Source organism: Syngnathus scovelli, chromosome 12, assembly GCF_024217435.2.
Source record: "Syngnathus scovelli strain Florida chromosome 12, RoL_Ssco_1.2, whole genome shotgun sequence".
Taxonomy (NCBI): domain Eukaryota; kingdom Metazoa; phylum Chordata; class Actinopteri; order Syngnathiformes; family Syngnathidae; genus Syngnathus; species Syngnathus scovelli.
The window spans coordinates 5455624-6411956 of NC_090858.1; the positions used below are offsets into that span (position 1 = coordinate 5455624).

The following is a 956333-nucleotide window of genomic DNA, read 5'->3' on the forward strand; positions in this document are numbered from 1 at the left end:
AGCATACAGGATGGCAACGTGGAGCAACAGACAAAATAGCATAACGGCTAGCAACATGGAAAGACAAAAGAAGGAAGTGAAACAGAATGCTGGGTCTTCAGGGTTTATATAGGGTGGCTAACAAGCTGGGAACAGGTGTGGAAATGAGCTATAGGTGCGGCCAATCAGTGTAAATGCTGCCGACGGAACGGGAGGGGCAGGAGAGATGAGCTGTCCATGGTGCTGATCATGCCGCCGCATGCCACATATATAACAGCGATAGCGATTGCTTCCACCTTGCTTTTGAATGACATTTTCTGTTTGGAGGGGTTTTCTGTTACCCTAACAAACCCTTTTTTTTCTTTTTTTTTTTTGAACCACAAAGAAAGCCCCAACTTTTTCAATCAAAGCAGTTCCCCTTTTCATTTTTCCTGCAATAAATATGTGTTTATAGGCATTACTGAAGATTTATAAAAGTGGTAATAGGAAATTCAAGCAGGGAAAGATATAAGCCAAAGGTGAGAAGTGAAGCAGCTTGTGAGAACGCAGTATTCCATTCTTGAAAGGAGATTGGAGCTCAAGTCGTTCTGCAGACTGTGAAATAGGGAACACTCTCACAGAGAGGTGAGAAAGAGGGAGTGAAGATGAGAAGCTGATGTGAAAAAGTGTAACAGAAATAATTGCCAAGTTTAAGCTTGGGGTCCAAAAAAAGATGTGAAAATGAGCCTTCAATAATGCATAACAGATCTATAAATACATATAGTTGGAAATGAAACCACATTACCATTTGGACACTTAATATATTGCCAAAAGGTTACAAAAAATAAAGCACTGCAGCAGTTTAAATGTAGTATTTAAGTCCTTGATGTTTGCAGGTTTGGGGCATGATGAACTCTTTCAGCAAGACTTTTCTTTAGTAACTATGATTAACTAGGAAGATGAATTGTGATTTGATACGCACTAACCCATGCCATGTGTTTCCCTACATGGTGACCCTTCAATCAATCCCGTTGGACTTCCGACAATCCTCGACCCAGGGTTCATTTCAAAGGATAGCTATAAAAGGAGTAGGATTGTTTAATTTTTATGTATTTATTTTGTGCCTGCTGTTTGATGAGATTAAACAAAGTGCAGAGGAAAGACACTTCTACGGTGCTATTTTTGGAACAATATTATAAATGTGGGCAACTGCAAAGGTTTATTTGTGCATTAGTGATCTGGGACGGTGTTCCAAAACTACGCACTGTCACACTCCCTAATCTAATTAACAATTTTGAACAGGCATTGTGTTCATAATGCTGGTTATGGAAGTTCTTAAATGAATCTAAAGAAGAAAACTAAGTGTTGTTATCATGCCAAAGAAAGCATCACTTAAGCGTTCACAATTCACACACAAGGCAAATCAAAGTGTTATACTGTAGGTCCATAAATTACATATTAAACAATCAAATGAATGTATTTCATAAATTATAAAAGTCATTAATAATTGGTTCAATTAAATTGACTTCCATTGATAGTTATACAACATAAAAACGTGTACATAAAATACTTCAGTTGTCTTGTACACAGCTAAACAGATTTTTTTTAAAATCTGGATTTGAAGATTGGCAGTCCGTCCCTCCATCCATCCCTCCCTCGCTCGCTTTAATTAAACCCGACTTTAGACATAAAGTTTGACATTTCCATAGTTAATGACCTGCTGGCAGCAGTAAGGAGTATGTATTTTCTCTCTCTGTCTCTCTCTCAGGCATTTAATGCTTGGAGTGCAACCAGGCTATGACAATATTTTACATATATTACGTATTGAATGCTAGCATTGGATTTGATTTATTTTCCCCCCATTGCAAAGCCTCTTCAACCGACATTCAATTGAATATAATACACTTCTGCCACACAGGTAGATTTGTTTTCTTTGCCTCACTCTGGGCTGGCATTTTGTGGGTGTACTTAATAAAGTGAATGATTCGATGATAAATTGTAGACTACTTGAGCGTACTCCAGCTAAGACCCAGAAGACAATGCCAACAAGTCACCTCTGATCACATCCGTGTCAGAACAGAAAGATATAAGACCCTCCTCGTCTCCCCCCTGGGTACTGTTAATACATCGAATTTTCCGTTGGCTCCGACCAATTAGTCTCGATTGATAAGACTGGGATTCTCAACTGCGCAATCAAAGAGGATAATGAGAAAAAGAAGCATGCCACCATGTCCCAATGTTGTCTGCGAAGATGAAAGTTAAATGACAATATGTAAACAAACATTAATAGGTGTGATGCTCTTAACTGAAGCTTGAAATTTCCCCGGCCCATTTTCCCTTTTTTTCTCTGCATTGTAAATCTTAGACGAAATCTGAGACTGTTGTTTTGAGAATGAGCTACCAAAGCTTTTTATGAATAAATCAATAAAGATCCATTTATGGGAAGTTGGGATGGATGCAGTGTTGTCTTTAATTATATTCAATAATATACCATTATTTGACCACTTTTCATTAATTTTTCACACTTTAAAACTCTTTATACCTAATTTCTCATAATTATCTTTATGTATGTGGGCCTCATTGAAAAAACTTTGGACACCCCCTGCTCTAGCACTTAAACCTCAAACACAGCCAACAAGACGAGACAACTTTGCAATGTTATAGTTCAACGAGTGCCACAGGAAGTAATTAGCTGTGATTGACTGCGTATGTATCTCTCTAAGTAGCTTCTGCTTCCTTCCTTACCAAACGTCACATCACAGAGATCTATTTTTAACTGAGATGTTGTTGCTCAGTATTGATGAATGCATTTACATTTGGCACCTCACACCTTTGTTTGGAAATTTTCTGTTAAGCCAACATCGGAGCATCAGACTTGACAGAAAAACAAATCAATATTCGATCTTATTATTCATAAATGCAATGGACTTCATAGAGTTGTAAATGAACTGATTTAATGTTATGCCTACATCTGAAAGCTGCTGCATCACACAATTTGTTCCTCTGTACCTTAATGGAAATTATCAAAGGGACTTTGCTTCCATCTAGTGCCATCTACTGAGTATTACAAGATTGCTTTCTTTTCTTTGTTCTTTCCACAACTCTCTTTTGCACTACTACCCCCATTCTCATCTTTAATGGATGCTGTGAATCCTAAATTGTTATTGCCTGAATTTACAGAAATCGTATTTACGTAGGCAATCTAGTGTTCATTTGTCAAGCATCAATCTTCATTTGCGGAGCCTGTAGGACACGCTGCTGCCAGTCTCCGGGGGGCTGACATACGTTGTTTTGTTCTTTTGATTGCAATTACAGGATGTGTCTGCATATTAAAGAAGGAGAACATGGCTACTGCAATACAGCCACAGCTTTTGTTACTGGGGGTGGAAAAGGAGACAGGGGATGCACAAGTATTTTGGTAATTACAGGGGACATTTTCACATCACTCAGTATGTTTTACCCTTCATTTCCCACCGCTCAAAGCCAACACTATCATTATTATTATTACATGAACAAAATCCAAATGTAGTTTAATTTTATAATTAGAGTGTTGTGGTTGCAAGCTTTTTTCTTTTTCAAAAATCCAGGAACTCATAACCCTTTCACTTGCTAATAACCATGCATCCTAACTACAGAGTCTGATTCAAATAAATAATCCTAACATAAGTAATCTCAGCATTTGTTTCAATGGTATACGATATACGTGTATATATATATATATATATATATATGTGTTGTCAAAGCATCCTTATGAAATTATGGATGTAAATTCACTAAGGTATACTGACTTCTGTGTATACAAATACACTCACTAATCTATTGTGATTGCCTGCCTCGGCAGTTGGTGTGATGTCCTGCTTTTTTTTCTTTCCGACGTAAACTCTGTTAAGTCTCAGTGGTCCACCAGAGCAGCTGCCACCACCAGGAATGAAATGAGTAAAGTATGTGCGTGCACACATGCACGCACGCACACACACGTCTGCAAACTTGCCTTATTAGTTGCTCCAGATTGGCTATCGAGAGGCCCAGATGCCTGTGACCTCCCAGCGCCCCCTAAATGTGGACTTATTGTGATTTAAGCATGATTGGCAGTGCTGGTTATTAATTCTAATCTTGGGCACATATGCAGTGTGGTGGGCAGAGGGCAGGCTGCGGTGTGTGCCAGCCAGATGCCACGTAGAGGCTAATTCTCTATGACATGCTATCAAAGCATAGTCACACACATTCCACTTTCCCCTGATACTCGATATACTGCATAGTGTCCACACACGAGAAAGAAGGCGGGAGAGAAGGTTATACAGGATATTGCACACACACTCAAACCAAAATCCACTTTTTCTGATCTTAAGCACACACTTGAAGGTAAGTCCATCATTTAAAAGCAGGCACGGCATGTGTTTAGATAATCATTTTTATTTCAAGAAGACTCTTTTGAAGGTCTTAAATTTACCCCTTTGATGAAGGCAAATGCATGTAGGTTTATTTTGAAAAGATGCTTCTTGGGAGCGTAAAAGCACGGAGATAAATTAGGTCTAATCTCTCCTCATAAATTCCGTCTTGTGTTAAAACGCCCTCAATTACTGCAGCAGTTTCACAGGTGAGTCACAGTGTACGAGTATTTCAAATGTATTCTTGAAGGATTGATTACTGGGGTGCAATTATATATTATATTATATTATATTATATTATATTATATTATATTATATTATATGCCTAATTTTTGTCGTGAAAGATCATGTGATAGACTTATAACGGAGCATTTTTGATGGGCCGTAAAAACACCTATGCCGTTGTGGCGCAGTCGACATTTGAAATTGCAGCCAAACTATGTAGCTGCAAACGGTCTGCAACAAATGAAAACTAGTTGCTAGTTATAACCTGGCTCGCATAATTTTCAGGAAATCTTTGCTTAGAAAACATCTCCATTTCAAGGTTAAGCATCGTCACGTTGCAATACCACACATGAACAAATTCATACACAAAGCAGTGAAAATGAGATTGCTCTTCTTTCTCCTGTAGGGGGCATTGCAATGCTATGTAAATGCAGTCAAACACAAGAAGTAAAGTGCAAGTTTGAGGGAGGCTACAAATAATGTGGCAATATCACTTCTGCCACAATTTTAGGACAACTTTTATAACACATCGAAAACTGGCACTTGGGTGAAGGTGGAACCTGAGGATTGTCCAGAAGGATTTAACAAGCTTAAGTATTCAGCAGTCAGCACCGAAATCTGAACGTGGTGGCATTTTGTCTATTGTGGGAACTCATGAGTATTATTTGCTTGTCTTTTTGCCTGTGCCTGAGTATGAGAGTGATAGAGAACAAAAAGGATAAAAATGGTGGACAAAACATCAAATAAAGCTAAATCATAAATTATGAAAGTTGGCAAGGAGCAGCAAGGGAAATGAACTAAAATACAGTGAAATTCAATCTCTTTTTAACTTTGAATTCCACACTCCTGGTCCTCTCCTCCTCCTCATGTATCATTTGGAGCATTCCATCCCACCCTCTCACACACCTACACACACGCACGCATGCACACGCGCACTCACACAGAGCATAGATCAGCAAGGACAGACATTATTTTAGTATCATTACAGTAATGTTATTTTTATGCGAGCCTGACATATAAAAGAGGCCATGGAAGCCAGAGAGAGCATAGTGAGAAATAAAATGGAAGCCAAAGGGACACACAATGCCCGAGGAGCAGAGAACAATCTTTCATTTATTCAATTAGCTAACGAGGCGAGGGAGCCAGACACAGACAGAGGATTGATGGTGGGGTAAAGCTTTTCTCAGCAGGCAAAGCTTACTAAGGACTTTTTCCTAGTCTCTACCTTCTCTGTCTTTTCATTCATCCAAAAGGATGATCTCGAAAGAAAGACAACTTCAAGGTGACCTTTGGCAACGGTTTTCATTATTATCGAGAGGCACTTGAACTCAGTTAGCGCTTAGCAACTATTGACCTGGGGACAGCACGGTTAGCACTGGTTAGAATGTCCATGCACTGGTTAGCACGTCCGTGCACTGGTTAGAATGTCCGCCTCACAGTTCAGAGGTTGCGGAGGTTGGGCCACCTAGGAATGTGAAGTGTTAGCAACAATGCATCGATTAATTGCAATAATTGTCATCCAAATACATTTTAAATCAATAAATAAACTCAGCTTGTGACCCGAAAAAAACATTGTTGTTGTTTTATTACACATATTAAACATTATTGTTTGAATATCCAACACCTGATGAACTGGGGTTTTCCTAATGGGACGCCAGTTTTGATCACTTCTAATAAAGTATTATTGTCCTATACAACACAAAGTCATCCTATTACCCTGATATTGTAACAAATTAATGCAAATATGAACTGAGGTTGTCATTATTGAAGCTAAAGCAAAAAAAATAAATAGCAGCCGTAGTGGAATAGATTTCCTTGATGATGACAAGTGATACCCTAAGTTTGCCTGAATCATCTAAAACGGTCAACATTGTTGTCCTGTTCGGTCATGCACTGTGATCTAATTGAGACCCAAGCAGCAAAGATGTCGAGTGGGCACGGCGCTGTTGAAAAATTGTTTGGGGGCATCTATGGTGATTGTGTTCTCTGTCATACGATGGCCTGTTTTATGTAGATGTAATTTATTCCTCCTTTGCTTCCAGTTAGAATACACCAACTGTTTCTTCTATTTCTTTCTGAGCATTTCCCCTCTCTCACTTTTTTTAGCACTATTATTCATCACCATCATCATTTGTTTTTTACCCTTTGTTTCTTGCCTTGGCCACCTATTTGCATCTCCTCTTACTGAGGGATCCTACTGTTTCCTCTTTATTTACCACATGCAGGACCCAGTGGCTTCAGACAGTAAGGCTCTGATGGATTAGTTTGCCAGCACTGCAGTGTGATAAATGGTAAGGTGATGGATAGATCTGCCACATTGGAGACATCCCAAATGGTGCCACAGTTTAGCAACAACTTGCCAGAAGTGCCTGAGGGCAGCCATTTTATGCCAAGCCACAGACCCCTGATGGAGAAACTGAGACCTGATTAAAACAGATGGTTAGTGCTAAGGTTTACGCTTTGTACGGTCTTTGAGGTCCATGACCAAACCGCGTTAGAGACAAAGTCGTGCAGAATCAAAAGTGAAGTATCATGCACTGTTGTCAGTGTAATTAAAGCACGATAATCTAATATTTATTAGATTTGGATTATAGATATATATATTATAAATATTAAAACATATTATGACCTTACTGTCAAGGTTGTTATATCCCAAAATATTATGATTCATGTATTCTCCATCAAACGTACTATGTATCCTTAATTTAAAAATACGTAGTTTTGTTATTTGGAGCGCCATCGTGTTGAATTGTTTACCTTACAACACGATATTGACAGAGACAGAGAGGAACAACAGCGAGGAAAGGGTTTGTGTTCTTCAGAAGGTCACAATGCCGCCTTAAATCACATTGCGACACTTACCAAAGTGGGAATGATAATCCAGCAGTATTTCGAAGAGCCAAGATATCATCACTTTATGTGTCAAGTGACTGACATGTTTATGACTGTACATGTGAGGGAAGCTATTAGATCAGCGACAGTCACTTCCATAAGTGACCCACACTGTTTGGAAAAGTGACTTTTTATAAGACGACTTGGTGGTGAATAAAATATGTGAAGTGAGGCCACAAAGTAACGCTGGTTCAAATTGTGATCGCTAGTCTAGACAAGCTACTGCTCGAGTTACTAAGGATACACTTATTCAAATGTTTATAGCAACGGGACATTTATGGAGCTTTTGTGACAGACAAAATTATATACAGTACGTCATTTTATAGGCTCTGGATAAAAAATTTATTGGGGGGAGTAATTTACAAAATAGCTCTATGAGCTACTCATCAATTAAAAGGCTTTAATTATTTGTAGGATATTATAATAAGTGAGTTATTATTCTACCGCTGAGGATGAATGCATCTCTTTTTACCATTTTGCATTTGAAAGAATATAGAAGTGTTTTCTTTCTTTTTTTTTTTTTTTTGTTTGGCAATGAAATGCCACTTAATCAACATTTAAAAATGTACTTGGAACATAGTTTGCAAGAAACTCCGCAAGATTCACATTTCGTTATTTGTACCGTAATTTGCTGACTTACTTTGGAAAAATCTCCTTATCCTCACTTGCTCTGAGCTATTTCAGAAAACTGCTTAACTATGCTTCACACATATCTCTTTGTTAGAAAAAGTCAAGACTTTTTTTTTGCCTTTTTCTTGTGTGCAGCGTAACAGATGGATGGACAGGCTGAGACGGATAGATGGGTAGACGGACAGAGAAATAGATCTAGCAAGCAAGCGCACACACGTGCAAACACACAAACACGGACAGACACATCTGTGCGTGATGAGGTGGTAACTTTTTGAGGTGGCTTGCCTGCAAAAAGCCGCCTAATTAAAAAGATCATGAATATTCATGATGCACTTGCAGCTAATAACATATTCAGAGAGAATTGTGGTCACTGCGCAAAAGGTGAGTGCTACAGTTCTTTTTGGACACAATGACAACTCAGTACAGCAGGAAGCAGCAGTGTTTCAACCTTGTTCAGATTTGACCCCCCCACACTCCCTTTGATATCGTTTTATTCGTATTGATTACAGTCCAACACCAAACTATGTATCTTATTCATGTCACATGCCTAAAACCATAAGGGAATGCGGAAAATAAAATTTGACACTGAAATGTGTGTGTGTGTGTGTGTGTGTGGGGGGGGGTTATTTCTGCCGACCAAAATTAATGGTAAAACTTTCTAAATCAGCTATTGAAATGGAGTGCTATTTTTTAAAATTAAAAATAGATTCTATCAGTTTTTGTTGTTTTGGGGACAAATATGCAATCTATTAATGTCATTTTTGTTTCCAAAGATGATCTAACCTGTGTTTTGAATTATGAGAGTGGTCATACAATGAATTAAGCTCGTATCTTAAAGCACCACTGAAGATTCCATTTCTTTTCTTTCCTCTCAACACGTCTTAAAAGAGATCTATTGGAATTAGTGCAGCAAGAGAAAAAAAGCATCTAGAGAATAAATTATATGATGCCAGCCCCACCGTGTAAAAAAAAAAAAAAAAAAAAGTGTGAAAAAGAAAAAAAAAGAGATGGAGGACGCATTCATGGGAATTACAATGCACAATCTGATGGTTCAGCTAATCACCACTTTGCCCTGCCTAATGCAGAGCCCCTGTGGCAACAGAACATGTTTTATTCACCAGCTTATCACAGACATAATAATGATAATTTTGTGAGTGATGAAATGAGAACCATGTTTTATGCTATGTGATCAACTTTAGAAGCGATACATTCATAAATAGTGCCCATCCGTGCGTGAAATTTGAGTTAAACTGGAAATCAACGCAAATACTATTCAACAACAATTCAGTTTTCTTTTCATGATGAATATAAAGAAAACAGACATGAAGTAAGGTAATGTTGTTTCACTTCTCATCCCAGTAAAATATTCTATTCATGTAGAATAAAAGAAAATCAGACATACCACTTAAAACAAAGTGTGTGAAATCTTATTTTAGCGGCGTTTCGATACAGCAGTTATGACTATGCGTGTGCATGTACGTGTGTGCGTGTGTGTGTGTGTATTTGTCACAGCCCGCCTGTCTGTGTGCTCACTGGGCATTTTGAGGGGACATGATGGCCATATGGAAAAGACAATGAAGCAGAGTAATTAAAACAGAACAAAGAAGAGACTCGCTGGCACCATAATTAGAACACTGATTAATCAGCTGATAATTTTATCTTGATTAATGTGCCTGATTTTCTCTTCATTTTGACCCCAGCCAGTCAGGCCTGGTCCAATTAAATTTAAATTATGCGTTGGAATCTGTCCGGTCTACCTCCCCTCCTCCATCTCCAAATTTACAGACACCTCAACATAAAAAAAATAAAAATGTGTGCAGAGCTACATGCACGCAGTCGTGAACACGCAAGCGTCTTCTTTTCACTCGACTTACATCTCTATTTTTGGAGGTGATACATTTCAAATGAACCATGTCGTGATTTGTTTACAAATGAGGCATTCCGGATTTTAGCATTGCTTTTTGTCAATGGTCAGTACTTTAAGATGAGCTGCGTACTAGTTGCAAGGTAAATTGTTTTTTTTTTAAATATAACATGGATGAGGTTTTGTGTATATATACTATGTAGATTTTATTGTGTGTATTCTGAGAAGAATAGACAGCATGGACAGTACAGCAGAAGTATCAACACTTTCTGGGAGCAAACTCAGGAGACTGACAATCCAGCAGATGGAGATGATGCAACAGAAATAGGAGCAGTCATTGGACGGTAGGCAAAAGAAAGAAATCTAAAAATGTATTTTTAGGAACTTCTGAACGCCAAAATTTTGACACTGCTTGGCTTCATCATCCCTAACTAAAACCCAATTCCAGGACACATAAAGTGCATATTGTCAAGTCTTCATTTAATCTAACGTGTACGTTTTTGAAGGTGGGAAGAAGTCAGTGTGGCAATAGCAAAAAAAAAAAAAATAAAAAAAAAAAAAAAAACAATCACAAAATACATTCATTTAATAACGCTATGTCTCTGCTTATATTCACTACCCAGTCCAACGAAGATGCCCCCACCTTGCCTGTGGCCCCGTCAAGGTAACTAATCTCCAACTTCCACTGCCAGAGTCATTATATTAGAATTCAACCAATACATGACGAAGGTCAATCTTTTTTTCATTACGTTTTCTTATCAATGTAATTAAAATGACAAAGATAGCCTTCAGCGTTAGTAATAAAATTCTACCGCTGACCACAATACAGATACGGCACAGTTTATCTGTTATGAATAGCCCTGATGGTGCCATTAGACCTAAGTGCCACCACTTGTATATCACTACATGTTTATACATGGGGAATTTTCCATCTGTTGCTTTCGTAATTTAAGTCCTGAGGTGAAATTCTTATTTTTTTTCTTCTATATTTATGCTGAAAAGAAACAATGTACCCACATAGAAAAGAGAGATGTCAGAGTGAAGCTGAGAATTTGTTTACTTTTTTGTTAATTTGTTTACTTGTGACAGTCGAATACCACGTACAGTTCCTAAATCTGTTTTTATGGTCTGCTTGGCGCACATTCAAACACATCCCCAGTATTTATTTATCAAAGCAGTACGGCATCGCTGCGCACATTAAACTATTAAATCAATATAAATTCCTTTTTTTTATGCCGTGCTTTTGAAAATTGCAGAAATGGCAGCATGTGATAATTTGAACATACAACTAATTGGAGTCATTATGTGAATTTGGATGTTTTAAAAGAAGGGAGAAAAAAAAAATCCCATCCATCAATAATACCAATTTCTGAATCAAGGTCTCAATATGAACTTACATAAAGCACTGCAATTAATTTGTGGAACTGTATAAAAACACTTGAATGAAGAATAAATTATAAATGTTGAATAGTTGAACCTTGATATTTTCCCTCATCCAGTCAATGTTTCCTCTCGGGTGGCCCTTTGCAATACACCACAACTCATTTGGGTGATGCACCATAATGGCAGATGCATTTACTCTGTCAATTAGAAGAAGAGACGAAAACAGTTGGTCGGCTAAATGAAAGCGGAAATGTGCTTCTCCTTCTCCCTTCTTCTCTCTGTTCATCTGTCTCGTGTCCCTCCCTGTCTTTTTATCTCTGGCCTCGTCTCAACTGACTGGCTTTCTGCCAGAGCCCGCAGAGTGACTTTGGCTTTGTGTGCCAAGGTGCGCAAGCCCGTCCTGCCGAGCCCATCCTAATGTGCCAGCGCTGGCGAGGGCAGTGTAGATGCAGGGCCGGCTAACCCCATGGGAGAGTGCACACAGGGTGAAGGTGTTAATGCCTTCAGATTTAGTTAAGAGCAGAGTGACAGCTCTGTTTCCTGGGTGGAGAAAGGAGGGGGGGGGGGGGGATATTTCCAACCCACAGGCATCCGAAACAATGCCATAAACAAGATCAGTTAATGTGATGCATACTTTGGCGTAGGTTGACGCACCATTACAACTCATACAGTTATTTTTGACACTGAGAGCTACTTTGCAGGATTTGATTAATGGGGAGGACTACCAGTTTGGTACACACTACTACAAATAATCAAATCGTTCAAATGACAGTTAATCATATTTGATTATGAACATGTAATTACATTCATCTACATCACAGATGTTAAACTCAAGGCCCGGGGGCCAGATACGGCCCGCCACATCGTTTTATGTGGCCCGCAAAGACAAATTGTGCATCAAATTTGTGTGTCATTACTAGAATTGCAAATTGTCTTCACTTTTTATTTTTAAATATTTGACTCGTCTGATTTGAAAACGAGTTATTTGGCAGTTTGTTTTGTAACTTTTACTGTATATAATGAGGTGCTCATACATTTATTTGGGTTGACAGTCATAATGGCCCTCCGAAAGAAGCTATGACTATAATGCGGCCCGCGAAAAAAATGAATTTGACACCCCTGATCTACATGTAGACATTGATTGCGTTGCTTATTTCTCACAATAATGATCAACAATGATTTAAAAAGTAGCATCCAGCTAAATATTAGTATGCAATACTTTACTGTAGGGTATATTGTCTCGCAACAAACAAATAAATAAATGAATGAATAAATGAATGAATAAATAAATAAATAAATAAAGTGACTTTATGCCTAGGATAAAATGGTAGTATAATAGGGACGATGCCTAGATATGTAAAAACCTCAGTGGAAGTGGTCACTGTTTACAGAGATGTATCAATATATATACGTTTATACGTTTCTAGTTTTGGCACCTGCCTGGCTGGTTGATAAATAAATAACGAAATGTGAAATGAATAAAAACATGAAGGACTGTGGCAATGACGCTATGTGACAGCTCAGACGTGGGAATTAGAAGCCAAAGCGGTGCTAAAGCTCAGTTATTGGCCAGAGGTCCCGCTAACGAGCCGTGAGATTGAGTTTGACACGTCAAAGAACAGGTGCTCGTTTATTTTCCCGGATAAAAAGGACTTCGCCCACACACTGTCCAACAATGCACCTGTCCAAATAACAATGTGATGTCTCCGTCCATGGGTACGTTTTGCAGGGATTGCAAAGCATTCATTTTGGGAGCTGTTTGTTGAGTCTTAGTGCAAATTCATCTTAATGCCATCTTCAACATTTGCAAGTTGTTGTTGTCGACACGATATTGTCCTTTGCCGGGAGCAGGTGTGGCAGTGCGGGCAATAACAAGCACTGAGTAATTACCACAGCCATATCCATAACAGCCCCAAACCCCCCAAAGTGTGCTCAGGGTAGCCCTCTACCCCCCCCCCCCTCATCTTCTTTACCATCTCCTGCACCCCCCACCACCACTCTAATGCCTTTTCTCCAGCTAAATCATAGAACTGGGCTCTGGTCCAGGGGCCTTGCTGCCGATCCCAGTGGCTGCCAGGGAAGGAATAAAGCTGGACGGGCCTCTCGGGATACACTAATGTCTGTGTTAATTGTGAGTTATGGGGAAACATGGCGAGAGCTCAGGGGTCAGTCCTGTCAACAATCACACTTTTCAAATGGAATTTACCACAACGCGTCCTGTTTATCCACCCATCAACGGAAAAGAATGCTAGGAAATTAACATTGGCATGCCAAGCTGTTACCATCCCACCCTCAAATGGCCCCTTTCTTTACATTTCTTGTTCTCATTGCAATGACTCAACGTCATCCTCTTGGTTGCTATATAGTGTAAGGGGACCCTAAATTTGAAACAGAGTTCTTCTATATCAGCACCTTTGGGAAATAGAAGCTATTGTAATATCGATGTACATGGCAATACAATGTTTTATTCATTTAATGAGAGAAAAAAACTTCCTGGCTCATAGGAGGAATTATTGCCCTTATGATGGCCCATTTTTCTCAATAAGTCAATGAACACCCCGATCCCAGTGTCAGTTTCCCATCTTGTCATTAGAGTCAGATTAGCAGTGTCAGATTGTGTAGGCAGCCGAATTCTGTGACACACACTTCAGAATGAAAATGATAATAATAAAAAAAATAATCCTGTTTAGAATAATATCGACAAAGAATGATAGAGAAGATAGCGCAGACTAAGGCTGGTTTGTCCCAGAACATAATATTGCTGTAATCATTTCCACTACAATTTAGATTTCCAATATCAGTAATCCTATTATGGTTAGCCTAATGTTTCTGGTTTATAGGCACTACTACAAGTGTAATCTGAAATGGGAAAAAAAAAATTCCACTTTGTCCAAATCACATAACTAACCACATTACATACAGCCTAATGAATTGATATCCCATATAGGAGATGCAGCTTTGCATATGAAGATATATTGAACGAAAAAAGCAAAACATACCTATCCTTAATAAGTTGAAAAAGAGAATGAATGATTTGAATAATAATGTATCTATATAAACCAAGCAACGGGTTTTTATTGTTTGATAGAACAACAAGATGGAGAATATTATCACTTAGATAGAGCCCACTGCGTAGTTCATGGCAACATGACTTCTGAGTTTAATAATGTTTCATGCGGTGTCCCGCAGGGATCGATACTTGGACCTATACTGTTTAGTATTTACATGTTTCCGCTTGATGACATCATGCTGCTTCCATTCCCAATTTAGAATACTGCTCATTACGGAGCCCCTGTGACTAAAGCGATAATCCTGGAGAAGCAATCTAATATGAACTGCAAAAAAAATAATAAATCCCTTTCAGATTCTACCTACCAGGTAAAACATTGCGTGGTGTAATTTGCAGTAAAACATCTTTAACGGGAGACCTTGTTAGGCGATTGACCATTAGATGCAGAATCAAAATGCTGCTATAATATTAGCTCTAAAACCCTAACCACTGAGCTCATGTTGCACCTTAAGAACATTTTACTTTCTAACGAGTTAAGTTTGGAATTTTAATGAAGTAAAGGTTGTGCTGTGGCATTTAGAACACTGGAAAGTATGAGATGAAAATGTTTCAATTATCAAGTAGGTGTGAACTTGCTGACTTTTTGTCATGGAGACCCCTAACCTCTGTTTCTTCCATCTCTTCTTGCAAATCTCACCTCTTTACATTTTGCAATGGGTGAATAAATGTGACCCTGTTGTGTTTTTTCATGATTAATTGCAATTGAGTTCTAGAAACTTTAATAAAAAAATCCAAGTTGCTGAAAGCATTTTTCCAGTTTTTCTAAAGGATTTTTTTTATTATTATTTGGAACATTCCTTAGGTTCTATCACTCATAGAATATGTGTTTAAATGTGTTTTTACTGTATTTAATTCCTGGTCATTGTTTATTTAGTTACAGCTAATTAGAAGTAGCATTTTTTTGTAGCGAGGAAACGTTTGAAGTTGTCAGAAACAGCAAAGCATAGAACAATTAAAAACAGACTCTACACTAAATGAAATAGGAGTCTAATGAAGTGGCTCAAACTGTGCATCGCTGACCTTCTCTGACCCAAACATGAAAGAAGCAGCGCTCTGCAGAGTGTCTACAAAGCCACGTCCCCGCCTTTTTGAAGTGATTTGGAACACTCACCATCTGGCACTATCATCATATTTTCTATTTGACACTCCTGGAATTCTCACATTTAAAACCAATCAGCTGAAACAGCTCACATACCCCCACCCCGCCCTCCTTCTCACTGCTTCAACATAACATTTGAACCATAACTCCTTGTGCATCTTAGGATCCTTCTGGGTAACTATAAAATATATTTTTATTGTGACACAAACCATTTTGCATATGTTTTCAAATAAATCCAATATGCACTACCTATATTACCGTATTTTACCGTATATTACCGTATTACCTATATTACCGTATTCTCACATCTATATTACCGTTACAGATACATAAACATTGTCTTTCATCACCATCTGCACAGAGGGAAATTGCAGCACAGAGAAAATATTCATCTGACCTTTAAATGCATTTAGAGCACTTCATATCATATGAGCAACATTTTACTTCACAGCTCATAGTTCAAATGGTTCCGTTTCACAGTTACGTCTGTTAAAAAATGCAAGGTTAAGTTTCCAAGGTGACGTCAAGTCTTGGATCAAAAATGTTCCTGTTGAGCCAGTGAGGTCAGCATATTCAGCTGACTGCTTTTCTAATCACACCTTGAATATACTTTGCTGATTAGCTCTGAAGCGGATGTTGTTTATGATCTTCACGACAGGCGTCATCACGTGCCCAAAACCAATCACTGTTGCACATCTTACCTCCTGCTGAGTGATGCACTAGTAATTCAGAAACTTGTCACCTTCACAGTGTCAATCTTGTATGTCCGCGTCTGTTATCACCGATACGAGTTTTTCCAATGGTCGCTTTTTCTCCCCTAAAAAAAAAACTCCCCTCGTAGTGGTTTTTAAGGGAAATTGTGTCCAAAACAAATTCATTTGTGGAGAAATCATCTAACACCATCTGGATAAACACTATTAGTCGTGCTGTGCTGTACTGCTGCGGTCCACAGACTCATCACGCTGCATTTCCCTAGATCCTGATCTTATCTGACAAGTTCCCAGATATGGGCGACACTCTTTTCAGTGACCCCAGTCGAACATCGGATTGAGTGGAGATTACAGAGGTCCCATGTTATGAAACCTTTCCTGTCCAAAAATGCTTTGTTTTAGTTCATCACGAAATATTTTCCTCTAAATGAGGCTTTTGAGCGCAAACCTTTTCTGCACAAAAGTTTTTCTTATACTTCATATCTGTTTGTGTCCTAATTATAATCACTACATTTCATTTGACGCATACACATCCACACACAATTTCCAGTGCATGAGAGATTGCACCACATTTTAATTTCCTTTGCCTACTGGGTGTCATCCAAATATGTGTCTGTAGCCATTTTCCATTGCATATTACCGTAAGGAATTTGGATATTAGTTCAGAATTGTTACTTGTTTGCATTTGATTGCCTACTTGCTTGTGGATTGTTGACTCTTAAAGCTTTAGTAGCAACGCTGGGTGTACGTACATGTTTTAACATCAGCGCGTTGATGAAAACGTGGCTGTCTGTAAGTGTGTTGGTGTGTGTGTCACGTACGCCGCCGGTCACAGGTGAGTGTCATGTGTGATGATCATTATTGCCATACACCTGCTCCGCTCCCGCAATTAACTTTGCCAATGCAAATGAGCTTTATTGCATCACCGAGGCCGAGCCTCCTCCCCAACAGACAAGACGATGTTCATCTGCTGGATCTAATTAAGGTAATGAGAGAGGGAGGTGGGATTGAGGTTGCACAAGAGAAAGAGATGGGGGATGGATGGATGGATGGATGGACGGACGGACGGACGGACGGATGATGGATGGATGGATGGATGGATGGATGGATGGATGGATGGATGGATGGATGGATGGATGGATGGATGGATGGATGGACGGACGGATGGATGGATGTGTTAGTTGTAAAAGTAGAGAAAAATGATGATCTATACATATGTGCATGTGTGTACAGTAAACATGAAATGAATGTGTACGAGTATGGATCCCTCCACTCCGTTATATTATATTATATTATATTATATTATATTATATTATATTATATTATATTATATTATATTATATTATATTATATTATTTGAACTATTCAAATCACTTCTTGATCTTGCGCTTTCCAGTTAAGAACTAATTTATACAAATGTGTCCCTATATACAAGAAAAAGACCGACATTTTGTTCCTTTACTGCACCCAATGAGAAAAGTACTGAATCAAAACATTTTACCGCAGTGTATTACACCCTTAGCAATGATATTTTTTCATCATTGTGCGTTTTTTAAAGCCTAAGGGCTGATGAGTTGGGCAAATTTGACAGCCACTCCACTCCAGTGTTGTGGTCACCAGGTGATGTTTTTATTCCTTATCGAAACTGTAAACAGCTCAGACAGTTCTTTTTTTTCCTGTCATTTATTCCATAGCGTCTCAGCTGTCCTGTCCATGTTCCTTCCCTAAATATGTTGCCCCCCCCCCCCCCCCCCCGCCCACAAGTTTTGTTTTCGTTTTTCAACCTCCACTGGGTTTAATCGCACTAGGCACCGTAGTGACTGATTGTCCAGTGAATGAGCTGTTTATTGGATGCAAGGCAAACAAATTGCAGTTTGACATGTTTCCCGACTTGTCTAATGAGAGCCAGGGTGAAGTATATAACTCTCTGCATCTACTCTCCTCTCCCAGCATGGGCTAAACCCAAAACAAGCTTTGGCGTTCTGCCAGGGCAATCTCAGTAATTCAGATGCACTAACAAGGAGCCAAAATGTGTCCGTGCAAAAGATGAAAAAGCCGTATGATAGAAATACTGCATCCAGTGCGTCAGACATTGCACTGTTTTCGTGCCTTTTTATTCCTTTTAATATTTACCTATACAACACATGGAGCGCAGAATTGTTCCACTGCTGTCACAGTGTCAAGGAGACAACCAGAACTGATTACAAAATAACTGTGAGGTGCGGCATAAGAACACATCTTGATTCACTGTCAAGAATAAAGGCACGTTTGAGGTCGATGATCAGGATTTTTATCTAAGTTCATTTGAATCAGGGGTGTTGCAACAAGGAGACATAGAAAACATGGAGGACACGAGTTGCCTACACATAGGTGTCAAACTCAAGGCTCGGGGGTCAGATACGGCCCGCCACATCATTTTATGTAGCCCGTGTAGACAATTGTGTCAATACTAAAATTGCAAATTGGCTTCACTTTTAAAAACTATTGCTCTGAATTTTTCTACTGTTCATCTTTTTTAAATATTTGAACAGTTTTTACTAGTCTCTGATTTCAAAGCCTTCTGACACTGACGAACAGTTAAATGCAAAGGACAGATTTCAATGAACACCGAACCCAAATATAGTATACGATTTTTAACTACCTGTAACCCTTGTGAGGAGAAACAGTTCAGAAAATGAATGGATGGATTTTTAACATTTTCTTAAAATGAGGAGAAGCGGTTCAGAAAGTGGATGGGTGGATTTGTAACTTTTTCTTAAAATGTTTTTAAAAAATATGATTGTGAACCTGATCAAATAAAATGAAGCTAAAGTATATACAATGGAAATGCTAATAGAAAGAAAACCCTGATGTTTTTTTTTTTTTTTCCACAATCCACAACAGGCTAGTTTTTCCAAATGTGCTCTAACCGTGTTCCGTGTTGACTATTTAAGAGTAGAGATTTAGTATTCGAGTCGTGTTCTGCAGGAGGGTCGCATACTCATAAAAGCTCAGCCTGAGTCCATCACCAAACAAACGGGAGTTGCGTGTTTTTCTGATTTATTAGAGGAGCCCTCCCATCTTGTTCTCTTTCTCCCCCTCTTAATCTTCCATTATTGTCTCACCCCCTCTTTCTCCTCCCTCCTCTGCTCTGCTTCTGCATCTGCATTGCTATGTGATGGCCTTGTGTGCGCGCGCGTGTGTGTATTTATCAGCCAGTGTTGCCGCCCGCCTCTGTCATTGTGTATGCATGAGCGCAAACATGACGAAGTGTGCAAGCATGTGTGAGGATGTCACATGATGTCCTTAATGACAAAGTGTCTGTGATCTCACATTTCTCCCCATTGCCCGTGCACGGCGGTGATGGAGCATGATGCATTTCTTTTGTTGCCATTAATGGAGGTTTAACGTCTCCACTTACACATCAGTGTGAATTTATAACTGATTTGATCCACGGCTGTTTGCTTCCTTTCTCTATTTTGAGGGGTTCTCATTAGCATGCCGTTTTATTAGTCAGGGCCACCAGGCCACCAGCGTCTACGTCCGATCTCGTGCGTGCATATTTGTGTGTGTGTGCTTTTTAGTGTTATGTGTGTAAAATTTGCTGTAATTAATCTGCTGGCCCTCAACTCTTGTTAAACTCAGATTCTTCCACACAGCTGAACACTCCACCTCCTGTCCTTGTGGAGCTTTTCTCACCAACATTAAAATGCATGCTCCAATCTGATGATTTAGATTTGATTGAAGAGAAAGAATTCATATTTGATATTATATTTTTTTGTCTAATAAATTAGCAGGTGCCATAAAAAACAGCAAATTATTTTACATTGTCAATGAAAATAAATTACACAAATATAATTCCACCATTTCGCGTGTGTGTGTGTGCCCTTCAGGTGAAATAAGGAGTCAATAAGTGCTGTTGTACAGATCTAATAAAAAGTGTGTAAGAACACCCCCCCCCCCACACACACACACACACACACACTATACACACCTTCCCTTGGCGTAATCTGCAATAACTGTAGCCCTAATAATCTTGCAAACAGATGGAAAGGTCAAGTCCAGAAGGTGATTAAGAAAGGAATGAGAGGATTGAAGGAAACAATGATGGAGAAACCGAGGGAGACAAAGATTTGGAGGTAAAGTGTGAAGGAGGAAGAGACGTCTGGTGCAGTTCTAGCATTTACCACTTGTCTCTGCTATTGCATCAAGGATGAATCCTTGGCTTTATCACACGTAGTGGAGCAACACACCACAAAACTCTTTTTTTTTCTTCTCTCTTTCTTGACAACTCAAGGTTTTTCAGACATTATTGAATTGTTGTCCACAAAGCATTGACAGCTGTATTGTCACAAATGTGTCCACCCCCAATGTGGACAGAAAAAGTGACTATTGGCTGAAATGATGCTTCAAGTTCTGTGTTAAGATTGTTGAATAATTTTTATATGGAGGCTATTATGATGTAGTGTCGAGTATATAATCTAGTGGAGCCAATAAATGTAGAGCAATACCTGCTCCTTTCAACTTTCTATTATATAAATGTGAACCAATAAAATGGCTCCCATAAAAAATGTGCTCTTACTATTACTTTTTTCACTAGCAGCATTAAAAAAATCATGTTTGCAAACTCATTTTAACCTATTAATTAGTAGGCATAATCATTAAATTGTTACTGCAACATGAGTCCTACTTAAAAATACATGTACTGAACTAACTATAAGAAATTTGCAATTCTATGCAGGAACTGATACAATAAATATTTTATAGTTCATTTTGATATTGTTACTTAACTGTGATTAAATTAGTTCTCCATAGTTTATTTACAAATGTTTTACAACCATATTTATGTTTCATAACAATTTGACAGACGATTAGTATTAGGAAGTGGGAACATTTTTGTAACTGGGAGTGAAAAAATATTGAAATTTAAAATGCTGAAATGAAAAATTTGCACATTAACCACAGCAACGTTTTAGTTTTTAATCAAAGTGAAATGCACAGCATTAGTTTGAAATGCAGTACAATTATTTTGCCTCAGGAATTCTGAATAAAACAGACAAATCAAATTGTTCTGAAAAAACTGAATTAAATTAGTATGATTTTATATACCCCAAAAAATAATGGATACATCGTTGAAAGCTATTGTTCAAAATTCATCAAGTGAAGAATAAAGACTATCCTGACATCAGCCTAGGAAATCTTTTTCTTCTTCTTCTTCTCAGACAGTCCTGGTGGGTACTCTAGTCCCCGATTTATTTCCATTGTGTCAAGTTATTTCCCCACGGTGCTGCAGATAAATGGGTCATCACAGATTAGCAGCAGGGATAAACTCTTTAAGTCTCTTTATATGGGTGCTGACAGCAGTGAATATTCAGAACCACATTACAATCTTATTCGAAGGGATGTTTCCGCATTAAATGGAACGCATTTTCTGAAGCTGGAGCCTGTCATGCAAACAGCATCGGCGTCTGTGCACATGACGCAATCCACTTCTCTCACATTATCTGAAAAATCTGTTCAAAGGAAGCAAAAGGCGAATTCGGATCCCATGCACCTGTATGCATAGCAGTTGAAAGGTTTGGCTGAAGTGGATCAACTTTGACTGACTATTCAAAATCATCTCAGCATGAGCTGTCAGTTCATTAAGTCCTTCCTGACAGAACCGCTTAATACTATACTCTTTGCGTTCCTAATTCTGGCAGCAAGAGATTTGTCATGCTGGGCACCAATGAAATGGACAAGAATCTTTTCTTTTTTTTATACCAAAATAGAGGACATTTGTGCTGCATTTAACATTTTACAAGTAACACAAAAGTACTGAATATTAGTTTTTTGGCATCTTTTTATGGGATTATGAATGGGCATAATTGGCTATAAACATAAAGCAATTGTAATGACAGCAGTTATATTATGTTGACTGGCTTGTCTTATTCTTTTTAAAATATGACTTTTGTTGATTTTAGAGATTGGTGAGGATATGTAAATGACCATCAAAAGTTTAAATCCCCCCCAAACATTGCCCATGTTTGCAATACCATTCTTCTATACTTTACAATACAAATAAATAGTTAAAGTTACAGGTGACGCATGCAAGCATACTACGACGAGGATGTTTCAAAATAATCTGTTCCACACATTCCTATTCTTTGGCTCATAACTGCGTCTGTAACTTTTGACAGCAAGAGCGACTCTGCAGCATGATACTGCTTTAAATCCATCAATTCAAAACATCAGTGCATTTAAAAGGACAAGCGAAAAAAGTCAGGTGAGGCAAATATCACACAGTGCCGATTCACCGTGTGACCAAACACCGAGTCCAAGTTGAGACTAATGAAGTCTTTAATTTGGTTATAGTTTATTAATGTCAGAGACACTCCGCCATTAATCATATTAAAATGCCCCTGAGTGCGTGTGCCTGCATTAACGTCACATAGCCAGTGTGTGTGTGTGTGTGTGTGTGTGTATGTGTGTGTGTGTGTGTTATGTCCAGATGTGGGCACATGTCTATTTTTTTTTTTTTTTTTTTACACTGGTCGTAAGACGTAACAACTGCGGGGGACCGTTAAAAATGATGAGAGGCCAAAACTCTATCATAAAAAGCAAAATAATATCTCCTCTTTCCACCTTAGTTGCACTGGCTGTGATGTGTGTTGTCATCTGTGCACTTGGATATGTGTGTTTGTGAAATACAGTTACATTTTAAAGGGTGGTCATTATCGCTGTGGGTTACCCCTCAGCCCTCAATCACAAACCCTGAAAACCATTTTCATTCCAAATTCATTAATATGCAAACTTATTCAAATGAGATTGTAATTAAGCATCTACTGAGTGGGAACCCTTTTCATGATAATTTATGATAAACTCCTCACCACCTTTGATTGAGATTGATTTTTGGCGCAGGCAAGTCGACCTGAATACAAAGCTACACCTGAGAGACCTGGAGGGAGAATAACACTTTTAAAAGAGCAAACTTATTTCATGGCTGATTGTGCCACAATCATCTCGGAGAAGTAACAAAGATCTATTTGAATAATGCATTCCCACCGTGCTACCGATGAGCTGGGGGGAAAAAAAAAAAAAAAACATGGACATATCTGTTGTTGGCATCAGAGTGACAAAGTGATGTGTGTGTGTGTGTGTGTGTGTATTTCTGATGGAAGGTAAACCAAGCAGAACTCAGTTCAGCCTACTGTTTATTGGAACCATTACAACCTTTACAAACTGAAATTGACACTGGTCTAAACCATCACTTTTCCGTTTAGGTTGGTGTTCTCATAAATTAAGAATTTTGTTTTAAAAAATATATATAAATGATGTGTACTTTCTATGTTGAATTTAAATGAACAAATTGTAGGATACTACCATGACAATGGGGTAAGCTACATGCAAGAGAAAATGATAAACTATGTAAATTTAAGTTAAAGGGTGATAGTTTGGTTTGTTTTCAAGTGTGAATCGAGATGTGCCCAAATCTCGGAGACCTCCATTGCTTGATGAAATCGGGGTTGACCCTTGTGGCGCCTCGCATAGTAACATATGCACAAACTGCTGGCAAGCAAAAAAATAAAAAAAATATAATAATAAATAAATAAATAAATAAATAAATAAATAAATAAATAAATAAATAAATAAATAAATATATCTAAACGATGGGAGGATTCCCTCTGAATAACTGTATTCATATAAATGTGATTATAAATTCATAAAGTGGATTTAGCCGTTCACCCCTCAGCCATGCCAAACACACCACCTTGACAAAGTCATTCACTCACCACTACAATATTTAATGCAGCCACTAAATATCAAGCAGAGATGTCAGAGTAGTCAGCATTGTATTCATCAGACAACTTTTGTATCACGTAACTTTTTTTTTCCTTTCGCATTTTGCATTAAGGTGTATTGTTCATTTCTTTTTGACATTTTTGTCCAAGCAACATTTCTCAGCATTCATGTGCAATTGTTACGGATAGATTTACTTGCTTAATATGAGTGAAATATTGTGGGAAAAAGGATTTCAATTCAAAAAGTGAGTCAATAACATACTTAGAATTTTTTGCACCCACTATTTCTTAGTATATATTTTTTTATATATGTAAACCCATGATCCGACTTGATAATCCAATTTGGATTAGACAGGCAGTCTTCCGGGCCACAACAGGATCCAAAGTCAGTCTTTGGAAAGTCTGTGTTTGGATGCAGATGGTAATTACCTTGGTAATTAACACTCTCTGTACCAATGGGGTTTGAACTGAAATGATCCGTCAATGTTTGAGGAGCAACATCAAAGTGTAAAAGTAGTCGCAAGCAAATGCTAGTTGGCTAATTGCCCTCTAGTACCTGGGAGGAGTTTGATTGATGCCCGCACGCACACACACACGCACACACACAGACACGATGCAAAAATTATATTTCCCAAATCAAATTATTTACTAAGGTTTGAATGAATTTGGGGCGGGACTAGATAGGATACAAAAAAAAAAAACAACATGAGCGTTATTCCTTTGTTGTATTATTTGAAACGATACAAAAGAAAATGTGAGAGATATTTCTTTGTTGTGTTACTTGGATGTTTATAATTACAGATTTGTGAAACTATTAGCATTTTGCAAAAATAATGAAATCAAGTGACATTTTGGATATGGGGATGCTAATGTACTGATTACGTCTTAATTCACATACATGTAATTAGATTTCTATCTTCGTATTTGTCACTGTCCGATGAAAATGATCTCCCCGCACTTGAATTTTGATTTTAACGTAATTGAATTCTTTTCTCCTGCATGTACTGCGAAAAGTAAACAACCCCCGTATTTGTACAATACGTTTTTCAGAGACCATTATTACACATTTATTTTTTTTATTTCGATAAAAAAACCTAATCACATATCTTGTTTCTATTCAAAGATGTGAAATCAAGTGACATTATGATAGACTAACACACTTTGTGCTGAATAATATGTGAATCATGTACTTCTCAGACCCCTCAGGAATAATTAGAATGCAAAGTATGACACATGGTTAAAATGAGTCGAAAGACAAAATTAGCATTGCTGTTGTTTGCTTCCTGATTTACAGATCTACTCAAAATCCCTTGGGACCAATAAAAGATTATGTTAATAAGGGTGCGGGAAGTGTATCTCAAGTACCAAGATAACATATCTGCTTATAGTTTCCAAGCACAGATAATACATTTCAAACAACATCATACTTCTGAGAGACAAGCACTAATAATGCACTCATTAGGAAAAAATAGTACCTTTAGTGGTAAAAGGTACAAAACCTGAGAAAATGTATATCGGTGGTGGTGACTTTCATAACTTGATGCTGATTACCTTAAAATGATTCATGTATTTTCATTTATTTTGTTTTTGGTTGGTGTTTACAACTGTACTATTTTATATACCGCATGAATTATTGTAATAATAATGTAAATAGATGTAAACACCTGCATGTTGCCACTTTTAAGTACTATAAAAGTTGGACTTGATGATCAATATTGTAATTTGGATGCAGATGTGAAATTTGCTGTGACTATGTGAAATGATATTACATTTTAACAGCTAAATGGCTCCACTTTCCACTTGCTGAGTACCACAAAATTATGTTTGGTTCAGGATTTTAGCTTTGTTTTTTTTTCCCCTCATCAATTTAGCCTGAGGGCAGAAGGCTATTAGGGTCTAATCAAAATCCTGATCAGTGCTTGTTCCTTAGTGCAGGAAATATGGTTTCAAATTGTTAACAATTTGGAGAGCACACACACTATTGTGTCGACACTTGTCATGTCCAAAATGGCAAAAAACACTCGTAGCGTGACAACTTTGCAAAACGGCTGAGCCGCATATTGCCAGCACGGGGGATTATGTGCAAAGCGTCCATTCATCCTCATTCTTCTACACAGTAGTGGATACAACACATTACCTTGGTTGGTGAGAATGCAATTATAGCTTGTAAAGCACAAGGGCCAGTTACACAAAATGGTGTTACTCTCTTCTTCACTCTTGCCCTCACCAAGATTGGTGTCACTGTGTCCTCACGTGGAGAGGAAAAACACAAGTTGGTCAACAAGGCAGCCCACAGAGAGCTCTACAGTTGGTCAGAGGTTTACTTTTTGGATCTGGATTTCCCATTTCTGTTCTTTTACGAACCAAATAATGTGTCATCCTCTAATTATTTTTTTTTTAATGAACACTCCACAAATTATACATACATTATGCTGCTCTATCATTCATCATTGGCCACTCGCCAGCGGCCAGGCCAACCGTGCGTCTTCGTCAATCCGTCATTATTTCAAACCAACCAAATCTGTCATGGTCAGTCCATCACTCCATCATCGTTATTACAAGCACGCTTCCCCGTTGGTTAATTACAGTTCGTCACCATTATTTTAGGACCCTCAGCCAGTCCATCACTCTTTCAACATTATTTTAACAACGCTTCCATCATCACTGTTTCAAGACCGTCAGATCGACTTCTTCTTCTCAATCGGCATCGAGAATGGAGTACATACTAAATCACACGCTTCTTAGGTTAGTTTAAGTCTTAAAATTGGCCACAGATATGAATGTGGTGTGAATGGTTGTTTTGGTCTAGATATGCATTGTGATTGGGTGGTGACCAGTTTGTGGTGCACCTCACTTATCAGTTAATATTAAAGTGCAATTGTTTCATGAGAAATGGCCAATAATAATGAGTGTGGCGTCTATTTTGGCAGTTTCCAATTATGGCTATTGATGGTGGAGTGAGTGTGAATTGTTGCCCATCTCTGTGATCAACCAGACTTGGAGCTAATCTGCCTTTCACCCAATGTCAGATGGGATAAGGTCCCCTGACCATGGTGAGCCACACAGACAGGCCATTTCTTGCTCTGGCTTGTTAAACATTAAAAATTGTCATTAGAACAAGGTACTGAACCAAGATGAAAGGCACACTATAATTTCTATGTCATGCTACAAATTCATGTTGTACACTGGCTTGTAATAAAGGAAAGTAGCATCACTGTCATTGCCACAATGACCGCAGATCAATTACTTTAGTGGTCTATAATATTTGTAGTCCAGCTTGGACACCTCTTCTGTCGTGTTGACATTAATATCTGTGCTAATGTTAATGTTCAGAATTTGCTGCACAAATCATCAGACAATATTTCTTCAAGACATGACACATTTTGGTAGTGTTAGGATGTACATTAATTTGCTTGTCATATAAAGCATGCGGCCATGTCAAAGCATTTTACCGTAGGAAGGAGCACATGAGCAAAAAAAAAAAAAAGTAATAAAGCAAATGTGTAGTGACATCATGCACATTTTCCTCATATTGTATGAAGGAAACACACAAATGCAAGTTCATCTTACTTGTTTTTTTGTGGTTTTTGTAATCCCACCAGATGTTATGACACATAGGGTGCAGAGGAGAGCCGATGGTGAGTTGGATGGCTACACTGCAAAGCCATTAGCTGACTTGTGGACTAACAGATCAGCGTTGATTCCATCCAATACTGTACTCCACACCCTTGTAAGATAAAAACAAAATGTCACCATGCAAGAAAAATATTGTACTGCTCATAACAAAGACCATCAGATTTCTATAAAGTATCAAATTGATCTAATATGCACACAAGGTTTATTTTCATTGCCCAAGGTTTTTCTTTGTTTCAAACGAGACTTTCGGTTTGGAAAGCAGGTTCCTGCAGATCAATAATCTCACAGCAGGTGCACACTGGCAGAGACAACACAGGCTTGTATTTCCTTCTTCTTTCATCACAAATGAACAAGCTTGATTGGGAGTGTGAGAATGTGTTTGTCTTTGCAAGTACTGCATTTGATCCAGCAGCCACAGTTGTCAGCCAGGCATGGTATTGACCATGTTGTGCAGAAAATGACAGATCAGCCTCCGTTACAGCAAGCATGCTTGAAGTCTCATATGCGAGCTATTATTGATTTTAGTACGAATGTTAAGTAAGCAGTTTACAAGAGACTGCTTCTGCTGATTTTTAGTACTTGCGTTCTAGTTCAATTCATGGATAGACACAGGTAACTTTTCAACACATATACCAATATGATAGTGTCATCTGAAAAATCTTTGGAGACTCCAAGTGCAAAATAAAATGTATTCAAAAGCTAAAAGATCGGATTTTCAATGATATGTCTCCTTTATTGTAAAGTAGCCATGTCCACTCTCCACTCCGGAAAGTCAACAATGACAGTTGGGCGGGGCTTTGTGCGCCGCAGCCAATGGCTGTGTCCGCATTAGCCGCTTTTCTATTGGCTCTGGGTTACTTGAATAACATTTTTCTGTCTCGTGATTGGGTGCTATTGTAGCGGGAGGGAAAATTTCAGGAAGTGATCGGGTCCCATTTTGAACTCCTCTTAGATGTGTTATACCTCAACAGTTTTCACAACATTCATACTGAAGCGTTACTTTCTTGCATAGTAACAAACGTAACACGCTGATTATTCACTCTTCAGGTTGGTATATATTTAACATTGCTCGGTGACGAAAATGTTGCCCACATGGCTAAGTTAGCTGCTATTTTGACGTGCTTTGGCTATCAAACTACTGATGCTTCAATACTGCAAGCGGTACTTTGTCGTATCATCGTGATTGTCAATAGATCGTGATTTATAGCGCTTAGCATTATGAAAAGCGCAGTATGCTGTTAACTGGCGATGCTGCGAGTTTTGAATTCACTGTAATATCACTCGATAACAACAGGAAATAACAAACGTTTTGTGACGCATGATATAATATCGGCATGTCTCCGTTGATTTGGATTGGATGTCATTATTTTTGCAGCCTAAACATAGGGAAATATTTCACAGAAAAAACGATGCTCAAAGATCACATGTCCTCTCCCTGCTTGGTATCTTGGGATTGGTATGTGGCATGTGATTTTCAAATAATGTATTGGTTTTAAAATAGTATATCAATAGTAAAAGTCTTGCTTACATTCTGAGCTACAATAACAAATTGAAAGAGGTATAACAAGCCTTGCAATGTGAATGCAAGCTAAATGATATCACTAACCATTTTATATCACGATCAGCATATTTTCGTGAGAGAAAACTGAGCCGCTTGCAGTCATATTTTTTTCTATTAATCTTTTGAAAATGCATTATTTTCTCACAGAGGTATGGTTTGCTATTTTTTTGTTTCAAAAAGTGTATTGTTGTGATACATCATTTTTGTAATCTGTTCAGTTTCAATGACAGCTCCTCAAAAGAGGGCGCTACCCAGGCCGCTCCCAGAAGACTTCATACTGACAGACCAGGTGAAGAAGAAATGGCGGCTGGGAAAAATATTAGGTCAAGGTGGCTTTGGATTGATCTACCACGGTAATTAGAACAGAGGACTTAATACTGTACATACCTTGATTTGCGCTTGTTTTTCATTATAATGTATGACTTATGCATGTACTCTATGTAAACTCATTTTTCCCCTTCTGTCTCAAAACACCTTTAAGCATCCCAAGACATTGGCAGCCCCGTCTCGACAGATACCGACTTTGTAGTAAAAGTGGTGAGTAGCTTTACAATGTGTGGATATGCATGTGTTATTACTGTTAACTCTTAATGAATTAATTTTGAATCGATGCAGGAGTACCTTGAAAGTGGCCCCCTGTTCTCTGAGCTCAGCTTCTACATACAAGCGGCCAAACAAGAGACTGGTGAGTACCACCGACCTGTCTTATAGCTTAAGGATGTGCTGTGGCCTCAATCACTTTTGTCCCTTTGTTTTAGTGCAACAATGGATGAGAAGTAGAAAACTTGAGCACCTCGGGGTCCCAAAATACTGGGGATCAGGGCAAACCGAGTATAATGGCCTCAGGTAATTATAAATACATATGTATGTGGGTCTTACTCCGGATGTTGTTATGTTTGACTGGCTTTGGGTGGTGTTCAACAGTTTTTTCCAAAGGATCTATTTTGTAAATCTGTTCTTTTTGTTTAGGTATCGTTTTATGGTTATGGAGCGACTGGGCACTGATCTACAGAAAATCAGCGAACGTAACGGTGGCCGATTTAAGAAAGATACTGTACTCCGGGTTGGTCAAGTACTGGTGAGTTGTGAAAACCACGTGACTCAAGTCGACACTCCAGGACAGCTTTGCATTGACTGGAAAAGTTCTCAAAATTTTGGGTCCCGAGTCCCTACCATGACAGATTTTTGTCATGCCATCTGTTGTTCTCCTTTAGGTGGATATACTAGAGTATGTGCACGAGAATGAATTTGTTCATGCAGACATTAAAGCTTCCAATCTCATGCTGGGTCTTAGAAACCCTCAAAAGGTCAGTTTACGCTAAATCTTTGATGTTTTCACTTTTAAACATTTACTAATTGCAAAATGATGTGCTAATACTGCACCTGCTGAGAGAACTATAGCAGTTTTTTCATAAGATAATTAATGTCCAAGCATTTTTTCCCCCCCTCTGGCTCGTAGCTCTATTTAGTCGACTATGGGTTGGCCCGCAAGTACTGTGTTGATGGAGTCCAAAAAGACTATAAGGAAAATCCCAAGAAAGGTCACAATGGAACCATTGAGTACACCAGTCTTGACGCCCACAAAGGAGTTGGTAGGTTTAGATTACGTCGTAAATCAAGTCTTTTTGAGTTGGGCATTCATGACCATCATGTTGTTTTGGCCGTAAAAAATGTCCCAATAAACCTGTATGTTAATGATTTAGTTAGTACAAAAGTTCTGATTATTATTTACTATCTTTATACTGTATTCTTTAAGACTCAAAGCTATTAACCTCAGGAGGGGGGAGTATTTAACTGGCAAATTCCCTATTTGCAACCTTCTCTTCTCATTGACCATCGATTGTTCGTCCACCGTCTCTGCAGAATTCCCAGACCTAGCCTCTGTTTAACAACTTACTAATTAGCTGAAGTCATAACCTGCAAAGTGCATTCTTCCTCCATTAAGTGGTGACTTTGATGTTTGATTAGCAGGATGCACCAGTCACACATGACCTCCACGTTGGCTAGCACCATCTCCAAGCGGGTCAATAGTGGATACTTGGTTGACTATCAGCAATGGTGTATGCCTAAAATAATACTGACCTGTCAGCAGTATTGAATTCTAAATTGGTAATTTTGTTGGAACATCAAATAATGTACAGAATCAAAATAACGCAAATCTTAATTTTATCCTTTTTTTTTTAGCTGCAGAACCTTAGGAAGCCTCACAATAATATTTACAAAATAGCTTTCACATTCTCACGATGTAATTTTAGCACAATTTAACTCACTGGAAATCTTACATGGTCATTCATGAAGACGAGCGGAGTTTGTCATGTTGTTATTCTAAGCGTTAAGGGCTCTAAGCAGACACTTTAAACAGCCTTCCAACACTCCTCATTGCCTCCTGATCCTCATTGATCGTTTAGCCTCCCTGCCTGGGCAGGACCATTTAATGATTCGAGTGAAGGCAAACGAGTATTTTATTCACTCAACATATTTTCATTGCAGCTCTTTCCTTTTTTTAACACTTTCCTTAACGGTGCATGCCTCCATCTTCCCATTCCGTGCAAAGATGGAATGCTTCAAAGATGAATAGTTGAACATTTATAAATGCCTACACATTCAGTGCTACAAGCCTGTTATGGTGCAGTCAGATTACCAGCATCCCGTTGATTATCTTGTCCTGAGTGGCCAGGACCATGCTTCCCCATTGGACCTCCCTGTTGGCTGGAGAGAATCAATGCCAGTCATGGCTCAAGGAGGAGATTTCTCCCCTCAAATGAAACCAGTCGATACGTAATTTCTCCAAAGACGTGTGACGGCCATTACTGTATTGAGTTTCTAAAACTCCTGGGGCTCGACCCTTCTAGATGGACTTGGTTTTCAAGTATTGATGCACTTCACAAATTAATGTAGATCCATGCAGTTCTTTTCACATACAGGAATATGCAACCACTCTCAGGTTCATTACTTTTTTCTTTTTTTTTCCCTTCAAATACTGTATATACTTTTTACTACTACTGGTAATTCAATTATTTGTAATTGTGATGGATTGAAACCCAATTTGTACAGGAATTTCTGCAATTCTTATTTTTTTTTTTTTAAATGTCACACTCACTATTCAAACATTTATTTATACATTAATTGGAACGCAGAATATTAACAATGTATGTAAAATGTATACTGTTTCTTTTTGCCTAAGCTCCATCAAGACGTGGCGACATCCAGATTCTTGGTTTTTGTCTTCTTCACTGGTTATGTGGGTCCCTTCCCTGGGATAATGATCTCAAGAATCCAGTTAAGGTCATGGAAGGGAAGGCCAGGTAGGTCCTTACACACTGATCATATATTACTTGAGATGGGTAGAACACATTTAAAACACATTTTCCTTGTCAACATCTCACACCCAAACATCCATTTTGGCTCTGACGAACACACAGCCTCAACAGACTAAATCCAGGTTACAGGTTAAGAATCCATTATTGTTTTCCAGGATTATAAAACCAGCAATTTGAGAAGAATAAATAAATAAATCATACATTACAAGTTACATTTGCCATTAATCCAATTCTGACAGTTCTATATTTTGTAATAAGAATCAGTTGAATCATTTGCTTCAATTTTGGTTCATTGCCGCTGTGTCCTTTCCCCAACCCTGACTATCTCCTTATAAATATTTCCCCTCTCATAATTTCTCTCTCATTCCCTCACTGTTTTATCTCTCCTCCTTGGTGCTTAGACTGATGGATAAGCTGCCAGAGTCTGTCAAGCAGCTTTCAGTGTGTGGAACCAGCACAGGTAAGCCCACCATCTGAAGTTCCAGGACTTTTGCTGAACCCTTTTATTTTAAACAGCAAGGCCCGAGACATGAAAGAAAAACAATTAGTTGACTCTGGAATTTGCATATCTGTTTGACGTACACTCTGTTCCTCCCGTCTTTAGATGAGGTGGCTTCCCTGCTCTTGTACGCAAAATCTCTGGGCTTCCAAGACAAGCCCGACTACCAGCGCCTCAGGCAAATGTTGTCCACTGGAAAAAAGGAAAAACTGGATTTTTCAGTCCCGCGTGGAGTCGGGGAAAAGTCTATGTCTAAGGTGCTCGGTTCTCCTGCCAGGGGCAAGGTGAGAACATAACCTCAGGGTGTCTGAAATGACTGTACTGCGATACTTTCATTTTTGGCCTAATTTCAGAGTTTTTGAGTTAGTAGCTCATGAGCAAGAACTCACGCCCAGAACTCGACAGAGTTCAAGAGTTTAGCTTCGGTGCTGTGTATTGAGTGTGAGGTTTCTCCTCCAAGATTGCATTGTGGTTGCTCAAAGAAATTCAGGGGCTTGGGACAAGATAGATTCTCATGTTTTTGTGAACTCACAAATACAATATAAAATAGAATTATTAAGAAAAACTACCAATGTGGTGCCTTCATCCTACTTGCACCACTAGCTCTTGAGGGCTCACAAATGAAATCTTTAATCATACAGAAAGTAATATAAATCAACATTTACTCAGCTTTACAGTGCATTCGGCAGTTTGGCTGCTGGTCACAAGTAGCCCAATTTGTGCCACAGAGTCTCTTGACCCTGGGTGAGACGTGACAGTAGAGAGGGGGAGCATGTCTACCAGAGGTGAGCCGTTCCAACACTGGAGGATTCTCCTCCAATTCACAGCAATCACCTCAGGCCACAGTTTGAAGAAGTTGATGACACATACTTTATATCTCCAATTATGCCCCCCTCCTGTTTCTCTCCTCACCGTGTCATTTAATTTCCATGTGAGAGTGTTGGCCAGTTTGACCACCCCTAGTTAAACAGAAGTGGCCATTTATGGGCGGTTTAGTCAAGAGAGGAAATGTCAGCAGAGACAAAGGCCATTCTCGGATTCATTAGTCACCGGCTTCGCTTGGTCAATTATAATTTCTCACACCACACCAGCTGGATTGCAAAAAAGTCAGCTTGTGTTAACAATATGAAAAACAACAACACTTTTTTTCCACAGAGAACAGCAAAAGCTCGAGGCTTCCCCAAAGCAAAGTCTGTAGCCATGCAAGTGGTTGTTGATGAGGATGAAGAAGAGGAGGACGAGGAGGATGTGGAGGAGGAGAAGAAGCCTAAACAAGTGCCTAAAAGATACACACGAGGGCCCCCAGTTCCACAGGTATGGTCTGGAAAAATTACAGCTATAAACGTACTAAATTACATTTAGTAAATTATGCAATTTAGTAACGGACAAATCTGTTGCATGATCACTTCAACAAATGCAAATATTCATGTTGTTTGTTTTTTCTCTCTCCATTTGTAAAAGACTGATAGGGTCCTAAGACCACAGAGGACTAGGACTACAACAGCTAAGAGTTACAAGGAAGATGACAGCTCAGATTTTGACGACGAGGATGATGAAGAAGAGGTCAGAAGCAAACCCATTGATCCACGCTACATAAGAGGCCCTCCAAAAGGAAAGAGAGGTCGGCCTAAAAAGGTGTAAGAACGAAACCTTGTGTACATGTTACGTTGATTGCTTGTAAGAATTCCGCCCAGAACCACTCCAATCCCCTGAAATAAAATAATTTGAGTTGAGTCTTTTCTCTTTATTTGATTGAGCTTGGTTTCAACAGAGCAAAGCCTTAAATTTCCCTTTTTAACAAACAATACATCTCACAAGAGGGTGGAGACATACAGATGACCTCAAGATCATCAGTGTGAATCAGGAAGTCAGGAGAAGACCTACGTTTGTCACCTTTGAGCATGAGAGCTTGACTCCTGAAGATGTGATTGTGCAAGCTGTTTCCCCCCAAATGCGTTACAGTCAAGTCTTCATGGCCGCCACCCTTCTATTAGCAGTTGAACTTTCCTCGATTAAATTTTTTCAACACAAACAGTGACTTTCTTTTCTTTATCTCTAATTAGCTTTTAGACTGTTTCCTTTGGTTGATGTGGTACACAAAGCCACTTCTCAGGACTTCTGAGCTGCCATTTTCACAGTAATGGGCTGAAATAGAGGAAAAGCTCCACTTATTAAATCGTCAAATGATTTACGAAGGATACTTAACAACAATGCAATAAAGTGCACTCGTTTCTGACTACCTGCGCTATCAAATAACCTGGAAGGCATACACACAAGTAAGTTCATTTTTGCCTTTGATTCAATGACATTCACTGGCACATACTTTACTCACTCCTTTATGATGATGGCACAAGTAGCTTCAGTGTGAATGCAGCACCTTTTTCTGCTGCCAATAGCCTTTCAGTAAGGAGAAGGCCATGCGATGTACTGAGCTATGCTAATTAAGCATACTGAATATCTATTGACTATACACCAAAGGCCTTTATGAAGGCAGCTGTCAGTCACTTGGCAATGTGCAGACGTACCTTGCTGCAGTAAGGACACTCTCCAAAAACTGTGTTAAAGCTCTGCCTGCTTGCGGGCAGCACACGCAGCCACTGGAAGAGACAAAAGAGAAAAGACTACTTCATCAAATCGTCACCTTGAATTCGACGTGTCAAGTGATAACGTTTGTTTCAATGGAATGTACGCACTGCGCACTTTGAAAAGTTGCACATCAAAGTCTCACCGCATTTTCTCAACCTTAACGAGCCTTTTGCTCAAGAATGAGCTCATTGGAAGCGCAAAGTTTAGAGAATTTTGGACATTTTTCAAATTGTTAACTTTATATTGGATATATCATTCATGATGCAAATTTGAAGCTTCGTTTTCCCATCACTACATTTTGTAGGTACTCGTCGTATTTGATACATGCTCAAAGTGACTAAGTGATAAAGTGAGGTGAAATTAAACAAATTATTAATTGGTGCATATTGTGATTTTCAACATGGCGTGTGTCCCTTCATACCTCATACAGGCACACCTGATGGAAGGGCTGACCACACCGAGGATCGTTGCACACCTGATCCGGAATCGAAGTTTCAAGGCGATAGGAGTAGCAGATCCCGCACTCCACACTGAACATCTGCGCGGAATTTCAAAATATTACAAACATTAAATAAAATATATTCTTTTGTGCTGTGCCCTCAAAAATAAATAAAATAATGCACAACAGACTGAATAGAGCCTTTTCTTTATCACAGCTAGCCATTAACTGACAGTGGCAGACAAAGAAAAAAAAAAAAAAAAACATCTGGTCAACTAAACTTTTTTTTTTTTCTTTCTGAATGCTAATGAGGCTGAAGCATTAATGGTGGTAGTGGATACAGAGCGTTCTTTCAAGTCAACTGCAGCGACAGGAGGGGAGAAGAGCCACCAGAAAAAAAAAAAGATAAATGCTTTTGCGTGATTAAAGTGATTGCAATAGCGCACAGAATTGTGCCATCTTTGTTGTTTTTAATAGCTCGATCTGTAAACAACCCAATTAGAGAAGTTGTTACCACCTCTTCGCAAAACAAAATAGAAAATGGCAACAGACACAATAAGAGACAATAGTGGATATCCGCCCCCTTAAGATTTGACGCTCAGGCAGACACACCAAGAGGAGTATGCATGCTGAGATGTGAAACAGAAACACACACACACGATGCTCCTTGAGGTAATTGCGATAGGAACAGACATGTTTGAAATGGAAAAGGGGGGCAATTGTGTGACATACAGATTTTTCGTGGGTGGCAGGTGATGGGAATTCGATCTCCAAAACATCCTGGAGGTTTTGCAAGACACCAGAGTCCGGGTCCCTGCCAGCAGACCACAGACAGCTCCTTCACACACTAATTAACCACATGCAAATGAGCCTGCAAAGACACTAGGGGACGATTAAGAGACTTTCACCGTTGGTTTAAAAAAAGAAATGGGGTGATGGCACGAGGGAAAAAAAAACAAGGCGCATTTGTGCCGCTACTGTGTTAAATTGAAGAGTGTTAGATACATTTACAGTACTTGACATGTGTCATTGTGAGGCATATGTAACCTGAGGTGATTTTTTTTCCTCATCTAAAAATAAGAGTAATTCTGCCCCCACATTACATTTAGTTAACAATTGGTCAACATTCAACAAAACACTGAATGTAGGGTTATGTTTTTTTTTTTTGTTTTTTTTTTACCTCACCTTTAACAGATGATTAAAACAGCAAACTATTATGGCACTTTCATTTATATGGCGACAAATGAAATTAAAAAGTGTGCTTTGATTTTGTGTGTAAAATACGATTCATCGCAAAGACCTCATGCAATTAAGATAAAACATTTTAATTGTTGCCCAGCCCTTGTTAAAATGCAATTTGAATACCCACAGATGATGATATTCTAAATACATTTCCCCACCTTCACTAAGGCTGATCACTTTCAAGAATTTGAAGACAGATAAAATAACCAACAGCACTATTCAAATATCAGGCTGACCACTAACCATGAATGCATATTGGCGTTCAGTTTATTCCTCAGCGGAGTCACAACTGCAACAGGAAAAAGGGGTTAACAATTGATTTCTTCAAAGTCACCACCTCCATACTGGCATATAATTTTACATTGATATCTCTTTTCCCAGCATACATTATTTCCCGATATTACTCACATGCATTCTTATTTAACAGCCTTTGTGAGTGCATGCAGATATGAAGTGGCACTGCTTGCTATGTTCCACAGGGGATCCTTGTCTCTGAGTAGTGTTCATCACTTTAACTATTCCTTATTCCTACATGCAAAAAGCAATATTTTTGCGCGCCTCATATTTGAGGGTCGCCGCCTGCCTAGCGTCTCGGGCGGCTGAAGTGTGTATGTTTAATATCATTTGAGTCGCATTGCTAGGCAACACGCTTGGCGTTTCATGACCCTGGATTTGCAGAAACAATGGCTGACAATTGATGGGGAATTAAACAGAAAGCTCGTCGGATATCTCAGAGGTTGCCACGGCGAGAATGAAATCGTGCCAGAGTGAAAGCTCTGACATGACGGAAGACAATAATCAACGCAAGCGCCCCAGCTCAACTCCAAACATAAGGAAATTGATGCAGTGATATTTCCTTTTTCTCCCCACCTGATGGTGTCTTACTGAGCTAATCTGAATAATAGCCAGCACAGACAGATTTTGCTTTTTTATTACCCGAGTTTATCCGTGGCATGTATCTTATTGTGTCATGACTGCGAGGACGCACTACCCTCTGTGGAAAAACAATTCAAGAACAACATTAAAATTTGCCTCAGATATTGGGAAAAATGGGGAGGTTAAGAGATGCCAGCCCGGCACAAGATAGTAAGTGTTATACATGGTAACTGAAGAATGCTGATCTTAACCACTGATCCTGAGCGTAACACATCATAAAAATCCCCAGCAGCGAATATTAAATAGTCACGCTAACAGAGATGAACATTCATCATATTTATTTATGTGCAACTGTTTCGAAATAGTTTTGTAGAGCTTCAATTTTGACAAACTCCATCTCCTTGTTTCTTATTCAAATACAGAACTCTGTTCTTTTTTTTTTCAGTTAATCTAGATATGATTTTTGTTCTTACATTAATGGGATTAGCACCCCAAACCTAATTTACAGAATCCAGTTTGTTCACGACACAAACACTGAATGGAATTGCCATCCATTCTTAAAAAGGGGACGGCCCAAGACATTTTGCGTAAACAAGTTGATAAATACATAGTCGAAAATGCACCTCCTTTTTATCCCTTTGATCGTGTTTCAACAGCATTGAGTTGCTGACCGTTTATCAGAGTATTGTCAAGGACAGCTGAATGAGCTCTGGAATGAGTGTGATAGCATCAGGACAGTGCATAATTCACCGGTGACTAACAAAGAAGACAAGAAGAGACCCACCGTACGTTAGGTATTCACTATTATGTCATTTATCGCAAGAATTTCAGGAAGCTTAGGAAAAATACAGACTTTAACACTCAATATATAATATATAAGTAAGTGTTACTATCGGAATGGGGTCCGACTGACCGTGCTCGGCTCCCAGCAGGCAGCATTCTGGTAGCATCTTTGGGTGTCGGGGATCCACTTCCACTTTAATGGAGACATTGTTTCCTGCAGAAAAAATTGAATACTATTTTTTGCTTCATATATCATATTATATGATTACTTTTTTGTCAAAATATTTACTTACACAAATAGATAACAGTGATAGATAATGTTAGGGTTTACAGATTATCTTGATCGTATGATTATGTTGGAATGTAGACTAGAATTATTAACTTTGTTTAAACCTTTTACCTTTCCTTGACTCTGAAAAACCATTCAGTTGTTGAAACTTTCCAAATGGTGTGGAAACATTCTTGTTTAGTTAGTCATCTAAAATGCTCCACTAGTTTCTGTTTCCACGACCTTGTAAAACAATGAGCTGGGACCCTACGCACTGATTAACCAGTTGCTGAGATGACCACCAAACATGTCCAATGTCACCCCCACCCTGCTTTCTCTCAATAAATACTCTCTTGCAAGAATCCAAAGTCAGACCTCATTCGATCATCGCTGTACGCACAGCGACGGATGACTCTCCACTTGCGAGTGCTTAAAAAGGGCATATTGTCTCCCGTGTGGTTCTTGCAGAAATAAGTTAGAGTGAGCACCACTCTAACAGACAATATACTTTTTTCAGGGCCGATTATCGGTGGTTAAGGACGACGATAACCGATAATAACGACCCTGATAATCAGGCCGGGCAATAATTGGTGTTTGTTACCGATAGCTATTCGCCTCATAGTGTCAGAAAGACTCGGCTTTTCTGGCTCCAGAATCCAAGTCTTTGCGTCAACCTCATCAAGAACATCCCAGAACTCAGTCAGAGCCTCTATGACCAGCAGGAACTGGCTGTAGAGTTGGTTCAAAGACGACTGGAAAATCAGAGAAGAAGCAGAAATCAATAGAGCATTATTTGACTCAAACGAGTAACACAAAACAGAAAACAAAAATCTGTGAAACTTGGGGCAGACGCATTAACGTGGAAACGGAAAGCTGAGAGAGGTGCGGGTAAGCAATACAGATGGTAACGAGTGGGAAAGAAATTAGAGCGAGGAAAAAAAAAAAGAACCAAAAAATTATAGGTCATTGTGCCAACACAGTGCACACAATTAAGCATCGTCCAGGTGCTGAGAGCCTCTGCAATTACAGCCCAATTAATGCCAGTGGCATGATTATGCTTAGCGCTCACGATAACTATGCTAAGCCCAGTTCAGGAAGATTAAAAAAGAAAAAGAAAGATAAGCGCAGGTAATTGAATTTTTCCTGTATCTAAGACAGCCGTACCAGTGAAAGCAGGAATTTAGTAAAGCCTCAACGTGAGCTCCAGTTCCCTCAATACTCTTAACGGTAATAGCTACACACAAGCTATTACACTTTATTGAGTCAATTACAAAACAATAGGCTGAGCATTTACATTTTTATGTTGGTATATGTGAAGCTTTATCTAAACATAATGATAATACAGCAAGAAACTGTATTGCCCTTAATACACATGAATTTAAATGTTCCAAAAGCAGCTTAAGTGATACTTAATTTCTGTTTTGCGCTCAGTTTACATACAGTTAAGGAAAACCAAATATGGCTTTTATGCTGTTGCTGCCTGCCCCTAAATTATTGGACTAATTCAATTGTGTTGTTTTCTGCACTGCAGTAAAACGTTTGTTTCCTTCTTTGACTAAGAAAGTGCAAAGCCCTCTTTTAAACAGAGTTGGGAAATTCTTTTTCTGTATTTTGGCAGTTGGCAAACAACTTTTGGTGCATGCCACCACCTCCTGAAATAGAGTATGAGTCTGCATAATACGATTTCACAACTTCCTATTAAACCCTATTCTGTCCAAAAACTAAAATAAAACTTCGCAACAAAATTAATTTCCGGACGGCGTTACAGAGTGCCGTACGCCAACTGGAGATCAACCGGAGTCAAATTCCTTGTTTGGCATGCACAAACTTGGCCATTAAAGCTGATTCTGATTTTGTCATTCCATCAGTGCCGATGGAATGTCCACCTCTATTAAAGCTGTCCAGAGGTTTCGTGGCAACAAATCAGGTTGTTGTCTTTTTTGCTAACCCTAACCAATCTCTTAGGTCATTACTTGAAGTCACCACAACAGGAGTTAAAACCTAATCAGAATTTTGATTGACTCAAAACCCAAGATATAGATTGCACTGTGGGTTACCTGTGTATGATCGAGCATTTAAATTGGAATAGCAACCAAACGTATAATAGTATACTGCAAAAAAAAACCTCATTCAATTAAAAACGCAAAAGCTATATACAGCACACACTGTTAGATTGGGATAGGAATTAGTTGTTAATTTCTGCCCTGAGTAGCACATCTTGGCCCTGCAACAGAGCAAGCAATAATTAGTCTTTCAAATGAACATGTCAGGACTGCCGACAGACAGGCCCTTCCCCCTGGCCTACACTCACGCACATACACACACATACACACTTAGCCATCACTCATCAGACAAAAAAAAATGCACTTGGCATAGATGTGCATGTACGCACACAGAGACAGCACAAAGACATACGTGCACACACACGCACACACACACACACTTCATGTTGTAGTGTGGGAGAGATCCATCACCAGCCCAGCAGGCAGACAGGCTCCATACGGTAGCGCTGTTCTAAGCTGGTCCTCACTGTATGCCTGCCATGTAACCCCCCCACCCACACACACACACGCACGCAAACACACATACACGCAAACACACACACACGCGCCCAGTCAGTCCGTCCTACAGTTTCTTTGAAAATCTGATAACAATGCTTTTGATATTGGGCAGTCGTCTTTATGAGGGACAAAACAACCACTGATGTGAGGAGCGAACTGATGAATGAAACGACAATAAAGAGGAGGCAATTCAGTTAACAAAAAAAAAATCTTTTTTTGTTTTCCACATGAAAACAGCTGTATAACAAGTAGCTTCATTTGACTATCAGGAATGACCGTCAAACGCTATAGACTCGCCGTCCTCATTCAATTTAAATGCGGAAGAGCAAGCTAGTAGAATATGTTGAAAATGAAAGCTGATAAAACAATCATTGTACTGTGGAGATGCGATAACGAGAGAGAAGTCAAACATGAGTTGATTCAACAACAGCCTTTGAATTGATGAAGGCTGCTCAGATGAGAGGCACATTTCCTTGGAAGAAAACCAGAGCACTAGTGTTACCATCAATTCATTTGCATACCTGCGGTGTCCATTTTAAGTCAAGGGGGACAGGCAGGTCAGCTGAGCATTCAGGAGCCTCTGCCGGATGCTGTTGACGTGGAAGATTGGTCCGTTAAGCACACCAAATTAAGAACTTAACATTAAAGACTTGAACAATATACCTTAAAATCATGTCAAATATATAAAACATGATATATTAAAAATAATAATAAAATCAATCAACTCAACCAATAAGATGTCCAATATTGGTTGTGATAAAATTTGAAATGAAAAAGCTTTAAATGGATTTACATTCTGACAACATTTCACCATTGACTTAAAAGGTAGCGCTTAGAAAACAATGCTGCTTATTCCCAGATTTGACAGTAAAAGTGAGATAAGCATGTTTTGCATCAGCATAAATAAAATTTTCTCTCCCTAAAACTTTCCACATTTACCCTTGCTTTCCCTTCCCTGTCATAAGCAACTCCTCCAGCACTGTTTCGCCCCCTTGCTGTGCTAAATGAGGGATGACCTGGCGCAAGATCGGGTGGAAGAAGCTGGAAGACAGGTAGGTATTTTTACAGTTCCAGAAAGAAGAGTGTAAATGGCCAGGTGGGCAGGTGGGCACAGAGTGGGCTCACAGCATCCTCCCTTGTCCCAGGTGGATGTCACCTGGGCTTAGGTAAGCATCACCGCATCGTGGTAAAGTCAAACAAATATTGTAAATCAACAGCTGCCTGTGCTCTTAAGAAGTGCCATAAAAAGCCTGGCCATGTATACCGTTAAAAAAACGATACTTGAAGTAAGAATTAACCCACCAAAATTTACTTCCTTTTTTTTTTTCATCCAGATAAAAAAAAAAATACAATAAAAAAGTATGATTGTATTTGTAACGCTTGAACCATTTTTTTAAATTTAATATTTATGTTTTGTGAGATTATATCACATGTGATATATATATATATATATATATATATATATATATATATATATATATATATATATATATATATATATATATATATATATATATATTCTTTTAGACTGATTAAGGGCTTTAAAAAAATCAAATTGTAATTTGACAATACAAGTGATGTCCATGTTTCCAAGAATTTTATATTTAATAGCAGCTATCAAGAGAATTACATTCAAGTTTTATTATCCTTCTCCTACTATAAAAGGTAACAACGCATCATGTCCGAGATTCCTTTCAGCCATTTACAGTAACATGGTTGTCACTGTCCATGTACATATCTTAAAAGCAGCAAGTAGTGACACGCAAATGTAGATAAGACTAAGTGTACTTGCTTTCTCTGTTCATAGAGAATCACTTTCTATCTATGTGGAGATGTTTTATCTGTGCTACATCTCACTCACACTGGGTTATCAAGTCTGTACACCCTCTCCAGTTTGCCCCAGATTTAAGGGCCCAGATGTAAATCACTGATTTGTTATCAGCAAATTGAATGGCCCATATGTGGTAAATGAAGTCAGACCTGGATCTGGATTGGCTGAATATCAACATCAAGATGGACCACGTTCCATGTGATAATGAATCATTTTATCAAGAAGATGACCTAGTCATCAATGCCGACTGTATGTGTGTTTTTACACACTTACCTTAGATTTGAGGTGAATGGTAAGAATGTGCTGCCGTCCACACGAGTCCTCGGCTTTCACCTTCAACGTTTGAAACTGCGTGTCTATGAAAAGTAGTCTGCAGTTTAAAAAAAAAAAAAAAAAACACGCATTTTGTTAAAGTTTACGTTTCTCTTGCACGTAGCTTCGGTGTAAAGTTAAATTTTCTATAGAATAGTTTGTAGCTTACTTGACTACATTTTCTAATGCAGAGCATTTGCACATTTTCATAAAGCATTGAACCCAAGGAAAAAAAAAATCAACTAATAAAATCACGCGTCTCCGGATGACTTTACGAGCGAGATCACGGTCGCAGGCTATGCTCGGCCTATAAATTCGACCCTCCTTCCTGAGCTGATTACAACCTGCTGAGGCGGAGGACACTGCACTGATCTGTCCCGATCATGCACCAGCACTACAGTCAGATTTACTGCCCTGCCGCCGCTGCTCCAGCACGCTATGAAGGACTCGGAGCTTCCCCCTTTCCAGTCCAGTTTCTAGTCAACTGAAACTTTGAGACAAAAGACTGATCGAAGACAAAGGAATTGTAGAGTCCCTCCTCAAGATTTACAGTACCTTACAAAGTGTGGTGAGCTTGACGTGGCTGTATATTTGCCAAGGATTTATAGAGTGTGTTAGAGAGGAGTGATGGGAGCAGTGTCCCCGGGGATGACATGCACGCACCATCTTAGGAAAGTGATGGAATGATGGCCGACCATGTCCGCGGCGAGTACCTCATAAATGTGACCGTTCAATCGCACGCTTGCAATCAAACACAAGTGAAGGGTATTCACATTGAAGTCGACAAATACAAAATGCACAATGTAATGAGGCCAATTTGCTTCTCTTTCCCCACCTCTTATCCCCAATTGCTCCATATCTATTGTATCTCTATATTTATCTTCAAACACAGAATCTTTTTTTTTTTGTAATTCACACACATCCTTGTCTTTGCGGCGCTTTGATACCGATAGCGGTGCCAGATGCTGAAAGTTGATAAATATAATCTTGCACCAGAAGACAGCTTCTGTGTCATGATAGCTTAATATCCTCGAGTACTCATACACAAATAGTAGTATAGAGCAATAAAAAAGCCATTACACTTTACAGCTATAAATACACAAATCTGTCAAGCGAGAGCATTTAATAGATCTGTCCAAGTGAACAAAGTGACAAGCATCCGAGGGAAAAGAGCTGACACTTAGTAAAATCCGCTAATTAAATGATTGTGGCTTTATGAAAAGAAAACTCCAATCCAGTGACATGACACTTTTGTCATGGCACCAGCAAAAGGCCCATCATATCTTTTGTCTCTTTTGAGATACCAGCAGAAAACGGCACATAATACGAGCTAAACGAGGGAGGGTGGTACAATTTTGCAGACTCCAAAATAGAGAAAAGTAGGATAAAATATATTTCACATATCACATACAGAGCCACAGCACAAACTCTTACTTCAACTTATATATGCGCTGTCTGAACACAGTCTTCTATTTATGTACCAAATCACAGCCGTATGCAACAAGGCAAAACTGGTTTTGGAAATCCAGTACAATCTGTTCAAATCCTTTCTATTTTAATGATTTCTTAACCATTTGTATTTCATTGTTACAAAAGGACTGTTTAGTTTTTCACAACCAGTAGTTGTATCAGGAGTAAAAAAAAAAAAAAAAAGTCTCAACAGTGCATCACTAACACACACCTCTTCTTCACGTTAGCAGAAACGAGTTACGATCCCTACTTGGCCGTGATGGAAACAGCGTGACAGTCAGACATCATGCTGGGAAGACTGATGAGACCATCCCATTTGCAACCCCACGGCCAACCGAGCTGCTTCCAGATAGAAACATGCAAATTTGTGCCGGGGTATACGCATACTTGTGTACTGTATGTGAGCTTGACTTATGTGTGTTAATTAAAGCCAGTCACAAGCGGGCCGCCAGGGTGCACCCACATTTCACGATGTGGCGACTGAAAAAAAAATAAAGGTTGTAAATGTACAACCAGCCAGTTCTAAAAGTCGCCCTATGTGGTGAATACAATGTAAACAAAGGGGCCGAGCTATTATGTCTAATACGGCGAGGCGATCAGACTTTATCTCCGAAGCCAGGTAACGGGTGATCTGGGGTTGGGGTTGGGGGGGTGAGAGGGAGAGACAGAACAACTCATTTACCTGGCCCAATCAGCAGACAGAATTACATCTAAAAACCCCTAGTGGCTATTAACACAGCCTATGCCAATTAAGACACTAAGCGACTCTCAAGTGCTTTGGAGATTGAGGTCCACTGTGTATAATGCCTCACATTTCCAGCATATCTTCCCTCTTCTATTAAAACCTGAGAGTCTTCAATTAGAGCTATTTGCATTTTACTAATATCATAATTGTAGCTGTGGTCATTAAGAGCAAAGTGGAAAATGACTATAGTAGCCAAGGACTAATCCATGCAAGAAAAAAAAAAAGTCTCCATCTCCATTTTGCAGCTCAACTCCTCCTGAGGAGATAAGTCAGTGCTATTTACAGGGCCTGTCACAACACGTGTACTGACAGTTATTAAATGTGACCAGACTTTAACTACAACTCAATAACTAAAAATAAGGAAGTCATTAAGATCCATTTGTTAGCGTGGAGTTATGTTGTTGCAGGGCAGCAGATAAGAATGTACTACTCGGAGAGCACATCAGCGGATGTTAGTCCAATTAAAAACACTTTGACACAGTTACAAATAATCAGACCTCTGGGGAGCACACACAAAAACTCCATATCATTAATATCATAGAAACAATTTACTTATTTCCTTAATCGCTCTATCTTGTGGCACCTTTTTGTTTCAATAGAAGCTACCTAAATAGCTAAATTTTTGTTACTGTTAAAATTCCACTGTCTTTTCTTCCAGAAATTATGTGAAGGGTTTTTGCACATCCTATAAAAACTCACTTGTCCCACCCAAGGGTTTCCATTTCCAAGATGAGTTGGGAGTAGTACTGTGGAGGCGGAATTGAGGCGCACATTGGATGGTTTCTTAGGCACACTTCCTGCAATAACAGGGACGACAATGACGCCAGAATACAATGCACAACACTTCTCACTCAATTATTTACTGAAAATAAAAAACACAAATATGGTCAAGCTGAGACTGGGTCAGTAAGCATAAAACAATAAACGGGTTATTAACGGAATATAATATTCACGTACGTGTGTGCCACCAAATCGATGTTATCAATTGCGTGGGATTCCCATGAACAACAATGTCAACAAGGCATCGCTAATCAATATATCATTGCTCTGCTTACCAAGACAGTCTTCAGTTCCAGAATGAAACTGACAAGATCAGTGGACTGATTCAGTCTCTGCAATAGAAGAGACATCTTTGAATGGCAAGATAATAAAGTGACACTTTTTTTCTTCTTCCTCAAGCCAGCCATTCAAATCAAACACGTGTTTGTGATTAATGGGGGCTGCCACCTCCTTTAATAATTAATGATAGCTTAAAGGCTGCGAAAATAATGAACTTTGCAGCCCGAGGTGAAATATCAATCTCATGCAAATAACCCTGAGGGACCACATAACAAATAGGGACATTTTCCAGGCGGTGTTAATTAAACAGTGAAAAATATTTTTCTCAGCTTCTGAGTGAAGTGTGCTTGATGGGTGCACAGGAACAATGCCAGGTATGACACAGTCAACACAAAAGATGTGAAATGACTCAGACAAAAACAATCAGTCAAAGATTTTGTCAGTATAGTAAGTGCAGATTCCCAACCACTGTGGATTACTGTGCTATAAGAGATCATCAGGTGTGCATGTGGGATTATGTAATATCAAAGTACTAGTTAGTCTACTCATATAAAATAAGTGCCTTGCCCCAATAAAGGCTGGGAAACATTATTGTAGCGTATTACCTGCTTTACAATGTGTTCATAGCCATTTATGAGGTGTTTTAACTTCCAACAGCAATGCAACCTATAAAATAGGATGCATGTTTATACCTACAGTTAAGGATGGAAAACATCAACAACAAAAACAACAATAGTGTATCAATCAATTGTATGAACGACACATATGTGATCATACATACTTGGCCTTTTTGAGTTGGCGATCTGGTGGTAGATGTATTCTCAGTCTCAGGTCTTTTTCCTAGTCATAAAAAAAAATACACTAAGTCACATAGTTAAGATTTAAAAAAAAAAAAACACGACAACATTATGAGTTTGCAAATTTGTTGTTTACACAAACTATTTGGCGTCTGTATTTTCAAATGAGCCTCATGTCTACTTTTTTATTCAACTTGATTAAGAAGTGTTAATTTACAAAGTATTTTAATGGACATTTATTTAGTTTATCATCTGTCCTTAACTCTCATGCACGCACAGACATATATATATTAAATACGCTTGAAACTGCAATTTGCAGCTTTTGGTAAATACACATATATGTATATATGATGCAAAATCGAAAGGGGAAACTGGGGAACAAATCTGCAACCTTTGCAGAGCAGTCCCACAATACTTGGAGCCAATGTGCATTGTTTTAAAACGTACTACTGATTTGTCTTCACTCCACCTACATGCACAGTGATGAATCCATCGTAGATCGTTTTCTCCACGTTGAGGGGTAAGAGAATTGGGTTATCGTTTACCAGTATAGAAGCCATCAACCTGCTATCAAAACATCTGTCAAACGCTAATGCAAGCTGTGCCACCAACTCCGTGCGCCTGATTTGCCTAATGCATGGACTAAACTTTGAAAGTTTAATAGTTTCACTTTTGTGTTGAAATAAAATACACTTCACGAGTAGCAAGCGTTGTTTTAACTTTCAAATAGTAAGCGGGGGAAATAACCTCGGTTTCCGCTACCATCAGACAAACAAACATGACAACGTCACCGAGTTGCGTTCAGGAACTCAAAGGAAAATTGTAAAATACAGTATTCCCTCGTTTATCGCGGATAATTGGTTCCAAAAAACACCCGTGATGAGTGAAATCCGCGAAGTACGGTCACCAACAAGAAGTACTGGGCAGGCTAACGAGTTAGCGAAAAGATGTTAATTCGCAATTGTGCTAATACGCGAAAACGGACTTTTAAAGGAATGTAAATGAACATTTGGAGCAATACTACGTTAGACACGTTTCCTCAATTTATTTTGACTTTTAAATGTTTTTTTTAATTTGGAAAAAAAATCTGCGATGTCGTGAAGCCGCTATAAACGAAACACAAAGTAGCGAGGGATCACTGTATATTGACTTGGACATTGTCGTGACTCGCTTTTCATTGACACGACACTACATAATCTGTAATATAAATTCACATGTTTAACCACTTTTGGGGGATGGATTCAACTCTCTCTGCAAATTGGTAAACATTGTTGTAAATGATGGGGTCTCCGGAACTTGATCAAGTCAAGTCAAGTCAAGTCAAGTTTATTTGTATAGCCCTAAATCACAAACAGTCTCAAAGGGCTTCACATAGCCAAAATTGACAATTATTCTCAACGCATCCCCTGATCATAAGCTCCCAAAAGGGCAAGGAAAAACTCAAAAAACCCCTACCAGGGGAAAATGAGAAACCTTGAGAAGGGACCACAGATGGAAGGATCCCCCTTTCAGGATCACCAGGTTATAATGGATGCAGAGAGTACACAAGTAATACATGATATGAAAATCAATGAAAAAAAATGGATGTCGGAGGTGTCCTCGATTGTCCTGGCAGTGTCCTCAAGGGGGCCGAGCCGCAGCTCCCCCATCCCGAACTGGTCCCCGAGAATCCAGCCAGCCGCTAACCGCTTTCGAGCCACCTAACCCCCTCCTCAGCCGGGGAGGAGGTGGGCAGAGAGAACAGAACAAACTCCGGCCAAATCGGCCATCACAATTGATTCTAATGATTATCCAAATGTGTCATGTCAATCTGGCGAACAACTGCATGGTTTCTCTGTCTCTTGCCCACTGCCAGTCTCCAGCTCACGGGCCCTATAAACAAAAGGGATTAATGTAATTTCTCTCCTAATCCATGAAAGTGTAGATCTAGACATGTTTGCATGTTTTATTTGTGCAGATGTCTGCGCTGCCCATGTTTGCAGCTGCAATGGTATAAAATCTCAGATTGTAATCTGACCAGCTCAGTGGCCTAGTAGTAGAGTGTCCGCCCTGAGACTGGAAGGTTGTGGGTTCAAACCCCGGCCGGGTCATACCAAAGACTATAAAAATGGGACCCATTGCCTCCCTGCTTGGCACTCAGCATTAAGGGTTGGAATTGGGGGGTTAGATCACCAAATGATTCCCGAGCGCGGCACCGCTGCTGCTCACTGCTCCCCTCTCCCCCAGGGGATGGATCAAAATCACATGGGGATGGGTTAAATGCAGAGGACAAATTTCACCACACCCAGATGTGTGTGTGACGATGATCATTGGGACTTTAACTTTAACTTTGGGGGGACTTAACTGACAATGTACTGTTTTCAAAACATCCTTTATTATAGCCAGGCACAAAGCCTCAAAGTAAGCAAGCTAGCACTGCTGTGATGCCTCAATAAGCCACCAATTATGTAGAAATACCGCTAACTAGTATTGACAGACCATTTAAACATATTAAACATACACTGGAGAAACAAAAAGTATATCTCAGGTAACCCGACTGACTGATGTCTGTCAAATTCATTTCTGGCGTAAATTCTAAACACCCTTACACATTTTGGAGACACAGTATGGAACACTTACAATACAATTTTGAATTGATTATTGATTGCTTCACTGCCAACTGCAATTTGGTAAAAGTGGCAGCTTTGCCACCTAGTAAAACTGCCTATGGTGTCAAGTTTGAAAACACTCCTATTATGCCCTTAAAACTGAAGTTTTATTCACAAAAATACAGCTACAGTGCAAAAATTAAGTAAGATTACATAAACTTTATAATTAAAATCATGATGATCTGCATTAAACATAATTCTGGAATCAGGTTGACAAACACTGACAGGATATTCTTCAACGCCCACATTCAATTCAACATACTTATTATGTATCAAATTGCCCCTTCAACTGTCAAACTATAGCAACTACTTTTTTTTTTCCGTCAAGCACACCTCCAGTTCACTTTTAGCTCACATTACACCCTGAATTTGTAAGCAGAGATTTGGAATGTGTCAATGTGCTGTACAGAGCCAGTGAGAGACGTGCTTCAATGCATGCTTGCCACACACAATGTGCCCAGAGAGATTGATGTTTTTGTCATCCACCTGCTTCCAAGCTGCAACAAACAGCCAGCTGATGCAAACAGAGGAACCTAGCTATTCAGCTCACAAACAAAAGAGAGAGAACCTCACAGCCCCTTTTTGCACATCTGTTCTGGAGGAATACATCAGCTTTCTGACTGTGGCGCACACTGGGCTCGAATGATCCTGAATGCGGTGTCTGGGATTGGGTAAGTTGCAATTTTTTGGTTCTCTTAGGGAAATTAGAACAATCAAAGGATTTATTTCACAGGACGCATTGAAATGTAGCCATAGGGAGAGCTGCGATATTTTCCCTCCCTCTTCTTTCTCAGCCTTTCTCTGTGACTCACTCTTTGGAAAGAAAATCTACCAGCATGCAGCATGACTGGCTTTCATGGCATTCCGGTTGTGAAAAACTGCAAGAAAATCTTAGCAAGAGAGAATAGAAGAAAAGAAGCAAATGCATATAAGCAGTGGGTGAGCTCTCTGTTGTCGTCTGCTTCTGGTTCTCTGACCGCTCGCACGTCCTCTGTCTTCACTGCTGGGCTCCTTCTGCGTGAGAGGGAATGATCTATGGTGCTTTGTTTATCACTGGCCATGGTCACTTCTCTGGAATGCAATTGGCTGGAACTACACCGTGTGGGTCCTTCTCTCTCTCTCTCGCTCTCTCGCCTCTCTCTCTCTTTCTCTCTCCCCTCCGGTTCCTTGCTGTCTTTTGAGGCAAGAAAAGAACGGGAGTGTCCTAGAAGCATTTATCACTTGCAGTCCTTTTTTTTTTTGTCATGGTGTTTGGGCATATGCATTTGAATGATAATGGCACATGTTGTTCCTGGGAATTGATTGATTGAATGGTTTAATAGATTTAGTAATTTGTGCAAACACAATGATGTATTACCTTCCTTCTGCAGCATTTTGAGTATGTTCAGTATTTTAGTATTTATACAAGTAAAACCATACTGAAAGTCTCTCAAGGTAAGATGGTTGCTATTAAATATTGCCTGGCAAACCTATTTTAACTTTGCTGCGTTCCATGCTTTTTTTCTTATTCTATATGTTTGATTTATAAAATTTGCAGCCATCATGTGTTTCCAGGAATATTTAGTGGTGTCGTGCGTGCACATGTGTGCCTGTGTGTTTCCAGATAAGAGGGAGGACAGTGCGTGAGCCATGAGGTTTTAGCCATGGATTACGGGTCTCGTAGAAAGGTTTCTATCCAGACTACTGACTGACAAGAGTTGATGGGATTACAAGGCAGCGTCTGTCTGCCCTGGCCCCTCACACCTCAACCAGTAGCTGACCCGAGATGGAAAGTTGCCTTTGGTGTGTGTGATGATGTGTATTGAGTTTACACCACAAGCAAAACTTCGAAAGGTGCTACGATCATTTCGACTCAGTGTCTGTTCTCCAAGGTACAATTTACATTAATTTTCCCCATTGGTATAATTAATAGACTCAAAGGTATATTTGAGCATGAAAGGAAGCTTGTGCAATCCCAGATTGTACAACTGTCATTTAATTTACTGTGGTGGAGTATAATGGATGTGTTCCGTCAGAAAACTAAATTGCAGCAACTACTTTATTCATTTTCCTAATCTGAAACATTTGGGATGTTGAGTGTTGATTGAGAAAAAAAATCATCTTAAAGTATAGGCTTCTATTAGAGGAAAATACATAAAAATAAAAAAAATAGTAAAGTAAATTGTCACTTCCTCACTGACCTCTGATTAATTCCTTCCAGGTCAGAAAACTAATGAAAATGTTTTTGTGGTCATCATTTCAGTTTAAAATGCATACAATCTAATTTTTTGGACATTTTGGGGAAACCAAACATTGCACAACTTACAAAGACACTACACAAGTCAACTTGAGTGTGTGAAGTGAGTTTGTTAGGTGCCCACGATTGACTGTATGCTTGTTATTGTTCCCTCCTGCTTTATTAGCCAACATTAGCATCTTCTGTTTTGGACAATGGCAAAATCACATCAGCCAGGAAAATCTATGAAGTGAATGGAGAGCACAATCTGTCTTTTGACAATCCTTCCACATCCCTTTAGCCTTGTGTGTCTATGCATGCTATTTGTTAACTTGCTTATCCTATTGGCTTTATTGTTGGACATGCTCCTGTGGAATCGCTGCAATTCCACAATGTAATTGCCCTCTGAATTTAACACTGCTTTGAAATAATATAAGTTTTGGGGTAGGGGGTGAAATAGCCTGCTGTGATTCTCCATCTGTGCAGTATTGAAATGGACCATCCTCCTTTACCATGCTGGCCTAGAATAAGCTTCACTTTAAAGGATCAATTCTTTTATTATTGAAGTCAGTCTCAGCAGTGGAGGATAATACATTCTACATTGATCCTCTTCACAAAACAAAAAACAAAAAAAAAACACTTTATTGCCATCCCTTCCAGCAAGGCTCACATTTAAAAATATATGTGGCACAGAATAAAGATTTTACAAAGTGACTGGAGGACAAATAAGCCGTATAAAAACGAGGTATTCATATTTTAGAGGGAAGGAAAGACGGCAGACAATAAGGATTCACATTTGCCAGCAGGCGTTTTGAATATCATTACCAGCTTTGGAGAGAGAAATTGAAATCCTAAGCATAAATAAAGTACCTGGTAATTAAAAAAACTGTGTCGCAGCACCAAAGCTTTGATTCTCGACTGCAGAAAGTCTCCGTGTGAATCTACCTCGATGCACATGCGCCATTGGTAGTGAACTTTGTCCTGTCTTGTGTTTATCACCCATTTGAAGTCATTTCGAAACGTACGAGTGTCACATTATTCCTCGACATGCGGTATTTGCCATCAATGTCTCTGTATTTCCATTTACTAGTCATTTAAGCATATTTTAGATGAGCTCGGATTGTGCTATTTGTCTTTCCAATCACATATGGCTATCATGTTTCAGCAAAACGGGCTTTCAGAACACTCGAGCCCCTTTGCGGTCTGTGAAGCAGCCACAAACAGCTTGACGCGGCTGTATCCCAATCAAACCCTGAAGCATGAGTTCCAGACTCTTATTGAACAAATTTGTGCCAGCAGTTGAGGACTTTAATGATCTGGACCCACTGGGGTCTAGTGCTTCACGCCTACAGGCTAGCTACTCGATGCCCAATCAATTGCTTTTTATTAAAATTGTTTGCAAGGCAACACAAATCCATATTGTTTTGCCTCCGACTCGGGGCACCCGTGTGAAATATGTGGCTGGTATTTCTATATTTTTTTTCCAAATGAATGCAGAAAATGATTGTTGGATATGCATGAGAATCAAATACAGGGGCAGTGCTTTGGCTTTATTGGAATATCCATTTCAATATTGATTTTCATAAGAGATGCATTTGTGATGATCTTGTTTTTGCTTCCCTCTACGGGGCTGAATTACACATCATATCATCCCTGGTATTAAGGCCAAATTAATAACACAAGTAATTATAATACTTATGTCTAATGATATGCTGCGAGGGCCGTATTGATTCCGTCGAGATGCATCTTGTGGAAAAAGCTTGGAGCGTTGCCTGACGACGGGCGCTGCCAGCGAGCTCAGCCCCGGAGCGTCTGCATGTAAAATAAGATCAAGTGGCGAATACAAGCCTCAATCTCCATTTCATGTCACTTTATACTTTAAATCCGATTGTGGTCAATGATTAATCTCCATTATCTCTTTGTACCTGTTTTCTCATAAGGTGCCCAATATGGAACACTCTCATGATGTGCTTTGGCGCACGATATAATTTTGAAGGGGTTTGTCTGATGAGGAATAAGAGATCATATAAAACGTGAATAAATTCAAGGGTAAAATTGTCACGTAAACTACAACAAAATTAGACCTTCCAAATGTTTCTACATTTCATTTAGTCCCATCATGAGATATCTTTACAAAAAATATTTAATATTAAAAGCACATTCATCCATTTGACTGTATTCCAGGTACTTTTGAAGTGGTTTGTGTGTGTACAAAATTTATATGGCTTGCACTACTTTTTCTGAACCTCCTCACATCATGGAAATGAAACATGGTCATTTCTCATCTAATTTTCTTTTATTGTTTTTTGGTGTTGGCTGTGTGTATGAAATACAACACTATATTTTTGCATTGAGTTGGATAGGCTTTTATATTTGAAATGGAAAAAAATGAGTTTTACAAAAACAATGATTCCACCAGCTTGTCTTTTTTTTTCCCAAATTCATCATTATCACTCCTTTTCATCATGTCTTCATGTCACCGCAGTTGAGAATGGATGAGCTGGCTGCTCGCTGGCTATTTTGGAGGTGAGAGGACAGCGTGGTGCAGTTGCAAATACCTGCCAAAAGAGGGCAACATGATGTCAGTTTTGTCCCCCACCCCCCCAACCCCTCAATAGTTCTTCCACAAACCAGTTTCAAATGAGGAACCGGGTTAGGAGAGAAAGGATGGGGGGGGTTGTAGGTGCTGGGTTAAACGTGTAAGTAACAATAATTTACATTTACGCCTGGAACGGCTTCCCCGCGCTGTCAGTCAGCAGTTCAAAGCTCTCCTTCATTCTCTTGGCAACAAAGCGGGTTGTCTTGTCACCGAGACACCGGGTAGCAAAGCAGAGGATGAAGTTCTTCACAGTCAAGGTTTCATTATAGAACACCTTGCCTCAGTGTGGTGACCCGCTTCAAAAATAAAAGTGTGATGGGAGAAATTAAACATAATATGCTCGCTGTCTCTAAGTCTAAGCCCTTATCGTTGTGCAGAAGTGGCGCTACTACACACCAGAAAGTGACTTTGGGCCTCAGACAAGGTCGTTCACGTACAAAAAAGCTGGTGGCGCCTTTTTATATCTTTCGAGTTGTCAGATTTGCATCTGTGCTCCAAAAAACATTTCCCGTTGTAACATTTTCATGAGTTGACTTGGTGGTCAGAGCTTTGTGAGAAAGCACAAAGCAGCGGTAATAGATCAGACGTAACGACACCTTTTGCCATCGCTTGTATTTTAAGCTGTAAAAATCTCACAGCCCATTTGTTCTATGATGTGACAGCATTGATGATATGATGACAGATGTCTTCCCAGCCCAGCCCTCGGTGCCAACAACCACCACCCACCCAATATGCTCTCCCATCTTATTTCACACTCTCACACACATGCACCCAGAGGCGCACAATGAAGCGGAATGCCCGGGTTGGGCTGAGCACATCTGCATGACTCTACTTGGTGGACCCCCAAACCCCTCCTTTCCCCACCTCTTGGATGCCTTTCCCCTGTCCTCCCTAGAGGAGAGAGAGTGATAGTCCTCTTTGGCACGCCACCGCCTCTTTGTTCTCAGCCCGGACGGACGCAGGAAGTCACGGAGACGGGGTCAGCTGTATTTCACTCGCCGGCCAGCAGAGGACGGCGTGTCATGCATGGCATCACGAGGCCTTTGGGAGAGAAAGCCTGTCTGTGCTAACGTTTATTCTTCATATTGACACCAGCTGTGCAGAACTTACATGAGTATTTGTTAGCTGTTATTAATAGAAACAAGGCCTAATTGCATGTATCCTAATTGCTTTCACATGCAGTACCACCGTAGCGGTACGGATGGCAATGCATAATACCGTAGCGCTGCCGCTAATACCATTTAATTACACTGGACATGCACCTTAATAGGCCTTCAAAAAGAAATTACATGCATATTCCCGTATAGCCGCATGTAGGATTTTTAGAGCTGTAGCAGCTATTGAGATGATAAATTGCGTGATTGACACAAAATGAATCTGTGACCGTTTGGAAAAAATAACGTCACACTGATTGATGAACATTTCATTTTAGGCATCAAATGTAACAGCGGACTATTTATTAATTCACATATCATTTTTCATTAACTGTCACTCTCGGCTTGTTTGAAATGGTGAGCTTTTACTCACTTGGTCTTGTCATTGATGCATTTATCTTTTGTCAATAATACATGATAATTAGTCACACCATTAGAGATAGTCGACATCTGGTTGGGTGTTTCCCTTCAATTTGTTTGGCAAAAGGAGCGCAACATTTTTTTCCCCCCCAAATAAAACTGGCTTGATGTTAGCCTGCCTTTGACCTCTCCAACAAACAAGCACACACACCTAATCTTTCACTCCAACATTGCTCATCCCACGCATGCAGACAACAGCAGGTGCATTTCGATACACAGTATGTTAAACAAATTGTTATCATACAAAAAAGTGTCTTTGCAGACGTACTTTGTGTTCTTTGTGATATTCCATCCAGGATAATGGTTATTCAGTGCTGACTTCTGCTGAATTTGTCATTTTGCTTGTTGTAAGACGGAAATGTGTGTGTGCATATTTATCATTGCTCCCCCCCCTCCCCCTCCCTCACCCCGTGCCAGGTTTTTGTAGAACATTTAGCTAATTGATTATCACATGCCTCGGCCTTATCAGCAAACCGTTATTTTGTAAATGAATATTCAAGAGAGATTTTTCCTCTCATTGCCTTTGTACTCCATTATTTGTGGACAAAATATGCAAACAGTGAGAAAGGCAGCTTGCGTTTCTGCCTCACTGCCTAATTACATTTTGTGCTTGCACCTATACACGGACGCGACGTGTATTTATAGCGGAGGAGAATGAATTCACACACTCCCCCGACTGCAATCGTATGCCAGGCATCTGCTTATGAAGTGTCGCTTTCTTCCAGGATGGTTCTGCAACTACCCCCCCCCCCCCCCACACACACACACACACAACGGAAAAAGAAAGCTCAAGCTTGAAAAAAAAAAAAAAGAAGCGAGAAAGAAGCTTAATCGTTCCTGTCTGTTTCAGACACCCCCCCTCCTCTCCACCTCCTTCACTTCTCTCCAAAATCCACCGTCTGGCTCATTGTGTGATCAATTTGACTTGTTTATGTTTATGCTGTCGCCATATTTGTGAGGAGCCTTGTCACGAAAGAGGAAATATACAGCGGCCCGGAAGGAGGAAGAGAAGTGAGTGAGGGAGGGAGGAGAAAGGAGTGAGAAGATGAGGGGGGGTGTCTGACAGGTGGAGTAGGTGGGGCGGTGGGATCATAGAAGAAGGGATATAGAATGACACTGACATACACAAATAAAGAGAGGAGGCTTTGATGTGGTTTTTGTATATTTTTTATGTTTTATTTTCGTATTTTTTTATGTTTTTTATCTCTATAATAATATTAATGTAATATATAATAATATTTTTTTAAAGTTTTTTTCTTATGTTTTTTTTAAAATCAGTTTCATCACCTATGATACCATTTGAAGTGTGTACATTGACAAGACGAACAAATACTTCTACCCCAACCTCTGCCTATAGTTAGGCGTTCACGGCTAATCACGCCTGGCAGAACATTCCGCTTTAATTTTGGGCGTAATGGCGACGAGAAGGACAAAAATGATCCTAAAGGGTGACGAAGAGCGGAAGCAAAAGAAGAAGGCAATGAAAAGTGTGAAAAAAGAGAACGTGAAAGAAGAAGGGTAGTGAGAGAGAGAAGCTGGGAAGGTGATTAGTTGTACTGGCGGATCTTGGCGGTGGAGGAGGTTGGAACACTAATCCTTGCTTTGGTTGGAGACATTTTCACGCAGTAGGTCCCTTCTTTCCGCCCCCTCTCAATTTTAAGCCCCGTGTCAAGCTCAAGCCCTTCTTTTCCAGTGCTCACTTGCTCTCATTTCCTTTGCCTTCTGGCAAGCCCTGCTATTTATATATATATAAAATCATTTTTCTTTTTCTCTCCCTCTCTTTTCTCCTTTAATTCTTTCCTGGCGTGTCTGATTTTCTGCCCTGCTTATAGACAAGGTGCCCAGATGAGTGGCAATGAGCCAGCCAGGGATCGGCGTCCTCCTTCTCCTCCTCACATGTGGCCACATGCTGCAAGCACCCCGAACGCTTTACGTATCAGATTTACATTGTCAAACAGTAGCGGCTGTCGTATATTGATGACGAGCTCCCGTTCGAAGCATTCCTGCTGTTTTCCATAACCGGTGTAGTGATGTGAATTGGCCCTGTGCCCAGACAATAAGCCATAGATTTGAGAGTGTGACATCATTTATCCACTGCATTATTTGATTGTTTTGGCTGCTTTTGAATTTGATGGATCTCTGTGTTTTCTCTGAAAATGACTAACATCAACTCTTCAGCTTAATCCTTTCAGCTCAAAAGGGAAAATATATGTATTTAGCACACTGAATCATTTGCTGCTTGTGAGAGCACCTCGACTAATGTTTTACAGGTATATATATTGTGAAATGTTAATTATGCCAAAGAAACACATGCTGCCGATAAAGAAAAGTGCACTTTTTGCATTTCCATTCATGCCAACCACTCCAGGGCCTGTCAATGCTTTAAGGCCAGATATCATCCAAACTGCCATTGATTTGCTTGTCCTTTGGCTTTTCCCTGGTTTGGGAAATGAATCATGTCTTTCTTTTTTTTTCTTTTTTTTGGTTGCTCTTCACACTCTTGGCATCATCTCTTTAATCCATACACTCCTCGTTTTCCATAAATAACAGGGCACAACCCAACTTGGACTGCTGTGTAGTGCGGGATGCTTTTGTTCTTATGACAGCAAGGATTGGAGGTGCTTCACCCAAACACACACAACAAATAAATCACTATACTCCGTTTGAAGCTAAGGTTTAAGATACCCATGATGTCTCATTCCGCACATAACCTTTACTCTCTTCTTCATTTTCTTGCTTCATTTCTCCATTCCTCCACAGCAACAGAAGGCACAATTAATTTTTCTGACCTTTTGCATGGCCCGAACACTATAGGGTCAAATTCCAATGTTCATTACACTCCCGTTTTATTTCACTATTGTATATGTGAAACTGGATAATGAGCACCCAGGGAGTGCAAGTATAGATTTTTATTTTATGATCCTAGGGAGAAAAAAAAAGTTGTATTTAAAGGAGGATAAACAGCCACCTGGATAGATTGTGGTTTAAGTAGGAAATTACAAAGAGAAAAAAAAAAGACAGAAGATGTGTTTTCTAATGGCTGTGTGCGTGTATTGGGGATGGGCTCGTCGCATATGAAACATATGGTGCTCATATGATGTAGTAGCTTGTCTTTTAATGTTCTGTACGTCTGCTGACACATGCATAGTATGACGACCGTATAGTACACAAAGTTACGATTAAAGCAAAAAAAATAAAATAAATCTCATTACCTGCAGGGCTTTGAGGCGGGTCTGGCAGCCGGATTTTACTGTTTCACTTTGTAATCTCTTTAAAATTGAATTTGCTGCTATATATAAAAACCTCAAATCAAAATTTTAACGCCCATTTTTTTTTTTTTTTTTTTCCAAGCAGGGCAGGAGCCCCGCCTGCGTAATCTGGAGGATTGGTTTATCACGGCGATGCACTTAAGGACAATTTTGCTAGGTGTGGCTCATGGACATAAACTGTATAAGCGTTACAAGTGTGCCACTTAGTCAATTCCAGCTGTATGTTTACCTCGGAATAACCTTCCACAACCATAAAACCTGCAACAGAGCAGTGTCAGGACTCAGATTTTCATCTCGTTCTCTCCATGTTTCATTGAACAGTTGAGAGAAAGCAGATTGGGACTTCCATCCACATACGGTCAGACCTGACTAGTCATGACTAAAATTGACTCATATTCTCATCAGTCAAAATTCCTGTTTAAAAAAAATAAATAAAAATTGCCGTCCTCTTTTAAGCGGCTTGATGAAATCAAACCGTTCTGGAGGTGTGGGGCGGCATTCTGTCTCATGCAAAGCCCGCGCGTGAACAACAATGCATTACCATCACAAATAGGGGCAGAGCTGTAGAGTCTCAACTCAGAATTTTCCTTTTGTAAGAAGAAAAGCAAAAAAAAAAAGTGTGATGCGCATAAGAGCTCACACAAGCACAATAAAGGCATAATACATTATTTTCACGTCGTACCCAAAGCCCAAAAAGTCCCTGAGTCACTTTGTGGAGCTCAATCATATTTCTCGATTGAGTTCAGTTTTCAGTTTGGCTTAAGCGTTGCTATTTTTTTTCCTTTTCTTTCTCACTTGTGTGACCAGGGGCCTTGTACAGCCACGAGCTTGTTCCTGACAAACTCCCTCACTTCAAGTCAGGGTGACAGCCAACAAATGGAGAAAAAAACTTTTCGCGAAATGTCTCAGAGGAATGAGAGAGCAAGGCACGAGGAAGAGACGCTGATATGAGGTCTTACAATGGCAGAGAGTGCATGAAGAAGATACTGAGTGAAGAGGTAAAAGGATGGAGCGTACACTTCTGATAGATATTGATAGAGATTGTAATGAATGTGGTGAGGGCATGGCACCTTAAAACTCTGCAGTGGTAATGCAGGATGACAGTGTATTTGTACTAATAACCCTTAAAAGTGGTGATAAAATACTCCACTCTCCTACTGGAGCCCCTGATGGATGCGCTGGGAGTAATTAAACTCCATTAGGCTGTGGGACCACTTACCATACATCTGTGTGTGTGAGTGTGCGGCCACGTGTGTGCGTGTGCCCGCGTGTGCGCAAATGTCGGTGTGACCATCTTAAAACCCTACTCCCCTCTGGGATTAGGTTATTCCAGGTAGAAGGGCAAGTATGGAGCCATTGTTGGCAAATTGGAGCTACATTTAGTGCAGTATCAAATATTATTCCCAAGGGTGAGTGGGCAGGATCACATATGCACCATGCAGTCCTGTCCATAGATGCTTGCTACGATGGATGGATGGATGGATGGATGGATGGATGGATGGATGGATGGATGGATGGATGGATGGATGGATGGATGGATGGATGGATGGATGGATGGATGGATGGATGGATGGATGGATGGGTGGATGAACCATTTATTTACACCGTATAGGATACAATATTTATTTACAATATTTACAATAAATGTTCTCAATAATGAACAATTGAAGTGCTAGAGGTCCAGAGATTGGCGGGTGCAAATATTTGTCTTCCAGGGTGCTGGGTGCTTCTGGTTCTACCCTGAGGTGAGTTCCAGAGGATTCAGGTTATTGATGTCTAACATATTACTGAGTTTTACTACCTCAGCAACATGAAGGCAGTTTAAATAAGGTCGCTGCAATAGTAAAACTCGGCACTATTTTATTTGTCACTAACTTAAGTTTTCAGGTTTCAAGTTGTGAGGGAGAAGCATTCAGGTTCACCACCATGATGCTCACGATAATAACTTCTCTTATAAGGCCATCAAATGATACAAAAAAATACAAGGTTGTGATACGGATTTACCCAAACGAATAGGTATTTTCAACATGCTGCATAGCAGCTGGAAATATAGTGCTCAGTAATTTAGCCTCTAGCTCGTAATTAGGAAGCACAAAGAAAAGATATCACCAAAGGTGATGAATAGACTACGCACACAAATATACACAGACATTTTTAAAGTGCAAGGATGCACATATCTTTACTGCAGGTGATTCCGGAGGCCTCACAGAACAACCTGGCACCAAAGCAGGTCCGGTATGCGCAGCATCCCTACTTTTAATGACCCTCCGGGGAACCCTTACCTGATGGACCAGCCTAGCCAATGTGCCCAGGTGCAGAAACATGAGCGTTTCATTAAAAATTAAAGCCAGCGTTTTGGAGCAAAGCTCTCAGTTGGCACAGAAGGGAGGCGCGGGAGAGAGTAGAGTGATTTTCACAAAAAAAAAAAAGATCTATGGCACAGATCCAAAAATAGATATATGTGGGTATGTCTATACTTTACCCAGCACTAGCAACCCCCCCAAATCTGTTTTTCGTCTTCACTTTTCTTGCTAATCACATCCTGACATTTGTTGATGTGTGAGTCATTACTTGACCATGGTAAAGAATTGCGAGTAGGTGAGAAGGATAAAAAATATGCTCTTATGACATCATGTTTATTTTAAATCGTGCGCAAAAAAATAAAAAAAAATAAATCTACTTTGATCACAAAATGTATAACCCGTAGACCACAGGTGTCAAACTCAAGGCCCGGGGGCCAGATGTGGCCCGCCACATCATTTTATGTGGCCCGCGGAGACAAATTCGTGTGTCATTACTAGAATTGCAAATCGTCTTCACTTTTAATATATTTTTTTTTTAAATATTTGACCAGTTTTTACTCATCTGATTTGAAAACGGGTTATATGTCAGTTTGTTTTGTAACTTTTACTGTATGTAATATGAGGTGCTCATACATTTATTATGGCCCTCCGAAAGAAGCGATGACTACAATGCGGCCCGCGAAAAAAACGAGTTTGACACCCCTACCGTAGACTCATTTGGAGCAGGTCTGTTTCACATAACAAAACATTGCATTTCAAATATGCACCTTCTGCGCTCTCTGGGTGCCACTCTTGAGTTCCAGGATAATTACCAAGCTCTTCAGAGAAATCATTTCCATGATCACAGAGTGTTTCAATAACATCAGTAATTTCATTCAGTGTTAGTTTGCTAGCTACAATCGCATGTTTTATTCGAAGCAAATGTAGGATATGAGTGACACTTTTATCCTTTAAAGTAACACCATGTATTTTTTCTCATGGGGAAAAAAAGTCACTGTTGATTGCACGAGATGTAATGAGGGTGGAATTGTGCCATAAAAGAGAATCATTTTATCACCTTAATTATATCAATTCTTCTATTCTTGTATTCATGCTTAAATGCAGCCAGGGATGATTTAGTGTTTGTCTGCGTATGATTGTGTGTGCAAACAGCTGGATATGACTCAAGTCCTGAGCTGATGGCTGTTCTGGCATGTTGACGTGTGCCTTCAGGTGCATAGTGTTCTCCATTTCACGCATAAAAGAGTTAGCGAGAGCTCGCACACACATAGACAACCTGACAGACACGCACAAACTACACACGCGGCGACGATGTAAATGCATGCAAAAACATCTACCCACGTACACAGACACACTAGGGAGAGGAGTGCTACAAAGTAGGTGTGTATTTCAGATCCTCAAAGCGCATCCTGCTTGACTGTGTGTCTGATGTTGCTGGCGTCTGCTGCTTCATTATTACAACTTGCTATTTTTTGGATGAATAATTGTTTCATCGTGTAGTGGATGGTATTAACCTAAATCCATATATATATATATATATATATATATATATATATATATATATATATATATATATATATATATATATATATATATATATATAAGTGCTTGCACTTTTAAAAAACCTGCAATAGCAAAACTGAAAACTATATAACTACATAAACTATATAAAATTGCAACTTTCTCTGTGCTGTAATCATGAATAAAAAAAAAAAATGCTTCAAATAGCAAAAAAATGATAATTTACCTGCTAGTCCCCATCAAACATGAAACAATTAAAATGATACAATGAGGAAGGACAGTTTATAGTTTGGAGAATTTATTCAATTTGCATCCATAATTGTGTGTAATTTACAAACTCATTATTTTACAATTTAGTACGTTTAACAGCAGCTGGAGGGCAGATAATGGAGGGACTATAGGGGGCTAGCACGAGCCCCCCGATGGACCCCAGACGTGATGCAAAGCACTAAAATAATGATGTTCGTCTGTTTCTTCTTAAAACGTCACATTTCAGCAGGGAGACGGATAAATAATAATCCAACTCTTTTTCATCAGGAGAAAAACAGCACCATAACACGCGTATCACTTTATCCTGATTCCATAGACTTATTCAACCATGATTTCATTATTTAAGACAAACTGCATATTTTACACCAATGTACTGGGATGTTGCTACCCACAAGAGTCCATGAAGGAACAGGCGTGCTTCTTCTCTTTGTCTTTTTGGATTTAGGCTCAATCTGCAGTCAAGATGGCCTTGCTAAGCTCGAATAAAGTCCGTGGATCTTCAAGGTATGATTGTACTTAACAGGATTGTGGCTCCTTCACTGTGCCAAACTACGTTAATGTGTGATGGCCTCTCGCGTAAACTCATAATTGATTGTTTACTTTTTTGTTCTGAGTTTATAAGTATGAAATTTTAATTAGGAGAGCTGACAGGTTTGGTGCATGATCCGCAGCCTTGGATCCATCACAGAAAAAAAAAAAAAAGCAAGAAAGACTGAAAGGAAAAAGTGCGAGAGACACTTTCTCATCTTTTTCTTCCACATCCTCATCCTTCCCACCCCTGATGTGAAAGCCGGACTGAGCAGCAGGTGCCATATTACTGTGTACAGAAAAGCAATTAGGCAGCATATTGGATGAATGAGGAGTGCATTAATATTAGCAAGTGCATTTGTCAGTGGCGTTTGATGCGAGTCCTTTTCTTTTCTTTCTGCAACATTAAGATTGTGGCGCTCATAAATTCACTGCTTAAACCACCATCTGCTGCGCTGTCAGCCCACACCGAGGAGAGAGCAGAGGAGAGAGGAGCCATTTATTCCCTTCTGTCTCTCACACTGGGGAAAGAGTGAAAGACAGATAGATAAGAAGAAACGCATTCACTCCCCCTTTCTTTTTTTTGCTCCGCCGGGAAAGCCGATGTATTAGGATTTATGGAGATGTTTGGCTCAAACCGAGCGACAGTACTCTTAAATCTGGTTCTTTTCTTTTTGTCTGGAGTGCTATACCTTCTGCTTACCGACACATATGAGGACACATCGCTCCGCGTTGAAGTCGAGAAGGAGAGCAATTCTTAGAGACGTAGGAAAGAACTCACAATAAACAGTTGAGTTTGCAATTACATTGTTCCTTCGAGTTGAAAAACAGCGGATTAAGGTTACCCTATATGTCGGCACTCGAAAAGTACAATGCTGATATTTCTTTTTTTTGAGGAGCAGTTTTGCCAATCAGACTGACATCTGTAGAGCAACTTTTTTGGCAGGTTAATCTCAGGGATCCAAACAAGGCTTTTATTTAACAAAATGTTATAATGTTCTAATTTTGGTATTGTAATGTGTGCAAACAAAATATTTATCAATTATTATACTAATAATAATAATTATTATATTTTTATTCATATATTATAGAAATAGTTTGATATTTTTATTATTATACAATCCTAAAATTAAAACGGTTAATTATGAACAATATGAAAAACTACCGTATATCATAGAATAAGTTGATTTTGGTGATATTTTGTTTTTCTTTGCAAATAACTAAGTAATTTCAGGGCATAAATGTATTTTTTTTTATATAAGACAGCATTTGGTCCAGGCACATCTCAGAAAGTGCAACATTCCTCCTGTTTGCCGAGACTTGGATTGATTGTGTTCATAAGGAGGATATATGCAGTTTGTGTATGAGTCAGAGGAGTGCTCTCACCGTCCCCATTAAAAATAGTCAAAGAAAGAAGAGGGGGAAAAAAAAAAACAGACAAGTGTCAGTGGAAGATTACTGTCACACCGCTGTCACCGTGACGGTGCCCTGTGGGCATTACGGGGGTGAGATTGGCGGGCGTCGGATGGTTGGACGGGGGAGTTTAGCGGGTTGTGGTGGTGGTGGGGAGGGGTTTGAACACCACTCTGCTTTCTTCTCTCAGTTTTTCTCTCGACCCCCACCCTCCTCAGCCTTTTTTATTTCCTTAGTGATTAGCTTGCCCTGCGGTGAGCACTAAGCGGCCTAATCTGTAACACTGAGGTGGTGGGTGGAAGCTGAATGACGCACAGATAACAATACGCAGCTCCATGATAAACAAATACATCATTAATACATTTTCATGTTAAAGTGCATATTTTCTCCTAGATGAACTACACACCCCTTTACGATGACTTTTTTTCCATATGTAAATTATGTTTTATCATTACTGATAAATTGTGGCACCATCCTGTCTTGATGATTGCTTTGGGAAATTTGTGCCTGATAATAACTCAAATATTTATATCATCATAGTCGGAAGTATAATTTGATTCTAAGATAAATTACACCAAAGCATAACCTGCTGAAAGAAGTAAAGGTAAAAAAAATAGACATTTTATTTTATATTCTCTCTCACCTATTGTGCAGTCATTGGAAAAAAAAAATATGTTGGCAATAATTTTAATTTTCTGTATTATTACTTTGGCCAGTTTCAGTTTTCTGAGAGCATTGTGGGTTTTCCTAACATCTGCCTTCAATCATAACTAAACGGCTTCCTCAATACACCATTTTAGACCATCCAAATTTCTATTTCCTGACCCGACTTTCTTTTTTCTGTTCGCCAAAGCAGCTCTTCTTTTGCTGCTGCCAAGTTTCTCAGCCAGCGTAGATTTAACTGCCTTGTCAGTAGCACGGCCGTCCTAATCTCTATAACAGCCTCAAGTCGGCCCTTTAGGATTGATGAGACCGGGAATGAATAAAAGGAACATTTTTTTGGGGGTCTTTTTTAATGTTTCCAAAACAAGCAAATGAGATACTCAGATCAAGTATGAACCGACCAGCAAAATGTTTATGCAACCTCCCCTTGGTCCTTTGAGCGAGAAAGAGTTGGAGTGGATAGAAGTTGGAGGAGCGGACCATGCAAAACATATCTGCCTTGTGTTCTGAATTACTGAGGGTTCCTATTCAACCTCACTTTTCTCCTCTATGCTTGCCTGCTTTCTGTGCGGGTCATAAAATAGCAGTAAAAATTTCATCCTTCAACTTTAAAATCATTTTTAGGAGCCTTTACAACAAGGTCGTACATTTTTCAGCGTACAATTTAGATGCCTCGTTTATGGAATAGGTGTTTTCCTTGAAAATAAAATCTAAATATCAATAAGGGTATAGTTTGGCTCAAATTATTTTAAGTATGTGGCTGACGTCATTGCAGACAACAGGCTGCCACAAACATCACTTTTTTTTTCTCAGTGATTCAAAAAGGGCCAGTGATGGTTTGAGTTCATTTTTAAACCACCATTACGTCTGCCACATTTCTATTCTTTTGTGGGATGTCACGGAACGGGGCAGGGCGACCTAGTGAAGCTTGGACCAAGGTTAATTGAAGGAAAAGGGGTAGTGGAGAACAGAATAACAGGTAGCATACAGGCTAGCAACGTGGGGCAACAGCCAAGTAGCATGGCGGCTAGCAACCTGGCAAGTCCAACAGGTAGGGCACCAGAAGGAACTGAACCAGGTGGCTGGGTGTGTGGGGTTTATATAGGGTGGCTAACTACCTGGGAGCAGGTGTGGAAATGAGCCGTGGGAATAAATGCCGCTAACGGAACGGGAGGGGCAGGAGGGATGAGCTGTCCATGGTCCTGATCATGCAGAAGCACGACATGGGGACAGTAAAGATCCCAAAGCAAGGTTCACAAAAGCATGGTGAGATCAGCTTGGGGTAAACGTCTGATCTCAACCCGACCTAACACCTGTAGAATGACCGTCAAACAAGATTGTGAAAATAAATAAGTTTCTCTATTAGTGTTTGGCAACATGTCCACTGCATACACAACATGAATGGATCTGCAACACTACTTGAAAGGGTCAGTCGGTATTTTTGAACGAGCACTATTTTTTCTTCACACTCTGGTATAGTTGACCTTTCCATACCTTATCACTGCTCCTGGTCGTCAAGGTAATGAAAGGAGGACTCATTGGATCAGCAGTCCAGTACAGGTCTAAATTAAGATGTGCATTTGTTGCTGTAGTTGTTTTACTTTATATACACTATATTATTTATTTATTTACACATCACCCCCACAGATCTGTTTTTCTATCGTCAATGCCCTTTTTCAATATGAGCAGAAACACACACGGACATAAACATGGACACAAACACGCACATATATACATCTACCTCTGATGTGAATGACCCCAATGCCACAGGCAGAGTTTTTCACAATAAGCTAACCATGATCAATAACCTGCTGTAGACCTCAGCTAAACCTGCCAGTCCACCTATTGCTGGATTTCAATATCACGGCTGTTTGAACACCATAGCCGAAGGCCGACTGTGTGTAAGTGTTCACGTGTGCATGCAAAATATGTTTGCGTGTTTTTGTGTGTGCGTGCATTACTCTGTATATAGTAAACTGTTACCGCTGCATGAATTTTTGAGAGCCTAGAGCATGGCTGATTGTGTTTGTGGATGCTGCATATGAGTGCTTAAATAAAAACTTTGTGCTTGAGTTTTCAGAGTGTGTGAGTATTCGTGTGTGTGTGTGTATGTGTCTTAAGCTGTGTGTTCAACAAATGCCTGGGGGTCTGCAGTGAATGGTGCTAACCGGCCCTCTGAACTCTTCCCTGGGATGAAAAAAAGAAAGCCACTGGGCATGTGCAAGAGGACAGCATGCCATTTACCTGGGCTACGGCTGTTTTTTTTTTAAAAAAACTGGCAAGAGGGACTTGAACACATATACACACACACAGATACACACATTCACACTCCAGCCTTTCGCCTCAAACGCAAAAGCACACCTTTGCTCTCTTGTCTCAAACAGAAAACCACTTCAAACATTTTCACATTTATTTTATTTATTTATTTTGGGATGCGATACAGGCACAACTACCCTTACATTAAAAAAAGCCAAACCACTTTCTTCACGTGCCCTTTTCTTGCTTCCTGTTTAAAAAAAAAAAAAAAAAAGAAAGAAAAACAGCATCAACAGCAGCAACAACATCAGAGGGACTAGTTAGTTTACATCCAGTGTTATAAAAGGCAACACTGAGATGAAGCTGTGTGTTTGCTGTCATTTCAATATGGCTAAATGCTTGGAACTAAACCTCAAGAGGTAACACAGTAGTGCAGTTCATCAAGTCATTTCACCTCTTGTGTGTATGTGTGTGTCACCGAAATAAGACTTTTCTGAGAAATGGCTACAATATGTCTACTAATTTAGTAATAAATCACAAGAGAGGTATAAAAACCATTATCCTCACCCTCTGCCTTACCTTAACCTGCATTACGTGTGTGTGTGTGTGTGTGTGTGATTGTGGGAGCTTGGACTTGAATACCGCTGACCCAGATGTGTTAATTGGGTCATGGGAACACCACCGCCCACACACTGGGGGTTATGGGGTAGGCTTAGTAGTGTGTGTGTGTGTGTGTGTGTGTGTGTGTGTGTGTGTGTGTGTCAGTGTGCAGACAGGGTTAGGACACTGGGGCAATGCCCTGATTATACTCAGATTAGTTTTGGGATTTCACTGCTCCTCCTCTTGAGCTTTACTCCTCCCGATAATGCTGTCTCTTCCTTTTGTTTCCCCCATCTTTCTATTCTTTTTTCTGTAATTCTTTTATGCTTCTCTTAGAGCCAAAAGTCATTTTGGGGGTATATTTTGGTAGTATATATTTCAAATACGCGAGAAAACAAAAGAAAGGGGTGTTGCTGTTTTTACCTGTCAAATGTTTCACCCTTAAAAATGCTGGGTTAAAAAAGAATTCAATTTGGGTTAGGAATTGTTAATAAATGTTGCGTACATTAGGGTCATTCAAAGTTATGAATTGGTTTTAGACTGCTTGTATGGATCATTTGCAGTGACGTAAAACTGCCGTATTCATACGGGAAGTGTATCTTTTTTTTTTTTTTTTTTTAGTTTCCTAATATGAACGTCAGTATTTTAGGCACAATTGGCGACAGTTCTTTCCTCTGCTTTGACACCTGCATTTTATAATGACACTGTTAGTTGTTTTGTGTGGTGAAGGGTGGGCGAGGGCTCTTTATGCAAAAAAAAAAAATTGGGAAACAAATAGCATTTTCACCTCTCCACAGTCTTGTGTTTTGTTAATAGAAGATGATTCATGCGAGTCGGCGTATAAATTGGATTTGGAAGCAGAAAATTACCACACAAGTTGCATCTTTACTTAGAAGACAATTTTTTGACTGTGAAACTTCTCACAGGAAATAACTGAATGTCTGTATAAAATATAAACACAAGTCCCAAATGTAAATGGCTCCCCTTTGACAAAGGTCAAAGGGATACACACTCAGAGAGCAGACATGAAATACCAGCCTGCCAAATGAAACAAACGTGCGGCCAGACGGTGAAGATCCAGTGGTCACACACAGCCAAGTGATGTCCAGTGAGAAATACCCAGGCCAAACAATACCCTTGGGCTACTTGGCATGCTTCAAAATGATTGGTGTGTACAAGAAGGCAGAGTGGTCTGCTGCCAATAAACAAGCTTCCTTACTGGTCATGTGACCTTTACCCTTGCAAGCTTTCATTTCAGTGGGAAACTCATATCCCTTCGGAGATATTTTCATTTACTCACACACACACACATACGTGGGATGTGGTCAGTGCCTCCCTTGAGCTGGTTGGTACCGATCCAGTCCTTGAGGTAAGATGGCACACATAACACGATTGCCTCTTCAAACAGCACACGTGCCACTCGACTAAACACATACGCTCAGACACACAAGCTCCGGATCGCCAAAGCAATATTTACAGCCAAGTCCACTTACAGGCCATGGGAGGGTAAACACACACTTTGGCCAAATACGCACATTTGCCAAAACTAGCAGTGTCATCACACACTGCAGGGAATCCCAGCATTTGGCTCTGTGTTCTCTGCAGGAAAATCCATCAGAGAAGAAGAGAAAAGGGGGAGTCGGAAGGGGGGGGGTTGCTGGAAGGGGGGGGGTTGCTGGCTGGGGTGGCGAATTGACTGTGGTAAGAGAAGCTGGACAATCAAATATTACACAGTGTTTAACACATCATTTTCAATCCCCACCGATTTCATTGGCTGCCAGTGTTAATTGCTGCTGCGCTACCTGCCACCAGCGGTCCTTTATAAAATGACTTCTGAATTGAAGCATATGGACACGAAGCCGCGACGGGACTCTTGAACGACTTGAGGAAGGGTCCCATTAAATAAGAGCCGGCTAATTACTTTGTCCTCCCTTTTGTCCTGTGCTATCCAGAATCTCGCCGCCATTCATATATCTTACTGTAATGAGTAAAGCCTCGGCCTGCCACCTCAGCTCAGTAATTAAACATATAAATTCTCCCTGTACAGAAATATTTGTACTTACAAGGATTGATTTAAACAGCTCTCTAAATTGCCCTGTTGAGCTTAATTTTATTGGCTTTGGTATTTTTTGTCCTTCTCAGTATAAAAAAAAAAGACCATCTGAGAAAGTCTTCATACGTGTGTGTTGTGTGTTGTAACCATAGCCACGGGTGGCTTTTTGTCTGTCCAATGCTTGGATGGGCTGATCCACCTCAGTAAATCCATCATTTCTGAATTTTGACTAACTCAGCCTTCCTCCATGACCACACCTACCGCACGAAGCTCGTGTGTGTGTGTATGTGTATTTCCTTTGACTTCCATTTGCACCTAAAAAGGAAGTTAAAACATGCTAGGATTCTACACATTACAATTATATTTTCCCAATTTGATCAGAAATATGTCCAAATTATCATCAGGCTTTTATCATTGTGCCTCAATGAGGATTATAGAGTGCATATTTTTAATTTATGACATTTCATACCAACTTATGAACTTTTCTGGCCTGCAGCCTGCATGACTGATGTGGAGTAATTTGTTGTTACCGCACTGTATAATTTGAGATCTGAGATGAATCTAATTGATGTATTTGATCATTCTGGATGAATTGCTCAATGTCAAGCAGCAGTAGCTGAATGTGAGATGCATCTCGCTATATTTTTATTTATTTTAATATTTTTTAAAAAATATTTATTTATTTTTATATATTTTTTTTTTGCTTCTCACTATATGTTCGACTTATATATATTCACTGTGAACTCCACTAAAATATTATGAGCCATAGGAGAATACAGTTTAATAATAACAAGCAGCAATGGGGAAATCGAGCCGCATATACTGAAGGAAACTTAACATTGTAATCGTAATGACTTCATTTGTCCATTCATTGGTGTGTCACATGATCTATGGGTTCGGATTTCTTTTCTATGTCATTGCTAAATGAGCAGACTTGATCCAAGCTAAGGGGTCATTGGCTTGACTCCTTTCTTGCCTATTTCATGTACTGTATGCGGGCTTACAAAAGCGTCATATAAAACCACATGAGCCCCAATTTCCTCCATGGCTGATGGAATTCCCTATTAGTCGTCTGCAGAACGTCTCCCAGCTGGGAGTCCCAGTTTGAAATGTGCTGCGTTAAAACCTAATGAATGTCATAATTAACTGGATATACTTTACATTTAGAATGGAATTGGCTGTTATAAAACCATCTACCTTTTAACCCTTTACTCACCCCTGTCCCCCGTCTCATTGTCTCATTATTCAACCTCTAAGATGACATTTCCCTAGTTTGGCTCACTTTGTTTTCCCTTTGTAACTTTTTTGATTTCTTTTAATTTTTTTTTTTTTTTCCAGCCGGAGACTGCAGGTTCCACAGCATTCCTGACACTTTTGTTAATAAATCATTGTGAAGTTAATGAAAATGGCATTCAGGCATAACCAAAATGATTGTGTTCTTTGTCATGCTAATAAAGTGAAAGATGTTCATCCACTGGTGAATGTCTGCACATTACCAACAATTTCTGACTCTGTGTGTGCGCACGTGTGTGTTTGCGTGCACGTGTGTGTGTGTGCCTGTTGCAAGCATCCCCCACCATGATGCCCTCTCTCTTTCTCACCCCATCCTTGTTCTCTCACCCGCTCCTTTTTCAAAGATGAATGCTTTTGCATATTTATCCCATAGGTTATCAAGACAAATGCAAAAGGTTCCTCAAGCAGATGCTTGTGTAGTATTGAATCGCTTCAAGGGAAATAAAAGGGCGATGGTCGCCGTGACTTGTTGTTGACCTTAACTTACTTAACTCTTTGCCAGCACGCCCCTTTGCACCCCAGCCTTGCTTTCCTCTCCATTTACCACCTTTGTGTCGAGGCCGTACATGCAGGAGAGCGGAACTTCATTTACTTCTCAAGTTTGAAATAAATCAGACGTTGGCAGCTTCTGCCGGTGTTGTGAAGGCCAGTGAGACAGTATGCAGAATACGGCCAACTTTAAGAACTACCCAGCCTCGTGTGACATTTTATGAATTTTTCAGTTCAAGGGAAGAATAATATTAAGAGTACAGTCTCCTTCCGTTGAGAATGAAATTAGGATTGCTTTCTTGTGATGTTTCCAGTGATTTATGCTGAGATTTTATTTTTTCCACTTTATCAATGCTGAGACAATCATTCAGTTGAGCAGTGTTATTTTAAACTTTTCTTCTAGATGCATGGGCAGACATTGAAAAACTGAATACAACTTGCATCCAGTTACAGAAAGATTTATCTGATCAAGTAAAGTTTGCTTTACTTTTGAATATAAAGAAAAATGTAGCTAATGGTGTTTAAGTGTCCCCTACCCTAATCTTGTCTGCTACCTTCCCTTTTTTTTTTTTTTCCATAGATTCCTCGGTCAGCCCTCAGCGCAAGAAAATAGAATGAAATATTTGATGGGTGTGGGCTTCCACAATGAAGCTGAAATCTCCATCATTATCCCGTATGCTTTTAAAAAAGCAGAGTTACTGCTGTTTTACATGAATTTGTGGGCCCGCCGTTGCTATGGGGGGGGGGGGGGGGGGGATACATGTGTCAGGTTGTGCTGCTTGAGTCTCCTATTTTCACGCTCATTTTTTTATGCGCACACAAAGCAGTCAGTGATGTCAATTTCACAAGTTCAGGGTGTAGAGAGCTTTATTTTTGTGTATGTAAGCAATATAGGAAATAGGTTACTAGAAAAAAAACATGGGTTGAAAGGAAGCTGAATACAACAGCAGCATGCGAAGTATTTTTGGTGCCAAGGGAATATGCATATGTCTGTTTTTTTTTTTTGTTCAAAAGAATAAACAATCTGTCGTGTATGTTGTGATCCGAGATTGGCGAAAACGAATGTGAATACATAGTGAATATAAATTGTTGCATTTACAAAAAAAAAAAGAAAAACGAAAGGATGGCAATGTAGTATAATGAATAGAAATTGTACTGGATTAAAAAAAAAAAGAAAGGAAGGCGATATCCGCGATATCCAATGAAAGCAGTCAAAAGATTGGCTTTGCTGTGTTCTAACAAGAAGCAGTAGCAGTGTGAATAAAGATTTCTTTTGTGTGAACCGTTGCCGCCTTGGACATATTTGTGTGTGCGAGCACGTCGCGTGTGTATGTGTGTGATCTTGGACATGGTAGCTTAGGGGGACATCTGTTTGCCTGGAGGAGGGGGCAGATTCATGTCGTGTGTTTGGGCACTTGGTGGGGGCCACAAGGGATCTCAGAGTAAGACACAAACACATGGGCCCAAATGGCAGTGCTGGCAGTTTCTTTCAAGAGGTCATGCTGGAGCAGGTAACTGCAGGCAGGGGCAGGGGCCACAAAAACAACAACACTTCACTTAAGCCCAATTAAAGAGGGTCCGGGGCTTGAATCTGGGCAATATGCTTCACATACATCACTGATTGGTTTCACACATTTTCACTCAGTAGCTGCATCCATTTCAAGGTGGTGGTGTCATTGCGCTGTCACGGTTCAATCAAGTGTGAGGCTAATTCTTATCTGGTTGACTACCGTGTCCTCCTCTGCCACTCCTCTAGAATTGATAAGTCCTTCTGCCAGTTTTTACCTTATGGTGATTTAAAAAAAAAAAAAAAAAGACTAAAAACAGAAAACAAACTGGTCCTCATTGGCCCAGCACATGCAGTTTTGTCAGTATAGGTCCACACTTTAAAGCCATGTGCCAAGTCTCCTTCCTCCCTCAACAAATCATGCCATCCCAAACACAGCAGAGGAGGTCAGGGTGTGAAGAAGGTTGGGATTGGCCCGAGGTGCTGAGTTTTGGACAGTTTTTTTGTCAGCTTTCAAACACGGGTTACGAGACGGGGAGGGGCAGGGGTTATAGCTTCGGGAAGCTAGTAGTGAGGGCACAGCAGCAGAAACCTGCTCCTCATTTAAAAAACACTCTCCCTCCATGAGATGAGAGACCTTCTTTGTGAAACACAAGGGCAGGAAATGCAAAGACCGGCCAACATTTCCGCCAAGCAAGAAGTGGGGAAAGGTTGTCAAAAGTTCCAGCAAACAACTCCAACGGAGGCAGACATCGCCCCAAACCACTCATGAGAGGTCATCTTTTTTTGCCCATTTATGCTACTTGCCTCCACACAGCTGAGGTTGTGGCACAGAAAGGTCCCGGACTGCCGCTACCTCGAGCATTCATAAACTCCAGTGTGGCCAGGATGAAAGGTAGTTGGAGGGGAGCGGGCTGTACCAAGCCTGCGTTGTATTGATGTTAGAGAAAATGAACTGACTCCTCATTGATCCACAGACAAAAAAAACAAAAAAAAATGTAGAAATAGAAACGGTAAATCTGGCTGTCTTGACTAACTGCTTAATGGTGACCATTTTTTCCCTTAGTTCCACTCCTTTGTTCTTTGTTTTCTCCTTCTATGTAAACTGGGCCAGCAGTCCTACACATTGATGTTTCTTGTGGGTTGTAAAGCATTCCCAAACTGTATCCGCTTCTTTTGTTCTCCTGTAGATGAGGAATGTAATGGTTCCTGGATCAATAGTGTAGGCCTGAGTAACTCCTCTTGTTGGTAGTGACAGTAAAGCAATAAGTAGACCACACTGGCCTTGGTTGTGTATATGCCATCTCTCCAGACAACGGAGGTAAAAGGTGACAACTGGATGACGGACATTTTTAATCATCCTTTATATTCCTGCATAGGATTTCGTGTATTGTGATTTATTCATTCATAAAAACAAGAAGTTTTGCTAAACTTCAAGGTTCATGTAATCATTAGCATGCTAGAAAAAAATCTCCGCCAGACAAAATAGGTGATTTTGGAATGACCACTAGCTGCTCGGCTAATGACTTTCATCACAGATGTTAACTTAATTTAAGTCTTCTCTTTTTGTGTTCTTCTCTTAACGCACCTGTTTGAATTTGGAATAAGTAAAAGACCTCAAGAACAGTTCTTGAAGAAGCCGATCATATAGTGAGACGTCCTCAACAAGGCAGAGAATCTTTTGAGAAAAGGTTTTCCAAGGTTTTCCAGAATAGAATTAACAAATGGACAGGCTTCTTCCTGCTGGTCACCACAAGATGTTGAAAGCCTCAAGTAATCAGGATTTAAGATGTAATAGACATTCCTAGTCAGACATGGCAGAGAGGAGGAAAAACACAGATAGAGCAGCTAAATGTCAACAATCAACAATCACGTGATTGACAGGAACCCCGTGGCACCGGTGCCCCTGGGACTAGGCCTGATTGTTAAATCATTAAATGATGCAAAGCCCCCGTCTTCACCAAAGCGTAGCACAATAATCAAATAGTGTTTTTTTTTGCCTACCATGTTGTATGTACATAATTTCTCATCAGATGCTCCTTAACCCATCCACGCCATGGACATGTTTTGTGACAAGAATTGCCCAGTTCAGCAAAAGAGGATGCTATTATAACCTTGTTCACAACTACAGTGAAAATGTCTCTTCCTTTAGGAATCTAAATAATATGCCTGCAATACAATTTTAATATTCTTGAAGCAGTTTTTAATTTGATGTATGCGGAGTATCCATTTAAAATAATCAGATTTTTAAAATGTGAAAGCTTCAATGTAATTTCGCCAGCAGTAGGATTACAGGATGTTAACAATATTTTACAGCTAATATGCAATGTGCACGAAAAATTATTTTCATATATGATCGTGATAAAGTGATTTGGATGTCATTTAAATTGTCAAGGCTTAGCTGACTGAGCCTTTTGTTTTCATTTTAGCAAATGTGCTAACACTGCTAACACTAGAGGAAAGTTGTAATCCTCACTTACTTGTTTTTCTTTTTAATTGGCCATACGCTGTAGGGCATGGTGAGCCAAGTAACAGCTTGTTCTTTGAGTGTGCGAAACAATAACATTTGTGTTTTGACTATTGTTACTCTAGCTTAGCAGTCAGAGTTGGGATTATCAGTTAATTAATGTCTGAGTGAATGTGTCCTTAAAGTTTTATTAAAAAAAATAAAAAATAAAATTCCTGGGAGCTGCGTAGGCAATTTTTTTAAGCAGACATGCTGTGGTCATTTTTCTCATCAGTCATACAGCCAATCATGACATACATATTAGATGATATGATATAATAATATGATATGTGCAAATAGGACACACTATTTACGAAGGAATTGTTTTGCGTTGTCCAGTACAGACAGGACAAATTCTTATTTTACCTGTAAAATGTCTGAGTGCTTCTTGTATTTTTATTTGGCAAACCATTGTTTTAATCACGGAGTGTACTGAGGAGCACGTCCAATTTGATTTGCTGGTATATTCAAAGTTAGAAAGAAGTAGGAAGAGGAAGGAAATGAGATGTAATTGTAATTAGTAATGGAGCAGGCTCTGTCATTTCTCAACAGATTTTGTGCGTCACCTGCTGTGCGCGTGTGTGCATGCGCATGTCCATGTACCTGAACGAACCAAAGTGTGAGACAAGCAAGCTCTTCTACCTTAACTATGAATCCTACCTGTCCGCCACCTCGCTCCAGGCTGAAGTAGCTAGTTAGCATATGTAGCACCATCCGCACGTGTTTACCCCGTGTCACTTCGTGTGTACGCCGGCACGGGGACGTGCACGTGTGCTTGAGCGTGCAGGCCTCATCTCAAGTCTCACCGGAGACTTGTTGTCTAAGATTAATGAAGGTCACCACAATCCTCCAAAGTATTCCGATAATTAAGGCTTTGTTTATCAAAAACAAGTTATATTAAGAGTAAAAAGATTCATGGTAATTATTCATAATCTTAACAATTCAAGTGTAGCCACCTCATTTGTGCCTTTAATTCTTCTTGTTAATGTTTTGCATAAATCTGCATAATTACTTGAGTTGCCTGTTGTATTTTTGACAGCCACTCAGTTCGTGTGCACCAAAGTGTATCAAATGTGCTGCGCCCTGCATACTTAAAAAGTGACTGCATGGTTAGAGCTACGCGGCATATTTCAGCCATCAAACCTGCTGCGCGTGGTTGAAATGCGCACAGAGAATCGGGTGTTTTCTATCAAATGGACTAAATGAATGCTTCTGGTTGTGATGGTTAAAATGAAGGCTTTTGTGAGTACCCAGAATCCCACTCTAAAATACAGGGATATGCAATTGTGTTTAAAAGGAAAAAAAAAAAAAAACAGATACTCATGTTTGTGTCTGCAAATGCGAACATGCGTACGTTGACGAAACCAGGATCCCATTCTGTTCAGTTATCAAACTTATATTAATGCTCCCTCATCAGTGTGCAAATGAGCTGGTTACTTTTAGCGCGTATAAATAAATACAGTCGTCACATCACTCAGTTGAATGAATGAATAATGCTACCTTGGCTTAAGAAATACACTAACCCATATGAAATCAATAAGTCGCATGATAATGATTTGCCCTTACAAAATGCAAAGACTTAGCTTGTGATGACATTTGTATTATTGTGGTTTGTATTATTCTACCACTGCCATCATGTCATAAAAGGTGGATGGCCACTTTTTAACATCCAAGAAATTTAAGCTCAGATCTTGTGTTGGACCTTGAATTGCACAATTTCTTATAAACAGTACATAGGCATTGCTCCACCAGATGGCACTGATTTTCTTCTATTTTTATGATTTTTTTTCAAAAATATCTAATGCAGAGCAGTGATTTGATTGTGATAATAAATATAAATCACTATTTTTTTTTTTATCTTTATTTTTTTAACGCCAGATAATGGTTTGTAGCGCCGATTTCCACACATTTATAGAGAAAGAGTCTGGCCCGATACAGCAGTATGACATGAGTGATTAAGTTTACCCCCAGCCTCTTTCATTGTTACGCTGTCAGTCGTGTTATTTAGCATGCAACAGACACGGACAGCAACGCTTATGTGCCAGGGCGCTAGTTGATGGTCTTAATAAACACGGACGTATGGAGTGTGCTACGGGGTCAACAATGTTTGGATTCCATTTGCAGGGTAGAACTGTCATACATTAATTAACACATTAACTTAAGATAGATTGTATTGCGTTTGAGTAAATTTAAATATATTTGTGCAAAATGTCTTCATATTTATATGCATAGTGCTGGCGAAAGCATCTGCCCATACTAAGTCACACTTCTCTGCATACTCAGTCCTCCATGCAGGCCTCTTGCTTCTGCTCAGAGAGCCATGTGGCACGGATTTAATTGAAAGTGTCTGAGAAGGTAAAGTTAACAATGAGAGGGAGTCAAAGGAGCAGAGGTAGAGACACAAAGAGAGAGAGCGACGAGTTAAACAAAAAAAGGAAAGTCTCAACTTTCTTTAATTATGTTTACCCAACAGGCTTTGCGTCCTCATCTAAATAGCATAAACATCTGGCCATGGCACGCCACAAGCATGACGGCAGTAGTCAAGCAAATCTTGTGGAAAATAATGAAATTAGATCCCTGGTGCTGTGACAGTGGAAGGGCAGACGACATTCACTCCATGTTAATAAAATTGCCATGAATGACTGACTACAATTAGGAAATTGTCAGTGGCAGCGGTGAACTTTTGCAACACGCCAGTGTTTGCATCATTCGATTAAAGCAGCAATTTAGACTTGTTTATTTGTGCCTACTGTGGCTTTTATTAATTGTGACCTGTCGGTGATTGGCCTGCGATTAAACCAGTCACATATAATGTGGCTGATGGTGTGGGATGGATTGGTGGGCAGGCTGATGGACTTTTTTTTTTTCCAATTATCATTATTTTTGTTGTTCATCACATCATTATCCTGCCAGCGAGTCTGACAGGATAGAACTTGATTATGAGTGCTTATTAATTAAGGTATTGAAGCAGCTTATATCAGGTTCTGATACATAAAAGAAAGCAACTTCTGTTAGTGATTATTCAAACAATAAATAGCACTGAGTTTTTAACGCTCAATTTACGATTTGGGTTTTAAGATGTAAAGACTACATTGACAAGATTATAGACGAGTGTAACCAACACGACAAGCAGAAAGCTGAAGCTGAGAGAAGATGGAAAAATAACCTTAAAACAATGATGCTAGCCAAGACAAGCATTTAGAATGTCCTGTACTTATATTTATTATTTTTTTGGTGGCCAGTTGGGGTGATGTAAATAGCATTTTTTCTGGGAAAACATTTGTCGGTGGTGTCTACCTACATATTCAAGTTTTTTTTCCAGAACAAAATGCATTTCTAAACTTCATGATGAAGCTTCATGACAAGAGCAGCCACATCATTGGCTCCCTCTCGCCGTGTGCCTCGCGGACGAACGGGAGTGAAAAAAAAAAAAAGCGCAACTTCGTAACTTGCACGCACGTACACGCACAAAACCTCTTTTGGCAAACTGTGTTACCATACCTTATTGGTGCTCTGGGATAAATAGCTTCAAATGTTTCTTCTCATTATCATCTTAACTCTAAGTCGAGTGTTCTCCATTTCCAGTTCACTTAGCAAATTTGAAGTACTATCTCCCTACCCTGCTTTTCCAACCACTGTAGATTGGGGCTGTGTTTACTTTCCCTCCTCATGGAGGCAAGGGATGCATTACATTTGCGGAAATGAGTTGTCATTTCAGGAGGTAATAATGGATTTCAATCCGAGAGCTCGACAAACACAAGACAGGGAGAGTCAGTATATACATTGTGCATGTTTATAGTCAGTCAACCTGTACAAATACATCAGTACCAATGAGGCAGCAGTGATGGATTCAACTGTGGCGCCTGGTCGGGGGCAGGATATCCCACGACAAGACACCTTCAATCTTCAAAGCTGGTTCAGTTGGAGGTAAAGGTTTTCATCTCTGTTGTCAGATTGGATTTGTATTTTTACTGCTGCTATATATTTGCAGAACAACCATGTTTTACCTTAAATCTTGGCTGCCCCTCAGAGTCAAATTTTATGCTGACTTGAAATATCTTTTTGGTCTTTTGGCTAGAGTAGGGGAAGTTCCACTCTTGCCTGCCAAAGAAGATGATCCTTGTCTGGCCTCAATTTTCACGTCAGAAACCGTGACCTTTGGACTACACAATAGTCTGTCAACCATATTAAAATCATAAACATAAAACAGGCTGTCCTATTTCATTCCTTATTGCCAATTCTCAGAACTGCTGTGTGCGACACAGAAATGTTCTTTTTTCACTCTGGATTTATGTGAACAAACTCAGCTAATGTTTTATGGGAGTAAATATAGAAGCATCTGAAGTCAGTGTGTGCAGAGCTTTTTTTTTTTTTTTAAATGTCGCTGTGCAGAGCAGGCCAGCACCGTATAGTCAAAACAACCATTTCACGCTCACATTGACACCTATGAGCAATTTAGCATTGTAACTTTGCCCGACATGTATATTTTTGGAATGTGGGAGAAAGCCAAATTGCCTGTAAAACCACAGTGTGTAGAGAACATGCAAACTCCACACAAGAGGGCCTATAAATGGAGAATAGAATCCAGAATGATGTCTGACATTTGCGGAAAAAAAAAAAAAAAAATTGAGTCACATTTGTCCAGTGTGAATGTAGCCTAACATTCTAGAACTAATAGGAAAGTCTTAATGTGTTTAAAATAATCATACCAGCCCAAGGAGTTTGGTCATGGAATGGTAAAATTACCTCATTTCAAAAGCAAATTTGCCACATATACAGTAAATTACCTGTGCGATTACATTTTTGGATTATAGTGTCCATAAATTAGCACAAATACTCAGGGGATCATTAATATGTGATATTTTTTTTTACACTGATTGAGTGTTTGCAGTCAATTGTGTGTATCGAAATGTCCATTGAGGGTGTGTCCATATATCTATTGGTGTATTTGGTTCCTTGCATAGTGTGTGAGTGTACGTGTGTGTGTGTGTGTGTGTGTTGAGACAGATGGGTAATAGCCCCAGTGCAGAAAGCGAGGCCCTGTGTAACGTGCAGCCCTGATTGCAGACCTGATTACCTGCCATATGCTAGCTGAAGGGTTGTGGGCCAGACCAAATGAGAACAGTATGCAAACGTTAAAGCAGCGTTTTTATAGCGCAGTCATTATGCTCTCGCTTTGGCAAATGAAAATGAGCGTGGCAGGGAGGGAAAATAATGAAGTCATAAAAAACGGACGGGTCACAGTGCGTGGTCGCTATTGCCGCCACCTCCTGGCTCTAATCCCATTGGCTTGAGGGAAAGGGGGAAGGGCCCCTTGAAAAGATGGCAGTAAAGTGGAGGCTGTACCACAGGGTGTCTCTGTTCTATTGGAAAGCCTTTCAGAATGGCAGACCGACAGAAGATTGTCATTGAAGAACAAACTTTTGTTTTCTTGGCTTGTGCTGAGATTACCTTTAGTTTTAAAATGAGTAAGAAACACAGCCGTGTGTGTGTGTAGGTGTGTTTGTATGTGTGTGTGCGCTTGAGATGTGATTATGCTCCTATTAGCCTTTGCATTCTCCATTATGCATGCAGCGTAGAGGGCTAAACTGACCTTGTAAGATGATCATTGACTCTCCTTAGAAAACACTTGTTATCCCAGGATTAACACATGCACCAATTACTACCTGTTCGTTCACCACATGAACTCAGGAAATAAAGCATTTCCTATTCGTGTTCACAAAGACAAGCCTCTCGCCTCTGTGTGCTGACAAGAGCTAAGGTACCAAACAAACGCATTCATCATTTAGAAGCACGTTGCTTGCTCTGACATAATAAAGACCAAAAGCATGTAAAGCAAATCTTAAATATTTTTACGTTAACTCAGATTTGATTTTAATCAGCTGTTGCTTTATTGTGTCAAACACGTTTGTCGTGGGTTGCATTCTAATCATGCTTTCCTATGGAGGACCACTTAAAATGATGTGGCGGGCCTCAATTTTGACACCTGTTCTAAAGGTTGGAGACGGTAATAAAAATGTTTATGTAATAAAAGCAGTATCCCATTTAATTCTCTCTATTGAATAACTAATGTATTTAAGACCGGCATTGAGGGCTTATCAGTCCTTTCAATTCAATCATGGAAACAAAGCCAAAAAAAAAAAAAAAAAGCTCTAAACGCTACAACTGGTTTGCGTATCACTTGAAGCAAAACAAATGAGCGAAAACACAACCTTGGCATCTGTATATTCTGTTTGATGTGTTTACACGAGGACTTTGGTGATAAGGAAAAAACAAGCTCCGCATGAACTTAACATTTTGGTTTTGTTTGCTCGCGTTGCTTCATGAACGTCAGCCTGAACCCAATTCAAGTTGAGACCAGGTTGAGCTGCAACCTGTTAGCTAGGATATTCAAGAGATGACTTTTGTTGCTAGGGGCTCACCATCACTTTCCTCCATCAGGAGAAAAGGGGAACTTGTGCATAATCCTGAAGCCCATTGTGGCCTACTTAGTAGGAAGAGAACATGCCTTTCCAACTGGTCGTGTCTTTGTATGTGGGTCAGCTTCATTCAAATTCTCTTTCATTCTAGCTCCTCTTCCGACACTGTGGCCGATCATTAGCTGTAATATAGGTCACCCCAGGCTTTGTGAGGCTCCAGCCCCATTTGCATTCTTGATTCTAATGTGGTGACTGTAGGTAGTGAGGAAGTGGGGGGCTTGGGGAAAGGTGGCATCAGAAGTTAAGGCAAAGCTTTTATCACTTTTGATGAAAGGATGGGGTCACTATGGATACATGCTTAAAAGGATCAGGGTGTTTTCCCAGTGGTGGAAAGATGAAACTCTTATAGATGCAAGGTTGACTTTTACAGTAGGTACACCATTTCTTCTTTACTTTATTAAGATAAAAAGAAAAGATGGAGGATGCATTCCATGTTTGAACTAATGCTTTTATTCATTAACAGTGTTAATGAATACAAATGACCATACTTGGACAGGCTTCTCTTCAACTTATCACGCGAACAAATAAAGATGTTCCACATGTCTCATTCAGTATACCTGCCAACAAAGAAACCGACAATCAGCTTTTGAGTGTTACTTTTCTGTTATCACAATAACTGGAGGGAATGGCTGAAACAAACCCTACTCTGCAACGCCTAGGTCCCGGTGCAAACAAAGTACCTAGAGGGAACTCACCTCCCCCTGAGTTGCATTGACCCTTCGTTAACACCGCTAGGTATCCAGGTCAAGCCACTCAGGGCAGAAGAGCTGGGGATCAATCCTCCCCGATCAGAGTAGGCCAGCCGCGGTGAACCGCTGCCTTTCTCCTCTGATAAGGGTTCAAGAGCACTGGAGCCAGCCCTGACCAAGCAGCGCCTCCCCAGTCCTCTCCTCCCGGTTGTACCTACAAAAAAAAAAAGCTTCTTTCTTCTTGAGCAATCTTCTTTGCCTGAGGTCAACGCATGACCTAAGGAGATGCTGGCGCCATTCCTCCAACGTTGCTGAGCTTCCTACGTCGCGGGGTTCCAGGGAAGTCAAACAAAGTACCTAGAGGGAACTCACCTGTATTGCAATACCTGTGGAGGGAATGGCTGAAAAAGTAACCCTATTCTGCAACGCCTAGGTCCCGGTGCAAACAAAGTACCTAGAGGGAACTCACCTCCCCCTGAGTTGCATTGACCCTTCGTTAACACCGCTAGGTATCCAGGTCAAGCCACTCAGGGCAGAAGAGCTGGGGATCAATCCTCCCTGATCAGAGTAGGCCAGCCGCGGTGAACCACTGCCTTTCTCCTCTGATAAGGGTTCAAGAGCACTGGAGCCAGCCCTGACTAAGCAGCGCCTCCCCAGTCCTCTCCTCCCGGTTGTACCTACAAAAAAAAGAAAGCTTCTTTCTTCTTGAGCAATCTTCTTTCTCTGAGGTCAACGCATGACCTAAGGAGATGCTGGCGCCATCCCTCCAACGTTGCGGGGTTCCAGGGAAGTCAAACAAAGTACCTAGAGGGAACTCACCTGTATTGCAATACCTGTGGAGGGAATGGCTGAAAAAGAAACCCTATTCTGCAACGCCTAGGTCCCGGTGCAAACAAAGTACCTAGAGGGAACTCACCTCCCCCTGAGTTGCATTGACCCTTCGTTAACACCGCTAGGTATCCAGGTCAAGCCACTCAGGGCAGAAGAGCTGGGGATCAATCCTCCCCGATCAGAGTAGGCCAGCCGCGGTGAACCGCTGCCTTTCTCCTCTGATAAGGGTTCAAGAGCACTGGAGCCAGCCCTGACTAAGCAGTGCCTCCCCAGTGCTCCCTTCCAGGTTGTACCTGCAAAAAAAAAAAGCTCCTTTCTTCTTGAGCAATCTTCTTTCTCCCAGGTCAACGCATGACCTAAGGAGATGCTGGAGCCATTCCTCCAACGTTGCGAGGCTCCAAGGAAATCAAACAAAGTACCTAGAGGGAACTCACCTCCCCCTGAGTGGCATTGACCCTTCGTTAACACCGCTAGGTATCCAGGTCAAGCCACTCAGGCCAGAAGAGCTGGGGATCAATCCTCCCCGATCAGAGGAGGCCAGCAGCGGTGAACCGCTGCCTTTCTCCTCTGATCAGGGTTCAAGAGCACTGGAGCCAGCCCTGACAAAGCAGTGCCTGCCCAGTGCTCTCCTCCCGGTTGTACCTACAAAAAAAAGCTTTCTTCTTGAGCAATCTTCTTTCTCTGAGGTCAACGCATGACCTAAGGAGATGCTGGAGCCATTCCTCCAACGTTGCGGAGCTTCAGGGAAGTCAAGCCAAGTACCTAGAGGGAACTCACCTGTATTGCAATACCTGTGGAGGGAATGGCTGAAAAAGAAACCCTACTCTGCAACGCCTAGGTCCCGGTGCATCCTCGGCCTAGTCACCTAAGCTGGACTAGGGGATGGGAGTAGTAGGGGTAACAATTTGGAACCTGCGCCAATTGGCCATTTAGGGTACAACATTAACAACGTGTGTGGTGCAATGTGCTGTTGCATGAGCGAGGCTACACCTCATAGAAGACTGAGCCTGGATTAAGGTCCTTCCGCTCTGGACCACCACACCCTGCGTGCTTTGTCCCTAGAATCGGAACCCAGGGGGGCCGCATACGTACCCCCTGAGTTGCTGACCCTTCGTTAGCACCGCTAGGTATCCAGGTCAACCTCTCAGGGCAGAAGAGCTGGGGATCGATCCTCCCCGATCAGAGGAGGCCAGCCGCGGTGAACCGCTGCCTTTCTCCTCTGATCAGGGTTGAAGAGCACTGGAGCCAGCCCTGACTAAGCAGTGCCTCCCCAGTGCTCCCTTCCTGGTTGTACCTGCAAAAAAAAAAAGCTTCCTTCTTCTTGAGCAATCTTCTTTCTCCCAGGTCAACGCTGCCTTTCTCCTCTGATCAGGGTCCAAGAGCACTGGAGCCCCTGAGCACTTACACCCTGAGTCACCTTGACCCTTCGTTAACACCGCTAGGTATCCAGGTCAAGCCACTCAAGGTGGTAGATCTCAGGGACCAACCCACCCTGATCAGAATGAGAACCAGCCTACAATAGTATGCTCCTTCAGAAATCTCCTTCGCCTCATTACAACGCATGACCTAAGGAGATTCTGGATTTTTGCATTCCACTTTCCTGTGCTTCATACACCGCAAGGCCCCAGGAAATGACAACCTGTTGTTGGTTTTGTTGCCAGAGGGTCACTATTTCAGACAGTTCTTACACTCACGGTTCCCATTCATTCAGGTCCCTGATGGCTCTCTCTTGTGGGTCCCTTGTGTACTACCTCTCATTCTCTGGCAGTTACTCCAAGTAATTAGGATATACTATTGAGCAGCTCTGAGCGTGGCTTTATTGGATTTCCGATTATTAGTCAAAACCTATTTTAATATTCTCAACCCTGAGTAGTGTGTCTTCAAATATGGCTGCGTCCTTTGTCCCTGTTGAGTACAAAAGTTCCTTATCCATTTCATAGCATCCACTATCCTACTGTTTTACTTTTTTTTTATCCCCTACACTTTTGATTCAAGATTGAATAATTTTTATTCGCCATGTTTGAGCGTGCCAAAGAAGGAATTTGACTTCGTACATCACATCCTCTGTTCAACATTCAGGTGACTAACAACACTCAGGACATGTGAAAAATGACAAATACCCCCAAACAACCCCTAATCTTAGATTTTAATGTTCAACTTAATTTCATTTCATTAATTGATACTTGCTGGGACTGTACTATTTAAATTCAAACATCTCACTATCACACTTCAACATAACCCTGTACTTTAATTTTGACATCTGGGAATCCCACCAAATGCATCTTCCATTTGATGAACCCTCTTAGGATCATTGTACCCGCCACAGGATCTTTTTTCTGGTATCCTTTCTTACCTGAAGGTCATTATTTTGGGTGTCCCTTACACTCACGGTGCAATGATTTTTTCCAAAATGGCCGCCACGCCGTCTCGTCACCCTCGGGCACCCCTAGTGGCTAACACTAGCATTGCGTCCGATTGAATTTAGATTGATAGGTTTATTTAGATTTTTTTGGTAGTTTTTTAGGGCGATTTAATACTGCTTTTTTTTTTTTTTTTATATTAGGGTTAACTGACCGCACGTCCCTGAAGGATATAGATACTATACAAAACTAGAAAATGCAATTTCTGGAGAAATTGCGTGTGAAGGCGAAGACTTTGAATCACTTCTTGGGGAATGCTGGCGAATTATGCTGAAACGAGTTGAATTACTTGAGAAATGTAGAAAATAGAGGTGAAAAATGGAATTTTGGAGAATTTGGTGGAATTTCAGAATTTTGGAGAATTTGGTTGAGTTTAAAATCTTAAAATGTGGAATTTATGGCAAGTGGAAATTTGGGGAATAGGTAGGAAAAAGATGAAGAGTTGAAAGTTGGAATGGGTTGAATCGGTTGAACAATGTGAAAATTAGAGTAGAAAAACACATTATTGGAGAATTTGGTTGACTTTCAAATTTCAAAATTTGGAATTTTTTGTAAGGGGAAGTTGTGGAATAGGTAAGCAAAAGATGAAGAGTTGAAAGTTGGAATGGGTTGAATCGGTAGAGAAATGTAGAAATGAGAGTAGAAAAACGAAATTTTGGAGAATTTGGTTGAATTTCAAATTTGGGATTTTTGGTAAGTGGGAAGTTGTGTAATACGTAGGCAAAAGATGAAGAGTTGAAAGTTGGAATGGGTTGAATCGGTTGAAAAATGTACAAATTAGAGTCGAAAAACGAAATTTCGCAGAATTTGGTTGAATTTCAAATTTGGAATTTTTGGTAAGTGGGAAGTTGTGAAAGGTAAGCAAAAGATGAAAAGTTGAAAGTTGGAATGGATTGAATCGGTTGCACAATGTAAAGATTAGAGAAGAAAAACAAAATGTTTGAGAATTTGGTTGAATTTCAAATTTTGAATTTTTGGTAAGTGGGAAGTTGTGGAATAGGTAGGCAAAAGATGAAGAGTTGAAAGTTGGAACGGGTTGAATCGGTTGAACAATGTGGAAATTAGAGTAGAAAAACGAAATTTTGGAGATTTTGGTTGAATTTCAAATTTGGAATTTTTGATAAGTCGGAAGTTGCGGAATAGGTAGGCAAAAGATGAAGAGTTGAAAGTTGGAATGGGTTGAATCGGTTGAACAATGTAGAAATTAGATTAGAAAAACGAAATTTTGGAGAATTTGGTTGAATTTCAAATTTGGAATTTTTGGTAAACGGGAAGTTGTGGAATAGGTAGGCAAAACATGAACAGTTGAAAGTTGGAATGAGTTGAATCGGTTAAAAAATGTAGAAATTAGAGTAGAAAAACTAATTTTTTTAAAATTTGGTTGAATTCCAAATTTGGAATTTTTGGTAAGTGGGAAGTTGTGAAATAGGTAAGCAAAAGATGAAAAGTTGAAAGTTGGAATGGATTGAATCACTTTCACAATGTAAAGATTAGAGAAGAAAAACAAAATGTTTGAGAATTTGGTTGAATTTCAAATTTTGAATTTTTGGTAAGTGGGAAGTTGTGGAATAGGTAGGCAAAAGATGAAGAGTTGAAAGTTGGAACGGGTTGAATCGGTTGAACAATGTAGAAATTAGAGTAGAAAAACGAAATTTTGGAGATTTAGGTTGAATTTCAAATTTGGAATTTTTGGTAAGTCGGAAGTTGTGGAATAGGTAGGCAAAAGATGAAGAGTTGAAAGTTGGAATGGGTTGAATCGGTTGAACAATGTAGAAATTAGAGTAGAAAAACAAAATGTTGGAGAATTTGGTTGAATTTCAAATATGGAATTTTTGGTAAGTGGGAAGTTGTGGAATAGATAGGCAAAAGATGAACAGTTGAAAGTTGGAATGAGTTGAATCGGTTGAACAATGTAGAAATTAGAGTAGAAAAACAAAATTTTTTAAAATTTGGTTGAATTCCAAATTTGGAATTTTTGGTAAGTGGGAAGTTGTGAAATAGGTAAGCAAAAGATGAAAAGTTGAAAGTTGGAATGGATTGAATCGGTTTCACAAAGTAAAGATTAGAGAAGAAAAACAAAATGTTTGAGAATTTGGTTGAATTTCAAATTTTGAATTTTTGGTAAGTGGGAAGTTGTGGAATAGGTAGGCAAAAGATGAAGAGTTGAAAGTTGGAATGAGTTGAATCGGTTGAACAATGTAGAAATTAGAGTAGAAAAACGAAATTTAGAAAGATTTGGTTGAATTTCAAATTTGGAATTTTTGGTAAACGGGAAGTTGTGGAATAGGTAGGCAAAACATGAACAGTTGAAAGTTGGAATGAGTTGAATCGGTTAAAAAATGTAGAAATTAGAGTAGAAAAACAAAATTTTTGAGAATTTGGTTGAATTCCAAATTTGAAAATTTGGAATTTTTTATAAGTTGGAAGTTGTGGAATAGTTAGAAAAAGATGAACAGTTGAAAGTTGGAATGGGTTGAATCGGTCTAAAAACGTAAAAGTTAGAGTGGAAAAACGAAATTTTGGAGAATTTGGTTGAATTTCAAATTTGGAATTTTTGGTAAGTGGGAAGTTGTGGAATAGGTAGGCAAAAGATGAACAGTTGAAAGTTGGAATGAGTTGAATCGGTTGAACAATGTAGAAAAAAGTGGAATGATGTAAATGTGAAATGTCGAATCTGCCATTAAGAATGAATGGGGAAAAATTTGTCGTAAGTTCGCGAATTTTGCGAAATCGGAAAATTTTCGGAACGAGAAAAATGGAAGCGCTCATCTCGTGAATATTTGGAACACGTCAAAAGTGGAACGGAGTGAATCGGATGAACTATGTGGAAGAAGAAGCGGGACAAAAAAGTGTGGAGAATAAAATATAATAATAATAATAATAACGAGAAAAATGGAAGCGCTCATCTCGTGAATATTTGGAACACGTCAAAAGTGGAACGGAGTGAATCGGATGAACTATGTGGAAGAAGAAGCGGGACAAAAAAGTGTGGAGAATAAAATATAATAATAATAATAATAACTAGAAAATGCAATTTCTGGAGAAATTGCGTGTGAAGGCGAAGACTTTGAATCACTTCTTGGGGAATGCTGGCGAATTATGCTGAAACGAGTTGAATTACTTGAGAAATGTAGAAAATAGAGGTGAAAAACGGAATTTTGGAGAATTTGGTGGAATTACAGAATTTTGGAGAATTTGGTTGAGTTTAAAATCTTAAAATGTGGAATTTATGGCAAGTGGAAATTTGGGGAATAGGTAGGAAAAAGATGAAGAGTTGAAAGTTGGAATGGGTTGAATCGGTTGAACAATGTGAAAATTAGAGTAGAAAAACACATTTTTGGAGAATTTGGTTGAATTTCAAATTTCAAAATTTGGAATTTTTTGTAAGGGGAAGTTGTGGAATAGGTAAGCAAAAGATGAAGAGTTGAAAGTTGGAATGGGTTGAATCGGTAGAGAAATGTAGAAATGAGAGTAGAAAAACGAAATTTTGGAGAATTTGGTTGAATTTCAAATTTGGGATTTTTGGTAAGTGGGAAGTTGTGTAATACGTAGGCAAAAGATGAAGAGTTGAAAGTTGGAATGGGTTGAATCGGTTGAAAAATGTACAAATTAGAGTCGAAAAACGAAATTTTGCAGAATTTGGTTGAATTTCAAAATTGGAATTTTTGGTAAGTGGGAAGTTGTGTAATAGGTAAGCAAAAGATGAAAAGTTGAAAGTTGGAATGGATTGAATCGGTTGCACAATGTAAAGATTAGAGTAGAAAAACAAAATGTTTGAGAATTTGGTTGAATTTCAAATATTTAATTTTTAATTTTCGGTAAGTGGGAAGTTGTGGAATAGGTAGGCAAAAGATGAAGAGTTGAAAGTTGGAATGGGTTGAATCGGTTGAACAATGTAGAAATTACAGTAGAAAAACGAAATTTTGGAGATTTTGGTTGAATTTCAAATTTGGAATTTTTGGTAAGTCGGAAGTTGTGGAATAGGTAGGCAAAAGATGAAGAGTTGAAAGTTGGAATGGGTTGAATCGGTTAAAAAATGTAGAAATTAGAGTAGAAAAACAAAATTTTTGAGAATTTGGTTGAATTTCAAATTTGGAATTTTTGGTAAGTCGGAAGTTGTGGAATAGGTTGGCAAAAGATTAAGAGTTGAAAGTTGGAATGGGTTGAATCGGTTGAACAATGTAGAAATTAGATTAGAAAAACGAAATTTTGGAGAATTTGGTTGAATTTCAAATTTTGAATTTTTGGTAAACGGGAAGTTGTGGAATAGGTAGGCAAAACATGAACAGTTGAAAGTTGGAATGAGTTGAATCGGTTAAAAAATGTAGAAATTAGAGTAGAAAAACAAAATTTTTGAGAATTTGGTTGAATTTCAAATTTGGAATTTTTGGTAAGTCGGAAGTTGTGGAATAGGTAGGCAAAAGATGAAGAGTTGAAAGTTGGAATGGGTTGAATCGGTTGAACAATGTAGAAATTAGAGTAGAAAAACAAAATGTTGGAGAATTTGGTTGAATTTCAAATATGGAATTTTTGGTAAGTGGGAAGTTGTGGAATAGGTAGGCAAAAGATGAAGAGTTGAAAGTTGGAATGGGTTGAATCGGTTGAACAATGTAGAAATTAGATTAGAAAAACGAAATTTTGGAGAATTTGGTTGAATTTCAAATTTGGACTTTTTGGTAAGTGGGAAGTTGTGGAATAGGTAGGCAAAAGATGAAAATTTGAAAGTTGGAATGGATTGAATCGGTTGCACAATGTAAAGATTAGAGAAGAAAAACAAAATTTTTGAGAATTTGGTTGAATTCCAAATTTGGAATTTTTGGTTAGTGGGAAGTTGTGGAATAGGTAGGCAAAAGATGAAGAGTTGAAAGTTGGAACGGGTTGAATCGGTTGAACAATGTAGAAATTAGAGTAAAAAAACGAAATTTTGGAGATTTTGGTTGAATTTCAAATTTGGAATTTTTGGTAAATCGGAAGTTGTGGAATAGGTAGGCAAAAGATGAAGAGTTGAAAGTTGGAATGGGTTGAATCGGTTGAACAATGTAGAAATTAGAGTAGAAAAACAAAATGTTGGAGAATTTGGTTGAATTTCAAATATGGAATTTTTGGTAAGTGGGAAGTTGTGGAATAGGTTGGCAAAAGATGAAGAGTTGAAAGTTGGAATGGGTTGAATCGGTTGAACAATGTAGAAATTAGATTAGAAAACGAAATTTTGGAGAATTTGGTTGAATTTCAAATTTGGAATTTTTGGTAAACGGGAAGTTGTGGAATAGGTAGGCAAAACATGAACAGTTGAAAGTTGGAATGAGTTGAAACGGTTAAAAAAATGTAGAAATTAGAGTAGAAAAAAAAATTTTTTGAGAATTTGGTTGAATTTCAAATTTGGAATTTTTGGTAAGTCGGAAGTTGTGGAATAGGTAGGCAAAAGATGAAGAGTTGAAAGTTGGAATGGGTTGAATCGGTTGAACAATGTAGAAATTAGAGTAGAAAAACAAAATGTTGGAGAATTTGGTTGAATTTCAAATATGGAATTTTTGGTAAGTGGGAAGTTGTGGAATAGGTAGGCAAAAGATGAAGAGTTGAAAGTTGGAATGGGTTGAATCGGTTGAACAATGTAGAAATTAGATTAGAAAAACGAAATTTTGGAGAATTTGGTTGAATTTCAAATTTGGAATTTTTGGTAAGTGGGAAGTTGTGGAATAGGTAGGCAAAACATGAACAGTTGAAAGTTGGAATGAGATGAATCGGTTAAAAAATGTAGAAATTAGAGTAGAAAAACAAAATTTTTGAGAATTTGGTTGAATTCCAAATTTGGAATTTTTGGTAAGTGGGAAGTTGTGAAATAGGTAAGCAAAAGATGAAAAGTTGAAAGTTGGAATGGATTGAATCGGTTGCACAATGTAAAGATTAGAGAAGAAAAACAAAATGTTTGAGAATTTGGTTGAATTTCAAATTTTGAATTTTTGGTAAGTGGGAGGTTGTGGAATAGGTAGGCAAAAGATGAAGAGTTGAAAGTTGGAATGGGTTGAATCGGTTGAACAATGTAGAAATTAGAGTAGAAAAACAAAATGTTGGAGAATTTGGTTGAATTTCAAATAGGGAATTTTTGGTAAGTGGGAAGTTGCTGAATAGATAAGCAAAAGATGAACAGTTGAAAGTTGGAATGAGTTGAATCGGTTGAACAATGTAGAAATTAGAGTAGAAAAACGAAATTTAGAAAGATTTGGTTGAATTTCAAATTTGGAATTTTTGGTAAACGGGAAGTTGTGGAATAGGTAGGCAAAACATGAACAGTTGAAAGTTGGAATGAGTTGAATCGGTTGAAAAATGTAGAAATTAGAGTAGAAAAACAACATTTTTGAGAATTTGGTTGAATTCCAAATTTGAAAATTTGGAATTTTTTATAAGTTGGAAGTTGTGGAATAGTTAGAAAAAGATGAACAGTTGAAAGTTGGAATGGGTTGAATCGGTTGAAAAACGTAAAAGTTAGAGTGGAAAAACGAAATTTTGGAGAATTTGGTTGAATTTCAAATTTGGAATTTTTGGTAAGTGGGAAGTTGTGGAATAGGTAGGCAAAAGATGAACAGTTGAAAGTTGGAATGAGTTGAATCGGTTGAACAATGTAGAAAAAAGTGGAATGATGTAAATGTGAAATGTCGAATCTGCCATTAAGAATGAATGGGAAAAAATTTGTCGTAAGTTCGCGAATTTTGCGAAATCTGAAAATTTTCGGAACGAGAAAAATGGAAGCGCTCATCTCGTGAATATTTGGAATACGTCAAAAGTGGAACGGAGTGAATCGGATGAATTATGTGGAAGAAGAAGCGGGACAAAAAAGTGGCGGGAATAAAATAGAAGAATAATAATAATAATAATAGAGAATGGTGTAGAATAACATATGTGTGAAGGCCATCGCCTTCACACAATAATAATAATAGAGAATGGTGTAGAATAACATATGTGTGAAGGCCATCGCCTTCACACAATGAATAGAATTAGGCAGCATGGCAATTGAATATTTTGTATTGAACCAAATAAACTTTTTTTAGTATAGCCCTTAATCACAAAATTCTCAAATGGCTTCATAAACTCCAAATCACCCCGAAAATCAATAGCATCCCCTAGCCTAACATTTCCATTCAGGCAAATAAATAATCCAAGAAAACCTATTTTTTCAGATGCCACTAGATGCCAGAAGTGGTTCTCTTTATGACCTTACAAGCTTGCTCCATACTGAATGCTCCAAAGCCTCCTGAGATTTTGTCCTGGTCAGTCCATGCAGAATCATGCAAGGCAGCAATCTCGCTTAATTCATTGCCATCTAACGCTCTCTCCGGGCACGTAGGTTGATCAAGGTGAACCGTAACATGCATAAATTGTAAATAAATACATCCATTATGGTGTCTGCACCTTTCAGTGATTGATTGATTGAGTGAGTGAGTGAGTGAGTGAGTGAGTGAGTGAGTGAGTGAGTGAGTGAGTGAGTGAGTGAGTGAGTGAGTGAGTGAGTGAGTGAGTGAGTGAGTGAGTGATATATAAAACAGTATATATAGTAATAATCAAGGAATTTATTTTGGCAGTGACCCATCGGATGGACCTGCAATGAAAAAAAGTACAGAAATTTCTCATCTTTGCCCAACTACCATACATAACATAGTGTGGTTTTAGTGTGGATGAAAAGGTTCCTTTTCATTTACAAGTTTTAATGATGTGACATAAAATCACAGCAATCCACAAAAACATGAGCTTCAATTTGTTTAGTATGCAAAGCCATAAGAACCTATTGGCAGTTCCCCCCACCCCCCCTCCTTAGCAAATTGCAGGTTCCATCCTTAATTGTTATTGGAGATGTTATCATGAAGCGGATGCAGCCCTTGCTTCGGAGGCTGTTAAAAGCCTGACATTGGTGTGAAGGGGCAGAGCAGGAGACTTGTGCAAAATATAGGCAATGTATAATTAATTACCCTCACCAACCCCACTCACCCTCTTCTCAACTTCACTACCCTCTTTAGGATGGACAGCTGGCGCCAGGGTGTCTATTTGACCTCTCAGGGCTTCAGTGTTAAATTCAGATACTGAGGACAAGGAGGGAATGGGAAAAGAGATGGGTGAGGAAATACACACTTTCAAAACAAAACAGATATACGTTTGTGAGGATATATATAATTATAATTCAGTATATATATATATTATACCATAATGTATTATTACACACCCGGTTAGTTTACTTACTGTAGTATATTTACGCTGATCTAAGCATATTCAGATTAATGCGGCATTTATTGAAAATAAATAAATAAATGAATAAATAAATCCTAAGTAACTGCCAACACTTTAAAGATTGTAAAGGTGAGTGAGAAACTAACTGCTCCGACTCTTCAATTCCCGGCAGGAAATGTGTTAAATCTACTCATCCCTTACATCTCCAACCAAAGCCTCTATTGATGTCCCAGCTCTAATCAACTTGTTCATGGCTGACAGATGTGCAGATGACACGGGGCAATCAGCAGAATCTAAATCGCAACATCTCTCTGACATTAGCATGACATTTTGTCGTGGCAGAGGTTGGGAGACTGACGTTCGGTTCACTGGGACAATAAGTCTTTACTGGTGTAAAGGTGGGATGATCGGGTTGGGCTGTGGGGGATAAAGCATATTCATATTTGGTGAGGATTTTTTTTAAGTTCAGTAATTGCAGAAAGAGAGTATTTGCATCTTTATCAGGGAAACCGTAGACCCTTTTCATTCCCACTGCTACTATCAGTACAAATTCCTTTTGACATTTCAGATATATACATCTAGATGATGTCCAACTCAACATATGGACGAGTTGTCAAATAGTCAAGAAATCCTACATATTGGTTCAAACGTATTTGTAATCGTCTGGATTTGAATATTATCAGGTAAATTGCGAACCCTCATCCTACCTTCTTATACAGCTATCTCTGATGAGATATATCGACTGTGTACATTTGGGATATGCATACACGGGTTGTGCACTGCATTAGAACACACTGTAACACTGTACATTAATTCGATCCGCTTCTGTATTGCTCTAACATTTCCTGGAGTGTTATCTGAGGTCACTCTTTCATATGCAAATCTGTTTGGCAATGTAAACAGAACACTGACCGCTTGGTACATCTGCCCAGTATTAGTTTGACAGATTATCTCCTTCATTGGCTATTTGTGTCACGTTGAGACAGCTAAGTCAACACAAACTAATTATCTTCGCATTATGGATTGAATTTTTATCTCAAGCAAGCAAGGACAAAGGCCTCATGCACTGGATATATTTAATATATGACAGAGGTCAATAAATCTGGCTACAGCTCATAAATAACAACAAAAAACAAGCAATTTTCTTTTTTTACATATGTATTTTCATCATTTTCAGCATGTTTTGTGTTGATGCCCTTCAACCAGGGATGGTGGGGTGATTTGGGGTGGGTTTAGTGTAGCCCCAGTTAAATCTCTCTAGCATTTGATTTGATATTGTAATATTTGATATATCCAATATTCATTCATTCATTTCTCAGTGCCCAAATTTATCAGTCATGCGGCCCTTCAACCCCGGGAGAGTCTAACCCAAGGAAAGTCCAAGAAAACATTTGGGGGTTGTGGTGTTGTGGGGGACCTTGGGAAGTAATCACAGATAGAAGGCTCTCTTTTCCAGAAAGACCAGAACTGCTTTTTGAGAGTCAAAAATCGAGTCTACTTTTTGTAACTAAACAAGGTGCGCTGGGAGGCGGGGCAGAGGCAGAAACACCTAGCGAGGCGTACAAACCCACGCCAAATGAAACCCCTCATGAAAAAAAACGACGATGGTTTTACATCAAGCACAGACTTATTTATTTATTTATTTATTTATTAGTGTCACCAAATTATTGGGAGCAAGGCCGCTTTGTGCGGCGGCACGCCCGGATTAGCTCAACACTTGGAGGCGCTATGACTTACAGATAAAAAATAAAATAAAATACAGAACAAAAATAGTCTACACACCCTCTATATTCTAGTAAAAGAATGTGTCACTAATAACAAGAGAGGTGCCAAAAAACCTGCAAGTTCATGTTCACACTATGTTGGAGGGCTATGGCCAGTCAGTCACATAATGGAAAAATCAATCTGTCACTCATCCTCAGCTATTCATGCAGCTGTTACTCCATTTAAGAATTAAAAAGAAGAAAACATGCCTTTATCCAGTTATGTCCTTTTCTTTCCTTGTCATCTTGGTCTCTTTGCTTCTGTTTTGCTCTTTGTTTCCACTCTTCCTCTCTCAGATGTGTCCTTGGTCATCTCCCATTATTCCTTCATCACAAAGCATTGTGTGCGTTTGGCAACCAACTATTTCAATGTGTCTTCCACACTTCCAAGCGTACTTTGTCCTATGCAAACCAGTTGAAAAGAGTCTGCTTTTCACATGACAGACTTGATCAAACAACGACTGAAGAAACGGATCAACTTTTGGAACTTTGCGAGATCTTTTCTATGGATATGAAAAAATGTCGCAAGTCTATGAAACCAAATACAACTTCTCAAGCATGTAAATAGTGACCCACTCGGTTTTCTAAGAGAGAAAACATGATTTTTATTGAAAAAGTTTATATAATACTCAAAGGTTTTTGAGAGCAAATACACTCCTTGAGAAAAATATTGTGACAATATGAACAAGTGGAGGACTTTTTAAATTGTACATCAATAGTTATTTAAATATTTGCAGACCTTGCATGCTTACAACTGGATGTGAAGTTTGGAGAAGGCATACTTGGATGACTTTGGTCTAGAACATGACTGAGTTACACATCCTTGGCATAGAGCATACCAGAACTGGTTGTGGAGTTTGGATTCTTTTTGAGGGGGTACAATAGAAGGGTGGTTATTTAAATGATGAATTAGTAAGCGAGAGTTATAATAATGCAAGAAGTGCGGGTCTTAACTGCATCAATCAAAAATCACATTCTAATTCTGAGAAAACAATTTTTTTTTTTATATTCATATCTTTTTTCATCTCTTTTCTGTTCATCCTATCGCACTCTTCATTTATAGACTTCCTGTGAAATGCAAAGAGCCTGACATCCAACCTAACCCCCCTTTTGTTTTATGCATTCCTTTATTTTTTTCATAAGCACACACCTTGTCACTCCAGTGGCATATTTTCAATCATTATTAGAATGCCGGCAGCTCAAGGCTTGCAGGCTTTAACCTCTGGTATGTTTGCTGCGTGATAAAAGACGAATGAACTATCAATCTTTATTGTCTGGCCTGCACACTGTAATTGCATTCAATAGTCCACTGATTCTCTTGTCTGCTAATGTTGGGGAGCAGAGAGAAGCCAGATGCTCTGACTGCACCACACACACACGTGCATACAGTTCAAGCCTTATATGAAGAGAGAGACAGAGAGAAAAAAAAAGCTCACACTGAATAAATTTATTCAAAATATGCACAGCAGCACATATGAAACACATAGATGGTCGACAGCCCCCGCCCCCCCTCACTTCTGGTTGATAAACTGTTGACAGTATAGATTGTGAGCAGCTGTGCATTGGCTGGGTATGTACAAGATTCATCCATTAGTTCGCCAGTCAAATTGTGCTCATACAATATGTACTACTGTATAGGTGAATATGCTGTGTTTGTGTCAGTGATGATACCGCTAAACAACAGTAGTCACGATTAGTTGGCAGGGATCAGCCCTAGTCAGTTCCGCATTGGTACCTGGAGAACCTATTTTTTTACACTAACTAAAACTACCCCCGAGACGACACAGAAAAAGTTATGCAGAATTATTATTATATGCTTCCACATGCTCTTTGTAATGTGCTCACGTACTCGTCATTATTTTTTGGTGCAATTGATGAGTTTTCCGACTGTGACAGTGGTGTGCTTGTGAATTGATTTCCACATTATTACTACTTTTGCTTGTGTATCATGCAGTGTTTCACTTCTTCTCTAATGTGATCGACACACTAAGTGTCAGGTAATAGTAGACTTTGTTTTGTTATATATCTGCACAACATGGATCGCAAAGCCTCCCACCTAAAGGATCATCACATATGAAAAGCTGACCTTTGATATCAGCAATACCAAGCAGCCTACTCGTATATTGTTATATTGCATTTGATGGTATGTAGGAACATACATGATTATTGTTTCCTTCTTCCATTGATCTATCAAGATTTGTAGAAGGGACTTTACAGCTGAGTTTCTTTTTCAGCTTTTACACATAATTGTGCTCATTCATACAGTGGTATTGTTTTGTTTTTTTGCACTTTTAAATGGGTCAAGGCTAACAGGTTAACTAGACCCCATTCCCAACATAAGTGATACTGTATCATGTCATTCTGTACTATAGTTAGGTTTTATGATTTGACGTTATTTTCGGACAGTCCCAGCATTGCGCCACCTTGCGACTAATTTTCATGTTTACAGCCGTGCATATCTATGTTGAGCTGTTCGAATGTACATTTATACATTTGCATTTTGCACACATGCATACTTTCACACATGCACTCAGAGCCAGTGGGGCATGCAGGTTCCGCACTACATAAAGTAATACATTGCTGCATATCAAAGGAAATTACCCTTCACCTCAGTGCATGGATCTTAGCGAGTTCCTTAACCAGAGGAATGGGCTTTGAACCACGCAGATTCCCCTAGGGCCCTTATCCCGGCCCCTCCCCAGAATGCCGCGCCGGATAAGGGCCGTAATTCCCACTTTTAGGTTTCCATTAATCTGATCCTGACACAGGGGAGATGGGCTGCTTTGCATATCGCCTTCCCAAGATGGAGGGCTATTTACATGATCGCCTCCAGATTGAATATGATCAGTAGCTCACCTCCTCCGCCATGCTCTGCAGCTGAGACGGAAAAATGCAGATTTTCAGAGGGTATTTGCTACATTATCGCGAGTGAAATATTATTCACTCAGGTATACTCATTCTAGCATTTCAATACATCTCAAGTTAGACTTGATGGATACGTGTTGCGGATATTACAACTCGCCACTTGATTCCCCTGACGAAGGCCAAATTTCTTTTATGAATGTGACAGCGGAGATGGATAGATCGACCCATTTATCTTCGCTCAGTGATAGTGCTAATGTGAGAAGACTATCTATCCCCCTCCCCTTCAACAAATGTGAGGAACACCAATGAACAGCGCTCCATTTGAAGCCGTGAAGGCAGACCCCATGTAAATGTATCTGTAATGAACGCCGCAGCGTACAGGAGGTGCATTATTCTGTTTCTGCTACATTTATTTCTGAATATCAAATGAATATGATAAATGTCTAGCGAGGGGGCGGTGGCGTTGGAAGCAAAGTAAGCCGGGGATATAAGATGAGTGATATTGTTATTACGCTACTGCCGATGAGCCACACAAGTTGAGACGGTAGCATAAGGACATAAACACACGCAAACTCAAAGCCACCCACTTTAGCTTGATGCATTTCCCCAACGAGCATTCTTGTATGTCAATCTAAGAAACTTGATTTTTGGGATGTAAACTGATATGTTTCGAGAGGAAAACAATGTTATTTAAAAAGAAAGGCCACTATAAAAATACTCTAAGAAAAAATTTGTAATGATGAGACAGAGCAAAGATCCGTGTGCACACGATGCAGATGAAATATTGTGGTGGGTGTACAGACTGACCGAATGCACACCCTCTCGCCTCTCATTTCAAACGCTTCCATGTAGCCACCATGTGCAGGAAACTAGTGGGTGGCTGCAATCACACCAAAGGTGTAGCTGATATTTGGTTAGGTAGGTAGGGACATACTTTTGTTTTTGTTTTTTTTCCCTGCTGCTATCACCTTACTTTTTGCAAAGTGTGAGCCACAGCCCAACTTGATAATTGTCAAGAATGAGCATGCAGTGCTAATTGTCACTTCCACACATGCAAATGGTGTGATACAATCCTCAGTCACTATGTCTCAGTGTGTTTGGGTGCAGGGAGAACATCCCCTAAGTGTATTTCATGCTTTTAATTGACACCATTGCATGTTAATTTGAAGCATGTCATGCATGTGTCACACTAGAAAGCCGCCAGTGTCTGACCTCATGTAATGTCGAATTACTTTCCTGCTCCTCTTTGCCGTGACAATAGATAAGCTTCACCAAGGCAACACCAACGGGAGTCTTTCTGCTGCTTTCCTTCCTGATTGTTATTCTTACTTAGGAAATATACTAAGAATGTCAGTCAAATAGTTTTTAAATATATATTTCTATTGATCACTTTTATAACCTTAATGAACGTTTTAATGTGATTCAATGTGCTTGGTTGCAATTTAATGTGCTTCCCTGTTCCTGCGACCCAACAACATTAGAAGATGGATACAAATGTGTTTTGGTTAATTCATGGCTCAAACACCCGTAAATTTTGCCACACAGCCTCTTTGTAAGACAACAAAAAGTTAACATACTAACTTAACATAGGTTCTGAAACAATGAACAGTTGGACATTTGCATTTGAAACTTTAGAGGAGGTCAAATTACAAAGTTCACCTATAAAGGTTGTAGTGTACTTTGAAAATTTGACCCGAAAGCCGACTATCATTTTATGAGAAGTGTAACCTCAGGGGTCAAACTCTCAATGCGTGGGCAGATGGGTACACATAAGTGATAGTTTGATGGATTATGCAACATTTCCTTTGCACACAAGATAAAAGCTGTGAGGGAACTGGTTTCCCACCTAACTTGTGTCCATATCAACTTTAGCACTTCTGATGGAAAAAAAAAATGTTTCTATTGTAATATGTAGCCACCCGCTGGATGATACACACCAAGTGCATAACTGAAATATTGATTGTGGTTTCTGTCACAAACTGCATCCCAGCAAAAAGCAAAAGCCCCATGAACATCTCCATATAATTTATTGCATGTTATGATGTATGATTACCAAGACAATTACATGATTACAGACATGGGGAGGAGAAGCTTAACACAGCAACTACCATATCAAAAGATGCTGTAAAGCACCCTGTCATGCGTGAAAGGTGTCACTGACACTTGTAACTCTCCAGTGTAAAATCACACTTGAGTAAAATGCGTTTTTTAGATTTACAGATATTCAGCAACCTGCCAATTTGCCAAGCAGCTAGTCAAGATAAACAAACAAGCAAAGGTCAAGGTCATAGTAGGTCTTTATTATAGAAGCCAAAGATGATTCTTTTTATTGCATTCACGTCATAGTAAAAGGAAGTCAAGGACAGAAGCAAGCATAACTCTGCAGGTGTCTTGTTGACTCTTCTATCAACTAAGAATTATGTTAGAAGTAAATGACATCTCTTTGGAAATAGACTGAACAGGATAAACCCGCTCTCATCAAGCTTCATCAAAAATAGTGGCCACTGCAAAAGTCAAAGCAGGTGATTTTGATGCTTGTTTACGTCGTAAGCGTCCACTAATGAAACTTTGCAGAATATGAATAGTAAAGACCAAAAATAAAAACACACACACACAAACGCACGCTCATGTTTAGCCCTAAGGCATCACATTTGAGTTTCATTTAATTGATTAAACCACATTTGCATATAGAATTTTTTTGAAAATGTCATTAATTTGTTTAATTTAAAGGAGACTCTCTCTAAATTAAAGACATCCAAATAAATGCTGCAAAATGAACAATACGGTTTCTTAAAATCTGCATGCGTCTTTTTAAACTATAGCCATAGTTTCCGTATCCCATGTCGCGTGTGGTGGTCCACTTTTACTGAAGATGCAGTAATGAAAGCAGAACTTTTCATCGAGCATTTTGTGTCCAGGTGTGTGTGACTGTTTCCGTGGCACGAGCCATCACGCTGGGACAGATCACCTCCTGAGCCAACTTGACTTATCAGTAATATGAACGAAAAACAGGCCAATTAATTAAGAACTGTATTAGAAGTAATGGGATATTATAATATAAATTGCGACATTCTGGAACCAATTTAATCCAATTACTGGAACCCCTCATGAATATAATGCCTCCAAAATCACTCCGCGAGAGTCCAAAGGGAGATGTGTCCGACGACTAAGACTGAAAGAAAAGAAGAAAAAGAATCTGCTCGCTTTTAACAGAGAATACCATCAATGATTTTAACGGTTGAGAGGAATTGTTAATTTGAGTAATAAACCTAATTATGACCACCCCCGTCACCCGCACCCCAACCACATTTCGACCATTTACATCCTGAGTCGATTTGAGTTGGAGCTCCCATGTGTTTGACAAAAAGAAATGTCTGTTAAAGCTAATTGATGCTTTCTCTCTTAAACGCCTCTACCCAATTAAAAAAAGAAGTCCTAAAAGAGACAAAGGAATACAGTTCATAGCTTGCTTAAATGAGGTGAATTTTGCTAGATAGACACGCTAAATCACAGCAATCTTCTCGGCTCAGAAATCATTTGATGAGCGATAAATCCCCCTTCCATCTTATAAAAGAAAGTGAAGGAAACCAGGATAAATTCATAATTGAGAATAGACTGCCAAGCAAATGACTTGTCTTCTATCAGCTACAAAGCAACATAGAAGAGAATGTCTCATCAACTCACCTTCAAATGTCACAGTTTGTAATCCCTCAAATGCAAGCACATGTCTGCATTCGCAATTTAAATATTTGATACATGTAAACCAGTGAAAGTATAAAACACTTCTGGTCCTCTTTCAATTGTAATTATCAAAGTGAGTTACAAGTTATACTTTGGTAAAATATTATTTTAAAATTGCTTGTGTAATTTAAAAAAAAAATCTGGTGACAGTTTAACTCTGAAATAAAATACTTAATATGTTGGAGACGAGGGAAATGTACTTTTTAGCTGTTAATAGTTGGGTCTCTATAGTGCCTGCTCAAGCAAACAACCATTTCTGGCAATGGTGGACTTGCAATTGCCATTCATTTGCAGTTTGGACATGGAGTGGTGAACTAGTCCTGCTCTAGAGGGATTCTCACAGTCTCCGCAATCTGCAATAATACCACTTAAAGTTGCTAGATTTGTTACTCATTGCTTTTTTCTTTTGTAAGTTGGCAACACTTGGTAGCCGCTCGCTTTGACTACATACCGTCAATATTCGGATTAAGGTCAAAATTACGTTTTCTGAAACACTTGGAATATGTCGTTTCCATGCCTGAATGGACAGACTCACTCACATATTTAAATATCTCGATTGAGACATAGACATCATGCTGCAAATAGATGTCATTTCAATAAAAAACACATTCATGTCACCCGCCGCAGAAATAAAACTGTCCGTTTGCCCTTGCTCCAAAAATGTGCTTTTCTTTGGCGCCATGATTGTTTACATCTGGTTGTGTGAGTTACGTGCCAAACGTACGGATTTATAAATACACATATATACTGTCTATACGTCAACATTTAGTCATTTTTGCTGTAGGGACCGAAAACAATGTGAAAACACCGCAGAGAAATGAAGGAATTCAAGTTAGGCTCGCTATGGTGAAGAAACTACAAGTGAAAGTACTTCCTGAACTACAAAGACCAAGATTCCCTGCGGACAGAACAACCATGCGTAGAATACAAGCTCCATTTGGAGGCGGTAACTCCATCGTGTTTACAAGACCCAATATTCAGGTTATAGAATCCCTAACCCAGCTCTTATTCAGAATTTTAAAAATCTGAATAATGGTGTATTGAGGTTTTAAAAAGATTATTGACTGCACAATAATATAGTCTGTGTTGCATGTCCTAGCTCTGCCCCGGTTGTTATGGTAACAAAAGCCTTACTCGTTATTTGCATGAGAAATAACTCTCCCCAAAAGTGATTTGAACCAGTCTAACAAGCAGGTGTTAAGAGTCCTGTAATTTCTTCTCTTTTGTGCATTTCGTCAGAAGAACCGGAGATCCTAATAAAATATCTCCGGTTCTTCTGACACTTAAGAGCTGTTTTTGAGTGGGGAGGAAAAAAAATCAAATATCTCTACTTTAAGATTCATTGAAGTTTAGGGTGAGAAGCTCGGTCATCCGGGAGAGACTCGGAGTAGAGTCGCTACTCCTCCACGTTGAGAGGAGCCAGATGAGGTGGCTCGGGCATCTTATCAGGATGCCTCCTGGACGCCTCCCTGGGGAGGTGTTCCGGGCATGTCCCACCGGTAGGAGACCCCGGGGACGACCCAGGACGCGCTGGAGAGACTATGTCTCTCAGCTGGCCTGGGAACGCCTTGGGATCCCCCGGGATGAGCTGGATGAAGTGGCTGGGGAGAGGGAAGTCTGGGAGTCCCTCCTAAAGCTGCTGCCCCCGCGACCCGACCCCGGATAAGCGGAAGAAGATGGATGGATGGATGAAGTTTCACCTCCTATATGCAGGAAAAGTCTTGGGGAGTAACCGAATACAAGTTACATATTTAGTATACAAAATAAATGTATTCCATTAAAATAGTTTGGATGAATAATAATAATAACAATAATAATAATAATAATAATAATAATAATAATAATAATAATAATAATATCTTAGCAATTTACACTTTGACTTAACGTGTAGCAGAGTGGCGCAGATAACGTACTGTATTTACTATACTATAAATGATTTACTGTTCGGTCAGCCTCCTGTCGAGGTATTTACATTTCAAGGTCTACTTATATCCTCTCAGCATCTGGGGGATTTTACGGAACATGCTCAAGTTTTCTTCCCATGCATAATAAGTATATACTGGTGGGTAGTGTGAATCCTAACTGTAATAGCTATTACTTTTTAATGGCAAAATTAACAAATAAAATGATCCTCTCAACCACTTTTAACAGGGAACTTTCTTTCATTCGCTCATTAATTCATTCATTTTATTATTATTATATTTTCGGGAACTCAAGATGAAGAATTAATGACACGATACCCGACAGAAAATATGTGAAACCTGGTGGCTCTTTTTAATCTGAGACAAATTGAACAATGGCTTAATGCATATTTAATTACTCTGCCTTTCTCTTTCTTTGATCAAAGCTGGGTGGTGGTATACAGACATATGGACATTAGTGTAAAATATTGAAAAGTCTATGACAGAAGAGCCCTGCATCCCCTTGTGGATCCAGCTGACAGGGTAATCACAGTAGAGCACAATTAATTGTTTGTGCGTTTTTATGTTGTTGTTCTTGAGAATGAAATCACACGAGTGAGGTTTTGTGGTTCTGTCGTTTCCATACTGGAATTTTGTGATGCCAAGCGACCCAGTTTTGAATTGTCACAATATGTATGAAGCAATTTCACATAAAAGGACATGATGCTTGGTTGGTCTGATAGGGAAGGTATAATTTATTAGTCCAGTGGGGGAAATTAAGGAAGACACACTAATATAAAAATAGCATTTATTTATTTGTATTCTACTCTAATTAATTTGAAAGTTAGAGAAGGTGATGCCTATTAGGATTGTTTTTAGGGAAAGGAAAATTTGTTTTGTATCTAATAAAAAAAAAGCTAAGCTGTTGGATGCTCTTATTTGTTGCTGCCTTAAATACCAAACATTTTTCAAATCACAAAAAAAATTCCAACTATATTCTATTTGAAACATTTACTTTGAATGATATTTTCATTTGCTCAGTACTAAAATTAAAAAAAATATATATGTAAAGTGCACTTGAGTGCATGCAACACCAGGTTTCGGGGTGCAAAAAAAAAAGATATTTTTCGCCTAAAATAACCTGATGATTGGGGTAAAAATAGTTATTAAATCCCATTAATGACTGTGCCTTCTGCAAATTGGTAGCTGCTATGGCTGAGAGATATTTTTTTGTTTCAGGTTGTGTAAATCCTTTACTTAAACTCTGGTGATTAAAGTCATTTTTAGTGCAGTGCTTTGGCAGGAGGCAGAGAGGTGAATCTTTCTTTCCGCTTTGGGGCATTAATCACTTCAGTGCTAGGCTTTTGTTTCTGTGTGCTTGGTGTGAAATGTTTAGAGGTTTCTGTGTGTGTGTCAAATGATTACTCTATATGCGGCTTCTACGGCAATAGCTCGGGTGCATGTAAATGTGCACGTGCAACTCTGTTTTTATTAATATTCCGTGTGTGTTTTTGTATACGTGTGTCTGCGCTTGTGTTTGCGCGCGCGGGGGAGTGAATTTGGCTTGCTCCCTGTTTTCATTGTGACTTTATGAAGGTGTTTGTTCTGAAGGCAGTGTCAAAGCGGAAGCTAAAATGGAAAGCTCATAATCTACACATTATACCCATCATGTGTCAAAATATAGAAGAGTGATTTATGTGTCAATCCCAGTGCATGACATTTTGCTGCTTTATAGTATCAGAATGTAATGATAAATATCATTTATTATAAGCAGAGCATAAAATTACCATGCAGTAGAAGCCAGATGCATTTGAATGGTGGATTTACTTGTTTATCTTTCAGTTCTTTTATCCGATTGAAGACTGTATAAATATCCTGTGAGATATGTTGGCTAATATTAAACATTAAAGGGCGATTGATTATTTCATCATATGTAGTACAAATCATATTTGTTAAATTCCTGCCATACGGTGAGTTTGTGGATATTTATACATAACTAAATTGACTCATTAATATTTCAGATTTTATTTCATTTTTAGCGGACTTTGTAAGGATAGATTCAGTCTTCAGTCTCGAGCATACACACACATGCGCACACACCCACACACATACACGCACTGTTGGGCTTTTCGAACGTACAAGGGATTCAAACAGTCTTTTGAATTGTTTTAAATTCCTAAAATCACTCATGTCCAGATTTCATTAGCTGCAGTTTTACTATACACTTTATGTTTATTGCAGACCTGACATGATCTCTAAATAACAAATTCAGCACGTCCGTTAGGGACAGCGGTGGCACTGCAATGGTACAATGAATCGTTCATTACGGTCTCTGGGTCAGTCACTTTAAGTATAGTGGTTCAGTTCAGTTACTTTTTGCATTCAAGGATGCTGTATAACAGCATTTGTAAAGTGAAAATAAAGATGGCTTGTAAATTTGACTCACCACAGTGTTGTTATTGTAACAAGCCTGGCTAAATTGGAGTGAATAAAAACAATACAGTATATGAAATCAGGCTTCAAAACGGTGTAAAACCAAGAAGCTCTCTCAGATCTGAGCTGTTCTCGGCATGTCCTTTGAACGTGCTGAAAGCGTGCACTTTCAACTGTCACTCAAACATGTTTGTGCGTCTAACATATGCATATACATCCTTATTATGTTTTATCCATTTAAAGCCTCCAGTGGATTGAATATCCCCCACTGAGTTGGGTCACCATAACCCAGACACACTAGGGAAACTTGAACACTGTGGCACACACACCACAATACTTTGCATTTAAACCTGTTATTGTAGCCCAATAACACAAACTGGATAACAGTGTGGAACAAAAGAATAAATCTGTTGAGATAGATTTTTATGTTGATTAAAACTAAAATTGGCATGGTGGTTCCAAAATTGCAGTTTGTCCACAGCTTACCAGATAAGCAAAATTCCAGGGGAAATTAGGGGAAATAAGATTTGTCATCTTATTTTGAATTGGACGCGTCTACAGCATGACAACTTGTTTGTGCTTCAGTACCAATTGAGATGCGAATATATGTCAGTCTTAACTATTAAATGTTGATGTTTGAAGGTGAGCACAAAAAATAACCACCCATAAAATCTGCTCAATTAGGCTACGGGCTTTTTAACAATATAAAAAAAAAACTACGGAATTTCAATTTGTTTGCGTATCAAAATCAGTTCAAATAACAATTCAAAACAAACACATTGTTTTGTAAAAGCAACTTGTGGTTCACTAATATTATTTTATTTGTGCTGAACGATTTTCATCAAATAATGAACTCTTGGCATTTGCTAATCACCCCACTATTGCTTATCTTCCAACATTTAAAAATGTAGTCATGATGTTTGTTAAAAGAACAACTTCATCAGTGCTGTTAAAAGAACAACGTCACGTAGATATTTAAAAAAAAAAAAAGTCTCATAACCGTAAGCATGTGGACATTTCTGTGTGTTCAGATCAGTGTCTTTTCCTGCAAGCGCCTTAAAAGCTGCTTGTTTGAGCTGCTGCTGTCTTGTATTTACTGTGTGTGTATGCGCCATCGTGTCTGTACAAACATGCATCCATTGTGTGTCCGTGCAGTGTGTGTAAATTTGTGTGTAAATCTCCCGCTGCCTCTCCCCTGTCTTATTGCTTTCTTGAGCTTCTTGGGGAGAAATCCTCTTGATTCGCCCAGTCCCCGAGGCTAGAGCCCCATACACAGCAGATGTTCTACTGAAAAGGCCATGAATGTTTAATCATTTGTGTTATTGATGCCGCCTTTTTGTTTGTTGGAAAGTCTGAGTGACTGTTAAGGTCTTGTGTGTCTATTTTAGCATGTTATGCATCCATCTGTGATTGCGTGTGCATGTATGTATATACGGTGTGTGTGTGTGTGTGCGTCTGGGCTTATAGAATTCTCAACCATGAGGCCTTTTCATTTCTTTTTGTGTTGTTCTTCTCATGCTGTGCATTGCATGAATAATGAAGTCTATTTAAATCACACAGTATTTAGCATCATTATTGAGTGCGCAGTGTCAATCACATCAATTGCGCCCCCCCCCCGAAAAAAGACAATCTTGTTCCCATTTTCTTTAATGTCCAATTGAAAGTTAACCTCTAATTTTTCCAATTTTTTAGCTAACATGGCTGCGTCTCTAAACTGTGATTTGTTGGACTTTAAGCTGCTGTTTTACTATTTGAGCTGACAGACAGATTTGATCATAATTAGACAGCATGCCGTGGGCTTTGATTGGCACGGTAATTGGATTGTCATTGGGGCTGAAAAGCTATTATCTTTGGATCATGCCCCATGAAATTTGTTGGGAAAACTTCTGTGGCCATCATTAAGTCGACCATCTTGTGGTCCCTTCGCAAATTAGCTTTCTTTTTTTTTGGTGAAGGAAGAGCGAATGTCGAGACGGGGGGAGAAAATAGAAAAAGATACCTGTGCACCACTGGGACCCTTACATCCTCTAAATCTCAGCAAAGACAATCTGGGCTCTATTGATTAATGATATTAGCATAGCAGGTAGCGCTAAGTCGAAAAGCGGCATGCTGGTTTATTGCCCATTGCTCTCGCCCACTCGCCGGCAAAGGGGGGTGGGGGGTCAGCCAGTGAAGGAATGAGATAATGAGTGATAGGTGAGCCTGGGAGGAAAGCGTGGGACAGAAGCAATACTAAAAAAAAGGGAAACGGCAGGGTGGCTTTTCATTTGCAATTGGAGGAATAAGTGGCAATACCAGCTAATGAAAATGAGAACTGAGATGTGAAATAGTGGCATTCCTCAAAGCTAGACAATTAAGTCAAGTTGCACACCTCTTAAAATTTAAAACACCAATAAAGATATTTCAGTCGTTTGCTTTTTCCTTATGTTTTATATCACAGATGGAAAGTCGAACAAAAGACTAGCGCTTATCAAGAGTAAAAATTCAGTTTATTCAGCTATCGTTTGTGAGAAATGTATTGAAAAACCTTGCAGTGATAAATGTATTGAAAAACTTTACATATCAATAAATAAAAATATGACCGAGTCACAAATGTAATAAAATTTTTGACAGCAATTCTATGCTTTCAACTTTTTGGGCACAGAGTTGGGAGGATTTTTTTGTTTTCTGCGTGGCTGTACGCTATACAAAACAAATCCCATAAATAGTTTTGGTATGGAAGAACCTGAATGTCCCACACAGACCCATGATTTACAGTTTTGTTTCTGATAGCTTAATGTAGCATAACTTGTAGCTTGTCCCATTTTATTTTCCAAGTAGCTTGCCCAACATCATGTATCTCAAAGGGTTATTAATGTAACAGCAGCTCCCTTTGTTCGCTCAGTTCTCAATTGTATCGGCATGAGAAGGTTCTTTTGCAAAGCACTGTTGATCAGCTGATTTGCATTCAGTGGATGCAAATGCAAATTTGCAACATTGCATGTCCACAAAAAAGACATTAGACAGATCTGTTTCAGTGCAGAGTGGCATCGACATGGCAGCCCAGACATCATTTGCTTGCCCAGATAGTCCAAGTGTAAATTGATATGTAAGAAAATGCCCCATTAACTTTTTCATTAATGGTTATAAAGCATTGCGAGTGTCGTCCGCGGGGCGCAGTGCTTCCCTGAGCACGGACACACACACGTGCGACACACACACACGTACTCACACACCACAGCCACCCGTTTATAGTTCAGACGTATGCCGATGTAACCAACTTCCAAGAAAGCAATACCCAAGTATTGATTCCTGTGGTTTGATGGCTATTCAGTTTTATTAAAATCATCCAGCCATCATTTTTTTTTTTTTTTTTATAACAGCGGCGGTCCGTATTAGGGTCATATATGAACTTGAGCCAAAATAATTTGATAACACAACAAAAGACATTTTGAGAATGGCTTACATCATTTCTCGCACTGAGATGTGATCACCAAAGTTTTATTGAACTATACCTCAACAAAAACAAAAACATTTCTAGCACTTGTTCTGTTCAAGGTCACGGGAAAACTAGAGCCGCTGGCAGCTGACTGGCAGCTGTGAGGTAGGAGGATTGCTTGCCACTCTATTTCATGGAAACAATGTTTTTCGACAACTTTATTTTCTACAGTCGAAAATTGTAGAAAGTACTGGACTGAGTCTGATGAAAGTGGGCGGCTTAATTTTGAGCTGGATTTGGCTTACAGGTCAGATCCAGTAATTGAATTGGGAGATAATGTTGGTTGCATTTGCACTGAATACTCATTTCAAACTCTGTGGACCATTTTATGCCGGGTTCAAAAATAGAGATATTTTTGACTCTCAGTAATTTGCACTATGATTGCGTATTGCACATGATGCTGTACATAACAACAGTTCTCAAAATCCGACCGTATGTATTTTTAAATTACTTCTTTGTGCGTTTTCAATGCATTTTATTTTATTTAATACATTTGAAAATGTATATTCTAAACACTGCTCTGAGGCAAATGTTTTATTGTAGGTATGTAATAGTTGCCAACTTCCAACACATTTGAATCTTTCTGCATTTATTTACAATCTGGTCTTGAAAATAATTCACAAGGATTTAGGATTCCATTTTTTTTTTTTTTTCCAACATAACCCCATGGCACTGTTTTCTCAATTTTAGGGCCACTTGGGGGCAGCAGACATTCTATCAAATAAGAATCTGTCTATATACGCAGATGTAGCAGATGCCCTTTTTACATCTTACACTAAACACGGTGCATAATAAAAAGTATATTAGCAGATATGTTTATACCCTAAGAAAATCAACATGATTTTTAGTCTCTCTTTTTAACAGCCTCCAAAGTTGAAGATTTTGACCAGATGGCCCAGCTTAGGGCTGCTCCCACATCTTATTTTGTTTTCCACTCGGCCGAAATCTCGAAAATTGTTAGCTTTCACCTGCAGTCAGAAGACTGCTGAGAAGCAGAAGCTGCTGCTCAGACCGGAAGTTCAATTCAAGTGTTTAAATGTATCTAATTGCTAATGTTTTATCATTGAAATAATTAAAAAAAAAAACACACACACACACACCGGAACGACATATACTTTGCTTTTTTCTTACCTTGAACTATCATCAAACAATGACTAACTTTCCTGAATGTTGCTAGACGCAATATTGCATGAATACTGGCCTTCATATCCTCTGCTATTCGTGTCATGGAATGAAATCATTCAACTTTCTCCCCCCCCCCACCAGCAACACTGAAAGAGTTAATATGTCTACTGTTCAGCCAAAAACGTCAAGCACTTATCCCTGAATGACTGAAGGCTGCTGAAGCCAAAGAATAAAAGGTGTCTGTGTGTAGACCTTTCAGTTTTACTCAACACACACTGCTCGGAAGCAAAACCATGGCAACTTTTATAAGATCAAGTACAGGTGTCAGGACATGATTTTAAACTGGCGTTGCCTTGCTCACAGTTCAAATATGGAGGCTGTCGATAACGTCACACAATAGCCACGTTGGCCAAAGATCAGAGTAAAACAATAGTGAAGATAATAAAGGGGGACGACAGTGTTCCATTGATGAATACTACCAGACAGAAGCCGTGTCCAAGTGCCAGACAAAGTTCCAAGTGCCAGCTAAAGTTCGGCTTTACCCGGGATACAATGCGATATGTATTACTGCAAGTTTCCATTGTGATTTAAAATGATTGTGTGATTTAAAATTAGGTGGCGAACCTCAGCAGAAATAAAAAAAAAAGGTCTCTTTTCCCAGAATGTACTGCAAATGTCGAACCTAGAAACGACATTTTTAGGTTTTCAATATATTAAACCATTCACACAACTCTTTGCATTAGATTAACATGATAAAAGATGAAGAGGCAAATGGAGCCACTTAATATGAGTCGTAATATAAATGATGACTTTATGAGGGTAAACTATTACACATTCAATTAAAGCACAATGCCTCCTTGAGACATTTGCTTTATACGGCCGTCACGGCGGGGGTCCTCCCGGCCCGATGAGTGCCCAAATCTTCTAATCTTCCCAAACAGGGTGGAGGGGAGCGATCCAAAATCTCACAACGTTTCCAGCCAAACGCCTTAACTCGGTGGAGAACCAAATGAACGAACCGATGCGTAGCCAGGGGCAGAAGAAGACTGGAAATCTTATAGATAGATAGATAAACAAATAGAATCATAAAAAGGCTGGGAGCTGGCGAAGTGGTAATTCTGTGGGAGTTCATTAGGGGAGAGATGGAAGAATAAAGAGTAGAGCGCTAAACGGTGGATGACATTACCTCTAATGTGGCTCCCCTGCTGGGTTTGTGATAGGGTGGCCGCTCCGAGTGAAAATAGGGTTTTAGCATGACGCCAGGTTTGAGAACGACAAACCCCCTCACTAAATAGGAATCTTTAAAAGCAATGTACAGTTTTATTGTGGAAAACAACTCCAAATTGGCTTTTCAAATGTGTTCAGGCACAGGGCCAACTTGAAGCTATATGGACAAATGAGTTTTGTAGGGAGGCAAATTCATTTTGTTTCCAGCAGTAAGTGTAACACACTTCGAAACAAGTCATCCCTTGCGCCTAAATTTAAATTTCACTCTTTTATACAACGTATACGAATAACTTGTGCACTGAAGAGACTGCAGCCAGGGGAGGGCAAACCAGTTTCGGTTTTCATAGTCGATTTTGAATTTACCGCTGGTTGCCAGCCATGTCCCAACAGTCTGAACTCAATACCAATCAGGAGTGCATACGTATATTTAATTTTTATTATGATTCCCATTAAAGATTTGAGTGCCATTACTTGGAAACGATGATATATCAATCAAATGAAAGTAAACATAAATGAGTTTGGTTACCTGAGTGAGTCTTAAAATTAAGATGCAACAATATCTGCTAATTTCACCTGATCTTTACTTTGCTTTTGTAATACTTAAGTTATCAATTTTTTTTTACAGTAGCTTCACGAGTGATACGATCAATACTATTTATATGGGAATGCACATTATAAATTATTGTAAAATCAATTGAAGTTGTTATCAAGTGATTCCTTGTATTTGCCGAATGCTCAACCCCAAAAGCCAAAGAAATGTCTTTGTTCATTTACTCTGCCACATTCTCTGATGAAATTCCGAATCCCTTGCACGCTTACTGTAATGTGTAAATATTTGTCAAATGCATCACAAGTCTTCCTAACTCTTATGTTATTATCTGTGGGTGTCGCTTGCCGTCTACCTCTGGACATCTTTGTGTCATTTCGTCTGTAAACAAATTTGCGCTGCTCTTACCATCCTGGCAGATTTGTTGCCGGGTGAAGCATATTTAGCAGATGAAACACGTTGTTGTGACAAGCATAATAGAGCACATATGTCGCCAAAGGCTATCCTCCCTTCCTCTCCTGTTGCAGCATCATAAGCGAGCGATTGTGTTTCGCTTGTGAGTGCACGGTGACGAATGTGGCGGCTGTTGTTTTTTTTCCATGTGGTGCTGCTGGTATCTCACACCGCTTAAATGTTGCCCGTAGCACTCTGTGTGTGCCTGTGTGTTGCTTATTTCTCTCTTTTTTTCTCTCAACTCTTCTTTTTCCTTAGCCAGGCTTTCTCCTCTTTTTTTTCTCCACCTCCTGACTGCTACAAAGTGCACTTTACAGTGGATGTAATTGCTCAGAGCAGGAATTCAGGCTGCTGTCGATGTAAATGCAGCTCTATAGTTGTGGCGCACTTAATGAACAGCGGGGCTCGCAGCCCTCTAGCAGCACTTAAACTTTAAAACATTTATTATTGAGGTGTGAGAAAGAAAGAGTAGCCAGCACTGACCGTTCCTTCATTTGGCTCTTTTTATGTCTCGAGTCGTGGAAGTGGAAAGTGTTTTTTTGGATGTGAAGCTTTTTGTATGTCCTTTAAACTGAACTGAGAGACATAGTTTTTTTTTAACACCATGAAGGCTGAATTTAATTTCAATAGTATCAATTCTTTGGCTATCAAGTAAATAAGAACACATGCTATCAAGTCGGCACGTGGTCTGGTATTGAACCTAAGGATCTCATCCTTAACACAAAAATGGTGTCTTACTTGCACACCTTAAAGGTATGCACATTCTCCCATCAAGACTTCTGGCATTGAAATCTGAGGTTGCCTGAAAATCATGGAGAATGGCGTTTTCCTTGTGAACGTCACGGTAATCTCAACTTCAAACTTCAATATGACGTTTCATCTTCTCAAGGAGCTAAAGCCTCGGGAGTGTTAAATAGTAAAAGTATACGGTAGCATGTTCACATAAATGTGCGATCAGGCCATATTTGACAGAAAACACCCACATTCTGTGTTCCTTCGACCAGACAAGGGAGAGTTGAGTCGAGAATGTGCGCAACCGTGCAGTTTACTGACCAATGCACACGGACAATCTAGCCGAAAGTGTGGAGAGCGGTTCCAGACTTGCTATGTGAATCGAACGCATGTGGCCCTCCAAGTATGGAATGACCTGCCACCATACCGGCCAGCCATGCCGGAGGATGTTGCAAGCAGCATTTCATTCTCCACAGTGTCATTAGGCTCTTTCATTTCTGTCAAATGTGCTCAGTGGGAACCTCTTCTCAACTGTGACGAGAACAGGACGCCACTGGCAAATCTGCCCGTTCTGGCAGGACAGTGCCAGGTTATGAGTGCAAACCTCATTTTGGGCCTTTGTGCCACCCTTATGGAGTGGTAACTTTTTTGTTGCTGGATTATTGATCCATAAATTCCAAATTGTTTTAATTCAATGTTTTTTTTTTATCTTTCCATGTAAATCTATTGGAATGAGTTCTAGAATTAAAATTCCAAAATATCATATTTGTTGGCCACCAACAAATGGGTTTTTGGTTATTTTAGAACACTTTCAGTTTTCCTTTTAAACTGTCAGTACTCCATAACATACAGGCTGACAATGTTTTACTGGCACCATTTGATAGGGCAATAAAAATGCAAATGACATTAAAAAGACAGACATTTTACTTGTGAAGGGCTAAGTGCTGGCCTCAGTTCAAAGCATTGTGATAGTTTTGGTGGCTTTGCCCTGGTTGTAAATATAGCCTGTAAGTGCAGATAAAGTCACATTTACTTTAATACTAACTCCTGTTTTTCCCTCTCTCTGCCTTTCATTGGGAATATAAATTTGAAAAGGCCATTATACTCCATCACCTTAACCGTGCACGGTATCACTACATACACTGCAGTGTCAAGTGTTTTATTTCTGTATTAGAGGGGGAGAGATAAGTGTGTGTGCATGTGTGTGTGTTAATCTGTGCTTGAGATACAAGTCACCTTCCGTGTGCATGCGAGTTAAAATACTGCACAAGAGGTTTGCGGTGAGCATGAGTAGGCAACGTTCTTACATACTGTGAAATAGATACATCCGGATATTTACATAAGCTGTGCTCATGCATTTCCTCATGAGCACACTAATCAAGCTGTTGAATCTAAACTCAGACCGCAACTGTTTTATGCTATCTATTCTCAATATCTTATGGAAGAGGATGGAGCGTATGAAACTGACAAAGGATGAGGGGTGTTATAGGGCCAAAAAGCCTGACCGAGGCACATTCCAAAGGCCTGATAAGAGATCAAAAGTTCTTCACGAGACATCGTCTCCAAGCAGGCTTTGCTGACAAGAAGCACTAAAATGGACAGGGTAATGTACTGTAAATATTAATTCTTGTCAAAAAATAATAATTCTGTAATCATTGAGATGAGTTATCCAGATTTAAGCAGGCTAGCACGCAAAATTGGGCTTTAAAAAAAATAATAATAATAATGCTGGATCCTTACTGTATTGTACTCTACTGTATCTTTATCATATCATCTGGAAGGCATAGTCACACAAAAACTAGCAGGGTCAATAGAGACTGTTTCGTGTCATGTTCCAGTTTCTCTTTTTTTTTTTTTTACAGTCTTAGGGAGCATTGTAGGGTGGAGCCTCCTAACCTGTCATCTGATTTCATTATTGATGAGATTATTGCAATTGCTCATTGCTACTGATATTTGGCTTGCGCTTGTCACTTTTTCATTTAGTTCCCGCCTTTGTTTTATTTTTGTCGCTCACAAGATATCACTCGAAAAGTAAGTATTATAGTCCCTTTGCCTGGACAACCCCCTTCAAGGGAAATTATTGTGTTTTTCTAGTTACAGTTGTTACAGGGTGGCAAAATTAATCCCCACTAGCAATGCCACCATAGTCTCAATGATCTATGTCCTCTGTTATTTGTATCCTCATATGTTGAGTGTTTTGTCAAAAGTAGGTGAGTTTTGCTTGCCTGGTAATTCTGTGTTTTCCCTGGGGAGCCATGGCCCAGTAAGAGACACAGTTGCTCGACATAATTAGACCAGGAAGGTCCTTGTAAACTCATAAATATCCTGGCCAAGTTGAATGGCTGGTGTTTTTTTTCCCCCCAGCAATTAACATGGACAGAATTTTGTGAAGAATGAGCGAAAAAAAAAAAAGTTTTTGAAGGTCTAAAATGGATGGCGGGTTTGGGAATTCCCTACAGAAAACAAAGATAAAGGAATTTAAAAGGCATTGAACAGCAAGAAAGTATGTTCTGTTTTCAATTTGTCAATGGGCCAAATTTGAAGCGAGTCGGATCGTGTGACACAAAAACACCTCACGATAGCGTTCTCATTCTCAATTGTATCATGAATGAAATCAAATCAACTTTTAACAGACCTGGAATGGAATGAAGAAGACTCCATTGGCAATACAAAGCTTCTACAAGGTTAGTTTTTTTTTAGTTAACTGGCTAAAGCTGTTTAATCTGACACTAAGCAAATGAGTAAGCAGTCAATGAGATAGAAGCCATCATTAAACCCCAAGTACACTGCTTGAACACATCATTCATCAATTTACAATGAAACAGTTTAATCTGGGTTGGCCACCAAAAAAAAACACACACACACACATACGCACTTTAAAAATGATTGCCGAGTATTTTAGCTAAGCCGGGGATGTCCCAGAAGCTACAGTACCTCACAGGCTTGTGTGTGTTTGTGTGCGAGTCAGCAAAGAACAGGTTTCAGTGGATTACAATGGTCCCAATGTTCTATGCCCTTTCATTAACCTTGCCTCTCACTTGTCTCATTTAATACAAAACACATTTCTAATCTGCAGTCTGCTAAATAATTCTACAGGCCTCTTTGCAATTCTCCATATTAGTGTGCGAGGAGTGTGCGCTGCATGTGTGTGTGTGTGTGCGTGTGTGTGTGAGAGTGAGAGGGAGAATCTGCTGCTCTTATTGCCTTGGGTTGCCTATGCCTACCCCCCTAATTACTCCCGAAACAGGCGGTCAGTCTCCTCCTCTGCACTATGATCATTTCAAATTTATTTTGATTGATTTGTGTCAGCTTTAACTATGCTTTGGGCTGAGGTCGATAAATAAAGATCAATACTTTAATGTTTTCCTCTGAACCTTTATTAAAAAATAGATTGGCTATAAAGAGGGCTGAATTACGAGGAGGAGTGCCTACATTCAATGCATGTCAACTGGAATCTAATTGAACAACATTGAACTGGCAGAGATTAGGCCAGCAAGTTGTGAGGTGATGGAGGGAATGTGTAACCGATATTGGAAAAGTGAAAGAAAAAAGTTGTCTCCTGTTCGTCAACTTGGAGCTGACTTGCATTGGAATTGAGGTTGATCGTGTAAATTCAAAGACACACACAATACACATCACGAATGATAATAAAAAATAATAATTAAATACAATAAAAACTGCAGCTACCTGCCAAAGGAAAAAGCATTTCTTATCACAATTTGAAATGTTATTAACTTGACAAAATAACAAACCAAAGATGTCATGAACGATCACCAGCACGACGCTACAGATTCTTCAGACTTTTTTTTTTTTTTCTGTCTACTTCCATTCATCTCGCCACTCTGATGTGTTTTCCTCATTCTATTCTCTTTGGTCTAAAAATATCACTACTTTCCAAGCCTTTCTGTCACTATAAACAGGACTAAATTTGCCTCCGACCCTCGTCCCATCAGTTCTTATTCTGCATCAGTGAAGTTTGCCTGTTTCAAACAAGGAGCCGCAGCATTGTTAATAACTTTGACGTCTATAACTGTCAATGGCACTGAATGAGTTAAATATATATCAAAATCATATGCTTGCTTTTTTTTCTCCTGATTTCTGTTGGTTGTTTTTGTGAGTTGCGGTGCACCCTTGACTATAGTCACTAGTCAAAAACTGGGCATATATAGACAAGTATGCATTCATACTCATACATATAGACACAACACAATTTAGAATCTTTAGTGTTTTTGGAACGTGGGAAGAAGCCAGCACCGGGAAAGAAAAACATACAACCAAATGGAGAACATGCAAACTCTGTTTTTAGAGTGTGCAGCGCATGTGTGTGCGCCAACTACCTTCATAAGAACATTTGTACATCAAAATGTGTATTTTTGTCCCTCCTCCTCTTCTCTGAACCATAAATGCTCTCTCTCTCTATCTCACTCACTTGCTCCCTCCCTTGGACTCTCTGATATACATAGCAATGACCCCTGTCTCAGTCATGCTGGCACCATACTGTGAATTCCATCTAAGCAGAAAAACAAGTGGATATTGTCATGCAAATGAAAATGTTTGCGGGCCTAGTACAAGAAGAAAAAAAAAAGCAGCTTGTGCCTTTATTTGTGCGCTGGGAGATGGTAAAGAGGGGACAATCAAAAGGGAAGAGAATGCAAAAACAGAAAGAGCAAGTGAGAGGGAGAGAGAAAAATCAAAAGAGGGAAGACATGCAAAAAATAGAAGAGGTAGGCAGCAAGAGGCTGTATCAAACAGGAAAGATGGCATGATGAGACACTGCTTTGAATGTGCACTAAATCTGCCACGAGCAGGTGGCCTGTGTACTGCTCTGTTTACCATTATAGCTACTATATAAGCGATCCCTGTGTCTATCTGACATATTTTTTGCAAAATATTTTTCAGTAGGTTTGGTGTATACTGTGTCTATATGAACGTCAAAAAAGATGGCCCTGTCTGACATGCAGTTGAAACACAGCCCAGCACAAAAAAAAACGTTAAAAGCCACTTATTCACTTGTAAAGAACAAAGCTTTCATTTGTTGCACTGATTGTAACATTGATAAAAAAAATTACCACATTGTGTTGATTTTTTTTTTTTAAAGCAAAATCTTTGCAATATTTAAAGACACGTTTTTGTGCTCATATACTTTAAATTGTTGACATTCCATTGAATCATTTTTAATGTAATTTTAAAGATCAAACTTGAAACCTGGTACAACAAAACACCGTGTTTGAGCAACAAAATCACAGTGTCACGTTATTCCCACCTGCCTCTCGTTACCTGTCATGTATATAAGTCCTGTCTGCCCCTCACTTCCTGTCCGATCATTGGTTGCTGTCGTTTGGTGTTGGAGTTTTGGTTGCTGTCGTTCGGTGTTGGAGTTTTGGTTGCTGTCGTGTCGTCTTCATGTCCTTTTGGTTCCTGTCGGTTTCAAGTATGTTTTGGTTAGGAAGTCATGTTGTTTTGTTAAGTCATGTCAGTTTACTGAGTCTGTTAGTTTGCCTTTTTGAGTCCCTCAATAAACCCTGGTCCAAGCTGCACTTGGTCGTCCTGCTCCATGCTCCATCCGTCCGTAGCAAAGAAGGGCCTTAGACACTGGACACAAGTTTTAAAGACACGCCTTTACGCAACAATTATAAAATAGAGAAGCAGTTCAACTGCCGCCTTCCCAGTCATAACTGCAAAAGAAATTGTTGGGTCTAGACCGCCTCTTCGCTCGGAGCTTGCCAATATGGAGTTGTAAGATTACATAACTATAATATTGCAAATCTAGCTGCTTTGAGTTACTATCTTATATGTGAGAATCACCACTTTTGACAGTGATTTCTTATTCCAATCCATTTTTTTTGACAGTTCAGCTGACACATATTTGACATACACATACATGGGTACACAAACACAATCATGTACACACACACAAAAAAAACGGTCTTTCCCACTTTCTTTCACTCATAGCTTGCACAAACGTTCTTTTTCGTATACTGTAACTATCTGACTTTTTCTTTGGTCTCTTGTCTTTCAAAGACACTTACAAACATGCATTGTCATCAATTATTTGGTCTGTTTTATGAAATCACAGTGCAACCTGCCACTGTGTATGTTGCTATTCATAGTGGACACTCATCCTTGTTTTTCTTTTTCTGTCTGTTGCTTTGACTCCAGTAAAGATTGCATCAGTTTACATCAGCGACAGAGAAAGTGGCAAATCGGCCACCAAGATTTGCAAACTCCCAAGTCCCAGCATGAGGGTGGGTGGAGCACAAATAGAACTAACAGAATACATGCAGTACCATCCCTAGAAAAAAATCTTAACTTTACTGTAAAACTATAGGAAGTAAAGTAGTGGCGACTGGGCAGTAATGATTATTGAAAATAATGTCTGTCAACAAAACATAAATGCAGGCTACATATTTGGAATACACGCTACTCCCTCCTCCAATCAGATGCTAACGTTTTTAAAAACAATATGGTGCAAGGCCATAAAACAATTTGCCGCATTTCCACGTTTGCTTACATGCATGCTTGCATTCACAGTCACACACTCACAAACACACATACACACAAACGACTTCAGCCTCCAACTTGCCCCTGCCCTCCATCCAATAATACTTTTGGCAGGCCCGAGCTGTAATTGGCAGAAGGTTTGCCATGCCGATAGACTCCCCTCAGCCCTTTGGGTCAAGAGTAATTTACTGAGCTGCTAAACGGCACTAGTTTTCTCCCTCCCTCCCTCCCTCCCTCCCACTCTTCCTACCCAGTTCAATCCAGCCACCCTCTCCTCCCCCTCCTTTTTTTTTTTTTTTTGCCCTCAGTACCCCATATTGGAATTCCCATCCAGGCTGTATTACAAGCCGAGATGATGTCTTAATCCCTTGTTAATTAGGGACAACATCTCCAACAGCTGAGGCTAAAGCGGAGTGTGGTGGAGGCTCCTGAGACTTGAGGGCTGTGGCCAAGCTTGCAGCCCAGTCAGAAAAGCCTGGCTCTGGCTCTGGCACAGAGAACCGGATGTAAAGAGGGATGGGGGTGTAAGGAGGTGGTGATGATGCAGGTCCTTGTTGTTCCGCATGGGAATTGACTGAGGTTGCTGTCTAATCCACCACGGATGCTCTTCCATGGTAATAAGAGCCTGGATGGATAGGCAACCTGATGTTTCTCCTGGCTCAGGTCAGACCTTCTTCGCTAATCCACTATTATAGGTCAAGAGCTGGGTGGTCTAATGTTTTTTTTTGTTTGCTTTGTTGATGAATTTTGTTCCACATAGTATTTGAATGAAAAGCTGTATTTTTTCTTCTTCCATCTTAATTGATATGCATCCTTAAAACACGAATGCACACAAAGAGCTGCTATTATTAAAGCTATATTTTATTTGCTAGAATAATCTACATGTAAATGATGGAGGGTAAAAAAAAAAAAAAATCATTGAGGACAGGCCATCATAAAAAGTGTATTTAAGTTAAATTATAGGTCCTCCTGTTCTCCTTAAGACCCCCTGTAAAGCAAAAACTCTTCGGGGGCTTCAACTGCGAGGTAATTATCAGACATTTTACCGCCTGCTATACCTGGCACACCTACCTGTGTGTTCAGCACTGGAGGGAAGTGATGGATTAAATTGGAGAGTAGAAGTGTGCGTGTGTGTGTGTGTGTGTGTGTTGTGTGTATGTGTCCATCCATCCATCCATCCATCCATCCATCCATCCATCCATCCATCCATCCATCCATCCATCCATCCATCCATCCATCCATCCATCCATCCATCCATCCATCCATCCATCCATCCATCCATCCATCCATCCATCCATCCATCCATCCATCCACCCACACACACACAGTATATCAATTTTAAGTGAGTAGTTTATATATCTGTCTAGTTTTACCTTTCAAGCATGATACCATTCTCTTACTACAAGTGAGTGAGTAGCAGGGAAAAGCTCTGCGCCCTCATGTCTCATCCTGTTAAATTGTCTTTATTAAGAGTCAGGGACTGATCACACTGCTAAGTGACCTGTCAAGGTCACAGAAAAAGGGCAGCCCTGGCAATTAGTATGCTCTTTGGTGCAGCAGGGCTGGATTTGGCCTCTGCAACATTAGTATGCCTCACTGTGGGACTGTGGGGGTTAGGCTAAAATACACTAGCCATTAGTATGCATCTTCTCAGCCAACGATGTGTTGTGTTCATTATTAGTCAACCCCAATCGGGGGGCCTAGAATACACTCAAAGTTGTTATGGACTAACTTTGATATTTTATCCCTTCTGCATCTGTGTGGGTCATCTCAACCATTCATAACTCAAGAATGAAACGCCACACTAATGCTGTTTTCCATATTATTTGGTCGGTCTCTTAGCCAAGTCTTTACAGTCACAACTGACTTAATCTTTTGCAGAACCTTCTGAACACAGATGGTGTCGCAAAGAAACCAAAGATCGATCTTCTGCCTGAAGCAAAGGTTAGAACAGCCCTTTTTTCCTTCCTTTATGGTTCAAGCTGTGCGTGTCTCCAGAAGCATTAGTATGCAACTCGCCAGCAAGCCAGGATAGGGCTCAGCTACATTGTTCTGCCACAATCAAATTAGCCCTGCTGATGAGGCCTGAGCTCTGTGACCTCCACAGGCCCAGTGGCTTCTCAAACCTACAACTGACAAAGTAGATCTGAGAGCTTGTGTCTACAGGGACAACAGGGGGCTCACATACTGATTTTTGATTATGTTGGCTCTATTTTCTATTATTTAAAGTAATTGAGATGAGAGACTGGCTGCAGTTGTGAAATAGATTTCCCTAGTAAGTTATACAAGAAGGTGATGGCAAAGGACTAACTGTATATAATAAGTGTGTCTGTTTTGCAGCCGTGGTTTTTTTTTTCAGTTCCTACAACTTTTCCATACAAGTCATGCCACACAATTGTCAGTCAGCTCATCTTCTGGAACCTTTCAGATGATTCGTTCCCTTCCCACGCCATCTATCTCTCCCTTCACCTCTTGTCCGCACATGTCTCATTTAGAGTGATTAGATGTGAGAGCTGACACCTGAAAATGCACTCGAAGCTTTGCTAAATACCAAATCAGACTATTTGCACTCAAGGTTCTGCCATGGAGTACCGTATTTCCGGTGACAATTGGAGCAAAGAAAGTACACCCGTATTTCCAGCCCAGTATGCCAAAATTAACGTACTTACCTCTAACTCAAATTTCAGTACCACAAATACCTTTTCTTGTGCTCTAAATCTTGTTGCGACGAGACAAGAACATTTGTGACTGTAAATGTTTGCGGCCATGAAGGAACCCCAAACATTAGTGTATTAGTTTATCTGATCCAAAAATAAAAAAATGACATGTACATACTGCCCTTATCTACATTTTGCCTTGATTTCGCTTTAGTTTACTGATTTGAATGTCGATAGAACTACCCTGGAAGTCATTAAGATAAGAGAGACTTCTTGTCAGAATCAGACAAGAGATGTACTGTAAATATCTGGGGGCATGTGAAATGAAAAGGAAATGAAGTGTAGATCAAGTTTCTTGCCCTGATGAAAATGGATGCAACTTGACAGGTCACATAGTGACTCAACATGTCAACTCCAAATAGACAAGCCATTATTATCATTAGAGGTAATTTTCATCTTGCGCCCTTTTGTCTCCACTGTTAGTCACTCATTTTGTGGGGATGTTCATTTTCTTGACTGTCTATTATCATAAATCAAAATTACTTTCAAGCGCTAACATTGGGGGCTTCAGGCGACCAAAGTGAATGGCTTCATTTATTCATAGTACGATTTATAAAGCTAATCGTTTCTGCTTTTGTGCATGCAATAGGGATATATACAATATAGTTGGTGACAAAATTCATCAAATGCAATATGTGATACATCGAAAATGGATAATTTGCAACAACATAATTAGCATGAATGTAAGATATTTCATGATTGTTGATTAATTACAATACAATCAGCTCCAGGAAGCGGCTTGATTTCCTTTTAGTTGTCATTTAAAAAAAACTAATAATGTAATGTAAAAAAGTTCCAGTTTCAAACCTTTACTAAGGTCATTAAGAAGACAACCAGTAGGATGGACCCCGCCTACTGCCTAAACGTAAGCTGGGACAGGCTCCAGCATACCTGTGACCCTCGTGGGTCGGATAATTGATGCATGGATAACTACATAGCTCAGTAATTTATAAATCAGTAGCAGAACTATACAATTACTAGAAGCCAGTGTAAAAAGTCAATTTGAAGTAACATGCTCTGATTTCTTTGTTCTGTTTCGAACCGAACTGCAGTGTTCTGTCAGGACTCAGCCTATACACATTCAAGGCCTCACAAAAAGTCAGAAATGATAGAACTCTTTCGACAACTCATAACTGCTGAGTCCCTCCATTACTTTTTTTTCTTTTTGATATTCACCATGCAGGCTGGATTAAAGCCAAGATATCGGCCCATAGGCTGTATATTTAACACCAATGTTCCATTGGCCCCATGCACTTTCCCTTAAGCCCCTCATGGTGTTCTTCTCAAGCCCCCTCCTGCAAAGCCCGGGCAAAATTTTATCGTATTGTTATTTGGAGTTGCAGGGCATTAGCGGCTAATGTCTTTACACTTGTAAATGAACCTTCCGCCCCTTCTAATCTATCTCTTTAATGCACTATGGATTTTATTTCATCTCATGTAATATCACATTCTCAATAATGATCATCAAGCTGACACTGTCCCCTCCTGCAGAAATTAAATCCCGCCACTGAGTGCAAAACTAATAAAAGATGTTGCGGAAAGGAAATAAAAATAAATAAACATGATGAATCGTAAGCAGCGGGGATTTGTATTCAGTTGCACTAGACAATTACACAAAGAATTGGAATTTATCAGCCGCTTTGCCTCTCGAAGGCTCAATAATGGGCTGCCATCACTGGGCAGAAACTCACAGACACCATCTCGCTAATAAAGATGTACAAGTATGCATGACACTTCCCTTCCATCAGGATGTACTACATACAGTGTGCAATCACATCTTTCTGCATACAAATGTCTCACACAAAGTAGAGATGCTGGAAAAAAAAAGTTGTTGGTGATGGTGGCAAACCTCCTACAAAAATATATAATTTTAATAGTATCATAATGTCATTTATAGTTACTATTCCACACTAGCGGTGATTGACGGACAAGGTGTGTGAGAATTTTCTTAACAATAGCAACATTTGTAGTGTCCCTTTACATAAACCACATAACACAAAAAAGACAAAAGTGTGTTTGTCCTTTCATCTAGAATAGCATTTGGGTTTAAGGTCAAAGGTCAATGATGTTTGACCTGAGAGAGGGCTTCCTGGCTCACCGTGTTATTGCTTGATCATGTAGAGGTTCTGTGGAATTTCTTCCACGCAAAAACCCATCCAAGCAGACCTTAAGGACCATTTTTACACAATGTAGCTCAGTCATATTCAAACAAAAGTGTTTCTACAAAGTTGAAAGCACATAATTGTCTAAAAGGTCTAAGTAAGATAATGGTCACATTCAGTAAGCTGCCCACAATAAATCGCTGGACAAGCATCTCCCCAGATAGTTCACACCTGACCTCCTTGTCATCTTCCTGCGTTCTTTTCTCCTCGACTCTTCTCCTGGCCTCAGGCAGCCCTCCTTCCTCTCCTCTGGCTAGCTACTTGACAGTTGGAGCCAGTCAGGGTCACCTCCCACACTTCCCAGGGATTTGAAGGGTGCAGCTCCGGAGCTGGAGGCCCCACGCCCCAGCGGCTGCCTGACTTGCCCCCAGCGAGAAGGCAGTTGAAGTGCAGGCAAGTCCGGGTCACACTGCCGAATGCGAGCTGCGGGCCTCGAGGCTCGGCCAGGCTCGGCCAGGCACTGACACTTTTCTTGCTGTGAAATAAGGCCAGACACAGGCTGCCAGGCACTGACTTGACCTCCTCAAACTGATGTGGTACTCGCTGGCAGAGTTCTCACCACTGCCACCGAGGTTGAAAACAAACTCTGCCCCCTTTTCAGTTCTTACTTTTTCCTTTGTTTTTGTTGAAAGCTTTTTTTTTTTTCTCATTCCTCCTTAATTTTGGTCCTGCAACAATAACTTCCTGCATCAGACTGAATGGAAGTTTATAGTCGACATCACAAACAGAAGAGTAAAGCACAACAATCTATTTTAAACATCTGATTTGTTGCATTTTATTTATTAACAACATATAACAACAACAAAAATAATATTCAATCTACATGTTACTGCTCGAAAACTGAGAAGTTTTTACCCTTTTCTTTCTCTCTTTTAATGTAAAATCTAGCAAATTATTTATTTATAGAAACTCCACTTTTTGTAATAAATAAGAACATTTCCAAAGTGAATTAATGACTGCAACTACACCCTAGCTTGAGCAACCTGATGCAAAACAATAGCTGAAATTCTTTGACAGGTAAAAAAAACTCCTTTGACTGTTCCTGTCAGCTCCTCGAATTTGATTCCATTTGATGTATCTTAACATTTCACATATTTCAAGAGATTAAAAAAAGGGTGAGTATTAATTCAGCAGTCATTTAAAAGATATCCCGCCAAGGTAATTCAGGTTAATTGAACCTCTGTTACCATAAAAATGTCTTCTAAATCTATCCTCACTTTTTTTGTCTCTGGCAACATCTTGACATATCATCATCCGAGGCTTTGTTTAATCAAATTACACCGGCGCTTTCTCAGATGTATTAAAGATGTGGGAAGGAATAAAAAAGAATTAAAATCTTAATCAGAAATGTATTGCATATTGTATTCTTTGCTCTGTCATTCCGCTGCCTTCATGCGTCCATCTTTAGTTGCATGTGACAGCTACTTTTCTGACTGGCGTTTGCAGGCTAAATTGGCCCGTCTCAGTCAGCGAAGTGTCTATGTTTGATGTCAGATAATGTTCACTGGTGAGTCGGAGGGGGGAGTGTGAGATTAAAGACGAACCACTGATAATTATACCCAACTCCACAGTTGTCCTAACCCTCCTCAGCTAGTTGAAAGAAATTTCCCTCTGATGAGCAAAACAGAAGGAAGTTGATGGAGAGGGAAAAGAAAAAAAGTGAAGAGGTGATGCTTCTCTTTGAAATTGGTTTCCTATTTCTGTTGTGACCTATGTAGCTTCTGCCAATTTAAGAAGAGCGCGACTGTATTATCAATATACTGTGGACACAAACCTGGCCGTTGCAAAGATACAAACGCCGGCCGGGGTTTGCCGACATGTGGAATTTGCAACAAAAGCTAGTAAAGAAGTAATTAGTATAAGCTGTCGATCCAAGAAAAATAACAAAAATGATGTCATCGTCCATCCACTCTGGAAGATAATGGTGCAGTAAACAGTGGCGGCAAGCGCCCGCTGTGAGCTCCAGCTGTGACATCTCTCATTTTTGCTTTGCAGTACACAAAAGTTGTTGTTTTTTGACATTTCAGGCAAATTCATCAATAACAAGTACAAGTAAAGTTTTGTGATCTTTCTATGCTTTACTCACATTTTAACTGCAAATGCTATTGACTTTTTCTATTTTGTCACAATGCACCAACAAAAGTGGCTGGCAATGTTTTTTTTTTTTTTAGAGTGTTGTTTGTTGTTGTTTGTATCCAATCAATTGCAGCAGATATGATGAGTGCAATTAGACGCAGACACAGAAATACAAGCCATTGGAATGTTTCCAAAAATATCGATGGCCGTCTTACCAACACTGAAATCTCTCCATAAAGTCTCTGAGAGAAGTGTATAGTCAATCACAAGTCATCCTAAATATTTTGTCAACATAAAAAAATAGTATAAGGCCAGATAAAAAAAAAAAAGTAGGACATTTTAACAAAATGCATACACCATACTCCCTTTTATGTCTATTCAAGTGTATATTGGAAATATTTTACCATAGGAATATAGTACTTTCCACCACTCCATATTTTCATTTCTTTCTATTGTATATCATTTCACTCCATCCTGCATTCTGTCGAAAATGGTATTACAATCATTATCATCACTCTGAAGTGTATGATTGCAAGACCTAGCAGGGGATGATGTTCCATGCTGAGGTTAAGCCTGTGTGCAATGCTTAAATGACAGAGCATATATTAATAGGAGATCCATCCAATTATCACTAATGGAGCTTTCTGATGTGATACACTACACCATCATTTCAGCTCCAAACAGAGATTGAGAACAATTTCCCTTATTGATTTACAGGAATGTTGGGAACACACCTCTAAAATCTATGGATGATTTTGGAATACCGGATATAAATAACACGATGCATCCTACTAATGTTACATTTCTCATGATGCTCTTCAAGGATAAATATAATTAGCACATTTAGGCAATAATAATAAGGCTAATACATGCTATTCATTCATACTCAATGAGCCATAATGTAATATGAGACAATCAGCCATTGTGTCAAGTAGTTCACTTGACTTCTCAGAGCTCCAAGCTGCCTTGTGATATCGATGCACAAGTCACGAATAATCATTTTTAATAATAATCTCTTGTTGAACCCAAAATTTATTTCACAGATTTGATGATTTTAACTTTACTTTGACGGAAGTCTGGACAAGTTAATTTTGGTCGATTGGCAACGTACTGTGACTTATTTTATATTGTTTTTTTCTGTCATACCTTTATTCTATAACTTCTGATCTCAGTTTTGGACCGGTGTGATAATGTTTACTGCCATGTGCGTGTGTGATGTTGCTCACCGTGGTCCAAGAAATCAAATCCTGAGGGAATTTGTGTGAACGCTCCCAGACATAGGAAATTAGAGGGAACATTGCCTACAACAATGTCTTCATGTGAAAGCGGGACGTGGCACAAAAATGATTGGAGACCGCTGCTAGAGAACGATGCCAAATCAGCTGATCGTGCGGCCCCATACCGCAAGTATGTATCCCCTGCTGGTTGGCTGTCGGCAGCCATCATTCAGCAAGCTATATGCTTGATCATGCACCCTAAGTAAATAGCACTCAACCCTCACACCTGATTTTTTTTTTTTTTTTACTCATCACATGGCCTCAAATCATATCACGCAGAAATCCTTTATTTTGTAAACAACCTATGCCATGCTTGGTATGGCAGTCAGATTCCACCACAGGCTATTGCAGTACAAGATTTAGGCCCTTATTTTCTCCAATCTACTCTCCTCCTTTCTCATTTTATTACCTTTGTAGCATGTGTCAAGATCTATTGCGAGAGTGCCACTTAATGAAGCCATACCTGAATTTATTCGCCCACACTTCAGCATAGACCGAGGGAGAACGCACCAATTAATAGAATGTTAGAGCACACAGTGATTTATAATTAACAAGCATGCAGGTTATAGTAAACATAACACTCAGTGTAATAGCCCAGGAGAGACAAGAAGTGGTGAAAGAACTGAGGAGGTGGAGAAGGTGGATGGAAAAAATAAACTTGAGTTGATTTGTCCCTTGGTAGATGAGTGTGAGTCCTTGTGGCTGACAGGAGCTGTCTAAAGCAGCTAAATGAATAATCATCTGTGAGTTAGACTGCAGACAAACGCTTAACGAGGATGATGTGAACCTTGCTGACATGAGGAGGCTGGAAAGAAAAAGCGAGAGCTATTGCAAGACCGCAAACGTACCCGGCTTGGAAACGAATGTCTCTCATTTTATAGTGCCTATGAAGTCGTTATAGGCCAAAAGCATCCTTACCTATAATGTAAATGATTTCTTTGTCATATCTGAATCCGTCTATTCATCTTCAGTGCCAGTGCATAATAGCATCTGCGCATCAAAGACAAACTGTAGGAAGCCAAAGTGAAATGGTCTTGAGGTTGAGGGGGGTTATTTTATGAATGTGGAAAAATTTGAGAAATCTTTGGCTCATCCGGTGGCATTTATATGGCAAATAAAGTCCTACCTGCCTCACAGCCATATCGCTTGGCACATTTACTTAGCCTACTTTAGCTATAAGCTGTGAGAGGATGCATTACACGGAGTTAAGAACAGTGAAGGGGCTTTGCCACGCAGAATGAGAAGAACATCACCGTGTAGCTCAGTGTCAGGGGGCTGTTTGCATTTACAAAAGGCAAAAGTTCAGGCAATCTGAATTTTTGAATACGATAGGCCAATAATTCTGACACTTGAAGGACTTCCTTAGAAGTACTTTACAAATCTCTTGCAGACAGTATATAAAGAAACATATGTAAATATGAAATCTAAATCCAAATTAGACCGAATGAGGCTTTCAAAGCATATATTATAAATCTATGACAGCAAAAAAAAAAACTTGAAAACTGTTTAAAATTTATAGAACCACATCACATTTATTGTACAAGATGTAATTTTACAGGGTAAACTAACAATGCAATTTAAATAAAATACTTCATACAGTTATTTATTATGATTAATTATTATTATTAATTATTATGATTATTATTATTATGATTATTATTATTTTATCATTATCTTGAAGGCTATAATTTTGGATCTGGACTTTTTTTTTCATAATTGCATTTCTCTTGTATACATTCCTAATTGTTTCACTGATACTGACTGCATCATTTATGTGCCACTAAGAGAGCCCCAATATTGCCAACACAAACACCACTGCAGCTCAGGGGGTCCTGACCACAAATTGGCCTATTTTGGAGAGAAATGGCAAAGCTGGATAACATTATTCAAATGATCTGTTGTTCACTTGAAGGCATATGTTTTAGGTGTTGTGCAATGGTTTTTTAATGGGCCAGCTAGTATGAGCTAATATACAATACAGCACAAATGAAGACAGCAGTGTCCTGCAGGGTTCCCACGGTAACATTTCAACCTCTTTGAATGCTGATTGGCCATCTGGTATTGTTTTCTGTCACTCCCTATTAAGCTCATTGATCCTCCCGCCCTGTCTGCGGCATGTGGCTGATCATGGTGGATCAGTGTATGTGCCTGTAATATGAATATGGTATGATTACACGACTTTATGATCTCTGTCTGTGTGTTCGCCGACGCAGCCCCTCCAGCTACACTTATGTTGGCTGTGCTTGTGATTGGGCTGTTTACATGGCAATTGCACTTTAGGATAAGCAGAGATTTCTCCTTAAGAAATATTGTATGATGTTTTTCGGTCAATGCAGTGACAGTATTAAGTAGCATCACTTAAGAGCTCACAGCTATTGTTTGCGCTTTGTCATCTTAAAATGTAGGCATGTAAGGCTGGCATGTGTGTGTTCAATATTCTTGATTATCCCTTTTTGGGGTATTTTCTAATTACAATCATTGTTTTGATGAATTGTTTACTTTGTGTCCTTTTTTTTTTTACATTGGATTAACATGATAGCAAGTTGGCTTCCATTTCCATAACAGTGGGAAATAACTGCACTCTTGGTATGCCCTCCCTCATTCTTCAGCATCTGGTGTTTTATCTTCAGTATGAATGGAGCCAGTGTTTTTGCAAGACTAAGACAAAAAAAAAAAAAAATCTGTAATTTTATATTATCAGGTGCCAAAAGATTGTGAAAACATCAACTAATAGAAATACGAGTATGATTATTTATTTAAGAATTGCAGGAGACGCTCTAATTTCAAACATATGTTCAGGGATGCCGTGGACACGTCACTGCCGACTGACTTACGGATTCACTATGCAATTCAATTTCCCAATCATAGAGGGACATATTTTCAGAGTGGATCTCTATGGAATCCACATCTTATGGAAACGCCATCATCTGAAAATTACGATCACTCATTCAGCTTCTGGCTACATACTGTACGTCATGGCTACTTGTATGTTTAAATAAATATTTCAAATCTCTAACAATCTCACATCTTTAACACTGACGTCGCAGAAGGAAAAAAAAAATTTTTTTACAATGTATTATTTTTCTTATGTCTTTCCTCATTGAAATCCAAGATGCAGCCATGATCATGCTGAACCACCGACGGCCTTCCCTTTCTTGCTCTTTTCTTACCGTGGCTCATTTATTTACATTAGTATTCAGACAAAAGGCTTATGAAGCAGAGTCACAATGGCTGATATAAGCAGCCATTCGAATTCCACTTTTTTCTTCTCTTTTTGCTAAGAGGATTTCTGTCTGGTCCATGTATCAGACACTCTCTCACTTACTAGGACAAAGTCACCCCTCACATGTGTGCTGAGTAAAAGTAGTGTCTTGCCGCGAGCTGTTTGGCTAATGACAGTTATACAAATAGTAAAGTAGGAGAGAGGGGAGGCTTTGGATGCAGATTTGGAAACAAATGCGTGTACATTTATACGAAGATATATAGATACACTGTCTCAGACTGGCAAGGCATCAAACGATTGGCCGGTAAAATAGCATGCATGCTCAGTCACACGTGTATAAATATTCATGCATACGTGCACACCTCCATAGCTTATCCCCTAACTGGCCACCAGTCAAAATGAGCCTTATTCTCAAGGGTTTATATTTTCTCCAGGCCGGGCTTGGCTAGGCACACTGAGTTAAGATGGCAGCCAAACAATCTCTCCTCTCACTTCTACCATTTCTTCCTTTCTAATGCTAATGCCTGGATGAATATATTCCCTTTTCCACTGGCATGCAAGAGAGCCAAATTTCTGATTACCTCCTGTGACAAAATTCCATTGCATCTAGGTCAAAAACTGCTTCAAAGGAATGACAGGATTGTAATGGTTTGTTTTCAAAGTACATATATAAGTTATCTAAATATAATTCAACGTATGATAGGTGCATAGCTGTTGACGTGATGTACGTCTAGTCTCTCTAAAGTAAGTACATGGACAGCCCACAACAAATATGGAAGTCTACCAGCAGAAACAGAAATGTGTATAATGAAACAAGACAGCAATGCATATATTACATAAAATATGATGATTTAAGTTGTTTAACAGTGTCATTTAGTGTGCAATGTGCAAACTGTCATAATCCTACAAGTCTTTATAAAATTCTATTTTGCCATACAAATGACTACTACAAAGTACATCTATGCACGCGCGCCCCAAGGGAGTACAGTAATAAAGTCTGCCCTACCAGTGCGTGGAAAACTATCAAGATCAGAGGAGTAGAGCATTTTACCACCAAGGATCACAAACGCAAACATTCACTTTAAATTCATTAAATCCATAAAATCAATCAGTCAGTATGGGCCAAGAAATGCTAAGCAATTACATATAAGTAAATGTATATGATAAGACAGTACATATATGTGGACACATATATATAATTTAATTTCATATTTAATTTATTTATTATTCAATAAAAAAATAATTTCAAAACTAAATTTAATGTCTCCACTTACAATTACACTTGCCAACAGCCTCTCAGAACACCATAGTGTTTGTAATTTGATAACTACCTGTATTGCTAAAATTTCAAAGACCATTTAATTATATATTTACATTCCTTTGCCATTTCCACACAGAAAATGAGCTGGAGCGAAGAAGATCCGGTTCTTACGACAGACTACAGACTACAGAGTCCCAAAAGTAATATCCACAAAACAGAGGCTCCTGCTGTAAAGGTGAGCCCCAATATGAAAATACACACCATTCAAAGATTGCTTTTTATGAATATGATGCAGGATAGTCCTAAGTAAAGCCAGTGCTATATATCACGAGAGGTGAAAATACTTTATTGATGCACAGTAAATCTGACACAGGTTTATTCGGGCACTATATTCCGAACATTAAACTGGAGTCTACTTCTATGTTACATGATGAAACACAGGATGGTGTCTCAAATGTCACTGAAAGAGAGATAACTTACTGTATAGCCTTTACTGTGTCGTGTCTGTGCACGTATAATACAAGGTGACATTACTAATTTGCCTCCTGACATGACGCGACCGCTATGTGTATGCGCGTGTGTGTATATATACATACATATATCGACTGGATGTCTTGCCAATTTTCCCACTGATGTCACATTTCAATGGTCGCTAAGTTGGATTGAGCCAAGCAAAGAAATGGTTTCTTTAGTACGTGGCGGCATCCAGTTGCCGCAAAACTAAAATAGATCAAATTAGAAAATCTCCCTCTTGGGTTTGGAACACACTGTGAGTATGTTGATGGTGGCCAGATAATCATTTGATTCTATTTGAACTAGTGAAGTGTTTGTACGCTTCTGTGTTTTTGTGCCAGGAGAGTTAACGACCACCGTAAATCGTACAGAGCTTGGTGTCTTGATTTGTGCACAGTTGCTTCTGAGGGTGTCCATGTGTGTTCTCTCACTAGCTGTTTTTTTTCCTATAAAAGCAATTTGCCCCATGCTTGGGTTCGGCAATGAGCAGATGCTTGCATTGTAAATGATGATGCGAGGGGCCATAATAAAGAGTTGATAAACACAGAATTAGTGCTGTGTTGTGGGCTTGCAGAGAAAAGAAGGGGAGTGGCTGACATGGTAAAAGATTTGGCAGAAAAAAAAAATCACTTACATAGAGACAGAAAAAAGACAGAAGAGACAAAAGAAAAATGTGCTTACATAGAACACAAGTTAATCGCTTTCTTTCAACAAGACTACAAAGTATAAAAATGTGTTCTAATTATGGTGGCTTACCCTTCAAGTATTGCTATCAAATAATGTTGGCACATTCATTTTCAACACAAGTTATGGATTCAAATGCCCATCTAAGGAAAGATGCGTGTAGAATGTGCTTATCAGACGAATGAAAAAACTAAAAGTGAGATCAAACTTCAGACCTTATGATTCTTGGAAGAAATGAAATAAAACTTCCTTGCAATCAATTAATGTCACTCATCCAAGTTGTGAAGGTTCTGTGACAGTCCCAAATATTGAAGGATGATATTTTTTACTGTCCACTCAATTAGTTCATCTTTTATGGGATGCTATATTTTTTATACACTGTACGTATTATTTTAGCTAGTGGTGGCACAACGGAATATAAAACACTATTGTCACTGTACTCTATGTACAGATTTCAAGTGCCACATATTTTTTGTAATAATTGTACTCCCTAGTACTATTTAACAGGTACATGTACTTTCTACTTTCAAAAAAGACTCGTTACTTTTTTCAACTGCCAAAATATTAAGACACAATGGACAGAGCGAGATCTGAACAGTTTACCTCGTGAGCCACCCCAACATGATGTGAGACATTACATTTATTTATATGCAAATGAAGTCATGGGCACCTTTCATCAATGTTTACTTTTACAAGAAAATAGAAAAAAAAAAAAGATGAGGCCCAGGCTTAAATCACATCAAAATATGTGCAAGCATTAAGTTGATGATTTAAAATGCCATGTGTTGTAGTTTTATGACTAAATTTTCTTTTGTTTAATTTATACCTGCTGCAATCAGATTATTTTAGGGGCATATTTCCGACAAACAAGACTCTGTGTCGATTGTACCATTATTGAAGTCATCTGTGTATGCAAAATATGAAAATAATGAAATCAAACAAAGATTATACTGGCTACACATTCATGAATGATTGGTGCATTTATGCAAAATTGCTTCAGGTTTTGAATACAAAAACAAAACTAATTTGAAAGGTTGAGTCTTTGTACACTCCAATTTTTGTAACTCATAAACAAGAAACAAACATACTTCCACATCACATGCGTATTAAAAAAAAAGGGAACTGTTATTTATTTATTCATTTATTGTTATATAGGGTATCGGTCAAGGACACCACAGGACCACATTTAAGATTAAATTTATGAATACTTTTCATATGCATTGCCAGTTTTTTTATTTTTTTTAAATAAAGGATATCTACAATTTTGCCTGCCTGTGTACATTCACAATTCTTGCATGCTCAAGTCCCATTGAGTCGGTGAGTTGGTCACTATATCTGTTTTATTTTTTTTCTCACATCTTCTGTGTCAAGCATCTTATTTAGGTCCCAAAGGGAAACGTGTCTAACATTACACACCTCGTACGCATGTGTGCGAGTGAAAGAGACTATCTCTGTGTTGTTTCCATAAGCAGCAATGTTTTTGTGTGTATATGTGCACCAACTGCACAGTAAACTGAAAGAAGGCCATCATTCTTAATGCAGCCTGTGTCATCAGTTCCTGTGACAACAGAGGGAATGATGCGCTCGATACATATGAAACAGGGCGCCATGCATAAACATGGGGGCTACAGGAAGAGGAGGGTGAGGGGAAGCGCTGGGGCGAGCTTATATGGCAAGCGTGTGTGTGTGTGTGTCTGTGTGTACCTCACCTACCTGGACCAGTGTGTATTTCTCTTTATTATTCATGAGCCCTCCCCTCAGAGTGCTGTCACTAGCCCCTCCCTCTGAAATGAGTTTGTGTGTGTGTGCGCGCGTGTGTGTTTGTGTGATGAATGGTGACAGCTCGATCAGGATTAAGATCAAACACTGCTCAACGTCATACTCTGCTAGGTCCACCGGACATGTTTGCCCCCACACACACTCACACACCCAATTATTGTTGTTTTAATGTTTTATCATACAATTCAAATAAGAAAAGGATAAGGAGTAAAAATAAGAGACTATCCCAATGTTTAGATTTAACACCAATATAAAAATGATATCGTATAATCTAATAGACATGATCTAATATACCTATAAAGTGCTTCACAAATTTATGATCCAAAGTGTCATATTTATTGCTGACTCGGAGCTCACACGATTCAGGATTTTCAAATGGAATAAGGAATTTCAAACCTATTTATCTATTTGGATCATATTTTGGAGAGGCCAGGGTATTGTACTCACAACACGTCCAAAACAAACAAGGTGACCAAACAAAGGTGATACGTAGACTCAACACCATAGATCACAGGTGTCAAACTCAAGGCCCGGGGGCCAGATACAGCCCGCCACATCATTTTCTGTGGCCTGCGAAGACAAATTGTGCATCAAATTTGTGTGTCGTTACTAGAATTGCAAATTGTCTTCACTTTTAATATCTTTTTTTTAAATATTTGACTAGTTTCTACTCGTCTGATTTGAAAACGAGTTATTTGTCAGTTTGTTTTGTAGCTTTTTCTGTATATAATATGAGGTGCTCATACATTTATTTGGGTTGACAGTCATAATGGCCCTCCGAAAGAAGCTATGACTACAATGCGGCTCGCGAAAAAAATGAGTTTGACACCCTTGCCATAGATGAGAGAATGGAAATAAAGTCCAGTTAGTTCTGAAGGCTGACCAGTCTGCTCATTGTGCCACTGGACGTTGGAGAGATGACTGATGCAACAGTTTTGGCCACCTTGTCAGAATGAGAGTATGTGACTGGTGTGGCAGTTCCAAACACCCTTTCTGAATTGAAGCCATGCCCAGCTGTGGATCTTGACCTTGAGCATTTAGTGAGCTGGTATTGGGTCATTGAGAAGCCACGTACAAAAAATGGCGATTGAGCTGCAGAGCCAGAACAGATGTCTAGAGCTACTACGGAGCTAAAAATGGGAACTTTAGCCTCCGCACAGCCAGAACTGAGACCTTGGGCTGCCACAGAGTTGGAACTGGGGCTGCATAGTAAGTGTGATCAGCTTGACATCATAATTCACGGTCATCAGAAACAAAAAAAAGGTAAGAAAATGACCATGACATTCACTTGGACATCTCTGTTGGTCACAACGTGATGGTCCCATATAAATGGTCAGTAAAGTAAAAAAGGCAAACTAAAGTCACTGGGTAGCTGGGCTAACAAAAAAATAAATATGCCATTTTATATGAAAATTTTTGGTGTGATGTTAACAATGGGTATTAGCAAAAGAAACAAAAACGATCCAGGATCCTTTTGGTTGCTTTGTTTTGCGATGGTCTTGGGATCCCCTGGACCAAGAGGATTTGGAGAGACAAGTCAGGGCTTCTTTGCTTTTAATCTGCAGCCCTTGCAAACTGACCTTGAATAAGTGACATACAATGCTTTAGAGGTTTTTTTTTTTTTTTTTTTCTGACTGGCATTTTTTTAAATTCAATCTGTAATGCAAGAATGCTGGAATAATCTCTCTATCTATAGTATCAACCAAATAACCAGTTCCATCCCGAGGTTCATCATTTCAACCATTGGCGACTTTAAATATTTTGAATTGAATTGTTTTTTTTTTTTTGCAGATCAATATTCAAGTATCACTACATTTTTTTTTTTTTTTGTTGAGATTATTATGTCAGATCAAACAATGTTGATCTTATCTTTTTCTGTGTATCAGCATGCATTGATATTAGCATGTGCTCTGCATTTTGAGGCGGAGTATAGCAGACAAATTCTTTATCCTTTCCAAATACATTGTCCCCCCTCCCTCCCTCATCCCCCAACAAGATGCACGCATACACACACACGCACACACATACTGTCCATGCTCAGGGAGTGAGGGCAACTATGGTCTCCCTGTTCCCCACACAGCATTCCAAAGTGAGATGTTTTCAATCCACTCATTATAGAAGGGTTGCACAGGGTCAAGTTCAATGCCAGGGAAAAAGAGCTTCTACTCTGAGGGGAGCACCAGACAAACACTCAAGCAAAACATGCGCACACAAACACACACATGCAAAAAGATGCTCACACACACACACGCACAACAATGCAGTCGGAACAGCATGAAATTCTGCCTGCCAAGCTTGGGATTTTGCGGAAAGACACTAAAATTAGCCACATTTTGCATTTCAACTGAAGAAGGCGTAGTGGAAAGAAAAAGATCTGTGCACATGGAGGGATGGCAGAGGTTGGATGGGGTGCTGTTTGGGTGACGAGGGGAAACTCTCTGCGAAGTAAACATGTTTGGGAGGGGCGTATAATGATGTCGTTAGTATGCATCACAGCCCGTGTTTTATTCTCTGTTCTATTTGTCACTCTTTCACCATCATGTTTTTCCCCCCCATGCCTTCCCCCATGAGAGTTGTTGACTTTATTCTTGGGAAGGGACTGTCTGAGAATGAATAGCAACAAACAGAACTTTACTGCACCAAAAGATTTATGCTTGAAATTATGAATGTCTTTTTTGATAATATTTTAATTCAAATCACAAATGCATCAAATAATTAACTATACAAGTTTATCAAAACTGAGGCAAAGTTGCTACTTTCTTTAGAAAAAGTGTGCACTGGAAGGACACTCGAGTTGTAATTTTTCAGTTTTTGTGTTCAGATAGTAAATAATGAATTTTGCGGGACTCTACGAAGCGGAAAATAGGTTCTTTGTTTTATTTGCAGCATAGCCACAAAACAATAAATAGTCCTTTGTGAGAATATGTTAAATGTTGTCTTCTGCATAAAAACAATACAACCAATGTGGCAAACTTGTTTCAACATTAAATCAAATAAAAGCGAATTCATCCCTACCCTTTTCCCTTGCTCGTTAATTTTGATCACCGGTCCCTCCCTGAGATCTGCAACATTGACGCCCACGAAATGGGACTATGGGGGATAAAGGAAAACCATAATTTTGTCACGGGATTAATTTGGAGACATGAGCCATGCCAAATGAAATCCCTGTCAAAACCTCTGCTGATTCTTTTCATCGCCTGCAGATCCCTGAGAAATCTGTTCCCCACGGCGTTTATGATTTGACAGTCCAGTAGTTTTGGACTTAGTTCCCCCCTGATACCTCTGACATGTTGACATTAAGTGGTTTCCAAGACAGGCAGCATCCCTATTTCAATCACCATTAAGCAGAGGATATTTGGCGCCAGTGTACACAGAAAGCGCCAGTCACAAGTCGACATTTCACACAGATACAATGGCGAGCAAACAACTGCAAATTCATTAGAGAGGCAGCCATTTTGGGAGAGTGTGGGTCGGTAAATACAGTCCACAAGTGACCTTTCGCTCGACGAACAAAAAAATGGGACTGATTGTACCGTGTCCTTGGCGAATGTCCTTTTTTTCACGGCGGCCCTGTCATGTGGAAGAACTTGTTACTTTTTCCATTTCTTTTTGCCTTGACATAAGACAAGTGAAAAAAGTGACATTTTGTAATAGAAAATGGCCTCTCTGTACAGCAGTGAAGGGAACTCTCACGACTTCTGTACACTTAGTTTGTAAAAACAAAAATTGCATTTTATAGGAAAAGTAACTCAATTTAGAGAAAAAAAAAGACTTTTCCTAGAGTTGATTAAGCAAACTGCATTTTTATGTTATTTAGTAACTTTCCTGTGAAATGTTAATGACATTTTAACCATCCATTGATCCATCCATTTTCTTCCGCTTACCTTACTTGAATTAAAAGCAACATGATAAGGTTTCAAGAAACAAGCTATAGTTTTATTTCATGAGGTTAAACAGCAGTATTATTTGAGACATAGCTCAAAATATTTTCTTGGTTTAACACACAATTAGACATTGGACCACAGCTATTATTTTTTTCTTTTACTGACATCATTTGCTGAAACAGCTGTCTTTAAAACATTGATGTTCCTTTCTTAGGAATTCCTAGGCCATTCATGGTCAAGTGTGCTTTGGACACATAGCATTTAAATGAAAAATATAGAATAAACACTGCTCTTGATTGATTGACACCTGTGGACTCTTGTATAAGCAGCCTGAAGAAATATCAGAAAAAGTTCCATCAAAAAGACCACACTTAGTGCTACCGCTGTACTTTAATGTGGTTTTAAGGAAATCCAAGCCGATGTGTGGCTGAGCCCAGAGAGCTGAGGGGCTTTGTGTAATTCGCTGTTCCTCCATATGTCTTGGGACGGTCCAAAACCGCAGGCCTTGACATAAGCGTCAGTTCCAAAGCTGACTGCCAAGATTCGAGGTGAGCAATATTTCTGTTTTCAATCCAAGCATGCTCCTCTAAGATTTCAAGCATAGGAAAGTGCTCAGAGACAACTATAAGAGCACGAAACCTGCATGCAGATGATCCATCACATGTTAAGAATGGTGGTTTTATATATTTGTATATATGAATCTGTTGTCCAGAAAATTTAAACAACAGGTTGTGCAGTATACAACAATTCTTTTCACCACAACCCAAACATTACAGTTGCACTTCATAAAGCAGGATTGTTAAAAGAAGGAGGTGGGTGGATGGCAGTATACTCGGAATATCTGTTGTCCATGGCGCTAATAGGCATGGAATGATGACAGATATCATGGAGTGGATGACTTGCAATGAATGGGAAGGAATTAATAAGCAGGAATGGGTTAATAGTGCATTAAGAGCCAGCAGGGGAACTGCAGGAGAGCGGAGGGAGAAGCTTCTGAAGTCAGCTGTGAGTAATCAGCCCATGGCGAGTCTTCACCAATTACCATAACAGAGCAATTGTACGTGAAAAATGGATAATAGTATGGACAGAGAAGTGTGGCATGTGTGTGTGTGTGTGTGTGTGTGTGTGCAACTGTGTGTTGTGACGGCTGTGGGGGAGGTTTAAAAAACACAAATCCGACTGGCTCGCTCGTTGGTGTGAGAACAAGCATATTCATGGATGGATGGATGGATGGATGGATGGATGGATGATGGATGGATGGATGGATGGATGGATGGATGGATGGATGGATGGATGGATGGATGGATGGTAGGTAGGTAGGTAGGTAGGTAGGTACGTAGGTAGGTAGGTAGATAGATAGATAGATAGATAGATAGATAGATAGATAGATAGATAGATAGATAGATAGATAGATAGATAGATAGATAGATAGATAGATAGATAGATAGATAGATAGATAGATAGATAGATAGATAGATAGATAGATAGATAGATAGGTTGAGCGCGAAAGACAGACACGATTCCAGACTCCAGTGTTTCTGTACCTGGAAAACAATTCACGGCTTTGGAGCAAGGAAAATGAGAAGATTTAGGGATATGATAGAGCTAAAAATCAATATGGCCTTGGCTTTTCTTCGAACGGAACATGACACGTTTCATTTTATTGAGTATGCGGGATCCGTTGCTTAGCTTCTTATCCTCCGATTAGCGTGCATTCCCACCCTAATCATAAAGACATTTATACTTGGAAAGAGAGACTATCCAGACACTTGGACGTTCAGTCATTAGGCAAAAGTGCAACCATACATTGCACCATGCAGTCTGTCACTAACCACTGCTACAAAAAACAACCAATGTTGCCATTCTAGTGTCACGAAAGCTTACACTGTAAGAGGTTTGTAATCAATAAGGAATTAATTGTCTTGTTTTTATTTATGGTTCACTTCAGGTCAGATAGGAAAGTATGGTTCTCAGGAAGTCGGATGTCGGTAGGTGAGAGTGCCTTGCACTGTCAGCATGAGTCCTGGCCTGAATCAAAACATGCAGTATGATGTCCCAAATTTACTGGCTGCTGGACCGGACAGAACAGCCTCTGAAATATAGAAAAGGAAGAAATGGTAAGGTAATGTGCATACTTTGCATGCAAGGCCAGATTTAAGAGACCATCCACATTGTAGGGTTGCTCCACCCACAGTGCATACTGTTATAAGGATGTGTAAAAAAAGTTCAGAATGAGAAAAATAGCAATAAGGTAGTCCTGCTACAAGCTACAATCAGCTGAAATAAATTCTTCTCCAGTTTGTTTTTGGAGTCCTGATGAGATAAGGCTGTTTTTCTCTTGGTTTGTCCAGCATTGCCCAAGCAGGTGGCAAGGAACATTGGGTGGCCATAGATCTCATAGCAGCACGACTAGTACATTACAGTTTCATGACTTACGTAAGAACATGGACATAATGAACAGAATGTGTGGTAATGTGGAGTGTCAAAGACTCCGTCTGCTTGCATCTGTGTTTTTATATGCAGTCTACGTCCTCTCTACACTATCACACTTGCACCTGCAATCTAACCGGATCTGAAACAACAGTTGTATTTAAAAAGATTGCATTTCATGATACTTTTAGTGTTGGAAAAATACTTCAAATATTTCTCCTTTACTATGTGTGTGTGTGCACCCACTCAAGTGTGTGTATGACGTGAATCGGCCTTATAGGCAAAGACAGAGATTCACAAGACAAACCAATCGACTTGCTGTATATTTACAGGCCCGTAAATACATTTGACAGACTTAACTGTAATGTTATGTGTGGTGAAAGACTGACCAAATAACCAGATGGCAAAGACATCTATGCCAATAGAGTCAGTTGCAGTACACACACAAGCAGACCCACTAGTGGGACTAAACCTCTACAGGCCTTATTTCAGTCCTGGGCCATTGGTAGAACATTTGCCCGCTGGCAGTGTCCCTCTTTGGGTGAAAGTCCAGGTCCAGACAGCCTGGCGGCAAGCATGTGGCTGTTGGGGCCTCACAGATGCCAACGGAAGAGCTCTGGGAGCTTTAACGGGAGTGTGTATGTGATCATGTCATTGCACTCGGCTTGTGTGAGGTCTCTTCTTACTTTGGGCACCACATGCTCATTCAGTGCTTGTGAGAGTAGAGAAACCCTAGTCAAAGCATCACAATCCCAGCTCAAAACAAAAGCTTGTTGTTGGCTCAAAAAAAAGTGGATGTGTCGACAGATGTCGAGCGCATGCTAGTCTCTTGAGTAAGCGGTTTGGAGTATCTGTCTTACCTGAGGCTGCTGTACAGCTGTCCTATAAGCTGATAACTGTCCCTTGCAGAGATACCATGCATGTTTGTCTGTGAGTGTGCAGACGTGTGTTTGTGTCCATTTTCACTCCTAATACATAGTGAGTTTCTTCTGGAAGAGATGACGCATCACTTAAATCATGTCTAGTACCCCTTGAGATAACACATCCTTTTGTCCTACTTCGGAATTATTTCCAAGATGTTTATTACCTGAAATAACTCCATGTACTGATGAAATGAAATATAAATGATTTAAACACACTATCAAATGCAGACAAAAATATATATATCATATTGTACAACAAATAAGAGTTTCATCCAAACATTTTTGGGGGCGAGTATATTATATGTCCTCCTCATTTCCCAGGGTAAAACATATTTTAACCTTGAATATTGTCTTCAGATGACTGCAACAAAATTGCATGTCTTTTCTCCCATGTGTCCAAAACATGCACTTTAAGTCCATTGAAGACTATACTTTTTTTTTTCTTTGGTATAGGCTCCAACACAATTAAAAATACTAATATATAATATAAATAAATAAAAAGATATAATATAAATAAATACAAATAAAAATATATAAATGCATAATATAAAATAATAAAAAAACACTAGCCAGGAAATGCAAGAGGAATGTTGAGAGACTGCGGCTCGGGCTGGCAGAAAGCAACCATTAAAAAGTACGCAGAAAAGATGACATCAAGTCAGGACAGGAGGGAGGTCTTCAACACCCCCCACACTTCTCACTCTAAACAGTGTGATAATACTTTTAGAAATGACTAAAAAGCTACATGCCTTTGGAATTACATCCCAGCTATCAGTAGCCACAAGCTTCGGTGCGAGACGCCGTGACAGGTGTACGTTTCAGCAACTTAAACAGGGCGGATTAAGCCACTAGTGGCTCCTCTTCATATGCATTCCTTATGGGAGTTAAGGCCATTTGATATGCAGGGCCAAAGGCAAGATTACCGGCTCATAGGCCCATGGAGAGAGGTGTGCTGCAACTAAAAGCCTGGATTTGAATAATTGTGGCAGGGCTTAGCGCCTGGAATCAGCACAGAACAGAACCAATGGATTATTACACACACAGTCACAGACACACATACTAACTTTGAAACGCTTTGACTTGTCTGACTCAATAGCTTACAGTATCACTAAGTGAATGGCTGTGTGTGTGTGTGTCTGTGTGGTGATTTGTGTCACATCCATTCTATAATGGTAATGCATGCTACTGCTGTTTGTCTGTGCTTATGATTATTATTTACGTACAGCAATGCAAGTGTGTGTGACGCATCATAAGAGTTTGAAGCACTCGAGGTCTCAGATCCAAATCAATTATGTTAATCAATATTACATGAAAAAAAAAGTTGAAAAAAACATTTGAATGATATATTGGCTTTGCAGAGAATTTATTCACAAATATTATTTTGATTTATTAAATATTATATATTCAACTGGGTCATTTCATCATTAATACTACATCCATTAATTTTCTTTACTGTTTGTAAGGGTGGTGGTTAACCGGAGCTTATAATATATATATATATATATATATATATATATATATATATATATATATATATATATATATATATACACGTCTTTCTACAGCATTGACTTCATTATTAATCCTGAAAAATGCAGAAACTAACAAAAAGAATACTGGGAGGCGATATGAAATGTCAAATAGTGCACACAGAACTGAAATCTCAACACATGCAAAATAGCCAAGTGTGTCCTCACATTTTAAATGGTGAGAACGACACTTTGAATAGAGGAAACATCAACACCTGCTGCTGCATTTCGACCAAGGAGAGATGGAGAGTCAAAATGGCAAACACCAATTGTAGCACCCCTACATACACACACGCACGCACACGCACACACTTCCAATAATCTTGGTTATAAATATGACCTGTATTTTTTCGAGGTCACTGCTCTTCAATTGTTGTTTCAAACATGACATCGCTTTTGTTTTGTTGAAATTCCCATTTGTCATTTTTCACCCTCTCTGAATACTAGTGCCATACCGGGCCCAACAACAATACAGTTGATATTTGTAAGTGTCAAAGTAATTTAGTTACAGAAGGAATCATGTATTATTTTTCATCTTCATCCACATGACTGCAGGGACTGTTTAATGTGAACCCTAAACGTAACGACTGTGAACATGCTGCCCCCAGTTTTTTTTTTTTTTTTTTTTACGATAAACAAAAATATAGAGGGCTTACAAACATTTGAGACCACATGTCATAAATTTGACACGTTGATATAGTGCAACAATTGTGTGCCTTCAAAGCGCTCTCTGCAGGCCCATACACTGTCAGGAGCAAAGAGAGATGGGAAATTCAGGTCCACAAAGTAAAAATCCTTTGTCAAATGGCTTCCAAATCTCAAGTGCAGGCATTCACTACACACACACACACACACGCACACACACACACTTGGAATGACTTATTCTTCTTTTTGTCCACCAGGTTAAAGATTCACCTCCGAAACACCTTCTCTGCTGTCCGGTGATGAGTGAGTTCCTCCGTCCTCTCATTGCTTCAGCTATGTTTCCCTCTTGATTCGTGCATGCAACAAAGCTTGTTTTACAACGTAGGATGATAGACAATGATAAAAAAAAAATCACTTTAAGACTGTGTCTTAATCAGCATGCCAGATGAGTGTTATGTGATATATTTAAACATTTTCAAAGTAGTTAAAGTTTTTAAATCGATAAACATTGATATTCGAACAGCAATATTGTGTTGTCTTTCTATTATATTACAGTATTTAATGTTGAAACTCAAAACTGTAATTCTGAAAGCCCCTGAAGACAATGTATTGAAGAAGCAAATGAAAATAAACTCACCACAGGCCAAATAACAGTGAACAGAAATATAAGGAATATGATTTGTGACTAAAATGTGGTTATGAATATCCTCCTTTTTTACACATACATATGAACTGAAGAGAATCTTTGATGAAATTACTATTTCAACTTTACAATGGAGGAGATGGAGACTTGCGCCTATTGTGTGGTGTATGAGGAGTGCCATCCTTCCTCTCCTCCCCAAAAAAGGACATCTTTTATCAAGGTGTGACTTTGTCATCCCGTTCCTTATTTTGAGTGGATGATAGCACGGTCTCCTCTCATCTCTTCACTGGACTCTGCTTTTTTTCACAGATCCCCAGACAGTCTCATGTAAATCTATCAAGTCATCTGAGAGAAGCACAGGCTTTGGGTGTGATAATGACTTACAGGAGAGAACCAATGACACACATTCAGCCTCATGCATACACACACATCGGTGTGCTATCCACACCTCTCCGCTCAAAGAAAACTGTCCGATCCCCGCACTCATTCAGCCCCCGACCATCCAAAATCTGTGTCAGCTGCAGATTGAGGTGGCAACGCCCATCAGAGCCATTATAATGTGGTGAAAGACAGTAAAGAGCAGGGGAGTTGGAGGGTATTGCCAGGCCTACTAAAAAGCCGAGGTACCTATCCAGATCCCCCAGTCTCAGTGGGTAGCAATGGGGAATGGGCCAGCCAGGGTGGTAATAGAGTAAATAACTCAAATGAGTCAGAGTGTGAATTACTTCTTTGACGGGCTGGAGGGAGTCCTGCTGTGAGACCAACCAGGGGGTCCTGCCAGGATGAGTTTTCCAAATCTGGGGAAATGGCTCTGTGCTAGGGAGAGGGTGGTAGGGGTGGTGGAGATAGTCGCAGGACATTGGGGGTGGCATGTCATTGGGGACAGGGTGTGGTGTGTGAGAGTGTTTAATCCAGGTGATGATGGAGGAAAAAATTGCCTGTGGTAACTTGCTGTAGCATGTCTGGACAAACCATGCCACCCGAGGGATGAACCAGGTCTCGAATATAAGCCACTCAGGTGCTTTTGCTATATGCACCAGTAAACGTTGGAAGGGCATTTACTACTGGCCTGGTTATTTGCACCCATAGAGCTAAACATTTCTGTAAAGAAAATCAGTAGTAAATAGTTAAGATTGCTGATAGTGAATCCTAAAACAAACAAAGACAACTTTTTGCTGTATTGACTTAAACTGAAAGAGCACACATGTTTGAGGAAAATGCAATTTACGAAATAGTGACGTGACAATAGGCTGATGAGAAACCAACGAGGGTGAGATATTAAACAAAATGAGGTGGGCCAAGTACAATGGAAGGAAGACAACTGGCAAAACTTGAACACTAAGCCAAACAACTGTACACAGAAAGTACAAATAATTACAAGAACAAAATCGAGCAGAGCGGCAACAAAACAGGATTGTGGCAGTTTACAATGCCAGTGAAGTAACAAAGCTTAGTTCCTCAATACAAAATAAACTTCAATAAATGCAGAAGGGGTTGTTGAAAAACATGTAAAGACAAACAAAAACACAACCTTGGTTTTCAAAGGAAAAGTATATCACGCAAACTAACATTTGAAATGTACTTTTTTAAATTTATTTTATTATGTGTGATGTTTGTTTTCTACCGTGTGGGCCAAGAGCCTGTAATAAAATTTATATATTAAGTGACCTCGAAATAGGTTACATGGTCATTTCTATTCTGTGCCGGCCCTCAAGTTCAGACATACCTCTGAGCCATCGAGGGGGCAAACAAAGACTTCAATGACACTCACTCCTTGTAGGAAGATTCTATTTATCATTTCAAAAGGGACAACCCCCTTCACCCATCCAGCTCCACTGATGGACAGGGTGTGCACTCTAAGAGCAAAAAAAATGTCCAGCAGGAAACTTGGTCTTCACAATCAAATACATGGGCATCTGTATGCTATGGTGTGTTTGGGGAATCTGCTTCTCCTGTATGTGATCATGTCCTGACCTTCACAATCTTCTTCCATAATGTAATGCAGAAGGTTTGAAGTTTTTGAAAGTTAAATCAGGCAAAAGTTGCTGGCTTGTCTTGTGACAGTAGTGCATCCTTGACAGACAAATCTGTATAATCTGTATTTAGGGAGGGCATGTGAGGCAGGCTGGATGTAAGTTTAGGCATGGCTAAGAAGACAGAATTTGAGGAAAAATGCAGTTCTAATATTGCAGAAAGACGGTTTGCTAACTGCTAAAAAGTTTAGTCTGAATATTCAGCAGAAAAAACACCTCACAAACTGAACTAGCATCAAAGTAAATTGGACAGGATTGACACTGACCGAATATTAAATCTAAAACATTAAAAATAATTCTACATACGCACAGCAATCATTCTAAAACCAAGACCTCGCCGGGTACGACCTTCCAATCTAATTGTCGGATTCCTTTCTATCAGTCTCAAATTGAATTCCGCATCTCACATTGAAAGTTTGCTTAAGTTGAGCTGAGCAGGTGGTAGCAAAGCCTCTGAACAGAGGGAATATATTTTTTGTTTGTTTGGATTTAAGGTGGATAGAAAACCAAAAACCCGGATAAAAACAGAGGATATGAAACGTACAGTCTTGGTTGATATTGATGAGTATATATATAAAATCTGTCTCTAAACTGCAGATTTGAGGCATCATCTATCGTCTGCTTATAAAATCCATATATGTATATATCCAGCCTGACCAAAGGTCGCCTCGTTCAACCGGAAGAGTGGCCCTAATGAGCTGGTTTGCCACAAGACAAGCGAACAACTCATTCATTCCCAGGACAGTCATTGTACTAACCACACTAGGAAACAACAGAAGCACACAACTGTTGAGCACCCCCAGAGAACACACCCACTAGGACTCCACACCGAGGATTTAGAACTAAGAACTAAGGATGAAATGTCTTAGGGCTATGCATTCTAAGCAGGAAAGCCTATGATGGTGTATAAATGATTTTGTTCAGCATTACACAATATTTTTTTACTGCTGTATTAAGTTAGAGATGATTACCAGTGGCTGTGTGCCTACAGAAGCTATTACCAATTGTATTTTGGTAGCTCGCAACATCCTGCTATTACGATGTTCAATAATCCCTTCTCTTCTCCCTCTTTCCACTATGCAATACTGTCCCTGGCTATTTGGCATTTACACCAATTTGCCATCAACAACTCCACTAATAACCGTGGCCTTTTATTGCGTTAGCAATTCACTGTTCCGCTGTGCAAGTCATAGCCTACCTGTTCTGCCCGCACCCTTTGCTGTTGAATATATCAACCTGCAATTACTGAACCTGGTCTAGAAACTGTCACGCAAGACTGCAGTGCTGTGGAGTCATTGCAATTACATTCAGGTAATTGAGCTGCCATGGGTGAAGATGTTAAATGCTATGCCTAAAGTGGGAGTCCATGTTGCCAGTCCGTTTCCATTTCTCTGTTTTTCCTCACTGTGGCATGACTTGTAAAATTTCTACTTATGCACGCCATGTTTTTGTCTTGACTCTCTTACACTGGAGTTTCCATCGTTGAGAGGTGGAAGGATCCTGCCCTGTCCTGGTGATCTCTAACTTTTGCCTGAAATCTCCACTGATTGACCTGCAATTTGCAAATAGGTTGGTGGATGAAGCAATTAACATAGAATTTAGGGAAACACCCTTTACCACGGCTGCCTCTCACACTGCCCTTTGTCAACTGTCAAAACCGTCAAATTATTCTGTAACTATATCCTCTTAGGATTTGAAATGGGTCGACATTACCTCCTTCCTCAAAAAGGCCACCAGAGAAAGTTTTTCCCTGCAACGTCTGAAAGAAGAACAGCCTGCCACGGGAGCTTTTGATGTGGTTCGACACAACAATCTTGAAACCACACTGCATCCATCAGTCTACTACTTTTGTGCTGAAAAACAACAAGATGTAACTGTTTAAGCCAATTCATCTTAAACTTTAGTTTTGATCAAGATTGTCTGGCCTTGGGCCTTGGACCTTCATTTTGGTCACCTGATCAGTCACCTGATCAAGCACCTGACCAGATAAAGATGGCTGCTCCCACATACTAGCAAATCTCAGTCAGTCTCAGTTAGCCAAGAAGATAGTAGTGATATAATTTCTTAACGCTTCAAATTTACAATTTAGATTGGCTGCACCTTTTTGCCACCTGCTTACTTGCCTGTCATTGCCTCTCTACCTCTGCCATGCTTGCCTCCATGTTAGACATTCTTCTTCCAGCTCCAACAAGGTATGAGCAACAGCAGTACACAGTGTTTTAATATAAGTGTGTGTCAACAACTATACAGGTCGTATCTAACCCTGGAAATAATTTAATTGAAACTGAAACTCACAGTAACAGACAGTCACAACTTCAGAGAGGATCATAAATACTTTCCTGAAGACTCTTGGGGGCTTGCATGTTGCAAGAACTGTGAAAAGGGCAGGACTCATTCCACCGTGGACCTCACCTTTTTCCAGTTCCTTGCCTGTGATCAGCGCGGTCAAACAAGACACATCAAAACCAGCAGAGCTTAGAAAAGCTTCTTTCCCCTTGCCACTAACTTCTGTAATCGTTGACTCATAATTTAATGATCACCATAAACAAGTTGACTTCACCAAGAAAACCACAACTGGTATCTGTCCACTCATCCCACACAGGAGGGAAATGTTTGTTATCCCTGAATCCCAGGTATTCCTTCCTTCAGCCTTGGAGTAGCAGGTGGATCACTGCTGTGCTCTCAACTATGGTCAGAAGCCTCAAGCAGGAACAGCGGACACCTGGTACACTGATAGCATTAAAAGCACAAGTGACTCCAATATGCCAGAACATTATGGAACACTGCCTTGCTTGATCTACTAAATGTAAAGCTTATTTTGAAAAAGCTGCTGATGGACATGTGAAGAAGAGTGTGGTAGAGTGCAACAAAGACTTCAATCCTACCGTATCAAGTGACTCCAGTACACCAGAACATTACGGAACACTGAATTGCTTGGTCTACTAAATGGAAAGCTTATTTTAAAAAAAGCTGCTGATGGACTTGTGGAGAAGAGTGTGGTTGAGTGCAACAAAGACTTCAATTCTACCGTATTACTTTAATGCAAAATATGTGAGCATCAGAGTGTCAACAGTTCAAGAACAAACACGGATCGTTTATTCCAAGCTAGGACATTAAAATGTTCATCACACTTTGTGATGAAAAAAAAAAATGCACTAATTGTGCACTAACTAGAAAACACATGTCAACTCATCCAATAAGTTCAATGCAGTAAAAATGATATGATTGAAAATCATGATATTCATTTAATTGTACAGCAACATTTTTTATGCTTGTGCATTGATACTATACTGTTTCAATACCCAATAATAAAATGTGTCCTTGTTTGTGAAATCCCATTTTAGAATGTTAATCTGAAGCAAACTTTACAGAACCACTTATGGCATAAGTCACAGGTGTCAAACTCAAGGCCCGGGGGCCAGATACGGCCCGCCACATCATTTTATGTGGCCGGCAAAGACAAATTGTGCATCAAATTCGTGTGTCATTACTAGAATTGCAAATTGTCTTCACTTTTAATAATATCTTCTCTTTTTTTTTATATTGGACCAGTTCTTACTCGTTTGTTTTGAAAACGAGTTATTTGTCAGTTTGTTTTGTAGCTTTTACTGTATATAATATAAGGTGCTCATACATTTATTTGGGTTGACATAATGGCCCACCGAAAGAAGCTATGACTACAATGCGGCCCGTGAAAAAAAAAGAGTTTGACACCCCTGGCATAAGTGATGACTATTTAGCAAAGGGACATTTCAGATAACAATATCAAGAGAACAGATAGCATTGTAGGCCAGAGACAACAGCAGAAGACAGTGAGATGCTGAATGTTTGTTCGAGAGAATAAGAAATTAGGGAGGTGTGGAGGGCTTGGAGGCTGTGTAGAGTCTGGCCAATCCTGTGCACGCCACTCTCATTGGAATTAAGCTTTGCAAAGTAGGCCCCAGGGCTTGGTTGCTAAGCAGTGAGATGGGCTTGCCGATTTCCACAGAGACCTCGGTGGCAAGATCCTCTCTGATGGCCTGAACCAGACACCCCATAATAATGAGCAGCACCACAGCAACAATAGGGACCACAAATCAATGGGTGCACACTGCGTGATTGCAGTAACAAGGGGGAATTATGCACCCTGTGCAGGTTAAGTCCATCGTATTACCATACCCTCTATTGTGGTACTGACAACAGCTTCCTAATTTAACCATATACGGAATGCTTTCTGAATTTTTAGGTTTGCTAATTATCCTTCTTTTAATCTATCCAGAAAGCTAAACCAAGTTTGGCCCCTTCCTTGTTTGCCTCAGTGTGTGTGTGTTTGTTATGGGTCACACATTTCCAGCAATTTTGTAGTTTCAAGCCATAGCGACATGTTGGTAAACTTGGTAACTGTGGCAGCAGGGATTCTATTTTTTTCACTCAGAGCTCTCGGGGTCTGCTCGTAAGGGCATTTTCCTGAGGTCGTGTTTTTTTCCCCTTTCTCTTTCAAGGGGGTACGCTGGCAGAGGAATTGTGAGTGACCTTTTAAATTTTAGACAGTGGAGAAAGCTAAACAAACCAAAGTCGGTTACTCTGTCAACAAACACTTAAAGGTCTCAGGAGAAGTTGGGAGCCTCCGGGGTACAGGGAATGCTATTCATGTGGAGTGTAAGCAAGCATGGCCAAGGATGCTTCAACAGGGCACGTAAACAAGGACAAATGTCTATCTCTTCTCGTAATAATCTGCGAGCAATATGCAGACGCCGGCTGGGGCACTGTATGGGACTGCATGTTAAAGGTTAAGTGAAACATAGGAATAATTATGTCCTGTCTCACTGATTTTCTTCTTTGGAGGTTCGGAAATATTTTCAAATGTTAGTGCTAGCATTCTAGATGGAGATAACAGCATAGTGACTTTGTATTTGCCCATGCATGTCTGTAAAATGGGACAAATAAGACATAGATGGATTGTTTTTTAAGATGAAATGTCATTACTGAATCATGGCATATTTTGATTAGCCCCTAATAAGTCATTTTTGTAGCATTTTAATACAGATGAACATTCTTTCACTTACCATCACATGTCTTTTTTTTTTTTTTTTATATTACTTTATTTTTTTGGAGGTTACTTCAATTAAATGCCCAAGTATTCAGTGGCCAATTGATGAGCCATTAAGAGAAGCTTTTCATGCCCATTAGTATTGTAAGCAGCTGCTTTTTATTTTGATCTACTATTACGGAGCATTGAACCCATGGATTAATTGTATTTTTAAAGTTAAAATATTTTGCCTTTCACTTCTTACCTTCAAACGGCAGGCAGCGTGATCTGACATGAAATTAAGTGGTGTGATATAAAAATGAGTTCAAAGAAATCCACATTTTAGCGTTAGTCATGGCTTGATGTGTCCTTGCAATTAGCTGCTGCCACCAAAGGCAACTGTGGCGATTTTTCTTGCTTAACTCATTAGATGGGTCTCAGACAGTGTGCTCACTCATGTCAGGCCAGCGTAATTACTTTAAACAAGAGGGTGTGGGTTTGGGGGGGATCAAAGTAGCCACTGTCTTGCATTGTTCACCAGAGCCTCATTGTGGAATTTAATTAGCCGTTCATTTTAATAAAAACTCATTTGGGATGAAATGCGGTGTTAATAGTATCCTGGTCCCCCAAATGCGTGTGAAACTTTATCTTAGATTAACACTGACAGGTGACATGATGTTTTTTTATAACGATAGCTTCGATAAGACCGATAAACAATAATCTTCAATGGAAATTAAATTGCCATGCATTATTAAATCTACATTTTTTTCCGCACCACCCCCAAACTCACCCCTCAAACTTGAATTATTATAATTATATATGTTATAATTATGATAATTAGTGAGTGAGGTGTGGGCAGATAATGCAGGATATTTCAACTTCTGTAATTTGTTTTAATTTGTATTATATACATTCATATTATCATAACAAAAATGAAAATTAGTTGACAAATTAACTGGAAAAAAAAAAAAAACACTGTAAAGTGAGAGCTGAAATTTGTCTTCTGTGAATTATCAGCTCTTGTATTTTTGTTTGGTTCCGAAGGAGCAAAAAGATGGCAAACATTGATATTAATAGCGCTGTCCTCTCTCAGGTCCTCATAGAAACAAAACCCCGGCCACACTGGCTCTTCACAGCCAATTATAGACCTTTATCCGCCCTTGTGCCCCCTTTGCAGTTTCTTACCTAATTGGTCACTTGTGAGTTGTCTTATACTCCGAACGATGACCAGTGGACTGACCGCTTTCTGTGAGTCTTATCTCATACACAAGGAACTCCAAACAAGCGCTTATCTTAACACGTGACATCTAAAATTGCAGGGATATCGAAGATATAAAAGTCTTATCTTCACCGTGTGTGACTGACACACATAACCTTCGGCTTTTAGGGAATTCTGCAATGGGAAATAAGTGTTTATATTGTCCTCCAAACAAGGTTGGTTTGTGTGACTCCACTTTTTGGGGTCAATTCCCCTGAATCCGCTTTCAGATACTTTTTGCATCGGCAGTTCAAGAGTAAAACCTTCACCAAGCCAGTTCACACACACTGTCAGTGAATGTCGACTAAAAATTACAGTTAAGGAACAGGGACACTTTACATTCATACTCTACTGAAGTAAAAGAAAATATATATTTAGCCATGAATAGAAGTTGCACTCAAAATAAGCAAACTAATATTTTTAAACCATTAGTATAAAAAACAGATTACAGCTCTTATATACTTTTCTCAGTGTACATAAAAGCAGGCAATACAACATCCTCAATCCAAAATGCCTGTAAAAATATTTGAAGGCTTCCTCAGTGTCATCCTTTGCTATTGACAACAGCTTGCTTTCATAAACAGTTTAGAATTATTTGACCTTTTGCGTGGAAATGCAAATTGCATTTTAACACAAAACTCTAATTTCCTTTCATTGTATGACTTTTGGTCTGACTGGTAAACCTGTAAGAAATACCTGACTAGCTATTAGGGAAAAAAAAAGAAAAACATTTTTCAGTGTTTCTACAGTATATGGTTTGACCCCTGTAGACCTTACACCCTCACAACTGCATATGGGTCAGCGGCTCTTCACCTTCATTCATTTGAAACACGTTTCTCCCTTTTGCAGAAAAATGTGAATGTTTGAGGAGATGACGGCATAAACACAAAGCGAGCCACGCACATCAATCGTAAATACAAAGAGGGAGGGTCACAATGTCAGAGTAAAGTAGCTGTCCATTCTGCACTATGAAAGAAAAGTAGAGAAACATGGCCTTGTGTGAAAGCAGACCAGAAAAAGATTAACTCTGAACTGTTGACTATTAACCTTAACATTAAAAATAAAATAAGTCATTTAAATTATGCTGTGATGGAAAAATTTAAACCATGTGCATATTAAATATATGAAAAACAGTCATTACAGTACTTGGTTTCCATACAACACAAATGAATCTTTTTAGATCTACTGTCGGTACCGGGAACAAAATAAGAATGGAAGTATATATTTTAAATATTCTAAATTCTTTATTGAAATCTGTGCGGGACACGATAAGCAGGGCTTCTTCATCCCGTTTCCTATTTTGGCAAGTCATGTGTTTGCGGTGCATGTAATGGAATTCTGATGAAGTGTGACAATGTACAAGCTAAAATTAACAAATATTCAAAGAGCGATTTGGACCATCTCACAGACAAAAAAATAATTAAAATCACAAGTTCAGCAACAGGTGAATCTCTGACTAAACTCTCTGATGGAACTTTAGTGTTGTCCAGTGTTAATTGACTTTAAGGTTTCATTAAATTCGACGTTTTACTGTAATAGACATTTCATTAAATTGAGCGAAAAATGAAAAAAGGGGAAGATCAGTGAGTGTTCATTGAGGCTGTGGAGGAGTGAAAAGTTAATTAAAAAGATAAGTGACCAACAGTGGCAGCCTGTCAAGGTTCCGACTCCTTGCTGGAGTTAACCCGCTTTTGTGTTGCACAATGACATGCTCGGTGAAGGTTTGGTGTGACCCCACGTGATTGGGACACAATGTTTGCTGGTGAATGGCCTCGCAGTCTGCAGAAGGTGGAACAAATTTAGAGCAGAACATACACACGTGACAACACATGCTTTTCCTCCCTTTTGTCTTTCACACCATCTCCACATGTATCTCCCTCCACCCACTGTTTCTTCCTCTTCCGAGGCACTTGTGACAGATCCAGGCAGTGGGTGGTGGCGCTGGCACATTGTTTCCTCCTCTCTCTCACTCTCACCTTCTCTTTCTTCCATAGTAAAAAAAAAAAAAAAAAAACACACAGACGCACACAGATCCTCACCCACACACGGGGTTATAATTAATACTTTTCTGGTATCCATATTTCAGACTGTTTGCTTTGAATAAAAACAGAGAGCCGGGGTTCAAGGGAGGGCTGAGCGAGAACGAGTGATGCAAAAAAAAAAAAAAAAGATCTCGAAGATTAATTAACGGTGAAAGAGGGGGAGAAAAGGGATGAGTCTCAAGAAAGCAGCAAGCTCTGCACAATGCAGCACACTTCATTTTAATAAGTGAGCCATGTTTCTCTTTTCTCTGTGTGTGTGTCTGTGTGTGTGCGTGTGTGTGTGTCACCAAGACACTTCTCTACCTGAAATGAAGGATAACTAGCCCACTGGATTAGGGAACGCACCATCTATCCTCCGTGCCCCTGCTCCCCTTTCCTACCCCCCCCACCCCCCCTTCTGCCCATTATTTGTATTCAAGGTTTTTTGAAATGACATTGCAATCTGACGATGCACTAGCCCATTATAATGTCTAGCAGGACAAATACCCTGGCGTTTTTTTCTGTGTAGAAATAACACAATTTTTCCATGTCAGAGTGTGCATATGGATGTGTGTATTTGTGTGTGTGTGCGAGGTGGTGTTATTACTGTGGTCCGGGGTGGAGGCAAGGCCTCGGGAATGCTGTCATCAATCCTGGAGGAGGGCCGTCGCACACTCTGATTATTAGAGAAATAAATTTGCATGCTGCATATGAGCCAGGTGAAAAGCACTGAAGGCGCAAATTATATTTCCCTGACAAGCTGAGAGGCAGAATGGAAGCTGCTGCCATATTGCTCCAACACACACATTTCTGCAGCTACACATAGTAGCTTAGGAAGGCTTTGCATATGCAAAGGATCATTGAAATATTTACAGATTATGGAGGAGAATGTGCTTTCTATTTAGAATGGAGTGCTCACACAAATTCATAACCACACGTCGATGAATGATTGTGTAGTACAGACAGCACGGTAGAAGAGAGCACCAAGAGCTAATATACATCAATGCAGTTGTTGCTTTTTTTTTTTTTTTTTTTTAATAAACATGCATCCATTTGTGATTTTATCATGAGAGATCCTTTGCTCTGGGCTGTCCTCTAACACAGCCTGTAATGATCCATGCCGACCAACTTAATGGAGTGGACACTAGTGTCAACTTCATTACATTACATTGGCTGACAAAATGATTAATTTATTTCAGAATGTTGTTGAGTTTTGTTCTCACAATATTTTGTCTTTACTAATTTTGGAGAGGGAAAAAAAAAGATTATCGTTATTAGTTACGAGCAAGCTCGCGAGGGTTGCTTACACAATTTATTGTAGTTATTTATAGTATTATATTGAACATGTTATGAGTTACATGTTAAAAATGACATTTTTGATTACTTTTAATACCTTTGGATTATTCCAATATCAAATATGCTAATGATACAAAAATATGCATGTACCCAATAACCCAATATCCAAACTGGAAACATCAGAAACGGCATGATGCATGGTGGACATTGGAATTTGACTTTTATTTCACACTCGCCGAACCTCACTGTTATCTTGAAAGGCTTGCATATCTTAGCGCTCTCTCACGAGTTCCTCCTGGTGTCACATGTCTTCCCTATTTGTCTCAATTTGAAGAGCTTGGCACTTCTTTGATTTGATTTTTAAAATTGAGGAAAAAAAAACAGGAGCTCAAGTGATAGAGAAAGCAGGGCATAACCATTACAAGATCTGCTGATGACTTTTCTGTCTGCAAGGGTAGATGACTCCAGAATGCACACAGCATGACAAAATCATGTAATCAATTCATAACCATTATAAAAAATGTCTTGAAATTGACTAACATTGACCAATTTACCAACTGACCCCCCTCACTAAAAAAATTAAATAATAAGAGGTGGGTTCGGAGAGTTTGTCGTATGAATTGAATAAATGATTAAATGGCTTTGTGTTTACTGTAGTTTAGATTCCAACACATGGTTATTTGTCCACTGTAAGTCATCTTTCATCTTCTAGCCTGTGACTATGGGCAGAAGGGAAACAGCAGGAAGGGTAATTCTCTTCTAAAGCCTCTAGTTAAGCATGCATATATTCCTATTATAGTCAACAGTCCCGGAAGAAGACAACAGAGAGCAAACAGAATGACCTTGAAATATTTATCCACAGCCTCGCTTCAGAGAATTAAGTTTGGTGTCATGGGCGACTCACAGCTATCCAACTCTCCTTTCAGTGGAAGCGTGTGTGCCCATGCACTGCTACACACAAGCATCCAAGTTTCTTTTTTTGTGTAGACTGAGGCAAACTCGTGTACCATCTTGCAGTGTTCAATATTAAAGGAGGTCAGGAAGGCAGAACTTTGATTGGGACAATAAAGGCTTGATGAAAAGGGTCTTATGAATGTGTGCATGTGTGTGTCTATGTGCCACAGTGCAAGGAGTACTACAAGCCAAAAGCCTGAAGTGAATGCCAGGAGCTGCCCCGGCCTAGAAAGTGTGTGCGTGCAGAAAGGCTGGGCGAAGAAGAATATGAGAGACCCAGTAAAAAAAAAAAAAAAAAAAAAGTGGGTCAAATTTGAGCATAGATATGTGATGCCATGAATTATAATATCAATTGTTTTATCTTGGTGGACAACATTGTCCTATTCCTAAAAAAAAAAACCTCACCAGTGATGGGATTTTATAATATCCAATTATCATCTGAAATGGTGGTTTATAGTCCGAAAATTACTTTGAGTAACATTTTGACGAATTAAACAAAAATTTACCTTCACAGTAATCCGTTCCGAAACTTTAAGTTTCAAACAGGTCGGTGACCTCTGATTTAAAACTTACATTTGCAAAATATATATTTTTTTAAATCAAAAATTACAATTTGGAAATTATTAATTTCAAGCAGACACTTGGATGTGAAAGGAGTCAGTTCCTTTTAGCGATCCATGCCGAAAGAAGCAGTTCTTAAAAAACCAGCCAAAATTCATACCACAAATTCAGTGAGATTGTAATTGCCTCCGCAAATTCCATAAAACTTCATCGATGTTGGCCAAACAGGTGTATTGACAGGAACTTTACGGCAATGAAGATAAGTCTACAAGATTTGACGAGAAGATCTGTGCAAGCAACATAAATTACCAAATGATTCCTGTTTTTGCCTAGCCAATGATCCCATGCAGAATTTCTAAAGGGACGTGTCCAGGGAGACGGGATTGAGGTTTCGCCAAAAACCTCTTTGTTGTACTTATGTAATCGTCATGTTGATAGAGAATTTTTATTGAAACACTAACAAAGCACATGTCCACAAATTAGCTCACTTTCTCTCATTTAACTTCTCATTGTCTGCAATGCCTGTGAGGGCTTACAATAATGGATGATTGGAGGGGACAAAGGAAAACCAGTGGGCTGTGTGTGTGTTTGTGTGAGGAGGGGGAAGCATATTGGCAATGTGGTAAAGAAAAGCATGCTGGCTTGTTGGAGCACACTAGAAGTATGCCTGCCAGTTTTCATGCCACTGGGGCTCTCTGACCTCTTGCTTGTGTGTGTTTGATTGTGTTTGCAAAACTGAATGGAACAACAAAACCATCCCTGCCCAGTCCTACATGCAGTTTATCATGTGTACGTTTGCACTGCCAAACCACGCGCACATGTCTCGACCATGCCCTTCTCAATCAGCCTACACTTTGGGAGTGTGTCCATGTCTGTGTGTGTGTGTGTGTACAGTATTGTAGTCAAGAAGAAGACGATGGAAGTTGTCTCATATATTCATTCATGTCATGTCATTCTATTTAGCATATGATCCAGTTTGGTGTTTCATTATGCATTGCTATGTACTTCTCTCTGGTGTTATTCTCAATCTCAATTACCCCCTCTGTTCTGGACATAACATGCATTATGGATGATGTCATGAAATTGAAGAGGAAAATAATTCAGACTTGTATGCACACAAATAACAATGTCATCAAATACAGATGACACAATCGATAATATTACAATACTTTTTCAAATGTCCTGTATATTGTCGTAAGACGATACGATTCTGCTACATTCATTGATATTGTTGCCTTCAGTCGCGTGACATGACCATGACAATGTAAATCTCTCGATTTTATGTCCGACATATGACCTTCTCTGTGAAATCCCAATTTTCACACAAAATAGAGTGGCACACTCAGAAGCTGCTGTCAGACGCAGACATCACATGCTAGCCCGTCAGGCTCCGCCTCTAAAAGGCACATAGCTAGACACAGAGGTTGGAATATGTTCAGTGTTTTCTATCCATTTTTTTATATGTTTATATGTTTACAAAATAATAATTGTGTATAATTGAGATGTGTGCTTAAATACATTTAACTGCAATTTAATAATATTACATACATTTAAAGTTTGTGCGGGTTTCAAACAATGTTAAACAATTATATCTTTTCTCTATTGCATGCTTCACTTATTGTAGGAATAAAGACAATTGAAGTCAAGTCATACCCGCTGGGATCTTTTGATACTTATGTGACTTATACTTGAAAGTAAATATTTGCCTTATCTATTTTTTTCCATTGTGAGACAAGCATCTCAACAGTACCCAGCTGGTTTGTATGTATTCACTCAAAACATAAAGAAAGTGTGTTTTGACACATTGCTCTGAATAATACAGGTTGCTGCCTTAAAGAAAAATTGTGATAAGCCCGGCTTGTCATTCTTTTTCTCATGCCAGCCACCTAAGCACAATGCAAAATTTTCCGAGATTAATCTTTTCCAATTTACATCAGATGACTAGCCGCGTTTTGAAAACAACATATTTGGAGGTTGTGACTGGCAAACAAATGCAGCGTATGTTTCCATTTGCCCTCCCAAGCCTTTGGCTAGTCTTGCTCACTGACCTGTCACATTCAGCCTGGTTGGCCTTTTCCAACAGGGCTGGACAGCTGACACAAGTACTCGCCCTCCCTTTTTCTCCCTAATGAGTTTTGATATGAGCTTATGTGAAAATGTTCATGGCAAAGTTAAACCCTCAAGCTACTCTAACAATCTGGCATATGTGGGCGTCCATTTCACTATCACTTCCACACAGAGGTGATGCTGGCAAGAACACTGACCATGATGGCGGAAATATTTTCGTGTTAACCTGAAAGCTAAAGACAACGCAAGATGTTTCCAAAGCCTGGAGACCTGACAGCACTGATTTTTATTGTTAAGCCGGAAAAACAAGAGGATGTATCATCCCCTGGAGCTGCGGGAGGGCTCGACTATCTTCATCTTTTTGCCACGTAGTAATCATAACCCCTTGAATATAAATACTTAAAAAAAAAATCTGATATGGAAATACAATGGATAATTGGCATCCACTGCAGTGTGTAGAGATGCAGTTTGAAGTTCAAAATGATTGGCCTTAACACTTTAACAGACTTCAACCTGCACCTGAAAATATGCATCACACCACAGGATAAATCTGCCAATTGGATCTCCCGAGGTTCCAATGTAAGATGTCAATATCCAAGTTGCAAATGACAGGCACACAGGGATTGTGTTCAGCAGTTTGCCTTGATCTTCAAAAAGGTCACACCATTGTGCGCCCATTCATGAAAGAAATGGCCGTATGAAAAAATGATATCCAATCACCTTCTGTACTTTGTCCATGTCCAAATGTTATAATCAATATCAAACTAACAAAATGTACTTGTAATCATTGCACGGCATATTTTGGTCAAGAACTGCCCAAAAAAAAAGGAACTAACCAGGTAGTGTTTGTTGCACAGGTTATACTGTACGTAAGTGTGCTCAGAGCCATGTGTTGCAGATTTATCACTATTCCAAAATTATAACATATCCGGAAACAAGGATAGAAATGAAGAAACTAATTATTACAATGGAAAATATGAGAAATAATTACAAAATCCTGTGCATTGCATTGACCAAAAATAAAATGTATGACCTTTTGACCACAGTGATATTAAGCATCATGGATTGAATAAAAGAAAAAATCCAACTCAGTTTTCTTTCCACAGAAAATGAAACGCTCATAATGACCATGGATTATTCCAGTCAAAAGGGAGTGAAATACATCGGGATCAGATTTCCATTCCATAATACTGCAGTGAAGTCGAAAACCACAGCGTATGCTGGCACTGGGCAAAATAGCTGGATTCAATAAATACATGGACTGAGCCCTGCTATTCAGAACCCCCCAGCATTGAATTTCTTATTTAGGTCATTTAGACAGGGCAAAATTTATACAGTGTGCAGCTCAAATCTATAGCACTTTTTCCCCCTTCACTGTCTTTGCCCTTCTAAATAAATAGAAGATGAGAAGGAAGCCAAAATGTGTGGGTGTGTAAGAATGGCTTCAAGGGAAGGAGTAGTGTCAAAAAAAGGAGTGGGGTGGCTCTTATTTCATTTACTAGTCAGACTGCAAATGTTTGTGTAATATGTCTGTTTAGAATGTGAGTGATAAAGAAGAAACAATGCAGAGATTTAGCCAAGCAGAGTAAAAATTAATTGATTGAATGATTGCGAATATATTACGAGTACAATTATACATACTGAGAGGGAGCCTGGTTTTAGTTTGACATTTTATTCCAGTTTCGATGAGTTCGGCTCTAGACAATGCTCTCCTGCCTCCTCGTTTAGCTTCATCTTAATTGGCCATTAGATTGAAAAATAGGCTTTAGTGCCTCCGCATCCTCCTGCCCTCTTGTGGAACTTCAGTGCTGATTAGACCTTTGATTTACAAATAAACAAAGAAATAGATTACTGTTTCGGTTGAGGTGGCATCAAACAAACTAAACTGCGATTGAAGAGGCAGCAGCATCTTAATACCATTATTTATTTATTATTTCTATTTAGATATTTATTTATTACTGATTCATTCATTTGGTTGAAAATGGTACTGATGCATTGGGAAACTTGTTACAGTAGGAGTTTCATCTCAAATACAAATTTGATACCCTTTTCATATCTTGCTCCAGACTGCAATGTTTCAGAGGTGTGAGTTTTATTTTTGGGGAGGGGGTCTTCTTCACTAAACTCACACTGAGTTCTTATGATGAATATAACATTCCCACAATGAGAAGAAGCCAATCAGCTTGTTTTGGCTGAAAGTGAGAAAGACAGATGAGTACTTGCTAAATAGGCAATCAGAGAGGTGGTTACCAGCCAATCAAGCTTGTGTGTACATTTTGGGGAGTCTCTACCTAAATGGTGGTCAAATGCTGAACATGGCTGGGCTTTTCTGTTACAAGGACGACAGGTAGCACGCAGTACAGTACTGTAATAAATAATAGATAAAATAAATAAATCAGTACAGCATTGGTTTGAATACTAAATGGCAGCACTATCAGAATGAAAGCAGACAATCCTGTTTTAACGGAATAACAGTGAGTGATGTCATAGTATTCATTCAGAGAAGAAATTGACTTTTATGCTGTATCTATTCCCTATTGGTATGTATTCATTTCTCTCACTTATAGTGTCAGTAAATTTGTTTGCTTTTTGGTTTCAAAGGGATTTCTTTGAACCACACACCTTTATAGCACTTATACCAAAATCTGTGGTATAGAAATACAATCTGCACGTTATTGTAGCATTTACACTATTTAAAAGGTCTTCAAACACATTTTTAAAATGATAAAAATGTCAATCAATATGATCATTGCAGAGCTAAAAGAAAGGTAACATTCAGTGCTTTCTCATTGACAAGCCAAAATAAAGATATCCAGGTAGGCAAGGAAAATGAAAATAATAATAATGTTTTGCATTTTGCTCACTGACTCTACTGAACATTACTTAGACCTTAAGACAAACCAAATGGTCTATGCTGTTCAAAAAAAGCAAAATCACTATAGAAGGTATTTATTATTGAGGAGATCCTCCTTGTGAAATTGTTTAATCAATAGAGGAATGTTCTCTGTAATTAAGTGTGTCAGCTACTTAACAGGACTTAAACCTCTATCAACTCAATGTCAAGAGAGGAGTTAAATGTAAGGTCTAATGAGGTAATCATGCTTCTACAACAATGGCTATAACCCAAACAATGTAAATGCAGGTTTTGTGTCCAAATATAAGATTGGAGTTCATTACCACAAAGAAAAAATTATCTGTCATGACGGTGCTTCAGTTTGTCGACAGGCATGTCAGTGAAATTGCAAAGTGTCTTTTTGCTGAGTCATGTAAAATTTCATTGAAAGCACACTTGCAAGTAAATTGATAATATTCAAATGTGATATAACTTTTTTCTTCCTTTTACATTTCTATTAAGATGCATCCCCCAACTGCATTAATTGTGATCCATGAGACTGTGAGAAACAGATATTTTGAAACAAAATCGATCAGACGGCAAAATGGTTTGAAACTAAATGAAAGCTGGAAGTATGGACATTGATCTGTTAGATCAGCCTTCATAAAGACAACCTCCCCGTTCTTAAGTCTTCAAAATGACATCAGAAAGGTTCTTATGTGGCATGAACGTGAGTTAATACAGTGCTGTGTGTTGACATCAATAAGCATGCAGCTTGTGAATGCTGAAGAACACCAAGTGATCTGCATATGAAACAAAATGTCACAAGCATCAGCAGCCACTTCCTCAGCAAACGCTTTCACTGTCATGTACATAAACAGACACACTGGTCATCACTCCCCCACAACTCCCTCATCTTTTAGCACCCTCTCTCTCTCTCTCTCTCTCTCTGTCTCTCTTCTTTCCTTGTCTTTCATTGATCTCACTCTCATTGGACTCATCGCTCTAAATTCTCTGCAGACAAAGAGCAACCACTGGATGACAATCACATTAGAGCACACAATCTATTTATGGCTTTGCCTCATATTTCAATTTTCTCTCTTGCTCTCTCTCTCTCTCTCTCTCTCTCTCTCTCTCTCTCTTTCTCTCGCTCTCTCTGTTGCACTCTCTTACTCTCTCTCTCTTACTCTCTCTCTCTCTCTCTCTCTCTCTCTCTCTCTCTCTCTCTCACGCCATGCACGAATACACACACACACACACACACACGCACGCACACACACAGACACACACTTTCCTTTGTCTTCCACTGCAATAACGTAAACGCCAAGATTTTAGTGGTAATGAGTTTTTAATGAAAAATGAATTAGTTACAGGAGATTGTGGAAAAGATAAAACATTGGAAAGAACAGGTGATATCAAACCAGAAGGGGGGAAAAAAGTCATTGGATGCACAATAGTTTTTATTTGATTTTACACCTAGCTAAAACTGATTTGTAAAGTAACTGACAAAACTATATATCTATATAGCTATAGATAGAGATGGTGTGATGGACTAAATGTGTTTTCTGTGTGAATGCATGGACTGCAGGGCCATCAATTGGCTCCAGAAATGCCATGCAATGATGGTAATGGTCTAGGAGCAGAGAGTAATGAAGGAATTGATCTCCCCTTCGCAGCGAGTGCTTGACATTTTCACCAAAGCCTTGAGCACCTAACCTTACCGTGCATTTTTTACCTTATTTCTTACAGCACTGTTTGCATCATTTGCATCGATGTCGGACAATACCACAGTTTTATTTGACACTGTGCACGATTCTAGTTTTTTTCTCATTCATTAGAATATGCTTCATAAAAAAATGGAAATTATATAATAAATTAAAAATAATACAAAGATACTGTAAAAATGCTGATTTGTTATTAGCTGCCCTATCAAAATAATGAAATAATCTTTCTTACAGAAGATTTGTTCCAGCGCTTGTATTGGACCTTATTGGATTCATGAGCGTAAGGTAAAAACTATACTGAAAGAATTATACGTTGTATTTTTGTAATAATTTTAAATGTTTATTGTTGTTTATTTGTAATACAATTTTGGTCACTTCAGGGTCATTGATAATATGATAAAACTAAAGGTTGTAAAATGTTCTTCCATGATTGCGGCTGCAAGCTTGTAATCTTTTAGGATGCTTATAGAAAAGCCTTCTGATTTTGCTCTCTCAGTATCTGCATAAGTGTCAGCTGAGGAAAAAGTGAAATGGAAATGCAAAGTACAAAAAGCTGTGTTGCTGTAATAAGTTGAGCAGCCTCCAACATGGGTGCAGTGTGATAAATCTGAGCAGAGTCGCATGCTAAACAGCTTCAACCTGGCTGCCTCCAGCTCCCTGTAAACAGGCTTTGTGTCACCATTGTCATATCGCAGCTCCATTATTATACATGAGAGTCTGAGGCCTTTAAGAAGCTTCATACACAGAGCTGGCAGCCTACTTCTCTATTTCTTCCCCCCCCCCCTCCCTATTTTCCCCTCTTACACTTTTTCTCTGAATTTGGTCCAACAGAAAAAAAAATAAAGGCAGCTATTTTATATCTATACTCACTCCTTCCCCCTCATTCACCGCTGAATCGTGTTCTTGTTTCATGAACTTGGGTGCAGTTGTGAGTGACCTGCTCCACCTGTGGCTAACATAGATGGAGAATAGGATCAGGACTTGGACATTTATTTTGAGGGAGTGTTTTTTTTTTTATCTGCTGCTTTGGAAAACATTCTGTCTGGGAAGGGGAATACTGTAAGTTCCAATGAGGAGAAACTACAGGATCCAGACTAAGGACAACTCAGAGACCCCTTTTTAATAAATAAAAACGTTGGATTCAGTTTTTGCTTGCCCGGATGTGCCCTTGGGTTGGGCCTCGATGTTGGCCAGGTTTGTCCTGTGGGGCTCGACACAGCCCAAAAAGGCAATAAGGGTGAGCCCTTCATATGGGCTCACTATCCGTGGGAGGGGCCACAACTTGACTTTCAGAGTATTCACATAATAAGCAGATTCATCAACCTGTAGCGTGCAGTCCACAATTGATTGTTTGCAGACCCAAATGGTGTATTCTATGTGTATCAGTGCTGTATCATTACAGTGTTTTGCACGGTGTGTGTCTACCATCTGGTATAAAAAGAAATGAATATTGCAGTGACCTCTGCACTTTAAACGGCTTATATAGCCTATGGATGTTGACATGCACGGAAAAAATCATGTGAGGCTGAGGATGCACTGTGTACGTTTACAGTTGCCCATTGATTTATAATTAACGGTGGGGTTGCTGCTTCAGCGCACACACAGCTGGCTGGGTCTCGGTGGGCTCAACAATGTGTGTGTTTGTTTGTGTCAGATTTTTTTTTTTTTTTTGAAAGAGGGAGATAGAATACAATCCTCATATTATTTCTGTTTGAAGACATATTTTCAGCTGCTTTTGTCATAGAATAGTATGACAACTGAACAAAGTGATCGCACAAAGTCAATTTATTTTTCTTATTACCAGTACTGTCGATTTGTGTAGTATTGTATGTGCATGATTGTTCGTACAAGGTCAGACACGTTTAAGCTTTTTATGGTGATAATAGCTGACAGTGTCAATGTTGCCAAACTGAGCTGTCTTGTCGTTATTTGTTGAAGTACAAACTGCTTCTCTCTATTGAGGGCCAACGGTATTGACCCATAAAGTAAGTACAATCCATTTTTGCCAATGAGAATTTCTATACATACAAACTATACAAACACAATCCATTCACCACTGTTCATCATTGTAGAGCATCTTTTAAAGGAAGTCTGGCCTTCACAAATAACAACTGCTGAGAAAAAATTATGAAAAAAAATAAAGATTTCTCTAAGTATGAATACTGTACTTGGTTCTCTTTGTTTTTTTAATACTAGAAATATTGTCTCTGTGTCCCGACTCCCAATTCATAATTTACTTTGAAACTCGAATGGAGTTTTGTAAATTTAAGACATTCCACAGTGAAATTGGATGATTAATAGCTGATGATGCTCAGATCGTAAAAATAAACATATTTTCGTCTTCTATAGTTTAGCAGACTAGAATGTTTTCAACGTAGGTTTAGGGCCTCAAAGCAGGTCTTCAAAGTAGATTTTGGTTTTGGTTCTAAAGTCAAAGTAGGCTTAGGGTATCAAAGCAGGTAGAAAAAGGGATGATTACGCTCTACATAAATTTAGAGACTTCCTCTCATCATGCATTTTATCGGGCAAGTCTCGCATTTACTGACAAATTGTTTTGATTAAAGTCTGGCCTGTGTTTTCACACACAAACACACTCAGACCAGCATGACCATTTAATCTCCCTCAGTCTCTATTTTTGCACAGTGCATCACCCTCTAGTAAATATTTGCCCTCTTTTCTTCTGTCACCTTCCGTCTTGCCTTTTATACACTTTCTTTGACTTGTCATATCACCATCTGATCTCATCTGCCCCTTCTTATAAGGTCATCTCGCTGGTCTCCACTTTTTTTTTTTTTTTTTCTCCTCGCATGGAGTGAGAGCAGCCAGAAGCCCATTCTCTTTAATTCCTCTCTCCATCAGGAGGTGAAGGGCCTGGCTGTTTTGAGATGACACACTGGATTAAGAGGGCACATTTATTACAAATACGGGGTCATCCATGGGGGTCCTCAGCGGCCCATGATGTGTATTGTTGCCCACTGATCTGTCATGGCCAGCCACAACATATTTGAAGGCCCTTTTGATCCACACCATCATTCACCACAGGCCTTGTGCACACCACATATGCATGTATAAGCATATTCATGCAAACTTTGTAACAGGGTCAAGTAGAGTTCTACAAGACAATCCCAGGACACCGTCTGACAGTTGTGTTATTATCACACTGTACACTTGTGTGAAAACCTGCCATCAAATGTTTTTACAACATAAAGCAGTGCTTTTGTTTTTCACAGAACCGGTGTGTTGACAAAAATTTTGACAGGGATGACAACTTGCTAAAAGTTGCCGAGCTCAGCCGTGTGACTCTTGAGAATATGGAAATAAAGTCAACTGAGAATAAGTTATAGTATTTTTTCAGTAATCAGTTAAATTGTTACAGACGAAGCAGGGCAATCAATTGGACGGATAAGTGTGAAATGGTAGGCAAATTTGACGTAGACAACTAATTCTAACTAGATGGTTAAAAAGTAAACTTTACTGAACATTAACTCATAATGTTTGGACATTACAATTGATTGGATTTAAAAATATAATTACAATAAGAATGCACATGAAAAAATTCTGATTCATCTGAATTTGCAGGTTAGGTCAACAAAATTCAACATATTTAAGTAATAGATATACTCATTTATTTTTGTTTGATGAAAATATGGGTTTACAGTGTGATGTGTGCAAGAGTGAAAGAGAACATCTGATTGTGAAGGGTTTGTGTGTGTACACTGTACGTGCACTTTTGGGTGTGTGTTTGCATTTGCACACTTTAAAGAGGACTGCATCATACTATAAGGTGCATTATGGGTCTGAAGCTAATACACAGTGATAGCTCCAGTACTCTGTGTCGACCACTTGAGACTGTATTCGGGTTTGTGCATGCATGTATGTGCATTGAAATGGCAGCATAAAAAAAAAAAACAGCAAACGACCTCACACACATTATTCACCATGAATTTTGTATTAAACCTCAATCCTGACATAGAGATAGATACAAAAGGAGAGATGAAGAAGGAGAAGCATTGTAAAAGAGCATACAAAAATATTGAATGGATAGATTGCAAAAGGTTGAACAGAGAGTGAATGGATTGATGAAGTGATGGTAGGAAGAACAAGAAGAAGAAAAAACAGTTCCGCACTTAACTGCTCAACAAAGGGAAACCTTTAATTAAATGGCCCAGATCTCATAGTGCACTTTGTTGAGATTAAAATCACATCAAAATAATGATTTCATAAAACAATTACAGACTGCATTGTGAATCATACTAAGTGTGCACTTCACACACACACACATATATACATTATATACGTAAATATATATATATATATATATATATATATATAGGCGGCTCGGTGGCGCACTGGGTAGCACGTCCGCCTCACAGTTAGGAGGGTGCGGGTTCGATTCCACCTCCGGCCCTCCCTGTGTGGAGTTTGCATGTTCTCCCCGGGCCCGCGTGGGTTTTCTCCGGGCGCTCCGGTTTCCTCCCACATTCCAAAAACATGCTTGGTAGGCCGATTGAAGACTCCAAATTGTCCCTAGGTGTGAGTGTGAGTGCGAATGGTTGTCTGTCTCTGTGTGCCCTGCGATTGGCTGGCAACCGGTTCAGGGTGTCCCCCGCCTACTGCCCGATGACGGCTGGAATAGGCTCCAGCACGCCCGCGACCCCCGTGGGGACTAAGCGGTTCAGAAAATGGATGGATGGATGGATGGATATATATATATATATATATATATATATATATATATATATATATATATATATATATATTTTTTTTAAATTGCCGCCCCTCTCTCTCCATCTTTAACTATGTATATGACAAATAAACATCTTGAATCTGGAATAACAAGTCTTCTGAGTGTGCCTTCTGAATCTCGCAAAGATCATTTTGGTGGTGGATATAGGCGAGAACTGTCACTTCCATCTGATATGGTGCTGATGAGGGATTCCAACCCGACCTTCAAACACACTATGGAATCATGTCAGTTGCAAAATTACATTTGCATTGATAGGACACAGACATAACACGAATCTCACCTTACCTTACAGCACGCTTGGTCACTGATAAGATAGCCCAGTTAAAAGCCATTGGATGTAAACATAGTCTTTTTTTTTTTTTTATAAAGAGAACTTGAGACAGCTTGTGTGCAAGAGCAGTGAAAAGAGCTGCTGAGCTTTTTAAATATTGCTTGCTTGCTCTACTTGCTTATGACATTCTGCAGGTTTGTGCCACACTGTCAAAGAAGACGCGTCCAGAAATGTTTCCTCTTTAACAAAGTGTGTGTGTGTGTGTGTGTGTATGTGTGTGTGTACAACTCGACTTGCTTTTTTATGTCACTTGCTTGCATACTTCACCGCCCCATACACACTCAGAAACACTAAAATATACCCTTTCCGTTTCTCTCTTTTCTGTTTCTTTTCTGCCTGTACTTCTGAAGGAATTCTCCATCCATCTAATTCCCCTCCTGGTTCTTTTATATTGAGGCTGGGCCCCGCTCGTATTCCATGTCAAAGGCTTTCTCTTTTATTGAACATCAAATCCTCTGTGTCTCGCCTCACACTCTTTTCTCCTGCGTGCTCGGCAGCATGCATATTCAGGAGCCGGCGGCCCGCGCCACAGGGCCGGCTAGTAGCCCAAAAATCGCAATTGTGGGTATTAGCGTTGTAACAACGTGACATGAATTGCCGCCTGCTCTATATATAGGTGCAAAGTCAGTTGCTGTGAGATTGAGACTTTTCTTGTATTGAGATTCACTTTCTTGTTTTCTTTCTCAAGCTGTTTTCATGGGACTTCTATTTTGACTCTGGAGGTGGCGCTCGCTGTCAGAAAGTTTCAGCAAATCTAGAGATGCAAGAAGCTGCCCCACTGTGGGATTTTGCATGCTGATTTGAGCTTTAGAAAGCCATAAAAGGCAGAAAGATGGAAACATCCGAATGCTGTTTGTACCAGTTAATGGTGTCAATGTTGTTATTATTATTGTATGTAACTAAAGTCCACATTGCCTTGCTGTGTAGAGTTTGCATGTTCTCCTGGTTCTTTCTTTCTTTCTTTCTTTCTTTCTTTCTTTCTTTCTTTCTTTCTTTCTTTCTTTCTTTCTTTCTTTCTTTCTTTCTTTCTTTCTTTCTTTCTTTCTTTCTTTCGCTATCCCAAATCAAAACATGCATGCGAGGTTAAGCACTAGATTGTCAATTGTAAAGTATTGATATACTGTACCCAATATATAATATAATATAATATAATATAATATAATATAATATAATATAATATAATATAATATAATATAATATAATATAATATAATATAATATAGCCGCTCGTGTGTGTGTTTGTTGTTTTTGATGATATTGTCATGAAATGTAGTTCCCCAGCATGCTTTTTTAATTCTACTGAGTAAATAATGCAACTTGAACGGTCCATAATTCATGTAAGTGGACATGCAATCAGTTCAGATTAACGTGCGCAATGCTCCTGTGTGTGAGAGAGAGTGCGTGCGTGCGTGTGTATGCATGCACAACGTGACAGGTCATGGACTTTCTCCTCGTGGAGCTCTTCCCTGGTTCACTTAATGCTACTTTTCTTCTACCAATTCCACTCAGTGGACTCTTAAAACATCTTAAATTAGATTTCATTAAACTAAGGGCTTAATCATCATTAAAATTTACACTTGCTCCTTAAATCCGCAGTTAAAGGTCTTAAAAGTGGCAAAGCCACAATTTTCAGCATTTTATGGTAATCGTTGTCGGGAATCTAATAGATTTCTGATTTCGTTTTTTTTTTTAATTTTTAGAATAATTTACTGTTGCGTCTGTCTTTCCAGGGGAGCGACGGATGACTGCTTCAGCCACAGGGTCAATGACGACTTTATGGAGGTAGGCTATGTTAGAGAAAATGCACTTTTGTTAGGCATCACTTTTATATTTAGTCTTCTAGCGTACTGAGTCAGTCTTGAGAAAATTAGCCACCACTCATCCTTTGGACTACAGACAGAGTTACCATGATGACTGTGGGTGGCACTAGGGCATTGCGACTAAATGAGTGGCGATTTGTTTTCAAATAACAAAGTATCTGAAGAGAAATTTGTCCCCTTAATATATAAAGTAAAAGCCTCTTTGATTTATTTTCCCTAATGGAGACATCATTGCACCACCAAATTTCCAAATGACCAACTTCCATGCAGACAACTACAACGGTGGTTAACAGAAGCTCACGCTGATATTGCCGTTAGCTAATACTAAGTGCAGACAAATTGTCAGACTGGCAAAAATCAACACCAACAGCACCACGTGTTCTATCATCGGTCTCATGACAGCAGCTCCGATCACACCTCTCCCACTGTTTATTCCAGACCATTCCAGGGATAGTTGTCTCTCCGCACCAGGCATTTGCTTTAATCCAGACCAAATGCTAATAGGGCTGGCCATCAGTTGCTGGCCATCTGCCTGGGCTGTCGGTCAACTAAGGCAAGCTGCGTCGAGCTGTGTAGTGACGGGCCTCTGCCAAAGTCTGAGCTGCACAGAGACCACTTCATAACCAGAGGACACTTCACGGCCAATTGTCCACACTTACTGGGAGCATAGACTGCAGCGAGTAGTATTATTAAATTGATCATTTCATTATTTTAAGGGCAGTTTGTCCAGCTCCCCCCTTCCACATCATTAGAATCTGATTTAGAGGATGTCTTGAAGAAAATCAAGCCTATAACTTTCACAGACGTTAAATCAGAGCATTAATCCATCCAAGGAAAATCTGCAGGACTTTGCAGAGATGTACTTTGATGTTTACTTTAGTCTGCATAGAAAATAATATTACTTTAATTTACTTTAAATGATACAACAAAAATTATGCTTTCAATCAAATTTACACCCACATGATCATAAAATTAATCTGATTAATCAATTTGGTGAGATTTGATTATATAGGTTTAGTTAGGTTGGGTGCTTTGTATCAACCTTATTTCTACCAGTAATGGGGTGGGTTCTTTTTATCAATAATGCAATTATTTAAGTAATTACTGGATATAAACTGACATTCATTCATCAGACTCTCAGAACCGAACTTCGAACAGCAGTTAGCTAACTTTGGGATTCTGCAGCAAAAGTTCCAAAACAACTTGTTGAATTTAACTATAATCGTTGATTAATATCATACCTACCATTGATAGATGTTACCTATGGATATGTTTTTTTTTTTCTTGCTAAAACCTCCTAGTTTAGCCATGCAATCACTACAAGTCACATAACAATACTGAATTCCAAAAGAGTTTGTGTATTTGATTGTCTTGTTTGAATCAGAATGCAGTCTACCCTCAGATAGATGGCAAAAAGTGCATCTTTTGCTTTTGGTGTGTGCGAGTGTAATTTCCCTCCATGTGTGAGCGCACACAAACCTGCCTTTTGTGTGTTTTGGCGTTCTCTGCACTCCATCTCACAACCTTCTCCTCATTATCAGTTCTCCTCCAGCATTATGGAGCTAGGGTTGTTCAACTTTTTCAGCTCAGGAAACAAATTTAGAAAATCCAGTACTACTCCTCGACCTGGTCTAATGACTACTGGTGTTAGTACCGTACAAACTAGTATTCCTGGCACACTAGAATGGAGAAAGAGGGTCCTTAGCCATTTCAGGTCCCGACCCATTGAAGCAGTTGCTTAAAGACAGATAATCATGACGGAAAAGAAGTGTGGGCATGTAGCTAAACTACTTTATTGTCTATGTGTGTGCGTGTTTTTCTACATAGGCTCTTCCCGCATACTTGTGTGGGAGTGAAGCTCTGACATTGTACATATGGGGGCATCATCCAGCGCAAACAACTGCATTAATTGCTTTGTAGAAAAATCAATGCAAGGACATCATTAACTAAACGCAAGCTTACATTTGTAATTGATATGTACGATGCCATCTCACGGCGTTTCCTTAGGCGTTCCTGTTCGACTGCTTTGACGCCCGCCACCATCCAGGCAACCTTTGAACTTTAATAGCTGAGGGTCAGACTCACAGGTGTGCTGCATGAATTGATGCTCATGTTGGGCATCTGTGCTAGGGTCCAACAGGACGTGTTGATTTTCCACTATCTATTGTCTTGTTTTAACTGCGATGCGTATTGTACTAATTACCTGCCGTGTAGTTTGCATGTTTAATGTTAATGCCAGCTTGCTGCTCTCTGACTTCAATATGAATTTTATAGAAATGCATTATTAACATTCTGTGTGCTCTTATGCCTGGAAAAACAACAACTTTTTTTTACTCATGATGAAGTATGGTCCTTTGCATATACCTTCAAAGTTAAAGTCTGTAAAATGACAGGCAGATAGAATAAACAAGTAGGGATGAAGGATAAAGGATCACCTTGTTCATGTTTTACAATAGATTTCTCATTGGGGGCTCTGACTAGGCTACCTTTTATACCTCTGTGGAACTCATTATGACCGGCGCCTTTGGGAAATTCATTTTCGTATATCTACACAATCTCAATTATGCCACTTAATTGATATCTTTATTTTCCTAATTGGTAGCTTTAGTCCAAGCTGGAATCAAGTGATGTCTCTACATAGCAACAGCATACTTCAAAGGTTGTTTTCTATCATTCTCACATTGCCTCGTTATTTCCAACATGTCAAGGATGTCACAACACATCCGCTGCAATTTTAATGAAGAGTGACTTTGACATGTTTTTGGTGTTTTTTTGTTTTTTTTCCCTTTCATGAATCAGGAAAAAGGTGAGCTAAATGTTGTTAGCTCCATGACACTATTACATTTTTTTAGCACACCCATCAATTAGTGCTCTGTTTTTTAAATGCTGAATTGCATTTGTATTCTCTACCAGAAATATTTTGTGTTGAATGTTCTAAGTGAATGCAAATGTCTTTGCGTTTAAGAGAGAGAGGAAGCAGAAATAGGACATACAGTTAGTTACAGTTCTCTTTCTTGTTGGTCGATTAAAAAAAAAAAAAAAACATTATAAAAGATCTCTGGTTGTGAAGTGTTAAGAACTGACCCCTGGACGTTTTCTATTGCTGTCTGTACTATAACCTTCCCTGCAATGTTCAGCAGCCAAGGTCTACTCCACCGTCTCTTAGCCTCATTGTGAAGTTTCACCCACCCTTATTGATTCTTTATTGACCTGAGATGCCCTCCAGTGCCATCGCTCTTCATCGTTCCTCCTAACCAGCACAGCTTTACATCTGCACTCTTCAGCCCCAGCACCCAGCTGACTTTTTACACCCTCCATCTCCACTCGGGCGTTAACTCTTCCTACTCTCGTGCCGGCAACCTTTCTGAAAAGGCGGCTGGACGATTTGCTGTAAAGGTGCGAAGGCGGATTCTGAATAACAGCTCCTACATCTGAAAAGAGATGTAATTTTACCTTTGATCTGAAACTAGAAGCCAGAATTGTGAGAGTTCAGTAGTACAAGAAAACACTTGAATGGAAGAAAAAAAAAAGTGAAATATGCCTGCTTGAGTAAATCTTTCAGGGACCAGTTAAGGTTTCTTTCTTTTCATTTAGATTTTTTTTAACTAAATGTATTCTTGCACATGATGCACGACTCACCGTGTATATTAGATTTGATGTATTGTGTTGATAATAACGATAATCAAAAAAAAAAATTGTACTCATTGTCAAACCAATTACAGCTTAGCCTATTTCCACTATGGAAATTTGGAAAATACTGTATAATTACACAAACAAGGACAAGCACACTCTATTTGCATACAAAGGCACAAAATACCCACAGTTCCCCTCCCCCTATTCCGCCTGGTTGGACAGCACATAAGTAGCCAAATCTCTCAAAAGGAGAAATAAACAAAACAAACAAAATTATATGAGATGAAAGAAGAAAGACAATAAAAGAAAAATGTCCCAATGGATTGTTCAATCCCTCCTCTTCGCTCTATTTTCCCCTTGTATTATTTCATTTGTTTGTTACTTGGCCATTCATTACAGTTTCTCGGTCCTTTTGTTGTTTGTTTCTTCCTGGTGATTCTTAAATGTTTTCGACTGTTGTTTTGATCTCATTTAGAAATTAGAAGAAGCCAACGCCTTGGAAGTTATTTTGACGAGACTTTGATTAACTTCCGTCTGCATTCTTAATAATGTTTCTGATTTTATTGCAGATCTGGTGATACTGAGTGGAAAGGAAACTAATATGGTTAAAAAAATTAAATCACATATTCAGTAAAAAAATGCATAACTTAAGTCAAGCTAAGGCAAATTATTGTGACGGTTCAATACCTAGCCCAAGTAAAACTTATTTCACGGCAAGTCGTGGCACCCGTGCATGGCAAATACCCTCCATTCTCAGCTGAGATGAATCTTCACTCCTCAGTGAATCATTATGAGAGCCTAAATGGCCACTGCTGCATATTAAAGCACCTTATTTGAATTAGATAATGTGATTATGATAAGATCAATTAACGGCCAGCAATAACGGCAACTGTAAGCCCATTGTCGTTTTGATGACATTTGCGTTTGCTCTGGTAATGTATGTCCTATGGTGATAATTAAGACCCCAGCTTCACAGGCAGACAGGCTGAATGGGAGGGGAGGCATTACATGCAGACCTTTTGGGCGATTAGCATCTCCACTCCATCTTGCCCGCCACCAGCTTCAAGTGGAGCTTTTGAAGAAGTCCAAATTGATTCTGCATCCCGCCTCTGCGACTGCTGCTATTGTGCATGAAGATAATTTCTTGATGTGTGTAATGTTTACACAGCATTCGAGAGGCAATGCCTTGAGCAGTACGCTGCTGTAGGGAGACTGTTCTGTGAATATTTTAAGGTGTGCACCCTCATCAGTGGAGGGTTTTCACGATAAGTTGGCCTTGTATGAAGTGTGCATCACGGGAGAAAGAAATTTAGATATGTTCATGGAATTAAAATGTCCTCAAGAAATCGGTCATAAAAGAAATCCTCATCAGGACCATGGTGGTTTTCCTGGCCTTAGGGTAAGGAGTAGAGCTCCTGCAGGTTCTCCGGACAGATGGCTTGTCACTGTCGTGGTTGGGTGGCCAGGAACCTAAAATCTTAAGCCAATTTGAGTTCTTCCCGGAGTTGGACCAGGGCTTAACATTCGTGAGAGCACCAACAAAGGTCAGACACTTGTTGCAAGAGAGCTGGTCAAGATCGCAAGAGAGAACAGAATTCAAGCGAGAACTGTGGAATTCAAGAGAGAACGTTCAAAAGATAGTCTAGACTAGAAAGGCAGATGTGCGCCCCCCTCTGCTCAAGTTTCATGTGAGACACCATAAAACCACCGGGGCTTTCCAAACAATCAATTATTTCCAGTACAGTATTCAAATATAATAACCAAGTTCAGCACCATGTGCTGGTATTTTGATTTCTTGTACATTCACATACGGGCAAACTTAATCATGTGGTAAAGCCAAAGGCTTATGCCAACTTGAAGCTATCAATTTCAGCAATTTGGCAAGGCAATCTGCACTATACATTGGGCGTCCATCCCTTACATCATTTTCCATGCAACATAAAGTTAGTACGTTGAGGATGATCCCTCTGAGGTCAGGTTCTTATAAATCGCTGCTAACCATGAAGTAACAATTGAAGGGATGGTCACACAAGTGATTAATCGTCGTTCGTGAATTTTCTATTGGCTTTAGACCTAACTGTGTCTCTACTGGCATTCTTGCATTCTATTCCCTGCTGCGATTCATTCTCTAATTATTCTGCTAGTAGTTAGTTTTTATCTGTTCTGGTTGGACCATTGTCTTAGTCACATATTGGTTTCATTCCCGCCGATCCAAATGATGAATATGGTAATGATTAAAGCTTTTAAATTGTTCCTGCTTGTGCTCTTGTCCTCTACATGTTGTGTCCACCCAAACAGCAATTATGATGTCATAAATGATTTGCATCACCATCTGAAGCAACATTTCTGTGGCAAACAATCGTTTTACAGTACTTGTTGGGCAACACTTGCTCCAGAAACAACAGCTGAGCTTTGTAAGTGAGAGCTTTTGTTTTCCACCAACTTTTCAATGCTTTTCAATGGGAATTGACGTAGCAATTGTTTGGATAGAATTCTAAACATCCAGTGTGAAGTTTAGCCTTTCTGAATTGTATTAAGCTCACTGGAGCCTTCTTTGGGAATGACGCAGGATACACCCTGTACTGGTTACCAGCCAATTATAAGCACATATAGACAAACAGCCATTCAAACTCGTATTCACACCTCTAGATTTTGGGCTCTATTTTCATTCCCAGTGCAAATCTAGCACAGTGAGCTGTCAAACTGCATGGAGGCAGGCTTGACATAGAATCCGTATTTTCTCAAACATGCGGTTTGACGCAGCTAAAAACAAAAAAATCTGATGTTAGATGCGAGTCACTTTGTGATGTCACAAAATAAGCAGCCACCCCGTAACACCCCTGCTAACGCTCCTAATTTAACGTTAACCCTTTAACGTTATTGGAATAAAGACTTTCAGTTACTTTTTTGACAAGCTTTCTTATTTAGTGTCCAACTAGTCACATATTGTCAAATTTTACATCTTTAATAAAGATCTTTGAGTGTCTTAAGATTCATTTCTGCTGTCCCTGGAGGCCGGCCTCTAGGGCAGGTTGACGGAGGATTGACGCCATGAAGGAAGAAGATAATGATGAAACAGCGGGGGGGTGTAAAAAAAAAAAAATTGATTGACATCTACAGCCTGCAATTAATGCGTTCTCTCAAGTCATCTGTGAATTTGTACTGCTTTTGATGTGTATTTATTTTTAGTGGTATGATGCAAGCAATGATGTGGATCTGTGATCCGGTGTTTGTGTTCTGACACGCAGGGATTGTAGTAGTCGGCGTGAGATGCGCCTGCCAGATGGCATTGTGTATACACAACCCATCTTGAAACACGCATACACATACAAAGCAGGTACACACAATGATAGCAGAATGCGTCTGATGGTATGGTCCTGAGTCTATCAAACCGCCACGCTATGCTTCACATTTACGTTGTGTGAAATTCTGAGTGAAATTAATTTCACATTGCTGCAAAATCATGTTTTTCTAATTTTATTTAGTTTTGATTCATTAACAGTCATCCATCAATTTATCTGTACCGCTTATCCCCACGAGGGTCGCGGGCGTGCTAGAGCCTATCCCAGCTGATTTCGGGCAGAAGGCGGGGGACACCCTGAACTGGTCGCCAGATAGAGTTCTTCATCTTAATTTTCGATTCGTCCGCGGGCTCTTACTGTACGTCATCTTGGCATTATAGTTGTCAATTACTGGTTGAATTTCGGTACAGACTTTCAGATGGAAATTCTCCCCCAAAATAGTGTGGCGCTCAAGGGGTTAAGCTCTGCACCTATTACTAATTCACAGCTATGTGGTCTAAACTGGTATTATCAGAGGAAACGTAAGAAGAAGATTCCCTTGTGCTCCCCTTGAAGTGTGAATCACAGTCGAGAACAGATCATACATATGTACAGGTCTCTCTGCTCCCCGACGCGTGAAGAAGGTCTATTGCTGCAAATGAACGCGCCCCTTGATATAATTCTCATCAAGGTTCAATCAATTTCCTCTTCCTTTGCCTGCAGCAGTGTATCAAAAGGGTTCTTCATCAGTCTCTGTCCCCCCCACCCCTTTACTGGCCCCTTAGATTGAGAGAAGGGGCGACATTGGTAGGGCCATAAAGGATGCATATGGTTATATATTTAAAAATGTGGCGATGATGAAGTAGATTGCAGCTGCTGTAGTGTTGTAAATAATTAGATTGTGTTGGAAACGTTCCACATTTAAATATACAGCACTAAAGACCACCAGCTTTGTTGTCTTAATGATCATTTATAGTAGAGCATCAAATTGAGAAAAAAAAAAAAAAGGTTAAGATACTGATTTGGATTTTTTTCCCAAAAAGATCTTTAATTGATCATGCTAAATTGTGAAGGTAAATCCAGTGACCTGGCTTTTTGATAGATCATTTTCTCATCAATCATATGGTTTTGTCCTTGTTGGGTAAAGGCATGGCTGCCCAATTTAACAGCTGGGTCATTCCCAGAAGGAACTTAGGGGAAATGTTTGTTTTATGACACAAGAGCAAGAGAGTACACGATGGAAAAGACCACACAGTGAAACTAACCGTTACATAAAGTCATCAATATCTGTGGAAATGTGGAATTTTGCACACACACACAAAAAAAACCTGTTAATATGTCCTGGTAATTACACTTACCCATAGCACAAAAACGCACTTCTTCCAGGAATAAATATTGCTTCTAATCTGTCCCTCATACACACACATACACACACACACTCACACTGAGAAATCCTCAATAGTGCGACAAGTCCTTCTAATGCTGGAGTGTTGTGGCAACAAGGCTTTAAGCTACAAATTGACTGCTACCTGTGTGGTGGGGGAGTGGGGGGTCATGTAGCAGCTTACGACTGCTACTCTAGCACTGTCCATTCAGCCAGAGGAGACTGTTAGACAGATATATGGCCACTTAATTGGCCCATGATGGCAGTGTGGTGAAGTGGTGATCGCCAGTGGAGTGCTAGACACCAGATGATTAGGGGCTAGTGTGCGTGAGTATGTGTGTGTGTGCTTGGGAAGAAAGAGCGAGAGACACACAGCGAGAGAGAGAGAGAGAGAGAGAGAGAGAGAGAGACTTGTGACTGTAGCTGTGCAACCAAGTTTAGGACGTGGGCTCTTTTTTTGTGGCTTTGAATTTGTTTGTGTGTGTGCATGCACTTGTCGTAAACCACATAGACAAGTGCGGGCCTGTGAGCGTGTGTGTGCATGTGTGTAAAGTGATCTCAGCCCAGCAGGACAGCGCCAGCCCTGGACTTATTAGTCACTCGTCTCAAGCTGTCAGCCCACACAAAAGGCATCAGACGATTAAAAAAAAAAAAAAAAGAACCACAAACCTGTTCGGCACACTACTCATATTCTACAATGTGTCAGGTGTGTATATGAGGGTGCATGTGGGTGTGAGGTTTTTAGTGTGTGTATGTGAAAAAGTGTTTTGATGGAGTCCTATTTTCCCTCGTAGTCCACTCGTTGTCTAAGTAGGTAAATCAATGCAAATAAGGGAAATGTCGAGGACAGGTGGAGTGAAGAGAATAACAAGAAAAGGCTGAAAATGGAAAATAAACAAAGGCTCGGATTTAAGGAAAGAAGAAAAAAATAGGAGGAGGTGGGGGAATTATGGGACGAGAATGCCCATTAAGGTGGGAAATTGGAGCCCTTCGCAGTTAAGCATTTCACTTGTGCCCATATTTCCCTGATGGTGGTGTGAGATTCACGGGGCCCCGAGTTATCCAGATGAGACCGGCAAGAATTAAAATGCCATATGTTCAGGATGGCACCTCGGCGCAAATCAAACGCTCCTGTAATTTCTCTCAATACCAAAGAGGCCCCTAACATTAGGCTCTCTACGCTTTGCTGGTTTGTTTATTTCCACCCTCTTTTTTTGTCACATTGAAGTGGTGATTTATTTTAACTATTTGATACAGCTCCTGCTGTTGTGTAGGCTTTTGTTTACGCATGTGTGTTGACAGCATGTTAGGTTGTAGGTGATGGAGAGCATTGGAAGAATCTCATTGACTTTTTCATAATTACTTTTCCATATCAGATCGCTTCAGTAGCCTGTAACGGTTCTGTCTTCCAGTTTTCTAGCTGCCATTTCATCGAAGAAAAAAACCTGATTGAATTTGATTTTTTTTCCTCATTTTCACCCTGTACTTAATTAACTGATATTTATAGATATCTCTATGAATACGTGGAATTCAGCAAATGAGATACAACATTTATCTTATTGTCTTAATGTGATTAAAGTGGTTTGAAGATGTACGCCATCAAAATGAGAGGCGCATTTTCCATAGAATTATGGTAATAGTCTTATTTGTTGACTACCTAGATAAAATCGTTGCACGGTGATCACACACGTCTGGTATTCTATTCCTTACATCTTACGTCATTCTCAATGAATCAGAATCTGCCTAGTAACAAAAAAAAAGACGTGTTCCCTTTTTTTAGTGGCATTTTGCGTTTTTGCTGTCAATCACAGTATTTCCACATGGCATCATAATCAAACGTTTTCTTGCCCCGTCATTCTGGTTATCTCTGCATCGTGCTTTTTTTTTACCATAAAAAGTCTGTACTTATTTAAATAGTACTTTTTTTTTTGCCATTTCCATTACTCTACTGCAGATTAGTATTTAATTCTTCTGTAAAGTAGCTGTCTAAGGAGTTTTTAGTCCGCTTCAGGTGAGCAATTCCTATGGTAACAATGACTTGTCACTGGGACAGTACCCTCAGGCAGTACACATTTCTACCTTTATGATGTGTCTCTTTGGCCCCTGTTTACCAGAGAAGTGAACACTCTAGTAAAAATGTCAGTCTTTGATACTTTGTTTCATCATATGATAGTATTAATCCAAACAATGTCCATTTATACTGAGCTCCAAAATACATGAATTTGTTAATATAAGGTATTTGTATTATGGGAAGGTTGTCTCTGGTAGTCACAAAAAAAAAAAAAAAAAACAGCACAGTCTAAACAGGCCTTTAAGAACTGCTGTAGATTGTAAATGTTTCCATAACGATTCGTTTAAATTTTGGGACTGCTCACGTCAGGTAGTCGAACTGGTTGCCAGCCAATCGCAGGGCACACACAGACAATCATTGACACTCTACTACGGCCAATTTGTAGTGGTCAATTGGCCGACCATGCATGTCTTTGGAAGGTAGGAGGAAACTGAAGTACCCACAAAAAACCCACACAGGCACGGAGAGAATATCAGCTTTTTTTATTGTGCTTTATCGGTCAAAATTTCCCAACCCACCATGTCTACTGCTGTCTAACCCCGCCTTTTTCAATAACATCATTATCTATCGCTATCTTTTATTTTTTTCTTAAGTGTTGTCACTGCTTCGCCTTTCTCTATCAGCTTCACTTGCACCAATAATTGTGTGTTTCAACCCGTGCTGCCTTCGGCTAATTTAACCACAGATTGAAATGGAATGACCCCCTACCCACTCAGCTATATACGAACCACCCCTGCCACCAACCTTGCCACACGCACACACGCACGCACGCACACACACACATACACACACACACACTGGATTGCAATCAGGAGTCTGAAAGAACTGTGTTTCCTCAGCAGACACAAGGCTGATTCTAAAGCTAATAGCCATTGTTTGAAGTGACACTGCTGCCCTGGCATTTGCTTAACCTTCTGTCTTATGTGCAAGGCAGAGTCAACGCACAATCCCTGCTTAATTAATATTTTCCATCTCTCCCACTTCCCACTACATCACTTAAAACCTGTAAAATAAAGTCAGGGAGAAAAGAAAGCCTTTTTTTTTTTTAAGTCACTCAATAAAGAATCAATGCATTTTCTTTATGAATATGCAATACAATAAATTTTGGTTATGAATATAGTCTACCTTTATACAAACAACTGCATTGAAACAGTCGTTTTTGTTACCCAAATGCAGCAGAAGATAAAAATGACCCATGTGCCTTTGAGCAAGGCACTAAACCTTCAAGCCCTTTATTATGCAAGCCACGCAACATGTCGAATGTAATGTAGATTGCAAACTGAATCCACACAAATTTGACATTCATATGCACAATACTTAACGCTTAACTCTGCGGTGACGTGTAAAAAGACTTCCTTTGTATAGTAAGGCCAGATGTTGGCTCCCCCTGCTGTTTTCCTGAAGCTCTCTCACTCTCTCTGGGGTTGTCCAATGAAGTGGTCAGCAGTTGACAGGTGCTGCCATAGCTGACAGGCTAAACACAGCATGTGTGTGACAAAGGGAGGGAGGGGGCGAGCACACTTCTCGAGGTCACAATGGCCATGTGCTGTAGAGCATAGCAGGAACTAAACCACAGGGATATAGAGCCAATGACACCTCTCTATATGATTCTACCTGCTTCGAGACCTCTTTCTCTGCTTGTACACGAGAGAAGGATGTAATCATGTAGTAAAACACCATCGTGGGGGGGTAAACCAAAACAGAAGGGGGCTGCACTAATGATGTTACCTTCCTCCAACAACATCAATTTAGTTTCTCATCCTTGTTATCAGATGGAAGGCTGATAAATGAAAACAGAACATTCTGGACTGTTTGCCAGTCTTGTGAATCAGCTGTATCACAACACTACCATTGGCCTCTTGTTCCACCTCAACAAGAATCCATCTGATGTGTTAACCCACCTTAATGGTTCACCCGGTCCACCTACAGAGTTTCGCACAAATCATCAAGCACTTGATCATACCTCCTCCCTTTGACTCATTTTTAAGAGTGAAATGACAGTTTATCACACCAGCATTATAATCAAAACAAATTTCTATTCCCTCAAAATCACACCATTCACTGCTGCTAAAACATTTATCACATGCAGACTAGATGGTTGCAACTAACCGATCCAAAGTACTCAATAAACCATAACAATAAATATTAAATACTGGCTTCTCACTCAGCACTTCATTCAGCCAGTTTCTGCTCTTGAGAACCAGAACCCAAACATCAGACTGACGGTTCGGAACTGTCCAACTTAAATCATTCTGACCATTATTTTTTTACATTCTATTTAAATATAATATCATGGGATGAATGTTATGCTATACAGAGCTAATTTTCATATTACAACACATTACATTTGGGTGTTTTTATGACTTGAAAGACTTGAACTGATTTAACTAATGACATTACTATTCATTTCAGTGGAGAAAGGTCTCTGCAATTTTCTTTTCTACCACCTTACCAAAACTGGCCAGGATACGCTGCAGTGATATATATAATAGCCAACCTCCAAAATACTCTCAAATCCTTTCAGTGGCTCCCAAAAGGATTTGATTCAAAATACTCAAAGCACTTACGAGTTCTCTGTGGACAGCTTCTTGCTCACACCCAATGTCACTGAACTAATCCGTCCGACTCATCTTATTATTGCTTAAGGTCTTACACCTTCAAGGTACCTTGCACCGACCTAAACCACTCGGTGATCTTGCTCTCGGTGGAAAGTGTCAAAAGGATTTAAAGGCTATTTTACAAGGTCTTTCAATATGTTCTATGATAAAATTAGCCTTTTAAACAATTAACGCGATTGATTTTATTTGATTAAATCTTACTTTTTCATTTTGTGGACTTTAAGAAGGATGCAACTGTCTTTAAATATATTCAGATAGCACATGTATATGAAGCAAACTAACCGGGAGTTTGTGCAAATATACAGACTGCTAGCATTTGGTTTTTTGAATATCACTGCCTGAGCAATGTTGGAACATTTGGTTTGTCTAGGATGGACTCTCATCACATTTGACCAGGGAAATGTGCATATGTTCTTGTGTGTGGCTATGCGTGCACCTCCTCTCTGTTGGTATCTAAATTAAACTGTCTTTATCTCCTCCAGAAAAAAAAGGGAAGCGAGAGGATGGGAAGTGCTGTGGAATGGGGGTGAAAATTAATTTGTTAGATCAAAAAAAATATTTAATTTTGCTTCACATCAAACAAACGTCTTCAAGACAGGGTGTACTGAGGCAGGCCCGCCTTTTTCTTCTTCTTACTCCACTTTTTCTTGATCTGCGTCCTCTTTTCCCCCTTTTAATTAAAAAAGTATTCTATTATTACAGCAGATGAAAAGGAAACATCTATTCAAACAGTGCAGTTGTACCAGACTACCACTAATCTTTTGGTAATTATTTTTTAATTGAATCTTTTGAACGCAAAAGCCCTGAGCAGATGCTTGCATTGCCGCAGTCCCACATTGCACACTACGGCATGTGTACGCCATGATGCCTGCAAACGGTCAGGCGTGGAAAGGAGAGCAAGACGTAGTGAAGGAGAGAGGCCTCGATGGCAGAAGGGAAGAGGATTGACCATCCGAACCTACAAAGACTTTGGGCTTTGGATAAATAAATCTTCCCAGCTTTCCCAGAGGTCCAGCAGACTTCACGTTCTTAACCCTGATACCTTCTGCTGCAATCCGTCTGCCGTCTCCACTTTGGATACCCACTATCTGCAAAGTTCTGATTCCGAGCTAAGTGAAGGAATGGAGGTTGTTTCTTTAGTTGAGGGGAGCCAATGGCTAAACCTGCAAGGGTTTGGTCTTTCTGAAAGGACCTTAAAAACACCTTATTACCACAGAGCCCTCCATTTCCGTGACATTTGATATGCCTCTACGTCTGAGCTAAGCATCCTGGATGATGTGTGCATAAAGTTCTCCCTCTGAGATGCCTTAGAAGTGCTTAAAAGAGCCAGATGCAAAGAGCGGCTTAAGGAGCAGGCAAATAGAAGCAGCTCGGAGGAAAAGACGTCTTTAGCTCGGCTATATGCGGTAGCATATTGGCTGTTAATCATGTTGAGTAGCCGTCAAAGCGCACCCAAGCAGGTTAAATCACATTAATCGTACATGTGTACGTAAGTGTGAATGAGGTAAAGTGTCGGACAAACTAAGTGCACGGAGGCTTTGCTTAAACTTGATTTTCTGGGCCCGTGCTGATCAAGCATCCTATAGAGGGAAATACAACTATAGAAATATTACATGGTTGTAATAGGCGGTCAGGTGTTCCTACTTTTGTGCTTATGCAAGAACTTATTTTATCACTTCTCCTGTGTCTGCTGATATTTAGCTGAGATTCCTATGTATTGAAAAAAAGTGAGCAGAAAAAAAGTAAATCCCTGCTGATTGCTTTCTTTTCCAAATTATTGCGGTAGGTTTGTGCACGTGCGGACGCACGAAAGCATGTGCACAAATGCACATTTCATTTCCTCCCAAAAATTAAACACACAACACGTGATAATAACAAAATGAAAAAAAAAATATCACAGTGCTTCAAACTAACAAGACATTAACACAATTAACAGTGTAGCTAGTATTTATTGTTAGGTACTGCTGTAAATATGGTGATTATGTCATAGCCCAAAAAATACCATAGATCAAGGACGTTGTAAACCGAGAAACCTACTGTAATTTATAATAGCTAGAATATTAACGACAGCGACACGAGTAATGTGTGCGTCAAAACCTACGTAATTAGCTCCCTGCTATTGCTTTCATTTATCAATACGAGACTGATCAAATCCAGCTAATGACCAACAGAAGGTTCTAAACCAGAGGCAAATAAACAATGATAGAAGGAGAAAATTGCTACTGGGATATGGGACAGAGGAAGAGATAGGACCATGGAGGTACGACATAGAGAATGAGAGATCAACAATGCCATAAATAACCTTGGGGGAAGTCACCTGTCTTCCTGGAAGCGACAGCTCGTCAGGAAAATGAATGGGTTGTCATTGTTGCCTTGTGCCAATGGCTGAGGGCACTGAAGCTGGCAGACAGAGAGGAAAAAAAAAAAGATTGTCTTTTTGTTTCATTGTCTTTGGTTCACAAACAGCTCTTTGAAAGCACTTAAGCAAAAATGACAAAATGAAGTGAGGGGAAGCGTGCATAAACTCACAAATGCACTCGTTCCAAAAGATACTTATTTACGACTCATACACATCTCAATCACGATAGTCGCCTTTCTGTCCACTTTTTCATTGGGCTGTTTGAATTTCATCCTTGTGGCATTGGGTCAACATTGGACCCCAAGTGCTGAACACATTAAATTGAATCTGATCTGTAGAGCATTATTATCCTATATAAAAATCAAAAGATCCCAATAAAGACTATGTATACATAATTTATTGAATTTAACATGGGCATTATGGGTGCACAGGCAGCTTGGTGTGAATGGTATCTGTCTCTATATCTGACCTGTGATTCACTGGCTGTCAGTCCAGGAGGTAGTCTGGCTTTCGCCTGCTGTCAGCTGGTAGAGGCTCCAACTCTCTGCCATCACTGAACAGGATAAGGGGTATAGAAAATGGATGAATTTAAAGGGTGGTTAAATGTTTGCAACAGTCTGTACAATTAAGATTAACATCAAATAAGAAAAAAAGGTTATTTATCAAACGACCACAATTAACAGCTGGCAATAGATAGAATTGAAATCATGCAGATTCACAAAACATAAAGCCCACCCCTTTTTCGGGGAATATTTTTAATTGTAATGTTGAGAGGCCAAAATCTGAATTGTAGATAGTAAATTCCAGCATATCATCTCGTGCGTGCGCGTGTGTGAATGTGTGTGTGCGCGTGTGCGTGTGTGCTTGATTGTATGCATGTGCAGAAGGTGCTTCTTTGTCAGTGAAGAAGCCACTATGCCCGAGAATCATGACTACAGCACAATTCTAGATATTCTCATATTAAAAAAATAAAAAATCCTCCGCTCTTTTCATATTGCGAATGGCCTACCAATTCATTTCAATTTCCTGCAGGGCCTGAGTGACTTCAGAGAGCAAGACATCCATCTAAATCTCTATTTAGCCTTGCGCTTACATCTTACACCCAAAACTTGATATTTTGCAAAATATGACTAAAGCGCATGCGAGTAATACTGCCTGTCGAATTTATTTAATTTAAGAACTGCCTGGCCGTAACAGATTACAACCACTCCTTTCATATCAAAACCTTTGCCTCAAGTGGCTTCTATGCGCAATTTACAGGACTACTTATGTTACAAAATAGACACTCAAAATGCAAACAGCCACAACTATATAGCTTCTTTCTTTCTTTCTTTCTTTCTTTCTTTCTTTCTTTCTTTCTTTCTTTCTTTCTTTCTTTCTTTCTTTCTTTCTTTCTTTCTTTCTTTCTACAGGATTCTAGGCCCTTCATATTTCACACTAAGCAGCGCTTTGCTAAATACGAAGCCGAGAAATGGGGAAGAAAGAGCTGCGCGAGGGAGTGGGCCTGGAAGAAAAGGGTGAAAATCAATAGTGAGGACATAGCTGGGGGTTTTCCATATTACATTTTGCATAGACGTCGGCTTTAATTTGCCTTTGATCTCAATCCCAAGATGACTCACTGAAGCCATCTTCCACAGCCAATTGTGTGTGGGGGGAAGGGTAGAAGGGGGGAATGGAAGGAGTGGGTGGAGGGTTCAGGATGTAGAAAGAAGAGTTGTAAGGAGCTGAGGATAGAAGGAGGCAGTAGAGTCAACCACAGAGACACGTTTTCCGGGCCAGGCCTTCGTCTCCAGTTTGTACTTTCTGCTGAGATGTCAATTCTTGGACATGGCAGTACAGTGTCAACTTCAGACTATCATGACTGAATCTGTGACTCTGTGCAAGATATAAATAGTCAGTGATAATCTTTCATTCCATCCATCTATCTATTATCCATACCGTTTGTCCCCCACGGGCGTGCTGGAGCCTATCCCAGCAGTCATCGGGCACCCTGAACTGGTTGCCAGCCAATCACAGGGATGACAGAGATGAAGAACCATTCACACTCACATTCACACCTACGGGCAGTTTGGAGTGCTCAATTGGCCTGCCGTGCATGTTTTTCTGGGGATGTGGGAGGAAACCGGAGCACCTGGAAAAAAGCCACACAGGCATGGAGAGAACATGCAAACATCATACGGGGAGGGCCGGAAGTGGAATCGAACCTCTGAACCGTGAGATAGACGTGCTAACCAATATTCCACCGTGCCGCCTTGTGATAATCTTCAACGTCATTATTCTTGAAATCATACAAAAAAACATAATCAAAGAAGTATTAACAACACCCCAAAAGAATTTTAGTTCCCAAATTGATAGTCTTGTATTCTTGCTGTTAATGAAAAATTCATAACAATTGAAACTGATCTGTATAAAACGTAATGCTGTAATTCTACAAAAGTGTTTTCAGTAACAATTATGTTATCCCTTTAATTCTTATTTTATCCCTTTTAGCGATGAACGTTTCTTTCAAATGTGGCTTGAAAATCTTATTTACTCTTGTCTGTTTTGTGCTTTTCACCTTCCAAAATGTAAGCATTTGGCAGAATGACACTCACTCTTTGTAAACAGATGTTTCCAGCTCAGAATTTCCCATTACTATTATCAGCCAGCACTGAGATGTAAAGGTCTGAAACTATAATCCAGCAATTAGTTGGCTTCAGGGGTAGGAACAAAGCCTGGAATAACGGGAATAGACGGAGCATCTGCTTCAAAAGCAGATATTGCTGACACACCACTGCCAGAGGCTGCATTTTATGTCAGATAAAAATGCCCAAAAATATGAAATGCATTATAGGGGCAATATCAAGTCAAACTATCGCCAAGCACAAACAGTATATTTCATCTAAGCAGGCAGGAATCACTTAAGTCAAGCCTCATCTACTGAACTACATTAACACACCATTAGGAGTCTGGGAGCTGAAGTGGTGAGAATAATATATGAAGTTATACAAGTAATTAATAGATAGAGCTGTCTCAGAGAGAAAAGAGAGGAGTATTTGTCATCTTTTCTCCACACAATGCAATTGTTCTCTGCAACATTCACCAGTCACTGTTATTAATGAGGCTGTCCCACAGAACATACATTTCAGCATACTAGCCATCCCTGAATTTTTTTTTTTTTTCCTCTTCTTGGAAATCATATAAAAATAGCTTTTTGTCTCAATGTTGTGTGCTGTCCATTGGGAGAAAAAAAAATGTTTCAAGAGACCAACATAATTTGAAGTAGTTTCCAGGTACCTTAATGACACGGCACGCTTTTGACAAAATACTCAAAAAATCATTATTTTATTGTTGCTTCATTTTTTTGACACGACACACTTTCCACAAAATACTCAGAATTGAAATGTGCCTTTTTTTTTTAGCAAGTAGCCCTTACCTTATGCAAGTGAGCCACTGGCCACCCTGCCCTGTATATTACTTAGTTAATGTCAAGTATGGATTTCGTCACCATGGCGATTAGGGCCACAGCTTTGGGTGGCTGCACTTGCCAAAATATGAGCCGATGGATTCAGTGTGGGCGCGGTTGTTATGTAAATTAACCACACTGTTATGTCACAGCTCTCTAGTACACATTTTCAAAAATAGTAGCTATTGCAATTTGCAAAAGATCGCTAAAATTCATTGGTTTGTTCGTACATCACATTCAAACCAACGTCTTGTTTTCCAAAGACAATAAAACAATGAGCCGAGTGAATGTTATCTTTTAGTTTTTCTGTCTGTCACCAATTTCCATATATCCTTCAACCTTTCTTTTGTCTTATACAGCATAACATTTACCTTTCCAACACCTTGTGCCGCTTTTCAGAATATTCAAGTCATCACAAGTACAAAAGCTTGGCTTAACATTTGAATAAAACACCCCCCCAGATGAAATTGTTATTTTACACTCACCATTGTGTTCTCAAACACAAATAAAACACTTCAAATTGAGAAACTATAAACTACAAAGCTAAAGTAAAATATTTCCATGCAGCATGTGAATTTCCACGCATGTTGCATTTCTGTGAGTTCTGCCCCCACTTACAAGAAAAACTGTATCCCCCCCACCCACCAACCCACTCCAACTTGGTTTCTTCATATGGGTAGCAGAATTTGATATTATTTTGAGGCTTATTCCTAATCATCCAGACTGTAAATATTGCACACTTCTTTTTGCGGTGGCCTAATGGGCATGTAACCTTATAGGCAAGCATGTGAAGTGGTATTCCTCCCGTGGCTGGCTGGCTGGGAGCTTAGCGAGTGTGCCAGGCACTCCCTGTGGATGAAAGCCTTGTCAGATGGTACAGTCAAGCTTCACTTTGACTCTTATGAAAAACAGACATGTCCAGCCTCCCATGAGTAAGCACAGTAATGGAGCACAAACGTGTTCAAATGTAAGAGTATTTCCAAACTAGAAGCTTTTCTCCCCTTGTGTTCTGGCATTTTCCTCTGAAATGTACACCTTTGCTACCCCTTAGCACAAAGTGCAATGAACATTATTGCTGTCATTTTCCTTTTCTCGTCATTTTATTTTTCTTCTTTTTTTTTTTTTTTGCAAAAGAAATTTGGCTGTCCATCTTCTCTGCAGTATTTTAATGAACAAGCACCCTAGCAACCTCAATAATCTAACCTGTCATCTCTCTTGGCCCGGTCCACATTCCCCCAATGATAAAATGAATTACACCTTCTATTGTCAGTGTGCTTTAATCATATTAGCTTCTGCTAAAATCACAGAGCATTGTTCAGGCCCCCAGACAAAAGACGACATATCTAAGGTTCAATGGACCTTGGATCTCCCTGGGTGAATTACATTAATTCTAAATAACTTCCCGTTAAGCTGCCTGTCCGATAGAAGCGGCACAAGGGCTTTGACTCAAGTGGCATTTGCACTTTTATAGTCACTCCTAATAAGACTGTCCAACACTTTATATTATAATAGATATTCTATTCACAAGATGGACTAAAAAATGGTTTTGTCTTTTTAATTGGCTTAATGAATTCATCACACCAAGCTGTCTTATTTCAGGGATGATTATTGTATCAATTAGGCTATTCAGATGATTGAAATTAAGTTGTTCAAAGACTTAAGGTAGAATAATTGGAGTTGATTGTTAGTAGTCAGTAGTGGTGGGCAGTGAGTGTGTTTATGTTAGCTGAACCAATCAGAAGATGAAAAAATGCCAAGGTCGCTTAGCGGTGATGCAGAATAGTGAATCTAAAATATGATTGGTTCATCTTTGAATGAAAAAAAAATCTCTGTTAAAACAACCTCATTTTAGTACAAAAACGACCCAGGAAGTAAAAACTTCTTAGGTTGTTTTGGCACATAAAACAAGATTTTATTCTACAAAGTATATATATATTTTTTTTTGTAAGGGCAGGAGCAACTCAAGGTTGGGTCAAACAGGATATGGCTCTTGCTGGAACCTCAATTTCTGAGTTGCGTGGAAATTTGGGCCCATTCATCCAGCAGAACTTTTTCAAGTTACTGGAGGAGAGGACCCACCTCTTTCAAAGCATTTATGAACAGATAAAAAATGTGTAAGTTTGTGATTAATTTTAATTTGTTACACAAAAGAAATAATATGTTTTATTTGCAGCCCTAATATAAATGTGTACGTACAATTAATTGATGACACCACTGCGAGTAGTCCTCACTCGGAGCTGTTAGGGGATTGCTAAACGATTGGATAAGTCCTTAATTCAATAATTTCTACTGGGTACGAGCCCTCCCCCGTCGCTCTTCATCGACGAAGGCACTTTAAGAAGGGAAATGTTTAGCATATCTGTCTAAATGGGCCTAACAAGCTTCAGCCTGTGCTCTGTTAAAAAAAAATAAAAAAATAATGAAAAAGAAGACAGTGTGATGTTGCCTCTCTTGAACTGATGATGGCATGCACTTAATGCAAATTGGTGTCTGGGGACAACAAATTCTCTCTTAATACATATGCAGGGAGCGAGTGAGAGAGAGAGCAAGTGGGAGAGAGAGAGAGAGCGTAAGTGAGTGAGAAAAAGAGAGAGAGCTGAGCAATGAAATGTTTTAAAAGGGAACTCTAAGGCAAAAATAATACAGCAATGGATTGAGTGGCATGGGTAAATTACACTGCAAAGAAAAATGAAAGAAACATTTTTACTTATTTTAAGACTACATTGTGTGTATTTGATTAATATTTACTTTTATCATTTATAATTTGCTTCATGTGCACTTATTTTGCATTTTCATCTTTGATGAAAAACATACCAGCTGTGGATTTTAAAAGTATGAGAACATTATGGTTTAGGATGTATTAGCCTACTTTTAACCAACCGTCATAGATTTTAAAAAAAGCAAACTGTGTATTTGATGACGGCAAGTTAAAAATATAGTCTTTTTTTCTTTTAAATGAATAACGAATGTGGAGAGGTGTTTTTTTTTTTTTTTTTTCAATCCCATTAGCCCTCATTAGTTAAGCCTGGTACAAAATACAGCCATATGACATTAATACACTTCATTGAAAAACAATGTCAAATATAGCTAGTAAATATATACAGTATACTGTAGAGAACCTGGACACATACGCACACATGCCCACGCACTCTACATACATAAATATGTAGACATGCTTCTCATTGTTGTACCCCCCCAAGCACCACACCCCAGTCACACTCTCTGAGGAAGTTTAGAATCCTGTCATTCCGACTTGGAGTTCAGTGCTTCTTTTATGTGTGCCTCGACAGCAGGCCTCTCCTCCTTTTGTATTGTTTTATCATTTATGCATGGGTAGGGGTTGGCAGTGGTAGGGGGAGGGGGGGGGCAGAGCATTTTAGGCATAAGGAGCAGCAGCATTAGGACAGATCGGGGGGAAGGGGGGGGCACTAATTTATATTCTGTTTCAGCACATCTTAGCGAGCTGAGGAGTTCAAACATTTTCCAAGCAAATGCAGTGAGAGGGGGGAATAAAAGGGAAGTGGTGAAAAAGAGAGAGGACAAGACACTTGGGGTATGTGTGTTTGTGTGCGTGTGTGTGTGTGTGTGTGTGTGTGCATGCCGGTGTGTGATGTCCATATGCTTGAGCATGCATGTATGTGTGTATATATTATGTACAGATTTTGTCTGTACTCCAAAACAGATGGAGATAAGAGAAAGTCTACTATGGAGGGTTGAAAAAGCAGAAATTGGGAGGGGGGATAGCTAAAGGCAGCAAAACGATACACTAAGAAGCGCATGAAAGGTTATTTAAAAAAATGGAAAAATAAGGTTCTGTATGGAAGACTGCAGATAAAATATAATTTCAAGAATGTTTTTCAAAGACAGGTTTTAAAAGACGCTTACTTCAGGAATTTATTTTTCCAGCAGCCGCTCTCTAAAACCGTACAAATAAGGACATTCCATCATATGTCAAAACAATGTTTTGCGTGAACGAATACTTCACTGGCCACAATTAAATATCAGATCAAATTCCGCGAATCTGTATAGCACTACCTGAGTTAGAAAAATGGTCATTACGGACCAGGGATTTTCTGAGAAATGTATTTTGTGAAAATCACAGGTTATATCACCTCAGTACAATAAATGGAAAACAACAGTAAAAGAAAAAAATACTCTATCTATCTATCTATCTATCTATCTATCTATCTATCTATCTATCTATCTATCTATCTATCTATCTATCTATCTATCTATCTATCTATCTATCTATCTATCTATCTATCTATCTATCTATCTATCTATCTATCTATCTATCTATCTATCTATCTATCTATCTATCTATCTATCTATATAGGTAAAAAGTAAAGCAATTTTGTGTTGTAAAATAAAATGTTTTTCACTGTGAATGTTATTGGTTCAGCTAATCAGCACCTGATTGTTGGAAGGCACCACTGATGGCACAATCAAGTGCAGAGAGCTTCTACACATTAAAGCGATTGTGTGAAAAACATTTTTTTTTCAAGGAGTTTGCTGAAATACTTTTTTCTTTTTACTAGGACTGTAATCTGCTTCGAACAAAAGTCTTCCCCAATAGAAAGTTAAATGGAAGAAGTTGCATATGTATGTTTTTAATTAATTCAATTAAAAAATATAATCATGATAAATAAAGAAAAACAACTGTACTGTAATTGCATAATGTTAATTTCATCTAGTAGTCAGCACAAAATGGGTAACCCTGTCATTCCCACACTCAAAGTACTGTGGCCAACTTTGCCCCTATTTAACATAAGCTGATGTCTGCTGTGACTTCAGGATAGCCACGTCTGTTCCAGCCATATCAATAGTCATCACACTGCAACTCAACTCGAGACGACAACAACCTACAGTAAGCATCCAGCCCAAACAAAATCAGTGGATCTATGCATGCGAAAAAGGGCTTTGTTCATGTGTGTGTGTGTTTCCTTCCTCTTCCTCCACATGTTCAGTGTGTACAGTAAATGCCCCTGAGCGTGTGCAAAATGGCTCAGTATCAAAGAGTGATGATTGAACTGAAAACATTCTCCATTCTGAGAAAAATAAGCACTGCGAGTCAGTGAAAGAGAGAGTGTGTGTGTATTTGTGTGTGTGCATGCGTGTGCTGGTGTGTATGGGTGTGAAAACATGCAGATCTGAGTGTGTATGTGCAGCATATAGCATTTTTTTTTTTCTACAACAATCTGGCCTGTGTGGGCACATTCGTCTGAGTGTCCACCGTGAAAACAAAGAGAGACTGAGAGATATTCGCTGACATGTATTGAATTTCAATAAAAGCTAAAATGAGAGTATGAAGCTTGAAATCTTTTTTTTTTTTCTTTTCCAATCCGTCTTTGCTCTGTCTAGAATTAGTTGTGGTACACTCTTTTCACCATGCTCAGCTAATCTTATCTCCTTTTGTCCCTTGGGTCTTCTCTCATTTGGTATGTCCCATGAGTCATGTGCCAATCAAATTGCCCATCAATGTGCACCTCATTCCCTTCTTGGTCTATCTCACTCTAAAGGATTTCATTAAATTGTGCCATAAAAAAGTTATTGAAGCCGAACAGGGATGTTGTGATGAATGTCATCATGTGAATTAAATCCAAAGGTGATCTTCCTGTTTTTAGACTCAAGTGCTACACAGACTGTCACCGCTTGAGGTCAACCAAATCATATGAACTATGTTTGTATGGAATATTTTAAATGGTCCGTTCACATTTCATGTATTGACATTGTGCAAAAACACTGATTCATTTTTTTTGTTTCTTCATTTCCCTTTTTATTTTTGAACAGGCACTGCATGGCTACCCGGGTAACCTCCCGGGTATGATCTGCTCTTCAACTAGACTAATTCTCCAATTTCAGCTGAAGAAAAACACATCTTGCCTTCAAGACACCAATATGGGAGATTGCTGTCAAATGCACCAAACGTTCCAGAAATGCCTGCAACTACTTCAATGTGGCTGTCGGCCTAACTGGCAGGTACCCTTACTGGATTCCTTCATGTCGTTTCAATTTGGGGTGTTTGGAGCTATTGTGCAATATTTTCTTCACTTGATGATGACTGCTTTCATTGTGCTCTATGGTAGATTGAATACCTAGGAAATTCTTTTGTACCAGTGTGATTCATTTGAACAATGAGATCATTGACAGGTCTCTGCCTCCCAAGGCTTGTCTTGTATAAAAACTACTCTAACAGCTGCACTTTATTTGAACGTCATCAGATGCACTTTAAGTGCTAGCAGGTTTGTGATGTGAAGTTTGACTGTGGTTGGTTCATTTTGGATTCAGCCACATTCAAAGTTGTAAGAGGGCATAAATCATTTCTTCATATAAAAGAAAAAGAGTAATAAAGGTTATAAATCACATAAATGGCAAAAAAGAAAATGTTTTGATATGATTTACCTGCATCTCGCTTTTTTAAATCACACAAATCTGGCATTTGAAAAGGAGTTTGTGGATGTATTTAATTAAATATATTCCATTATTCTTATTTCAGAAAATAATTGTATGGAAACAATAATCATAACCTTACAATCTTTTTTGATATTTTAACAGATTATTTTTTCATGTTTGATTTCCAACTAAGTTTTGAAAACAAATTAAAATAAGCTAAAACAACAACAAGTGATTGAAGTATCACCTCTTACATTGTTCCAATAATGTCAGATTAATTCTTTCTCTATTATCGCTTCCAAGATAAAGGGTGGGGGGGAGCACTTTTCTACAATTATGCTGTGTCCCAATGTCCCATTTGGGATTTTAAGCCATTTACACAGATGATTCCAGTAATGCTATGCAAATAGAATTTAATTCAAAGTTAATTCACCCGCATTACTTTTTAATAAAGAAATGATAAATTTTAATCTCCCTTGCAATTTGATCTATTTATGCTGCTTCTGTCGCTGGAAAGTGTCCACTGCTTGTCTAACCATTAATTGAGGCAAGAGTGAGGAGGGGAGAGGAGGAGGGGGGGGGGGGGGGGGGGGGGGGGGGGGTGCAGCAGGTAATGTGCAGCCTCATGAAGGACTGTGCCTGAAAAAGAAATAAAGGCTGTAATGAATTGATTTCATATTTAGTCAGAGGCGTGTTGATACACAAAGATCTCTTGTGGTCTTTCAGTGCCTGCAGTATTTTTTTTCCTTTCATTAAGGTAGAGATTCTGCCCTTTGATAGTCTTATCGATTCTGCCTCCAAACACTCCGGCACTCCTGTGAAGTTGATCTTCAGGTAAAAAAAAAAAAAAAAAAAAAAAGATGCTATTGACTTTTATGTTATTCTACCAGTGTACAAGTGGCAATTCACATAACTGCTTTGCTTACCAGTGAACTGTTTTGCTGTTGCTTTGTTCTTGCTTTTTTTTGTTGAATTTGAGGAATATTTACAGACTCAGGCCTTCTGCGAATTTGCATTGTGTATGAAAATCTATTCATATTTGCACAACTTGGTGCCTCCGCTGATGTCCAGGTGCGCCCTTGAAGTTTTGTCATTATAATTAAGAGCGAATATCAAGTGACTATTGAATACGTCTAATTTAATAGCTTGCTGACCTACCTCTAGTAATTCATCACCTTCAACAAACAATATCCTCTCTGTCATCAGTTGACCATTTTTTTCCTTTAAGTATAAGCTGATTGGGAAGGAGACAAAATGGAGCTAATTGACATCCCTGCAGTTAATACATCCTCCTGCTGACACTATTTACACTGTGGGTAAAACTTCCCACTATAAACTACTAAATAATGACTGGTATGAAGCATTGTTATTTTCTGTTTTTGTGAAACACTTTGTTATGACGAGAGCCGTTGTGAAAATGCTACATGAATAAAGAATTTAAAAAAAAATGTTTTATTAAGTTTAAAGAAAAGAAATTGGTCCATATTAGCCTGTATTTATTTGATATTGCATCAAGAACGCATATTTGCAGTCTTGCACACCACAAATCTTTAAGTAATTAATACAGCTAATCACGGTTGATGTTGCTGGTTGTCAACCTCCATTCATACTTGGTCTGAAAAATTATATTTTAATAATGTTATATTTCAATGTTGTTTCCTAGGAAAGCCTTGGCATGCTTGCAGTCAGGGGACAAATTAGAAATGTCAGTTCAAAAAGCTTTAGAATTGTACCATACAAATCTGTTTAATGATAATCTGTGAAAAGATAACTATATTATTCTGTGGGGGGGTGGATCTGTGCTAATCACAAAAACAGTAATTATGAGAGAATGTGAATGTTTGGCTAATGTATTGGGTTAAGCAAAAAAAGCAAGCTGCAGCCAATCTGAGGACATAAGATCAAACATGATGATGAAGTGAAGCTCATTTGGTCAAACATCCTAATTGATTGGTTGATTATGCTTGCTCTGTTCCTCTATCTCTGAGGATCTTCTTTAATGGCTTCATAATGACGCTACTGAACTGGACATGCAAGACTCAGCCAATTAGAATAGTAATTGGCTTTAATTAACTAAAAAGAAAGGATTTTCTATTAAAAAAAGGAGATAGTGAATTTGATTACTCATATTCATTAAGTTTTTCCCATCCCTCCCCCCCTGCCATGCCTGGATCTTTGCACCCTTCATTTTATGACTATCTTATCAAGTGCGGAACGTCACAACACGCTGGCAGAGGCCGCAGACATAGCAGGAGAAAAGGCTTTCTTCTGCTCTCATTCAAAGTGCCTTCCTTTGTTTTTTTACGTGAATGTGTCATAAATTGTTGCACAGAAAAAAATAATTAGAATTTGTCATTCAGTGCTTGAGAGGTAATTTTAAATCTGAACTTGAACTGAAGTGTTGTGTGTGCATGTTCATGTGTGTCACAAAACTCTGAAGAAATATATTTTCATGTGTTTTGGTATGTATCAGGAAAAGTGAGAATCTTTTTGCACCAGCAGGTGTCTGTAACGGTGCATCAATAATTTGCAACAATTTCAAATAACTCCCTCCTCTTCCTCTTTCCTCCTTTCTGGCCCGATGTTTCTCCACTTTAGCCTCAGGTCAAGTTAGCATCACTTAAGGACTACAACACTGTGCAGAATTGCCATATGTTTTCTGTGTCTTACAAAGTCATGTCTGTGTGTGTGCATCCCGTGTGTGTTGATACCTTTTCTCTCTTGTTCTCCTACCTGATGCCTCCCGTTGCTCGCAGCCAAAACATGTCAGCTTTTGAGAGGTAAAAACAAAAACACAGGCAGGCAAAGAGGGGGACACCAGGTACACCAGCCTGTGAGCGTGTGTGTGTGTGTGTGTGTGAGTCTGCGTACGGCTATGTCTGTGTGGGTGCATTTGTTCATCCTGCAGGCTGGTTCGCCATGAGACGGACCAGATGGTCACCTCAGGCAAAGCAGGTTGGGCCTGTTTACCTGCTTCACTCTGGGTCATGTCAAATTCATTTGTAGCTTAGCCTCAACACGGCTGCTACTTTAGTGCCAAAAAGTCACATTTACCTCACCCCCCCCCCACCTTTCTACACAATTTTCTGCTTCCTGTACCCTTGATAAACTCAAAGTAATTTCTTTTAGCATGGATGTGACTAATCAAAATTAAAACAATATATTTTTTTCTAAGGTGCATATTTCATATATTCATTTAAGTTTTATATTCTATGCATATGTTAAAACAATTGAAGACCCTAATACAGTTTTCTATTATTACCAGCAGTTGTCATACCAGTTGCACTGGGTCCAAACAACCCCCAGCCTTTTGCACCCCCACCCCCTCCCAAGCCCCAGTTAACCCCCTGCTGCCGCAGCATTTGCTGGCACCTAAGCTAAGCATGATGTCCGGCTGTAGCGGTTACAGGTGCCCACATGTTGCCCGCTGGCACGGTGCCGCCCCGCAGCAACAGCAGCAGCCATTTTGGCAGCCTTTCCATCTCTCACATCCGTGGCCGTGCTTGCCAGATATAATCTGCCTAATCTCAGACAATTTAGTGGTCATATACAGTGATGATATGTCCCAGCATTATAATGTCACTACTATAAGGGAATAAAAGCACTACATGTAATGTCATTTTAAATTCAGTCAGAGGGTCACTTTTGGATCCCGCCGCCTGTACGAGCAAGTCGTCCACACATGCATACAAAGGATCTGCCTCCCCTTTTATGTCAAACTCATCAGCCACACTGAACCCGCATCGCCACTCCATCCCCCCCCACACTCCACTGCCAAACCACTGCACCCACTGCCCCTCGTGTCTTCTGTCACCCCTAGCGCCCAACATTCCCTGCCCCCCTCTCCCACCGCCTACACACCCTCCACCGTACCCTTTTCCCATTTCAGATGCAAAGCTGGGGCCGAGGCGAGTCGTGCATATAGTCACAGCGGCAATCTCATCTATGTCCAATCTGTCATGCCACTGCCTTTCATTATTCTCCTGCGTGGGGGGAGAGATAACGCCGAGGCATATTTTATGGACAGTAGACAGAGTGGGGGAAAGAGAGGGAATAACGGGACAAGAAAGGCAAAAAAAAATGCCTCTGTTGTTAGGTATTGGTTCCGTGTCTGACCAGGTTGACTTCATTGATACCTTAAGTCAAAAAAAGGAAAGTTAACTGCAGAAATTCTTTAAATAGAGGTTTAGGGTGATAGATGAAAGGAAGGACAATGACGAAGAGGTAGTGCAGGTCAGTGCGATCCCATCTCATTAAAAGTAGACAGCCTCGGGGCTTGGAAATGGTTGTAAATAGATGGTAGCCATTCTTCATGGCCACTCCATGGCCCATCGTGTCTGGGTTCCTGTGCATGCATGCATGCATTCACCGATTGTTGAATATGGACAAGTCAGGGGGTGGGGGGGCAGCTGATGATGAAGGAGAGAAATGGATGGAGGGACGAGTGAATGTGCTGGGGTCAGGCATTCTCCACTGTCACCTCACTCGGTCGCTGAGAAGCTGACTGCTTGTCTCACTGCTCAGTGCACTGGAATGATTGGGTCCTGGCCTGCCTAGAATGTGCTCACCAGTTTTACATATGTACATATATCACAGCCATTGTCACGCTTTGCGTGGATTGCAGGTACTGTATATGCTTTGGATTTGAATATGTAAATATGCTACATTGAGACCTTTGATTATGTATATGTATTGGTGTCCATGCACGGTACCGCAGTTGTGGAAGATCCAGATGTCAAGGCAGCCTCATTCTGTGTCTGTCATTGAGACAGCAGGGGTGGGGTTAAGGTGACCTGTTTTAAATATAGACAGTGTCACGACAACATGCCCGACTCGACTTATAAAATCCATTTGCATAACGTTTCTCGCTTATCCGTCCCTCTTTTTCCCCTCCATCCTCTTGGGAGACCGGCAGAGAAGGCATGTCGTGTTTCGCCTTTGTCTCAGCCGTTCCAATGTAAAAAGATGTCATGTCAATGCTTTCTTTGACACAAAAAGACATGACTGTATACCTGACAATGGGACAAAATACAGACCAAATGTGGAGAGAGAAAAAAAAAAAAAACAATCATGCAGACATGGAGACAAAACTGATCTCCTTTGTCACATCAAAAGATAAAAATGTGGTTAAGAAGAGTGTTAGTACATTGTGTCCTTGCTAAATAACACCGAGAAATGGCAGTGAAATCACTGATAAGCTTAAAATGACACAAACATAAACGACGCCTTCCCTGCTCCATCTTTATTTTGTAGGCAATGCATGGGAACACTTGGGCGTACAGAATTTTAAAAGTTAGATTTATCAAGTGTAACCAGTATTTAGAAGAAAGGGAACTATGTGGGGATGGCAAAGTGCTGGCAATTGAAAGACTTGAACGTAGCTATTAGCCATTGTTCTGTTGTTCATTTTTGCAATTTGCAATTGCATTTAAAACAGACCTTCTGGACCTTGCACTTTGATTTCTGTTTTTTTTGCATACCTTGTCCTTCGAGAGCATTTGTGCTTGCATGCCTTGTCAGAGTGTCCTTCAATTTGAATACACACTTCACTCCAGCAAACTAATTAATTATTCTCCTTGTCACCTTCTTTTTTTTCATACATTTGTTTTTCTACCTCTGTGAAAAATACACAACACATTCCTTCAATGCCTTTCCTTCTAAATGAGTCAACGCCTATTCATTAGGAATTCAAATGAATCAGTATTTACTGTAGCATTGCTCTCAAGTGCAATTTCTCTCAACAAGGTTGAGTGTTTTTTTGTTTCTATCAGCCAATTGGACAAAAGCTTATTCCCACCCAGTGCTCCATTTTATTTATACGTTCAATTGAAGAACTATTTGGTCACAATACTACAAAGACTTTTCACATGACATTTGCTAAACACTAAAACTTGGCCACTAAGCATTTTTGAGCCAAATCACCAATCTTGTGTTGTTGTTTTTATTTTCCAATTAAAAACCTGAAGACATCAACCATCTGACTCTTGTCAAAGTTCCAACATTTTTCAAATATGAACATTGACTTCATGGAGATTAGTCGTGACTTTGTAGCTAGCACAGGATGTTCAGATAAGAATCTAAGTTTTAAAAGTTATTTCTCAATTTCTAGAGATAGTTTTACTTTCTTGTGTTGACGAGCAAATGTTGACCAATAGTATGTCGAGGTTCACCCTACTGGTATGACCTTACCACGGACGCCAGTAATCCAATAGAAGGATGCAGTTGACTGAAGTGCTTACAGGGCTTTCTTTCGGTATTCAAGTGTGTTCCGACCTGCTTCAGTGGCATACAAAACATTCAAAATTTTGGGTGAATGTAAAACAATCACTATTCCTTCCCATGACAATTTGCCAAATGGTTATGGAATGGATTTTTTTTTTCTTGCCTGTAGCATATTTGCCCTGTAAGTTCTCAAGGTAACTGAACTCATCATTTTATTATGTGCTGTTACATTTTCTGAAATGTTTTTTAATCTGTGGCAAGGTTGTGATTACAGGGAAGGTTGCAGGCAACTATTAAAGTTATTGATTCTGTTTAGAACCAGTCTTTTTGCCTTTGCAAATGTTCCCTGAGCACAAGTTCTTACTTAACAAGGCTGTCTGAAAAACTCACCGATCTAATTGAATATTGATACGCGTGTAGATGGCGAGAGAAACGCTCAGCCATGCTAAGCCATTCAGTGCATCCTCTTGATTGAAATTCCATTAGCTTCTTAGTGGAGGATACTGAAGAGTCGGTGGATACTTAGCCTTGTTAGCAGAGATGCAGGCTAAATGAGTGCGCACTGGGTCATTGTCCACTTAAAACTCACTCTGCGAACTGCAGGCCAGCTTGAATAATTCATAGAGCATGACCTGTGCTAACTGAGCATTAAACCGGTGTAACTTCACTCTCTCTCGGTCTGTTTGGATATCTCTACCCCAGAGTTAATTAGGTCGCTGCCATCTTTTATTTCAGCCAGCTGTGTGTATGGCTGTCAAGAATTGTCCCTGTGGACACATTGTGCCTAATGAAAAGACAATCGAGCAAGGATAATTGCAATGTAAAATTTTGTGTGTGTTATTATATGTATCATTTGAATTTTTAGCTCTTTAAGTTATTTAATATATCATTTTAGAATTTTAATTAATAACTTCCATCCATCCATCCATCCATCCATCCATCCATCCATCCATCCATCCATCCATCCATCCATCCATCCATCCATCCATCCATCCATCCATCCATCCATCCAAAATACTTATAAAAGACCTTTTCGGGGCTGTTTGTATCAGCATTAAATTAAAACAATAAACTAACTTCAGTAATTTAAATACACAAATCTTCACCCCTGATAACATTTACTGCTCTCTACCAGTTCCCAATTGACAACCCCAAGGTATTGTAGTTTGTTTAATCCACCATATTATGACCCCATCTCCATCCTTCCATGTTGTCCTAGACATGGCCTCACCCCTTTCTCTTCACGCTACCATTCTGGTAGCTGTCATCAATCTTGCCAAAATGACAGACGACAGATGTTAGCCTTTGCAAAGATCAAATCTGCTGCTTCGGGGCGACCCAGTCACACACACACACACATACACAGACCCACACACATGCACGCATATACACACATTGACTCAAAAATATACAGGCACATAAATGGGTATGCCGGCATGCAAATGTGGTCAAACATGGACAAGCACAATCTAGTAACCACTGACAGGTCATATATCCAAAGAAGAGTTTCATTCAAACTCTTCTTATATATTCTTCTATCTGTCTGAATCTCTTTGTTCAGATAGTTGATGGAGGGATGGACATTAAAGGACAGCCAACATGTTTTTAGATGTTGGGTTTTTCTCAAAAATAATTATTTTGTTACCACTCCCATAGGATACCATTAAGATAAAAAATCTGTCAGTCTAATGCTAATATGAATACCTTGAAACCCTAGCAAAGGCAAGCACATGTCACTAATTTCTGTTAATTAGGTAGGAAGAGGGGCCATGAACTTGGGGATGGGGGCTGGAACCATACCAAGCGTTTCAAACATTAGTGTTGCAAAATTGTGAGAGCAGCCAATGAGGTGGCGTGGATGAAGATGCCTCCTGTACGGAGCGGAAAGAAAATAAAATGGCCAAAGATAAAGTGAGCAAAAGATTTGAAATAAAAATCAATACATTTCATCTAATCTAACCATTCCAAAAAAATTATAAATGCATGAGAGAAAGTTTTTTTTTAAGGTCTTCCTGCCTGACGGTGCAGGTTGCCATTCACAGTAACTTTGTGTCACTGAAAAAGTGAAATGAAAAGGGGAATAGTTGGATTGATAGAAGAAAGGGAGAAGACAGGAAATAGACGAGTGGAAGAGGAGAGGAGTGGGAGAGCCCTGTTTAATGGGATTGGACTATTGATTGAATTTTGACATTGATTAAGTATCTCCTGAATCACAATGCTCCACTTGTGCATGTGCCATGTGTGTGTGTCGTCAGCTTTATGTATGAGTGAGTGTTTATCCAGTGCTATTACATTTAAAGTGGCAGCAATATAGAAGGAGAAAGGAATGACCTGAGTTTTCATCTGAGCATGCACATACTTGCATTCGCTGTGTGTGTGTGTGTTTTGTATACCCCTAGGAGGTCTAACTTGCAATACCACTTCATCCATCTAATGGAATAAAAATGGATCCCCGTTTTTTTTTTTTTTTTTTGCCCCCCCACGTTCCCCCAAACTCTTTGTGTGCTTTTCTTTTTATTCATCATTAATCCTCCAGTCTGGGTCTGGGATGTCACAGCCTCTTGGTCCTTCTACTGCCCCCTTCTCTTGCTCCCTCTCGCTCTGTTTTTGTGTGTGTCCGTGAGCGGAGGGCAAAGGCCTGTCATCCTGAGCGCCTGTCACTCTGCCTCCCTTTCAGAGCATGGCAATCCTTTTACTAAGGATAATTATCCCCCCCCCCAATTCCCAGCATCTTCCACTTGCTCCCTCTCCGCTGTTATCTTAATTCTGAAAAACAAATGCACCTTTTCCCCCTGAAAACTGAAACTGTGATAAAAGTTTTGAAACTTCAGGATACATATGCACTGTAGTTATTAAAAATGGTAGAATATATATATATATATATATATATATATATATATATATATATATATATATATATATATATATATACATATATATATACATATATATATGTTCCATCCAGTTTTTCATGTGGCCCCTTTTCAAAATTAATTACTGGTACCCACCGCTGACCTAAACAATGTCATATTAGGAGCTAGTAAAAACTGGATTAAACTATGGATATATTTTTTTTTTGCATTAAAATGGTAAATAGTTTGCCTCATGTCTGTAATTAATTTTTTACTCTATGATTTAGTATGGCAGACCTTACTTGTTCTTTAGTTTTGGTATTTAATGGTGGTTACCAAGGTCATTTATAATAAAAGTCCCAGACAAGATGACAGTGCTGGGCTTAATGAGCTTCATAGTTTAAGACAAATGGACATGATGAAGTACGGAAGCAATCTACAATATAGAACATAAGGATGGTATTTGGGTATTACTTTACACCTAGATTATGTTTGGTACATGCAAACCCATTAATGGATAGCGTATTAATTTAAATATAATAACAGACATGGATGTATTTTATATGATACATTTAAGTCCTGCAGGTCAAAGCAACAAGAACTTGTTTCATGAAATAATCCCTTCCCACATGAGTGTGGCCTTTCATCAAATAAATTTGATGTCATTAACGTACAATTAGATGCATATCTTGATAGCTTCTCCATTCTTTTCCTTTCATTGCTCCCAATGTTGTGGTCATTCAGAGGGGCAGATTGAGTTGAGTAATTTGGCTCTCTATCAGATGCCCGATGTGTTGCGTGTATTGATTGCAGCTGGTTCAGTAGCAGAAAATAATGGCTTGGTGAAAGCTTAGTAGGAGAGAAGGTGATGGAGACAGGAGCTGAGATCCATACGATATCGTAAGCGTATATATATGCACACAAACAATCCCTTTTACCGCCCTTCCCAATGCCCTCTGCCCCCATATGAATATTGGTTTCCTCCAACTCCTCAATGTCATCGTGAAGCTGTCCAGGTTCCCTTATTTGCATGTGGCTATGTGATATCTATGTAAATAAATCCATCGCCCAATGTGCCTGAGGGCGATGCGATTCGGCCAATGCCCGAGAAACCGTACCCTAGCTAATTTACAACCAACCTAGTGTGTTCCCCCATCTCACTCATAAACATATACAGACATACTCACGCCTTGATGACACCACAGTGAAACATGATGTCTAGACGACATTGAACCCTGAGTCCACCTAGGGTAATTGTTTTATGCAAATGCAGAGAGCCAGGGCAGACATGATTGGCCCGGACTTGGTGTTGACTGCAATGTGAACGTGTGTGTATGCGTGTGCGCACGTCTTCGTATAGATGTGGTCATGATTGCGGTGTAATGCTGGCAGCCATTAGTATCATTATTATTGTTGGAAATGTTCTATTATTCAGCAGGGAAGGGTAAGGCAATAAACAGTACGTAATATAGAAATAGCAAGGTGGATGACAACCATTGCCCCCGCCTGCCCCCCTCCCTCACACACATGTATACATAGTCAATGCAGGCCAAAACATTGATATTCAACTTGTCATTGAACTGAAATATCAATCCATAATCTCACCACTCGCCATGCTGTTAAAGCAAATATAAATCAGTAACAATGTACCACACCATACAAGATATTGACACACATTGCAAAGTTACATATACGTGAGTTAACGTTGGAAGCATTAACATATTCACACACACGCACGCATGCGCATGCACACACACACACACATAGTTATGTGTTATCAGGGCAGCCATCAGAGGGAAGAGACTGTCTGTATGTGTGTGTGTGCGGGTGGAGGATGGGGGTGGAGGGGTGTTTTGGTCCAAGTTGTAAATTTAATTTCATGCTGGATTTGCAGAGCTCATCTGAATTGCATGTGAGGGCGATGGGCCTCAGTCTCATTGCTGGATATTCGCACTAAGACGCAGATGCTGCCATCGATGGTGCACTGAGGGATACACGTGTGCGCACACATACACGCGCACACACACGCGCACACAAACACACTGTACATTTAACTACTGCAATGTGCGTTATGCATATCCCAAATAGTGCTACGTGCTTTCATTCATTAGTTAATGAGATATATTTAAAAAAAAAAAAAAGAAGACTATATATGTGCCTCTCCAGATGGCATGTTTCTATTAATTTACCTGATGCACAGTTGCATGTAGATCAATGGTCATAGAAGGTCATTCCAGCGCCGGCTTACTTTCTCTGTTGCCACACCCAATGACGAATTCCATGTTTCTCATGCACTTTATTAGATGTCGGTTCTTTCACAAGAAGGTGAGGGAGTGAAAGAGTCTTTCGATATTTGAAGCAGAAGGTAGAACTAGCAATTACCCTATTACAAGTACTGTCGCAATTAAGGAAATGTATAGTTCAAGCAGGTACACCGTTTCAAATGCCTGTCAGAAGCATACAGAGAACCTCAGAAGGCAGTAAATCATCTTGCACCTCTTAAGATTCTCTCGTTCTCAGATGCACAGGCACACACACGGTTGTATTTTTTTTAATAGCAGCACTTTCCTATGTGATGTCATTCTCTTCACCTCTTTTAAGCAAATAGGCGAAATTCAGGCTTGATTATTTAAATGAATTTAAATGAAAATGTATTTTCTTGTCTTTAGGAAAATAATTGTTGCTTTAATTGCACAAAATATAATAAGGCATGGTGACAATTTGTTATATTTGATGGGAAGTCACATTTACAATTACATCACGCATAAAATTATATTTTTAATAGCATTTTCTCATTTCTTTAAACACAATTCTAAAACAATACAAACATATTTAAGATAGCACAGGTTTAGAGAGAGCTGCAAACATTTATAACAAAAAAATATTGCGTAAGCAGTATAAAACACAGAGTAACACCTAGGGGTATAATAAAAACTGATTTTAATCAGAAAATTGTTTTGCATTTAAAAGATGCGAATGCATTAGTGCACAAACCGCTTTCACTATCGATTGATCCGGCAAATGGCCCATGCAAAAGATTTGATGTTACTGATTATTTATTGCTTATTTGAATTGAATAATAATTTGGGCATTGGAGAGCTTTTGCATATGACAATAAACATGACAAATTTATAAATGCATTTCTTCGCTAGACTTTGATAATTATCTTTGAAGAAATGCCACATTTACACGACTGACAAGTTAATTCATATTGTTAAATGTCATCAGTGACATAACATCAGTACCGTACAGTATTTCACTAAGTGCTAAACGTCAGGAAGAGGAAATACTTTGCAATATTCTGCATTCTCCAACAATAACAACTCAGATGCAAAGCCTAAATGTCCTATTCTGGAATTTGTGGATTATTTTACAGATATACGCAAAAGTATTTGTCGCATACTGTGCACGGTGAAACAAACTAAGAATATTTCTTTTCAACGACACCAATCGGTTCTCTCGGAACAAAATAATTTCTCACACACTTGTCTCATCTGACCAAGTCTCAACTTCAGTGTGCTCTTTGAGGTGACATCCCAACTATTCCACTGGGTCCCTCATTAAGGTCTAAGATAACACTCTCCTGAGAAGTTTTGAGCTGTAGGGAGAGAGGCACCGGGTAAACTTTAGTGAGGTCACCACTTTCAAAGTGCCCTGCTCCTGTAATCCCTTGGTCCTGTCAGCAGAGTCCACAAACAAGCAGAAAGGTTAGCATTTCTTCACCCAAAGGTATCTTCTCCCTCTGAGGGTGAGAAGGAGGGCACCAACAACAATGTCATTGTTATCCAAACTGTTTACAAAAAAAACTGGACCCCTTGGAACTTTTTTGGGGATTTTGCGTTCATTTCCCAGAACCTATGATTAGAAAATACCTGCAAAACCATGTTGGGAAGTTTGAGAATTGAAAAATACACACAAAGGATGTCAGAAATGTTCCAGGACTGATGTCACAAAATACTCAATTCAAATTCAAACTACAAGGTCCCCCGCATTGAAGTAATACCCCTGAAGTCTTAAACACTTTACAAGGACTCTTTTCCAGGTCTTCATCCAGTCCTGGACGTATTCTTCCGGGTTCCTCCGGGATGGTTTGACGGATCAAAGACATTTTAAAATATCTGTTTTTGTCCCAACTGACTTATTCAAGGTTTAATGTTTGCATGAACAATGAATAGGTTTAGTTTAAAAAAAAAAAAAAAAAATCTGCAATCACGGTGCCCAATTGCAGCATGTTCTTGTGCCCACTTTCCTTAGCCAAAGTAAACATACGTCTCTTTCAATAACCCATGCCCACAATCTTGCTTTCCCCTCCGCATGCCTTTTCTTTCCATCCTTAGTCCCTACTCCCTATATGCCTCTATTTAAACAGATGAATGTGATTACAGCCAGTTTCGAATGACATTGGAAGTTTGTATGTTTAATGAATCAAATACAAGGCACGGTCATTAAGTGTAAAGATAGGCCCTATTAGGAGGTCTCTGTGTGAAGTTCTGTGAACTGTGTGCGACACGGAAAAGGTTTATTTTATTACGCTGATTCTCAGATGACTGACTGCAATACCTGCTTTATGGAGAGAGATTCTGCCTATCAATATTGGTAAGCCAGCAGCCATCTGGTTCACTACTACTTTTTTTTTAAGCATCCAGTCTGTTCAATGTGAAGCTTTCTTTCCTTGTGTATTTAATTCACTTCTGATAGCGTGATTAAAATTTTCACAAGTGTTAAAAATAATATAATTGTACCATTTTATTGATAATTCTTTAAGTTTGCAAAAAATAAAACAAATTTAGAATTTATTTTTTAAAGTTGTCCTCTGTCAAACTATAAAGCCACAGAATTAAACAAGTCATGTTTGCGGGTCGGAAGCAGTCATGAGGCGAGATTGTACTGAATATTGCCCTGGGTCTAGAGCTGTAAAAAGCTTGGTCACTTTTCCCCGAACTGATGTGAAAAACAGAAAGATATCCTGTCCACAGGCCTTCTGGGGAAACATTTATAATTCAACATTGTTTGTGAATGCATGATCACTGGTCAAAGCCGTTATGGTAAAAAAATGTTCTCAAGATGACAGATAGTCTGATTGTATATTAAAATATAGGTCAAGGGTAGCTGCAGCATTGATTTTTCTTTGAACCACTACATCTTCTGCTCCGGCTGGATGGATGGCAGTGAACAAAGTCGGCGGCGGGCAGGGAGCTTCTTTCTGGTGTGGCCGGCTGGGTGACGCGCCCCGGAGATCTTCCTGGCTGCTTCACCGCGGTGACTAACGCAACGGGGGACTCTGAGCTTTTTGGCTGCTACGTGGAGCCCCATATTGGCTGTGCAATGCGGCCAGGAGATCCTCCCGGCTGCCTCACAGGCGGTGACTGGCTAACTTGGTCGGTGGCAGATTCGGAGCCCCCATGTCTTGCTGAAAAATGTGGAAACCACAAAAAGCCCACAATGTTATCCATCCATCCATTTTCTGAAATACTTCTCAGGGGTCACGGGTGTGCTGGAGCTTATCCCAGCAGACTTTGGGTAATAGGCTGGGTACACCCTGAATTGGTCTCCAGCCAATCGCAGGCACACAAAGACAAACAACCATTCAAACCGGAGTGCTCAATCAACCTACCATGCATGTTTTTGGAATATGGGAGGAAATCAGAGTACCTCGAGGAAACCCCAGGCACGGGGAAAACCTACAAACTCCACACAGGAGATTGGATAGCAATTTATTGTTTGTTGCTTTATCATTATTTTCAATTCAGTCGGGGTTTGTTTCTATTCCGAAGGTAACTTTTTGTCACTGAGATCATCTTGGACTGTGCGAGGATTTCAAAGCAAAGATCACACACGCCTCCCACTCGTTCCTCTCGACTGCTGTTGCTAGGCCACTTCTAGGGCATTCACAATAACACATGAAAGATTAAGTGTTGCCTGCCCCTTTGTCATACCACACACACGCGCACACACACACACTCAAAACACACACTCGCATCTGCCTGTACCTGCAACACCCTTTGCACTCTCATCTGCATATCCCTTGCTCTGCACTATAAATTCCACCAGAAACGGGCACTTATACTTTCATAAATCTCCTCCATGTCACTTTCATATTACAGAGATTTATTCACAACCGAACAGGGCCGAACAGAGTCAAGGGAACAAGGGAGTCAAGAAGGGAGAGAAAAAAATAAAAAAGTCTCTTTACGACCTGGCACAGTAATGTAGGGGGTAGCGGGGACATGTGCTTTCAGTGTGTAACATGTCAGTGCATATGCAGTGTGTTCCATTTCTACTGTATTGAACATTCTGGATATGAATAATGTTTAAAGTAAGAACGCTAGTATTTAACACTGTGGGTGTCTTTGGGGCGTTCGCAATTTCCTTAAGCTCCAATACAGTGTACAGTACGGTGGAAACTCTTTCACCTCTTCAACGACATCGACTGTTTAGCAAAAAAAAAATCATATACAAAACTGGAAATTGCTTGCTAACAGTTTTAAACCTAAACTCTGCTGGTTGGTACAATTTGTTTCGCATGCTGCTTGAATAGAACCCGCTAACTCCAAAATTGGCAATTCAGATATTTAGTTTCAAAGTTATTCTATTTTTTGATGGACAGTGTGAATGGGGTGGGGCGGAAGGGAATGTGAACACAAGAATGTCACCAAATTATGTGGCATGAAAAATTTAACAATCTTGGTCATATGACGCAAATATAAAAATGTAAGTGTTGAACTCAGTTTGAAAATCTAAAAGCCAACAAAATTCATACAATGCATATTTGATACTTTGCCTATACAGTACGTCAGTATGCTTCTCGTTCTTTTGATTCATTCTTTAAATTAATACCTTCTGTCACCTTTCCAAAGTGTTCGAGTTTGGTTAAACGGAGAGACCTTTAGAGTTTTAGCAAGAAGATGTGCATGTAGGCAGCACCGTGCTCTTATCAGTCTCCCTTTCTTTCACTGTAAGGAATAACTGTGATTCATGTATTTCTTGAGAAGACCAACTTTAATTTCTTGTAACGCAGTGTCGATCTTAGTCATTGGGCCTACAAGCTCTGTTTTATCACTCTAGTTTAATTCTTTCTGAATTTCTACCTTTATTGCTTCTTAAATGTTGCAGCCATCTCTTGAGGAAGGCATATTTTGTTTTTTCATTATCATAATTCATCAACAATTATGCAAGGACACAAGTCACACTTGTCTCAATGCTGTGTCATGCATCTGCACGACCAGTACTCTGGACAGCTCATCCCTCGTGCCCCTCCCGTTCTGTCGGCAGCATTTACGCCGATTGGCCGCACCTACAGCTCATTTCCACACCTGCTCCCAGGTCGTTAGCTGCCCTATATAAACCCTGCACACCCAGCCCTCTGTTTCACTTCCTTCTGTGCTCTACCTGTTGTCCTACCTGTTCTCTTCCCATGTCGCAATTCATTATGCTACTTGTTTGTTGCCGTCCTGTATGCTACTCGGGTTGCTCCCTGTTGTCCAGCTTTCCCCTTTCCCCCAATTCGATAAAGTCCGTGGTGCTCATGGTCGCTCTGTCTCCGCCAGTGACATTCCGAGAAGAAATAAAATTACTAAAGCACCTTTCCTAATAATGAAAATCAACCAAATGATTGCTATCAACACTGTACCAACGTGCACAACAAGAGGAATCACTATCATAATCTCAAAACTCTTTCATCAACGTCACAGTGTCACATTCACTGAGTGTTAACCCCCCCCCCCCCCCCCCCATGTTTTCCTCACACAGCCTGCAGTAGCACTGAGCCATGGAAATGTCAGGGGTCAAGTTTATGTTGACGCTAAAGCGCTGGTCACCCAGGGCCATCGTAAAGGTCAGCACCATGGTGACAGCTGGTTTATATTATTGTTAGTGAAGAACATGAGTCAAAATCCCACCCTTTGGCAGTGCAATTTCATTTTAATTATTATTTTTCTTTACATCTCTGCTTCTTTATCAGATATCCTGCTGCCAGAACTGGCCTGTTCTGCAAATAAATGAAATCTCAGTCCCTTATTGTCAGATGATTTAATTTTTTAATCTGGTAGAATGGTTGATTTACAAATGTTAAACATCACTTTGCCGAAGAATGTATGACACTGAAAAGTCTTGATAGATTTAATTCATGAAGTGCACTGAAACTTTCAGCTGCTGCCAAGATGTTGGTGTCTAGGATGCTGGCTGTGATCCAGGACCAAATCAGGTCTGCATATGGCGTCTCAAAAGACAAACAATAAATCAGAAGCTCTGACCTTTGCTGGCATTGGGGACTAAATGCTAGAGTCAAGAACTGAATTGAGACCTGGATGAAAAGTGATGAACCGCAGATGCCCATGGTCCACAAACACCACCTAGTGTCACTCACCTCCCAACCTACTGCGAAATCAGCATTTTGGGTGAATATGCTCTCAGCAATCTTAATTGTTTATTTTTAACCTTTGAAAAGACTAGGTCATGTGTTTAGGGTCATGTGTTTAACCTGTTACTCTTTCCTATTTAAAAATGGATTAATCACAATAAAAAAATTTGATTAATCACAATTCACATGGATCTATTTTTCCACAAAACTTTTATTTTGTGTGGTTCCTAGATCTGAAAACTGCATCATAAAAGCTTCCAGAACTTTTGAAAGCACTACCATTCCATGTTCTTTTGTCAGGCCCAATAAATTAATTATTGAAGAGCCAAATGTACCACACAATGAGCGTACTAAAATGCCTGTGGTCAAAATGTGCTAAAAATGCATCATTGTGCATTTGATCTTCTCCACCACCAAAAAAACTGACAGCAGGCAGAATAGGCCCAAAGTGGCCTGTGCGAACCCAGTGACACACATCCTATTTTTTTTAACATCCTAAAACATGAGCTATCCAACTCATAATATGGGGGAAAAAAAATGACATGGTGTTCTTACTTCTCTTTTTGTGTGTGGTGTACTCAAGATGAGTAGCAAAGCACACCACACACACACACACACACACACACACACACACACACACACACACACACGTCTTCTAAGGCCCGGTGCACTCAAAGATAATTGTGCTCTTTTGGTCCCGACTTTGCGCCATTCCTGACTGGAGATGACACATTGCAGACTATCATATTATAAAACTATCCTATAGGATTATTCTGCGATTTAGGGTGTGCTAAGAATGAATTTGTTCCAATAATAGGATCCAAAATAGGTCAGGGCCAACAATCTTAAATATTGATCAAACAGGTTGAAAACATGTAAAAGTACCAGGTAGACAATTGCCGTCTGTGTTTGACAACACTTACTGTAGCTTCTCTTGGTGGCTCCAGTAACGTAACATCGCCGCCACTGACGGAGCTGCTCATTCATGGGCTGTGTGAACTACCAGATGAATCCAAATTTAGCCTAAAACTAATGACTCAAGGTTCCTCTAGTCTAGCGTAACAGGAGGTGATTCAACTATCCAGGAAAGTTGGAGCAGTCCTCTTATATTGGAGCTGAAGACCAGCAGCAGTGATTGGTTAAGTGTTGAGTACTGAGAGAGAGCAAATCTGAAGTCTTTGCTGTGTATTTCTGATGATTGTGACAAAGTCCCATAGCTAAGTATTATTAGATGAAAGAAGTGATCCCAATATGGCCTTGTGCTGCCATCATTATGCACGGCCATACTTTGCAAGTCAAAACCGCGTATTTATGCAAGTGAGCAAGCTCATGAAGTCTTCCTAATTGGCCAAACCATAATATTGATTAGTTGTTAATGTCAGCTCGTCATCGATTGTCTTCAAGTCTGACATGACAAGGTCTTTTAAAACACTCATGAATGTAAATGTTACATTTAACTATTAAAATGTTTTTGAAATGCGGGATGACGGCAGTTGATGGAAAAAAACACCACTCAAGGTTCCTTGGTTATTTTTTCAATCACTCTACAGTTGATACATACAGTATACAAATGAGAAAAATCACTGTATATGTTTTTTTATTTTTCAAAAAAATAGATTAGTGGCTGAAACATTTTACTGGAATTCAAAAGACAGCATAGGTCTAGATACCTTGTGGAGTTTACACCATCAGACTCAAAGTAAAGTAACATTAAGGCCAATTGAAAAATTCTCACAACTTCAACAACTTAACTGACCTTGGGCAACTGATGAGTTATAACCTGGATTGGTGTCAAAATAGCTCTTTAAATATTTGAAAAATTTAAATAAACTTCACATTCTGAAGTTGATTACTTGTCCATTAAGAACTATCAAAATTCCCTTTAAATAAACTGAAATTCTCACCAAAAATGCCTTGCCACCTCTAAATTACGCAGATTTATTTTACAGTAAATTTCTTCCTGGATTAAGTATAGCATACAACCTTACTCAAAACATTAATCAAATAGAGGGCTTTCAAATCTGGCATTTTACAGTGGGAAAAGACATACTACTTTGTGTCATGCGAATGAATGGAAGAAGCATTTAATGACAAAAGAGGTGGCCTTTTCCCTTGGCTGCGTAATTCCAAGATGGAGGGAGGGAACGGGGCTTTATCAAACTCTCCGAATAGATAAATACGATATATGAATGCTCATCATTAAAGTATTACCAAAAGGCAAGAGAGAGTTTTAATAAGGGAAAAACATTGGAATAAACAATGCAAGAGAGGCAGGTAAGATTTATTTTCTACATGATTGGATTAAAACAAGGAAATGTAAAAAAAAAAAAAAATCGTGTCATCCCCACTTTTCTATTCAGCAGATGTCTGAATGGTTGTTAACATCGCCTCTTCTTCTTTGCCTGATGGGGTGAAAGAGAGCTGCTGCTCCCCAGGACACAAGAGACCTCATTTTTATATATATGAACGGCCCTGAACACTGCTGAATGACACACTACAAAGGTTGGATGTGCTGGTGCCCTTTCTCTCTTAAATGGTACGTTGGCATTTAGCTTCACACGTGTCAGCGGAACACACACCTCTCAAGTTTTGGACCCAAAATGTGGAGACGTGTGTGGAGAAGAGTGTGCGGCTGGCTTTTTTTTTTTTTTTTTTAAATAGTTACCAGCCACAGGAAATGTGAAGGTGCGTACGTACAAAGGACTGGGACTAAAATATGGAAAAGGACATTTTGCTCAAGATCAGCTTGCTACCTGGTCAAAATGTATTCCTGCATTTGTATTGCAATATTCTATTCCATTGTGACATCAACAACAAATATGACTATCAGGTATTGTTTATCTGATCTCGACAACAAAACAAACAAAACACAAACCATGTCTGAGGGCAGTTTTGTTGACCTCTCTATTTCACGACTACAAGATTAGTCAATTATGGCTAATTACATGACGACTAATTTTCAAAATCAAACTGTTCAGAAAACAGAATAATTATGTATTACAAAACAGAGTTCAATTGTGTCCAGTAGCCATTGTTACAGGCTTCGAAACTCTGACCATGTCATTTGGCACATCACAAATGTCTTTGTTCACACAAACAGACGCACAAATGCATGCTTATAATAATGCCAACATTACAAGGAAACTAATTACAGAGGAGCCCATTTTGCTGATGGCATCCATGGATGAGGTCGGTGGTTTTGTGTGCGGCCCGGGGAAAACTCACGGTGCCTCCATGGGCCAGTCCACCCTTGTCTCTGTGTGAATATGTATGAGTGAAACTGATAAAAGCCAGAGAGGAGGACGACAGCAGATTCACATGCACGCTACATTTCACAGAAAGATAATTTACATTTTGAGACCATATTATGTTAATTTGGAGTGGCTTCTCCAGCTAATTCTATTACACAGATAGCTCTCCCATGTCATCCAGGGCAGAATCATCTTTTCGCCAAGAATGCACACCTGCTGATGAGCACCAAAACATGACGAGAAGGACTAAAAACAAGTGGCTGTGTATTAGAATTACATGTGTTCATATGAGTGTGTGTGTGTGTGTGAGTGAAGACAGACCTATTTAATATACTTACAGCACCAAAACCATTTATTTGCTAAAATGGTGTATCAGATTTTGTTTTGTGCATATTAAAAAAAAAAAAAAAAAAAGGCAATTGCAGTGGGGGGGGAATATTTATATTTATAATAATTTATAATATTTATAACTCATCGTAACAAAGAAACACCAGGCAACTAAACACTCACCACTAAAAGAAACATGACATGACTTGTGACAACAATTCAACAAAGGCTGAAAGAAAGCCGGGAACTAAATAGAAACAAATTGATCAGACAGCAAGGTACACTTGTACAAGACCCGCTCTGCATGAATTGCATGAATTAACTTATTATTTAGCATATCCAATTCCCTATCAGGCAATCAACAGTGACTCTAAGGCACTTGAAATGTTTTGTTGTGTCTGGATGAAAATGATGAATGTGAACTTTGTGCTTCTCTCTGGTCTGTTAGAGGCCACGTTCACTGCCCCCTTCATCTCTCTGAGCAGGTAGGGATCATTAATGAAGTGGCCTTCTCATGGATATTGACTAGCCTGTCAGCTGGCCTGCCACACTCCCTAATAGGAGTCATTGGTCTTGGCTGAAGACCTGACTGAGGGGAGTCTGAAAAGAAACAAAACAAGTGGATGTGACATTTTTCCTCATAGTGGCTTTTTGCCTTCAAAGTTGGTGATATGGGTACATGCCTGTTGTTAGAAATGAAAAATACAATTTGACCAAAAATGCTAACTGGAGTGCACTAGAATGTCTGTATAGAACTGGAGGGTAAATGGGTGTATTGATGAAAAAGCATTTTTTAATAAATTAAGTCAATGAATGACATCAAACCACATACATTAAAATATGTAATTTGCATTTTTTTTTCAACTATCAACATTCAACTCACCATTCAGTTTGTGCGTACATCAATGCCAAAAGCCCAAATAAATAATGAATTCATGCCGAGGATTATATCATACTTCTTGTGTTTTCACATGTAAAATGGCCCCGTCCTAAAATTTTAGTCATAAAAAAAAAAAAAGAATTTTCCATCAGCATTTTGCTTGAATGTGAATTCACATTATGCTGTATGAATGTAACACAACAACCTTTTCAGTGGCCCTGTCCTGACTAAAAGCCTCTTTGACATTAACATGCTGTCCTTAAAAGGTAGACGGCTCCAATTTTCCTTTGAAAGGTGTAGCCATCATAGGTGCTTCTCAAATTCCAGCCTGCTGTAACCTTGAATAAAGACCTGTACGCTCTCCTTTCACCCCCTCTAACACTATACTTCCCTCTCTTCCATTTTCTCGAGCCCAACTCTTTTATATCAAAGAAATCATGTAAAAACAGCGCAGTAAGAAACATAATTTGCCGAAATAAGACCTTCAATGAATACACCAAAAAACAACAACTGAATTTCCATAATGCATTATAATGGATAGTGGATGTGTTTGAGCGGGTGAGATCAGAAGGCAAAGGCAAACACAACGATATACTTGACAAGCAGCATTTTGTCAGGCTGTTAGAGAAAGTGGAATTGGCATAATGAGTTAATTCATCCATATTCTGATTTGTTTGCCCTCACCTTTTGCTAATATCTTTGACCATGAAATTGGAACATTACAGACAGAATATAAAACGTATACGGATGTTAATTGAGTTAATTGCATTTATCAGTTCATGCCAGGAATATACTGCAAAACTCAATAATAGTATAATAATGCAACCATGAAAACAATAATACATTGTTGTGCAATTTATTCAGTAACTTCTATGTTTGCACAATAAACATGACATTCATGGAATATGCACAGAATAAGGTTGTTGTAAAAACTATTGATAACTTGTGATTTTAAGTTCCTCAAACACAGTTTTCTGTGAATTATTTTACGGTGCAACTTTTTTAACCGATTTTTTTCGGTTAACCCAGCAGCCGGACAATGTAAGTAGAATATTTTTTTTATAGTGTGTAAATGTTCTAATTTATTTCATATTGTTAACAATGGTCATATGGCAAATACGAAGATGTTTTTAATTTTAAGCATTGACAGTTGTGTTGGTATGATTTAAATTATTATTGTGCAAATAGATTATATGATATTTCATATCTCACAGTTCCACAACCTCACTTTTATAAATGTGGTGTGCATTCAAGATAGAAAAAAATTCAGCACACCCGCCGTACAGAGAATACAATATGTTGACTTCACAAGCATTCTACACAAGTGTTCCTGATTATACACATGAGAAACAGAAATGTGAAGCCATTCCATGCAGATGACTCTAGACTATAATCTGCTGTGGTACGGGTACATTCCACAAGCCTGGAACACAGCCCATGGTGCTCAGCATCCTCTCTAATAAACGTTCCAACGATGCTGTAGGCCAGAGTCCAAGCATGGGGCCACTGGGGGTTAAGCAATAATTTTTTTGTGACTGAGAATGCTGTGGTAGTCCTGTTTACCAAACTGCATGTGACCCTAAAAGTGCTGGGTTTAATTTGTTTAACCCAAATTGGGTTGCTTTTAACCCAGCATGTTTAAGACATTAATGGACATTTCGTACAGGTTTCAGATTTCATTGCACTAATATATTTGACACCCAACCCCTACATCAGCTCATGAAGATGGATGCCTCATATATTGGTCCAAAATGTTGTCATGTCAAGAGAAGATATTGTACATATAACTAATCAACAAAATATAGATCTATCAAAAATAGATCCTGTGATCTAAATTGTGAAATTATAGTATTTTCTACAGGAGTCTGGTGGCCTTGAAGATAATAAGTGCCTGGCCTCCATGATCTAACAGCGATGGAAAATTTACACATACATAGTTTGCTTCTGCCACTGTGCATAGCAGTACACTAACTACTTATTTATGCAACCTATTATTTTGTTAGTCATTCGTGGTTGTTTTTCCCAATGTATCTTTGGAACTTACGCACACTTACATGTGAGCATCCCGGAAGTTCAAATATGGTAAACTATCCTCGTCAGCCCAGGGATTGTGACCTTTTGTCAATGTTTTTATTTTGATCTGACTTGCACGTCTCCTTTATCTCTCAATACAACTACAGCGGGCCATCTGCCCACACAACTGCAGTACCTAAGTCTTCCCTTAAACAGAAGCGCGGCCTGAGGAGAGTGTCCCACAATACATCTCAAAATCTTTCATTAGCCAGCCCCCTCCATTTCCACATACTGCATGTCTCTCTGGCAGTCCCTTCGGCCCCGATCTCCTTTGTGCTGTGATATGAATGCACTTTGATGGTTAAAAAGTGTCTCTGTCCTTTTTGACATGAGCAGCCTGTGCCTGCCCTGTTCAGCCAGTAATTAGCCTGCTCTCGTGAGCAGTTGGGTACAAATTATACTCTTCTCTCACTCTTCCTCTCCCCCTCCCCACTGTTCATTCATTTATGGGCAAGGTCTGCATCTCACCACTCCCTTTCCATCTGTCTCTCACTTCCTCTAACTTCCTCTAAAAAGTATTCAAGTGTACAATATCCCTGCTTTTCATTCCTGTGGATAGTGTCTGTTATCTGACCAATATATTGTTATTATTATTATTATTATTATTATTATTATTATTATTATTATTATTATTATTATTATTATTATTATTATTATTATTATGTATTTATTTATTTACTTATATTATTATTATTATTATTATTATTTTTATTATTATAAAATATATATGCAAGTTAGTATTAGTACGTGTTTGCACACCTCCATACTGCTGATAAAAATGAGGTGAAGAAGGGGCCTGTTCCAGCACTTTCTCTCTGGTTTTAGAGGTCTTTGGCTTGTTTTTCCTGTCACATATTCCAAATTCCTGCACCAGACTTCTGTCCACAATCTACACCGCCAACAATCACAAATGTCATCTGAGTATTTCTGCACGTGGCAGAGCTCACACTCGAGTAGAGCATGAACAGGACACTGTGGTATATCTTTGTTGGCAGACCACACAGAGAAGCTCACCACATATGTACATGAAGGCTTGCGCGGAGAGAGACGCCATGCGTGCGCGTGTGTGTGTGTGCGTGTGTGTGTGTGTGTGTGTGTGCGTGCGTGCGTGCGTGCGTGTGTGTGTGTGCGTGTGTGCGTGTGTGCGTGTGTGTGTGTGTGTGTGTGTGTGTGTGTGTGTGAGTGAGCGAGAGATAGTGTTCAAGCCTCTGTGCGTGCCTGCATGCTTATATTACATAGTATGTATCAAATTTTAGCATCGAACATTTGATTGTTTCAACGATTTCTCACACCTAATAAAGCACTGATGTCGATGTTAAATGTGCATTTTAACATTCATCCACAGTTCAGAAGGCACAGGTCTGACTGAGTGGGAAAAAGTGATCAATACTCACAAAAACATATATGGGACTTTATTGTGGTAATCAATAGATTGTGCTGTAACTATGTTAATGTTATTAGAAGAAACCATGGAAAGGCATGGCAAGTGTTGGTTGAGTACCCAGCTCCCTCTTCACCTCCCCCTGTCCTTCCATTCTCTTCCCTTCCCTCCCATCTCATCCAATCTATTTTGGTGCAGCTGGCCAGTTCACCTGCACAGTGTTTGTCCATGAAGGTCGCTTGTGTGTTCATCTTTGGAAATTAAATGTTGTTTGCATCCCTGCATGTGCAACAGAGGCTGTTCCTGTGAGACTACTTTTTTTTTCTTCTATAAAAAGGGCATTCACACAGTGTTCTTGCAGATTTTAGAATGGTAAATCTGTGACAACCTTAAACAACACCAACTCAGAACATGAGTCCAACACTAAATATTTTTCTTTTGGCAAATTAACATTTATTTGTATTAACACTATATGAGGGCTAACCATAGGTAACCGTAATTATACAAACAACTGATCATTGGGTGTTGAATTACTGATCACCAGGGATAAAACAGAATTTTAATTCAAAGCAATTTAGCCCACTCAAATGGAGACTGCAAAATAACTGGATGAATAAAGCCAAAGTGGAAATATTTCAGATCTAAAAGCACCACGTGAAATCAAAATGGTTCTGAGTTTGGCAGGCACACAGCATTCAAAGCTTTTTGCTATAATGACTGACATTATTACAAGCATTAGCCCAATTCCCTTACCAATGATGCTGCTCTGTTGTGAAATGGGTCAGAAACATGCAAACACTTGTTTCAGGTTCGGTTGGGAGATGTGGTGAAGCTGTTGTATTTGTAGGTTGGCTACTGAGGAGAGGCAAGAGGGCAAAAGGGACGTGCTGGTATAATGCATTTACTAATAACTGTTTATTATTGTTGGTTCCCCAGGGGGAGCACTTTATGGAAATGTCTGCATATGAAGGGCAGAGGTGGGAGAAGGCCACTGGGGAAAATTAGTGTTTTAGATTCCCACAGTGTCCTAGCAGCTGCTTGTGAAGTGTCACCCTGACAACTCCCGATCATACATGTGTTTGTTTATGCTCGCGCAGAAGTAAAACATTGGTGTCATACGAAAAAAAATATTTTTTTTGGGACACTTATTTCATATGAATCTTCTTTCATTTCCACTGTGAATCAGATTACATATCCACAGTTCACACTTTGGAACAAAGTGTAATGCTATCTCATTAACACACACACACATACATATGCAGCACACAAGTGCACCGTCTCATACTTTGGCGAGGTGTGATCTTGCTCTTGGGTGCATATATTAATTAGAGACTTTGCTTTTAATAACACAAAATGACAACTGCAGTGCATTAATGAACTGACTGTTCTTGTGACATTCCAAACACATCTCTGCAATTGTGCATATATTAACACTGTCTTGACCGAACAGACGCACCATGTACAGTTATTTGTTGGGTGCGCTGTTACTCCGGCAATGCAATTCCTAATAAATCATTTACCGCATTTTCTGCAGAAATGACTTTGCAAAAAGAGTTCATCAGTGTAGTATGCCAGGCACAGCAGCAGGCATTCACCTGATTTATTAATGGATACTCAATGAAACCTAAAACATTGTTTATCATTGATATTCAGCCAATGGAAAATATGCGTGGTAACCGCCTGTATGTTACTGTACACTCATTTTTAGCGCTTAGTACTTTCTGTTGCTAAATTTTCAGGCAGGTTGGGGGTGAATTAACTCCCGATATGTCCAGAGAGGCACTACACGGGACCCGCCACTGACTTGCGCCAGCACAAAATTAAATTTCACACGATTTTACGCCGAGCGCAAGTCGACCAAAATAGGGCCCTAAATTTTCATTTGAACTATTTTTTTCCCCATCTTCCATCAAGACAGGTACTCTGGATTGCACCAATTTAAAAAGGTGTTCTTTTGGAAAGAGGTGGACGGAGATGGACGATATACTATTTACACCATATATAATAAGGCGAACGGAACAACATGGACAGGCATGTCCACAGAAAAGAAAGGAGGACCCCAAACTGGACTGGCAGTTGATATTCTCCAACAAATTGGAAATACCAACGGATTGTACTAAATCCAGAGTGGAACAGACGGAAGCTCCACAGGCGACACCTGAACATTTCATTATTGTCGTTGCGGGGAGCAGTTAAACCAGCAGCTAGATGTACGGCATTGTTTTTGGTAGTGTGGTCATTATTGGAATGAGGAGCTTCTCTATTGTGAATTTTCATGGCACAACAAATGAGGCCACCCTCTTTGGTTCAGAGTCAGCAGTCCATTTGCATTTCAAAGAGAAAAAACATTCGTTGGAGGACAATTGTGTCAGAATTGTGGACAGAAAGGACCAATCGTTTGAGAGGGAAGTGAAGGAAGCCATCTCCTGTGTGTCATGCTGTACTAGAAAGGCCCTCTCTAAACAGAGGAGGAGATTTGCAGCCATCACCTGTCATCAGTTTACAACAATATCCTGACATCTCTTCCTTCAAAGATTGTCATGCAACCTGGGGAAAGTTTCCACTAATGAGCAATTTGCCACCAGGCATGACCACTCCTTATGCAAGATGGTCATTCACACCTGACAACAACCTTCACGTGACCACCCTCAAAGAGAAATAAAAATAGGAACTCTGCCAGAATTTGATAGAAAAAAGACACTAATGGTGAAATTAGATAAACAACCAGGAGGAATCTATTATTTCTTGCTTTAGTATTTCCAAATAATTCTTTTTCTATTAAAAGTAATGAATATATCCACTTTATGATGCATGAATCACTGATGGTGCAGTGTTTCACTTATCTGACTTCCATGCTAGCAGCGTGGCTTCAGTTTCCGCTTAGTGTGAAAATAAGTGTGAAAGGTCATCTGCCCGCAGTACGTGACCTGTGATTGACCAGTGACCGGAGTTTTTGCCTGAATTCATCTGAGCTCTCTCTGACTGAAGACGATAAGCAGTATGGAAAATGCTTGAATGGGAATAAAACAATGCACGGTATCGAACTCAAATGGAAAAGTAACAACGTTTTTTGACCAAAACAGATCATGGCTGGCAAAACTTTAAGGTTATACTCGTCACTGGAGAAATAGCTATACAGTTGCGGGGGGGGGGGGGGGGGGGGGAGTATCATGCCAGGTCATTTTTTTGCAGTGTGTGTTCATGTGCATGTGTGTGTGTGTTCTTTTTAATGACAAGGCTAGATGATCCTGTGTTGACTTTAATGTGAATCACTGGGAGAGCCTATTTTCCTCATTCTTCAGAGAAAGCAGGAGGCCAAACCCCACTGGTTTTGGCAGGAGCTTGTGTTTGTCTGCTGTGTTTTTCTACAGCCTGTCTGCCTGTGCCTTTTGCGGTTAAGATGAGTAAATTATTATCCAGCAGGGCCCAGCCAGAACAGTCTGGACGTACCAGACAGTACACTTAAAGCCCACTAAATTAGGTACACCTGTTCATTGAAGTTTGAATAAAATGATTTTTAATACAATGCAATATAGTTTAATTTAAACTGTACACTTTTTTTTATTTTAAACAGAAGTGAAGTCAGACTCTCGTGTGAATGTTTTTAAATCCAGGTTAAAATTGTTCTTTTATTCCGCTCATATTTTTAACTGAGTTGTTTTAAAGCATTTCTAAAATCTTTCTTTTTAAAGGTTTTTTTTGTGTGTCTTTTTTATTTGATGCTGTTCTTTTTGTATTTTTAGTAAGCTACCTGTACTGTTTTGAAATATCTTTCATTCTTTGTTTGGAAATGCTATTAACTGTTGTAGTTTTAATTACGTAAAGCACATTAAGGTACCTTGTGTATGAACTATGCTATACTGCAAACAGAAAGCTGCCTTTCCTTGCCTTGCCCTTGACTTGTCCCATCCCCACAGGAAATAAAAGCTATTTCTTAAATACATACATAGCTCGAATGCTACTCAGTAGTGTCGAATACTGTCAAGGACAAATAAGTCGCATACACAACATAAACTTGGCCTTTCATAAACACCCACCTCCCAGATATGCCCAATTACAGTTATGAAAATTTCAGCATTTTTTTTCCCCTGATATTACTTTTTCTTTCCTTATATTACTAATGCAAAAAATGAAAACCTCATTTATTTTCTGGCCCACGACCCTCATTTTTTTCTGGCAATGCACCAACCTATAATGGGTTCTTAAGATGTAATGGGCGCTCTTCTTAGAAACAAAAATGTGCAAATAGATCTACATAGGTCAAATCAAACAAAGAAGCCATACATACCTTTGAGAAGAAACTGGTGAAGCCGAGCAGGCAGCCGGTCTGAACTGTAATTAATGAACAAGTTTCTCATGATTAACTTTTATTAAGCGATACTCTCGAGCCCTTGAATAGACAGGTAATAGGAGAGGCCTGGAGAGAAGGAGAGAGGGATGGAGAGCAGGAAGGACGAGGAGGGAGACACTCGACCCCATTATTTCTCCTCAGTTGCTCGTAAAAACAGCATCCCGTAAACTCATAAAATCCTTTCCCACTGTAACTGGGCCCTTAAGATGCAGCTTGGTGAATTAGAAGGGCATGCAATGTTCAGCAAAGGACGCCTTCTTTTGGAAAAACCATTATGCATCTACCTTATTATTTCTCATGAATTCAGTGGCATCATGAACGGCTGATGACGAGTGAATAAGTAAACGATAGAGAAGCAGACTCTTAATGTCTTGTCATGTTAAAAAGAATTTGGTCATTGATATCTGAATCTCGCGTGTCCTTAATGCAGTTGGTGAAAAACGTATGGTTTTGAACATTTTATAATGCGAACTTTCATTTTAAAAGTCAACTTACTTTTGGAGTACGCTTGAATTTACTTGCAAGTACGTTCAAATATTTTTTTTCAGTCAAAAGGTTTTTACTACACATTGGCAGCTTCCCTAGCCATCAGGTTTGATTGAAGCAAAGTAACAGAAAAAAATCCAGCTGACTTTGGTCGTGCTCATTGGACTGATCTTCAGTTAATCACATGGCACACGTTGACACACCGTTCACACCAAGCAATCTAGAATCTTCATTTAATGTGTTTTGAATTGTGGAAATAGCTGGAGAAATCCCAGCCAAGCCTGGAGAGAACATGCATGCACCACAGAGACCCAAGCATCACTTTGAATTTAGAAATTTAGAGTGCGAGGCAGATGTTATATGCACATGTGCCATGTATACGGAACATATTTCATCAAATATAATAAACAAATGCAGGCCATCAAAGCCTCTATATGTCTGTGGCGCAAGCGTTTAAATTGAAGGGTAAAAAGCCAGCCTGGTCTCTTAATCATTTCATAAGGCAAACAGCCTCCAAAGAGGATGCATCATAAAGGAGCATTAGCTATTAGCCGCTAAGGCTTATGTCTCATCCAAACCACCAAGCATGCCTTCAAGCATTTGTTATTAAAACTGCACTTGTACTTCAACACACTGCTGAGGATCACTATATATATATTTATTTTTTTATTTTTTACAGGGAAGGAGTAGAACAAGATTGAGTGTCTGTGCATTGCACATAACGCTTGCATATAGAACACATGGTAATAATGTGGGTGTGAATATCTTATATATAATATCTTATATCTATGTCTTTCTGTGTTCACATATTACGACGTGCATCACACCTTATGCTGATTTTGTTTTACCTTGACCAAGGATCAAATGGTAATAAGATATTACCAAGGCAGCAACTTTTCCAATATTGCACCATTTCAAATGTAATCCCACAAATATATGTGACATTGCTGAGTGTTTGGAAATACATCCTTGGTATCATTGACCACAATGCCAAACCCGTTGTTTATGAATATAATCAGGAAATGGCCTCATGTAATTTCCACCTGGCAATGTTGGACTTTGACAATAGCCCAGAATTGACTGAGCTCACATATTTCTGGGTATCTGTGAATAAAGTGAAAACACACAATAGGAGCGGTGGCCGAGCTGATGTATCAACTTCTAGCCTTCTCCGAGTCCATCTGACACCTTTGGAAATTGAAAAGCGCGAGGGCCTTGTTTGCCGGCGAATGGGCCAACGGTGCGGGATACACACAAACACACGTATGCGTCTCGGAATTTCCCATTCATGCAATATATATTCCTATGCAGTAGTGCAATAGATATCTTAAATCATGAATCAAATCTAAATTAAATCTTAACATGCCGCCCTGGTGTGGTACCTCATACAGATTGTAGGAACTCAAAGAAGTGTTCACTACGGGCCCACAACACATTGGGGAGTAACTGTACTACACACACTTCACAGTGACATGGTCCTTTTGTCACTCGCTGGGATCCAAGTACAGTTGCATTTAAACTACCACTGAACCAGCAAATGTGGTTTTAAAGGGTTTTATTGAGCCGTTAATGCTTCCGCTGTAATTATATTGTTGGTGTGCCATTGAAATTGTGCTGTTCTTTAAGCACTTAAAGACAGAAAGTGTTGCAGCACATTCACAGAAAATCCCATTCAAGCCGCAACCTTTATATTCCACTCCCCCATTAAGGAGTGTTATTTAAATCAATTTGCTGTTTGCCGCAATAAAATCAATGGAGTAAACCTTCAATCTTTATTCAAATAACGTATGACCTATTAGCGTCACAAAACTTCCACATTAACATTGGAGACCAGTTACAGGTTATTGCTTATTGCCAGTGACATTAATTGATTTTCTTCGGATTATATAATTTAATATAGGACATATACTCTGTCATGCAAGTTTTTTTTTTTTTTTATTGAAAAAATGGGAGGAGTGCATCGCATTAAGTGAGGCCACTTAATTCCAACCGTGCAAACTTTTTTTTTTGGATTGTTTCAAATAAGTGGTTTTAAATGTGCCTGTGAGTGTTCCCAGTCACTTGCAAGAAATGACTGATTCAAAACCATCATGTGAGTACTGAGGCAAAGGGCGACAAAAGCAAATGCAAAAGCATCATATAATGTAGTCTAGTGAAAAATCTAGTACTGTATTGCAACACAGTTTTGTCAGGTTTGTATGTGGTTAAGATCTTCTTAGGTCCGTTAAAGAATTTTGCAATTGCAGGTCAACTGTTGACTCCATTACAAACAAAAAAACATTTAAACCTAAAAAAATAATGCTGGTTTTAAATCAAGATATAGTAGCATCTATATTTTCTGCATCTTGTTTCTGTTCTCTCCACTTTTTTCTGAGTGATTGAGTCTTCATCCAATGAATTGCTGTCAGAGAGTGCGGCAGCAACTGGCCGCTTGATGTTGCTGCCATTTGCCATGCTGAAGAAAACTTGTATTAATGAATAAGGTACCATGAACCCCTCAGAGAGATATGAAGAAAAAATAAAAAGAGAGAGGAGGAGTGGAAATAGAGAGGAGGGGGTGAGTTCATTCGGTATCAATTTAGTTGGTATTCCTTAGGGGGACATGTTAATATTTCCTGAGAAGCTGCACTTGCTCCTCGTCTCTTTATTTTTGTCACTCTCTTTTTGTGACCGAGTTCCTTGTTAGGGCTGCGGCCTCTTCGGTGCAGCGCAGACTTAAAGATGAAGACAAACAGGCCAAATAATAAATAAATAAGTGTATTGTGGCAAAAAAAAAAAAGACAAGATGTACACCTGCTTTCTCTCTCTGCAAGCTGGTTTCACCTTTCCACTCACCCACCCACCCACACCTCCCACCACCCCTCGACCGAGTGACGCGTTTGATTCCGCCGCATTCATACATCAGTGCACCCGTGCAATGCTGACACCTCATCTCAGCCTGCCGACTTTGGCTACCGAGGCCCTCTTTTGCATAGTGCAGCCCGCCCGGCGTCCCACCCCCCGCTTCGTCTGTGTCTCTTCTGTGTGACACTCTGCCCATCTTTAAAGAGGGAACGATAGATCAGGAAGAGGAGCTCGGTTTGGTTGGGAAGAAAGTGGAGAGGAGATTACTAGTGACGTGTGCGTGTGCGTGCTTGTGTGTGTGTGTGTGTGTGTGCGTGTGTGTATGTGTGTATGAGCTACACTGAGTGCAATCTGGAAGAATTCAAACATCCAAAGAGAAGCTTTATGCTAATTTATGCAATCTTTGTCCCTCATCATTTCATTGGCTCCAAACTGTTTAAACACATTGGTATTATATCTATTTTTGGCTTGATGTGTTTTTCTTTTAGACTCGCCCTGACTGCAAGCTTTGACCTTTAGCTTTTGCTCCATGCACATGCACGCACACAAACACACACACACAGACTCATACAGGCACATTGTTTCAAAAAAGACAATCAAACTGTCATGATGCATTAATGCATTTGTGACAGTAGTAACAATGCATCACCATTTACTACAATGAGCATCCAACACGGAAGTTAATGTTACAACAGTGAACTTTTTTTTGTCACAATCATATTAATAAACTCTGTTGTTTTAATTGCGTCGTTGCATAAACAAAATAAAATAAAACGTTTTGTGAGAAGAATTGAAGAATGTTTAATGGTATAGCTCATTCATAGAAAATGTAAAACATCTCCCAAAAACTGAAAACATTTTGTATTCAAAACAAAATATTTTATTATATATTGTTCATTGTGTTTTTTTTTTTATATGACTATTATTGATAATATTGAATGATATTGAACTTGACAAATAAAAAAAAAACAGAGAAATAAAATTTTCATCAGTGAAAGCTGGCAGGCATGCGTGTGTTTGCTAGACAACAGAAAAAAAATGAAAAACTTTCAATAGTTCAATTCGGTATACAGCACTCATCAAGCTTGGCCTTTTTTACTGTTAAAAATAATTCTATATAGTTAGAAACAGTGTGTACTTGACAAAGTGAGAAAAAAAATATTCCATAGGGAGAAATAGTTTAGAGAGAAAAAGTAGTGACATAAATGAGAGCATAATTAATAAAAGCAGCATCATCATATTCAACTGATTATTGGACAGCTGTCCATGCGTTGGCGAGACCTAGCTCCTGCTTTTGGCTTGTACGCCAGTTATCTTATAGACATCAAGACTAATGTAACATATTGACACCTTTTCATGGGTGTGTAGCAAGTGCGGAAATGTGTCTGTTGTAGGAATGACGGCGGGAGAAAAAGATGGGAGTGTGAATGTCACTTTGAACTGTCACACTGTTGCACCCCCATGTAACACACACACATGCACACACGTCCTAATGAGAAAGATGGGAGGGCTGGGCTTCCGCTGTGCCAACCCAGGGGCCAAGGTGGGAGAGACACTTCTCCCCCTACACCCACTGTAAACACACCGAAAGCCCCCCTCCCAGACTGCTCCCCCCTTGCACTCGACGCACACACACACAAACACGCATCGAGGCTTGACAGGCTTAGATAAATCAGGCTCTCGACACTCCTCCGCCTTCCCCACCTCTCCATCCCTGCTGTCCCTCCCCTCACCACCTGGGGTGGGAGGAGAGCGTTAATTTTCTTTGGGCCGAAATGCAAGGGAGGGAACGAGTGACGGAAAAAGGGATGAATCTATGCAGATGCAAAAGTGTAGAATTAGCCTACACCTCTTGGGAAAAGTGAAAATACTGGAGATGATAAGCAGGAGCATTTAGAAACTGAGTCAATGTGTTGTGTATGTCTATACAGTAACCGTTTATTAGCATAAAAAAGTTCGAATGACATTCCGATATCATTGGTGTATATTTATTTTTATTATTTTTTACATGTATTTTATTTTTTTTATTTTATATTGCTGCTAAACTTGCTTCTGGTGCTAATTATCCTCTTGGTTGGACTCAGATGTCAAACACGGTGAGGTGGGTGGAATTGAAGGTCGTAAGACCTGTGACTGACGTGGTTAAGGAGGTGCTTGGCTCCAAGTGCTCATTCATTTTGGATCCTGATACTTTTCAAAGCCTGGCCTTACGTATTTACACTTTTTATTGAGAAGAGAGTGTGGATCCTCTTTTATAGGCTACTTCAAGCAAGAAGTTTCCCAATTAAAGCACATTTGTTCACTGGTTGCTCGTCAGCAACTTAACTGGGAAAACAAAAGGCTTAGGCGGACACAAACAAAACCCATCTGTGTGTTTTGCACGATGCTTAAGACAATGGCTGAGATTTTTTTTAATTGAAAGGGAGATGCGCCCCCCACCACCCCCATGGCAACCCATCTGTTCAAAATTGATATTTGAATGACAGTTGCCCTCTTGTCTCCACTGACGAGCAGGCGTGAGAGTTTGAAACCCTATTTCATTTATTTCAGGTAATTGAAATGTGACGCACGCTTGTGGGTAGATAACGACGGAGGGAACTAATAAACAGCACGCTGTGTTTATTGTTTTAATCACACAGGATGCGTTATTATTTTACTCAAGAGATTAAAAAACTTCAAATTGTCACTAGCAAATGTGAAGCATGCATTCTATTCAAATAACAAATGTGAAAGAAGGGAGAAATGGCTCTTTGTTGTACAGGTGGAGGATGGCAGGATGAGGACTGGCACGAAAATGTTCTTACTTGGTCCAAGTACGCTATGGAATGACGGTGAGGATGAAAGAAAAAAAAACAACCGCAAACAGATGGTCAAGGTTTGACGAGGATGAGCAAGCTATAGAGAAACGGGTAAAGGGGGGGGGGGGGGACTAACTCTTGGAATATGAACCGGGAAAAAAAAAAAAAAGATGCTTGCATTGTTATTATCATTATTTGGCTGCTGTCTATCTGTTGGGAGTATTTTTTTGTGAAATAAGAAAGAGGGATGATGCCGTAGGAGGGAGGGGTTGAAGGTGAAGGGAAGAAAAGGAGGGGAGAAAAAAAAAAGATGTGAAATTAATCTTTTGTGCCTAGCTTACACTGCTGCAGACATGTTCAGACAAAAGCCTGGACCTAGAGAAGCTGCCTCCGTGTGATTGATGAATAAAGTAAAGGTGTCAGAAGTGTATTATGTAAATTAGCCGAGGCAGGCCCCATTTCGGTGGCGAATGAAAGAGCGGGACAAACATGGGTGTGAAGGTGTGTAAGTGTATGTGTGTGTATGAAGATGTGTGTGTGATGGCTAAGAGAGAGAGAGCAAGCGGAGGAAGTAGAGTGTGTTCCACGACCGGTCCAAACGTCCCCAAGCACCACAGCTGTGCCATCTTTCATCCCTCAAGACATCCTCGGCAATCTCTTCCACGGTTGCTGGTTTAAACCTCAGCGCGTGGATGGACACAAAGATAAGAAGATGGACAGATGAAAGCGCCCCAACGACGATGGTCCATGAAAGAGGGGAAAAGACAGATGGGGCTGGGAGGGGAGGTGGGGGGGGCATGTTAATGAATACAAAGCTTCTGATTGACCAGGGTGGGATATTTCTCATCTCATGCATCTCCTCCCTCTGACTGTCACTGTAGTAAATGTATACAGTTACATTTCTCACCAGCACTCTATCTCCCAATGGGGAATACAGTTATTTCAGTCAGAGTCGTAAAGACTGCAATAAAGAGCCTGTCTGTCTGATTCCCAATGACAGTGTACACGCTCTGGGGTTGTTGGGGTGGGGGGGGGGGGGGGGGGGGGGGGGATCGCTGATATTATGAAAAGGAGCAAGCTAAAAGTCTTTTGTGCTATAGACTGTAATTTGCATTAGATATCAAGGTCTGCCAAGGGGGGAGAAAGTGAGTGAAAGGGACATCAATTCTGACAATGGGCATACCTTTTTTTTTTTTTTAAGCACTCCAAACACACATTCTCACTATCTATTATTTCAAGCATTCCTGTTAATGCAGCCTGCATGGCTTTTAATAGCCTGACAAAAGCAATCTATCATGCATTCACCTACACAGAGCTACATAAAACAGGTTAAGGGAAATTGATGACATCCTCAGCTTTAATTCTTAATTCGACTGGCATCTCCCCGTGAGTGAAACAGACAAAGATGTATAGGGTTACCCCCGCGCTGCCGATGCGCTAATTGCCGGCGGTTGTCATTTGCAGAAGCCAGCGCTCAGAGGCTAACTGGAGTTGTAGCCTTCTATTTTGAACCCCTCTCCATTGTACGTCCGCCAGACAGGCTGCTGAGAAAGCTATTTTCAACACAACAGCAGCAGCCAGTTATTAACTCGTCCATAAGTAAGTCCAGGCCGTGGCTGTTTCTCTGGGTTACTATTTATTAAGAGCCTGCAAAAAAGAAGCCAAGGCCCACCCTGATAATAAATGAAAGAAGCGGCATGTAATTGAGCTTTATTAGGCCAGAGTCAGAAAAAAAGGGAGTGGAAAATAGGGCAACGGGTTGGAGAAGACGAGGATGAGACGAGAAAGAGACTTGCATTGTCAAAACCTGTTCCGCTCCCATGCCTCTGTTTATTAATTTTGTCATCGAGGAACGAGGCAGAGCAATTTTCAGATCACTTCCACTACACTTCTCATATTTACACTGTAAGTATGAGTGACAGTGTGAAACGTGTACTGTGCCTTACACTGCAGTAAATGGGAGAGGGTAACAATACTTAACATTTCATGAAAGGTACACGGGAGGCCTGATTCAATTCCGATTAAATAGTCATCGACATTACCAGATTGTTTAACATCGTTAAGCTTGAGAGTGTGTATTCATTCAGTTATAATGTATTATCTGTGTTTGTGTTATTGCGACAATTTTTGAGACAGACATTTTTTTAAATTGTTAATATTTTTTTAATTTAATTTATTTAGTAGTTTAAATATGTTTTCCTACTGTGAGTATTCTTTAAGAGAGAATAATATTTTGTCATTGTCACATTTTAAGAATGTGAAAAATCTTAGTTTTCGAGTCTTCCAAGCATAGTCAAGTCTACACAAAGTCTAAAATAGTGCCCAGGATTGAAATTCAGTAGAGCTGAATCTTAATTTATAACACTGCTCCTGTGTCAGTAAAATATATTGAAAGTTGGAATGCTCACACAGTAGAATTTAGTGTTATCTTATGACTGAATTGGAATGTTTTCTTGCAATATGCCCAAATTACAATTTTAACATTACTTTAATAACAAAAGCTTAGCTGGCTCATCCAAATGAATCTCATTTGAGTTGTTGTAATACCAGAAAAAAAGTTTGATTTAAAAGTGATTTATATTGATATATATGGCTGCAAGATTCTGCTTGTCAGAGTTTCATCCTTGTGATCTTTCAAAATTACTCTGAGGTTCTCCTCATGTTTTTTTTTTCTACTTAAAAAATCCTATTCAAAGTTTTCAGTGAACAACTACTAAAACTTCATATGTTTGCACATTTTTACTACAAGAACATGTACAAAAATCAGTCTGTACATTTGGATTGTTTTTAACTGTAAGTTAAGTGTGCATTTTTTTTCATACGTAAAAAAAGTTGTTCCGTCAATGTGATTTTAGCATCTTCAATCTTGAAAGTCTTTTTTGTGTAAAATACAAATTTAATCCAAAAATAAACTAAGCATGTTGCCTATACTATAACTGTACAATACTCTTTCATCAGTTGAGCACAATTTTTCTCTCACCCTTTTTCTGTCCTGCTCACTTGATCCCACTTTAATCCCCTTCTCTTTTTACCTTGTCTCACTATTTCTCATCTCTCACTAATTCTCTCTCTCTCTTTCTGTCTCCCTCTCTCATTTGCTTCCCTCTTTCTTCTTCTACATGCAGGAGCTGTCATTATATGGTGTCGCGTATCTGGTTTCCGCATGCATATGAGTCTCTGTCTCTTTCATGTTTCCCTGGCACTCATACATTACTTTGGAGAGACAATACCTCCTCCAGATAATGCCATAAATGAGGGAATTTACATACATATGCTTGTATATGCACCCGCAGCCTCTGTATTCGCTCTCAACTAGATTTGTGTGCGTGTGTGTGTCTGTGTGTGTAGGGTGGTGGCGCTCCAGTGGGACCATCATTAGAGTGGATCTAGACTAATGACACAGGAAACTGATTCACACTGTGAGAACTTCTGAAAAGAACCCCCCTCCTCCTATAACACACACACACACACGCACACACACACAGATCCACACACTGGGGAAGTAGGATTAGATCTTTCCACAGCAAAATGGTATGACCAAATTATTTACTAATTTAACTGATCAGTAATCCTTATAATTTATCCTGGCAGCCATAGATGGAAAGGTCCTCCACACAAATAATTTACAAATTCTCTCTCTCGCTCTCTCTCTGTCTCTCTCTCTCTCGCTCTCACACACACACACATGCAGTCTATGTGAGTACTGTTTAGTGCTGTCTCTCCTCCAGGGGTGGGGTTAAATCCTGAAATCCTTCTGCTACAGAACATCAACTTCTGAAAGCTGGAAGAACATTTTGAAATGGGGCTCCTAGAGTCCTTTAAATGGACTTGGACTAATTTAGCCAGGTCACTGACAGTGTGCGCTCAGTTCCTCACTCAGTGATTGTGCGTGTGACTGGGCTCCATTTAGTTGCAAAAGTATTGGAACAGTGCAGAAACGGTGACATATGTTTGTTTGTAAAAATGCTTTGCTACCTTTTTGGCAGAAAGTTTGTTTTACAAAATATCAGCCACGGTTTGACTGTTATGAACGTATTCAATGTTTTGTTGTTTTTGTTTTAAATATTTTCATTGTTTACTTGTTGAGGATTTATTTACCTTTCTGACCAAATTGTCATGTGACATGTTTCTCAATCTTATTTTTTAAGTCAAGGTGAACTGTAAACAAAACATGGTGCACTGCACCTTTAGAAAGGAAATTAAGTGTTGTATCTTTTTCATAAACAATTTTGCAGCATGTGTGTGTGTCTGTGCGTGTGTACGTCACAATAACCTCACAATAAATACATGTTTCTATCAGGGTGAAGTCACTCTTCTATTCTGTTATTAATGCAGCGAAGAATTCAGCCACTGTTTGCAAATAATATCCTCAAATTGAATCATTGTTGCATGAATTTATGCAAAATATTCATTTCAGGCGGCGCGAGGGTTGAGTGCTTTTAAATTGGAGAGATCATTCATGGCTTCACCTTTTCAGGCGAGATAAAGTCGTGTGCAGTAACATTACAATGTCAAGGGAAGGCGGGGGTAAGGCTATGGGGATCAAAAGAGTGCCATGAGAGACGGGAGGAAGGCAAAAGTAATGATGAGAGAAAAGCAGCTGGAGTCAACAAAATCAACACAATTCCAAAGTGGTTGTCAGCACAAAAATATAAAACAAAGGCATAAGAACAAGGACACTCTTGGATTGGGTCTCGTTCCATCACTTTGCTGGCAGCCAAATCTGTGTGTGGGTGTTTGTGTGTGCTTCCGCTTTGACTTGTCTTAAAGGTTAGAGGTGTTAATAAACCTTTCCGATGATTCACCAAAAAGAAATTGACTTGTGCAATCAACATTTGCTGCACCGCCAGATGCAGATGCTCAGTATTTAAAATAAAATGTTGTATCTGTAAAAACTACCCTGCCCCAAAGAAAATGTTTATTCCTATTATACTTTATAATCATATTTTTCTCCCAAGTTTCATTTCCCCAAGTACATTTTTACCTAGTAAATTTCCCACATTCAATATTTTTTTAGATACAGTCCAGTGTAGGCTACTGTAAATTGTTAAAAATTATTTTGTGGGTGTTTTTTGGTGGTCTTTGTTTATAATTATTTTAGCCACATACAACATGAAATAAGAGGTGTACTGCTTTATAAATCCTAAAAGAATCAATCAAATGCTTGACCAGTGCAATCATTTCCTAGCCAGTGGACCATCAGATAACCTTGAATACAATTTGCATGTTAAGAGTATTTTCCAAACATTGTCTTATGCCCTCTCATTCTGCTTGCTTGTTTTCTTTTTATTTCTTATTTCTAACATTTCCTACCGCACTTACTCAGAATAAGAAGTCTAATCACCAGTAGAATAAAATTACTTGAAATGAATGCAGAGGCTGGCAAATATTTTATGCTAATACAATACAAATTTGAAGTTGAAAATAGCCTTTTTTTTTGTTGTGTGAAAGGTAAGCTGGAGAGTAATGAGGGAGGGGTGTGTGTATGCGTGTGTGTGTGTGGCACGGGATTTGGCAGGGGTGTAGGGAGTTGAGTTGGTGGGGGGTTCATCACATGGCCCGGGCCTCACCAAGGGATAGGCTGTCGCTAGGAGACAGAGGCAGGGAATGGACCAGTGGCAATGATGTATTAACTGGCGAAGGTGGCTGACAGTAATCTTTGTCACTAGATGCAGTGGCTGTCTAAGTCCTGTCATTTTATGCATCTCATGCAAAACAGATGTACCCGGATACTAGCGGCTCAGGGAGGGAGGGAGGGATTCAGCCAAGATGGAGGGGGTGGGGGGTAAAAGAATCATTATACGGCGAGAGGTTGGAAGGCCTGTCACAAAGAATTCCATTATTTTTCATCCCGTATTGAGAAGCTGGATTGTGCCCATTGTATTTTTTTTTCTTACCACCATAAGCCTCTAAATAATTTGGGAACTTTCCAGGAAATAAGTTTTCCTTTCGCTCTGCTCATTATACAGAGTTCAGGGCAGAGGTGCTCAATCACCCTGGCTGAAGGAAACGTTTACACGTCGAAAGATACACTTCCACTATTTTTCTGTCCTCCCATCTGCTCTCAATCCTTCTTTTGAAACCATTTTTCTTTCTAAGCACTTACACCTTGATTTTAATTTCAGGTGGTCACTACCTCATGTATTGTATGTTGTCAACCTGTCCTCTATTCATCTCCTCTCTTTGATTGTTCCATTCCCTTTTATGACCTCATTTTAATACTTTATCCGACTAGGCCTTCTCTGCCTCCCTTGAAAATTCGATTGGAATCTTACTATGCATGTCCTCAGCGAATACTGAATGCATATATATAAATCATTTTTTTGTCGATAATTTATCTTTTGTACAAATATCACCTTATAGCCCCATTTTTATGAAAATCCAAATTCGGCTTCTATTCCTATGTCTGCAAATGCAACTGTGTTCTTGATATATTGCAAAACGTTTGATGCCTGATTGAATTAATTTCTGTCACTAAATGTGTGTTTTTAGACACAATAACACAATTAGAACTTTCTAATTCTATCGCATACATATATAATGGAAATACCAAAGATCACCAGTGATTAAATATGTTATAATGAACATTTTATTAATACCGTTAATTTCACAGAGCGGAAACTGAGGCACCCCCTCAGTCACCAGAGACTCATCGCTTATTGCACTACATAAAGCCCACTCTTTAAATTCTCCCCTTTTCTTTTACACAAAAGTGAAATTGTAGCTGTATCTTAATTGCATATCTATTTGCTGCTGAGATGCACATCTCATATTAACGACTCTGTATATAGTGCATGTAGACAGCAGCAGAAGGACGATATCTTTTTATCTACCTGCAATAAAACTCACCCTCTGTTCAGGCTATGAATAACACTTATACGGCGGCCACCTCCTTTCTTTGCATAGGAAAGGGGGGTTAGGGGTTAGGCTTAGGCCGGCCATCTAAAAACAAACTCTGACATCATCGCTATAAGCATGTTACAGACAGAATCACAAATCCGACTTTTGGTCTTTTGGAATTCACATTCCCAGTCTTCACCTTCTCGTCATCTTCACCAAGTTTCTTCTTCTGGTTGAAGGGACAAAGAATGTAAAAAAAAAAAAAAAAAAAAAAAAAAAAAAGGGAGAGGGTAAGATGCTTGCAAAGATGGATGAGGTCCCAGTCTGACCAAGAGCAAATTGACTTTATGCTGCATGTTGGCGTGGAGTGGAGTGGAGTGGATAGCTGAGGTGGTATTATTCAAAACAGAGCTTCTTTTTTGGTGACCATTATGCATGCACACCTGATCAGTATGTCACTTTGGCCTCCCTGAATTTCATGATGGAATGGCCCAATTTACCTCTTTCACCTGCCGCCGTGCACAGAGGCCCAGAGCACATCGTCAAGTCCACACTCACTCTGCTGTATTACATCACACACACAAACTGGAGTGGAAGTGGGAGGATAGAGTTGAGAGTATCTGATCATACGCACGCACACACATGCACACACACACACATACACACACCGCTGATGGTTCTTGACGTGTGTATCTGCATCTGGACTATACAACCATCACGTGACATAGTCTTTCTTTCTGTAGAGTCAAACACACACAGACACACACACACTCGCACAAAAAATGGATCTCCCACACAGTCTCCTATCTGTGTCAGTCGTTAGTGAGTCAAAACTGAATAAATTACTCTCTCTCTCTCTCTCTCTCTCTCTCTCTCTCTCTTCTCTCTCTCTCTCTCTCTCTCTCTCTCTCTCTCTCTCTCTCTCTCTCTCTCTCTCTCTCTCTTTCTTGCTCTCCCCCCCCCCCCAGACAAGACTCTTCCAGTCTTATATCTTCTCTTATGAATGTTTGACCAAGTGTTGATGATCTCCAACCTGTCTCTCCATTACCTGTTTTTCAGGTATCCCAGGAAATTTTGTAGCTGTACATACTTTATGAGAAATTCTGTCGGCACTTCGTACCAGAAATGGTCATTGGGTTAAAAGATGGTGTCAGGAAAAGTGAGCAGATGAAGAGGTTAAAAGTGATGGAGGGACAGGACAGTAGTGTAGGAAAAGCATGAGGGTGAACTATGGAGGGAAGGGCCACAAAAGGAAGAATAAGAGACAAGAGGATGAAATGGATCGAGAGCGAGAGGTGAATTCAAGTCTGGCGGATCCTTCAAGATATTTACGGCTTTCAATTCAACCCGGCCAGCTGGGGAGAACAGGTGGACCAAACAGGTCATCTCATTAAAACACACACACACAGGCACACACACACACGCACACATTCATACTCACACACATGCACACGCGATTGTTCTGTTTTTTTTTTTTTTTCAATTAGGACAATACCCTGGCCATAAGCCTCGTGCCCCACCCGTGTGTGTGTGTGCGTGTGTGTGTGTTTGAATGCTTTTACAAGGGTTAAAAATACATGACAGAGGAAGAAAAGAGAGATGGTGTGTTTGTGTCCATTAATCATCACTGTGCTGGAGGCCAAGACCTCTGTACCAACCCATAACACAACAGACCACACAAACCTCTGTGCAAGCACATCTTCATCATTATGGACAGAGAAGAAGAGTTTTAGCTATCGCGCCACATGATTCAATTCTGAAAAAAAAGCATAATATATTATACAGTTGTATATATTTTTAATGTGCTTTACTGTTTAATCTACAGTATATAAAAAGTTAGCAATTGATACCCTGGTAACTCATAACAAGAATCTTCTCACCTGGAGAAGTTTTATATTTTAATATTCCCCAAGGTCTGTATATTTCACAGTTTCCCGACACAGTATTCTAACATCTGCACCATTCTCTATTAAAACCACGGGGTAAAGGTGTGATCTTGTGAAATGTCCATAAATCCCGAGGATTTAAAGTTTTTAAATACAGCAGTAGTAGTTGTTTCATTAAGATGTGCGCACCTCTCCAAATCTATTCATAGGTGAGGCTGTGACAGTGTGAAAGGTGTGAATGTGCCCCAGCATCACCTCACCTCACCACACCCAGCAAGCCAACACCCTGAGGGTGACAGCTCGGGTGTCAAAGGGTGGTAATTGGTGGCGGGTTAAGGTGTAAACCGGGTGACGGTGGCAACTATAATCTCCCAGCTGGTGGCGTGAGCGGAAGGGAGGAAGAGGAGGAGGAGGATGAAGAGTTGCAATGACAGGGCATAAGACCATCACACCCTCGCCTGCCCGAATGAAAGTGTGTCCATACATCTCAATGTACTGTAAGCTATATGTAAAGTGGAACCTCAAAGGTCAATCAAAATTCATTCCAGATCAAGTTCAATTTGTTTGCATTGTGATGAAAGTGTTTTTCCTCATCAAAATGAATGTTCATTTAAATAAATAATCCAAATTTTATAATGTATTTATTTTTATTATTTATTTTTATTTAAATTATTATATATTTTTTGTTTATTTGAACATAAATAATTTATAATGTGGTTGAACTGACACCATCATAAAACCTTTATTTTCTCTTTACAGGCAATGATTGAGGCGACATCTTAAAACCATTACCGAAAATGAATTGAATTACTGAAAGTCATGAAAACAAGAACAAACTGTCTTATCGTAACTGATGAATGGCGGAGCTGTAATATGAAAGATGAGTTGAACTTCACTGACCTGAGAGTTCCAAATCAACTTAAGAGAGTGTGCATGGTAAAATAAAAACTCGAGAAATATACTTGTTGAATGTCTATTAAAGATGTACTTTACACCGACATGCCCTGACTCTTTTTTCTCTACAGGAAGGATTCCTAAATGACTTGCCCAAAGTCATGTCACATTATGCATCATATGACCATGTACACTTAAACACTGCTGCAGCGTCCACCAACAAGCAGGAGACGTTCTATGAACCATCACTTTCCATTTAGATGACATTAGGAAATGTGTGTGTGCGTGCGTGCGTGTGTGTATGAGAAGTGTGGGGCATATTTCTCAACCAGAGCATAGATCCTTGGCATTGCATTAGTGCCAAACCAAATTACCCTCCTGCCCATCTGCTGCCCTCAGCCCAAACCCCACACTCATGCACACGCACAGACACACAAAGAACAACAACCATGATGATGAACTACTTTGACAGTCTAGCATGCCCTGTCCCAAAAGCCATTGCTTATCGTTCCTTCAGGTGATGTGTGGATCAATACCGAAATATCAATACCTACGAAACCAGAACTTTATGTTCTTCTCAACTCAAAATAGTGATACATTTGACCCAAATGTTTCAAGTTTGCCTTTAATAGGACCACAGTGGAAAGTGAACAGCCTATCTTCTCAAACTGATACACTTTGGGTTTGAACGTCTTTTTCCGTTTGAGAAATCGACGCCACGAGTGGGCGATACAGTTTTTCTTGATAAACCTCATGTTTCCTTCTGAGCACCCCGTGTCCTCTTTAAAAGAAATTTTACAAACAAATACCGTAAGCCTTGTATAAATGATTTATATAGTGTATTTTTTGTCAATTTGACTTAATATATCAGAGGTTGTACGTTACAGTTCCTCTGGATAATTTCCTTTCCCCCTGTCTAATGTAATTTTGATTTTCATATGAATGGTATTTACTCATGGGTCATTGATGCACACAGAAATGTTTGCAATGATTAAAAAAGCTTCTTTAATCTTGTGACCTTTTGGATGTGTAGAAGAACACAGGTCATTAATTAACATTAGATCCTGACTGATCCTTTGGTTGTGTCAGGGGACATAAATAATCAATGAAGGTAAGTATGCTGCTGTCATGGGTACATGTGCACACTTCTCTCTCGAGGTATCATTGATCCTCATTTCTGCAACAGGAGATTGCTACAGTTGTTTAAAAAGTATTCAAAGTCGACAGTGTACATACGTGGTCATTTGTGTTTGAATGAGAAGGACAAAACACTTTTATGTTCAAGCAATAAATCATTGGAAAAAAGTAATTGTGGAGGTGTATGCCAATTTTTGCTTATTGCACAAAATATGTATTTTTATGTACATATGCGTGTGTGTGTGTGTGTGTGGGGGGGGGGGGGTATGACAGTTGCCATAACTAATTTCAATCTTTAAAACTGAAAATAAGCACAAACTCACAACACCACTTTGCGCACCTATGGTTAATTTATATTATAGGATTATCGGATTAAATTAAATGATTCTTCTCTGTATGACTCCTGCGCTCTGCCATGAAGACAAAGTGAGGTGTCCGGACATGAGGGAAGCTGCCAAGGGTGCACCCAACTGGTAGGAGACCCCAGGTAGAGTCACAACACACTGAGAGGATTATGTGGCTTATCTGGCCTATAGGAGCATCCCCATGGAGGAGTTGGATGGCTTTGCAAGGGAGAAGGACATTTGGATTTCCTTACTCAGGCTACTTCGGTAACAGTAACCTGGTCCCAGATAAGTGGTGGTAAATGGATGACATGGTGGATGAATTAAGAGGAATTACACTGCAGGTCTTTAGTCTGATTCAGTCTTTGCATTGGATTTTTGATAGTCTTATCTACTTTTAAGTGACCAACTTTGTTTCCCATAGCATTACAGTATCCTTTTTTTTTTATTGATTTGCTATAACCTTGTGTGCAAACTTGTGGTCTACAGGTTAGCACGTCCGCCTCACAGTGCAGAGATTGCGAGTTTGATTTTGGCTTCAGCCTTCCTGTGTGGAGTTTGCATGTTCTTCCCGTGCCTTACTGTCTTTACGATATAATGTACAATATGCATGCAGCAACCCAGATGGATTTAGGATCCACAGAAGTGTGTTGGCATTCCAGAAGGGGTTATAGCCTGTACCCCCCATGGCATCAGAAACTGTATTATTCAACGCACCAGGCCCTCCCTCTGTGTAAAACTGGTCGCTAACCTTTTCATATGAGCCTCTTATGATCAAAATAACTTTGTGATTCACAAATGCAAAGGGCTTGACAGTCATTTCAGGAATCATGATTTGATTTGATGTTTTTGTTACACTGCAAGAATAGCTCCAGGGGAGGGTGTCGCGCAGTTGGTCCACTATTTAGATCCAGGCTGATGTATAGCATACTGGAAAAAATTCCATGCGATCACATACAAGAAATGAGATTGAATTAAAATATAGTTGCTCCCATATATTTTTTTTTTTCAATTCTGTATATGCAAACAAACAACAGACTTCAAGCACCAGACTTAAGCAGGAAAGCTGTTTAAATAGTGATTTGGATATCAAAATGTCGAAATGCAATAAGAAAAAGTGGACAGATACAACTTTGTCATTTTGCATAGATCAAGCTGAGACCAGAATATATAAATGTGTGTTCCTCTATGAAGTTGTCCCTGACACGCAGAGGCCTCATCATCCACTATGATCCAGACTCTGATGTATCGACCTGAGCCTGGGCCTCACGTCAATAAATCTATTCCATCTCCTCCTACTCTTCTTCATTCTTCTTTTTTTCTGCACTCGCTCTCCTGCAAACCAGTGAGGTGAGAGGTGTCCTGAAAAAGAGGAATGAACACACCAGCAGTCTATCATGGCAAGGTCGAACTGTGTCCAAAACTCCGGGACAAACTGACTCAGGAATTGGGAGGAGTGAAAAATGAGAAGGGACGTGAGGATAAAAATAAGACTGAAGATGGATGGGCAGGTTTGATAGTTATACTAGAAAAAAAAGATGGTCTCATGGTCAAACAATAATTAAAAAATATTTCTCTACTACGTCTTACACCCAATAGGACAGAACAACACCAAATACATTTACACTGTACAAATGACCAAAGACATACACAAACATAAACACTCTCAAGTAACACCTTTTAAAATTTTAGAAATTGCACTGGCAGAAGTATTTGAAACCCTTCATTGCTTGGGATATTGTTTTAAATTATACTTACTCTTTTCTGGGAATTTATACAACCAAATCATAGACTTTTGTTCATTATCTCCACCACTCCCAAAAAAATGCGAGAAAGCACACCATCCTATAAACACACAAATGATCATCCACACTCATAGACACACTCGCGCACACACACACACTGGACATAAGGAAGGGGCTTAGCCAATCGTCCTGACTTAGATTGAGCTCCAGACCGGGTCTTAATATTCTGTTGGAGTGGCAGAGCCGTTCTTCTGCACGACCAATCCCATCGTCAAGTCAAATTTGCATTAGCAAATGGGAAAGTAGCGACGGTCTATTTGTTAATCTGATCTTTGTTTACCCAACACTCTTGTAATCCACTTTTAATTAAATAGCTACCCAAATATGTGAGAGCAGCAGTTTGACTTTGTCTGTGCCCACACAGCCAGACTGATGCAGAGAGAAAGATCTAAAGAAAGCACAAAAGAAAGAAAGCAAGAACCAAACATCACTCACAGGCACCACACACAAACACAAGCTACAGAAAGCGTGAGCGCTATAGTTTATATACACACCAATGGGTCACTTCTGGAGATGGAGCACATTCCATTGTCTGGTCAAATATCTAATTCTAACCTCACAATAGATTTCTATGCACTATCTGTCGTAAAGCATGCGCTGGCTAGTTAGAATAAATCATATGATGCACAAACACACACATATTGTAGGTGCGAGCACAACACACACCTCGCAGCACAGACAGACAAAACACAATATGGCTGCATAGGTTCCTTTATCTATTTATAGTTAATGCCATCCGAAGCCTGATAATGCAAGCAGATACCAGGTAGGCAATTACATCGTTCTGATTTCTTCTGCAATAAAAATTCACCGGTAATAGGAAAAAAAAGGGGTAAATAACATCATGGAATGGATGAATCTGGGCTGCCCGCTACTGCACATCCCCAATAAGTCAGCCTCCACTGACACCAGCAACATTGTCATTCATATGTGTCGGCTCTGCTGTTTTTACTTGTAAAGGGAAGGTGCTGTGCTAGTACGCTGTATCTGGATCTGGGTATTAGAGGTGACATCACATTATCCTTATCCCCAAAGCAGATCTAAATAACTTTCTTGAATATTTATGGGCCTCCCTCTGAGGCTTTGTATTCATATAGACACCTTGTGGATGTGGAAGTTAGAGATAGAAAGTGCCATGCAGATGCTGTGCATGTGAGTTGTGTACGTTATGCTGGACGTGATAAATGACACAAGGAGTCACGAACAATAACTGGAATTTGTGTGCGGTCTGTTTTTCTTATTTAAATTTGATTTATTTGTATTGTATTTTGGATTATTATATGTTATACTGGATCTATTTTGAGGAAGGGGACATGAGCAGGTCCATGGCTTGGAAATTGAGGGTTGAGGTGGAGTTAATTCCCACGGTGGATGTTGAAGAGGTATTGAAAAGCATTCCTTAGCACAGTTGAAGTTCCTTTGAGCAAGACATTGATTTATTTTCTTAAATCAGTGAGTCTGTCTTGACTTCAGACAGATTTCTGGAGCCTGTAAGGTGATGAGAGCTGTGTGTGTGCGTGTGTGTACTGCGTATAATAATATACAATGGATATAAAATTTCCACACTCAACTGTTCAGAGGCTAGTTTTTTGTGATATGGAAAAAGAAGGTATGCGCAGAAGATTCACTGGCGCTGTCGGCCTTTTGTGGTGTATTTCCGTCATTTTATTTCCAGTGCGACGTATATATATATATATATATATATATATATATATATATATATATATATATATATATATATATATATATATATATATATATATATATTAGTTTTTTTCTTCCATATTTCTTCCATATTTTCCATATCGTGAGTTTTTAAGAATATTAAATATTGAGGATATTTTTTTTTCTTCCATATTTTTCTTAATGAATATTTGCATCAGCAATGTTGGCCAGGCTTATTTTTCCATTTCCACAAATATTGCTACCCTTAAATTAGTTTAGAACTCCTTTCCTTTCTCGTTGTTAAAAGACACGGTTTGTACTAAGTATTTAGCGCCACTGAGCCATGAATATTCATTGTTGGTTCACTTTCCTCATAATGCTGCAGTCATAAAGGAGGAGCGGGGCTCTAATATACCCATCATTCCAGGGAGAGAGTATTAAGGAGAGATTTAATAGAGCCATGAGTATGGGCAGACTCATTATCTTTCTATTAGCCCTGTCGCTGTGCGCTCTCTGCCAGCAGGGTTATACTGACTTCTATTAGGTTAGCGGTCAGATACACACTTTCACACACATATTAACTCAAAAAAAAAAAAAAAAAAAAAACTACTTCCAATATAGGCCAATTTGGTAGCCTGTGCTTCTCAGCACAAAGTGTTCTAGCAAATGAGTGTCCATTACGGGACTTGATTTACGAGACTGGTAAACCTAATATTTTATTTTATTTTATGTGTGTGTGCTCTTTGCAAGTAGTTCATAATTCTGAGATCAAATAGAAAGCTCCTTACGGGGGAAACCAAGACAATACTAAGGGTTATAGTTACCGCTCGTCATTTTTACCCAAGAGAGTCAAGTGCAGTCAGTAATTGTCGTGAAGTGTTCCCTAGATTATCGCTGGGTTTAGGTTACTAAAAATAAATGAAATCGGCAAAGCAGAGGTTGTTTATTTTTATTATTTCAATGTTTTATATAAAATTTCTTTGGGCGGTATAAGCCTCTATGGTGGTCAACTATTCAACAAGTCTGCCTCAGAGTGACCCTTTTGAGGATATTGCTGTTTGGATAATGGATGGATACATTTATGCCTCCATTATGCCGTTACGAGCACCCTCCCACCTTCAATCAGTTCTCCTCCTTCTAAATACTTGTTCCACTTCATAAATTTAATTTCTAAAATGCAAAATGAAAAATAAATATCCAGCTGTAGGTTGTGAGAGGTGCATATGACAAACTGTTAATTATTTGTTGATATTTTTACCAATATGTCACCAACAGCCTGTGCAATTCACAAAAAATAAACAACCAACAATTTATTTACCCATGTGTTCAAACACATTGCAACTGTGATGTGACTTCTTGTTCAGAATCAACCAATCACATTCAAGTTCTATTAAATGGAAGTCACCACACATATGCCACCGTTTAAAGTGCCCCTCATGATTGTATAGTTTTGTATGTTGTGATTATAAAAGCGTGTCTTGGCCACTAGTGTTGGAAAATTGGGGCCAATGCCAATGCCCCCCCCCCCCCCCCATGGGAACATCAGCAGCATCCTTTTTTTTCTATACAGTGTGCTCAAGCATTCATCGCGCCAGGAGCAATGGCCCAGTACAGATATATTACAAAGCACTTAGATCTTAAAGCTTACACAGTGCATTCCCTCTTATAGATCCTGACCGCAATTCTATTGCCTGCCTAATTGAGTCATAAATACCGTACATGTATATATGTATATTATCCATTAATAAATTAAGACACAATTTTTTATTAATGAAGTGGAAAATGTGGTATGGTGAGACATCAATCATTTAGTATAAAAACCATGGGTATTAGTGGGGTGATATGGTTCAGGGGGGTAAAATTAGACACGTTAAATAGGGAGCGCTGTGTGCATTAGTGTGAGTTTTTACATAAGCAATTATGGAAGCCTTCAATGTTAATTTATGTGTGATCAGTGAACAAGAAGAGGGAGGGAGAGGGTCATGTAAGTGGGTGAGATAAATAGATGGAAATAGGAGCAAATGGGGAGGAATTGTGCAGCCGGTTGCTCGACAGAAAGGGAAGTGAGAAGATGGAGTGAGTAGCGAGTGGTACAGGACGGACGGAATGCATTAGCAAGGAGACGTGGGAAGATTGTGTGAAAAGCAAGCATATTAATGAGGCAATATGAATCACGCTGATTACTCAACAATTAGGGATCTGTTGTCTTTCTGAGAGTGCACAAGGAAGAAGGAAAACAGGAGAGTGTCAGTTGAGGGACAAAACTGCAGGTGCATCAGAGGTCTTGTCAAACAAACCTGAAGAGCCAGGCGGAGGGAAGCACATTCAATCCATTGATTCCAAGAGGAAGTGCACCGAGTCAAAAGTGAATTGGATGAACTCGAGAATGAACTAATGAGACATTGAAGATGTAATGGGGCTTAATGTTCACCTAGGGCAGCCTTTAATACTCACAGCGCCATTTCGACCGTCTTTTGACTTAAAACTAAGCTTGAATTATCCACTTAGCCAGCCCAAAATGCAAACGAAAAATGCCATCTGTTTCTGTCTTATCCTTTTATCACATATGGAGTGGCTATAAGTTTGAACAATGTAAAGAGTAGATTTGCGCAATAATAGCCAATCAAAATATTTATTTTACCTGGTCAAAGGGATTTCTGCCTCTGCTATTTATTGCACCAAGTCATTTAATTTTTTTTAGAAATGATTTGGTCATTTTGGCCAGGTGATCATGTCTGTCCATATACTTCATAAAACATTCTATGTGTGTGCGTGTGTGCGTGTGTGCGTGTGTGCGTGTGTGTGTGTGTTTGGTGTCTCTCTAGGGTGAGGGTGAGGGACACAGCTGTCTAAAATCACCACTGGGGGAGAGAATAACCTGGGGTCTTTCAGGCCTTCATCTGCGTGCCCACACACACACACACAAACACACACACACACACACACACACACACACACACACAAACAGATATTAAACACATGCCCACAAAGAAACAATTCACTCATAGCTGAAGCGTGGTTTAGCGTAGAAGCCTCAGGGTCAGGACTCACTGGCCTCAAATTATATTTCTCAACATGAAGACACACAAGTAGAGTGGAATTATTGTTCTCAGGTTGTGTTTGGCCTTGGTGTTTAAAATGCCTGATGGCAGCCTTTTGCATGTTCTTTTCTAATGCATACTCAAATACAAAGTTTGCTCTACAAAAAGAAAACCATGGGAAATAAAGGTTATAGACTTCAAATTGTGTGACCATTACGTTTTAACTTGATGACTGACTGTAAATGTAAGAATTGTGATTTGATGTAGTTGTAGGACCAAACATGGTTGTTTTCTACCAACTATCTAGTTCAGATGTTTAGATTTTATTTTGTGCTCTTGTTTATGCTCTTCCAGCCTATAAAAGGATTCGCCATTAATGTTTTAGTGAACGTGTTTAGATTAAGCTTGCTAAACTCGGAGAAAGTGAAAATGAAGAAACTAGTTTGTCCACTCTCTGAGGCTATAAAAGCTCCCGCTACAACTTAACACAAGGGGTTGGCATGTGTTGTAGGTTTTTTCCAGTTCATCCAGAGAAAAAAACTTTTGAGGTTAGAGGTCACTGTTGTTGGACTAGAGAGAGACCAAAAATCTCACCATTGTTGTTGTTCATGTCAGATGTGTAGAAGACGTTCCATGCCAAATATATCTAGTATATCCTTCAGGACCTTACTTTGTGCACCAGGTCACACTCAAACTGCAAAAGGCCTTTCCCAAACAAAGTTGCAAATGTAAAATTGTCCAAAAGGTCTTGGTAAAATGAGTTGTTCGAGAAATTAAGATTTAGCGTGAAATAAGTCATATTCTATTTTTCAAGACATGGCTTCAACCGACCGAGCAATATTCAGTACCATGTCGTCTCAGCATCATTTGAAAACAATCGCACATAAAAGTAAAAAACTGAATAAATTAAAAAGCCGCGTTTTGTCGTCATGATTTAGTTTGCTCTCCAAATAACATATATATATTTTAATATCTACACCCAGTGCAAAATATCAACTGAATAATTAAAGAATAAACGTTCAGCCACACTCAAATTCTGCAATGCAGCTTGAAATAAATCCAACAATAATGTACTAGTTACCAATCACACTTCTAGTATTTGGAGTTTCTTGGGTAGTGTGCATTACAGTGTCCTCGAGGCTTACAGCTCCAAATATATTTTTACAGCCATCTGCGCCAGTTGGCTATTCTTAATCTGTGTGTGTTTGTGTGTGTGTGTGCGTGTATGTGTGATTTTTACCAACCTTACATACTGCAGTGGATAAAGAAAGTCATCAGCAAGACTTGGCTCAGGCACAGTGCCTCTGCGGTATATACTGTGATGCCAACATAAATGCCAGTGGAAGAGCGTAAATGTCAGTCATGCACACTCAGACACACATGCTGAGTTTTGAGGGATAGTCTTTATGCAGTAGCATGGGGTCTTTGGCACAGACTCGTGCCCAGACTGGCATGTGGTCTGGGATAAGTGGGGAGGCGTTAGCTGAGCTGACACACTACCAGACGTGACATACTGCACTCAATTCTCTCCTTTTTTTGACTGTTGTTCTCTCTTGTTTACTTGTGATAAGTATCAAACAAGTGAGCAAAAAATGAACCAAAATAGCCCAAACAAGTCTTTGCAACCATTGCAGAATGTTTTGAAGGTGCTTTTCAGAATGGGGTTGATGTATGAATATAAATCGAAGGAGAAAAAGTGCTCATGTTTGGGAAGAGGATTGTACCTTCATTATTGTGGGTTTACAATTACAGTCAGTTTTAGAATAAAGGTCATTTTATAACGCAAAATTAAGACACTTGGTCCAATAAAACATTTTTTTAATTTATTTGAAGCACCAAAGTCAAAATAGCTGCATGTCAAGTCAAGTTGCAATATGCAGTGTAAGAGTGGGTGCAAAATATGTTGTACCATTCAAATTAGCCTGTCAAGTTCCAGTTCCAACTTCCGCCCCCCCAAATATTATTGCTGTGTCACAAACTTTAATTTGAATAAGATTTCTTCAAGCCTTGACAGCAAAGTAACGCAACAGTGCATTTCCAGTGCTAAGTAGTAAAGTGAATTAGATGCTAATGATTGGGCACAGATCGCTAAAGACGGAGCAGACTCTTGAGATGAAGAGATGGTCTGAGGCCAATTTGGAGGACGTAATGGAATGAAATGATATGATTGCCCAAACCTTAGCCTGCTGGTACGAGTTTCAATAAAGTGCTGATGAGTCCAACGTCTGTTGCACTATCAGCGTCTTCTCAATAATTTGCTTGCTGGCTGTCCACCCCTTCCTTCAGATGAATTATTTTTATTAGAGGAATATACTGTTTGGCATAAGGGAGCAGCTACTAGTACCCTGTGATGCAAGTGCCAGTTTAGCTAAGGTCCTTTCCGTCCCTCCATTCATGGTGAGCCCAGTGGGCCATGCCAGGCTCAGCTAGACTGGCTCAGCTCCCAGCTTGGCCGGAGGAATTTTGAGTACGACCAGTGATGCTTGTAGGCTGGAAGAGCAGGAAAAGAAGAGCTCAAATGTAAATAAAAAATATAATATAATATAATATAATATAACATAACATAATATAATATAATATAATATAATATAATATAATATAATATAATATAATATAATATAATATAATATAATATAATATAATATAATAAAATATAAAATGACGGTCTAAAAGGTTCAAACACTATGGCCATTCAAATACCTCAAAGTGCGGCAATATGTACACTGCCATTGTTGGGAAATCTGAATTATTTCACCACTAGTGTTGGAGGCCACAATATTTCAGCATGCAGCATTTGGGAATGGGGCTAACATGTTCTGACATCAAGGAGGCCAAAGATAAGAAGTTGATGTTGGAGGCCTTTGGACCCTGTGGCGCAGAGAGCATTAATGCCAAGCCTTCAACTTTCACTTCTCGCCTGAGTGGCTAAGACAATGATCACAACTACAAGACAGGCGCTTTGAAGTCAAGCCAAAAAAAAAAAAAAAACATGTTACATTCTGCTTTTGTTTTAACACTGACGATATAATCAGGGAAGAACAAAAGTTTATCTTCAGCTTTTGTTGTCCAAATGGTCAACATCTTTCAGTTTGGAAAAGCTGTTGGACACTTCTGACCATATTTTGTTTGAGCATCTCATCCAAAATGTAGAAAAACAAATGGTGTTAGTGGTGATGGCAGTGTGGTAGAGAATGATTTTAAGTGCTACTTTCAACTTCAACACATAAAAAACACTGCGTGATCTTCCACCACAGCTTGCATACACACTTGCCAAGTATCAGTGAGTGCCATCTCAGTTAATTTGGTATTGTGCATCATCCAATTATTGTCTGCATACAGTATTGTTCATTTGTATAACTGTGAGATTACACTTTTCTCATATTCATTTTCTTCTGGGTCAGATCGTAGGGGCGGCGTCCTCATCATCAGCAATCTTTCCTTTTGGTTTTGGTCATAAGTCTCGGCCGCTATGCTTGCGGTGTTTCGAAATATGAATCACAGTGGAAGTGACGTCACAAATTAGAGCAAATCGAAATGCAGAAAAGCTTCCATAAATTCTTTTGCAGATTATAGCCAATCAAAATGCACTAAGTCTTTCACACAAGACTTGATTCATTCTAAAAAGACAGTCCTTCGATTGAATGTCATAACTACTGAGTCGGACTTCAACTGTTACATATCCGTGCTCTATTAATTTTCCTCATTTGGTATTCAGCTCAACCAACAGCCATCATTTAACATGAAATTCCTAAAGAAATTGCAATTTGTAGGTCGCACATCATGGTCAAATGCTGATTTGTGTCAAGTGACTTTAGATTTGTGTCTGATTTGGTCATTTCTGCTAGAAGCTTAATTGCTCATTGGTGACAGCAAATCTCATTTACATACTGAAAGATTTGGCACATGACCTTTGTTGGCTGGTGTAAAAACAACATTGATGTGTATTAGCAATCACATTTCTTTTATAGGCTTACTTTAAATAGACTATTGAAGAGAACTATCACTTGCTGAGTGTGTGTGTGCGTGTGTGTGTGCAATATCAAGCACATGCCCTGCACACCTAAATGAAGATAATGTCTTGATTAGGTACTACGTGTGTGTATTTTGGCAAGGTCCTTTTGTACTCTGCAGGGAAGCGTTCCATTAAAGTTGGCAAGAGGCTCTTGTTCACCCTGCGCTTATGCAGCTCTTGATCTCACTGTGCCATGAGAAACTTGCGGCACATTAAACGAGCAGCCCAGGTTTCCACTGTTAACATATTATAGGGAACGACTTTTTCAGAAGAAATTGAAATAAAAGAGAGAGACTCCCCAGGCGTTTGAAAAGATTTTCGAGTGGAAACTTTCTGTATGACCTTATTGTAAAATTAGACAAAAATAAAAGGGAAATTAACATTGCTTATATTCATATCCATCTTCTGTTGATTTTACATTTCACACAATGTCTATGTCATTTAAATTCTCCGAAACTGAGGAGACGGAAAAAGAGCTGGCTTAACACCAACTACCTGCATTGTCCATTTCACAATGGACACTTGGATATATATAATTTTGGAGGTCTGGTATGCCTTTCACTATTCTTGGTTGTGTTAAATTTCTGTCCACAAAGAGGTGGTCAGTTTATCTCATGTGAACCTTTTTTTGAGTTAGTCTTTTGAACCAGCAATCACCATCAAACAATCACAAATGACCTGACAAGCATGCCTTTCGAGTGACCTCGGCTAAAATAGGGTTGGAAATGCAAAATATTTATGAAAATGTAGGCGAAATGGAAAGAGAATTTCCCAAGTGTCAATAATGTTTGTGTTAATCTTGCCTCATATATGAACTCGTGCTTTTGCATCATTATGAAACTAAAATCTGAATATTTTTGAGCACATATGACTTCTCTGCTTTTGCGTGAATCTCAAGGCATGTGTATGCCTGCATGTGTGTGGTAGGTGTATTGACATTGCCCCCTGTCAAAGGCGATTTGAGGCCAGTTCAGTCACTGTCAGGGCTGAGGCCAACCGGGTTGTGGAGCGTCTGTGTTTATCAGCTCTGTTAGATGCTGTCATCCAGCAGGCTGCAAGCAGTGCACAGGGGACCGATCATCATCTCATCCAGCAGGTAAAGAACATTGAAGTGACAGGAAAGGACCTCCAACCACACATATATGTGAACACTCACAAAACATGGCACATGTTGGCCATTCTCAGCGCTGGCTAAGCCCTCAGGTGTGGAGTAAAGGTGTGTCTACATTTACTGATTCACTTTGACAACCACCTGGGGTTTTGCTTCCTACAAGGTATCAATTTAGCATCCAGAAATGATTGTCTCATTAACCAATTGTATTCATAGCTATTTATCAATCTATCGATTTATCAATCTATCGATCCGTCCGTAGGCAAATGACTTGCACGATTTGTTTGCTACAGTTCTTGCACCTCCTAATGCAACCAACCGATTTTCAGAAAAAATATTTTTGCACTGGCCAGGGATCACATCCATGAGCCGGTGCGCCATCATGGGCATCACAGTACATATGTATTAAATAAATAAATAAATAAATAAATAAATAAATAAATAAATAAATAAATAAATAAATAAATAAAATGTAGAATGATTTCAGACTTATTTACAATTGTGATATTGTTGTTAAAAAGCCAATAATACGATGTTTCTAATTCCTCTGGTGGAAAATTATATTGGAATAAATAGTCATCATGGAGATCCATCATCATATCTGCCAAGAATGGTAAATTATCTGTTTAATTCCCCCTCTGTAATTTTGCCTATTTTCAATTTTCTTTGAGCGTATATGTGCAACAATAGGTTCATATGTCTTGTGAGGCGGATAGTTTATAAATACATATATTTATTATCATTATTGAAATAGAAGACAATGAAAACGTTGTTTTTTAATTAATCCTGTCAGAATACTATGGACACATCAGTTCTAAGCAAATTAAAGTAAATTGGTCTTGAATTCCAGTTTAAAATCCTAAAGGCTTGTGGCTCAAATCTTTTTTTCAAGTAGCTCCTGCATGCTTATCAATGACTACTGAAAGGTCACTTTGATGTTTTACTTGATAAACATTCATTTATTTATTTAAGTGCATTTCTAACTGGAATTTAGCAACCAGAGAAAAACAATAAAGATAATTTGCATACAGTTTGGATGCTGAATCAGAAACTTTCTTGATGCCACAGGTGAGAAACAATTGCACAATATATTGTAAATACAAGTAAATCCCATCGTGCAATGGAAGACAACGGAAGGAAGGAAGATGAGTTTAGAACAGTGGAGGCAGGGAGATGGAGGGCTATGGAGCTGAGGTCAGTAATGACTGTGGACAGGTTCAGAGGAACAGACCGCCAAGACACGAGTTCCCCACTAATAAGATTAAGAGGGATGAAATTTTCCCTGGAGGACCGGATGCTTTCACACCAGAGAGCCATGAAAAGAATGACATTTCTCCCTCGCTTGGCAATACATCCTGAGGGTTGGCTTTGTGCGTGTTTTTTGTTGTTGTATGTTTGGTGGACTTTGGAGGAAATTTGAAAAAAATATGAGGACAAATCATGATCGCATTTAGACATGGATAGAAAGATAGTGTAGAAAGGTAATGCCAAAATGAGATATAATGTAGGTTACGTTTCGCTTTCTTTTCCATTTTCAAGCTGAGGATCTTTTATCATTATTTTTCACGTGTTGCATCACAATATATTTTACATGTACTTGGATTGTTCTGCATGTCTCATTTCCAAATTGTTAAAAAAAAATCTGTACCATGTTAAGTTGTTCATGAAGATGTTAAAAATAAATGTCTTTAGGTGTCTGCAGGCTGTATGTGGCACGCCAGCTCAACAATATAAAACTAATGGCACCAAGTTAAAAAAGCTTTGCAAACTTTTGTCCCCTTCAGCTCCAAATTTAGACAGTACCGTACTGTGGACCTCTGTTGGTCTGGGGGTCTCTGCCTGTGTTGCTGCCCTGCCTCATCTGCCTATTTATGACCAGAGTCAAGTGGACAGGACTGACGGATGGTTCCCTGAAGCAAGGCTTTAGCAAGAGAGAACCGAGTGGAGGGTGTTTGTTTTGGGGGGAATGTTTGCACTCATTCTTGGGCAATTAGAGGAAAAGAGTGTGCGAACAGTGTGTGTGTGTTTGTGTGTGTGTCATGTGTGCGTGTGTGTGTGTCATGTGTCAGGGGCAGACATGGTGTGAGTTGGACTTTCCTAATCCATTATCAGTGGGCCTCGCTCCAGGTGGCGTTATGTCGACATGCTGAATGGCGAGTGTGTTGTGATGTGACAGGTTGGGTGTAGGAATGATCCACGGAGGCATCTGATGTGCGGTAATTGCTTCCCTCTCAGTTAACGGTTACAGATTGTCTTGAGAGGGGAAATTTGGTCCAGTCAAGCCACACTTTCTCACTACCACTGCCAAACTTTACTTCTTTCTTTGGGGGCATATTTTGGCTGTGGAGGAAATGAGTAGCTTAAAGGGAAGATAAAAATGCCTCTGCTTTGTTGTTGTCATGTAACAAGAAGTAAACACTACATATTTCTTATTATTTTAATTTATTGGAATTGCAAATATTCAACAAAGTTATCAATAATGCTCCTTTTACCATTCCTTGACTGAATAATCATCTAAACTGCATGTTTTTTGGGGTGGATTATTCAATTAAGAAATGTATCATTTACCTTGAAATGAAATGGATTTATTTATATACTGTATAATGTATAGTGACATTTTTATATTACAGTATGATGTTGGTAATCAGCATTAAACAGTATTACAGTATAAACAATATTGTTTGATAAATATATTATTGATATTATATATTTAATTTGTATAATTAAATATATTATTAATAATATATTATATATATATATATATATATATATATATATATATATATATATATATATATATATATATATATATATTATTATTATTATTATTATGTTTTACCAATATATGATATGTTCACTTAGTCTCAAATTCAAGTACTGTGCAGAAAGTTAGTTTTATTTGTGATAAAGTAGTCAGTCACTAGGAAGGTTGTTAACATCATTTTTTCCCCTCAAAACTTCATACAATATAATGGATTCTTTCACGATTGACATTCCAAAACAAACAGTACTTGCACACATGCATACATAAAAAAAAAAAATCCACACGCTACAAATACCACGAGTTGGTCTTCCACATGCCCACGACATGCTTACACTTCCACCCTGGATTGGTGAACCACAAAACACACACACACATACTGAAACAGGCACAGCTCCCACTGCTTCTAGGCCTTCAGAAGGTATTTTCACTCTCTCTCTGCCTCATCAGGCCCTGTAGCAAAGGGCAGGCAGTAGCTAATAATAGGTATTGACTGGTTCAACGTGGGATGAGCAAGGTTCAACCATTGGATCTCCAAATGTGCCCGGGGGTCACTCTTGCAGCGAACAAGTCTCCCTGGACCAAGCTGAAAGAAAAGGCATTTTAAACTTTCATGACTTCTCTGAAATCACGGCTCTTTCGCCTTTCAGGCCTTAACTCTTTGTACTCAAAGCGCTCAGCCCGATCGATATCCGCCATGTAGAGCGAGAAGAGGAGAGAAAGTGAGGAGAGGATGGAAAGCAGACATCTTTATTTCAACAACTGAAAGTGGTGAGCACGGAACACACAGGGCCAGGTTTGTTGGGTCACTGCGGGGGTGAACTCTGTGAGCACATTTGCTGTATCTCCAAAACAGTGAGATGTGCATTTGAAAGTTGACATACTGTTTACAAACCCCTCTTGCTGTAACGTCCTTTTGGTTCTTTCACTGATTGTGTCATTTTATAAGGCCCAAGCTAAGATTAAGCTACCTCAAACGTTTTCACAATTATCTACGTATATTCATAATGAGTTCATTCTCTGGATCTTGTCTGACTTCCACACCAACTCTACAAAGTGAGTGCAGGAATTCACAACCCAAATGTCAGTTTGTGAAGTTTTCTAATGGGAAGTACTCATGTTCCTTCTGTTCGGTCCAACTCAGCACTTTGGACATGCTCTGCAGCAATTTAAGTAGTGTGATCCGTTCCAGCTAGAACTGAAATGTAGAAAGACCAAGGAGATGATGGTGACCTCATACAGAAGACTGAGAGGGCTTGCTGGAGCTGTCGCAACCAATATGTACAAATAGAGGGGCCACCTCCAACACAAAGGTCACCCTAAGGATGTGCATTTACTGTGTCTTCTTGTCTACTGAAAATGTTTAGAAAAAGGAAATGGATTTGAAATGGATGCTTATTTCAACTTTTTGGTCTACATGGGAAAAAAAAAAAAAAAAAAAAAAACGGAGCCATTCCAACCTTGATAAGCATGCAGATCAAGTCAAAAGAGTGGACAGAAAACCAAAAGTGCTTGTGACAACCCTGAGGCTGGAATGGACACAAACAGCCATTCAATAAATAGAACTGTTTTGCCTTGTGACAGGTCAGTCAGTCAGTTTATTGTTAGCTGACTAATGCACCATTCCAAAAAGTTTAACTGTTCAAATTCCATGAAATAGGACATCTGATATGTCTCCAGCTATAATAAAAAAGAGAAGTTCATAAAGAGAGAAAAACATATTTATCCACAGTTGTGCTTCGCACCAACATGGTCATGAATATTTGGACATTGCATCATTAAATTATCAAAAAAATTAAATAAACTTACGTGAAAAAACACACTACATTGCAATTTACAATTCAATTGTTCAACTGATAAATTCAGCCACATTATTCTTATTTAATATATATTTTATTTTATGATATTTATTTATTTTTATGTAGTACATACTATATGCTGTCTTGCCATGAATAAATTAAATACAAAACAAAACACATTTTGCTTTATTCATGGGCAAAAAAACTTTTTAATATTTGTTTTAAACATTTGAGATGAACTGGAGAAGAGACATCATGATCATAAATATTTTTTATGACCTCACAAATGATCCCAATTAATAGACACAAATTCAAACCAACGTGACCAGTACTCTGGACAGCTCATCTTCTGCCCCTTCCATCCCATCAGCAACATTTCCTATGATTGGCCGCACCTCCGGCTCATTTCCACACCTGCTCCCAACTCGTATATAAACCTGGCACACCCAACACTCTGTTTCACTTCCTTTTGTTGCTCTACCTGTTCTTTTTGACTGGGAAAAAAAAAAAAAAAAAACCTGAATATCCACTCTAGCTGTTTCGAAGCCTTTCCATGCTGGTTGAGCCAACTCTGTTTGCAACGCTCCACATCTGTCACATCACTACTGTCACTTTTTTTGTGTAAAATGGATTGTTTTAAGATGTTGCCACCTGAAACATTTTTAAAACACTATAGGCTGTTTTGGAGTAACTATACCCTTTTTATTTATTTTATTAACATATTTGGCTGTGATTGGCTGGCAATCAGTCAATGATGTAGTCTGCTCAACTATAGTCTGAGCTGACATGTTTTTGGACACATTCAAATGTAAGCACATCAGTGAAACAGCTTTCACTTTAATTAGTAAAAGACTATTTCCACTAAACTATTTGATAAATTGCATGTTTTTTTGAAGAGACACTGCTTGTATATATCGAGCTTGATTAATATTTACACAATCAAACCTGTCATTAACAGTAAAAATAGACAAATGTGATTGCTCTAACCAAACTTATTTTTTCCCCTGAACATCTAACAACAGATTTGTTGCTTTAAATGTCAATTTGAGATATTCTCTCGGTTTAATGTGCGTCTTTTAATTCTTTCCTCTGTGACCCTGATCACAAAACCCCAACCAGACAGACTCGCTTTAGCTTGGTCAAACACACATACTCACAGTGTGGGCGCTGACAGTCCCTTGAACTGTTGACAATAAGTTGATGGGCTAAAGCCTCCAGTAAACATCTCTGGTGCCACATCTACCCAGATGGAGATACTTAGAGGACATACACACACACACTCTCGTGCACACACACACTTTCCAGGGCTGTGTTTCATTAGTCCGTGTGTTTATGTCTGCATTCATGTGGCCTGGCTGAGAAAACTCCCTGTTTCAAGGTCCTCTTTGGTTCTCTTGGGCTTTTACTTTGAGCAGAAAGCGGAGAGTGACCGCATTTACTAGTTGGCGATTCATGTATGGACAGCTTGTGTGTATATTGGAGTGCAAGTGTACCCAGTCACCTTTGATGTTAAAACACGCGGTACATGCTGTTCTCATTTCTGATCCCACTCTTCTAACATTGCCGGCCAGCCACCCTAGGGCAGATGGCACCAGAATCTCTGTGCATGCACTTACACTCATGTGTGTTTGCGTCCACGTTTCAGCTTTGCGAGAAAACAGATGACCCCTGGGTCACTGGCCCTAGACAGGCTTAATTTTTCAACAATTAATCTCTTTCAGACAGAATGGATGAAATGAGTTCAAACACGCTATCACATGCACACTCTCGCTCGCACAGACTTGAAACCACTGCGTGCCTGTGTGTGGGACTGTGTTAATCTGAGAGGTGAGTATGAGGAGATTAGATGGACCCGGGGGATTAAAATCTGCCCTTTACCTTAGAGGATCCCTTCCATCGGTGGCAGCCTGATGGACACACCGTCCATCCATCCATTGGCCACACACAATACATGCACAAAAAAGGTCTAGAGCAGAAGATACATTTGGAGAAATGATCTAACACAAAATGAATAAAATGAGACAAACTGAAGTTAGGGAGTGACAGCAAAAATATGAGATCTCGCGCACCCATTACACAAATATTGGCATGCAGTCCTGGGCAAGCAGTGGTTTTCCTTCAAATTTCAAAACATTCTTAATGGGTCGGGAAACAAGTTCTGAGCCGCTCTTTATCGATGATGATGAGTCACAAACAAGTCAGCATCTAAATGCACCACCCACTCTAGTTTTGCTCACTCTAGCGGAAGAAATGCCATCCATTTTTGACAGCATCATTCATAATGTAATACACATCATTTTAAAACTAATTTAAAAGAAAAATAAATATAATTATGTTAAGAAATTCTCATTTAGTGTCCAAGCATGTGAAGAGTAAAGCTTCTTAAAAAAATGAAATACTCTTTAATGACAATAATACAAGCTACACAAAAAAAAATGGTGGATATTGTCAAGATAGTCAGGTTTTCTTTTTTTACTGTCAATTCCACAAACAGTGACTAAGCACAAATATTTGGCTCCCTCAGCAAGACATTGTGACGCACAATGTGTCCACTAAACATAACAAAACAAATCTCTGTATTTTACGAGTATTATTGTGTTGTCATTCTATTTTTTTTATTTATTTAATAAATGTGATGGTATGTGTGTGTAAATCTGTGTGTCCAGTCAGTGACATGCGGGGCTACAAGCAGAGACAGGGAGCATGTTGGAACTGACAAGGCCTGTAGGGTCAACATCAAGCCAAATCAACTGTACTTGGGATCAACCACTGCTCCGGGTCTGTCAAATTAGGGCACCACGCCAACACACACAAACACACACGGACATGCACATAAACAGCTGTCAGGCACACACACTCGTGACTGCCCACTGCCCCGGAAACATCAGAGCACATCTCTGCCCTGAGGTGAGAATTGCAGTGTGTGTGTGTGTGTGTGTGTGTGTCTGTGTGTGTGTGTATATGTGCGTGTGTGTGGGCAGTCACAGGGTCTGTGTGGTAACTGCCGGAACATACTGGCTAAGCAGCAAGGGATTTGTGTTGGTTTGTGCATGTGTACGTACATAAGATGGGACATTTTTGTAAAAATTATGTGTTAAGTGCAATTCAAAGTTGAGTGAGTCATCCCTTACTGTGTGTGTGTGCACAGTGGATGCATCTGCAATAATACTACGAAGAACAACGCCTCAGCTCTTCATTAGTGTGTCTGTGATTGTGTGTGTGTGTGTGTGTGTTGTGTGTGCGTGCGTGTATGTGTGTGTATGAACATGGTATTTATCCACGCTGTATATTAGTAAGGTCTGTGTTTATGCATGAAGCTACGTATATTGAGTATTGTGTGTCGTGGGTGCGCGTGTGCGTACGTGCGTGCGTACGTGTCAGTTATGCCCCAAGGGTGTCATCAGCGGGGCAGTAAATGGGCATCTGTGCGTGGTCCAGTGGAAGCCAGCCGGTTAACTGGGCTAACTGGGCCACCTCTGCCAGCTTTTGCCAGCTGTGTCACCGAATGCACCCTCTCCACTTTGTCAACATCATCATCTTTGGCTTCACACAGACTGCCCACCATGGCCACCCCCACGACTCCATCTAGGGCAAGGGTGGACTTACTTAAATGCTGGAGAAAAAAATTAATAATACATCAACACAGAACTATCAGCCCACAGCATCAATTTTTCAGTTGCTTCTCGCAATTATCTGTCTGACATACATAAATCCAGTGGTATTCTTCCAATAGCGTTCAAAATAGAAATAACCAATTAAGAAACATAAACACAATGAAAACTATTTGAATGACCTCACTCGGTTGTATCCGGTTTATTTATATATGGATTGTCCTGTGTGTCACGGCGACTTGAGCGGTCAGGCAGCAAGGGCCTCATGACAGATCAAGGCATTCAGGCCAGTGACATTCCTCCCAAGCCCCAAATGCATCATGGGCCAGTGGTGTGAAAAATGCTGGTCGGCCTGATCCACTCAGCTGCAGATGAATGGAGCACTCGGTGCACTCACCCGTAGATGAATGGCGCGATCTGTCTTGTCAGCGGAGGTCGACCGAGAGGTTACAGTATCTGGCGTGTATATACAGTACCTATGTTTGCTGACTCTGGAAACAAGCTAGAGTGGAACGGACACATAAAAACTGTGTTCACAATAGATAACAGACAAACACAGTCGAGAGACACCAAGTTATCTTGAGTATGTCTTGAAGCAATCTCAAATCACAGTCAGTCTGTATCCAAAAGAAGAAAGAAACACCCAAAAAAAAAAAGGCAGTTTGAAGACTCCACAAAAACTTTGTTTCCGTTATGTTTTACATGTGTTTGGTACATTTTTCGATTTACAACAAGGAACACATCCCGGATGAGATATGATAAGCTAAATTGAATCATTCCACTAACGGGAGAACTAACGGCTGTTAAAAAACTGCAGTTATTTGCTTATATTTAACCTTCAGCTCGTGCTGCCAACTCATTAATGTTATACGCGATGTGATTGCAAGATTAAAATTTCAGCATCCCAGCACTTTCATACTCGTCATGGGAGACCACAATCACGATTCTCTGTCATCTACAAACAACATTAGACAACATACATGCAAATATGTTTGATGCATGCTATTGTACATCTGATCAAATTAACTTCTCCACTCAGAAAAAGTTGTGCTACCTTGTAAAGTTGAGTAAATCTTTCGGTATTCATTTCTTCTCTCTGAGTTTGTGTCAGACCAACAAGCACAGACACGAACACGCTGTCCATAACACATGTACAGAAACACACAAAATGGCCAAGCCGTCACCGCCTTAGACATCAGCCCGGAGCTCAGGCGCCCCGAGCAGTGGCTCTGACATGTCTATATGTTTTTTCCACCTGACCTTTTACCGTCCTTTCTGCCACAGCCCGTAAAGAATAAGCTGATGTATGGTGGCAATTTTTAGTGGTGCCACTAGTATCTGAGTTATTGTGTACACTTTGGGGTTCCTGCCATCATGCCACCTTACATCTCTCTCTCTCTCTCTCTCTCTCTCTCTCTCTCTCTCTCTCTCTCTCTCTCTCTCTCTCTCTCTCTCTCTCTCTCTCTCTCTCTCACTCTCTCAGTGTTGAATGAAGAATTTGGTGATGATAATAATATATAATAATAATAATAATAATAATAATAATAATAGTAAATATGACCTTTGACAGTGTTTTATAAGTTTTTTTATATGCTGTATATATATCTTTTCACTAAGCTTTCTGTATATATTTTTCTGGAGGCTACATTAACATTAAGAATCATTAAATAAACATATACAGCACATATAAAGTGATGGTTGTGAAAAGTTTATTTTTTAATTTATCTGACTGATGAAAACAGGCATCCTGCACTTTGATGGCCATTCTGTCATACACTCATTGGGCATTTTTTTGAAGAAATGTCTAATTTTTACGCCTGCCACATTGTGTGTACACAGAAATATTATGAGTGTGAATGGTTATTTGTCTACGTGCCCTATCTGTGGCCAGTCCAGGAGGTAGCGTTTTTTGCCCAGGGTTGTCGAGGATAGACTCCAGCTTATCTGTAGCCATAATGAGGACAAACAATTTAAAAAAACAAATGGGTTGATGCCATTAGTTGTGTGATAATAATAATAATAATTTCATGCACTTAATTTGTAGAACTCCAGAGTTAATTGAGAATTGCATTTACTTGAAATAAGTTTGGCTCTGAGCACAACAAACCTTTTAATAGTGTTTAAATCCCTCTTTATCTCGGCTTAATTTTTGGAATGCTGGTGAAGAGGTTGCTACGTGTGACTAGGAAGAGTTCATGTTCCAGTAATGGACTGCAGTAGCAGCTTGTTAGCATTTAACTCATGTTTGAACAGGCTGCAGTGTGCCCCTTTAGGCCGTTATCGCAGCAGCAGATTGAGCTCATTAGCTTGTTACCATAAACTTATGCTATGGGAGCTATATGGCATTAGGCCATGTTACATTACAGCGACACAATGACACTTGTTAGCTTATTAGCATAACTCTCGATTGAATGGACGAGGAGGGAGCAATGCATTACTCCATGTAAGAGTATGGGAACCGGCTTTATTATCATGCTAAACAGAGCAAGTATGCAATTTGGAGCATCGAACATCTTAAAACAAGTGCAAAGTGAATTTACAAATATTACAGGTTTTGTGCAGGATTATCGATTGAGGAATTGTGTTTGAGGAAAATATCGAGTAATAAACTCATGCATTTTCGATGTAAAATGCATCTTGATTACAAATGGCGTCAATACAACATGACAATCCGCTCCTTCATCTCACAAGACCCACAATCCTTTTTCCTTTGTTTCTTCCTGCAGACATATATGTGAGGTTGAACAATAACACAATATGAAATTAGTAAATAGAAAATGTGATTAGTTTATTTGCTCCAGTTAATTTACAGTCGACAAGCCTTTCGTTGTTTTTGACCAAAGTCATGAATTGTGTAATTCATTTTCTGTTATGTCAACTACTTAATAAACAATTGTGCGTGATCCGCAACGAAATCAATCTCGCCTGGAGCCTTGGAACCCCACCTTGTCATCCTGTGCAACCTTTCACAAATTCCCCATGCTTTTCAATTATGGATGACTGGGGTGTTATTGGCATTACTTTTCTACAGCTGGAATATTAATCTCGCTGTGGAAAGAAAGCATAATGCAGATGCCTTAATAAAAACTTCACCATGAAGGAGAATAATTACCTTGTCCTTAATGATGTACTTCCCGGTCTTTTAAATAATTGAGCTGCCCAACTTTGATGTGTTTGTATCAGGATCATTTCATCATACAGATTTCATCTAATGTATGTGACGTGTGGTTTTCACGTGTATGCATTTAATACATGAATGGTTTCTGTATAGACTTTATCCTCTAGTTAGAAATACCTGAAGTTAAAGATAACCTGAAGTTTCTTTGGGTTCAAAATAATTTGGCAAATTCAATGTTAGTGTGCATGGGTGGAGTTTTTTGTTTGTTTGTATGTTTTAATACTTTCTGATATAAATTTAGCAGGTGCACCGGAAGGCCCATAAAGGTGCAACATGGCCTCAACCACGGAGGTGGGATTGATGATCTTATTTTAAGATACGTGACCATGCTTATATTGCTGAGTATTTCACAAACCAGGAAAGATTATTGTGGTCGATGAATCAAAAGCTGGTATTTTACCCGACGGTGACAACTTTTTGCAATCTGTGCATGGTTACTGATATATTGTATTATTTTCTTTACTTTTGTTCAATGAAAAGACTAATTTGGTCAACATATTTCATGTTATTTTCCAACCATCTTCAGCTGCATTAGAACTCGAAAGTGCATTTAAACATTTGCTGTCAGTGCTCTTGGGGGTGTGTGTGTCAAAATACTTGGAAGCCCTGCCAAACTACAATGAAGTCTTGGATTTATGGTTACCGTATGTGCTGGCTGCATAACTATTTTTGTATCTAAGTTTTGGACAGCTAGGTCACAGCTGTTGGAGATGTGCCAAGGTCATGTGGATATTAACTAGCCTTTAGGTTACTGTGCCTCTGTGCACTAAACAGGTCACCACTTGCTCAAAGCCTTCACCTGGCTCCACATGCGCACATGCACACATACGCTCACACACACACACAGACAATGGAACACACATTGAAACACTTTTTTTCCCCCTCCAGTTTTACTTGTATAATAGGCTATTATTTTGATTTTCTATTTTTTACGCCACAAATCCACACAAATGTATTGTTTTTTTGTTTTTGATGTGTTCAAAATAAAGATATCAATCAATCAATCAATCAATCAATCAATCAATCAATCAATCAATCAATCAATCAATCAATTATAGTAACTGGCAAATATGCAAATATACCACATTTTTATTTTTATAGTGACCTCATAAATAATGAAGCAGTACCTCATGACAAACTTAATTACAAGTGTATTTCCACACAACAGGAGGTATTTTCTCCAGACTCAAATCATCGAAATCATCAATATCCTCGTCAAGGCCCACCTCCACATGCCCACCACGCTGGCTGCACGTGAGGGGCTCTGAACAACACACAAAAAAAAAGTCAGCATCCGGGCCGACGTTTACGCCGAGAGAGGCTCTTCAAGATGTGACTCTATGAGATGTGAAATGGTTAAAACGGGTGGGGTAGTGATGGGGGATTGTTGAAGAATAATTGCCTCGAGACGGTGCAGAAATAAGCCCTAATGGTCAGTAATCCAAGCCTGGAGAGGCCCTCTCCACAGTGTTCCACTGAATGCCGGTAATGGGCTTGCAGCTCTGTCACTTACATATGCATAGATCTTTCTCCATTAAAGCTGGTTTGAATGACAAATATGGGTGGGTGTAAAAAAATAAAAAACAGAAAAAGTAGAGGGGGAAACGAGGGAGGAGAGAGAGAGCGCGAACAAGATGGGAGAAGATTTTATCTTGGCTGGCAGTAATTTGGCAGCCGATCAGGCCCCCATCCTTAAATCTCATTAGCCAATTGTTCGCATGATGCTGCCTGGGTGAAGTAGAGGGCCAGGAGATGCAGCTTAAAGATGGTTAGAGGATATTTGGACCTGGCATTTCTTTTTTTACATCGTTGTGTCTGAAAGTGTCTGTAAGTGAGGGTGAGTACTTTCATGCTGACACCAATATGGATTAATTGGGGAATATAAATTGCCCCATGTCTGTTAGCGCTGTGACTGACAGGTGTAGGCAAAAGATTGTTTTGAATTAAAATAGGATAAAAGTTGCATCATTTTGGAAGTTCATTTTTATAACTGCATTTCTTTAGACAAACTACTAAAGTTTTTATAGGAAATTGTACACATGCATTGCTGGAAAGTGATGCAAAGTTTCCCTTTAGGTTTTTACAGGTCACCGTGAAAGGGAATCATTATAAAAAAATAAAATGAAAGTGTTCATTTTTGTTGTCCTTGTTTTACTCTAAAGTTAATTAAAACTCAGTTGGATTTGGTCCCAGTTTCGGTGTCGCACTGAAGAGGAAAATACGATGCTGTAAGAAAATAATTGGATGGATAGTTTTGGTTTTAAAACTATTGAACCCACTGTAAATGTACAGTATATAGCAGATTGTGATCCTGATCTTGACTTTTTAAAGCAAAGCTGGTTGGATGTTTATTCTTGTAGTCCAGGTGGTCTTTATCTGGCTGACTGCATCACAACTGTTCTCCCCAGGCACCTGCATTGATACTCAGGGTAAAACAAACTCAACTGCCGCATTCACACATCAGCATATTAGACAGACATCACACAATGCTTTCCACCTAAGACACAGGGCTCTCTTTTCGCAGATGGCGCATGCCGAAATGCTGGCGTATCCTGATGGTCATGCAAGCGCAAGGCTTCTTTGGGAATTTGGCTGACCGCTCTGCGAAATGTTGGGCAAAAGTCTTATGAGTCCTCAAACCACTTTTGGAGTTGGTTTTTACTTGAAGTTTTGCTTGCTTTTGATCAATTTGATTTCATAAATATGACAACAGTGAGAGAGGCTGCTTTGATTGACAGTGAATGAGGTCATCCGCTGTGTTCACACCCACAACTGCGCACACGACCCTTTTTTTAAATACAGCGACTTGTCTGTGAAATTACACCTGGTCGAGCACTCTATTAAGAGATATATTTTCATGTCTGTTGAATTCAAAAGTGTCAAATGGAATACGCTTAAAATCCACTGCACTGGTTTCTGAAGCTTAGTGCTTTTGTTATTTTGACAAGTTTGGTGGACCTCTATAAACTTCCATCGCCTATCATGTTCTGCCCACCTGCTGAAATTTTCATGCAGCGAAGCCAACTTGTTTCTGTGGGTCGACAGGATCAATTCCAGTTAAAGTATAGCATTTAGTGACTGGGTAGCACAATTGCACAGTGGTGAGTTTTTTTCCAAACACCGTGAGAGGATTTTGTTTTCTATCCTCCTTCTCTCTGGGTCCTCTTGCTTCCTCCCACAGACCGAAATCATGCAGCAAGGCCAATTGTTGAGCTTGGTTTTGTGTCTCTAGGTGTCAGCCCCCGTGATTCCCTAGCAATCTGTCCAGGTTGTACTGCCTTTCTTCCAGTGGCATCCAGCTGTATCGAGAATGGATAGATAGATATTTACCGACCATCATTGTTTCCCAAAAATGATGACCATTAGCCACCCCTGGGCTGCCGTCCACGCAATTCCATGAACGTTCTTCAGCTTACAGTCTGTGCCCCAAAGGGTCTCTTGAAGAATGTGTTTTTAACAACTAATTTCACTTTCTGCTTTATATATATATATATATATATATATATATATATATATATATATATATATATATATTTTATCTTTATACATTTTGAGGATGTCTATTAAAGAATATCATCAAATTATTTTTGTTATTCAGTGAGTTGTCTAAGGTTATTTGTATTATACAAATGTATTATGTGGAAACAAACATATACAATTTTGAGTTCACACTTTAAAGTCTGTCAACAAATGCAGCATGTGTGCATGTTTTTGCATGCGTGTCTTAAGGGGGTAAAGGATACAGCGGTCTATTGGGGTTGCAGAGGGGGGCGGAGGAGCCATCATAACGGGAAGCCCCCCCAGCTTCCTCATCCTCCTGAGCTGCCAGATGGCACACGCATACCCCTCTGGAGGAAACCGCATATACACAAATACACACACACACACCCACATTCAAAGAGTATTTCCGTAAACACAAACGCATCAGTCACACGCATCATGCACCCTTCATGACAAAAGAACACAGGTGCATAATCTTTCCAGAAAAAAAAATTAAAGAGGAATGTGTGCAATTTTAGGCCAGCCGATCAAGCACAAATCACCTGCATTGTGCATGGAGAGCTTTTGCCGAACCATTAGAGAAGTCAGTTTAATTTCATGTATTTATTCAAGGTGCTACACAGAATATATTCCACTTGCTCGCAGATATCAGCAGTCCACATGTTGTCATTGAAACGTGTCACCATATGGACGCCAGGACAGTCGGTAAATGCATCACTTTGTGACGGTTTTGTCACTCGCTCTCTTAGATCTATTTCCAGACCAAATATGTCACTCTTTCACACCATAAAATGCCAAAGCTACCGAGCACAGGGTGTGTGCGTATGCCAAGTGCACAAGTTCAAGGGCGCACATGTTCCGACGTGCAGGGATGAATGTACCTGGATTGAGAGATAAAAAGGTTCATATTTCACAATTGCTTCTCAAAGTGCCCCGGACTTTAATAGGAAAGATGGCTTTAGATGATATGAATATGAGAATTTGAGTGATGTTACTTATTTTGGGTACACGCTGTTGGAAACCTTGTTGGTGTGTGTGTGCGTGCGCATGTGTGTGTGTGTGTTCTGATAGTTGTGACAAATTTGTTGTTGAAGACATTTGTGTGTAACCTTTTGCTCGGATATCACACTCCCACACACGCTCCCACCCCAACACACACACATGCACACACAGTACCAGCAGTAATAGATATCCAATAGCTGGGAGCAGTGGATGGGGTCTTGCTACATCTGTCAACGCTGCCTGGCAAAGGCACGGCAAGTTCAGATGCTATCTCCACAAACGGCTGCATCAAAAGATTTAGTGTCCCTAGCATCACTCCCACCCTGAGGTGGGCTGCGCTCGCAGTCTGCCGGGCAACACAACAAGGAGGAGGGTGGGGTGAAGAAAGACGCAGGCAGGGGACAGATAAGAGCCAAGCGACAGCAATATCAGCCAGGGGGTTTGAGGTGGAGGACAAGAGAAGGGGGTGAAGGGAGACCAGAGGTGGTAGGAGGAACAGGCAGAAGAGCATCTCCTTTTTCACCTCTTCTTGAGCCCTACTTGATAGACAACACTTTGAATATAGTGTCTTTCCTCTGCCATCCGATGCTCTAAAACAAATTTTTTGTGGGACTGTTTCCACCCTGTGTGGTTGCTTTTCCATTACACTCTTCCGAGGACATGTGGTGATAATGGAAGTGTTGCCCCCAACCTTTTCTGACCTGGTTCAAGAATGCAGGCCAAGGAGTGCCTTGATGTCAACTGTCATCAGATTTTTTTTTAAGCGATGTGACAAGGAACATGCTTATTTCTTGGTTTTAAACAGCCGAAAAAAGGTCGGAAAATACAGTATATACACTACACATATTGTGATTTAGATTAGAATATTACTCAATACTTACTTATGTATTTACAATTTCATATGTAGCAATGGATGAAATACTGAAGCATGTAGCAAAAGTTTTCAGAAGCATCACCAGGTCCGTTCAGTAATGTTTTTGTTGAATAATGGATTTCATGTCTTTGTATTGTTCAGGTTCATGTTCAAAAGTTACATTTAGAGATGACAGATGAATAGAAGACTGATAACACCGGGAGCTTTTACAAGGAGATCTTTCTCGGTGCAGCTTTGGGTCTGAAGTTATAATCCTTTTTTTTTCCTATCTATTAAATTCCACTTATCAATGAGGGGGCAAATATCTATTTGTTTGGTACGAACATGAGTGCAGCACGGGGTGTGTGCAGGAGCGACAGCGACCCGGACACACTTCTAATTTCTCTCCCTTTGGGTCAGCTGCTAATCACAACTCTCCAGAGACCCCACTTGCCCCCCTCCCCCTTTCACACACAGACCTCGAAGACACATAATTTGCTCTTGAATAACCTCAACGGGGGTTTGTGACGATGCAGGGAATTGGGGCAAAATGAACAATATTTTGAAAGAAAGAGAGAGCGTGTCTTTGAAGCTTTTTTTTTTTCATTTTACCGCCACATGGCTACGAGGCTGTCAGCTCGTGGAGGATTTCTCCTGGATGTGTGTTAAAAGACCTTCCCATGAAGTAGAGGGAGGGAGGGGGCTAGGGAGAGAGCCGCAGCCCTGATTAAATGCTGGAGCCGTCATGCCTGCGAGCCAGCTAGGAGATTAATATCGGCGTAACCTGTTACTTAATTCATTATGGGGATACAGGCTAATTTGATTTGATATTATTTTAATAAAGTTCTGTGATATCCAAGATTGTTTCAGGCTATCAAAATAATTTTCCAGTTATTACAGTTCGTCAGGCAGGTCCCTTTGATAGCAGTGGTTAGCCAGGCCTGTCCTGAATACATTACTGCAGCCCCCCCCCTCACACACACACACACACCAACCCCCCATTTACATTCTCTCATTCTTGAAACTCTCTCTTGCACTCTTGCCCTCACGCAACGACCAACCCCCCCCCCACGCACACATATACAATTTTTATTTTTTCACAAGTTTGGCACAAGGCGCGGTCTAAATCCGCGCAGTGATGACTGTACTTTGTTTTAACATTTTCTCAGACGCACAGAGCTTGGCATTTTCCACCATCATGGGCATAACCACAAATGGAACGACTTTTTTCGCCACCATCAGAAGCGGCTCCTCTCATTCCGTTTCAAATTTACGTACATGTAGGAGGAACAGACCTTGACATGGCGAAAGAACAAATTGGTCAGAATGTTTAAAGATTGCATGTGAGCTTAGAACTAATTCATTCATTTTCTTTTTTTATGTGGAAAAAATGTGTTCAAAATATGGACAAATCCAAAGTTAACTAATCTCTTTTACTTTTTCATTATATTTTCAACGTTGTTGATTATGGCATTTGAACGATTGCTACAATCAAACAAATTCTACTTTGCCACTTCACCGATCAAAATATAAATACTCCCTCCATAGTTTTTTGCAAAAAATCCACTTTAATTAAAGCTCTCTATTTCTCTGTAGTTTCCATCTTGCTTTCCTTTCCCCCCCCCCCCCCCCCCCCCCCATCACCAGCGTCATCCATTCATTATTAAAGCTCCCCTCGCCTCATCTCTCCTGTGTTCTGCTCTATTATAAACCCTTGTATCAACTGCTCCGGGCCATCGAAGGACAGAGGAAAGAGGGGAAAAAATAAAATGAAGACATGTTCGGCTCTTTGCAGGGGGCGTGTAAGTCGCCTGTCAGCCTGTAATCACTGTGTCTGCGACTCTGTATGCTAATTTATCCCTCCATACTGCTGACTAGGACATGTAATATAAATGAAGTTTGTTGGACTGCACAAGGGCTGACTTGAATAAAAGATCAGGGTCCTGAGGAGATTCAGTGCTGTTATTAGCCATGTGGAACTTCACAACCCTACCACCAGAGACCTAATGTTGTAATGAACATTTTTTACATAGAAATTGGCATATTTATCCGTGTCAGTGAGGGAGCCGCATTGTACTGTATATTCGTGACTTGAATGGATGCAAGCCACCGGACGGCCTTTTTTCTCACCTCAATTCTGCCCCGATTATCAAATGAAACAAGTAATTTGATTTTCAATGGGGAGGGTGACGAATGAGTGAAATTCTCAAGGCTTTCCATCACTTACTGTTAATCTACATTCGTCTCTTTTTGTTCTTAGCCCGTGCACTGATTGGCTAGGTAACAGCCAATCAGAGTGATTAAATATCCCAACGTTACGATGCCGATTCAACATGCAAAATCCGATGGAAGGCCCCCCAGATGCTATCGTCGTGATCGAGACATTAATCCAACACCCGCATGCTTCCCAATGCCAGCCGCCTGGTCAGAGGGTGCTATTAATAATAATTTTAAGATAGTGATAACTCCATCAATGACTTTATTCCTACAATGGTTCAGAGTGATTGCCTCATGGTGTTGTCAGATTTATGAATGAAATAATGAAATCCACCGCACACGTCTGTGGAGCTCAGAATTTGTCAGCCTGTGCCTTCATTCAATCCACCAAAATGACAGTACACCACTTAGACCTGCTTTTAGCGAGTCTAAAATCAAGTCTATCTAGTCACCAAATTTCCAGATGCGCCGGGGGCATGCAATTGAATGCATGGGAAACAAATAGACACAAAAGGAAAATACTGTGTGGTAAACTGCTAACCAAACCGACCTCAGGCGCTTGGCTACTCACTTGGTAATGCCAAGTAAAAGGAAAATTCTACACACTTTGGTGTGTTTGTGTGTGACTTCAAGCTACTATGATTGCTACGATTTTGTGATTTTTTTAGATTTTCTGCTGGACACAATTTCCTGTACTTAACTGTAACTTTGAAGCCATTTTCTTCTCTTTTTCTGAGTGCTTTTTAGCCTTTTCAGTTTATCGTTTTAATTTCATGGCCCACTTATTTACTGCTGGGGCTCATTCTCATTAATCCAGTTTCCAGTTGAGGCAATGTGCTATGTTACCAACAAGGTGATGAATAAACTGCACACTTGGGTTTGCAGGATCGAGCAGGATCTAGTCAACCCCAAAAGAAAACTGAAACAATAGTGGATTATGTTGTGCATTTCCGTCAGTTGATTGTTTTTTCGTTTTATTTCTGAGGGGTAAAGGGGTGATTGTTCTCTTCCACATCTACATATATATATATATATACTTTTTAAACAATACAATACTATTGTGATATAATAAACTACAACAAACTTAATAGAAAAATGTTTCCTTTATATTTTGTTAATGGTATTACTAATATACACCCTTCCATCAAATACAAAATCCCCAAGGCTGAATGTTCAAATAAGGAATTAATACCTCTAATACAGAATCAACAGTTACTCGTGAGCTTTGCCCTGAATCAATAATTATTCAAACATATAGAATCAATAAGTGAAATAAAAATGAAGAGAAATTGACAAGATGGAGATGAAGCACACATTGCATTTCTTTCTCTGTGAAATTAATGTTTGAATAGTCAACATTAGCATAGCACAACATCTATTTAACTTGTATGTGATAGGACTTCACATTTTACTTCAGCACATGGTTCAATATTTGAACAGTATTTAGGGAGCTTGAGAGGGGGAAAAAAGTGCTTGGAGTGATAGTGGTAGTAATAAAGAAGTTATTGACCAAATGATATTGATCGACAGTTCCTCAGGCAAAACGAGCCGACCTTGGTCTCCCTCTGTGGCTTGCCCTCTCTCTTACTACCTCCCCTCTACTCTCCTCCCCCAGAATTCAATAATATATTATTTTACACAGTTTAAAGCCGGACAACAAATAGCTGCACTGCACAAGGTGAGGAATTGCTGCTAAATTTTTAATGGCTATTAGCCTCTAGGAATTTGGCAAGGGACTATGTGAGGGTGATTAAAATCAAGACTGCAGTCAAGTCTCAGTCTTGATTAGAAGCTTGCTATTCACCATAAGAAGGTGGGAGGGGGATGTTTGTCACAAACAAATGATTTCCTTCAATTCTGCTTGAATAACACAATAACCTTGAAGTTAGTGTAGAAAAGAAGCGAGGTGATTCTATCCACTAGTGTTGGCTGCTTAATGCACAAGGTCAAAGGCAAGACAAAGTGGCCATTGATTTAGCATGGAGAACACAGGAAGGGAATACGTACTTGGAAAGCTCAGAGATGCAGATTGACGTCCACATTTGGTGTTGGGTTTGTACCTTCTTTGTGAGGAAAGTTTGGTAACATTATTGCAAAACGAGCAGACATCAGCCAAATTTTCTTCAAAAAATGATTTTATCAAATTTTTGGAAAAATGAAAAAAATCCACAAAATTTCAACGCTGTTTTTATTTTTTTAAACCTAAGGGCAATACAATGGTGCTCATAACACAACTGCACCACAACAACAGGATTGGACTTGGAATTTGGGTTTCAATCTAAGCTCAAATTGCATCAATGTGGAGTATACAATGCCTGATATCCAAGTCACAGGCTTGTTAGGTTCCTCCTTTCCTTCCCAAAAGTGAGTGGTGCGCTTCTCGCATATGCTGTTTGAAACTGTTGTCAGCACTAATTCAGCCTTGTTTGCAGACGAACACACTTGAAATGGTCTTTCCAGTCTTAACATATTCCAAGAGATTTGATTGACAGTCATTCCAAATGCTTGCGCAATATTTTTTTTTATCCCACAGCCCAAAATGTCACTTCATTTGTCATCAGTTTTAGTCCTCATTTGAAAATAGGCCCAAGGTTCATGTAATAGGCTATTGCAAAGTGACAAAATTGCCAAGTTGGACTGATTGGTACATTTTGTTGGCGGTGTCGAATAGAATGTTGGAGTGGATACAGATCTGACTCTTTTAATCAGATACATTTATTAATGATTCTCTTTTCTTTCTTTCTTTCTTTCTTTCTTTCTTTCTTTCTTTCTTTCTTTCTTTCTTTCTTTCTTTCTTTCTTTCTTTCTTTCTTTCGTTCGAAGGGCAAGTCCGATCATCTATAGCGCGTGCTTTCACCCTTACCTCACTTAGCCCATGTGAACATGATCTTCTTGTTCGTTTGCATGTCAGAGATGCTGATGGAGAAAGAGATGGTGGTTATGCTCGGTAAAATATTCATCCTTCTTGCAGGCCAGTCAAGTGAAACATCCAACTACTTGGCAAACAAGGCAACTGAAAAAAAGCAGACGATACATACATTATTTAGCTGTTGGGTTGTTATCAATTCATATTGGGTCACTATGGAAGATTTAAATTTGCGTGCATGTCAAAAAGAAGAATTTGTACCACACTTTTTTGTTACATTTGACCAAAATTGCTCAATAAATTCAGTTAGTCATTTAATGGTTTCAACAATCGGTGGCACATTGGGTTACATTGTTCTGCTTTTGTTCTTAGCTGCATCACTACTCTTTTAAAGCTTGACTGCATGATGCTACAAGATATGACCTTACCTTAAAATTCAGCCCACAAGTCTATTTCCCTACGTGACACACACACACACACACACACACACACACACACACACACACAGAAAGAGGGACAGATTCGCACAGTGTTTGCTGTGGGAGAGCTCCTCATTTACATCAATTATGGATATTCAACTTCCATCCTTGTGGCCTGGCACTGCATATTTCATGGAGAGGGGGTATTTTATGAGTTAATGTGTCCAGTTGACATGCCTCTGAAAGCACTGCCCTGTCCCTTACACCGCATGGAGGGTAGGGAAGAGCACGCAAACCTTGTGTGCGTGTGTGTATCCATTCAAAGTCCTCCCTTGCCATGTCATACATTAAGTGTGTGGCTACAATTTTGCAGAGGATATGCAAAATTGCAGGCTTTTTGACTTTGTCTTCATTGAGAGAATTTATGAACATCAAGAACAGAATATGTACAATGTCATGTATGTTTGGATCTTTAAACACACATAAGTGTTTTGAATAATAAGGACTCGTTAGAAATTGTCCCAGTGTGTCATCCTTCTCTATGGAAGTCTATCTTCGGCATCCTCTATCACCCTAAGCTCCGTCCTTGTTGTCTTTCCTTCACTTTCTGGTTCCTCCACCAAGTCTCCTTCTCTACTAGAAGTCATTCCAAGTACTCTCTTTTTTGTCTCGCTTTAGCGGTAGCGGTCCAGTCTTTTCAGAAGCTTTCAGAAGATATATTTTGGGGAAAAAAAAGACATAACGGTAATAAGGAAAGCAAGGGGGCTCAGAGTGGGCTAACAGGGGGGCATAGCACCTCCTGGACTGTTTTTAACCATCAGTTAGCAGCACTCTCATCATCTTCAAACACATCGCCTTAGTGTGATGAGTTCCCCGAAGAGGTCTGTGGCTACTGTGCCTTGAAAGCACCCTGATTTTTGCCAGTGTGTGCACTTTTAATTGCGCTCCCATTGCTTACCCCACAGCCCCTCCAATCTCTCCGTTTCACATTCACCCATTCTCCTCCAGACCCCCGACAGCTCACTTTCCCCTTTTTCATTCTGACGTTTAAGCCCTTTCTTTCTATCTGTCCATTCTTCAAAGGCAAACTTCATTCACTTTATTTTAATTTCATAGACAAACCCTGGGGGCCGAGTGAGCGATGGCTGCGGTATTGGGATTGGGATGGAAGGAGAAATAAGAAACTCAGCTTTATTTTACTGATGGCTCCATAATATTTAGGCTAAAGCTTTTTTGGACTGCTTACCGTCCAGCCATGAACTAATAGTCAAAACAAAAAGCGCTAACAGAAACACCTACACAGGTTGAAGTACAGACCTGAAGGACTTTTGGATCTTTGGTTCCTCAAAGTTATGGCTAATTTGTACAGACTAAAAGCTTGGCAGTTACTAAACCAGATTTACACGGCATTTAAAAAAACGGTATGGTACTTTTGCTCGCGATAATAGTGCGCCCCAGTATGCAGGTGAACAGGTTGAGTGAAAGATGAGGCCATCCTCTTCGCCCTTTGGTTATTTCTGTACTAAGCCTTCCCTGACAATGGTTGCGCAATGATCTGTGAGATAGAGATCGCTCTTTGTTGTCTCTGTCAGCCAGAACTGGGCCACGGTGCCAGAAGGTCAAGTGAACGGAAAAAGAACAGGCTTACACAACATGGAAAACCAAGGCTTGTCTTTGATATGAAGCAAGGCCCCGTTCTCAGATTGAAGGCGGACATTGATTTCAGACCACGGAAAGCTAGCTTGAACAGAAGCGGAAATTGCTGGAAACAAACATTTTATTTCCTGCGGTTAACCTGAACATTTATTTGATACTAGCCTTTGATTTGACACAACTAAAATATGTGTTCATAATTTTAGAGGTTGCAGAGATGTATGGTAACGAGGAGGACATTTGTTTCTTCAATGCAACGCCTGTGAGATGGCAGCCTGTTACAACAGATCCACTCATTTGTCAACAATGGAAGCAGCTTCATACCCTTTAAAATCAATGCGCGGTTCTTGACATGTCAGAAGAAGTAAGTGATTTATTCAAGACCATGGTCAAAATGAAGAACTGCAAGCAGGCAGATGACGTAAAGTTGGACACGATAGATCTGTGATGTGGGCACTTCACTTTTTGCATTGAGGGTCAATTGTGCGTACGTACATTTTGGCACTCAAACCTACAGCCTATCGGGACCGAGAAAGGACAACAACAACTTGAAATGAAAATGAAATTTACCTGTTTGATCATTAAACTTTCTTTGTGTTTTGACCAAGCGGAGAACATCAGCCCTGAAGAGGGAGAGATTGAGATGGGAATGAGAATGCATGGAACAAGAGCTGAAGGCAGAAATCCAGTAGGAATACAAGCCGTGCATTGCCAAATACAAAAACAGGCCGCTCTTTCGTCTTTCTTTATCCTCCTATTTTATTCCCTTTGTTAGCGGAACTTGGCGTACAGGACTTCAGAGGAGGCTGCAATGAGCACATCAAAGCATGCTGACAGATTGTGGCCCAACGGACACACTCCAAGTGGGCATTATTTTTCTTGTTGAAAATGTAGAAAAGGCGAGTACAAAGTGGGGAAATGAAAGCGCCTTCTACGGTTATTTTTGCCTCCCTCCTCATTTTCCGCTTTTGTTTTCCTCTCAGTCTCCTCGTGTCGAGGGTCAGAGCGGTACCTTGTTTGTGTCAGATGTTCCTTTTTGGAGATTTATGTCCAGCCTACAGTCTTCCTTTCTTACTTTCACACATTCCTTTTTGCAGACTTTTCTGACAAGCGCTTTTTGAGTTCAGCTCACGTGGCTCCGGGCAAAAATCCATATGGGTCTTCAGCTGCTCTACATTCAACTGACGAAGGTTAGGATAGAGAGAGACGGCCCAGCTCACAGTCCTGTGATTACAAACAAATTATTAATCGTGCTGTGCATCTGCTTACCAAAATAATAGATGAATAATTAAATGAGAAATGATCTCTTGACACGTTTTGTCTTTTTTTTTTTTTTGTGCGCCTCAGGTTCCAGCAACGAGGAAAGTGTCAGATGGGAATTAGTAGGAAGATTATAAGAAGATGAATCAGGAAGGGATTCGCTCTGACCAGAGCTCAATGACATAGCGGGTTACTAAAGTCACTCACCTCGAGTGATGAATTTCAGACATGCTATTGATCATTGCTATCTTGCATTGTTTTGGCGTCATGGCTGGGGCTTCTCATTTATTTAATTTTTTACTGCCGAAATGCTAAGTAGCTGTGTGGGTGGTCAATTTGACAATGATATTGAGTTGGTGCGATCATAAAATATTTGGCATAGTGTTCTGGCTTTATGATCATAACATTTCATATCATTGTTACAATTGGTTTCATACACAATCCGATCAGATTACATCTGATTTACTGACATGTTTAATAAAGTACAATTATAGGAATAGGACGGCCGGCTTCAGTGAAGCATACAATGTAAATCTCGCCATTCAAGAGATTTGGCTGCAAACAATCCTGTGTGGTTCTTTTGTGCAAAGAAAGTCATACAACCTTGATGTAATCCAATATGTAAATTAACAAGCCTGCTGGACCCCTAAACTGCAAGTGATGTAACTTGTAGCATTTTTTTTCGGTATGTTGTGAAACGGGAGAGTCAGTTCAACAACATCAAATGACTTGTTTGTAATGCAGTCCACTTTTTTTCAATCAGTGTGTATGTAAAAATAAATTAGGACAAAATAGATCAAGTTTACAAAAGTCTTTCTTGTTCTTCTCTTTGGTACACATTCCAGATAAATACTTTTGGCCTGTAAATAGAAAATGAAGCCGATTTTGGACTGACCCAAAGTTAAACATTCAGGAGTTCAACATGTAGCTGAAAATCTTTCAAGGGTGATATGTTTCAAAGCAACTCCGGCATCACAGAAATCTTACGCCATCGAACCTGGCATGGCCCCTGAGGGTGATGTTTCAGCCCATTGTCCAGGAATTGACAGAATTTCACAGCTGCATACTCTTCCCAGTTTTGATGCCTTTTTTGCTCATCGTGCGACCCTTTTTGAAAATGCTACACAAGACGGGTATACTTCCTTGGACTGTAGATGCTCTACACATTCACTTCACGTCGACCTCTTGGACTCCTCTCTCTGGTTTTGATCTCTCTTCCCTCACTCTTTGGCCCCTGGAGGATGTCAATGCAGACTGAAGGGGCTTCCAGGGGGTTTCAAGGGGCCTTTCAATCCTTCATCCAGGTCTTAGTGTTCAAAGACCTTGGCCAGTCATCCAACTGCACACACACACGCTAGCTATTGTGTTGAAATACACACTGCTATTCTAGTGAAATAATGAAAAAAAAAAGATGGCAAGACAAGAAAATGTCAAGAAAGGAAGGAAGTAGTAGCCAACTGAGAGCTTATCTGAATTTCAGAATAAGATCAAAAAGAAGTCCTCAGAGATGAAGCCTAAGCACCATCAAAATGAGATTAAAAATGTCAAACGAGTACAACTTTGAACATGTTTTCAATATAGTCAGTCGTTCTTCCATAAAACACACAATTCATATTCTACCTGCTACACATGTGCTTATCCAGAGATGAGCTTGTTAGGTTATCATTTTTGTGTTGTTGTTGTAAATATCTTGCCTGATTTAACACAACCAACTGAGGAATCAACACCTGCAGAACCAGACTCAATAAAAAAGTGTGTGTCTTTTGCAGCTTTACTTGCTGTCCATGAATCTTCACCTTTGTTTGCAGATCATTCGTATGTCCCGTATTGAGAAGAATGACAATGTGTGCACAAGGCTTGTCCGGCCTTATCTAGATGTCCTTATTATCGACTGGGCAACATGGCAGATAAGGAAAGATGACTACCCTGCCGTGTCCATCCATCGCAGTCCCCACACTTAATCAAGCACAATACCTCAGTAACACCAGCAACAAACACTTCTCCTGAGTCTGATGAAGTGGAGTTTGAAGCACGTGCGCCCGTTTAAATATTTCTGGGGATTATCTTTAGGATTTTTTTTTTTTTTTTTGTGTTTGGATGGATGGATGGATGGATGGATGGATGGATGGATGGATGGATGGATGGATGGATGGATGGATGGATGGATGGATGGATGGATGGATGGATGGATGGATGGATGGATGGATGGATGGATGGATGGATGCACAGATAGATGGATGATTTAATTTGGTTTTGCATGAGTGGTGCCACTCCACACCAACACACATGCACACAGACACACACTTGCAGACACACACTCACTTGAAGACAGTCAACGAGAGACAAATGTTTTTCCAATGGGATTTGACCTGCCAGTTCCAAACTCCTTAGTCTTTTAGACGGCGACTGCCACCCATAACACTATTATTTTAGAAAAGGTTCAGGTTGTATGTTTGATACTGCTCTTGTATTAGATCTGACGCCATTATTATATATATATTTTTTTTGCTGGTAAGTGGATGTTTATATTTTTGTGGTGCCCTCAATGTATTCTACTGTAGTCTGTAAGTATATACATCGTAAATGAATGAAGATTAATATCAGCTGTTTTTTGTCCCCTGTTTCTGTTAAGCCACAAAAACCCAAGATGAAAATAGAACAGATGCATATTGACCACATGTCACTCTTCATCCGAGTCAACTTTGAGCGAGGGAACACAGGTGTTCTGTACTGTTGTCATTTGTCTTGTTTTGCCTTGAGTGTTGTTTTTGATCAATAATCAATATGTTTGTATTTGCGGTGGATGAAATAACTATGAACAGAAAGTGGGGCCGGGAGAAATACCTTGCATCTAGGTTCAGATTTGTTCCATTTTCATGAGAATGACACTGCAAAAATGTCAGTTTTATTGCTGGGTAAACGTCATAAACATGTAAACATCATATTACATCTTTCGAACAAAGAAATTCACAGCTGCAAAAAAAAAAAAAGGAGTTGAAAACACATTTACACAATATTTCTCATTGGTTAAATTTGATTTGCTTAAATTCTCTCTTTTCATTATGGCGGATAAAATGTTAAGAAAAATGAGTCATGCAGTCATCCTACCGTATAGAGACTTTTTTTTTCTTCTGCCATCCTTTTTCACGGCTGCTTGGGCTCCTAACAGGAACCTGTTTGTGTTTTGTAGCGTCACGCTTGACTTCACCCACCTCCTCCGCCACACTAACCACTCTCTTGTTGCTTCTGCCCAAGTGGCTCCCTTTTGAATGCGCAACTTGGTTGAACAATTAATTATTCTAATGATAGGCCAGTACTCAGTGGTGCTTTTAACAAGGACACAGAGAACGCAAGGATGAAACTGATAGCAGAATTAATCTTCTGGAGTGGAAAAGAATTGTGCATGTGACCATGAGTTCAATTTGTCATTAGTTCTGATTGATGCATACATACATAAACAATTCACTCAAATGTCACTTAAGCATAGGAAGTCTTCATTTCACTGGGCAGCTTCGGCCACAGACCCTTTTATACCTTTGAGGAGTATTATATGATAACAAATTACATCGACTGTGTAAGAGAGACCTGTTTTATCTGCTGTACATATTTTTCATATCTTTTCAATATTCAGTAAAATGGATGCAGTCTTGATTTTCATTACAATAATGAATGAGCTTGTTTTGCGACTGTTCCACAGCGGCAGCCATTGGTAGCGAAATAGGAGAGATATATAAGTCAACACAATTGTAAACACAAAGGCCAGTGGAAGAAAGGTGTCACTGTTAAAGCGTGTTGTCATTGTCACTGCAATGCCAGAGCAGCTGGCTGGCAGTCCGTGCCTTTGACTTCCAACAAGATAAATGATCAGCGTTGGATTTGCAAATAGTGTTTAGGGCATGGCGATGCCGTTCTATTTACTTTTTTTTATTGTTTTTAATCAGAAGAGAATGTCAACAAAATAAATGAAGTTGTGCTGCGAAGTGAAATTTTGATCCCATCAGTGGTGGTTGGACGGTGTGGGAGCAGAGGGGATGATGATGCCTTTCTCCACCTCTCCTGATAGACTGCTTCCCCACCACTTCCACTCATCATAGGCCATATTGAGGGAGTGAAATGCTGTGGCGCTGCCGGTAATCAATGGAAGGGCTCCATATGGTGGGGATCAAAGGTGTCACATAGTGTGTGGTTCTGCTTTATTGCCAGCCAGCACTGTTAATTGGACAACAAGATCAGAGGCAATATTAAAATCCAATTAAATTGATATGAACAGATTGCCAAGTGATGTACGCTAATGTATAATTGAGTATCAAGCAAATGCGAGTGGCCCGTCTCGAGTGCCGAGCTGCTGAATAAATGATGGCCTCGCCGTAGAGGACGGAAACAACTTTGCACATTAGCCTGCCCACCCCTCCCATCTCATCCCATCTCTTTTCCAAGCCTTCTCTCAATCCCCTTCCTTCACTCTCTGTGCCCTCAGATAGGGAGGGACACGGAATATTTTTGCCTATTTTGTTCCTCGGGAGTAAAACGGAGAGTAGCATTTGTCCACGCTTGTCAGCGTGAGGGCAAAGGAGGAGAGAAGGTGCTCGCACGAGCGTGCAGTCGTGTCATGGTGCGTGTCCAAAGGGAGCTGCGGAAGATGGCGCGTAACGTTTTAACAGTGCTATTCCTTCACACGCACGCAGCTTTAATTTGAGTTTAATGAAATCTAAATTATGTATTGCCTTTTTTTCTGGAGCAAAAAACAAGTGCATGTTTTGGTGGTTTGACTAATCAGGCATAAACAACAGCGCCATTTCCCCGGAGACACTCACACTGTGATATGGAGTGCTCTTTAAGAAAAAAAAAAGCAAGAAATAAGCAGATGAAGATGGATGCGCTGACACTATTTAACAGACCAACGAGGTTCCGTCCAAGGTGACATTCCCTGATAAGGTACTCTTGGACCACAGCCCAAATGAATCCAAAGTTCATCACAACTCATTCATTTATTAATTGAATATTTTTCGCCCGGATTTAATGCGTTCAGCTGCTGTGCTAATTTGTGTCACTGCTAGGCTGATAAGGAGATTTACATATCAAATTTTAATGATATTTTGGCTCTAGTGATCCCCCTCCATTTTGGGGGGCTAATTATTTATTTCTGTTGTTTTGGTTGAGGTCCAGCATATGTGTTTTAGCCCCCTGCCTCCCCTTCTTTCTTGCATTAAGCTGGCTTCCTTAATTAAGCGGGCACAGGGCTCATTAGCTTCCATGGATATGGGGTGGCATGATGTGCCCATCTCTGCTCCCGCAGGCAATGCCCAGACAAAGTGCCTGGGGAGCAGGTGCTGACAAGGTCGCGGTGGCAGCGTGCCATCTGGACTGAGGCTTGGGCCCTATCGAGGCCTGGCTCTTTGTAGCTGGAGCTGTGGCTAATGCCATCCACCAATAACCCTGACTCAAAGACATCAAAACAGCGCTTGGGCTCTTAGGAGATCTGTGGACTTAACAACGCTAAAACAAAGGCGCAATAATTGGTTTTGGCGCAATCTGTCCTTCGTTTTCCACTCAAGGAGCTTTTGTGGTTATTAAGTGAGTTCCGAACAGACGGCACATTGAAGGTTTTCTTCAATTAAGCATGATGCACCTCCATTTGCATAACATAGATGTGCACATAAATACGCATGGATTGCAACAATGAAGACCCCCCCACCACCACCCACCCCCATCTCCGTAATAAACCTCACCCAGGGACTTTATGCTAAATTGTAAGGGGACAGAAGATATTTTATTTTAGTTAAAAAGCCAACTATATTTAGCAGCTATATGTAGCTTTGGAAAAAAAAATGATGATTATGTCTAAAGTACTCCACATTAACACATACACAGTTTGAAAAAAAATCATTCTCTTTACCAGCTATTGAAAGCTCCTGGTTCGAAACAGATATAAAACTTTCATCCAACGAGGGTTGTTTTGAGTTGACACTAATCACACAAATAATGAAAAGTCATTCAAAAATATCTCCTAAAATAAAATGAATAGCAAAAGAAAAATGTGCACCACAGAGGGATGACGAGCCAACAATTTGTTACTTACTCTGACCCGATATTTGTTTGTCATTTGTTGCTGTGGGTGGTTTCCAAATAGAGAAGATACTTTCTCCTGCCCGGCACTGGCGTGGTATCACCTCCCTTTCCACCAAGTGGCAGATTGTCACAAAGTTCTCAGGCTTTAACTTATGAAGCTGCTGGTCGCACTCTATTTGAGGCCGCTATTCCACTGATCACAAGGGCTGAACACACATAAATACCAGCGGGAAACCCATACTTACGCACTGGTCATTCCCATTCCCTTCCCACATTATTTTACAACCTCTGTGGGCTCCTTGCTAGATGCCTTGGCTGTCATTATGCGGTCCAGTGTTTGGGTTAGCAAGCACTCCGCTTCTGATTTGAGCTAAGGATGCGTTCTCTAACGGAAGAAAAAAAAAAATAAAAAGTATAAAAAGTGGTTTGATTCTACCTCAAGGTAGGATGTTATAACCTTTACGGGTCTTGGACTTATTCAGAACACCACAGTGTGAGCACCACATGAGGTCAATCAGACGTGGTCAAAGGGAACGTTTATTTTAGTGATTTCTGGGTGGCTGGCATGTGGCGCAGCGCTTTAGATGAAAGGAAATGTTGACTTTGAATGGAGGGTTACTAACAAGTTTCTTGCACACAAACATTGAAAAAAGGAAGGAGGCCAGTTTACTGACAAAGCTAAAAGTGAAAATGATTCAAGATGCTGCAATAGACACGTGAGCATTTTACATGCATGACATACAGTACTTGGATATGAAGTTGGTGACGCAAAAAGGATTTAGTATGAACGCAAATCAGTGTATTTTTTTTTCCAAACTTTGCTCGCTCACCAATGTCATTTCAATAATAATAAAAAAAAAATCTCCTTGCGGTTAATTAAAAGTGCGTAAGGATTTCATGTACTTTGACCACTGATACACATACAGTGCACGAGGATAAACAGAGCAGAGTCTGAGGGATTTTCTTGAAGTCCCCTAATTTAATCCTCCAGCCCCTAATCTGGTGTGAACCCCTAAACCCTTCTGCACACAAAAGATGACCAACATAATCCCCCGGTACAGAGAGAAGGCTGTTCATTCCCTTACTTTCTGACGACTGCGCCATGCACATTTTTCATATTAACTCATTGAGTGCCATTGATGGTTATAAGCGTCAAAGATATTAACAGGGTTGGCAGTGAAAGAGTTAATCACTCTATTTGTTTCACTTCTCGGTCATTGTATATTAGTTACTACCCCAAATATGCATCACTAGGTTAAGTATCAAACAGACGCTTGACCATATTTTGAAAACATCCTATTTGCCTACAGTGCATACATTAAAGCATTTCGAAATCTCAACCAGCCTTCTATGAAAATAAACCGCATGGTTTTGAGATGATACGTAATTAGGGGCAAGGGCAAGTAAGGCCCCACGTTTAGGGGGAAAATAGGTGGAAGAAAGAGTGGTGGTGGGGGGGTAGATGGAAGGGGTGGGAGAGACTCAGTAGGGGGCTCATTCTCCCCATGCCTTGCTGCAGCTGTGCCCCTGAAACTGAATGACAGATCCATGAGCATGGGCGGGGGGACGTTGGGCATATGTCAGAACAGTGAGGGGCCTGCCAACTTCCTGTTACAATTTTCATAGGTTATTTAGCAGGCAGGCTAAGAGTTTCTCTGTAGGGAATAGAACGGTCACAAATATGTTTTGTCATTTTCCAAACCATTTTGTCAACTTCATTGTGTATAAATACACACCATCATTTTAGTGTATTCGTACGTCAGGCTATTATTCCCAGTGGAGTCGATTATCTTTTATTTCCAATCAAATATTTATTTTTGACTTGTTACGTGGATGCAAATAGTTTTGCTCCGTTTGCCCTGAAGCAGCTGCAAGTACAGACGGTCAATTAAAGCTAACTTTAATCTGAACATGTTCCCACTGTAGCTACCACTCTGGACCAGAATAGAGAAGTGTCCAGTGTAGGTGTTCAAAAAAGGAAGACATGAAATTGCAGTGTTGGAGCAGCCACCCCTCCTGCGGCAGGACCTTAAGCACAGTGACCTTCTATCAAAGCTTGGCATGTAGCAGAGCTGCCAGGGAGAAGTGCATTAATTATTGAGGAGCATACGGTAACAAGCTGCGAACGCCATTGACCACCTATTGTCCGATTAACTAGTGTTAACCTCATTTTTTGGCTTTTGAATATCTGGTTTTACAATGTAAGTGAAGAGGAAGAAAATTCACAAACACGGCAAACAAAAATGACGAAACACCTGCTTTTTAACCAACTTCTTTCTGTAACCAAATTAAAAATTGTGTCGGGGTCAAGGCTGCTCGGTGCACCCAGATGTGCGCGGCACGACCCCAAACATGCTAAAAACATTTCTTTTCCAGGCCTATAATTCACATGAAGCCTTGTGTCCTCATTTTCAATACCACATTTAAAAGGCATGCTATTAATTCGAGACAAGAAGCAGAAGTGCCATATTAGCAGTCTTTTCTTACTTTTTTATGTCAATTTCTTTAAAAAAAAAAAAAAAAAGAGCATTCCCAAATGTCACAAATCCCTGCAGCTGGTTAAAAAAAAAAAAACGACAGAAACAAAACAACTGAAACAACCACATCGTATTTCTCAGTAGGGGACAAGGCCAGAGTCCCTTTTCAAGTACAATCGCAATAAAAAATCTTCAAAGCCAAGTAGAGCAAGAAGCCTTTGTTTTTCCTCCCAATCCACACGACTTGAACCTGACCCTGTTTCTTCAAGCCTGGTGGAGGATAACATGTTCCTACAGTTTGATAGCGCAAGAGTACATTTTCTTATGACTTATTCATCTTTTCCAGCTCTCTGGCTCCTTAATTTATAATTCATTTGATGTAAAATTTCATTAATTTTCTAAAATGTTCCGATTGCTTTTTTTTTTTCTTGTCCAACCGTCTATTGTAGCTGACTATTATTCTTTTATGTAGCAGCCTTGTAGAGGTTATCATCTTCTGAGGGCAACCGGCGCTTGCTTGAAAAGTTTTAATCAGCTTTAATGAGAGGGGTCAGCGCTGGAACCAGCTAGCCTTTGGAATGTATGCATGACATTTTTATCTTTTTACAGTTTCTTTCTCTGTCATTTGTACTTTTCCCGTCGCAATGACGGCCACGTTGTTCCTTGGCATCTTGATGTGAGATAATAACAATATTTGAATTCAGTTTGCTTTGATACAGTATTTTCTCAGAAATTATGTCAGACTTTTTTTGGTGAGCAATTAAAAAAGCCCAATTTCTGCCAGTAGTCAAATAATTCAAATGTGCCTAAAAGGATGGACAATAATATGTCAAATCCTCAACCTCATCTTGCTCAAATTCCCTCACAATGATAACACTAGTTTAGACCTTCTGCGCCGACAATCCGTGGCTTTTTATCATTCCATAAAATCCTCAGATATCCCACTTTTACCTTCTCGTCTTTAAGTTACCTTGGTTTTCTGCGCTTAGACTTTATCAAATGGCACTGGCCTTTCTTTGGCTTTAGCCTTGGGCTCTAATCTTCTTCCAGAAGATAGTCTAATCCATTCCATTATTAGCATTTTACAGCCAAGGCTGAATTGCTCACCATGACATAGACTGTCTTTTTTCAGGCCAAACGGCAAATATATGACTTAACCTATTTAGCTTTAAGGTCATTGCAAGAACTGTGCGGGTTCTGACTGATTTCTTGCACCCGGAATGACCTCTGTGACTCAGACTCTTCGGACATTCTATTTCTTCTTCCAAATTAACACTTTTAAGGCTCAAGTTACACATAATAAAAATAAGAACTAATTCTGTAGTTTGCGGGTCACTATGGGGAAAAAAAAGGCTTGGCTTGTTTACTGAGTTGCAGCCTGAATCACTGGTCAGTCACGTCTCCACATGAGGTAATAGATCGAAGTAGGAAATTCCAGCCTCCGCACCTCACCTCTTTCACACCATGAGGCCACAAAGCTCCATTGATCTTCCTTTTGCAAGCATTAGCATGTTTTCGTCCCTTGTATGCCACGGGAAAAGGTTAGCGTGTATCTGTGTGAGAGTGTGAGCATAATGTACATGTGCCCATATCTCTATCATCCCTATTATCTCCTTCTCCACATATCCAAATGTCACTACATCTTTTTTGCAAATGTCTTCCTGAACGCATAGTCTTTCAATGTCTCCTCAATATGTATGCATGTTGTCGTGATTTTTTTTTTTTGCATTCGTGTGTGTACGTACTTTAGCTTGTACTGAATTTATCACAGGCCGAGTGTGTGAGCATTGCACGGTGTGCACGTGTCTGTGTAGGTGCAATCAGATAGTGATGCAAACTAGACTCACTGGGCTCCCAGTAGTGCTGAAGCCTGAGCTCAGAGGGCCGGCGCTTAGCCCCGGTGTCGATAAGCGGCCGCTCTTCAAAGAGCACTGAGGAAAAACGGCTCGGCCCTGTCAAAGCTGGACAAATTCCCTGCTAACACCCTGAGCCTCGCTGCTTGAACAGTTCAAAGAGCAAGAAAAGGAAAAGCGAGGAACTGAAGGGAAAGGGGTAAGCGGCTTTATAGATACAATATATAATTAGACGCATATGGAGATAAAACATCATCAGGTCTTAAGGAGAGGCCCAGGTGGACGTGACACACTGAGGTCATGATACACACAGTAGTAATTAGGATTGCTTTAAATCCTTCGAATTTGAATTCTTGAGGAGCACATCCGTCCGTCTAAACATCCATCTTCTATGCCCTTATCCTGTTCAGGGTCACAGAAAAGCAGGATCATATCCCAGTTGCCTTTGGGCACCAGTCAATTCCAGAGCTGACATGAAAGCCTCATTTCGATCCAGCGCCAAGGCTTAGTTCGCTTCATTACAGTACATACACTATTTGTGTCTCCCTTAAAAAGTTCCCAAATCACGCAACCTATCTCATTTTTCTCTGTAGTAATTATAATATAATGTGGGAAAATTATTATGTAAACCAACATATTTGATTGTTGGCGAGTGATATTTTCTCTTCACTTTATATCACAGTCACAAATTTCTAATATGGAAAAATCTTTTGAGCATGTTTTCTTTGGGAAGCCACACTGAGAATATACTTTTCAACAGATGTGCGCATGCGCTGTATGGATTGCTGGCAGATTTGGTTCTGAAAGCACTTTGGCTAACCACAGACAGCATAGCCTTCCAGCGTGGGTCTGAGCCACAAATCCGCAAGCACTTCCATAACTTTAGCTAGCAAAGAAGTCCTCCTGAAAGTTAGTAAACTTTGTACAATGCATTTATTTGTTTATCTGTTATTTATTCATCACTGTTATTTATTCATTGTTTGTGTTTTCTTGTTTTTTTTTTGTGTGTGTATGTATATTTTGTATGTATATTGTGTACTATGTGTCTTGTCACCGTGGGATAGTGTGAATGTAATTTCGATTTCTTTGTGTCTTGGCATGTAAAGAAATTGACAATAAAGCAGACTTTGACTTTCTTTTACTTTGAAAACAGAGGAGTGTGGACGGACGGACGGAAGGACGGAAGGACAGAAAGATGGATGGATGCATGTATCAGTGATTTGTGGTGAGATTCATTACTGGTGAGGCACTACTTCACTGGAGTCAAATATTATAAACCCCAAAATAGCCCATATTACAATTGACTAAAAATTGAATTCTTGAATATTTGAAATTTAGCACATCCGCCTGTCAGTTCAGAGGTGCAGGGTTTGATTCTGGCTCTGGTCACACACAGTTGGGATCCTTATACAGAAATCAATGTCATATTCATTGTGTGTATCAATTTAGTTAATTCACGCTGAATAAATTATGACAGGATTACAAATATGCTATGATCGATCACATCGAGGTTTCACTATGCTGCAAGTATGTGCTGTTCCACATTTGCCGCAGTTTCCCACAAGTCCATTGTGTTCCCCAAGTAATGCACACCACGTCTGTAGTCCGACTGCCTGCAGGGGAGAAGATTTACTCCCGAAACTTCCTTAAATGACCAGCAAAGCTTTGCCTGTGGAACAAAAGAAAATGTAAAAATGTGCCAAAGTATAAAATGAAAAAAATGATGAAAAAATGTGGCCTCAGCAACTCCACTTTTTAATCAATCGCATTAATAAGTTCTCCAGAACAACAAATTATTCTCAGCGCCTCTATATTTTTTTTTATCTGCCTTTCAGAAATTAATTAAATATTTTATATGTAGAATATGCAAAAAAAGAGCTGAGGAGTGTTTGGTAAGGCAAAGTGATTAAAAATTAAACAATGTAGAATATCATTCTGTTACCTAAAGGGATACTACAGTTGAGCCTTCTGTTTTTTCCCCCCCCCCCATTCTGTATCTTTACTCCCTGTCTCCCTTGATGCTTTCATTTGTTTTTGTTTCTTGGGCTAGAGATTTTTTAAAGTTGCCTGCTCCTGGGGCAGTCATGCTTTCCAGCCCACAGACAGCAACAGAGTATGTGTTCTGCATATGCCTCATTTCTCTGTGTGTCTGTGATACATGTGTGTGTGTTAAGCAACATCTAGGCTATTTGTCATGGTGCAAGATGTTTGCTGGGTCAATCCAGATAAACTAATGTGTCTGTGCACAGGGCTCCACTGCTGACCAGAGAGCTTGCAAAATGCAAAAAACTTTGAATTATTTCTCTAGCCCGTGGCTCCCCTCTGAACACCATGCGAAAATGAGAAAAAATGCAAAGACAGCATAACATACGGAAGGAGGAAAAGACCGGGAGAGTACAGCTGGGATTAGTAAGGGACATTGAAGAGAAGGGAATGTGCGATATTGGAGGTCATAGAAATCGAGAGGGATAAGGGACTGTCAACCAGTGCAGAAGGAGAAAAACAGAGATTGAGAGTGTGTGAGAAAGACAGGATTAATGGAGGTGGGGGACAGTTTTTGCCAGTGCTTGCCCTCAGGGAAAGCATTAGCCAGCTTTAAAGAAATACGTGAAGGCTTAAGTGGCAAAATTGAGACGAACGCTCACAAGGTCAAAGGGCCTTTGGTCAGATAGATGGCATGAGTGTGTGTACGGTCTTGGGAAAATCTATGTGGCGGCTAACCTTATGAACTTGCATTTCATAGCGCATACAATACATTGCCATGCTGAGGATTACATTTCAGCCACCAAAGCAATTAGACACTTTTTTTGTGCCGTGCATCTGCTGAATGACCTTAATTCAAACATTGGAAGGCTCTTATTTATTCATTATGTTATTTGTTTATTTGTTATTTATTCATCACTCTTATTTATTTATTATTTGTTATTTAGTCATTGTTTGTGCCTTCTTGTTTTTATTTTTTTTGTGTTGTTTACTTGTATGTATATTGTGTACTATGTGTCTTGTCACCGTGGGATAGTGGGAACGTAATTTCGATTTCTTTGTGTGTCTTGGCATGTAAAGAAATTGACAGTAAAGCAGACTTCGACTTTGACTTTGACACTGTAAACAAATTTTCAATGTCCATGTTTTAGAAGCACCGAAAACTGGTGCTTGTTGTTTTAATCATCCAGGATATAATACAGAATGTAGAAAACAAATAGACACCACCAGAATTCACTGAAATATAAATTAAGTTTTTGCTCCCATTTTTCTGGAAATTCTCAAAGCTATTTTGCTCATTTGACTGCATTGAGGAGATACTGACCTGTGAAATGTTGGTCCACTCGTCTTAGGTGGCTGTGCAGAGTTGCTGGATATTATCAGGAACTGGTTGTATACGCTAATCCAGAGTTTCCCAAAAGTGACATGGCTGTCCATGCAAGAACTGCAATATTTTCAGCTTCCAGGAACTGTGTAGACAGCAACATGGGCCAGTGTGTCATCATGGCTGCAACATGACATGACATGACGCTCATGCATTAATGACACGACAATAGCGTTATGGATCTCGCCACCGTATCACCAAAATGCCATCAATAAAATGCACCCGGGTTTGTTGGCCCGTATAATAAACCCACTGCCACCATGTGTGGCTCAATCTACAATACTGACATCTGAAAACCGCTCACCTACAATCTAGTAAATGGTGTACGGTGATTTGGCGGGGCTGAAAGTGGCAATGCAGGTGGGTGGTCCGTCTGGTAACTCGACCATCAGCTCAGCTTTTCGTCCCAATGTTTCTGGTACTAAAATTAAATGATTAAATTCTCGTTCCTTTTATTGGGTAAAAATGTTTCCTGATCACGTCAGTTCACAAACAAGAGTCAGGAAACAAAATTAGGATGTCATGAATGGAGGTTCTCATCACATCTTCATCTAACTAATTCCTCTTGCTTTGATCAATTGCTAACCGGAGCAGGATTTGTGTGCATGCTTCAGTCCCAGCAGCTAATTGATCTGAGAGTCTAACACCATTGAATTTACAAGACAAGACAAAGCCAGAAGCAGTTGTCCATGTTTGGACAACACAAGAGTACATTTTGGCTACATATCAAATCTACGTATCACTTTACCAAGACAAAAATTGCATATATATATGGGTGTGTTTATATATATATATATATATATATATATATATATATATGTATGTATATATATATATATATATATATATATATATATATATATATATATACATACATATATATATATATATATATATATATATATATATATATATATATATATATATATATCTTATCTAGTATATATTATACTATATACACATGCATGCCAAACATGCATGTAGATAGATATCATATATATTACAAACACACTCTTGTAATCGGAATCAAGGCATGCATGTATACATTTTTGCGTGCCGATACCCCAAACGACCAACTAAACACAGATGCTTGCCATCATTCTCGTCTTCTGTTTCATCAAAACTTTGATTTGGCTTTTTTGCCTCGAGCTGACAGCCATGTGAGGGGATTTTTTTTTTTTTTTGCTTCAGTTTTTTTGGCAAAGGATCAGACAAGCTGCACCATGGTATATTAAAATGTCAGCTTAGAATGGAAATAAACAAGTATTGGGAGAAACAGGTTTGGCAATCCCGTTACTATCAACCTAACCCCCGGACTGCTCGGTATGGCCCTGGGGCAGAGTGAAGATTGACAGATGGGCTGGCTAGATCTTGCAGCTGCAGGGGGTTTCCCTGTTTGAACGGCAGGACCATTAGGTTTGTTAGAGGATCTAATAATAAACAGATAAGGCGATGACTTCATTCTGGTGTGCATACAATATGAACTAACGTATAAATTGTCTTTGGAGTACACTTGCCAACAACATCGAGAAGTCTGCCACGAGTGAAGTGTATGAAACTTAAACATATTGAGCCCCATGTTAAGTTTCTACAGTCTTAAAATTTCCATAGTTCAGTTTTATGTGTATGTCACATGCCTACATCATGTTCCTTTGCTTTCACTATACTGTGGTGTGACCGAACGGTTAGAAGTTTGAAGTTTTAGAAGTTTGATACAATGTGCACATGCATGTCTAGACAGCAAAGTGTGCACGTTTTGTTTGTATGTTTGTTTGCATGTGCCCAAACGTGCGTATGTGCACTATGTTCATGTTGAACCTCTTTGTCTATTTTGGGTGGTTGACATTCAGGAAATACTCCCAGAATGTCACAAGAAACAAATAAGCCACCCCCCGCCAACAACTGAGACAAAAGGGAAAACTTTTTCTCTCATGAATATGCAACTATATCACAAAGGACTCGTACTTGTTTGAAGAATTGCTGGTTTTGTTTCTTGCAATTAATAGCACAAACAACTCTGCACCCATCCGTCTCCGTGTCTGTCTCTCTTGTCCTATGAATAGGGTCGCCAGGGTGGATACAGTTTTCACGTCTTTCAGAATGGATGGAGATTTACAATGGAAATACAAAATGCATTCGACAATATTATTCTTGTCAGTGTGCGAAAGGACACGAAACAATCAGTCAGCGAGCCGAACTATTGTAGCTTCTATGTGGTAAAAGGGTTTTGGTCAATTTCAAAATTAGTTTTCCAGTAATGTGATTTTGAGATTGAATATTGTATTTCTTTATATTTACAGACTCAAGATTGATTGATTGATTGATTGATTGATTGATTGATTGATTGATTGATTGATTGATTGATTGATTGATTGATTGATTGATTGATTGATTGATTGAAAAAAAATCAAAACCACTGGTTTTGTTTGATCAATGTACCCACTAATTGAATTTTTTTACTGTCATTATTTTAATTCAAATTCAACCTCGGTCAGCAGGCTGATCTTGATCAAATGATAATAAAAAAAAAATGCATGAAGCCCAACTGAGCCTGGTTTAGACACGTCAGCCCTCAGTCCTCATATTGTGATAAGCAGCAAAGAAGGATGAGGACGTGCCCTGTCAGATTCCATGGAAAGTTGAATGGTGAGAGACCAGGGCATCTGTCCGCCGTGCACAGGCTATTCCTCAAATATTAATAATGATAATGAGCAAAGGGCTGACCAGGGCCTGGGGCCCTCAACTTGCATTTCCTTATTAGAATAACCCTGGCTACACACACACACACACACATCCACACACACATTCAACCAAGTGAATATTAGCATGAATATGTGCACAAGGCAGAAGGACTGACAATAAGCGCATGTACATGCACATGCAAATACATGCAAGTCAACAAAGACATATTATTCAAGAATGGATAATTAGACAATAAGCAACACACAAATAAATGGAACAGACATGCAAATGGACAACCCCTCTGGCCAAAGAGCCCATACTCAGAACTCATCACCCCTTCTGACCCTTGTCACACACAATCAACCTCCTACTCCAACACACACGATAAGCATGCGTAGCCCCCTTCGCCCCTTGTCTGGATCTCTCCCACGCATTTACACTAAGACACAGTGGGTGCCCTGCCTCAACCCTAGACCCAATTGGTCATTAGTATGGCGGTCTGTCTGTGTTTGTTTGGCTTCTAATGGACCATTTAAATGCAGAATATTCACAGCACACATGGCCATCCTCTGGGACAGCACGCACAGAGGCCTGAATGTGGTCCATTATCCAGGAGAAAGTTATTCTTATTATCATGTCGCAACCACAAACTGACTGGCAATGGATTTGGGAGCTTAATGCACAGCAGGTTGGACCAACACAGCACACTGCACCTGCAAAACTACTCATTTAGTTTTCTATTAGACCCCATTCTAATTCATGGTGATAATATAATCACAAACACGTGATTGCAATAATTGTGAACATGACATCAAATTTCCCCACTGGTAAAGTATTGTATCCATATAAGAAATGGTTCGGTGTGGTCAATTGCCTGGATTTAATTAACATTGTGCTGAGTGGTTAAATTGTTGAAGCCAAAATGCATTACCACACATGTTTTAGAGTGCCAATAGCAATGAGCCTCATTTCTGCTGTAAGGTGTTCACATTTCAATACCAAAACATGATTTATTTATTTTTTTCCAGATGTCAATCAAAAGAAAGATGATATGTGACGCAAATTTGCAGTGTCAGTTGTCTGGCTCAGACAAACTCAAATGAATTAGAAATGTTGTGGGTGATAGAGGTTTTGAAGAATTGCTGGTTTTTGTTGTGTTCCTGCCTTATTAGGGGAGAATGTGCAGGAAGGAACAGCCACATCGGCAACAAAGCCTGTTGTCAGTCCATTTTTTTCTGTCTTTAGCAAAATTAAAGAAATTGGCTTCACTAAAAGCAATAAAAGGCAACAAAAGCATGAATTGTATGAATATTTGTGTGAAGGAGTTCGGTGAAGTGTGCTTGTCGCGTGTGTGTGGCATGTGAATGTGTAATGGTGTGAGTGTAGTTTTGTGCGCTCAGTACTCCCCGAGGAGCGGTGGTGGTGTTGAAGGAGGAGGTTCTGGAGGGAGGCTGCTGGCCCAGCGGGAGGCTCCAGATGTGGGGCTACTGAGCTGACAGGCCTGGGCCCCTTTGGGCGTATGTGTGCCAACCACAGCCTCTCTCGCTTTTCAGCAGTTTCCTTTGTGGTTTGGTTCCAGTGAAGGGACAGGCAGAAAAGAAAGTTAGAGAGAGAAAGACGGAGATGCACTTTATTCTATTAAGATAATCATCATAAACAATACACAGTACAGTAATATGAATGTAAGTGAACAAAAAGCACAAGATTGCACAAGATCTTCATGCAACTAAAAATTAAATGATTTTTTTTCTGTCATTTGTTAATTAATTATTGAATGATAAAATTGCACTTTGTGGTATTATTTATTTATTTTATTCATTTTATTTATTTTGATAATACCAATTAAAAGCCAATGGTAAAACACAGCCCTGCTGTTGCGTGTGCTGCTCTAATAGCGTCGAGAAATTACCTCAAATAATCAAGCCAAGTATGAGCAGAATCAAATATTCTTTAAGACCGCTGGGATAGGCTGTTGGTGCATTTGGTGCATAAGCATTATACATAGTTCTCTTATCATAAATAAACAATGACTGTATATATTTTTCATATGGACAACACAGTGAATTACAACCCTGAAAATCATCCATGAGTCCAAAACACCAAAGGGACGAAACGGGTGAAATATTCACAACATACGGACAAAGTCAAAAAAAACAAAAATGACATAAATAAGAGATTTGTGTTTAATTGAGCCTCCAGTGCAATTAATGTGAACAATAACCTCTAACTCATTATTTCATGGAGCAAAGCATGCAAAGAAACTCCCTATTGTACGTATGTACCGTACGTCAAGTTTGCAGCGGGGTTATCAGTAAATATTATCTGCTCTATCTGTATGTGTGATTATTCTGGTAACACACATAACTACCTAAGATGGGCAAAATCATCTGCTATCACACACACACAAGGCCATAGAATGCCTGGTTGCCCCTAGTGAGATGAGAGAAGGTGGTGTGGGGACGAGGGGCATCTCCTCGGGCCATATGGCAAAGACACAGACATTTACATAATGTCATATTTTATTTAATTAACCATTCTAAATGCAATCAAAACCTGACGTGGGCTTTGAGCAGCCTGGCTGATTGGCAACATGATAGCGCTCTGACCCCAAACGCAATCTTGCTGCATCACAATGATACACAATTGTGACCTCCTAAATTTAATTCCCATATGTGTTGTGTGTGCAGTCCATGCAGTAGATCGAATGAGAGACAAGATGGTCCAAAAATATATCTATTGTCCTTCAACAATCAATATATTTTTTAATACTTCTGTACTAGAACTGTAATCCCCCAAAGAGGCTAATAAGACATTTCAAGTATTTTTTTTTTGACTGTATATAACATGGTTTGAATAGTTTCCAAGTGCATCTGTAAATGTGTTTCTGAGAATCAGGAACTTCAATAATAGAGTAGCCTTGTCGGTGATCAGTTTCTAGCCAAGTTTCCGTAACGTACAACACATATAAACAGAAAGTGAGAGAAGCGTTGGTCGGTCAACGAACCAGGTCCCCTTGAACAGGAAGGAAGGAAACATTGTCTGCAAACACATACCTCAAAACACATACACACACTCAGAGCACATGGAGGAAGCATTGAAAGGTAATACACACAAAATAAAAGAGGTTGTTCATTAGTACATACACACACACGAGTCATACCTCCACAGACACACTTCCACACGACTGTGCTCCCAGCAGCAAGTCAAATAAACAGTTTAAGCAGTCTGGTCAGGTCCGGCTTGTTTTCACAGAACCAAAGTGGTTTGAAAAAGGTTGAAAGGTACTCATAATGTATATATATTTTTTTTTAACAAATAAATCATTCTTTGTAGTTCTTACGTTGATTGAAATAGCCACAGAGGCTAAGATGGTTCATTATATTATTTAAGTCTTAAGTTGTTAGGTTGTCAACATTATAAACCTTTGCTCAGATTTTGCTTTAGCTGTTGAGATTAAAGTTTACATCAGATAAAATGCACTTATGCAACATTTAATGATAAAAATCACGAAGCCAAATGAATGAACACAAATATGATCATCAAGACAATGATAGTGATTGGGAAGAAAGATAATAGGCCAAGCAGTTGCAGATCCAGACTTTCTGTATTAAAAAAGTAAGGATTCATTTTGATGAACATTATTTTACAGAAGGTAAGAAAAACCTTAGAGCTTTATTGATTGTATTTGGAATTTTGAGTGTTTTGACTTTGGATGAATTCATATTCTTCTCAAGTCTAGAGATTAAAAACAATCCACTTATCCTTTTCCTGACAATCGATACACAATTACATTGTCCAAGCAGCAGGGAATATGTGAGTGGGAGTGAGTAGACTAGTAATAACTGCTGTGTGTAGGACTTAAAATCCACCAAAGTTTATCATCGAATAAGTCATCAAAGTTGCTACTCTAAACTGTCCTGGAATGAAATCTTCACATTCTCCCTTCAGGTGTAACTTCAGCACACTTGAAAGGTTTTGTAAGTGTAACATACAATGCTTGGACATGGTTTGTTCAAAAGAAAAAAAATGTATAAAATGTATTTCCAAACAGTAATGATGGTAAAATGAAGCTTCAAACTTTCTCCATGAAGCAATTGTTCAATATTCAACATTGGGGTGAAAGCTTGCCATTTCTTTAACTATTTTATTTAAACCAGCAGTGCCATCAAGAAGAGTAAAAAATACAAATGGTTCGTGAAGCAAATATGAAGCTTTATTTCCAAGTAGTTTGCTCTAGTCATTGTGTTCAGAAAAGTGGACGCCGGTATTTAGGGCGAGAAGATTGTCTGGTTAGGAATTGATTTAGTCTGGGACTGAGACAGGGGTGGAAGGTCAAAGCCTTAAGCATATATCTTTCAAGAGAGTGGTCCACCTGGTGTACAAAATTGATATAACTGTCTAGGGATTAGCAGATAAATAAAAGAAACATATTGTAACTGAACTGTGAAATTAAAGAAAATGGACTTGCAACACTTTTTTCGTATGTGTGTGTGTGTGTGTGCGTGGGGGTGGTCCATGTGTTGGTCCCACGATGAGGCACGTCTCATTAGGCCGAGGAGGAGGTGTAGGGTCACTCCAAAGGGAGACGGGAGATCGATCAGGAAGTATAACCCCCCACGACCTCCGCCACCATTTTTCACCTGCCGTACATTCCTTATAAAGCCTGCAAAACTAAAAGTGGCAAACCTGCAACTTCTCACGAGCAATTCTCAAGTAAACCAGTGAAATAGTTTATCACTTGAAATGTCTTTAGTTTTTGCCGCACCTCTGTCAAATGATAGGAACAAGATTAATAAATAAACACGTGTTTGAGATGCAAGCATACACTGAAGGACAAACAGGGTGCAAAATGACCTCAACATTCACTCAAATGCATTCACATGCCTCAATCTAAATTAGGGGTGCAAATTGAGTGAAGGGGGAGACGCAGAAGGGGGTGAGGAGTGAATGAAATGGAAGAACCAAAGTGATCAATACTCCTAGAGACTTGCCTCCCTTCACTCTCCTCTCAATTGTCACGCTACCGCCATGCAATTAAAGCCTCCCGCTCTGTCCACCTCACTCTGCCCTCTTTTCTTTCGTCTTCTTTTTTTACCCTGCATTTTCTTCAGTCCAGATTTAGAAAACTATGTATCTCCCCTATTGTCCTTTGTATTTCTTGCTCTGTTGTCCAATTTGCTGTTGCGAAATGAAATTAAAGGTTAATGGTACTTGTGTTATTGTAGTATATATATATATATATATATATATATATATATATATATATATATATATATATATATATATATATAATATATTTTCACAACGTATCTGTTCAAACTAGAGTCTGCACTGTTTTGGCTAAAACGGATCTTAATGGTTACCTGAAATCTGAATGACCTAGTGCAAGTAATCCCACCCATAATTAATTTTCTATTGTGTTTAGTTTTACGCCATGGGTTATTTTGTCATTCACATTCCACTTTCATGCAGCTTGAGTGGGATCATTACCCACTAAATGCACTCTCAAAATCGACTTGAGATCGTCATTACCACAATCCTAGTAAAATATGTCATTTTGGAATACAAGTATATCTAATAGTGCCAACGGTACTTAAATTAATATAATTACCGACAATGGGTTCAATACCAAAAGAAGGTTGGTACGCTGCATTTTCTGTTATTGTAACTTATCACACTCTTCCAATCTTTGTAAACTATACAATGCAGTTTCAGGGTGTGTACTGTAAAACGGCATTGTTTTACCTTAAATTACTGACACATACTTATGCATACTCACAATAAAGATCACCCTCCTCAGTCTGGGGATTATGTGAATAGTTATGAATAATACATGAGTGTCTCCCCTCCCCCAACCTCCCATTGCTCTTATTGGTCTTGGCAGACCGCCACTCATTCAGCGGTTTGGGCAGACTTGTCTGTCTATCTAACTATTGGACCTTAACATACAATGTGTCTCTAACAATCAGACCTAATTCTCCCTCCAAAAGATCAGTGGAGACACGTGACAACAGCAATCATATTAGAAAAGCCCTTTTTTATGAAAACCAGCCAAGTTCTGGGATGAGGGCGAAATTTGGGGTAATATTCCGTCAATCAAATCGAATTTGAATGTTTGTTATAGGTACTTAACCCTGAGATTTGTGAATGACTGGCTGGTAGGTTCCAGCTTTTTCCACTCAAAAATGATCCATTTAAGAATCACTGCATTTGATGCAATTTAGGCAGATAATAATCATATGATGTCTTGCGGTACATTACATCACACTCAGAAGACTCAGGAAATGTATCTTGTTGAATTTAATGTGCAGGTACACATCAACACCTCCACCTGGACCATTGTCTGGGATCCAAAAACAGCACAAAAAAGTAATCCGGAAAAGTTTACTCGCGTCTCTGATCAAAAAATAAATAAAATGGAAAACATAAAAAATACACACACACATATCTTTCTGTATTTCCCAGAGAGATAGACACACACCTAAGGAGACATAATTATGCCACAAGGATCCATTTTCTGTTGACAGGACCATGTAAAATACATGGCGCTTGTCTTGGCTTAATATATTGCTGTGGAAGCGTAGGAGACCAGCCTAATGACCACACGGATTCATTATTTCAAATATTAATGCAATGTCATTCCTTTGTGTCTCCTGCATATTACAGAGAAGTGCACTACAGGCATCATACCATTTACGCTTATACTTTAACGGTTCGTTCTGAGGGTCAATAGTGACAAAGAGTTGGTCTCTGGAAGACCCGGGATCTGTAAGACAGACTGTTGGCAGTCCTTGGAATGTCTCAGTATCCCACTGGATGAAGTATGGAGGGAAGTCTCTGCTTAGGCTGCTGCCTCCATGACCCAAGCGTGGATAAGTGGAAGAAGATGGATGGAGTGCTTTTTATTTTAAGCATACCCTGTATTTGTCATGGCTCCGCTTCCTGGTGGTTCCGATCGCCCCACGGATGCCTGTATTCGAATGTTCTCGTGCAAACACAAGCTGAGGTCAGGCGACTGTGAGTGACCTTTTACACCATATCCCATGATTAGAGAAACTGACATTCACAGCCTGCAGGACACTGAGCCCCCTCTAAAAAGGTGCTCCTCAGATTGCATCTTGAATGACGCATAGTGATTCTGTAAATATGCATAATTTGAATGTGTGTAATTTACAAACACATTCTCTTGGTCAGTCCAGTTGAACAACTATACATTTATCATGCATCCACGTGAACGGTACTCTGGACAGCTCAACTTTCCTGCCCCTCCCGTTCTGTCAGCAGCATTTATGCCGATTGGCCGCACCTCCGGCTCATTTCCACACCTGTTCCCAGCTCGTTAGCCAACCTATATAAACCTCGCACACCTAGCCCTCTGTTTCAGTTCTTTCCGTTGTCCTACCTGTCGTCTTGCCACGTTGCTACCATTTTATTTCTGCTGTAATCACACGTCGAAACGGGTGGCTTATTCGAAGCACTATGTCAGCGCGTCTGCAATATTGGATGTGGTCATCGCATTGACCATAAAATTGGCAAACAATATTTGTAAAATTGAGTTAGAATGACACAAGTGGCAGTGCTGCACTAATAGAGTATCAACAAATACATGGAGCAGAGTAAGTTTCTAGGGTATTCTAAGGTTGGTTTGTAGGATATTCATAATAATGATTTATCCCATTCTTGTGCCCCCCTTATGTCTGAGGTCTGGGGGGATCTGACTACCGGTAACTGTTTCAGACCAGATAAACTAATCTGTCTTTGAATCTGTGTCAGTTCAGGTATTTTTATGTGGAGTTTGCATGTTCTCTCTGCTTCCTCCCACAGTCCCAAAACATGCAATGTATGCTGATTATGAAAGTGATGTCCTATTTGTTAGTCCTGTGATGAAACGGTGATCTTTACACCAAAAGGCTGATAAACGGAGTGTTAGGACATGTGCCTTGCACTTGAAAATATAAAAGTCTAATGCATAAAAAACATGACTTGAATCAGGGAAGGATTTTCCTGAAATTGGTGAGGAAGAGTAAAACTGAACTAGACAAAACATTCAAAACACACCCACAGTTTATCTCACATACACACTTGAGCTTCCCCTATACCCTGTGGTGAGCAATAAAGGTGTTCACTCATGTGAAACCCAACTCTCAACTGCATGTTGACCTTTGAACTATCACCAACAAATATGCACAAAAGCAAGCGGTGTGGGGGGATGAAATGAAAGGATGAAAGAGCAACGCTTGCATGTGTCTATTATAAAAAAAGCTTGAAGGCAGGAAGGTCACAGAAACACTTTGCTATCAGACATAACAAAAAACACAATGTCCCATAACCCACGTCAGTCTATCATTCCTTCCCACGTGCACGCACAAATGCTCATAAACACAGACACCTCGGTGCATCTGAACTTTCTGCCATTCCTTCTGCTATCTTCCCCTCATTCTTGTAACAAAATAGAGCCATATCCCTCCTCTGTCTAGCTGTAATTAACATCCCTGACCTCTGTACTTGTATCAGAGACTTTGGAACTTGGTAACACAAGTCAGGCAAGACACACACAAACCCACGTACACACACGAATAATCCATGTCTCTCCTGAACATCCTTTTATCCAGCTCAGGCCTGAGGGATTTTCCGTTCACCCAGCCTGGCCACTAGGTCTCTCCTTTTGGGGTCAGAGATCAGAGCGATAGCCTTCGTGACCCCGGAGGCTCTAAACAAGACGAAGCCTGAACAACCTCCTTCCTTTGTTGAGTTATGAGGTCACAGGGTGAACAGAGTCACAGCAGCTGATATAACACAGGATCAGTTTGTACAGTGGAGGAGGGTAACTTGTGTTTTTATTATTATTCAGATAAATTGTACAAAAAGCATTACTTGAGTAGACGGTGTACCAGTGAGGATTCAAAATGAGAGCCTATGCCCAAGAAGAAAAGAGAGGTGCATTTCACAGACAATACCAGAAGACAAACTTCAATTATGGACGACAGGTGATTCCCATTCATGAAAGGTTAAAAAGTCATTCATTGGTGAAAAAAAGAAGATTCACGTTCATCATTGCCTTTTTGCAAATCTGTCCCGGAAAATGCATTTGATTGGTTGAGTCCTGTCACGTGGAAAAGATTCCCAATTTGATTGGTCTGTTAATTGCCTCTACCTCAGATCCCTCAAATAGTGCATTGTTTAAATTATAAGCACATGATGTAAAAATAGATTTGAGTCCACATAAAAAAAAAAAAAAAAGTTATCTGTGGTATGGACAGCCTGTTGAAAGATCGCTCATACAGTAAAAATCTGACTTTGGACAAAAAATAAATTTGCTATGAAACAAAGACACATGTAAACATGATTGAAAAACTGATTCACTTCTTTTACTAATTTGACATTGGTAGGGCTTTTATATTTGCTTTCTCTGTGCTCAATATGAGAATTGAAAATTGTGAGTAATGTTCATGGAAAGTCCACTATAGAATTAATCATTTACTTTGCAGTGAGTTCCCACATACCGCAGTGGTCAGCCAACATGTATTCAATTATAGAACTACTCAATAGGTTGTCTCAGACAAAATGAATTGTTGTGGCATTCAACACTATGTACTGTACACATAAAATACTTTAGTACACAGAAGGAAAAAAGACAAAACACTCATGCATCTTTATATTCGATTGCATTGAAACTGTGTTGCGTCAAGGCCATACACAAAAGCAGTGTGGAAAATGAAGTTTCTACTGTAAATGCAGAAGTATAAAGCCTGCAGGCCAAAGACAAATGCGCAGGCAGTTACTGGAGACTGCAGGTCATGGTTGTATACATTTTATTACAGTGACAAATGCATTACGCTCCTCATATAAAACCACAAAAGGATCGCCTCGATGAAAAGCCTGAATGCTTTGGAGGTTTACAACAATAAGCGTGTCGCAAAATCAACTGGAAAAATGTACAGAGTGGGAGGGAGGAGGGAAAGCGCAAAAAAAATGTGCTGCTGATTTGTTTTATTCGTCCAGGTGGTGCACAGTGGCTAGTTTCATTGTTTAACACAGAGCAAAGCAGAAACTGTTGCCAATTGTAGGTCATGGGGTGGCAAATAAAGCTTTATTATATATATGGTCGTGTCCAACCTACCTGAACCTCAAGGGTCCCAGAGCACTGGGTTTCCTAAACTATGTGTATTGCGGCATATGCTGTGTGTGACATTTTCTGGGTTATGTATAAGAAGTGTTTCGCCACCATGTTATGCCACCTACGCATACTGTATTGGCAAACAAAAAGTCCAGCTGGTTGTTTGGGAGTCGTTTCACAAGCAACTTACTATTAAAGAACATTTTATAATATAATATAATATAATATAATATAATATAATATAATATAATATAATATAATATAATAATCAATTGGAATCTTTATTTTGTACATAGGCAAAAGAAGAATTTATTATTATTGGATCTGGATGAGGGTGGCAATTTTTTGTATTGGCCTCCATTTCTCAGTGGCTCCCAGCCTCTTCATCAATCTTGACGAACGGAGTTGAGCATGCATAAAGAAATTGAAGTGAGTCTTTAGTCTGTGAGATCTTATGGCATTGGCAGAGGTCTGTGATTGACTTTTTTTTCATCGTCAACGACATCTCATACGATTTGATCAAATCTTCAGTACAAGTTTTTCTCTTAAGTCGTCCAGTACCTATCTTTGCTCAAGAGGCTGAAGAGTGTGTAAGCTGAGCCGAAGGGTGCAGTGGCTGGAGGACATGGTGCTGATTGATCCTGACAGCTTTATGAGGCTTTGTGACTACTGAGCAAACTGAGGGACATAATTATATTTGCTTAAGGACATTCTGTGAGAGCGGGCTATTATATGTGTACTCATACTGTTAGTATGTCAAGTGAATATCGGGCACATGTGACTGTGAATAGCCGTTATCAGTAGCATACTGCATTGAACTTTAGAGTGACACACACACACACGTACGGAGGAAATCACGCACACACATTGAGAGAACAACAAAGAAACAATGTCTACCCTAACCCGTCATAACACGAGATATGTGTATGTTAGTAGAGGGAGAGAGAAACAGAGATAATGGACACGTGCCAATATACTTTCATTTTTTTTTTTATTAACTGTTTTTTTTTTTTGATAAAGGGACAAAATGGGTGTGTGAACAGGATTATGCAGACATCTGTCAGAAAACACAGACAGTGGTTTTCTTAATACAACTGAACAGGTACTACATATACAACAGAAATTAATAAAGAGCTTGATTTGTCAAATGACCATTGGCCACAAATACAAAATAAATGATATACTCTGACAAAAAATATAAAATAAAATTAAGTCAAAACAAGGATCCATCCCATGTCTCTGTTTTGAACAGAGCATATAGGTGATAATAAATAGCAACTCCCATTGTAAAAGATAAAAGTTCAAGTTCAAGTTACAACAAACAGCTCTCAGAACAGGAATAGAAAAGGCTGATAACAAAATATTCCGCATTGCCATTTACAAAAATTCTTAACTTAAGCAGGCTTCTCCACGTCTCCCAGGTCAATTTTAAATATGCTTGGCATATGAATGTGTACCCAATCTGAATAGAAAGCACCATTTTGTATTTGGCAATGAAAAAAAAACTGCAAAACATTGAATTATTTTTAAACATATTTATTTTGACACTTTGTACTGCATGTACTGCATATGATTTATTTTTCTCTCTACTTGTTGGAATGTTGTCAGGTACGGTAAGAGAGACAAAAGCGCACAACAAAACAGGCCAATGTCAGCTTGTATGAAATCATACAAGAGTGGCAGCAGGATGGAAGGAGGGTCGAAACCAAAAACCAAAGAAGATATGTACAACGACCTCTGTGGACTGGGGAAAAAGCAGTGGCCATCATATGGCCGACAATGCCTCCCAATGCCACACACTTTAGCTGATTTTTTTATTTTTTTTTTTGTGAAAGGTTTTTCATTTTATCTCTTTAAACATACAAATAATTTGCACTATATTATCCTGCCAAATTAAAAAAATATACCGTGGCAGCTTGGGATTTTTTCCACTACCAAAAAAGGTATGGTACCTTTTAGAGAGAACAAGCAACAGTTAAAAATACGAGCCTCAATATAAATACTATAGTGCCTACTCTAAGTGAACATTGAATTCAAATACAGTTCTAGAAATACAGAAAAATCAACCATAAATGTGTTTAAGCATAGGAATTGACATGTACGTGTATTTTCCTATATTTTAAGTTCTTTATATATTTATATATAATCTTAATCATTTCCCCAATGCAAATTGTATTTCAACCTGAAGAGCTGTGAAGAGCCAAGGCAAAATAAAATACAAAACCATCACAGATTAATTTTTTTTTGTTTGCTTTTTTTTTCCCTTTTCTATTTCATCATTTCATATATACTGTGATCGAAGTCTTGAACATTACCAAGACGCTGAGGAAAAGAGAAACGACAACAAACTTAACAGTTTGCCCTAAAAGACAGTGAAGTGTTATTTCCGGGAAGAAATAAAAGTTTATTTCCATACCTTATAATTAATGGGACATTTATACAAAAGTGTGAACATCACAAATTGAGTTTATCGTCCAGCTGACAAAATCAGAGATTATCCAAGACATCCATGGCAAGAATGAAACAATGCAGCTCTTCACCAAAGTCAACACTACAGTTGCCAGTGGGCCCAGAGTCCTTTTTGAAAAGATCTCTGAGTATTGTACATTAAATGTCCAAACCTTGTTGAAAGACTGTTTTTGCTTTTTTTTTTTTTTTTTTTTTTAAACCCAGCAGACACATTAACAAATGATTAACCTGGCAAGGAGGTGAAGAGTAACTATTATTTTTATGATTTGTTGACAGAGTGTTTTACTGCTTTTACCAGTCGGACCTTTTTCTCCTTTCACCGTAAACTTTTAAACTTGGAATTTGAAACAGTGCACTTCATGTCTTTTCTTACAATGAAATATTTCGACCACGACTCCAAATGTGTGGAACAATGCAAAAGAGATGATGGTACTTCCAGGTTGAATGACAAGTGCTTGACTGGTAAAAGATCTCTCCTCTTGGATTTCAAAGCAATGAAACATTTGCTCCGCATTTGCCTATGCATACTGATTAAAATGCTCACATTTCACTCTTTTTAAAGAGCCAGTGTGTACTGATGGATTTGGTTTTTGAAATTACTGAAGATCACTGTCACGGACCCTGTTTTGAAGAAATGAAGAAATAATCGCTTTCAATCTCCGTAACACGTACTGTGTGTATATTCAAGTTTGTTGTAGCTTTCTCTCTGACTAGCTTCAAGGTATTTCAATGCTTCTCGAGTTTCTTTAGGAGGTCACGCATATTTTAATGTGTCATTCCACACACCACAAATCAAAGCAGCGTTGCAGGTTTGTGCTAACTCGGACAAATATCACCGGTATCCCTCAAGTTCAGGATTGTACGTTACAGATTAGCATTTTTTTTTTTTTTTTTTTTTTTTGATTCTTAAAAGTAGTAGCTCCTTTTCAGAAACGGAACTAGAAATACTCAGATATCCACAACACTGGTCGTACCATGCTCCTTATGAAATCCACATATTGAAGCGAAGCCCATTGAACATGTACTAGGTAGCTGAATGGTCAGTAACTAGAAAGTGAAGCTTTGATTATGAGGTGTCACGGTCCACTGGGGCAGGCAGGTGCTTGATGCAAGAACCTTTTCTTGGTGGTTTCAACAGCCTAGTTTCCCCCCCCAAAACTTATTCCAGATAAGATTATGGCCAATGTAGTCTTAAAATATCAAAGGCACTCTTTCTTACTTACCAAATGATAGTACAATTTGATGTCTTTGCACACCCTTGCGTTATTGAAATTTGACCGTCATTACTATTTATTTACTCGTCGAACCTATTCCGTATTTTTTTTTTTTTTTTTTAACCCTGTGTGAACATGGCATCTTTTAGAAAGATCCGGGTAAGTGCATTTCCAGGGGTTCCAGACGTGGGTCATTTTCCATGTAACAACTCAAAACTGTACATGATATGTGTTACAGGGTGTATGCAGCATGGGTATACTGTATCTTTCTTGCCTTTTCTCTTTTTGAAGAATAAAAAGAAAAATAACATAACAAGAGAAAAACAGCAACACATTTACTAAACAAGTAACCAACCAGGGACAAGTTCTTTTCTTTTTTTTTTTTCATTTCTTTTTTTGTTTTGTTTTGTTTTTGATTAACAAAAACATACTATGCATGCTGACAAATTCTTCGAAATGAAAACGGTAAACTGAAAAAATAAAATAGTACACAACATGTAATTTATTGCACAAGAAAAAGGCTTGAAGTTTTGCCTCAATGCAAGAGTATTGCCCCGATACAGATCATGCATTCAATGGGTAATGAACACGGGGTGTGCTGGTGCAGAGCACATGGTCTTAACTTTTCACCAGCCTGGTGAAAGTGGAGTTTTTGGGGCTGGGGCAAAAACTGCAAGAGTCTTGGAATAAACGGGGAGTTAATGGCAGATAGCTGCAGGGGGGGAAAGGTCCCATTGTTCGGCCTTCTACTCTGACTTTATTTCGGTACTCAAAGGACGGTCACTGTGCCATTTTTTCATGTGTTTCTCCAAGGTGCTATAGACACTGAAGGGCATCTGACAGATTTCACACTTGTACACATCCTTGCCCACTTGACCGTGGGTCTTCATGTGACGAGTAAGTTTGGAGCTCTGGGCACAAGCGTAATTGCACAGCTCACACTTGTACGGCCTCTCCCCCGTATGGCTGCGCCGGTGCACGGTCAGATTACTACAGTTCTTGAATACCTTGCCACAGTACTCACAAGTGTCACTCCTTCGGCCATCCTTGGAGCTGGGCCGCCCGGGACCCCCGAGATGAGGTGTGCTTCCCCCGCTTCCCGTACCACTGCGACCTGACATCCCACCGTCAAGTTCACCCGGAGGAGTTGAAAATCGTAGACTGCCGTTCTCTGAGGAATGCTCGGATGAAGAGGCAAAGGGCGATTGTCTGGAGTCCCCGAAGTTCAGAAAAGGATCCTTGAGCTGTCGAGAAGCAGCGTAGCCAGCGAGCCACTGCGAGTAGACGTTTTCCGTGTTGGGGATTGTGGGAGTAGGCAAGTCAAATTCTTTTTCCAGCTTGATGCGTTTGGAAAAAGGACTAAGTGGACTCGGGCTAAGCAGTTTTTTTGAAAGGCAGGCAGAGGCAGATTCGTTTGGGGATGCTCCGCGTCCGTTGACGGTCAAGAGCGAGCCCTCCTCGCCGCGATTTGTTTCCGGCATGGAGTTAGAATCGCACATCTCCCGATTTTGTGGATGTCCTCTGTTAAGGTGGTGATGGAGGTGGTTCTCCTGGGCGATTGCGTTCCGTTTGTGTGCGTTGAGGGCTTCGCTGAAATGCTGCATGCTAGCGGCAAGGCCCATTCCCTGCATGACCTCAGGGAGCGAACGTGGAACGGACCCCTCATCAGTCATCCCTCCCAGTCGGGTTCCGATACCACCATTGTTTTCATGCTGACGTGTGGCTTCAAGGTTCAAGCCAAAGTGGTAGCTGTTGTTTCGTCGAACAGCCCTCTCTCCATTTTGCACTTCCTCCTCCTCTCCTTCTTCTTCCTCTTCCTCCTCTTCTTCTTCCTCCTCCTCCTCCTCTTCTTCCTCTTCCTCCTCTTCCTCTCCATTCTCGCGCAGCATTCTGTTGTTTTCACATTTCATCTTGGCCACCACGGACTTAAGGGCATTGCTGGCGCTGCCCATGTGCTCGCTGGTGCCAGGCTCTGGAGAGGAGGCAGTCGAAAGTCCATCTTCTGACTTGCCTGTGTTTGGCGAGGAGGATTTGTGCATGTGAGTTTTCATATGGCGCTTCAATTTACTTGCCTGTGTGCAAGCATGGTCACACAAATGGCATTTATACGGCTTTTCTCCTGTGTGGCTGCGCCGGTGCACTATTAGATTACTCTGAAACTTGAACGCTTTGCCGCAAAACTCGCAACACTTGGATTTCATTGGAGTGTTGGATGAGGGTGTTGCCCCTGCGGAGGGAAGTGGAGTGGTAGGAGTGGTCTGAGAGCCCACGGGGGACTGCATGGAACCTGGCAGAGGCGGTGGAGTTGCAAGATATGGAGTCTTGTTGCCACCGCCGCCTCCCGTGCCCATGCTTCCCACACTTGTCTGGAATGGCTGGAGTAAGCGTTGCATGGGGCCTGGCCGGCTGGGGGATAAGGGGGGAGTGGATCCTGAGGTGTTACCCGCCAGCTCCCGAAGCCGCCGTGAGAAGTCCATTGTTGGAGGGGGCTCCATGGGAAGAGGGGGATTGAGGCGCAGCACCCTGTCAAAGGCACTCGGATGGTGGGCTGCCAGCACCATCTCCTCCGGGCTCAGGTGGTGGGGGTCCAGGTGGTTCCTTGGAGGGGGGCTGAAGATAGGTGGTGTGGGAGGAAAACGCTGATGATGATGGAGCCCACCGCCAACCCCGATTGTACTTCCTGCTCCTACGCTGTCCCTTCCCCCTGAGCCTGAGCCTGGGATTCGGAGGAGATTGAAAGGGCTAGAATCGGGAGGCAGATGGAGGCCGTGAAGGGGAGGATGAGAGGGGCAATCTGCGCCCCCACCCATGGAGGAAGGCCCACCCATTCGTGGGGTGAGAGGACTGCCATGTTCACTTTCCAGGTAGATGCGGAAACCATGGGAGTTCTGGGCGTGCTGCAGCAGGAACCAGGCACTGCCATACGACTGCTTACAAGTAGTGCATGTGTAGGTTGTCGGTTCTTCTTTGCCTGCAGTGACATAGAAATAGAAAAATATCTTAGAGGAGATCTTAGGAGTAATATGTTCAACAAGAATAGATTTACAGAAACTGCTCCAGTTCTGTTCATTTTTTACCATCAAAGCTGCCACTGTATAGAGACTATTAATATTTTGTCCTGAATAACTAATACTTGGATGAACCAATCACTTTTAGGAACCTTAGGCCTAAATATTCCAGCTATCAAGAGCAGTTGGAACATGGTGTTGCAGACTTTGCAAATACAACACTACCTCTTATTGAGGTCATGCCCCACATGAGTTACATGTGAGAATATGGTGTGCATGTTTTTTTTAGAGTGTTGTTCTTCTCTCAGACTTTTCTGGAACAAAATGCTTCCCTTTAGACTAAATGTTAGTCCTTTAATGTCAGCAGCAGAATAAAGAAAGTGCTATCCTGGCGGACCATCTCTTTCCCTTCCCATACAGCCACCAAAACAGTCTTGCACACAAACAGTGATAAATTTAGACAACAATGTAATTACAGAAACATAACCAGGAGATAGAAATGTAGCAATATTCATGAAATGTTTCTCCTTTTCCGAGTCTGTCCTTTCTAACACACAGTCGTCTCCCACGTGACCAGAACAGGGGCTGCTAAATTATGGATCATTAAAATCGGCACAAATTACCGCTAATGTGGCCACCTGCATCAGATTTAACCTCTGAATATCATTTGCATTATCAAGACTAGGGATGGTTAATTTTATTCAATCATTCATTTTTCCTCTTGATGAACTGGTCAGTCCATTTATTAATTTAGACTGTTCTATTTCTGAGATGCAGAAACAGCGTGATGTGTCCTTATGACTCGTGTGGGTGGGATTTGATGCATTTTTCAGCAACGTATTGATGCATTTTTCACCAACTTAAATGTTGCAGCCCAAAAATAAAAATCCACAAACTATTCAACAGAATTGCTGCCTTTAAAATGCATTTGCCTCCGAAGCCATTTAACATATACCATCCATTAATAATAATAATAATTTGAAATAAAAGTAAATAAAACATCGTTGTTGTTTGGGGGGGGGACTAATTACAGGGCAATAGTTATTATGAATAATCTCAAGTAGATGCGTAACAGCAATGTAACACAAGAGATTAATTTCCAACATGTAAAAAAAATATGAAGGCAACAAAGACTTCGGTACTCCCTAGCTATCTATGTATGGTCCCTAAAACACTTGGCCATGCACTGAGTGAAACTGTAAGGTTAATGGATTTTAGAGTAGACGATTGCTCCACTCCATCTCTCTGTAATATACTCCCATCAACCACTTCATTAGGAAAAATCTCTTCCACTCTGAGGTAAAAAAAAAAAAGTGAGTGAGTGGAATGAAGACAGAAAGATGAAGGCAAAGCGATAGAGGTAAGAAAAGTGAAGTAATACTTTCATTTAAAATGAATAGCAAGTCGACAAACATGCTATAACAGGTTAGCTGAATCACAGCAGGTTTATTAAAAGGAAGGAGAGGAAAGATGTGGACGGGGGGATGATAGCATTGGAGACTTTACGCCAAGCTAAATGTCAAAGCTCCCGGTGAGACTCTGGAGAACAGACGGTTTCTGAAATGTCCTAACACTCAATACGAGCCATGCGACGGTGACCGACTCAGGCATTACACTCTATTAAAGCAAGGGCATTGCTTGGACGCTTAAGTGGTGCTGCATGGGAGAGGGAGGAACGGGGAGAGATTAAGGTAGCTTCACTTGTCTTACCCCCTGCGTCTGCTTGTGTAGTTGCAAGTGTGCATGCACATGTGTGAGTGAGGGGAAAAGAGACTGAATAGAAATAGTTTGGAAAATGGAGTTCTAATGTCACAACTGATAAGTGCTGATTTTTTGGGAGGATTTTACAAATACTTAAAGTCTCGGCCACTGCTGATTGTCTGTATTTTTTTGACAAACATGAATTTGATCAATTTCTTGAAATGAGTCATTTCTCCATTTACCAGCTGTTTTTGTGAAATCTTTTTACTCTGTTTCAATGTTTGAATCTTTTTTCCACCTTTGCTCACACTGCTCCTTCTCTCTTTATACCCATCAAAGCTCTTTGCAGGTGTCCTTGACTGAGGTGGCAGTAACTGATCATTAAAACGGGAGTGAGGAGACAATTGTGTATTCCATTTAAAAACATGATGAAATTTGCGGATTCATTTAAAAATGCTTGTTGGTCAAGTTGAAACCAGTTCTGTTTCAAATGTATAAACAAAGACTTATGGAGGGAAACATTTAAGCGTGTTTATGTGGCTTTCCGTTCAATTATTGCATCTGCCCCTCAAATTAGAAGACATTTTTTACACTTTGGTAGAGCATTGTAGGATGGAAGGATAGACTATGTCTTACAATTTCAATAAATTTGAAACTTGCATGAATTGATTGGGTTTGACTCAATACAAACAAAATATCAATGGTATATTAATATAAATTTCAAATAAAATGTTTTGAATACATACAAATCTGGCTGATAGCAACAAACCGTGGCCTAAAATTACTTCAAATATTTAAATTCCATATTTTCCAAATGGTATCCGCAGCCTTGAAAATCATGAAGAGCTATTTCATGGTATTTCATGAATGCATTTAGATGACAAAAATAAACAACAATAGCGAGCTTCTTTGCATGCACGATGCATGTACATGGGTGCGCACGTGAACGAGTGTGTCTGCATGCTCCTGCCACACAGTCTCTCTCTCTCTTATGAGAAAAAAAATCTGTCCGTGTCTATTGTGGAATATATCAATACCTTCTGTCTCTGTGTTTAGAACCCCCGCCGAGCTACAGACTGTGGTATCTGCAACTCTCTTGTAATCGAGTGTGTTTGTGCGTGTGCGTGCGTACTCAGTCCACCACAAGCCATTATAACTGCAAAATGTTTTTGTACACACACGCACCTTGTAAAGGCTGTTCTAATGACAAAGCCTGCACCTTTAAACTGTGTTTATACACGTAATTAAATGGAGGTGACCTTTGCAGAAGCATCCAAATGCACGGTGGCAGTATGCTTGTCGGTGTGTACGAGTGAACGCGTCGTGTCCATGTGGAAGGCCGGCACCCCTGATCGCAATGACAGCCTCCACTTAACCCGAAACCACCATGGTGAAATTACAGACCAGCTAAATTACAGCACTTAGGTGCACAGAGAGCCAGAGAGAAAGAGAGAGACAGAGAGGGATTGAAAGACAGAAGGTGGTCCTCAATGTGTCTGTGCTTATGTTGGAAGCTTCTGAACTTGGTTACAAAGAGTCAGTCTCCACACATACACGCGTGCACACACACACAAACACACTAAACTGTGCCTGCATGTGTGGGCCCCATCCCGAGATGCAAACTCTTGCTTTCAACTCTTGCTCTCTTGCCGTTTCATCAGATTTAATTTGATCGGTCCGAGTTGGTTTGGACTTTACTGGGACTGAATAATTTAAGCTTTTGATTGATTGCACATAACTGAATTTATTTGACATGCAGGGCTTTTACTTGAAGGAGGAAAATGAACAAGAGGTAGTTAGGTGTTTAGTTCTGTCTCCACTAATACACATTAAAATGATTCATAAACATCAATGCACAATTTATGTAATTCATATTTTTAAAAACACTTTTTTTATTTCCTTGAGACCAGTACCCCAAATCCACTTGCCCACACTGACACACACTCTCACAGGAACACACTGAGAATTTCATTACTTGCCATAAGTGAGAGAAGGGCTTGGTGGTCACAAATGACACACGCACACAGGCTAGTATTGAACGATCTGCAGAGATCTGCAACAGCTGCCAAGCACGACAATTCAGTCATCAGTGTGTGTGTGTGTGTGTCTGTGTGCGTGTCTGCGTGTGTACTTTGTGCGTGCTGCAGTGACCGCAGTAGGAGATCACTCTGAGCCGAGCAAACACCTCAGCTGGACGGAGGCCCACACACAAACACGCACAGCACTTTGCTTCCTCTCCTCATCTAATCCCTCCTCCGCCCACTTGGCTTCATCCCTCCATCTGTCTGTCAACACTGCATACAGGTGGCTGTCTTCTCAATCTCTGTACTTTGATTTTAAATTCAGTTGTCCGTGCCCTTGTTCTCGTCATCACCGTCTATCCATTACCCAGTTTAATTTATAATTCCCATAGTGTTCTGATTTCATAGTGACGCGAAGGAAAAGACAAATCATCAGAATCCAAATGAGGAAAATTCTGAGTGTCACGTATTGTTAACCACCCATGAATATTAAATGCAAAATTTCTGGGACTTAAGAGCAGAAGCGAGTGATGTTGGTTGATGGTGCCTGGCTCACAAAATCTGAACGTGTCTTTGAATGCTTGAGAAGGTTGAGAATGCAAACACATTTTTTATGGGCATTGCTTTGTCAAAATGATCTCAGTAGAATTAAGAATTAAGATTCCTGCACTGAGTGAAGAAACATTTTGATTGTGTGAATATACAAGATCAAGCCCATCCTAGTTTTGCTCAGCCATTTTCTTCCTGTCGTCCCTCCACTCTACTAGTTGGGAAGTACTCAGAGCCGATCTCTTTAATTGTGTTCGTTTACGGCCAATCGATGTGGGACATATTTAATACAAATTTATGACTGTAAGCCATCTGCAATAAAAAGCCTTTGCCTTCCAATACAGCTTGTGGTGACAGAGTGAATGAGAAGAGAGGGGGAGGAAGGAGAGGAAAGATATGCCATCCTGCTTTTAACACAAACAGCCTCCCACAGTCTCACTGTCGACCTTGAATAGATATTTTGGCTGCACCAAAAACAAAAAAATCAAGATAGCCCCGCCCCCCTACTTTTCAGATGAGGCCACAACTTCAAGTGGATCTTGGGTGTATTTGGGGATTTTTTTTTTTTTAAGCATTTTATTTTCATCTTCCAACTGGGCATCAGTTTTGCAGTGATTCTTCAGGTAACGCAACTAAAATGATTATATTACTTTTCATTTATAATTAGAATATTATAATTCAGCACTCAAGCTGTGTGCACATTACATCAAAGTCTGTGCATGGAAACTAAAAAAAAAGGAAAAAAAGGAAAAAAAAAAGTTGGATCTACGGAGAAAACTAAAACCAGAGTTTGTGCTCACTGTGTGAAGACGACAAATTCGCTCTGAAAACCATGTCTGACTTCAGCCTTCAATGATCAGCCAGAACTCCCCTGCGTTTCTGACTCTGGTTTGGAGCCCCCCAACCCCCCCACCCCCACGCCTAGCAGTCAGACATCAACACTGACCATTTTCACAATGAGATGAAAAAGTGCAAAGACTAACTCCCCTCCAGCACTTACTCCTTCTCAACCTTGTCTATTTAATAAACACTGCAGGCTTCATTCATTAGAGCTACAGTCACTACACCCTGAGAGCCCAATCGATCCGCCAGACGTTTTATATAGAACGAGCAAAAGCTGAGAGCAGGCGAGGCAGATAAAAGCAAGCGAGACAGGAAGAATATATGACTGTGTTAATATGAAATGAACAGCAGTTTACCTGCCTCTTTAACTGCGTACTCGTGCGTGTGTGTGTGTGCGTGTGTGTGCGTGTGTGTATGTGTGTGTGTTTGTGAGGAGACCGGGACGACTTTCGCAGAAATAAGCCCGGCGCTTGTTGCCAAAAGAAATCTTTTGTCCTCCAAGAGAAGCAGGGTGTGCAACACTCGAACCACAGCCAAGCTGATGGAGACAGGTTTTTGGTTAGTGTGAAATTGGTAGACAGATGTATTTGACAGACCTCAAGCAATGATCCTGGAGAATTTTTTAAAAATCCTTAATTTTGCTCGGGAATAAATGTATTGTAGAGGCATAAAATATGTTCCGTGTGTGTTTGTGTGCCTGCTACTGCTTTAAAAATACATATGACACCCTTTTTATTGGGTGAGTGGAAGAAAAACTGATTATAATCACAAACCTACAGGCAATAGTTGTTCCATGTGGCCAATATTGAAAACACATGGGCCTTTTTTGTTATGTCATACGTATTTTTTTTTTTTTCAAGTCTATCATCATTTTCTGGTCCATGTGGGAGGTTTTTAAGTTCTACTTGTCATACAAATATGAGTAGCAACATGAAATAATCAGCTATGCATTCTTACAATTGTGAATACTTGATTCCCTTTGACGTGGATCAAAAAACAATCAATGAACGTCTTAGCGGCTAATTTCTTTGCATGTAGAATTTCTGCTTGGCTCCATGCATCAGGCGACAATCTTTATGAGCCAGAGATTCTGCAGCATTTTAAAACATAGATTCAATAGTAAAAAAAAAAAAATCCGACTTAAAGAGCAATGAGCTTTTTTTGTTTGTGGTGACGAAAAATTGTTTCAGTGTGCTTATGTCGGGTTGATGTCTACAGAGCATATGGTATGGATAGGCGACAAAAGACTCGTGATGGATGTGAAAGGCTCTTCTGTTTGCGTGCGAAGCCCCATTCAGTTCTGCATACACAACACACACACGCTGAATTACGCCTGGCCACCGGCAGAGGACAAAAAGGCCAGTAAATAACTGAGAAGTGAGAACAGCAACAGAAAGAAAAGTAGCGCGCTCACATTTACAATAGTCACATCTTTTAAACAGTGGATTCAATATCCAGGTGCAATCATTTCAACTACTTGTGTCTGCAGGCATGTGGCATGTGTGCTTGTATGTGCGCGTGTGTGTCCAAAGATGCTCCATTAGTGATTTTTGAAAAGTGGTGTGGGGGCCTGGCATTCCCATCAGGGTTCAGTATGGCTTAAGTGCTGCACCACATTCTCCTAAACCCCAACTAACCCCACCCTCATGGGCACAGCCTGAATTCCCCCCTCTCTCCACCCCTCAATCCCACCTAAGACGACCTTACAGCGCATCTGTCAGCTGGTTTCCAAAACGACACACACACACACATATTCATGGTCCACTAATGACCAAACCCAAACAGCTCCCAAACAACTCTGAAAAGCTATTAGGAGAGAGCTTTTTGACGAGGAAGTGATTTCTTTTTTTTTTTATACGCCATTAAAAGCCATGGATAAAATGTGTGTTCGCGTAAATACAGCCACAGGTCAGAAGTAGCGCCAAACAGAGATAATTGAGAAAGCAGACTTCCCCCCCTGAGATAAAGGTAGAGCAGGATCCACGTCTGGCTTTATCAAACCATAGCACATGTAGAATACATTTGAAAGGAATGTGCTGTGAGTTACATCCTTTTAATGTTTTCTTTTTTTTCGGTGGCATGTAAGACAAAACTTTGAGTATTCCCAAAAGAATACAGTTGACTGTGAATTTTGTATCCTGGTCAAAACGTTGAAAATGTTTTACCCGTTTTTGGTGCGCTGTCAGAAAAAGTGGAATAGATGTGACTCGTTATTGTTCTACTATGTCCAATTTGCAATGAAACAGCATTTTTTTTTCTTTTGGAAATACAAACAAAGAACACAGTGATGTAATTTATGTGTTATTTATATTTTACATGGTCCAAGTTCAAAATCATTCATTCTTGTTCTCAAAATAGACCAACGTGAGGTTTTAAATGTGTAATGGCTCAGAAGTCTCGTGTTCTGCTTGCTTGTGAAGAAGATTGTGCTCAAGGCTGCAGAGATCCTTCAGATAAATGCAAAAGCTTGTGTTAGTACTTCCAGAATCTTCAGTAAGAAAAAGAATAAGAATAATTTGTAAAATGCAGAAAATAACGTAAATCCAAACTTTTTCACATGCATAGTTTTTGAAGTTAGTTTTTCTCACATTCAATAAATAAAAAGCCAGATAACACCAAATTTGACTTGGGTGAGAATGATATAACTGTATTTTGTGTCCGACAATTTATTTATTTTTTTTGCAGTTTTTCAGATTGCCTGATGGTAAAATTATTTCTTCACATTTCAAATATTTTGTCGCTGCAATGAGATACTCTGCAATTATGAATGTTAAAACACACGAACACTGCGCTGAATAAGCTCTATGCATGGAATTTAAAATCGGGGGACTTAAACGCAGCACGAGCGCACAAGGGGCTCTTGACGGGGAGAAAATAACTCTGGTTCCAGGGTAAACAGGATCCAGAGACACGAAGATTCACGTCAGGTCAAGTTCAGGCATGATTCAGAGCCCAATACCCACTGAAGCAATATTTTCATAGAAAGAGGTGGGCGGCTTCTATACCTGCTTATTACCACTCTTTTTTTTTCTTCCAATCTCCTCCCTATTTGTCTTAAGGCAGGTAGTGGATGAAAGACATCTAAAAGCCATTCATCAACAGATGCACTCACACGTTCACAACACACCTGGCTCACTGTCAGCCATCATAAAGAGCAAGTCAATCAGCACTGTCGCCCGTCTGTTAAAACAGAAAGTTGCAACACAAAATCGGAGAAAGCAAACCGACCTGATTTTTAGAATTAAGAGTTTCTCACGATGTTTTTGGGGCTCTTTAACAAACACAATAATTGCTGTTTGATGATCTTGATCAAAAATATTTCTGATGAGGTTACTCAGCTAATTAGATGAGCATATTACATATTTAGAGGCTGCTCAACTTGGGTGTGGCTAAGGCAGGAGAGGAACAAAACAAGCGTTGGTTGTGCTGATCAAATTGAGGAGATTTGTCGGATATCTCTAAAAATATATTCGTAGTAAAACAGGAATAAAAAAAAAAAAAAAAACAAGGATCGAGGAATGTATTAAGGAAACAGATGTATGATTCAGCACTAGACAGTGCGCTATTCATTTCAAATAAACAATGTTGGATGAATAATAATCTTATCACATATCAGTGCTCTCTTTTTCTTTTCAAACCGTAGAGGTTGTTGGACAACTTTCTGATGAAGTGATAAAAGCACACACACTATTGCATTCATGTGTATCCATTTATGGATCTGTTTTGGCTTTCAGATGAGCTTTTATTCTCTCCGTTTGCGGGCTATCATTCGCTGCCATCCCCAAAAAGCTTCTGAGTCACATCATTAAAAGCACACACATGCACGTCTCTCCAAAGTCATCATATCCCAGTCATTCGGAATGATCCACAAAGAACATTATTGGAATGGATTATGGAGGGAGAAAAAGTCCCTGTAAAATAGCTGACAAAGCCGTTTTGGGTCGCTACCCTCTCAAATGTCTTCTGAATGTCTATGGAATGTATGTTGCAGTGAGTCAGATGCACAGATTAATTCCCCACAAAGCACACTTCTCCTTACAGGGCAGCAACTACTGGACCTCATAAAAACCACCAGCGTTTCTGTTTAAAACAGTTATACAGTCACTATATTTCTTCTTCCCCAGACCTTCTACTTGTAAACGACACTAGCCCATTTCTCTCAGTCCGTCTATGTCCCCTGCCCTCTTTTTTCTTTCTTTTTTTTTCACTCCTATTCCCTGCAGCTGAGCCCTCTAAATCAAGTTGAAACATATAGCGTAGCTGCTTTTCTGCGTATGCCTGCATGTCTGTCTGTGTGTGTATGTGTGCGCGCGTGTCGCTGTGTGTATGTACGTATGTTCTATATAACCATTGCCAAAAAACATGTCCCAAATGTACCACCTTTCTTTCCCTATACGTCTACCTATGTCTATAAGGGTACAGCTAGCGTGTATGTGCATGTGTGAGTGTGCTTAATATGGAATTTGGTGCTATCGGTCAGGGTCATGGGGGTAGAAGGCTGGCTTATCTCATGATGTGTGGAGCAGAAAAGTTTTTTTAGTATGTACAGTAACAGCTGGAACATTTTTATAATATTTGACATTATTTGTCATAATAATATATTTGTTCATTATTAATCATCAGATATTAAAGTAATCCTACGTTGGCATTTGAAGGTTTTCTGATCCACACAATTCATCTGGATTAGCCTCCTGGGAGTGTGTTTTTTTTTTTGTTTTTTTAGTTTTACCGCAGAGATAAAAATGTGCATTATAAAAATTTTGTCACACAAAATGTAACTAAATTTTGTACAAAAAAATGCAGTGCTTTTTGTATTCGGTATTACTGGTTCATATGTAGACTATGTGTGTCCAATAATAACAAGTACAGAAGTTGCACGTTTTACGTTCCATTGAGTATATTTATGCAACATAGGTTGTGAAAAATTTTCCCATAATATACAAGTGCAGTATATTCGAATATGTTGAGAAAAAAAAAAACATGATAGACTTGCAGGGCAAGACTGATATGTCATCTTTAAATGTTCCAAACCTCAGAGACTAAACACCAAGTTTTGCTTTGGTCATCATTTATCAAATGACATTAAAATAACAGTGCCAATAACATTTTTTTTCTTCTTCATACAGTCACCAGTATAAGAGACGTGAGTCACCGTTAGTTTTTCCCTCACTGTAATTCAATACAAATGTACTCCTTAAAAAAAGCAGACGAGTGATCTGATTTATTGCCACTGTGTTGGACCACAGCATGAACGCACACAGAAACAGAACTTTTTGCGAACAGCATTTATGTCCGTGATTTTTTCCCCCCTCTTGTTTTCCAGAAACAACACGAGAAGGGGTGTGTGTGAACAAACGGGTGGCAAAGTGTGCCGTATTTAGTCCAGACTGGCAAAGACAAGGATTTCCTGTTGCTTTTTCACACATGCACTAGTTTTACCATCTGCCTTCGTCTTCCTCACCAAGTGTCTTCTCTGTCATTCAGCGTACTCCTACATACTCTGATATAACCTCCCATCACCTCCTCTCTGCCTTTTCTCGCCATTAAACGTGCCTCAACTTCTCAACCTGACAGTAGCTCGCGCGCCTCACACGTCTCGCCAAAACCCCCGGCGGCCATCACAGCTCCGCGCTTACGCCTTAAAATGGCTACCATTTAACTCCTTATCACATTTTAATATTAGACGCCGTAAATCTTTGTGGCAATGTGTGGGCCGGCGAGTCACGACAAGTATCGTGAATCACAAACATAGAGGACCGTTTGTATACAAATCACACTTAAATAAGAAATGAGGACAGTTGGGTGTGACACCAGCAGTAGCTGAAACTTAGAATATTTTTAGAATATGTATGCATTGTTGTTTATTTTATCACTAATAATGGTTGTCTGTCATGAAGTCAGTGTATATATGTATGTACCTGGAAGTATGTATCCACATGAGGACGCTACTTCCCTGGTTCTACCGTAACCCTGGCCGGACCTGCCCATCCCGCCACAGTGGGAAAGTCAAGCGCCATGTTGCGGTAATTAACCCCGTTAATCTAAGTGGCCAGTGCTTAAGTGTGTGTGTGTTTGTGTGTGTGGCTGTAGCTGGCTAACCCCGGCAGATGAGCCCTCGCCCCATCACAGCCCCCTTATTTGCTGGCAGTCTGCCGTCTGACTTGGCAGACACACACTCACAAGGGGTCTGGCGTGCACGTGTGCCTGAGTGGCTGTGTGCACACGCGCATGTTTCGTCTGAGCTCGTGTGTGATTTCACAAGAGAGGAAGGATTATAGATGTTGAACATACACAGGCAAATGAGCACAGGGCTCGACTGGTGTGCGTGGTCCGCGTGTCTGTGAGTTGTAATAAAGCCAACAGCGCTTTACTAGCCCACTGACACTGCGCACAAAAAGATCAGTGGGCCAAATCCATTAGTGGTATAATTGCATTACATGGTAAATATTCCTAAAAGGTCAATATCTCCATCATCAGAGAGCATTGGAGGAGAAACAAGAACTCTGGGATTGCTTTCAGGCACCTACTGTGGCAATATCTCTTTTTTTTTTACAGTCTGGATTAATGCCGAACACATTTTCTCAAACATGTCATAAAGAAACAAGTCGTATAAAATGTTCTTCATTGTTGTACAGTTCTTTGCTAAGAATATCACATCGCCCTTTCTTTGTTACTGTAAATTCATGATCAGATAACACTGCATTGCTTTGTTATTTTGCCACATAATTTACACAGTTATCTGATGTAGGCTAAAAAAAAAATATATTCAAGATGTACTGATACAAACATGCCCATTAAATGAAATGATTAAACTTAGCAGCTTGAAATTGAGAAAAGGTCAGAGTTTACAAATCATGAAAGAAAAACTACTATAAGAGAAGCGGGGCTATTTGGCACTTTTATCGCAACCAGACAACTTTTCTTTATTAAAAGAAGAGAAAAGATCACTTAAGAATACATTTTCACTCTTCCTTCTAATAGTTTTATATCATATACTGCATAATTAAATGACTTTTTACAATGACATTGAAGGATGTTTTTTTTAAGTGCCCAGTCTTCGTCAACAGTTTTTCTTTTTCTTCTTGAGCTTGTGCATGAGGTTAGCGCCAATCCAATATAATAACATAATTACAGATAAGGAGGCTAATATCCCCTTATATGAATGGTGTCAAATGCTGTGCATTTAATCCGCGCAAAGCATTGTACCATTCAATAACATGGTGGATCTACTCCGGATTTATAGAATTGGGATGTAGCAACGTTTATTGGGCACTAAAAAAAACCTTTGACATGCCGAAACCTAAAGGGGGTTTTCATCTTTACTGCTCAAACACATGCTGACTCACTTAACTGTCATATCAACCCAGGCGCTTGTCTTATTCCAGGTTGTTTGGCTGCGGCCATAGAGTATCTGATGGAAGGGAAGGTTTTGGAACACAGAAAAAAACAAAAAAAAAACACTTTAAGGAGCATATTTGATGGCTTGTTCAGTGTAGATATGTTGGATGGGTTAAATGTTAAACATAAGATTTGGAAATGCTCAGGCAACTTCGTATTCACTCGAGTTTTAACTCATTCACTGCCAATATGTTTGACATCTATAACATCATTTAGATTAAATAGGTGCTTTCACATGGTCTACTTGTTGTTTGGGTGGAGGAAAGAATTCAAAGCAGGGGCATATTTCTTTTCTCCATTGATATGAGCGGTCATGTGGGCATACCAGCGGTTGCAGTTGAGGAGATAAAAAGCACATTTCTAATACAGTTGTATTTCTCCAGAAAAAAGATTGAGGTGAAAAGCATTGAAGGAAACCGAGAGTGAAAACACGCAAACAAACAGTGGCACGAGAGAGACACACTATCGTAAACACACACAGCCTCCAGGCTATTGTCCTCCAAATTTAGGTCAGAGTGAATCTAACAGTTACACACACACCCCAGGAGGCTCTCCTCACCTGCAAAGAGGCCAGTTTGGACACAGTGTCAAAGATTAAACCTGTTTTATGTCAGAGATGGGAGCCTGCTTGGGGGAGAGTGAGTAAGAGGGTGCGTTCACTCAGTCCTTTAAACCAAGGGGCAGCGGGTCGCTGGGGAATACACTTTTCTTCACACGTCTGTGCACACGCACGCACACACGCGCGCGCACACACCGACACAGCTGACCCGCTCTATGTACCCGGTCAAGTAGAAAGGTGGATCTGTGTCAGGTAGCAAGGGTATTTACTGTTACTGAGACAAGCGAGCTGTGGAAACACAAACACAGCAAAGGGGGGGATTGGAGAGCCAGTGTGAGGCAAAAAAACAACAAGAAAGATGTGAGACAGCAAGTGTTGTGAGACCTTGCCGGTCATCCGAATGCACACGTAATGTAATGTGTGGCACCCAATATATGCATGTGTGTGTGTATTATAAAAGGTCAGACAATAGGGGAATATTGATGAGAACGATCAGCAAGAACTTTCTAGTGACACCATCAAAAGGCTAAAATATTATTTCACTGTTTTGACCCGCTTTTGCTTTACCCTAATACAGTGTCACAACTAAAGTCCAAACATTCCAAACAATTCAAAAGATGGCATTTCGTATTGTCAACATGTGGCTATACTCAGAAAGAACAGACAGCACTGCATTTTTTTTTTCAAATTGTAAACAAAGACGGTGGATTTCAAATGACCTAAATTTAAAAAAAAAAAAAAACAGAGAGAGAGAGAGAGAGAGAAATAGCAGCGTAGCTACCAAGAGTAAACAATGTCTGCCATCTCTATTTGCACCAGTCAAACAGAAAATCGGTTCATTAGGTCCTCAATCAGCTCTTAAAAAAGTTCATAAGCCACTAACAAAAAACAGCGGCAAGACATATTGATCCTGAATGTAAACACGGTAAAGGATATAAAGCGCAAAAGAAATTTTAATGTTTTGGCAAAGGGAAAAAGAAGGACCACAGGTGAATTCGATGGACATCTGCAATTTATCATTCATACACCAGTGATGGAAAGCCCGGACAAAATATGGCCTGGTAAACACAAACCATAGATCATTCACAGCAAAACACACACACACATAATACGTAGACACATAAAAATGCATCTCAGAAGACAGACGCTTATGCGTACACGGGTCTGGACATGGGTCATGTCACAACATGTCTCTTTCAGCATGGTGAGGACATTTTTGCTTTCTTTCAATTCCACTTTATTTTTCTCTCTTTTGTCGGCCTCCTGCAGTTTTCCTCTTGAATTTCTAGCGGAATAAATACCTTGAACCAGTCACCGACGTTCTATTAACAGACTTGTCCTTTAACCCCGTAAAAAGAATCATACTTTTTTGTTGTTTTGGATGCACACCGCCCAATGTTTGCTTCTGTACGGTAAATACGATAAAGAGACGATAGACAAACTTCTTCCTCCTACATAAACATAGCTCCCCTAAACGTGAAGCATTTCTAAAGTTTAAATCCAGGATTTCGAGGGGGCCGTATCACAGTGGGACATCATTGCTGGCCCTCATCTGCCAGAGTAAGCTGGAAGCTGATTTCTGTGTTTACACAAGATTAGAGAGCAGGGAGGAAAGAAGCTAGCTGATATGGTAGCTTCAAGCCCAGAAGCTCTCATTTCAAATGCAGCCAACGATGTCACAAATAGCCACTAGGTAGTGGGGGCGACGTATAGCCAGAGGTCAAAAGAAGTTGTACCACCACCACACTGCATCTGTTTGTGCATGCGTGTGTAAATTACCTCCTTGATGCAAAATTGGCAGTGGCAATATGGAGATTTCGAAAATAAAAGAAAAAATTTGAGATATCGAAAAAATGAACTACAATTAGTACTTCAAGGCCAAAGTGAGAAGAATAGAGTGCTTTCCTCTGTGACATCAATAACAACAAACCCCTTTTTCTCAAAACCCATCTTAAAAAAACAAAAACAATGAAAACTAGTAAAGTCAAAGATTTATTGAAATACTCCAAACAGGTGCAATGAACCACTTTGCCGCCACCATATTAATTGCGAAATGGAAGTAGATGTTTCTTTGCAACTGTTGCTTCACTATATTATCACAGTATTGAAGTAAAGAGTACATTCCCATGCTTTACTGATTCGAGTGAAAAATAACCCGACATTAAAATCAGCAACATTTGTTTTTCAAAAGTCTAATTTACTTTAAAATACAAATTTATTTCAGTGAATTTACAAATGTACTCTGGTCTGATAGTTATAAATAGTAAATAAAAACACAGCAGTATAAATTTGCAATCGTGTAATCTTCTCCTACTGCCCCTTGCTTTTGCGTCACGCAGTGCCGAAAGTAAGATCCATAAAGGCATAGTTAGAGATTTTGTTCTACGATAAAACAACAAACTTTTCTATTGTAACATTTGCATTGTTCTTCAAGCCAACAATAAATACGCACCTAGCAATACAACACTGCTCTCATCAAACAATTAGACGTTGGCCAAGTTCATCTGTTAATGGACAGTCATGCTGAGGCTCAGCCTTTCACTCTTCACTTCACCCTCCCCCTTTCTCTCGTTCCCATCTCTATCCATACCCCGCCCGTCAGCCCAAGCCCCTCAAGGCCCCACTCTACCCCTATGCCCCTCTCTTCCTCGTCTCTCAGCCCTTCTCTTTCAGCCTTTCACAGTTCCATTCCCCAATTTCTCTCATCACCTAACTTTGTGGACTGGGGCCAGCATTGCCTTTGTACACCAAAGATAAACACTGCGTGTGTGAGTGCCATGTGTGTATGCATACATGCGTGTGGCTTCCTTTCTCCGTCCGTCTGTCTGTCAGCAGACACTCTATGAATATACTTTACAGAAAGCCACAGAGCAAACAGTACTTAATCATTAATTAGACAAAGCCCGGAATAAATATATTTTAAGACAATAGAAAAAAAATGTGCAGCTATGTATTGTTAACTGCAATCCTGTAGTTCAGACCAAAACATATATATATTGGTTTCATTGCAAAAGTATTGTTAAAAAGAATCACAATTTTGTTTTAGAACATCTGACAAACACAACCAAAAAAAAAAAACACAATCTTACTTCACGAGGCTTTGATTTTACTCATACATATGTTATTTAAAATGAAATATATTTTCATTAATTTCTACATTGGCATCTTCTTCCATTTCGACCACACACACAGCAGAAGTGTTCATGTACACAACACACGTGTGCGTGCAAGAACGCCCACGAGGGAAACGAGAGAAAAACGGCTAAAAAGTACATTTTAGCCATTCCATTTTGGGTGGATAAATTATCCATTAGATTTCACCATATCTTACAGGGCAATTACATCAAGAAAATGATAGCGGGCACAGGATCAATTATGCATGTTCTTGGCCTAAGACCAAGCACCGGGCACACACACACACACACACACACACGAGAAAATTGCCCATCAGTTCATCTGACTACCTAAAAAAGTTCATTCACTAAATAATTTAGCTGTACTCTGGATACAGTTTCCCAGATGAATATTAACAACTTTGAAGTGAGTAACAGCAGCCAGAGGTACATGCTGTATGTGTGGCAAATTTGTGTGTGCATTTGTGAAAAGACACCTCAGGAAAGATGCCTCTTGAGTCCCTACGGAGACCACCCCTCTAAACACACATACATACACTTCGTCCATCACGTTGCTCATTTCTGAGCAATTAAGAATTCCTTTTCATCAGGATGTGGCTTCACATATTTCCCCTAACAGCATTTGTACACAAACTGGGAGGAGGACGGAAGAGGAGTGTGTGTGTGTGAGTAGAAAGTAGGAGTAAATAAGTGATTTAAAAAAAGAAGCAACAAAGGGAATAGGAGAAGAAAATCTCAAGATTAATGTTTGTGTACACGTTGTTGATCCCGCTACCCATCTTTGTTCTCATCTTGTGAATTTTGCGTGCTCATTATTCAATGGCAATCAATGCGCTTTATTGACTGTTTTGCTTTGTCTTTCCTCACAAAGAGCTTTTTCCACCGCAAAAATAATTTTTCATCATTGAAGAATGCGTTTCCATCCAAATATACAGCTAAGTGCCTATAAGCATATGAATTATTTGATTCTGACACGCAAAACACAGTAAGCCATTATTTCCTTTTATTTTACCTATTTTCATGTACAACTTTTCTTTTACCATTGTTTATAGAGGGGTGAAACTGCCAGCACAAAGTCCACCCCCTTTGGCCAAATTGACTCTAAATATGTTGTTGAGGAGGAGCAAAAGAGAACTCAATTAATATGCTTTTTTTTTTTTTAACAAAAAAGAAAAAAAGAGTAACAAACAAGACAAGAGTGAGAAAGAGAGAGAGAGAGAGAGAGAGAGAGAGAGAGAGAGAGAGAGAGAGAGAGAGAGAGAGAGAGAGAGAGAGAGAGAGAGAGAGAGAGAGAGAAAGAGAGATGTGCATTGAGAAATCATTTTACCATGTCAGCTGACCCATATAGGACCTAGCCAGATGGTTTGTTGACTACATTTTTCATGTGTGTGTGTGTGTGTGTGTGTGCGTGTGCGTTTATAGGACAAACACCGTAATGAGGAAACAGCCGAGACATCATGTAAATTAAATATGTCCAATATCAGGCAAGGCTCTAAATCTTCACAATTAAGAATAATGTAACTTTCATTTATATTAGCCAAAAATCAAGGCAACAAAAAAAACCACCCATCTCTCACACACACAATTACCCAAGGCACAAACGTGAAAACACACACACAACGCACATACACAAGTATGAAAACTCCCCCTGACATGCGGGCTCTGACAAGCGTGGCGGATGTGCACAGCGAATGTGCATGGTAATAGGCCAATCAAAAATGCAAAACAATTGGCAATTACTGTGAGGAACTAATGGTCATTAGAATTTACAACTAGGTAATGAACTGAAGTCTGCCCACTGCATGCATATTCATAAAGCTATTTGAGCTTTGAAGATTAAAGTAGCGCTTAAAATTCAAATGAGCATTCACAAATTATCTGGAAAAGTCAGCATTGCTGCTGGTGGCGGTTTGTGTATGTGTGTGTGTGTGTTCGGGGTGGTCCCTTATGCATAGATTTGTGTTGAGGATTTTTTTTTTTTTAAAAAACATTCCTATGACTGTTTTTAGTTTTTCTGACAATGGGCCCGTTTTGTACATTTATATATTAAATCATCAAAATGTATTCTAATATTTTCAACTGTGAAGAGGATAACGAATCATGATGCTTAATTCATTGACAGGCAGCAGTAGTATTTTAGCACAAGGTCATAATTCAAGTAAAGAATTCAAGGTAGGTCATAAGAATGTAGAACAGCTCTTTGAATGTGAGGGGCTTAAGTGCACATTTAAAACAGAGTTAGTCAGGAACATGTTACAGATCAGGACCCAGTAGCCTTTATTTGCTGACTTAAACCTATTATTTTGAATATTTTATCAATTTGCATGCTCAACCTTTCATCTTGTTTTAATCTGCATAGACCCCTGGCAGAAGTTTTTGTTTTTTTCTTTTTTTACATTTTTTACTTTTTCCTTCCAGGGCCTTTCGGATGATCACTGTATTTACTAACTTGTGTGCAAATATCTAAAAAAAAAATAGTTGAGTTTTGAAAAAATCATTTCTTTTTTCTAATTTGGAAATAACGTGATGTTGTCATAAGTGGTTATAGATAGATGCATCTATTTTTATTAGATTTGTCACTGTTGGTGATGAAATACTGTTTATTGAAGACATAACATTTTTTCTGAGACAAATATTGATGGCTGACTTTTAATCCAGTCTCTGTAGCAGAACTGGACCTCTTTAAATGTTTAACTGAATGCACCTTATTTGACGCTTTTCAAATATGTGACAATCCGTGGCATTGCAATGAAGTACCACCACCATCTGCAGCTCATGACTTTCATTCAGCGAGTGGCGCTTGTTAAAGAACGTTTCATAACAGCAGTAGATTATACAATTGACATACTCTTATCCTGTTTGAGGGATACATCCTCTTTTGTATGGCAATCAACACCCTTTTCATTTGCTGAGGAAGAAGGATATCAAGTGGAGAAGGTGGTGGGAGAGAGTGAGACAAACACACACATTCACAATGCCAACATAAAAGATTAGACCCACAAATACACAACTGGAAGATGTAAGCATCTCGTCACGGGACTTTCTCTCTCGCATACACTCACACGCATGCACTTGAAAACTACCAACGAATCCCCCCGCATCAATTTGCCAAGTCCCACCACACACACTTTCCAGGCTTGGGACCAGCACTGGAGAGCTCCAGCGACTGTGTTTTGGGAAACTGGCTGAGAATCGAACCAACACTGGCTACATGAACGGCACAAGTCAATAGTGTGTGTAGACGGATTGTGAAGGTCTTAATAACCACACAAAAGGAGTCTTTTAAACTAAGAGTGCGTGTGTTGGAAAGGGCCCTGTAATCCGACGGCATATATAAATACACTTTGCAGCATATAAACAGGTTTATGAACCCTTCAACATAATAAGAGAGTCACGTGTACAAATCTTGCGTTGTCTTAACACTGTGTGTGCGTGTTCAAAGCAACAAGAATAAACACACCCAGTGGGCAGCAAGTGAGCCAAAAGCAGAAGCTTTTCCCCTCATGCTACCAAGGAGTAAATGTAGCGTGGATACTGAATTGCTTAGATAAACACAAAAGAATCAGATCAATAAACAATCCTCCACCATCAGTGAGTACTGCCCCGGAGTAAGTCGCACATGTCAGGACAGCACTCTAAGTACTACAAACCAGGAAATCATTCAAATGTGTTGTTTTGCACGATGTTTTGGGGAGAACTGCTGGGTTCTACTAACCAGTCTCTGTCTGTGGGGTGTCAACTCAGCAATCAGCTGTCAATCAAAGAATTTGGGCAATGCGGTAACTTTAACCGTTTAATGTTCCTATTGTCTTTTTAGAAATGTATGTATGTATATTTACTGTATATGTAAATTACAACTAATACACTAGAAGAGGGGTCTCCAATCACTGGGGCGTGGACCAGTAGTGGTCCATGCAACACTGGGTACCGGGCAGCAGGAAGAGACTGAACAAAAGGTGATTTATTGATTATGAGAGTCTGAAAGAAGTTTGGTGTTGAAATTTAGGTACGTTCACCTGTGACTCTGTACATATGTAAAACTGATCATAACACGATACAGTCGTAAAAAAAATGTGTTTGAAGAGGAATGTGGAAAAAGCAGCATCGGAAAAATCAACAACTTCCAAGAAAAATATAAAGCTGAATTGAAGCAACAATTCATACAAAATAGGAGTTCGGGACTACAAGCGATTCCTGTTTTGCATAATTTGCAGCAAAATGGTCACAATTGGAGGAATAATGCCTACGGAATAACTGGCTTCCATTTCCAACATCCTATTCATGCAAAGTAAGATTTTCTGCAATGACAGCAATCAAAACAAAATTACGCAGCAGGTATAAGTAACATGGTGTCTCCCATTACTCCAAAATGGGGCCCATTCACTGAAGAAAAAACAAGTGCAGGGTTCACTCTAATTTCTACAACTACATTCAGTGTAATGGTGTGTTTGAATTTATTGTTTGTCAATCAATCCAAATATTGCTTTACATGCTTATATATATATATATATATTATCGTATGATAAGTTCAAACGCTATCCAATCCCTAACTAACACATTTGTAGAATTACACGATTGTAAATAAGCAGTGAATATAAAGCACAATTCAATTTGTTGTCCCCAACAGAAAATTATTCGCTGTGTCAGGTTGCCTGTGTCCTCCCACTGCTGATATTCTGTGCCTCCAGAAAGATATTTACATTTCATAAGCACATTCCAAACCCAAGAAGCCAAGTTCAAAAAGACTGCACTCGAGTCCACTAATAAATCTTGTGTTGGAAAAAGGACGAAAGAGGGGCTATCAATAGATTAGTGATGGCAGCCTGTGTGTGAAATCTCTTTGTGGGCTCGTTGCAGCGTGAGAGAGACGCACACACACACACACACACACACACACACTAAATACATCCAAAGTGGTTCGGTTATCATCGGCATTAACTGCTAAATGTTGCAAAGAAGGCAGACAAATGCATAAATGAAAAAATTTGAAATGGTTGAAAATAAAAATTGAATAAAAAAAACAGAACAGAGCAAAAAAGAGAGAGAAAGAAATAGAGGAATGAGGTTGAGAATGGGATCTGACACCATGCAAGAAAATAAATGGACCTTGGAGATGAACTAATATGTATTGAGGTAAGTTGCATTAGCAGCGATGATGAGATAATTACAAAACAATAAATCATATCCAACAATCATCAATGGGAATATCAGCAGTAGCAGGCTAATGGCTTTCAGAAACACTTTCAAGTGGGTCTCCATACATTTTAGGCAAGTCGGAATAAGGCCCGTGCTAATGACCTAACATTGAGAGGGTAGCACGGTTTATCAGCCGATAACATCGTTGGTCAATAGCATGAACAATTGTTTCTTCTGGCTCAATTTCAGCTCATTAACGCACATAACTGATGTGACTGTCAAAGGGGAGGAGAGGGGCTGCTGAATTCAAAACACGTCAAAATTATATTCCGTCAACAAAATAGTACATCACAAACCGAGACTGTTAAAATCCATCAAAACTATGCGGCCGTGAGGTGACACATGTGGTCATCGACACACACACACGCTCGCCCTCTTTTTTGAGACATTAGCAATGCTTTTGTGAATGAACTGCCTCAGGGATTATATCACAATTTTCATCTCAGTCAGGGATTAATAGAATAAATGGGCAAGAGAGCACATACTGTATTGTGTGACTATGTGTGTGTGTGTTTGCGGTGGGGAGGTATGATGCTTTTTTTTTGCTTGGCTGATTTACTTATACAATCCTCTCTCGCACACACACACATGCATAAACACACACAGGTAATGCAGCTTCTCCACAGCCGGATCTCTTTGATATGCAAATAGCGGCGGCCAAGCACAAGTCCGGAGCTTTGTGCTCTTCGGAGCGTTGCAGCTGGAGCATCATTGTCGCACTCTGACCACAGATACATATTTCACAACAAGCGACTCCAGAGGCATCACATCATCAGTACACAAAAAAAAACAAGTTAACCAAAAAAAAAAAAATTGTCTTATGGGAAAAGATACACGAGTTCCATGAGTTAAACTGCGATTCCAATTTCAATTCCAGTAAATCATGAGCGATGATGTTGGGACCGTGCTCGCCTTGTAACAGTCATTAAACACCTACCACAGTCTGTAATGTGAGTGCAAACTACTTGGACTAATTTTAAAGAACATACATCTGTGTGAGTTTTCTCAAAATCAGAGTTAATTTGTAATGTCTGACTGGCCTGATTTATTGTAAGGAAAAAAAAATCTAATATATAATTAGAGATGTGACTTGAACATAACAAGTCAGCATTAATAAATAAGAAACACACTAAGTGTCCGCTCTCTTCGTTGTTTTGTCATTAGAAATGCCGGGCAGATATAATCAAGGCTGATGCTCCGGTAGGATTTTTTTCTGACATATTTACTTTGCCATGACAGTTTCAGGTCAATTAGGATGAAAGCAACGGGGCAGGAAGGGGAATACTGGCTTTTATTATCAGAGTAGATTTTTTTTTTCCTAACAGAAAGCTGCTTGAGAGTTGTTGTGTTAAAAAAATGCAAAGAATTTTCATTGGCTTTCTGTCGTTCAAACTCAGACAAGACATATAGAAAAAGCCATCCTGTTTTCTGCAGCAGTTTGAGTGTACAGCTGTTCATACCAAGATGTTCCCACACACAACGCTATTGAAGCAACCAGGCGCCTGCATTATGATGTAAATCGCTCTAATAACCCAGTTGAGCTGCTAACTGTGTGTGTGTCTGCGTCTGTGCGTGTGTGCGTTGAAATATAGCCACTGCTTAGACAAGCAGGTTTGCCTGAAAAAAAAAAATTAGACACACCCTCTCCCGCACAGATTTGTTTTATGTGCGGAAAAAGGTCAAACGCCCGTTTGTCTGTCAATAATTTTCCTCGTCCGTTGCTCCTCGTCTTAAACGTTATTCGATGCGGGACAGAGGTCGTACACGGCAATTACTTAATATCCACACAAATACAAAAACAAAACAGCTAAATGGGGAAACAAACTGGAGCACTGAAATGCAGTCAAAATGATAACGTGTGTATTTTTATTGTGTCTTTCCACTGCTCTATTTCATCTCCCATCCCTGTTTGACTCTTTCTCTTTCTGCGGTGGCTAATTTGGTACAGACAGGCGGCCACTAAAAACTACTGCTAATTAAAATGCATGGGGAGGAAAAAGATGGCAGCGCAACAAATAATTAGTGGTGTTAAGATGCTTTATATAAATGACTTTCCTTTTCAGAGCTTAACTAATGCTGGCTTTTCCCTCTCAACGCATGCCTGCTTTTTGATTGCGTCGCGAGGGAAAAGATGCAGGACAAGTTACACGTGAGGTCATATCTTAGCGTTTTACCTATGAAGCACGTGGTCCAAAGAAAGATGTTTGAAGAACTAAGGGGAGGGTGTAGAGCTGGGCTGCATTTAGTCGGGCTAGATGTGGCAATGAAAGAGGGGGAAACCACAGCGAGCGGACACATCTGCTCAGGCCACATGAGAGCGAGAAGCAAGCACACACACGTTCAAAAAGAACACACATTCTGCGCGCCCAAACTCAGAAAGAGGCTGTGCTTACTCCTAAGAGGTCCAACTCATAAATACTCACAAGTACTTATACAGCCCTGTATATACTGACCAAGAGAGTCTGGATTTTTTTTTTTTTTTAACAGTGGCCACAAAATGCATGTAAATTTGTCGTTAGTCGGAACGAAAGACAACTTTATTGTTCCAGGTGTCATTCCTACTTCTGGCTACCCTTATCCGTAGAAAAGGAAAAGTCCAAGACTTGTCTTAACATGTCGTCTGAGTCTACACTGGTCTCTGGATAGTTTATGCGGAACACTTGACTGCTTCTCGTCGGTGTCATCTAATGACACACAAAAAAAAAAAAAAAAAGTCCGCACAAGTGCAATATGTGCATATTAAAAGATGCAAGCTGGAATCCATTGCCTAATGTGTCTTCTTATTGAAAATGTAGCACCTTATTCACAATCCTTATGAAAGCACAAACATCTGCTCCAAAGGAGAACATTTGCAAAGCATTGCCCCCTTCCAAGAGGTTTGTTTTTGTATTCTGAGACACCATGTGCATGATGGGAGGTATGAAAGCGGTTACCTGGGAGGAGCTCCTGTTTGGGGAAGATTCCACGAGGCGACGAGAAGCGGTCGTCGTCGTCTGCCAGCGTGGCCTGGATGCCAACTTCCACGGGCCTTCGGCTGCGCAGAGAGTTCAAGGCGGGAGACGGGGTCAGGGCCAGGCCCGGGGAGGGGGAGGGGGGCTTGTCCAGTCCTCGGCCCACAGTCAGACAGGGGGGACCGTGGCATCGCTTCCTCTTGTGCTCAATGAAGAGCAGGATGTCCGCCAAGGGGAACGTGGCCTGGCACTGGCCGCAGGTGAGCAGGTCCTGTTCCGGCGAATGGTGCGGGTCATGACCCAGTCGCGATAGCCGACCTAAGGTTGAGCCCGCGCGGTGCCCGTTGAAGCTGCTGCTCCCCTCCGAGTGCTCCGAGCAGCGCTCTGACAACTCCTCCGGTGAGACCGCTGCCGTGGAAAGGGGATTGGCTGCAGGAAATAAAGAGTAGGGCCCAAAAAGAAGAAAGAGATAAGAGTGGGAGGAATGAAGGAGAATGAATAAAAGGGAGGAAATTAGAAGTGAAGGAAATCAAGTGGCATATTTAGACAGTCTCATGATTCCCTTTGTTGCAGTTATTTGTGTGAATTGAGGAGGGAGCAAGCCAAACATGTGTAAAAATAAGCTTTAAGGGCGCTTAGCATGCAACGCACGGCAAAAACCCTGTGACCGAGTCTGCCTCGGAGTGGTTACAGTTGTGTTGCGGACCCAATGACTGACTCGCTTCGGTAGCTACAAATGAAAATTTTAAACGACTTTTTTTTTTCAATGACAAGGGAAATCTGTTTTGATATATATATTCTTTTTTTTCTACGTAACATTTAGACTTTCCAACCCTGTTTTGTTTTATTCCAGTCACCTGCAGACAGAAAGAAAGCGTAACAAACATGTCCAATGTTTGCAGGGCCCAGGACAAAAAGTGGATGTCACAGTCTGACTTCTTACGTAGATTGGCTGTTCGAAAATGAGTCTCACCCTTTCGATGTCGGATTAACTCAAGACTACTTTTTAAGAAGGCTTTTGTCAATCGCACAACCTCCCGCAGTCATGTGAAGAGAGCAAACGCTGAATTAATAAAGAAGCCTAATTCAGTGTTCTTCTTTTAAAGATCTTCCAGTCGAAGGTGAGGAGTGTGACTCGGCGCTCGCCAGAATGCTCGTTGACCTTCTTTACTCAGCCACCCAATTTCACATTTTAATGAACTTAAAACCACTGAGGATCAAAAAATAGATTTTAATTTTCATCGTCCGGGTGATTGGTACCGATTTTGTCTGATAAAAGGCAAGGCTTGCACAGTGCGTCTTGGAATGCAAGCCAGTGTGTGTCTTTGTGTGTGTGTCTTTTTGGTGTTATGTGGACTACATCCCCCTCCACAAATTATCATTTGAACGCTGCACTCCTGCACAAACCGGGAGAGGGAGATAACATGATAAATTCACCAGCACCAGCTCAAGCGCCAGCATCATCCTACATGCACCCCCCTTCCACCCAACTGATTTAACTTCAGGTCAGCGCAGCCTTACGTTTGTTACACACTGCAGTAAAAAAGTGGAAAGATGGCATCACAGTGACAAAATAAGACTGAAATATTGATATATGCCAGACAAAAATAGTCTTCAGGTAAAGGAGAAAAGGAAGCCAATGATCTTAATGTTAAAAAGATCATTGTTGCAAAACAGCTCAAGAAAAACACCAAACATAAGTTTAATTAGCAGGCCTACATGTTGTTTTTTGTAATTAATTTAGTTTTGAACAGTTTAAAAAAGTGGTTTGTTTATGCTATCAATAAACAGACGATAGAATTATAGTATGTACTGTATGACGTATACATACATTAAAAAATATATAAAAAGACTGTCGGTTGGAATATATGGCATGTTCATGTTGTGAATAAATATCCTACGCGGTACGACTTGTACACAAATTGATGCAAAATTTTGCTTCTTAAAAGAGAAAAAGGTGGTTAGGTCAAAGTCTGCGGGGTTGATGACTTGAGGATTTTAGTATCTGTGTGTGTGTGCATGTGTATGACTGAATATGTATGTGTAGTGCCTATAGCACCCTCTCCCCCCCCCCCAAAAAAATACCCCCACCCCAACACACGAACAATCCTTCCTTCCCAATGCTCCCCACACATGCAATAGTAGTGAGTATGTAGAGTAGCAGCCTAAGTGTTCAAGTTCAAGCTCTGAGCTGGATTTTCTGATCGTACTCTGCCTCCTAGCGACAGATTTTCGCCATGGTCACTGTCACCCAGCATGTACCCCCCCCCCCCTTTAAAAAAAAAAAGAATATACTTTAAAACGAACAGCAGCACGGGCAGCAGCCAATCAGCATACCAACACATAACCAAATTATTGATTGAGTTATCTAATTAAATACAATTTGGTGAACTGTTGAAATACCACGAGGAATAAATTTATTATGACACATGGCCATTCTCCCTACAGTTTAATAAGAAATTATTCACTTTCCCCTCATATATTACACTTGCATGTCAATGTTGGAGCAATAAACAGGACAAATTACAGTTCAGATGATAAACACGTCGTGCGTAATGAGTCGTTTGACGTAAAACGGTGTTGAAATTTTAACTTTTTTTCTCGAGATGATCACAACCTTGAACAGCTAATACGCTGCTCTTACATCATCTACACATTAATATTTGTCTTGCCTCAGTTTGTTTGGTAGGATTAAAAAAAAAAGATGAAAAATTGGACAAGACGAGTATTTCCTGTTGCTGTCTTGTAACTCCGAGCTGCAAAAACTCTGTTGCGTATGTTACAGCGAGAAAGTTCCTGCAACTAGGATGAACGCCAATAAATTTGCATAGGGGTTATGATTTTAAAAAGCGAGGATAGGAAATCGATCTGTGTTGTCTGCATGCGCCAAGCGCGGTGGTGCTGTAACGAAGGCATGCAGTTTACAAACACGAGGTGATGATAATGTGTTTGCCGCTTCCAGTCATTTCGACTCCAAGTTTTTCTGTTTTTGGAAAATAATCCCAAAATAGAAAGAGACAGAGAGAGAGATGGTGAAACTTGCTCACAAGACAGTAACTAAGTGATATTCCAAGATCTTTCTCCCCAGCTCTGCTAAGAGCGCGCTCTGCAGCCGCTCAGATGATCTCAAGCCGTGCATGTGCGCGCCTCCACTGACCGGACCGTTCGTGGGGGCACCGGAGCAGGAGACAATTTGATCCGGTCACCGATGACCAATGTTTGGATCCCGTTGCAGGTTTTTTTTTTTTTTTTTTTTTTTTTAGAGAGAGGCTAACAAACTTATTTTGGTCTCGTTTAAGAACTAATGTATCGCACTTTTGCGACCGCGCTGCTGAGTCCAGCTGACCGCGGGTTCTGAGCGGTCCATCCTGGTATCCTCACGGCTGACGTTTCCCCGACTCCCTAACCAGCAATTTCACCCGTATGCAGAATAACTAAAAGAGACGAAAGCGTGGATGTGTATGTTCCCAATTCTGGTTTGTACTTACGCGAGAAATCCCGTTTACTTAAGTGCTGAGGTTTGCCTTGCTTGCGGCGAGACATGGTGGCTGGCGGCGGCGCTCAGTGCGGATCACATCGGGAAGAGCCGGGGTTACACATTGGAGACTCCGGTGGGGCAAAAGAATGTCTTCATCCGGCGCCTTCGTCATCCACACACAACAACAACAAAAATAATTGCTGGGGAAAAATTAAAAACTAATTACAAATAATACAAAGATGGCGCGGAGGCGAAGATGGATCGCGGGATCGCCTTCATGGCTTTTTTGAGAAAGAAGATCGGAGAAAAGAGAGAGAGAGTGTGTGTGTGTATGAGGATGGAGAGAGAGGAGAGGAGAGAGGGGAGAGCGATGGAAAAAAATGGCAAAAGCCCCCCTCCGCCCCCCACCCCCACCACCCCCCCTATCCCCCCACCCCCCACCCCCGTGGTTGGGGGTTCAAGTGCACGGACGTGACGTTCCCGGCGAACTTGAACGTCAGGCGGTGGACGGACACCCGACATACAAAAACATGGGCAGGGCCGAGGCACCCGAGTGGGAGTGGGAGTGGGAGGAGGGACGGATGGGACGCGAAATAACAACACCAATGGACGATCATTGGAGAAGAGAGGTAGAGGAGGGGGTGGGCCGCACATGAGAAGTAGACCCGGTGGAAGCCAATGGACACAGAGATCAGGGGGGCCGGACAAGACACACTTCGAAGGAAGGGTGTGTGTGTGATGCGAGAGAAAGAGAGAGAGCGAGAGCGGGAGAGAGAGAGTGTAATGAAAGCAATATGCAGAGGGAGGGAAAAAGGGACGTGGACGCGAAGCAGGGCAAGCGGAGCCGCCGAGTGAGGCGAGAATGATAGCCTTACTCGTGCACATGCAAAACCCGGCGACTCGCGTGGACGGGCGCCGTGTGCGTGGCCACGGGCATGCACAGACACTTGGAAAACTTTAGTTGAGGCATGTGCGTGTATTAACCAATGCAAGCCACCCCAAATGCAAATCGACTGGCTAAGCAGTGGATGTCTTTATTAACCATATTGCACGACCACACTTTATTTTAGAATGGAGCAAATAGAATATTAAACTTTTTTTGTATTCAACAGTAGAATTTTTGGCATCATTCATTAACTCAATGATCTGATCACCCCAAGATGAAAATTTCCTCTTATTGCCGTATAGGTGTCGTCTCCCGTCCAAGTCACGTCCATCACTCACTTTTCTTCCACTTGAGCCGATTCCAAGCGCGTTGCGCACGCCTTTGGAAGTGCCAAGAGAACGAGTGGATATATTTATCGGGCACTTTCAAACATGCTGTCCAAGAGCCCTTGCCTGTATGTTCTGACTCGGTCCGGGGTGAAACTCAAGCTGCTGACCTTGGCAAGAAGAAGTGCGGTGCTGGCCCATAATAACTATCAGATGTGATTCAGGTTCGAGCTGGAACGGGGGAGGGTTCGTCGTTAGTGGGGGTGGTGTATATAGGAGAAGGAGGAGGAAGAGTGAAGAAGAAGAAGAGGAGGGGGAAGAGATTGTAAATACTCTTGTAATAAAAGGGGGTTTGGTAATGTAAGACGACAGGCTTTATATCGGCAAAGTCGCACGCGTACAGCGAGCAGCCGGTCGGGCATCCTCTGAGGAGACACAATGGGGGTGGAAAGATGGGCTTCGCGCTCGGAAGCCGCCACAAAAGCCACGGATGGGAAAAGGGGAGAGAAGACGGGAGACATAGTGGCTCTTGTGACTGAAGAGAAGACGGGAGGAAGGAGCGAGCGACCTCGGCGTTGGTGGAGGGAGCTTGGAGTGGCGCTTCATGCGAGAGCCCGGAGATTCGCTCACTGACCGAAGAGGACGCGCACTTAATACGGGGGGTGGTGGTGGTGGTGGTGATGGTGGTGGTGTGGAGAGAGGCAGGCCAGGAGGATGAGGAGGGGGGACTGGGGGTGATGGTAGAGAGACAGAGAGAAAGACAAGGAGAGAGAGAGTCGCCGGAGGAGTGGCGGAGGAGGTTCAACGTCAAGGGGGAAATGCATGACCAGTGAGTGAAATATTTTGCAAGTTGCAACTTGCTCGCATGGCTTGGATGGGACGGGTCGGGCAAGTACGCGCGTGCGTGCGTGAGTGAGCGTCCATTTGTGGAAGTGCTCGTGTTGCAGCAGGTTTCTCCGGATATAAGGACAAAACACAAAAGTCTGCATATGATCTTGTACGGTGTGGCGTAATAGTAGTTTTATTTTTCTTATGATAAAACGCATTCACGATTAGAGATGTGAATGCATCAGTCAGGATAAATGGAAGTGATAAATTGATGTACAATTTCCAGAGCTGCTTCACACAAGCACGGAAACAAAAACAACAAAGCGGTATGCAGTAAAATGAAATTAGGACAGCGGATTTTGATACACGCGTCAGCAGTTCACTGACGACTTTGTGATGATAAAAAAAAGAGTAAAATCCTAGATTTCATAATTCTCCCATTTAGACTCCCTAGCATATAAAGTGGAAATATTTATTCCATATCTATTTCTATTATGATGTGTGATTGAAATACTTTCAATGATATTTTTCCCCCAACACAGTTTAGGAGATTCCCGTCGAGCGCATCGCCTTTAGAAGCCACCGCCCCATTAAAGCGGATTAAGTAACGACTTGTATGAACAAGTGCGTTGACTTTCAATAATACAAATTTCTATCTTATTCCATGCGTGGTAACCTTGGCGTTATTACACTTTCATTCAAATCACTGCAAGCCCATCCAAACTAAATGGGCCAACAAGTTTAAGGGACCCCGACCATACAATCCTGACTGGCAGCCACGGTTTAAAAGGTGCGTCATTTTACAGCTCCCCAAATCCAACGCACGTTAACATTGACCTCGCCCTACCCGCTCCTTCTATTTTGCTACAAAATATCCGCATTTCTCTTCCTCCAATCTCCCTCTTCATCCTCACCTGCCACTTTACACTTTCTCCATCACACGTAAACGCGCGTGCACGCAAGGGATTGCTCGCAGCCTACAGACCTCGGACGTATGGAAAGCGCACTGGGCTTTCTCCATATGGAAATTGGAAACGCACTGCTCGTCATAAATCAGACTTTACAATTGTGCGGCGCAGGGAAAGCTGCCGTGCAGGCGCGCGCGCATGTTTGCATGTTGATTTCAATGCATGATCTTGGACTTTGGCAAAAAAATAGCTTCATGCATGCATGTAAATCTAAAACAATGTTTTTAATATCCTCTGTACTATATCTGATATTCATACCATCCCATTAATCACTTCAGCCCTTTTGCTCCGAAGATCTTAGTCGCCCATGTTAAATTCAAGAGTGCACAGTGGCGTTGGTTGTTGTCAAACTATAAGCACATGCGGAGAAGTGTGTGTGCGTGCTTGTGTGCGCGCGCGTGTGTGTGTGTGTGTGTGCGTGCGTGTGTGCGCGCGCGCGCGTGTGTGTGTGCGTGTGTGTGTGTGTGTGTGTCGTCAGGGACGTGAAAAGAGCTGAGAGACAACAGAGCATCAGACCGATGACGGTCACATGGGCGCCTTCCTCTGCACGCACGGCAGCTCCGGGGAAATTGAGTAACTGGGGGCGCATTTCAATATATGGAAATGACCAGGGGGCCCCTGAGATAAATCAGCTCCACATACACCCCCCCACCGTATTCACCCCCTCATGCTCTTCTTTACACCTTCATTTCTCTCTTGCTCTCTCGGGTCGCTGCAGTCTATATGGTTTTGAAATCTATCCCAAAATCTGAGCCATGCTTTAAGAGACTTTAATGGATTTGTTACAACTATAACGTGAATATATGCCCCACTCAAAAATTTGATCATGCAGATAAAGTGATTTATGGTGTTTCCGTTTCGTACACTTGTGCGTGTTAAATGTTTAGGCTACAATAAAACCAAACTTCCGATGATTTCGTGATGCATAGCCTCAACTCCATAAGGGATTTTTTTTAGTTCACAAATGTTCTGCATACGGTTTGGATATTAGCCTCAAGCAATGGGTTAAAGACTTTTTTCTCTCTTTTCCCCCCAGGTGTCGTCTTAATTTCTATGCAGAGCTTCAAATCCCTGTCACATCCAGTCTTGCGCTTTGGCAGTGGAATTTCATGTGCACGCACGCACGCACGCTCGCACACTCTCACACATAGAGACACGCGCGCATCGTCAATTTTCAGCCACCCTAAAAGATTCGCAAAAACGGGGCCAGGCTGGATTTTACAGCGAACTATTATCACGTCGCTGGATGTGCGCACACGTCGCTGCGTCTGCCCGGTGGTATTAGATGAAATCAAGCGGGATTACGCAGCCATAGAACAAATTACCCCCCTCCCTTCCTCCCTCCCCACCCGCACACACACACACACACACACACACGATGCAAGATCGAAGTTCAGGACATTTATACACGTATGCAGTGAATGTTATTTATCATTTTATCTCTTTTTTTGACAGAACTTAAATTCACTTAATCGCAAAACGGACAAAGTGAAAGTGCCGCTCGTTATCTCACACCAGGGCCACACAACATCAGATGGTGCAACCCAACTCTTCCTATCAAGTCCCAGGCTAGCCTCCATCACCACTATCCATCTGCCTCTAATGCACGGGCACGTTTATGGCCGCCGTTAGTTAAGTCGTTGTTAATTTTACACTAACTGGTTGTTATGAAGATGAATGACGAGGCGGGAATGACACGCTTGGGACCTTTGCGTTGCAAGATAGAGCCCGGCAGTGGAGCATATAAGGAGATAGTAAAGTGTATTCTGATGTTAAACACGACTGCGTTTAAATGACCGCATAGGCCTTGGATAAGATGAGGTTAGGCAGTTCCACAATTTAAAGAATTTTGAAGTCTTTTTTTTTTCCAACCAATCCAGCGCAAACGGTGCATTTATTTGAATGTATTATTAATGGTCACATTATTCCTCTATATGCATGTACCTTAACAAATACACTGAGCGGGACTAGTCAGGTGTTGATAAAGCAACGATGGATTGTGCTGTTAAATAAAAGTAGTAGTGGGTTTACTAGATCGGAGGTGGCATTGAACAGGAGCAAACGCGGACTGGAGTTCCCTCTAGTGGCCACTTACCATTAGTGTATGAGAAAAGGGCCTTAACAAGCTCCTGTCCATTCCGAAGCATCAACTCCAAGTCAAGGGCGCCAATAAGTTTCAGTTTAGAATTAAGTCATTAAAATACAAGTTATGGTTGTCCAACACAGTGTTAAAGCCAACACTGTCTATAGAGGGTCATTGTCCTGTTTGTTTTCCACGTTTTTCTACTGCAGCACACCTGATAGGTTCATTATTAAGCGTCTTCAAATCCTTGAATCATTTGAATCGGGTGCGATGCAGCAGGATGATAAATAGGTAGGACAATGACCCCCGAGGACCGGGAGCAGGACATGTTTTGGGGTATACTGTCAATATGTTTTTTTTTTTGCATCCTCAACCAAAATAGCTAGTGTAATTGATGAAAGAGGAATAAGAATAAACTATATACACTACATGAATAAATAATTGTACCGATAAAAACATAGAGACAGCCAGCCAGCCAGACAGACAGACAGATAGACAGACAACACTGACAAAATATACACCCTTAGCCACCTCATATAGTACATATACACATATTTCTGATAGTAAAAAAGTTTTAATTTATTATTATTATTATTATTATTATTATTATTATTATTATTATTATTATTATTATTATTATTATTATTATTATTATTCAGTTTCTAAATCATATGATTGCACAAGGAATTGCAGCGGAAGAAATCCGCAACAGTCCAAAGAACACTGTTTCTACCTTGGAACGGCTGCACGCAGTCGTACCTCAGAGAGCTTAGTGATAAATCATGTATTTTTAATGAATATCAATAGAAGGAGTATCCCCCCCACCCCCTTCCCCAAAAGGCAGGAGCCGGGCTATCTAATTAGATTAAGCGGCGGTGCGGGGGGAACAGCGCGGTAATGACGGCTGTATCACGGCCGCCACTTTCTAATGGGCTCTGAAGCAAACTAGGGGGCCTTTCAAACCATTAACACCGAGGGGGGAAATAACAAATCTAATCTGACATGACACCCTTCTGTTTCAGTCTGCCTCTTAACCAGAAAGCCTCCATTACTGGCAAAGTCCCTGCGTCTAATGCCATCTGACTCCCCGACTTGTGTGTTCATGTAGCGCATCTCTGGAGACCAAGAGGACCTATTATTATCATAATTGACCAATTATAGGTTACACTCTTAATGTTTGTTTACACATGCAAAACCCCCGTAAAACATTAATCGTGCAATAAACAGTGCATTGGATTATTGAGTATTTTTTTAGTATTATTTTTAATTATTTTTAATGGAAAATTTGCACGAGATAATTTAAATTATGGGAATGTCGCATATAAATCAAAGAATATTGATTACAATACACAACCACAATAGGTCTTACAATTAATAAAGGGGCAAACTGAAGTTTGGTGAACTCCAGAAAGTTTGATGCATGAAGATAGATGTTCATCTGCGTAAAATAGCAATTTGGGAAATAAAATTTGGAGTCCAACACCGTTTACACACATCCGCACTAATAATGCATTGGACGTTTATCCAAGTTTTTTTTTTTTTTTTTTTTTTTTTAATGCAAGCCAGCGAAATCATCTTGGACCGCATTGCTCACCTGCAAATTAAGTATTTCTACATTAACCTATCTCTCTGACAGAGACGAAGAATTAAATTGTCGCCATGCACATAATTGTAAATATTTTCGGCTAAAGTCTTGCAGCATTTTTTCAACGTATAAATGAATATAATTCAGGAAATGAATGTATCATATTTTTCATTAACATAAACGAAATATCTAAACCATGCAAGTTTCAAACAGGCTATTGTCAATATATACAGTCACGCACGCCGACTACTCCTAGAACCAATCGGCTATTTCATATATTTAGTCATCATCTGTGATGCATTGCAGCACGCACTATTGCAGTAAACACACCGATCCGAGAAATGTGATAAACAAAAATATTATTGAACAAGCACGAAATTATTCAAACGAAATGTCGATTACGGGATCTTTGTGTTGTGTTGCAGTTGTTTTTAATATATATTAAATACTTAATGTAGACAACGCTGTCCTGTGCCATAATGTTTGATGAATAAACATGATACATTTCTGCTTTAAATAAGTTAATAATCCCAAATGTAAAGCAAAGAAAACTAAAAAATCTATTAAAATATCCCATTTCGAAAGCTTTTTTAAAAGGGAGGGGTCAAGTGCGCAATCTGATTTGTACGCTCAACGTTTTAAAAAGATTTATGTTCTGAATGACCACATTTAACCTATTTGTTGCTCAGTCATATGAAATCCCAAAATTTATTTATAATAAAAAAAATGTTGCCATCACCTTCATCTTTTCCTTCCGAAGGTTTTAGTTTCCATTAAAAAGTGAGGACGAGTATTGTCCCTGTTTTCCAATGCCATTGTCCGATCACGCCACGAGGTGGCAATAAAGAGCTTTGAAGCGACTTCTCAGCGTGCAGCTTTGCAGCATGGAGGTCCAGAGTGGCAGAGGCCGACAGTGAGGCGGCAATCAGTCATCTCCCAAGCCATCAAGCTGCTACACTCAACAAGACTGATGATGACTACGCCATAAAACGGCTGGCGATGATGCTCACGTGGATGGTGAAAATCTGGAACTCTAGCGTCTCGGCAACATTTTAATAATTGCCATTTTACAATTTATGCTGTACGCTTTATGGTTTTAATGGTCTAAAACGCTGCTTGCCAAACTTTTTGCATCAAGTACCACCTAAAAAAATAAAAAAAACTTATTAAAGCTCTCAGAGTCCCAAGACCCACATTAAAATAATGGCATTTTGCCCCGCAAAGTTTGAGATAGTGCAATTATATTATCCATCTACTCGTTCATGTGTGGCCAATACGTTTGCTGATTCATTTATTTTTTTTAATTTTAATATTTTTTTTGTCGCTGCCAAACGTTGCACATTTCCATCCTTTTATCAGAAATATAGCGCAAATGACAAATGTATTTGCTTCCCAAGTAAATGTTTTTGCACCCATAAAATTTTAGGTCATACTGATTCAATTAAAATGACTTGCACGTAAAAATTAATTGAAAAATACCTTAGCTTTCATTTGTGACTATAATTTCATCTATTACAGTTTTTATCGCAATTTTGATGGTTTTCTTGCTATTTATGTCTTGCCTTCGCATGATCAGCACCATGGACAGCTCATCTCTCCTGCCCCTCCCGTTCCGTCGGCAGCATTTACGCCGATTGACCGCACCTCCAGCTCATTTCTACACCTGCTCCTGGCTCGTTAGCCGCCCTATATAAACCCCGCACACCCAGCACTCTGTTTCAATTCCTTCTGTTGTCCTACCTGTTGTCTGACCACGTTGCTAGCCGTTATGCTACCTGGCTGTTACCCCAAGTTGCTATCCTGTATGCTCCTCGTGTTGCTCCCTGTTGTCCAGCTTTCCCCTTTCTCCCAAGTAGATAAAATCCATGCTGCACATGGTCTCCGCCCATGACAAATTATCTTCATTTTACATTGAACCAGTCAAGAAATTATAATTTTTGAAGGGTAATTTTTACAAAAACTGAGACCATGAACATTATGCAGACTGCTGTTTGGAAACTTGGAACGTTGTTCAAATGTGCTGTTTAGCTGTTCAGAGTGCTTCCAAAAATTGAGCCCAGGAAGGTGTGCTTTCTGCCTTCTTATTTATGTTTACTGCTTTGCCTTACTGCTTTTAAATAGTAATACTATTTTAACTTAAGTTGTATTAAAACATGGGAAATACTGTATGACTAAGCGTTTCTTCTTTAAGTGAATCCAGGATCAAGCTGAAAGGACATTGTACTTTTTTTTTTAGGAGTCCACAAGAGTCTTTCTTTGTATTGTAGCACCTTTAGCCACGACACAAGTTCCCGTGACAAGAGTTGCTTCACGGTAATAATGAGGCCTCTTCCTTGGAAAGAGCAGCTTTCTTCTTCTGCACAGTCTTTTATTTGTAAATAATAAAAATGAACTCTTGAATATAAAACATACACGTCAGTAGAGCCACATCTGTTATACAAACAAGAACCGTTGCAGTGAATACTTCTCCGTCTTTCATCTAGCGTCGTCGTTTGGGTTCGGGGAGCCATGGGCTGTAAACAATCAGTATTCCAGGAATAATACTGACAAAGGAAAGGGCAGTCGGCCACGCTGCCAAGTTTTTCAACACAAACATTTTGCAACATAGGTCTGTAAAATCAGATTCTTCGTTGGCTTTAGGAGTCCAGTCCTCACCGAAACAGGAGGAGAGGAGTTCTTCAAAGGAAAAACAAGTCTTTCTAAAATTTTGCTTTAACAACTTAGAGAGTGGGTTGAGAAAGGCCTTTTAGCACGCCCCCTGTGGCTCAGAACCGCTCAGCAGCTTGAGTTCAGCAAAGGGTGCACATTCCTCTCTCAGGAAAAACAAACAAAACAACAGGAATGTTTACGTGTCACTGACATTTCTCTCGTTAATATCGTCTCATTATTTTCTATGTACAAGGTGTGCATGTGTGTATTGGAGACAGGCAGATACACTTTTTCTATATTCATATATATATATATCTATCTTTATAATTTCTCTCAAACTCTTAAAAGTACTTCATATACATGTAACTGTTTTTCACACATTCTCTATTGGTCTGGAGCCCGACAAAGTGACATGACAGTTACATCCTCATCATCACCCACCGGGGTCTCAGCTATGCTCCGTACTACAGAACAGCGCTGTCGTTCAAAGGGCTTGAAAGAAAAATAGAAACAATGACATTTTACCGTGGAGAATTCCTGATATGAATATTTCGACCCAGAGTGGAAGGTGTGGCCCGGGTGGAATCGGCCCGTTATCGGGCCCGGGGGGATGGCTTGGCTTTTCTCGGTTTGTATTCATATTCAGTACAAGCAAACTGTACAAGAACATGCAACATACAAGCTGGCCTAAAATTATGTAAAACTAAGACACGTCCTATCTCTCTTTTTAAAATCTTTTTTTTTTTAAGAATCGACATTCATGTCATTGACATTTTCTATTAAAAAAAAGACAAGGAAGAGATCAAAACCAAAATGACATTAAAGTAAAAAAAAAAAAAAAAAAACCAAACGTGCATGCAGCTGGGCGTCGGACAGGGCATCCCAAGATCATGCTGCTCCCTTTAACAGGTGAAACAGAACGGGGCGCGGGGGTTCCGATTACATTGTTTGGACAACCTGATAGTGGCCTTTGCTCAAAAGCGTTGTTCTAAAACAGTAAAAAAGAAAATACAAAGAGTTTGCACCACACAGTACCGGAACTCTTGACTAAACAAAGACAAAAAAAAAACATTTCAAATCAAATATACAATGCACATAATGAATTTGGCCGCTTTTTCTTTTTGTTCAGACAAAAAGCAAAACTCATTTGTCTCTATCATACCGTCATAGAAGACTCAAGCTTTTCTTGTGCTTGCTTTCATGTCTCACAAGGATCCTTTAACTTAAAAGTTAAGTACACCATGCCAAAGAGCAGCCCCTTGTGCTCAGCTACACTTGTACCGCTACCTTGGTAATGCCAATGGAGCAGCCGTTAATCTGCATGAAAATGTGTCAGTTTGAAATGTGACCAACTCCCTCCATTGTTTACAGCACTCCTGACTCGTGAAGGATTCTAATTGGGTGCACAACAATAAAGTTAGACAAAAGAGATTTTGATAAACAAAGTGAAAAGAAAATCTCCATCTTGGAGGAACAAAGGCAAAGGTTTGCACAAAGAAAAGGCTCAAGTACATTAGATAAAGAAGTAAAGGTGTGAGAAATGATTGTCAGACTCTGACTCAGCTTTGATTGGCTAGATTTTTCCCGCCTGCTCTCTCTGTCACTCTTATTCCCTGTCTCTCCGTCTGGCTTTTTATTGGTAGACTGAGGTCTTCTTTTCCCGCGGTCACCCTCTGCTCCATTGTGGTCCAATAGTTAGGTTCCTCCGTTTTGTCATTTAAGAGTTTTTGAACATTTGACGGTCATCACGGTCACTAGGACCGAACACCCGGGGGTGGTCCTGAGCTGTCCAATGATGTCTGAGACGCCAGTCGCGTGAGTGGAGCTAGAGTGGGATCTACCAACGAGGATGGTGGAAAGAGTTTGTACCATCCAATCACCGTGCTCGATAGGTCCAAATCTTCCAATAAGATCTGTGCTACACCCATAAAACATTTGTGGTCCAATCGTCCATAGTCCCCCCACACTATCACCTAGAAGAGAAAAAAAAAGTGTATAATAAACATTCTTCATGTGATAACGACTCTTTAAATTGAATTTCTAGAAATTCAGAAGGGATTGGGGCACTCGTAAATCAAGGTACCAACATAAATAAACCAAAATAGAACAAGAGGCATGAATCAGTCACTCACAGAGACAACCACAGAACAAAAAGAGGCGAGACAAAACAGAAGGACCGAATTGACAACAGTTTTGAACAGGTTTTTTTGTTCTGTACTGTAGTTAAATTCAACAAATGCTTTTTTTTTTATGAAAATCAAAATATTGGAAAATGACAACATTTGATGTTATGCATGATTTATATTATAATCTTCTGGACTGTGACCTAAAAAAAATTCTGGGCACTCTTAGTATGTGAACGGAATTGTGTACAAAGAGGCGGTATCACACAAGGGCAGTTAAGGAGTTGAGGGTAGTGCTGATGAGACACAAAATTCACAGCAGACAGAGGACAAGGTAACACCCAAAAAACACAAACCACGGTACTTAGTCCAAAAGAAAATCTAGTGCGTGTTGAGAGCGGGGGAAAAAAAGAAGAAATGATTTTCAAAATCTTCACTCCATAAATAAATACAATGATCATCTCGTTTAAATATAGTAAATCCTTTCTATATTTGCACAGAGAATCTATTTTTGATGGTTGAGTCAGTAAAGCAGAGACACACAGACACGCTCAGTGGGGAGATTTACCTGAAGCACCTTGCCCTGGGGACTCTCGTCAAATAGCAGATGCTGCTGGTACAGAGGCTCCAGGGTCTTTCGTGCAATCTTAGTTTTCTTTTTGGCTTTACAACTTCCATTATCCAGTAGGTACACCTTGACATAGGGAGCTGTTGATACAGCAATGACATAAGAGGAATTTAAAAAAGAAAAAGAAATTTTGAGTATGATGAGGGAGGATTAAGAAAAAGTTGGTAACCTGGGAGGGATTTGGAGCCTGGTTTGGGGGTAAGGCCTCGTGCCCTGATCACCTCCACCTCCAACTGTCCTTTCTTATCCATCAAACCAATTTGAACATCACCTGCATGTGTGGGAAATACATGAATAACACATAAGTCTAATCATACCGTATGATCCTTAACATTAAATAAGCCACCTTTATTTTCTGACATGTTTCTAAACGAGCATAGAAAACAAAACAAAAGACTCACCCATTGCAGGTGTTGCCAGTGTTTGCCGGCCAACCAGCTGACCAGGTCCTAGACCACCTAGAAAGTCACTGAACTGGCTGTCAGCACCCAGTCTCATTCCTGAGAAGATAAGACTGATCCATACATACAATAATACAGACATAGAGGCAGGCACACACACACACACACACACACATTAGTTGACAACTTCCGAGATCATGAGGGAGCACCAGACAGTGGTGTACTTACTTTCCCTCAGAGGTGTAGCTGTTCATGCTGCCATCGGTGGATTCTCTACTGGCCTGACGGTTCATGGCTGAGCCTCCTCGTGGGTACTCCACTGCCATGCCCGTCTCCACGCTCCTTTGGATGCTGCTGCCCCCGCCACCCTTGGCCACCTTCTTACCTGCTGGTGCCTCTGCAGCCGAAAAAGAAACATGCGTTTAACTTTCACTAGCGTTGATTTTAAAGCAGGCCTGACAAGCTTGATAACAGGATACATATAACAATGCAGGTCAACAAATCGTCCATGTGACCTGAACAAAAACTGTTTCTACAAATTTTGCACACCTTGTGATTTTAAAATCTATTATTTAGCCACTGTTAGCATTGCACGAGTATTTCGCTCATGTTCAAAATGTGATCCTTTGAAATAAAAGGAAGTAAGCATGCAATCAACATTCTGTGGATCCAAAAATAATTGGTTCAGCCCTTTCTAAAAGCCAACTGTGAAAGTTTGATCCTGACCAGATCATTGATTAGACAATACAAAAGAAATTAAGAAATCCAAACACAATACAACAAACAAATCGCCTTTTTTTATTGGCGTCTTCAAAAACTGAACCACACTTAGAAACTTTTGCAGCATTGAAGACATCTGGGAAGTTAGAAATATTCCATTTGATGTCATGAAAGTTTACTAGTCAAACATCAATAAAAAAAAAACATGGTGATGAAAAAATATTTGAATAAAAACTATTCCCTATATACGTAAATCAATTAATTTAAATAATATTATGATTTAGTTCCTTTCCTCATCATAGGTTGTAGATTTCCAACTTCCCAGTTTCTTGAAATGCTACAATAATGATGATGAAGAGGATGGAGTAAGGAAGCGTGCTGAAGACAGAGGTCAAGAAGGGCGGGGACTAAGCTCTAGTAAACTGCATTTCATCTCTTGCTGCCAATTTCTGTCTATATGTACACTATGTACAATATATTCAGAAAGAAAAGCATCTCACTCTAAGCATGGGTATCTTAGTGGTACGTACATGCTGCTGCTTTGACGCACATCGTATGCGTTCGATTCCCAGCCACTGCTGGTACAAAGCCCGGAAAAAATAAATGGGTGGGTTGTGTAGTATGGTCCCAAACAAATCATGCCACTAACTCTCTGGTGTGACAAGCTGAAAATTATAACGTAATAGTTGCTCAATTTAAAAAAAAAAAAATACAGTATGTCGTCAAATGGTTGAGCTAGCTGCTTGATAATTTTGCTGTGTGCCTCAATGGTGCATGAAGCAAATTGCATTAAGGTGAGTCTTAAATCCATCTTAAAATGTTTTCTTATTTTTGTAACTTCCTCTCCATGCTACACTGTCCTTCTAATTTGTTTACCTTTCTGTCTGTCCACCGCCTTACCAGCCGCTTCTGAAACAACACAACAAAACCCGTGAACAACAACTAAAACCAAAATACTGGAAAGACAGAAAAAACGTATTAGCATGTATGACAGATAGTTTTATACTGTCGAGACAGCAAAAAGTAGAAAACATTCATAAGGAAAGAAAATGAGAAATTGAATGAAATTGAATGTATACTGATTAAATGTATTGTCATTTTTTTTATTTTTGCTAATGTGTGCTCAACCATTTTTTTTCTCAGTCAAAACATGACTGATGATAATTTTTTGGGGAAGTCTCTGACCTGTCTGGCTGAGCTGTGAGGTACTCCGACTGCGCCTCGACGGCAAGATGGCAACAACACGTTGGCTGAGGCTGGAGCGCCGCTTTTTGATCCCACTTCCCAAGCTTCCCAGGGCGGTGTCCGATTGGCTGCCATCTGCGTGCTCCATGCCGTAGATCTCGCCACTCACGCTGGTGCTCTTCATGATGTGGCGGCCCGTCGCACGCATGGCTCGACTGATCATTGATTATTATTTTTATTTTTTTTGTAAAATCACGTCACATCATTGAAATATGAATTCATCCACAGCAGTGAGTATCATAAAATTTTGTACCTGAAGCGTCCTCTGGGTCTCTCTGACTGGATGGACATGTAGCTGGTGCTACTAATCCGAGAGGCACTGCTGGTTCGAGAGATGGCTGATACGTCGCTGACATCACTGTCTGAGGACTTATGGGAAGCATTCTCACTGCTCGTCCTGTGGTCCTTGAAGAGCTGCAAGAAAATGACAGTGTAATGGGCCACATGGCTGACATTCTGGCTGACTATCTGTGAAAGCGGAGTTAAAAGCCACCTCTCGTTTGTTCTTGAGCGCTCGGTCCAGGTCCTGCTGGCTGGAGTTACTGACAGTAGCTGACATCCGGTTCGAATGAACCCTCATTTGGAGTTGACGGACGCGCTCCTCTGCTACCAGGGCTGGGAAAAAAAACAAAAGAAAAGAAAGATTGAATTGAAAGTCCTTTTAATGTTGCCGCACAAGGACAACGCCTGTTCATGTTTACCTTGTTCTACACTGTTGCTCTTGGGGGGAAGCTGGGGGAGCTGCCTCACTTTGCGAGATGAGGATGATGTCATTGAAAGAGGTGTACCACCTTCGTGGTGGCCCCTAATATTCAGTAACAAATAAAAAATGCAACAGACAGAGGAAGAGACAAAAGAACAAACAGAGAAAATACATGAAATCCAAAATAAGATCCATGAAATATTCAGACCATGATAAATCGATAAAATACAGAAAAAATATCACTAGGTTGACAACAGCAACAATTGGGGAAAAGGTGGCAAAAACATATTAGCCGTAGGAGAAGCAAGCTATAGATTCATCAGCAAGTGAAGCAAGATTCTTGACACACACGCGCACACACTCACACAAACATGCACGGTAAATAGGTGATGGAAGTGGGAGAAAGTGGAAATATCGAACTCTGTACTTTGCAAAATCTCACAATACTGCACAGATGAAATCATTTAAAACATTCTATAGAGAAACACATCATTAGTGACAGCCGTCGACAAACCTGGCCACACTAATAAACACAAACACAGGACAGGAGATACTTTGGAGAAGGTTTAGGAGTTGACAGGTTATATGGAATGCAACATAGAATTAAACAGAGACAGCTTGTATCTAACTCAGGGTTAATTGAAATTGAAAGACGATTTGCTGGAGGAATCCCCTATCCAAGACTGCGCCTAATGAGCAAAGTTTTACACACATACAGTGCAAAAGTGCACAAGCAGACAAAAAAATTGGGTAAAAAAAAAAATAGAACTACGATGTCACATGTTATGAATAATGTGAAAACAGAAGCGTACTGGAATGAAGCATTGGCACATCAAGCATACAAACACTGAGCGATAAATGGATAAGATAGAGGAGCGCAAACTTGTTGTTCCATAACTTTTGGAGAGGACTGTATAATGGCATTTAGTCAAAATATGTATGCATGTGTGTCAAATAAAATACAGTGTACCTCACTGAGGAGAATTTCAGGGACCACAGAGCAAAAAAATAATGTGGATGACACATAGACACATCCAAACTTGATGCCATTGACAATTCTAAGCCATCTTGGAGGAGAAGAAGTTGAGCACATAGAAGCTGCAAGTGCAATTCCCAGAACACCAACACTTTATATCAATGCAAAAAGCAAACACAACTGCGCAGGATTTCACACCAAAAGCAGTCCGAGCTACCGCAAGTTAAAAAAGAGCACAAAGTGAAGCTTATTAAGGGAAGGAGACAATACGAAAACCAAGACAAAACAATGTCAACACTATCCACAACCAGGAACACAAACCATTGCAAATCTTTGTGAAGAGACTTCAAAAGTGCACAAAGGCAAAAACCTTTACACAATGTGAGTGACAAACGGTGTAGAATTTGTTTTTCAGACAAGTTCTACATTGTATGCCACAGCCACTGCGTCAAAGTCGTGACCACAGAGTACCGGGGATTTAGGATAAGAGAGCTGGCCAGCAAAAAACAAATAGTGATTTTATCTTGTATTTGTTCAAATAAATTTACAGTAGCTTCTGCTGTTATGATAAGCGGAAAAGCAAAAGAAATACAACTTCACGCTGAAGAGGATTTTCTGGCGTAAAGATTGATATATTGAAGATTAAGGCAAATAATTTAATCCAAAAATGGAAATTCACGTATAGCTGTGCTTTATTTCATACAAGATAAAAATCACTTTCTACTTATATTTTTCATCAAAAATATTCATCCAAAAATATTTTTAAAAAATGGAATCAAATTTTACAGAGGCTCAGTGTAAAACACCCACACAGGTGCTACCGCATACTGCCTGCACCCCTCCTAAAAAAACATGTGAACACAACTGAAGAGAAATTAATTGATGTGTATGAGAGCTTTTCTCAAGTTAGAAAATAAATGTTTGATGGTGGTACTCAGTGGTGTCACAAGTCAAGCTCAAGAGAGTTGCGAGAGATGTCACGGGTCCACAAAAGGGTACCTGTCATCTTCAGGGGAAGCATGTTGGATAAAAATCCGGGGACTCGGGGGACGTCTCCGGGGCAACGAATGGGACAATGATTTTCTAAGTGTGCACAGGGAAAAAAAATAACTTCACTGAAAAAAAAAATGGACTCCAGTATACACATATATCTTCAGGTCCAACAAATATGATTTTACCACACCGTCAGTAGTTAAAAATAAATATAATAGAAGTCTTGTTTGATGCTCACAATGGAAAAAAGATGCTTATCACTGAAGATAAAACTTTGACAAATCTTCATTATTTAGATATAATACCCAAATTAAACTGATGCATCTCCTAAAACCAGTTACTGTTGCTTATATTTAATACAAAGTATGCATATGTCATATGTAATATACACACTTTTGTTATATATCTTATATATGTGCGCAGATCGCCTTTATCAATTCAATTGTACATTAACAATAGATAAAATGCAGCAGCATGCTTTTATTTTCTACCACTTGAGGGCAGCAGAGGCAAGCACATGTTCTTTGCTGCAGCTTAAGTCGTACATTAGTGTCTTGCAACAACCTCCTCATTGTTGTTTTTCTTAATTGCAATTTATTTATTCATCTATTTATTTATGTATTCATCATTCCATTCCATTTTTAGTAATATTAATATTTTACAGATTATCCTAAAACACCACCAGTAAACAAATTCAAGACTGCAGCAGCACTACCACGGGAGACATGACAAAAACAAGAAACACATTCAAGGCTCACGCTATGGATACCAGTCACAAACAACTACAATTGTTTAAGATAGCAGTACACTTTAGATAGTGACATAGCGCAGTCTCAGCAGACAAAGCAGATCGATAATGGAATGTATCTGACATAGATTACTGCAGGTCATCCTCTGGATTAAGAGCTTGTAGGATAGAGAATTAGGTGTGTATGTGTGTGAGTGGTGAAGTGAATCACATCACAAGAAGAATTAACTTGAGATATACAATAAGAAATGCATTTGTCTTTCACCACTATTAACTTAAAGGATCAATGCCTGAAATTTGAAGGAAATCTGTTATTTTGACAACAGGTGAAGACAAAGGGAAATCAGGCAACATTGAGTGCCTTGGTGTGTTGTGAGAGTGAAGCATCATTTTAGAAAAGTGGGGAAGAGTGCAAGAGAGCAATACCAAAGGGAAATGGGGGACTACAGCATCACTATAGGAGGGTGGTGGATACAAAGCATGGTACCTTTCCAACTCAGGTGAGGGGACATGATTATCTGGAGTCAGACAGTTGGTGCTAGCACTCCTAACCCTGTCCAGAGAAGGCTGAAGATCACTAGAGGCATCACAGCATAACATGCCATCCAATGGAGGAGGAGGAGGATGGAAAGGAGAGACACGGCAAGAGGTCAACCACAAAGAGAAAAACAATGGACAAACACAAAACTTACTTCAAAAGAAAGTTTGGCTGGATTCACAAAATCATAAGTCTGAGAACTAAGCCATGCCTGCCTGCAGGGCACAATGATGTGACTGGATGTATCTAAAAAGTGTAGTTACCCAACTCATTGTGTGATGAAGGTGTGTGTTGTCAGGACGGAGTGTCTAGAACAGAGCTTAGCTTAGCTTTTGACATGCAGGCACGGTACACTGCTACTGATCATAGAAGATTTCCAAAAACAGCATGCATTGCAAGCAAAGTTAGAACAGATTGAATCTAATCGAATAGCGAAAAGAAGTGAGACTCTCTCATTCCAAATAAATTCCTTTAAATGTTTTTTATCAACCATAGTGGCAACAGATATTTGGTATTACGACCGCAATGGTAGCAAAATAAAAGTTGGCCATATGCTTCAAACAAAGGAATGAAATCAAAAGGACTACTTTTAACAACATTGTGTCGTCATTGCAAATATGGCCAGACCTGTTGGCATCTGGTAAATAAAAAAAATTGTCTCAGTACTTGTCTTTTTCTCTGTACTGTCTATTCATTTATTGTCTTCTCAAACAGATGCCTAACCGACGTGACGCTTAGATAATGTTTGACAAGCTATCCGTGAACTAAATGTGAACTTATTAACATAGCTTACCATTCTTTGTGGGTTTGAGAGTGAAGTCAAAGTTAGGGTCGAGTCAAGTCCCAAGTTCTTAAAGTCTACAACTCTGCTATGAACGAGTTTGTGCATCAGTGTTTGTTCGTTAGTTTGTTTGAAGCATATCAAACCCGTATGTACATACTTACCTCATCACGTTATAATATTTTCAAATAAAAGTGGCATCTTGTGTGGGAGTGTTTTCATGTGCCTAGTTGAGCTCCTGAATTACGATAAGCATGCATGCCAGTGACAGAAGCAGCAAAATAGACAAGATCGTAGGAAAAGGGAAGAAAAAGAAATTATTGTGTGTGGATGTTTGGACAACAGAAAGAAGAGCTCTATGGGGCAAATGAAGAGGAAAGTTTACTTGTGGTTTTATGTAGTTGAGTATGTTGTGGTTTAAAGGCACGGGTGATAATGCAATGATTTTTTTTTTTTCTATTCCTAAAATCTTTGGTATGCCTGCCCAAAGTGTAAAAGTTCTGAAGAACGATTAACATTGTGAATAATAATTGTGTTAATTCTTAATGTTTGTGTCAGTAGAAAAGAGAAAGACGAAAACTTTAAAAAATTGTAAACAGAAAAAATGAGTCAAACACAAAATCCATCACTCTTACTGTAGGTAATAAGCATCGTCCTGTAGCGTCCTCTTGTGGATTACATGCAGTATGCAAGTGATTTACATGGATGCGATCCACTACTTTGCTTTTCTTCCTCTCAAAATCCTAGCGATAAACATTAATAAACATGACTGCTTTACTATTAACTTACTTTCCTGACAGCTGTTTTATCTGCTACCAATGTTTGACATGTAATATCGTCATAATTCCTTACTGTTGTTCTTTTTGTTGTTGTTTGCGATTAATATTGGATTGGAAATGATCACGATTGTCTTGTCAGTTTGCCAACATACAGTATAACCAAAAGGCACTTTCATGGAAATGCTATGCAAGTACAAGTTCTGAGGCCGAAATTCACACCCAGAAACACACAATATGGAATATGACATGATTGACCAAGTTACCTTAAGTGGATGCACTCAGCACTTTTGCCTCGCATTGATTGGTGGATCATGATGACCTCACTGTGGTAACCATGGGGATGGATGACACATGAGGAAATCAACAACAATTCCCCAAAACAGGAGAGCAAAGGGAGAAGAGAGTGAATTGGAACACGAGGACGCTTTGCACAAACAAAAACGCAGACATGAACACATGTTCCGAAGCCAAAACACACAATTAAAATGTAGTTTTACAAACAACTAATCAGTTGGCTATAGCACCAACAACCCCATCCAAGGTCAACAGTGCAAAACATAAAATGCATACAGTAAAATAAAAATCAAGCTTGACTCATACAATGGGATTTCAACATCCATGACATTCACACACATTCAAATGTTTTGCCACTTTCCAGCTTTGCCTACGATGAAGCTGTCAGTATTGCTCAAAAGTCAAATAAGTCAATAAGTGAACATCCTAGGACAGGACAGATGCAAATGCAATTAAAATACCTGTCATCGAGGTATTCCTGATCCGTGTGGTGACCTCGAGAGGAGTCGTAGTAGCGGCTCGGAGACCGAGAACGCCTGGGGTGCGAAAGCTCATCGTCCAGACTCCTGAAAAATGAAGACAATAAATATATAACTAAAGATAGATATGACTTAAGTCACTGTGGTGGTCAAGCAATGTGGCAGACAATTCTTGGCTGGGCTCATTTGGCTTAGAATTTAAAAGCAGAGCTGGCAGCACAATGAGTTCCGGGCTAGTTGGAGTTGCCATTTCATTAGAAGATGGCCTCACTTTGTTGCTTTCCAACATTGCTCCTCTCTCACCCACCATTGCCTTTCCTATATACTAAACTAAATGGTAGCACCTGATGGAAACGTGGCTGTACATCACATTTTTTCGGGACATACTCTAGAAAAAAAAAACACTTTGTGCAAATGCAATTAATTAGAACAACCCTAAAAATCATCTTGGTAATGATCGGTGTATTGAGAAGCCACAGCCTCTTTCAGTGCAATATGTCATTTTCAAATCATAACTTCTCACCTCTGCGCAGGGACATTGGCCGGTCGGGATCGTATACATCCCTTCTCCTCGCGGTGGGGGGATACTGAGCGGGAACGTATATGATGTGAGGGCGTCCTCTGGCACTCAGGCACCTCCAGGGTGGACGTGGGCTCCCGTTGTCGCTCCCTGCCACGTCCCTCTGCTGTCAGGGGCCAGTGAAGGTGCATGGAGATCATTTTAAGGTTAACAGGTCTAATCTTTCTACCTCAAAAATCATATTTATCTTTTGATGTCAAATCTGAATGTGTTTAACCTATAGCAAAACTAAAGAAATCCACCACTATATGTACTCCGATATTTTTGGGAGGATATGCAAATATAGCAGTAAAAAGCGACCTTGAGATAGAAAATTGTGCTGTGTTTTAAAAAAAAAAATAAAAAAATCATTTTTTGTTGTTGCAGCAGAACATGGTCTAAAGATAAAAATAGCAATATAGAGAGTGATCAGCCTTGAAAGCATATGTGCATCCTTGCTGGGCTTTGTTTTGATCCCAAGGTCCCTGGCTTCATTTCCAACAGTGCAATACCTCAAAGCTTGCAATGGCCCACTAGTTTCTCTTTGAGTGGGCCTACCATTTTTCCTTCCCATTTATACCTAACCAGCCAAACCAGATGGTTTGTTTTACAAAGCAGTTTCTCTCAAGCCCATCTGGGATAGAGTTGATCTAAGGTGTTTGGAAAGAGGAGGAACTTTTCAGAAAAAGTCGCAAACCCCTCAACCATGTTCACCTTATAGCTTATGTTCAATATGAATTTCCTTTAACATTACAGTTCATTAATAAGCGCACAAATGCATAACACAAAACACTACACAGAAACAAATGTGGGAAACGTTGCATAGTACAAAAACAATCCCCACCCACCTTTAGAAACTACTGCTGTACCCTCAAACTCAGGCTCTGTTACACGCTGCGAACCTACATACACACCAACACACACAAACACACGCATGCACACATTCCAGATGCAGATACACGTGAAGTATTAGGGGAGGGAAGTAAAAGCAGACATTACCATTGACGTACAGTACATGTTATACAAAGGCTATGTATGATTTGTTTTGGAAACTAAAGATTGCCTCTTTCTCAATGCACGCAAACACACACGACATGACACAGCTTCAAAACAAACAGTTAAGTCAAAACAGAGACATGCAATACTTACGCTGCAGCTTCCTGCCAGGGTTGTCGGCGTGTATGTGTCGACGAGGCAGATACGGGGAGGGGCGGGGGAGCGGTATGGATGAGACATCGTGCGTTTGGAGGGGATACCAGTGTGGCTTGTCATCCAGCAGAGCTGTCTCCAGCTCAATCAGAATCTGTCAAGTCAAAGTTTTCCCGTTACAATAACTGATGCAATAAAATAGTCACTTTGAATCTGTTAAATACTAACTGCTATGTAATTCTTGTGTTTGCTTAAAAAAACAATACAATAATATAGAACTGTGTGTGTGTGTCTGTGTGTGTGTGTGTATTACTTCTCCCATAAAGATGCTGTCCTCCTCTGGTGACCTAGGCTGGTCCCATACGGTCAGCTCCAGCATATGGTTGCGGAAATCCCTACGATGGATGTGAGTGTAGAGGAATGTTTGGTTCCACTTGGGTTCGCAGGTCTTCTTCACTGCTTTTGTCCTGCGTTTACTTTTGTCACTATTTTAAACACATCCAAACACAAATGTAAGGATTTTTGTGTGTGTGTGTGTTTGTGTAACAAAGGCCATTGTTGATTCAATTCACAAATAGGACAGTGTGGGCTAGTTTTAAAAAATCAAAAATAATTTAAAAAAGATCACTGTGGCTACTTTTGAAATTTTTTGAAACGAGAACATATGCCAGCTGTACCTGCGATCAGGAAGAAAGTACATTTTGACGTATGGACTTCTGGGTCGTCCATCAGGCCGGAGAGGGAGCTCTACCGCCTGAAGCACATTGACTATTAACTGGTGACCTGCTTTGTCGTACCACAGCTTCACCTGCAGGCCAAAAACATACAAAGACATTTGGTCCAGAGATTTTACAATGTGACCCAGTTAACAGCCACTCACAGAAAGTTTTCCTGGCATTAGCTGTGGAGCGTCTAGAATCATTCTGGGACTGGTGGGAGATAAAAGATTTTTTGATGGTCGCTCCATCTTCTGGGACTCAAATGAACTCGAACCTGCTATGAAGCAAAAAGAAACAGAAAATGAAAATCTCAAGGTTGGAAGGTCTCCACCTTCCCTTGGAAGGTGGAGCCTGTGTTAATGGGTGGAAGATGGAGTTTTTCTAAATAAAGACACCTACTAGATTCTAATGGAGGATGGGATGTGTCTGGGATTCTTGGGATATCACTGAAAAGACAAGAAAACGTGTGAGCCGTTTGCATGTTTACAACTTGCTGGATTGAATGCAGTAAAGTTAGTAGGTTTGTGGATGCACAGGCTTGCATGCTTGATTCAGAAATCCATACGTATTCAAACTAGTTAGATACAGCAGATGTTCAAGCTAAACTATCACATGGTTAGAAAATATGGCAACGCAAATGATCATGGAATGGGAACATTTCTTAAATAAATAAATAAATAAAGTGTGTAGACGTTGAGTACCATATGTTCCAGTCATCTCTAAATTATGCAGCTGCATCAAGTTAATTCTACAAACACTAACAATTTTTACACCAGTTTTATAATAATATAATTCTATGCACAACTACTATTGTAATGATAATAATAATAATAATAATGAAGACAAAACACACGTATAGATAAAATAAATAAAGCAAGCGTCATCAAATAAACTCAAATCATGCTTTATAAATTCCAGCAGCCCAAATTCAAAACAGCAGAGGTTAGCAAAGTTTGAAGCATTATAAAGCATCAAATGATTTCTTCGATAATGTTTCCTAATGTGATTTGTGGAAAACTATTCTACCGTCATAGACATCTTTCATTTTGCATCTCTTTTATTTATAAAATATAAAATAATAAACAATTGCAGTGATTTTCAAAGAGACAAATTTGCGCATATGCTCATTTAACGGAAAGATTGACTCTTTTTGGGATGCAAAATGTCACCAGCAGTATGATACTATTCCTCCATAAGCATGAGGGATAAAAAGGTCCTAATAAAATGGTAAGATTACTTACTGATATTTTCTATACACCCTTTGTGATTGTTTGGAGAGAAATTAATACATTCAACTTATGTTCCAAAACAAAGCAAATAATTAAGTCAACGTTATTGAAAAGAAAAAAAAAAAAACCAGTATCAATACTGTTAAAAATAACTTTTCAAAAAGATGATACAATAAAGAATAAATAGTACATAAGTGATGTTGAAATCAATGTCCGCTATTAGTTAACTTATTTTCTTATGAACTTAACTTTTTTTTTAACTTAGTTTAAATCAACAAAACATATGAAATGGGTATGTTTCGTTTTCCAAAATTGAAACAGCCCACAAACAGATATCTGCACAATCCGATGAGAAGAGAAATTCTATAAAATTATGTCAGAATTTTGTCTGTGTGTGTACATATTCTATCACATGAGATCTTTTCAAAAATGACATTGGTTTATAAGCATATACATAACTTACCCAATAGGCCGGGATACAACTAGCTCGACTTGGGGCTCTGCTTGCGATTCCAGGATGATGTTGTAAACTTCCTTCATGGTGGCTCCTGGTAACAGTTTCCCATTCCACTGCAAAACTTCATCCCCTGAAATTAGACATTGCATAATAGTTTTTACGTGATTAGTAATACAGAATTAGTACTGGATTGTTAGTCCAATTTAGTATATAGTGTGGCCTGATTTTCTACATTTCACAGGTTCTGGATAAATATGCACTGAATATTATGAAGAAACTTTTTTTATTTTGCTCAAATTACCTGCTCTTAGATGTCCAACCACATCAGCCAGGCTGCCCTTTTTGACCTTGGTGATGAAGGCACCTAATCTCCCTGACTCTGTTATTCTACCTCCCACCACCTATAAAGAGAAGGGGAAGGTGAAATATTTGCAATCCATTTGTAGAGGCTAATGAAGCCATATCTTTTATCATGAATGCGTGAATCCAGTTTATTTTATTGGCACCCTGACCTTTAATCCCAGCAGAGCCCCGGCTTCTTTAGGCATGGTTGTGCTCCTCTTGCTAAGGGTGATTCTGCCAATCAGATGGTCACCCTCCTTGGATGGTTGCCAGGTTACAGGATGCTGCAGCAAAAAAAACGAGAACTGCAAAGACTTAGAACTGTGACAAGCTACTATTTTAATTACCGTAATTTCCGGACTATAAATCGCGTTTTTTTTTCATAGTTTGGGTGGGGGGGCGACTTATACTCCGGAGTGACTTATATATGGGTTTTTTTTTCACTTTTGGGGGCATTTTATGGCTGGTGAGACTTATACTCCGGAGCGACTTATAGTCCGGAAAATACGGTATTGTTTTTAGGCAGATCACTTTTTATAGTTATGGCTGTTTTTCTACTTACATGCCACACAGTGGGGTCATGAGGGTAGCATTCCCAGTCACCTGCAAGTGGAAGATGATGGAACATGAGAAAGAGAAAGAGAGACAAACCTTATTAAAGTATTTTTAAAAAAAAACTTAAAAGTTATAGTCTTGGAGAATATTATTTTCCTTATTTGGTCATTGTGAAAGACAAAGTGACAAAGTGAGTGATATCACATTCTCACTGTCCCCACTTGGGATGACTTGCTACTGGTTCAAGCAACTCTAATTATTTTTGTTAAAAGTCATGAGAAGCTTTTTTTTCCCTTCCAATATAACATTTCACACTGATGAGAAATATGATTTGGGGGTCCTTCCCGCTGTAGCTTCTGCTGTACACATGTGCAGGGAGGGGTTGTTGAAATGTGTGCAGCACTTCAACACCATTGTTATGACATCAAGCAAAATAAGAGTAAGCATCCCTAGGAGCAGGCAGACCATGAGGAGAATGGCTTGTGACAACTTATAGTGGCATTATGTAATCTTAAAACAAACCCACTTCTCAGTTTCATAACTCAATCATGACTGTAATTCCATGCAGTGTTGGATGAAATGCTTGAGAATGTTATGTTTGCAATCATTAAAGAGTGAGTGAGTGAGTGAGTGAGTGAGTGAGTGAGTGAGTGAGTGAGTGAGTGAGTGAGTGAGTGAGTGAGTGAGTGAGTGAGTGAGTGAGTGAGTGAGTGAGTGAGTGAGTGAGTGAGTGAGTGAGTGAGTGAGTGAGTGAGTGAGTGAGTGTTTCCATTGTGATCTCACAATGATTTTAAAAGTCAAATGATTTAAAAGCCTGCATGCCGGCTGCCAGCAACCACATTTCGTAATTGATTCTGTCTTAGTCTCAAGCTAAAAAAGGAAGCAGTGTCTTGCTGCCATGCTGGTGTGTATACAGTAAAACCTGCTCTAACAGAAACAGCTCATACTAAACCTCCACTTGCTCAATGTCATAATGTTTGGAGTTTGACTTCTGCAGAATGTCCAGCAACAATCAGATGCCGCAGGCTTGTTCAATTTATTAAGTGAAACCTGAAGTATTGTGTCTGCTTTGTAAACTGATGCATCGGGTTGAATATACAAGCCTGATGTCAAAATCCCCTTTCTCTTAAAAGGGAAAATTAAAAAATAATCTTCATTTAGTGCTATTGCTGTTAGATGCTCAGCGATGAGTTCGAAATGGAAAGAATGGTTAGCAGTGAAGTGACATCATCCCAGTTGGAAATTACAAGGTTAGAGCGTAAACAGCCATGTCTTCTAGGGCTCCAGGACACTTTGCTATGTGAGGCCACACAAGGTCAACATTGGAATCAAATGGGGTCAAACGGACCTATCACAAACACACAAACATGCACACTCGCAGTACAACTGTCACCACCAACTCACTCCCTTAGGGCCAAGCTGAAAACAATATAATATGACACTCAGCAAAGCATTTAGACACACACACACAAACACAGCACACAGTCTAACACACGCTTGTTAACATGCACACTGGTCACAATGACAGTCAGGCTGCTGGCTCTGGCCTGAAGCATGCATTGTGTATAAAACACAGCGCTGCAGTTCTTCTACAAAGATGGACAGAGAACAAATGCTGCACCTCAAATGCTATCGGTGATCATGTCATACTAGCTTTCGTGACAATACGTAGTTACAAGAGAAAATATACTGTATGTCATTAGAATATAATTCAAGTTTGTTTTTTTACAAATGTGATATTTCAGACGTGTGTATGCAACTGGTAGCCCTTCACATTCATCAATCCCGGAGAAGTAAGAAACTTAAAACACGTGGGCGTGCCTGTTGTCACGTTTTAAATCATTCACTGCCAACCCAGTTAATATCTTTGACGTCTATAACAGTCAATGGCACTGAATGAGTTAAAATAATGTGTATGTATACTATTATGCACATGTTTTATGTGACAGAAGGAAAACGACACAGCTTAAGAAGTCTCACCTCTCTCGCTCACACTTTCAATCTCAGCATCCTCACAACTGCTGTATTCCGGTGTGGTCCCTCCCTCTTCTTCTGAGCTGCTGACACTGGTCTGCCTCTTGCCTCCAGCTCCCAGCCCTCGCTTTGATTTGTAGGGTCGAGGTGGTGGCGGACGCAGAGATTCCGATTGATCAGAGCTGAGCGAATCATTGCGTAGCATGCTGTCAGCTTTGTTCCTTTTGGTTCGTCTCACGACATGCCCCTGACCGGGGGCTGATCCGGGCCCTGAACTCAAAGGTTCTCTGAGTTGAGGGGGGTGGTCTTGTTGCGCAAGGGTGTGTTCACTCAATCCACCGACGGTCCTCTGTCCAGAGACTAAACCGTCCCTCAACTCTGCCATAACTCCTGTTCCACTGCCTTGCACTGGTACAGGATGACCCCGACCTCCGGGAAGGACTGGCCCTGCTTGATGAGGGGGGCCACGACTGTGGCCAATGTGTTGGTGGCCCCCTTCTTGTGTCCGTTTCAACCCACCGCTTCCTCCGACTGGATCGATGTCCAATGAACGTCCTTTCGTGAGTCGTCGGCTTTCCCTGGATTCGCCCCGGAGGTCTCGGTCCATGGAAACCTGGGTTTGCAGCATGGGCTGGCCTGGCCTGCGCTCTGCCCGACCAGTTCCTCCACCCCCTCTTCCGTTTCTCCTTGTGGAATAGATACCAAGAAAATAAAACTGTTAACCATTTTGTAGACTCTTATCTACGTAATTATTTACTTGCCCGCATAAAATTTCAGGTTAGGAGCTACTGCGCTCCTAGTAAAATAAGTTAATCTAGACCCCTGCAAATTCATTCAGATTATAAAATGACAACTAGAAAGTCATTGCATCATACACTCTCTCGAACTGCAGTTCATTGAATTTGGAAACATCGAATCATGGTTCGACTGAATCGACTCAATCAATTTGACTTTAAAATGAACCGTCCTTTAATTGTATCCCACCCAATGCTAGAGAATTTAAAAATATCAATTCAAAGACAAAAGCTCTGTTCCTCTTAAAACTTGAAACGATTCTCTCTTTTTGGCATTGTTATTGATTTGAAACGCAGTGTGCTTGCAAAACGTACGTGTCTCTTGGCGGTTCACTTCGTGACCGAACGTCTGTTCCAGCCGTGCTCCCGGCTGCACTGGCTGTGTTGGGGTCTAGGGATGTTGTGGAGCCCGGAGGGGCTTGGGAGTGGGATCGGAGCTTCTTATCACCAAGGGTTTGGCACACAGATGGCTCGCTGATGGCTGATCCGAGACCGGTGGGCTTTCCTGACGAACCGGTGAACCATTCGCCTGGCTTGGTCAGTATCTCCTGTTGTTTTCGGCAGTTATTACAAACCCAGATGACCTACAAAAATAATCAAATTCAGCGATTACGCACATTATTTTTTTCAATATTCACTGACTATTGAATGAGGAACTACATAAAAGAAGGAAATAAAAACAACTGAATAATGATCGGATCATCGACATCATACAGTAGCAAATTGAAATATGTCAGCTTTGAGGGATTGTGACGGGCACGTTTCATTATCTGACATTATACAGTGTAGACCGCTCAATTCATTTAGAAAACAAATGACGACAGATCAGATAACAGATCAATAACTATTAGTATTGACAGCTGATATTGATGAGGGGTGTGATTCTATCCCAGAATAGATATGATGAATCATTGCGTAAAAGAGGAAGTGCTGCACGAAGGCCCTGCAGCATGAGCACAGTAGTAGTCATAAGCCGGCGTTTATATCAGATTCAGTGACGGAGGAAGTGTGGCTGGCCGTGAAATACAGACACACAGAGGATGGAGGAGGAGAGAGATGGGAGGTTAGAGTCGGTCCGTCTTCTCCAGCCACCAGGGTTCTCATTACTCCTGAACACTCCCCAATGACTATTTAAAGAGAGCTAAAATAAAACACTCTGCCGTCTGCCATACCCACCACCCCTTTTCCCCATACTCTCTCTCTCTCTCTCTCTCTCTCTCTCTCTCTCTCTCTCTCTCTCTCTCTCTCTCTCTCTCTCTCTCACCCCCTTCTCTTTCACTTCTCCCTCCTCCAGATTGCTTTTGATTAAAGCTACAAAAGCTGAGGAGAAAACAGCTTTACACCGACGCCACGGCTATATTTATCCTGCCAAACAGCCCAGCACCACCAGGGAAAGCAGGAGAATGTGTTCAAATATAAACACACACACATACACACATAGGCACACACACCCATGTGGAACATTATATCTTTGTTGAAAACATCCGCAATGTGATCAATGATGCTCAATTCTGCTAGATTGAAATTGTTTAGTTTGAATGACCAGCAAGGGAATAAAAAAAATCATCAATTAAAAAATATATATTCAGTGAACCACAGGTCATTACTCTGTGTTACAAAGATATCAGATAAGATTAGATATATTTAACCCACACACACACTTTAAACACATTTAAAACTACCAAACCCCCACTTTAAACACATACTTGATTCATTTGAATAAACAAAAAAGATACAAGAGGCAGGGTCTGATAGAAAGACGCGACTTCAGACACTTGCAGGGCGGTTCAGGGTATACTCGGCCTACTGCCCAAAGACTCTTGAGATAGACAATGGAAATATATGCTTTGTGATCCACATACACACCTACACTCACACATGGACACGTACACACAAACACAATGCTGCAAGAACTGTAGCAGCAGTGTGTCACATCACCGTAGTAAGATTCCCCTGAGATCTTCGTGTGAGTGAGGGCGAACTACAGAGAGAATAGCTTCTCCATAGATGGAAACTAGGACACAAAAACCCGCGTGTGTGTGTATATCTTTGTTTGGCGTCCTGCAGCATCTGTGCCTGTGTGCACAAAAATGTGTGTATGTGTGTAGCGGCGGCTAAAGGAGGCCTGCTCACATATACAGTATGTGCATCATTGCTCATGTGTACTGTTTATGAAACATGTGGTGCTTGTGGATGTTTTTACTGTAGAGATGCAATTTCTAAGCACAATTTGTGGCTTCAGTTTGAAAAGCACTCAAATATTTTCCACATTGTTGTGTTGTACCTGCATGTGTATCAAGTAAGTAATGCAACTCCGATCAAATGATCAGGATTGTTATCCAGCTTCTGCAGACCTTGCTAGAGCTTTTCTGTATAACGAATAAATGTGCGGTAATTCCTCCAGGTCATGTAGTAGATTGCAAATTATTTGTGCATTGATTGAATGAAATAATTTCCTGTTCACGTAGCGGAATTCATTGCGCTATGGTGCGTTCAATAAATCTGGCTCAATCTACGGCCCCAACGATAGCTTGTTACGCTTGATCTACACTTTCTTTATTTGCTGCCTAACCATATCACATAATTACCTCTGTTTTGCTCCACATGGATATCACAGCCATCTTTTACTGCAATTTTGTTACAAACTATGAACAATCAAGTGGCAAGTTCCTATCACCTGAAGTCACAATCCAGCTCTTACTGTATTGATCACCGCAGTTAGTTCACTCAAGCAGACATACTGTCATGTAACACTCTCAGGCTACATAACCCTTTCTACTAATGCCTCTGATCAAGCTAAAAGCCACCAAATACTTGCCACTTATCAGGTGAAAGGAAAACAAATCCAGAAAGAAAGGAGATGGTGAAGGAGGAGTTGGGGGGGGACAGGAAGAAGTGGCAGCCAATGACAGCTTGACGTATGGTACCGGCAGCATGCAACTGTGGGCGTCTATAAATCCTGAGTTAAGGATGAAAGACTGCCACAAAGGAGATTAGTGTCCACAGCAGCTAATGAGGTACTACATCAGCACACCACAACTCCCCTGCAACACAATACACACACACACACATACAGTTCATGTACAGTACACAGGTACATACATACGTACGCAGATAACATACAAGTCAAACAAATAGTTTCCACAAATATTGAACTTTGAATGGTTTGCACATCTATGAACAGTGTTGCCATGAAAAAATAATGTAGTTATTGTACTGATTACTTGATTTTAAAAGTAAATAAAGTTAAAAAAAAAAAAAAAGGGACCACAGGCAGCAGTTAGAAAAACTTACTCGCGTAAGTGGTTGCAGATATTCCAGATTATTTTTTGCCATTGTTAACTACAATTTCTGATTGGCATTTACTAATCTTGTCATGTAATGTAATAAATAAATGTTATAAAAGCAACACTGAGCATTTGTAATAAACAACCCCTCACCACCTTTATGCCACTTAGTCAAATAAAATAGCATGTGATGTATTCAATCCATAGACGCTGACAACCCAACACATATAAAAGCAGGGTGCCATTTGGAAAGGGCCCATAGCAGCATGGAAATAGAATTTCCCTTGAGATGTCTGTCATTTTCTCTGGTGTATATCCAGCTATTTGTAGATAAGCACTACACACTGAGATCCTACCAGTGTACGTGTGGATTTCATATGGTAATATACGGCAAGAAGCAGAAGAAAGATGGGCCCCTTAAGACCAGTCAATGAGAGACGCACGTGGAGGTGGACGTAACTCGTGAGACTGCCAATCAATAGTAATCATGAGCCTTTGTGGCATTAACAGGAGATGGCACATCGCTCAAGGCTTTTTCTACTGTGTTGTGCCGCGACACATCATTTCTGACTTGGATCAATAGACATTTGCAACACATTTTTGTGCTATTTCAACCTTAATAGCACATTCCTGTCATCACTAGATTAATTTTTGTCAACCTAAGAGGTTAGCTATCCAATGTTTTCAGTATGGTAGTTTATTTGCATGGGGTTCAGAGGCCAATTTAACAGATCTGCACTGTAGCAGAAGGCCTGTGTGATCATGTTATATAGTTCAATGTCATACAGAAGTGTACTTATTATAATTTTATAGAAAAATGATCATATTTATTGTCATGGAAGATATTCTTTTTCCTGGGTGGGCATAACAGATAATAATTGAGAAGCACTGAAAAACTGTTGTTTAAAAAATATATTCAATATTATAGTTTATTAATATAACGATAATACAAAAATAAAAAAAGACAAAATACAAATTAAAAACATTCATTCATTCCCATGGTTACCAGTGGTTATCACAGACTGTCTATTATCTCAGTTATTGTTAATGCTGGACGAAGGTCAAGTGAAGCGTTCTTGTTAATGACAGTTTTAAAAAAAAAGAAAATTGACTTATTTTTCAAATAATTTTTGGAAATGACATCAACTAGCAAGGCCTTCAGTCATTTCATGCATGTTCACATGTGTACATTGAATTACAAAAATGCCTAAGAAGACAAACATTTTAATGTAAATGTCAGGCATCATTTTAAATGTTTCCTTAAGCCCACAATGAACGGAAAATGTGTCACTGTTGAGTGCAACGGACACTTCTACAAACAGGAAAACAGCAAAGCACTCCTAGAGAAGTGCTGATTTGGCTGTTTCTGGAAGGGAAGTTTGCCAAATAAGGTCCTCAACCTGACTCAACTGTACAAGCAGATAAGTGCATGTTTGCCACCCGTCACCAGTATCATACATGATCATTCAGCATGACCTCGGCAAGTGACAAAAATAAATAATAGCACTAAATGTCTTTCTACGCTTAGTTTCCAATTTTGGCTTTCTCTTTTCGATGACATTTGTATTTAAAAGAAAAGACAACTTACAAAGCAGAAATCTGACTATCAACAAGCCGTTCTAATGACACAAACTACAGTTTTTAAGTACTGACTACTTAATAAAAAAAAAAAATCACTACTCACCACTTTGTCCTCCTTCAGCCCAGTTAAGCCATGCATGTATATGAAAAAAAGTGAGAAACTTAGTAAAATACATAGAAGGTTGGTTTACAGAACTATTTTTCTTTTTTCCTTTTTTTTTTTAACATGTAAGCATCGTTTATGAAATAACAAAATGAGTTTACAAGTCACCTCTGTGGTTCTGTTGGGTTTTTATTTCTTACCAATATCCAAGTGAAATGTATGTAACAGTGAACTTTATCCCAATTAATAAAACTGCCACCCACCCAATCATACCGCCTCAGACCCCATGGCAGGCAATAATTAGAGTAGACTTCAGGCTGTATGTTTAAGTCTGTGTGGGATCATTAAATGCCACACCGGGAGCAGAAGCGAGGGATGGAGAGGCACACCACCTATTTCAGCGGAAGTTGTAACGCCTTTACTAACACACGCCCCCCCCCCCCCCTGCTGTGTGTTGATAGGGCACCCCTGCACCCCTGCGAGACCCAGACAGAGTGGGAGACTACCCCCTCCATCCACAACTCAGTGTAATGCCCAATTAACCTTTAGCAGCTTCTGCCTGGGTCACACTGCGGTGGCATCACACATAAACAAACAGTAGGACTACTGTATATCAAATATATTGTAACATATACAGTGGAATAGCAGCAAACATATATACGTGGATGCTTGTGATGCAGTACGAGTTTGATGTGTTTGCTACAATATATTGGAGACTTTGACCCAAAAATGTTTGCTGTAAATTAAGTTGATTCAAGTTATTGTGACTTGAAAATTGTATTCTGAACCTTACCTGCCACAATATTAGGTACGGCTGCAAATAATCCAATGTGTGTTGGCTCAAATTGTATAACATTCTTTCTGATTGATATTGGCTATTTGTAGTATTGAATAATAGCATATATGAAAATATCTACATACGCATTGTATATATTTTCAAGTTTGTGTCTTTGTAGCAGAAAAGGCATTTTTGTCCCTTTTTATCAATATTGATTTTGTTTATTTATTCAAAGTAAAGATTCCCCTCACTGAAACAGATTTTGGCAATGTCAATGGAATGGGGCACAAAGAAAGTTTGTCACATTACTTTTTGTGGCATGGAAGAAAAGCAAATGACTTACAATTAGGCTCCAAACCTTCATGGAAATAGAAGCAATAAAATTCTCTCAATCTCACCGTATTGGATCGAAGCGAGACCCTCCCTCCGCAGCGGGCACAGAACTTGGTCTGGCAGTACGAGCACAAGTTCCCACAACCATCTGCAAACTTGGTCTTCTGGCAGATGCCGCAGGTAGGTGCGTCGTCTCTGTGAACCGCCGAGCCTGCTGCAGCTGTGGCCTGCCTGATCACCGTCTCCCTGTAGCTGGAAAGCTGCTGCTGGATGCCCCTGGGACATATTAAAAGTTGAGTAAGTGCTGGACGAAATGAAAAAAGGAGCTGAGGGAAACAAAAGCTGAAAATAACTGAGGGATTGATATATATACATATTACAAATATTTTTGTTTAGTTTTAATTCACCGTTTTGACTGTCTTTGTGGTTGTACCATTAAGTTCTATGTACTGTGCTTTGTTAGCGCGTCAGTTGTTGTTAAATGCGCTATATAAATAAAGTTGTATTGTATTGTATGACTACATTCGACACCTCTGTTGGTACTCAAAGTGCTTAAGCGCCTTCAAGCGTTACCTCATTTACCGACAGCATCAGGAGCAACTGGGGGTTCAGTGTCTTGCTCAAGGAGACTGGCTGAGCAAGGATATTTTTCCTTGAGGGGTCATGGGGGACCCAAGGATATCTCAGGGGATCAGCAAAACAAAACAGTATTTTTTCTTTTACAAACCCAAAGAATTTTCCTGGAAAAATTGTAAAATAGCCAAAAGTAATTTATTTGGGGTGGCACCTGAGGGGGTCCAAGCATATTTCAGGGGGGGCATTGCCCCCACGGCACCCCCTCTAGCTCTGCCAGTGAACATGATCACAATGGCAGGAGAATGCACACTGAGCCATGCCGGATCTTTAAAAAAAAAAAAAAAAAAAAATCCTTCACCTTCCCATTAAAACACATAACACCTAAAAAAAAAAAAAAAAGGACACCCATTTGTACTTAACACACGTGTATACCTAAGGAGCCATAGCTAAAGGTCACAAAGAGGTCACCTGCTGCTGCGCTGCAGGATTTAGTACCTGATCCATGGCTCTAACTGTGCATGAAAAATTCTGAAGATGGTGGAGGCATGACAAAAACGAATAATAATTCTGCACACTCTAACACATCATATCAATTTTGAAACTTTCAACTTTTGAATATCAACACTGAGACTCTTCCACATCTCTGTTAGCTGCCCATGGAACTTTAACAAAAGAGGTAAATAAATCATTTGTTTCCCACAATAGTTTTGGATGACAATCTGGATGCTCAATCACAATAAAAACCCAAGTGGAAAAGACCTTCTGCTTAATATTCAGTACTTGCATCCAAAATACGGCAAATAAAAAATAAAGACCCTCAGTCGTTGAGGTTCATTAGTGCTACAAAGCCAAATATTGGCACATTGTGTCTTCAGTTCTGAGCTTTTTGAAGGCAAGTTGGCATGTCGTTGGGAGTCAGAGCCAGCCTCAGCTATTCCCTGTTGGGATTTGGTTCTCCGGGGCCTATAAGAGCCATTATCCTTGTACTTGGATCAACATTCAAATAGGAAGTGGACATAAATCAAAATAAAATTTTGTGAAATAGGAATTCACCCAATTGTCATTTAGATCTTACTTAAACTCATAAGAAGTGAAGTAAATGTTTGGATTTCATCACATTCAAATTTAACGTCAAGTTTGGTAACACTTCCATGATGTCTAACATTTTGTCTTTAAGAGTTTCTTGCATTCAAAGCACATCCACCCACAGTCATTTTAACACTTTATTATTTGCAGCAAATACTTTAGCACCTCTTTTGAAACAGTATCTGAACTTTGGAAACTTGCATTGTGCTATGACGCACCACAATTCACACATTCAAAATTATCTTTTGCGCTAGAGGGGTATGTTAATATATCTTTTTTAGAATGTTAAAGTTGTTATCTTTCTTTTTGGAATTAACAAAATGATCCCATTTGACATTTTGAAACATTATTGACATGAAAACTGGCCTTTTCATTTTCACAGACAAAGCATATACTGGAAAAAAATATGAAATATATATATATATATAAAAAATATATAAAAATATATATATAAATGTATATATATAAAAAATATATAAAAATATATATATAAATGTATATATATATATATATATATATATATATATATATATATATATATATACACTGCATGAAATGTGCTGTGACCATATGGAAGCAGGCACATGCAGGTTCTCTCGTTTGCTCTATCAAGCTGTTCCAACTTCCCTCAGTTCCGTTACAGAATTCACCCTGCTGGGTTGCTCGTGTGTAGTCCCCACCATTCACTAACCCAACCCGACCCACCTTTCAAACCTCCTTTCAATATTAACTCTCAATCTAAGTGTGTACTTGTTTCTGAAACTGTTGTCCACAAATGTGAAGCAGAAAGGTGTTTATCTTTATACATTGGACACCTTGGGTGTCTTTTATCTGCATTTGCTTTCCGGCTAAATAAAAATTAAATGTATGTATTTACTTTTACACACAATAAAAACACTACTTATTTGCCTAATACGACATATTGTAGTTGGTGGTACTGTGAAAGTAATAATGGGGAAACAGAATCATCTTTCTTGCCTTTAGAGTTTCTTTCCTCCTGACATTACACTGTAAATTTGAATAATTCATTCTAAGAACTTCAAAACTGATACATTTTTAGAAACAGCCATCCATCTATTTCTGTACCGTTGTCCTCATTAGGGTCTTGGGTTAGCTGGAGTTTATCCCAGCAGAATTTGCAATTGGGGTAGTACACCCGAAACTGTTGGCTTGAGAGGAAGGTGGACACACTGTAGACTTTTTAATCATTCCCTTGCTATTACAATAACTTCTGTTACTTATTTATACCACCACTGAATCCTGAATATGTTTAATAAAACAAACAAAGGTTTGCGTATTTTGCAACGCATCGCAAGACTTCTCAACCTTTGCTCACTTTTCAATAAACTGCATGAATCTTAATGACAACATTCTGGCATACAGTATGCAGGACCTTGATGTCTATGGAATCAGCAACGTGTTACAGTTTGGTGCCGATCCAAATTAGAATTGTTTGGCCTTGGCAGAATAATGTCTGAAGATTTATAACACTGTTCAACCTTTTGAATAAAGTGGTCCACAAAGTCACCCTTGAAGGCAATGAAGGGGGATGGCCCTTACATCTCCTTGAGGTACATTTGTGTTCAAGCGCTACGAACTTGCCATCTTGATGTGTACGTATACATGCTGTGACTATGTCTGCCTGTGTATGGCATTACCAGGCCATATGGAGCTTTGTCTGGGGAGCACACTGCCCACTTAAATCTGCTGTTGGCTCTGGTGCTTCCTCCATCTGCTTCTCCTCGCCTACCCCCCCCCCCCCCCCCTCTTGAAATGGACTAAAGTACGAAATATTATCAATGCACAGGAACATAAAATAGAATTTTTTTTATGTGGTTCATCATCATAGTTTAGCATCATGATAATAAAACTATTTAGCTGGAAGTTGCTGGAGGAGCCACAATCTGCGACATAGATCAAGCTTTCTGACATTGGTCGGAAAATCGTGAATGGCTCCGTAGTCTTGGCTTCCATTGTACTCTGCACGATTTCAAAACACCAATGTTAGTGTGACGGCTGAAAAGTGGATTCCATTTGTGAGAACTTCAAATATAACTTTTATAATAGAGCACTTTAACAAAACACTTTTCAACCATGCTCCATAAAGCTGAAGTGAGCCAAAGAGAGGCAAGTCAGTGTTTGTCATAGCACAATACAATGACGCAGTCCTGGTCATACTGGTACGATCCATCTATTTTCAAAACCGCTAACCCATCATGTATGTTTTTGGTCAGTCAAAAAGGAACCATATCTGCATTGTAACAAGTATTAATGTCTGTTATGACAGTAACGACACAGTGTTTGCTATCCATACATCCAATTTCTGAGGCACTTAACCTCAACAGGGTCGTAAGCATGCAATAAAATTGTTAGTTGTAGTCTGCACATTAATGGACATCATAAACCGGCGATGGAAGTTCATTTTGTGAATGTGATTTTTTTTTTTCTACCATAAGGTTTAATATTAATTATAAACATTGTTTTTAAAGTTAAGGCGACTTCGGCTGGTTGTACCTGTCATATCGTGGGCGCCTGCACGGAGTGCACCCCAAATCTGGCACACCATAGAGCCCTGTAGTGGACTCCCACACCACCGACATAATCATCTTTAGCGAATGGTTTTGATTACATGGGCCCTGCATGCTAAATCCAGAGTGGTAATATCAGAGATAAAATCCAATAGGTTTTTTTTGGGCTGATATTGGACCGATAGCCGATGTGCATATGGGATCCCGACATCCCTAACGATACCAACATGTGTTTCTTTGCAATGCAATTTTTCAACTGCAGTTTTTACCCCAGTGACACATTCAAGATCACAACAAATCAAAGTACGATGTGAAGCAAAAGCATAAACGGTTAAGGATCCGCTCTAAAGTCACTTTTCAAATTTCAATTTCAAAGTCCCCATCAATTGGGTAAGCCACTCACCGGACATCGTTTTGCTGCAGAGGTTTTTTCTGCCCGACCAAGTTTACTGTTCTCGCTTGGATAGGCTTCTCTTCTCTGAAATACACAAAATAAGAAACGTTGTCACTTTGATTACATTACACATAGTAGCTTTTTTATTGACAGTTTACAAAGACTAATATTACGATTGCTACTATGCTATTACTATTATTAGCACTATAAAGCATTTGAAACTCTTTCCTGGTCTGATATGATTTTCAGGCTAACACTATTTGTAATTCTTTTTAATTTTATTCAATTATGGCTGCTGTATACTGGAATTCCCTCGAGTGGGACAAATCAAAGAATATCGTATTTTATCTTCTCTTATCTTAATCCAAGAGATTTTCAAGCATCAAATTATTTGTTACTTTATGGTCAAATGCATGACATAATTTCACAATTTTCATTGATGAAAAATAAATGTGGATGTGTTTAGTCTGACTAACCTCTACACACATGTCAAAGAGATAAAATGTCTTATTGTCAATCATTTAAATATATTTTATATTAGAGATTTCCCCCTGCATTTTCATTTATTAGCAATTTTAATTTTATAAAATTAGATACTAACTTGCATCTTGCAAGAGACTCACACCAAACATCATCCCAGAAAAGTGGGGAGAGTTTTGCTTACAGCTGCAAACGGCGGGACAGAATCCAAACATGCAAACAATATGGAAAGGCCCTGAACGAAGATACCCGCACTAGCAGTGAGTTAGCAGCGTTAAAGCAACATCGACTATGAGATGTTGTGCATGTTTTCTTGCCGTAGATGCAATTAATAGTCATCCAATACTTTTGTGAATAATTTTCACTTGTCAACCGGTGAGGCCCAATCAGAAAGATGGCTTTGGTGAGTCAATCTTCTTTTAAAGACTGATGAGAAGCTGAGGCCAGTCCAAGTTAAGACATAGGTGCTGACAATCTTATTTGCAGCCTCTACAAAATGACACATCTGAATCCTTGGCTTCTGAAACATGACCAAAAAATGATGCATGGCCACTTAGAGATGAAGCTATATATTGGACATTTCCTACTTTAGATGCAGTGAATCGATCCTCCATTCCAGAGCTGGACTATCAGTCCACGCAGAGTGCTTAAAATAGAACAGAATCGTAGCGCTTGAGGAGCGTGTATCTTAGGTGGGTCATCCGAGCTATCTATCTGTGTGTGGTGTTGTGCAGATACTATGAAAAGGGGATTTAACCTGGACTATGTAGTATTGGGTTCATTTCCGTACTTATCGCAATGACCAACATTGGACCTTTCTTCATAGATGCGTGGATGGAGACAGTCTAAAGGATGACAGAGGAGGTGAATGGATGCACACATTGGATACAAGTGACTCCTGATTCACAATGACATTAAACAGGCACCTTCTCCCCACACTGTTATTGGCCTACTGGTTCTATAACAGCCTTTCTGTTTGCAAGTGCTCTGGCCTACATATCGTGCATAAGGATGGGAAAAGCTCAACCGCACCCCAGAGCTGGGAACAGCAGCTGTTGAGATGGATGCTGCACAGATAAAAGCCAACAGGGAGGGTTTTACTTTTACTATGTGCCATGTCAGGCATCAGTGAGCTTTCCGCTATTCAGTTGCCCCGTTGCCGCTGCATCTGTCATTGAAATACTTCAGGTTAAAAGCAAATACAGTCCACTTGACTGAAGCATAAGCATGACTCATGGTGGTGATGCTAATGAGACAAGTGCAAATGAGAAATTAGTTTCTGTTTCTCAGAGAAGGGAGTAGAAGTGGGATGCCATCCTGCTGGTGATGAGTTGTAGAGTGACACACTCTTGATCCAACCATCAATTTACCCATAACCCAACGTCAGTATCAAAACCTCATCCAGGTCTTTTTTTTTTTCTCTCACTTTTAGTCAGTCTTTCACTGCAGCCAGTGTGCGAGAGAGTGTAGAAGAATCCAACGATCCATGCCATGCACACACATGAAACCCATGCATGGTCAGATACAGAGGAACTGTGGTACTGATTCTGAAGCACTAGTTACACAAGAGTGGAAGAGGAGTTCTGTCACACACACTCGCACGCACACACAGCAATCTTTCTTTAGCTCACTTTAGCATGGCCTCCTCCTTTGCTTCTTCCTCCCGTTGCCGAGCCAGCACAGCCATGATGATCTTCCTCTCGTCCTCGGTCAAGTGGCTCAAGTCGGGCTCTGGGATGGCCTGAGCGACGGGTGGACCCCGAGGGCCTACTGAGGCAAACATCTTGCCGACCACCACCCTCCTCTTCCTTCCCCTCGATTGGGATCACGGATCACGAAAACCCGCTGGCGGAGCCCACGGATCACGACATGGCCCGCGGATGAAGCAGTCTAAGGAGCGACTGATGCGGAGTTCCCATGGCGGTTGGGGGGGAGGCACCCGGCGCGGCAGCGGCGAGGGCGGCGGCGGCGGCGGTGTGATAGTAGCTATGACAGCGATGGTGATTGTGGTAGCGGCAATGTTCACGATTGACGTTATTGCCTCTCCTTTTCCCTCTTGTAGCTCCGGTGTCGAACCCCCACCCCCCCTCCCACCCGCCCGCCTTTCCCCTCCACCACCTCCGTTTCACGGGGAGCCCATTTCTCCGGCGGTCGGTGCGGACTATGGCACACGGGGATGATCTTGGTTCCGGCCGAGCAAAGGAGAGGGAGGTAGCAACGGAAGGCGGTCTCCGCTCGACCACTGGCCTGGCTGCGTCGCTGCAAGGCGAGGCAGACACTTCTTGCTGATGCTGATGCTGATGCTGATGCTGCTGTCAAGGAGACAGAGCCGTCAATGGGACCGCAGCCCCTCGAGCGCGTTCACTTCTTTTGCAGCAGGAACGCGCCGCCCTAATTTGAGAATGGGGGGCTCCGCTCGCCGGGAAAATGCGCGCTCACGGCAGCCTGTCGCACGTATCAAAATAAAGGGTTTCCTCAGGGGCGAGATATCAGGTTTTCCCGTCCCCAGTTGACAGTTGTCTAACGGCCTAACAGCCTTAAAAACACATGCAAGTGTTTTGTTTTTACTGTATTTGGGGCTCATTTGGACAATGCATGCCTGCGAGATAAACTCAATTCAATAATAACCTTAATCATTTATGTGATTAACTTCATGTAGTATGCTCAATCATCTGCTGCTCTTTAGACTCCTGTCTCTTTAAGGCTTAAACGTCCCCCGCAAGAGAACACCTTTTTCTTATTGGTCAGCTGTACGTATCCTATAAAGGGCCGTCACACTATTGAAGATTTCTCTGTCATTTACAGTAAAACTAGAACAACATACTTTGGCTTAGTGCATTCAACAATTACAGTAAATTCCCTCCATCGTGGGTGGTGCGTTCCTGACCACCCCTGTAATAAGTGAAATCCGCGATATAAAAATCCCCCATTTAAATAGACATGTTTTTGTAGCACTTACGACACTGTGTTTGTAAAACAGTAATACTGATCCATTCACATGAAAACATGCTTTAGGATCATGGCACCATTGACAGTATACCAGCAGTTTATTCGTGGTCCTTTTTTTCCCCTAGATGTTCACAACCAGCACTTTATTTTTTACTACCAGCAAAAAGTTATAATTAACCTATTGCCATTCATACAACAGAGTAAGTTGTGGCTTCTAATCAGATTTGTTCAATGAAACAGACCCATATTTCACACAATAATTCAATTGGAAAGAAAACATTGTAAGTGAAACACGTGATCATCACTATTTTATTATCCCGTTGTGACATACTATGTATTTGTTTGGGGTAGCTCATGCTTCTGGGGCGTGTTATAGGTCCGCCGTTAGGGGGCGCCGTGCACCTTCCATGTTTGTTTTTATTCGCCTGATGGTAGCAGAGTACACATTTCATTTTTTGATTTGCTGAGCAAGCGGAGGAAAAGGAAGCGGTTCGTTAACTTGAAGTCGTATCCATATGGAATCAAGAGACCTTTTGGTAAGTGGTTGCTTTTTATAACATGAAACGTTAATAAATAAAAGGTTACGCAAGCTGGTCACCTGACCCTTTTTACAATACGTATTCGTACTGAAATGTCGATTTCTGCATGATTTCCTTCCTTCTCTAAAAAGCATTATTTTCTTGCATTATTATTTGTATTTATAATAAGTGTTTTATTATTGCAGGCGGGCTTTGTTGCTCGATATTTGCAGTCATAACATAAGTATATTGCCACAATTTCTTCCCTTCTTAGTTTGTGATCTGTATTTTAAGGAGAACATCTATTTACGTGGCTTTTTTTTTGTCTTCGTGTTTGAAAATGCTCTTGCTTTAATTTGTTTTCTGCTGTCTGCTGTTTAGAAGATTAACCGCAGATAGCTCAGTTCTGCCTGACCGCATGCTCGTCACAAGAAAACAATGTTTCACTCCACATAAACATTAATAGTTTCCGTAAACTTATTCTTTCTCTCTCTGACGCCTCTGATATGTCAGTTTGTTTTTAAAATGAAAAGTTATTTTCGGTATCATCCATTCATTCATTAATTCTCTGCACTGGTTGTCCCTACAAGTGGAGCATATTATCATTATCATAAGAATATAATGATCATTATCATCATTTTTGCAAGCTTGTCATCATTTGCTTTGTGTCGGCCTATACTTGTATACCTGGGTAAGGTATCATGAGGAAAAATATCAGTTATACCTCATTTTCTGCAGAGGTGATTGCCATGCTTCCTGTTATCGTAGTCCACGGAGGGGCTGGCGTTGTGCCAAATGAAAAGTCAAAGGAGTCCACTGCTGGGGTTTGCGCAGCGGCTCGATCCGGGTATGTCATCCTCCAGCGGAGGGGAAGCAGCATGGATGCTGTGGTTGAGGCTGTGACCAAGATGGAGAATAACCCCAGCTTCAATGCAGGTGAATTGGCAGCAATCTGCAACATTTTGCTCAGTTTTTTTTTTCTGTTTCCCTCAGGTGGTCACAGGGGACTTAAAAGTTGAGTGCTCTGAAAAATATTTGGGCAAAATGTTCAGCGAAGGTGAAACTGCCGTCATGCATGGGTCATCTGTGTGGTTATTGCACTGCTGTGGACTGGGCACGTTATAAAGACACTGGAGAATGCGTTATTCATTCATGAAGCTGTTGCACTGCCATCATTTTAAACTTACAATCCAATGTAACCCAATTCTCTTAATTGATCATGTTCCACCCATACGGCAGTGGAGCAACCGATACCTCGTAAAAGGATGAAAATTGCAATATTGCATATGTGGAATGCAGCAATGGAAATGTTGGTAAAACAAAATTGTTGAAATTGTTGATTGTTTGAAAAAAATACTGTATACTTATGTGGAAATGAATCCCAAATTAGACTATCAAGCAAAATTAAGGGGAACAGGCAGGCCATGGAGTGGCAAATCTGGAGCTTATTAAAAATTCCTGGTAGAGGAGCCAAATTCCCCAAAATAATGTCCAAAAAGCATAACAATGTGAACGAAAGGCTGCCATCAGGGGAATCAACTCTTCAGCATGAACTCACGTGATCTTGTGGTCTCACGGGTGCAGATTTCTGGACACGTACACCTGCATGCATAACTCTTTTTTTTATTGTCCATTGCCTACGTTCATTCAGTTCATTCATTTGGAGTTGTTCTTTTTTTAGGGTGTGGATCAGTGCTGACCAACAATGGCAATGTGGAAATGGATGCCATTGTGATGGATGGCAAAACACTGGGTTGTGGTGCTGTCTCTGCTGTACGCAATATAGCCAACCCTGTGCAGCTAGCAAGATTGGTCATGGAAAAGGTAAATAAACCATCTACAAGGAACGCTTGAAGTATTCTTGGTCCTTGCCTAGAAATGATTTTTAGTTGCAACAATCGTTTTTTTTTTTCTAGCGGTGTTATCACGGAATTGGTCATCTTACCTGTCAGTTATTATTAACTAGTCAAATAAGTAGTAGGGTGGCACTTAGTAGAGCCAACTTGAGATTCATTCACTTTTATATACATATGTTTTATCCAGCTCACGGACTTCTCTAAGAGGTCAAAAATGAGCACAGCTTGATTAAAAAGTATAGAGGATAATTTTTTTCTTTTTATGTGGACTCATCTCACTTAATGCTAATACAATTATCAGCCAAATTTCAATTAAATGTACCATCAATAGTTTTTAATGTTTTTAAAAATGAAATTTATAATATTTTCTTTCTTCTAGACCACACATACTTGTCTGACAGCTCATGGTGCTAATGAGTTTGCCCGGGCCATGGGTATCCCTGAGGTGCCCCAAGAATCCCTCATCACTAAATACGCCCGAATGCGGTGGGAAAAAAACCTGGCACCTGATGCCAACCCTGTGGAGTGCCAAATGTAAGTTATGTCATATAATGCCAATTTTAATCCCTTCTGATTGTTCCATTCCAAACGTTTTATTTTTATGGACTTGATTATAAAACACAAAGCACATTGGACTTTGCTCTGTGTGTTTTCAAAGACACTCAAAGGAGCAGGTCTAGTTTACTGTGTTTGGGAATTTGGCTGACCACGTTGCTGGGACTTGACTGACACTAAAACCTCCATAATTTGATAGCCTTCCAAGTGTCTTTTCCAAATCTTCTCAAAGTCTTCAGATGTACAGGTAGTATAAATTGTGCTGTTGCGCAAGTGGTATAATGTCGAAGCACATGCAGAGAGATTCTGACAAGCAGCTCATTGCCTTGAAAAATACAAAGATGATGCAAGAAACTCTTGATATGCTCCAAGCATATTTACACAGATTACACTATTGACATAACTGACATGTCTTGCATATTTGCATTTTGCACCAGTTTATGTGCTCACTCTAACTTATTTGCAAGAACCACACGCGAGACAGTATGCCCTTTTGGCACTTGCAAGTGGAGAAAACGTTGGTCACTGTACATACAGCGATGTTCAAACGAAGTCTGATTTAGGCCTCCTGCAAGAGCATATTTATTGAGAGAGGCAGGACAGGTTTGGTGAACCCACGGCCTCTGGTCAAATCAGAGCAGGGAGTGTTTTAAGACGTTGGGGGAAACAGAACAACTTTGATTGCTTCGTCTGCAGCTGGTCAATCAAGCAGAGGATGCAACCACTTTATTTTACTGCGTTGTGAGAACAGGACAAGTTTGGTTAATCATTATAGTCTACATTCCAACATAATCATACAATCAAAATAATCTATCAACCCTAGCATTTTACCTTGATCAATATTTGTTATCCTGTTTGTTTAGGCGTCTGGTATTAGCATGTTTTCGTTTCGTCGCACCAACAAAGATAAGGAGAAAGTAATGACGTGTGTGTGTGTGTGTGTGTGTGTGGGGGGGGGGGGGGGGGTATTCTGAGTATTTTGCAGCCTAGTAGTGTGTAATTATATTTACTGTATCAATAAACATACCTTTTTGTCTGTGGTGTTTATTTGTGCTGCTTTATTCACTTATTTATTCACTACAGAATACAACTTATGACCAATAAGAGAAGACTTTAACATTACATGGTTTGTTCTGATGCTATGTGGAATTGTTGGGCCTTTGGTGATGACTTAAGAGACCTATCTTCCTATTAATACCACAACTGTCATGTCAGTATTTTACAAAATAATACACAAAATCTCTATAATAGCATTATAGAGAGAGAGGGAGCGAGAGGCATCTCACGTATTTGGGATCAATACCAATAAAACCCTTTATCTTCCTCCAAACCAATATGTTTTGGAGCAGTTCCTAATCGTTATGTATCTAATAATATGACAAAAACGTGAACATTGTAAACAAAATACATTATTCTGACAAGAGATTTTTTTTCAAACTATTTTCGCCTCTATAAATTGGCTACAAAATGCACAAAAATTACGATTTGTGAAAAAAAATAGACTTTGACTATATTTGGACGAGATATCCTGCCGCCTTACAATGCAAAGCAGCCTGAAATCATGTTTTCTTGTGTAGGGGAAAGATGGGCACTGTTGGAGCTGTGGCAGTTGACATTGAAGGCAATGTAGCATGCGCTACTTCCACTGGTGGGATTCTGAACAAGATGGAAGGACGTGTCGGTGACACACCTTGCATTGGTTAGTCTTCCGATCAGTAATGAAGTTATAATGAGGTGTAACAGGTTTTCTTTAACAAGGGAGGACAAAGGGTAGAGGAAGCAAACCTTGTACTGGTATATACTATCATAAAACATTAAATAAAAAAAAAGAAAGTTTGTTCTTTGTATGTGAATGCTATGCAAATAAAACTATGTGACTATGTGACAGAAATTTCCAACAAGGCTTCAGTTGCCCACAATTGCATAGTACTAAAAAATAGAACAAGTGTGAGTTTTGTAATGTTTATATGTGTGACAGGATGTGGAGGCTTTGCTGATAATCAGGTGGGAGCTGTGTCAACCACCGGCCACGGAGAGGCCATTATGAAGGTTACTCTGGCCAGACTCATCCTGTTTCACATGGAGCAAGGTACTGAAATACATATGCACAAAGACATTTATCTGAAACAAAATATATATTTGTGTCAACATAAACACTCATCACTCAATACTCTGTCCAAAATGTTCCAAACTTAAAAGCTCAGCATGTATATAGGTAAACTGTCATACTCAGGTCACTCAGTGGAGGCAGCCTCTGACTTGGGCCTGGCCTACATGAAGTCAAGAGTTCAGGGATTGGGTGGAGTGGTGACTGTGGATCCACAGGGTCAGTGGGCTGCTCGCTTCAGCAGTCTTCAAATGGCCTGGGCTGCAGCACAAAAGGATACCCTACACTATGGCTTGTACACCGGGGAAAATTTTACCCAAGGCATTGATGAACCTTGATGTGAGAAAACACATCACTCAGGGAGGTTTGCTGTTTTTATTTCTTTGTTATCCATCCATTCATCACTATATTTGTCCTAATAGTTTCACTTATAGAGTGTCATTAGGGAAGTGACATGGGCACACAATGAATGTACACTGCCAAACAGCCTTTAAAGGTTAGCATCAACACCACTGTATGAATGAATTTGTAATGAAATATTTCATGATATAATTTGATGGCAATCTCGTTTCTGTTAGTGATTATGATTAATTTTGCAGCTAATCATGTTGATGTGGTTCCTGTTTGGAGCCACTAGAGGGTGCTATTGTAAATGAAACACCGTAAAATAGGAAGTGGGTCGACAATACAATATTTTCGATACTTGTCCCAGTCTGTATATTAATGACATGAAGTGTGTTATTACGTCAGATTGCAAAAATAAAATATTTTGAGGGATTTTTTTTCCTTCATGGTGTTTTTGTTGTAATTGTTTGAAAACATTGATGGTCAATAGGCCCATATATTACAGTGGCCTTTTTTCCCACTCTTGTTTTTATCTATTGTTTTGAGTAGCAACAATATCGGGAAGTAAAAGCAGATAAAATACAGGCAGGCCACACTAAATCTCTGGTTGGATGATTCGTGTTTACACTGTAAGCATCAGTAAAATGTGGGGATTAGTTGACACTGACAGCAATGGTGACCTACAGACTATATACCACTAACTGTTCACACATAACATGTAAGCTATGAGCGCACACTTAATTAAGTAGCCTTAACCGAGACTTATTTTACCATGATGAATCAATAAGATTAATTCATTCATTAAAAAGTTAATGTTGAGGTTGAAAACCTTCGGAGTACAGTGAATAAAGCATTGTGGTGCAGAATCTTGTGTAGCTCAAATCTATCTACTAAAATGTCTTGAATTTCTGCAATTCAGTTCTAAAAACACTAACATTATTTCGGATTGTATTATAGGAATATTCATCTTTATTTATTTTTAATATCAGAGTCTTCACGAATCTGAAGTACACCTGTCTCTTAAACGAGATTTTTGGGTTCATTTCGTGTCCTATCGGTGAGTTTGTTACGTGCGACAGCCCTACCGGAAGTAGCTTCAAGTTAAATCTAAGATGCCTAACAGGAAAAGCGCATTAATTAAAAAAAATAAAAGCAAACTGTATACGAAGATTTACCATAGCATCTAAATTTGCAGAATTAACATATGACATTTTGATGGATAAATAAACTATCATTGATTCTTATAGTTTCATCCGCGTGCAATTTATAAAAACAAACATTTTATTTTGACGACAACCACGTCAACCGGAAGCTGCATAGCTTCGAAGCTAACATTGCTCATGGTGCAAAGAACGCTAACTAGACACCGGTAGGAAAGAAGGGGCAGGACGCCTTTCACTCTTGCACCTACATAAACCTTTGGCAGTTTAGACCACAAGATTTCCGATAAAACGCTGGATTAGGGTAAAACGTGATGTAAAAATCTTTTAAAGTCATCCGGAAAATTCAATTTGAGGACGCGACAAAAAACAGTTCATCCTTCAACGGTGGAGTTTTGAAGGACAAGTGACGGACAGCTTTGACAGAAGACCGAAGTTCGCCTTTGAACCTTAAATGTGTTTTTACGTTAATATCGCTTTCAAATAACCCTTTTAAAGAAATGGAAACTGTAGTATCATCCTGTTATGTACACTAAAGCAAAGCTGCTCCGCTGTTCCAACTATTGTCAGTGAAGAAGTAATCATGGTGAGTAAACGTTGCCTCCGGAATTGGTACTTAACACTCAGTTCGTTTAACTGTTTATTGTAATAATAATAATGACAATACTCATCTTAATAATAATATACGGTATTCGCTTTTTAGTTCATGTTATATAGTATGTGGTCATGTTGTAGGCTAGTTTGTCTTGTGATTGATTGCCTGTGGCTTTATTTCAAAAGATCACTGCAATATTTTTCCAGGTAAGGAACCACATCAGTGAACGTGACCTTCAGAGTGTTGCCTGTTAATTTCTCTTCTCTTTCCTCCCTTGAGACTATGGCTGCTTTGGTTCCCACCCAGCCAAATAAGAATTTGGAAGAAGCAGGGACGGAACTGTACTAGTATAATCCCCCAAAGACCAAACTAAAGTTCAGTCAAGAGAACTGCCTACTTGGGATAGTTACACCATTTCAGATTTTGTTCAGCGGAACCTAATGCATTACCATCGACATTGCAGTTCTGTTAAAAGTCACATCGCTTTTAATCTTCATGTGGTGTACATTTAATACTCACAGGCACTTCTTAACTTCAATGCAATTAATTACAGCTCGACTCTGTGTGCGTGTGTGTGTATGTGTGCGTGTGTGTGCTGGGTTGTTTGTGTTGATCCAGAGCTCTGGGCCTCTGTGTTTGAGGAGGGGTCTCCGGCCTCGCTGAGTTGACCTCAGTGTTGCCATGGAAATGACAAGAGTCACTTCCCGAATTCTCAGCCCATCCCAGAGTGCATTTGCCATGGAGAATGAAAAGAGTAGTGAGGTGAATTCTATTTCAGTTCCCTTATCCATATCCTAAAAATGTAAGAAATGAGCATTGCTAAATAGGAGGCTAGTTGAAAGGTAGAATACAAAAAAAAAATGCATTCACAATTTTGGTGTCTCATTTTTCTGACTATCTGTCTTTTATAGCAATTTAATCAAATCACCTTGGAGCTCCAGTTTTGCTTTTAATGACCAAGGATGTTTCTTTTTGCTTAAAAAAACGGTAAAATTTCTATTGAAATATTTGAAGGTACTCAATTTAAAAAAAGAAAAAAATTACTAGGTAATTTTTCTAACCACACTTTTTAGTATTGACTGTTTAGGGGACACTGTAGAGGTTTTTTTTGCAAGGTATCCAAAGGAAGTCAAGGAACATTAACCTGCTTTGTAATCCTTTAGAAGTTAACGGTGTTAATAATCAAAATTCTGGTTACACAGGCCACCAGCTCTGTTAGTATTCAGGAAGCTGTTTGGAATATCCGGTGGCCTGTTAAATTGCTGACATGGACTGGGTGTCAAGACAAGGTCAACTTGTCAAGGGTGGAAAACTGAGTGAAGAAAGAAAGGAGGCTTTTCACTGATAAAGAATGGAAACTTTGAATCAATCTCATAAAGGCCAAGGCTAAATACAGAAACATTTTTTTTATATAAAAGTTTTGGACCTCAGGTGGTATTACAGTGTAGTGTCTGTATTTGAAGTCATACGTTAACAATATATCAATGTATTACTGGAATGATCAGTAACCAACTAGAACAATAATGAATGAATACAATGCGGTATTTTTGTGAGTTGTTTCAAGTGCTCACTTTTTAAAGATAAGTAGAAGTGTACAGGGAGTCATAATGCTCTTGCATACCCTTAGGCTTAATTGTGGAAAGTCATGCTGTTGACATCAAGGCCATTCCAGGAAGCCTGTAAATGTAAAACCCACTAAGCTGAGCTGTAACCAACAGAATGGAGGTTCTGTGTCTTACTACAAGAAATCAAGTACCCAAGTTACCAATTACATTTTTGTAAAAAAAGAAAAGTCTGTGTTATTGGCACTTTTGCAAAACCGTTCGTCTCATAGTCCGGTGCGGCTTATCTATGGATGTTTTATGATTTTTTTGACAATGGAAAATTATTTGTATGGTTAATACAGGTAATAGAATTTCAATTCAAGCATTCAATTCAAAACACCTACGGCTCATCATCCGATGCTGCTTATATATGAACATAACAAAATGTTCCCTAATTTTAACTGGTGCACCTTATAGTCCTGAAATTACGGTAGACTTTCATGACTGACCCAGGAAAAAAAAAAAGATGTGAGACATCAAAGGTTCTTTTCTGGCACATACTGTAACTCAGCTAGAAGTCACTGACCCATTAATGGCATTCAACTTGCGCTGTTCATCATCCTCCCTTTGGGGGAAAAAAAAAGAGACAGAACTGTGCAGTGGCTAAAAGTAATAACTGAGAGTATTACGAAAATAAATTGAAATAACTGATCATTGTTAGAAATCCAAACGTTCATGGTGAAGGTATGGTTAACAATTGGCTGAACAGTGCAGAAAGTGTTCCCACTAGTGTCCTATGCAACCACTCTGGGTGACACATTTTTAACAGCTGCGAGGACCCACAGAGCAAAAGTGTGCCCCTGAATTAACAGGCATTGCAGTTTAATGAATCAGTTACCACACAGCAAGCAAGTTTAAATTCTTGGATTTTTGCAACCTTGCACGACAGCGCAGTGACACCTGTAGTGTGTTTTGTGACGGTTACGCAAAGGCGCAAGTGTTTACTAAGTTATCAATCATTTTAAGAAGGTTATCATGATAATTGGGAAACGGCAATATTGCAAATGTCTGCAATAATTCTAAGGCACAATAGCAACAATGTACACGTCTGAAATCATGAAAAGCATGAATGCGATAAGCCATGCACTTTGTATTTCACATTTTCTTTCTCTATACAAATAGAAAAATGCTGCAGGTCAGTGCATAATGGTGTCTGTGAAGGGCACTGAGCGTCATATTTAGATTGTTTAGCATTCATAGTTTTGTGTCTTTTTAATAATATCACTAAAGTGTACTTTTGAAAAGAATCTCGAACCTCATTTACTTTTGCTTGGAAAAAAAAAAAAAAGACAAAACTTGATTGATCATTGATTGACACACTTCTGCAGCGCCAGTCAATTATGTGATACTGTAGATTGTGTTTACATTTTCAAAAACTGCGAGGGAATGAGAGGTTAGTACATACACCTGCTCAATTTTGACCAGGGCTTGCTTCCTTGGACGGCCATCTTGTGCCCTTTACCGTTTCACCCCCCCCTCCCTCCCCTCTCTCTTTCTGTCTCTCTCCTCCTTCTGCATTAGCTGGTTGCCAAGAATCTGAGGAATGCAGGAATCCAATGTTCTGATAAAGTTTGCTTTGTTCCCCAAGAGACCTTTGTGTATGTGTGTAAGGGAGAGAGAGAGAGAGCGTTTTAACCTGAAGCGTTATGCAGTTGAGTGTTATGCATGTGAAGGTAAACCAACGGCCTGCTGCGTACACGTAGAGAACATGCTATTCTCTTCCCGAGCCATTTGGTTTTCAATGCATTGTCAAGCACCCATTAGGACTTTTCACAGAGGCCTCTGCTTGGAGTTAAGTGCAGTCAGACAATCAGGGACAAAAAGTTGAGTGCTCTTTAGTTGGCAGAAAGAGGGACAGGACGGCGGCTGTCTAAAAACTTTCTACCTCATTAAAGAGCTTCGCTTGGTGATTGTTGTTCATGTAGCATTTCAAAACAGGATTGGGCAATGTTAGACTCATGAATCCCATCAGGATCTCAGGTCTCATTCAAGCAGTCAGCAGTCAAGATGTCAGTTGTGAACCACCTACTCTATTATGTGTCATTTATAATCTTGAAACCTTGTATGTCGGAAATGAAGTTAGTAGTGGAATTTGCGATAGTTCAAAAACAGCAATAGTGTCGTGTATCTTTTATTTTTGTAATGACAGTAACTACCACAGTTTTGAAGTCATTTTTTTCTGAAAGGTGGATGCTGCTGTTGATGAACTAGTTGGTGTAAACTGTATTTCTGCAAACTGTATTTCAATGATCAGATAATTAGCCAGACCTGCAGAAGCTGGATAACCATCCTGAACATATAAAAGGAGGGAGGAAGACAAATAAAACATCCAGGAAACTGGCCCTCGAGGAACAAGATTGAAGACCCCGGCAAGCGTATTCCTCTATTTACTGTCCTGCCATGAAATAGATCATTAAAACAATACAGCTTATTTTTGAATGCTTACTATAGAGGTCAGAATGTTCCATGTGCAGTTAGAAAAACTTTCATTGTATGCATTTTTTTTTCAGTCTGGGACAATTGAAATTGATTTGTAATGCATGTTTTTCTCAAATCACAACAATGGAGGTTGACCTGCAGAACAAATATCCACTGTATTTAATACATTCCAGCAGAAGAGGCATGCTGTATATTTGGACAGACACAGTAGTCAACGTGAAAGAGACTCTAAACCGAGACAGGAACTGCAGTTTGTGTATTCGTGTGGCGGTCAAAGAGGACGCAATGGGAGTTCTTCACAATCATTTGCGTGTGAAATGTAATTGGGTTTCTTTGTGTGTGTGTCTGTGTGCACACGTGTGCTGAGCTGTGGGAGTGAGCATGATGGCTAAACACAAGTTGAGGTGTTTACATGGTAAATACAGTATGTGTCTGTGTGTGGGATAGGAGTTGAAGGCTGTGGAATGTCACATGCTGACAGGATGCTTGCTTACCGGACAACAATGTGAAGGGAAAAGCCATCGTGGAAACTAACAACTGTGCTGGACTAATGGCTAATGCAGTACACATATTTGGATTTCACCCATCTGGAAAGGAATATAGTTTTATTGAACTTGGTTGTTAAAATGTCTAGGGCAGAGGTCACCAACTTGACCTCAAGTAACCTTTTATGGTTGATGCTCTTTTTAAAGCACAGTCTCGTTGTGCAATAGGAGTCCAATTTATTTGCTGTCCCTTCCTATTTGTGAAAGGAAGCACCTCTCATCTCATTCATCTCTCATTGACCTGATGACGTTTCAACAGAGGTTAAGGAAAGGTGTCTTAAAGATTTTCCAAAGAAGACCTTCTCTTATTTCAGCAACACAAGAATTAGAGTGTCACTCTTGATCCAGGGTGGTCATTAATAGTGCATGTAAAAATGTACGGAATGCAATTATTTTCTCTCGTCAAGACAAATGATCAAGACATGTCATTTCTTTCAGGCTTCTACACTGCGTGAGCCCAAGGGAGCAGCGGCCCAAACCGATGCAGTCATAGGATACCTCACAAGTCAAAACCTGTATTCATTTTGTAAAGCCCGTTGTATACTGATACTCTTTTGAAGCTTTACCAAGTTGTTTGGCAGTCAGGGCTACTGTAAACATCCTTGACTGGAAGCTGGTGTTGGGTCTTGGGGCTTTCAGTCGGATGTTTGCAGCAGCCACCTGCTAGTACCGTCATGTTGATACCTGGACACTTGATCCTGGATAACTAACTACATGTGAAATGCATACCTACTGCTGTTGACCAAAACAAGTGGCCACTATCCTAGAGATAAAATTGCAGTCTCTGTTTTAGGGCTCTATTTCCGTCGACAGCAGGATGGTCCTGGATCTTGATTTTTGCACAAGGATTGCTGAGCGTTGCTGTCAAATTGTCAAAGCAGGCAAAAGTGAATATCAAAAGTAAAATCCTAAACAAACTGGCCAGCGGAAATAATGATGCTTGTCTGTTCCCTGTGGATGGGATCAGCCTCGTCCTCTTGAGAGACAAGACCAAAAAGCAGTTGTGAAAGTTGAGATATTGATTGATGTCTGTGCACATTAGTGGCGCTGTGTAACACACCACAGGACCACAGACATGGAAAAAAGGAAGGAAGGAAGTAGGCGTGCCATTATTACAAACAACCTTACGGCCACATCCATCATACCGTGCCATGCTTCTTGCAGCTTTTGTTTAAACAGTCTTCAGTGGTCATGGAAAAACTTGGGAAATCTTAGTCCGACAATATTGACCCGTATCACTTCATGGACTAATTTTATTGTATTTCTTCCCCCCTACATTTTTTTTTTTTTTTAGAGTAAGCCTCTCACTTAAATGCAATGACTTCTGAGTTGCAGGAAGTGTAAACATCCTACACTCTCGGCATCCACCCCCTGGTGGCCGGGAGTGGGGCTGTTTGCACTGCATGGCTCAGGAATTCAGCAACTGGTGGGACCAAAGATATCCTATCAGTGGTTATTTATTTCGCCGGTTGGAACAAGTCACACTGTAGTCACATAATGTATGCTCAGCTAATGTCATGCTTGCTCTCTCGTGTTTATTTAGAGAATATAATGTTTATGTTTTAGCCCTTTACATTGGTTCAGAAGGCACTTAAAGCCTTTTTCAGGGTGGGTTGACAAATTGTGTTTTGATATGCTTTGCAAGACTGCCATATTGTATCAATTATACAAATTCAAATGTGATGAATATAAAAGAATCTATTAATTGTATCACTGCTGTTTTTTGTGCAATCTTGCATGCATGAGAATTAACTTAAATTGTTGCTGTTTACAATTTTTAATGTCCAGAAAGTACAAAGTTTTTGATCTAATTTGAGTTATGTTTTCTAAATAAAATACAATACTTGCAGTACTTTCAGAGTCTATACTTAGTTTTTTTTTAACGAAAATGTGATCATATAACAGTAAAGGTGATAATTGTGTCATCTCTAGGTACATACGCATAATGATGCATAATGACCTTGAAATGGGATAATAACCTTGACTTGTTCATTTGGCCCAAGTCTCCATGAGGCACCTAAGCAATGTTTCATTTTGGGATTATTTAACGCTGGAGTAAGAAGAAGATTGTAAAACAACTGCTTAAGGTGCAGCACACTGCTGGCAGGAAATGAAGGACAAGAAGACAGGAAGCACATGGAGATGCCATCTGTTGTTGGGCAACAACTCAGAGGAAAGTGTCAATTTAGAGACACATGGCATTCTCTTAGGCAAACCCACACAAATGGCATAAAGGAACCAGCATGCATAGAGCAAGCGTTCAGTGTATATATATGCAATTTGAAGATATATATCCCAAAGTTGCTGTGAACTCTAAATACAGTTTTGTGAAACTTCTTAAAATGGTACATTTGCGCAAAGAAAAGCAAACAAAACTTTTATCCACACGCCCAATTTTTATTTCATTATTTTGAATTATTGTGCCTTACATAAGCTTAGTATACTGTAAAGTCCAGGAAGTACGAATATAACGATAGTGAAACATGGAACAATCATTCAATGAACCAAATACAAACTACAAGATGTTTCCTCCAATTTCCACACATTTTTAAATATACAGTATATGCATATGTATTCTATATAAAAACAAACAAACACAAAAAGTAATTTGGGAAATACTACCATTTTAGACACCAATTTAATACAAAAGAGGCACTTTATAGATATATTACGTTCACACGTACCCGCAACACACACCCACATATAATACACACAGTATGCTTAAAAAGTCAAATAGTTTAGCCCATGTGAACATATATTTCACCTGAAAAGTTAGTTTTACAATTTCATTAAATGCATGGCTGCGACCTTGTCAGCCAGCAGGAAGAACACTAGTCAGGAAGTCGGTGAAGGCATTTCTTTACAAACATAAGCGTCTGCCAAATTCTATTTGAGAAGGCCTGTCTGGCTGAGGAAAAAACACGCTTTCGCTCCTAGGAAAAACCTCGAAATCGTGACCACGCCAACCTTATACAGGACCAAGTACATTTAGATACGCAATAGAGGTTAAGATAGCGTAACAAATATTATCACTCCAGCATAAGGCGCTGCTCACGCAAAAAAATTAAACCTTTTTTTAAGTGCATTTATACCCTCATAATAGCATATTAAAAAGTCACATTTATGGGCTCATATTGTTCACACACAATTCACTATCACAGTCAGGTTGTCATATACGTAGCCTTTCTAAAAACGACTAATGTGTATCCATTAATGAAATGTACATATATTCATTCTACACTTCATTGTGTGAATCTTAAATTGTATAGCTTGCACGTGTAGTCTCTATTGGCAATCTGACCATACACTTAATGCGTTTCTACCAGGAAAACAAAGATTGTCCAAAAAGTTGAGCACGTCACACATCACTCAATTTGAGGCCTGTTATTGCCACCAGTTACCAAGAATTGTGTCCAATACTATTTGGGTAATGCTATTAAAAATTCCTAAAATTCAGATTTGATTGATGTTATTTGTATTCACAATTGTAGGACTATTTTATTTTTCTCTTTTCAAAAAAGATATACAGTATACTATATTTGACAAAACAAACACCATAGATAATGTGTTAGCGTTGTTGGTATTTAAAGGTACTGTACAGTACTTTACAAATAAGTGACTTTATTAAGGATATGTAAATTGTTCATGTGAATAAATATGATTGGTAACACTTTTTAACCTCTCATTGGGTGATTAGGATTTACCAATATTTTATTATGCATATAATTGTAATTTGTCACACCTACTATTTTCAATCACAACAATAGATCCTGTAAGCCAGGTACTAAATATGAGATGTTGCGGAAATAATACGACTTTTAGGTGCATCAAGCACGCAGAAAGTTTTGTGAGTCACATAATGTACATTTGGCTATTTGTGTATTATTGACCTGTACTTTATTTATTGCATTAATCTTTTTATAAAGACGGTACAGTTTAGTGATGTTACTAAAAAGGCGTGGCCTATTTTAAATGGCTACAAATACCAGTGAGTCACATGAATGTCTTTGCGGAAGGTTTGTAAGGAGTATGATTTGCACCAACTAATTTAACAGCATTCAGGGGCAAAACCTGAATTTCTCACTACTCTAAAATATATAGACTTGATCAAGTATTGCTATGTCTTCTTAACCTACTCTGCACAATTGTTTAACTGAGTTTGATAAGAAATGATAGAAAGGTTCTCCCTGAAATCTCACTTCACATTGTCACACAGAGTAGGCTTCATCCTGCTTCCTACCGTGGCTCCACTTTCAGGGTTTGATTAATTGTATCAGTGGATCAAGCATGGCAAGCACCTGCTTCTCAGGTGCTCCAAAACATCAGCAACCGCGTTGGCTGACAAAAATATAAGGCCTTTAGTCTTGTGTTTCAATGTCCCTGATATGGGCCTCCACCATTTCACATGGTTTGGGTGTATCGTCCACATGTGGTCTTATTTTATTGTCCTATCCTAGCCAAGATTCTGTAGCATGTTTTAAATTAATCAACAGCATTCATATAGTATATATATCTATATATATGCATGTGTGTGTGTGTGTATATGTATTATAAGCCCTTATGATTTTCTACCCTAACAATGAGTAATACGATAATCTGTCTAATGTCTTAATTTACTTTCTTCCTATTGTTCGTATACAAGCAGTTTTTTCTTCACATATCAACTGTACTTTTAAAAGCCAATATGAGTCAAAGCAGACAACTGGCACCTTAGAAAGGAACAGCCTCACTGTAATCACTCCTCTCCAGCATGATAATAAGAGCCCCCTCCAGTCCATGCATGCTGGAGCCCAGTTGCGTATATCCATCCAGGTTCTGTCCGGCCACATCCGTGGCATCATGGTAAGACAAAATTGTCTCGCTACATGCAGAGGCAAGGATGGCGCTCATCTCCCCCCTCCTCTGCGGTTCAGGTGTGGGAGCAGGTGCTCGGATCCCGCTACTCCCGGCCCCCGTACTAGCACCGGCATCTCCACTTCTAGCTTTGGACCTCTTGGATGGAGGACCCCAGAGGAAGGCGTGAGCAGGCCTGTAGTGCTTGCGGGCGTAGCGCAGCAGCTGTCGGCGGGCGGCTGGCCGGCGGATGGTGTATACAAAGTATTCCAGGATGCTGTGTTGCATGTTGGGAAGCGTGTTGCGATGCAGCGACTCCTCCAAGAAAAGGCGCACCAATGGAGCTTTGAAGGCCTCGTAGCCGAGCTCTCCCAGCGACTTCAGAATGCGAGTAATGCGCAGGTAGTTGTGCTGTGACCTTCACAAAAGAGACAATTGCTTCAATCTGTGCTACCATGGTGGAAAAACTGGTGTGGGGACCAGCAAATTACGTCGATAATATTCAAAATGTTAAAACATGGCTTGACTTACTCATTAAGGTGACGGAAGCGTTCCTGCCAGTTGGAAGAACGAGCAACATTTCCACTTTTATCGAGAAGTTTGATGCCGTAAAAGTCCAACATCAGGGAGTAAGCTGCCAAGAACCTCCGCTTGGCTTCTCGAGTGCTTTGGAATTCCTGAAAGGAGTCATGAATGGCAATTTATGTGTGTGGTGTTACTGAAGTTGTGTGTGATGCATGTCTTACTTTAATCTCGTCCTGAGTCAGTTCATGTGCGTAGAAGTTTAGCCCTTGTTCTCGTAATGGGAACAGCCTTCCACCCAGCAAGTGAAGAAAAAAAAAAAACATTTACAAAATATCACGACGAAGGAAAATGTCTTACTTACCACTGAATATAGGTGTGATTGTGCTCCAGCTTGTCATAATCACCTCTCCACCTTGTCAAAATCTCTTCTATGTAGATACCTGAGCCAAATAAATTTAGCACAATATTGCCAGAGTCAACATTGCTTCACTCTATTGTTTGCCTATTTACGTGTCCGTCTCACCGTCAGGTACAAGTGGGATCTTGTTAAGGTAGAAACGTAGGTTGCGGTATTCATTGGGTTGCCGAGACTTTTTGTAATTCTGCAGGCACACATACACAACAAAGCCATTATTATATTATCAGCCAGTGTCTAAGTTTACCAATCGGCTCAGTTGTATTTAAATAGTTATCTTGGAGTTAAATCCAATGTTGCCTGGCTATTTCGAGGTTTTAATATTTCAGATTCACTCTATCATGGATTTTCATTTGTGGCTGTAACTTAATCTAGGGCAGCTTGACCACGCTATTTTGTGGGTTTTCTTGCAAGATTTTTTTCCCCTTATTGTTTTCCTATTTTTCCTTATAAGCGTAGTTCAGTTACATCTGAAGTGAAACTAATGGCTGACGGTCACGCACTTGTAAAAATGAGTTGCAGAACTGCAACTGTGTTGTGCCTCTTAACCAACCATTAGCAAACAAATCGCCATTACTGTGTTTGTGTCTGCATTTACCGGATAGCAGTGGCGGTATTTGTACAAATCTCTGGCAGCGTAAAAACTTCTCTTCATCTTTGGAAGAAACTCAGGAGAGTCAGTCAACTGTGCAGGAAAGAGAACAAGAGAAATTCTTGAAAATCATATAGGATATAATAATAAAATAATGTCATTGCCATAGCTTGCTGGTTAATTTTTCATCCAGCGATATTCAAGCCTCGGTAGAGGTCTGGTAGTAGTTTTGTTCAATGCTAACAAATGTTTGCATTAATACAATGCAAACATTTTTGTCTTAAATCACTAATAATGTGCTAGTTTACATTTGGCCGTTTTCGCCTGTCACAACCTGCTGACAAGAAACAAAAGTGACAAATGAAACAAAGAGCGAAATAGCAGAAAGCAACTAAAGAAACATCCAAATTTTGCAATTCAGTTACATCACATTGCACGCATATTGATGACATGGATGCAAGAAAGTGAAGACCAATTCATCAGCATGATTCAGGGAAGGACACCACAAAAATAGAGCTTCCGGGCTGCAAGTTTCAGTTACCTTTTTTGGAATGAGGAATACAGACTATGCCAGTAATAGATCAGTGTTCCTAATGCACAGTACAGCCACAAAATTATGAGCACTTGCATAATACAACAATTTATAATAATCTTAATACAAGAGCTGCATTTTACCCATGCCAAGGTATTAAACACTCAAATGTGGGTACTGTTATAGATATGTTTGTAATTTGCTGTGGTGTAAAACTGTGACCTTCCTATTTCGTAAGTCATAATCATAAAATGTTTTCACACATTATAATGCTGAAAGGTTCTAGCCTACTGCAAAATGTATATTGTTAAATGAACACTTGTCAATCAAAATTGAGCATTATCACGTTGCAAAAACAGAATATTTGGTATAACAGCAAGGATGTCTTTATTGTGCAAGCGATCATAATGTCTTCTGTCTATCCACCTGACAGTAAAATGAACAAAAGCTGTCGTCGACCATATAGTAGGCTCCGCCCACCGTTATGATTATATTGTCTACAGTAATATGTAATGTGCAAAAAAAAAAAAACCTTTCTGTGTCATAATATAACGTGTTGGATCCCCCCGCACCTTCAGGGACGAGTCTCCATTGCTTCCGACTGCCCACTCGTTCTCCGCCGGGCTGACGCTCTCCGAGATGCCGCTGTCCTCCTCCGCTACCGGTTCGTCGCCCTCCGAGTCCGAACCCCACGTCGAGTCGCATTCCTCCACCGTGCTCGGCTCCTTGAATCGCCAGTTGCCCAACAAATTTCCCATTTAAGACACGCTGCGCCCGCTCCCCTCCCCTCACCTAATATTATGATTACATTATCAGTATTATGATGTTGCAAACAGGTATTGGTTTGCAGCTGTCGAGCGCCGATGTTACATGTCAAGTTGCTCCCATGTTATCTTGCTCCCTGTCTCGAGTTACGACTGTCATTGTAAGGCGGGTTGCGCAGTTTTGTGTTTCCCGACTGCAGATTCGTCACAGCGACTTGGAACTTCCCTGATTCCAAAACTGGTCAAATTCTCAATAAAAACGCTGAACGAAACGTCTCGTTTGCATTTCCGACTGAAAAAAAAAAAAAGGTCATCAACAGGATTTGAACCCGTAACGCAAAGAATGAAGACCAGGTTTTCTTGGGAGCTACTTGACTGTTGAGCTAACGTGACTCGCACAATGGTCATTAGATAATGTTCAATATAGCCAACTACTAAATTACCCGGCGAGGGTACGCGTTGATCTGATCCGCCCTATGTTAACTGGGGTGGAGGGCTAATGTTACCATTGTATTGTGAATTGCATTTCCTGTTCACCAACTGAACGGATCTGTGAGTGAACGAGTCAGTGAGTGAGTGAGTGGTTTGCATTTCCAGATCATCGCGAGAACGGATCAGTGAGGGAACGAATCCTGACTTTGCCGTTCGCGGACGAGTCAATGGGTGAACTGCCTTCCTTCCCGTGCATCAACGGATCAGTCAGTGAACGTGTTGCGTCTCCCTCCTGGCGTCAACTATGTAAGCCAGAATGTCAATTTGCCAAGGAAAGAAAGAACCACTCACTGAAACAGCACTTCTTTTATACACGTTTTCTACAAGCTAACGGCTAACTTTATTGCACGAAGGGATGCGCCGTTATGCAAAAACGGGGAGATTATGCTTCCCTTTGGGTAATCTTGATTTTATAACACTTATAGTAGTTTTTAAATAACGTTTATGCATATATATACGCCTAAATATTGTTATCCAATATACCTACTGCAATTTCACATTAGATTGCTGGTTTGAAATTTACTATTATTATTATTATTTTAAAAAACATTTATGTTAAAACTTGAGTTTTTCCTTGCCCTCCTGGGAGTCTAAGATCAGGGGATGTTTGAGAATATTTGTCATTTTTCACACGTCTTGACTGTTGTTAGTCACCTACAGGTTGAACCGATGCTGTGATGTACCGAAGTCAAATTCCTTGTTTGGCATGCTCAAACATGGCGAATAAAAATTCTTGAATCTTCAATCTTGTCTGGTGTTTTATTCCTTGTTTAGGTCCTGTGATTAGGTACACCTCATGGACACTTCAATAGGTACACTACACGAGGTAAAATTGTTTGCATGTGCGTCTACATAAGCAAAGTGAGATTAAAATTCTAAAAGCAGACACAGGTATGTGGTCACACCTAGCATTGAACTAGGTTTATACCGAGCAAGAGCCAGTGACACTAACCAGTCGACTATTTCAACCCTTTAGACCAGGGGTGTCCAAGTCCAGTCCTCGAGGGCCGCATTCCTCCATGTTTTCCAAGTTTCCCTCGTTAAACACACCTGATTCAATGATCAGGATCCTGCAGAACGTGAGTAAGATGAACTGAAAGTCCCAATGATGGTGAGCAGCAAGGGGGGGGGGCCCCATTTCAACCCCTTACACTGAGTGCCAAGCAGGGAAGAAATGGGTACCATTGTTATAATGGTCACTGGTATGACCCGGCCGGGGGTTTGAACCCACAACCTCCCAATCTCAGGGCGGACACTCTCCTCTTAGGCCACTGAGCTGGTAAACACTTGTATCGTAGTATAACACTTATAGTCGTTTTTAAATAACGTATATACGCCTAAATATTGTTATCCAATATATCTACTGCAATTTCACATTAGATTGCTGGTTTGGAATTTGCTTTTAATATTATTATTTTTAATAAACATTTATGTTAAAACTTGTCTGGCGTCTTATTCCTTGTTTTTATATTCGCCAATTAAAACATAAAAATCAGACATTTGGTTAACTGCTTTATATGACAATATGTGTAGGTACACTACATTTTAAATTGTACTTTGCTAGGTGTTGGTGTACACAACGTGTTGTGATGACATCTGCTGTGGAGTCTTCACTGATCTAGTCGCTTGTGAGCTGCTCCATAAAACCATATATGTTCCATTCACTGAGAGCAAGGCTTCCTTAGGGTAGTGGTTAGTGCTCTGGGCAGTGACCCGGGTTCGAATCTCAGTGGGACCAAAAAAATTTTATCATAGAAAATTTGCAACACAGTTGCTCGTGTAACCATATAACCATACACTTCCTTAGAGCTACGGTTAGGTTTAAAGTTAGGTTTAGAACTAGAATTAGGTTTAGAGCTAGGGTTAGGGTAGGGGTAGGGTTAGGGTTAGGGTAGGGTTAGGGTTAGAGCTTGGGTTAAGGTTAGAGCTAGGGTTAGGGTAGGGGTAGGGTAGGGTTAGGGTTAGAGCTAGGGTTAGGGTTAGGGTCAGGGTTCGAGCTAGGAATAGTGCTAGGGTTAGAGCTAGGGTTAGGGTTAGAGCTAGGCTTAGGGTTAGAGTTAGTGCGAGGGTTAGGGTTAGAGCTAGGGTTAGGGTTAGAGTTAGAGCGAGGGTTAGGGTTAGAGCTAGAGTTAGAGCTAGGCTTAGGGTTAGAGTTAGAGCGAGGGTTAGGGTTAGAGCTAGGGTTAGAGCTACGGTTAGAGTTAGAGCTACGGTTAGAGTTAGAGCGAGGGTTAGGGTTAGAGCTAGGGTTAGGGTTAGAGCTAGGGTTAGAGTTAGAGCGAGGGTTAGGGTTCGAGCTAGGGTTAGTGCTAGGGTTAGAGCTAGGGTCAGGGTTCGAGCTAGGAATAGTGCTAGGGTTAGGCTTAGAGCTAGGAATAGTGCTAGGGTTAGAGCTAGGGTCAGGGTTGGAGCTAGGAATAGTGCTAGGGTTAGAGCTAGGGTTAGGCTTAGAGCTAGGAATAGTGCTAGGGTTAGAGTTAGAGCGAGGGTTAGGGTTAGAGCTAGAGTTAGGGTTAGAGCTAGGCTTAGGCTTAGGGTTAGAGTTAGTGCGAGGGTTAGGGTTAGAGCTAGGGTTAGGGTTAGAGTTAGAGCTAGAGCTAGGGTTAGACTTAGAGCGAGGGTTCGAGTTAGAGCGAGGGTTAGGGTTAGAGCTAGGGTTAGGGTTAGAGCTAGGGTTAGGGTCAGGGTTCGAGCTAGGGTTAGTGCTAGAGTTAGAGCTAGGGTCAGGGTTCGAGCTAGGAATAGTGCTAGGGTTAGAGCTAGGGTTAGGGTTAGAGCTAGGAATAGTGCTAGGGTTAGCGCTAGGGTTAGGGTTAGAGCTAGGCTTAGGGTTAGAGTTAGTGCGAGGGTTAGGGTTAGAGCTAGGCTTAGGGTTAGAGTTAGAGCGAGGGTTAGGGTTAGAGCTAGAGTTAGGGTTAGAGCTAGGCTTAGGGTTAGAGTTAGAGCTAGGGTTAGAGCTAGGGTTAGAGTTAGAGCGAGGGTTAGAGCTAGGGTTAGGGTTAGAGCTAGGGTTAGGGTTAGAGCTAGGCTTAGGGTTAGAGTTAGTGCGAGGGTTAGGGTTAGAGCTAGGGTTAGGGTTAGAGTTAGAGTTAGAGCTAGGGTTAGGGCTAGGGTTAGAGCTAGTGCGAGGGTTAGGGTTAGAGCTAGGGTTAGGGTTAGAGCTAGGGTTAGGGTTAGAGCTAGGGTTAGAGTTAGAGCGAGGGTTAGGGTTAGAGCTAGGGTTAGGGTTAGAGCTAGGGTTAGAGCTAGGGTTAGAGTTAGAGCGAGGGTTAGGGTTAGAGCTAGGGTTAGGGTTAGAGCTAGGGTTAGGGTCAGGGTTCGAGCTAGGGTTAGTGGTAGGGTTAGCGCTAGGGTCAGGGTTCGAGCTAGGAATAGTGCTAGGGTTAGAGCTAGGGTTAGGGTTAGAGCTAGGAATAGTGCTAGGGTTAGAGCTAGGGTTAGGGTTAGAGCTAGGCTTAGGGTTAGAGTTAGTGCGAGGGTTAGAGCTAGGGTTAGGGTTAGAGTTAGAGTGAGGGTTAGGGTTAGAGCTAGAGTTAGGGTTAGAGCTAGGCTTAGGGTTAGAGTTAGTGCGAGGGTTAGGGTTAGAGCTAGGGTTAGAGTTAGAGCGAGGGTTAGAGCTAGGGTTAGAGCTAGGGTTAGAGTTGGAGCGAGGGTTAGAGCTAGGGTTAGGGTTAGAGCTAGGGTTAGAGTTAGAGCGAGGGTTAGGGTTAGAGCTAGGGTTAGGGTTAGAGCTAGGGTTAGGGTCAGGGTTCGAGCTAGGGTTAGTGCTAGGGTTAGAGCTAGGGTCAGGGTTCGATCTAGGAATAGTGCTAGGGTTAGAGCTAGGAATAGTGTTAGGGTTAGAGCTAGGGTTAGGGTTACATCTAGGCTTAGGGTTAGAGTTAGTGCGAGGGTTAGGGTTAGAGCTAGGGTTAGGGTTAGGGTTAGAGTTAGTGCGAGGGTTAGGGTTAGAGCTAGGGTTAGGGTTAGAGTTAGAGCTAGGGTTAGAGCTAGGGTTAGAGTTAGAGCGAGGGTTAGAGCTAGGGTTAGGGTTAGAGCTAGGGTTAGGGTTAGAGCTAGGGTTAGGGTTAGAGCTAGTCTTAGGGTTAGGGTTAGAGCTAGGGTTAGGGTTAGAGCTAGTCTTAGGGTTAGGGTTAGAGCTAGTCTTAGGGTTAGGGTTAGAGCTAGGGTTAGAGTTAGAGCGAGGGTTAGAGCTAGGGTTAGGGTTAGAGCTAGGGTTAGGGTTAGAGCTAGGGTTAGGGTTAGAGCTAGGGTTAGGGTTAGAGCTAGTCTTAGGGTTAGGGTTAGAGCGAAGGTTAGGGTTAGAGCTAGGCTTAGGGTTAGAGCTAGGGTTAGGGTTAGAGTTAGAGCGAGGGTTAGGGTTAGAGCTAGAGTTAGGGTTAGACCTAGGCTTAGGGTTAGAGTTAGTGCGAGGGTTAGAGCTAGGGTTAGGGTTAGGCTTAGGGTTAGAGTTAGTGCGAGGGTTAGGGTTAGAGCTAGGGTTAGGGTTAGAGTTAGAGTTAGAGCTAGGGTTAGAGCTAAGGTTAGAGTTAGAGCGAGGGTTAGAGCTAGGGTTAGGGTTAGAGCTAGGGTTAGGGTTAGAGCTAGTCTTAGGGTTAGGGTTAGAGCTAGGGTTAGGGTTAGAGCTAGTCTTAGGGTTAGGGTTAGAGCTAGTCTTAGGGTTAGGGTTAGAGCTAGAGCGAGGGTTAGAGCTAGGGTTAGGGTTAGAGCTAGGGTTAGGGTTAGAGCTAGGGTTAGGGTTAGAGCTAGTCTTAGGGTTAGGGTTAGAGCGAGGGTTAGGGTTAGAGCTAGGCTTAGGGTTAGAGCTAGGGTTAGGGTTAGAGTTAGAGCGAGGGTTAGGGTTAGAGCTAGAGTTAGGGTTAGACCTAGGCTTAGGGTTAGAGTTAGTGCGAGGGTTAGAGCTAGGGTTAGGCTTAGGGTTAGAGTTAGTGCGAGGGTTAGGGTTAGAGCTAGGGTTAGGGTTAGAGCTAGGGTTAGAGCTAGGGTTAGAGTTAGAGCGAGGGTTAGAGCTAGGGTTAGGGTTAGAGCTAGGGTTAGAGCTAGGGTTAGGGTTAGAGCTAGTCTTAGGGTTAGGGTTAGAGCTAGGGTTAGGGTTAGAGCTAGTCTTAGGGTTAGGGTTAGAGCTAGTCTTAGGGTTAGGGTTAGAGCTAGGGTTAGAGTTAGAGCGAGGGTTAGAGCTAGGGTTAGGGTTAGAGCTAGGGTTAGGGTTAGAGCTAGTCTTAGGGTTAGGGTTAGAGCGAGGGTTAGGGTTAGAGCTAGGCTTAGGGTTAGAGCTAGGGTTAGGGTTAGAGTTAGAGCGAGGGTTAGGGTTAGAACTAGAGTTAGGGTTAGACCTAGGCTTAGGGTTAGAGTTAGTGCGAGGGTTAGAGCTAGGGTTAGGGTTAGGCTTAGGGTTAGAGTTAGTGCGAGGGTTAGGGTTAGAGCTAGGGTTAGGGTTAGAGTTAGAGCTAGGGTTAGAGCTAGGGTTAGAGTTAGAGCAAGGGTTAGAGCTAGGGTTAGGGTTAGGGCTAGGGTTAGGGTTAGAGCTAGGGTTAGGGTTAGAGCTAGGGTTAGGGTTAGAGCTAGTCTTAGGGTTAGGGTTAGAGCTAGGGTTAGGGTTAGAGCTAGTCTTAGGGTTAGGGTTAGAGCTAGTCTTAGGGTTAGGGTTAGAGCTAGGGTTAGAGTTAGAGCGAGGGTTAGAGCTAGGGTTAGGGTTAGAGCTAGGGTTAGGGTTAGAGCTAGGGTTAGGGTTAGAGCTAGTCTTAGGGTTAGGGTTAGAGCTAGTCTTAGGGTTAGGGTTAGGGTTAGAGCTAGGGTTACAGGGTTACCATTTTAAAAAAAACTACCGTGTATGGTAGTTTTTTTTTTTAAATGGTAACGTTTTTTTTCCCCAAAAACTACCATGTGTGGTAGTTTTTTTTTATTTTTTTTTTAAAAAAAAAATGAAAACGCTTTTTTTTTTTTTTTCCAAAAAAAAACTAACATGTGTGGTAGTTTTTTTAAAAAAAAAATGGTAATGCTTTTTTTTTAAACTACCATGTATGGTAGTTTTTTTTTTTTTTGAAAAAAAATGAAAACGCTTTTTTTAAAAAAAAAAAACTACCATAAATGGTAGTTTAAAAAAAAAACTACCATACACGGTAGTTTTTTTAAAAAAAAAAGGTAATGCTTTTTTTTAAACTACCATGTATGGTAGTTTTTTTTTGTTTTTTTTTTTTTGGAAAAAAAAATGAAAACGCTTTTTTAAAAAACAAAAACTACCATAAATGGTAGTTTAAAAAAAAACTACCGTATGGTAGTTTTTTTTTTTAAATGGTAACGCTCTAACCCTAGCTCTAACCCCAACCCTAAGACTAGCTCTAACCCTAACCCTAGCTCTAACCCTAACCCTCGCTCTAACTCTAACCCTAGCTCTAACCCTAACCCTAGCTCTAACCCTAACCCTCGCACTAACTCTAACCCTAAGCCTAGCTCTAACCCTAACCCTAGCGCTAACCCTAGCACTATTCCTAGCTCTAACCCTAACCCTAGCTCTAACCCTAGCACTATTCCTAGCTCGAACCCTGACCCTAGCTCTAACCCTAACCCTAGCGCTAACCCTAGCACTATTCCTAGCTCTAACCCTAACCCTAGCTCTAACCCTAGCACTATTCCTAGCTCGAACCCTGACCCTAGCTCTAACCCTAGCACTAACCCTAGCTCGAACCCTGACCCTAACCCCAGCTCTAACCCTAACCCTAGCTCTAACCCTAACCCTCGCTCTAATTCTAACCCTAGCTCTAACCCTAACCCTAGCTCTAACCCTAGCTCTAACCCTAACCCTCGCACTAACTCTAACCCTAACCCTCGCTCTAACGCTAACTCTAACCCTAACCCTAACCCTAGCTCTAAACCTAACCCTCGCACTAACTCTAACCCTAACTCTAGCTCTAACCCTCGCTCTAACTCTAACCCTAGCTCTAACCCTAACCCTCGCACTAACTCTAACCCTAAGCCTAGCTCTAACCCTAACCCTAGCGCTAACCCTAGCACTATTCCTAGCTCTAACCCTAACCCTAGCTCTAACCCTAGCACTATTCCTAGCTCGAACCCTGACCCTAGCTCTAACCCTAGCTCGAACCCTGACCCTAACCCTAGCTCTAACCCTAACCCTAGCTCTAACCCTAACCCTCGCTCTAACTCCAACCCTCGCTCTAACTCTAACCCTAGCCCTAACCCTAGCTCTAACTCTAACTCTAACCCTAACCCTAGCTCTAACCCTAACCCTCGCTCTAACTCCAACCCTCGCTCTAACTCTAACCCTAGCCCTAACCCTAGCTCTAACTCTAACCCTAACCCTAACCCTAGCTCTAACCCTAACCCTCGCACTAACTCTAACCCTAAGCCTAGCTCTAACCCTAACTCTAGCTCTAACCCTAACCCTCGCTCTAACTCTAACCCTAACCCTAGCTCTAACCCTAACCCTCGCACTAACTCTAACCCTAAGCCTAGCTCTAACCCTAACCCTAGCGCTAACCCTAGCGCTATTCCTAGCTCTAACCCTAACCCTAGCTCTAACCCTAGCACTATTCCTAGCTTGAACCCTGACCCTAGCTCTAACCCTAGCACTAACCCTAGCTCGAACCCTGACCCTAACCCTAGCTCTAACCCTAGCTCTAACCCTAACCCTCGCTCTAACTCTAACCCTCGCTCTAACTCTAACCCTAACCCTCGCTCTAACTCTAACCCTAACCCTTGCACTAACTCTAACCCTAAGCCTAGCTCTAACCCTAACTCTAGCTCTAACCCTAACCCCCGCTCTAACTCTAACCCTAACCCTAGCTCTAACCCTAACCCTCGCACTAACCCTAACCCTAGCTCTAACCCTAACCCTAGCTCTAACCCTAGCACTATTCCTAGCTCGAACCCTGACCCTAACCCTAGCTCTAACCCTAACCCTAGCTCTAACCCTAACCCTAACCCTAACCCTCGCTCTAACTCTAACCCTAGCTCTAACCCTAACCCTCGCTCTAACTCTAACCCTCGCTCTAACTCTAACCCTAGCTCTAACCCTAACCCTAACCCTAGCTCTAACCCTAACCCTAACCCTAGCTCTAACCCTAACCCTCGCACTAGCTCTAACCCTAGCCCTAACCCTAGCTCTAACTCTAACCCTCGCTCTAACTCTAACCCTCGCTCTAACCCTAACCCTAGCTCTAACCCTAACCCTCGCACTAACTCTAACCCTAAGCCTAGCTCTAACCCTAACTCTAGCTCTAACCCTAACCCTCGCTCTAACGCTAACCCTAAGCCTAGCTCTAACCCTAACCCTCGCACTAACTCTAACCCTAAGCCTAGTTCTAACCCTAACCCTAGCGCTAACCCTAGCACTACTCCTAGCTCTAACCCTAGCTCTAACCCTAGCACTATTCCTAGCTCGAACCCTGACCCTAGCTCTAACCCTAGCACTAACCCTAGCTCGAACCCTGACCCTAACCCTAGCTCTAACCCTAGCTCTAACCCTAACCCTCGCTCTAACTCTAACCCTCGCTCTAACTCTAACCCTAGCTCTAACTCTAACCCTAACCCTAGCTCTAACCCTAACCCTCGCACTAACTCTAACCCTAAGCCTAAGCCTAGCTCTAACCCTAACTCTAGCTCTAACCCTAACCCTCGCTCTAACTCTAACCCTAGCACTATTCCTAGCTCTAAGCCTAACCCTAGCTCTAACCCTAGCACTATTCCTAGCTCGAACACTGACCCTAGCTCTAACCTTAGCACTATTCCTAGCTCTAAGCCTAACCCTAGCACTATTCCTAGCTCGAACCCTGACCCTAGCTCTAACCCTAGCACTAACCCTAGCTCGAACCCTAACCCTAACCCTCGCTCTAACCCTAACCCTAGCTCTAACCCTAACCCTTGCTCTAACTCTAACCCTCGATCTAACTCTAACCGTAGCTCTAACCATAACCCTAGCTCTAACCCTAACCCTCGCTCTAACTCTAACCCTAACCCTAGCTCTAACCCTAACCCTCGCACTAACTCTAACCCTAAGCCTAGCTCTAACCCTAACTCTAGCTCTAACCCTAACCCTCGCTCTAACTCTAACCCTAACCCTAGCTCTAACCCTAACCCTCGCACTAACTCTAACCCTAAGCCTAGCTCTAACCCTAACCCTAGCACTATTCCTAGCTCGAACCCTGACCCTAACCCTAGCTCTAACCCTAACCCTACCCCTAGCTCTAACCCTAACCCTACCCTAACCCTAACCTAACCCTAGCTCTAAACCTAATTCTAGCTCTAAACCTAACTTTAAACCTAACCGTAGCTCTAAGGAAGTGTATGGTTATATGGTTACACGAGCAACTGTGTTGCAAATTTTCTATGATAAAATGTTTTTGGTCCCACTGAGATTCGAACCCGGGTCACTGGGGTGAAAGCCCAGAGCACTAACCACTACCCTAAGGAAGCCTTGCTCTCAGTGAATGGAACATATATGGTTTTATGGAGCAGCTCACAAGCGACTAGTGAAGACTCCACAGCAGATGTCATCACAACACGTTGTGTACACGAACACCTAGCAAAGTACAATTTAAAATGTAGTGTACCTACACATATTGTCATATAAAGCAGTTAACCAAATGTCTGATTTTTATGTTTTAATTGGCGAATATAAAAACAAGGAATAAGACGCCAGACAAGTTTTAACATAAATGTTTATTAAAAATAATAATATTAAAAGCAAATTCCAAACCAGCAATCTAATGTGAAATTGCAGTAGATATATTGGATAACAATATTTAGGCGTATATACGTTATTTAAAAACGACTATAAGTGTTATACTACGATACAAGTGTTTACCAGCTCAGTGGCCTAAGAGGAGAGTGTCCGCCCTGAGATTGGGAGGTTGTGGGTTCAAACCCCCGGCCGGGTCATACCAGTGACCATTATAACAATGGTACCCATTTCTTCCCTGCTTGGCACTCAGTGTAAGGGGTTGAAATGGGGCCCCCCCTGCTGCTCACGATCATTGGGACTTTCAGTTCATCTTACTCACGTTCTGCAGGAGCCTGATCATTACATAACATAACAAATAAAACTTACACAAGAAGAGCCCTAACGTGGCACTTGACAGCTGTCAGTGTCAAATGCAAAATGTAAACAAGGACCATAGCGAATAGTTTTCGCAATTAGGAGAGTTCCAAATTGCTTGTGCCGAATCTGCAGTCGAGACGGGGAGTAAGATAACACGGGAGCAACTTGACACGTAACACCGGCAGTTCCTCTCCTCTTTTCCGTAAATGACAGCCTGGGACAAAAGATTTCGAGCCTAGCAACGAGGTTGCGTGTTGATGTATGAGGGCTGGCTAGTGCTTGATTGCACAATAAGAAATAGGACTCGATGAACTATAGTAAATCAGTTTATCCTTTATATACTGTGACAACCATGTGCATATAAGAGTTTTACCTTTGAATTTAGTATTTGCAAGAGGATATAATGTCGTTGTCATCATCACTATTCTAATTTGTTTTGCTTCATTGAAGGTGAATATTTCAAATATTTTTATTTGTCTTCAATTCTAAAATATTTAAAACCATGTAAAGAATATCTACTGCACAGTCCACATACTAACACGCAAGTCAGGTACAAATGCACAACCTAAACTGCATATATATAATGTATCTTTTTTTATCAGGTACAAATGCACAACCTAAACTGCATATATATAATGTATCTTTTTTTATCTGATGGCATAATAATGGTGGCCGCTACCATGTGATTATTATTCCCCCCAGTACAAGAAAGTTATACGATTTCCAATCCAGTTTCCTTTTAAAGGACCCTTTTTGTCATCTAGCCTGCACTTAGCTTTCCAGCAACAGCAGCATCAGGACCGAAACTGTACCACGTGACTGTACAGTCAAACAGTACTGTGTAGAAAGCTTGCTCTACGCTCTAGTGTTCCCTTGCAAAAGTTTAAATAAATAGATAAATAGACAATAGAAGACAAAAAAAATGACAATAACAACCAAACAAAGGGTATTTGTTACATTTTTTGTTTCGTGTCAAATATTCCGGTGTAGTTTCAACCTGTCAGCAATCCTTATTTGAACCACTAGAGGACAGTGTTTTCTAAGGTGATACAGTGCAACTAAGCATTTGTAGTGAGAGAACATTTTGATAACCCCAAAACAGTATTGTGTGGTCTCGAATCATCATTTTTACAAAATTCAAAAAATAGAAACACATTCTTGTTCTGTATGTATACTTTAAGTGTGAACAAAAACGTATAATACCACAAAGTCATGCAGTAAATAATTGAGACTATTTTAAATATACCCCCAAAAAATTGTCACATTATTTTGTCCAGCCCTGAACAACAATATCATACTTGTGTCAGAGACCATGTTCTTCCCATAACAGCAACCAAATTCAACTAATTGAGTAGGTCATTGGAAAATCTATATTTTTTATGCTACAATACTCAAATCATGTGATGAGCTCATTCAGCAGGCCTGCATCGTGAATACGCAAATGTGAGGAGTTCATGCTCTATGTAATCAGAACATCATTAGAACTGAAGATTCTTCAAGGTGAGGAGATTGAGAGCACAATGCCTTTTAAGACCAATAAAATTATATTAGGACAATAAAAAAAAAGTCTAAGTATCAGTCATTTGCCTTGGATAGCACACACAAAAGTAGCAGATTGAATACCCACCATGTGAGTTATTCAGTTTATTGTTGTATTAGCCTGGAGTCGGCTTGTTCCATCCCACAATACCACACAATGACGCAAATGTCTTCTTTTGCCCAATTCTACCTGTGCAAAGTCCCTGAAATTATCCAGTAAAAGAAAAGTCCACCCATGTGCAAAGTTAGACTGCGCTTTGCACTAGACTTGCGCTTGGCACAAAAGTAGACTTGTAGACTTGACAGTTTGCCCTCAGTACTTGAATATAAATTTGTAAATACCTTTTGAGTTGTGTTTTATTAGAAAAGCACTCTATAGACGGAGTCCGTTTACAGCAGACTGTTATTAATGGTGACTGTCACACCCAAATATATTTGGTTGAATTTCATCCCCATTTTCCTCTTCCCCAGAGCTTTAAAGTAGCAGTGCACAAGAAGCTAATCTCTCAGCACGACAGGCTGGCTAATGGTAAATGTCAGTGTAACTGATGGGGCTGCTGTCCACATTGACCTGTTTACAGACACTAAACGCTACAGGCGTGAATGGCGACCATGATAAATAACTTATACACAAAAACTAAAATAATAGCTAGTGGAAAGGAATCATCAGCATGTATAGGATAGCGTCATTTTCAGTCAACAGCAAGTGGCAAAATAGCTGCCCCCTGAGATGGATAAAAACAAGTGGTTTAATTCATATTCCACAAACCAAACATTAATTAGAACACTGTGTTGACTAGTTGGGGTGGACGGAACATATTGGTACAAAGAAAATATTTGGATTGATTTTAACTCCTTCACTGCCGTTGATGAGAATAGACGTCAAACATCAGTTTGTACTGGGCTGCCACTGATGAGAATTGACGTCAAACATCACTTTGTACTAAGCTGGCAGTGAAAGAGTTAAGATGAAAGCAACAACAGAAGGCCACATTCTTGGTAGGGTCTTCATGAAACCAAAATGAACGGCGCAGCAGTCGAAATTAACTCCTTAACCTTTCTAATCATGTCATCAAACAACGGTCGATCTCCCTCACCCAAGTGAAGAAAGAGCTGGAAAGAAATGTATTCTGTTACTAATGGTGTTGACAAATGCGGTCTGACTGGATCGCCATTTTAGAGCACCATCAAATTGTCCCACAGAATTGCATTATACTGCGAGTTATCATATAATTGCATTTTCATGTGCACAACAGGTCAGGATGCCCCACTTAGCCGTATTTCTTGTCGCAGTTTAAACACCACATGCTTTATATTCTCATGCATATAAAGCTTCTCATTCCTTCATCTTTAAACTGTGCCAGTTATGTTTTGAAGGGATGACAGTCAGCTATTCACAGCTGCTATGGCTCCATGAATGCATGCTCATCTCCAACGTAAGGGGGAGGAGACCCATGATTGATGGCTCGTTTCCCTCGTCATCTGTGCAGTCTCTCACATTACGGAAAATAATAACATTTTAAGTCGTTCCAAATTGTTATGTATCAGACGAGTTCCTTCCTTAGAGAGGCTGTGAGCGGTACTGTCCAGTTCCAAGTGTGGAAGGACTCCAACATCAGCCAATTTAGTCCACCGTTGGCGTGGAGAATCTTTGCCATGCAGCCACTTGTATTGACAGCATGGTGTATTGAGTGAAACAAGCAAGCGCTAGTCCAGTCGACCTGGATTACCTTTAACAGTGGCCTTGAGGATACCGACTGTCAGCAGCGGAGACTTGCAATTGCTATTCATTTGGCCTCGCTGCTTTGGCAATTATGTGACATCATGTCCATTGTCAGTCTGCGAGAGGGCAGGCAGGGACGTAAGTGCTGTTGCTCAAACCATGTACACATTGAAGTTGTCATTTTTATTCTGGAGAATGACTTGGAAGGCACATTGTTAAAAAACCCATTAAACAACCACCCCCCTTTTATATTAGTGTTTGCCAACAGGACTGACTTTGGTTCCTCTTTGCCTCAAGTCAAACGAGTTGTCGCAAAGAACACAATAAAGGACAATAATTTTGTTGTAAGTAATTTCATATGCAAATGTACAGTTAAAAATAACTGTGAAATTATTTCACACGATTATGCAGCACGTTGACAAGGTACTTAATATAATTACATAGATGCATAATGGTAGTCAGAGATGGCTCCATGAAATTATCATTTTAATTTGTCTGGAGTGAAATGAAATGTCATTTAGATATGTTCTAAAAGCCAGTGGTTATTGGATGCATTATTTACAAGAACTGAAGCAATGAGCATAAATGTTACTTTGAGTAAATTGATGATAATAAGTAACTTTTATGCGACAACACAGTATTCATTTGTTTTCTAGCTATTTTCACTGCTTTAAATTGGCTAAAATTGCGTAAAAATTACAAACGAGGCGGAGATGGACCATTAGTCTCCATTTGTGGAAAAAAATGAATTTGTCCATATTTGAGCATAGGAGGTTTTGTTATATGTATTCTGCTTATTAAGGTATTATTTCTGAACATTGGTTCCACCTCATGCTTAAATCATGTTATTTTTTCCAACACACAATTACAATATTACAGAGTAGTTGCAACCAACTGTATTGGTCGATGAATTCCTGTGACAGAACATTCAAACAAAACGTATTTCACACACCTTGCTGTCGGGGGAGTGTCAAATGTGTTAGCTGCTGATAATAAGCTCTTGGAAATCAAAGTGCTGCTATTTCAAAGTATCCTATGCTTGATGGTTTTTATTTCTGAATTGCACATTGTGTGAACAGATGGAGGAAGACGTCATCAAGGTTGATCAAGCTTAACAGTTTAGTATTGGAATGGAGCCTATTAAACCATTTGCTGTCATCCTTTCAGTCTCAGAAGTGATTTATCCCTTGGTGAACTCATTAAATGGGTTTCATCCAAATCGCTAAGCATAGGATTGATTTTAGTCTCCAAAAGCCACTTTGTCAAAGGACAGTGTAACATCCAATAATTTGCAGAGTACAATGCTCGAAAGTAATGTTCCTTTCACTTTCTGACTCTGATTCCATTCCAACCAATAAAAGGTGCTTTTTTGCATGCAAAGAGTTTGCTGTGGACTATCGCTATTCATGCATAAATATAGAAACGATAAAGGAAAATTGACATTCATCAATGTGATTTAAAGAGATAATATATAGGGTGGGACATACATCATCACCAGGATATGAAATTACCAATATCGGGATATAAGATTTTATTCGCATCGGACAGCACTAGTGTGAACCAACTGTTAAGGCGCAATACTTTCACTTTGTTTTCCTCTTGACAAATCTCTTGATCAGTGTTGAATAATTAACCATCAATGATTAGCTTCTTGGCTCGAGTGAGAAATATCACCAAAGTGTGGAAAGCTCCACTGTTTAACATTGCAGCTATAAAACAAATGTTTAGCACTTGCGGACGCAGTGCATTTGTTAGAAAAGTATGTGAAGTCAACATTAAAGGTTTACAGTTTGGTGCTGAGCTGAGGTGTCGCTGTGCAATGTTTTTTATTTTGTTTGTATTTCTAAACGATCTGGAGGAACAGGAGCGTGCTGTGTCTGTCCCTCCCTCCCTCTCTCTTTCTCTCTCTCGGTTTTCCCTGCTGTGCCGCCTCCCACCTCCTCCATTGCACCTGCTCCTCCCATCCTCCCTTATTATCCTCATGCTCTCTCCAAGTGATGCTTCTCAGCTACGGGAGGGAGCGGTGCGCACGACCGATTTCTTGGGATTATTTTCGTCCCGTTAGAGGCTCGCTATCGACGGACAAAGGCTTCTGGACATGTGGGCTTCTCGTCAGAGTCAGCTGGAAGTGGACAGGACGACAGGGAACACATTGTGAGAGGGAAGCAGAGTGACTTCGGGGTAACAAGACCCCCGGGAGAGTGGAGATCGGCGGATGTTGGAATCTCAACATGACACATAAAGAACGAGTATCAACATGATCTTTGGATAAGAATAAAAAGAAAAGAAAAGAGAGAGAGAGGGTCGCAATCGGCAGTTTGCAATGAAGTGAGTGGAAAAGCGCACGTTCGGTAACTTCGCCATGAAATCAGTGTTCTTCAGCCGATTCTTCATCCTGCTGCCTTGGGTCCTAATAGTCATCATCATGATCGATATGGACAGCAAAAGAACGAGCTGGACTCCGATCGATGTCCCGCGCGGCAAGCTCGGTGGCTCCAAGAACCATTCTGCCCTGCCGGTCATTTACGCCATAACTCCCACTTACACCCGACCGGTGCAGAAAGCCGAACTGACCCGATTGGCCCACGCGTTCCGTCAGGTTCCCCAGTTCCACTGGATTGTGGTGGAGGATTCCACAGTGCGCACGGATCTGGTGAGCCGCTTCTTGGCTCACTGCGGTGTGCCTTATACGCACTTGCACGTCTTCACACCGCGCAGGTTCAAGCGCGCCGGTATGCCCCGTGCCACCGAGCAGAGAAATTTGGCCCTGGGGTGGCTCCGGCAACACCGGACACGCCGGGACGCAGGGGTGGTCTTCTTTGCGGACGACGACAACACTTACAGCCTGGAGCTGTTTCAAGAGGTCAGACCCTTTTTGCATTTTCAACACTGGATTAAAAAATACTGCATATTAATATCAATAATCAGCATAAGAAAACACAAAGGTTCCAGATGAGTGTACCCAACACTACTTTGGGAAGAGCGTCTGCACTGCCGAATTGTGGAGCACCCACGAACCATTCCACACATGGCTGCATACCAAGAAAATCATCATCATGTTCTTTCCTAACACAAAGCTTTCTTTCAACTGTATCACACACTTCATTTGTCCGTCTGTCCATCTTTTTTTCTATATTGCATGTCCTCATTGGGGTTCTCGCTGAATTGGAGCATTTATCCCAGCTGACTGCATGGGTGAAAGATGGATAGTTGATTTGAACATGAAGTCAATCCAACACACACTGTGACACAAATAGTTCTCCATCTTCTCCCATTTATGGTCATCACAATAAGTCATGCTTTTAATTGAGTGCAGGTATGTTGGTCTGATTAGAATGAACTGGTAAGACCAACCAAAGTGCAAGCAGCAAGCCTATGTGTTCATTTAATCTCCATGGCAGCACTCACACAAATCTGGTTTCCTCTTATGTATATCCATATGGTCTAATGCCACACAGCCATGCAGATTTACGAGCATAATACCTGACTTTAATAAAGGCTTCCCTGGTGAAAAATGGTTTCAGCCTCCCTGGGGAAATCAGGGCTGCCATCAACATTCAAATTTGTTCTCCCTTTGTCCCATTTTGGGAATACCTTCAAATGACTTTTGCTGCACTTACATCTCTTTTTTTGGGTGTTCTTTATCCTTGGAGTGATGATGCTGTAACTAAAGTCAAAGTCAGCTTTATTGTCAATTTCTCCACATGCCAAAGACACACAAAGAAACCGAAATTTCGTTCCCCCCTATCCCACGGTGACAAGACATGGCTCACAACAGACAAACAAGTAAACAAGTATAACAAAAGCGTGCTGAATAAATAATGAATAAATAACACAACAATAAATAAATAAATAAATAAATAAATAAGAGCATAACTCCTATTGTTGTACCCCCACCATGCCCAAGTTACTAGCCTTAGAATAATACAGCACTTGGATGTGCATATGCAATCTATTTATACCATTTTAAATCATACTCATCACTTTTTGAAAAAACAAATAGGTTTGTTGAGCATATTTGTTTTTGTTTTGAGCATAATGAATAAGAAATTCTTATCCTTGTTCAATTTTGCTCTGTTGTTTTTTATTACTATTATTTTTAGGCTTCCCTTACATTTTGGCAGGGTACTGTGGTAAAAACAACTTTCCACGCAGGGATTGCCCTGCTGGGGTCGGTTATGCTCCGTCTTGAATGTGCTAGCGTAATTCTGTAAAAGAGCATCTGTTTTATTCTCTCTGATTGAAGTCTGTCCTCCCTCACACTTGCTTCCTATTTCATTAGCAGCACTGCTGTGCCAGTAATGGTCTGTCATAGAAAGACAATGGGCTGTCATGCAGCGGGAGGAAACCTGGAGTGAACCACTGCAGGCTAAAGGCTGGATGATGACATAAATAGAGAGGGAGCTTTGTTTTAGAAATCAAATGGATTTAAGCAGCTCTTGTTTATATTTGCATATTATGAGAGAATGTCACAAGAGTGTCATTCTTCCACGTCTTCTGCCTCCAGCCCTGCTCTCTGTTGATACTTTGTTAAGACTTTTACTTTTCAACTTTTGTTCGCTTCTGGGTCCAAATCCTGCTCCACATGGGACATATTGAATCAATACAGGGATAATCCCTCAAATTGACATGAACTTGATTCCATCACTATGTTAATGAATACACACAAAAATTAATGTAGATTTTTTTTCTTTGCTAATTTACACAAACAAAGTCAATTGTGTTGGTCAGATGGGGCCTGGTTTAAAAAAAAATCCTGGTCTTTTGTTTGTGTAATGTAAGTCTGAGAGGTCATAAAGGATTATCATTTCCAATGCTTTCGGTAATTCAAATTTAAATTTAAAAAGATTTTTACAAAAATACTCAAACTGTAATTTACATTATTAAAACAAGATATGTTACACAAATGCATTGCATTGATTTTTCACACATAGCACCTATTTGGCAGCATTCACACATATTTTTAAATATCACGGATTCATTTCATATCAATTCTTAGAGAGCTTATAGCTTTCAATATTTACCCACGCACCTCCCATCCTCTTTACACATAACGTACTTTCAGGGGTTAACGCAATTCCCAAATTCAGGACCCCAAAGTTGGCATAAAATTGCGCTTTAGCTGTATTTTGAAAACCTCCTCACCAGGTTTTCCAAAATCCATCTCACTGCTGACTACCACTGCTTTGATGTTGATTACACTCAAAACAGACTGCCCAGTCCGTTATGCCCTGAGAGACCACAGCAAAATAATCAGCTAAATGTGTTACAAACAACCACTTCTTCCCTCTGATGAAAAAAACATTGGGACGTAGCAAATGTTTAAAAGGCTCCTCACTCTCGGACTGGAGAGAAATCAGGTGGAAAGGCAATTTGCATTAGGCTCAGCGTTAAATGCCTAGATAGAAGTTGTTCTGACAGCAGGGAAGGCCTCGGTGGCCATGACAGCTCACCACAAAATGACAGTATCTTGAATAACAGCGGCAATTACTAATCCAGTCATCCATTTGTTGTTAGCCATTTGAGTCTCTGTTGGGTGCCAAGACGTGCAAGCTTGTGGCTACCTCGCTTTCTCATTCCTGAAAAGCTGACTGTGGGAACGAAGGGGCTTTCAGCTGACGCCAGCAGAGCAGAACCGTTTGATGCAGCTGCGGAAGCCTGTCATCTAGGCAAGACTTTCGTCAGACCTTTTTTTTTTTATTCAAATAATTTAATTCCACTAAGCCCAGACAGCTTCACAGCGTACAATGTTATTTTAGGGTGCAGGTGTGATGCGGAGATGGAACCCGAGACGTTTATAGAATGAAGATTCCATGCATTGAGGCCATTTTAAAGGTTATTTAAAACTCATTCCAAGTATTTGACTGCCTACATCAAATCAGATCAAATCAGACGTTTTTACTGCCAAATTCAACAAGACAAGTACAAAAAAGCTGATAGATTTCTAGCTCGTTGCCTTGTTTTGTTACAGTCACTGTTGATCATTAAGTTTATGTATTGCTACATCCTTTTCTAAGCCTTCCTTTGTGGAGTTCCAAGCCTTGACCGCTCTCGTATGATTAAAATAAGACACAAAGAGGAAGTGGTTGGATCAAGGAACCGGAGGGATATGACAAATTCAATTTTTCCAAAGTCCCTATGAGCAGTTATCATAATTACATAGTGTCGTGGGTGAAGTGAAAGAGGGGGTTGTAATGTCGGAGGAGAGAAGCGGAAAGAAGACCGACCTTGCTGTCTGAATTCATTCCTTGTTAAGAATGGAGAAGAGAAGATGGTGACAGGAAGGCGCAACGCTTTTAAGTCCCATTGTAAATGTAAAAAGGTGTTTTGCATCAGTTCCGTCGAAGCTTAGGTTGAATTACAACCACTTTCTTTAAGTTGCTGAGATCCAATTGACCCAAATGAGAAAGATGCTTTTGAATTTGATTGAGACATTCCTGGTTAAATAAAAATAAAATAGAAGTACAATATTATGTAATTGGTTTAGGGTGAAGTCTGTCTTTTGCCCCAAATAATAGTGGAGCCAGCATACAATCTCCAACTGCGATGCTGATGTGCTGCATCGCAAGGTTGGCACACAGAATGAGCTGCCAAAATGTTCTCGCTGTCCCTGACATCAATTTGCCATGGCCGCTACCGCTACTGCTGGATTATCAGCATAACATTTACTTTCCATCGCTCTAGTTTCTAGAGAACGGTGGAAAAAAAGAAGGGCATGCAGCAGGAATGCTGCAGAGAAGCAGCTATGTCAAAACTGCAAGTTATTCCACATTCATCATTGTTCAAATGCAAATGAGAGATTCAGCAATTCAGTCCCATGAACACCATACAACTAATAACAGATACTTGGGGTCACTGCAATTCATTAAAAAAAAGTCTTCCCTTTATTCAGAAAGGGAAGATTTCCTCACACAATCATATTTTAAATAGAGCTTGCACTTTATGAAGCAAGCACAGTAGGTGCACACAGTATGAAAGCACCTTCATCTATTTTGTTTAAACCCACCAAGCATTCAACCTTCACACATATAATGCACCATTGCATTCCACTTTCATAGCTCATCCCCAGCCCCACTTAATTCGATTCATTCATTTTCTCCTCGCTCACTTTTTCCTCTGACTGCCTCTTTCATGCATATTAATAACACAAAGATAAAAATACACATGATTAAAATCAAATCTCAACATTCACACGCCGAAGGCTCTTTCTTCAGGGTAGGAGGTTGGAATTGATGGATTTGATTTTATAAATGACATTATTGAGCGTATGCACAATTCATTCCTTAGCTACAGTATTTGTTTGCTGGCGCGAAGTCAGATTTGATTATCCGGTGGACTTGAATTGCTCTGAGACATCGCGGGTCCAATAAACACGATTCTGCACCTTTTTTTTGTTTATCCGTGCGTCACATGTTTACTGACTGAGTCGGTGTCATTTGTCACGACTCGCTGTTTGTCATTTAATGTGCGGGAAAGATGAATGATTTGTTATTGGCGGGCAGCAGTTGCCCTTGGGTGAAGTGATAATGAGATAGGAGCTACTGCGGATTGACACGTCATTGTATTGTTTGACGTAGGCTCCCGGCTGTAAAAACTAAATTGATATGTGGCAGAAGCCAGCACATATTCATCTGTGATGTTAAAATACAGATCAGAGAGGCGAGGCTGTGGTCAGCTCTCAAAAGTGCAAGTGGAATGAGTGGTCGTGAAGGTTGAGTCATTTCATTCACCCTTTTCTGTTATAATATTGGAAATATAATGAGTGATTAAACTAACAGGTCCCCTATTAGCTCTTCAATAGCAACTGAATTTCAAATATTTTATCATAAAACATTTACTTTCCCTCTGTTGAAACCTTCCATATAAATTTCCAGACATAATTATCCGAACTATATTTAACTCATTCGGTGCCATAGATATTAACTGGGTTGGCAGTGAATGAGTTAATAGTTGTATAATTCAAGAACACATCGCACAGTTGTAACAGTGAACTGGGTAGACTGGATTTTATTTCCGCAAAGACTAAAATTTTAAATGCAGTTCATCGCCTCATATCTGGAAATAGGGTTAGGGTTTTCCTGACACTTGCCGACTTTTAAGTTGATATGTCATATGATGATGATATATATCTGATATGATATATCATAGCTGTGGTCATCTTGGAAATGGGAAATAAACCAGAGCAACAAAATAATGCCCCCTAAAACAAAATTAACATAATTGGAACCAAGCCTTAAATTAGACCAACGATGAGCATTTTCTCAAATAATTCCTCCATTTGATTTAAAAATGACAAAACTGAGTTTGTATTCAGTGGCTCAGCTGGAACTTTACCAAAATATATCATTTTTTATCTTTTCATTTGTGCTCGGCGTAGACTTATTGAGCGGAAACATAAAAGAGTCTCCATTTCAGTCTGAGTCCTTTACAGAGAGATATTCAATGAAATATTTTTTCTGTAAATCAGACAGAAAGACGGGAAGAAAATATTTCACCATTACGTTTTCTCAGAGGAAAATAGTTGCTCACGCATAAATTGAAACTGGTTACATACATCATAAACAAATCAAACATTGATTTATGTGATTAGAAAAAAAATCCTATTTTCATGGCGGTATGAATAAAATGAATTCATTTATTGACAGTTGACACTATCTTCCAATCCATTTGTGAAAGCATGTTCAAAAACAAAGTACAATTTATTCTGAAACTTGAATTACAGGACGGTGAATTTTTAGATTCTCCTTTTGCTTCACTTATTTTCCCGTCACTACATTTCTGGGAACAATTTAATAACAGAAATGCTCCGTGTAATATTTCAGCAGCATTTATGACACAGTAATAGTTAACGGTCTACTCAAACATTATTAAAGCCGTATACACGCCATTATAGATTAAAAATCATCTTGTGTAAAGTGCTTGGTTTCCAAACACAGATGGGAGGTAGTTAAGTGATTTTTATCGTAGCATGAATCGTGTTTCAAACTGAGCATTTTATTTTTGATCACTTTCAAATGTATACAGACTATTTTTGGGTATTAAATTCCTCCCAAAAAGTCTGCTTAGGTGTTATTACGTTGCTTCACTGCTCATTTGGATAGCGTAGCATGTCATTTCCGTCTCAATGTCGTCCCAATTACAAACCTATTTTTTGACAAGTTTTGTCAGCGTCTCACTATATCTCCATTATCGGCATGATTTAATTCCATTGGCTGAATTTCCTATTAAACAAGCCAGGCTGTATAACAGCATGAAGTATATGCTCAGCTAAACCTATTTGTATAAATCCAGGCTTAACTTGAAGTTTGTGTTGTAAAATATCCCTGTGACGGCAATAATGTACAGATGGTAGTGTGTGTAAAGCTGTTGCCTGACTGAAAAATAATTCACCATCTGTTGAAGTACTTTCAACCATCCTCCCATTTTGCTAAGTAATGTCACCTTTACGAGACTGTAGGGATGTGTAAAGCATGTATGCGCTATGACACTGCAGAGGACTTCATAACTAATTGTTTCGGGTCACTCGCCGTTTTGAGTCCGAAATCCCTAACTGCAGGATGTATGAGCTGCAACAAGTAAATAGTATGACCTCATAACACATCATTAAATTCAAAGTGGAGGAGAGTAAACAAAAGATATCAAGGGAGAAGTTTGACATGAATATTTCATGCTTTCCTCTTGACATGTGACTACTGAACATAAAAAAAAGGAGCTTTATACGAGAAAGTGTGTTCTATTTATTCTCACAGGTGGAGTGAAGTGACCTTTTTTTTTCCCCAGTCTCAATTTCTTTTAGGTATCTGTGGTTGAAATACTTAAACCGGAGTGTGCCCGACAGCATTAGAATAAAAATCAGCAAAGCCATCACAACTTTCAACGCCAAATGTTGTCTACAAATGTCTCCATCCATCCATTGAATGGTTGTTTGTCTATATGTGCCCTGCGGCTGACTGGCGACCCGCTCCAGTGAGTACCCAGCTTCATCAGTTTGGATAGGCGCCAGCTCACTATAGCAACCCTAATAAGGACAAGCGGAACAGAAAAGTAATGAATGACTGTCCATGAGAGCCAGGATTTTTTTTTTTTTTTTTTTACTTGACGGTAGAAAATGCGGCTTCAAGAGCAACATAATGAATTTTTCAGATAAACAGTGGGGAGCCTTTGTGGCACTGACTGGATACATAGTATAAGTAGCACATTCAAAATGTTACATTATTCTTTGAATACCAACAGAGAAAAAGTAATACAGGGATTCAAAAAAACAGGAACCTCGGAAGTCAAAGGAGTCACATGCAGTGCTATGCCTGACAAACGTTTGTATTCTGAATACATGAAGCTCAGCCTTCACTTTTGAGCACGTTGCTGAACTCCAGTGGAAATAAAGTGTCAAACTCGACTGTGCTTTGAGATAATGTATTCAAAGTAGTGTCTCATCAGCAGTCAAACCAGGACTTCAACATTAAGCCAAACAACAAGCATGTTCCAGGATGAGTGTCAGCCTCTCTTCTCTTTCCAAGCCTTCTTTTCATCCTTGATTCCACAAGGTGGAAGAGCTTTGAGAATGACCTAAGAGAAGCCAGCCAGGCAGCAGCTATGGAGAAACCAGGAAAGGAGGTTTAATTCTGATAAGGTTCAACTCAAGGGAGGGGGCAGTCAGAAGAGGGAAAGAGCTTCAAAGCAGTTTCCATCTGTGTGGCTCAGAGGCAGTGGACCTGAGGGTCCGACCATGACACGGGTGTTACAGTGGTGAGCCAAATAGCAGAATAGAGCAACTAAAAGAGCTCCATTATTATCTCAGCCAACATTTCAGAAAAAATATTTAGTTCAAGCTATTAATGTTACTCTCATCTGTGGGATTAAACTGCACAAGACAAAAAGACTCATGTGTTGTTTAAGAATGGCCCGCGATGGAAAACACCAATGACGTTTTGGGTTTAGAACCCCATGCAAACAGATAATATAATATTCACAGACATATGTTCTCGATCTACTAAAAATAACAAATATTACAGCACTTTACTGTGACATTTGAGTCTTGCATGATTTTATTATCCTGTCTTCCAGTCATCAAGGGGGGGCAGAGATAGCATAAAGTGAGTCCTGCGTGTGCGTTTGTGTATGCGTGCGTGTTAGTGTGCGTGCATGTGTGTGTGAATGTGCGTGCATACTATGTTGTTTTGTTATGAGCACCTGCCTGGTGGCTTTTTGCGTGAGCGAATAGCAGCGGGTGGCCAGAGTTAGAAAATAGAATAACACAAACACACACAATCACAGTAGGACAAGCTACAACCTGTGAGCTTGTTAGATAAAGGGAGCCTGAGCTTTATATGGATTGACCAAATGTAATATATAATAATATATATAATAATATATATTTACATTTATATATATATATATTATAATAATATATATGTGCATATATATATATATACTATATATTAGTACTGTATGCCAAGTCATTATTTGTTATGTTCTTATGTTAAAACTGGTTGTAGACTTACACTGACCATTTTTCTTCTAGATGCGGAACACTCGACGTGTATCTGTGTGGCCAGTGGCGTTTGTAGGTGCCAGAACATATGAGCGCCCAATAGTGGCAGGGGGCAGAGTTGTGGGCTGGTACACTGGCTGGAGACCAGATCGTACCTTTGCCACCGACATGGCAGGTAAGACATAATTCATTCAAAACAATTTGTATGTTTTAATATTCATCTTCTGATAAAAATTATGTTCTAATTTAATTTTTGCAAAATCATTTTGATGGCACTCTGGCTTGTAATGAGGTCTTAATTGTTTCTATGGTGACCTGCCAGTTCGTCTTACATTTATAGTCAGAATTCAGGAGTGAACAGGAGTCCACACTAAAAATAATCACAATATGTACTGTCTGTGTGTATTTATGAACTCACAGACAATTTAAAGATTCTTATGGGAAGCAAATGGTTTGAAATTCAAACAGAATGGAATTAAAACAAGTCTCAGAGCAGATGGACTTGGCGGTTTTACTGCACTTTATCCTAAATAGAAACATTTCAGCCACACATTTACTTTATGTTGATTACCAGGAACCAAAGCATAATTAGAGTTGATGGCAGGAATGCTTTCAAAACACATATGTCCACAAAACTGCCAAATGCACTGCGGCCGACCACACATGCACTCACATTATCTCAAATATGCACTTGTCTGCCCCCGGGATTATTGTTAATTAAACCTTCATAACAAGAGTGAGCATCTCTTTTTCTATCTACTGCCTTGCTCCACCACAACAAGCACTGCCAGCACGCTCTTCTTCTCTTTTGCCTAATTTCCCTCTCAGACTCTCACATTCAGCGGAGTGAAAAAACAATTTTCCCTCTTACTTTTGTTGCATCCAATTCGCATCTTTAAATCAAGAAACAATTTTCTGGCTCACATTGTTTGTTTTGTTAACCCACTTCGAAAATTCATTTGTAGCAGAAGGTTGACTTGACGAAGTCATTCTTCATAACATTTGCCAAACATGTCATTTGTTACTCGCTGGATTCCTATAGAGCTAACACAATGCTGATGCAGAACCCAAGAGGGAACCTGAAAGCTGTTTTTCATCTTAAAGTGGGAAAACAACAATGAAAAAAGTAAGGATTTGACAAAAGGGCAAATACACATACAAACACAATAATTATCCTCATATTTTCACTTGTGCTAAATCATTTCACAGTAGCTTGATTTACATAATCCAGCAATTTTTTGCATTAATTTGTGCTCAAACAACAAAAGATGTGCTGAACCAGTCACCATACTTGATTCACAATTAAACGATTATTCATAGGGTGACAATGAGGTGACTGTGAGCCCTTGAATGGGTGCCAGTGCTCGCTCTAAAATTTTACTGTCGGACAGCGCTGCATTGTTCTAACTGCACGAAAGCGGCGCATCTACAATGTGACCTCATTGAGCTGTACACAAAGAAGCCACGACCAATTTCGTGCATGCGTGTGTGTGTGTGTGTATAAAGCAGGGACACACAATAGCGCACTCAATTTCATCATGAATCTTTTCAGAATGACACACCTGCCAGCACATGAATTGATGCCAGCGGACTTGTGTACATGTTCCAGAGAACTGACAAGCGTGCAATTGTCTAAGCGCATATCAGAGCAGCATCTCTGCAAATCGGGGCACAGGTGCATCTGTGCACACACAGCAAACAACAAAACACACAAACACAACATGCCGGCGCTGAGATGGCGGGGACTTTGCCCAAGTGGTGCTCGCTGTCGGAGAAGTGGTCGCTGAGAAGGACATGAAAGTGTTTAACCCGGAGTGACCTTGTCGGTTAGATGCTGCTGCTCCCGAGGCAGTGAGATGGGAGACTCTCTGCACGAGGTTACATCACAACAACATATATATATATATATATATATATATATATATATATATATATATATATATATATATATATATATATATATATATATATATATATATATATGTATATACACATATAAATATATTTAAAATGTATTATATTATATTTAGTATATATAGTATACTATATATATTATTTATATTATAAATTATATTAATATATATAATTACCTAAAAACTTAAATAAAATAATGCACACCATTCTGGGTTTTTAAAATGACTGAACATAAAAAATCAAAACGGTTTTCTTGCATATGTGTGGGGAATAACGGAATGTACTGTGGGCAGGCAGCTAGCTGACCTGGCTTAAAACCTAACTCATGGGGGGTGATGTATGTGCAGGGCCACAGTTTCTCTGTGTGAGATGCATGCTGACACATATCTCAAGAGGACTGCTCTCTGCGAGTGCTGCGTTTCATTAATTCAACATTGCTGCAGTCAACAACATTCTGCTCAGACAGGAGGAGAAGGAAATGAGAGATGGTCAGGATGCTAAATTACTCAAGGAGAATTCCCCAACTATAACCTTGATTGCCATGGTGCGCTAGCTGCTAACGATTTGCATAAACAAATATTCAGTCATTATGATTAGACCTTGCATGACGACTGCAGCTAGTTCTGAAAGGATGAGGTCCCTGTGAGCAATTCTGTTCCATTAAGTGCACCCACACTTTCATTTGTCACGTTGACATTTGGGTCCATGTCATTATCACCGTAATGGAAATGTTACTTTGATTAACATTAGTTATTACATGCCCTTCATCGTTTAATTATGCACATGTCAGACACCATGGCCATCAAATCATACATAGGTTACTGACATTGGGTATTGTTATTATTTTTTTGCCAATCTCCGCGAACAGAATAACAACCTCCCCCTCTTCAATTACCCCAGAATACCTTTTTGAAATGTGGAAATAAGGCAGAATACCTGGGAAAAAAAACTTTAAAATCAAGATAGTGAGGCGGACATATCAACAACTATTCCATCATATTGTAGTTGACGCAATACTTAAAACTACAAAAATAACCACCAGTAGTAACTAAATGCAAAATAAGCTTGAAGATGTGCAGTCATGAAGACCACTCTGTGGAGTCGTGTCAACTCCCCAAACAACAAACAAGTTATAAACAAGTTGATCTCACCGAGCATTGGGCCAATTAGCCGCATTAATCCGCTTTCATTGAGGGCTGACGATCACAGATTTTTATATATTCAAAACAACTGGAGGCAGTCAGATAATCAGAGGCCCCGGTCTTGAATTTTAAGTACTTGTGTCAATAAAAATGACTTAATATGCTCATAAAACCCCTGGCAAACACAGATTAACTACAGGCCAAGGCAGAGAGAATACTATTGTCATCCTAGCAGAGGCTAGCTCAAATATTCGTTGAATTGGCAAAAAACGAGGAGGCAGGTGCTGCCATTTTAAAACCATTATTTCAGTGTTCAGCCTACTTCCTGCACAAAAAGCAGCTTTATGTATCACAATACTACCTAGAAATAGTATTTAGAGCAATTTCATAATTATCATTCAAATATTTAGTGGAGTAGATTGTGACATTTTCCAGCAGATATGAAGGTGCTCACTACATTTTTCTGAACATTCATGAGAAATTGCTTTGTACTAGAATTCTTTATACTTTAGCTCAAATAATCAGTACTCCCCACTCACATGAATTTTAATAAACTTTTAACTAGATTGATTAAATCTTATTGCAGACAGTCCATTATAACGCTCTATAAAAGCTCATCTCTGCATTGTCATCAGTCTTATGAAGCTTTCCAAAGCGTCCCATCTCCATAATGCAATTACCGCTGAGGAATTGCATACCCCTGTGCTAAATTAATTTCTTATCAGCCATATCATAGTCATTAGATACATGAATGCGTGCTATCATCATTACCTGGTGTGATCATAATAGCTTCATAATAGGCTTTTAATGCATGCTGGCTAACCTCTTCATGCCTCCCCTCTGTCCTTGTTGCACCTTGTCTCCCTCTCTCCCCTTTCTCGTTTGCCACAGGTTTTGCTGTGAACCTCCAAGTCATCCTGGCCAATCCAAGGGCGCAGTTCAAGAGGCGCGGCAGCCAGCCCGGAATGCAGGAGACCGACTTCCTCAAGCAGATCACCAAGGTGGCGGAGTTAGAACCCAAGGCCAACAACTGTACTCGGGTTAGTGAGACAGAACCACTGAAAGTCTTTACAGCAATACAACAATGCTATGTGACATATACCCAATCCATAAATGTAGCTTGATACTGAAGCATTTCACTAGGCTGAGGTCATTTTCTTTTACACATCCACGGTGCACTTAACAGTTTGGTGGCTGAAAATCGACCAAACGTTTCAACTGCAGGAAGCAGGTCTAAGTTGTGGCGCAGGTGGTGTAACACAAATAGGTTCAAATGCGCTCATATTCCTATCACTCAATTGTGACCAGTCTATCCACCCATCCATCCATCCATCCATCCATCCATCCATCCATCCATCCATCCATCCATCCATCCATCCATCCATCCATCCATCCATCCATCCATCCATCCATCCATCCATCCATCCATCCATCCATCCATCCATCCATCCATCCATCCATCCATCCATCCACCCACCCACCCACCCACCCACCCATCCATCCATCCATCCATCCATCCATCCATCCATCCATCCATCCATCCATCCATCCATCCATCCATCCATCCATCCATCCATCCATCCATCCATCCATCCATCCAACCAACCAATCCGATAACCTATCACCCTTTATTGTAATGTTGGAGGAAACCAGCATGCCAGGATAAAACTGATGCAAACACAAGGATAATCACAATGCCTAAGGTTTTACTGTGTGTGAGAGAGATCGAGAGATAAAAAAAGAATTGCTTGAACTCACAATGGCTATTCTCTCCCCACTACTGTATTGACAGCATGAGTCATGCATAAAGCCAGTGGCCTGCTCTAAACGTAGACGTACATAGCTTGAATAGACTAGAAACACTTTTATGTGAGGCAGTCAATTGTAGTCCCGTGCTTAGACAGCTTAAATCGATGGTGCTCATCTTAAATCACTGCAACCCCTTTTTGGCACATGGTTTTATGAAGCCACTCATCCTTTTGACAACCGTCACTAAGGTGCCTTCAAATACCTGCTGAGAAATGGATTCTATTACACGCTTTCAAGGGAATCAACTAAAAGTATTACGGTCCAGTGTTTCCAGGGTAAACAGGTTATATTTATTAGGCTGCCCCCCCCCGTTGTTTTGGCACTGTTGGCATTTGTTACTGAACAGAAGATGCCATTCCGATCAAAATGCACTTTCCTTGCTATAACCCAATTATTCTATTATTAGTTTGAAATTGATGATGATGGAACTTTATTCATCCCACAGCGGGGAAATTTACTTGCCACAGCAGCCCATACATGTGCAAGAATACAAGGGCCAAAATATCAAAAAAGGATAAATAAGGGCAAAGACAAGTGCCGCTAGTAGAGACGAAACAATTTTATCAGGTGCCACGCATGTTGTGGAGTCTGACAACAGAGGGAATGAAGGACCTGGGGAATCGTTCCTTCCTACACCGTGGGTGTAATAGTTTGCTGCTAAAGGAGCTGCTCAGGGACCGCACAATGTCATGGAGGGGGTGAGAGGTGTTGTCCATGATGGATTTCAGCTTAATTAATGTCCTCCTCTAACACTAGTGCACTAGTAATCAAATGATCACATATTCCAGGTTATTTCACGCCAGGTATTAAGCATTATTTATTCAATAAAAGATAATTTTCACAAATTAAAATCATAACTGTGTAGCCAACAAAAAGGAGAAGCACATTTTAATTTCTCACTCTTACTGAAACAGTAATCATGTGCTGATGGCATCTTCTTCTCACTTCCAGATTCTGTTTGCATACTTTACATCTCCTCTTTCCCCATTACGTGATAATGGCATTCTTTTTGAACTGGTTTTGCATTAATGTAAGTTTAATGTATGCATGAACCATAGAATAGCTGCGTGGCCAAGGTTGGCCCCTCCGCCCCAACTTAATGTTGCTTTCAGGTTCAGGCAGCGACGTCACGATGTGGGGCACATTAAATATTGAATCATATAAGGGTGCTTTCCAGAATGTTGAAACATTTAAACCCACAAGCCAGCTCCATTTTGTGTCCTGTGTAAAAAAATATTAGTTTTATTTTATATGGCGATGAAAAGACTACAGTTGAAACTACTTCTCCTTATGGAGTGTATGTGTGCATGTGTGCGTGTGTGGCACTGCAGTATATCCCTGGAGGATTATTGGTTAATGTCTCCAACAGGAAAGAGGATAAATATTCAGACCTGCTGGCTCATCATTTCCAGTCGACTGCTGCTGCAGCTGCTGCTGACAGCTCTGTGTTGAAACTATCGCTACGATTATCAGCCCCATTACCTTTAATGGGGCTGATATGAATGCTGGCCTTTAACAGTCTGTGACATCATCAGTCATTTCAATGGCAGGGCTGCAGTTATGAGATTAATTTGAGAATGAAAATATATGTCACAAAGTGACATCATTACTCAGTGAAGGATCATTCCAGTCACAATATGACACCACTCAGTTCATTAATTGGGCTGACGTCAGACATACATGGGTGTTCCTCTCGAAATGGGCCGTGTTACTCAGAGTAGTTTGGTACAAGCGTCTAAAACGCAGAATCAGGGACTTTTTTGGTGACATTCCACCTGGGTTGCAGCTGTAGCCATAGCTTAATGTACGTCAATGGTAAAAACAAAGGTGTCAAAAGTATTCATTCACGTTCATTACTCAAGTTAGAATTATAGACATTAAGGTTTAAAAAAGACCGACAAAAAAAGCTTGTTGGATTTCCTCCATTTTATCCTAGTGCACAGGTGTCAAACTTAAAGCCCGGGGGCCAGATACGGCCTGCCACATCATTTTATGCGGCCCACGAAGACAAATTGTGCATCAAATTCGTGTGTCACTAGAATTGCAAATTGTCTTCACTTTTAATAATATCTTTTTTTTTTTTTTAAATATTTGACCAGTTTTTACTCGTCTGATTTCAAAACGAGTTATTTGTTAGTTTGTTTTGTAGCTTTTACTGTAGATAATATGAGGTGCTCATACATTTATTTGGGTTAACAGTCATAATGGCCCTCCGAAAGAAGCTATTACTACAATACGGCCCGCGAAAAAAATTAGTTTGCCACCCCTTTCCTAGTGGGTGTCAAGAAAAAGGATGTCCTCCACCTGAGTGTAGAGTTTTATAATACAAATGCTCAGCAAGAGGATGTGTATTCATTTGAGTCATTTCTAGCTGTGTTTGAGTGAAGGAAGACTGACTTTTTGCTGTTAAATCTCTTTTGATCATCAACACCTTTGAGTAGTAGCACACATAAAAGCTTTGCAGGAAATCGATGGTAATGTAATCCCGCTGCAGTTGTTGCAGTTGGAAAGATCTCCTTTATTTGGGCGAGCAACAATCATGGCTTGCTTCCATGCTCTAAGGCTAGTTTCATTGCACCAAAGTTGGCTGCGGATCTTTAGTTGCTGCTATGAAAGTTAGCCTTTTAGCTACAGCGGTCACCTCGATTCATGAAACTACAAAATGGTCTTGTAATTCCATTCCTTTCTGACTGTCGAGCAACAATGTTATATGTTCAACTCATAATTGAAACTTGCATCATAGAATATATACAGTTGAAATAGTCATATTAAAATCTCATTTCACTCATTCACTGCCATTGACGCATATAAATGTTCACTGGCAGCCCAGATAAAATACAACTTTGACGTCTGTATGCGTCAATGGCAGTGAACGAGTTAATATTACAATTCATCACAAATTCCTAGAGATGCCTCGCTGTTGATTTATTAAAGATTTTGACAGGATTAGCACTTTTCCTTAGTGTTTGAGATTATAATAAGTGAAAGTCTGAACACAGGTAGACAAGATAAAGAAGTGATTGATTGAAGGTGGAAAGTTTCAAAATGAACTTACTGACGGTGTTGTGGTCCCGGTCTTGTCTGACCTTGATGCAGGCTGTATGAGTTCAGTTCCCATTCAGTAACTGTGAATGGTTGCCTGGCTCTCTGTAAGCACTTGTCGCCTGGAGTCTGCATGCTGGGAATGGACCTTGAACAGAAGATGTGGAAAATCAATGGATGCACCTCAAATAAGACTGAAAAATGACACTTTAGTTTATTTCATTTGCATTGACCTTTAGTCTTTTCTTTTGATAAATTGTGTTTTATTCTATTATTGTCAGCTTAGTGTGTCTGCGGCAACCAGATCTGATTTATTTTGCTTTCCTGAGTGGTTCTCCTCCTGGATTGCATGCTGTTTGATCCATTTGTTTATTAGGTTTATTGCAAGGCTGCTATCAGTCTTAAAGGAAGGGGGTGGGGGGCAAAACATGCCTGAGAAATAAGTTGCTCCCGAACTCCATATATATATCCCATTTTTCTCCCTTCTCTGTATGCTATTAAGGGCGATAAAACACCCAGGTAAAGTGTTTTGACTCCAAATCGCTGCAGGCAAGAAGAGAAAAGTAAAGAGTGACATAAGAGATCATGCAAAGCCATCAGAGAAAATGTCGGAGATACCAAAATGTGAGCTAAATATTCCAGGGTAACTCCGAGTGCATGGTTAGTGCAAGTGGGAATATACACACATATACATTGTGTACATACACACTCTCAGTCCCCACAGCTCTGGCACACTTCTTGGTGGATGCCGCATTAGTCTCGTTAAGTATGCAAAGTGGACCAATTAGGGGCACAGTGGGCAGGAAGTGACATATTCCAAGTGAAGAAGCCCACATGCACACACTTGTAATATTTTCAGCCTGCTATAAATCAACGCCCCTGTGAGTCTCAGAGAGCAAAATGTTCCTCTGGAGCCACAAATGTCACACACATCTGAATTATAGGCTAATTAGCTTCAGGCAGAGAATAATAAAAAAAAAAAGAGGGGGTGCTGATGAAATGAGTCTTGGCATTCTTGTTGAAAGCATAAATGTTTGCATGCGCTGCACCGTTTTCTTCTCGATATGCTGACACTGACTGCAAAATGTGTAAAAGAGCTGTAGCGATGAGTGTTGCTTTTGCCCTGAGACGTTTGGTGAGGTGTCACACTGCAGAGCATCGACTGGCACAAAGAAGCAAAATACGTAAAAAAATATGAATACGGCAATCGCCTAAAAACAACAAACAGAATGTAGTTGTAATGAAAACAAAAATCCATGATTTCAGAGTAGCAGTGGGAGTTTTGACTGACTCCGTCTTTCCTTGCACCTTCACGTTTCTCATTCGGCACCCGCAAGCAATTTGAGACTCAATATCTGTCACTCTTCGACAGCTATGAGCTCTCCAGATATTTAAGGGTGGTATCTTCTTTTTTCTTCTGTGACTGCAATATGCAAATAACTGTGGCTTGTTAAACAGGTTCGCGTCATATTTTGACTAAATTGCAAAAATAACGGTGGCCCAAAGAGCAACCCTAAGATCTTCCTGAGTAACTGTGGCTGTCTATCAAATTTTGATGCAGTGCATGAATCCGATTTTTTGGCTTGTGGCATCAGTTTCCCGAAAAGCTTTAAATTGCTGCCAAAGATGAATCAACAGCGTTGAGCCAAGTCCATGTCATTTTATTTCCTTAAATACTTTTACAATAAAGCAGTTGATTTATTCCTTACTTTTTTGTCATTATCAAGTGTGCTGAGAAATTTGAGGGGAAGTTTTATTTTATTGTTCAATTTTGAAACAAGGCTAACAATAAAAAAAGCGACCCTTTTTGGCTTTTTTTTTGTAATTCAATTGCTTTTTGTCCCTAGGTGCTGGTTTGGCATACACGCACTGAGAAGCCACACCTTGGAAATGAGTCTAAACATCCTAAGGACACGGTGGTCATCGAGGTGTGACCTACAAAGAGAAGAGTATTTTAAAACAAAAAGGCATTCAGGATTCCCATCATATCGGAGCTGGAACTCGCTGGTAGCATACAGCTCGCTTTCTTTGGTGAATAACGACATAACACGGAGGAAGTGAATCAGTCAAGACATGTCAACAAGAACAGTGAGAGCTCCTCTATCTATTTTCAACACCTGAAGGATGCTTCAGCGCTGACAGCGAGAGAGTGTAGTCAATCCCAGCTGACCTTGGTCCCGGACTGCCCAGCTATCAATTAGAGAGCCGCAATGGAAAGTCTGCAGCGTTAACCTCTACACCACCCATGACCCCAAAAAGAAAGCTGTATATTTCTACCATCCATGGTTGTTTAAAAAAGAAAACATTGTGTTCAAGTGTGATTATTTTTGAAAGCATTACTGTTGGTGTACTGTTGCTAAGCAATCAAGATTTGTGGTCTGTGTAAAAGTACTGGTCAACATTGTTTGACGTAGTGACTGGATCAGGGAGACTGATAATGAAAATTTGGGATGTGCATGACTTCACTTTGTTTGATAATTGTGTCTTTCTTTAACTGTATCGACATAGAGAGAAAACAAGTTCAAGATTTAGGTCAAGCAGAGTGCAGTTTGCCATAAAGCAATCGTTACTTGATTGTATCTGGAAGCAATTAAGGCAAATTGGATTTAGTTCTAAAGAAGAAACCACCAAGTGATAAGGATCGGAGTAAAATCCATATAAAATGTTCCAGGAAATATTATTTTGCTGAATGTAAGTAGGACTTTGAACAATCCGAGAAATATTGTCATCCAAGAAGACCTTGTCAAATGTTTGTCCATAATCTAAGAGGGAGAACTCTAGTGTTGTCAAAAAGTATTTGCACTCTTCTCAAATTCCTACTTCTTTGTGAAGTTTCCGGATTTTAATGTTCAGATCATAAAATAGTACAAGACGAAGATTTGCTTTAATTCAACAACATGGGGACCCAAGCGCATGAACAGCAGTTTTAAGGATCGGATACGAGTCCAGAATTCGACGAAGCCATTCCTATTATTTTTCTTTCTTTCTTATTTTTAAAGCATTTAAGGTTGCAAATATGTTTATGAATTGTATTCCTGCAGCAGAATTCAAAACTAGAGGTCAGAAAATGAAGGCTGAACATTCTCCCTGAAGATTTTTTGATAAAGGACAGAATTCGACCTTAAGTGAGGTGTGGGAGGCTTGCAGCATTTTAGATGCGGTCTTGGGTTCCTTTGTGACCTCCTAAATGAGTCCTCACTGTGCTCTTGGGGTAATTTTGGTTGAGCGGCTGTTCATCCCTGCGTCACATTGTGTCCATTTGTGAATAACGGCTCTCACTATGGTTTGCTGGAGTCCTAACCCATTAGGCTTTGCTACTCTTCTCAGACTGAGAGATGTCATATTAATTATTTCTCAACCGTTCTCAAATATATTTAGATTACGGTATTTTATTGCAGCTTTTTGATATCTTCTGGACGATTTTGTTTTGTCAGACATGTTGTATCTATTTAATGTTTCCTTGGTCGATCAGGTCTGGAGGTAATCAGGCTCGGATGCGGTAAAAAAAAAAAAAAAGTTAAATTACAAAGAGTGTAAATACTATTTCGCTGTTTGTTCTCGTAAGATAAAAAACAAGGAGGATGAGTATGACTTTTTGACATGGTAAGCAGAAGGGCAGAATTAAATCAAAGACTTTGACACTGATCCGCATATCATTTCAACTTTGATGAACTGGTTCATTGTATTGTTTTGTTGGCTGCTGATGTCCCATCAAGACAGTAAGTCAATAAAGTCACTCTATTTTTTTTTTTCTAAGTTTCACAAAAGCTGTGATCTATTGTATTTCGATTTGTGAATGTAAAACCAACTAAAGTGACTATTTTGGGGCTTATCTCCAAATAGAATGCTCGGTACATGATACACAAAAAATATTTGTCGTCACTTGAAAGGTCTTACAACAAAAAAAAAAAACAATGTGATATTTTTAGTAGCTTGTCTTGAATCTCTCTTTCAGATTCTGTGATGTCTTTACAGTATTCATAATGAATAAAATATTAATGTGATAACAATTGAACGATGCCTAATTACGTATTTGCACTAATGCAATTGGAAGACATCAGTGTGTGCAGTAAATGCAGCACTACAGGATGAAGTAGTGAGCGTACAACTACATTTAGGATTCAACATCCTTTATTCCACGTGTTCTGCTGGTAAATGCTGGGACCAATACAAATAGAATGGAATTCCCAAACAACAATACAGTATTCACACAGTGGGGTCGTAGTCTTGGACAACAACAAACATGGATAAATTGATACACAGAAAAATGTTTTGTATTAAGCACCAGAAAATGTAAACACAAATGTAAATAAACCCGGCGGGTTTGTCATGTGTTGATGTGTCATCCACCCTAACCATGTTATTATGTTTATGAATATGTATTGTGTGGCAGAGGGACCCTGTTACAAGTGAATGTGATTCTCTACATTGGTGTGGCAGAGAATCTTTCAAGTTTTTTTTTTTTTTTTTTTTCCTCTGGTGTGTGCATTTGTACTGTTGCTTTTACTCTCAACGGCAACAATGCAAGCAAGCCGGCATTTTTCGCCATTATGTGATTCGTCGTAAAGGTTTATTTGTGTCACAGTAATTGTGCTACTCTTGTACCACACGCAACAACACACACAATAAAAAAAAAAAGGATGCCAGAACACCCGGGTTAAGACTCAACCATGGATTTGAAATTGCATTATATAGATGGAAGGAGGAGACTACATTTGAAATACACATTTCACATATCTGTTCCCTGATGACAATCTTGAGACAAAACCACAATGCACTGAGATGCAGCACTCGCTCTGTGGTATTTAAAGTGCACCGAGATGTATCGCTGTAATTCCACAGAGGTTTAATTTAGCTTCAGGAATGCAAGAGAGGTCTACAGAAAAAATAAATGACTTTACTGGCTCATAGCCCAGGAGCTTGATCTGACCTTGTGTAATATGCAACATGGCTGATACTCCTAGGAGACCTTAGTTTAGGACAACCCAACTGTGGATAGTCGTACAGTCTAAGCGCCTAATTTACTAAGATCCCAAATTTTCACGCTAACAGATAGCACGCGCTGTTCGTGGACATGTGTCACATGCACTGACAGCGCTAGGATTTCTTTCTTAGAGGGAGTGGGGCATTGTGTGGCCAGGTATATCGCAGAGAATCTATGATTTATTTTTTTACATTTACAAAAAATGAAAAACTGCTCTGGGAGATGCCAGCACCAGACAATTGCGCATTGAAATTATGATATGAAGAGTTGAAAACAGCTTAGTCATAGGAGATATGGCATGATTCCTTCTTATGACTGGTCACAAGTCAGCCCTCAGATCGCCCAGAAGCTCTGAAACCGCATTGGTGATTAATTTTTGGTTCAAAAATTTTACACGAGCAGAAAAGATCAGTTCTCCTTGTCTCCGCTCCTTTTTCCCATGCCTCCTCATTATGATTACCCACAGTGGTGCAATTAATCTTGCCAAAATTGGATTTGATAAATCACAGTGGGTGTGCTAAATAAATTTATTTGCATAAACTCCTGACAGAACAAACAAAATGAACTGCTTGGCAATTTAGTGCATTTGACAGATGTAATTCTTGGTACACTTCATTGGTGGACAGGGATGTGCGGTGAGGGGAGCCAAAGGTATTTGCATTACACAGATTTTCATTTCTAATCCAATAATGACAATGATTTGATCATTAGAATTACAATTGTGTCTTTCCCATTCAAATACAAGGCAATGTCAATACTCCACTATCACGATGCATAGAAAAAGCATGGCGCTCTTCCCATAAATACATAAAGTACTCGAGAAACGCTCGGCTAGTTGGGGACGTACATATTGTAAATGAGAATTGGTTAAACAACTATGTTAGTTGTATCGGCTTTTCCGAAATGACAAGAGCATAAAACATCACTATAATCATATCTGGGTTATTAAAATTTAAATTTTTAAACACCCATTAAAGTTTTATCAAATCAATTTACAAATGCAATCATTTTTGATTGATTTCACATTACACGGCTGGGTTTTAGGACTACGGCTCCTCAGATGGGATTTCGACACTGATTAGAAAGGATAAACATTGCTCGATGTACATTGGAACCTCGAATATGTTTTAGCAACAGAGATGTGTGGTTCCACTGTCATTTGGCATAATGACCAAAAATATACAACACAATACATGTCTGAGAAATGAATCACTGACCTGACCACCGGCTATGGCTCTGTGGTTCACACATCATTATCACACAAATACAGTACTGGTCGGACTATTACCTGCCCACGAGACTCTGTCGGTTCTGAAGAAGGTGAGGGCAGCTGTGGGAGGAGTTTAACATACACAGCAGAAAGCGGAGACCAACCACCACGAAGGAACCGTATCTACTATATGACTATCAACTATCTATTAATTTTCATGATATTATAGACCTACAGTATTACATTACTACTATAAAGAATACTCTGTCCAGCAGTGTTCTCTATTGTGTGTTGTTGTGTTACTGTACCTACTCTTCACACAACACATACAGAAAATCCCAATGACATCCAATTAAGAAAAAATATGACGGTGGCCTGTGCTCCCACCCCTACTTTATTGTATTGGCTTTGTAGAAGAAACCTCCGCGATGCCGTTGGAGGATATCTGTTAAATCATTCACTGCCAGGACAGTTAAAACGGATCGTTGATGTCTATAGGCGTCGATGGCAGTGAATGAGTTAATTTGGTGTAGGTACTACAAGCCGCACAACAAATTTTGTGGGCTGCCCACTCGTCACTTCCACAGCTGAGTGCTGAGGGTCTGACCAGAAGCTATTGGCGCTGGGGACCAACTGGCTGCAGATGTGCTTGATGGTGTTGCGCCTCCATTGGTGGCCATGTCTGACATCTGCTGGGATAACTGAGGGAGAGAAGAAAACAAATAGAATCATAAAATAAATAATCATGAAAATGTATTTGAATACAGATTGGCTGGCAACCAATTCTTGGTGTTTGCCCGTAGTCAGCTGGTATAGGCGACCCTTGTGAGGATAAGCGGTTCCGAAAATGGATTTGAATACACTCAACTAAAAACAGCCAATGCACCTCACTTTTTTCCTTGAATATTACTCTCCCAACCACTCCAAGTGACCTCCTGACACTTCCCCACAAGCGCCTCTATTCAGTACCTCATCTGCTTCTCTCTGCTTGCCTTCGGTCTTCCATTTTGTCTTATCTATTATGAGTGTGCCCTGCACCACTCTCTTATCTGGTCATCTGAGAGCTTTGTGCAGGTATGTGTGTTAGCAAACACACACACACACACACATGCACTTACACATGCACACTAAGAGCTAAAGCAATCTCGAATGTGCACCGGCTTTTCAGTCACTGTGCCTCAGCTCCCACATACTCACTGACAATTAGCAAGACAGACACACGTATCTAAGTTGAATGCCAGTGTCAAAGGCCTGCACGCACCTGGAATAAGACACAGTAGCTTCATATAAACTGTATTTTGTAACAGTGCAGATATGACTCTCTCATTCTCTCCCTGTCTATTGTAATTGTACTGTATTATTTTTACCTGGCCCACACTCCAGTGTCCTTGCTGAATGCCTCCGTGCATATTCTGCTGCATGTCTGCGTAGCTGCAGTTAGGTAGAGTCATGCCTGACATCATGGCCCCTCCTCCCATCATGGCGCTGTTGAAGCCTTGCTGTGTTATTTGAGGCTGGCCCAAGTGTATTCCTGTAGCACAATACAGTAGTCCAGTGATTTGGATTGGGATCATTAGCCCATTTTGATTTCCATCAGCATTTATTTAGATCCAAGGCAATGACAATGGAGGGTTTCTCAAGTGTGAGTCACATGTACACACAAACACTATGAACACACTTACACACGCGTATGCACATTCGCACAAACAATGCCCAACCCTCCGACCCCCATCCCTCCTCAAATAAAAGGAGGCAGAGAGTGAGTCTGCTTTCACTTCACTGGTTAAGTTGGACACCAGAAAATGGACCTGACTGCCTTTCATCACACTGACCTTTCATCTGCCTTCACTCTGATCTGTTATTCTGATTCTTGTGTGAGAGTACTCTAAGTGCATGTGCATAAGGCCAACAATGTGTGCATACATCGCTCAAACGTGGTACTTTACAATTTGTATACACCCTACCTAAACAAAGTTATACTAAATATATTTCTCCACTGTATGTAATAATAATAATAACAATAATAATAAATAAGATGCTTAACATGACTCATATGGGTAATTGTAATGTTGAGTGTGTTAGAAATGTGCCCGGCTAGCATCTAACAGCAAACAAAAAAATTCCAGTATCGGTCTTGGCAAGTGATAAGCAATTTCTCATGATGATACAGCAAAAGGTCCAGCTCGCAATTATCTGTTGTGGAAGTTAATGGTATTGGCTAGTGGCTCAATGTAAGGTACGATAAATGCAGAAAAGAATCGATAATGATTATTCTCTGAAAGTGTCTTTCTGGATGAAACCATAGTGGAAAAAAAGAATGATGGTACTTGTTGTATGATGAAACTGTAAAAACTGTCATGGTTTATCCAACAATAGTGTGTATGCGCGTGTGTGCGTGCACGAGTGTGTGTGCATATGTTTTGTATATTACCTTGGCCAGTAGCAGGCTGTTGCTGGCTCTGTGGCTGACTGCCTACTGAGCTGGTGGCGTACAGAGACAGTATAGAGTCTTTGGATAAGAGCTTTTTCTCCTCTGCCCTTGTGGTGGTACAGGTGGAAGTACAGGAGGAAGATGAAGAGGTGGAGGGATCTGATGGCTGAGCTGCTCTAGTGGAATCAGGCTGTTGGGTGAAGACAAATGGATGGAATTTCTCCATCAAAAAACTGATATGGCTTTCACATTTTCATCCCCTGCCAGAGAAAACAAAATTGACTCGCTCGTGTAGCCGTGCCTGTGCTGAGGAGAATTATCGTAATTGTGTGCAATACGTACACCCAATTTGGAGATAATCTAAGGCATATCTTCCCAGAACAGTACATGAAGAGATTTTTTTTAAAAGGTGTCATTGTCAATTCATGAACCAATGAGCATGATTTTAGCATGATTATTGCTGTTTGAAGAATATCTGAAGCATGAAAAAAAATAAAAACAAAAGGGGAAGCAGAAGCGACTTCATGGATACGATAAGAGGAGACTGAGAAATGTTGGTCACTGAGAAAACAGACACACATACACAGCCCACTTTGAAAGTATGTTGTGCTCAACTACTTAGCAGGCAGTGCTGCACTCATCTGCTTCACTCAGCTGACTCTCTTTGACTAAAAGAGGGGCAGACAGGCAAACCAAGAGTTGAAGGGTGGAGGATAAAAAGGAATACGGAGAAAGCAAATTTTTGGAAGGGGACAAAACTTGGGTGGATGGTGGGGGTGGTGGAGGAAGCACCAAAAAAATGAAGAGAAGGCAGAGGAGAGAGGGGAAATGAGGCAGGGGGGGCAACGAGGGAGGTTGATGGGAGACAAGTAGGGCAATGGTGAGAGGATTACCAGAGTGATGAGGAACAAATAAAGTACAGAGGTTGAGAAGACAAGAAAACATCATTTGATGGAAAAGGAAGACAAGTCAGGGTCGTTTAAATCCTCATTGGCCGACCGACATTAAGCTTCATTCTTTCCTAGACATAATATTTTTAGCATGGAAGCCGTGACTTGTGAATTATTTTGTTCTAAAATTCATCTTGGAGGCTGGTGTAGTTGGAACACGTTCAGCAATAAAAATTGCTTGGAGGAATGACAAGTTTAATTAAGTTTGCATTAAGATATGGCAACTAACTGTTTGGTGTGCGTAGCTTGGATTATAACGGTTAATTAGGACTTTGGTGAGAACATTTGTGAGATTTGCCATCCTGGAAGGCAAACTAATACGCATAGTGAACTGCTCCTTCTGATAAATCTGCCCCGTCCGCTTCCCTTTCAGAACATTTTCTATCACTGTAAAGTGTTGTAGACTTGTTGATCTTGCCACAGAGTCATTGTTTGACATAAACCCAAAATATTTCAGTAAAGAGGAAAAATGAATACAAATAATTAGCATGCCTGCTCCGATAAATTTGGAAGGGCATGTATAGATAAACAAGCATTCACATCAGTAAACAATATAGTCTTCAATTCATATATATATACTTGGACTTGAGCACACACATGCACGCGCAGAACACAAACGCACAAGCGCACCCACATCACGTGTGATATGTCGGGGGCTCCTAGCAGCACATTGTGTGCTCGAAAGCCTCTCCAACAAGGCTCCATTCTTTCCGACCAATTCTGTGCTGTATGGTGAATTAGCATCTCTCACAGCATTGTCCTCGCTGTCGCTATTCAAACACAAGCGCACATACACATTCACGTATACACACACACAGAGCAACCTTTTTCCTCCATGGTTTTCCATCACTGCTTGAAACAGCAGACCATCTGTGTCTTTTACAGCCACAGTAAAATTGTTGGTGTGTGTTGAGAAATCTGAACAAAGAATGGAGTACACTAGAAAAGGCCAAAAAGGGGGTGGGGGAAATCAATCAGGAGTCACTAGTTCATTACTTCACTTGTCTGCACCATTCCATTTCTTCTCTCTTTGGCAATTAACAGCGTGTGCCTCTCTTTCCTAATCCCTGCTTCTCCATTTTTCTTCACACTTATAATCCTGTTAAGAACTCAAATTGAGCACCTGAATAGGTCAACGACCAATTTACTTCTTGTTCACTCTGCTCACAAAATGTTGAACAGTCTGGACTATCTTGAGCCTCAAAATCAGTTTGGCGTAGATTTATGTTTGTCTTTTATCTGCTAGAGAAACAATGACACGACCAGGAGAAATGCTCCACTTACAATTTATTACAGCTACAAAGTGGCTGTTACGGTTTCATGGTTTTAATTAGTGTAGCCTTGCCAAGGACATTTTTAACAGCAGTCGAAATGTAATATTAATGGCTGAATCCATCGCTGATTGCCTTGTTTAGGGGCAATTGTTTGACATTCTGCTGATTTTATGCTCTGCTGCCTTCAGAACTCATTTCTGTAAATAATTATTTCTTAATCCACAATTTAAAGCGTGAATTGAGAATAGTCGGAAAATACGGTATATGACTTTTCAAGATTACCAACGACTTCTGATTTTATTAGATTTTTTTAAGGACAATTTCCCAGAGGAGATTTTTAGTGCTACGGTTGCATCTGTGGTAGAAAACTAATGCGTCCATATTTGCTCAAGGCCTGGTGCTAAGACCAAAAAAAAATGAGTATGATGCCCAACCCCTAAAATATTTTATAACTAACTACATTGAAAGTTTACACCATAAATATACCACAAATAACACTTTAAATCCATTAATAGAAGACTTGCCCTGTGTGACTACGTGTCCTATAATTGCCCGTCAGCCCAGCCCACACAAACTCAGTTGAATAAGGTTGCAGTGCCCATGACCTAGAACAAGATAAGCTGTAGAAAATGAACAAATGAAGAGACCTATCTAAAATTGGGATAAGGCTTAAACACGCATAAGACACAGAAAATATGCTGGCAAGGGAGAGAGGGGGAGAGAGAGAGAAGAAACACAAATCCTCTCCCTCCCACAAGGCTGTAATCACAATTTAGTAATTGACATTCATAGATAAGCAAGCACTCCCAGATGCCAGTTAATAACTGCAAGAATCAGCAAGCTATAGCTTCCCTTTTTTTTTTTTTTTTCTCATGCACCTGGATAATCACATCCATAAAGCAAAATCCGTCTGCAAAATCTCAAAGCAATGCTGGCGTAGCTCTAGAAGTAGATGTCAACAATATGCACTTTGTAAAAATTACCGCAAGACTATCCATTTATACTATACATATACAAACATGTGTCAGGTGCTTAAATTTGTCCAATTTGCAATTTGTGTATATTACCTTAGCCTGTTGCGTGATTTTGGAGGGGGGTAGAGGGTTGGAGACCATTGGTCCAAAGATGTCCACTTCATCATTGATTGTTGGGCTTTTTCGTTGACCATCTGGAGTATCTGAGGGAGACAAGAGGACACGCACACATTACCAATTTTATTACCAAAATAATCGTAATTGGGTTTTTTTTTTCATAATCCAGCAGCCCTACAACACAGTATTTGTAATTTGTGAGTTATGTTGTCGGTAATTTATAGAATGAAAAAAAATGTACATAGTATCAAAGCCAAAGAAATGATTATTTTGCATTGATTCATTCTCACATCCCTCAATGTTTTGTAAAAACAGGTGCATATATATCCAACCTGTCTGTTTACTTTGCAGCTTCGACAGACATTCAAATCATATTCAGATTTGTATCCACACTCAAAAGTGGCATGATTCCATTATGGAGATGAGGAGCAAGGAGAAAAGGGTCCATCATCATCATCATCATTACCTCTGCCATATTTGCAATGAAATGGGGTTGTGGCTGTAGACCACTCTCACTTTCTCCATGGAAACAGACCAATGGTGCAAGATGTGCATCCAGTATCACCCACACACTATTTCACATGCTTTTACTTTTACATGTAATAGTCAGGTGTCCTGCTACGTTTTTCAATATTGGTTGCATTACTTTAGTGTTGTGGGTGTACGAACTGGAATGATACTCCAGCTTTTTTGGGTGTACACAAATTAATTGTACCCTTAACACCATTTTATTGTAGTTAGTAGATGTTTGGGAGGCCTTTTCACATCCATACAAGACAGCAGTGTGCAGTGTAGCATATTCAGTTTTCATAGATAAGTTCTGAACATTTAATAAAACCTCTCTCTATGTATGACTCGTGTATCCCGACTGCATTCAACTGTTCATTAATGGGCCGACATTAATCAACTACAAATGACAGCAACATTACTCTAGAAGTATAATTACCTTTTTTGTCCTGTCGGGTGCAATTTGCATACCATCTGACACATTAAGCAGAAACGCAAAATGATTTGGAAATGTTCTTGAGAGTGTTTCTCAGGTCTTACCCAGGCTCAAAAGGTCCACAGCCGCATCTGGACTTTTCTTGGGACTGGCCCTAGACTCTGACTGCAGATACAGGTGAAAAGTAGAAAAATAGGATTAAAAATAAATAAATAGGTAATATATTGATGCAGATATCTGAGAGAAATCCTATGTGGGAGGGTGTAACAATCTAACAAGGGCAACTTTCATGGGATGTAAGAGCTCTACAGTTAACAAACCCAATTTCCCCTCCAACTAAAGATCGATGGGTCACATTAAATTCAATACCTTCCCAATTCTAGGCAATGAAAACAATTACAGTGGCTACGCCTAATCAGTAATGCATTGGCTGTGAATTGGGTGCGACAACTGCAGAAGCACATAAAAAGTGCTGGCCTGAATCACAACAGGAAGCCACCTGGCTGACTGCAGAAAATACTTGGCTCACATTCATTCTGAATTAACTCAAATAGTCCAACCCAATATTTGATATCTTTGAAAACACTACAAAACAAGAAACATGAAAATCTATTCATACAATTTCCTGCTATCATTTGAATAGATTGAGCTGCAATTCTGTCCAGATTTGACAAGACCACGCTGTCTCATTAATGAAACATGTTGAGTTTTCCTGGCCCAGAAAGAGTTTTTGAGGGAGAAACCTCTTGCAATTAATTATCTGGGGTGTCACTAAGCAATGTCACCAGGAGAAAGTTATTAAGGAAGTGCGAGAGGCTGTCAGGATCATTTCTCTTCCAAGTGGTAAAAAAGGAATTGAAATGGAAGGGAGAAATCGATAGCGCTTCACCTGAACATGTGAATAGAGTCTCATTTGATGGCGAGGTACGGCACGCCAGCTTGGGGGAGAAAAGCAATCCCTGAAATGCCGTCTGTCACATCTGATTGTTGCAACATCCACACCGAGACAAACGTGTTCCTGCATCTGTCACACTTAACGGGCTTTGGTGTTTTTAGGTTTGCCTGACGTGCACGACAGGACAGGAGTTTCAACTGATATTTTCAAATAACGTATTAAATTTGTTTATGTTTTTTTAGTTTTGCTTCATCGACAGCCAGGATAGAAATAAACCAGAGATAGTCTGGAATAATTAGCATGGGGGGTATGGTAATATGGTCTTAAATATTTATAAGGCACAGGAAACTGGACCACATGGCATCCCAATCACCATTCCAAAAAGTATGAGATGGTACTTTAAAACAATAATATAATAAGGAGGAGCTCTCAAAAAGCACACAGCATCTGCCAAGGCTTAATGTTTTTTCTCCTGTGAACTCAGTAAATGAACAGATGTTATCTAGGATATGAATATTGAAAAACAAGGCTTAATCCAGCCATTGCAAAACATTATCATGAGTTAGAATTAAATATTAGTTGTATTGCTATCTAATGCAAACTCTGTATCAAACAAAATTTCAAATTAAAGTGGACATATCTTGGAAAAGTGAAATTTGACTAGATTAGGCGATGGTGGCTTCACACAATAAGCAGAGCTGTATTGAGTTTTGTTGCATGCATCTTGGCAGTAATACAAGATCATTTTTCATTTGCCATAATGTATAATCTGTTTAGTACTTCTTTGAAAAAAATATATACAATGTAGTTTGTTGATCACAAAAAAAAAAAAAAAGAACTAACAAACTGAGAAAACCAACCATATGTATACTAAGCAGAGAAAATAGTCAAAAATATTGATGGCCATAATGACAGGAGCATCATGCTCTCACACAAAAGCACATTACATTACAGAGGAAAGCACTAGTCAAAAGGGAAATAGCAGCGTGCACGCCGGAAATTGACCTTTAGAATTCGTAGGTGCCTGACAGCCCCTGTAGCTGATAACCAGCTTCGATAGGGAAAGAGGCCAAAATGGTATGGAAATTTTAATGAAAAATAACCAATTGTTTGCTTTTCATTATGATATTCAAAGAGCACAATGTCCTACCGCCAACAACCTGCTCTCCAAAATGCTGTCACCACCTTCCAGACGTGTTTATTAAATCATTTTGACTCTAGTTTTCAGGCCTGGTTATAATCTAACTTTAGTGCTGCAAATAACGATTTTAATAATGGATTAATCTGTCAATTAATCAACAAATCAGATTTGTTAAAAAACAAGTCTTAATTTCTTAATTCAAAACTTATTTCAAAATAACAGTGCTGTAAATGCACAAACAATGCTGATCATTGTTTTCCAACATTAGTAAAAACATAAAAGCAAATGTTTGCATTTTTTGTATTTTGATTACCAAAAAAAAGAAGTCTGATTGATGATGACGATGAAGGAATGCAGCTAACAATTGTAAGTTAAACAATCTTTCTAAATGATTAATTGAAGATAAAAATAATTGTACATCACGCTTAGAAAACAGGTTTAAAAAAAATGATCATAGCCAGACTTCCAAAACCATTTTATCATGCCCGAAAGTGAAAAGAAACAAAAAAAACCACTAAGACTAATTTCCATGTAGTGTCTAAGATAATTTTGTTAACATCTTTTTTTGAATTAGGACAAAGTGTTTTCAACTTTACCAAGGTGAGAATACTCCAGCTTTTTCGCAACCAGCTGCATCCGTATTGTTTGCGCACCGCAGCGCAAATGAGTAACCTCCGTGGTGTGTACAGTACAAGGAGAATTAAAAACAAAGGTCTGATTGTCGCAGGAAATCAGAGCAAACAACAATGAGCGGGGTGGAGAAAAACAAATAAAAAAATGGAAAGAAGCAGGAGATGGGGGTTGCCAATGGACTAGCAGTGAGTGGGCAAGGATGGATGAATACAAAAGGGGCAGGAAATAGAGGACAAATAAGAGAGTGAGAGTGAGGGGAAATGAGGGCATTGGAGGGACATAAAACAGAGAGTGCAGCAGATGAATAAATCCACATTGTCCACATTTCTGTAAGGGCATGCAAATGAGCAAATAATCCCGGTCTATCGTTTAAGGTAGGATGCTCTTGAAATTTTGGGAAAATGCCATATTGTCATGCTAGGTGGACATTTCCCCAGGTTTTAGAACTGCTGTATAATCCATTAAGCGGGAACGCTACCACACTCCATTAACAGCAATATTGCACAATCTTAATGGCTTTGAAAGGAGGCTTATGACATTATATGTCTTTTCATGGGCGGTTCAGCGAGGCACTGTAGTGTAGTAAACTGCTGCTAAATATAAATGCTCGTGTGAATATATCAGCTCCTTGGAGTGACTGATTTGTGCCGTATCGTGCAGACTGCAATTAATAGAGCATTCGGGATCATGACTAAATGAGTGTGTGGTTGCACGAATGAAGCGGTCTTGTCGTCTATAAAAAAAATACTAACAATTAGATTAGAAAATCCCAAATATCTGTGTTTTAGAGCATTCCATTCATTTAGAATATAGTATTAATTTTTTGTATTAATGCCCTGCAAAAACACTCCCTTTATTTTCTTTTTTTAAACAATAATTTGAATGGTGCAAAATACAATACAACACCATATAAATATTAACCTCTCTTACACGGTCAAACGTTTGCAGTATCATTTCGTAAAAGTGGGATTTTTGATACAGGTCGAGTGTTGCACCACATTTGGTTGAATGATAAGAATAATTGCCATGTGCACTGTATGTGGCCTCATTTTATTGAAATGACATAAATGATAATAGGTTTTAGATCATATTTATAGGGGTTGCAGTGGTGACAGCAACAGTGCAGTGACGACCATCTACAGAGGGTGGATCATCTTTGTTTGCTGACAGCTGGCGTACTAACAACATGAAAGAGAATAATAAAACTGCCACTGGCTATGATGAGTCAATACTTAAATCAGACAGCTACAGTGGAGCTTGAGCTTTGAGAAAATGCTGAAAGGCGAACATTGTAATAGGGCAAGGTATAAGAAGACAAAAGGTGTTATGGGAGAAGAATGTTGCTTGTGAACTAAGAGTGATAACAGATGGAGGGAGGGAGAAATGCATTGGAGGTGGGAGGATCTAAACAATGAGGATGACAAGCAAGAAAATGCGAAAGAAGATCGATAGCTGGTGGAGATGGTGACAGGGGAAAGGAAAGAATGACAAAAGCTGATTAGATTAAGTCAAGGAAAAATGTGTGCTGGATTGCGCCATTCCCATGGCCGCTTACTCAGCTGGTCACGTGCAGTGTGTGGTCATGTCTTCAGCCTACATCATCACTCACTGCCCACGTTACCGGTGGCAAACTCGGCGCTCGGTGTTGTGAGAGAGAGAAAAGTCAAAGCCCAAAATCAAAAGGAGAAACACCTTGCTGAGCGCCAGCTGCTCTCACCGCATGCTCCACCGTACTGGCTAAGTGATGAAAGCTTTTGTGTTTGGGAGAAATTGCAGTAGGGAACCATAGGAGTCGTCATATAATGTCAAATAATTTGAAATGTGCTGAATTCAAAATAACCACCAAACTCAAAGAATCTCGGTGGGATGAATAATCTTTGCTTTCACTCGGTCCTCTCTTGCTTTGATTCGGCGCCATCTCTCCTCCTTCATTTGTCCCACCTATCTCTGTCATGATCTTTCCTTCTTTGTCTCCTCTTTTTGTCTGTAGTGCTTTTTACAGACACTAAATCACTGTCATCCCATTAGGCTGCTAACATGTTGTCGTCTTCTTTGAGATCATGAATAAATTATCAAAGAGAACAAGACGTTTCTCCACTCGGTGAAAGGCGCTTGTCGAGAGTGAGTTTGAGGTGTATGTAAAGGCATGATTGGACAAGTGCAGTTGAAAAAAATAGTCAAGCAAGCACATTTCTGAATTGTCAGTTTTAGATTGATGATAAATGGAGGATGCAGGCAAACGTCAATCTGCGAGTCCTAGCATCACCCTCACCCTCCCGCCGGCAGTGCTCTTTAAGGTCTAGCAGTCAGGGGGCGGATCGATAGCATAGCCACAATGAGGCTAATCAATAAAATGGATTTGTACTGCTGAAGGAGGAGAGTCAAGCCTGCCTCCAAGAAAAGACACAAATGCACAACACAGACACACGTATAAATAAACATATGCGCCCTCCCCCCAACAGGAAGGATCCCCCCCTGCTGTGATGTGGGAGAGCATGCCATTGAGATTGTCAAAGCCCAGCGTCTTAAACTGAAGCTGTCGTCATGAATGCAACCAGGGGCCCGTACGGATTAACGTCATCACCACAAACTCCATGTTATCGATCTTTTCTTTTTTTTCTGATCGACAATAATAAGCCGATATTTTGCTTTTCCGCTTATTTACAGTTTAAGGCACAAAGGAGCTCATCAAAAGCACTGCTTGATCAACACAAATAAAATGAAGTCTAGACAGCAGATAGGTTGCCACACAGCCTACATTTCTACACCCTGTAGTATCTGATCATGCAACGCCACACGTGAAGAGACTATGTTAACAATTGCTCAGTATGCAGCAGCAGCACCCAAATAAGTGAGAGCTGCATTACTCCCTTGTTGCTTACCAAACCATAGAAATATGTCCATGACCCAGAAACACACTTCTTATAGGCTGTAAGGAAAAAGCAATGCTGTTGGAGTTGTACGCATGTATGGATCTATGTGCCATGAAAAAGTATTTGCCCTCGACTACATTATTTTTTTTTAACATCCGTTTTATGTTTAAGATTATCAAACAAATTTAAAGACCTGGCAAAGATGAGAAAAGTAAAAAGGAGCGGATTTTCATTTTAGTGCCGGGTCAAATCTAGTTTAGGGTGTTTGGGATTGTGTTCATTGGACGTTAAGGCGTGTGGATTTGTCGCCCCCAGAACGCACTTACTCAAACGTGCAAACCCAAATAAAAGGAAGTGGGATGCATCAGGAAGGGCATTCGGTGTCAAATCTATGTCAAACATATTTATTCAATGTACACAAATCTATTCAGACATCAGGAGATTAATACAAGTTACCTTTGACCTCTACTACAACAAGAGGTGCTCAAAATTGTGGCCATTACATTCCAGACATTCATGTGAACGGCAAACTACTGCGTTGGGCAACGTTGGCTAAAGTGTCCAATGGGATTGCTGCACATGCATTTTCAATTTTCATGTCCCCCATAGGTACCCTCAAGGATGTTGTCGCAGGAAACTGACTACACAGCTAGAAATTGAAAATGCATGTGCAGAAACCCCACTGGAGATATTTAAGAGCAACTCTAAGATGTATGCACGATAAAGAATGGGGGGAAGATGGCAAGATTGTATCGTGGCAACAACGATAAACAAAAAAATAAGAAATATTGCAGAGGAACATTTTGAGCAACGGGGCAAATAATCTGCATCGGAAAACGATAGTGGACGCCGGAGATTCACAGTATAAATGACAAGAGCTTCTATAAGCAGAAATGTTGCATGGCTGCACCCTGCATATGATTTCCAAATGATCACAGAGGTAAAGCAAAGCCTCTCTGTGTGACAGTGTTTACGAGCCGACTCCCTCGAGAATGTAGTCTCTGCAGCAAAGCGGCAGAATGAACACACAAACTTTCATCCTCGCTGTTGTCGCTCCCACGTCATGCAGAGAAAATAGCGTGCCAACACACAAATAACACGTATCTAAATATTTTTCTGCTACCCTTGAAAAATAAATTGCAGTTTATAAAAAGTATTACCATTATTTTCTGTACCTCGATTTACTTCCAGATTGACTGACTGTGTGACAATTTCCCTTAACTGAATTCAACTGTGATGTCATGTGCAGATTTGTTATTTGAACAAACAAATCTAGCCCATTTTTACAATACAGAATTGGATATTGATTTTCAAAAACAAATTGATTCCTTGTTATAACAAAATAGGCACAATAATGAAGCTGAGTGATGTGAAGTTTCTAAAAAGAAAAAAAAATTGTAACTTCTAGATTTGAATGTAATAGTCCACCACTAATAAACAGTACCTTCACGTTGTTACGATCAGAGTCCTTCTCTTTTTTCTTCTCATCTTTCTTCTTTTCACGTTCCTTCTGTAGAGGAAGCAAAGTTTCCTATCAATCCACATTTTTTGACGTCCAATTCTCATTTTAAATGATGTACTTTCAGTGCACATGACAGAACAGCATCTGTCACAGGTCGACCATACTTCTTCCATAGCGGGGTTTCATGAAGTTACTATCAGTCCTGGCAAAAGTATCCTGATTTTTCAACAACCTTTCAAGGCCTTTTATACTGAACTCTTCATTTTGCTTTTTGCTATGATGCCAAATAAAATGGCAGCCTGTACACAATACAGTGTAATCACAAGACAACAATACTGTTGTTATTACTATTATTATTATTATAACAGATTGCCGGAGGTTGCACAAGGAGCAAAGTGTACCTCGTGTTTGCTTCTGTCAGCCTGGGAGGATGATGAGTTGGAGTGAGGAGCACCTTCACCTGACTTCTGTGAGAAGGAAAATCTGGATGAGCACATAATTGAGGTTGCAGGAAGAAACACATACACAGTAGGAAAACAAAAATCCACCCAGTAAAAAAAAAAAAAAAATACAGTCAGCGAGATATGTCAATACTAGCAAATGAGGTTTTCCACTGCTACAGTGAAGTGCTCTTTGCTTGTTGCGAACCAAGGTTATATTCAGCATCTCAGCTAAAAACAAGAAAAGGTGTTGAAAGAGGCCATCTCACGCACACTCAAGTTACGGACTGGACAGATGACCGCCATTAACCTGCCACTGACCCGAGAGGTGAACAGAAGTACAGACGAATTACACTGATGACTGCAAAAGTTCATTATAAAACATGTTTTTATTATTATTATTATTATATCAATATTGTTCTATCGTCATCTAAAATCTGCGATAACAAATGACGTTTTTCCTTTCTTCCTTATACAATATCCAGAGTTAAGTTAAAAGAGAATATAAGCCTGGGTACTGCCAACAAATTCAGAAGCATGAGCATGTCGACACTGAAATGATTTCACTTAAAAAAGAAATCTCTATGCCTACACCCAAAAATGTCTATGGGTTAATGGCTGCCTCTCCTCTGTTTTTCTCCATCCACACCCCAGTGCATAAAGTGATAATCACTTGTTTTTAATAATTAATTTGCATATAAAAGACAGGCATATAAGTGGGTGGCAGAAACAGATCCGAGATCACAGTCTGGCTGCTGGCAGTGCTCAACAGAAAAGCAAAGAAAAATGAGAGGAATGCAAAATGCGAGATATCAAACAAGTGAGGAATGAAAGGAACAAAACAGAAAAAACAGCATCAGGAAATCACATTTAGAGATCAAATAAGGATAAGATGAGAAGGAAGCTGTGGCCGACTCATTTGGAATTAAAGAAATTTACATGCGTGTAAGAATCATATTTGAAGTTAGTGTGCTCTCCTTCTGCCAGCTGGATCAGCAGATGTGTCAACAATTACAACAAATAAGATTTGCGATACTCACCAGGGTTGTAGCCAGAGCCTCGTCATAGTATTTTTTCCTCTCATATTTGTCGCGGATGAAAATCTCCACAGCCCTGACAATTTCGGTTCAGGACTGCTTAGTTGTATACAATCAATAATTGAAAATGAAATTCAACAATGAAAAATTACCTCAAATTTTCTACCACTTTAACTAGGTTAGCAACTGAGCATTGTGACTGAAATTTGGTCACAACTCCCGACAAAATGAATCTCCTTAGTTCTGATACTCTCCAGTGAGTTTGTCAAGGTTAAAGCCACTGGCATGGAGTTATTGTTTTCCAAGAAAAAGAAGGATTGGATTTAAAATTGATTTATTTTCCTCTGGCATTGTGCATAACCACTGAACGCTTCAAGTGTCAATGCCAAACTGAAGTGCTCCTCAGCATATTCCATGCCAAGAGCGCCCTTGGCTTTGTTGCCATGTAAATTGCTGGAGGGATCAAAAACATCAATTTGGTCATATGAAACGAACGTGTGGCTGCCCTCTGCACACCTGAGTAGACTTCAGCTCCTTGTTTGCATCATACCCAAGATTTTACATCAGATTTTAAAACAAATATTTCAATTAAACAGGCTAAGAGTTTTTGCCGTACATTTTTATGCAGCCCAAAAAAGTGAGCAGTTTTAGGACTTAGTATATGCCCAAAGGTGTGCCAGATGCTTAAACGACTTCAATAAGCACCTCTTGATTTGGAGTAGCAGCTCTGCTCTGAGGTTGTGCTAACACTCGGCAGGTTTGATCACTTAAAATGAACTGTGATGCAATTATATTAATAGGGTGGTTCAAATGAGTAAGCTCAAATGTTACCGTTCAAACCCTGGTGCATCATGGGATTAAAAATATAGTAGATGTCAGTCTATTTCCCGAAACAAATGGTCAAGTCCTACTGAAATATACATGCTGCACAGACATGGAGCAATGTTGGAATGGCAGTGGGAAAACTACAAGGCAGTACAAGTGTTTGAAGTGTCACGAGCCAGACAGTACACCTGAGAGTCGATCAAAACAAACGCAAAGCCAACCAGTATAAACGAGCAGCCAGCACTGCCACACAGTTTGGCTTTCATCACGTCATACCTTCCAAGTGCTGTCAAATGTAACAAAGACTTTATCCAAACAATTTTCAATGGACAACTTTTAACAATGCCATTGTGAATCAGGATTTTTCTGCTAGGGTCCAGACCAGAGAAACTAATTGCAAGCGTAAGCACATCCGCAGATCCTCCAGGATGAGCAAATTCCCTCAGCGTATCTCCAAGGGTGAGCCCAGACACCCTGCAGAGGAAAGCAATTTCTGCAGCTTGTTTCCGTGACCTTGTCCTTTCGGTCAGCCCCCCACAGCTTGGCCATTAAATTCCGAACTTCGCCTTTAAGCTCCACTTTCATTGCACACACCATCAATCTCACACTTCAACTTTCCGCCCCTCATGAACATGACTCGGCCATGATTGACTCACTCCTCTACTGGAGGGCTCGGGCGAGCCTTTTCCGTCAACCCTGGCCTCAGATTTGGATGGGTGGATTCTCATCCCGGCGGCTAAACAGTCATCAGTGAAACATGGAAGCAAACTCTCAAGGTCACAGCAGGACCGCATCATCTGCAAATAGCAGAAGTGAGATCCTCAGGCCGCTCACCACACCTTGGTAGCAGCGAGACATTCCGACAAAGAGCCCCCATGGTAACATCTAACTCCTTCTGTGAGCTTACCACTCATAATATAGATGGCATATCTGTTCTGTGAAGAATGATGAGCCCACGCAGCAAGCTGCCAGATAAAAGATACATTATTAGAACGCCATTTCCAACTATGTAATTATTTATTTCAGCCTGCTGATGGAAATACAAAGATTTGCTGCTCTGTTAACCACACAAATGTCTCTTCTTGTAAAGCGGAAAAGGGCAAACTTGTAAGACTGTTCTACACAGTCTGAGCTAGCAGTGCATTAATGCCTCAACATTAGAGACTTTTTACTCTGTGATGTGTAGAGGTTGCTAAAAGGACAAGATCTGTATGCAGAATAACTGACTGGAAATGGCAGAATGTGCAAGCATGAGGAGGATACTGGTCAGTCTGTGGCCGACAGAAGTTCTCTGGAAGGTGGGCTTCATACAGCTGCTTGGCCCGGCCGTTACCCATGTCCACCATACTCTAAGAGGGGAGAAAACGTAATTATTTTATTAATATTATGATGATAGATATTATATATATATTATATATTATATTATATCTATATTTATCATATATTATTACTATTAATATTAACAATTGTATTAATATTTTTATTATTATTATTATTATTATCATTATTATTATTATTATTAAATTAGACAGGTGTACACATTGGGCCCCATATATCAAGGCCAGATTGGGAAACGGTAATGATACCGTGTCAAAATACTCAGCCATCCATAATTAATTAGTGACTGAGAGCAGAATTACTATTCAGAGAATGACGTTCTCCACTGACCCAGCAGATAGTTAGGGATCATGCACACACACACACACACACACACACACACACACGCACACACCCACACACACAGATACACGTAGAACACATTTGCTAAGAGAAACAATTGAATGTATTAATCACAATGAATAAATGAAGTGACCTTCAGCAATATATGCACAGCCCTTGGCCGTTGTGTGATTAAATTAAAGTAATGTGCTGGTTATACACACAAGCTTCTTTCATTTTGACGTTAACGGTCACCTCAGTGTGACATTAAAATGTAGACATTTGACACTATGCACACATTAGCTGAACATTCACCATTAATTTGTGTTTGAAAAATCAAAGATGGGTTTGTCTTAGCTCTGTAAGCTTCACTATTAAATAAAGATAATGGACAGAAATTTACTGTGTCAACTGTGTAACTTGTACGTGCGTGCATGTGTGTGTTTGGGTGTGTACCTGCATCTGCTCTGGGGTCCACTGGTCTAGATTGACAGATTTGACTCTGGAGATGTGGACACCCAGGTTGCGGTGGATGCCAGCACAGCGGATGCACATGAACACCCCAAGGTTCCATGAGGCCCACCGAGGACCTGAAAGAGAAAGAAAAAAATTATGATTGCTTTAAAGCTCAATCTCCAGCGCCACAGCTTTCTACTTCTGTTTTTGTTGTCTTTGAATAAAAGTTGGTGAATTGTTCTAAGAGAAAGATAATGATGAGTCAGTGGAAGAAAAAAAGAAAAGGAAAAATTCAATAAAGAGCATAGTGCATAAAAACACTTACCTATCTATAAAAGCTACAACAAAACTAATGTTGGCTAATAAAATTGCTTTATTGTGTTTTCACGTTTTAGGAAGAGCATTTGCACACTGGACTACAAGGAGTGGATTAGGGCATTTCAACAAATAAGAAGAAGAAGAGGCTTGAGTTTTCTGCCTCTAGTTGTAAAATGTGAATCAAGCCAACTACCATTTAACAAAGCCACATTTAGCCATGTTAAAGTGAATTATTACTTTTATATTTGATTTAAGATGGAACCGGGTTCCTCTCCTTTTATTTTGTACTTTAACGTAATGTAATGTTGGAATGTACAACTCAAGGGGAAGTAGCACATCCAACAAAATGCTTTTAGAGAACTCCGCAGAGCAGCAGGGTGCTTGAATCCCCCTGTCATCCCAAATATGAATGTCAGAACTGGAGACCTGCTCCATTCTGCTAAATTATCCTCAGCACTTCCCTCATTTGCAAATATGCTAAGGAAACCCTACCACTCCAATAATTATGTATCAGCACTAATAGTATTCGGCAGTTCAATGATTCGAACGGGCTGGCGGCTGAAGACGCTCAGCGCTGCATCCAGGGCAATCAGATTATATCTCCAAGCCTGACAAATTGAAGTGACTTTTATAGATTCAGGATACAAAATATTGGTACAGCGGGACACTGCTGGATGGGGGCAGAATGGACCGCAGAGCTTGCCGGTCTCGGGTAAGAGCATCTGAGTGTTAATTCAGTGGCACTAATACGCTTGACGGCCTAAAGGGGCATTAAAGCAGGGATGACTGAGTGTTAAGCCTAAATCAACAAGCTGAGCCCCCGTAAGCAGGACCCTATCTGTTGGCGTCACAAAAGATTCCACATGCATGAAATTATCTCTGTGGCGCACTCATAGGGCTCTTTAAAATTATCTCCAAAGTGTGCGACAGTCCAATCAAAACAGCAAATCATCAGATGGAGCGCAGTAGCAAAAAAAAAATAGGATGTCACTCCTTCCTAAAATTGCTGAAGAAGAGCCTGAAAATGACACTTTTTTTTTCTAGTACAAAAGTGTCACACAGTTTTATGGATTTCCAAACATATTGTAAATAAGTCCATCCTGATTCTCAGAAAAAAAGAGTAGAAAGTATTAATTGAGCATGTTTTTTGCTTATCAGCCATGTCTCATGAAATAAGCAAGAATTGACAAGAGTCCCAAGTTCCACTAAAATGCTCAGATGATTACAGACGGTACAAAAGTCAAAATTCTTCGTATTGGTGAGATGGGCGCATTTGTCAGCTTTGACACTTTGGACATCTGCTGTAAAGTGGCCGTCGCCAGGCACCGACGACGATGAGTACATGAGACATTTTAGAAAATGAAAAATAACAGCAAGACCTCAACACTGCTGTACTTTTAAAATATCTTCCCTCACATAAACTGGTCCAATGCTGACCTGATTCTTCACAACTCAGTTCATACTACTCACACTTTCATGCAGGTAAATTTGTGCAAATCATGAAGAGTGACACAACGAGGGCATACATGCTCGCTGACGGTAAAACCATATTTGAGCGTACAGAAAATGCACATGGGAGACACGTGTATTGGCAGTCACATCAATACACTGAGTAAAGGCACACACGGCATCACAAAACAAGTCATCAGAGCTGAGAGAAGCACAAACAAACACACCCTGGAGCCTTGATGAGGGACAGTGGAACTCTACTACAACCCGGAGGAGGAAGGACAGCCAGCAGAGCATGAAATTAAAGCCCCGTCCGTGTTTGTAATGAGCTATGACACTTTTCTGAAGCAACCAATCAGAATCTAGAAGTGTTGGATGGAATATACTGGCAACAAGCACATTTAAACACATACCTTGTGATGCTTAACAAAAGAAGCCAAGATTGGAACAGCGCCTTTTTTTTTTTCTTCAAAAGTTGTCCATCTGACAACCCTGCCAAGAGTTCGGAGTTCAGAACGCAGCTCGTGATTTCATTTGGATGGTAATTTTTGTGTTAACAGTTTTGCTGTTTTTTAATTATCATTCATTTTTACATGACGTTGTACTGTATACATATGAGTAGCTGTCTCTGTCACAAATTTTTATGGCAATTCTATGAGATAATCATAGGATTATATCCATCATGTCGTTTTTAGCCGCTTATCTGTCACGGGTAATCTGAAATCTATCTCAGATGACTTTGGGCTGGTTAGAGTTTGGATTGGCCGCTAGTCAATCACAGGACTAATACAGACAGATAATGATTCACACACAATTACAGCTAATTAGAGTCTTCAATTAACTACATGTTAACATGGGAACGTGCATGTTACAAACATGGGAGATCATGTAACCTCCACAATGTAAGATTAGTCAGAGCCAAGAACAAAACCCAAAACCTTTAAGACAAAAGCAAGATCTGTGGGAACAGCAATTCTCTAAGCCCAACATATTCAGATAACAGAGTCTTTATTTTGGTGACCTCCCATATGGAGTGCAAGGAAAATTCATAAAATCATGAATCCATTTAGATTTGCCAAATAAACAAGTCAAGAGCAAAACATTTTCGGCACTCTCATACATTTCAAGCCTAGCGATGGGTGAGTCATCCTCATTACAACAGAGATGCGTCAACAAAACTACACCTGCAGTTTATTGAAGCCTAAAATGTTTGTTGTCCTCCAGTTAATAGATTTGCAAGAAGCTGGCTGTGATTTAATTCAATTGTATAATCAGTGAACAATTACAATTAAATACACTCATGTAGAAGTTGTTTTTAACAACAATTAACCACACACAATATTTTGTGATTACATTTTTCAATGCCATTGTGCTTCATAAATAGCAGAAAAAAATACATCTTGTGAACTTAGCTGTATTTCCCTCAAAAATAAGATCGGCTAATTTTCCATGTCACGCATTGTGCCCTGTTAATGACGCCAACGCCACTATCTCGATGGATTAAAAGGATATGCTGCCCCCTGCTGGTCTTTTAGTGTAATTCCCTCTCACTATGCACAAACAAGGTTAAGAGGTCTGACTGACCAGATAATCCTTTGCAGTGCGTAACAGGGTTTGCTGGCACGCTTTGTTAGACATTAAGTCTTTCAGTAAGGATTTAAATTCACAACTGTTCTTATAAAATGCATAAAAGCAAAACACAACAGCAGAAAGACAAAAATCAATAATCAAAAATCAATAATGCTAAAAGCAAAGCCTCATTCGGTAACACGATGCCACTCTTTGGATGAAACCAGAATGCTGACCAGCGGGCCATGTGACTCAAACTAACATGGAGCAATTCAATTTACTGCATTACAGACAGTAACTCAATGCTGTCTTAAATACAAGGTGTTTTTATCTAGTCTTAAATTGCTGAATGCGTTTCCACTTCCAAAAGCTCTGACAATTATCTACACTTAAAGGTAGACCATTCTTCAGTATTGTTTGATGAATCAAAAATTAAATAAATCAACAAAATACTGAATTGCTGAACTCTGCCATGAACTAAGACATTCACTAAATAAGACAAAATAAGATACCGCTAATAGTGCTTGCTCATGGGAGATTCGTCCTCCATTCCTATGTATCGATAATGTTAACCAGACAATATCAACAATGCATCGAGCTTCGATTATGTGAATTGGCAAACTCCTTAAATTGTTACCAATGTTGCAAGACGTTCTTCTGCAAGATCCTACAAACGGATTGTTTAATGTGCTGTTTGTGTTTTTGATTTAAAAATAATAATAATAATATCATAAAGAGGATGCTTGCAAAATGTGCACAGCTGATGTTTTCAAAAACATGTAACAATATTATATTGTACATAAATTACATGTTCTCAATCTGCTTATCATTCACAAAAATAATAATGCACGGTGTTTTTGCCTCCTAGTATTTTGATTCGCTCACGATTTTGCTGCATGACAGGACAGCATAATTTCGCAAAAGAACGTTTTCCGCTCATAAATAAAGCAGCCAAGGACATGACATCGATACATCATCGCCCAACCCCGTCAAGTTGATGGCACTTTAACAAAGCGGAAGTAATGAAACTTTATATTTCAAACTAAAATAATATTTCAACCAGGTATACTACGTATTAAAATCAATGTGTCAAATCTCAATCAATATATAGAGACACTAAATGCTAAATCGTAGTTTAGTTTACCCATTAGTAACCTTCCGAACCACTAGTTCCTATACGTTACACTATATGCTTTTACTTTTAAAATACTTAGCGGTAAATGAGTATGAAAAGATGTTGTGTATATGTACAGCTTGGTAATTTGCCATTTAAAAAAAAAAAAAAAAACTATCAATAGTTAGTTGCTGTCCTGGTTATGACATCACGTTAAACAATCGTCGATGTGCAAATTAATTCTATTGTCATATCGATGTTTACTGCTTAGAACAAGAAACACAAGCATACAGCTGCACTTAGGACTCCCTTCTAAACGTATTGTGTTGCTGCCCCCGGCTTTGGTAGAGTGTTATCATGCAACCAAACACACACGACAATTTGACATTTTTGCACATGCATTTGTTTTCTAACATGCACACTTTACCTTTTGCTTCGCAGTCGGCACAGTATTTGTTCTCGTCCTCTCTCAGCAGTTTCGATAGAATGGCCTGATGCTGCTCATTCAATTTCTGAGCTTTTTCTCTTTCGGAACGCGTCGTCATGTCTGCTCAAGTGTGGATGCTTGTCCTTTAGTGTGAGCAGCCGTGAAATATGACAACGACAGCAGCTTGATATTAAAACGATTATGTCACGCCAGTGAAGCTCAGCCTCACTCGATGTACTGCTAACATCCAACCTGCTAACAAGGTAATACGGATCCAAAGCGACAGCATCTCTGCTGCGTTCACGATCATCGGATATTTCAGCACACATCCATTCGGCTACCATTTTATACAGTATTAGAGAGAATTGATTTTATCAAGCCATAAGGTATATTTCAAATAAATAAATAAATAAATAAATAAATAAATAAATAAATAAATAAATAAATAAATAAATAAATAAATAAATAAATAACCTAATGTGTTTACTAAAATGATTATCTTTCAGGTGACAAAATCAGGTATAAAACTACTTTTTAAGGTGTCTGACTATTGCATAGCTCTGCTATGAACAAGCCAATGATGGGACACAACTGTAAACCATTCAGAACTTCAAACTTTTAGGTGCAATTTCAGAACAAAAATAGAATATAGCATGAATGAATGTATCTTCATTTGACCTTCTCTAACCCTGTAGATATAGAGATAGTAAGAACTTAATAGGGATAGTATGCACACAGTGACTATTAACACACACAAAAAAAAAGTTGGGCCTCCCATGCAGTTTGTGGTCAAAAGTAACTTTACTTCTTTTTAACAGTGACAGACATCAGAATCAAAGGTAAAAATGCAGCTTTACTGTAGAACGGGCAAAGTACTGTAACTATTTATTTAAATGCACACAAGCAAAGATTGTAACAGCAGAGGCTTTCGTTTTTAGAAGGTACCGTAAATCATTAGTAGAGGCAGTAGTATGTACGCATATGTCACATCAGCTATATTAAAAAAGATAGAAAATTCGCATTTCGTGCGACAAAAGTGGTTAGTCGATTGTAAAGTAAGATGATTTTACACATATACAGCATATTAATTCACAGCTTACTTAAAACTAACAGTTTTAACACACATGTCAACACATAAATGAGATTCATTGCTCACACACAGACAGATTTCATCACAAAATATTGCCAATGAAAAAGATAGTTCAAATGAATGCAAATGGTGGCACACGATATCAGTCTCGTTGTTGGACAATTTATGTATAATGACAATAAAGGCATTTTATTCTATTCTCTACATGAGTATCTCAGCAAAGCCATATGTAAAAAGTTTAGTCCCGCTCATCACCACTAGAAAGCGTTCAGTGATTAAAGTGGACATCAATTCATGAAATTGCTATAGATTTTAAGAGATTCAAAAAAAATAAAAATAATTAGAGCGGGGTTGGGTTCTAAAATCATCCAAAGTGAGTAAGAAATAAAAGTGACACGAGACCTGGGAGTGTGTCATACTTTTAAACAAACCAGCATGACTTTGTGGGAATTTAGAAATCATATGAAAAGTTAAGCACCATGTAACGTTCAGCCTGCACTATTTTGCATGTACAAAAGACGAAGCCCCGCTGCAACACAAACACAATCTTGAAAACACTATACATGCCCATGAAACACTATTATTAGAAAGTAATCAAAGCTTTGGGTACATAAAAGATGTTTTGATAAAATTTAACCACAATGTACTTCTTGTACAACATCAATTTTTTCTTGAGAGAATGAGCTTCAACAAACAAGGTGCTTGCAGTACTTTAAAACCATCGCTTATACACAAGCCTTTCACAGTATCATAAATTCATCATCATTCCTTAAAGAAAAAATTGTTGGTTAGGGTTAGCTTCCCTAAATAGTTCAATGTATTTATTAGGTGAGTAGTGACTAGCTAGAGTGGGAAAATGGGCCAGATTCCTTCCTTCCAAACTTTGGAACTTGGAATCCAAAGGTTAATGTTTGACTTGTGGCTAGGCAAACAAATGTCAACATCTGTGGATAGCACAAACAACACAACCTCCTCACTCACAGTGTGTATGATCACATTTGATTTTGAGACTGAATAAACTTGTGATCCCTTTTTCTTTTCTTTTTTTTTCTAATTCCTGTACAGCTCACCATGGCTTATGGCTGTCAAGTTGTTGTTTGAGGTCTTTAGGTAACGTTGGTCTCATGATGAAAACAAAGAAATGCACGTGACGAACAAAGAAACATAAGTATCACATTGATGGGAATGTTTGAGGAGCTTATTATAAGGGCTGTGCAATTAATCGAAATTCAATTCCCATTACATTTATTACACTTCCCGATTTCAAACATGACATAATCGTAAAAAAAATGCAATTATTATTGTGCATTATTATCCAATGCACTGTTTGTTTGTACAAAACCATACATTTGCGCCTTTATTTTAAAATAACTAATATGATCAATTTTGTTGGGATCTAAAAGGAAATTTATTTATCGTAATATTTTTTACATGTTTAAATATTTTTTTGTTTTGTACCAAAAAATAAATGATTGAATAATCATGATTTCAATTAATGCCAAAATAAATGTGATTATTTTTTTCTCTAATCAAGCAGCCCAATTTATTATTATTTATTATTAGTTTTGGCAAACGCTGGCCATATCTTCTTCAGTGACTTATATAAATGTTCCAACAGCAGTGACATTAACTGTGTTCAAAGATCAACAGGTTTGACAATGCATACTCAAAAAAAAAAAAAACTTACATTAGTTCACAGGACTGACTCAACGGCTTCCGGTGTGGCTTCTGATGATTTGGTTTTGTGCATAACAAGAGGTGAGGTCTCCTCCTGCGCCTGGATGTTGGCCACTGTCTCCACCCGCACCTCAGAGAGCTCCCCTCCCTTATCCAGCTCATCCTGTTGCTGCTTCTGCTTTTTCATCTCCTGCTGGTTGATGTGGTGCAAAATCCCAGCACCCAGAGCATCGCCTTCCACATTGACCACTGTGGTTGTGCGATCCCTACACAGAAATGATACCAAGTAAACACACCTTCCAAAAACACCACTGTTTTTCGAAGCCATTTCCCACCGCATGGGTGAAACAATAAAGATATTTCATGTCATAGTGTTGATATTTAAGCCGCTGCGACGCCTCACCGAGCAGGGCCTTATCTCCTGGACTGAAGCTCTTTCGAATGGAAAATCTCTGTTTTCCATTCAGACTTTTCAAAACAATCCCCGTTAACACGGGATGTTGAAAAAACAGGCGATTTTCAAAGCACAAGTGCCAAAGTTGAATTCAGCAAATGTACTCACACGATCCAGTCAACAGCCAGCATAAGAGACAGATCATTGGTCGGTAGCCCGATGGCCTCCAGAATAATTGCAATGGTGATGATGCCGCCAGCTGGGATTCCCGCAGCTCCCACGCTGGAGGCTGTCGCCGTCACCCTGGAAACAACAATAGAATGTTCCCATGTATCATGAAATGATTTCATAATTCTGAATAGACAGTAGATTGCACTTACAAGATAGTAAAGATCTGCCCGGCGTTCAGCTCAGTGTTGTTAAGCTGAGCGATGAAGACGGCAGCTATGCACTGGAATATGGCCGCTCCGTCCATGTTGACTGTGGCGCCGATGGGGAGGATGAAGCGGCTGATTCGCTTATCCACACCGTTGTTCTCCTCCACACACTTTATCATAGATGGAAGAGTTGCTGAGCTATGAAAGATTTTCACAATGACAACAAACTTATATTTATTCAGATCGACATTTCCATTCCGCTGTAAGTAGAGCATTACCTGGAGCAGGTGGCGAAGGCGGTCGTGAAGGGCGTAATGAGGCCCGACAGGAAACTGAAAGGGTTCTTGCGCGTAAAAGCAAAGTAGATGAGTGGCAGGACAATGCCACCGTGGATAATATGCCCCAGAATAGAAGCAAAGATGTATTTTCCCAGACTTGTGACCAGGAGGACCACATCTTCCATTTCCACAATTTTACTGCCCACCAGGAACACAATACCAAATGGGATGTACCTGAAGGCGTGCAGGAGACGGTTCTTACTTGGAAAACATCCTATTTACAGTCTTAATGTAACAAAAAAAAACTTAAGACCACTTGCATACGAGAAAACGTTCGCTTGTAAGCACTCACCACATGATCCAGGATACCAGCACCATGGTCGCCTCATTGAAAGCGTTGAAGAAGCGGATTAGCTCCTCGCCCTCATCGCCGAGCTTCCTCAGTGCCACGCCGAACACCATCGCAAATAACACCAGACCCAGAATGTTCATGCCATCGTTTTCTGTTCCAAAGGGCACCTAAAATTAGAAAGAGGCAAGCTGTTACTCAGTTATGTTTTGCATTTGAAAAACTATTGAATTAAATAAGTCCATTTCAAGGGTATTGATACCTTTTGATAGACGGTGGTCCCATTGGTGTCATTGCCTGAAGCAATCATCTTGTAGTCAGTAGCATACTGCGTCACAAAAAAGAAAAAACTCCATGTCGTGAATTTCTTTCTTGACACTACCTAAATTCTAAACAGAATAATAAAAATCATTTGCCAAAAATTTCAGAATGTTAGTTAATTGGAGAGCAAAGAGAGACAATTCTAATGTTTTTTATTGTTGATTTACAACACAATACCATTTCCATTGTAAACGTCTTAAAGGAATGAATCGGAATTGATGTTTGATGACTATTTCTCATTCTTTCTAAACAATACTGGCCAAAACTTTTGTGCTGGTGTGGCGATGCTCTAGCAAATGGAATTTGAATAACTTGTGAAATGTTTTCTTAAAGATCTATCCGCATGTTATTTTTGTGTCTCTCTGCTTGCTTGCTTTAACCCGCAATTGGACATGTGAACCAAATCACTGCACTCACTGACTTGCCTGCATTTTGGAGTCATGTTTATGATTCATTTCCCCAATTTTCGCAAGTTTGTTTGAGGGACTTTGTTCCTTGCTATGCATCTATGCGGTCCTCACATTGGCGAGCGTCTCCACCATGGACCCTTTCAGCCCCAATACAGACCGTAGCCAATTCCTTTTAAAATCTGATAGGGTAGAGATAATAATTCTAGGAAGCGGGCCACGTTCAAAGGCAATGAAGCGAGGTGGGTTGCTAGGCCGGCGTGAATGGAATGATTTCGCCATGGAAACGGCTGCTGGAGACAAGCCAAAGAGTGCTCATTAAGAGGCATTATGAGACCAAGCACACCAGGAAGGATTTACAGCGACCATAAATGAACACGGAGTGGCGGTGCTGGTATCGGAGGAATAAATTCTGCTGAATAATGTACACATGACACAGGTGGCGGTAAAAAATGGGTGACCCGTGAAGAGCTGAGCGGTCGAAGCGAGGCACTCACAGAGCGGAAAGCGGCAGCCACCAAGTTTGACGGGAATAAGTTCCTGTAATAGATAGAAAAGTCATTGCATTTACAAAAACGTTAGTTTTAATGACGCACAACTGAGTGGCAATATTAAAAGAACGTTTGTCAATCTATATTGTTTTGAACTCATTCAAACTGCTCTTTAAAAGTTTATCATCACACAGTCTTTACGCAACGGCTCTATTCTATTGATGGTTCATCGGGTCCACTTCTCCTCAAATTACCTGGCAAAGAAATGTTTTACTCACTGTTTTGGTGCCTGATGTTCATAAAAAGAATGTATTGCTAAAATTGCTTGTGATTTTAAACAGCAAGCTCTCTTTAACAAACATTTACAAACGTACTCACAGAATGCAAGATCCAAAGACAGATTAAACAAGACCTACTGACCTAGAATGTCACTCAGATAGTTCAACTGTTCATGCAACTTAAAAAAAAAAATACACGTTTGTTTGTTGTTTGTTCAAAGTGGAAGTGGTTTCTTTCAAGCAATGAAAAAAAAGTTGTCAAAAAAACATGAAACTTTTTTACTTGATGGGGTAGTGACAACGTATAGGTTTAAAAATAGGTTTAAAAAATCAGAATAGAAAAGTGGCAATGAAGGTGTTTGAAGACTCTTTCCCTTAAAGAGGGGAAACTTTTTTCCCACCGCACTTTGACAATTGTAAATCTGCATGGTGTAGCCTTTCCACCACCTACAAGTATTTAAATCAAGCAACTTCACAGGGATCACTTGGTGCATTTCGATGTAGCTGGCTCTCAGCCCATAAATCCTAAAATGATTCACTTTTGGCTTTTTCCCCTCCCCCCCATCTTGTTTTTCTAGTGCAGCATTACTCTGGCCTAGCTCCCTCCCAGACACCACATTGGGTCTATTTTCATTGTTATCAGTAAAGCACACAGAGGATTACTGGAGGCTGTGGGCCCTTTCCATGTGCTAGTGTGTATGGGGTCACTTCATCCCCCGGAGGTCACACTACATTGTGCAAAGGAACACAACTTTTTCCCACATTTATTCCCACAGCGAGTACACGTCAGAAGAGTTCAGCCCATAAAACCTTGACAACCCTTCAGCTGTTTCACATGGCAAGTCTACTGTAAAAGTGCTGAGTTTGAATCATTTTTGACTGTCACACAGTTTCCAATTCAATTCTAATCCTAATATTTCATTGTTTAGAGCACAGTTTCTGCATATCATAGCCTGTTTTTTTTTTAAGATGTTACACAAGTCTTGATTCCTTAATTAATAACAGAAATGGGCCGTGCTGCAGCTATTTAAGGGGGAAGGGAACAGAATATTGTTCTGTTTAAGCCAGTTGTTTGCAGCTCAAACACAAGAGAATGTAAATACCTGTCTTACTTGAATGTACTGAATCATATGCTGAACTTGCTTGTTGAATTATTTGAAGGTGAGGAGCTGCAACAGATGAAGCAAGCCTTCTCCTCAAAATACTTAATCAACAGCTGTCACCTCACTCGTACGATGAGAATTTGTTATCAGGCAACTTCTCAACCATGCAGGCCTACTAAAAACAAGGAGGCAGATTCCGACCAATGACAATTGAGCTTCGTCTTTATTAAAAATGTGTTTGTATTTAATACTGAGCATGGCTTATGTTAATATCTTTTTCCCTTTACCTTGATGGAACATGTTTGGTATTACTCCAGTTCAGAGTCTATTAAAGATAAAATCGGGAAACATTTTTCCTTATAAACTCTTGTGTTGTTAAATGCAATAAGTACTTATTCTTTGGATATTGTGTCGCTAAATTTTTGTCTGTTTAAAAATTAAACACTGAAGGGCCAGGTATTGTAAAAAAAAAAAGTCAAATATAACTTTAATTCGTGTATTTGTTTGAAGTGCTGGAAAAAAATTATTATATATTCGGTATTTATTCTTACAATTAATCGGCAATGCTCCAAGTCCCAACCCCCAATGCAAAGTGTGGCAGAAGCACAACGACTTTTCACCATGCAGCGCTACAACGCACGCAAGTACGCTACCTGGCCAGGTCCAGAAAGGAGTCAGTGGTCTCCTTATTGGTGCTGAGGCTCTCCAGACCCAAGCTGTTGCTGTTGAGAGCGCTTGCGCCCACGCCGGGCTTGATGATGAAGGCCAATGCCACGCCGATCCCGGAGGCGATCAGGGTGGTCACCAGGAAGTAGGCGACCGCGATTCCCCCCAGCTTGCCCAGGGAGCGGGTGTCCAAGCTGGCTGCGCCGGAGACGAGGCTGCACACGACCAACGGCAGGATGATCATCTTCAGCATGCGGAGGAGCATCTCACCCGGGAAGGCAAAGTAGGTCATCTGTGCCTTGGTCAGGTTCATGTTGCGGACCCCCATTCCGAGCCCGACACCCACCACCACGCCGGAGACCGTCATGATCACCAGAAGGTTCCGGCTTAGGAAGTGCCCCAGCTTCTCCCGCATGCTTTTCGGGGCTCCTTTCTCTTGCAACCGTTCTGCAGAGTCGCCCATGGCGTGGCCGTTGATTTTGCTCTTTTTCTCCATCTTCCTTTTCACTCTTAGCACAGAGCAGCGTGGGAAGCTTGATCCGCGTGTGCTCAACTACAGCGTGGCTTGGACAACGACGGCTGGAGCCGGCGTGGGGGATCACGCCTGGCGGTGGGAGCCAATCGTGTTGAGGGAAGCATGCGCACTAGTATGCAGACCTTAGCCCGCACATGATGCAATATGATGAAGTATTTCTCGATTGATTCTTATTTGGTTAACATGCAATAATGCTGACTATTGAGAGCACCGTTTTAATGGGGAAATATACGAATGCAACTGCTCGAATTGGGTCAATTGTGAGTTAAATCAGTCACTCTGAGGGGGGCAAGAGCCATTTATGCTTCAGGGAGAGGGTGGAATCAGAGATTTTTTTTTTTTTCTAAAGTGGCCAAGAGACGACGCAGGCGTTTAAATTCAACGGATAAATAATTAAAAGTGTTCTCAAATGCATTTAAAAATCTATATGAGGTGAGCTTAAAAGATGAGAAAATAACATGGGTTCAGCACCATGGCCAGCGCCCAGTTTTCTAGGGGGCGCTGTAACAGGTTTGAATAATAGGCACACAGTGTGGCATTGTTGACCACTGGTTAGGGACGTGCACCTCACATTTAGAAGTGCAGCGTTTGAATCCGGCTCCGGCCTTCCAGTGTGGAGTTTGCATGTTCTCCCCGTGCCTGCATGCGTGGGTTTCCTAAAGATTTTCTGGTTTCCCCCCACATTCCTGAATATCCCCCCGGGATCAATGAAGTATCTATCTATCTCGCTCTCTAACTATCGGCCAATTGACCTCTCCACATTTGTATGTGTGCTTGTCAGAGTATCTTCATGTGCCCTGCAATTGGCTGGCGACCAGTTCAGGGTGTACCCTGCCTATTGCCCAAAAGACTGCTGGGATAGGCTCCAGCACCTCCAGCATGCCCACGACCCTCGTGAGGGTCAGCGGTTCAGAAAATGAATATTTAGGCACATAGCGTATTCACAGCCAAACAGAGCGGCAATGCTGCTGAAAGACTGCATATAAATACAGTCAGTGCATAAAGAAACTAAATCAAATTTAATAATTTGCAACTCATGATAATGAGATGAAAACGGCCAAAATCAGTGTTCCTTATCAAGTAAGAAATGTAAAGCTGTGATGCGTCCACAAGATGGGGCTAGAATAACGCTGGAGTCATGCGCGCCTTTCATGGAATCTATTAATAATCCACCACCATAATTGTATGTCTTAAAACGCAGTGCTTTGCGTTTTAGTAATAATTTTGTGATCTACAAGTTATGCATTCCATGCGTCCATCCATATTTCTTAATACTCTTTATTGGACCATTAGTAAGAAAAAGAAGAATGCCTTTATACAACAAAATTAAGGTATTCTACTAGTGGAAGGATGCTGCCAGGCACCAGTGGGAGCAATTTTGGATTCAACTGTTTTGCTCAAGGACACTTTGACATAGGCACCAGGAATGAGGATTAACCCCCAACCTGGATTACAAACACTCCACCACTGAGCCACATAGTGGTCTTACTGTTAAAACAAAAACCTGGTTGTTTTTTTCCTGCAATTTTTAACCATTTAATCATGAGAATGTTTGAGAGAAAAAGTGACATGAATACAAGTGACAGATAATCATGTTCATGTTTTATGGAGGTATCCTGAAAGAACGCATCTTGAGAAAACACCCTCTGTGTCCTCACCTGCCTTCTGTGTTGTCCTCACTGACCTTAGCTTGGCTGTTGCTAAGTTGAGCTAAACTAGCCCTCCCTCCCTTTGCCAATAGAGACAGACTGTCCCCCCCATCCCCTCACAGCTGTGTGGCCTAAATGCTGGAAATAACCAGCAGCCCTGCGGAACAGAAGTCATGACTGTCCAACAGTGGCAGCAAATGTTGGTGCTGTGCCAGTGTCAACGAGAAGAGAAAACAAACAGAGTGGAAGACATAGCGAAAGGATCAGCTTTCTTCTGCAGACAGTCAGTGCGATATCCAGACACTTAACATTTGGTGCAAAGACAAACAAACAGCCGTGCAGTGCTGTCACAATCCAATATTATTAGAATAGATTATTATGTTGATTATTCCATTGATTAATCAAATAAAAGTACAAGAGAAATCTGTGAATGATTACTTTTGAGAAACTGAAATCAAAAATTTTGCACAATCTTTAGTTAAAACACATTTTAAATGATTAAAATACGAGCTGATTAATTCCATAATCAATTTGTTGTCGATGACCGGATTCATTTTGAAAAATCCTAAACTACTATTAGAATTTACCCAGCTGTCAAATGAATATTTGTGTGATGTCGACATATTGAGAATATCCTGCTCACTCACAACATCCGACAGCCATGGTGGAGAGTTGAACTTGGCTTCTGGATTTCAACCGCAAGGAAAGGTCCTAGGTGGGCAACCATACCTCGCCTGGTTGATTGGCGAGGGCCTAAGTCCAGGGCCAGTTGGTAGTGGTGGCATACTGCTTGGTAGAATGGAGGGGGGCAGTTCTGGCTTGGCCCCAGGTCTACAGTAGCGGACAAACTCGCCTGTGTTTTCTTCAAGGGTGGACCACAAAAATTGCTGAATGAGGACATCTCTGGATCCCGGACGGCAAGCCAATTTGGAGGCATCTGGAGCAGGGCTCACCAAGTCCGGTCCTCGGGGGACCCATATCCAGCCTGTTTTATCAGATGCATCGCCACTGCAACGCAACCGATTCAAATCATCAGGCTCGCTATCAGGCTTTTTATAGCTTGCTGATGAGCTGATCATTTGAATCCGGTATGTTGTATCCAGCTCTCCACAACGCTGAACAGGTTACGCAGTACAGAAAATGGATAAATAAATGAAGGTGACAGCAGCGTGAGTGGAAAGGTTGCTCTCGTTTTCAAAACAAACCACTAGTCATGTTCTTTTACTCTTTATTGTGTTTGTGTGTGTGTAATATATATGTATATATTTATATTTATAAAACTACAAAAGTAAGACTTTCAAATTCATAGTCAGCAGTCACTTTATCTCATATATATATATTTTTTTCTCTTACAGAGAGAGAAGAGACGGATAAGAGTGTTTTGTGTTCCATTGAATAGAACAAGGCACAACTCGAAGGTCTGTGGAAAAAAAAATCCAGCCTTTGGAGGAACTCGGCCTTGACTTGGGTCGGTCTATCCCAGGAAGTAGTGCTGTGTCACATGCTTGCACAGCGCTGGCTGAAGAAATTCAATAAGAAAAACGGATCCGTCAAGTCCCAGGATTTGTTGTTCATCCTATGTACATAACGTTTGGCAATGAGGCATCCATGACAAGCTTTGGAATCTTGATATCTGAAGGTTGCAGATGGGTTCTTGTCTTGTTTTTTTGCTGCATAAACAGTTCAATTGGAAAACAGTGAACAAAAAAGTATAAAAGACATATAAAAGGAAGAAAAAAGACCCATGTATACAATTCAAAGAAAAAACAAAAAACAATTCCACCCTAATTCCACACTCAGATACAATCCTATCTGGAGCAGAGTACATTGACTACGCAATCTGTACACGATATTTACAATCCAAAGGTTCACTTCAAATTAAAATAAATATATTTACACAGAGAAGAAAAAAAAAGAATAAATAACTTCATTGACAGAAAAAAAACACCATAAAGCATCTTTAAAAAAAAAAAAAAAAAGGAAACCTGATGAAGTTCTTTTTGAAAGCAAGAAGTGGTGCAGATGGTTTTGAAAGTCCGTGACTTGAACACCTTTCACTTTTGGCTAACAGTAAAAATGGGCGTTCCCAGCAGGCACCACGAACACAATAGTAGGTGTCGGCATCTCCCTTAACTTCTTTTCATACTGTATGTCGATCAACATGCTTAGGTGAGTGACCAAACATCACAATGGCAAAAGTATTAAAGCGCCACTCATTAATGCGTTTTGTAGCAGTACACTAGCAAATTATTACGTGTACAAAGGAAATTGAGCATTTCCCGAATTGTTAAGTGTTGCGTGTCTACAGGCGTTCATTCTCAAAAAATTCAAACAAGATTGGACAGTGCCACAGAAAGCTAAAAACATGGCAGCTTGCTTTCAGACAAATACTTCTTTGAGAGGTGAGCAGGGATGAGTACAAGAAGACAAGTGGATGTAGATGCATTGTGGACATCATGTTTTAGAAACTGGACTGCTTGTCTCTGGTCTCTTACCTTACCACCTGTCAGGTGAGAAATAAAACAACCAAGTTAATCTTGGTAGCTGCCTATTTGCAAAAAAATTTCTGAATTTCTGACTCGGGTGCAATTGCTCAGACTGTGTAAACGAACGCCCTTGATACGATCCCCTGATGTGTTTCGAAACAAGCCAAGCAGCCCCGTTTGAAAAGCTATTTTGTTGGAAAATTGGAAGTTTTGTCACATAATACATTAAAACGTTGTGACTGCATTCGCTGTAGTAGACTGGACAACTTTTGGTCAGTGATAAAACTACATCAACGCTAAGCAAACTTGAGTAAAATAGGTTAAAATAAACAGATGTATGAACACAGATTATGGGATTGACTAAACTGAGTTGCTTTTTTTTTTTTGCTACATACATATTTTGGTACACAGGAAAATACCGTATTTTCTCACATAGTGGTTAATTCAATTTCCTATACTGCTTTTCCTCATCCTGGACTGCTTGCATCATACTTTTAGATCAATTTGACGAACAATTATGTAACGTAATCATTTGTCACATTCAAATAATGACATGAGTAGACAGAGGAATATAATAATTTGCAGTCATTTTCGGAGAGGAATTTCTCAAGAGTGGAGACCACCATTTAAGGAAATACGGTACAACTTTGTGCACAATTGGGCTTAATATGTGACACAGGCAAAATTGTCATTAATACAAAGGTTTTTTTTTTTTGCGGCCTCCATTGTGCAACAATCACTTTGATGACTGGACAGATTTTGTCCTCTAAGCATTGTGTGTATGTTTATAAAGACTCAGGGTGTTTGAGGTAAACCTCAAAATGCTGCTGCACAATACCATGACGTGAGTAAAACCCTGAGATTTTGTAAATATGGGCTTCTATTCTCAACACAAGCGTTTGTGCAAATAGACTTTGTGTAATACTGTACGCCGCGCTGTCATTTATCAACTTACTGAATCGGTTGCACACAAAATAAAAGAATAAAGAAGGCATATCTAGAAATACACTAATGTGTTCATACAATTTTAAGGAAATGATTCATGTGCCATCATGGCTTGGCAAAATGTGATAGCTGATTTGTTTACAGTTCTTGTGCATAACTCTGTTTTGGTTGCCTGACGTAAGATTCAACAACGGTTTGTAAATGTAAACAAAACAATCTCTACTCTGTAGCGGATCAGAATTCTGCTGCAAAGTTTTTTGTTATTTTTTTAAAAGCCAGTATAAAATAGCATTCCACACCGCTTCGCACCAGCATGTTGGTAAACCCAGAACTGAACTAAGATCATCATTACAGCTGAAGAGTTTCAGAAAAATGATATCAGGCTTTTTCCTTGTGAGACAAAAGATGCATATTAAACATAAAAGCGACCCTATTAAAAGACAATGAAATTATTATTATTTGATCATGAGGACATCCCTCAATAAGTGAGCAATACATTTTATAAATAAAACAATATTCTAAGTAACAACTCAGAGGAAACAGGGGGGGGACGAGAATTGAATAAGTGGTCATTTTTTAGAAGGCACTCATCTGCTCAAAGACACACACATTTAGTGTGCACGTGTGTCTGTATGTGTTATGTGTGTTGTGTGTGTGAGTCTCCACAGTCACAATTCCTGTACCGGTGAGGCTCCTCCTAGGACTGGGGGCGGAAATCGCTATGGCTAAGGTCAATGTTACCAATTAACGTTATTAGGGAATTAGTTCCTCGGAGGTCCTCACCTGTATCGAGATGTAAACTGATTTGTGTCTTTTGCTTCCCATTAGTTTCATTTCTGTGTTTGGAAAGGTGAGGACAGTCCATGCACAGTGTTGAAGTAGTAGGAACAGTTGTCAGAGCGTGACAGCTGAAAATTACAATTGCAATCTGTAAAAAACACAAAAATGGAAAACAACAAAAACAAATCCCAGATCCGTCTAAAATATTCATTTCATTCTCTTGTCTGGATTGCAGTGTCTGTGTGTAAAAGGCAGGGGAGGGGGGGCACCTGGTTGTCATGAACCAACCAACACTTCCATGATGTGATCAAGTTCTGTCAGATCGATTTTGAAAGGCTGATTGGCTGAAACCTGCGGGGCGGGGCCACTGTACGGAGACGCCAGCGATCTGAGGAGGTCGTCCGCCGTCACCACCGGCGGTATTTTGGCGATGCTGGCGCCGGCGGTGACGCTGACCGCCCCCGCCGTCATGCAGGGATCAAAATCGTACATGGACGTGTCTATGTCGGCGAAGAGGACGTCGTCCAGCGCCAGGTCGGTGAGGAACCCGGACGATGTCAAGGGGGGCGAAGGAGAGGCGTAAATGTCACCCGGGGTAACCGCGGGCAGGGCGTCCATCAGTCGAACGTCGGCACAGGTGCCTTCTGCGAGCGAGACGCAAGCCACTTCGGCTTTGGAGACCGACGTCGGGCAGTCTTTTGCTGGGCCCGAGGCTGCAGCTAAGTGGGAGGGCTGGGCGAGTGCGGCGGGAGAGAGGGAGGTAGTTACTGTTATTGAATTCGATGCTGCCGTCCTAGTTATGGCTGTAGGAGGACATAAATCCATGCCACCCGCGGCAACGGACGAGGCAGGAGGCGGCGGCAACGGAGAGATGGTAGCGGACGTCTGACTTTGTAATGGGGGAGGCGAGAGAGGAGGGGTGGGCGGAGACGACGCACAAAAGGAGGAATCGGCACCGTCGTCTTCCAGCAAAGAAGCTGGAGTGAGGCAGAGATCCAACGGAGGCGGGCAGGCGGGAGGCACCGACGGGTGTGGCGAGGGAGGAGGAATGATCGCAGGCATTAACAGCGCAGAAGGCGGGGGGGATACTTGGGCTGTCACCGTAGCCGACAGGACCCCGAAAGAGGGCGGGGCCTCACGGTAGCCCTCGTCCATCGGGTCGTCGGGTGGCGGCGACGGCGGCAGGAGCAACGGTCGTAAGGAGCCTTCTTGCTTGAGTTCGTCCTGGATGCGCCGCAGCATGTTGTTGATGAGGACGCGCCGCTCCAGGCTGGGCTCTCGCAGCGGCCGCTGGCTGTACAGCTTCATGAGTGAGATGTTGAAGATGGTCTGCCTCTGAAGGGTGTACGACACCTTGGACAGGCCCTCGTGGCCGAGGCCGCATCCTCCTCCCGCCGCCGGCAGTGCCGGCGATGCCTCCAGCGTTTTGCCTTCCAGCACCTCTTCATCCTCATCCAGTTTTCGCTTGGCACCTTTACTGAACATAAATCTGGAAGGCAAAGAGATAAAGAACAGATCATAGAAAATTGACTTCATTGTTATGCAAATATCAGGAGTGCCCATCCATCAAGAACGGTCCAATTTTTTTTAGCTATTGATTCATGAAAAATATGAAAAATAATTACAAGCTGGAAACATTGTCTAAATTCACTTGGTTTGCACAGGTTAGCGAGTGCGCTAACACGCATTTGCATTCATTCCAAAGGCAAGATACTGACTGGCGGGTCAAGTGTCAATTCCAAATTTGGGGTAAAAATGTCAAATAGAGATCGATTGTGAGGGAAGTGATTTGCGTTACTAACATTTTGCAATCGAAGAACATCAATGTTCCTGTGGAATATTTCTAAATCGGTGAAAAAAGTTTTGTTATTTGGGGAGGTGGGGGCAATCTGGAACAGATTAAAGGAATTTCAATTCATTTCAATGGTAAAAGTTGATTTGCAATTGGAGCGTTTCGAACAAATCAAACTCACATATCAAGCCCCCACTGTAGAGTATTTCAAGAAGCTGCTTTGAGCCAGCGGCTTTATTAAAGCATCAAATTTAATAATAAAGCAGGCATTTAAACCAAAATGCGGAAGGAATGGGAGCCTTGTTGCTACAGACTGGGGGGGGGCAACACATAAACACACACGTTACGTAATAGCAATGTTCCTTGCTGTAGCACAAGATCATAGGCCACATGTGAAGCCAAACCCCTTTCTCCCTCCCGCTATGCGAGTACAGCACAGAGCCTCTCAGTGTGCAAGACATAGTGACCAGGCGCACAATACTGCAGCCGTCGTGAAATATGCTATGTCAATAAAGTTGTAGATTTATTTGTGCAACTATTCAAGCGGTTTGAAATACGTTTGCAATCTGATTGGACAAGAGCAGGAAAAAAAAATGAGACAAACGAGTGAAAGAGCGAGCATCGCTGCAGTATGTTTGATTCTAATCCAGGCTGACAGGCTCATAGAGCCAGTCGCTACACACACACACACACACACACACACAGGAAGTGTGAGCTGCAGGCCCAGTCACCATGACTGGTTGGTTGCCATGACAAACAGAGTCAGCTGGGAATTCACCCAAAGAGATGACAAAGAACGAAATGGTAGTGGGGGTTGCTTCGGGGGGTATGAAGGAGGAGAGGAGAGGGAGGGTAGGTGGAAGAGGAGGAGGAGGAAAAGAAGGTGGAGTCGGATACTCGTGTAATATGCAACATTTCAGCGCAAGTGTCCAGTATACATGACAAAATAGTCATGCACCAGTTCCAGACAACAAACTCCAGATACAAAAATAAATAAATAAAAATATATTGGTGTCGGGATGGCCCTAATGTGAACTGTTATGACGAATGCCATAATGCAAGATGGAATGCAAGATGCAAATGGTGCTTACAAGACCTCGATTGGGAAAGCATTTCCAAAATGATTCAGTCTGATTGAATTTTGCTTTTGCAATTCCTATTCAAGTACCTTGGTGCATGACCTCCTGTAAAATGATTGTGCAACCTCATAGGTGTTCTGCTCAGCAATGATCTCTAATGATCTGACTGACTTTTTGAGCATCTACTAGGGCTGCTCAATAAATCGAATTTGAATCGTAATTATGATTTTGGGTCCAGACGACCTCAAAATTCACATAATGGAGGAGAAACGCTTATTTGGTGTTTCCGCTCTGAGACGTGCATGTGCGACGCCCCCACGCGTGTGTGTGAAGATCCAGGCCATGTTTAACATGTACCTTAAAGATATTTGAGAGGATATAATTTATTTGTTGTGTTCAATAAATGCTTCTCCAATTTTAAAAATATAATGGTGATTTCAATATTGAACAAAATAATGGCGATTTGGATTTTTACCCATGATTGAGCAGCCCCGAGCATCTTCATACGTGCGTTGCAGAAAACAGGGTCCTGGTTCAGAAGAACATTAAAGAGTGAGCGAGCGACTTTGAAAGTTGAAGCAGCTGCGTATGTGTGCCTCTCTGACTCATGTCAGGGTGTTTGGACTCCAACCCCAAACACTTATGCACACAGTGTACAGGGCTGCTGACATACCAGAGGTGCCCCACCCCTTACATTCCACTTCAGTGTCCTCCTCTTCCCTTTCCGTCTGACCCGCCTCTCCTCTTCTCTGCTTTTCATTCTTTTTCATCCCATGACTCCTTCACCATCTAAATTTTTCCCCTCATAGAGATTTTTTCTTAACTTTTGTTTTTTCATTCTTTCTTAATAGCAAATCACTTCATTTTCCCCAAAGAGTTTTCCATTTGGGGCATAAGTTTAAAGTGCTCTTCTAGCAGGGATGCCATCTGACAAACGTCGAATAATGTGTCATCTGCTTGTCGACAACTTGGTCCCCTTTATTTTGAAACTATAATGATGATTGTTTTTTATATATATATTGTAACAAACACATGGGGCAAACTGACATGTTTTTTGAACTAACGAAAAGAGCCATAACTCGCGGTCTCGTCATTGGCGTCGTCCTCAGCCTTAACCCTAGAACCCTCAAAAAGCCTTTTGTCCTTCTGAGGCTAAGTCATGGCTGTCTCTGCTCACAAGAAGATACACAAAATGTTCCTAATACAATGACGGCACACAACTCAAAATCACACAAATCCATTTGGAGCTATGATGCAGCGAGCAACTGCGTTTCCGAAAACACGTCTGTTAGCGAGCCATCCCGAAATTTGCCCCACTGTGACTTAAATGACCTCATTTACATAATAACAACCCCATAAAAAAAATTATCTGGCCCTGTTAGGTCGTCTGGGGCAAGATCGGCCATTTAATGCGACGGTCGCGCACTGAAATATTACTATGTCACGCCAACTGAGCATCTTAACCTTAAACTGATAACAATACAACCGAACCCAACATACGGTAAATAAAAGTCATGCAAGAGTCGCAGTGAGTGCGTTTGAATTCGTTGCGCAGTAGAGCGGTGCAAGGGGATGGACTCTGCAGTGATATTATGATCCTGAAACCGGATACCCTGGTTTCCATGCCTGTGCTACACATCCACCCCTCCCCCTCGCGTTTACAGGGCTATTTCAGGTTCTGGATGCACAAAGTAAAGATAGACTAAGACACGCAAACACACACACGATGAATGTTCCGCAACACGTGTGCTACACATTGTGGCACATTCACTCAGGACTTTGCTCACACTGCCCTGCTTTGCACTCAACACATCAAGTGTGTGCGTACGTGCACGTGCACGTGCGAGTTTGTTTCCGTGTCCCATCATGGTAACATTCACATGACAGAGGTCAGCTGCGTATTAGACAGCAATTTCACAACACAATCATGACAAGCTTGGTTACAAAGCACTACAGTTCCTACGAGACATTCACAAGGAGACAGTGGACAGTGATGAAGTTACAAAAGAATTTGTATTAGACGATGGATGTGATTGGCTGCTGCGTGTAGCGAGCCACTCACCCAAAGTGGCTTCAGCACATTCAGAATGTGTCCGCTTAAAGCCGAACGCACATGGCACTCCGTGAGTTACATTAACACCGATCAATGACGAGTGTTTTTGAAAATAATTACAATAATTGTATCCACAAAGACTTTCTTTCCTTAAATACACATTATGTATAGTAAGCAAAAAGAGAGAGGAGTAGATGTAGGTCAGCAGCCGGACGGGTCTGCATGCTGTGGAGCATTCCTCTCTTCCTTGCTGGTGGGAGAAAACACAGCTCGACACTTCCAGCAACAGCCTCAGGAACCACTGAACTCTACAACCTCAATCTGTCTGGTCAATGGCTGCAGTACACCTATTTTGCTAGCAGTGAAACTTTTTGTAATATTTCAGCTCCCATATTACTGCAGTATACAGATTTATCCTTCAGCGTACCTGCAGTATACACCTCTTGCAGTATATTTCCCTCTTGAGCCTCTCACTATGTTATCACTACCTCAATGGTGTATCATACCTGCAGTATACTCCCCTTTTAACTACCTAGCCGTCTTGTAAACTATCCCGGCATTATCGCTGTTATATACCCGTTGACAGCTGCAGTATACTCTACTTGCCTTACTACTGTAATAGACATTCTCTATCTTGCTATTGTAGACATGTACAGCTCACTACCATATTACGATGTTTAATTAATCTGCACTGACATCAATGTGAAATTTGTGCCTGTTTTATAGAACAGGTTTATATACTCGAAGGAAGGCCGGACTTATATTGTTGTAGGATTGGCAACATGTGGATACACAGTTTTAATTCATCTGTACCTTAACACACATGGAAGAACTTTCGATTATTATACTCATTATTATGAGTGAGTGAGTGGACGAACGGATGGACAAATGAATGAATGACATGAGTTATAATGCAAGTAGTAATTATAATAGCCCCGTACCACGCACCTCTCTTATGGGACATGAGAAGCATGAAGACATGCACTCCAACAGCTCTCTTGCAGCACCTCCAATTCTTTAAGTTGTCATCAGACACACACCTCCCAAACTGACTCAGTGGACTGGTGGGATTCTCCTCCAGACGGACCTAACACCACTCACACGACCTATACGACCCTTGAGAATCAGCCAGTCAGTGAAGAGGGAGCTCCAGTCATTTCTTGCAGGCTGCCGTGTTGTGGTGCATGTTACAAAACACTGCCCCCCTCTCCTCCTCCTGAGACTGAGACAGTCCCACTGAATGGGGTTTTAAAAAAAAAAAACTACACGCTACGGCAGCTTTACGGGTCAACAATGCTACAATTAGCTTTAAAAGGAGGCGCTTTAAAAAGATTGTGATTGTTAACATGTCGCTGGAGCCAAAACAGAAACCGTACGGAAACTGGAAAAGTTCAAACACTTTTCGGCTATTAACTGCAAAGCGGCTGAGGTTGCCTCTGCTGAAGGACGATTGCTGGGTGGAGTGGAAAAAAGTATTGTCTGAAGACATTAAATAATAACTTTCTTTCCTCACGGTCCTCCATCAACTATAACGAACACCACTGCATTCACGAGTCTGTATTCAGTCCAAAATTCTGTACTGTAACACGGCTGCACGCTCTGTACAGCTGGTTTGCCTTGACGTGGATGCTCGAGATGAATTTTGAGTGTAATTAAGTGTCTTACCAGATTCGGGTCCGTCGGAGTTTGGAAGAGAAACATGGGGGTATTTAAACAGTCCACTCGACAAGAGGAAAAACAAGGTGTCCTCGCTGCTGGAGACTCTGTCACACAATGGCGCTGATAGGAGGGAGAAACTGCCTCGCTGGTAGGAACGCTGCTGCCTTCGCGGACTGTCGGACAAACTTGCAAAAGAGTCAGCACGAACTGATTCGTGATGTTTGACGCCAAAGTGGAAAGAAGTGGGGCAAAAAAAAAAAAAAAAAAAAAATGAGCCCAGCCTGGGACATATTAAGTGAACAGTTAGCAATAAATGCAATAAATATCAACCGCATAAGACGCATAGAAGAAAAAGGTCAGCGATAAATAGGCACAAACCTTCTTCATTGTTTATTATACGTTATCATATTGTGATGTTTGAGGGCATTATGTTTGATTTAACATTTTCCGTGTGTTCAACACTTTCACTTTTGATGCACGTCAAATTTAAAAAGAAACTTTTGAAGCCATAACTCAGGGAATTATGTTTATTAGCCATATTTGATTTTATTTTACTTTTAAACTGTGGTTTCTTGCAAAGCATTCTGCACAACGGATCCCTGCACTGTACTTTTGTCAACAATCTGATACAAGAGGACGAAACAGCAAAGCAGCAGCAGCAGCAGCAGCAGCAGCAGCAGCAGCAGCTGCCCTGACATGTGACGCCATTATATTTACTCCACCCCCCTTTCCAGCCCCCCCACTCCACTGTGTTTTAAACTAGCTATAACTATGAATCTGGTTTTGATGTTATTGATCCGGCCAATGTGATGACAGTAAATAACATCCCATATTAGCAGTTGACAGATGAGCAGTAAACTTACAGATAGGCAAATTGTCTGCCTGTGCAGACAAGAGAGCAGTGGCGGGGCATTAGCGTGCACAAGACAAGGCAACTGAAAGTGTTTGTGCACTTACTACCTACCCCCCACTGCACACTCAAAGTTGTGCTGCTACACACACACAGAAACAATGCTGTTTTCCATATTTGTTCAGACAGCGTTTCTAATCTCAGGACAGACTTTGACCAAAACTGTTGACACAAGGGTTTGTTTTTTATTGAGCTGGATATTTGGAACCCAGTTGTCTCTGTTCAGTGCCATCTGAATTATAATTACTCCTTGGAAAAATGTGGGGCTCCGGCTATCAGTATTTATACATTGGCAAGAACACACAAAGGTGAGAAAAGTGACACTTTACAGTGACATTTTACAAACTATGCAGCACATGAGGATAAAAATAAAAGTTGATGAAGTTAAACAACAAAGTCACATTTATAGGCATCCAAGTTCCTGCAATGGCATGCAGCCCAATGCCACAAGTATTTGTAAGTTGCATACCAACAACTTGTTATCACTGCGATATGACATTTAAAAAATGTTTTCCTTCTTTCCACACTTAATGTTGTGAACGCCTCAACGATTAAATAATTACTCACACTCCAGCCAGTGTGAAACCTGGGCTTTTTTTTGTTGAACGCAAACATTTTTCACATTATCATTCATTTGTATGAAAGGCAACAGGTAGATGCACAGATTAATTAATCATTCAAACGTATATATATGAAAATCAGCAAGTAGGTGGAAACACTTCATAACTACGAAACCTCATATTTCTAGTTCTATTATTTAAAATGGCGAAAATGTGTTTTTCTAGCCATACAAATCAGAGGTCAACCACATTCTGCAATGGTTTCGTCATATAGCTTTGAAATGTTGGATATTTGTTTTTAATCACCGATTAGAAAGTGTGAAAATTCAAGCAAGCAACTCTGGTTAGACAACGGCTCTAACGTCACTATACCAAATAACTAAGCCCTAAAATCTGAGTTTATTTTTTATTTTTTTCATCCCTCTAGACTTGACGCCAAGTCATGAATGCTAAGCAGCGAGGAGGAATGGTTCTAAATAAAGATTTCAGGTCAAAAACAGGAAATGGCTCACTGAGCAGAGAGGGCAGGGCCAACTGGAGAGCTGTACCCACAACATCTCTCCCTCCCTCCTTCCCTCCCTCCCTTTAGCTTGATTTCTCTCGCTCTTCTTTCATCTCCCTCTTGGTGACAAATCCGGTTGCTCCTCTTTCTTGGTTTCTCTTTTTTCTCGGTTCAAAAGTATCTGGACAACGGCCATTTTGATACATTTTCCTCTATGCACCACGAATATTAATTTGAAATAAAACTGTCAAGATTTGACTGATGTTTCATAAAGGTTTAATTAATTTAACCATTTTGGGAGTACAGGCATGTTATATCTGTACCTACATTTTTTTCAATATGTGATTGATATAACTGTAAAATTAACCATTTTTTAACACTTAGATTACATTTCTTTGTAGTCAATGAGCAGCAGATTGAAATCACCCAATTCCTCTTTTTGCATGCTCTATTGGTTTCAGATCATGCCATTGACTCCCATCTAGCCATTTTCTATTGCTTATCATAATCAGGATAATGGGTGAGCTGGAGCCAGCTACCTGAGCTGCAGTACATCCTACATCCACCCAGTGAGACGATTTATAACAGGGGTCCCAGTTTCGATTTGTAATTTCACATGAGATACATCAACAAGAATCAAATCAAAACTGTGTGCGCTGCAAGATTTTGGCAGTGTATGTGAAGAGGACCAGATAATCATATGCTATAAAACAGGGCGTGTCACAGCTCAACATTTAGGGAGAGGCTGGGGGTGGAAAAGAGGAGGAGGAGGGGCTGGGAGTCCGGCTGACATGAACAAGGAGTTTTTGGGCCCCCCCCCCCCCCCCCCCCTTCCCCCACAAACCACCCATCTGCTTTTATTCCCACTGTATCACTTATTTTCCTTTCTTATATTTTTTTTCTGTCTAAACATCCCATCTTTCTACCCTAGGTACATAAACATAAAGTAAACACTAGAAACTCTGTGTTTGAACATAACTGTTACATACAGCATATGAAGATGTTAATTATAAAATACAATGAAGATAAAATAAAATGTACCTTTGTGATGATATGTGACATCATACATGCAAAATGTTGGAGCTGAATTATTGTAATCATCATACTGTTTGTGATTACAAATATGAATCAACTTTTTGAAACTACACCATCACTGGCACTCAAAACTGGAAAGCGCCTGTGACAGTTTCACCCTACACTGCCAAATACCGAACATTTCCTGGAGCCTTGTAAAATACCTTGACTCACTCACTTCAAAAAAGAGGATGTTGACGCCATACAACCTTCCACATTATAGTTTCCTGCAAATGCTGCAATATGAACGTGCACACATTTTCTCCTCGATTGACCATCCTATCAAAACCCAAACAATTAGGCAATAAGCTTCTCATGTTTTGAACTAATTTCATTGTTGAATCATCAGCCAGTATTGTGAAAGTGCTTATAGTAAATTCCAAGTGTTGTTATGCTAATAACCTCCAAAAGAATCACAGCGAAGCTTTATGCCAGCATTGGTCAGCCCAGATTAAATAAGCATCATTAAATAAATTGTACATACTTGTTTAGACGCCTTTGCAAACAAAGCTTGTGATTTGCTCCGGGCATTTATCAACTGCAGTCAACTTTAAAGGCAGAGTTTATGTAACATCTTGCATGGATGTCAAAGCTGAATGTATATATGCACTTCCTGTCTTATAGTGTACATGGGGGCTTAGACCGCTGACCATCTAAAAATCATTCGTTTTGTTACATTCCCAACACACTTTACATTTAAACTTAGTGAATACACTTGGATTTTTCTGAGAATTTTTTTTCAGCATGCCTTCTGCAACATGAATTCGATACAGGAAGTGAGTGAGCAAGAGAGAGAGAGAGAGGAGGTGGAGTTGCTTGAGGCAATGTAACGCCTCCATGGTCAGGTGACTTACAGGAAATAATTTGTTTTGCTCTCTTTCACTACAAGTGACAGCTAAGTGTTTTTATTAGTGCTTGCAATGGCTGTACAAGTGAAATGTTTGTTGGTATAAGTCCATGAGCACCCGTTTTAAAGTTTCCTCCAATACATTCTGTTACATTTTGGAAGTGAACTTCAAAAAGTGTCGTGCAGGAGACACTGGAGCCCTAAACAGGAAGGTCATTAATCTTGTGCCGAATCATGTCAGGAACAAGGAAGCAGCCACAGAAGTTCACGGGCCTGCAGCGACAGTTTAGCTACTTTGCCATCTTTCTCGAACTTTTCCCACCCTCTGATGGCTTTTATTTTTCCAAACCACAAGAAGGATGCTGAACAATTCTTCTCCAGGCATTACTTTTTTTTTTCTCAATCATTATCATGAATTGTGTTTTGCATGTGTGTGTGTGCGTGAGAAGAATTATTTTTCCTGATAATGTTATACATTTTCAAGCTCTCACAGCATTATGATTATCAGACAAATCTCTATTTGCAAATGATGTGTTTAGTTTATTGCTGGTTGACCTCTGATTGATTCAAATTCGAAATAGAAATACAGTCTCATAGTACAATTATTTATAATGTAAAACCTTTAACTGTACCGCCATTGTTTTAAGTGATATATTAACATAATCAACATTAACAGCAACTCCAGCCACCTATATGAAGATTTACTTTAGATAAGATACCTTTATTGTAATCAGATTACAGTTTAATGTATTGGCCTATTCAGATGAATCACCCAGCTCAAGTCTGCAAATGAGTTGCCCGTTCTGAGATCAATTAAATTTTCTCAATCTGAATCATTTGTTAATAGTTTTAGTAATTCAATAAGAAAACACTGATCGTCACCTATGATTTGTTATCTTGATTTCATAATCAGCTATTTTTGTGGTGACCCGATTACTATAATTCAGTTAAATAGGTGGTCATCTATTACGTCTTACCTCCTACGCCAAAGCAGACTGCCTGAGTCAGCTCCTCAGCTCTATCACGACTCATGGAGCTAGCGCAAGGCCTCCCCTACCTACCCTTCAGCATCACACCACTTTCCATCACCAATATCGTCATGAGCTCTCACCATCGCATTTTTTAGGAGCGCTATCACTCCCTCGCTCACATTAAAAACATCAATGTATGAAATGTCACTCTCTTTTCCTCGCGTTTTTTTTCCCCATTAGTTTAGTCAGCCGACCTCTTTTCTCTCTCGCTCTCTCTCTCTTCCTGCTGGCTGCCTTCAGGGTAGCAGAAGGGAAGTGAATGGCTTCAGCCCTCCCAGCTGGTCCCATCACCCAGCAACCCAGAGCAAGACAAAAGAGCACGCACGCACACACGCGCGCACACACACACACTCGCACAGACAGGCCGATGAACAAGCAGCCAATGCGCACACAGACACAACCTCACCGGCAGACGAGTGTGTGCATGTCCTTCTGCAGATTAATACACACGTGCACACACACACACACACATTGAGCACCCCCCCGCCCACCTTTGACCCCTCAAACTCACATCCATAAACAGCAAGTCGGCCAGCCGTCCCCCTGTGGACTCTTACCCATCGTCCCCGTCTCCCCTCCTCAGCACCCTTTCCAGACACCCACTCCTTTGTCCGCAATCTGCTCCCAAAATATTTGGGGGGGGGGAAACAGATGAACATGTGTTGGTCCAAATTAGATATAAGCAGAGGCGTACACTTCAAAATATACATGTGATTTAAAAAAAGGAAAAGAAAAAAGGGGGGGGGGTCCATTTTTAACTTCTTGTTGGTGATTAGCGAGTGTTCTCGGGGGACAGCATTAGACATCATTTAACGTCTAATGATGGGTGCCATTGACCTGCTTTATGGAGAATATAAATTCCTGCGTTTCATTGGCTTGCAATGAAATGCCTTCAGGATATTCATTCATTCATTCTGCTTTTTCAATAAATGATACATTGTGTCAGAGAACGGACTTTGTTACACAAACATAAAGCAAAAAGAACACATTTTTATGAGTTAGTATGACAGCATAGTGAAGGTTTTTATTTTAAGATAGCAAAGCAATAACTTACTTTCAAAGCAAGGTCATTTCAAACAAATCGAGGTCCTTACAGTATGGTTTTATTTTAGGTGGCTTGACAGGTGAGAATAGGACAAGATGTGACAAAAACGTCTGAATTATAGTTCAAAGTGTTTGCCCTGAGTCATGCTAATTTTTTTTTTTTACTTGAGACCTGAAAACAAAGAAATTCAACAAATTGCCCATCTAAGTTACGTTTAGAATTGTCTCAATGACTAAAGGGGGAAAGAACAACTAGGCTTACTAAATATTTACTTTGACTTGCTCCTTGCATTGATCAAGAGCCAAAACAAACCTGCAAGAAAAAATGCTTGGCCTCTAAGTCTTTTTTTCTGAGCCCAAAACTACACAAACACAGCAGTAACATTTTCTCTCAACATCACATTGAAGTTGTAGTTATTTTCTTTTATAAACTAGACAATTTTTTTTTGTTGCTAAATACTAATGTAACTCATTCGACAATATTTAGTTAGTGTAGTTTTTGATGCTTCAAAGACAAGTAACACAAATAGGTCAAAAGCAAAATGAAAGAAAAGGGAAGGAGAAGTGCTGGCAGTGTAAATAATGAAAAGAAGGTCAGTGCCTCCAGGGACGGAACGATTGTGAACACTTAGCGCAAAATAAAGGCACCGACGGGCCACTGGAAAGAGTCCGCCCAGGGTCACACCAGTGACATCATACACTACAATGATGGTGGATTTGTGATGGGTGGACAGTATTTAAAAAAAAAAAAGAAGATAGGTGGACAGGTGATGATGAGATGATGCAGAAGCCCATGCGTATGATCTTTATTGTTATAATCCATTGTCCTAAACTGTATATATATATATATATATATATATATATATATATATATATATATATATATATATATATATATATATATATATATATATATATATATATATATATATATATATATATATATATATTAGTGAATAATTGCTTCTTGGAAAAAAAATTGAACATATCCTAGATATCAATTTTAGGGTTGTACAAATAGGCCAAAAGTGACATTATAGTGGTGGTAGGTTTTGAATTTCTACAAGATGACAAGTGAGTACAAAAAGCCTACATGGACCTTAAGATGTACATAAATAAATAAATGCTCATACGTCTTTCCACATAAAGCGTGTTCAGCGAACGCTGAGCAAAAGATCCTGGCTTTTCTACCAACGGCACCTAAACGCAGCAGGAGCCAAGCACTATTTGCGTGTGGCGGGGCAGGCACGTCGCGTGGTGACTCACAGCTGAGTCAGAGTGTCGTGTCGTGTCCCCGCCTACACGGCGGTGGTGGCCAATAACGCACAAGCGGCAGCCGCCGCCACGGCAATGAGCTGTCAAGGCGCACAGTCAGCCGCCCATCCCCCGACTGTCTGGCTGTGTGCGGTTTCGGGGGACGCCACTGAGACTTGAGGGGTGGTTATGGAGGTTATGTAGCTCGGCCTTTGACAAACACTGCGTGTGTTCACATATGTGAAGTGTGAAGGATGATGCTGTAGTTCATCTCTTCAAGAGGGGCTAAATTACTCCAGTTACACACTTTATGAAATGATGTATACACTTACACGTTCAGGAAGTGGCAAATAATCAATAATGGCATTTGCAGAAAACAGCTTAAATCAACTTTCTACTTATCGCAACTTTTCAACAGCGGCTATTAAACCAGAGGGTGAAAAATCTTCAGTTTCTTGCGATTATGCGTCATGATTACCCTAAGAGGGTGCTAAAGCGCTACTTTATATTTAACGGTGTTTTAGCGCCGTCTTGTGGCAATAAAAGGGAATTTCAGATAAGCAATTTGTAAAAAAAATAATAATAATAACCTGGTCTCATCGATTAAAAGTGCTTTCCCACCATCTTGGTGTCTACTTAATTATCATAAACATTTTTGTGTGGGCACAATTAGGGATTTTCTGTACAAAATAGCAACTCTGACTCGGATCCATAGGATGTTGGGCCTGAGTAAGGAGTTTATAAATTACTAATTCACCATGGACAGCTCCATTTTTATCTGACCAAGATAACGTTTACAAATGTCTACGCTCATCTATTTATATGTGGAATAGGTTTATTCAAACGGTGTAGGTGTTTTCAACACTAGAGAACGTGAGTCAACATTTTGTTTAACAAATTAGTATCCCCATGTATAAAATGGTTCGCTCCACCTTGCTTTAAGCTGCAGCAAATCCCTTTAGTATCTCACTTTAGGCTCTGACTCTTGGCAAAGATGAACTACAGGGACCGCTACACTTCGTCCTCCTACCGGAAGATTTTCGGGGATTCTTCCAGGTTCTCCGCCTCTTCCTCCTCATCCCGGATGAGCAGCTCCATGCCTCGGGGCTCACCGGGGCTCCGGTCCATGGCCTTGTCCCGAAACAGCACCTCTTCTATGGGCATGTACAGACGGCTAGGACAACCCCCGGCCTCCTTCTCTCTTGTGGCCACGGACTCCCTGGACCTGACCCAGACTTCAGTGGTCAACAACGAACTCAAAGTCATCAGAACCAACGAGAAAGAGCAGCTGCAGGTATGTGACGTCATTGACAAACTATGGAAACAATGTAATAATAATTACGCTGGAGAATTAAACAGTTCATAGTGAACAATGCAAAGAAAACAGCAGCTGGTTTGAGACATTTGTCTTTTTGCACAGGGTCTGAATGATCGCTTCGCCATGTTCATCGATAAAGTCAGACACCTGGAGCAGCAGAATAAAGTACTGGAGGCCGAGTTGGTGACGCTGCGGCAGAGGCAGAGTGAACCATCACGGCTAGCTCATCTCTACCAGCAGGAGATGAGGGACTTGCGGTCCCAGTTGGAGGACCTGAATAGGGACAAGAACCGCATCCTGATCGAGAGGAATCACATGGAAGATGAGCTGCAGGTACAAAAGGAACCATGACTGTATCATTAAGGATTATTAATGCCATGCTGTAATATATCAGTCAAAAAACAACTGAAAAAAACTTTTAATGTAAGAATTTGAAATATTTAATTGGCCTATTTATTTTATTTATTACTGGTTTGGTTCATAACATGTCAAAATATTTCAGAAACTTAATGGCAAGTATGAGGAGGAGTTGACTGTGCGTGAAGAGGCCGAAAATACTTTACGGTCCTTCCGGAAGGATGTGGATGATGCTGCGTCCGTTCGTCTTGATCTGGAGCGCCGAGTGGAATTGCTGATGGATGAAATCTCTTTTCTGAACAAAGTCCACGACGAGGAAATCCAGGAGCTGAGCAGCCTGATGGAAGCGCAGCAAGTCTCCGTGGAATTGGAAATGGCCAAACCCGACCTCACCTCGGCTCTGAAAGAGATCCGCAACCAGTACGAGTCAATTGCCTCCAAAAACCTGCAGTCGGCAGAGGAGTGGTACAAAGGGAAGTTCGCCAGCCTTAGCGAACAGGCCACCAGGAGCAACGAGGCCATGCGAGCCAGCAGGGAGGAGATGAACGAGTTCAGGAGGCAGCTGCAGGCCAAGACTTTGGAAATTGAGACACTGAGGGGAGCCAATGAGTCTCTGGAGAGACAAATCTCAGAGATGGAGGATGCTCACAATTCTGAAGTCACGGCATTGCAGGTATGCAATAGCTCCAATACATTGATTAAACATATTTTCCAAAGCACACTTTTTAAATATTCTTTGGTATCTGTTGACACACTCCCTTGAGTGATTTAAGCATATTAGCCACCAAAAAGAATCAATGGGCCATTACCAGTGTCACAGAAAGTCACTTGTACCTGAACATGCAACAGATCGGCAGTGAAGGTTACGAGCCTCTCCGACAAATAGGATTGAGAAGTTCAATCATCAATTGTGTCACAGCATGAGTTCCATAAGCTAAGAGCATCCTTCAAGGTGGCCTTGACTTGTCAATGTCACCGGCAAGTTGAGCAGAAACTATCAGAGACAATAACCTAGGATGCATGTTTACCTAATTTTCACAATTATCACCTAATGTTTGGTCCCCATGGTCCAAATTGTTCTTGTTGTCTTCCAATAATTCAAAATACACAATGCATTCACATTTGTTAGATTAACAATGGATTCCATCTAAAGTTTGGTAATGGGCTATAATGAGGATTCTCAATTTGGCACTTCACTCTGTTATTAATTTTACCAATGAAAATCATTGGCCACTTAGATATCTATTTCATGAGAAATGTTTGCCTTATGATTTAGAAATTAATTAGCGATTAATAGTGACTATACACCAACCTGTTCCATCCAGCTGCATTAACCTTCCAGAGCAACTACAAGACTACAAATTAGTTTGTCATGTTGCTCTGGAAGGTTAATGCAGCTGGACGGGCTTCAGTGCGGAAGTCATTTGGGCTTAGATAGAGAAAGTTCTTAGTGAACTGATCCTGTGTATTTAGATTAACCCAGGCTGCTGCTAAATTGGATACAGGAAGGGCCATCTGTTTTCACTGGCTATTTAGAGAAGCTAAGTAAGCCTCAAAAGGTTATGCTCGTCTTTTAAAAGACAAAAGTAAGCTTTCAACTGTGTGACCTTTCACATCATGTTTGACCTCTTCAAAACAGGACACTATTGGACAATTGGATACTGAGCTGAGGAACCTCAAGGGGGAGATGGCCCAGCACCTGAGAGAATATCAGGACTTGCTTAATGTCAAAATGGCCTTGGACATCGAGATAGCTGCATACAGGTGGGTAGACATGAAACGATATGAAAATGGACTATCACGATTGTCATGAACAAAAATGATCAAATGATTACTAAAACAAATGTAAACAAAACAAAATAATTCAACTATAAACTATGTCAATCTAAAGACTATTAATTTCATACAGATACTTTAATATATGTGTCCTTTCATCCTACAAGGAAGCTGCTGGAAGGAGAAGAGACTCACTTTAACTCAGGGATGTCGTTCGGAGGCGCCAGTTACAGCTACCAGCCCCGAAGCCCAGCCGGCTCCTCCAGAAGCGGTCAGCGAGACAAAGACGGAGCCAAGAAGGAAAGCCTCAAGGAGGAGGAAAAAGACGAAGCAGACATCAACTCCAACAACTGAAGTTGTGGGCGCAGACAAGGAGTGAGATAAATAGCACATCCTGCATTTCCTAAGTTCTAGTCAAATACTATGCACAATTTAAAGGCCCAGAAATGATTTCTTTCTTTCCATTGTGCATAAGTCTGAAACATGTTGAACATTTTTGGACTCTAAATCTATCTCAAATGGAAGCTTGTATCAAAATGTAAACAAAAGGATGTTAACATAGTATTAGACAATTGATGTGCTAGAATTCTAGACATTTCTGTCAAAGTCTAGTGGCTAATTTAAATATTAACACACCATGATATGCTTATTTGCGCATCACTTACATTTTCAGACTAGTGCTTTTTCGCTGAATGTGAACTTGCTAGACTGTGTGTTTGTGTCTATAGCTGTAACTTGATGTTAATAAATATTTGCTAGAAGTGGTTGTGAGAATGACGGGTACTAAAAATGCTCTACATATCTAAACGACTGCATTTCATCTGGCTTTAGAACACACTGTCAACCCAATGTGTGATTCATTTGAACTGACTGATTGAAAGAATAAAACGATTGACTAAATGCAGTCAGTTCCCTCATGCAGCGCACAAGTTCATCAGTTGAAAAGTACCGTTAATGGTTTTATTCAAAGCAATTGTAGTAAGACAGAAACATTTCGTTAAACCTGATGAAAGACTTCTTCCACAGAGGTCAATTTCAACTTGATCATGGTCTTTGTCCTCAAAGATGTACCCCCCAAAAAAGAATCATTCAGAGTTAGATTTGAGGGGGGCGCAACTACAATGTAAATCTACGTATAGTGTGCTTACAAAACTTTGGCAGTTGTTCTCCTTGAGTGATATTTTCATGATAACCTCAGCTACAGAGATCAGTAGAGAAAATGTTGCATCATCTTGGCAAAGTAAACAAAAATATAAACTAGCTGAAGCCGTCATTAGGCAAAGTATACAAAAATATAAACTAGCTGAATCCACCATTAGACACAATAGACATGGCCCGAAAAATAGTCTTAAAAAAAATCCCATCATATTGCTGATGCTAGTAACTTGCTCCAGTCATTTTGCAGTTTACAAGAGGTGTGCAACACTAGGAAGCCAAGCTACTCTCGCCTTTCAGGCCAGACAGGACAGGACCAAGCCAAAGTGCAGCACCAGAAAACCATCCTGAAGACACACAAAAAAAGAATTGATCTTTAAAAGCTGATGACAGTAATTTAACAAATGGCTGTTGCCAAGTGGAGATTTTGAATCATAAAGCAGCACCCTCAGAAATGGAGAATAAGGTAACGTTAGCATGTGTTTATTTTGGTATTCTTGGCAGTGCAACAAGCAGTGAAAAATCAAAATGGCAAGTAAAATTGTGCCAATGTGTCACACGAATGAGCTTTAAAACATTTACCTGCACAGCCTCAGCTCCCACAAAATTCGGTACATCTTTTAGCGACTGATAGTGATCCAGGAGTTGATCTCCACAAACCACATCTACCTACACAGACACGGAAACAAATACATACGCTTCCATACTTAGAAAACAATTAGTAATCAAAATTATACAGTCGGACTGGGTGTGAATCGCACAATGCTCAATTGGGGGGGGTGGGGGGTGGTTTAGGGTTAGGGGGGTGAAAATCATAAGGCTATGATTTTCATTGTTATCTTCAAAGGTTTCAGCTCACTGTCAAACCCTTCTGCCATCATTGTATAAACAAGTGGTCGGTGTCCATGTGACAGTAAAGTGGATTTTGCGTTGACCTCGTCTGAAGCAACAACCAGCATCAAGGTGACTCTGCAGACCCATTAATCTCATTAGCCAGCTTGGCGGACTCACCTGGCAAGTTGGGCCGAGTTCCATCTTCTTCCTGATGAACAGCTCCACGTGGCGAATGGTGGCGTCACCTGACACACGCACATACGGCCTCTCTAGTGGCTGGACAGCGAAGTACAACAGACTGCAAATCAACATGTTTTGTGGCGGTTTCATTTCTATGGCTATGACTTATCCCAAATTGTAAGAGAGTCAGAACACGCCATTCTACCCATCAGCGCAAAAACTAATAAAACAAATCAGTATGTTTCTTTTGAAGGAAACTGATAATGCATAACCTTGAATTGTCATATGGCGAGGTATTTGTTTTATTTCTGCAAATTTCTGTGTGAATTGTATTTTAACACTGACTGGAATTCTCAGAAAAAACTCCAAAGCTATAAAACAATTACCTTGTAGCTGTTTATCCCCTCTTCAGCCCTGAAAGAAAAATGACTGAGTCAATATATGTTTTGTTCATAGGAACAGCAAACATGAGAAACAGGATCATCTGCTGACATTTTAGTGCAACTTTGCCTATGGTTACAAACTACAGTGGAACCTCCAATCCAATATACAATTTCCTCCATGGCTTCAAAACTTTTTATCATTTCAAATATGCTTTTCGATCCACAATTGAAAGTAAGGTTGTTACTTTTAGGCTCAAATATGAGTCCAATCTCACTTCATGAGTGACTATAGCTACAATGCTTTGGAAGCAAGTCAAGGCGACTCACCCAACAAAATCCAGCAAGAGCGACATGTCCAGCTCAGGCGGAATATTGATCACGCACTGAGGCACTGGGTCCTTCTTTTGTCGTTTTGATGCCAGAGGAGCTGGTGTGGAGAATGCCACTGCCACACAGAAAATAAAGACCAGACATAAGATTATGACCGCTCTCTCACCTTTCAGTCATTTCCATTTATGGATATACTTTACCTGATTTGGGTATCGCCAGCCCTCGTTTTTTGTAAAAGTTACACATCTGCTCTCTTTCGACTGCAATATAAAAGCATTCATAGCTTAGGACAGAAATTTAAACCTATATAATAAGGATGCATCAAAAATGCGGTCACCAAAAATTTGAATCTGAAAATGGCCCCATAAATAAAATGCTTACACTCCTCAAGGAAAGGAATCATCTTGTACACAATATCCTGCAGTTGTCTGTCAGGCCTGCCAGAAAAGTCAAAATCAAAGTCAAAGTCAGCTTTATTGTCAATTTCTCCACATGCCAAAGACACACAAAGAAACCGAAATTTCGTTCCCCCCTATTAGAAGACAAATATCATACAAAAAGATGACTTATTCAACAGTGATATGCTGAACAAATCTATCAATATTCAATACACACTGAGGGAAAATATGACAAATACCTAATATTGTAAAGAGGTTGTGTTTCGTGCACTATAATGGTGCATGATGGACACCTGTTGCTGTTGAAAAAATGCTTCACGATGCAACTTTTGCAAACTAAGGAAAAACAAAAAAGACTTAATGAATGAATGAGTAACATAACAATACATACACAACATGATCATAACAAAGACAACAAAGTCATTTTGAATGCAGACTTTTGGATCTACTTACATGTGTGTAAGCACTCTGTGATGGTGGTGGCATCAATGAGGAAGCCGCAGCACAGCCCACATCGGATGTAAGGGTAGAACTGATTGAGGGGGACCTGGGACTGCAGATATCAAAACAAAAAAAAGCACAGTACTAACCCTAGGAACATTAGCTTTTAACTTATCAACTTTTACTGCATAACAAATAGTTACCTCGTCTTCGGAATCGCTTCCATATGTGGTAATACCACAGGGAGGCGTTGACATTCCCAAAATCGGAGAACCACGCTTCCTAATAAGTAAAAATGCCAAGTCTGCAATTTTTAAAAGGTAGTAGGACAAACGAGTCGCTAAGTAAGACGTAAGCTTTAAACTATTGTTTACTTTGCCGGTCAACTTGCACAGTGCGCTGACGTAGCCGGGCTAGCTTTAGCTTGAGATGAGAGATTCAAGTCGGGCAAACGTGGTCAATTACATGTGTACGTTGGCTGTTGTTGGTAAATCATCTCAAAAGCATGCAAATCGTGTGTCCCGGTCGTTTATCGTGCTGTGTTAGTGAGATAACAGGGAGTCACGGGAAAAAAAGGTCGCGTAACAAGTCTTCACGTGGACTTTCTATCATGACTTGTGTTCGCGGTCTTCCGCGCGAAGTAGTTTAATAGAGCTTGCTTCCGGTGTGGACTTTCATAATAAAGTGAGATGTCTGTCTTTACTGTCGTATATTTTTTTTTTTTTTTTTTTTTTTGATGAATGGCTATAGCAGCTGTTTGCAAATAAGCAAGCCAAATTTCTGTAACCGAATGACTCGGTGCAGCTCTGCTTACCTTTTGTGCTATATGATATGATAGTGTTTGCTCCCTGGACTCTCAGACTGCAACATGAAATACCATTTGGTGTAAACCACCAATGGTTGAATTGACCATAAATGCACCACACGTTCTAATGACAGTGGAAAACTATGCCACCTATGAGTGCATGTTATTCTATATTCATTCTTTCAGCCTCCGAACTGCTTATCTTCACGAAGGTCGAGGGCGTGGTGCCCAGCAGTCTTCGGGCAGTATTTTATATTTTTTTTTATTGGACTTTTATGCCTCACAAATTCAAGATACAAATATTTGCACAAATGTGTGATGTGCCCACGTGACTTCATTGTGACTGACATTAGGAAAAGCACATCAGAATACTGCAGTCTTCATAGTATGTACCATAACATTTAGAAAAACGCCAGTGCTTCTCTGAAAGTTTGATGAAAATGTCTGCTCTACAATATTTTTGCTCCATAATTATAAACAGTTATTAAACATTGCACACTCACATTCTAATAAGTCCTTCCGCCTCATATAAAAATGTTCTTGTAGTACAATCTGTTTCAATGTTGTAGAAACAGCCTTGGCCGGTTTTGCGCATCATATCTGCGGTCCCTCTAGGACCTCCAGGAGACCCTGTGGCTGCTCGGCAGCTTGTGAAGGCCCAGGCTGGAGGCGGCATATTGGCTTGTTGCACATGGGGCAGACACTACGGATCTCTAACCATTTCAATAGACACCTGAGAAAAAACAGATGACAATTCAAGTACTAATCATCATTATGTCATTTAAAGGATATTGGTATAAAATGAACAATTTTACAAATTGTATTAATCTAAATTTTTTTAAACCTACACATTTATTTTATTTTCCAAATATTTGCATTTTTAATCTTTAGGATTTATTTTTTTCCGTATTCAAGGTAACTCCGCTGAATGGGGTGCAGTGGTGGCCCAGTGCCCTTGATTGACGAGCTGCCATCAGTTTTACTACCCCTGATATGAGCAATGACAAAACCCTAAAATCTATGACAATTCCAAATGTTAAGCTAAAAAAAAGTCACGTTCTCAATGCCATTCTGCACGAGTCATGTGCTTGTTCAAACATACAAAAATGTCACACCTGAATGTGCCAATATTTGCCTCCAGCACAACCTGACAAAATGGCCAAACTTTTGTCTGCTGGAGAACTTGAAGGCAAAAATCCACCATACTGTGAAATTCAGTCATTTCCATGAAGATTTTTTATTATTATTCCAATACCAATGCTTAGCAATTACAGAACTTACTTCTTATGAAAAGCATGTGAACATGGACACACTCCAAGCTCATCCCGGCTGCGAAACTCTTCTAAACACACTGCACATGTTTGCTGCAAGGGGAAAAAGAATGACAACAATCAACAACCAAAGAACAGGAATTTATTGCAGTATCTGTACACATCTGGCTGCTCAGCTCAATATGAGCAACATGGGATAATTATTGCTAATTATGCAAAATTGGTTTTATCCAGCAAATGCTAACATAACTAGCATGTAGCAAAAAATATAATGACAAATAAATAGTATAAAAATGACCTGAGCAACATTGCACATTTTGTTGTGCTGAAAATATGTATCTTTTCTTTTCCCACAACCGCCTTGAGTATAAATTTCTTTGACATACAAACTGGCAAAGTACAGAAACCGCAAAGATTAAGCGTTGCCCGCTGCCAGTGTAGCGATGCCACAGAATGACAACAACAAGGCTCTGAACAACAATCCTGCTTCTCTCCAGTTCTACTTTTAGTCATTTCTGTAATAATAACTTCTCTTGGAAAAATGTTGAAAACTTAGAAGCCCGACAAGCATCACTGAATGGATCACCTTTGACTGTACTATGAAGGTAGGCAGACCGAGGGGGCACGTTTTTCAAGACCACGCTGCCAAGTTTTGCTTTTAATCTGACCGAGTGGATTTAAGCTGGCACCCTTTCACCTCATACTGAACTTACCCCAAGAAGGCTCAGTTTCTTCCCTGCTCCTTTTAGAACAACCTGCAAGCAATGTCAAAAGGAATACTTTTAGACTTGCATAATATTGCAGTCTGATTTAGTGCAAAAGTTCGAATGAGTTACCTCATTATAGCCATAGTGTTCTCTCGCACTATGTCGCTTGAGTCTGTGAAAAACAATTATATTTTTAACGCATTTATGCAGCAATCCATAGTTGTGAAAATGACATCAAATGAACTCTGTGGATGCATATTGGTTTATTATCCCATCACGTCTAGTCATGCCTCGTGTATCAGCAGCGATAGTCCTTCAACAAGTCTTGGAATTCCTACAATGGGCAATTCATGTCAGAGCTTGTCTATCCAAGCTCACCACGTGTAGCACCTTTCAGAATTGCCCACCCCGTCTAAAGATTGGTCAGAACAGATGTTAGAACTGAATGTTTGGTGTGAGATATTTTGGAGGTTGGCACGGAAAGAAACTTTTCATCTTCTGGAACTGATGGCCCGGGTGGAAAAGATTATATAATGAAATGGGTTTTTTAAAATATTTGCTTGGGAGAAACCTGTTTGTTAAGCCCCAAACCTTGGTTAATCACACAGATTAAATTAGACTCCAATTCCTTCAGGGTTTATTCATCTTGTCATTTGTTAAACAACAGCTTCTTGTTGTAAATTGACTGTGAAAGGCTCCAACCGCATGACCTTGAACAAAATAAGCTGTGTTGATGCTGGATTGTAAATCAGTTCTATCTAATAGCAATGTGACGTATTTGTGAGATGAACAATCCAAGAAGTCTTTTGAGTTAGATTTTTATGCTCATCAAAAATTAAATTAGCTGTCTGGTTTTTTTTTTTCTTCCTCCACATCTTACAAATTTTCACTGATTAGAACGATAGAGAAAATGTACCATCCATTTTTTAATATGCACTCAAAATGAGGTAAAAACAGCTGCCAGACCTAACAGGACAAAAAACTGTGTTCCCAGATGTAACGCAGTTTGTATTTCAGTATGACAATTGCAGGTTCTTTGTGAATGGTGGCTATCACATACCTGACCAGGTAGCAGCAGAAAATGAGACTGAGCATTAGGATAAAAAGCCCGATGCCCAGAATGATGATGTATACATTGAGCGGCAGATGGAAGACCTCTTCAGACGTCATCTTACAGGAGGGGTCCGAGTTCTGCAATGCAAGGTCACACCGACACCCTGAAAAGATGGGGGAAAGTATAACAAGTAGTTCAATACAAATATTGAAGACAAAAAAAGTTTCAAAGATCAAATAACTACATATTTATTTATTGTTTTGTTTGTGGAATATGAATCAAACAGGAAAAATCATCATCTCAAGGGGCGGCCATTTTGCCATTTGCTGTCCACTCAAAATAACATCACCGTTGCCAGATCTCAGGTCACGAGCAATCACAGATCAGCTTCAGAAAATTGGTGAACTCATTTTCCACAAATGCAATATTTATCTGAATTTTTAATGTATTATGAAGATTTTTTTTCAGATGAGATTGCTTTAAAGTATGCATATGTATAACAACATAATACTGCATTGGTAATCAAAACAAATAGCACTGAGCAAAATTTAAAACTAGAAATTAACACTCACCGTTACACCACTGAAAAGGTTGCATCAAATTTGATAGATTGTACAGATGTTAAAAGTCTGAAAATTCTCTGGAGAGGTTGACCACTGTAAAGCCCAAAGGATGGCCTTCACAACTTGATTCCTTCCACTTCTTAGGGTCGCAGTCATTTAACCCAAAATTTGGGATGTATGATGTGTTGAATTCTTGTAGTCTGGAGGCAACCAGTTTCTCAAGTGGCCATCATGGGAGTAACAAGCTGCTCGTTTGTACTCCAATTACTTTATCGAGGATGATTCACCCAAAAATGTGGGAGCAACATCCTCCTGATTTCCCATGGGATGCAAATAAAATTGTTAAACGTCTTTGTCCTGCGTCACATTACCAAAGTCTTGAAGGGTGGAGACATGTGGAAAAACGATGTTAATATAGATCTATTAAAAAAAAAAAAATCTCTTTCCATATGTCTTTGGTTAGCAGTACCTGCGTTGTGCTTCGTCTCCCACTCAAAACATTGTCACGAGGTTTTCTCACTCTCGTTTTCCAGTCTTCTCTCCTGTTTTAGTTATCTAGGTGGCTTTCTTCCTTCCTCTCCGGGTGTGACAACCTGCCGTGGCCAATTATGGAGATACAAAGGGAAAAGGACATGGATGGCAGCAACACAGTCAGCCAAGCAAGCAACCTCGGTGATCTTGTGGAAAGCAGCTCTTCATCTCTTCACCTGCATTCCTGCTGTGAAGGCACAATGGTGGCTGGATGACATAACGAAATTCTGTAAAGTCAGGCTCCCGTTCTTCGTTTTTCTGTCGTACTTGTGTTGATTCTCGCCGTCCTCGTTTCTCTTTTCTACTTCACGTCTATGGAGCGCTCAGTTTGTAAACAGATCCAGGCTCATGTGATTCGCTCACTGCATCACAGCTCTGCTTTCAGTGCCCCCTCCTTTCCCTCTCCCCCCGCCCGCCCAACCACCCCTTTTGGGCTTTTCTTTCCACCTCCCCCACTTCCTTCTCCATTTTTTTGGTGGGGGTGTACTTTAAAAATATGTAAATTTAAACAAAAGAATAAAAGAGTATAAAGCTAAAAAAAAAAAAAAGAATAAAGTGAAGATAATATGTTCTTGGTAAATGTTCCAATTTAAACATATACAACATATGGTCATAGAATCTCATTCCGAAACAAATTGAAGAAAAACATTTTTAAGAAAAAATAAGGTGTTAATGCAAAATATTGTGTTGTTGATGTTGAGCATTTTTGCCTTTTCACAGTCAATAATTTTTAGTCTGGGTTTGGATCTTACTGCAAGGTTGTGGTGGAAAGTTGCATAATAAAGAATGCAGCAAGCACATGTCAAATTTCAGGAAAATGAGAACTGTTGGCATCCCAGAAGTCTTGAGCCAAACTAAATATCTTGCATTTATTTTTGGAGTAAGACGACTTAGTTTATGTAAATATATGCTCTTGCTCTTGTCCCCTAAAATGGTACACACGCAGGTATTCTCCAAATGTGATACAGTAAGTGCTACTCATCACAAAAAGTGTTTAAAAGTTTTTAAAACAAAAATTTTTGTTTGTAACATTAATTTACCAGACTCACGAGAATCAGGATCATATTATTCATAAAAATCAATACTGGACAAGGGGAACATTCATTTATTGTACTTCTGCCTACCCCTTACAGGCATGTTGAAAGGGACATATTAGTAAGGAGGTCTCATCATTGGTGTGTGTACCTATACTGTATTGTTGTTGATGCTGTGCAGAAAGAAAACCCATGCAAGCACACGGGGAGAACATACAAACTCAACATAGCATAAAGCAACAGCCATGATGATTTGTCTGGCGTTTCAAGACAATTGCACTCTTTGTCCAGCAGAGGTCAGTCGAGTTTCACGTTTGAAAGCAGTAACGTCAGGCACTGAAGGAGCAGAAGATGGCGCTGCTTTTTGTTGATATTTTTCAAGTTGTCTGGAAGCATGGACTAGAGTAGCGTGAAAGGTCACAACCACAGTCCAATTTCCTGTTCTTCAGATACAGGTAAAGTCTAAAGCGAAAGAATAAGGGTAAATTAACTTGCATTTAATATTATTAAATAACTTTTTTAACGATTTTGCAGTCATTTATTTAGATATGTGTATATATTTACATATACATATCAGCTTGGATAACCGCACAATATTGTTTCACAATATGGTTAACCAACTTCCACATGGTGGTCAAAACAAAGTGGCGTAATAACATGTAAATGTCGCGTCACGCTTCAACCAGACTAAACAAGCTATAACCAGCCTTCATCTGACCACTCCCCCAACTTCGCACATGTATAACGATACATTCCTGTCCGTTTGCTTTGAGCTCAATTTGTAAACTGAAACACAATCAGAAGCAAGTTGGACTTGTCTATTTTTTCTTTCTTAAATCCAAATAGCCTACTTTCAAGAAACTTTTTTTTTTAACTTTTATTCTTTGGAGAAATCACAGCCACAACAATAAGTGGCTATTATTCACCCAATGACAAAATGAAACGAAACACAAAAAACAAAAAAGGGAAACACTCCTTTGCATTAATTATACAGTACTATAATTTTATTGGCATAAACTCTGGCTATATTTGGCCCCTGAAAGACAATGACTTTGACATCCCTGCACCACAGTGACTGTAATCCTGATTTCTGCATTACAGTATTGTATGCTTTAAAATGCACCTGCTATACTTGACGATGCACTTGTTTGCATGTCTAATGATAATTTACCACGTTGCCACTAAATGAATGGCATGGATATTGGACTGCATTTGAGCAAATTCTGCATGCAAATATTGCCAGAGCAGAAACGTTAACTTCAAAAGAACCTACAAAAGAGCATGGTCGATTAATTGTGGCTCACGTAGACCTAAAAACGTTGTTGCTGGGTGAAGTCCGTGACGCCCTTCGAAAGATCCTCAGTGAATGACTTTGTACTAGGTTGTGTACTGTGCTCCGCTCAACACCAAATCCAGTATTTTTCCATCAAGTAGCGCGCTGGACCACGTGACTACAGAGGGTGGGTGAGAGGGGGGCGGGGGGGTGCTGTCATGTTTGCATCCTCGTTGACAGCAATGCCCCGAGTATGGCTCGGGACGGGCTAATCCTGCAATGTTCCACTTCATGATCTATTTATGATGCTACCGACGTACTTAGTATCTTAAGTCCACCTGTCATTTTTCTACCGTTGCCCATTCTGGAAGTCAAATTCTCCTCCAGGTCGTTTTTTGTAACCTCGTGCGTTCGTGATCGTGTAACCACTCCCACTCGTGGCTGGTGGAAAATTACCAGCTTACAAGCAACAGGCATATTCATGAATGGTACTTGCAGTGCAGATCATCATACAGACCAGCAAGTGTCCCTGTCGGAGGGACATGCTGATCTTTTTTTACATTTGAAAATATCTAAAATTGCTAGTTTTAGTGGATTGATTAAACAGCATCTTTTTTCTTGCTGCTTGGCACGTATGAGATGATAATGAGCTACGTAAATGACAGTGTTTTGTATTTTATGCTTCGATTACAGCAATGAAATATGTCTTTTAGATGTTCGCTATTCCGACACAGACTCATGAAGAAATCCATTCTACATAGGAGTCTGCCCTCTTTTTCTCTCCTGGCGGAGTGGTCGCGTGGGCGCTTGAGCCAATTGAAAGTGATCGACGGGTTCGCCGCAAAATGGGAGCTCGGTCGGGAGTTCTCCGCCAAAGCTGCAGCCAATCACGGCGCTTGATGGGCGGGACTCCAGTCCAAACTTTACGCGGCGCCATCGGCTGAAAACTAAACCGAGATGGAATCTCCCAGTCTGAACCGGTTTCAACCGGTTGCGAGTTAGTTGCTTGAGAGAGGAAAGGAGGCGCAGGCACACAACCTCCATACCGCCCCGCTGGAAATTTATTAAGAGTAACGCATTTATTAGGTTTGTGATTCAAGGTTTGTTTTGTTTCGTAAAATGTCTTTGAGCGACAGCTTGCTAGCTTTGCCTTGATAGTAGTTTGGGGATCCAATCAGTGGTCATTAGCAGACAGACATCCCTCGCTGCTGGAGCTGGACATAGTCAACGCTGCAGAAATAGGAAAGCTTTTCTTATCAATTGTGACTCTCAAGTGCTCACTATATCTTGTACGTTCTTTTGCTAACGCCACACTTTTCAATCAGAGCCTCGGACTATAGGTACGTAAACTGAAGTGAAGTGCAAAGCGCCAAGTTGTTGTAAGGCTAGCTGGCTTTATGTATGTTCTACATGTGCGGGGCATAGCTAGCGAATTTGTATTGTTTTATATCATGTTTGCATAGCTTTTCATTGTGCTCAGCAAACGGCTTTTGAATGACATCGATATCATACTTTGTGTAATTAAATAGCTACGCGTGGGACTATCGTGTGCTGTGGAAGTCATGCGTGTTGTCCGAAATGTGTTTGAACTTGGTTTAAAACCAACGGTGTGAGATTCATTCCACGCCCCTCCCAGCTCACCAGCATCACTTCGTACGACGTGATGGCAGCGGATGTCAAGTTGGTGTTGCTAGGCACTCACTTGCTCGCCACTGTTAGCCTTCTCTTTGTCACGTGTCACGCGTACGCGGCCAACCATCTTAAAAGCACAAACTGTAAATTTGGTGGTAAAAGCACTAAAACTCCTTTTACCTTACGCGGAGCAAATCGTTGGTGCTGTGGTGGGAGGGGTTGCCTGGACCACGCACGCCATTGCTGGACCACATGGGAACTGCTCGCCACTCCACAGCTTCACAAAATAGAGCCGAAGGGCAATTTATTGTTTCGCTTGCTGTGTGTGAAGTTGTGCAGAATGAATGCTGACATGGCTACAACTGCTGCTCGGCGCTGTCAACACGATCGTTAATTGCTCACTTGTCTTTTTTTTTTTTTTTTCCCGAGTTGGACTTTGGATGCGTTAGCTCGGTTTCTTCAAGGTGTAAACAAAGTGACGTCGACTTTTGTGTCAGACACGTGGTTCGGTTCATTACTTAATAATAACTAATGCGTAACATCAAGTAACCGTCCGTATTGTAATAAATTAGATAAATAATTTCTCCTTGCCTTGGAGAACACGTGACAAGAGCTTCTTTTAAACCTTGTACGTCTCAACGTCTTCAGATGTGTTGCCTGGTTGTTGACGGTTGGTTGGGGGTGATGTTGTTTCATTGTCAGCTGTTTGGAATTGTTTCAAAACGCATGGTGCACATGACTTTGCCCTGTTGAATGAATTCGGCGCTTCCATGACCCCCTCCTCTCTTTCCTGTCGTTGTTGCAGAGCTCTATGCCAGCAATTATGACAATGTTAGCAGACCATGCAGCACAGCAGCTGCTGGACTTCAACCAGAAACTGGATATTAACCTGCTGGATAATGTGGTGAACTGTTTGTATCATGGGGTAGGACCACAGGTAAATGATGTTGCAAATCACTTTATAAAAAATAATTTCCATGGCATAGTAATTTTCTGAATTTCAAAGAAAAATTATCTTAATTCTATAGTGTCTTGAATAATTCTATTGCAGCAAAGGATGGCGCAGGAAGTGTTGACGCACCTCAAAGAACACCCCGATGCCTGGACAAGAGTGGACACCATCCTGGAGTTCTCCCAGAATATGAACACCAAAGTAAGCTGAGTTCACTGATTATTTTATGTGGAAATTAGATGTGACTGATCTAATTGGCGGAAAAAAAATAAAGTACTATACTGTACAATGGAAGCATAAAATCAATCCATTCCGATACATTTTCAATGAGAGGGTTGTGAAGGCAGTCCATGACAGTGTGCTTTTTCCACGTTCACAAAAATCACAAATGTAAAAAAACAAAAGACAACTTTCAAAGAAAACTTCTAAAAGTGTACTTATTTTCTATAACAGTCAAATGTCATTGTGATTATCAAGGTGAGTCCCTTCACAATAAACTAAACATGGTAACATTCCGCAGAGTTCAGGCTATACTACTTTTATTGCCGATATATCTGTACAAACCAGCCAGGACGGAGAAGTGTTAAATTAGGCCTCTTTGGCACATAATTAGATAATGGAACTCGGATCGGCTGCTTTGATGCTTCTACTGAGTACAAAGGCCTCCATCATCCATCAATAGAATAAATTCTGAACCGTAAGGACTCTTCCAAGAACTTCTATTCTGAGCAACCTGGGGAGAAGGGCCGTAGTGCATTAAGATCTTGATGGTCATTCTTTCAGAGCTCTGGCGGCCTCTGTAGAGAGAAGAGAACCTTTCAGAAAGAATAGCATTTTTGCAGCACTCCACCAATCAGGCCTGTATGATAGAGTGGCCAAATGGAAGCAACTCAAAAGACATGTGGCAGCCAAAAAGCATCTTGAAAGACTCTCGGACTATGAGAATGAAAAATCTCTGGTTTACTCGGACACCTATTAGACAAGCACACAGCAAAGACAATGATGGAGGCGTCGTTCAGAACAAGTCTGAATGTTCTAGAGCAGGAGTCGGGATTTTTGGAGAAATTTCTGTCCATCAAAAACATTTGATGTTTCAGATTCACGTCTGTTACAAAGCAATTGTTCAATACTACGCACAGAATGCTAGAAAATCTACATGAAAGATGGGGTTCTGTCAAATTTTTAGCTAGAGGCTTTTCCATTTAATTCAGGATTGTCTGGTCATGTTTACCTTCCTTGTTGCAGTACTACGCCCTTCAGATTTTGGAAACCGTTATCAAAACAAGATGGAAAATTCTTCCCCGAAATCAATGTGAAGGTATATATTTTTTAACATTTTACTGTGACGCTCTCAAACCATTCAAAAAACTTTGAATCATGTCTTGTTACACCTGCCGGACTTTTTTAATTCACTGCTTTTTTATTGACGTTTGAAGTTTTTGTCGTAGCATCTTTTCTTTTTTTGTTTTCGTCTTAATTGAGCTGTTTTGTCAGTTTCTGATCAGAGTTCTTGTTACAGCTAAAATATATATATATAAATAGCAAATAGATCTTGAACCACTCAGTCTTTACGAAACTACGTTATGCCAATGGAGACGACTATAAATCAGCAATATGGTCATGCTCCTCAGCACCAAAAAGGATGCGAACAAATAATGTGCTGATGCAACCACCTGCAGAAGGAGATTTTGAAGAATGTCAATGGCAGGCAACTTTCATGTCAAGATATTTGGATATCACCTTTTATTCAATGCTTGTGTTATGTCTATTTTCCAGGGATAAAAAAGTATGTCGTCGGTCTCATTATTAAGACGTCATCTGATGCTGCAAATGTGGAGGTATACAACAGTCATGTATCATGCATCTTGTATTGTATTAAAAGCGGAATTTAGACCAACTAAAAAGTTTAATTCAGTCTAGTAATCCTAAATGTAATAATAGAATACATTTTGGCCACCTTTTTGTTTTATTTCATATATGTATACACAGTGGTGCCTTAAGATAAGAGTTTAATTTATTTGGTGACCAGGAATTGAAATGTCCTATGGGCTGGAAATAAAAACTTGTTTTTGTCTGATTAGTTGACAAATATTTGACAGATTTATTCAATATTAAAATAACCATTACTTACTTTATTACTCCTACCTCAAATCATCATATCGATATAAAAGTTTTTTTTTCCCCCCTCTTCTAAATCATAAGTAAATAATCTTTTTTGGTGGCACCGAGAGCCTTGAATATTGCTAGTTAAAATGCCAAACACCAAATATTGTCATTATTGTTGCCTTTGAAACAATCCAACAACTCAGCTGTTTTACATTTGTACTTTTTAGAAAGAAAAGGTGTACATTGGAAAGCTGAACATGATTCTTGTTCAGGTAAGTTCATTATTTCCATTCAAAATGAGATGAATAGGCTGCCCGCCAGTGTAGTGGCAAAAGACAGCAGCAAAGCATGTCAATTAAGAGTCCAAATTGCACATCTGTTCTTAAGTGTTTGAAGTGTAGTTGACAAAAACAGACGCTATATAACTTTGCGATGAAGATTTGCACCATCAGAAAGTAATAGGGACACATTTTTGAGTTATTTTTAGGATGACTTATTTTTAGCAAGTGTCACAGATAAAAATTCGCTCGGTCCATAATTTTCACCGCATTTGTCACACTGTCGAAAATGTTTGAATCCTTCTGTGTGTAGATCTTGAAGCAGGAATGGCCCAAGCACTGGCCCACCTTCATCAGCGACATTGTGGGAGCAAGCCGAACCAGCGAGAGTCTTTGCCAGAACAACATGGTCATTCTCAAACTGCTGAGCGAGGAGGTCTTTGACTTTTCCAGTGGCCAGATGACCCAGGTCAAAGCTAAACATCTAAAAGACAGGTTAGTAGAGTACTGTACTTAAAAGCGCAACATTGACCAACTGCTGCGTACTGTATTGCTGATAATATGCCCTTGTGTTTCTTTCAGTATGTGCAATGAGTTCTCCCAGATATTCCAGCTTTGCCAGTTTGTTATGGTATGTTCTAAATCCCAGTCCCTCGTCATAATGTTTTTTGTTTTTAAATCTCATCATCTTGTATTTTAGGAAAATTCCCAGAATGCCCCCCTGGTTCATGCCACTTTGGAGACCCTCTTACGTTTCCTTAACTGGATTCCTCTGGGCTATATCTTTGAAACCAAGCTTATCAGCACATTAGTGTATAAGGTAAGCTTGCTATAGATAGGTTGATTATATGGGGAAAAAAAAAAAAGTTTCACGTAGTTGAGTATCTCCTCTGATTCTTTTTAGTTCCTGAACGTTCCCATGTTCCGCAATGTGACGCTCAAGTGTTTGACTGAAATTGCTGGAGTAAGCGTCAGCCAGTACGAGGAGCAGTTTGTCACACTCTTCACCCTGACAATGTGTCAGCTCAAGCAGGTGACCTTGATGGCAAACGCAAGTGTCCTTTTTGGCTCATGCAAAATAGAACTCTAACCCAATTTTTTTTTTATCCAGATGCTTCCCCTCAACACTAACATCCGTCTGGCCTACGCCAATGGGAAAGATGAGGAGCAGAACTTTATCCAGAACCTCAGTCTGTTCCTTTGTACTTTCCTGAAAGAGCACGGGACGCTCATTGAAACACGGCTTAACCTCAGAGAAACATTAATGGAGGTAAGTTGCCGATCCAGAGGATGGACGGGGAAAATATTTCAGGATCGGAGCAGACAAACGGGGTTCTGATCTTCCTGTTCTGCTTCAGGCGCTTCACTACATGCTACTGGTGTCAGAAGTGGAAGAGACAGAAATCTTTAAAATTTGTTTGGAATATTGGAACCATTTGGCGGCCGAGCTCTACCGAGAAAGTCCCTTTTCCACATGCACGTCGCCGTTGCTGTCCGGAAACCAGCACTTTGATGTGCCGCCGCGCAGGCAGCTCTACCTGCCCGTCCTGTCCAAGGTACCACTCTTTGCTCTCGTGGTGGCAAATAAGACACGGACGGGTCTGATAACTTGTTAAATTGTTGTGCGTGCTATTGATATGGTTTTATAATTGTACATATTTTGGATGATCTTTTCATTCGATTTTCTTTGCGCCCACGCACGCCCAATAGGTTCGACTGCTGATGGTCAGCCGGATGGCAAAACCAGAGGAAGTCCTGGTGGTGGAGAATGACCAAGGGGAGGTAGTCAGAGAGTTCATGAAGGACACCGATTCCATAAACCTCTACAAAAACATGAGAGAAACACTTGGTAGGTCTCCCATATTCTGTCCCACTTAATGGTCTACACAAGGATTTGCTTCAGTGAAAGACTAATCATAAATGCGTGCTTCTCTGCAGTATACCTGACTCACTTGGACTATGCAGACACTGAGCGTATAATGACTGAGAAGCTTCACAACCAGGTGAACGGTTCCGAGTGGTCCTGGAAGAATCTCAACACATTGTGTTGGGCCATTGGATCTATCAGCGGGGCGATGCATGAAGAGGATGAAAAGAGGTTCTTGGTCACAGTCATCAAGGTCGGCTTAATATTCCTTCTTGATGAAGAATGCACCTAGAAAAAGATTTCAGTTAGTCGATTGTTGAAAACGTGACTCTTTTTTTTTGGGTCGCAGGATCTGTTAGGTCTGTGTGAACAAAAAAGGGGAAAGGACAACAAGGCCATCATAGCCTCCAACATCATGTACATCGTAGGCCAGTATCCTCGCTTTCTCAGAGCCCATTGGAAGTTCCTCAAAACGGTGGTCAACAAGCTCTTCGAGTTCATGCACGGTGAGATTTTGAAAGTCGCCCATTTTGTTAGTACTGTGTCGCGTAATAATCTGCTCACCGTCAATGGTCCTTTGGCATCAGAGACACATGATGGAGTTCAGGACATGGCGTGTGACACATTCATCAAGATTGCCCAGAAATGCCGGCGGCACTTCATCCAGGTACAGGTGGGAGAGGTGATGCCCTTTATTGACGAGATCCTCAACAACATCAACACCATCATCTGCGACCTACAGCCGCAGCAGGTCAGTTCAGACAATACGGAAAAAACGTCGTCACGCTCGACTCATCCGCTCACTCTCGTTTGCATCCAAGGTACACACCTTCTACGAAGCTGTAGGTTATATGATTGGCGCTCAGACCGACCAAGCTGTACAGGAGCATCTTATTGAGAAATACATGTTGCTGCCCAATCAAGTGTGGGACAACATCATCCAGCAGGCCACCAAGGTAACTTGAATATACTTTCATTGTCTCTTTCAGATATTTCAATACGGTGCGAGTAGAAAATATAAGTAAACCAAATACACCTTTGCATTCATTTCACATGTATTCCTGTTCATGCGGTTTCACTCGGCGTGTTGAACACTTTGAAGTCAACTAAATATCTGGCCTGAGGGAAACGCATTTTGTGAAACACTTTGACGACACGAGTCATGGTTATCGAGTTTCTGTTCAAATACATAACTCCAATTTCTCTGCGCTTTCTCCCGTTGCATCCACAATCAGAATGTGGACATTTTGAAGGACCCAGAGACTGTGAAACAACTTGGCAGCATCCTGAAGACCAATGTGAGAGCCTGTAAGGCTGTCGGACACCCATTTGTCATCCAACTGGGCCGGATTTACCTCGACATGCTCAATGTGTACAAGTGCCTCAGCGAGAACATATCTGCTGCCATTCAGACAAATGGTATGGGAGGTGTGTGTTCATTATGGCATTTATTGTATGTGATTATTGGACCTTTGGACATATTTGATAAGTATTCAAACTTGCTGGTATGAGTCATTATATCTTGACTATTATTTCACAGAATGGCATACTGACCTAAGCAACAGATAGATTTGCTGTTCTCATTTTACATGAGTAATCAAACACATAGTACATAAGTAGCTGACTTTTAAAGAGATTCACTGGTTTCTATGGTTAGACCTCAAGGCAGAGATTACCTTTACAAATTAATTTCCTTGGGATAAAGATTTGGGGGGGGGGGTCAACAGTGTAATTCAAAGCTGTATACAAATGCAGCTTAGTGCCTTCCACCTTATGCAAGGCAAGTGCGTAATTGAAGTGAAACGCAACTAAGTGATACATTTTCCTTAATTTCCCTCTTGGTGAGGATAAGTGGTTCAGAGAATGCGTGGCTGGCTTGATAAAGTACACGTAGAGTCTCATTGAACAACAAGCTTGTTTTGGTTGAAGTAAATATGACCTTTACGTATTTCCACTAATCCATTATGCCAACTTTGCGTCTAGACAGATCGGCATAACAAACTAAAAATGATCATATCTATTCAAAGATTCAAAAACAAAAAAGGATTCCATGAAAAACTGAGCATCAACAACAACCACTTTAAGTAATTTGCGCTTCTATTGTACTGGTTCCACACCAAAATGGCACCAAAAATCGTTCCCGTCTGAATTTGCTCGTATGTTTGACATGTGGTTTTGCGTGTGCAGGAGAAATGGTAACCAAGCAGCCTCTGATCAGGAGCATGAGGACTGTCAAACGAGAGACATTGAAACTGATCTCGGGCTGGGTCAGCCGATCGAACGATCCGCAGATGGTGAGAAACCACCACCACACACACGCACACACCCTTTCAAAATAAATCAGTCAAGTTCAAGCTTGCTGCTCCAAGTGGTTGATAAACGATTTTGGTGATTAATTTGATTTTGACGTATTCTCTACAGCTTCTCTTTGTGCTCTGCTCATTGTTCTGATCCATCCTGTTGTTTTGCAGGTCGGTGAGAATTTCGTTCCCCCACTGCTAGATGCCGTCCTCATTGACTACCAACGCAACGTCCCGGCTGCCCGTGAGCCTGAAGTACTCAGCACCATGGCAACCATCGTCAACAAGCTGGGAGGGCACATCACCACTGAAATCCCCCAAATCTTTGACGCTGTCTTCGAGTGCACTCTCAACATGATCAACAAGGTATGCTTGGACTTGATATTATGACATCACAGCCGCGCAGCCGAAGAAAGGTCAAATCAGTGAATGAACGAAGAAGCACTTGTATGAACTCCCGGGTGGTTTTTCCTCATTTCAACCCCACCCCAGAACTTTGAAGAGTATCCCGAGCACCGAACTCACTTCTTCTACCTGCTGCAAGCTGTCAACTCGCACTGCTTCCCCGCATTCCTCGCCATCCCCCCAGCCCAGTTCAAACTGGTGCTGGACTCCATCATCTGGGCCTTCAAACACACCATGAGGAATGTTGCTGACACCGGTAAGGACCCTGGCCCCTGCTTTGCCTGTTGAAATGTCATCGAGCAAGAATGCCAATGGGGGCACAGAATGCAGACAACAGTTCACTTCAAAAGGGCAACTCGCATCGAGACGTCGTGTGAGTTTATGTGCCTCTGTTTGTTTTTTTTTTTTATTTTGATCAGGTCTGCAGATTCTCTACACAATGCTCCAGAACGTGGCTCAGGAGGAAGCCGCAGCTCAGAGCTTTTACCAGACGTACTTCTGCGATATACTCCAACACATCTTCTCGGTGGTCACTGACACCTCTCACACTGCCGGTGAGTTTGCACGCAGCATTGTTGAGGAAGTTAAACGCTTTGCTGATGAATTGTGATTTATCTTTCAAATGGTTAGGCTTACCATTTACTTGTTTGCATTCAATTGATGCTCACAAAGTATGACATCTCAAAATTATTTGAGGGGGGGGGGGGGGGCAGGGGGTCTCATTGAATTCACCGAACGGCAATGACTAGCACTTGATTACACAGCAGAAGGTACTGGAAATATTTTAGAATTTATTTGACGCGGCAAAATCAGAAGAGCCGCATGTCAAGTTGCAGGCACAGCTGCTCTAAGAAACGACGCGTTTATGCACAAGTGTACGAGGTGGCGTCTCACTCTGATGTCACAAAGTGAGGAACCAGTCATTCTCTTGGATTTGTGAAGTGTAAATGACATACCTTTTCATCCCTCTTCTGTGAGTGACATTTGGTGCCTTTTTTTTTTTTTTTTTGTCTCTTCAGGTCTGACCATGCACGCTTCCATCCTGGCCTACATGTTCAACCTTGTGGAGGAAGGCAAGATTACCACTGCACTGAACCCCGCCTCTCCTGCCAACAACCAGGTGTTCATTCAGGAGTTCGTGGCCAACCTGCTCAAGACGGCCTTCCCTCACCTGCAGGAGTAAGTCCACACCGCACTGAAGCGCAGCCAGCCTTCTGCTTGGCTTCTCCCATCTAATGTCACTTGCGTGATCTCCGTAGTGCTCAGGTAAAGGTGTTTGTAACCGGACTGTTCAGCCTCAACCAGGACATTCCTGCCTTCAAGGAGCACCTTCGGGACTTCCTCGTCCAGATTAAGGTGAGACCTTGTGTATGGCTGGAGAGTGATTGAAACGGCAAAGTCAAAGTTTTGCTTACAAAAATTCAAGTTGTTCAACCCCTAATCTGCACCACACAAGAACAATAAAGGTACTTGCACTAATTTATGATTATTTACTTGGAGTAAAAATAAGAATGCTTACACAAAATCCCAGCCAATATCCAGCTAATCATTTGTAAATTAAAACATTTTTTCTGGGAAAAAAAAAACCAGCTTTCTGATTTGGCCATGTTTTATAAAAACGTTGCTTTGGCACCATCTGGTGACATTATGATGCCAAGCAACTACATTTAACTGAGCAAGTGAAAACTTCATTGAGTCTGGGTTTTTGCTTTGTCTAAATAGAATAAAAAGTGATTGATCTCACAGTTTACATTTACATAATGCTCGTATAATATCATTAATTTAAATAATAAATATATACAGATGTATTTAAAAAAAAAAGTAGCCGACTATTGAGATTGTTGGCAATTGCGCACAAATAAGTGTCATAAGAATTTAAAAGCAGTAAGAATAACGAACTGGTGTGTGGCTCTACAGGAGTTTGCCGGCGAGGACACGACGGACCTGTTCCTGGAAGAGAGGGAAGCGTCGCTTCGTCAGGCTCAGGAAGAGAAACACAAACTCCAAATGTCGGTTCCAGGCATCCTCAACCCCCACGAGATCCCAGAGGAGATGTGCGACTGAGCCCCGCTTGCTCGGCGGTCTCCATCGAACTGTCCAACTAACTCAACTAACCGCAGCAAAGACAACAAAAGCCAAGAAAGGCACTTCAGCGTAATGACGGATGGGAGACTCCGCCCCCTCTGCAGAGTGGATGCTGGTCGTGCAAAACAACGCCAATAACATGTAAATGAACCCTGGCCCTTTTTGCATAATCTACGTTTTGTATAGAGACCCCCACCCCCCTCCATCTCTTTCCACAACTTGCGGTTGTTTATCAGTCTGGCTTGCTGCTGAACTGCATGAACAAGTCATCCATTACGAATTTTGTTGGTTATTTTTCACCTCCCTTGCTTTTTCCGCCCCATATATTTGTTTATACATAAATATATATATATATGTGTGTGACAAATATATATATATTTATATACAGTGAGAGATGTTTTTTGTTGTTGATCTGCATCAAGACTTGTAGAGTTGGAAGGTCTTTTCGAGGCACATACACCGCTTGGTGGGAGAATGAATGGAACGGCTAATGAATGAAGGCTTAAAAGATGTCAGCATCTTTTCTATTGTGACTTGTGCGACCTGACTAAGTTGTTTCAACACTTTTCTAAGGAACGTGACAATGTGCATATCATCCCAATTGTATAGCATCTTTAATACCATGGGAACATTTTTTTTTTTTCCTTCTATTGTTTCTTTTGGTGTGCGTGCGCGTGTGTGTGGGTACTGTCGCGTAGTCGACATCAGGCTTTTGTTTTCCTCTAAGAGGATTGTTGCTCATTTGTGAGCCTCCATGAATGGGATGTTTTAAAGTGGCAGAGGTATTTATGGGTTCTTGGTTGACGGCTTTCAATGTGTTTAGTTGTGCTCATTTAGATTGTTTACCATGCAGTAGTGCTTCAAGACACTACCGATAGAGCAAAATGACAAATAATAAATCGGGTTTACATTTAATTTTGTATTTTTGCATTTTTCATTCGTTCATGTTGAGTTCTGTCCAAATAAACAATTAGGCTCAAGAATGTATAAATTCCTAGCAAGTACCCAGTCTCTAATGGTAAATATCCCTTCTCAAGGTGTTACATTTGTTGTGAATTTTTTGAACTGATTAAAACGTTTAGAGTTTTACAGACGTCTTTGCTTTCTTTCATCAACTACATCATTGGAAATGGATGCATAGAATTAAAATAGTCTCAATCAAAGCAGTGTTCTATTGCTGTTTTATTATTTTAAAAGCTATCTAATATAGCAATTCTACATCAAGATTTGTAAACTTGATAGTGAGACAACTCACAAATACGACACACTTCCTTTTCATTAACTGGAAGACTGCAGCTGAAGATGGGGGTCAGAGTCAATCACACATTCTTGCATCATGCTCGCTTCTCTTGCAGTCATGCAGCACAGGTCAAACCGGAAACCGTTTTCTTAATCTAAGTGCACACTCCATGCACCAATATGTTTTTTGTTTTTTTCAAGCTGCACCCTTGTCTGTGGTCCCAAAATAAATCCTCCAGCAAAACATGAGATATGGAACCAATCAGCGCACACACTTCAAGCTGAGCAAGGTCCAGGGAGCGCCTTGTTTTTCAATGACTGACTGCAGCTGCATAAACAAACTGCAAGGCGTGCTGATCCCTGCACGGTCACCTGAGTTAAGCAGAAGATGGCCACTCAGTGTGAAAGGAGTGGGGGTGAGTGGTAGGTCCATATTTGACCGTGGAGCAAGCAGACATGCCTGGATCACATTATTAGATTACTGTGCGGTCTAAGCCATCACTTCTCGACGTTTGTCCGGATCTGAGCATAGCGTATTTTAGTTCTACAAGATGACAAAAAGACACAGAATATGTCATTGATCTTTTTTTGCCCATTTGTAACTGAGGGGGGGGGTACTATGTAGCCCACCTTGGTGTCTTGTCAAAGGTGTGTCTGCTTTGAGTAGCATTCTTGAATTGCGCCTCCAACCTGGCGTAGATTCCACCTGCTAACTACAACACACACGCACACACGCGCACACACACACACCAAATAAATCCTGGTGAAATCAGATGGCAAGCATAGTGCTTGTCATACATACTTCTTTTGTGTCCTTGGATCTGTTTTGCTCCTGGTCTCCAAAGCGCATCTTGGTGAGGTAGTCGATCATCTCGGCCATGCGACGCTGATCTGTTAAGAAACATATGAGTTGATGTCATGTAAAGACATTTGACTGTTTTCAACCTCTCCCCAGAATCTGTTTACCTTCTTCTCTTTGAGCATCCTGGTTGTACCGCAAGGAGCGAGAACTGTCCCACTTACTTTTCGGAATGCTTACTCTGCAGAGTGCAAATAACAAATAATTATTTGGTCACAGTGTTCCCTCTAATTTTTCAAGTGTCTGTGCAAACACACAAGCTCCCTGTGCACACTGGACCAAGGTGTGCAACACCAGATTAAATAATAAATAAATAATTGTCAATGAGAACTTTAACTTGCTCGAGGTCGGATTTTGTTTTGAGTGACAAAACCTTCCTTCTGTTCCTTTTCTGTCGGTCTTTTGCGCTCTCAGAATAATGTACCGATCCCCTGTCCCATCTTGAATCTTTGTACAATTCCAACAGCTTTCAAATGACATTTCAACTGAATGCATGTGACACTTAAGTTAGTCCACCTTCCATTCCTTCCATATTTTTCCCCTCCGTAAACTCGCCCGCCACATTGGTTTCACTGCATGTTTTGCAGAGAAGACCTTTCGCATTCGAAAAAAAGAAAATCACACCAAGTTTCACCGTTTCCTCTTGCACTTGCACACTCCGACAGTCATTCAATCTTAAAAGAAGTGCCGCATCTCTTATTCATTCGTTTCGCCGTGATTAGTTAATTTAGTATTTGCATCGCTTGAATCGGACGTTAACCTGCTCGCTAACCTGCTAGCTTACCTGCGCGGAACACATGTTCCGGCACTATAAATCCTGATTGGCTATGACGCGTAAGCAAACCCTATCATATCATTGGCTGGACACCTGTCAATCACTGATTTATATTACAAAAAGGTACAGAAAAAAAAAATCGTCCACTTAATTAGATTAGATTACGTCTCACATTAGATATTAATCAATCAGTTTATGCTGAATTTTATTTTGTGCGCAGCATGGAGTTTCTTGTGCGCAGAGACTGCGCGACAATTGCGCAGCTGCGCACCTTAGAGGGAACACTGGATTAAGCAAAAGTATCTAGTGGAGTGAAATTCCATGTTTAAGGATGAAAGTGCTGCTGCTGCTCCCCTTGAATATAGTATATTATAGACTCCGTTAGAGCAGTGATTCGATGACAGAATTCATTCCATCCATTATTTTTACAGTTTGTCCACACTGGGGTCGTGGGTGCAATGGAGATGGTGATTGGTGTTGCCTGTCCTGGACAATGTATTCAATAATTTTAATAATGTTAGTGTTTCAATGTTGAACTCACATGAAAGGAGTGTTGTCTCTGGTCTGTGACTGTAGCAAGAAAACACAAGTTTGAAAAGTCAATTGTGTCAAGTATGCTTTTCAGAGTCAATAATACTATTAAGCATTAGAGTCACGTTCATAATGAGTATCCAAGCCATGACTCACTTTGTCCGGTTTGCCCTTTCGCTGGAGGTTTGGCGAGGACAATTGTTTTTTAAGAACTCTGCTGTTCTTCTTGGCTTTTTTGGCAGCTGTAGACACAAAAGGAACGTGACAAGATTTACAGGGACATCTGACACCATCTGCTGGACAAGAAAAGAAATAGTCTATGCAGTAAAAAAAAAAAAAAAAAAAAAAAAAAAAGCTTTCATGCTCATAAAGATGGCGAAGGCCACTATTGAAAAAAAGGGGGCAACATCACCTTGCTTCTTGGACGACTCCTCATCATCTCCCACCTCATCCTCCGTGATCTCTGACCCTGTGGTGTACTCCTCGTCTTCTGACAAAAGAGATTGCTGCCTCTGGAAGGACAAGTCAAGACTTTTATTCATTTATTTAACTGCATATTTGTGTGATTCACAGACACACACGTTAGCATCTAGGACCGGAGTACCTGCAACAAGCATGCAAAATTCACATCTTGACTAATCTTTGAATGTTCTGTTGACTTACAAGGTAAGTCTAGTTAGAAATGAATATTTTCATACATACATGCAAGATGAACACAACATCCGAATCTTCAGGTGACTGATTGGTTACTAGAATTTTTACAGATAAAAAGGCCTACCAGTTGCAGAGTCCAGTTTTTCAAAAGAGAAAACTGGTTGAAAGAGAAAGTACCAGAAGTCATAAATGACAGCGGAAAAAAAAGGGAGAAGAAAACAAAGAAAAAGACTTACAGTCTGGAATTCCCCACTTGGGGTTCCGAGCAGAGTTGGCTGCAAGAGGGCATCACAATCTTTTGCGACATTGGTTGGCCGCTCTTCACTTCTGACACACCTATCAGCTGGTGGCGAGTTACACGCACACACAGCATCTCTGTGCAACAGGAGGTCGTTGAGGACTCTGGTCTGAGCCGAGGTGGCCTCGTCGCAGTCTTCTTCGTTCGGCACGTTCACAATGTGGTCGCGCACTCTGCAACCCTGAAAGTACAAAACCGTCAACACACATTCATGCTGTTTCTCTGGAGCGCTAACATGAAAATCACATGAAGGCTGAATCCATATGCTGTCCATTTACCTTGGGCATGCCGCTCGGGTCAAAGCGTAGTACCGTCTGATTGCAGCAGGGGTAGACGCCCAGCCCGTTGCAGCTTTTGTCCACCCCTGTGCTAAGGTACCTGACACTTTCTGGGTGGTAGCGGCAGTGGGTCAACTCAGCACATACAAACTCCTAAACACAACACAAACATTAATAAAAAAAAAAAAAATGATGTTGTTTGTCTTTGTACCTGTTGGCAACGGGAGCATATCAGACAGTTGATGGTTCCCCAGATTCTCCAGTAGACCAGAACCCATGATTTTAACTCGTCGTAAAGACTACTAATGTATTCATTGGCATCCCAGTTCTTCTGTCTGCACAAACACACATAAAGATCATGTGATAATGTGTCGAGAACTCACATTCATGACTGTACGGTGAGGTGGAGTTATGCTGAGTCTCGCATACTTTGAGTGTGCGTAGACAATCTCTCCGTGAGCATCAATGTTGATCTTTTCTGGCACACAAGAAGTCTTCTTCTGTGTATCTTTGGTCACCATCTTCAAGCACAGACCGCACCTGAATGTATAATCCAGCAAATGTTACCGAGAGCCAACGTAAAATGTGCAACACTGGATGGATGAAAATGTTTCTCTCTTGACCTGTAGAGAGTTGAAGCATTTCTTGGGGAATCTCGGTTCTTGTAGTTCGGGTCGAAGAGAAGCTCGATCTTCTTTTGGAACAATTTGCTTTGTAAAGTGAGGGCAGAATAGAAGAAGTGTTCTTCATTGCATGACCACATTCCAAGTCCAATGTCAATTTTGTGTTAGCTCAGTGACTGACAGGTGATCAATCCAAGGTGACGAAAACTTTTACCTCTTAAATTTATCTTTTTTGTCCCTGATGTCGTCTGCCTCGTTGTGGTTGAAGAGCTCAGCGATTCGTGACACCAAGTTGCTGTTGATGCAGTTCATGTTGCAGGGCGTGGCCACGATGGCGCTCATATGTTTGTGACAAAACTGGACACATTCCTCCACCTGTGCATCAATAGAGGAATAATGCTTCTTGGCAAATTGTTCCTTACAGTACAATTGCGAAAGAACATTCAATGAGAGACATCGCTCATCTTGTAATTAGATCAGAAAAACAAGGTGTCCTAATAACCCAACATTGCACATCACCACACTTACTAAGGTGTCCATCTTCAAAAACTCGGAGGAGATCAGGATTGAGATCACATTGCTGGGCTCTGTAAGCGACAAACAGCATACGTACGACCAACCCAAAACACACGAGATACACACAGCCAGTGATCCACCAACACAATAAGTCAAGCCAAATGTGTTAACTGTAAAAATTCCCTCCCACATTTTACCGAGTCGAGGTTTGTCCTTAGATGAGTTCCTCCTGACATACTTCATGAGCCAGTCAAAGATTTGAACGTCGCAGTGAACCGAGATGTCCACTTCTTCCCATCTCTGGGAGTCCACGGACAAATATTCAGCAAAGTAGCGCATCTCTTTGACGAGAAGATCTCTGGGACACGTGAAGTCCTGCTTCAGGTTCTTGGTCTCGTCACACACGTGGATGACCATGTTGGGACTGTGTGGGGATAATTATTGATTTAACACAGTTGCGCAACGATAGACAGAGTGAGTGTGCCGTGGTTTGGTCAGCACTATGGAAAGAAGAAACTCTCTTACTCTCTTAGTTTTGGAGGTTTGTCACCATCCTCGATCGAGACTCTTTTGTCGTTCTTCTCTAAAGTGCAAACACTTCCTGAGAGTGTTGATTGGCGGCCTGCGTGGAAACAAAACCACAGAAGAGATTGTAAAACTAATTTGAACCAACTAAACGGACCTAAACAAAACAAAGTAAAGAAGTCCAGAAGTTTTTTCGAAACTAACGTACCTTTACAGGCACTGTGATGACTTCTTCCCCCGGCAGCTTGACCCGTGTCCAGTATGGCTGACCCGCCATCCGAGGGCACTCCTGCTGTGATTGCATTACACTGATCGTCCACATGAGGAAAACCTCCACAACTTTTCAGCTCCTCAAAGCGAAGTGCGCACTGCATGAAGAAATGTCATATTACAAACCAGATGCCTGGTGACAGCTGGAGCGGTCGTATACTGTACCTCTTTGGGAGTGAAGCTTGGCACGAGCTTTACCACACTGTCCCAATCTATTGGCTGGGCCAGTCCCACGAGGGAACCCAGCACCATGTCCAGAACCAGGACATTGTTGTCATAGGGAAAGTTGTTGTTATCCAAGGAGGAGCGACTCATCTCTGACAAAATGGCAAGGTCACAACATCATTACAGTTTTCACTGCCTACTAATGCAGACAAGTATCATTCCATTTTTTTTGCGACAATAATAACATTCAATATCTAAACATACTCGTCACAAGGATGTTGAAGGATGATGCTAACACGGGCCGAGTCTCAAGCTCTACGGTTCGATTCTCTAACAAATTGACCATCTTCTTCGCTAAAAGAATTCCGACAGAAAATAGTACATGCATAAAACATCGGTCACATACTTATCTGTTGTCAATGAAATATTTTCTTGTAGCTTTATCGTGGAAACAAGGTCGATGTGAGTTTTGTCATTGAGAATCGGTGATGCTGATGCTGAGACGTCCTGTCGGCGGCTAACGGCATTGCTAATGCTGGCTAACTTTGTGGGACAGAATTTGGTGCTTTCAAAGACCCTCGTAATTTCAAACACTTAAGACGAAGAGGTCATTGCAATTGTTTTATACGTGGCTTTAGCCAATTAACAACGTAAATGCATATATCCTTCAAGTTGAGGCATTTAATTTTGTCAATATTGTGCGCAAAGTTACAACAATTAGGTCTCGTGAAATTATTTGTATTCTGAACACTCCACCAACTCTCCCAAGTTTACGCCGTAGTTCGGGCTTGAGCTCCGTAACACTCCCCAAAAATGACATAAAAGATATTCACGATACGAAAACGCGTCGATAGACCTATTCTAATGTCGAAGCTAGTCCATAAAATCATGCAAATGTTAAAGAAGTTTTGATTCATTCGCTCAAGTTGTAAACCCAAACGGGAAGTCTAGCGTCCCGTTGCTAAGAGACGAAGTTTCCTCGTGCTAGGTAAATGTGATAGCTTAGAAAAATAAGACCTGAAAGTTAAATTTGCCTTCTTTTAAGCCATTAGGTCATCGTCATGTGAAAAACGAATCCAGGCAAAATAACACAATCGGGCTTTATCAATGGATTTATTTGACAAAATAATATTAGAATGTATTTACATTACTAATTTGAATTTTGAGAAGCAGTCCAAATGATCTGCCTCCCATTATGAAAACATAATCTAACCCTCATGATTTTAGATTAACCGTGATAAAAAGCAGAATCACACAAATAACTTTATATAAATTATAACACATACATTTTTCATTATTATTATCCAAGATAAGAATTTGAATAGTTCTAACCAATTACAAAGAAACACAAAAATGTATGTAATGACCCTTAATGAAATATTTCCACTACTTTTACTGTTAATCATCCAACGTTTACATTCAAACAGTCAAAATTTTAAAAATGGACTTGCTTACAGCTACATACGTTCAAACAAACAGAAGATTCACAAGTCATTTTTTTCTGCGATGTTAACCACTGTGTCAGAATTGGAATTTGAAAGTCCTACACTGGCAGAAGTTGGTGTTTCTTTGTACACAGACTCCAACAACTCCTCGGGTGAAGGATTCACATTTGTGACCAGGGCAGTCTGGGAGTCCCCTTGCTGCACCTGAGCCAGCCTTTCCATCTCCGCCTGCTTGTGGCCTCTCCTCTTGCCGAGGATCTTGACGTAGTTGGCGGGGACGAGGCCTGTCGTCTGACCGTCCAGGCTGGCCAGCAGCCAGCCCCGCACACGCGGCTGTTGCTCTGAACATCAAGTAAGGAGCACAATTGTCAAAAACGGGAGATAGGACTGACTGGTCGACAAACTAAAAATGAATGAAACCTGAATAAAATCAAGTACCCCATTTAAATGGCATCTTTACAAACTGAAAACTAGTTAAGAAGAGACACTTTGTCCGACTTTTCTATACGCACCTTTTGGTGCGAGGTTGAGCATGTCGCCAGCCCGGAAAGAAATCTCCTCTTCGGAAGAAGCTGAAAAGTCATACTCTGCTCTCGCCACAACATGGTCATCCTCTCCATTGGCCCAATTAGTAGCTGCAAGACAACACACATATGACTTTCCAGGCACATGTCTTTTATGTAAAATAAGTAAATAAAACTTACCTCTATCTTCAGAGCCAGTGGCAGAGCTCAGCAGTTTCCAAACGAGGTATGGTCCACCCAGGACCACAGCAAAAAACAAAAAGATTGGCCACGACTTAATGGTCTGATCGTCCATTCCCGTTCCTCGGCCTATGGGTGCCGCCAGAGCATCGCTTGCACTGTCTGCCCATAAATCCTCAACCTCAGCAGCGGACCCCCGACCAAGCAGTCTCTGTAAACGTCGGTAGAGGTATCTTAAAGTGCGCACCAGCGCAAAGGCTGACAAAACCCTGGTGAGATGCGCACGTAACCGCGTCAGGTGATTGGCTACGTCCAGCACGGCACGAAAGCTGTTATAGACGGCAGAAAAGGTGGCGTCCAGCATCATGCTGACTGAGGAGAAGGCATGGACGATGCTTTCGATGGATTGGAAAGCACCGCGGCTGCTTTCCTCCGCCTGTTGCACGAAGCGACTGGGGGCGGCATCCTCCGCGTGCGGGAAGCGACTGTAACCTCCGAGGCCGTAGCCGCCGCTGTAAGGACTGTAGGGGCTGTAGCCCCCGTAGATGGAACTCCCGTAGGGGCTATAAGAGGAGGTGAAGGAGCTGTAAGATGGACGGTAGGAGGACTGCTGCACGGGACGTGGGGGCAGTGGAGGGGCAACTCTGGTCAGGACGGGAGGGCCAATAGAGGGGCCTGCGGAAGGTCCAAAGTCTGTAGACCTGTTGGGTGATAAAAACAGATTTAAATACATTTGTTTAAATACGTTGTCTAATCTGCAAAGGCACATGAGATGTACTTCATACTTCTCAACTATTTTGCTTTTTTACCTCCCACATCAGTCCACAATACAGCAAAACGATGAAAACAAGTTTTAAAAACATGTACTGTGATTTATAACAAGTGCTATTCAAATAAATAAGGGAAGCTATGTTTGGAAGGCCATGGCAGGACTACAGGCCAGGCTACGGAGTTAGCAAAACAAGTCGACAACTTCTCCAGGTAATGACAAAGAAATAAAGAGGAGTGTTCATAATAATTTCACAATTCACAACCCCGATTTCCCAGACGCCTAGCGTATAACTTACATGGCCATCGAAGTCGGATTTTAGCCTAGGTAGTTAGCAAACACGCGATCTGGCTACTACGATTCCATCGACAAATGTCAACAACAAACGAAATATTACAACAGCAAAGTGCTCCGTTTATTCACCTGTAATTTATAGGTGGACCTATAGTCCCGGGAATCCGCCTTTCCCACGGTTTTGGTGGCGGTTGCGAGTTCATCGCACAAATATTTCTCGACGCTGTAGAAAATAGCCCGAGTTGTTTTAGACCAAACGCCCCTGAACGCCTCTCGAGATGTCTTCCTGTTCTTGAGATTTGTAAATCTCTTCTTTTGGAACTTGTGAAGTTTTAGAAGGGATTTTAAAATATGTTTTAATATTAGTTTTATTGGAGTATTTGCCAGTATGTGTAGTACAAGTAGTCTGTATTTTTTGTCTCATTTCCTTCCATGCTGCACTCCGGGGAGAGGTGTAAACATGCAATGTGCTGCAACATTTCCCCCAGCAGAGGGTACTATTGTAAAGAAAATGATGATTATGATGAGATAGATAGATAGATAGATAGATAGATAGATAGATAGATAGATAGATAGATAGATAGATAGATAGATAGATAGATAGATAGATAGATAGATAGATAGATAGATAGATAGATAGATAGATAGATAGATAGATAGATAGATAGATAGATAGATAGATAGATAGATAGATAGATAGATAGATAGATAGATAGATAGATAGATAGATAGATAGATTTGATTCCAAAGGGGAAATTCGTATTAATGAATGTTTTTACATTTTTTTTACTGTAGTAATTTTTTTTCACCCCAAAGAATGTTAAAAAAAAAAATCAAAAACCTTTTTTTTCTGGGTCTCAGGACGACATAGGTAATTATGAGTTAAGTTGTTTCAATCATCTCTGACAAACAGCTACTCTGAGGGGCAAATATCAACTCCTGTTTAGAAGTTTGATATGCACAGTCGCACTTCTTCAGTGCAAGCCTGCAAGGTGGGATGCAACATTCCTCCGCCCGCATCTCAATGACGTCACATACGACTGTCACAGTTTGGTCTGCATAGATTTCTCATACATAGATCTAGTACCAAGTGACATTGAAGAACCCTTTAAAAGAGGCTTAAATGTAATCTCAACAAGAAGTAGAAAAACACAGATTAAGATGTATTTGGTAAGTAATAAGAGCATGGTGCAGTTATGCTACACAATATTTGTACAATTACTGCAAGCGTGAAGTGCCTGTTGAGAATAATGTTATCCGTTCAGGTCATTTAGGGCATTGAATTGAGTCGTTAATAACTTGGCAATTATATCAGTGACAGTTTATTTAAGATAACAATAATGCGTTATAAACCTATTATGCACAATGCTGTTGATAAGTATAATTCATATGCATTATTACTATAACTATGCAAAAAGTAAAATTGTTTTAAAATAAATAAATGTCAATTCCTGTACCCCTGCACTTAATTATAAAGTTCCAATAATTACAATCCCTCCAAATGTATTGGATCAGGAATTCCTTTGTTTTTTGTTATACACAAATGTAAATATTTGTTATATAAATGCAAACATCAGAAAAAATTCTGAATGCCAGCTTTCATCTATCTAGACGTGTTAAGCAACACAGGACCCCACTTTTCCAGTTGCTAAAAGTATTGGAACAGACATTATTATTATTACCATGAAATAAAAGGTTTACTTCTAAACTTTGATGAGAAACCCAAATGTTTACAACATCCAACATAAACAAAGAATTGATATTGCTGTTCCAATATTTTTGGAGGCAACTGCAAAGCGTTCTAGTGACATTGTAGTGAAATTCCCCTATGGCGCGGTGAATAGTAAAGCAAAGTGACAGTGACATTGACACCCGACTGAGGTGTGTGAGGAGGCGGCGGACGGCTACCAGTATGAAGACAGCTTTTCCGAAACGCCATTGAGTGATGAGGTGCATCTTGTGGTTTGACCAAACAAGCAGAGTGATGTCGACGCTGTTGAGCGGGCGTGTGCGCAGAGCCGTCACAGCAGCTTTGTGGCGGGGTGGGTGGACTGCATCAAATGTCTATGTGGCCCAACTAGTGTAGGCGTGTGAAAGTTTGGCTGTCATTTGTGAGATGATGCTGTCATTATCCTGGGAATAGAAAGTATTGGCTTGTGATGTCAAAGAGTGTGGGAAGATGCTTGGGTTGATTCTTGGACCTGGTATTTGGGGTTCATGCAAAAGGCCCGAGACCTTTTGCACTGTAGTGATTTATGAAGGTCAAAGACAATTAGACTACTTGCATTTTACCAGACATTTTACGTCAAGTCGACAAGTTTTCTTAGTTCTTTGATCAGACCCATTTCAGATTTTTTCATGACTCCTGTTATATTTTTTGCATGACTTTAGCCTTTTTTTTTTTTTTTTACTTGGTTATTTATCTTTTTTTTTTTAATTAATAAGTTCAATATTTTGGATTTCCGGTCATAAGCCTTGACAAGTTATGTTTGAAATTTGTGCCGAACAAATCATGTGAGTGAATCACTGTGACGACCCCAAGCTTAAAGTCACAACAGCAACAATTTTGCATGGCTGTTTTGACTTTACCACATCTACAAAATACAAATGGCACGGCCCCTGTTGATTTTAAAAATCAAACGTGACCTTTGAGCATAAAAGCCCATCACTGCACTACATGCGCATGAGGACCATCAAACTTGAGATTCTCATACTATTGCATTTCAATGAAACCGACTTTGATTCTGGTTGGAAAAATAGAGTGAGGCACGTTACTGCACGTGTCAGTATAATTTGCACACATAATCACTAAGCACTATGTCTACATGCATGTGCATGCCCACTCTGGTGTTGTTTGTGATATGAAAATGAAGCATTCCTGCTCATTCCTCCTCTCTAAGCAGCAGCTCTGCCCAATCCAAGAAAACCACGTCACAAAGTGAGGACCACCCCTGCAAACCAAACACACAACCAGTTTCTCATAGCAGCTGTCCCTGCAACTTGAGTTGCCATGCAGCTGTTCTAATCTTGGTGCATCAATTATATTATAAAATGTTTCCATGTACCATCTGCAATGGGCTCTAGTCATTTCTATTTGGTGTCACGGAACGGAGTGGCAGGTGCGGGCTATCATAGCAATTGCTGCGGACAGGACGAGAGGGATGAGCTGTCCAGAGTACTGGTCATGTGACAGTTTGGTGCATTAAATAATATGATATTCCTTTATTTGTCCCACATGGGGAAATTTGTTTCAACATGAATCTTTAGTTTTTATAAGATTAGAGGAGACTAGTTTTTTTCCCCCCACATATTTTTGAGATGTCCTATGTACTTTGTGAGTGATCACTGAATGCACCTACCGTTGTGCGTTTGTTAATTTTATTTTTCTTGAGCACAAGTTTTACCAAGCAACAAAAGTGTACCAACACATGTTGTTGAATTCATAGTGTTGGTGGAATTTTCCTTGCTCTGTGAGTTACTTTTTAAAGCAAGAGTCCAACTGTTAGACTATAATTGCTATAATTAAAATGTACTGCAAAAACTTTGTAAAATGTGTCACTGAGATTATGTTATCTAAGTGAGTGACGTGACGTGACGTAAAAGATGAAGGTTTGAGAACTGGGCATCCTTCCATCAGTGAGGTTCCAAATAATTAAATCAGAGCAAACTTGTACTTTTGCACACAATGACAGTGCAGAAAAGGTTTACATGTCATGACAGAAAAAAATAATTGTCCATGATACAATGTTGAAAACAAAACAAAATTACATGCATGAAATCTCATTTGCAACAAACTCAGAAAATTAAAACGCAGTTTCCATCTTTGACTTCTTGGGCTGATGCATTGTTTTACTACTGACAATTGACATTTGCAAATCCGACTTTGGCGTTTTGTTTTGAGTTTGCATTTGACATACTCTGTAATACAGAATCTGTATATTTGTTTACAATTGTCCTATTGTGTTTAAATTTGGCAACCCTACAAACACCTTGAGATACAGCTTTCAACATCTTTCAGTTCATTAGCGCCAACACAATTGCCATGGCGGTGTTTGGAAAAAAACAAGTTAATAACTACTGTAATTAGATTAGATAACGCCAAAATGAAATGCATTGTTTGCTTGATTGTGTGTGACAGGTAGGGGAGGCTGACAGGCTTCGGAAAGTCAAAAGTTATGGAACTAAAACCAGATGAAGCGGGCTTGACGGGAACTTGGTGGCCCAACTGGTCCAGCGTGCGTTTTTCCACTACGATGTTGATAATGTGATGGTGTAGCAGTGAGCGAGTCTCAGAGTCAAACATTCTTTACAGTTGCATCCATCATCATTAACATGAACACGTGCGTTTGTATGGAGTACTCAAAGTGGGAAAACAGAAGAAAGTGAAGACTGAATATGACAATACTGCAGGAGAGTCATTGGAGGAACCAGTTTTAGCATCCTTCTTGTTGACATTCATGAAGAAAGGAGAGAAAAAAATCCCAAACCTGTTTTATGGATTATGTAAAAAGTAGGCCAGTGGGACAACATAAAATAAACTCCCGCCCATAAATTACGGTTAGATAATCCAATGAGTAATTATTCGTGTGGGAACCCGATTATAGCTAACAAGTCAGCACATTCTGAGATCTTCAAGGCCCCTTAGAAAAGCATCATTCTCCATTCGTCATTGTCAAAGGTGTGTTAAGGAATCGTGAACATTTATGCAATAGGAATGACGGCGATTTAGGCTGTCTAGTTTCGTAACAATTCCAGAAACATCGCTTTCATCACAACATGACGCACTTTACAATGTGTAGGATTTGAAGTTATCTTTATTGTCATGGAAATTCTATATTTTGAACAATGTGGTGGAAGATTTCTGTGCATCGTGGCTTAATTGTGCTGTAACTACAAATTGAAAGAAAGTGTCAGTATACTAGAAGATCTTTATTTATTTTGTTTGGCAATAATCAGAGGTACTTTGAACAATGCCAGGTAAGTGCGACTCATAGTAGAAAAACGAGCTCCTTGAGTAGTAGCACCTTGGGCTCAATCCAAACTGCAGCAACGTTTTTACTTTCTGGATTTTCCATCTTTGGTAGAAAGCGACAAAAGATGTCAAACGACATTGCTTATTAAAAATGGATCCTGCTGCAAAAAACGTCCAAACAACCCACGGAAAATATCATAATCAGCAGTTGATCTTAAAGACATACAAGGAAGTATAAAACATAATGAGCAAGGCTACAGATGATAAAGCAGTTGTGCACAATCACAAGTGCTTGTCCTTAACTACCCCCCCCCACAAAAAAAAAAAGCCTGAGCTGAAAGACTAAAACAACAAGATATTTACATTTCTATCAGTCAAACATCTGTTTGGCTCTGAGAATAACATGTGATCACTGGTGTGACATAGTCATTACTGAGGAAAGTCACAACTTTGCGTGCTTCCTCCAACTTCCTCATTGGAAATTTTAGTACTTTGTCAATTCATTAGCCCTTCAGCAAGTAGTGAATTAAAGCGAAAATGACAACAAATGCTGCTCCACAGAAAAAAAGAATGGACAAAAATACAAATGCACCTGCGCAATATGTGACATTCCTTTACAAAGCAATTCAAAAGGCCACAGTAAAATGAAAAATCCCAACAATCAAACCTTCAATGCAATAACGATACAGTTGCACTTTCTATTGCAACAAGGAATGAATCATGGCAAGGGGGGGGGGGGGGGGGGGGGGGGTGTTTCAAAGCACATTCATGCATCCAACCATCCACTATTGCGCTTATCTTGTTATGGATCACAGGGAGGCAGAGCCTTATCTTGTTGCAAGACACAAACAAAAACAGACAACTACTCACACTCATATTCTCACTGTCACTGAGTGGAAACGGAACCCACATGGCCTGTACCAAAGTAAGGCAACCACTAACCCACTTATATATCCTCTGTGAGCTTTTTTTAGTTGTCAGCACAATCTTTGAATTGAATTCTTTTATTGTCACTGTTAACGCAGTGCTAACTGTGAAAATCAGTTTGGCAGCTCCTCGTGGCAGGTCATGCACATGTATATAAAATATAAAATACAGATAAAATGCAATCTTAGGTCAGTTTTCGCAAGGGATGAGCAGGGGTGGGGTGATGATTTTAACAGCCTGATGAAAAAAAATCTGTTGCTCAATCTTGAAGTTCTCGATTTTAAAAAGCGGTCTCAAGGGGAATCGTGTACCAGGGAATCAAGTTCTTTAGCGGGCAGAAGGTGTTTACTGCGACCGACAACAGTTCCGCTCTGCTGTATTGCACAAGAGTACAAAAATGTTACAAGAAAAGTTACAAAAAAAAGTTACAAAACTGCAAACAGCTGAGGAGCGCCGGGCCGCTGCGTCTGTGCGCACCGCCATCTTGCTCTGCCAATCCTAAGTGTTGCTTTGGTTTACGTGAAAGAAAGATGACAGCAAGAAAAAAACGGTACTGGAACTGCAATATTTCCAGTCAAAAACGACCTAAAACATAACATAATTACTCATTACCTGTTGAAAATCATTGAGTCTTATACCATGTAAAGATTTGCATTACTGTATGGCATGAAATCATTGCTCACTAATGAACCACGGTACTAATGCTTGTGTTCACCCGCTGATGTAATCCACAATACATTCCACGTACAATATAAATGCCCAGTTGGCATCACAGGAATATTATCAGTTTCAGTTTGTCAATATTCAATGCAACATGAGATGCTTTTTTTTTTTTTTTATTTTTTTTTTTAGTTAATGTCATTCCTTGCAGTCACTGCTTTGAGGAATGACTTGCCTTGGGTCTGATATACTCATCCAAAGTCGAAAAGTGACTCTCGGAAGTCATGTGGTTGGTAGAATAAGGGTCTTTAACGTTTGGGTGGACCAGGTGAGGTTTCCTTCCACCGTCTTGCCTTAAAACATTCACATTGGTGCAGTTGCTCATAGAACGAGGGAGAAGGTTGGTGTACGTGTTTGCGTGGGCTTCTCTAGGAAACGGCATCATGGGCTCTTGCTTGACCGAGATGTGAGACTCTTGCTTCATTTGGAACCCAGTCTGAGGTTCTCTTCCTACTTGGCCCTTCATAAATTCATTCCTTTCCAACCCTTCCAAGAGTGGGAAAGCTCTCAGCCCCTGAGCAGTCTTTTCTGAAGGAGCAACAGCGTTCTCCAATGTTTCCTGAAACGCATTCAGGGCACCCAAATTGTTCCACACATTTTGGAAGCCCGGGGTCTGGCTCCCAAGGTGGTTCTGGACCCGATTATTGAAGGAAGGACTCGCCCCCTGGTGCTGCGAATGGAAGAGCGCGTGGGACTCAGGCTGGCGCATCGCAGGAACTTGAAGACCTGGGTCCAAGCACTGCAAGTCGCTCATGGAGAGCTCAGGGAGGACATTGCTTTCAGCGGGGAACCCAGAAGTATGGTTTTGATGCTGCGGCTGAGCGCTCTTGGGCTGGGGCAGATTGCTCATGACATTAGAAGGATTGATGGAGGATGTCTCCATCTGAAGTACTTGATTGGAGTTTGTCCAGGTATGGCTGACATTTGCATGGTAAGGTTGGTTGAACACAGGTTGCTGCTGCTGCTGCTGCTGCATCAGAGATGGAGGTTGCCTGGGTAACATGTTGTGGTCTGCAAAACAGAAAAGTGACTTCTAATACACAGCACTAGAAACATGCGGATTGTATGTTCGTTTTTCCATAAAAAACACATCAAAAAAAAAATCTAAGGCTCTTTGGTCGGGCAAAGCAAAATTTGTTACAGCCAACCTTAACAAGAAAACATATCTGTAGTGAGCAGCACAAATGTAATCAGCATCGAGATAAACATTTTTGAAAACATACACAACAGTATGCTATTGTTAGGTACACTTGTATTTTTTGGCAGTGGTAAATTCTTGGCAGCCAGTGCAGACCTTGCAACTGTCAGATTACAGATTGTTTACCGTCACAGTTTTATGGAATTATTGTCCTTCTGTTACAACGTTGATATCAATGTGCGGACCAGCCCTGGCCTTGGTCCCGCAGGTGTTAGGGAGTCAAGTTTACTTAACATTCTGTCTGTTATCTTGGATTAAATACTAAACGACATGTTGTTTGGCATTCTTTGGTCTCATCTTATGCACAAGAAAATTAAATACATATTTGGAACGGGTGATTGCAGTATTTTGATCAGGCAACTCAGTTACCTGATATAATTGTTGGAATTTGGAAGTGAAAAAAATTGCGCATAACTATTTGGAACAAACAAAACTAATTATAATGGAGAACGGTAACGGCAGTGCAGTGTCAGCAAGTCATTTTGGTTAACCTTGGAACTAGTCTGTTTTGTAAGATGATTGCCATTTTGCCTCAGGTGACATTTCTGTGGCAACTAACAACATACTGTAACTCTAGTAGTCACTCAGGCACTTGTTTTTTATTTTACTGGCTGCCCAAATGTTAAGGAGATCATGGCGACAGAAGGCCACCAAATATTAAAAACTCTTAATTTGTCTCAGGACATCTTAAATCCCTGAGCCTCTTGTAAGGCTGTTTTTCCTGAAATACTGTACCTTGCATATGATTGCCGGTATTTTGTGGCACTGCCCTTTGCGTATTCATAGGCAGGCCAGAAAAGGGCACAGCTAGAAAAATGCAGAAACATCTCTGTCACATTTATGTACTTATGATGTATGTACTCACTTTGGATGTCAATATAAGATCATGTGTCGTCAGTGGCAAATCTTACCTGAAAATCCCCACATCTTCATTAAGTTCTCTCTGCTACGTTTCTTTTTATTATTGCCATAAGGGTCTAAACAAAAGAAGCAGAAAATATGTATTGTAATAAATGTTGTGCGGCTTCTTCGACAAATGGCGGCCATCATTGGGTGCATACTGCTAACCTTTGTCATCAGGAAGATATCGGAAGGCCAGAGGCTCGCTGACTTCCACATCAGACGGTCGACGTAGCTGCATGTGTACCGTCACTGATTCGGTGATCGAGGTGTTGTAAAAAGGCGGCGTCCGAAAGACAATGGCCACTTGACGATGAACGTCGGCTTGAGAGAATGAGCCTTTGGCTTCCCAACCGTCAGAGGAGAAAAATCGCACTTCTATGTCATCTAAAGAAAAGAGGGAAACAGAAAATGAAATGCAAAAAGTGGCCCTTGAAATAATTACTTAACAAGAAATAAAAAAACTAAATCACAAACACAGAAAGAAACATGACAATAGACATTTCACACCAATGTACCTTTTTGCACTTTATCACAAAGCAGGAAGATCTCATCTCCTCCCTTGACAGAGCCACTGTTGCTGTTGATCCGGCAGATCTTCAACTCCGCCGTGTTTGGGGCCCCTGTTGTTTTAAACACGTGGAAGAGAATCGCAGGTAAACACAATGGAGTGAGACGAAAACAATAAAAAAAAACAGAAAAGTTGCGTCACATGTCTGTTGTCAGACGAGGAAGTACTCCATGGTAACACTCTTGTTTGAGGGTTAGTGTGTGTACAGTATACAACTTCCTCTTTCTCAGTGTGTGCGTGCGTGTGTGATAAATACTGAATTAGTTCACGAGTGACTGAAGCACTCATAACAGTTCTGAGGAATAATTATTGCTGTTGCAAATGCAGCTGAACAAACAGTGCAGTGTATTATCAGAGGCATTCCTGTGCTCCAAATAAGTGGGATGTTATTTTTCTTTCTTTTTACAATTGCCCAAAGGGCATTTGTAACATTTTGCAAAAACATACTGAACAGTCAAACAGAACACTGAAACATGGATGGAAATATTAGATGATTAAGGCACAAATGAATGAATTAAGGCGCAAAGAGACTCACTTGAGCATCATTGTTTGTCAATGAGTTAAACATTTTAATATTTAATGATGCACTAGCCTAACTGTTATTAATGATAATAATAATAAATCTAAATAAAAAAAGTATAAATAGAATATATATTATATGTAATATTCTGTATGATTATAAATACAAATAATAATTCTAAAACACTGACTGTCGAGGTACTACAGTATTTTGTGAGCTATTTTGAGCCGGCAATTTAATCAAATTTAAATGTAATCTAATTAAACAAAAATGACTCACTGTTGTCATAGATGGGGTTGCTGACTACAGTGTTGAGGGCTCGAGTGTAGTGGCTGTTTTCATCTTGCAGGAAAACCTGTATGCACAAGCGGACCACGTTCAAGTCGTACTCTTCCGTCTGCAGCAGCTGCTCTTGAGGGACTGTGGTCACACGCATGCACAATTACAAAGATGCTTGTTACTATCATTTGAAAAACAACACAGGTCTGGCAAATAGCGAGCTCATTTATACGTGGATTAAATAAAATCATAAAAGTGGAATGTTTGGCCAAGACTGAGATATGCCCAAACAATAGCTTTCACCTCCCCACCTACAATTTTTCGCCACAGTGATGCTGAGCAACGTCACAGCAGAGTGGAAAGAAGGGTGTGCGTGAGCGTGTGCCTGTGTGCATGTGTGTGTATAACCGAGAGCTGAGACTCCCAAAGCGAGTGCCCAGAATGGCTGGTGACGTGTGTGAAAGTAATGTAGTGAGTCTTTGACTGGGGTGGCTCTTATGTACGTATGAGATGGAAAGATGGCTTAAGTGGCATAATAGCTTGTTGGGTGTTTCACTCCCTCCTCAAACGATACCAAACTGGCATCATCTGTGAACAGACAAGACACTGCTATTTCGGGCTCACTATTGAATATTTTTAGAATCCATTATAGTAGTTCATGATGTGACTCTTTACGGTAACAAAGTAAAAAATGTGGCTCTTCGTCTCTGACTGGTTGGCCACTCCCTGCTCTAAATGATTACTCGATAATTAAAATCCAATAATTTGATAATTGATTAGCTGTCGATTAATTGTGACCTATACTGCTATTAGACACTTTCTCGTGTCTGTCAGAACCGTGTGTCCGGATGAAAAGAGAGAGGAAGTAATGCCCTCTGATGGAGGAAGAAGTCAAGTTTCAGAGCAGAAGTTAGCTGATGAGAGAGAGGGATACACATTACACAAACTGTGGCAATACAGTACTGCATTAAGTGAAATCGACTGGTGCCACTTCTGTATTCATCTGCATGCAACTGAAACTCTTGGCTAGCATTCGTGGCTGATAGTTGGAAGGGGTGACAGCCCATTTATCAAAACAGACAACAAAATAAGCTTTATAACAACTGCCATGCCCTTGCACTGTTTACATCCATCTCAACCTGTCAGGTGAGGCCTACGGGCAAATTAGAGTCCTGAAGTTCACAAACTCGTTTACTCCCTGTGTACTATTTTCCTAGTGAGGCTCAAAACATTGACAAAAAAAAAAAAAAAAAACGAGAGACCCGATGAATCCTCACCAGGATTTTAGGTCAGAGTTTGTCAGCGAAGCAAATAGGAAAGCAGGAGTGTTGCGAATTAAAGCTTGTCTTGAAGCCATCTCCCCACAATTTTACAACTGCATGAAGAAAATGACCCAACCCTGCTTTTAACGTCAACGCTGATAAGCACCCTCAGTGAACGACTCCCTCCCCGTTTAATGAATTCTGCATTCCAAGGCCTCACGTTCTCTATGTGCTCAATTGAGTAACTGTGCCTAAGAATAGGGAAGTAGCCTAACGCTTGTTTGCACGACAGCACCGCTGTCTGCCTGCACAGATGGAAGAAACTGCGTTTCACTAGATACCTCAAATCAGACTTTTGGCGCGACGTGAGGAAAAATAGGTCAAGTTTTTTTGAAATGTTGAAATTGTTGTTGACAATGATAATTGTGTAACAACATAATTACATAATATTAGAACAATCACAAAAGAAAAAAGATACTCGTCAAATAAAATGTGATTGGTCATTTGCTAATTGCCATTTGAATAGTTGCATGACTGCTGAGACACGAGCATACACCTCTTTGAGCCCAATATACAGAAAAGCAAATGACATCACATACTAAGCATCCAGTCATGTGCCTTGCGTATTTGAGAACTAGTGATTGTGCTGCATCAAGCATGGTTAGATTCCTCATTTTGCTTCTTTACTTTGTATTTTGGCTTAGCAACAACATGGAAAAACAAAAAGAAGATTGCAGTTTGTAGTTTTCCATTCAGTTTCTATAGCGTGTGTACAAAATTCAACAGATGGACCTTTTATTTTTACAACAAGAAAAAGAATAAGAACATTCATCTCAACATTTCTAAGCATTCATGCTGAATTTCTGAGGATGGTCATTGAAAACTTGGTAATGTAGTTTGATTGCCCTTAGGTGTAAATGTCTCGCTCAAAGCCAGCTGGGACAGGCCTTGGCACACCCGCGGCCCAAATTAGGGTAAGTGGTTTTGAAAATAAATATATGGATGGAAACTTTAACATGGTCCCTCACGGAATAAACAGGAAGAGACCATCACTGCACAAGCGGGAGCAAAACCACACAACCAGACCCCCCCCTCTTATTTTTAAATCAATTTCATTCACTTACATGACAATGTTACTGAAGATTTCATCAAATAGCAATGAAAATACTGAGATGTCAAAAGACTCACCATTGAAGGGGTTCATCCCTCTGCTAATCCTTTGTAAAATGGCATCTTTGACCTCCCGCTTCTTCACGCACCGGATACCCAGATTCTGGAAACTGAAGGAATCAAAAAATATGACATGAACACCAAAACTAGATATACACAGAGATTGGAAAATATTTACTGTTGAAAAGTTGAAATTCTGAAAATTTGGACAATTTTGAATAAAAATAACATACTACTACTAGTACTACTATTAATAAAAATAATAATAATAAAACTATGACAACTACTACTGTTTTTTTAATAAAGGTAATGAAATGATTAATGGATGATCAAAAACCACAATCAGTGAATTTAATAATGGATTAGTTGTCAATTATTCGCTTAATTGCTGCACTTCTACTGTACAGTGATGCAAAGAGTGAAAAGAAATAAATATAACATTTTTGATGGACTCTTCCTGGGTACTGAAACTGAGTCTTTGTGTAATCCTGCTCACGGCATCTGTCCCTTTATTTATAGTTTTACCGTGTGTCAAAATACCATAATAAATGATCACTTAACCAACAAAGCAGATTGTGGTGGGGTAACACACACATTTGCAAATGTTTACTACTGCGAGGCTCATGAGAGGTATGCAAATCTGAAACACCAAAGTATCATGAGTGATTCCCAAAAGCTCGAATTCACACAACCTTCGTTTTCCCTTTCTACCATCACACATACAGGCTGTATTAGTGATGTTACTCGGGGAATTCCCATGATGCTATGCTTTATTTTTTTGGTGTTTGTCAGCATGCATGTTTGTATATTTGTCATGCTTAACATATTACAACAAAATGGACTTATGGTGATAATGACTCAGATGGCATATTTGCAGAGGTCACATAGAACTCACGCGATTACTTTGCGATCTGGCCCAAACTCGGCCTCATAGTAGCCATCTTTGCAGTCCTTGCCCACCAGATCATGAGGATGTGGCCTGTATGGCTCATTCTTCGTCACCAAATAAACACACACTTTACCCTTGCCATTGTAATTCAAAATCTGTGGAGGAGGAAGAGAGAATGGTTGGAAATGTTAATCAGAAGCATGTGCAAATAAAGTCAGTCAGTGAGCTATAGAATAAAAAAGTTCATGAACACAGTTGGTCACCTGCAGACTGGGGTACGTCCTGTTGTTGTCCGTGCTTCTCTCACCGGGGATGCTGCCAGCCGAGCGACCTTCGCACTTGTAACGGAAGCGCATTCCTCTCATCCTTGGTTGCTCAAAGATGCGGATCGCCGGCTCGCCCACTAGAGAGGGAAGATGCTCCAAACAATCAGTGACCGCAAGTGCAGAGAATGCATGTAATCATTAGTGTTAAGGCACTTTTTTGTCCTGCTACTCCGTCCACATAATTCAACCGATTCACTCCATTCCACTTTTGACGTATTCCAAATACTCACGAGATGAGCGTGTAAAATTTTCTCATTCTGAAAATTTTCCGTTTTCGCAAAATAGAATTTTTTTTCCCCCATTCACTCTTTATGGCACATTCAACATTTCACATTTACGTCGTTCCAGTTTGAAATTCACATCATTCAGCGCATTCGGGAAGATTTTCGACATTCCCTAATTCAAAAATTTCACGTTTTCACGTTTAAAATTTCCACAAAATTTTGTTTTTCACCTCTAATTTCTACATTTTTCAACCAATTCAACCCACTCCAACTTTAAACTGTTCATCTTTTGCCTCCCTATTCCACAACTTCCCACTTACCAAAAGTTAAAAATTTTCAATTTTGAAATTCACACCAAATTCTCCAAAATTTCATTTTCCCCTTCCAATTTCTACATTTTTCAACTAATTCAACCCGTTCTAACATCATTCTTCAGCAGTCCCCAAGTATTTATTCAGCTTCTTCGCCTTCACACGCAATCTCTCCAGAAATTGCATTTTCTAGTTTATTATGTGCTGGCGACACTAGTAACAACTTGTTGGTGATGAGTATGCAGATGACCGTTTTTTGGTTGGTGTGCGACACTAGTAACAACTTGTTGGTGACAAGTGTACAGATGACCGTTTTTTGGTTGGTGTGTGACTTTTTTTAAAAGACAAACTGTGGAATTGCAGTTTCCTCTTTTCAACTCTTTGGGGTCTGCTTCTACTTCATTATTTGCGACGTTTTCAGCATCCGCCCTGTTGTTTACAGTCATGCTTCTCTACTCTAACAGTGCCATAGATGAGTATTTGCTATCATGCAAAAATGCAACATAGCTTTTCTGCAAGTATAATAACTTTCATTCATGTTAGCATGCCGTCTAAAATCATTCTCATCACAACCCCCCCCTCCCCCCCATAATTCATAGTGGGAGCACACTGCATGGACTGTTTATTGAATTCAACTCATGCGACGGCGTTGAGCATCACAAAACAGTCTCCTCATTAGCATCTACTGCTATATTTGGGATTAGCACTGCTTCTTAAACTAATATCGCGTGACTTTTCCCCACTGGGCCTGTGTGAGAGGAACGGGAAGTGAACCAGGAAGTTTCATGTGATGTGGACAAAAGTTCGATGTGACAGGTGCCCCAACCATACCCAGATACACACACTCTCTCTCTCTCTCTCTCACTCACTCCCTACACACAGACACACATGTACATCAAGGATGTCAGTATAAAACAAGCCCTGTCACATTTCTGTCCTAACTGCAGGGTGTACTGTACTGCCAAATGGAAAAATGTGACGCTCAGAGATTCAAGTGACAATGTCAGTTCCAGGATAGATAGTTTGAGTCCCACCAGCTAAAAACAGCAACGGTTAACCAAGACAAGTCACTTGATTCTTTCCCTCAAAAGACAAACGGGGAAGTGAAAGTACACTGCTCTGCATTTTGTGATGCAGTTTGTCATTTTTTTGTGGTTCTTCAACTCTTGAATTGTACTTACTCAGATGTTGGTCGTCCTCAAGCATGGAGTGCAAAAGAGCTGGAAGAATAGAATCACAAAGGCAGAAAAATGTGGTAAACTATATTGATGGGTCTGCTGAATTTGACAAATGCATTTGTAAAATAAACTACTGTTGCAATGACTTAACGGTGAAATAAAAGGTCATAGCTTCATAAAACTGAAAAAACAAACAAAACAAAAAATAATTTGTCACTTGAGAGAGATAAACTGTTAAGTAAGCCCTGCAGTGTTGCCATTCTGGAGCCAGGCAACTGTGATGCAAATACAACATAAAGACTATGTCATTCATTAAATCTCACAGTTCAAATACTGTTTTTGTCCAATAAATAAAAACAGGATTGCTACTCACCATCCATGATGCACATGCGAACAGTGTTGATTTGTCACACGCTTCTGACTTGCTCAGAGTGAGTGACAGAAGACTAGAATAGTGGAGTTGGTGAAGGAAGTGCCCGAGCGGAAATCCCCAACTAGAAAGGGCCAATCAGGAGCTTGTGAGTCACTCCAGAGATCTTACACACGATGAAGAAATCCCACTATCACCACAGAATAAAAAAATATTGTGTTGATTGTTTTATTATTACCACAGGTTGAAATGGACGAGTAGTAACAGCAAGATGCATTTAAATTTTGTTTTGGCAGTATATGTGTTTGTGCAAGTGTTGGAGAAAACAAACCTTCGACACCATTCTAAGGAAGCTAGTCCTTTCTGGCATTTACACATTAAGCCTACTGAACGTATCTGTAGAGTGAGAGATGTGAATTGTTTAGGGAAATTCCTAATGTAAGACGCAATTTTACACATTAATGAAGGGCCACTGTCAAGCCAAGCAAAACCACTTTCAAACCATGAAAAAAAAAAAAAAAAGAAATGTGGCCAGTGTAAAAAAAAAAAAAAAAAAAAATTTGGAAACAAGACCTAAAATCATAACTAAATCTCAAACTGTAAGTATTGCATATTAGCAAATCGGTGTCAGAACAAACTACTCTTGTACAATGACGCCACCTGGTGAAAGGAACAAAGCAATCTTATAATAATGTAAATATGCAATAAGTATGGTCACAGCTGTCCATATCCACAATTTCCACAAGAACCTTCACAAGTTTCTTTGGGTCTTAAATAGAAATAAGACAAAGGCTTTGTATCGTTTTGGGGGTTTAATGGTTGTACAGATTCATTTGAATGACGTCATAACACATACAAAAATACCCTTTCAATACATTTTAGAAACAAACATCTAAATGAATTTTTTTTTTTTTGTTAAATGTTTCTGAACAGGAAAAACAGTTGTCTGAATCGGAGTGGCGCAGTTTTTTTGTTCAAAAATACCTAGCTAATATGAATTCTATTAAAAAAAAAAATCAAATGGTACAAATATGCAAATATAAATTAATGAATAAGAAAACCCCCAATAATGAAGCATGTGATATTTTGTTGGAAAACAAACAAACAAAAAAAACCTGTACATCTTAGGGTATGGGAATCTGATGCTGGAACAAGAGCCTGTGACAAAACAATACCTGCTCTGTTGGTTATAAATGCCGCGGCACGAATAGTTCACGTCACATTTTGTGCTGTAATCAACCCAACATCAGATTGTGATGGCAGGGGAGGTGGGGGACAAAACCAAAAAAAAGTCTCCTGATGCCTTTTAAGAACCTCCACAGGAGGCGCAGAGGGTTATTACCCAAAACAAAGGAAATTTTGTCTCTCTCCAAATCAACCATATATGCTTCCATGCATGCACGCACACATGCGTGCACACACTCAACCACACACATGCATACACGCAAACTAGCACAACAAATTGCAAAGCTTTGAACCAGTTTTCACCAAGCACCACAAACCTTTGCTTCACTGGCAGGGAAGTCAAAAGGTAGCTCCAGATTGGGGCGCTATGAAGCGTTTGTGTGTGTGTGTGTGTGTGTGTAGCCCTCCCAAAGCCCAAAAGGCCGGCTGGGATGGTGACTGAGTGCAGCACATGTTTAGGAGCAACAGTCGCTTTGTTCTGTTTAGCGCAACATCAACCCTCAGGTTGACGCAAACCAGGGTGGGGTGGTGGTGGTGGTGGGGGACCCAACAAAAATAAACTCTTGTTTTTGTTCAGTTTGTGGCAAATGACAAACAGGTAACTCCCAGAGCTAAACAATTTCATCACTGCAGAAAGCCTGATCTTCCCAACTGTCATGTGTAACAACTTAGCAAGTACTTTGAAAAGCGCTGCTGGGCCCGTTTTTGGAAAACAAAAATTGCACACTTAAAAGACTGATACAAACCTGGAATCCTTTTCAGTGGTCCAAAGAACTATGGTTGGGATTTCTGTCAAATCCAAGCAAAACTCCAATAAATCACTGGTGCTTCATCTAAACTATAGTGTTTCAAAAGAAATCAATCATTAGCGGCGGAAACACATTTTGAACAAGCTACAAAGAAAATTTTTTTTTTTTTTTTTTTTTAACTTTTTCTTTTTTAGATAAAACTGTGATAGAAGCATCGAAAGACTTAACAGCAAGCGTAGCTTTTTTTCTTTCCTTAAGACAAAGACGTTATGTACATGAACATTTACTGTACATATTTCTGTTTGGGATGAAGGAAATGAACATTCCATACATCAGCTGTGTGGTGAAGTTGGACAAAGGATTGGCGTATTTTCTCTCTTAAAACGTAACTTAAAAAAATGTAAGATAAGGAATATGGGAGATGTTCGGTTAAAAAAGGAAAAACACAAACTGCTGCTATCTGAGTTGAGTGTTGTGTAAAAAGCACTCCGGCTGCCGAGTGCTGACCTCTTATTTGACCAAATCACCGATTGACTGGTTTTTCAGTAACCGCTGGAGATCTGGAGGTGAGGTGCCCGTCCTTCAACGTGACAGCCATGTGAAGTCAACCTGTGTGTTGGACCTGACTGACTATAATGCCCCCACCTGTGCGCATACATGAATCCAGATGCAATTGCGAAGTTCACGCTATGTGGATTCTGGCCTTCTCCGTTTCTTTTAACCTCTTGGCCTGCTCCTCCAGGGAGGGCGAAAGGGCTCGCTTGGCGGCTGCTCCATTCAGAGGGTCTGCTCCTCGGCTCACTAACGTGGGGATGGAACTGCCAACGGAGTGGGTCGAGTGTTTGGACGAGACATGTTCTACACAGGAAAACATGCACAAAAAAGCAATCCTATTAATTCACGGGGTATCAGATTTGAATTTAAAACTCTCCTCTGCCTTGACGACCCTGCGTTAGCCGTAGTAAGGAAAAAATGTGTGTTCCTACAGCAGTAATGTCAACTTGATTATGAACCTGCACCAACTCAGGATTTACAATTACATTGAATATTAGGAAGAAACACATTTCTAGATTCATGTTGAAAAGGTTAAATCCACTGCCATCTTAAACCATGTGTCGCTTTTTTGTGTTGCTGGGCACACTAGTCCAATTCAGGTATCATGCGTCTTTACATTCTCAAGTGGCAATAAGATAGTGATCTATTAATACAATTGTTAGGCTTGTAAAGTCATTTGTTTTAATCTCCTAATGACAACATATACACACACAAGCATCAGCTTATTAAAACAATTTAATGGTTTAGAGGAATAAATACCAAAGACAACGGAGCTTAGTAAAGTGGCATAGTTGTCAACAATTATGCCAGTATCTCACTTGACCCATTTGGAAAATTAAATTCCCACCTGTGGTCAAAAAGTGCTTAAGTGTCAATGACCTACTATTGATTTTGACAGTAGCATTTATAAATATTCACATCTTCAGCGTTAAGCAGCGATGAAGGAGAGACACTCACTGGAACCGATAACAGGAATGAACATGCCCCTTTCTTGACTGGCAGGAGGCACCTCAGGCGTTACGGTGGCCTCAAATACTGGGGCCTTGGGAGGTGTGACGCTGCAAATCATCCAGACAGACCAGACATGAGTAGGGGTACCAAACATTATTTGAGCCAAAACTGGGCGGTCATCAAACTCACTTGTGGCGGTTAAGGGCAAGTTTGATGGAATTTTTTACAACACGACAGCTGTTGCTGGCTGGTAGCGGTGAGGATGCATCGGGCAACTCCATGCTGGGAAGTCTCTGCTGGAAGAATTGACAATTCACATTTATCTCATATGGCCTTGCTTTTTAGAGACCAAACTCCCCAGAAAACGGTTGTCACCTGTGTTCTTGGAGTATCGATGGTTGGAATGGGTTTAGCCTTTGATTCACAGAGAGGAGTCTAATTGTGAAGAGGCAATAACATAACTTTAAACCTACGAAGTGAAATCAATGAAAAAAAGGCAAACAAGAGGAAAGAGCTACCGTATTAGGTTTTTCTCGAGATGCGTCTGACGATGGTGGAAACGGCTCCTTGAATGTGGACTCTTCATTGGTGGCAACCTGCTAGTTAAAGTAGGCTCATAATACCAAGTGTCTTGAAGAAGCACACACGCTGAGGTAGTCTTACTTCTGTGTCTTTGTGCCTCTTGGCCACATCTTCCTGCACAGGCGAGTGTGGTCTCTTGGCTGCTCCGTTGACAGAGTCCTCCAGGCTGTCAGGCTCCTCTTTGGGGCTGCTTGCAGCATTGGGCATCTCATTCCCACTTAGTGTTGTGGAGACAGAACTACTGGCTGGAAGAAGAGGAGCAGGAGGAGCCTTTTCTTTGTCTGCTGGCTCTGAATAAGGAAGGCATACACGCAGGTTCATTTAGATAGATTTTTTGGCATCATTTATTTACCAGAAAACAAAATATACTTCTTTATAAATATTAAGACTCACTCGGATCAAGGGTAGCGGTGGACGTGGTCTGGTCTTTATCAGCCGGTGCCGAGCTGGCTTCAGAGGAAACCTCAAGAAGAAGCTTCTTGGGAGGGCTGACACTATAGAGCGATATGAAGCACACAGGTAACGACAAGTTATGTTGAATGCAAGAATAGAATAGAATAAAAAAAAAAAAGGATTAAAATAAATTCCAAAGATAAATTCAGCAGCTATTTTATTTTCCTACCCGTCATCTGTGTCAGATATAGGCTTGGAGGGTTTGCTGGTGGGGGAGTTGAAGGGAGTCCCCGAGTCTGTGTCTCTTGAACTGTCCAGGTGACTGCTGTCCAGAGAGATCCTCTTTGAGCTCCCTCCATTCGAGCTGCGATTCAATTCCGCTATGCTCTGGAGGAGGTGATAAAGTGAGCAACCAAGAGTGAAAAAGTGTCTAACAGTGTCTATAAAAACAAATATAATAACAATAATGGCTCACCCTCTTCTTCCTCTGCACTAATTCAGCAGGAAGATACTGATGAAGCTGCTTCTTCTTCACATGAGTTGCTTCAATCTTCATCCCATCTTTCAACATATTGATGTTGTTGGCTTGTCTATAGACTGGAGAGAACAGCAGCAGCATTTAGGAAGAGAAAAAGTGGTTAAAACCAGTCTGCGAGACATTTTCCAAGGCTTTGGAACTTAAACAAACCACAACCACAAATGGAAAAACAGCAGTTGAACCTTCCCAGCAACAAAAACTACTTCAACAAATCAACTTATCCAAGAGGTCACAATCACAACACTGGAGTATGTTGGTGACGTCTGGTTTCTGATTCACAATTACAGAAAATTACAGAAATGGATTTAAGGACAAGGGCAGAGGATCAATTGAAGAAAACAACGTTTGTGGGACTACCAACCTGTGTCTGTGAATGACTGGATATCGTATGTAAGATCAATGTTAACACTGTCAGCATTCTCCACCCTCTTGAAAATGATGCCAATGAACCACATGGACACAAAGTCATTCCTGCAAGACATTTAAAGGAAAACACATTTTATTAGACATATATCTTTCCCCTAGTGGTCCCCTTTACAAATGTGTTGTCAAGCTATGTTAAGTTATCGAGTTCTCGCTCGCTACATGGGCAAGGGGGAATAACAAACAAATACAAAACAACATGAACTTACTCATTGCGGTTCTCTTTGGATCCAGGGAAGGACTGTGGATTGACATGTGCCAAGTTAATGTAGTCATTTCTCTCCAGATTTCCCACCAAAACTCGAATCTTTGACTCAACCAGTCCGATCCTGCAGGTAAAGGCATAGTGTTTTGAATAATTCCATTCTGGATTGAGGTAACCTGAGGATGGAACTCACAGGAAGGTTTGTTCCTAGAAAAACTTTTATAGTATGGATTTTTCTGATTAAAAGTCTCACTTTTTTTTTTTTAAGTAGTTTGGTGGGTCCTGCAATTTATAGTCAGTAAGTTTAGATGATTTCAAGCTGAACATGAACATTTTAATGGAGTAATGATACACCTGTGGACATGCAAAAATGGCACTCACCATTCTAAATGATTTTCTTCTGTGGATGCACTGGCGGTCAGCACGATGTAATGTCTGTGGACCAAATCACAAAATGTAGAGCTTCTTCGAACTTACTGCATTTGAAATGCCAACTTGAAAATTAAAGGAATTTGTTATGAGCCCAGTTTCAATTTAGAGGGAATTATATAAAATTTCATTTCATAAGAATTTTTGACTAAATTACAAAACAAATCCTATACATGATGACATTCAGGACATCTGCTTTAACATTTCAATAAGGGCTCTTAGTCTAATTCAACACTTACTTGTATTTCTGGAAGAAATTGGGCGGCTCAAAGAGCTTTGACCATTCAGCTTTTCCCTGAAGGATCTCATCTGTGACGCTGAGACCTGGTCACATGAACAGCAAACCAAGATTGAATACAGAAGAAAAAAGGAAGAATATGTGAGCTTGTTATGAATTAATTGTCAGAGAAATTACCATAAATAAACTCCTCGCTCATAATGGTGCGCGTTGATGAGGAGACGTTGTATGTGGAGTTTTGCTGGGGGTAGGCCGGGGTGATGATTGGCATCAGGTGATATCGGTCAGATGGGTTCACCTAAAGAAAAACGAAAACAACATATGCTTTATGTTTGACTGGTGACAAAAACAAATTTGTCATAGCCCCAAATTTGAGCAAATAGGTACATTTCAGCCTCTTCAAATGTCTGACAATAATTTACAACAGCGAGCGAAACGATTATTATTAGAATGGCATCAACTGCAATATTCAAACAGTAGAACAAGAGTTCAAACTCACTGATGACAGTGAAAAGCGACTCCCCACTAGAGTGTAATCCAGCCCCCCCCATTTTGGTCCCAATTTTAAAGCTATAGTGTGTAACTTTTGGTGCCCCCCCGGCTGAAATTATGCATTACATCAGCAGAAAAGAGGCAATACACATTATGCCCCTTTCTATGTGAATTGTGAGTGAATTTCATGTATTTTACATCAGGCATCTTAGAAGACAGCTACGGGTCCTCAGGAAGTTGGACTTGTGGACTTTGCAGCAGCTATTGTTTGTTTTTTTACATCAAAGCATGTCTGTATTTGTTCCAATGACAGACAGAAATATCCAAAGTAATAAAATACAGACAGTGAGTTATTCCCTATCATTCTGCGTTTGTGCTCCGTGTAATTTGTCAGGCACCTCCTTGGGCAGTTGAGGACAGAGAAAGACGAGTTTGTTCATGACAATTTTTATTTTTGTTTACACGGCCATTATTGCATGACTACAAAATCAATAATGAGCATTTTACAAACAGCTCCACCTATTGCTAGGTAAATTGCACTATTTGTGCTACGTCATTTTTGGTGTGCCATTCACTGGGCCAGCATGAATATGTTGGTGGTCGACACGAAACAAAAGATAAAATGAGGTAGATACATCAAGATGTTAGATGACCTGATAGGGTTGAATTAATCTGCATTGGGTGCTCTTCTTGAATAGCAGCTTTGGGTGAAACTTACTTTTTTTTTTTAATAACTAAATAGTTACACCCTCCATCCAGGTTTAAACACTAAAACAGATAATACTTCATCCCAGTGTTAGATCCTAAAAAAAGTTGCAAAATCATCAGTATTATACTCACTCTAGGGTCCCATACAGGTAGATTCAGGTTGCTGTCCTCAGGTTGTTTCAAAAGCACAGGATTCGGCCATTCCCTGAAGCGAGAAAAACAAATCGAATATATTGTGAAGCACTGCTTCTGTCAAGTCATAAATGTAAAATCAGTACATTAACTGCATTCAGGAGCTGTGAGATGCTGCCATCACATGATAAAAAGATACATTTGCACATTTATGTTTCATACTTTGACACACAAAACAGAAGTGTAAATGTAATCTGAACGGAATTAGGCGGTCAGTAGACCTTCTCCAGGTAGCAGGCACAAACAAACACTGGTACATATGGTTCAGCAGTATCTCTTGGAACAACTCTGTTCGAGTGGGAACAAGAATAATCTCACCATTTAGAAAAAACTAAGAAGAACTTGTGGACGAGAGTGGCGGCAACAGCATTAGGGTAGAGTTGGCAAGTCCTCGCTACAAGCATTGCCCACGACACTCCACCGAGGAAGCCCAGCATGTTGGAATAGATCCCGCGCCCTGTTGTATAAATTGTAAATTCAAACTTCTGAAATAATGCAATGTTCGAGCAGTTAACAGTCAACTTATGATAACGTATTCAGATGCATGCAATGGAGTACATATGGCAAAGAAGCTGGCATACAAATAAAGATTCCACAATCAAAGCTTACGTTTCGCCCAAAGTTTGATGGCTCTCAAGGTCAGCCTGAAGTTTTCTTTGTTTGGCACTAAGTACAGTATTTCATCAGTCACGCGACAACCTGTAATCAGACAAGGTATTGGAAATCACCACGAGTAGAGGGCATCTGATCCTCATAAAAGCAATGATTTAATAGTTGGCACAGCAGACAGGTGACAGAGAGATTTAAAGGGCAGCAAGAAAATACAACAGTACCTTCACTTACTATATTTAATTTTAAAATCTAGACCATGTTTTTAAAAAAAGAAAACCAACACACTACAATATAGTAGTGTGGAAAAACGACACAATGATGACATAAAACATAATGTAAAGATTCTCCAAAAACATAGCCTGCTCATACACTGAGGTGCCACTGTCCATCGATAAAGGTTAAATGTCAAAAGGGGTATGCATGTCCATGTGGTTTACCATTAAGACTTCGAATGCAACGAATGTCTAGATTTCTTAGGATGGAATCCCCCCGAAGGTCAAGGTTGTCTGGAATGGATTGTAACGCCAGTCTGGCAAAAAGAAGGTCAATCTAATGGGAAAACAAGAAGAGTTCAAAATAAAAAAACAGCGACTTTCTCTTGCACGCACCACAAACACCATAACATGTCTGAGAAGGAGAGCAGCATTGTACAACTATGATTTTGTTCAGTAAATGGGAATCTATGACAACCGTTGTTACATCGGGTATTGATTTCATGCGTGTGTGTGTGTGTTGGGGGACACACAATACATTAGTATTAGTCCAACAATGTCAGCTTTAAAGTAAATGAGAGCGAGTTCGGCCTTGTTTTCTCAAATGCTGTTTTACTTTAGTCTTGAAGTAACTTACCTCTATTCCATCAAATTTAAATTTTATAACAGGAACAAAAGCATCCTCGACAGCCTTGAAAAACAAGCAAACAAGAAAGGCATGATCACAAAGTGATTTTAACAACTGAATCCCCGTGGTAAGCTTGGCATTTGGCACATGTCCCCTTTGTTCAGCAAAGGGGGGTTGCTCTTGTTGTTCTTCGTTTCAATATTAAAAATGCTTAGGGGTATTTTTTTTTCCTGTTATTGAAAAATTAGCAGCAGGCCCAAGTGGCATTTTTTTAGCTAAATAGCATCATTGTGAAAGTTACTGTCCCAACAGCAATAATAACTACCAATGCGCTTACTAAAAATTGTGTGCGTTTGTGTAGAATACTAGACTTCCAGGTTAGGGTAAAAAAAAACAACAACAAAAAAAAAACCCTCTTGAATTTGTTTTTTTGTCCTTTTTTTATTTATTTATGTTTTCCGACAAATTACAGCATGACTTACCCTCAGGTCCTTGATCTCTTCATGCTGTTTAAATTTTTCAAAGAAAGATTGAAAAAAGTCACTCCTTTCTACATGACGAGGAGCCACACACAGGGCATCAATATCAGCTCCTGCAATGAGCACCATCTGATCAGCGTCATTCGTTCCAAGTCATTTGTTATTGGTCATAAACTATAATGTGTAAAGACATTTTTAGAAATGCTCAAAAGTTGAACAAAGAGCTTAATGGCAAAGTTTAGTTTGAGGCAACATTGAAATACTTGAGCAAAATATGTCAAATTAGAGATGAGAGTCTGAGTCAAGCATTTGACATACCTTTCGTGTGCACCCCAAGACGATATGAACCAAATGTAAATATCTTGCCCCCAACGCTGCTTATGGCTGAGGGTGGAAGGTTCTGTTGAAAAGACAACAGGATTTCATTTCAATCTAATAACAAAATTGTTTTAAGGAACATCTTAAGCCCACCGCATTTAGAGTGACATTAGATTCAACTGGGCAATCTCAAACAAATCACAGTTGGCAATTGACCTTCACACACCAACAGATGATCTGATGCAACAAAAAGATGTGACTCTTAGCATTCGTATTGGGAAAACATTTTGAAGCATCACATGTTCTTTAATTGCACCACAAACTGATTGCCCTTGACCCCAAAGTCATATTTCTCCATCACAACACTAACAATTTGATATGTAGTATGGGAGACATACTTGTTGTAGATGGGTAGCAACTGACAAAATCTAGTTGCAGAACCACGCACAATGCACAAACTAATACATTATTTACGACAAGTCGCATCGGTCTGTGTACGGCGGTCTGTAGTCACCCGACTTACCTTTAATTCACTGATCTCTGCGATCCATTCTTTGACAAAGTTATTCAATTTTCCCAGAACAGCAAGTCTGAAAAGAGAGCAAGACAGCTAGTTATTATATTGGATACTTAAGATCTAATTAATTAAAAAGAGCAGCGCCACAAAAACAAAAGAAACTCAGCAACACACACACAATCATACAAAAAATATTCAACAGAGATGAAAATAAAACGCATACACTTACCTGTGATTTAATTCCTCTTCATCTTCAAACACTCCAAATGGCTTCATAGCATCGCAGAGCTTCTTGGTGTATTGGTGGTCTATGTCTCTTGGGGGTGCAAGGCTAATAGCCGATGTAATGCCATAGTGTTTCTGAGGCTGCTGCTGCCCTCCCGGCATGTTGCTGCAAAGCAACAGTAAACAGAATTTTAAAAAACAGCAGCACCAGCTCGTTCTTCTTATCATCGTTGGCTGTCATTCAAAGGCTCTGTATTATTTTCCAAAAGGGTACATACATGAAAAATGAAATGACAAAGTTGGAACACAAACATAGTGCAGCAACCTGATTATGTGCAGATAGGAGTTCGTTATTTCGTAGGGTTGCCATGCAACTACGTTGTAAAACTTTACATTTATATACACTTGCGTGTGAGACGAACCAATAATTTGAATATCATTGCCATGAAACAAGCAAAGCGTTATGAACTCGCAAGTTACTTTCGATATGTTATTTACGATTTACAACTTCGCCATGTTGCAGCATGCTTAACGGCGATCCTCTGCCAATAAGATATAGATCTCTACTATTTTTAACGAGCCATGCAAATATCAGGCATAGCAAGGACGTTGAATAATTCAATTTAATTTAACAATTGGGCATTTGCTTGAAAGGGAGCGAGCAAACGTTAGCAAAGAGCTCGCTAACAGGTTGGAAAAGCGAGCGGGCTAATTTAGCATGAGCTAAACGCTAGCTTCTTGTTATTGTGGAAATGATTTGTTAGCCCCATTTCAGACAGACTCTAAAAGTTGACATTTTGTCCGGGCAAATTTCCAAGTGAAACCGCTCCCCCGAGTGGCTTCATTTAAACAATAGTTAGACAAACCACAACGTAACGGCCTAGCCAACAATCGATGGCTACAGGCCTTGTTATGACAGTTAGCTATGCTAACGCTAGCTTTTAGCCTATTATTCTCGACTGTTAAACGGGAATAAAATGCCCACCGCAGAGAGGTAGTCTTCATAATTTGACTTACCTTGACATTTCTTTCATGACACTCAAACCAGATACGCTCTATTACCGCTACGAAGCTGTGAGAAACTAAGAAGGTCAACAAGAAGAAATAATTAGAGATGGTAAGCTCGAGTCAGTCCGCTCCACACAGCACCGAGCTTTTTGAAGCGGAAGTGTCGCAGAGCAGTGTTTCGAGCACGCCCCCTGTCACGTGACCAATGCGAGCGAGGCCTCGGCTACGTCACGCTGCGTCACTAGCTTTGCGGGAAATTCGAAAAATCGAAAAAAGTAGGCCCTAGTGAAGACCCAGGACTTGGCTCACCCCTTTGTCCCGAGTGGAAGAAAATGGACGGGCTGGTAGAAAAAGTTCTAGTGTTGGACGACCAAATAACAGACAGTGGAGAATGAGTTAAATTAACACAACTGTAAAACGGAAAGCGGATAAAGATATCAAATATCATGGAGGAAGAGGAATTAAGTGATTATCGACATAGTCCATCCATCCCATTAGCGTAATCCACATTAAATCCCAATGAAGCGAAATCTTCTGTTAATCAATGAAAGCAGATCTATGTTGCCAGCCGAACACAGGCTGTCTCGAGTAAATAAATCCTACTCAGGAGTAGACTGACCTGTTTCCTGTTTGTTACTGTTCTCATGACAGTCATGGCCTTTAGGACGCTCCACACACCGGGTCATGCTGGTAACTTGATCATGATCAAATTTATACCATTCTAGAAGAATGGGCCATTTAACCTAAAGCTCTTATCTCAGCCTACAGTTCTTGTTTGCGGGAAAGCTGATGCTACCTGTCGGCACACGCACACACACACACAAAAACACACACACAGAGACACAAAAAGGCATCAAGCCAAGGCAACAAAGCAGGTGCTCCAGCCTCCTGAGCTTATAAAAATGAGCAGGTCACCAGCAAATACACAGGACACGCATAGGTAATCCATGTTTGTTTCATACTTTGCATATATGCATGTCAATTTTATCCACGCGATCATGATGCAATGAAAAGATGTTTGCTTTTTTTCTTCATAGCATTCTCCCTTGCTGACTTTCACTTGAATTACTCAATTAGCATCTTTGTGACAGGTTAAGTATGAGTGGTAACTTTTACTGACCACCAATCAGTCAAGGGAGATCCCTGCCTGTCACCAAAAGTCAGCTGCATTATCATTAGGATAAATTGCAAAAAGTGGACATCATTGTCTAGCAGGTTGTGTTGTGATCATATTTGTGACATTTGTTACCACTGTGATCTTGTTTGCTGTGTAGGACTGTCGAGTCATGGCCCTTCAGATGCTGACCTTGTTTTTGGCTGCCTACGGTTGGTGGATGCATCCTACAGGTGTTCTCTTGTTTTGTGTTGTGTGGGCAGCTCATTTCCTGGTTCATAACCATGAGTGTGCTTAATTATGTTCAGCTTCTAATAAGCTGCCAGGATGTCACCTGACCTACCAAAATGTAAGCTTGGAGAAAGAAGGATGCCTCTCGTGTAGTCTCGTGGAGACAACCATTTGTTCTGGATACTGCTCCACAGAGGTAACGTTTCTTCTCTGACGTTTCCCTCGACAAGCAACTGCAACAATGTTGTATTTGTTGTCTTCCATGCAGTACCCTATCTTCTACGGCTTCCCTAGCGAAGAGCCTCAAGTGTGTATGTATGAGCGTGTGCACCACCAACAGTTTGAGCTGTCTGACTGCCTTCCAGGCGTGGACCCTGTGGTCAAGTACCCAGTGGCATTAAGCTGCAGTTGTGCAGCATGCTCCATCCTCACGTCCAACTGTAATGAGGAACCCATGGAACCTACCAAACCTGATCTCTGTGCTCAGATCCCCGCTAAGTAATTTGTGACCTTTGTATCACCTACCTTTGTGTTGTCTTCATGTTTGAGATTGTAGAATGGATAATAGTAAAGATAGCAGTTTCAACAGGAACCATGCAGGATCGTGTCTTTGCATGTTTAGACAGAATGAATAGCACATAAATTGTACATGGATACTTCATTTAGATTTTGTATTGTGCACTTGTGTTTGATCAGTTATGAAGGGAACTAAATAAAAGCAGTAATTCAAACTACTGTCTTGAATGACATTTCACTCTTTCATTGATATTTAAACCTGAGTTCAGTTGAAGAGCTTGATCACATTCGTTACAATATCACCCATCACATGCACACACAACAAAAACAGAGTACAACGCGGACAAATACGCCTTACATTGCTCCATCTTGTTCCGTATTTTGGTGGTTACGTCACTGACGAAGCTTCGTTACTCGCTCCTTTTTTTCATATACAAATTGTAGTAATTTTTTCGCGTATCCCAATGAGTGGAGAACTCGACTTCACTTTACGGTAGCACTGCGTGCGTCACGAAACTATATACGTCACGTTATATTGCTTAAACGTTTTAAAAACATGTAATGTCAAAACCATCTTGAACCCGAAAAAAAAAAAAATCTAGTAAACAAAGCTACGTCACAGCAAGGCGGTATTTCCGGTTAGATATAAAACGATGACGAACACGCAAAGACGTGTATTTTTAAGCACTGTTCACCCCATTAAGTGCACAGATTGTCTGTGTTAACGCATTCCTACCGGGGTGAAACAGAACGCTACAAAAATCATACGTTGTGGTTTCGTAGCAGGTTATAAACCTATCTGCTGGCCGTCTACGCCAAGCTCCAGTGGCGCAATCGGTTAGCGCGCGGTACTTATATGACAGTACATTGTAGAGCAATGCCGAGGTTGTGAGTTCGAGCCTCACCTGGAGCAGAATTTTGCATAGAACCCTCTTCTTTTCTTGACTGTTAACTATGAATGTCTATAGTCATTGTCTTGGTTATCTATGAATTAATGGTCGTTTTGATCTTTTCTTGCCGTGGCAATACTAAAAACATGGAGGATCCTTTATAGCAGTGCTTTGCTTTTGCTGCCAGTAGGGAGCAGCATCTATCCGCAAGTAACCACTGCCCTAACTAATCACCACCATCCTTCCCATTTCAGTACAAATGAAACCAACATATAGTTCCACCAGCAGGCGACACTGTTGTCCACAGTTTGCCTCTCTTATATTTACTGACGTTTTGCAAACTGAAGCGACTGCACGAATATGATTGGCTGTATGCACTGTTTGAATAAAAACACTTGGCCCAGCAAGTATACCTCAAATATCTATCCATGTATCCTATATTTTTTTGGTCCATATATCTCACATACTGTTATCCAGAAGGACTTAAAACGAAAAAAGAATCTGCTTCTGACTATATTTACTATAAAAGAAAAATTGTAAGTTTAATATGAGGATCTTAATTTAGGGATATTAGGTCACACAGTTCTTTACAGACCTTGGAATATTTCTCTTAGTGATAACTCCATTCCACTGTTCACATTCTGAGTTGGAATTAGTGCAGAAAAAAAAAATCACCTAGAAAAGTTTACTTTTCCCTGACAATTATTTATAGCACAGGTGTTAAACTCAAGGCCCGGGGGCCAGATACGGCCCGCCACATCATTTTATGTGGCCCGCGAAGACAAATTGTGCATCAAATTCGTGTGTCATTACTGGAATTGCAAATTGTCTTCACTTTTAATAATCTTTTTTTTTAAATATTTGACCAGTTTTTACTCATCTGATTTGAAAACGAGTTATTTGTCAGATTGTTTTGTAGCTTTTACTGTATATAATGAGGTGCTCATACATTTAATTGGGTTGACAGTCATATTGGCCCTCCGAAAGAAGCTATGACTACAATGCGGCCCGAGAAAAAAATGAGTTTGACACCCCTGATTTATAGTATCAGAATTTCCAATAATTTAGAAGAGTATCATGTTTAGGGTTAACGCACAAAATTCTGAAATCAAGTCTTGTTTTGTAAGGAGTTGGCCAGATTTGGTCATGAAATCACATAACAAGCTGTGCAAGAGCTGTTGGTTATGAGTTGAATACATTGTACTGTAATTTTAATGACGTGAATGTGCAAGTGCCCGTGAGTCACACAGTTCCCATGAGAAATAAATTGGGATTGGAATGCTGGGATTTAAGAATTGATATTCAATGTTTTATAGCTCAATCTGGCCTGCGATTTAAGATTTGATATTCAATGTTTTATGGCTCAATCTGGCCTACAACACAATTATTGTGTCTCAGTATTTACATCATGTAAATGTTATGTTATGTTACATTATGTATATGTGTTGGTTCCATTTTCTTGTTCTGAACATGTCAATCTGCGGAAAACAATCATTAACAGGTTGACCAATAATTCAAACTATTCTACACTTGGTGCCCTATAGTATATTTTAGTATGTTTTAAGACTTCTATCCAAACCTTCCTCCAACATGCCACAAACCGCAGAGCATGTGTCGCAAGTTTTATTAAGCATCTGTTGGTGATTACTGATGAATTTGCTCACTGTGTAGCAATATGACAGCTCTCAAGTTCTAGTTGTAAAGGTATAATCATCATTATTATTGTTTTGTCATTTTCTCCCCTTCCATTGCACCCTCAAGCCAAGAGAAACTTCAGCGTTGCAGCATTTATCAAGTAGCCAGAAGGAAATGATGACATTCTGCTTAGCTGAACACCAACAATGTACATATCCGTGTGCACGCATGCACGTCTATTTGCTATAATGGCTTTGACATTACAATGTTGACAGCAAAAATTTAATTTTTAATTTAATTTGTAATGTCCAAGTATAGTCTCCTTAAAAAAAAAGGAAACAAATTAAATGTCTTGTAAAATAATTCACTGTACACCACTACTATTGTACTATATATATATATATATATACTTACTACCAGGGACGTAGTGGCCATCGGGAATTTTGGAATTTCCCCAAATGGCCGATTTATATCGGCGGATACCGGTTAGAAGTTTGCTTTGAGTTCCATATTTTACTATGGACACAGGCAGTATTATAAGGACCCTCTTCTCTCTCATGTCGAGAAATATTTTTGTACAAGCCGTCCATCATGCGTGTGTGTTTGCTCATTAGTTGTGCGGATCTGTTGGCAGCCGGCCTATCGTTCCCCGTGGGCACATGAAGGGCGGGCGGCGTGGTGGCTGGGGGCAGGGAGCTGCTGACACGGCTGCCCAGTTCAAAGAGATGGTGCAGTAGATGCAGGCACACAGCGAACAGACCGGCCTTTATATCCACACTCTCTGAGCCTGGGAAAACTCTGTAGATCCCCCGTTGTCGCCTGCGGTTACAGATGGGGAGGCAAGTGGACTTACAGGTGCTGCTCAGGCTCGAGCATATTCCAGAATTTGATACGTCGGAAAAAAAAATACAAGTATTCCATGTATTTCAATGAGGATAATGAATTGATGAATGACAGACGCTCTGGGGTTGCATGTGAAAATTAGCCACAACGTTTGATATCCATGTTCACTTCTTGGCTGTAAATGAAGTATAAATATTGCAGCTTTAAAATTGAATACTGTTCTGTGAAAAGCCACACACCATCATTCAATTTGTGGTATTTAGTCTGGTGTACAGAGGCTGGGTCCTTTGACATGCGCTGGACAAATCATCCTAAACTTGAAATGAGAGAAGCTGCTTTGATTGGTGTTGAATTAAGTTGGCCACTTTCACGCCCACAACGGCGCAAACCACTATTTTTGAATGTGTCTGTGCAGTTCGGTCCTGATCCGACCTGCCTCACCTCTTGATAGCCATGTGGTCCTCCATGTTCATCAGTTCTTTTCAATTCATTCTGCTCTTCTCTTACTGTATGTACAAGATGACCAATATCGAAGTCTACTCAGACATGTGACTGACACTGTTGTATTTATGGATCAAATCAAAACTAGCACAAGACAGCAATCCTCCATGAATCCAACATCAAGTAGCCTTTAAAGCTGTTTTTCCTCTCTCTATTTTAAAACTGTTTTGATTGCACCTTCCAGCAGGTTGATTATGATAACACTTGTTGGATGTGAATTTAGTGTAAATGGGCAAGGGATCACTCAGCAGGTCCTTGCGGTTTTATTAATAGTGCTTTGCCTCTGAGGGCTATGAATGTGACTATTGAGCACGCAAGAAGGCTTACTAAGCAAAGCGTAAGAATCTGTACGTGTGTGACTGGATAAGTAGAGTGGTACGTTTGGCCAGTGTCTGATGTGAGCAGCCCATGCAGGGGGTGTAAGTTCAGCTTGTGGCTAGAAAGAAAGGGAAAGGCTGACATCATTCTTTCCAGTGGAGAGGCTTGTTATTGTTGCCACTTAGTATTTTTGTCAAGAAGAGATGAAGTTCTTGCGGTACAACAAACAAGTCTGTGGACCGTCGTTTCCTCGTGTACACACGCACGCACGAAAAAAAAGAAAGAATTATAGTTGCATGGGTCTATGCATAGCCATTGCAAGCCATGCAACATCCGTTTTTGCAGGGATCTTCATTGAAAGCTCCAAGCAACCCTTCAAAGTGCTAGTCGCAAACAGCTTTTAATAAATACCGCAACTTAAATTGTTGTTTGTTGTGAGCTTTTAAATGAAAAGCATAATGGGCAGGAAAGAGAACGGAAAATATTTTCCTCTAGTGTATACTCTACTCTTTGCTTTTACAATGCTGATTGCTTTAAACCCCTTGACACAAGTAAAAACTAAAAAATCCGGACAGAAAATTATTACGTGAAGCACTTTGAACACCAAACTTTGGGTACTTCACGTCTACTCTGTCTGTTTGTATACGTTCGTCAGCGCTCAGTGCCTTTGCTGGAGATTAGGTGTGGTATTAGAGGGATGTCACTTGTCTTCCCTCCCTCACATTCCATTGTCCCAAACATACACCATCACATCGCAGCCTTATGAGACCCCCCCCTCCCTCTCTCTCTCTACCCTGCCCGACTTCAACACACCACTCATCCCCCTTTGGCAATGCTTCCCTCCTTCCCTCAGCCTCCCTTAAATTTGGACATCAGAGCAGGCAAGCCCAATCCCTCTTTACCAGGCACTCAGACCTGTTAAATCAACAGACGGCCGTGTCTATTGTCCTACGGCTTGATCTGGAGTGTGTGTGTTGGTTTGGCCGGGCTGGTAGGTCAGGATAAGGTTTGGACAGCATTGGATCCCCACTAATCCCACAAAAAGCAAAGATAAAACCAAGTCCAGGACCTCCGGCGCTTTGAGTACACCCTCTTCCACCTGCATACTCACACTGACACCGTGTTGTGATTATCAGAGAAGTCCATATTCCAAAGTTACGTTTTTTAATTTAACTGACCATGGATTTTTCTAGAGTTTGGTTTTGCATTGCCTAAGAAAGAGTGGAAGACTGGCGGTGTAGTAAAAAGAAAATTCCCACTTCAACTTCTCTGCCAGCATTCATAATTCCCGAAACACTGTGAAACGTCTGCACATTCAACATAAGCTTTGATGAAGCTCCGTGTCTTCTTGACCTTCAACTCCTTCAAACTCCTCTGTGAGTATTTCAGAGGAAAGAATTAAGCCGTTGGGCGTGAGTGTAATGCACACCGCCCATGTGAATTGACTTTAAACGGGGAGGGGGACAAAGTCAGAACATGGCAAAAGGTTTTGATTTATGGGGGTAGAACTACATTTGATATTCATTTCCGCAGCGGTGGCCAGCTAAAAAAACAGCCTGTAAATAGACCCGTCCTGACAATGGTGCAGTGTGGAGAGAGAGAACGAGAGAGAGAGAGAGACAGAGAGAGAAAATGCATGCGTGCGTCACTCCTATTTTAGGAATGCTTCGGGGCTCTTTCAGTCAAATTCAGGCCAGATGTTTCTGATTCGCTAAACACATATAATAAGTAATTATTGAAAACACCTTTCACTCGCCCAGTGTTGTGCGGTGCTTCATCTTGTGTAATCGAAGCTGCGGTTTCTCAAACAGGCACTGGATCCAAGACTTTATTGAAAGCCAGCTAAACTGCCCTGCAGTCAGAATTTCCTGATTCAAGATGAGAGAAAAGGGAGCTTAAAGAAATATTACCAGTCCCGCTTTGGTGAGAAGATGGAGTGAGAGAGGGGCGGTCTGGAGTTGTTGGAGAGAAGAAGAGGGAAAGATCAGCAGATTTCATAGCCATCCAGGTGGAACAAGATGAAAAGATTGATTCGAGATAGAAATGATGAGGCTGCTCATTCTTGGGAGGCATGCAGAACTGCTACGGAAATATTCACGAGTTACTCTGTTACAAAAAATACATAGTGGTAACATGGGTTCAGTTATGTGAATGCATCTACCAAAATAGAAAAAAAAATCCATGTCCATTCCATGCAAGGTTAAAATATATTTCTGAAAACACTACAGTATATGGATCTCTGGTACAATCGCAATTGTCCGCTATGGTGGTCATCACTTGAATTATTTGTTGTGGTACAGCATGACATAAGAATTGTTTTGCTGCTAAATATAATTATAATATACAATATAATAATATATAATAAAATATAATATAATATATAATAAATATATGATAAAATATTATTTCTCAATGACAACTGGCACGAGTCTTGTCTTCAAAAGAAATGTATAATTTGAAAATTACAGTTTGTGATGTGGCAATATGGAGTTTGAAATGGTGATAGCTTGCGATGCAAGTGATGGCGGACTCCTCCTACAACATTTCCACACAGAAATTACCCCAGGGGGACAACTTTCTAAAGTGTACCAAAATAAATCATCAAACAACAGTCATCACATGCTTGCTCATTTCTAGTTATTGCTGTGTTCATGCTGCAATACCTAGAACAGATTAGTCCATACATGTAGTCGGTGGGATGAATTATTCTTGTCTCTCTCTGCACTGTACTTTTGGTTATCCCCCGTACGATTACTTTTACAAGTCGCTGCCGAGCTATGTTTGCACAAGCTTACATTTCTACAAATTGGTGTCTGATTCTGTGGGGGTGTCTGGGTTCCTGTCCTCCATGTGGGTGTTTGTGCACTGTGTGTGCAAGATGGGGAGTGAGGGAGAAAGAAAGAAGGAGATGGGATGGGGGATGACAAGCTGGATCTGATTATGGCTTGGAATGACTGGGAGGCTTTGCGGTGCGGTGCTTTCTCAATAGCACATTCCTGTGAGCAAGCCGAGGCAGGATCCAAAACTCCAGACCAGCCCCTGCCAGAGGGATTGAGGAAAATGAAACGGTCAAAACTTACATTTCAAAAGGCCTAGCTCGATGGAAGGACGGGAGCCGAAATAATGATTAATCAGTGTGCTGTCCTGCATCCAGGAGATATTTTTTCTTTGGTCTACATTAAGGTTGGAACAGAGGTTTATTGTTTTAGGGTTATTGGTGAAGTAAACATGGCCACTGAAATTGTCAACAGTGAGTAGAGCGACATTTGCAAACAGAAAGCAACTTAGCAGAAGCTTACGTGTACCAATGTTGTCATTTTTGGTACGTTTGTGTTTGGCAGTGTGCCAGTCTGCTCAAGTAAGCGCTTTGGAGTCACCACTCAGTCCTGAAATGCAAAACACTCTGAAATAAATTCTTAGGAGACAGGCGCCCATGTGTTCGGCCTAAAAACGAGTGCGTCTTCATATTAGTGTGGGGCAAGTCTAGTTTTGTGTTTCTGGCACCACGGTGTGTGCCTTTTTTTTTTTTGCATCTTTGACATTTTTAAAACTTCTCCTTTTCTGATATTTAGACAAAAGACGCTTAACATTTGCAACATTTGAGAGAGCCTGGCAGGCGCCAAATGAACTCTGAAGTCAAGTTGGAAGTGGCAAGACTACCAAACATATTACATATATAGTTACAAAAAAGAAATCAACTGCTCCGATCATTTAGGGGAAGCCCGCAACCGCATCAAAATCTTGTTTGGTTTAATTTAGCGTGTTCCGAGTGCATGCCAATTGGATGTCTATGTCTAAATTGCGTAACATTATTGGGAGACGGCACTACCAGTTATCTCTGTGTGATGAAAAAAACCAGGCAAAGGCAGAGCTGAAAGGAGGAATGTCAAAAGTGATATAGTATGACTCCATCTTGCAATTGGCTCAGAGTTTGACTTTATCAGGGGTGTCGAATTCATTTTTATTGCGGGCCACGTAGTTATGGTTTCCCTTGTGGGGTCATTCATACTTTCTTATATTATCGCATACACACAACAGAATCCAGCATAAAAAAATGTCAACAATTTTCTAATTTGTTTTGAAAGTGGGGTTTTAAATAAATGTTGCAATACCTCACCATTTACAATGTTGGTGTTTTAATAAGAAACATGAAGTTGACACATGAGTTGTCTTTGCGGGCCACATAAAATGATGTGGCAGGCCGGATCTGGCCCGCGGGCCTTGAGTTTGACACCTGTGCCTTAGTTCATTTAGAGGCTCCAAATTCATATTGCACAATAGGTTGTAATCACTTTTCTTTCTGCTTTTTCAAAAATATTTACACAGGTAGAACATATCAGTTCTGCAAAATGTAGGTTTCTCACCAATTTTTCAAACACAATGCTTAAAGATGCAAAATCACAAGGCCTCATGCATACACGCATTCCCCGTCGATGGCTTTGGGCATGGGTAGACGGAAAACTGACATACTGACACGAGTCAGTGAAAACCAGACGTCCCGTAAGGAAACCAGATAAGGAGGCCTTCCTCCCACTGCTTACTCATCTCAGTGCCAGGAAATGCGTGTGTGGAGGGGAGCTGGGGGAAGACCAAAAGGGTTTTCCAGGTCTTTGCACAGCCCTTTGTTCCTTCAGCTACTCCCGCCACCATCGCTGCCGACTGTAAACACCTCAACGGACTTACAAAAGAACCCCCCCCCCCTCGACCCGACCTCACCAGTTTACCGGGAAGTCAGTGTGAAAGCAAGCTTTTGATTTACTGCAAGGAGGAAATAACATTGACTTGTCCATGCACTGCTTTTGCCCTTCCCTCCACACTTAATCTTTGTTTAAAGGTTTGTTTACTATTCTCTGTATGGAAAATCCTTCAGGAATGTGGAGGAAGTGGGAGTTTCCTCCCAGTGCAAATTTTAATAGGTTTGGGTGGAGGGGAACAAGAGAAGAAGGAGGCAACCTTTTCAATATTTCAAAATACTTCAGGTAGCCACTGTGTGTGCACATGTGTGTGTTTGGATATGCGACGAGGCAAGCAGTTGCACAATCTGAAACAGGCCAAAGTCAGAGAAGAAAGTTTAGCAGAAAAAGATATTTTCATAGATGCTACACTTCAACATTAAGCAGCCCAATAATTCTTGTCAATTTGACACACTTTCAGAACCAAGCAGCTGAAAAAATATTTACTTGGCTCTTTAATTTCACACTTGTTGGGTTGAAAGTGCCCCCAGAGATCACTATTTGCACTAGTTTTCCCTTTGGACTGATGATGGTGATGAGCAAGCTCAGACTATTTTTGTCTCCTCTCCCAGAAGAACATTAAGGGTTTGATTTACATTTGTGCGTGTGTAAAAACAGGCATAAACTTGATTGCACATCAAAACAGATGTGAAAGTTGATCTACTAAGCAGGTGCCACTAGGATCATGTCTGCCAAACGCCTTAATTGGAGTGGCCTAGCAGACACTAATGGCCCGCTCATCATAGGACAATCGGTCCTTTTCTGAAGCTCTTCTTGAACTCACCATGAAAGACGGACAATAAAAACTGACCTTTCTTACCCTGATGCATTTTTATCAACTCTTGCAATTTATGATTGAAACTGTTGTCTGCAATGCCAACCACCCACTAAAAGCCATTTCAATTTTTTTTGTATAAACTCAAGTCTTAACAAAACAAATTTATATGAATAAAAACATGTTTAAACTTAGCAATATTCTATGACTTTGGTTTGTGAGCAATATTTTGTGGTTGATGCAGTCATGCTTGTTCACACACAGTGAATGACCCCATGAAAAGAGGCTGAATCATCTATTTTAATAAAGAGCCTGTATTTCCATGCCTCTCAAATTCTGACGCTCTGTCTTGACCACCAAAGCACCAAGGCTGCCCATAGAAATGTCCACAGAAAAATGGATGCCTGCCGACTGAATCAATGCAGTAGTGTGTACTTAAAAGTGTGACTGGCAAGCATAAAAAAATAAATGAAAATAATAATAATATGAATAAAAAAAATAATCTGGACCTCTCTGCTAAAGTGGAGAATGACTTTCAAAACATCTATACACCAATACCTCACTGCAATTGAAGGACGTCTGGGACCAAGTCAATTTCTTGCCTTCCTTCAGCCATTGTGGGCATGAAAAATCAAAATGTGGTATACCATGCTGATCACGACAGACATGTCAGTGGAACTTGGCTGCAGTACTTTTGCTCTGACCTACCAATTAGTGGATGGAAAAATGCTGACGTTATTGTGGGCGAATTTGAAATTTGAATGGTCAGAGGAACAGTCCAGTCCCACTGCTAATATACTTAAAGGTACACACTTTGAATGTGTTTGTACTGGCCAAAGGTGTGTGTGGGAAAGTTGAATAAAAGTGTCTGACTGACGTGAGTAGATGTCTATGTTTGCAGGTGATGATTTGATCTCTACTGTGTGAATGGGCTCGAGGAATTCCAACTCCCCCCCATCAAGCAATCTGTTCATCTCTCAGCACTCTTGTAGGAGGACATGAAAGTCTCGAACGGGTGATCATAGGACTGGTTTTTCTTTTTTTTTTGGAAACAAGCCTATCATACTGGTATGCAGCGTGTCTGTCAACACTCAGTGGACTAAGATTGTTTTGGAGTATTGTTTAGATACTGAGATTCTGCTGCTTCTCCTTGGAGGCTATCTAGTTATAGTTATTGCAAAATATGGCAAATGGATATAATTTCTCCCTCTTTTCTTTGAAAATAATAAAATTATAGAAGTTATTCATGTATAACCAATGTACATTATCAAATTAAGTACACATAACATTGTGATTGGTGACAACTGTACCAAGGAAAATATTATAAAATATCTCTCTCTTTCTATATATATATAGTATCTGTGCTTTTAAAGTACGCTTGAGGCGCTATCCTCTCGTGAGGATGAAAATGGAGTTGTCCTACAGTGAAATTTTTTTTACATTGTTACACACCTTTACGGAATTTTGTGGACAGGTTGGGCAGTGAACTAAAATATGTCCAGGAATTCATTCTGATAGACTGAATAGTCATCATTTGTTCGTTCGTTCCTTCGTTCATTCTCACCACCGCTTATTCTGTTCACGGCTGTGGGGGCCGCCAAAGTCCATCATGATTAAAGGTTCCACTGACCAGAATAAGGGCGCCGGGATACAAAAATGTAATCTCACAATCACCGCTTGCATGACGTCATCCTTGCACCACCTGATGGTTGAATGTCAACAAACAAATGCATTTTTGGAACAACTATGAGTATGTCCATTTTATTGGCGAGCAACCTCACAATTCCCAAAACGACAAATGGAAGAAATGCTTCAAATCTCCTGTGAACAATGACAAATTGCTTTATCTCCACACAAGTGGCTCCTGAGGGATTTCAAAGTAAGAATGTTTCTGTAGTAATTATAGACATATAAAAAAAAAGGGTGCCGATAACATAACATGCAAAAGGTCAACATACTGTAGACTTTATCGCACCTGCCTTTGTCTATGCTTTCTCAACCGTGAACTGTTGTGTTTGAGTGTGAAGGCTGCCATTCAAGTTTTCTTTAAACCAGCGTCTGCTCCCACAACTTCTCACAATGCAGTGCTGATTGTCCGGGAAACTTTCATGTGCATTTATTGTTTTTCAACTGTGCCGTGTCTACAATAGCTGCTGAGGAGGGAACTTAAGGGGCACTCGGAGCCAGGTCATTTTTTAAGACAAAGAAAAAATGTCTGACTTTCATCACACAATAACAAGAAAAATATATAACTTTGTTCACAATGTGTTTCTTGATCACGTGGACACAAAACAGTAATGTGTCGACGTTAGCTTCAACTCTTGTTAGGCCTTCGCTAAAAAAAAAGTCAACTATATAAATAAAATAAATATATATAAATACATATAACATTCTACAAAAATCCAACATTCCATCATGAGTTAGTTTTATCAACACCTCTTGTAAGCATAATAATAGCTCAAAATTTTACCCATCTGTTTTCCATACCAGAGTGAGCCTATCCGAGCTGACTTTGAACCAGAGGCAGGTTACACCCTCAACTGGATTGCCAGCCAATTTCAGGGCACATTGTAGGCAAACAACCGTTCAACTCAAATAGACACCTATGGGCAATTAAGAGTCTTCAACCTTACATAAATGTTTTAGGAATGTAGGAGGAAGCCAAGAGAAACTTTCGACAGTACGTCAAACATGTTAACCAGTCTTCAAAATAAATGACATCCTGCAGTATTGGTGGTAGAGCAGAATATTATTAGTCATTTTCTTTCTGCCAACCTCATGCCTCATCACGCCTGTGAATGTCAGTTGATAACCAGTAAAAGCGTGAGATGTGAAAATATGTGGAATCATCAGCCGCCAACTTGTGTTTACGAGCTGACTCAAATGTCCCAACTCAACAAGAGAAAATATAAAAGATGCATTTATTGTTCAGATTCACGGCTTCAAAGTATATCAAAATATGATTTGCTGTTGACATCAGAATTTCCCAGCATGCCCTTTCCCTATTTGAGGCGCCCATTTTTGAAAGGAAATTTGGCACAGGTTTTATGGACGGGTGGCCTTCTTGACTCCATACCCATCGTATATATCCATATACATGTTCACTTGATTCTATTTCTACTTGTTCTACTCTATATGTAACTACAATGTGTGTTGGCCGCATATGGTCAGGATGGCTGGAGCCCCAGACTGAAACAAATCATCACGATGACATCAGAGAACAAAGTGTACTCATAATAATGTCGGTTTCCATGTCTACGATTTGCGCCCAAGAGTATGGCCTTCATCTCCAGCCTGGTCCCATCACACTGCATCAGTTTCATTCTGACCTCCATACTGACTCCAAACTATAATTTGACACTGGTTTCCTTATCTTTGCTTTTGGTTGTCCATTAACTTGTTTCTCTTCACCCTTATGACTCTTCATTCCTGTCTGTTTCTCTTTTGCTTCCCTCTTTGATGACTGTTTTTCTTGGCACACTGGCGGTTTAGTTCCAGTGACAAAGCAAATTTCCCTTCTTTTTTTCCTTTCGTTTCTTCATGAGTTATTCCTGGCCAATGTCTCAGTGTCCACAGGTGTTTCTCTGAAAATGTTGCTCCCATTTTATTGACTTTCGTCCTCATTACATCACAGCATCAGAACATATGAATGCGTTTGATTATGTGCCTTTTTTCCTTCAATCTGGCGCTTTCCTCAACACATCCTTCTGATTACGTCTACGTGAGTGTGCATACGGTCAGGAGGTGTGTATCACTCCAGAATCTCTCGATTTAGGAAAGCCTGGCATGGTTTCTAAGGTTCCATGGAGAGAGAGGCAAGTGTTATGTAATTAGACCTATCGATGCTGCAGATGTGTGTTTTATTCGTGCGTACGTGGGTGGGTGTTATGGTAAGCTATCCATCTCCAGGGCATCTGCTCTCCATTATGGCTTAATGGATGTCAGATAAGAACATGACAAACAGATTTGGAGAGCCTGAGAGACGCTGAAGCACACCCACTGGGGGAGCTAGAGACTCACTGCACAAAGGATAAGTCTTCCATTCGTCCTGCTCGTTTCCCATCAAGGCCACACAAACTCACATCATTTCGTTGATAATTTGTGGTGCCTGATGGGTTGGATTTGTCCTGAACAATACAATGAGTTGCAGCTGAGAAGAAAATCATTAGAGAGTTTGCTTGTTGAATTTTATTCGCCTATTTGGGGTTAGTCTGAAGTCATAGATGCTACCACATGTCGGGAAATTGACTTAATCGCAACTGGATTTAGAGTGGACATGCAGTCAATATTCAGGTTGAGGTCAAAATTTCGGTTTCTGAAACATTTGTAAAAATCTGTTTACATGTGTCCGAGTTCCTCCTTCATTTAAATATCTTGATTCGACTCACGGACGGTTTTTAAAAACCCGATTAAGAGCACATTCAGGCTTTTTCTGCATGTAAATGTATTCCAGAGTCCATATATCAGAGTGAATTTGCGCACATCCATGCATGTAGACCTGTATGCAAACCGTACATTTCCGAGATAACCTATGCCAGATGTCCACGACTCTTCAATCCTCCGAGTCCACTTACTGTAAGTGCGTTAATAGTGCTTGACAAGTCCCGACGTGTAGATATCGTGGCGCTTTATAAAGCAAGCCGAGGGAAATTTTGTTGCACTGCTCACATGCAAAACATTGCATGTGTTTACATACTTCAGCTTTACATGTTCTATAATGATGGGTGATATGAAACCTGTTGCAACATTTCAGTTGTCTTTGATTTATAGGCATGTTGATTCAGCCAACAAGCAATTAGTGGAAAGCCCATTGGCAACCCTCAAGAGGTCTCATAATCTACAGGGAACCATTGCTCATTATGTGAGAGGATGAAAAGCATCAGAGCGTGTAAAGATGGACGGGGAAAGTATAAGAATACTTTAACTCTTTGTGTCTGACATATTCCACAATTAAAGCAATAAGATTCAATAGGAATATATTGGTTGTTGACTATATGATGGCTAGCAGTTAACATTTTTAACTCTTTGAGTGAGCTAATTTCTGTTAAAATTGCTACATTGCAGTTCGCTCATGTGCTGGTGCTGTAATACGTTCATTGCACATCGGTTTGCAGCAGGAATAAATAACAAATAATTAAAAAAAATATGTAATAAATAATAATATATATATATATATATATATATATATATATATATATATATATATATATATATATATATATATATATATATATATATATATATATATATAAAATAAAATAATAATAAATAAAATAAATAAAAAACAAAACACTGGCCCTTCTATGACTGGCATGTGTGATCCATGCAATTACATAAAATAGTCGTCATCAGACGGTGTAGGAAGATTGCACTTAGAGTCCAGGAAGGACAAAAACATTCTGAGAATAATCACGGATGCTTTTTGTACATAAATAAACGGTGGCTGTGTCCGAGGGTAAGAGGGCGTCTGGTCACCCCAATGAACACATGCAAGCAAGCTCACACGCTGTCATGTACTGATAACTCTCAGCTGCTCTGGACAACAACCAGCACTGTCTCGCAATGACAATAAACTTCAGTTTTATCACAATTAACTGTCTTACAGTCACCCCTAAATGCACCCGAGCATGTATACACATGCACACACACACACAGACACACACACACACAGCCCTTGTTGGACCAGTTTACAGTTTGGGTTTGGTTCTTTTGTGACTGTGTGATTGATGGCTTCAGGGTGTGAATGATAACAAGCATAGCACTTTATTTTTCCAAGAACAAAGCCCTAAGATGCTGTCAAATAAACTGAAGCAAAATATTATATTTGAAACAACTAATAAATAAAGCCCAATATTGGAAATTGAAAGGGAAAGAGTAGTGTACTTCACATTTTTCATCCCCATGCTATGCCATTTTTTTCCATGAAAAAATATTAACAATTTTAATGGTTATATACTATATTCAGTTGTTTCATATGTATGAATAAACTTTGGTAATCCTCATAAATATAGGCAGTCTCTTTTCATAATTTTTTCTCTTTTTATAATTAAAGAGGGAAAACATGCTTTCTCTTGAGACTTAATCCTATCTTAATCTTATTCATTTGAAATAAATCAGGAATGCGTTTGTGTATAAGACACATTTAGAAAAATGCCGCTGCAAAAAAAAAAAAAAAGAAAGAAGGGAGTTTCCTGCCATAACTGCGTTTGAAATGTTCTCTGAGTCTATTTTCTCTCAATTAATAAGTTGACTGTTTTCATCATGGCTACTGTACTATAACGGGCTCTACCTACGGCTCACAATTAGGCTAAGATCTTATCATGGCCTTGGCCCTCCATGTTCTCCTCCCAGCTCTTTTTCATCCCCCCTAAAAGAATGCTTGTTTATCTTTCACCCACTCTAGAGAAGTCAAAAACAAAGATGCTTTTTGTGGTTTTGTTGGTGCACGTGACACTAAGAGTGTGCAAGCATGAGTGATGGTGGTGCAGAAAGTGGGTGAAATATCATTGCTGGAGGAGAAACTGCTTTGGAACAGATGCAAACTGTCAGTGGATTGGAAACTTTCACAAGAGTACAGTCTTTCATGTTGGAGCATGATTTTGCTCTCTTTAAAAGCTGAACCCCTGCACTTCCATTTGCCCCTGTCGGAATAGTTTCTCATGCATTTGCTTGGATGTTCGAATTTCCACAGACACGTTACATACAACCGCTCACATTTCCGGGTGCACACAAATTCAAAGCAGAGAAATTCAATGCCTATTAAATTAAAGTATTTTTTTTGCACATATTTTTCACAGCATAAAAAAGCAGGAAACAAACGTAAAAAATAAATAAAATCGGGTTCTCACAGACATGCAAGATGGATGGAATAGAACAGAATATGCATGCAACTCCTTTGGGTACAATAATATCAAAGCAGACTGTATTATTATTATTATCGATGAACATTAACTATGGCAGGCTTAGTGATAGGCTGTGTAGTTCCCATACGGATGGCGGGGGGGCATGATTGGGGTGCATGGGGGTGGGTGATGAGTTGAAATAAGAAACAGCTGCTTGCTCTAAATTACTGGCGTTTTGTCAAATCTTTTGAGGAGAGGAATTGGAATTACCAAAGTCAAATGTTTTAATGTAAAGGAATTGGTCTGGCGGCTCGGTGGCGCACTGGGTAGCACGTCCGCCTCACAGTTAGGAGGGTGCGGGTTCGATTCCACCTCCGGCCCTCCCTGTGTGGAGTTTGCATGTTCTCCCCGGGCCCGCGTGGGTTTTCTCCGGGCACTCCGGTTTCCTCCCACATTCCAAAAACATGCTTGGTAGGCCGATTGAAGACTCCAAATTGTCCCTAGGTGTGAGTGTGAGTGCGATTGGTTGTCTGTCTCTGTGTGCCCTGCGATTGGCTGGCAACCAGTTCAGGGTGTCCCCCGCCTACTGCCCGATGACGGCTGGGATAGGCTCCAGCACGCCCGCGACCCCCGTGGGGACTAAGCGGTTCAGAAAATGGATGGATGGATGGATGGAATTGGTCTGCTATCATGATGCTACAATAATTACCTGAATTATATAATCAGGTTCAAGCACCCTGAGAAATCAATCCAAGCAAGTGCACATCCAGGAAATGAACACGTCTTATAGTGTAAATAGTTTTAGCCATTTTTTTTATGGTAACGGCAGTGTTTTTGTTGCCTGTGAAGAACATTTGCTAGTTAGAGGCGTAACCAACTTGAAATTAGGGATCTGGCTATGGATGAAAAACAAAAGCTGAGAAGAAAAAAATATATATAAACACTGGTCATAGCCTACACAAATATTTGTAGTTACCTAAAGAAGAAATAAATCACAGAGCACAAAGTAAGAGCCGCTGATGAGTGAAACGTTTAGAGAGCTGCAAAGACCCTAACACAACTGTTAGTGACATCAGCAATAACCTCCAGAAGGCAAGAATCCAGGACACTGAGGGGAGTAACATCCCAAAACAAACAACAGAAAGAGGCTGTAAAAAGCTGAAAAAGAATCACAAAAAAAGAATGTAAACATTTGCAGAAGACTGATGAGTCACGGGCTTTGTGCATACAAGCATTGTATTTTCAACCATTTTCACAACTGTTAAAATAAATTTGGCATGATCAAGAAATGACTGACGTTCTCACACATTTTGCCTTCGCGTATTACCCCCAAATAAAATGTTGCTTCATATGTGAATATACGAATCTCAGCTACCGTTTTGCAACCGCTATATAGTCGATACATAGTCTGATTCAATTTTGATGGATAAAGGCTCCAGACAGACAAAAAAAAAAAAATCACACGTGTACCGATATGTGAACAAAAGGTTCAAGTCAAGAATAAACATGGCTGTCCTTCAGGGACAATGAAGCTCAGAGTCAGAACCACCATAAGGAATTAAACAAATGATTGCAGTGTAAGATTCTTGGATTTGGAACACAATTCTGGGGTTGAACCTTAATCCCTCACAAATCATACAAGCTTGTTACTTTTAGTCCATTAGTGGTCACTTTATTGCCAAAACAAGAGACTCAACCTATACGTCCCCCCATTTAGTATTTTCAAGGCCCACACACTTTAAAATCCCTCATTCCACGTCAATCTGCCTCATACTCAACCCTATAATTGTAGTGGGTTGAGTATGAAAAAAAATCTGTGGCTGTTATTTTTATTGAATTCCCAATAACTTTACCAAGATTACAGTTAAGTGGAGCAGCCTGGGATTCGTGCCTTAAGTATGTGGGCCAATCTGAGGCCAGTGGGAATCTCGAGCCAAGCAGGGAGGTGGAAAGGTCATTGGATGTGTGTATGTGCAATTTTTTTTATTGATTTATTTTTCACACGGCGCAGGGGGAAAACAAGGCAGCGTTGCCAGGTTTAAATCCACCCAATGGACAAATGGACACTAATAAACAGACTTGAACCGCTGGGAGTCGTAACGGAGCTTTTCGTGAATTTGCGTGAGTGACAAAATGCATGTGAAACGCTATAGCGTGTGATTATATATGCCCGCTTGTGTTTTACAGTGAAACTTACTCTGAAAAACATGACCAAGCTTCATATCGCCTTCCATGAATTTTCACGGATCCTCATTGATTTGTTCTGCAACTGTTGTTTTTTGCTGTACAATGACCCCTCGCTTTTTTTTTTTCGCAAATGCGCTACGTTGCGGGTTTAGAAATACTATATAAAAATGTCTATAAGTATAAATGTCATTTTCAGGAGAGAGAAGGAAAGGAAAAACAAGCAGGCTAGTCATTATGGTACATTGTATATGTCTTGTGACTTCCAAGTGTGTGCATGTGTTTCTTTGTCTGTGTTTGTGTGCGAATCTGTGGTAAGCGTGTTCTGGTCAGTGTAACTCAATTTAAGCGTCAAACTGTGTCGTGAAATCAGGCCTGCTGTATATTTTACCCCTCTGCTCTCCAACGTTGGAGATACCGCAACACGTTTTCTTTTTCACACACGCACACACCAATGCAGCGGTTGCCCAGCGCGTCCCAGAAAGCAGGTTCGGTTACAGAGTTAAGTGAATGGCAGCGGTGACACGGTTGACACTTGACTCTACCGCTGTGGGCACTTTGGAGTTATGAGGGCCTCTACTGACAGCCCACCAAATGGATTCCCAGATAAAGCATTCTGTCTGAGCTGCTAGGGGGTCTGGATGTGGATGTCTGTGTGTCATTGAGCAGGAGCTTCAGTTCCCAGCATCAGTGGCTCGGCCACAGCTGTCCTCTGTGGTCTTTTGACTATTCCGATTGCAGTTGCTCTGATCTCTCGAAAGACTTTCCCACAGTCACCACCAGTTACCTCTATCTTACTTTGAACACATTTGCCTCGGCCCATGACTCCAACTCAGGATGAGTGTTGCCGTTGAAAAGGTTGCTTAGTAAGTCGCTTTACTGATTACTTTAAAAGTCAAGCTTGGTGTCTTGCAGCTCTTTTCTACTTTATGACGTTCATTTCCTGTTGGGGGATTTTGGTTTGGTACTTTTGCCTATGACGACGTACACTTTATAGCATTGTGTCCTAGCTGCATCTGAGTTCAAAATCTACTCCTATTATATGTTAATTGGATAAGTAACTCTAATCTGATTACTGGTCTGGAAATAGCAATGCGTTCGAGTGTTGGTTACTAAAAACATGGTCGGTCATATTCGAGTAAGTCCGAGGCCGAAGCTGCTGCACTATTTCCGAACCTGGAGCAATAAAGTGGTTTGACTGCTGATTCTCAAACAGCATGGGGTGTTGTTACTGTTGATGCAATTAATGACTGGAGGCTGGGCTGCAACTCAGTGGCCATTACCACTAAAATAGTACTGTGGTTTCCTGGGTCCACAAAAAAACAAGTTGCATGAAAAGTAATGCAGCATCTGCCAAGCGAGATGTTTGATTCCTGATTGTATTTTGGCAAGAATATCATGCCTCGTCTATAGTGTGCACAACCAAGGGCCTCTTCGTTGTGTAAGCGTTCTCTCCAACCCAACATGTGTTGTGGCTCATCAAGGCAGAACATGGAAACTGTGAGTGTCTGCAGATGTTGAGAAAGAGAAGATGAGGCTTTTTTTCCATGCTGGCATTTGGTTTGAGCATGTTTCCTCACACGCCACTAAAACTCCCCAGTAGACCTTCTTCAACTAAATCTCAGACGCTTTAGGACAATCTCATAGTCAACATACTTCCCATCTCTAAAGAATAATCGTCTCGGGGGTTAGCGGCTCCGAGCAACATCTGTGTGGAATACAAGAACAGACAAAGACATAAAATAAAAACCTTGGTGTTTTTTACATTAATACATCAGGACTCGAGAACTTTCAAAATACGCCTTCAAACCAGATTGTGATGAAAATAACATACGCTATCAACCATTGTGACTAATCCTGAAATATGACAGTTGCCACCCGGGAATCTACCCGCAATATCACCATGTAATTGCATCAGTATTCGGATGTGCCAACACAGAGGCTGCTACACCACACAGAAGACAAAATGCGTGGGAGAATAACTTTGACCTTGAAAAGTATACATAAAGCCCGCGGTGTAAGCCATCTCTCATCATTGTCGTCAGACCAACAGACATTCACACGCTGCCCCCCCCCCCCCCCCAGGCACCTGTTTGTTTGTGTTAAGATTGCGGTCAAGCCAGACTGAGCAATAACGTTTTCGGACTCGAGAGGCCAATCTGCGTTGAAATGTCGCTGCACCTCGACAGCCGCATTGTGTGCGATTTCTCCAGCATCTTATTAAAAGTCTGAATAACTAACCAGACTGTTTCTCGGATATTTGTCTCAAATTTATTTTGGATGTACTGACCACAAGTTTTGCGCAGCCAAATATCTGCAAAATCATTCTGTGATACATGCAGGCAGGCGTGGGAAGGTCTGAGGAACACTACATCCTTAGTTTTGTGTTAGTAAAAATCTCATTTATCATCAATGTACAGTATTTACTCAACTTTTTATTCTCAAACACTGTAAAATAAATTTGACAGCTAATGTAAAATATTTGACAAGATAATCACGTAATCTAATTTATATGTCAAATGGAGTCCATGTCTTGGCTATTTGACGTTAAGCCTATTATATGATGGCCATGGTAGGACGTATCATTGGATGATTAAATGAGCTTTTTGTAAAACAATTTGTGACCCATCTTTCCTTTATTTGTCTCCTTTTGGTCTTTTGAGGACTTATGCAATGTCATACTGTTCCTATTTAGGGAAATCAAATCAAATAAACTGTGACGTGAGGCCAATCCAACTCGGGGCTGTTATGTAAGGAGAATGTTACTTCATACTTAAAATGTCTCTTGGAACGGCCACACTGTAGATTCACAAGCCCTGTATATTTTTTTTCTTCCACGCTCGAATTGTTTTCCCTCTGAGATTATTGATGATGACGGAAAATAAATGGAAAACAATTACATCAAGGATTCACAGGCAATAAGAGCAGATTTTCCATATGAACTTTTTTTCAGTCATTGTGTGGATATATTCACATCTCATGAATCTTAGGGTCGTTTGAAGTCATTTTCTTGTGCAAAAATAATCTCTCATGCACCTATATTAGATACTTAACCTACATTGCACACTTCACTTGTTGTTCCTGTCCCCATCTTTTTTTTGCTGCAGGCATCAAAAGATGAACACAATATTCCAAAGACAAAAAAAAAACTAATCAATTTGCTTTGTAGTGTGTTCACATGACTATAGGTTGAAAAGAATTAGCAGTATCACGTTTTTATTTCCTTTTTATGTGCCGACTGCATTGGAATTGGGGTTTGTTCTATGCATGTCTTTGGAGATGTGGCTCATTTGGGAGCCAACGGTAATGTAGTGGTTCACTTAAGTACATCTAACCACATCTGGCCTTTATTCTCCATGCCATTACTCCAAATAGGATAAATTATATAGAAAACAAATGACTCTGTTCCTTAATGAACAAGAGTGAATCCGAGCTGTACGAGTGGGCTACTTCAAAGTCTGCTTGTAGATTTTTTTTTCTGGCAGCTGAGAAATGTGATGACACATGATGCCTGTGGCTTTCCATTCATTTGCAGCTTGAGAAAAAAAAGTGGGCTAGTCAGCCACCTTACGGCCACAGTCATCTTATTTTCTTCCCAAAATTATGACCGTTGCTTAGTCTTGGAATCAAAAATGAACTTGTAAAATTTATATTTCCACAGTGGCAAAGGTTTGAAATGTTTCCTTCATTCAAGTGGTGATCCTAACCGTGTTTATTGATTATGTAAGTATGACAATACCTCTTTCCATTTGGAGCAATCATTCCTTCCTCTTTCTGTTTCCATTCAGTCCACTTCCTGCAGCTGAGCTCAGCACTGATAGCACTTTGGTGCATCCCACTGGCCTGACCTTTGCCCTCATGGAGCGGATAAGGAAGTGTCAGCGGGAACAGGCAATGTCACGTTGGGTCTCAGCCTGATTCCTGACTGCTCCATTGCATTTCTGTTCCTGCCTGTATGGAATCCTCCACATGTGTTTCCTGTTGTTTTTCACACTTGGAGCACAGCACACCGAAGCAGGCCTTTCCCCTCAATCTTTGTTGGGCTTGGCCTCAGGGAAAGGCTTAAATTTAGGTGTGGATAATAGAGAGATATATCACCCTTGAACTTTTTTGTAACATGACGAATACAACTGAGACTCGTTATGATCATCCTAGCCTTTTACTGTCCATTTTATATTTTGAGATCATAATGGCTTACAACTTTGTAAAGTTGTGGGGAAAGATCCAACTCGGAGCAAAAAAAAATATATATATAATTAAAATGTAATTTAGCACTAAAATGTGTGCCAACAAAAATTACTTTCAATCACCTGTTTGATTATTGATAGCTTTGCCTGCCAATGGTTGTCAATGAGTTTTATATTGTGGCTTTGACTGAGGTTTTTCATGAACGCACAAAGCTCCAGTTATGTGCAAAGTGCATCAAACGCGTTTTTCCATCTGCCATTGATTACCAGGATACTTTCTGGATCATGCAGGGTGATGTAAGACAGATGACCCAATTGTTTATTTTTCCATTCTATTGACAACATGGTGACTCAGCATCTTAACTTTGTCAGCATCGTCCAAAATTTGCTTTTTTTTTTTCCATGGTCCATAGAAAAATGGTCTTTTTTGTGATGTCAGGGTGCACGAGTCACTTTAGTCTGTGCTCATGTTTGATCTTTGATATAAAATAAAATTAAGCGTAAAAATAAGGTAAACAATAAATAGAGGCAACAAGGAGTTTAAGTTGACTGCAACTGATCCTGTTTGGGTACTTTTTTTCCAATTCAGATTAGGGACCAACATTGAAGAGCAATTAATGATGAGATTAATGAAGCACTGCAAAAGACAATGGTAAAAACAAAAAACGTTGGACTTTATCACAGCTAAAAAGCTGGCTCCGTGTTGGATTGTTGAAAAATACACACAGTATTACGAAGATTTTAGCATGTCCCACTTTAAGAAAGAGTCGACATCAGAGAGTGGAAATTGGACTATTCTGACCTAATTATCTCCAGGAGAGTGCCAAAGCCAGGCTGTTTATACGGCCTCTGATTTTTCCATAAAATATGGAGCTTGTAGAGACTTTATTAGAAGCAGCCGGGCTCATCTGCTCTCTCTCAGGCTGTGGTTCGTCTACTGGGACTACAGCTCTTTCAACTGAAAGAACAGCAAAACCAGAAAACCTCCCCCACCTTGACAGAGCACGGCTCTCGCATTTCCAGGGTCTCAGAGGCCTCCTCTGCGCTGCCCCCCCAAATGTTTTCCATCAAGGAACTGGCATACTAATTTACAGTGTGGTGGGAAGGAAAAAAAAAAAAAACCCCTGACGTTTCAGCAATTCATTCTTTTCTCTCGGCAATCCCTTCTCTGGACTTGCCCCCGCTTTCCTGACACAGCATGAGTGTGCCAGCCTGTGACATCACTACTCATCTCCACAAGACATGTAAACATTCCAAACGGAGATGGAAAATGGCTTTCAAAGGGGATGTGCAACTCCCACGGCAGTTTACCTCGACCTCCTTTGGAACGGCGACGGGAGTTCATCTGCCTGATCGGGCATAATAAGAAAAAAAACTGCAGAATTGGCTGCATAGCTTTCTTTCATTTTTTTTTTCCCATTTGTACAGACAGTGGACAGTTTCTAGACGGTTTATCCCACGTTCCCAGATCTATCAATTTTAGACAGGAAAGACTTCTCATCAGGTTTCCTTCTCTCTTGCCCAGTGATTTGTATAATAGGAACTGAGATCTCAGCGCTGGGCTGCTCTCCTTCTATTGGCCACAGGTTTAGCTTGGCCATTAGCCAGCCAGCTGCCTGACACTCCATAGCATGGGAACATCCTGCCACACACGCAAACCACTCACTTTCCACATTATTGTAATAGATACATGAAACAGTACAGAAAACGTTTCTTTTAGGAATATTTACTTCCATATGGCTCTCGTTTTACTCGCAAGAAAGAGGCAGGTTGTTAGCTGGTATTGCAGCAGGATGTGTATTTGTGGGTGCACACGCTCGGGCGTATTTGACTTGTACTCTAGCGGAGTGGCCTACGAAAAAAGAGATTAATGAATATCTGCCCTTGGTTTCTTCTGCAGTTGACTTTAAATCATCCACAAAGACATAGACGCACATCTGCACACATTGCCACTTTATATCGCGCTTAAACACAAGCCCGGCGTCCCTCTTTCTTCCAAGCGTTGATTTATAGGCCTTCAGTCAGCGTGAAAGGCAGTCCACAGATGGAAAAGTGTATTTTGTGTGGGGAAGTAGGTTCACATGTTGTCAGTGTGCTTTTCTGCTTCGTGTGTGTTTGCTTGCTTGCAGAATGCCCACAAGAAGAACAAGAAAGCGGAGCCCTCTTCAAAGCAGCACCAAGATGCCAAGTAAATGCTTTGTTTGGCTGCCTTTTTTATTTGACTCATTAATCATAGTTCTTGTCCAACTAATCCTTCCTTTTTTCGCCTGATTGCAGGATGTGTGTGCATGTGTGTGTGTGTGTGTGTGTGTGTGTGTGGGTGTATCCAGGAGGGTGGTGCAATTGCAGTCATTATCAGCAGGCAAAAATATGACCAGCTCTAAAGTCCTCAGCCAACTAATTTTTTTATAAAAGGGGTTGGATGCTGCTGTTTTGATCAAAAGAAATGAGTCTCATGCATGCTCAATGGATTAACACATTCCTAAGCTCCTGAATATACTGGATAGCAGAGAGGAAGAGCTGACCCATGAAAAATGACAGCTCCAACAATCCAGAGGGCATGGTCACAATTTTTTCCCTCAATGAAATCATTGTTACAAAAACAAAAAAAACGTGGAGATTGATGTCACTATCAAGCAATTTATCAAGCTGGAGTTCATTTGTCTTTAGCAGAGTAGTTGTGATTGTTGAACTAATTAGCCCCTGAATTTACTTTCATTACTAGGGTGTTGACACACACACAAGTCCACAGGAAGGCAAATAAAACCACCAGCAAATGAAAATAAAGCGGCAACAGCAAATAAAAAAAACATAGTTACTCCAAAAAGTGCCTGTGTGAATTCAAGTCAGCCTTGCAGAAGCAAGAAATTCTCCTGGAGGTAACAATCCTTCAAAGCTTATCATGCCAAAATCCACAAAGTATGAGTAGAAACAGATGGAAAAGTGATATTACATATGTACTCAATGCGTACTGCATTTTTAACCTGAAAATCACTCTTATGGGATCAATAGAATATCAAGCCATCGAATGTTTTTATTACCTCCATGCACAGGAGGAGGAACAGCAGAACTCGGAAGGTGCACAAGATCTTATACTGAGATCAATTTTGACCAGTACTTGAAAAATGTTGCACACAAACTCACATACACAATTATAAATTTGATTTATACTCGGGTCTGGGTGCAACAAAATGTCCGTTTCATATTAGCTCTGTTTTATACAACCTAGTAGGTCATGGAATGAATCATTTGAGTACTAATTCTAGGGAGAATCAGATGATGATAACTTGGCTGTACAAACCTGCTTAGCGCCGGTGTCCAAACCAGCCCTATCACCATACGTATCTCTCCAATCTTTCAGAAACACACACAGGCGCAGGCGCAGGCACACTCAAACACACACTGAGTGGAAATTCCCTCATCATGGCTTCCGTTATGATCATAACTGTTACGTCCAACATTTCCACACCAATGTAAACAAACATCAGAGCCAGACAGCACAACGGTCAAACTTCGACAGATAAAGCATTTGATTCTATCACGCTGCCATCTATGAATGCCTGAAATTGCAGCAGTGAAGCTTAAATGAATCCTGGAGGAGGCAAGGGTGACTGTTATGGTGTCGATGATGAGGTGTTGAAGGAACTTTGCTGAATGGCTCGCGGTGTTTCTATGGAACTTTCTTTACCATCAAAACAGCACATGTGCTCTGCCCTTTACTTCCCGCAAGGGAAGATTGGGTCCATTTAAATGGGTGTGCATGTGTATAACCAGAATTTGAGCGCCGAGGGAGTGATGCTGGTTCTGATCGATGTACAGTATGACCCAGTATGGTTCTAGAACTTTTTTCCCTCGGGGGGCCACGCTCAATCTACGCTCGGAACTTGCACAGTATGTTTATGAGTACCCAGACTGTAGTTGAAGTGATTTAATGGTGATCTTTGGACATTTGTGAGAGATTAGGTGCATAATCACAGTCACATGTGAGCTTGTCGCAGTGTGTCTAGACTGGACGGCCACGTTTTGCTCATTGTTTCAACTGTCAAGAAAATCTTAATGCTTGAGACAACCTATTGTGCTTTAGCTGACCCTTAACTGTGTATTTTGGTTGCAGATCCAGTCAATAAATGGAATTATTGTTTGGTGCTTTAAAAGGGGCAAGGTAGTGTTGATATATTAATATGGTGTCTTAAAAAACAGCTAAAAGTTAGCTTGTCTATTTCTGGTGAAATAAATATGACAGACTTAGATAAAATTTAGATGACATATTTGTTATACTGTATACAAATTATTTTGTATAATAATTTTACTGCAATCAAAATGTTACTAGTTTTCAACTACTTTACATACAACGATACAATTCAGAGAGTGGCATGAACTATACATTTAAAATGACATGTTGCATCATCAGCCAAGATTGCAATAGCTGTAATATATGTACTGTAGTTTGTTTCTGAAATATTTTCCCACAGATATTTCTTAAAATGCTCTCTGTAATATAACGCGGTGATGTAAGTGATTTGTCGAGGTTGAGCAATAGTGCGGACGTGCTTGGGTGAGGCTAAACAGACGCTGTTATTTAGACACTCATATACAAACTCAGAAATCTATATGTTGCTGCATTCCACAAGCATGGAAGTACTTTCATGTTTAGAGCAGAACAAACTGAGCAGGGGCTTCATGTCCTGTGTTTATCTGCAATATGTTCCTTTCCATGACGACATCCCATTCCACCAGTAAGAAACGAAACATTTGTTTGACAATTAGTAGGAGCAATGGCATAACACATACATTTATTTTCATTTGCAACTGTCATGGACATTCTTACTCATTAGCGTAATCGCTTAGTCATATACACCAGAATTGCCCTGTTGGAAAAAAATAAGAGATTCACACTAAGGTCATACTAGCAAACAAGTCTAAAAGGTCAAGTCTATTTGAGTGTCCAAGTACTTTAGTGTCATGGCAGTCAGAGATGATGCAAAATTGACCCAGAATTTGACCAAGAATAGAACAGATGATTATCAAATCTTTATATATTGTCATTGTCAGGCAGAAACTCGAATTGTCAAAATGACTCCAAAAAAACACCAGCTTGGTTTTAGTCTCCACTTTGTTCACCTTGTATTGTCTTATATTACTATTGCACACACACATCAACATTATACTATGTCCAAACTAGCAGGAGGGACAAAAGTGAAGTTGTCTGCACTTTATTGTTTTATAAACCATAATATGTCGATAGACAAGGATAGCGGTAGTTAATGTGGAGTATGTGTGTATGTCAGTACTTGGGTTAGATTGAGGGTTGAGCCAGCGCTCGCCTCGCTCCATTTCAATTGAACCCCAAGTGAAATAGAGAACATGTGGGAGCTTTTTTTGAACCAATACTGTTTAAAATCAAAATCCCCCCATGACTTCACACTGTCTCTCTACAAGTCTCTGCCCATCCCTCATCTTAGCCTTTTGTATGCACAACTGTTCGCTCGGAACAGGCAGTCGACCTCAAAATTTCCATTCGGAAAAGAGATGAAGAAGCTAAATAAACAGATGATGGAAAAAACAAGTCAAAAGAAGAGAAACAAAACTAGCGTGCACGGCACTGATCAGGGGGCAGATGCTGTGCCAACTGTGTTATGGTTGGCAGACCTTGAAGTGCCTGATCGAGAGTTGTGGGAGGAGGGGAGAGAAAGAAAGAAAAAAAAATACAACGCCATCGACAGGCTGCCATACAGTTCGGTTGTCAGCTGCTGTATGTTTCAACCATGGGAGAAATTTCATGTGGTTGCAATTTTCATATTAAAGTAATGGGGGTCTATCAGCGTTTGAGGTGTACAGCTTTCCACCAGCTGCTCTGTGTGCGTGTGTGTATACATTTGCACTGTTATTGAAGCTAACACATGTTCTCAGAGCTATACAGTAATTTACTTGAGTGTGATTCTCCATTTCAGTATTAGGGCAGCACGTTTGAATATTTGACTGTAAATTATAGGAGTTTTTTTTTTTAGAATTTCATGTGAGGTCCACTTCTTAAACTGTGGGAAATGGTATAGTGTGAAAACCATACATGTAGGGTTTTTAAATGGTATAGTGTGAAAAGCAAAAGTATGAAGTCAGGTTCTGATTTCCACTTCTCTTTAGTGGAGGGGATATTCCTCTTAGAATTTCTGTTAAATTGTTGCAAATGTTATTCGCAATGCTTGTACATAAGGATTCCAAGTTCCTTTCCAACCAAAGTCAGCCATATGGGACAGGTCTGCTTCTGATATGCCAGACGGCAGAAAATATTTGGGGCAACTTCAACTCCCCATTATGCATTGGAGATGCTAAAATAATCAAAGTGAGCGAGTCAAGGGTTAGAAGGTGTTATCTAAAAAGTACAATGGAGTCACAATACAATGGACGAGGTCCCAAAAAGAGGACAAGGACAGAAAAACCTACAATACCGTATACGCTTGGTGACTTGTTGCAACATCTCATTTTCCTGGCCTTTTCATTTCCACTTTGTCGCTACTGCATCATCAAGTTCAAGATTTAGGCCCTTTGCTTTATCACAAAATGCCTTCCAAGTACAGATCATTGTCTGGCTTCACGTTTGCTGTTGTAACAAAGGAATTAATTTCTTCTCAGTGGCCCCCTCCAAGCCTGTTGACACAGTGAGTCTCATGTTCAAATTTCCCATTTATCTCTCACCGGTGGTTTAAATCCAGCCATATATGTGTTTGACTGTTTGTGCTTGTAGTTCAGTGGGTGGTCAAACCTTAGTGAAACTTTAATCCCTCTATCTCCCTCGTAAACATAGGGGGATTTTGAAAAAAATTCAACAAAGTGATACAAATCATCATAAAACTCTCCTTTATTTCTTTCCTTACTCTTTTTGGTGCACAAACCGATCATTAGAATCAGATCATTGAAAGGTGAATGTTTTTTTCTTGTCTCGATAAGTACGTACGTGTTTTATTTTGGTGTCGCCAAACATTGTTTGATATGATACTCAAAACAAATGCAATGTTTGGTCTGGCTTCTTATGCCCTCAGTGAAGGTGCCTTACGCAACGGACACTAAGCCTGTTTGGTTTCACTTGTCTTTAGCAAATCCTCTTGTTTGTCTCAGTGTGACGCACACAATGGACATTTTTTCTCCAATGGAGCCGCCTCTCTCCATCTGTGGTAGGTTTGAGAATGTGTGTGACAAGGAGTCCCCTCATGAAAGACAGTGACTTGATCACTTAAGTTGTGTTATACGAGAGCAGCATTTGAGAATGTAGGTCATGTGGTTCATGAGCACTCTTGTTTGATCCCAGAACGTAGAAGATTCAAGCAGTACAGGGTTTCACTGAGCTTCAATTTATTTTTCCAAGATGTGCATACCATATAACAGGAGGTATTTTTCAATAAATTTAACACCTCTAAATTATTTGCTCACATAGAAAACTGCTGTTGAGTTAATTTACGTGCACCGAGTCTCGGACGCTCTCCCCATCCGTAAAGGTTCCTGTGTAACTTGACTACGGGGGGCGATCATCATTCCTCAGCTATTACCAACAAATCTCTGGCCAGTTGTGTATTTGGGGAGATGCAGTGTTGTCAGCTGGAGGGTTCTGGTTTCTCCACAGATGAGTGGAGAGGGAAATCAGTGACGCCTGTCAACGACCCCCAACGGCCCCCTAGTTTCCTGTCCAGGCATCGCTCAATGGCCTCCATTACGTCTACCATTGAAGAACCAAAATGGCCTCCGCTCTACATTTCCACCTTGAAGTCTTTATCGTAATAGTTGCTGTACTGAAATTCAAGAGTTTTCATAATGAATGCCCACTGAGGGCAAAAGCTAGCCGTGGTGGATATAGAAAAGATATATATATCCCGATAGAGGTAATTCACTATGAAAGGCAGCGGGGTTCTTTGTCCAATCTGAAAGATTGCAAATCGTTTCAGGGGTCTAATTTTCCTTGCAGATGTTAAAGATAGACAAATGTAATTTAAGAAGAAGCAGGGAGGCTTGGCCGGCAAGACGAAAGACACCAAGGGAGTTTTGGAAGACAATCACTTGGTCTGTTCATCAAAATGTCTCTTTTTAAAAAGAAGCACATGCAAGCTCATTTCAAGCATGTGCAAACTACAAACTGTTGAACACAAAGCAACCACATTTCCTTTCGCGAAATGATCGCTGCTGATGCCAGAGTGATTTTCATCTGAGCTGAAATGGAAAAGTAACATGAACTTGTAATAGTTCTCTTATGGCAGGGCTGCTCAACACTGGAAAACGATTGAACCAAAGACAAGCGGATCATTGGCATGTCTTTCTTTACTTGTCATCAACTTCAACCATTCGGTGACCTAGTAAAAGAAATGATTGATTAATGTCTGTCTGTTACAGTCTGCAAGCCAAGTCTGTTGTTCTTGTGCCAGGAGGTCTATCTTTGTGTGAACTTTTCAACTTTGTATTTACTCAGGTTTTTACCCAAGTATACTGCCATGATGCTAGTTGCTGTGGATGATTAGCGGAGGAAGCCAAAAGTTTTAAAGGACATTTTAGATTGCATGTAACAATGTGCATTTGATTTATTCGTGGAAAAGTTTTGAGGTTGAGTAATTCATTCAACATTCTTTTTTTTTTCTGCTTATTCGGCTCTCAGTTGTGGGTGTAGCAACCTTTTAAACCCGTTAACCCGCTATATCCGCAGATATTATTATAGATATGGTATTGGCAGCACATTATATCATGACTTATTTTTACAAGAAACGTATTCTTGCCCGTGTGTTCCCTAATTATATATCATAGCCACTATGGCGTATCAATTTGACATAGATGATCTTGCTATGATTCCCAATTTTTGTTTTTCAGGGGTTGTATGTAGTCTTGTGGTTCATGTGTTGTCATGCATGTTAGGTCATTTTATTTGTATTTTTACCCATCAACCCAGTCTCTCGTGTCTTCCAATCAGCCACTCGTGTCTTGTCCAGGTGCTTCTCATTCTCTCTTCAGTTTGCTTGTAATTATTTCAATGGTTTCCTTTTGTCTTGGTCGCGTCATTGTGTTTACTGCTTCTGTTTCCGTCGCAGTCAGTCACGCTTTTCCTGAGTCATGTCTTATTTTCATTCCGTAGCGAGTTTATGCCCAGCTTTGGTTTGTTAGTTTGAATCTCATTATCTGCAATTTGGTAATTTGGTTTTTGATTGTTCCCAGAACCTTGTTTACCATTTTGTTGATTCAAATTCAAGTTCTTTTTTAAAAGCACACCGGCCTTGCCTTCCTGCTTCCCTCTATTTGGGTCCCAGTCATACAAAATCTTCACAGATTTTTTTGTAGTTGTCGGGATGAGGCTAGTACAACACAACTCCTAGGAATTTAAAATGGGACCACAGACCAAAAACATCCAGTGTGCCGTTAGCCAGGTTATGGCGCAAGATCCTACTATGACGTGTTTTATTGTGTGGCAAAAATATAATCAGTAACCCATTCAAGTTGATTTGGTCCTCCAATTGTTAATGTCAAGAAAGATAGTGAATGAGGATTTTGTGTGCAAGTCCAAGCCTAATTTCATTGTCCTTTTCATCAAAGTGAGACGTGAATTCACTTGGATGGAATGTTGATTGATAAACACTCATTTAATTACTGCTCTCCATTGGAATTCCTTCACCTAACAATATCACTACTGTCCTGCCAGCATGGCAGAGGACTATAATTAACCAATGATGACCAATCCAGTGCCTATTACGTCTCGAGAGTCCAGCTCACCCGTGACACTAATGAGGACCAACGGTATTAAAAAAAATGGATGGCTATCCAGGTGACTGGAAACGAGTCCAACAATCTTTTGACTGCAACTCAACCCATCAAGATCCCTCTTGTATCTGCAAGCCTTACATGCAGGTATGAATGCAAGATAAAGGAAGACAAACATACACATGCACAAACACGCATGCTCACAGAAACATGGCCGACCACACGTTGCCTACTTTAAGGACCCACTCGTATCTACAGCGTTAAGTGAAACCACATCCTATCTGATTGAATCTGTAGTCCTGCTGGGTCTGCAGGGTGGCTGTGCAAACAAACCGAGCCGGCCCATTACAGCCCGGCCTCTGTGGCGTCTCGCTCTTTCTCCGGGTCTCTGAAACACGAGTGCGTGAACACACAGACGCACACTCATACACGCACATATCCCTAAAAACAAACGCTTAAGGTCATTTGGGAAGTTGCATTTAGTGGGGTGAAATCCTAAACCTTCACATGTTCTCCGACCTTCTTTATCTAAGTCGAGAGTTAACTGCATCACAAATACCCGCACGGACCTAATAATTTTGCAATATTTATTCACATGCTCATGCATGCCTCTTTGGCAAAATCTGCAATGTGTTTCTTGGCAGGTCGCCAAGGCAATGGGAATGCCGTTAAATTGCGTATGATTGTTACATCAATTTGTTTGACAGAAACTGAATGTGACATAACAGAGCGGTGAAATGGTACAAGAAAGGAAGATCTGCTATATGCAAAATCAGAGTGTGTAACGTGACTGGGCATGATGAACCATGTTATTTTCCCACAATGTTCACTTGGCTCTCTTTCAGCTTCAATAGTATGATCGTGCAGATTTAGGCACCTTTTATAATTCACTGATGAAGTCAACCCTCGAGCTTTGTTTTCATTAGCCCTCCACCGTTCCTTTTATTGACTCTTCAACCTTACTTAGAGTTTTGCTTGATTGCACTTCTAATCATTGAACCCTGTGAGGCAACAAAAAGAAATAGAGCAGAGTTACTCGTTAGATTGGAAGAAAAAAAATAAAGTTTGCTTCATAAAGTCTGTACTGTTCGGGTAATGTCAATTTTTAAAAAATAATGGAATGAACAGGAAGGCCTTTAAAGCAGTCGGTAAACATTCAGGCTCTGTTGTAAAAGGTTTTTTCACCTTTGGGTAACAATGGAAGCATAAATATTGTAATTATATGACTAGTATTTAGCACGGCAGCTAAGGTTCTGCGATTTGAAGAAGTTGAAGCTATGGTTAGAAGTATAAACAAAACCTGCGACTTTCTCTTTAAAAGTAACAAGTATTTGATTCTAATCTGCTGTATTTTCTGGTTTATTTTTGTCTATTTGCTTTTTTTGTACTGTGCCTCCACCTGTAAAATCAATTTGCCAAGAGATTAGAGAATTCCAAGGTAAATGAATCTGCATAATCTGCATTGTTGTGTTAGCTAATCTACGGGTACCACTGTGACCTCTTTTTTTTTTTTTTTTTTGAAGCTGCTTACAGTGCACAAGGCTTTCAACACAGTCATGGGAAAGTGTTGTCTGTGATAAAATTAAGGAAGATGAGTCAGATGAATCAGAGCAGCGAGACATCATATCTTGTTTGCACAGTGGTTTCCTCATTTGTCCAACAAGTGACATGCAGGGCAAATGTTGTCACTTTCGGAGATCACTAAAGAGTGTTTTCTCTTCACTTAATTATCCTCAATGCCTGTTTCTGTTTTTTTCTCTTTGGTCTGTTTGATTGTAATTGACTGTTGTGCAAAAGCAATGGAATAAACAGGTCAATTCAATAGTCCATCAAAACATATTGAGGTATTTGTGTTTGGAACCTAAACTCTCAAACAACTGAACGATGAGGCCCGCAAGCCAAATAGATCTCATGGCACATTAATTAAAATCACATTTCAAAAGATGATTCGACATGTGTTGTATAATTAAATAATTAGCCACAGAATGGTGATAATCTCATGTCACATCATCACTATGAGTAAATGAGGTAACTTGGTGTATAATCATAAATGAATTTTTTATTGCAAATAAATCATAGACTGGCTTGACAAAATGAACCCCCTCTCTTTTTTTTATTTTTTAAAGTTAAGAGTAACTTTATCTGGTTACTCTGCAAAGATGTCATGGAAAGAAAAAATAGTCTTCATGACACTTCACCTGCTCTTCTCAACATTCCCTGCTTAGCTCCTTTTGGCCATGGTTAATACAAACACACAGTGGATGAAACTAAATTTGTGCCAATAGGAAGTGGGATGACTATTGGTGCAGAGATTTGAAAACAAACTATGGCTATGTCTATGTGGTGCTCTCTTTCACTCTCTCTCTCTGTCTCGCTCTCCCTCTCATATGCATGCTAGCACAATCCTAACCTCACGTTAATATAACTGCACACGATAGATAGGGCCACCCAAATGTTCAGTGTGCTTCTTTCATTTTCTGAATGGATTGTTTCGTGGTTTCACACAACATCTCCTTTCCTCCAAGATGGTATTCTTAAAATAGTGGAAAATAGAAATGCTCCACTGCACATGAAAACACACAGGCCCACCCAAAGTCTAATGTTAGCAGATTAATGAAACTTTGTTCCAACTCTGTCGCTTTTGCATAGACAAGGTCCATTGATGTGGAGATTAGGGGGCTTCTTGAAGAGAAAATGGATGTCTCCATGATCTTCTGTCCAGAAGGTAGGTACGGGGGTTAGGGTTGTGGCGTCCAATGCAACTTCATGACCAGCTCAACACAAAAACAAATCAAATAAGTTGCAGATGTTGTTCCACTTGACTACCAAATTAGTTGTAAACTCAGAAGATGTGGGGGGGGGATGATGTAGACCTCGGGGTGGGGGTAAAAAATGACTTGAGTCCGCCAGTATATTTCATTGAGCAAATGTGCAAACATTTACACGCATTTCTTGTACTGTCGAAAAATCTATTTTGCCACAAGGGGATTTTAACTGTCAGCAGTCCGCTGACACTTGCTTCACTTTGAACATTAGCTGTGTTCACACACCACACAAATCATGAACCTTAACCTGACAGCACACAAACCTACTGTTCAAACAAGTTTTTGTGCACACACATACACAAACACACACTAGCTTTCAATAGAGGGAATGCTGTTTTCGGCACAAAGCGAGAATACAAATACTGTGTGCGTGTGCCAAGCTGTTGGTACGCCTGGTTTCACTCAGCATATGAGCCCCGTGACCCCCCCTTAATGCACATCAACACACACGCACCAAATTGAATACATACAATATGTACTACAAAGTATCTCGAGTATTCTGTATCTAGATACATATTTTACTTCTTCTCTTCCCTCTGTTTTAATGACGTGTGTGCGCACACGTGTGTGTGCGTGTGTGTGTGTGTGCGTACGTGTCGGTATGGAGAGAAAAGCCATGGTGACATTAAACACAGTTGATGGGGAGAAGGCAGAATAAACAAGGTCCTGAGTAGAAAGGCTGCCCTTCAAACACTTCATTCAGAGAGCATAGTAGCGGGATCAACTGTGTTTATCAGAGCGCTGAAGCTACAGAGACAAAGAGGGCTGGGGAGATAAGGGGGGGAAAAGGATTTAAGGAATGAGTATTTGAATATTCAGGGAGGAATAAGGCAAGTTTTTTTTTTAATGGTGGTTATGCACTTGCTTTGACCGTTCATTTTCAGCATAGTCAATAAAGCTTGGGCTAAAAATGGCTCCATCACTTTACATTTAAGCCGTATTTTACGCTCATGCAAGAGTTGGATTAAGCATGAGAGTGAGGCCGAGCATGACTAAAAGGGACCTGAGGAAAAGATAAGATGTACCGAAGTCAAATTCCTTGTTTGGCATGCTCAAACATGGCCAATAAAAATCTTGAAATGAATGGCTGATTAATAAAGCTTTAAAGCTGCGATATATTTCTATTTTCCATCATTGTCTGAGATAAAGTGTATGTACAGCGGCTTTATTGTGTGCGTTTAACTCTGAACTTGTATCCCAATCATAACGTGTTTCTCAGCAGTACAGGAAATTGTGCCGGAGTTTCGAGTGTATTACATGGAGTGCAGTTCAAAGGCAGAACCCAGAAAAGAATCAAAGAAACGTGAACATATATGAGACTGGAATCCATCTCATAGCATGCATCACTCCGACTCTTGAGTGTTCTTATGCTACCATGCAACAAGTACAACGTGAGCTCATAAATCACACAAGTATTAGGAGTCCAAGAACTTTTTTCCATTTTGAGTCGAGCCAAGATCATGTTGAACTGACCTGTTTTTTATTTTTCTTCATTTTTGACCTGTTATTGTTTTATTTTTATCGTTGTTATATTTATTGTTATATTATTTTTATGATTTGTATTCACTTTTATTGAAATGATACATTTTCTTGAAATTAGTCATGTGTGGAATGACTCTGAGGACATCCACTAAACACAAGCAGTTGCTCCTCTATTTGTGTCTGGCAACTACCCGAGTGTCGTGTCACTTCCTAATTAGTTCTTGCTCTGTTTCACATCACAATCAAGCAGTCCGTGATTTATCCAAACTTGGTCGTGATGGCGCACATAAGGATCTGCTAGTGAAAATCTTGAACAGGTTTAACATGTAGGATTTGCGGCTCCACCATTTTCCCAGCAGTCAATCAACGTAACTGACAACGCACCATAATTACACAGGATAATCTTCTCGAGGCATCCAATAATTGTGCCTTTGCTCAGAGGCGCACACACACACACATATTGTGTGTTCAGCAGTTGGGAACAGGGACCTAAAAATATGCATTTTTACTAAATGATCCATTTTAAAATGTACCCACAGTCAATACTGTATTAAATCATAACCAGCGTGAATACAACCACTTTTAACAGATGTGTGAAATGAATCTTGCACCAGCATGTAGAGATTCATCATAACGCAGATGGAACAATGTGGTGCCCACAAGGGATATTAAAATTTGGCATGACACAAGCACGCATGAATCGACAAGTTGCTCTTTCAGCTTGTACGAGCTCACTCGTCATGCTGAATCATCCTTTGCTCCGGGTCACCCCCACTCACCCTCCCCTCACCACCTTGCCTCTGTCATTCTCACCACTTTGTCCTGCTCTAATGCAGCATTAGCAATCAAAGAGTACTCTAATCTCTGCTGGCTGCAGACACACAAACCTCCTTTGTTTCAGTGCAGAGAATCACAGCTCAGTGCAGACATGGAGAAAAATCTCAAGTTTGTAAAATAAACCCCAGAAAATACTTTTGAATGTTCTGCACTGAGGCCACTTCTCGTCACTTCAAATGAAATCCATCAGAAGGCTTACTTACCTCCAGAGTAATCTGTAAAGCTTGCACATTAATGACTTGTGCATGTGCGTGTCTGTGAACATGCATAGTTTATCCGCAGTTCAAATCTTAAACTAGTAACACGTTATAAAGTCAGACATGCAGGCTGTGAAAATATTTGGTCATGCTCCAGAATAAATATAGGAAATGCACTGTTAATTTATTTCTGCTTAAGTACAGCCAAGGCCATGTGCCGAATGGACTGTTTTCATTCTCCCTTATACGTGCGTGTGCGTGTGTGTTTGTGTGTGTGGATGTGGATGTGGATGTGGATGTATGCGTGTGTGTGTGCAGAATGGGCCCTTTCAAGCTGCAGAATAATATTGTTCGTATCCATCCAATTATTTGAGTGCGGCCTGCAGACACGTTTGAATGTTCCGCCTTATACTCAGAAATTATTCTCAGAAATCAAACTACTGTACACGTTTAACATTTACGCTAATTTGACTGCAAGGTTGCTAGATTTATTTGTTTTATCACACCCCATTTGAGGTGCATACTGATTTTCCATCCTTTTATTCTGAGAAGCCATTGTTGATAGGAAGTTGTGCAATAGGACATTTATTTTATTTTTTTACAGTAAGTCTTGAAAGTGGCACATCATTTGTTAACATTTACAATGTTTGCTGACGTTATTGCTTAAATTATGAATAATGTGAAGCTTGAACGAATAACAAACAGAGACGGGGTTGCTAGCAGGTTAACTGATTGCAACCCAAATGATCGCTTGGAAGAGTCCAAAATATTTAGGCTTCAAGAGAAATTGAATTTTTGATGATGCCCATTCAGGTAACTAAAATAACAAAAAACACAGCGTCATTATTTTATGCTCACAGGTTCCCTAATCCCTTAAATCAACATTGGTTCCACTTCACCGAAATGATAAAGCAGAGTACCAGTCACTCTTCTGTCTCAACATGTCCAGAATTCGGCTATGTAGCAGGAAATTGCCCCCCCCTACCCTTTTTTTTCTTTTTTTACAGGGCAAACCGCAAGTTTGTTTGTGTGTATGCTTCCTTACCAACACAACTTACCGCACACACCCACACAACCTGAGTAGATATACGAGCATACAAACATGCTTGCACAGACTTGCACAGATACCCACATGCAGAGATAGCTGGAAGATAGCTGGAAGGCTGAGCCAACTATCGTGCGTATTTTTAGGGTCTTGTCTGTATTGTACTAAAAAGTCTAGCAAAGATTTGGAAGGTCTGATGACAAACCACAAGGTCTTACGACATGTTTCCCGTTAATGCTGCTCCATACAATAACTAGGACATTGTGTACAGTAGAAGTTTGTATACACTATTGTGTGTTTTTTTTTTTTTTTTTTTGTTTTTTGACGGCATATCTCCCTTCCAGTGATTTGTTGACTTGTTAAAATTCTAAGCTTTGGTAAATAAATTGGGAGAGCAATTTTTTTTTTCTATGTCTTGGATAATGGTAGGTTTTATTCGCAGTTTAAGTGATGGAACCTGGCTTGTGTCAGAAACGATAATAAACAGACTTTCATCAAGCCTCAGATGATTAGAAACTATTATGACAACATCAGGGCTGCTATCGCCTCTTCAAGGTTGAAGGTTGCTTTTGAAAAGCCCTTTCAATTCTATGCAACAAAGTAAAACTAACACAAACTGGCAGAAATGTGGGCCCATTTTGGTTTTCAAAGAACTGCAGATGGAAACCTAAAATCCAATACATTCAGTTTATACAGGGTGTGACAAAACAGATACGTATATTCTCCACAGGACTCATAAGGACCCTGCAAAGGAACTGGTCCACTTGTACATTTACATTAAATAGAAACTTAAAATATTACAAAGAACCGTCCATCTTCAAATGCTAAGAGGTGATTCTGTAATCTACTCCAGGAACGTCAAAGACCTGAAGGAGGTTATCTGACACCGATCCCCAAACGTTCTTTTCATCCATGTTCCTTTCATTTCCACACTAATATTAGCTCTTTGTACGCTTGACTCCATCCTGTGATTACCTAAAACAAGGACGTCTTTCAAGGGACCCATCAACAGTCCATCTGGAAGAATTTTCATCATTCCAACAGTCAAACAAAATGTGAAGGCTAGAAGCATTCAGCACAGGAATGGAAACACAGATTGAAAACACACAAAGAAAAATTGCGGGAAAAAAAATTGAATATTGTTCCGTGGATATTTGAGTCTGCCGTGATAGTTAGTGAAATGGGCAATTTTATTCTCCCATTGATGATATTTTGTCTCACGTTAATGAAATGTTAATGTAAGATTTGTTTTGGGTCTAAAAGACTAAATTACATTTGTGAGACACTCTCAGTAAGAAGCGTCTGTTAATCTGAGCGACACATTTGTCTTTCACCGATGCACTCTAGACCTGTGAGAGGATCTTGCCAGAGGTACAGATGTTTCACCTAGTTCAAGTGTGTAGTCATGACACACACACACACACACCCTCGGTCCAAGCTAAACAGCCGGGCAGGTTTTGATTTCAGACCTGCTGCAGCTTTTAATGGCTAAGTCAACATCAAGTCAACAGCCGAGCATTACAGCTGGTGAACGTTGGGGCAGCCCAAAGGTGGGCCTTTTATACACTCAACCACTTGTGTGTGTGCTGAAGGATGTGGTGATGGAATTCAAAGCATTGTTTGCCTTTGGCTTGGAGCAATGTTAAAGACATTTTGCTTCATAAAAATCAAAAGTACCTACAATATCCCTTGGCACATTCAAGTGTTCAAGTGATGACTAAGGAGATTATGGAGTTTCCTTTTTAGAAAGGTATTATACCGTATTTATACGATTGTATGAGTTTTGATCACAGCTTTCCTGAACACAAGACTCAACTTGAATACGTAAACCTTTTGCCTTTCAGCACAAAGCACATTTCTGTCAGTCGGTCAAGATCCCAAGCCTGCATCTGTCAGACATTTAGCTGAACTGTCTACCAGTGAAATATCACCAGAGGCTAACAGAGCTAGGACGGAATATTTGGTCTTGCACCTTGGGAGTTCCAGTCTGTTTCAGTTCAAGGGGGGGGGGCTTGCCCCCGCAGCCCACCCTCTAGCTGCGCCACTGAATCTACTTACTTACTCCCCAGCTATCAGCTCAATAAGATTGACATATCACCTTTGACAAGACCCATTTGTCAAGTGAACAGGCTAACCTCAAAGTCACCTCTGCTATGGACATATTTGTCAGTCAACTTTTCTCCAATCACAGCTGACATATTACTTTCTTTATTGTCTGTGTCGGTGACTCACTTGATAATAATTGTGGGCTGATATTGAGCTCATAGTTCATAGCCCTCAGTTGTATGGCACCTATTCCACTTTCATTAAAGCTTTTCTACAGTCATAAATAGGCTGTTTCTGAAATGTAGCAGTCCAGGCAACACTAAATAAGCACTTTTTACAGTCGTATCTGCACTGGATAATTCCAGTACATGCTGTTTAATAGATACTTTTATGGCACTGCGACACCCAAATCAGGGTCTATTACTTTTCAACTTTAACAAAGAGTCCTTTAGTAGAGAAAAATGAAATACATTACAATACGGTATGTTGTGAAACTACCCTGACATAAATACAATCATAATTCATGTCGTATTGGAAAGGGACATGAGAACTAGAACATAAGAAATATAATAAGACAAATGAGAAAAATATCCGTATCGATATTTTTCTCATACAACTGGTTAGGAAGTGCGCTGATAAAAAAAAAAAAAACATTGAAGTGGCTCATCCCTGCCCTATATGAAGCAGAACACAATGTTCTTGGCTGACAGCCAGATGGTAAACGAATATCTTTCTTTCCCTCGCTTTCGATTGACTTGTCTCACTCCTCAAAATGAAACAGGAGAAGGAAGAACAATTCCATTAGCAGGAATGTCATCCACAACACTGTTTTGCATGCGCAATTTCTCTGGGATGGCATTGGTTTTACTGCTTGTGTGCGTTTTGCTGACGACATGACACACTGACACATATACCTGTTTCTGCAAACGCAGTGTAAGGATGTATGGATGTGGTGATTACACACCGCCGAGAGCCAAGTCTTACGATATAACTCACTCAAGCTGTTTTGACGGGACTGGGCTATTATGTTGTAGACCATTGCTGGATGGAAACATATACTTAACTTGCGGCTGCAAATCTTGAGAGTATGTATGTGAGTGTGCATGTTTGTGTGAGAGAAAGAGAGAGAGAGGTCTTGGAGGTCAATGGTTTGTACAGAATATTTGTTTATGGGTGTGTTCAAGACGAGTACGTAATGAACAAGTGCAGATGGAACGACTGCTGGCTAAGTTAATGAGTGTTCTAGGTCAAGAGGTGTGTCACACACATACACAACAATAAGGTTCATTCAAGAACCTATCTTTATGAATGTTAGTCTTAGTTGAATCGCTTAGTTTGCAAATATCTGCCCATCAGTGTTTGTTCAAACCGAGGTCAAACACATTCTGTTTGATTTTTTTGTGTATTGTGTTAGCAAAGGAGATCATACAAATCCATTGGTGATATTTAAATGCAAGCCGTGAATCAGACTTGTTCAAACTTGTTTTAATTACCAGCCACTTCATAATTATGGTTACCCTCAGGGAGTCAGTCATAACGGTGAAACCACACAGATAAGATTTAATCACGGTTAAGAGCGAACCTTTTTATGTTTGGTTTTATTTTTGGTACAGTAAAGGAACAAAAGGCAAAATAATCCACCTAATTTTTTGTGTAAGTAGAAACAAATGTATTGACATTTCACATTTATTTTTGGGAAATGACTTCACCATTTTGTCTCTGTCATAGGAAATGAAACATGCAGACAAGTACAACAGTTGCTCGTACTTTGAATTAAATGAAATCATTGGAAAATATGTTACAACATTTACAATCATTTGTGTACACAATATGAAATAACATTCAAATTTAGGGAAACCTAACAAATGGAATATTAAGAACGCTGATTCTAATTACTATTGTTGAATAATTATCTATTGACACGTGGAATTGTGCGTCTTTCGCCAGCCATGCAAGCCTTTATCAATAAACAATATACTGAGTCCCGTGCACATTTTGCTTCCCTAATTGAATTGATCAAGAGGACAGAGTCAATGGAAAAAACTCCTACAACCAAAGATGAGAGGATTTTCAGAGTCATTATTGCTCCCACATTTGCTGGTTTCACTCAAGCCAGGATTCCTATGGTGCCAATACTTGTTAGATAACTTGATGACGTAAGATAGAAAGCAGAAAAGCAGCAGATGAAGAAACACAAGGGGGCAGTCTAATACAAAGCATTAGAGATGCAGACAGCTCGTAAACCAAATGAAGACTAACTGAGGCTCATATTCTTCTTGACAAAAAAAACTTCCACAACTTTTCTTGTTTATGCACAGGACCCTTAATATGGAATTAACCAATGTGGAGTCAGCAATAATTGAGTCTTAATGGATTTATAATACCAAAAGTAAGTGACGGGTCGCTGAATCAATGTAATGGCCAAAGACAAAAATATATCTTCTCAGTATTTTAATGTTCAATATTCATTCTGCAATCTGCACCCCTTTATGATTAGAAAAACAATACCAGCTTTTGCTAGTCACATCCTCTAACTTAGATTCCATCGGATCTACATATAAAGGCTGTGGTGGTTGTAGTGTGGCCTGGAGGAGGGCTAGCCCCCCCCCCACCCCATCCCACCCTCCTTATTGCAAAACCTTGATGTGGCCACAGAGGAATGAGGGCCACAGCCACAGATGTAGCTGCTATAGCATGCTGCAATATGATTCACAAAACAACACCAGGCGCCTGCAGCTATACTCAGTCACAACGTGCTGTTTGTAAAATTTTGTGGCTTTTTTTTTTTAAGTGTACACTGATTGCCAGAATGCTACTGTCATTTGATACACCACTTCTGTTGATGCCAACACATTTAGTCTTGAAATCAGTGTTATATTACATTTGCCACCTGCTCTGTGAACATTTTAGTTAAGATTTTTCCCACAACTATGGATGCATTTTTTTTTTCCAGCTTCATCAACAGCAACCTGACATCAACAAAATCGACGTGATATACTCAAGCCTAGTTTTTCAATTCAATAGAATTAAAATATATGTACGTAAATAAATAAAATAAATTATAATATACTATATATATAAATAAACGCAATGAATTAACATGCACATTGTAGCAGTTACTGCCAACTCTCTCCAACCCTTCGCCCCCACCCCCTTTATTTATTACCCAGCCTGTTTCATAAGTTCATTCATGATTAGGCGGTCTGCTTGATGAAAGTTGAAGTGGCTGGTACAGGCAGGTGCCTGTAAAAAGCGGGCGGGGGTGGGAGAAAATCAAAGCAACAGATTTATTAAGTGTTTAAGACTGGACAATGTAGCTCAAAAACTCAAGGCGCCCTAGTTTCACACATATGTTGAGGATTGACATTTTTGAGCCCCGGGGGAATGGTCAGAGCTGACAGGAAGCAATCAGCGCTTATGTCTCTTGTGTATATGTTTGCCTGTGCATTGGTTCTCACGCATGCAGGGAAGCTTTCAGCAACTGGTGAGAAGGAATTCGACTCCAGTAGCAATGAACCCCAAAGATTTACTTCCCCTCTGCTTTCACCCCCCCTCCTGGATTTCCCTTCTTCCTCCCTTTCCTTCACTTCTCTTTCACCTCTTCATCGTATCACCCTCACACCACCTGCCCTGGAGAGACAGCTGCAGAACACATTATGTGCTGTGGGAGCGAGTGAGTGAGTGAGAGATAAAAAGAAAGAAAAAGTGAAAGAATGGAATCAAGCATGTGAGAAATGGAGAAAAAGCAAACTTGATACAGTGGCGGTGACATTCAGTATTTCTAACGCTTCCTTTTCTAAGTATTTACATCTGGTCTCAAAAGAAAACCTGCGTCTTACTGGGAACATCTGGCCAGCAGGTCGACATCATAGTTAAGAGGAGAATACTGATTCAAAAGGACAGACACTCATCGGCATCTGAACATCTCACCATAAGAATGTTACACTTCCTGTGTGTTAAGCATTTGCTTGGCTTATGGCGGAGGATGAAAATCTGATCTGAGTCTGCTGCCAACTGAGTGCTCATTTCACAGTTCCTCAATTTCCAAATTGCCTGCTCATCATGGAAAAGTAAATTTCTTAGAAGAGAAGAAAATATATAGAAAAAAAACCCACTGGAGCCATGTTCCAATTTTAGATTCAAATCACTCTCCTCCAATCTTCTCTATTATTTTGGGCATACGCAAAACATTCGGCTTTTGATTTATGAGCGACTTTGTGGGGTTCATCATGAATGTGTGTGTTCACATATGTACGTTTGTGCCCATATTCTCATTCATGCCTGTTCCGCTTGGTCTGCAGTGTACACATAACCTTCACGGTGCAGCTGCTGCCACAACGTGACTCGAGCCACCAGCGTAACTGACTTCCTAAGCATAATAAACATTCAATCATGAGCCCAAGTCATCATGTCATTATAATTACACAATGTCTAAAATTCTGGAAAAAAAAAAAGTGGTTTGTGTCTACCAAATGACTCCAATAAAAAAATTGGTTTGAAAAAAAAAATAATTGTTATTACTCGCTCACTAGTTTTGCTTTTGTGTGTTTTGTTCTGGAATTTGAGTTTACCACTGGCGCCAAAGGGAAGTTGCGAGACGCAGCGTTGTGAATTTGAAAGCCACTATGGACTTGCCTTAATAGAAACACGGCACGCCGAAATCGGTGCAAAAACAAAAGTGCGAGGGAATACAAATGTGTATATTTTCAACCAAAACAAGAGTGTGCTGAATTGCAGCACTTCTGCTTTGGTTCTTTCAAATGTACTCCTAGCTCAGGTAGCTGTAACTTGTAGTGAAGATATTTTGGTTGGCGGTTACCTGTCTGTATTTATTTGTGTCATTGCCAAAAACAGTCGTATTGTCTGAGCATATTTGCAGAGTGTTAATGATTGTGGAAGTGTATACTTTGCGGCTCCTTCATTAAAATGGTAACCGGGCCACTCTGACAATGAATGCTCTGTTCTCTTTATGCTGAACTTTTCTTTCTTTCTCTGCTTTTCCCCTCCGTCGCAATCGCTTCTCATCTCTCTTTTCCAGTTGCACTTAGTGAAACCGCAAGGCCACAAACACAGAAGCACATTTACTTTTACCTTAAATCACTTTTTCAAATTCTCTTTTATGTCAATTTTTCTTTGGTTGCTGTAACTGTCAGGCCTCTTTAGTTTCACCTTTAGCACATTTCAACTCTGTATGAACCATGCAGTCATAAATCACATGATACACAGGCACAGTAATGTTGCTGAATTACCTTTATGTGCTTAGTACCGTATGTACGTATGAAGATGGCTATCCAAGTGACCTTAATAGTAAAAAAAAAAAAAAGAAAGCATTTATTGCTGTTTTTGCTCTTATGCTAGTTTCAGAATGTACATTTCCTATTTCATTCATCATGACAAACAAAAATATGCCTCTAAAATTGAACTACACAAAATATTGGGTGCTGAATCAACCGCAAATCTTATTTGCTTCAGTGAAATGATTTTGATGTTGGAAATGTTATTCTCTACAAACCATCTGCCATTCCTGTTTGTCTAGAATCCTAAAAGTGATAACAATTTGGAATCATGTTAGCTTTGGGATTCATTTTAAAGTAGGAAAAAAAAAGACTATTTTAGATACATACACAAATGTCTGTGTTTGCACATACTGTATGACACATTGGTGTATTTTGGCTTAAAACACCAGTAAGTGCTCCAACTTTGAAATAATCAGCGCTGTTGGACCGTGAGAGCGTCTGGGCTTGGTTTCTGATTCACCTGTCCCTGAGGATCAGGAGTGGAGCTCAGACTGAGGCGATGGCTAAACGAAAATCGTTGGGGTTGTGGTACCCCTCCAGAGACCGCTAATCTACATGTAGTGGTGTAACAAGGATCAAAGTCCTTGACACCCGTGGCTCCCTTGGGTCATGTAGCTCTGAATCCTAATGCCGTCATCCACTGCCATTACCCCAACGTTCCCGAGCATCAAAGCTATCGATTGTGAAGGAGAACCAAGTGGAGAACTGGCTTAAGCTTTGAGCTCTCTCAGCACTGCAGCTGGGCGGCTTATCGAGCCGCCACCACAATAAAAATAATGACGCTTCCGATTTTCAAACTGTTGTTTCCTCTTAAACAAAAGTGCCCCTTTTCGTGGCATAACCATGTGAGTCACACAAAAACATTACACACCCGTGACTTGAATTCTTAACTGTCATTATTCAGCCAAAGGCATCATGAATAGCACATGCTCACGTAACAAACACTCCACTCCCAGTCAATCAATTGCCATTAAAAAGGAAATGATATAATGCATTGTGTCATACATACAGACTCATAATACTTTTGGCCATGAGGAAGAGAAGATGAAAAACAGAATCCTGTAAACTGAGTGTGCTGTGCTCCCACGTGGCTGTCAACCCGGGCGGCTCTCTCTCTCTCACACACACACACACACACACACGGAAAACCCTTAGTCACCTACATTTCCACTTTGCAAATTACAGCCTGAATTACGGCGCCCACCAATCATAGCATGCATCTGTCACCAGCTAGGCGATCATTGGTCTTCTAGGATGCTCGCCGCCACGCAAGGCTGTTGAGGCAGATTTAAGGTGGTCATTTGCAGCTCAAGCCTGTAGTTAAGACCATGGGAACAGAAGGTTGGCCATCTTTGGCGCCCTGCGGACCCTCAAAGAACTCCTGAGGATTGCAGGGTTCCCAAAATGTATATACAAAATACAGTTTGTTTTACATTGCCAAACTACATTAGTGTGTTTTATGGGTCCATCCAAAGGATACATATGGACAAGTTATATAGCACAATTACATCCCGAGTGGCAAATGCCAGAATTGATATGCATCTCTCAAAATAAGAGCCTTGTAAAACTTTGTATGTATAGGATTTGCCCGCAGACCACAAGGTAGTAGCTCCAAATACTGTCGGGTTGGGAACAACACAGTTCGGGAGAACCACAACAAAAGTGGCAAGGAGAAGCCAAACAATTTACATCAAGTTATTTTTACATGTCATGTTTACATACTATACTTCCAAAATACAGCATGCCGTCCACACAGGACCGCAGTCAACTAAGTAATGAGTATGATCTCTAGCACTTTTGGATGAGACCATTTTTTACTTTTTGGGGGTGTTTTCATCGACACGCAAATCTGGGTTTTTATCCTTAAAGAGTTTTTGGAAAAATATGGCCAGGTCACTTATGGCCACTGGATGGGACAGGTAAAACAATAAAGAAAAATCAACGTAAATAGTTTTAGCTGCTAACACTGGTTAATTAATATCCATTATGCTTGGTCATCATTTTATCATCTGTGACTGAAGTTTAGGTTGTACAGAGAAGACGATAAGAAGAACCCACAGGGAGTGAAGTGTTGTACCACATATGCTGAGCGAAATGACGATGGAATGTCTTGCTCGTGTTTCGTAGTGTGTGTGGGTGTGAGGTCACGGGTGCGGCCTTCAAGTGTTTGTGCTCAGGGAAGGTCTGGACAGGGTCAAAGGGTAAACCGTGGGGTAAAGGGTGTGAGTTCAGACAGAATAGAGTGTTGTTTGATGTTTGAAGAGTTGGATGTTAAAATTTTTGTGTGCTTGGCGAGATGAGTGTTACAACCCTGGCGGATTGGGAAATTGTATCAATAAAAAGCTCAACTCATGAGAGAAAACATCTACGTTTGTTTATTGGAGCGTGTAACAAACGAAGAACTACGTGGCGTGGAGATGACTGCGGCATCTGCGATGTTTAACGTTGACCGCTTGTTGTGTCGCATCATGGAAAATGTAACCAAAGCAGGAATAGACACACAAAAAGGACAACACATGTTGCGTGTGTTTGTGTGTGTCGCTGTCAGCAGGTCAGTCAGATAACCAGCGGCCTCCTGTCAGATCTCACCGAATGGCTCACTTGTCACTCGAACCTGTAGACGCCAACATCATCGCCACTAGCACTGAGTGTTGAGTCATTGGGCCTCTGGATAATATCCCACAAACACACCCTTACGCACACAATCACACATTGACTCCATTCCAGAGGGATTCTCCACCTCTGGAAGGTTTCCTTCTTCTGATGTTGCACCCAAATCTGAACGAGATTACCGCCTGTTGTGATTCTTTGTCCCCCGCAGCTGTTATTTGTTTCTGATCAGATTCTGGTTTGTTTCTTGACATCAGCAGGTCTGCATCTCTTGTTCATTCAAAGTGATGCTCTCGGAAAGGTTAGCAACATGGAAGCAGATAGCCAATCCAGACCACCGAAGTGACGTCTGACTGCAAAACTTTGGGTGATAATTCAGGAATAAGAAATTCCTCTTCATTGTTAGTTTGGTCAGTTGGTGGGTAAAAGTATTACTACAATTACTAAAAAGAAAAAAAAAAAGAAATTTAGGCTGGTTGAAGTTAAACAGAGTCAGCATTTGTTGCTAAAACACATACACAGTGGTCCAGCTCTCAGGTTGCAGTGATTGATGACTTGAGGCAGGGCTTGGCTGCAACCACAGACACACAGAAACACACATTACTCACCCTAAAGATAAGCAAATGGTCCACAAGCCGCCAATGGCCCCTAAGTGGTTTGCAAACACAGGTAAAACTGGCCTCCAATGAAAAGATTTCATTACCTTGCCTCAAGCTACCACCTCCAGAAAACAAAAAGACAAAGTTTGGAAATCTGATTGTAAGTTATAAACTCTGTTTTTCTCTGTGCCCAAATGAGAAATTTGGGAATACTTCTAATGAAAAGAATATCGCTATTGTTTTTGTGATAACTCATTTCCAGCACTCACTAACATAGGTGTCAACTTTGTTTTCAGCAAACCGTTTTACAAATTTTACGCTGTCCGGTTGAGCAGGTTGATCTGATTTTTTTTTTTTTTTTTTTTGCTTTGGAATTTGAAATGTCAGGAAAAAAAAGAAATATATTCTTTGAGTTCCTGAACCTAACTTTCTGTACCCCACACTCCCAAACGTTGCTACTATCAGCACCAACATTTGGCCCAACAATTAGAAAGTGCTTTTTGGATTCGCACATTTTAACCATCAGTAGATTCAAATCGTCTCTTTACTGTGAATTATTGCTGAAGCAAATCTATTATTTAATCCATGGCTTGCAGGAGACCCTCCATTAAAGCTAATAATAAAAAATAAAAAAATAATCTGCTGCATATTTTTAGACGATTACTTTTCTGCGGTGCAGATATTCATCTCCTCGGTGCAAGCACATGTTGCTTTTGAAACATCTCCAATGGGGACTTGTCCATCCTTGTCTTACAAAACAGGAGTGAGCAAGCAGATGAATAAGCATGTATGGTTGGCCTGGTACCAACCCCCCCCTCCCTCCCTCCATCCATCCATCACAATCAACACTAGCAGTCGACCCGATAGGCCCCAAAACACTCGGGGCCACGACTTGATTGTTAACACTGTGAAAACACAGAGGAAAGAAAGGCTGGATAAGGGGCAAAGAAGGGATACCGAGAGCATGGGGGTAGTTTGGGGAGAGGCGGAATAGCAGAGGGGGAGGAACGCCAGAGGCCCTATTTCCTCTCTAATGGCCCCCAAATGAGGGAATATGACGGAATGTTGCTCTGTGAAGCAACTGACCCGAGGGAATGCAAGTTAGCCACGCCCACCTCCAGGTCTTTATATGACCTGGACAATACACACATGCACCCATAGAAATAGAGGAAGGCAGATCCACGTTATTTAGCATACATTTCAATATGACTGAACACAAAGATGACCAGCATACATCGATGATTAATACCTATGGCAACAATTCGTTCTCCACTTCGGTTGGAATCAGAATAGACGGTTGATAATTGTCTGCCGTCTACTTTTCAGAAATCAATTATCAAATGATTACATTTATATAGGGTACTATTTGAAAATTTTAGCGGAAATCACAGCCATGTTAGTTGTTATGAGTTAAGGTGTCCATTTAAGGTACCAAATTTAGTTTTTTGACTCATTCAGGACATTTAAAGGTTCTATCTACTATCGTTTCTTGAAAAACATTTCATATTTTCTGTAGTTCCTGACAGCATAACTTTTTTTTGTGTAATATGGGTCACCTTTTTTCTTATTAGGTTAGAAATGATTTAGAAAAATAGTCTGGAAAAATAGTCTGTCATCAGGACCCGGAAGTGGATGCTTAAGTACTATGGTTTAATGTGCTTTTGCGTAACTTGAATCCATCATTGTGCGTTTGTCTCATCCTCTGTCATCCCTGCACTTTCCCCTCCTCTCTCGTACGTATACGCTTTTTAGTGGGAAGGAAAGCAGGCCTACTTGTTGAAAAGGCAAATGTGATGAGTGAGAGAACCTGTTTCACCTAACAGAGAATAGATATGCAGGTGTTGCCTGTGGGCCCCCCATCTTGTTTTTGTACAGACAATTGAGCGTAACAAGTCCCAACTATATCTTCTGACAGCCATTACAACTTCAATGATTGTGTGGAATTGTGATTGTATGGGGAGATTTTCCATGCACTCTGTGCGATGCTTCTGTGTGCGTGTGTGTGTGTGCAAAAAATCAGTGCGACAGCCTGCATGTTTAAGCACACGTGACTTTTGAAAAAATGTTCTCTGCTGCTAATGTGAGACTGAGCTGATAAAAACAAAACCAGATGTACAGATCTACTGTATGATGCAGAGTGAAAGCAAAAACAAAACAACAACTTTGTTTTCTTCTGTTGTATGCAAGCTGGCTATGCATGGGAAATATGACTAGTGATTATCAAGGTTACCTGACAGGCTCTACCTGTTTGTGTGTTTGTATGTGTGTCCCCCTTAAAGACTCTCAGCACATTCCTGTAGTGGTTCAATCTTCTGTCATTTAATGTGGCTGTCACTCACATCTTCACAGTGATGAATGTGGCAAGTGAAAATTGCACCCTTGCATCTGGAGGTGGCTGACGTCAACCACCTGCTGGAGGGAACTTTTCAGTATGATTTGAACGTGTCTTTAGGCTCTTTCCGTGTGTGGACATACATGTGTGTAAATCATGCAGCAAAAATTAAATGAAGGGCAAACCACAATGGAAGCAGAGTGCAACAAATGAGGCGGAGGGGGAAGCAAAGCAACTTGCCACAACACCTACCCAAGGTGTGACACTCTTCACACTAATGGCACACTAATTATTGCTTGGCTGAAATAATTGAAGTGCAGCAATTTAAAACGGAGTTTAAGGCAGTAAGCCTTTACCAGAGGGCTAATTTCCTCTGAGAGCAGAGGGGCCACGAGGGGATATTCACCCTGTAAAAGAATCTGCAGGTTACTGCATGAACACTGGTGAGAATGTACAGTCCAATCCAGATGTGCAATACATATAATAAATTTAAGAGTTCATCTCATTTATAATCCGTAACCTAACCTAACCAAAGATGACATGGAGCATTTATTCAGAGAATGAGTCGACTCACAAGCTGCTCGGTGACCTGACGGACAGCGATTACCCAGAGGGCACGACCAAACACCTGGATGAGGCAGTTTGACAGAAAATGCGTCTTTCCTTAGCAGTTAGGGCTCATGGTCTTGTAGCAACATGCTTGTCTGCGCAGGCTTACAAAATTTTCCAAACTCTTACTCCACAGTAGGGGAGGGGGGGCTATGAGCAAGTTGCCCTTTGACCTTTGTTCACCATCTTCAAAATCCCCAAACAGATTTAGTCATTTCCTTCCAACCCCGTGTGCATTTTTCCAAGGAAAGACTATTTTCAAGAAAAGCTCGAGTGAAGGCAATGCGACACGTCTCGGTTAAATTATTGCACTCAATGTTCAACTTGAGAATTGAATGGAAAATGACATAATTCAATAGGAAACCATGCATTAGTGGGGAAAATTACATTTGGATCAATGGAAGGTATTGATGTCAAAACAAATGGCATAGTGTACTGTTGAGATAGAGAAGAGAAGAGAACAGATGAGGGAGTTGACAGAGGAGTCCAACCAGTGTGGAGGCTCTTTGTTTGGGCTGAACTACAGAGGAGCAAAGCTTGGCCTGCTTTTGGGATCTGTGGGTCAGCCAAGACTTGTGGATGAGCCAAGAGTGCACAAGCGGCTGGTCAAGCCCGTACTGACACAAAGAGGGCTTTCTCTGACCGACTGCAAGTCTGCAGCGACCCGGGACGTGCGATGACAAAAGAGAGGCTGAGATACAAACATACAAACACCAATGAGGAACATCTCGCACAAACATTTCAAGCGAAACTATCCGTCTGTCCATCATCTTTAGTAATGAAGAGTACTTTGTTTGTGTTACAAATGTTGCCAGCAATATTATGTAACAAACAAATTCACTTTGGACAGTTGTCTATTTCCCAAATTGTTTTTTGCTAGTGTTTGATTTGTTGCTTTGTTCCCTTTGTTGTTTTGGCTTGTTTAGTTTTCTATCTATGGTATTGTTTGCCTTTTTGTTTTGTTTTTTGGGCATTGAAAACATTTGTTTTTTTCAAGATATCTAGCTTTCAAGCTGTTGTTGATCAAGAACTGAAATTCATTTGGTGGTGAAAAGGAATATTTAATTTCACTGCAGAAAACTTCCAGTTATCATTTTTTTCCATCATGCCTTAACCCTAAATGAAGTGAGGTCTGGACTGACCTGGGTTAAACACAGCCAGCCCCCCTGCCCAGTTAATGTTGCTTGATTAAAGCCTAATTGGGAGCTATGGGGTATATAGAGAGCAGCCCCTGTAAAGATGACCTTTCACCTTTGAGCTTTAGCCCCTTTCTCCCCAAGATCAGAGCAACCTGGAGAGAAGCACTAAAGGATCCAGACGCCTGTGCGGGTGTACGTCTGTGATCTGGCCTGTGCATAGGTGGGCAAGTCATGATTGTGTCCTGTTGACACGGCCCAGCCTTGGCCTCCCTGCTGTTTTAACAGAAAAATAAAACACACACGCGCACACATGGGGAGAAGCCATGTGAGTCAATCATTATTCTATAAATATAACAGGATAGCCATGCAATATTTAATAATAGTTGGTGTAATAACTCAGGAGGAATCTATAGTTTTTTTTTTCCCCCCAGAACAAATTTAAAAGCCACACCACGAAAGCAATTACGCTTTCACGTTTTTATTGGACACGCAGTAAACATTCGCAGGGCATGGTGAAAACTATGGAAACTCCCGGCTCTAATAGATAATTGGAGTCAGCTAGCCTGGGGTCCCGTCAATCTGATGAGACTCGATTTGTTGGTTCTTCTTAACCATGATTGGAGTTCATTCGACACATTGAGTGGAAAAAAAAAAAGGCACAGCTCAGCACCATCAAAACCTCAACTCAGTTAAGTATAATACTGTAAGGTACAATATAATTTGGCCTACTTTGCTACCTCAAGGCCTGAATGAACAAACACACACACACACACGCACACACACACAATAACCCTCCTAAATCTGGTGTGAATAAGTATAAGATGACCAAGGTCACCTGAAGTGTGTCAGTGTGTGTGTGCATGGGTTCATAGCTAGTAAAATGGTAGATGGAAGGTAAGGTGATGCACTAGGGGACATGGGGTGAGCAATCAACCCTGGGTGAACTCCACTCATTAACACACACACACACTCACATGCATACACATACACTCACTGTCTTGGGCTAGAGATAACTGAGTCAAGGGCTCTGGGGTCAAAGTTCAGGGCACTGGCTCATGGGCAACACATGGAAGGGATCAAGAGGTTCTGGATTCCATAAAGCTCGAACAGGGACGGACTTATTTATGGCCACACGGAAAACATCAGACCCTTCTCCCTGCGGTCAACTCCTTGACTGATAGATATACAGTAGTGATAGAATCTAGAAAAAAAAACAATGTCTGAAAAGCTTCCTTGCTTTCATTTTACATTTGCTTGCCAAAAGATTTCATCACCGTTGCTCTCTGACAGGATATTCAGTGTTTTCTCCAAAAGTCAACGAAAAGCATGAAACAGTGACAGTTTGTCTGCATAAGAGTCATGAGGGGGCTGAAAATGAGCAGGATGTTGTGACAAGTGGTGGTTTGGGTTTTGCACCACATAAAGTTTCAAGTAACTTTGCTAAAGTTACCAAAAATTGCAGGCTAAAAGGCACATGGGTTAGCCGATGTGGCAGTATACATGAAACGTTTCATGGACTGACTCATACGCACGTGTGACCTTCCAACACAACTTTGCCCCTTTCACTTACGATTCTTAAAATATGGAAGACTGTTTATTTCCTGTTTTACTGCTTGCATTCCACCTCTGTGTGCATTTTTTAATCAAACAATGCATATCTCGCTACTTATCTTTTTTAGGAAATGAAGGAAACGGACAACATTAGTCTTTGTCCAAATCATGTGACCTGCAAAATATCAAATCCTAAACTTTCCCGAAAGACTGTCAGTCACTTTGCATCAAATCTGAAACAGCTGCAGTAGAAGACAAGATGGTGTTTTTAAAAAAAAGCATAAAGAGAATGACTCAACAATGGCCATCTGGCTCAACTGTTTTACTGTAGTTCAGCAGAGGGAAGACACCAGTCCGAGTCATTATTATGTGAATGTGTGTGTGTGCGTGTGGGCGGAGGTGTCGCATGAGCATGCCTGTGTATGTGTTGTCATGTCAATGGAGCTCATCACTTAAAGCTCCCGAGACAATAGCAGTGAGATAATGAAGACAGAGGCCAATAACAGCTGACGGAGAACAATGCAGCGGTAATGGCGCTGGCACAGAAAGTGGACTTTACTGCTCTTCATGGACACGCTTCCTTCCTGTCCTGCTTTATCAACACACAGGAAAGAAAACAAGGCCCGCCTCCTCCCCCGCTGCTTCGGAGCGACTTAAGTATCTTTTCACTCCTCACCATCCCCGTCTTCCACCTTCTCATTATGTCTCTCAATTAACAATCAATGAACATTTCTCATATGTATGATGCATTCCTCTCGGAACATCGACAAACGATTGTGTTGTCATCGTTATCATTTTCACCGTACACAGGAAGAAGCCGTCCCATCCTTTCTTTTGCTTATCAGCATGTTTTCATTCTCCACAGGAAAGTTGGACTCATTTTCAATGAGGGGATGCTGCATGCTGGTCATATCCAACTTCACTTCATGTTCTTCCTCTTTATGCCTTATCTGTGCTTACCGTCGTGGTCCATGACCCGGATGCACAGGGGAAGGCCTACATTGGGTTAGCATAATACTGTGACTCTTCTTACATACAGGTTGAGTGCTCTTTTTTTTCTAAGATGCCATTGTGTGTGCTTCCTGAGTCTTATTTTATATATTTTTATTGATTTTATTTATTTATAATGTAATGGCAAGGGAGTACTGAAAGGTTTTCAAGAGTTTCCTATCTGTAAACTGCGGAGCCATTTAAGGATGTGGAAGTCATAAATACAAGTACCCCCATCCTGATTTTTGATTTACTTTTAGGTATTCGTCATCTCTAATTATTTCACATCATCAAATTTGATTATCTCGTAAAGATAAGAGAAGTCAATATAAAAAGCAGTTAACTGACAATGGCTTTATCTCGATGGCAAATAAAGCACTGAGGGACAGACGGAAAGAGAGACTTAATCCTCGCATGGAGAGTGAGACAGGCTGTGCATAAATACTGAGAAGTTCAAACAACATCGGTATGCATGAGCCGACATCTCCACAACAGAGAAACGGGAAGAACAACAGACCACTGTGGTGCCATTGTCTTCTAGACCCACAAAGGCCACGCAGCTACATTTAGAAAATCAAATCTGCAAAATTAGTAGACTAAAGTGTGTGTGTGTGTGTGAGGGGGGGGGGGGGGGGGGGGGAGACACCAAAGATCCATGATTCGCATCCCACGGACAGAAGATACATTTCATCCCTCTCACTGTTAAACCATTGTTTACGTGGCTGATTCCCAGCTCAGTTCCAGTTGGCCCTCCATGGGTCAAATTAGTTCTAATGCAACAGCTTAGTTGGGCCTGAACAAACAGCTGGCTCTGTGTGGGGCCGTAGGGGTCCAAAATGGCTGAGCAGTAAGTGAAGCTCAAACTCCACAACATTCCCACAGTCTTGGTCTGAAGCAATCTGGCCTAAAGAAGGACTTTTGAAGGCTAAACATGGAGTTGTTATTCTTGTTGAATGCTACAGGGAAACTGGATGTCTGGATGTGTTGATAGTCATTTGGAAAACATGGCAGATGTTTTTGAGATTCCATGGTACTTATATTTGAAAAACAAATACAGGAATACAAATGCTAAACATCTGTATCTATCTCTTCCCATCATACAATTTCGTACAAGTGAGAGCAAAGGAAAGCTTTCTCAATGAATTTCCAAAATCATAATAGTCTCCATTTGTAGTCTTCACGGCTTTAAAGAACATAAAATACTAAGCTCCCAGACAAGGAGGTGGCATTTGAACTAAGCGACAGATGGGCAAATGAGAAGCCAAAAGACAAAAACATGCCAAGAGGAAGGACACAACACAGGAAAGTAACACAACGTGCAAAGAGTCAGGCAACATGTGCTGCTGCCAGTCTCCTGTTTAATCCCCTTGGATTTTTCTCTGCTTCTCGTTCCCACGTTTGCAGTGTTAATTGATAAACACAGCGAGGGAACAGGACTCCATGACTAATCATTCTGGCTGCTGTTGAGTGCATGAGCGTGTCAGTAGCGTGCGTGCGTTTCTATCAATCAGCCAAAGTGCCAGTAGATACCTGGCATATCTGTGTAGCTCCAGACAAAAAAAAAACACACCTTAATTTGTAATATTTTTGACATCTCTATTTCTGAATGATCTTGAACTGCCCAAACAAACATCAGTGTGCATTAAAAAAAATCCATCATGAGCAGATATGATGTCCACCTTGCATTTATTGCCAACATAGCAATTATTCACTTTGGTTGGTACCAGCATCAGCACAGTCTTTGACTCCTCCCTTGGCACCAGCCAATCAAAAGCTAGCATTAGGAACACACCCCTCTCGCTCACCCTCCTGAGATTCGCATAAACATCCAGGGACTATTAAATGGTGCCTTAGTCATACTCCCAACCGCAGGGTTTACGCCCACACACACTCTGACTCATTCACGACCTCACTGCTGACTCACAATCGGGAAATAGGCGAGTTGGGTCAGATGTGACCGCAACTTCATTGCATTACTGAGCAGTGAAAAAAGGAATAATGAAAGGAAAACTAATATGTAACAAAAGTTGTTTTTCTACTCTTTTGCATTATTTGCTATTTTAAATGAATCACACTTAAAAAAAAAATAAACATGTAAAAATTGTTCAGTCTCTTAAACAGCATAAATGAGCTTAAGAAATTAGGTGTGCGTTATATTCATTTTGTGCAATTTGTTGACAAATAAGTGTTTTCAAATGGTTATATGCATGCATGAACAGTTTACGTTAATACAAAATGATTGATTCTAGAAAATATACTGTGTTACGCAGCCTTTGCATCAGAAGGTACAGTCAGATGTGTTCGAAAAGCAGCTGTTGTTTTGCAGTCAAAATTGAAGGGACAGAAGAAGAAACCATTTTTATGGCTCTTGGGGTGAAATCCGTAAGTCCAGCCATCCATCAACCGGCTGAAATTCTCAACCGCTACAACCATCCACGGTGAGTCACTTTGAGCTGCAGCTGAAGCAGATGTTGTGTACCGGTGCTTACGGAACTTCTAAGTCTGTGAAGAAACAAGAACAAAATGACCTCAACAGCTTCTTTGGTTGATGGTTTGATTTGAAATAGCTGACTGCCACATGTACGGATGAAAAAATAACTAACTAATAATCAAATAACCAAGAGGAAATCTGCAAATCACAAAATGCAGTGGAGGTTATGCTTTTTTTGTCTATCCATCTTTAAACTGTATTTTTTGTGTGTCTTCACTTTCACATATAACAATCTCCTACGGTGTCGGAGATCTAATTTGTGCAAATTTAACACTATTTGTTCCATCCTGCCTGTGTTCTACTATTCACTTCCTTCCAGCAGTTGGTGGACAAAGAAGTCAGTGAGACAGACAGTCACCCAGTTAGAAGACTGGCCCGTATTACGACTAATTGATGCAATCATAATAAAAGGCCAGTAAATCCCCACCATTAGCTTGTTAGCAACGGGAAAATGAGGCTGGCTTTTATCACTCCTTGACCCTGCTGCTGCTGCCCATACCTGCAGCTGTGACTTCACACACACACTACTTTTCTTTCCTTGTTGTTCCTGATACCTGTTCCTACCACTTCATGAATCTGAATGCCACTTCAGAATTCAACATGCAAAGAGATCACTATTTGTTATGTTGTCTTTCTCTGGACATGGTGTCATCCCATTACTTGAGGGAAATTCCCTTATTTTCTGGTCACAGTGGCTGGCGCTGAATAGGCCGAGTGGAGGTTGTGTGTTAGCTGGCCAATAAAAGGCTGTTTTGTTGGGCTCCTGTTGTTTGACAGTGGAGTTATCCTCCCAGGACTCATCTTCAGCCAGCCACACCCACTCTGCCTTTCATATGGTAAGGATTCCCTAATGTCTTTAACACTCACCCAATTTCTTGGGCACTCCCAAGCAACCGGCAGGAGCGATTCGCCGCCTGCCCCCCACTCCGCCATGGCAACCGCCCACCGCTACCCGGGCAACTGCTTCTACTCCAATGAACCTGCCCCGGCAACTCCTTTTGACTCCCAATCAGTTCAGGTTCATTTCTGACTCCCTCGCTGGAGGTGGGAACAGAAAGAGAAGAATAGGGAAGGGCCGAGATGTGCGCATAGGGGTGTGCATGTTATGGTGCCATTAACACCCTCTATAACTTACACTCAAAAGTTGTCGAGGCGTTTGGCTAGCCCCATCAGGGAGTCAATTGTATGATTACTTAGCACATTATTTTTGCTTGATACCGTTTTCCACTTGGGACCAACAGCAGGTGACACTTGAAAGAAAGTAATGCTTCAGATCAGGTCTCAGCAGTAAATAACAACCAACCTTCTTCAAATTAAAAGCATATTTACAAACTAGTACTCAGTGCCTCATGTTAGTTTATAGCACAGCCAGATTGGGCACTGGTCAAATAAATGTCGGATTTCCACAGGATCTGCACTTCTGGATTTGCATTTGAATCCATTTGTGAATAGCTGGAATTATGCGTCTGTGAGTGGTGTCCAACTGAGTTTTTTTTCCCAGATTGTCTCTTTGCCCATTCTTTTTCTCATTATTCTCAACTCTCCCCTCTTCAGCTTTTGTTGACCAAAGTAAGGCCACATTAGATAAAGATCACGCTCACCATAAAAGGTCCTTGCAGTCATCATTCAAGCCAGATGTTATGGATGTAAAGAACAAAATGTCTTACATTTACATTTGATGAGGATGAATGGCTAAACTTGCAACAACAACAAAAAGTCCTGTTGCTTAGCTGAAGGAAAATTCCCTGCTCAGCTCTATTTGACTGATTGACATGGCATGAATATTCATAAGCACAGCCCCACCAAGTTTTCTCACAGCTAGAAGTAAACTGCCAGGCGAGAGAGAGAGAGAGAATCGCTGTTGGCTGCTCTTCATGTGGAAATTTGGGGGCTTCTATTCAACTCTCAGCAGGGATTTTAATAAATGACTGTGGATGGAAGGCTAACGGGTCATGGGTGGTGTTGGGTGAATGGGTGGGCTTGAGGGGGTCTTGACTGAAAGGGAACAAGATTAGAGGATTTTGCCCGGCTCAGTCTTTTGTCTCATCCAGCCTATACCGATGAATTAAGTAAGCCAAAAGCGGATGATGATCATGAAACTGGAGAGTATATTTAAGAAGACAAAAACAGATGCAAAAAGCAGGATGACTTTTTCCACGTGTGGTTTAAAATTGCTGAAAAACAGAAGAGTCGTTTAGGGGCAAATTGACTGGCTACAAATGGAAAAAAGAAAGTGAGTGAAGGCACACATTCCTGTATGCACTTTCATTCTGCAGGATTACAGCGACTTCTCGGTTACATAAAAGGGATGAAGTGAAATCCAAGTTTGTCTTCCTCCCCCAGACTCTTCCTGTCTTGCTTTTCATCTCTTTCATGCATCATTATTTTTGTTCAATCCTTTCATGCTTGCAGCTATCCAAACTGCAGCCTTAGTAAACTTCAACCTGAATGAAAAAAGTATCTATTGTATAAATGTGAAGTGTTTTCTTCATAGATATAAAACATGACATTTACAGTACAGGTAAAAATACACAATCAAAACGACAGAGTAGAAGCTACTGTATTATTTGTGCTTTTAGTTTTTCAACGAGATGCATTTTAATAAAACAGCAACCACTGGATCTGCATTTTGTTTTGGTCCATGAAACTGACATTGTTTTAGGTTATACTTGAGTTGTCATAAATGTTTCCAATACAATACAATAGTAGCCATTTTGATTCCTGGCTCATTTTCCGCTAACAAACAATTTTGCGACAACATTGGTGACCTCTTTTCAACTCTGCTCTACCCCAAAAACAACGGGGAGTCTTTTTCCATAGAAACATGGAAGGGAAACTTTGGTTTTAGTAGGATGATGATAGGGTAGATGGTTGAGAGGGGTCTGGCATCCTAATCACCCCCCCCCCCCCCAAAAAAAAAATGCCGTTCATAACCACCTCACCCAACTCTATAATGATCCTTTGCGGCAGGGTGACCTGATTTTGGCTCCCAGAGTTCCAAGACCAGCGTTGGGCCGCAGAAAGGCACTTTCCCATGGACGACGGTGCTCTAGGGCTTCCATTACTATTTAATATCCTACTTTACCTCCCCTCCAATCCCAACACACACATGCCCACACCAAGGGGATGGAAACGGGGGCTACCTGCACCACAAATAACTTATGATACACAATATCCCGTCTCCTTTATTTGCTCCTAACCAGTGCATAGCTGCACAAAAGGCCCAGTCATTATAGAAAGGCCACTAAATATTGGTTCCATTGATTTGGATAAATAAACATCAATAAAGACTTTGCGAAAGCATCAGGAGATCCGAAACCATATTGGCTACAAATATTCATTCGGTATCATTGTGTTTCGATGAACCGTGGAGTGGATCAATTATGTATGACTGTGATTATATGATTAAATATCCAAGTGTGGCTACATTTTACAGAAGTGCCGTATTATATTCAGACCCAGACTTACATGAGTATCGAGAAGTTGAAACTAACCTCAATCATGGGATGAAGGACACATGAAACATTGTTGACATTGAACACTTTTTCTTCTAATAATGCCCTTTAAGACTGGCTGTCAGAATATTAAACGAACCACTCGCTGTTGATAATACAGATTGATTTTCTATTTGCGTGGCTTGGACGCATACCATACCGCCATGAATGACCAGGGTTCATTTTTTGTTTTCTCTCGTTACCCGATCTCAAGTATATTTGGAGCAAAATTTGAACAATTACTTTTGAAACAGATCTCAATGGAAGTTTTATTTCCCCACTTCACAAGTGTTTTTTCACATCAGTCTGTGATACCGAATAAACGTTTGCGATCGTTAAGAAAAATGAGACACGAACTGAGATGTGGAAACATTTTGCTTTCATAGACAGTTGAAGGAAGCCAAAGACACTGCAAAGGAAGTCTGCAAAGTCTGATATATAACAATTACGCAGTGAACTCATCATTACCCCTGATCCTAACTTTACTTTAAATATGCTTTCTTAAAACCTTTCCTAAAAAAATTGTAAAATCGACTGCTTTCATTTTATGGTCATTCAACATCTGTTGCAAAACTTTGCCATGAATTTTCATGTACAATATTTGGTTATATTAATCTCTATGGCAACATTGCCATCATCATCACAGCCTTTGAGTCATGGAAATAGTTTGACCCAAGTAGTGGTTTAGCCTTTAAAAGCGATGCCTGGTGCTTGTTGTTTTTTTTTTTGGTGTGTGAATTCTTTGTATAATAGAAAGCAATGCATCCCGAAACCTAAACTTCCTTCATCACCCGTAAGAGCAAATGTCTCAATCAGTCTAAGTCGCCGCTTAAGTGAGGTTTTGTTTTTCGCTCATGTGTGACCTGAGCAGGTCATATTCCAGAGGGTTGATGGGCTAGTGAGCACACTGCTGGCATTTCAATTTTACCACTACTACCTGAATGTTCCAACACACAGGTACTAGTTGTTTGAACCAAAACAAAAACTTGCTTCATAACCACAACATTAACTTTCTACATCATTTACTACCTCCTACACACTTAACTCAAACTTTTTTTTTTTTTTTTTTTAATTCACCAAAATTGTACCAGCAGAAGAAACGGGACCCTTCATTGCTGGACATTTAGAGAGCTGCCTCCCCCTTGCTAAAGCTGCAAGGATGGGGGTCAAGCTTAGTCATATAGGAGGTCACAGCTGCTAAAACATGCGGCAAACAAAATTACTTCTGTTTGTTTTTGAAGGAAGCCTATATAACCCACAGGCAAATAAACTTCTTTCAGTCTGCTCGACTCTCTTCCCCCCCCCTGGACTTCTAATCACTCCATGAGACATGGTCAGCACATTTCTACCCCATGCTGAGGAAAACTAAGGCCTGGCCTGCGTCAGTACTGCTTGACCTCCCTCCTGCCTTAAATAAGCCCAGTGCCCTTCCCTGCTTTAATCAGCACATCCATGTCACAAGTCAGCTATTAGTAACTGACAAGTAGGTTGTTTTTTTTTTTTGCTTGTCTGTCCACCAAATGTTTAGCTACAGGCATACTAGTTGTGCATTGGTGAAGCAAAGTTATCTGGCTGAAGTAGCTGAATTTGTTTTTTCTTTCCACTGCTGCTTCACTGATTAGCTCCCAACCAGTATTGTTACCAGCTGCAAGGCTGACTGTTGACACGCTGTGACCTCTTTGCAGAGAGGCTCCAGTCTCATTTAGTCTCATTAGTAGCAAGTCTCTGTCTCCCAGACAGGGACAGCACAGGTCCTTTGGGGAGCTTGGTGTGTGCTGTGCCTACAGTAGCTTCTCTTAGCTAGTCCTTTCAGGCCAGTAATGTTTTGTCTACAGTGGTTTAAATGCATTTGTAATCTGCACAGGGTGAATGAAGGAACATTTTTTACAAACACTGCTACTCTGACTACCACTACCTTTGGACAGAATAAATCAAAATAAGCAACTAACTACTCATGCATGGTACATTAACCCAGTATTTGTGTGGATTGAAATGATTCTGTTCCGAGTTGTACAACTATAACAACTATTGAGACTACACTTTGACATCATCTTGTAAAGTTTGTCACGCAATAATAAATAAATCACAATACAGTAATTCCGTTTTGTAAACATTAAACTTGAAACACCTGTCTGCGTCTGTAGGGACATTTGGAGCCGGAACACGTTGTGCCTTGTCCGTCATCACAGCACAGATGTCCAGTGGTTACATCACACGGACTGCACCCTGATCTTCATAATATTTCTGATCTCCTAAAATTCACGCTCCAACTTCAGCCTACTCCAAAAAATCACCACTAGAACCCATCATCCACATGTTCCTTCAGCAAAGACAATGAGCTCTGAAGGGAAATTCCACAGCTTTTCCATTGTCAAATATTGCCTGGTGATTCATCTTCCATCACACTTCACCTCATCGTCTTTTGGCTGCAACACCATTTAGTCCATTATACAGTTAGAATGTGACCTAATGCTGACTAGGGAAAAGTTTGGGAAGTCTTCAATCTTCATTAAAGCAGGCAGAAAACTGGATACATTTTTTCCCTCTCTGGAATAGTTTGCACATATGCACAAAAGATCAAATTGTAACCATGTTTAGCTCAAGTAGGACTTGTTTCGTGATTGACAATATATACTTTGGCAAAATTAGCTGTCATTTGTCTACATATGATCATGCCTTTTGTATTCTTCATTCATTTATTTATTGAAAATGAATGTTAACAAATGGCCTGTGTACCAGCACGCTCAAATCTAGTCTGGACAGAAGAAAAAGCCAAGACATGAATGATGGCAAATATAACGTACAAGGATCTTTCCCCCAATGGCTTACATCAGAATCTTTCCATGTCAAACAATGAATGAGTAATGGTGTGTGTGTTAGATTGACAGAGAATCCATTTGTACATTCATGTAAATGTAAAAATAGATCCCGATATATAGTGAAAGACTGCTAACGGTCAAATTAGCATGCGGTTCTTTTAAATGGCATCATCAATGTCCTGAAGGGTCTGTAATGTCCTGCAACACACAGAGCAGCTAGTTCATCTCGCTTACCGCATCCTCGCTCTCTCACAGTGACCTCTGAGATACTCTGCATTTCTTGACATGGCCCAAAACTACAAGCAGTCTGTCTTTTTTTCTCATCCTCACATTCTAACACAATACGGTCATGTCCGGCAAATGAATTGACGGCTCTGTTTGCACTCATGAATGGGTGGGAACGCCAGCGTGTGAATAGATATGAAGAGAAAAGGAGTTTATGTTCAGACATTTTGCAATGAAATAAATGAATGTATTGGGCTTCTTCAGATTGAAGACAGAGCAGGTCAAGAGGAGTTTGGGAAAAAGATGAAGACAATAACTACTCTGCATCCCCCAGGGCTTCTGGGAGAAAGTCATAGGTCACCGTGCTTGGGTGAGATTCATATCCATTCATATCCAAACCTCTGTTGGCCCTTAAACGCTGGTAGGAGTCGTTACTGCCCCAGACATTCTCTCTTACAACCACTTGCACTCTCTCACTTAATTCTTGTCCTTCTCTGTTTACACCAGTGTCTGCTGTTTGCACAGCCACAGCCTGAACAAAAGATTTAGTAGAGTGGACAATCACTGCACTGATTTAAAGTCTGCTAAAAGAAGAAATGTAAAAATATGATATCATGGACAGAGACCAAGCGCAGCACGGACTCTATCGAATTGGGGGAAAGGGGAAAGCTGGACAACAGGGAGCAACACGAGTAGCATACAGGACGGCAACAAACAAGTAGCAGAATGAATTGCGACATGGGAAGAGAACAGGTAAGACAACAGGTAGAGCAGAGAAGGAAGAGAAACAGAGGGCCGGGTGTGCCGGGTTTATATAGGCCAGGTAACGACCTCGGAGCAGGTGTGGAAATGAGCCGGAGGTGCAGTCAATCGGCGTAAATGCTGCTGATGGAATGGGCGGGGCAGGAGAGATGAGCTGTCCAGAGAAATGCATGAGGCTGTAATATAAATTTCCTTCTAAAGTATATACACTACAAATATCTAAGAATAATAAACTTTAGGATTTAGACAATTTAAAGTTAAACAATGGCTGATGGTTGTCTTTTCATTTGATAATCGATTACTTGTCGATTAATCGTTTGATTATGACTCAACTGTATTTGTACACAGGGGTGCATCAAAAAATATATACATATTATAATATGATATAATAATTTTATGCATGTTTGCTTGATGGACACAGCACAAGAAGCACAAACATAGACCCATCAGGTCATCAATGCCAAAACCTTTCATATACCAAAAGTAGTATCTACATAAAGGCAATTTTTCTAGCAAAATTTTGCGCATTACTCAAATCTATATCAAATCTACATGTGCAATGAAGATGTGACCTAACCCTAACATGAGTTGATGACCGCAATAAAACATCTTGCTTTAGTAACCTCTTCCATCCCAAAGTCTTCACAAGAGAGGAAACGTCTAAGATGGAAGTAACATGGAATTTTATGGTGCAGACAGTGGATGGCTTCCATCTGTTGTGTGCCTACACAAAAATGTGACCATGCATCACCAGGCAAAGGCATCTAAAGGGTCCCATATGGCAATTGTCAGATCTGTGACCTATCAGCATGAGCTGCCTGGGTTTTTTCCTAAACCGTTTATCGTAATGTCCTTACAGGGGTATTAGTGGAGTTGCCGCTACTGATGTACATTTCCCGATTTTAACAAAGTAAAGCACAAAATTCTAAAATTGTGCATGTGTTAACATTTAAAGACGCACATCTCATATTTCAAAGCAGCAAGACTCCCGCATGTCCCGATACCTTTGTTGGGGTGGATGTACGATGAATTGAACTCTTGTTGCGAATGAGTCACTGAAATTTTTTTATATATTATATCATATATCATATGATATTATATCATATTATTGGTGTTCACAGTCATAAGGAGGTCGGGTGAAATTTGAGGGGCTGAAGAAATGCTAGCGTACTATATTCTCGGCAGTATGGGCATTTGTGCAATTTGGATAATGACATTTTAATTAGTTTATCCGCATCAAAACACATGTTAAATTTGGATTACACCTGTAAACAACTTTAGCTCTGGAACTCTGGAGCTCACTGACCTGGACATGGACCTCAGGGTATTGGTGAACTGTGGATGTAATGCTTGGCTGTAACCGAACCAGACTGACAGCTGCTGTCTGTCGGCTCACTCTCCATCATCAGCTCCGGTCGTGTACCAACATGGTCCTCGCACCAAGCGCCAACCACCTGGCTCTTGACAGGGCACACACAGAGTACTTATATATAGCTTGAATCACAGGAGGCTGTGCCATTTGGCCGTGCACGTGAATGGAAAGCGGATAAAAATATCCTGCATTGGTCAAATAGTGAAATGTTTAAAGGAATTGAAATTCCACACAGTTTTTCCTCCATAACTTATGGTATTATTAATTAACCCAGACAGCTGTCATAACCAATAAAACCTTCCTTGTTGTTCAAAAATAATCTTTGCATTGATTGTTTTTGTGCTTGTTTATGGTCACCACGTGTGCACTAGAAGCTGCTGCATGTGTTCACAGGTCATATTCAGAACATCAACACTAATCATGTGTCACATCATCTATATTTAAGCATGCCATGGGTGTTTTGACTGTTTAAAAGTCCATTAAAAAGAATTGACTTCTACTTGTCAGGGTGTGAATAAGTTGTGCACCGGTTTAAGTTCATCACCACAATAAGAATATCAGACCAGCTTCAATTTGATGTCAAGACAGAAGCCACAAGTTCAAAATGAAAGCCAGGTAAGGCGTTGCCATTCATGTACAGTATTATTTGTTTGTCTTTTATTTGAGATTGACCGTCGCAGCATGTGGCATGGTAGCCTCAGAACAACCGTGGGAACCTCAAAGGGTTTGGTGGTCAAACAACACTGCATGGCAAGGACAAAAGGCAAATGACAAGGGGGTCAAATGAGACAAAATGCCTCGCCGTCATTTGCCCTTGCTTGCCTCCCATTCAGCCAGTCGTTCCGTTTATTTTCCTTTCTGACAATAATAATAGTAATTTACCTGTAAAATATTTAAACGTTGGAAAATTCAAATGAATCCAATGTCAATACTTTGGTTTGCTTAGGAATGCTGTGATTGCATTTATGAACTAGATTTGGGTTTTGTTGTGAAGCTATTATTGGCGCTTGTATATCAGACCACAAAATATTTCTCAACATCTGCGAAGGTAGGAAAGAAACATTTTCATGTTGTTTTAAGCATTACTTTATCCACTAGCGACAAATTGTTTCATCCAAAATCAACTAAATGTGGATCATATCAGACCGTGTCGGCAGTGATTTCTGAACAACTTCCCTTACCTCTCAAGCAAGCGCTGTTGGGATGCATGATTCTCACCACCAGAGTTTTGAGGTTAGAACTTTTAGGTTAGAATTGTGGGAGTATCCATTTCCCAGCACAAACCACACAGTCTAGTTTAATCCCCATGTTGCCTCTGCTCCCAGAAACAACTCCAAGCCTGTCTTCTAGGTAGGGCCATAGGGCAACTCTCAGGGGTCAGGGGTCATGGGTCAGGGCAGTTCTTTCAGTTGGACAATAGCCAAAGCGCCACCTGGAGTAAATCAGTGACTGTCTCAGGCGATTGGCCGTGACAGCCGCCATTACCAGGGCCAAATAAATGTAGCGGAGAAAAAGGATTGTGAGTAAACCCTACTTGACAATCATGCACATGTGCATGCAAACATTCAGCTATAATGGCAGTGAAAACAAATCATTGAAAAGGACCTTGAAAATCTGATTATTTGAATCGATCCAGTCTGTTTTAGATGCATCCCGAATGCAACAAACCAGGATCGCTATCGGGCTTTTATAGATCTTACTGATGAGTTGATCATTTGAATCAGGTGTCTTGTAGAAGGGCGCCACCTAAAACAGGCTGGATTAGTGCCTTCGGAATTGGTGACCCCTGATTTAGAGGTAAAGCATAAATAATATAAACACGTGTGGCTTAGACGTTTGCCACACATGATAATTAAGTGGATTTTTCCATCACAACAGTTTAGAATTGGACAAGATGGTGTATGCTGTTTTTCCTACTGCACATTATTGTCTTGATTTGCAGTTGCAGTGGAATTATTATATATTGACCCCAAAATATTTCCCTCGCTATTTGGAAGTGGTTTGTGATTTATGCTTACAAGCGAGTCATTAAATGAAAAGAAAATGGAAACAAGTAGGTTTTTGCTCTCTTTATGCTTTGGTATTTGAACTGATCTGCTGCCTCTGTTATGGGAATGCTGTTGTTGTTGATGGATTGAATCGTTGGCAGAATTTCACATAGTGGTTTGTCTGGCTCCATCTGAAATTCATTGTTTAGGGTTTACATCGACCTCTGCAATGTGTGGTTGAGGTTCTCCAATATGAGGCTACACGGGGTTCATTGGATGCAGGCCTGAAAGGCCAAGGGCAACGTTGATCAAAAAAGATGGTTGACACAGAAACGATAGAACTGAGAGGAAAGGGTAATTTAATATTATCTTTTGATTTTCTACTATTACTTCAAAGCAAAAGTTCATGGAAAAATCCCAGGGTGGTCATTATTGTTGGGTTTATGCTTGACTTCATTGGGAAACCAACAGAAATGTTTTCACGAAGGATCAAATTCAGAGATTATAATATATCATTTGGGTTTTATGTAATAGTTATTGGGTTAATAAATACGGCATGGAAGAGGAGCATACGTAGGGATATTTACTCTGCTTTCGATCAGCACTGACCTACAGTTATAACTTACACAAAACTGCAATAATGTATCACTAACAGTTTTAGCTTCATTGTGTGTGTCTTGGCTGCTGAGCTTCCAGTTCTTCCAGGGTATTTTTTTTATTGGTCCAATCAGATCCATTTAATCTGCCTTCAATGTGTGAATGCTGGCTACACACACACAATAAAGAAATAGCTCTAGTTTTTTTAAACGGATCAGATTCTAGATTCAGAACTCTCCCCCAATGCGTACAATATATCATGTTGTCATGGCTGATGGTCAGAGGTTTCTCTCCCCTGAGCAACTCTGTTATTTGGGTGACCGACATGTCCTGTTTAGCTCTGAGTGGCTGCGGTACTAACAGTTTTAATAACTCAGCCGCATGTAATATTTCAATGCTGTTTGGACCATGGTGTCACACTATGGAAAAAGAGCTTCACGCAAGGAGGGAGAACTACTGGGTGAACTCTGTCAGGCAGTGTTATTGTGTGTGTGTGTGTGTGTCTTTGTGTTTAGACAGGTTGACCTTTGAATGTACTTTTAACATGGTTGTGGGTCATGTCATGTCTCATCTACAGTTATTTGACAGGCCCAAGTCATAGAGAAAAAATTCAAAATAAAATACAAGCGAAAGCATGCAAGTTCTTTTTCGTGTGTGTAAAAGAACACGTAGTATACGCACACTCATGTATATCTCAGCCAGTTGGCAGTCCTCAGCCAGTAGAGACAAAGGGTGAGAGGGATACTGGGCCAGGGAATCCAGCAAGCTTTGGCCCTCCCAGAGCAGCCCACATAAGAAAGGGACCATGATGAGGTCTTGCCCGCCAGGGAGGACTGGAGACGATTGCCTACGGGATAAACGGCAGGACGTGGCTGGGCAACATCAAGGATGATCCAAGGAGTGCTTTCATTCCGTGCCAGTAAGCACAAAAGGGTCCGAATGGACATGCAAATGAAAATAAGTGTTTAAGAAGCAAGCCAGACAAACCATATTTCTTTCACATGGTCTAGTTTTTCTTTTACTAATTGTCTTGATTTCATTGTATACCAGTTGTACAATGACAATAAAGACATTCTTCTTCTAATTTACGATAATTGAACATTTAACAATCTGCACTACAGTATTAATGTCCAATTCCCAACGTCTTAGACCACAAGTGGTGCTCAAGCACCTCCCCTTTAGGCTTAGATGAAAAAGACCAGGACTAAACTTCATACAAACAACCAATATTTGCATTGCAGAATATTTGGCAATGGTGCCGAAAGTGCACGGACTTACTATTGTGGCAATAGCGGTGATATTTTACTATCACCATCTGGAAATCATTTATCACTGTGTAAATGTCAGCCGTGCACCACGAAAAAGTATTCAATAAACACAGAGCCTAACAATGACTCGGAAAGCTTAGTGGAATGGCTGCATGAGGTATCGGAGGAGGTCATGAATTTTGAGCTGCTGGCTCTTTGGATGGGAACATGAGCAATTTATAGAGGCTTGCATAACACACTCTCCAAAACACTGTTAAGACAGAAGGTGAAGCAGAGGCAATTAACACCGCCGTGTGATATATGGCCGAGCTGAATGAAGGCTTCTAAGCTTTTCTGTCAAGACCCACGTACACACACATTTTCCACCTGTTCCAGGCTGCACTGTGGAGGGGGCCTGTGTCCCGAGTCCAGAACATTTACCACAACATATATCAATGCTCGACACATCCATCCACCTGTATCCACATACAAATAAATATTTACGTGCAGGTCACAACATAAATCATTTCAATGACCTTGGATCTGAAAAAAATATTTTTGTACTTCATGCATTATTACTTGAATTGAGCAGATAAGCAGAGGCAGAGAGGTTATGGGTGAGTTTCGATTCACCCACCCACTCACTCAGCGTCTGGTATGTGCACTCTTTGCCACTTTCCATGTGCTGTAGATTAGACTCTTTGTTCTCTGCAGTGATGCCAAAACACTCGCTCATTAATCACTTTTTTTACTACTCCCCTCTTCCACCAACCCTCCTCTGGCATGACAAAAAGGGTGTGAACTCCTAGTCCCGCGAAACCACACTTGGCTATCCTGCCAGCAGTTAGGAGGCAAAGTGGGTCAGTGAAAAACCACACTGCAACCTCCTGAGATCAGCAGGAATGTGAGACCACCTAGTGCTCGTATTCCTCCTTGGATGGTATAATCATAGATTGCGCTTGAATTTTAATAGCGTAATGACACAGCAGCATTAGTTGTTGCATGACAGCAAATATTATTTTATTGTATGTGTTCTAAGAGCACAAACAGTATTGTCAAATCATCAGCTTGTGTTTTGCAAATACTGTAATAAGTTCAAATGTTTTTTGTTGTTTTTTAGAAAACTGATGGCTATTTCATTGTGGCTGGAACTGTACTTAAGACACAATAAAACATCAGAATTGTACAAAAGCTAAAAAAATAAATAAAAAATAAGTATTAACAGGAAGCCCAAATTTGCTCTTTTGAATTTACAAATGTTTACAAATGTGGTTTTCCGAAACAACTTCCGTCAGATTCTGTGATTTTGCATTTTCACATGCTCCCTTCCTTGTTGTTAGAAGAAAAGTCAAAACTTTAGTTTTCATCCAACAATTTTTCCATCCAGAAAAAACTAAGACAAGTCTAAAAACCTGGACAACTTGAGGCAGAAGACAATATGGGAGGTTGTTGTTTCATCCCGATCAGCCTGCCAAGAAAGTTGCGGCAAGTAAAATATCTGTTTTTTCTAGATCTTCTGTCACTCGCTAGAAACCAAATTTTATGGAGGCATTTTATTCTCACAGCATGTTCAATGTTTCAGATGAAATATGAGTATAGGAAATTTTAGATAGAATAGAACATCGATGCCAGTGGAGGGACCGCAATGAAGAAACGCTGGCGGGTCTGATTGCTTGGGGCATGGTACTGAAGCTGAACATTAAAAACAAATCATTGCTTTATTGCTTTATGTCACAATCAAAAAACCTCAGCTTTGGAATTTTAAACTACAGCAACAAGCAACAGGAGCTTGAGTTACACTGTGTTGGAGGCCTCTGGACCCAAGCCTTGCTGGTTGTCTTTGTTTCCACCTTTCAGCTGTGCCCACACACACATAGTCCCACACAAACATGCACCCTAAGCCCATTTCCCAAAATATCTCTCGGCGCTTGCCTTTGGTTTCACTTCTCCTCTCACAACACCCCTGCCTGCCTTTTTGTCATCACCTCATTCCCTGCCCCCACTCCGATATCGCCAATCATGAATTAGCATTTTCCTTAGATTTACCTTTGTCTTTGCAAGCCATACCCCCTTAGCTGCCACCCCCGCCATCTCTATCCATTGGTATGTGGCCCTTCATTAATCGGCAGCGCCCCCTGAATTGCCCCCCTCCCCTCACAAAACAGGCCAGTGAGGCTTTTGCTGGGAAAGGGGGGGCCTTCAATTCTCATTCACACACACACACACACACTGGAAGCTTATTCTGTCCTATGGCCTCATTAGCATGGTAGCCTCACTTGGGTTCTGCAGTGCATTATCAAGCCAGGCAGGGGATCTGGCGCCTCTCTTTTTGTCAGAACTGGCTTTTAGAGATGCAAAATATGATACCCATTCATTCCCCCTCACTAGCCACAGTCGTACTTCAATCCAGAACTCCTCCCACCCCAAAGTCCTACTATGAGCTCCATCCCACAACAGCTTACATGCTGTCCTCCAAAGCCGACTCCAGCTCTGTATGAAGAAGCTCACTTGATCCACGGGCCTATGCCAAGTCTGAACACGCCTTGTGCCAGTCTAGACTACCCAGCCCACTGTCTCTGCTTGTTCATCAGATGCTGATGAAACTTGATGCTACAGGGCCTAGACACTGGACCCAAGTCATAAGGCCCTCAGCTGAGTCAGTGTGCCACCCAGACTGTGGCAGACTGAGCCCATCACCAAACCCAGCGCAGCTTTTCGTGACTTTGCTTTTCGAAGGCTCCGAGAATTAAAATTTTCCTTTCTTGAAAACCTATTCCTATAGTGTCAACGCTATATTTTTTGTATTGTAAATCCTGATGGATTTGAATGACTTTTGTTGCTTTGGTCACTCACACAGTATATAACTAGTCATTGACCAAAATGGAAAAATCTTGTGTTTTTTATTTAATAAGATGAATTAATTCAAAGTCCTCCAGTTAATAACATTATGGTTAAGGTGCCACAGCTGACATTTTACTTTTCCTGGTGTTGCACATGCCTAAAATTGAGTTGCTGATCATATACTACAACAGACATCATTTACTTTTCAAATATTTACGCATTAACCACAAAATAGCGTTACGAGTCGTTTTCCCTATCGTGGTGTTTCCTTTTAATCAATAGAATCTCATACATGAGTTTCCTAAGAGGGCTTTCCAAATCCCATCAAACTGGTCATTCATGCCAGGGAGTTTTTCCTCTTTGAGTGTCAGTGGGCTGTCTCCATTGTCCATTTCCCCAAACCCCTAAAAAACGAGCACTCTCCCACAGTTCAGCCACATCTGACATGGCTGACCTTTGTGTTCACCTCCTGCACCCCAGCCCGTGACCTCTTGGCCAAACTGTGGGGTCGAGGTACCATTTCTCCATGACCGCTGCATCATGGGAAACGCAGTGAACAGAGAAAGAGACAGGGGTGGGGTCACATCCCTAATCAGTGATGTAAAACAGAGCCATTGTCAGTGTGGCTAAGGAGAAAAAAAATGATTAATGCAACAGAGTGTTTGTTTGAGAGATGAAAAGGGAGAAAGGAGGAGGAGAAAGAGCAGAGAGAGAAAAAGAGAGAGAGCGCGAGTGAAGGAGAGCGAGCAAGCGAGCGAGCGAGGGGCAATAGAAGAATGAGGGCATGAGAAGTTTTGTGACGCGTTTCAGAGTCTGTTCAATGTCTACGAGAGGAAATCTGGTGTGTGTGTATACGTGCGTGTGTGTGTGTTGGGGGTGGGGGCACTGAATGAGGGACAGGAACTGATGAAGTGTAGCTGGAGTGTGTGTTGAAGGAGGGGGTGCTGGAAATACGTTATGTAACCTCCTCTCCAGGGGAAAAAAAGTGAGGCGAGGGTCAAAGAGGGAGGAGAGAAGAAAAGAGGAATGGCACTCATACAAGGAGAAAAAAAGTCCCACTTATGATCTTTATGAATGTGTATGAGCATGCAGTGCCTAGTTTCTATTTCTTTGGCTATTTCAAGACATGACCAACTTCCTCCTCCGCTCGTATAACCTCACTACAAAAGTATTTTTTTACGGTACATTTCCCGTAGACATGTATAACTTGCTTTTTAATTGGATCATGTCGACCACAATCAATCCAAAATGTACAATATAGGCCATTAAATAGCTATATTATTATATATAGTAAACAATATATAATATAAATTTATAATAAAATAAAAAGGCAAATTTTTCTAATTGAAATCATTCCCATGCGAAATCTTAGGTCAACTGTTTACATGTGAAAACATTTGATACATTTATTAAATGACAAAGCAAGTTAGCATTTTAACACAAGTGGACAAGCTCTGATTGGAAGCCACATGTGAAAGACGATGTCACTTCACATTTATGTCAAGACAGAGCATGCCCAGGCCGGACGCAGTTGGCTCCACTTGAGCCGTTATCGTGACATCTGTTCAGACTGGCAAAAGGAATATACCACTCCTGTCAATACTACCGACAAAATCCCACTCGGATAAGGCCTGTCTATTCCGACTAAAGTGTATATATGCAGCATTTTTATTCCATTTGATTATTTGGTGTCATTCTAAACAAAATACAAGGCTCCAAGTTAACCCGATACGGCTGATGGTCTCACTTTTAGAGACAACAAAATAAAAGCGCAAACGCATGAACAACATAATAAACAATATTCTTCTTCCTATATCGGCGAAAATTGTATTTGCAGTATAATCTCTGCCTCTGTGGAATATAAAAAAACGACAGGAGTGTGTATTCACACATCATACCTTGCATTCATAGAAGCTGAAGAATGTAAAGCAGTCAGCAAAGGAACAACTGTGAGCATGTAACATGAAAAAAAAACTCATCAGATGATTTCAGCATATGGCAAAATGTATGCAAAATATTTGTGGTTGGCCATCTGGCTCAAAAGGTTTGACACAACACTGGAGAAAGTGGGCCGGTAGGAAACACGTTGATAACAATGACTAATATATTTTAATCAACACTGATGTAAATATGTTTCCCATTAAATAGTCATTAGTTAGCTAACAGCAGATGTTTTAATTCCCACCTCGTCACGTCTATGTTATATGACTCAACTCAGATCTCATGAACTGTCAGCATATGCAGTTACTCAGGATTTTCGCTAAGGCCTGCGTGATGGAACCAACTTTTTGGCCGTGGATTATCCACATCCCGCCAAACCCAGCCAGTGGGATCCAGCCGTCTTTGCTCTGAATGAGCCCTTGTGTGCCGCATTTTGACACTCTTTTATGATGTGGATGTGTAGAAACTGCTCTAGAGAAATGAATCAAACTCCAGGGGCCCGAGGGGAGGGGAGGAGGGGGCTTTGATTGCAGTATTGAATAACTGTTCTTGGGCGGTGTCACATTATCCAGGGATGTGTAATGTCCTGGTTCGTCCCTCAGGAATGTTTGAAAAGTAACGAAGAAACACCATTATACAATTATGGTTTCATTATATCATCTTGCAGTTGTGTTTGTCTCTTTGTGATGCGTTTTAATTCAAACGCTCATATTTATGGTCATTTTTAGGATGTTTCAAGCACGCATTGTGAATTCATAACATGAGCAGAATGTGTTCTAAGTATATTGTAGGCTTCTTGAGGGTTCTGATGGGTGGATGACGAATGAAAATTGGCTGGCATCAGGCCCAAACCACAACAATCAAATTTTGGTGAATTTCATATCATTTCAAAGATTCATTTAAATATTATAATAGATAATAATAATAATAATAATAATGATAATAATAATAATAAATAATAATAATAATAATTATTACTATTAATATGAATAAATCAATAAATAAATGTTGATCATATGTGGCATTAAACAAGCTGTTTTCTGTGTACTGTATTGTGATGAGCTCTGCTGTTCATTTCTATGATGGGGAATGGTTTTCAAGTTTTCACAACAAAATGTCACATGTCATATGTGGACTACTATAGAATGAATGGCCACATGAAAACCATTAGAATTTCAGTTCAAACAAATATTTGCAAACACCTTTGAGGATCGACGTGTCCCTTCCTTCCTTTTCCCTCTCATGCCTCAAGGTGTAATTTTAAAAAACAGGGCTTTGCTAAGCGCTCAGCTTGGATTCATTAAAGGAGTGCAGGGGAGGGGAGCGGGAGGAGGCTCCGCTCCCATCACTCTCTGTATGCTGGATCATGACAAGGGAGGAGAGTCTGGCTGTGTGAGTGTGAAGGCTGGACTTTTTCTTACTGAGCTGAGCTGGGCTGAGCTTCACGGCCAATAATTAATGGTTTCTGATGGAGGTAGAGTGGGACAATAGGAGCTTTTCAGCAGGACTGAGGGGCCCTCATCCTGGACCCACACTGGCCTGTCCTGCAGGCACATTGTTGCCCTGCACTAACTTTTGCCAGCTGGACCATGTGGAAAACTCCAAAGTGGAAGAAATGTCCAGGGACACTACCTCCACTGGTGTTTGTGTAATTGTGCACGCACAAAACCACCTTATTATATTTTGAGATCGTTGGGTTGCTAACAGTGACTCCAAAGACCATAATATATTTTGTTGTCACTTGCTGACCTCTCAGATCAACTTATGGATTTCACTAACAACATCGATGTCATTAATGTGTATTTTTCACTCGTTAGATGATTTAGCGATTATATGAACTATTTCGTATAAAAGTAGGGTGTGATTCAGAGCATGCTTTTTTAAATGCCTGTAAAAAACACTTGAGGTCACTATTGAGTAAAATATACAAGTGCTGCTACCCGTCATCAGAGCATGACTCAGGATCCCACAGCCTTGGTTTCTGTGTAATGATGGCTCATTGAAATTTTTTTGTTTGGACCACCTGATTTCATTTTTTCTTTTTCAGTTATGTTTCAAAAATAATTCAAAACAATTCATCATCATCATATAATTCCTGTGAATCTATCCATAGACGTGGATGAGGGAGCGGTATCCAAACAAACTCATGTTCAAACCTATCCGTACATTTCATTTGAATTTAAAATGAGCATTTTAATACGGGTCTGCAAATTCCAATGATAATTATACTCGACGTTACTGTGCATCTGTTCTTCACTTCTTTTCAGCATAGCTGAGGGAGGGATGAGGGATTTATGGTGCGGTAAAAACCATTTGCTATAGTATATTCACTGGCCAGCCATCCGTCCATCCATTTGGTGTTCCAGTAGAGCAACACCACAGAATGGATGCATCAGATAGGAATTACCTATGGAGAAAGGAGAAAAAGGGTGGGACCTGGAGCCCCTTAATCTGCCCTCTGGAAACGTTAATCCCATTATTGTGCAAGGGAGCAAGAGCCCCAGGATGCTTTAGCACACTGGCCACAGCCCAGTGACAAAACTCACTGTTGGTCTCTCAAGTGGGAGTTGACCTCTTGAGATTTGTTTCCCCTGAGGTATAACAGTAGCAGCAATATCACATTGTAAAGACTAAAATGTTTACCAATGGAGCTTTTAGTAGTCACATGGAGAAGAGACAATTTGTTATTAACATCACCAATTTGATTCGATTTACCTCGGGGAGGCGCAGTGTAATGGTTTTTATGTCTGCCTAAGAGTCAAAGGTCCTTGGTTCATGAATGTTTGTTTTTATTATTATTTATGTATGTCCTGCGACTGGCTGGCGACTATTGCAGGGGGAATTGTGTAACTCGTCCAAAGTTTGCTGGGATGGGCTCCAGCGCACTTGTAAACCGCTTATGTGGGACGTAGTATCGAAAATGGATGGATGAATGTTTGCCTCATATTTTTTTGTTAATTTTTCACTCAGACTAAGTTGGCTTTATTTGTTTTATTCACAGTTACAGGCAGTTGTATTTATTTGTATATAGCTATATTTTTTATTTTAAATGATGCCTTTCTGAAAATATGAAGCCATACCGAACATTGATATAATAATAAAGCAATTGTTAGATGTGTATTGCTTTAAGTTTGTCTTACAATATGTTTGAACATGAACCATTTCTGATGCTTTGGGAAGTTGTTAGTATATCAGACAAGTCGTGTTTCCTTCTTGTCGTATAATACGACCTGTGTGCCTGAAGGTGAATGTGTTGGCGTGCATGTGCTTGTCTGGGCACAATATCTGCAGCTACATGTCTGCCTTCCCGTTATGAGTGGATGTCTAGGCTAATCTGCCAAAGGGGAGGGAATGCTCTGTGTTGAGGCATGCCTCAACCTGAGTGTGTAAATGCATGTGTGAGTGTACAATTCCATATATATATATGAGAGACATTAACATTGATTCTAGAACAGTGGTTCTTAACCTGGGTTCGATCGAACCCTAGGGGTTCGGTGAGTTGGCTTCAGGGGTTCGGCAGAGCTGATGGCCGGACACACCTGAATGTCGTGTAAATTCACGATAACGCATATCTGATATGGTCTTGCAAAGGCAACAGCAGAAGTTACACTGATTTGCGGGTATGTCCCCCCCCCCACACACACACACACACTCCTAAAGAGGGGTTCGGTGAATGCGCATATGAAACTGATGGTGTTCGGTGCCCCCCCCCCCGCCACTCACTGTAAAGAGGGGTTCGGTGAATGCGCATATGAAACTGATGGGGTTCGGTACCTCCAAAAAGGTTAAGAACCACTGTTCTAGAACATTGCTTCAGTCTATGAATTGGTTGAAGCCTGTGAGTTCTTTTCATGTACTTTTTGGCCAGAGACAGAATGAATCTCGAGAAAGCTGGTGGCTTTGCAGTGTCTAGTGAAGTTAGTGTTTTGTTGTTCACATAATTATCTTTCCATGTGTCCTTTCAGTGGCCCGTGTGCACTCCCAGAGAGCATAATGTAACCCTGACGCTCTCCCTGTGCATTTGTCTGCATGCCTCTAATTGTCTGTGCTGTCTATCCACATTAGCAGCCTGTTTGTTTCATGTTGTCCTGGGCCCCCGCATAGCAGAAGCTCGAGCAGAATTGGGGGATACGATACGGCAGGGGCAAAAAAGGGCTGCTGGTTGTTAGAGGTGAACTCCTATACATCCATGTATATGTCCATGTGTGTGTGTCTGTGTGTATGTGTAAGAGGGGTCTTGCCATGGTGCCTGGCCCTAATGGGATCAGAGGGGAGTGGCAGCATAAGGGGGTTAAGGTCAAGCTGAGGTGCTGCCAACTCTGGTTAACTACGAGCGTACCCGACTCCAGCGGGGACAATTGGTCTCTCACGCACGCCATGGCTCCCACTCTTCTGTTATCCCACTTTCTCCGTCTGTCCCCCACCCCCACGCGTCCATCGCCGCCGACTCATTCTCCTGCCATGTTTTTTGTCTTTGTCTAGGACATTTCTTTCACTAATCCATGATACAGCAACAACAAAATCAGCAGGAGCAAAAAGAAAGTAGTGACAAAATGTATGTTTTTCCTTTTTGTAAGTACATTTCTTTTCAATACTGTCCATTTCATTTGGTAATCTGAACTGTAGGATGGGTTGAAATGTTTCACAATATTTAACAGGAACTGACCCAAATTGTAAAAAGATACTTTGCACCTTGTCACGCACTCTTCAAGTTCAAATGCAATTCTCTGGATTTTGCAACAGTAGCAGAGGTAAAAGCTCTTTTTTGCTGTTAGGAAGTCTGACCGACATAGCCGTAAAGCAATAAAGACTTTTCAGAAGTTTACGCAAGCTTTACAGTCTTTCACTTACTCATTGCACAGATAAAGAGGATTTACGACACGCATCTCTTGTTGTTTCTAATTTTTACTCACGACTGTGACTCCATGTGCATGAGCGCTTGCTGCCAATTGCACCCGAGTGTGTTACTACTACACCATCAGGCAGCATGTGTTCACAAATGCCTCTGCAGGAAACATGATAGGCTAGCTCAACACGGCATATTTACAGCTGCAGCCTTCACGCTTGCGTCAACACGGTAGCAAAGTAGCAAAAAGAGGAAGAGAGAGAGAGAGAGAGAGAGAGAGAGAGAGAGAGAGAGAGAGAGAGAGAGAGAGAGAGAGAGAGAGAGAGAGAGAGACAGATTTAGAGGATGTGTGTTGACGAGGATGCCGCAGCAAAGAGATAAACAGCTCTTATCTGGAGCTGGGAGTGCACTGCACTGCAGGCTGAGAAACCACAGTGTACGTAAGAAAGCAGACGGTACGCACCAGCTTCGAATGTGCTGATGTCAGCCAGATGAGCGATGATAGTATCACATATGCTCAAATGAGGAACGACAATATTGTACTTCTCGCATGTTTAGAAGGAACTAACACACCATGCAAAATGCCATAGCTAACTGAATAGCAGTGGCGTCGTGTTGTTACGAAATTTTAAGCTGCTGTTATTTAAACATAACAGTAGAGACATTTGCAGACATATACTAATATAATGTATATAATATACCAACAATACTCACAGGCTTCTGAGCTCACTGATATAACAAACATATTTAGAGTTATTTTCTGTTAAGCTCAAGCTATGCAGGCCATTCAGTGAAAAATATCAGAACAACATTGTTCTCAGTGCAGACACCCTGTTGATAGTCGTTATGCACAGAGGACGTCAATGGCTGCATTGTGCCAGCGTGTGAATTTTGCTTATGTCACAACTTTGCTCAAACCCTCTCATGTCCCATCTGTACAGTCCATGAATGAGACACTCGGCTTGTTCAGAGTCCGCTTGGACAGCCTGTGCTCATTCAAAACAATGTCTTACTCATGCATCCATTAATGGTCTGTGGCACATCGCTGGCCCAGAGGGAGTGTCCAATGCTAGGCAGCACTAGATCGTTTTCACAGGGAGTAAAGGGCGACTTGATAAAGAGTCTGATGTGGGCAAGCACGTACTGTGTGTCTATGTTTTTTTTGTCATTCATCCGTTCCTCTGTTTACTCACACCGATCTGGTCCATAACTTGATGGATGGTGCTGCAGTGCATGGACATGTGCATTAACTCTTGTCAATCAGAGATCGGCCTAAGCACATGTATCAAAGCGCTGTGATGCAAACAAAAGATGGACATGCACACACGCACACACAGATACATAAACTGCTACAATTAACACTGATTCAATGGTCATATTGTGGTACTCCAGCGTAATGTCCGGACTATGCGCTGCTACTTTTTTCACAAGCTTTGAAGCTTGCGTCTTATAGTCCAGTGCGGCTTGTCGTGATTTTTATGATATTGTAAGAGGATTTGTTTTGGTAATACAGATAATAATAATTTCATTTAAATCACCTGCGGCTTATATAGTCTTCTCTACGAACAAAATGGGATTTTCCCCTAGTTTTAGCTGGTGAGGCTTATATCTAGGTGCGGCTTATAGTCTGGAAATTACGGTCGTTGTTTTTTAGAGATACAACTGAGGCAAACCGGGACATCTGGTGATCTTTTCCTAACCACCTCACTGCTTGATAAAACATTCCATCACTCAAAAATGTTCCCATTTTAGCAAGATATGTTTAAGGTGAAAAGATAGCTTTGTACCCACAATAAACTTCTAAACTTTTATGAACTTGGAAAATCATCTTAAATAAATAAGATACTAGGTAGGGGAAGAGAGTAGTGAGCGGGAGGAGTGGTGAGAAGAAAGAAACGACACAACAATAGAGATGAACAGGGGGTCTCAAAATGAGGTTGAGAACGAGGGGGGGGAGTGGGCTCTCCTAACAGTCTTTACGAAGGCCGTTTCCCCTCACTTTGATGTGTAGCGGTAGACCCACATCTTGTCAAGTGCAATGATGGGGAAAAGTGTGTGCGTGTGTGTGTGTCCAAGTGAATACAGTCGGGGGTAGGCGCAAAAAAGTGAACTTGATGAGCTTCGGAAGTGGTGCTAAAAAGAGGCACAGCTGGACTGATGGGAATGATGAGAGCCTTGTCCTCTCATACGGAACCTGAAAGTCAGAAGATCACTCATGGTTCTCTATATTCTCACACATACACATGTGCGCACACACACACACAATACTATTTACAGACCCAGACAAGTGACAGAATCCTGATTGATTTCTGAGGGTAAAAACAGAAGCACCTGATTATTAACAGTCAATGATGGGCGGAGCCTGAGCACAGCGGTTTTTACGAGACCAATTTGATTGACGCAACCCCTCCCTCCACCTGTGTGTGTGTGTGTGCGTATGTGTGTGTGTGTGTGTGTGTGGTCCTTTGAATCTTACATTCCAGAAAATTAAGATAGAGAACAGCAAAGATAGCGAAAAGTGTTTTTTTTTTACTTTCAATAAACCTGAATGCCATATAATACTTTTAATAATACTATTTAAATTACTTTCAAGAATATCGCAAGCATTTCATACATTTCAATAAATAATGTCATGCAGGCCATTATTTATATGAGAGTTCAGACTTTCGAATTAATGCAAGCCTCTTTTTGACTGCTTGAAAATGATTTTGACTCAGCATCTTCAAACAAAACACTGTTGGCCAGGTCTCAGAACTGGCATATAAACCCTGACAGATGCCCAGTGCTCAGAGCCAGACTGAGCTCATAAGGTGAGCCACCTTTCATCCATTTTAATAGGAGGCAGCGTGAAAGTCCAATGGCACAAACAGCAGCCTTTTGGCGGGCAGCAGGCCTGGACGGAGAGAAAGCTGACGACAAGGGGGCCGGGGGGTTATAAAATGAAAGGCTGACATCGTAAAGCACCGCCAGAACAAGGACACAGACGGAAGGCAGAGAATCCCCAAAACAAGTTACTCAGTCTTTCACACATACACAGCCATCATCAGCAGCCTGCCAGCCCCCCAACATTTACATTAGAAGAGGAAGGACACAGTGGGCCTGTGGAGGAATAGAAGGATGGGAGGAGAGGTTTGACACTCTATTGGGAGGTTGTAAACACTGTTAGACACTATCTCCATGGAAGCTTGAGCACTACTCTGTGGCATCTCACCCCCCCTCCATCCACTGCCAGCTCCCTCTGCCTTTTGCAAAGACAAGTGCTTTGACCACCAGGCCCCACATCGGCCCCTCGCCTGGCCTGGCCTGGCCTGGCCTCGGCTGCTATCCTGGCTTTCCAGCACAGCAGATGTGCACAGAAGCATGAGTAACCTTGGACGAGTGAATCAGCCTCAGCTTTATCTTCTACGGCCTTGCCAGAGTGTTAATGTGACCAAGGATTCTTTGTTCGGTTTACTCTTGTGTACTTTTTTTTAGTATGTGGAGTGATAGTTAATTAATTATCCTCATTAAGCTTTACACACCACTTTTCTCACAATAAAAAAAACTTTCAAGTTTTATAGTTAGTTAGTTTCTAGTTAGATTGTTTTGTGAAGACTTGTGATGGCTATCCCAATGGAAAACGACAGCAGAGATGGAGAAAGCCATATGATTATATGTTGGATAACAATCTATAGTTGGAATGTTTTCTAGGTAAAGTACCGCTTTCTAGACTCCACTCTGAATGGGCATTTTCAATAGAGCCAGATGTTCAGAGCACCATTTGAGATGCCTATTGTTAAACCTCAGCACTCCAAACAAAGTTGCACGAGAGGGATTACGTATGTTACCATCAATCCAAAAACTGTTCGATTGCATTGAAGTCAGTTTTTCCACTTCTTTCTGTGCATGCCTATGTGGGTCATGCTGGAACTGGCTTTCCTCAAACGCTTCACGTCTTGAGTAAGTTGTACTAAGTAACTAATAGCATAACTCAAGTAACCTCTATTGAACCTTCAGTTAATTAAGACGAAAATGCATTCCCAGGAAAGCACATCCAAATCTGAAGTAGTTACTTTCTCTCCAAAAAGAACATTGAACAGCGGTGGAGCTTGGATTGTGGGCTCAGTTCTTTTTTATCTGTTCTTATCTCACTTGGCGGGAAAGGAACATGGGATTTAGTTGCCGGTAAATGTAGATTCCTTGTAAAACAAATTCCCATTCAGTAGCTATGTGTAAAGGCCTTTCATTGGAAACTCGTTCGTTAGTCCTCTCACCTTCTGTACAGTAAATGCCACTTAGGAGATAATACTCCGAGGGAGTGAGAGAAAAAGGGTAGTCCGGGAAAAAAAATGGCCTCGGGTGGGGTGGGGGGGCGGGGGCACAAGAACAGAGAGCGAGAGAAGATTGAATGCTTCGAGAGCTTTAAAGAATAGCTAAGAGAGGGCGAGAACATTTAAAGAGCCCAAGCGGGTAGCGACTGCCAGGCACTGAGGAATTCATGCTCCATTTGTCCTTGTTTGTTGCTGGTTCCCAATAAAAGGGACTTGAAGGGGCTGGACTGGGCTGGGCTGGGTTGGGAGCAAGCAACAGATTGCAGATGCCCCTTTTGGAGAGCTCTCCTTCCATGGTTCTGGAGTCCTGAACCACCCTTCAGAGAAAAGAGCCCTTCTCTACTGTAAAGGACATTGTGGAGCTTGTCAATGGCTCTCGGCTGGGGCACATAGAAAATACAAGGAGGCCCAGTGTTCGGCACCGTGGCTCCTTCTATACAGGCCAGAACTGTAATGGGGGGGCCCCTGGGGGCTCCGCGGGGAGTTTAGAGGGCAACGTTTCAATGGAGCCCAAGTCCTTTTAACTCCTACATTGAGAGTCTCTCGCCAATTCCTCCAGACTGGGAGAGGGAAATTCCTCTGCAGATCAAACAGAATGTCTTCATTTCCAGTTGAACTTAAGACACAGTTTGTGACATTGAGGAGGTATTGTTGGAGAAGAAAGGCGCGGGTTGTGACGGTGCGCGCTTCAATTACGATTGGCCGGCAATTTGCCCATCTCAGGTGAGATTAAAGCCAATCATTGCTTATTAAAGCACACGTCAATCAGCGCAGTGGACCTCTGGATTCAGGTCAACTTCCAGCTGTGTGCTGATTCTGTATGACCGTGTTAGATAAGGTCAGTCATGAGTTGAAATCATTACTCGAAAGCATATTTAACCTTTTCCGAGGAGTATAATCACTCGTGGCAACCGAATAGACACACAAACACACAAAAGCGAGCTTTGCAGCCATTCAAGACTCGGTTGGCTACATCTTCAAAAGACAAACTTTACACAGTCACCATGACCGCTGCAGAATGCTGTAGAAAATGCCGGCGATAAACAAAGTGTTGTCCAATGGAGCAGCTGCAGGTTAGGCCCCCAAATCTCAACTGAGTGAATTTGAAGATAAGAAAAATGTACATATATCTTTTACTTTTTAATGATTTTATCATCAGCCATTGCAAGACAAATAAATGTTTCGCATACGTACTACATTTACTATGAAGACACATAATGATGGAAATGGTCTTTCTTCAAACAATGTACAAACAGGAAAAATTATTTCATGAACGTGAATGTGTGTGTGTGTGTGTGTGTGTGGTGGTGGTGGTGGTGGTGGTGGTGGGTGGGGTGTCCGCTGAGATGAGCAAAAGTGTGTGTGCATCTGTTTCAAATAGATGAGAGAGCAACCTCTCACCGCTGGGTTCCTCCAATTGTTAGTTTAACAGGAAAAGGATGCCCCAACAGCATAGGGGGGAAAAATAAAAATAAATAAATAAATAAATAAATAAAATCGACACAAAGTTCTGAAGATAGAAAAAGAGGGGTTAGGGTTAAGTCAGGTAACCCCGAGGAGAAAGTAGTGCAAAGGTGAGGGTCATGGCACAACACGGCATGGCGAACAATAACAGCACTCAGCTCTGTGTGCGTGTGTGTGTGTGTGTGTGTTTGTGTGTGTGTCCACTCGTGCTATGGGAAGAGTTCCTGTGATGACGCACTCCGACACCTGCTCCTGCAAAGCACACGTGCAGCAATCTTACGATATGCTTTTTTGCAACACTCACAGTTTTAATTTCTTATTCACTATCATTGATGTATCATTCGTTTGAGTTTTTTAAACTAAATCTTCACTGTTGCGGCTATAGCTAACATTTCTTGAAATTTTGACTTCATTTTAAAGTTCTTGCAAAGTAAATGTCTTTTTAAGTTGACCCTGGCAAATTTGATTGATTGGATAAATTGGCAAGTACGCAATCACGCTTCAAAATTGTGAAAAAAATCAAGATGTCTCTGCCCACGCTGGCTGTGACATTTATTATCATTCGAGTGTCCTGATGTTGTGACTTTTCCATGGATACACTTTGTACTGTTAAAGACATCATGACATGAATGTAAATTTCCATGACAACAAGCTAGTTTTGTGGAGGGGAAAAAAACAACTTGCAGATAATGTTTTAATAAGAAGCTGGTTGCTGTTAAAATTAATGCTGTACATTTTCATGCCCTATAAATTCCTCATGATTAAAGACCATCTTGTTCTGACAACATCACTAAGACGAAAGAACAGGAAAAAGAAATTGGGTGGTTTCTAACAGCAAAACAAGTTTAGGGGAGACAGATTTGGTCATGGGGATGAATCACTTGCGCTTTTTTGACCAGAGTTTGTCTGAGGACTTGCCAGAAGAAATCTCTCTCGATTCCTTTGATAACACTTCAAGCATTCGCAATGGTCAAATGTACCTTTTTTTAGTATTTGACATCATCGCCGCATAAAGCCAAACAAAAATTGTTGTCAGATTAGAAAAGTCCCGGAATGTGATCACACAAATAGCAGGCTGACTCTTCTGGCTTGTCCATTCAGTACATGACACAATTGCTTTGATTGCTTGCTCTGAACATACGTTGCATTAGGCTCACAGATTTTAGCAATAGGATCATGATAAATGAAGATATGAGTCAGAGATTAAAAAAGGAATACACACAGATAAGTGTTTATGTAAACGCTGTGGTTTCGAAACGCTGCCAAACCACTCATCCCATTTCCTGGACAGTCTTTTGCAGTGTTATGACTCACGTTTCACGTTTACATTGTTAGGAACTCAGGTTTTAATTCAAAGAAATCCGTAAAATGATGATTTTTCATAAAAGGAATGTTGTTCCTTTTAAATAGAATGCTATAGTTGTGTTTAACCAAATGACTGATTGCACTTCCTTGTGAATTTTTGCAGATATATGTATATTTGTATAAAATACGTAATGACCCTAGCATGGGAAATATTTGGATTGTTATTGTTACAATAATGGGCAACTATAAATAACTGGAGGAACATGTTGATTTTTGAAAACGATATTTTTTTTCCATTATGTGTCTATGCCCTTTGACAGTCCTAGATTCCTTGAGCAAGGCACCTAACCCCCAACTAGCCCAGAGCATAACACAAGGAGGAAAACCCCCAAGATGCTTGAAATCTGTCCTCAAACTATAAGTATCCCTCTTTGGGGCAATTAAAGGCTTCAAAACAGCTTAAATGTGGCCGTCATTAGATGACAAATGCGAGGAGGACAATAGCCAATCACAAGCCTCTCGAAACACAAACTGAATTGTCAGTGCATTATCGAGGCTGAGTCATAGCCAAAACAAAAGAGAACAATGGGAGTTCTGTTTGTGGCCTTGAGACAGGTTTAACACATGCAACACTGCAGAAACCTGGTTCCTTGTGCCGGCCAACCTCTTATGTATTGAACACACGATTATGCGTGAATATGTATGCTGAGAGCGAGAGCGAGAGAGCGAGAGCGAGAGTATGTGTGTGTGTTTAAGGATTGCGGGTTTCACCACCCAGCACTTACCTGCAGAGAGGTGTCACAGTATGTGGGTCATGTCTGACAGCTTGTAATCCTCTGTGATGAAGACTTGTTTATTCAGCCAGCAGATTCTCACCACCACATTGCATAAGCGCCAAATGGAGGCCGGGGAAAGGCAAACACCGGCGAGGACGAACTAAGGCAAAGATGAGTAGAGAAAGAGAGGGGTTGGTTTGTCCTCGTCGTTCTTTATTTTCAGAGTTAGACAATTAGAAATGAAACGTCTTGGAACCCAAAAACTGTAAAAGTGTGAATATGTGTGTGAATCATAAAAGCGTCACTCACACTGTGATGATTTAGAGATGAGCGAATAGCAGTTGGGCATTAATTGATTAACCTCACGTTGCCAACTCACATTGATTGATTTTTCACAAATACCACTTTTGTAGTAAATATAGGTTGGAAGGATGTGATCAGTATGATTTATTCTTAGTTTTGCATATACAACAGGCAGATCGACACAAACACACACACACACGGTTTGGTAATTACATCATCGAGTGCAGAGGCCCGATGATAAGGTCGTTGGTGAACAAAAGCAGTGCCTTGTTGCATAAGACAAGCTACAGGGGCAAAGTGATTGACGGAAACACTCCTGTCTGAACTGAAATGAGCTCGCACACACCCTCATGCCCACACACACAAATAGTATGCAAACAAAGTGTAGGATACGAGTCGCTAATAATTACAGCAATATTGTGACAGTCTTTACTATTACACCTGTCAAAGTATATTTTGGTTCCTGCCTGTTTCTCACAAATGTATTTATTTATTCTATTTTATTGTTTTATTCAGCTGCAGCTTGTCAATGAAGAGTGTTCAGATGACACAAAGTCAATTATTATAGCAAGTATATAGCTCTCTGCGCTTTTAAACACTTTGTTGAAAGCATTTGGCTCATTTTTGGGAGGGAAGAAATTGGCTAAATTTATTGGGAAATGGAAACTGTTGGAAGCTGTAAAATCTATTTGTAGCCACAGTTGACATAGTTTGTGCATGGGCTGCTGATTTTTGGGCTGTTTGCTTTTCACCAAGTAGTGTGGTTTAATTCCGCTGTCAGCAGTAACATTTTGAACAATGAAGCCTTATCTGGCTTGATTTCCTCCAAAGGTTTATAGGTGGGTTGTCGATATCTGGGACAGCTGTGATACATAAATTGAGGGTCATACCAGTCTCAGACTTAAAAAAAAAATCTAATTTATGTGCCGTCTACTTAGCATGTTGCTATTTATTACCCAAAAAAATATAGACCTTGTTTGAGAGATTCCTGCTGTCACGTTCTAAGAATTTTGTAGTATACTAGTGTAGGTGATTCATTAGGTACTGGGCCTGAAAGGTGCCAAACCGATAAAGTATATTTGTTTTATGAAAGGTTTGACTAGAGAAAAACATAAATCTTATAATGAATCTGTACTGCTTGCCAACATTTACTCTCTTTTGCAACAAATGAATTTATGAACACCACATTGGTTTTGCTGAATTGTGTTGGAGGCAATAAAAGAAACAGGACAGCACAACACTACTGGAAAAGAGAAGCGTTATTCAATCCACGATGGGGGAAATTCTGACAAGTGGCCCATAGCAACAAAACTGAAGGACAAGTCTGAGCCAGCTTTAACTGTCAACCTTTATTAGCTGTATCAGTCATAAAAGCCTTCTGGGCTGAACTTGTTGGAAGGAAACAGGAGAGGAGCCGAATAACTAAAAGCTCTGACTCCCATTCTACAGTGAAACTTTCTGATAACCAAAACAAGCCATCCAGACATACTTTGGTTTTGAAGTGTTTCATCTAAAAATGACTACCAGTCCTGTGTGAATCCAGAAGTTAGCAGAAAATCTATGAAGCAATTCAGTTTCCACAGTACGACGCAAAACGATCAAGGAGCAGGAAATCAAACAAGTTAAAATACAAAATCATCCTCACATCAAGCCAAGTAGATCATTTGTACCGATACGACATCAGGATAATAGATTTCATTGTCATTATCAGCTCGATCTAACAACGTCATTAGTTTCGGCATACCTATCAGTGTGCGATTACATATTTCCCTCTGTGAGAATGAGGTCTACTTTAGCCAAGAGCTGGAATCAACAAGTTAGACAAAAGCAATTTTATTAGGTACTGCGGAAAAGAAGTACACCACACACACACAGTACATGTACCAACGTGTGTGGATCAGGTTTCAATTGTACTCCAATTTGATCACTGCGTTTGCCAGTCTGAATGCATGAGATAGAAAACAGTGGCTCATAATTCCATGAAAGAAAAATAAGCAGTGACAAAAAATGTTGGCGTTGGTTTTGATCTGACAGCCTTGGGCGAAAGGTTAATTACAAGCGCAAGAGTTTGAGTACACTTGGCGCTCAGGGAAATGAGTGCAGTCAATCGAGCGACTTACGTGAGTTGTGTCTTGATGTTCTGGGCATAGATGAAACTGACTGCTGTTTCAACAAACAGCACAAGTCAAGACTACTCTTCACTATTATAGAATAATTAACATTAATTAAATTATACCATATATATATATATATATATATATATATATATATATATATATATATATATATATATATATATATATATATATATATATATATATTAGGCGGCTCGGTGGCGCACTGGGTAGCACGTCCGCCTCACAGTTAGGAGGGTGCGGGTTCGATTCCACCTCCGGCCCTCCCTGTGTGGAGTTTGCATGTTCTCCCCGGGCCCGCGTGGGTTTTCTCCGGGCACTCCGGTTTCCTCCCACATTCCAAAAACATGCTTGGTAGGCCGATTGAAGTCTCCAAATTGTCCCTAGGTGTGAGTGTGAGTGCGATTGGTTGTCTGTCTCTGTGTGCCCTGCGATCGGCTGGCAACCAGTTCAGGGTGTCCCCCGCCTACTGCCCGATGACGGCTGGGATAGGCTCCAGCACGCCCGCGACCCCCGTGGGGACTAAGCGGTTCAGAAAATGGATGGATGGATGGATATATATATATATATATATATATATATATATATATATGATAATAAAGGTTGCATGCAAACTAATCTTGTTCCTCATGCTTAGGAAAGTACAATGATTGAATATGTCACATGATGTGTAGGTGTGGTTTGCAAAATACGTAACTTATGTACTTTAATATATTGTACTCCTATTCTGCTACTTTAAAAGCTCAGTTAAGTTGAATAATGTGTTTTTTCTGGAGATGACATATGGCGATGTTGAAAATAACAGCAATATGTTTGTTTCCCAGGCAAGTGCAATGAGTGTGTGAAATGCAGGTCAGGTGAGTCATCTCCTTTTCTTTGACAGTGCTGTCTGTTTTTTTCACACTCAAATGGAAAAGTACACTGGAGTGGCTGTGTGCGTCTAAAGATTCAAGAGTTTTTTTCAAGAGAAAAAAAAAAGAAAAAAGAAAGAAAGAGAGGACAAAACTTTGTTGGACGGCAGAAGAAGATTCAGGAGTGCACATATGCTCATTTGTTTTCTGTCTTTAGATATGTCCACTTCGTTTCACACACACACACACATGCACACACATGCACACACACACGCGCATAGTATCACAAGTCACTTCCTAGACTATATTTGAGCCTATGGGTCAGAGATAAGTTTAGAAATGACATCTCTGGCTGATCTAGTGTTCTGTAATGTGCCAACGTGTTTACTATAAATCAGGGCATGAATGGCCGTGCGAAGTCATGTATGCGTGCTGCTTTAAGAAAGTCATTAACTACGTACTCAGAATTATACTTTTAAGAACGTCAGAGGAGAGAGATGCTACAACAATATAGCCATCAACTCAGTGTATATAATATTTAACAAGTCATAATAATGATGACATGAAATATTTCCAATTTAGTTCTCTGGTCTGTGTGATGTACAAATATTTAATGAATATATTTATTCTTTCTGAAAAGCAAGTTGACATGCAGAGTTGAAATATAAAGTTTCAAAGATATTTTTTGAATGGTTATATTGTTGAACGGTTTAGAATTGGTTGAAGAATTACAATCATTGCAAAAAAGAACTCAATGAAGGTTAAAAATGAAATATAGGCTAATCTTCTATTTTAGGATAATGTATTTATATTTCTGACTCCAGAGCAGTCAGAGCCACACAAATCATGACATGTCACTCTCTTTATTTGACTTAGGGTTCTATTTCTGTGCCCAGCTTAAATCTAGGTGGCCGGCTCGCCACATAGCTTACTACGGGACGCTGATTTTGAAAACAGACGTATCAGAAAGATGATGATTATAATATTGCCTTCATGAATGAATTAAGTAGGCCCCATTTATTCTTTCAGTGCGCTGAGTTGTCTTATTACTCGGAACTAAAAATGCTCTTCTTCACAAACTTTAAAGTGGATATGAAGGATATTCCAACAAATGCATGGTTCAACGGTTAAACCGTATCACAGTCACATCGCTTTCTCAGCGCAATTGCAATGCATCAACATTCATTCCCAGGTTCATTGGTAGTTCAACACATGCTCATGCAATTGAAAGAAATGCATTTCCGAGGTTGATTGATTTACAGTGACGACAACATCCGATGCTTCCAAGTTATAAGCGGTGTGCAATTAATTATTTTTAAACCCCCGTACCCACAGCCCTCCGGTTAAATGTGTATAAAAATAGCTAGGTCTAGACATACTCTATATTTGTGTGTTGGACCTAAGTTATGATCAAGTCTTGTAAATAGCAATGACTTCACACTTTCGCTCACTGAAAGCTCCAAACACACGTGAGTGTATGTTTCTAGTTCTATCTGTATCTAAGCTAAAGTTAACCCTTCTCAAATGCACATCACCAGTTCATCCATCAATCCTCAACCTTGCTCCAACTCACAGATGCCTGTGTGTGCGTGTGGTATGCATGAGTGTGTCTGGTCCTGCATCTGGTTTGGACTTTGAGGCAACTATTTTTAGAGCAGAGCTGCACTTTTACTTCCATTTTGCCTTTTGGTGTTGTTTAGTTAGCTGTATCCTTTTTAAGTCAACATGTCACATCTGTAGTTGCAATACTGTACCTTTTTTATTGTTATTATTCATGCTCAAAATTCCAAATCACAAGAGTGGCCATGAATGGCAATCAGACCATCACACATTCCATCACCTTCTCCCCTGGATTCCCACATTGAAAATGAGCGTATTTTGTCTTGTGTTACTCATCGCTCTGTTATTCTCATTTCCTCCCTCTATGCTTCACCTCTTCCCCTTTTTGGTTGCTTTTATAACCCTTGACCTGCCGATGACCCAAATTGGTTTTACTGGCAGCATTTGTGTACTTGAAAAGCAAAATCACACATTAAGCTTTCTGTAAATGATCGAACAGTGTCCTTGAGATGAAACAGTTTGTACATTATGCATCTCGTTTCACTGCCCAGGCACTCTATGACATCATACTTAGTAGTGTTCTCTTCAAGGAGTGTCGGCTACCAGGGCCAAGGTGACAAAGACCAAAGTGTTTGTCCTCATTCGTGCACATTCTCATAATGTTTGTATGACTTAAGCATTTTTTCTTATTTTGAATCAAATGAATTTTGAATCAATGTTATGATCCGTGTTTCTTTTTCTCCTGTCAAATGGCTTGTTTCTGCATCCCGTTCTCCTTTCGTTTTCCGATGATGGTGCGTCTGGGAGTGTCCATATTGGAATTTGTCCTTGGATGTCCTTTGCAATCTTTATTCCGTCCAGGAAAAAAAAGAAATGCAAGAAACCTCAATCCAATGACTGAGCAAAATGTCAGCAATTTTGCGGGTATTTTTTTTTCCTTTCTATTTTCCTCATTATTTTATGCAATTCATTTAATTTGAGCTATTTTCACTGGAGCAACTCCTTCACTACCAGTTGTTTTACTAGATTTTCATTGATTTTGCAAGGCCAATAGAATTTTAGAAAAATGTGTGGAATATGTGTGTGTATATAATGAATAAAAGTCAGTTGAGGATCCAGTTATTGTATAAAGAACCTTATTTTGATATGTGTGTTTGAATACGTTACTGGTAGGATAAGTAACATTATTTAGATTCTCATTCAGGAATGTTAGTAATAGTTTCCCCTGAGCTGTAGATCATTAGCAAATATAACACAGTCAATCGTCAATCCAGATGGCCACAGACTTCTGGTGAAAAAAAAAAAAAAAAAAAAAAAAAACTCCTGTGTACTGCACACACATTACGCCATTTGCTTGAGTTACTGTTTTACAGAGTTGGGACGTTGTGTAAAACAAAGGAAAAAAAATGCAATGTTTTGCAAATTTGTTTTTAAATTTTTTTGTACATCCAGGTGAATCTTCATTTATTGGAAACACTTTTGGTGTGTCTCTGAATAAAGTTCATCCTGTTGTTTGCTGACACACTTAACAACTCACAGTCATCACATTGGGATCCATAAATGTATAAACATAGACAGGTGGACAGTATACATTTACCACTTACTATGTAACAACACAATGTACCTTTTCCCTATCATTAAATACTTCTCATCAAAAGCAGCTTGATGGAATGTTAAAACCTCGAGAAAAATTGACTAAATACTAAATCCATTGAAGATTTCGAGGAGAGTCAGACATTTGCTTGACATGTCCTGTCAAGAAGCGTAGATAGGAGTGTTTGTGCCCCCCCGGCAAGATGGTGAACTGTCAACAGCTTCAACTGTCCACATCACAGCCACGACAATGCTGTCAGCAAGATTCTGACACATACCCACGCCAGCACACATTTGGATGCCTCCAAAAACACACTTGGGCAGAGAGAAAAGGGAGGGAGGGCTAGAATTCCCCCATTGCCCACATACGCACAAGATTGCCAGTGTTTAGTTAGTGTGTTTGTGCCTGTCACTCACCTTTGCACTGCCTCACACACTCATTCGGTGGTTGGGGGATCACCCCGTGTGTGTGTGTGCGAGAAATATCTTTCCCCTGTAATGTCACTGCCTTTTCAGGGTAGGCCTGATGTGTAAACATTTCATCATCATCATCCAATTAGCATGGGCTTTAAAATTGACATGAATAATTCAATGTTGACCATTAGCCCCATTTTTAAACAAAAGAAAAACGATTCCCTTTTTTATATTTGCAATGTTTCCTTTGAGCTCACACGCGCTGACCTCATCCCACCCTAGTTTGAGTTCGTTCATATGCACTGCTCTGAGTATTGCGGCAGATGGTGATGAATGCTGTATGCCTTGTCGCTGCTGCGTCATGGAGGGGTGCCGGCTGACATTTGATCAGTTTGATCTCAGTGACCCTATTCAGCACACCGGTCCGTGTTTGTCACTGTGGCTCGTTTGGGATTTAAAACACTCTGACGGTCTTCAACAATGAGATTTTAAATCAACAAGATAGTTTTGGTAACAAGGTCAACATCATTGCCTTTATCAGCAGAATCACGTCAACTAAAACCCTAACACTTTTATTTTGGGTTGCAAATCGCCACGTGAGCAGTTGTAGAATTAATGTGGTGTTAATTAAATGAACGTAATAGTAACAACTTTTAGCATGACAAAACAAATAGGATCGGTATAAGATCGGGAGTTCTCGTAATGTCTAGTTCCCAAAATGAGAATAAATCAAGATGAGAATATTCACATGAGAATATTGGTGAGATAATAAGATTATAGAGGAGATATTGTTGAGAATAAACCAAACTCGTATCGCATGGCACATAAAAACCTGTTTGTCTATGGCTCAGGGGACTTGTCATGTAAGACAAACAGACAAGGAAGTCACAAGGACATGGATTGAGTTGCAATAAAGTGTGTGTCACACATGCCGCGCAATGCAGATAGTCAGCTGCCCGTCATATAAAATCACGTCAGACGGAGCCTTCAGAAGCTTTACCGAGCCAGCATGAAAAAGGATCCCTGTGTCATGAGATTAATATTTAAACTCAATATAAAAGCAGTGGGACGATCTTACAGATGATTATTTTGTTTGGTCTCTGACAGACTTGTGTAAGTCACATGATTCAAGGTGTGTTTGATTATAAAGTGGAAAGTCTTAACATATCATGACAACATTTTGGAGAATGGCTTGAGACTGAATTTCATTTTCGCTGTTACATGAAATGATAACCCCCACACAGGAGTGCGTGATTATAATAAAAGTCTGTCAGACAACTCATGTTAGCTAATTCAATTTGGAGGTCATAGGGCAACCTCCTGAGTGGCTGTAATTCCTCTTTGCATTCTTGACGATAGAACAAAAGTCACAAAGTGATGCTTCCTTGGCACACTTCAATTATTCTTATTTTTACCTTTCTGCTCAAAGAATGCAGAAAAGTAACAATATTGAAAAACAGCCACCGAGCTAGCACACTGCTTGATCTTCAAATGGAAACAAAGGTGGTGGTATTAACCCTCATAGAAGTTGTCCATGTTGGGGAAAAATTAGGTCTGTTGAACTGTGCTGAAAAAATATTGATCAACAATATTCAACTTTCAAAATCATGCGGAGGAGAAACTAAAACAAGTCATGCATTCTCCCTTTGGAAGTCCGATATTTGGCTGATATAAATGAACACAATACCAAAGCCCATTCTCCTCATGTCAGTATGTTTGTCTCTCTTGTTTTTCCCACAGTCTAATGATTAATTAGCACAAGCAGCAGGACAGAGAGGTGGCCGTGACGTTGGCGGTAGCCATGTCAACGCAATGGCGAAGGCCAATTGAGAGAAAGGCTGCAATATATTTGACCTGCTGGAGCTTGTGTGCATCTGTGTGTCTTTATCATGTGGCAATGTTTTTATATGGCAGTCATTTGGCCATACAACCATCAACATCAAGTTAATCATTGCACACTTAAGACTTCTATATCGCTTTAGACCAAATTGTCAAACTGCCATCAAATAAAAATGTCAGCAGAGCAGCGATAGTGTTTTAAATAGGATCATCATCAGTGGAATCATAAACTCTAGTCAAATAACTGTAAGCTGCTGAAACTCCAGTAGCAAATAAAAATGCTTTGTATTGCTTATTGCAACAAAACCATCCTGGTTTGTCCTGTGTTGTTTGGCCATGTGTCACAACAGTCTCAAACTACGAGCCCATTATTAACCAAAATACAAAAACAAAAGACAGAAACCATTTTCCCATGGTGATTGTGTGATCATTTGCCTTTTGAATGATATTACACTATTTTTATGTTACTTTATTAATACACAACTGCATATTAGTAATCCAATATGTTATGTCAATGGCCCTTGAAGCTACATGTCCTCATTACAAGGTCTTGAGTGTCCTGGTTTGTGTGACTCCACCCATCTGCTTTCCACACACGACGCTTTGCAAATACTCACTGACCCACTTCCATGCTGCAATATCGTGTGTGACAAAGTCCTATGTCATTTGACTTGAACTGCCACATTCCCCCAGGACAGCCTGACACAGTATCTGTGTCTGTCTGTGTGTGTGTGTGTGCGTGTTAGCATGAGAATAAGGAAAGTCTGTAATACAATCTCTGAAAAAGTTGTGTTTTTGCAGGGTACGTATGTGTGTGGGCATGTGTGTCCCAACGTGTGCTCACTGAGGTAAACTAAATACCATGTGCCACGATCAGCTGTGGGACATGAGGTTTGCAGGGAGAATGCTCTGCGGTCAGTCGACCCAAGTTGTCCCGTCAATCTCTCCCTCTTCACGTCTCTCACTCTCTTTCTTTTGTCTGACTCGCTTAACGTGCATACACAAGCACTCGTAGTGAACTCAATCACCCCATGCCACTGGACCAAGCTGGTCATGTGCAATCCAAGCAACAGTAAGTCTGCGGGGAGGGAAACAACAAGCTGTAATTAAGCTTTTTGTTGAATAAGCATAAAAAGGCATAGCCTAGTGGGCTAGAGTCTGGAGGAAGAAAATCCTTCTTGACCAGCTTGGTGGTAAAGTTGAATGGCGAGATGTTTGATTTGGATGTTTTCCAGTGAATTGAGATGTGTTGTAGGGGTTGAGTCGAGTGTTACTAAATCAACTCGTAGTAGTGAACATCTGACATTAGAGAACTTTTGTCTTTAGTTTCCACTGTACTGCAACGCATGCCTAAATAATCTATCATTAGTGGTGCAACTTCAATACATTTTACAAATACATCTAATTCCAATAAATAAATAAATAAATAAATAAATAAAAAATAAATAAATACATAAATAAGATACATTTTACAAATACAAAATGATTCTTTCGTTCTAGTGTTTACATGGTTATATTTTGTGAATGCGTTTTTCAAAACCCCAGATTGACAGTGGTATAGTGAATAAAAAATCTTATTCAAAGGTCGATGGGGTCTACCAACCTTTACCCTAGAAGCTCACTCCTCTCCAGGCTGAACCCACTATGCATACTAAAGAGGACTTTGCTGCGCCATGTTACACAGTTAAAGCTGAAGAATGCGGCTATGGAGTAGTAAATTTCACATGTGCACACACGCATTTGCACAAACACACCTATTTCCAGCCAGACAGCTCAGCAGAAGAGCAACAGAGGAATCCCGGCAAGCAACCGTTGATCCCCTCCACATATATAACCACACACTCCTTGCCACCTGCTGAGACTGACTCCGTCACTTCAGTAACCCTAAACCCATTCAAGCGTTACTCTCACTCTCTGTCATGTTATTTTCCCTTGAAGGGGATTTTTGCAGCTGAGACTTAGCATAATGATCAGCAAAGGAGATAGAATGACAATAAGACGATTCATTTTGCTGTCTATGGGCGTTCAGGCAAATGCTACAAAACAGATGTCGCTTCACACTTCAAAAATATATACTGACTCTAAAAGCACATATTTAAGGAGGAACTACGGGGAGCCCCGCCTCACCCTCACCCAGAACCAGCACTGTGTCACAGGCTCGTGATTACTAAAGCAGCAGCTCTGTCATTACCGGACGTCTTTTTGTCTCTGCAAAGTTGCTAGTAACTTCATTCAAAGGAAATCTCCACTAGCCACGCCATGTATGTATCCGTGATTCTGATTTGGCTTTAATGACGGGGATGTAGGCTGAAAAACATTCTACGCAGCCAGTGGAAAACCACACGTAGCAAACACGCATCGTCTCACACACGAGCTTGACCGTAACCAACAAAAATGGTCATTTGAATGACTTGTGATATGTAAACAACAGAAACATATCCTGAAATAAATATACATAAAAAATAATAGCAGGCTCTCAAACTGCAAGCTATCCACCCTAAACTTCTAGCTTGCTACTGAAAACATCCATCAATGACTAGTGGAACTGAAAACACAGAGTTAAAAAGAAAATCAAAATATGACTTCAATGTCTTTGGAAAAAGAACTCCTTGGTGGTTTGTGAGTCGAAACAGGCGACGCATGATTCACTACTTAAGTAAAACAACAACAAATGACAAATTAGTGACAGATTAGTCTCAAGTTCAAGTCAATTGGAAGCACATTATAAGCGGCCTGAATGGTAAATGGAGAGGCCCAAAATGAAATCAGATTTGAAAAACAAAGCATTAGAGGGAGAGCCATGTGTTCCCTCGCTTTTGATGAACTGATAAAGACTGAAGAGACAGAGTTGTTTTCAGAGACTCTGAAATCAGGATGGATGGCTTGCACATGTGATGCATGCATCTTTTCAAATCTTGCTCAAAAATACACTCAACAAAATGACTTTTTAGCATACGTCCGCTTTTGTACAAATATACGCAACACACAATCGTCTGATGTTGGGTCTGGGACCAATAAAGGAAAAAAAAGCTTATATAATTCAATTGACAGCAATAAATAGTTCAAATGAAGACAATCTATGAGCGCCTTTAGAAATTAGATTTGTTCTGACGTTATTTGAATGTTTTTTTTCTTGCACTTACAGTGTCATGAGTTGTTTCTTTGGTAAATTCAATTTGAAGTGCTCAAATTTAGAGAAAGGGTTGAAATGAAACGTTCATCATTGATTTCGCTCAGCTTTCACATGTGCCCCTGCAGGCATGGAGCATTCGTTTAATGCCATATCCCATTTCTAGCGCTTTCGTATGCACACACTACACGTCATGCTCTGCTACTTTTTTCTGCTTGCTTCAACGTGACTGGCCACTTTGTGTTTTTGTTATCTAATCAAATCTCATTTACTCCATACAATAAGGAGGGATCTTGAATTGAGAAATAACAAAGGCCCTCTGTTTGTATGCAAACATGTTTGCTAAATCCAACAAACTGGTTGAAACTCCCCATCCATGTTTCAATGCCACTGTAGATAATTCCAATTATATCACACATTTCCTTATCTGCATTCGAATCACGGGTGAACTGGGGCCTCTCGCAGTTGACTTGAGTACATAGAGCATAATAATGCTAATTAAATTGAAAGACCATTATTTTATTAGCTGTAAGGTGACTTCGCGAAGTAACAGAGAATGATGCATCAAATTTTGCAACAAATAAATTGGTTCAGCTTTTGTGGATGTGTAACATCCTCAAATTTGTTAATAGTTGCAGTAACTAGTATTTTTTTCAAAAAGGCAGGGCGACGATGTGCAGCATGGATAGGGGGAAAGGGGAAAGCTGGACAACAGGGAGCAACACAGGTAGCATGACAGATAGCGACATAGCAAGACAACAGGTAGGACAACAGAAAGAAAGGAAACAGAGGGCTGGGTGTACGGGGTTTATATAGGCCGGCTAACGAGCTGGGAGCAGGTGTGGAAATCAACCATAGGTGCGGGCAATCGGCGTAAATGCTGCTGACGGAATGGGAGGGGCAGGAGAGATGAGCTGTCCAGGGTACCGGTTATGCGGATGCATGACAGGTCTCTATTATTCTGATGTGAAACTTCAACAATAAAGATTATTCACTCATTCCTAGCAGAAGTCAAACACTGGGGCAAATAGCCGTATCATAGACCGAGAGCAGATATGGTTTCAACCCGGAGACCTCAGCTGCTCTTGCACTTGTATGGAATGGTTGTGTTGGGGGCAGGCGGGTCGTCTGAGATTAACACTCAGGTCATGCTGACTGGTGTGCACACACGTGCATATATAGGACAGCCCCAGTTTGACATAGATTGAGAATGTTATTATGTGAATTTCTGTCTGTCTATCACATAAAACATAAACATGTCTATCCGATAGCATGCACAAGAAATATAAACGCTTGCTGTGCCCGTTAACGTCCATAAAAATGTCAAATCTCATATCCATAAAACAATGAATCACAGGGACCTTGGGCTGTGCACATATTGGCCGTTAAAAACTGACACCAAATTCAAATTTTTGGATTTACACAACAACGCTACAAAAGTACAATTAGTAGAAAAGTACAAAGTTATTTGTAAATAAGCTAGGTGAGCACGACGGTGACTTCTGTTTTCCACAGGTGATGATCGACGTCTTTGTGTCCCGAGTTTTAAGTGTGCGCTTGACGCGACTAACAGATGTTTAGGTCTCCCCTCCAGCTGTTCCTTACCTGACCGTGTAGGTCAACTGGGCGGGTTAATCCTACACCAATCATTAGCGCACACACACCCACACACAAACACAGTTATGCCTTCAACCGTCTATGACTCACCAGGTTATGTGCCTTGTGCCTGCACATGCATACATAGCAGCCTTTACTGTGGGGGTCGTGTTTACCATTTGGAGGAATGAACACTATTTGGTCATGTGGAAAGCAGTCGTCAGTAGCCAGGAGTCATACAATCACACCGTGTTTTATTGGATGGGCCTGAGAGTGCTCCGTGTGCACCCAGGAGCGAGAATGAGCAAGTTAAACAACATTCTGACTCCCTTCATCTAATAGTAAGAATGTGTTTCACACTTGTAAGAGATAGCTAGCAGAGCTCAAGCAACAGGTGCAAAGTTTAATTCTGCTCAAGCCACCGTTGAAAGACAATGAGAGCGGAAACATGTACAGTATGGATTTGGAACGGAGTCAAAAGTTGATAGTGAAGTATGCATAAGACTAACAAATGTTGACTGATATATAACATGATCACTGATGTAAACATCGTGATCCATTTAGTCCATGATATGTTTTTACAATCCTGCGTATGTACTTTAAACAGTACCATCAGCAATGATGTTAATGTTAACACAAGGAGAAGTGTCCTGGCTGGTCCTCCAATATAATCAAACAGGGTCACTATGGATATGACAGCGAGCCCACCAAACAAATAAAAAGGCATGTTTTGTTCGATTTAACTCATCCTGAGCAATCGAGTGTACCTCATATTCGTGTGCACTGAATGTATGTGATTTTTTTTTTCTTTTTGTCATTGCTGTTTTTTCTCCTCTGGCAAGCAAGTTGTCCATCGTCCCTTTACTTGAAATATTTACCAGCCCACGTCTCGGTCGCATTTATCATTATTATGCAACAACCAGTAAATTGCTCTGGGAGAGGCCAGCGCCATTTGTCAAAAACCTAAACGTACAGAAACACAGAGTTGTCCTAAGTGATATCGTGTGATTCCTTCTTGTGACTGTCTGCAAGTCAATCCTCAAACCTACATTTGGTGTGTTTAAATATGAGGCCCAGTTGGATAGAAGAGTGGTTTCATTGAACTTCAGCATTGACGTGACCACCTGCACGTCTTATCATGTTACATACGTGCAACACACCAGCAGGTAATCTTTAAGAGAGAATGTAGGTCAGTGTTGCAAGCGGAAACGAAGCAGAGAGCCAGCCGCAGGCAAATCCTGACTTCATATGGAGGTGACGGCTAAGGCGTACACCAGGGGTGTCAAACTCATTATTTTCCCGGGCCGTATTGTAGTCATAGCTTCTTTTTTTTTTTTTGCTACGTTCAAAAAACACTTCTTGTATTTTTCTGTAATTTTCTAGGAACAACTCCAACCAAACTGTGACATAATGGTGAATTTTGCTAGTATGGTACAAAGGTTTTGTTTTACTTTCAATGGCAATTTTTTTTTCTCTATCAATAAATGAGGTAAGATTTGTAAAACGATATCCAATGTTTGTGTTATAAGGACATGTTTTTTTAATTTGAGGCCTTGAAGCTGAAAAAGTTGGAATGCCCTACTTAAGTGAATACACGGCTTTCTGTATACTGAGAATCTTGGGTCACACATTTGGGAAGGAAAAACAGTGAAAACATTGTTCCTTCTCTCATGTCATTGCTCTGATGAGACACTTGTGACTTGGAAAGACCTCCTGTCAACTGAATATGGTTAAAAGAGTGTTTCTCCCGGAAACCAACGTTACATAAAGTCAGAGTGTGTTAGCTGTTGTGACGCACACAAACAAAACAAAGGAGGGTGACGAGTAATGACTGGATGTGATGTGATTCAAGTTAAGCAGTCAAACCGCTCGAGGCCTAATGACTCACCCTTTCGTCTTGATACTCATCATTGTTTCGACATGCAGAAATTGCTGTTGACCCTGTTGCCGAGCAATATCTTGCATGATGATGATGATGACAAATCCTCGCTCTGTGTAAACAAGTAATTTACATCGTGAGAATCAAAATGGAGATCGTATGAGCAACGAGACGTCGGGTTCATCTGAGCCAATTGCAGGACATGTGTAGACAAACAACCATTCACACACTCACACTTAACGTATAGACAATTTCAAGTCTTCCCAAAGACGAGAAGAACGTAGTCCATACAGAAGAACCAGAGCCAACATTCAACCTCTCAACTGCCTCAAATAAAGATTGTGATATAAAAGTGTGCTGTATTTACAAGAAGCACTGCAATTAGTGAGTATACTTTAATAGGGGATACACAAGACACACATAGAGAGTCTGCAATTGAGTGCAGGAGGTGTGTTTTCTCACTCCCCAATAGTATTTGAGTTAGTGTACACACACACACTTACACATACTGTAGCTCTCCTTCGCAAGAGCATGAATGAGTGTCCTGAGAGTGGTGGATAAAGGTGGTCTGTGCTGCTCTTTTACTCCACCTTCCCTTAAAGGGGGGCATTGATGGATGACCAGGCCTGCTGAAGCTAGAGAGAGGGCCTGAGCAGATCTTGCAAAAGTTCGACGAGTTTGGCGTGGAAGAACTTTAGAGCCCTGACCTCAAGACGATCTATGGGATATAAAGTAGAACAGAGGTTTCGATCCTTTTGTCCCAACATCGGTGAACTTAAAGCTAGTTAACTCTGACAGAGGTGAGATTTTGTTAAATCAGATTTTCCTTTACTGCCTTAGCGAAGCATCCAAATGTTTTCTCCATATGCACCATGTTGTAAGATTATTATTATCTTAACAGCCCTTGGCAGCAGATGGAAGAGGTCTGTGTTTGTTATTGAACTAAGCCACATCAACAAATATTTCACAACGTTTTCCCCTTCCCCAAAGAACAGGGGAGGAGTTGACATTTTCACCAACATTCTACTTTTCAGCTTTCTTTCACACTAATTGCCACTAGTTTAGCACGCCATTGATAATAATTGTAGTCGATGGTGCAGTGCAGTATGTTATGCAACAAAACATAATAAAATAAAGAATAAAAATACAGTAAATTTCAGTACACATATATTGTGTTTGACAATAATGATTACAATTGCATATATACCTAAGAATGAAATGAATTGATTTATTCATTTAGCAGTATGGAAGTATGAATGTTAATGGTATTGCGGTGGTATTTTTTCCTCAAACGCCTGATTAAATTTGCCAGTTGAACGACTACCCCGGCGTTGCTTTCAAGCTCTCCGATTCAGCTTGCTCGCAGATGCGTATCGTCTTGCATGCAAGGATTTACTGATCCCAACAGTAACCCAGGTACCTGTGAACGCTCATTTTCAATTCTTAAATTCATTAAGGGCAGGCTGAGGAGAAGCTTATCTGCAAGTTAAAGGCTTTCATGTTGATTGGCTCACAAAAGGACATCCTAATGTGCTTTCCATAAACACGTTGTCAAACAGAGTAAAAATAGCATATTTTAAACGAAATGAATTTATCTTACCCCAAATTTGCAATTCACATTTTTCATGAGAAAGAATGAATTCATTCTCCACATAACTTTTTGTTCCCCAAATGGAAATTACATTTATTAAAGAGCTCAAATCCTACTAAAGTCTCTAAGGACCAAGTTAAATAGAACCAAATGGAAGTCTACCATTGAATGGCAGGGCATGATTTGACTTCTCCCAATGAAGTCTTGAACAAATAGATGTGGTTCTGCTAAGAAATGAAGCAGGACACTTTAATGATCTTAATGGAAAAACAGGATCACACCAAGAGAAAAACAGAAACATGGTTTGTGAGCATACAAACACTCATTTCCTCTGACTGGCCGGCAGATTATATCAACACAGCCTTTTGTTTGAAAGCTGCAGATATGAAATATGGATGTGAGTTACAACACAGCATCTAGAACTAGCAGAACTAACAACAGCCCTCTTCCTCTGCCCGAGCGCACGCACATACAATGCATCTGGGAATAGGAGCTTAAAGCCTCCACCAGATGCAGGTCAAACCTCAAAGGTGACCTGAACTCTTTACCTCTTTGAGCCAGAGGGGGCTTCATAAATCTTTAGTTTATATTTACCAGTATAATCATATGGACGTTTTTCTTTCAGTTCCCACTTGTGCAGCAGTCCCCAAGCTTTTTTTATGATGGGACATTTTGACGCACTGGCATCAAAAAAACGTATGGTGAACGTCTTAGCGATTGTTTGCAAACTTTGACGAACCCTGATGAAAAATCAACATTTTGGCCGTGCGCAAACACTCACCACTCAGTAAAATACACGGGATTACCATACTCGCTTATCAAGGTGACTATAGTTGACCTAATCAAATGAGTAAAACAAAAATTGCAAAAAACATTTTTGCTATTGAAATAAAATCACAAAATTGTTTCTTTAAAAAAATAAAACAAAACCGAAAGCGTATTTTAAGATTATAAAACCAACAGGAAGTATAACTATCGTCAAAATGTCCCTGGTATTTATTTTGTCAATGAATATAATAAATGAGCTAATTTATTTCAATTTAAATGAATTTTGGTATTGGCGTCCATTGGTAGCTACAAAAGAAGACCATCTCTGTGACTGATTGTAGTCAAAGCGGTGAAGAGCATGACAATCCCATCCTGGCCAGCAGCCCCGTGAATCACGGAACATCTGGCCTCGATCATCGTTCCGGCAACTCACGACTAACACGGCCTCTCATTCCGAGTAGTTATGAAGTTTGTACAACACAAACATTCGGATGATTATATATCATTATTCTACGCTGCTCACGGTGCTCGGACATCCTCTCACGGAATTCTGCACATTCTGACCTCGGGGATTGTCTTGCTGCATGAAAAGACAAATGAGAGAAGTCAATAGCGGTATATTTTCCAAATAAACATCACAAAACGATGCCATACGCCTTGATTTTTCTCTCGGCCTTCCCCTGCAGTGCTGACCGTAAAGCTTCTTGGTCTCATGTGAGACTATTGATGTCTTGAACGCGATTGATGGAGGAAGTCGAATTAGGCCAAGTATAGATGTCAACGCGCTCCTGCCAGATCGTTCCTTATCACCTTCTGAGCTCGGTTGCCAATCACGTGTTTGGAGACCACGCCTGGACTAAGTAAAGCTGCTTTACTCCAGCTAGACGGGACATGTTACATTTTACAGCTGCATCTCTCAAACACCACAGCCTGAGGCACGCCTGCGTTTGCCTCCCCCATCTACTCCCCCCCGTCCCCTCCCAACCTGGACCTTACACTGCAATCATCTCGATAGTGGCTGATCAACATTTAGTGGCGCCGTAGTGACATGGATGAGTCAACACGCAAGTGTTGCCAATTGATATGTTTGGAATTGGGACACTGGAGTCTTGGAAGAAGAACAGCACCTTGTGATGTGCAATTTAATTGGAACACAAGACAGCTGGACAATATTTTGGCTTGTGAACTACTAATGTTGGTCAGTCATGCTGATATTTTATGTTACACGGTGAATCATAATAACAGTTGGGTGGAAAAGAGAAAAACAGATAAATTAATAAAGAACAACAACCATCAAATAGTAACGAATGATGATGTTATTGCTAAATATTGGATAATTCAATCATTCATTTTGCTCAACTTTTTCTAAGAATTGCTTGTTCATGGTTTTCATTTTCCATCCACAAATTTCCTTGTATTGATTTAATATGATCAAGTAAATTTTTGTCACTGTAGTTTTCATATTTCAAAAAGGGTAAAGCAGTCATGTAGCTTGTATTGGTTTAAATTCGTGTTGAGTTCATTTATATTTCAAATTTGACTTTTGCAAAATGGACATTCATTTAAAAACATTATTGAGGGATGACATTACCAGGCTTTGCTCTGTAAAGTTCATCCTGATCTTTAGAGCTCCAGTCAAGAATATCATGACCTCTAAATTAAAACAGCCACGCAGTAATGAACAGTTAAACAACTACCCACGCACTCATAGAATCCGCTAACCCCTCTATCACACGTCCAAGCTGTATTGGAATATTTCTACGACCACATGTATGCTTTACATTTGTCAAAGAACATCTGTTCTGTGATAATATCCTGTCTGCAAAAACATGATGTCAGTGCTTTTATATAAAGTGGGGTAACTCAAACAAACACTTCCTGCATGTCTCTACCATTTTCGAGGGTCAGAGGAGGTAGTCAGCCAAAGCCCAGTGTTAGTAAACACAGGAGACCAAGGGAAGTACCTCATTCGACACTTTTTTTTTTTCTTTCAAGCTTTACACTGTGCAGCAAGCAAGATGCATCCCTCCCTCGCTCCATCCGCACAGACACTTGCTGAGGAGCCACAAACATTGGCAGTAAACACTCACAAGCTGCTTTGTAAATATTTACAATTTGGCAGCCGTCGAGGGGAGAGGAACGCAGCGGGCCAAGGAGCAACGGTTGAAGTGGATCAGCGTCAGTAAACTGCCGCCACCGCTGCGACGGGAAAACAAGATGACCTTTCTCAGTATCGGCGAGCCGCTGCTCACCTTAACTCACCTTTGCGGCATTTCCAGCAGCTTCGCCACATTGGCTGCAGAGGGAATGTTTTATTGCCCTGCATCAGAAAACGGATAATAGTTCATTTCCATAAAGAAAAAATACACATGAGCAGCAGAGCAAGACCTTATCTGGTGCTTAAGTAGTGATGAACACTATATGTTGTTTCATTTATAGTTGGCACTCGTCCACCCATCTGGCGTACATTGGAGGCCAAAACAACGTCTAGAACGTATGAGCAATTACTGTCTGACCTCAGGTCGGCACTGAGCGTGCCCAAAACAATACCAGGACGAGCTGAGCTTCCCAATGCGGCCGTGGAACACAAATAGTAACTTCGCGAAGCCGCTGGCCACCACTACAGAGGAGAAAGGAAACTGACGGCGGAGGAAAAACAGCAAGACAGAGAAGAGGTGGAAATGGGTGGTGGCCAGGAACCAGCGTTCTTCCTGCCCTAATCACAAGTCAGAGAATTTCCTTTCATTGTGGCAACTCCAGACTCATTAACCAGTAAGAGCCCAGCGTGCACACACCAGCACGCTTTGCAGGAGTTTATCGTTAACAGAGCTGACATGTACGAAACACTTAATCATATATAACGTGTAGGTTTAGCCATTGGCACACTGAGCCATTTACGACATTTTATCACAGGCACGCGCGTAAATACACACAACTTAGCCACAAGTATCCAACTTGGCACAGCCCAAAGCATTGTGCAGGCCCTTGGCTCTGCTCTGATAAACACACTTCATTATGAAATACTGAGGACACAGTAAATATTTGCCAGGGCCTTTATCAGACCACCTTATCTTGGCGTGAACTCCAGGCACTGCATGACTCCTGGGCCTTTTATTTTCTTAATGCCTATGCTACCACTGATAACTTCACAGAGTGAAGAAAAGACTTTACAGTATTCTTTTACAAGTTCCTGGAGAATTAGCAAAGCCACCGTGGTCCTACTCAGAATGTGGGCCGGAGATTAGAATGTTGTCTAGACACTAGAATTGTACAATTGGGGCATCAAGATGAAAAGTCACCAAGTTACTGATAATTGTTGTTTTGTCCACAAGTATTTGGATGGTGACAATGTTGTTGTGATGATTGCATTTCACACCACCACAAGGGACTTGAAATAAAAGACGGATTAATGTCTAGATTATCATGTTTAATTGAACACTTTATCATTCATGAATTTTTTGTCATTTCTGGACTATAAAATGCACCTGATTATAAACCGCACCAGCTAAAATTAGGGGGAAATCTGCAACATAAGATGCAGGATTTGTTGACAGAGATGAAGCAGCTCTACAAACATACAAGAATGCATAAATCTCAGCAACAACCATAAAAGATGCAATGTGCAGGGAACACTAGCAACACACAACTAATAATAAATAAAATGGGACTACTTACAAGGGTAAAGTTGGCAATGCCATACGAGCTGCACGTAAAGCTCCGGGGAAGACACGACCCGGAAAGAAAAAAATACTGAAAAGGGTCACATAACAAGACGTCTTGAACAATAGCCAAGTGCCCTCTAGTGGCCGTAGGAAACCTCTACAGTATATGCAACAGCTCTATTTCCTTCGTTAAGAGCCAAATCGACTGCCTTTAACTCAAAAGTGACATAATATGCATTTCTTTTTTCTTCTTTAGTAGGTTCAGGTTGCGAGATCAGCAGTCTAAGTCCAGATGCTTGCACTTCACTGTCTCCAACCACCTCCTTGAATTAAACTAGGAGGTAAGTGTTTTAAAGCTGTGCAAGTCAGTCTTTCCAGCGTGTCCTCAGTCTACCTTGCGGGCTCCTCCTTTTCCTGGATGTGATCAGAACACCTGTCAGTTAAATGCAGTCCACATATAATCCAATGAAAATTATAGAAAAAAAATAATTCATACTTTAAACAGAGGATATCAAAACTGTGATGCTATTTTTTTAGTACCTGATGTCAGATGAAGTTACCTGCAGCTATTGGGTTTGTGGGATAATGTTCCCAGCTATGCTCATAATGCTGTTCACATCTGGATGAAGTTCTCTTCCTTTTGGTTTGTGAAGGCAGTTGTGTCTCACAAGGACATGTGTGTGCTTGTTGAATTTACTGTGCACTGAGAAGAACCTCAGGCGAGATAGAAATGACGCAGGCCAGACGAGGCTCCACGGAGTCCTGGGCTCATTCGAAATTGTGTCCAAGCTGCTTTTCTCTCTCTCGCTCTAATAAACTTAAGTACCATTATTGTAAAATTGCTTGTGTTCGTGACTGCAGCAGATCAAGTTAAAATGGCCTGAAATGTCAAATGACGCCAAAAACAAACTTGTTTTCCAAGATTTTTTTATTTATTGGGAGAACTACAAAAAATGTACAGTACAAAGTTAACAGTCTCACACTTAATTTGTAGTGAACTGACTCCCCGAAAAATAAACAACTCTTGCTGTTTTTTTTGTCCATTTTGTTACATTCAAAAAGCTTTACTTCTGATAAAGTAGTCAAAAGTACATAGTGTGCATCCCCCTGTACCAACTATGTACAAACCAAACATGCTCAACCACTTCCCTCTGCAGCAAACGCAATACTCAGACTAGATTTGAGAAGAAAAAAAAAAAAAGCTGAGCAAATAGGAAAATCAAATGAAGAGGAATGGGGGACTAAGAGAGGTTATGGCTGTTGTTGTCAGAGTATCTGAGTGGTAACAACCTAATAAAAATAGAATCCAAAACTACATTCATTTGAACCTGCGTATAAAAAGATGCCATGTAAGAAAAATACTTTATTTGGTTAATTTTAAAGGCATGTCATGTTGGTGAGCCCCATAGGCACTACACAATAATACTGGGGCACATGGGATTGCTACATTCTTAAGCACGTGGCTGGAATCACAGTGTGACCTCGTGCAAACAGAGGAAAAGAAGAATTAAAAAAAAAATTTTTTGGTTAATTTATTGACTTGGGAATTTTTTGTCGCTGATAACAAGGTTTGGACGGTCTGTACAACCACACGGTGTTTACATTCTACAGAATCATCTAAATAGGGATTCTCCGAAGGGAAAAAAAAAGCCTTCTACAGCACTGACACACAAGCTCAGAAGCAAACAGCAATTATGCAAACTTTAATAAACGTAAACAAGGGAACAAAAATTAATGAAATAAATATCACATACGTTCTCTTAAATTAAGAATTTTTTTTACTCATTTACAATAAAAAATAACCAAGTGAAGTTACAAAAAAAAGGAGAAAACAATATATATTACTGTGAAAAGAACATACACTCCACTTTATGCAGATTAATAATGGCGACCATAATTTAAACATAAAAGAATATAGATCTATTGCTTCATCATACTTGATAAATATAGTATGGACACAAATTACCAATGTAGCCTATACTTGTTTCACAAGATAATAAATAAGTTAAATAGTCCATAGTCAGTTATGCACCGCTATGCAAATCACTCAAACAGCTAAAAAAATATATATTCAACCATCAGCAGTGATTTCCCCAAACAAACCCAACTCAAGAGTGCTAACCAAGCAACAAGCTACACTAACCAACCTAACCACTGGGTGGCGCTGTGAGAAGAGATACGGAATGGAAGTTGAAGCTTTTCAGAGCAGAAGGAAAATAAAAGCATTTTGAAAAAGGAAAAATGTCACTTTGAGTCGAGGCATATTCTTGGCAGGATAGGAGGAAATCGACTTGCTTTTACAGTCTCTTTGTCTTGTCAAGTCAACTAGTCCCAGGGAAAGTGTGACTCGCCTATTAGAGCAAAAAGAAACGAAAAATGGGAGGAGGGGCTGGCATGAGCCCTTGGGCAAGGCACTGATGGAATGCCTTCTGTTTTCTATCTAAACTTTTAATACAGCTATATATTACAGAGAAGAAAAAAAAAGGTAATCTAATGCCAGGTCAAGGACACTTATTGATCCCCGTGGGTGGAACTTGCCTTACTTGCCCCCCACCAGGGAGGTCAGAGCAGGGCCACCACCCCTTCAGCTGGTAGAAAATCAATGTCTTGCTGCTCAAAGGCACTTCAGCAGGGTGGAAGCTGCTGACATAATCCACTACAAAAACAAACCGAAGTAAAAAAAAAAAAAAAACTCAGTCATCTGAAATCGACAGCCTGCTGAAGATTGGCAAACGTCTCCCAGCGTCCAGACTGGGGGACTCGGAGCCACTGAGGCTCCCGGAAGAGCTGAGGGACCCGCTGGCGTAGCTCTCCCGGTCTGAGAGAGAGTCTGGCGGGCTAGGTGGAGGCTCGAACACTGGCGACTCGCTGAGACGGCGCAGCGTCTGCAAGTGGCTCATGTTGTACGTGGGAGAAGACGGGGGGCACATGCCGCTGCCCTGCACGCCCCCGTAGTGGCCGCCCCCGGCCGAGTGGTTGTTGGAGTAGCCGCCGGAGGTGTGCACGGCCAGCGGGGCCAGCAGAGCTTTTAGGTCTTGCCCGGGGAAGTTGAAGGCACTGTTGATGCAAGCCACGGAGTTAGGCGACAGCACATCGTCGTAGAAGCTGGACGAGGACATGCAAGAGGAGGCGGGTGGCGGTGGGGTCCGCGACGTGGGGCTTTCCAGAAGCGGGGAGTCCAGGCAGTGGTGGCTGGAGAAGCCGGAGAAGCTAAGGCTGTGGTGAAGCTTTGGTCTGTCCCTCTGGGTGTAGCAGAGTTGCTGCTGCTGCTGAGGGGGGAGGATGTCCCTTTGGCCGTAGCCGCGGGACTCCCCCGCCTGCATGTTGGCGTTGGCGGCCGGAGCGGGCCGGCGCTCGTCGGCGTTGTGGATAAAGTGACACCGGGGACCGTAGGGGCAGAAGCCGATGGTGTGGAACGTGCGACACGGCTCCGTTTTGTACTTGGGGTGGCGGGACAAGCTCCTGAGCTCGTGGTAGCCGTGGGCGAACTGACATTTCTCGCCGTACTTGCACGAGCCGTTCTCCTCGAAAGGCCGACACAGCTCGGTCTTGTAGCGGGTGGAGTTAATCTGAGAGCCGGCCTTCTGCTGCAGCACGGCGCGCTCTCCGCTTTCGCTGTACGCGCGATCGCGGAACTTGTTTTCCTTGTTCATGAGACTGGTCGTTCCGCTCGGCGTGTTCTCTTTCAGGCTGCTGTAAGAAGAGCTCAGGGTGTACTTGTTGCCGTTGTTCATGGCCTCCACGTTACTGGTGGAGTTTCGACGGAAAAATCCCGGCGCGAAGGGGCCACCGGAACCCGCGGATGTGACCGGGGCTCCGACAGCCTTCTTGTCCAGCATGCTGTTGATGTGGAGGGCGTTTATATTCGTGCTTTTATCCTGCTGCGGGAGAGAACGAAAGACATGTTAGCAATGCACCCACAGTCACATGGCACTGGCTCCAACTTGTTGCAACATGCACTGGCAACTCAAATGAAACGAAACTGTACCTTGTAAAGCATTTCCATGTCGTAGAAGGCGGACAAGACGGTCGCAGACATGTCGTCGTTTCCCCAAATTTGCTGGTGCACTCCTTCTTTCATGGAGGAACGAGCAGGTTGCACTGCTACGAGCGCTGCTTTGTGCCACGACTGATTTTTGGTTGAGGGGAAATGTTTTGGAAAGTTGCTTAAAAAAAAGAGCCGGCCGACGAAGGCAACAAGAGTGGGGGTGCTATTTTGTGATGGTGAGTAGTAGATGGGTGTGATTCCTCCCCTGAAGAAGCGCTGAGCCAAAAATGCTTCACTGCAGGCTCGAGCTTCTTTTTGCGGGCTATAAATGCCTGCCGGTGGCCGGGGAGGGGCGAAGTGAACTAAGTCGTAGAAAACTTTTGCCAGAGCCACCTCCTCTTTTCCGTCTTCTTATTAAAAAAAACACACGCACACACATTCACCGGTTGGTTGCCTATTCTTTGACACCACGCCTTGAAATTCAACCCCAAAGACCCTCCCCCCATCATCCATCATTACATCCCAACTTTTTTTTCCTCCTTTTTTAAAAAAAAAAAAAAACTCTTAAATCACACAACACATCCAAATTAGTACAAGATGTTGGGGAAAAATGGACTTTAATTTAAACCACTACATTCATTTTTTTTGTATAAAAATCAAGGATCCTGACAAATAGAAACTTCCTACAACCTTATGGCGTTTTAACCAACACAAATGCCCCCCCCCCCCCTTTCACTGTCTCACTTGGAAGCATGCACATGTATTTGTAATGGAAGGAAAGTTCCTCACCCTCGCGCTCTCTCCCTGTGGATAGGGTGAGACCACAAGTATGAGCGGAGAGGAGTCCAGGCAGAGTGCAGGGCAATTTTTAGCATTTACCCGTTGCATAATCCACAAAACAGAGTAACAACAGCCTATGGAGGAACAAGACAGTCAGAACTACCTACAAAATCTACTGTTTAATTAAAAAAAAAAAAAAACTAACCTTTAATAATTAACCGTAGTTCGTGGTACCTGTGATCCCTACAGCTCAGTAAAAATAAAACAAAACCGACTGTGGTAAAAACTTTTTTTTACCCTCAGCGGTCTTCCATCTAACTTGTTTTTCAGTCAGGGAGCACAAGAGTGAAGGAATGTGGTTTCGGTGCAGAGCAACAGTGTAACGCTGCCCCCTAGAGAACGTGTTTGAAACTGACCAAAAAAAAAAAGCCAGTGCGCCCCCTGCAGAGCAAAATTAGATGCGTTACATATTTTCTAAAAATAAAATAAAATATATCTATATCTATATATACCAGAAATGACCGGTTTCTGCAACACCAGTAACCATTATAGCCTTTTAATTTAGGATCATAATTGCAAAACATGTATCAAGTTTATTTTTCAGTCTCTGACGTGATTAAATATTCTCTCAAGAGTTGACGAAGGGAAAGAGGTGAAGGAAAGAGAAACAGGCAGAGGGAAAAAAAAAATGACCTAAGAGTTTGGAATCTACTACTACCGCCCTAAAAATAGGTTGCAAGCTACTCTAAGACCATTTGCCCCATTTGCTTTCTGCAGTCGAGATAAACAGTTTCATGTGAAGGACATACGCAGCAAAGTATTTGAGAAATCACTGTTCTTGTTCACTGGAACCACTCCTAATCAGACAACTCTCTTTAGGTTGGGAAATGTTGAGAAGTTCTAAAACGTTACATCAGTTTTATTGCAACAAGGAACATGGTTACCAGGGCCGACGTATATATGGCCACTATTAACACACAGGCACAGACAGTAGGCTATTGTGCTGTCCTCTAGATTAAATAACCAGAAGGTGGGACAAACCAAAGTCCAACTGGAAGGATTATTAAACACGAGCAAAGTAAAGGCAGTTAAAGAAGACTCACAATGTGCAACCTGAGCTTGAAGCCATAATGCTTGCAGCAACCTTATAACATAGAAGCTACGGACGTTTTCAAGATATCCTTTTTGGGGTTATATTTCCATGACTCTAATGTTATTAGGGCACTTTTAATGAAACAATTCCTTTTGAACCATCCCCGCCCAAATCCTCCTAATCAACTATTGAACAAGCCTAATAACGGCATCAATCTAACACAATGTTTCGCCACTAATATGTGACTAAATTGACTTCTCACAATGTTACATTTTAGATGTCATAAAAATTAAAATAAAAAATAGATGAGCAAATGTTAAAAATATGATGATTAAAAACAACCCTGAGGTGTCACTTTCATAATCACGAAAGAAAAAGAAAAAAAATCAATATCACTCAATTTCTCCTCTCAGGGTGTCCAGCACATCCAGAGCCAAAGTGGCCCTTTGGTGCTGCAGTACTAGACGTGCGTGCTCCATGGGGCAGGAGAACTGAGGCAGGACTGGGAGGGCGTCCAGGGCTTGTTTAGAGCTCAACAGTTTCCTTCTGGCATTGGAGGCCATTGTGTCCATTTGCTGAGCCTGCTCAGACCCAGTGGGTCTCGAGTCTGTCATCTGTTTGTACGTAACAAGGAGGGAAATGAGATGTCTGTGCAGCAGAATCACCCACTGGACTGGCTCGGCCCACAGGTTCAGGTTTCCCTTTTCAAACAGAAAGTCCTCTTCATCCTATTCAATCAAAACAACCAAATTGGTCCATTGACACAAACGCACGAGAAACCTACACTCATGTTTTCGTAACACATATGGACAAATAAATCACAAATTGACTTACCAGAATGGAGGCGTCATCTGCGCCTGCCTCCTCATTGCCTTCGTCGTCTCCCAGCAGCCACTCTGTCAGAACCAGGACGCCTGCCGGTACTTGCTTCCACAGTTGCAATAGGTGACACAAGAGCCTCACACCAACATCCAGGGCTACAGGAGGACACAGCGTCGTCACGCCCGCTGCATCTGTTCAACCCAAATTGGAGGACATTGAAAGACAATTTATTTGACAAAAGTCCGTAAACAAGATTCTGGGTTGAACTGTAATTCTGCAAACAAACACAGATGCTTCTGCAAACGCTTGGGATGGGACCACTGAAGACGACCATTGTAGTTTTTGTTTTCCCACCTTGACCATCGTCCCTGCAGCTGACACCCCAATGACAGCACAGACATAAAAAGCTTTGCAGAGTCACAACCACTATGGCGTGGGGGCGTAGAGGTTTACAGCCCCCCTACCAGCACACACATAGTAGAAAACATACAGTGATGGGAACTCATATTGATTTTCCTCTTGAGAAAAGAGGCGTAAAATCTGTGTCTGAAGTCTGAGCGGGGAGGACTGACGTAGCATGTGAACATGACAGGCCACTGATTGTACAGTATTAGAGGAGATTTAGCAGTTTAAGAGCTTGGGTGACAAATTCTTTTCTTTAGCAAAAACGCTACCTCTTCCCAGGGACACTTCAGCCTTGATGTAAAAGTCCATTTACCAGCACCCCTGCCTCCAAACATAAAGGCTCAGAATGGCTGCATGGTTTTTTCCCCCCTACACCTTGTAATGTGATTTCCTTCCTTAAGCTTTTGCCGTTAAATACTTGCTTCTCAAGGAGATTGTCTTTCATAGCATGACCAGAATGAGTGTTGGGTGACTGCATTGGTGTGTGTGTGTGTGTGTGCTGGGAGAGTTGTATGCAAGGGAAATGAGCTACTTGTAGAGTATATTTGTTTTGCAGTGAAACTTTTTTTTGCCCTCAAACATACCGCTACTTATACTGTTTTTGGGTTGTTTAAGACCGGATCACATTTAAACCAAATTGTACCAACACCAAACACACACACACAAAACACTTGAGTGAAATATATCAACTTTTACAAACTGTTACAGTAAATAAGGACAGAAAAAGTGCCTGTGCAAGTCAAGATCATTTTTGTTACTAAAAATGAACAAATTATTGCCTTTTCAATGCAAATTATTACACCTTACATACTTTTTTTTTTTAAGACAGGTGCGGTTAGAAAAAAAAAAAAAAATCTCACCACTAAAGTCACATCGGCAAGCTAACAACAATGGTTTTCTTCACACCAGAAACTTGTTCTACCTCACACAAAACCACTCTGGAGCCGAGAGACCAGGAAGCTGAAGTGCCAAATACAGAGAGGTGTGAAACAAAAACACAGTCTTTACAGCTCTGACTTCCTTTGCTTGTTGGTGGTGAACAGTCATGTAGACCAAATGCAACAATCCTGACACCGACAGGAAACATCAGCCACAGAGGGGTGAAAAACCCCACCACAATAAGGAACATCTATCTTACCATGATGCAAAAGTCACTTCCAAAATGGAAAAAAAAAAAAGAAATGAAGCCTAGCGAGGAAACTCAAGAGAGCTTTTGAAAAAATACAAAGCTCTGCCACCATGCATTTTTGAAAAGGTTGCCCATCCATCCATTTCCTTCCTCTTATCAAAGTGTTGTTGCAAATCCAAACGTACTTAAAATGTTGCTTGTGCATTTTCTTAAAAATGTTACACATTCCAATGGATATCTTCAAGTATTGCATTTTGAATGAAATATAGCGACACAAAGTGACATTGTGAGGAAATGACACGAGTGACATATCTTTGCATACTTAATCATTTGTGGTGTTGCTGTAATAGTTGGGTGAGTGTCCTCCTGAAATAGGACAAGGTCTGTTTAATGAGTGTCCTGCTCCCTATCAGTCAGTCAGCTGCATCACTTGCTGTTAATAAATTAACTAAGAGAAAGGACATGTGAAATTTGTATGACACAAAAGGCAGTTGTTGCTTTACAACAAGCAAAGGCTGGCTGATAACAATCCACCTGGTCTGAATGGCCTGGTAAAGATACACGTGACAGCAACTTGTCTTCAAAATACTGAGTCAAGTATTTCTGTACTTATAATTACTTCAGAATTATATACAGAAATATATATGTACACATCAAGTGTCCCTTTGTTGCCACCCTTACAGCAGCGTCATTGCTGGAGGTCCAGTGAGTTTGATTTCAAAGCCAATTAGTCTTGAGGTATTTAGGCAGTGGTGGCTGTGGGAAAAGGTTCAATTGGAGATGAATAAATCTTCAAGTCATCAACAATAGCTTCTTTGTGTCTCGGAGGGCTGGGAAAGAATCAACAAATCTGATGTTCTCAATACCACACACACACACACAAACAAAAATGTTTGACATGTATTGCTAACACTTTTACTGGAAGGGGAAAGGATTGTGTGAATTTGTCTGTGTACTCCATATCAAAGGAGTAGCAGCGTTGTTACCTTTGAAACAACTGACACCTCAGACACTTGATGAGAGGTAATAAAACACAAACGCACACATGGGCGCACACGCACGCACATTATCACAGTAAACCGGTAGAACAACAGGGGACGGGAAAGACACGCAAACAAGAAACCCGACACACACACACTCACGACGAGTGGCCAACACGTACGCAAACACACAAACGGTAATTGGGCTTATTTACTGTGCCCAACATGAATTGAAGAAAATTGTCCCTTTGTTACTGAGCAGACTCTACTGCACTGATATCAAATTCAAGGCTCGGGGGCCAGGTACAGCCCGCCACATCATTTTACATGGCCCGCGAAGATAAATTGTGCATCAAATTCGTGTGTCATTACTAGAATTGCAAATTGTCTTCACTTTTAATATCTTTTTTTTGACCAGTTTTTACTCGTCTGATTTGAAAATGAGTTATTTGTCAATTTGTTTTGTAGCTTTTACTGTATATAATATGAGGCGCTCATACATTTATTTCATAATGGCCCTCCGAAAGAAGCTATGACTACAATGCAGCCCGTGATAAAAATGAGTTTGACACCCCTGCTCTACTGCATGCTTCACATTGCAATATTACTATAGATGCTAAAAGCCCTTCACAAATTTTGGATCAATCCAATAAGTTACAATAGCGATCATACGTTTGCTAAAGGTTCTCTAGGTGAGAGGGTTTAAGGGTTGCAGACTCTTATCTCCCATTTGATAAAAATTTTCCCTTGAATGATATGCACAGGTTTGACAGTTTGGTCCGACGGCTTGATAATAGTACCAGTAGATCATAAATACTGTATAAAAGAACAGGGCGGGTAAGTCCCAGCACCACGGTTATTTCCCAGGTGTAATTAAAAATCCACAATGACCCTTACGATTGACTTAACCAGTGTTAGTTGTTTTGATTGGTGCTATTTTTGTGAAGTAACCAAATAACTATGAGAATCAGCATGGTGGTCTGATGATGTCGTTCTATTTGATACAAAATTTATATGAGAGAATAAAACAGGGTGTGTAGATATTTTATTTCTATTTTAGCTTCAGTTTGTAAAAAAAAAACAATTTCAACTTGTCCATATCTAATTTCAAAATGTTAGATCAGTTGGGATTCAACAGCGGAGCGGCAATATATATTTATATTTTTACTGATTGAAGGTTTCTGTGGGTTTTCATTTTACAGACAATGCAATGTGATTTCTTTTGGGTTTTTTGGGTGCTTTCTCATTTGCTTGAGGAATGTGACTTTCCTGGCCTGGCCACACATTCAATTTGGATGACCACAGTACACTATTACACTCCTTTTGTTTGTATCACACGTGTTTGGAATCCGATTTAAAATTTTTCATGAGCACTTATACAAGTTCGGGAGAATTGAAGTCGCGTGGCCAAGAGTAAATGTAGAACTTTCCCGAAACTGCACAAACGGCAACTAAATAAAGACTACAAAAGGGAGAATATCTCAGACAAATTCTATTTATGTGCACTTTGTTCTGTTTTAAAGAAAACCTCTATCTCAGTCGAGTTTTGTGGTTCTAATTGTTAGCTAACAGCTTAGCTGTCATTGTCTAACCTCAAGTCGGCTGCACACGAATGCAGAACTCACACACTGCAATTCCACTTTGAAGAAAAAAGTTCAACTTAAGCAATATGATTAGAAACCTCGCTTTAAACCCATCCAGTTGAAACACACAAAATGAAACCTATTTGTTACATTGAGTGTGTGTGTGTACCTGAACAAATCAGATGAGTTGGTGCATTAGCAACAAAGTCAGAAGCACAACTGCGGACTTCCTGGTCTTCATCCTGCAACAGCATAAACAGACTCCTCCACAGAGACATTGTGCTGACTAGACCTAAACACAAACACATGCACGTGTTTTCAGTACACACACAGGATGTTATTTTTCACACCACTTTTATGATCCATCTCAAATGAACTTCCTCAACTCACCAAGTGGCAGCTCAGAGCTGCTCAGTAGTGCGCTTGTGGAGTCCACCAACACCTTGGCAACCATCAGCTTTATTTCCACATGCTGCTCGTCGCTGCAAGAAGAGCACACCAGTGCTCCCCACTGTGATAAGCGAGTCATTATTGCTGCATCCTGCATGAGGAAATTAGAACGCATGTCACTCAAAAGACAAAATTGTTGATTCCATTCCATTAAAGACAACAAGATTGTAAATACAAAAATCCAGAAAATGAACTGATGAAGAGTCTAGATGATATTTTACCTTTGGATATGATTTAACAATCTGGATTACCAGTTGAGATAGCAATGTCATGGCCGCACAATACAGCTCCACACTAAAACACACAAACAGTCAGCTAACATAAATTTACATCAACTACGTAAGCACATAAGAATGATTTCAGGAACAGATTCGTAATTGTAATTTTTTTTTGGACTGATTCCCCCGTCAAATAATTTCTAGCACTTCAAGAGAACCTACCATTTAATTCAACTTTGTAAGATTTTTTTAAAATGGGAATGCCAGTTTGTGTGAAAGCACCTCGAATGACACCCACTTGGCAAACAACAAGCCTGTATTGGCTTACTTTCCACAAAAGAAGTGTGCTGGCACTCACCAAAACATTGTGAGCACAAAAGCCAGACTCACATTCAATTGCAGGGAAGATGAGTGCAAGCGGCAACCCAATCTCACTCTGCCTTGCCTCTAATCATAACCTTGAGGCCACGAGAAGGGAAAGTAGATCCCGAGTTCTGAGATGGTGGTCAGAAAAAGGCTTTATAGGTCTAATACTCTCTGTAACCTGATCTGTCTTCAGACCTGTTCTTTCTTGAATTGGTGAGAAAAGTGCAGCAGTGGCTTGTCAAGGAAAGTGTGTGTGTGTGTGTGTCTGTCAATGGATGTCAAAGGGATTACAGTCTCGGCATATACACAAATACTGCAATATTATGTATATCTAAGCATTCTTTCATATGTGGAGGTGCCCACAAAAACAGAGCAGTTGCATCGACTCTGGCCTCTCGTAGCCATAACAGATCAACAGGTGTCTTGCAAACATGGCCCCAATACCAATGGGAGGGGTCTTGTTTGAATTTCATCAAGAGCAAAATATTCTTTGTCATGCAATAATGAGATGCGTTACTGTGACCATCTTCTGACCTGTGAGAAGTTGTCTGAGCCAGAACAAGCAGGTGCTGCAGAAAAGTGTCCTGAGACAAATGCTGCTGTTGCACACTATCCATCCAGTGGAGCTCACCGCTACAGCACAACACACTCAACACCTGGAGCACCTGAGGAGAAAGGAAGATGAGGGTGGAAGGAAAAAGTGGCAGATGGTTGTCTCAAACGTAGACACTTAGTGCTATGTGTGAGAAAAGGTGCACTGGGCAGTTTATTAAAAAAAAAGCTTTGGTGTCTTTAGCAATTTCAGCAACCATTCAGTTCCATTCATATTTTTGTTTGTTTTTGGTGTCTTTTGCCCACTTGTTCCCAGCCCCTGTTTCTCCATACACTGTTTTCTTTGCCAGGGGAGGAAGACGTTGTTTTACGCCAAGTGAAACCCCCATTACAAAACACAAATCCAGCAGAGAACTGTTGTTGACATTTCTCCAGCATATCTCATTGATTATTTTGACTAGGAGGCCCCTATGTGTTACTTGGGCTTGAAAATAAATATTGTTTAGTTGAATTTGTCTGGGTGGAGCATGGGCTGAGAGGGTGACAGCAATGCATGCAAACATTTGTATATGAGCTCGTGTATGCCCATGTACGTATGACAAAGCACACCTAAACAAGAAACTATCAACATTTAGTATTTGCAATAGGTGTGTGCGTCTATGAGGGTGTGTGTGTGTGTGTGTGTGTGTGTGTGTGTGTGTGTGTGTGTGTGTGTGTGTGTGTACTCACCTTGGCCAGACACTGGGGGTGTTTTTCATGAAGAACTAGGCTTGTCAGGTTCAAAAGGGTGGCCTCATTTAGCCACGTTGGCATCCTCTTCTGGTCTTCCTCCTCTTTCAGTCTCATCAGGACCCTTTCCAGAACCAAGTCCCTCACCTCATACTGTGGGCACTTTAGCAGATGATCCAGGAGCTGAGATGTGAGTGGATGCTTTCCCCACAGCTCAGGAATCTCCACGCTGGCACTGAGGCCCACTCTGGTCAAGCTCAGCATGTACTGGATGCTGCCGGGCTCCAGGTTAGATACGGGGGGGCTGTTGTTGGAAACCAGGCTTGAGGTCATCAGGAGGGACAAAGTCTCTCGACGGAGCTTGTTGACCTCTGAATCTGACACACATGAAAAGTGACATTTTTAGATTTATATAAAAAAAAAAAGAAAAAGAAAAGCTTTTTAACTGGATATTGGAACCAGTACACATATACACATGCAACTGTTTAGCGTGCGTAATACAAATATTATTCATATTTGATATTATCCATCACAGTCATACAAACCTTAGCATTTCCTCTGAAATGCAGAAGAAATGTTGATGGCATTTTAGTAACTTGATACTATTCAAAGGCTGCACTCCTGCCTACAGTAATTCTCCATCGCCCACATAGATCCTGCTATGACAGCCAAGTCTATCTCATGTAGGCACACACATTGAAGCTAATGCAACTCAATCCGCCACTGCAGCACATGTCAAAATGTGAGCTGACAAAAGAGCGGGAAATGCAGCATTCCTGCAGAGATGGGCTGCTTTACTGTGGAGACAGGCCAGGTTACTATGGAACCTGATACTCAAAAGGGGGTCCAGGGCCAAACAGCCATAGTCTAATGGGTATAATGGTGGGCAGGAACACAGTAATGACACCAATGACGAAGGGAGGATGACTGAAGTTGACATGTCGTATGTAAATACTGCTGCCATTGGATACAAATCAACTGTCAAGACTGGTAAAGAGAGAAATGTGCTACATGGTGGAGGAAGTAAATACAAACTAAAAAAATTCAGTAGTCACAGACGGGATGTTGATTTTACAATGGTATGTATCCAAATATGTGAGGGTGTACCAAGCCAAGGGCTTGGGTCATGTGATCCATCATATCTGATCACAAACAACACTTGTTTTCACAAAGCTGTGTGTGTTTAAATCTAATAATAAGTCAGAGGGCAGAGCTATCACATGTTTTTATTGCTTTTTTTTTGTTGCATTATAAGTTGGCAGCAAGTTGACATGGCCAGTATGCTGTAAACCTCAGTTCCAATCTTATATCTTACAAACAATAAATGATCATCAACAAGTATCAGTTCTCCAGACTTGGATCCCCATCTGATCAGATACAAGAAATACCAATTTAAATTATTATTTTCATGTCATAATGGTCATGAAAGGGGTCATTGACCTGTGCAAAATAACTGTTATTGATGTCATTTTTGTGGGCAAGAGGATACTAGTGCCAGATGTAATGAAATTCCTTCATGGCATTCCTGAGATATCACATTCACATGAATAGGCGGCACGGATGGGCAACCCGAGAACATATCGAATCTTATTACAGCTGGTGCAAATGCTTTAAAATCAGGAGTGCTATTTGAACATGTTACAGTGCATCAGCATGAAATCCGACTGTGTCCCACATGAGCGTGATATAAAGATTAATGGTCATTAATAAAAAAAGTAAAACATGTTAAGTTGTATGAAGTTGTACATGAGGCAAGTCAACTTTGTGTGTCTTTCTACACAACAGCCCACAGCCCTGTGAAAGTGGCAGTTAAAGGGGCTTGGCTGTCTCAAGCTGGAACCTTGGCAAGACTCGTGCACGTGCTCTTACACGCCAGCACACAGCTGGATTTCAAATCAACTTCCACCATCATTAGCCAAACTGTGAAAAACAAACCCCAGACACTGTGTGTGTGTGTGTGTGTGTGTGTGTGTGTGTGTGTGTGTGTGTGTGTGTGTGTGTGTGTGTGTTTGCATGTACTTTCTGACAAGAGAAATAAATAGCGGTTGGTTATGTAGTCATTTCGTTCGACACACTTCCCCTTTAATGTCTTCTTTACCAATTCAGACAGTTAAGACTGTTGAGACCAAATACAGAGCCACCAAAGAAACGTGACCTTTTTCAGAGGATAGACATTTTTTTATTTTATTTTTTGTGAGAGAGAGTAGTGAATTTCGATTGGCTGGTGCAGATTTAGGGCAATAAAAGCACATCTTGAAGTTCAACGATGAGTGAAAGTAGCGAATTATGGGGGAAAGCAAACTTAAGCAAGCTGTCAGCGATGAATATCAATCACGTAGTGTGGTTGATGAAGGGCTAAGTATGGAAACATGTTTTATGGGTGTTTTGCTAGTGTCAAACAAGTCCAAAATAAGGATATTTACAAAACAAACAAAAAAAAAAACTAAAAATAATAGACCTGTAATCATGTTCATGCAAATGTAGACTGAAACTTTTATAATTCATGTTCATTTGGTGTCATTCTTAATGATGCTGTATAAAAATCTCAATCCTGAAACTGTCGAAGAAGAACCGCAAATGAAAAAAATTCTCTTAATTCCAGTGTGACTATTGTTTCAGAACAGAAAAAGAAAATGCATTTGATAAGGCTACATAAAAAAAAAAAAAAAAAAAGCAGGAATCCACCTCTAGCAGAAAAGAGGGAAAACAGACTAATAATAGAGGCATTAAAAGGTGCGTAAGTAAGAGGGAAGGTGCTTATTTTGTTATGTAAGGGGCCACATCGGGTTAAGCCTGGTCTTGAATCTACTGGCTTGTTTTAAGAAATCCTCGGTATTTCCACTGTCAAATGCAAACATGTGTTCAGCACATGGCCAACCGAAAACACAAGTTCCTCACCCTCTCTGCTCTCCTCTCTTTTTTTTCCTAGCACTCAATAAACTGGGTCAAAGGCACAAACCCACCATCTGTCTGAGATTGCACGCCTTTGGTTTCACATTCCTCCTGAGGAGACCCCCACTGAGATGGCTCGGCACACATGTACACACAGATACACAATTACAAATCCACAAAGACTTCTCTGAATGCTTTTAGGCATGACTTTTGTTAAGAGTCGCTCAGAGGGAGCAAACGTTGCACGCTCAGCAATATAGAGTATATATATAGTATCTCATTCTGTATCAATCATTCTGTTCAGATTTACTCACCACACAGAAGTTTAATTTTTGGCCCACACAGACAGACCAGGACATCCAGAAAGGCTCCTCTGGTGACCACACAGATATTAGCTCTTAAAAGAGATGAGGAAAAAGAGAAATGGAATTACTTTTTGTTTTATATTTGCTGTTCGGACTCCTGTGAATACGATACAATATGATTAAAACACATCAGTCGTTCATTTGATTTTGGTCTACACACAGACGAAACAGTTAATGAAATAAAAATCCACAATGGTTAAAGAAATAACTTGAATCTGACAAATGAAAAAATTATGAAAATTAACCATTGAAAATCAGACAATACTTTTTAATAGAAATTTATTTTAAAAAACAAACTTGTGAAAAAGTCTTTGACAAAATGATGGTAGCGCTCCAAAATTCATCCACTGCATTTAACACATCACGTAATGAAGCTGACAAGTTGACCTGACACGTAGCAGGGGGCGATTTATAGAGCCTGGGGTGAGGTTATTTGTGTGTGTGTGTGTTTAAGTCAGTAATGTACTGGTTCTGGCTGCATGAACACAAAACCAATCTTGCTGCTTTAGTAAGCAAGAATTCACCTTGTCATCCTAATTAAGACTCATCAGTGTAACCATGCAAAGCTAGCAGGGCTACTGTTGCTAACCCAGTGACCCTGCTGATCAGATGAGAAAACAGACCCTGGACTGACCCCAGCTAGGAAATAAAAAGAGAGAGGCGGGGTTGCAGCCGGCCCGTAATCTGTGCTTCATCTCAATACTTTAATTTTGGGTAAGAGGTCCAGAGGTAGAGGATAGGATGGGGATGGAGGGGGGGGGTGTCCAGGTAGGACAGTCCCTTTGAAATCGAAGCCTCGGCAGGACATGAAGCGGACATGGTCAGGGAGGGGACGACCGGTGGGACAAGGAACTATTCTTCTGCTGGGGGATTTGGGAGGGACGGAGGAGGGATGCTTATCTGTACGTGCATGTGTCTAAGATTACCGGGAGGCCAGCCACATGCGCTGAAGGACAGCTTCACCGATTCCATTTCCTGCTGGCAGGGGTCTGTGTGACTCACTCTGGTAAGACTGAAGCAGAAACAGCACCTGCAAAAACATTGAAATACACACGTAAACATACTTTATTAACCAACAGTCATAACTGATTGGTTATCTTCGGGTGAGTGTGTTTGATTAATTTGCACATGTCAATTTTTTTGTACACATGGCCCAAAAAGTAATATCATACACAAAGAAGTGCATTATAGCTACTACAGGACATTTTCAAAATGTGTGTCAAAAATGTAAAGCCATCTTGGATTAAAATTTGCTGTAGGCAAATGTAATTAAGGTCTTTCAGTAGTCTTTTCGGTTTTATCAAAAATGTTTCTGTAGCTCCGTCTAAATATGTTCAACAAATTATGACAATCTGTACACAATGAGTGGCATAGCAAGATCAATATTTCGTCAAACTGGACATTCATCTCATTTTAGAAACAAGCCCTTCATATACAGTATTATTGAATATCTCATCCACAACTTAATATACAATACTTATCCTAATGCAGTACTAACAATGCAAGTGTGAGAAAATATTCCCTACATAAAATAGAATGCTCAAGTGACGGCGTGTGATGCGACTGGTGGTTGGGAGTTTTCAAAGGCCAGAAGACTGGCTAACTAGCTGACTGGCTGGCTGGCTGGGTGGCTGACTGGCTGGGATGTGTATTCTGGGATTTGGTAAGTATACTCTTTAGGTCTGGGCCACGGCCACAGACAAATAGGAAGCCATTCATTACACTATGCAGAGAAGGCAACGCGGGGAAAAACCAGGCTGACCACGTTGCACTGAGCCTGCTCTGCCTCTTCTGTTCTCCTGCAGTTTCCACACCGAGGCAACACCCAGTGGGTCACAAAAACAGCCTGGAAGAGCTTGCACCCTCTTTCTTCTGTTGTCATTTTATAAAGGGCTTTTCCATTACCAGGAGCCTGTGTCAAATGGAATCCCAAACCAAATATGGAACCGTTCAAATGCTTTTACAAACGTCCTAGTTAGGGATGGCTTATGTCTTGCGAGCCGCAGTGGATATGAAAGGACAGTAAAAACATTTCTTTTTTTTTTTTTTCAAACTTTCAAAAATATTTCAATAACTGATTTAAATAAATGACTCTATAATAGTTTTTTTATATTAATAGTCATTAGTAATTCTCTATGAAATACAATACTATATTTACGTATAGATCTTTGTATTCATACAGTATTTGAGAAACAGAGGAAGCCACAAGTTCATCTCAATTGTAGTATTCAAATTTCCCATTTCATTCATTCATTGACGGGGCTGGGAAGTCCCTGCATGGCATTTCAACAGACTAGATCCAGACCAGGAAGGAGAAAGTGGAATATTTATAGGAAAAGCAGCCTCCGTCTTTCTACTTGCATATAAACTACAGAATGAAACTGATACTAAAGTTAGTAGTATGTGTGTGTGTTTGAGGGGAACGTGTGGCAAACGGGCTCCAGAAAACCAGAAGAAAACAGTTGATGCAAATGAGGTCATCAATTATAACTAATATAGTTGTGTTTTCATGCTTCAAAATATGCCCATTATTTAAAGTCAACGTTAAAAAAAAAAAAGACAGGTGCAACTTTTTTTTTTCCCCCAGTACGTTTAAAACATGGAGGTGTATTTCCGTATGTGAATCTGTGTAGCAAAGAGCCTTAATCCGTATTTTGGCCTGGTAAAAATAGTGGTGGTGGATGTGAGCTCCATTCAGACTCTGTTATCAGCCTGCCCCGCAGTCCCTCCTACTGCCGCAACCACAGACTGACCACATGATGCAGAGAGCATGCAAGCACATGCGCACACAGACACACTTGTGTATGTCAATTCATGGCTTGGTCTACTAAAACATAAGCACTATGGCATATAAATTGGCATCCGCATAAAACCTAAGAAATGTTGAAGTTTGGCCAGAGGCAATGAGGCAAAAAACAAACAAACAAACCAATAAAGCAGGAAAAAAATGAAAAAGCTATTGTCTGTATTTTTGTTTAAAAAAAGAAAACATACTCTTGTGCGTGTGTGTGTGTGTGTGTATATATATATATATATATATGTATATAGTATGTATATATGTGTGTGTGTGTGTATAGATAGATAGATAGATAGATAGATAGATAGATAGATAGATAGATAGATAGATAGATAGATAGATAGATAGATAGATAGATAGATAGATAGATAGATAGATAGATAGATAGATAGATAGATAGATAGATAGATAGATAGATAGATAGATAGATAGATAGATAGATAGATAGATAGATAGATAGATAGATAGATAGATAGATAGATAGATAGATAGATAGATAGATAGATAGATAGATAGATTCGTATATATATCGTATATAAAATATATTGTATATATAAAACACACACACAGAATGCAAACCTGTAGTAGGGTCCCATGAATGTAATTGTGTTGGATGTGGGGTTCTGGGCCTTGAGGAAGCTCTTGAAGCAAAGAGTGCACAGTTGATGAGACCTGTGTGACGAGTACAAAAGGAACGAGGGCTCGTGCTGCCATCTCTCTAGTCCGATATACAGCTGAACGGCCACATCTGTACAACAAACACACACAGAGAAACATAACAGTCACAACCCATGAGAAACCCTCATCAAATAAAAATCAAAACAGCCTAAGAAAATTTTTTGGGGGACAAAAACACCATTCATCTGGTTCATTTTTTTTCCATTTATGAGTGTAAAAATTTTTACTCTAAAGAAGACAAAGCACAATACTTCTCTGTTGCATTCGACATAGTGCTTCTTTAATAAAAACAACTTCACCCTTATTAGACACGCGCACAAGATAGTGCCAATGCTGGCGGGGGAACTTTATGCTTTAAGGGATGTTGGTGACGGTATTACAATTAGTGGCAAAAAAAAAAAGGCTGGTTTAGCTGGGCAAAAATAAGTGGAAGCTATGTATAGTGGCAATAAATCATTACAAAGGAATGCAGAGAATAAAATGAAAGCCAACTTTTTGGGCTTTGGCAAGAGGTAATGTCAGATATGGATAGAAGCCCAGTTACATCTTCAGATATTTTCTTTTTAAACAAATCATATAACGGATATAAAGCTAAAGGACTGAACAAACAATCCTGTTGATAAACAAAACGAGGCTATTTAGATGAAGAAGTCAATGGCTGGCTGAAATAATAACACAACAAATTGTTTAACTGGAAACACTGTTAAATATCTATTTACTTGTATGCAGAGCCACACACACACTTTTGTTCCTTATTTTTCTCCCGACCACTTTCTATTTAAGGCGCAGATGTTAACTATCTTTTGTAATTTGTCTCAATGAAACTCTTACGAAAGGAAACGACAGTTTGGGACGGAGTAATTTTAGCTCCAGAGCTGTGTCCAATGGGGTTCGGATATGAAAGTTGTTGACTGGCATGGGTGAGTCTCATCTGGGCTTCATTTGAAAGAAAACTCTTCAAATGGTTTCCTGTACAGGGAATTGAGCTTGTTGTTGGATAAACAAACTCAAGCGCCCAAGTGTGTCACTGGGGAATGAACACATGTTAGGAAGTGGAGTGGTGACTCATTTCAAATAAGAGGGCTCCATTTGGCCATTCACACAAAATGTCGATCGCTGAGAGTGATACGAAAACACCCTTGCTGCCTCTATTTACTTATTCCCAAAAAAAGAGAAAAACAAAACACAATTCCCTTAGTGTTTACAATCAAATATGTATATTATACAGTGTTTATTATTGTAAATCAATGAGTTCAATTTTTATTCATGTGTACAATGTATTTTATTGTCATTGCGGTTTGTGGCTGTATGGTAACAAAATTTATCAGCAAAACTTTGGAAGACAAAAACTTCTGGCAAGATTGTTGCATTTTTATGCTCATTTCTTAATCAATAATTTAATACAATATGTAACATTTTTTCTTAGACTGATCATTTTTCCAGTGCTGAACAACAGGTGTGTCTCATCTCCAACAATGTCTCTGTTTTTCCTCTCCCTTATTCCTTTTTTAATGGCAAAGCTTCAGAGTTACGTGATTGACGATAGCAGTCCAGACATCTCTTCTCCCTTCTTGCTTTTACGATACTCCCATCACATTTCTCTTGTCTGGTCAGGGGGGGCTCGGTAATGCCCTTGCACTGTATCATTTCCAATGGTAAAGCTTTTTCATTTCCAACTTATCTTATCAGACTTTGGTCTAGACTGATGGTACACAGTGGCACATCATAAATGTTTGGGCTCAAATTACTTGCAAAATGTAAATTAATGTTAACAATTTAGATGGTGGCTGGAGGGAGTGGCAGTTATTCACATCATCAGGCGTGTTCACACATGCCTGATAAAGATGGGGGGGTAGACAAAACACAATGAGCGGTAGGATGCTAATTTTAACATCGTCAACATGTGTTCTTCATTTTGGGTGGATACATTCAGCACATAACTTCTCTGACAGTCAAGCAGTAAGTTAGAATTCAGATATCAATGAGGGAGAGATCAATTTATGAGTAAATTGGGTGAATTTCGCAAAAAAAAAAAAGGAATTTTGGAAAATATTATGGGAAAGTGAAGGCAGATGAGTTTTAGCAAGTCATCTTCATATTACCTAAATTAAAAATATTTAATAAGTATTAATACTATTATTACTAATAATTGATGATTCAACTGTTATATTAATGTGTATATAGTTAAAATATAATACACCTGAGGTTTTATTAATTCATACTCCTTTGATTTGTAAATTGTTGTGTAAGAAGCGGAGGCATAGTGAGACATTCAATTTGTGAAAAACTGACTGAAAATTTGTATTTGGAATGCTGCGCGAAGACGTTTGGTCATTGGTAGAAGTTTAGTTTGTATTGTCCAATGCGCAAAGAGCTTTGACTTCCAGGTCAGGTCTGATTTGCAGGTGCAGGACATGAACATGTCGGAATAATATTTGCAGACGTCTCCATCTCAAGAATGTGAAAAATGAACCACAGTTTCCCATTCGCCTGAAAGCTTGACTCCCCAGTAAACAGAGATAAAAACACTTGCAATCTAATCACTAAGTCTGACATTAGACAGCACAAACAACAAAACGTTTCCAAAACAAAAACTTCCAACTAAGGCCATGTCTACAAATACGTGGATATTTTCAAAACAAAAACAGGATTTTCCTAGCACAAGGTAAACACCTCTACAAAAGTATTAGAACAAACAGTAAGTGCCTCTTTTTTCCCCTGAAGACTGAAAATATTTGGGTTTATTATCAAAATAACATAAAAGCTTTTAATGCCAGCCATGGTCTGGATCTGATATCATTCTTGTCTTTGTTATGAAATACCACCTTTGTAGGTGAGCAAGAAGTATTGGAACAGACTTACAATAGTCAGACAATAATATGATGGGACTAATTGCAAATCCTGATGACAATTTTGAATCGAATAGTCATCCATCTCAATCGAACATAATCAAATAATTCCAAATAAAAATGTTCCGTTCTCTAACGGTATCATCTTTATAGTCTTTTATTGGAGATATGCACACCATAATAGTTTAGACTACTGGGATAAAGATATTATTGCAAAAGAAAAAAATATTGACTTTATTTCCACTACAAATTGACAGACAAAATGTTTCTGGGTTCATTGGGTCTCTAACCTTGTGCTAAATCATGATGACAAGTGAGTCCGTGCCAGAAGAAGCCACGCAAGCCCAAACCATGAAATTACATCCACTGTTTTATAAAGATAAGCTTCAACAGTCATACACCCACATTTAGAATACATCTTTGGGATATTACTAAAAAACATTAAGAAATAAAGTCGTATAGCAAATATGGAGTCACCTTCATGTTTTAGCAATACTGTGGCAACTTTTAATAGGGGCTCCTAAAATGCTTGGGGCGAGTCTTCCCATTTTTACCCACACACAATAGAAGGCCTGACAAAGTATCAGCTGATTCGTCCTACAATCTGATGCCATCTATCCCAAAAAGCACAAATCAGCGCTCATCTACAGTACAAGCCCAGAAGACAAATATATTTAATTGAGCATATCACATGCGCACTCATGTCTGTCATTGCAGAAATAGAACTTGTGCAAGTAAGATGGCATTCGTCTACTGTGGTGTTAACAGTTTACATGCTGGATATCATGTCACACATTGACAAGACTGCTGAGTTTTGAAATATCTCTGAAATAACTTTTTCTATAGACTGTGAGAATGAAAGGCCAAAACACAATGTAGGCAATTTAAAAAAAAAAATACTATATGTGTGTCGAGAGGGACATAGCCTCAGACTGCAACACGATTTTTGTTCAAATAAAAAAAAAAAAAACAATTTGTTTCATTTTTAGAATCACCAGTACACTGAGTTTAAGCCAGATAGAATCAATAAAAACAACTGCTATCTTATGGGAATATAACTTTGTGTATAATTTGCAAAGGAACCAGTGCAAAGAAAAAGAAAATAAATAATCTGCTACACAACGTTTAGACTACATGTGTTATGTCTTGATGATTGTATGTTTCCATACTTAGCTCAGTCAAACTTTGTTTGAGAAGTTTATCGTGAGCAGGTGCGTGACCCTCTTGATGTGATAAAGCATTCCAGTAGCCTGCAAGTCACATTCTCATTGATAGTGACGACAATAAGGAGGAGGTGCAGATGGAACACTAAGTTGGCTGCTGAGTCAGCCCACACAGATTTTAAACTTGCTCAAGGGCACTTTAACTTTTATGACAGGAGGCAGGTGGAAAGAGCAAGAACAAAAAAACTGAGCTGTTCTGTCGGGCTACACATTCACAAATTCTTCGAAATCGCCAACAGTATATAATTTAGATTTGTTCTCGAAAACCCACATACTCATGTCATTTAGAAGGGATTCCAAATTGTTTTACAACTGTGTATTTTTTTTTCTCCATTGTCTTCTCAGTTACTCATTAAGCCTGGCATCCAAAACATGCTTAAATGTGTCACTCACATGTTGCCAACAAACCAAAGTGCCACGCTTGACTGTTGAGCTGGAACACATGCAAGACTCTGTGGCAACTAGGCAAACAATAATTTTGGCTTAAAAAAAGCATATGTGTTTTTTGCTGGAATTTTCAAAACGATTTAGATGACATGTGATATGCTGTCCAAAAGAAAAAATAAATCATTCAAGGCAGTCACTCAACGAAGCCACTGACACCACTGGGCAAGTGACGTTCTGAGTCAGACCCGGCCGGGGGGGCCACAATAATAACTTGACCTGGGCTATTGGTACAGCTCCAAATGAATTGCTTGTTGATGTTGCAATTTAATGTCATCGGTGATTATCCAGTCACGTCCAGGAGAGCTAGCTCTGGATTGGAGTGTACGCCTTTGCCTCCTCACTTACCTGATGATGAATGGCGTGAACGGGGCAAGTCCCAGAGGTGAAGAGGAGCCATCCATTGGAGACGGGTAGAGTCGACTGAGCACCAGCAGCAGCAAGAAGAGACTGGGATGCAGCTTGACTTGACCACTGTCACTACACATACATGGATTGGATAGTTATACACTGCACAAATAATACATTTGATTTTAATTAATTAATTTAAAAATACATTTTTATTGATTAATGTGATTTTACAGTAAGAGCACAAAAACTCACGATTGTGCTTAAAATAATGCTAGCTTGTGCAAAAAAAAACAACAACAGAAAAAACAGCACCAAATGGTAACTAGTTAAACACATAAGTTAAAAGCAAAAAAAAAGCAATAGCTAAAGTGAGAGGACAATACTGTCATTATGATAAAAAATTACTTTTACATCAGTATTTGTAAAAGTGGCAACAAACTGTTACATAGTGAAATTTTTAACTTCTACACATTTAACTATGAATTATACGCTACTTATTCGGGGAAAGTCATAAAGTTGAGATTAGGTTCCGTGGGAAAACCATGAATGTTTAAACAACCAGCTAAGGGAGTGAGGGGGATTGTGAAAGAGTCCTCAATTAATTGGATCTGAAAGTAAGATAAGGCTGTCTAGAGAGCTGTTAGCTGACTCAAATGCTTTTAAAAAGAAACTTTTGTCCGAGTGGGGAAAGATAAGGCAGATGAGTCTCGGCGGACCCAACTCTTCACTGCAGAAACAAATTGGTGACACATTTGCTGCATTTTGTTTTTACCACAAATTGGGTAATTGAGTTAGTGAAACTTTAAACACACTATAGTGTTCGTTTCATGAAATGGTGAATTCACAAGTCTTGTCCTTGGTCCATGCAAGAAATGTTTGTTTTGAAGTAGATAATATTAAAGATCTCGGTAATTTTATCTTCTCGTAGAAATGGTGCATGGATTTATCAAAAAATATGTTAAAGAACAATTACATATGAGAACGTCAAGGTTGATTCAATGACCCCCTCACCTTTCCACTGAGACAGCTGCCTCCTTGAGCTGGTTAAGAAGAAATGGATACAGGGATGGAAAACGGGTGAAAAACTCACGCCCGGTCATTCTAAAGCGAGACATACAAGCACAAGGGAACAAAATTATTGGAAAAGAAAAAAAAAAAGCTTATTTTTCTTTTAATAAAACTACAAAATAAAACTACAAAGGTAAAATAAAAGGGGGAAAATAAAAGGGGGAAAATAAAACTACAAAGGTAAACAGGTAAAAAAAAAATAACTCCAATAGTAGACATTTATTATAAATTAGTTTACCCGTTCATGTGGAAACTGTTAGACAAAACCAGTTAAAAGTCTCCCACTGATTCTCCAGTGGGATCTAACACTTTAAGCGTTTTAACAGAAGGATAACAAGACATTTAACAATGTGACTGCTTTCGCTTTTTCAAACCATAAACAAATTGAGCCTGCTTTGGTTCTGCTGCTCAAAGGGAATGTACGCGTAGATAGACGCACGAGCGGCAATAAAATGACAAATGTTATATTTAACACTTGTAGTCTTTCTGAAACCGCCATTCAACCTCATGACAAAAATATGGCATTTAAAAAGGGGTGTGTAAACTTTTTCTATCCACTGTATAACATTATATGAAGGAAAACGTGTCGTTTCGGTAGGCGTGATGAGGTTGGATGTTTGAGATGGAACTTGCTAAGCAATCTTTCTGTGTCAGCTGGTTGTATTTATGCTAAAGATGATATCAGGCCGACATCAATGCAAGGTCACGAAGCAGAGAGGCCTTCGTCTGGGCTCAGTTAATGGAGCAGTGATCCACAAACATTACATCTGGATTCAAGTCAAATACATGGGTGGAAATTTCAGCTAAAAGCAAGAAGCAAAGTCTTCCAAAACAACAACCGAGGAGGTAAATAATGTCGTGAGCTTTCTCGCAGCTTTAGAAGAGCCCACAAAAAGCTACATGAACAAAGACAAACTGTCACCGTGCGGTAATTGTTTAGAATTGACTGCTCATTAATCGTATGGAAGTAACTGAAGCAAAATCGAGTGCACAATTTGGATGCAACTACGAAAGGCAGCGCTGATTCACAAATTAGTGGTCTGAACGTCGACTAAGGCTTGACCTTCATTGATCTTCTCTATGGCAACTCCAAATGGCACAATTGATTTGCTGAAGTTGACTGTGGAGTTCCGAGTTCCGAGGATTCAGGCAGATTCAGCTCATCATAAAGAGAATGAATTTGTGTCATACAAATACAAATTCACAATGAACTGTAATTACTATTCTGATTATATCAATACAGGTATCTGCAGTATAATTTTGCATTATTTCTTTTAACTTGAAAATAATAATATTATGCTTCTAGCAGCTCTAGGAGCATGTAATGAGGTAGGTGGAGGAGAGGGGGCAGAAAAAAAATGAACCCACAGTAATGTTACAATAGTGTCCCCTGGTGGTGTTTGAAACCTTTGCATAGTTTTTTTTTTTTTTTTTTTAAAGCGTCCACTCAAAACGTATGTGCGGACTCTAAATTGGCTCAAAGTTGGAATATAAAAATATAAATGGCTGAGTAAATAACTCTTTTGCAACCAGTAATTGTGATCTTTTGATGCTATTTACACAATTTGTATGTGAATGGCGACTGATTTATATGAACTGCAGGCCAGTATAAATATTTCATTCTGCCTCAACGGAAACGGAGCCGACCAACCTGTTTTTTTTCGAGTGTTCGTCCCTCCCTTTCTTCACTCCAAAGATCCTTGTGATCAGTGTGCTGAAGAGAAGAGTTGAAGAATTCCTCACCTGAAATAAGAATAATTTAAAAAAAATCACCAATATATTCACAGTTCACAATTTGGGGGTTAATATCAACATATCTTTGGGGGTCTGAAAATAAAACCAAAAACCTCTGTTTTGTTTTTATGGCATCTTCTATTGATTGATAAATAAAGTCGCCATGTGATATTATGAGACGTCTCGCTTGCAAAAGAAAAACGGATGGCAACTCACTGCCCATATTGGAGAGGTGAAGCCAAGTACAGCAGCCTGCATTCCATCCGACACAAAACAAATGATGTTTTCTCCCAGACGAGTGTCCCTGTAAAGAGCTCTCAGGATGTTTAGAGCGTGGACCTGGAAAGGCAAATACAATCGGCTGGGCATTACGTCACACACTTGCAAAACTAATTCTACTATCAGCGCAAATGTCATCAACAAGCTGATTCATCAAATGTCTATATATACAATTGATATCAAGACACCATCTGTTGATGTTACGAACCTGAGGAACAGTGGAGGTATCTGTATTTCTGTTTGCAGAAGGCATGGCAAGGGTAATCAGCTCTCTCATGGTCATTTTTAACAGACTGCAACTGGAGGATTTTGGCTCAGAAGAGAGAAGAGCCTGCAGAGAGAAAACACGACAAATTGTTGAAAAGAAAACAAGAAAATAGCTCCTCATAATCATGCTGAAGATCTTGCCTTATTATTGCAGAGTACATTTTCTCATTTTCCCCTGGCAGGGTTTTTTTGAGTTTTTCCTTGCCCTTTTGGGAGCTTATGATCAGGGGATGCTTTGAGAATAATTGTCAATTTTGGCTATGTGAAGCCCTTTGAGACTGTCTGTGATTTAGGGCTATACAAATAAACTTGACTTGACTTGACATCAAAGTGTACTATTACGGTAAAATATTGAAAATATTCCCTTTTTCTCAAAAATTACATTACAAGCTTATTTCAAAATGTATGTTTCACTCCAAATGACCATATTTTTCTTTTTTCATTGCTTGGCACACCTGAACAACCAACTGTCGTATTCTTGGTTTTTGCTGTTCTTGGTTTTTGTCAAATAAATGACCAAGATGCATTCCCACCCCCCAACATCCAAAAATAAAAACAAAGGCCCATGTAAAATGTTAAATGAAAAGAGCCTCTATTCCACCCAAAAAGTCCCATTCAAAATGAAATTAAAAAGCATCTTCCCTCAAGCGTCTCAAGCTTAGACTTGGCATTAATGAGAAAACATTTCCCGCTATGGGCTCTTTAATAAGCATATGTTCTTTCAGTCACGATTATGCTTTTAAAAGAAAGCTATTTTTTCCAAGTGCAGTAAATTTTCGGATGTCAATTAAGAGCCCAGCTTCATTTTTCTATAATCACTGTCCCTTTAACTCGCTTCTCATTTCTAACTAAGTTTCCAGTTTTGCAAACTCCCAGAAGTTCATAATGCTCTTCACAAGAAATCACTTACGAGAGAGCGAATACTAGGAAATACATCAGAGGTAAGATAGTAAGAACTCCAGTCTCACGTGTCAATGATGCATTACTATTAATTGTGGTTACATTATAAGAAGTCTGGTACTGAGAATCAGAATCTGCAAAGTGACTCACTTTTGCAGTCAACAAAGTTAATTGAATGAAATGTTTCTTGAAACTGACTAGTAGCAAGTCACAAGGGTAATATTATTACACTTTGACACTGGGAGTAATTTTAATTCTATTATCCCCTGTGCAAAAATAATAATAACCACAATACAGATGCTACATATATGATTTCAGAGGCCCCCCTTGTGTTTTTTTAACAGATACAAAATGTTTGTCTAACATTTATTGAAAATGAATTCTGGGCATATGATATGATACTTTTGGGTCTGTGATTTAGTAAACAATAGATGATGTTGCAATTAAACAAAAGGTGACATTCAGGCCTACTCTTCACAACAACATACTGTGCATTTAGTATAATATAATTTGTATGTGTCTCGAGGTGGAAATGTACAAAGTTGGTGCAGGGTTTATGTGTTAGTTATCTTGAGGAGGGAGTTGATGTTAAACATCTGGCTTTAGTTACTATTAAGAATTGGGTATGGGAGGTCTGGAGAAATGAAGGTAGGGAGGAAAGGAGAAGGCAACACGGTTTGGCCCTTACAAAGCCTTGGGGATTGCGAGGAGGTGGAAGGAAAACAAAAAGGAAAAATCTGCTTGCTATGAAGTGTATGTTGGTCAGAGAGAAGCAGCCTTCCCAGATCTGACTCTGTCATTCCGGGAGTGGGGAATGCTGGCCAAACCTCTGCCAAGGTGTCCACTTCAATTGACGTCTTCAAACATCATCTTTTTTTTTGTTTTCCCCTCTGCTGGACTTTTGCTATGGTTACCACTACTACTATTTGTTCTAGCCAGAGATGTATCGAGTGTCAACATAAAAACTAAGGCACTACAGAAATGAGTTTAGTCAAGTTTTACCAGGCAAGAAAATTGCATTATAACAGCCACGCTTTCTATCGTACATGAATCATGGTATTTGTTAAAGATTAATTTTATAAATCACCTGAATATAAAAGGGTATTCCAGCGCTGCGTCTTGTGGCACACAATTTTGATGACGGGTCACTAGATTTGACCTCTTCCAAAACCTCGGCGAGCCAGCAGGCTGGAAGCTGTTGTAGGACTTTACTGCCACTCCTTATACACACACAAACAAGATAGATATACAGTATGATTATGGGCCTTCATTCTCTTTGGGAGCTTTAATGTATAGTCTAACCCTCCTTTCCAAATACTTACAACAGGGGTTTGGAGAAGAAGAAAAAAAAACAATAACGTCTGAAGACTTACAATTCAAAAAGTACGAGAGAGAGAGAGAGAGCGAGAGAGCAAGAGCGAGAACGAGAGAGCGAGAGAGAGCTGTTTGGTTCCTGAGAAGCCATATGTTTTGACCACCAAAGTGCACATTAAGGCCTATTTGGCAGACAAAAGTGTGTGTTTAAGTCTTCTTAGTTGAGTACTGCTCTGCTATGCTGTCTTTTGGAGTTCCGCAGGGTTCACTTGAGGCCTACGTTCCATCTTGAGAAAATAACGGCATTGTCTTCTATGGCTATGTCGATGACAGTCAGATTAAGACAAAATAACGAATAGGTGCTAACATACATTCCCCTATGTGCTTTTATATGTGCTTTGCTACAAAAAAATAAAACGCACACACACTCCCAAACATATATTTCGCCTCTTCTGGTTCACTGAAAGAAGGAAACCACGATTGATCTCTCTGTGGATGTGCCTGTTGTCCCACAACAATGAATAAAGTTCACAGTTTGTCATTTCAACTTCAACTAGGTTTGCGACACCGTTTCTGGATCTTTTCTACAAATGAATGAATGACCAGAGGAGAGTGAAAGTCAAGTTAAAGAGACAAAAAGGGATGGAGGGGAAGGGGAGGAAAAAGGAGAGAGCACAAGTGAGCCAGCGTCTGAGTGCAAACACGGTGGAGCGCATCGATGCCAGATCCCAAGACAGAGCATCAAAAGCCTGTGGTTAGGCACCCTGCAATCAACACCCCATAACCCAGCACACAGCCTGCATACCATCCCCACATCCCACTCGTCCCTTCCTGAAACAACAGACATATAGGCCCAGAGCAGAACACACACACAACCACTAGAATGACACTATCAGTTTACAAGACACCAGCCCTCCAATGATGGACAAGAAGAACATAACAGTAGGATGCTTCACCATGTCACAAATTTCAAGATGCCTTCCACATGCGGCCATTTAAAGGCAAAGTAAATAAAATGTTTATTCCCCTTGAGATGACTAAAACTAACCAGGCTGCTTGATGGAAATGACATTTGTTTTCTTTTTTACATCTACAGTGAGATGTCCAGAAAGCCATCAACAAATAGGTAAAGTAAGAGGAATGCCACAAAGAGTGACACCTCAAGGATGTGCCGAGTCACTAATTACAAAAGTTACTCTTGTAATGTGCAAGCTTATGTCCGCGGAGCAGTATTACCTTTTAGCCCTCAATACGTACCTGCATAGCATGTCAGTGAGGCGAACAAAGCCCACATAAGCCAGTTCAAAGGCACCACGATGACGGGACTGCAGGAGCTGCTGACGGAAATACAAGCCAATACAAGCCACCTGGAAGAGAGGGAAGATATGCCATCAAATGACTTTTTTAATTTTTTTTTTTATGTAGGCATTGGGTAGATCCGTGCGTGCCTGTAGACTGGGGGCGATGTGCCACTTGCAATATTATTAATTTTTAAATTGTGATGTATGATGACAGTCAATGAAAAATTGGAACATTAAGTTATTTTGCATTGACAACAGCAATACCTAACTCAAATGACTGATTTTTTTTTTTTTTTTTTTTTGATAAAGTGATTTTTGGCACAACGATCGCAAACCTCCTGGTGGATATATAATCATAAACTGTGAGCAAGACGACCAGATTTTCTCCAGATGTACCCTTAAAACAAAAAGGAAGTCTTTAAATTCTTTATGAAACCGCATCTATGAACATTGTACTTCATGTTTGTGTGAGTCATTTTACAACAAAACAATAAATTAATACCAAAACCATTGTCCCACACCCATCTAGTAACTCCACAACTCAATTACGTAATCCCACAATTATCAATAAAAAAATGCTGACACATCTTTTTGGCAGTCTATCATCTTTACTGGAAATGGAAAAGTAGAAGCAGATGAGAAAGGGGCAAAAAAAAAAAAATTATTCCACTGAAGAACTGAAGCTCCACTTTAGCCTTTCCTCTAGTTGGCCATCAAACTAAAGTTCTAACACCAGCAACAGGCTGGTTTTAGAGACACCACTTACTTTTGGGCCAGCGAGCATGTCCAGCATGAGAGCAGCATGGCAGTAGCGTGACAAGTGTGTTCAAAAAAGGATGCTGAGACATCCGCATAATAGCCAGTCTAAGTAAAACCATCCAGTTAGTAATAGTGTTAGCGACATTATTCTAACTATACACACACATACACACACTAGTGCCATTTCTGTGGCAGTATGTAAACTGGTGAGTGTGTAGCAGGTGAGGCGGCAGGGCGAGGCGGACGCCGACTTCCAGTGCCCTGTCATTAAGACTGTGGTGTCACCACTACCACTAAGACAGTCCACTCTCAGCTTAGTCTGGGGTGGCACAGAGGGCACAGGGAGGAGTGGCGAGGTTCTAGTGCACAAAAACAAACAAACAAACAAGAAACAATCCAAAAGGACCCTTTCTGGGATGTGGGTTTGACACAGCATCCCGATAAAAATGGACTGGAAACCACAAGGGGGAAGAAAAAAACAATGACACAAGTGACTGAGACTTTCCCAACAAACCCTTCATTTAAAATGTAAGAACACAGGTATATAAAAAGAGACAATAGAAAATATTGTTGAAATATTTCAATTTGTTGGCTGTGTTTACTTCTTATTTTGAGACATATTTGACAGACAAACAACCTGCAACGATATTTTGACTCTCTTTCATCGATAATATTTCGCTTCAAACAACAAGGCATATGGAGGGAGAGTTATGTTTGTATTATTTCCGATGTGATTTTTTTTTTGTATTGTAGTTATTTTCTGATATCTTTTCATAAAGCTTTTTTTACAGAGCATATGTAAACAAAGATGTATTGTACTGTATTAAAGATGATGATATAGGATATAAAAACATATAACCAAGAGTTGAGGAGGCCGTTTATATTGTCCAATCGCAGTTTGGTAAACTTGCTTGACCCCGCAGACATAAAACAGACCAAATAAAACACCGAGGACAGAACGAGTAAACCGCAAGTGCAGCGAGCACAATGAGTTATCACATAGGTTTGAGAACGGACACCCAGGATAGGCCTGAGCACACCAGAGTAAAAACAGCAGTCACTGTTAGATGCCCAAGGTCGCTGGGCTCAGGCCACTGCGGTGCCGAGCGAGGCCAAGCCGGGCCGTTGTTCGGCGTATTTAAAGTTTCCTTCCTTAAGGTTCCCGTCTGTGTAACTGTTCAAAAAGGCCGAGCAAGCAAGGGCGAGGGAATGGATTTATTTAGACATCAACTTCCTGTTTGCAAGCGTGCCTGTTTCCATGAAAAACTTCCCTGTGGTGAGAGAGAACTTTCCCAAGTCTAATTACATGTACGGATCAGATCAACCCGTGACTCTGGCCCAAATGGGTTAGCCAGCACTCTGGCCATGTTTGTTGTCCTTTCTACTTGAACTGTATTCTATTTAAAGAATCATGAATTTCAAATTTGAAAATAATATTAGTAAAGGGGCGCACTGATTAGCACATAGCACACAGTCGCTCACAGTTCAGAGTTGGTGGGTTGCCCACCCGCATGTCTATTGGGTCGACGGTGAATGAGTTAAATACAAGCCAAATATGATCTCAAACTATGTTGATCAGTACACATCAATAATAGCTGCTGCTGCCATGGTGCCACCCAAGGACAGAAACATCTGCATGGTTACCAGGCCAACAGAGATGGAACACACAATGTTGGCTGAGAAAGACGTGTTTTACTTCCAAATAAGCACTCACACACTACACGCATGTGCTCATGCATGTCATTGCTGCGGTAGGGCCCAACGACTTTGCCTGCACCCAACTTTCCAAGTCACCCCAAAGACCGCCAATGCCACGTACAAACTACTCACTCACACATAGTGTTGACTTGAAAAAAATAGCTTAGGGGAAAAGGGGAAAAAAAAATGATGCAAAGAAAAAAGGACAGTTTCTCTTCTTACGTAATATTACACACCACTAAAACTCTCTCCGTGCTCCATTTAGTGTTGTGATGTCATATTTTGAACGACTACACACTGCAGTTGCTATGTAGTGCGGATGGTAGTTGTTCTACCTCCACTTGAATGTTCAATGAACAAGATGGATTTTGACTTCAATGAGAGCCACAGAAGATGATTCGTATTTTCATGACTCAACTAACATTGGTTTGTTTTGTCCCACCAAAAGCAGAGTATACGAAGTGACTGCCAAAATAAATATTTAAACAACACCTGACAAGCCACACATTCAGCACATCCAACACTCAGTGTTTAAATGCACACTCAACGGGTAAAAACAACCAGACGATGCAAAACACGCTCTTTACCCCCTACAAAGGCAAACAGGGTCTTTGTCTGGTTCTCTTGTTCACATGCTGAACCGCTCAGACAAATATTCCTGTGCTAGTTTGTCTGCGCGTAGACTTTTGTAGTACCCAGTGTGGCGGTGGTGGAAGTCATTTGGAAAGAATGCAGTCGAAAAGGGAGGAGGATTGTGCTTGTTAAAGCAGCGGGGTCATGCCTTAAACCAAATCCTGACGCTAACAAGGCGAGATGCTAATTGTACAGCTTCGCACCATAGCACAAAACAGCATGTTTTGTTGCAAATGATTTGAAAAAAATGGCAGACTCCAAAACCTTCATTCATAGTTCAAACTCATGCAGGAGTCAGCCGAGCTCTCCAATAACTGCTTCATTGTATTCATTGAAGTTTTTTGTGTGGGACTTCCTGCCACACTTAGTTTGCTCTGTGCAAGATGACACAGCTTCTGTCAAAAATAGATAACATGTATTTATAACGAAGCAGAACAGAGCAGATCCCCTTGGGAGGTACCGCAGTGGTTTTGGGGAAAGCACAATCAAAGTCTAGAATTGCTATTACGCATCCACAAATGGCAGTCGAGGCCAGTCAGTCACATATTTTTGTTATCAACTTGCATCTTTTCCAACTTTGAAGACCAGCCTTAGATGTTAACCGAGCTTCAAGGTACCTAAGATTATAATCATTGTAAGTGTTGCTCTGTAAATCTCAAGTTTATAAATAAATAATTCAGGTCTAAAAGTTAAGTGATAACTCAGGTTGTAATTTTCATACTATAAATAAATTCGACCACGTAAATTGATTTCAATATAGCTAATCCGTTAATTAAATGTGACAGGGAAGAAATGTTATGTGTGATAGTAGAGGAGGTTAGAGGGCCAAGAAGATTTTGCTGTATGCAAATCAAAACTTTTGTATACATTACTGTACATATTGGGTGCATTATGATGTGTACATCACCATCAAGAATATAATGGGCGTATTTATCAATAAATTTGAAAATCCAGACTAGGAACAGATCATATGAGCTGGTGGTTAGTGCACAAATTGTAATTTTTACAATTATCATAATGATTCAGACTATTATGGTGATTGATATGTTATTATTATTATCATTATTATTATTATTGACGGCACACATCCCAGATCTTACCTGTTCTTCTGTGATAAGCCCAGGATGTGGGCGTGTGTTGTCATTGGAGTAGTGCAGTGGCAGACTCTGACACAGCTGCCCCAGCAGCATGGCCACTTCCTTCATGCTCCGCCAGCAACACACCAGCACCATCTGGGCTGTCACCCTGTAGCCTTCACCACCTGGAGCATGCCCACACACACGTGCACAAACACACCCAAACGAAAAAGGCAAGTTTCATCACTTTTCAGATCTACAGAAAGTTAGGGTAAAACAAAAAAACAAAAAACGGACAACCACTGCCCCCATCAGGACATCCCTAACCTAACAACAAAAACATAAAACTAGTAATTCATTCAGCAGTGACTTTTTTTTCCACTATTATTTTTATGTCTAGCTTAAGTTCAGTTGTGGAAACCTGATGATTTATTCACATGTATCCATGACAACATTTCATTTGTGGCACCAATGCATTTGATGTGATGTCAGAAGAGTTGAGGGTTTTCTCATGATGTGTGTAACTTACCGGTGTCAGGTGGCACTGTGCGCGTTGTCTGAGTTTCTTCCTGATCCTCCACTTCGTCTTGTGTATCCAGCTCTCTGGCGCAGTTGAAGAAATCATTGGTGTCCCTTGGCTGAATTTCGTGCAGGATTTTCTGTAGTCCTGCTGACGTGTCTGTTACTGTATACAAGAAATGAATCCCTCATGAATAGCGCACACTGTTTAAAAAAAATGGGCACATGCTTCAGCCAAGTTGTAGTTGTAATCAAACAGACCTGTGCCAACATCCATTGGGATGAGCCCCTCAGGAGAGGAGCTCTGGACAATAGGAGCAACCACATCTGACAATCTGTAACATGTGGCGATGAGCTCCGACACCAGTCTCCTCCACTCCTCAGTGTGACACAAACACCTACACACACGCACACAATGAGCACTAATGAGGTCAATACATGATTGTCTTTTTTTTTTTTTTTTTTTAAAGAGAGATCCAGATTGCAGTGATTGCTCTCACTCTGTGTCGATATTCCGAAGGACCGCGGTGATGCAATGTGCTCGGCCGTAGAGAGGATAGGAAGCAGCTGCCTGCAAAAGGCAACACTCCGCTTTGGACACCTCGGACTGCAGACAGCACAGCAAGAACTGAATCACTGTGGAGGGACAATATAGTGCACATATTTTTTTTTTTTTTTTACAATCTATTATAATCTGAAGATGTCATTCTTCGGTTTTGGAACGTAATTATACCAGATAAAGTGTTAAGTTCCTGAACATTAGGTTCCGGCGGCAATGAGGGAGGCTGGAAGTCAAGTCCCTGCTTCTGGGCACAGCAAAGTAGTGCCTGGCTCAAATTGGGCTGGTGGAGCAGTAGGCTGAGCAGGTGGGCAGCTGTTACACTGTCAAAGGGTTTGGTGCTGGTGCTCAGGTCCAGTGCAGCCTGAAGTAGACCATGCATCACATCTGGTTCCTAACCCCACAATGAGACATCAGAACGTGTTTATTTAGATACTTCATTATGATCCAACTACAATGCCAAAATGGTATACTGAAAAACATTTGAATGATCCAATTTAAAACGTCTCCGTATTATATGGCCTTGTATATAATCATTATAATCAAAGACCATACTTGAAATGGATAATGAGATAACCTAGACATGAAATTCAGTACTACAAAAAGCATTAGGCTCCATATTAACCTCTAGTCCCAGTGCTGACAGAGGAAGTTTCCACAACAATGTTGTCGCTAGTAGTTTGACTTCCATGAAGTTGCTTGCTACACAGTAGAGGACATTCTGAGCATAAGTAGGCGTCACAACTTCACCAAGGGCAAACCCATCAGGCCCTAAGGACAGAAGATAATGACAAACGTTTCATCCTGTTTCTACTCTAACAAAGCTTTCAACAGCATTTTCATTTTGAAGTTTTACCTGCACCAAAAGTGAAGAGTTCAGCCAGTAGACCAAGCAAGTTGAGGGACATGATGCATTTGGAGAAAGAAGCTCCAGGAATCAAAACGTCAAACAACTTTGAACATAACTCGTGCAGGAACTCCTACCACACACACACCCACATATTATTATTATTTATTCTGACAATGAAGGGGGAACTATGCATTGAGTGCAGAAATGCTGTACCTTATAAAGACATATAATATGCTGGTCTTTAGCTCTTTGCTCCTGCTCTCTTTCTTGGCTCTGTCTCTTCAGCAACAGCTGCCTACTGTCCTTTACTCGGCAAAGCATCTGTGCAACAAAGGTCAATACAAGCTGAGCTAAATTAACAATACCAAGTCTACACTAACAACGACTCAAAGTGTTATGCGCAGAGTTGACGATGAACGGACCTTCTTGAAAAGACTGACCACCTGCTGTCTGACATTTGGTGACTGGCTGTTGAGGTTGGGAAGCAAGAAGTGTCGAATGAGGTCCATTTCCTGTGAGGTGAGAACTTCAGTACTGCGGTGGCTTTCACACACCAAACCTAAAGCATCCATCCTCACCTGGAAGATATCCAGACGGTATTCATATGTTGTTAAAAAAAAGCATTCATTGGGATTATAACACGATACAAATGTACTCACTTGATCGTGTTTATGTATAAGCGCTTGCCGAAGCAGGCTGAAGGGCACCAGTTCCTCGCAAAGACCCTCCGCGGTGCTCTGCATCACACCTTGAGACCTGGCTGCCCGCAGACATGTCATCAGAGCCCCAAGTGCACCCCTGCTGCAAGTTGAATCTGTTGAGCATCAAAAAAGATCTGAAATGACTTAGCACAGAGCACTACGAGAACTGGTGTTGTAAAGCAAGTTATTTTCCACTCAAATGGTTCTGCGTGAACCCCATCACTGTATCGAAAATGGATTTACGCTTCTCAGTCTTTGTGCTTTTACCTTTGCAGCAGGGCAGTTTGTCTTGTAACGCCCGCACCATGTGTGACAGACTGGACGGGCTGCAGCGCAGCAATTTGGGTAGGAAATAATCCAGGATGTAGGTAGTGTCATCCACTCTTGCGCTACACAGCACCTGTAGCAGAGGCGTGACCCACATCCGGTGCCAGTGCTCCATCCAGTCTGTTGTAGTGCTCATTTTCCCCACTGAAGCTTCAGCAGCAAGCTGTTCTTTATGGCTGATAAAAAGCTTCTCCAGAAGGTCACTGGCATAGGGAGCTAAAGGCTGGTCACTCATCAGACCAAGAAGACACGAAGGAAGCTCAGGCTGGAGCTCAAGCAGGTAGCCGGCGCCATAAAGATCCACAAGGCAGCTCAAAGCCCCGTATTTACCCCGCATGTGCCAATCGAGCTGGAAGAGTCTCTGCGTGAGCTCTAAAACATAGCTGTCCGGATTTGTCTCCGAAGAATTGATATGCTGATGAATGAGGATGAGGTTGTGAAATAGGGAGCATGTCTGGTGGCGGACTCCATCTAGGGGATGCTCCCAGTGCGAGTAGATATGTTCCAGGAGGCGTCGGTGTAAATCAGAGCCGCCATTGAGGGACTGCTGGAGGCTGAGGGCACAGAGATGTTGAGCCTTTCCCTGCAGGCAGTCCAGGGCAGCACTGCTCCACAGCATAAGTACTCGAACTACCAGCAAAACGCTACTAGACTCTTTTACACTGTAGAGAGATCAATACACAGAAAGAAACATAAGCATTTGTAGCCACAACAAATCTATGCACAGATCAGGAAAATAGTCATATAAATGCCTTTTAACGCTTACTGTAAAATATCCAAAGATAATGTTTTAAACCATGTCTTTAAGATTTGTTTGTAAAAAAAAAAAAAAAAAAAGATATATATATGCATATAGTATATATATAAAAATATTACAGTGGCATGATGAGTTTTTTTTTTTTTTTCAAAATTAACTACCTGACATCAAGATCCAAGAGTATGTTTGGGACCAGCAGGAGCAGTTTTTCCCAGTGTGGGCCAGCGGGGGAGCCTTTCCAACTCAGCATGGCCAACGCCCCGTGACACAGATACATAGAGACGCCTGGCTGACGAGCACTTGTACACAACCTCTCACATCTCTGCTTAATCCACACGGGCGCAGAGTCCAAACCATCTATTGAGCTACGGAGCAAACCGCACACCTGTAATGGGACAGAATAAAAGTGTTGTGTTGATTAACTGAACAACATTTGAATCCAAAACAATTCATGTAATATACAGCAGATTCAATTAGTTCATTACTGCGGTCACTGAAAGAACAAAAAATGCATTTAACAATTTAACGCTTACCACTGATGCAACATCATCTCCACAACCCATCACAGATCTGATTAACAAAACTACAGCCATGCCAGATGTACTCTGAACTGCTTGCACAAAATCCTCTGCAATCAATGTAAAGTGAAGAGACAAAAATGTGCAATGTCAGTAACATTTATGGTTTGCATGATTTAATACAAGATTAGTATTGACTTAAATAACAGTATCACATTTAAGACTGATTGTACCCCCACCCGGGTAATATGCACAGCATATATGTACAGCAAAATACACCAAAAAAAAAACCTATAAATTAATTTCCCAGACAGACAGTGATAAAGACAAACTTTATAGCTTACCATCAGTGATGATACTTATGTAGCAATCAAGCAGGCTACTCAATGTGTCTTTCAGTGTTTGGTGGATTGTCGTGGCAGAACTAACGGACTCTTGGCATCTCTGGATAACCAGCATTGACGTTTTCACTGCTGCCAGACAGGAATGCATTAACTGGGCTTGAGCTATGTGACGACCAGCGACACCACTTTAGAAACAGCAGAGGGCGACATACACCGTTTATGAGCGATGTATTGAAATTACAATCATAAATGCAGACTACATATGCATACCTGTTTTGAGTAAAATACTCGCGTAATCCCTTGTGAAGAAACTGCAAAACTAGTTAGAAAATAAGAGTCAATGGATCGTTCTCAAAATAATGTCGTCAACTACAAAAACAAACCTTCTGGAAGAAGTTCATTGATGCATCTCTCGCCTGAAAATGATTTTATTGCAGAGTGCAGTTATCGATCAGAAGGAAATACTGTATATGACTAGAATCAATAGAAATCCCAAAAGCTTGTGCACTTACCCAGAGGGAAGCCATCCATGCACCCAGCGATGGTATTCACGACATGCGAGTATTGGTCCGGAGTTGGATTCGACAAAGAGTCTGACAGGCACTTGGACAGACAAGCTGTTGTTCGTTCTTGAAGCCAGGTTGGTACTGTACACAGGGCGCTAAGCAAAGGTGCAGACAAACCAAAATGTTGCATAACGGTTCAAATATATCTATATATATATATATGAGGAAAATGCAAAAACTCATTCATTAGTGTGCACCTGGAAATGGCACGTCGCAAAGGGTTCTTGGCCTGCAAGGAGATGTAGCCCAAGACCAATGTCTGCAGACAAGCTTCTAAAACGTCTCCATCAATTGTCTCTTCGCCGAGTGCCCCAAGCAGCAATCCAGCCTGGTACAGAAAGAACACAAATGCGACATGACCCATATCATTCTATGCCAGTAATTTGATAAAGACACTATTATTAGTGTATAACTGATCACCTTTTTGACCAGCTGGATCTGTTGCACTGGATCTTTCAGCTCTAAGCAAGTATGCAAAGTTTTCGCCACCTGCCTGACGCCGTCATGTCCTCCATCCACAGATAAAGATGCTAGAGGCAAAGGGACACTGTTTAGTATTCATGATGTGATGATATTGAAAGAACCTATGGATTCAAATATTGCCCGCCATTAATAATCAACATGTGCAATGGTTAGAAGCACATTACCTAATAGCAAATGCAGTTTCTCGTCGTCCAAAACCAAAGCCTCGACTTTGGGTGTCTTCTTTTTTACCACCATAGCACAGCAGCATTCAACTCAGCAGCGTTTGAAACCTCTGTTACACTGTCACCTACAAGGCAGCAAAAGTACAGTGAGCCTAATTTAAAGGAAATAACAAACGGAAAGCTCCATTAACATACACGTTTCCTACATACAACAAAAACATGACTTTCCACACTACTTTTTAGACTGTTGTCTCGGTAGAATATAAAACTGGCTTCAGCTAGCAAGTTTTTCCCGTCATAACGTTAACTATCCGACTGATTTATCAGCAGGGTAGAGGTCAAATAAAAGAAGCGTTATTTTTGACAGAAAGTGAAGGCTTAGATCCTGTCAAGGCAAAACATACTTTACAATAAAACGAAATTGGCATTCACCGGATTGCTGCATGTGGTACTGGTTACTAGGTGCAAGCTTCCGACCTGCGTCACTTTCCATAACGCGACATTTTCCGGTAGCTTGCGTTTCAGAATTAAACTCATTTTCATTATAACGCTTAATAACAATGCGTAATGCATAAAAACGCGACATTTGTAGAAATAAACTCGCTTTCATTCAAATGCTTTTGTTTTCTTTCACCGCTAATTATCACCCACGGTATATTTATAAATGACAGCACACGCCCCGCTGTAATATGATTGGCTGCTACAGCAGGCAACACAGAGGAAACGATATTACTTTTTCCACATGGATCACATTAGTAGAAAATGAAAGTAATCGCGTTAGTTAGATTAAGTTTAGGATTAGTGTCCAATCATATTGCAGCAAGGCTTGACCTGCCTTGCGCTGTTGGACTCGAAGTTAACAAAGTACAATGTGCAGCAGTACTTTATACTTCCTGTTTGTCAAAATAAGATTTCATTATTAAATTTAGTAATGGTAATTTAGTACTACAGGGCTGTTAAAGACTTTGCTTGAGATGTTTTATTGATTCTCTGCGGTCAAGACCTAACCCATTTGTAAAAACTGCAACAACGTGCGTTCGGTCATAAAATTGCGCTCAGCCTTCTGATTGGTGGAATTTCTACGTCAATCAAACTAATGCCGTTTTTTTTTCTCCTACGCAATGAAACGCCCACTAAATATGTGATTGGATCTGTTGACAAAACTAACTTTTTTTCCCCCCTGGAACTCTTTGGCAAGAGAAAGTCGCTGATTTACTCATGAAAAACGTCCACGGGAATGTTAAACTATATAGTCGTCGGCATGGACATGGCATAAAATCACGCGTGTAGCGGTGTTCCATCACTTCTTTTCACGGTACGTGGGGGAAATCAGTATTATTATGAAAAACTACGTAAATTGCTATATCTCAACAAAACTAAACTTTTATATCTTTTCTTTAAATTATTCACATCATGTTTTGATGGAAGCTGTTTTTGCGTCGCAGTTTGACTTTTTTTCCATTTGAATATAGACCTAGGCGTAGTGACGTCCGTTACTATCAATGAACTGATAGTACAGTACCAGCCGGTGTTGAATAGTCTATGTGAGTCATTGTTTTCATTGAAAGGGTGCCAGTATGGAGTTATTGAAGGCTGTATTCCACCAATTGCCACCTAAATTCAGATTAAATAATCAAATAATTGTTTCCATAATCATTATTATGAAATAGAGTGCTTGATATACTAAGATAAGTTATTATTTATTATAAATATTAGGATCAAAATTGATTAAGATGTAAATGCTGACAATTCTTAATCTGCAGAAAATTTCAAAAGAGACAGGGAGAGGGTCATCAAGCAGCCAAAACACACAAAAAATACCTCGGAATATTTTAAAATCCCTCTTCTTTTGGTAAGAAGAAAACAAGTTATGGATGCAGGAAAAAAATACAACACGTGTACAGTACATGTTTATGTGTTTAAGATACCATGTGGAATTGTTTTCGTTTCCCTATAAATTTCAAGAACCAACTGTATTTAAAGAAAAAGAAGTCTTCATATGCATCCCAGTGTTTACCACAGGAGAAAATTTAAAAATAAGCCTGTGGAAGCCAGTTTATAGTCATCCTCAGCATGTTTGCCATCTCTTTGCTTAGACGCCAGCTGGGTAATGAGAGGTTATTACATGGAGCAGAAAGCCATGTCGCATTTGTCTGCCATTAAAAATGATCATCCGTCAGTCTATTTCATCTGTTTTCCAACATCAGCATTGGAAAACTTTTAGTGTTTGGCCGAGCAAAGCCCACACTGGTCCAGCTGGGCTCAGCTTTGGAATATTTCAGGTACTGGCTCGTGGCAAAACATCTGGGCGACAACACACCCTCTTTGTTTGCATTAACATTCCAAAGCTCTCCATTATACCAATGTTGAATTAAATATTGCGTTGTACATTCCGTTCCGTTTTTAATACGATATCAATATGCGGTGCATGTGTGTGTTCTAGAGAACAGGTCAATATGGCGGAAGGTGAGGATACCATGAGTCAAGAGGACTGGAAGGACAAGTGTATGGTCCTCGAAGCGCTCCTCATGAAGTTCAGGGTTCAGATCATCAAAATCCGAGAACTTACTGCTGACAAGGTTGGCTGGAGCATATTTGTTTTCCTATAAGTATATTTAATAATCATTGACAGTTGTTAGTATAGTTTAAGATTTCTAGTAGTTATTTAGGGGTAGTAGCCTACTGTTTATAGTACAGTATATGTATACTATATAGAGTGCCCACCCCTACTTTTTGAGGAGTAAGAATGAATAGCCCCTTTCAACTCAATGAAAAAACAGGGTTAGTATACTAAGATTTTTTTTTTTTTTGGTCTGCCCATTGAAGGCGGAAAAAGGTCAATTATTATTTCATATGACTATATGACAGTGCTACCTTTTTCCACTGCAGGTTTGCATAGACCTCTGCTGTTTGTAATTGAATAGTCTACTCCCATTTGCTTGATTCAATGATCAATTGTCTTATAATCCATATCCCTAGCAATAAATCCTACCATGAGTCAAAGATGCCGTCTCAGCAATGTTGATAGTACTATTTTGTGGTTGTGTAAAAGAAAAAGAAAAACCAGTAGACCAAGCAATAGTTGTGGCTGGAACAATGTAGTCTATCAAGTCAGAACAATTTTCATTTAACGGTAGGGTGTAATCAGAATAACTACAGGCTGAACTCTGAAGGCATTCTCAGAAACATTTTCAAATTCTTACATAGTCAGTCCCCCTCATTGTCCAGGTCAAGCTGTTGTTATCATGAGGTCATGGTTAGCGCCCAGCAGTCGCCTTTGTTTGGTCTTTGCTGCTGAACTGCTCGAACTGTGAACAAAGCTTGTTATTTTTAAAGCTGTGTGGTTGTGCACAAACACGTTTGCAATTCTGATTTGTATTTGTGGAGGTAGGTGACCTTGTATAAAGATCATTTTGCTGTTATGAGTCGAAAACATTTCGATTTCTGAAACCAGTTCTCTTTTGCCAAACACTCGATGACTGTCTCTTGGCAAAGTAATGAATCCTAGAAAGCCTCAGAGAAATGATACGTTGAGAATGAGGGCATGAAAATAAAGTCGAAAGAGGAGAGTAGGGCCTGGTGTAAAGCCTGAGCTCCCCAAGGGAGGAAATAGCTAGTTTAGTTAACCGTGTGTGTGTGTGTACTCACGTATGTGTTGGAGAACGAGGTCATTTTGAGTTTGTTCCACATGTCTGTGTTTCTGCGTCCAGTCAAATGTTGCTTCGTTTCAATCGTTCAATCTATTACCCTAAATGCAGGAAAAAGTCCAACGCAAAGGGAAGCGGCAACTGAATAAATAAATAAATAAATAAATAAATAAATAAATAAATAAATAAATAAATAAATAAATAAATAAATAAGCCAGTCACAGCACTCATATAAACAAAGAACCTTTCACACCCAGGCAAATCCTGAAAATCTGAACTGTGAGGCAGATGTGCTTGCATCTTTTTTGGGGTTCCATTTATTAGAAACATTAGTTGACATTACTAAACACAATAAGCATGTTTTTCTTTGACCTCTGACAGTATAAGTGGAAAACTGCAATTGATTGTGCAGGTGTACCTATTGTTGTGACCAGTGATTGAGTTGAAGTGTGTAAAAATGATTCCAGTTGACTTTTTATGGGGTTTTGTGAACTTCCAGCTGGCCTGAGTTTGACTGACTGAGTCTTTGGTCCTCAGCCTGTAAGTAATGTATTTTAGGGGATGTGTGTCATAACGGCAGAGAAAGAGGCTTTGTGAGCTGGCTATAGACGGACGAGGGAGGGAGGGATGGCTAGAGTTCAGCAGAGGTTGGACACAGAGCGCCAGTTGTGGAATTTCAGGAATGAAGGTCCATTCGGATCTGAAAAGGGAATTGTCTGCAAAAGGTGACAGAATACTAAAAAGAAGTATCGGAGCTATGGTAAAGGTGACAGTTGATATTTGTGTGTCACTCAACTCATATTAGACGTGAATAATATTGCTTTTAATGTTTGATCAAGCCAACTTTGAAATTCCAAATTTCTCTGTTAATCCCATTTGAGCTATACAGGATAGGATTTTTTTTAGGTTAAGTCTGGTGTGCGTCTGTGAATTTGTGTGTATGTTGGGGTGGGGTTGGGGGGTGGGTAAAATGCAGCTATAGCGTGCAGCACTGTTGCCTTGTAATTAGCAGCATGCTTTTCCCTGCCAGATGCTAAATCTGCTACTTCGAGTGACGTGTGGTTTGCGGTGCAGTGACGAGAGAAAAAGCGCGTTGGTTCACAGTCACTATTTTCATGTCTGGCCATAGCAAACAAGTATTTGTTTTATATTTGATATTTAATCTACTTAAATGATAAATAGAGTCAATCCTCCAAGCTACAAAGCAATGCTGTTTTATTAACGGGCGCTTAAATAAACTTACATGTATTTTGACACATCCAGTGACATCATCTCATAAATGACATGTTCTAAGAAACAGTTTCCCTAACTTTATATTGACAAAAGCAGCAGAATAGGCCATGTGTCCAAAGAAGGCCTGGCTTGGGGAAACTTTGAATGGCTTGGGCAGGGTGTGGCTCTTTTTGAGAACAGAGTTCAGTTTGTTGCTCTGAGCACAAGTTGAGTGAAAGTGGGAGTTGCAAATGTAGACACAAATGTTGAGCACAAAAAAAAAGAAAGAAAAAAATCGAAAAGGAACTAAAAACTAAAAAAAAAATTCTTGGATGATTTTACTTTCAACGCAATGCCACCGTGTTTATTTCTGTAATAGTCAACATAACTTATTATTTATTTTTTTATGGATCGTTTGCAGATAGATTCATTTGGCTTCACAGGGAGCGCTGGAAACTTGGAGAAGCTTGAAGTTTGTCTTCTTTGTACTCTCATGAAGCAAAACGTTTGAGGATTATGTCAATAAAGGCATTCTGATTTTCCATTGACATATAATCCTCTCTGAAGCCCCCAGAGGTTGACAGGAAGAAATTTTCCAAGTAGTCAGTCAAATTTCCTGTTATGTCACAGATTCAACAACTGGAGACGCAAGTAATTGATGCTGAAAAACGAGCTTTCACCGCTCAACAGCAGGTAAATCAGACGCAGCTTAATATTGACCCTATGGAATGCGCTTTTGACAATTGACCTGTGTATAACTTTAGGCGCAATGGATGGAGGAGAAGCTGAGGGCTCCAGATGGTCAGCTCCAAAACTCTGAGAAGGTTTGGTTTCAGCGCTGCCAGGAGTTACAGGCCTTAGTGCAGGAGAAGGAAGATGTCATCACCAGGCTGGAGCAGCAGCTGGAAGAGCAGGTACATTAAAACACACACAAGGTTAGGTTAAAATATTGTATAATAATAATAAAAATAATAAAAATTAGAAAATATCATTACTAAAAAATCTAAAAGTCAAAAAATTTCCTATTAAAAATATTAGTAAATAGTATAGCTTAAAAAGAATAACTGAGTGTGTCCTTGTAACAGAAACAGTCAAGGCTTCAAGATGCCAAGACCGTGGAGGAAAAAGCAGCAAAGATCAAGGAATGGGTGATGCTAAAGTTGTCAGAGGTAGCAAAAAAAATTAAACAAACAATCAGATTCAATGGATTTATATTTTATGCTAAAGGCATGTTTCCGCCTCAGTTTGAGGTCGAGAACATGGCACTAAAAGAAACCAACAAACAACAGGAAGCTCAGATTGGTGAGCTCAAGAAGAAGATGGAAGGTCGGTATGAGACCCAAAAACTATTTATCCATCTGTTGAAATTTTCTACATTATGTATTGGTCATTTTTTTCAGAATTTGAGCAGAAATGTTCCGGTAGACCAGCAGTTGCGTGTAAGGCAGGTGAAGCCCACCGAGTTAGCAGCCTGACGTTCGGCTGCTTTCAGGTGAGAGGAAAGAGCGCACAGGTTCTGACGGGCCCGATTCCCTCACAGAGGAGCCTCAGCACTGAGGAAGAAACTGAAGGCAGGATCAACATTGGTAAGTAGACTACAAATAACTGACTATGTGTCGTAAGGTCTCAGTCATCCAGGTGACGCTAGTCAGCCGTAGACGTTTGAATCCAAAAGGCGAGCGAAATAACCATCCACTCGTCTTGTGGCAGAAGAGCTCATAGGGATACGCTTAAAAATAAAAATAACGGACAAAATAGGTGTACGGTTATTTCTGTACACTACTCAAAAGTACCGGAAAATCAAACTTATAGTTGAAGGAATGCATAACAGTTTGAAATAAAAGTAGAGTGAGTATTCTTGTTTTTGAAAAGGCAGAATTTTACTAGATCTGGATTTACAGAATCTCATTAGATGAAGTATCTTTTAAGTGTATAAAAACACATACCGTATTTTCCGGACTATAAGTCGCTCCGGAGTATAAGTCGCACCAGCCATAAAATGCCCCAAAAAGTGAAAAAAAACATATATAAGTCGCTCCGGAGTATAAGTCGCATTTTGGGGGCAATTTATTCGACAAAATCCCACACCAAAAACAGTCATGAACGAGCAACAACAGGCTAAACGATAGCAACAACAGGCTAAACGATAGGTATGCTAACGTGACAAACACAAACAAAGAGCTGAGAACGGGCCTGACGTAACATATAGAGTGATTAAGGACAACTATTACATGAATAACATGTTTATAAAACCATCAGTGTCACTCCAATTCATTAAATAGCAACAACAGGCTAAACGATAGGTATGCTAACGTGACAAACTCAAACAAAGAGCTGAGAACGGGCCTGACGTAACATATAGAGTGATTAAGGACAACTATTACATGAATAACATGTTTATAAAACCATCGGTGTCACTCCAATTCATTAAATAGCAACAACAGGCTAAACGATAGGTATGCTAACATGACAAACACAAACAAAGAGCTGAGAACGGGCCTGACGTAACATATAGAGTGATTAAGGACAACTATTACATGAATAACATGTTTATAAAACCATCAGTGTCACTCCAATTCATTAAATCCATCGATCGTTCTTTGTCAACAATGGGTGCGCACGGCTGAGGGCGCTTGCGCTTCAAAATATTCCACAGGCTCATATAACGATAGATAAACTATATTTTAAATAACTATAATACAAGCCAATAATATTATCAAACCATCCGTGCACTTTAATTCCATTAAATCCATCGATCAAATTCCTCGTCCTTTGTCAACATCGCCGCGCGTGCGCCCTGACGTCAGCCTCGTCTTTATTCCACAGATCTACTATATAACTATATTGTAGCGTTAACAAAGTACAAGGATAGACGTAGGTTTGGTAAACGGCTCTTTATTAAACAAAACAAACTTCCAAGCGTGTGGCGGCGTGGACTTCCAGACAGACCGGGCGTGCGTAATGGCCATGTCCGAGCCCCACGCACCGTTCGCGGACAGCCACTCGGCCGAGCGTCGGCCCCCGACTCAGTAGAGACCGGGCGTGCGTAAAAGCCATAATAGTTTTTCAAACCTTCTATGTCACTCCAAATCCTTAATTCCTTCAAACTCGTTGTCCTCCGTGTCACTTAGAAATGGTCACCGCTAATGATGGTAGTCCTTGTGTGGGCACGTTTGTATGTAAACAACCGGCGCGCCGCGCTACTGACGTCACTTGAAATAGTAATCCATTGGTACATCACGGTTCTCCAAACTTTCTTTCTGCTGCTCGATTACTGTTTTCAGCTGCATATTTTACAACTTGAAGTTTGTAACCTGCAAAATATGAGTTTCTTTTTGGTGCCATTTTTCTTAAGCCCACCCAGTTGATGAGTCACGGCCAACGGTAAAATTTAGAGCGCCCTCATCCAGTTTCGTCTGAAAATATAATTTTTTTTGGTTGTTTTATCAAAGTCAAAGTCTGCTTTATCGTCGATATATTTTTTTATATACTAAGACACACAAAGAGATTGAAATTACATTTCCACTATCCCTCGGTGAGATAGTACACATATGCATACAAGCATCACAAAAAAAAAACCAAGAAGGCACTAACAATGAATAAATAAGAGTATTGAATAAATGATAAATAAACAAATAATAATAAATAATAATAATAAATATAAGAGGAGCAAAAATGGAGCAAGTGTACATACAGCAGACAGTGGACTTGGATATGGTGCTTTAAAGTGTTAATTGCTTTATTTGACGTTTTCTCTATTTTTTATGTTTTGAATATGTTCAAGATAAAGAAATAAAAGCATGTGAAGTGATCAACTATACTAAAAATAACATGGGAAGTGGTCAACTATACTTGTAAGTGATGTCTTAATGATCAAGTAAAAATTTGTGAAAAAAAACATATATAAGTCGCTCCTGAGTATAAGTCGCCCCCCCACCCAAACTATGAAAAAAACCGCGACTTATAGTCCGGAAATTACGGTAATTTTGTTTACTCTGACAGACAATCAAAGCAAGCAGAAAGGCGCCGAAGGCCAAAGACCAGACCAAACCGGACTATTCGAGAATGAGAACATTAATCCGAGCAGGCCCCAGTCTTGTAGTGTTTCCTCAGTGCTCTCGAGCGCTGAAGGAGAAGGGTGTGAAGTCAGAGAGGGAGGCCTGGAGAGCGAGGCCTACCTGACAGCCTCGGATGACAGCAGCTCTCTGTTTGACGACGATATGCAGCGAGCAGGAAGGCCCGGTTTCGGCATTCCGGGAACGTCAGATGGGATACCCGGCGAGTATAAAATGAAGGAGGACAGTACTTCAGAGGAGCTCAACAAACGATTCCAGTCACAGAGACTTGACTCGTCGTCCTCGTCCGGCGAATTGAACACCCCCAGCCCCGTCGTCACACCGGCTCTCACTCCCAAACGACCCAACCCACCCCAAGACCTGAGAGATACCCCTGCTTCTCCCAAACAACCCAGACTGCGGACCCCGGCGGCTTTGGGCTTGACTCACAAGAAACACCTGAGCCAACCACCTGTCAGCACTGAGGCAGCACATGGACAAACACGTAACGCCCTCAGCATGCTGCGCTCCGAAAGCGACCTCGACCGAGTCCAGGAAGTGGACATGGAAACAGGGAAGGATCCGTCCCTGCAGATCCGCCCTGGCTCCCGCAGCAAAGCCGCAATGCTTTCCATACAGACCACACCCGGGGTCCCTACTGATGCGTGTCTGGAAATAAAGTCAGACAGTCACAGCTCACCTCCTACACCCCCTTTACACAGGCTCCCCTCCTGGGTAAGAATGTCATTTTCTACACCAGCCTTCCATTTTCCGAACCATTCATCCTTATACTATTTGCATGTATTGACATTATATATAGTCTTGTTGGATTTCAATGGTTTTTACTATACACAGGGTAAAAAAATAAATCTTTTTCATATTCTAATAAGCAGCCAGGAGAGAGATATGCAAAAAGACCAATTTTCATTTTCTCTTTCTCATCACCGGTACCCAAAGAAAATCACATTTTTGGTGGGATTATTCAATTAGATTGCATTTTTCTCATTCCTCGTTTTGATGAGGATGATGATGATAATGAGGATGACGATGATGATGATGATGACGACGATGATGGTTCAGGTGCACCCACAGTATCTTGCGGCTGCTATATAAGCAAGTTTTTGTCTCCAAAGGAGAGTCGCATCTACGCAGTGGCTAAATCAGGAATCAGGCTGTCTGACACATCATGCACAGATTCAACCAGCAAAGGTAAAGCTGTGACGATAGTGACGATCAAGAGATGTTCTGTTATGTTTACCTGTACTCTGTTTCGTAGACCCCTCTCTGCAATCTTCCTATCCTGCTTTTGTAATATACACTTCGCTCATTTATAAAAATATGACCGCACCCGTTTATACTACTCTGAAGGGGGTAAGTACAACCGTGTGCTGCAACACAGCTTTGAAAAGTACATCCATGAAAACCAAACAATCCTCATCTCTGCAGAAAGCCACTCTGCTGAGCAACAACCCATACTTAGATGAGTCATCTAGCTCTGAGGAGTCATCTAGTTCTGGAGAGGAGGATGGTTCCTTATGCAGTTCTCAGGCGTCCTTTGGCTCCAACAAGGATTGCAATCCAGGCAGCCCACGCTCTATCAAAAGAGGTACACGTCAATAATACTGGAAGTAAATAACCTCAGCATCAGCAAGTGAATAAAAATGATCATAACAAGAACGCTAAACTGCTTTTGCTTCCATTGCAGCAGTATCCATGTCTTCAATGACATCAGAGAGCGACTACGCCATCCCACCTGATGCCTATTCCACTGATACTGAGTGCTGGGAACCAGAACAGAAACTCCCCAAAACTTGCTCCTCTGCTGGTGACAGCAAAAGTGTATGTGTTTTATTTATTTTTTGTTTTTTATTTAAAGCCATGGCCATATATAGAATTTTTTGTACCATGATGTGTTTTTTTTTTTTTTAAAGCATGTTCAAATCAGACCAGCATATAAAAAGGAATTATGACATAATTGATTGATGTGCCTCTGCAACTGCCAAGTTCTATTATAAACATGCTGAAGAATGTATAGTTTGTTATATTTGTTTTGGGTTTTATTTTAAATCCAGAAGAAATAAAATTCTTGGTTGTTTTTACAAACTTATCCACTCTGAATATTGCATGTTTAAGGAGTCAATGGAGAAATCAGGCTACCTGCTGAAAATGGTGAAGACATGGAAGAAAACCTGGAAGAGACACTGGTTTGTCTTGAAAGATGGAGAACTTCTTTATTATAAATCCCCGGTGAGTTTGTCAAATACAATTTGCGGTATTAAATGTAGAAAAGCTCAAGGTCTGGCCCACCTGAGCTCAACCCTAAAGAGAACCTGTGATGTTTCTGCAGAGCGATGTGATCAGGAAACCTCAAGGTCAGATTGAGGTTAACGCCACCAGCAACATCGCACGAGGTGAAGGAAAACAAGTGGTCCAGGTAATCAGCCATCATCATTTATTTAGTTTGACTTCCCTTTCTTGATTTGAATGATTATTTGTGTGTAGATAGTGACGGGGAAGCGAGTGTGCTACCTGAAAGCAGACTCTCCTAATCTGCTAGACGAATGGCTCATGGTGCTGCAGAGTGTGTTAAGAGTCAAGGCTGCAAGTCCGCTCTACACTCAACCGGATATTCGACCCGGCATGAAGGGACACCTTGTCAAGGTTATATCATTAGCATTTAGCAATTTAGCTGCCAGGTTGCTTCATTATGCACACTGCACTGTTTTTATTATTATTATTTTATTTTTTTTATAGATTTTTTTTGTCAATGGCAGGTAAAGCATGGCTACTCTAAGCGGGTTTGGTGCGCTCTGATTGGCAAAACTCTCTACTACTTCCGGAGCCAGGAGGACAAGGTATAAATGACAAAATATTTACCTTTTATATTTGCTTTGTTAGGTTAAAATGGTTGAAGGAAATTGCAGTTTATTCTGCAAATGTTATTGATTTGTTAACTGAACCAAAGCACAACTTTTTATTAAGGTTTGCCTCTACACCACTTAGCAGCCACAATTTGGGTGATTGAGTGAAAATTCAAAAGAAAGCCTTATTTTTGACTCATTTTTGTCTCTGGTCTCAGTTTCCACTTGGTCAGGTAAAGCTTTGGGATGCCCAGGTTGAGGAGGTGGACAAGTCTCGGGATTCGGATGATGGCTTGAAAGCATGTAGGGGTGGATTACAGGCCTATACCATCGCCATCCATCCTCAGGATCAAGACCCGACTTACCTGCTCATTGAATCTCGCCATGAGAAGGTCTGTTTTTTTCCATACTACACATACAGGTGAGGTCAAATTTCTTACGAAGTTGTGCTGTCGCTCAGGATTCGTGGCTGTACCACCTGTGTGTCGCAGCAGGGACCATGATGGGGAAAGTCGGCACTGAGTTTGAAAAATTGGCAGGGAAACTCTTTCAAGTGGATGGAGATCCAAGTAAGCATGTGCCTTGTTCAGACTGCAAGCCCCAAATAGATATATTTTTTTCATGTGATGTCAACATAGCGTGCTCTCCTTGAGGTTTATTACTGTTGATCTACAGACTCTGAGATTTGGAGACACCCAACACTATGTTTCAGCAAGGAGGCGCTATTGTCTCCGCTCACCACGTTACCTTCACAGGCCCTGCAAACAGAGGCGGTCAAACTCTTTAAGGTAAGGAGACTCTGCTCTTTCCTGCTCTTTTAAATATGATCTACCATCTATATACGCTGCTGCGAATAAATTGATATCATTTCAAGGAACAAATATTAAAATTTAGGTTCATGTAAGTCAGTGCTGCTGATAGGACCTGAAATCTCACCTCTGGCTCTGAGACACTGCTGTAAATTCCAGAATAGATTCATTAATCACTCAATCAAATAATAACTCACCCAAAATACTTTTGTGCTCTTGGTTAAACGGATACTAAGCGCTTTTCTTCTCAGACTTGTCAGCTGTTCATCAATGTGGCCATTGATGCCCCAGCCATCGACTATCACGTCTCCCTGGCTCAGAGCGCCCTCCAGGTGTGTCTGACTCACCCTGAGCTTCAAAATGAGTTCTTCTGCCAGCTCATCAAGCAGACCCAAAAAAGGCAACCGCGTGGCCATCCGGGACCCCTGCAGGTGCGTGTGCTCACCACCTGGTGGCAACAGTATCACGATCGGGAAAGGCTTTTCAGCACGTGATCTTGCTGCAGAAGCAACCATGCATTCCATGTCAAATCACCACAAGAGGGCACAGCCATTCATTTCTATAGGCCAGGGGTCACCAAGTCTGGTCCTCGAGGGGCCCTATCCAGCATATTTTAGATGCAAATTTGACTTCTGTTTTTACGCCACAAAAACAGACAGTAAGTGGCACCTTTGAAGAAGTTCAGTGTATCAGTCGCTAGTTCTGCAAGTTGATGGTGATAACTGCCATGGTGTCAGTCTGTGATCTTGAACACTTGACCCAAAACTGTGCTCCAGGTGAGGCTCGAACTCACAACCTCAGCATTGCTTGCGACCATACTGTCTTATAAGTACTGCGCGCTAACCGATTGCGCCACTGGAGCTTGGAAATTGAAGCAAAGTAAATCAGATTATAGGTCAAATTGTACCGCTGTCTTGTATTTGATAAGGCCATTTGTGACTCTTCTTCAGGGCTGGCAGTTTTTAGCCTTGTGCGTTGGACTGTTTCTGCCTCAACATCCTTTCCTCTGGCTGCTCCAAGTCCATCTTAAAAAGCATGGGGATTCCAGGTAACGGAACAGTATTAAGATGATTCACCTTGATTGAAATGACAGTTCAGTGCTTGCGCCTCTCTTTTGCCATAAAAATTGAATTTTTGTTTTAAATATTGTCTTGTTCTAATGTATGTCGACTTCATACAAATATCATTCAAAATCAAGTACTCTTCATGCTGGTTGCTCTGAATTTATTTTAATATTATTTGGTTGCTGCTTTTGTTTCAATACTTAAACAGATGATAATTTGAGCTCAGTTTCTACCATCGAGTGCGCACAAAATGAGTTGATAAATGTTATCATCAATAAATAGTGCAGTTTATAATGTTTGATCAAATGTTATAATAGTATATCTTGATGGACTGTAATGTGGATTTAATATGAAGCCATCCAGTAGAATATTGTGTACGCCGGCAATGTAATGAGATCCATTTCAAGAGGTTTTAGAAAAAATCAGTGCCTCTAATTCTGTCCCCAGGACTGAAGTGGGTAAATATGCCATCTACTGCCAACGTTCAATGGAGCGCACCCAGCAGAAGGGTGAGAGGCAGGCCAGACCATCCCGGATGGAGATCCTTTCTATTCTGCTAAGGAATCCTTATCACCACTCCCTGCCTTTTAGTGTGCCTGTGCACTTCCTCAATAACACCTATCAGGTAATAATACTGTTTTATAGACATGATGACATGACATCAACAATGGTGTCTTGTAGATATTAAACGAGTGGCTGTATTGTAAAGACAACCGTCATGTCTGTTTTATAGAGGCACTGCACCATACTGCCTCCTCTGTGCCGGTATCCAATTTTATTTTATTTTATTTTATTTTATTTTATTTTATTTTATTTTATTTTATTTTATTAATAAAACATTTTCTGTTATGGAGGTTGACAATGTTTTTGGGAAGAGGTTGCAGTTTGCCCGCTCGACACTCCACAACACAATAATCATTCTGGCATTGCACTCTTCTCTTGCCGTTTCGTAGGTAGTAAGTTTCGATGCGTCGACTACAGTGGATGAGTTCCAGTGTCGTCTCAACCAGGACACGGGTATGAGGAAAACAGGGCTGTCGGGTTTCAGTGTGTACACCGATGACCCCACTGGACGAGAGTTGGAGCACTGCTTGCATCAAGGGAGCATCAAGGTGCTTTCCAATCATCTAAAGCTTCTGTTGTGTGATGGATGTTTAAAATTTAAAATGGCATTTGTTGTGTGAACAAGTTGAAGTCCACATGTCCATTATATGTATGTCTATTGCAGATTTGTGATATTATATCCAAATGGGAACAAGCATCCAAAGAGCAGCATACGGGCAAGTCAGAAAATACCAGAACGGTCCGTCTCACTTACAAGAACAGGTATGAAGACGTTCATTGTAAAGTACATTAGTGTTGCACAAATATGGCACAGTTGAATGTTGCATGATGTCTCGTAGCAATTGAGTGAAAAAAATTACATGAATTCAACATTTTGGGGAAAATGCGGACAAAGGTTTTGGAGTACCACATTACTATGTTTTCCGCACTATAAGGCGCACCGGATTATAATGTGCACCTTCAATGAAAGGCCCATTTTAAAACTTTGTCCATATATAAGGCGCACCGGATTATAAGGTGCACCTTCAATGAATGGCCCATTTTAAAACTTTGTCCATATATCAGATATATACATTTGGCCCGCAGGCCGGACTTTGTACACGCCTGCTGTAGTGGCTCAATATTGGTCCATATATAAGGCGCACCTGATTATAAGGCGCACTGTCGGCTTTTGAGAAAATTGGAGGTTTTTAGGTGCGCCTTATAGTGCAGAAAATACGATAATTGATTATCTAATAGCTCACTGGGTGGGCTGAAGCCCCCAATCAGTGATGCTTCTGCATTTTAGACACACTCCCAACTTCATACAGTCACATAAAAGCATGCTTTAGAGATGGAAAAAACGTGAAAATGAATTACAAATCAAAATGGATAAAGAATTACAGTTCAATTATCTTGACATTTCCAGGCTATACTTCACCAGCCAGGTACGGGGAGAGTCAGAGAGGGAAAGATTGTTGCTGGCCTATCAGATCAATGAGGCCATCGTAGCAGGACACTTCCCCGTCAACAAGGAGCTGGCTGTAGAAATGGCTGCCTTACTGGCTCAGGTCTGAAAGGCCCTACAATATATTTCAACTTTTTAAAAAAAAAATTCCAAATATTTGTTGTGATTTTATTGACTGTTTTCATTGACTTATCAGGTTGAGTTTGGTGATTTTGAACGTTCTTTCTTGACTCCTGGACCTGTTCAAACAAAGTCCAACCAAACTTTGAAACAAGTCCTGGACAGATTCTACCCCAAGCACTACCGTCGGACCATGTCTGAGGAACAACTTAGGTAGCAGAATACACGTACAGAACCACTATTTCAAGTAGCAAAAGTAATGATAGTGAAGCCACAAGACTATCATTGGTGATGTTTGGGGTTTTTTTTCCCCCCAGACAATTGCTCCAGCGTCTCTCTGCTCGCTGGTCCTCACTCAGGGGTCGAAATTCATCTGAGTGTGTCAGGATTTACCTGACGGTTGCCAAGAAGTGGCCGTTCTTTGGTGCCAAACTTTTTGAAGCTGAGGTGAGTGTCTGTCAATTAAAAAATAAAGTACTAAAATGTATGCAACCTTTATGCACAGAAGCACAAACTCTACAAGCAACACTTCTTTTCACTGAAATTAATATCAAAATGAAGGAATGAATGAATTTGTAATTCTAATTTGTGTTTCCAGTCCATCACTTCCTCTCCAGACCCAGCAGCACGTGTCTGGCTGGCAGTTCACGAAGATGGTATCAGTGTTCTGGAGCACAACTCAATTGTGAGTTTCTCTCAGATGATCTGCACATTTTACTCACTCTACTGAATTGCTGTTTAAAGGAAATTAAATAAGCTCTTATGTCTGCATTTTCAGAAACTACTGCTATCCCACCCCTACAAAAATGTGATGACATTCGGGGGCTGCAAAGAGGACTTTATGCTTGTGGTGGGACAGAACAACAAAGATAAACCCTCAGAGAAACATACCTTTGCTATGGATACTTCAAAGGTTAGTCGAAAATATTGTGCATCAAACTCTGCGGATCCTTAAAATAGTCACCTCATTGTTTAATTTCACACTGGATGGAAAAACAGCCAACTATTTGTAAAGAGTGCAAAAAATAAAAAAATTAATTTCCCATAATTTTGTACTATATGTCTCCTTTTAAAACCTAAAAATTTTTTACAAAAATTTGAGAATAAAATTTAACCTAACAGGAATGACAGAGAGGCTTTATATCTCACATTACACTTTTCTATGGTTCCTTATTGCTAGGCAGAAAGAGTCACATTATTATTTCTCTGCTTCAGAAATTCACTAAGGATATTTTTCATTTAAACATGATTAGGCCTATTCATTCACATCCGTGTACGTATGTATTGGACGGATGTCTTGACTGTTGTGTTTCATCAACAGATCAGAGAGATCACCCTCCTCATCTCCAGCTACATCAACAGCGCACATCAGCAGAAGGCTGCAGCGCATCACCTCTCCGCCCCTGCTCTCATGGTGGCTCAGCCAATCAGCCTGAAATGCAAAGAGTTGAGGAGCAAGTCTCCACCAGCTGTGGGTCGTTCCAGTAAGACCCCCACATTGTTGTGACAGCACAGTCTTGTTATTTAAAAAAAAAAAAAGGTCACATCTCCAGAGATCCTGCAATGTTTAAGAGTTGACGTACCACTTGAAAGGTTCGCTTTAAAGGTACAAAGGTACAAACTAATCCTCAGCATTGTCCTGGCTGAGGAGTCAACACTGCTTACCGATTAACTAAGCTAATGTTCTCAATATCTTTCATCTCTGCTGTCTGGTGCATTTTAATGTACAAACACTGTGGCCTGGAGGAGCAGAGAATTTTTATTTTTTTTCTAAACTAATTAGCATCATTTTTGTGAAGCGGACTTTCTAGACTGGGGATACGATGTAAGAAGTCACGAAAGCTCACAAAAGTAGAAATATAAGACAAGTTTGAAGCAATGAGAATGGCTGAATTGTCAAAATGCAACGCAGTAAGGGTCAGGAAGAAGGCCCACTAGTAAAAGAGTAACAAACCAGCCAGCAATGTGCTTCGTGGTTACTGAATAACCAGGGCGGAAAGGAAAATGACACACATACAAAAAGGGGAAACTCATCTTAAAGCTGCAGAATGGTGCTCGAGCTGTGTCATTTTGCACTTTTAAACACACACATCATCACATAAAAACTGGAAATACAAGTCATTTCATACACGGTACTTTTATATATCCCATTGACGCTTGTTTGTGACAATCCATTTTATTTAAATCGTTTTTGGAACATGTGTGAATGGATAAACCATGACAAATAAACAATATATAGTATATACGTATAAAATTCCAACCTTGTGTTTGGTCATTATCTCATTAATCCAAGCCTGCTGGGTTGCTTGATTTTCAGTACCAAATTCAAAAGGTGTATTTGTGTGCTGTTTGTTCTAAGTTGCAGAATAACTTTAGTAGGATAACTACAAGTTACTCGTGAGGCAAAACTGTGCACTAGTTAACATCTGCATGCTAACGAGTGAGGCATGAGGTGTTGAGTCAAGATGCTCCTCCCCAAAAAAATGGACCCGGCTGCTTAATTGACGTGATTTGAGTGACGTGTTGATACCGCGAACCAGCACCTGACGGCATGGGACACTCCCTCCCTCATTCCAGCACTCTTTCACACAAGGCTGGGGGAAGGATATACGATACCTGACCTGTCTGAACTAGTTTGAGACGTGTTTTTGTTCCAGGTTGCTGTGGTGACCAAAAAGAGGGAGGGCCAAGGGGGAAGTTAAAAATCGGGTGTGGCAAAAGGAATTAAATGGGTACAACTCAATACAAATAATGATAATAGTACCTACCCCTGTTTTCTCATTGTAAGACTGTGTGCGGAAATCCATGAGAATAAATAAGCACACCTCTGTTCCTGCCATATCCATCAAAAACACCTTCAGCTATGTGATGTTTTTCATATTTTTATTTCATTTTCATCTTTTGTTGCAATAGAACTGGTCTGCATATACTACATAAAAAGGGTAGGGTTGTGTTTATCCAATTTAAACATAAGAAAGCCATCAGACAAACACTATATACTTAAAGCTGTGATTGATTGCCTTTGCCTCTTCCGTCATTTTGATATTTGACACTTCACCTGCAGTGTGAAGTTTTTTTCGTCAGGAGCTTTTGTTGTTGTGTGACTTGTATGAATATGTGCAAAGCAAAACCTGACTTTCAGGTTGAGCGCAATTCAGAACAGCTTTAAGAAAACAACAAACATACAAAGAACACACCTCCCAGCAGGCTGCTCTCATACCCAAAACGGTATTGTCAAAACACAATGCACATTCTCAGCTATAGCAGTAACAACAAACCCCACTGTATTTTAGCTGAATAGCATCTGTGGAGGTTTCGGCCAGAATGATGTCAGCTACCTAAGTGACAGTTCTGGTTTTACCTCACAAGGTAGGTGAGTTAACCACCAGAGCCAAAATTTTCACTTTAAGTCAACACCTTTTCCAGTGTACATCAGTTGACAGCAATTTGATCAAAATTGAAACACGACAACAATACCTTTGTCATCTCAAAGATTTGCACGTCTTTATAAAACCTTATATAAAGCCATTATTTAAGCAGGCGCTTGAAAAAATGCTTTATATGCATTTATGGAAAGGGTGAGGAAAATTAAGTCCATTTTGATATCAACCAATGTTTGGCGGTACAATACTCTAATGACTCATTGCAGTATATCACCTTGAAAAAAAACAAAACATTCAAACACAGCCTTTAAAACATTTTATTAAAAACAATCCAACAACAGCACACACACATGTAAGAAACTGTACAATCCAACACGAAATTTTATATGGCCAACAGCGTCTAAAATTTAAATGTTATTTAAAAGGACAAGATTTAAGCATGGCAAAGAAGTGTAGAGTGTTGAACTCTTTACACAACTTATAAATATATACGACAGTATGAATAGTGCCAATAACGAGCATGTTGATTGTTTCTTTCCAACAAAATGGTCTTCCTTATAGAGCGGTGAACAGCACACCGCAAGCACACACATCCAACGACGATTCTGGCCGCTTGCAGCGATCAACAATTTACATGGGATCCATTTCTCTTTGCTACAGAAAAAAAAATCAAATTATTAACATTTGAAAATTGTTTTCAGAAGGAAAGTCTCTGAAGCATTGTGTACTCCTCACCTGAGCTTTGTTGTACTTCTGACTCTGACGCCGTCTATAGAAAAACTACACACCAACAGAAAAATTGTAAGTGACTAATGCGATAGATGAGCGATGAAGGTGTGAGTTTGTATCAACTCACCAGGAATAGCAGGCCGGCCACCACAATCAGCACGACCACCACAATGACAGCAATGATCCCACCAGAAAGATGTTTCATGGTGAAAGTTGGTGCCTCCTCATCCACATAATACACCAAGATGTTCTCCATCTCCATTTTCTGACTGCCCACCGTGGGCTCAAACTTGTCCTGGTTTCTGAACAGTGGCAGCACTTTGACCTGTGGGAAGAGGAGGACACAATTAGTATGTCAATTACAGGAAGGGGGGAGGGGGAAAAAAAAGTTATATAGCAGTACATCTTTCTCCATGTAGTAGGCCATTCTGGTCAGATCGCTCTGGCGCTCTCCCATCGGCTTCTTCACATCCACCACAATCATGCGGGAATCAGGATCATACTGCAGGAAAATTTAAAAAAAAATACAGATATGTAAATACATGTTATGCAATGTAGGGTACTCACTCAAGAGCCCACTTACCTCAACATTTTCCACCATGTCCTTGTTAAAGTTGTCGTAACGCCTGTGGATAGCTTCAGCAATAGCCCTGTTTTGGAAAGAATACTCTTTACTAAAAATGTTTTCAAAAACAACGCGCAATGACTTTCACTGTCGTCTGATGCTCGCAAACGTCACGCTATGTGCACTTACATTTTGAGTTGTTTAGCATCCACGGGACCTGACACTGGTTTGTGCGTCAGCTGAAGACGGACCCAGCTAGAAGACAAAACATTTTAGGAATGTACAAAGAAATCACAGGCTGCCTGTGTGGCTTCCTAACACAAATTGCGCAAACAATAACTTACTAGGTCTCCACCAGCTTGTCACACTTGAGGTTCTTGTCGCCCTTGTCTGTTCGGCGGACACCGGCGCTGTTGACGCACCAGCACTCCTCTGTGTTGTTGCACTGCTTGGCCTTGAATTTACCGTCATTCTCGCACTCGGGATCGTAGATGCCGTCGTTATCCAGAAAAGCCGTCTCCACGGGCTTTCCTCCGATGGTACGAGTATCTAAGCCTTTTTTGGCTCTGTACATCTCAGCCTTCATCAAGAAGCACTTGGGGATCACTGGAGTTACACAGTTGGGAAAAGCAAGAGTCAAGTAGGCCGCTCGCTGGTGGAAAACAATCGAGTTCTTCAAGTAAAAATTTGATTATTTACTTACATTTAGTGCAGTCCAGCTCTTGTCTCATCTGATCACCAGTCAAAATGTAACATTCACAAGGAGTTCCATCACAGGTGGCCCACTTCATGGTCTCACATGAACCTAAGGAGCCAAACACCAGATTGAAGATAATGATGGAAACAAACATTGATTTGTGTTAGAACATGTATCCTTATTATGTGATGGAGAGGGGCTTGCAATTATTCCAAATGGTAAAGTCAAATTGTTATTATGTCGGTAAGTCATGAAGAAATACATATTTCTGTATTTAAGAAATACATATATATTTCTTCATGACATTATTAAAAGGGGCCAAAGTCGTGAAAACTATACTTTTCTACAATTTGACGCGAGCGCAATGAAAGCAAATAAAACGCGGTGATCAAGTTATGGGCGTTGGTTTCTCTAAACAGAGTAGCGCCGGGGGAGCGCGACTGAGCAATTCCCCACCCCCACTCAACTAAATCGAATGCGCTTAATATTCGTATTAAATATAAGAAATAAAAGATCCGATTTTTCTTAGCATTTAAGAAACACGATACATAGTTTCAAACGATCAATTTTTAGTGACTCATGATGATTTAAAACCAAACATATCTGTGAAATATATTAAAAATGGTATCACTCAATTTAAACTTATTTAAACATTATTGTTTTTAAATTGTTAGAGTTATTTCAAACGGTATAATTCTGATTAAAAGTTTGCCAGAGCAAAGGACGTCGTTAAAGACTGAAAACATAGCAAACGATAAATAAATGACTTACAGCTTTGGCCCGAAGCTCCTACCGCCAGGGCAGCAAGCACAAGAGCAATCCACATCTTCATAATCAAATTATTGGCAAAAAACAAGTTTGCTGAAAGTCCTCTTTGGTTTGCTTTCAATCCGCCCGTCGTCCACAGAGGTCAAAAATGGAGTTGAAACAAAAAGCTTCCTGTTCTTCCTACAGGTGTGCCCTTGCCAAACCTGTTTGGACTGACGTGCGCGCGCAATGTAGGGGAAAGGCTCACTCCAAGCAAAAGGCGTGTCTTTCGAGTTAACGCTCAGACGAGTTTCCTCAATAAGGTTTGATTGTCTATAAACTGATAAGCAACCATGAAGTCAATTTATAATGCTGCGAGTCTCAATACGTCACATTGATTTGCATAGGTGTGAAGGGGGCGGAGTTTAGCGCAAAAACGTTGTGCGCACCTTTTCCGTTGTGGCCATATTTGGAAATTAGTTTCGCCACCTTTTGCAGTATGCGACTTTTGTTTTGTCGCATTAAAAATAGATAAATAAACAATCAAATAAATAAACCAGAAATCCTAACCCTTCAAAAATAATGTACATTTATCTGGTACATTCACTCTTTCATCATTATTTCATTTCTTGTTGCTCATTGGATGTATTTTGTGATCATTAAATTCTATGACTCAGGTGTTTCCTTTGGCAGTTTCAGCTGTGATTTTTTTTTGTTTGTGACGGTTCTGCATCAACCAAGTAAGCTGGGCTGTTTTTATCAGAGCTCACCAAAACTTTTGAATAATTTTCCTTGGTACAAGTACTTTTGTACAACATTGTGAATCCAACTTGTCGTTCCCGTATGAAAACACATTGATCCAAATTTCTGTGGCTTGGGTACATTTGGTTCCCTGCCATTTAACAACAGCTCATATGGTGGATCTGCTATAACTGCCATTTTTTGGGGGTGAGCAGTGGTGACGTCTTGATTTGATGACGTAATAGACTTCTTGCACCGGTAGGTTGAGTCAACATGTTTAAGGACTGAAACCAGAATTGAGAAACCATTTGATCCTGTTGTGAGTCACGGTTCAGTTGATACACATGACTCACATTTTAAGTTTCAATGATTATTTACCTGGAAAATATTGTTCGCAGCTTACAACATTGTCTTCATGAAAGTTACCATTCACTAAATAATATCTATAATATTTAGTTCATATTCCTCTGCAGTGATATGGCGACAGCCCAGAATGAACAGTACACAGCTGGTAAATGAATGGATAAATCAGAGTTAATGCATTAAAAAAATATTTAATATTATAAATTGGTTAGGTCACTCATCAGAAACTTTATAAAAATGTTTATGATACTGTATAGTATATTTTTTTAAGGAGACATAGTATACAGTATAATGCATTACATTGTGGTTCAGATTTCATGGCCTCACTGTTTTTTACAGTATTAATGCAATATTTTTGTTTGCTGCTCTCTCAAATCGTGTTGATGTCTGGCATGCCTGAATGAAGTGAAAAAAACAAACAGGCCCAAGGGAGAACTGTTGTACGTATTGCACGAAAGCATACACACAATCACGGGAAAATGGGTGTTCCTCTTCCCAGAGGTTTAAGATGTCAGGGCAGTGCACATTATTGTCCTGATTCCCTGGGGTGGATGAATCCAAGGAGGAGGAGAAAGCGGAAGGAGCCACTTGAAGAGGAAAGTGAACTTTTTGAAGAGTCTAGGTTGAGTGTGAGCCAAGCGAGGGGAATTCACAAGAAGAAGTGGAATGGGGTGAGTGGAAATCAATTTTCATTTCACTGTTTTTGTTGTTTTGTTTTTAAGGTGGACAGATATCGGGACAGGTGGAATCCTCGCAACCATTGCTTTTCAGTCACCCAATTTAAATTTCTGACTGTATTTTAGTGCAGAATGATGCAAATGTGTTGTGATTTAGCACTTACAGATGAAAAAAATAATAATTCTGCCATACTATGTATATCAGGTTGCAAAATGATGCCACATTTAGGATACTTTATTTGATGAGTGAAAGATGGGCAAGGTACAGTTAGAACTTAGTAACAATAAATGAGCGAGTAAAACTTAGGGTCACTGTAATTTTCTTTGCTAAATCGATACAAAGAATGAAGTAAGAAAACAAAAATCAATTTTTTAATGTATTAAATGCAGCCATCTCTCAAAAGATCCTTAAAAAATATTGGGAATGTTTGTCGGCTACAGTACGTAACTTTGAAAAAGTTTTCCTTATAAGTTATATTTATTTTTGTTTGGTGCTAATTTTAAAAAGGGCATAGTGTTTAATCCATCTGTAAAGTTTGATGCATTTATGTAATGGGAGTATTACCCAAGCACGGTGTTACCCTTCACCACAGACAATAGCCTGACGTGCCCTGAAGGGAACCATGACATCTAGATGGTAACTCAATCAGAGCTATTATTCATATCATTCTGGTAATTGACTGCTTGGCACAGATGGTCTTTCATAATAAACAGCGGATTTATTTTCTAAAATTGTCATGTAGTTGTAAAGATGTAAATGATATTTTGTCAGAGCACAACCTGAAACTAAGAACATATTAACACCAATCGTCCCTATCTAGGTCAATTAAACTCTCAGTCCGTTGCATAAATTGCAATTGCGACTAAATTCCCTGACCTGTAAGAAAACAGCACGAGGAATGTCCACTTTATTTTGAAATGATTTCAGATATTTGTTTTCGAATCTTTTCTCTGCCTTGACAGGTTCCCAGACTTGTGGCTGATCATTGTCTTTGCGATGATAAAATCCTCCTCTGCAGGTGAACAGACTCACCGTCACCTCATTCATACTAAAAATGATTTGGGTTCTTCATTGTTTTTCTCTCTGTGTGTCTTTTGTCTAATCAGTTGCTGACCTGAGAGATTGTGAGGCAGCAAGCAGCAAGTGCCATCCACAAGCGGAATGTCTAAAAGTCCAAAACAATTTCACCTGTGTGTGCGGCATGGGCTACCAGGGCGATGGTCTTCAGTGCAGTGACATTGACGAATGCCTCAGCGGCCTGCACAGTTGTCATTCCAAGGCCCGCTGCAGCAACACCATCGGCAGCTACACATGCTTTTGTCTCAGCGGATTCATCGGCGACGGGAGCGACTGCTTGGATATTGACGAGTGTCAGAAAGAAAACGGAGGCTGCCACGCCGACGCGCTCTGCAGCAACGTGGAGGGCGGACGAAAATGCCGATGTAAAGTCGGTTTCGAGGGAAACGGCCTCGAGTGCGCCGATAAAAACGAATGCGCCAACCCAAATATTTGCCATTGGAATGCAACCTGTACCAACAAAGCCGGATCTTATGTGTGCACGTGTAATCCCGGCTATAAGGGCAACGGGAACTACCTGTGTCTCGATATCGACGAATGTTCAGAGACTCCGCAGGTGTGCTCGTCCTTGTTTGGTCACAAAGGCTGCAAAAATCTACCCGGTAGCTATCGCTGTACTTGCAGCAATGGCTTTGAAAGTAACGGCCGGAGCTGTGTGGACATCAATGAATGTGAACGCAACATCTGTAGTCTATTCGCAGACTGCGTTAACACGATCGGGTCGTACAAATGTAACTGCGACCCGGGTTTTACCGGCAATGGCCTGACGTGCGTCGATATCAACGAATGCAATGAGGACAACGACTGCGATCCCAATTCCGTATGTATTAACAGACTTGGGAGTTATGAGTGCTCCTGTTTGGAGGGGTTTACAGGAGATGGCAGATTGTGTGAGGATATCAATGAGTGCGCAACACCAAACATCTGCCCTTCGACCACTACCTGCGTCGACACAGATGGGTCGTATTTCTGCGACTGCGGCAGAGGTTTCATCTTTAATAACTCCGAGTGCCGTGACCTGGATGAATGCGCGGCAGGTTTTTGCAGCCCCTACTCTATCTGCACTAATGTCGCCGGTTCCTTCACGTGCCAGTGCGCAGCAGGTTATAGAGGAGACGGTTTCACATGCGTGGATGTGGATGAATGTTCCATTTCGACTCAGTGCCACTCCAACGCTTTTTGCACTAACCTACCCGGTCTCTTTAACTGCACCTGTCGAGTGGGTTACTCTGGAGACGGTGTGATCAGGTGCAGTGACGTCAACGAGTGTCTGGTGGATAATGGAGGTTGTAGGAATAAGGCGAAATGTGTGAACAACCTCGGCTCTTTTACCTGCCTGTGCCAGACTGGATTTGTTTTGGTTAACAAGACTCTTTGCCAAGATGTAAATGAATGTGAGACACAGGAAAATCCATGTGGTGTCAATGAAGAATGCAAGAACATTAATGGTTCATATGAATGCCCCTGCCAGATTGGATATTACCGCCCCGCCGCCAGCATGGACTGTGTCGATATTGACGAGTGTAGGGAGAATCCTTGCCATGTTAACGCCACGTGCCTCAACACCATGGGCTCCCACACTTGCACCTGTAACCGAGGCTTCGCAGTCAATGGCGCTCAATGCGACGACATTGACGAATGCTCTGTGTTGGATACGTGCCATCCACGGGCACTATGCACCAACTTTATTGGGGACTTCTTCTGCTCGTGCCAGCAAGGGTTCAAAGGTGATGGCTTCTCCTGCGAGGATGTGGACGAGTGTATACTCTTGGATACCATTTGTCCAGATTTCTCAAAGTGCATCAACTCCCCCGGGGCACATGTTTGCTCATGTTTGAATGGTACGGTGGCCCTGAATGACACTTGTGTGCCACCCACTCCACTTTGCGACCCAGGGTGCCACATTAATGGACTGTGCCACAACTCACCTGCTGGACACCAATGCGTGTGTGACCTGGGATACATTGGCAATGGACTGGCTTGCTTTGATATAGACGAGTGCCAAAGGGACAACATTTGTCCTGAAAATGACACAGAATGCTTTAACGTCCCTGGCTCATATTCCTGCGTTTGCAAGCAAGGCTACATTCTCAGTGGACCTCAATGCACCGGTAAGGAATAATATTTTAGTTGTTCTTTCTGTCTGATTTTATTTATTTATTTATTTATTTATTTTTATTCATTTATTAAGTGATCGGCTTGATGGAGTTGGCTAGAATAACAGCAAAGCTTCTGGCCATGATCATCAATAACATACATTTGTGTCGTCTTATTCCCCATGAGTTTTCTAACCATTTCTTTTTTTTTTTTCATCCTCCTTCTACCTACCCCTTTTCTGTCAGATGTAAATGAGTGTGAAACAGGACAACACGAGTGCAGTGACTTTTCACAGTGTGTCAACACAGTGGGAAGTCATGCCTGCTTCTGTCTCAGTGGCTTCACGGGTGATGGAAAGAACTGCTCCGGTAAGTGTCAACGCCCCGTCCGTACACATTCAGTGCACAATATGGCTCTTTTGATCCATAGTAGCACTCTTAAGAGATTTCTCCATCTCCATTTGGGGCTGCTTCCTTACCAATGTCCCATTTTGGATGAATTATAGACTTTGATGAATGCCAAATCCAAAATGGAGGATGCCATAACGTTGCCAGCTGCATAAACACACCCGGCTCGTTCACCTGCGACTGCCCTGTCGGCACGGAGGGTGATGGTTATCGGTGCCGAGATGTAAACGAATGCGAGCTGAATTCAACCCTACCGCACAACTGCAGTGACCGGGCTTTGTGCCGCAACACATACGGAGCCTACGACTGCCAGTGCAGGGATGGATACCTGGGCGACGGCTTTGATTGTGAAGACCTAGATGAATGTCAGGAGAACACCACTTGTAGCACAAATATGTCATGCAGCAACACCATTGGTTCCTACTCCTGTTTGTGTATTTTTGGTCTGGTGTACGACAAGGGCACGTGTGTGAATGAAGACACCTGCCTGAACGCAAGCTTCATCTGCCATCCCCTCGCTGAGTGCCACCAATATCAGGGCTCCTTCTACTGTCATTGCAAAGATGGCTATCAAGGCGACGGCCGGGAATGCTCCGATGTGGATGAATGCGACCGATTCCAAGTTCCAGTATGCCCTGCTTTCTCATCCTGTTTCAATACCAATGGCTCCTACATCTGTGAATGTTGGGATGGTTTTCTCGACAATGGGACACACTGTCGTGATATCGACGAATGTGCAACGGGAAACTTCACCTGCCCGGATAACAGCACTTGCAGCAATGTCAACGGCGGCTACAAATGTCATTGCGATTTAGGCTTCTCGAGCAACGGATCCAGATGTTTGGATATAGATGAATGCTCTCTGGGCTTAATTCGCTGTCCTAATTCCTCCAGCTGCCTGAATTCAGTGGGATCTTTTTTCTGTGAGTGTTGGCAAGGTTACCAAAGCAACAATCGTGACTGTGAGGATATTGATGAGTGCCAGAACAAATCCACCTGCCTGGAATATAGCACATGTATCAACACTAATGGCAGCTTCCAATGTATATGCCATGCTGGATTTTCCTACGTCAACGATATATGCGTGGACGTCAATGAGTGCACTGAAACGAATATTGAGGACATTTGCAACCATGGGCTATGCATTAATGCAATTGGATCTTATTACTGTGAATGCATTAGTGGATTTTTGAGTAATGGAACAAGATGTGTGGATGAAAATGAATGCTTAGACTCTCATAACGCAACGGTGTGTCCACCTCAGTCGTCATGTGTCAACACCCCCGGTTCTTATCGTTGTCCTTGCAACGAGGGCTTTGTTCTCAACGGCACCGAGTGTCGGGATATAGATGAATGTCAAGGCCCAATTGTGAGCCTCTGCCCCGAGCACTCGTTTTGTAATAACACAGCGGGATCCTTCATCTGCGAGTGTTATCCTGGCTACTCTCCATCTCTGCTGGGTTGCGAAGATATCGACGAATGCAAATACAACACCTCCTGTCGCCTCGATCAGGTCTGCACCAATATTCCCGGATGGTACGACTGCGCTTGTCCTTTGGGATACCACGAGGAAGGGAACGCGTGCGTCGATACCGACGAATGCGACGATTTACCTTGCCATACCTTGGCACGGTGCTGGAACAGGCCCGGTTCTTTTTCGTGCCATTGCCCTCTGGGCTTTGCAGGAAATGGCTCATGGTGCGAAGATGTGAACGAGTGTGTCGCATTGAGCGATCCGTGCCAACCTGTTGCTCGCTGCCACAACACTCCAGGATCATTTCTATGTTCATGCAGACATGGCTTTGTGAGTATTGGAGACCGATGTGTAGACCTTGATGAATGCCAACAGGCCAATGGGCAGTGTCACTCTGCTGCCACCTGCTCCAATCATGTCGGAGGTTTTCAATGTACCTGCAGTCCGGGCTGGAATACAACCCAAGACAGAGGTCGTGGAAAAGGAGGATGTGTGGACTTTGATGAGTGTGTGTCACCCGTGACATGTCCTGGGCAAACTTCTTGTACAAATCTGCCAGGGTCTTACACATGTTCCTGTCCAGAAGAACATTTCCTCTGCAACATGATTCAGAATGGTTGGCAATACATTTATGATTATTCATTTAGTTTTTGTTTTTGCACTGATCAACACTGTGAATTTCACCAACAGAGAGCAACCTGTACCCGTTTGGAGCCGAAGTTGGTGATGGAAGAATACACACGGAAACACAAGATGTCAATTCTCCATACATCAAACCGCCAATAGGTTTCCCATTCATGGGGAAATTATATGACAGAATTTATGTAAGTTTTCTGGGAGAGTATATGATGTGGAATTGCAAGGAAACATTTACGTGTCTGTGAAGCCTTTGGAATGACCTGGATGATTACAAACTGGAGGTATGTACTGACCCACATTTAACATGAGTTTGACTAGGACTGGTTTATTCTGGTTAATTGGGAACACAGAGGTATGCTTGTGCATTCAATTGAGTCTTTATGCAGGTTATGATTTTTTTAAAATACTTTATTGATGTGTAGTCTTTTTATGACTTTGTATTTAGGTGCTTTAGAATGACAAAACCATTTAATATTGGCACTTAAAACTCAGGTCACATTGTGCAAACAATTGAAGCACAAATCAAGGTCATTCCAAAGGGTTCAAATATTTTTTCTTGATACTGGAAAAGTTTTCCATTTACTCCTATAACTGGATTTAAAAATATTAAGGTTAAAATTCTAAATGAATTCTAGTTTTTTTATTGAAGTCTGTGGCTCTTTTCTTTTCTAGTTCTCTGATAATGGCCTTGTCCAGTTTCAGTCTGCTGCTGAGAATGAGCAGCATTTGTTTCCAGCTCCATTAGCCGCCCCCGGCTTTCCCACTGATATGAATGTGTCACTTTTGGCCGTGTTCTGGGACGACGTTGACCTCACACAAGGCCATGGCCGTTTGTTCTACAAGGTTAGATGTCATCCAGAGAGGAATTTGAAAGAGAATATTTTAATCTTGTATCTTTTTTTTCTAGGAATATCACGAGTCCGATATGGCAGATGTGTACTCCCACATAGTGTTCAATCGTACAGCCATTGATGTTTCAAAATTTGAGGGGGAGAAAGGGAAGCCTGCTTTCACCCCTTTGTGGATACTCAAAATCACTTGGGACCATGTAATGGCTGTGTCTTACCAGAAGATCAATCAGTCAGAGGTAACATGATTGATTAATTGCATGACAAAATATTCCTAACCCTGAAGATAACTTTTTAGATATTCTTGAAATGAGACAAATAACCGATACACATACCAAAACACAAACTACTATCAGAAGCCAGAGTTAATTGGCTGTTCACGTTTAACGTGTCTGCTCTACTGGAATTGATAGATTGAATTTAAGCGCCTCCTTGAGGCAGGCTCCACAAAAGCACGGCAGCTTCGTTTCTGTTGCAAACAATAATCGTCATCTGCCTAAAAAAGACATTTTTATTTGCCTTAAATATCTCCTCATAATGCTGACCACCTATGGTAAAATCAGCTACATCTTTATTCAAACAGATGGTCCCTGAAATAAAATTATTAACATATATAATCAATATCTGGATCTGTTTTCTAAAAAAAAAAAAAAAAAAAAAAAACATTATTTTTAGGAATTTAGGGAATCGGATGATATGCATTCTGTATTGGCTTTATTGAGCCAAGACTCAAGTCACGGCATAGCAGGGAACAAAACGAAATAAAATATCACAAATGTGCATAAATATAGTGTATAATACGTGAATATTAATAATATAAATACATATATGTTCATGAACTTATGCCATGTTTGTTCATTCCAGACAAACACTTTTCAGTGTATTCTGGCAACGGATGGGGTACGATCCTTTGCCCTGCTGCAATACGGGGAGATGAGATGGGGTCCCGGCCAAAGAGAACATCATGATGCTCTTATTGGCTACATGGCTGGGAAAAGCGTCCACAAGGAGTCCACTACTCCCCCAGAAAACATTTTCGGCCCAGGGGGAAGATACAGGCCGCAACAAATCAAAGGGCCCTTGGGGAAGTTAGGCCAGATTGTGTATGATTTAAGTGGACCTAATGAGTCTGAGGCAACGCCAGGACTTGCGTGCCAGGCATGGGCAATGAAGCAGCCTGATCCTGCTGACTGGACTCATGGCTTACCTTCATGTCACTGTACCCGTACCCAGGCTCTGGAAGATTTGTCCTTTCTGCAAGATACCGCTGAGCAAGGGTCACAGTTGAAGATTTTGAGGGATCAGAGATGGGGTGCTGATGGGGGCCACTTCTTCCGCTCCATTTTGGCCAACAAATACGGAGCTGGAAAAAGATGCGTGTATGATCCGCAGGGGCCTCTGCTGGCGGGTTACAACGAGCGCTACGTCTCAAGACAAAGTACCCAGAAACATATCGGTAATATATAATGACCACATTCAGTGCAAGTTTTTCTTTTTAGATTTGGGAGAAATTGACTGTGAAATATTTTTATGTAAGCGTACATATTATCTACTGTACATTGGCCTCATTTCAAGGATTTCAAGGAGTGTTTTCAATGTATGAAAAGTAGAAGATGGCGCTGAAGTCTTTAATATAATATATAATTGTGATGAAGGACTTGCTGTATGACATCATATTCATTCATTCATTTTTCCATTCACCTTCTGAGCAGGTCATTTTGAACAGCTGACTTTTTATTTGTTCTATTATTATAATTTTGGTTTTCCTCCAGATGAAGACCTTCTGCCTTTCCAGTGGTGTTGCATTGGATCTCCTCTTTGTCACCTTTACCTCAAAAAGCGGCCAATCGACCGCTGCCAAGGCTACAATTGGGGCAGTCTGGATGGCTCCAAGCGAGGCAACACGGCAACCAATGGTGTCGGTAAGGGGCTCTCTTCCTTGAAAAATACACACAAAAGAAAACTGTCAATGCCTCGTAAAGTAGCTGCAGACATTTTTATTTCAATAAAAAATGTTAATGCATAACCAGTGGAGTGGCTTGGAAATCATATTCTCCCACAGCCCTGCACTCAGCAAGAATCGAGAACCTTGAAAATAAAAAATAATGCAGCACTGAAATTCATTTGGAATATCTTCGTATTGAATTTGCACCTTTCTAACACTTATAAAACTCTTATCTAATTCCATGTCAAATCTTTTGTATTCCCCCCCTCCCCCACCCAGCATTAGTATATGGCAGCCTCCATTTCATCACCTTTGATGGCACAAAGTACTCCTTCAAGGGATTAGGAGTGTTTGTGATAGTTCGGCTATCTTCCAACACTGGATCGAATATCTTCACCCTGCAAGGACAGACTGAGAGACTGCACACACACCAAAAAGGGAGCATTAACTTCCCAGTGGTAGTACGCATGGCCGCGTTCCACCAGGGCATTGGCAAGGTCAGTGTGCAAGTGGTGCTGATGGAAAAATGACACCAAAATAAAGGAGACAAAGTGTGGACTTGATCTATATTGGCTTGATTCTTGCAGATTGAATGGAGGTGTGCGGAGAAAGGAGAAGGACTGCAATTGTTGATAGATGACGCCGAAATTTTTGTCACTGTTGGTAACAGCTACACACCATTTACACATCGTTGTGGTGTATGAAATTATAAGTGATGAGCTTTCTTCGTGTGATAAATTATCAGGTGTGGTGCACGTGGGGGAAAGAGACTTTGCCGTGCGCTGTGTTTCATTGGATCGCTGTGCAGCTTTGTACGCTGGTGGTCTGCATGTCCTGGTGTGGCGTGTGGAAGGCCGCAACCAGTTGGCGGCCATCGTGCAAGTTCCACAGACCTTTTACAACCGAACAGTGGGTCTCATGGGCCTCTGGAGTACTAACCGTTCAGATGACTTCCTCATGTCTGATGGCCGGCCGCTGTCCTCAGTAGATCGTAATCCGCCCTCAGAAGAGAAGCTGCATCTTTTTGGCTTATCCTGTGAGTGATTTGCAACAAAAAAAAAAAATATATATTATATTTGTGTCTATTTTATACGGATAAACTGTGTCTGTAGGGGCAGTCCCACAACCAGAGCGCCTGCTGTTCTCTCCTTCTCCTCTGGATCCATTTGAACCAATCTCTCTCAATGAATTGCTGAGAGGCTTCAGTCCTGACGTGGTGGAGAATATGAGGAGAATCTGCCAAGGCAGCCTGCAATGTGTCCAAGACAGTCTTGCATCCGGCACATCTGACCTGGGACTTCAAACCCTGAATGCAGAGAAACAATATGGAAATTTAGCCCTAATATATGGTAAGATGTCTCAAGGAACAGTGTGCAGAATTGGTTTATTTGTATATTTTATATATTATATTTATTATTTAGCATTGCAAAGAGTGGTCTCGCTGAAGCACCGTAGCATTCTCTTGGTTTACCACTAGATGGTATTGAAAAATACATGCAACATTTCTTCACATTAACATTAAGTTTTGAGAATATTATTTCTCCTGTACTTTTGACTATATTGATGGATTGTGTCTGTCTGTTCTGTTAGGCAATACACCGCCCATAGTGACAGAACCGACACTGATCCACGCTCAGGTCAACACTACTGTCAACATACGAATTATCGCCCAGGATCCAAATGGAGATCCTATTATTTATTCAATACTCTTTCCGAGACCCCCACAGGCCTCCATTGGCAGTGGTGAGACACACAAATACACAACTACACACACGTTGGCATATTTCTTACCCTTGATGAAGGATGACCTATATGCCTTGCTCATTTAGGCATAGTTTGGTACTGTCTAATTTTTCTGTTCTGTACTATGTACCGTATTTTCCGCACTATAAAGCGCACCGGATTATAAGGCGCACCTTCAATGAATGGCCCATTTTAAAACTTTGTTCATATATAAGGCGTACCGGATTATAAAGCGCATAGAATAAATAACTCAACTTTGCTCAAACGTTAATGCAATCATAATATAGTTACATTCGAAATAGTGAAAACAATAACAATATATCAATAAATCAACATTGCTCAAACGTTAATATTATACAACACACAAAATAAACACGTAAAGCTTACTTTAATAAGTTAGTCCTCATCCACGAATCCATATTGGTCCATATATAAAGCGCACCGGATTATAAGGCGCACTGTCGGCTTTTGAGAAAATTGGAGGTTTTTAGGTGCGCCTTATAGTGCGGAAAATACGGTGTACAACCAATAAGAATGATTGGATTATTATTTTATTATTATTTATTTAAATTTTTTATTTTATAATATTGATTGATTAATTAATTCCAACATTGAATTGGGATCCAATCAGCTTTCTTTCTCTCTCCAATCCAGGTGATGGTTACTTAACGTGGACGCCTCTCAGCATCACGCCTGTCAAGTTAACTATTAAGGTCACAGATAAGCTGTCCAGCTCCCTGTTTACGCCAATTCTGCGACTCTGCAACTGCTTTCATGGAGGCACTTGTGTGTCTGACAACATTATTGAAAACCACCTACATGGAAAGTTCCAGGTAAGGTTCGGAGAGACGTCAACGTCTTGACTCATCACGTATATTTGCCTCCAAAACAGTCAGACACATCTTCTATAATAAAATACAATAAATATAAATATATTTTTTTTAAATTTTGATTATAAAAAATTATTAATATGCACTTTATCACTCACGTCGTAGGTTTCAGGATGCCTATGCCCAAAAGGATTCAGTGGCAAGTTTTGTAGGGAGATTGCAAACCCATGTAAAGGTAAACCATGTTTCCGAGGAGTACAGTGTCAATCGGATTTAAAGAGCGGGACCTTCGACTGCGGACAGTGCCCGAATAATACCGTGTCCAACGGGAAGCAGGGATACAAGTGCTTTGAGCATGGTTAGTCCCAAATCAACGGCTACGCTAAAGTTCTCACAAGCATTTTGATTCCTCATTCTTCTATTTTCCTAGACATGTGCATGCCTCCTTTCACCTTCCCCTGCCACAAAGATGCAACTTGTTCCAGCACGAAACAAAACTACACTTGCGCATGTAAACCCGGCTTTGTCGGAGATGGATTCAATTGTACAGGTATGGAATACCTTGGAGAGAAATAATCCCGCCTTCACTAAATCTAATCCACTCACTGTGTATGTACTAAAGACATAGATGAGTGTGCTGAGATGTCAACGTGTCCCAATGCCAAGTTTGAGTGTAGGAACAAACCGGGATCTGTCGAATGCTTCTGCAGATACCAGAACGATAAGGACCCTGATGGATGTGGTATGTGGATATATTCATACAGTATGTCATCCTACATATTACCATGAATTTTTCTAAGATATCGAATGCATTTAAGTCTATTGTAACACACGCGCCGATATACTGCCACATTTTGTGGGCCCTATTTGTAACAACAATAACACCAATACATGAATTATCTTTAACTCCACAGGCGATTCTGCCAATCCTCCAGGTAATTATTTATATCGATTAATTGTAATACCAACATGTCCGTATTTGGTCAGAAGGTCATTACACGGGTGTGGATGTGTTTACAGGGGGTAATGTGTTCAATGTGTCTGTGGATTGGAGGAGGAACAGAGCTGATGGACTTAGGCAGGTGAGTGGCTCTGGCTAAAATATGATCACTGGATGCTAACTAACGTGCAAATATCTTTCTTTGTTTTTTTTCAGCTGGAAAACATTCTGTCTTTAGGCTTCCAGAATAAATTCTATAATGCCAGTAAGAAGAATCTAGCACAGAATTCCAGTCCACGTCCGGTTGAGTATCGTATCAACGTGTCCAGTGACACACCTCACTGGTACATCAGAGATTACCTGGCCAGAGTCAGCAGCCACTATGACATCAGAAGCATAGATGTTGATGGTAAACACACACCACTTTTTGCCATATTTAAAATGTCCCATGTTTTATAAATTTGAAGACAAGCTCAAGCTAACAAAATATCAACATTCACTTTGTAAACATTGCAGACATACTATATTATTTTTCTGTAAGATCAACTGGACCATAATATATCTAATGCTGACCAAATATCTCTAAATTAAATTTGTATTGTCATGCTAGAGAAGAAAATTTATTGTTGAGGCTTTCCAATATGTTCCTCCCCACAGATCTGGATGAATGTCAGGCCAAGGAGGCGGCTTGTGTGCCCCCTGCCCTCTGTATCAACACTTATGGGGGCTACAGGTGTGTGTGCAATGGCACAACTGACGTGGATAAAACACAATCCTGTGTATTAAGTGAGTATCGGGGCACTTTTTAAACGAGAATGTCTCTGAAATGAATGAGATTTCATTTCATTTGAGACCAAATGCTGCGTTGTTGTCTCTTTGTTGAAGAATATTTGTATTTTAAATTTAGCAGATAGAGAAAACATCAACACAGACAACCTGGATCTTATATTGGGCCTGGTTCTTGGCATCGGCATCCCCATGCTGCTTCTTCTGGCTGCACTGGCCTGTTTCTGCTGTTGCCGCAAAAAGACGGTGACTGGAGAGTAAGTCAACTCTTGACTATACCTGCAAATGACATTGAAGGGCTCTACAAGTTGTCTGCTGTGTAATGATTGGTGACCCCTGACCTAAATAAATAGAGTATTGGTTCAAGTAAACATTTAAGCATGTAATAATAACAGATGAGGTGTTGCAATTTCACATATAGTGTATATGAATAATTCTGTACGTTGGATTTAAATCCATGCTGAAATACTTTTTATTGGCAGATTTGAGTATAATGCGTCATAGTACAACCTTGGCCCTCGCATGTCTGTACAGATGTATGGAATCTGGGCCAGGTGTTAGAGGCACATAATCCCCACCATGACTGGCCTGCTTTATCTGTAAACTAGACCCTATGGATATAATGTAGGAGGATGGCACTAGTATTGTGGGATTACAATGCTGGATTAGAGTGAGTCATGATATGTAGTGCGTTTGCATGAAATCATCTTTACATGTTTGCACTATGAGGACAACTGCCAACCCCCCCCCCATCTCATTTGCAAATAAAACCAAAAATAAATCAGCTTTAGCTTAGAATGTCATTTTATTTTCATTCTTTAATTATCTAAGGTGGATTGTGCTTTAATATTGATGAGTTACTGAATAGGCCTTCTATTCAAACATTGCCATAAAGTGCTTGAGGTTATTGCCTGCCATATGTAAATTTTATTTCACATTGAACACGGAAAGACATCCAAATTACACCGAGATGTCCCTCTTGGCCATAATTGAGGTCTAATAACGCTAGTTATCGGTATTAGTAGTTTTTAGAAGGTAATGACTCACATTGTACAAGTTGGAGATGTTAGCCTGTTGCCCATAAATGACAAGATTATTGTACTCTGAGAAAGTTATAGCTGCTATATGATTTTTTTTTTTTCCTTGCAGTCTGCCTCACTTGTTAGCAGACAACATACAGGAAGCAAACAATCCTCTGTCCTTCAACTACTCGGACCCTACTCTGCACTACATGACCCACTGCAGTCCCCGGATCATAGACAACATCACACCACGGCAACGCATCAGATAGCACATGCTGAATTTACACAGCGTGTTTTTGTTACACTTTTGAGACCTACCAAAAATACATATTGCACATAGACATGCAAAACATACCAGAAGCACTTTTCAAGCAGTTGTTTTATACTGAAGAAGAATGACTTATTTATATTGTGAACAACAAATAAACCTGAGCGACTTTTAAAGGCTGTATTTGTCCTTTTATTTTTTTCAAATGAGTCATGGCCAGTTTGACAATATTTTTGTGTTTGCTCCTGCAAACAATAGTTTACAAAAAATATATACAAGGTATTATATAAATATACAAAAAAATAGCAGGAGAGAAAGACAATCTCGGTGATGGCCTCATTAGCATCTGCCAAATTCCTGGCATCAAAGTCTTTATACAGAAAAGATTTTATCTATTGCATCACCATGCAAAAAAATTAATAAATCACAAACACTTTTATTTAGAAGCTAAACTTGAAATGTTTTCCATTGTTGTATGTTCAAAGCAATTTCAGCTCTAGTCACCAGATGTCACTGCGGAGTCTTCCAAGCGAGGGTTTGTTTATGAGTGCTGTCTAAGGAGAAATGCAGCACACCCACAGACACGCAGGCGACATGACACCTGCTTTGCAGACTTCATCTCGTAGTAGAATGATCTCACCCTAAGGAGACGTGGGGGTGATAAGCCTGTGCGTGTCCCACTCCTGCAGCAAAGACCTTACCTGTACTTGAGCAAGGCCCAAGGACGCAGTGCTCCTTGACACACTTCTCACTTCCTTATTGGTGGTTACATACTAAAGTACACAACTACCCCATTTGCCCTCAGGATCTTTTTTTTAATTTCCATTTCTGAGGGTGAGATGTGAGCATAGACCATGTTAAGTATTCAGCAAAGGGAGAATTCCAGATCCACGTGATAGACAAGGACACCAGGAAAAATAGCCAGTGAGGGTGAAATCATCATTGCAAGAGAGATTTTGAAGTGGCACACTTCTCCAAGGCACAAGTAGCAATTTCATGAACAGCAGCTCTTTACTGAGACTGCAGCAGAGAATGTAAGAATCTGCCACTGGCATTCGATGTTACATTCATGATGTTTCAGAGAGTTGTTTTCAATGGCCGTAGCTTGGTCAACATGTGATTTGCTAGCTAACTGTTTACATCCTAAAACAGCATATTCCCCTTCGAAAAGTTCAGTGCTGCAGCCACTTAAGAGTGCCTCATTGTTTGAAATGAGATTTTTGAGTGGGGCGTGGTTGGAGAAAATTCAGTGCCCACAGCTTTTGAGAGCAGAGAGACAGGCTTGATTTTTTTCCCAAAATTCTCCATGGTCTTTTATAGAATTTTTTTATTCTTCTTAAATCCTTTGAATTTGTCAGGATTGTTAAGAGAACTCTTCTGGGACTTTCTACTGATCCCCTCAAATACGTGTAATAAGGATAGAAAAGTGAGGACACACTTGTTACTATTATATCCATTTCATCACAACACGATTGAAACAGGCAGGCACCACCAAATCCTCTTATCCGATTTGAGGTCATTAATCATTCCTGCCTGGTGATGTAATTTTGGAAAACAAGTCATTCCTCAGTAGCAGGTAGGCCAACGTGCTTGGTGGGATTGGTCGCAGCAAGACTTTCAACGCCTCATACTGTTATTGCAGCACTGTAAAAAGCACCCATGCTTGCTCCAAATGCTTTGCTCGGAGCTCATTCACGTTGTCCACTAACTGAACCGTACTTTTAGCCAGTTAGTGTGGCGAGACGGTTCGGATCCATCTGAATTGCCCATGCATCATAAAAAATTCATCCACAAATGATCACACCCATTCTATCTTGTTTTACCCTCAGTACACATGCATTGAAACATTCACAAACAAGCAGTCAGATTGCATATCCATTCAAACATAGAGAGATGAGAAAAAACAAACATCGCTCAAACATTTGATGTAATGATCTTTTCATTGACTGATGTGTAAACACTTGAAATGTTCTCTCATGAAAGGCGATCCACTCTATTGACATTGAACCAGCAGGTGCATTACACAGCCTCATTCATTTGTAATGGCGTCTCTCTGTTACACAGGTCAACATTGCCCCATATTTGTCATTTGCCTCCCATGACGCCTGCGACCCCCGTGGGGATGAAACGGTTCAGAAAATGGATGGATGGACGGATGGTCTTCAAATGCTATATATAAAAAGGATATACATCATAGGATGAAGATGGAGGTGTGACTTCAGCTTTGCCTCTTTGAACCCTCTTGGAAGGAAATGAAAGCACCTACTTCATTACAATGCTCTGGGTTAGGCTATGACAGATAAGGAGATTTATGGTTATGCATAAGTTACATATTAACAGAGGTGATAATGAAAGGTGTTTGTGCTTAAAAACATTTTGGATATGAAACATTTTACTCTCCACCAAAAAGTGGTGCTTTGCTTACGTCACTGAGATTGGTTTTACGTTTTATTGAGCAGCAATAAGTCATGTCTCCTGGGTTTCAAAATGGGCTTTCCGAATTAACCTTCAATCACCTTTGCCCTCCCTCATGACTCGTTGAAGAAAACAGCTGATTGTACAGTTTGGTCAAGGGTGAGCCAATGGGCATAAACGAACAGAGCTAAGTTAAATCATTGATGCGATCAATAGTAAGCCATTGTATCAAAACAAGAGTTGAACTGGAGCCTTTGAACCCTATTGCTGCAAGACACTGTCAATGTCACCGCCAGGCGACATGTATGTATGGTCATGGTCCATAGTACTATCGGCCGTTCATTCGTGCATGTTCCAACTTATCTGGTTCAGGTGACAAAGGTAGTAGGCCTTTGTGTCATCACCTTTTGGCAATTAATAACTGTAAAGAGAGTGTTGTTGCAGGTATAAACTGGTTCTCCTTGCATCTACCTTCTCTCAACCTCCTCCTCATTCTCTCTCAATGGAGCAGGCCCGAGACAGGTGGCCACTGGGAAACAGAAGTGCAGTCAAGCATCAGCTGCCATGCTATCAGATACTCCCTTCGCACTAACGGCATAATTAGTTCTGAAAATGTGCCATAGAGAGCAGTGCATGCAGCAAATATGCTCAGAGAGATATACATATAAATGACCCATGGCTAACAAATTCAATACATGAATCTCATTACGCATGCATAATTTCCCAAGCTGGGATAGAAGTTTTAGACTACACCCATGTTTATGAAATTAATGTACTGTAAAGTGATATTAGCAAATTGTAACAACAAGGAGATGAAGCATGTGGGGCGAGACATTAAGGTCTAAATAAATAGATGCAAAGGAGTTAAGGAGTTTTCCTAACACAAGCTAGCCTGCTTAGGATGAAGTACTAACAGACAGGATGTCCACTCTATGGCTACTGGCTAAGATGCAGCGAAACGCAGAGAATGGGGAGTGACGCATTGCAGGTACAAACAAACCAATCACAGAGCGCCATTTCTTTCAGCTAGGGCGTGTGCCTAATCACATCCAAAGCGTGGGTATGCATACTCCATAAACTAGACCACCGTTATTTCAAGTTTATAATTTGTCTCAACCGAGTCTGAACCCGCACAGAAGACACATGCACGAGTAAAGTAGTATTTTGTAAATTCTTAGATGTGATTGTCGCTTGAGGAAGTCTCAAACGTTTGGTTTTAGTCAGTAAAAAAATGGCAGTGAGCGGAGGGATATTGAAAAGGGGAGGAGTTTCGAATAACGGTTAAAGGCGAGCCCTGTTGCAGTAGGTTACGGTTAGTTCATCGTTCGGGTTGGCAGTGTGGCGACGATCCGTGCTAGCATAGGCGTGCAAGGGATTTTTGTCGTCAACAAGCAGATCCTTCAACGTTGAAATGGTAAGCGACAAAACACCGTTCGTCGTCGTTTTTTGACTTTTATGGGGCAAAGTGACGGATCCAAGATTGCTGTCATCGGCACCGTTTACGATGCTCCCCATATGCCGCAGCGCTACCGAATACATATCGGTTTAATTGGCGCTAATAATGCTTAATTCCCAGTCAAAGTAAGTCTTAACCTCGGCTGCCTGTGTCTCAAAATAAAAAGCGTACGTGCAAGCGCGTCTGTCGTCTTTGTGTAAACGCTTTGTTAGGTACTTCCATACGTATAATGCACAACTCTATTATGTAATTGTATCTCACAAAAGCGCTTTCATTCGCGCTTGTTACTGTTGATTGCTTCTCTGTCACCAAATAGCACGTGACGACTGTTGCGTTACAATGCGCGACGTTTCTGTTTTTAAAGTGTTGAGCTTACTCTCGAGAGATGCGTTAACTCATGCGGGATACGGTTCTGTTGCCGCCAAATTGCAAGGAAACGTCATGTATTGAGTGGCCATGTTCTCGTGCGAAAAAGCTCCGCTGGAAATGGACGGCATGTGCAGGGGTGGGAGGTGATCTGTGCTTCCCATTTGGATGACTTTAAAGTTGCAATCTTCACTTGAGCCTTTAGCAACGCAAGAGTACTTTGTGATGCAGATTTGTCATTTTTGAATTCTGTTTTCTGTCCAGGCTGATCAGCTTACAGAAGAGCAGATTGCTGGTAAGCCATCCGTATATTGCTCTTGAGCTGCTTTCCTTCCATTCTTCAAAAAAAGGCCCGTATTATTGATCAATACAAGATTTCTATATTTTCCTTTTATGGCGACCTACTTGTTTTCAGATGAATGAGTGCATTGGCAATGTTGGATTTGCCCATGCAAAATGTAGCACTGCATCTAATAAATGATGTAATCTGGCAGGGCTGTGTGTTCAGTGAGCATGATGTCCTTTGCCCAGGGTGTGTCCTCCATGGAATGAAGACATCTAGGACAAAGCTTTAATGCATTTGTTATTAATGTGGCTTTTTAAAACGCCAGTGCTTATCAGATGTGACTTTTTTTTTTTTTTTTTTTTTTTTTTTTCCAATCAGTTCACATCTGTTACACTGGTGCAGGACTTGACTACCTGATTTTTGCTGTCAAAATGTTTCAGTGGCAGTTTTAGATGTTAAGTTGCTTGAAAAGTAAGCACAATGTGTTCTGTGACGTTGGACGGTGGCTTGCAGTGCCCACCCGGTACCATATTTCTCGCTAAAGAACACTTTGGCCTTTTCCGTGTTGATCCTGCAAATAGGTTGTTGGATGCCACAACATGGGCCTCATTGTACTTGAGAAGTGGGTCGTTTTTCATCCCCCATGGTGCTGCTAAATAAGACTGTCATACGCCTGTTACCTGGCCCGCTGTTTGCTGTCACTCTTTGTTGAACAGAAAGCATTGCCCTGTGGTGTATGAATACCTTGAGTTGATATTGGAAAACATGCGTGACCTAATTCCTCTGTGGCTTTCCCCTCAGAATTCAAGGAGGCGTTTTCACTTTTTGACAAGGATGGAGATGGCACCATCACCACCAAAGAGCTGGGGACGGTCATGCGCTCTCTTGGGCAGAACCCCACCGAGGCAGAGTTGCAGGACATGATCAATGAGGTGGATGCTGATGGTGAGCGGCTTGAAACCGTTCTCGCGGTGTGGAAACTCTGAATCCCCCTCCTTGACATATTTGGCTTTTCAGGAAACGGCACGATAGATTTCCCAGAATTTCTGACAATGATGGCAAGAAAAATGAAGGATACGGACAGCGAGGAGGAGATCAGAGAAGCTTTCCGTGTCTTTGACAAGGTATGCGCACCGCAAAACGCACGAGCGGCCGGCTTTGGCGTGGACGCTGAAAGAGGTTCTTGGCAAAAACATTCAGGATGGGAACGGCTACATCAGTGCTGCTGAGCTTCGTCACGTGATGACAAACCTCGGGGAGAAGTTAACCGATGAGGAAGTAGATGAGATGATCAGAGAAGCAGACATTGACGGCGATGGACAGGTCAACTATGAAGGTCGGTACATGGAATTGAGTTTATAACTATTGTCCAGAAAGGTTGTTAACCCCTTTTCATTTTTCTCCCCTCTGCAGAGTTCGTACAAATGATGACGGCGAAGTGAGGGCCTTGTACAGATTTCATATATAAATACTTTGCCTTTTATCTTTGTGTAATTTATCTGTAAAATCTTATAACCCCCCTGCGTCCCTGCCCCCTACTGCTGTCCAAAGGAACTGCATGTAAACTGCATAGGCACTTGTCCCCATGTCCCTTTTTTCTTTTGCTGTCATGGTGTTTGAGTGACGAACGGTCAGCCACGCAGATGCCTGCGGAGGCCCTCGGGAGCCCAAGGACCGACCGACTCTTCTGTATTGTACTCGGGGCCTTTTCTGGCGAGGCGACATTGGAAACCTGTCAGCTGGTTGTAACTTGGCAACACTGTTGGCATGGAAACAATGTAGAGGAGTTGAAACTCTGCATGGACTATGGACAAAGTATATATGGGAAATCTCAGCATTGCACTACTGCAAAAAAAAAAAAAAAAATGACACGGGTCTATCTCCTAGGTACTCGTACAAACTCTTTTTGTATCTGCTGTTCTATATACCAGAAAATGACATCTTGCCATGCTTTTTAATGTTTTACTCACTCATTTTCTTTTTCTTTCTTGTTTTTTTAATGGCCTCTGGTCATGCCTCAAACAATCCATTCCAAGTTGTATATTTTTGTTTTCCAATAAAATTTACAATCTACCCGCATTTGAAAATTGGTCTTGTTTTCTCAGTTCTAATTTAGTTTTTTAACTTGTTTTTGTATCGAGGCTTGTGCGTTTTGTTTTAAATGGAGAAATCAGGATTCCCCTCCCCTACTTTTCTTGAGTATATTTGAAACTGGTGTCGCTTGTCATTTCGCAAAAACACAGGAGTATCAGTCAATTCCTCTAATAAAAGCAAAGTGGGGTGAAACGAGTGTACTTGGGGAACATGCACGACAGTACTTGACAAAATAGTCAGCTGCTGTTCCTGATTGATCTGATCCTGTTGGCAATATCAAAGTTAACTGCCACATGTCTTAACTAGGGGTGGATCAGACATCAGAAACTGGTGTGAATTAAGGTGTACCTGTTTTATTTTGTTTTCTAGTAGTTTGTTACATTAGCTTGCAAAGATGCTAAGTTTGTTATTTTGACAGAATAAAGCTCTATTGTGTATTACTGCTTCCTGTGGATTCTGTTCGCCTCGCTTTGAGTAAGCACAAGTTACTACATTCATTAACCATATGTTCGCTTTAGATTTTACTAGTGACATATTGTAAATAGATACATAATTCTCTACAATACGATAAGATTGTCTCATATTTAATTTTAAGCTTTTTTTTTTTCATTTCAGACACAGCTTCCATGTACCTGCTATTGTATCTTCCCCTAGACAAGTGTAAAGGTAGGTCTCAAGTGAGCCAGCATGTTTAAAAATTGATCGCTGCTATAGAAACACTCACACTTTTAATGGTGCAAATGTGTCAGTGGATTTCCGGTCAGCCACACTGTCAACAATGGAGAAATGAGTAAAATGTAGCATGATGCCTCAAGAAAAAAAAAAAAAAAAGATGTACGTTGGGCAGGTGACACATACTCAGGCTTCTTTCTATAGTCTAAAAGCACATGTAGATTAATTGAATGCTTAGTGGAGTAAGAAATGTTTGACTGCCATTTGGCAGTACATTCAAATGTGTGTTTTTTTTTTAGTAGGTTCAAATGTATTTGCCATTCCAAAAAATTGTTCATCCACAGTGGCAGATGCACGCTTCCGTACTTGTGTGAACGTCAAGTTAAATTGAGTATGAATGTTTTTTTTTTTGTTTTGCATTTGTGAAAAAATGTCGGGCATGAAACGCTATGAACATATTCTGTCTATTCAGTTTGACACAGCCGCTCTCTCTTCACATCACAGTGGTGGAGATAATCTTCAATCTTTTTCTAACTTCCTCCTCTCATTTAAAAAATGAAAGGGCACACCCCTCTCCGTTCTTTTGCCCCAGCTTTCATTTTCTTCTCTGCGGGCATGTTATGTTTTGGTCAAGCATGCAAAAGATCACCTTTCCACCTGTAAGTATCTGATGGCCAAAATCCCTTCTTCTGTCTTTTCAGCCAGCTCCCACAAAAGGCTTTGTTTCAAAACACTTTCAGTAGGTTTTGGTTACAAGTTGTGGCCTACTGTAATGTGTATGTGGTAGTATATGTCACGCATGAGTGGCTTATGACAACCCCAAGAGCCAAAGAAAAGCGATTCCCCTATTTGAAGGCGCGTGAGGGTCAGCTTAGGCTCATATTGCAGAGCGTTGCAGCCTTAACCGTGTCACCATGCTGGGAGCTGATGGATATTTGACACTGGTTGGCAGCTGCTGAGTGTTGACACAGAAGGAAAGGCGCAAAGAAATCCCCAGGGTGTTATTACTGCAGAGTTGGGAGCACTTTTCTGCTCTTAATGGTGTCACGGTGACTCCAGGACATGCTAATTGTCAAAGGTTAAGCTCATTACTCAAATCCTGCGGCAAATTTACTCCATGATTGGATCGCGCTCGTATGAATATACGTCATCTTATTGATTTTAAAATTTCATAGAAAGTTAGTAAATGTCAGCGGACAGCTGGCCGGTTATATTGTTCTCCCGTTACGACCGCATGTAGTACCACTTGACACGTGAACAATTTGAGTAAATTTTGCCCCCTTGAGGAGCAAGAATCAAAACGGGAACGGCCATTTGTCTTATTAGGTAGTTCAATGAAGGAACGTGTGATCTATATCATGGTGCCAAACTTATTTTTTTCGCGGGCCGCATTATAGTCATAGCTTCTTTCGGAGGGTCATCATTACTGTCAACCCAAATAAATGTATGAGCACCTCATATTATATACAGTAAAAGCTACAAAACAAAGCGACAAATAAGTCGTTTTCAAATCAGATGAGTAAAAACTGGTCAAAAAAAAAAGACAATTTGCAATTCTAGTAATGACACACGAATTTGATGCACAAGTTGTCTTCGCGGGCCACATAAAATGATGTGGCGGGCCGTATCTGGCCCCCGGGCCTTGAGTTTGTGATCTATATACACGTATATATTTGTATACGTGTGTATGTATATATATATATATATATATATATATATATATATATATATACTAATCAGAGGAATGACCAGAGTCAGGCACATGATCTGTTCTGTCAGCCTCTTCTTCCGTGACCCTCTTTAGTCTGACAATTTAAGAGCAGCGCCCATGCCAGTGATGCTGTCTTCATCCAGTAATAGAATAAATGAAATTGACCAAACCTGCAGTCCCTTAATGCTTGGACTGATGTTCATCGGCATGGATTTTGTAGTCTACCAAAAGCATAATAAGCTTGATTTGTTGCTGAAATCACTTTAGCGATGGCAGCCAGGAAAGCAGAATGATCTTATCTGCGACAAAGGGTACTTTATTCCACTTAACTCCATGTTCCCAGTGTTGCTCTCATCCTTCATGTCTCCTCTGCATTGCTCTCACTCCTCGCTCTTGTTGGCAGCTATGCCTTCCTACTATCTCTGCCCTGCGATGCACTCAGGAGGAGGAATGCTGCTCAGCCATGCGTCACATGCACATAGCTTAGTGTGGCATGCTGCTCCCCCAGATAACACATTCAGTATTATGAGCCAAGGCAGTGGCACACAATAAAGCAGCTATTCTTATCGCTACCTACTTTGCATACTCTCCTTTCTATCGGCAAAAAAACAACACGGTCAATAATGTTGGGCGAGGGCGAAAAATGCAGTAATGATGGGAGGTAATAGTGGCGTTCATTACTGGGCAACGGGGAGCAAAAACAAACTATGCTATTTTTTAATGTATTAATCCGGGACTACATGCTAAGCATACTCAGATAGCTAGCATTTACGTGAGCATTTAATACATCCATCCATATCATTAGCTCACATGGCAAGGAGTTTTACAATACTTTTGTTGTATTGGTACATGAAACTATGTGAGGTGTGTAATAGGCGTCATTCTGTGATTACACTCACAGGAGCTAAAAAAATAGAGTTGTGTGATGTTGCGCTCCATCTTTTTATCCATTCATCCAGAAAAAACATTTGAGAGGTGACTGATGTTGGATGAGAGGGTCTGGCTCACAATCTCTGTTATCGTTCATCCTGAAACTGTTTAATGGGATGAAGCCCTGGGGTCTCTTTGGGTCATCCACTCTCTTCTACACCTTTATGGACCTTGTTTTTGGAGCAGAAAATAGGTTCTCCCAAACTCCAAGCTCCCACAAGGCAGAAAGCAATGAATGAATGAAAGATCTGAAGTATGATGAGCAAATAAGATCTGCTCAGCTTCATAACACTACTACATTGTGTCTAAAAGGCAGCTTTCAAAGCACTCAAGGTCACTATGGAGAACACAATAAAAATCCATCTCAAAATCAAATGCACTGAATTCTCTTTCTAGTGAGGACTAACACTGCACTGTTTTTCTATATTTAGTTAGCCTGACTATCTTGTTGGTAGTATGCTCCTCATCAGTAATAGTTGGACAAATGACGGAGTTTGAGTCACGAGTGCAAACACGAGAATGCTAGACAGTGGTATCACTAAAGTGTTTTATGTGGGATGGGCTGTGTCATGAGAGCAGCGCGGCACATTAGCACGTCCGTGTTGAGGCTGCCATTTGAATCTCAACCACTGCCTTTCACACTTGTGAACACATAAGAGAGGAAGATTGAAAGAAGGATGGGGCATGCGTATCATTGTTCACTGAATCACTGTTGAACCATGAGCAGCTATTCTTCCTGTTCAGGCCAAGCCCTCGATAATCTGCGTCTCTCAACCTTTGGAGCCCTCCCTGGTTTCTTATCTCAGTCATCTCTGCAGTTTAATGCTGATCTGACATATGTCTCATAGTGACGACTTAACACCCCCCCCATCTTTTTCAGGAGTGGCCACCCACCTGCTTCTTCACTGTCAATCAAACTGACTTCTTCACTTTATGGACTGTTCTGAATGGATGAAATGCAATGGTGCACTTTTAGGTTTCATTTACTATTTTGTCAAATCAAATCTCCATCAGGCAAAGCATCTGTATTTACATTCATGAGGGCGTGTCTTGAAGATACATTTAAATCATCTGTTTGTTCAGCTTTGTGACTGCCTGTTTTTTCAGGCATTTAGAAAATTATTAATTTTTTAGACATTTTTGAAAATTTGCTGGTTCAAACTTACTGATCTTCTATTATTATTATCATTATTATTATTTTATTATCATTATCATTATTATTATTATTATTATTATTATTATTATTATTATTATTATTATTATTATTATTATTATTATTATTATTATTATTATTATAGCAGTAGCTTTATGGACTGAAAATGGAGAATCATAAATGCCAGAGACTCCAAATCTTTGTTTGGCCAAAACAAAGGGCTTATGGCTTACTGTCTGGCAACCCGCACATTCACTGTCATGGCCATGCTATCCATAAGGGTTAGCAAAACATCCCCATTTACACAACAGTGACCTGAATACCGTACATACACGCCACAATGTGGCCCTGACTTTTATTGCAGTCGATTGTTATTTAATCCAGTGGGGGTACAGATGGCTACAAGCAAGTTCAAGTGTCCTTTCTAATACAGAAACAATGATGTAGTATGTTGAACTTGAAAACATGAACATAAAGAAACGAGGCGAAACAAGCATATTTGGAAATGATTGCAATTAATGAGAACCTGAAAATTGGAGCCTATCACCGCATTTTGATTTTCCTCCCTGGAGATGCTTTGCAAGGTATCTCTTGAGTGGGAACCTCCTCGCAAATGTTGCATCTCAAGGGCTTCATCCCACAATTTCAAGCATTTCCAATCAAGACCTTCACTGCAGACACATTTGTGGGTCTTGCTTCCTCCGTCCGAATTTTTTTTTTGTGTGTGCTGGTCATTGAAATTGGCTGTTGTCATTCTAAGACTCTTAACAGTTGGCTGCTTCCTCCATGAATCTGTCAAGACAGTGTGTGTGCATAGCCACTATAATACACGCATGCTCTCTTTGCCACCGTGTGTGTGTGTGTGTGCCTGCATGTCCATATCGGTGCACGCGCGCAACACAAGCAGTAATATTTCACTCCTTTACCCACAGGGATAGACCATTCATCTCCCAAAGCTCCAGCGTGGGTGTCACACAGTGCTAATGAGAGGAAGGCTGAAAACAAGGGAGAGCTGGCTGTCAAGCAATGAAGGAAAAAGTAAAAATAGATTTTTTTGCAGACGGCAGAAAAATATGAGACGGTGATCAATAAGGGTTGCGTCATTAGGAGTATTGATAAGTGAGGGGGTTTTCATACTGGAGAATGTCGTGGATTCTATTTAATTGTTTTTTTTTTTTTTTAATCAAGGACTCTAAAATGTGCTAAAGGGAAGATATGATTTTAGGACAGGGGTGCTTTCTCAGAATAAAGACTGGTACCTTGCCCAAAAGACATCAGGCTAACCCAATGGATGCAGCTTGCACGCTAAAAGCAGGCAAACAAATCACACGCTGACAAAATCAGCACGCAGTCATCACATGCTACGCTTCTTGTCTGTATGTGCGCATGTGAGTGTCTTGTTAAGAAGACCATATATCTCTCCACTTTCCCCAGTAACTCAAACAAGGGGGGTGGCTGCTAGGCAACCGAGCCACATCACATCAGGCTAGCCTGAAGAGAGTGCGAGAGAGGAAGCAAGAGAGGTGGTGGTGATGGTGCTGATGGGGGGGGGGGCAGAAACTGTGCTGGCAGTGTTACATAAGCCAGTAGGCAAGTCCCAGTGTTCACATTAATGCGGTTAGACACTCAGAGGGGAAGTGATGCCCATTAGTCACAACTGACAAGGCAGGTGAAGACGTGGCATCCGCCAGTGATTTTAAAAGCTGTTATTATTTATTATGGGAATGATGCGAAAAAAAATACAAAATCTACCACAGGCATTGTGAGTGGAATATTTGTCTTTTCTTTTACACAAATGATGATACTGTACAAATATGTACTACGTACACTTTAATAACGGAATGGATGTACTGAAACATATATGAGGATGATGTTATGAAAGATACATCAATCAAAATAGTCCTCAAAGACACATCAGAGGCTATAATAAGATAAAGCGGAGCTTCTCTTGTGCCTGCCAACCTATACAAAATTGATGTCTATGTATGGCTACGTGCTGTTCAATAAGGATACAACAGCAACCCACATTCTGCCTCCGGTATTCAGCTCATCTTCATTTTATGCATTCTATGCATTACCACACGGGGTGGGGGCAATGCGGACATTCCATCCATTATGACACTTTATAGAAAACTGCTGAAGCATCAAAATAAGTCTATAGGCTTCATGTTCTATAGGGAGGACTTTATGTATGACATATTTGGATGCTGCGTATGTTCTTCAATGGCAAATTCACAAGATTAAATCGCCTTTTGAGAAAATGAATTTGAAATTGAAACAAATTGAAAGCTAAAAATTGAATCTTTTTGAGAAAAGGTTAGTAGCAACCGCTATGAATACATAGCGTATTGTGAAGCTAAATCAATAGGGATCACTCACAACAAATTTAAAAAATGCTTAGCTGGTGTGACAATGTTTATATTTTACAAAGCTGACGCGCACTCATATGACTTTGTTCGCACCAGTGTCGAATCGGAAGACCCAAACGCACAATCCGGGGCTCCTCAAAGCTCCCTGGGGATGATGGTGAAAGGTCGGATGGGAGAAGAAGCTTCCAGCTCCAGAGCTGTGAGGAAGCAATCAGGGGCCTGACTGGATCCCAGTGACTGCAACGCCTCTCCCAGTCCACTCCACGCTTTGTGGGACGTGCTGTGGACCTGAACTGCATCGCGTAGGACTTTCTCTCCGAGGTTTGCGCGCCCTGTCTTCACCAGCAGCCGACCCTGAGCAAATAATAGTAATATGACACAAGATATTTTTCACAATTTGGTTGAATCAATATGTAATCTAAACAACATCACTTGCACAAGTACAAGAACATTCATTCACTGCCAACCCAGTTAATATCTTTGACGTCTATGACCGGCAATGGCACTGAGTGAGTTAATGATTCCCTCACACTGAAAATACTCAGTTTTGAGTGACACTGTCAAAGTAGTACTTATTCGTAAAAATATGTTTATAATAGTAAGTCGAGATTTCAGTAGAACTGTTTCACATCATCTTGTATTGGTTATCTTAAAGCTGATGATAATAACGAAAAAAGTAGAGCACTTTTTACTGGTGGCTTGGAAACCAGACAGCTCGAGGCTTGCTGGGAATGAGTAAATTGTTGCTGGAGACATGCCCACTTAGCTTCACATACAAGGACTATGCCTCCCTGCACATAAGATTAATTAGGATGAAATTCACGTAGGTGTCTAGGAGCTCTGATGAAACTTTCAGTGAGAGCGTGCACACCTACTGCGTCTATCTTCAGTTGTTTTTTCTTCTTAATATATATATACGTATGTATGACAGCAGTTCATCAAATGCCACTTAAAATAGTTTAGTTGGTGACAGTTACACCTTGTAAATAATCTCAAAATGACCTTGGGGAGAAAATCAATTGAGCAGAACTCCAGACAGATAATCTATTGTTCTCATCGTAGCATCAGAAAATAAAACCATTAAAAGGTATCTTGGCAAATTGGCAAAATAGATTTCAGAGAAGGAGGAGACTCTCCAGAGAGTAATGAACAAGGCAGAGGTCATGGAAAAACTATCTTTTCAGTTCCAAAGACAGCCCAACAAAAGTGGGCAGTTTATCAGAGAGAGAGCAGTTTGGAAGCTGAAACAAAAATGAGATGAAGAACATTGGGACTGCTTGTTCCTGGCATCACAGAAACTAAAACTGGTTTTGTTTGAACTGCTCCAAGCCATCTGCCTCAATGGCAAGCCGATCGCAACGAACTTGGTGGAGCAGGTTTGTGTCTCGTCAAAACACATATTTACCGCACGTAAATATATCGGATTTTAATACCGCACTATACCCCAAGTACATACAAAACGCATTTTGAAATGATGACCGTATTTATTAAAGGGAAAAAAAAGCCAAACCCATTTGGACCTATTTAAAAAAAACGATCAACTTGTATCGATTAGTTCCGGCAGGAATCCCCCCATAAGACCTGTTGTTTGGGACTTGGTCTGACCTAGATCCCTTTTAGGTTTGTGGTTCAGATCCGTTGCCATTCCCCCAATATCAGAATTGACCGTTCTATGTATCTATCTCCATTTCATCAGGTGAAACTGGAAATAAATATATATTTCCTCACCCATCACTGAGTGAAACAGATACGTATCTAAAACAAAGTTATTGATCATCCTTTCATGTGCTGTACAAGCAGCGGCGTAAGTTACTGTCTTCGGACCTTGTGTGCATGTCTGTATGCCTCCACAATTGATCTCCGGATTTCAAAGCTTCTTCCCTCCCTTCTTCCTTACACCCACACCTTTGCATAGCCTCACACAGAGGCTGGAGAAACCAGTCCGAGGCAATCCATAGTGGATTGGGAAAGGGATAAGAACGGAAAGTTGAGGATGCAAATGCTGGCAAACATCAAATGACTAAAGTTAGCTAAACCTTGATAATGGGAAGGGCAGACGAATGCCAACCAACTTCACGAGCCGTGCATAGCAACAAAGCCAGCTCGTGTTTGTGCCACTGATTCATTTTTCTCTCTGAATCTCTTCCACTGCCTCCTCTCTGTTCAGAGGTCTTACTGAACCGAACAGAATATATTTCCCGAGTTGCTAGGCAATCCCATAAAATGGCAAGAAGTGTTATAAATAATGTATTCGCATGATCCAATCAGCTGACAACCACCCCCAAGCACAGGGAGAGGAGAAGAGAGAGAGATGGGAGCATTTGATAATTGGGAAAAAAAAAATGAATTCAATGAGCACAAGTCCTCGTCCTTGAGATTTTGCATGTATGTGTATGATATGCTTGGGTAACAGAGGAGGCAAACTAGCATGTGTGGTTGACTCATAGCAGGTGTGATTATGCGCACGAGGGAATGAAATGTGGAGGATGTTGGGAGTGGGTCAGATTCATTACATACCAGCGCAACTTGGAGGGCTGGGCTGGCCCTGTGGTAGGATCAGCGATACTACTTGTACTAGCACCTGCCCAAATGCACACATGTCAACTACTTGCTGACACTAATATCTGACAACTGAAAATTAATAACTAAAAATAAACTGAAAATATGCTTCAGTCCAACTATAGTCACTATAACTGAAAATTAAATAAAAATCCAATTTTAGCATAACATTATGATTTGATGTCCATCCATTCGCAACACCACTTATCTTATATTTTATCTACTTTTTCCATTTTAGAAGAAATCGGAAGACATCCGCATAACCGGTACCCTGGACAGCTCATCTCTCCCGCCCCTCCCGTTCCATCAGCAGCATTTAACCTGATTGGCCGCACCTCCGGCTCATTTCCACACCTGTTCCCATTTCGTTAGCCGCCCTATATGACCCCGGCACACCCGGCCCTCTGTTTCACTTCCTTCCGTTGCTCTACCTGTTGTCTTGCCACATTGCTATCCGTCATGCTACCCATCTGTTTCTTCATGTTGCTGTCCTACTCCGTTTCACATATTTCCTCTTTGCTTGCAATCACGTGTATTGCTCTCAGACTCTATTGGATAGAAACCAAACCTCATGACTGATTTTGTTTAATTAAGATGAAAAGTTAAACAAAAACAAAAACCCCTACGGCCCACTACCCTCAAATAATGTTAGCCTCATTGTACAAGCTCCAGTCACAATGTATCTCATTTTCTTTCTCCCCTGAATAACCCCGAAGTGTAAAAATCTGGAGGATATTCAAGGAAAGTACAGAACAGAATGTACGTGCTTTTGTAGAATAATAACTCAAGAACATCAAGGAAGAATAATCAGAATTGCCCTCAAGGCAGCAGCAGAATAAATGGGCCACTGGCACATAAAGTGTCAGTGGTGCATACAGTATAAAAATACATGCAGGGATCTTGAGCCACCGAGAAAACCTGCCACTGTGGGTTGCGTTCTCGCAGGCTGATTCAAGCCAGAAATATGGGAAGATCTCCAAGTGAAATGTCCCACACGCTGTCCCACTTAGCAGCCAAAAAGCAAGGAAGCATCTATTTAGCACATTGCACTGCTCCCTCCATTCGTATGTCTCGGATCTAATCCAAAATATGAAGAAGGGACACATTATAGTAGTTTCCTTTTGGTTTTACGAGTGCCCACGACTACATGAGACTAAATCCACACACACACACGCACACGCACACGCACACGCACACGCACACGCACACGCACACACACACGCACACACACACACAGAGAGCACATCTGCCCTGTGAGACTTACAGAAAGGGACACTGCCAGCTGGCTTTGTTTCAACATTTCACCTCTAGGGATTGGCTTTAGCACAGGCCAAAAAAGGAAGAGACGTGACTACACAACTGCGCTTTGACGTACACACGCACTAAAGTGTGCAATCACAGCAAACACACTAGCCTTATGTGGTCACAAGATATCCAGTGCTGTATCAGCTGACACATCTGTGGTAAGTACGGAGACAACTGGCATTTGTGTGTGTGGGTGAATGTGTCGAGTGGGTACAAGTCGTTGGATTGCACCAAACATCCCTTGCCGGTCCATTAGGCAGGAAATAGAGAGTTCAAAGGTCATAGGGCAGTGGTTAATCATGGAGACCGATGGTGAGTGGGCGGGAAAGGATCTTTATAGAGCGGAAGTGTGTTTGGATGAGAGAGCGAGGGAAAGGGACTTGCTTAAATGATCAGGAATAAGTCTTTGAAAACTATTTTTTGTCATGAATTGCAGAGTTTTTTACAATACATTGAGTCATGGAAGTCTTCGGCTGTTGCTCACCAGGTGCACTAGTATGCACTCCCCAGTAGGGTGGATGGCCAAGGCTTCGTCGTAGAGATTTTTAGCTTCCTCCAGTTGACCCCGGAGCTCAGCGAGGTGTCCCCTCTGCAGCAAGACCGAGTGTGAGTTGGGGAAGAGCGAGCTGGCTTCGGCTATACAAAACTGGGCCTCTTTCAGTCGGCCGTCCTCCATGAACAGTTCCCCTGCACACACGGACAGACGGACGTATTAAAGTTGCATTAGTGCATGTTCTAACCTTATTGCAGCATGCTGAAATATAAACAGTGTGGAGTTAAATTACACATAACATTACATAAGCCACTCAAGTACATACACACTCACCAAAGAAATGCAGTGTTATGGAACTGTTGCCTAAATAAGGCCATCACAGATGTTTCCCAAACCCCCTGACAGTAACTTTTGTGCAAGTACAGTCAATTAAAAAGTGAAATACTTTAGAGATGTACTGAAAGGAATATACGGTAGTATATTTGAGATTGTGAGAGGAAGTGACAGATGAGAACAGCAATGTCGGGAAGGGTATGGCCGACTCAGCCTGGTTTCATTACACGTAGTAAACACAATGAGAGACTTCAGTTGTTTCTCAGCATATGAATAACAGGAGTAAAAGGTTGGTCACAACAAATAACTACTAGTCACAGGGGACACCACCCGACATAATTCCTTCCACCCCACCCACTTCAACCCTCCAAGGTACTGCAAACGCACTGGTTGTAAAATTGCCCTTTTAGATTTTCCCCTCCGCTGTAACTGTTTTGTCTTCGTTAAAAATAAACTCTGCCTACTCGTGGGCCATGAGACTAAAACTAGATTTTTTTTTTCCCCATTTTTTTTTTTAAACCACCTTTCTCAAAGATTAAAAAACACTTACATGGTATACATCACTTGTTCAGTTTATGAAGAATAGTCAATTGTTATTTTCTTTCTATGTCCTACTTACTGATTTTTTTGCATCTAACTTATTTACCGTGACCTGTTCTACCTGTTTTTCGGCCTCACTTGTTCTTTGTCGTTAGGGTAAGTCACCTGCAGTTATTCACACCGGGAACAACTGTCTGTCAAGACTTTTTATCCTCACTAAATCCTCTGGATTAGTGCTTTAACTGCTCTATTTCCTCCAACAAGTGATCCATATGATCTACCCAATTGTGAAACAGATGTGTCCCAAACTGCTTTCTCTCCACATTCGCAATTGGCAAACAATCAAAACAGTCAGTATTATTATGATTCTCTTTTTAATGATGTGTGTTGCTGTTTTACCAGCTTGCAGCCAAATACGTTCTAGAGTAGTCCAGATGTACGTGGGCCCTTGGCGATGCATGGAGCTTATATCTGACACTTCTGAGAGCGCCGCTTCAAGACGAGACACAGCAACTGACGATGGACTCATTGAACCTACATGAATAAAAGACAATCACCACTGTTTCATATTCAAGTCTAATGTTAAACCCTATGTTTACTTGATTATTTATGTAATAATCACTCACAACAATACATTGTTTAAAAGTCAAGCCAAATCACACATTTTTGTCACATCGATATAGTAATTGTAGTAGTGTTGCAGACGCTGGGCTTCCCTGCTTTTAGATCTCCCGCTGTGGATGATTTGAATCATCCACAGCGGGAGATTCAAATGGCTGAGTGAGGGTGGATGCCGTACAGAGCCTGAGCTTCAACATGTGTGCGAAACAGCGGCAGAAGGCGAAATTATTATACCAGTATCTTGGAAGTCAGGCAGAGTGAGGTAGATGGATGTTTTCCTGACTCCAGAACTGGCATCCATCCTCTCCATCACCGGTATACTGCTACTGTCATCCGTCTCACTGGAAAACACACGCAATTGTAAATGACATGCCGAGCCGTTCGCAATGGCCACGGTATATTCCAACTGACATCCTCTGTTTGCACCACTGATGAAATAAAACCAGGCGAGGGCCACTCCTATTTTTTTATACTCATGATGTATTCGAGGATTGATTTACTCACGTTGAGCGGCTGACATCGTATCGACTTTGCCAGATTTGCAGCATTTCTTGGCAGGTCTGTAAAGCCGCAGATGGGCCATACAGGACTTCTTCGAGCTTAGCCTTTGTGAACAGCAAACTAGAGCAAAAACACATAAATCATATCACATACTGTATATTCAATAGACTTTCTATAGACTATAGGGAACATTATCCAGTCGTCAGCCAATCACAGGGCATATAGAGACAAAGGGGTACAACTCAAAAGCATTTACGTAGCTTCAACCAGGTAGGCCGAAATCAACCTGCGAACCACAGAACTGTGAGGCAGACATGCTAACCACTAGATGATTCTGCTGTCTATGGGGATTTGTATAGATTCATTTTTTAATCCAATTAATTGTGTTTTCTTTAATTATTCATATTTGTCCCCTTGGACTATACAGCAGAATCATTGTAAGTGAATACAGGAAACCTGGATAAGTGCATCCAAGCGCCAGCCTCGGTTATTTTACATTAGTCAGACCTACTGTATGTGTGTGTGTGTGTGTGTGCGTGCGTGCGTGCGTGAGGTATGTTGAAAGGCTGATGAGAGGTCATAGCGTTTCGACTCAGCCCTTTTAGTTGAAGACAACTGGTTAAGTGATGTGCGAGTGTCAGATATAATGCCAAGTGTGCATGTGTGTGTGTGTGTGTGTGTGCCTTGGGGGGGGGGGGGGGGGCTCAGCAAAACCAGTCTGTCATGAGCATCAATTAGAAGCGAAGACAGACAGTAAGCACTAGAGTCAACAAAACCATCAAATTATTTTCACATGTAAATGCAAATTGATCTCATCATCTAAGGCCAACTTTTACATTCTTCAGCTCTCAGGCCAGAGTTTTCATTCACAACGCCATTGAAAGGTGGATTTCAAGATTACGCATCCAATTATAAGTGTTGTCATTATCACCCTCCCGGGGATGCACATAGTCTAGATGAGTGGATGAGTGAGCAGAGTCGCTCTGTGCTTAGTGGTGGCCAGCTTTGAGCAAAGAGTGCCAGCATCAACTGCATTTAAAAATAGCTAGCTTGAAATGTTCCCTTGAAAAAGTGCTCCATCTACAGTATTACTCATTCTGCACCCCCACAGATCACTTTATTTTCCCTCCACCGTGAGCAGGTGGACACATATGTACAAAACACACAAAGATTACTTTAATAAGTCCATGTGCATGCCGCTCCTGACACATAACTACAGTTAGAGCTCTTATGAACACTCTCAGACCACCTGCATAACACACACACACACACACTGACATCTCAGTTAAATGCAAAAGCCAATCCTACAGTAAAAAGTCAAACTTTGCAGTGCTTACAATTACACACGGAGAAAATTAATTATTTAAAAATAATGTCCTGAGTAAAAGACATCAATGAAACAAGGCCAAAGAAGCGAGGGTGGAGAGAAACTCAGAGGCTGGTGGAAGAGGATGCAAACGAAATGGAGGAAGAAGAAATTTGATATGCTACAGCAAGCTGACACTTTGCTGTGGTGCAGAGAGGCAGTAGCTAACAGGGATCATACACATGCATGCACACACACAAAAATACAGTGACACACATCATCATCCATGTGCAAGACTAAGATCCTAGACACAAGTGGTACATCACCCCCTTTCACACCCACACACAAGCATTTTCCTCTCATCAGCACAGACAACTGTGGTGCAATAGCTCACAATGCTCTGCCGCCTTGGATGTGCGACACTCACTCAACACAAATGATATTCAAAGAGCTTGTTACAGAGAATAGCACTCCACTGAGGGCTAGCACAATAGCAACTTCCAACTGATTAAAATACAAGATGATGAATGTCTTCTTAGCTCACATGTGCCTAGTTCTTCTCTGCCACATTGAGAGGAGCTCTCACTGACACACCAATCCGACCCAAAGAATTTGTATATAAAATATAATTTTCTTTAAGTTTTCTCTAGCACTTTTATTTTCAGAATGAAATTTCTTGATATAAGCCCGTACCAAAAAATGACAACTGATGGATGCTGCATGCTCTGTCTAACCCATACGACCTCGTTACCGCGGTGATGGGGATTCTTGACTCAAAGAGCCAAGGTGATTGGCTGGGTCCGGAAAAGAGCACTTATATGGGTCAAAGTAGTCAAGTGTCTCTGAGGAGGAGTTGTGTGTGTGTGTTGTTGCATTTATTTTGTTGTGCTTGCGCATTTTCCTTCTCTTCTCGTTCTTCCTGAGGTAGTGATGTACACCATCTGTTGGTATCGGGACTATGATAGTCAACACTGACCCCTAACGGCTGCATTGAGAAATGCATTTACACGAGTCCAAAACACTAAGTTCACATTTCAGTGATGATGCAATAATCTTTCATAATATCATTTGTGTGAAGCCACTGACCTGAACTCTTGTACTTTCATATATCATCTAGCTTTCTCTGCGTATTACGATGATTCAATTTGTTTTATTTGTGTGCTGATTTACTATCATTTGATATAATCAATCAAATTAATTAGAGAAAAATAAACTCGTGCAAGCGTCAAAAATAGTTACCATGTTGGGAGTATGTGAGCAGGCTCGGGTCAACTCTACAGTGCTAAAAGGCTAAGGGGTGAATGAGGGGAAATAGGTACCGCAATGCAGGCCTTCACTCTGGCGCTTCTAAATAAGGCATTGCGAGTGTGCGTGTGCATGTGTGTGTGTGCGCGCCTGGCCTCCAACGCAGTGGAGCTGAGACACCCTATCCCTGCAAGATGACAAGTGTTGGTGCTGTGTGACTTCTTAAGGCTCTCTCTCTCGCTCTCTCTTTCTCCCCCCCCCCCCCTCTCCCTCTCAAAGATTAAGAAACTACGCAGTTGGAAAAGTGTATTTTCTCTTCTCGTGCTTTATTACCCCAATCCGCATTTTTTGTTGCATGTGTGAGTGGGACGACGTTGTGGATTTACTTGAAGTTGTCAGGGTGTTGGCTGAGGGCCAGCGCCAAGGTGTCCAGGGCATAGCGGTGGTGCTTCTGAGCACTGAGGAGAAGGCTCAGCAAGTGTAGGGAGTGCAAGTCATCCCCTTGGAGAGATAAAGCCCCTTGCAAGGTCTCCATGGCTGCAGATACCTGCCGATGCAGATTCATTATAAAGTCACTTTGGCCGCCTTTCCACAGTTGCAAAGAGTACGTTGTGAATGTCACATCAAAGTTTTGCACTATATGCGTCATTTGGCGCTATGCATGTAGATGAACGAGGAACATCACGCAGTAATCAGGCGAACACTAGAGGACATCCAGCATTTTTTTTTAAACATGCAATCGTATCATTTTAGAACACTTTGGATCATTTGACGATGGAAAGAGAAATAATGTATTTGTTTGCTTTCACCTGCCGTACAAGAGCCAACTGCAGAGCCAAGCACATGGCAATGTGAGCATCCTGCGGGTCTAATGAATGAGCTCTGTGGAGACACACAAATTGAATAAAATTTTGCCAATAATGATTTGACTAAAACATATGTCGATTGCTAGACTTGTGGTGCACTTTTGCAGAGTTAAATTCAGATATCTAACATAGGTTGTTCAAGATTGGAACAACAACTTACTTTCTCAGAATTCCGAGTGCTTTTTTGTTGTATTCGTTTCGATCTTCTTTCAAAGAGGCTACAAAAAAAAACGACAGAATAAGCCAAAAAACATGTTTTTTTTTGTTTAATTCTAACAGTTCTCATGTGGTCGTTTTGCTTTGTGCTAAATAGCCCAAGGGTAAAAAATATAATAGGATACTTTTCAAACAAAGTTGAAAAGAGATGGTTATCAAAAGGCTGTCTTTTCTCACGCAATTGCTGAGCCAACACTCTTCTGCGAGGTGTGCCAATTTGAGTATGGATTCAGGTTACCATAACGACCAGGGGTGGAGCCTTGGCTACTTGAAATGAAGTGCCAAACAAAGTCGAGCCAGCATAATCGGAGAAGATTTCAAAATGCATTCTTACCATCAGAAGCCTGCAGACTGTAGGAGAGTCCCAAAGCCAGGTAGGCCCGAGGAAGAGATTCCCCAGCTCCCTCTCCCATCGCCACCACACTTTGGGACAGAACCTCCGCTTCTGAAAACTGAAACACATAAACAACTCATGATTTGTTCATGAAGCTTCAAATTTGTTTCGCGAATCAGTCGTATTTTTGTGTCCTCTAGATGGCACTGTTGGTTTAAATAAAGAGGTTTAAATCCAAGGCTAATTTATTTATACAGCCTTTAATCGCAGAAACCTCTCGCCACTGTGCTTTCAGACCAATGTTGAGTAGAGGAGTCAAATGAATACAATTGATTTATGAAGCTAATATGAAGCTTCATTTTCCCATCACTATCAACATCTGCAGATGTAACAAATGGCTGTACATAAAACATAAAAGACAAAGCTATAAATAATTCTGCAATCATAAATAACAAAATAAAATGATCCCTTTACAATGTCAATTAGCATACAGGAGTTTTCTTCCCTCAGCCTTCATCTGCTTCTTTCTTCAGTTCAATGCTCTTTTTGTCTAAATATTGAATTTGTGAGTTGAGAGCCTACATGGAACTATATAATAAACTAAAAATATTGATTTTTTTATGTCTTTATTTTGAACATATTTAAAACATAGAAGGAGGAAATAAATACAATAAATAACACTTTAAAGTGCCATATTTAAGTCACCAAAAAACAAAAATATAAACAGTAACCAAAAGTGCTTTTCAGGAATTTAGAAATGCAGCGGTGACGTGACGACACAGGACTGGCACGGGTACATCAGATTAGAAGTGCAGTGATTCTGATGCTCTCCAACAAGCAACAGCAAACGAAAAAAAAGTTGTGCATTTTTTCTGATGGCTGATAATGGTGGCCCATTTATGTAATGCGCCACTGTGCGCCGGCCACAGTGGCCCATTGTGATTAAGAGCGTAAGCGCCTTACTGTCTCCGGCCGGCCTAGCGTGAGCTCTAGCCACTGACAGATGTGCTCGCCACAGTCACCCCTGTAAAGTCTTATTTTCTAATCTGGCCCCTTTTCTCTCAGTAACCTTCTGCTTCACCCTTGCTAACTCTCTTTTTATGCCACAAATGTTTGTCTTTTTAATTTTAATGTGGATTTAGATGAGTTGGTTCTGCTGGTTGTATTCACCCAGTGCAGCTGCCCGATGCAGACTTTAGCAGCCAATAGGGGAAGCAACGGGTCATCTGGCCTCATCCTGGCACATTCTTTGAACACAGACACAGCGCCGACTACCTGCAACATAAATGGAACAAACTGTGATTTGTGTGCTGTACATTTAGTAATCGCCAATTATGCAGACGCCGAAGACATGCATCTCTTTTTTTTTTTACCACTGGCTTAACCCTCCGAGACTGCAATCAGAATAAACGGTCAGCACGATTTTGCTTGTTGTCTGAGGCGGGCGGAATAGTGACTGTTAGACAGGTCATGGCGTTTTGAAGATGAAATAAACTCACCTTCCCAGACGCCATGAGAGACAGGCCAAGCTGGCGCCAGAGATGGAACTCGTTGAAAGAAAACTTCATTGCTCGTTCCAGACACTGCCAGAAGTTTGAAAATCAACTTTTGAATGTGGGTGGAAATACAGTATTATCAACAGAACATTATTAATTCATTTACTATGCCTCTCATTTCATTTCTACAGAACGCTTTGGCACTTTATTTTATTTTTTTCTTGAAATGACTGTCAACACCCCCTACCCACTCTACATCTTTTAGTCCATAATAATGTGAGTGATGTGTGTACGAATGAGAGGAGGAGTGCGTTGGAATGAAATGCCAATCAGTCAGATGCTGTCATTCAGCAAGAGTGCAAAAAGTCTTCATGGCTTTGTCGTTTTACGCTGCTGAGGTAATGACATATTATATTCGGCAAGGGCCTTTTTCACCTTGGCTGCTAGAGGAAAAATTCTTTTGTGCTGTGGTGCTGCTTACAACGGCTAGCAAATGGAAACTCTTTCATCTTTCATCATAAAGACCGATAAGGCCACTCATCTGCATGATAGTGGACATGTGCAGTGTGTGTGTGTGTGTGTGTGTGTGTGTCTGCAGACCTCAGACAACATGGTGTACTGGCCCCTCCTAACCATGCCGACAGTGAGCAGGTCGTAGACAGAGGCCGAATCCTGCAGGGTGGCCTGGCGAGCCTCGACTTGATCTGGCAGGCGGCTGATGACCGCGTCACCACTGGCCTTGATTAAAAAAAAAAAAAAAGGATTTGAAGTGAAGAAGAGAAGATAATGACTGATAAAGGTGTCCTTGTGTTCCAAATGGCAACGCGTTGTGTATACGTGTTCTTGTGTGTGTGTGTGTGTCTCACCATGGACTCTGTAATGAGAAGCAGCAGGACAGCCTCTTCAACCACGTCCTGGGGGCAGAAGCAACTGCAGTGACAATAGAACAAGATTAGTCTTCTTGCCGACATCCGCGCAAAGGCACAGATATCATTTACTTCAAGCCTTTGGACTTTACCGAGTCTCCGGTTTCAGACTCACCTGGTGTGTAATCCTACACGGACCTCCCTAGGAGTTTCATACATGACATGTTCTCAGTATTATCTCCACACAAGGCTTACTACCTCCATTCCCAATAAGTGTATGTGACAACACAGGAGCCACAATCAATACGCAGCTCCGCCTGCTAAATTTGGTCACTTCTTCTCTGCTGTGAATTTGTTTTTTGCCATGACCCTACCAGGTGTATCATCTAAACTATGTCAAAAAAGGGTCTGTTGAAAAAAATGCCATCATGGTGGCCTACTGTAAAAAAATCTTGGGCATCAGTAATTAACAAATTAGCACAATGAGGTCGTGAAAAAGCAAAGCGAGAGGGTTGGAACCTGTCGGTGGAGTAACGTTGCGGTGGTTTGATGGTGGGGTAGAGTGCATCTTTGGATGTGGCTGCTCCCTCTCTCCGGAGCCAGGCCGAGGGTGGGGGGCCTAGGGGGGGCCAGTAACTGTCTTCACTCACTGAGCTCAGCAGCACCTCTGCCAGCTTCCTTGCTGCAATCTGTAAAAGTACCAAAGTAGAATTTTGACTTAGTATTTTGAAATATTTTGAACTGTTTGATTAAAGCTCTTGAGTACTTTGTGAATTATTCATACAGATCTTAAAATATGTTATTTTTGTGTGGCAATGTTTTAATTTGAATCCACGCTTAACATGGTTTGTATTGTGAGGAAGCTGACCTTCCTGAAACTCTGAGACCCCCGTGACTCGACCACCCTGATCACACGACGTAGTTGGTGAGCACCTTGTGCTAGATGACTAACATAAACACACAAAGTGTATTTCAATGATTATGAAACTGGAGATGAATCAAACAAAAACACACCAAGGAGAAGCAGATGAGAAAAGATGCATAAAAATATGCTCGCTTAAGATTATTGGATAGCTCATATTAATGCTTTAAGAATTATACTGTAATCATGCAAAAATGGTTAACACAGGGAAAAATCTAATCTACAGATAGTAAGGGCAATCTTTTAGAATCCAAAAAGCAATACTGACACCTACTGGTGAAATATTTGACCGCATCTTAATTTAAAAAATCCTCTCCAAGAATTTTTCCCATCTTAACTTCCCAAATTTCTCAACAGACACTGAGCTGTGTTTCTGTGTGCGTGTGCGTGTGTGCATATATACTCACCCTCTCTGCAGCAAACAAAGGTACGCACTTTGTAGGGCTGCCTGGAGGAAAAAACTCAGGTCCAAGTCCACAGTTGGAGAACACAGAGTGACTTTGGTTGTCTTAGGGTGGGGCGTTGTAACTGACTGAAAAGAAATGTTAAGTTTAAGCAAATTTAGCGCTTATGTCCCAATCTTGCTTCCAACAAGCTGCTTGAGCATATTTCCATCATGCCATTTTGTTTACTTTGCCAAAATAACATCCCAATTAATATGTCGCAATCTAAGATGATTAATATTGTTGCATTTACTACGGTGGGGCCATGAGATACACGTGAGTATGGCTGACGTGCCACATAAAAAATAAAATAAAACTTTAAAAAAAATTCTAAATACAAAATTAAAAAAAGATAGACATATTTTAGTCTAGATTGGTCAATTATTATTGACATAATTATAAACAATACACTTATAAAACCAGAATGACTTTAAAATATGTATATTTTCCATTTTGGGTGTATTTCTTTTTCTTTTTTTCCTAAGCTAACACGTGTCTGTTTCAAGTGAATTGCTTGAGCACGACACATGTTTGTGTAGTTTCATTTAAAACTGGACCGCTTGCACCACAAACTGGATCAAAAGAGACATAAATCTCCTCAGGGCCACCTTATCAAGCTCCTGAAGGTACGACAGAGCCGCATCACAGGCCTTGAGGTAACAGGAAAGACTCTCCTCCTCCCTCTCTAACAGACGGATACGAGATACTGAAGAAAGAGCCTGGTGGTCCAGAGACAGACCTGGAAGATACACATACACATGCCATCGTCAGGAATTGAATAAACAAAACAACCTGTGTCGCTTGTTTATCATTCCTTCTAAAGCTTTAGCATGCAACTGTTGACTTCCGAGTTTGGAGACTAGAATATATTTGGTATCTGTGTGACCTGTTTTCATCTCTTATTTAGATTTTTTTTTTTTTTTCCCCAGACTCAATTGTTTTAGCCTTGGCTAATTTTAACATATTTCGCAGGGTCACACAAATATAAAGTGAAAATGTAGTTGTAATAGGAGAGCAATAACACAGTTAGAGTTGGCAAATTGTTTGCTGATTTCAATCATAGAGGGTTATAGAAATAGTAGCCCAAAGCATCTTAGAAATGAGAAGCCTCCCTGTGCTTCAGATGTACCTGCCAAGCAGAAAAAAATGAAGACTTTAACCATCTCCAATATTTTGCAATAATAGACTTCACACTGACTTATTATCATTTTTTTATGGGTAAACCATAAATGGTTTCATCCCCCTGTCAGAGCAAAAAGCCTGATATGGGTGGTATCTTCAGGCAAGATGCCAGGCTTCATCAAATAAGCAGAGTGCTGCAAATAGACATCATTGCCAAAACATTCCGAGCACTTTTAAATCCCACAACAGCATGCAGGGCAGGGCAGGGCAGAAATATCTATAGAAAGCAAATAATGGGTTGACTTTCTCAGGCAGTCTTTGACATCATCTATATTAGTCCGACCTAAAATAATTTGTAAGATTCTGCAAGAAACCAAGCTAGAATTCAAATCCGCTGGTGTCTGTGACATAATTATATTTCAGCAAGCAGGAAATCACATCCGCTCATCAGGAAAGATTCGGTGTAATGACATGATGATGATGATGATAATGATGATAACAAGATTAAGCAGTGTCATATTATGTGGATTTGACTCTTGACCCTTTCCACAGATTGTATATGAAAATTACTATAAAACATTTAAGGATCTGAAATTTGAACTTGTGTCTGGATGATCCTTATTTACAGTACAGAAAAATATGTCCAGGGGCACTTTTGAATAGATTGACTTGACTTTAATCAAAACAAAAGTATTGGGTCTTTTTTTTTTTTTCCTTTTTAAAATTAAAAAAGATTCAGGGCTAAATTGACTTGAAGCTCTTTCTTCATATTGCTTTCACCAAATGAAAATAAAACAAAATAAATATATAAATGAGGGGGAAAAAAATAAAAAATAAGAAGAATCTGATATTCACCCAAAAAACATTTTTGAAAGGATGTTTTTGACGCAGCCCGTACCTTTAATGACAAAGGCCTCAGCCAGCAGGCGGAGATGGTAGATGGGTTGATCATCTTGTGTCAGCTCCTCCAGTCCCACCCTTGCACACATTCCCTGGGCATCGCGATGGCAACCTTGCACATAGTGCACTTTGGCCATCAGCAGCAAAGCCTCATTCAAATACCGGGGCTGGCAGAAAAAGAAAAGAGATCTGTGGTAAATGCTTCCTTCTTGAGGTTGTTTGAATTGACAGAGTTGAATAATTCAAAGAGGATGAAAGACTGACAGTGAGACGGCCTCGGCTCAGGATGATGTTGAGGTAGCTTTTGGCCCGGCATAATCTGGGTTGCATTTTGTCCATCAAAGGTATGGAGCGCCTCAACAGGTCTGTATTTTCCTGCAGGGACTCTTCCAGCAGTGCTTCTGCCAACAGCAGCGTTCCATAATCATCTGAAGGCAGGACATAAAAAAGTCACGGTGAACAGCTTCCAGAAGTTTCACGTCAAGCTCAGGAGTCGACGCAGTTCCGGAGTGAATGTACTGCTAAAATCTCCGTTTCGATCTTCCGTGATACTTTGAAATGTGATCATTCAATCAGAACACTGCATACAGTTTACACATTTTTGAATACGCACACTCAACTGAAGTACTCCTCTGTCCTAAATGAACAGATAATCATTTTTAGATCTTTGTCATGATTACTAAATCAAAGATAGAATATAATTACTGTTGTTGACTAAAATTTCAACTTTGTCAAGAGTAACAAAGATGGAGGAAAAAATCCATGAGATAAATACAATTAATTATATTAAGATCTGGATATTCACAAATGAAAATTTGGGTATTACAAGCCATTTTTTTCTCCAGTATTTTATAAGGACTTTGAATGATACTTTTTACAACCTTTATATAATACACCAATATTATTAATATAATTAATATCACCAATTACACCCTGTCAGTGCCGACCAAAACAAGACAGAAAAGATGCATGTGTGAAGTTTTATTTGCATGTATTAAAGTAAGCTTGCTGTCTTTTCTTTATCTTTTGTCAGCCTGGCGAATTTGATTTCTCTAAATTTGCACTATTGTGCTTTATGTTAAATGTACTGTAAATGTCAAATGTGCAATGTTTAGTATTTCGTATTATTATTTAAAACAACAACAACTAACAAGCACACACGGAAACAAATCATAAGACCTGACAGCAACAAGTTAGAACTGTACGTTGTCAACAGTACAAAGTTCAACTTGGGTACATAGTCACACAAATATCAGTACTTCCACTTGACTATACCGAGGAAACAAATTGAATTGTCGTCATGCAAACTTTATGCGCTCACCATCTTCGTGCATACGTGCAGCCTGCATGTGTTCGACGATTGGAGGAATTCGGTCCCAATGACATTCGGCCCGGTACCGATCCAACTCCGCTTCCAGCCGCAGCTGGGTGAAGGAGATGCGGGATGCCATGGCAGCTCGATCCCGGTGTTGACCGCACTCCCCTGACACGATGGGAGTGACTGCAGACTTCCAGGAGAAATAAAAATGTAATATTTGGAGCGTGTGCGCGTGTGGCTTGGGTTGGGGGGGCGCTTGCCATGCGTGTGGGTGTGTTCATACAGTTTTACAGTTACTCTGCGGAACAAAGTGGTTATTGGCTATTTAATCAATTTATAAATATGAACTATTTAGTATTTCCAACGTAGATTGAAGGAGTCAGAAGTGAATGCATCTGCTCTTAAGCTTTTTCCTTTAATACCTTAAGTGGATCAGGTAGAGTTGAAGAAACTGCAAAATGCAACGAGTTCTGTGTCTAATAGTGCATATAAAAACAGTAAATAAATAGTCTCATTGGAAACGACCCATATTCCCACTTTGTTTGGATGTTCTGCGTGTTCCTGAGTCTGCAGTATTTGCAGGCTGGCTGAGGTCAACCGGACGGTTTCAAGGAAGGACTAAACATAAACACAGTTGAAGGGAGGATAGGGAGGGACAGACACAAACTACTTTATCATGGAACATATACAATAAAACATAAAATAAAACCTCAAATCTTCTGAGCAAGGATTTTGCCGGGTCATTTTCTCTCTGGAAACTTGACATTTTCTTTCAGAAAAGCTCCCTATATTTCTCAGTGAAGAAGCTCGCTGCTTGCAGTTCCAATTGTGGCTTCGTGGAGACTCTATGGCGCCTCCTGCTGTCGAAAGTTGTCGCTCGCCTTCACTTTTGGAGGTACAGTATGGCCTGAATAAATGAAACTTCTTATTTCAACATTGAAAACATTGTTGGCAGCAGGTTGCCACCAAATGGCGCTACAGCAATGTTTTTATGTTGCACAAATACTTTTTCACTGTAGGTTTGATTGGCTGCACCGCCTCAGAATTTCCACAGTGCCTGGTGTAGGTCACGTCAACTGGCACATTTGGTAAGAAGCAGCCACGTTAGCTGGTTAACTGCCAAAATTGGTAAAGAACACAATTCATGATCATTAGTACTTTTATGGCGAGAGCACAAAATATTGTATCTATCTAGCATTCAACCTTTGACAGCTTCATAACTTCATGGTCATTGACTGTGATGAAATGGCGTATTCCCCTTCCACATGCATGTTTACTGACTCCCTGGACTCTGATCTGGAGGTCTACCGTTCATCCAACTGGTTTTTGGTGGTTTCACTAAATAAACATCCTAAATTGGCACTGATATGCTCACATGGCAACGCCATATGCCGTGCATGCAATAAATGATACGAGACAGCAACCTTTTTGCAGCATTGATCTCATTTGACTATGGAAATCACATTTCGCTTTATACTACTCCTTTGTGAATTTTGCATGAGATCAATCTACAAAGCCATTTTTAACCGCTTCTTCAATAGAATTAACTTTCATTAACTTCAGTGACATGTCTAGCTTCTAGGGGTTGATTATTACCTTAAAACTGAAGCACTAATGTATTTTAGAAATTTCTGCACAGTAGCTACATGACCGTATGTTTGCTTTAGAGCACACATCAATACAAGGACGGGCACATTTACTGAAGTTGTGAAAGCTATTGTTTACATGAGCAACTTAGTGATCGATGTTGGTATTCATGCCACACGATTTTTATCAGGTGGTCCAAGTTTGCTTGCTGGGTCTCTCCGTCTGTCGTCGATCTCAGCCTGGGATGGGCACTTCTCTGTCTATCATGGATCAGCTTAATGTTTAGCCCAAGATACACACAAACACACACACACACACACACACACACACACACACACACACACACACACACACACACACACACACACACACACACACACACACACACACACACACACACACACACACACAAGGGATTAAAAAGCCACAGGGAAACATGCTGTCCGAGGATGGAGGCGCGTGTAGTACATGAGAGGAGAGCACAAGGTGGCGGCCACTCAGGTGAGAATTACGGACGTTAACTCAATCTTAATGACTGCTCATGTTCATAGTTGGTGACTTAATGTATCCTTTATTGGCAATGGCAAAAAATAACGGATGGAGCTCGAGTTATTGTATTATAGTTAACTGTCAAGGAAATACAATGAAGTTGCAATGAAATCTGCCTCATCTGTTTTATTATGAGAAAAAAAACCTTTGAGTTTGAAATGCTAGTGCGCTTTTTCTAAGTCTTTGATTGGCTAAGGTCACCTAGTGTCTTTTTAATCCTAATTAGAGAAGGCACACAAGATTGTCAGTCCTTGAGCTGACACGCCATTATTTGCGATTACATTTGGTCAGTTTGAAAGCAACATTTTTGGTATTCAACTGTGGTAGTTAATTCTTAATATAGTCCCTCAAAAGGAAATTCAACCCACACTCCAATATTTATGTCTTTTTCACACCACACATAGAACTTCAGATGGACAGAAGGCAGCAAGCAAACTACAACTTTTTTTATTTTGATGCATTTGTATCTGTAATGGAACACAACCAAAGCACAAATCTTTACGGACTGATCTGATGCTGTATTGGAGCCAAAAATGTTATAATGGATGTTTTTTCAAAGTGCACTAACAAGCTTTTCTTGGTGGCAGGACTTGTTGGACACGATGACCCAGCAGAATTTTGTGACAGGGTTTCCATGTGTTCCCTCTCTGTGTTGGCTCGCCTCTACGTGTACGCGTTGCACGGTTGCCTCTGTGAAGTGACTTTCACTGCTGTGCTGGACTGGTGCAGCATCCAGGACAGGAGGATGATGGGATACAGCAGCCTTTGGGCACTGCCTATGTATGCCACTGCAATCTATCTGATGGAGAATCTGAGAAGCTGGTTGTTGACTCATCATCAAGGACTCTCCGTGCGTCTGATAACCTACACGCTTTTCATCTACCTGTGGGAGTTCACCTGGGGGAGCGCGCTCAGGCTGCTGGGGGCTTGTCCTTGGGACTACTCGGGTTATAAATACAATCTGGGAGGAGTGGTGACTTTGGAGTATGCGGTACCTTGGGCGTTTGCAGCCTTCTTAGCAGAGCAACATGTGATCAAAAATACTCTGAGGATAAGAATGTGCAGGTGAACGTTTATTGCTACCATTTGGGCTTCCAGCAGATGCTATCAGCAATTATTTTGGAACAAAGCACATTAAAGCAAGTTTATGACCCCATTTCATTTTTGATGAACAATTATGCAGTAATACATGATTGCATTTTTATCCCTGAGGAATTTCTGAGTGTGTCATTTGTTGGCAGGTGTGATCAGTGTCTTTTACGCTCAGGGTTTTGAACCACAACCAGTGCAACAGTCTGCACACCTCTCTTCCACTGGTACCTACATGAGTAGAAAGGAAAATAAACTGCATTAAAAAAACTCATAACCAGTGATATGCTCCATGTAAATTGATTGAATGATCGATCGATAATCATTGCGAATACTAGAGTGTAGGTTACTGACTGTGTGTGCTCGGGAATGAGTAAACTGTCTCCGGCAGAGAGCTCAAACTCCTGCTCATTCATGGTGACTGCTGATGATCCCTCCTGACATGAAAAGCAGAAGGGGAGATACTCAGATTTTTTTTTAGGCAAAAATAGGCAAAAAGACCAACACGCTGTTATATGTCTTATTCAAATGAATGATTTACATTCTTGCAAAAAGTTCCATGTCTAAAATCATTCGTACGTAATACATTGATAGAACATACCAGTTGCCAAATCCATACATCACTTGGTGGCAAGGGTGCCTCAGACAAACCAGGTCCAAACATAGTTACCTGTCAGGGTAACAAAGAACTGTATTATTTCATTTTTATACTTATGAGCATCTCTTTGAAAATATAAATAGGTTATACATAAATATAAATAGGTTTGATTATTGTAATGAAAATGTCCCATCCCTCATTGTACCTCCGTCTCAAACTGTACTCCAAACATGTTAATGGGGCTGCCGTTGGCAAGGAATGTTTTTTGTTTTTCCAGCCAGGACTTAAAACAGAATGGCGACATCACATTCATGTTGTTCATCTGGAATGGAGGATCTCTGAAGACTTCATCTGCCCCCAAAAAATATTAATCATAAAATTCTGAAAGAGTTAAACAATTGCAGATCAGAAACAGCAGCTCACTCGGATCAGGTTTCCCCGTCTTGCACTGCATTGATGCCATGAACCTGATAATAAAAGGCATTTTATCTTAAGTCGAGTCTGACCAGTGTGTAAACATGAAATAATCTTTTCTTACTCTTGGATTATCGGCACCAGCTGGGTTCCGAGATTTTTGCAGTAGAACCATTTCTCAAACAGGATGTCAGTTGTGTTGTCAACATAGTACCTGAAGGCACCAGCACATGCTTGTGTCTACATGATGACTTTGAACCAGAAAAACAAACATGCATTTTGCATAATAACAAAAAGAAAATCATGCAATACAAAATGCCCGGTCAGCTACATTTCATCTTAATCTATTATTCTGCCATTTTCATTTTTTTTCCAAGTAAGATGAATGCATTACCTGAGGCAGTCAGTCTCAGCGAGCAGCCGTTTCCTCTCTACCACGAGTCCGACCGTATTGGCCTGTCTCTGAGGGGAATGGGGGATCCGAGCAGGCAGTAGAAACATCTGAAAATTAAAAAAAAAAGACGATTTCAAGAGAAGCATTATCAATAGAACTGCTACATATCAGCATCTCATATGATAAAATCCAATTAAAAACAAGAAATTGGATCTGGAAGGCAAGGCATCTATTTATAATCAATTTTTTTTATGAAATGCTATTCACGCATTGGCAATTTCAGCTCACCTCTCCCTCCTTGATGTGCACATCCTTGTGCTTGCCATTTTCAATCACCTTCAGACACATGTCCCCCTTCAACTGGTAGAAAAGCTGTTGGAAATACAGTGTACAATATTGCCACAACCTTTTGTAGATTATATAACTTTCATACTTTGGGCAAATACAAAGCTTCGTACAACTTCATATGACCTTACCACCAAACCACATTGATATTCTACGAAGTTGTCAGCTGACTACCATCTTCATTACAAGATTGTAACACCGCAGGATCCAAATGCTATACACACAAGAATCTTGCTCAAAGTTGTTGATAATTTTATAATAATGCAACATCAGCCTACAGTTTGCCCCTTGTCTGGGTATACAGTGATGTATAGGTGTGACATGAGCAGGGGCACACAGGGGATTTCACTACAGTACCAGTATAAACACAAATAAAGCTGCTGGAGACTTATTATATTACATTGTGGCTAAACAATACTAAAGTGATTAAAAAAAAGTCGACCTGATTGTTTCTATGATAAAAGAGTTATTTGCCAAGTTGTCATACCTCCTCCCCTTCTTCTATATGGTAATCCTTCCTGGTATTTGGTCCTCCAACAAACATAATGTTTAACTGGGAAAAGTGCCTGAATGAGATATAAAAACAACAATGAAACAAACAAACATTCCATTTCTTGATGATGGCAGATCGGAAATCTCTGAATCTCAGCTTACTTACATCAGCTTGTTGCAGACTGGTGGCAGGAAATGATTCTGGTTCTCTGCTATCCATTTGTCCACATTCACAAGAAGATGATTATCATTCATTATTTCAATCCAAGTTTGGGGCCTTGCTGCTGTGTTATGCCACAATTGCCTCTTTTCTCTTACTACATGAAGCAGCTTAACTTTTCCCTTAAAGTCCAAAATGCAAAAGTAGGCGGTGGCAACTGGGAGGAGTTTTGCAGTGGTGAAAGGTCACTTGCATTTTACCAAGTCATAACATTTGTTACAGTTGTGCAATAATAATAATAATAATAATAATAATAATAATAATAATAATAATAATAATAATAACAATAAACATAAAAATAACAATGATGATAATAATAATAATAATAATAATAATAATAATAATGATAATAATAATAATAATAATAATAATAATAATCAACTTCGTGTCAAATGTCTTTCAGAATGAATAGCATTAGGTCTCAATCGTGATAATGTCCTAATTATGCAGTCTGTAGATTTTCTTTTTTTTCCAGCGTCAAAAAGCGAATGAAAACGAAGCAAAATATATGGAGGTACATATCTTGTTTTACTTATGTTGTCTTTGTCATCAACAACCAATCACAATACGATGTCGTGTACAAGGTGGAACTACGGCAAGCAGCTAGGTTTGGCAAACCTGTGACGTTTCCTGGCTACTCAACACCAAGGAGCGGAACAGTCAACTTGGAGTCAGGTAAAATAAAAGAAACTTATGCAGTTCTGTGGTTACTATGTATTGAAACAAATTCCACTGCAATACTATGTGCCGCACAGTGGACGCCACGGAAATAATATATCCGTGCTAGCTGCCGTACAACAAGCGGATTTGCGGCAACGTCATTGCATCAATGTATTCTCGTATTTTGCTGTGCATGGGATGGCAAATTATTTCAATTCATAGTGTGTAATATGATTGAATTTTCTTTTACTTTCCAGCTAAAATCACCCTTAATTTTTTCCCAACCATCTAAAAAAGTTGCAATACATTGATGACATGGCTAAATGAACAAAGATATATCATGGCACACAGCACACTAATGTGCCACAGCGCCGTGGTTGGGAGTCAATGTTGAAGTTTATATAACTAGAAAATCATTAACTGACGTCTTTACCCGTGTGCCAAATTGTAACACGATACAGCAGCACAATAATCTTTCTTGTAACTTTTTCCCTGCAGGTGTCTCTTGCAACAAAATGAAACATCACAGTCTCCTCCTTTTCTTGTTCTCCTGTCTTCTGAGTGTCCTCTCTCATGTGGACGCTGAGCATCAGAGACAGCCCCCCATTGTCGAGAGTGCAGCTCACTTATCCGGCCACGGTCGCCTTGACAAAAACATGATCCAGGATAAAGAGTGAGCGATGCTTCCAAATTGCACAAGCTATTACACTTTGCACACACCCAACTTGCAGTGTGCAACAATTTGTCTTTTGTCTCACAGTCACATTATGGAGCATTTAGAGGGTGTGATTGACAAACCAGAAAAAGACATGTCACCTCAGGAGCTTCAGCTTCATTATTTTAAGATGCACGATTATGATGGCAACAACCTGTTAGATGGGCTGGAGTTGGCTACAGCGATCACCCACGTCCACAGAGAGGTAGAAACTCAACCCCCATTTTTTGTGGCTTTAATCAATAATTCTTTTGATGAAGGGCTTAAATCGCAGTGCAGTTGAATGAATGTCAATTATTTGTGACTTTTTGCTATTTGAGAGCTTGCCCACAACACCTGGTATCTATCTCCTGCAAATAGCAGATGGTCCACTGTTTATGTATCGTGAATTGTTATGTTATTTCATTGTCTATAGCTTTATTTTATTTATTTTTTTAATTCAAAGTGACTCAGCTGAGTGGTAGGATGGCGCCCTCTATTGACCAGCTTGTATTCACAAGACTGCAGCTTCTTTTTACATGTACTTTTGGTTATTTGTTTGTTGTTTAGGAGAGAGGAGATAACGGCAAGCCAATAGGAGAGGAAGATCTCATGAAGCTGATTGATGAAGTTCTGAGGGACGATGACAAGAACAATGACGGTTATATAGATTATGCAGAGTTTGCCAAATCACTAGAGTAATACGTCACCCTGCACAATACTGTTTTCTTTTTTATGTTCACAACAAAGCTGTAAAGGAGCAATGGCTTTCCGTAAGAGCGCCAGTCTCTTTTGCAAGGACCAGTCAGTTTTGTTAGTAGCAAATTATGTTTACTCTCTCATCTGGAGCAGTAAACCTGCCGGTTCAAAACAGTAGAACGAACAATTCAGGCTAACCCATGCAAGCAAAATCTTCCATGCAAGCATTTTCCATTCTTGTAGTTTCCTACAATTAGTGCCTCATTAAAGGCTGATTCACATCAAACAACCAATGAAACGTTGTCTGCCACTGGGACAGTGTATAAGCGCTGTATAGTGCCGCTACTTGCAGCATTTTAGGATGAAACCTGCTATTTCTTCCTGAAAGTTGTATCTTTCTATCCGATGAATGTCAAAAGTATTCTACATATGAGCCAATAGCTGTCATCCTCACCGTGTTTGTGCATCCAGCGGTTACGTGACAGGAAAACATGAATGTAACGCAGTGCTGTCCTGTGCAATGCTGCCTCTGTATCACTGAACAAGACTAGTCGCCTTGCTGCTGTTTAGTTGGTCAACCCATGAAGCTAAGCTCACGCACAACATGCTCATACATATACGCACACACACACAACTTCACATATAAGCTGCCTCGAGAAAAAACAGCTTTCAAATTCATCTGTGATTTTTGATAATGTACAGTTTGTTATTCTATAAATATATATTTTGTCATCTCTTATCTATTCTTCACAGGTTGTTTAATACAAATATTTAAAAATAAATGCATAATAGATCTAGAATGTGAACTATTAAAATCTGTTATCAACAATGTTATTGTTTTTGTTTTTATTGATTTCGCCGACCCCAGCTAATACACACCTTAAAAAACGATTTAAAATAATGAAAAATAACGTTTACACATTTTTTTTGTTCCGTCTGAGCTGTATACAATGATATTGTGGCTATGAACACCAGCAGCACAATTATTGCTCAATAGTTAAACATTTGACAATATTCTCATCCAAGTCACAAATGAAACATTACAGAGAACATGCATGTACTTAAGTTTGCTGATACATGCTTAATTCTAAGTGCTTAAAATGCTTAGCTCCAATGAGAGGAGGGCTCCAGGGGCTGCATGGATGTCAAAGAGAACATTGTTGAGGTCAGGTTGCTCCTCACATGACTGTACCATTCTTCATGCTGCTGCTGAGAGCTCACCTGCGGTGTGACGGAAGGACACGAGCTCATGGGACCTTGAGGGTGATGGGGGTACACTCTGGCAGGCAGCACTGCAGTGACGTGTGGAATGTGGCCCAGGGGCTGGCCGTAATACTGTCGGGCCATGGATGGTGCCACATGCATGCTGCCCAGTAGTGCCCTGTGGCTCGACATCATACCCAGTGGGTGCACTTTTTGGGAGACCCGCTCATGCTTGCGCTGTTTGGCTCTCCTGTTCTGAAACCACACCTATTGACATGCAGACAAGACAGGGATGATTCAGCAGACAAGAGACAAATGTCCTGCAGTCATTACTGACATTTTAGTACAATAGTGTTAGCAAGCAAATTGCTTGCCCCAAAACAATTTTCAGAGTTATTTTTCCTTAATTCTTGATGTACAACAATTCCATGAATTCATATTTCTCTCGGAATCACGGGAAAGTCCATTTTAAAACCGCCCAACTTAAATTGGATTGAAGTTTGTCGCCTTGAGTTTGACCTATTTTTGAAACGGTATACAGTATTTTTCAACTCTGCTGGTTCACCAAAAAAATCCTAACACTAACCCCTAACCCTCATCATTTTGGAGTAAAAAAAGTTGACTATCGTCTGTCCAGTCCCTAGCAGGTACCTGAATGCGAGCCTCGTTGAGCTTGGTGATTCGGGCCAGCTCCTCTCTGTAGTAGATGTCAGGATACTGGTTCTGTCCAAAGGCCATCTCCAGATGTTCCAGCTGCTTGTGGCTGAAGGTGGTGCGGAGGCGCCTCCTCACCGGGGACTGAAAGGCTCGACTCCGTCGACTAACACTCGCAGCCACAGAGGTCTCACACAATGACCCCTTGCTCAAAGAATCTCCAATCTCTGCTTTCAGGATGAACAAAGAGGGTGAGGTTTTGCACCTTTACTTCAAGACAATTCCTCAGATCCTGTTTCCTCATTTTCTTGCATTTCCCACATTGGCATCCCGCAAAAAGCATGACTTAACTCGTTAGCTCAATGATGAGGTTTTTGATAAAAGAGGGATTACCCAGACTTGATGGTTCCCACTGCCATGAAGCAACATGAGAGCCAGAGAGCTTTTGCAGCCAAACACAAGCTTGTGAGAAAAAGTTACCAGAAACGCAGGGATTTGACGCAGATTATTTCCACAACTACCAGCAAAGGGACTAATTTGCCAGAGTGGGGGACTGAGCTAACTTTGCCCTGCCACACAAAAAAAGGCCAATTTGAGTTGTCTATGTTGCTTGCATGTTAAATGTGACATAGTGATGTCATTCTTCATTTTACTCATATTCATTATATATATAAAATACTGTATATATAATACTGTCACACATACCAGTGTCGCCATTATATGCATGCGTTATTCACCGTTATCATTATTCACATATATATATAGTATATATAAAATTTATTTATTTATTTTTAATTTTAGTTTATATTCATTGTAAACAGTCTGTATTCAATCTATTCTATTCTACATTATAGGTGTACACTAAAATGTAATGAATTAAAATTAACTGCTACGATGGTATTGTTTTTCCCATATTTTAAAAGAAGGATTATGAATAAATATGGTTTTGCAAACTTACCTGCAGTGGAGCTGACAGTGGCCATGTTAGAGAACACGTCCGCACAGTCCTGGTGGCTCCTCGTTTCATGCCCTGTTACTTTTACTTGGGCCATCGCTGCAGTTCACTGATGGGATGGTCAGCGCTATGTGGCCATCCAACACTCGCACACACAGCCCAGCACCAGCAATGTCACGTGTCTCCTTACCTTTGTGTTCTCAGGTGTGGATGAGACCACCTGGGACCAATGTGACATAACAGGGTGGGTGAAATCAAATATTTCAGTTTTTAGTTTGTTTGGCAGGTGTTTTTGCTTGCAGATCATTGGGGTCATGCAGTGGATTGTGATTTATAAATCTAGTAAGATTTAGTTTATGTTTTGCTGTTAGTTAGTTAGTTAGTTAGTTAGTTAGTTAGTTAGTTAGTTAGTTAGTTCATAGAGACTTTGTCAAATTGATTTATAAATTTAGTAAGATTTAGTTTAGTTTTTGCTGTTAGTTAGTTAGTTAGTTAGTTAGTTAGTTAGTTAGTTAGTTAGTTAGTTAGTTAGTTAGTTAGTTCATAGAGACTTTATGTCAAAATTATTTATAAATTTAGTAAGATTTAGTTTAGTTTTTGCAGTTAGTTAGTTAGTTAGTTAGTTAGTTAGTTAGTTCTTAGAGACTTTATGTCAGATTCGCAGAAAGAAATTCTTTATTATGCAGGCTGTGTGTGACTGATGAAATCTTTCACATTCTCTTTCACATATGAAGGATAAAATTATCCATTGTGATAATTGATTTCAAAATAAAATATATGAATCTGAATGATTTAAATGAAAAACTGAGGTTTTATGAAATATCCTTGGCGAAAAGCTGATAACACGTTGGACTGCCCACTCATGGGGCACTTATGGAGTGCGCCAGAAACGTTCCAGGACTGATGTTACAAAAAGATGTGGATGGACGATTAATTGCACGGAGAAAATCCACACCAGACTGAGAATATGCAAATTCCACACATTAACACGGAGCTAAGAGTCTACCCCCAATCCTCAGAACTGTGAGACAGATGTGTGCAACCACTAGTCCATCATGCCACACTGGTTTAATAAAATTCTTCCAAAACATATGTCCATGTAGTCACGATATATGCTGATGCCAGCATCTTTTAGTGCCCGTGGAGCCCACTTTTTCCATTTTCCTTCTGGAAAAAAAATCAACACCATATTTAGCAGAAACCACACATCACAAAAGAGATCATTCAATATCATTTTGCACTGTTGGAATTGGTTATTTTCATTTTAGTGATACATAAAAGATTACATCATGTATGTTGCGCTCACTCAGCTCATACAACTGGTGATGGGTAGCGGAGACGACGGTAATTAAATGAAACACAAAAGAGCTGGTAAGTGGGAGGATATGACCTGGGTATTGAAGCGCGGATCAGTGATTGGTTCCGTGCAGTTCAAGTAACGCGCATTCGTGCGGGGACGAGCAGTGTCAAACTCATGGACAGAGCACATTGTCAAACAAGCAAAGAGCAACGCGCCACCGGTAAGGTATTTTAAATCCTTTGGTTTTTTTTCCCATTCATGATCTGCCAATGATGTTTTGTAGCTTGTCATGCTGATCGTTTGGTGAAAGCACCATTTTAATCCGATATTTAGTATTAAAGTCCAGTAGTTCGTTTGTCTGGAAAAACATTCAAAACGTCGCGCTGTTTAGCTTTTCCTGGTTGCAAGGAATTCTGGTTATTCACGTTGCATGCTGGGCGATGTATCTTTATTTGGTATTGGGCTCATCCATCATATTTGTAATCCTATTTGTATATGGAATAATGAATGTGAATTGTTGTCTATATTGTTGTCTTCTTTTTTGCTTAAATAAAGACAACAATTCACATTCATTATATGCAATTGCATATGCATTTCCATTTTAATATATCAATGGGGTTTTGTTTGGTCTGCAGGTTTATAACCTGCTACTGCTACTGCTGCTGCTAATGTGGATCTAAAGAAACTAAAAATAAACACCACAAACTGAGTTGAAACACCATTGTTGCTCTTTTGGTACCCCTTTCGACGGGGAGAAGTTGGAATAGCCGAACAATGTAGCATATCATATAAAAGTCCTTCATTAAAGTCCAAACGTGCTCATGTCCTCCTCAAGAAATGAATTGCATGTTCCTCAATACAAAGTTACTTTCGTTGGAAATCTTGTTGTACTCATCATAAAGATGAAATGAACCACACAACTGTTTTCGTATAAGTTCCAGCCATATGTTGTGCGGCTTTGTATTGTCCTCGGTGACAGTTTTATAACTGACAGATGGCAATGAACCCAATGCATAGGCCATGCTTGTTATTGAAAGGAATGTTACCAAGATCATGTCTGACTTTAAAAAAACAAAACAAAGGTTAGGGCTTCAAACTAGTGTAACACTTTTGAACGATAATTGAATAATTATTTACCATAAGTTACTTCAATGGACCAGTTGGTTCGGCTGCAAAAGCTGAGTGATCGTTCAAATGAGACACTGAGATGATATAAAGTCAAATTCATAAATATTTAAAAATATTACTCTGTGTGCTTGCCATCAAAACCACAGACAAGTGTAATAGCAATTATTTGTGCTTTTAATTCAACAAAAGTGAACATAAGTTGACCACACTAAATTATATAATGTTGAAAGAAACAATATTGCTTTCTGCTGGAAATATGAACTATATTTAATACAGAGCAACCCAAGCATTGTCTTCTTCTTAACCGTTAAAATAAACTGTTAATACACTCCCACTTCCCAAGCAGGAACTGCGAACATGCATGTGGTTATATGATAAGACTGTTTTTAATTTCATGAGGCAAAAATGAGAGGCTCAATAAAAGGCACAGGGCTCCTATGACTACAATTTTCTAATGACTAGACTACAACCATTAAATAAGCTAGCTACATGACATATTAATGTGACTAAATGTGAAAACGTACACACTTTTCCATCCTTTACAAAGATCTGGCAGATCAATACTACTTTCCACTTTTGGCCACTTCTTGCACAGCTTCGATCCACTCCTTTCGCTCTTCGGCAGTGGCCGCCTGCAGGAAGTAGTGCGTTTCCTCAGAGGTGATGATCTCAAACAAGTTGCCGTCAACGTCGTATCTTTTGGCTGTAATGGCGGGAGGTAAACGGTTGAGAGATGAAAAAGGCCTGAGGGGGAAGAAAAGGGACACTGTGCGCTTCTCACCCACCATCAGGGACGAAATCCACAGCCGTGACCACTGAGCCCCGCAGATAGATGGACCCCAATGGGTCAGCACCCTAAATTGGAAAAAAAAATTCGTTACACTCTTTGCCTATTTGAGTTACAAGCGTAATCAGGGAACAATTGAAATTTGTATCGCGAGGCATGCATCTTTGCTCCAATTTAGGTATACACTCGACAGCTATTAGAGGAGGGCCATTATTTGAGGTGAAATGTATTATTTACCTTGGTGGGATCGTAATAATGCATGTAGGCAGGGTCGTTCCTCAAAATGAATTTCCGGACTTTCCAGTTTTTTCTCTTGTGGCCCTGTGAACAATGGAGCAATCCAAATCAGAATTTTCAGCATGGAGATTAGACTGGAACGCTTTGTACACTAGTTTGCCTTGAGTTAGTACCTGTTTTAGCAAACAGCCTTGTTTGACAATATTCCCTCTGAATTCTTCTTTGACAAGAGTGTCCTCGTCACTGGAGTAGCCTTCGCAGAAAAAGCCGCTGTCTGCCTGTCACAATGCAGCACATGCTCCAAAATCTCTTAAAATCTTCAAATGTCATTTTCTAAATCAACCTATCTGATTCGCCTGTCTAAATCAGGGATTGTCAACCGGTGGTCCGCGACCCTTTAGTGGTCCGTGGCAGTATTGGAGGTGGTCCGTGGAAATAGAAAATAATGTAAAATTTTTCAAAATAAAATTGATTTATTATTTAGACTGTTTATTTTCCAGCTAATTATTTATTGCAGGTGGTCCACAAAATTGGAAATGGAAGATAATCGTAGCATTTTTTCAATAAAATTGATTTATTTAAACTTTATTTATTTTCCAGATATTTATGAATCATGTACTCATCCAAATGTAGCTGAGATTCCCAAAATAGAAAAACAGATGCAAATAAATACCCTTGGACAAAACCAGTTGAAAATCCCTGGTCTATACGAATGACTTTGCTGAGCATATTAGTGTGACTGCCATCAACTTACAAAGTAGTAAAAAGCCTCGATCTGATCCAAGAAGACGGACTTCTCACTGCTCACCGCTCCCTCCTTTGAAAGATCGCCGGCGGGCTGCAGGTAGCCCTCGTTCAGAAGACCCGTAGCTAACATAAGCGCCTCGGGCCTGTTCCTGGCTTTCTGCTTGGATATGAGCCACTCTAACACCGTGGAACCTTTTAAAGAAAGTATCAAAGTGAAACTTGCAAGAATAAAAATAAAAAGGAACCGTGACAAAAAGCAACACTACCAGTGAAGCAGTGGTTGAAGATTCTATTCTCTCGCTCCAGTTTCAATTCCTTCACCCCTTCATCAGGGTCCCTCAGTTGATTATACAGCTCACTAGAACGACAATGGCACTTTTTTTCTCAAGATTGTCGCATTAGTAACTTTATGGTAAGACTTTCATGAGCTTACGTCAGGTTGACGGTGTCGGGCAGGCGAATGGAGCGTCTGGTGGACTTCCTGGCAAACTTCTTGCCCCCTTGCAGGCACTGAAGCGCCCTCTTGATGTCTTTGACCCACAATTCCCTCTCCTCTGTGTGTGACGCTTGGAAGAAATGCTCCTGTTTCTTCTGTGTGGTGATCTTGAACACCAACTGAAGAATGAAATGAACTCACTGATGTGCACTTCTGCTCCAAGTTGTGTTTGTGTGTGTGTAAACGACACAATATAGACATACCATTCGGTTGCCACAGTCCTGACAAGGACTGATAATGGTGGCCCCCTGCAGTGGGATCATCCCTTTGGGAGACTGATCTGTTTTCTTCTTGTAGAAATCCAGCCCGTCTTCAGACAGCACCGCCCACACAGCGGTCCAGTAATTTAACAGTGAGCTCTTTGAGTCAGGAAAAACATGACATTAGATGAATATTTGTACTTGTGGTGATATTTTGTACGAAAATGTCAATATGATGATGTGAATAGATGCGTCACTCCCCCCTCAGGATGACCTTTCATAATTTAACTCATCTTTTTGTCTTTCAAATGCCGCATTGGCGCTTTCTTGTTTAACGACTACTTCCCCCTTTTTCAACATCTCATCTGTCTATCTTTGTCAAACCAAGAATCATTTGTATTGATCAATCACTGTACGATTAGCGGCACCAAAGTTAAATTCTTTGCTCAACTTTGTCCCTTATTTGAACTTGTAATGGCAATGCAAGCAGCCTTTGTGTTGTTTTATCCCTGCCGTAAGAAGACATTGTACAGCACAAACACTCGAGTGTAGTAGGATATAAAAGGTCGTTTAACTAAATGATGTGACACTTAATACAAAACACGAGCTGTCTTATGATCATGCTTGCAGAATTGCGTTGCTCGAGAGTACATAAATAACCTTGGGTACTGGACCACCTTGTTCGAGAAGAATGATCACATGACAGCCCCTCTGGTGTAAATGAAATACACTTGCCTTCAGTTTAGCACAATGAATAAAATGGATAATTTTTCCGTCTGAACCACACTGGAAAGGTCAATAGAGGAAGTGAGTGTTCTTACCTTTTTGACCAAGTAACCCTCTCTTATTTGTTGAGGCTCCATCACTGTTACTTCACTCAGTGCTTCTTTGCCGAGCCGGTTGACCGACTTTTCCTTCTTTTTCTATCCCCACCGCCCCTTTTTTGGATTTTACTTATTTTTAAAAATATTCTTCTGTTTGCTTGTCATCAAAACTACTGACAAGCGAGCAGGAAGTGGCTTTCTGGGTGGGGGTTTGTGTGTGGCAGATGAACCGGCCATCTCCTTCCTCTTTTTTTTTTGTCAGCTGTTTCAGCTGACGTTTGTATGACTCGCTCAACTTTTGACACTTTTAGGAGCATGACTCATTTCACAAATGCTGTTTATTTTGTATTGTTTTTAATTCATTGCACAACATTTTTGCTTTACTCCTACATAGCAAAACGTTTTAACTCTTGACGCGTTGATGTCAACAGCCAATCCTTTTGCTTATATGATAAAATACCTTTTCACTCGCTTTTAATTTTTATTTTATTTATTAACTTTTTGTGGTGATGGCTAATGCGGTGACAAAATACTATTGTATTTTGTCACTACAATACACGATTCCTTCATGACTAACACAAGCCTGAATTTTAGGACACAAATATATAATACATCATTTTTCTTCCAATCAGTTTCTTTTCTAGTGTGGAAAAATAATCAAAATAGAGGTGAAGAGAAAATGCCTGTTAAAATTGAGTTGCAGTCATTTATCATCAATCAGTAATCAACCATGCTAAAAATGTTTAATGATTATTTTTGGATGGATAAAATTTTAGTTGTGTTAAATTTTGTATTAAATTATTACTGGTGCTTTGGGAGTTGTCAAATGATGATAAATGCAGGTAAAGAATTGTATCTGAATTGTGCAGACCCCCAAAACCAATGATTTATTTTGTTGTAACGCTGTTGGTGCTCCTCTAGAGGTTGCTATTTAAACACTGTTGAAATGTACATTCAAACGAGGCGCAATTTTAAAACTGTAAAAATGTGTTGTGGGCGATGAAAACAAACCATAACAAAAACGCAGGCATGGTGACGTAACCAATTTTGTATTTATGACGTCATACAGGGAAACAATTTAACGCATCTCCTAGTCTTGCAAAATGATATGATAACGAATAGAATGTCACCGTAATTATTCCGCAGTTCACTGACATAGTTTTAAACGTCAATGCATGCGCGCAGGATGCTCGTCTCGTGCACAATAAAAGGACCGTTCGTGCCATTGACGTCAAAGGACGAGATTGACGTAATTACAGAGGCGGTGCCATTTTTATATCCCACCTTTACAACCTCATGATTGGCCAGTTTTGACATTTTTCCCCGCCTACTATGGTAGAATCTCTTATCTCATTGGCTTTTGGCGTGCCAGCGATTGAACCGGCTCAAGCGCACAAATGGATTAACAAAGAACCAACAAAAATGCTGCACGCAACGTCACGTATGGTGGCAGCTTTCATCGGGACAAAAACAACTTAGAAAAAAGCTGCTGCATCGATGGAAAGGCTATTCAAGTGACTACAATTGAGTCATTACGTTTATTCCGGTAAGTACATAAAATTTTCGTTATTTGTCATTCTGTAAGATCCTATCTGTATGTGCAGATTCAGCTAATTATATAGTGAATGCGTTTGTTTGTGAATCAACATGTCATGACAAGAAGCCATCATTTTTAGAATTATAGTAGTTTTTGCTACTTTCTGGCTCAGCTATGTTTTGCACCGCAGTTTAGCTGGAGTAAACAGAAGACAGACATAAAAAGGCACGTGAGAGAATAATGTTGATCATAATCCATGCACACAAGACACCCCGTAACAAAATAGTTATTTATCATGCATAATTGTCAAATGTCAAACTAACCAGTATAACCAGTAACTTGCTGTCAACACACGACCTAACATTCATTGACCTGATCTTATGTGACCCATATTGAGTCCAGTCTTTTGTCACTGCTTGTGTCGCACTTACAAGCTGCATTAGAATTTGGAACATGCTTTAAAAGTGGAGCAACGAAGTAAGGCTTAAGAAACAAAGCAGCAGACCAGAAGAGCAGTGGTTTAGCGGAGTAAACTTGCTATTAGACTAGTATTTGTACCAATAAGTAACTTGGATAGCGAGATCTCCAAAGTAAACAGCAATTACTCCCACTGTTTCCCTAATCATTGGTGCATTCAGATTGTTGCTCAAATGTGCTGTTTGGTTTAGTCAGTGACCCCAAAAAGGAGGCCCGGTTTAGTCAGTGACCCCAAAAAGGAGGCCCGGAGTTCAGTGTATTGGGCAGTACAGAAACAGTTCATTACTTTGTGACATAGGCTGAGGCTACTTTTGGTTACAATATGTTCTGGGTCTATGTTTATCATCACATATCTCTGATCTTTATGTAGTGGAAACCAAAAATGGAAAATATTGATTGTAGAGATCCTTTCAGAAGCTTTTGTGTTAACGGTCTATATTGATTTTTAAACTTTTTTTTTTTTTGCATCCTCTCAAAGCAAGACGTCCTATATGCAACCTAGCCCTGAAATTTGCCTCTGATGGATAGCGGGGCTGCATCCCCGCCCTCATCCGTGGTGGCCGGCCCTTCGACCCTGTGGCGCCTGGCCGAGAGGCGAGCGCGCAAGGCCGGCTCTGGGAACATCTTCAGCAATGTGAACCTGTGGCAACTGCAGAGACTTTTCAGGGCGGCCGGCGATCAGGATGCTGAGCAGAGGGCTCAGCTGGTTTGGGCCCACAGGGATGAGACTGAGCTTGCCCAAGCCTTGGTGGGACTCAGGACCCGGAGTCACCGCAGAGGCTTGAGGGCTACCGGGAGGGACGTACTGGGCGCACACTGGATGCGGGCCTTCAATCATCTCAGGTATCAGCAGTCTGATACGATGGCATAGTAAATCCATGCAATTTGTGTGGGACAGGGACTAAACCAATAATTGACCCTCAACCTAAAAATGTTCAGTTGCTTATATTGACAACTTGGCATCAAAAAATACTGTTTTCCTTTTATTTAGTATTGCCGAAGGGTTCCCAAGCAGCCAGGAAAAGGACTCTGGTGATGATACAGATGCTGCGGCTCATGGCAGCGAAAGCCCACATCAGCACACTACAAATGAGCTCACTACAGGGGCATCAGCGGTTCTAAACGAGAGCCGAAGCTTCAGGTCACCCGAGAGATCTCCACGAGCTGGTTCAGGTTCGAGGAGAGGTGGCGAGACTGACCCTGACAGATACCTTCACAGAATACAACACTAATGACGACAATTTGTCCATACAGGCGATTACAGTATTTACCTGTTTGCGTAGTGACGTGAGAATACATGATGCTGCACTTGCTGTTTTTCATGCGTTTTATATTTATGGCTTACAACTGATATTAATACAAATTGTTAGTGTAATCATGACTTTACTATTTTAGTAATCGTGGCGTGTTTCGACTTTTGGATCTCCGATGTAAATCAGACCCCTTGTGCCAGCACAGAATACATCAATGAATGTATTGTTGGGCTTGAAATAAAACACTACCAACCTCATCAAATACTTTTTTGTGTACTTTTTAAGCCTTTGGTATATTGATTATACTTCTGACTTTGGTGGGTCTTTTTCATTTATTGTGTTAAACAGGAAAATAGGTATGATTCATATTCAGTACTCAAGTAAAACATTACACTTTGTGGCAGGTTCATGGTCTTGTTAATTCCAGCGACATTCATGTTGGTCGAAGCAAAAATGATTTCCGAGTAACCGTTTCTTCCGTGTTGTTTCAAACAGCCTTTATTGTGCCACAATAGCCTGCTTTCATGTGCCACATTCACATAGGTCAGCAACCTTGAGTGCCTTGAAAGGCGCCTTATAAATAAAATGTATCATTATTGTTACATGTACGGATGGGGGAACGCTCCTGCTAACACTGGTCTCTAATGATCCATTTAGTGTACTAAGGCTGTTATTTGCAATGGGGTGCAATTTCCTCATACTGTTTAATAATAATGTCAATCAAAACTCAATGGACGCTGAAGTTATCTTTGTCGCCCCGTAGCGGCCACTAAGCAGTATGACGTCCACCAACAATGCTCTTACAAGTCGCTAGACGACGCTACTGTTACGCATTTAAAAGGGCAGAGAATCAGTCAAATGTAGTTCATACTTGTTGGACGCAGACATTTAAATCGAGCAAAAGTAAAATCTTCATAGTTATTCTTAACTACAAGGCCAACCAAGCAAATGAGACAGATAATGAGGGGAAAAGTTATGACTCAGCCAGAAAAACACTTAAAATTTGATAATGTACTGATCCTTTCAAATAGAGTTCTCAAGGTTAACCAAGAGAAAGCGGCGGATCAGCATAAAAGCAATTATGGTTGGATTAGAGAAAATTGAAATTAAAACAAAATGGCAACATTGATTAAAAAAATACTTTTACAGTGTGTGATCTACTTGAGATGATCAACACTGTACACCAAACACATTATCTTCATCAGCAATCAGCGAGCCTTCTCCCTAAATTCAATCTGGATGATACAAAGAAACAATAGTGGTGCCTCACCACCACGTGGAGGGCAACACAGTTTGAAAAGAAATCTGAGTTATTGCATCTATACAGCTATGACCTTGAAAAAGCTCAGTTTATCAGTTCCGCATTTTATAGCGAGCCATCAAACTTCCCTCCTGTGTTCTGCTAACACACAATAACAAAAATGCACAAATTTTGCAGTTTATTGGCGCTCACCTCTCTGCAATGTGGTACCTACAAAATCTCTTGGGCAACTTTAACAGTCAATGACGCCTGGAAATGGCCAAAAGGACCTTACACCTCAAATCAAAATGGGAGCAATCGCGTCACATGCTCTGATTCTTAAAAATAATGGTGGATCTCCATGACAAGATTGCCGTATGGTGTAATACAGCAAAACTTGCAAGTCAGGTCAACCACATCTCAGAGTGCCACTGTTAATAAAAACATCAAGCGTTCACCAGATGTCCTCATAATTTTTTTGTTCCCTGCAGGTTCTGCTTGTGTTTGGGGACACTCCGACATCTGCTGAATCCTCGAGCGCTAATGCGGACGAGTTCTGGCTATGAGGTAATCCTTTCTCCACTTGCCTAAATTTTAATGCAGTGTGTTAGTCACACTGTTGCTGGCTGAATGCCTTAAATATTACACGACACTTTGACTGATGATGGCACTTTGATGAAGCTTCATCGCGATCGATTCAGGACACGGCTCATTCTTCACTGTTTGCGGAATGCAAGAGCGAGAGATGAACTCGGAATAATTCAGTGATTGCAACAATAATGAATTAATGTTGCGTATAGATTTAGCTGAATGTTGTGTTTACCGGTGATGATTCTGTACTTCATTGCAGACTACAAATCTGTTTAGTGATTCAACTTTCTAGTTGTGCAAAGGTGACTCAAGGTAAGATTGGAATGACAGGTGCATGAAAGCAAAGGAAGCATAGTCAAAGAGAGGAAGTGACACCCTTGATGCAGTTCTGTGTGAGAATGACAAAGCAAGTCGTATAGAGATTATTATACATGAGTGAGGATCACACAGAGCCAGTGTCCCCGATGCATTGTAATTAGAGTACCGAATGGTAATTAGGGAAATGATATATACAGTATTCATGCTCTGATGTTAATCCAAGACCGATGCAGCGCACGCGCACACGCACACAATTTCTATTCATGGAATCACGCAACGGCACAGCACATCACTCATTGTTATTCCTTCCCCTGTGTCATTGTGCGCCTTTGTTCTTATTTCCAGCTCAGTTCCTCACTGGTTTCAAAGGTCCCTGACGTAAAAAAAAAATACTCGTCTCTCAGGTGAGCATCAGGTGTGAGTTTAAAAGGAGAGACCTGCTGAGATGAGCATCTTCTCTCACTCTCGAATCTGCTCAGTTTTATCATGGCACTGATAGGAAGACTTAATTGAAGCTAATGTAATAGCAATGGATATATTTAGGTTTCATACCAGTTCATTAAAGTTCAGAAGTGCAGTACAGTCGACCGCCCATAAGATTTAGAATCTGACTGAAATTCGTAGGAAAAAAAATACTGCAGAGTACCTCAGAGGACTTCTGTCGTTTAATTTTTTGCTGCTATAAATACAAGAGCTAGAAGTAGAACATTCTGCGGATGTTAGGTAAAGTGATAGCCTGCTTGTAATCACAATCAATATTTGTTTTTTCCTTTTTTTTCCCACTGCAAAAGGTAATCTGTAACTTGACATCAGGGTTTTTGTGTTTTAAAAAAAAAATTGATTCCAAAGTCAGACATTGCATCATACCACATGTTTATCCACTTTAACAGAAGACCCACTTAGGTTATATTTACATTCTTTATTTCTGCTCAGTTCACACAATTGAGCAGCCACTAGTTTCTAGTTCAAAAGTCACAACAGACATGAAAATAACCATTAGATTAAAAAACAACATCAGTGAGAGCTGTCACATAAATTTAACCGAGCTGCCTAACTGGTACAGGCATTTGTGCATAGAAGGTCAAACTCCTTTCCAAATGTGAGAGTGAGACCTTCCCTGTCCGCCTTCACGCTCCGCGGCCTACGGGCCTGTTCTGGGCTTAGAAGCGACATGTTCGGCCAACTTCACATCGCATCACATTACACTGCTCACGAGGCGTTCAGGTGAGTCGAGGACAAGCGAGGAGAGGAGTTTTACACTGAATAGCTAGAGACGGTCACATGGCCCATGACTGTCTTGTGCCTGTTTTTTTTCTGTGTCCTTTGACACTGATTCTTACGCCGCCATGAACAGAGTATTCATAATCTAAAAGGTTTGATGTAAAAAATGCTTGACATCTGTCAAAAAAAAACTATGACCAATTATTAAAACACAAAAAATGGAATATCGCTTAATGTTAGAAAACTACAGCTATTCGTCACCACAATTCAAGTGCACATGTTGCCTATGCTCACATCAATCTCTGAAAATTTCAAAACAATCGGTTCATTATTTTGGATTTTATGTTCAGCTATATAGAGAAAAAGGTGCATGAAAACCAAAGTACTGTGCAATTTTTTTTTTGGGGGGGGGGCAACCTTGGTGGGGTGCATCCAGAGTGACACGAAAATGTACTTGACCCACTTTAGTTCTCAGTAGCTCAAATTTAGATCACATCATTAAACAAACACATTTGTGTTGTTTTACAATAGTTATTCTTTAACAACTAGCATTTATTGCCCTCATGTTGGGATGATCAGCCAGGGAAAGGTCATGCTGAGACCTGGTAAAATAAAAAAAGCCTGTCTAAAAATATGAAACGTTATTAAACCTTATGAATAATGAATTGGTCTTTGCTAAATATCAGTGTCGATGCCAGCATGGGCAATTTATTGTTGATCTAAATGTCAAATCCATCAGGGCTCATTTTGTTGTGAACTCAACACCGTAAATATTTAAATAACTTCACCGCGAGTGGCCAGTGAAACACTGCGGGAAAAGTCGTTAGGGAAACAAAACTCTTCACAAGTAAATTACTATCCCACAAACCCAAACAATTTTGCGTAATTTATTCAGAGCTCTGGTTGCGTTTAGAGCTGCTTTATTGTGACGCACGGTAACAGCGTGCCTCACATAAAGATCAGCAGGCTAAAATGGGACAAATTCACATTAACACGTTCCCACTGAGTCGGAACTAAAGAGGAAAAGCACGTCTTAATAATTCAGTTCAAAACAGACCTCTGAGCCAGTGACACAATATGCGGAGCATAACCTTGAGCTAATGAGCAAATTTGCACGCAAACGAGACTACAATGCACATGCATACACACATCTGTGCGTGCAGACTTTGGGTTCATGGTAGCACGCTATAGCATGCGAGATCACACAAACAAGTGCAAGAACTGTGTCAGCCATTGATACTTTCACCACTGTTTTACATATGGATGTCCTTATTGTAAAGTCCTATAAAGGCCATTATAAAAATATGATAGGATAAAAAATGTATGATCCTATATTTAAAATTCTAGTGGGTTAAATATTTTGGGGCTATTATAATAGAAAACCAGCTACCATAATGTGTTTTGCCCTAGTTATTTTCTGGGTAATATTTTGAGTTTTTGGAACGACATCCCCTCCAATTAGGAATGTCGTCTTCGTTGGCAGACCTGTCAGAGAGTGGGAGTACTTTGTGGATGTCAGCCAATAGTGAAAAATAAATTCCTCTTGATAAACTGAGGGAGGAGGGACATTTTAGATGAAAGAAAAAGAAGACAATATGTGATGTGTCATGTGCTTCCTGATTTTGGTGTAAATCAAAGCTAAAGGAAAATAAGTGGGATTCAATGAACTCACTTTATTTCAGTTCAGCTGTGAAAACCATCCACAAAATGGCTCTGATTGTTTTTCTTGGTCAATCAATGTTTGAGAGCCTACATTAAGCCTTTTTGAGTCCACTGGCGGAACTAAAGGGGTGACCACGGGGGCTCTAGGCACCCTGAACATACTTGGACCCTTCAGGTCACTGGCAAGATATTTGACTTTTGGGCAATTGTTTTCATATTTTTTTTCTGCCCACATTTACCCCAACGCACAATAAATCTTTATCAGTGTCTTCTGAAGAATTCTTACGGTTTTTAAAAGAAGAAAAAAAAATGCTTTGCCGAATCCCTGAGATATCCATGGCAACCCCAATGGCCATGTTTGAGCATTAAAATCACCATTGTTTTGCACACTTTGTAAACCACATAAAGAGCTCTCCAACTGTACATTTAATGATGCGAGAGAAACATTCACAGAAATGCAAAGGTAGCACTAGAAAGGCTTCAAGGCCAAGTATAGAACCCCGTTTAGTGCACTTCCAGCAACACCTTTGAAGTCACCCTGTACTTTCAGGCAGGATGTGACAGGGTGCGAAAACGGATGAGATTCTTAGTGGAAAAAAGGCCCCCGGAAGCCCACTACACCCTCCCCACACACACACGCACTCTGCCACATAGGATGCGAGGACACAAAGAACGTCTGCCGCAGATCAAGGGGGAAAAAATATAAAGTCAACCTTTACAGCAGACATCCCTCCTCCTCATCACTTTGCACTCCAAAGTCTTTCTTCAAAGCGGGATAATCGGAAGGCTACAACGGAAATGGGTCTGAACACATTTCCCTGCAGGCATTGTCACTTTAAGAACCCAACTTATTTGAGATGCACGGTGGAAGACAAGTGAGTCACAAAATTGGGTTGAAACACTGTTAACCCTGTTCGAGACAAATTTGAACTTTTGAAATTTGACGGTGATTATTAAAAATAGCCTTAATGATATTTAAATGTGGGCCTAGGAAAATCTTGAAATGGTGGAAAAGTCTTTCGGATGATCATGCATACTAAAAAGTCATACAATTAAAACTTGGAGTTTATAATTTGCTAAGTTAAAAGTTGAAAAACAGCCTTGTCTTATTTTAAAAGTGACAATCACATCACATGGACTATATATACATACGAGTTGTGACATCATCAAAAGCATTGTGTGTGTGTAATGTGGAATGTTGACACATGATCACATGAAGTAACATCAAAGATCGCCTTTGATTGGCTCGAGGCGGTCACATCTCTAAGCGTTGACGTGTCGTCGCTTCCAGATAGCCTTAATGGCATATGCATCTATAATGACTGGCTCATCATGTTGCTTTTAGAGACATGCATCAATATTAAGACACTCGCAGGAAACATGTTCAGTATACTTTATATAATGTGAGAAGTTGCTCGACCTGCTATGTGCACTTTGCAGACATTATTTATAGTCACCATTAAAAGGCGCAAAATCCAGGGAGCATGTCATGAGAAAAAACATTTCAGTTATTAATATTATTATTATTTTTTTAACATTGGGTTTGAAAGAGTATTTGGAATGGAGGCCCAAATTGCAAAAAAAATAATTATATATAAGATTTATTACACAATATTTATTTATTTATCTATTTATTTATTTATTGATTGATTATCATTGAGTCTGACTTTTGTCTCCTGTATGTTTTTATGTATTGACATTTGTTAAGATAATACTAACAACATTTTGATAGTATGCTTTTCCATTACATTAGGTTTTGCACAGTTCCATATTTGTATTTGATGGCAAATGTTCAAATTGTCACTGTGAAACATTCCAAAATTCCTTAGACTAACTTTCCATGAAAAGATTCTTAAAATTTATCATGCCTTTGCAACCCAGCTACTATTGTTTCTATTCGTTTAAGTGAGAGAAAAGTCCTTTATTGTATTCAGACCGTTTCAATCAATCAAGTGATTTTACTTCGCCCAGCAAACTGCAGGAAAATACTGATGTTTAATTCCCTGTCACAAGCAACAAAAGACTCTGTCACGATTGTCTGCGCTTTGAGACAGACTGTCGCTTTCATGCGTTAACAAGAGGGCGGCTCATGAACACAATACAACTACTGAAATAACACACTGCATTTATCAAGTTATAGCCAGCATATTTCACTTCTTCAAATGCAAAATAGAACGAAAGAGAATGGCATGTGTGGAAGGCTGGGGGTTGCGCTTTGAAATAGAATAAACAATGAGTAGAATGCTTCTCGATGAGCTGCCACCTTATGTTTGTGTCTCCCAATGAACCAAGGAGCTACATATGGGGTTTGATGCCCCCATCAGGGTCACCTTTAGAAAAAGGGTCCCACGTGCACGACAAAGCATGGTTCAAATGATCCCTTGTGAGGAATAATTATTGGATTTAGTTATACATTGCCCACACGTCGTACACCGGGTTCACTGGCATCAATAGATACAACTCAGCCACTGGTCCCCCTGTCCTAGGTGTCCCACAAGGTTCCGTTTGAAGTCCCCACATTTTTTTATCTGGCCATCACAGATTTCTGTGCCACTTTTTTTCAACTGTATCCAACTCACTACCCCTAATAACCTTGAAATTTGATTGCCCACCTATTAAAATGTTATGATAACCTCACAGTTTTTATATTTTGGCATCCATGGGTTTTCTCTAGACAGGTAGAAACAAACACACATAATAGAGGCTTCCAACACCATCTTCTGCTTAAAAATAAAATAACAATGTTGATGGCCCTGAAAATAAAAAATAATCAAAAAGAAAATAGACGTGGATGACTCAAATGTCCAAGAGCTCAATGTCAGTCATTGTTCACTATATTTGCTTTTGAGTGTCCTTCATTGAGAGCCGCAATTTCAAGTGGTTTTGCATCAAATGCTTAAAAAAAAAAAAAAAAAACGTCAGCTGGCACTCTGTTGTGTTCCACTGGCTACATTGTTTACTATTGAATTTCACGTTTTTGTACTTGCTGCCCCCCATGATTGCGTGCTGGTCAAACTGAATATATATTTGCTTTTCATGTCTAGCTAACAGTAGTACATCATGTAATACATTTTGTCATATGTTGAAGGCTTACAAATAGAAACAAAACATCTTAAGTGACAGCACCTTAACCTTTAAAATTGTGACCTTTAATATCAGGGATGACCTTTGGATTTCACAGCATGGTCTAACCATTTGTAACCATAAGATTTTGATCAGTACTTTTTTTTTTAGTGCTTGGATAATAAATAAAAATGGTCATTGAATGAAGTCTTGTGACATTTGAGATGAGTCTTTTAAAATCAGGACCAAATCTTAAGAAAGCGACCTTTGATACTGACAGAACTAAATAAGTCATCGGAAATTACGATGAAAATGAACAAAACATGTCCGCCATTATGAAATCAGTGCTCCACAATAAATAAACAAAAAGGTTTTCAATTTGATTTCCGTAGGTTTTGCATAATCTCAGAGATTAACAATGGAATACTTCTTTCAAAGCCCCGCCTCCTGCTGCTCTGCTGTGTACAACATGAAGCGAATGTGATGAAATAGAAAATATGGATGAGTCTATTGCTTCCTCTGGCAGCTTCTGGAGAATAGCGTCATAGAGCATTTTGGTCCCCCCTCCACCCCCACCGGCCCCCCTTAAAGCGCTCTGGCAAGCTGAGCTTTTCATGAATCTTATGTTCACTGTTCAATTATTCAGCCTGCCTTCCACTGGTGGAAGGCAGATGCAGAATTAGAAGATTCTGGTTTTGGATTAATCACACCACATGGGTGTTTATCTCCTAGGTAGTGATAATATCACGTCTCTCTCATTGGTGTTAGTGTGGCTCTGGGTAGCCGTGACTGTAGTGACAATCCATTGGTGTGTACCTCAACGGGGGTATTTAGTATTTTCGTCAAGATGAAGGTGTCTAGGAATGCGCTACAGCCCAAAGCAGTGAGAGGCGAATGAAGATTAATTAAATCTCCAGGGTTTCTTGCAAGTTTAGTGGAGAAAATATATTCCTTCATCTGTACTGTGGCTCTGATGTACATGGCCTTCATGTCACCAATTTCATCTTCCCTCATTGATTCCCTTCCTCTTTCTGTACCGATTTTCAATGGCAGAGAAAATTGTGCCAAGGCTCATCTGTTTTATGGGTTTGATCATGTGAGATGAGCTGATGAGATTAGCCGACAGCAAGTGGCAGTACAAAATGTCCGCTCCATATGACATATAGTTTTTGTTGACAGCGACTTCCCCTTTAAGGAAACCTTATTTTAATAGCCGTGTCTTCCCAAACTTTTGTCCACAGTTTCCACCTTCGATTTTTTCTCGTCGTAATATTTCAGACACATTCTACAACTGTTAACGTCCGAAGTCTGTCTGCCTGCCCGTCTTCTCTTTCCTTCCAATATTACTTGCCTTACATCACTCTCCATTCACCTCTGTACAGCCTCATCGCCGAAAATTTCCATCTGCCTTTGACGGCTCCTGATTTCCCACAATTGCGTCATCATTTTCCAATTTGACTTTTTTTGTTGTCGCTAAACTGCTGTCAGAATGTTTAAATTACAACAATAGTCACAAACGTTAAAGCGCTTTGATAATCTGTCATGCAATATTGCTTCATGCGCTGTCACATCCGAGCACATACTTAACGGAGTTTCGAGATGACAACATGCGTAGAAAAGAAAATGTGCAGGTGCCAACGGCGTCATAGCATATTACAATGTATGTGTAGGCAAGCAACATCAGAGGTGGCTCCTTAGGCCTGCTTGACAGAAGGGGTGCGTCTGCATTTGTCACAGGGTTGTTGTTCAACGTGACGGCCATGTTGTCCCCCAACCCCCTTCCCATGTAACTGTGGCGCCATCCGACGTGATGTGACACGCGTGGCGATGCTAAGCAGATCTGAGCTGGCTCCTCGCTTCACACCAATCTGTGTGGCCTCCTCCTCGGGCAAATGTCTCCTGAAGCGCTGACGCACGAGTACACACACGGAGCTAAATGGTTAATCCATTCATAGTTTCCGTGTCCTCCCCTTTGGTACCCTTGTTTTATTCTTGTTTTAATTGAGGAAGTCTAATTCAGAGACACAGCTACTGATGGAGTGAAAGCCATTATTTGAGTAAAAATAGGGAACATACTCTGCTGCAAATAGTGAAAACACAAATGTATAAATATTATCTGGTGCCAAAATCTGAATCAAGAGGATTTTGGTTCACAACAGACTTGTATTCCTATGTCAGCAACGTAAATCGAATTTGATTGGAAGTCGATCACAAACGTAACTCAGAACTGTAGTTAAATCGTTACAAAAACTTTGCAGCTATAATTAGCTGTAGCTTTGTTTTGAACACTGCCTCTTTTGTGTTTTTGAAAAAATGCATTCCCTCCACTTGTACTATTTTAAAACTCAGTTGCCAACCCAGTTAAAAGTCCTTAAAAATAATTCCCCTCCACAAGTGGGTCACTAAGCAGCACAAGGTCACCAATTGAGATGCATTTAATCATTGGTAGCTCAAAGGTAGGATGTTGTGGGCCTAATTGATGTCAATGTGTGTGTATGTTACTTAATGTGTTGTGGATCTTTAATAAGTTCGGGCCACTGGAGCCTTAGCGTTAATTAAGTGCTCAAGACAGATTTCGGCCTCAGCAGCACACCGCACTCGCCCTCTACAGGATTCACACGTGCACAAATCGCGCACACGCACACATGCATACAATAATGGTATGCAAGAAATATGAAACAATTACAATGACAATGAGAGCGTAAACCTTTGTAGTGGTTAGAAGTTTAAAACCTGGCAGGCTACTTTCTTGGTCACAAAGATGATGTTAGACGAGGGGACCGTACCATTTTAAATCTACCGTAGGGAGGTTCTTCCACCGTGACCTAATTGGAAAATTGAGAAATCACCCGATCAAAAGTGCAGGGAGAAAACCCCCTAAAGAAATCCAAATGTCATGACATCTCGTACCTTCTTTCTTGAAGCTTTAAAGCCATCGGAAGTGAGTTTACTGAGCGAGTGACTGAGATTTTGCTGATTAGGCTTCCCCAACCTTCATCCCAACATCTTCATTCCACATCACCCCCCCCCCCCCCCCCCCCCTACAAAAGATGGAGCGTCGTTAGTATGCAGAGGAGCGCAAGTACAAACTGCTTACTTCTCTTCAGAAATATGAAAATGAAATATTCATGAGTTGAGAGAGCAATCGTTTTGAGCGGGAGAGTGTGAGTGAGAAGGATGAGGATGGGAGGGAACAGATGCCATTTTCCACCCCTCTCCATTTGCCACCCTGTCTGAGTCCTTGCCGGGGGTACGCCTATCCCCACCCCACCACACCCCACCCCACCACACCACACCACACCACACCACACCACCCTACTCCTGTTCTCCATGCTTAGATCTTGAACCTGAACAACGTTGTGTTACATCACAGACTATTTTCTGGAACTATCTAAACCTTCTATCAGCTGGCAGACGTCACGCGCCATCTCCACAGGCCACGTCTCTTAATGACTGTATTTATTATGTTTGCTATTTTTAAACGTTCACATATATTTGTTTAAAATGTTTGAGAACTATTTAATTATTCAAAACACAAGCAAACACACTAAACCAAACATTTTTTGCATTCACCTATCTCGTTTTGGCATAGTGATAGCGCCGTCTTCAACGTGTCGGTCTCATTTATCTTCCTCCCGCTGGCGTGCTCTTTGTTTTTCGAATTTCTGCGTGATTCATCTTCCTGTCGATTTATCTGCGTTGCTCCTTCACCTTCCCTTTCCATGTTTTGTTAGGGAACCGAGTCGATCCACTTTTGATTAGTGCTACGCTGACTATCATGTTTTAATATTTACGCTGAGTAATTGTTAGTTGTGTGACTCAAACAAGGCCTCTGAATTAATCTAAAGCTAAACAATGCAACTGTTTACAACTCTGATTTTCCAACATGATATAGATTCATGAATATTTGACTTCCCATCATATGCATTTTATTAATTTTTAACTTGGCAGTAAAGTGCTACCTTTTGTCATTAGCATGCGTGCATGAGCTTGTATTTAACACCGTCGGCGTCACGGAAACTCCCGTAGCCTCTCATTATTCTTCACAGAGGGCAGATGACTTATTGATTAAAAGGACTCATTTATTCAGATGAGACATCTGGAGAAGCCTGGGGCTTGTTTTACTCATGAAATCAGCCTCCTTTCTTTTCTCCAACCCCCATGTCCTACAAAAGACATCACACATTTGTTTGTACACATTTGATTGCATTTTGGAAGCTACGAATAAATCGACACACAAAACACGTAACTTTTGGGTAAATTCCCGCATAAGGGTCTCTTGTTTTACCCATCCATTGTCTTTTACTCATGTCCCAATCAAGGTCATGGGTGAGAGGCGGTGCACACCCTGGACTGCTCTCCGACCATTTGCTGGTTTAAAATATCTCTGTTGGGTAAATTTGTTAGGATGAGTGTGGAGTATGATGTCGAGTGCATTGTAATATATCAAACTGTATTATTGGGAACTCTAACAGTGTAATGTTTTGAAATAATAATTAGATTATTCATTGCTAGATAACAATATATAACCACGGGTGGTGCTAGGATTTTTTTTTTCCTTGGGAGCCTGGGGGGGCTCTCAATGCGAAACACTTTTTAAACAGACCTAAACAAATTCTTCACAATACGCTAATAAACATTCATTACATGTAAAGTGGAAAGCATATCCGGGAAAAACAGCAAATACCTAGTCGGTGCCCCACTTCTCTGGCTCCAGCTTTTAATATACCAGCAAGCAAAATCTGTCCGGCTGTAGTCATTTGCATAATCATTATTTGTAAACATTGCATCGTGAAAAGCAAAGTGTATTCATTGACTTCAGCCAGAAGTTCATTGTTAATAGTTATATAAACAGTCCATATTGTGATGTCAGCCACCCAAGCATGGAAAAATAATTTGAGATCATCCATTCAGTCCATATTTTTTTTGTACATGTCAGTTATTGGCATAGAACATATTTTGACTTCAACTTGTATTTCATTCTGTGAGGCAAGCAATGTCGATTTTGACCACACAAGTAAGAAAATATATTTTCTTGATACCCGCAGTCAAGACTGGCAATTGGGTGAGAGGAAAGTCAATGGAGATGAGGCATTACTTGCTGATGGGGAGTCATAGTCAATGTTATTGGCTAAAAGAGACGATGGAGCAAAGGGCAAATAAGGAATGTGGATTTGAACTGTTGCTCCCATTTGCTAACTTTATCTCATCCTCTGTTCTATAAAGCCCTTAGTCGTCTAGGGTCAGCATCTTAAAGTCAGCATGGGGCCTCGGTTCAATAAGTAGGCCACGGTCTTCATGTGCCCCATGTGCGCATATGTGCACCCGTGTACGATTGAAGTGGAGCTTCTTGCAAGTTCATATGAAAGCTCTTGTTTTGACAGTCACTCGACACGAGGATTAAATGAGCAGCGAGAGTTGTATTAATCCTCGGCAGCTAAATACCGCCTGAGCCCCCCCACCACCACCACCACCCCTAAAGGCTCCTAAAACTGGGCAAGGATGGAGAGGCTGGGATTGTGTAAATGTGTTGTCAGAGCACACTCATTACAGGAGGGTTATGGATGGTACATTAGTCCTTGGTAAGAAGTCCTTTCATTTGTGTACTGTATGACCCTGACATGAACCTTCTTCTAATGAGATCCACATGGCCCCATCATGTAGATAAGTGGCTAATTTGAATTTAGAGCCAATTCTGCTTTTTTTAAAATTAATTAATGTATTTTTTAATCATCTCATACCACCATGTTTACATTTAGTGGATACATGAAACGACCCACGCATAAAATACTCGGAAATAAACATAATCAGCTTTCAAGTATAGCTCAAGTTCTCATAGCTGTTATTATGTTTTTTTTTTTTCGACAGCAAACTAGTGGTGCTCCAAGTCGTGAACTTCACTTTTCTTAATTGCTTTTAGACCTGACTCATCGACAAATCAATTTCGCACAGTCGACCAAATTATGAGCAGTCAATCGAGGACTGCCACCTAAATTATTATTGTGCTACAAATTGTTGGTGTTTCTATTCCCATCTGGAAGGAACGTCATAATTAGAAGTTAATACTTAAAAGAACATCTCAATAGATTTACTTGGTGTATTAATGCTTAGGTTATTGAAGATAACATCATTGCAAAAGTTCAAGTCAAGTTCACACTTGACTTTTTGACATCTCCAACTTAATAAAATGGGAATTTCTGAATGTTTTTATCATGCTGTTACAGTAACCTTGAATGTGAAGTCAACATGAAAAACTCCGTTATGACGTTATAACTGGCAGATGTGACAGGAGGACGCTGATCTATCCATCAAAACATTTTTTTTAAATTCTTTATTGCTTCTCTCCTTGCGCGTGATTGATGGAAGTAGGACGACAGGCTAGTCTAGCACGATCCATTTAGATAAAGGAAAACTTCACTCGACTCCAGTTTTATGATGCTCCCATTGCGTGAGCGACACTCTGGCAATATTTTTTGCAGATACTGATCTAAATGTTTTTCTCATCAGCCAACACCATCTTCAAACTACCACTTGACAGTAGCTGGTAATATAATATAATATAATATAATATAATATAATATAATATAATATAATATAAACATAACACAATTAACACAACACTATTTGTGGCCAAAAATTCTGTTTCAGTGCTGCCCAGTGTTAGCCTCTAAGTTTTATTTGAACATGTTGGCAGTGTGTCCAACGTGTAGGTGTTCGTATTTGCATGCGGGAGTAGCACCATGGAGATTTAAAAAAACAAAAAAAACAAAATCTCAGTGCGGTTTTGAAAAATCTAATTTGGTACCTTTAATGTTTAATACAAGCCGTGCATGTTTCCCCTGGGAAATACCAGAAATAGATCCAGGACTGTAGACTTTTTGTGGGCTTTCAGGCTCCTTCTTAACATTCCAAATCCAAGCAACAGTTTTTGAAAACATCTGTTGTAATTAGCATCACCATAGAAGAAATGATCTTTTGTCTTACTTTCCTTTTGGAGGACAAAATCTTCTTTAACCTCTGTATTCATGTCAAAGCGGGGGGAAAAAGTTGGCTATCAGAGAGGATTAGCCCCAGTAGGAGATGGAACAGAGGCTGTTTGGAATCTTAATTGAAAGACTTGCTCTGTGTGTGTGTGTTTCATATGTAGGTCACGGGTGTGTTTGGAAAGCGTGTCTGGCGTACACTGGGGTGATGATGTTGTGTTGCAAAAGTCGAGTAACTAAACAAAAATCAGTGCACAAAAGACCCTTGAGCGGCTTCGGCTGTCAGTGTGATGAAACGCCTCAGGAGCTTTTGATCACTGAAGTCATGGTCAAACTGAGCAGGGCCCACTGATGAATGTCTGCTTTGAGTATTGGCAAGAAGACCTTGTACTTTCAATGTTAGATGTTGAGGTGGGCATATTTTGCAGCTGATTAAAACTTTGCACAAAGCCAGGGGCGGCGCTATGTGGTGGCAACGGTAACAAAGAAGTGGCCCGTTATCAAATAAATTCAACTCAGCGAAACATTGCTTTTTACATGGACTTGTTCATATGGCCACCCCACTGAAAAAGGTCCTAGCTGCGCCCCTGGTCAAAGTCTAAGAAAATATGAGTTGATAATGTAAAACTTGACGGCAATCCTTTCTTAGTGTTGACAAAAATACAACTACGCCTGCCTCTAATCACAGATCCGTCACACCCTAATCAGTTGGTAATATAATAAATCGTGATTATAGTCTGTGGTCCCGCGGGCAAAGAACAGTGAATTAAATTAACTGATTTCATTATGTTCACTCACTTTGTATTTAGAGGTGACCTTGCTAGATGAGCTCCAAAAGTGACATTAGAAACGGAGGGGGGGGGGATTCTGTGTTGGTGTAATAAGATACATTCTAAAACTTTGCAGCAAAATTGTTAGAATGACATTTGATCTACTGGGACTGATTTTCTTCGATAAATTCCGACCAGTGGAAAACATGCTATTTACCCCCCTGGTGTCGGATGTGTCACATTTCAAAAACTGGTTAAAGGATCTAAAAATAAAACGGGTAGCGTGTGAACCAGGCTGAAGCATTGCCTAATATTTCCATATCCGAGCAGCAATGCCAACCAGGAACAAAGCGACCTGTCAGAAGCGATGACGTTTCTGCATGATCCCGCCGCTAATCGCTCGCGAGCCTTCTTGAAGAGTCATCAGCATATGTCGGCCTTCAAAGTCTCGCACTCGGCGTATTAAAATCCATCTTTGTCGCCGCTTCTGATCCCACCATGGAGCCTTCAGCATGAGCTCGTCATTTTTTTGCAGTGCTGTGTGCCCGTTTTTTTTTCCCCCATCGCTCCCTCTCTCGGATATCCCCCCTCGCCAGTCGTGAGCAAGCGTGGCACCGCGTTAAGACCGAGAATGTGCATGTGTCGGAGCTGTCCCCTTAATCCTTACAGCAAATAAAGGGAGGCTTACCCAGTCTGGTGCACATAAGCACCCGTGCAGGCTGGCAGGCCCATTTCCCATACATGTTCCTTCTTTTTTCTCATCTTCATGCTTCATCCTGCGGTCGTTCCACTTTTTCACTTTCTTCATCCTAGTCTTTCCAAGAAGTCTAAATGTCTCTCTCTCTCTGTCTCTCATGGGCTTGCACCCAATCCCAGCAGTTGAAAGCGCCTCTGCTCGTTTTGCCAAGTTATTTCAGGGGTTTGCAAAGTTGGCTCGAAAAGCAAAAAAGGATTACCCTCGCACCCACAACAATTACACTCGTCTTTACCGAGCTGGCTGCCGGAGCCGATGAATAAAAGGAGAGGTGCTGAGGACGGATTTGCACTTTGCTTGGGCTCACAGCTGTTGCCTGTGCAGATATTAGACTTTAATATTCTTGAATGTGAGACTTTGTTTGTCTCAATCCATTCCCCACCGATAAAGAAATGTATTCTTTGTCCGATTCAGATTATAATCTCTTTTTGGATGACTCATGTGTCAGCTGTGTACTTTGTGAGACTACAAAACAAGCAAACTGTCTGGACATGAGTGATGCCTTTGTTAATTCATCGAGAAAGTGACGATTATAAGCACGTTAATGCTCAAATTTACAAAATGTTTGCCGTCACTCCTAATTGTCTTCATCTGCTTGTTGGAGGCTAATTTGCAAGTGTGGCTGAAGATGGTGATAGCTCTGGAGAGCTGGGGAGGGGCCACAAAGCCACTTGGCCCCTCTTAAATATTCTTCTACCCCCTCGGGTACCGGGCCAGATAATTGACTTTTTGGGTATTATCCAACTTTTCTGATTGTTTTTTTTTTACATTTCCAGCAAATTTGAAGAATGTTGGAGTTTCAGTTTGATGTCCTTGTCCCCACGGCCCCCTCCCAAAGAAAAAACAAATCCTAGTTCAGCTACTGGATGATAGTGAATATATAATGCTGCTTTGATTTTGAGTCTCCTCTTCATGAATGCTAAATGATTGTTGAAATTGTGGAGTAAGAAATGAGAATGTATACTTATGACTCCCATTTATGGACAATTGCACGCTTCAATCTTTGTGCGGCTGTGTCTACATTTCTTTTATTTCCACACACTGTCACGGCCAGGTGTCCCGATACTTTCATCTTTCCAGGGTACAGTTCGGATATAATTGAATTCTCTAACTATCCCACTCTGCTTTATTTCTTTGAGCTGACGTTGCAGTTAAAATGATGACTCTATAAAAAAAATTGCACAAAAAGTTTAAAAGGAATAAGTGAGAGAGTGTGCAATAATATGCCGGAGAAAATCCAGAACATTCCTTATGTGAGGGCTTGTTTAAAAAAAAAAAAAAAACTCCCCAGTCATCATTTTTTTCCCCCCCATGTATTTTCATTTTTTTTGGCTTGCTTTTTTTCCCCCCTCGCCTTAAAACATTTGTGTGCCTGGCAAATCAGTGCAATCGTCCCTCTTTAAAATGAAAATCTCAATTCCCTGCCTGTTGAGATGAAAAGATGGTGTCCTTGTAAGACAAACAAAAAGTATGTGCGGCTGACACGTTGTCAAGTTCCTGATGTGTCCCTCCCATTTGTGCCCGTCACTTTTCCGTATGCATGATTAAGCTATAACAAGATTGCTGCTTTTGTCGTGCCTACGGGAGAAAATGTCCTACCGTGCGCCAGTGAGAAAGTGGAAAGAGCGAGCTTCCATAAATAAACCACGCCATCCTGCTTTTTGCTCAAATTAGGCAAATTCCTTGGGAAAGAGCGTACAGGCTTTTAGCCGTCATCAGCTCTTTAGTGTGTTTGGTGTGCTGGAAGCGATGCGTTTGGTGGACTCTGTCACTGTAATGCGACGTGAATGAAGACAACCTTGAGGAGAAAGTTGTCAGTCGTCGTCGTCCTCGTATGTCAATGCCCACGCCGGTCGCTTTGTCCTTTCTCATCTGGGGGACTTGGTGGCACGAGAGTTATTAGACACACACACACACACACACACACAAAAACTCCTACTACGATTGAATTACTGTCATCCACTAGAGGCCACAAGCAATCCCACGGGCATTCTATGAAAATGAATTGGAGAAAAAGTAAAAGTAGCTCATAAAAAAATTTAATCATCCATGCATGTAAAGTTGTAAGTAGGTAGCAACAATACATTATCCTCCTCTGCCAGCTGAGCCTCGTATTAAAATGCTGTTATGGTAATTGTTCTTTTCTATTAAAAACTCTATGGCACGTCAAGAAGAAAATGCACCAGCCAAAAACAATTATTAGAATCTATAAAGTCAAAGGCCTGTGAATTTGGAAGCACTCCTGTGTTTGGAGTCCAAAAAATGGCATCGTTGCTATTTTGGCTTTATAAAAGTTAAACAGCATTACATTGGACAAAGAAGAGACTTTATTTTGGTGATTTTGGACTCGTGGGGAGTGCTTGTCACGATGAATCCAAGTGAAAGCAAACGTTTTTCTGCTCGGTCTTTCCTAATTTTACTCACGTTTGCTTCATCCTTGCGATCAGCCATGCTTCTGCCCCGTCCCATTATGCGTGCGGAAAACAGGCGAAGGCCTTCAAAGTAAATACATATTCATCGGAATGCCAGGCGAGAGAATGTTGTGGGTTTAATCTAGCTCTTTTCCAAGTTGAGTAAAAAAAAACATGTTTTGTTGATGTCATCGCTGCAAGCTTGATTTGCATTCACTCATGTTATTTGGGCCTTTGCCTGGTTTTGCATTTTAGTTAGGACGCTAATGATGAATTGTTTACTGGTTTGTTTTGATGCACTGTTCACGCCGATTGTTTGATTGGGAGAATTTGTTTTTGTTGAACCAAAGCTTTTTTTTGGCTAAGGGAGTACAAAGTACTTTCTCGCAGCACTTGGAAAGAGGTATTTTAATGAATAACCAGTGGCTGTATTATTCATAATTCTTGGGGGGGGACTGTTGCGATTGTGTAATCCAAATACCATTGTTGATCTGAAAGTTCTCCCTGTTGTTCTCTGCAGTGCTGTCAGATGAATCGTTGTCTGCTTAAGCAGTGTGCCATCATTAATGATGAAGGTTTTTTTTTTTTTTTCTTGGGGGGGTCGGGGTGAGGGGAATTCTACCATCAACGTGGCTCCTTGCCTGGGCAATTATTCCCTCTGTTGGAGGGAAACAAGTGAGACTTCACAGCTCAGCCTATTTGGCCTCAAGTTGCCTCGGGAATGTGAGCTCAAAGTCACTGACTGCCATAAATGTCACTTTGGGAACGTGCAAAATAACCGTGCTCCCTTTTTTTTTTGTCTTGGTGTAATTGATGACGAGTCATTTATTGTATATTTAGTAGGGTTTATCACCTATTTGTTCCTGTTATTGATCCAATGGTAGTTCTCTATTTACTAACATGGCACATAATCCTGAGGGGTTTGCTCCGACTGCTGACCTTCCTATAGCCTGTGAGCTGCCATTGCCAGAAGTGTGTGCGTTTGCGTGTGTGTGTGTGTGTGTGTGTGTGTGTGCTGACATAGGGCTGAGGGAACGGTGCGCTAATAGAAAGTCTATTGACTGGGCGAGTCACTCATGGCTGCTGTAATAGCTGCTGGGCTACTCTGGGCGCAAGTCGATAAAGTTCTCCTAGTCCCCACGGGCCGGTGTGCTAGACCTCTGTCAGCAACTGGAGCAAAATTAAATGTTTGATCGACCACCTTGAAGATGCGATTTGTGGCGCACGTTTGCCCGAGAGTGCATACGCGTTCATTTACTGTACTTGTCGAGGAAGTTGGGATTTCATTGAATTTGATTGTTTGCTTGCAGGAGTGCTGGGCACACAACAAGGAAATTGAGTTTGTAGGATTTAACATACAGGTAGACCAATAAAATAGATTATTGTACTGAGGTCCTGGATTGTGCTGATTTTGTGGTAGAGTTAATCCAGATCTAAGGATTTTTTTGGCCAGAGTTTTATCTGAATTATGTAATGTATTGTGTGCCTTTTTTGGTAGTGATAATGGAGTCTTAACCGGGAGACAAAATTAAATTTGCGTGGTTAAAAATGAGAGCTGCGGCAAATAATGTTGCTTGTGTGCAATGCTGTGACTTGCACTTTTTCAGTCCACAGAGAAATAAACGAATTTGTGTGGAAACCTTTGCAAAGTTAGTGCTCCATTTTGGAGAGCCAAGGACACAGCCGCAGAATTGTATTTTTTTGTGTGTTTTGCAGTGGAATACATTTTTTTACTGTATTAATGTTGGAAATATTCAATATATTTCTATAATTTGCAAAGAAGTCTATCTTCAAGCTTCAGATTGCCTTCAATTATCTTCAAGGACATATAAGATGTATTTGACCTCACATTTTAAACAGTTTCTCCGTGTTCTATGTGTCTGTGACATGCTGTACCTCAAAGATAAATAAATTATAGCTCACTTTCTCGTCTTGCTGAAATCTTCCGGTTTTCAGAGCCTGCCAATGCCAGACAAGCAAAGAAACCAAAAATCTGATTTTGGTTGAAAAACCAAAAATCTGACCTACATAAGACTGCAGTACTGTCGACTTAATGACAGAATCGATCACACCAGCTGACTTGATGCCATAATGTCTGTTGCTGGAAGGTTCCCCGGGGTGGGTGGGGTAGTGATGTTGACTGACAACACTGACATTCAGACCGGAGGGGGCACAGACAGGTGCTAACACAACAAGGTCCCTCTCAGGGGAAGCTGAATTTGGATGGACTTACTCAACAAAGACACACTTGGGTTGACACAATGCATGATGGGAAAGAGCCTCCTCTTGATCACATGATCCTTCTGGGAGCATGGAGGAGGAGTTTGTCTTATCGAGGCATGGCAGCCTGATGGAGCTAATCCCGCTGTTTGGCCGCTAACCTCTGACACCTGCTTCCTGTCACGACCGGGCGGCCGTGGCGACAAGCCGAAACGAGGCCATCGCATTTGAGATCCAAAATACCTCGGGAGGCAGTTCCACAGCCTCGCATTCCCTCGTCGACCTTTCATCATCCATCTTCCTTTGCCGGCCCTCATGCGACCTTGTCAGACGATTCCCGGCTCGAGTTAAGCGACACATGTATGCCCGGCGGCAGACTAGGAGGAAAGCGGCTAATATGATTACGCCTAATTGCTGCCAAAAGCTTCCGAGTGCAAATCAACACACCCTACATCTGTCTAAAAATCCAAAACAAGCTGAGTGAATGATAGTAAAAGTCACTTAAAGTTACGCCGAGCAAAGCCCGCGTTAATTCCATTGTCGTACTTGACGTCAGCACTTCGAAAAAGGACAAGAATAAAAAGGTCAACTCTCCTTCCTGACTGATTAAATTTGTGTTGTGCTCTTAATATTCTGAACTGAAAATTCCTAGCTCCACTTTCCTGTGCCACATTCACGTGATGCAACTTTGCACAATTAAACGGGTCAACTGAGAGTATGCAGAGGCGGCTTGCGACAGGTGTTTAACACAGATTGCCAGATCGAGCTCCGTTTGCCCACTCAGGAGTAACGAGCCCCACGTTTCAGATGAACGCATCTGTTTACAGCTTGTTTGCAAACAGATAGCGTCAAATGAAAGGCCCTGATTGGCAAAAGATGCTGGCAATTAGTCGCTTGTGTTCCGATAAGCATAAACTAATTGCGTAAATTTGGTTGCTACGTGGCCGTGTTTAAAATTGCTGTAAATAAATATCAATCCGTCATTAAATATCAGGCTTAATTCAGATGATCAGAGCGAGTGGGCGAGACATGCTGGCTGTAAACCGATGCATACAACTCCACCTGTCATGGATTGTGAGGGTGACTAATGCACGCGTGCGATTTTGTTTACCGTTCCGCTGGCTTTGCTCGACTGTGTTGACACACTCGATGTGACGCCCATGAGTCAACTGTCAACTGTGCGAACGACAAAACACTCACAGATTTTTAGGAACCTGAGCCATATGGTGTCCTTCACACTTGGATGATTGACACCCAATTTTGTGGTGGAAAATAATATAGACTGAGGTTGAACACAATCTGTTCCAAGACACTGGACAAAATCATGAACATGGATATAATCCACTTGAAGATAAAACTGTAGTAACTACTCTGCCATTTTGTTTTTCTATATTAAGAGTTTAACATTGCAAGTTGGCTAATCTGCGCTACAAACAAAACAAAACGTTGCCAACACTGATTAATTTAATTTTACATAGCCGTCCGGATTTGATTTCCAGCGTTTTCCTCCTCAAGTCAAGGCTAAGTGTTTTTCAGTGTTTTAATGCATGCATAGTTGTCTATCTCATTTGGTCCACTAATACAATAGTGCCTCATTAATGCCAGGTTTTCATTCAGAGTGAGGACAGGATATGTATCATTAGGGGTAGAGAATGCTTAATTTATTTCTGTCTTTAATGATTCATTTCATGCAACCTTTAGCCCATTAAAATGGTGAACCGCATCTCAATAGAAAGACTTACTTCCTAGAATTTGACATGACCATAGTGAGCTGGTTTTATTGTCGCAATCAAAGGAAGACGTAACGCTGCAGTGCAGTGCGGCTCGTAAACTACAGAGCAGGGCTCAAAAGACTCGTCTTTATCATAAATGTTTCCAGGTTTTGCCTCCGGACAGACTGTGTAGCATTATTGATTGTGGCTTTAAAAAGACCTTAGAGGATTTTGTTTTTGATCAAATGTTTTACAAAATAATCCAATCCAACATGGTTCAACCGCTCACCGCTTGACCACCTTTGCCGTTTTCCTCCTGCTCCTACATAATGCTGATCCATTAAAACAAACTGCCGCCTTTTTATGTCCCTGCAAAGGTAATTTTCTGCTTAGCTGAAACTTTTAATTGAATTTGTGGCTTTTTTTTTGTGTTGTTGTTTCTGCTTCGGCAGTCAGTTTTAGCCAACACTTTTTGGGGATACATTTTAATGGCATGTAGGCACTAATGCAACTTTTAGGTACCGTCGAGATTTAATGCATATGCAAAGACTGTGTGCAATATTTATCAGTGTTGCTCTGGCTTGACACTTCCTTGATTGACTGCCTCTCACCCAAATTCAGCTCCAAGACACATTTGACTCTGCTGAGGATAATTGGTACAGAAAATGGATAGATGGAGCAACCTCAGTTTTGGTTGTCGAGAACATGAGTATAGAAGATTGTTAAATGCAAGTCATCAAGTAATGGAATTGTATTGCACTACCAAATTCTAACCAACAGAGCCACTGTTTAAATTGGTCTGCTTTCAAAAAAAGATATGGCCAGTCGAGCTGCATGCATACGAGCACACAAGTCCTCTGGGCATTATCATTCCGCTCGTTATGGAAGAGATTCACTCTTGCTGTTAAAAAAAAATAAATAAATTGAGAAAAAACTAAATCGTCCATTGGTGTGAATGCAAGTGTGAATGGGTTGTCCTGGTGACCATTCCAGGGTAAAGAAAATGAATGGATGTAATTAGTGTGCAGTTAAATTAAAACACTGAGCTACTCTCTGTCATAATCTAACTTGATAAACCATTGCACATTTTTGCATCATCGCCTTTAATCTGATTTCCATTGTAGTTACCCATAATTGCATAAGCATCGATTTGACAATGGTGGGTGAAGGTTTAACACATAACTGTGGGGTGCTGACAGGGAGACACATAACTATCTGCATGTTGGCTTTGACAAATTAATTTAAGATAGAGAAGGTCTGTCTGTGTCATTGTGTGTGTGTGTTACAGATTTAGCTCACCGGCTGTGGTTGTTGAGATGACAGCAGTCACTTGGGGAGTGGGACATCAGATGTAGTCGTCAACTGACAGACACACTTATTACCCTGGCTGTCCCCCTCCTGAGTGGAGGCCCAGATACATACAGGATTAAGCCAAATGCTGCCCCGCTTGCCTTGCCTACTTTAAAGTGTAGTTTACTTAGAACTGTGGAACACGTTTGTATGCAGTCCTTTATTTTGTCCGTCTCAACTTTATATGACCAGTCAAGAGCACCTATGCGTCCAGGCGTTCCTCTTTTTTTTTTGGAGGAACTAAACAAAAAAGATTTTTTTTTTTTTTTATCATAGCAACTATTACAATGTTAAAGTCAAAGTCTGCTTTATTGTCAATTTCTTCACGTCAAGACATACAAAGAGATCGAAATTGCATTTCCTACTATCCCACGGTGACAAGACATATTACACATTCAAGTAAACAATACAAAAAGTAAAAATAAGAAGTCACATACAATAAATAAATAAGAGCAATGAATAAATAAGAGCAACTTGGTGGAAATGGTGCAATTGTGAATACAGCATACAGTCAGTATACAATATGTCATCCTGTCATAAAAGGTAATGTGCATATTTTAGCCTAAATTTTATCGAGTGTAAAGACCGATTTGTCTGCAGATGGTGAGGGTTTAAATGGCGTGTCCACTTGGTAATGATTATTTTATGATTGAAACATTATCGTGCGCACACTCACTCAAGAGTCGCAGTGTATCAAAACTAAAATGGAAACATAGACGTCAACATGCAAGATAAGCCACCTGTGCCTTAGACACGTTCACATGAGCAGGCAAGACACATCCGCTCACCCTCCCTGCCACAGCCAAGTTGTCGGTTCAGCGTTTTAATTAAAGCTTCTCTCCTGAGCTGTGCAGCGGCAACAGCAAAGAGCTTTTTACTAGAGGAAAGATTTTGCAAGATTTGACAAAACATCCTCATTTGAGCAAGACACACATTTGGATTATTGTAGTAGTAGCACAACGTGAGTGGAGACAACAGTCTTGTTGGCTTTATGCAAAATTAAATAACTATAACAATGATTTAATACTAGGAGAAACTAAAAAGAGCTATTTTATTTTGTTTGTTCCAAAGACCACTTAGGCTTTTTCGCACCAACAGTCTCGTTACAATTGCTGCCATCGGACATCTTATCTCTGTCTGCAAATTTTGCACAAGTTTTTGTTGACGGTTTCAGGCCACCGAGTTCCATCCATCGTTTCAAATGCCAGCCGGGGTCGAACCGAGGAGCGTTTGGGTGTGCGGACAATGCCTTTTGTCAGGGACGCTCCGACAGGCACTGACAATGAACAGCCTACTGTATGGAGAGGGCTAGTGAAGTGGAAATGTTTGTTGCTGTCCCACTTGGGCTTGCATGACCGTTGTCAGCGGCAACAGCCAGTCGCAGTTGCAACTTTTCAGAGTAGGGTTTCTGCAAAGTGCTGTTTTCGAAGCATAGTGTGTCTTTTGATTAAAAGTTTATGGCAGGGTAATGGCAGTCTGGTTTAATAATGACACATTCCAAACTTACAGCAAATATATATAGATATATGTACTTTTTTTTGTTTACTTAGGCGATGTCAAGATTGGAGATGCACTGCTGTCACAAATCTCCTGAGATAACTATCATTTCCTTTTCTCGGAAAGACGGTTTGCCTTGTGTCGCCCCCGAGCCACATCATTCCTGGGAAATGTCAACTGAAAATGTACTGACATTTACAACTAAATGTGTTCTTTTAATTATGTAGTTGTACACAGTCAAAGTCAGGAGACTGTAACAAATCTACTAACAGGACTTCCTCGACGGGTTACTCGAGGACCAATGGACTATTCTGCAAAAAGTACATTTTAAATTTTTATATTGTACTGTATTTTTAATTTAAAAAAGATCTTATCATATTTAGTGACAAATGAATGGTCTTGTGTAAACAAAATAAAACTACTGAGACATTTTTTCAAATGTAGACTTACTGAATTATGTAAATGCCTCCATTTGAGCTATGCATCAAACACTCGCCGGGCCCGAGTGTAAGGACGCAACTAACTGTAAGGGGAGTTGCCCACCTAAGGTCATCAATATTCATGAAGCTCATAGCTTGCTCCACAATGGGCAAACTGGAGAGGTGACCTTGAGTTCTACCCTCTTTACTAATAATACACATGGGTGGGATAGCACTGTGTAAATGACATGATACCGGTTTGAATGTTTTATTCAGTGCAGCTTTTGCGGCCATTAAGATTGCACAGGCACTCCTTGGTCTTGTTTTACTTTAAAAAAAAAAGAAAAAAAAAGAGAGAATTATCAAACACGTCATTCAGTTATCCCGCAGTTTCATCCAACTGGCAGGTTCTTTGTCAACATTTATTGAAAGCACGCACGTTGTCTGCGATGCACCATAGCTGCTCTTCCTCAGTCTTCTGCATCAGCGGCGTTACCATGGAAACCTTGCTGCCAGGGCCAAGCTTTGAAGCAGTTCCCTCATTTCGAAATAAGCTGAATATTTTTTTTCTAATCTTCCAGCATGCTTGCTGTCTTTTTAGATTTTTTCTATATTGAAAATATATCACATCTAAGCTTTACTCCGTTTGCATGCAGCACCACATTTTCTTCCACTTTTCATCAATGATGACTAGCTTTTTATGAAACAGGAAAAGTTGAATAAATAAAACCAAAATCCAAATAAATAAAGTTCTGTGGCCGCTCAGGATGGTGTTGACCAATTTATAATTCATTATTTTGAGGAAAATGTGGTCCATAAGTAACTTGCTCAAATAACATACAAACTTTCTCACTCTAAACTTTCACAATATGTTTGTGAACATTGGCCAAAATGTTGTTTCACCCAAACAAAATACTTATTTAAACCCCAGAAGCCAATTTCCTGGATTATCAAATTACCAGAAAGTGTTCATTGTCATGGGAATGAGAGTTTCTCATGTTGGCTCTTGTTTAGTTAAAACCATTATGACAACACTAAATAATTTAAAAAATAGGATTCATAATTAAGAAAAAAGTGAGACAGTAGTTGCTTGAGAAACATAAATGTCATATGGGATTTTAGGAGTTAAACTTCTGAATTGCATCCTAAATCCCTTTGTGTTGTGCAGTGATTCTTCACTACAGACTCAAAAAACAGATTATTCTCATATCAATGTCAGCATATTTATTATTTTTCAATAATAACACATTTCCCTCATCACCCGGTGGCTTAGTGCAGATAAACAATATAAATACAAAACCCTTCGTAAATCTCAATACACAGACTAGAAGCTTTGGCTTATTTACAACAAACAAAAAAAAAAAAAAATGCTGCTTTTCCACTTCCAAACAGTCTAATTACAGAAGGTCATTTGCAGTTCACTCTTCTCTCATACAACACACAAATAAAAACATTTTATCTTATGAGTTGAACAGATCTCATCCGAAAACAAAGAGTAGTTTAGTGTAGTGCTTATCGTGTAGTAACAGCACAGGAAAATGCCCCCTCCCCCCACCCCCCTTCGTAAAGTGCTACAAACAATTCAAAATTCACTTTACAGACACTCTGATTAGAGGACTTACACAATGTTGACATTTCAGGTATCAAAAAGATCACTTTTAATCAAACAGAGGTGAATTTGTACTCAAATTTGTTGCTGAGGTGTGAAGTATAATGCATTATTAAGCTAACACTAGAGAGCAGCACTATTGCCAAAATGTGCAAGCAATCTACGTAAAATAAATAAATAAAGCAAATTAATGCAACATTTTCCATGCATTATTGGAGTATCATTACACACCGATTGCTACATAGTTTTGCAAGTGATGTTTTTCCTCTGGCTCTAGCAACAGAAACAAAAAAAAGTTAGAGTACACATTGCCCTTTTCAACAGGCCAGGGCAATTTTTGCTGCCTCTGGACTGCTTCTGACATCAATATTCAGCTTTGTAGGAATGTTTTCACTAGCTTCAACGTGAGATTCCAGTTGAAAAGTCATTTTTGTGCTGCTTTTTTTCTGTCTGCTGTCATCAATCCAAGGCAGCATTTGCTTATTCAGAAATCATTTAGTTGGCGTCTCTTCGATCATCTGTAGTCATTGTCACACAGTGAGAACTTTTCATGCAGGTCTTCTTGTTCATGGATTTTTATGATCTGGGCCTGAGCGCTTGGCACGCAGTGTGAGAAGGAGCCCAAACTGAGAACTGGATCAGCGTCCAAACGCTTGGCACATTTGACAGCTTGATGCTAAATAAGTAAATGCTGTTCTATGGCCATCATAGTTAAAAACATTTTTTTTTTTTTTTATACCCTGGCCAAATGATGAGATCAAATAATTGTGTTGATTGAAATCTGTTTTCGGTACCGCGTCTCCTCATCCTATTTTAAATTACTCAACCATTTGTGCTCTTCCACTCATTTATGTCCTGGTATTGGCTGGAAAAAAAATGTTAATATTTAAAAGTCATAACAGGAAAAAAATCCTGAGGTACATTACACAAATTGTGTGATGTTGTGAAAAACAGGAGGGTCAGAAAACCACATCTACACAAGTGCTGTGATTACACAGAAATGCCTTTCATTTATTTAAGTTGCAACTTTTATAGCCTGCTTGTACAGCACTAACTTATTTTCATAAAAAAGGGAACAAATGTTACGTAGCGTTATGGGGGTGAGTTGATTAACAAATAAAAAAAGCTTGGATGGGCTATTGATTTTTCCCCTTCGCATTGGCAAATTATCGGCAGATACTCAAAATTAAATTCGGTTGTTTGGAACAAAGCATACAAGAAGGACCTTGCATAAGAAGCTACATGCTGCTTCAACAAGTCTAAAGACATCAGTAGCCAGTTCCAGTAAATTTATATTACAATAATCCTTTGAACAATACGACATTGGAAATATACCATAAAATTTATATTTTCTCAACACACTTCCCCTAATTAGACACCTAAAAATGAACCTGCATTTGTTTTTCTTCAACGGATGTTCCTGACTACTATTTGCCTAAATAATAACAAAGCATTCCAATCAACTATACATTTTGGTCATTGGATATGCTTATGCTACGTAGAAACGCTAGGAATCATTTATAGACAAGGACCTTTATGACAATGCGGCTAAAATATTAACAAAGTCAATTCATTTATTTACCAAAAGACACTCATTCATCAAAAAAGTAAATAACGTAACATTTGGCCAGCGTATAAATATTTTATGCTTAACTGTAAAGAACATTCTGGGCATTGACATCATTAAAATCCAGGACTGTTTCAGATGAATTGTTATTTTTATTATTATTATTACCACCATTGTTATTGTTGTTGTTTATGGCAGTCCACAGCCAGGTAGCTTCTCTCTGCTGGCTGTTGGTGTACAACTCATGTCAAACACTTGGGTGCAGAGTAAATTTCTAGAGGAATCGCTTCAGGACACAGAAATGAAAGAACCCACGTGTGCGTGTTGCAGATGTGTGGACGGACGTCTCGGACACACAAACACTCTGGCACACTGTTCGGTTTCTGACATATGGCAGGATTTCTGAAGTCCGCTAACTCCATCTCATTCTTGAGGGGTGCACTGCTGTTGCTGCTTCAAGCTGCAAACAAGCAAACACAGAAAATCATTTGTTGAGTCTTGTTTGGTGTCTAAGGTGGGCTCATGTGACAAGAACTTTCTGGTTTTTGCCAGGGGGTAACACAGACACGGAATCCCATGAGTGAGAAAGTAATTCTGTTTGCGGCAAGTAATGTCATTTAGCTTTAAATCCGTGTTGCCTGCCGTTCTTAATCTAGTGCACGGATGCAGAACAAGACAAAGGCCTGGGAGGTGAAGTGCGGGAATTAAAAAGGAGAAACCATCTATTTTCATACTCTCAAAATATTTCACCTGGCTTGAAATTAAAATGAAGAGCACAAGACACTTTGCACAAATCCTTATGTTTTTTTTTTTTTTTCCATCGGCGGCACGGCAATTACCGTAAAGGTGGCTCTTTATCTAAAGCCGCTGATTGTTCGTCATAATGCAAGTCGGTGTGGCTGCATTCTGCCGTGAAAACAAATCCCCATGGCACTTAATTCAAAACAAAGAGATGAAATACGCTGAAGAAAAGCCACTTAATCAAGCATTTTTAATCACATTTGGACTCCCTGCAGAATAGCCAGATTTAAAGGATCCATTATTGTGACTAATACCGATCTTTGGAGTGTAGCTAAATTTAATAAACAGCAGGGCTGCTCAACTGCTGGGTCATAACCTCAAATGGGTTTCGAATATGTTGCAGACAGCTTATTCAATTTATTTATTTCATGAATTTATAGCTACTGTACTGATCGAGCGAGGCATTTTTTATACTTTGTATTTATGAATCGGGAAAAATTGTTTTGTTGGTGTCCTAGTGCTTCGGAACAAAACGTTTATTAAAAAAAAAAAATCATGCTTTGCTCACATGTCCTGGGTTATAGCTAATTAATCATTCATAGGAAAAATATGATTCAGTAGGTTGTATGTTGCATAGTTTGCATTTAAAAGTGCCTGAGTTCTTTTGACACAGTGTGACCATATTTGAACATGGCAAGACTGTACATATCTTTGTGGAGTTGGAAACTGAATAAATAGTCAGAGAAAATGAGACAGGGAATATTTAATCATACGCTGTACCAAAGTCGAGGGAGAAAAAAAAAAAAACATGGGGTGGTACTGTTGATTTTCAACTTTGTATTAATTCAGTATGAGGAAAAAGATGGAAGAGACTTTGGAAGTGGGTTCATTGCCGGGGCACACTTGGTGGCGGCTTAGCTCTGAGTTCACCTGCTAAACAAAACTAGAACTTCAGAGCTGCTTAGATCTAATGCAAAAACAGAAACAAATTGAGTTTGACACTGGAGAAGCTTGTGCTGAATACAAATTGAAAATTTTTTCTGTTTACTATTGTGCAGCCATGACGCCTGATTTAGTCCATTTAGTCAACCAATTTGTGTTTTTTTTCCTTCCAGTCTTAGTTTACTCTGTAAAAAAAAAATGCAGCTCAGCTTTTGGCCAGCATATTTAACATTTTGTTTTTGTTTGGGAATTTTTAATTCCTTAAAAGAATTTTTAACTGATGAACCTCTGTTCCTGCTCACACAAATCAAAGTTTCATTTTCACATTTTGATTCCTTGCTGTCTCAAATGTCAACATGACCTTGACTTTAAAACCAAGGTACATACTGCACCGTGGCATACCATTATTGATTATTACAGTATTAACTCAAATTAATTCAGACAAATGTCTGAATCTGGGGATACAATAAAAAGACAGAGGACAGGGAGCGTTAATGAAAGAAAATTGCACCGTGGCAAGGTGATGGCACACCGAAGGCATGTGAACTATGTGGGTCCATCTTAAGTGAAGGTTTTAAGCCCATAATCTGTCCCTGGACCACACATGTGGGTATTATGAAAATGAGAAAATGAAAGCAATAGAGATAGTACACTTAGGAAGTAAAGGTCACCTTGGCAGCCTCCATTTCTGTTTCCATATGTGCCAGGTATAGCACATTAGCTGCTACGGTAGCACAGAGCTGTGAGTTACCATTAGGGTGTGCCTCCACATTCGCATTCTTTGGCATTAGTAGATGTTCGTTAAAGGGAATAACAAGTACGGGAGACAACAAAAAAAAAAAAAAACGATAGTTGGCCTGCAACTCATTCTTAATACTTTTACGTTTTTTTAATTGGCCTTCATACGTCAGTATATAATACCCAAGGAGGAAGGATTTTAACAAACTCCTTTGCGCTTTTACTTTCACTGAGCCAATCATCAAGTTCGGTGCTAACACAGATCACCAGCATGCTGCTCAAGCAGTCAGTGTTTATGCCAGAGGCTTTCGCAAGGGAGCAAACGATTATTTGTGATATCTTTGACTCAAACTACAGGAGGAAAAAAAAAAGTTGATTTGTAACTTCCTAGAAGAAGTTGAAGGAACTTTTGAGATGAGGTTTTGAATTCATCATGAAAGATGTGCGGACACGATTGTGAAAATGGCCCGCTGCTAGTTCTTCTAACTCTAGCTATGCTTCTTGCATAGGGAATTGTCTGCCATTGCCAAGACAGAAAGGATTTCATCATTTCATTTCCTTTAGTTTACCTATAGAAACGGAGGCATTGCATTTTTGAATGGAAATTTACCATGCGGCTGCCTCGCTTGTGCCTCTGTAGTATATTCAGGTAAGCAGACTGGAATTATTGCAACACATTGTGTCGTGAGAAAATGGCCTGCCAAATAGATCTAGTTATATCTCTGCTGATATCTTCCAAAACTGCTCCAATTACAGCCAGCAGTCTGCTGCGACAGCAGCGAGGGAGAACGGAGTGTTTCAAATGACCCGCAGCTGACGGTGAGCAAAACAGATGCGTGGGACAGATACACAATGCTGGCACATAAACACATCCAGCTGTTTCGGAGAAGAGCAAAATCTGTTGTGGCTTTACCGATGACACATCCCAAATGTCCAACATGCGCAGAGCGCCGAGTACAATCGAATTTAGACCGTTAAATTGAAAGACATTTATTTAGCGAGTTCTAGATGGAAGGCGGGATTATCGGATTTAAAATATTTCTTTCTTCCAACATCTAATTGGCTACAATGTCCATGCGTTTAGAGGTTAGGCATAACAATCCATTGTGTGAAAATGCTCGTTGACTGATTATGTCTTGAAGCAATTGACGCTAAATAGAGTGCAACACTTGGCTGCAGAGGCTCTGTTGATTCAATCTTGACTAGCGTGGCATGCAGAGATGTCAGCTAAGGGTCGTTGAGCAGCACACAGCTTTTCCTGGCAGCATTATTCAGCTCTAAATCAAAACGGTGATTTATTATATTCATAGAGGCATTCATTAAATTTACAATTAATCGATTGAAAAGATGGTTAATTTTGCACGTTGTTGATTAAGAAAATTTATCAAGAAGCCTCCTGTGGCTTAGAAGCCTTTAAATGGATTTCTCTGTGTCCTCATGTGGACAGAAAGTAAATTAAAAACACTCTGGGTGAGATTTATTTGAGCCTGCAGTAGGAGGGAAAATGTTTTAAAAAAAAATGCACACTAAGTTTAAAGCGTGAGTAGCCCCAAAATAATAAATATTTCCCAAAGGATGTTGAGTTGTTTTGATGTTTCTGTTCACGTCATGCAGACCAAAACAAAGGCGACACACATCGCCCGTGGAGCCTCATGTCACCTTATTTCTCCACTCATATGCCATCCGAGCCTGTCTAGTGTGTGCAAGCGTCGGTCCATTCACATGTCAGCCGAAAAAGTGACACTTGGCTAAATGTGCTGGACAATACAACCTGACAGGGACTTTACATGCTATCGTATCACATGCCTCAATTTCTGCTCCACCTCAAAGATGACAAACTTATTCGCTAATGGCTTAAGTGTGTGCAAAGTAGTTTGATTTTAGCTGAAATGGGTTTAACATTGAGTCAAGCATACAAATTGAGTAACACCTGAGTGACTAGAAGAGAGCAGAGCGAGTGAAGTTGATGAGGTAGAACCCCCTCGGTCTTGTTCGGATCCCCAGAGGATAAATGTTGGTTTGGATCTATTTCCAGTACCACTTGCACCATCCTAGTGTGCCTTTGCAATAAGTCTGCAAGGGCTGTGCACTTTTAAATGGATTGCGCTTCCTGGGGCTCTCTCTCATGGACTTTTTCACACTTCATGCACACTCTAAGTCTGCAGAATCTCGTTCAAGGGCTTACCCAGAATGCACTGCAGTCAACTAGGGCACGGGCAATTTCCAAATATAATTTAATCAGATTAGATCGAACATTGCCACAGTGCAATTTACGGTATATCTAGTTGTGGTCACGTTGCTGTCAAAGTTATTATGCTCTTGTAAAGATGCGTAGCGAGGTAAAACAGTTCCACAAGGTTTGCAATGTCATCAGAGCAATGGTTTTTCTATTTTACACTCAAATCATCCTCATAAACTGAATTTAGGACACATAATACGTAATAATATACCATACTGCTATGAATCTGCCTGAGGACCATGTCTTCCTGATGTCTCGGCAACATTTGAGCCCTCCAGACTTGTTGTATTAGTTGCCTCTACTCTTTGAACCGTGAAAAAAAAAAGAAAATGTATTTGCACACCTCCACATATTCTTCTGTTTGTTTGGCAATCCCTCTGCTCATTTGCCTCCGACACCATATTTGTGCTGCGCCTCACCTCCCCGGCCATCTGTCTGACTTTGTCCGTGGCGTGTTCCGTCTCTGCTGTGTTTATAAAGCGCTCTCATAAACAACTCTGTCAGCCTCTCAGCATCCATGCCCGCAAGCACCAGCAAAGTAACAAAACTGAGATTCATGAGGCAGCCCATTTGCAAAAATATTCAAACATTGCAAAGTGGAAGATCAGCCCTCAAACCTGACAGCTTACCTTTGGGTATACGCAGCAGGCTTTTACCCACTGCTGTGTCAGTCCAAGTACAATGGTACCTTAAAGTTTGAATACTTTAAAAGTTGTATAATTTAGGAGTTGGAACACGTACAGCGTGTGCCAAAAGACTTTGTGGCAAGTTTCTTGAATACATTTTTCTTGATGAAGGCCTGAAAACACCAAACTCCTTAAGTCAGGAAAAGTCTATCTAGAAGACGAATAAACACAAGTGCTCTAGAAAACGGCTGCCCAATTGAGTTATGTGCAGATGTAGACCGCTATGTTGGCATCTCTTGCTAGGAGCCAGCTGCTGAATTTTTAGCTCCCATGTGCTTTTCACTTGCGATAACAGTATGTGAGTTACTATATTGAAATATCTTGCGTTGTGGCAATTTTCAGACTTGTTTGACATTGTTTTGCAGTGAAGTGGTTAATTTCCACTTATAACCATGAATAATACAGCTGTACTAAAGTTGTGGGTATGATTAAGTTGCCATCACAAAACCTCAGCTGAGTGCATGCAAGCACATTTTTAGAACGTACATCACTTTTTTTCCCGGCACGGTGGGAATATTAATGATTCTTTGATCCTGACCAGTATTTGACTACAAAGCCCACAGACGGATCTTAATCGTTTTTTCCCCCCAATACCTCTCGCCTTGCCTTGTTCAATGAAGCTATTAAAAATACTCTCAGCAGGTTGAATACGAGCGCAGTCGAGCAGTCTATTATGAAATCCCGTGATTGGTTTGATGAATTAGAAGATTAAAATGTAATTCCGGGCTTCACTACATGCAAACGTTTTTGCCAGCAAAGCAGATCACCTGCTAGTCAGCACATCATTTAAGTATGCATTAACTGCAAAGAAATGGACAATTTCTTTAAATTCTTGGCAGCAGGATGGGACGGAAACCGACCGTGTAGCACAGCATATGTGATGAACGAAGGATAGACAACTTCAATTTCAATCATTAAATAAAAAAAATTAAAAAAGCATTTACTTGGGTTAGAATGAATAAATCAAAAAAAAAAAAAAAGACAGCATTAAATACTGTGCAGAGAGGCCTACATGCAGAAACAAAATCCGCTCTGGCATAGACTGCCCACAAGCACGCTGCTAGCTCTCTCATGGTAAATGCATGATGTCTAACTGCTTTAACCCACCATTTGGATACATTTTGGTTCAGACACAACCACAAACTTATTTTATTATTAATAACTTGATGTCGAAAGGCTAATATATACTGTAGGAAAATACGATAAAGAAAAACTCCCCATACATACATAACAAAACATCGAAAGTGATGTCAGCAATTTTGCAAGCCTTAAATTGCGTAACCATTTTCCATTTTTGTGTGTTTATCACACTGCTGTCAAAACATTGCTTGGTTCTCTGTCAGCCAGAAATGAGATTTGACTCCGCCTCACTTCACCAGCCAAGAATCCATCACGCTCAACGCACACACACCTCCTCATATTCAGATCAAATGCCTCGTAGGTCGTTTGTCCTCGCACGCTACGATGAGCCGTTGTACTCACTTGTTCTGATGTTTGGAGCCCTGGAGGTGTGCATGGTACTGTTCGATGGAGTTGAGGACCACGCTGCAGACGCTGCAGGAGTAACTACTGCGCAGCCCTGGAGAGACATTCAACACACAAGCCGCACTTATTTTCCAGGGTGCTTACAAAGACCTATGTGCTCATTGAAAAACTCTCAAGAAGCTATTATCATAATCCTCAGCAGGAGCCGAGCTCACAAGCACAACAATGCAGTGGTACCTCAAATGGAAAATAGGTTTAACATTTTTTATACATTCCTAAATTCAACCTGTTGGGGATATATTTGGAATAAATTTGCTGTCTGAAATGAGGTCAAATTTCAAATTGTGTTTAAACTCCAAATTGCACAATACTTATGGGGCATTCAGACTTCAAGGTATCAAATCAAAACAACGTTAAATAACCTCTTCTTTTCCACTCTGCAGAGCAGGGAGATTTTCGTAATTAGGTTGCATCTGGAAAAAGATTTGAATCTATTAATCATTAGCAGAAAACTGGTTATATTTTTAGATCGCAGCCAGTTTATGTGCGTGTTTTCAAACCCTAACCCTCAAGAAGGTGAGGGAAGGGAGGACAGTGCAGTCAGCTGCGTGTCAGATGGTGGAGGACTCTGCTGTGTTTGTGCACGCGTATCGAATGTGTGCCCCAGACCCAGATGTGAGCAAACTGGAGGGCTTGCAGGTGGTCGAGATGAAGGCGCCTGCCAAAAATAGATGGATGAAGATGGCAACAGAGAGATGGGAGGGTTCGCTAAACCACGTGGGTGACATGGGCAAATTTCCGGCAGGAAGTGAAATGAAAGAGGAGAGGAGATGGAATTGTGGGGAAGGAGCACAAACTGATATCCGAAGCGTACAGTTAAGCGTAAAGTTTTAGTTTTGAAATTGGAAGCACCGCTGCGGTTCTTTCAGACAAAATGACATTACTCTTGATGATAGTGCTATTAACTGAAGAGGAGAAAGACATTCAATGACCAGCCGATCTCATTTTGGTTTTATTACATTCCACTCCCTTCTTATTCTATAGCAAAGTAAAGATCACACAAAGACGTCTGCTCTTTTATACACTTGTCAATGATTAAGTGCCATTTGGTGCCTTTGTAGGGAAACTCTTAGTCTGATTGACAGATTGGCCCTGAGCTCCAAGATAGAAAAATAGCTACCGAAAAGGTTCTTGTTTATACACAATAACGTTCTCTTGGTTACACAAGCGCTTTTGGTTTATGAGAGCACGCCATGGACTAATCCATGTAAATGAGGCGCAAGACACAGACTGCATGCAAGGAAGCGGCAGTGAATTCATGCGGGCTCCAGCAGTATTTTGTGAGGGCGTTTTAAGCCTTGTTAATTACATAAAACAATATGCTAGTGACAGAAATGAGGAGGGGGGGAGGGGGGGGGGGGTTGGCATGAAGGCTAATGTACAGCCCCCTGGCTGTTTTGGCAACGTCGGTATGCCAACTTCCCAAAAAGTAATGATCGAGTGCACATAAAATGGAAAGTGCTGCATTGTGCTTTTTTCAGAGAGCATTGTTGCGCTTTGGGTGTCTGATGCGCTTTAAACTCGCCTAAAGAAATCTTAATGGGCATGTTGCAAATTGGCCATTCCGTCAAGATGCTCTGCCAAGCTCTAACAGTGCCTGGTTTCTTTTATAAATGATTTTTTTCTTTTCTTTCCAGGCTGATGTTCAGTGCTAACAATCATGGAATCTACTGCTGAAGCTATAATGGAGCGATGGACTCCGGAGGAGAATGAGGAAATGAGCCCTCAACACTCCATTTAACCACCAACTGTGAATATCACAGCGGATCATTTTTAAGGTACTTTCCACCTTCCAGTGGGACGACTCAATGACAAGTAGTCATCTTTTAATTCTGCTCACCCTGGAGGCAGGCTAATAAGATGGAGCTCCTCCTTGCAGCACAGACAAGTTGCTGTATTCATTGTCTTGCGTAATTAAACCACCGCCGAATATAAAACGAGAGCAGGGTTTGGTCATTATAATCGCAACGGTGCCTTGACTTACACTATAAGGTTTATTCATCCCATAGTAACTCAAAACATTTATCTTGATTCATCTTTACTCATTAATATCAATTAAAGTGCCATTAAGCTGTTGTAGCGCCCTATAAAACACCAACAAAAATCTAAGCAATATGGGTAATTTAAAAAAAAATGCTTCTCTTGATCTCTGTGTTTATGTTGGACTATAACTAGCTATAGAATTACAACCTAATACCAACTATGATAGTTTGAGCTACACAAACTGCTCGCAGGACTAGTATACAGTATTTCACAAACACCGTATCCAGTAGTCAAGTGTTTGGCACAGCTTCCTCACATTTCTGAGGTTCAAGGGTCATAATGTGGAGAGTTTGCATGTAGTTTCTCTGACTTCCTCCTACAACCCAAAAGCCTCCATGGTGAAGACTTTAAATGGTTCCTAATGAATGCTTGTTTGTCTATATGTGACCTGATTGGCTTGCAAATAGTCTGGGATTCACTCCAGCTCACTCTAATGAGGACAAGTGCATTAGAAAATGGATGGCTGTGTCTAAAGATTACACTCCCCCATTGTAACGTTTGTCCATTTTAAACACTCACCTAACTAAATTTATAATATTTTTTCCCTTGCTCATAAACGGGCTACTTAATCACCACTTGAATAAATTTCTGTCAAATGCGTCTACTCCAAACGGTACTTTATATTCCTTGGCATGTTCCTTCACATGTGCGTGTACACCTGCCCATAGTGCCCCGGTGTCACGTGAGCGCCGCTTCAAGGGAGAGAAGGTCATCTGTGTCCTCTGACTCATACGTCGTCATCAATTACACACCATTTTCTCAGCTTTGCTCCTTGGCCCTCTCTGAGGTCCTGGCGCGCTCGGGCGCTCATGCTTCACCTCGAGACGCTTATCTCACTGCTCCTAATTCACCGCCCCGTCACTGGAGAGAGGAGACAATTGTCCGACTCTGTCCTGAGGGTGTTTCTACCCCGGATGTGATTTATGTAAAGACACATCCGAGTCCTCCAGGCCCTTTGCCGAGGCCGCTGCAGCTCTCGCGACATATCCCCATGATCCATTTCTCAGGGTTTTTCGTCTAGCACCTAAATAGCCCGTATTCTTTCCTGCAACTTGTCAATGGGATGGAAAAAAATGCTAATGCATGTATGCCGAGAGGCTATGCAACATGCAAGTACAAGCAAAGGTCAGCATCATCAATAGCACAAGGACGATGTGTAAATAAATCACCTGTGCCTCACGGGTACTTAATGAGGACGGCAGATGAGATATGACGAGGTCATGGTCCACACACACATCAACAGATGATGGAGCAGAAAATGTTCCACAGGATAGACTCAAGCCAAATAATATTCAAATAGATCAGCACCGAATCCTGGATATGTCTGCTTAAAGTTCACACAAATATTTCTCTTGCAGCTGTTTGATATCATAAACGGGTCCTGGTACATACAAAAACTTGAAGTGCACCTTCTCAATGGACTAATTAACATTTGTAAATATTTCCGCCTGAGATGCGTCAAAAGTCATTCGGATGTGGGAACATGTCACGAGGGAGGTCCAACAATTCTGACAATAGTGGCGTAATTAAAAGACGCCTGAGCCCAGGCGTGATGGATGGTACGTGTAATGAATCACATCAGAGCCGGCCGGCCGAGCTCACTTCTTGGACCGGCTCGCCCGCCCTTGAAATGGAAAGCAGCAAATACATTCTGCAGCATCTTTAAGTTAATGAAAAGCTGCGGGTGTAAATTACACAAAAGCAGGATAGCTGGAGCGTTTCCGAAGGCGCGCTGCACTATGAATTGGGATTAAAACGTCGCCTCAAAAGGCAGCGGCCGTTGTGGGATCTGGGTCATAGCGAGTGGATGGAGAATGATATCCAACATGACATAACTTAAAGCCTCTGAGCCAGTGTAGGCGGCAACGTGACTCATGCTTTTAATATGATTGGTTCCTTGAAATGATTGCTTTTGTCATGGCACCTGGAGCACACAGCTCGCGCCACAGCGTCGACGGACAGAGCGTGTGTGTGTGCGTGTGCACATTCATGTGTCATGGAGTGTGTCTTGGGCTGCCTACTTCAGCAGGATGACTTAAGATATTTTACCACTGGGGAACCAGAAAAGAAGGATTTTATTGGTACTACAAAGCTTACAACTGTACGCTCAATTGGAAATTTTCTCTGGACTTTGATTGGTGTTCATTGATTTGCAAAATAGCGGTTGAGTCGATTATGGGAAATGGAAGACATTTGCAATTTCTCGGGTAGACTACACCAAATAGATTTGACGCAGTTTGGTTCTACCCAATATCAGGAACGTTAAGCTATAATTAATTCATTTTTTATATGAGCAAAAGTATTGGGACTCATTTCAACACTTTCTTGGTATTTAAATTAATTATCATAATCCCCTATTATTGGTATTATGCTTCATGGATGACGGTAAAGTTATAAAACATGGCACAAATTGTATCCAACTGGAGTGACGTCGATGTACAAATTACTGCGGATCAAAATGTCTTTGAACACATCCAAGCGCAAATGTTTGAAGTGATCTCCCCTTATTGAGTTTCCCTTTAAAAAGCAGCCCCCCCCTCTCGGCTGCCTTTCACTTATCACTTGCACTGCCGTTTTTTTAGTTGGGATTACATAGACTGACCTGTGCTCTCCGTGGCATCCAGGCTCCCCGCGAGCTGTTCCACCAGGCGTGCTCGGGCAGCGTTCCTGCGATGCTTCTTGCCCTCGTAGTGCTGCTGGGCCATCAGCGGATTGTTGAACCAGGCGCCGCACAGGCAACAGTACTTTCCGGCTTCTTTGCCGGCGTTGCCGCTGACCGCCGACACGGATGGAGGAGGAGGGCATGTCGTGGGGTCCGAGGGCAGTGGAGTTGAAGGGGAGGAATCTGCAGGGGGGGTAATGATATCATAATGGAAAAGGATCGCTATGACAACCATCAATATCGATGCTCCCAAAGCTATCTACTTTCAAGGATCCACTCCCTGATTAGAGAAACAAAAAACATCCACTCGGCCAAGCCTGCACTCAATCTTCCCGAGACACGTTAACCCCCACAGGATAATTTGAAGGAGGGCAAAGAGCAATCGATCGTAGCGAGCCACATGTGTGAAACACAAACGAGGGTCACGGGAAGGTCGTCTGCCCTCCGGAGACCCTATTTCAAAAAAACTGCCTCTATACTCTTGAACTTGTAGTTCAGATCCATTTTGTTTCCCATTTTTATTGTTCTATCTTCCTCCACTTCCTGTGTACTCCCGCTTGTTTCATCCTTCACCTCAATGAGGGAATGTAGCTCGTCCCCCCCCAGGTGACCTACTCCTCATGACATGACACTGGTTACCATGGTGATTGGCCATTAATAGCCACCAGCAATGACATGCCCATTATGGCTCATGGTTTTGGCTGTTTGTTTGCGGGTAGGTATAGTACATCGCGTGTGAATCCGAGCTTCCACGCGTGTAAACCATGCTCTAAAATAGACTGCGTGTAAGGGTACGTATATTTGGACACATGCGACGTGGGGGTGTTAGGTACACAGCCAAATTGCATGATGGGCGCTTAGAACACCAGATGGCGTGTCCAAATGTGGTGAGGCACCATTTACAATGCGACAGTGTACCTTGAGTTGCTGATGACTTGAGCGCAACAATATCACGCGTTCACAAAAACACCACTTGTGCATGAGTCATAACACCTCTTTCACAAGGACTGTTTACAAATGAAGAGCTGGCAGTAAATGTTGACTTACTGTTCATTGCACTTTCTTTTGACTTTCTGTTCTGTGCCAGGGATGCTTTGTACGCCACAGTCATTCCACCTTGGCTGAGGTCTGAGCTCCATTGAGTGCCTTTTAGATTTTGTCTATTTTAGAGCGAGCGTGCTAATAGAAACCCCGCGAGCCGATCATTATTATATCTTTGGCTGCTCGTTTCACTGACCGCTCCTTCTCGAGTTCCCTTCAGTTCTCTTTGCCGCGTCATAAATCTCAATTAAATACTAAATCCTTCTTCCCTTTTACTGGTTTTTAATTTTAGTGATAAAAAAAAAAAAAAATGCTTCGTCTCTGCTTTGTAGTGGCCAGCATGTGGGTAAAGATTCTTGGATGTATCTCCCCCCCACCCTCTTCTCATATTTTCCCACCCTGTCTTTTCTTGTGACTGTGGTCTCTGCACACTGGAGCAGAAGTAAGTGATTTCCACAGAGTGGGATACATGAAGGAAAGTGAGCGCTGTCAAAAGGGGTGAGATATGCGAACCGTGAAGAATACAAAACAGGTCCATTTCCAAGGCTTCATGTGACTCTAGAAGCTTTTATTTACACTGCGGGTGTTAATTTGCCATTCCCAGACTTCAAAATTTATTTATAACTACTGTTACTGCATTTTCTTGTCACGCCTCTGATATCTCTATTACTGTACACAAGAAACAACCTGTATTTGCACGGGCCAAAAATGTAGCAAAAAAAAAAATACTTTGGGGCTTTATTATAATGCCTCCTTGTGTGAGAGTGCAAATTTCATAGCTCTATGAATTGTGACATTACATTATTACATTATATAAAGCTACCCTCGGGACGACTCACCGGCGTCGAGACAATCTAATTAAAAAAAAAAAAACATGACATTGAACAAACATTAATTCATCTTCATTAAACTTCACCTTCCAAGTTTTCCCTCCTGGGCCTCTGGCGTGTTTGCAGACACTTTCTTTTTCACTCTGAAGCAGACAAGGCGTTTGACTATATCTTTCTATTAAAAAACCTGCTTTCAACTTAAATAGTTGACAGTGAAGTCTTAAGTTGTCAGGTTCCATTCGCTGTTTTAAACAGTCACGGGTTTGTAGTAATCAGGTAGATGGTTGGATACCTGCATTGGTAGGCTGCGTGGTCAAGGCTGCGGGGCTGCAGGGCGTCTCCCCGAGGACCAGGCGGACTCTCTTGGCGTGGGTTTTTCCCTGGTAGTGGGACTGAGCCACGATGGCTGAAGTGAAAAACATGTTGCACAAGGTGCAGCATTTGTTTTTGTCCACCTCTGTCTCGTCGCAGTCCTGGAAGTGATCAGAAAGGAGCACGGTGGTGAGAAGTTAATTAGGGGGGGGGGGCACACAGATGGACGATAAGCTAATCATCTTGCTTTGGCGCTTTGCTGTTTCATCATGTTGGAACATTACAAAGGATGATGAAGCGGATGAGGCACACAAAGAAAAAGAGCAACTGCCGAGCTGACTGAAAAAAAAAAAAAAAAAAAACCTACACTACCGTGTACACACGCACAATGAAGCCAAGCATTATTTCTCTCGAGCTGTTCCCTCCCTTTGTTCTTGCCCATCTGGCATATTGGCTGGAACAGGATGCAAAAAATCCTAAGAATTCTCAGTAAACACAGAGCAGCATACACAACAGGCTTCGTCTTAGCTACAGAGAAGACACATAAACATGGTCTAATTTATTTGCTTTTTATATATATCGACACAGACTGGACAAGTCATTAGGTACACTTTCAGAATTTAATGTGGTGATTTCTACTAGTGGCACCCTAGTGTGCTATGAGACATCATTAGTGGCTTTGTGTTCAATAAAACAGGCCCAGAATTCACAACTTGTCCAGTTATTTCAGATAAAATGATTATTTTTCTCACTGTTCTTGTTTGGTGGTATGCAGCGAGATTTTTCTTGTGTAAAATGGCAGCCTTGGCAAAATAAAGTTTGAGAAACAATGATCTAATGAGATCCAGCATAAAAAATAATACATACTTTTGATTGACACAGTCTATAAGATGTTCATTTAACCATTGGTTTATTTGACAAAATCCATCAATGTATACATTTGTGTGTAACATTTCATGAAAAAGGGAAAATGCACGTTTTTTTACGTGTTCACTTTCTACAAACTTTATTTAAATACACATTTTCTGCTGGTGATACATTCCTATTACCTAAAAGTCAACTATCTGGACCGGCACCTGGGAGGTTTAAGCAAATTTTGGCTTGAGGGCAGTGCCCCTGCAGCCCCCCCGCTAGCTCCGTCAGTGTCCACTATAATATAACCGCAAAGTAGTGAGGGAATTTCATTTCTACAATTCCTGTACTCTTGGTGCTCCCCAGTGCTTCTCACAGTAATTCAGGATATATTGCCACAAAACTCCCAAAGGTTAAACGTTCAATATAAAAAGGTTGACATGGCCTTCTGTGGGACTCCTCTGACCATGATGGATCATCTGAATTGTAGCGAAATATAAAAGAAGGTAGTCTTGCACGCTTTACTGTGACAAAAATCTGCTGTTGGTCTTCAGCTCTTTGCTCACTTTGAGGAGTCAATTCATCCACACGTGTACGCTGAAGCGTGATCTTCCGTGACTTTTTCTGTCTGTGACTTCTTTTCACACCAGCGTTCCTGCTAGTCCAGGTGTCAAGCTGGAGGAGACGAATCTCACCGGGGTCGAGAAAGCGCAGGGTGAAAGAGAAGTGTGTGTGACACCCCCCATTGGTGTGTGTGCGTGAGGGTTGTCAGCTCTGTTTAACATCATGGTCATACATGTTGAGGACACCTTCACCTTCCAGGCTTTGCTATGTCTCATCTGTCCCCGCTTTCTCATTTTCCTCCTCCCCTCACTCTCTTGCTTTTCTATATTTGCCTCCCTCCTCCCCCCCTGTGGGCACCAGGCTCACTGACTGTGTGTGTTGTAGGATGAAATATTTATTGGTATTGGCAGGTTTTCCACCGGCCTCCTCCCTGGTCCTCCCCCGTGTCACCCCCTCTCCTTCCCCCACGGTGTGATCCTCTCCCCAATTCCACGAGTGTAGTCGCTGTCTGTGTTGGCAAACGTCCACTTTATTGTTCTGGTCGGTATTGATGGAGCATTGTTTATGGTTGCCGCATACACATGATGGGAGCGCATGTAGAGCGCTAATTATCTCTGCCAAGGGACTTGGGGGATTTTATTGGCTTTGTTTTGTGTGTGCTGCAACTTCTTGGCCATGAATTTTTTATGATACACGCAGGTACTCTTTCACAGATGTTGCATTTACGTTGTACTGAAAGTCCACATGTTCATAAAATTTGACAAAATCTGGAGTCTAGAGACTTCAAGTCACTGTTTTGGCTTTTCCTAAAAACTTGTTTTCTCTGCTTTTTGCTTAGAAATCTCAATTTTTGGGTGAAACTAACCAAATTAGCTGATTAGTGAAGAACTGAAACATTTAGAAATGGATCTTGGAAAAATAACATCAGAGAAAGTTGTAATTTGAAGCAACATTAGTGGAATGCTTAGAAGTATTGGCAAATTTCACCGAAATGGAAACAAATTTGATTGATATTTATGAAAAGTCATTAGAGACATTTTTAGCCATAAAACCCACATGCAGGCTCAGAAGCTTTATTTTCAACCCAGATTGCACCAATTAGACATTGAAATTCCAATTTAACGCTTCTATCTTTAGGAAATCCCTTCAGCTCAAGTTGTAATTTGATGTGCATAATTGTATTACGTCTTGTCCGCTTGAATACAGAAGACACACTCAAACACGGATGAAACCGTAGCTCCTCTTAGCATGACATGGTCGCCGCGCCGCATTGATTTTTACAGGTGACAAATGTAGTAGCCGTGCAGTCTATTGCGGTCCCATTTCCATATTTATTCATGATAGTGTCGTGGGAGCCACGAGTACAACCAAATCACATCCATCCCTTGCTTTTCTGCACGTACATTCATTGCTTGTCCTCGTTAGCATATCTTCTTCTGGTATAATATGTACTCGCTGCTCCTGCGCTCATTTCTCTCACTTATTATTATCCCGTTATTCTTTCCTCGCCACTTCGCCTACTTTATCTCCACTCCCGTGGGTTTAACGATGCTGCTTGCGCTGCCAAAATCGTCTTGAGGCCTATCAACTGCTTTGGTACCTGTCAAAACACTAAAACGCAAAAAAAAAAAAAGGATACAGCGTGGAAAGTTTCAAACAATTTAAAACTGTGTGTGTGCATGTGTGTGTATATTTGACAGTGCTGCTTCCGCACCACTGGAACAAATTCAACCATAAACAACAATGATGACTCAAATTATGCACCCGTTGTCTTTCTGCCAAGTATCATCAACTGTTCACAGTTTATTTCGAAGTGCACTCATTTAACTTTTTCTGGTTGTTTGGCTTCCAAAATTGAATGCCTTAAACAGGCTGGGAATTGAAAAGTAACTCATGGAAACATACTGTCACGACAATTTGCCAATTCAACGAATCATGATTTGTTTTTGTTTTTTCTTAGACTCTTTTCCTCTTCTTGATATTTATCAGCAGTCAGGAAGCACCATACACGAAACTATAGCAGACATCTGGCGAGGGCCTCTTTCTCGTTTTTAAAATACAGCATTGTAACCCACCACAAGTAGCAGCATATTGTCGTAGGAACACGACGGAAAAAAAAAATAATTTCGTGCCAGCGCATGAAGGATAATACGAAGATTCGATCAATCAGAATCATCACAAAGGCACAGACTTACAATAGCTATCACCAAACAATATTGATATTCTATACTAGTGCATTGTTAGAGATACCACAATATTGATATCCCCCCCCCCCCCACACATCTATCTTTACTGTAATACGTTTGTTGATTGCTGTTTGTGCGCTCCACGTACATCAATTTATCCCCCCGGCCTGACGTCTACATCTCTGAATTTTTTTCTCATCCCGCCTGTCGTCCAGCTCACAATAGCCTCCTAATTAGCTATGTTTATCTTTCTCTCCTTCTGTTTTGCTCTGTGTGTGCTCGTACTTTCATTGCGCTGTGTTCGGGCGCCGTGGGAGACGTCGCTGCTAAATATACACTTGAAGGAAGCTTTTTATTTGGAGGTTGAGGATGAAGGGCTTGAGGGTGTGAATTAAAAAACAGGGGGTGATGTAAATATTGGGTTTTGGACTGTTTTACTATTTCCTGCCCTTTTTGTACAGATAGATTGATAGACTGGACAAATCTGTGTGGAGAATTGGATGAAAACATGCTTCCCCCCCCCCCCCCCCCCCCGCCACTTCTCCACCTGGCTTTCATCTGCGAGCACCTCTACGACCTACTTTCTCTGCTTTTTACCTCCACTCCCAAACAAAAAGAGCCTCAGAAAAGCTCTAGGCACGGCATTTCACACTGAGTAAACATTGGCATTTCTTTCACTCTACCCAAATACCTTTGTGCTTTTCCATTGTATGCACGCTGGGTCATTCCAGGTGGGGACCGTTTTTTGTTTTTTCTAAACTTTTTTTGTTTGTTTGCTGGGCAAGATGAGTGAAAATGATGAGTGCGCCATTGTTTTTCAAATGTTGTATTCTGTTTCTGGAATTTGCTTGACTGCTGGCATTTTATCTACCGTATTTTCCGCACTATAAGGTGCGCCTAAAAACCTCCAATTTTCTCAAAAGCCGGCAGTGCGCCTTATAATCAGGTGCGCTTTATATATGGACCAATATTGAGCCACTACAGCAGGCGTGTCCAAAGTCCGGCCCGCGGGCCAAATGTATATATCTTATATATGGACAAAGTTTTAAAATGGGCCATTCATTGAAGGTGCGCCTTATGATCCGGTGGGCCTTATAATGCGGAAAATACGGTACTACAAGTCAGGGGATGCATTAACTGGAGGTGGGTCAGTCCTAATGGGGGAGAACCTTTTAACACTGCCCAACATTTTGTCATGGCTTTATGGAATGTGGCGTCGGCACATGAATTTGCTGTAGTAATGGCAACGTTAGTATGTTGTTCCTTTCCCTCGACTCATTCATCCAATCACAGACATCTGCATAGTCTTAAAACTTTTGCAACAAGCCATTTAACACAACAGCAGGTTTGTTGCAAGAAACTATTGCAAATCATTTCCTCATCCAGTATTTTTTTTTTAATCTTACACCATATACTGTAGCGCGCACAGCAACCCTCCAACTGCATTGTTGTTCAGAAAAACTAGATGTAGGCTATTAAACAAATTGAACAGGCCTGGATGATTTATTCCTGGCTGTTGTTTGGGATGTTTGTGTTAATGTCGTCAGATAAAGTACAGCGCGGAGAGAGTGCCACAAAAAAAAGTACCAAAGTGAATGCAAATAAAGTCATCTCCCGACAAGTGTTTGTAAGATGTGCGGCATCCTACAAAAACAAACGCAAGGAAAGGTTAAAGTGCTGACCGTGTAATATTCCCACAGTGTAAGTGAGACCTTGTGTATTTAGATCCCACGTGAGGTGAAAGCCAGAAGGGGCTGAGTCATGTCTTGCTCACTTAAGAAGGCAGATGGAGACGCAGGTGTGATTTTATTTTATTTTTTCAAGATTCCGTACGTCTGTGTTTCTGAGCGTGTGTGTGCCCATAACATGCCAATTTCATGCCAGTAAGTCGTGTGGCGCACATGCGTGAGCTTTTTCTACACAGCGTGTGAAATATTTGACACTCGTGAGAGAATGGAAGCTCACATTTGCCTTGATTTCCACTTGACTTGTTTTTTTGTAGAACTCCTCACTTTGCTTTATTTCCCATGTGACTAGTAATGAGCTCTGATATCGTTCAAGGCGTATGGCATTTTTGTTGACATTGTGTAATAAGGTTCTAGCTGCGATTTGTCTTTCTGGATCATAGCTGAATGGATGAAATAGATATGGAGAGAAAAAACAAACAACACAAAATACTTGGAATGTGAACAGATAAATGTGCTGTCTACTGTGACCATTACGTGCCAATCTCGCCAAGAAGCTGGATCGACAACATGATGTCAGGGATGGCTTTGGCCACACCAGCGTGAAAGCAGCAGTTACAAATATTGAGTCATTCCTTGACTTGTAAGAAAAATATTGTGAATTGATTAATCTTTAATTATCTGGGGCAGCGCAGCGGTTGCAAAGCCGTTTGTCGTGTCATTCTGCAGGAAACTAAAGAAGTGACTGCAGTACTGACAGTACTGAGGTTTTGATCTTTACTTATTTGTCTGCAAATATGTCTTGACGGCTTTCTTTTCTATAAAAAACACACACACACAGATTCTTAAGTCTGCCTCTGCCTTGCTGCATTTAAATCACTTTAAATTAAAAAGTCTAATCTCTTTCTTTGAAGATGATTGCCTTGGGGGGGCTCTCTACCTATTTTATCCATTACAAATTTGCACGTTTCTTAAATCATCTACACAATTATGCAAATATTTGCATGTGTTTTGGCAAAAAGACTGTTTGCTGACTGAGCTAAATGGCCCTTAACAACCAGGCAAGGTCTCCTCTCACAGTTTGTGTGGCAGCATGAGAATTTACCGCCTTGTTTGATTTGTTTTCCACCAGCTGTGTGTCCGCACTGTGTGTGTGTTAAATAAATGGGGCACACAATGTTATATGCTGAATTATTCCACTGACATCTATCACATTCACACCTTGCTGTTGTTTACATATTGCTCGGTGTCATTAACACAGTCAGCTGTGTCTTTGATGCAAGCATGCATCCAGACCCATGAAAAGCTCTACTTAATACCCAGACACAATCCTCCGTGCACACACATACACATTCAGAATGCACTGCCCTCTCCAGCCATTGCCTGCAGTAGTCCGATACAGAGCTACTTGGCAGCCACTGAAGCTCACCAGAAACGGCACCATCGCCTTTCTGGGGAGAATTACGGCCCACAAAAACCACACGAGTGATTCAACAACATATAAATCCCCATGGGCGCTCCGCTGCCATGGCCAAGCTTCAGAATGGATGGGCCAGCCGGGTTTCACCGGAGGGAAATCAGATTCTACGTATCCCATATAGTCAAGTACAGCCAAGGACGTCATGACCCATTTTCACCTGCAAGTTGCTATTTTATCACGAGAATTCAAAACTGAATCAAATAAAATGTCAGAAAGTAGGGGAAAATGAAATATATCATCTTTTTTCAATTCATAGCTTTCACTCTAAAAAGATTCTCTTGAAAAATAGGTGGTTGCAATTAACTTCATGATATCTGATGCCATCATGTTTCACAGTAGATGGCATCTGTAAAGCTGACATTTTATATAAGATCATCCAAATAATAATAATAATAATAATAATAGAAATGTTAAAAACAAGTTGCTGTAATCAGTGCATCAAATGTAACAAATCTCAACATATAAAATTTCCCTGCCAAAAAAATACAAAAGAAAAACACTGTTGGCAAACATTTGCGACCTTGGATGCACATTTTGCTACCTTCCCTCAGTGGGATAGGTGCTTAAATTGAATTGATGAGATTTGACAGGTAAATACATGAACATGACAAATGATGACTGAAATGTCCAATGCGCACTTGGGACGAGGACTGATATATTTGCTTCAAATTTCCTTCAAATTGGTTTCCATTTGACAGCGCCAAAGATTGGCTGTAGACAAAAATACACAAACACAACTGCCTCTTTGGTGAAGGTAAGACACGCACAACATACCGGATTGTCCGGCCTGAGTCGCTTGGAAGGTGGTCCTCCATCCTCTGGGTGGAGCATATAAAACAGACGCACCTTGTTGGCATGTTTCTTGCTCTTGAAGAGAGACAAAAAAAAGAGAGACAGAAAGTGAGAGTCAGATTTAAATCATATTTTAGCCCCACTCTAACTGTGGTTTATCTATATAATTTTTGAATTGTCTCTGCTATGAAACAAACATGTCTTGCCTTATATATATATATATATATATTTTTTTTAGAATGAGTCTGAACTGTTTCAAGTAGAAACGCAGCACTTGAGGCTATATTCAAAATGACAGTGAGCTGTCCTTGAAGCTGCTCACTGTCACTTTAATGCGGGACAACGAAAATCAACGGAAAAGTGCTGCGGGCGGATAAAATAAAATAATAGCATGTGTTTGTGTGCAAGGTTGACAGAGCCATCTCTTCTATATGTAGGATTCGATTATAGCAGGGTGGGACCTCGGATAACCTCAATCGTATTCAGTCATATGATGTCCCTGCACCTTGTAAATTAGGAGTGAATAGAAAAACTAGAGCTTCAATGATTTGTGATATCGTATCCTTGTATGCCCCGATATCATAACACTACACCAGCATGCTGTCCAATGTCACACTTAACATTGATTTTGTGTTTTTCTTGTTGTAAAAAATTATCGTACGATTGCTGTATCTTGATACTACAAGTATTATTACAAAAAGGTTACAATAGTCATAATTTAAGAAAAATGTTTTGATATATTTTACATTCATGCTGTTGCAGTTGCAAGACAATGTAATTTATATAAACAATAATTTGAATGTCTAGTTGTTTTCTGAACACTTAAGCACTAATAAGAATAACATTACAGTCCCAGATCAATAAACATTTATGTTAAGAGTAGTAGTATCATTAAAATCTTAACGATACCCAACTCGATTCATTTGTATCAATATTGCTGGTGGTTCTTTCCCAATAGATCAATTATTAGATAATTGCTATCTTCCCGCCTTGAAAAGAGACTCATTTGAATCAATATATTTTTATTTCAGTGAATAGAGTAATGGTAAAACCAGAGCCAGAATTCAATTCGAAGCAATGATTTGCGATTTTTAGACAGGTAATAAAAGAAGGCACAGCAAAGTCATTGAATGGCCAAGTTTGACAAGGCATTGTACTTGCTGCTCCGCAGCATCGATTGGATCCTCGACCCTTGGAATAGTATACCCCCCCTCCCACACCTTCCCCAAGATCTCTCATGCCCCTTCCATCTTGTCAGACTACTTTAATGCATTTTGTTAGAACTTGAGTGTGTTGTTGTGGGTCTCCAAGCATCCTTGTGTTTGTACATAAATGGTCATAGTTGATGGCTGTGGCGCAGCGGCTAAAAGCGAGACATCGTAGCACCATGGTTGACCCTCAGCGCTTCGACCGCCACTAATGGATCAAGCTTGTCTCACAAAATCAAGTTAGACCAACAGTTGGAAGGACATAAGGATGGCAGGGTAAAAATATCTTCACTCTGTGTTCCTAGATAGCAACGGAGGCTTGGTTTAAAATAGAAAATAAACAGAAGCTATTAATCCACAACCATACGGACTGTATAATTTATAAATATTGAGCTCACAAATAAGGAGTTACAAGGCTCTTATTTCTGTTTTCTGGACACAGAAAATTAAACTTTGTTTCATTTGATTTTATATAATATGATTATGTAAAGAAAAGATGGCAATGTTTGTTTTCAACACCATTCACACAGAAGAGTAAAGCGGGAATAGCCCGGGGCAGGGTGAAAGAAGCCTTTGTCTTTACATAGATTACTATACATCAATCTATCACCATCATTTACACTTTACATTGACTGACCTTGCTATTACCACACCCTCTTGTGTTGGAAATGCAAAGCAAATGAGGATTTTGCATTCAAAACTGTAGCATTGATAGCTAAGCTGAATTGTTGGAAGTGTGGCTTGAGAATCCAGTAATTATCCATGTATGGTTCATTACTGTTGATTGTACCTTGAGGGAAAGGCATTGACTATGACTCCATCATTCTGTCGATTTAGTCCATGGAAAGAAGTAGCGGGCACTTTTAAGCCTTCTTTTGGACCAACATGTGAAGAAGCTTTTTGGAAAACAATACATGTGACATCAGTTGTTCCGCTGCATGTCTTCTTTAGACAACAGGTTCCTGTGCACATTCTTGGATGCTCCACTCCAGGAAGGTCACATCTGTCCAATTTCCATGACCACAGTAACTCACCAGCGCCTGGAGGGAATTTAATTACATCCCGAACAAATGTTGACCTTACTCAAGGAAACACTCTATGGAACTTGGTTATTCCAGGTCACTTCAACCTTGGAAATGGCCAGTGTTGTTACGTTATAGTATTTGATAGCAAGCTGGTGGAGGTAATCTACTCAGTTGAGTTTGGCTGAGATCCCGACTGATCTAACCTTGATCCTCGAATGCAAACTTGACTTCTTCAAGAAATACTTGTATTCGTGTTGACTCATTGCAATGAGGTTGTGTGTGTGTGTGTTCCTCTAATTAGCGTAGTTGCTACACATTCGAGCATGCGAGCGCACATTGTTGCATTCTCTCTAGATAAGTGCTTGTCCTGATTAGTTTCCTTGTTAATCCCAATTGTGCCTTGTAATCAAGAAAGACCCCGATGCATGAATGTCGCATGTGTGTGTGTGCATGTGCACATGTGCACTTGGTAAATATAGGACAGGGCTGATTATTTAATGGCTATTCATTAAATTACTCTGAGGGAGTACGCTGAGAGGTAGAGCACATTAAAATAAATAGTGTCTCTGTGTATGTGCTTGTTTCTGTGCCATCCCCAACCATTACCATTAAGTCTATGGATAATAGATGAGCTCTGTTTGTCTGTACAAATGAGCCCAGTACAAAGACGACCGCGCAGGAATTTTTGTGGTTGTTGTTTTGTGCCTGCAGTTGCTTTGTGTTCACTCGTCTTGCAAATGAGTCGTGCCACAAAAAAAAAAAAAAAAAAGTCAGACTTACCTCATAGTGTGCCGTGCGCTGAGACTCGGAGATGAGCTGGGCATTGCAGATGTTGCAATAACTCTCTGTGAATAAGCCTCCGTCCACCACAGACTTCATCTTCATTGGAGACTGCATGCAAACACACCAATCATGAATAATCAGACTTGTAAGGCGAGAGGTACAAAATGATAGATGTACCATCAATTTATTTTTGCTTCACTCTTGGGAACAATGGCCTAAAGTGCTGACTTGTATGGCTGCACTTTATTTAGCGAGGAACTTTTCAATCATTGCATCATCCCATGAATTTATTAGAGACGTAATAAAAGTGGCATTAAGATATATCGAGTCATGTTTGTATTTATGAGTACAGTAATAGATTGCTGAGTGTCATGTTTGCACTGGAAAAAGTAACTCACGTAAATAAATCGTATTACCTTGTATAGTGGATAGGCGGGCTTTAATTACTCAACTGCAAGTTGAAGGGCGTGTCACTGAGAGTCCTTAATTTATACATAGTTTTGCACAATTTTTTTAAAATAATAAAATATGATACTGCATTTATGATGAGTGAATTTGGAAGTTTAGAAAAATACTATTACGGGGAAACGAGAGTCTGTTTACGTGTTTCTGTTTTGTCAGGCTGTTTTGGTTTGCCAGTCTGTATTGTATTGTATTGTTGTAATCAATTTTGCCATAATTTGGACATGTGCTGCTAAGAAACAAGCGAGTTAATCCTCCCTGAGAAGCCTAATAGAGTCTGCCATTGTGAATTCTTACCAACCCCAAATTGTCTCATTGCTTTGATAGCAAGTCAAAGTCTTGCAAAAATGTTTTAATGATGTACTTGAAGATCCCGTGTTGAATTTTCTATTCACTTCATTATGTCTGCCATGCAATGCAGTGTTCTGACAAGGTTAGGGAGAATAACGGGTCTTTAGGGAGTGATCCGGGATCAGCAACTGCTAAAGTGGATTAGATCTTTGCCCCAAGGAAGATCTAGATGGAAGGTGTTTGTGGGGTACATAGCCAGGAAACATGAATAAGTCACCTCTGCACCACTGCCATTATCTTGAAAAGATTGATAATCAAAATGTCACTGATGTCATTCCACAAAATTGACTCGCCAGTGACAGGAAGTAAAAGTCTTTATCTCATGTCAAGTGTGTAATTGCTTCCCACCAATATACGCCACGTGAACACGTATGTGGAGGCTTTTAATTAGCCGTCTATATTTTCCCCATGTGTTTAGAGCACCACGGACCTTTCAATTAATTGCTCACATGCTGTATAGACACTTCCATGAGCTTGCTCAACCCACAAGACCTTCAAACAAAGACATTAAATAGATTTGCTGATGCTTTCCGTCTTGAGCTGAGTGGAGAGTATGAAATATAGTATTTGAAACTTTCTCATTTGATATGATTGTGACTGCACAGTTAATGGTTGGGCTGAGTCACTGTATGAAATTTGGAGAACAGCTTGGCCTCTGGCACGAGTCAATTTCAGTGAGTCATCTTCAGCGAAAGCTGATCTTTGCCGTCACGCTATACGCTCACATTCATCGATTTAACTCAAAACCATGTTCGAAGTCATCAGTTTGTATTGACCAGTCAGACTTAGAAAGTATTACAACATATGAATATGTATTGGAATAATAATAATGATGATGATGGTGATACTGATGATGATGATACTGATGAAGATAATGATAGTTTTGATGATGACAGTGATGATGATACTGATGATAATGTAATGATAATAATATTAATAATGATACATCAGATTTATATATTACTTATACTCTCCAAGACCCTTTACAGTGGCTACATTATTCATGCGCGCACACATTCACACTCTGGTCGTGATAAACTCTATAAGTAGCCAAAGCTGACCTAGGGCAGGCTAACCACAATAATAACCGCATCAATTCCCATTGTATGTATGCACAAATGCATACATTACTAAACTCTTACTCATCCATGTAACTTCTCAACTGGTTTGAGATCAGCCAGGCGACAAACTGCCTAATTAGAAGCTGGAGTGACAGCAAGAATAGCCTTATCTACTTAATATCTCCATTACTTATGAATATCACATGCGCGACGTGAACGGCAGCTTAATTAATAGAGCCGATGTGTTGGTGGGATTTGCGGAGATGCGTGACCAACGAGAGCGGAGGGATTAATGAAAGTGGGGGAAAAGATTGGTGGGGAGATGAGTGAGGAGATGTTCTCGTCATATCTTACTGTTTTGAATTTGAAGGCACTCAAATGCCAGATTATACCGCTCGCAGAAAATCTCATTTTATTGTGACATTATGGTAAATTTTGTAAGCAGCATGGACAAAACACGTTGTGTGTTGCTGTGTCCTTAGCTTAAGCGGGCTATTTAGTCAGAGCAAGTCGAGAATCAATCTTCAATCTCATCTTTTTAGTCCTTTTGCCGCATCATTTGCATTTAGCTCTCGCTCAAATGCATTTAACGAGGGCAATGCCAATTGTGGACTTAACAAACCTATTTTTTCAGTCAGGCTCTCATTCAGGGTCCAATTTGAGCTCAAAATGACCTTTGATACTCTTGCAAGACTTGAATTTGAAGTCACTGAGGCACATTTGTGGAGAAAATAAAAATACAGCAGAACTTCTAAAGTAAAACACCCACTTGCAGATTTGGAATTTATTGTAAAAAAAAAAGTTCAGAAGGTTAAAGAACCCAACAAATCTCGTGAGACAAATTAGTTCAGCCGAGTGTGCCTCAATTCTTGCCGTAATAATCCTTCTTTTGTTTTAAGATCAAGTTTCACTGGACTCAAGTTATAAAATACAAGCAACATTAAACAAGCCAAAAATCCCTCTCATAGTTGAGTAAATAAACTGAGCCCCAAGCGGGGCACGGTATTTACATTGGAACTTGAAACTGAGAACACGTGAGTTTAATTAAGGACACGAGATGGACACGATAAACCATCGCTTAAAAAAATAGCCCTAAACTCTAATTAGATACGGCGCTGAGCAGGGAAAAAGAAGATTAGCATGCTAGCCAGATCCAGGCGCCTGAAGACAGTCAACCTTAAGCGGATTCTCTTTTTAAGACCACATCAATTATTTAACATGAATATGAACTCTGAGCCTCCTCGCTGAAATCTCAGTGCTTCTGGCCCATTATTCATTAAAAAGCTGTCACTGCATTTGGAGGTGGCTTTTATATCGTTCTAATAACCGCTCAGGTATTTTTCCACTACCTGTGCTTTGGAATATCCATTTTGAATTTTAACATCCCTTGTACTCTGATAGCTCTGTTTGAAACGGAACACCTCTTGTTCAGTGAGATATCTACATTTTTAACGCAATAGGGAGGATTAGCATAAATACTGGATGGTCCAAGTTCACTTCTAATGTCGGTCAGACTTTTAGAAAAAAATATGAGGCTGTACTGTAGGGGTGGACATGGTTCCCTCTCGGGGGGCCATTTAATAGTCCTTAAAACAACTTTTACCAAATAATAGAACAATTATCCAAAATGCTAAATTATTAACCTAATCAGTGGTCTTTTTGTAGCAGTTGCCCTGGAGTTTTATTTTTCTGAATTTTACGGCACGAAGGCTCTGCAGAAGAAGCACAGCAGGTGATTGCAGTACTTTTTGCCAAGTTCATCGAGGAAAAAGCTGCTGTGAACTTCACTGCAACACCCACCCCGTTCATGTCTTTCTTTCACAATTTCTGTCGTAGTTTTTTTTTTTAAATTGAAATGTCAAATTATGCAGCCAGAATATGAAATATTGAGCCCAGTGTGTGAGCCAATGACCTGTTTAATGACTAACTCACGAGACCAACAAGCTTGATAATTTGAAACCTCGTACACTGCAAAAGCACTCAGCAGTGACACTTTGAAGGCTGACAGCACAAGCGGCTCACTTTCTTGCTACTCCTTCGAAATATATGTGCACCAAGATGAACAAGAATCCCTTTTGCGCAGAAGCAATCAAAGGTTCCAGGCTGACTCTGGTAATAAAATAAAAAAAGGAAAGTCTTCAAAGGAATCCAAAAATTGCATTTGCATTGCAGCGAGTTCCTTTGTGCTAAATACAGCAAACTAATGCAAATACAGACGGGTATGAACAGAACTCTGCAAAATAAGAATACAATGGAGACGCTGAAATAGCTGACACAAATAGAGTATTAGGATTCCTGTATGAAGAAATTGCTTTAATTTAGAGGTGTTACATTCAAAACACCTCTGAATTAAATATATATAATATATATGCAGGCTCAGTAAATACACACTTTTTATGGCAACGTAATCTCAGCTCAAAATGAGTTTTTGAGTTAAAATTGAGAGCTAGCATTAAGAGACAGTTGACTTTAACTTTGGAATAACAATGATAAGAAGTCCACCTTTTCTCATTTAAACTTTTCCAAACTGTAGCCTGACCTTTGATCAGAGCTCAAACTGTCACTCCAAATAACCTTTCCTGGGAAATGACAGTTAACACCTTTACTCTCAAACTTTTACTGCTCCTGTTCACTGTTCCAAACTTTTCATTCAGTCAGTACCTCGTCTCTCTGTTTGGCCTTCCCATGGTGCTCGCCTGGCCTCAAGTGGGGTGATTATTCATGAGAGACAGTGCAAGCTGGACTTATCTACTCTCAAGAAAGACCTACTGTATTGCATCTTTGCACTCCGACAGTGGATCATAGTGGATCATGAACCGAAGCACTCTGACCCATTCTTAAATTATTTATGATCTTTGTGATGCCTATTTGCATTTAAAGCGCTTATTCATCTTCACAATCTGGAAAGTCAAAAACATTCCAGTCTTGCTGAGTTGCAGGGGAAGGAATTTTAAAAAACATGAATCCATCATTTAGCAGCATCCGGAGAATCACCTCTATGCAGTATGTGGGGCAAACAGGATATTTACAGCAACCATTTGTTCCAGTGACGTAAAACTCCCGAATTCTTTATATGAGGTAAAATGGCGCTCTTGTGACCCATCGGCAATGATAGTCAAATAAATGTGTTGATTCTGGTGTTCATCTTTTCGATGATGCGCAGCTTTACTACAGCACGCCTGCTTGAGCTAAGACATTATAATACAAACAGTCCATTTGAGAAATAAAAAAACAATAGCAGTTGAACAAAGGTTGCTATTGATATTTATGAATGTCTTTTCATCAGGGGATAAAGCGTTGGAATAATATAACTAAACAATCTGCTCTACTCAGCAGCTCCTTTTGCATTCGTCGTTCTCCAAACTCATTCACACATAAATGAATATGCCATATTTTTATATCAGCAGTGGCATGGAGATTGGAGTTTTTGTAAAATTAAATATAAAAAAAAAAATAATTATGACGGTGCATTGATACTCCCATGTGCGGTCTCCTTATGCATCTCCTCTGCTTTGTATGAACTCGGCTAATTGAGTCGTGACTAAGTATCCAAAAGAACGTCATCTTCCCACTTGTAAGAGATTGAACAGAGAATCCCAGCTTGTCTTTTCAGCACCTCCATTTATACATTCTCACTTCACAATCCTTGACAAAATGTTCCTCCTGTTGAGGTGTTGTGGTTATTCACTCACTTAGTGGTATTAATGGCAGATTGTCTGCTTGGAGCCACAACGTGGACTCATTAGAGGGTGAATCGGGACTATTTTTATTAGGAGGGGGGTTGAGTTAAATTGAGCCCATCTCTGCCTCCCTGTGTGTTTAGTAACAGACTCCTCGACACACAGACTTAATGGGGGGTGGACATGGAGCTGTTATGTTGCTCTAACATATGGGAGAGGATATACTGGATGGCTACAAAACTGCTGGGGTCTCCATATTCTATTAGCGGCTAATTGCTTCCTTTTATAGTGTGTTTGGTTACTTTAACTTTTCCGGCAAACTTCTTCGAAGCTGTGGGGCACTTTTAAAGTAGTGCTTTTTACACCCACATTCAATATCACATCTGTATGGAATGTGAAACTCCAGGGGTGCAAACCCAACAAAAGTGATTAAAGAAAAGCAATAAAAGTAACCCTCCCCCCAAATAAAAAGTTATGGAACAGAAAAGCAACCGTCAAGGTTTTCTTAGAGTCGCTGTGTAATACCAACACATATTTGTTTTGATAAGTAGCCAGTGAAGTCATCATTCAATATTTTATAAAGACTTCACAAAAAGTCACTCGTGAGCAGTCTTTTAAAAGTTATTGAAAAATAAAGGTTTCATTTGAGGCACATAATAGCTCAAGCACCAGCTTGGTTAAAAATGAATAAATATTGAATATTGAAGTCAGGAAAATTTTGTAATACGTCTCTTGCAAACCCCTCAAGCCTCAATTATTGCATCACCCAATTAGCAAACTGAAACAGGCTCTTTGTGAGGGGACACAAAGCCAACGTGGTGTAATTTATTTGACGGCCTCCCACTTCCTACAAATGCAGTGCTTGAGCTTTAAAGCAGCACTGTTGTAAGCATATATAAATAGAATCTGTCGCCAGATGGCTGACAAATAATGAAACGCTGTGGTCCTGAGACACGCCCACGGAGGTCCTCGTAGGATCAACTGTCAATCACAGAGTTCCAATTATGTCATTGTAAATTAGTTGATGTACCTGCAGGAGTTTTCTAAGTGCGGAACAATCACTAAAACATGTGGAAACAAGTCTCATTACCAAATGCCAAGTGCAAGCCTAAATCGATGTATCACAGCACAAATAAAGTTTTTCATATTCTCAATAATGATCAATATTAGCTATAATAGGCATTTTGGACATTGAATTTTCCATCTTTCTATTCCCCATTCGGAATATTCTTTTTGCAAGCACATTATCTCACTCTGCTGTTTATGCAAAATGTGACCTGACAGAGTCAGAGGGCAACGTGCTATTGATAAGTATGAGTTTCATAAGGACACGCTTAGATCGGAGCATCATACATTACCACAGCAGAGTGCATTAAATAGGGCATGACCTTGCAGCACCTAGCATCTATAAATAGCCAACTGTGTGTATGTGATGTCTACTCTTCAAGACATGCAGTAATGTTGCCTTAACTGAATGCAAATCTGTACATGTGTTTTTGATGCTTGTAATTCTTGGCTTGGTTCCTTTGCTAGATTCTGAGCAGACTGTCTTGATATTTTTTTGTTGATGTTTTTTTTTTTTTAAGGAAGATTGAGTATGTGGCCATGGAAATATAATGGCTTGGTGCGTCACACCCGTGAGACATGTTCTGTGTTGAAATGATTTGCTTCATTTGTGAACACAGCGTCTTTTGTTACCATGACGACTGAAGGCTCTCACCGATAAATGTGCATTGCAGAAGACTGCAAAGTTTTACTGGTGGAATATTGAGACAGTAGCCAATTGAAAGACAACAAAAATATTTTAACTTGTGAAACTAGTAGTTTCATACAGTCCAGTTTGTTTCTCTTAATGTGCAGAAATGCACCTTATAGTCAGAAAAACTCAAATTCGAATTTGACAACCACTATTCCCACTATATAAGAACAATTGTGGTCAAGTCTATCCTGTTCATCACAAATTACATCTTGCACCTGACTGGCACTTCATTTTTGTATTTGAGAGCATTTCCCAGCGTCTTCTCGGTGCCGCTCCCTCACGCTGTGAGCTGTGACCAAAATGTCACCGTGCCATCTCCTTTCGCTTGTGTCACGGTCATCCGTGACATTTTCAAGTAGCACATGTGGCTGGAGCAAATTTGATCATCTATTTTGATATTTGGATGCCTCGTTCTCTAATGCATCCTCACTCTTCCTGCCCACCTGGCAGACGGCCAGTTTCCGAGCACGGTGATGCGGGGAAAGAAAATTGATTTCTAAAGAGCTCTGTCTATTCGGCCCCGGATATGAAATATGTAAGTAGTTATTAGCCCGACGCTGATATTAACATAACATGACAAGCGCATCGAGATATATATTAAAGACGTTCCCGCTGAGCGATACGTGAAACGTGATACGCTAACATTTGAGTAAACTAATCATTACCAGCGCAACACAATTATGATGATTTCTACTTTGTTTGAGAGAGTGACACATGGCAAGGTGGACTTGTCGCTCGCGATATATCGTCAGCGTGTACACAACCACAGCGAGCAGCTCCGTATTGCTTGTTATGTCGCTATTAATGAACGTAAACTGAGAAAGGTCAAACGGGCCACACGCTGATCTGCACACACGCGACATACACACACATATAAGCGCTGATCCGGATACATTCGTGCAAAAGCTGGCATGCACACAGTCAGCAGAAAGGTCACAGCATACGGTGCCTGTGTGTGTGAGATCTGCTGCCCGTTGCTATGGAGCGGTTTGCAAAGATTCAAACACACACACACCTACTATACACATCGTCACATTCTAAAATATACAATCAAATTAATGCCAGGATTAAAATATGAAATATAAATTATTTTTTTCATTTTTTTCCCAGAAACTCAATTATGACACTCATATTGTGTTTTAAATTGATTATTTTAGCTTTGAGTGATAAAAGTAATTGTTATTATGATTCCCATTTTTTTTTTTTTTTCTCGCAAGGGAAGAGAAACAAGTATTGGTGTTTATTTTTCCACGTGGACAACTCGCAGATTAATCGAGATGTGGTGATTATTACAATAGGGGTCATTGAGGAGGAAAAATGGCAATTAACCTCTGATTTCACAATCGACAGAATGATCAATTCATCACCAAATCTACAAATATTTGTGTTCGCCTTCAGACTGGGTTTTTCTTTTCAGGCGTGCATTTGAATGTTTTTATTTGAGTTCACAGAAGTAAAGCTAGCACTTTTCAAGAGCACGGCTTCCCCGCTAGTCCCTTCAGGGTTGAGTAAATTATGCCAGTTGGTTAATCAGATTCTCCCTCACTTGCACTTCACCACCTCGTGAGAGACAAACAGTGGCACAGCGAAACGGGCTACTTGTGAGTGGCTCGGAGTGGCTCGGAGCTCTTCTGCATTATGCACGTGCTAATAAACTGCAGTGATTCATTTTAAATTTGCCCCATACCGCTCGTCCTATTGCTTTCTACGCCTCTGATTGCTAAAGTGCAAAATATAACTCAGTCTGATTCATCTAATTTGTAGTAGGAAAAGGACAAAAAGAACAAAAAAAAAAAGCTTTATAATGTTTTGTTTGCTTTTTAGGACTACAGGAATGTGCTGCCAAAAAGAATCAGCATTCAATCCCTCCTCAGAAGTCCGAATCATGACAAGTAAGTTTACAGTACACATTAATTCTGCAATTTATGCATTGACTGTACTTTGCAAGACATCATATGACATCCTATTTAGTTCATTTTTTGGGGTATAAATATGTATCTGTAATATACATTTTATGTTTAATTCAAATAAACAGTACTAATATAGAGAAACAGCAAGAACAGAGTAGATGGTGGAAAACATAGGTACGCGTAACATTGTGCAGCCATCATGTGTCAGTCTTCTGTACTGATAATTCGCCTTTAAGATCATACAGTGAGGCTCAACCCAGAAAGACTGTTGACATGCTTCAGGTGCTTTATATATTTGTGTATTTATTTATTGATTGATTTATCTGCTTAGTATTGCACAATATTGAATCTGTATGCCTTATCGTGCCGAAACAGTTTTCCTCTGCAACCGGATTGTTGACTCTTGCCTCGGTTTCTGTTTGTATTGGCGTATAGTACGTTCATTGGAAATGCAGTCAGGTTTGAGAGGGGACAGACAGAGGAAAAAGGGAGAGCAAAGTGAGCAAGAACAGCATCATGAACCATGTAAGACAAAAAGATTGTATCTTTGAGAAAGTGGAAAGGGACTCTGGGAATGCACAGAACTGTGGCGCAGATGTAGTAACCACTTGTTCACCTGTGAAGAATTCTAGTGCAAATTACAGTCCTGGAAAGTGAGGTCATGAAAACGGTTAGGCGCACAGTCTGCATTGTGGAAGTATGTCGGACCCACTGGGGTCCATGCAGGACATCGGTAAGTAGGCCCCATTGGGTGTCTGTGTTTGAAAGCAAAGTATTCAGGTACTGGTTCAAGACGTCGGGGACGTCTTTATATGTAAGACGGGGACTACTGGCTGTTTCTTATTCTATCTTAGACACTGTGACACAATAACCTGAATACAATTCAGGTGTAATCCTTCACCAACGCCGATAACTGACAAGGTGGGATCAATAAGGAGATGTACAAACAACAGCGCGACTCCTTGGTTACATTCTGAAAAATAGACCTGCTTTAGCTCAGAAGATTGAGTGCACTAAGGGGAATGAATGTTCTTTTCTGAGAATTGAACCGATGGCTGCTTGTGAAGATAGAAAACAAACGACGGTTGGTGGGGGGGTTGGACTCATTCAGTACAATGTATCTGTATGAGTGATATTTATTTACGGCCTCATGTGTGCAAGGGCAGCCCTTGTGATGAACAGACAAGAGCAGTGAAAAGGCCATAAAGTCGTATCACATTTCCACAGGCGCGCACTCGACTGGACGCTTGTCCCAAAGTGATGAGTTCTTGCGACTGCAGCAGTTTTAGTGAGACGGCGCAGAAATAGCAAAACAACAAGTCTGGCATGCACCTCATCCTCTGTGAGTGTTCAAGTTAACGCTCCCCCTCAGTTTGGTGGTTGAGACAAATGCAGCGGCTCGGCATATTATCCGCTTCATTACCATTAACCAATTAAATGACTCTTTAATACCTTCATTACGTTTTTACCACAGCATGAAGTTGAAATGACGGTTTCGATCAACAAACACGACAGCCTCAATGCAGAGTGCATTGGGGCTGACAAAGCAGTGCCATAATGATAACAATGAATTACCTCCATTGCTTTACAATTGTCTTAGGTATGGTCAACCAATAAGGTTGGCCGCCATTTCAATCTACTGTTTACTGTCTATGATTTAAAATGAATGACCAAAAAGATTCAAACTGCAGCACAATTCTGATCCAGATTCACAAATCAGAAAAGTGCTTTAAACTTCTGCAAAAAAAAAATCTGCAAGTCTTTCTTGAAAGATTCATTTAAGGCGATCCTACATTCAAACACCCAAAGTCAATATTCCCATCTTAACGTCCTCTCTCATGTTTCATGCAAAGTGTCTGAAATGTGCATCACTTGCGCCTTAAACTTTATGTTGCACGCACGGAGCACTGCAAGAACTCCAATAAAAAAGATCTTATTTAAGGCACTGGTGCTTTTCCCCGTTGTTTAAAATGTTACAATGAACCAAAAAGTCATGAAAGCTTTGCTTCATTCATCTGTCATTCGGGCAAATATTCCCGCAGTGTCAGAAAGTGCCATAAACTTCATGTTGCATGCATTGAAACGCAATATCCCCTGTGAAATGACATGAGAAAAACAGCCAGTCAACTGTATATCCTCATTCCACATCACAACAAGCCAGGCTTGCCTTTTTCAATGCATACACACACATTCAACATCACAAATACTATAGTGTACAATGTGTAAATGGCGACCACTAGTGGAAAAATGTAATACCTGCACCTCTCATGCATATATCTTGATATTATATGCATTAAGCTTTAAAATATGGTAAAATATAAATAATAAAAAAATAATACAGGTATTATTGTATAATTAATTGATCATATAACAAAGATAATTTGGATGAATTTGTTTTTTCAGAAGAGTGTCAAACTAAGAGTTCTTTGCAATAATTAGTAGTGAAGTAGGTCTCAGTTCCCAAAAGGTTGGTGACGCCTGATCTATTATTTTTTTGACATAGGACAAACACGAACAATGCCATTCATCTCTCATTCATGCAAATATTCACAGTGTCTGAAATGTGCTCAACTCATTTCCTCATTTATCTTTCATCATTGTAAAAAAAAAATATATATATATATTTATCGTGCTTTTAAAAAAAATATCCCTGCAAGAGATCATTGGATAAGTTATTAGTGTTTTGAAATGGCAGAAAAAGTAACAAATCTAAAATCAATATCTGTACTCATCTACCCGTCAGTCACGCAGATAAACACACAGAAATAGAAGTTGAAGTTGCAAACATTAAACTAAGCACTCCAACATTGTTTTAATTGCACACTCTCAGAATATCAGTGTCCTTAAACTTTATGTTGCACTTATTTAAACTCAAGACTCCTTCCATGACTACATTTTCTTTTTATTGCAGTATTCATCCAATGCGAGAGGAGACAAAATGTTAAGAATTATTTAACTGTCATTCATAGCACACTGCTATAAATACGCATTATGTGCTTGCTTAACTTCAGATAGTACATATTTTACACATGCTCATTTACCTGTTAGTCGTGCCCACCCACATGGCCAGTGCAGTCCCAGCTGTTACTTTATTATCCAACTTTGTTGCATACAATTACCCGGTGAATTGACACATCCAAACTCAAGCATTATTAACCGGCCATTTATGCCACTATATGAATAAGTTGAGATCTCACCTTGCAGAGAGGACTCCTCTCTTCAATTTCGACAACCATCCGCCAGCCGAGTGTCTTCACCGCTGCACCTGCACCGTACAAATCCGTCAACCCGGATTAAACCGCCACAAAAGCACTTTTATTGTTCCTTGGCAGTCCTCTTCCTGCGTGGAATAAATACGCACGCTCTGAAGTCCTCTCTTGTTGCGCGCTATAGTGAAGCGTGTCCTCTAGCGGCTCCGATTTCTGCTGTGTGCCGCGGAGGCAAGAAGCGCAGCGCCTTGGACATGATCCTCCGCTCGAACACGCGCACCCTCGACTGTAAAGGGGGTGGTGGGGGGTGGAGTGGAGCCTGGCTGGGAAAATATCCCAGCACTAGAGAGAGCGGGGTGAAATGAAGAGGAGAAGAGAGACGATGATGATGATGTGCGCAGCCTTCACCGGGATGAATGAAAAGACTGAGAGCCCTCGAATCGCGTGCACGTTGCGCGCTCGCGCTTGAGTATGCGTTCACTTTTTGGATGCAGAAGATGCCACAGTGAGTGGGAGCGTCGGGCCAACGAGTGGGTTAGTGCACCCACACTGATATTAGATGGATTATGTAAAATGATCACAACAGTGGACTGAGTGACTCAGAGTAGTTTGGTATGCGCCCAAACGTCAATTGAATTTACGCACTGTGACCATAGGGGAAAGTATGTCACGACTATATTTAAGGTCAGAATGATTGACCTCACTGCAAAATATTTGCCCACCCAATGTTTACAATGTTGATTAACAGTAAATCATGTAGTGTGGGTCCATGTTAGTTTTGTTACTTGGAAATTATCTGTAGAAAGCAATTATTGCCTCTGTTCAAATCTAAAGCTTGACTTAAAAATTATTTCCCCATTTAGGATTTGGTTGAACCAGAAATAGTACTCTTGCCCTGCCTCACCTACTGACATCTGCATTTTGACCTGCCCCCCCACCAACACCACCACCACACCCATCTTAATGTTCGTTTTTGTAAGTTGTGAAGATTCTTACTCTCTAAAATTACACTAGATGAGCAGAAATCATCAGCACAAAACTTTATGACCCAGAACCTTTATGAATCTTCATCATGATTAACAGTCCATGAGGAGACAATAGTGGTTTTATTTGACCAATGGAGCAAATCCTAACTGCTGCAAATGAAGCAGAGCAAAGAAAGAAGATTACTCCGCCATATAAAAAAGAAAAAAGAAATCCAAGACTGGCTAACAATAGCCACCCTTAGACTGAATGTAGATAGCAAAAATGACTTTATGCTGTCTGTTTTATACACTATGTACGTATATTTCCTGTTTGATTAGCCTAAAATCTTCTTCACCTGCCAAGTCTCTGCATGTGTGCTCATTCGTGGGAAAATGGGCCCTCATTACAAGCTTTCAGAGGCTTTTGACGGTGGCCTTCGCCGGCGCTTTGCGGCTCAGACAATGCACTCAGGCACACACTGGCACACACGATCACGGACACACGAGGAAGCTAATACCCCCGGACCCACTGACACAATGCACACCGACGAGATGAAAGGGCCAATTTATCAAACCACCAGCTTAGGCACGCCCGAGGACGTTTAGTGCCAGCACCGGTCTAAAGAAAGCGGGCAGGAAGTGTGTGTGTCTGTGTGTGCTCTCTTCATTTTTCTCCTTGTTGAAGTCAGTCCTCCAAACATAACATGCACTGTTGCCTGTGGCCAACTCTGCCCCAAGTAAGCTTCGTGACAAAGGCTTTTGGATTTTATTTTAAGCGATTGTCAGGTTTTTTTGGCCTATTGTGTGATTAGAGGTGTGTTTGGACCCGTAGAGAGAGAGAAAGATGGTAATCTTGCTATTCCACGTGAAAGCACAAGGTCCGTGTTTGTCCAGCATGGGCTTTGGAGCATTTACAAGCCCAAACGATGAGATGCGTGAGAGAACCACAGCAGAAGCTTGCTCGACTGGAGTAAAAGAGCAATTGCGCATGGCATGGCTATATTATTTGTTGAAACCACAAAGGAGTGTCGTACAAGCATGTGAACAGTGCACCGCATGTATATTTGATGTAGACACTTAAGAAACCACAAGAAGATAGATTCTACTTTGTTTTAGTATGCCTGTGATAGCGATCGGTGTCTTTGCTGTCCTTGTGAGGCAAAATCATCCAACAATATATTTTCTTTAGTCTTCTCGTATTAGGATGACGAGTGTGTACAACCATGCTATTGTATCTATCACAGTCGACTTATAAGATGAAAAGGTGTTTTGAGGATACACTGAATAATGAATACATCAGAATGCTCAGTGATACATACAAAAGCCACCCCTCAAAGGTAGTGTAAAAAACTAAATCTATTCTCATTGCACATGAAAAAAATAACACCAGTGGCTCCATTACACATGAAACGGGGCGTAAAAGCAAAGGCGCACACGTCAAGGGTAAAGGCAGCAGAGAATAAAGTGATGCACCAGATTTTTACTCGTGGCCATACGCTAACTACATCGCCGAGGGCCTGTTCATATTTAGATACCATAACAAGCGTGTTTATGTATGGGAGGTTATTTCAAAATGTATTCATTTTTATATACATATGACGGGACCAAAATAGCAAGCCTTGGCTTCAAGAATAATAACCCCAATTGTATTTAACATAAGTCGAGTGGATAATTTACACCCCCCCACCCGTTCCCCCAACACACGCATACTCAGAGGTGCTGCTAAATGACTGTAAAGTAATATCATGCTACAAAAATAGACTCAAGCTCTCTTTAATAATGTGTTTATAGGCAGAGAGTGATTCAAAGAAGCAGGTTTGATTTCATTGACATCAGCAGCTCTCACACTTGGCTCACTGACTGTCTAACACAGTACAAGGTTAAGGCACATTTGTCATCACGTTGGACACTCGACAAGCCAGCCCAATGAAGAAACTAATCTTTGGTTGCTTTATTTCCAGCACAGCCAAAACATATCAAATGCATTTTAACACCACCCTTGCACTGCAATTTTAAATTCAAAAGATATTTGCATGACTCATATCAACATTTTGACCAGGGTGTCTTTTAGATTGTTGTTATGCGTGATTGTTCTTTGTTTTGTCACATGGTGACGTGAAACTGACGTCCGCTGACCTCAAAGCACAGCACCGTGCAAATATGACTCACACTGATGAGGCAGGCAAGTGTCTGTCAATCACACGACCTAAACACCGTACCTGTCACCTCATGTGTGCAGCTGCGTTTATATGACGATAACAACACCTGCACAATGTGAATATGCATGACAGTCTGTCTGCTGGCATTTTGGAGAGTGCTGGAATGACCATAAATTAATTCAATGACCATATTTCACACCATAGATTGAATATGATTATTTTAAAGTAACACTGTTTAATTTCTTATTTGGCCCTATGTTTATTTATATATTTACTTAGGAGGCACAGTGATGTATTTTTTTTTTTCATCACAGTGGTTTGGTTACTAAACCACTGTGATGAAAACTAAACTTTAGTATTTGACTTTATCCATCTGTTGCTGTATACTGCCACCTAGACGTGGGATTGCCACGTTGCATTTCACAATCAACCTAAGAGCTATTTAAAAAAACAAAACAAAAGAACCCTCCTTGAGACAGTTTTAGGAACATGACTGTTTTTTTTTTTTTTTTTTATACTGTGTTCTACTTTTGGATGTCATAAGTCGTAACTAATGTTGTGACCGGCAAATGTATGTAGGTCGGTGAATTTTTTACGTGATTGTTGAAGTTGTAGAGGTTCTTTGAGGAACATACATACAATGTACTTATATGATTTATTATTGAGTATTATTTTAGTTGTTAGATTTTAGCTACCCTAATTTGTTCTGCTTTGCCCTTGATTGTTTTAATACTTATTTTCTTACATACTTAAAATGATAAATACACCAGACAATTTTCTTTATGATTTTTGAGTTGTGTCTGTGTTAAATTTTATAAACTCAATCCAAACATTTTCTTGACAGTATACAGTCATATGTATATCAAACTTAATAAGATTAATTTAAGTTACAATCCAAATCACAGTAACTCACATGACTCTTCATGACTCCAAGGTTTGCCAAAATGCTATTAATTGCTCTTGAGCTGTTGGGTGCATTTGGAGTCACAGGGTGGCAGTAGAGACTCTGCCTAATCAGGCTAACATCTGACTCAGCAAAGAAACAGCCTGGGGGAGGTTCATAAAAAATGAGAGCGACTAAGTTGAAACATCAGCAAGTCTTTACGATGCACATTCAGTTGAGTGCTTCCATTTAAACTTACATTAATTAAAGATATGGTGGCCAGAGATGGCACGCCGGAGTTTCCCTACTCGGAAATCACTTGGAGTTTTGATTTACGCCATCTTTTCCCCCTGGCTGCCCATAATTGCATCCATTACTTGCAAATGACTCAATGCTCATTACAGATGTCTGCCTGAAATTGAGATACTTCGCAGTGACTCGATGAGTGTCTGCCTGCGCTTGTGGGCTCATGTTTGTTAGAAAGAATTTGGGGAAGGCCTCGGAGAGCCTTTGTAAATATATGATCCAACGATCAAACACGTTGATTTTCACTTCTTGTGTGGGCACAGGCCAGGTGTCCCAATACTTTTGTCCCTTTATCTCTCCATAAAACACTCACTTAACAAAGAGATCATGCATCTTAAGATAGATAATGAATGAGTCAACACGGACCAAAACAGGAAGTGATCTATTACCTCGTACATGTTTCCTTAAAATCTCCATGAAACAACTCAAAAAATGAAATCATCTACTCAAGGAAGAAGTTGGCAAAAAGGAAACACTGAGCTCAGCCTGCACCGACCACAAGAGCAAAAGCTAAATCAAATGAAAGCCGAGACAGACTAATGTTTTGTTGGCATCGCTTCCCCTTTGCTTTATTTCCATCCTGGTATCCTTGTTATGGATCTTTGAGGGGATTAAGAATAAAGCCACTGGCGGATCATGTCATCATCTGCAGTGGAATAAGGATTCAGGAAATCAATGTTCAAGGGGCTTAGGTTGACCTCCATGTTGACGTGGTTTGGAGTATGTCGGAGAAAGGGGTGAAAAGTACACGCAAACAAAAGGTAGAATGTAAAGAATTGTGAGGCAGATATGCAAACCAAGTATTCAGTGGGATGCCCTTCTAAGACAAGTCGACTAATACTTCCCCTCAGAACATTGGGCACCCTAAAAAAGTAGAGAATATGCCCCAAGAAAACAAAGAGCCATTTAGGTTCTGTTCAAACATTCAATATTTCATCTTGGATCTGCTCTATGAAACGTTTCAATAACTCTTGTGAGCATGCTCGCTACACACAGCGGTCCTTCAGGTCAGCCAAATGGCCGAACAGAACGTTTAATAGTCCGCCACATTCATTTAAATAAGGGATGGAAGTGGCCATCAAACACAATTACGGCTGAGGCCTACACACACATACGTGGTCCTACCGCAGTGTTGTATGTGTGCTTTGTGCAACTGTGACGGAAGAATGTTATTCCACTAATTCAATATCCATAATTTCCTACACTTTTCTACTCGGCCTTTGCCAAAACATGATTGACAGCTGTGCCAAGTTGTTTCTCTTAGAAGTGCGCTTTTGTGTGAGCGTGTTTGGCACTGGCTCAGTGGGCCTGCTGTCATTGATTTATGTCTTTCAGGTGGACACACAGCGGGGAAAATGTGAGATGATATTGAGATCAGCATGTCATTTATGTTTGTGAGTCTACTAATGCCTCTCAGGTGAGCGCAGGTCTGCAAGCGGAAATGCGGCCGTCTTTGTGTGCGATGTGGCTGCGAGCGCATCTGTAAAAGTCAACTTGTGTGCGTGCCCTGGGAATGGCGCATATTTCATACTGACGTCTTTTGGAGCAAGTAGCACTCTGGAAGATGTTCAGCTATTTGGAAAAGAACATCCGCCTGCATCGTAGTTGAAAGGATGGTTGCTGAGATTGATGCGAACGTTGATCATGGAGGATGCGGTGGACACTGAGGTCAAATGCGATTTATTCAAGGCTTCTGGTCCACCTTCCGTTTGTTCACATTTCCCAGAGGGATTAAGGCGAATCATTTTTTCCACAGGCAAATTATCAATACAAACCCTTTTTTGTGTGCAGCAACATTTTAAGCTATTTTTAAAAACCGAATTGATCGTTTTACTGTAATTTGTTTTCTTGGTCATGGTATTTGTTGTTTAGCGGCACTCAAGATACATTTTGTCCATCATTAATTTATCCCTCCCTCCCTCCCTCCCTCCCTCCCTCCCTCCCTCCCTCCCTCCATCCATCCATCCATCCATCCATCCATCCATCCATCCATCCATCCATCCATCCATCCATCCATCCATCCATCCATCCATCCATCCATCCATCCATCCATCCATCCATCCATCCATCCATCCATCCATCCATCCATCCATCCATCCATCCATCCATCCATCCTGGTACACACTCGCATCTCATAAAGTGACCTAAACTACAAATGTATGGTTGATTGGTCGCCGACCTGGCATCACTAACATCACTACACGCTCGTTAATCCACTTGCAGCCTTTTGGCCCGTCTTTCGGAGTCCAGGTGGCGGAGCATGTGTTGACCTCCACGGGCCGCACTATTGACTCGCCTCAGGCCCAGAGATCTTTGTTAGATCTCCAGATGTGCTCGTTGGGGCCCGGTTTATTAAGTATGTGATAAAGGGCCAACTGGACCCTTCCCAAGAGAACATAAATGCACGGGTGGGGCACGGCTATGCCTCGTATAAATTGCATGAGTTGAATGGATCAAGGTGTTGCTGCATTTTCATGGATAATGATACAGTGCTGTTCTGCCATGCAACGGAACTAATCCAATGTCATATTTATTTCTGATTCATGGGTAAACTACACCACAGAGTTCTGGATTGTGTCAAGGCTACAGCGTGTCTCTTTTGCAGAAAAATAGTAATGCTAGTAAGAATTTTTCAACTTCATCGTTTCTTCAGTTTTAAGAACACATGGCACATATAGTAGTGGGGTCACACTTTGTGCAAGACAAAAACGCATTGTTCCATGTTACATCGACACGCACACAGATATTCACAGTCATGCACACACAGGAATGCCAACTATAACAGAAATACATCAAGAAAGGTAAGATTTACAGCTGCACTGTGTGATATGACGCCAGGCACTTCTTCGGAGGTCTGCAGGTTATGTTCTCCATGACCCGGCCAATGGAAAGACTCAATGTGTATGCATAGTTTCCTGTCACATCTTGGAAGTGGGAACTTTTTGACCTTCAAAGTGGGTGAACTCTAAGTAGACCTATTGAGCTTTGCTTTAGCAGGTTAGTTACTAATTCCCTTCAATTCCCATGTAAAACATTTTTTCCAAATTTGCAATGTTGAAAATTCACAGAATTTTCCAGTACTACAAAAATGTGTGTGTGGCAAGTAAAATAAAGATGTCAGTGTGCTTTTGCACTGTCCATGATGGTCTGCCAGGCCAGCCCAGGCTCCCATGGGGGCAGTCCATAAAATGGCAAAAAGACACACACAAACACACACACTTGGCTTTTCTTTCCAACCAATCACCATATAGACTTTCCCCTATGACATATTCTCCTTCTCTTATTTACTCAGCAGCATCGCCATGGCAACAACTGGTGTTTTGGAGGTTGTTTGTCAAGGGAATGAAATGAAAAAAGTGTGTCAGGGGACACATGAGCCAATTCTAGTGACCCTCATTTCTTCCACTGGCAATGCAGGAAATGGAAGGAGTAGGGGCCGGGTGGACTGAAGGTGAAATTAAAGGTCAGAAAGTTTGCACGTTCTTGCTGATGTAGCTCTTTACTGGTTGATGAGGTCAGTATTCCATAAGTTCGATGATTCATATATTGCACGCACTGACACTGATGGTGATGCTGTAGCTGCTCCGAGCATCCCAGCTTGCCAATATTTGTGCAACATCCAAAGGCCATACTCAAGATGGTATAATAAAAACATAAACATTGTCGGGCTTTAAAAACACCAGAAGAGGGCAGTCCTGTGTAATCTACTGTATGTCCCATACAAAGGCCCTGACTTAATTATAGTAATTATAGGTTAATATTAGTTCCATTAGTGTGTGTAAAGGGTAATCCCTTACCCATCAAAGAATGTGTGGAACGTGCACAGGCTAAAAACTGAGCTAACCCAGAGGTGACAGCTCTGGACTTATCAGCCACTTGCTTGACACATCGAGACTCTCTTGATCTCAAAGGGCGCCGTCCAGATGCTTTTGCTCATCTTTTGGTGAGTAGATCGCAGCGAGGCGCGACACTGATGGATGTCAGGCAACCTCTCGGTTCTCATCAGATTAGTGGCTGTTTAAATCTTTTCGATAGCTGTGCGGCGAGCATGCAAACAGAGCTGGCATGGATCAGCTTCAAAGGGTCGGCTGATGTGATGAAACTGTACTTCAGTGTGAGAATGTTAATGATCAGTGCTGGCAGGAGGATTATATATGTATATATAGGGAGAGAGAAGCATGTGAGAGCGTGTGAAAAAGCTCCAGTGGGTGTCCGCAGTCGCCTTCAAACAAAGCAGCCGGGCCGCTAGTTCAAGTAGAGTGGTGAGAGATAAGCTTTTTCAGGCATGTAAATGTGGTGTGATAATGACACCAATTAATTAATTAAACAAAGATTAATGATCAAAAACAATGAAGAACAATGGATGACATCCAGTTTTCGGTAGCACTGCGATTGGTATCCATCTATAATGGAAAGGCCAAAAAGTGATTTGTTGCCGATCATATTATTATTTAGATAAAGTGAATCCAAGCGTATTTGCAGTTTGTTGTTCACACGTTTGCCTAGATGCATATATATATATATATATATTTTTTTTTGGGCACCTAGCTTCCATTATTCCTGGAAAACACACCTATTTGGTGTTTTTATGCTCAAGTCACACAAAGATAGTGTTTCTTTGGCGCCATCTTGGTCACACGATTCCTGCCGAAATTCAAAAAAGATTATGCATTCTTTTGGGTTTTAAGGTGGCAAATAGGAAAACTAAATTGACAACCACAGAATGGAAACCAGCTTATGGCAGTGTAAGAAATCATTGGATCCACTTTGCAGACTTAATAAGACATCAGTATGGCATTGGTGTACAATTGTTTCAAAGTGAGACCTTCTGAGTTGGGTGTGTGGTTTTCTTTCTCAGGGCCATTTACTGTAGATGAGGAATTATGAATGGGATGGTTTTCAACACCGTGGCAACGGTTTGGACTGAGACGGAGAGAGACAGCCAGAAATATAGAAAAAAGAGAAAGTGGAAAGAAACACTGAGGATTTATGACGTCTGAGCCCTCATGTGAGAGCGCCTCACCTCTGACAGGCGAGGAAATACTTCTCCAATCTGTGTCCCTGTTGACACCAGCGTGTTAACACACACACACGTGTACACACACACAGGCCACCCTCGCTTTCCCTACGTCCAATGTGTGGTAATGATGCAGCTCAATGAAAGTGCTGAGAGCAGTCAAGTCGAACACAAAGAGACAGCGAAACGTCCAGCGCCTGTGGGAGTCCCGGCCTATGGAAAATGTGCGCTCCTCTTCGTCTCCTTCACGCTCCTCCTGAGAGGAGCATGGTGTTCCAGGAAGTGCAGGGGTTAAGAACACACCGTTTGGACGCCGACCTCTCACCCCTGGTTAGCGTTGCGTAGCCGCTAAGTGGTTCTCTGTGACTCCTCCACTCCTGTTTCTCGGGCCATTTCACACAGTAGCAGCGGTCCTGTTGTATTTCACGTCGGCCCGATTTTTTTTTTTTTTTTTTTAGGGTGAAGAATTAACAGGATTACAAAAGTTCAGCACCCAACATGGGGGAACGAATGCACTGTCGTGCAGCATTTAATGTCGCCAACTAAAGCTGAAATCATCGTAGGTTGTGATTAGGTGTCATGTCGTGCTTACGTTATCCTTTTTCCCACATTTATAACCCTGTAAGTTCTCGTCACGTCCTATATTAGAAAAATGTAATCATTGCTGGGGATTTACAAAGAGGATTAACATTCCTGGCTCTCCAACACTCAGATGTTTCCCTTCTCCCTCCCGCTGCTCTCGCTTTGCCCTTTCTCCCTTTCTTCTGTCCACTTCTTGCTCCTTTTTCTCATTGCAAGTCACTTCTCTCCAATCAAGTCCTTATTTCCGCAGTGCTGCAAGCTACAGGTTCACATGAGATGGCCGCCTAATGTCCTTTTCAGTCCTCAATTCTTTTCCTTTGTTTGTTTGAATCAGTGCAGGAAATGGGGAAATTTGTGTTTGTGTGGGACTTGAGCTGTAATGAAAGCAGTTAGGCGTGGAAGCTTCCTGGACAAAAAAACTGTAGAGATAAGTTTGTCACAATCCACATTTTGCTTGCTTTGTAATCACTGTTTTTGTTTGTTTTTTTACATTCAACCTATTATAATGATTGACGTTTTAAGCAAGTAAGTCATGTCATTAGCGTTAGCTCTCTTTCGACCTAATCTGCCTCGGCGTCCAAGCAGCCATCATCAGCCCCTGAGTTGTTCCTCTCCACCTATCATCGACAACCATTAAAGTGCTGATAAACCCCCTGATCTTACTCAAACATGTACATATTGTAGGCATGTCTTCAAGGTTAAGCTTTTGTGTTTGGGAATGCCCACAAAGTTCCTTTCATACACTGAACAGGTATATTGTAATTGCCAACCTTTGCCCGAAAACTCAAGCACACACCCAAATTGATTACCATTTGTTATTGACCATGACCACACACATGTTTCGTCACACATACAAATGTATACCTTTCTGATACGGTATCTTCTCAAAGAGCATTTACCTGTTGCCCGGAGGCTAATAAAGTCATCAGCTTGGTGCGACAGCTTGACTTATTGCTAGAATTCTATCTCCACCACACTGAACACACACATCCATCTGGCCATTGGTTTGACATTGACAGCGACCTGACCCGCTTTTTTTTTTTTTTTTTTACAACTCAACTTGATGCTGGATGATGCAAAAACAATTTGGTTCTCAAAGTTGGACTATTTTAAAGTAGAAATCCGAGACATGCTTATTTGAATTCAGCCAGTTAGCTTTTTTGGCAACTGAAGGTGATGTGAAAGACTCTCACAGCCTCTGATGTTGTTGTGTTACTGTTTGCTTTGGAAGAAACTTGCAAAATTATTCTGGGCCTTCAATGAAATCAAGCAGCTGGCTGTGAACTGACTAACTGTGCAATGTTAGTGCCTGGTAAACATGCGTCCACACATCAGTGATGAACTTGTAAGATTCGAGTGGAGCCCAGAGGTTAATTACAGGCGTGTACGGGTGCATATATGTGCTGTGTACATTGTACATACGTGCTGACTCCAGAGCTTATCTGTCAATCTTCAGATAAGTCAATGCAACACAGGTTGAGCGTTGTGATGCGTTTGCTATGGGAAACGGTTAATTTGTTGACTTGTCCCTCAACATCAACAGAGGTGCGAGCGGCGGGTCGATGGGTCGATAGAAAAGGAGGAAAGAAGGTGAGGAATGTCAAGGCAAGACTGCCCTGCCTTAATGTCCATGCTAAAAAGTGATTCAATTCAGCCAAGTTTACATTCCACGTGTGATCTGGAACTTATTAGGCAAAAAAAAAAAAATCTGTTAGAAGACCCGGCCGGTAAATCTTCCAAACATGTTTATGGAGATTTCAGCAAGGATGAGGACTCCATAGAGCCTCCACCAAGGTTCATGTAGATCCGGCCCTATGTTTTGGATTGCTATCCAAACTGTGAGTCAGACTATTTAGCTGGTGAATGCTAAAATTTGGGAGTTTTTCTTCCTGGCTTGGTCCCCTGGGTAGTGCCACTGACACATGCAGGAAGGCCAGCTCATCCTAGGCTTTTGTGTGCAGACATTAGCAGAGATTTGCCGGTCAATGGCCAGGCTTGAGAGTGATAAGTGTAAAGTAGTTGTTGTGTCAACTTCCAGGAAGAAGGACTAATGGACAATACAGAGTAAGAACTAATAATGCAGCTGGGTGGCCATGAAGAATCTGCTTACACAAGGGGGCTAAATCCCCTCTCACTCGTGATATACATTCATTGGGGAAGTCTTTTCCTTTTGTCTAAACTTCGTAAGCCACATGGTGATGGCCTTGGATTCAATGTGGAAATGCAACAAAGCGACCAAAATCATTCAATTGGTGAGCCATCTCAATTTACTGAAACATTATAGTCTATGATGAATGCTTGCAAAAAACATGTATTTAAATTGGAACTCCATATTTGCCATAATTACGTAGAGTTCATCTCAGGCTGCCATAATCGTTCAGTGTAAATCCAACAAGCACCAAATGATGACTTCTTGATTATAAGATGGCGTTGACAGACCAAATTTGAGGCTCCATGGAGACTGGCAAGAAACCAGCTTGCCTCAGATTCTGAAGGTCAGTATCAGCGCTCATGTCATCGTTAGTCCCTTAAACTGACGACAACGTGATGACTGCTTCTCTTCTCGGGAGTGCCTATGAGCTAGATTAAGAAAGAGCTGTTGCTGATGGACTGTAAATGTTTAGCAAGACACGGTTAGCACACCAGATTCATTTTAACCTCAGTAGCTTTAAGTTTGCAGCCTTGGAATCCTACATGACTTTTTGTTACATAATCATCTTAACACATTACTGTTTTTTTAATTATATAAGATGCTGGATTAGTGCTTTCTTTGACTTTCATAACACAGCCTAATCTAATGATCCATTTGGTTAAATCAAGAACCCATTTTTCCCCCAAAGTGATGCAAAGCACATATTCCATTGATTGCCTATAAGAGGTTTTCTTCCTCGTGAGGCAATGGATACTGTTGATGTCATGAAACGTCACAATTCATTACATTATTGATGTTGATATTAAGGTGGTTCCCCAATTGATTAATAAAACATCAACAGCTCTTATTGGCATTTCTCTTTGTAAAATCACAAACTCACATGGATCCAATGAAGCCCAATGACATCTTCCAGGAGGTTCTGCCTTCTGTCTATCATCCTTTAATCTATGATCCTTACAAAAAGAGACACTGATGCAGTCATGCATAGATAAACAAATGACAGCAGCGATCAAGAAAAGAATAAATAAAGCCTTAGGGAAAGGGCAAAGAAGAGGTTGAGCATTTGTGGATAGAAAACTGATCTGATTGGAATAACTTGTGCTTGTCTTGGCGAGAAATTCATATGGGAGCAATACTATAGCTAGTCCTTCCATCCAGAATGGATTAAAATGTTTCCAAAATCATGTAAGGTCAGAACTTGAAAAAAAGAGGGCAAATGTTTTACATTTGGCTCGATTTTGCAAGGTGGAAAATGAATGGTGCTGACATGTCAGATAATCCAATAATTGTCAATCATGGTCACACCCTAAAAAATGTCACAGTTGAAGACTGTAAAAACTCTAAAAAAAAAAAAAAAAGTGTGAGAGGTATGTAGAACTTTGTTGTGGAGTGTTCAATTTTCACGCTCCGATTTCCAGTTTTATTTCTTGCAGGGCTAAAATGTGGCGAAAACACACTTTGGTTAAGGCATGAGTGGCCCCTCCCCTACAGAATAGAAATTTTAGTGTCTTTGTTTGCACCGGCAAAAGGGAACTAAGTTACTGTCTATCATATTTTGAGGCTCCGTTACTTGGAATTAAATGTCCAATTGTAATCCTGCGCAAAGAACCACATGCTACTTCACCTGGCATCTTTATCTGATTACACGTATTTCTGTAAATTTCCATTGTGTTTTTTACTGACCTTCCAGTAATGAGCATATGCAGCTTGATATCATAAACTCCCAAATGATTTTCAAATCCCGCCGCACGCTATTTATAGATGTCAAAAAGTGGACATGTCCAGGCAAATCTGGACGTCAGTTCAACTAGCTGTGATATAAAGCAGAAGCATCGCTCCAACGCATTGCAAAAATTGGACTCACAACTGTTTGGCACAAGTGGTGATACATGTTACAGATTTGTTTACTGTCAGCACATTTCCTTGGTTTTGGAATTGTTGTTGTTTATGTGTTCCACTTAAAGAAGCAAGCATTTGTCTTCCAAGATTCTTCTGTTCTACTTACACACCTGTTTTTCCTCTCCGCCCTCGGTCAGTTTGTTGAATTCAATTTCGACATCCTGAGGGTGGCTCAATCTGACCCAGACCACACAGTCCTAACATCCCATGGTACAAACCAACACATTTTTTTATGATGAAAGTAACCTCCTGTGAAAAAGACTTGGCCAATATCACAGTTATGCCAAACATGTGCTGCGCTTTTCGAATCTTGGATCGTTTTATGACCATAAACAGTCCAAGCGGGATGAAGCGATCCAAACGATTGCTGCTTGGATGTGATCCTGGTATGGGGTTATTGTTTCGGGCAGCGGGAGAAAGTACAGACTGTTTTTTTGGGTTGGTGAGTGATAGGATGATTAATAGGATTGAGGTATTGCTGTCCGTATTGGCACCAAGAACAAAGTCACCAGGGAGTATTAAAGGCCGTGATGCAAATGTGTGGTAATTTATTGCCGAACGTATTGCTTTCTTTCCAAGATGTCATCAAATTTCATGCATCATTTTCACATAAATCATATTTTTTGGCTTCAAAAACTCCCAATCACCCCCATTGTTGTAGCTTAATCCACCTGGAAGGAGACATTTGAGTCTTAGTTGTGAAAGATACGCGTTGCGTTATTTCAGTGGCTTGTGCAAAATTTGGCAGATGTTTGTGTGTCAAGTAAAAGAGAGCTAGGTAATGATGCAGCCATCTTTTATTGTCAAATCAAGGGTAAGGAAATAAATCTTGCATTGTAGCTGATCATCAAGACTGTCGAAAAGGATTAAGATTTTAAAATGTGTCATTCAAGACTGGCTTAAAAAAATGACCTGTAAAGATCATTACAATGAAAATAATGGTGTGACTCATCAATGCTGCAACAAGTAGCGCACTGCTTGAGTCAACATGTTCAGTAATCTTGTGGGGATGTTGGATGGTTTCATTTTAGTCTAATTTGAGTCAACATGTAACTATTAAGTCCAAAATTAGACTATCAATGTATCATCATGTCCTGCAAAATTCAAGGACACAAAAGTGGGCCTATTCATGTCTGGTTACCCGAACAACAGACATTTTGTGATCATAATAAACAAAAGTCAAGAGTCTGAAAGGAACCTTCACAAATCAAATCCAGAATTTCTCATACATTTGGTCAAAGGTCAGAGCAAACAAGCATAGTTTTAGCAGCCTCGTCATCTGCTTGACCTTAATTTTTGCCGACATACTGATTTTTTTTGTTTCCAAAGGGTTGCCAGTCAAATCTCTCCACCAACAGTACATTGATCACAAACCAGAAACATGTCTTTGCTCGTGACTAGTTGTTTGTCAGTGCATTCTGGCATCTGTATGAATGTTGTGATTTTTAATTTCGAGATGTGCAGCAGCGGTGTCTGCGTGCTTTCCATGCAGCTATAAATCTCCACACTGACATGTTGGTTCAGTGGGGAAACTGCAGGTTTGGGACACCCTGATGGCCTCCACAGATGGTTTCAAGACCCTTCCCATGGCACTCCCCCTACTCCACCTATTAATTTATTCATTTTCCACTGCAGACACACAGAGGCCAGTGTGATTGTTTCCAAAGCTTCTAGTCCCAGGAGGGCACCTTGGGTGTTTTCTTGCCGTCCATTGCCCCATTACAGTCCTCTTCTTCACTGAAGGATTTGAGTAAATCTGCTTGCTTCTGTTTGGCAAATCTCACTGACTGTCTCATTTGTTTTGGTAGACAATTCCAAACATGTGGAGTAGAGACATTAATAAATGAATAGATTCCTCATTGTTGATAGAAAAATAAGGATAAAATGGTATCAGTGTGACCTTCCTAAGGATCTATCAGTTATGAATAGACAATGTTAGTGGCTCATGAAGAGAGCCCAGAGGTACACCATTATTACAGATGACCTACTCCGTGATCCCATCTTTCAACTTACCTGTGAGGAGTGATAGATGATGTTGAGAAGGAGCAAGAAACAAATGGCACCTAGTAACAAAAGCTACAAAAAAAAAAATAGAAAGACAAAGCATTTGGTCCTCTTAGAAAGAAATCTTCAGTGAAGTGTAAATTGAAGAGTTACATAATGATCAGACTTCATTGTTTGTTCGAGGACATATTTTTCTGAATAATTTGCTCCAAGGATTATAAAATATGCACTTCAAGCAACAAAACTCTTGAGTAAAGCTGCTTTGCTGTGTGCATACCACATGTGGAAGGTAGTGTTGACTTCAGCATTTGAGACTGATTCCTCGACTACTCGTGAATATTGGCACTTACCTAATATACAGACATGACAAAATGTGACATACAGTATTTTGTCCATACAAGGCCCTGTGCCTGCACGCTCTTATTCCTCGCCAGACTTCCTTTCTTTCCTGCAGACAAGGTGGTCCAGTGAATCCAAACGATGTTGGCATACCGTTTAAATCAGTTTTAATGGTTCTCTGCTAAGTTTGAGGAACATCGAGAGTAATAGTAATTTTTTACTCTTTGAAATGCCTCCTTGACCTCACTCTTGGGTTTCATCCCCTCTAGAAAAAAAAAAAAAAGCTGAATTACAAAAATGAGTAATATGCACATAAAGGTATAGAAGTCTGATTTTAATATACATTACTGTATGTGTGGCAGTTAAGATTAATGTATGCTAGTTTGCGCAGATGACATGTGGCTAGACAGAGGGCCTTTATTCCACTGTACTTATCTGCACACTGCAATGAAAGCAATGTGCTCTTTCTTCCTAGTGCAACGTTTTTATATATACAATATATATAGGTTTGGGTGTGCTTTATTTTATGTGAGTGCATACAGTATGTATTACAGTAGGTACGTATATGTGTGTAGATGTCACTCACACGTAGATTCACGCACCACAAAGAGGTTTCAGGAGAGTTGGGTTACATAGGAAAATCTTAACTGTGTGTGTGTGTGTGTGGGGGGGGGGGGGGGGGGGGTTGCTTTTCTGCAGTGTTTTTCTAACATTACACTTTGTTTATTTTATCAAATTAACATCTGTTTGAGTTAAAGTCTCACAGGAACGAGGATGAGCTGTGTGTGTGTGTGTGTGTGTGTGTGTGCGTGTGTGTGTGTGTGTGTGTGTGTGTGTGTGTGTGTGTGTGTGTGTGTGTGTGTGTGTGTGTGTGTGTGTGTGTGTGTGTGTGTGTGTGTGTGTGTTGTGCTCCCTCATCAGGCCCTTATTAACCACACTAAGTGAGCTCTTAGTGGCTGCTGATGGGAATGTGTGTGCGCTTCTGCGTGTGTGGGACTCGGCCAACTGTCTGCCGCCTCATTTCGATCACCTTTTTTTTTTTCTACCACCTGAGCTTTGAGTAATTTTCATTTTCTGCACAGCTGCTGTTTCATCGAACACTTTTACACAAAGCGGTTTTCATTTACTACTCATTGCTGAGCATTGATCACTCTTTGTGTTATCACAAGGAATTTTTGCAGGCTATGAAAAATCCAGTAAAGGTAGTATTTTAAAAGACACATGTGGTAGTTCTTTTTAGGTTGATAAATTGCATGAAATAAAGACGCAAAGAAAAAAAGTAAAAGTAAAAAAAGAGTAGCTACAACTGGGAAATAAAAGAATAAACACAATATTTCCAATACATGTTCTTTAAAAAATTTCAAATATACTTTATTCATTTACATTTTGCATTTCAGTAACAGAACTACTTACAGGTTAACTGATTGTAAGAAATATTGTCAAGGTTAAATTTCATCTTTTATTGCGACAAGAACAGTAACTTTAGGCACTATGTTTGTTTTGTATTATGTGTGTAAATGTGATTTTGCTATCATACCACAGAAAAGTGAAACATAGAAGTACAAAAAAAGATTCATTTAAGGAAAAAAGAAGGAAAAAAATACCCCCCCCCCATTAAAAAACAAAACATAAACCCAGAAAAGAAACAATGAGTATAGGTGACATCATTGGCTCTGTCTAGAGTCTCTTTACTTGGCGTCTTCTTAGGAACTTTCTTTTCTTTCTTCCATTTCAAAATGATGGAAGTTTCCATCTTTCAAGCCACACAGTCAATGGCAGCATCCTCCAGTCAATTTGTCTCTCAGCGCTTCATCTTACTCCTTACCTCGTCTTCCCCCGAAGGGGAGAAATGCTTTCCTAATCATCTATGCATGGGAATTACCTAATTCGTGCATAATTCAAATCATCTATGTAGGCTGTCTATACTTCTCCCGCACAGTCCACATTTAGCAAATCACTCCTCTGCAATTAAAAAAAAAAACAATACTCCCTCATTCTCACAATAGACATTACATAATCAAACATGATTTCAGCTGGAATTTGGAATATCCCGGCTCCTATTTTCATTTCTAGTGTCTAATTGCATAAACTGCTGTCAGATATTGTACAAGTGATTTACTCGACTCGGCGTGTTCTCATGATGATTTAGTAGGAAGGAGCACAAAAAATACTTCCATCTACGTACAACCCCTGCAGATATGCACCACACAAAAAAAAAAAAAGTTATGGCATAATACCCACTATACTTTGGGTTAGGGTTCTGGGATTGGGTGTTTTGGGTCAGTGTGTTGGGTTAGCATGGTTTGGTTTGGCTAACATTAGTGTTTAAGTTTTCAGGAGTCAGGGATAGCATTAGGGTTGTAAATGATGTTGACCCATGCTTATTTACGCAGTGTCTGCCCTGTTTTAAAGGAATTGGGTCCTGGCCTCTTCATTAAAAAAAAAAAAAAAATGCATGAATATAAAAATAAAGCTATCTCAGGCAATATAAAATACATCTGTTTCCCACCAAATACAGTGCAGTATTTTTTGTGCAAAATCCTAATAAATTGTCATGTGAACAGCCTCCTGTATTACTTGACACACAAAAAATAATAACCCTATTCCCATTTAATATTAAAGCTGGAGAAATAAAAGCCTTACCCTATGGTCTTTGGACCATGTTTTGTGGGATTGTGAATCAAAGGTGGATTTTGGAAAAGTAAATCATGACCATGTAGAGTTGGGATTGATTCTGCAGACAGGACGGCGAGTTACATCACTGGAAGACGGTGTGGTAGGTTGGACACTGATGGGATTTCATGTACTTGACGGCAAACTTGAGCTCCTTGCTCTTCTTGTCCCATTTGTGGATGGACATGAGCAGCAGTTGCTGGTCCACTTTGCGGCCCATGATGAGGAAGTTGGAGCCCAGGCTGTCCAGCTGTGAGCACGGGCAGTTGGCCCCGTTCTTGATGTACAAAACCAGCTTCTTCATATCCTTTTTCCGCAACACGCCCTGCTTCAGCACTTTTTTCTTCTTCTGGGCTGCGATCAGCTTCTTGTCGCCTTTCTCTTTTTTCACCTCCTTTATTTTCATTTTAAGGACTGGTAAGAAAAACAAAGAGAAGCTAGTTTGGTTATTGCAGTTGAGCAATTTCACATTGGCTTGTACTTCTAGAATGGAAGATATAAGAAATATCCTTATGGGCTTAAATACAACTGGTGTTACCTTTGACGTCAAAGATCCATTTTAACTGGGCTGGCAGTGAATGAGTTAATGAACAACTGTGCCAAAGCATGCCACATAATAGGGGTTAAGTTTTGGCTGCATTTGTATGCATGTTACCTTTAATTTTCAAAGGAACGTTTTAGACGTAGTGTAGAATCCTCCGGTGGCACTTTGTTTAAATAACAGAATATAACGTCAAGTGCAGTTATGACAAATCCTTTGAGGGCAACCATAATGCTGCTTTGGCCTGTGATGAAAACTAGTTCCATACCCCTCATTAGAGGATAAAGAAAATCATACTAGAGAAATGGGCTACCAGTTGGAAGGGGTTCTTTCAAAGCCTTTGTAAAGGAAGTGAGGTAGAGCCAATTTTCTATTGTGAGTGTTTCACTGTGACTGTAACGGCACTAAAATAAAATCTTTGCACAAGATATATTTGTATTTAGCTGGAAGGTCACACAGGACTGGTCTAATAAGGTCTCTTACCCTACTTTTTCCTCATAGAATTACCTTTTTGAGCATAATCTTTCCAAATCTCACCTAGATTTACTGCAGGTTTATGTTTTTATACTTGCAGCCCTGCCTTTTGACAGCAAAAATACAACAGTGCTTGCGCTAAGAATGCAGAAGTCGGACCGAGAAGTCTTGGCTCAATCGATCTAATGAAGTACCGAGTCCTACCACCCATCGAGGCTCGTGTTTAGAAACGTGTAGCTCTACTTAAGAGAGACCAAAATGGAGCTGCCAACCACTCCAGACTGGAATCCTCCGCTCTGACAGCTGAAATTAATCACGGGCCTGGCAGAGGCGGAGGCACGGGGGTCGTTGAGAGGCATCGCCGTGGACCGCTTGGAAGACGGCCATTTCTTTCCTCGTCTGCCTGTCTACTGTTCCGTAAACATCTCCTGATATGCGCGCGCTGCATGTGAGGAGATAGCGTGTTATGTGGTGGAATGTGTGTGCTGTGCGGCCTCAAACGTGTAGTCTGACTCCCATGGTTTGCGTGCCTACAAGTCTGAATGTCTCGCTATATATGAATGAATACATTCAGGTATGTTTGAGAGCTCAATATGGCTGTCTATTATAATGTAATTTAATGGAGATCCTTGAGCTACCTGGCTTGCATCCTCGTGACAAGCAGTGCCCTCTTAGAACTAAAAATCAATACAGTGACGTCCCAAATGCTCAATTGTACTTTTCTTAAAACAGACTACTACCGTATTTTCCGCACTATAAGGCACACCGAAATATAAGGCGCACCTTCAATGAATGGCCCATTTTAAAACTTTGTTCATATATGAGGCGCACCGGATTATAATGCACATAGAATAAATAACTCAACGTTGCTCAAACGTTAATGCAATCACAATATAGTATCACTCAAAATAGTGAAAACAATAACAATATATCAATAACTCAACATTGCTTCCAACGTTAATATCACACAACACACAAAATAAACACGTAAAGCTTACTTTAATAAATTAGTCCTCATCCACAAATCCATATTGGTCCATATATAAGGCGCACCGGATTATAAAGCGCAGTTGGCTTTTGAGAAAATTGGACGTTTTTAGGTGCGGCTTATAGTGCGGAAAATACAGTAGATACTGTACAAAAGACCAATCTGTTCAAAAACATGGGGATTTTTTTTTTATATTCCAGCAATGAATGGTGGGAAATATACCAGATGAAAAAAACGGTAACATGAAACAGACTTGAAATGACTTCAAGGCTAACTAGAGCAATATTGATCATGTGTGAGATCAAACCACAATCAGCCATTACAATAGCATCAAGAAGTCATCCTCGTCTTCATCTCACTCTGTCTACTGGTGGAATTCTCTCCTCATTTGTCACCCTCAGGCATACATGAATAGCCAGAGGAATGTCTTGCTCATGTTTCATTTAAATGGCCAAGAAGAATCCCTGCGATGCTTTTTGATCTTGGGTCGGACAGTGATTTGTAATACTGCTATCAATCAGCCATACCAGTTTTATTAGGGCGGATAGAGTCATGACGAAGACGTACTTTGTGATGCTTGTTTGGATGTGTACAAATATGATTTACAATGTGATGGCTGTTATTACCATTTTATAGGAGCTTGTGCCGTTGCCAGATGACATATTGGGGAATTTATTTAAAGAGCCTTGAGAAAATATGGTTCTCATCGCCAATCCGGTCACATTTTAATTACAGCTTGGTGTTCAAAATATTTGGTCATTTATGAGCTTGCATTTTGAGTTTAGTGCAAAGATGTTTGGACTCGTAGATGTGAAAGCTCAGATCAAGTATCAATTCTGCTGCTGTGCATCATCAACCGTAAATCTTAGTGAAGCGGAATAATGGTTTTATTATTCTTTGGCTTCATGTGCAGGTCATTACGGTGAATATGGTGATAAAAGTTTGGGAAATGGTGCTGAGTGGGCTTCAGGGACTCTTTCATTATTATACACATCACTTAATAAGAAAGTGAGTCAAAGCAAAGTTGCTCTAAATAGAAGTATAAGCTTCAACTTCAATTTCCTTAAATGTGTGTTGTGGTTAACAAATTGTGGAATAAAATATGAGAAAATATATTTAAAACAATACATGTGTAGCCTTTAAGGTTTTTTTTTTCTTATCATAGCTCTCATCAGCCCGATAGATAACCAACTCTGAATTTTGCAATATTTTCTCTCTAATTTCTGTTGAAAGAATGCAAATTTCCTCATTGTGGTATCATTAAAGTTTATTATATCTTATCTTATCTTCCTTTTTATGGCACATAATGATTGGCATGTATGATGAAATATTTTAATGTGCTACTTCAGTTCACAAACCATCACAAAAAAAACTTACTATCATCCACATTTTCCCATCTGCTCAAAATCATTATTTTTTACTTTTGCTCAGTTTTACCTGACAAGTTCCAAGAATTATAGACAGGAAATGTCCGAATACAGAAACATATTTTTTTTGTTTTTTTTAATGAGTGCAACTATGCTTGAAGTCTGCTGCTATACTTACCAAAATCGCTGGCACAGTAGTGCTCCATGATGTTGTCTGCTTTCAACTCATTGTCACACGGGGGACACACCTTTGACACTGAACGAGAAGAATGAAAAACGACGCGTTAATGACGACCCCAGTGAGCACAATTACACATTTCATTAGGCGTTCAGAAGGTCAAAACAGCTCAAATCTGAAGGCTGCGTCTGTAAGAAATCATTAGGCCCTTTGGAGCAACACCCCCTCTCTCACCCCCTCCCTCCCTCCCTGTCAGAAGCCATTTGCAGTACAAGTCTTACACACTCCAGCAGACTGAAGGATGTTTGCTCTAAAATGACGCTGCAAAAAAAGGGTTTAATTTGGGACTGTGCATATTTTGGTAGAGCGGGTGTGACCTTGAGAGTCAACAGGAGAAGCTCAGCATGCAGTTTTGAAACAAGTGGCCTAAAACCAAATTACTGACTTTTTACACGCAAATATTTTTACGTTTATTTTGAACTTGATATACTGTATTTAGGTACCCATGAAGGAGTAGAGACATTATTTTTCAAGTTATATTACAATGACTACTAACAATAAATACTTTTAGTTTTATTTCGGACAACCCCCCCCCAACACACACACACAAAACAGCTAATTGAGAGACCAGACGCGTACTAAAAAAGCAAAAGTGTGTGACTTCATCTATGTCTAAGTTTTTGTTTTTTTTTTTGTTTTTTTTAGGTTATTGGCTCAGTGTCATATTATCCCACATATTTCCCCTTTCGCCACGTCCAAGTCTTCTTGTCACACGTTTACAGACGCACATGTAAACACACCCCAAGCTAACACAGTGGGGTTAAAAGTCACAGTTGAAAGGTTATCACCCCAACCCAAACCTCAGTGTCTGGCCAGATAATGAGAGGGGTCAAAGTGTAGCATGCCTCGCTGCTCGGGTCGCGGTGAGGTGAACCCCCTAAACATTACATCGGAGGGAGTCTTGAGTCGACTAACTGCCACCTTCTCCCCCAAATACAACCCCCCCCACCCCCCTCCTGTGAGAGAGATCCACTAAGCCTTGTTGGGTCTTTGGGTGCAAGCCTCTAATTGTCCATATTAGGAACAAATTGTTATGGTGCAAACCAATTAGCATGCAAAACAGCACAACCCCCCGAAAGTGAGCCCCTTACAAAGTGGTACTGGAACTTATTTAGATGACACTTGTTAACACTCTGAATCCCTTTAACACACTTCTGTCTTCAAAGTTATTAGTTTTACTGTATTTTAGTGGTATTGGACATTGTTATACATCACAGACACTAATAAAAAATAAATAAATAAGTTGCAGGAGCTGGATCCCCTTTTTGAGTTAAATCCAGTAATGAAATCCGAACCATGTAAGTGCGAATACATCTTTTAGATTGTAATCATTGATGGCGATGGAAACAAAAAAAAAATAATCTTGGAAATACAAACACGCACGCATGAAGAAAGTCTAGTTATGTCTGTTTGGAATGAAGTTACATCTTATTCTGTCTCTTCTGTAATTCATCTGAGTTCCCTTGTGGTTGGCGTGTTGGCAGGAGGTCTGCTTGTGTCAGTTAAAGAGTTTGGATAGAAAAGCAGAGTTTGGATCCCTGCAATGTGGCGTCTGTCTGAGGCATCATGTCAGTTGTGTTGTGCGTTGATGGGCCTGCCGGTGATTTGTGTGCCCGTTCCATCCGTTCCATGCAATTTGTCATCAATTTTGGATGGCCTTGACTTGTCATGAGCATCACTGTTCCCATCCATAGCAATGAATTGTGTTTATTTTTGTTGTATGCTGGGAATCAGACCACAGCTATGGTTAGATACTCACCATTCCCAAAGAGCAATTTTTAACAGACGCCTTATCACAGTTAGTTGTCTGGCCTGATGCCATTCACTTTAGACAAATAAATTCCTCATTCAAATATATGCCTCACCAAGAAAAACACTATCCATTCAGGGATGGACATTAAAAAGTTAACCACTGAACCTATTTGACGTTGTTGCTAACCAAAACAGGAGCAGTCTCTCCTGTCTTTAATGTTGTAAATGATTTCCCTACACAGTACATTTGGTCTTTCCATGGCATTGTGTGTGATTTATATGTATACAATCATAACAGAAATAGTCAATACTCTGCACTTCTACTGACCTCAGTGAAGCTCAAACAAAAGATGAGCAAATCTCTCAACGTTGTCATCCCTTGACATGTCTTTTACCTCATCCCCTTGAGCCCGAGCCTCACATGATCTTTTCTGTTCTATTGAAAATTTGTGTGGCTCACGACCTCATTGGGACTCTTCAACTTATGAGCAGCAACGCTGATGACATAAAAACGGAGCCGCACCGGGGATGTAACACAGCGTGTCATCTAAGTTAGAAACCCTAACATCTGTTTAAATGTAGCATGGAAATAGACAGAGTGGAATGAGGGGGAAGGGGAAGCGGTTGACTCCATTGTAGGCCTTCAGGCGGCCCCCCCTGGGCGGCCCCTAAAACGCAGCACGCTTCTTGCATCTGCAGGAATTCTATACGGAGAGAGAAAATACATTTTCAAAAGGTGGTTTTCCGCGGCGAGTGCGTTGGATCACATTTTCCCTTTCAAAGAGTAGCGGCCAGGGCCACATGAGTAGCGTCCATTGTGTTGCCAGGAGCTGACAGTCTTACTCCAGCATGGTTGTAATTTACACTCGCCACATCACTCACAGGACAGACAATATCTTTGACACCTTGCAGGTTGGATCAGACACTGGATCATTACACTCCAGCATATGTATTCAAGCAAGACTTATATAGTACCCAGACCTGGACTGGCCATCTTGTATACAGGGCAAATCCCCAGTGGGCCGGGAACCTTTGGGGTGTCATTCTATTTTAACTATTTTAAATTAATTGATTAATATATTTTACCCCAACTAACCAGCCCATTTACAACATAGACCGCAAACTGAGCCAATCCAAACTCAAACTTGCAGTCAACATGTATATGTTGGATACCTCCATATAGTAAATATAAAATTGAATATTCATCATGATTTAACCAAAATATAGTGCAGCAACAGTGATCATTACAACCTTTCAGTATTATGCATTGCAGCTGTTCACCACTGTAACCGAGTGCAACCACAATAATAAACACGTCGTTAAATGAATACCTCTCAGACAGCATCTGTTTTGTCTTCAATTTTTTCGCAGACGTGATGCAATACTGCTGAATTTGACTTGATGTGGTGTTTTATACCAGCAAACCACTAGCTCCAGTTTGAACCACAGAGATGTATTTAAGAAGTGAGAACAAGGGATCCCATTCAATTGTGAGTGTACCTAATGAAGTGTCTCATGGAATGAGCCAAGTTAGTCAACTGTATGTCCGGGAATTTGTCATGGCTCTCTTTGACGTCCTGCTTGAGTTTTCTTTCGGTGGACGATTTGGTGAGAAAAATTCTTGGACGAGCTCCTTTTACTCTATTGGACGTGTGTATGTGTGTGAGTCCGTGAGGTGGTCTCACATGCTCATCTAAGAATTTGTTTCTTGTCAAAATGTCAGGCTCTGAGCCTTCGGGCAGAAAGTGATATGGGTTCACTGTGTTCCAAACACACACACATGTCTAATAGTTAGGTTACAGTAATGTAATGTAGTTGTTTAACCCAACTAAGCCAATTTTAGGGTTGATATGATCTTTGCATGTGTTTGCACTTCTTCCTCCCAGTAATGGAGCTGCACCTTTGATTGTTATTCAAGTAGGAATCTTCGCTTGTTTTGTTTTCATCGAAGGTGGTAGAAGAAGGTTTCTTTGTGTTCCTTTGAATGGCTTACAAGAGCCACAATGTCACATAGTTGAGCCCCGTCCTATAAAAATAGCGTGGTCATTTTCCCTAATGGAATAAGTCAGCTCTGCGTAATTTCACCACTGAATCTTTTCCCACTGTTATTATGTGGGATTGCTGTCACTTGGCTGTGAACACTTTTGATTAAAAGCCAAGATAAGTCACACACAGTTGACTGACAAGACTAAAAATGACGTTTTTGGTGTTACTGGCTCTCATTTGCTCCATCCCAGAGCGTAGAGTAAAAGCTAATTTTACATCTTTGTGAGAATCGCATGTGCTTTAAACAGAGCCTTTTGTTCGTTGAAATAGAATAAACATAATAGAGGTGCACTCGTTTAGCATGAAGCAGATAAGAGATGCTAATAGGCACTTGAAGTCAATAAATGGAATGACAACAATGAAGTACTTATTCAAAACACTTTCCTCTTCCGTTTCCTCCTCCACCTTTCTTTCACTCACATGCTCTTCCCCGGGACAATCGCACTCATTCCCATTCCTCCCTTGTCCCGTCTTGTCGACTAATTACTGAGAGCAGGGTAATTGGCCGCCCTTGCTAATTGGCCTGCTGGCTGCCAGGCCCGACAAAGGCACAGTAGACTGAAACAAAAAATGGAGGTGGGGGGGTAGACTCCCCAAGTCCTCCACTGTTGACAGACTCCTTCACTCCCCCTCTCAGCACTCATCGCTATTGTCAACAAGCTGCCCAAGTAGCCCGGTACACAGACTTCATTGTATATTTAGTTCCTTTTGCTCTCAAAAGTTTTTCTCCATTAGATTCATTACCTCTTTCAAGAAGTCTTTATCAACGATTTCATCCCAAATAAAAAAAAATGCCACAAATTCCCAAGGAAAATGTACACTTCAAAATGTATTGAAAAAAGAAGTAATACATAATAAAATATACTACGATATTGAGGAAAAAAGAAAAGTCAAATTAACTTTACTCCTTTACGTCTGGATCCTGATATTTTGATTCACATAGAGTTGGATTGCGATTTACAAAAATTTCCAAGTACATAGCTTAGTGATTTTTGACAAATTCAACTGCCTATCCAGAGCTTGCATTGGAATAAATTGGCTGAGAAATTTGAAAACGTGACACCAAATAGGTGGAGTGACCCGCTACTGGTCTTTGTATCATTCGTTAATGACTTCTTTCACCATGGATTGACACATCGGTGCATCCTTCGAGTGACGTGACAATCTCTCCATCCCATCACCTGTTGGAATGATGGATTGCGTCTTGATGGACGACTACTGATAAAGCTGTGTCGCCTGTTCAGCGAAGCTGTTGAACACTGCAGTCCGTTCGTCTTAACTCACTGAACAATCCGGCAGCTGGAGTCTCTCAGTCTCACAAGGTCTGTCTCAGACCCTGCTCGAGGCATGTAGCCATGGCGGGGAGCCCATCTTTAAGGCTTTGGCGTATGAACGCTGTCCTTCTAACCTCTCCCTGCCGCCGTCTTCCTCAATGACCTCCTCTGGATTGTCTCTCACTTAAAATGTCATCTGTCATCAACAAAGGGCTGGAAGCCAAAGCAATGCATTTCCAGAAAATGTTTTGCTTTAGAAACTGCAGGCTCATGTCAGTCAATCTATTTAGGTAGGCGCTTTACGATTTTTGTGCAAAGTCAATAATGAAAATTAGATGAAGTAGATCATTGACATTCTGCTTGGCCAGACAATGTTATTTCGGATCAGAATCAAATTGAAGATCTTGGTAATCAACGACCTCCTGTATAGGACTCTTTTGTGTTATGGTTTATAATCCACATTTTCAACTAAACTGAACTTTTTCAGCAAAAACAAACCCCAAAAAATTATTTAATAAAATTATTTGTTCCATTTAGACAAGTGGAAATGTGGGGGGAAATGGAAAAATCAGAAATTATCCATGTCAATTATCTCACCTGACATCTAGGGGGTATTATTATTATATATTTCAGGGGGGCAGTGACCCCATCGTCTCCCCTGCATCCCCGCCAATGCATTAAAGTTCAGCTATTATTTTAGTTTATCTCAAGGAAAATGTGTTGCTGAGGTATGCAGTCAATTTTGAACATCAAATGTTTTACCCCACCAGATGTAAACTTTGCAGTTTTTTTCATCCTTGTAACATTAGTGAGTAAAAACATCAATTTGTGCATTTTGATGTTTGCGTACCTGGTGGCTGGGTGGCATGGTTGGCGGTGAACTGCATGGGGATGCACAGGTCGTTGTCAATGGGGAACTTATCACACGTCAGCATCTCCGGCCAGGGGAAGCCGTAGGTCTCCATGACGGGGGCGCAGCTGTCCCTGACGGCCTCGCACAACGATCGGCACGGGTAGATGGGCCGGTCCAGGCACACAGGCGCGAACAGCGAGCACAGGAAGACCTGGGTGTCTGCGTGGCAGCGCTTGGCCAGGAGGGGTACCCAGCTACCAGCTTGCTGCTTCACCTCAGGCATGGTCTCGTGGTCCAGCAGGTTGGGCAGCCTCATCTTCTTGTAACCCACGTTGTGGCACAGCCGCAGGTCGGCCGGGATGTCCACGCACTGGGGTTGCTTGGTATAGAAGCGGCCGTTGTGGAAGTTGTCCGACTGCCAGCTGTAGTAGTCGTACTCTTCTGCGGCTGACACGCTGAGGAGGAGGTGGAGGAGCGAGAGGAGCCAAAGGCCCATTGCCATGTGGAAGGGGCACTGGGTAAATGCCCACCTGGAGCTCTTTTGTCCTTGTGCCATACCTTTCTTTTCAAGCTCGGAACAAAAACTCAGGAAGACTTCATCCAAGGTGTCCAAAAAGTAAATCAAGTGCACCCGTTGTAATCCCAAAAGTTTTAATTCCTTCTCCGCTTCTGGAGACTCAGCCTTAAAAGCACACAGATGCACCTCTCTCTCTCTCAGTGTGTGTTGCTATGTGTGTGTGTGTATGCATGCACGACCTCAGGTAACAAGTTAAGAGAGGATGAGCATACGCAGTTTACTTTCCAAGTTCCCCTGTAAAAGTGTCACCCTGCTCTCTCAGTATCACTCTGTGCTTCTAATGAGAAGTCCCAAGGCTTTAAAGGTCCTCAGGCGGCCTGACCAAGCAGACTTGCCTGCCGTACACCTTCTCACTGGCCTCCCCAGGACTCACTCACACCCAGCCGAGCCAATAGCAGCCAGGGGGGCGGGTCCCACTTGTATTCGGAGCAACCCTCCTGACCCTGATCCGCCAGCTAACCCCTCCTCTGAAACTAGAGTGAGAACAAACCCTTTGCAAGTCGCCAAAGTTGTATTTCTGTTTAAAAACTCATTCCTCCAATAACTGCACTCATGACACACACTTTTACCCTTTTAGTTGGAGTAGGTCTGTCATGCATCTGCACCATTCCTGCTGTCAGACTACGTCTTTGTCAGAGGCTTGCGCAATGTAGCACGTTGCTGCGCAAATCTGCTCACTTCATTAGCGTTCAAGAGTCTGCCAATGAAGGCCTCTCATGCATTCAAACATGGGTACATACAAATGAAACTAAATATACTCGCTATGTAAAATAAACCGTTTTTTATGGCCAGTGCTAAGGATGCTTCTAACTTGGCATTTGTCTTTTGCAAAGACTTTCACTCGGGTTGATTTAATTCACAGTTATTATCTTGCAAATGCATCCTCATATTGGACATGATTAAACTGCTGCTTGGTGACATTTTCTAAACAAAGCACATCGCAAATTTGCCATCTGGGTCATACTAGTGGAAATGAAATTAAATGATTCTGGTGTATTGTGCCAGAATCAACAAAACGACCCAGGGGGGAGGCTATGTGAGCGAACAGTTGGAGATTGGATGAGATGAACAGATCTGAGCACATGATCGGGTGTTCATGTTGTTCTTTGCCTGTCGCTTAGGAGATAAAATGACTCCAAAGGAAAACAGACTGTCGAGTTTCACTTCCATCCATTCTGCCTGATTTTGCCAGTCTTTCTTAATAAATATCACTGTTAATACTCCAAACACGTGTTGTGTGAAGCCCTCCCTTGGCTGCAGTTAAGTAAATAAACCTTACACCTCTTTTTTTACGTAAGTACGGCATTCCCAAAGTGATCATGCGAATTGTTGAACAAGCTCACCCCGCCGGCCACGTCAGATCCCTTTTGTTGATTTATTGCTGTGTACTCATAGTTGGGAATTGAACGGGTTTCATCGTGGCGGGACAATGAAGTCACCACCCCGAGCGTGTTCTCACTCTTAATGAAAGCATCGCTCTTTGCATATGACGGTTTGCTTTAGATAAGTTAAGCCTAATTACACACGGGCGCCCAGACCGTCAGACCCACTCTTCAAGTTCCCGCAAGTTGGTTTTCAGACTGCTCTGTTAACCTTTGAACCACAACTAATCAATACTACTCACGGCTAATAATCTGTGGACCTCGGTTTCCCGTGAGGTGGTGGGATTGTCTCGTCACACGCCTCACTATCTCAGCCAGGTTTTTGGCTTTTTTTTTTTTTTTTTGGGTGGATGGGTGGTGACCTATTTTAAGACTGCTCGTGTTTCCTTTTTATCCATTCACAGTGCAGAACTAACAAAAGTTTCTTTCATGGTAATCAATCAACAATGGTTGTCTCGGCCAATCAATTCCACTCTTCACTTCTTTGCCGTCTGATTGGATGAGAGATTTAAGATGAGGTCCAGTCTGTATTGTTGAGCCCAGAGGTTTAGCATGCTTTCAAAAGAGAGACTCTGCAATTGTTGGTGTGTGTGTGAGTGTGTGTGTGTCATTCAGTTGTTCCCTCCTCGAAAAAAAAGAATGCAAACCACACAAGAAGACAGAAGGATTAATGCCTTTTTATTTAAACACACTTTTATTTATAAGTGTGCTTAACTTTTTGTTGGCTTACACATCCAAAGATGTTTTCTTAACTGTGCAGGCAAGTAAGATTTTAATGGCCATTCAAGTACACGTATAAAGAGAAGTTTAAACAAGTTTATTTCAATATAATAAAATAACAATAAATGTCACCGAGTTCCATTTCTGCTTCTTTGGCTGCCATTAAATAAATCTCCTTAAGTCCCATGAAAGTTGACATTTATATCTATTATTAGTTATAGTGATAGTAATAGAAATTATCATTGTCATCATCATTTTATTGTAGTATATTGTCAATTCTTACAATTGTTGCCGCGCGGGACTTTGTGTGCCTCTCCAAAATATTAGATGTGGTTTATTTGCAGAGTTCTCCACTTGAAAGTTCAGAACCACAACATATTTTTCATAAAAGTATTCATAATTAGCTTAGCAATCAGCTTTGTTTTTAAAGCAAAGATTGACTCCACCTGACCTCAATGAGATCCAAAATCCTCCTCACACTGTTCACATGCAAACACAATCTGACCGTGGTGTACTCAGAACGTTCCGATTCTTGACTCTTGGCTCGGTTCATGACAGACACACGCATGGACACGCATGCATGTGATGAAACGATGTCGAAGGACTTTAACACCACACAGTCAGAAAGAGTTGAGGCCATTGATGCCTGTCACAGCGCGCCGCGGTGAGATGTGACAACTGTTTGCTTTCACTCGCTGAGGATTTGTCACCGTTTGCCCCTTTTTTCTCTCGGAGACATCAGGGGTCACGCTCATTTACAATTCCAACACGCCATTTCTCCTCCTTCTCGGCTGCCATACACACGCACACCTCCCATCTCAACAAGCCGTCCAAATGGCTTCAGCTGGGCTTTTCTAAAGGGTCTTTGAACACATCACCGTCATGGAAGCCAACGCGTAGAGACAGAGAGGAGAAAAGAGTAAGCAAATTGGGAGTTGAGTGTGTGTAAGTGTGTTAGGCGTCCAGTAAAATCTTGTGAGCAATGGGAGACTTCCTCACTGTCACAGTGCCAGAGACGATGGCTGTGGTCAGCATGTTTGGCCAAAATGTGCTACCACTCTGCTAGAATTCACACTGTTGCTGCTTTTGTGTAAATATACAGATGGACTCAGATATCACTTCATCATTTTATGTCTTTTTTTTTTTTTTTTTATCAGCTCTTCTAATCTTTTGCTATCTATCTGTGGGTGTGACAGATGACCCAAAATATGGTCACATAATTATGGTTAACTATACTGGGTGTCAAATTATCTTTCCTATTTAACACTTATGATATATTAAAGACACAAATATACAAAGCTGTGGGAATTATTACAGAATGAAAATAATTTTTGGGGAGTAGTGGGAGTTATATGTTGATATAAATCAATCGAATCTCACCAACTGCTTTTATGATATTCATATGAAATGCAAAAAGACAAATAAGAATAATAAAAAAATAATAATCGTATTTCATGCGGTTCATGTCTTTAATTACTACATGATGATCCTTAATCCTTAATTTTCTATTGACAAAGGTTGGCTGTCAGTAAACTTCCAAGTTAGTCAAGTGAAGCCAAGGGTGAATGAGTTGCGTGGGGTGAGGTTTCTGTGATTTATGATCCGTACACTTTATTATGATGTCGACTTATCTGTTTGACGAACGAGCGCGTTGAGCAAGCCGTCTCATCGTCTCTCTGAGGATGGTTCCAAATATGTCATTAAGAACCCTCAGTGACTTTTCACGTTATCTTTTCATCTTTATCCTGTGTGCATGTGTATTTGTGTGTGTGTATTTCTAACAGTGTGTGTCCCCTTATGCCCTCACCGCTCATTTCTATAATGACCAGGGTCATCAGTTAAGTCACCTCTAGTGAGGAAAAAAAAAAGAGAGAGATAGGAGTGCTTTCCCGTATCTCTGTGAAAGATTATGAGATAACATTTTTTTGCCTAATGGAAGAAAAAGGTCCTGGCACTTAGATCTTCACAAGTCATTATTTCAAATCGTTCAGGAGGCGTTTCCTCATTCTCAGGCCCACAAGAGCCAAACACTACATAGTTGTGTGTCATAAAAAATATCGTGCGGATTATCGGAATACCTTTTATCGCACAAGAATGCTAAAAAAGCAAAGTGATGGGCTCTACTAAAGTGAGCCACACTCTAAATTATTCAATGTGGTGTACAGTAGATATATACTACAGATTAAAAAAAAACTAAAACCTAAATACTCATTCCATGATGCAATTACAATGAAAATCGATTGTATGTCGTGGGCCCATGAAGCTTGTGAGAGCACTCAGGTTTGTTTCTTCTCGTGCAGGATGTCAATTAAAGGAAGTTGGGGGAAGAAAAAAAAAAAAGGTTTCAAATGAAGGATTCCAGTGCTTTTTCTGCTTTTTGACTAGGATGTGTTTAGACATATAAGTCCAAGGCACACTATTGAAATTACTCTGGCATGGCTCTAATAAACCTTCAAAATGCGGAGGGAAAATGTTGCTTTTTTGGCATGCAGCCTTCATCAGAGCTTGAAATAAGATTTCCTTGGAAGGGAAAAAGTGAGGCAGGTTTCCAACAAATTTCAGTCACGGCATTTTTATCTCTTGATCAAAGTTTAAATGTTTTATTCTTCTCTGTAAAACTGTTTTTCACCCTAAGAATGCTTGGCTGCTTCAAACCAATTTTTTTAGATAAACAACTGTTTTGTCTCGTGTGATTTATGACCACTTGCACTTTAACCTGTCTTTTTATGTTTTTCTTTCTTTTTTTGTATCGATGCGTGACCTGAATTTGTACTGGTCCTCCTGTACAATACATGTCATTTTTTTTTTTAGAAAGAGCCCTGGAATTCTCCCAAAATGTCCATTTCAAACCAAAACCAATGTGTCGCAATAATAATAACAGTAATCCATTGTGATTCTTGAGGACCCACATGTCCTAAAAAAAAAAAAACATTTACAGTATTGTATCACTATAAACAAACTGGATTTATAATTTTATCAGCATATTTAAATGACATAAATATATACTGTCTAAGTTACAGGGCCGTGTATCATACTTCAAGAATTTTTTTTATCGTTATCATACAGCTAGAAGAACTTATGTATTTCAATGAGTGCTTTCATACAGAGCTAAAATGAAATCCTTGACTGAAATGAAAATATTCCGCCTGCTGAACAAACCACTACATAAAGTATAAATTTGACAAAGTCAATGGTTAAGTACAATGGTGCTTTTCACCATTCCAGCGGCCAGACGCGCTACTGTACAAAGTTGGCAAAAGAAGAAGCGGGCTCTGACATGGGCGGGCGGCGACGTTACTGCATTCCAGACCACCTTTGCTACTATTGGACAAGGCCGACTCGGGAATGAGAAAGGCATAATAATTCTCTCGTCTTTCTCACTTTCTCCATGTCTGCCACACAGATGAAAATTGTCAGGCTCGAGAGCGCCTGGCTGGTGCACGCCTCGTCTCAGGAAAATCTTCCCAGTCTTCATCAATGAGGTACAGTGTGCTGAGGGTATATGTTGCCGCTCCCATATCACAGTCATTAGTCAAGTATGTGTTTGGCAGCCTCCGAACTTTCATTTACATGTAATCCACACCGGCCCGAACAATTTTACAGGTGTAAATTGCGTAACAAGAAGCTGAAACATTATTGTGTTATTCAGATGATCCTTGGTTGGGTTTAGGCGTGCGGAAAGGTATTTGGTGATGAGTACGCATTATGAACCTCATCAAAGACTCCCTTCACACATGCACGCATCCACTCCTGGCCGCCACTCTTATTTGACTGCACCTGGCTGAATTTTCTGGTATCTTCTTACCTTGGAGCAATTTGCACATTATCATCATGGAGTGCTTCTCTAATGGGCGTTACAGTAGCACATTGGCTGGCTTCTTGACGGACCTCCAAAGCAGATTGGTAGCTCTGTCTAGCCTTTCTGTAGACCTCCCGAGCAGTCCCACCTACATGGTTGACCTCCACGTTGACTTGTCCATCTGTTCCGCCTCCTGTCGCCCTTTCTCAACAGATGATCAGTAACAGTACAAGCTCACTGGTCGTCCTCTTATTTCAGTTACTCCCAAATCTGAACAACAAAGTTGTTTCTTAATTTCAAACTGGAACACAATCAAAATAGATTAAACGGAAAGATGATGTAAACATCTAAATCCTGGTGTGCTGTGTGTGTGTGTGTGTGTGGTCCGGATTTACTTGTTCAACAAACCATCAACTATTTGCTTTGACATGCCGGTTGGATTGTTAGCATTTTTCAGACAAAAGTTTCAGCATTCATGTCACTGTCGGTGTCGAGGTTCACTCGCATGACTTCCATTCAGCCAGCGTGGGTTCAGTTCCCACTCAATGACTATGTGAATGAGGGATTGGTCGACTTTGTCTGCATGTGTACTGTGATTGACAGATGCCCAGGCCAGGTTGTAGTTTGCCTTAATTTAACCCCAAAAATCCACAAGGAGAGAATCCAACTGCTGTTTTTCACTCTTTATTTGCCATTACATCATTACATCTGCTTTCAAAGACCACGTCGTCCTCAACTGCCGTTACTGTATTTGCCAGGTGTAGGTTACAACTGTCCTAAAAATGCCTCTCCCATTCCTTCATTCCTGTACCAGCTGCTGACATCCCACACAAACCAGGAGAACTACTTGTTCCGAACATGCAGCCGTGAATACGCAAAGCAGAGACACAACCTCAGGAGTCTTCAAAATTTTAGCATGTTTGGAACTAATTTACCAATCCACGGATTCCAGAGCAGCCTGCACCTGGAAATTTGGGTCATTGTTGGTGTTTGACACATGCTCAGGTTTTGACGAGTGTCTGGAACACTTCATCAATGACTATGAATCATTACTACTGGAAGCGGATCCGTAGAACCTCAGGCATTTGAAGAGAATCTTGGCAGATTGTGGCGCATCGCTGCAGGAGCTCTTTCAATAAGCTTTTCATACTCCCCCTCAAATGTCTGTCTTCTTCCAAGAGGTAAACAGGTCTCATTCTTGGATTCATCTCTTGACCTGGCCCACATTTTCAAATTATTGTCTTGGTTCTCCACAAATGTAAAGCAGCTTTTCTCCCAGTGACGTGCTTCCACTTTTGGGCCTCATATCTTTTCTCTTGTGTGCTACTTTGTCTCCATCATTGCTGGAAAGGTGATGGGTTATTTGGTACATGGTGAAAGCTCATGTTGCTTTAAGTCAGAGAACAGGAGAAGGTGCAATTTCCTGAGTTCAAGACCCAGGTGGGCTCTAAAAATAAGCCTGTCTCAGGTTAGCCAGGCAAAGTTCTCTGATCTGGTCTGCTGTCAACCTGCGTAGCTCAGTGGGCAAACAAAGGTGCTGGCAGGGATGACCAAAATAAGAGAATCCTTTTTCTATAGTGACAGCAGACTTAGGAACAAATAAAACGAATGCTCTATTACAATGTAGGAGAGTTTGTTTCCAACCAGACAATTTGTCGATTTAAATTGTGATGGGATTTGCCCTGAAATTCACCTTTGGAGGGAGATCAGAATGTTCATTATGTTTTTATCATCAAACATGATAATCATAATATGATATTATCAGGAGTCATATTTACTTCCTGTGTTTATCTTCTTGGGAGGAGGTTGCCTAGTCTTCAAACCAACATGCTGCCAATTACAGTACACACTTCTACATAAGTACACTCTGATTTACATCAGTATGATCATGTTTTGGCTCTAAGATTTCTATATTGTGGTGAAAACAAAACAATTATATTGTGTGATTTCAACAGATGGTTGTAATTGAATAATCAAAAACTAAACAAGCCAAGTTAGATATCTCAAATTCCTTCTGAGATTTGCCAAGATCAACAAAAACACAGAAAGAATTACAGAACTGATAATAACCCTGGGATTAGTTTTCTCTCCAAATAAAACAATTTTAAGCAAACACCCAACCCACTAGGGTCTAAATACTAGTGATGTCATGATTAGATAAAGTCAAATTGCATTCTCTGTTTGTGCATTCTATTTGTGGATATCCACTAGAGAGCGCTGGAGACATCTCTGGCCTTGGGACCTGTACTGGTCGATCCATTCCTTCTACTGCCAAAATGACCTTGCTAGCTTGCACAGTATTTGACTCATCTCGTGACCATTAAAATAATAGCATGTAGCCTTCACTGGTAAACGATGCGGGAAAGGAGCAGTGTGTGTGAACGGAGGCTTGGATTACAGCATGCTACGGCGTGGCCCCACAGGACTTCACCATCTGCTGTGCCATCTGAAGGCAGGAAGCTGGCCTGCTTTATCTTACCTTCACTGTCGGCTCCACCAATTCTGTTTTGTTGTTGTTTGGAATGAAAGGGACATTCAATCACCAATTATTTTTTTGAAAATATCAATTGTGGCCCTTTAAAGCTTTGCATCCGAGTGGTATTTGAACTTCAATGCACCCCTGAATCTTAAATCGTCATTTTACTGAGACATTCTGGATAATTCTATGCTTGTTAGGGCTGTCACTATTGAATATTTTTAGAATGGATTATTCCATTAATTAATCGAATAATTACAATGTTGTTTGCGTCAAAGTGTATTAATAGACATGTTTTCCCTGATTGCTGTTTTTTAAGTAGTGATTAATAAACAACTAAGCAACAGTTAAACAATGTCAAACGAGTAGGATTGATGATCATTGTTTTCAAAAGTAAAAGCAGATGCTTGAGAATGTCTTGCTTTGATTAAACACAAAAATAGTAAATAAATCACTCTGCTTTCATCAAGGGCTTGAGAAATCAAAGAATAGCTATGTTTGAAAGCCTGAAATGAGAAAATTTGGACAATCGTTAGTTAAAATATGGCTCCAAACGATTACTTGATTGTTAAAATATGAACATTTTATTTCTTGTCAGACATTTGATTCATTTTGACACCTCGGATTCTAGTGAATATGTGTTTATTGTATTCCAGTGCCTAAAGCAAGGTCAGTGAAGACATGCTTGGATGGGTTAGGTGAGAAAGAAGCCCGTCAAATTTCCATGGGATGAACTAGCGTGAAGATGATGAGCCAGGCCATTTTTAGGCTGCACTGTACAGCCAAAATGTACTTCCAACATTTGAGGGAGAGAGGATTTTCTTCCACTCTGTCTTATATTCTTGACAGGGTCATTTTTCCTGTCTTTCCGTTGGGAGAAGACTGCTGGTGGTATCCTAATATCCACACAGGGATCAGTGTAGCAGCTTGTGATGTTGTCAGGAGAGGACTTTGCAAAAGCTGTGAAGCTCATAAAAGTCCACTTTACATGAATGCCACACAGGACTTTAAATTCAAAAAGTGCTTGTGGGCCAAAAAAAACATTGATGTTTTACTGTTGTTGTCTCCCTGTTTGCAAAATGGACACAAGAGCCTCATCACTCCCATGCATTTTTTTTTAACTTTGCTGGGAATGGAGTATAATGTGCATATGTGTGTGCCAGATACATATGTTTATCTTCTAAAATGTGCACCTCCCACAATGCAATGGAAAGTTAGGCCCCAAGTGGTGACATAAAACCTTTATTGATTGTACAGGCAATGTTAGAATGTCATACAAGGGTGGAAAAAAATAGCAGAAAACAAAACACAAATTATTCCCCCTTAAAATCTCACTGAACTGAAGTATGATTGCACGAAAAGGGTCAGCTAACATAACCCAAAAATCTGGATACTGATTTTTGTGAGTTCCAAATGTTGCCGCTTTCTCCAATGGCCATTTTCACATACCTGGCTGTGGTTGAAAACAGCAACCAAATTTTTGAGTTGAAGCCAATCTTGATCTGGCTAGCCTTTGAATAGAAGCATGAAAAAAATCTGAACAAACAAACAGCACCGGCTGGTGCACTTTCACCGCTAAATGGATACTTTTGAGCAAGTTTTCCAAATGTTTCTGCTAAAACCAATCCAATGTAGGTCAATGTGATCATCAAAAAGATACATTTATATGTTGAGACAGACAGGCATAGAAAAATAAATTTATAAAATATTATTATTTATATTATATATTTATAATGTTATATATTTACTGTAATGCAAAATTTGCAATGGTTTATTTTGAACCAAATAGGGTCCATTGTTGACCCACATTTGGGTTATTTTTTACCCAACTGTTTCCTTTTTTTTTTTTTTTTTTTTTTTAAGTCAGCTGCAGTCGTGATATTGTGGCTCATTTGTCTTCATTGTGACAGTGTCGGGCGTAGAAAAGATGCTGCGGTGCAGTCATGCAGCCACACAGCATAAAATGGGCCAGTTTTTAAATGGCGATACTATCTTTACTCCTTTTCAATTTATTTACAAATTATTACCATAATGTCGCCCGCTCCTGACGCCCACAAAGCGGTCATGAGTTGTATTTTTGTATCGTCCTTGACACAAAATTAGCAATATTGTTGTCTACTAGGAATTGCATGCAAGAAAATCACATCCTTGCTGTGGTTAGGCATTTTGCCCATTCGGTCCTTTTGTTCTTCCCCCCACTGGAACTAAATGCAGCTAATATCACATTGTTGATCTGAAGCGTACTGAAAGATGTTTTGCCTCCAGTGTGTCATTCCAGCTGTCTTATTTAATGACGTTCTATTTTTAGCCTTGTTATGGATTCATGTATAATTCAGTGGGTTTGTTTGTGTGCGCCTATGGATCATGTATACGTGTGTTTGTGTCTCTCTTTGCTGCATTGCTTGTGTACTACGACAAATCGGATTCATCTTGTTTCTTTTTGGCTTTTCTGTGTCAGGCTTACTCGGGGGTAGCAAAAAAAGCATTAATGAGAGATGCTTCCTGTTTCTTTTCTATAGTTGTGAGCTTGGAACAGATTGTGATTGAGGAACCAATGCTCTGCATCGGATTGGTGACTGAGTATTTTTTGCAGACTCTTCTAGCTATGCGCCTGTTGTGTACAGATAGTGTGTCCTTACCCAGCCAATTAAGCAGCCTGACGGGCTTCTGGTGATAAATACATATAGTGAAGCCGCTTTGACTGCTTCTTCAAACAGAGCCAAAAATCCCATTTTCCCAGACATGGCTGATATCGGAAAACGAGAACATCTGCTAGTTCTGAAATCCCAAAAATGTTTGAGTCACTTAAGATTTGCCAGCAGGAAGGATACATTAACAATTCCCACAGAAGTTACAAAAATGGAGTCATCCGCGTGTTGAAATATAGAAGCAGACTGCCAATCATGCAACTTGTACTTGTGCAGGATGGCGCGGACTTGTTTAAGTGTTCAAAGTGGAACTTCACCGGACTCTAGTTTATTTGGACTCGACTTGTCCAAGCATTTTAGTAGATGTTTATTAGCTTTGAACGGTTCCAACTTAATATGTTTTTTTGGTTTGTGAGTTCTCATTTCCTGTCACGCCGGGACGTCTTTGGATGTACTCCACTGTCAGAATGTGTGTATTTGTGCACAGGAGAGAAATCCACAACTTGTGGTTAAGTCAATAGGAGAAGGCTGTTTGCTGTGGCACGAGGCCCAGAAGACTTGCAAACATGCAGTAAGTGGAGTTTCCAACAAACTGTGCTGTCTTGTGCATGGCTGGTCTTACAGTGCCGTATGCTCAGCTTGGACCGAATGTAGTAGACTGACAATCACTACACACAAACAAACCGGAGGACAATGAACACAACATGACTCAGACAAGCTTCAGTAGATACTAATGCAAAAAGTCATCAAAATGTTTTCATTAAAGGGCAAGTCAAGTCAAAAATGATGTTTACAAAAATTATTTCTATGGCGTCCTACTAGTCTAAACACAATATTTTGATTATTAAAACAGAATTAAGCATGTGAACGTCACATGACCAAACTCAGAACAGGTAAGCCTTGATGATCGTCACCTGAGCCCCTTGGCACTGTGATGTCATCTTCAGTCAACAGTAAATGTCAGTACAAGATCTTTCTGCTTTATCCATCTCGTCCAGTACAGTCATTATACACTATAGCACTTGGTTTCCTATTCGTTTTCCCACTAAACTCGCTTGTATTGGTGATGGTGTGAGTAATTTGACAGTTTAACATAATGCTTACCACAAAAACTTTAGGACTGTTGTTGCAAGTGTGAAAAAGAAGCTGAGCTTCTTTTTTTCCCCCCTTCATCAATTCACGGCACACACGTCTAATAGAAGGTGTCGGTTTGGAGTGAGGAGGAAAGCAAGATTGGTTTACTCGAATATAAATCACGTGGAGAATGAAATGTGAACAACTATTGGCCTCTTGTGCACTGTTATAATACTCTGAGGCTGAATTAAGCAAAGCTCTTATTTTCTGCTGAAGTGCAATTTTATACACGCTGGCGGGGCTGCAATATGAAGGTACATTCTTTCCTTCCAAAAAAAAACAAAAAATGGGCCTGCCAACATGTAACCAACTATAAATACATCAAAACTGTGAACATGCTTCTATTTCTCCCAAAAACATCAACATCGGAATATCAAGTTTATGTCAAGGGGAAAAAATGATTTCCAAGCAATTCTGAGGTACCTGGGAGTTAAAAAAAAAAAAAAAAAAAAAAGGTTGTGGTGTCAGAAAATATATAATGAATTAAATAGTGGATTACAGGCAGAATATTTGACTATTTTACAATAGTTTGTCCTTTAATATAATAGTAAGAAATTACACTAGCTTTAACAATCTTCATTTTCTTTTTTATTTTCCTTACATAAGCATTTTAGGTTGATTTTAAAAGTAATAATTACGGCTCAACAGGTTTGCTTATATTTACAAAATGTGCATTTTTCCATGCAAATATGTGATTAGCATCGTTCTTAGCAAAGAGGAATAAGGAGAAGGATCCTGACAAATAATACATAACACTAAGCTCTTCCATCGTTTTGTCTTTTCTTTTCATTCATTCGCAACTTGTGCTGTTGTGTGTGCGCTGTTCTGTGTGTGCTGTTTTGTGTGTTTGTGTGTTTGTGTGCGTGTGTGTGCAAGAATGTGATTTAGCGTATCCTGGGAGGAAATGCAGAGCTAGATAGTGAGAGCATCTCATTTCACTCCCAGTCATGAGTCATGTTTAACAAGTGCAGGGAAATAGTTTTACCTAAAAATAGACTGAGCAATGTGAAATCACTTGCTATCTTTTAAGCACCTTTTATCTCATTAACAATACTTTACAGTCAAATAGTGGAGATGTATTAGTTTCCCCTCATAAATAAATAACAATCAGGGGCGGACCGTGTGGTTCGTTAACTTAAAGGAAGTTGCTGCCTGTGAAAGCAAACCAAATGGTGCATCAAAGTGGGCCCAGATGAATGTTTAATGGGATGACTTCCTAACGGCACAGTAAATCGTTGATGTGAGATTGTACAGCACTGCCGCATGACCACCGCGGCAGAAGCAGCTCCTCTTGGCTGCATGCTTGAAGCAAAGCATGAACTTTAAAAGGTGCTGCCATTCAAGGCAGTAAGAAGCGTGCCGTCGAAGTTGTAAAATGTACTGAGCTGTAAATATAAAATGTGCCGCACTGAATCTTGCCTTATTATGCACATCGACATTGCACAATCTGGTGCCTTGAGACTTTGTCTTTAATGTGTTCCGTGACCATATTCAAAATGCTGACCAATCAAATGTTAAATCAGCTTTCCCAATTAAAATGAATGAAAATGCCATTAATCCATTCCAATAAAATAAAATTAAATAACTGAGGACATGTTGTGGATAGACTGTTGTGATGGACGGACGGACGGAAGGTTGGACGGTTGGGCAGATGAATGGATGGATATCCGACTTTTTAATTTGGAATGTGGAAATTTTTCATTTTGCCCTTTTATTTATTAAATCAATCACTAAACAAAAATACAGTAAAAGTAAAATAAATTAAAGGGGAATATACATTTCAATCAATGCCAATTTTACTGATTTCCCCACTAAAACTGTGAAATAGATACACATACACACACACACACACACCTCCCCACACGTGCATCATCCACACGCAGGCACACACTCTCGCGCCTGCTGTACTTGCAGCAGGCTGCACGAGCCGCGCTGCCGTAGCACGCGACAACAGCGCAGACGCGTGTCGTCGTCCTCCAAGCCGGACACGTCCATCCACATCCAAGCTTACAACTCATCGCTGAAACATGGCGACAGAGGTGAGACATACTGCTTTTTCGTCTTCTCCTCCTCCTGCACGTGGTGTCTTGAGCTGGGAAAAGTCACTCATGTTGGATTCATCATGACTGAATGTGTCTTTATTTGCCTCATTTGAGTCTCTTTTCAGCTGAACTATTTATTTAAGATCTAATTAACAGTCCTGATGAGGCATGGGCTCATCAGCACCATGGACAGGGGCGGACTTGTTTCCCCCCTATTAAACATGAATGGAGCATCTTGAAAGACTTTGCTGTCATGGCTTCTTCATTTTACGGAACATAAATGAATTCCCATGCATCGATTTTGAAAAAAAATTGAATATTGTGCAGATGTACCTAATATATTGTCCACTGAGCCGACAACGCATCACCATTGCTTTGGGCCAATGAACAGCCAACTTCTGCGTGTGCCCTTGTTGATGTCGCGTTCTAACTAAAGGCATAGCCGCCTCAGGTATCCTAATGATTTAATTGGGGGAGTCATGCTGTTAGCTGCTGCATAATTTCTTCTGGAAGCGCCCTCGTAAAGTATGATGAAATACAGAGTATACAGTGAGTATGCTTAATGAGCAATGTGCTGTATTTATGATTAAAAGGAATGCGAAATATGCTGGCCAGTATGGCTTCCATGGCCAACACTTTAATAATACAAAAGCACATCAACGTGGAAGCAGGTCTGAATGGAAAAGGCTTCAACATATCAATTATCCATGGCAGACTGCATCCATTCGTTGTCCATCAGTGATTGGAAGTCCTGTCAACCACTTTACTTCCTGTCCATCATTGTCTCCTCCACTTTTTCCTCTCCTGAATCATAAATATTACATATCTACTTTTGCCTCAGGCTGTAGTCTACAGTCCACCATTCGGATAATGACCCCAAAACCCCAACAATTGTATAAATGTGCCAACATGTTCAAAAATCTGCGGAATGAGTTTGGCTCTGCTTTCGTCCTGCGATAAATGATACAGTTGTTTTCCACTGCGTTGGTAATTGTGTCTATTAATAGCCCAACTTGGTCATTATGATGAGCAGCAGGCTGGGGAGTATAGAAAAAAGGATATTTAAAGCACAGGCAGAGAGAGCAATTTTGTGTGACTGGAGTTTTTTAGCGCTGAAGACCAAAATAGCGGTGTGGATGTTATTCCTGGTTGTCAGTGAAGCAGCACATCTTCTTGGCTTTCTTATATGTACATTATAGACACCATACTGCGAGATAATAATGCCTACCATTCTATAAAAGTAGATGGCATTCCATTAATAACAATATCCACGTAATCATATTACAATCCATCCATCCATTTTCAATACCACTCATCACATCAACATCCTAAAATTAACCGTTAGTTTGTACAGTAATTTTTTTAATTAATTTTGCAATAATATAAAATAGTGTTTGACTACAAACATAATTTTTGGGAACATCCAGAACATTTAAAAACTATTCAATGTTGTGTAATTACCACTAAATTGCATTAAATCAAGATCCCAGTTTATTCTTACTACCAGCCAAGTGTCCAAATAATTTTACTCATTTATGAACCATCCCTTTATATATATATATACACATCCCTCTCGACTCCCTATCCTTCCAAGTGAAGTAATTGAGATCAACGGAGAGTAGCTTTAATGTCGCGTTTACTCACCGTTGCTGTTCCTCGTCGAGAAAATGGCTGTTTGGATGTAAAGCACTCAATGTGCTTTTAAAGGAAAGTAGCGGCTGTTGAGTGCAATCAGGCCAAGTGCTTGTAAACGATGCGCTGAGAGGGCTGACGATGTAGTAAAGTGACAGGCTACACGGTGTAACTCTTGTGTGTGTTTGTCTTGTCGTGTGCAGTTTCACAGCCTCCAGGAGATGAGGCGCACTGCTTCTCTAGTGATGAAGGTCTTCATACAGAGGGACTACAGCGAGGGGACCGTCTGCCGCTTCCAGACTAAGTTTCCCCCTGAATTGAACAGCAGGGTGAGTTTCGTGATTCTGCCGCTGTTGACATTCACTTCTGTACATATATTATATTCCTCAGTTTCATTACCCAGTGTTGTAAATATTCAGGTTTATCTCAGTGAATTAGAAAATCATGGATTTTTTTTTTTAAATAGTTCAATGCAGAAAGTGAAACTCACTGTAATGTAAATATTTTGGTAATTAGGGGCCTACAGACACCAAAAACCCCAAATGATCTAAAAATGTAACAAAATAATTTGTAACTAAAAAAAAGTATTTCATGAATCTATACATGAAGTTTACGTCTTTATTTCAACTACTAAGATAAATCTCCTAAAATAAATATTTAAGACCTTTGTTTGCTGTCATTACTTTTTTGCGCTGCTCCTGTTTTAGCGAAACTAGATGCAATAAAACCCTTTTTTATTATTGTACTTAATAAAGTGTGCAATGAGTGCATGCTCCCAATTTCTATGAGGACATATTCAAAATGTAACTTTTGCTCATATTAGCTACAACAGCAACTTTTTTATTATCTTCCGATTCACGGCCATCTGTTATGATTATACAGACTAGTATAGCCTTGCCAAGTACAGTAATTAGCACCGAGAGGACATTCCCACCTTCACACTATCGTAAATGTAAAGTAAATGTGCACTTTATATTTGCTCTGGCAGATGCTCACAGGATTTGCATTTTCATACCGTAAAGTTGTTTCATATTGCACACAAAGCAGAGCTTTGACTTTGCTGCCGTTGAGGCCGAGCAATACTTTTTGACTCTGATGACACGTCTGCGTTTGTGTTTTGCAAGTAGATTGAGCGAAACTTGCTGGAGGAAACGGTGAAGACGCTCAACTCGTTCTACATGGAAGCTGAAAAAATTGGAGGCCAGTCGTACCTGGAGGGATGTCTGGCCTGTGCGACGGCGTACATCATCTTTTTCTGCATGGAGACGCGCTACGAAAAGGTAAACGTGATCCCAGCATCTTCCATCTTTACAAATGACCACACTGGCCACCTGCAGAACATGAATGCAATAGTTTCCATTCTCAGCAAATTGCGTGCTTGAATGCACTCCTGCATATCGAGGTCACAGTTGTTTGCACCAGCATGAACCAAAGACGTGGCAGATACCATCTGCTTGTGCGATAGCTTAATAGACCTCGCTGTGAGGCGCGCACACACACCTGCGTGCAGATGGGCCAAGCACGGCACGCGACTCGTACATCCGTCCCGACAAAGGCCAGGTGATAGCATGGAGTTCCATGCGCAGTCTTTGATCACCTGCTGCTGCTATTCGCTCAACCTGGAGCTGCGCAAAAGTCCCAGCATGCCTCGATAGGTTGATCTCTTCCACCCGCATCAATCATCTCCCTGGTTTTGTGGCTTTTTCTAAACATTTTCTTATCATCAAAAAGCACTGGGCGCTATGCAAAGTTGTTTGTAGCTGTAATGAAGCCATGCAGAAAAAAAATCTCCTCCAAGTTCCTTTCATGTCTTTTGTCTGCCGGTGGAGGAGATACTATCGGCTTCACTGGAGAGTGACTTTATTGAGTCGTTTGACAAAATGATGTCGGTTGAATGATGATGACAAGTGTAGCCACCCAAGTAGATCTTCGATAAGAGGCCACACGCACCAAGGAGAGCGTGTAGAGAATCAGCGGAGCACCCAAAAGCCCGGATGCTTGCGGTGCACAATCTCAATGGACGTTGATTGCTCTGAGCATGTTGAGATGTGCACCGCATGGAGCCCATGGTTAGCTTATGCAACATTGATAACAATTATGCGTCCATAATGTTTGGAGTCACATTTGAACATTGTTTAGTGTCATAAAAGTATGAGAAGTTGACCCAAGGGTGCAGGGGGAAAAGGGCCTCATTTGATTTTTAAAACAGATGGATAGCAGGTCAAATAAAAGTTAGATAAAAAGGGTAAAAAATCGATTCCATAAATAACATTTCATTATGTTTTATTAGTGCATTCAAATTAGTCAATCGATCATTGATTAAAAAAAATTACAAATGAATAAAATTTCACGGAAAACGATTTATTTTACTAGCATTTTTTTTTAGTCGACCCACTTTTTGAGGATTACTGGATTAAGCACTAATTGATGAGCTAAATAAATACAAAATATTATAAATGAATAAATATATATATATTAAAATAGGAAAAGCTATCAACACTATACTCTTAATAATTTAGAATGCTCGGAGCGTTGGCACCTCACTGACACGGAAAATGTTTCCATCTATTCCCTGGATTTCTGTGAAGTGTTGCAAGTTAACACACGGGAGATGGGGGGGGGAAGCACTTTTTATGACCTCGGAATTTGATTTGTCCATTTTAGGATCATTTTCCTGTCTTTTCCCTTCGCCAAATACATAGAGATGCGTTTACGACTGCGGTTTCGTCTTTGCGGTCAGGTTTGCGGGGTCAGTACGTCAACAGCTGTGCCTGCAGCTGTGGAAGGCCTTTGCCATCTCTGAGGAGCTTTTGACTGTTTTGCAGCAAAGCCTCTGCGGTTCTAATCGCTCTTGGAGGAATAGCGGAATAACCTTTAGTTAACTCATAGATGTTTGGATGCAAATTGTTGGGTAACTCATTGGAGTACTTGTCCACCATTTAAAGTGCCTCTGATTAATCCCAATAAATTTCAGCCATTCTAGCCAGCTTGTCATAACCTTGTATTTGAAACAAGGGTGTGTAGACTTTTTCTATCCACTGCACTTGATTGCTCACAGTCACCGATGTGGTGGAGGATATTTGTGTTTGAGGTATTGTTTGAACGGATGATTTTATTTGTCCACACTGTGGGCTCTGCTCGCACAAGTCAATGTACAGAGGTGAAGTTATTGAGAAAAAAAAACAACAACAGATGTACGTATTTGTTTTCCCTCAGTGCACAGAAGTGCAAATGATGGCGCTCGCCTTTTCAGAAGCACTGACAGCTTTCTTTGTGGCGGCAATGCCCACTGGAGTGCAGTTGGGCTGTCAGACACGCTTAGTCTGCTTCTAGGGGATGTGTGGCATATCAGCATTGATGTTGTCCACAGAGGCATATAGCCCATGCTCAATAATCTGCCCTAATTATGCCATTTAACTCTAATAGCTGTCCTTTCAGCATGACTGGCCATCAGTCAGCACAAATCCTGTGGACATGCGGCAAGACGCTTTGCTGTCCGAGGCGAACCAGTTATGCTCTGTGTGATGCAAGAAGGGTTGATGAACATAGATTTCTCTCTCAGTAAGATAAATGTTTCCATTTTACGAGTTCAAACTATCAAAGAAACACAAAGCGACCTTTGTGAGAGAACCTCTAAGATTGTTAATTTAAAAAGCACTAAATACAGAGCTGGAAAAAAAGAACTTTTGCGACTCAATGTATTAATTGACAATTGTACATCAAATCATATTCTCTATTATTAACTTTCTATGTTGAATTTCAGATTTTGAGGAAGATTACGAGCTACATCCAGGATCAGAATGAGAAAATATATGCTCCGCGAGGGCTGCTGATCACCGACCCCATCGAAAGGGGAATGCGAGTTGTATCCTTCAGAGAGAAACCTGCCACCTTCTTTTCCTCCTGCCACTCAAACAGCACGATAGCACATACATAGAAGTAAGTAAATTTCAATAGAGCGGTGATAGCGGCTAAGAGGTGGCAGCGGTTTAGAGGTCACGGAAGTCATTGTGGTTTGAGCCCTTAAAAATTCCACACATGCATGTGGGTTGGGTGGGCAAATGAAAAACACCTTCTCCTCCTTCTTGTGATTGGCCATGAGGATGCCCTTGGAATGGGCATTAAACTCCATCAGGGAGGATGTTCAATAGCCCACTCATTACTTGGAGTGAATATGAAACAAGGCTTTGGAGAGAAAAACACTTAGTCAGCAGTTCTGCCTGTGTGCATGTGAGATATTTTACTCATTTTTTCTTCAGAAGTTAAAAATGGAGATGGAAAAGCAGGATTGTAAGCTAGCTGGTAAGTAAGTACCAAACGGTACCCAGTACTCCTGACAAAATTGTGTCAGGTGGTTTTAGTGTGTTTTGCAGAATTGCCTCCTTGACTTCACTCTCATAGTTGGAGATCAGCGTATTCGAGGACCGAGGCTCAAGCAGCTCCAGCCCCAGCAGCAGCGCCTCATCGACGGCGGGCAGCGCTCGGTGACTGGAGGGCCAGCGCCAGGCTTACGGGTACCACCACGGGGCAAGCGGGACACTCGCAAACATCCGCATGCTGAAACACGAGAGCACCCGCTTTTGAGGGGAGATCCACACCGAGACCTGCAACTCGGTAACAGGAGGAAGCCACACTACAACAAAAATCTAATCATATTTACAGTCTGACTTTAAAGCAAGATATTTGTTTTCCCCACTCACCATTTGTCTCAGTCCAACTATTCCTTTTATTTCCCATGAGTCCATCTTTGACTTATAGCTGAGTCAGCAAGCTCACACTTGATTAGTGTCAACATGTAATTGGCTGAGAAAGGCAGGCAGTGTTTATATGGTGATGCACTGTCAAGGCTGTTGCAGCAATTCCCTTAATCAGATTTGGAAAACTACCACTCACTCCTCTCCAGTCTATTGGAAAGCCATTTAGATAGCACTGCTATGCTAAATATATTCAGCCTCATCAACTAGCAGTGCTTTTAGTATTAGCATTATGCTTCTCATCTACACTAGTGAATAGTGTCAATATTGAGACAAAATATGTGAAAATAAATGTGTCGAAATGTCAGCTGAATACTCTAATACTCGGCTGAATCATTTTTGCATATTGAATTTTATTTCTTGGCTAATGCCATGAAATTAGAACTTAAGTTATTCCGCATTTCCACACCCACACTGCAGGTGGGACCCCCCACACAAATCAAAAATATCTCAGATATTCTCAGAAATTCAAGCTGGGATAAAGTCGTGTACGGTTATGCGTGGATTCAGCTGCAGATATTTTTACCGGCCTGGGCCACAGTCGCTATTCTCTGAGGTTCAATACAAGCTCTATAAAATGCTTGTTCTTTTAGTTGCATAGACCTGCGTCCCAGTGCGACCTCATGCAATCAAGTAAAATAAACACATTGGTATAGAAGTAGAAGTGTCTGATACATATTGACATAGCTAATCTAAATTGTCAAATTTAAACCATATTTTGCACGTGGGCAATAACTTGCTTGTTGGTGGATTTGAGGGTAGCATTTCCATGTTATCCTGGAAAACACAGTTCTAGCACCCTCTAGGGTAAGACTGCTGCCACGGTTAACTCCATTGTTATGTTTCCGTCTTCAAGCCTTCCCATGTATTGTTTGAATTCATCTTCTTATGCTTCAGTAACTTATCAAAATAGAAATATAACAATAATACCTGCATGGTCAAGTTGCGCAAGTGTGCATCCTCCTGAGCTTTTGATGCCTTCATGTTTCATCCCAGTGGTGCCCAACCTGGTGCTGACGGACTGAGCCATTTCAAATGACTTTTGCTGCCAGTGAGCCACAAACTCACTTGATAGACAGTGTATATTTTTAAAAAAAAGGCAGCATATGTGAGAAAACTCTGCTGCACGTGCTTGTTAATGCTGATTTACAAAGAAGACTATATGCTTGAAAATTATATAATTTATACTAATGTATAGTAATTGGTAGTTTTTATACAATATATAGTAATTTGTATTTTTTGTACATGTATGTTGATTCACTTTATCTACTGTCTAATAACAATCTTGTCACCATCATATATTAACAATAATACTGTATGTGAGCTTGTGAAGCTTAATAGGTTTTTTTTGCATCGCACCTCTAAAATTTTCTACAATGATACATATTAATTCTCAAAAATTCAGTATTTTCTCATATAGTAGTTCTAAATTGTATTTTATTACAAATTTCTTATAGTTTCATTGCAATCGTTTATTGAGCTATATATGTATTGCTGTATATTTTAAAAATCTATATTTTTACAGTACTACAAGTACTACCACTATTCATAATACAGTATCATGTAAAATAACACAATAAAATTGCCACGAATAAGGTGCTTGGTAAAAATAATGTACAGTAATCAAATGAATAATATTTAAGTGTTATTTTAAGGCGTGTAACCATTCTTTTGTCTGAAATTGTCTTATGTTCAAAATCCAAATGCATTTTCACATATGCTGTAACTGCTCGGTGAGTGTTTGTATAGAAGTACGTGTCGGTAACGCAAACACATCATCAGCTGTTCATACATCACTTCTTTTTTTTTTTTTTTTTTAACCAAGGGGGACAGTTGCACATCCCTCATTTGAAAAAAAAGAAGAAAAAAAAAGTCTATGTGAGGGGAAAAAGAGTGTCACTTTCCTTTGAACACAGGCATGCTGATATGTGGCCAGTAGATTTTAGCGCAGTGGCTTCTGATAAATGAAGACAAGCAAAGCCAGTGGAGATTCATTGGGACGTGAATTTGTTCTAATGCAGCAGAGAACCTCGCTCGATCACACTCTCCATTAACCTCTGTGCCAAAACACGCATAATGTCTGCGTGCCAAGTAATGATATATAGTCCACTTACATGTACATTCCCACATTTGTTTATCTTGATACTGTATTGGAGCGTCACTATTTGGCTATCACGTTCACTATTATATATGAATAATGCATATTGTGCTATTTCTATTGAGGTCCTTTTTGTACAATGTCTCCCTGAAGTAATAAATGATGAGGCGTTGAAAGTCAGTTGGGAGATATTGACTCAGGCAGACAAAGGGTGAATTGATGAGTCGTGCTGCATGGTTTAACAAAAGATGAAAAAGGGGGGGGGGGGGGGGTACAGCATTTGCTCTTACTGAATTTCCTGGTGTGTAATTAAAGATGATTTGCATATCAAAACTTCTGGGTTTTCAAATCGCAGCTTCGAGAGAGACATGGAGCTACCGCTCTGTAGCGATAGTTCCAAAATGAATCCACTCGGAGGTCATTTGAGTTCCAGGTTGGACATGTACACACAGGCGTGCTCACGCACTTGCACATCAGTGGCTACAAGCTCGGCTTATTTGTGGTTTGGGTCGCTCCAATCATTTACTGTCAGTGAGTGGGAAGAAAATCCGCTTGCCGACCAACTAATTTTGTCATCTCGCTCCAAATCCTGATTCAAACATCTGGCTCTTGAATTGTTAAGTATTCCAGTATGTTTCAAGTTAGTGCATGTGAAAATGTGTTTCTGTTTGAAATATCAGTTTTTAAATCTTTGCATAATACTGGAGCAATATTTATATCTAGTGATCACTTTAGTTAGTTAAACATAATTACAGTCCGAGTAATAAACGGTTGAACTGATACCTTAAATTTAACAATGTTATATTTCACTTTGAAATTTCGTAAAAAAGAAAACTGATGATTATTTTTAATTATGTATAACCTGATTGGTTGGCGAACAATCCAAAAGCCAAAATAGGTGATATAGAAAACACATGTATGAATGAAAAGAAAAACTAGAATATCAGACAATGAATCCATATAGTATTGTATTTGTATGTTTCTATATTCCATCTTTTTTTACTGGTATCTATTTGAATAATGCTGACATAAGGCACTTTGTGAATAAATGGATAAAATCGTGGCAATATTACAATGATCAAGTGTATGCGTGTGCATGTGTGTGTGTGTGTGTGTAGAATATCCATCATGGCCCGCTCATAAAGCCAATAATGAAGCTGTTCTGGCAAATGATGTGGCATCTCCACACCTGCATAAGTGTCCAAAGGTCACTTTAACACCATTGAGTAGCTCTCAGCCTGCTCAGGCCTCATTTTTCCTCCCTTACTGCATTGTTTATTTTTTGTTTTTCTTCCAGTTATTAGTGTCCAACATTTCAAATTCTTTGGCTGCACATCGCTCCTTCTTTTCCTCTTCGGCGTCCGTGCTCTAAGCAAGAAATAGAGGTCGACTTTTTAACCATCTGTCTAGATGGAGAAAATAAAGTGGTATTGATTGGTTGAAATGTTTCTCCTGGTAAAGTCTGCAAACTACATTTCTGCACTGTTGTAAGATGATTGAAACTGGCAGCGGTGCTTGGCACGGGTAGTGCCGCGCTTATAATGAAGTACGCCATTGTGTGCTTGCATTGAAGGCATTATACATGGAGTCGCTATACGGCCGCCCGCGCCTGGCATCGGACAAAAGCCAGGACTGCACTTTCAAACTCGTCTGTATTTTTCACGGCCGTCTTATATACTGTAAGCGCATCCTTCTTACAACTTCTTGAATTCAATCCGAGAAATGTAAATCTGACAATCCTCCTGGTTTGAAATCAAACTTGCTTTTTCAGATGTTGCTGTTAGTTGGAATATTTCACCAAAACATATTCAATTTGTCTTCCAAATATCTGCTAGCTTAATACTAACACACATTGCAAAATGTTGCCTGCTGTATACTCGAATTTCCCCATGTGAAACTAACTAAAAAATAGTTTCTCTTATTTTAGATCAACAGTAAGATTTGACTGCATGTATTCACCATTATGTAGTCATTCCCCCTTAAAAACCACACCCCAGTGAAACCCGAAGTTCTAGTCTGGCCACTTTTATTTATTGTACTTGATTTCACTTTTGGCACAATCTCCTATGCCCTGCCTGTTAACGTTGGCATAAAGAAAAAAAAAACCTCTGAATTCATTTAACCGCAACCTGATTGACCTCCCCGAACATTTTGAGGCAAAATAAAAAGCAGTTTAAAAGTGTCACCACCAATAACTTCGCCTCCAACTGACACCGAGGTTTTTGTGCTTAGATCTGTTTGGGGAAAAATAAATGACGTGTCTCGTTTTGATAGTACTGCAAATAAATTTTGCTTGTTTTATCACTACTAATACTCTCCTAATCCGATAAAAATGGTCTGTAATTACTGCTGTTAACTCAGCAGTCAGTGACAATTTTGCAACTCCTTCATCACTTATCTGAATTGCTTTAATCACGCTCATTAGATCAGCCGGCTTAGAATATAATCAAATGACATGAAACGAGCCTCTCCCTTGATGATTAGCCATCACTTTATTTTCTTTGTGCTTTTAATCAGAGTCCAATGGCGCTGAATCCTGAATCACACAAATTACATATAAAGACTGAGGATCATTCATAAATGCTTTCAGAATTATGGACATTTTTTTTTTTTTATCATAAAGACATATTTTCTCTGGATTTACTTTTGAGATTTACTGAGTTATTATCCCAAACTTTTTGAAGTTGTCAATTTGTTCTTTGACACCAAAATGTAAATGGGAATAATGCACTAAATATTGTGAATGAGAAGTACACCGGAAAAATCATGAAATACAATTAAATGTTTGTTCCTATCATAGAGGATTTATTTAAATATCACGGATCTCTTGTGAAATATGCTGGACAGGGTATTATATGCTCAAAACACTTGGAAAAAAAAGTTAAAAACTAAGAAAATACATAGTACCTCAAAAAATATTGTAGAGAGCAAATTACACACAATCAAATCAACTCATGCAGATACAAAAAATTAAATGACTTGAAAGTGAAACAATGGATTCTACTTCCAGTAGAGAGAAATGAGCACATTATAGTACTTGAGCCTAAGCTCATCTTTAAATCAAATAAAATCTGAGACTGCAGCTACAAATACAATGTAAACATCTAAAAAATTGAGGTTTGTTTTTCCATTTATTCTTAACAAATCCACTTGTGCTCATTTCCTTTCTGGAAAAATATTATCATATTGCACAATATCTCCACCCTGCATAGCTGCTCTCTCTTGTGGTTTTACTTCAACACTGAAGTTGAATGTTGGCATTGTGTGCTTGTAGGAAATTGGATGACTTGTGATTAAAAGCATGCAGGGTTTTTTTTGCACACACGTGCACATTGTGTTCGAGTGTTGCTTCGGTTTGCACATGGAATATAAGCAACTCGTTTCAGTGCTGGGGTACATAAAAGACAGCACACACACACTTCGGGTCTACTGGACATCATTCAATAACACCATTTTACAGGCTGAGTTTCCTCTCAAGCTAAAATTCATCACAGTATTTTGTTATTGCATTCACCGATGTTGTTCTGTCATCATTTTTATTTCCACTCTTCCCGAAAACGATTTAATCCTTCTTCCAGATAAGTTTAAAGTGGTCGAGTAGGGACGTGTCACTGTCATTCTTTCCCTTTTTATTCTCTTGAGAATTAGCTCATACTTTGAACAATCCTCTGATGGTTTTTCACAATCAGCGTCCTTTGCCATGTTTCCTAATGGGATGTTTGAACTGGAGGAAATGTGCATTAAGATGAATATTGCATTAAGTTGAACGAATACTTTTGACGGGTCTTATCCTGTTCACAAACTGGCTGCCCATTTTAACTCATGAGTCATGAAATTAAAAAAATAAAATAAATAAATAAACATTAAACTATTTTTATACGAACAACACAACCCAACAGTTAGTTTGAAGTCACTTCCTTTTTTCGGTTCACATTTTCAGAAATAATTGGTGAGGTTAAATAAAACACAGGATAATTGCTCAGGATGAACTTTCAGAAACATCTGATCGTAAGGCCTGAACGAGCAGAATAGTAAAATGCTCAATGTTCTGAATATCATGTGGATTTATACACTGTTATAAAACATTAACATTTCTTTTAAAAAAGTATACAGGTAAGAAACTCAAATGACAAATGAAAAAATATATACTTGGTTAGACCTCCTGCAATGAGCAAAAGATACTGTATAAAATACTGATTGAAGCTAATCTTCAGGACCCAGCTGCTAACGCTCTCTGTAACAGTTCCTTGGCTTGCAGAGACAGATGACACCATTGGAGCTCCATCCAGCATCCTCTGTGTGACACTTTAATTGTTTCAATGCCTTTTTGTTGTCATCAAAAACAGCTGAATTTTTTTCTTTTTATTTATTTACCGTTGTTTGTAGTCTGGATCAAGCTTGTTAATAGATAAAGGGATTATTGTCATGACCAGCGTTGTTAGTTCAGATGATATGTGTGATGCTTTAGAACACAAAAATTTAAGACAACCATGAATCACACAATCTTGCACACAAGCCTGAAGGTCTTTCATGGAATCTCTGCCAAAAGCACACGATGACGCTTTGTGATGATGGTAAAGGCAGTTAAAACTGGATGAAAGTGCAGTTGAGAATTGTGAATATTCCAAGGAGAATTCATCCCCGGAGAATCATTTGGAAGTTTTAGTGAACACGCTGTCAGCTGCTTAATGCTTTTGGTAATCATTCGAGCCAAAATAGTTCTTGAAACTGTTTTAAGAATTATGCTGCTATGAAGCATATTTTGTCTCCCTGCATGATGAATTCTTCACTTGTACTGTTATGAGCAGGAGTGGGCAAACTTTTGTGCTCAAACTCAAAGGCCAGACTTGAGTTAAAATATGAATGGAAATTTTGTATTATGGTGTAATTTTTTTAATCCTTACTTGTATTGTTTTGAAATAATTGAGTTCTTATTAATACAAACTCACCCAGTTACTTCTTTCGATAAATGCATGTCTTTAAACACAACTTTTAAAAAAGATAAATCAGAAAAAGATAATCAACAGATGATTTGAGCGTTTGAGGGTGAATCATTTCTAAATTGAGTGTCAGTAATTACAGCATTTTGTGAGAATATATATCAAAAGCTGTTTTATATCACGCATATATTATTTTTAAAGGCGTTAATTCAATGAAGGATGATTCTGAACTACTGCAGAGAGCTTTCGGGTTTGAACTAGTTTTAAAAGTGCAGATTTAACCGCTGTATTTTATGCTGTCGTGACCTTTGTGAAATGGGCAGGAAAATCTCCCCCAGGCAACGTTAAATGGTCACTTTGATATCCAAGGAGATTTTATTTCAGGAATATCATGCTGCTCAATAAAAGCAAAAGAAGAAAAAGTATTTTTTCCTTGAGCGTAATGTCTTTAGGACTAACATGGTGAACTGAGTAAAATGAATTATTCTTCAAAGCAAAAATATTTAATGTTAGACTTTGCTAAATAAAGCCAAATGTACTGTCGTTTGTAATCCATTTTAATGAGCATGTTCAACATACTCATTGTTGGGCTTGAGTAAGCCCAGACACGAACTTTCAAATGCTAACCACGCTCAAATTATAGCAAAACAATGTAGTATGTATTTAATGGACAAATATAATGTTTTAAATTAAATTACACGCCTGCCATGCTTTTATTTAATTTTGTATTTATTTTGAGGGCATGCAGGGGCACCCACAAACACAGTGAAGTTCATGTTGATGGACTCAATTATAATGTAGTGCTGCTTAGTTGTTTTCTAGTGAGGTCATGTCGATTCCTGTAAATAAAATGAAACCTCATGCCATCGCACAAAAAGAAAGTCTTCATCTTTGCTGTGATGCAGAATTATTAATAGTTAACGAAATGTAACCCACCACCGCTGACAGATGGTCTGGCATATGTCCTCTCGCACACACACACACACACAAACACACGCACACACAAACTTGTAGCTTGGAGACCTGGTGTTCCTCAGCATCCCAGTAGGCCCAAATGGAGAAAGAGAGCGGCATTGTGCACATACAGACGGCGGCCTCAGCGTGTCCCTTAAGATTGCAGCCGGTGGTGCCAGTGGCTTCGGTGCAGTGGTTTGGACTCGCTGTAGCCACCACTTATTGACTTGGACTCAGCTCAAATCCCACTTAGATAAATGCCAGGTGATGACAAGAGGGCTGTGCGGCTCTAAGGCAGTTAGTTCTAGCATGCTCCCTGTAAGGTCCAGTCCAGCCCCAAAAGTAATGCATGGTGGAAAACACGACTGATATCACAGATCCATAGGGCTTGTTGTACGATAAAGAGGAGGAAGATTTCAACAGTTTCTGTACATCCTTGTTAAAGCAGAGAAAGGGGGTGCCTACAGTAGTCCACTCTGGAGATGGTTCAAGATGAGACAAAGCACACCGATAGATGATAGCCAGAGAGAAATGGCCGACCGGGTACGTTGTGCAGAGGACCGCGTCTTCCCAAAGTAAGCCACCTGGGCTGCAGAGAGAGAAGAAATGTAATTGTGAACCAATTCAAGTATTGATACGTCATTTATTTATTGTTTTGTGCAATTAGAAACTAAATTTGTCACATAAAACATATAGCGGATACCCAGAAATAATTCAATTATTTTGTGCGTTTCGGCAACAGAGACTCGCCACACTTTGCTTTTTAAGCAAACGTACGTATGTACAGTATGTTGGGACAGCTTGTGAGTTTCAAATTTCGACACGTAACAAAAACTTGGAAACGTGGCTTAAGTTAAATTTGCCTGGGTCACTCACCCACACATGCAGACCCATCATCGTTGGGCTCAAAGCCCTGGGTGCATCTTCTTTTGGCACGGCATTTAAAGCTGCCATAGGTGTTGGTGCACACGGGGCGGTCAGAGGGGCACACAGAGGGGAACTGGGTACATTCATCGTTATCTGAGGAAGAGGAGCAGGTGGCAAAGGAGAAGGGAAAGACACTGCTTTTGATGATTCGGACGCATGACTAACACAACTAGATGAAAATTTTGAACTTACCAATGCACCGTCCATTTTCATTCAAAGCGAAGCCAGGACCGCACTGCAAGAGAAACTCAAATCTTACCCCAGGGCTTCGAAAAAAAAAAGCACTGGAATGTGTTTTTATGCTGCAACAGTGCGGGGGTTGATGTGACCACGGAGGACCACTGTACCTCTATTTCCACAGTGGGGGTGACCTCATCGTCATCTTTCGGATAGTGGATCTCCAGCACGGAGTTGATCTCTGACGGTTCCAAGGGTCGAGCAACTGAGACTCCATCTGGCCAGTACACTTCCACATTTGTGGCCATGTCCTTACCTTTTATGGACAAGCACAGAGCATATGTTAATCTTATTGTCCTTAAGTGGAACTAGATGCTATATAGATCACATTTGATAATGGGCATGATTTCAAATTAAATTAAGATTTTTGTTTGAACTACAACTGACTGGAACTGAATTAATTATTTAGCAATCTAGCCAGCATGCGTGCCTAAAAATATTTCATCTTTACCTCTTCCCTGACTGATGCCTTTAGCAAGTGTGCAGTCAAATCTTGTGAGGTCAGCATGGTGCCAATTAACTTGACTGTTGTGCTCTGTGTGTGTATTTTAGGCCTTACAGGGGAGGCCTTGGAGAAACGGATCTGGTCTTGGGTGGGCTGAACTGGCCGCCAGTTTGTCACAAAGCAGGCTAGCTTCCAGCGCCAGCACCTGCCCAAAAACCGTCGACGAGATACCTCCCCCTCCCCCGGGTGTCCAATCACGCCGGAGGTAACAGCCTGATGCTTTACACATTACATGTTGTACTTTCTGACTCTGCTTATTCTATTTCTCGCCATCTGCGCGCCATCAGTAGCTATGTCATCCGTTTTAATAATCAACTGATTGTTTCCTGTAAAGTACTGTGTTTACATTTCTTTTCGCTGTTAATCAGACAGCGGGGAGCTTTATACCCTATTAATTATTCTCTGTTGCCGCAAGAGTAGAAACAAAGTACATGGTCAGAAGTGATTGGACACCAATATGGTGAAAAGTTCAGCTTCTGTCTAGACAAACATTTGTCAGGTGACTGGTTGGACCGGCACCCATTTTTGCTCTTCCGAGCAAATATTTTATATCACCATCACCACTTATAAGATTATTTTGGTTTGTTTTCTTACCAAGGCCAAAGTGTGCAACAGGCTCCATCTCGCAGAGGTACCCCGACCCCCCATCGATGATTCGTGTATGTGGTCCACTCCTTCTGGTGTACACCACCACTTTAGCTCCTCTGGCAAAAGCACCAAATTTGGTCCGGGGAATCACACGCAGCCATGAGTTTGTGGGTCCCTTTAGGATGCACACCCATAAGGAGACTTAGGTGAGGCTTTATGTGTGCATGTGTGTATTTGTCTTCTTCAAGGTTTTCTCAATGAAGTTGAATATATATTCCAGGATGAGATATTTTTTTAACGACTGACTTGACAGTAGATGGTAGGGTTTAACACTCACCAGGTTGACTTTGTAGATAGAAAGTGGTTGAGCTGCACTTTCACCATGAGACACCAGGAGCTCCAAACGACCGTCTCCATCAAAATCAGTGGCTACAGCTCCTGGAGAAACATCAGCATAACAACAGAGCATTAATGGAAAAATTCACAGCGCTGGCTACCATGAAGAAATCACTAGTGGAGTTTTAGTGTCCTCTGGTGGCAGATGAAAGAACAGCTGCTACTGCTTCATTGTAACTCCATCATCTTGGGTTGCAGGACATTTGTTCCAAACTCACCAGTTCCTCGTCCCTCTGGCTCGGAAGCTTCGCCTACATTCAGCTCCTCTATCTGGGGGTCTCCATGCTCTCTCCTGCTCACCCTGCCCATGAGATAAGTAAGCATTTTGTTACTCCGATCACTGTCAGACTGCTGTCACATAACCACTGACTACAACTATCGAGGCACCTTATAGGCTGCAGTTAAGGACACGGCAATATTACTTTTTCAGATTGAGAATTTAGATGCTGATAAGAAAAATACATGATGTCAGTGCATGTTATAATTGTGATTAAAATGTTTTATTTGAATGAAATAGTGTTTTAAACATGAAACTAAATGTAACATTTTCATCATCCGTTTTGAAAAGCATATTTTTGTCACTTAAAATTGTTGTCATCTGGGTGACATAGCTCCTACCCGGAACGTCATGTCAGGCTAATGAAATGGTATCAATTTCATAGTATCGGAACATTTTTACAAGACGAGTACAGTCGTATAATATCGGTTTATCTTTAGTTGCTGTGGTGTCATGCTGCATTGCATCAACTTGATAAGCAGTTCTCAGAATAACGTCTCTGAATAAACAACTTGACAATACACAGGTACAGTAACAGTACCAAAGTAACAAACTTGTTTTTTGTTTTGATGTTTCATTTGCACTACACAGCATTTCCATACGGAATGCATAACTTAATATGCAATAATGCTGAGCTAAATATTGACGGTCATATCATAGATTAATTAGCACAATAGTGAGCTTGTTTTTTCATGGCCTGAGAGCAGCGTTAAATGAGTTGCTTCATCTTCATAACAAACGACGACAGTGCCAAGTGCTGTAGAGCGCTGACCCCGTGGAAACTATCACGGCATCCAAAAAGACAAATTCTCCCTCAGTGACCTGGCAAGCAGGCGTGTTTTGATCCAGAAAACCGCTGGGCCTGAAACTGATTATTGATATTCCACATATTTGGATTCATCCGCTAATAGCAACATTCATCAGATGTTTCATTCAAGCCCGCTTGGGCTTCTGCTAGAATGTAAGCTCTTAACCACTTGATATGCATCTTAAGATTGTGTGTAGAGGGCTGAGTTCATTAATATTATCTAGCGAGGAAGCCCAACCTAAAAGTGTCTTTAATGAAAGAGTCGCCCATGTGTGCAGGAGGTAGGATGACAGATAAGAATCCTTGGCTGCAAATTTGTACCTGCTTCAAATTGAACATATTAAATATAGTCCACAATATTAGGTACACCTGCAGAATTGCCAGGGGGGGGCATATACAAAAATAATGTTCAGTTGAAAAATAGTAGATTGTTTCCAGTCTTGAATTGCATTCAATCATTATAATTCATTTAATTGTCTTTAGATTTAGTGAAGCAGCGAGCGGACCTTTACCTTTAGGGTTACTTTGAACTTCTGTACATCATGTAAGTGAGAATTCTCACTTTAAAGTCTCAGAATTGTAGAAGTGCATCATGTCAGCACATGCTGTGATGTTTGCTGGGCGGACAAGAGTTTACCTAAAGAGTCTGTTAGCTGAAGGCCCCCTGTAAGCGATGTTGTTGAAGAAAACCTCCAGCTCATTGTCGTTGTCAAAGTCGGCAGCAATAACGGTGCGCACCGGGGAGGGCATAGAGAATTTCTGCGAGGCGATGTCCTGGGAAGAAAGTACCATCGAACAGGACAGGAAATTAAAAGAACAATCTTACAACAGTGACGTTTTTTTTTCTTTATAGCAAATTTGCAGCTTTTAAAGAGTTTGCTGCCATATCAGTTTTATGGCTTTGATCCTACAATGTCAATTATTTGAAATGGAAGTGTGCACTCAGCTTATTTCATAACCTTGAGCCCGCAAGGTTATTTTGCTCAGCAGACATTAATAATCTAGGTCTAGGCCTTGACTCAAACAATAATCTGTCAAATGATCACTCCCTCACTGTAAAGATTATTTTTAGGTGGACGGGTTGTCGTCAGAGAAGTAAACTGTGTCTCTCCCCCCCAAAAAATAAATAAACCACAAAAAACTCATCAGTGTTTTTGGACGTGAAAGTAACAGATGTCTTCCTGCTTCACTGATGCAGTGATAAGTCGGGAAAGAATTATAGAGCAGCCCTTCACTACCTTCAGTATTTACACCGTGTTTTAATTATAAGGCTCATAAAGCTGCCCGGGGGGGTTGACCTTCTTGCTTTTTAAGGTGAAGGAGAGGCAATGGCCGACGGAGGCCATGAAGTGGGGGGGGGGGGGGGGGGGGGGGGTATTCAGGTAGATGGATGATGGATGACAGAGCCACTTTATTATCTCAAATGCTCAGCAAGAAAGATTTGCAAGGAAGCTGTGTGGATGATATGGCAAAGGGATGTATGCATAGATTTTGAACTTGTTTCTGTCTAAGTGGAGATAAAATATCTGTTATTGTTTTTTTTTTTGTCATTTTGAAAACTATTGTTTTTTGTCATTTTGAAAACTAAGTGAACATAAACTTAGTGTTGCCCAAAAAATTTGATCTACCAAAGTTTAACAAGCATGGATATTTTGTACATTTTCACACAAGTAGCTAAAAACAGTGTTTGCTTTTTAGATTTAAAAAAAAAAAATCATGATTTAAAACTGCATTTTACTCTTTGCTTGATATTTGCATGTGTTTGATTATCACAAACATAAGGGCGGAGGTACAGGTGTGTGTGTGTGTTCAAACTATTACAAAGAAAAGCGCAGTAATAGATTTTAATTAAAGCCCAAACAGGCCTAATCTGCACTTTCCACTGCGGTGGCAAGCTGCTGTTTCAGCCCAATTTAATTAGCGGTTTACTGGAGTAATACAACAGCTTCATTATGCAAGCCAAAGGTCAGCACATCATGCAGGAATGTCAGAGCGCGTGGGAGCGAGCCATCTTAAATTTGTTGTGGCCTATGATTTAACAAGCTTTGTCCGAGGAAGGAAAAAAAAATAAAGCTCATCCAATTTGTCTTGAGTGTGTGTGTTTATGACAACATGTAGAACTGTGTGTGTTTGTGTCTTGTTGATGGGACTATCTTCAGGTTATGGGTCACACGTTAACCTCTTCTTTGACCCCCATAAAGATGTCTCCATTGACATTTATCTCCTGTCGGCTGCCTCCACCAATTGAAGCTCATCTCATCCAGCATCATCTCATGCATAGCATACACACACAGCCGATCATCTCTGGAATGGTCAACTAGTCACACCCTCTGTCCGCATCGTAAAGATGCGTTCACTTGACATTGATTGCGGCAGAAGAACAAAAGCTTACATCAGCACCCGGATCGATTATTTGCTACAGTGACTGCATTTGATCACTACAAAACAATTACTCAGCGTCCTTGAGTAAAATATCAACACGCGCTTATAAATTGAATAACTTTGGTAATTTTTCTAAATTATTTTGGAGGTTTTGTTTTATGTGTGTAGATTACACTAAAAATTGTTAACTAATATTTTGAACATGGCATTTGAAATCTCTACACTGCTTGTATTCTATTGTTAAACCTGGTGGGAAAAAAATACAAACACAATCCTTAAAATAATGAAATCTCCACATTCTTAACTCATTCATCGCCATTATTAGCGGTTGTTGAAACCTTGACCTTTTAAAACCACGATAAATCGTTAAACGGATTATCGGCCCGTGCTTAAATGGAATACAGACGCATACGCAGAAAGTGAGCTCTCACCTTGAACCGCTGCTTACGGTTGTTAAGTTGCATGTAAAGACGATGAGGTCCATTCCAGTTGCCGTAAACGATGTCCGTCTTTCCGTCACGGTTGAAGTCTGCGAGGGCTACGCCCCTGCCGTGCTGCATGGGGTCCTCCACTCCTAAGAAAAAACTTAAATATTAATACAGTGCTGGGAAAATGTCTTAAGACAGGATTACAAGAACTTCTATATTCAAATATTACTTTTCAAGGCAACATCAGTTCACTCTACATTATTTGCATATTAATAGCATTTTGGATTTTCCAAAGAATGAGATCTAAGAGGGATTTTGACACCTTCATTTATTTATTTGCTGAAAAAAACAATCCCAACAGACAAGTTATTATTCCAAGTCAGTCAGAATCTTTAAACCGTTACTTTCTCCTTACCAGCCTGCTGCGCCACGTCAGTAAAAGTTCCATCTCCGTTGTTTCGGAAAAGGAAGTTAGGTCCGTACTCGTTGTCACAAAACACATCAGAGTAGCTTTGGCTCACGATGGGCCCGACGACCACCCCGCGGCCTCCTGCGCCGATAATTATAAGAGATGAAGAGAAAATAAACAGCAGCTCTTAAACGCTGATGAGTCCAAACATGCTGACTGTCGTTTGCCGCTTCAAGACGTATGCAAGAGCAGGGCGATATTTCCCCGTGACATTAGTGAGGTGACTGCCCTGCCATTTTGATACACAACTTTCCCAACTGCCCCCTCCCGAAAACAGTGTGATGAAAAACCCATCGTGAGTACTGTATATCATTCACAACTGTTTTGGCACGGCTCCTGCAGCCGGATTTTGATGACATCTAGCTTGTAAAAATGTATACGAGATGAAGATTGATTTGTCAACACACCATCGCTGAAAACTTACTTGGATGAATTTTCGGGACTTTTCAATGACGGCCTAAAACGAAGCGCCGTTTAACTCCCGAGGGTGTCGCTTATCAAAGATAGAAATCACGGGCAAAATGGTCCATGTTGTCATTTATTGTGCTGTACTTTGCAACAATGCAAGTATCCATCACATTTTTTTTTTGTATGGTCCTGGCAGATGTGTTGTTTGTTCAAGTGAGAGGTGAGTTAGAGGTTCAGATATAAATAAATCATTTCAAGGGTAAGCGCTTCCTTTTACAAGGCATGTGTATCACAGCAGCATGCAGTTTTTTTTGGCCAAATTGAAAAACTAAGACATAAAAAAAACACCTCTCTTTTTCTTGCATGGAAAAAGAGCTTGTCAAATTTGCAAACACATCACTTAAAAGCCACAGTATTGATCACCGACAGACATTAAAGAAGCTGAGGACATTGAAGCTTCAACAAAACAGCTAAATCAACTAATGCACATAAAGTGTCTCAAGTTAAACTGTTTTACTGCATGAGTTCTACGTTAAAGTTAATCTTAAATTTTGTGGACTTTTTAAACGTCTTAATCATGAATTAGCATTCTAGTAGACATACAGTGCGATTGCTGTGCAGTGATGTTTACATTTCTCGTTACAATGCAATTTATTTCTTGATTCTCATCCGCCTCAGTTGCTGCTGTTTCACTTTCTTTTTACTATTTTTATAGTCCGGAAATATTGTTTTATATTATCGAGAAATGCATTTGTAGCACAAACAAAAGCCTCCTTCTATAGATGCCTCCCTATCCTCCTTTGCTGTCTTTTGCAGAAAAATTCTAGATATATATTCTGCTTCCTGTTGTCCCAGCTGACATGTTTTATATGACTGACTGTTTGTAATTGGACCGGCTAAAGGAGTCCGACATAAAATACATCGTAGAGCTAAGATGCCAGCTGTGGTGATAGATGTTGTCTCAGCTCGTACGTGTCGCCCTTCCCCTCCCGTGACTTTGACTGGAGTAAACAGCTGACATAGAGCCCACTGAAATTCTCCTCCTCTTCCTTCTCCATGACAATTAATCACAACATCATAGTTCTTTTTTTTCTTCCCACCTGGCACCACTTCAACTCTTCCTTTCTTGATCCAATATTTTAGACAAGCACTCTGTACATATCTGTGTAAATCACACAATGGCCGCTATAGTGCTGCATGAGCCCAAAAGTCGTTATTACACATACACAAACTTACATTATAACACACACTCAAAAAACACATTCACCCACCAGTGAACTTGTTGACTCCCGCCTGCTCGGCCACGTTTGAGAGAGCGATGACGCCTTGCGAAAGGTCACTCGCTGCCTCGTCCATTTCTATAAGCGCATGCGGGCCCACAGTGCCGCTGGCATAGTTTGCTATGTAGATGGCGTAACGGCCCGTGCCCTGCAGGGAAAAACATGTTTAAAGCAAATTATATCAAAAATGATATGTGCATCAGCACATAGATTGCTAGAACTAGCTTACAGAATTTTACTCAACAATCAATAACCCCATAAAAATATGACCTAGGACCCATTTTTGGGTCCAAACCATTTGTCTGGGAAAGGTTACTCTTGAGGATTTATTGTCTGTCAGTAAATGTTCCATGCCAGCCCCCTATATACCAGCGACAAGGACAAAGTATTTTTGTGATATCATAGTGCTAAAAAAACCTTCTATTTCTTCAACATTTCACACCAAAAACAATTTCCTGTTTGTGCTCAACCTTAACAATTTTCTTTTTTCCCCCCCAGAGGAAAATAGCCCAAACAAAAAGTTCATTGAAAGGCGAACATGTGTAACTTTTAACCCTCTTTTATCTATTGAGCATGCAAGTGTGAGCTCAATAAAACCTTTAAAATCCACTTAAGTCATTTAACTTAATTTGATACAGCACATTAAGACTCTTACATGCTAAATGAAATAGAGTGAAACAATCCACCTCTGTGACTTGCCTAAACAGACGATCAATACTTTAAAGTCTAACCTTTAATGTTTGATCCTGTTTCTGTTGTTGCCATATCCACAGTTACACCAAGAGCTACAACTGCACCTCACACTAGACTTACAACTTTTATTAAATCCTTGTCTAACCCTAAATCAAAAGAAGAAAAAAAACATTTTTTTTTAATCAAACCCCTTTACCAGCTTGCTTACTTTTACCCCCTTCCCCCGCCACCCTTTGGAGATTAATTTCACACTCCATTATCAGTCAGAGTCCCTGCAGACACAAACGAAACCACACTAATAGACCACACACTTGATTCCAATGAGTTTTCCCACCAGGCCGAAACGTATTTCAGTCAATGAGAACGCATGCGTATGAGAAAACACACTCACAGTTTTACCATTTGTGTCGAACCCATATGGTATTTGTGCAGGACATGAAAAGCAAATGACTCTGCTTGATCTAGTGATTTTTTTTTTTTTCTATAAATGTCATCAACTGTCACATTGCCGTCTGGTGAGGTGGGAGGCGCCCGCTACACTCTATCATGCACAAAGACACACACACATACACAGCGTGAAAAATGAGACTGAACTGCAATAAAAGACCTGAAGGCTCCCGGCAGTTACTTAACAAACCTAAAAGTCAATGATTTTTCAATAAGTCTTTGCCCAAGGCTAATTTCTGTCAGTGCAATTGCCAATGTGATGAGTGTGACGTGCAGCGTTGCAAAGTACATGTTGGGTGCTGGCATATGTATGGCTGCTTTATCAGGGTCACAAGGCAATAGCACTACAGTATGTTGACTTAACCAGTTTTTAATTGTGTAATCGGTCTATCTATGTTTTACATATGAGAGGATTTTATTCTCTATAAAAGGTTAGAGCTAGTAGTTGGAGTGAAATGATTAGTAATAGTTCATCTTTAGGTTGACAAAATATAAACAAATTGTAAATTCCCTTTAACAGCAGTTAAGGTTGGCTTCGTATTTGGTAAGTTTAAGTTATTGTGCACTTTATAATTTGTATAAATAGAAAGAGGGAGCTTTATTAAGTTTTGGAAATATCTATGATGAGACGCTAGAATTTGTAATTGGGTCAGCTGCAACTCGTTACTAACCCAACATTTGTGACTGATTTTTGTTGGGAGTCTTACCTGCCTTGTGGAACTCCTAACTTTGGCCCAAAAAAAATAAATAAATGCAAATTCCAATAATGCTAATGAAGGGAGCATGCTAGGACTCCCGGGCGGATCCACAGGAACAGCATGTGCCTCAACAGACCTAATGCTACAAGTAAGATATGATTCACACAAATTTGCAAAGCGATATAAAGCGAAGCAGTTTACTATACATCCTAAAATGTAAAGTGGAGTGTAGTTTCTTTATGAGCAAACAAAAACACATGCATGCATCAGTCACCCACTACTCAACAATGCCACCTCTTTTGTTGTCTTGTTTGAATATAATTTAATGAATGCATGTTGCCCATCAGCCTCCTGGAACCGCCACAGAAGAACACACACCGCGTCTCTTTGGCTGGCTCTTAAAGCATTACGCCTTTATCCGTAGATATCTTTCCAATCGGCATGGCAGACGCACAACCCATCAGTGCTCAGTGAGATGGGACAGCGGGTTGGAAGAAGAAAAAAAAAAAAAATATATATATATATATATTGCAAACCCAACTGTCCTTTCTCGGCTATTAGCTTCTTATCCCTAGATTGCAAGTCAACCCGCGATAAGAGACAAAGAAGAAGTCCGTCAGAGAAAGTAAAAGAGGCGGAAAAGAAATGAAAAAGGGTCGAAATGGAAAAATGGAGAAAATGATAGTGGGCAAAGAGCAGTCATCACTCATCCCCTCGTATGATGTTCTATAAAACAAACGAGCCCCGGCCTCTGTAATTACACTGCTTGGCAATGGACAGAGGAAAGAAAATGGCCCAACATTCTCCCCAAATGAAGTGTCATAGCACAAGCTGAGGAGGGCGGCACAGGCAGGGCATGAATTATCGCTGGTAAACAACCAACCGCAACCATGCATGTACACAGACGGCGTCAATGTAATTTGCTGTTGTTTACCTTTCTGTCCACACAGGCCACTGAGCGTCCAGCCATACGATTAGCCACGTCCCTGTGTTCGTTAATGTCATCGTTCAGCAGATCCTCAAATCGGCCATTTCGGAACTTGAACAGTTTGTCGGTATATGTGGCGCGTCCTGAACGCAAATGCAAAGATTGTCAAACTAGAAAGTAGGTAGCCAGCCATGATTTTCAATCTGTACTGCTTAACCGCACTAGCAACCTCACTGAGACACAAAACATCTGTCCAATATCAATTCAAACCTTGAATCTTAAAGCTGTGGAGCAGACTTGCTACCCACTACTCCACAGCTCAATCTTTTCCAAGTAAGTTTGGGCACAGTCCAATGTTTTTTTTATTTTTCATCGACATCAGTTTTCACATTTGTGATTCTCTTTGCTTCTCTTTTGTTGCAGTGAGTGGTTAAAATTACCTTTCAAAATACAATTGATATGCGTAAGTAAACTGCAGAAGTTCAGAAGTATTGACTTTTTGCACAGTGTGATTTGTTTTCCAATATGGGTCTTTAAAAGTTAGAAAATGCTTACTGGTTTTTTTTAGTATACAATAGAAACGTACAACAATAAATGCATTGTTAAAAAGCTGAAGCAAGTATGCTGTAGGTCTTTAACGGACAAACAGAGCAGCAAAACCTTTTCTGACACATGTTTGGAACTACTTCTGGAAGGCTATTTTTTTTTTATTCGGCTGTTTAAAAAGTACTTTTACCAGAAAAGGCGTTATTGGTGTTGAGTACGTAAATCTCCTCGCGGCCATCTCCGTCAATGTCACAGGCTGTTACCCCGATAGCGTTGCCTTGACGGTCTCTCAGGGCGTAGAACGGGGAGCTACGATTGTCCACGGCGATGTTGATGAGTCTCCTTTTCTGCTTATCGTACTTCAGCACCAGGTTAGGGCCGTTGTAACTGCCAACATGGACGCAGTGAAATATATTACATTATACAGAAGTTTTGTTTTTCTTCTTTCAAAAGTCTATGAAAGCGTAAAGTATCAAACATTTGAGTAAAATTCAACTTTGCCACTGAAGGTCATTATGTCAATAGTGTCATATAGTAAATGAAGGCTGTGATGATGTTCTTCTAATGTGATGCCCTCTCTCAGAATAGCTGCTGAATGGGACATCTTTTGCAGAAAAGACATTTATGAGGCGCGGCCATTTGCATCCATCTATCTACAGCCTGTGAGGGATTCATTGCCGGTTCATTGGTTAGAAGCAAGCTTGCCAAAGCATCTCCATCAGAGGGGCTCTGTCCAATCTCATCCATTATCATCACATGAGTGAGCGCCAAGTCTTTTTAAGTCTTTTGCCTTTGTCTTCAACCTTTAGCTCAGAAAATGAACTGCACCTCCAATCCACACTTGGATAGCTATCACTCACAAGTTCAATCATCTGTTCAAATTTGTGTAATGGACGAAATTAAACAATATTGGCGCCACTGTGAGAGAAGCATTAAGGCTGGAATCGTTTCACAAAGCACCTCGCTAATTTTCACCGACTCACTTACCCTGCAACAAACACCTCCAGGTCTCCGTCCCCGTCCACATCGGTAACAGCCACGCCGTAGTTGAGCTGGGTGGGGTTGTTGTCGTAGTCAGGAGGAAGTATGGCCTTGGTTATGGCTGAGAACATTGGCTCTGAACGCTGGGTCGAGCAAAGTGCAGGCAGGAATGCGACTAACCACAGCATCGTGACCTGACAAGAGGAGTATTGGACAGATAGAATTAACAGGATAACTCTATGTACATAGATTGTTGATTGACATTTTGTGGAATGTTCATCTCGAAAAAAAAGCTATCGTGTATCATAACAAAATGGTATGGCTTGGTAATATCTAGTATCCTCACAAGGAACTCTCCAAAAGGCTTGGTCTAAATGTTCACTTTAACAAGGTTTAAGATTTATGTCAATGCGCCCAACCATACCAAAAATCCTACTGGCACTGCCCATTAGCTGGCTAGCTTAGAAGAGCTGTTCAAATAAACAACTGTAGCTTATGTTAGAGGTGTCTGGACATTGACTTATATTGTCGTAGGATTGTGACATCAAGTCTGATGGTAGCCTAAGACGTTTGCACAGTACTGTGTGAAATGTGATAGTAAAAAAATAAAACAAGACTGTAGAAGGCACACTCATGACTCAGTGTCAATTTGCTAACTGCTTATGTCAGTGTTGTGCGCAACATCTCACAGCTATTGAGCCGTAATGTTCACTTCTCCCACTCTGTGCTCGTTTACGTCAACTTGTATTGGAGCTACAAACTTCCTTCCTCTAAAATGACTTATGGCAATGCTATCTCTATGTGCTCATTATGAACGACAACATATTTCTCGGAGCGCTTCAAGCAAATGAGAATCGCACAATAACAGTAAATCGTGTGTTTCCAAACGACAACACGCGGGCTGTGTTGCTAATTCTCCAAATCTATTATTGTGAGTCAAGCAGCGGCACATTTTTGGCGAGGCTTTTTGCTGCGCTCAGACATAAAGATGAAGATATAGGGCTGCACTCAGCCGCATTCTGCAGACTTAGAAAGTGAACAACCCATCACGTGAAGACAGCCTGAGGAATTGCAGGACAGAAAATCCATATGGGGAGCAGCGTTTCAGCCCGAGGCCAAGTGGGAACACGGAAAACTGATGTGACCCGACACAACAGACCTTAGGTGTTGTTTCCCAAGGGATGCTGGCCACTTCTAAATTGGGAAGTCCTTGTGGGATAATAGGACAACAGCAAGGAGTCTTATTCGTGGTCACTAGATAAAAGGTGAGCAAGGAGGACTTGTTCCAATTGGCTTGTAAAGTTCAGGCAGGTAAAAAGAAAATGTAAAAAGTTGGGAGAGTAGACAAACATCCCTGAGGGGAAGACTGGAAAGCAGAAGGTCACCTCCTTAAAGTTAAAATAAATCACACATCAGCAGTGCGGCAAACACACACACACATACTAAGTGGCGTTTACAAGCTGACAACTTGATTTGCCCGGCCTGCGGATTTATGCAGGCAGCCTTCGTCATCGCTCCATGGCCGCTTTACTGCTCCGGCTTCTTCCCTCGATGCTAGCATGCAGCAACCCCATGATTGATGCCGCTCTTTAACATCTCGCTCAACAATTCAATTTAAGATAAAAACCATATTGCGCTTTGAGTAATACTTTCAAAAGCCCATCGGCCGTGAAAGGAAGCACCTCCGTTGACAACCGCAGAAATATCGCAGGGGCCGACATTGCCCCGTCGTACTTATGCCTTGCTAATGGCTGTGTAGCCTGTAGCTGTTAGCAAGCTTATTAACAACAATGGAGGTTTCATATAAGGCAAATTTACCTCTAATAGACCAGAAAGTGATGACAAATGAGGGGAGGCAGTTACCAACAGGATAGAGACAGGTTAGAGACAAGCTAATGCACTGCAGGAGCTAACTTTCTGGTTGACCCATTAAGAGTCTACATCAAAAGTTTCAGCTCTGCTCGGCATAGCTCATTTCTACTCTCTGAAGTTTTCCTCCTCAAAATAGTACTGCAGGAAACTGAAAACAATGCCACGTTGAACACGTTAGACAGAACGAAGCATGCTAGCAAAAAACAAAAATGGAGGACACTGATGGTCTCCTGTCATTGTTTCTACTTTTTGGCACAACAAAGAATTTTATTTGAAAAGGGACTGAGGGCAGTGGGAAGAACATGGATATGCTGCAGCAAAGCGGGCTAACAGCATACACTAATGTTAGCACGTGTGATTGAGCGATTCCATTTCCGTCGATTTTAAATTTTCTAACTTGTCTTTCCTTTTCACTTTCTGGCAGTGTACCACAATGTGTGGTGGTTGTATATTACTTTAGATGCAAGAAAGGTTTTCACTTTGACCAAAGTCCAGCCTTAAAAAGTGGCCCCCATAATTTAGTCAATGTCCCAAACAAGGGAAAGTAAGTCCAAAGACAGATGAGGGTGTGAAACCACAGGGGACTGCATTGGTAAAATGGCAGTGTGATGCCTTTGCCCATCAAGGACGCTCAGCCTGCTTGCGCAACACTAAATCTCAGTTTTTGAGGTGAAGTTACTGCAGGAATTTTTACTAAGTGCAAGAAGCCCTGGACATTTATGTGCACTCAGTTGTTTGTCGGGGATATAATACGTGCTTAGCTGTTATCTTCCTTCCATTGTGTGCGAACAAGAAGCATCGGGGTTTTTTTTTGTGTGTGTAAAACAGTCAAATAGCATGAAATAGCCTGGGGAAAATGTGTCGTCTCAGGCCCGAGAAATGTTTTCACTTTGGGTTATTTATACTGGCATTAAGAGGCCATTACGGCAGCGTGCAGCATCAGCATGTGCCTCGTGGAGCGTTCATGCTCAGCTCTCATCCTGATAACACTGCGACAAAGAGCCAGTGAAGATGTTCACTTTCAAAACACGCTCACAGAAATCTTGTCGCTGTGAAGGACACCCCCGCTGCAGAGCACGCACGCACACACACAAGGCTGGACTAGTCCCAGCAAATTACACTTAACTTTCATTCACAGTAATCAACAGTCACCATTAAACTTAAGCTGTTATTTATCTATCAGGGACCGAAGTGGCCCTCCAGCACTTCCAAACCAGCAGTTACACAACACTGACTGCATAATTTCTTCTTCTTTTTTCAAAAATAATATATTGCCTGAGGGCAAATTTCATATTTATGATGTTTACATTTTATTTGAGACAACTTGCTGGATTGTTAGTAACAAATTACAGTTTACATCCATTGCACTTTTTATCATATTATTAAATTAATTCTTACAATTATTTTACAATATACTAGGAAAAAACAAAAAGTAAACTTTACACGCAAAATAAAGTTTAGTAAACTACAAACACAGCGAGCTACAAATGAAAATGTGTCACTGCGCATTTTCTCGGATTTATTAAGGATGAATAAATCCTGGTAACTTTTACATCCGCCCTGCGTGCCTTTCTAAATAACTGCATATGTCAAATCATAATAATTAAAAAGTGTCTTGACGTTTAAGTAGTTTGTAAAACCATTTTACAAAAACAGATATCATCTGCAATATATTACTTATACAAATAATATATCAATACTAAACTTGAAGAATCTATATTGTACAGCTGTACGTATTGTATGTATTATACTGCATTTCTGCCAGAAAGATCGCTCCATTAAGCCATTCACCATATAAAACTGTGCAGATTCTTTAAGTGATGCACGCGCATTTAAATATATAAACTTGTTGCATCTAGTTTAACTTTGCATATATCGGCACGCGCATCCTGCATTAAGTGAAAGGCAGCGGCAAGTGGACGAGGTACTCACGGATGAAGAGAGAGGGGGGAGGAAACTCCAATAAAAGCGCAGCAAGAGTCGCTATCCTCGGTTTATTCTCCTCTGGATTGCACTGTTATCACACGGGAGTCTTTTTTTTTCTCACCACTTATTCCCCTTACTCAACTTCTGAAGGTTTTGCTTTATGAAATTTCTCCAGCGGCGATCGGAACCAATTAGTGCCAAGCACGGTGAATATTTAAGTAGACAGCCAATGAGGAGACGGATGTGATCTGGTAGGCGTGTCCTCAGGTATGCACTGTGACGTGTGAGGGGGGATCAGCTGGGAGGAGGACAATGTGAGGCACAATATATGATGTTTGACTTCTACACTTCACTTACACTCGATTTAGTTCATGTCACCATAAGAGTAAACGTATCAATCACGTAAACCCGCATACAGCACAAACTATTTTTTTCACATACTATTTCTTTTTTTTTTTACTGTTCTTGCAGTTATTAACAATGCATACTAAACTATTGTCATTCATCAGTTTAGAGAAGCAATAACAACCGCATTCATGGCAAACAATTGGATTATTTTTCCCATTTTGTACTCTTACTAAGCAATATGAGGGTCAAACTGTAAGAAACAGCACTCAGATACAATGGTTTGCAAAAGATGGAAAACAACAAAGAAAATGCATTGTCATGAATTAGTTTGCCAATAGCATCCAAGTTCGACCTGGAATGCACTTATTATAAATATTTCACTGGACATAACCCAAAATCCATAAATAGGTAGAGTCACAATTCCATTATAATATATGAATGAAAAATTGAATATTAAGAATGCAATGAAAAGATACTAGTATGGGGCTAGCTGAACATGTCTTGTGCCATTGCGTAAACTAATTATTCATTGTGTGCCATTTGTAATCTTGAAATATGTATGTCACCGCCAGTATCCTGTTGTTGTTTTTTTACTAGCTGTACATGGCCCACCTATTATAGATCCATGACAAACATTTGGGTCTCTGTCCATCAGTTCTGAATTACTATACATATATTATACAATCAACATGTTCTTCAAGGAATACCTTTGAAAATTTTCATCATTGTAAAAGCAAATTTGTGTATCAAGTGTTATTAGCTGGTGGATTGTTTCTAGACTAGAGAGTGATAAATTACCCTGTGTTGTTTTTGTGCGATGCAGCGGTTTGAATCAAAAGGGGCAATAATCAAAAAATGAAAGATTCTACGGTGAGAGCATTTGGATTTACAGTTTCCAGTCGCCTTATTCTTATGTCACACTCCAGCGAGTCCAACCTGCAGTGAGCGCGTTTGTGTGTGTGCGTGTGTCACACCAAGCTCCCTGGAAATGAGATGTTCACATCCCAAGGACGTTTCCCACCATAATTTAAAAGTGGCTGGTGCTGGAAGGCTTCAAACTGAAAGTGCTGAGGTCATAAAGCAGCGCTCCTCTGTCTCCAATGTTATTGTGTGAGATCTATTGGTCTAAATCCACAGGCAGGTGGCTGTGACTCATACAATGCAAACACCAAAATGTCAGTTTGATGTCACCGTGCCGTGATTGCAGCACGCTGCCTACAGGCTATAAAAGCAAGTTAAACACCTAAACTTGACAGAGCTTGTACTTGTTTTTTTTTCTCTCATCGTTATTTGTGGGTGTCAGGTCGTGTTTAGAAAGATGAATACAACTCTGACACAATGCCGTGCATGATACCATCAGTTTAACTGGAACTGTCAAAGTTGTTGCGTATTTTCAGAAAAACCCAAACTCCCTCAACAGTGCAGTATGGTGGATTAGCAGTTACTGCATACACTGCCACCTACTGTAGTGGATGTGCAATTACACTTCATTCTTAAATGACAAAAAAAAAAAAAAACATGTTCCCCAGCATCACACAGGTCTGGACATGCCCTGTGATTGACTGGCGACTAATCCAGGTTGATGTGTGCCTTTCCATCATTTGGGAGCGACTTCACCATGACCCTGAACAGGATGAGCAGTAGAAAACAGATGGATGGATCTTTCGTCTCTTTATGAGACTATAATGGACATCCCTCAGCAGTGGACACAATCCACTGACAGCACTAAGTGTGACTATCAGGAACGGAGTAGGTTATATTCCTTCCCTGGGGGAGGGACCATGCGACAAGGCGAGATGTTGTGGTTTGTGACCGTCTGACTTATTCACTTTCTCCCTCCATCTCGCATTCAGTTGTGGCCCCCTCTCTGATTCTAAAATAGAGCTTCTTGGATTGAAGATGAGGGATGAGTAAGGGTCAATAGAAAGTAGGTAATGGGGAGAGGTGGGCCTCCTACACCCCTCTCCTGCTTTAAGGGCCATCGAAAATATGTGTCGCACCGGCAGCTTGATGAATACCCTCTGCGCCGCATCGGAAGAGCTCTCCTCATGTCGTTAAGCTTCAGTAATGGTCCCCATGCCACGCGTTCTCGTGGAAGGGTTGCCTGGTGTTCACTCTCCTGACTAACAGGCATGCTGGTCCGCCTCAGTGCAGATCGACTGTGACGTTACTACGGCTGTTGGTTTACTTCCTCGTTAGCGGAGGCGTTTGCTACCCGGAGCGGGAGGTTGCTTTTAGGCAGCAGGCATTACATTATGCAATTCATGTGGCAGCCACAATATTTGGTCATGTAAGTCATTAAACAATATGCAGTGCAGTTTGACGCAAATGTAAAGAGAAATATTTTGCTCTTCTCAAGTAGTGAACACAAATATGCTGCTTCAATAAGCAATCTTAATGAATTCTGTAATAGAAATAAAATTGGATTATCACATTTATTATTATTTATTTGATTTTATGGTCAGACCAATGTTTCCATGTTTGTGTTTGCTTGTTTCTCAGAAACGACCCGGTCCCATCTAGGCGTAATCAAAGAGGTGGTTGAGGTTTGTCTTCTAATGCAGGATGCTTGGTCTCCATGTGCTGAAGCAGTTTTGAAGGCTTCATTGCCGCGTGAGCTAGCCTGTCACCACATATTATGCAGAGTGGGCTTAGCGCGTCAGAGTCACCTGTGGCGATAAATCCATATTTTAAGTAGGACTCCAGAAATTTTCTTTTAAATGCAGCTTTCTTTTTCTTAGATTTCTTAGTTCTGTGTGTTATTGAAGTTAAAAAAAACAAACAAAAATAAACGGATCAGTGTGTGTGGGAAGGGGGGGGGGGCGATTTGTTGAATTCGTTTGAACGAATCTTTTGAGTGAATTGATTCTAAAGATCAGTTCACTTAAAAGAACTGGAATGCACATCACTAGCGAATAGCACTATTGATTTAAATAAAGGGCTTTTAAAAAATGGCAAGACTGTGATTAATTTTTCCATAACTAGTTTTTCATTTCATTATGATTTCAATGTTTTTCTTAGTTATCTATTGTAATTATAAATCTACTGTTCTATCATCCAAGTCAGAGGCCTGAACACGAATTCTACTCCTGATAGCTTCTAAACAGCTTCGAAAGTGATGGAAGCAGCATCTCATGTACTTATCCATCTCCACTTGAGTGTCTCCAAAAATACCTCATGAACATGTTCCGTGCAAGTTACGCCGTCTGATGCAGATGAGCACTTGTTTACCCCATAATTTCTTTCCATAATTCTCTGTTGGATCTCCTGCTCTGTATATACAAATTAAAAAAAAAGAACATTTGATTTTCCGAGCGGCTGAGCTCCAGTTCGCATCTTTGAACCTGTGCAACGAGGGCCGCCTGTACTTGAGCCTCCAGGGGCGTGAGCGCATGTGTCGCAGCTTGCGTTCGTGTGACTGCTGCGCTTGAATCCACAGCACACACACACATGCTTAAATATAGATTCAGCCAACAGGGTCGTCAATAGATCAGACTTCCCCTGACAGTTCTCTTAAACGTCCTTGGCAGCGCCCCTTCCCCTATTCACGCAGAGCTTTTCACTCTGCCCAATGCGACGCTGCAATATTTCTCTTCCCGAAGGCTCCCATCACCACCGTGCCCGGTAATGCATGACACAATCTTGGTATTTCCCATAAGGTGTCACTTAGCCAAAGAGCCTACTCCTGCACACTCCAAACCTAACGATGAACACATCAATTGTTTGCCTCCTCGAGTAGTCTGCTGGAAAACTTCATTATTTGCATCCTAGTGTTACTCGAGTGTCAATTTTCTCCATTGCGACAACTCATCCTCCAGTTCGACGTCTTCACGCGACTTTGAAGCATTGCACCAATAAAACATTGTTTTGGCAGTCTCTGACAAATATAACACGCTCCCCACATTACTATCAATCATTTTTTTTAATTTAATGTATGAATATGTGATTTATCTGGCCCGTGCCGACATTGTAAATCTATTTTTGCGTGGAGAGGCGAGCTCAGAGCGCTGATGTTTCCTTATTGATTGGCTGGCTTAATGGTGTTTGTTCTTTATAGCTGATCTCAGGAAATAAAGCAAATAAATAGCGGCGAATGAGTGCAGTTGTTGTGATACGGTGAAAGGGGGAGATGACAATGGAAAAAGAATGCTTTGGGGGAAAGAGTAGGAAATACAGAAATGCGTTTGATTGATGGAGGAACACAGTACATCACGAGAATCAATTCCCTTTCATTTTCTTTTGCAGATCTGACTGTGAAATCGGGATGTAGCGTCACCTTATGTTTGCATCACTGGCTGTGCTATGGCAAGTGAAGCATAAGCCGCCTCCAGGTATCACTGTCGTGTTCTCCGTGTTAACCTTTATTGACAACTTGCCACTGGTGTTGGCTCCTGAGTGAACGATGGGTTCAAAAGAACGAATCTTTTCAGTGAACGACAGTGAATGAATCACTTCCTAAAGTGATTCGTTCTTTTTTCAGTTCATATGACTCCAACCAGTAGGTGTCGGTAATGCCCATTGAAGCTGGTGCCACCTCGCCGTAAAACGAAACGAAGAAGAAAATGACGTAACTTCCCGTTCACGAACGAGCCTTGAATTGCATTTACCGTTCCCCAACGAACGAATCTGTGAGTGAACGAGTATGTGAGTGAGTGATTCGCATTTCCAGTTCATCGCGAAGCGGATCAGTGAGGGAACCAATCCTGACTTTCCCGTTCGCGAACGAGTCAATGGGTCAACTGCCTTCCTTCCCGTGCATCAACGGATCAGTCAGTGAACGTGTTGCGACTCCCTCCTGGCGTCAACTATGTAAGCCAGAATGTCGATTTGCCAAGGAAAGAAAGAACCACTCACTGAAACACCACTTCTTTTATGCACGTTTTCTCCTAGCTAACGGCTAACTTTATTGCATGAAGGGATGCGCCGTTATGCAAAAACGGGGAGATTATGCTTCTCTTTGGCTAATCTTGATTTTATAACACTTCTAGTAGTTTTTAAATAACTTGTATGCATATATATGCCTAAAAATTGTTATCCAATAGATCTACTGCAATTTCACATTAGATTGCTGGGTTGAAATGTACTTTTAATATTGTTATTTTTATTTCTAAATAAACATTTACGTTAAAACTTGTCTGGTGTTTTATTCCTTGTTTTTATTATATTCGCCAATTAAAACATAAAAATCTGACTTTTTTATTGTTATTCAACACTGAGTGCCAAAAGTCCCAGTGATCGTGAGCAGCAGGGGGGGCCCCATTTCAACCCCTTACACTGAGTGCCAAGCAGGGAAGAAATGGGTATCATTGTTATAGTCACTGGTATGACTCGGCAGGGGTTTGAACCCACTACCTCCCAATCTCAGGGCGGACACTCTCCTCTCAGGCCACTGAGCTGGTAAACACTTGTATCGTAGTATAACACTTATAGTCGTTTTTAAATGACGTGTATACCTATATACGCCTAAATATTGTTATCCAATATATCTACTGCAATTTCACATTAGATTGCTGGTTTGAAATTTGCTTTTAATATTATTATTTTTAATAAACATTTATGTTAAAACGTGTCTGGCGTCTTATTCCTTGTTTTTATATTCGCCAATTAAAACATAAAAATCAGACATTTGGTTAACTGCTTTATATGACAATATGTGTAGGTACACTACACGAGGTTAAAAAAAAAAGAGAATAAATAAAGGGTTAATTGCACGCGCATTTCTTCGCACCTGGGATCGAACCAAGCTCTTGCCGAGCAAGAGCCCGAGTCACTAACCAGTGGGCTAGTTCGACCGGTAGTCTACAATAGCTTGCACTGTTTTGTACGAGCGATGTATATTCCAGTTCTTTTAAGTGAACTGAATCTTTAGAATCGGTTCACTCAAAATATTTGTTCAAAAGAATCGTTCGCTACACTTTCTTATTTATTTTATTATTTTTTTACCTCGTGTAGTTTTACCAAAATATCCCATAATTATATGCCAAAATAATTTGTGACTAATTTAAAACTATTCTACTTGTTAATACCTACAAAATAACATATTCTAACCGGAGATTGCATTGACCTAATTTTCACATGGTCCTTGTTTACATTTTGCATTTGACACTGACAGCTGTCAAGTGCCACGTTAGGGCTCTTCTTGTGTAAGTTGTATTTGTTATGGGTTTTCTTTTGTAAGTTTAACTTTGGGTACTTTGAAAGTGTCATTTTAAATTGTACTTTGCTAGGTGTTCGTGTACACAACGTGTTGTGATGACATCTGCTGTGGAGTCTTCACTGCTCTAGTCGCTTGTGAGCTGCTCCATAAAACCATACATGTTGCATACACTGAGAGCAAGGCTTCCATAGGCTAGTGGTTAGTGCTCTGGGCTTTCACCCCAGTGACCCGGGTTCGAATCTTGGTGGGAACAAAAATATTTTATCATAGAAAATTTGCAACACAGTTGCTCGTGTAACCGTATAACCATACACTTCCTTAGAGCTAGGGTTAGGTTTAAAGTTAGGGTTAGAGCTAGAATTAGGTTTAGAGCTAGGGTTGGAGGTGGGATTAGGGTTAGAGCTAGGGTTAGGGTTTGAGCTAGGGTTAGGGTTAGAGCTAGAGTTAGGGTTAGAGGTAGGATTAGGGTTAGGGTTAGAGCTAGGGTAAGGGTTAGAGCTAGGGTTAGAGCTAGGGTTAGGGTAGGGTTAGGATTAGTGTTAGGGTTAGAGCTAGGGTTAGGGCTAGGGTTAGGGTTAGAGTTAGGGTTAGTGTTAGAGCTAGGGTTAGGGGTTAGGGTTAGAGCTAGGGTTAGGCTTAGGGTTAGAGCCAGGGTTAGGGTTAGAGCTACGGTTAGGGTTAGAGCTAGGGTTAGAGCTAGGGTTAGGGTTAGAGCTAGGGTTAGGGTTAGAGTTAGGGTTAGAGCTAGGGTTAGGGTTAGAGCAAGGGTTAGGGTAAGGGTTAGAGCTAGGATTAGGGGTTAGGGTTAGAGCTAGGGTTAGGGTAGGGTTAGGGTTAGAGCTTGAGATAGGGTTAGGGTTAGACCTAGGGTTAGGGCTAGGGTTAGAGCTAGGGTTAGGGTTTGAGCTAAGGTTAGAGCTAGGGTTAGAGCTAGGGTTAGGGTTAGAGCTAGGGTTAGAGTTAGGGTTAGAGCTAGGGTTAGGGTTAGGGGTTAGAGTTGGGGTTAGTGTTAGGGTTAGAGCTAGAGTTAGGGTTAGAGATAGGGTTAGAGCTAGGGTTAGGGTTAGAACTAGGGTTAGGAGTGAGGGTTAGAGCGAGGGTTAGAGTTAGATTAGGGTTAGAGTTAGTGGCTAGGGTTAGAGCTAGGGTTAGAGCTAGGGTTAGGGTTAGAGCTAGGGTTCGGGTTTGAGCTAGGGTTAGGGTTAGAGCTAGGGTGTGTTAGATCTAGGGTTAGGGTTAGCGCTAGGGTGAGGGTCAGAGCTAGGGTTAGGGTTAGGGGTTAGGGTTAGAGCTAGGGTTAGGGTTAGGGGTTAGGGTTAGAGCTAGGGTTAGGGTAGGGTTAGGGTTAGAGCTTGAGTTAGGGTTAGGTTTAGGGTTAGAGCTACGGTTAGGGTAGGGTTAGGGTTAGAGCTTGAGTTAGGGTTAGGGTTAGAGCTAGGGTTAGAGGTAGGATTAGGGTTAGAGCTAGGGTTAGGGTTAGAGCTAGGGTTAGAGCTAGGGTTAGAGCTAGGGTTAGGGGTTAGGGTTAGAGCTTGAGTTAGGGTTAGAGCTAGGGTTAGAGCTAGGGTTAGGGTTAGAGCTAGGGCTAGGGTTAGGGTTAGAGCTAGGGTTAGGGTTAGAGCTAGGGTTAGAGCTAGGGTTAGCGCTAGGGTTAGGGTTAGAGCTAGGGTTAGGGTTAGACCTAGGGTTAGGGTTAGCGCTAAGGTTAGGGTTAGAGCTAGGGTTAGGGTTAGAGCTAGGGTTAGAGCTAGGGTTAGAGCTAGGGTTAGGGGTTAGGGTTAGAGCTAGGGTTAGAGCTAGGGTTAGAGCTAGGGTTAGAGCTACGGTTAGGGTTAGGGCTAGGGTTAGAGCTAGGGTTAGGGTTAGAGCTAGGGTTAGGGTTAGAGCAAGGGTTAGGGTTAGGGTTAGAGCTAGGGTTAGGGGTTAATGTTAGAGCTAGGGTTAGGGTAGGGTTAGTGTTAGCGCTTGAGTTAGTGTTAGAGCTAGGGTTAGAGCTAGGGTTAGGGTGTGAGCTAGGGTTAGGGTTAGAGCTAGGGTTAGAGTTAGGGTTAGAGCTAGGGTTAGGGTTAGAGGTAAGGTTAGGGTTAGGGTTAAAGCTAGGGTTAGGTTTAGAGCTAGGGTTAGGGTTAGAGGTTAGGGGTTAGGGGTTAGAGTTAGGGTTAGGCTTAGAGCTAGGGTTAGGGTTAGAGTTAGGGTTAGAGCTAGGGTTAGGGTTAGAGCTAAGGTTAGGGTTAGAGCTAGGGTTAGGGTTAGAGCTAAGGTTAGGGTTAGAGTTAGGGTTAGAGCTAGGGTTAGAGCTAAGGTTAGGGTTAGGGTTAGAGCTAGGGTTAGGGTTAGAGCTAAGGTTAGGGTTAGGGTTAGAGTTAGGGTTAGAGCTAGGGTTAGAGCTAGGGTTAGGGTTAGAGCTAGGGTTAGGGTTTGAGCTAGGGTTAGGGTTAGAGCTAGGGTTAGAGTTAGGGTTAGAGCTAGGGTTAGAGCTAAGGTTAGGGTTAGAGCTAGGGTTAGGTTTTAAGCTAGGGTTAGGGTTAGGGGTTAGGCGTTAGAGTTAGAGTTAGGGTTAGTGTTAGGGTTAGAGCTAGGGTTAGGGTTAGAGTTAGGGTTAGAGCTAGGGTTAGAGCTAGGGTTAGACTTAGGGTTAGAGGTTAGAGTTAGGGTTAGTGTTAGGGTTAGAGCTAGGGCTAGGGTTAGGTTTGTAATGAACCCTAACCCCAACCCTAGCTCTAACCCTAGTTCTAACCCTAACCCTAGCCCTAAGCCTAACCCTAGCTCTAACCCTGGCTCTAACCCTAACCCTAATCCTAGCTCTAACCCTAGCTCTAACCCTAACCCTAGCTCTAACCCTAACCCTAGCTCTAACCCTAGCTCTAACCCTAACCCTAGCTCACACCCTAACCCTAACCCTAGCTCTAACCCTAGCTCTAACACTAACTCAAGCGCTAACACTAACCCTACCCTAACCCGAGCTCTAACCCTAGCTCTAACCCTAACCCTAGCTCTAACCCTAACCCTAGCTCTAACCCTAACCCTAGCCCTAACCCTAACCGTAGCTCTAACCCTAGCTCTAACCCTAACCTTAGCTCTAACCCTAACCCTAGTTGTAACCCTAACCCTAGCTCTAACCCTAGCTCTAACCCTAACCGTAGCTCTAACCCTAACCCTGGCTCTAACCCTAACCCTAACCCTAGCTCTAACCCTAACCCTAGCTCTAACCCTAGCTCTAACCCTAACCCTAGCTCTAACCTAACCCTAGCTCTAACCCTAGCTCTAACCCTAACTCAAGCTCTAACCCTAGCTCTAACCCTAACCCTAATCCTACCTCTAACCCTAGCTCTAACCCTAACCCTAACTCAAGCTCTAACCCTAGCTCTAACCCTAAACCTTAACCCTAGCTCTAACCCTTACCCTAGCTCTAACCTTAACCCTAATCCTACCTCTAACCCTAGCTCTAACCCTAACTCTAACTCAAGCTCTAACCCTACCCTAACCCTAGCTCTAACCCTAACCCCTAACCCTAGCTCTAACTCAGACCCCTAACCCTAACCCTAGCTCTGACCCTAACCCTAGTGCTAACCCTAACCCTAGCTCTAACACTTACCCTAGCTCTAACCCTAACCCTAGCTCAAACCCTAACCCTAGCTCTAACCCTAACCCTAGCTCTAACCCTAGCTCTAACCCTAGCCCCTAACTCTAACCCTAATCTAACTCTAACCCTCGCTCTAACCCTAACTCCTAACCCTAGCTCTAACCCTAACCCTAGCTCTAACCCTATCTCTAACCCTAACCCTAGCTCTAACCCTAACCCTAACTCTAACCTCTAACCCTAACCCTAGCTCTAACCCTAACTCTAACCCTAGCTCTAACCCTAACCCTAGCTCTAACCCGAACTCTAACCCTAGCTCTAACCTTAGCTCAAACCCTAACCCCTAACCCTAGCTCTAACCCTAACTCTAACCCTAACCCTAGCTCTAACCCTAACCCTAGCGCTAACCCTAACCCTAGCTCTAACCCTAGCTCTAACCCTAACCGTAGCTCTAACCCTAACCCTAGCGCTAACCCTAACCCTAGCTCTAACCCTAGCTCTAACCCTAACCGTAGCTCTAACCCTAACCCTGGCTCTAACCCTAAGCCTAACCCTAGCTCTAACCCTAACCCCTAACCCTAGCTCTAACCCTAACCCTAGCTCTAACCCTAGCTCTAACCCTAACACTAATCCTAACCCTACCCTAACCCTAACCCTAACCCTAACCGTAGCTCTAACCCTAACCCTGGCTCTAACCCTAACCCTAATCCTAGCTCTAACCCTAACCCTAGCGCTAACCCTAGCTCTAACCCTAACCCTAGCTCTAACCCTAGCTCTAACCCTAACCCTAGCTCTAACCTAACCCTAGCTCTAACCCTAGCTCTAACCCTAACTCAAGCTCTAACCCTAGCTCTAACCCTAACCCTAATCCTACCTCTAAACCTAGCTCTAACCCTAACCCTAACTCAAGCTCTAACCCTAACCCTAGCTCTAACCCTAAACCTTAACCCTAGCTTTAACCCTTTACCCTAGCTCTAACCTTAACCCTAATCCTACCTCTAACCCTAGCTCTAACCCTAACCCTAACTCAAGCTCTAACCCTACCCTAACCCTAGCTCTAACCCTAACCCCTAACCCTAGCTCTAACCCAGACCCCTAACCCTAGCTCTGACCCTAACCCTAGTGCTAACCCTAACCCTAGCTCTAACACTTACCCTAGCTCTAACCCTAGCTCAAACCCTAACCCTAGCTCTAACCCTAACCCTAGCTCTAACCCTAGCCCCTAACTCTAACCCTAATCTAACTCTAACCCTCGCTCTAACCCTAACTCCTAACCCTAGCTCTAACCCTAACCCTAGCTCTAACCCTATCTCTAACCCTAACCCTAGCTCTAACCCTATCCCTAACTCTAACCCCTAACCCTAACCCTAGCTCTAACCCTAACTCTAACCCTAGCTCTAACCCTAACCCTAGCTCTAACCCGAACTCTAACCCTAGCTCTAACCTTAGCTCAAACCCTAACCCCTAACCCTAGCTCTAACCCTAACTCTAACCCTAACCCTAGCTCTAACCCTAACCCTAGCGCTAACCCTAAACCTAGCTCTAACCCTAGCTCTAACCCTAACCGTAGCTCTAACCCTAACCCTAGCGCTAACCCTAACCCTAGCTCTAACCCTAGCTCTAACCCTAACCGTAGCTCTAACCCTAACCCTGGCTCTAACCCTAAGCCTAACCCTAGCTCTAACCCTAACCCCTAACCCTAGCTCTAACCCTAACCTTAGCTCTAACCCTAGCTCTAACCCTAACACTAATCCTAACCCTACCCTAACACTAACCCTAGCTCTAACCCTAACCCTAGCTCTAACCCTTACCCTAGCTCTAACCCTAACCCTAATCCTACCTCTAACCCTAACTCTAGCTCTAACCCTAACCCTAGCTCTAACCCTAATCCTACCTCTAACCCTAGCTCTAAACCTAATTCTAGCTCTAACCCTAATTTTACACCTAAGGAAGTGTATGGTTATACGGTTACACGAGCAACTGTGTTGCAAATTTTCTATGACAAAATGTTTTTGGTCCCACCGAGATTCGAACCCGGGTCGCTGGGGTGAAAGCCCAGAGCACTAACCACTAGCCTATGGAAGCCTTGCTCCCAGTGCATGCAACATGTATGGTTTTATGGAGCAGCTCACAAGCGACTAGCTCAGTGAAGACTCCACAGCAGATGTCATCACAACACGTTGTGTACACGAACACCTAGCAAAGTACAATTTAAAATGACACTTTCAAAGTACCCAAAGTTAAACTTACAAAAGAAAACCCATAACAAATAAAACTTACACAAGAAGAGCCCTAACGTGGCACTTGACAGCTGTCAGTGTCAAATTCAAAATGTAAACAAGGACCATGTGAAAATTAGGTCAATGCAATCTCCGGTTAGAATATGTTATTTTGTAGGTATTAACAAGTAGAATAGTTTTAAATTAGTCACAAATTATTTAGGCATATAATTATGGGATATTTTGGTAAAACTACACGAGGTAAAAAAATAATAAAATAAATAAGAAAGTGTAGCGAGCGATTCTTTTGAACAAATATTTTGAGTGAACCGATTCTAAAGATTCAGTTCACTTAAAAGAACTGGAATATACATCGCTCGTACAAAACAGTGCAAGCTATTGTAGACTGCCGGTCGAAATAGCCCACTGGTTAGTGACTCGGGCTCTTGCTCGGCAAGAGCTTGGTTCGATCCCAGGTGCGAGGAAATGCGCGTGCAATTAACCCTTTATTTATTCTCTTTTTTTTTTAACCTCGTGTAGTGTACCTACACATATTGTCATATAAAGCAGTTAACCAAATGTCTGATTTTTATGTTTTAATTGGCGAATATAAAAACAAGGAATAAGACGCCAGACACGTTTTAACATAAATGTTTATTAAAAATAATAATATTAAAAGCAAATTTCAAACCAGCAATCTAATGTGAAATTGCAGTAGATATATTGGATAACAATATTTAGGCGTATATAGGTATACACGTCATTTAAAAACGACTATAAGTGTTATACTACGATACAAGTGTTTACCAGCTCAGTGGCCTGAGAGGAGAGTGTCCGCCCTGAGATTGGGAGGTAGTGGGTTCAAACCCCTGCCGAGTCATACCAGTGACTATAACAATGATACCCATTTCTTCCCTGCTTGGCACTCAGTGTAAGGGGTTGAAATGGGGCCCCCCCCTGCTGCTCACAATCACTGGGACTTTTGGCACTCAGTGTTGAATAACAATAAAAAAGTCTGATTTTTATGT

General features: G+C 40.4%; 37 protein-coding genes, 9 long non-coding RNA genes and 2 other non-coding genes across 92 annotated transcripts; 22 read left to right on the top strand and 26 right to left on the bottom strand.

Annotated features, from left to right (window-relative positions):
- Positions 1-28510: 28510 nt before the first annotated feature.
- On the top strand, positions 28511-34728 carry LOC125978563 (serine/threonine-protein kinase VRK1). Its single transcript, XM_049736000.2, has 13 exons — positions 28511-28662; positions 29395-29529; positions 29658-29713; positions 29792-29861; positions 29935-30022; positions 30146-30254; positions 30391-30483; positions 30636-30768; positions 32361-32481; positions 32898-32956; positions 33101-33279; positions 34151-34309; positions 34457-34728. The coding sequence occupies exons 2-13, from the start codon at positions 29400-29402 to the stop codon at positions 34634-34636; spliced, it is 1377 nt and encodes a 458-aa protein (XP_049591957.1). The 5' UTR covers positions 28511-28662; positions 29395-29399; the 3' UTR covers positions 34637-34728.
- On the bottom strand, positions 34725-48795 carry fancl (FA complementation group L). The gene is made up of 14 exons (XM_049736001.2): positions 48438-48795; positions 47949-48007; positions 47773-47833; positions 47164-47220; positions 46808-46905; positions 43855-43951; positions 42272-42340; positions 39791-39941; positions 39052-39135; positions 37506-37551; positions 36753-36834; positions 36003-36119; positions 35521-35592; positions 34725-35140 (listed from the first exon to the last, which is right to left on the bottom strand). The coding sequence occupies exons 1-14, from the start codon at positions 48522-48524 to the stop codon at positions 35105-35107; spliced, it is 1116 nt and encodes a 371-aa protein (XP_049591958.1). The 5' UTR covers positions 48525-48795; the 3' UTR covers positions 34725-35104.
- A 2208-nt stretch (positions 48796-51003) lies between these two features.
- LOC137840804 (uncharacterized) lies at positions 51004-201221 on the top strand. 7 transcript variants are annotated; one of them, XM_068652621.1, is made up of 8 exons: positions 51301-51551; positions 124955-125017; positions 135926-136024; positions 148434-148479; positions 175382-175433; positions 199057-199129; positions 199887-199919; positions 200125-201221. In XM_068652621.1, exons 1-8 carry the CDS (start codon positions 51456-51458, stop codon positions 200359-200361), a joined length of 699 nt encoding a protein of 232 aa, XP_068508722.1. In that variant the 5' UTR covers positions 51301-51455; the 3' UTR covers positions 200362-201221. The 7 variants fall into 7 exon arrangements, 6 of the variants coding, with proteins under 6 accessions (XP_068508724.1, XP_068508725.1, XP_068508722.1 ...); XM_068652625.1 differs by having other exon boundaries at positions 199887-199942; positions 200053-200269; XM_068652623.1 differs by lacking the exons at positions 51301-51551; positions 199887-199919 and adding an exon at positions 51004-51283 and having other exon boundaries at positions 200053-201221.
- Positions 201222-272109: 70888 nt separating this feature from the next.
- LOC125978477 (uncharacterized) lies at positions 272110-274005 on the top strand. Its single transcript, XR_007485044.2, has 3 exons — positions 272110-272400; positions 272924-272992; positions 273088-274005. It is a non-coding gene; the product is annotated as an uncharacterized lncRNA (long non-coding RNA).
- A 37849-nt stretch (positions 274006-311854) lies between these two features.
- bcl11aa (BCL11 transcription factor A a) lies at positions 311855-345830 on the bottom strand. The gene is made up of 3 exons (XM_049735836.2): positions 345431-345830; positions 341925-342371; positions 311855-317553 (listed from the first exon to the last, which is right to left on the bottom strand). Exons 1-3 carry the CDS (start codon positions 345483-345485, stop codon positions 315329-315331), a joined length of 2727 nt encoding a protein of 908 aa, XP_049591793.1. The 5' UTR covers positions 345486-345830; the 3' UTR covers positions 311855-315328.
- Positions 345831-346925: 1095 nt separating this feature from the next.
- Positions 346926-354264, top strand: LOC125978473 (uncharacterized). Its single transcript, XR_007485040.2, has 2 exons — positions 346926-347461; positions 349465-354264. It is a non-coding gene; the product is annotated as an uncharacterized lncRNA (long non-coding RNA).
- A 165-nt stretch (positions 354265-354429) lies between these two features.
- rims1a (regulating synaptic membrane exocytosis 1a) lies at positions 354430-387543 on the bottom strand. Of its 12 annotated transcripts, none has more exons than XM_049735820.2 (32): positions 386709-387542; positions 384607-384681; positions 380079-380289; positions 378903-378914; positions 374247-374515; positions 373144-373823; positions 371171-371211; positions 370779-370913; positions 370568-370667; positions 370273-370396; positions 369822-369839; positions 368980-369026; positions 368742-368854; positions 368539-368669; positions 368175-368346; positions 367862-368015; positions 367561-367614; positions 366677-366839; positions 366136-366240; positions 365644-365703; positions 363770-363859; positions 362541-362624; positions 360564-360667; positions 360356-360477; positions 360116-360276; positions 359803-360017; positions 359494-359526; positions 358126-358294; positions 357898-358010; positions 357666-357767; positions 357437-357576; positions 354430-356718 (listed from the first exon to the last, which is right to left on the bottom strand). In XM_049735820.2, exons 1-32 carry the CDS (start codon positions 386858-386860, stop codon positions 356500-356502), a joined length of 4368 nt encoding a protein of 1455 aa, XP_049591777.1. In that variant the 5' UTR covers positions 386861-387542; the 3' UTR covers positions 354430-356499. The 12 variants fall into 12 exon arrangements, with proteins under 12 accessions (XP_049591777.1, XP_049591776.1, XP_049591778.1 ...); XM_049735819.2 differs by having other exon boundaries at positions 368742-368857; positions 386709-387541; XM_049735821.2 differs by having other exon boundaries at positions 368742-368857; positions 370779-370892; positions 386709-387539.
- Positions 387544-388297: 754 nt separating this feature from the next.
- On the top strand, positions 388298-393839 carry asrgl1 (asparaginase and isoaspartyl peptidase 1). Of its 2 annotated transcripts, XM_049735850.2 has the most exons (7): positions 388298-388562; positions 389283-389480; positions 390226-390368; positions 390780-390934; positions 392533-392654; positions 392934-393044; positions 393189-393839. In XM_049735850.2, exons 2-7 carry the CDS (start codon positions 389294-389296, stop codon positions 393398-393400), a joined length of 930 nt encoding a protein of 309 aa, XP_049591807.1. In that variant the 5' UTR covers positions 388298-388562; positions 389283-389293; the 3' UTR covers positions 393401-393839. The 2 variants fall into 2 exon arrangements, with proteins under 2 accessions (XP_049591807.1, XP_049591808.1); XM_049735851.2 differs by lacking the exons at positions 388298-388562; positions 389283-389480 and adding an exon at positions 389574-389601.
- Positions 393840-394723: 884 nt separating this feature from the next.
- LOC125978474 (uncharacterized) lies at positions 394724-401602 on the top strand. The gene is made up of 2 exons (XR_007485041.1): positions 394724-395153; positions 400189-401602. It is a non-coding gene; the product is annotated as an uncharacterized lncRNA (long non-coding RNA).
- Positions 401603-402126: 524 nt separating this feature from the next.
- Positions 402127-407689, bottom strand: LOC125978468 (opioid growth factor receptor-like protein 1). Its single transcript, XM_049735849.2, has 7 exons — positions 407220-407689; positions 406122-406208; positions 405632-405710; positions 405470-405548; positions 405330-405396; positions 405115-405260; positions 402127-405001 (listed from the first exon to the last, which is right to left on the bottom strand). The coding sequence occupies exons 1-7, from the start codon at positions 407403-407405 to the stop codon at positions 404461-404463; spliced, it is 1185 nt and encodes a 394-aa protein (XP_049591806.1). The 5' UTR covers positions 407406-407689; the 3' UTR covers positions 402127-404460.
- Positions 407690-423161: 15472 nt separating this feature from the next.
- b3gat2 (beta-1,3-glucuronyltransferase 2 (glucuronosyltransferase S)) lies at positions 423162-444627 on the top strand. Its single transcript, XM_049735853.2, has 4 exons — positions 423162-424082; positions 432741-432885; positions 436658-436806; positions 442465-444627. Exons 1-4 carry the CDS (start codon positions 423582-423584, stop codon positions 442549-442551), a joined length of 882 nt encoding a protein of 293 aa, XP_049591810.1. The 5' UTR covers positions 423162-423581; the 3' UTR covers positions 442552-444627.
- Positions 444628-444730: 103 nt separating this feature from the next.
- Positions 444731-470089, bottom strand: LOC125978467 (stromal membrane-associated protein 1). Its single transcript, XM_049735847.2, has 11 exons — positions 469799-470089; positions 464922-465055; positions 464070-464155; positions 461985-462057; positions 460906-460971; positions 460487-460552; positions 453605-453665; positions 452534-452643; positions 449243-449432; positions 448179-448342; positions 444731-447512 (listed from the first exon to the last, which is right to left on the bottom strand). The coding sequence occupies exons 1-11, from the start codon at positions 469914-469916 to the stop codon at positions 447387-447389; spliced, it is 1194 nt and encodes a 397-aa protein (XP_049591804.1). The 5' UTR covers positions 469917-470089; the 3' UTR covers positions 444731-447386.
- A 486-nt stretch (positions 470090-470575) lies between these two features.
- Positions 470576-477847, bottom strand: slc1a4 (solute carrier family 1 member 4). Its single transcript, XM_049735841.2, has 8 exons — positions 477217-477847; positions 475189-475231; positions 474226-474291; positions 473967-474133; positions 473615-473848; positions 473340-473534; positions 473128-473262; positions 470576-472831 (listed from the first exon to the last, which is right to left on the bottom strand). Exons 1-8 carry the CDS (start codon positions 477723-477725, stop codon positions 472582-472584), a joined length of 1599 nt encoding a protein of 532 aa, XP_049591798.1. The 5' UTR covers positions 477726-477847; the 3' UTR covers positions 470576-472581.
- LOC137840791 (uncharacterized) lies at positions 477744-480791 on the top strand. Its single transcript, XR_011087845.1, has 2 exons — positions 477744-477876; positions 480283-480791. It is a non-coding gene; the product is annotated as an uncharacterized lncRNA (long non-coding RNA).
- Positions 480628-490368, bottom strand: sertad2b (SERTA domain containing 2b). 3 transcript variants are annotated; one of them, XM_049735844.2, is made up of 3 exons: positions 490214-490334; positions 489497-489664; positions 480628-485113 (listed from the first exon to the last, which is right to left on the bottom strand). In XM_049735844.2, the coding sequence occupies exon 3, from the start codon at positions 485107-485109 to the stop codon at positions 483901-483903; it is 1209 nt and encodes a 402-aa protein (XP_049591801.1). In that variant the 5' UTR covers positions 485110-485113; positions 489497-489664; positions 490214-490334; the 3' UTR covers positions 480628-483900. The 3 variants fall into 3 exon arrangements, with proteins under 3 accessions (XP_049591801.1, XP_049591799.1, XP_049591802.1); XM_049735842.1 differs by lacking the exon at positions 489497-489664 and having other exon boundaries at positions 490214-490368; XM_049735845.2 differs by lacking the exons at positions 489497-489664; positions 490214-490334 and adding an exon at positions 486971-489471.
- Positions 490369-498390: 8022 nt separating this feature from the next.
- LOC125978464 (alpha-internexin-like) lies at positions 498391-501641 on the top strand. The gene is made up of 5 exons (XM_068652466.1): positions 498391-498723; positions 498850-499080; positions 499250-499777; positions 500744-500868; positions 501048-501641. The coding sequence occupies exons 1-5, from the start codon at positions 498424-498426 to the stop codon at positions 501232-501234; spliced, it is 1371 nt and encodes a 456-aa protein (XP_068508567.1). The 5' UTR covers positions 498391-498423; the 3' UTR covers positions 501235-501641.
- Positions 501642-501826: 185 nt separating this feature from the next.
- Positions 501827-505244, bottom strand: pcgf6 (polycomb group ring finger 6). Of its 2 annotated transcripts, none has more exons than XM_049735854.2 (11): positions 505067-505244; positions 504805-504883; positions 504614-504713; positions 504400-504496; positions 504144-504199; positions 503963-504022; positions 503760-503877; positions 503436-503463; positions 503047-503145; positions 502618-502704; positions 501827-502382 (listed from the first exon to the last, which is right to left on the bottom strand). In XM_049735854.2, coding segments are annotated over exons 1-11 (777 nt in total). In that variant the 5' UTR covers positions 505069-505244; the 3' UTR covers positions 501827-502331. The 2 variants fall into 2 exon arrangements, with proteins under 2 accessions (XP_049591811.1, XP_049591812.1); XM_049735855.2 differs by having other exon boundaries at positions 504976-505243.
- A 428-nt stretch (positions 505245-505672) lies between these two features.
- LOC125978472 (RING finger protein 122) lies at positions 505673-509882 on the bottom strand. 2 transcript variants are annotated; one of them, XM_049735858.2, is made up of 7 exons: positions 509709-509882; positions 509011-509594; positions 508445-508601; positions 507514-507556; positions 507391-507432; positions 506688-506770; positions 505673-506139 (listed from the first exon to the last, which is right to left on the bottom strand). In XM_049735858.2, the coding sequence occupies exons 2-7, from the start codon at positions 509033-509035 to the stop codon at positions 506001-506003; spliced, it is 489 nt and encodes a 162-aa protein (XP_049591815.1). In that variant the 5' UTR covers positions 509036-509594; positions 509709-509882; the 3' UTR covers positions 505673-506000. The 2 variants fall into 2 exon arrangements, with proteins under 2 accessions (XP_049591815.1, XP_049591814.1); XM_049735857.2 differs by having other exon boundaries at positions 509011-509882.
- Positions 509883-510621: 739 nt separating this feature from the next.
- Positions 510622-512623, bottom strand: LOC125978475 (uncharacterized). Its single transcript, XR_007485042.2, has 2 exons — positions 511840-512623; positions 510622-511028 (listed from the first exon to the last, which is right to left on the bottom strand). It is a non-coding gene; the product is annotated as an uncharacterized lncRNA (long non-coding RNA).
- Positions 512624-512778: 155 nt separating this feature from the next.
- On the top strand, positions 512779-524553 carry xpo1b (exportin 1 (CRM1 homolog, yeast) b). 4 transcript variants are annotated; one of them, XM_049735831.2, is made up of 25 exons: positions 512779-512925; positions 514277-514408; positions 514523-514624; positions 515669-515741; positions 516200-516261; positions 516757-516801; positions 517121-517302; positions 517390-517438; positions 517508-517627; positions 517712-517840; positions 517919-518077; positions 518166-518363; positions 518518-518656; positions 518746-518927; positions 519024-519180; positions 519262-519425; positions 519496-519630; positions 519910-520102; positions 520862-520968; positions 521146-521340; positions 521467-521635; positions 521799-521933; positions 522399-522558; positions 522639-522735; positions 523297-524553. In XM_049735831.2, exons 2-25 carry the CDS (start codon positions 514283-514285, stop codon positions 523441-523443), a joined length of 3225 nt encoding a protein of 1074 aa, XP_049591788.1. In that variant the 5' UTR covers positions 512779-512925; positions 514277-514282; the 3' UTR covers positions 523444-524553. The 4 variants fall into 4 exon arrangements, with proteins under 4 accessions (XP_049591788.1, XP_049591790.1, XP_049591787.1 ...); XM_049735833.2 differs by having other exon boundaries at positions 512864-513179; positions 519910-520093; XM_049735830.2 differs by having other exon boundaries at positions 512865-513179.
- A 75-nt stretch (positions 524554-524628) lies between these two features.
- Positions 524629-531146, bottom strand: sanbr (SANT and BTB domain regulator of CSR). Of its 4 annotated transcripts, none has more exons than XM_049735838.1 (20): positions 530604-531145; positions 530198-530349; positions 529971-530130; positions 529763-529859; positions 529435-529661; positions 529250-529308; positions 528936-529096; positions 528722-528808; positions 528528-528638; positions 528310-528433; positions 528099-528251; positions 527759-528001; positions 527647-527679; positions 527281-527380; positions 527025-527110; positions 526879-526901; positions 525670-525743; positions 525506-525594; positions 525334-525416; positions 524629-525247 (listed from the first exon to the last, which is right to left on the bottom strand). In XM_049735838.1, the coding sequence occupies exons 2-20, from the start codon at positions 530345-530347 to the stop codon at positions 525202-525204; spliced, it is 2106 nt and encodes a 701-aa protein (XP_049591795.1). In that variant the 5' UTR covers positions 530348-530349; positions 530604-531145; the 3' UTR covers positions 524629-525201. The 4 variants fall into 4 exon arrangements, with proteins under 4 accessions (XP_049591795.1, XP_049591794.1, XP_049591797.1 ...); XM_049735837.1 differs by having other exon boundaries at positions 526879-526907; positions 530604-531144; XM_049735840.1 differs by lacking the exon at positions 528310-528433 and having other exon boundaries at positions 526879-526907; positions 528482-528638; positions 530604-531146.
- A 148-nt stretch (positions 531147-531294) lies between these two features.
- Positions 531295-533764, bottom strand: pex13 (peroxisomal biogenesis factor 13). Its single transcript, XM_049735846.2, has 4 exons — positions 533539-533764; positions 532347-533047; positions 532155-532277; positions 531295-531983 (listed from the first exon to the last, which is right to left on the bottom strand). The coding sequence occupies exons 1-4, from the start codon at positions 533610-533612 to the stop codon at positions 531682-531684; spliced, it is 1200 nt and encodes a 399-aa protein (XP_049591803.1). The 5' UTR covers positions 533613-533764; the 3' UTR covers positions 531295-531681.
- A 4555-nt stretch (positions 533765-538319) lies between these two features.
- On the bottom strand, positions 538320-549359 carry rel (v-rel avian reticuloendotheliosis viral oncogene homolog). Of its 2 annotated transcripts, XM_049735522.1 has the most exons (11): positions 549230-549359; positions 548860-548898; positions 547081-547220; positions 546824-546972; positions 545947-546038; positions 543497-543637; positions 542645-542749; positions 542295-542513; positions 542138-542203; positions 541962-542033; positions 538320-541039 (listed from the first exon to the last, which is right to left on the bottom strand). In XM_049735522.1, the coding sequence occupies exons 1-11, from the start codon at positions 549243-549245 to the stop codon at positions 540180-540182; spliced, it is 1899 nt and encodes a 632-aa protein (XP_049591479.1). In that variant the 5' UTR covers positions 549246-549359; the 3' UTR covers positions 538320-540179. The 2 variants fall into 2 exon arrangements, with proteins under 2 accessions (XP_049591479.1, XP_049591480.1); XM_049735523.1 differs by lacking the exon at positions 541962-542033.
- Positions 549360-550019: 660 nt separating this feature from the next.
- Positions 550020-563316, bottom strand: papolg (poly(A) polymerase gamma). 5 transcript variants are annotated; one of them, XM_049735516.2, is made up of 25 exons: positions 563085-563315; positions 560875-561661; positions 559862-560023; positions 559639-559705; positions 559116-559197; positions 558801-558910; positions 558328-558381; positions 557916-558027; positions 557476-557565; positions 557185-557323; positions 556807-556879; positions 555652-555772; positions 555476-555560; positions 555189-555242; positions 554812-554931; positions 554541-554650; positions 554117-554238; positions 553871-554028; positions 553642-553742; positions 553330-553538; positions 553185-553265; positions 553042-553101; positions 552856-552962; positions 552673-552773; positions 550020-552018 (listed from the first exon to the last, which is right to left on the bottom strand). In XM_049735516.2, the coding sequence occupies exons 2-25, from the start codon at positions 560889-560891 to the stop codon at positions 551843-551845; spliced, it is 2511 nt and encodes an 836-aa protein (XP_049591473.1). In that variant the 5' UTR covers positions 560892-561661; positions 563085-563315; the 3' UTR covers positions 550020-551842. The 5 variants fall into 5 exon arrangements, with proteins under 5 accessions (XP_049591473.1, XP_049591478.1, XP_049591477.1 ...); XM_049735521.2 differs by lacking the exon at positions 560875-561661 and having other exon boundaries at positions 563085-563316; XM_049735520.2 differs by lacking the exon at positions 563085-563315 and having other exon boundaries at positions 552856-552959; positions 553185-553262; positions 560875-561429.
- On the top strand, positions 561685-562945 carry LOC125978303 (gonadotropin subunit beta-2). 4 transcript variants are annotated; one of them, XM_049735525.1, is made up of 4 exons: positions 561685-561805; positions 562140-562212; positions 562288-562406; positions 562479-562945. In XM_049735525.1, the coding sequence occupies exons 2-4, from the start codon at positions 562152-562154 to the stop codon at positions 562710-562712; spliced, it is 414 nt and encodes a 137-aa protein (XP_049591482.1). In that variant the 5' UTR covers positions 561685-561805; positions 562140-562151; the 3' UTR covers positions 562713-562945. The 4 variants fall into 4 exon arrangements, with proteins under 4 accessions (XP_049591482.1, XP_049591484.1, XP_049591481.1 ...); XM_049735527.1 differs by having other exon boundaries at positions 562140-562191; XM_049735524.2 differs by lacking the exon at positions 561685-561805 and having other exon boundaries at positions 562004-562212.
- Positions 563317-563545: 229 nt separating the features above from the next.
- On the top strand, positions 563546-563639 carry trnai-uau (transfer RNA isoleucine (anticodon UAU)). Its single transcript has 2 exons — positions 563546-563583; positions 563604-563639. It is a non-coding gene; the product is annotated as a tRNA-Ile (tRNA).
- A 1423-nt stretch (positions 563640-565062) lies between these two features.
- LOC125978244 (uncharacterized) lies at positions 565063-651638 on the bottom strand. Its single transcript, XR_007484967.2, has 3 exons — positions 651407-651638; positions 630017-630170; positions 565063-566070 (listed from the first exon to the last, which is right to left on the bottom strand). It is a non-coding gene; the product is annotated as an uncharacterized lncRNA (long non-coding RNA).
- LOC125978243 (uncharacterized) lies at positions 630574-673824 on the top strand. Its single transcript, XR_007484966.2, has 2 exons — positions 630574-630697; positions 671052-673824. It is a non-coding gene; the product is annotated as an uncharacterized lncRNA (long non-coding RNA).
- A 246-nt stretch (positions 673825-674070) lies between these two features.
- zfp36l2 (zinc finger protein 36, C3H type-like 2) lies at positions 674071-677007 on the bottom strand. 2 transcript variants are annotated; one of them, XM_049735416.2, is made up of 2 exons: positions 676707-677007; positions 674071-676596 (listed from the first exon to the last, which is right to left on the bottom strand). In XM_049735416.2, exons 1-2 carry the CDS (start codon positions 676797-676799, stop codon positions 675412-675414), a joined length of 1278 nt encoding a protein of 425 aa, XP_049591373.1. In that variant the 5' UTR covers positions 676800-677007; the 3' UTR covers positions 674071-675411. The 2 variants fall into 2 exon arrangements, with proteins under 2 accessions (XP_049591373.1, XP_049591372.1); XM_049735415.2 differs by having other exon boundaries at positions 674071-676599; positions 676707-677005.
- On the bottom strand, positions 676706-714721 carry thada (THADA armadillo repeat containing). Of its 3 annotated transcripts, none has more exons than XM_049735410.2 (38): positions 714662-714721; positions 714230-714354; positions 714003-714112; positions 713780-713910; positions 713529-713677; positions 713400-713432; positions 713287-713335; positions 713017-713201; positions 712688-712782; positions 712316-712539; positions 711338-712059; positions 711029-711183; positions 710792-710947; positions 710583-710690; positions 710376-710499; positions 710145-710290; positions 709694-709913; positions 709461-709596; positions 709222-709358; positions 708971-709126; positions 708466-708626; positions 704232-704341; positions 702748-702880; positions 700702-700824; positions 700431-700553; positions 700132-700223; positions 698424-698513; positions 697410-697541; positions 692447-692615; positions 689997-690100; positions 689020-689102; positions 685814-686190; positions 685067-685197; positions 684170-684242; positions 683889-684039; positions 683668-683790; positions 679414-679592; positions 676706-679307 (listed from the first exon to the last, which is right to left on the bottom strand). In XM_049735410.2, exons 2-38 carry the CDS (start codon positions 714300-714302, stop codon positions 678972-678974), a joined length of 5799 nt encoding a protein of 1932 aa, XP_049591367.1. In that variant the 5' UTR covers positions 714303-714354; positions 714662-714721; the 3' UTR covers positions 676706-678971. The 3 variants fall into 3 exon arrangements, with proteins under 3 accessions (XP_049591367.1, XP_049591368.1, XP_049591370.1); XM_049735411.2 differs by having other exon boundaries at positions 678027-679307; positions 714634-714709; XM_049735413.2 differs by lacking the exon at positions 714662-714721 and adding an exon at positions 714436-714602 and having other exon boundaries at positions 678027-679307.
- Positions 714722-715367: 646 nt separating this feature from the next.
- Positions 715368-732268, top strand: plekhh2 (pleckstrin homology domain containing, family H (with MyTH4 domain) member 2). 3 transcript variants are annotated; one of them, XM_049735787.2, is made up of 30 exons: positions 715368-715544; positions 716673-716808; positions 719719-719781; positions 719853-720002; positions 720174-720257; positions 720333-720414; positions 720489-720674; positions 723091-723878; positions 724277-724352; positions 724420-724514; positions 724590-724749; positions 724849-724982; positions 725277-725390; positions 725491-725577; positions 725646-725804; positions 725918-725998; positions 726223-726396; positions 726465-726573; positions 726680-726792; positions 727065-727244; positions 727764-727861; positions 728325-728502; positions 728831-728989; positions 729106-729203; positions 729850-729991; positions 730085-730221; positions 730326-730455; positions 730607-730693; positions 730787-730921; positions 731330-732268. In XM_049735787.2, exons 2-30 carry the CDS (start codon positions 716686-716688, stop codon positions 731513-731515), a joined length of 4308 nt encoding a protein of 1435 aa, XP_049591744.1. In that variant the 5' UTR covers positions 715368-715544; positions 716673-716685; the 3' UTR covers positions 731516-732268. The 3 variants fall into 3 exon arrangements, with proteins under 3 accessions (XP_049591744.1, XP_049591747.1, XP_049591745.1); XM_049735790.2 differs by having other exon boundaries at positions 724852-724982; XM_049735788.2 differs by having other exon boundaries at positions 716680-716808.
- On the bottom strand, positions 727582-727675 carry trnai-uau (transfer RNA isoleucine (anticodon UAU)). Its single transcript has 2 exons — positions 727638-727675; positions 727582-727617 (listed from the first exon to the last, which is right to left on the bottom strand). It is a non-coding gene; the product is annotated as a tRNA-Ile (tRNA).
- Positions 732269-733692: 1424 nt separating the features above from the next.
- Positions 733693-736467, bottom strand: epcam (epithelial cell adhesion molecule). The gene is made up of 9 exons (XM_049735791.2): positions 736154-736467; positions 735389-735490; positions 735030-735291; positions 734875-734940; positions 734704-734770; positions 734524-734622; positions 734248-734445; positions 734127-734171; positions 733693-734045 (listed from the first exon to the last, which is right to left on the bottom strand). The coding sequence occupies exons 1-9, from the start codon at positions 736212-736214 to the stop codon at positions 734022-734024; spliced, it is 924 nt and encodes a 307-aa protein (XP_049591748.1). The 5' UTR covers positions 736215-736467; the 3' UTR covers positions 733693-734021.
- A 1050-nt stretch (positions 736468-737517) lies between these two features.
- Positions 737518-752163, top strand: si:ch73-105b23.6 (fibrillin-2). 2 transcript variants are annotated; one of them, XM_049735786.2, is made up of 25 exons: positions 737518-737904; positions 738874-738929; positions 739018-741099; positions 741331-741453; positions 741591-743582; positions 743657-743790; positions 744278-744448; positions 744513-744692; positions 745318-745909; positions 746226-746375; positions 746678-746895; positions 746986-747061; positions 747144-747434; positions 747511-747747; positions 747989-748141; positions 748796-748974; positions 749137-749329; positions 749402-749521; positions 749594-749713; positions 749886-749906; positions 749992-750053; positions 750128-750320; positions 750569-750697; positions 750822-750954; positions 751847-752163. In XM_049735786.2, the coding sequence occupies exons 1-25, from the start codon at positions 737900-737902 to the stop codon at positions 751986-751988; spliced, it is 7752 nt and encodes a 2583-aa protein (XP_049591743.1). In that variant the 5' UTR covers positions 737518-737899; the 3' UTR covers positions 751989-752163. The 2 variants fall into 2 exon arrangements, with proteins under 2 accessions (XP_049591743.1, XP_049591742.1); XM_049735785.2 differs by having other exon boundaries at positions 737519-737904; positions 750819-750954.
- Positions 752164-755653: 3490 nt separating this feature from the next.
- Positions 755654-758589, top strand: calm2a (calmodulin 2a (phosphorylase kinase, delta)). The gene is made up of 6 exons (XM_049735711.1): positions 755654-755816; positions 756489-756519; positions 757312-757455; positions 757528-757634; positions 757711-757846; positions 757924-758589. Exons 1-6 carry the CDS (start codon positions 755814-755816, stop codon positions 757950-757952), a joined length of 450 nt encoding a protein of 149 aa, XP_049591668.1. The 5' UTR covers positions 755654-755813; the 3' UTR covers positions 757953-758589.
- A 6172-nt stretch (positions 758590-764761) lies between these two features.
- Positions 764762-783675, bottom strand: ttc7a (tetratricopeptide repeat domain 7A). The gene is made up of 21 exons (XM_049735705.2): positions 783535-783675; positions 782829-783015; positions 781772-781935; positions 781506-781674; positions 780094-780224; positions 779450-779574; positions 778989-779067; positions 778640-778809; positions 778121-778184; positions 777855-777992; positions 777258-777341; positions 776929-777033; positions 775759-775876; positions 775369-775426; positions 775152-775224; positions 774729-774889; positions 771795-771911; positions 771525-771631; positions 771069-771203; positions 769788-769990; positions 764762-765793 (listed from the first exon to the last, which is right to left on the bottom strand). The coding sequence occupies exons 1-21, from the start codon at positions 783589-783591 to the stop codon at positions 765575-765577; spliced, it is 2664 nt and encodes an 887-aa protein (XP_049591662.1). The 5' UTR covers positions 783592-783675; the 3' UTR covers positions 764762-765574.
- Positions 768003-771238, top strand: LOC125978386 (uncharacterized). The gene is made up of 2 exons (XR_007484995.1): positions 768003-769461; positions 771072-771238. It is a non-coding gene; the product is annotated as an uncharacterized lncRNA (long non-coding RNA).
- Positions 783676-784573: 898 nt separating the features above from the next.
- LOC125978382 (transmembrane protein 229b-like) lies at positions 784574-786116 on the top strand. Its single transcript, XM_049735709.2, has 2 exons — positions 784574-784913; positions 785549-786116. Exons 1-2 carry the CDS (start codon positions 784691-784693, stop codon positions 786028-786030), a joined length of 705 nt encoding a protein of 234 aa, XP_049591666.1. The 5' UTR covers positions 784574-784690; the 3' UTR covers positions 786031-786116.
- haao (3-hydroxyanthranilate 3,4-dioxygenase) lies at positions 786097-788655 on the bottom strand. The gene is made up of 10 exons (XM_049735706.1): positions 788460-788655; positions 788289-788367; positions 787745-787828; positions 787457-787563; positions 787187-787276; positions 787072-787115; positions 786854-786999; positions 786652-786720; positions 786405-786487; positions 786097-786281 (listed from the first exon to the last, which is right to left on the bottom strand). The coding sequence occupies exons 1-10, from the start codon at positions 788546-788548 to the stop codon at positions 786209-786211; spliced, it is 864 nt and encodes a 287-aa protein (XP_049591663.1). The 5' UTR covers positions 788549-788655; the 3' UTR covers positions 786097-786208.
- Positions 788656-789069: 414 nt separating this feature from the next.
- On the top strand, positions 789070-791395 carry mcfd2 (multiple coagulation factor deficiency 2, ER cargo receptor complex subunit). The gene is made up of 4 exons (XM_049735712.1): positions 789070-789188; positions 789672-789846; positions 789934-790093; positions 790438-791395. The coding sequence occupies exons 2-4, from the start codon at positions 789689-789691 to the stop codon at positions 790567-790569; spliced, it is 450 nt and encodes a 149-aa protein (XP_049591669.1). The 5' UTR covers positions 789070-789188; positions 789672-789688; the 3' UTR covers positions 790570-791395.
- A 39-nt stretch (positions 791396-791434) lies between these two features.
- Positions 791435-793492, bottom strand: prop1 (PROP paired-like homeobox 1). The gene is made up of 3 exons (XM_049735710.1): positions 793382-793492; positions 792421-792650; positions 791435-792036 (listed from the first exon to the last, which is right to left on the bottom strand). The coding sequence occupies exons 1-3, from the start codon at positions 793473-793475 to the stop codon at positions 791671-791673; spliced, it is 690 nt and encodes a 229-aa protein (XP_049591667.1). The 5' UTR covers positions 793476-793492; the 3' UTR covers positions 791435-791670.
- A 1338-nt stretch (positions 793493-794830) lies between these two features.
- LOC125978265 (golgin subfamily A member 7B) lies at positions 794831-921374 on the top strand. 2 transcript variants are annotated; one of them, XM_049735445.2, is made up of 9 exons: positions 794831-794898; positions 804096-804171; positions 840280-840420; positions 865243-865310; positions 903132-903210; positions 913663-913788; positions 914587-914739; positions 917223-917324; positions 917861-921374. In XM_049735445.2, the coding sequence occupies exons 6-9, from the start codon at positions 913681-913683 to the stop codon at positions 917945-917947; spliced, it is 450 nt and encodes a 149-aa protein (XP_049591402.1). In that variant the 5' UTR covers positions 794831-794898; positions 804096-804171; positions 840280-840420; positions 865243-865310; positions 903132-903210; positions 913663-913680; the 3' UTR covers positions 917948-921374. The 2 variants fall into 2 exon arrangements, with proteins under 2 accessions (XP_049591402.1, XP_049591401.1); XM_049735444.2 differs by lacking the exons at positions 794831-794898; positions 804096-804171; positions 840280-840420; positions 865243-865310; positions 903132-903210 and adding an exon at positions 911676-911824.
- On the bottom strand, positions 795960-799352 carry plek (pleckstrin). Its single transcript, XM_049735438.2, has 9 exons — positions 799095-799352; positions 798277-798432; positions 798011-798192; positions 797844-797935; positions 797585-797769; positions 797004-797108; positions 796831-796914; positions 796592-796661; positions 795960-796509 (listed from the first exon to the last, which is right to left on the bottom strand). The coding sequence occupies exons 1-9, from the start codon at positions 799134-799136 to the stop codon at positions 796370-796372; spliced, it is 1056 nt and encodes a 351-aa protein (XP_049591395.1). The 5' UTR covers positions 799137-799352; the 3' UTR covers positions 795960-796369.
- Positions 800462-802628, top strand: avpi1 (arginine vasopressin induced 1). Of its 2 annotated transcripts, none has more exons than XM_049735443.2 (3): positions 800462-800643; positions 801594-801954; positions 802103-802628. In XM_049735443.2, exons 2-3 carry the CDS (start codon positions 801632-801634, stop codon positions 802341-802343), a joined length of 564 nt encoding a protein of 187 aa, XP_049591400.1. In that variant the 5' UTR covers positions 800462-800643; positions 801594-801631; the 3' UTR covers positions 802344-802628. The 2 variants fall into 2 exon arrangements, with proteins under 2 accessions (XP_049591400.1, XP_049591399.1); XM_049735442.2 differs by having other exon boundaries at positions 800464-800643; positions 801590-801954.
- Positions 829785-868979, bottom strand: zgc:171482 (zinc finger protein). Its single transcript, XM_049735441.2, has 7 exons — positions 868526-868979; positions 856103-856213; positions 853072-853164; positions 845511-845691; positions 843288-843530; positions 838580-838676; positions 829785-832211 (listed from the first exon to the last, which is right to left on the bottom strand). Exons 1-7 carry the CDS (start codon positions 868562-868564, stop codon positions 832175-832177), a joined length of 801 nt encoding a protein of 266 aa, XP_049591398.1. The 5' UTR covers positions 868565-868979; the 3' UTR covers positions 829785-832174.
- Positions 886190-897931, bottom strand: sfrp5 (secreted frizzled-related protein 5). The gene is made up of 3 exons (XM_049735439.2): positions 897047-897931; positions 891065-891142; positions 886190-887930 (listed from the first exon to the last, which is right to left on the bottom strand). Exons 1-3 carry the CDS (start codon positions 897603-897605, stop codon positions 887602-887604), a joined length of 966 nt encoding a protein of 321 aa, XP_049591396.1. The 5' UTR covers positions 897606-897931; the 3' UTR covers positions 886190-887601.
- Positions 921375-922834: 1460 nt separating the features above from the next.
- Positions 922835-943183, bottom strand: crtac1b (cartilage acidic protein 1b). The gene is made up of 15 exons (XM_049735437.2): positions 943008-943183; positions 939210-939397; positions 938413-938609; positions 937683-937819; positions 934902-935058; positions 933169-933303; positions 932757-932899; positions 930581-930717; positions 929077-929159; positions 928800-928900; positions 928469-928637; positions 927480-927625; positions 927325-927367; positions 927082-927225; positions 922835-926794 (listed from the first exon to the last, which is right to left on the bottom strand). Exons 2-15 carry the CDS (start codon positions 939389-939391, stop codon positions 926667-926669), a joined length of 1902 nt encoding a protein of 633 aa, XP_049591394.1. The 5' UTR covers positions 939392-939397; positions 943008-943183; the 3' UTR covers positions 922835-926666.
- Positions 927620-929191, top strand: LOC125978266 (uncharacterized). Its single transcript, XR_007484972.2, has 3 exons — positions 927620-928079; positions 928473-928668; positions 929057-929191. It is a non-coding gene; the product is annotated as an uncharacterized lncRNA (long non-coding RNA).
- Positions 943184-956333: the final 13150 nt, after the last annotated feature.

Excerpts from the sequence above, each read along its gene's own strand:
- b3gat2 (XM_049735853.2), top strand. The coding sequence starts at position 423,582 with ATGAAATCAGTGTTCTTCAGCCGATTCTTCATCCTGCTGCCTTGGGTC. Across the intron at positions 424,083-432,740 it reads GCCTGGAGCTGTTTCAAGAG|ATGCGGAACACTCGACGTGT; the intron begins GTCAGACCCTTT and ends TTTTTCTTCTAG. Across the intron at positions 436,807-442,464 it reads AGGCCAACAACTGTACTCGG|GTGCTGGTTTGGCATACACG; the intron begins GTTAGTGAGACA and ends TTTTGTCCCTAG.
- LOC125978563 (XM_049736000.2), top strand. The coding sequence starts at position 29,400 with ATGACAGCTCCTCAAAAGAGGGCGCTACCCAGGCCGCTCCCAGAAGAC. Across the intron at positions 29,530-29,657 it reads CTTTGGATTGATCTACCACG|CATCCCAAGACATTGGCAGC; the intron begins GTAATTAGAACA and ends AACACCTTTAAG. Across the intron at positions 30,769-32,360 it reads TGACGCCCACAAAGGAGTTG|CTCCATCAAGACGTGGCGAC; the intron begins GTAGGTTTAGAT and ends TTTTTGCCTAAG.
- xpo1b (XM_049735831.2), top strand. The coding sequence starts at position 514,283 with ATGCCAGCAATTATGACAATGTTAGCAGACCATGCAGCACAGCAGCTG. Across the intron at positions 515,742-516,199 it reads TCCCCGAAATCAATGTGAAG|GGATAAAAAAGTATGTCGTC; the intron begins GTATATATTTTT and ends TCTATTTTCCAG. Across the intron at positions 518,364-518,517 it reads ACCTGCCCGTCCTGTCCAAG|GTTCGACTGCTGATGGTCAG; the intron begins GTACCACTCTTT and ends CACGCCCAATAG.
- crtac1b (XM_049735437.2), bottom strand. The coding sequence starts at position 939,391 with ATGCTGTGGTTAGTCGCATTCCTGCCTGCACTTTGCTCGACCCAGCGT. Across the intron at positions 933,304-934,901 it reads GGGAGTCAACAAGTTCACTG|GAGGCCGCGGGGTGGTCGTC; the intron begins GTGGGTGAATGT and ends TTATCGGCGCAG. Across the intron at positions 929,160-930,580 it reads TCAGCTAACAGACTCTTTAG|GGTGAGCAGGAGAGAGCATG; the intron begins GTAAACTCTTGT and ends TCTCATGGGCAG.
- plek (XM_049735438.2), bottom strand. The coding sequence starts at position 799,136 with ATGGAGCCTCAACAAATAAGAGAGGGTTACTTGGTCAAAAAG. Across the intron at positions 797,770-797,843 it reads CTTCAACCACTGCTTCACTG|GTTCCACGGTGTTAGAGTGG; the intron begins GTAGTGTTGCTT and ends TTTCTTTAAAAG. Across the intron at positions 796,662-796,830 it reads ATTATTACGATCCCACCAAG|GGTGCTGACCCATTGGGGTC; the intron begins GTAAATAATACA and ends TTTCCAATTTAG.
- zgc:171482 (XM_049735441.2), bottom strand. The coding sequence starts at position 868,564 with ATGGTTGTCGAAATTGAAGAGAGGAGTCCTCTCTGCAAG. Across the intron at positions 853,165-856,102 it reads AGCGCACGGCACACTATGAG|AGCAAGAAACATGCCAACAA; the intron begins GTAAGTCTGACT and ends TCTCTCTTCAAG. Across the intron at positions 838,677-843,287 it reads GGATGCCACGGAGAGCACAG|GGCTGCGCAGTAGTTACTCC; the intron begins GTCAGTCTATGT and ends ATGTCTCTCCAG.
- LOC125978468 (XM_049735849.2), bottom strand. The coding sequence starts at position 407,405 with ATGGGAAATTTGTTGGGCAACTGGCGATTCAAGGAGCCGAGCACGGTG. Across the intron at positions 405,397-405,469 it reads AATCACACCTATATTCAGTG|GCTGTTCCCATTACGAGAAC; the intron begins GTAAGTAAGACA and ends GCTGGGTGGAAG. Across the intron at positions 405,002-405,114 it reads CGCTTCCGTCACCTTAATGA|GTCACAGCACAACTACCTGC; the intron begins GTAAGTCAAGCC and ends TCTTTTGTGAAG.
- prop1 (XM_049735710.1), bottom strand. The coding sequence starts at position 793,475 with ATGGCCCAAGTAAAAGTAACAGGGCATGAAACGAGGAGCCACCAGGAC. Across the intron at positions 792,651-793,381 it reads CACTGTCAGCTCCACTGCAG|AGATTGGAGATTCTTTGAGC; the intron begins GTAAGTTTGCAA and ends TCCTGAAAGCAG. Across the intron at positions 792,037-792,420 it reads TCAACGAGGCTCGCATTCAG|GTGTGGTTTCAGAACAGGAG; the intron begins GTACCTGCTAGG and ends GCATGTCAATAG.
- LOC137840804 (XM_068652619.1), top strand. The coding sequence starts at position 51,456 with ATGACTGGCTTTCATGGCATTCCGGTTGTGAAAAACTGCAAGAAAATC. Across the intron at positions 51,552-124,954 it reads CAAATGCATATAAGCAGTGG|AACCTTCTGAACACAGATGG; the intron begins GTGAGCTCTCTG and ends AATCTTTTGCAG. Across the intron at positions 125,018-135,925 it reads ATCTTCTGCCTGAAGCAAAG|AAAATGAGCTGGAGCGAAGA; the intron begins GTTAGAACAGCC and ends ATTTCCACACAG.
- pex13 (XM_049735846.2), bottom strand. The coding sequence starts at position 533,612 with ATGAACTCGCAACCGCCACCAAAACCGTGGGAAAGGCGGATTCCCGGG. Across the intron at positions 532,278-532,346 it reads CACTGGCTCTGAAGATAGAG|CTACTAATTGGGCCAATGGA; the intron begins GTAAGTTTTATT and ends GTTGTCTTGCAG. Across the intron at positions 531,984-532,154 it reads GCTCAACCTCGCACCAAAAG|AGCAACAGCCGCGTGTGCGG; the intron begins GTGCGTATAGAA and ends CTTGATGTTCAG.
- sanbr (XM_049735837.1), bottom strand. The coding sequence starts at position 530,347 with ATGAGTCGCTCCTCCTTGGATAACAACAACTTTCCCTATGACAACAAT. Across the intron at positions 529,309-529,434 it reads TAAGGACAAACCTCGACTCG|AGCCCAGCAATGTGATCTCA; the intron begins GTAAAATGTGGG and ends TGTCGCTTACAG. Across the intron at positions 528,639-528,721 it reads AATGCTTCAACTCTCTACAG|GTGCGGTCTGTGCTTGAAGA; the intron begins GTCAAGAGAGAA and ends TTATACATTCAG.
- haao (XM_049735706.1), bottom strand. The coding sequence starts at position 788,548 with ATGAATGATAATCATCTTCTTGTGAATGTGGACAAATGGATAGCAGAG. Across the intron at positions 788,368-788,459 it reads CCAGTCTGCAACAAGCTGAT|GCACTTTTCCCAGTTAAACA; the intron begins GTAAGTAAGCTG and ends TATCTCATTCAG. Across the intron at positions 787,000-787,071 it reads GACGGGGAAACCTGATCCGA|ATGAAGTCTTCAGAGATCCT; the intron begins GTGAGCTGCTGT and ends TTTTGGGGGCAG.
- thada (XM_049735410.2), bottom strand. The coding sequence starts at position 714,302 with ATGGTGGTAAAAAAGAAGACACCCAAAGTCGAGGCTTTGGTTTTGGAC. Across the intron at positions 704,342-708,465 it reads GGCTTATCACAGAAGAACAG|GTGGCTTGTATTGGCTTGTA; the intron begins GTAAGATCTGGG and ends CCTCTCTTCCAG. Across the intron at positions 702,881-704,231 it reads CTCACTGACATGCTATGCAG|GAGTGGCAGTAAAGTCCTAC; the intron begins GTACGTATTGAG and ends TGTGTGTATAAG.
- epcam (XM_049735791.2), bottom strand. The coding sequence starts at position 736,214 with ATGAAGATGTGGATTGCTCTTGTGCTTGCTGCCCTGGCGGTAGGAGCT. Across the intron at positions 735,491-736,153 it reads AGGAGCTTCGGGCCAAAGCT|GTTCATGTGAGACCATGAAG; the intron begins GTAAGTCATTTA and ends TTGGCTCCTTAG. Across the intron at positions 734,172-734,247 it reads TGGCCGGCCTGCTATTCCTG|TTTTTCTATAGACGGCGTCA; the intron begins GTGAGTTGATAC and ends GTTGGTGTGTAG.
- avpi1 (XM_049735443.2), top strand. The coding sequence starts at position 801,632 with ATGGATAGCGGGGCTGCATCCCCGCCCTCATCCGTGGTGGCCGGCCCT. Across the intron at positions 801,955-802,102 it reads CGGGCCTTCAATCATCTCAG|TATTGCCGAAGGGTTCCCAA; the intron begins GTATCAGCAGTC and ends CCTTTTATTTAG.
- ttc7a (XM_049735705.2), bottom strand. The coding sequence starts at position 783,591 with ATGTCAAGTTTCCAGAGAGAAAATGACCCGGCAAAATCCTTGCTCAGA. Across the intron at positions 781,936-782,828 it reads TGCACGTATGCACGAAGATG|ATGATTATGGAACGCTGCTG; the intron begins GTGAGCGCATAA and ends TCCTGCCTTCAG. Across the intron at positions 777,993-778,120 it reads TTCTCATTACAGAGTCCATG|GCCAGTGGTGACGCGGTCAT; the intron begins GTGAGACACACA and ends TTTTTAATCAAG.
- LOC125978464 (XM_068652466.1), top strand. The coding sequence starts at position 498,424 with ATGAACTACAGGGACCGCTACACTTCGTCCTCCTACCGGAAGATTTTC. Across the intron at positions 498,724-498,849 it reads ACGAGAAAGAGCAGCTGCAG|GGTCTGAATGATCGCTTCGC; the intron begins GTATGTGACGTC and ends CTTTTTGCACAG. Across the intron at positions 500,869-501,047 it reads ATCGAGATAGCTGCATACAG|GAAGCTGCTGGAAGGAGAAG; the intron begins GTGGGTAGACAT and ends TCATCCTACAAG.
- calm2a (XM_049735711.1), top strand. Across the intron at positions 757,456-757,527 it reads CAATGAGGTGGATGCTGATG|GAAACGGCACGATAGATTTC; the intron begins GTGAGCGGCTTG and ends TTGGCTTTTCAG. Across the intron at positions 757,847-757,923 it reads TGGACAGGTCAACTATGAAG|AGTTCGTACAAATGATGACG; the intron begins GTCGGTACATGG and ends TCCCCTCTGCAG.
- sertad2b (XM_049735842.1), bottom strand. The coding sequence starts at position 485,109 with ATGTTCAGTAAAGGTGCCAAGCGAAAACTGGATGAGGATGAAGAGGTG.
- LOC125978382 (XM_049735709.2), top strand. The coding sequence starts at position 784,691 with ATGTTTAGCCCAAGATACACACAAACACACACACACACACACACACAC. Across the intron at positions 784,914-785,548 it reads ACAAGGTGGCGGCCACTCAG|GACTTGTTGGACACGATGAC; the intron begins GTGAGAATTACG and ends TCTTGGTGGCAG.
- plekhh2 (XM_049735787.2), top strand. The coding sequence starts at position 716,686 with ATGGCGGAAGGTGAGGATACCATGAGTCAAGAGGACTGGAAGGACAAG. Across the intron at positions 725,999-726,222 it reads TCCGGAGCCAGGAGGACAAG|TTTCCACTTGGTCAGGTAAA; the intron begins GTATAAATGACA and ends CTCTGGTCTCAG. Across the intron at positions 730,922-731,329 it reads TTGCTATGGATACTTCAAAG|ATCAGAGAGATCACCCTCCT; the intron begins GTTAGTCGAAAA and ends TTTCATCAACAG.
- rims1a (XM_049735819.2), bottom strand. The coding sequence starts at position 386,860 with ATGTTTGCCTCAGTAGGCCCTCGGGGTCCACCCGTCGCTCAGGCCATC. Across the intron at positions 368,347-368,538 it reads TACTTTCTTCCTGATCGCAG|TGACAAAAGTAAACGCAGGA; the intron begins GTACAGCTGGCA and ends TGTTTAAAATAG. Across the intron at positions 357,768-357,897 it reads ACTGGCAACACCTGCAATGG|GTGATGTTCAAATTGGTTTG; the intron begins GTGAGTCTTTTG and ends CCACACATGCAG.
- mcfd2 (XM_049735712.1), top strand. The coding sequence starts at position 789,689 with ATGAAACATCACAGTCTCCTCCTTTTCTTGTTCTCCTGTCTTCTGAGT. Across the intron at positions 789,847-789,933 it reads AACATGATCCAGGATAAAGA|TCACATTATGGAGCATTTAG; the intron begins GTGAGCGATGCT and ends TTTGTCTCACAG. Across the intron at positions 790,094-790,437 it reads TCACCCACGTCCACAGAGAG|GAGAGAGGAGATAACGGCAA; the intron begins GTAGAAACTCAA and ends TTTGTTGTTTAG.
- sfrp5 (XM_049735439.2), bottom strand. The coding sequence starts at position 897,605 with ATGGCACAAGGACAAAAGAGCTCCAGGTGGGCATTTACCCAGTGCCCC. Across the intron at positions 891,143-897,046 it reads CCATGCCACCCAGCCACCAG|TGTCAAAGGTGTGTCCCCCG; the intron begins GTACGCAAACAT and ends CTTCTCGTTCAG. Across the intron at positions 887,931-891,064 it reads CTACTGTGCCAGCGATTTTG|TCCTTAAAATGAAAATAAAG; the intron begins GTAAGTATAGCA and ends TTTTCTTACCAG.
- papolg (XM_049735516.2), bottom strand. Across the intron at positions 554,239-554,540 it reads CCAGTCATTCACAGACACAG|TCTATAGACAAGCCAACAAC; the intron begins GTTGGTAGTCCC and ends TGTTCTCTCCAG. Across the intron at positions 552,963-553,041 it reads TCGATACTCCAAGAACACAG|CAGAGACTTCCCAGCATGGA; the intron begins GTGACAACCGTT and ends CAATTCTTCCAG.
- si:ch73-105b23.6 (XM_049735785.2), top strand. Across the intron at positions 748,142-748,795 it reads ACAGGCCTCCATTGGCAGTG|GTGATGGTTACTTAACGTGG; the intron begins GTGAGACACACA and ends TCTCCAATCCAG. Across the intron at positions 749,714-749,885 it reads TAAGGACCCTGATGGATGTG|GCGATTCTGCCAATCCTCCA; the intron begins GTATGTGGATAT and ends TTAACTCCACAG.
- LOC125978303 (XM_049735525.1), top strand. The coding sequence starts at position 562,152 with ATGGCCCTTCAGATGCTGACCTTGTTTTTGGCTGCCTACGGTTGGTGG. Across the intron at positions 562,213-562,287 it reads TTGGTGGATGCATCCTACAG|CTTCTAATAAGCTGCCAGGA; the intron begins GTGTTCTCTTGT and ends AATTATGTTCAG. Across the intron at positions 562,407-562,478 it reads CTGGATACTGCTCCACAGAG|TACCCTATCTTCTACGGCTT; the intron begins GTAACGTTTCTT and ends TCTTCCATGCAG.
- asrgl1 (XM_049735850.2), top strand. The coding sequence starts at position 389,294 with ATGCTTCCTGTTATCGTAGTCCACGGAGGGGCTGGCGTTGTGCCAAAT. Across the intron at positions 389,481-390,225 it reads TAACCCCAGCTTCAATGCAG|GGTGTGGATCAGTGCTGACC; the intron begins GTGAATTGGCAG and ends TTCTTTTTTTAG. Across the intron at positions 393,045-393,188 it reads CCTGTTTCACATGGAGCAAG|GTCACTCAGTGGAGGCAGCC; the intron begins GTACTGAAATAC and ends TGTCATACTCAG.
- fancl (XM_049736001.2), bottom strand. The coding sequence starts at position 48,524 with ATGGCTTCTATACTGGTAAACGATAACCCAATTCTCTTACCCCTCAAC. Across the intron at positions 47,834-47,948 it reads CGCCAACTCAAAAAGGCCAA|GTTGCATTGCTGTTGGAAGT; the intron begins GTATGTATGATC and ends CCTATTTTATAG. Across the intron at positions 42,341-43,854 it reads CCATTCACCTCAAATCTAAG|CATCCGGCAGAGGCTCCTGA; the intron begins GTAAGTGTGTAA and ends CCACGTCAACAG.
- rel (XM_049735522.1), bottom strand. Across the intron at positions 547,221-548,859 it reads TGAGGACGACCAACATCTGA|TGGGCGAGCCGGCGATCCGC; the intron begins GTAAGTACAATT and ends TTCCCTCTCTAG. Across the intron at positions 542,750-543,496 it reads CAACCCCATCTATGACAACA|GGGCCCCAAACACGGCGGAG; the intron begins GTGAGTCATTTT and ends TTAAAACAACAG.
- pcgf6 (XM_049735854.2), bottom strand. Across the intron at positions 504,023-504,143 it reads GATTCCTTTCCTTGAGGAGT|TCGAAAGAGAGCAGATGTGT; the intron begins GTAAGCATTTTA and ends TTTATATTGCAG. Across the intron at positions 503,464-503,759 it reads CTCTTGCTGGATTTTGTTGG|GGCTGAAGAGGGGATAAACA; the intron begins GTGAGTCGCCTT and ends TTTTTCTTTCAG.
- bcl11aa (XM_049735836.2), bottom strand. The coding sequence starts at position 345,485 with ATGTCTCGCCGCAAGCAAGGCAAACCTCAGCACTTAAGTAAACGGGAT. Across the intron at positions 342,372-345,430 it reads AAGTAAACGGGATTTCTCGC|CCAATCCCCTTTCCACGGCA; the intron begins GTAAGTACAAAC and ends TATTTCCTGCAG. Across the intron at positions 317,554-341,924 it reads CAAACAGGAGCTCCTCCCAG|GCAAAGAAGAACCGACAACC; the intron begins GTAACCGCTTTC and ends ATGTCACTGCAG.
- LOC125978467 (XM_049735847.2), bottom strand. The coding sequence starts at position 469,916 with ATGACGACGCGTTCCGAAAGAGAAAAAGCTCAGAAATTGAATGAGCAG. Across the intron at positions 460,972-461,984 it reads AGGCTCTGGCTACAACCCTG|AAGTCAGGTGAAGGTGCTCC; the intron begins GTGAGTATCGCA and ends TCCTTCTCACAG. Across the intron at positions 452,644-453,604 it reads TGTGGACCTTTTGAGCCTGG|ATACTCCAGATGGTCAACGA; the intron begins GTAAGACCTGAG and ends TGTCTCCCTCAG.
- zfp36l2 (XM_049735415.2), bottom strand. The coding sequence starts at position 676,799 with ATGAAAGAAGGAGTGCACCAGCAAATTTGGGGAAACGACGACATGTCT. Across the intron at positions 676,600-676,706 it reads ACATGGAAATGCTTTACAAG|CAGGATAAAAGCACGAATAT; the intron begins GTACAGTTTCGT and ends TCTCTCCCGCAG.
- LOC125978472 (XM_049735858.2), bottom strand. The coding sequence starts at position 509,035 with ATGCAACCTTTTCAGTGGTGTAACG. Across the intron at positions 507,433-507,513 it reads AACACTATGGCTATAATGAG|GTTGTTCTAAAAGGAGCAGG; the intron begins GTAACTCATTCG and ends CATTGCTTGCAG. Across the intron at positions 506,771-507,390 it reads AGAAACTGAGCCTTCTTGGG|CAAACATGTGCAGTGTGTTT; the intron begins GTAAGTTCAGTA and ends TTCCCCTTGCAG.
- slc1a4 (XM_049735841.2), bottom strand. The coding sequence starts at position 477,725 with ATGGAGAAAAAGAGCAAAATCAACGGCCACGCCATGGGCGACTCTGCA. Across the intron at positions 473,263-473,339 it reads GGGCAGATCTTTACTATCTT|GGTGACGGCGACAGCCTCCA; the intron begins GTAAGTGCAATC and ends TGTTGTTTCCAG. Across the intron at positions 472,832-473,127 it reads CTGGCTGTTGACTGGATCGT|GGATCGCACAACCACAGTGG; the intron begins GTGAGTACATTT and ends ATTTCTGTGTAG.
- LOC125978265 (XM_049735444.2), top strand. Across the intron at positions 914,740-917,222 it reads TGGAGACGCGCTACGAAAAG|ATTTTGAGGAAGATTACGAG; the intron begins GTAAACGTGATC and ends GTTGAATTTCAG. Across the intron at positions 917,325-917,860 it reads TCGAAAGGGGAATGCGAGTT|TTGGAGATCAGCGTATTCGA; the intron begins GTATCCTTCAGA and ends TCACTCTCATAG.